This window comes from Ambystoma mexicanum, chromosome 1p (genome assembly GCF_040938575.1).
Source record: "Ambystoma mexicanum isolate Mex_15411 chromosome 1p, UKY_AmexF1_1, whole genome shotgun sequence".
Taxonomy (NCBI): Eukaryota; Metazoa; Chordata; class Amphibia; order Caudata; family Ambystomatidae; genus Ambystoma; species Ambystoma mexicanum.
The window spans coordinates 1,095,738,489-1,096,874,136 of record NC_090921.1 but is presented as its reverse complement, the minus strand read 5'-3'; the positions used below and the strand labels follow the sequence as shown (position 1 = coordinate 1,096,874,136).

At 47.8% G+C, this 1,135,648-nt stretch overlaps 2 protein-coding genes across 6 annotated transcripts; both read left to right on the top strand.

The window, feature by feature from the left end:
- The first annotated feature begins 100,619 nt into the window (after positions 1–100,619).
- Positions 100,620–298,113, top strand: DUSP23 (dual specificity phosphatase 23). Of its 3 annotated transcripts, none has more exons than XM_069604698.1 (3): positions 100,620–100,922; positions 252,063–252,351; positions 297,377–298,113. In XM_069604698.1, the coding sequence occupies exons 2-3, from the start codon at positions 252,082–252,084 to the stop codon at positions 297,560–297,562; spliced, it is 456 nt and encodes a 151-aa protein (XP_069460799.1). In that variant the 5' UTR covers positions 100,620–100,922; positions 252,063–252,081; the 3' UTR covers positions 297,563–298,113. The 3 variants fall into 3 exon arrangements, with proteins under 3 accessions (XP_069460799.1, XP_069460800.1, XP_069460801.1); XM_069604699.1 differs by having other exon boundaries at positions 100,621–100,776; XM_069604700.1 differs by lacking the exon at positions 100,620–100,922 and adding an exon at positions 245,344–245,368.
- Positions 298,114–407,917: 109,804 nt separating this feature from the next.
- Positions 407,918–1,072,941, top strand: IGSF9 (immunoglobulin superfamily member 9). Of its 3 annotated transcripts, none has more exons than XM_069604696.1 (21): positions 407,918–408,046; positions 556,260–556,683; positions 604,407–604,598; positions 790,536–790,688; positions 811,769–811,923; positions 817,235–817,352; positions 819,189–819,330; positions 831,917–832,062; positions 833,843–833,985; positions 860,615–860,755; positions 887,782–887,898; positions 908,788–908,938; positions 910,536–910,659; positions 940,767–940,942; positions 950,610–950,860; positions 955,747–955,831; positions 962,988–963,155; positions 971,770–971,815; positions 972,257–973,870; positions 982,380–982,525; positions 1,064,969–1,072,941. In XM_069604696.1, exons 2-21 carry the CDS (start codon positions 556,626–556,628, stop codon positions 1,065,187–1,065,189), a joined length of 4,347 nt encoding a protein of 1,448 aa, XP_069460797.1. In that variant the 5' UTR covers positions 407,918–408,046; positions 556,260–556,625; the 3' UTR covers positions 1,065,190–1,072,941. The 3 variants fall into 3 exon arrangements, with proteins under 3 accessions (XP_069460797.1, XP_069460798.1, XP_069460796.1); XM_069604697.1 differs by lacking the exon at positions 407,918–408,046 and adding an exon at positions 408,515–409,207 and having other exon boundaries at positions 910,536–910,647; XM_069604695.1 differs by lacking the exon at positions 407,918–408,046 and adding an exon at positions 408,515–409,207.
- Positions 1,072,942–1,135,648: the final 62,707 nt, after the last annotated feature.

The window sequence follows — 1,135,648 nt, the reverse complement described above, 5'->3', positions numbered from 1 at the left end:
CTCCCTGGGAGCATGGTAATTCCCAGGATGTTGTCATGGGTAAAAGCTACTAGCCGCTTCCGGCTCGTCAGTCTGACCATGCATTGACTCTGGTGTGGTTCTTGCTGTGCGCCTGCCTGGCGCAACTCCGCATGGTGCAGGCCCAAGGACCGGGCCCACCACCAGGCCGGCGCCCCTGCTGGGTAACGCCGACCTCCACCGTCTGGGCGCCATGTGACCATGGCGATTGGGGATGACCCCGGCCTGGGTGCCCCCAGAGCCGGGGCCGTCGTGTGCTGGGTGCCCCCAGCTCTGTGTAGGCTCCAGTGATCTGGAGCGCCGTGGGGTGATCCCCACGGCATCATCCGCGGCGTGATCGCCGCACAGCAGTACCCGTCGGGTGACCCCGACATGAGTATGGGGGCTGCCCGGTGACCCGGAGCAGCCCCCCCAACAATGGCGACGAGGATACGGGCCCTGTGTGCCCCAAAGATGATATGCGGTGGCGGGCCCAACTCCAACTGGGCCTGCAAAGGTAACATGGTGGGCGGGCTGCCTGCCCGTCCCCTGACGGAGACAGAGGAAGTCCACAGCATCGGCCGCGTGGGTGGCTGCGCCCCTCCCCCACCTTGGACGCGGACTCGGATCTGCCGCAACGTCGGAGGGGAGGAAAAGATGAGCGGCGTCGGCCGCGAGTGGAAGAGGGTCTTTCCCCCCCCACCATCACCAACAGGAGCGAGGATGCCGTTTCCTTTTCCTGTGGGGGAGAGAGTGCCCACGGTGTCGGCCGCAGCGAGGAGGCGCTGCCCCTCCCCCACCTGCGACCCGCGGAGGGGAGGAGCGGCTAACATCGCCGCATGAGACTTGGTGCAGGCCCAACTACAACTGGGCCCGCAAATGAACTGCTGGCCCGTAGGAGGGAGAAGTGCTGGCGTCCTCTGCCGCCACAAAGGAAACGCTGGCGGTGCCACAACAAAATGCACGTCGCCTCCCCCCTGGCCGCGGCAAGGGGGCCTACACCCCCCCTAAGTGAAGGCGGGCCCACCTCCATCGGGGCCCGCAAGCCGGGAGGAAGCCCGCGGCAGCCCCCAAGTGTCCAGGGCATGCCGCGGCAGAAAAATGAAAAAAGCGGGAAAATTTGCTCCGCACTGGAGCGTTTGTAAAAAAAAATGTAACAAAGGAAAGCGGCGTCGGCCGCGGGAGAGGCTGCCTTTGTGCACCTCGAGAGGAGGATCGTTTGAGGGAGGTGAGCGGCACTGGCCACGTGAACTGCTGGCCCCCACGAGCCCTGCCGGAGGGGTAGAGCTGCCCCGCGCCCACGCGCTCGCCTCAACAAAACGAGGCATGCTGGCAGCCCGAGCCACCGCAAGAGACATGGTGGCCCAGCCGCAGCGGACAACTGTGGCCATGTCTGGCGAAGATGGGGAGAGGCAGGATGCCCTTTGCTGCCCACCCCCATAAGCCTACTCCTGCAGGCCACAAGACATGCCCGGCCCACCAGCTGAAGTGTTCCACAATAGGAGGTGGGCCCATTACCACCTGGGCCCGTGTGGAAAATCCGCACCGGAGCGGTGCCGGTCCCGTGGCTGGCTGCCCCTTCCCCCCACTGAGATATGAAGATGCGGGTCGTCGCCGCGGTGGGGGAGGGGAGGTGCATGCCCCCAGAAGAAATGGAGCGGCATCCGCCACGTGAGGATGGAGGTCTGCCCCCATGGGAGGTGGGCCTAATTTCCAACTGGGACAGTGGCAGTGAAAAGGAAATATGCCTCCAAAGGGGACATGGGGGAGATTTGCCGCAGCGGCCCCAATAGTTGGGGGCATGCCCCACATCATTTGACCGCCGCGGAGCCCCAAGTGGCCTTTTATGCAGCATGCCCAGGTCTCAAGCAGGGCACAGGCCAAGGTCGGCGGTTTCCACCCAGAGAGGGCTGTGTTCATCGCACAAGAATGGGGTAGCGGCTCCTCACCGGAGTGCTCGTGCGCCCCCAATCAAGAGACCAGCTGGCGAGGCCACATAGTGACTGCCGTGAGAAGCGCGGACTCCGGCAGGGGTGGTGCCGGTGCCCCCACTACGGGCACCCCCCGGACTGTGGACTTCGCCGATGTGGACCCTGGGTCCCCCAGGTGCGGCTTTGCTGGTTTGTGATTGTAAGGTGAATGTCCTCAGCGAATACTGGCGAGGACTCAGCATGGCCTCCTGCATATTCACAATGGCGGAAAGAGGACATTGCCATCGACGTCCCCGCGAAGACTCGGAGCCGGCAGACAGGGGCGTCCTCCAAATGACTCTGTGGGTGGGCCATATAATGTGGCGCCAGTAGTTTATCATTGTTGTGTAATAGTAAAACCACTCACCCAGGTTAACAAAGTGGTCAACAATCAGTAGAGTGGTTATAGGAGTAGTAGTGTATAGTGGCATAAGTTTCGTTTTGTTGTTATCACAAAATGGAGCAGTGTTGCATAGTAATCTCCCTGGGAGCATGGTAACTCCCAGGATGTTGTCATGGGTCACGTGGCAATAGCCACGTGACTAACATAATAAAAGCAACGAGCCACTTCCGGCTCGTCAGTCACACCATGCATTGACTCCGGTGTGGTTCTTGCTATGCGCCTGCCTGGCGAAACACTGCGTGGTGCAGGCCCAAGGACCGGGCCCACGACAAGGCCGGCGCCCCTGCTGGGCAACACCGACCTCCACCGTCTGGGCGCCATGTGACCATGGCGATTGGGGACGACTGCGGCCTGGGTGCCCCCTGAGCCGGGCCGTCGTGTGCTGGGTGCCCCCAGCTCTGTGTAGGCTCCAGTGACCTGGAGTGCCGTGGTGTGATCCCCATGGCATCATCTGCGACGTGATCGCCGCACAGCAGTACCCGTCGGGTGACCCCGACATGAGTATGGGGGCTACCCGGTGACCCAGAGCAGTCCCCCCGACAGTAAAAAATAACACGGTTTTTAATGAAAAAATCGTGAGTCTCCCGCCTAAATCGGGAGGTTTGGCATGTATTCTTTCAGTATGCTGTGCTCCCCAGTAGTGGAAATGGAAAAAATGTGGGGGGTAGGGGGAATCCCTCATGGTCCGGGTGGGGGCGGTGCCTGAGAAGGTGGGGTTGGGGGCGGAGCTGGCAGTTGACCTCTGATCTAAGGAAAAGTCCAAATTAATAGTTTAAAACAGCGCAATTTCTTTATATATATCAATTCCACTTTAAACCACTTCCATGGCACTGGTGATGAGTTACTTCACTGTGCGGATAATAGTTTGGACCAGTGTTGCCGAGTAAATATTATTTAAACTACAAAATTTGCATCCCATTTTATTAAAAAAAAACTCCCCATTGGGTATTATTCAAACGGGGCGATTTCTGTTTGCCAGAAGCAACATAGCTACAACACAATGGAACGCCTTTCCTCCCCACCTAAGAATGATTGAGTCTCACCAAGCCTTCCGCAAAGCAATCAAAACCAAACTCTTAACCTAATATCATCTGATTGTTATCTTATGTCTGCCTAAATCCTGTATGTAATACTGACTTATGTACCTGTAACTAAAAGACCTCACAGTCACATGTAACTTTTTCCTAAATGAAAAATGTTTGACACACCTTAATTTAACAGCGCCACGATGCCTTTGGGCTGCATGTGCGCTATACAAATGCAAATAAATAAATAAACATTTTATTTTACTTGAACTACATCCGCGCAGCTCCTGCAGCTCCGCTCTGAAAGCAGTTGGGTGGCTGCATGGTGCGTAATTGTTTCACTGTTAATAGGGCTATTTATTTATTCATGCAATGTTTGTGGATACCTGTATATTTATTTATTTATGCAAGGTTTGTCAGATGACCATGGCGATTGGGGACGACCCCGGACTGGGTGCCCCCAGAGCCGGGGTCGTCGTGTGCTGGGTGCCCCCAACTCTCTGTGTAGGCTCCAGTGACCTGGAGCGCCGTGGGGTGATCCCCACGGCATCATCCGCGACGTGATCGCCGCACAGCAGTACACGTTGGGTGACCCCAACATGAGTATGGGGGCTGCCCGGTGACCCGGAGCAGCCTCCCCAACAGTAAAAAATAACACTGTTTTTAATGAAAAAATCGTGAGTCTCCCGCCTAAATCGGGAGGGTTGGCATCTATTCTTTCAGTATGCTGTGCTCCCCAGTAGTGGAAATGGAAAAAATGTGGGGGGGAGGGGGAATCCCTCAAGGTCCGGGTCGGGGCGGTGCCTGAGAAGGCGGGGTTGGGAGCGGAGCTGGCAGTTGACCTCGGATCAAAGGAAAAGTCCAAATTAATAGGTTAAAACAGCGCAATTTCTTTATATATATCAATTCCACTTTAACCCACTTCCATGGCACTGGTGATGAGTTACTTCACTGTGCGGATAATAGTTTGGACCAGTGTTGCTGAGTAAATATTATTTAAACTACAAAATTTGCATCCCATTTTATTTAAAAAAAACTCCCCATTGGGTACTATTCAAACAGGGTGATTTCTGTTCGCCAGAATCAACATAGCTGCCACACAATGGAACGCCCTTCCTCCCCGCCTAAAAAAAACTCCCCATTGGGTATTATTCAAACGGGGCGATTTCTGTTTGCCAGAAGCAACATAGCTACAACACAATGGAACGCCCTTCCTCCCCACCTAAGAATGATTGAGTCTCACCAAGCCTTCCGCAAAGCAATCAAAACCAAACTCTTAACCTAATATCATCTGATTTTTATCCTATGTCTGCCTAAATCCTGTATGTAATACTGACTTCTGTACCTGTAACTAAGAGACCTCACAGTCACATGTAACTTTCCTAAATGAAAAATGTTTGACACACCTTCATGTAACAGCGCCACAATGCCTTTGGCCTGCATGTGCGCTATACAAATGGAAATAAATAAATAAATGAACGTTTTATTTTATTTGAACTGCATCCGCACAGCTCCTGCAGCTCTGCTCTGAAAGCAGTTGGGTGGCTGCATGGTGCGTAATTGTTTCACTGTTAATAGGGCTATTTATTTATTCATGCAATGTTTGTGGATACCTGTATATTTATTTATTTATGCAAGGTTTGTCAGATACAAGTATCCAACAAACCTTGCATAAATAAATAAATAACCTGGGTCGTGGATCTGACAAACATTACATAAATAAATAAATAGAACGGGTCGTGGCCGAGGACTGTAACTTCCACTGGTAACCCCTTGCACGGGGTCATTAGAAGAAGTTACAGTTTGCTTGTCCTGCAGCTGTCACCTGAATCAAAGTCCTGTAGAGGGTCGGAGCAGCTCAGCAGCTCAATGCCGCCATGAGCGCTCCGCCGTCGCAAGCATTTTTTTTTCCAAAATTATTTATTCCTTGTAACCCAGCGCAGAGCATGGTTTTGGAGTTTCTGGTGGCTGACTCTGGCCGGATCCCGAGATCCGGCTACGCATCTGGTGCCAGATCTCGGATCCGGCAAGAGCCGGCCCAATAACCAGCACTGGTGCTCCCCACTCAGAGGTTCACTCAGTCTCTTCCCACTCTAGGGCTCTTGCCCCTTCTCTCTCCCCTCCTTTGGCGTATTCTTCCTGTTTTCCCACTTTGGGCTCTCTTCCCACTTTCGCTTTTGCCACCTCCCTCTCCACATGAGCCACTGCGTACATGACCGCCTTGAGCAGTGCTCCTCAGGAGGAGCTTGGGGTCTTGATGGTTCTCCTGTCATTGCAGAGCTGCTTACGTGACTCTTCTGCCAGGCTCTTCTTTGTTCTTCCGTGTTTCGTCTCTCCTGTCATGACAACTCGGTCAGTGTGGAGTGACTTATGCGACTTCTCAGCTGGGCTCTGCACCGTCCTACCAAGACTCACTCTCGTTCTTGCAGCCTCTTGGGGCTACTCCGGCAGACATGCCAACATTCCAACTCACCTGGGTGGGAGATTTCATCAGAGAAATCGGGAGTAGCACATTTTCCCATAGGGATGCATTGGGGCTACAAGTATTTTAGGCGGGAGAACGTGAAAAATAGCAATATTTTTTCATGAAAAGTCAGGAGGAGTCTCCCGCCTAAATCGGGAGGTTTGGCATGTATGCTCTGGCCGGCCATCAGCTGTGACCTGCTGCACTCTCCTGGTACGTGTCATAAATGCCAACATTCCGAGCCACCTGGGAGAGAGATTTCTTCAGCGAAATCGGGAGAGAACAATTTCCCCATAGGAATGCATTGGGGAAAGTACAAGTTTAGGCGGGAGAATGTGAAAAATAGCAGTATTTTTCCCTGAAAAATCAGGAGTCTCCCGCCTAAATCGGGAGGGTTGGCATGTATGATGTGTCACGGTCCTGCCTGCCAAAAATTTCTTTTTTTTTTGTTTCGTTTGTCCCTGAGATGCTCCTCTAGTGGGCTAGCTCACTCATTTCTCCTTATTTTTTGTTGGAGATTGGGCATACCTAAAGTCAGAGGCCAAGTGAGGCATTAGAAAAGGGTGTGCATGGTTATCCTACAACTTAGCCCGTATAACCCCTACAAAGGTGTTAGTAGGAGGGAGAGAGGGATGGTGACTTATACCACTACTGGCTGTTACCGGCATAACATACGCCGTTCTAGCATTTGTTGAAGGTCAATACCCATCGGGAATTCATAGGGTCACTTGTGTCCACCTTCTTAAATATCGGAATTACCACTGATCGCTTCATGGAAGGGGTGCAGGTTGCTGTGACTTATATGGTCATTGAAAAGGCTAAACATATAGGAAGCTGTCTTCTTTTGAATTTGAAAGATATATTTGTATCAGATGAAATGAGAGGTATGCGCGGTACAAGAACAGTATCTAAGTTGATTCCATCAATTACACTGGCCTCTATGATTTGTTTTTTAATTTTTTTTTATAATGCACTTAATACCCGAGGACGGTTTCTAAGCGCGCATCCGGGATTCAAACCTTTGGTGCTCTGCATGGTCTTGCTTCCAAGACCAGCAAATTGCCCCTCTGCCATGCTCCATTCACATGATGTGTCTATGCAAATGCGTAATTGTCAACCTTGGTCCATTGCACAGTCCCTGTGATGGCATAAGCTTGCGTGGTAGCATAATTACAGCACCTATTTTCAGTTTTAGCTCGTGAGGAGGCATTCATCCTACAGCGTTTCGCTCTTTAGAGACTGAAACGTTGAGTCGGTAATTAACTGTTCATTGACAATGGAACTGCCGTGCCCTGTGTGGAGAGAAGTGGGGGTGGAAAGAAGTAACTTGAAATTATTCTGAATGTTTGTGATAGTGGAAGGTAAAGGTGACCGCGTAAAACCGTTCCCATTCTGTTTGTTAAACAATAGCTGTTGTTGAAGAGGAAGGGCACACAGAGGTGCACTTTGCCATTTGGACAGCAGAGGGCAACCTAACACTGATGAATTGCGTCATCTGTTTCTTAAAATGATAGCTGTTGTTGAAGGGCACACAGAGGTGCACTTTTGCCATTTGGCCAGCAGAGGCCAACCTAACACTAATAAATTGCATCAGCTAAGTACAGAAACATACCTAAGCATTTTATATATATAGATAGATGCAAAGGAAACTTCAAATCATATAGTGTATCCCACAGTTCACAATGCTTGTTCATACACACAACTCCATCCACCATTGCATAGCATTCAATGTGTACGACTCAAATGAATCATCACTGTAAAATGATGCTCCTACTCAAATGTGCAGATGTTCACAGATGCAGATTAAATAAGTCATTGATTACTCTCTATCTGGTATTGCATACCTGGTTGATGAATACTTTTGATCATAATAATGCAAGTAAAAATAACACATTGCGTTCGAAATGTATGAACTATGTAATTCGTCACAGTAGAATAATACTTATACCGTGCTATTTCACATTTAAAAGGCAACTGTGAGGTTTTTAAATCTGGGAGCCCATACTTACCTCGGTCTTGGTGCTTTGGCATCTTTTTGAACCACACACACATAACATTTCCTGGTGTCCTTAAGCCTCAAGAAGGTGACTGCGGGGTGATATTCATCGTGCAAACCTTCTAATTGCACGCTATTTTGACCGCCTCTTGATCTGAAGGGCGACCATTGGTACTGGTACCTTGGCGCCCTTAATAACGGTTGGAGCTTGTAACGCTGCTGCATTGAATATACTCTTGCACCAAGTCCTCTGATACAGCATAATGTTTTACCACGTACCTTTACATTTCTAAATATGCCAACAGTTACTAGGAGTAGCCCATTACATTCTGGCGATTGTGCTGTATGCATGGGTACATTGAACACGGCTCATAATTTAAAATAGCAGGCCACTAAGAGGCTCCTAAAGCAAGCTAAATTTACTATGGCGGGGATTACCAATTCCATTTGTGACCTGAACGGCATTGAGGAGTGTCAGTGTGGAAAGATAACACCTTTTTAAAATCCTAACTGAAACTCTAATATAATAACCAACTCTCCTCCGGCGATATCAGTCGTTTCAGACCATACTACAAATCAAGATACTCCTTCCCTCCAGGATAATGTGGTGATGGCAATAGCCATGAGTTTAGAGGCTGAATCAAATATGGGTCTATCTATATCCTCTGACTCTTACCAAGCCATGGTCACAAACCATTCTACTACAGACTTGACATGTTCTCCAGATTTAACTGCAATTGCCCAGAATGCAGATGCGAAATCAATGGGTAACCATGAGAGTCCTCTCGGACAGGACAGATACTTTTAGCATGGAGACAGAATTTTTAACTATATTGAATTCCTTGCTTAATCTGTGTAAAATTGTTCCTACGGAACAATTATCTATGAAACCCCAACTTGTAAAATTGTCTGTGAACGCACAGGTGGCCGGAAAGGTTGACCCAGAGAGGAACAATATATGTGCTCTTACCATAATTATCAGTTGGGAAATGCCACAACGAAAGGTGGTAAAATGGCTCCTGCTCGAGGCAGGAAGCACACCAAAAAATCCAAACACAGTGCATTCATTGCTAACTCTGGCATTGCTAACCCCACTAATACCGAGGTGGCATCCCAGGCCCTGTCTACAGTCTTCCCCATGAGTATGACTTGTATTGAGACCCCTAGGGGATTCAAAATTGTGGGGAAGGTAAAATCTAAAAAAACGATTAGGGTTATATACCCGGCCTGACAGTTTACGTAACAAAATTTTTATGGCTGGATCTTCGCAAATACGAGATAATTTCCTACAGTCGGTACAAAACACTAGAATGGGAAATTATGATACAGGCTGCCCTAGTGGCACAGTACAATGGGTTCCAAACACTCAGCAACTTGAATATATTCCTGTAAATAATTGTTTGGAGGAGGGAGATGAAAATATGTCACATAAAGCAAGGATTAGTTTACCTTTAAAAAATTCGATGGTGAACCTTGATGATGTTTTAAATTCTATGAGTACGGATACAATTTTGGTAACAGATTTAAATGCCACCTCGGCAAGTCCCTTCTTAAACTGCTCTAACATGCTTGAATTGCTTCATCAATTCCCAGCATTTATTAAGATTTCATCCCATGAGTTAAAGAGAGTTGAGATTCTGCGGTCATCTTGGGGACCAAATTGGGCTGTACTACACTGGGTGTCACCCATTATAGTTGAGTTCATTATGAAACAGGCCCCCTTATTTCATGAGCTTGGATATGAACTTGCAAGGGTCCCGCCTCATAGGGAGTATATAGCAAACAAATATACAGTAGAGATTAAGAGTGCAAGTCTCACTGATAATATGATGGATATAGTTACCAGGGTATGTCAGGAGCTCCACTCAAAAGGCAATCTGTCAATGAGACAAGCAAACCACTTCCCTAAAGCTAAGAATTGGGATGAAGTGGACTGAATCGCGGCTCCTAATTGTAGTCATGTAAAAATCAGATCCTGGAACACTAGAGGCTTCCGTTCTTTTATTTCTAACCCTGAAGGCACTCTATTATTATTAGCAGCTGACATTATTTTACTGCAGGAGACTTGGCTTAGGGAAAATCTTTATATTGACGACGATACAATCTACCAAACTCCTGCACAAAAAAAAGAAGTCAGGTAGGCCGTTTGGAGGTCTCATCGTTGCTGTATCTAATCACCTGCATGCAACGACAGAGAAATTAGAGTGCAGCTCAGGCTATATATTAGCCGCTATGATAGTCATCCCATGGGTGAAGTTGGATGCTGACATCATATTGATCAATCTTTACAACCCGCCAGGAAATGACAACACGGAATATATCATAGATCAGATAGAATATCTGATAGATTCATGGAAAATGAAACACCCTAAAGGCCTATATTATCTTGTAGGAGACCTGAATATCCAACGCACCAATTTCCCAGAAAAAAGGGTGAAGGTGCTGGAATGCCACACTTATGTCAGAAATGATTATGAGGTGTTGGTTATCGAACACGAAGAAAACAAAAGGTTAATAAGCCAAAACCTTTGTACCTCACTGATCAGTAAATATCAATTATATCAAATGATAAATGTGAGACATGATGACTTGTTTTATACTTGGTCTAATGGGCGACAATATTCCTGAATTGATTTTGTGTTGTTTGAAGTAGCTGGGTATGTACCTATTAGTACATTTAGGCTTATTGCTAATCGTTTTTTGTGAGCACGTGATAATTGATTTCTCTCTGAAAATAACACACAGGCCTGGTCAGAAGAGATTAAAGGGAGACTATTGTATTAGCAATAGGGGTAATCACATACAATGGACCAGAAACAAGCTATGCAACATTAATGATTCGCTATTAGCGGCATTGACTGAGGACAATCTCCCCTCATTTGCTAATATGGAGACCTTTTATACCACAATTCAGAACTCATTGACTATGGCTCTGAACCATCATCACAAAATTACCTCTATAAGTTGCACTCACAAGAATATATATGACCTGACTGTAGCCAAAAGGAAAAAAGAACTCCATCGTAATATATGTTGGCTAAAAAGAAAAACACAGGATTCAGAGACAAGAACTATGAGAGTAAGGAAACTGAAAATGCAACACAATAATTGGTATAGGATGCATAAAGGATCCCTCTGCACAGTGGAAACTAATGTTTATAGCACTAAAAGACAACAACATGCAAAGATTCTGGCACATCTATAAAAAGTATAACTCTGGGATGCTAGGAATTCAAGAGATTAACCCCATTTCTATTGATAGCTGGAGAACCTACATACTGTCTCTCTACTATCGAGAGCACATTTCTGAGATCAGCAGCGATTATTGGAATATAGGGGATAAAGAATTCTTTAAGTTCTCTGTAGCTGAAATTGAAAAAATAATTGGGGATATGACGCCATCTACGGCCCCCGGCCCTGATGCACTACCGAATTTACTATGCAAGGAAAATATAAATCTATGGACCTCAATTTTAAATATCGTTTTCAGTGAGATTTTATGCACGGGGCAAATACCAAATTCCTGGAAATGCTCAGTGCTAATATGTATTTACAAAAAAGGAGCTAGGCACAGCCTGTCTAATTACAGAATCCTGGCAATGATAGATTCTAGTGCCAAAATCTTTAGCAAATTGTTGTTAAACTATATAAATGCATGGTTAGTAGAAAATAAGATACTCAGCAATCAACATCCGGTTTTCAAAATGGTTACAGTACCATGTCTAACAACTGGGTCTTAATCCATCTCATACATACTACTTTGCTATCAAAAATTCAAACACTGTATGTTTGTTATTTTATTTTGAGAAAATGCAGCCTTAGGCGGCTTGTGGCGTAAACCCGGTCAATTGTGTTGTGTTTATATATTGATCGGTAAGTGCTGCTGAATTGTGCGATATATTGACCCACTCAACAGTATTTCCCCACATCACCAAGCTGCATTTGCGTAGAAACAGCAAAATGGCTGCGCTGGCTCCTGTGAGCGCTATGGCCTCAAAACTGCGTTTTTACAGCAACAAAAAGATGGCTGCACCTTCTTGCCAAGCACACAGGGGCAGGATGGAACAAGGGGACACACTAAGGGAGCGGGCCAGTGTGTTCTTATCTGTACAAAAGAAATGGAGTGAAAAGGCAGCACTGCTTTGCTGAAAGCCCAAGATCTCCATTATAAAAAAAAACTTTTCACATTTAAAATAATGCTGCTGATGCTATTTTCATCTGTTCTTCCTTAAATCACTGTGATATTAAGGCCCTGCCATGCCCAGTATCTCACTGTGTCTCAGCAAAACCAGGCATGATTTCTGAATGACAGGCCCTGTCAAACCAACTCTGAGAGGAACTTCACTTTTACTCACACAGGAAAATGCGTTCATTTCTTCATAAATGTATCAAAGCTCAGTAGTTCAAAAGTGACTCCAGCTATCTGAGCCATGTCAGTTTCAATGCATCTGTGCTTCAAATAAACTACTGCCTAGAAGAAAATAGCTATGGCTGCACGGCAATATTGGGAAGTCAGATGGCAAAATCGAATTTGAAAGGAAATGCTAGCAGTTTTCAACACATGTGTAAAAATGGGCTTTTGCAAAACTAAAGGAGGAAAATGCCCATTTAAAAAGTAAACTGTTGGAGGAAAGCCTGCCATTACCTAGCAATGTGAAGGGATTTGTGGCTGGTGAAAATACATACATGGGCTATTTAATTCCACATGTTTGTTTTAATTCAGGACCAAATATCAGAAAATAAAGGTTTTAAACCGCCTTGGCTGGATTTGCAAGCTGTCAAAAACAGGTTATTCCGGTTGGCAGAGTTAAACCTTCCCCCTAGGAAGGGTGCCACACCATATATTTCCAGGACACGAAAGTGATAATTGCTAGCTTGAAAAACTTTGAATGGACCAGGACAAAGAAAGTTCACACGCTCGTCAGACATTCGTCTGTGTTCCAGGCTGGGACAATAGAAGTCCTGGGACACTAACCTGTGAAGTAGAGGGGGCCATAAAACCTTCAATCAAACGGGGAACCCCCACCCCACACAGGGCTGAAGTGACAGTTGGTGGCAGCTGAAAAAGAAAAATAAATGGTCCAGTGCAAGACAAAGGACTGCCATTTGCTCCCAAAGACTATTTTATAAATAAACTTTAAATACTTTTTATCTCTGCAGCAAGAATTTGTAAAAATGTGAAAATGTTGCAGTTTAGATATGATTTTATGGGCTTTCATTGAAGACATGGCAGAATTATCTGACACTTTGGGGACAGAAATGGCAAAGTATTGCGGATTACAAGAAAAGCATCCATGTTGTAAATGCAAATATTTATACTTACATCCCTTATGATCATCCACACCCATGTATAAAGTTATGGAATTTTAGGCCAAATATTTCATACTGAAAATGACCCAAAAAATATAAAATGACAAAAGAATATCTCACAGATTGCAGGATTAGACGGCTGTGCTCTTCATAAAATATGTAATCTGATTATGTCGTTTATTAAGGTGCCACAACTGTACAAATGTGTAAATTCTGGTATGACAGATATTTGGCAAAAAGGTCTGACGGAAGTCTTTTTACATCATAAAATGCAACCTCCTGAACTGGTTCACATCCCAGGGGAGGCAACCAACATTGATGGTCCAATCCAGTTGTTTAGAGGTCGGTTTAGCTAAGCCGGCCCAGCAATACAGTCTATGATGTCACTATGCATTATAAATAAGAGTCCCTGACAAGACTCTAGACAGATACTCTTCCTGACGTTCCTGCGCTGCGTTCCTGTTCCATCGATCCAGATTCCAGATCCCAACTACAAGGCCAAAGCATTGCTGACCCCAGTCCAGGGCCCACTGCAAAACCCAAGCTATGCTGATCCCATCCCCAGCAAGGCCTCAAATCTGAAAATCCACTAATCTCCTGTTAAAAAGGGGAAAGCTGTGGTGTTTTGGGGAAGCATCCTGATACCACTAACTGCATGCCATCCTACCATCCTGCCATCCAGCTGACCTTTAGTATCCAGTGACCCGAATTACCAGCCCAGACATGCCATCCGGTGACCAGAACTGCCCAGCTGTTTGCCAGGTGCGCTGCCGTGTAGTGACCAGAACCGTTGACGGTCCAAAAATCCCAAAACTAAAAAGTGGACTGTGAGTATAATCGCTATCCCATAGAAACCCATAGACTATCTCGTCTTTGTCCTTATCGCACTCTCTAAGCCATCCGATCCTTATCCTGGTAACTTGTAAACTGTCAGAACTATCTGTGCAACTCTGCTCTTGATTTCTAGTGCTAGCGCCATCTCTTCAGTAATTTTGTCTTGTGTAATCCTATGCCATTAGTCATATTTGGAGTGATCGGACTGGTTTCCGCCAAGGTTGGGCGCTGGGGTGAGAGGGTTGAAGTCGCGAATCATCCCTGGAGCTTACTGTGTCCCTCTTTGGTGGCCTAGCCTGAATACTCTAGTGTAAAGTAAAACTGTTCTTGTCACAATCGATTTCCTTTCCTATTTCACAGCTCCATTTTACTCAAAGCGCACCTTTTTATATCTTGCATAACTCATCCAATTTACCAGTGTATTTTTCCTGTTTTTGTTAAAAACCGTTTGGGTAATTTCAGGTAGGAATTAGAAAAATTGCTGTTTCCAATGTGTCATTTTGCTGCAATCTGTTTTAAACTTTCCACTCATTTTCGAACTCTGTGCTCTTGGCAATCCATTCTTTGTGATTATGAATGTCTTTGCATTGTTGCTTTAGTGAGGAATTATATTTGTTTCAAGGTTTTGAACACACATTCATTATTTATCTGTCCATTTCCGAGTGTCATTTCATAACATTGCAAGGGGTTTAAAATCAGTTTTTCGCTCTTATTTGGGGAGGGAAGGTCTGATTTGGATCTCGTTTCCTGTTTCTTATTCCTGATTACCTGCTGCTTCTGTTTCTCCACTCAGAATTAATTATTTGTGGGTTGAGGGAACACTGCAGGGGGAAATTCTAACTTGGGTGCGATCTTTCCTAAAGCAAAACGTCCTCCTATTCCGCTGTGCTGTGTCTATGTTCCACTAGCAGGTTAAACCCAGTGCATTGCTCACATTCTCATTGTAATTATCACCCCATTGGCGATTGCTGCTCCATATTAAAAGTGTCTGATTTCTTTAGAATTTTAAAATAAATAAATAACTAAATATTGTATTTTACCAACCAACCTTGTTCATGGTCCATGGTGACCCGGGGTATTTGAAAAGGGGGTGTGATATGAGTGGTGTACCATCTCAATGTACAATTCATATAATATAAAGAGATAGTAAGATTGGGGTCCAATCCAAACCCCCAGCAAACAATAGACCGCAAACTGGCTTTCCTGAGCAAAGACTTAATCAAGTTTCCTGAATGGAGAATTAGGAATACATTTCTAAGACTAAGGTTGAATATCCTACACACTGGGGAATTGCTGGCAAGAAGAGGAATGGGGGAAATGGCCATCAACCTATGTCAAACCTGTAAAAACCCAGAAAATCAATCCATTTTGATGATGGAGTGTGAAGGAACTAGATGGGCCAGACAACATTTTTTAAGCAAATATGTCTCTGATGCAACATCTTGGATGCAGGAGCTGCATTGGGAACTATTGATTGATGGGCAGTTTCAGCAGAAGCCAATAGCAGTGATACAAATGCTTGAGAGCCGCAAGATAGCGCTCTGAGCACGCACTAAGAAGTTGGCAGTTTGCATTATGTCAAAGTTCTATAATCACTTGGCCATCTTCTCTCTTTCTCCTTTTTTTCTCCTCTTCTCGCGTACTTTTACTCACTTCCAACTCATCATTTGTAAGAATTTTTAATGATTTTTAATCATTTTGTAATCATTTAATTGTTATTTTATTTCAATGTGATGCAAAAACTGTTGTCTTTATATGTGTATTGTGATAATATGAATTTATTGATTGTGAAAGGTTAATTTGTAACCATATACAATAAAAAAAAAAAATTACTTATAGCACGAAAATTTTGTTCACCTCAGAATTTATTAATTTCTTTCAGTGGAATTATCTTCATTCAACTGGCATTATTCCATTTTCAAAAACGTTGAATTAACTTCATTCAATTTAAAATGAGTACAGGTTCATCTTCATTCAGATACTGTTGTATTCACTCCAAACATAATTATTGTGCATAATTTTATTAACATGTACGTGATTGTTTTCCCCTTTCCCCGACACGTGTTTCCCCGTCTGTAGTGCGACAGTTCATCAGGGGGTGTAATTAATGTTCATGTTGTAGTACGTGTAAGTTCCAAATTGTAGTGACACTCGGGTTTTGTCTTTGTTTGTTATAAGATTTTGATGCTAATCTACCAGAGGAAGGAATGTTACACATTGTGGGAGGTGGTCGCTATGGGCTCACAATCGGTTGTGTGGTACTCTTCTCTACGCGACTCCCGAGAATCCTTCTCAAGATGACTTCCGTTCTGAAAGAAGCGGTCTAGACTCTTCACGTTTCTCCGAGACGTTCCGGCCTGCTCACGTGATCCTTTATCAAACACGGAAGCCGGCAACTCCTCGCGTCGCTTCTGTTTCTACAGAAGCTCCGTGAGTTCGCCTCTAGGGATTTCAATATCTCTGCCTCTACTATTTGACTTTCGACTAACCCTGTAACCTTTTTGTCTCTCAAGCTCTCATCTCCAGACTCTCGCTCCCATTCCGGTCTCGCTATCTCTCGGGATTTCTCATCGAGCCCAGATATCCATCGGCGTCACGATTACGCCAACCCTGATTTCATCCTTGCTGAAACACCCGATAGCTTTAAGTGCCATAAAATCAGAATTCCGTTCCGTCTCTCCCGATTCAGATTCTGACCCAAGTATTATTTCTTTTAGAGCTCTCGTCTCCCGATCTCTTCTCCTTCGAAGCCCTAAATCAATCATCCTCTCCTTCACTCCGCTGGTGAGAACCCTTTTACTGTGCCATTTAATTTCCACTTCCCATTCCCTTCTTTACGCAACTACTCTGACCATTTTCCTTTGTTCATCCAGACGAAGCCTTCCTGCCCAGCTTCCACAGCCACTCATAGAAGACATTCATCAACCATCCGGATCCACAACACTTCCAGATTCTACCAGGGTTTTCTTCCCCATCGAGGGTTTCCCTGGCGACCCTGTTCTCTCCCTTGGTTAATCCCACTCTGGGTCGGAGAGGACAGGGCTGTCCTAGGGTAGCTTTCACGGCTGCACTTGGTTGTTCCCTGCGGTCTACTCGATCTGTCAAGGTGAGATTATTCACATTTTGTTAATTATTGTGGGAAACAGTATCGACATTACTGTCGTAATTCCATTAAATAACAGTAAGCGACGCCCAAAATATTCACAGACGAAGACCATTATGGAACAACAAATGCAGCAATTAATGGCCGCTATGCAGGCCATGTCTTTAGAGGTACAATCACTTAAGCAAGACAATGTACAATTACGACAACAAGTTGCTAGAGCATTTTCTGATACTCCCCCGTCCACATTACACCCGATAATGTATGATGGCGACCCTTACAAGCTCAAAGAATTTCTTGATAGCTGTACGGTCCAGTTGACACTTAAACCTCGTTTTTTCCCAATGGACAAAGATAAGGTGGGGTTTGTGATTTCTCACTTATCTGGGCCCGCATTGGCATGGGCCACGCCCTTGGTTACCTCAAACAATGTAATCCTTGATTCTTATACTGCTTTCTCTAACAGTCTAAAATCCATGTTTGGGAGGAAAGAAATCACTGTATCCTCTCAGGAAAGACTCCTTGACCTAAAACAGAGCGGAAAGGATCTATTAGGGTATATCACCCAATTTAAGCAGTTATCTTCTGAATTAGGATGGCCGGATGAGGGTCTTCTTACTCTTTTTCGTATGGGATTAACAGACGAGCTAAAAGACGAGATTTCTAAAGTTCCTCGCCCAGCCAACCTAGCAGACATGATAACGCTAACCATGCAAATTGAGTACCGGTTGCAGGAACGATCCTATGAACGGAAAAAGAGCAAGGGTATCCGATCCTTTAGTGAATATTATCCGACAGGAAATAAACCACACGTCCAAAATGAAGAGCCCATGCAGATTGGAGCTGTGAGGGGACCACTATCCGCTTCTGAAAGAGAAAGAAGAAAGACCGGTGGACTGTGTATGTATTGTGGTTCTTCACTACATGTTTTGAAGGATTGTCACTTGGTTCCTCCACGACGTACCCCAAATCCTAAATCGGGAAACTTCAAAGCCCTACCTCAAGGGGAAGAACGGTAGTGGCTCCAAATCCTATTTCCCCATATCGAATGGGAATGTCGCTTGACACAGCTACTTGCCAAACTATGGTGGTGGTATCTCTATCTATGATTCTTTCAGAACGAGTGTTAGTGGGCATACCAGCCTTGATTGACTGTGGAGCCGCAGGCAATTTCCTGGACAATGATTGGGCCACGAAACACGAGATACAACTTGTTTCCAAATCCATCATTACTCCCATCCAAGGAGTGGATGGAAGTCCATTGAGCTCCGGCCCGATCAAGGAACAGACCGAACCGATTACTTGTATGGTTGCCAATCATAAAGAAACTTTGGTTTTTGACCTTATTAAAGCCGCTCACTTCCCTGTTATCTTGGGTCTCCCATGGTTACGACTCCATAACCCTTATATTAACTGGTCAGAGGGTACTTTATTCCTAGGGTCTGAGTTCTGTGTAAATCATTGTTTGTCCCAGGAGTCAGTGGGTGTTCACATTCCAAATGAAGTGTCAAACCTTCCAACCGGGGCCCACCATAAACCAACTAGAGATCATCCCTCTGTGTCATCGAAAGTTTCAGTCAGTTTTCGAGAATCCCATATTTCCCACTCTACCTCCTCATAGTAGGGACGATTGTCATATTAACCTTCTTCCAGAACAACCCATTCCCTTTGGCAGAATGTATGTTTTGTCCCAAAAGGAAAAGGCAGTCCTAAAAGACTATCTCCAGGCCAATTTACGCAATGGTCTAATCTCTGAGTCAATCTCCCCAGCGGGCGCTTCTCTTTTTTTTATTCCCAAAAAAGATTCTGAGGATTCCGCCCCTGCATCGACTACAGAGGTCTCAACAAGATTACTATTCCTGATAAGTACCCCATGCCTTTAATATCTGACATTATAGAGGCAGTCCGGGGGGCTTCTGTTTACACTAAACTCGATCTCAGAGGAGCCTACCACCTCATCAGAATAGCTCCTGGGGACGAATGAAAAACAGCCTTTCGCACCCCGTTCGGACACTTTGAATATCATGTGATGCCGTTTGGTCTTGTGAATGCACCAGCAGTGTTCCAACGATTCATGGATCACTTGTTTGCTGACATCTTGTTTCATTTCGTAATCGTATACCTGGACGATATTCTTGTTTATTCCTCCAACCCGAAAGACCATATCAATCATGTTAACATAGTTCTCGGTCGACTCCAATCAAACCATCTCTACTGCAAAGCCTCAAAGTGTGTTTTCCATCAAGAGCAAGTTACTTACCTAGGTTTCGTGTTATCTAGCCTGGGCATATATATGGATCCAAAGAAAGTGTCCGCAGTCTTAGATTGGCCCATTCCCTCCTGTGTTAAAGACATTCAGCGATTTCTAGGCTTTGCAAATTTCTACAGGAAATGTATCCCCTGTTTTTCTGAAATCATTCTGCCCATTACACAATTACTAAAGAAGAACGTCACATTCTTCTGGAACGAAGCAGCCCAAAGTGCCTTTCAAACTCTGAAAGAAATTTTCACTTCTGCCTCTATTTTGATCACCCCTGATCAGACCAAGCCGTTTATAGTGGAGACTGATGCCTCTCAATACGCTATGGGAGCTGTGCTGTTACAACTCTCTGACCAGGGGGAAGAAAGACCCGTCGCGTATCTGTCTAGGACATTCAACGCAGCAGAACTGAATTATTCATTTCTTAAGAAGGAACTTTTAGCTATTAAACGGGCTTTCGAAGAGTGGAGACATCTGCTGTTGGGATCTTCTTTTCCTGTCAAAGTCCGAACCGATCAACAAAATCTCAGAGTACTCCAGAATGCCCAGACCACCAACAGTAGACAAGCTCGCTGGGCCTATTTCTTTATTCCCTTTCGGATCGAATTCACCTTTCTTCCTGGAAAACATAACTTAAGGGCCGACGCTCTTTCTCGAAAAGATTCTCCAACTTCTAATTTCTGTTCTGAAAGGATGTTCCCCACAGCACGATTTATCGCAGTCCTAACTGATTTTCTTCAAGAAGTACTGATTGCCACAAATCAGAACAAACTCCTATGTGAAGAAATCGCCGCTAATCATCAGCTCACTGAAGAGAGGGGCCATTATTTTCGAGGAGCTCAGGTTCTGATTCCCACTCCTTCACTACAACAAGAAGTTCTACAAATGTGTCACGACTCCCGAGCAGCTGGCCATCGAGGATACGCCTCAACCTTGGAGCTTGTTCAACTACATTTTTGGTGGCCGGAAGTAAAGGCAGACATCCGTGATTATGTTGCAGCCTGCACAATCTGCTCTCAGTCTAAGTCTCCTCGGATGTCTCCTCTGGGCTTACTTTCAAGGATGCCTATTCGTGACCGACCTTGGCAGTTAATCTCCACCGATTTTGTTTCGGACCTACCTCCTTCTGAGAATAAAACCACTATCATGGTCACCATCGATTACTTTACCAAACTGGCACATTTTACCCCGTTAGTGAAACTTCCTGGAGCAGCGGATATGGCAAAGATATTTCTGTCCGAAATCTTTTCTGGACACGGACTCCCAGATACCATTGTATCGGATCGAGGCCCCCAATATACCTCTCTTTTCTGGCAGAAGGTATGTCACATTCTGGGAATCAAGAGAGCCTTAAGTTCCGGATACCACCCCCAGACTAACGGGCAGACAGAAAGATTAAACCAAACTTTGGAAGGATATTTGAGATGTTTCATCTCAGCAGCCCAAGACAATTGGGTCGAATTGCTCCCATTTGCGGAGTTCGCCTACAACAACGCCAAGCATTCTGCACTTCACACCAGTCCTTTTCATTGTTCTTATGGGTATCACCCTTCATTTGTACCTACCGTTTCTATTCCTGCTTCCTGTTGCCCTGGTGTTGACAGTCTTCTCTCGGATATTCAAGAGGGTCAGAAGCTAGCCAGACTGTCACTTCAAGAGGCTCAAGATCGGGCTAAGAGGAACGCAGACAAGCATCGTCGGGCAGTCCCTACTATCATCCCGGGAGATTCTGTTTGGCTGGCATCCCGATTCCTTCCCCGGCATCTTGTACCTTCTAAATTATCTCCTAGATATTTTGGACCCTTTAAAGTCTTACCTTGGGTTGGGCCTGCTGCAATCAGACTCGCCCTACCTACTTCCTGGTCTCGGATTCATCCAGTGTTCCATTTATCTCAAATCAAATTGGTCGTTCCGGACCGTTTTCGGAGATCGGGGAACCCTCCTCCGCCTCCGGTCTTCACTGCTACTGGTTCTGAATATGAAGTGGCCAATATTTGTGACTCTCGTTACAGGAGGGGTAAATTGCAGTTTTTGGTAGATTGGAAGGGCTACTCACCTGCTGAACGATCCTGGGAACCAGCTTCTGGTGTTAATGCTCCTAAGTTGATTCGACGGTTCTTTCTTTTTCACCCGGGTAAACCGGGTTCTCCCCCCAGGAGGAGGGGGTATACTGTTACACATTGTGGGAGGTGGTCGCAATGGGCTCACAATCGGTTGTATGGTCCTCTTCTCTACGCAACTCCCGAGAATCCTTCTCAAGATGACTTCCGTTCTGAAAGAAGCGGTCTAGACTCTTCACGTTTCTCCGAGATGTTCCGGCCTGCTCACGTGATCCTTTATCAAACACGGAAGCCGGCAACTCCTCGCGTCGCTTCTGTTTCTACAGACGCTCCGTGAGTTCGCCTCTAGGGATTTGACTTTCGACTAACCCTGTAACCTTTTTGTCTCTCAAGCTCTCATCTCCAGACTCTCGCTCCCATTCCGGTCTCGCTATCTCTCGGGATTTCTCATCGAGCCCAGATATCCTTCGGCGTCACGATTACGCCAACCCTGATTTCATCCTTGCTGAAACACCCGATAGCTGTAAGTGCCATAAAATCAGAATTCCGTTCCGTCTCTCCCGATACAGATTCTGACCCAAGTATTATTTCTTTTAGAGCTCTCGTCTCCCGATCTCTTCTCCTTCGAAGCCCTAAATCAATCATCCTCTCCTTCACTACGCTGGTGAGACCGATCAACACTGTGCCATTTAATTTCCACTTCCCATTCCCTTCTTTACGCAACTACTCTGACCATTTTCCTTTGTTCATCCAGACGAAGCCTTCCTGCCCAGCTTCCACAGCCACTCATAGAAGACATTCATCAACCATCCGGATCCACAACACTTCCAGATTCTACCAGGGTTTTCTTCCCCATCGAGGGTTTCCCTGGCGACCCTGTTCTTTCGCCTGGTTAATCCCACTCCGGGGCGGAGAGGACAGGGCTGTCCTAGGGTAGCTTTCACGGCTGCACTTGGTTGTTCCCTGGCGGTCTACTCGATCTGTCAAGGTGAGATTATTCACATTTTGTTAATTATTGCGGGAAACAGTATCGACATTACTGTTGTAATTCCATTAAATAACAAGGAAACCAATTCGGGTCATTGTGTGCCTGGTTGGGGAATTGCAGGTATTACAATTTTCTAAAAAGAATTTTACTCACTTAACGTCAGTTTTCTGTGCTTGTCTTTGTTATTAGCTGTGATGGCTTTTCAGTATCATACATTTACAATTTGGGATATTGTTGCTCATGTTTGGTCCATATCCGGTAGTATCTTGTAGCTAGCTCAACCTACAAATAGAGGTTTGAAAGGCTTTAATATCAATTTGTATGGGTAGCATTATTTTGGCATAGGGTAATGCAGATGTTTACGTTTCAGATGCATTCTGTAACGTTACATATATCATATATATTGGTCTAAAAAATACTGCTAATTCAGTCGAAAGATTATTCAAAAATTATCTTACCTCATTTCCTTTTTTTTTTTTTCAACTCTTTATTTCTCATTTTCAACAATATTCAACAAGAAGTATCATCATCATAAGTCATTGAACTGCAAAATATACAATAGCAGGAAGCAATACAGAAGAATTTCATACCATAACCCCATATCCCACCATATCAAAATGTAAAATTAACTTAAAACCAAACCAGATATATCAAACAAATAACAGACAAACAAGACTACACAAAACAACCACATAAACAACACAATTCCCCACCCTATATGTAAAGTACCTGAAAGTAAACCATTTCACTCCACTCTATAATTCAACCTAGCATTATCCATAAAGGTCATTAAAACTCTCCCACATTTCATCATAAAGTTCTGCCTTGTTTTGTTTAATAAACATAGTTTTTTCAAATCTTGATAAAGCTCTAACATCCAAAATCCACTCCTCCACTGTCGGCTTTTTTCGTGTCTTCCAGACCTTCAACACTTGTTTAACCGCCACCAACAAAACTTTACGCACCCCGCACAATATCACCCAACTTACATTACGCCCACCACCATACGACAGGAATATAACTGCTAAGGGATTGCGTGGGTAAACAATGTGCCAAACCTGATCAATCCTGTCAATAACCTCCCTCCAAAATCTTACCACTCTTTCACAATGCCACAACATATGTAACAGAGTACCCTGTTCTTTTCCACAACCCCAACACAAGTTGATGATCTTACCTCATTTCCTAGTTTTCTATTTCTTGTTGGTGGTACGCGGTCCGATTGACGTGGATTGTTTGGGTCAATCGTGTGTTATATATCGCATGATGACGTCTTTGGGGTTACACATAATGACGTCATACGTCACGTTCATTTAGACACCATTTTGAATTGGGAACATGATTGTAGACGCTGTTAGGCTTTGAACTTTTATTATTTGCAGCGTGTATATTAATTTCTACATTTTCACTGAGGCGAAATAATACTAGAGCAGAGGCTTCTAGATTGTTCGTGTAAACTATCTGTGTGAATATTGTGTATGGATGTACATTATTACATATTTTGTACAAGTTAATTTTGCTTAATATTAGTATACATGCAGTTTACAAAAAGACATTTGGTTTCAAACACATGCAGAAAATAAGATTTGTGGATACATTTGGACTTGTCAGAGGAAGTGATACATCTCCTGGACTAAATTTAGACCCGAGTGGCAGGAGTCTATGGAGCATATCCAGTATGCCTCTCGTTTTCTTAATGAAATTTCCAAATGTCCTCCTCTTGGTGGGGACACCAGTTTTCCAATTCCAAACCATTTGATGTTTCTAATTTCTTGCTGAGAGTGTGATGCTTGAAAGTGCATTGCTATAGGTGATCGTGTGTCTTTATAGTTAATTGCCCTGATGTGTTCTCCAATTCTGATTTTGAATTTTCTTATGGTGCTGCCTATGTTTAATTTGTGGCAGACACATTCGATTGCATATACAACATGTTTCATGTTGCAGTTGATAAAGTCTTTGATCAGTACTTGTATTCCATTTGGTTTAGTGACACTTTGTTTTGCATTGATTGTGTATTGACAAATGTGGCACTGTCCACATTTATGATTGCCTTTGGTTGGTGGTTGAAGCCACATAGATTGTGTGTCCTGCTGTTTGGATTTCTTGTGGGAAAAGAAAGATGGGCTTACAATTTGTTTAAGGTTTTTGCTCTTGTGAAAAGTGATACTTGGTTGGTTTTCCAAGATTTCTAGCATGTCTGTGTCTGCTCGTAGTATATTCCAATTTTTGTTTAGAATTGTTTTGATGGTTTGATTATTGGTGCTGTACGCTGTTATAAATCTTACTTTGTTGGGTTGTTGTGGATCCTCCGATTCGTCCTTGTTTTGTAATAGATCCGCTCTTGATTATCTTGTAGTTTTGTGATATATCTTTTCAAGGTGTTTGGCTGTGTATCCCCTTTGTTTACATTTTTCAATTGCTTTAGTTGCATGTTTGTTGTATTCATCTCCAGTAGTTGCAAAAACAGAAATGGACTTTTTGGATTTACATCTCTACAACAAAGATCAAACTATACATACTACTCTATACACCAAACCGACAGCTATAAATAGTATACACATCAAGCAACCACCCACATCATACAATAAGGAATATGCCATATTGAGAATTGTTGTGAATAAAAAGGAACTTGGCCCTTTCCTCTCCACCCTCTCACTCTCTACCTTTAGTGTCCCCCAGGGCTCCATCCTCTATCCTTGGTTTTTCAACATCTACCTTTCCCCAACTTGCCCATTTGATATCCACCTTCTCTCCTAACTTCCAGTGTTATGCAGATGACACACAGCTCTCCTTCAAGCTGCACTCCTCTGCCTCCTCTCTCATTCCTGACTGTCTTTTCGCTATTCAGACATGGTGCACTGAGAATGATCTCTGCCTTAATGCCAGTAAGACCGAGATCCTCCTAATTTGCACCCCTGCTCCCTCCTTCCCTCCAACTCTCTGGCTACCCTCCATGGGCCCTCCCCCCTCACCTTCCTGTCAGGCAAAAAACCTTGGTGTCCTCTCTCTCCTTCTCCTCACCTTGCCAAAAAGGCCGCCTTTCAGCTGCACCTCCCTCCTCAGGGGCATTCTCCCTTTTCTCACCTTCCCCAGAAACTCAATATCTCCAGAGCTCTGGTTCTCTCCAGACTGGACTACTGCAACAGCCTCTTCCTCAATCTGCCTAACTCCTCCCTTCGCCCGCTTCAACTAATCCAGAACAGCACTGCAAAACCTATCCTTGGCCTCAAGCCCAGGGACCGCATCTCTCCACTTGCTCCCTGTGGCTACGAGGATCAATTTCAAGACACTCTGCATCATCCACAAGGCTTTCTGGGGCCTGGGACACATTACATCCATCTCTCTTTCCCTAAATCCTTCCCTGCTAGAGCCCTTCGGTCATCTAGCTCTAACTCCCTGAAGATCAGACGCTTCTCCAAGCAGAGAGTGGGGTGGGGGCGTCGTAGATCCCTCTCCTCTGCAGGTGTCTCCCCCTGGAATGGCCTCCCTGCCTCTCGCAAACTTTAGCCCGATCTCCTCAAGTTTTGGAAACTTTTCAAGACCTTCCTTTTCTCTTCTTCCTTCCCTTTCCCCCTCCCCTGTGAATCTTCTCTTCCACCCCTGACTGACTGCCTGGTTCCTTATGAGTTGTACAGAGCACCAGGCCCCCCCCTGAGTCCAGTGTACTCAAGCACTTGTCCCCTTGTTCCCCCCACCCTCTGCAGTTGCCCTCTGGGCCCCTCCCCCAGCACTTTCCTGGCTAGGCCAGCACCCATCTAGCCCTTCCAGCCCCTTACCTCGCACCTAACTCTTGCCCCATCCTTCCCCTGCCTTCTTTTCCCTTCCCTGGCCGCTCTACCAGGCTCCCTCTGGCACCCACCCTCTCACGGGCCCTTCCGCCCTGACCTGCACTTCCCCCACCCCCTCTCTTCTCCCCTGCACTTCTTGTGACTGCACTTGCATGATCTCAATGTTACAAGGCCTAGAAAGATCATTTCTTTTGTCCCCCTGTTGCCCCCCTGTATTTTTGCGCCTTGAAACATTTGCAAATAGGCACATTATAAATATCTAATAAAATAAAGAAATGCAATCCTATATTTTTGGAAAATTATTTTGCATCACTTTGTTTTATTACCAGAGAGAATGGGAGTGTTTCTGTTGGTTGAAAGCACAAAGAACACTTTTTACGTTGAGAAGAGATCATCCTTGCACAGTTATTTTAGATTGTTAGTTTTAGGGGCAGAGGTAGGTTTGAGACATGACAGAGATAGACTTTTTAGTTTTGGACTTCCTGACAATTTCACTCGTTTTCTTTGAGGCAGGGAAACCCCTCTTAGCTTTAGAGATAGAGAGGCTTTTTTCCACCCTTTTATTATAAAATAAATGTTTATACCCAAAAACATACCATCATTGTGTCTGAACCTTACTTCTGCACCCTTACATCTCCCCAAGGGGAATACACCACCTTTGGGACTAGGGTAAGCGGGATCCCTCGGGAGGTGACGCTCTTTAGGGGACAGAGACCCTGATAGAGTTATAAGTCCCCCTTTACTAACATCTTATCAGGGTATGTGGGGGCTAGGTTTTATGTTTTATGATAATCATATACACCCTTTACTAATGGTTGACTTGGCTTCTGATCCTAGGTTTGCCTAATCACTTGTGAAGAATAGGACAAATAGGCCAGAGAGGACAAAAGAGGTAATGCCGGAAAGCGAGAGAGAACACCAGTGTCGGTGGGCCGGACCTTGATGCGCACAAAGAGAATGCAGCGAGACGCAGCAGACGGCCAGCCAGATCAGCCCTGAGATGCTGTGAGAACAAGGGAGAAGAACCATGGAAGGCCAACATGGAGCCCAGCTGCACCGACCGCGCTACAAGAAGGAGGGAGAAGAGCCTTGGAAGGCCGACGCGAAGCCCAGCTGAGAGTCACATAAGCGGCTCTACAATGACAGGAAAGCCAATCAGACTCAACACCCCATCCGAGGAGCACTGCTTGAGGCAGTCAGGTATGCAGTGATTTGAGTGGGGAGGGAGGCGGGAGAAAGTGCGAGAAAGAGGGAAAAGAACCCAGAGTTGGGAATGTTAATGTTAAAGGATATTTGTACCGTGCACTATCACCACCGGAGTGGTCCCCTGGTGCTCTGGCAGTTCTGAAAGAAAGGAGGTATGGGGGGGAGTTAGTCGGGATGAGCTGGAGAAGTTCAAGGGAGCAGTGATGTGCTGTCGGCGGCATCAGCCCAGAATTCCATTGGCTGGGCTTGGGGTGCTATACTGTCGGCAGACGCTGTGTGCTGTTGTGCAGGTCTATGTGTGCTTTGTTTTGTTGTTGCAGTGTAGTGAAGTTTGTGCGGATTGTTGTGTTGTAAGATTGTGGTTGTGTTTGGTTAGAATTTGAGAGGTGTATGGAGAGGGTGAAGTTGTTAGTGGGTTGGTTAGTTGGCTTTCCTGTCTTGAAGTGAGGCGCTAAATTTCCATTTTTCAAATCAGGTGGGGTGTGTGGGTGTTTCCGTGTCTATGTCCAGCTCAGGGGCTGTACGACACTCACGGTCCCTTTCCAATATGACATCTATTCTTATGCATAACCTTGCCCAAGTTGGGCAACCGGTTGCCTACGTGGCCCCTGTTTGTAGGCGGGGCGGGCAGGCGTTTGTGCGTCCCTTGCAGTCTAGGCCAGAAAGCTTTCCTAATCTAGTAGGAGGGCGGCATTGGTAAGCCCGGGTTTACTCCCTCCATGTGTTGAGGCCTGCTCGGCATTCATCATCTTATTCGGTTGCTCATTCATCTTACCGCTCCTACCCCCTTTGGTATGTCACAATGCGAACGCTTGGACTTATGTCCAGGGGTGTTGTCTGCCTTCATTCACAACTCTCTTTGGTCCATGCCCCTGCCAATATCCACAGCTTAATTAGTGTGGAAAGTGCTAATGTTCACCCAACTCTATACAGGTATGATCTATAGTAGCATTTATCGAGCGGGTGATGGTTGTTCGCTGGGAGTTGGCTAGGGACGCTGGATTCTGTCCTTATGGGTGTCACCTCTCTTGTTGTAGTGAGAGTTTCTTTATTCGGTTATTGTCATCCTAGAATTGTTTGCTTGGAGTTGGCTAGGGACACTGTTTTCTGTCTTTATGGGTGTCATTTGTGTCCTATTAGACATAGTGTAATCTCTCTTGTTATAGTAATAGTTTCTTTATTTGGTTCTAGATGTTGTCATTGTCGTCCTAGATTTGTCATCCCTTACATTGTGTTTCTCGTTTGGTGGTTTTGGTTTTTCAGTTTGCATCTGTGACAAAGCATAGCCCAGAGGTGGGGAGTGTGAAGAGCCTGAGAGAGCCCCAGAGTGGGGAGAGCCTGAGAGAGCCCCAGAGTGGGGAGAGCCTGAAAGAGCCCCAGAGTGGGGAGAGCCTGTGAAAACCCCAGAGTGAAAAGGAAGAAGGAAAAGAATTCCAGAGTGGTAGAAGATGAAGAAAGCCCCTGAATGGGACATGAGAAGGAGGAGGGCCCCAGAGTGGGTTGAGACTGAGAGAACCCCAGAGTGGGGAGGACAAAAGACTGAAAGAATCCCAGAGGAAAGAAAGATGCAAAGAATCCCAGAGTGAGAAGAGACGGGGAGAGGCCTGAGCTCAACACCTTGACAACCTTCCAGCACAGCAGGAACTGTCTAACTTGAAATTGAACTTTGGAAAAAGGCATTTACTAAGAAGGAACAGTGTTGGGGTCAGACTCCAGCAGCCATCTCTTCAGGACTAATAGTTCCACAAAGTCTTTCTTTGTTTTGTTTGTTGATTTTCTTTTTGCAGATATGAAAAGTGATTAGTTTGGAGTAGGATTCCGGATGGAGGACTTTTATTCCCTTCAGACATCCTGAAAGTTTTGACTTTCTTTTCTTATAGAATAGGGCTTCTGCTGATTGATTTGGGGAAATATTATTTTGTACTTTCAAAAATAAAACCCTTGAAACAATGCCTGGTTGTCCAAGTCCTGATTCTGACACGTCACACATTCCATTCCTCCCTGATCAGTTGGCTAAAAATTTAATAAATCACCTTTAATCTACTATCATTGTCTCTTGATTTAAAGGCCATCTGTGACAAGTGGTGTCATTGTGGGATTGTCCGGGGAGACTGCCTGATATGGAAACTGCCCACAGGAGAGAGACCACCCACTTAGAGAAATAATTCAGAAGATGGGGACACAAGAACAGAAGACAGACCTAGATGCCAACCCCGGCAGACCATTATCAGAGAAGAGGAGAGTTTTGGCTCCGATCTTCCATGCACTGACATATCGAGCATGCCCAATGTGAGATGCCTGAAGGTGTCTCCCTCGGTAGTCCCTGGGGATCTGTCATCCAGGTGGCCAGGACACGGCCATCGCTATTGGATCCAGTTCTTGGGGGTGGACCGGTGAGGGAGGATCACCTGGATGGGGGGTCCTCAGGGAGTTGGACACTGATGGGTGAGACGCGGTATCCCCCTTCGTTCAACACCTTTTCCCCATCCTACCACGTAGGACATTCAAAAGCACTGCACATTCGCACAACACACCAGAGAACAGGCTAACACCAGAGCCATTTACCTGACATGTCCCAATACAAGGGTCAGGCAAAGTCAGGCAATTGATCAGAATCACACACACCTGACGGCCTTTTCCCTTCCTCACAGGGATAAAAAGTGGAGCAAGAGAGCACAGTACAAGCAAGGCAGACTGCGCAATGAGACAGCTATCCAGCCCCGGCAGTTCAAGAGGAGGAGAAAGTCAGCAAACATTGAGAGGCTGACGAGGATAGACACAACATTGCCCTCTTCGACAAAACCCTGCAAACCCTCTGCTGAAATAATCATAAGGCCAAGGACAATAGCACAAGTGTACTGCAGCAGATGTCAACGTTACACGGATCGTATTGATGCTGTCAGGAATCAGGGTTGGCACAGGCGTGGAGTGCTAAAATACGCCTATTGAGACATTATGTGCTGGAAGGATAAGGAAACTTCAGTTCCCAGCATCCTTTGTGTTATTTTGTAGTTTGGCCCGTGCGTGCCTTACCAGCTGTACTGCATCAAGAATCAAGGCAGCTTAAAGGCAGGCAACGGCAGTGGGCAGGTGTGGCTTATTGTTGATTGGGAGCAGGAGTCAGGCTGCCGCGTTCGGCAACAGGAGGAAGGCGTCCGCGTGCGACGAAACGAGATGCAGAGAAGGAACGCTTGATCGCACGCGTTCACAGTGCGGTAGGAGCAGGAGGGGCGCTGAAGTAGTCAGCAGAAACAACGCTTGCTGTTCTTCGTCTGGGAAGTCCCACTGGGCTCCCAGACTCAAGATAAGTACTCGTGAGGGCAATATATTTCCTGAACTGCTTGGAATGATTTACCGCTGTTTCATTATTTGTCTGGGAAGTCCCACGGGCTCCCCAGACCTGAGATAAGTAACGCCCTAATCACTTTGAATTCAATCCGTATGAGAAACGAAAGTGTGTTTGTTACTTGTATAATTCAAGAACTTTGCCAATCTCGTATGGGTTAATGCAGGAAGTACTGCATATGGACAACGACATTTCACTAGTGCCAGGAACTAAAGGAAATGCATTTATGTTGTATGTTGCTAACGCTGCCCGAAGGGCCATGTGTATTATCTAATCATTTTGGGAAACTCTCCCTTATGTGTGGTCATATTGCTTGCTTATGTGTTGTATGGGAATGATATTTCAGAGTAGGATACTGTACACGTATTAAGGTGTGCTATTCAGAAATCAGGTTTATGTTAATTGTGCAGGTGATTGTTCTGTTCATTCTATGTGAGTTAGAGTAGGGTTTTTTCCTGTGTTTCCCCAGTCCCATCCACCTTAGGAGTTTCCTTATCCTCTTTCCGGTGTTCCTAATTTCCCCTCCCTATCCACAACCTCTCCCTAACCCCTCTTCCCCCATTGGCTGCCACGTGGCGACCTGTTTACTAACTTTGCCTGTGCCAACCACGGTGGGAGGGTCGAGTTCATTCGGCTTCCGTGGTTCGGGGGAGAGTGTCGATCTCTCTTCCTTCCAGTTAGTGTGATTGTGACATAATAAGCCACCCCCAAATTGGGATACTCACAACCACCTAAGCCAAATGGACCCGACACCTCCACCTTTAGCGGATGTGCTAAAGGTTTTACAGGATATTCAGTTGGAATTAGCACATGCTAGGCAGGAAGCTACCACCTTGAAAGCCCAGGTACAAGGGTTGGTAGCACAAGGTACCCCTTTGGAGGGGCCCAGTACCTCCACTACGGAGGGCACTTCCATTAGGGGCAATTCTACGGTCATTGTCCAACCACCGAGTAGTGTACCATTGGCCTCACCAGAACATTTTTCAGGGGATCCTAGGAAATACATGACCTTTCTTACTCAATGTAAACTCCATTTTTTGTGCAAACCTGCGGCGTTTGAGACCATCCAAGCCAGAACCGCTTTTGTAATATCCTATTTGACAGGGGATGCAGCAGCCTGGGCGATGCCCTTAGTACAGAAAGATGACCCCTTGTTATATACCTGGGATAATTTCTGTCATGGGTTTTGACCCATGTTGAATCAATAGACTGGGTAGATGTGGGGATGAGCTGTCGCCGCCCATTATTCTATCCCAGAACAAACTAAATCAATAGACTGGGTGGATGTGGGGATGAGCTATCGCAGCCCACATTCACGCCAGAATAGGAGAACTGCGCAGTTGGCACGAGACCACTCCAAAGATACAACCTTCTTGTGGGGGGTTCCACATCACCACTCTACTGTAAGGATGCCATCAAAACAATGTTAAGCAAGGGTCCTATACTATCAAGCAAAAGACCCCTCTATTGAAATGCAGTAATTCAAGACAACTCAAAAATGGATGCAGTACCGACAAATTCCCCAAGGTGGCGTTAGAGGTCTAAACTCTGACAGGGAAACTGTATTTAGGAGTTGCAAGAGGGGCAGGGACTTCAAAGCTTGTTAGTTAATTGGAAATCTTAGCCACCTGCTGTTCCCAGAGGCCAAGAGGCTGGGAAACATTAACACCCCAGAGATTCCACACTAGGAGGCAGGATATCACATGACCCTGTTGATTGATTGAGGAGAGACTTCCAGGCAGCCTGCTGGAGCCCACACAAAAGGCTCTTTCTGTTGAATGGGGTATGTTAATTTTGAGTGTTTCCTGTCAACAGCCCTCTGCCAGCAAGGAGAGACATGTGATCACTGACCCACCCAGACTCCTGGAGGCGGACCCAAACACTCTGGGGGAGTTGAATTGCAACAAATATATATTTTATAGAAACAGTGATAATGTATTGTAACCAAGTGACAGGAATGTACAACTTTGAGAGTCTTAGTTTGAAAAATGCCCTCACGATTTGAGTCCAAACTCCAATTTGTACCATGTTGTGGGGCAAAACCCCGCTAATTATGATTATTGTAGACAATGGGTTTAAGCTAGAGACATGGAAAGTTACTGGGATATGTGTGGAAGGGTGTCAAGATACACAATAATAGGAGGAGAGGTCGACACTCTCCCCCGAACCACAGAAGCCGAATGAAGTCGACCCTCCCACCGTGGTTGGCACAGGTACCTGATATATATATATATAGACAGGACACCACGTGGCAGCCAGTGGGGGGAAGAGGGTTAGGGAGAGGTTGTGGACAGGGTGAGGAGTTTTAGGAACACCGGATAGAGGGTAGAGGAAAACCTAGTTTGGATAGGACTGGGGAAAGTACAGGGAAAAATCCTACACTTAGTAATACTTGTAACACCATAACCTGCAATACTTTGATTACTTGATATCATATGTGGTAGTACTGCCTGTTACCTGATAACCTATATCTTGAGAACACCTTAATACATGTATCTCACACACTGTGTGTCATTGACATGAAACAAAACAAGCATGGTTAGCAGATGAAACATACAATGGGAATACTCCCAAGATGAAGACATGACACATGGCCCCCTGGGCTGGTATATGCAACACTTATAGTTACTAACAAGCACATAAACGTATAGAACATAAAGATTTGTCAAGTGCTTCCTTGCAGCATAACAGAAAGATATGCACAGTCTCTCAGTATGTAGTTGTCTCCATAAATACCCCGTAGTAACCCCTGCTGGGTTGGAACAATGTGGGACAATGCAATTCTAAAGGCACCTCTGCGTACTGCCCATAGTTTTGACAAACAAGTTTTGCGTTTTGCAAAGCATACACCTAACAAACACTGGGTACTTCTATAAGCATGCTCGTAATCACGTGTGCATTTCGTCAAAGAAAAGATTAGCCCTTTCCGCACTTATCTTGCGTCCGGGAAGCTCCTGAGCCTTCCCGGACGTTGAATGCTGTTGCCCGTAGCAGCCGTCGGGATCACTCCTCTCCCCGCTGCAAAGTGCTCACGCCCGCCGCCTCCGCGTTCATACCAATTCCATAGCGGGCGGCTCCTGACTTCTCCGATGCAGCTTCGACCGACGCAGCTTCGACCTCCAAACAAAATAAGCCACACCTGCCGTGCACCGTGAGCCGCTCATAAACCGTTAGCAATCAAGATCAGCTGGCCCCCACGCGCGCACGGCAGTAAACTACCCAGCCTCCCAAGTACTGCTGGGAATTGTAGTTTTGCTGGATTTTTCAGTGTTTTAGCCCTCTGAGCCCAGTATACACACGCTTGCCCTTATTCCTGACATTACCTCCTCTCCGAGGGCCCTTCCCAGGACCTGGCTTACCCGGATGTTGTCGATGAAATTGTTTAACCAACCCTGGAGCATGTACTGATTCCGCCGGCTTCCAAGAACAGTCCTCCGGCCCATAACCTTTCCAGTTAATCAGGTACCATAACCGTTGATTCCTTTTTTTTGGCATCCAGAATACTTTTCACTTCATACTCCATCTGACCTTCTTTCATGATGGCTGGTGGTCTCTTAGCAGTCATCCCCGGAGCTGCGGGTTTAAGTAAAGAGACATGGAATACCGGATGGATAGGTACATTTTTTGGCAAACGCGATTTCATAGCAGTGGCTGACACACATTTAATTATCACGTAGGGCCCAATAAAACGAGGCAGAAATTTCCGCGAGCCTATCAAGGCTAGATTTCGTGTGGATAACCACACCTTATCTCCCACTGCATATTTAGGACCTGCTTGTCTATGTCTGTCAGCTTGACTTTTATATTGTCTTTTTGCTTGTTCTAGATTTGCCCGTGCCTTTTGCCTGATCTCCAGAAGTAACTGCTTTCGCTCTTGTAACGCGGGGATTTGTCCCACTTCTGGCAAATGTTCGGGTATCATATTCTGCACTTGTCCATATAAACATTCATTTGGTGCCATCCCCAGGGAAGTGTGATAGGTATTATTGTATGTGAATTCTGCCAACCATAAAGCTTGTACCCAAGAATCTCTGCCATCTCCCAAGTACCCTCTTAAATATTGCTCTAGGGTCTGATTCACGCGCTCTGTCTGCCCATCAGTTTGAGGATGATAACTAGTAGAGAGCGCACAGTTGATTCCCAGCATCTGACAAAAGGCACGCCAAAACCTGGAGGTGAATTGTGAACCTCTATCCGAAATTATACACTTTGGTAGCCCATGCAATCTGACCACATTTTGCAAGAATAACTCTGCCAACTTTCCTGCTCCTGGTATTCCTACACATGGAACAAAGTGAGCCTGCTTAGACATGAAATCCACTACTACCCAAATGGTATCATAACCATTATCAGGAGGTAAATCCGTAATGAAATCCATCGAAATGGAAGTCCATAGCTGACCTGGGGTTGGTAAGGGTTATAACAACCCTCTCTTCTTCCCATGCTCTGCCTTGTTACGTGCACAATTCTCACACAACCTTAAGTACTTCTCAGAGTCTTGTTTTACTGTGGGCCACCAGAAATATTTCCCTAGCATCTCTTGCATCTTTCTCAAACCTGCATGCCCTGCCAATGGAGAATTATGGCACCAGTATAATGCTTGCTTCTGTAATTCCTTGGTGGGCAAATACAGTCTACCCTGATGCTAGGGCAAACCTTCTCGTATGGTACGTGCGGGATGAGTTTTACTCCATTCCTGCAGTTGTCTAACTGGTAATGCCTTCTTGACCTGTTCAATGACTTTCTGTGTAATAGCCCCGACAATTCTTTCAGGTGAAATAACAGTTTTAATTTCCCCTACTGAATTATCCACATTTTGTTGTCTAGATAAAGCATCCGCTTTTCCATTCTTACTACCTGGTCTGAATGTAACCACAAAGTCAAATTCATTAAAATATTGAGACCAACGTAGCTGCCTAGGGCTTAGTGATTGTGCCGTTGTGAAGTATTGCACATTTTTATGGTCTGTTACTACCACCACCTGATGTCTTGCCCCCATCAAATAATGTCTCCATTCCACAAATGCTAATCGAATGGCCAATAATTCTTTATCCGTAATAGAATAGTTTTGTTCACACCCTGACAATTTCTTAGAGAAAAAGGCCACAGGATGCAAAATTCCCTCTTCATCCTTCTGTGATAAAATAGCTCCTACTGCCACATTACTAGCATCTGTCTCCACCTGAAAGGCTCTCTCTAGTTTAGGATGTCTGAACACAGGAGCGGTAGTGAATGCTGTTTTTAGTTGTTGAAATGCTCGCTCTGCCTCCACACTCCATGTAAATCTCACTGCCTTTTTTAGTAGTTGTGTAATTGGACTAACGATCTTGGAGAAATTGCCAATGAAACGTCTGCAGAAGTTAGCAAACCCCAAGAAGGATTGTATGTCTTTTATACATTGTGGAGAAGGCCAATTCAACACTGCTTGCACCTTCCTTGGGTCCATCACAATCCCGGTGTTTGTCAATATAAACCCCAGAAATTCCACCTGGCTTACATGAAATGCGCATTTCTCTGATTTCACACATAATTGATATTCTTGTAACCTTTTCAACACTGCTGTTACATGTTTTACATGTTGTTCTGGGGAATCTGAGTAAATCAAAATATCATCAATGTACACAATTACAAAAAGATCAATAAACTCGTGCAATACTTCTTGCATAAAAAACTGAAAAGCGGCAGGGGCATTACATAAACCAAACGGCATGACAAGATACTCAAATAATCCAAACTTTGTTCTGAATGCCGTCTTCCACTCATCACCCTCTTTTACCCGTATCAAATGATAGGCTCCCCTTAGATCCAATTTGGTATAAATCTTTGCATTCTTTACTTGGTCCAATAGAACCGAAATCAAAGGTAAAGGGAATCGATTCTTGATGGTCACCTTGTTTAATGCACGATAGTCTATGCAAGTGCGTAACGTCCCTTCCTTTTTAGGGACAAAAAATAATGGAGAAGAAACTGGAGAAGTAGAGTGCCTAATAAATCCTTTAGACAACATTTCATCAAGATACTCTCGTAAGTGTTCATTTTCCTTCTCTGTAAGGGCATATATTCTACTACAAGGTAATTTCGCCCCTTCTTCTAGTTCAATAACACAATCATAGGTCCTATGAGGAGGCAACTGCTCCGCCCCTCTTTTGTCAAACACTTTTACAAATTCCATGTACTGTGAGGGAATTCTCTTTTCCACTGCTCCCACCACTTGGGGCCCTACTACCTTCTCAATTAACAATGCTGTGGGGCCTGTTTCGAGTAGAATGTGTTCTTGACACCGTTGTTCATCAAACCTTACTGTCGTTGGACCCAATCAATTTGCGGGTTATGTAATTTTAACCATGGCATCCCCAGAATCAACCCAAATTGCGGGGCTGCTATAGGGTCAAAGGTAATTATCTCTTGATGACCTCCTTCACAAATCATTTCCAATTTCTCAGTCTGTTGTCGTATGGGACCTGATGTTAATGTTGAACCATCTACCGACTGGACTCCTTCTACCTGCTGCTTGTCAACTACAGGTAACCCTAACTGAGTAGCCAGTGAGATGTCTACAAAGTTAACTGTGGCCCCTGAGTCCACCATAGCCCTAACCTCCTGTTTCGTCAAAGCAAAACATAATGTAACAAGAATGTAGAAATGGGAAGTTTTACCACCCACCGTGTTTGCAATCCACCTGGGGAATCTTACTTCTAAGGGGCCTGACACCTGTGTTCCCCTCAAGGCCGGCCCAATTCTTTTACCGCCTCCTTCGAACTCTTTTCACCACTCTTCTGAGGGGTATTGGGACATGTCCGTATAAAATGCCCTGCTTGCCCACAATACAAACACAATTATTGGACCTACGTTGTTCCTTTTCTGCCGCCGATAATGGCCCTCTGACACTTCCAATCTGCATTGGTTCTACTTCACTTGCCCTTCCTCCCCTACTTCTGTCTAGTCGTACAAAAGGTGTTACTTCCGGTCTCTTTTTATCACCTTTCCTTTCGTTCATGCGATGATCCAACCTCAGCGCTAAATCTATCATAGCAGTACATGTGCGCGGTTGAGGCTCCACTTGTGCAATGGCATCCTTTAGTTCCTCCCGTAATCCTTGATAAAATAATACTGTTTGTTTGGCTGCTGGCCACTCCGTCTCTATGACTAGCCTGTTAAACTGAGTTACATACGTTACTAGATCCCGCACTCCTTGTTTTAATCCCAACAATTCCTTATCCTGAGCTAGAGACACCTCTCTGCGATCAAATAGCCGGCCAAATTCCGTCAAAAACTCATCCCAGTTATATAATAGAGGATCATCTTTTTGTACCAAGGGCATCGCCCATGCTGCAGCATCCCCGGTCAAATAAGAAATGACAAAAGCCGTTCTAGCTTGGATAGTCTCGAAGGCTGTAGGTTTACACAGGAAATGTAGTCTACATTGTGTAAGGAACATCATGTACTTTCGGGGATCCCCCGAAAAACGTTCGGGGGCTGCCAAAGGGACACTACTGGGAGGGTGGACAATTACCGTGGAATTCTGACTGGAAGAGGCAACTCCAATTGCACTTGCTCCCTCCAATGGAGTTCTCTGAGCAACCAAACTTTGAACTTGAGTCTTCAAATTATCAGCTTCTTGTCTTGTCTGAGCTAATTCCAACTGCATATCTTGGAGGGCCTTTAGCACATCGGCCAAAGGCGGAGGAGTCGCTTCCATTTGGCTTGGGTGGTTTGAGTATCCCAATATGGGGGTGGCTTACTATGTCAAGATACACAATAATAGGAGGAGAGGTCGACACTCTCCCCCGAACCACAGAAGCCGAATGAAGTCGACCCTCCCACCGTGGTTGGCACAGGTACCTGATATATATATATATAGACAGGACACCACGTGGCAGCCAGTGGGGGGAAGAGGGTTAGGGAGAGGTTGTGGACAGGGTGAGGAGTTTTAGGAACACCGGATAGAGGGTAGAGGAAAACCTAGTTTGGATAGGACTGGGGAAAGTACAGGGAAAAATCCTACACTTAGTAATACTTGTAACACCATAACCTGCAATACTTTGATTACTTGATATCATATGTGGTAGTACTGCCTGTTACCTGATAACCTATATCTTGAGAACACCTTAATACATGTATCTCACACACTGTGTGTCATTGACATGAAACAAAACAAGCATGGTTAGCAGATGAAACATACAATGGGAATACTCCCAAGATGAAGACATGACACATGGCCCCCTGGGCTGGTATATGCAACACTTATAGTTACTAACAAGCACATAAACGTATAGAACATAAAGATTTGTCAAGTGCTTCCTTGCAGCATAACAGAAAGATATGCACAGTCTCTCAGTATGTAGTTGTCTCCATAAATACCCCGTAGTAACCCCTGCTGGGTTGGAACAATGTGGGACAATGCAATTCTAAAGGCACCTCTGCGTACTGCCCATAGTTTTGACAAACAAGTTTTGCGTTTTGCAAAGCATACACCTAACAAACACTGGGTACTTCTATAAGCATGCTCGTAATCACGTGTGCATTTCGTCAAAGAAAAGATTAGCCCTTTCCGCACTTATCTTGTGTCCGGGAAGCTCCTGAGCCTTCCCGGACGTTGAATGCTGTTGCCCGTAGCAGCCGTCGGGATCACTCCTCTCCCCGCTGCAAAGTGCTCACGCCCGCCGCCTCCGCGTTCATACCAATTCCATAGCGGGCGGCTCCTGACTTCTCCGATGCAGCTTCGACCGACGCAGCTTCGACCTCCAAACAAAATAAGCCACACCTGCCGTGCGCCGTGTGCCGCTCATAAACCATTAGCAATCAAGATCAGCTGGCCCCCACGCGCGCACGGCAGTAAACTACCCAGCCTCCCAAGTACTGCTGGGAATTGTAGTTTTGCTGGATTTTTCAGTGTTTTAGCCCTCTGAGCCCAGTATACACACGCTTGCCCTTATTCCTGACAAAGGGAAATGTACCTTTGTGTAATTTATGATGAAAAACCAATGTTGCAAAACCCACTAAAATCGAAAATAAGTTGCCATTTTTGAATGCAAGCTCCTAGAAACGCCAGAGTCAGGACAAGGACTATCTTTAGTAATATATGATGTGTGTATGTGATGTCAAACAACTGTGTACCAGGGAAATATGTATTTGGATCAGGAATAGATTTGTGGGCAAATTGACCAGGGGAGGTTCCTCTGACCATAAAACCTACAGCATCACTCTGACTCACATTTCCTTCCCCCAATCAAGGGAGAGAGGAGGAATTGGCCAATGATAAGTGAGAGGGGCAGGTTTAGTTATGACCAGGCACACACCCATTTTCAAAACACATAAAAAGAGACTGCTGGGACAGGTAGAGACATTCAATTACATTTGCTGCGGAGCATGCTGACCGACGACTTCACATCCAGAGATCCAGACTTCAAATACATCAATCTCCAGAACCTGTAGCAGAAATTAACTCCAGAATTTGTAGCAGAGAGGCCTGAATCCACCAGCTGAATCCTCTTCAGCAGGCCTCAAAACCAACCAAACTATTCAACAGCCTGGCGAGCTGTTTGAATTTTTGCCAAGAATTTTTGCAAGAACCTGTAGCAGTATCCAGAAAGCAGTGCTGTATCCGGAACCCGAGAGAACCACAAACCAGACCGTTATGAGCATATCCGGTGCTTGACAGACCCAGAGAGCAGAGCTGACCCAGATAGCCGGGACTTCAGAACCACCCGCCGGAAGTCCCATTCAACCTGACCAGACCGTGACGAGGCCTATTTCAAATTGATATTGTGAGTACCTAGCAGAACTGTGCAGAACCAATCTCTTAGTTAAAATAATCTAATCCAAACTATTTCAACCTAAGTAGAACAGCCTCCTAGAAATCGTGTCATCTGTCATTTTTAAAGCTGCACAACTGTCACCTGTCAATTCTGCAGCTGCAAGCTGTCACCTGTCATTTTGAGTTTTACTTTAAATCCTAAAATCTACCTTTATTAAATTGTCCGTATCTCTTGAACCGTTTGGGCTAGGAACTAGAATCTAGGCTTTCCAAGGAACCTAGAACCGACTTCCTACTCCCTATACTTTTCCCGTAATCGCAAGACACGCACTCGCGAAATTTAAAGCGATTTGCGATTTGGCCCGATTTCTTCATCTGTAGAAATCAGCAGCTTGTTGCTTCTCTTTGTTAAAATTTGTTTGCAATCTGCTGATCATTCATAGAGTATTGTTAAAGTGAGCCTGAACTAATATAAAGTAGCCATCACCTACCCTGAACCTCTAGAGGGAATTAAAAGCAATTTTAGCACCTTTTCACTTCCTTGCAAACCACATTAAAGTAATTTGCCTGTGTTTAAAACTCATCCCTGTTTTCTCTAAGCTTGCTGGGAGAACTGGAACTGTGTATTGCATTATAAAGTGTGATTTGTTGGGATTCTTGAAGACTGCGTGCTCTCCTTCCATTTCTTGTATTGCCTAGGGGGGGGGACTGAATTATCAAAAGAAAAAGTGATCATATTACCTTTTGCTAAAATCATAACAAGTTATTTCTGTACTGCATTTTATTCCACCTTGCATTTCATTGAAACCATCAAGCATTTTCAGCTACCTCATCCTCTACACTACTCCTAAGTAACCAAATCAGGGTACCCCTGTAGCATTATCCATTGTTGATCACGGTCGTATTCTGAAGTGTGATATCAGTTATCAATTTATTTATAAAGTGTGATAGATATATATTGTTGAATTGTCCAAATAAACCTTTTAAATTTGCAAAACAAACTTACTTCTTGGCTCAGTGGGGTCAGGGGGATTCTAAGAGGGGTGTGTGATACAAGGGTTGTCATCCAAAGTACTGAACTGGATATAAAAATACATCAATAAGGGTTTTCCTCAGCATCCCAGACTAGGCATTGACTTAGCTGTAGTGTTGATTGAATATCGCTTACAAAAGTGGGGGCTCGGTGCCGGGATATTCTGGGTTAGATTTACCACTTGTGCAGATTAATACAGTGTGCCAACTGACCAGATACACATATCCGGTTAGATCACCACGCTGTTTTAAACTGTGAAAGCATCCCTCAAAGGAACGCTCTAAGGAAACGGTCTGTTTTGCAAAATAAAATACAAACTTCTGTAAGTCAGGAAGGAACTCAAATTCCAGAATGACGACCTTGGTAGATATGAAAATAGCCAGAGAGCACTTCTTACATAAGCTATTTGTGAGAGGTGAGTGGACTCATCAGGACCAAACGGTCTGGTTGCAGGCAATCGCGCAACAGGTCACTGAAACAGGGTCAGATATATGGGGAGATCAGGGTCCCCTATATGTGGCCCTGAGTGAACTATATATGGCCCCTAAAGCCAAAGATGAACATAATAAGATTGCCAGGGTAGCGGCATATTTGTATCTATGTAGGGGAGCCATGCAGGACAAATGTGCTGAAGGCCAAGATCTGGCAAATAGGCAACAGATGGCGTTAGAAAAGGCCCAATCTGACCTGGTCTCTTCTGAGCAGAGGCTGCAGAGGAGCCAGGAGTCAGAAAATGATAGTAGGCAGTATATCATTAAAATAAAAGAGGACATGGATATACTGCAACAGGAAAAGACAGACCAGGATACCAGAATTCTGGCTTTGCAGAAGGAGCACCAAGACAGTTTGGACTCCTTACTGCAGAGCCAGAAAAAGCTGGAGCAACAGATTAATTTCAACAGGGCATGCACAGAGCAGGTAGCCACCCTGCAAATCCAACTAGACAGAGAGAAAGAGGAAAGCAATAAATTGATTTTGAAAGACCTGGATACCCAGGCAGAGTTTGATGAAGAACGCCAGAAAGCTGGTGCCTTTCAAAGGCAGAGGGACGACCTGGCGTCACAAATGCAGGCTCTTGGTCAGGAAAGGGATACCTTAGGCCAGGAAGTCTGCCATTTAAAAAGAAAAATTGAAGAAAATCACTTGGCCCTCCAGGGGCTGGGTTACCTCCTAAAAGAGCATCAGGGCTTGCTAGATCACACCAGGAGGGTGGAGGAGGCTCTGGCAAGAAAGGAGCAGGCCAGTAGGGATGGGACTGAGGAGGTAACCCTCCTGCAGCAGAGACTGGCCCAGTACTCCAGGACCAATCAGGAGGCACAGAGAGAAAATGAGGCTCTCTGTCAGCACAATGATAGGCTCCAGCAACAGGTAGCGATGCAGGAGAGACTGATAGAGTCTAGTAAGGCCTTAACTGAGGAACTGAAAGCGCAGGCTCTTGCATTGCAACAGGGAGCAGGGGCTGATAGAGACGAGGTTCGCTGGGAAAGGGAAACGCCTGAGCATAACCTCAGGAGCGCTGGTACCAGAGGCCTTCATCTCTCCCAGTCCCTGGACTCTGCCACCCACATGTCCCCTGGCGCACATGAGCACAGGGCCACAGGAATGGTAGATTACTATCCAGCCAAAAGTATGGGGCTCATAGGCCAGTACCACCCAGGAATGGAGGGGCGGGCATCTGGGTATGGGCACCCAAGCACAGTGCAATTTAGTGTGGAACCCCAGGAGACTAGGCCCATTAAGGGCATCCTGAAAACCTCTGCCCAGTTAGGTCAGTGGGGGGGATACCCAGCAAATCCTGGTAGCAAGGAGGGATCTGAAGACTCCTCTGAGCGTCACAGGACACAGGAGACGAGGTCCCCACATTCTGCCAGCCATTCCCAGGCTCGCAGAATCCGGGAAAACCTGGAAGATCAGACGGGCACCTCTGGGAGCAGCGCTTCTGAGTCGGAGGATGAATGGACCAGGGTTACCCGAACCAAAAAGGCCAATAAGGCAAAAAGGGCCTTGCTTACCCATTGAAACAAATAAAGGCAATAAGGAGTGTCATCACGCCTTATCATAAGAACGCCAAGTATTCTGTTTGGGAACACTTGGAGCTCTATGAGCAAATGATGGAGACTTTCCATTTGAAGGACAGCAGTAGCTGCATCCAGTACGTCAAATGGACCTTCTCACCAGAATACTCCAGTTTCTTTGCAGGGCTGGAGGATCAAAACCATTCAAGGTGGTCAACATACAGGGCGGCCATCTTGAAAAAAATGTCTGTGCACAGAAATCCTCAAGAGGCTCGCAAGGCAGCCTACAATTTGCAATGTGGGGAGGATCAGGCCACACAAGAGTTTGTGCAAGAATTAAAGCGTGCTTTTGCGCAGACCACCAGAAGGGTGCGCACGGATAGCAGAGAATTTATCAATACGTTTTTCCATGCCTTACCCAAATACATAATGACCCAGCTCGTGAGAGATTTTCATGAGAAAAGATCTTTAGACTGGGTCATTGAACAGGCTACCCGGATCTATGAGGTGCAGAAGCCCATCGAAAATAAAAATAATGCGCCGAAAACCCCCAAAACCAACAGCACCCCTGCTGCTGCCAAGGTGGCAGAGGTAAAGGTTGCCCCTGTTTTAGATTTGGAGATGGGGGGGCCTAAAAACCTGCCTGCAACAAATAATTAACAGCCCACAAGGCCCTCGGGCCAGTCACAGACAGGGAGTCGAAGAGGTAGTCCCACAAATGGGGTCCCCCGCTCCCCTGACTATGTAAGTCCCCGCTACAAGGGAAACCGACCCATCCTGGGTTATGTGTGGACTCCTCCAGGCCAAGGGGGGGGATCCAGCCAAGCACCTGACCCGGGGAACTTCCCTCCTAACTTCCCCCAGGAGGGCAGAAATTCACCAAATCCTGGGCAGAACTTTTTCCCCAGGTATCCACCCAATTTCCAGCCCCAAAATCATCCATCCTTCTTTCCCCAATTCCCTGAGCCCAGACAACCTAATCCAGGAGAGGGGAGGCCAAGGGTGGAGGGGTACCAAAATCTTCCCAACCAGGGGTACTACCAGAGAAGGGATAGCTACCCTTCCCGGGAACAACCCAGTTGAGAAAATAGAGCCCCGTATCAGCCTGAGCGGGTTTCACAACTTGAGCGCCAGGTCCAAAATATGGCACGGGATCTGGGTCACATACTGAGGGCTCAACAGAACCCTCAGATGAGCATGCCACCGCATGTCATGCATGCTGGACGCTACGCTCATAGAACAGCTAGACCGTTCTACTCCAAATGGAGGTTATTCGATACGTTACCGGGAAAACGACGTTTGCACTTTTCACGTCGCTAACTTCACGTGACTTTTGCTTCGTCACGTGAACTACGGTATTACGTATTTAAGCAGCGTAGAAACTTCACTCGCTGCTTCTGATTGAATCTATTGACGTTGTGTAGCTGAACCTCTGATCTGCATCCTGGCATATTTCTACAGCTACTTTTGGGCCTTCAATAGCGTGTGTTCCGCCACACGCTGATTCCTGGAGCTATTCCTTCGCGTGATAATTCACACGCGTTCTCTGTCTTCAAGCGTGGCTGGTCCGGACTGCGGGAATTCTGCCCGCGTGTACATCCACACGTACACTCTGTCTCCATACGCGGCTGGCCCGGACTGCGTAAATCCTGCCCGCGTGTAATTCCACACGCGCACGCTGTCTCTAAACGCGGCTGTTCCGGACTGCGGGAACACCGCCCGCGTGTTATTCCACACGCGCTCTCTGCCTTCAAGCGCGGCTGGCCAAGGCTGCGTAAATCCTGCCCGCGTGTAAAATCCACACGCGCTCTCTGTCTTCAAGCGCGGCTGGCCAAGGCTGCGTAAATCCTGCCCGCGTGTAAAATCCACACGCGCTTTCTGTCTTCAAGTGCGGCTGGCCAAGGCTGCGTGAATCCTGCCCGCGTGTAAATCCACACGCGCACGTTGTCTTCACACGCGGCTGGCCCAGACTGCGCGAATCCTGCCCGCGTGTAAAATCCACACGCGCACGTTGTCTTCAAACGTTATTTTCTTCGCGGCTGTTTATAACCGCGTGTACTTCTAACTCCTGCATCTGTGGAATTAACAGAAGGATTGATCCCTATAGTGGGAAGGAAGCCTTTCAAGGATTATTGGAAGGTGACATTGAACTGAACTTTGGACGCTATCCTGTGGTGAATTCAACCCGTATCTAGCGTGAGCCTCGTTCCGTTCGGGATAAGCCTCCCTTACTAATTTTCCCTTCCTTGTCGTTTGTTCTTCATTCAAATCCATCAAGAGACTTCTGGATTATTCTACCCAAATCGAAAGGTCAGTGTGAACATTCCTGTCATTATCTAATTCATCATACTCAGGTTGGAGCAGTTATTCATGATACTTTAATTTGTCCTAGGCTGGCTTTCTATACCTTACCCACGCACTTTCCAGTGATCCATCGCTCTGCCTGTTTTATCAGCCAGAGGGTTGTATCATTTGGAAGGTCTTCAATTGACTTCACGACTATCAAATCGTGTGAACAGGGATCCGGAAGACCCTACCTCCTGTATCCTTTTGAGTATTGTATCCTTTTCAGTTAATACTTTGGTGAATTCTGACAGAATCAGAAGCCATGGAGGGTACGGATCCTTTAGCTGTTTTGACACAGTTGATCAGCGATTTGAGAAACGAAATGGTTACAGCACAGGACATGTTACGGCACCGTATGGACGTTATGCAAGACGCCCTACATGGTAGTCCTCAGAGAGCACAGGCGCCGATGGCTACTGCATCTGGATCTGGGACTACGGCACCCCCACAGGAAACAATTAATGTGGTTATGCCCACTCAGTTTCCCTTGGCCCCTCCGGAACGGTTCACGGGTGATCCCAAAACCTATAGAACCTTTGTAAATCAGTGCCGACTCCATTTTCTTTGCCGTCCTACATCTTTTCCTGATCTAACCACAAAAGCAGCCTTCGTGCTTTCCCATTTAGGGGGCACAGCTGCTGCTTGGGCTAACCCTTTGTTGGAAACAAATAGCCCTTTGTTGTACGATTGTGACAATCTCTTGACTGCTATGAGTAAAATCTTTGACATGCGTTACTCTACTCAAGCTACAGATTTAGAGTTGCTTAACCTACAACAGGGCAGCCAACCCCTTATGTCTTACGTTGCCCGGTTCAATCAACTGACGGCGGAAACCCAATGGCCTGACAGCAAGAAAACGGCTGTTTTCTACAAGGGTCTTTCTGAAGAACTGAAAGATGCCTTATCTACAGTTCCTGTGGTTCCTACGGGTTTTCCAGAGTTGCTCGATTTGGTTCTACAAATCGACGCCCGAAGGAATGCTCGAAAGGGAGAGAAAAAGCCCTTCATGCCAGTCTCGGGGCGGTCAGAGACACCAGCAGTCATCTCTAACGACCCTGAACCCATGCAGATTGGCGCCGTGAGAGGCCGATTGTCCAATGCAGAACGGGAGAACCGAAGAAAAAACCACTTATGTATGTACTGTGGTTCTTCCGAGCATTTATTGGCAACATGTCCTAAAAAACCCATCAAGCGTGCGGGAAACGCCAAAACTCGACAATAGCAGGAGTCCCTATGTCGAGTGTTTCATCGGACTCCAGTACCATTCCTAAACATGCACCTGTAATAGTTCAGGTGACGTTACGTTGTGATGAGCGAGAAGTGGTTTCCAAGGCCATGGTTGATTCTGGAGCCACCAGCAATTACATAGACATCACTTATGCCAAGAACTGTTCCTTACCCCTTGTAAACAAAAAAAGACCTGAAACGGTGAACACCGTGGATGGATCTGTTTTGACTTCTGGTATGGTAACCCAGGAGACGGTACCTGTTCAGATGACGTTATCGAATAATCATTCAGAAGAAATCATCTTCGATGTTATTGCTGCTCCACAGTACGAGATCATACTTGGTCTTGCATGGTTAACCCTTCACAATCCTGCTGTTGACTGGGTTTCGGGATCGCTCCAATATCCTTCGATTCATTGCAATGAACATTGCTTTACCAGTCAGGAGGTGTCAAATAAACAACACATATTGGCCTCTATGGTGGAGGATTCAACTATCAGCGTTGTACATCAATGCGACAATATCATACCATGCGAATACGCTGATTATGCTGATGTCTTTGATAAAGGCCAGGCAGAACAATTACCTCCTCATCGACAGTACGACTGTCCTATCGAATTGATTCCTGGTGCCAAAATTCCTACAGGCCGTGTTTATTCACTAACACCTAAAGAAGATGTTGTGTTAAAAGAATACATTGATAAAGCGCTAGCAATGGGCTTTATACGGCCCTCACAATCACCTGCTGCATCTCCTCTATTCTTTGTTCCTAAGAAAGAGGGAGATCTCAGACCATGCATTGATTACAGGGCACTTAATGATATCACCATCAAAAACCAATACCCCTTACCACTAATAAACGTTCTATTGGATCAATTAGGCACTTCCAGTTATTTCACCAAATTGGACTTGCGAGGTGCATACAATTTGGTTCGCATTCGTGAAGGCGACGAATGGAAGACCGCTTTTAAGACACGGTATGGTCTTTACGAATATTTGGTGATGCCTTTTGGTCTGTGCAATGCTCCCGCCACATTTCAATTCTTCATGAATGATATATTCAGAGACATAATGGACCAATTTGTGGTTATCTATCTGGATGACATTCTGGTCTACTCATCATCTTTATCGGAACACGTCAGACATGTTTCTACAGTCCTACAAAGACTCAGGGAGAACCATCTTTATGTGAAAGCCGAAAAATGTGTCTTTCATTCACAGGAAGTGGAATTCCTTGGTTACGACATTACCAATCTAGGTGCTCGAATGAGTCGTTCCAAGGTAAAGGCCGTCTTGAATTGGCCGATTCCGCATAATGTCAAGTCACTACAGTCTTTCTTAGGCTTTGCGAATTTCTATCGCAGATTTATCCATTCCTTTTCCAAAACAGTAGCTCCTTTGACGGCTTTAACTAGTTCTAAAGTTCCTTTCTGTTGGAACCAACATGCCCAAGCAGCATTCGAAAAGCTGAAGGACGCATTTACCACTGCACCCGTGCTTCAACATCCGGATCCTGATCGCCAGTTTGTCGTTGAAGCGGATGCATCCAGCGTCGCTATTGGTGCAGTACTCTCACAAGTTTGCACAGAAACCAAGGAGGAACACCCAGTGGCTTTCTTCTCTCGCAAACTCACCTCATATGAACGGAACTACACCGTCACTGAGCGGGAACTACTGGCTATCAAAGATGCTTTCCGAGAATGGCGTCATCATCTTCTTGGGGCCAAACAACAGGTGTTGGTGTACTCGGACCATAGAAATCTCCAAGCATTCAAATCCATGAAATGCCTTACGGCCCGTCAGGCCAGATGGCATGTCTTTTTTGCCCAATACGATTTCCAGGTCACCTATCGTCCTGCCCGAGAACATGTTAAGTCGGACGCTTTGTCCCGTATGAGTGAAGAGGCGCAGGAAGAAAAACAAGTACAGATTCAGCTGTTGGCAGATCATGTAATATGTAGTTGTTCGGTTCAACCATCCCTAAAAACCGAAGTACAAGAGTGGGTAAAAATTCATCCACAAGTAGTCCAGGATATGAATCTGGACGTACATAACGGTTTACCATTCACACAAGGAGTACTTTATCTACCAACTCCTTCAATGCGGAATAAAGCCCTCAAATGGAATCATGATTCCTTGATTGCAGCCCATCCTGGACGGAAGAAAACACTGGATCTGCTCAAAAGGTGGTGCTGGTGGCCATCCATGGCAAAAGATGTTATAAACTATGTATCTTCTTGTTCTGTATGTATCCAATGTAAAAATACTCCTGGTAAACCAGTGGGCTTACTCCAGTCCCTACCTGTCCCTAACAAACCATGGGACATGATATCTATGGACTTTGTGGTAGAACTCCCCCCAAATCAGGGATATGATACCATATGGGTCGTAGTGGATTATTTCACTAAATTGGCTCTTTTTATTCCCTGTATTGGTTTACCAACTGCTGCTGTTCTGGCTGAACTATTCATCCAACATATATTTCGTTTCTTTGGTCTACCATCAGTAATCATTACTGACAGGGGCTCACAGTTTGCGTCACGCTTTTGGAGAGCTTTAACATCTGCATTACTGATTGATGATAGAATGTCCAGTGCTTATCATCCTCAAACTGACGGACAGACCGAAAGGGTCAATTGTACTATGGAACAATATCTGCGGTGTCTGTGTTTGCAATACCAATCGGATTGGCACACGGTACTGCCGGCGGCTGAATTCGCCTATAACAACTCTTATCATAGTGCCATAGGCACTTCACCGTTCTATGCTCTCTATAGACAACACCCCCGATCAATACCTCTGGATTCTGGTCTATCCTTGGACACGCCTGCCGCAGGCCGTACTTTTCGTGATCTGAAGAGATTACAAAGAAAGGTGAAGCAGCAACTGGAGCAGGCTAAACGACGTGACAAGTTCTATGCCGATGCTCATAGAGTATCCGCACCTGTCTATAAGGCTGGTATGAAAGTCTGGCTATCCACTAAGAACTTAAGAATCCCAGGCAAAAAGAAATTGTTGCTTAAATACATCGGTCCGTATGTAGTGCTCCAAGTTCTTAATCCTGCTGCTATACGTCTGGCTTTGCCACAACGATGGCGGGTGCATCCTGTATTCCACGTGTCACTCATTAAGCCATTCTCTGAAGCTACTAGACTGCCTGTACGGCCTGTTGCTATTTCTGTGCGGGGTTCTGATGAATACGAGGTACAAGACATACTGGATATGAAACTACGTTCTGGTAGACCATATTATCTGGTGGATTGGAAGGGCTATGGTCCCGAAGATAGGTCCTGGGAACCTCTTTCTAATATTCATGCTCCTGCTTTATTGAAGCGCTTTCACACAAGAAGGGGAGAGGTTGTCCCTTTGGGGGATGGCACTGTCATGCATGCTGGACGCTACGCTCGTAGAACAGCTAGACCGTTCTACTCCAAATGGACGTTATTCGATACGTTACCGGGAAAACGACGTTTGCACTTTTCACGTCGCTAACTTCACGTGACTTTTGCTTTGTCACGTGAACTACGGTATTACGTATTTAAGCAGCGTAGAAACTTCACTCGCTGCTTCTGATTGAATCTATTGACGTTGTGTAGCTGAACCTCTGATCTGCATCATGGCATATTTCTACAGCTACTTTTGGGCCTTCAATAGCGTGTGTTCCGCCACACGCTGATTCCTGGAGCTATTCCTTCGCGTGATAATTCACACGCGTTCTCTGTCTTCAAGCGTGGCTGGTCCGGACTGCGGGAATCCTGCCCGCGTGTACATCCACACGTACACTCTGTCTCCATACGCGGCTGGCCCGGACTGCGTAAATCCTGCCCGCGTGTAATTCCACACGCGCACGCTGTCTCTAAACGCGGCTGTTCCGGACTGCGGGAACACCGCCCGCGTGTTATTCCACACGCGCTCTCTGCCTTCAAGCGCGGCTGGCCAAGGCTGCGTAAATCCTGCCCGCGTGTAAAATCCACACGCGCTCTCTGTCTTCAAGCGCGGCTGGCCAAGGCTGCGTAAATCCTGCCCGCGTGTAAAATCCACACGCGCTTTCTGTCTTCAAGTGCGGCTGGCCAAGGCTGCGTGAATCCTGCCCGCGTGTAAATCCACACGCGCACGTTGTCTTCACACGCGGCTGGCCCAGACTGCGCGAATCCTGCCCGCGTGTAAAATCCACACGCGCACGTTGTCTTCAAACGTTATTTTCTTCGCGGCTGTTTATAACCGCGTGTACTTCTAACTCCTGCATCTGTGGAATTAAAAGAAGGATTGATCCCTATAGTGGGAAGGAAGCCTTTCAAGGATTATTGGAAGGTGACATTGAACTGAACTTTGGACGCTATCCTGTGGTGAATTCAACCCGTATCTAGCGTGAGCCTCGTTCCGTTCGGGATAAGCCTCCCTTACTAATTTTCCCTTCCTTGTCGTTTGTTCTTCATTCAAATCCATCAAGAGACTTCTGGATTATTCTACCCAAATCGAAAGGTCAGTGTGAACATTCCTGTCATTATCTAATTCATCATACTCAGGTTGGAGCAGTTATTCATGATACTTTAATTTGTCCTAGGCTGGCTTTCTATACCTTACCCACGCCCTTTCCAGTGATCCATCGCTCTGCCTGTTTTATCAGCCAGAGGGTTGTATCATTTGGAAGGTCTTCAATTGACTTCACGACTATCAAATCGTGTGAACAGGGATCCGGAAGACCCTACCTCCTGTATCCTTTTGAGTATTGTATCCTTTTCAGTTAATACTTTGGTGAATTCTGACACCGCAGAATGCCCCAAACTCTGGACCTGGTGCTCCAGAACAATGACAGGGGCAGCACCCCGATTATCTACCGGTACCCAGGGAGGAGGCACAAGGGGAAGGGGGGTGTAAAGCCTTGGAGGAAGCTTCCTTCCCAACTTGTAAACAGCCCCTGGAAAACCAGGAACCGGAAACAAAATCTCCTGCCCCTGAAAGCCTGCCTCCCAAGGAGCAGAGGGGGGGTAGGAGAAACAAAGGACCCAAACAGACCCACTTTGTGGAGGAGGTACAGGTCTTCCAATTTGAGGGAGAGGGATCCTCAGAAGATCCTGGGAAAAGGATCTTCTCCATCAGAGATGGGGGAACTCTTCCCAAGGAAAAATGGGTCCCAAGGGATGCCAATTCAGATTGGGGTGATGTGGAGACTGAGCTACCGCCGCCCATCATCTCATCCCAGAACCAACGAAACCAAAAACCCCTGGTTCAAACCCATCCTGGTGACTGCCTCCAAAAAGGGGGGGGGCGGCCCAGAACCGGAACCAGGGGAACCCACAATGGCTCTGATCTCCAGTTGCCAACTTTTTCTTTCAGATGCCCCAGGCTCTCCACAGAATTCTGCCCAAAACTCTTCGCTAGCAATGTCCAAAACCAGAAAGTTAGCCCACCAGTTGTCCAAAAATGTGCATTATCTGTGCCCCCTTGAGGAGAAGGAGGGAAGATATTATGGCCCGGTACAAGTACAGGGGCAGGGTACAATTTCGGCACTGGTGGACACTGGATCCCAAGCTACCCTTCTGTCCAAAAGGGCCTTTGATGAACTAAATGCAGGAAGGGGGGAGAATTACCGTATTCCTCTCACCTCTCTTCCTGGACAACTGCAGAACTTTGACGGGAAGGAAATTCCTGTCGAGGGGACTGCAGATTTGGACATCAAAATTGGGCGACACAAGGTGAAACACCCGGTCATAGTAGTGACTCCAGAGGGCACCCCTTGTTTACTAGGGAATGACCTCCTGAGAAGGTTGTCACCCCTAATAGATTGCGTAAACAAGGTCCTCTGGACCCAGACTAGCCGACCAATAAAATTAAAACAGAGTGTCAACCATGTTAGTTTAAACGGCACCTGCCACATGGTTGAACAAAAATCTGACCAAGTAGAATTTCACTTCCAGAACAACCAAATTCCAGACGTGACAGTAATAGCAGTAGGACAACAGACTGGTGATGGGGGGTCCTCTCTATTTCTGAAAATCAACCTTCCCTCCAGTTTAAGGTGGTATTCCACACTGGAAGGAAACACCCTGAAATTCTTTACTAATCCATAATCAGAAACTCCCACTCCGATAGTCCAGAAAGATGTGAAATCAGCTCAGAGCCTGGCTGATATTCAGCAAATTGGAGAGCAGTTGTTCATCCCTGTTCAGTTAAATGATGGGAAGGACTCTGTTCTCGCTCGAGTGTGTGTGAACAACGGTAAGAGCTTCATCAGCAAAGCCATGTTCCGCCAACTCCCAAAAGATCCAGCCATTCCCACATTCAAACTGCTAGACAAATGGGAAATGGACCTGAAAGCACCTAATTCCAAACATCTCCTGCCAAGCAGGTGTATGCTCAAAATCTCCATTGGCAACAAGAGCATAGTCCATAATTGTTGGGTCGTGCGAGACGTCACTGCCGCCTTTTAATTAGGCAGTGACATTCTTAATCGCTTTGCCATTAGTTTGGACCTAATAAACTTCAAAGCTTGGTCCCGATTAGCGGATAATCCCATGGGCTTTGATGATTCAGTAAAAGCATTTAGGTCAGCTCAATTGCTACCTTATGCAGTTGAAATTCAGCTCAAAGAGGAAGTTACCATCCCAGAAAGGACCCGACAATTCTCCCTGGAAGTGAAAGTTAAAAGAGGACAAAAATTGAAAAACCCTGATGCTTATATTCATCTAAATGCTTCTCTCCAACAGCAAGGGTTAGGGGTAAACCCAACACCATTAGTGAACATAGAACATGACACCATTCCAATAGAGGTGGATAACAGTGACTTAAAGAGTATTACTCTAGCCGCAGGCACCATTATTGGAATGGCGGTTGGGGACCGACATTTCTCCATTGATTTAGGAAATGAACTGTTAGGACCGATCCCCAAGGACTGTTTTGACAGTGACAGTGAGGACAATACAACACCAGACAGGAATTTCACCCGGCATGGGGGGAACTTCCTTGTGTACACTTCTTGCCCTTATGGTAAGGAAGATGTGACTTGTGACTTCAGGAGGGACGAGGTGATTTTACAGGTCCATGAGGGCTGCCTTTCCCACCTGAAGCCTCCAGTCCAAATCAGCACTCTGACCAGGGACTTCTCCACCCAGCTGGAGGAGGCCGCTGAGATAGCCAAACCAGAGGTCTTTCCAGGCTTCAGGCAGATGGTGGAAGAGAGAGTCAACCTAGCTGATGCCTGTGTGACTCTAGAACAGAAGCCAAAGTTGGATTTCCAAGATCTCTTTGCGATAGACTCATATGACTGTGGTCGCACCGACATCCACACCACAACAATTCCCATGGACCCTGGAATGACTCCAGTGTGTGAAGCAATATCGTTTGCCTCTCGCATCCATGGAGTCCCTTACTGAAATAATTAAGAACCTTGAGTCCCGGGGGATAATTTGTCCAGTCCACAGCACCTTCAATAATCCGGTGCTGGGAATATTGAAGCCAAACGGCCAGTGGAGACTCTGCGCCGACCTTAGGGAGCTCAACAAACGGGTCCATACTTCCCGATGGCCTCTGCCCTACATTGCCCAAGGGCTTGCCCAGATTCAAGGGTCACAAGTATTCACTGCAATAGACCTGACCAATGGATACTGGACCGTGCCTGTCAGTAGGGAGGACCAATACAAACTGGCTTTTACCTTTGGGGGCCAGCAGTACACCTGGACCCGGACTCCCTTCGGATACCTCAACTCCGGCAATGAATTCAACATTTTCCTACATAAGGCCATGCCCGACCGGGGTGCGAGGGGTAACCTGGCTTATGTAGATGATGTCCTCATCAAAAGTCCATCTGTGGAGGACCACATAGCGGAGATCCGCTATGTTCTGACACAGTTGAGGGCCGCCGGAGCAAAACTTTCCTTTCAGAAAGCACAGTGGTGTAGAACCCGTGTTAATTTCTTAGGGCATAAGATTACTCCCCAGGGTCTCTGTCCCCAGGAAAAGAAAGTGGAAGCACTTCAGAAACTGAAAGACCCCACAACTCTGCGGGAACTAAGGAGCCTCCTTGGACTGACTAATTACAGCAGGAAGTTCATTGAGGGCTACGCAGAGATCACCAGAGCCCTGATTCATCTCTTGAAGGGGGGGGTCAAGTGGGAATGGGGTCCAGAACAATCCGAGGCAGTAAGACAACTCAAAAGAAGCCTCTCACAAGCGCCTTGCCTAGCTTACCCTGTCAGAAACAAGGAGTTCTTCCTGGAGACAGGGTTCTCTAATACGTGCTTGGCGGCAGTATTATACCAAAAGCATGACAAGGTCAATAAAGTAATCTCCTATGCGAGCAAAACTTTATCCTCTGTGGAGGAAAAATTCAACGATTGTGAGAAGGCACTCCTGGCAACGGTGTGGGCATTGAAGAATTACCGCCCGTTTATCCAGGGGGAACACATCATAGTGGAGACTCAACACCAGCCTCTGTAATATCTCCAGAGTGACAGAATCCGGGCCGGAAATGTGAGTCATTCCCGAATGACTTCCTGGATTCTGTCAATGCAAGGCTTTCCTGTGGAGGTCAGATATGGCTAAAACAAGAAGAGTCCCCTCGCGCAAGGTCTGGCTGACTTGCATGATTGTGCCAGAGAAAACTCGTCTCGAGGACGAAAGTCTAAAAATCAAGGACAACATGGAGGCATACCTTAATTCCCCACACAAAGTCTTTGAAGAAGACAAGTGTGAGGGAATGCCCACTGTCTATGTGGATGGATGCTCGTACCATGTTGACGACAACGGGGAGAAAGAACTGGTGGCCGGCGTAGGGAATGCATGGGTGAATGAGTCACCAGAACCCTCCGCTGGATACAAAATTGGTCCCCGAAGTAGTCAGGTGGCAGAATTGATGGCTGTGCATCAGGCCATCCTCACTGCTGTCCAACATCAACTCCACGAACTGGTCATAATCACAGATTCGGATTATGTACGGAACAGGTTCGTGGAGCACCTGGTTAATTGGAAAACCAGAGGCATGTTATGTGCTAATAACAAACCCCTGAAACATGGGAAGTTAATTCAAAACATTGATGATCTGGTCACATCGAATGGGATGACCATCTACTGGAAAAAGATCAAGGGTCATTCCAAAGTAGAGGGACCAGACAAAACTGGAAATGACTTAGCTGATCAGCTGGCCAAAACCGGGGCCATCCAAGGGGACCTAATAGAAATAGAGTCCCTGTTGGGGGAAATCCAGGTCACTGCCATCACTAGGTCCCAGACAAATGCTCACAATGATCTTTCAACTGCACAATGGAGTAAGGAGACCCCTGATGCTGATTTGATTACAGCTCAGAAGGGGGATCCAATAATTGGTAAGTTTTACCAACACATTGAGGACCCTGAGAACTTTCCCCTGATGGATACCGATTACATTGGGAAAGAGGACCTAAGAGTGTTGATGAAATGTCCAAAAAGGTTCCGAATCCAAGACGGTTTGTTGGTAAGGAAATCCCAAGGTGGCCATGATCAGTGGGTGGTCCCTACCTCATTCCGAAGCCTGATGTTAAGTCACGCCCATGACGCAGCCACTGCCGGTCATAGGGGGTTTCACACAACACTGGAAATCTTAAGAGAGGTTGCATACTGGCCACACATGGGGCAGGACCTCGACCAATACTTGAAGGGATGTCTTGTGTGTGCACAATTTCAGCCATCACCCCTCACACACCGTGCGCCTCTCCAAAAGAGGGGGATGACACTGCCATGGTCAGATTTGCAAATCGACTTTGTAGGCCCTGTAATCCGCTCGTCTAGAGGAAACAAGTACATGTTGACTGTTACATACTTGTTTACCAAGTGGGTGGAATGTCTCCCAGCCCCAAACTGCAAGGCAGAAACAGCAGCTGCCCTGATGATTAACCACATCTTTTCCCGTTTTGGTCTACCTCAAAGGATTGAGTCAGACAGGGGTAGCCACTTCACCAGTGAAGTAATGACAAAGATGTGGGAGATACTGGGGGTTAAAAGGAAGCTACACATTGCTTACAGGCCAGCTTCTTCTGGAGCAGTGGAACGCTACAACCGGACAATTGTGAGCATATTAAAAAGGTTTGTGGCGGATTCTGGGCCAAGTTGGGATATCCGATTACCTCTGGTCCTAATGGCCATCAGATTTACCCCTTCATCTGCAACTAAAATGTCACCATTTGAGTTCATGACTGGACGCAAGATGGTGCTTCCCCAGCATTTGCTCTACAGAACCCAAGAGCAAATGTTGATAAATGCCTCCACAACTCATGAGTATGTGGAGAATTTAAGGAAACACCTTCAGCATGCTTTTGCCTATGCTCAGCGGAATCTTGAAAGATCAGCCGAGAGCATGAAGACCCACTATGATTTAAAAACTACCCGAAAGGAATATAAGGTGGGTGATCGGGTCTATCTATACAATTTCCAAAGGAACCAGGCCAAACAGCGAAAATTCTTGCCTACATGGAAGGGACTGTTTGAAATTATAGACAAGATCTCCCCTGTTGCATACAAGATCCGCATCCCCAAAGGCAGTTCGGCAGAGGGGGAAGACAAGTGGGTACATATAAATCAGCTAAAGTGTTGCCATCCCAGGCACACTCTGCAACAACTGGAGGAGTCCTCTGAAATACCAGAGGGGACCGCTCCAGAGTAATTCAATTCCAACCCTAAAATATCCCACATATAGTCTCTAAAATATTATGATTTGGGAAAAAAATGTCTTATAATTGTATCTTGTTTTTTGTTAAAATAAGAACGCAAATGTTTTGACTATAAAATGTATATGCCACCCCACTATATCAATGGTGGGGAAGAAATGTCTACGAATAGGTATTGCCGCTTTCCTTTGTCGTCCTAGGAGAAAGAAAACCTGGAGACTGGCCAAGGAGGACGATCCGGGGACCGGGAGCAGAGACCCGAGGGGCCCGGGGTACCGCCCAATATTCCCATCAGGACCGGCGAGGAGAACCGATCGATCCAACTGGGTGGAGGAAAAGATGTTGAACTGTGCCATCCACAGAATTGGAAGAAGATAATGGGGACATACCAGCGCAAGGGCTCAAAACCTCCTTTGCACCCGACTTCCCCTTGACTTGAATCAAAGCGCAGTCGGGCGGGGGGATTTGTCAAGGGTTTTGACCCATGTTGAATCAATAGACTGGGTAGATGTGGGGATGAGCTGTCGCCGCCCATTATTCTATCCCAGAACAAACTAAATCAATAGACTGGGTGAATGTGGGGATGAGCTATTGCCGCCCACATTCACGCCAGAATAGGAGAACTGCGCAGTTGGCACGAGACCACTCCAAAGATACAACCTTCTTGTAGGGGGTTCCACATCACCACTCTAATGTAAGGATGCCATCAAAAAAATGTTAAGCAAGGGTCCTATACTATCAAGCAAAAGACCCCTCTATTGAAATGCAGTAATTCAAGACAACTCAAAAATGGATGCAGTACCAACAAATTCCCCAAGGTGGCGGTAGCGGTCTAAACTCTGACAGGGAAACTGTATTTAGGAGTTGCAAGAGGGGCAGGGACTTCAAAGCTTGTTAGTTAATTGGAAATCTTAGCCACCTGCTGTTCCCAGAGGCTAAGAGGCTGGGAAACCTTAACACCCTAGAGATTCCACACTAGGAGGCAGGATATCACATGACCCTGTTGATTGATTGAGGAGAGACTTCCAGGCAGCCTGCTGGAGCCCACACAAAAGGCTCTTTCTGTTGAATGGGGTATGTTAATTTTGAGTGTTTCCTGTCAACAGCCCTCTGCCAGCAAGGAGAGACATGTGATCACTGACCCACCCAGACTCCTGGAGGCGGACCCAAACACTTTGGGGGAGTTGAATTGCACCAAATATATATTTTATAGAAACAGTGATAATTTATTGTAACCAAATGACAGGAATGTACAACTTTGAGAGTCTTAGTTTGAAAAATGCCCTCACGATTTGAGTCCAAACTCCAATTTGTACCATGTTCTGGGGCAAAACCCTGCTAATTATGATTATTGTAGACAATGGGTTTAAGCTAGAGACATGGAAAGTTACTGGGATATATGTGGAAGGGAAATGTACCTTTGTATAATTTATGATGAAAAACCAATGTTGCAAAACCCACTAAAATCGAAAATAAGTTGCCATTTTTGAATGCAAGCTCCTAGAAACGCCAGAGTCAAGACAGGGACTATCTTTAGTAATATATGATGTGTGTATGTGATGTCAAACAACTGTGTACCTGGGAAATATGTATTTGGATCAGGAATAGATTTGTGGGAAAATTGACCAGGGGAGGTTCCTCTGATTATAAAACCTACAGCATCACTCTGACTCACATTTCCTTCCCCCAATCAAAGGAGAGAGGAGGAACTGGCCAATGGTAAGTGAGAGGGCAGGTTTAGTTATGACCAGGCACACACCCATTTTCAAAACACATAAAAAGAGACTGCTGGGACAGGTAGAGACATTCAATTACATTTGCTGCGGAGCATGCTGACCGACGACTTCACATCCAGAGATCCAGACTTCAAATCCATCAATCTCCAGAACCTGTAGCAGAAATTAACTCCAGAATTTGTAGCAGAGAGGCCTGAATCCACCAGCTGAATCCTCTTCAGCAGGCCTCAAAACCAACCAAACTATTCAACAGCCTGGCGAGCTGTTTGAATTTTTGCCAAGAATTTTTGCAAGAACCTGTAGCAGTATCCAGAAAGCAGTGCTGTATCCGGAACCCGAGAGGACCACAAACCAGACCGTTGTGAGCAGATCCGGTGCTTGACAGACCCAGAGAGCAGAGCTGACCCAGATAGCCGGGACTTCAGAACCACCCGCCGGAAGTCCCGTCCAACCTGACCAGACCGTGACGAGGCCTATTTCAAATTGATATTGTGAGTACCTAGCAGAACTGTGCAGAACCAATCTCTTAGTTAAAATAATCTAATCCAAACTATTTAAACCTAGGTAGAACAGCCTCCTAGAAATCGTGTCATCTGTCATTTTTAAAGCTGCACAACTGTCACCTGTCAATTCTGCAGCTGCAAGCTGTCACCTGTCATTTTGAGTTTTACTTTAAATCCGAAAATCTACCTTTATTAAATCGTCCGTATCTCTTGAACCGTTTGGGCTACGAACTAGAATCTAGGCTTTCCAACGAACCTAGAACCGACTTCCTACTCCCTATACTTTTCCCGTAATCGCGAGACACGCACTCGCAAAATTTACCGCGATTTGCGATTTGGCCCGATTTCTTCATCTGTAGAAATCAGCAGCTTGTTGCTTCTCTTTGTTAAAATTCGTTTGCAATCTGCTGATCATTCATAGAGTATTGTTAAAGTGAGCCTGAACTAATATAAAGTAGCCATCGCCTACCCTGAACCTCTAGAGGGAATTGAAAGCAATTTTAGCACCTTTTCACTTCCTTGCAAACCACATTAAAGTAATTTGCCTGTGTTTAAAACTCATCCTTGTTTTCTCTAAGCTTGCTGGGAGAACTGGAACTGTGTATTGCATTATAAAGTGTGGTTTGTTGGGATTCTTGAAGACTGTGTGCTCTCCTTCCATTTCTTGTATTGCCTAGGGGGGGAGTGAATTGTCAAAAGAAAAAGTGATCATATTACCTTTTGCTAAAATCATAACAAGTTATTTCTGTACTGCATTTTATTCCACCTTGCATTTCATTGAAACCATCAAGCATTTTCAGCTACCTCATCCTCTACACTACTCCTAAGTAACCAAATCAGGGTACCCCTGTAACATTATCCATTGTTGATCACGGTCGTATTCTGAAGTGTGATATCAGTTATCAATTTATTTATAAAGTGTGATATATATATATTGTTGAATTGTCCAAATAAACCTTTTAAATTTGCAAAACAAACCTACTTCTTGGCTCAGTGGGGTCAGGGGGATTCTAAGAGGGGGGTGTGATACAAGGGTTGTCATCCAGAGTACTGAACTGGATATAAAAATACATCAATAAGGGTTTTCCTCAGCATCCCAGACTAGGCATTGACTTAGCTGTAGTGTTGATTGAATATCGCTTACATTTCCTAGGAGAATTTGGTAGACTGTTTGATAGACGGGAGGTTTCATTGGCCCAAGACAAGGAGTTGTTAGGGTTAAGACAGGGATCACGAGATTTGGTTACATATGTGACACAGTTCAATAGATTAGTGATTGAAACTGAATGGCCAGAAGCAAAACAGACGGTACTGTTTTATCAAGGACTACGGGAAGAAATGAAAGATGCCATTGCGCAGGTAGAACCGCAACCCAGTACTTGTACAGCGATGATAGACCTAGCCCTTAGGTTAGATCATAGAATGAATGACAGAAGGGGAGACAAGAAGAAACCAGAAGCAGTCCCGTTTGTGAGATTGGACAGGAGTAGAGGAGGAAGGAGTAGCGATGTAGAACCAATGCAGATTGGTAGTATCAGAGGTCCATTATCTGAGGCAGAAAAAGAACAACGGAAACTTAATAAATTATGTTTGTACTGTGGACAGGCAGGTCATTTTATTCGTACCTGTCCTAATACTCCGCAAAAGAATCTTGGAGGGGAACGAGGCAAGAAGGAAGCGGGAAAAGAGTTGGGCCGACCTTAGGGGGAACTCAGGTGTATATTCTGGTAACGTTATGTTGGGCGATGTCTAAGCAAGTGGTGTTGGCTATGGTGGATTCCGGAGCCACAGGTAATTTTGTGGACATTACATTGGCACACCAGTTAGGACTACCTGTACAAGATAAACCAAGAGTGGAAGGGGTTCAATCAGTGGACGGTTCTCCGTTAGTATCTGGTCCTATCAAACAACAAACGCATAAGTTACAGATGACATTTGCATCAGGACACAGAGAAGACATTGCTTTTGATTTAATAGCTGCACCACAGTTTGGTTTAATTTTAGGAATGTCCTGGTTAGTGCAACATAATCCCAGGATTGATTGGGAAAAGCAAACTGTAGAGTTTACGGAGCAGAAGTGTCAAGGACACATGACATCTGAGATGGAACCTTCAGGATGGTTGGTTGATCAAGAAAGAAAGGATCAAGTGGTAGGAGCAGTGGAAGCAGGGATTCTCTTGCAATACCGAGAGTTCGCAAAAGTATTTGACAAAGGTGGGGCAGAGCAACTACCACCACATAGACCATATGATTGTGTCATTGAATTGGAGGAGGGGGCGAAGTTGCCTTGTAGCAGAATCTACGCCCTGACAGAAACGGAAAATGAACATTTAAGAGTGTATCTGGATGAAATGCTGGAGAAGGGGTTCATTAGACATTCCACGTCCCCTGTCTCCTCTCCCTTGTTTTTTGTCCCTAAGAAAGAGGGGACATTACGAACTTGTATTGATTACCGCGCATTGAATAAGGTGACCATTAAGAATAGGTTTCCCTTACCTCTAATTTCAGTATTATTGGATCAGGTGCGGGCGGCAAAAATATACACAAAATTGGACTTAAGGGGGGCATACCACTTGATCAGAGTACGGGAGGGGGATGAGTGGAAGACGGCATTCCGAACAAAGTTTGGTTTATTTGAATACTTGGTTATGCCGTTCGGATTATGCAATGCTCCTGCGGCATTTCAATTCTTTATGCAAGAAGTTTTGAGAGATTTTATTGATGTGTTTGTCATAGTTTACATTGACGACATTTTGATTTATTCAGTTTCACCAGAACAACATGTTCAGCATGTGAGGGCAGTGCTTCAGAGGTTACAGGAGTATCAGCTCTGTGTAAAATTGGAGAAATGTGCTTTTCACACTAGGCAGGTGGAGTCTCTAGGGTTTATTCTCACTCCAGAGGGTGTAGTAATTGGTGCAAACAAAGTACAAGCTGTGACAGATTGAACGTCCTTGATACATTGAGGAGATGGCCAATCATTTCTAGGATTTGCCAATTTCTATCGGCGTTTTATTCGTACTTTTTCAGCCATTGTAACACCAATTACACAATTGCTTAAGAAAGCAACACCATTTGTTTGGGGTCCTGAAGCAGAAAAGGCTTTTCAGACTTTAAAGGTAGCTTTTACCACTGCACCAGTGTTGAGACATCCAGACACAAGTCAAGCCTTCAAGGTGGAAACTGACGCTAGTAACTTGGCGGTGGGGGCTATTTTGTCACAGAAGGATATGGAGGGAGTGTGGCATCCAGTGGCATTTTATTCTTGAAAGTTATCGGGTTGTGAACAGAATTATTCTATCACGGATAAGGAGTTGTTAGCTATTCGATCAGCTTTTCTAGAATGGAAACATTACCTATTGGGGGCTAAGCATCAGGTAGTAGTGGTGACTGATCACAAGAATCTGCAATACTTTAAGACTGCTCACAAACTTAGTCCCAGACAACTCCGCTGGTCTCAGTATTTCAATGAATTTGATTTCATAGTAACCTTCAGGCCAGGAAAGAATAATGGCAAAGCAGATGCACTGTCTAGGCAGCAAAATTTGGAGAGTGTGAAGAGTGAAGTAAGAGCAATTATTCCCTCAGAGAAAGTCATTGGGGCAATTACCACCAACTTAATTGGGGAGGTCAAGAGAGCATTACCACCTTGGCAACTCCAGAATTGGCGGGACAGTCATCCAGAAAGAAAGCTGCGGCAGGGGTTGCCGTACCATCAAGGCCGATTATTTCTACCTACTAAAGAAGTACAGAAAAAAGCATTATATTGGTGTCATAATTCTCCATTAGCGGGACATGCTGGTCAAAGAAAAATGCAAACTATGCTAGAAAAGTATTTTTGGTGGCCTACATTGAGACAGGATGTGAGCAACTATCTACTAACATGTGAACATTGTATGAGAAACAAAGCAGATCATGTAAAGAAAAGAGGGTTACTTCAACCATTACCCACTCCTGAGAAGGTATGGACCCATATATCAATGGATTTCATTACCGACCTTCCACCTGATAAGCAGTTTGACACTATTTGGGTAGTGGTGGATTTCTTGTCCAAACAAGCGCCTTTCATTCCTTGTGAAGGAATACCTGGAGCAGGCAGGTTAGCAGAGTTGTTTCTTCAACATGTGGTTAGACTACATGGTTTGCCAAAAAGTATTGTCTCAGATAGAGGACCTCAATTCACCTCACGGTTTTGGCGAGCTTTCTGTCGCATGTTGGGAATCAACTGTGCTCTCTCTATGAGTTGTCATCCCCAAACTGATGGTCAGACAGAACGGGTCAACCAAACACTCGAACAATATTTGAGAGGCTATTTAGGTGATGGCCGAGAGTCTTGGGTACAGGCACTCTGGTTGGTTGAATTTACATACAACAATACACTGCACACGTCATTGGGAATGTCTCCTAATGAATGCTTATTTGGGTATGAGCAAAATATGATACCAGAACATTTACCTGAAGTGGAGAATCTACCTGTGTTGCAAGATCGAAAACAGTTGCTTTTCAAGATCCGACAGAAGGCGCACACCAATTTGGAACAGGTTAAGAAAGCCTATAAAAGACATGCTGATAAACACCGGCAGGAGAGTCCACGTTATGAAGCAGGAGACAGGGTTTGGTTATCAACCAGAAATCTCTCCATAGTTGGATATTGAAAATGTATGCCTAGATTTATTGGACCTTATGAAATCATTGCATGTGTGTCACCAACAGCTATGAAACTGTGTTTGCCTAAAACTCTACAGATACACCCGGTATTCCATGTTTCTTTGCTTAAACCCGCAGCTCCAGGGACAACTACGAAGAAACCCCCAACCATAGTGAAAGATGGGAACATGGAATACGAAGTAAAACGCATTGTGGATTCCAGAAAAAGATATCGACAACTATGGTATTTGATCCACTGGGAAGGTTACGGCCCTGAGGATTGTTCTTGGGAACCAGCTAGAGAGGTTCATGCTCCCAGGTTAGTGAAACAGTTTCATTTACGCAACCCAGGTAAACCAGGTCCTGGGAGGAGCCCTGGAAGAGGTAATGTCAGGAATCAGGGTTGGCACAGGCGTGGAGTGCTAAAATACGCCTATTGAGACATTATGTGCTGGAAGGATAAGGAAACTTCAGTTCCCAGCATCCTTTGTGTTATTTTGTAGTTTGGCCCGTGCACGCCTTACCAGCTGTACTGCATCAAGAATCAAGGCAGCTTAAAGGCAGGCAACGGCGGTGGGCAGGTGTGGCAAAACACGAAGTAGTACACTTCCCAACATCGCATTGCACGAACACTCTTAACGGAACGCTGACCAGGAATTCAGAGTGCGAGCATTGGTGCTAGTTATTTTTCGTGCCATCATGCAAAGGTGAAGCCCGGCCGCGTAAAGGGCGATTGCAGAGACTTCTGCTGTTGGCTGTGCTGCGTTATAGAAACGCTAATTCCTGTTACTTGCCATCTGTGCAAGCAAATTCAACTTACCTTCACGGCGTGCTTCCCCTCGCGTCCCTCGCAATCGGAGAGGTTGACAGTGTGCAAGTGTGTGAACAGCCGCGACGAAGCGACGAAGCGGGTGGAAAGCCCCGCCCACCTATTGGCCCCGCCCACTCCAGGAAGTCAGGATACAAAATAACATCCCAGCGACCCTTGCGGCGTGAAGCCCGGCCGCGTAAAGGGCGATTGCAGAGACTTCTGCTGTTGGCTGTGCTGCGTTATAGAAACGCTAATTCCTGTTACTTGCCATCTGTGCAAGCAAATTCAACTTACCTTCACGGCGTGCTTCCCCTCGCGTCCCTCGCAATCGGAGAGGTTGACAGTGTGCGAGTGTGTGAACAGCCGCGACGAAGCGACGAAGCGGGTGGAAAGCCCCGCCCACTCCAGGAAGTCAGGATACAAAATAACATCCCAGCGACCCTTGCGGCGTGAAGCCCGGCCGCGTAAAGGGCGATTGCAGGGACTTCTGCTGTTGGCTGTGCTGCGTTATAGAAACGCTAATTCCTGTTACTTGCCATCTGTGCAAGCAAATTCAACTTACCTTCACGGCGTGCTTCCCCTCGCGTCCCTCGCAATCGGAGAGGTTGACAGTGTGCGAGTGTGTGAACAGCCGCGACGAAGCGACGAAGCGGGTGGAAAGCCCCGCCCACTCCAGGAAGTCAGGATACAAAATAACATCCCAGCGACCCTTGCGGCGTGAAGCCCGGCCGCGTAAAGGGCGATTGCAGAGACTTCTGCTGTTGGCTGTTTGCTGCTTTTCTGCCGTTCGCCGACCGTAAGTACCCAGGCACAACCGCTTAAGAGAGAGAGGAGAGGAAAAACACAAGGAAATTTAAACTTCCTAAGCACATGACGCGAACCATCGAAGGCCCCCAGACTCGGAGAAAAACACTAAACTACCGCAAAATGGCAAATCCTTGGACTGCCTTAAAAGCCCCTGTAGATGGTAGTGGCAAAGTAAGTAAAAGCGTACCCTGGCCTTCCAAAGCTCATCTGCGAGACACAGCGACGATCGATCTAAACACTACACATATGTATCACCATCCAAACAACAACACTTCAAACCTGCAAGAGCAACTGACAACTGAAGTAATCGCAATTGGAAATGATACAAGCACACTTCCTCTTGAAACCGCGACAACTCTGGCAATAACACGACCCTCGGCATCCAACCACTCCAGCCAGCGAGTGTTGCCTGATTTATTTAATCAACCTAATACACAAATAAAAGAGCCTACGAAGACAAGTGGTGATCCTGGTAAGCCGTCTGGCAACTCTAACTACCTTCTTTTGGGAAGCGAGGTCTCCGACGCTGAGCTAATTAATGCTACCAATATGTCGAACACGGACCAAGAAACTCCCGTTAATAGAGCCCATGAGCAAGAGGAAAGAGCAATGCCTGAAGACATCTCTGACGAAAATGAAAATCAACCTACAAACAAACAAAGCAAAAACGTCCCTGCTAATTCCATAAATTCGTCTTTGACGGAAAGACACGCATTCACAATAGAGTCCTTGCTTCCAAAAGCAATGCCACAAGACACAACTGGAACTAAACCAAGTAAAAAAACAAAAAGAACATAATACTGGATGCTAATAAAGAACGAGCGGGAAAAACACATAAGGAAGCCCAAAAACCGAATAATGAGCACAACCTGCCTGCGATGCGAAGTAATCTCGCAGGAAATCCAATCTACAGAAACATGGAGACACGAAAAACCACTCAGAGAAAGGATAGCGAAAATCAAAGTGCGTATGCATGCCAAGCCCCCGAAGATTTAGGGGAAAACAATCTGGACAAAGAAAGCAGTTCTTCGACAGGTCCAGAACAAAGGCGATCCAGTCCAACACTGAAGCCCGCATGCAAGGACGCAAGTTCCATTGCAAGAGCTCGCCGCCTTCAAAGAATCATCGAATTAAAATTAAAACTAAACCAGTCAGCTTTCGATGATTCAATGTCAACACCTACAAACGTTAGCACTCCGTGCATCAAAAACTCAAACAATTCAAATCAAATAATTATTGAAAAGGCACTAAACTCTTCACTTCAAGATGATGAATGTGACATGGAACTTTCACATCAAACATCCAATGGCACCACTCCTTTGGAGCAACAAGTGATCTTATCTGCTGACACTTTAACTCAATTACACACTAATGTAGTAGCTGCTTCATCAATTGTCTTACTACCTTTCACTAAACTCTACGAATCACTGAACGGGACAATAAGCGACCAAGGAGCGATGCTTACAAATTTAACAAATAAAATGGACAAACTTGAATCTTTTACAAGCTCCATACAAAAACAACTTGAATTACAGGCAGACATATCTACTCGTTGGCAGGAACGGCTATGTGATCTGGCTGCAAGACATCACTGCCAAAACGATACCTTAATGGAAGGTCTGCTGGAGGCTGTCAAATGGATGCGCCACTACTCGGAAAAGGCGGACAAGCAAATCCAAAACCATGATTATGTTCTGAAGCAAGATAATTTGCCAAAAAAGGCCCCTCCACAAAGCAATCATAAGAGATCAAAAGACCAAGGTACTAGTCTGGCAACCGCGTCCCCAACAACCGAGAGTCCTCGACCACTGGCGCTGATCCTTCATGACAATCAATCGCCACCAGCGCCCAGCAAAAAACCCGAGTCTCAAGCAATGTCGCATTCATACTGTCCTGAGAAAAATGATGCTAAGTCATCGGAAGAAAATCTTCAGCAAAGCTGTGATGCCACTACAAATGCAAAAACCCTCTTGCAAATTGATGCCGGCAAATCCTCAATGACAGCAGAGGTCCACATGCCATTAGTGGCAACAAATAACTGCGAGAACACGTCATTTACAATGCCCCCCAATATCACAAAGAACTCATTTAACATATTTACTGGGTCATCCAAAACCATTTCCAGGACAGAAAAATCTACTAGAACGGCAGGACAAGGAAACAATCCATTATTTCAAGAAAACAAAAAAAGACAAACAAAGGTAAAACATCCAAATGTGAAAAAATTCATAAGGAACCTCACAACACCCACAAAACCACAATTGTTTGAACGCACAACAAGAACTTCCAAGCAGAAGTCTAATGATGTGCCCAACCAAGATTCAAATAATGGTCAAAACCGCGTGCCCAATAAACAATCCACAAAACGCCGGCGTCTCGAATCAGAAGAACTATATAGCGACAGTTCTGTGAATGCCTCGACAATTGATCTATGTGATCTCTCCACATATTCAGCGGAATGCGATGGCCAAGATGAGCCAACAAATACACTCCAACCTAAAGAAACTTCGAGATCTCGCACGTGGCAACAACACAAAACATTGATTAACAACAAAGCAAGCAGACCGGCTCTACAAAAAGAAATGACTAGACTAGCCGAGAGGCCAACGTCACCACACGTATCCAAGCTAAATCCAAAATTAACGTCTAATCAAAAAAACTTTAAAACTCGCTACACATCCAGAGTACATTTAAGCAAAAATCAAACACATAATAACCGATGTTGGAAACTACGACTCCAAAATATCCAATCTGACGACAACGAGATCAACTTAAACAGAGCAAACGTCATGAAACTGTTCGCATGCGTTCCAGTGCTACGGACAATATCGTCAGACGACATAAAAATTGTTGAGTATCCAACTGAGCTAACTTCAGACCAAGTACTTTTACATATCGGCTCTTCGGCGGTGAAAAACATGCTTCTACGAGCCACAGAAGATCTTCTAATTTTTGGCTTCGATTTAACGCTGGAACCTGAACACGAATCACAACAAAACACCTTGGGGAACAATGTTCGTGAAAAAATTGTAGGACTGGACCACCAATGTGTAAACCTGCGGAAATCCCTAGCATATCCCATCACAAAACATAATGGAAACAAGCCACGTGGTTCCCCTCGAAGAACCAGGTCCGAAATTCAATCCCAACAAGGAAGTCAAGATTAACAATGATTGAAGAAGACGAGCACGGATCAAATCGTGCTATCCTGGAACACTCGAGGATTCACTCATTTATTTAACAACTTCGAGGTACCTATGAACAACATCCTCGCCGTATGTCTACAAGAAACGTGGATACGTGAGCGGCCATTTCGTGACGGCTTCACTACATTCCTAAATCCTGCCGGGAAAAATGCAACCGGCCGGCCGTTTTCTGGCTTAATCACTCTACTGAAGATCAACAACTGGCTGACGCCGCTCGAATCCCGAAACCCAAACCCTTTTGTTCAAAGCACCTTGATACAAATATCTGCCACAACAACGCAGGCGAAACAATTTCTACTGCTAATAAATGGTTACTGGAATCCTGCTAAGATTTCGCCACACAGCTTCATCGGCTCAGTGACAACCCTAATAGATGAAGCCTCAACGAAATATAACAACCTAACCATCATAGTATGTGGTGATTTAAATTGTAGCTGGTACAAATTTGACAAAATCACAAAAACAAATATGTTAAAGGAACCCGAGAAGGTTGAACAGAGAGGAAAGCTTTGGTTTGAGGCCCTCGCTATAAGAAACTGTACCATGGTCAATGGGAGAACCAAAGGAGACCAACCATGTAACCCAACATGGCACGGACCATATAGCCAAAACACACTAGACTACATTTGGGTCTCAAGAAATCTTTTTGGCCAAGTGAATTCCCTCAACATCATATCAATGCCTCAAAGCGACCACGATCTACTCCGCCTAGCCCTAGAGACCGACTGGGGCGATGTTCCTGAAAAACTTGATGTACAAATTACATCGAACGCAGCGGGAAATCGCCTGAGGCTTAACCATTTACAAATCGGGAAACTCACCACCGACATAAATAAAGAAAACATCGTGAACTATGCTCCCTTGTTGACGGACTGCCGGCCGAAAGTCATAAATTCTAAAGTAATTGGGCACTCAAACAAACATCTGTACAGCGACGTTATCGCAAAAGCAAAAAAAATCATGAGGAAAGATTTGCGGCTGATCAAGAAATTAAAGCTATCACCAGACAATATCGCGATTAGAGTAAAAACAAGACGACAAGAATATCGACATTGGTTAAAAGCACACTCAGCAATAATAGAACAAAACCGCGCGGAGCTGATGCTTCAACTGCTGATCACAAAAAACACGCGCGATATTTGGACAATCCTAAATAAAGGCAATACAAAAGCAACACCGACAATATCAAATCCGATTGATGGCAACAAATGGGTTGAGCACTTCAGGGAAATATATAAAATCCCGAACGAAGACACACAAGTGCAAGAAAACGTCTCAGATCTACCATGGGACGTAACACCTCGAAGCGACGAAATAGAAACAACAATACAGAAGCTAAAAAACTCAAGAGCAGCAGGCCCCGACCAGATCTCAAATATCATGTTGAAGGGAAACAAAACACACTGGGCCAAGTTCATGGAATCTCTGTTTAGAATAGTGTCGGAAAAAAAGAAAATTCCGGAGTCATGGTTAAAGGCGATTGTGGTACCTATCTATAAGAAAGGTGATAGGAACGATCCGATGAACTATCGTCCAATCGCCCTACTTGACACAATCGGGAAAGTATATGGCTCCTTCCTTCGAAAGAAACTCACTTCATGGGCCCTCAAAGCAGAAATATACGATGTTCGACAAACAGGTTTCACAGAGGAGGCCGGTGTCGATGTAAACCTACTTGTGCTAAACATGTTAAAACTTGAGGCTCTGCGCACAAAGAGACAAATCTTCTTTGCCTTTATAGATCTCAGGCAAGCTTTTGACACAATAAACCGTGAGAAACTCTGGTCAAAGCTAAGAAAGTGGGAATGTCCGCCAACAATCCTAGAACCCCTGAAAGCTCTCCATTCCAATACCTCAATACAGATTAGGTTAAATCAACAAGGCGAGTTGAGCCAACAAGTAACAACTCATAAAGGCGTCAAGCAAGGCTGCCCACTGGCAGCAGAATTATTTAAGATCTTTATAGCCGACCTACCGAAATGGTTAAACTCAGTACCCTGTTTCTCGCCAAGGATCAAGGACACCCAAATCAAACATATCATCTATGCAGATGATATAGTACTAATCGACTATACACAGATTGGCCTACAGCGACTTCTGACACGACTCAATGAATATATGAAGTCAAATGAGCTACTGATCAATACTGACAAAACAAAAATCATGAGCATCAGTCATACCAATAAAAACGCAGGAAAAAAATTCATATGGCGAATTGCAAGTGATAAACTTAATATTGTATCGTCCATAAGATACTTGGGCGTGATGTTCAACAATTCCATCTGTGAAACAGCTTGGGTCAATGACATAACTAGTAGAACTCTCAAATTTGGATTACAAGGAGCAAAAATCAACCACGAATATGGGAAATTCACAATTGCACCATTACTGACTTTCTATTTACAGAAGGTCATTCCAACCATCGTATTTGGAGCTGAAGCTGGTTGGAACTTGGATTTTCGCTCATGGCAAAGACTAGAAGGGATCTTCTGGAAACATGCCTTGAGGCTTCCTCACTACATCTCGACAGTGGCTCTGAGATACGAACTTGCACTTAATTCGCTGTATATGACAGTGATTTGGAAATCCCTCTCCACCATCAGGAAAATGTACTGCAGTAAAAAAATACCAGCATACGAAATTTTCAAGATCAGAAATGACGACACCCAAGCAATACTAATCCAAATTTGGAAAAAAAAACTTGAAGCCATAATGGACTCCGCAAATATAAGTCAATCTGACCTAATCGATCGACCACAACAGGCGAAAAAAAAATTAGAAGAATGGGACTGGATGCATAACATTGAAAAACGCAGGAAACTAAAAACGGGTCTTCCATTAGGTCTTGGAGAAATAAAACTACACAAGCCACCAAAATACCTACTAAATTGTCCTTCACGATATCACAGGAACATGTTTCTAAAATTCAGGCTGAACGCCCTAAACAATCGAGAAATGCTATGGATACGAAAAAAGAAAGACACCGCAGACAACAAATGTCGATTCTGTGATGCGAGCGAAATAGAGTCCCTCAAGCATTTGATACTTGATTGCACAGGCACAATCACACAGCGGACCCTGCACCTAATTAGCTTCAAACCTCAGAACTATGACATGAATGATTGGTGGTCATATGTAAGCGCCGGCCATAATATTAAACTATCATGCAGGATAATTGACTATTTAACCATGATTCTCTGTAATACAACTTGTGATAAGGAAAAGAAAATCCTTAATTAACAGTGATCCAAACTTATCACCAGCACAAAGAACATACTGTGATCAAACACTGGAGAGGACGGATGAGATGCGGGAAAGGTCAATTATAACAAAAGTTCGATTTAATTATCGAACTGTAGTTTTATTAAAATAAAAAAAAAAAAAAAATTGTTGATTGGGAGCAGGAGTCAGGCTGCCGCGTTCGGCAACAGGAGGAAGGCGTCTGCGTGCGACGAAACGAGATGCAGAGAAGGAATGCTTGTTCGCAAGCGTTCACAGTGCGGTAGGAGCAGGAGGGGCGCTGAAGTAGTCGGCAAAGACAACTCTTGCTGTTCTTCGTCTGGGAAGTCCCACGGGGCTCCCAGACTCAAGATAAGTACTCGTGAGGGCAATATATTTCCTGAACTGCTTGGAATGATTTACCGCTGTTTCATTATTGTCTGGGAAGTCCCACGGGCTCCCCAGACCTGAGATAAGTAACGCCCTAATCACTTTGAATTCAATCCGTATGAGAAACGAAAGTGTGTTTGTTACTTGTATAATTCAAGAACTTTGCCAATCCCGTATGGGTTAATGCAGGAAGTACTGCATATGGACAACGACATTTCACTAGTGCCAGGAACTAAAGGAAATGCATTTATGTTGTATGTTGCTTACGCTGCCCGAAGGGCCATGTGTATTGTCTAATCATTTTGGGAAGCTCTCCCTTATGTGTGGTCATATTGCTTGCTTATGTGTTGTATGGGAATGATATTTCAGAGTAGGATACAGTACACGTATTAAGGTGTGCTATTCAGAAATCAGGTTCATGTTAATTGTGCAGGTGGTTGTTCTGTTCATTCTATGTGAGTTAGAGTAGGGTTTTTTCCTGTGTTTCCCCAGTCCCATCCACCTTAGGAGTTTCCTTATCCTCTTTCCGGTGTTCCTAATTTCCCCTCCCTATCCACAACCTCTCCCTGACCCAGAGGTCTTCAAACTGTGGGGCGCGCCCCCCAGGGGGGTGCGGCTGCCTCCTAGGGGGGGCGCCAGAGCCCTGCATGAAATGTAAAAAAAACAATTTTTTTTTAATGTATTTATTTTTTTTTTAGATTGGAGGAAATGGGAGGGGGCAGCTCACATGGTCAGACTGGACCATAAAATGGTCTTAGGCACCAATGAAAACATGGGCAGCAGTTGCAAATGGATATTCAGTCCTTTAGTCACAGACTGTTTGAATAGTACCCAAGGGGTTGTTTTTTATTCAAATGTAAACAAATTGTGATATTTAAAGAATATTTATTCAACAACAATGGTCAAAACTACTAGCTGCATAGTGAAGCAACTCCTCAAACTGGCCCACATTGGCCAAAAAAGTGGCCCATTTTGATTGGCCTACACTAGCATTTTTGCATTTTTGGTACAGTCATCGCCCTATTGCCTTATGGGCCAGCCCAAGCCTGCCGACTCATCCATAATGGGTGAGGGGGCGTCCACCCACTGGCCACCTCACCCATTATGGAGGAGCCGAGGAGCCAGCCCAGTGAAACACTGAGCACTCCCTCAGCTGTTTTTTCCAGCTGAGGGAGTGCTCCCTGGCTGGCTGAACTGTCAAAGGGAAACACTGTTTGCCTTTGACAGTTCATTTCCCCAGCCTCACATGATCACTGAGCCATGCAACGTTGGGGGTGTTTTGCTTCGCAAGCCTTGTATAGCTCATTGGAAATGCTGGCTGGGGCACTGCATGTTTGTATGTGCGAGGGGGTGCTCCTGCACCTCCTCGCACATACGGGCAGAGCAACCTGGAGCGGGGCATTTTAGCAACCATGCGCAGGCCCCTGCAGAAGGTAAGTTCATGGCGATTTATTTTTTATTTAAATGTGTATGGATGTGTGTATGCTTGTGTTATGGGACTCTGGTTGGAGCAGGATGGGCGGCAGCACTGGGAAAGTGGTGGGAGTATGGTGGGGGAGAGCCCAGGGTCTGTATTGGGAGTAGGGTGCGGTGACGGCACGCAAAAGTTCATACCGATTTCTACATACTGTCCATCCGGCACTTTTAGGGGGCCCCGGCCTGTCCAAACCTGGCTCAGGGGGGGCCCGAGCCAAAAAAGTTTGAAGACCACTGCCCTAACCCCTTTTCCCCCCCATTGGCTGCCACGTGGCGACCTGTTTACTAACTCAGGCGCCTGTGCCAACCACAGTGGGAGGGTCGAGATCATTCGGCTTCCGTGGTTCGGGGGAGAGTGTCGATCTCTCTTCCTTCCAGTTAGTGTGATTGTGACAGATGCTGATAAACCGGAGCGAGGGAGACTCCTGCCTCCATGGTACCGGCCTTAACTCCAGTTAGGAAGAACGCCAAGCGGTTCATCACAGCCGGTGAGTCGAGGGGAGAGCCGATAAGAACCAGGCTGTGGTGAATGAAAGTCGCAGAGTGGCAAGAAAAGCTTAAAGAACTTTAACAATGTAAAACGGAGACCAGCTGCAAAAGAGGCCAGTCACCATGTGGGTACTGTTCCATGAAACCGTGATCAATCCCTGTCTCAATGAAACTACAGATACCAGAAGGCCAAAGGAGAGCTGCCAAGATAGGTCAAAGTGGTCATACAGGAGGTGAAGCAAAATCTCCATACAGTCGAAAGCCTTTAACCTAAGAACTGTGAGAAAGCAAGGGACGTGAATCCCGCAAACATTGAAAAAGAATGTGAATGTGAATTTGGCAAGAGTGAACCCAAAAGAGGAATGCTGACGAGAAGGGGGCAAATCTAAAGTCCCAAGAAACACTGTGTTGACAAGAGTGAACTAAGCAGAGGGATGTCCACTGGAACTGTTAAAAAATACATTATGATTTGTTCAGGAAGGAAAAACCATAGTGAACCCGGTGGAGGGAGGTTGAAAGCAAAGATGGGTCAGCGCTCGGAAGAGGGGGACCCAGAGGTGAAGAATCCTCACCCTAAGTGAAACCAGGAAACAAACTTTCATTTTGTTGAAGGGACTTTTGTTTTTGTTATTTGAACATGTCAGGACCTCAAAGGCAAGAGACTTGCAAGAGAAACGCGAATTGGCCATTGACGGCCCTGATAGCTGCAATTGGAACTGTCGTCTCGTGCTGGGGAAGCTTGAGAGTGTACTGTGCTCCAGGATTCCGCCTTGCCCTGTGCTCAAAACGTGGGGAAGGGAGATCCAAGCTGCCGTATCCTGACATATTATTTGTGAACACTTCTTTCTTTTCTTGAAAACTATCCTACACCCCTTTTGTATTAGTTGGAAGTTTTCGCAATCGGTTTCTTACTATAGGCCCTTTTTATTTGACACAACACCACTAGGACTGCCTTATTTTCATTTGATGGTCGACGATTGCTCCAGTCTTAGATTCAGGTTTAGATTAGGCGTTTTTCCAACCAGGATACAGATTAATAAACACCCTTGAACTGTGATCACTTGTGTCTGTCTTTACTGTTGCCACCATGAGTTCCTTACACCACCAACCCGAAGATCAAATGGGGGGAAAAGGTTACAATGTTCATAGCGCCTACAACCTAGAGGAAAATGGCCAGGACTGACCTACTCGTAGACCTGTCGGTGAACAGTTTTGGGTATTTCATCCCAACCCAGAGTCACTCGAAGGTACCATCATACCAGTTGATTGCAGAGGTCAACTAAGTGAAGCACTATATTAATGTCTGGGCCCTGCTGGCCATTCTCCTTCACACCCCTATAAAGTTCCAGAAGTGAGGGAAAGTCAGCTGGTTTTGGTGGGATACCCTATGGAATGATGGACAAGATCCAGAAAGTGGAAATATGTACAACTACAGTTGGTGCACACTTTGGGAAAACAGTCCCACAGAGGAGCCTTCTGAAGAGGACCTAAATGATTCGATGGAAGGCATGGATGAATACCTGCCTCTGGGGGGAGGTGAGGAAGTAACACTGACTGTGAGGTGCTGCAGTAGCACGGTCAGACACAGATTCCTGTCCGAGAACCAACATTTACCCCAGCGAGCCATACGATTACAATGACAGGTCCTGAAAATGAACTAGAGTGGGGAAGAGGGAGGCATACACCTAGTCAGGCCTGATCCATCTAGGAAAACCAGTTCAGAACAACAAACCTACCTGCCCAGGAAAGGAATAGCCCAGACCAGAATCAAGAAGCAATGGGAGACCAGGGCCTGCACCCACTGCACTCTGGGGGAAAAGGACTGATGGTTAACTTGATGGGGTCAGAGATAAGGTGAGAAGACCCATCCCCAGGAGAACCTCTTTTCTCTCTTCCATCTCATAAGGCTACAAGGATCCTGCTATTCACACCACGCAGTGCTTATTACAATCTTGGAGCCGGCGAGGGGCCTTTCCCTCATGAGCGCCCCATGCAGCATCCAGAACAGCTGATTTGCCTGCCCGGGGACTCAAGGAGGAGGCCTGCCGCGATTGGGTGGCAGTTCCAACTTCTTCCGGCCACGAACAGCGCCTGCAGGTGAACGCCGGCCCCTCAAGGGCCGTGAATATAAGTGCCTGCTCCCGTGGGAAAGCCTCTTTTCTCTCTTCCATCTCATGATGCTACAAGGATCCTGCTGTTTGCGCCACGATGTGCTTATTACAATCTTGGAGCCGGCGAGAGACCTTTCCATCATGGCCGCCCCGTGCAGCATCCAGAACAGCTGATTTGCCTGCCCGGGGACTCCTGGAGGAGGCCTGCCGTGATTGGCTGGCGTTCCCAACTTCCTCCTGCCGGGAACAGTGCCAGCAGGCGATGCCAGCCCTCTCTAAGGGTCAGGCTCACTCCCTGTCTGACCCTGTCCAGGCCTGGGAGGCCTGCAGGCCCTCTACTCTGTTCTGTTTCTGCATAGCTCTCAACCGTTTGTATCGCAAAGGCGGGTGAAAACACCCGATTTTATTTTTGGCGGGTGAGAGGCCCATTGAAATGAATGGGCGTGCTGGAGGCTTGGCGGGGAATCGGCTGTTTACAAGGCGGGTGACACCCGCCAAAAGCGTGTGAGTTGAGAGCTATGGTTTCTGTGAACTGGTCTTCATCAGCTGCTCGTGGTTGCCCCTTGTGCAGCATACCTCTTCCGTATGCACCCTAAGATAAGAGCGTCATATGTATATCTGTCGTGCAGGCTGCCAAAGGATCTGCCTGACCTCAATCCTGCCTGTAACATAGCACACCTCTAACCACAACTCTTTCCTCTGGGTGCACATCCCTCTTCATTCGTCTGGGGAATTCTGCACATGCCCTCTCCCTGATCTTCTTGATGCCTGTACCCCCCCCCCCTCAGATACGTGTACTTCCTTGCATTGTGACTCATCTGCACCTTCTTGCATGGATGCTCTGGTGGTCGTTTCCCCATTGGTTCACTTGCCTTTGTATGTCAATTAGAATTATGGTGTCTGTATTACTTGACCCTCCATCTCGTTGTGCATATGTGTGCTTCCTGGGACTTTTGAATCATGGTGTATTCTGATCCCTGCACCCTCCACCTCGTAATACATACACAGGCTCTCTTGTCCTGGTGTCCTCCTCTGACTAGCAAAACTACTACTACTTCTTCAAGTACCCTTGTGATATTGTTTATTTTCATACAACTCGGAAGGTTTTTCAAATTTGATCAACAATTGGAACTACTTCTTTGGGGAAAACATAAAATACATTGGTGCTTTTTACTTCATACTTTTGTTTGCCACATTAAACAAAGTCTTATAATTGCCTATTCTCACTTCTGCTTTTTGTTGGCTTAAACAAAACTTATTTAGGTCAGTCCCCTTTATTGCCTCTCTCTTCCTCTGACAATTGGGTTTATTACCAAGTAGTGTCTTAGTTGTTCCCTCTTGGCTTTGACAATGGTAGTTCATGTCTATTTCTAACAAGATTACCCCCTTGTGTTGTTGGTAGCTGTTCTGACCTTTAAATTCACAATAAAAGCTGGCTGGTCTGCTTGCCAAACTGTTATTCTGCCACTATCGCCACTTCGCATTCTCTGGGTATTCAAAATAATTATCTTTATGTTTTACATCAGTTCAACATGCTTTAAAGTGAGATTTCTGCCATTTTACTTTTATATTAGTTTGGTACTCAAAAGACCCACTTGGAGCCAGCGGGTGGTTACGGAGCACTCCGGGGAGATTGCTGTGCCTGACCGCTCACCTCGCTGCTTTCGGATTTCTGGCTTCGTCTGGCAACACCCGGATGTTGGGGAAAACAGCCATGCTTGGTTTTCCGGGGCCCATGCTGAGCAAAATAGGAGCGTCCCATGCTCCTAAGGCTCTCTGTTGCTCGCCTGCCACCAAAATCTGCCTAGCTGGGGTGGAGGCTTCTTGGCTTCACGTTTCCCTCTGTGCTACCCCTGCAATTACGATCTTCAAGGGGGAAGTCTATAACAACAGCGCTTCATGCTGCGCGACCTCTGCAATAACGATCTGCAGGAGGGAAATTTGTACCCGTAATGCTTCCCGCTGCATGATCTCTGTACCTCATTTCTCCGAAGGAAAGACCCTCTCAGAACCGCCATCCGTACTCCAAGCCACTGCTGTTCCGGCGTCTCAACGTTCCTTCAGCTGCAATCCCTGCAATGTGGAGTTCCTGCTATCACTCCACCTTCCACTGCTACTCTTCCCTATGGCCTGCAACTTGAGGGGACCTTTCATGCCTCCCAGTCTCCTTCAGGTGTCGGTCATTACCACTAATAGGATGCAACTTGCATTCTTGTGCCTCTGCAGCCCTCTTCTTTGTCCCAGTACTTTGGGAATCGTGTGACTGAGTCTTCAATGTAAAAATCAACTTTTTTAATGAAAATACCAACACCAAGTTCCTTTCAATCCTTATTTATATTCCCCAAAGGAATATTATAAGAATTCCAGGAAGAATTTGGCTTTACAGAGGAATGAAGGTCTGCAGGATCTAACTTGCTACTATTTAAAGACACATGTTTATTCTTCCCTTGGTAGTCATAGGAGCCTTCTTCTTTAAGAATGTTAGTATCCTTAAAAAGGGGTTTCTTACTCCCAATACATAACTGGTTATGATTGCTTTTACCATCAATCTGATAGTTAACTTGGGAAATAAAAGTTCTCTCTGACAGCAAGCCATTACATATTCCAGTATTAATGATGCTTCCTTTGTTGAGGAAGACAAACACTGCGTCTTATCCAACGGAGTCCTCCTGTTCCCCTTGGGCCCTTCTCCTCCCAGGTGATCCTCCCGGTTTATACCAACCCCAGGGTCAGGATCAGGAAGAGTCTGCCTTTCCCTGGCCACCTGGGAGGATACTTTAGGCAGGGTTTTTGTGAGGACTCCATAGGATTCATCAAAGTAAAGAGCAAGAGGGGGAGAGGACAAGGAGATATTGATGAGATACACAAAGGGTATGAACTATTTTGTTACAAAAAGGATGAAATGTATGACCACTTTAGTTTCTTAGCCTTCTTTTCAGACTCGGGGGGGGGGGGGGACGAGATCCAGGTTATTGGCAGAACTGGCAAAAGATTTATGGGAACTCTGTCTGGAGAGAAGAGTCTCAGTGATGGCGGAATATCTGCCGGGTCAGATGAACGAAGTGGACGATTGGAACTCGAGATACCTCAGAGACGCCAGCGATTGGAAGCTGGACGAGGTAGTGTTCTGGGAAATTACGACACGTTGGGGTCCTTGCCAGATCGATCTATTCGCATCGAGACTAAACAAACAGCTTCCTCGGTTCTTCAGCTGGAGACCGGACCCGGAAGCAGAGGCGACCGATGCCTTCCTGCAATCATGGGAACACCAGAAGAATTACGCGTTTCCTCCTTTCTCCATGATAGCGAGGACGCTAGCGCAGGTGAGACGCCAAAAAGCATCCATAATTCTGATTACGCTGGACTGGAAGGGGTAGGCGTGGTTTCCCAGCCTACTGGAACTGACACATCACAACCCAGTAGTTCTACCCAACACAGAATTTATCATTCGGGATCCCAGAGATCGCAGTCATCCGCTAGTGAGGTCAGGAGGACTCAGACTAATAGCGTGGGCGATTTCAGGAGATCTTGGGCTAGGCCAGGACTATTGAATGAAGCTGAGAACATCATTAACGATTCATGGGCCCCAGGGACTCACAAGGCTTATAGATCAGCATGGGATAGATGGAATAGCTGGTGTTTGGAAAGGAATATTCATCCCGATAGAGCGGATGTAGTTCATGTGGCCAATTTTTTAGCTCAGATGGCAGCGCAAGGGAAGTCTTACAGGACTATCAACACAGCCAGGTCTGCGATATCTGCGGGGCACCCTAGAGTAGAGGGTTTAGCAATTGGGGAACATCCTTTGATCTGTAGATTGTTAAGGGGAGTAAGGATGTTAAGACCCCCTAGTGTTAAGTATAATCAGTCGTGGGATGTAGATAAAGTCTTGAAACTATTTTTATCTTGGCCGGTTAATCAAGAGTTGTCACGGAAAGCGATTTCAGGTTATCCATGCTCTTATGTCTTTTAGCATTTAAAAGATCCTATGATGTTAGAGCTCTGGAGATTAACAGGAAGAGTATATCTCCGAACGGAGTGACTTTCCTTATAACAAAGAGGACCAAAACAGGTTTGAGATCTATTTCCTATGAGTCTTTCCCAACTCAACCAAAATTGTGTCCAGTCAGATGCATAACGACATATGAGGAGATGACGAGGGAGGTTAGGCCCCCGGGAGTGTCACAATTGTTGATAGCGATTTGTAGGCCTTATAAAGCTGTTACTCCGGCCACTATAGCTAGATGGCGTAGATTGGTGATGGTAAAAGCGGGCATAGATGTTGAGAGATATGGCTCTCACTCCTCTAGAGGAGCGATGGCTACTAAAGCGTATAATATAAGAGCCAGAGTAGAGGATATTATGAGGGCTGCAGATTGGTCGAATGAATCGACTTTTAAAACTTTCGATTTTAAACCCATGGAAAGTGCGACATCGTTAGTAGTAAGTAAGCTTTGAACAAGCATAATCCGAGCCTCCGGTCTTGACATAGAATTCAGATTTTCAACACATTTGTTACTAAAAGTCATAATTCTATTAAAGACACAGAGGCGAAGGATTATCCCACCCTATCAATCGTATGAATGTAAAATTGATATTTTATCATGTTTTATGTGTTATACATACTGCTTATGAGAAAATATTTGTAATAGTTTTATTGAAGATATACAGGGTAATTCATAGAATTTCGCAGAAAAGTGTCGCAAGCGGCTGGCGCAGAGTGTCCGCGTGCGATTGTCTGCGCCAGGCACGTGCGCTAAAACCGATTTCCGCGCACAGCGTATTCATGGATTTCAGTCTCCCAAACCAGCCGTGGCGCAGAGTATCGCAGCGACCCTGCAGCAGCGCCAGTAACGCCCCCAAGAACGCCCTCGCGCAAGGAAAAGCCATCAAAATCGCTAAATCATCGCAAAGGGCTGCGCTAACCCTGGACCAGTCTACAGGGCTGCCAAACAAGGAACGCAAAGCGGGTAACGTGCATATCAGGGGTACGCGTGAAGTCATACACGCGATTAGCCAGGGTACGTGTATTACAGGGGTACGCGGGAAGTTCTACACGCGATTGGCCAGGGTACGTGTATTACAGGGGTGCGCGGTAATTATCACACGCGATTTGGCTTGGTACGTGTATTACAGGGGTGCGTGGGAAGTTCTACATGCGATTGGCCAGGGTACGTGTATTACAGGGGTGTGCGGGAAGTTCTACACGCGATTCGGCTGGGTACGTGTATTACAGGGGTGCGCGGGAATTCTCACATGCGATTTGGCCAGGTACGTGTATTACAGGGGTGCGCGGGAATTATCACACGCGATTTGGCCTGGTACGTGTATTACAGGGGTGCGTGGGAAGTTCTACACGCGATTGGCCAGGGTACGTGTATTGCAGGGGTGCGCGGGAATTCTCACATGCGATTTGGCCAGGTACGTGTATTACAGGGGTGTGCAGGAATCATCACACGCAATTAGGCTGGGTGGGTCCTCACAGGTGTTCCCTGTACACCCTCCACGGCCCCTGCAGGCAGCCCACAAAACAGGGGACTACCCTGCACACCTGCTCATGTCCCCCTGCACCCACACCCCCCAGCAGTGCAGGGGCAGCCTCCACCAGGCCCCCACCCATGTCCCCTATCACCCCCAACCCCCAGCAGTGCAGGGGCACCCTCCACCAGGCCCCCACTCATGTCTCCCACCACCCCCACCCCCCAGCATCCAGGGGCACCCTCCACCAGGCCCCCACCCATGTCTCCCACCACCCCCAGCCCCCAGCCACCAGGGGCACCCTCCACCAGGCCCCCACCCATGTCTCCCACCACCACCACCCCCCAGCCACCAGGGGCACCCTCCACCAGGCCCCCACCCATGTCCCCTATCACCCCCACCCCCCAGCAGTGCAGGGGCACCCTCCACCAGGCCCCCACTCATGTCTCCCACCACCCCCACCCCCCAGCATCCAGGGGCACCCTCCACCAGGCCCCCACTCATGTCTCCCACCACCCCCACCCCCCAGCATCCAGGGGCACCCTCCACCAGGCCCCCACCCATGTCTCCCACCACCCCCACCCCCCAGCCACCAGGGGCACCCTCCACCAGGCTCCCACCCATGTCTCCCACCACCACCAGCCACCAGGGGCACCCTCCACCAGGCCCCCACCCATGTCCCCTATCACCCCCACCCCCCAGCAGTGCAGGGGCACCCTCCACCAGGCCCCCACTCATGTCTCCCACCACCCCCACCCCCCAGCATCCAGGGGCACCCTCCACCAGGCCCCCACCCATGTCTCCCACCACCCCCAGCCACCAGGGGCACCCTCCACCAGGCCCCCACCCATGTCTACCACCACCCCCACCCCCCAGCATCCAGGGGCACCCTCCACCAGGCCCCCACCCATGTCCCCTATCACCCCCACCCCCCAGCAGTGCAGGGGCACCCTCCACCAGGCCCCCACTCATGTCTCCCACCACCCCCAGCATCCAGGGGCACCCTCCACCAGGCCCCCACCCATGTCTCCCACCACCCCCACCCCCCAGCCACCAGGGGCACCCTCCACCAGGCCCCCACCCATGTCTCCCACCACCCCCACCCCCCAGCCACCAGGGGCACCCTCCACCAGGCCCCCACCCATGTCTCCCACCACCACCACCCCCCAGCCACCAGGGGCACCCTCCACCAGGCCCCCACCCATGTCCCCTATCACCCCCACCCCCCCAGCAGTGCAGGGGCACCCTCCACCAGGCCCCCACTCATGTCTCCCACCACCCCCACCCCCCAGCATCCAGGGGCACCCTCCACCAGGCCCCCACCCATGTCTCCCACCACCCCCAGCCACCAGGGGCACCCTCCACCAGGCCCCCACCCATGTCTCCCACCACCACCACCACCCCCCAGCCACCAGGGGCACCCTCCACCAGGCCCCCACCCATGTCCCCTATCACCCCCACCCCCCAGCAGTGCAGGGGCACCCTCCACCAGGCCCCCACTCATGTCTCCCACCACCCCCACCCCCCAGCATCCAGGGGCACCCTCCACCAGGCCCCCACCCATGTCTCCCACCACCCCCACCCCCCAGCCACCAGGGGCACCCTCCACCAGGCCCCCACCCATGTCTCCCACCACCCCCACCCCCCAGCCACCAGGGGCACCCTCCACCAGGCCCCCACCCATGTCTCCCACCACCACCACCCCCCAGCCACCAGGGGCACCCTCCACCAGGCCCCCTCCCATGTCCCCTATCACCCCCACCCCCCAGAAGTGCAGGGGCACCCTCCACCAGGCCCCCACTCATGTCTCCCACCACCTCCACCCCCCAGCAGTGCAGGGGCACCCTCCACCAGGCCCCCACTCATGTCTCCCACCACCCCCACCCCCCAGCATCCAGGGGCACCCTCCACCAGGCCCCCACCCATGTCTCCCACCACCCCCACCCCCCAGGGGCACCCTCCACCAGGCCCCCACCCATGTCTCCCACCACCACCACCCCCCAGCCACCAGGGGCACCCTCCACCAGGCCCCCACCCATGTCCCCTATCACCCCCACCCCCCAGCAGTGCAGGGGCACCCTCCACCAGGCCCCCACTCATGTCTCCCACCACCCCCACCCCCCAGCATCCAGGGGCACCCTCCACCAGGCCCCCACCCATGTCTCCCACCACCCCCACCCCCCAGCCACCAGGGGCACCCTCCACCAGGCCCCCACCCATGTCTCCCACCACCCCCACCCCCCAGCCACCAGGGGCACCCTCCACCAGGCCCCCACTCATGTCTCCCACCACCCCCACCCCCCAGCAGTGCAGGGGCACCCTCCACCAGGCCCCCACTCATGTCACCCACCACCCCACCCCCCAGCAGTGCAGGGGCACCCTCCACCAGGCCCCCACTCATGTCTCCCACCACCCCCACCCCCCAGCATCCAGGGGCACCCTCCACCAGGCCCCTACCCATGTCTCCCACCACCCCCACCCCCCAGCCACCAGGGGCACCCTCCACCAGGCCCCCACCCATGTCTCCCACCACCCCCACCCCCCAGCAGTGCAGGGGCAGCCTCCACCAGGCCCCCACTCATGTCCCCTATCACCCCCACCCCCCCGCCACCAGGGGCACCCTCCACCAGGCCCCCACTCATGTCCCCTATCACCCCCACCCCCCCGCCACCAGGGGCATCCTCCACCAGGCCCCCACTCATGTCTCCCACCACCCCCACCCCCCAGCCACCAGGGGCACCCTCCACCAGGCCCCCATCCATGTCTCCCACCACCCCCACCCCCCAGCAGTGCAGGGGCACCCTCCACCAGGCACCCACTCATGTCCCCTATCACCCCCACCCCCCAGCAGTGCAGGGGCACCCTCCACCAGGCCCCCACTCATGTCCCCCACCACCCCCACCCCCCAGCATCCAGGGGCACCCTCCACCAGGCCCCCACCCATGTCTCCCACCACCCCCAGCCACCAGGGGCACCCTCCACCAGGCCCCAACCCATGTCTCCCACCACCCCCACCCCCCAGGGGCACCCTCCACCAGGCCCCCACCCATGTCTCCCACCACCCCCACCCCCCAGCAGTGCAGGGGCAGCAGGCAGTCAGGCAGCAGCAGGTGGGAGCGTGCTCGGGGCTCTGGGGGGCAGTAGTTCGGCCTTCCGGGCAGGAGCGTGGTATTCCGTGTGCGTACGCGTGGCCAGCTTGGTACGGAGTGATTTGGCACGTGAAAATCCTGCACGTCAGCGTGAAAACCGAGGAAAGGCCCTCAGCGCGTAAGCGCGTCTGTGACGTGACCCGCACGGGTGTTTCCCACACAGCACGTGATGACAGAGCACACGTGGAAAGACTGCACGTCAGAGTGTAATCGCGTGTGATTGGTGGAAATGGCCCTACACGCAGAAGTGACAAAGCGTGTAATTGGTGGAAATGGCCCTACACGCAGAAATGACAAAGCGTGTAATTTGTGGAAATGTCCCTACACGCAGAAGTGACAAAGCGTGTAATTGGTGGAAATGGCCCTAGCGCGTACACGCCGCGTAAGTGACGCTGGACGTGTGGCCCTGTATAAAAGGTATGTGTAGAACACGTTTTCCTTGTACGTGCTTTTCGTGGAGAGCGAGTGGGTGAATTCTGTACTTCTTGTCGTCTCACACGCGATTTACTTCACGGCGTTTCAAGTTCGTATTCCCTGTTACCTCTGACAGCTTTTTCTCTTTTTTCGCTTTTACTGGTTTACCTGGGCCTGTTCCCTCAAACAGTGTTCCCTTCTACTGTTGTCCTGTCTCCTCAGACAGCGTACAAATCTTCTTTTGGCGGGGGTGTTGCCAACCAAATGTGCTCCTTTTACACGCTCGTTTACCAGGCAGACGGTGAGTCACACACGTATCTAACATCTGTGCTTGCCCCGTGTGTAGCCTACCCCTTCAGAGGTCATTCTAGGCTGCGTGTGACACGCATACGTTCATTCTTGTGTTACTGGGTGCCACAGCGTAGTGCAGGTTTTTCTTTCTGCACACGTGGTCTAGGAGGGGTTGCGTGCACGTCATCTCCCTTTTTTGGGGCTCCTGTGCGTAGCATGACCCGTCATCTTTCCCCAGGGGTTACAATCAGCCTTGCAAGAGCACTAGGGTACAATTACCATCTGGTACCCAACCCCTTTGACCCCCAATTGCCCAGGACAATAGTTTCCAGCCACTCCCATACGCACATTTACATCAGTGCCATGGCTGGGAGGCGAGGATTCCGTAAGGGTGGCAAAGGTGGAAGAGCCACAAGTGGTGGCCGTGGTGGATCCGGTAGGGGACGTGGTCGTTACTTGCAGGGTGAGCCTGTCCCCCCATGTGTGGAGGACCAGTCAAGGGCACCCATAATCCCCCCCCCCTCCCGTTGAGGCTGATGTGGCTGACACCATCCATGCTCAGCCCTTGTTGGACCAGCCCATTGTGGCACCAGATCTGGCTGACTCCATGGCTGACTTCCAGGTCAGCAGGCCTATGACACGTGCGCTGGTGCACGTTGATGTCACCATGCCACGTGCATCTGGGCCAGCAACGTCATCTGCTGCACCAAGGAGGCAGGGCGGAGAGGCTGCAGGGGCAGCTGCGGCTCCATCCACCCCAGCCCTCACACACCCAGCCAGGACAGTGTCGGTCCTAGTCCATGCTGCTGACATTCCCCCTGACACCATCACACTAGAGCCAATGCCTGCACCAACTCCCATGCTGAGTGTGCAATCCCACACTCCTGATACAGAGTCCACCAGGGCTCCTGCCCCTAGTGTCCAGAGCGGCGCAGGACACTCAGGATCACCACCACCTTCCAAGCGGAAGAGGAAGAGTGCTCGTCCGGCACAGGCGGATGCCCCAGACACGGCTACACAGTCCGGCCCATCCAGGAAGCCCAGCTTCACGGATGACGAACTGAATGCACTTGTCGAGTATGTGTCCGGACATGACAACGAGATGGTCATTGTTGCAGGATCCAAGACCACACCTGCACAACGCCAGGCACACTGGCAGACCGTTGCGGACATCGTAAGTGCCCTTGGAATCGTGAGGCGCACAGCCAATGATTGCTATAAGCGCTGGAATGACCTAAAGCGCAGGGCAAAGAGTAAGCTGGCCTCAAGTCATGCCGCAACTCTAGTGACTGGAGGTGGGTCTCCAGTAGTAGACATGGAACTCACTCCACATGAGTCAGTCGCTGGGACCTACGTCACGGAGGAACAGATCCAAGGCGTGGGAGATCTGGCTGATTACGAGGCATTGTCCGGTGAGTGCACATGCATGTGTGTGTCATCCATGTGCATGGTGTATGTGTGAGGGCTTCTGTTTGTGTGCCAGGTGAGAGTGTGTGCGCCTGAGTCGTATGGGTCAGCCATGTGCTTCATGCAATACTTCCTGCGCAGCTGCATTTGGCCATAGCAGTATCCCTTCTGCCAACAGTAGACATCTAGCCCAACTGCACGCCAGTTGCCCTTGAAGTGTCACCTTGCCACAACATAGTTGCTTATTTTTCACTGTTCATTCAGTCAGATTGTTTGCATTCCACCACTTTTACTAGGCATGTCGCTGTCCACTAGTCACATGTCTGACATGGCTATGGTAAAGTGGAGTGACTATGTTACCTGGATATCATTTGTACACACATGTCCCTGTGCAATTGGACCATTTCAGACTGGCAGCTCCAGGTGATAAATCTGACCTGTTAGAATCAGAAAAGCGATTACATGCGGGAACTGGACTGAATGAATAGGTGCTGCCCTCCTCTCCATCTTCACTCAATAGCAATGGTACATGCCATCTGTGTGATGGCATGTGTGTTTCACCTGGCAATCACAGGCCAATGTGTGATGCCACTGCCAGGCAGCATGCAGAAAATGTGTTCATCTTCCATCTTGGTGTCATCAGTGTGTGCCATTTGCCTGCACTTCATACGCAGTGAGGGTGCATGCATGGGAGGGTTTTAGTCATGTGGGACATGTGTCAATCAAGTACTGGTTCTCTTGCTTCTCAGCCCTCATTGTGTGCCATGGTGCTAATGCCTGTTTCCATTTCTTTGTTTTCATGTCTTTGCAGGGGAAGACGCACCTGATACTGCTGGGGTTGTGGAGATGGTGCAGACCCAGGAGGGGTCCGAGGGCCGACCAACCACCAGTGAGGGACGTGGTGTGGTGGTGGGGGAGAACCCACAAGTGCTGCAGGTCGTGCTCTCAAGGGGTGTCTCTGGCTGCACCTCCCCCGAGCTGTACTCAGGTGTTGATTCGGATGAGACCTACGTGCCGTCGCAGGTGAGTGTTCCAGGGAGGGATCCTGTTCTGTCTCACCCACCTGCACCAGGGTCAGAACCCTCCATGGGGATGTCAGTGTTGGCAACTACGCCTTCGGTGGTTACGGATGCAGGGTCACACTCCGCGACATCTGATCCTGTTCCTGGGCCAGCAGATCAGAGGGGGAATGCAGTCCTGCAGCCTCAGGCAGTGCCGGCACAGCAAGGCGCAGTTCGCCTTGCCCCAGACAGGTGTGGTGCCCGCCGACGTGGTGGCCGTACGCCACCCGGCAATACCGCATGGGAGCAATCCATTTACGGTATGGCAACCCAACAGGCTGCATCATTCGAGATGATGGCTCAGGCCATGGATAGGGTGGCCACTTCCATTGTCCCCCCAGAAAGGCTGATGGAGCAACTAGAGCAGGCAACCGACTCCATCTGCCAGTCACACAGGGAGGACATGTTGGGGTCCAACAGGGACAGGCGGGCGGCACTGGCGACTCTGCAGGAGGCCATCTCCATTGAGTCCCAGGGCCACAGGGAAGCCCTGAGGCAGGAGCTCCTTCACCTCAGGACGACTCTTGTTGAGCTTGAGGCTTCAACACACCAAAGGACAGAATAGCAGCTGGAGCGTCTCACCCGTACGCTCTCAGCTGAGATGCAGGCAACGAGGGCGGAGGTCCGGGCATCCCGTGAGTTGTTGCATGGGGACCTCCGCACACTCATCCTCCAGAACCAGACCTACCACACCCGCATGCTTGCAGCCATGGAGGAGCAGACTAGGTCCTTGCGTGGGCTGCCTCCCATAGTGCAACCACCTCCGGATGGAGCTGCACAGGGTGATAATAGCGACAGCAGTGATACTCCCACAACAGGGTAGCCGTGTGGGCCATGAGCCCATGGAGGTGTTTTATTTTCCCAGGATCCACGCAGGTGGGTACTGGTGTGCATCCTGTCCTCGGACCTCCTGGGTGGCCTCCCCAACCCCCCCGGGCCCATCAATGGCCATTTTTGATTGTTTCTTATTTTTATTTTTATTTTGAATTATTTTATTCCCTATTTTTTTGGGACGATTTGTTGGCTTCCGTGGTTCCTGTGGGCATACGCTGCATTGTGGCTGGGCACATGCAGGCTTGTAATGTATTTGGTTCAGATGCTTGGGTTTGAGTCACACACACCCCTCCTGCTTCCCGTTTCCATGGGCTTGCAAAGGGTGTGCCCAAGTGACAGTGAATTACACAGTGACGTTGGACTCCCATGAGCTGTGTGGGCAGTCTGTAGTCAATACTGTGTATACATTCCTAGTGCATATTGCTGTTGTGTTGTACACTGCATGTTGCATTGATGTGTAACTCATCTTCTGTGTCTACCTCCCAATTTGCAGGTCCCTTCCTCATGTCTACACAAGGACCTCTAGTCTGGAGATGGGGTCCATGTTGGCAGCAGTGCACCTACAACTCTACATGGCGCCAACACTGGCAGTGGTGGTGGGAGTGCAGGCATTTCCAGGTGGTGAGACTACTAATTTGTAACATTTGTGATGTCATGTTAATGGTAGTACGTGCTCAAGTATGTTGTTGGTCCGGCATTGCTGTGAGCATTTCAGGTGTTGCAGGTTTCTAATAGCGACACTGTACATAGTGACACTAGTGTCATGTTGTGGGGATTACTTTGTTTACCTGCAATTAGCATGACATGGCACGGTGTGTCGTGTGGCGGTGCTGGGGTTGGGTTGGCTGACATGGCACTGTCCTCTTGTTGCATTTTGCAAGTGGGTATTCATTTTAGCTGCTTGAATGTGTAACTTCACAAAACTGCATTGGTGGTGTCTGTGTGGGTAGGGATGCACACATTGTGACACTTCCAGGTGAACAATCTCAGGCTGATATGGTATTCACGGTTCATTCTCCAGACATTCAGGATCAGTGTCAGGTTGAGTCATCATTGATTGTCAGATGGAATGTGCCAGGGCAGTGTGCACTCCACAGGGGTGTGATTTCTATGTGAAGTAATTAGCCACTAGCTGTGTACGGGCTGCCTCCCCCCGTGCCCTTTCCCCTCCCATGCGCAGCGGCTGTGCATGTGGTTGGGGATGTGGGGCCACCACCATGTCCACGGCCAGGCCCCGGCGTGTTGCAACGTTGTGCAGGACACATGCTGCCACTATGATCCTGCACACTACTGGGGGAGCGTATAACAGCTGCCCGCCAGAACGGTCAAGGGAGCGAAAGCGTGACTTTAGCACTCCGAATGTGCGCTCCACTATGCCCCGGGTCGTAATGTGGGCTGTGTTATATCTTACCTCGGGTGGCGTGGTGGGGTTCCGAATTGGCGTCATCATGTGGGGGCTGAGAGGGTAGGCACTGTCCCCTGTGGAGGTGGTGATTGGTATCATTGGTGGGGTTGTGACCTTGCTCAGTATCCAACATGCATGCATGTGCAGTGGCATACATACTCACCAAGCAGCCATGTATCGCCATGCCGCCCAGCTTCTAGGTCCCGGCTTAGGGTGGACATTCGGTAAATGAAGCTGTCGTGGGTGGACCCGGGATAGTTGGCATATACTGAGGTGATGATTCCCTTGGCATTACATGCTACGTGCACGTTGATGGAATGCCAGTGCTTGCGGTTCCTATAGATGTGCTCAGATGCCCTGGGGGGACGTAGAGCCACATGGGTGCAGTCGATGGCACCTAGCACTTTGGGGAATCGTGCCACACCGTAAAAATCCAGGGCGGCAGCATGCCTTTCTGCAGGTGTTCTGGGCAGGTATATGTGCCTGCGGACTGATGGGCGTGCAGTGATGATGTTCAAGACCTGGTGTAGGCAGCGTGACTGGGTGGCCTGTGACACCCCACCCACTATGGCACTTGTCCGCTGAAATGATCCAGTGGCTAAGAAGTGCAGTACATTGAGGACCTTCTCCAGGGGGCTGAGTGCTTGGGAGCACAGGGTGGGTGATGTGAGGTCATCCTCCCACTCACTCACCAGGTCCAGTATAATGTGTGGTGGAAACCTGTACCTCCCATACACCTGGTCATCAGGCATCCCGAAAAGGCTGGTTCTGGGTGTGAATATTCTGGCCCTGACTATCCTCCTCCTCCTCCTTTGGTAGCCCACTGCCACTGCTGCTAGGAACGGTATGTTCATCCTGGCGTCTGAGCTTGTTATTGTTAAAGTGCGCAAATTTATGCTTTGCGCGTGTTCTAGGCGAGCGTGTGACCCGCGCACCCCTGGAATCCAGTTCCCAGTCCAATAGCAAGTGGAAATTCACACGCACCACGGGATACAGGTTCGCTGACGTACTTGCGTGTGTAAGTGCCCGCGCACCCATGAAATACACGTACATAGGCCAATCGCGTGTACGCGCACTTTTGTCCAATTACACGCGATGACACTCTGACGTGCAGTATTTCCACGTGTGCTCCGTCATCACGTGCTGAGTGGGGAACACCCGTGCGGGTCACGTCACAGACGCGCTTACGCGCTGAGGGACTCTGGTCCAATAGAATCGCGTATGCGTGCTGACGCGCTTACGCGCTAAGGGCCTTTCCTCGGATTTCACGCTGACGTGCAGGATTTTCAAGTGCCAAATCACTCCGTATCAAGCTGGCCACGCGAAAACACACGGAAGACCACGCTCCTGCCCAGAAGGCCGAGTTACTGCCCCCCAGTGCCCCGAGCAGCCTCCCACGTGCCATCTGCTGCTGCCTGCCTGCCTGCCTGCCTGCTGCCACCGTGCCCTGCCATTTGGTGCCTGCACATCAGCCATCTGCAGGGGTCCAGTTGCTGTGTCCACCCCTGCTGGAACTGAAGACTCCCGACTGGGATTACATCGCTCCACAGCCCAGCCCCAGGACCCAGTTGCCCACCCACACCTGCCTCTGGGGTTGCCATGTCGGGCACTTCCACATCTGGCACCAGTGGCAACCCCAGGCCAGAGGGGCAGGGGGGCACCAGCTTCACTGACACCGAAGTTGGTGTCCTGGTGGAGCATGTCCTGGGGCAGTATGATGCCCTCTTTGGATCGTCCCGCGCCAGCAAGGAAGGACGGGAGAGGATCTGGGCCGACTGTGTGGTTGCCATCAACGCGGAGGGGGTGGCAACCCGCAACGTCCTGAAGATCAAGAAGCGCTGGGAGGACTTGAGGTCCAGGACCCTTGTGAAGGCCCGGCACCTCGTGGAGGGGGGCCGGGGCCGCATGAGTTCCATCCAGATGAGGGGCCTGGAACGCGTACGCCCAGCGCTCCACGCCCAGATCCTTGAGAGGGAGGCCCGTCTGGAGTTGAGCGGTAAGTGTCCAAGCATTACTGTGTGAGACAGGGCATGTTGCGGTGTGCTGGTTCTATGATACTTGCCTGCATGTGTGCCATAGGCCATGTATGCATGTATGTGTGCAGGGACATCATGGTAATGCATGTGCGACCAGTGATGTGTGACCCACATGGTTGTTGCATGTGTTCAAATGCCGCATGGGGAGCCCTATGCAGATTTTGAACATGAGAGCATGCCAGTCTCTGTACCTGGACATGGGTGGGGGTGAGGGATGGGTGCTGATGCCAGGTACATATATGGTAGCCATGTCTGTGTGCCTGACCTGCGTGTCTGTGACTTGTGCATGCCATGGATGCATGACACATGTGTGTGACAATGCACAGATTCAGTGAAGCAGCCAAATTACCCTTGTATCCGCTGTGTTTGGTGTGTTTGGGGCCAGATGGATGTGACTGAGGTGAAGTGTGTGCATGTGATAGGCATGAGCCATGATGCATGTGAGTTACATATCATTGAATGTTTCAAGAGTCCATTGGACATGCATGGAAATGTCCATGGCATGCACCATGCCTGTTACTGTGTGTGTTTTGCCTGGACTGACGCATGTGTTGTGGAGGGACATGATGGAAGTGTACTTTGACAGTGGTGCTCATCTGCTATTGCTTCCTGTCTAGGGGACCATTGTACAGTGCCCTGATGCTTGTGTTCTTTGTCTCCCTCTACGCAGCGGCTAGTGAAGAAGAGGGCGGAAACGGCGCTGTGGAGCAAGGCGGCGGGGATGCCCCCACGGCTGCAGCGGAAGGGGTGGGTGAGCCCCCACAGGGGCCTGCTACGGTGGGAGACGGTGAGGAGCCATCCAGGTTGGTGGTTTGCACAGTGGAGGAGGAGGCCGCCACTGGGGCACACATGGGGCCTAGTGGGGGCATCCCTGCTGGTGCAAGTGGTGCAGTCCAGGGCCAGGGGCAGGAGGCAGCACAGGTCACCGTGGAGGGGCCTGTGCATGTCGCTGTCCCTGACCCTGTGAGTGCACCACCATGCACCAGCAGGGATGCCCCGTCCCAGGCCCGTCCGCAGGTAGAGGGGATGTCCATGTCACCTGACTCCCCTCCACCTGCGGACGTGGGAACCCCTGGCCATGTGGAGAAGGTCCTGATTGGGGTCGCGATGCGCACGGCTGTGATTCGTGATGCCGTGCGTGCTTCCCAGGAGGAGGACGCACGTCATCACGAAGTGCACCGTGCCGACGTGGCCCAATTGGGATCGGCCATGTTCGGGGGTTTCCTGCATGTGTTGTCCAATCTGGCGGCCCTCTCCTCCTCTGTGCAGGCTATACACCAGTCGTTCTCCTTGCCGTCTTCCGGCCCAGATGCCACCAGGGCCCCCTGTGGACCTGCCCCGACCAATGCAGCCAGCTCGGTGGGGATCCCATCCCTGCCACAGTTGGGAGTCGGAGGTCCAGCAGGGGTGGACAACACAGCAACTGGACCCCAGCAGATGGAAGATGTGACAGCATCATCAGGCAGGGCACGTGCACGACGGCGTCGGTGGTTTCCATCAGCCTGGATGCCGTCGTGCTGGCAGAGGCAGTGGCGTCGGAGGCAGCAGCAGGCTCGACGTGGGAGGCATCATGGCTCGGGGCCTTCAAGATCAGAGGGGCAGGCATCGGCCGGAGGGCAGGGCAACCCTGGGATGGTGGTGTCTTCCGTGTGGGAGCAGTTGGTCCAGCGGATAGGTGCGGAGCGGCAGCGGGCGGAAGAGGAGCGGCTCACCATGGTCAGGGCGGAGTTCTCCATGCGTCGGGCGTTGAGGCGGGCTGAGTGCCTCGAGGAAGCTCGCAGGGAGTTTGAGCTGGACATGGGGTTATCCCTGCGAGACCTCGGGGCCAGGACAGAGTCCCGCCTCCAGGACATCGACATGGAGTTCGATGATGCCCTGGCCAGCAACATCACCGAGTGAGCTGCAGGACTTGCCCGCTGCCTTTGTATATAGTTATTTAGTTAGTTAGTGTTAGGTTTCCTTTATTAATTTTTGTTTTTTTGGACCGCTCGGACAATGGCCACTTTTTTGTATATATTATTTTCATTAGGTAGTAGTAGGTTTCATTTATGGTGTTGGGCTCATGGACCCTGGAATTTTCGTGTATATAGTTTGCTTTTTGAAGAAACATTTTTTTTATTAATTATTGTGTTCACCATGAGGAAATGGTTTTTCATTATTTTACTTCCACATGATTTTGCTTTGGACAACATTTGTTTTTGGATTACTTTGTTTTTTTTATTTTTACATTTGTTCTCGGACATGGACCATTTATTTTGTTATCCCCATTGTTGTATGTTTGATTTGTTTACTTATTTTTCATCTTTAATACATGTTTTTTTAACTTTCACTTGTGGTATTTTCTCATTGGTTTCATACATGTCATGATATGGATTTTGACATTCACTTGCACCCATTGTGTATGTGTGTGTGACGGACATGTGTTCATTTACAGACTTGCCATTGGGGTTGTATCATGTAATTGCATTCACTATGTGGGTGGATGCAATCCTTGCCTGGGTGTTTGTGCTGGGTATGCTGCCCATTACTGCCATGATTGAGTATCGTCAGGACCTGGGGGAAGGGGGACATGTGTGGGTGCCTGGTGGAGGATGCCCCTGCACTGCTGGGGGGTGGGGGTGGTGGGAGACATGGGTGGGGGCCTGGTGGAGGCTGCCCCTGGTGGCTGGGGGGTGGGGGTGGTGGGAGACATGGGTTGGACATGGGTGGGGGCCTGGTGGAGGCTGCCCCTGGTGGCTGGGGTGTGGGGGTGGTGGGAGACATGAGTGGGGGCCTGGTGGAGGGTGACCCTGGTGGCTGGGGGGTGGGGGTGGTGGGAGACATGAGTGGGGGCCTGATGGAGTCTGCCCATGGTGGCAGGGGGGTGGGGGTGGTGGGAGACATGGGTGGGGGCCTGGTGGAGGATGCCCCTGGTGGCTGGGGGGTGGGGGTGGTGGGAGACATGGGTGGGGGCCTGGTGGAGGCTGCCCCTGGTGGCTGGGGGTGGTGGGAGACATGGGTTGGACATGGGTGGGGGCCTGGTGGAGGCTGCCCCTGGTGGCTGGGGGGTGGGGGTGGTGGGAGACATGGGTGGGGGCCTGGTGGAGGGTGCCCCTGGTGGCTGGGGGCGTGGGGGTGGTGGTAGACATGAGTGGGGGCCTGGTGGAGGGTGACCCTGGTGGCTGGGGGGTGGGGGTGGTGGGTGACATGAGTGGGGGCCTGCTGGAGTCTGCCCCTGGTGGCTGGGGGGTGGGGGTGGTGGGAGACATGGGTGGGGGCCTGGTGGAGGGTGCCCCTGGTGGCTGGGGGGTGGGGGTGGTGGGAGACATGAGTGGGGGCCTGGTGGAGGGTGCCCCTGGTAGCTGGGGGGTGGGGGTGGTGGGAGACATGAGTGGGGGCCTGCTGGAGTCTGCCCATGGTGGCAGGGGGGTGGGGGTGGTGGGAGACATGGGTGGGGGCCTGGTGGAGGATGCCCCTGGTGGCTGGGGGGTGGGGGTGGTGGGAGACATGGGTGGGGGCCTGGTGGAGGCTGCCCCTGGTGGCTGGGGGGTGGGGGTGGTGGGAGACATGGGTTGGACATGGGTGGGGGCCTGGTGGAGGCTGCCCCTGGTGGCTGGGGGGTGGGGGTGGTGGGAGACATGGGTGGGGGCCTGGTGGAGGGTGCCCCTGGTGGCTGGGGGGGTGGGGGTGGTGGTAGACATGAGTGGGGGCCTGGTGGAGGGTGCCCCTGCACTGCTGGGGTGTGGGGTGGTGGGAGACATGAGTGGGGGCCTGGTGGAGGGTGACCCTGGTGGCTGGGGGGTGGGGGTGGTGGGTGACATGAGTGGGGGCCTGGTGGAGGCTGCCCCTGCACTGCTGGGGTGTGGGGGTGGTGGGAGACATGAGTGTGGGCCTGGTGGAGGGTGACCCTGGTGGCTGGGGGGTGGGGGTGGTGGGTGACATGAGTGGGGGCCTGGTGGAGGCTGCCCCTGCACTGCTGGGGTGTGGGGGTGGTGGGAGACATGAGTGGGGGCCTGGTGGAGGCTGCCCCTGCACTGCTGGGGTGTGGGGGTGGTGGGAGACATGAGTGGGGGCCTGGTGGAGGGTGACCCTGGTGGCTGGGGGTGGGGGTGGTGGGTGACATGAGTGGGAGCCTGCTGGAGGGTGACCGTGGTGGCAGGGGGGTGGGGGTGGTGGGTGACATGAGTGGGGGCCTGGTGGAGGGTGACCCTGGTGGCTGGGGGGTGGGGGTGGTGGGAGACATGAGTTGGACATGGGTGGGGGCCTGCTGGCAGGTGCCCCACAGTGCTGGGGGGTGGGGGTGGTGGGGGACATGAGTTGGACATGGGTGGGGGCCTGCTGGCAGGTGCCCCACAGTGCTGGGGGGTGGGGGTGGTGGGGGACATGAGTTGGTGTTCATTAGTTCAAGGAGACATGTGCCTTTGCTGGGGGGCATGCCCATGTTGGGTGGGCTGCCTGCGGGACATGACCAGGGATACAGGGTAGTCCCCTGTGGTGTGGGCTGCCTGCAGGGGCCGTGGAGGGTGTACAGGGTACACCTGGGAGGACCCACACTGTCAAATCACATGTGGGACTCCCCGGCACCCCTGAAATACACGTACCGTGCTGAAATCGCGTGTAAAACTTCCCGCGCACCCCTGAAATACATGCGCACAGGCTATTCGCGTGTGGAACTTCCCGCGCACCCCTGAAATACACGCGCCCAGGCTATTTGCGTGTAAAACTTCCCACGCACCCCTGAAATACACGCGCCCAGGCTATTCGCGTGTGGAACTTCCCGCGCACCCCTGAAATACACGCGCCCAGGCTATTCGCGTGTGGAACTTCCCGCGCACCCCTGAAATACACGCGCCCAGGCTATTCGCGTGTGGAACTTCCCGCGCACCCCTGAAATACACGCGCCCAGGCTATTCGCGTGTGGAACTTCCCGCGCACCCCTGAAATACACGCGCCCAGGCTATTCGCGTGTGGAACTTCCCGCGCACCCCTGAAATACACGCGCCCAGGCTATTCGCGTGTGGAACTTCTCACGCACCCCTGGAATACACGTAGCACGCTCCCCCAGGCCCGATCGCGTGAGAAACTTCACGCGAACCCCTGAAATACACGTAGCCCGCTCCCCCAGGCCCGATCGCGTGAGGAACTTCACGCGAACCCCTGTGATACACGTACCCTGCTGAAATCGCGTGTGAGACTTCCCGCGCACCCCGGTATACACGCACACGTATTTTTTGTCAGCGGGTGTCCGTGTTTGTGGGTACCCCTTTGCACGTCATTTTTCCTGGAGGGCCACAGTATAGGACATTCATCATGGCAGTATATAGGTGCTATTTGTTGGCGCACCTTTTGGCGCACATTTCTTACAGCCGCAGAGACGCTACCGCCTGCTTTCTTGTGGCGGTCGTGTTTGTGCCTGTGCGCTGGTTTGAGCGTGCGCTTTTTCCCCCTATTCTATTCCATGAATACGTGTTGTAGGCGAGCGTGTGGGCGTTCCGCGCACTTGTGCCCTGTACTTCCCCCGTGACGCCCACGTTTTGGCAAGTTGTTCCCCATTCCGAGTGTTACGCCCGTGTTCCGCCTACTTTTGTTGCGTGCGCTGCGCTATGTGCGAATTTCGCTGTGGCCTGTGCGATTTTCGCTGTGACCTGGCGCACGCTGTTAGATGGCCTGTGCGCCAACGTGCGCCGCGCACTTTTTTATCGCACATCCGCTGGTTTTCTCGCGCACGGCCTTCCATGAATCGATGTGCGCTGCTTTTCGTGCGATTTTCGCACTTGCACTGCGATTTTCGCTATTCCACTGCGATTCGCACTTTTTTGCCCACTTGCGCCGCGCTAATTATTCCATGAATCGGCCTCATAGTTTTTTTATTGTACTTATGTATACGATTGTCCCACCCGTTCTTCGATGTATAGGCACCTTTCTAAATTTTATGTTTCTATAGGATTGGCGACAGACAACAAGCAATCCGGGATCTGAGTTAGGATGCAGATGGAATTTAAAAGAAGTACTGAACACAACCTTGTATGATCAAAGAAAGAGGAGGAATAGAAAGAGGACAAGAGGTTTTCTTTGAGGATTTGGTTTTCATTGGTTACTTGAATCACATGGTCAGTTTGAAGACGGACTACAAAACTCAAAAACTTCATGGTTATTGTAGTTTATTAGTTTTGGATTGTTATTCATATTTGTTTTTTCTTTGCTGCTGAACAGTAAAGTTTGGAGAAAGCATAATCCTTTGCCTCCGTGTCTTTAATAGAATTTTGACTTTCAGTAACAAATGTGTTGAAAATCTGAATTTTTATCAGTTATTGGTTTTTCATAATTGTTCGTTTGTATTTTGCTGCTAGAAAGTAAAGAGATCAGAGCATAATCTTTCGCCTCCGAGTCTTTAATAGAATCATGACTTTCTGTAACAAACGTATGGAAAATCTTTATGACGCTACAAAACACAAGGAGTCCGGACCCTCTAAGTTTACCGTTTTTTGAGGAGATGTGAACCTGGTATGTTAGGGGAAAGCAGCCATTCAACGCAGTAGTTAGAGCAATTGATATTTAATTAATGTATGTAGAAAATGTAAAACAAACATTTTAAAAAATGAGGGCAGTTCGAGAGGAATTCGTCATTGCTCTCGCTAGCGTTGTGTGTGAATCGTTTGTTGCTGACTGATATTCTGGCTCTCAATGTAAAAATGTTACATTAAATGTTTGTAAAAATAAAAAAAGTGAAATTAAAATACGACAGCTGGTTGTAGATGATATATGTCCACAGAAAACAAAGCTTACAAAATCTCCTGACTGCAGTTGTAAATGTGCCTAACTTTGATCTCACTATGAAGACACTGGGCTCACATAGATTTATTACAGGTAAAATCTTGGCAATATTTCAAGAATTATTCATTTCATTTTTAGGGCATGGTAATCTCATATTTTATTTGTTCCCATATTTTCTAAGCGTGTCCTTTCCCACCAACCAGAAAATGAACAGCCATATGCTGACCTTTTAAAAACCCACCCACTTTTTGTGTTTTTGCCTCATTTACATTTCAAATAAGTTCTGCTTCTTCTCTTCTGGAAGAGTATAGCTAGGGAGAGCAGATTTAAAAAAAAAAAAAAACGGACAGGCGATTGACATAAAAGTCGGACTACCATAAATAAAACAAATATATATATATATATATATATATATATATATATATATATATATATATATATATATATATATTTTATATATATATATAGTTCTACTTCTATGTCGCTGACCTGTTGCGAGGCTGGGGGGGGCGCGGAGGGGGTGTGCTCAGTTGCTCACATGCACATCCCTCTTATTGGAGGAAAGTGGCCGGGGAGGCCAAGGGAGAGGAAATGGGGGCGTGAAAAGCACACGCCCCCCTTCGCGCATTTAAAGTTGCGCCGGTCCCGGCGGCACAAACAAGGGTTTGCAAAATGAAAAACTCCCGGGACAGGGGGTGATTTCCCCGGACTGTCCCGGGAAAACCCAGACGTCTGGTCACCCTATATAGTATAGCAAGTAGCAAAGGATTTCCGTGGACTGTTCACATGTGAGTGCAGTTTTTAGACGCTCCCTTACTTCGTTCCCTTTGACCTTTCTGTAAAATGGCTTTGTGCTGCAGCTTTCGCTGTGTATTGCGCTGCTGTAGAATTCGCCACCAGCAGTTGACCAGGGACCCAAACCAGGCAGCAGCAGGTAAAGTACAGTGAACGTTACCGCTTATTCCGTAACAGAAAATATCTGTCAGTTGTAGGGACGGATATTTGAAATACAAATTAAGAAAAAATACGAGTGGGTGGTCGTTCGAAGCCCTAGGGAAATATACATCTGCTTATAGTGTAGCCAGTCGGAAAAGACATGAGTATCCAATATGTAAAACAGATATAGTTATCCTACAATAAGAGCGTTCCATAGTCAACAAATTAATAATTGTGTGTGTATATATATATATATATATATATATATATTTTTTTTTTACTTGTGAAGAATCTTCGTGTTTTATTACATTTCACAAAAAGGACATTTTCCCCAGTTTGTAAGCGCTCAGCGTTTTAGCTAAAAAGGGAAAGAGGTGTAATTCGGCCCGAGATCACACTGATGTGAAGGGCTGTACTTAACGGTATGTTGCCTTCGTTTCTACAATGTTATCGAATTACTGCTGACTTTAGAGTATTCGTTTTTAGGTGGCTCTGTAGTGATGTTCGGGAAAAGGTTGTATAGAATTTTTTTCTAATCGGATGCAATCTGGTGGCATGTCGGAACGGTTCCAAATTTAGCAATACTAATTCCACAGTTATTATAAAATGTCTTAAGTACTCATCCCAAAGAAAATACAAAGAAAACAAATGCTAGGCTCCCAAATCCGCATTGTTGCGACAGGATGGTGGCACTACATTATGTGATGTATCTTTAACAGGCAGACACCGCAGAGAGACGTAACTACGTCGCGTGTGGATTTCAATAAATGGGGAGACTCACGTGCGCTCCCCAGAGCACGTGTGGAGCCTGGATGGGAAGCGGAGTCTGCCGTGTCTTCCGAGTCCAGGGGCTCACGGTGCCACGGGAGGCCACATAGCAGGGGCCCCCCTTCCGCATTGGTGACAAGGTGGTTGTCCATGTTTGCATGGACCCGCTGGGCTAAGGCAGTGGGATAAGAGCTGCAGCTCGATGAAAGAACTTTCTCTCATGCTGTGGAGCCAGTGCGAGCAGCATTTTTGGCAGCCATTTTATGCCGTACTGGTGGAGGAGGTTGCAGCTCCCTAGAGGAGTGCTTGTGAGCCTTCCATGCAAAATTTTTGGACAAACCCACTGCCACGTGGGTGGACTAATGCATTTTGGGAGTTTGGATCCCCCATCTAAAAGGAAGAAGGTGAGGGGAACATGTAACCTGTCAGGAGGAGTGGGCAGAGAGTTTTTTATGTTCCCTTTTCGTTCTTTCCTCTCTGTTTGGGGTGGAGTTTGTTTTGATGCTGAGTGCAGCTGGGAAGGAAAAGTGAGGGGGGTTGCTCTCGAGGACATCCTCAATCTTACTACGACTTCTTTGCGTAATGTGGAGGAGCAGGACTCATTGGGGGCTACAGAACATCCTGTGGTGCCGAAACCCTGTTGGGTTTTCTACTCTGGTTTTGGTGAGCTTTGCGGTGCTTGTGCACTCGCCAACATGGCGGATGACGGGAATGCAGGAGGCGCCCCTGCTGGAGCTGCGCTGGGGGTGCTTGAATTCCACGCCAGCAGGGTGCGCTAGCCCCAATGCCGGAGTCTGATGTCTCGGGGGCACTATCAAGCGTGGGTCCGCAGTGGAAATCGCAGATCGACCGTATGGACATATATTTCAAGGCCACTGCAGAGCCTGATGAGGAAAGTAAGGTGACTACACTTTTGTACTCGGCTGGCCCTGCAGTGCATCAGATCTTCCAGTCGTTGCAATCAGTAGATGAGTCTTATGTCGAGGTGAAGAATGTGCTACATGTACATTATATGCCTCTCGCGAACGTGTACTATGAGAGGTTCATATTGTGTAGTGCGTGGCAGAAGGATGAGTCATTGGACCTCCGGTGCATGGTAATATCGTGCGCCTGGGTCAACGAGCAGGCCATGATTCTCAACCAGCTGATCCATGGATGTGTGTTTGGGAAACTCTGGCTTCAAGTGTTACGTGAGCCAGGCCTCAGCTGCCCCGTATCCTGGAGCTTGGATGGTCACATGAAGTGGCAGAGACATGCGTCCAGGATGGATGCGGCGAGGAGGTGTGTGCCATTGGCCGTGGCCAAGGCGCAAGAGGGGCCCATCGTCCTGCTGGACTGCAGAGGGACAGGAACAATCAGTCACTGAGTCATGTCTGAAGTGTGGGTACAACCTACCACACCCCGTGGAGTGTCCAGCAAAAGGCAAAGCCTGCAGAAGATGCGGGATGGTGGACCATTATGCTTGCATGTTCAGGGCTCCGTTACTAGAGGTAGCCCATAGAGGCCCCATCCGGGCCGCTTCTTGCTATCGGCGTTACCTTCCGCCTGCTGTTTACTCCCTGCTCTCATCTTTGTTTGGTTACCTACGATTTCCTGCCTTTCTGGGAATCCAGCGCCTGCTGCGCTATCCTTTCTTGCTTACTGAACCTGCCTTGGTTTGCGAACGGTTACCGAGTCCTTCTGGCCGTTCGCAGCTCCCTCCTCGGTGGCGTCTGTCTTTACCAGCCGTCAGCCGTTCCGAGCTTTTTCCTCGTTCGGCTGACCTTCCCATTTTCTTGGCTCTCCTACTTTTCTTTCATTGTTTGTTCCAGCCGTGCATGTTATTGCTTATTTCCTATTTCCCCTTTCTTTCTTAGTTTACCTTTTACACTTGGCATAAACCTTTGTTTTCTTCTTGATTCTAGCACTCCCTTTGCTTCCTTCCAGGATCCCTTCCCTTTCTGTTTATCTTCTTCCTCTATTTTCAGTCCAGTCTTACCTTCCTGAAATTGGAGATCTGGCAGATTTGCTCTTTCACTTATTTGGAACCTTTTTGGAATCCTGCATCATCTACTTTCATTTGGACTTTGAGTATTGAAATGGGTGCCATCTCATTGAACCCATCTACAGAAAAAAAACTAGTTTTTTTTCTGCCTTCAGGCTTTTTCCCTGGTATTGAGGCTGGCTCCCTAGGATCCCCCGAGGGCAGGTCTCCATCTCTGCTAAGGTGGCCTCCGGAGGGGCCAGACCTTATCTACACGAACGGAAGGTCAGAGCACCCAAAGGCAAGATTTTGACGAAGAAGGACCACAGGAAGTTGAGGCAGCTTTTCAGGTACTGTCTTCCGAGGAATCGGGTGAGGAGAAGGGGGAGGTAGACCAGGAACCAGTCAGATAAGCCCATCCCTTCAGTGGGGCCTTCGTGTCGAAGGTGGAGCATGGCGGCAGTTCAATTAAGGCTCGTTTCTTTGTAATGGATGTGAGTCCCAACACTCTCCTGAGCTGTGCTGAAGCGGAAGCACTGGTTATCGTCAGTTTCTCACATAGTGTGAATGAGGAGGACGTGCAGGTGGTCCTCAAAAGATTTGATGAGCTGTTTGTGGGGATTGGCCAGATTGTCGGTGAGCCTGTGAGATTGCACATTGATGAGTTCATCCATCCAGTGGCCCTGAAGCACTGAAGGGTCCCTTTTCATTTACGAGAACTAGTGGACAAGAAACTGGAGAGTCTCGTGAACCTGACATAATCAAAAAGGTAGAAGGCCCGACGCCCTGGGTGTCACCCATCATGATTGCTTGAAAACCCAAGCAGCCCGACTGTCAGAATCTGTGATTGCCCAACAAGGCAATTAAGAGGGAGAGATACCTTACCCTGGCGATTGTTATCATTACAGAGCTGCAGGGTGCAAGGTTCTTCTCTAAGTTGGACTTGAGGGCTGGATACCACCAGGTCGTATTACACCCAGAGTCCAGGTACATCATGACATTCTCGACACACCGGGGAATGTACCGATACAAACGCGGCTTCGGTGTGTCGTCAGCTGCTGAAGTGTTCCAGGACTTGATATGAGGGGCTCTGGCAGACTTGTAAGGTGTCTTGAATATCAGTAACGATAGTGTTTGCCATGTCTGAGGTAGAGCACATGGCACGCCTGGTGAGGACCCTGAAATGCATACAAGCAGTGGACTTAACGCTACATAAGGAGAAGTGTGAATTCCTGCAGAGAAGCATTGAGTTATTTGGTTTTGTGTTTTAAAGAACGAGGGGTGTCCCTTGACCCCTGCGTCGATAGCCAAGCCGGGGAGGATTGTTTGCCGCCATGGTACTGTCCTTGGCCCATACATAAAAGCAGCGCCAGTAAAGTCAGCACAGCAGGTGAGTCGGGGAGACTAATACCAGACCGGTCTGTGTTAAATCCAAGGTTGCAAGCGGCAACATTGTATAGAGAAAACTCAGGAGAACAATGTGTGAAGCATATGTGACAAGCGACATGAATATAATTAAACAGCAGATGAGTGACTGAAATTTTGAAGCAAAGACAGATACCGTAAACCGAATGGTCTGGCGCCACGTGGGGGCTCATTCGAAGGTCTCTGTTAGGTATCCAACTGAAAGGTGGCAAATGTAAAAAGGAATTGTGAAATCGAAGTGGTCCTGCAATGGGTCAAGCCAAACCCTGTGCACATTCGAAGGTCTTCGATAGTTTATGCTAACGTAAATTGGTCCAAACCCGGCTGAGGGAGACTAATTGTATTAAGAAGGGGATCTGGGCCCGGCTGAGGGGGATGCGGAGTGACTAGTGAATCACCTGAATTGAGTACTTGTAAGAGGAAAATACATTTTCGTTTGATTTATTGTATCGGGTCTTCAGCATGAAGAGACTTTGATTGGCAGAGAGACTTGGGCGCAGAAGGCCCTGATGCTACTGATTGACCTGTATACTCGTGCTAAAAAAGCCAGAGATTGTGCTATGCTCGAGTGAACCTCCTTGTCCCGTACTGAAAACTTGGGGAAGGGAGACCAACGGCCTGAACGTCCTGACATATCATTTTTGTGAACACTTTTTTTCTTTTTCATTAACCCTACCCCTCCACTATGTGCGTCTGGAGGGGAGGATTGGCGATAGGTTTTTTAGTATAGGCCCTTTTATTTTAACAAGACACCATTAGGACTGTGTTATTATTTGATGGTCGAGGCTTGCTCCCATCTGTAGATTTAGGATTAGATAGCCGTTTATCATACCCTTGTTGAAGTTCAATAAACACCCTTGAACTGTGGTCACTTGTCTGTCTTACTGTTGATACCATGCCTTCCTTACAGTGCTTGCACGCTTGCTTTGAAAGACTGCTTACAACTTGCCATCTTTGCAGGTGAAACACATTTCTTTTTTTTTACATCTTAGGTGTCTTCTATAATTGTGCAACTGGGTGGCGCTGCCTTTCCATGTTTGTTCTGCCTCGCGGCGTTCTTAAGTCTACTTCACTGTGCCCGCTGTTGGCGTTTGGCTCACAGTGGAATCTCAAGGCTATATCAGTCTTAACTGTTCTGCCGCTCCGCTTATCTACTCTGGCGTTTCTCTCTCAGAAATGACACCAACAGCACCTGAATTTCGATTCCCGTCGCGCCCTCTGTATTTCCCATGAGAGAAGGGCGGCCTCTCTGCCTGTGTTTTCCGACGCCCGACCCTGTGAGGCTCAACGCGCCGGGCACTCTGTGGCCTCGCGATATGCTCCCTCAATAGCCCCGGACTGCCCTACCGACCGATCGCGTGCACGCACCTCTCGACAATACACAGTTTACCATTATGATAATTTTCAATTAATTCACACTCTCACATTTCAATAAAATATATGGAAAAATGTCTGAGTACTTAACTTCTGCTCGAGCAGTAAAGAAGAGGGAAGGACAAGGAAAGGAGTTTGAGGTTATGGACTGGGAGGTCTGAGATTGGTTGAAGGTTGTCACATGTTACAACATAACCAATCACAAATGGACTACAAAAAGACATGTTTTCTTTTTTGTAATAATTTGTTTAATGTTGAAATGTTATTGCTGCTAGAGTTAAGTAAAGTAAGAAGCGAGCATAATCCGAGCCTCCGGTCTCGACATAGAATAATAAAAATCTACAAAACCTTGAAACGTATGACATTGGAATTATGATGCTGCTTGACACAAGTTTGACATGGACATGGCAGTGGTTGTAAATATGCCTTGCAAAGTGGAGCAATGCACCCTTAATTGAAGAAACCTCCAAAAACATTTCTTCTCAAGTTTTTCAGAGTTGATCTAGGCAGGGTACACTATCCCTCAGGCCACTTTTTAGCATCAAAATGATGACATAATGTGTTATTTGGTGTTGCCTTTCACATATACGTGATCTGATAGTGACGGGATCAGTGGCATCGATGGCTGCGTTATCTTAACTACAGCAAGCAGCACCATGTCATCTTTAACTCGCAATATATTCTGAGCTCTAATGTTCATAAGCAGGAAAGCAATTGGCACTGGTAGGTTGAAGGAGTCCCTATAGTTGAGCCTTGTGACGCTTTCGTCCATAAAGATGCCTTCTGTCGTCTCTAGACGGGTCCTATTGTGCAATCCAGAGATTATGCCAAAGAAAAAACCTTGTTTAAGCAACGCCATTAGTTTGTGCCGTTGGGTTTCCAGACTGTCCCTCGTGCAAAGTTAGTATTGAGTTGGTTAATAGGAATATTTGATATTCATAGCATTACAAAGCTGTGTAGTACAAGGTCTGAAAAGGGAGAAACACAGAACTACTAACACCGGAGTACTGCTCAAGGGTTTTATTAGGCAACAGTAAAACATAAAACAATGGCAAGGAAATTGGTTCAGGACGGCTGTAAAATAAAGGTCCCTGGAAAACTTAATTATTGAACTCGCGATTAGATACTCTGTACCGCAAACCAAGAAGCATATAGAAAGTTCCAGACATGAAGGTCTCCTGCTTAGTTTATTCTAGCGCTCAGTCTTTATCCCTTCTTTTGGGGTTTTTGCCCCCTTGGCAAGTGTCCCAAAGTTCCTCACCTTCACTTTGGCTCTCATTCTGTTACATTCTCCCCTCTTCCAAGACCAGGAGCTCTCTCCACTGGAGCACCCCTTTTCTGGTTTCTTGGGGCTCACATCTCCCTCTCTGGAGCATACCCCTCTTCTGGGGTTCAGAGGAGTTCCTCTTTTCTGTTACATATCCCCTCCTCCGGGGATCAAAATCACTCTCTCTTACTACTTTTCACCCCCCCCTTCACGGGTCAAGTAACTCTGAGGTATCACTTTTATCTGATCTCAACAGGCTCTCTCCCCCTCCTCCACTGGAGCACACACCCATCTGGGCTTAAAGTGACTCCCCTTCCTCCCTGGAGTGCACCCCTCTTCCAGGCTCACAGAGCTGCCCCCCATTTTTTTGCAGCACACCCCTCTACATTGATTGCAGGGGCTCACCTCTTCCTCACACCTCCTTGTCTGAGATTCGTGATCCCCTTCTCTGGTGCTCGCCAGCTGTTTCGACAAACTCCTCTTCTCAGTACTCTGCCCAGAGACACTGTCTGTGATTCTTAGCCTCCGTTAAAATACCTCGCCATCCTCCCATTGGCTGAGGCACACTTTCAAAGTGATTGGTTAATTGGTTTCCTAGTCCAAATCATGGGAAGGACGTTTTTAAAAAGCGTACGTGCCGCAATTTGGATTTCTTTCACTCTGTCTTCAGTGCTGGACTTGGTTTGCAGCTGTGCCCCTCCCTTACCTCCTTGGTGGTCCCTTGTAAGTAGAACTATTTGCAGGTTTTTGGTGTTTAAAATGTCATGCCCAGGAACAGGACAGCCTCTAGTAGGTTTCCCACCTGTGAAGAATAGTGTTTCCTTTGGTTAGGGAGAAGGACACATTTCTCCCCTCCAATGCTGCAGGGAAAGGGAAAGGTATTCTCCTTTACAAGCACTCCTGGGTAGCGGGAGGTGGCGCTTGAATACATTGGGTATTTACCTTCTAATGTCCACACCAGTTGTTTGAGGGTTCTCTCTAAAAGTGCTCTTCCCCACATAGCAAATCTTTCTCTAAATCCCCGATAGACCTTCTGGAATCAATTCTGGAGTTTGGAGCTCTAAACCTGATGCAACATGTGAGATGCAGTGCGGAACATGCTGTTTATTAGGAACGGGTAATTGCTAACTTGTTCTCGTAGGGTGTTCAGGGATGATCCATCTAACATCCTGGCTATGACTTGGAGAACATTTACTCGGTTGGGTCTTTTGGTAGAATCTTGTGGGGTTAGTCTGTAAGGGCTTCTCCCCCTCTTGGGCATTAATTCTTCCCCTTGCACTGGATAACCCTTAGGATGTTTCACCAGTAATGTTGGGTTGCATATCTGGGTCCTGTCAGTCTTTCTCTCAGGTAGACGGTAGGTAGGATGCAAGGTTGGCCCTGTGACTTTGTTACAGGCTACACCAATAATGTTTTATTGGGGTGGTAGTTCAATTCGTTTTGGTAAAGGGGAAAATCCTTTGCAATGGGTTAACACTTAGTATTGTGAAGATTGATGTAAAAGGCGTAGCCTTAGAAATTGACTTGTTCGTGAGCAGGAATCGGTGTAACATTACAGCATTTACCATATGCTCAGTTTTTATAATTGCGACCCCAAAACAAACACACAACATTTTGTAGCTGGCCTTATTCAATACAGTTAAAACTAAATCAAGTAACGTAGAGTACAACATCTAACAAACATGGTGACTCGTGTTTTTTACAGGATCTGTGACATTTTAGAGCTACTTTTTAGCCAAAATTCTGCAACCTGAAGACGAATGTGAAATACTTGCTCAATACTGTGACAGCCGTGGTGTCTCATCACTTTGCTAGCAGACTTTCATAGCGCTGAAAAATCTCTATAAAGGAGTCATGGGTGTAGCCACCACCTTCTGTCCACTAAGTTACGAAAAGGTCTGGGAGCCCCTCTACCGACGACGAACACGGCCAAATAGCCTGTTCTTTGGGAAGGTGCCCACTCTGGAGGGTCTACAACCACATTTTGGCTCACTGTACCTTTCACAGAGGAGTCATAGCTATAGCCACCTTCTGTCCACTCAACAAGTTACACTTGCCCTTTTCAGCTGGCCGGGGGTGTGGTTCATATATAATCCCTCCCCCATATCAGGTAGCAACGAACAGCTACCACAGTAGGAAATACACCTTGGCTACAGTTGGGTAGAGTGAACTGACTAAATCCAATCTCACAGAGGTTCCTGATTTAGGCATTGTGCACCAGCTTTTGTCATGCCTCTAATTTATCTTGGTTCGCAAGGCTGCTGCGCATTGCACTTATAAGTATTTTGTCAAGGTTTGTGACTGTTACTATGTAATTAAAGCCAGTGGCTTGGCCTTTGGGAGTCGTGTATCCATATTGTCTCTTCTGAGTGGGTCCGGTGGGTCTCTAAATCTACTCTCTGGTGGCTGCCAGGTTGAAAGGTTATGATTGGGCCAGTCTTAAAGGGTGCCTTGCTAAGTTTCCTGTTGCGTTCTTGCGTACCGCCAGGTTTTAGAGGTTTTCTGAAGACTAGGTGATCATCTTTAGTGTGAACATGCTTCAACATTGAGCTCCAAAGCATGGTGGACGGGCATGAGAAGGAGGTCCCTTCTTGGTTTTTCTGGTTTTGCGACTTGACCAGGCTTAATGCATTATTTAACCATTTCAGGAGGTACTTGCAATGTTGCACCAGCAGGACATGTGGTGTTATACCTTTTAAAATATACTATACCACACATGTTATAGCCATATTGGGGGTTTTGGGGCTGAACTTGGTATATGATGGGAGAAAAGGCTACACCACCGTACATATGTTGTTTGATATTTGTATAGTGCTTACTGCCATTAGTATGGCTTCATGCGCTATGGTGTAAGAACATCTTTCGAAATGACCATGGTCTGTGCAAACGTGAATAAAAGGAGCAATATTATGCGAGCAAACCGTAATTGACAATCCATGATAGGCAGAGATGACTATGTTGAAGCATTTTAAATCATGCAGTGTATATTGCAAAGGCATAAGGAAAGACTGCTTTGTCAGTGGCTATTTGACAGCTGGGACTAATTTTTCCTGGGACTCCGCTGTATTCTAGGGGTTGCAGTGCGAGAGGGGGCAAGGGTATTGTAAATAGTTTATCAATCCCTAGGGATAAAGAGTTCGAAGAACTGGGAGAAGAGACAGGCTTGCATGGAGGCCATTATGTCACGTATCGTAGGCTAGTGCAGATTATTCGCAAAACCTGGCCAGAGATTGTACTGGCGGAAGAACCAGATGTTCTAATGGGAACAATATATGATATATCAGAAGGAGGGCACGAGATCTCTAGACTGTATGAGATGGTGATGACCCGGGTGGGGAAGGATTTGACTCACCTGAGGCTGGACTGGGAAGCGGAGGTGGGGGCACAGATGACCGATGGAATGTGGGAACGTGCTATAGGATACCACAAGAAAGTGTCCAGAAATGCTAGATTGCAGCAGATACAGTTATACATAACGCATAGAGCCTATATGACCCCGAAGAGAATATCTAAGTTTGCAAACTCAGGAAGACAAGCATGCCCAAAATGCGATGAGGAAGACGCAGATATGACACACATGTTCTGGTCTTGCCCAGTGATTGAAGCTTTTTGGGGGGAAGTGGCACGGAAACTAGCGGATAAAGGGGTCTCGCTCAACATAGATACAGCCTGGGACTGCCTGTTGGGAGGGTTTCCCAGACCACGGAACACTAAACACCTTGGGAAACTGAGGGACCTGGCATATGTGCTTGCTAAAAGAAGGATAGCTATGGGCTGGAAGCAATGCCACAAGCCACGGGTAGAGGTATGGTGGCGGGACTTGCAAAAATGGGCGGAGGCTGAAACAGTGGTGTGGCAGGAGCATGTAGCGAGTGCGGGGAAGAAGATGTGGGTGCGGGGAAGAAGATGTGGGTAACCTGATGGCTTGGAGAATGTTAATAACAGGACTGTTTGGCACAGTAGTGGATCCTGCAGCTTCGGAAGGAAGCGATACCCAGCCACACACAGCGGATACAGAACCAGAAATGCAAATAAGCTCTTGGGGGGGGGGGGGGGGGGATTTGGGGAGCAGTAATGAGCGTTAATTGATGTTCACGAGTTTATTGTAAATAACGCTGCAAGTTTGGTTTGTATTGTTTATTTGTTTTCAAAATAAAAATCTTTAAAAAAAAAAATCAATCCCTAGGGAAACTGTTTTACAGTTGAGGGCTCTGCTATACTTTACATGCAGAACACACGCATCAGTGGCTTGCATGCAGCCAACATGTAAATCATATGTAGAAGGGGTGGCGGTGGGTTAGGTTTAGGTATTGGTGGGTGAATGTGGAAGGGTAGCAGGGGGTCTCTACTTCAGCCACTTGATTTATAGCTCTTTCTTGCACCGATGTCCTTTATAAAAACAAGCCTTGGAAAAGCCAGCAGTTTTGGCTTGATGTATTAGAGGGGCATTTGCCATCATATGCCCATGCGAACACTCAATTTTTCAGCTGTTATGGCCGCCTAGTACCATTGTACCATTGTATCAGTGCCGATGCCATACCTAGAAACAAACCCAAACTGTTGAAGTTGCGACCAATCAGACAGACGGAAAACGCACTACTTCTCTTTTGGTGCCTTTCTCCTATATATTCAGAAATGTGTGGAGTAATGGCCGACACATAGAGGGGCAGCAAAAAGTACTACACAACGGCAGCCCTACTGATGTTCATGGCCCACTAAAGATGTCCGAGACCGTATGCGGTAAACTGGAAGAGCAGGACGTTCCTAAAATGGCTCGAGGAAGAGAAAACGTTATTTGTGAGGGTCCTCATAACATTGCAAATTTTTTTTTAAGCGGTCAAAATGAATTTGATGCCTATCGTGCCTTTATAAAATGACACTTATGGAAAAAACATTCTGTAACTTGCCCTTTGAGGGAGCTGACCGCAGCCCGGTCGGTTGGAGACCCGATACTCGAATCACAGGCATCTTGTGATACATTAGCCACTTAATATAATTCTAAAAAATATGATCAAGGATTTTAGAAACTGCTAACCCGAATCCTAACCCAAACACCTTCTCTCTAGAATGTTAACGCTTTTCTTACAAAAACTAGCTTCTTGCAATCCTCAGCAAAGCTCAACGAACTGAAATAGCCAATGACCCTGTCTCTGCCCGAGCATTTAAAGAATGTGGTGAACCACTCAGTCCTCCTTTGGGACATGGGTACGCTCCCACCAACAAAGTCTTCTTTCCCAGTTACCCTTCAGACATGCATTTATTTATAGAATGGATGACGCTCACAACACAACCATAACCTCCTGAAGGTGCTTACAGGCAGCATAGTCGGGCCCTAAAGTTCATTAAACGCTATGATTGTAATGACCTCCTAGATGTTTAAACGACGGTTGGAGGGAGGGGGGAGATCCCCCCCCCCCCACACACTTTATTATTATTTTTTTAATAATGGGTTAAACTGGTGCATTTTAAAAGCACACTTTGAGTGAAAAATTGGGTAAAAGCCAGACCGTTTCCAATTGGTTTTCTAGGGTAACTCATGAAAAAATCCAATTGATGCAAGTCACCAACAGTGCACAGAAACATTTCCCAATCTATTTTCTATGTTGCCTTAGCCCACAATGTATGCCATATATAAAAAAAAAAACAAACGGGCTCACGCTGTCTATGCTCCTACATTTTCATGTTGGCTGCTCCAATCAATGCCAGTATTGCCATATAAGATTACACCCATGTTTGCTACGCGCACATTAATAATACTATAAGAAAACTATAAGAAAACATGTCCCAAAAAATGGCAGTAACGCCACGTAAGAACTTACTCCAGTTAGCTTTGCCTTTTAAATTTAAATTGTCGTGCCATAATATGAAAATTTGTCCAACCAAGCGGCACCAAAATCCAAGTCTAGCCACGTAACCACACATTATGCTTGAAAAATACAATGCCAAAGTAAAAACTAGCTAGGCTGGCTGCACCAAAATGCCAGTCTAGCCAGGTAATAACACTTATGACAGCTATATTAAAGAGGACCTGTGAAAAATGTCATTCCACAGTCGAAAATGGCTAGAGTGGCTGCACCAAAATGCCACTTTTGACACATAATAATACTAATCCTACTTGCTTGCTCAAAGATGCCCAGTATGCCTGAGCATCTTTGATTTTGCTGGTGTGCCCCTGCCAGTGATGTGTTTTACAATAAGGCCGACTAGGCCCAGGCTGGCAGATTGCACTAGAGCCACATTTTCAAACCGGTTTATTTACAAAATACTGTTATTTCTCATATTAAACTTTTTTTTGTTTCTCTTAGACTGGCTGGTGACTACATTTCCTTTCTCACAATGTGAGGCTCCTGGCCTTTTTTTTTTGTGGAGGAGGATTAACGTTGGCTTTTAGCAGTCATGTATTCTGACAGTCAAAGAACTTGCTGTGCAAACTTGTATGCATGCTTGATATTCACAAACGTTTTATTGTTATGATATATGATATGATGTGGCATTTAGAACGCGCCTGTACACAAGTGTTTCTAGTCGTGTTGTTAGGATGACTTTTGGGGGGGGGGTGGAATGTGTACCAAACCCAGCATGCATAATTTATGTAGTGATTCAGTAATTCGCCTTCCACGGTCATATATAACAGCTATAAAGTTCTGTAGTCATTTATGTTCCCAAAATGCACCTTGATATGCAAAGCATACAGAACCTCATTGGTTTTATTACTGCAACTCCCCATTCTCACAGTAATTCTTTGACATAGACACACACACACCCTGTTAAGTAATCATTTTTATGTTCAAATACACATGACATAATTTTCTAAGACATTGCAAAAATTAGGAGTTACCCTTCAGAAAAGGTAATGTTATAAATGAGGCATCGTTTTACAATATTAAACTCATGCTTATGCTTAAGTCAAGCAAACCGTTCCCAATGGTGGGCACTAAAATGATGTTCAGAAGCAAGCATTACTTTCCCTCACCTGCCCCACATTTAAGGTCTGTGGTCACTTTAAAGGAACACACATGAAAAAGATTATCATTGTAAATTATGTACAAAGACAAAATCTAAATGTACAATTGCATAAAAATCTTGTGAAATCAGACACAAAGCGAAAGAGGGGTGAGCGAAAACAAATACAGGGTGCCAAAGGTACACACTGTGTTTAACAGCTACAAAGAAGTATCTCCTGAAGTGTCCTGACAAGATATACTTAAGCCATATTTGTAGAAGCTGCCCAGTGCTAAGCTTGCAAATCACCAGCCCTTTTGGTTTTCTCATGACGTTCTGCGGCACGCTCAGTGCTGCCAGGAGAACAACTGCAAAGTATGCCACTTGAACTAGTAAATGCTATAGATTTTAAATACAAGATGGGACGTTCACAGTGATTCAGTACCTCCGATGCAAAAAACAAGGGGGGTCCTTAGAGTACTTCTGCCGGACATTAGTCCTGGTTGCGAGAGCCTTACCCAGATTCTTTAGCTCACTATCTTTCACAGAGGAGATATATCCAAAACCTAACCATCTTTGACCTGCCCTGGGGCATTTCAGCACCGAAATGCTAGGCAATTCTACTCTGAACAAGAGTACCATCAGCAACCCCAAACACGTGTTTCGGTCTGGTTGGACCTCATCAGTAGTTTGGAGCTGTGCTTCTCGGGAGTCCGCCGAGACCATGCTCGCCGCCTTCGAACCTTGCTGCTTGTCGCGTGTAGCCTCGCTCTTCCTTCAGAGTCTACTGGCGGCCTGCAGTGCTTGGGAGCCTTCCGTGTCCCACAGCTCTGGCTGTGGACACAAGGCCAGGGGTGCTGCAGGTGACTCTACCCTCTCGCAACCCGCTCAGGCCCAGGCGTCTTTCACCCTTCTGCTGCACTCCGTGCCCTTTCAGCCAGCCCCCTCTCCGCCCTGCTCCACGTCTGCCAGACACATCCTGTCTTCCAGGCAGGTTTCCCGTTTCTGTCTGGCGGTCTCGCCTTTTATGCACCTGGGGCCTCTTGAATGGTTGCAAATGCAAGTCCTTATCTTCAGTTGCCTGACCATAGTTAAGCTCATTAGCTGGACATGCCTGTCTATTGGAATAGTATTCCTCCATAGTCCTCTTCCTCTTCGCAGTACCAAAGTGGTGTGAATGAATGGAGGTATGCATAACTCCCTGTTGTTTCTTTCTAGTTTTGGCATTGCTCTGATATTTCTCTGAGATAATCAAAGGAGGTTGATGTGTGTTTAACCTGCCCAAATTAGTAGGTGTCCTCCCAGTTGATCTGTTCCTCGTCCCAGTATAATGATGGCATTTCCGAGGGTCATTTTGAAAGGCGGGAAATGGGAGGGTTTGGCAGTAATCTATAAATGCTGCTGGGACTTAAGGTTCATTGTGGAAAGGGAATGGGGAATACCATGTCTCACCCAAGGATGTCCTCTCCCCTATCCCCAAATCTTCTCCACACAGGTGATCCTCCCTCGCAAATCCACCCCCAGGGTCGTGATCCAAAAGCGAGGGCCTTTCACTGGCCACCTGAGCAGAGGATGTCAGGGAGGGGGGTGAGGGGGGGGAGTGAAGACGCCCTCAGTTTCCTCACAGTACATACTGCTTAAATCATTACCCAACACCCCAAGAGTGAAATTAAGTAATGTTTTGGGCTTTCCAGCATAACATTACCTTTGTGGGTGTGGGTGAGGTTATGGGGCTTGCCAGCTTGCATTTGTGGTAATTTAACATATTTTTGTTTTTGTTAACTCCTTAAATTGGTTATACTATGTACTACATAGGAACATTTTAAGACTTGTGGGTTATGGATACAGATTTTCCTTCTGTCATCTGAGGTCATCTTAGAGCCCGAAAGCCCTCTAGCCTCGGCCCAAGATGGCACCTGCCATGTGAGCCCTGGTGAGGCGGCAGAGGGCGAGTAAAGGTTGAGTGAGCTTAAGAGGAAGGGCTCGGAACTCATCAGCAGAGATTGTCCGCTTGTACGGGGGATGGATCTGAGGACTGTGGGCCTGCAATGGACTGGCGTGCCGTTCCCCAAACACCCTTATCGGTGTACAACGAGCCGTGCCAGCGTGGCATGAGCTGGCACTGCAAAGGAGGTGCTAAGCAGGGCACTGGGATGAGCAGTGCCTGGGACGAGTCTGGTGCCTCCATAGAAGGCTGCAAGAGGGCACAGTGAGTGGCTGGCTGGGGGGACAGCGTGATGATTGGGGCACGGGTGGCGAGGCGTAGGAACCAATGGCGGGGTGGAGGCCACACACCAGCAAAACACGTTGGAAGCCTGGTGGCCAGCAGGGTACGGGGTCTGCACTGGGTAGTGTGAACAAGCGGGTGCAGACCTGGTGATTAGTAGCCTGGACCCCATACTCTGATGCATGCCATTTGGCAGTTGCTCCGGTTGAGGTTTGAGAGCCCGGACGCCTAGTGCCAAAACCTGAAAGGAGGATATCCAAATCCACTCTCATGCCAAACATCAAAGCTGTGTTGTCTTTCCAGGAGCTGAAAGGGAAACCGCCTCTGACCGTAACTGGCCAGGTTCATTCTCCCTGTGTGACTGAGGGATACACACAGTCCTGGCCACCAAACAGGACTTTCAAAGCCTGCTGCATGAACTCAAACATGAGATAAAAGCATCAAGTGACAATCTGTCTAAGTCAATAGTGGCTAATGGCAAAACCCTCCCTAGAAGGCTTTGAGATAGCATTCTCTTCGGCAATAAAAGGCCTTTTTGGTCGGCCATCTGGAGGTCTTCTAATAGCAATTCGACTGGGGTCCGGGATTGAGATCACAAAAAAAATAATGGAATCATACGGCAATCTTGCGATTTTAACAACATGGACCCAAAAACATAGTGGAGTGAGGGGGGAGTGAAACAGCAAAGATACCAATTATAACTGTCAACCTGAACCCGCAGAAAATGTCGAGCGTGGATTTTTGCAAAAAATTAGAAAGGGTTGTTGACAATATCTCAGTGGAAGACCCCCAGACACACATAATCATATGTGGAGTCTTAAACTCAAACTGCAATACCAGAACGGATAACACCATGGTGAAAGTTCTATCACAAGCTGAAGAAAGAGGAGCAATATTTATGTCTCTGATGAAATCAAGAAATCTAAACAACGTTACATTACTGAAAACATGGGAGGGGACGATACCTACCTGGGGAAAGAGGCGAATCGAATGCCACCCTTGACTATTTTTTCATTTCTCATAGTCTGCTACAATACATAGAAGACTATTCGGTATTCAGAACCACAGAGAGTGATCACAACCTTGTGTCAATAGCATGGTCGTCAACACTTCCTACGACCCAAAGCTACAATCACCCGATAGAGGTGAATAACCAACTCACTCGCCTACGTCTAACTGCATCTAACATTGAAAACATCACAGATGCCTACAAAAGAGGAGACCGTTGACTGGAAACAAAGGCTGTACGTCCGGATTATTTACCCTTCCTGCTACAGTACCGGAAGAAAACTAAGGGTGGTAATCGCGCTGTAAGCAAAAACAGCCACGCGTATGACAAAGAAGTAGTGGAAAGACAAAGAGCCCTAAGAAAAACGAAAAGACAGGCTAGAATAGCTAACTCGCCGACTGCTTGGAGCATTTTGCAAGCCGAAATAAGGAAATACTATTCCTGGATCCTAGGACACTTACACGCAATGTACCAGAAGGATGCAGAGGAAATGCTTCATGCGCTGAGTGCAAAAAAACCCAGCGATTTTGGGCACTTATCAAAAGATCCAACAAGGCGATAGATACCCGAACCATAAACTCAGTGAGCGAAGAAGCATGGGCCACATTTCTTTTAAAGCTTTTTAAGACCCCGGTGTCCAGTGAAACTCCACCTCAAATAACCACAGGCTCTCCATGGATTGACCTTTCAGACAAACAAGAGAACGATGGCAATAACAAGACTAAAAAAATCAAGAGCTCCGGGACCGGATGGCCTTAGTAACATAGACCTCAAGCAAAACGTGGAGGCATGGTCAAATTTTATCAGCGTCCTCTTTGAACACTGCAGATTAACAAGAGCCATCCCAGCATCTTGGGCCAAAGCAGTAATTCTACCGATATTTAAACAAGGGGACAGGGAAGAACCGGGCAGCTACCGTCCGATTGCACTTCTCGATATAATAGGGAAAATCTTCGCAACCCTACTTCTAGGCCACTCTCGCACCTGGGCCAAAATGTCACCTGCCAACGACCCATTCCAAATGGGCTTCCTAAAAAAAAAGAAGCACTACAGTTAACATCCTTGTGTTAAGCCTTATCAAAGCAAAGGTAAAGCAAGGCGCACCTCCAGTATTTATGGCCTTCTAGACCTGTCACATGCGTTTGACAGGGTGGACAGGCAAAGACTTTGGACCAAATTGGAAAAATGGAGATGTCCGAAAGAATTGCTTGACCCTGTGAAGGCCCTCCACATGAACACAATACTAAGAGTGCGCCTCAACACCCAAGGCGGGTTATCTCGCGAAATACCCTCAAACCGCGGAGTGAAGCAGGGCTGTACCCTAGCGCCGGCTCTGTTTTTCGCCTATCTAGGGGATTTCAAAGAAGCTGAACTACCTTCCCGCCTAAGCTGGCAAACGTGAACATCTCACATCTACTAAATGCAGACGATCTCATTTTGTTAGATCAAATGCAGATGGGTCTACAGCGCCAACTTACCAACTTGGCCACATACAAGGAATCAAATAACCTGCAAATAAACAAGACAAAGATATTGATACTTGGAAGAAGTTCCTTGAAAAAAAAAAAGACAAACAACAAATGGTCCCTGGACAAAGTGAACATCGAGGTGGTGCCTACCTACAAATATCTAGGAGTGTTTATTGACGCATCTGCTAACGAAGCTACAATGCAAGCAACATTGTGGAAAAAGCAAAAAATCTAGCAGCCCAAATGAAGACTGGATAGAAAATATGGGAAATTCTCAGTAATACCGGTCATACAATTCTACAAAGGGAAAGTAGTCCCTACTATCACCTATGGGATGGGTGCAACCTTGAATATGCCAAAAACTATCTGGCGAAAACTACAAGATTACCTTTGGAAATCCCTATTAGGTCTTCCAAACTCGGTGTCAGTGGACCTCATCAGGCGAGAGCTAGATTTGCTTTCTTTAGAAACAACAGTAACACTCGGTGCTATGCAACACCTCAGAAATACCTCATTGAGTCTCCGCCGATTTACAAGATCATTGCAAGAGAAATATCAAATCGCAATCTGACTACCTTAAATGTTTCGGTAGACAAATTAAGAGAGAAGCTGGTGGAGATCGCATTTACAGAAGATCTGCAATTAAACCCAGGAAGAGTAAAATCCAAAATGGAAGCCCAAGATTGGATGAACGCTCTGGAGAAAGCACAGTGTAACAAACTCACAAAACATCTCCCGCCTACCTTTAACAGATTGAAGGTTCTACTGCCATACTGCATAAAGTTTCCAGACAAACAATTAAGGACAACCTACATGAGCGCTCGCTAGAATCTCCTTCCAACACGTGAAATTCAGATTAAAAACAGCCATCAAAGAATGCAGATTATGCGGCGAGTCCAACCAACCTGAGACAGTAAGACATCTCCTAATGCAGTGATCGGAGCTAAGAGATGTACGGGCGTCCTATTTGAAGAGCCTTTGCACCGACTTTGTGGCACATCAGGGAGAAGAAGAATCCGTATGGTGGAACAGGCTGATGTCGGGGGGAAAAGACGAACTGGTCAATAGCAACGGCAAAAACTTTGGAAGCTGCTTTCCACAAGATAAACGCACAAACTGATGCACTTACCACGCACCAAGCCGGAGATCTGGCTGAATGACCGGGTTGGGAACTGACTTTGACCCCACAAGATGTGGGTCCTGTTTAATTTTCTTTTCCTTCTCCTTGAATTTTAAATGTCTCTTCATTTTTGTGCACAGCTGGTACTGAGAATCTCAATTATTTTTGGCTGTTTTCGCTACATTTTTCCCTCTTTTTTTCCTCTTCTTCTTTTCCTTTCCTGTAATTTCTTAGCTCCAAAGGAACAACTAATATTCTTGTAAAAATTGCTAATGTGATTATAAACAAGTAAATAAAATTGTTTAAAAAAAAAAAAAAGCCGAGCTCAATCAATACCTCTACTTTGTGGAAGTGAGGCTGGATGACATTGAAACAATGGTAGGCGACCAGACCCATGGGCAGGTGGAATGGAAGAACAATTAGAAATGGTGTGGGTCGAGCTGGAAGATTTGGAAAATTGTTTGCAGAGGAACAATATCCTTGTGAGGGGGATCCCATGCCAAATAAAAGATCAGGAACTTGAGGACAATGTGCAGAATTTGTTTTGCTCCATCAGTGGCGCCTCAGACGGAACTGACCTGCCCCTTCATATAAACCATAGAGTATACTCATCTTTCCAACTACGGTGCAACCTTCTACTAGATGTCCTCTCCAGAGTGCACTTCTTCAAGCAGAAGGAGAAAATAATGCAGGCAGCAAAAGATAAAGGTGCCATTGAATTCTGAGGAGTGAACATTTCTTAGCTTATGTGCGTAGAGAGAGATCTTGAAGCTAATAGACGGAAACTTAATGTGGAAACTGCCTGGTTGCGATCACATAACAGAAGGTTCAGATGTTTGTTCCCCTGCACGCTCCTTTTAGAGTACAAGATTCAGCAATATGCAATCTCAAATTAGAGTAAGGCAGTGATGCTGATGGAGGGGTCTATCGTAGGACAACCTGCACCAGGGCCATCGAGCCTGGAAGAGGCGCGGTCTCAGGACGAGTGAGAACCCCAAACCAGCCAGGAGACCAGAGGGTAGACACATAGGACTGGAGTTGCCGGCCAAGAAGAAGCCTGTGGTAAACTTGAAAGACATTCACTGAATTTTATGTGCACAGATGAGGGCACTTGTTCTTCATGATTACTCTGCCGGCGGGCACTTCATGTTTTGACTGATGTGCAACGGACAGGGCCTTTGCTTAGGTTGTAGATTGGGTCTCCCAAGTTACTAGAGAGAGTTAAGTTTCTGAAACGTGTGAGGTTGGAGCTCATTCAAAGGGAGTTTACAAATAAGGTCACTGTTTCGGGGGGGGGGGTTTGGGATAGGTTGCTCCCCGGAATCTATTGCCCAACGGATGTTGAAACCACTGCGAAAGGTGGCAGGGATATGTGATGAATCCTGCAAGATCATCACTAGAAACCCTGTATGGGTGGCCTCTCCTGTGGCCAGGGAAAGGCAGCTGCTACCTCATCCTGACTCTTGGGGTGGTTTCTGGTGGGAGGGTCACCGGGGAGGTGACTCATGCCGGGGGACAGTGGGGATTTCCTTATCTCACAATTCCCCTATAATTCCTGAACTGATAATAGCTTATTGTAAAACAGAACTACTTAATGTTACACATTCTTCTGTGGACTTCAGTTCCCAGAATGCTAAAAGTACTGGGACGAAATGCGGGAGCTCAGAAGCATTGTGAACTCAGAATTGTGAATATTTAAATGTGCAGTCTAGTGGTTGTCATTCAAAGTACCTGAGCAGGATATTTAAATCCCAAGATGAGGCCCAGCTGTGGAATGAAGGTAAAGAAGAGAACTAAGAAAACAGAGGTGAAGCAGAGGAAGAAGGCCAAGAAGCCGTGAATGGCCGTGCGGTAGAAGCTGAAGCTATCCAAGGTACAGCAGCAGCCACGGAAAGAAGCCCGCCTGCAGGAGTTTACCCAAAGGCTGTGAAAGTAAGCAGAACTGCAGAGTACGCGCAGAGGATAGCGGCATACTAAGAAGTGCCCCCAGAGCAGCATGAGGCAGACTGACGAAACCGCAGAAGGTCAACAGAGTTGCCAATGCTCCCGAAGACCACCAAGCAACTTACCAGTGGCTCCCTGGAGCAGAAGAACCAGCAGACCGAACGTTGAAGGACAGCTGCGAAGCCTAACAGCAGGAGTGGATTGCCACAGAGAACCGTTGAGTGGGCAAAGAGTGAATGCTAACTGCTGGGGCGCTCTGAACACGAAAGCTGTCACCAGATAATCATTTCCAATACAAAACAATTGAACATGCAAAGCAAAACTTAACTGAATGCCGAATAGCTTAAGAAAATGTATGTAAGTGGCAGAGAAGAAAGTTCCCTTATAGGGAACTACAAGAGGGGAATGTTTACAACCAATACTAGCCACAGCCAAAAGGCTGTTCAAGGACTTTGGGAAAACTACCAGTGGGGAAATCCTCTAGCCGATAATACCCATGGCCAAGAGACTATTAGCATGCCATATCAAGCCAACCACTGGGAGAAACTCTTAACCAGCTATTACCATCAGCCAAGAAGTTGTGAGATACTAAAGCAACCAAAGCATAAACACGCTTTTCGGAGATATTCTTTTGGGAAAGTTTGTATCTCACATTGCCAACCGCCAAGTGGATGTGAAACCCTACCTAAAGGTTGGTGTGGGAAATCTTGGAATCAGTACTACCACCAAGTTTGAAGTTAGTTGTAGGAGTTGAGTGGACCGGAAAGAGGATGGTGGTTTGATATCTTTGTGGCAGAAAAATATGTGGACAGGACCTTTGTTGAATTGAGAGAATTCATGTACTGTATGATTTTGTTTGAAAAGAAGTGGCATCACTGAATCAAGTTGCTTTTTTGCTATCCTGACTGTAAGGAAGTCATGGTATCAACAGTAAGACAGACACAAGTGACCACAATTCAAGGGTGTTTATTGAACTTCAACAAGAGTATGATAAACGCCTATCTAATCCTAAATCTATAGATGTGAGCAAGCTATGACCATCAAATAATAGTAACGCAGTCCAAGTGGTGTCTTGTCAAAATAAAAGGTCCTATACTAAAAACCTATTGCCCATCCTTACCTCTAAATACAAACAGCGTGGGGAATAATGCTACAAAAAGAAAGCAGCGTTCAAAATGACATGTCAGGAGGTTTAGGCCGTTGGCGTCCCTTCCCCACGTTTTAGCACTGGACAAGGCGGTTCACTCGAGCGTAACACTGTCTCTGGCTTCTTTGGCACAAGGATACAGTTCAATCATAACATCGGGACCTTCTGTATGCAAGTCTTTTTACTCCTTAAAGTCTCTTAATTCAGAGGGCCTGATGTAACCAAACAAAAACGAGAAGTTATTTTTCTCTTTGGATTTCTACAAGTATTCACTTTAGGTGATTCACTATTCACCCATATCCCCCTCAGTCGGGCTCAGATCTCTTTAGTACAATGTTCATTCCCTTTTTGTCCCCCTTAGTTGGGCTCAGATCTCTTTAGTACAATGGTCGTAGGATATTCTTTCGGGTGACACATGGTTCACCCCGGATCCCACTGAGCCGGTCGCAGATCCCTTTTTAAACACAATTAGTCTCCCTCAGCCAGGCTCAGACCAATTTCAATCCAGTATCGAAGACATTTGAATGAGCACTGAGTTTTCATTGACCCGTTGCAGGACCACTTCGATCTTACAATTCCTTCTCTTTATGTTTGTCTCCTTTGGGTTTGGATACCTAACGGAGACTTTCGAATGAGCATGCACGTGGTGCCGGACCACTCCATTTACGGCATCTCTCTTCGCTTTAAAGTTCAGTCACTCATTTAGTGCATTAATTATGTTTGCATGACTTGTCACATACGCTTCATGCACAGTCCTCTTCAAATTCTTTCATAGAATGTTTCCTCTTCCAACCTTGGGTTCCAGACAGCGTGGGTTGGTATCAGTCTCTCCAACTCATCGGCTGTGCTGCCTTTACTGGCTTTTCTTTGTTGTAGGAGCCAAGGACAGTACCATGGCGGGAACCATTTCTCCCCGTCTTAAGCAGGAGAGCCGCGGGTACCTCTGGCACACAATGCAGGACTCTTCAGTTTTGATCCCAGATCTTACGTTGTCTCTTCACGAAGGCTTAATAAAGTTAGTCTTTCAGTGAAAAGGTCAAGGGCTCTTCCTTTGTATTCCTTTTCTGTCTCGCCGTCTTTTGCCTTGTATTAAACTGCTGTCTTGGAACTGCTGCTTCCTCGTGTGCTTTGCCTCACTCAGAGTGTGCTCTAATGCTCCGCCTTTTATCCGTGTGGGGAAGTGTGATGGAAGTCAGGTGTATGTAATGATCAGTAATAGCCTGACCATCGTGTTGGGACATGTCAGGTATACGGCTCGGTGTTAGTCTGTTTTGCCCCACAGTGAGTTGTCCGTGAGCAAGTGTTTGTGTCTGAAAAAGGGGCGGGTTGAATTCCTAAGTATCCTACCTGGTAGTATGGGGTAAAGGTGTTATAGGGCAGGGGATATCGCGTCTCTTGTGTCCCACTTCCACTCCCCGAAGCCCCCCCCCTCCTCCCATCCAGGTGATCCACCCGCAAGGGTCCACCCCCAGGAACTGGATCCAAAAGCGATGGCCGTGTCCTGGCCACCTGGATGACAGATCCTCGCGGACTAGCTGGAGAGACACCTTCAGGTCTCTCACATGACAAAAGTGTTTTATTTCAAGAAGTAGTATTGGGAAAGATTGAAGTGCTATCTTGACAATAAGTAGTTTCTTTGCAGAAAGTGTAAAACGGTAAGAGAACACTTGTATTTGATTTTGAAAATTGTGGCTTGGAGTAGAAATTCAATCATCCTTTCAAGAAGGATATTGTGGAAGACATAGGGCCTCATTCCTACCCAGGCGTTAAGGGGTTTATGTTCTAACTTGATGGGTCCGACTTGATGGTCGTGCAGTTATGTAATGCCTCCGTCCCCAAGTACCGCTCGAGCAGAATGTAAAATACTGCCCTAGCAATCTTTGAGGCCACAGGTGGGAGTGTTGTCGTCAGCCTGGTATCGGGAACGCCGGAAGGACCCCTGAGTGCTGTAAGGCAAAGGGTTATAATCAAGGAAACACTCAAAAAGGCAATTGGCAGAAGGAGTAAACAAAATGCAGTGACACCAGCTTACCTAAAAGGGGTGGAGTGTAGGTAAGAAACCTATGCAGGGGAACCCACGGCAGGCTGGGATGATGTAGTTGGCACTCCTGAAAGCACCTGGTGGAGCAAGACTGGATCCGTGGCAAAACGTGAAGCAATCCGAGGGTTGCAAAAACAGAAGGGCAATCCAAAAGCAAGTCCAGAGTACAAATAGATGTCAGATGTCCGGGAAATCAGAGAGCACGCCAGAGTCCAAGGGTAATCCAAGAGCAGTTCCAAGAAGCGTTCCAAGGTCGAAGCAAGGAGAGAAAACAAGAAGCAAAGGTAACGCCTGGCAGTCCTCCGTAGAAGTAGCTGTGAAGCAAAGAGTCTTGTTTGCCAGCTTCTTTTGAAGCGGCGAGCGGTATCACGTGACACATCACATGACTGCTCGCGCACGTTGTGTGGAGCGCAACGCGGCCAGCGATTGGGGCTGCCGGTGCGTCCTGGTAACCTGGCGTCGCCGGCTGTGCAGGAGGCGACATGGCAACCGCCAACGCGGAAAAGGGCGAAAAGAGGTGGGTCTGCCCAACATGGTATTCCGCCTGCCGTGCTTCCCCCGCTGGTGTGAATGGGAAATACGACGGCGAGAAGCGCCTGATAAGGGAGACAGGTGTGAGGGGGGAAGTAAGAGATGGGTTGTGTGAGAGGGCATGACAGAGCCCCCCCTCAAAGGCCCACGACCGCGTGGGCTGGAAGGATGCTCCCGGTGAAACCGGGCCACCAGGGGAGGAGCGTGAACATCCCGGGAAGCAACCTAGGAGCGGTCCTCAGGGCCGTACCTCCGCCAGTCCACTAGATACTGCAACCCGCCCCTGTGTATACGGGAACCCAGAATAGCCTGCACCTCAAATACATCGGGGGACGAGACAGAGACCGGGGCAGGAGGGGCAGCCAATCGGGTAGGGCCAGGGCATAGTTTAAGCAGGGAGACGTGAAAAACCGGGTGGATCCGCCAGGCGGGGGCCACCGCCAGGCGCATAGCCACCGTGTTCAGGACTTTGACCACCTCATATGGACCCACAAAGCAAGGGAGAAGTTTGCGACAGCCAGGGATGTGTAAATGGCGGGTAGAGAGCCATACCCGGTCCCCCACCTTGTATGCAGGCGCATCCGCCCTCCTCCTGTCAGCAGCGGTTTTCATGGAGGATTGGGCCTCACGCAGGTGGACCAATGTTTGGGCATGGACTGAGACCAAATCCCGAGCACAGGCCGAAGCGGCGGGGTATCAGAAGAGGAGAAGTCCGGAATGGGAAGAGTACGGGGATGTTGGCCATAGAGGGCGAAGAAAGGTGAGAACCCAGTAGCAGAGTGCAATGTATTGTTATAAGCAAACTCGGCGAGATGCAAGAGGTTAAGCCAAGTGTCCTGATACTGTAACGTTAGGCAGCGTAGATACTGTTCTATATCCTGTCTTCCAGGCAGGTTTCCCGTTTCTGTCTGGCGGTCTCGCCTTTTATGCACCTGGGGCCTCTTGAATGGTTGCAAATGCAAGTCCTTATCTTCAGTTGCCTGACCATAGTTAAGCTCATTAGCTGGACATGCCTGTCTATTGGAATAGTATTCCTCCATAGTCCTCTTCCTCTTTGCAGTACCAAAGTGGTGTGAATGAATGGAGGTATGCATAACTCCCTGTTGTTTCTTTCTAGTTTTGGCATTGCTCTGATATTTCTCTGAGATAATCAAAGGAGGTTGATGTGTGTTTAACCTGCCCAAATTAGTAGGTGTCCTCCCAGTTGATCTGTTCCTCGTCCCAGTATAATGATGGCATTTCCGAGGGTCATTTTGAAAGGCGGGAAATGGGAGGGTTTGGCAGTAATCTATAAATGCTGCTGGGACTTAAGGTTCATTGTGGAAAGGGAATGGGGAATACCATGTCTCACCCAAGGATGTCCTCTCCCCTATCCCCAAATCTTCTCCACACAGGTGATCCTCCCTCGCAAATCCACCCCCAGGGTCGTGATCCAAAAGCGAGGGCCTTTCACTGGCCACCTGAGCAGAGGATGTCAGGGAGGGGGGCGAGGGGGGGGAGTGAAGACGCCCTCAGTTTCCTCACAGTACATACTGCTTAAATCATTACCCAACACCCCAAGAGTGAAATTAAGTAATGTTTTGGGCTTTCCAGCATAACATTACCTTTGTGGGTGTGGGTGAGGTTATGGGGCTTGCCAGCTTGCATTTGTGGTAATTTAACATATTTTTGTTTTTGTTAACTCCTTAAATTGGTTATACTATGTACTACATAGGAACATTTTAAGACTTGTGGGTTATGGATACAGATTTTCCTTCTGTCATCTGAGGTCATCTTAGAGCCCGAAAGCCCTCTAGCCTCGGCCCAAGATGGCACCTGCCATGTGAGCCCTGGTGAGGCGGCAGAGGGCGAGTAAAGGTTGAGTGAGCTTAAGAGCAAGGGCTCGGAACTCAGCAGCAGAGATTGTCCGCTTGTACGGGGGATGGATCTGAGGACTGTGGGCCTGCAATGGACTGGCGTGCCGTTCCCCAAACACCCTTATCGGTGTACAACGAGCCGTGCCAGCGTGGCATGAGCTGGCACTGCAAAGGAGGTGCTAAGCAGGGCACTGGGATGAGCAGTGCCTGGGACGAGTCTGGTGCCTCCATAGAAGGCTGCAAGAGGGCACAGTGAGTGGCTGGCTGGGGGGACAGCGTGATGATTGGGGCACGGGTGGCGAGGCGTAGGAACCAATGGCGGGGTGGAGGCCACACACCAGCAAAACACGTTGGAAGCCTGGTGGCCAGCAGGGTACGGGGTCTGCACTGGGTAGTGTGAACAAGCGGGTGCAGACCTGGTGATTAGTAGCCTGGACCCCATACTCTGATGCATGCCATTTGGCAGTTGCTCCGGTTGAGGTTTGAGAGCCCTGACGCCTAGTGCCAAAACCTGAAAGGAGGATATCCAAATCCACTCTCATGCCAAACATCAAAGCTGTGTTGTCTTTCCAGGAGCTGAAAGGGAAACCGCCTCTGACCGTAACTGGCCAGGTTCATTCTCCCTGTGTGACTGAGGGATACACACAGTCCTGGCCACCAAACAGGACTTTCAAAGCCTGCTGCATGAACTCAAACATGAGATAAAAGCATCAAGTGACAATCTGTCTAAGTCAATAGTGGCTAATGGCAAAACCCTCCCTAGAAGGCTTTGAGATAGCATTCTCTTCGGCAATAAAAGGCCTTTTTGGTCGGCCATCTGGAGGTCTTCTAATAGCAATTCGACTGGGGTCCGGGATTGAGATCACAAAAAAAATAATGGAATCATACGGCAATCTTGCGATTTTAACAACATGGACCCAAAAACATAGTGGAGTGAGGGGGGAGTGAAACAGCAAAGATAGCAATTATAACTGTCAACCTGAACCCGCAGAAAATGTCGAGCGTGGATTTTTGCAAAAAATTAGAAAGGGTTGTTGACAATATCTCAGTGGAAGACCCCCAGACACACATAATCATATGTGGAGTCTTAAACTCAAACTGCAATACCAGAACGGATAACACCATGGTGAAAGTTCTATCACAAGCTGAAGAAAGAGGAGCAATATTTATGTCTCTGATGAAATCAAGAAATCTAAACAACGTTACATTACTGAAAACATGGGAGGGGACGATACCTACCTGGGGAAAGAGGCGAATCGAATGCCACCCTTGACTATTTTTTCATTTCTCATAGTCTGCTACAATACATAGAAGACTATTCGGTATTCAGAACCACAGAGAGTGATCACAACCTTGTGTCAATAGCATGGTCGTCAACACTTCCTACGACCCAAAGCTACAATCACCCGATAGAGGTGAATAACCAACTCACTCGCCTACGTCTAACTGCATCTAACATTGAAAACATCACAGATGCCTACAAAAGAGGAGACCGTTGACTGGAAACAAAGGCTGTACGTCCGGATTATTTACCCTTCCTGCTACAGTACCGGAAGAAAACTAAGGGTGGTAATCGCGCTGTAAGCAAAAACAGCCACGCGTATGACAAAGAAGTAGTGGAAAGACAAAGAGCCCTAAGAAAAACGAAAAGACAGGCTAGAATAGCTAACTCGCCGACTGCTTGGAGCATTTTGCAAGCCGAAATAAGGAAATACTATTCCTGGATCCTAGGACACTTACACGCAATGTACCAGAAGGATGCAGAGGAAATGCTTCATGCGCTGAGTGCAAAAAAACCCAGCGATTTTGGGCATTTATCAAAAGATCCAACAAGGCGATAGATACCCGAACCATAAACTCAGTGAGCGAAGAAGCATGGGCCACATTTCTTTTAAAGCTTTTTAAGACCCCGGTGTCCAGTGAAACTCCACCTCAAATAACCACAGGCTCTCCATGGATTGACCTTTCAGACAAACAAGAGAACGATGGCAATAACAAGACTAAAAAAATCAAGAGCTCCGGGACCGGATGGCCTTAGTAACATAGACCTCAAGCAAAACGTGGAGGCATGGTCAAATTTTATCAGCGTCCTCTTTGAACACTGCAGATTAACAAGAGCCATCCCAGCATCTTGGGCCAAAGCAGTAATTCTACCGATATTTAAACAAGGGGACAGGGAAGAACCGGGCAGCTACCGTCCGATTGCACTTCTCGATATAATAGGGAAAATCTTCGCAACCCTACTTCTAGGCCACTCTCGCACCTGGGCCAAAATGTCACCTGCCAACGACCCATTCCAAATGGGCTTCCTAAAAAAAAGAAGCACTACAGTTAACATCCTTGTGTTAAGCCTTATCAAAGCAAAGGTAAAGCAAGGCGCACCTCCAGTATTTATGGCCTTCTAGACCTGTCACATGCGTTTGACAGGGTGGACAGGCAAAGACTTTGGACCAAATTGGAAAAATGGAGATGTCCGAAAGAATTGCTTGACCCTGTGAAGGCCCTCCACATGAACACAATACTAAGAGTGCGCCTCAACACCCAAGGCGGGTTATCTCGCGAAATACCCTCAAACCGCGGAGTGAAGCAGGGCTGTACCCTAGCGCCGGCTCTGTTTTTCGCCTATCTAGGGGATTTCAAAGAAGCTGAACTACCTTCCCGCCTAAGCTGGCAAACGTGAACATCTCACATCTACTAAATGCAGACGATCTCATTTTGTTAGATCAGATGCAGATGGGTCTACAGCGCCAACTTACCAACTTGGCCACATACAAGGAATCAAATAACCTGCAAATAAACAAGACAAAGATATTGATACTTGGAAGAAGTTCCTTGAAAAAAAAAAAGACAAACAACAAATGGTCCCTGGACAAAGTGAACATCGAGGTGGTGCCTACCTACAAATATCTAGGAGTGTTTATTGACGCATCTGCTAACGAAGCTACAATGCAAGCAACATTGTGGAAAAAGCAAAAAATCTAGCAGCCCAAATGAAGACTGGATAGAAAATATGGGAAATTCTCAGTAATACCGGTCATACAATTCTACAAAGGGAAAGTAGTCCCTACTATCACCTATGGGATGGGTGCAACCTTGAATATGCCAAAAACTATCTGGCGAAAACTACAAGATTACCTTTGGAAATCCCTATTAGGTCTTCCAAACTCGGTGTCAGTGGACCTCATCAGGCGAGAGCTAGATTTGCTTTCTTTAGAAACAACAGTAACACTCGGTGCTATGCAACACCTCAGAAATACCTCATTGAGTCTCCGCCGATTTACAAGATCATTGCAAGAGAAATATCAAATCGCAATCTGACTACCTTAAATGTTTCGGTAGACAAATTAAGAGAGAAGCTGGTGGAGATCGCATTTACAGAAGATCTGCAATTAAACCCAGGAAGAGTAAAATCCAAAATGGAAGCCCAAGATTGGATGAACGCTCTGGAGAAAGCACAGTGTAACAAACTCACAAAACATCTCCCGCCTACCTTTAACAGATTGAAGGTTCTACTGCCATACTGCATAAAGTTTCCAGACAAACAATTAAGGACAACCTACATGAGCGCTCGCTAGAATCTCCTTCCAACACGTGAAATTCAGATTAAAAACAGCCATCAAAGAATGCAGATTATGCGGCGAGTCCAACCAACCTGAGACAGTAAGACATCTCCTAATGCAGTGATCGGAGCTAAGAGATGTACGGGCGTCCTATTTGAAGAGCCTTTGCACCGACTTTGTGGCACATCAGGGAGAAGAAGAATCCGTATGGTGGAACAGGCTGATGTCGGGGGGAAAAGACGAACTGGTCAATAGCAACGGCAAAAACTTTGGAAGCTGCTTTCCACAAGATAAACGCACAAACTGATGCACTTACCACGCACCAAGCCGGAGATCTGGCTGAATGACCGGGTTGGGAACTGACTTTGACCCCACAAGATGTGGGTCCTGTTTAATTTTCTTTTCCTTCTCCTTGAATTTTAAATGTCTCTTCATTTTTGTGCACAGCTGGTACTGAGAATCTCAATTATTTTTGGCTGTTTTCGCTACATTTTTCCCTCTTTTTTTCCTCTTCTTCTTTTCCTTTCCTGTAATTTCTTAGCTCCAAAGGAACAACTAATATTCTTGTAAAAATTGCTAATGTGATTATAAACAAGTAAATAAAATTGTTTAAAAAAAAAAAAAAGCCGAGCTCAATCAATACCTCTACTTTGTGGAAGTGAGGCTGGATGACATTGAAACAATGGTAGGCGACCAGACCCATGGGCAGGTGGAATGGAAGAACAATTAGAAATGGTGTGGGTCGAGCTGGAAGATTTGGAAAATTGTTTGCAGAGGAACAATATCCTTGTGAGGGGGGTCCCATGCCAAATAAAAGATCAGGAACTTGAGGACAATGTGCAGAATTTGTTTTGCTCCATCAGTGGCGCCTCAGACGGAACTGACCTGCCCCTTCATATAAACCATAGAGTATACTCATCTTTCCAACTACGGTGCAACCTTCTACTAGATGTCCTCTCCAGAGTGCACTTCTTCAAGCAGAAGGAGAAAATAATGCAGGCAGCAAAAGATAAAGGTGCCATTGAATTCTGAGGAGTGAACATTTCTTAGCTTATGTGCGTAGAGAGAGATCTTGAAGCTAATAGACGGAAACTTAATGTGGAAACTGCCTGGTTGCGATCACATAACAGAAGGTTCAGATGTTTGTTCCCCTGCACGCTCCTTTTAGAGTACAAGATTCAGCAATATGCAATCTCAAATTAGAGTAAGGCAGTGATGCTGATGGAGGGGTCTATCGTAGGACAACCTGCACCAGGGCCATCGAGCCTGGAAGAGGCGCGGTCTCAGGACGAGTGAGAACCCCAAACCAGCCAGGAGACCAGAGGGTAGACACATAGGACTGGAGTTGCCGGCCAAGAAGAAGCCTGTGGTAAACTTGAAAGACATTCACTGAATTTTATGTGCACAGATGAGGGCACTTGTTCTTCATGATTACTCTGCCGGCGGGCACTTCATGTTTTGACTGATGTGCAACGGACAGGGCCTTTGCTTAGGTTGTAGATTGGGTCTCCCAAGTTACTAGAGAGAGTTAAGTTTCTGAAACGTGTGAGGTTGGAGCTCATTCAAAGGGAGTTTACAAATAAGGTCACTGTTTCGGGGGGGGGGGTTTGGGATAGGTTGCTCCCTGGAATCTATTGCCCAACGGATGTTGAAACCACTGCGAAAGGTGGCAGGGATATGTGATGAATCCTGCAAGATCATCACTAGAAACCCTGTATGGGTGGCCTCTCCTGTGGCCAGGGAAAGGCAGCTGCTACCTCATCCTGACTCTTGGGGTGGTTTCTGGTGGGAGGGTCACCGGGGAGGTGACTCCTGCCGGGGGACAGTGGGGATTTCCTTATCTCACAATTCCCCTATAATTCCTGAACTGATAATAGCTTATTGTAAAACAGAACTACTTAATGTTACACATTCTTCTGTGGACTTCAGTTCCCAGAATGCTAAAAGTACTGGGACGAAATGCGGGAGCTCAGAAGCATTGTGAACTCAGAATTGTGAATATTTAAATGTGCAGTCTAGTGGTTGTCATTCAAAGTACCTGAGCAGGATATTTAAATCCCAAGATGAGGCCCAGCTGTGGAATGAAGGTAAAGAAGAGAACTAAGAAAACAGAGGTGAAGCAGAGGAAGAAGGCCAAGAAGCCGTGAATGGCCGTGCGGTAGAAGCTGAAGCTATCCAAGGTACAGCAGCAGCCACGGAAAGAAGCCCGCCTGCAGGAGTTTACCCAAAGGCTGTGAAAGTAAGCAGAACTGCAGAGTACGCGCAGAGGATAGCGGCATACTAAGAAGTGCCCCCAGAGCAGCATGAGGCAGACTGACGAAACCGCAGAAGGTCAACAGAGTTGCCAATGCTCCCGAAGACCACCAAGCAACTTACCAGTGGCTCCCTGGAGCAGAAGAACCAGCAGACCGAACGTTGAAGGACAGCTGCGAAGCCTAACAGCAGGAGTGGATTGCCACAGAGAACCGTTGAGTGGGCAAAGAGTGAATGCTAACTGCTGGGGCGCTCTGAACACGAAAGCTGTCACCAGATAATCATTTCCAATACAAAACAATTGAACATGCAAAGCAAAACTTAACTGAATGCCGAATAGCTTAAGAAAATGTATGTAAGTGGCAGAGAAGAAAGTTCCCTTATAGGGAACTACAAGAGGGGAATGTTTACAACCAATACTAGCCACAGCCAAAAGGCTGTTCAAGGACTTTGGGAAAACTACCAGTGGGGAAATCCTCTAGCCGATAATACCCATGGCCAAGAGACTATTAGCATGCCATATCAAGCCAACCACTGGGAGAAACTCTTAACCAGCTATTACCATCAGCCAAGAAGTTGTGAGATACTAAAGCAACCAAAGCATAAACACGCGTTTCGGAGATATTCTTTTGGGAAAGTTTGTATCTCACATTGCCAACCGCCAAGTGGATGTGAAACCCTACCTAAAGGTTGGTGTGGGAAATCTTGGAATCAGTACTACCACCAAGTTTGAAGTTAGTTGTAGGAGTTGAGTGGACCGGAAAGAGGATGGTGGTTTGATATCTTTGTGGCAGAAAAATATGTGGACAGGACCTTTGTTAAATTGAGAGAATTCATGTACTGTATGATTTTGTTTGAAAAGAAGTGGCATCACTGAATCAAGTTGCTTTTTTGCTATCCTGACTGTAAGGAAGTCATGGTATCAACAGTAAGACAGACACAAGTGACCACAATTCAAGGGTGTTTATTGAACTTCAACAAGAGTATGATAAACGCCTATCTAATCCTAAATCTATAGATGTGAGCAAGCTATGACCATCAAATAATAGTAACGCAGTCCAAGTGGTGTCTTGTCAAAATAAAAGGTCCTATACTAAAAATCTATTGCCCATCCTTACCTCTAAATACAAACAGCGTGGGGAATAATGCTACAAAAAGAAAGCAGCGTTCAAAATGACATGTCAGGAGGTTTAGGCTGTTGGCGTCCCTTCCCCACGTTTTAGCACTGGACAAGGCGGTTCACTCGAGCGTAACACTGTCTCTGGCTTCTTTGGCACAAGGATACAGTTCAATCATAACATCGGGACCTTCTGTATGCAAGTCTTTTTACTCCTTAAAGTCTCTTAATTCAGAGGGCCTGATGTAACCAAACAAAAACGAGAAGTTATTTTTCTCTTTGGATTTCTACAAGTATTCACTTTAGGTGATTCACTATTCACCCATATCCCCCTCAGTCGGGCTCAGATCTCTTTAGTACAATGTTCATTCCCTTTTTGTCCCCCTTAGTTGGGCTCAGATCTCTTTAGTACAATGGTCGTAGGATATTCTTTCGGGTGACACATGGTTCACCCCGGATCCCACTGAGCCGGTCGCAGATCCCTTTTTAAACACAATTAGTCTCCCTCAGCCAGGCTCAGACCAATTTCAATCCAGTATCGAAGACATTTGAATGAGCACTGAGTTTTCATTGACCCGTTGCAGGACCACTTCGATCTTACAATTCCTTCTCTTTATGTTTGTCTCCTTTGGGTTTGGATACCTAACGGAGACTTTCGAATGAGCATGCACGTGGTGCCGGACCACTCCATTTACGGCATCTCTCTTCGCTTTAAAGTTCAGTCACTCATTTAGTGCATTAATTATGTTTGCATGACTTGTCACATACGCTTCATGCACAGTCCTCTTCAAATTCTTTCATAGAATGTTTCCTCTTCCAACCTTGGGTTCCAGACAGCGTGGGTTGGTATCAGTCTCTCCAACTCATCGGCTGTGCTGCCTTTACTGGCTTTTCTTTGTTGTAGGAGCCAAGGACAGTACCATGGCGGGAACCATTTCTCCCCGTCTTAAGCAGGAGAGCCGCGGGTACCTCTGGCACACAATGCAGGACTCTTCAGTTTTGATCCCAGATCTTACGTTGTCTCTTCACGAAGGCTTAATAAAGTTAGTCTTTCAGTGAAAAGGTCAAGGGCTCTTCCTTTGTATTCCTTTTGTCTCGCCGTCTTTTGCCTTGTATTAAACTGCTGTCTTGGAACTGCTGCTTCCTCGTGTGCTTTGCCTCACTCAGAGTGTGCTCTAATGCTCCGCCTTTTATCCGTGTGGGGAAGTGTGATGGAAGTCAGGTGTATGTAATGATCAGTAATAGCCTGACCATCGTGTTGGGACATGTCAGGTATACGGCTCGGTGTTAGTCTGTTTTGCCCCACAGTGAGTTGTCCGTGAGCAAGTGTTTGTGTCTGAAAAAGGGGCGGGTTGAATTCCTAAGTATCCTACCTGGTAGTATGGGGTAAAGGTGTTATATGGCAGGGGATATCGCGTCTCTTGTGTCCCACTTCCACTCCCCGAAGCCCCCCCCCCTCCTCCCATCCAGGTGATCCACCCGCAAGGGTCCACCCCCAGGAACTGGATCCAAAAGCGATGGCCGTGTCCTGGCCACCTGGATGACAGATCCTCGCGGACTAGCTGGAGAGACACCTTCAGGTCTCTCACATGACAAAAGTGTTTTATTTCAAGAAGTAGTATTGGGAAAGATTGAAGTGCTATCTTGACAATAAGTAGTTTCTTTGCAGAAAGTGTAAAACGGTAAGAGAACACTTGTATTTGATTTTGAAAATTGTGGCTTGGAGTAGAAATTCAATCATCCTTTCAAGAAGGATATTGTGGAAGACATAGGGCCTCATTCCTACCCAGGCGTTAAGGGGTTTATGTTCTAACTTGATGGGTCCGACTTGATGGTCGTGCAGTTATGTAATGCCTCCGTCCCCAAGTACCGCTCGAGCAGAATGTAAAATACTGCCCTAGCAATCTTTGAGGCCACAGGTGGGAGTGTTGTCATCAGCCTGGTATCGGGAACGCCGGAAGGACCCCTGAGTGCTGTAAGGCAAAGGGTTATAATCAAGGAAACACTCAAAAAGGCAATTGGCAGAAGGAGTAAACAAAATGCAGTGACACCAGCTTACCTAAAAGGGGTGGAGTGTAGGTAAGAAACCTATGCAGGGGAACCCACGGCAGGCTGGGATGATGTAGTTGGCACTCCTGAAAGCACCTGGTGGAGCAAGACTGGATCCGTGGCAAAACGTGAAGCAATCCGAGGGTTGCAAAAACAGAAGGGCAATCCAAAAGCAAGTCCAGAGTACAAATAGGTGTCAGATGTCCGGGAAATCAGAGAGCACGCCAGAGTCCAAGGGTAATCCAAGAGCAGTTCCAAGAAGCGTTCCAAGGTCGAAGCAAGGAGAGAAAACAAGAAGCAAAGGTAACGCCTGGCAGTCCTCCGTAGAAGTAGCTGTGAAGCAAAGAGTCTTGTTTGCCGGCTTCTTTTGAAGCGGCGAGCGGTATCACGTGACACATCACATGACTGCTCGCGCACGTTGTGTGGAGCGCAACGCGGCCAGCGATTGGGGCTGCCGGTGCGTCCTGGTAACCTAGCGTCGCCGGCTGTGCAGGAGGCGACATGGCAACCGCCAACGCGGAAAAGGGCGAAAAGAGGTGGGTCTGCCCAACATGGTATTCCGCCTGCCGTGCTTCCCCCGCTGGTGTGAATGGGAAATACGACGGCGAGAAGCGCCTGATAAGGGAGACAGGTGTGAGGGGGGAAGTAAGAGATGGGTTGTGTGAGAGGGCATGACAGAGCCCCCCCTCAAAGACCCACGACCGCGTGGGCTGGAAGGATGCTCCCGGTGAAACCGGGCCACCAGGCGTGGAGCGTGAACATCCCGGGAAGCAACCTAGGAGCGGTCCTCAGGGCCGTACCCCCGCCAGTCCACTAGATACTGCAACCCGCCCCTGTGTATACGGGAACCCAGAATAGCCCGCACCTCAAATACATCGGGGGACGAGACAGAGACCGGGGCAGGAGGGGCAGCCAATCGGGTAGGGCCAGGGCATAGTTTAAGCAGGGAGACGTGAAAAACCGGGTGGATCCGCCAGGCGGGGGCCACCGCCAGGCGCATAGCCACCGTGTTCAGGACTTTGACCACCTCATATGGACCCACAAAGCAAGGGAGAAGTTTGCGACAGCCAGGGATGTGTAAATGGCGGGTAGAGAGCCAAACCCGGTCCCCCACCTTGTATGCAGGCGCATCCGCCCTCCTCCTGTCAGCAGCGGTTTTCATGGAGGATTGGGCCTCACGCAGGTGGACCAATGTTTGGGCATGGACTGAGACCAAATCCCGAGCACAGGCCGAAGCGGCGGGGTATCAGAAGAGGAGAAGTCCGGAATGGGAAGAGTACGGGGATGTTGGCCATAGAGGGCGAAGAAAGGTGAGAACCCAGTAGCAGAGTGCAATGTATTGTTATAAGCAAACTCGGCGAGATGCAAGAGGTTAAGCCAAGTGTCCTGATACTGTAACGTTAGGCAGCGTAGATACTGTTCCAATGACTGATTGACCCTCTCGGTTTGCCCGTCGCTCTCTGGATGGCAAGCAGAGGAGTAATGAGCATCAATACCCAACAGAGAGGTGAGGGCCCGCCAGAAACGGGAGGTGAACTGTGTGCCTCAATCGGACACCAAAACATGGGGCAGGCCAAAGAGACAGAAGACGGACCTAAAGAAATGCTTGGCTAAAACCGGGGCTGAGGGTACCCCCTTGCATGGTACGAAACGGGCCAATTTGGTATAGGAGTCGACAACGACCCAAATAGTATCGAAACCCTGTGTACGTGGCAGGTCGGTAATCAGGTCCATTGAGACCGTGTGCCAGGGACGTGGAGGAACCGGGAGAGGAAGAAGAAGACCCAAAGGTCGGCCCCTGCGTGACTTGCCCTGGGCACAGACTGAGCAGGTATTGACGTAGTTCTGTACGTCGTGTTTCATAGTCGGCCACCAACACCAGCGTTTGGGTAGTTCCAGAGTACAATGCTGCCCAGGGTGACCATTAATGGCAGCATCATGAGACCACTCCAACGCCAGGTTCCTGGTTTCACTTGTGGGAAGAAAAAGCTTCCCGTGTACAAAGGGCAGCCCATCCTGCATAACCGGATCCCATTCTGTTAGTGACTGTGGATAGCGGGAGACCCACTGTCGTATGGTGGACTGTAATGAAGTTGATGGTGTGCAGACACAAACTACATGAGTCTCACTCAACAAGGTTTCAGGGAAGGATGGGAGGAACGAGACAGAGCGTCTGCTTTCCCATGCCCGACACCAGGTCTATGTTTGACCACGAAGTCGAACGCGGCAAAGAAGAGATGCCAACGTACTTGTCGGCTGTTTGTACATTTCAGGGAGGCAAGGTCTTGGAGATTCTTATGATCGGAGAACACCACCGTCTGGTGTTTTGCGCCCAGAAGGTGGTGTCTCCAGGTCTGTAGGGCGTCCTTAATGGCCAATAGTTCTTTTTCTGTGACTGTGTAGTGCAATTCGCTTGCCGTGAACTTAGGAGAGTGAAATGCAACCGGATGCAAACGACCAGTGGCAGGACATGGTTGGGACAGTACAGCTCCTAGTGCATAGGAGGATGCGTCTGCCTCGAGGACAAACGGGAGTTCAGGGTCAGGGTGTTGTAACACCGGAGCAGTGGTGAACATAGTTTTCAGAGAGTCAAAGGCGTTTTGTTGTGTCACGGACCAGACATAGGGGATTGAAGGGCTAGTGAGCGCAGTGAGTGGTGCTACAATAGAGGAGAACCCAGCTATGAATCGTCGGTAAAAGTTGGCAAAACCCAAAAATGACTGCAGTTGCTTGAGTGTGGTCGGAATTGGCCATTCGTTAATTGCCCGGACTTTGGACTGATTCATAGAGAGACCCCCGGGAGAGATATGGAACCCCAAGAACTCAACCTGACTGGTGTGGAAAATGCACTTCTCGGGTTTAGCAAATAGTGCGTTGGCTTGAAGACGCAACAACACTTCCTTGACATGCGTGATGCGTTCATCGAGGGAGGAAGAGAAAACCAATATGTCATCCAAGTACACTACCACGTAAGCGTTCAGGATATCGCCAAATATGTCATCCATGAAGCGCTGAAACGTAGCAGGAGCATTACAGAGGCCAAACGGCATAACTGTGTACTCTAACAACTCTTGTCGTGAGCAGAAGGCCGTCTTCCATTCATCTCCCTCCCGCATGCGTATGAGATTGTACGCTCCCCGCAGATCCAGTTTGGTGTAGATCGTGGCATGAGTGAGTTTGTCTAACAATGTGGTAATGAGGGGTATAGGATAGCGATTTTTTACCGTGATGGCGTTCAAACGCCTGTAATCAATGCAAGGACGGAGATCCCCTTCCTTCTTTGGCACAAAGAAGATAGGACTTGCAGCTGGGGATGTTGATGGGCGAATGTGACCCAGACGCAGGGCCTGCTGTATGTATTCTTGCAGGACTCGTTCTTCTGTCTGGGTTAGGGAGTAGATCCGCCCCTTTGGGATGGGGGCGTCCAGGACTAAATCAATGGGACAGTCGTAGGATCGATGCGGAGGAAGACCTTCCGCAGAGCCTTTGTCAAACACAGCCCGAAATTCATAATACTCAGCAGGTATGTTGTTCGTGACCGCCCCTATCATGTGAGTGTCCTGGGAGTCGGATCTGTCTTCTATGGCTAAAGAAGCGACTACTCCTAGGATGTCTGCGGGACTGGAAACCCGAGGTGTCTCGAGCAGGCAGTAGTATTGACACGTTTCTGATTCAAAGGAGACCTGACCCGTGCCCCAGTTAATCAGAGGATTGTGCCTCATTAGCCAAGGAATGCCCAGGATAACACCAAACTGAGGCGTGGCTATGAGATCAAATGACATGGTCTCTCTATGGACTTCCTGTATAACTAATTCCAATGGGGCTGTCTGTTGTAAGATTGGTCCAGAGGCTAGGGACGTCCCGTCTACTGCATGAACCGGTTCGGGGTGTTTCTTTTTGATCAAAGGTAAGTTTAGCGAACTGGCTAGCGCTATATCTATAAAGCAGCCTGTAGCTCCAGAGTCGATCACTATTTGTACTGCATGGGAGACTCCTGCAGCTGGGTTTAAGGAAGCTTGTACCACCACAGGTCGGACGGGACCAAAAGCTGGATCAGAGGTATTTTGTATAGGACTCGCCTGATCTCAAGGGAGAGTCTTCGGAAAACCCGGAACTTTGTTCCTTGGCCGGCGGGGACACTCCTTTACAAAATGCCCGTTGAGACCGCAGTAGAAGCAAGCGTTGTCCGCCCTTCTGCGCTCTCATTCGGCATGAGTAATAGGACTGCGTACCCCGCCGATCTGCATGGGTTCAGGTAAGGTGCCAGATGAGGTTGAAGGTGAGGTATGGGATAACCCTGCTTCCCGCTTACGTTCTGCCCGCCTGGCGTCGATTTGCAAGGTCAAATCAACTAGGTCGATATAGAGTGAGGGAAGAGAAGGCACCACAGATAAAGCATCCTTCATGGAACCACACAAGCCCCGATAATAGATCACTGCTTTCTTGTTCTCTGGCCAGGAAGTCTCAGTAGTGAGTTGGTTGAACTTGATAATATATTCAATGAGAGTGGATCGGCCTTGAGTAAGATCTAAGAGTTCCATGTCTCTGGATTGGGCTTTATATCTAGTGTCAAAAACCTTGGGCATTTCTTGGGTCAATAACTCAAAATCGTACAGAGCAGGATGGTTGCCCTCCAACAATGGGTTAGCCCATGTGGCTGCCACACCCAACAAATGGGAGAGAAGAAAAGCTGCCTTAGAGACCGGATCAGAGAAAGCCTGGGGACGGCATAAGAAATGCAGTTTGCACTGATTTATGAAGGTGCGATATTTCAAGGGATCCCCCTGATACCTCTCAGGGGCTGCTAGAGGAAGTGGGGTCTGAACCACCACAGACGGGGCTGGCAGAGTGGGTGGTGTGACGGGAATCGTGTTTTGGGATGGGGCAGCATCGCCGAACTTGGCGTCAACAGGTAAGGGATGTCGTGTGCTTTGCATGGCATCAAGACGGTGGTTCAGTGCAGTGGTGGCAGAGGCCAGATCAGTGCGGAGGGCAGTGGTAGCAGCTGCCATATCTGTCCTAAGCGATGTCACTGCTTGCATTAAAGCAGTCACAGGGTCCCTGGCTGAAACATCCATAACTGGACGACCATAAGGCTTCACAGTCTGTTCTAACTTGATGGGTCCGACTTGATGGTCGTGCAGTTATGTAATGCCTCCGTCCCCAAGTACCGCTCGAGCAGAATGTAAAATACTGCCCTAGCAATCTTTGAGGCCACAGGTGGGAGTGTCGTCGTCAGCCTGGTATCGGGAACGCCGGAAGGACCCCTGAGTGCTGTAAGGCAAAGGGTTATAATCAAGGAAACACTCAAAAAGGCAATTGGCAATTGGCAGAAGGAGTAAACAAAATGCAGTGACACCAGCTTACCTAAAAGGGGTGGAGTGTAGGTAAGAAACCTATGCAGGGGAACCCACGGCAGGCTGGGATGATGTAGTTGGCACTCCTGAAAGCACCTGGTGGAGCAAGACTGGATCCGTGGCAAAACGTGAAGCAATCCGAGGGTTGCAAAAACAGAAGGGCAATCCAAAAGCAAGTCCAGAGTACAAATAGGTGTCAGATGTCCGGGAAATCAGAGAGCACGCCAGAGTCCAAGGGTAATCCAAGAGCAGTTCCAAGAAGCGTTCCAATGGTCGAAGCAAGGAGAGAAAACAAGAAGCAAAGGTAACGCCTGGCAGTCCTCCGTAGAAGTAGCTGTGAAGCAAAGAGTCTTGTTTGCCGGCTTCTTTTGAAGCGGCGAGCGGTATCACGTGACGCATCACATGACTGCTCGCGCACGTTGTGTGGAGCGCAACGCGGCCAGCGATTGGGGCTGCCGGTACGTCCTGGTAACCTGGCGTCGCCGGCTGTGCAGGAGGCGCCATGGCAACCGCCAACGCGGAAAAGGGCGAAAAGAGGTGGGTCCGCCCAACATGGTATCTCGCCTGCCGTGCTTCCCCCGCTGGTGTGAATGGGAAATACGACGGCGAGAAGCGCCTGATGAGGGAGACAGGTGTGAGGGGGGAAGTAAGAGATGGGTTGTGTGAGAGGGCGTGACAGTTTACGGCGCCGTAAAAAGCGCCGACCCTTAACGCCTGATTACAAGGTCCCTTAGCGCCATGGTGAGTTTAACGCCTGCTTTTTGCAGGCGTTAAAATCCATGGCGCTAAGGGAACTTGGAGATTATTACGGCACCGTAATTTACGGTGGCTTAATTATCTCTGTCCCCACTCCCATTATGCCCCATGGGGCAAAAATGGGAATGGGGAAGGGTAAATGGGAAATGGGGATTTACCGCCCCACTCACCTTGGAATGGGGCGGTAAATCCGCCAACCACCATGGCGTAAACATAGTTTACGCCATGGCGGTAAAGGTACGACCCAGGCGGTAACTTACTGCCTGGGTCGTAATGAGGCCCATAGACTTGATTTGAGTTATCAATCAACTGTGCTGAAAAGGGGACATTTATTGTATTTCGGAAAAAGACATTGTTGTCAAAACAGACTTTTCTATTTAATTAAACGGAACTTTGTTGAATCAGAACTATAATTGAAGTATTCCTGAATTGATCCAGGGGAAGGGAATACAACCCTGGTTGCAAGGAGTGCTTTCAAGAATATTTAAGTTTGAATTACAAAACTGTTTTGTAATTGTTTTGAACCAAATGTCAGCCATATTTTCATTGTACAATTTTGTTGTCTGTTTAAGTGTGAGGGCCAGAGAAGTTTTGGACACTAGGTCATCTTTCTTCAGTTTTAGTTTGCTGGACAGGTTAAGGACAGTTAGGCGTATGTCAAAACCCCTGTTTATTTTAAATAAATGGCAAACCTTGAGAAAACGTTACCTTTGTGTCCATCTCGCATTTCTGACCCCTCACGGATACCCATCTATGCAGGGACAAATGTAAATTCTTTCTGTATTTCGGTTTCACTAGGAAAGCATTTTGTCATATTTTCAGTATGTTTCATTTGTTTTTTTGTGGGGATCATTTGTTGTTCTGTACCGAAGATATGATATTGTAGGGGACACATATTTGAGTCGACTGGGGCATGCTAAGATTTACACCTTGCTTTGGACTGATGCAATCCCTAGGGGGATTGGAGGTGGAGACTGCTGAGCTATCAATGATCTCCCTGAATGCTCGGAGTCTTAATTCCCTGATAAAGAGGAAATCTACATTACAAAGAATATCAGTCTGGGGGAGCGGGCATGATACTCGTACAAGAAACTCGCCTACTTCCAACCTCGACTATGCTCTACCATATCCTTCTGGATACTTTGCAAGTAGTGGTCTCAAAAAGCGAGGATTCACCATTTTCATTCGTAAGCTGTCAAAGTGATGAATGTCGTGAGGGACATTGAAGGGAGGTACATACTGCTTACTGCATTCAACAGCAATCGTAAAATTAAACTGGGATCCATCCAAACGAGGGTCAGGATGCCTTTCTGGCCACACTCTCAAGGGTACTGGTAGGGGTCGCAGAGGGGGGGGGATAATAATTGGGGATGACTTCAACTGCGTGGTGAACCCCATAGAAGACCAGTCATTATGGCCCTCACAGGCAGACGGGTTCAATTTCCAGGCAATGACACAACTCATTTGGGACTACTCGATCATTGAAGCCTTGAGGTTCTTTCATCGTCGGGAACATGACTACACCTTCTATTCCTTGATGCATAAAGGGTTCTCGAGACTCAATATGGTTTTACTCTCCAACTCCCTGATCCTGGACACCATAGCGATTGACCTACTCCCACGAACCCATTCAAACTTTGCATAGAACTGGGAATAGCAGTCCTAAGGGCTAAACAACTTTGGTGTCAGGAAACGCTGCGCTTTCCTTGGAGGGAGACACCTCCCAATAGTGCGGAGACCATGGCAGCTGCGGTTATGCACTACATCTCCCAGCAACCCTATGTGCAGACCACGTCATCACATCTCACGCGCAACACGGAAGCAGCAGTTCAAAGCTTCCTCAATGTTGCCGGGCGACGCTCCTTAACCGTCGCGTTCGCCCGGCAAGGTTGCTGTGTTTTTGCTTAGTGCTTTTCATCCCGTTCCTTGACTTCCTGGATTTCTTGACCCTGCTCCGTTCCTAGGATTTGCTACTTGTTCTTTGCCCTTTTTGCTTCGACGCCTGGATCCCTTTCCATTTGGCTGCTCTCCCGGTTCTCGACCTTCTGCTACACTCGATGGACTGCTTACTTGCCTAACGTTCTATCTTCAGGCGCCTGCTCTCGTACATAGATTAGAACGGAGTCACCTGCATCCGTGGACTCGCACATTGTTCTGGTGCTCCTCACCTTTATCATACCTTTGACTCCCCGTGTCACCGGCTGCTGAACATTTCTTACGGCATTTAGAATTGTATTTTCTTTTGCCGTATACCTTTTTCGCGACGCCTTATTCCTCGCACGCTTGCCACTTCCCACTTTTACCCATTTCTGCTTCTTCCTTACATCCTACTGCTCTGGGCACTTCTTCCCTGCTTCCTACCCAGTCCTCTCTTCCTCCTCAGTGCACTGAATTCTTCTGCACAGACTGTACACACCGGAGTACATCGTGGTTCTTCATTTTTGATTCACTGGATTTTTGTGACTTTTTCCAATTCAGACGGATTGCATCTGGAACTTTCTACACCTCATTTGGGATTGTTGTGAACTGACATTGACTTTGGTGTTTCTAGTTTGCGCCCTCGTTCCGCCGGGGTGAGGTCATCACCCCCATTCAAAGAGATCCTGCACTGCACCTGGCGTGTCCTGTACGCCAGCCAAGGCCTTGCGCAGCGTATGTAGGTTTCTGACAAGCCCTTTTTGGACCACAGGTAAGAGTTGGGAAGTGTGTCATGAAAGGAGTGCTGTTATCTGTTATTTCATAACATGACCAGTGTACCTATGTGTTTTCTACCATTTTAGCTCTGTTGCTGCCTGCCCTTTTCACCTGAGCCCCTGGTCTGACAGGTTGTTTCTATCCTGCAGACACGCTCTCTGGAGGAAAGTCTCTCCTTGAAGGAGCCCCGTGAGGTTTTCGGACGTCAGGGGATGCGCTGTGGGATCCAATTCCCGACATTTGGAGACTGAACAACTTTATCCTACAGTACGTGGCAATTGGGGCACAGATCATAGACACCCTGCAGTCCTGTTTCACAGAAAACACAGGGGAAGTAGATATTCGGACGGTGTGGGAGGCGTGTACGGCAGTCCTTAGGGGGGTGCATTAATAAGCCAAACAGCAGCCTACACGAAGGCAAAGATAGCATACATGGGGCTTTTAGAGGACCATTCCCGGGAGAAGGAGCAAGTACACAACCTGACAGGCTCTAGGAAAGCGCTTGGGCCTTACGTATAGCAAGGTCGATACTTGAAACCCGCATAACGGAAAAAATGGCCTGGCGATAATGAACACTAAATAATATTACTACACCAAAGGCAACAAAGTTAATATATTACTGGCTTTCAAATGTATGCAAACTAAAGGATTGAAACTTTTTCACAGCTCTGAGGGACCATGTAGGGGTGAGACAAACGGACAAAAACGGGATGCTTCAGGTAATAGAACATTATTTCAGAGAGGTAAGAGCCAAACACGGAGGGAAACCAATCCTGATGTTAAGTTTTATATCCAGGACAGGTCTCCCTAGGGTAACATCGGAACAGCAAGCAGTTCCGGAAAGCCGGAAAATGGAACAGGAAGTGTGTTGTATTGTTCCTGTCTGAGGTGAGGTAGTGTCACGGCTCGCTCCCTTCGCTCCCGTTCCCGCCACTTGGGGGCATGTTTTGGGGTTTATTCCCTACTGGACATTTCCTCCGAACCTTATGCTACAGTGTTGTGATGAATTGGGAGCGCTAAAACCTTATTTTCCAAGTTACTTCCCTTCCGGATCCATTCCAGGTTTTTGGCAGCCAGCATGCTACTTTAATCAACTGACTATGCTTCCCAGAATGCCTAGCTCACTGCTTCACCTCCTCCCTTGCAGGACAAGGTTGGGTGGAGGATAGGCAACACCTGTGGCTGCAGGTGCAGCAGGCGGCACACCTGATGGGTGTGCTCGTTAAGCAGCTTTAAAAGCCTCAGTTTGCTTCAGTCCAGCGCTGGTCATTGTTGCAGTGTTCCTGTTGTGACTGGTCCCTTGTTCCTTGTTCCTAGCTTTTGTGCCTAGTTCCTAGTTCCTGTTTCTTGTTCCTCTGCCCTGGATTTCGAATTTATGTGCTTAATTGATTTCTGCTTTCTGGATTTCCCTTTCTGTCTTCCTCTGTCTGCAGGCAGCCTTTCTCTGTGCTTTACCCTTTGATGCAGCCCAATTTGCCTGTGTTCTCTGTTTCTTTGATGCTGTCCTTTGCTACTGAAAAACCTGATGCATTAGTCTTTCCCTTTTTAGATTTTGCTTCCTGCCTTTTCTCCTTGGATGGGTGGGAAAGGTTTCCTTTTGTGATATCATTTTCCCTGCTCCTGATCCTTACTTTCTATTGGGATCCATTCCATGTTTTCCATTGCACTTCTGCATTTATTTCCCATTGATTATTAGGTGTTGGGTGCTGTTGTAACTAGTCCCTGTGTGAATGCCTTTTGTTTTCCTCACTATTCTACAATCACAATTCCTACTTGCCCCTTGACTTGGGTCTTATGAATTTAGTTATCCTCCACCCATTGCTGTTATAGCCTTCTGGGTCCCTGTTTGATCTACTGGGTTCGTGAATTTACTGACATTCAAGTGGTCTTTCCGGTCCTCGTGAGTACTGTTTCTAAGTTCCTTATTCAGTATCATCCAGAGTGTCAGCTCACAGATCCTGTCCTTGCTTGCCCTCTACGTGGGCTTAGCGCTGTCAGTATCTGTAATAGCATAGTGGGTAAGGAGTTTGCCGACTTTCCTTTCAGTCATAAGGAGGTTCTAAGTGCTTACCCCACATCCCTTTTCATATATTGGTATTATTGTTTCACTCTATTTGCACTCCTGGGTTTTAGTATACACGAGTCTTGTGTATTGTATGCACGTTGTTAGATTCAAAGTTGTTCACTGTGCGATTCCGTGCACATTTCCCTTGCCATATTCATTGCCTTCTTCCTTTCTTAACAGGTAGCTTGAGATGTCATGTGGAATGTTTGTGTGGATGATGGAATATTCTGAGTGAGTGTTCTGTGTAGAGGCGGTTACAGCTGGCTGGCCCTGGGTGATGGGAGCCGGTGTTGTCACTGCTTATGTCCTTCATGTCTTCATGTGGATATGTAACTAAGAACTTGGAAATAAACTTACCTGAAGAAATCTTAAAGAGCCTGGAACCTGCTTTTTAACAATGGCGACGAGGATGGGATTCGAACCCACGCGTGCTGTGCAAACCTTCCAAACCCATTTACTTATGAACAACATGGTTTTGTATTCAAATGTGCACAAGGCAAATGTTTTCAATGCGGTTTATGTATTGTTTACAGTATATGGTTGCAGCATTCTATGACTTTGGAATGCATGTGATGATGAATCTGACTCAGATAGGTTGGAGAGAGTCAGTGAGTGTTGGGTATTGGGTGGACTCACATTCAGCATGGAAGTGTTGCAGTGTGAAATGCATGGTTTGAATTGTTTGGGTAATGTCAGTGGGGTATATAGTTTTCCTTACATTGTGTTGGTTTGGTTTTGGTAGTTACCTGATTCCGGTAAAGGTTGAACAGCGATGAGGTTGTTCTGTGAGGGTGGTAGCGCCGCCTCTAGGTTTTTTTTTATCCTTCTCATCACATTGGACATTAGGTAGCTGGTGGTAAAGGGGTAGCTGGGGACGCCTGGTAATGACCTGTTGGTATTGAGTGTGGTAAGTCCTGAGATGATGAGTAAATTGTTTTCTATGTTACTTGTGGTATTTATTGTGGATTTCGTTGTATCCATGGGTTCAACAGCTTGTTTTGGGTTAGGATGTTTTCCTTGCTATAAGACCGTTTAGTTTTTACCAGTCATTGATGTTGGCATTGGGAGTGCGTGGCCACCGCTCCCAATGTGTTTGGAAGGCTTGTACATCCTGGTCTGGTGTAATGAGTATGGTATTAAGACCATGGGTGTTTGTGATCTCAGTGATGTTGTATGTTTCCATTTTGTGAATCCCTGTTGGAGTGAGGTTGTGATTGTCTTTCTGGAGGCTTTGAGGTCTCAGTTCTCTAGAGTGGCAGTCTAGAGGCCTGCTGGGGTTCCAGGGTGGCAGCCTGGACACCCGCATTTTTGTAGGCGGGGGCAGGTGGTAGGAGGTGTAGCAGTCTTGTGGTTGTTCAGGAATGTAGGTGAAGTAGCCCAGTTTCGGGGTTGGCCAGGTCCTGGGGTGAGAGCCCAGTTGCTTGTTTGTGGCAGGAACAGGCAGATGGATGACAGTATTTTTGTTATTGGTACATGGAATGTAGTTTGTCAGGGTGTGATGTTTTGATGGTTGGGTTTGGCCATGAAAGTGTCTGTCTGCCAGTTGAGTGTTACGTGTGCGTATATCTTGGAAGGTGGTAGTTGTGTTGTTCTGGTATGTGACTTGTTCTGTGCATGTATGGTTTAGTAAAGGAGGGAGGTGTGTTGTATTGTTCCTGTCTGAGGTGAGGTAGCTTGAGATGTCATGTGGAATGTTTATGTGTGGATGATGGAATATTCTGAGTGAGTGTTCTGTGTAGAGGCGGTTACAGCTGGCTGGCCCTGGGTGATGGGAGCCGGTGTTGTCACAGCTTATGTCCCATATGTCCCATATGTCTTCATTTGGATATGTAACTAAGAACTTGGAAATAAACTTACTTGAAGAAATCTTAAAGAGCCTGGAACCTGCTTTTTAACAAAGTGGTCCAGGCAATCCTTGCACTACCCAACGGGAAGGCCCCAGGTCTGGACAGCTTCACACATAAATTTTACAAAACCTTTCCCGAATTCTAGCTCCCCATCTTGTGAAACTATATCATTCTTTATTCGAAACAAGGGTAGGTCTCAAAGTCCATGGCAGAATCCTCAACTTCACTACTCTTAAAACCAGGGAAAGACCCAGAATAATGTACCTCCAGTCGCCAAACAGCATGGATAAATACTGACGCAAAGATCTATAGTAAAATTCTCGCCTTTAGATTGGGTGAGGTTCTCCCAACACTGATGGATCAGGACCAGACAGGTTTCATTATGGATAGGGGGCCCATGACCATATTAGAAGGGTGGTGGACCTTGTAACATTGGCTCCACAGATGGCAGGAGGAGGTAGTAATATTATCATTAGAATCCCATAAAGCTGTTGGCCGCGTCCATTGTGAATATTTGGAAATCTTACTGAAAGCTTATGGTTTTGGCGCCCTCTTCACGAGATATGTAACGGCTAACTTTAAAATTCCGGAATCAAAAATCAGAGTGAACAGCCAGTGGACCACCCTGATACACCTGGGAAGGGGTACCAGCCAGGGCTGGTGATTGTCATCTTTGATTATTTTCCTTGGCAATGGAGCCCTTAGTCCAACAGATCTGATTGCACCCATATACTGGGGATAATGCACTGCATAAGGTAGCCTTATATGCAGACATCATTTGCCTCCTTGCTAAACCCCTCACCTCCCTTCCGGTAGTATTGAGTGTACTGCAGAACTATGGCGAGACCTCAGGGGTCTGGATTCATAATAGCAAATCCATGGGTCTAAACATCACATCCAACACTGAAACTATAGAAGCCCTATCATCAACATATCCATTCCAATGGGCAGAGCAAGACATAACATATCTAAGGGTTCTCCAGCATGGGGAATATTCCCCGTCGTCAGGCTGGGAATCCTCGGTAAAGAAAAAATCAGTATCAGTTTCGTTTCTGATCTGTCTTTCGTAGTAGTAACCAATCACTGATCTCTGCGTCATACTGACCACAGCCAATGACTGCCCTCTACCTAAGCCCCGCCCCTGGCAGCCATCTTCAGATTTTTACCGCACGTTCAAGTGTTGGGATCCTCGTGCTATTGCTCTCGAGCATTAGTGCTATTTTTTCACGTTTTTTCTCAAAAAACGTCTATTTTTCGGTCAAAAGAGCCTCAAGCTCCACCGTTTCTTCATCCGATCAACAGGGACCCGTGTCGGATTCGTCTACGCCCCTCAAGGGTGAAGATTTCGTCGAGCCACGCTTTTGGAGGACTCCAGAAGTTTCTCAGGCCCATCTCGGACATGGCCCAGGAGAAGGGAAGCTTGACGCCCGGAAAGCTGTTCAGGGTCTGCCCTGGATGCCAGCTTCAGAATGTCTTTAAGGAGGACGAACACTCCCTTTGTCTTTATTGCCTACATGAGGACAAGACGCACGTGGAGAAGGACTGTGCGTTTTGCGGCAATATGTCGGAGCGGACCATGAAGGACCGCCATCAACGTCTCGCCAACTGGCTGGAAGGGAAGTGCCCGTCAGGCGAGAAGAAGAAGAAGGCCGAGCGGTCTTCTAAGACCTTTGAGGACGCCCCGGCGACGGGGGTCCAACACAAGGCCAAGCACTGCGAGTCCGCTGGCACCGGGAGCGCCGAACGGTCGGGCTCTACGGGCGCCAGGCAGGGCGCATCCTCCCCGGCGCCATCAACCACGAGCCAATGCTCTGGTTCGGGTAAGAGGAAGGCCGAGCACCCGGCGAAGCTCCTGGAGAGACCCCGGTCGAGCTCGAAGGCCCCATCGGAGGGGGAGCGAGGCAGTGACCCTCCCCCCAAAGGAGAAGGCGGTGAGCGCACCTAAGGTGGTGAAAGCCTTAATCCATTCGGCCAAGGCCTCTATCGAGACAGTCGCGGCGGCCCTGGCTCAGCCTGTGGAGGCTACACCAGTGGTGGCGACCTCGGGGCTCAGAGTCTCCCTGCCACCGCGGAGGGAGTCCTCTTTTATGCCCATCGACAGGACCCCTGTGAAACCTCCGACGGAGAAGAAAAAGGGGGGGCAGGAGGTCGTCGTGGATTCGGCCTCAACCTCTGAGGAAGAGCTGATCAAAGTCTTAAGCCACGCCGTTGGCGTGGAAGAAGACCAGCCCGTCGGGAGGGACCCCGACGTAGGAGACGACGATAACGTTGAGGGTGCCGACGCGACTCGTGGGGATGATACGGGGACTGACACGGCCGCGACGGGTACGGACGACAAGGTTTACGACGAGGATCTGCCGTTGTCACCTCCCACCCGGCCTTCCCCGCCCGACGAGATTGGATTGTTTCACTCCATGATCGCCAGGGCATCCAAGCTTTTCCAGCTCTGCCCGGAAGAGAAGAAGGAAGGTTTCCTTTATCAACGGCGCGAGGCCAAGAGGAAGACGGTCCTCTCTGTACCTCTACTGGACGATATTTGGGATGAGGGCCTCGCCCTCCTCAAGAACCCATCCACGACGCCGGCTAGAAGGGATTGGTACGAGAAGAAGTACCGGGTCCCGGACGCGGCCCCCTTGTGCCTTCGGGCACAGCCGACCCCGGACTCGGTCGTCTCCGCGGCGGTAAGGAAGAAAGCGGGGGGGGGCGCGGCCTCTACGTCGACCTCCCCGCCGGACGGCGAGGGAAAGAAATTAGATGCGATGGGACGCAGAGTCATCTCGTCTGCAGCGACGACGATTAAGGCGGCCAACGCTTTGGCTATCGTAGCCCGCTACGACAGGGAGGTGTGGTACAAACTGGCCCCCCTGCTGGACTTCCTACCGGACGACAAGAGGGCTGAAGCCCTAGAGATCTTGCAGGAAGGAGAGGTGGCGTCGGACCACGCCATTACGATTGCGACGGACATCGCTGACACTGGATTTCGCCAGTTGGGCAACGGCGTGTGCCTTAGGCGGCATGGATGGCTCAAGGCTACTGACTTCCGTCAGGACGTGCAGACCAGAGTCTTGGACATGCCGTTCGACGGAAACAACCTGTTTGGGAAAACAGTGAACGATTCCCTTCAAGCCATCAAGGCAGACACGGAGACGGCCCGGGCTCTTGGGGTTCTCCAGCAACGGCGGCCGCCCTTTCGGAGCGGCAGAGGCAAACAGGGTGCCTCCAAAGGTTCCGGCGGCAGATTTTCCACCTACCGTCAATTGGCCCGTTCGTCGTCGCAGGAAGCTTACAGGGGACGAGGCAAGTCAGGCGGACCCCGCCGTCGTCGCCAAGGAGGACAAGGCGGCAAAGCCTCGTCGAAGCAGGACTGAACCGGCCGTGGGATCGGGCCTCCACCGAAGCACCCCAGTGGGAGGCCGGCTGGCGAGCTTCGTCAGCGTGTGGGAGTCCATCTCCACCGACCGTTGGGTGCTGGACGCCCTAGCTCAGGGTCACGCGCTCGAGTTTCTAAAGAGGTGCCCGCGCGTCCCCCCTGTGGCCAGGAAAGAACATCACGTCCCTCAACTTCTCTTGGAGGTAAAGGCGATGCTCAAGAAGGGTGCCATCAAGCTCGTCCCAAAGAGGCTTCGGGGCTCCGGAGTTTACTCAAGATACTTCCTCGTGAAGAAGAAGACGGGAGGGTGGCGTCCCATCCTGGACCTACGACGACTGAACAAATTCATCAAGGCACAGAAGTTCCGGATGGTCACCCTCCAACACGTCCTGGGTCAGCTGGAGGAGGGCGATTTCCTGTCGTTGTTGGATTTGGAGGATGCCTACTTCCATATTCCCATCCTAAAGGGACACCGAAAGTTTCTCAGGTTCGTGGTCCAAGGGCGTCACTACCAGTTCAGAGCCCTTCCCTTCGGACTGAGGTCGGCACCCAGGGTGTTCACCAAGTGCCTCGCACCGGTGGCGGCGCAGCTGCGCCGCGAGGGGATCCACGTCTACCCCTACCTGGACGACTGGCTCATCCGAGCGAAGACGAAGGAGCTCGCCGTGGAGCACACGGCAAGGACCATCCAACTTCTCACGGACCTGGGATTCTCCATAAACTACGCCAAGTCCCACCTGGTGCCCGCGCAAGACGCACTGTTTCTGGGAGCGAAGCTCGACACAGTGTCGCTTCTGGCCTCTCCGTCGGAGGAAAGGACGAGGGCCATCTTGGGCAAGGTGCAGCGGATGCTGGTTGCGGACGCGGCCGGATTGAGGTCCATCAAGTCCCTCCTCGGAATGATGTCTTCTTGCATTTACCTCATCCGCTTGTGCAGGCTCCGGATGCGCCCGTTGCAGGAGTTCCTGGACGCGCGCTGGATCCAGACGACGGGCAGCTTCGAGGAGAGGATCACACTCGACGAGAGTTTCCGACGAGCGATCCGGTGGTGGGGCACCCGCGCGCATCTGACGGCGGGCATGGACTTCCAGACCCCCGGCCACCAGGAGACAGTGACCACAGATGCCTCCCTGGAAGGGTGGGGAGCGCACACCGAAAATCTGCACGCGAGAGGCCTTTGGCTCCCGACGGAGAAGTCCCTTCATATCAACGTCCTGGAGCTCCGTGCAGTGTTTTGGGCCCTCAGGTCCTTTCTTCCGTCCCTCAAGGGCAAGGTGGTGAGGATCTTCACCGACAACACCACCACCATGTTCTACATCAGGAAACAGGGCGGAACCAGGTCCCCAGTCCTGTCCATGGAGGCGCAGGATCTGTGGCATTGGGCCGTCGCCCAAGGGATGTGTCTGGTGCCGTTTCATCTGGCAGGGATAAAAAACACCATCGCCGACTCACTCAGCAGGGAGCTGCGCTCGTGCCACTAGTGGGAACTACGACAGGATCTAGTGGACTGCCTCTTCCGACGGTGGGGCACACCCCAGATCGATCTGTTCGCGACGGCGACGAACTCCAAGTGCCGGAGGTTCGCCAGCAGGTTTCCCCAGCCGAGGAGTGGTGAAAGAGTTCATGAAGGGACTGTTCAGATCGTTCCCGCCGGTGAAGGCTCCGGCCCCGGCGTGGGAGCTCAACGTGGTGCTGACCAAGCTCATGGGACCTCCGTTCGAGCCTCTGCACTCGGCTCCGTTGAAATTCTTGTCGTGGAAAACAGCGTTTCTTGTGGCCATCACCTCCGCACGACGGGTGGGAGAGATCCAGGCCCTTTCCTGCAAGGCCCCGTACTTGACTTTTCACGACACGAGGGTAGTGCTCAGGACCCACCCCTCCTTCATGCCCAAGGTGCCGTCGGACTTCCACCTCAACGAACCCTTGGTGTTGCCTGTTTTCTTCCCGTCGCCTTCGTCGCCGGCTGAAAGGACTTCGCACTCGCTGGATGTGGCTAGAGCGCTGAAGTTCTACGTGGACCGCACAAAGTGTTTTCGGAAGACGTCACAACTCTTTGTGAACTTTGGACCTGTCAATCAGAGGAAGGCTCTCTCGAAGGCTTCCATTTCCAGATGGCTCTCCGGCTGTATCATGTACTGTCATCGGTTGGCAAACCGACCGCTGCCTGGCCGTCCGAGAGCCCATTCCACCAGAGCGATCGCAGCTACCACGGCGTTCCTATCTGGTGTGCCCTTGCTGGACATCTGCAGGGCTGCTACGTGGAGGTCGACGCACACCTTCACGAAATTCTACTGCGTCGATCGGGATTCCAGGGAGGAGTCCAGGGTCGGCCAAGCAGTGCTGCGCAACCTGTTCGCCTAAGGTGAGCCTGGTGAGGAGGTAAGAATTGCTTAATGTTGAGTTTGATGTAATGCTTATTGTTGAGCGTTTGCCACCTCCCGTGGTTGTGCATGTGTATACTGCTATGTATTCTTTATTCATGAGCATGTGAATCCATGCCAGACCCCATGCTGGAGAAGGAACAAGTTACTTACCTGTAACTGTTGTTCTCCAGCATGGGTCTGGCATGGATTCACATGCGAACCCTCCCGCCTACCCCTCTGCGGCTCTTCACTTGGACATACTGCCACTTCACGTGCTACCAAATCTGAAGATGGCTGCCAGGGGCGGGGCTTAGGTAGAGGGCAGTCATTGGCTGTGGTCAGTATGACGCAGAGATCAGTGATTGGTTACTACTACGAAAGACAGATCAGAAACGAAACTGATACTGATTTTTTTCTTTACTGAGGATTCCCAGCCTGACGACGGGGAATATTCATGAGCATGTGAATCCATGCCAGACCCATGCTGGAGAACAACAGTTACAGGTAAGTAGCTTGTTCCTTAAACGCAGACCGAAATATGAAGATCTGATGAAAGCCTACATTCCAGCATTGTTGACTGAGGCTAAGGAACACTCGAAACACTGGGGCATGCAGGAGATTTCCTGGGTAGGTAGGATACATGCTGTACAAATGACCCTAATCCAAAAGCTGCTTTATGTATTTCAGGCTTCCCCATGTCCATCTGAAATACAAGGCCTTCTAAGGGCGATTGGAAATTAATTTGATATGATAGGTTAATTATAACGTGCTGAATACCCAGAGGTTTCTAAGCACACACCCAGGGATCGAACCTGTGGTGCTTCATGTCGTCTTGCTTCCAAGGCAAGCACGTTGCCCCTTGAGCTATCCTCCCGGGTGCACAAACCCTGCCCGTCCCTCAAGGTACCCCAGAAAGTATTACTTGGATCCATAGGGGAGGGTGGGCTAAATCTCCCTACGGTTTGGAGATATTATCTGGCAGCCTGCATAACCCCAATGTTGGATTGGCCACACGACGGGAAGGGACCCCAAATGGATTGGTACCGAGCTGCAGCGATTGAGCCTTCTGCTTGCCCTATTGGCTAGGCGAACGGGAAGTGAACTACTTTAAACCACGAGATGCCCACTGGACCATTAGGACAGAGCAAATAAACAAAGGGGCTTTAAAAAAAGCCCACTTTTCCTGATCACTCAGAATCCAAGCTTCACCCCGGGCCTACACAAGAAAACATTTGCAAACTGGGGAAAACAGGCTTCACTCAGGCTAGGAGACCTTTTATTAAGATGACCAGCCCCTTACCTGTGTTAGGTTATGTTAAAAGGCTTCTAAAGCGCTGCTTAAACTGGCAGTATCATGGCGCTGAGGGTTCCTTATTGAGAAGGAAGCAGTACCTTTGTGGAATGTGAAGAAAACTGTTCCCGCCCTGAAGCCGAAAGGTTCCAATACACTCAAATTAGCCACTGGATAACCAATGCTAAATTGAAACCAGGTACGGGGCGGGAACTGGCAATTTAGGAGGGAGCAAAGGGGGAAAAAATATGTACCTGCTACCGGCTTCTCGATAAAAATAAAATAAAAACAATTGAAGAGGAGAAACTTGCATATATGAATAAATGGGGGCAGGAATTGGGCATTGAAATCTTCAGGGGAATCCTGGCAGCGCATATGGAGGAGGGCCCACAAAAGTTCTAAATGCACTTTAATAAAGGATGGAGCCCTCAAACCTTTACCACTGGTATCTAACCCCCAGAGAATACACAAAGTACATCTAAACACTTCAGTTCAATGTTGCCACAATTGCAGTCAAAGGGTCGATATGGCCCATATGTGGTTGATCTTCCCAACTATTCAAATCCATTGGAAGGAAATTCTGTCAAAAATAAAAGATATTCCGGGCTGAATTTGCCTACGAGACCCTTAATCATTTTGCTGGGTGAGGTCCCAGACCCATGACACATAATTTCAGGGCCTAAAGCGGAGCTAATCACTCACTCATGGCAGCAAAGATCACTCGTGTTAGGTTCTGCAAAGCCCCGGAGGGTCCTATTGTCGTGTATTGGTGGGGACGGTTATGGGATTTAATAGCCATGGAAAGGATCTCAGCCCTAATAAGACACTACACACAAATTCCCTCAAAAAGGGTCTGCCTTTCTAGATTACATTTGGGTTAGGAAGCATATGTTCTTTAGACCCCAAATCTATAAACACATCGTTTGCTTGCTTGATTGAGGTATTGAGCTCATTTCAATATCTGGCTGAAAAACGCTCCAAATGTCAGATTCCGCAAAAGCAGTAGGCTGGACACTAATGACATGTACTCATGTTGGTACTTTAAAGTGGGAAGAGGCTCCTCTACACCTTGTCTCAGTTTTTTGTGCATTTATTTCTGATTGGGAGGGATACACAGTTTGGCGGGGGGGAGGCGTTGCAAAATGAAGCGCAAAGCTTGAGAATTACATGTTTATGCTTGGATAAATATTGGTATTCCTTGGGTTTCATGCATTTTATGTCTTAACGTTGCTTGTAACTGACCTGCTCATGCTTGGTCAAATTGTTTTCCTTATGATACATGTGTTTTATGTCTTTAAGCTTCAATAAAACATAAGTGGTCAAAATAAAAAGAAGCATTGGCAAAGCCAACAATTTTTGCTTATCTGTAAGCATTTCCCAGGAACGACTTATTTATATTTGTATTTTTTGAGCGCTTTACTCCAAAGATCTAAACATAAAACGGTTACAGTACAATAAATTGAAAGTTGATTAGGTTACAAAATATTTCCAGGTTAAGAATTGGGTACAATCGAGTAAGAATTGGTTAGGTTACAAAGCAATTCCAGGGAGAGAGTTAGGACTGAAGAAGACAGGTTTTTAGAGAGGTGCGAAATGCAATGTAAGAAGTGGTAGAATGGAGGGGGGGAAGAGGAGATTATTCCAATGACAGGGAGCATGAAGAGAGAATGAGCGGGACCGGGATTGGGCACAAGGGGGATGATGAAGGACTGATAGCAAGAACTGGAATTGAGAATGTAGGGAACGAGTGGGGACATAGGAGACCAAAGATGATAGATAAGTAGGAGCAAGACCGTGGAGGGATTTGAACACCATATAAAGAACATTGAATTTGAGCCGGGAGGAAAAAATCAATCAACCAAGCGATGAGAGGGATTGTGAAATGGAGTTGCAAGGGGATAACTTGTAGAGATTACATATAGAGGTGTTAAAAATGGATTTAAGAGGGGCCAAACAGGAAAGGGGAACACCAAAGAGAGTAGAAGAACAGTAAAAATGGTGAAAGAAAATAAGAGATGAGATCAGGAGTTTGGTGGCGCCAAAGGTCAGAAAAAAGTGGCCTTTACTGACATTAAAGACATGGAAGTGACAAGACCGGGAGATGATAGAAATGTGGAGAGATATGGATATGTCCATAGCAAAGTAAAGACCGAGATTGCGTGCAGTACTAAAGAGGGGTAAAGAAGAAGGGGGGGAAGAGAGAGAGGAGTAAGGGGACAGGGGAATAGTAGTGGCAGGGAAGAAAAGAACTTCAGTTTTCAAGGAGTTTAGAACAAGAAAGTGGTCTGGCATCCAAGAATTGATAGCAAGTTGACAGGAAGATAAGTTATCATTAACGGGAGTAAAAGCAGGAAAAGAGAGGAAAAGGTTGGGTGTCATCAGCATTGAAGGTGGGAAATCCCATAGGACGAGCTGATAGCAGCAAGAGGAGAACTATAAAGGGGAAAAAGAAAGGGGCCAAGAAACAAGTCTTGAGGGACACAATGAAGAAGGGGGAGTGTTTGAGAAGAGGAACCAGCGCAAGCTAGTTGAAAGATAGGAACAAAATCAAGCAAGAGCAGAGTTGGCAAACCCAAATGAAGCCAGAGAAGCCAAGCGAAGAGTGTGATCAACAGTGTTGAAAACTGCAGACAGATCTAGAAGTATGAGAAGAGAGAAATGATTAGTGTAACGAGCAGAGAGCAGGGAATTGCAAACAGAAATAAGGGAAGTATCCGTAGAGTGGGAGGGACGGTAGCCAGATAGGAGCAGAGGTCACTAACAAAGTAAGAAACCGGAGTATAGACTAGCCTCTCAAGTAGTTTCGAGAGATGGAGAAGTAGTGAGATTGGGCAAAGGTTAGAAGGGTCGAGAGAAGGCTTCTTAAGAATAGGGGGAATAGAAGCATGCTTGAAGCAAGAGGGAAAGATTGATTTGAAGAGAGAGTTGTTGAGGAGAGTGGTAAGATAGGAGACACAAGAAGGATAGACTTTGGCAATGAGGGAAGATGGAATGGGATCAGAAGGTGAACCAGTGGATGGGAACGAGTCGGAAGAGAAGACGTCTCTAAGTTGGTAATGGGGGAGAATGGGGAGATGAGGTATGTAGGGGAAGAAGACGCAGGAGAAGAGGTAGAACGAACAATGGCTGCAAGAAGAGAAGCAATTTTGGTAGAAAAATATGTTGCCAAGTCAGCAGCAGTGAGAGTATACTGGGGAGAATCGATCAGGGGAAGGCCGCCAGATAAGGTTTGTACCAGACCGTTTTAACGCATGGAAATCTTATAAATACCACAGCTTTATTATTTTCCGCACAGGTTTATAGCATTGGGCAGTGCAAAGGTCAGCTTGCTCGACAGAAACCAGAACACTTATTTTTATTTTTATCTACATGGATGTAATTGCAAGCCATGGAGAAAAGGCTCTCATACAGAATGTATTTCTCTGAAGCCTTTCAAAAAAAGAAATTGCACACTGTGTAGAAAACAGAAGCACTGTGCATATTTATTTTCCTAACATTTTAGGATTGTATAATTAATAACATGGAAAACTAAGTTGCAATTGAGAATGTATCTTTTGTAACAAATTATGCTTTTTTTCCAGTGAAAGCAAACCAGTATTGCACCACTGTATTTTTCAGAGAACCTATGCTTTGTGTATAATCATGCAGAGGCAGATCATTTTTACACTTATAATTTAATTTACACTCTAATTATAAAAACAGTGTGTAAAATGAGTATGCACAGTTTAGTTTACATCCATTCAACCTTGCAGTCAATGGGGTGCATTACTATAGATGGTCAGTGGCAGCAGAGTGGTCGGCCAAGGGTGAGTGATTGTCAGTATACCACAGGTGTTATAGCCTCTCAAATCATCAAGACTACTATTAAACCATCCCATCCCAAACCTGACTCTCCAGGAAGTGTAAGTGCCATTCAAAAAGACACCAATGAAAGTTACATTTGTAATTGAAATAGAAACTCAGCAAAACCTGTCCCTGTGATAATCCTGATAGGTATTGAACTTTATCTAGTGCTTCATACATGGTTCGTCCAACATCTAGGCACTGTGATTATTATACCCGTCGATACTCATTTTACTGACCTCTGAAGGATGTTTTCCAGTAAGATAGCTCAGCGGGTTGAGCGCTTGTTGCTGTGATCTGTGCGTGATTTGTAGGTTGCAGGTTCGGATCCCAGCAAGGCCAACTCAGCCTTTCATCCTTTTGAGGTTGATAAAGGAGTACCGACTTCGGTTTCACAGTTACTCGTGATAAATAAGTTCTATGTACAGCGCTTTGCCAAAAGCGCTATATAAATAACCATTTGACCATGAGATTAGGTATAGATTTTAGCATGGAGTCCTTGCCTCTCTGCACTGTTGTATCATAACATTGGCATACCATTAGGTAGTAATGGCTCCAAGAAATGAGGACTTTCATTAAACATCAAAAGGACAATTCTGCTATCGAACCTCAAAACACACAATACAATTCATGTTTGCTTTACTATGTAATTGGCTAGGTTTTTATGTTTTCAACATTTAAATATATACAGGACAGATCAAATGGACAGACCGTACAGAAAAACTGAAAGGTGTATTCTGTCACAATGCAGAAAGCTCCCGCATGTTAATGATTTCCATACAGTTTTTGCACACGTCGACTGGATGTCGCATACATTTTACTCTCTTGCAAAGGAGAAGTCATTTTTACTCTCTCGAAATTGCATTTACTCTCAAAGTTTAAAAATGAGTGAAGCTACAGCGTAGTCTACTGCAGAGTCGAGCAGTCTACAGTCCTGAGCAGAGTCTGCTTTTCGTTGCTATCGTTGGTGGGTGGACCCACATAAACATTCCGCGGACCGTGGAGCTACAGCGGAGTCTACTGCAGAGTCGAGCAGTCTGCAGTTGTGCAGAGCGTGCAGAGGGTCAGTGGCCTCAGGTCCTCGACAAACTCCCCTAAGAAAGAGGCATATGGTACTGCGGCTAGAAAACGTGGACTGTCTCGAGCTGATGGAGGAGACGGACGTGGACGACCCGAGCAGCTCGGAGCCGGCAAGATGCCTCAGAAGTAACTCAAAGCTTCCGCTCCAGCCAGAGAAAAAATCGCCTACCTTAAAGCGAGGTAAGAGTCACCTTACCGCAGTTACACCCGCCCTGAACCGTGTAACAGAGACACTTTTTGACTTTTTCCGGAATCCCTCACTAAGAGCCCTCAAAACTCAGAGAACGCCAAATACCGTCACCATTGCCACTGAAAGGGCCGTGGAGAAAATGTTAACAACGGCGACGACCGAGACAGAGGAGGGTCCTGTAGTGTGTGGCGGGGAAGTGGATCGGAGGCCCGCCTCGGCGAGAGGACTGCCAGCCAAGACTGCCGGAGGGCAGACTGGGATGACCCTTTCTCCGGCCTGCCCCGCCAACACACGCAAGCCCTCCGAAAGAAGTCTGCTTGCAACGGCACTGCCAGACACTTCGGCAAGCATTGCATTTACATCGCAATGTGTGAAGGGTGACGCCAAGGCCCAGCCAATACGTGAACTGAAGGGAGGGGGGGGGGGGACCTGAGAAAAGAGCAGGAACACCGACAACTTTTGGATGCTAGCACAGGGGAAACGGAGGGACAGAGGAAAAAGACATTGCTGATAACAGCTCAAATCCATCCTCGAACTCAAACTGCGGTGCAAAATCAACAGGAAACAGCAAACAACCGCGTCAAGAATAAAGAGGCATCAGAAATTACTGACAGAACACCAGGTCCGGTAAATACAAAAGAAAAGCCTATATGCTCAGAGGAAATAGTGCAGGACACCATGGAAGAGGACAATGTCCTGATCAGGAAGCCCCTGGTAACCAACGACCAAAATATTCCGTCCAGCCCCGAGGAGACGACGGTGACTGGCACAAAAAAGGAGGAAGGGACAAAACAAACCAACAAAACCTACAATAAAAGACAAAAAGGGAAAGCCCTTAAACCAAACAAAAAGAAAACAGAGAGACTAAAAGGTAACGGCCAGGCTAGCAGTAATTACACAGGTGCTAGCTCTGGAACGAAAAATCAAAAAATTACTCAAAGCGACAAATAAGAAGAACGTAAACGGCACAGAAAAACTACCTAATCATTTAATCTCAAATGCACTCCTCAACTTCTTCAAGAAGCAACAGCACAAACGGAAACTCAACATGGATATTGAACTATCCGATGCAGAAATGCTGGAAGTAGTAGAGGAGATTCTGCCGGCAAATAAAACAAGAAAAATGGACGATCTGAAATTAAACCGTAAAGAGAACAGACAATGGGCATGAGCACAACAAAGAACTAGCCGTGGATGCCAAAAAAGGAGACTCTATTATAGCCTTGCGAGAAGGAGACGTAAATTACCCCTCAACTGCTACAAAAGGTCCTCAACACCTGGACAAGAGGGCTCAAGAATGTCCTACACCTCCACGAGACGAAGACGTAAATCAAACCTCGACTGCCACAAAAGGTCTCGAACATTCTGACAAGATGGCTCGAGATACAATATGTCCAAAGCCAAATGAGGCTTCTGATGCAGCAAAAAAAGCTATGGTCAACGCTGAGATTAAGCAAAAACACAATCACGCCGAACAGGAAAACCTAGACACCCAAAAGGATGTTGCCTTTGCAGATCCTCACGGGCATGACGCACTATAGGAGGACCAGGCGAGGGAACATCCTTACATCTCGGGCGTTGGAAGGAAAATGAGTGAACAACCCTGGGCTAAAATTCATCTCCAACACCTAAACGGGAGTGAAAACCGATCAATGCAAACGTCGGAAAAAAGGAGCCAGACGGGGAACCACGGGGACCAGCGACCCTCAGCGACTCCCCCTCGGGCAGCTCTGCATGCTAAAATTCCGACCCAGTCCTCTATGCCATTAACAACTCAGAGCAAACACCAGGGAAACACAGAAGACATAGTGAAATTACGACGGACACGCAGAAAAACTCGCCAAACAAAAAACCAGGTATGACAACAATTATGGCAGCAATTACTATCTCCCTCGCCCCGTTTGGGAAACTTTATGAAACCATAAATGAAGCTACAAAAGATAACACAATCATTCTAGGGAAACTACTATCAAAATTTGAGTTCATTGAAGGATACATAACGGCAATGGAAGTAAAAAACCAAAAACGGGCAGCGACATGGGAGGCAAAATGGCAAACTATGGAGGCGAGGCGTGAAGAAGTTACTTAAAATAACAAGCTCAGAACAAAAACAGGAAGTCAAACTCAAGTATGGCCAACAAAGGAAAAGGCAGTTGTGGACCATATGGTGGGTGAGTCTAAACAGACGCTATTGACGCACGGCTGCAAAGCCAAAAACCAAGATCAGACAAAACTACAACATCGAGAACTACCCAAAGAGAAAAAATAGGCCTTCAGTTAACACTACAAACAGAAATAACTAAAAACAAAACGCCAGCCACAGAGAGCAGTATTGACTTGACCAAGAGCCCTAACCGAGACGACCAGAGAACCACAAAAAGTCCGAAAAAGATCAGACACACAGAAAAATCTCCTAGAACGGTGGCTGAATTTTTAAGGACAAGTACATTAATGGACATATCGATATACCCGGACTCAGAGTCAGATAAGGAAACAGCCCAAGAGAAAACCAGTGAGACTATGCCCCAAGAGGATATCCTAAAGGCAGCCCACACCGAGATGGAAGAACCCACAGAAAATAAGACACCTAAAAGGGGGGTAAACCTAAGGTCCAGAAAACAAGGACTCCACTCACGAGATCAGACCTGCGGTGAATATTACAAGGAAAACCGAGAAATAAACCAAAGAAAATCATACAGTCAGGCATCGACCCCAAAAAGACAAAGAGCACAAAGTACCATAGAGGAGAGAACAAGAAGAACATCGGAGCGAGAAAGACGAAGGCAAAAAGAAATCAAACTGGAAGCAACTAGACTCTACAAGTTAGAACAAGCATCGTGCAAAAGTGACTACATTGTCCTAAATAGGAAAACAGTCCTAAAAACTCTGAGTAAAATTGTATCGCTTTAACATCTAAAGACAGACGATTTCATCTTAATTGAACCCTACCACCATGATCAGAAGGCAAAAACATATCTGCACATTAAAATTGGGGCAATTGAGAAATTAACAAACAAGCCATACAAAGAGCTAAAAAAAAAGCAAGCTTCATACTGACAGAAATAACACAAGCAAACAATCATGACGAAAAGCCAAGGAGAGTCATCGAGAGTGAGAGCTCAAAACGTCACCAGATACTAAGAACACACGCCCGGGAAAACTGGAGAAGTGGTATCCCAGGAAGAGTAAATCCAGAGAAAAGTAACATCTATAGGAGGCAGAACCATCAAGAAACCAGACGAGAGCCGAGTAGACGGAGAGACTACTATACTAGGTGCACACGAAGGGACGGGTCACCTAGAAAATCCGAGCAACATCACAAGCAGAGTTATCGATCAGAACAAGAGGAAGACCATCAAAGACCCGACACGCATTACTCTAAAAAAAAACAAGCAAACAAAAATGAAAACTATCCAAAAAGAGAAGTGTCCGATCAAGATGTGGAAGGCTCAAGAAAACCAAAGGGCCCATGGAAGTGGCTAAAGGCAGCCCTAAATTCCAACGTTGAGAAATAGCAATCACTAGGAGGAGTGCCGGAAAAACAACCTTCTCCGACTCACCGCGAACAAACAATGACAAAGGAGGAGGTGACGATGGCCTCATGGAATACAAGAAGCCACCATCATTTAACTAATCCAGATAACCAAGACCTTGGAGCATTTGACATACTTTGTCTCCAAGAGACATGGTTAATGGTGAAACCAGCACTGGACGGATTTGAGATAGCCTTCGCCCCGGCAACAAAAGGCTTGTTTGGCCGTCCATCGGCAGGATTACTGATAGCCATCCGAATGGGATGCGGAATTGAAATAACAAGAAATTATGGAAGCATACAGCATTTTGGCGATCTAAACCATGTGGAATCAAAACCAGAGTACACAAAGGCAAACTAAACCTTCAAATATCGCAATAATAACTGTATATCTGAACCCACAGAGAACTTCAAGTAGCGATTTCTGCGATACAATAGAAAAGCTGATCAATAGCATCTCAGTGGAAGATCCGCAAACAAGCATAATCATATGTGGAGATCTTAATTCGAACTGCAACATCGACACAGACAACATGAGGGAGAAGAAAGGACGCTCACAAGCCGAAGAGAGAGGAGCAGTATGGATGGCGCTGATGAAATCTGGAAACTTACATAACATCGCTACAGTGAGGCCATGGTCAGGGACGATACCCACATGGGAGAGAGGAAAATCGAATGCTACCCTTGACTACTTCTTTACCTCTGAGAGTATGCTACACTATATAGAAAACTACTCAGTGCTTAAAACCACAGAGAGCGACCATAACCTGGTGACAATTTCATGGGCATTAACACCTCCCCAAACCCTAAACTACAAACACCAGATAGAGGTAAACAACCAACGTACACGGCTGCGCTTAACAGCAGCAAATATTGCTAACATCACAAACGCCTACAAAAAGCGAAAGAATGCGCTGAAAACTAAACCAGTACGACCAGATTACTTGCCCTTTCTGTTACAGCACAGAAAGAAAATGAAAGATGGAAATTATGCCACAACTAAAAACATCCATGCCTATGACAAAGAAGTTGTGGAACGAAGAAGACTTTTAAGAAAAGTGACAAGACAAGCTAAGTCAGTGAACTCCTTACTGGCGTAGAGAAATTTACAAAGCGAGATAAAGTTATACAAATCTTGGCTCCGGGGGCACAGGCACATTCAGCACCAGAAGGATGCAGAGCAAATGCTAAGGGTACTTAGCACCAAGAAAAGCAGTGACTTTTGGGCGCTCATCAAAAGACCAAATAAAGAAATAGACACCAAAACAACTAACGCCGTGAGCGAAGAATCATGGGCCTCATTTTTCGAAGACCTCTACAAATCTCCAAAATTTAATGAGGTCCCTTTGCAAAAAACACAGGACATCAATGGGCCGACCTATCTGATAGACATGATATAAGAGGCGCTATAACAAGACTAAAAAAATCAAGGGAACCAGGTCCGGATGGACTCAGCAACATAGACATTAAACAAAACGCAGAAGAATGGTCAGATTTCATCAGCACCATCTTTAAGCACTGTAGAGAAACAAAAGCTATTCCCACATCCTGGACAGAAGCAGTGATAGTTCCGATTTACAAGCAAGGTGACAGAGAAGAACCGGGCAACTATTGCCCAATAGCACTGCTGGACATAATAGGGAACATTTTTGCAACCCTACTGTTAGCTCACTTTCGTGTTTGGGCCAAAACGTCACCAGCTGATGACCCCTTTCAAATGGGCTTCCTTAAAAACGGAAGCACTGCAGTGAACATCTGCTTGCTAAACCTGATAAAAGCGAAGGCAAAACAAGGAGCATCGCCAGTGTACATGGCTTTTGTAGACCTGTCACAGGCGTTTGACAGAGTAGACAGGTGCAGACTTTGGACCAAATTGGAAAACTGGGAATGTCCAAGAGAGCTACTCGATCCTGTGATGGCCCTACACGAAAACATCAAACTAAGAGTCCGACTTAATGCCCAAGGGATGCTATCGCGCGAAATTCCATCTAAACGCGGGGTGAAACAGGGATGTCCCTTAGCCCCAGCCCTATTCATCGCCTCCCTGGGTGACTTTACGGAAGCTGAAGTCTCTGTAAGATCTTTTCCTCCAAAATTGGGAACGGTGAACATTTCAAGGCTACTATACGCTGACGACCTCATTCTGTTAGATCAGACATAGGTAGGCCTGCAGCGAAAATTAAACAACTTGGCGGCATATATGGACGAAAACAACCTGCAGATAAACAAGAAAAAAACAAAGGTTCTGATACTTGGGAAAAGCACCTCGAAAAAGAAGATGACTAACAAATGGTATGTGGGAAACGTAAATATCGAGGTAGTACCATCCTACAAATACCTTGGAGTCATCATAGACACATCTAGCCAGGAACGGACAATGCAGGCGACGCTTTGGATAAAAGCAAAGAATCTAGCAGCCCAAATGAGGACCCTGGATAGAAAAGACAGGACATTTTCAGTTATCCCTGTAATTCGATTCTACAAAGGGAAGGTAGTGCCGACACTCACCTATGGGATGGGCGCAACTTTGAGCATGCCAAACACCATATGGAGGAAATTGGAAGGATTTCTTTGGAAATCTTTACTAGGTTTACCTAAGTCAGTCTCAGTGGATCTCATCAGGCGTGAGCTAGGCCTGCTTTCGCTTGAACAATCGGTAACTCTTGGAACAATGCAACTCTTGAGAAACACCGCACTCCCGGAGGCACCACTGACCTACAAGATCATCGGGACTGAAATAAGAAACTGTAAGCTGACCATCCTCAACAGATGGGTAGACAAGCTAAGGAAGAAACTGGCGGAAGTGGCATGTACAGAAGAAGACTGCAAAACAATCCAACAAGAGTAAAATCCAAATTGGAAGCCCAAGACTGGATTAATACTCTGGAAAAGGCACAACTAAACAAACTCACGAAACATCTGCCACCTACTTTCAACAGAATGAATGGGCATCTGTCGTACTGCATAAAGTTCCCCGATTAAACAACTTAGGACCACCTTTATGAGAGCGCGTCTAAACCTCCTCCCTACCCGCGAAACTCAATCAATCAGACTAAAAAGAGCCGCTACAGAATGCAGACTTTGTTGTGACACAAATAAACTGGAAACAGTATATCATCTTCTGATGCAATGTTCGGAGCTAAGAGAAATATGCGCTACATACTTAAACAACCTATGCACCGATTTTGTTGGACTCCAAGCAGAAGAAACAACAACATGGTGGAACAGGTTGATCTCAGGGGAAAGAACGTCCTGGGCATTAGCAACAGCTAAAATCTTAGAAGCAGCGTTTCGGAAAATAAACGCACAATCAGGCACCGAGGGTAACAAATCAATGTGGAACCACTCTCAGTAAGATGGCTGTGGGAATTGATCCCAAATGAATTACAGGAAGCCTCGGCGAAGTTGATCGGAAGACTGTGAACTTTTTTCCGCTTTTGTTGAGGTTTTCTGAACCGCGAACTGTGGAATGTTGAATCTTAAATGTCAAGTTTCAGACTTCCAATTTCATTTTTCTTCTTCTCTATCTTCGCTCTCCTTTTCCTCTTCTTCCTCATCTATGCTGGCTTCTGCCCCTTTACCTCTCCTACGAATCTCTTAGCTCGGAAGGAACAGTAAAAACTCTTGTAAAAATTACTAACTGTAATTATAAACAAGTAATAATAAAAAATATATAAATACTCCCACCTATTCTCTTATGCAGCTCAAACCCTTGTAATGGCTTTCAGAGAGTCTACAAAAGGATGGGCCAGGGAGCAGAATACTTGGTTTGATAGAGGGTATTGTGAGGGGTCAGATATGTGAGGCGGACAACTTTGTGAAGGTTTTTCAAAAGAGGCCATTTTATTATACTCAAAAGGGTTTGATAACTGCATCACTATTCCTAACCTATTTTTGATTCTATCACTATTCCTAGCCGAATGATGATTTCTCTTCCTATAAAACCAGCTAAAGGAAACACTCTAACAAAAGGATTCCGTCCCTCTAAGGCATCCCGGGGTCACGCTACATTCACACTACCTGCAGCCTCTCGTTCTACCATTCATGGCGGGAGGGTGTCAAGTGAGCAGGTTCACCCCAAGCGCCGCCGCATCTGCATTCAAGCGCACAAACGCAGCATGTGCACATGGAACTCCCCGTTCCTTTGTTGGCGTCTCACATGGCGCCTGCGAGACAGCATTCGTGGACAGCCGCTTCCACAATGTGGGACACGGAACTCGTGGTCACGTGTCTCCCTTGTGGGTCACGTGACACGGAGGCGTCCTCTATTTAAACATTGAACTGCCCGCGAATCCTTGCTTCACAGCTGTTCACTAGAACTCTGTTACGTGATCAAGACTTACCTGTTTCACGGATCTACGACTCGGAATTATTCACAAACTTGCTCTGGTTTTGCTACTTCGACGGATCATCTGACCTCGGATTGTTACTCAGACTGCTTTGGATTACCCTTCTTGGATTTGGTGTTTTTTTCTGTTTTTGCTACTTTCGATCTTCAAGTCTCTGGTTCTGGTCCATCTGAACTCTCTACAGGCGGGTCGTCTGGGGCTTGCACCCAGGCCATTACTCCTCGCCCCTCTGTCATCGGGAAACCAGCTCACGTGCCCCTCCCACGGAATGATACACCAAGCCCCAGCGGTACAGCCACATCATCTCCCTGACTAGGTAAGCGCTTGTTATATATCCAAGTCTTCCTACCTGTACTGTGCTCATCTGGTGCTAATTAAAGCTTTCCTTTGCAGCAGTCTTGGGGTTATCAACGTTCCGCGGTTCCGGGCTTCGATGATCACCCGCCGTTTGGCCTCAATGATTGCATAGGGAGTAATCTTGTATTCTCTCTCTGCGGTACTTGTGGACAGAGGTATTCATACTCTTCACGACAATCAAGAAACCTGACAGATTGTGAAGCCTATTTGTTGTGTGGAGTATGGAGGGTTCCACGGAAGACCCCATGACGGCTTTGGTTCAGGTGATCACAGTACTGAGAGCAGACATGGCGGCAGCCACCACAGCCATTCACCAATGCCTGGATCACATCCAGAGCATCCGCCATCCCTTACCCGCGGATGCAGAGTTTGGGGATACAATACCACCCGCTACAGCACCCCAGGCCCTGATACCTCCCACTCCCGCTCCTGTGGTCCTTCCCTCTCCCTTTCCTTTGGCTGCACCCAAAAGGTTTCAAGGGGACCCCAGCAAATACTGAATGCTCCTCAATCAGTGTAAGCTCCACTTCCTGTGCAGACCCGCTGCCTTCCCTGATTCTACCACTAAAGCCGCCTTCCTATTGTCTCACTTATCCGGCACTGCAGCTGCTTGGGCTAACCCTCTTCTTGAAAATGACAGCCCAACATTGTATGACTTTGATCTTCTGGTAGCGGAAATGACACGTGTTTCCGATACTCGTCACAGGGTCCAGTCCCAGGATTTAGAATTACTGCAACTACACCAGGGTAGAGGTACGCTCATTGAGTACATTACTCGCTTCAATCAGCTATCAGCAGAAACCTCATGGCCTGAGAGCAAAAGGGTGGTTGTATTTTACAGGGGTTTGAATAACACCATGAAAGATGCCCTCTCGGTTGTCCCCTCCTTGTCTACACTGTTTCCTGACCTGGTGGACCTGGCTCTTCAGGTCGACGCATGTGGACGGAGAGCCGTAGCTGGGTTCTCTGGTTCTGATGTCTCCTCTTCAGTTCCCTCTACTTCCGAGTCATCTACGGAACCCATGCAAGTCGGAGGACTCCGCAGTCCACTGACACCCTCGGAAAGGGAAAGCAGGAGGATAGACAAAGCCTGTTATTACTGTGGTTTGGTTGGACATTTCGTAAATGAGTGCCCCCGTTGCCTGAAACCTAAGAACCAGGGTTTTCGGACTGCTCGATCATAAATCCGGGGATGGGATTGAGCGCTTCTTGTCAGTCCGCGGAGCTCATACCTGCTTTTGGCACCATCAGACCCATTATGGTGCAAGCCCAGCTACAGCCCACTCCCGACATTTCACACCCAGTTAGCATTATCATTGATTCAGGGGCCACAGGGAACTACATAGATATCACGCTAGCCCCATTCCTTAACCTCCCACTCATCACCAAAACCCGGCCTGAACCTGTACAAGCTGTAGATGGGAGCTCCTTGGTATCGGCCCGTTAAACAACAGATGGCTCCACTCACAATGATCATTCAAGCTACACATAAGGAAACCATCAGTTTTGATCTGATAACCATGCTACAATTTGGCCTCATTCTGGGCATTCCATGGTTACGTCTACATAACCCACTGATCAACTGGAAGACGGGTACTGTACTTTTTGTATCAGATATATGTCAGGATTTCTGTCTCTTGGTATCCCCTGGCGAGGTCTCACCTTCCCAAGTCCTAAGTACCATTGCACAACTCACTTTGCAGGCGTCCCTGGCTCCCAGGGAAAACACACATGTAGTGGGTCTGGTAGCAGGGGGTATACCAGAGGTTTACTGAGATTTTCATGAGGTATTCGACCGGGGATCCTCTGAGGTCCTCCCTCCTCGCAGGTTATACGACTGTCCCATAGACCTGTTGTCTGGTTCTGTTGTTCCGACTGGCAGTATCTATTCATTGTCCCCCACGAAAGAACGAGCATTAAAAACATACATACAGGAATCCCTACAAAAGGGACATAAATGCCCATCTTCATCCCCAGCTGCCAGTCCCATCTTCTTTGTCACTAATAAAGAGGGAGACCTCCGCCCATGTGTGGACTACCAACGCCTTAACACCATTACCAAGAAGGATCGGTATCCGATACCCCTAATCACACCATTACTGGACCGCCTTACACATGCATCGGTGTATACCAAGCTAGACCTCCGGTGAGCGTATAGTTTGGTACTTGTGCGAAAAGGAGATGAGTATAAAACGGCCTTCTGCACTCGTTATGGGCTCTATGAATATTTGGTCATGCCTTTCGGCCTTTGTAACGCGCTTGCCACGTTTCAGCGCTTCATGAATGAGATCTTTAGTGACATTCTGGATGTATTCATGGTGGTTTATTTAGACGACATCCTCATCTTTTCGCAGACGATGGAGGAACACATTTTGCATGTGAGGGAGGTATTGGCACGATTGCGCAAGCATTCCCTTTTCGCAAAACCCCAAAAATGCCAGTTCCATGTTGAGAACGTGGAGTTCTTGGGTTTTCACATCACACCTGACGGGTTAGCTATGAATCAGGCCAAAGTCAAGGCAGTATTGGAATGGCTGGTCCCTACTACTCTTAAGGCGTTGCAGTCCTTTTTGGGTTTCGCAAATTTCTATAGGCGGTTCATCTTTGGTTTTTCTTCCATTGCAGCACCTCTCACCGCCATAACCAGCCCTCTTGTTCCTTACATATGGTCTGACGATCAACAACGAGCATTCAATGCCCTCAAATCGGCCTTTACTACAGCTCCTGTCCTTCAGCACCCAGACCCCAAATTACCCTTCATAGTTGAGGCCGGCGCATCCTCGTTCGCCCTGGGGGCGATCTTATCCTAAGAATGCCCTACCACCGGTCACCTGCATCCAGTTGCCTTTCACTCCCGTAAGTTCACCCCCACGGAATGTCATTATACGGTGACCGAAAAGGAGCTCTTGGCCGTGAAGGAAGCATTTCAGGTGTGGTGTCACCATCTCTTAGGGGCCAAGCACCGTATAACGGTCTTCTCAGATCATCAGAACCTCCAAGACTTGGCTTCGCTTAAATGCGTTAATAGCAGACAAGTCAGATGGCATCTGTTTTTTGCAGCTTATGATTTCCAGATCAAACGCCGGCCAGGTACCGTCCATGGAAAGGCTGACACCTTATCTCGCTCTCCTGGCGGTGTTTCGTTACCTGTCTATCCTGAGTCCTTACTGGACAAAAAGATTGTGATTTGTCTATGTACCCCTTCCCTGCCTCTCTTGGATAATATCCGCAAATGGGTATCTGCACATCCGACTCTACTTCCCGATTGGGACCTGGTCTTGCAGGATGGCCTGCCCTTTTTTCAGAACAAGTTGTTTCTGCCCACGACTGACGCCCGCAATATAGCTCTTGAATTGTCTCATGATATGCCCATTCCGGTCAGAGAAGAACCCTATCCCTTTTGCATCGCTGGTGTTGGTGGCCCTCCATGCAGAGGGATGTGGAGTGTTACGTTAACACCTGTTCTGTCTGTGCCCAATGTAAGCATCGAAAGGGACGTCTCTTGGGTCTCCTGCAGCCCCTGCCTATACCCCCAAGGCCATGGCATACCCTAACGATGGATTTTGTGACGGATCTCCCCAAGGTACGAGGCTTTGACTCTGTCTGGGTAGTGGTGGACGCCTTTACCAAGATGGCACGGTTTATTCCGCGCTCAGGCATTCCATCTGCCCCGGTGTTAGCAGGCTTGTTTTTTAGGTCCGTGATCTGTCTCTTTGGGTTACCTTCGGTATTAGTGTCCGACAGGGGTTCTCAATTCACCTCCCAATTCTGGTGCGCCTTAACTAAGTTAATGGGGATCGACTCACGTTACTCCTCGGCAAATCATCCATAGACGGACGGACAGACCGAGAGAGTCAATCAAACCATGTGGAGCAATACCTGCATTGTTTGACGCTGCAACATCAGCAGTCCTGGTTTCGTATCTTGCATTTGGCTGAGTTCGCGTACAACAATGCTGTGCATTCTTCCACTGGGTTCTCCCCGTTCTATGCACTGTAGGGGTAGCATCCCAGGGTCTTACCCGTCCCCAATTTCTTACTTTCCGGCAATCCAGCCACTACCGCCTGTATCGTGTCTGCTGTCCACTCGCAGACCTTGACCCATCTCAGGGAGGCCCAGGCCTCGATGAAGGCCATTGCGGACTGGAAGCGTGCAGCTGCCCCCAGTTATGCTGGGAGGGATAGGGTCTGGCTGTCTTCTCGGCATCTCCACTTACAGGGTTGTTGCATGTTGTTACCCCGTTTTGTTGGCCCTTTTGAGATCTCCCGTGTGATCAATCCCGTGGCCTATCGGCTTCGGGTCCCACAGACTTGGCAGCTTCACCCTGTCTTTCATGTGTCTCTTCTCAAGCCTTGTCCTGGACCTACCCGACTTGGTTCCCCGGCTGCTCCGGTATTCCCTGCTTCCCCGGATGTCTTTGCGGTCTCTGCTATCTTGGGCTCCCGTGTTCTAAAGCAGGGTTTGCAGTACTTGGTGGAATGGGAGGGTTATAGGACCGAGGAGCATTCCAGGGTCGCTGCCAGGGATGTCCATGCCCCCTGTTTGGTTTCCCGCTTTCATAGGGACAATCCTTTGTGCCCACGAGGTTGTGGGCCCTTGTGGGGGGGGGGGGGGGGCTCTGTCACGCTCACCTCACCTTCCACCTTGCACTACACACCGGCATCTAAGGCATCCGGGGTCACACTACCTGCAGCCTCCCGTTCTACCATTCATGGCGGGAGGGTGTCACGTGAGCAGGTTCACCACAGGCGCCAACGCATCTGCATTCAAGCGCACAAATGCAGCATGCGCTCATGGAACTCCCCATTCCTTCGTTGGCGTCTCCCATGTCGCCTGCGAGACAGCATTCGCGGACAGCCTCTTCCTCTATGTGGGACACGGAACTCGCGGTCACGTGTCTCCCTCGATTCACGTGACGTGTTTACCTGTTTCCCTTGCAGGTCACGTGACACGGAGGCGTCCTCGCTTCACAGCGAATCCTTGCTTCACAGCTGTTCACTAGAATTCTGTACGGCGGTCAAGACTTACCTGTTTCACGGATCTACGACTCGGAATTCTTCACAGATTTTCTCTTCACGACAATCAAGAAACCTGACACCCTCACACTTGTACATACAATACACTTAGTTGGATAATGCATCACGGTTAAAACATGGCAGAAATGATCAATGACCTGTAAGACCTAGTAAAATGTTCCACCTTGTAATCTGGGTGAATTCCCCTTGCCCAGATTCAATCAGGATTTCAATTAACGATTCAAATAGAATAAGGAAGTGTGTTAGTATAACAAAGTTCAAATAAAGTTTCTCTTCCGTGGTACGTCTCCCACTTGGGTATAACCAAAATTCTTTTGTCTTCTCCGCTGATAGTAGAGAGTGTCACACAACAACCTCATGGCAACAAACAGGTATAATTGCGCAGTGAATTTATATTAACAAAAATTCTCCTGTCGGGATGATTCTGCAATAGTACACAATGCACTCTGATCAGCGATTACTTCTTTACAACAAAAAGAGTGCATTTATGTTAAGCAAACTACCTCTGTCAGGATAATTCTGCAATAGTTCATAATGCACTCATCAATAATGTTGATTAGCCAAGATAATTCCACACCAATTAATCATGAGCTTTGCTAGTCTTGCCACTTCTTCAACAGTTTATAATACTACAGTACTTCAAAGAGTTCCGCCTGGTATACTCACCTGCCAGGCCTATATTGCAAAAGTCCTTTGCCCTGCTGTACTCTCCTGCCAGGACAATATGAAACTACTACTACAAGTACTTCTGTGTCTTTGGAGGTCATTACAAATTAGGCGGTATCCAGGTGGGCGGTATCCTGGCAGTAAATCAGGATACCGCCCAATGCAATTAGCATTACCGCAATTTGCAGTGGCAGGGTAAATCTAACTCAATGGGGCATTTTTGGTGCAATTACTGTGGTGGTAATTACGCAGCGGTAATTGCACTGAAAATAGGCAGAAAGTCGGATCTGAGGTGGAGGTGAATGGATTGAGTGGAGTGGTAATGTGCGGTAATAGTGTTACCACCACATTTTTACTGCTCTGCCCAACTCCTGATGAGGCCCTTTGACTTTCCACACCCTTGATAACATCTTCTGGGAAAACATGAGGCACATTGGTGCTATTTGTTCCACACTTTTAATTGTCACATGCAATGCAGGTTATGCTCCTCTCCTCCTGAATACCTTCTGTCAGAAGGGTAGCATTCCTGCCACTCTTGTTCTCCAACTCTGGTTTTTACCAAATGTTGATATTGGGTTTCTTAAACTCCTGCTCTTATTTGGCTTAGGCAATGTTTGTTGCTTAGGCAGTGCGTGTTACAATAGGGTTAATACACAACTGTTTGCTTAACTTCCCAATTTTGGCTTTGGCAATATTTTTCCTCTTCAACTATACCCACTATTGCCCTCTTTTGGCTTTGGCAATAGTTCTTGGCTTTGAATTTTAGGAATATTGCCCTTGAGTGTTGTTGGCAACTGTTCTGACCTTTTCACTGTACAATGGTTCTGCCACTTTCTCCCCTTCATATCACCGTGACATTCAACATAAATATGTATTCGTTTTTCACCAGTTCGATTCACAAAGTATTTACTTTTCTGCCACTTAGTTTCTTTTTTCATTAGTTCGATGTTCAAAAGGCCTGCATTCGGCCAGCGGGGGCAGGGAGGGGGTCACAGAGCTCCCCGTGGTCACAGTATTCAAGTGAACTCCCCGGTTTGGCTTGCGCATCCGCTCGCTCTGCTGCCGTTGGGCTCTCTGCTTCTTCACGTGGACTGGAAAACTGCCTCGCTCGGTTTTCTTCATACCACACCTTTCAAAATTGAGCGTTCCTTGTTCCACAGGCTGTCTGGTGCTCACTTGCCACCTGAGCCTGATCTGCTTTGGGGGAAGTGTTCCCTCTTCACGCTTCCAGCGTTCCCTCTTCATGCTTCCCACTGCCCTATCTCTGCAAACATGATCCAGAGTGGGTAAACTGTTTGATAAAACGGTTCGCTGCGTGACCTCTGCAAACCATGTCCCTGAAGGAAGTGACCCTTGCAGAACCAGCAACTGTACAGCAAAAGTTGTGTGTTCTACGTCTCTGCTTTCCTTCCGCTGTCATTTTGTTGTGGAGTCATGGCAAGCACTCCACCTGCTACTCCTGCTACTCTCTATGGCCTACTGTAATGACTGGAGGGGATATCTGTACTCCTGCTCCCTATATGGCAGAGTAGAAGCACAGAGCACCTCAGCCAAGGTTCTCTGTTTGGTAGCTTGGACGAGCAACCAAGGCTTAAGCTCTCAGAAGGTGATGCAGGCTGGTTCTTAAGTACAGTGTAGTCCCCAAGCACCCACAAAGGAATGTCCACACACTGTTAGTAAAAACACAGTTCTTTATATAAATAAGGCTTTGATTATGTACACATAGAATAACGCACTTTGTGCTCAGGCAATTCTAAAATGATAAATATATACATTCTCTATGTGGTACCACTATTACTTTTTGGATTCCATTAAAATGTATGAACTGTAGACCGTTTCAAATTACATTCAAATCAACAAACAAAGTGAACCAACAATAGACTTTGGAAGGAAAAAAATAAGTTGGTTAAACAATTGGCAGAATAGTACTCCAGTTACTAAGTCACAGTTCTGTGTGAGGATCCCCCCACCTGGGCAACCTGTAAACAATATAATAAACAACCCCAGTCCATATATTGCTTATCTTATTTCCTTCTATAAAGGTTCTACTACCCTAATGTACCTGGTTTAGCAGATTTTGATGTCGGGTCATCGACGGATCCTTCTTGAGTGAACTCCCTTTAAGGCAGGAGCCACAGATCGTCGAGATCCCATGAAGAAAAGGTGAACAAAGGCATTGAAGCAGCAGCTTCGGTCCTGGCGGTGCTCGTTGACGATCGGTCGTGGATGTCCTGCGAAGAAAAGGCGTACGCTGCACCTCGATGACGATAGTTGCTGCAAAAAGTCAATGAAGAACTTTGGCCCAGCAAGGTCGTCAAGTCGTCCGTGTCTTTGTAGTCTTCGGGTGGCGGGAAACCCACTGGCGGATTCTTCTCGGTTCGTCGGCCACCTTGACTTTCACCGGCTGGACAAAGCGGTCGACACTGATGAGCAAGGGAGTCCTTGATTCAAAGTGTTCTTAGGCAATGGAGCGTTGCGGCTATGGTCGTCGGTGGCATGGCGTCAAGCTGTCCCCGCTTCTGGGCAACACGGCTTCAATGGGCATCCAGCAGCTACACGATCCTCAGAATCCTGGTTTATGATGGTGGATGGAATGTCCGGGTGCTTCTCTTCTGTTTCGTCGGCTTTCCCTGTCTCCGGTCGACAGTCTTTCGAAGGCTGCCTTCCAGGGAGCCTCAGTGAAGGTTAGCTGGTGCACGATGGTGCCTCGTAACTCAGGAAGAGGTCTCCTAGCCAGGTCCTCTCTTGAATCAGTTTCTTGAAGGAACAGCAGCTTTCAGATTGTGTCGAAGAGAAACAGCAGTTAACCTTCTTCCGGCTCGGCTCAAGTTTCGACTTCAGCTTCTGAACGATTTCCATCAGTGAGGGGTCCCCAGATATACTGTTCGATCTCTCATTCACTCTGATGGGTCACACTCAGGCAACCAATCATTCAGAAGGGTGTTCATACAGGCAGGCAGCCAATCGGGCTCACAGTGCATTCGGGCCATTCTTCTCCCTCCAGACACTCACAACACGGAATGTGGATTGGTACAAGCACCCAGCCATTCAGCACTCCACACTGCATTCATACCAGTTTCCGGTAGGGCTGTCTCAGCCTTTGTGTCACATATCAGAAACCAGCCACCCATAACATAAAGTGCATATTGTTCACACACGCTACTCACCCAGGTCCCACCCCAAAGGTGTACCCACAACATACAGTCATTGTGACAGTCATTGTGAAGGCTCCAACCAGTCTGGCCTGGACTTCCCCCACAATACCATATATGGAACTTCCACCCAACAGCCAGTCAGGGGGAAGGGGAAGAGCCAGGGCTTCCCAGGACTTTGGGAAAACAAGGTAACAGGCAGTAGAAAACAAGAGGCCCCAGGGGCCATCTTGTCTCCTATTAGGAATCAACTGATTCCATTGTCAGGGCCTGGGTATCCCAAAATGGAGGATACTCGGAGCACCTGTCAAATTCAGCATGGAGCTGCCACCAGCCCATACCCTGCTCTGGTGGGCCACACACAGGTGCCCAAAAACATACACTAGGGGTACAAGGTTGTACCCCCCCCATGGGTGCCATAAGGGTATCCCAAGGGTCTGTTCACCACGACAAAAAGAGGAAGAGCTGCACTGCCAGGAGTCCCGCATGGACTCCTGTGCAGAAAATAACACAGAGCACACATAATAAAAGGGCTACAGGATAAGGACATGGAGGCCCGGTCCCTCCAATGCATTTCCAGCATGACACCTGCACCGAGGGGGCCTTTTATGCCTTTGTCTCCCTCGGGTGTGGGTCATTAACCTTTAATTGTCTGCAACCTGCAGTTCAAAGCATCTGCATCCCTCTTCTTCGTCCCAGTACTTTTGGCATTGTGGACTCCTTTTAAAGGAATAATTGTTACAAACTTTATTTATACTCTTAAGCTCTTTTTAAAAGGCGCATAATAAGGTTTTAACTCATATTTTTGCTTTTTGGGGAATTTATGACTATCAGAATCCAATATGGGAATATTCAAAGATTCCTCTTTCATGTTCCCTTGTTGAACATGGGAGCTTTCACCTCTACAATTTTCCTTAACCGTGGGGAAATAATTTCTACCTCCAATATAGGACTGATTGGAACTGTTTTTGTCACCATCATGATAATTAGCTTTGGAGAAGAAAAGTCTCTTCTGGCAACAGGTCATGATAGACTCCGGCATTATTGCCTCTTCCTCCTCCTCAGAGGAAGAAAAATATTGCGTCCCTCCCAACTGAATCCTCCCGTTCCCTTGGAGACCTTCTCCTGCCAGGTGATACTCCCAGCAAACACCACCCCTAGGGTCGGGATCAAGTAGCAACTGCATTCCCCTAGCCACCTGGGAGGAGACTTTAGGTAGGGTATTGTGAGCACTCTGCAGGATTCATCACAGCATGCACATGCAGACAGTTATTGTCTGACCCGGCCTATGTGGTCACTATGGTATTATGTGTGCCTCCTTCCCCCACTCATACTTGGGATTGGACTACGGATGGGGCACTGAAGATTGTTTAAAGATGTGGTCTCTTCGGTAACAAATTGGACAAGAAGATGGACAACGTGCATAAGAAGATAAGCACTCTGGGAACCTCTGCATGAATACTCCACAAGGTCACACCAGACAGAATACTCTCAGGTGTTCTTAGTTGGAGATGTTGAGGTTTAGGGGCAATTCAGACCATGGGTACCATGTTTTCAATGTTGGGTGAAGGTATAGGTATCCCCCATCCTTCTCGGAAAGGTCCTGAGAAAGTGACCAGTAAGCACTGCTGCTTGAAGGAAGTTGCATACTTCTTTCGTCATCCGTTGGCTCCTTCAAGGACCAGTGGCTGTTCGACTAAATTCAGGAGGATTACAGGATCAGGTTTGCAAGCCTCTGTGGTTACACCCTTGCCCAAAGACCTGACTTGTACAGAAGAACGCCATATGCTAGGCCCTTCTGAAGGAGTGGGTTCCGCTTAGAGCTGAGCCCGAAAGGTGATACGGGTTTCATCCAGGCAATCAAGTTGAAGATGAAGATGTTTCAGTGGATTGTACCCCTGAAAGGCCAAGGGGATTGGCTGGCTACAACTGAAACTTTTGGCGCATACCATCACAAGCCCATCTTTCTAGGACATCACTAGTTCCTCCAATTTGTCATAGGGCAATGGTGCTTTCAGTTCAAGCTGCTTCCCTTTTGCCCGTGCTCTGCACCTCTGGTCTTCACCAAAGTCTTGGTTTCAAAGGGACTCCTGCACAAATGCAGAGTAGCATTCTTTCCCTACCTGAACTACTGTCTGGTTCAGCAGCCTTTGTGCCAGTGAGTTAATGAAGCAGTAAAGCTACCTGCAATGTGTTTCCCTAACATGGATTTCTATTGAATAGGTAGAATCAACATCTGGTGCCAACTCAGGTAATGCAGTAAATAGGGGGTGTGTTCAACACCAAATCCTGCAAGGTCCATCTCTTGCATGATGGGTGCAAGGCTATCAATCTGGAGGTTCAGAAGCTGTGCAAGAAGCGGGAGACTCCTATCGCATCTAGGCTCCATGTCCAAGGGTTGTTGGCAGGTATATGCGACACCTTGGGTGTGACTGCATTTATGATCCCTGCTTTCTCACCTTGATTGCAAGTGGACACCAACATCCCAGGACTTGGAGCTGGTGGTGCCCATGACAAAGACCCTCAGAGGGCAGTTTCAGTGGTGGTTCCATCCCTTGAGCCTTCTCACAGGCTGAATCCACCCTCCCCTGTTGTCATCACAACAGATGACACACAACAGATGACAGAATCCCTGGATGGGGGGATTCCTAAATAAAGTGACCACCCCATTGCCAGTGGTCCGCACAGGAGAAGGGAATGAATTTGAATTTGAGGCCATCTCACGAACTCTGTCGTTTTTTTCCATCCTCGATACAGGGAGAATCACCCCAATGGATAACACATCAGCTCCCATCTTTGTCAATTGATTGATTGGTTATTTATCATGCCATTAGGGGATGGATTACGGATGCCTGTAGAATCTGGCATGGGATCTTGGTGTTGAGCAGCAGAGCATCCGTTATCTCAGAGTGTCTCATATTTAAGGCTTTGAGAACTCCTTGACGTACAGCTTCACACGCTCCTTTCCTTCCTCCACCAAATGGACTTGGGCATATGTTTGTGTCTGCCAACTGTGCTCTCCTCCTTTCAGAAAAGCTGATAACATAGGGAGTGGATACTCTAGTTTTGGTTAGACCACGGCAGGACAATTCAGAAGATCGGGAAAAACAGAGCTGTGGTGATTTTGATTAAATTGCTTTTGACTGTGAAGAGCTTGGTTTTCACTCCCCTTACACATGGCTTTGGTCACGCAGTTGGGTGTTTACTCTGAGCCCCCCTCTGCTAGTTAGACTTGGAGGCCTTTAGATGGAGATGGGTGGGCCTGGTCCGAAATTCAGATTCGGTGAACAGGAGCTACAACTAGCTCCTGGGTGTCAGTCATCACCCAGTAGGGAGGAGCTATCACTGGGGGAACCAGGAGCAAGTAAACAGTGTACTGCTAATCTAACTACAGGAGAAGCAAACTTTAACTTCTTGCACATCATGTACGGTCTATAATGTTTCAATGTGTACTAGATGTGTCCTAATTCTTCTTTACTAAGATTGTCTAATACTCAAAGTTAATGTCTCACATGTTAGTTTGTAAGTCACCAGTTGACTTGGGGAGCCAAAAGTAGCTGTTGGTCTCAAGCTAACCAGGCTCTCCTAAGCTAGAGGCAGCAGCTACATAGATCTCAGCAATTTCGAAAGGGAAGGGCTGAGGAGGCAGTGGACTGACTTGTTTTGGACATTCACTCTGACTGACCAGTACCTTAGTTAGTAAAATAGTTAGGGAACACCCCATAGACATAGGGAAAGGTAGGCCTTCTTTTACTTTAAATAAACTACATGGTAAACATGGCTTCACAGCGTCCACATCCTTCTTCTGATCCTCCATAGAATGTTGGGAGTGTTCCAAGACAGGGACTCTTTCTCCCATGACATCACCAGTTGCAACATCACCTCTATCTCGCAATAGGTAGGTGTAACATGGAGACATTGACTAAAGACAGAAAAATGCACACAATTGATCCCCAGAAATTCAGGATTTTCCTGTTAACTAGTGTGACAAGATCTTAGTCCTGACTCTGTTAGCTGGGGGAGAGGTGGGAGTGACCCCTCCCAGAAGTGGGGTGATGGAGTTGTGAGGGTTCCAGTCCCTGAACAATACCTCCAAACTGGTTTTCTGGCTAGTGTTCTTTTTTCTCATTCAGGACTACAACTCCCAGAGTGCAGCTTTGCGTCACCAAGAAAACCCGGACCAGAACACAATGGGAATAGAATAGAGAACCAAAATAGAATAGAATGAGATTTCTCCTGCCCTACAGAGATGACACCCGACATACGAACCACAGCCGTACCCCAGGAAACTGGTGGAGGAATAGGAACCAAACTGAAGGTGAGAAAGGATGGCAAAGGGGCAGGCGAAACACAGAAATATTCCCCATACTGAATATGAAATCAAATTCCCCAGCATAGGAGGAAAATTGCAAGGAAACCAAGAACTTGAGTAGCTAGCTACCACCCTGCCAGCAGAGACCGAAAAGGGTGAGGGACTAAAGTTGTATGAAAGTCTTTCACCTTTGTGACCCAGCCCATTCAGAAATAACACCTTTAGATTGGTCCCTAGATTCAGGGGAGCGCTCAGGCCAATGGAAGAAGGGAAGGGGGGTTGAGACGTAACCGTCAGGAACACTGAAAATAAGGAGAGTGACTGTAGGTTACAGGGGTGAGGTCAGGAGGTGTGGAAGTGAACCGAGAAACCAGGCCGAGGATGGACAGTGGAGTGCTGAAAAGTTGGTGTCAAAGTTGGAGCCGAGTACAGGTGAGGTATTGATTGTGAAAGAGAATGTCACCAGTTGTTTGTAGTGTAGTGTGAGGAAGGGGTGTAAAATGAGAGTGAGAAAGAAAGCTACGGAGGGGGGAGAAGTGTAGAGGGGCATTAGAGAGCGAGTGGCAATGGAAATGGTAGGGTGTATGAGACTTTTCCCCATCCTACCTAAAAGCCCAGGGGAAGTCAAAATTAACTTCCAAGGAAAGGCCCTTGGATCCAGAAGGTGATTGACTTCCCCTGGGCTTTTAGGTAGGATGGGGAAAAGTGTCTCTTTACCCAACAGTTCTTTTTGTGTCTTTATACTGGACTCCAAAGTTCTTGTTCAAATAATGAATTCCTTAACAGTCTTTCTTTAACTTGGTCAAAAAGTACATTCCATGACTGTGTTTATTGAGGTCTTGTAGTAACTTTTGTGGATTGCCTGGTATACCTCCCTGCCAGTTATCCTTCTATGGACTTTTCACCTGGTATACTCCCCATGCAGGTATATTCCCAAAATGTCTGAATCTTTATACAGAATTTGTATGCAACTGCCGGTGCCTGGTATTCTTCTCTGCTGGAATTTATTTCATGGGCTTCTCTGATCCCTGGTATGTTCCCCTGCCAGGTATGCTTCTATGGGCTTTTCAGATCACCTGGTATATTGCCCTGCTAGGTATCTTCCCACAAATTCAGAAACTTTATACAATTTCTGGTGCCTAGTAGTCTTCTCTGCCACGACTTCTTTGATTGGCTTCTCAGATCCCCTGGTATACTCCCTTGTCAGGTATCGTCCCACAAAGTCAGAAACCTGTTAACATTTCAGGTTCCTGGTATTCTTTTCTGGCAGGAATTTTATTTGCCTCACTGTTCTTTTCAATTTGTCAAGGTAGCATATATCTTGATGTGCTTGATATATTTGCTGCTCGTAACACTTGTTTTAGTTTTCCCCCATATTTGCATCTCATGCACCCGGTCTTGCTTATGGTTTGTTGCTGCACTTTGTCTCATCGCCATTCAAATATTCAGCTCATTGGATATTTGAAACAGTATTGGCTTTTGTCTGCATTCAACCACTTTTGAGTATAATCTGTATTTGCAATATCATATCATTCACTCATTTGGTTACACACACGTCGGTACGCCCGGGCCCCAGACGTCTTTGGACCAACTCGCCGGTTGCTCATGTCATCTGACTCTTGGCAGGCCTTGGCGATGAAGCTTTCTAGCAGAGTTGGCTTCTTACACGGTGTGGACGGTTCCCCCAGCGTTTCCTACAGCTCTACAATCACTAGCCGGGTTTCCTCTCTGACCTGGACTGGAGAACGATGATTTTTGGCACAACTCTACCTCCAGCAGCTATGCTGTGGCTCCCAGTGATTCCACTGTCCTTCAGGTATGCCTGATGCGCCTCTCTCTCTGATATCATATCATTCACTCATTTGGTTACACACACGTCGGTACGCCCGGGCCCCAGACGTCTTTGGACCAACTCCCCGGTTGCTCATGTCATCTGACTCTTGGCAGGCCTTGGCGATGAAGCTTTCTAGCAGAGCTGGCTTCTTACACGGTGTGGACAGTTCCCCCAGCGTTTCCTACAGCTCTACAATCACTAGCCGGGTTTCCTCTGTGACCTGGACTGGAGAACGATGATTTTTGGCACAACTCTACCTCCAGCAGCTATGCTGTGGCTCTCAGTGATTCCACTGTCCTTCAGGTATGCCTGATGCGCCTCTCTCTCTGGCTGTATGTGTGCCTCACGTTCGCAAGCCGCTGCAAGGAGTTGGACGTCCTCTTGCTCACTGCTTTCTCCTGTATGATCCTTCTTCGCACTGCTGTCTGCCATCTTTAAATGTCCCATGTACTTCAGGTCTAGTAAAAAAAAAGAGCCTGCGTGTTGTGCTTCGGGCTTCCCTTGATTTGCATAGCCTCCTTCCTCCTCCTCTTCGTCTCAGTACTTTAGGATTTATGGGAGTTGAAGTCCATAGATATTCTTGGATTTACGGGATGTTGTTCAAAAGTCTCACATAAAGATACATCAACACCAGAAGAGGTTTTGAGTCATAAATGGGGGTTTGGCTAGCTTGATTCAGAGGCAAGGTTTTCAGACTTTAATTATAGGATGGAACTGTTAAATGACAACAAGCCATTAAGGACTTTGGCATTATAGGGTCTTCATCAGGGGAGAGATGGAAACACTGTGTCTCATCCAATGGAGTCACCACCTCCCCCGGTAGTTGTCTCCTGCCATGTGATCCTCTCCCATATAGCCGCCCCCAGAGTCAGGATCAGGTAGCGGCTGCCGTCCCCTGGCCACAAGGGAGGTGGTCATCGAATGGGGACTCAGTAATGACTCCACGGATTCGCGTCTCTCTCGCTCTCCTTACCATTTAGTTCTATCCACTCCTCTTTTTTGTACTCAGTCTAACTGTCCCATGCCCCCATGTGCCTCCTCTCGCTTACACTGCTTTTCTCTACTCCATTGCAAACTGCTGCCATTCCCATGCAAAGCCAGCCCAACTATGGATCTCTTCAAAACTGGGCTTAAACCATAGTTACTGGCAAAAGAGTGATCACCCCATCTTCTCTGACCCCCCACTCCCTTTTGTGCTGCCTGCTGATGTAATTTGAATATTGGCACATTAGTCCTCTATAGCTGCAGCACTTGCCCTCCTAGGTGAATGTTACTTTTTAAAAGTCACCTTATTTATGTTTTGTCCCTGGTCTTTGTCACACCTTGTTTACACTCTGATTATCTGGCTCACAACTTATTCTCATATTGGTGCTATTCTAGAGGCACCCTTATTTGGAATGCCTTCATCTGTAAATCTGATATTGGAAGTCATTTCTGATCAAATTTGATATCCCAGTTTGTCAAATAATTACAATAGATATATACAATAAATCAAGGGTAAGTGGGGCCATGGAGCAGGTAAGAAAATATACGGCAGTGTTGGGGGGGGGAAACTGCTGGAAAGCAGGGTCCTCGCGTGTAAGTACTGCAACGAAATATTAGGAATAGGGGTAGTAAAGATTACCATAAGTAATCTGCTCATTACTCTCTTCCTCGTCAGTTGTGACATTTGTGGGAGAGATGTCCTCCTCTCTGACAGAAAATGTTTACGTTTCCTCTAGGTTTCTTTTTTATTGCTCCTCTTTAGGAAGGCGATATCAAATAATCCCTTTTCCACAATCCTCCTTTGTTGCAAAGCCTTGTAGGCTGATGCCATTCCATCATAGAGTGACAGGAGGATGTCATGACTGTAATTTGGAAGAGTAGGTCTATGAGCAATTATCTCTATCTTCCTCTTCCACATCCTTGTCAGTACTTGTATTTTTGTATTTATTGAAGCACCAGGATGCCCTTTCAAAAAGAAATGGCATACATGGTGACCAGAAGCCAAGGCAGCACTTGGGCAGCGTGTTTTTTGTAATATGCTTTGTTGAACTGAGTGAGTTACAACAGTATATGAAGAGGTAGTGGAACATACACCGGGACGTGAACAGGATTATAAAACACAATTATTTCAACACAGAAGCACCAAGCGGTAGTACTTACATAGTGACAGTTTGGAAGTCTGGCTCGCGAGAAGTGGACGGCTAATAATTCCTTAGCCTTGCATGATAATAAAACCGAACTTTTGATTGTAGGATCAGGCACTGGGCTAAAAAAGGGGTAGCCTCACTACAATCAGTTCACGATTGCTGCCTTTACTATTGCGGTGGCCCCTTTTGTCCAAACATTGTGAGTGTACCTGGACTCCCAACCCTCTATGAAGAAGCATACTTCTCAACTGCGATCATTCTCTGCCTATGTCATCAACTTATTGAGACAGATCAGTAAAGGTTTTATGTGCACCCTGAGGTGTTTGAGCATGTGTTGTGGTATAAGCATTAAATAATAATAATAAAGTGGCTTAGGTGGTCTATTTGTCTATTGAGGTATTGCGATGGAGTAGTGAGGGTGTGGGGGGTAGCAAGGTCTCCTTCAGACGCTAGCAGGTACATTTTGAGTTTTGTTTTGAAGAATTTCACTCATGGAATGTGTTTATTGTAGAGGAGGCAAAGCATTCCAGTGGAGTGGGGATAGTAAACAAAATAATTGAAAGCAGGAGGAAGCAAGGAGGAGTTGGACTAATCGGTTGAAGGTGCAGTTGCTGATGTAACAGGAAGCTAAGACGAGGAGAAGGCATTTGAAGAAAACCATTTTGCATGGAGAGGCATCCAGTGTAGTATGGGTATGTAGAAGTACGAATGGATCTGAGTAGGTTGAAAGATGAGCCTGTTGCAAAGTTGAGAATGTTTTTGTGGTAGTGAAAAAGTAGAGCGGAAGACCAAGATGTAGGATTTGTGCAGTAGTCCAGTTTTCTGGGCACTGGAGCTGGTATGACCGTTTTAGTAGTGGGTGGGAGTGAGATGCTGGCATATTTTCATAACATTAAGGAGGTTGAGCCTGACTGCAATGGCAGTAATATTTATGAACTCCAGCAGTTTCAGGTCCAAATCAAAGAGATCCAAAAGGTTTAGTCATGGGTGAAGGAGTGTTGGACTTGGAAGGAAGGCGAGGAGAGAGTGGGGTTGGTGTTGAAGACAAGGGGGAGGTGCTGCCGCCTTACAAGAGATGCATGAGGCAGCTTAGAGCCATCCACTGGTGGATGGTAGTAAGTAGTTGGTTAAACATTCAGATATGGCACAATCAAAGGTGGGGGTAAAAAGAAGATCTGGCTACCGTCGATAAAGAGGCAACAGGTAAAGCCAAAATATCAGTGTGTTTGGCTGGAAATCACAGAGTGAGTGTATGTCAAAATGATTTACTATTTGATTGATGACCTCGCTCAATGATTTTGGAGTGATGTGGTAGGAAAGAGCCAATACTAAGTTGAAAGTACTGTTTGGCACGGAAGTGGGTTTTTTGTGTGTTTCTTTTAATAGAATTATGAAAGTGGCTGTTTTGTTGCAGGCCCGGAAGATGCCAGTGAACAGAGAGAGGCGGATAGGTTGCATGTGCAAGTTCCTCTTATAGTTTGAGATGCAAAGGGATTGATTGGTGCACATGATTGGCTGGCCATGATTGGTTGGCCAAGTGAAGAATTGGTTGGCGTTTTCTAGGGGATTTGGAGGAGAAGTGTTATAGGGAAGAGTGTGTGGGGATGGGTGGTGCTAAGGAGGAGGAAGGGGGTGTCGGAAAAGGAGTTGAGCATGGCAACAGACCAGTAGATTAGGAATACTCTGAGATTGGTGAAAGTGAGGATTTGGACAGAAGTATACTTGAAGGAGGAGTGGTAGGAGCGAAAAAGGGAAGGGGGGTGATGGTGTGCCATTGCTGATAATGAGACCAAAAGGGAGTGGGAGAATGAAGCAAGGTCTTTGTGAAGGGCAGCCAGGTTTGCATGTTTGTGGTGGGGAAGAATCAAGATTTCTGTGATCTCCTTCAATCAGGAATTTGGGAAGATGAAATTCAAAGTGACGATTCAGAAACGAGGTTGTTTTGGCAAAGGGATTGGCCATTCCAGAGGCTCAGGATAAGTAGTAGATGAGTTGCTTCAACTGAGTATCGCAGAATCCATGGAAGACCAATAACTTCACATCCTTAGTGGTGACTTCATTAAAGTATATAACTATTATTCACCTATCACCTAGATACCATATTGAGAACCCCAATGCCAAAACTGCATGCTTCAGAACCTTCAATTTGAAGGTGTAATGGTTTATAAATGTCTGAGGGTTTGAACAAAGTGTACACCCTTATGGCCAGGAGTGACCATGGGTGCCTGATGCATCCACTTACTCCATGATGCAGGGTCTGGGAGTGATAGAAGGATCCCCACAACATCCTGTTCAGGCGGCAGAGGCTCATCAGATTTGCACCATGCTAAAATCTAACTTTTTAAGGATAATTGTTCAGAGCGTTGCTGGATGTGATAGTTGGATTAGACATTTGCAGGCCAGACCCTGTGTTCAGGTAAAGCTTTGCATTCTGATAGTAAAACGTGTGGACCACTGCTTACCTGCGAAGTGACGGGGAGGTCAATCTGCAAAGACGCTGCAACCGGGGCCATATTGACTGCTCGCCCAGCACATAGCTTTTGCCTCTACTTGACAAGAATCCAAGATGGCAGATCAGCCTTCTACAGGCCCTGCCCAAGGAAGGTGGGAAAACTACATTAGCTGAATGAAAACAACTGATACAGAGAATCAGTTCAGAGACCGCTAGTCTTGCATTAGCACACATAATTACACACATGGGTACCTTCACAAAGAGCCCCTCCCAAAGGGAGGGGACACAAGCATATAAAAGGAACGCCAGGGAGCGCATACATGTGGGTGTTTGGAGAAGGGCAAAGTATGAGTTAGAGGAGACTCCCGAAAGTAGGGAATGGAGTTGGAACAAAGGTTGAGTTGTGGGTAGAAGCAGAGGAGTTGGTGACAGGAGGAGCAGAGGAGGTGGGGCGAAGACTAAATTCCAATGAGGGGGTGTTCTGGTGAGATCAAAGGAGGGGCAGAGAGGAAAATAGCAGAAGAAGAGGTGGTAAGGAGAAGATCAGAAAAGGAGATGATGCAGAGGAGGGGCTGAAAAGAGGATTGGAGGTACTAAGAACCCCAGAGGAGGTGGTGAAAATAGGGGCTGGAGAGGAGATATATGCCTGGGAAAGGCCCGAGTAGAAGAGCAGAGTGAGGAAACGGATACCCTATGCTTATGGACTATGTGAGCAAGGAGAAAAAGGGTTGAGCACATGGTGAGGCTTTCAGTAGACCAAGCAGGAGTTCTCTAGATGTGATGACGGAAGGGTACTGCAACAACTCCTGTGCAGTGCTCCAACTAGAATTTTCTTCCCAACCTCACCACCTCCTAGGAACCTATAAACTCCAGGGGTAAAGAGATGGAGCATAAAGGCTGGGCTTTACCAAAGGATGACTGCCCGCAATCTCTTCCACCTAACAAGAAAAAAGGATGGTGTGAGTACCAGCAATAGTATCCCCCTGTCCTAATTCCCTAGGTTTAGCAGCATATTTTAGTGGCGATCTGTAATTTGGAGAACCTACAGGATATGAGGGCAATCAATCAAAAGGAAGGCAAAGCCAGCTCAAGGATCCGTGAACCAGGTGGTGTGGGAAACCTGAGGGTATTCTCACTCCTACACCGCTTGGATCCTCTGCGCAGGGGGCAGGGAAAGGACATTGCTTTTGGAACCTGACCCTGGGGGTGTAGAGGATCACATGGGGGTCCTTGAGGATTGGGAGTAGAGTGCCCTTCGGTGAGACATGGTATCCCCCTTTCCCTTTGACAACCCTCCCCCAACCTTTATGGACTATTATAAACCAGCTACCCTCAGTTCCCCACATGTGACACTTGACACTGAGATGAGGAAGTTGAGACTGAGTATTGCACACTAGGCCATGTCACTACTTCGTGCTGGGACGAGGAGGATGCCTGCAAAATGAAGTAAAGGTCAGGCATGTCCTCTTAATCATGGTCAGGCAAATCCAATTGGGAATCCACACCTGCAACCTGTCAAAGGGTTGCAGGTGTATAAAGGGAAGCAACATGTGCAGCAAAATGAAAGATAGCCAGACCAGTGGGAAGGAGACCAGCAGGAGACGTGTGTTTGGAAGAGGCAGCCGTAGTGGGACCTGTGAATAGCCAGTATGCCTGCCCCAAGCCCAGAAGGCCTTTTAAGCCCAAGACCTGTTGGGCCGTTCGGCGTGTGCAGGATCTTCTGCGGTAACAGACGTGCAGCCAGAGCTGCGTAAGCCTCTGAGGAAGCGGGACAGTCGGCGGGGCAAAGACAAGCCCTTGAATGCGAGCCGGGAGAGTGCGGGAGCCACCGGGGAACATTGCCGAAGACCGGTGAGTGTCAAGAGAGGCACTGAGCAGCCGGGGCGGTTCCTAGCGGGTGGAGAAGAGGTAATACATTACCAAACTAAAGGACAACTTGCAATTTAAGATGCTAGATGCATATTTAATACCAAACCAAATGGGAACTTGAAATTGAGCATATTGAACCTTTTGTTAAATAACAAACTGAATTAAACTTAATCATTCAGCACATTGCATATCTGATAAATACCTAGTGGAATGAAATCGAGCAATTAAGCTTGTGGAATAAAAAACTAAGTGAAGCTTTATGGGCAAAGCAAGCGATAAAAGACAGTCAAAGGGATAATGCCCATGTAACAACAACATATAAGAAACTACACCAGTATGAAAGAGTGCCATAAAAGGTGGGACAGAAGTTCACCACAAAGTGAACTTTATGAACAATTGCAGTGCGGCAAGGCCAAAGACTGGCAAGAGGTTTGCGACAGGGGGCTACCAAGGAGAAGCCAGAGGAAGACCTGTGGTGGGTGGACAGTGTGGTCCGACAACTGCGCCTAGACCAGTGAACTCTGAACTGCGAGAACCAAAAGACATTGTGGAATAAAACCCAGAAGGGGCACTGCCAGTGAATGGATGAAGCAATCCAGGAATATGGTCCAGCTGACCTTAAGTTGTGTTTAAACCTTTTGTTTGAAAGATTGAAATAGCTTTAACTGGCAGAGTTGAAGTCTTGGGGAAGGGAGTCCTGAGACGTGAGACATTACACCTGTTGTCTTGGAGCAAAGCTTTGACACAATTTTTCTTTGAACTATACTGCTTGGAACTTGCAGAAGGGAACCCTGAGGATTGTGTGGAACTGTATTACCTTGGGTGGAAGCGAGGTAATTCTCAGACTAAGGTGGAACTTTCTTGTACTGGGGAAGGGGAGCTGAAGAAGAAGCTGAGAGCTGGAAGCAGCTCAGAAGTTTGTGTTGATCACTATTTCTTTGATTATTGACATCCCTACACATTGTTTACCTTTAGTTGTGAGGGCAAGGATAGGTTTTGGACTCAGACTTTTAAGTTGAACTCTTTGACTCAGACTTGTCTTAGTTTCGTTCAGGTAGGGAAATCCCACCTTAGCCTAGAGCAAGTAAGGCATTCTACCATCCTGACATTTAAGTTAATAAATATCTTTTGTTGGAATCATAAGTCTGTTGTCTGTGTCTTGCTTCATGATGTCTTCACAGTGGTATGAGGGTGCAACTAAGGAATCCAGAAATAGAGTGAGTTACAGTTATGTAGATAATCAAAACACCAATCCCAGTTCTGAGTTCCAAGGCAAACCAATCCAGAGGGGAAAAACGCAAGTATATCCAGAGGGGCTTCTGCTTTTGTTACACAGGCAACAGGTAACAGAGTTCTGAGGAAAACAAATCCGGTGGACAATCCAAAGCTAGAAAAACTGCCTAGGCCACAATAGGAAACAAGATACTTATGAAATAGTGCTACTCACGGTCCGAGAACTGTTGAGAAATGCGGTGGCATCTATATTTTCTCTTCTTATTCCAATGAGCGGTTCTGCGCCACAGTCCACCCACCGATTTGTACATGCATGACGTGTTGACAGCGCCTCACTAAGCGCTTCTGGTGACGTGAAATGTAGCTTTGCAGCATATGCTCAGAGTTCAGGCGCAATGGCAACCACCAGTAGACAGCAGGGGAAGTGAAGAGACTTGGAGAAATGCTCCTTAGCTAGGAGAACATATGTTGGGGGGATGAGCTCTGTTAGTGGGCTGCGGGACTATCCCGTTGCGTACTTGAAGGAGTGGTTGGGGCCTCATTTAACAGCCTCCAGCACCTCAGGCATAGCCTACCTCCTATCCAAACCTAGGCACTCCACCACAAAAAGCAAAGTGTGGATGTCTTTTCTGGGAGGCAGTTTGTAACTGTTTGGCAATTGTGATGAATCCTGTGGAGTCCTCACTGATTCCCTGCCAAGAATCTCTTCCCGTGTGGCCAGTAGACGGCAGCCGCTGCCTGATCCTGACCCCGCGGGTTGTATTATGAGAGAGGATCACATGGGAGGAGACGACTGTCGGGAGAAAGTGGTGACCCCATCAGGAGAGAGGTGGTATTGTACACTTTCCGGAGAGGAAGACCTCGTAATTCCTAAATTCTTAATGGCTTGTTGTCAACGCATAAATCCCCCTCTGAAAAATACCCATAAACCCCTTCCTGCAAATCAGTCTAGTCAAAACACCTCACACACATATAACCCAGACCTAACATCTCCTGTTTCTAATGTTTTTTTAAGTACAAGTTCTAAACAATATCATTGTAGAAATCTGAGAAGATAAATTTACTTAACTCACATAAAGCCTCAAGTACTGAGACTAGGAAGAGGGGTGAGGAGTTCATACAGATTGACGAAAACTCAAATCGGAATGTGCGGACTAGTTGTTTTGAAAGATCACGAGTGCGCGGGACATTTAAAGATGCTGTCCACACTCGAACTGCAGAGGGAGCAGGAGAAGGAAGCAGTATGATAAAAGGACCGTACCAGAGGACAACGAAAAGGCAGACAATTCCAGAGAGCAGTTCGCAATTAAGAGGGATACTTACCGGCATGGTGCGAGACAAGGCGAGACGTTGCAGGCACAGCTGGAGGACCATTAAAACACTGGCAGCTGAGCACCCGGATACGCGGTCGTGCTGAAAGGCAGCAGTCTTTGATCACGGTCACTGAGTGAAACTGACTAGTGAACTGAAAGCTGTGGGTGCAGCCAGAGGAAGGTCTACAGAGCAACGGCGGCTGCCTCGGAGAGGAAGCTTCATCGCAACAACATGCCGGGAACGCTACTAGACCCCAATAAATTCACCCAAAGCATTAGTGGACCCCGGGGCGTATCGACAGGCATGTAAACCAACAAAACCGATTCGAATATTTGAATACCGAACAAATGAAATACACAGAACTTGAACAAGTCTCCATACGTGGGATGTCAATATGGGGAAAGTTGGAGCAAGTATAACCCTGAGCAAATATATGTTAATGAAATAAGCACAGGGGCAGAACTTGAACAAATCCCCATGTATGGGACATCCGTCTGGGGAAAATTGGAATAAGTCATACCTCAAGAAAATAGAAACACAGCGAAGTAATGCAACTGTATTGTGTTAAGAAATTGAATTGGAGAAGTAGTGGTAGTCCTGGTTAAAGGAACACATCAGGCCCTGAACATCCGGAGGGTGGGGGGAAGATACCTGGCAGGGAAGTATACCAGGGGCGCTGCATGACCCAAAAATGGATTCCTGGCAGGAGAGTAAACCAGGTAATCCAATCAAAGTGTGTTGCAAGATACCTGGCAGAGGAGTATATCTGGAGGTCCATCAAAATTGTATTAAACTTATTTTACAAAGCACATGGTAAAGAAGTCTACCAAAGACACTTTTGTCATCCTTAAGGAATTATTTGAAAGAGACACGTTGCCCATAGTCAAGGAATTATTGCTTGAAAGAGACACTTTCACCATCCTACCTAAATATCCAGGGGAAAGGAACCACTCTTTGGACCCAAGGATTTCTCCTTGGGGAAAACTGCTTTTGTTGGATTTATTTATTTATTTGTTTTAATTATGAACACTTTTTGCCAAGCATAGGTTAAATATTTTTCCTCACACCCTTGGTTGATCATTTCCAGTGTGAGGGTCAGATTTGTATGTTTTGGACACAAGGACAGTTTATAAATTTTGACGACTTGACAAAGACTGATCTTTAGTTTTAGTTTCCTAGGTAGGGAAACTCCCTTTAGTATAGGGACAGAGAGGCCTTCATCCAACCCATTTGTTTTAATAAAGATGTCTGATGTTGAGAATATTACAGCTATGTGTCTGCCTCTCATTTCTTACCCCTCACACAATGCTAAGGTTCTTAGGGTTTCCTATATTGACAGCAACTCATCCAGAAACCACAGAACCAGAGAAGGACAACCTTACACATACCTTCACAACCCTGAATGCAGGTGACCTGGAACTGACAAACTGTTCTCCTCACTAGAGACAGTGAGCGACCCCATGGAAAGAAAGAGATCATTTTGAAAGACTTTCCTTTTATTTATCTAAGACTCCAGCGACTTTGAAATCATGCCATTCTGACACTTGCTTTAGAAAAATTGAATTGGAATACTCATGAATCTGCCTAGGGATAGGTAAGACCGAAGAATGGATTAGGTGTGTGTGGGGCTAGGTGGTGGGGGGAGATCCTAGCTTCACAGGAGAAGATATCCCAAATTAGGTTTATTTGGTTTGCCTTCTCTTCCCTGACCTGTTGAAAGCATTGTTTGGGAAACCACAAATAAATCAATTTTAAACTCCAAATTGGTCTTGTCCTATTGTCCCACAACACCCATACTTAAGCCCCAAAGTCAAAGGACATTGATAAAGCAATATGTCCAACATTTGGCCACATATATTTATGTTTATGTTTATTAGGTTTATATAATGCTTTAATCCAAAGCGCGTTACAGTAGAACAACAAGGTACAATAAAGAAAGAAGCAGATTTACAATCATGAAACAAACCAGTGATACAATATGTAGAATAATTTACTTGGATGGAGGGGAAGGGGGGAGGGAGGGGAGAGGAGGTAGGTAAGGAAGGTTTCAAATGTCTCATTTGAGATCAGTGGGAGCGAGAAGAAGCGGAAGGGAGGGAGGGGATGGGAAGGGGGACAGGGGAGCTGGGGAGGAGAGATGGTAGGGAAGGAAAGTCAGGGGGGGAGTGTAGAAGAAGGGCTTTCAAGGAGGAGCGGAAGGATGATAAGGTAGGGGTGGAACAGATAGAAAGAGGTAAGGAGTTCCAATGTAGGGGGGCCAAGAGCTGAAAGGAATGGAAGCGTGAGACGCCACATGGAGCAGGGGGTACAGTGAGTAAGAAGAGATAAGCTGAGTGGAGAGAGCGGGAGGGAGAGTAAAATGAGAGGAGGGAAGAGAGATGGGGGACGTGAGATCATGGAGGGATTTGAAAACCAGGCAGAGGAATTGAAATTTTAGTTGTGAGAGGAAGGGAAGTCAACCAAGTTGAGAGAGTGAGGTGGAAATAGAATCTCAAGGGCCAAGGAGACAGGGTACGGATAGAGGCGTGGTAGATGGATTTTAGGGGAATCAGATGAGAGACAGGGAGTCCAAAGAGGAGAGAAGAGCAGTAGAAGTGGCGGGAGAAAATAATGGAGGAGATTAAGAGTTTAGAAGCGTGGAAGTTGAGGGAGGTGCGGATCTTGCAGATGTTGAATAGATGGTGCCGACAGGCACGAGAGGTGAGAGAGATGTGGTTGGAGAAGGAGAGGGAGGAGTCAATGTAGAGACCAAGATTGTGGGCATGGGTGGAGATGGGGAGTTTGGAAGGGGGAAAGTGGATGAAAGGAGGGGGGTAGGGGAAAGTGTGTTAGGAGGGAAGAAAAGGACTTCCGTCTTGTCGGTGTTGATGGAAAGAAAATGAGATGACATCCAGTTTTTGATGGCTGTTAGGCAGGAAGATAGTGTGATGGAGGTCATGAGTGAAAGAAGAGAAGCAGAGAAAGAGTTGGGTATCATCAGCGTAGAAATGGTAAGAAATGCCGAAAGAAGAGCTAACTGGGGCGAGAAGGGAGGAATAAAGAGAGAATAGAAAAGGTTCAAGTACAGAGCCCTGGGGGATACCATAGTCAAGGGGAAGTTGGAGGAGGTGTGGCCGCCCCAGGAGACAGCAAAGGATCGATTGGAGAGGTAAGAGGAGAGCCAGGTGAGGACAGAGCCACTGGCGGAAGCCTTTGCTGGCTATGTCAAACCTTTTGTGAGGGCTATCTGATTTCCATAAACCAGAGGTTTTGTCCAAATATATTCATACTGATCTTTTTACTTCAATGCAATGCCACTCCTCCTCCTTAGGATCGTAGGGATCCATCTAGAAAGCTTGCCAAAATCTCAAGGGAGATGGAATTCATAAACTATTTTGGCCTCTGTTTTCCAAGCAGCAGCTAGAAAATTTGAGCATGTATGCGCGAGTAACCTCACATGTGCTAACAAAACAAACGCCCAGAGCGTAACAGAATACTTGGAAGTCTTTTAGCAGCAGCCTGCCATATCGGTTTTCACAATTTGAATTTGTGTGATGGGTGCCGTTGCTTCTTCAACCATCATTCCTCTCCTAGAATGTATGCAGTTGAATCTATGCAGTTGACAGTCGTGCCCTACACATATAATACCAGAATCAGCTTTTGGTTCCGGGTGGCTTCTGAGGGGGCACTCTGTGGGTACACATGAAAAAATCCATTAGATGCCAGGTTATCAAGAGTACACAGGAACTGTCTACATTTTGCTGATACCCGTGTCCACCAAACATGCCAGTATTGTCATTTTGAATCACTTTATGATTCTGTGCCCACACTATATACTGGCATTGCCACTGTAACTCACTTGAATGATATTGTACCAATATCATATGGCTGCATTCCCACTGTAAATAACTTCCATGATCCTGTGCCCACAATATATGCCAACGTTCACCAAAGGCATTGTGGCGCATTGATACTGTAAATCTCTTGATATTGTGGTCACAGTATATGTCAGCATTATAACTCTACCGAAAGTCACTTGCTGCGTGTACAATCAGTGCCAGCATTGTCACTGTTAATCTCTTTGCTGATCTGACACACACACACACACACACACACACACACACACACACACACACACCCCCACCCCCCCCCCAACGTGTAGTCAAAGCGAAACCTGATGCTGATGTAAGCAATGGGAAAGCCCTGTAGGGCCCAATGGACCAACAAAAGGTCCATAGGAGGAAGAAACCACGGTCATTTAAGAGGACGAGATGGAGAAAACATTCTGAGGAGCTTGAGATCGTGTTGCTGTAGAAAAGCCACCCAGACAGTGAAACTGTCCAGAATGCTCCTCCCAAAATTATACGCCCCTTGCCCCAAAAATACGGCACTGTGCAAATCGTTTGTAAACCAAAAAACAACAAATAAGTCTTAATATTACTGATGCATGGATGTTGTAGTCTGCTATATTGATGATGGACTCTGCCCCGTAAATGAAGCATATGCATTGACGTGTCCTAGAACCAAGAATAGGATTTGGGAGTTAACTATGTAATTGCTCCAGTATACTCCTGGATCAAAAACTGAAAATTCTCTGGGGACAATCTAAAGACCAACGAAGAGGGCAATAACTAAAATGGCTTATTATCCACTGCACAATAATCGTATTAATCATGGGGGGATCAGCTTGGCGGGCGATTAACAGAGTCATTAAAGATCCCCGTTTCCAAGAAGAACCTCTACTGCGATGAAAGTTACTACAATGTTTAGGATGAACTAGAACGTGTAAATTGAATATCCTATATCCACTGTAAGAATATGCGCAAGGCACTCTGTGACTTCCAACTCCTTCAAGTAAGGAAACCCCTCTGTGCAGAAAAACCTTCAGACTTGCAATAACAGGCGAAGGGAAAGCCTGTATTCTACCTGAACTGGACCTATACACTTCTACGCGCTTTCAGTGAATGACCTGGTAAGACAGACATAGGAGACGGACAAGAAGACATGTTTTCAAGGGTCTCAAGTGCATTAAAGTAAAAAAAATGCCTTGGCTATCCCTACTTTCAGACCCTCCAGGATATTGCGGCATGAAATTGAATATTTTGCAGCATAGAAAAAGCACATTTTGCTGCACAAAAAGGCATGCATTGCAGCATTTTTGTGGCACATTTTTTGTGGCTGGAAGATGTAAGATTGACAAGTTGCAAGACATAGGCCGTCTGTGAGGCTACAAGAGAGCTAGGTTGTCATTATTGGCACTTTTTGTATTCATCGAATAGTTGCTCTACTTTTTTGCTTGAATGTGTATGCCTATTTAATGTTATTAACTTTATTGAGCATTATCAGTTGAAATGGTGAAAATGTTCCCCTCTATGTTCTAAAATCCTGCAAGTACCTGCACACCCCACTCGCCAACATCCCTCACACTCACCTATTCCCCATCACAACTTAGACGTCCAAATGTCTCACTGTGTCATTCATTTGCCTGCTTGCATGATCTGTGTCATTGCAAAGTCACATTTTGCACTCCCAATCCCTCCCACACTCCAAACCATGATCCCAACTCATACCTTACTCTTTCCAGTTCCTCTTGCAGTCTACAGTCCTTCATTCTTTTTCCTCCTGTTGCATCTTGCATCTTTTTCCATTCTGTCGCACTCTTCCCTCATCTTTGATCCCAATCTACAACTCGCTGCCTCTTTCTGTCCAACTTCTCCCTTGCTTCTTTTTGGCCCGCAGATCCCCCTGTAGCATGCCGCTCCCTCTGCTTTCAGGCCTACAACTCCCTCTGTGCACTTTTGCCCCCAGCCTCCCCATCCGAGCCACTGCTCTCCCCTTCTCTCCTTTCACACTGATATTTTGACTCTTTTTTTTAAACAAATCCAAAAATGTAGATTTTGGGCCAGTTTCTCAAGAAATAGGGCAACAACAAATAGAGCAGGGGATGTGCTACTTTAGATGCCCCATTTTTGGAAATGTCACTTTAATCTGAAAGGTGACCTGCACATTCCGAGGGGGCTGAGCTGTAGTGAAAATGATGTGCTGACCAGCCGAGTTCAATGCCTTAGTGTCAAGAGACACTAATGTTCTACGTTATCCCAGCACCGAAGTAGGTGCTGGGAGCGCATTTCACGGTGACGGGCCCATTAAGTGCCTCTCTCTGTAAAATTTGATCCCAAAATAAAACATCTATCCCTGTTTGAGGAATAGAAATACATGTGAGACAGCTGTGGTTCTTCCTACCTATATCACATTAAAACAAAATGTAAAAAGATTGCACGATGGGCTAAACAAAGACCAGATCATGCAGCATGCACCCCCTGTGGCTATTCCAAACACACGCATGGGATCTACTTATTTCGTCTGCGCATTTGAAAGCAGATACTGTTTATGAATTCAGGATGCGCTTTTACATGCGTAGAACCACCTCAGATCAACGCAAATGTGCGACAGGGTGAAAAAGGCTTTCTGAATGGGCGTTTTTGTGTGTGTTTTGGCAAAAACTGCCATTTTCACGTTTTTTAAAAAATCGGCTGCTTTTCTAAATCACGATAAGCTGAAGGGTCTGTGTAGGTTCCCTATCCTAGAAAATAACAAAAGGATTCTCATCAGGATTCCTTACACAAATAAACCTTTTACTCTGTCCAAACCTGTGCTGTTCTATGAACTGACCCTGCCACTAATAACCAAAACATAACTTCGCCTAGCGAAGTGTTCTTATTCCCTGTTTCTTTTGGCTTGTGCTGGCTGGTGCATGACCTCATCCCAAATGTCTTTCAAAATCTCCTCTTGGTCATTCTGGCCTCTACTTACCCATACAGTTCAAACAAGTTCCTTGGGTTTCTAGTCAAAAGGCGCTCTTTTGACCCCCTCAACCACGTCTTGGTTAGCTTAGAAGGTTTGTTCCTTAAATGCAACACTTGAACTTGTAGATCCTTCACTTTTGTCGCTAGAGTTTCTTACTCAACCCACCGTGGTGTTTCAACTCCTTTTGAAGCAATGGATTTGGATTTCCATAATCCAGCATGGACCTTCTGACTCTACTGGTAACTTTTATTGGTCATGGTTTCCCAACCTTTGTGAGTGGATTGAGTTTGCAGCCTGGACTGGACTCGTGGGTCCTTCAGACCTATTGGTTCTCGGGTGGCTCTTGCCCCCATGTAGGGTCTTGGTTTCAGGCTTACCCCCCCCTCAGTATTTCTATTACCCTTAGGTCCCTGGAACCCCTTTGCAGGATCTTTGTTTCGGGGTCGCCCCTCCTGGATGTTTCCATTTCTCTCGGATCTCTGGTAGTCCCATATGGGCCCTCAAGCTCTTTAGCCTGTCTTGTATTGTCCTCACTCCATTGTGGACTGCCTCTGAGATCTGCTGGCCTCCTCCGTTGCCTCTGTGCCAACTGCTCTTCATCTGGTGATGGGGCTGCTCCGGTAACTGTGGAAACAGGCTTGTCGGGTCTTCGTTTCTTCCGCAGCTGTGCTTTGTTGAGCATTGTGATTCGTACATGCCAGTGCGTTGCGTCTGTGGCAGTTCGGGCTCGCTCTTCTGGAGACTGGGGTGCCTTGGGCTCTCTGCCCACCTGGACTCAACAGCGTTCCATGGGCTGCGGGATTTTTCTGCCCATCACGTATGCAGCGTGGTCCTGCATACATGCTGGATTGGCTGAGCGCTACAGTGCAGGCTTCACTGTGCACAGCCTTGATTAGGCTGAGTCTCTTGCACCGGCTAGTTTCTCCTCCGTGGCTGTCTCTCCCTTTACAGCTAAGGGACTCAATCCTTTGATGCCCCTCTCTGCAATGAGAGATGTAACACCATTGGTTCTGTGTTTCCGGCATCAAGGTGGGGTCAGCAGCCAAGCCCCCATGCATCCTAAAACCCATTGGGACTCTTTGGTTAAGAGAAATGTTACAGATTGTTCATCCGGGGGCCTGCTTGTCACCTAAAGTAGGGGGTGTGGGTCACCCCCAGTGAGATCCCGCTTGCCATGTCCCCTAGGGCAGTGTGTTGCGTAGCAGGCTCACTTCCCTGGTCCCAAACGGCATGGCTTCCCTTTTGAGAAGAAGGGACACATTCCCTGGATTCGATCATAGCTCTCCTCTAGTCGACCAAGGGAATAATGGCTGGTAAAGTCTATATCCTCTTTTGTTCCTCATATTTGAGGGACAAGGTTTTTGAAAACTCTATCAGATCTTCAAGGGTGGCTGAACAGTACTTTGTGTTGTGATCCCTTTCCTCTCAATAACGACAAGTGGATCTTCTTCCTTCTAAGTATCTAGGAAGGCTTTGTGAAAATCTGCCTCCATGATTTTAGAGTCGTATCTCATCCAACATTAGCTTTTCCCTAGTTACTGGAGGAATATCTCAACCTATGGTTGATGGTAAAAGATTTTCTGGACCTTTTAGCGGTGTGTCCTGATGTCCCACCTGTAAGGCACTCTTCAAGTTTTCCTTCTGGTGACTCTGTTGGGGCTAAGCTGTTACCAAGCCCAGGAACCGTCCGACTCGAGCTTCCTCGTACTTCCGGAACCTGTACTATCCCAAACCTGACATCAGAGGGCTGTCTTTGCTCCCTAAAAGAAGGCTTTTACAACCTCGAGCTCTTCTAAGCATGCCAGTTTCTCTTTACTGATCTACTCTGGATTTTGATTGGAATTAGTGTTAGGTAGGATGGACATCTCGTTATGGCGAAACATCTCTAAAGGAGGTTGGGAAATGGGTGTCACATGCTTCCTTAGATAATGGACTGGCCTTGAGACGTCTGAACTGCCCAGTATCTTGCTATTCCAGGCATTCCTTTTCCCAACACTTGAACCCGACTCCCTTAGTTGGTTTCCCAGATCTTCATGGGACTTGAAGGCTCAGATATAAATTATCCCCTTGTCTTTTTGTAAAGTTTGGGAATGATTTGAAAGGGCAGCTGGTTTTACCTTGGGTATATCTTCCTCTGTTCTCAGCCCCCCTCTCCCTTCCCTCCTGGTAGAGCGAGAAAAGAATGTGTTGGGCTTTCCACTGACCTTTCCCTAGATCTATGCAGAAATGGGAGGGCCCTCATGAGTTAACGGGGGACACACAGGGGCACTCAATTTACAAAACAATTGTAAAGGATCAGTATATATAAATCACTTAAGACCAGTTTCTAGAAAAAAAGCATTGAAAAATCCGATATCTAAACCTGAAGAAGGGCCAGTGAAGGCCCGAAACGCGTAGTTTAGGATAGGAGATACAATTCCAAGCTTTCTCAAAGTATACCATCTTCAACTCTTATCAAGATATTAGGATAGAACAAAAAAAAACCAAGATTTGTTACTTTGATGTATATATGAACGAAACATGTATGATATTGTCACAATGTGATATGGATTTTTGAGAAACATTTGTGAACTGTATAAAATAATATATACTGATGATACATTGTTATTGAAAACTAAAGAAGTATATGTTGATTTGCCAAACCAATTTTGTTTTACATTGATAAAAAACTATTTTGTTGAGGGAGAAACTGGCTTTAAAGGAATAGTGCACTCAAAAATATTGTTGTCCCAAGGGTTCGGGCATGTGGTTTTAAGCAAACTGTGAACGATCGTAAAAAACATTTCCTATGCACTGTACCTTAGTTTTCCTCCCTTTTACACATGCAAAATCAGGCAGTAGGGCGCGGCTATCATGTGCTAATCATATCCCTTGCTGCATCGCCCTAAATTGAACTGCCGTCACGGCACTAATCATATCCCCCGCCCCTGAAGCCGACATCACTATCCTAGCACTATTCTCCACCTATTTTCATGACGTTAGTATGCGGCGTAGCCAAACACGCCCAGTCATCACCTACGTCTTAACGTTAGTTGATGCAGAACCCGGAATATCAACACACACATCCTCTCGCAGCACAGCACGTTCCAAATCGGAATAGAAAATACTATTTTTAAAGGAAACACCAATACTCTGCAATTTATAATGTGCTTTTATTTCACAATAAAAGCTCTCAGAACATCTGCCAATTTGTTCCTTTGCGTAGAAGAAGTGCATTGGACGCACCTGAATCGCAAGGCTTTGGCATCCGCTTCATGCTAGACCACCGTAAATGATGTCGGGTAGCTCTTTGTCGCTGGTACCGCCAAAGGGCATATCAGTCCGGGGCGATCGTCCCACATCAGCGTAATTGTAAGCCAGCTATTTAGGTGTATCTGCCACTGCCTGCTGAAGAACCCGTCACTGCGTATCTGGAAACTATGACATTCGCAGAAAGGAAGGATGTAGCTGTGTAGAAAACATAACAGAAATATATATCAGTAGCCATTCTTTATTCAAATGTATCCATTTAACCTTTAATTCTGCACCGGGTGAAACCTAATAATGAACACAAACCAGAAACAATGGAAATACAGAGAAAACATACTTGAAAATTGGAGTCTACATTGTGCTTGAGAGGTTAGTGCTGTGGAGTATTTTTAGCTCGCAATGGGATGCGAATGCGGAAGCTGACGGAAGAATTCGAACAATGCATAGACGGCATTATAACGGAATAATAGTAACAAACTTGGAGTTGATGGAACCTGGGGGAACACAGACATGGACTTTATGCATTTTGGTGCTGGACTGCCAATGTGTCCGGGACAAATGCATACAGGTTGTGTTTGCGTGTTGTCACAATATGACCCAACCAACAACCCATTACAATGTAAGCCAGCAATACTGGTCAGAAAATGAAACCTTGACTCATTCGTCTATAAACTCGTCTACAGTAAAACTCACATTATATTTGGTATTTCCATTCTCTTTGCGTAAAGCAGAGTGTCCGCTCAGATCAACGGTTTTCATAAAATGAAATTACATGTTCTCCAGCATGGGGTCTGGCATGGATTCACATGCTCATGAATATTCCCCGTCGTCAGGCTGGGAATCCTCGGTAAAGAAAAAACCAGTATCAGTTTCGTTTCTGATCTGTCTTTCGTAGTAATAACCAATCACTGGTCTCTGCGTCATACTGACCACAGCCAATGACTGCCCTCTACCTAAGCACCGCCTCTGGCAGCCATCTTCAGATTTTTACCGCACGTTCATGTGTTGGGATCCTCGTGCTATTGCTCTCGAGCGTTAGTGCTATTTTTTCGCGCTTTTTCACAAAAACTTCGATTCTTTCGGTCAAAAGAGCCTCAAGCTCCACCGATACTACATCCGATCAACGGGGACCCGTGTCGGATTCATCTGTGCCCCTCAAGGGTGAAGATTTCGTCGAGCTACGCTTCGGAGGACTCCAGAAGCTTCTCAGGCCCGGTCTCGGAGATGGCCCAGGAGAAGGGAAGCTCGACGCCCGGAAAGCTGTTCAGGGCCTGCCCTGGATGCCAGCTGCAGAACGTCTTCAAGGAGGACGAACACTCTTTCTGCCTTTACTGCCTTCATGGGGACAAGACGCACGTGGAGAAGGACTGTGCGTTTTGCGGCAACATGTCGGAACGGACCATGAAGGACCGCCATCAACGTCTCGCCAGCTGGCTGGAGGGTAAGAGCCCGTCTGGCGAGAAGAAGAAGAAATCTGAGCGGTCTTCTAAGACCTTTGAGGGCGCCCCGGCGACGGGGGCCCAACATAAGGCCAAGCACCGCGAGTCCGCTGGCACCGGGAGCGCCGAACGGTCGGGCTCTACGGGCGCCAGGCAGGGCGCACCCTCCCCGGCACCATCAACCACGAGCCAACGCTCTGGGTCGGGTAAGAGGAAGGCCGAGCACCCGGCGAAGCTCCTGGAGAGATCCCGGTCGAGCTCTAAGGCAGAGGAGGAGCGTGGCAGTGCCCCCTCCCTCAAGGATAAGGCGGTGAGCGCACCTAAGGTGGTGAAGGCCTTGATCCATTCGACCAAGCCCTCTATCGAAACGGTCGCGGCGGCCCTGGCCCAGCCTGTGGAGGCTGCACCAGTGGTGGCGGCCTCGGGGCCCAGAATCTCCCTGCCTCCTCGGAGGGAGTCTTCTTTCGTGCCCATCGATAGGACCCCCGTGAAACCCTCCGTGGGGAAGAAGGGGGGGCAGGGCGTCGTCGTAGATTCGGCCTCAACCTCAGAAGAGGAACTGATCGAGGTCTTAAGCCACGGCCTAGGCGTGGAACAAGACCAGCCCGTCGGAATGGGCCCCGACGCAGGTGACGACGACGACATCGTCGAGGATACCGACGGGGCCCCTGCTCGCCCGTCGGATTCCCCTCTGCCAGCGCCGCAAGACAACTCAGCGGCCATTTTGTTGGCTATACAGTCCTTATGCTCCGAGATAAGGACGAGACTACCGTTACCGACGGAGGAACCTCTCCCGTCTGGGGATCCAGAACCGGGACCTTCTGGTGTTCCCCCTACCAAGAAAAGAAGGATTCATCCACCGCCTCCTTTTCAACCGTCGCGCCCCGTCCAGCCCTCCTCCCCGTCCACCCGAGGGGATGATACGGGGACTGACACGGCGGCGACGGGTACGGACGACGAGGCATACGACGAGGATTTTCCGTCGTCGCCTCCCACCAGGGCTTCTCCGCCCGACGAGATTGGATCGTTCCACTCAATGATCGCCAGGGCATCCGAGCTTTTCCAACTCTGCCCTGAGGAGAAGAAAAAGGAAGGCTTCCTTTACCAACGGCGCGAGACCAAGAGGAAGACGGTCCTCGCAGTGCCTCTGTTGGACGACATTTGGGATGAGGGCCTTTCCCTCCTCAAGAACCCTTCCACGACGCCAGCGAGAAGAGACCGGTACGAGAAAAAGTACCGGGTCCCGGACTCGGCCCCCCTATGCCTCCGGGCGCAGCCTACCCCGGACTCCGTCGTCTCCGCGGCAGCCAGGAAGAAGAAAGCGGGGGGGGGTGCGGCCTCCACGTCGACTTCCCCGCCGGACGGCGAGGGAAAGAAATTGGATACCATGGGACGCAAAGTCATCTCGTCGGCGGCGACGACGATTAAAGCGGCCAACGCCTTGGCTATCGTGGCCCGCTACGACAGGGAACTCTGGTTCAAGTTAGCTCCCCTGCTGGATTTTCTGCCGGACGACAAGAGGGCGGAGGCCCTTGAGATCCTGCAGGAAGGTGAGGTGGCCTCGGACCACGCCATCACCGTGGCGACGGACATCGCCGACACTGGGTTCCGCCAGATGGGCAACGGCGTTTGCATTCGACGTCGCGGATGGCTCAAGGCTACGGACTTTCGGCAGGACGTCCAGACCAGGGTCCTGGACATGCCCTTCGACGGGAACAACCTGTTTGGGAAGACAGTGGATGACTCCCTTCAGGCCATCAAGGCGGATACTGAGACGGCCCGGGCCCTTGGAGTACTGCAGCAACGGCGGACGCCCTTTCGGAGCGGCGGAGGCAAGGGCGCCTCCAAAGGTTCCGGCGGCGGTTTCGCTTCCTACCGTCAAGCGGCCCGCTCGTCGTCGCAAGAGGCCTACAGAGGACGAGGCAAGTCTGGCGGACCCCGCCGTCGTCGCCAAGGAGGCCAAGGCGGCAAGGCCGCGTCCAAGCAGGATTGAACCGGCCGTGGGGTCGGGCCCCCACCGAAGCACCCCGGTGGGAGGCCGGCTGGCGGGCTTCGTCAGCGTGTGGGAGTCCATCTCCACCGACCGTTGGGTGCTGGACGCCCTGGCCCGGGGCCACGCGCTCGAGTTTCAAAGAAGGTGCCCGCGCGTCCCCCCCGTGGCCAGGAAAGAACTTCACGTCCCTCAACTTCTCCTGGAGGTAAAGGCGATGCTCAGAAAGGGCGCCATCGAACTCGTCCCAAAGAGGCTTCGGGGCTCCGGAGTCTACTCGCGTTACTTCCTCGTGAAGAAGAAGACGGGAGGATGGCGCCCCATCCTGGACCTGCGACGCCTGAACAAGTTCATCAAGGCGCAGAAGTTCCGGATGGTCACCCTCCAGCACGTCCTGGGTCAGCTGGAGGAAGGAGACTTCCTATCGTCGTTGGATTTGGAGGATGCCTACTTCCACATTCCCATCCTAAAGGGGCACCGAAAATTCCTCAGATTCGTGGTCCAAGGGCGTCATTACCAGTTCAAAGCCCTTCCCTTCGGACTGCGGTCGGGCCGTGGTCCACACGGCAAGGACCGTCCAACTCCTCACGGACCTGGGATTCTCCGTGAACTACGCCAAATCCCACCTGGTGCCCGCGCAAGTCGCACTGTTTCTGGGAGCGAGGCTCGACACAGTGTCCCTTCTGGCCTCCCCGTCGGAGGAGAGGACCAGGACCATCTTGGGCAAGGTGCAACGGATGTTGGTGGCCGACGCGGCCAAGGTGAGGTCCATCAAGTCCCTCCTCGGGATGATGTCTTCCTGCATCTACCTCATTCCCATGTGCAGGCTCCGGATGCGCCCGTTGCAAGAGTTCTTGGATGCGCGCTGGATCCAGACGACGGGCAGCTTCGAGGAAAGGATCAAGCTCGACGAGAGTTTCCGACGAGCGATACGGTGGTGGGGCACCCGCGCGCATCTGACGGCGGGCATGGACTTCCAGACCCCAGCCCACCAGGTGACTGTGACCACGGATGCCTCCCTAGAAGGGTGGGGAGCGCACACCGAAAATCTGCACGCAAGGGGACTCTGGCTCCCGACGGAGAAGTCCCTGCATATCAACGTCCTGGAGCTCCGTGCAGTGTTTTGGGCCCTCAGGTCCTTCCTTCCGTCCCTCAAGGGCAAGGTGGTGAGGATCTTCACCGACAACACCACCACCATGTTTTACATCAGGAAACAGGGCGGAACCAGGTCCCCAGCGCTGTCCAAGGAGGCGCAGGACCTGTGGCATTGGGCCGTCGCCCAAGGGATTCTTCTGGTGCCGTTTCATCTGGCAGGGATAAAAAACACCATCGCCGACTCACTCAGCAGGGAGCTGCGCTCGTGCCACGAGTGGGAACTACGGCAGGATCTGGTGGATCGCCTCTTCCGACGGTGGGGCACACCCCAGATCGACCTGTTCGCGACGGCGACGAACACCAAGTGCCGGAGGTTCGCCAGCAGGTTTCCCCAGACGAGGAGCATGGGCGATGCTTTCTCGTTCCCCTGGGAGGGCCTGTTCCTCTACGCGTTCCCTCCCTTGCCTCTGCTAATCCGGCTCGTCAACCAGCTCAAGAGGTCACGGTGCAGGATGATCCTCGTCGCACCTGCGTGGCCGAGGCAGATATGGTTCCCGGACCTTCTGGACTTGTCGGCGTCCCCGCCAATCAAGCTGCCGGCGGACGCGGATCTACTCTCCAGGGAAGGAGGCGCCATCCTCCACCACGACCCGAAGTCGCTGAACTTGCAGGCCTGGCTCCTGCAGCGCTAGAGTTTGGAGGATACGACATACCGGCCGATTGCAGAGAGGTTCTTGCAAAGGCCAGGGCATCCTCGACTCTTAAATGCTACGGACACAAATGGAAGAGGTTCTCTGTCTGGTGCCACGCACAGAAGATTAACCCTCTACGGATTACGGCTCCCCGAGTGCTGCCGTACCTGCTGACGCTGGCCAAAGCTGGTCTGGCACACGCGTCCATCAAGATTCATCTTGCTGCGATCTCCCGATACACCAGAACCACGGGCCGGACGTCCTTGTGGTCTCATCGTCTGGTGAAAGAGTTCATGAAGGGACTGTTCAGATCGTTCCCGCCGGTGAAGGCTCCGGCCCCGGCGTGGGAGCTCAACGTGGTGCTGACCAAACTCATGGGACCTCCGTTCGAGCCTCTGCACTCGGCCCCGTTGAAGTTTCTATCGTGGAAAACAGCTTTTCTCGTGGCCATCACCTCCGCACGACGAGTGGGAGAGATCCAGGCCCTTTCCTGCAAGGCCCCGTACTTGACTTTCCACGACACGAGGGTAGTGCTCAGGACGCACCCCTCCTTCATGCCCAAGGTACCGTCGGACTTTCATCTCAACGAACCCTTGGTGTTGCCTGTGTTCTTCCCGTCGCCTTCGTCGCCGGCTGAGAGGACTTTGCACTCGCTGGATGTAGCTAGAGCGCTGAAGTTCTACGTGGACCGCACGAAAGGTTTTCGGAAGACGTCACAACTCTTTGTGAACTTTGGACCTGTCAATCAGGGGAAGGCTCTCTCGAAGGCTTCCATCTCCAGATGGCTCTCCGGCTGTATCATGTACTGTCACCGGTTGGCAAACCGACCGCTGCCTGGCCGTCCGAGAGCCCATTCCACCAGAGCGATCGCAGCTACCACGGCGTTCCTATCTGGTGTGCCCCTGCTGGACATATGCAGGGCTGCTACGTGGAGGTCGACGCACACCTTCACGAAATTCTACTGCGTCGACCGGGATTCCAGGGAGGAGTCCAGGGTCGGCCAAGCAGTGCTGCGCAACCTGTTCGCCTGAGGTGAGCCTGGTGAGGAGGTAAGATGCTTAATGTTGAGTTGATGTGATGCTTAATGTTGAGCCTTTGCCACCTCCCGTGGTTGTGCATGTGTGTACTGCTATGTATTCTTTATTCATGAGCATGTGAATCCATGCCAGACCCCATGCTGGAGAAGGAACAAGTTACTTACCTGTAACTGTTGTTCTCCAGCATGGGTCTGGCATGGATTCACATGCGAACCCTCCCGCCTACCCCTCTGCGGCTCTTCACTTGGTCATACTGCCACTTCACGTGCTTCCAAATCTGAAGATGGCTGCCAGAGGCGGTGCTTAGGTAGAGGGCAGTCATTGGCTGTGGTCAGTATGACGCAGAGACCAGTGATTGGTTATTACTACGAAAGACAGATCAGAAACGAAACTGATACTGGTTTTTTCTTTACCGAGGATTCCCAGCCTGACGACGGGGAATATTCATGAGCATGTGAATCCATGCCAGACCCATGCTGGAGAACAACAGTTACAGGTAAGTAACTTGTTCCTTCCATTGTCCAGTTTTGAAATGGTGAACCTTATCATTTTTGCGGGTATTCTACACCTCCCGTCATTCAATCCATAGCGAATCCTCCCTTTCTTCCAAGAACGAACAACAATTGAACCTTCTTAGGAACGCGTATGCTAAGTTTCCTTTTGGTGAAAGAAATCCACAAATCAAAAACACACTGTACAGGATGCGTCGGTGTGAACAGCCCACAAGCAATATCAAACGCAGTGACCTGACCTTCGCTCCATGGGAGCGGTTAGCCCGGCCGTCCAACGTGGCATTAAAAATATGTCCGAAAAATAAACAAATTGTTTGCTGGCATCCATCAATGCCGCACTATTCGAGAATACTTTTTTACTCATCTATATGGATAGTGATTTAGTTATTTTAGGGCAACAGTCCCAGTTAAAGTCCTCCCCATCGTCACTTATGCGTGCGCCCTGTTTTCGCGTAGGAATGTGCTCTGCGGATAACATGTGATACTGACGAGACATAAATCCAAGTGCCCTTCCATCTCCACTGAACTTCCCGTGCACTAACAAATGTTGGAGGAGAGGCGGTATATCCCGTCCCCCTGCACCATTCTCGTACCGGGAAAATGACGTATAAGCTAAGGTGGGAGACATCTCCACCCCTCCTGTACCTATTTGCATCACCTATGTTTCATATAAGTGTATTAACGCTGTGCTAATGTGTATACTTTGAACTCCATTTTGTGTCCTTCCAAACGCCATCTTTTTCTAGGCCCTCTGACCCTCTGGCGAAATGTTCACTCTCCCAGCACCGCGCACAGCCAGCCCCCACCACCTCTGTCCTCTGTCAGATCAGCGTGTCTCCTGTTCTCATTGAAATGCAGCTATTCATTATTGCAAGTAGCAGGTATCGAGCCCTGACAAAATGTGCTCATCCAAGAATGTGAGACCAAGGCCTGCTCCAACTTTAGTGCCCCATCCATCTCTGCTGACCGACTCATGCCATCTCCAACCCCTCCCTGCCAGGCCATGGTCCCCTGAACCCATGACCCCTATTCCCTTTGAACGCATCTGGTCACCAGACCCTACCCCCACACCACCTCCAATTCACCTACCATATACCTAATCTAGAGTGGTCGTATATTTTGGTAACACCAACACCTATCTCCACAGTGTTTGAAATCGTAAGACTCCAAAGGCCGCAAATCAAAGATCAGCCCTTCTGATAAGGCATCCGAAAGCAACAACCCTTAACACATGCCCCCATAAAAATATAGGTCAGAATGCACCTATTTCACACCAACAGCTCCCTTTCATATGGTGTTTTGCTTAGTTATTAGTTCTTGCATGCCAAGTTTGTTATTTAGCTTAGGTCTCATTCCTTAGTGGGACGCGTATTTATTCTGTCTATTTGGACACGTGCATGCTAAGGCAACTGCAGACCCCGCAGTTGCTTTCATGCTGATATCCATCTGACCCTCCCGTGCCCTGATCAGTGAAGGGCCCACAAGAGCTGGCCGAAAAGCGGCAAGGGGGAAAACGCAGAGTTACACTGTATATCATCTTCCAACAGGCACTGCTTGCAAAATAAATTGACGAAGAGGATACATTTGAAAAGACAATGTGGACACTTAATACTTCTTAATACTTTTAATAGCTTTGAAATTCAAGTTAAATAGATTTCCATTGGTCATGTACAATGAACAAACATTGTGCAACATAGACACTGCTGCTAATCATTTATACCGGGAAGTCAACTGTTCAACGAGGTCCGCTTTTGGTGGACAGGGCACGTTTGCAATGTTTTGTGGCAATGTATGTGTCCTAGGCACAAAATCATGGTCGATTCCATGAGTATGCATGTTCAACACTGTCAAAGTGAGATCTTTCACAAAATCTAATTCCATTTCCTGGTATATTGGCTTGACCACCCATTTTTTGCTTCTTTTTGCAAAGGCCATTGTGTAATGAAGCATCCCAAAGTTTCCTGCAGTTCTCGATTGTTCTCTCCCTATGTTCTCGTTAAGCCCTAATACCGCTAGTAATGTTCGATATTGCATACCGTCTGCCGAAATGCAACCTCTTGGGCCTGTACTTTATGCACATATTGTGGCAGTGTGACTGAATTCTGTGAGTCCCTTCAGTTCTCTTGAAAGAGTTTTATCAAACACAATCTTCTCAAGAGCTTTGTGTATAGGTGAAGATGGAACCAACCACTTCTTCTTGCGTTCCTGTTCCTCCGATAAAGGTCCATGTGCACATTGGTGAAAATGTTGGTTTTCTGTCCATGAGTGAACGTTGGAACAGTGGTGCATCAATGATTGCCATTTTTCAAGTAGAATTTCCACAGACCCACCACAAGTTTTGGAGCTTCACCAAAGATGGTTGCTGAAAGACTAGGACCACGGTAGGGCAAATATTATTTTTTTACCTGCAGCTGTGATTTTTTTATTGATTGATTTGGCAGCGTGCCATACATCAAATTGATGGCGAATGTTTGGAAACTGCTCTTGCATGGCCTTGGCTATTGAAACATGTCTGTCAGTTGCTATGAGGTCAATTTGCATTCCCCTCGATTGAAGATGTTCGAGGGATTTTATGAAACCATGTTTCTCCATGGCCACTGAGGATTTACATTCAGACACCTGCACAACCTCCGAACTCACACTATTTTTAGTTTCTATGTCCTGAAAGCGGTATGTGCAGTACTTTGCAGAAAATCCGGGGCTGTCATTCGACAGCTACCCTGAACCGTTTGCCAAAGAATGTCCTTTCAACTGGCATTTGTTCAATTTTCCAGGCTTGACTAATAGCAGGGAATAAAAATGCTCTTTGATATTTGTAGTACTGTGTTTTAGCAAGGAACTGAAGTCCCAAAAATGGACGGAAACTGGACAACTTAAACTAGAGCCACTGAAAAGTAAAGCTGCTGAACACAGTAGATTTCCAGCTGGCACTTTGCCCAGCATCGGTTGAACAGACCATGAAAATGTATCATGGAGGTGGGCACGGTGGCTTGGACTTTCAGGTAGTGCCTTGTAATACACCAGTCACAATCACCAATGGCTCCCCGCATATTTTCCCCCTCACTTGATGGACACATTTCAGCATCTGTATAATCTCTACCAGGCAGCTGTCGAATACAATGTATTTCTGCTCCTTTATTAGCCAATCGTCCTGCATGATTGTGGTTTGTGACTCAACTGTGGTGGACAAATCGGCCAAACTAGACAAACTGTAGTCGAGATCTTTGGCAAGTTCCTCGGTCAATAGTGTAGAAGCTTCAGTCTCTGTTAGTTCAGCTTGTGTTATTTGCACATGAATTGGAGAAACCATCAACGTCGATTGATAATTGGGTGGATCTTTTTTTGCGGGTGTAGATTGTGTCAAGTGGTCAGCGAGGAATTCAAAAGCAACTTCATTATATTCAGTTTCATCTTCATCTTGTCGAGTTCTCACATTGTAGCAATGGTCCAACAACACTTTGCTGACTTCGCCGGTCACATTCAATTCATTTTCAGGCCATTGCACATAAGCATCTCGAGTCTGGTTATTGATTGGACCACGCTGCGCCTTAAATAGTAGTTGCTTCATGATGAAATCTGTTTGGCAAGCAGCATCTTTGGTTTTATTTGTTGTCTGTGTCTTTATACTTCTTTTCCTTCTGGGCCTCTAGGAGATGGGTTGTTAAAAACATTTTCTATGTAAATCGCACATACAGTAGATAGCACTTTAAACAAAAAAACATGTTCTGAAGAAAAGACCAGCCCAAAACACTTTTTAGAAAACAAAATTGTTTTAGTTACCCTTGTTTTCTTGATTTTCTGTGAAACCGTTGTCTTCTCTGTAACGACCCCACGAGCAAGCTGGTCCACCACCTCTGATCCATGTGCCTTCTAATTCCCTGCCTTGTATACATTTCTCAAATAGAATATTCATTAAAAAAAAAGTCAAATGTTTTTTAAATTAAAATCTTACATTGCACACATCGCTTACATACATACCCTCGTAAACAGTGCATGTCATTTAGTCAAAATATACATTTCGAATTTAACCTGAATGATGGCAAGTGTTCTATATCGGAGATCACCTGCACTCAAACATTTTGCAATGTATTCTGCATTAGGGAGAAATTGGAACGTTAGAATTGAAATTATAAAAGTTTGAAACGCTGCACGTTTATATGAATGTCACTGTCTAATAGTATCCTATGTAGGATTTACTTTCTTTCATTCAAGGGAACTGTCAGTACGCATACCTCATACTCTGGACCAGCTCCAAAGGATGATTTAATTGTAGTCGAAGTACCAGCATCCCCCTGTAACACAGTACTTGTTTTAGTATTGATGAAAACGGCGAAATGGAACAGAGACAATGGGATGCAGACAATGGTACATATAAAGAGAAACCCATAAATGACATAGTGTACACAACCGACAGGATACATAAACAATTTCATATTTAAAATTCCAAGCTTAATACATTCTCGTAATTGACAAGTGAAATAACATTACCTGATAAGCGCTCAAAGTTGATGTTGACTCCGGAAAAGAAATGGATGCAGAATCTTGCTCCTTCATTTTCAGTGCATTGTCACAAAGTGGTAAAAGGGAAAATTAGATTTGCATTAGATATGTGGAAAGATCCAACTCTTGATAATATGAACTTCTGCAAGTCTGTAGGGCTCACCATTGGTATACTGGACTTGTCGGTGGTATTGTCACTTGCGAGGGTCTGTGCTCTGCTCAGTATGCTCTCCTAAAAAATGGATATGTCAAGCAACCGATTACGAAAAGATTATGCTTCTTTTGAAGGTCACTATGGCATTGTTTTCTATGGTCATAATTACTTTCTATGATGCTTCATAAACCAGGGACAGATTTGTTGTAAAATGTGGTATAGTTAAAAAGTAATACAATCTGGTAACTATGCAAACAAAGACACATGTACACCGAAAACACCAATCCGTTCATGTAGTTACCTGTTCAGTACCCCACCGCCTATAGCTAATTCAACATCTGGGGCTCACCTGAGGCAGCGTGTGCATGAATTGAGCTGGAATTGCATTTGGAAGATGATTTTTTTGTGTATTGCGATTGGCCGTACATATCCGGGGTAAAGTGCAGGCTGCAGATGCAGAATCGATCGTCCCTCGAGTCTCCCAAGACATCCTGGGCTCTACTTTCAAGCTCGTTTACCGGAAATCCACAATGTCAAACCCATTCTCTTATTAAATCAATATTCCTCGGGAATGTATGCATGATAGTGCCCTTACTTTTGACATGGCTCTAGAAGGGCAACCGAAAACCATACAAGCAGGCATTCTTGAAAAATCTGTATAAAAAAAAGTATACATAATTGCAAAAAAATTCTACTGAATGCATGTGATTGATGGAATTATATCAAAGTTTTCTATGCAATGTTTGTTTTGGTCAAAGAAGCAAAACCTGCGTAGCGTAGTCGAATATACACTGGGATAACTTTCATACAAAATTGATGCGACGTAAATCCTAACTTGTTACTCGTGCGTTGAATGTACTTTGCATCAAAAGGAAACATGCTTATAGACATGGTCTGAGAAAGATACAATTCTATCACAATTGACACTGATGAAAATTTGCTATATGTCGAGTTCAGATATATAGCAAACAGTAGACAATGGTAAAGTCATTGAGATGAATGAACATTACAGTACTGGGTACATTTGTTCGGAATAGATGGACATTTTGAGATCAGAAAGAGATGATTAGGTGACCTTCCCTTACCTTGATTAACAAAGAATTTGATTCAGTAAGTAGGGTAGTTGGTAGAAGGAGAACAGGTAGCACGATCAAGAGTTGACTTCCAGTGCTCACAGATGTTCTCAGGATAAATATCAAGGGGTTCATAAAGAATTAGAAAGGTTGGTGTGTATGTGAATGAGTGACATGTTTCTGGTGTGGTCTGCTTCAGGGGAGCCTGCCTGAAGACAGTGGGTCTGATGAGGCCATGTGAACGATGGCCCCTGCGGCGGAAGAGACCTTTGAAGTGTAATGGTGTTTGGCACCTTGGCCGTTCCCACCCTGCCAGCCCCCTTGGGAGAGCACGGCCACAGGTGCAAACCTCCATTGATACTGGAGGGGGGATGGAGGGGCATGAGGATGTGCAGAAAAGGGCCAGAACACTGCTGAAGGAACACACACTAATGTGGATTGCAGAGGCGCGGTCTGCTTCAGGGGCGCCTGCCAGGAGACACTGGGTCTGGCGAGGCCATGTGAACAATGGCCCCTGCGCGGAAGATACCTTTTGAAGTGTACATGGTGTTTGGCACCCTGGCCGTTCCCACACTGCCAGCCCTGCCAGGATAAGTGGTTTACTGAAAAATTGAAACAACCATTCTTAAAAGATCATTTGTATTTTTATTTTGTTGCTGATGTTGATGGCACAAATGTACTATACATTGTATAATTCGGGTTGCAGCACAGTGTGAAAAATCCTCTGTACTGACTGCTGTCACTGGGAAATTTGGCTCCAATGGCACCAACAACACAGGCTTGTATTACTCATCGAACGCGGTATCTAAGCCTCCCATGAAGCCACCATGTAAACGAGCAATAGGCCACCAGCCTGTACCACCTCTGGAATAGAAACATACAAACTGTATTTAAATGGACATGATAAGTGTACAAACCATAGTTTAAAATGCAATCTTATATCCTATGGCATAGTTGCCAGTACAAATGTTACTTCATGGATCAATCAACTTAGGCTTTATTACAAAAGTGAATACAAAAGTGAACACCCATGCAAGCCATAATGTTTGGGGCACAGAGAAATATTGTTTCTTGGTTGTACGTGAAAGACACATAAAATGACCACTATGATGTCCCCAAATCGCGAGAGATGTATTGAATTGCCAGACTACATTCATTTGGCAGTGATAGATCGAAGTTACGACAATATAGGAGGCAAACATGAAATATTAGTGGCTAAGTGACATCACATCTAGAGCACATTTACTTGTTACTTGGATTGCGAGCGCGAACTGTTACGCGAAGTCCGTGCGTGAGCACCATCATAATTCTCAACACGGACCTTGTGAGGCAGGCTGCCCTGAAGTCATGCAGCTCGGTAACGCATAGTGCCCGTGTCTCGTCTTCCGATATGTAGGCCAAGCATCCAGAGTTTTCTCTGCAGCAGCAGTTCTCCTCCTCGGTTGGCATGACCTCCAACCGATTGCAGGTAAACCAGGTGGAAACGTCTTCCATGCGACTAGGCTCTGGCTCAGGATCCAGTGATTCCTCCTCCTGACTGTTGTCCGATGCCCCATCGTTTCTGCATCTTTCTCTTTCAACAAATTTCACCTCGGAATACTCTTGCTCGTACTGGTAGTGCTGTATTGTTGCCATTATACGACAAAATTAAAATCGATAGTAATGCTAGTACTAGCATCTGTTCGCACAGGCTACGAGCAATGATAGCTGAACAGAGCAGAAACGAGTCACAGGATTTACAAAAAAAGACAGTGAAACTATTGAAAAAGCAACTCTGATGTTGTCTAATGAGAAGCGGTCTGTTTATACTTATTGAGGAAAGAGGCGTCCTGCCATTTCCATGGAGACACGTCATTAGCTGGCGCACAGAGAGCGTTGACACGAGACGTGCATTCGCATTGTGAAATGGGCCGTACGCGTCTAGTGATGTCCGCTTCAGAGGCGGGGGATATGATTTAGTGCCGCGAGGGCATTTCAATTTAGGGCGATGCGGCAACGGTTAAGATTAGCACAAGATGGCCGCGCCTCACTGCCTGATTTCGCATGTGTAAAAGTGAGGAAAACTAAGGTGCATAGGAAATGTTTTTACGATCGATCACAGTTTGCTTAAAAGCACATGCCCAAACGCTCGACAATATTATTTTTGAGCGCACTATTCCTTTAAGAGATTTAAATACACTGATCCCTTACAATTCTTTTGTAAATTGAGTGCCCCTGTTTATCCCCCGTTCAGTCACGAGGTGTTAAGGATTTTAATCAGGCGACACACACCTTGGTCTCGGCCTAGTATGCAGCGCACGACTGAAATGCTTATCTTTTTATATTGATTCAATATAGAGATGGTACACCACTCCTATCACACACCCTTTTCAAATACCCTGGGTCACAATGGACCATGAATCCGGCTGGTTGGTAAAATACAATATTTATTTATTTTAAAATTCAAAAGAAATCATACACTTTTAATATGGGGCAGCAAACACCAATGGGGTGATAATTACAATGATAATGTGAGCAATGAACTGGGTTTACTTTCTAGTGGAACATATACACAGCACAGCAGAATAGGAGCACTTTTTGGTTTAGGAAAGATAGCACCTAAGTTAGAATTTCCCCCTGCAATGTTCCCTCAAACCACAAATAATCAATTCTGAGTGGATAAACAGAAGCAGCAGGTAATCAGAAATGAGAAATAGGAAACAGGATCCAAATCTGACCTTCTCTCCCCAAATAAAAGAGAAAAACAGATTTCAAACCCCTTTGCAATGGGATGAAATGACACTCGGAAATGGACAAATAAATAATGAATGTGTGATAAAAACCTTGAAGCAAATACAATTCCTCACTAGAGCAACAATGCAACGACACTAACAACCACAAAGAATGGATTACTAAGAGCATACAATTCGAAAATGAGAGGAAAGTTTAAAACATGTTGCAGCCAAATGACATGTGTGAAAGTTGCATTTTTTTCATTCCCGCCTAAAATTAACCAAACGTTTTTTAATAAAACCGGCTGTAATACACTGGAGTGTGGTTCTTTGGTTGTGGGATACCTATGGATCACAGGTACAATATGGAAGTGAAATTAAGTCTCTAGCTGGTAAATTGGATGAGTTATGCAAGATCTAGAAAGGTGCACTTTGAGTAAAATGAAGGCGCGAAAATAGGAAAAGAAATCAGTTGCGGCAAGAACAGTTTTAGGCTAGACCATCAAAGAGGGACACAGTAAGTTCCAGGGTTGATTCTCGAGTTCAACCCTCTCACCCCAGCACCTGACCCTGGCGGAACCAGTCCGATCACTCGAAATAGGACTAATGGCTTAGGATTACACAAGGCAAAATTACTAAAGAGATGGCGCTAGCACTAGAAATCAAGAGCAGGGTTGCAAGAATGATTCTGACAGTTTGAACAAGTTATCAGGATAAGGATAGTAGGACTTAGAGAGTAGGACAAGGACAAATACAAGATATGCTAGGAGTTCTTATAGGGTGGCGAAATACTCACAGTCCACTTTTAGTTTGGGATTTTGGACAGTCACTGGTTCTGGTCACTACGGAGCAGGGCACCTGGCAAACAGCTGTGCAGTTCACCGGATGGCACTGGACTGGCAATTCTGGTCACTGGATGGCAGGATGCATGCAGTTAGTGGTAGCAGGATACTTCCCAAAACCACCACAGCTTTCCCCTTTGGTTATTTGGGGATTTTAGTGGGTTTTCAGAATTGAGGCCTTGCTGGAGCAGGATTAGCAATGCTTGGGTTTTGGAGTGGGCCCTGGAGTAGGGTCTCGCTTGTAGAAAAATGTGCATTTGCAACATGGATGATTTTCTTGTAATCTGCCATATTTTGCCATTTCTGTCCCCAAGGTGTCAATAAATTCTACCACGTCTTAAAGGAAAGCCGAACAATTCACTTTTACACTGCAAAAATCTAACATTTTTACAAAGTCTTGCTGCAGAGATAAAAGTCTTTAAAGTTTATTTATGAAATAGTCTTTGGAAACCAATGTCAGTCCTTGTCACGCGATCATTTTCTTACCTTCCTTCAACTGCTGCCAACTGTCATTTCCTTCAAAGCAAGGTGGGGGTTTCTTAGCTTGACTGAATGTTTTATTGCCCCTTCACACTTCAAACTTCCTGGCCCTGGGAGCTCCATTGTCAGTGGGTTCAGCCCAGCCAAGATTCATTCCCACCCTGTAATTATCAGTGGGGTGTTAGTCTCTGCTGAGAGTTTATTGTGTGACTCCCTTCCTAGGGGGATGTTTCAGGGCAGCCAACTGGAATAACTGTTTTTTGGGAGCTTGCAAATTCAGCCCATGTGTTTTAAAATCTTTATTTTCTTATTTTGGGTCCTGAATTAAAACAAACCTGTGGAATAAAATAGCCCTGTGTGTATGTTCACCAGCCATAAACCCCTTCACATTGCTAAATAATGGCCGGTTTTCCTTCAGCAGTTTCATTTTTAAATGGGCATTTTTCTCCTTCAGTTTTGCAAAAGCCCATTTTTACACGTGTTGAACACTGCTAGCATTTCTTCCTTTAATTCGGTTTGGCATTTCCATCAGGTTCCCACACTGTCTTTGCAGCTATAGTCATTTTCTTGAATGCAGGAGATTTATCTGAAGCATTGATACATTGAAACTGGCCTGGCTCAGAGAGTTAGTCTCTTTGAACTGCTGAGCCTGGATACTTTTGGTTAAGAAATAAACATGTGTTCCCGTGCGAGTGAAAGTGGAGTCCCTTGTTGACTCCTCTGAGTTGGTTTGACAGGGCCTGTCATTCAGAAATAATGCCTGGTATTGCTGAGGCACAATGAAATATCCTGAGCATGGCAGGGCCTTGTTAATCAGTGGTTTCATAATGAACAGATGGAATTAGCGTTAAAGCCGCATTTTTAAAGAGTGAAAAAGTTTCATTTTTAAGGGGAATTTGGGGTTTACAGCAAAGCAGTGCTGCCTTTTCACTTTATTCCCTTTATATGTTTCAGGACACACTGGCATGCTCCTTTAGTGTGTCCACTTGTTCCATCCTGCCTGAAGTGTGCTTGGCAGGACGGTGCAAGCCATTTTGTTTGTTGCTGCAAAACGCAGTTTTGAGGTCCTGGTGCGCACAGGAGCCAGCCAGCCATTTGCTGTTTTCTGCAAACAGGCAGCTTGGTAATGTGGTGCAATACTGTTGAGTTGGTCCATATATCCCACAGAGGCACCTCCCATTTCTGCATCTTCCGTGGTACTGGTAGCACAGCACCAACAGAGAGCACCTATAAGTTATTAATTAACTTCAAGTAATACGTTTTAAACCCAAATTATACATCAGGAGAGTGAGTGCACCCCACATTTATTATCACACTTTCTCTAGATCTACCCCCCACCCCCCTATCTAGAATTCCCAAGTCTAAAGTGCTTCTTGGGGAGAACTCCTAGTTCCTATAACCCAATAACTCATGCCTATTAACCTTCATGGGGTGTCAAGAAAAATTTAGGAGGATGAAAAGGCCTCTCTCACAGGAAAGTATTGGCAGAGTCCTCCTTCAGCCTTTTTCTGGCTGGGTTACATAATGTGGCCTGGGGGAAACTCCACCTGAAAATCCAGGTAAGTCAAGTTGTTTTCTTTGGCTGGAAGCCAGTACTTGCAGGAAGTAAAAAGCAGTGAACTGTTTCCCACTTATGTTTTCCCGGTTAGGCAGGATGGCTTTGGATCTCAGTCGGTGGAATTTTAGGCCTAGGTTATTTCCTTGGGAGAGACCTGGACTTTAAGTTGGTTGATCACGGATTGATAGAAAAACCACAGCATTAAATGCTAGGTCTTAAGATCAGACTGGTAGTCCCTGTCACCACAATGTGGGTCAACTAGGTATTGGGTTGTCCAAATCCCACTCCGACACCAATTGTGGTAAGTTAGACATAGGAGACGGACAAGAAGACATGTTTTCAAGCATTCCAAGTTTATTAAAGTAAAGAAAATGCCTCAGCTATCTCTACTTCCATGCTGATGAAGGTTCCCTATCCTAGAAAATAACAGAAGGATGCTCACCAGGATGCCTTAGACAAATTAACCATGTACTCTGTCCAAACCTATGCTAACCTATGAACTGATCCTGCCACTAATAACAAAAATGTAACGTAGCCTAGAGCTGTGTTCTTAGTCCCCTGTTTCTTTTGGCTTGTGCAGGCTGGTGAATGGGCCCCTCCCAAATGTCTCAACTCCTTTTGAAGCAATGAATTTTCTTGATCCAGCATGGATCTTCTGACTGGTTGGTCGTGGTTTCCCACCCTTCGTGAGTGGCTGAGTTCTCTGTGCGGACTGGATTCTCGGGTCCTCCAGACCTATTGGTTCTCTGGTGGCTTCTGCCCCCTTGTGGGGTCTTGGTTTCAGGCCTTCAAACTTAATTCGGACTGGGTTTTTTTTTAAACAGAGGTCAGGACCATGCCCCTCACACAAGCATGAAATTTACAAAAAAAGGTCCTGCCGCCTCTCTATGCCCCCTTTCCGATGAGATAATTTCTCAAAATACCTCCATGAGGATGAGCAACATCAAAGCTAGAACCAAATTACAAATTTGGACCCATAGATTAGAAAAAATATATATATTTTATTTTATTTATTATACCAAATTTCAATCTGTTCTTAAAATTCATGTAACCTTGATAGGTTTACAATGTTTTTTTAAAAAAAAGTAATCACACAAATTAGTTACCAAAAAAGAACAGCAAAATAACAACATAAAAAAAGAAAGAAGAGGAGGAAAGAAAAATGTAAAATAAATCAACCAAGATAGGCAAAAACAAACCTCCTACTAAAGTCTATCACTAATTTGGATACACAATTAAAAAAAAAACACATAATTACAGAATCATCAAGGAAAAAAAGACAATACACATTGATTTCATAAAAACACATCAAGAAACCCCTGTACAAATCAGAAAAAAACAACTTAAACTACTAGCAAAGTTATACAGGTGTAGAATTCTGCTGTCTAGTACTTAATCCTTTTGTTTGTTAACAGGATTACTTAGTATCTTTAAATAGCTACAAGCTCTAGGTGTTTCATTCCCAGAATATGTAAATCTTGTAAGGGGAAATTCTTTGGGGATTTCTTCAATATTCGAACGTTGTATCATTAACCAGACTTGTATAGTGTCGATTCTCTAAATCTTTTTGGTTAGATCGGAGTTGCAGACCTCATGGGGTTCCTTCTTGTTATGAATTAACTATAACCTGAAGGGAAGGGGGAAAGAAACACAACGTACAAAGTCAGTTGTGTTTTACTCAGAACAGTAACTGGGCAACCATCTCTACCTGAGTATTAAATTCTCTGGGTGAGGATTACCACACTTCAAACTTGATTAGTAAGTGGAGTGGAAGGCTCTTCTTATTAGTAGAGTGCTGGTTCCCTAGGGGGAAAAAAAGGAAATAAGACCTGCTCAGTGTTCCGTACGGACATGACGGTCATACTGTACAATAAACTTATACGATCTTAATAATATTATGCATAAGTCCCATGATGTTATCTGGCACGGGAAACTCTCTATGGGTTAAGCATGTAAAGTACTCAGGTTCAACAGTGTGCCTTTACTGTATTGAGCCCGGAAATGGACCCTGCTGAGGGCTGGAAAACAATGGGTGACTCTGCTATTCAAGAACTGGTTTACCACATCTTAGACCAGGCTAGTAATGGGGTCTACAAGGGATGCTGAGTGCCACCCTATAGTGTGGTTTTTATTCTCTACTATCACAATAACAACAGGAACGCCTTTTGCGCGCAGGTTCAAATAGTATGTGTCATTTCTCGCAATGCTAAGTTGTTTACCGTTATCATACCTGGATGTTGATAAATGGAGGCCTGCGTTGGGTGGTCCTTCCTGCTAGTCCATGTGTCCTCGTTAGAGGGAGTAAAACTTCTATTAGATTCTTCTAGGAAGGCTCGCTTATAGAGCTTCTTTAATATAGCTGTTTTGAAAAAACAAACAAGTACGAATTTTACATCATCTCATGGTTTTTATAGAGGGGCTTCATGTCAACTCTCTTTGGGCTTTTTACAGACATGTGTTATAAATATGTCGCCTCTCCTAAGTGGGCACACTAGACCATCTAGAAGCTTGATGCAGCCAGCACGCGTGCACTTATGTATTGTGGAAAAAATAGTGCAACAACGCGTGCGCTGGCAGGTTTTACACTTCTACGGTTACTTGCCGTCGGGGAAGGGCACATTTCCTAACACTGTTGCATTATAGCTAGGGCGCCGCATCCGCATCCGCTAAAAAGTGTGTATCGTGCAATTGCTTACCTCTATAACAAGAAGCTGTTTATTCGGGCTCACGGCTTCCTCTGTAACTTGCCGTACTCACGGTCGGATCTTCTATGTTGGCTACCTATTCGAAGCCGCATTGAGATCTAACCTGAAAACAGGAAGTAGAACTGTCATCCCGGCCATTCAGATGAAACACTAGAATGCGCTCCAAAATGCGCGCTTTGTGCCTTACGTGCCTCCATCAGGGAGACAGGGAAAATTATTAAGGTGTTGAACGGTTGTTACGGACCGGGTTGTGACATATTCTGCACTGTAGTTTTCATCTTATATTAACAAAGTAGGCTAGTTTATGCATACTAGGATTGCGTAACACTTCTTCCTTGTACCGAATAAGTACAACTATTATACTGGCTCTCTATTAGACCTGTATCACATTGAGAGGGGGCCCATATTCGAGTACTCTTCTAAAATTGCAAAACCTAACTCAAGGCCCCTAATTCTACATTAGGGGTCTATAAAAGATAATAGTGTATTCAAGTAGTAATATTCAGCAATGGTACTTAGAAGAAGATTACACTATGTGGACCGATGTTAATGTGTTATCCTGAAGAATGGTTCACTCTCCTGGGTGCTTCTATTTCTCTAAGGTCTCTGGAACCCACTCATAGGGTCTTTGTTTCAGGTTCACCCCTCATTTCCCTGCATGAAGCTGGAGACCACCTTTGTTTGGATTTGACTTTACTTTTCTTTATATAAATGAGTTTTTCCAAAACCGCCTGTTTTGTTAACCAGAATTATGGGGTGGGTCTATATCAGTTAGGGGTGGGTGGGGGGGTGTAAACTTGTGGTATCCTATTAGTGCTTAATCTATACTCAAATATATTTATACACTATAAACACCTAGAGTTTGTTGAGTATTTTTGTATATATTGATATTGGCTCACACAGACGTGAGACACCAGTCTAATACACCCATTCATGAACCCCCCGCATTCCCCTAATTCAGGGCAAAGAACAGGCAGTGAGGTATTCAAAAATCAAAATGTATTTAAAAGAAGACGATCGTTTCAACAAACTTGGTAGCCAGCTCTGCCCTGGAGACCACTACAGTGTTGCATATGTCCAAATAATCACTCAAACAAAACAACATTATACCTGCCTATAAATCTCCCTAATACAATTCCAAAAAGGCATTCACTTTAAATCATGAAGTCAACCTCTAAATATTATTGTACTCTAAAAGACACTAGGTATTCTAACATCCTACTTAGCATTGGTTTCTTTATAGCACTTAACTAAATTCTCAATAGAACCATTTCACTTTCACATAATGCAAGTATTGTTAAACATTTTCCAGCATCGAGACAAGTATGGCACCAGAAACAGTTAATGGAAACATAGCAATTAAGATACCTTTACACTCGTCTCCCCTCCACACCCTCCCCCCTTTGCAGTTGTGAATCTATTTTTTTTATTTTATTGGACCTTTGTATGGTGTCTATACACACGTGATTCTCCAGGCTCCCCAAGACAAATGTGGACAAGGGGGGGGACACGGGAATAAAAATAAAACAAGACTGTTATATTGGCCTTGTGACAATCCGACTATGCAAATGGTTGAGAAGGTGGTGAGTGGGTAGATGGAGAAGTGCAGGAGTGGGGCGCCCCCAGGGAAGGGGGCAGGGAAGTGCTAGGGGGGCCAAGAAGGCAAGTGCAAGGGGAAAAGGCGGAAGGGGAGGATGAGTGTGGTGAGCAGGGTGGACCATGTTGGGTTAGTCCGGGAAAGAGAGCAGGTGCTGGCAAAGAATGCAGGGAGGACTGGTGGGGGATGGTCTGGCCCCCTATTTTGCTCTGAAGGAACCAGTCCCCAGTCATAGCAGCGGAGGAAGCGTTAGCACAGGAGAGGGAGAGGGAAGGATGAGGTGAAAAGGGAAGTCTTGAGAAGTTTCCGGAACTTTAGAAGATCTGGCTCAAGTCGGAGGGGGGAAAGAAGGCCATTCCAGAGGGGGGAGCCGGCCACAGAAAGGGATCCACTTTCCACTCTGCTTGGAGAAATGTTTGACCTGCAGAGAGTTGGAGCCAAAGGACTGAAGGACTCGGGTCGGGGGGGTATTTAGGGAGGGAAAACTTGATGTAAAGAGGCCCCAGGCAGCCTTGTGAATGATGCAGAGTGTCTTGAATTTTATCCTTGCGATTATCGGGAGCCAGCGGAGAGATTTTAGGGCAGGAGAGATGCGGCCCCTGTGTTTTAGACCCTTGCTATCCTATTTTGGACTAGTTGGAAGGGGCGAAGGGAGGAAAGAGGCCTATTGAGGAAGAGGCTGTTGCAGTAGTCCAGCCTAGAGAGAAACAGGGCTTTGGAGACATTGAGCTTCTGGGGGAAGGTGAGGAAAGGTAGAATTCCCCTGAGAAGGTGGAGCTGAAAGTTGGACTTCTTGGCAAGGTCCGTGATGTGTGGCAAGAAAGAGAGAGAGGAGTCAAAGATGATCCCAAGGTTTTTTGCCTCACAGTTTTGCTGAGGGAATGGGACCCAAGGAGTCTGGCCAGAGAGAAGGGGGGAAACCAAGGAGCAGTCGTCACAATGAGTAGGATCTCTGTCTTACTGGCGTTAAGGCAGAGATCATTCGCAGAGCACCATGCCTGAATAGGAGGAGCAGGAGGAGGAACAGGAGGAAGCAGATGGCAGCTTGAAAGAGAGCTGTGTCTCATCTGCATAACACTGGAAATGAGGTGAGAAAGTGGAGATCAGGTAAGTCAGAGGGGTCAAGTAGATGTCCAATTCAGTGTGGAGGGTCAGTAGGGGGATAACAAGTTTCTCCATGAGTTTGCCCAGGAAAGGGGTGATGGAGATTAACTATGTAGAGTTCCCTTGACATACAGACAATGGCCAGCTGTAACTCGTTTGTGTTTCCTCATGTAAGTTGACATTCTCAAGTTATGTACTTAGGACTTAATATGTCCTGTGCTGAACCCGTGTGTATCCTACGTTTTCTGAATGCGTGGGTGCAGCTCTCTATCTGCATGTGGCTTTAATTAAACATTAATTTGTTCTTTTCATTTATCGGTGTGTATGTGTGTGGCTTTCCTTGAACATGAATATAATCCTTTCCATTCAGTTGCATGAAAAGTTTTAGAAGGGTTTACATGTAATGCTTTGAGTCTCTGTATAATTGTGGGCTGGAGATGTACTATTTTCCAGTCACCGATCCTTAGATGAAGACCCCTTCTCTCCCACATTACACCTAACTGTGCCTATGCATTGAAAGACGAGGGGTTGCAGAAGATTTGCACTTCACACAGTTCTTAATGAATATAATGAATTCTTTCAACATTAATTTCATTGTGCAAACATCCAGTCTATACTATAGTCTCCACCAGTGGCATTAACTGCATTATGTCTCTTAAGTGATGGTGGGTCATGATTCCTTTCTGATCTAAATGAATGAACACCAGCTTCAACCACTAACTATATTCGCAATAATACTTAAAGGCAATCCCACATTAAAGTGGCAGGCAAAATGCCTTCAGATTAGAATTTAGTTTTTCACTGCAAAGTGGAATAAGCCTTAAAGAAGCCACATATCGCTTTGTATTTGATATATATAAATATATTTCTGAGGCTTGTGGAATCTGCTTAGATCACATGCTGTGCATAGGCCGACATCTAGTGGAAGCTGCGGAGTATTACAGTTTGTTTTTCGAAAGTCGAAAATGGGCGTCGACACAGGCGTGCCAGTAATACTATCCCTAGTGTGACGTCCACTGTACCCAAGATCCCTCACGCGTGTAGGATCCTCAGATTGTTTTTTTCCGCCATACTGGTCGGAAGCATCTTGCGGAGTTCCCTGGCCTTAGCCATACTTTTGCTGTTATTATAATTTTAATTCTTATTCATTCCCTTCCCCACCCCAACGTCGACCCTCAACCTCGACGACGGCTGGAGAAGTCATCGACCGTCGACTGCTGCACGACGGATCTGGGCCTCGGTAGGCCGCTGGCCTCGGCCCGGGCCTAGTAGGCCGCTGGCCTCGGCCCTTACAAGTAGGGAGAGTGGGGGGTGGTACATACTCTTCACTCTTGATATATAGTTACATTTATATATATTCCTACACTTAGCAGCCCGCTGCCTTAAGGTGCGTATGGAGGGTACCCCTTTTCAATTCTGCCCCAAGTGCAATCGCAAATACCCTTGGGTCGACAGGCACGCCACGTGCAATCTCTGCTTGCCGAGGGATCACCCCGAAGCGAACTGCAGAGCGTGTAGTAGGTTTAAACCTAAGACACTTAAGGACCGTTCGACAAAGCGTTGGGCCCACCACGCCAGGCAGGAGGCCATGGCAGCGGAGGGCGCCTTCAGCGATGGCAGCGACGCCGTACTTTCGGACGGCGAGGGCATTACGGCGTCGAAAGACAGCCGACGAGCGCAGGTCCCCGACCTCGGAAGGTCGTCCGGCAAGGCGGCTATGGGGAAGACCCCCGGCGACGCAAGCGCTACACACCTAACACACACTAAACACACTAAGACCAACCGGACCTCGACGACGTCGACTTCCCGGAAAGAGGCACAAAAAGAACGGTCCGACTCGGTGTCCTCTGGGCGCTCTCGATCGAGATCGCCTCACGACGCAAGGCAATCATCCACTCTTGCCAAGAGTGCCTCGCTACACACACTAACGGAAGTTCGATCGTCGGGAGACGAAGACGACTTCCACCCCCAGGCCGCGCTCCAAGATACCGAGACCGCGGTTAACACCAGTGAGGCCCCACGCCCGAAGCACACAGATACCTTTCCAGACCCTCGACGCCAGGCGTCGAAAGTCTCTGGGGCCCCCAAGGGACAGGGAAAACATTTTTCCACGCACGGAGAAGGGGGGAAACAGCGGAAAGCACAGCCTTCCACCCCTGTAAAGCCTAAGCAGACAAGCAAACACAAGTCTACCCTTGAAAATAAATCACCTGCTAAAGTAATACCCTGTTCCAGGGAATGGTCCAGTGAAGACATAGACAGGGTTATGTCTAGGATGTCTTCCTTAGCTGATTTTTATGATAAGAACCCAGAACACTTTCTTTCATATAACCCTCAAGGGGCCACACCCTCAGGCTCCTCCGATCCCATCCCGCTAAGTAAAAAGCCCCGGGTCGAAAGACCTGAACCCTTCGAGGTTCAGCCTTACTCCACTTCATATTCTACTCCACTCCCCAGTTACCAGGGACAAGTTTTCCCTAGAGAGGACCAGGAGTTGGACATGATGGAAGAACAAACCGGGACAGATTACTATGCGGAGGATGAGGACTTGGAGGAGGGAGAAGATGAGCAGGAAATTTACAGAGTAGATTCCCCAGTACAAAGCGAAGCCCCAGTTACTGACTCTCCAGTTGATAACCAGCCCCTCCTTAACGAGGTTCTCGCCCGAGCAGCGGAACACTTCCACATCGACACCCACGGTGTACAGGAGGAAAGGGACTTCGCGGAGGAGTTTGTAGGAGAGAGAAGACCAGTCGCTCAGACCATCCCTATCCTCAAATCCATCCAACGAAGAATAGATCCTTCCCTGGTGAATCCGAACCTCACCAGAGCTGTCAACCCCAGAATTGAAAAGATTTTCCGGGCAGCCCAGTCTGACCCTCTGTATATAAGGGGACATCTTAAACCAGATTCCCTAGTGGTTACCAACACTAGAAAAAGGGCTGGCACGCCCTTATCTTCATCAGAAGCTCCTCCCGACAAGGAGAGCAAAAAACTTTACGGGTTTGGCAGGAAGGTAGCCTCAACGTCCGCCTACCAAGCAAGGATTGCGAATTCCACCACCCTGTTGGCTAGTTACAATTGCCATCAATGGGAAGAGGTCGCGGCGCTCATTGCCTCTGCTCCAGAACCATTAAAGGGCCAGCTGGCTCGGATCTCGGCAGAAGGGAGAGCCGTGTCTGGTTGCATTTTAAAAGCAACTTTCGACGCCGCTGACAACGCAGGGAGATTGATAGCAGAAGGTACTGTTATCAAAAGACATGCGTGGTTACGGCAGTCGGGATTCAAGACAGAAACCCAGGCTTCTTTAATAGACAAGCCAGTGGAACCCGACCTATTGTTTGGGAAAGCGGTCGAAGACGCACTTAAAAATGCCAAAGATGAATATGAGACTCTCAAATCCCTTGGCCAGCTTACCAACAAACCCCCTAACCAGAGGGGGAACAGTAATTTTCGTCGCCCACGCGGACAAAATTCACAAAGAGGCAACTATGCCCAGGGACAGGGTACACAATGGAATAACAACCAGCAGTCTACCCAGAGTTACGGCAGGGGTAACAAGAGAGGTCGTGGAAGAGGCAGAGGCAGCCCCAACAAGGGAGGTGGCACGCCTCCACCAAAACAGTGACGCTCAGTTCAGGGTCCCTTGCCACGCAACCCCAGTAGGGGGACGCATTTCCACCTTCACCCAGGCTTGGGAAGGGATCACCTCAGACAGATGGGTGCTGTCAACAGTATCCGCAGGATATTGTATAGAACTACTGCAGCGTCCCCGGAACCATCCTCCACGACAAAGAGTGCACTCCCTAGAGCATCAAAGGATCCTTCTCGAGGAGATCGCCATTCTGCTAGAAAAGGACGCGATAGAACTCGTCCCAGGACACCAGGTAAACAAGGGTATCTATTCAACTTACTTCCTTGTGCCAAAGAAAGATTTGACAATGCGCCCAGTATTAGACTTGCGGCCTGCCAACAAGTATGTCAAGCCCCAAAAATTCCGTATGACCACGCTACAAGAGGTAATCCCCCTCCTAAAAAAGGGGGATTACATGGCAACCTTGGATATGAAAGATGCTTATTTTCATATTTCCATGCTCCCAGCGCACAGAAAGTACTTACGCTTCAAGGTAGACAGTCGCCACTACCAATTCAAGGTACTGCCCTTCGGGATAGCTTCTGCACCAAGGGTATTCACCAAGGTACTGGCGGTGGCGGCTGCACACCTACGCAGGGAAGCAATCCCGGTGTACCCTTATCTGGACGACTGGCTCATAACGGGGGAGACCCCAGGAATTTGCAGGTCAAACATTCAGAGGACTATCGACCTCCTCCACGAATTAGGCTTCTCTATCAACGAGAAAAAGTCAAGTCTGGTGCCAAGCACCTCAAAACAATTTCTAGGAGCTATCCTAGATACTCAGAAAGGATTGACCTTCCCTTCGGAAGAGAGAATTCGGAATATACTTCTGCAAATTCCGCATTATCAGTCAGGTCAACAGATAACAGTACGCAAAGCTATGCGGTTACTGGGCATGATGGCGTCATGCATTTACCTGGTCCCCCACGCGCGTCTGCGCATGCGTTCCATGCAGGAATGGTTGGCGAAACAGTGGTCTCAGGCAAGTGGTCATTGGGACGATCTAGTGGTCGTTTCGCCAACACTCGTACAGAGCCTACACTGGTGGACAAGAGAGAATCTCGCAAAGGGGAAACCCTTTTACAATCCCGAAGTACAAGCCGTGGTAACTACAGATGCATGCCTGACTGGGTGGGGAGCTCACCATCTCCACCACACAGCTCAGGGTCTCTGGTCTCACTCAGTAGCCAAGAACCACATCAATCTGCTAGAGCTTCTGGCAGTATTCCGAGCGCTAAAGGCGTTCGAGCCCCATCTACTGAACTTGTCGGTGCAGATCAGGACGGACAGCACGACAGCCATGTTCTATCTGAACAAGCAAGGGGGGACTCGTTCACCAAATCTGTCCAAGCTTGCCCAGAAAATCTGGATATGGGCACTCAGACGGAACATCTTCCTGTCATCGCAACATGTTCCAGGGGAGCTCAATTCCCTAGCGGATGCTCTAAGCAGAGACTCCCTCCCAAAAGAACACGAATGGGTCCTTCACAGAGACGTGGTAGAAGATCTCTTCTCTCAGTGGGGTTTCCCCACTATAGACCTATTCGCCACAAGCGAAAACAAACAATGCCCAGGATTTGCATCCAGGTTCCCCCAACCGGACTCCCAAGGGAATGCCCTGTGGATGAACTGGTCAGGGATGTTTGCGTACGCTTTTCCACCAACTCCTCTCATCAGGAAGGTGGTGTACAAGATGAACAAGGAATCGATGACGCTCATCCTAGTTGCTCCCATGTGGGCGAGACAACCATGGTCACACCCTAGATGTGCGTAGGGCGGTCCTATACTATGTAAATAAGACCAGACCGCTAAGGAAAACAGATCAACTGTTTGTCTCCGTAGCTACAGGCAGAGAGGGGGATCGCGTCTCTAAAGGCGCTATCTCGAAGTGGATTATCAACTGTATACAGCTGTGTTACTCTCTTTCTGAAAAGACTCTGCCTTTTACGCCAAGGGCCCACTCTACTAGAGGCATTGGTGCCACTCTGGCTTTCATTGCAAATGTTCCCCTCGACACCATTTGCAAAGCGGCTACTTGGAGCTCTATTCACACTTTTACTCAGCATTACTGCATTGACACTCATTCCAAGACAGATACACAAGTGGGACAAGCGGTTCTAAGACACCTGTTTGCTCATGACCCTTCTCACATCCCACCTCCTTCTTCTGGTACTGCTCGCTAATCTATGCACAGCATGTGATCTAAGCAGATTCCACAAGCCTCAGAAGGGATACATTACTCACCGTAATCGTATTTCTGATGCTTGTATCTGCTTAGATTCACATGCGACCCACCCTTCCTCCCCTCCGAGAGAAGGCGCATGATTGCTTGTAGTCTTACCTTTCTGTTTATCTGCTTGGATTATCTGTACTCACGCTACTCCTCATGCTTCCTCATGTCAGAAAAAATACAATCTGAGGATCCTACACGCGTGAGGGATCTTGGGTACAGTGGACGTCACACTAGGGATAGTATTACTGGCACGCCTGTGTCGACGCCCATTTTCGACTTTCGAAAAACAAACTGTAATACTCCGCAGCTTCCACTAGATGTCGGCCTATGCACAGCATGTGAATCTAAGCAGATACAAGCATCAGAAATACGATTACGGTGAGTAATGTATCCCATATATAAGGCACACAGAACATTCGGATATTAGCACCTGTATCCCTGTTTTCAAAGTGTATCCCCTCGCAATACTAGTCCTTTTATCTTCCCAGATTTTACCCTGTTTTCGAATTGAACAACATGGGGAGTGGGGTTGATTTACCTTTCCAGGTGTAACTTCTGGTTGTGGAAGAACTAGTCAACCAGACATTCCCACAGCAAACCCTCAGTCCAGGTGGCTTCCTGGGAATTCAATCCCAGAGCGTAGACTGATCGTCCTTCTATGGGCGGTTCTGGCCTCCTTCTCTTAATGGATAGGTCTTCCCTCTGTCCTATGTTTATTCCATTATATCTCCCTCTAACCCCACCCATGACTTCTCGCATAGGTGTGCTTTCTTTATCCACATGACTAACAAAGGTGGGAGGGAACTGCTATTTTCTTGAAAACATGGCAATTTCATTGTATGTGTAATTTCTGACCAATATGTGCTACCTTGATAAAATGCTAATGAATATTGTGCTAAGAAATTTGACGACTGTACCTGTTTTTACCAATTTCTGACAGTTTGAAATGTTGCAACATATTTTTACTACAGCTTGTGATAGAGGTTACTCTTATCTAAAAACTGTCCAAATCAAATCTTCCCTTTCCATGTTACCACTAGACAAAGCAACATTATTTTGGTGTGCATATTCTCTAGGACCTTTCACTTTGACTAATTCAAGGCACAGGTATGTCTCTGGGCTTCTAAATGTCAATCACATCTTAATCAGTATTTCATGGCTAATGCATCTTTTACAAGCCTCTGACTTTGATGGATGATAAAATAGGTTACATAGTTTCTTTGTAGGTATGCTTTTGACCCATTACATGGCCACTGGAGTAGGGTGCATTAATACAATCTTGGGAGCCAGCTCAAAATGGACTCAAAGAAACCAGCTTGTGCCCTTCCTGTCTATTCTTTGTCAAGCCAGGAAAGGTAAACATGCAAATTATTTCAAGTTATGTTCTCAGTAGTTTCCAGTTTGCTTGGCAAGCAGAAATTAAACCCAAAGGCTGCTTCAGTTTTGCTCCTCACTCTAAATAAAAATGGTCACTTTAAATGTTTCAGTTTTCTTTGCTTAAAGTTGCACTGGGCCTTGTATTTTATTACTATTTTGTTTCACTTCTCAATTGAAGGTGTACACCATTTTTTAATGTCCAGCGTAGCTGATTTCAATTGTAACAACTAGACTGCACGTTTAGCTTGCTGCTTCCTTAAATCCACGTGAACTCCTTCCGTTTCCTCGTCTCTTCCTCGTCTCAGTACTTAAGGCTTTTTGTGAGTTGGAGTCCATAGGTTTTGTATGTCTTACAAAGTTACATTGTTTCAGATTTATGTTTAAAACAAAAACATCAGAGACAGGAGATGTTAAATGTGCCTGAGCTATGAGTGTTTTTCTGTTCAGATTGTTTTGCAGGAAGGGGTTTTGGGCTTTTACAATGAGAGGGATTTGTAAAGTGACAAGCCATCAATTCAGGAATGATGAAGTCTTCCTCATTATGAAGTGAAGAATACTGCGTCTCTCCTGATGGGGTCACCACCCTTCCCCGAGTGTCTTCCCATGTGATCCTCCCTTATAATATCACCACAGGGTCGGGATCCGTTTGCTGCTGCCATCCCCTGGCCACATGGGAGAAGATTCTTATTGAAGAATTAGTGATGATTCCATAAGATTCATCACAATAGGTTTGGGCAGAGGACCGTTTTGTTATTTTGACTATTGACAAGCACCTTAGTATCGTTTTTTAGGAAGGGAACTCCCCATTTCGCAAGGGCTAGAAATGAGTTTTCTTGTAAGTGAAATAAAACCCTTTGACAACATGTCCTCTGGTCTGAGTCCTCCTTCTGGCTTGCCATATGTGGTGTCAGAGTGGGATCCATACCACCTGATACAAGGATGGGACCCATGATAGTTTGACGCTTATGATCGAATACAAAAATGCCCATTTTGTCTACCCTAGTGTCTACAGTGTTTGTCTTGTTCAGCACTGATGAGGTACACATTGCCCCCTAAAAAAGAAAGCCTAATGCCCACAGGCATTAGTATGTCCCCTTCCAACGGAACATGTATCCATCTAGCCAACAAATCCAGCCTTGCATGGCAGCAATCCCTGGATGTCGTAGCAAGGGTGCTAGACCTAGACTATAGAGGGGAGGTCAAAGTTATCATGCACAACGATGGATCTGACCCCTATCTGATCCAAGTTGCAGAGGCAGTAGCACAAGGCATTTTAGAACAAGTCTTAACTCCTGTTCCCCAATAGGTTGAGGAGTTCAGAGACCCTACAAGGATCCCTAGGATTTGGAGAGGCGGATACTTTCCTGACTAATCCCCTTAAACCCGAATCGTAAGATCTTGCCCCTTTACCTGACCGGGCGTTTGCCCAAAAAAATTACCCGGTTCTTACAGAAGCCTTTGGGACAGTCATTTTGATAAAATATTTTTTATTATTTTATAGGTACAAACAAACAAAACAGAGACTAATTAACACTTGGTCAATACATTTAAACACACAGGTATACACTTCTTCTTGGTGCTTGGCTTCTTTCCCCTTTCCCCTTATACTGTAGATCTGTTACGCCCAATGAGTTTTAGGGTCATCTCGATCGCCTGCATGCGTTCTTTTTCGGCAATTAAGCGGATCTTAGGCTCCTTTCTACATGCCTTCAGTTGTCCTCCCATCTTTGCCATATCTTGGCCACTTTCTCTGGGCACCCCCTTGTGGTATACACTCTCGTTTCCATTGGCACACACATGTCTACATCCGTTACCCATTTCTCGTACTGTGGGGGTGAGGCCGAGCCCCATAATTGAGCTAGATTCCTCTTTGCAAGCCCTGTGGATGTTGCAAACATGAGTTTTTCTAATCGAGATAGTTCTATATCTGCATCTATCCCCAATATTAGAAGTTTGGGGTCCATCGGAATCTCGCGGCCAACCACTGTTGATAGTCTGTCGCAGCATTTTTGCCAGAAGTCTTGTATTTGTGGACATTCCCATAGGATATGGAAGAAGGCCCCTCTCGTTTGGTGGCACCGTAGACAGTTGGGATCTGTCGCCCTTCCCCATTGATGCAAGGCCTCCCTCGGATAATATATCCTGTGTAGGATCTTTAGTTGGATCAGCCTGATTCTGGCTGAGATTGCTGTCTCCCTGGGGTACATGAGGGCAGTAGTCCAGTCCTCTGATTGAATTGGATCAACGTCTCTCTCCCATTTCTCTTTAAGTTCTGTGAGTTCCATTGTAGTAAATGAGTTGATTGCATTGTACATTGTAGATGTAGTTTTGTGGTCGATTCGCTCCATTACTATGTTTCTCTCGATCGGGGTGCACTCTGGTACATTAGGGAGGTCTATCTCACTTGTGGTAAGTGCGTGTCTCATTTGCCTATAGTGGAAGTGTTCTGTGGCAGGAAGATTGAATTTCTCCTTTAGGGCTTGGAAAGACTTTATTTCTCCATCCCTTTACATGTCTTCTAGCCTTTTTCACCAGCCTCTCCCCAGGCCGGCCACTTGGGGATCCCTCTAAGTTCTGGAAGATGCTTGTTATGCCACAGGGGTTGTCTCAGTGTGACCTTCCCTTCCCATCCCAGGTGCTTATGTGCGTCTCTCCAGATCTGTGTTCTCTGAGCGGCCATTGGGGCTGTGCTTTGACGTGTTCTTTTTTGATAAAGATTTTCTATCGGGGTGATCCCCTGCTCTGCCTGAGTGTCTGCTCTGTTGTGCGGTAGCATCGGGTCGTTATGTAGGCTGTCATTCACTACTGACATTTGGGCTGCCCAATAGTACGTTTGTAGGTGTGGAAGTCCAATTCCTCCCTCCCATACTGAGCGCTGTAGGGTTTTCAGCGCGATTCGAGGATGCCCTCCTCCCCACAGCAGTTTCCTAAGCGTCTCATCTATTTTGCGAAATTCTATTTTTGGTATATATAGTGGTGCGTTCTGCAGGATGTATAAAAACCGGGGAAGGGCCAACATCTTGAATAGGGCAGCTCTACCCAGCAGTGTGAGCGGGAGAGTCATCCAGTGCCTCACATCGTTCATAAACCTATCTCTTATTGGATGTAGGTTTTTCTCTGTGTCTTGTGTTAGATCTGTCGAGATCTGTATCCCAAGGTATCGGAACTGCTCTTTTTCAGTTTTGTATGGGCAGTTGTTTAGAGTCGCTGGGTCTAGTCCCTTGATTGGGAATAACAAGGATTTATCATAGTTTACCCTTAGGCCACTAAAGATCCCATAGGTGTTTAGTATATTCGTGCCGATGGGGCAAGAGAGTGCTGGGTCACTTAGATAGATTAGAAGGTCGTCCGCATATAGGGACACTTTGTCCTCCCAGTTCTGTGCCCAGTGGAACCCCCTCCAATCCCGGGACTCTCTCAGCATTATCGCTAGTGGTTCAATTGCCAGGGCAAATAACATCGCTGAGAGGGGGCATCCCTGTCTAGTACCTTTCCCAAGCTCGATGCTGCGTGAGGACCAGCCATTTACTCTAATTTCTGCTGTTGGGGCATTGTATAAGAGTTTGGCCCAGCTTGTGAATTGAGCTCCGAATCCCATTTACCCATTATGAGCCACAGGGCCTCCCAGTGGACCGAATCAAAGGCTTTCTCAAAGTCTATGGTGAGGAGTGCCAGTGTGCCAGTGTGTCCTGTAGAGCTGGTGATCTTTCGATGGCAGTTTGAAGTCTGTGAATATTCATTCGCATGGATCTCTGTGGCATGAAGCCGCATTGGTCCGGGTGGACCAAACAGGTTATCACTTTCTGTAGTCTATTGACTAGTATTTTTGCCAGTATTTTGGCCTCAGTGTTTATAAGGGAGATTGGTCGGTAGGAGCTGCATGCATCTGGAGGTTTGCCTTCCTTGTGTATTACCACTATACTGGCCTTTCTTAGATCTGGCGGGAGGATTCCTTTTTCCTTTGCATGCAAGAACATTTTAAGCATTTGTGGTGCCACTTCTGCTGTGCCAATTTTCTTCCATATTTCCACTGGAAAGCCATTGGGCCCCGGGGTTTTCCCATTTTGGAGCTGGGAGATGGCGGTCGTCAGTTCTTCCTCTGTTATTTCGGCTTCGAGGTCCAGCCTCTGTGTTTCATTTAGTGCTGGAATAGTTAGCATATCCAGTATGCTGGGAGCCGCAGGGGTCGCCGCCGGGGCATATAGCTTTTCATAGTAGGTTGCAAAGACCTCTGCAATATCTGAGTCCGTTGAGGCCCATTCGGTGTTTGTGGTATTTATCCGGCACACTTGGATGTGGCCCTCTTCTCTCCTTTCCAACCATGCAAGCATCTTGCTGGCTATGTCTCCCGTCTCGTATAGTCTGGCACGTATGGTTCTGTGCGCTTGTTTCGCGCATGTCAGCGACACATTATGTATCTTCTTTTGCACCACTTGTAAGGTTGTGTTGTCTTCCACCGCTCCCGTGCTTATGAAATTCGCCTCAGCACGTTTCACCTCTGCTTCTGCGTCCTCCACGTCGTGCTGATGTGCTTTTTTGTGTGCTGTTGTCCAGCTCAGAATTTCGCCTCTCAGAGTTGCCTTGTATGCTTCCCATATTATCCCTGCATCATCCACTGAGTCGTGGTTTAGTTCGAAGTATGTTGCGGTTGCTTCCTGAATTTTCTCTGTTAGTTCTGGGAACCCTAGGTAGTATGCATTCAATCGCCACTTCGGTGGAGGCTGGGGTCTCGCTGTCTCAAGCAGCATCGTGAGTGGGGAGTGATCTGAAATCCCTCTGGGGTGTAGAGTCGCCTCTATCACTTTATGTATATTTTCACCGGGGAGGAAAAAGTAATCCAGCCTGGACATTGACGCGTGTGCGCCTGAGTGAAACGAGAATTGCCTCTCCACTGGATGAAGGTCTCTCCATGCGTCCTTCAGGCCCAGTGCTGACGTAAAGGTAGCAAGCTTAGTTGGTAGTGCCGGATTTTTCCCTCTTGTATGTGTGCGATCCTCACTGATGTTCATCACCTCATTAAAGTCTCCGCCCATTACCAATGTATCTGTCGGGTTGTTTACTATTATCGGTGTAATCTCTTCAATTAAGGCTGCCATGAGTGCTGGGAGCAAATAGACTGCCAATATGGCTATGGTTTGGTTCCATAGTGTGCCTTGCATGAAGACAAATCTGCCTCCAGGGTCTTGGGTTACTTTAGTTATGTCGATCGGGGTTCTTTTGTTTATCAATATTAGCACTCCCCTCGAGCCCATGGAGAAGCATGCGTGGGTTGCCGTCCTATACTTGGTTCTCTTGAAGAATTGGCAGTTTGTGCCTGCCAGATGCGTTTCGGTGAGCATCACTATATCTGGGTTGTGCCGATTTATATATTGCATTACTAGTCTTCGCTTTATGCTGTTCCCAGGCCATTCACATTCCATGTCATGAAGGCTAGTTTTTTTGCTTTATTTCCTGTTGTGGCCATTACTCCTTGGGTTCGGTGCTATTTGCGGATGACCTTCCCTTGCGATCTTCATGCTTGCTATAATTGCTGTAGCCCTGCTCAGCCAAGTGTCAGTTGAATACCTGTGTAACACCCAACTCCCCCTCCCCATACTCCATCCCCAACTGAAGCATCTGTCGCCCATTGAACAAAACATTTAACCAATCAAACTAATTTTAAGTGCGTAGGTCTCTTTGGTATTGGGAATACCTCGGTGTGCACTTGTTACTGTGGGGGGGTTGTGTCGTGCTGGTCTGTGGGCCGCCAGCATTCATTTTCCGGTTGCAATATGTGTCAAAGTCTGTTTGGTTTCGTGCCGTGTATGTTTTCATCATTCATCCGCCTTTGCATTCATTTGTCTTCTTTGTGTGGTTTCGCATCCATTTCTTAGTGTGGTGGTCTCTCTGGTGGTTCGTTTAGCCGTGGCCTGTTTCTTCTCGGTTCTTGTCGTTTGCATGGATTCCAGTCTCCTTTCAGATTTCTCTCTGCCCAGGTCCATGCCTCTTTGGGGTCAGTGAAGTGTATTGTCGTGCCATTATGGTATATCTTCAGCTGAGCTGGGAACAGGAGACCATATTTCACGTTTATTGTCTGAAGGCGCTTTTTGAGGGGGTCAAAAGATTGCCTCATTTTCTGCACTTCTCTAGTGAAGTCTGGGAAGAAACCGATCCTGGAGCCGTTATATGTTATCTCCCCCTCTGTCCTGGCCATTTGCAACACTGCACCTCATCTCTGTAGTTAAGGATCTTCGCTACCACAGTTCACGGCTGTCCTCCAGGAACTGGCCTGCCCGTTGGGACTCGGTGTGCCCTTTCTATTGAGAACAGTTTCGATAGGGTCTTGGTTGCAAATAGATCGGCAAGCCATTGTTCTAGAAAGAGTTCCATGCTCTCCCCCTCAGCCTTTTCGGGCAGGCCAAGAATGCGGATGTTGTTCCTCCTTGACCTGCCCTCTCCCTCTTCTACCCTGCTCTCTCCCTCTTCTACCCTGCTCTCCAGTACCTTTATACGTTCCAGTGCTCTATTCATTTGCTGACCCATACCTCTCAGTTCGTCCTCTGCAACAGATATACGGGTCTCAGCCTCTCCAGTGCGGGAGGAGAGCTTCTGAAGATCATGGCGCAGCAGGGAGACTTCGGTGGAGATGCCGTCCATTTTGACTTCCATAGAGGTTCGCGAGTTGGAGATGGCGTTCATCACATCTCTTAGGGATAGGTTTTCTTCAGGATTTTGTGTATCTTCAGACCTGCTCGTTTCCATTGGTGGAGGCATGTTGGTGGTCGTGAATTGTTCCATTGTGCTATGATTGGTCACTTTTTTCATTGTCGTCTTATCTTTGCCCATTGCAGCTGTTGTCTGTTGGCTTGTTGTTGCTGTGTATAGTGCGGGCTTTAGAGTTCCCGCTCGTCCTGTGGGATAGTCTGTTCAGTGCCGCTTGTGTTTTGTAGGGAAGCTGGTATCCAAAGCGTGCTGTGCACCTGTACGGCTCCTTATTAACTATGTGGGAGCCTCCTCTTGTATTCTATTGCACTTGTTTTGGTGCGCTTCACTACCAGTATGTGCTGCCGGCTGATGGGTTGGCTTGTGGGTCTCGCCTCCCCTCCCCCCCCCCCGGTTATAGGGGTTGTCGCAGTCTGTGCTCCAGTCTGAGGCGCTGCCCTGGGGAAGTCTTGTTCGGCCTAGTTGGATGGGGGGGGGTTTCCCTCCTTTGCCCAACTTTCGCTTCTAGGGTTCGTATGTCCTCCCCTGCCTCCTTTGCACTTGTTGGGTCCCGTTCCCCTTGGTTGCTTCTTACTTTACTGGCAGTTCGTATTGGGGTACTCGTTTGTTGCCTGTACCCTTTATCTCAGGATCTACCTCTGTATCCCTTCCTTATTTCAACAGTCCTTGCATAGCCAGTGTTGTAGGCCGTGTGGGGGGTGGGGTGTTCCGTTTACCCCTCACGCAATGTGGTGCCCTTCTTGGTTCAGTGTCCCGCTTTTTCATCCAACCATCCCCTCTCCTTACTGGCTTAACTCTGCAGGATGTCAGCGGGCGCTCAACGTTATACGGAGCGCCCGCGAGTGTCAGTATTGGCGCGGGAGGCGGTGTTCTGGGCTCCGTCGCCTTTTCCAGTCACCAAGCGGGGGATCAGGGCTCTCCCGCTCGCGTCCACCTCAGGGCCGCCGGATCCCGGAATCGGCCCCGTTGACCGTTCATTGTTTCGTCCGCCCCAGCTGCTTCTGTTTTCAAGGGGGCACCCGTTTCCGGCCCCCGGCGGCCGCTTCAGCAGTGACGATGCGAAGCGTCTCTGACCTCTCTGGGCTCCCCAGCGTTTCCGCACTTCAGCGCCGTTTGCCTCCGAGGGTGCTAGTCCGTTGCGACCGCTCCTCTTACTTGACGCGTAGTGGCCATCTTGGATTCACACCAGTGCCGGTCACGATATTTCTTTCCCCGTGGATTTCTCGGGATCTGGTCAGTGGAATGCTTCCCAACTTCAGCAGATTGTAGCGACGGCTGTCTGCTCTTGTTTGATGTAAGTGTTCGTCTCCGTTTCAACAGTTTTCTTCAGGATTTTGGAATATTCCGCTGGCGGCCCGGGAGCTCAAAAGGATCACGTCTCCATGCTGAGCCCACTGGCCACGCCCCCTGAGGGGACAGTCATTTTGGAAGAGTGACGTCAGGCTGGACCCTTCTTTTTCTTGAAAAAAGACTTAGAGATACTGAGAAATACGGCCTTCACAGAACACAACTGGTCATTCCCAGATGTCATCAGACAATAGTATTGGAGCTGACCCATTCACACCTGACAGCAGCTCTCCACGGGATTGGGACGACCGAGACCCAAGTGGGCTACCTTACCTTTATCTCAGACAGCCCAGAAAATTAAGGCTCACATGACTGCAGTCTGGGAAATCGTAAAATATCATTTAGGTACAGCCCAAGAACATCAAAAGGCTCTACATGATAAACCAGCTGTGATCCGGACTTTTGCCATAGGGGACTCTTGTTTTAGTTTTGTTACCAACCTCGGACATTGAAATGATTTTGAAATGGTATGAACCTTATTAAATCTTAGATAGAAAAGGCCCTTTAAACTACGTAATCACCCAGCCAGTCCGACGGCAAAAGACTCAAATCTCTCATGTCAATTGGCCTCATTACGAGTATGGCGGTAAGGCAACAACGGCGCTGGTATCTCTACCGGCACCATTGTTACCGTACCACCACACTAGGAGTTCTGCTTGCGGGTTCCCTTGCAGCCATCAGGTTTTACCTGGTGGCCATACCAGCACCCGCAAGCAGAACTTGATGGTAGCAACGGTACCGGTAACAACGGTTCCGTTGCTACCACCCTCCCCATTCCCATTGAGCCCTATGGGGCTCAAATGGGAATGGGGAATAATGTTTACCGGCGCCCAGAAAAGGCCAATTACCGGGTCCGGCAAGGTCATAATGACCCGGAAATTTACCTTTCCTGGGTGCCATATAAAAATCAATACCGGCGGCAGCTGTGCCTGTGCTACAGGCACGGATACCACCAGCCTTGTAATGAGGTCCAATGTCTTAAAGGAGTGGAAAATCGACCCCTTTTGAGAATACTACCATTTCCATGGCCTCTTTCTTAATTGACCAAGAACGAGAAGTTCAATTTGCTACCAAAAATCTGCTCCTTCTCTAGCAGGAAGATCACCATGATGTATTAGCCCAATTCCAGAAGCGAGGGGGGGAAGAAGGAAGGATTACCCTAAGCCCACACCAGGGGCATAAAGGCCCGAGAGCATGAGAGAGAGAGAATCAAGTAACATTAATGGTTACAGGAGCCCAAGAAACCCGAATATTGTAAGCAGTCAAACAGCTCACAGAAACTCTTGAAACGCCAAGAGAAGCATATAATAAGAGAGTTACTAATACTCTGGGGAGATAAGTGAGTCATTGGGACAGAGAAACCGGAGGGCACCCCATAAACCAAGTGAAGAACAGATTCAAGGGTGGAGAGGGATCAGGGAAATATCCCTCCACTTAAGGCAACTTGGACATTTTGGTCTTTTCAGGATCTTGAAACTTTACAAAATAAAGTTGAGAAACATTTGGAACTTTGACAGAGGGTCAAGAAATGTTAAACTAGGGTGAATTGTTTTCTACAGATAATCCTTGGATCCGGAACCAGGAGGGATATGGATTCCTGGAAACCAGAGAGAGATAGGGGTGAACAACTCTGAAGGCAGGCAAACTGCCTAGTTTTTCTTTTATATTTTTGCTAAGTGGTAGGGCAGGTTTAGAGGAGAGGTTTGTACAGAGGACTATTTTGTAATGTTGACAAGCACCTTTAATATAGTTTGGAGGGACAGGCACTCCCGTTTTAGCAGTAGGGCTAGAAGGGTGTTTTCTTTTAAGTTAAATAAAACCCTTTGACAACATGTCCTCGGGTCTGTGTCCTCCTTCTGGCGTGCCACACAACTCATGCTGAATCTAGAAGAAATTGGAAAAAAGCCATAGAATCTGCCTCCCTGCAACAGTCACTCAACCTGCTCTACTACCCTTGTAGCTTTTTGGTTTGCAATTGTCCCTCAACATTCAAGAATTCAATAGAAGCTGTGGATCTCTGATACTGCACAAGCTCACCGCATTGCCAACACTGCCCATCGTATACATACATTACTTTAAAGCCAATAGTGATTCGTCTCCAGCAGCAGTGACACTGCACAGAGATCATTTAGGGTGGACTGTCAGAAACTGAAAACTATAGATCACTACGGAGGCAAGGTTAGGTTCCTGCACCCATTGCTGAAGAACTAAAGGGCCATTTGCCCCCTGTTCTTCTCTGCGGCTGTGACGGGTCCATCAAATGATTGCAAGACCCAAGGGAGCGAGGAAAGAACTAGCATGCGCAGAGGGGAGGCTGGGGGAATGCCAGAGCAGCACGGGCGAGGCAGGGCCGACCGAGGGAGGGTTCGTTTCTGTGCAGGGGGGTTTGCTTTTATCCGAGTAAAACCTCGAACCCGCCCAGATTCTGCGGACTGTGTCTTAATCCCCGAAGAGGAATGCGAATATTAGTAAGTGGTGTCTACATTTTTCCTGAGTTTTGCTGTGCAGCATTCCTCGCTGCATGTTTTATTGCTTTTATTTTCACCCAGGCAACTATGATGAACTTTTAGAGGTTGTGTTTGTGGAGAATCGCAGGCTTAGAGCAAAGTCGTTGAAACTGTGAGGTTGTTTACCAACCGCAAGGGTTTGAGGGGCGGGGACATTTTCTTCTCCATATGTGCTCACAATTGTTTTTCTTAGGTTTTGCGTTATTGTTTGTATTTGCTCATTCCCTTTCGTAACCCTGGGCGTGGTTTCAGAGCTTGAGGTCTGAATGTGACATGCAGCAAGGGTGAGGGGGGGGAAGTCTGGGCATTGACGGGCACGTGACTGGGTTAGTTCCTGGAGATTGGGGTCTTCTCTCTTGTGCTATACAAGGCACGTCATATTATGTATGGCATGTTTGCCTTGCTGCTTTGCAAACCAGCACCTGGGTCGTTCACCATAACGGCGCAAATGGCTGCATTATGTCTGTTGGAGAAACTGCATATTTTGTGGTGTGGGTTTGATTTTTGGGCGTTTGTGACAATCCCTCTCTCTGCTGCACTCATGACCCACCTGCTGGCTGAACTTGTGAGTTAACTGCACTTCCACCTTTCCTGCTCTTGCGCGATCTGAATGACACAAGGCCTAGTAAGATCGTAAGATTGTCATTTTGTCCTCCCTTTGTTTCCCCCGCCTTGTCTTGTCCCGCCTAGAAACACGTGTACAGGTGCGTTATAAATGCCGCATCATATCATATATCCCTCCTCTCAGGCAGCTCAGACAAACACAACAAACGCCTTAGTGGCACTCCCTCACTGCCGGCAGATCTCGAGAGCGGCTGAAGTCCAGAAGCTCCAGGTAGGATGTCTGCATGTGGGGTGCCGTGTACCCGTGAGGGGCGATTATCAAGACAATCACTTTGTACCTGTGGACAGTGCCGCGCCAGGTCTGCCAGCGCCCTGTGCAAGATTTTTCTTTGCGTGCAGACCGAAAAAAACGTTCTCCCAGTCCCTTGCCGGGTGCTGCCCATAAACGCACAATACAAGAATAGTGGGGGCTCAGTTGTTGTTTGTTTGTACATGCACTTGCCCGATCTGAATGACACCTGGCCTAGTATGATCGTTTGTCTGTCCTCCCTTTGTCCCCCCTCCCTTGCCTCGTCGTGCCTTGAAACACCTGTGTATAGGCGTGTTATAAATGCCATATCATATCATATATCATTTAGTGACCCAAGAGACCCGTGGTTCATTAATTGACTCGAACAAACACAGCAACTTATCCCCCGCTATTCTTGTATTTTGTGTTTGAGGGCCGTGCCAGGCACGAGTGAGTCTTTATTAGACGTTGGCACTGCACCAGTTGAACTGTATATATAACAAGGAGGACCGTTTTGGGATTTCCTACTGTGAGTTACCCAGTTCAGTATTCACACTTACGAAACACACAGTTTCTTTGTTAAAAGAGAGAGTTGCAAGGGAGCAGACGTGTCTCTAGTTTAATTCTCAAGCGAATGTTCATGCACAGTGTCCTGCTAAAAAACACATATTAGACCATGCTGGGTCATGCGTTTGCTGCTTCTTAGATGAAAAGAAAAACACATTTTTTTGAAGAGGGCTTTTACCTACTGGCCCATATTTCGAGCCCTGATGAATGTGGTTTAATCACCCCTTACCACAGAAACTGGTCGGCTATGCAATGACCTGACCCAAGAATATAACGACACTACCTGGAGTCAGTGCATTTGGTTCATGGATCCCCAATTTAAACAACCCTGAGGATCCCTCTTCTAATGAAAAAACTAAGAGAAAAAATGTATTGAAAAAGCTATCGAAGAACAGTCCATCACTCTTTGCTTGTTTTTAACACTTTGCACCTGCTTAATAGAGAAAACCCATTAAAAAAATGTGTTTTTCTTTTCATCTAAGAAGCAGCAAACGCATGACCCAGCATGGTCTAATATGTGTTTTTTAGCACGACACTGTGCATGAACATTCGCTTGAGAATTAAACTAGAGACACGTCTGCTCCCTTGCAACTCTCTCTTTTAACAAAGAAACTGTGTGTTTCGTAAGTGTGAATACTGCACCAGTTGAACCAATAGCAAATAAAGAGCACTTTGCTTCCTGCTCATTGTCATGCAAACTTATCTATCGCCGCACCGTCGGAGCGCACTTTGAGCCGGCGCTGCCTGTGGTTGATTTCATTTCTTATTTCCCTTGAAGTGTCTTCCCATAGGTTGTAATTCTAGAATATTTCATACCTGCTCAAATCGTTTCTTGCCTCTTAAGGCAATCTGTCTACTAAAATTAAGTTTCGCAAATCCTTCCGACATTGACACCAAGTACAGGTGTCGGCATTCTAAGCCTACATGGACTGGTTGCATGCATATCAAATTGTGTTATAGCAGGACATTTAGTAGTCCGTCCAGCATACACCGATGCCCCCCAAATCCTATGCTGTGTAGTCGGATGCGTTGTCTCACACAGGACCGTAGTCAATCATTGCGGCAAATACGTCTCTCCATAAATTATGATCTAATGAATAGAACACATTGCAAATGGTGGCACACCCTCCAGATTCTGTTGGGATTAAGTTTGTGAATTAATTGGTATAGAGTGCACCACCAATGGAATAACTTCTCAGCCGAGCATGCAGTAGGAATTTGTGATGCAAATGTGTGTTAATTTGTCATCATCGGGCATCCTGGAACTCAGTGTGATGGTTGTATGACAGATGCAATGCCATGTGGTGGTCTATTAAAACAAGTGTATTCTCGTGAATATAGATTGGTCATGGGGAGGGCGTTCCTCCAGTGGTGGGGTGCTCCACATCTACTGCTCCATGTTTTTCCATATCTTGTCTTTGCCACTACTAGTTGCGTGTGGACTGTTGTGTAAGTTTGCGCATTAATAGCATGGTCGTTGAAGCACTGTGCATAGGGCGAGTGTGTGATTCTTTACTTTACCCATACCTAGTGCTAGCTCTTCAGCTGTGTTGGGGCCCTGGTTCTCATTTTCTCAGGCCAACATCTGCTACATGGTGTGTGCAACTTTTTGTATTCTTTGTGGTCAGTGTTCTGGTAGCTCCGTACATAGTGTTGGTAAGGCCTAGTGGCGATTTAGCTAGAGCCCGAGTAACTATAGAGGCTCCAGCCGTCAGGATGCAAGCGCAGTCGAATGTGCCTCGTCTTGTTGCTAATCGTGAGTGGGAACCGGGAAGGTTCCGGCTGCAAGTGCAGCCGGAAAGTGCATCCTTTTGGGTGGCTGAGATTTAAATTGGCATATTTCCCAGGATACAAGGAAAGTCCTGTGAAAGCCATAGGCTCGTGCAAGATACCAGATGCAGATGGGGAAGTAGAACATTTATTTTCCTTTAAAAAAAAAACATAATTTTTCATCTATTCAACGTGACGGGTATGGAGGCCAAGAAATGAAGAGTGGATGGGACAATAGGTGGTGGCATTCCAGCCTACATAATTTTTCATCTAGTGGGAGCAGCCACCACTGCTTTCTACTAAACTTCCTGGCATTTGCGTGTATTTGCACCTAACCGTCTGACGTAACATACTCCGGCTTTGTGCAACCCTAGGCTCTCCCCTTCCAGTGGTTAGCTGTACTTTGTGTTTTTTGTGTTTCTCTAGGTCCTTTCTTTTGCGATTACTATTGTACTGTGATCTTATGTCTTTTTTCTCTCCGACTCTCTAGGTCCTCCCCTAACTGTGGTTACTGTGTACTGTGATCTTGTGTCTTTTAGGCTCTCTTCCCCTCTCTGGGACCCCACCCCGCTGTGGGTCCCTTTTGGCACTGTTGTGTGTACCTGGCTGCCCCTTCTGTATCTTCCCTACTGTGTGACCACGCCCCCCCTGCACATCCTGCATTGCACGGCACAGGCTGTGCATCTCTCCTCTCCTTTCTTTCGCTCCCTCCTCCTACTTCCTCCCCGCATCCTCTATGGTGCTCTGCGTCTCCCCTAACTGCTACTGTATATCCCATCCTATCCCTCTCACTACGTCAGGAAGAAAGAAGTTCAAGAGGGACATCCTGGTCTCCAACCCAGGCCTCCCTATCGCCGATAGCTACATCAGTGCTTCCTCCAGACAGACTCTTACCAACATCTTCTTTGTCGTTCCTTCTCCAGACCTATGGACCCCTCATATGGTCTCTGTTCTCTTTCCTTTATCCCCTCTCCCATTAATGGTGGCACTCGATGGGAAGTCCTCTTGGCCTCCTTCCACTCCTCCAAGACCATCATTAATGTCTATCTGAATGGCACCGTCTTTGTCTCAGACCCTCAGCCCAATCTCCTCCTTTTTGATAGGTGTCACCCGCGTCTTACCAACTTCTTTCCCTCTCCTGCTACTCCTACCAGCACCTCTCTTGCTCCTACGCCACCTCCTTCTGCCACCATCTTTCTGGCACCCTCCTCACCCTCTCGGGCTACTTTGCCTTCTCCTTCTTTGGCCACTATTGGGCCCCTCTAACACCTCCGCAGGGCATACCTCAAGCCTGTACCCCTTGACAGAAGTCTTTCAAATGTGGCAACCTGATCCACGTCGCTACTCTCCACTCTCGCTCTGCTAGCAAACACTCCTCTATCATCTGTCACCCCCTTGAAGAACTTGACCTGTATGTCCTCACCGAGACATGGCTCTCGGCCAGCTCTGTCACGAGTTTTGACACACTCCTCCCTGGTTGCTACAAAATCCTCTCCGAACCCAGAACCAACCATCCCAGAGGGTGGAGTAGCTCTGATCTTTCCAGAGTGGGGCCCTGCCTCTGTCATTTCTAAGCAGGCCCACTCCTCCTTTGAATGCCTGGTCTGCAGGTTCTCTATCTCTCTTGACCTTTCTCTGACTCTGGCCAGGTCGCCCTCTTCCTCTCAGAGTGCCTCTACCGCTCAACTTCTCCTCAGAGACCTCAACATCCATCCGGATGCTTGGATGCTTCTAATCCCTCCTCGGGGCTCTTCCGCAACCTCTGTGACACTCTTTCCATTCTGCTCTCTGGTCCGACGCACTCTGCCGAGCACACCGGTTCTCATCTCCTCGGCCATCCCCCTTCCGAACTCTCTCACCACTCCTCTCTCTTGGACTGACCACTTTCTGCTCTCCTCTCACCTGAAGCTCTCTGTCCCCCAGGTGAAGCCAAACCCAACACTGCCACCTACCCTATCGGTCATCCGGCCCATGAAGCATGCGTCAGTTGATGCCTTCACCGCTACTTTCTGTGTTCCTCCTACACCTGTTGCTGACTCACACTCAGGCACAGCCCTCTCTAACCTGCATCTTTCTATCTCCAACACTCTGGATGTTCTTGCCTCTGTCATGAGGAATCCGGCTGAAGCCTACCTCCAAGTGCAACTCTTGGTATGACTCCGATCTTGTCACCCTGAAATGCAAGTGTAGTGTGGCTGAGAGGAAATGGAGGGCATCGGGTGCATCCTCTGACAAAATGGCCTGCCGCCTGCCCCAAAGGCAATACAGACTCTGTCCTGTCCAAGAAGAGAGCCCACATTCAAGCCTGTGTCTCTGTGGCTTCTAACAACACGGCCAAACTTTTAAAAATCTGCAAGGAGCGGGCTAATCCTTCTGCAGTCTCCACCTCTCCTGTTTCCTCCCATACCCTCTGTACGGCTCTCGCTTCATCACTAAAACTCAGGACATCCTGTCCCTTTTCTCCTCTTCCTCTCCCTCTCTTGGCCCCCCTCTAGTCGCCTCTCCTCATGGGCGTAATTTTAGGGGGGGGGGGGTCAGGGGTTTTTGTCCCCCCCAACTTTCATGGCACAGCATTTTGTCCGCATTCATTTTGCTGGGGCACCTTTTATTCAAATGTCATGTCCCCCCCAACATTTTCAGCAAAGTTACTCCAGTGCCTCTCCTACCACCCCTGACAATGTTTGTAGACTAGTCCGATCTATGAAAGTGTTGTCCAAACAGGTGCTCTGCTGCTCCTCCAGAACCACCAAGGACCACATTGACACCCTCGCTCCAGCCTTGGCCGATTTCTGCAATCACTCTTTTGCCACTGGAACTTTCCCCTCTCCCCTCAAGCCCTGCCTTGTGCACCCCCGCTTGAAAAATCTTTTTGTCGACATACAGGGTGAGGGTGCAGGGCCCCCAAATCTCACTAGCTAGTGCTTTTGGTATGGAGGATAAGATAAATGGCCCTCAGAAAATAACTTTTTTAATTGTATTTGATATTTTATTCATTTCTTTGCATGGCGTTCAGTGGAATGCGTATGACTTCAAGTGTAAAGGTAACAAATAGCAGAGCGAAGGAACAAGAGGGAGAGTAAAGTATAACCAGCATTTCATTTCCTTATATAATACATGAAAGGGATAGTTTTGGTCTCCATGAAAGAGTTAGTCAGCGTTTGGGTGTAGCTGGGTGCTCCATATTTCAGTCATTAATTTTTCTGAATGTAGGGTCAGAAATATTTTTTGACCTATAAAAATAGGTCCCAGATAGAAAAAGAATGAATGAAGAGTAACAATAAACCAGGTAGGTGATTTATTTTTCTTTGAAAGATTGTTGTTGGAAGCAGTTTACTGAAATGCAAGTGAAATTTGGATACATCGACAGAGTATCTAAACGGTCAGAATCCAATTTTCTAATTGATGTGTTGCAGCTTCTTTATCTTTGTTAATGCTATATTTTAAACTATTGTCTCTTGGATCTAGCTCTCTTTGCCAGTGAACAATGCAATCTTTGAACCCGCCCAACTTCTCATGGGTGGAGCCGAACTTGCTGGCAGGCCTGGCAATGCCACGACATCCAGGTCACTATGAGTACATGCACGAGGCTGGCATCCGCCACCTGGTGAGCTTGTCGGAGCGAAACCCACCGTATCACGACACCTGCCCGGGAATTCAGCTTCACCACATTCGCATCGTGGACTTCTGCGCCCCATCCCTGGACCAGATCAAGCGCTTCCTCAAGGTTGTAGAGGATGCCAAAGCCAAGGGAGAGGTGGGTACTGATCAAGCAGTGTGTGGAGAGGGCCTGGGGAAAGGGGCCTACATGGTTTGTGAGTGGTTGAGGCATGAAAGTGAAATTGCTCGTCACTCTGACCTTGTCACCCTTAAACGCAAGTGCAGGGTGGCTGAGAGGAAATGGCTAGCTTCTTGTGCATCCTCTGACAAACTGGCCTGTCGCCTGCTCCAAAGGCAATACCGCTCTCTGTCTGCACTAAGAAGAGAGCCCACATCTGAGCCTCTCTGCGGCATCTAACAACTCAGCCAAACTCTTTAAAATCTGCAAGGAACTGGGCAATCCTGCTGCAGTCTCTACCTCTCTTGTCCCCTCCCAGGCACTCTGCACGTGGCCATGACTTCTCATTTCATCTATAAAACCCAGGACATCCTGTCAACCCTATTGTCCTTTCCTCCTCCTCCCTCTACTCTCTCCTCTACCTCTGCCCCCCTGTGGCCACCTCTCCTCCTTCTTTCTCTTCATTTTCTCTTTTTTCCCTAACAAGGTTTCTAGACAAGTCTGATCTATGAAAGTCTCGTCAAAACAGGTTCTTCCCTGTTCTTCCTAAACCATCAAGGACCACATTGACACCATCGCTCCTGCCCTGGCTGACTTCTGCAACCACTCCTTCACCATTGGATGGAGCCTTCCCTTCCTCCTGAAGCTCTCTCGTGAACCCTCTTCTCAAGAAACCCTCAACCAACCCCTTCTGCCCAGCTAATTATTGCCGATCTCCATCACTCCTTTCCTGGCAAACTCCTGGAAAAGCTGGCCATCGCCCAGTTAAATCTTCACATTGAATCTGTTGGTTGTCTCCATGACCATCAGTTTGGCTTCAGAGCAGCCAGAAGCATGGGAACTGCTCTCCTGAACATCCGTGAAGACCTGCTCTCTAACCTTGATTCTAATCTTCTCCTCTATCATCTTATTCAATCTCTCTTCTGCCTTTGACACAGTCAACCATGACATCCTGCTCCATCGTCTCAGTGATAACCTGGGTATCATTGATCAGGCCCTGGCCTGGCTGACCTCGTTCCTCTCTGATCGACCCTCTCAGGTCCAACTTGGGTCCTTCCTTTCCTCTATCTCACTCTCTACCTGTGGTGTTCCCCAGTGGCCTAACCTCTCTCCCTGGCTGTTCAACCACTACCTGGCACCTCTCGCCCACCGCATTGCTGCTCTCTGCTGAAACTTTCAGTGCTATGCGGATGACACTCAACTCATTTTCAGACTCCTCTCTGCCACCTTTTTCCCTTCACTCATCTCAGACTGTCTTCTATCCAGAAGTGGTGTGCCGCCAACAATCTCTGCCTTAATGCCAGTAAGACAGAGATTCTCCTCATCGGCACACCTTCCTTTCCTATCACTCTATGGCCGGCCTCTCCTAGCCCTCTTCCTGCTCCTACCTGTGAGGCTAAGAACCTCTGGGTCATCTTCGACTCCACACTCTTCTTTTCTCCTCACATCTGACGTCTCTAAGAAGTCAAACTACCAACTTCACCTCCTCACAGGTAATCTTCCTTTCCTCTCCTTTCCACAGAAGCTCACTGTCTCTAGAGCTCTGGTCCTCTCTAGACTGGACTACTGCAACAGCCTCTTTCTAAATCTACCTGCTTCTACTCTCCGCCCTCTGCAACTCGCCCAGAACAGGACTGCAAGACTTGTCCTTGGCCTCAAGCCCAGGGATCGTATCTCTCCAGCCCTGAAATCTCTCCATTGGCTCCAAGTGGCTGCAAGGGTTAAGTGCACGACCCTCTGCATTGTCCACAAGGCCTTCTGGGCCCTGAGTCCTCAATGCCTTCCTACTCAAGCTCTTCGCTCCTTCACCTCAAACACCCTCAGGGTCAGTCGCTTCTCCAAGCAACAAGTTGGTGGTAGATCTCATTCTTCAGCTTCCCTCAAGACCTTCCTCTTTGCTTCTGTCTGCTCTCTTCCTCTCCCCTGCTGATCTCCTGTCTGATACTGCACTGGTCATCTGGCTACCCTCTGATTTCGGGCCCAGGTCCCTGCCCGCCCAGTTGCATACCTGCACTGCCTCCCGGCAACCCTTGCACTTGGGTCTGTATCTGTAACCCTACAGTCCCCCTACCTGCACTTTTGGACTCCTGCTGTCTGCACTTACTCTTGCACCTGCCACCTGCTGGCTGCACTTCTTTTTATTGTTTGATCCCACGTACAGCACTGCCTCCTCCCCTTTCCCCTGGCACTTTTACCCTCCCTTGCACTTGTGCGATCTCAATGTCACTTGGCCTAGTAAAATTGTTGTCTCAGTCCTCCCTCTGTTCCCCCTTCCTTGCCTCGTCGCACCTTGAAACACTTGTGTATAGACGCGTTACAAATGCCATATCATATCATTAGTAGAGGACGGCACACCATGCATTCTGTTGAGAGCCATGCCAGTTGCCAAAATTGGTTAGAAGAGCCAAAGCTAAACTATCAAATATAATGTTCTGTAAATCGTGCAGCTTCATATTAAATAATGGAAGGGTTGTAATATAGGATGTTGCCGTGAATATCATTATGATATATAGTGGATGATTTTCAGGGCATGCTGCCTCACAAGGAATGTAAAGCTTCCCTGCTTGCTTTCACTCCAATTTCAATGCAGACACACTAATAATGTATTTGCTTTTTTAAATCTATTTTTTTCTATTTATAGATTATGCATGTCATTGTTTTAAACATGCAAACAGGCCACTACTCAAACTGCAGATATATGTCTTTGTTTCTACAGATTTTATAGGCAGAGTCTGCAGATCTTTACCCCGTGTTTTCGCTTACCCAGGTTGCTCTGCATCATTGCAATGGTTTAGTTTAGAAAATAGCCTTGGCAGAGTGATGTTGAGCAGCCAAGCAAGATTGCTGCCTGACTGAGGATCTCCGGCCCTACGGCATCCTTAGACTAAATGAATCCTGCTGTGCCCAACTAACCAAGCATCTGACATCGGTTGCAGCCGGCGACAGGGGTCTTAGGACCTGTGGGCTGAATTTGGTGAAGATCTGTAGTGTACAAGCGGAGTGGCGAGAGTCAGAACACGCGCTTTTTACGGACACTGTGACACAAAGGCGATCTAACGGCTCCCTCGTGCACCTTCGTAGGAACTGCCTGATGTATAGTGTAGAGGGTGGTGCCTGGAGCTACTCCCTAAGTGTGAGCATTGACCTAGGAAAGCAGCAGCACAACCCGGTCCAATACCCGAGATCCTGCTGAAACCCGAGCCGAAAGACGATCGCCTATGGTGGCAGGCGTGATCACCCTGCTGGAGGAGGGGAGCTCTGGCCATCGAGGCTGCTGACCCGAGGATTACAGCCGAGAGGCAGATTCGGGTGGTGTGATCTAGGCACGTCGGATGGCGGGGTCACGCCTTGGACTGAAACCCGGTGGGGTGGCTACACATAAACTTACAGGCAGACGCTGCATTGCCGATGAATATGAGATCCAGAATATATTCGCGTTGACACCGGAGTGGTGTCAGGAGTGAGTGCAGCACAGGCGCAAATCACCGACTCTACAGGTACATGCAACACTGCTGGGGACATTCATTGAAAGAGTGCTGCTGCAGTGAATATCCCTGCTATATACGGCACCCTGTGGCGTGCTACATAGTGCACAAGATACTGTATATCATGATGAGTCACTGGGCCCTGGAGGTTTCCCTGGGGGTCCGGCGGCAGTACTGCAATGGCTGCTCCTACACTAGTGCCTGAGTTGTACTGAGGGACATGCACCTACTACTTCAAACCACGGTCCACTGACTGCAGTGGGGACGGCTTCAGAGCTGGGAGGTGTTGCTTAACCACCCCTTCCAGTACAACTTTGCCGGTATTTCTTGGTGGGCACCAGCTGCCTTGTTGACTGGTTCCTTGGAGGAGGGGTGATCCAACCTCCCCTCTTGGCGACGGTGGCCTTCTGTCTCGCCGTGCAGTGTGGTGTGAATACCCTTGTGAGATGAGTGAGGTCCCTGTGGGACATTGCCTGCTCAGCCATTCACATGAACCCAGCACACACAGCGCCCTGTGCACGCTATAGCGCCAAAGTCATCCTAAGCAACAGTGGCCTGTGAGCACATTAGAGGGTCACGGAGACCTGGCACAAATTACCATATAATAGGACAGAGGCAACCAACGTGCCACATAAACACTTAAACTCTTGTTGGGGACCCTGGAGCGTTTGCTGTGCGGGATTGTGGTCACATCTCATGAGGTGCCGGGGGGTGCCGAGACCCGGTGCACGACACGTACACCGCGGGGTACCGAGGCTGGACCTCCAACACTGATTTGTGATCTGGGTGAGGATTGACTGGTTCCTGGAGTAGGGGTGGTCCCTTGGTGGAGGTGGTCCTGTGTCTTGCAGCGTGGTGTGGCGTGAACACCCTGGTGGGGTGAGTGAGATCTCTCTGAGTCATTGCCCGCTAAGCTATACACTTGAACCCTGAGGATCTGTAAAAGTATTTGACCCTGAAGGTACTTTGCAGAGAGGCGGCTGGTCCTCCCGCAGACCCCAGCAAAACATCTATCTGGTGCACGTGAGACCTGTTGAAAGAACCTATCTGACCTCCAATCCACCACGAAAATGTCATAACCACAGTTCGGTTGACCTGCCACTGATTGAAAACTGGTACATGACCCATCAGAGCAAGGATCCTACAATAGGATAACTGCATATCTGCTCCCACCCGTTCTAAATAGTGTCTGGCTGATACTCGGCAAGGAATTAACATGACGAAGGGCTCTGGAGCCAAAAAGAAAGGGCCGATGGACTCCTATACTAACACCCCCGCAAAAAACCCCGGCTGCACAGAGCCGTCGCCCAATGACGAACAACCGGCAGCTTCTGCCACTACCAGGGACGACCACCTTCTTGCGGCAATGCAGAACGAGTTCATGGCAGTGAACATGAAACTGGATGATATCATCTGAACCATAGGGTCCCTAAAGTCTAAGCTGGAGAAGGAGGGGGCTTGTATCACAGAGGCGGAGACAAGGATCGGTGAGACTGGAGACAGTCACTAAACATGATCGTGATATAGCGCGATTGCAACTGGAGTTCAGCAAGATCTGCAGTAAATGTGACGACTTGGAATCACCATCTTGACGAAACAGCATCCGCATCATTGGGATCCCGGAGGCGGCCTGTAAAGGCCCGATGGAACACTTTGAAAACATTGTTCGACCCATTTAAATGATCGCATTACTTCCTGGTAGAGAGAGTGCACCGCGTTCTGGCCGCAGTCCCCAAGCTGGGGGCTCCTACTCGTACCACCCTTGCCAAGCTCCTAAACTGCCGGGAGAGGGACTTAATTCTACGCATGGCCAGAGAGAAAGGGTCTCTGCGATACGAATCCTCAGATATCCATATTTCTGAGGCTTATGGAATCTGCTTAGACGTTGAAGGACCATTCCACTAAGCACTGGGCCCACTTGTCCAGGCAACTGGAGGCCATGGAGATAGAAGGAGCCTTCAGCGATGGCAGCGATGCCGCACTTTCGGATGGCGAGGGCACTGGAGTAGCTTTAGCTACCCAAGCGCAAGCCCCCGACCCCGTAGGACAGGCCGACGCTCATGTTGTGGGGACTACACCCGGCGGCGGAAGTGCTCCAAGGGCACACACCACAAAACACACAAGCCCCAGTCGACATTCGATAGATGAGTCGAATAGCCGGCAACGTTCGACACCCCGTGAATGGTCCACCGAATCCCGGTCCTCTGGGGGAATCTTGTTCCAGATCGCTGCTTGACAAGACTAAGACGTCGTTGATTGCCGATAAGGGTGTCGCACGGAAAACACTGTCCGAAGGTTGTTAGTCTGCAGACGAAACCTCGATCCCGACATCCGAAATTCGATGTTCTTCATCTGGTAAGACGTCAGGCCCCAAAAAGTCAGTTACACACTCCTCTGGGCCCCAGGGTGGGGAAAAACGCCATAAGACACCCTCTAAGAACACCCATAGAGACAAAAGCCCTACTAGGGAGAGTTCTTCACAAAAGGGTATCTTATCCAAGCCAATAGGGAAACCTAAAGACTCTTGGCCTAGGCCTATTCCTCCTACTAATGAGAACTTGGGTATTCTCGACTCGGAGCCCGGAATTGTAATTCCAAGTTCGAAGGATTGGTCTTCGCAGGACATCGACCGAGTCATGTGAAGAATGACCTTCATGGCAAATTTCTTTGAAAAGAATCCTGATTTATCTTCAAAGTTTTCAGGCCACCCCGCCCACCTCAGCCCCTTCAGGCTCTCAACCCTCTGTCTCTCAACCCCCGTCCAAGAGGGCTCCTTCTGATGCCCCAGATCAGGGCAAGGTTATAGATCTATATGACCCTGAAGTCCATCCAGAAGAACAGGATCACCTTTCGTTTGTCGATCATCTGACCCTCAAATTATTGATGAGGACTTAGATGAACTTTATTATGGGGACGATGAGGAGCCGGACCAGGAGGCAAACATGTATTCCATAGGTTCACCCATTAATCAAGACCCTCCAGTGGGAGATTCCCCCGTAGACAATCAACCCCATCTCAACGAAGTCCTAACTAAAGCGGCAGAACATTTCCGCATAGACACACAAGAAGTTGTAGAAGACAGAGACTTCGCTGAGCAATTGTTGGGAGATAAGAAAACAGTAGGACAATTTATTCCACTGTTAAAGTCTGTGCAACGCAGAATCCAACCTTCTTGAGAGGCACCTAACCTCACACAGGCCGTAAACCCGCGTGTGGAGAAACCTTTCAGACCTGCACCTTCTGACCCCCTATACATAAGAGGCCAGTTAAGACCAGACTCTTTGGTGGTTACCACCACATGTAAAAGAGCAGGCACTCCCCTTGCTTCCTCCGAGGCTCCTTCGGATAAGGAGAGCAAGAAAATGTATGCAATGGGCAGGCAGGTAACCTCTTCTGTGGCCTGCCAAACAAGAATCACAAATAATCCTACACTCTTGGCAAGCTACAACTGCCACAAGTGGGAGCAGGTTTCTGCATTACTCTCATCCGCACCGGAGCCACTTAAGTCTCAATTAGCCCAGTTGGCAGCAGACGGTATAGCGGTGTCTACCTGCCTCCTAAAGTCACATTTTGACGCGGCGGACAATGCAGGTAGAGTCATCGCAGAGGGCACTATCATAAAACGACGCGCATGGCTTCGCCAATCAGGCTTCAGGCCAGTGACACAGGCCACCTTAATTAATACGCCGGTGGAAGCAGATGTACTCTTTGGCAAGGCTGTAGAGGACACACTGAAAACTGGTAAAGATAAATACGACACTCTTAAGTCTTTAGACCAGCTCACGAACAAGCCCACGGGACAGAGAGGTAACTGCAATTTTCGTCGCTTTCAGGGCCAAAATTCTCAGAGGGGGTCAGGATACAACCAAGGCCAGGGTTCCTATGGCAACAACCAAGGACTACCCTTTCAAGGCTATCCACGAGGACAAAGAAGAGGTTGTGGAACTCGGGGCAGGGGCCAAGCTCGAGGTGGCACCCCACCTCAGAGCAAGTGACATTCCGCTCCAGGTACCTCCCATGCATCTCCAGTAGGAGGACACATTTCCAACTTCACCCTCGCATGGGAGGGTATCAGCTCAGACAGATGGATGCTGTCCACGGTAGCAGGGGGCTACTGTGTAGAACTTCTTTAACAATCTCGCGATCACCCCCCGAGACCGAAGGTCCACTCAGAAGAACATCAACGGATCCTTCTAGAGGAAATAACAGCGCTTCTATTAAAGAATGCCATAGAAGTGGTCCCAGCCAACCAGGTAAACAAGGGTATCTATTCAACTTACTTCCTTGTGCCCAAAAAAGATCTAACAATGCGTCCCGTATTAGATTTGAGGCCTGCAAACAAGTATGTCAAGCCACAAAAGTTCTGCATGACCACGCTACAAGAGGTAATCCCGCTTATAAAAAAAAAAGGGGGATTACATGGCAACACTGGATATGAAAGATGCCTATTTTCATATTTCAATGTTCCCAGCACACAGAAGATTCTTGTGTTTCAAAAAAGCGAACCAGCACTACCAATTCAAGGTACTGCCCTTCGGAATACCCTCGGCTCCAAGGGTATTCACCAAGGTACTGGCGGTGGTGGCAGGGCACCTGCGCAGGGAGGCAATTGCAGTGTACTCTTACTTGGACAACTGGCTCATAACGGGGGAATCGCCTCTGATTTGCAGACAAAACATCCGAACAACTATCAACCTCCTCTTTCAATTGGGCTTCTCAATCAACGAGAAAAAATCAAGCCTGGTGCCCAGCACCTCAAAACAGTTCTTAGGAGCTATCCTAAACACAGAGGAAGGGTTGGTCTTTCCCTCAGAAGAAAGGATAAAGAACTTGTTACTGCAAATGCCACATTATCAGACCGGTCGCCAGATAAGGGTACGCAAAGCAATGTGTTTAATAGGCATGATGGCATCTTGCATTTACCTGGTTCCCCGCGCGTGCATACAGGAATGATTGACGAAACAATGGTCTCAGGCAAGCGGCCAGTGGGACGATCTAGTGGTCGTTTCGCCAACACTGGTACAAAATCTTCGCTGGTGTACAAGAGAGAATCTGACCAAGGGGAAACCCTTCTACGATCCACAGATACAGGCAGTGGTCACAACAGATGCCTCACTGGCAGGGTGGGGGGCTCACTACCTTCACCGCACAGCGGAGGGTCTGTGGTCTCACTCTGCAGATCAGAACCACATCAATGTGCTAGAACCTATGGCAGTGTTCAAAGCCCTTCAAGCATTCAAACCCCATTTAAAAAAGCCTGTGGGTGCAGATCCTAACAGACAGCACCACAGAAATGTGTTATATCAACAAACAAAGGGGGACATGTTCTCCAAATCTATCCAGACTTGCACAGAAAATAAATCTGGAAAGGGGCACTCAGACGGAAGATGCTCCTATCATCACAACATGTTGCAGGGGAACTCAATGCTCTAGCAGACTCCTGCCAGAGAAAGACAAGTGGGGTCTACACTAAGAGGTCGTAGAAAATCTATTTTCTCTGTGTGGTTTTCCAACTATAGACCTATTCGTAACAAGCGAAAATCGTCAATGCCCAGACTTCGCGTCCAGGTTCCCCCAGCCAGGCTCCAAGGGGAACGCCCTATGGATGAACTGGTCAGGGAAGTTTGCTTACGCTTTTCCCCCCTCGACTTCTCTCGTGAGGAAGGTGGTGAACAAGTTAGACAAGGAACCGATGATGCTGATCCTTGTTGCTCCTATGTGGGCAAGACAGCCATGGTATCCACATCTGCGCAGACTGGCGATATGCGAACTCATCAAACTCCCATGCCAGTACAACCTACTCACCCAGCACAAAGGACTAACAGTGCACCCACAACCACACTCTATGAACTTGGCAGCATGGCTCCTGAAGTCGTAGAGTTCGGGCATCTCAATCTACCACAGAGATGCATGGATATCTTGAAAGAATCAAGAAACCCAAACACTAGGCACTGTTACTATGCTAAATGGAAACGGTTCGTAATTTGGTGCCAGAATAAGCAAATCAATCCCATTGATTGTACTCCATCTGAAATTCTTACCTACATGCTCCACCTTCTAGATATAGGGTTAGTGTTCATCTCCCTAAAAGTCCACCTTTGTCCACCTTTGTCAGCCTACACCACTTCCCGGAATAAAGTCTCATGGTGGAAGGTACTTGTCATCAAGGCATTCATGGAGGAGGTAAAAAGACTCCACCCTTCAATTTCTAACCAACCGCCAGCTTGGGACCTAAACGCGGTACTCGCTAAGCTCATGGGTCCCCCATTCTAGCCGATGTACAAGTCTAGTCTTAAACACCTGACTTATAAAACTGCCTTCTTAGTAGCCATCACCTCCATAAGAAGGGTCAGTGAAATTCAAGCTCTGTCAGTGCAGGATCTTTTCTTTACTATACATAAGGACTCACCCTAGGTTCTCACCTGAGTTCATTTCCAAATTCCATGTTAACCAGTCTATTGAGCTACCGGCTTTCTTCCAAGAACCAAAAAGCTCTGCTGAGGTAAAACTCCACACACTAGATATGAGGTGGGTGGTCCTCTACTACGTAGACAAGACCAGATCGCTAAGAAAGACAGATTACTGTTTGTCTCCATAGCGCCAGGCAGAGAAGGAGATTGCATCTCTAAAAATGCCATCTCTAGGTGGATAGTCAGATGTATCCAACTGTGCTATTCTCCGGCATGGGGACTGGCATGGATTCACATGCTCATGAATATTCCCCTACGTCAGGCTGGGAATCCTCGGTAAAGAAAAATCAGTTTCAGTTTAGTTTCTGAACTGTCTTTCTCCTAATAACCAATAACTGCCCCCAGCCAATGACTGCCCTCTACCTAAGCCCCTCCTCTGGCAGCCATCTTCAGATTTTTACCCCACGTTCAAGTGTTGGGAGTCCTCGTGCTATAGCTCTCAAGCTTTTACTGCGTTTTGCGATTTTTCAAAGAGTTTACTCTCATTTTTTCAGTCAATCGAGCCTCAAGTTCCACCGCTTCTACATCCCCTCAACGGGGACCCGTTTCGGATTTTCCTACGCCCCTCAAGGGCCAATTTTTGTCGAGTTCGCTTCTTGGAGGATTCCGGAATATCTTGGAGGTATACTCCGCGTGGACATGGCCCAGGACAAAGGAAACACGATAGAAGTCCCGGTCGGACCAGACGGCGGCAGCCGAGGGGGAGCGAGGCAGCGACCCGCCCCCCAAGGTGAAGACCTCAGGCGCGCACAAAGTCGCGAAGGCCCTGATTCACCCGGCTAAGGCCTTAATGGAGGGAGTCGTGGCGGCCCTGGCAAAGCAGAGGAGGCTATCCCCTTGGAGATGACCTCCGGGCCTAGAGTTTCCCTGCCACCACGGAGGGAATCCTCTTTTCAGCCTATCGATAAGACCTTGTGAAACCCCAGGCAGAGAAAGAGGGGGGGGGGCACGGTAGACATTACGGACACAGATACCACCTCTGAAGATGAGCTGGCTGGCGTCGCAAAGATCCCGGACAAGAAGTTCGAGGAGGTCCGGTCCGGTCCTACGGGAGGGATCCCGACGAGGCGGACGAAGAAAGCGACGGTGGTGCCGACGAGGAGCCGCGGACCGTGTAGGAGACGGAGGATCCTACTCCCCAACCGTCGCTCCCGTCGCAACCGGTGCCTATACCACAAGACAACTCAGGAGCAATCTTGATGGCTATTCAGGCCTTGTGTACGGAGATAAGGACAAGGTTCTCCTCACCCCCAGCGGACGATCCAGCGGAGCCTGGACTGTCGGGAAGCCCACCGAGCAAGCGGAGGAGAATCCATCCCCCTCCTCCTTTCCAGCCTTCACAGCCTTCTCAGCCATCACCTCCTTCCCCTTCACCGAGGGATGAGATGGGAACGGAGACGGCGACGACGGATGACGACGGTGGGGATGACGGAATGGACCTCCCATCACCACCCGCTCACCCCCGCCCCGACAAAATTGGCTCCTTCCACACCATGATCGCCAGGGCATCTGAGCTCTTCCAGCTCTGCCCCGAAGAACAGAAGAAGGAAGGTTTCCTCTACCAATGGCGGGAGGCCAAGAGGAAGACTGTTCTCACAGTCCCGTTGCTGGAATACATCTGGGACGAGGGGCTGGTGCTCCTGAAGAACCCAACCACGGGACCCTGCTAAGAGAGAACGGTACGAGAAGTGGTACCGGGTCCCGGACTCCACCCCTATGTGCCTCAGGGCACAGCCGCCCCCAGATTCAGTGGTCTCCGCGGCGGCCAAGAAGAAAGCGGTGGGGGCGACGGCTTTAACTTCAGCATCCTTGTCAGATGGCGAGGGGAAGAAGCTGGACGCCATGAGACATCGGGTCATCTCGTCGGGGGCGACGACTATTAAAGCGGCCAACACCCTCGCGATCCTGCCACGCTACGACAGGGAGCTGTGGTTCAAGATCACTCCCCTGCTCGACTTCCTCCTGGATGACAAGAGGGCTGAGGCCCTAGAAATCCTACAGGAAGGTGAGGTGGTTTCAGACCACGCCATTACGGTGGCCATAGACACCGCCGACACCGGCTTTCGTCAGATGGGCAACAGCGTATGCCTTGGCCGGCACGGTTGGCTTAAGGCCACCGACTTCCGCCAGGACGTGGAGACCAGGGTTCTGGACATGCCCTTCGACGGAAACGACCTGTTCGGCAAGACAGTGGACGAGTCACTGCAGGCCATCAAGTCGGACACCGAGATGGCTCGGGCCTTGGCTGTTTTTCAACAACGACGGCCGTCCTTTCGAAACTCCAGAGGCAAGCAAGGTGCCTCCAAAGGATTCGGCGGCGGTTCCTCGTCGTACCACCAAGCGGCCCCCCCGCTCCTCGTCGCAGGAAGCCTACAGAGGACGCGGCAAGACAGGAGGATCGCGTCGTCACCAAGGAGGCTAAGGCAGCAAGGCCTTGACGAAACAGGACTGAACCGGCCGTGGCGTCGGGCCCCCATCCGAGCACCCCGGTGGGAAGCCAGCTGGCGAAATTCGTCAGCATGTGGGAGTCCATCTCCACCGACCGTTGGGTGCTGGATGCCCTGGCCCGTGGGCACACCCTGGAATTTCAGAGAAGGTGCCCCCGCATACCACCCGTGGCCAGGAAGGAAAACCACGTCCCACAACTACTTCTGGAGGTACGAGCGATGCTAAGAAAGGGAGCCATAGAACTCGTTCCAAAAAAGGTTCTGGGGCTCTGGAGTGTACTCGCGGTACTTCCTCGTCCAGAAGAAGACCGGCGGTTGGCGACCTATCCTGGACCTTTGTCGTCTGAACAAGTACATCAAGTCTCAGAAATTCCAGATGGTCACCCTCCAGCATGTGCTGGGACAGCTGGAGGAAGGCGATTTTTCTATCGTCGCTGGACTTGGAGGATGCCTACTTTCACATCCTCATTCTAAAGGGACATCGCAAATTCCTACGATTCGTGGTCCAGGGGCGGAACTATCAGTTCAAGGCACTCCCCTTTGGATTGAAGTCGGCACCCAGGGTGTTCACCAAGTGCCTGGCACCGGTGGCAGCGCGGCTGCGCCTGCAGGGGATCCACGTCTACCCCTACCTGGACGATTGGCTCATCCGAGCAAAGTCAAGGGAACTCGCCGTCGATCACACAGCGAAGACCGACCAACTGCTCACAGACCTGGGATTCTCGATCAACTTCGCGAAATCCCACTTGGTACCGTCGCAAGTCGCCCTGTTCCTGGGAGCCAGACTCGACACAGTGGCGCAATTGGCTTCACCGTCGGAGGAAAGGACGAAGGCCATCCTGGGCAAGGTACACCGGCTGTTGACCATGGACGCGACAAGGGTGAGGTCCATCAAGTCCCTACACGGCATGGTGTCTTCGTGCATCTACCTCGTGCGCCTGTGCAGGCTGCGGATGCGACCACTGCAAGAGTTCCTCTACGCCCGTTGGATGAAGCGGCGGGCAGTTTCGAAGACAGGATCTCACGCAACTAGACTTTCCGCCAAGCGATCCAGTGGTGGGGCACCCGCGCGCATCTTGCAGTGGGCATGGACTTCCATACCCCGGCACATCAGGAAACGGTGACGACGGACACCTCCCTGGAGGGATGGGGAGCGCACAACGGAGATCTCCATGCAAGAGGCCTTTGGCTCCTGGAGGAGAGGTCACTACACATCAATGTCCTGGACCTCCGAGCTGTGTTCTGGGCCCTCAGGTCGTTCCTTCCGTCCCTCAAAGGCAAGGTGGGGAGGGTCTTCACCGACAACACCACCACGATGTTCTACATCCGGAAGCAGGGGACACCAGATCCCCAGCCCTATCCAAGGAAGCGCAGGATCTGTGGCACTGGGCCGTCGCCCAATGGATGTTTCTGGTACCCTTCCATCTGGCAGGAATAAAGAACACCATCACCCACTCACTCAGCAGGGAGCTGCGCTCGTGACACGAGTGGGAGCTGCGGCAGGATCAAGTGGATCTCCTATTCCGACGATGGGGCAATCCCCAGATTGACCTATTCGCGACGATGGGAGGGAGGGAGAGACACACGGGGCATGAGCGGGGGGTGGGAGGGAGAGAGGGAGAAACACACGGGGCATGAGCGGGGGGTGGGCGGGAGGGAGAGGGTGTTTGTGAACATTGGAGACACGAACCATGAGCGGGGGGAAAAGGAGGGAGACAGACACGGAGCATGAGCGGGGGTGGGGGTGAACAGGAGAGACACGGGGCATGAGCGGGGGTAGGGCAAGGTGGGGCCCCCACCTCCGCTCATGCCCCGTGTCTGCCCTGTTCCAACAGAGCAGACACAGGGCATGAGCGGGGGGTGGGGGTGAACAGGGGGGACTCGAGCCATGAGCGGGGGGAAAAGGAGGGAGACAGACACGGAGCATGAGCGGGGGTGAGAGTGAACAGGAGAGACACGGGGCATAAGCGGGGGTAGGGCAAGGTGGGGCCCCCACCCCCGCTCATGCCCCGTGTCTGCCCTGTTCCAACAGAGCAGACACGGGGCATGAGCAGGGGTCGAGGGGGAAAGAAGGGAGACACGGGGCATGAGCAGGGGGTGGGGGGGGAAGAAGGGAGACACGGGGCATGAGCGGGAGGTGGGGGGAACAAGAGGTCAACAAGGGGCATCATAGGAGGGGGTGACAAGAGGAAGACACGGGGCATGAGCAGGGGGTGGGAGGGAACAGGAGGAAGACACGGGGCATGAGCGGGGGGTGGGGCGTACAGGAGACAGACACGGGGCATGACCAGGGGGTGGGGGCAACAGGAGAGAGACACGGGGCATGAGCGGGGGGTAGGGAGAACAGGAGACAGACACGGGCATGAGCAGGGGGTGGGGGGAACAGGAGAGCAGGGGGGTCATCCGACGTAACGCTCCATAGAGCGGCCGTCGAGGAACAACGCGTAACGCAGGCAACGTCGACACCAGAGTCCTCTACTGACAAACTTGTTGTCGAGAGCCTGCCGAGAATTGTTTCCGAAGACACACGTAAGCGGACGACGAAACAAACGTCGAATACCGCACAAAAAGCTATAGAAACGCCGAAAAAGCATAAGAGTAGCCAGGAACTGCCCCTTTCATGTAAGGGCACTTCGGAACTACCGGAGGGCTTTTCAGATGGCGACGGAAACCTTTCTTCGACGTTGTGGGAGCGTTCTAAGCGTTTTGAAGGTGAAAACACTGATTTCCCCCCTCTAGACTATTCAGGGGTCCCCCATGAGACCCTTGAAAGACTCCATTCTTGTATGGAGAAAATGGAAAGGTTTTTGGGGAACCAAAACCCACCCACACCCAAAAAAAAAGAGAATGGCCCCAGGATGACCCTAGGGTCAAAATTCCTAGGCTGTTTCCCCCTTCTACAGACGTATATGACCTCACTGAAGAGGAGCAATACCTCCAGGAGCAGGTGAGTCGGTCCCCCCTTCCCCTCCTCTAAAATCTCCTCATGGTCCCATCCCTCCCACCCCCCCCTCTGATAGGCCCCTCGTCCTTTATCACTGGTTCTCCCAGGGCAGCCCTCTGCCCGGCAGCCCCCAGCGGCTAAGGGCCCCAAGGCCAAGGGCGGCTCCAACAGAGGCGGCTCCAAGATGTGTCTGCAGGTGTCCGCAGGGGACGCCAAGGAAGCCAGCAGCTAACAGACACCACCAAAACCGTGAGTGTGGGATGGGTGGGGAGTAGAGCAATCACTCCACTCCAGAAAGCCCATGCCACTCTATTTTACCCCCAAATAACATAGACTGCCATAATATTAGCATGTCCGCACCTAGATAGAAATGTGAAATGTTAGCATGCCCACTCTTAGATGGAATTGTGAAAGTTAGCATGTCCGCACCTGGATGGAATTGAGAAATGTTAGCATGCCCACTCTTAGATGGAATTGAGAAAGTTAGCATGCCCACTCTTAGATAGAATTGTTAGCATGTCCACACCTAGATAGAAATGTGAAATATTAGCATGTCCACTCTTAGATGGAATTGTGAATGTTAGCATGTCCGCTCCTAGATGGACTTGTGAATATTGGCCTGCGCCCCATCTAGATGGAATTGTGAATGTTAGCATGTGAAAGTTGCATTTAGAAAGTGTGCCCTATAGCCTCTCCTTGAATTTTAGAAATGTGCCCAATAGCCTCTCTGGTAAATGGAATTTAGAAGTGTGCCCAAGATCCTCTGTGAAAGTTGCATTTAGAAGTGTGCCCAATACACACTCTCGAAAGTTGCATTTGAAGTATGCCCAATAAGCTCGCTGTGAATTTAGTAGTGTCCACAATAACCACTCTGTGAAAGTTGCACTTAGAAGGGCGCCCAATACCCCCTCTGTGAAATTTAGAAGTGTACCCAATAACCTCTGTGAGAGTTACATTTAGAAGTGTGCCCAATAGCCCCTCTGGTAAATTGAATTTAGAAATGTTCCCAATAGCCTCACTGGAAAATTGATTTTAATAGTGCGCCCAATAGCCTCTCTGTGGAAAATTGAATTTAGATATGGGCCCAATATCCTCTGTGAAAGCCGCACTTAGAAAGTATGCCCAATAGCCACGCTTTGAAAGTTGTATCTAGAAGTGCTACCAATAGCATCTGTGAAAGTTGATTATAGAAGTGAATCCAATAGACACTCTGGAAAGTTGCATTTAGAAGTTTGACCAATAGCCTCTCTGAAAACTTGAATTTAGAAGTGTGCCCAGTAGATGCTCCGTGAAAATTGCATTTAGAAGTGTACCCAATAGCCTCTGTGAGAGTTACATTTAGAAGTGTGCCAAATACCCTATCTGATAAATTGAATTTAGAAGTGTACCCAATTGCCTCTGTGTGGAAAATTGTACTTAGAAGTTTCGCCCAGTAGCCTCTATGGGAAAGTTGCATTTAGAAGTTTGCACATTGAAAAAGCATACAACCCATCATATCACACCACCACGCTTACTCTCTCCTTTACATCACCACTCAACTAGAATACAGAGATACTATGACACCATTCGGTATAACTGTTCTCATACGAACATCCGCCGCTTACTCCACATCATTCTATGTAAACACTGCTGGTCTCACACCCCCAGCCAGGCGTTTCCTCAGGCCTAACGCAGCCACATCCGTTCCGGATAAATCCTGCTAGAACGAACACATTCTCCTGATCTCTCAACCACCACACCTACCGATAAGAAGCAGCTATTACACAAGTACCGCACGAGCTGCACACATATCCGGTGCTCGCACGCACCTTTTGACTCTCCCTACTCTCTCTACTGATCTGAACTGCGGTTCCCAAGGGCCTTCAACCTACCAGCGCCTTCAGACCATACCAATGGTATATAAGGCGCTATATAAGTGCAAAATAACAATAACAATAACAAAGGAAGATGATGAGTGTTTGGGTGGAGAGGAAGAACATGAGTAAGAGGGGTTTGAAGAAGATCCTTACACTAGTGCAGGAGCTTTCGAAGAAGATAAAGCTACCTCGCAGCCTTGGCAATCCCCATCAGTGCACTCAGACCCTGATGTCTTTCACCCTTCTCCTCCCAAGGATTCACCTATTGGAAACACCTCTCCCATAGATGACCAACCTTCACTTAATGCACTATTGCGCAAGGCAGCAGCGCATTTTGAAAATAGACACAGGGGAGACTCTTCCTGACATAGACTTTGTAGAGAAAGTTATTAAAGAAAAAGCCCCTGTTAGTCAGTCTATTCCGCTCCTGGCTTCTATAAAGAGAAGAATAACTCCTTCCCTTTCCAATCCTGCCTTCGTCAGAGGGGTCAACCCTCGGATAGAAAAGCTCTTCAGCCCTTCGCCCTCTGACCCGTTGTACATCAGGCCATTCTATTCCGGACTCCCTCGTAGTTACTAATACAAGGAAAAGAGAAGGGGTACCACTATCCACTAGTGAGGCACCACCTGACAAAGAGGGCAAAAAGCTCTACGCACTTGGGAAGGGAATCACGACGTCCGCCGCCTTTTCAACTAGGATTGCAAATAACAATTCCCTACTAGCTAGCTACGCAGATGCACAGTGGAGCAAGCTGCGCAGCGAAGCAGAGGACGCACCAGAACCCCTGCGTTCACGCCTGTTAGCTACAATCTCAGAGGGAACTCTTGTAAACCAGGGCATCGTAAATAACTCCTTAGATGCCGCAGAGACGGCTGGCCGTTCCCTGGTTCAGGGAACACTTCTCAAACGCCATGTCTGGCTGCGCAATTCGGGATTTAAGCCGGAAACCCAGGCTTCCCTGATAAATAAGCCCATAGAAGAAACACATCTGTTTGGAAAAGCAGTTGATGAGGCCCTAGAACATGCGAAGAAAGAGTTTGATACCATCAAAACTCTTGACCAAATTTCTAGGCCCCCTAACAGACGCGGCTATGGCAATAGACGCTCCTTTCATGGCCAACGCCAGCAGCAAAACCAACAGCAATTTTACTCTGCTACCAACTGGCCCTCTAACCAGGGTAACAACACCCAGTTCAGTCAAAGAGGCCAAAGCCGTGGCAGGGGAAGAGGTCGCGGCTCCAGCCCCAAAGGTTCCACGCCCAATACCAACAAATGACCCGAAGATTCGGGTCCCCTCCCATGCATCACCGGTCGGGGGCCGGCTAACATCGTTCCTTTCAGCATGGGAGGGAATATCGTCAGACCGCTGGGTATTATCCACCATAGCCCACGGATACTGCATCGAATTCAATGGTTCCCCGAAGTACAGACCCCCACGGAACCGACGCATGACACCGGAACACCTCACCATTCTTCTACAAGAAGTAGAAGAGCTACTGAAAAAAGAAGCTATAGAGGCTGTCCCCCTATCTCAGGTAACGGAAGGTATTTATTCAGTGTACTTCCTTGTACCCAAAAAGGACTTAACGATGCGCCCTGTATTAGATCTGCGCCCAGCGAACAAGTTTGTCAAACCCCAAAAGTTTCATATGGTGAACATGCAGGAAGTAATCCCACTGTTATCACAGGGGGATTACATGACAACACTGGACATGAAAGATGCATACTTTCATATTTTAATGTTGCCAGCGCACAGAAAATACCTCAGGTTCAAGATAGAGAACAAACACTACCAGTTCAGAGTACTACCCTTGGGGATAGCATCTGCACCAAGGGTATTCACGAAAGCACTGGCAGTGGCAGCGGCCCACCTGCGCAGGTTATCCATCCCGGTATACCCTTACCTCGACGACTGGCTCATAACAGGGGATTCTTATGAAACATGCTTCTCCAATACCCAAAAGACTGTAGACCTTTTGTTCCAACTGGGCTTCTCCATCAACGAAAAGAAGTCCAGCTTAGACCCCAGCCAAATCAAACAATTCCTAGGGGCTCTAATTCGAACAAAGTTTATTTTGTTTGTTTGTTTGTTTGTTTATTTATTTAGTATAGCACGCAAAACCCAGAGGTAACAGGGCGCAACAGAGGTCAGGAAGATAGGATTACATAAAAACTTGGTTACAGAATAAGATAGGCATGAGAAAAAGAGCATTGCATTTACAGTTACATTGTGTGGGATGTGCATATATACATATAATTGAGCGAAAGCTTACAAATTTACATATTTAGTGCTGTGCATAGGGGCAGTTCGGTTGCATTTACATATTTACATATTTAAGGCTGTGCATGGTAGTCAGGTTATAGCACTGGCATGATCAGATTAGATGGCAGGGTTAGTCGTGAGGATCATTGGCCCGCAGCCAAGTGAGGGTGTTTCGCCTGAAGCTATAGTAGGATTGGTCTGTCCTAATGTAGAGTGGGAGGGCGTTCCAGTGTTGGGCTGCCAAGACAGGGAAGCTGCTGCCGCCGGTTTTCTTTTGTCTGAAATTGGGTACCTGCAGGCAGTAGGAATTAATCGATCTGGTGGGGCGGGTGGACGTTTTTTTCTTTATTCTGGATGCGAGATAGGGGGGGGCTGCGTTGTTTAAACATTTGTAGGTGAGTGATGCCGTTTTGAGGGAGATGCGGTCGTGGATTTTAAGCCATTTGTGTTCTCTCCTTTTGTTGGAGATGTGTTCCTTAGAGGGTAGGTTGAGGGCTGTTCCGAGAGCGTTGTTTTGTAGTGTCTGTAGTTTGTTGGTTATGCATTTGTTGGCTCCTAGGTACATGGCGTTGCAATAGTCCAGTCTGGATAGTATTAGGGCGTTGGCTATGATGATGCAGCTAGCTTGGGTGAGGAAGGCTCTGCTTGCCCTAATTAGCTTGCATGTGTAGGCGGTGGAGGATGCTAGTGAGTTAACTTGTTTTTTTAGTGACATGGTTGCATCAAGGTGAAAGCCTAGTGTTTTCACTGTTTTGGCCACTGTGATGGTGTTGCCATCAATGTTGAAGGCCTTATAGTTGGAACTGAGTTTTTTGAGATTGGTATTGGATCCGAGGAGCAGGATTTCGGTTTTCTCATCATTTAGACATAGACCGTGTGTGGCCATCCATGCCTGAATGATGAGATATATTTTGTTTACCAAGGCCGTATCTGAAGCGTAGTTGCCTGAAAGGGGTATGAGGATCTGGGTGTCATCTGCATAATTGGTATATGAGACACCCAGTCTGTCCAACTTGTCAAATAGGGGCTTGGTAAAGATGTTGTAGAGGGTGGGAGAGACGCAGGAGCCTTGGGGCACCCCACAGGTTATTTTAATGGGGTCTGCTGAGGCTAGGGTGGAGAAGACCCTCACAGTTCGGTTGTCCAAGAATGATTGGATCCAGGCTATGGCCTCTTTCGAGAAGTGGGCTGCTGAGGCCAGGTGTTCGCACAGGACTGCGTGATCTACCAGGTCAAATGCTGCCGACAGATCGAGGAGTAGTAACATGGCAGTGTTCCCTTTGTCGTTAATCTCATTGATCTGGGTTTTAAGATCGATTAAGGCTGTCTCGGTGCCGTGCTTCGGTCTGAAGCCTGATTGGTGGGTGCCTAGTAGTTTGTGAGTTTCAAGATATTGCTGAATCTGCAGGTATGCTACTCTATCTATTATCTTTAACAGGAATGGCACCGTGGTGATGGGCCTGTAATTGGTGGGAATAGCGGGGTCTAGGGTTTGCTTCTTGAGGAGAGGCAGGACCCAAGATTCTTTGAGGTTACTTGGTATGGTGTTGGAGGAGAAGGATGCGTTGATCAGCTTGGTTATAAAGGGGGTTAGATCCCTAGCAGCATCCTTGATTATCTGGGGAGGGCAGTTGTCGCCTTTGCAGTTAGATGGTTTAAGTGAGGCTATAACTTTTTCTGTTTCTGGGATAGATATTTTGGTAAATCTGAAGAGATTCTGGCCTGGACGGTTGGCTGTTTTGTCGTGGTTGCTGGGAGATGCTTCATTGGTGGTGAGAGAGTCTTTTTTCAGAGCGATTTTGGTTTGGAGAGTTTTGATTTTATTAGTTAGGGCGTTTTGGACGCTGGTGCACCATACTTTATCTTTAATTATATTGTCTGGTGGGGGTATAGGGGATTCTAGTTCCCTTAGTATAGCAAATAGTTCTCTGGTGTTGGAGCTCGATTTTGCGATTCTTTCATTGAATAGTTTCTTTTTGGTGAGTAGAATTTCTTTTTTGTAGTTGTTTGCACAAAGTTTGAGTTGTGATTTATTCTCTTCTGTAGGGGAGTTGCGCCATTGGCTTTCAAGTTTTCTTTTGTGCAGTCTAAGTTCTTTCAGGTGTGGGGTGAACCAGGTGTTCAGGTGGGCTTGCTGTTTGCTTTTTTGCAGTTTTAGAGGGGCAATGATGTCTAGTCCTTTTTTTATGATATTGTTATAGTTTTCTACTAGGCGTTCTGGTTTTAGATTATCGGGGAGAGCATTGAGGGTTGGCAGTAGTAGTGGTAGGAGGTTGTCAGGGGTTATGTTTTTTTTTTTGCTCTAGTGGGTAGTGGTGGTGCCATGATTTTTCCTTTGTTGACTTCTTTATTGAGAGATAAGGTGAAGTCAATGAGGTGATGGTCTGTCCAGTGCTGGGGAGTGGTTTTGGTAATGACGGTGTCGCAGTTTAGAGTGGCGATCCAGTCCAAGGTCCTACCTTTATTATGGGTGGGGGTGAGCACTCTTTGGATTAGGCCGTGTTCATCTAGCATGTTGGCTATAGCTTGTGCTGATTTGTCGTCAGGGTCGTTTAGTCCTAGATTCAAGTCGCCTAGCAATAATATTTGGGTGGTGTCTTTTATGTTGTTGGCTAGGAGGCTGGATAGGTCTGCTTCGAATGAGCCAATGGGGCCGGGTGGCCTATATATTAGAAGGATGGTTAAGGTGCGACAGTTGGAGATGGGTAGTTTGGCTACTAGGAGTTCGCAGGATTTGAGAGGTGCTTGAGGCAGTGGTCTTAGCTCGAGGTTTGTTTTAGCTATGATGGCTAGGCCGCCTCCTCTGTTGTTGGGCCTGTCCATTCTGATTATTTGGTAATTTTCTGGAATGGCTATTGAGAGTGCTGGGCCTGCTGCTTCGTGCAGCCATGATTCAGTGATAGCTAGGAGGTCGAGGTTGTTTGAGGATAAGGTGTCTGCTATTTCTGTGGCGTGGGCCATTATCGATCTGGCGTTGATCAAAGCTCCGGATATAGTGGTAGTGTTGGGTGTATCCTGGATTGTTATAGGGATGAGTTTGGGTTGGGTGGAGTTGTAGCAGGGTGTGATGTGTCTCGGGTGGATTTTGGTGTGTTGCAGGGTGGGTCTCTTGTTGTGGTAGATGGGCTCGTAGAGACGGGGTAGTCTGGCTCGTAGTCTAGTGTTTCTTTCTAGGGTTGGACAGGGTGCATTTTCTGCAGGGTACATGGTTATGGTGGCAATGAAGATGGTAAGGTGTAATATATGTATGAGGAGATACAGTAGGGTGGCTGTTTGGCTCTTGCTGAGGTACATTGTACGGTTTGGCATGTGTAAATAGACAGGGGGTTTACCTGAGTTCGCAACTCAGGCTAAGAATGGCATGTGCAAATAGATGCAAGTAAGCAAGTAGTTCACCTAAGAACAGTAATCACATTTAGGCTAAAATGACATGTGCAAGTAGATGCAAGTTGGCAAGGGGTTCACCTAAGAACAGTAATCACATTTAGGCTAAAAATGGCATGTGCAAGTAGATGCGAGTAGGCAAGGGGTTCACCTAAGAGCAGTAATCACATTTAGGCTAAAAATGGCATGTGCAAGTAGATGCAAGTAGGCAAGGGGTTCACCTAAGAACAGTAATCACATTTAGGCTAAAATGACATGTGCAAGTAGATGCAAGTAGGCAAGGGGTTCACCTAAGAACAGTAATCACATTTAGGCTAAAAATGGCATGTGCAAGAAGATGCAAGTAGGCAAGGGGTTCACCTAAGAACAGTAATCACATTTAGGCTAAAAATGGCATGTGCAAGTAGATGCAAGTAGGCAAGGGGTTCACCTAAATTCGGTAATCACATTTGGGCTAGAAATGGCTACAGACATATAGATAACTCTGCAAGTTGGACCAGTTAGTAGAAAAAGACTACCACATGGTCGGGGGGGCGCATGATACCAAGAAGGATCTGTGGTGTTGAGGGCATTGCTGTGTATGAGTAAACATGTATTCGTGTCTACTGTACTTGCTTCTTGAGTACTATAGAGTGATAGCTGTTCAGTAAGTGAGAGAGCTCCAATCACACATTAAGAAATGCGTACAATTTGTTTAACGTTAGAGAATCTCAGAATTTCCGCAGCTGGTGATTGTTACCGCTTTTGTTGTTAGAAAATCAACAATTACAAATGTAGGTGTATCGCTTCAGTTATTTCTTATAAGAGCTTAGCCGTCTTATGTAGTTAAGCATTACTCACCAAAACAGTTCAGTTAAGCTGATAGGTATCATGGTGCTGTACATGGCCAATGTACCATACATGTTTAGAATCAGTATAATGAGGCTGAGGGCGTCTCCAACTTCTGATAGTGAGAGATCCTGGAGTTGAAAGGGCAGAGATCCTGGCCCCTGGCTCCTACGGCTCCGAACAGGCACCCAACAGGCCTTAGAGTGGCCTTCGAGCTGGCCGCCGGCGTGATCCGCCTGCCGGCGGTTACAGCTGATGTAGATGAGGCTCAGCCTCGGTTTCAGGCCGCGCTGCGCCCGGCATGGGCGAGTCAGGCGCCGTGTGGGGACAGGGTCAGGCAGGCCCTGTCCTGTTCCCCGCTTGTCGCGTGGTTCCTCTGCTGGGCTGGGGGTGCTTGGGGGGCTCCTGCCCTCGCCCCACGATGAGGAAGAGTGGAGTGAGGGGGTTGGCAGGCACCCAACAGGCCTTAGAGTGGCCTTCGAGCTGGCCGCCGGCGTGATCCGCCTGCCGGCGGTTACAGCTGATGTAGATGAGGCTCAGCCTCGGTTTCAGGCCGCGCTGCGCCCGGCATGGGCGAGTCAGGCGCCGTGTGGGGACAGGGTCAGGCAGGCCCTGTCCTGTTCCCCGCTTGTCGCGTGGTTCCTCTGCTGGGCTGGGGGTGCTGGGGGGGCTCCTGCCCTCGCCCCACGATGAGGAAGAGTGGAGTGAGGGGGTTGGCAGGCACCCAACAGGCCTTAGAGTGGCCTTCAAGCTGGCCGCCGGCGTGATCTGCCTGCCGGCGGTTACAGCTGATGTAGATGAGGCTCAGCCTCGGTTTCAGGCCGCGCTGCGCCCGGCATGGGCGAGTCAGGCGCCGTGTGGGGACAAAGGACGGCCTCGTCTTCCCCTCCAACGAGAGGGTCCAAAACATGCTGTTTCAGATCCCCCATTATGTGGCAGGTCGAGAGGTGACGGTACGCAAAGCAATGCGCTTGCTAGGAATGATGGCGTCATGTATTTATTTGGTACCTCACGCGCGCCTGCGCATGCGCCCAATGCAAGAGTGGCTCAACAGCCAGTGGTGTCAGGCCAGCGGACAATGGGACGATCTAGTGGTGCTCTCGCAGGCCTTGGTTCTCTCGCTACGGTGGTGGACAAAAGAAAACCTGTTATTAGGGAAAGCTTTTGCCACACCCGCAGTGGAAGCCACTCTAACCACAGACGCATGGGGGGCTCACCTATCCCATCACACTGCTCACGGAGCGTGGACTCCGCGAGCTTAGCATCCAAGCATATAAACCTGCTGGAACTACTAGCGGTGTTCAAAGCACTGAAAGCCTTTCAGGAACACCTACAAGGAAAGACAGTGATGGTCCTCACAGACAGCACCACAGCCATGTACTACCTCAACAAGCAAGGGGGCACTCACTCTCCAGGACTGTCCAAGCTGTCCCAGAACATCTGGAAGTGGACTCTCAAACACAACATGTTCCTACTATCACAACATGTACCTGTAACGCTCACCTGATTCTCGCAGAGGCGCCGGTCTTGACTGGGCGACTACCGTATCTTCAAAGGTGATGTGCAGCACCCGGTTGGCTCTTTGGGCTGGACCTCTGTGCCCTGTATGCCTGACGTGCAGAGTAAGATGTCTGCAGATAGAAAATACGGGGTTAATGAACTGGGGTTATTGGGGTGTCCCTATCTCTTTCCTCTTCTCCTCTCCTGTAGACCCCCACAGGTTAACGCTCTCACCTTAGGTAAGTGAATGCCGAGCTCTCCATCTGCCTCGGGGCAGGGTGCTGTAACCAGTTCCTTCACTGGATAGGTAGCGCAGGCCTCTTGACTTCAGAGGACTGCTGTCCGTCGTTTACTGCACGAACTGTAAGTTTCGAGTAACTCAAATGTCTTTAAAGTCTTGAATAATGATGTCTCTTGTTTTGCAGGGTTCCGGCGATGGCGGATGACGGGCTGAAGTGAGTTGAAGATGGAGCCCGTGTGATGAATAGAAGCGCCTGGAAGCACGTAAGTAAGCGCTTGTTGCCAGCTTCACGATGCGCTCTAACTGTCTTTTTATTTTGCAGGTACAAGTTCGGAGCGGCTGCAGGGTGCCGGGATACCCACTGGGTTAGATGTGGAAAGGAGTAATGGCACGTGAGTATTAAAGTTCCCCAATGTCTTTAAACGCACCTTGTTTTGTCTTTCAGATGCGGGATGCAGCGCCGACGGCCTCCGGAGCGTGCGAAGAGTTGGTAAGCTTTTGTCTTTCAGATGCCGGAATGCAGTGTGAAGACCTCCGGAGCGCACGAAGAGTAGGTAAGCCTTTGCCTTTCAGATGCCGGAATGCTAACCTGTTCTTTCTTGTCTTTATAGGTGTTGCTGAAGACTGGATTCAGGATGGTAAGCCTTTTTCCTTTCAGATGCCGGAATGCTAACCTGTTCTTTCTTGTCTTTATAGGTGTTGCTGAAGACTGGATTCAGGATGGTAAGCCTTTTTCCTTAGGCCCAGGACCGGATGCAGAAGACACGATGAGCGTACTGCTGCAGAGGGTGCAGAATAACGCAAAGCAAGATTCATCCACCGGGTGTGGTTTAAATAGCCTCCTGTAGTGCTTAGGTGTCTCCTTCCACAGCCACGCCTAAGTAAGAAAAGAGTTCCTGGTAAGAAAAGAGTTCCTGCCTTCCAGAAGAGTTCCAGTGTTCTGAATCTAGGGAGTGGCTCCAGCCCCACCCAACAGGAAAAGTAGTTCCAAACAGAAGAGGATCAGAGGCTCAACTGGCAGGCAAGTAAGCAGCATGGTCTGCTGCAGGTAAGTCCACCCAAGCATTATGAGCCCGGCGCTTCCAGCGCTGGGACTGGGCATATTTATGAGCCTGGTGCCACTGGCGCCAGCACTGGGTCCAAAAGGTCCCAATTGGGACTGGTTGGCACTCGGAACCTGGGTTATGGATCTGCTTCCAAGGGAGTTGGGAAAACCCTGACCTTTTGGAAGCAGAGATCATGACAGTACCAGGGGAATTCAATCTGCTAGCAGACGAACTCAGCAGAGACTTCCCCCTGCCCGTAGAGTACGAATGGCGGTTACAAGAAGACATCGTCTTCGACGTCTTCACACAGTGGGGTTTCCCAGAAATAGACCTGTTCGTAACTCTGGAAAACTCTCAATGCCAAGATTACGCCTCCATGTACCCCCAGAACTAGTCCAAGGGGAACGGTCTATCGATTCCATGGTCAGGGAAATTTGTTTTACACTTTTCCCCCGACTCCCCTTCTCAACAAGATAGTGCACAAGATGCACCAGGAACAAGTTACCATGATACTGGTGGCCCCTATGTGGGCCCGACAGCCATGGTTCGCTCACTTGTTGGAGATGTCTCTATCTCCTCCAGTGAAACTGCCCTGCCCGTACAACATGCTGTCACAAGACAGGGGCAGGACACTGCACCCATGCCCTCAGACCATGAACTTAGCAGCCTGGCTCCTGAGGTCATAGAATTTGGACATTTACAACTTCCACAGAGGTGCATGGACATCCTCAGAGAGGCCAGAAAGCCTAACACTCGTCACTGCTATTCTAGCAAATGGAAAAGATTTGTCATCTGGTGTAGAGGGAAGAGTATCAACCCCGTTGACTGCTCTCCCACACAAATTATTCTGTTCCTGACCCATTTACTGGACTCGGGTCTAGTATTCAATTCTATTAAAGTACACCTGGCAGCGCTTTCTGCTTACTCCACTTCACAACTCAAAGTATCGTGGTGGAAGATCCCAGTAATCAAAGCCTTCATGGAAGGGGTAAAGAGAATACACCCTCCAATAGCAAACCTAGCTCCCGGCTGGGATCTAAATGTGGTACTCACCAGGCTCATGGGGTCACCCTTTGAACCCATGCACAAGGCAACTCTTAAAGATCTCACTCTTAAGACTGCTTTCCTAATAGCTATTACCTCCATTAGGAGAGTAAGTGAACTACAGGCCCTTTCGGTTTTAGACCCCTTTGTAACAGTTCACAAGGATAAAGTGGTTCTACGCACACACCCAAGGTTCGCACCGAAATTCATCTCCAAATTCCATGTCAACCAGTCTATAGAACTACCAACGTTCTTTCAAAATCCTTCAAATCTAGGAGAAAAAAAGCCTGCATACACTTGATGTGCGCAGAGCTGTCATGTTTTACATGGAAAGAACTAGTCCACTGAGAAAGACTAATCAGTTCTTTGTCTCGGTGGCAGCAGGAAGAGAAGGAGATGCAGTTTCAAAATCCACTATATCTAGATGGATTGTACAATGCATCACTCTCTGTTACACTCTTGCTAAGAGAGAACTACCCTTCAAGCCAAGAGCACACTCTACTCGAGGCACTGGGGCATCCATAGCATTCATTGCAAATGTTCCCCTTGAGTCCATCTGCAAAGTGGCAACCTGGAGTTCTGTACACACCTTTACAAAACACTACTGTCTAGATGCCCACTCTAGATCTGATTCCCAGGTGGGACAAGCAGTATTAAGACATCTTTTCTCTACTGTTCCTTCTCACAACCCACCTCCAAGTCCGGGTACTGCTCGCTAGTCTATGCACAGCATGTGATTCTAAGCAGATTAACAAACATCAGAAGACAATGCATTACTTACCGTAAAAGCATTTCTGATGGTTGTATCTGCTTAGATTCACATGCGCCCACCCTTCCTCCCCGCTCGGATGGAAGGAACATAGACATCCTTTTCTATATCTCTCTTTTCTGTACTCACTCACGTCTAGAAGGCTCCCTCAGGGCAGAAAAATACAAACAGAGGGACCTCGACGCGTGAGGGATTATGGGTACAACGCACGTCACTATAGGGATAGTGTTACAGACACGCCTTGTCGACGTCCCCTTTTCGACTACGAAAAACAAAATGCAATACTCCGCAGTGACCACTGGATGTCGGACCTATGCACAGCATGTGAATCTAAGCAGATACAACCATCAGAAATGCTTTTACGGTAAGTAATGCATTGTCATATCTAATCTATATGCTTGGATACAACTGTACTCTCGCTACACCTCATGCTACCTCATGTCAAAAAAATAACAATCTGAGGGACCTTGACGCGTGAGGGATCATGGGTACAGTGAACGTCACACTAGGGATAGTATTACTGGCACGCCCTGTCGACGTCCCTTTTCGAGTTTCGAAAACAACAACTGTAATACTCCACAGCTTCCACTAGATGTCGGACTATGCACAGCATGTGAATCTAAGCAGATACAAGCATCAGAAATACGATTACGGTGAGTAATGTATCCCATATCCTGACTTCTCCACCAATGTACAGGCTAAACGCAAGTCGTATGACTCAGTCAAAAAAGTTCTTGCGCTTGAAGCAGGTCCTGTATGCACTACTATACCTGGCGACTGCGGATACAACATGGTGGAAGAGCGCATTTTTTTAAGACCCGACGGAAGCAGCAGCAAACATTGAATCCAGCAGTACTATTCCTCGCCTGAGGAAAGACCTTGGTGGCGGGGGGAATCCCTCTGCGTGCAATAATGAGCCTGACAATAGAACAATGATTGAATATCACATATGGTGACGGCCCATGCCCTTGCATTGACCAAGGGCACAAGTTCTAGATAACCTGGCGCAGGCTGCTTGACGGCTGCCATCTGAGAAGTCCCGCTATTTGCTCATGGTGCTCCCCAGGGGATTTCCATTTGTGTTTTATGGGGTCACGGGATCTATCGTCAAGTTGCGGGTGATGATATGGGAGGGGTGGGGGGAAGAAAGTCAATGTGAATTGCAGAGTTTGGATGACTTGTTCTGTTTTAAAAGTTGTTACATTTAATATTGAAAAACAGTGCAGGGTGCTCCTTGATTCCACACTACAATCTCATCACAGATCCGGCCCTTCAATGGCCGGGCACCAATATGTTCCAATCAAGTCATGACGGAAAATATTACATTCATAACATGGAATGTTTGTGGTCTCAATTACCCAATGAAGTCACGAAAGGTTGTGGCGTACATGAACCGCCAGACCCCTAAAGTTGTGATGCGGCAGGTGACGCACGCCATGGGGACCCACAATGAAGGGTTTGCAGCGACATGGGAACAGCAACAAGGCTATACTAATTATTCATCGTAATCACGTACTACCCCTTTCCAAGAAACTAAACGCAGCATAGACCCACAAGGCAGATATGTTATTCTTTGTGTCGAATTAGCGTCCGTCACCACAGCATTTGTAAAGACATATGGCCTGAATATAGATGACCCTGAGTTCTATGGTCAGATATTAGACGTTCTACTACGGGGAGCCCAAACACATTATCTGGGGAGGGGACTTTAATTTGATACTAAACTGTGTATTAGACGGATCCAGAAACACTCAATGGGAGATAACTAATGCAGGCCGCACTATGTTAAACATAATGCACCACCTTGAGCTAGTGGATGTATGGCAAGACCGAAACCCAGATATATGTGAATACACATATTATTCGACAGTCCACGATGCCCATTCAAGAATTGACTATTGGCTGATACCCGCCTCACTTATGCCACAGGTAAATGATTGTGAGATTCCCCATCGCGGGATGGACTGCCCCGCGCCCTCCGTGGCGCATGCCCCCTGCTTGTCTGTCGGACCCAATCTTTCTCGAGTCACTGCACAATGGTGCGGTGGAAGTTTTCCAAGAAATGTGGGTATGGTAAAGCATTACAGGATGGTCTGGGAGGCCTTCAAGGTGTGGGTCCGGGGGGAGGTCCTCTGTATGGCTTCAGGAGCACTGAAAGAAACTAGGCAGGAACTGGGAAGAGTAGAAACTGATCTTAAGATGCTAGAAGATGAATATGGAGATACGCAGGATAGAGCCCTGCTGGGTTGTATTAAGGGGAATCTTTTGAAGTTCAGAGAATTGGCAGATAGGGAGGTCCAATTGTTATATTATCCCATACAAGCGAGGCAATACAGAGAGGCCGATAGACGGGGCCGCCTTCTCGCTAATGCGGTCAAAATTGAAAAAGGGGTGCAGCATATAGCGGGGATAAAGGGCTTCTCTGGTTTCACTCCCACAACCCCAGAAGCGATAAATGATGAATTTCATGGGTTGTACAAGTCTCTATATCCGAGATCGGATGGTTGCTCGGCTGAAGAGCCGGAGAGGTATTTGGACGAGATACCGCTTCCGGAGCTACCATTGAAAGCCCAGCAGTCCATTAATCAGCCACTGATCCCATTATATCACTTCCATCTGGCAAGGGACTGGCCTAGACGGCTTGGGTATCGAGTGCTATAAGGAGCTGCGTGCCGATCTTGTTCCTCACCTGATACAGGTGTGGGAGTAGTCAATCTGTGTTGGCCGGCTTCCTCCTTCCCTTTCTGAGATGGTAATCACAATGCTGCTGCAACCGAACAGACCCGCCGCAGACATGGGCTCATACAGGCCATTATCCCTGATCAACTCGGATAGAATAGAAAAAACGTTTGCCAAATTGCTTTCCACCCATCTACTCCCACACATGCCGAAGCTGGTACACCCGGACCAGTCCGGTTTTATTCCTGGATGCTCAACAGCGTTCAATTTGAGAAGACTATTTGGTATTATTTTGCAACTTAACCCGAGTGCACAGGTGGTTGCTGCCTCATTGGATGCCGAGAAGGCTTTCGACTTGGTGTCCTCGCATTTCCTTTTCTCTGTGCTGCGCCAGATGTGATTGGGGAGTTCTTTATACAATGGGTCTGCTTAGTATATGCTTCCCTGACTGCCAGGGTCCGTACTGGGGTTACACTTTCTCCTGCGATTCTGCTTGGGCGCGGCACAAGACAGGGCTGCCCGCGTTCCCCACTGCTGTTTACACTAACCATAGAACCCCGTGCGTGTATTATGCTCCTCAAACCTATACACAGTGGCTTAAATATGACGGGCCCACCACAAATTCTCTCAGTCTACGCCGACGATTTGCTGTTATACATAAGAAACCCGGCTACACATCTTGCCCCGATACTGGAAGAGGTGCGAAAGTTTGCCACCTTCTCGGGATATCGTATCAACGAAGCTAAATCAGAGCTATTTCCGTTGAATGGGTCCACTATAGCCCCGCCAGATGGGTCACGGATAAATTTAAATACCTGGGCATAGTGATTACGCATACATCTCTCCCTATTGGCTGAAAATTATAAAACATATTTACAAACATTGGAGGACAAGTTGAATCTCTGGGCAAGGCTCCCCATCTCCCTGTACGGCAGGCTCTCCCTCTTAAAAATGATTGTGGTCCTCAAGCTGCTATATTATTTCACGAATGTCCCGATCTGGCCCGGCTGTGCGTTTTTTGTTGAGTTGAGATCATTAGCAATCGGCTTCGCATGGGGAAACGGAACCCCGCGTATGAGATGGGAGAACATGATCAGGCCGTGCGAGTAGGGTGGCCTACAGGCCCCGGACTTTGAGCTATATTATGAGGTATCGCAGGCACAATTCACCAGATACTGGTACTTAACACAAGACCGACCAATCCATGCGATACTGGAGGAGTACAGCGCCTCCCCGTCGAGTTTAAGAACTATTGTCCTCATCAATCAACACGCATACATGCACATTTGACCCGGTTCCCACAACGGTGAATGCCTGGGCCAGAATATTCAAGAGGCTGGACAACCCCCACACCCAGCGTCGGGGCGTTACCGCTCTGGAATTGCATGGGGCTTCCCCCTACATATGATAGACATGCAAAGAGGATGGGACCCCACTGACACCCTAACATTACACAATTGCTTCCCTGAAGGCTCTTTCCTTACTTACACAGACTTCTCTGTTAAATTGGGTGATAATCCTGAACTGGAGCTCCCATCCCTTTAAGATGAGGTAGCAATACCCTTGAGATGGATGGGGATGCAGAAATTATTCAAACATCAATAATCAAAACGACTCAGGTAGTTGGCAAAAGGGTAACTGTTTTAATATCAGTTATCTAAAACAGGCAGTACAACGGACATCGCAGTGTAAGAACTCTCAATGCATCTAGAAAAAAAGCTTTATTTTATTGAAAGAAATCGTCATAGGTGACGTTAACCAACATATTACTAACGTCGTCCTATGTGGCAAACTACAAAAACCTAGTGGTAAGTGTGATGGGGTCTAAGGGAATATCTACGTATACGATCCATACTCGTCTAAGGCAGTGAGAGAAAGTGATTTGTTTCTTAACATCAGGTAGGGCAACTAAGGCCTCCCCATAAACAGGTCACTATGAATGTCACTAAATACACAACGTCCCATTGGCTATGCAAACTATAGGACTATTGATCATGCGCTCCCGTACCATTGGTTGATACTCTAACCTCCATCAGTACTTTCCTCCTAAAATAGCAGCACACAGGCTGAGCTTCCAGGTGCTGGTGAGCTAGTCTTAACCATAGCTTCCCACCAATTAGCATATTCATCCATCATCACCTCAGTGGTTTGCTGTCAATTAGGACTTTGAACTTGTCCTTGGGAGTATTCTTAGCTCTGGAGAATTCAGGGGAGTGAAGGCACGCTCTGCCCTCATGCGTAGGTGTGACCATAGTATTCATCCAACTTCATCCATCGACGTGACTGAAGACCACAAATTTGAGTTTCAAGTGTATTAAAATACAATTTTCTAATGGACCTCTGACATCTTCCTTGTTTTTATCCATGTTTTCTGAACAGGAATTTAGTTCTTTCACACAAATCTGTATCCAATGTCTGCATTCTCCAGCCTGATAAGACCTTGGCTTCTTGGCTTGGCTTCATGGCTTCTCCAGCCTCACCTTTCTGAGATTCACTTTGTAATTCATTTGCTTTCTCACTGCGACACACTGGAAAAGAGGCCTTTGTTTTTAGCCCGGCTCTGCTATAGTTTGTCGTGGAAACATCCAATCTTAACTCACTTATGCATAAATGTATATGTTGGCTCATTCTGCAATCTATTCACTATTAAGCTAGCCTCAAGAACACTACACGTATAAACTGACTTTATATCTTCATCCATTTTGTAGCATAAGTCTCTTCATCTTGATCCCAAAATGCCACTCATCTTCGATCCTTTCTTGATGCCTTATAGAATATCCGCATTCTTTAGTCTGCATCTCTTCTATGCACGTCAGTTTTGATTCTATGTGACGTTACCATTCATTTTCTCTGCTTCTTCTGGGATTTTATTTAAATGTCCATCATACTTTCTTGTATGCTGGTATGGTTTTCTAAATGGGAACCTTGCTTCCAGGATTTTCCTTGGTATCCGTATTTTCACTGTTACCGCACGGGTCTCACACTCTGGTTCGGTTCCCAACACATAGGCAAGATGGGCGAGGCGATTGAGGCGGGGGTACTTAGCTCCTTCTCTACACTCCGATCAAATCGTTACAATATTACAGGATTAGAGTAGAGCGGCGGTCAGGAGGCGCTGGCCGTCGTTCCTGGCTGAACCCAGCAAATGTGATATTTTGGGGACTGGGGTCACTGGTTGGAATCACAAGGGACTGGTGTATAGGCTATATAAGAAATGTCAAGACACTTGGGTAAAATCTCAATGTCAAAGAAAAGTGGGAGACAGACTTGGGCAGGATGGTGGACGACGCTCAGTGGCTCCGCTGGTGTCCCTTAGCCAAACAGGTGTCGCTTAATGCCAGGTACAGACGTATACAATTTAAGATATTGAACCGATTGCACTACACCCCAGCAGAAATTGCAAGATTCGCTCACATGGCTGATAGCGGATGCGTTAAATGTGGCGTTGATGTGGCCGACTCATACCACATTTATTGGAGCTGCCCGCGAATGGCCCAATTCTGGCAGATGGTTGCAAATTGTGTGTGTGAAATTACAGATGTCCCTCTCTCCCCCCATGTTGTCACCTCCCAAATACCTGTTCTGAGACATAGGAAAGGTAACTGTCAAAATACGCCGCCTATTTAACCTTCGTTCTTTGATTGCCAAAAAATGTATACTGTATCATTGGAAATCGAAGGTCGCCCCGGACATTAAAATGTGGCTCAAAGAAATGACTTATGTAAATGACAGCGAGGAGGGATGTATATATCTCTGATAACACCAAGTTGTAGACCTAAGGACATTTGGGAGCCTTTCCGAGAATACTTGCGAAAACTGAGATCGACTCAGTAGAGGTCGATGTCTTGGAACTCATAACAAGATGTTTAACCCCAATAATGCTTGAATGTATGTATACAAATGTGCTTGATGCTGCTAGTTATATTAAGATATGTGTACGTGTTTCTGAGGAAGTATGTCTTGCACTCTATTAAATAACTTTTTTTTTTTTTTTAAAGAAATAAAGAAAATATCCTTGGGAGCCATTTCCCCCCAAAAGTATGTCCCCTCCAGCTCACAGATGGGCCCCCAGCAAGCTGAACAATGGGTTTGATTGTTGAACTTCTCTAAGTGTCTGCTTAGAATTCCTCAAAAGGAGCCACTGTCATTGCTCTTAGATCAGGTGGTATTCTAGATCGATAGAGGGTAGCAAGCGGTCTTTGCTAGGGGTAGATTTGCAAAGCCAATGTATATTTAATATACAAAGTTAAAATGTAGAAACATGTTTGGTCATTTATCTCAAAGTACGTAAAACCCATCTTTTAATATCTCTGGGAACAACCTCTATACACTGTGGTTCCCCTTTCGGAAGAGATTTGATTAGTGGAAGAAAATATGAGCGAATCTAATAAATGGAGAGTGACTGCATTGCAAATGGCGCCAGTGAATTTGTCGATGCCTGCAAGACATGGGTCAATGGGTTATTTATATAAAATGTACCTGTTGATGCTTAATTTAATGCATTTAGTAGTGCTACTCCCTGGAAACACAAGTCGTACAATATGTGATGTTTGTATAGCACTGGTTAGTAAAAGATGTGGACGTGGGGACTGATCAAGGGTGTACCTTTTAAGTTAGAAGGTTTTCTCTACATTCCTCGAAGTTGTGCCCCACAGTCATTCTAATTACCTTTTGGGGTCATTTTGTCAAGCCTTAATTTGACAGCAATTTTTTGCCCCCTTGCAAAAAACTGATTTTTGCATGGATAAACATTACTTTCTCACTTTAGCCTCTTTAGCTAAAGAGGTTGTAATAAATATACCAGCTCGTTATGTGAATGGAAAGATAAATAGATTTCGCACAGCATTTTACAAATGTGTTTAATAAGCTAGAAGAAGCGGGAATCGTACACTGCTGTTGTCAAAGAATCATTGAAGGAACTCCAGAGTACTGTAAGTCATAGAAACAAATAATGCCCTCGGTATATAAAGAGGCAATTGTGTTTTTCGATGGGGAAAACGGAGTGTTCAACATACTGCACAATGACCGTGTACCAGTTCACTATTAGGTTTGTCCAATATTTACAAAGGGTAATTAAGGAGTGAGTGAGCTCACAGGTTTGGGTAAGTAACTCTAGTGCCTAATTTTCATTTTGACCAGGGTTCTCTGTCCTGCTCTGTCTCCATGAGGCTTGTGGCTGCCAGCTTGGCCAAAACGGTCCCTCGCAAACTCTGGAGTTCAAAGCCTAATGCTTCTTGAGTTGTGGCTGATGTCTCGATTAATGGTGGTCCCCCTGGACTCTCCTTTTGAGTGACCCGACCCAATAGCCTTATGTTTTTTGTGTGGATTTAGATGCCACCAACTGGAACTCTGGGTACTTCATCTTTGCAACTACAGGCACTTTTGCAGGTTGTTCAGAGTCTAGGCCTAGTCTTGGGCGCTTTGGTTCTTTGATGAGCCCTTGCATTGATATTGCCTACACCAACTCCTAAATATGCTGCTCACCCAAGATGTGAAGACCTTCATTAGGCTTACCTTTCTTCTTCAGCCTACTCCTCTGTCCCTCTCTCTCCCTCAGTCTTTCTCACTCACTGTGAATAAATGCCTTGCCAATTCTGCCCCCAAATACTTAATGGAGAAACTGGTGAAAACTACGTTGACTCGTCCCACTAGGACCCAGCACGCAGCTTGCCTGAAGATACCGAGATTCAACTTGAAGACAGCGGGGGGCAGGAGCTTCCCTGTAATGGCTGCCCAACTCTGGAATTCCCCATCAACTACCCTAAGATCCTACTAGTCATTCTTTAGGTTTAGGAAAAGCACCAAAAGTTGGCTCTTCGCAAATGATTCTTAATATGTAGATTGCTCATACCTTTTGTAGATAATTGTAAATCTCCCCTTGTAAATAATAATAATGTATAGTGTCTTGTAACATCATACTGTGTATTGTGCACCTGTATCCATATGTAACATGTAAGCCAAAAAGTTATTCCATATGTAATATGTAAGCCAAAAAGTTATCTTGTAACTCACCTAGATACCTCCGGGTTTGGAGCACAATATAAATAAATAAATAAATAAACAAACAATTGTCCCTCAATGTTAAGGACTGTCTCTTCGCCTCCCTCACTCACTAATTCTTCTTTGTCTTCTGTGTGAGAAACCTGAGGGTATTCTCTCACGTAGACCTCAGGACCTCCTTATTCAGGTGGCCGGGGGAGGGCTGGCGCTCTCAGATCCCAACCCTGGGGACGGACAAGCGAGGGAGGATCACCTGGGTAGGGGTGCCTGGGGTTGTGCTCTGGAAAAAACCCCAGGTGAGTCGCGATATTATGCCAAGGAAGAATGAGAGGAGATTGGGATCCTTGAAACCTTTGTAGGTTGTACTACATCCATCTCCTTTCTTCCCAATGAAGCTCCCTTATTAGAATCCCACCACCCATACACCTCTGGTAAACCAATTAAAAGCCCAAACCCTGTAACAGTAGGAAACAAAATCTCTCAGAATCACTGTTTTCATGTTGCCCCCAGAATAACCCCAACCATTCTTCTCCACGTCCCTCTGATTATTATTTCCTGCATTCCCAACCTGCTTGGATAAAAACACTACTGTTCCTGCAAGCCCCCTTGTTTATTTCAAGATAATAATACCGGTGATTCCTTTTGCATCACCAACCCTACCAATCTCACCCTTCTGAGTTTACCAAACCCCTTGGGACGAAGAATATAATTTCACATGACAAAAAAAAAAAACTTTTGACACAAGCCCTTTCAAACCCCTCCCACCCCCCGTGGAAGACAGCAGACTAATTCGAAAACTTTTTACCTGACATGTCCCAACCAAAGGGCCAGGTAAAGTCAGGCAATTGACCAATACTACACACACCTGACGTCCCTTTCCCTTCCCCCAACAGGGATAAAACGTGGAGCACAAGAGCACAGGAGGAGCAAGTCTGACAGTACGACATGAGCTGGCTCAACACAGCAGTTCAAGCAAAGGCAAAAGACGGCGCATAACGATAGGGTGACAAGGAGAGAAGCAACCTTGCCCTTTCCGACCAGGGCCTGTGAAACCTCTGCGGGTGGAAACCTAAGACTGAGAACAGTGGCCCTTGCTGAACTACTTAACACTGGTATCATGTTACCCTCCTCCCCAAGGCTATTGCTCTCTTTACTGAGGAGACCCCTCCTACTGTGGGCATCCACCCTCATGTTACTTCTATCATTAGCCAGGCCAGCTGCACTTAGCATTCTGCGCGTTGGAATTATGGCCCCCACCTACAGACCCTCGGCCACTCACCTGAGCGTCGAGCCCCCTAACGTCTACCTCAATTCTCCCGCCTTATGGCTAGACCACTTCACCATAAAACCCACACCCAACCAACCATGTCCCACTCGCCAAAGAAACAAAAGACTAGGAACTAGATTCCTGGGCATGACAGGACATCCTATGCACCCTAGCATCCACTCGAAACGTCCATCGCCCAGCCTTTCCCTCCTATGTCCCCTACTCCCCAGCGTCCCCAGTCGACCTCGGCGTCACCAAGCAAAGCCACACAGATCAAGGCCGCTCTGGTCAACGCAAGGTCCCCAGCAGCACATGCACTGGACATTGCCGATCTTATCAAGACTCAGGAGCTTGACCTCATTGCCATCTATGAGACCTGGCTGCACCCTGCCTCGGGCCCAGCACTATCATTGGCCATCCCCCCTGAGTACTCCATCTCCAGATGCGACCGCACCTCCAGAGGTGGCGGGATTGCATTCATCAATAAAAACTCACTAGGACTTAGAACCCTACCAAGCACTAATCTGGAATCGGCCGAGCTACTCTCTGTCAAACTTCCTCTATCTGGCAACCAAACAGCCACTCTACATCTAATATACAGACCACCTGGTCCCCCCACATAGTTTGTGGACCACATTACCTCCTTAGTACTTGATAAAGCAAAAACTAATCCTCAAACAATCATCCTTGGAGACCTTAATCTAGGTCACCAAGACCCCAATGACTTTACGCCCACTGACCTCGCTAACACCTTAACAGATCTAGGCTTCTCCCATCATATACAAGAATCCACCCACATCAAAGGGAGGTCCTTAGACTGGCTAAACGACACCAACTGTAACACTAGCCTACTCTCGAATGTTTCATGTGCCTGGTCAGATCACCACATCATCACGTTCAACATTGAAGCAGCTCGCCTGCCTATGCCTTCCATCGCCCCATTCATCCCTACTAGAAACAAAAAGAACATAACTTCCGAAAAGTTACTCCCCCCTTATCCTTCCCACCCTCAATAACATCACCGACCTTTGCTCGGACCCCACCACCCTAACTGACACCTATCACCAGACAGTGCTCTCAGCTATAAACTCCATCGCCCCGCTCAAACTAAGGAGACCTAAACAGCATGCGCACCTCAACTCGTGGTTCACACCACAGCTCAGAGTGCTATGCAAAGAGAAACGCAGCACGGAGTCACGCTGGAAAGGTCACCAGTCTGATGCCCACAAGGACGTCTATTCTTAGCTACTCTCAACTATAAAGAAGCCATATTCCAGGCCAAAAAAGAGTCCTATAATAATCGCATCCTATCAGCACAATCTAATACCAAGGAACTATTCAAAATTCTCAAGGAACTTGAGACTCCTGCAGCACCTCCTGACTCCTGCACCAAAGACAGTAATTGGTGCTCCAATATACAGACAGCACTTCTGGGCAAAATTGCAACCCTCAAATCTAAAATTAGAGACAAACAAAACTCCTTACAGTCAGATCAACTTCTGACTTTTCCTACGGCTAGCACCTGTCAAGCCAACCTGAACTGCAAACCGTTCGCCTTCTCCCCTCTTACCATTCCGGAAGTAAAAGGGATTATAAACAACCTCAAGCCTTCCAACTGCCAAGGTGACCCCTGCCCTGCTCCCATCATCAAGGAAGCATCTCACGAATTAGCTCCCTTCATCACGGCCTTCATAAACGCCTCCTTCAAAACTGACAACCTCAAGGATGCCTGGGTGATCCCACTTCTTAAAAAACCATCCCTTGACCCCAACATACCAACTAATTTTAGACCCATCACTACAGTCCCGTTCCTGCTTAAGATTCTAGATCGTGCAGCATACTTGCAGATCCAAGATTATCTTGAATCCAACAATCTTCTTGGATTAAGACAATACGGTTTCCGCCTTAAACATGGGACTGAAACAGCCTTGATCGACCTGAAAACCCAAAAGGAGATACTAAAGGATAATGGGAAGTTAGCGGTACTCCTTCTCCTCGACCTCTCCGCGGCATTCGATTTGGTCAACCACCAAATACTCTGCCAACATCTTAAATCTGCGGCCTACTTCTCGGACTCGGCCAACGCGTAGATCCACTCTTTCCTAAGTAACAGATCCATGCAGGTCTTCTCGCCTACAGCCTCTGCTGACCCCTCCCCAATTAACTGTGGCGTCCCTCAAGGGTCATGTGTATCGCCCACTCTCTACAATGTGTTCACCAAACCCCTCTTCGATGTGCTTGATTATCTGGGTGTCTCCTACACTAACTATGCGGACGACACCCAGATACTCATTCCCATATTGGTGATCACACAGCTGATACCAAATCCTTGAACGATGTCTATTTGGTCATCCAGGCCTGGATGGCACAACACGAATTATGCCTTGACGACAAGACGGAGCTTCTTTCACTAGGTTTGACTCAACGCCTCAATAAATTAGACCAAGCCTTCAAGTCTTTCAATATTGATGGCAATGACATCAAGGTCTCAGTAGACACCAAAACTCTAGGCGTTTATCTGGGCTCTGCTCTCTCTCTGAACAGACAGACAAAAGCAGTTAAGTCTGCCTCTGCCTATACGTGCAAACTTATCACCGCCTACAGACCTTTTCTAAACTTGCACAATTGCATTACCCTGGCAAGAACACTCATTATGTCCAAAATCGACTACTGCGGTGCCCTCTACTTGGGGACCAGCCAGTCTAACCTCAACAAACTGCAAACAGTCCAGAATAATGCCAGCAGGGCAGCCCTCAACATCCCGAGGCGATCCCACATTTCCAACGTCAGATCTGATCTACGTTGGCTCCCAGTAAAACACAGAAACGCCCTGAAAACTCTAGCCTTGACTCATAAATGCCTGGACAACAAAGCCCCACCTTACCTCGCCTCTCGTCTCGCACTCCACACGCCCTACTAGACCACCACAAATTCACAGCCTCATCTTGCCTAGATTTAAACTCCAAAAATCTGGTGGTGTGAGCTTCCCTGTCCTAGCTTCTAAGCTATGGAACTCCTTGCTCACACCCATCAGAACTGAGCCTTCTTTCCTAACCTTCAAGAATAAAACCAAATCCTAGTTGTTCATGCAGAGCGTTTGAAGCACCACACTCAAAATCTGGCACCCACTTGTAATATACTGCAACTGTGTATATATAATCTGTACTGTACTGTAAATATGTTTTGTATGTACTGTAACTGTTCCTAAGAATATGTGCCCGGTTGCCCTCGGGCCTGGTTGCACTTTACAAATAAAACAAACTTCAAACTTGTGTCTGTCCTTACTGTTGCCACCATGAGGCCTTACATCTGTTACTGCTTCGTTCTTTTCCTTGTTCCCTTCCAGGTCCTTGTAATGTTCCTCCACCTCCTCACCCCTCTCTCACTTCTCTGATCTTTCTCTTCCACTTCTCGACGCCCTTTCCATTACTTTCACCTGTCCCTGTTTTGACCCTGGTTTCTTCATAATATCCTCGGCTCCTCTTTATCCTCTCGCCTCCTTCTCAGCTCTTGTAGGCCTTTTCTGCCTCCTTGCCACACTCTCATGTTGTTTTTTGGGGCTGCCCCTCTCAGTTCTCTTTTTCCCTCTCCACTGGGCCATCCTCCATTCCTCCCGATCGCTTCTGTTCCCCCTCCTCCATTGCTGTATCCTCTCCACCTTTCATTCTTCCCATGTACCATTCCTCGCTCACCCCTCTCTACATTCTTGCTGGAAGCGGGGAGGGAGTGAGTGCGCATGCGTGTGGGATCAGTGCATCATCAGCCCTTTTCCTGACAAGCCTCCCACCTGAATGCAGGGCCTCCTGCTGAATCTTTGCAGCAGTAAGACTCTGAGCTTTGAATGAGCGTAGTCTGAGACCAGTAGTATATCGAGCAGGGATCAGCTTGTCCCCCAAAGTGTTTCTTTGGTGAGCCATACCGAGACAATCTGGGCACAATGACTCTCTGCCATTGAATGTCCAGCCAGCGGGACACCTTTCCTGTTCGGAAGAGGTGTCCCGTTGGAAGGATAATGAGGGTGCCAAGCAGGAGAACACGGCAAACGGGTGTCCATGTCCCGCCCCACTCTTGGCCACTGCAGAAGCTTTCAGCGGTGCGGGAAACGGACACCAGACAGTGTTGCTGTGTGCTCTGCCTCCAGTCCTGAGCTCATTCACTCTGACTTCCGAAAGAAAGATGATTTCTTGCTGGAGTCACAGTGCATCCAACTCCAGAAAGAAATTATCTGACTTCAGTTCTGTTTTTCCAAGCTAACGCATCAAAGAGTTACGGCACTCTTCTGTTCTTCAGTGAACTTCGTCAGCTATTTTCAATCTATGAACATGTCGAAGATTTCGATCTCTGACCCCCACCGGATATGTCTGTGGTGTCTTGGTACCGGTCACCGTACCTCTGACCGTAACTCCTCTCAGGCGATGACCGAAAAGGCTCTGAGGGAGCTTAAAAGGTAAATTGGCGTGGGGAGGCTGCCTACAAAGTAGCCTCTGAAGAGCTCAAAAAGAAAGACTTATGAGTCGAGAGATTCTCCTCAATGGAAAAGATCTAAAAGATCTCAATCGAGAAGTCGATTGCGCCATTCCTCGTCTTCAAAGAAGGCCAAGAAACAGCGTCAGAGGTCACCTTCGACCTCTAATGATTCTCTCGGCTGAGGTAATCAAATGTCCAACTAAGTCTGACCCCCCAGCAAAGTGGGATGCTTTTCATAAAGAAATGCTTAGAATCTTCAAGGATGTGGCCCGGCGCCCTCGAAGGACAAGCTGAAAGCCCATGCCCCTGTCGATCTGCATCAAGACGGCAAAGGTAGGTCGAAGACGAAACCTTCGAAACGGAGCCATAAGCCGGAACAGCATAGAGAAAAATCTTGATCTGACGAGAAATCATTGAGGGTTTCGACAAGTCAGGAATCCAGTTCATCGAGGGATCCTTCAAAAAAGCATAAAAAGTCGACAACGCCAACGATTTTGCTAACACCATCGGCATCGGAGCCGTCGACACGTGTTGGAGGTTGACTGACAAAATCAACTCAACTTGGAAGTCATTGTCGGCGATTTACTTGAAGTTGTCGAAGCCAACAGTAACCCAAGAAAAGGTTTTCAAACCCTTGCCAAAGACAGATTTCCTAAAGTCTTTAGCCTCTATTTATGAAGAAAATGAACCTTCAGATGATACCACACCACCATTTGGGTTGCAATATGGCACCCCTAATGTGCCAGAGGAATTAATCTCCGAAGAGTCTAGGTTAAAAGACTTGTATGATAACCTTCAATCAGCCAGTGATTTAGATACCTCTTCTGAACTGGAATTTGGTAAACCAGATCCTACTGACCACGCTGACTCCTCATAATGAGCAAGGTGATCGTTTTTAGGTTGTAGCAGGCCTACTCCTTCTTTCAAGCAGGATGACCTGACATATATTTTTGGACCAGGGTCTCCAAAAAGCTCAAATTTTGGCTTTTCACATTGCACTACAAAGAAGGGTCTCAACAAATTTGGAGACACCAGAGACTGCAACTGCAGAAACTACAAATTTTGCTAAGAAATATAGGCCATCCAGCAGTGACCCAGAGTACTTTACAAAACATCCAACACCAGACTGTTTGGTGGTTCAAGCTGCTACATCTAATAAGCAATAAGCATACCCCTCTATCCCTCCTGATGGGGAGGATAAGAGAGTGGACGCCTTGTTTGTTGTCTCAGCTGTGAGGCCGTGGCTTGAATAGGCATGCGTTATGGCCTACCTCACTCTCTCTTTTGGGCAGATTTTGGGTCATCAGCATTTTTTGATTTTAAATTGTCATTCTGATATACTGCATCTTTTGGACATGGTAACCTTTATGGATGAGTGTATCCAATAGCAACTGTACATGAAAACATATTTGCATGGAAAGATTGCCTTTAAAAGTGGTAATGTCATTCAACTGTGTTTTACATTCAGAATGCTTTGTACTTGTCTCCCGAAAGAAACGCAAAGCATTATGCTATGCTCTTTTAGGCTCCGTACAACAGAACCCTGTGTGTTAACCAACAATTATAAGCTCATTAGGATCAAGGATTCTGGAAGTGCAAAATAAAAACAAATTTCACCCCGTACTGAAAATCAAGTCGGCACCCATGGCTTTTGACGAGCATGGTTAGGTCATTGTAAATTTGGTCTACACACGCACATAACGTATGTTACGGTTTAGGGCTGCTAATAGGTGGGGGTGGAGGGGCGAGGATTTTGTATTCCCCACTTTATTCCTGCTACCTTACTAACTGCAATTCCTCACTTCACTGTAGCCATGTGCATTCCTGTTTTAAAAAAAGCTCTTCTCCTTTTAACCACTGCCATCAACCTGACCCATTGTTTTTAAGTTGAGTATTTGTTCAAACATTGTCTGTCAATTACACAACTTTTTTGTTTTTCCAACAATTGCGTTTCCAGAATGTTATTTTCAAATTTTGTATCAGATACCCTCCGTCATTACACAGTGGGGGATGTGCCGTCTGTCTCTAACGATGACGCACTTTGAGACGAGTGGTGAAAGGTTTAGCATCACTTTGCAATTCACCTCACATAATATTTTGGTCATATTCGACTGCATTCAATACTTGATAAAAAAATATGTACTTTAAATATAATTGCAGAGGTTTTCTGTGTATTAGAGTGGAGTAAAATACTAGTGGTCCTGCAGTGCTCCATAGCCTACTAGTTATTAAACACATTAGCCCTCTCACATGCATTTGATTTTCATAACCTGAGGTCCTTAACCTGTGCTACTGTGTTTTGTCTGCCTGCAGGGTGTTGCTGTGCATTGTATGCTGGGTTATGGGAGGACAGGAACCATGCTCGCCTGCTACTTAGTGAAAGCCAAGAAGATGACTGGTGTTGACGCCATCAATGAAATCCGCAGACTGCGCCCAGGGTCAATAGAGACTTCTGAACAAGAGAAGGCAATCATCCAGTTCCACCACCACATCAAGTGATGCCACATCAGAACTGAAGCTGAGGTCTAGTGTCTAAGCTGGCACCTTTGGAAAGAGAAGACCCGCTTTCTACTGACAACTTCCCCTTTATACTGAGTTCAGTGAGACTTGCTTATTGTGCGCCACTCATAAAAACCCATATTCAGAGAGGTCTCACTGGATCTGTATGGGACACTATTCCATGGAGTACAGAACCCTACCTCTGCCGCAAGATCTGCTGCAACCACAAGAACCACTATCAGAACTGCAGGTTTCTCTGCGTTCTGAATTCTTACTTTGACTGTGATCACCTGCAATAGGTTCTTTGTTAAATTTGATTGGCTGCACCAAATTTGCCAATGAGAAATATTTTATCAATGCCAAGCATCTCTATACATTTCTTCTTCCTCTACAAAGACTTTTTCTGATACTATAAATATAAAACTTGGTAAATCAATGACCTACACATACAGCATCCCAAGCATTGGGCAAACATCCTGCAGGTACAATGTTGTTAGATCATGAGTGCTGCCATTTGAAAAAGCAAAAATAAATGTACAATGTTCAGTTAATGAGATAGTGTGTTTTTAAAGCGGGCCTTTTGAAACAATCTCTAAACAATAGCAAACAATACTGTATGCCAATCCTTTTACATCAGAAAAACACAACAAACATAAAATTACTTCTGCCTTTTGTTAGTCATCCCAAAAGGCAACCCGCACCCAACCCAACACCTCAGTGATATCTCATAAATACAGTACCCTCTCAGCGGGCATCTGTAACACCACAGCCGTTGTTCCATGCCTTCCAAATAAGGAAGTATTTGGTAGATAGCACTACATGCTCTCCTCCCACAATCCAGATTGACGGAAATATAATCCCATCTCCTACTATCTTCTGGAATTTAAAACATTGGAAATGTGAGAAAATTGATGACTCTAATAATTGAATTTTCAGCAATCGCAGTCCACTGTGAAAAGATGTTGTGCCATTTTCGAGACATTGCTAATTAATCCTACTTTTAAAACGATAAGTGTAATTGTGAAATGAGCTGCGTGTTTATCTTACTTGCACCTTCATCATTTTATTTGAAAATTGTTGTCAATGGCGGCAATGACATTAACGGACATTGGAGTGCTGTATAGAAATAGTCGTAAGGCCACATATAAAATATGCAGCCTTCGTATAAAATGCACCAGTAAAACCAATAACAAAACTGTCATCCAGCAAGAGAATGTTTTTACTTAAGTTCAGTCGTCCATAAACTTGTCACTAGGGCAAACCTTTGAACTGGCTCCTTAAAGGTAACAGATCAGGGACTTGATGTAAAGGAATATGAAGCTTGACCTAATGGTGCACAGTAAAGAATGACTGTGCACAAATGAAGAATACTGCAAATGAAATGCTAACAATAACCTTAACTGAAAATAACCAAGTTCATAATGAAAAAAGCAAACCTGCAACCCCTTTAATAATAAAAAACATTAAATTGATCAAAGGAATCACTCTTGGGAGCAGCATGATTTAGAACAGCCTCAGTAAGGGGTTCGAACAATTGCAAACAATTTGGCTTTTTTGCAACAACAGAAAAAGTAGGTATTTGTGCTTTTTCCATTTAAAATCCCTTTTTTTGCATACATTACTCTACATTTTTGTATCCCTTTTGTTTTTTACTGCTTCACTTTGTCAGTTATTTTTTCGGAGACACTGAACATGCTGTAAGTACTGCGCTCACTAAAATAGCGTGCCTGTGAATAGAAGATCTGCAGTACCTGAAAATCTCTCATTAAAATGTATCTTTACTCCTTTGACGTTGAGAGCCCCTGCAGATCCAGAGATTAAGAGATCCTAACAAAGATTGTGGACTGAAGGGGAGCTAGTGTGGCTGACTCCGGACTGGGGAGAGCTGCTCGAATTTCAAAGCATGAGATCAACCTGGATACAGCATGAAGAAAGGCTTCCCGGCGAGTGAGGATGGAGTTTTGTAGGCCATACAGACTGAATTATCATTGTCAAGATCAAAGCGTACCAGAGAGCGAGGTAATAAAGATCAGAAAAGCAGCTAAAAGATTTGATCACTTTGAGCAGATTTAACTAAATAATTAAAAAAGGACTAGGATACAAGATGACCCCCAGAGATATAGTGGCAGAAAACAAAGAAAGAGAATTAACTGACATGGAAAGAACATTTGACAAGAAATGATGGGAGGGTGAAGAAGGATGTAACAAAAGAGAAAACCTTTGGTGTTAGAGGTGTGTCTGAAAGTCAGAAGGCAGTCACATCTCACTGCTCTGAAAGGAGATGGGCACCCTAAAGGGAGGAAACAGAGTTACCTCTCTGGTGTATTTTGTTTATTGGTGCATGGGTACTGTCACGAAGCAGAGTATGATCTTTATGAAGTAGACGCAGAAGTTGAGGCTTAAAAGATAGTTTTTGTAGGGAGCTGTAGGACAACCAAGGACAAGGAGGCCTCGGTAGCGGCAGAAGTAAGGGCTGAATGATGGGGAGGGAGGGGTGGGTCAGTCAAGGTTCTCTGAGTTAGTTTTGGGTGGCTTTCTCCATCCTTTAAAACATCTTTTTGCTCTCCTACTATGCCTTCAGTCTTTGTCTATCTCCTCGATGAGTCGCAATGGTCTTGTGCCTAAAGGATCCTTTCCTATACCTCTTTCTTCTGCCTCAGTGATGCTTTGCCATGTGCCCATATCTGCACCACTCCTCCACTAAGATACCTTGCTCTTACGGTGTGTCTGCTCCTCTCGCATCCCGCTGGTCCTGAAACCTTTCTCCTCAACTCCTCGTAACACACTCTGCCCTCTCCTCAAATATCACCTCAAACTGTATTCTGAATGCAGTCCTACATTCCCCTTTTGTCCCCTGCAACCTCCAACTGATACTCAGACACTTTCCGCCTTTGACACAGTGGACTTCGACCTAGTATTGAACAGATTGTCAGAGGTAGCTCAGGTGTCAGAAGATGTGTGGCAATGGTTTTGCTCATTTCTACAGCATAGGATTCGAGTAGTTAAACTAGGGAGTTGCTATTCTGATGACCTCGCTGTTCAATGCAGAGTTCTGCAGAGGTCGTCGTTGTCCCCGATATTATTTATTGTTTATCTCCGACCTCTGATGGCCATTTTCTTAAAATTTGTCCTACAATATCATTCCTATGCTGATGATACACAAATCTAAATTAGATTAAAATCTGCAACTGAACAAGTTATTGCGTGTGCCAAAGCGATTAAAACGTTATGGTGCTTGGCCCAAAACATCTGCTTAAGAATTATCTAGACTCCAATGTTTGTCTGAAAATATTTGATGCCGATACCCCCTTCTCTAGTAAGGTGAAAAATCTTGGTTGTATATGGCAAGCCTCACTGGATTATAAAACTCAGGTTTTGGAAGTAGTGAACGTTTTTTTTAATAAACTTAGACTTCTGAAACCCATTTTGCCATTTATACCCAAAACTGAACACGTAGGAGTTGTAGGGACAATGGTGAACAATGGTGAATTTTCTAGGCTTGATTATGCCGGCACTCTCCTCCTGGAGCCCCAGAGACTCAAATACATCCCCTTCCCCCCGGACCCCAGGTAACCTAGAACACGGCCGTCAAATGGATTTTTAATTTACCTAACATCGAAGAAGATTACATTGGCTCCCAGTGAGGAGAAGGATTGAGTTTCGAACACTGGTACTGTGCAATCCTACCAGGCACCCCAAACTCTACGATCATCTGGTGAAAACTTGTTGCTTGTCCCCTCATTCCAGTATGCCACCCGGGGAGACCGCTGCTTTTCCATTAAGGGCCCTCGGTTATGGAACCTACTCCCAGCTGATTTGCAAAACATCACCTCCTTTTCTATGTTTCACTCTAAGCTAAAACACATCTGTTGATTAAATCTGGAACTGTGGATGCCACCCGAGCATGTTCAGTTATCATCAGCCCCTAATGCAGTGTCTGCTGGTTGGTTCTGCAAGGATATGCGCGTAATAAACCCTCAATATTTATCTTCATTTCACCTCTAACCTCCTCTATACTTCTTCCTCTCCTCCTTTCGCTCTCCCTCAGCCACGTTACTCCTCCTGATACTTCCTCTGATCACTTCCACACTGCTCTCCTCCTCCCCTCTGCTCAACTTCTCGGTGGCCCCCTTCTCTCCATTCTCCCTCTTGTTCCCCTGTTCAAGTCTCTTTCTACCTTTGCCCCCCAACTCTCCACTGCTCGTTCCCCACCTCCAAACTCCCACACCATTGTCAAAATCCCAGCGGCTAATATATTGGGCAATCCCCACCCTTGGAGACTGCGCTCCCATAACTGCTTTCTGGTGTTCACTGCTATCAGTCTTTGAATCCATTTGATTAGTGGGAATTACTTGCTGCTTTATCACCGACTTTACTGCTCTGTTCCTCACTGCCCAAAGCCATGGTTTGAGCCTGGGTCAAGGCCGCCCACAATCTTAAAATTGCTTATTATAACTGTGAGGAGCAGAACAGCTCGCTGCATACAGTTTTCACACCAGGCATTGTGTTGAGCTTTACCTATTCTGGCTATGAGGCTATTTCCTGTATGTGTGTGTGTCTGAGCCTGGAATGTTTGGTATGGAATGTTGGCTGACTAGAATGTGATGATGAGGTACTGTGTTCCAGAAAAGTCTGTTGGGAAATTATGCTTTGCACAGGGGGACCGGTGGATGTTTCTCTCCCATGGACTTTTCTTATGTTTGCCCTTCTTATCCCTCTGTGCTTTCCTGTAAACTAAAAGAACCCAGTAAAGACCACCTATATCATTTAAGACTCCTGAGTAATCTGTACAACTCATACTCCTTAAATGTAACACATTGCTCACCTCTCATGGAAGAAAGCAGAAGAAAGATTTTATAGTGCACAGTTTACTATGCAAGTATCCTTTGTATGGACAGTTTAATCTCCAGGTACTTAGGAATTTGTTGCTGCTTTTCTTTACAATCAACACTTAACACTGCTTTCCCAGTGGCCCTAAAGTTACCTTTACAGGGGTTAGGTTTTGTGACAAATCGCAGGTATTTGTCCCTTCTCCCCAAAGGTGACCCCCACCCTCTGTGAGGCTAGTTAGGTGAGGCAGCTCTGCAAGACCGTCCGTAGGAGTCAAGGCAAGTGGGACATCACCTCCCATTCCTGTGAGGAACTTCCTAAACCAGCTCCCATAACTGCATACATGGGACTATCTGCTATGTAGAGTAGTGTGGCTTCTTTACATTTGGCTGTAGGCAATGTAAAAAGAAGCCACATGGGGAAAGGAAGATGTCTCTTTAACGAGAGACGTATATTTAACTGGGACAAGTCGGAGTATAAGGAGGGGAAGAGAGTGTTATGCGTAGGGGAAGTACCCTGACATCATCATGCCTTGTGGAGGTGGAGCGGAGGCTGGTTGGGGAGGCGGCGCTTTCAATCAGACGCAGGCAGCCAGTGTGAGATGCTGGAGGAACGCTGTGTTGTGATGAATCCTGCAGAGTCCTTACAAAGACCCTACTTAAAGTCTTCTCTCAGGTGGCCAGGCGAAGACAGCTGTTACCTGATCCTAACCCTGGGGGTGGTATCAGCTGTGAGGATCCCCTGAGAGCAGAAGGGCCTCAAGGGAACAGGAGTACTCTGTTGGGTGAGACTCAGTGTTGGTCTTCCTCAGAGGCAGAGATTTCAGTAATCCCAGAATATGTACTGGCTTGTTGTACTGGCTTCCAAAGCTATTCTTCCTGGGGGTTGTGGAAACTGTGTTAATCAATCATTTATCAAGCAAAAGGCAACCCTTCATAATGTTGCACACATCTATAGTGGTAAGAATTCTTGTAGTCAACAGAAGGATATTAAATGTAGACTTCGGAACATTCAACATCTTAAGTTCTGACAAAGATAACTCATTTAAATTCAAACCAATCATTGACTCCTTTTAATATTTCTTTAGAAGATGTAATTAATAATTGAAGTGAAGGCCTTGCATGCAAAGGATGCGCGGTGAGAAGTGTTAGATTTCCCCCTTGTGACTGGTAGCAGGCGAGCACTGGAGTCTCCTGGGAGCGAGGAACACTCCTTTCTCCAGCACGGGGTCTGGCGTGGATTCACATGCTCATGAATATTCCCTGTCGTCAGGCTGGGAATCCTTGGTAAAAAAAAAACAGTTTCACTTACAAACTGTATGTCTCCTTTAAACCAATCACTGTCCTCTTGGTCATAGTGACCGCATCCAATGACAGTCCTCTCCCTAAACCCCTCCTCTGGCAGCCATCTTCAGATTTTTATTGCACGCTTCATTGTTGGGAGTCCTCAAGTTTGCACTGCGAGCTACTTCTATGTTTGTTCGTGTTTTCAACGGAAAAAGGTTCTATATCGAGGGGATTGGGTCCTCCAACGTATTCCATATCTATGACCGTAATCACCACAGCTGTGCTGCTTCGGAAAATCTTTCGGCTCCTGCGTCGATAACGTCGATACTCTGTCCTCGAGGGCCTCTGTCGAGCCGACGTCACCGGATGTTCTAAGTAGGACGCACGACACCCGTAGCCTCAGTTCCGATTTTTCCGCGAACGTGTTCACTTCGGAGATCTCGGTGCGCCTTGGTTCTACTGAATCCTGTTCTTTGGATTCTTCGAACCTGTTCATTTGTGTATTGAAATGTTGTCTTCGGCTTCTTACACCCCGCGGTCGGGTTTTAAGAAGTGTAGGGTGTGCGGGTCCAAGATGTTGTTGACGAACACGCACGGGGAGGACCACGATACGGATGGCTGTGTCAACTGCCAGTCGCTTATATCGAAGGCCTTGCGGGAGCGTAAGAAGAAGCTGTCGGTGGGTAAGGTGGTCAAGCCCCGGAAGTCGCAATCCACTGGACTTTCAACGGACGATTCGAGGGGCGACTCTCCGCATCGTCGTTGTGAGTCCGGGGGGTCTCGGTCCAGGAGTCGGTCTCGCCATTCCTCTGCCTCTTCGAGGCACTCACGGAAGCGCGTCACATGTTGCCTTCCCTGTCCTCATCCGAGGACTCCGCCCGTCGGCGGGTTTCTTGTCCAAACATCCATTCCACTCCTGAGGAATGGGATACCTTCCGAAAGGAGATGATGGCGATTTTTCAATCGCAGGGCTCCGGTCGGTCCGCGCCGTCGAAGGACGCCGGCCGTGACCGTGCTAGAGACGCCGCTCGTACGCCTTCGGGCTCAAGCGGTCCTTGCGACCACCGGGCGCCTTCGAGGTCCCGGTCGGACAAAGATGGTCGCTCTAGACATGCCCGTTCCAGGTCCCGGTCCTCGACGCCCTCGAGACCGCGTGAGCCTGTGAAGTCTTCGAGGAACACATCGACGCCTACGGCGCTGAGGTAGTCGAGGGACACTCGAGGCTCTGCCTCCGAGGAAGTCGTCGATGCCATCGGCGCCCAGGCTGTCGAAGGACACGCTCGGGGCTCCACCCTCGAGGCCTGTGTCGGCGCCGTCGAAGTTGTCGGCGCCTCGCTCGACGTTGACACCGATTCCGTCGACACCATTTTGTTGGAGGTACCCCGTGGCATGGTGGACCCCCCCAGAAAGGCTCTGGCCAAGGCCAAGAATGTCTTTGTCCCTTTTTCTGTGCCCTATTTCCGACCTCTCGATTTTATTTCTGAGGGGGATGAGCGATCTGAGGAAGGTTTGGTGTCTGAGGAGGTGCCTGACGAGATTTTGTGTGGTCACAGCCAGATTGAAGACCTGCGTCAGTCACTGCATGACGCCAGTGATCTGGACACCTCTCTGGAGGTGGAGTTCTGTCGGCCTGAGCCTGGCACCCATGCCAAGTCCTCGTACCGGCGCATTATGTCGAGGGTCACGGAATACTTGGGGTGGTCTGCGCCACCTGTGGATTTTCTGCAGGATGACCTGATGGACATGCTCGACCAAGGTCCTCCAACTGACCCGGTACTGCCATTCCATATGGCTTTGCAAAGAAGGGTGGCTGCAGCTTGGACTGCTCCGGAGAGTCTCCCGGCAGTGAGCAAGTCTTTGCCGCAAAAATACCATCCAACCAGTAGTGACCCCTGCTTCTTGACCACGCACCCCACTCCGGAGGGTTTGGTGGTGCAGGCGGCTACGGCCCCAGCAAAGCAGGCATCGTACCCTACCATCCCTCCTGATAGGGACGACAAGCGTTTTGATGGCTGGGCGAAGAAAGTGTTTTCTTAAGGGGGTATGGCTTTACAGGCAGCCAACTCCGTGTGTGCCTTGTCACGTTTCACGCACACTCTGTGGAACTGTATTTCCTTGGCGGCTGAACATATTCCCGAAGGGGAGGAACGGAATGGTTTTCTTGCTATTGTACAGGATGGCAAGGATGCCATGTGTGAGGCCGTTCAGTTGGGTTTGGACATGGCAGATTGTGGCAGCCGGTCCATGGTGGCGAGCACCGTAATACGCAGGTTTGCCTGGTTGCAGAAGTCAGGGTTTGCTCCTGATGTGCAGGCCCGGCTCCTCAACATGCCCTTTGATGGTGAACACCTCCAAAGCTGCAGCAAAGTCGTTGAGTGCTGCGGTTCGCCAACCTCCGCCTTTTCGTCCTAGGGGACAGCAATGGAGGGGAGGTTCTTTTCGATATTACCCATCCTTTAGTAAATCGAGAGGAGCTGCAAGTCAAAGCTGCACCGTAGGAGTGCCAGAGGTGGAAAACAGGGTACTTGAGGTGCCAAGGCCGCTCAGGCAGTTGCTTCAGCTCAGTCATGAGGCCATGTCGCATGGTTTGCCGGTTGGGGGGGAAGGCTGGCGCAGCATCTTGTAGAGTGGCGTGCCATTACTTCAGATGTGTGGGTTCTGGAGATCATAGCCCATGGCTACTGTCTTCCTTTCCGGCAGAGGCCTCACGACAATCCACCAGGGAATCACTCTTTGAAGAGTCTGGATCCACTGCTTGCGCAGGAAATTCAATCCCTGCTGGAGAAAGGCGCCATAGAACTGGTGCTGTAGTGGAGAGGAACATGGGATGGTATTCCCCTTATTTTTTGATTTCGAAGAAAGACGGGGGGATTGAGACCCATCATGGACTTGCGCGGTTTGAACAAGCTCCTCAGGAAGGACGAGTTCAAGATGGTCACTCTTTCTCAAGTCCTCCAGGCCCTTCAACTTCAGGACTGGTTGGTGTCTCTCGACCTCAAGGTTCGCGGTTGGCGACTCGCACTTTCAGTTTCGGGTCCTGCCGTTCAGATTGACCTCCGCCCTGAGGGTATTCACCAAGCTCATGGTGGTAGTGGCAGCGTATCTCAGGAAAGGGGGGATTCATGTCTACCCCTACCTGGACGATTGGTTGATCAGGGCGCGCTCATGGCATCCTGCATTCTTCTGGTGCCGGAGGCCAGGTTGCGGATAAGATCTCTGCAGTGAGACCTCAAGATGCAGTGGTCGCAGTCCTCTGGAAGGATGTCGGACCCCGTTCAGATGCCGCCCTCGGTCGCCCAGGACCTTCTGTGGTGGGCTGTCGAAGGCAATCTGATGAAGGGGGCTCCGTTTTGGCTACCCTGGCCGGAGGTGACGATCGTGACGGACGCATCCCTCACGGGATGGGGAACTCATGCCAACAAGTTGACAGTCAGCGGTCGTTGGTCTCCGTCGGAGTCCAGACTCCATATCAATCTGTTGGAGCTGAGGGCCGTCAGGCTTGCCCTGAAGGCTTTTCTGCCGACTCTGCGAGGAAGGAATGTCCCGATTCTGACGGACAACACAGTGGCCATGCACTACCTCAACAAAAAGGGGGGGGCAGGGTCACTTCCTCTGTGCAGGGAGGCGATGCAGCTCTGGTTCTGGGCCGTCCAGCAGGAAGTTTCGATCTCGGCAGTTCATCTGGCCAGAGACGAAAACGAGACGGCTGACGCTCTGAGCAGGCAGAGTGCGATCTCACGAGTGGGAGCTGGCTCAGGAGATTCTCCTGGAGATCTTTGCCCTTTGGGGGACCCCTCAGGTGGATCTCTTCGCCTCCAGTGTCAACCGGAAGTGCGAAAGGTTCTGCTCGTGGGAATTTCCTCCAAAAGGAGCCTTAGGAGACACGTTCGTGGTGGAGTGGTCCTTCCCACTGCTGTACGCGTTTCCTCCAGTCCCCGTCCTCCCGCAAGTGCTGCAGAGGTTACGGAGGTTCGGTTCCCGGATGATCCTCGTTGCTCCGGCTTGGGCTCAGAGGACATGGTACCCGGACCTTCTCGACTTGTCCATCTGCCCTCCACGTCGTCTTCCCTACCGAGACGACCTGCTCTCACAGGGGGGGGGGGTCAGGTTCTCCATCCAGAGGTCAAATCCCTCAACCTTCACGCTTGGCTTCTGAAAGGCTGAGATATAAGGATTGGGACCTCCCTGAAGTCGTTTGCTTTCGGCCAGACGGCCGGCAACAAAGTCCCTGTACCGTTGCCATTGGAGAAAGTTCTGTGACTGGGGCAGGGTTAAGAATGTGGATCCTTTTTCATGTGACATTCCTGTAGTTCTGTCTTTTTTGCTTTTGTTGGCCCACAGGGGCCTGCAAGTGGGTAGTGTTAAAGGTTACCTGCGGCGCTGTCTATATTTAAGCACTCGTCTGAGGAGTGTTCTTATTTTAAAATTCCTTTAATTTCTCAGTTTCTCAAAGGACTCACTGATGTGTTTCCGCCGGCGCCTTTCCAAGTGCCTGGTTGGGATTTGAACCTTGTTCTGAAATTCCTTATGGGTGCTCCGTTTGAGCCTTTACATTCTTGTCCTTTGAGGCTGTTAACCCTTAAAACTGTGTTTTTAGTTGCAGTCACTTCATCTTGCTGAGTAAGTGAGTTGCAGGCACTTTCAGTTAATACACCCTTCACTGTGTTTTGTAAGGACAGGATTGTCCTAAGAGTTCGTCCTTCCTTTCTTCCAAAGGTGGTGTCGGAATTTCATTTGAGCCAGAAGGTTATTCTTCTGGCATTTTATCCTTCTCCACATCCTGGTAAGGAAGAGGAGAGGCCCCATAGGTTGGATCCTAGGATAGCTTTAAGTTTCGACATTTCTCGCATGTCCCGGGTCAGAGTGGACGATCAGCTCTTTATTGGTTACGCTGGAAGGCGTTTGGGACAAGCTGTGACTAAGCAGACTTTGTCTAGATGGATTATCTTGGCAATTTCTGAATGTTACCGCTTGGTGGGTAAGGACTCTCCGGTAGGCTTACGGTCCCATTCTACTAGGGGTATGGCTGCCTCTACTGCCCTGCAGAGGGGTATTCGTAACATCTGTGATGCAGCCGCTTGGGCTTCGGTCCATACTTTTGTATGTCACTACTCCCTCGAAACTATCCATGGGCAGGATCTGGCCTTTGGCAAGGCGGTCCTTTACTCTGCAATTTGATTGGAAATTTTAAATTTCTAAATTCTTTTCCCTCCTCCATACGTTGTTACTGCTTTGGGAGTCTGTCATAGTTATGGAATACGTCGGAGGACCCAATCCCCTCGAAGAACAAATTACTCTCTTACCTGGTAATGTTCTTTCGATGGGATGGTCCGACGACGTATTCCATATCGCTCCCTCCCTACCTGCCCCGCTACAGAATTTCTTTTGCGATTGCAGCTTACGTTTCCGCAAGGCTTTCTGTGGTCATACTGGCAGTGGTTTGGTGCCACACGTTCTGAGGAAAAAAACTACAGCTGAGGCTACGGGCGTCGTGCGTCCTACTTATAACATCCGGTGACGTCTGCTCGACGGAAGTCCTCGAGGACAGCGTATCAATGTCATCGACGCAGGATGCAGACTGCAAAAGATTTTCCGAAGCAGCACAGCTGTGGTGATTACTGTCGGACCATTCCATCGAAAGAACGTTACCAGGTAAGAGAGTAACTTGTTCTTTTGTTCCAAAAGAGCCTGTGTGCTCTTTTCTCCATCTGCCGACAGCAGGTAGCCATTGTCAACAAATTTCAGCGCCCCTCAAGGGCGAAGATCGAAGATTCCAGAAGGCCATCGGGCCTACTTCGCGCGCCCTCTGATCATGACGGAGAAGGAGGGAATGTTCCTCTTCAAGCCCTGCACCAAGTGCGGGCTACGGAATGTGTTTGTGGAACACCAGCACCTGCAATGCCTCTACAGCCTGCACCCAGACCATAAGGAGGTGGAGTGCGAGATATGGCTCAGGTTCTGCAAGAAGACAAGGAACGGGGACAGTAGACTGGTGGCGTGGCTTAACGCTAAGGCCTCTGCCCCGTGCCCCGAGCAGGGTCATTGCACACCGAGGACCGTCCAGACCTAGGAGCAGTCTTCTAAGTTCTTTGAGGGCGCCTCACCCGTGGGGGCCCAAGACAAGGCCAAGAACCACAAGTCTGATTCCACCGGGTTTGCTGCGGAAGCGGGTCCCAAGGTGGATAGGGCGCGATCAACGTCACCCTCCGCCTCCATTGCCAGCCGGGAATCAAGCTCCTCCTCAAAAAGAAAATCATCTATCCCGGCTAAACTGCAGGAGAAGTCTGAGGAGAAAAAGGCTGAACTGCCCAAACGGGCCCAATTGGTACAGGCTAAGAATTTGTCGATGATCGAGTTGGTGGCAGCTGCTCTCTCAACATCTAAGGGAGCTGACCCGGTGAAGGTATCCCTGCCTCCAAGACGTGACACAGCCGCAGTGACTTTGGCAAAGTCAGCTGGCACGCCAGAAGGGGGCAAACCAGCTCGGGGCCCTGGTTCAAGCCCCACAGGTGAGGTAAGAGGGGGGGGCGACGAGGCCCCTAAACAGCCCTGCCAGGATGTGGCCCAAGCCATGGAGGTCTCGTCCATGGAGGACTAGGACCAGGTGTCCTTGCACACGGTCCATGAGGGCATGGAAGAGGAGGACGACAGCGACGATGGAGACAACTGCACGGGCCTAGTTTTCCAAATCCTCCAGCTCAGCCGAGGGATGTGTCTCTGGACATTCTGTCGCCCCGTCACACCTTAGTGTCAGGGATCCAAAAGAGGATACCACCGGGCCCAGTTCCAGTGGTCCCCCAGTACCCTGTTCAGCCTCCAACAAAGAAGAGGAAGCGTCATCTGATGCCCCCGTTTCAGCCTCCACATCCGTGTCGGCCCCCTTCTCCCCCAGCAGACACGGGTACGGGAACAGATATGGCCACGACTACGGATGACAAGGATATCGTCGCAGCGGACACTGTGTCTCTGCATTAGTATGCACCACCTAGGGCGTCCCCACCTTACGAGGTGGGGTTGTTCCACTCCATGATCGCTAGAGCCTCCAAGCTTTTTCAGCTTGTACCCGAAGAAACCAGGAAGGAAGGTTTCTTGTACCAGAAGCACGAGGCCAAGTGGAAGACAATCATGGTGGTGCCCCTTCTGGACGACATGTGGGAATAGGGCCTGGCCCTCATGAAGAACCCTTGCATGGCCCCAGCCAAACAGGAAAGGCTGGAGAAGAAGCATCAGGTGCTGGACTCCGCACTCAAGTGCCTGAGGTCACAACCATCGCCGGATTTGTTGACTGCGAGAAAACGGTCGGCTAACCCGTCCTCTTCAGTCTCTCCAGACAGTGAGGGGAAGATGGATGCCATGGGAAGGAAGGTGATTTACACTGCGGCGTCCACTATCAAGGCGGCCAACGTACTGACGATCCTAGCCAGGTACGACATGGAGCTGTGGTACAAGCTGGGGCCTATTCTGGAGTTCCTCCCCGACAATCAGAGGATGGAGACAATTGCTGTTTTCCAGGAGGGGAAAGTTGTGTCTGATCATGCCATTACAGTGGTGTTGGACGTCGCTGACACGGGGTTCCGGCAGATTTGGAACGGTATCTGCCTTCGTCGACAAGGCTGGATGAAGGCCACACATTTCTGCCAGGAGGTCCAGGCGAAGGTGTTGGACATGCCCTTGGATGGAGGGAACTAGTTTGGGGAAGGTTGTCGACAAGTCCCTCCAGGCCATCAAAGCGGATATTGAGACGGCCCGTTCCTTGGGCACTCAACAGCAGCAGCTCTTTTCTTTTTGCTCCTCCAGGGGAAAGTCAAGCAAATCGTTCAAAGGTTTCTCCTCTTCGTACAGTCAGCCTTCCAGGTCCACGACCCAGGAAGCATACAGAGGCCGTTCCCAGGTCTACAGTAGCGGAGGACAGTTTCGCTGTCGCCCGTAGGGCAGGACGCCGGCTCAGAAACAGGCCTGAACCGGCCAGCACGTCAGACCCCCACGCGTGCACCCTGGTGGGAGGCCGGCTGACGAGGTTTGTCAGCGAGTTGAAGAAGATCACCACCGACAGATGGGTGCTGGACGCTCTCGCCCAGGGAGACACCCTGGAGTTTCAACGCAGGTGTCCGCGGATCCCTCCGGTTACCCGTCAGGAGCAGCACATCCCTCAGCTCCTGGAAGACGTATGGGCCATGCTGCGAAAAGGGGCAATAGAGCTAGTTCCCCCAACGGCTCTGGGGCTCCCGAGTCTATTCCAGATACTTTCTAGTCAGAAAGAAGACAGGGGGCTGGAGGCCCATCCTAGACCTGCGACGTCTCAACAAATACTTAGTCCCAAAAGTTCAGGATGGTCAGGTTGCAGCACGTGCTCGACCAACTGGAGGAAGTAGACTTCTTGACGTTGCTGGACCAGGAGGACGCTTATTTCTATGTCCCCATTCACAAGAAACACCAAAGGTTTCTGCGTTTCGTAGTGCAGGGCCAGCACTACCAGTTCAAGACCCTACCTTTCGGATTGAAGTGGGCCCCCAGAGTGTTTACAAAATGCCTAATGCCGGTGGTGGCCCATCTAAATCTACGGGGTATAAACGTATACATATACCTCGACGACAGGCTCATCCGGGCCCGCTTGCGGGAGTTGGCCACCAGACACACAGAGGCGACCTTGAAGCTACTGACGGATCTGGTATTCTCCATCAACTATCCGAAGTCCTGCTTGACACCATCACAGAACGTGTTATTCCTAGGAGCCATGCTCAATATGGTGTCCTGCCTGGCGTCGCCCTCGGAGGAGAGGGTAGCAGCCATTCAAGGGAATGTGCAGCGGCTGTTGTCGCAGACATCCATGGTGCGAACCATCAAGTTGTTGCTCGGCATGATGTAGTCCTGCATCTACCTCCTCCGGCTATGCTGGTTGCAGATGCGACCTCTTCAGGAGTTCATGTACGCTTGCTGGATACAGGTGTCCGGTAGCTTCGTGGACAAGATCCGGCTCGACGAGGAGTTCCGTCTAGCGATAGGGTGGTGAGGCGTCCACTCCAACATCGCCCATGGCACACGGTTTCAAAACCCACCATACCAGGAGACGTTCACCACGGACGCTTCCCTGGAAGGCTGGGGAGCCACAACGCAGCCTGCATGCCAGAGGTCTCTGGCTGCCGGAGGAGAAAGATCTCCATATAAATATTCTGGAGCTACGGACAGTGTTCTGGGCCCTCAAGTCGTTCCTTCTGTCTCTGAAGGGCAAGGTGGTGAGGATCTTCACGGAAAACACTACCACCATGTTCTACATCAGCAAACAGGGGGCACTCGATCTCCAGCGCTCTCCCAGGAAGCGCAGGACTTGTGGCGCTGGGCCGTCGTACTAGAAATGTTCCTCCATCCTTCTCCACCTAGCGGGAGTCAAGGACACCATTGCAGACTCCCTCAGCAGGGAATTGCGCTCCTGCCATCAGTGGGAACTTCGGCAGGACCAGGTGGACCACATCTTCGCCAAGTGGGGCAGGCCCCAGATCGATCTGTTTGCGACAGCGGCAAACTCCAAATGCTAGAAGTTTGGAAGCATATTCCACTAACCGAGGAGCCTGGGAGACGCATTCTCCTTCCTGCGAGAAGGGATGTTTCTGTATGCGTTTCCCCTGTTGCCTCTCCTGCTACAAGTCATCAACACACTCAGACCATGCCACTGCAGGATGATACTCATTGCCCCTGCGTGGCAGAGGAAGATTTGGTATTCAGACCATCTCAGCCTGTCCGCGCCGGTCAAGCTACCAGTGGTTCCTGATCTTCTCACCACGAGCAAAGGATCGCTTCGCTCCTGCAGCCCTAGAGCTTGGAGGATATGAGTTGCCTGTGGACTTCAGGGAGGTCCTTGCCAAGGCCAGTGGGGGTCATTCCGAGGTTGGAGGTAAGGGATTACCGGCACCGGTAAGGGTGCCGATGCCGGTAATCCCTTACCTCCGTATTCCGAGGTCCCTTTGCGGGTACTTCCTGACCTCCTGCTTTTAGCAGGAGTAAAGTTCGGGACCCGCAAAGGTACCTCGGAGGTAATTATGGTACCGTAATTTACAGTGCCGTAATTACCTCCTTCCCCATTCCCATTGAGCCCTATGGGGCAGAAATGGGAATGGGGAAGGGCAAAAGGTGAATGGGGAATTACCGGTCCCTCCAACCCTGGAATGGACCGGTAATTACTCCATTCACCATGCCGGATTTGGGACGGTTTCTGAGGCAACCATGGAGCTAATTTCTCCATGGTTAGCTCCAATCCCGGAATGAGGCCCAGTGTGTCATCAACTTTTAAGCACTACGGTCAAGTGGAAGCATTTTGCTACGTGGTGTCGGTCTCGGAAGATTACCCCGCTGAGGGTCATGGCCCCGCAGATTCTTCGATACTTGCTAACCTTGGCCAAGGCCGAACTGGCACACTCCTTTATCAAGGTACATCTGGCGGCTATCTCCTGCTACACCAGGTCTCCAGGAAGTTCTGCACTTTAGTCTCATCGACTCATCAAGGAGTTCCTCTAAGGACTTTTTCAACCTTTCCCACCAGTAGGTAGGTGATATCCAGGTCCTATCTCGCAAACAGCCATACCTGTCTTTCCACAAATCGAGGGTGATGCTGAGGACGCACCCCTCTTTTATGCCAAAGGTACAGTCAGAATTCCACCTCACTGAGACTTTGGTGTTACCTGTATTTTTCCTGAAGCCTTTGTCACCGCCTGAAAGGGCTTTGCACTCACTGGACGTTGCTCGTGCGCTGAAGTTCTACGTGACACGCAACAAGAGTTTTCGGAAGACTTCTCAACAGTTCATGGACTTTGGTCCTGTGAACCATGGGAAGGCCTTGTCCAAGGCTTCCATCTGAAGGTGGCTCTCCGGCTGCATCATGCACTGTCATTGGTTGGCAAACCGACCGCTGCCCGGCCGTCCGAGAGCCCACTCCCACCTAAGCAATCGCTGCGATGATGGTGTTCTTGTCTGGTGTGCCCCTGCTGGACATCTGCAGGGCGGCTACATGGAGGTCCATGCACACCTTCACCAAATTTGACTGCATCGACAGGGATTCCAAGAAGGAGTCCAGAGTCGGCTAAGCAGTGCTTCGCAACCTGTTCTTTTGAGGCAAGTCTGTCCAGAGGTAAAAGTTGATTGCTTCTGTTGAGCTGTGGCCACCTCCCGTGGTTGTGTAATGTTGTACTGCTATGTATTTGTTATTCATGAGCATATGAATCCATGCCAGACCCCGAACAATAGATACAGGTAAGTAACTTGTTTCTTCCCAACCAGCATGGACCGTGGGAAGCACAACAAAGCAGATTGGCGTGTGGACAGAGGCAGAGAAAGCAGAAGTCACTGTGGCAGAGCGGATGCCTATGCAGAAACCAGTGAGTTCACCATTATTGTGTAATCCCGAAATGTCCTGTAATCGCCTGCTAGCCATAAACAGTAACTTTGAATACCAAACTGATACAAAGAAGCTAAAGTGGCAGAATAAGCACAGACAAGATGGTTATAATAGTATTTATAAAGGTGAAGTAATTGACAAAGCCAAGAGAGGGCAATACTAAAAGAGGTTAATAAGAACCAGTATTGCCAAAGCCGAGATGGGCAATATTAAGAGAAGTTAATAAGAACGATCTTTGTCAAAGCAAAGAGAAGGTAATTTAGAAGCAAGCTAATTTTAATCCCTGTTCCCAAAGAGAGAATCGGGCAATAGTTGGAAAAGACCCCAAACAAGCATTTTCTAAGCCAAGGAAGAGCAATGTGGTTGATGAACATGTGGTGAGAAAACAAGAGTGGCAGGCGAACAGCCCTCCTGATAGAAATCGTTCAGGAGGAGAGGAGCATAAGATAACCTGCATTGCATGTGGCTATTTTTTTATTTAATTGGTTATTTATCTCGTGCTTATACAACAAGACCGTGTTTCAAAGCGCCACAAGGCAAAAGGGAAGGGAGCAGTGGGGACAAATGAACAATGGAAATGACAATAAATATATTCAAACAAACGGTGGTCCTACTAGGCCTTGTGACCTTCGGATCGTGCAAGTGCAGAGAAACAGAAGAGCGTGCAGGCGGGGGTGTAAGTGCTAAAATTGTGCCCAAGGGGTGGAAGTGCCAGAGGTGCCTGTTGGGGAGGCAACAGATAAGTACATGGGCAGAGACATCCCAAGCCAAAGTGGGAGGTCTACGCCTATCAAGTAAGTGCAGGGCTGAGACAAACCACCCAACTGGTAGGTGTGGGCCTGGAGGGTAGTGCAAGGGCACGGCTGCTGGTGGCGATTGGGCTGATGGCCAGGACCCTGTTGGACTCTTGAGGGACCGGGCTGCCAATCTCAGCAGCTGTGGAGATGGTTGGCATGGGAGGGAGGGAGGAGGAGAAGAGATAGGTCTTGAGTTGTTTACGGAAATTGAAGTGATCTGGTTCAAGACATAGAGAGAGAGAGGGAGATTGTTCCAGAGGAGGGAGCCATCCCAGGAGACAGATCTGCGCCCTGCTCTCTGCTCACAAGAGTGGAACAAATAGCACCAATGTTTAGCATGTCTGTGCAGAAGAAGCAGTAATACTGATGTTGTTGAAAGATAAGACTTTACTAAACTGTTTGAAGTCAAACTTGACCACAGGTACTTGTAGTAGCGTTCAGAGCATTTTAGTCCTAGCAGGCGAGTATACCAGGGCAGGGACTTTGTAGTGGTAGTCCTGGCAGGTTAGTGAACCAGGAAGAAGTCATTGAAGTACTGTATTGTGGTTAAAAGATGTGAAGCAGGAAAAGTGGCAAGACCACTAAAACTATCTTGTGAACTCTTGTGGAATCATCCTGACAAAACATTGTTGTTGATCCAAATGAATTGTGAACTGTTGTTGAACCATCTTGACAAAAGATTTTTTTAAAAATAATGTTAGTAATTTTATTTCAACAAACAATACAAACCAAACTTGCAGTGCATACACTGGCATTATAAACATACATCTCTGCAACATGTCCACTGCTTCTCCCCTTCCTTCCCCCCCTCCCTTACGAGCCTATTCCTTTCCATGTTCAGTTTCTGCATCTTGTGATAAGGATTGATCCTCCATATTTTCCGTTGGGTCTCGTGGTAGCCCAAATAACTCAACTATTAATTGTTTCCAGGCTATCTGGGTCTCAGCCGCTTCCCCCCCCCCCAACATTACATGCATCCTGCCATACCGCAGTTTCCGCTTCGGCCCATTTCTGTAGATTTTTCCACCATACTTCTATTCGTGGTCTCTGGCATGCTTTCCACCCCATAGCAATTCTCCTCTTTGCAAGCGCATACGCTAAGTCCTTTAGTTTACTCACATGCTTGAGTTTATGCGGTCTCGGAAACCCTCCCATCAAACAGGCCCACACCGTATCCACCACAATTTTGATTCCTTTTTCAGCCAACTTGTGCGCCACCTCACCCCAAAAACGCTCAATGACTGGGCATGACCAAAACATGTGCACTATTCCAGCATTTTCCTCATCACATTTGAGACATGCTTGTCGTCCCACATTTTTTAATTTAGCTATTCTGTGGGGCGTCATATACGCCCTATGGGTTACGTACAGTTGTATCTGTTGCAGTCTTGCATTTCTCGAGACTTTTTTGTGGTACCATTGGGCTCGTTCCCACATCCCATCACTCATTGGGACTCCTACTTCCTCTTCCCAGTCCCGTCTGAGTTGCACCACTTCCTTCCCCACCTTGGACATCATCAACTCATATATTCTAGATATCTCGTGTCCCCCATCTGCGACGTCGTATATTGTGTCTATAGTAGTGTCCGGTTCTTCTGCTAATGCTAATTCGGACCATGTCTCCTTGATTTTTCGCACCACCCTGTGGTATGTAATATAATGGCCCGTGTGTAACCCAGTTTCTTCCTCTAATACTGCAAAGTCCCTTATGTCCTCATCCTGCCATATATCGCCCATGGTTGCTATCCCCAGCGGTTCCCAGTGTTTCCTAATCATCATCCTTAATTGCATGTCTTTGTCGGTCAACGCAACTAGTGGCGCCTGCGGGGAGCACGGCAATGAATTCACCATCAGCTGGCAGGCCCTGCACCATATCTTCCACCCTAGTAACATCATCTTTGGGCGCCCTTCCATGTCTGCCTTAGGCAGACACATCATTTCCTTTAGGAAGTATGGGGCACAGTCCTGTCGGAACAGCCTGGACTCCGAGGTTGACTCTTCAGAGAGCCATTTGGCTACATATTGCAGCTGGCTTGCTATATAGTAAATTTCGTAGTTCGGCTATTTTATTCCCCCTTTTTCGTACGAATTTTGCAGCTTCCAAAGGGCTACTCTATTCCTCGTCCCATGCCAGAGGAAGTCCCTGCACATGCTTTCTATCTTGTCAAAGGTCTGCCTTGTTATAAGATATGGGATATTTCCAAAGTAATGCAAAAGTCTCGGTAGGACCACCATCTTCAGCATTGCCCATCGCCCCATCATCGCTAGAGGTAGTTTCACCCAGAACTTCATACTATTTCCAGTTTTCCTGATCGCCTCCTCTGTGTTATACTGGTGTTCCTCTTCTACCGTATGGTATACATCTATTCCAAGATATCGGAACGTGCGCACCTCCCATGGTATCTGCAGAACCGGTAGCTGTTCTAGCGGGGTCCCCTTGTACCTGCCCAGTGGAAATATGCTAGATTTTTGGGGGTTCACAGCTATGCCAGACAGCTCTGCATATCTCTCCATCACTTCCAGAATGTACTGGAGGTTTTCTTCTGGATGCCTTAAGTACAACAACATATCATCCGCATGCAAAGAGATTAGATCCGCTTCCCCTCCTACAGCAATGCCTATCGGGTCATACTGCTGTCTCAGGTATATGGCCAAGGGTTCCACGGCAAGAATATACAACATAGGAGACCACAGGCATCCTTGCCTAGTACCTCCCCGAAGCTGCCACCTCTCTGATATCACAGACCCTGTTTTAACTCTAGCCAACGGAGCGCTATATAGCATTTTAGCCCACTGTAAGTACCCAAGCCCTATCCCATAGCTAGCCAGGGCCGCCATCAGCCACGGCCATTTGACCGAATCAAAGCCCTTTATTGTGTCTAGCGATACAATTTCCAGTTCGCCTTCGTCTTCATTTGCATACTCAACAACTCGGTGGAGTCGCCTGAGATTGTTGGAGATGTTCCTGTTCGGAACATAGCCAGTCTGGTCGGGATGAATTAGTTTAGCAATAACCCTCCTCATTCTATTTGCCAAAACAGCTGTCAATATTTTACTGTCTTGGTTAAGCATTGACAGGGGTCTGTATGATTCACAGTTATGACTGGGCTTATTATGTTTGGGCAGTGGTATAATTGTCGCTTCTCTGAGGGACTCTGGCAGCCTACCCACTTCATACGCTTCATTCAACATTTCTTTCATTATCTTCCTTGGTGTTACCACCTTCCCTTAGTGCACTTTCTAGTTCCCTCTCCGTATCTTGCAGTTCAGCCTGGATCCCTCCTTGTAGCCCTTTGGACTTAGCTATAGCTACCCCCCCTCATCACTACTTTAAAGGCCTCCCAAAGCATACCTGCTGACTCCACACTGCCAGTGTTTATCTCGAAATAATTTATTATTTCCTCCCTTATATCCTCCCGGAAGATGGTGTCTTTCAGTGCCTCTGCTCTGAGGCGCCATGTAGGGATCTTTGCTCTCGGGGGTCCGTATTGCCATCTCAGGATTAGTGGCGAGTGCTCTGAGAGGACCCTCGATTTATATTCCATTTCCGTTATCTCAGTCATTAAATCTTGCGTGGCAAACATATAATCCAATCTAGTGTGCAGATTGTGTGGAGCTGAGTAGTGCGAATACTGCCTCTCCTGGGGGTGATGTGACCTCCATACATCCACAAATCCAAAATCATCCAACAGCATATGCAGCGCTCTGGCGGCTGGGGTGGGTCTGTCCATTTTTCCATCTGACCTATCTACCATAGGGTTTAACACACAGTTGAAAATCTCCTCCCCGATCACCGCCCCTCCCAAGCACATACTAAGTTTGTTGCATAAGGTTCTAAAAGATGCCTGTGTGTTTTGATTCGGGGTGTACATTTTTATAATGCTTATCTCCGTGTTTTCCACCAGCCCTCTCATCATGACCATCCTCCGGTCTGCCTCCACCGTGGACTGTAACAGTTGGAATGGGACCTGCGGCGCCACCCAAATGATCACCACCCTGGCATAGGCTGTATATGATGCTCCCACCACAGTCCCCCTCCATTTCTTCCGGATCATCTCCATCTTGTCTTGTGTAAAATGGGTCTCCTGCAGCAGGGCTATGTCTACTTTCTGTCTACGTAGGTATAGCATTACCTTATTCCTCTTTAGATAACTATTGAGCCCTCTGACGTTCCAGGTAATTATTTTAAGGTCCCCCATGGCATATCAGGGTCCCTCTTCTCCCCCCACAAGTGCATTCCATGGCCAAAATACCTTCCCATTCTATGCAGGCTTGTTTCCTAACGTGAACTTCCCCAAACAACAAACGCCCCAAACTTCCCCACCTCCCTTCCTCCCGCCTCCCTTCCCTGCCCCAACTCACTCACCTCCATTTCCTCCCGCCCCAACACCCTACCCAACTGTCGCCCAGCTCCATCCCTGGATCTCAGGCACCCCTGCATCTAGCCCTTTTCTGGCAATTGCCTTTACTCACGGCTCAGCAGGGTGAGGTTGCCTTAATGGCGGCCCTACTACTCTAACTCTTGGGGGTAGGTCGTCTCCATCTTGCCACTCCTATTCGCTTCCATGTGAGCGCGCTTGATGCTGCCCAGTTACATTCACATTTAATATTCTAGTCCAACAAGTCCAAGTGTCTCTTATTGCAATTTTCAATGTTATCGGTCCTCGCCCCGCCCTTGTTACCCATGCGACAATCCTTTCATTTTTCATCAGGGCCCCCTCCTACTCCATTCTTGCATTCTACATAATATGACACCCTCACTTATCATGATCCTCGTTATCTTGCTTCTCGCCTTGTTCCGGACAACCCTGCATATCCAGCCATGCCGCCGCATCTTCCGGGGTATCGAAAAAGTATGCCTTACTCTTGTGCAGGACCTTGAGCTTTGCGGGATACAAAAGCATTTACTTGAGTCCGGCCATACGCATTCTCCTCTTGATTGCCACATAGTTATAACGCTGTCTCTGTACCAACATGGTGTAGTCAGGGTATGCCGTAATGGTTGCAGATGCCCTTTCGAACGTTCCACCTTTGGGAAGGTACTCCAGGATAGTCTCTCTATCTCTATAGTTCAAGATCTTCGCTTTTATGGCCCGAGGCGGGGCTCCAGGTCGTGGTTTCCTCGTCAGGGCCCTGTGCGCTCATTCGACAGCAAATGCTTGTGAAAGTTTGTCAGCTCCGATTTCTTGCAGGATCAAATTTTCCACGTAGTCCGTGGGGTCCTGACCTTCCTCTCCCTCCGGTAGGCCGACCACCCGAATGTTGTTCCGTCTCACTCTCCCTTCAGCCTCCTCCACGCGGTTCTCCAAGATGACGACCTGTTGCTTCAGAATGTGGACTTCCTTTGTGTTACTTGTGCTGGTTTCCGTATTGGTTTTCGCGGTACTTTCTAGGCCGCTTGTTCTTTCAGCCAGCGCTCTTACATCTTGTCGCAACAGGTTGACTTCTAGCCCAACCGCATCTATTTTGGTTTCCAAAGCAGTTCTTAAGTCCTCCATCGCTGTACCCCATGAGGCCTTCAGCTCCGTAATGGCTGCTAGGATCAAATGATCCTCTTTTATCGGGGATTTTTCTGCAGGCGCGGCTGTTGCACCCTGTACCGGGGTGGTTGGAGTCTGTTGCGGCTTGGCAAAAATGTCCATAGTGGGTTACTTACTCTTGGTCTTGCCTCCTCTCACCGACATTGTGCAGTCCTGCCTTTGTGCCGAGGCCCAGCTTTTCTGTAACGTGCGGGCCCTGCTTCCCCGTTCCTCCTTCTCCGTGGTTATAGTGTGCAGCGGCACCACCAGACCTGTGTGTCTCTTGTGCCTTATCCCAGTCCGCTTTTTGAGGGCTACACCTCTCGCTCTCGTAGGCAATGCGTTGAAGCTCATGCGCGCCCTGAGCGGCTCGTGCACTGTGTTGTGGACCGCTTCTAGCGAACCCTTTCTATATCACCAGTGCAGTTCTCTCAGCCGCAGTTGCTTCCCACTCTCCTTGCGAACCTCTGTCTGTCGTTGGGCTGTTGGGCCTACCTCAGCCTCCTTTGTTCTGGTGCGCCGGCCATTTTGTCTGGGGTGTTGCACCACGGCCACAAACTTTCAGTTGATCTTGTCAATCTTCCTGCAGTCATCGAAAACTCCGCTCTCCATCACACTTGCCCCTCGCCTTTACACATCCAATAGTATCATGGTGAGCACGAACATGCCTTTTTTAGCTCATTTTCACGCAGGATCCTATCGGATCGTCGGGAGCAGCTCGGGAAGACACGTCCTACTCCATGACTCTCTAGCCACGCCCCCCTCTTGACAAAAGATTGTTGTTGATACACATGAATTGTGAACTGTTGAGGAATCATACTGACAAAACAATGCTGTTGATGCAGCTGAAATGGGGAATTGTTTTGTTTCCTAAGAAGTTGTGTTGAACTCTAACAAGTGGAGAGATAAAGCTGTGTCATTTATTTGAACAGCTGGTTAAAAGTCAAAGGGTGTCACGTCCGCTCCCTCTAGGGGGCGGCTCACGTGGACTTTCTGGCACAGGTGGAGGAGACGAATTTCATGCATCGCCTCTACCCCCTCCAACATGGCGGTAGCAAGGAAAAGCAGCGCTCCAGCCTTCCGAATCCGACAGTGTCGGATGACTCCGCCCCCAACCTCGCAGAATGGATTTCCTTCGGCGGCGTCTTCGGTCCAGCGCATTGCTACTGTTTTCAGAGGCCACGCTCCGTGAGTTCGTAATTCAAGGCTAGCTCTCTTTACCCTTCGAATACTCAGCTTGTCTGTAATCTTTCAACCGTCTCTCCCTTTTCTCACTATTAGACTCCTCTACCCGTGGTCCTCTTCCCTACCAGCTCTCCATACACTTACACCGAAGGCATTGATTCTACACTCTGCAGTACGTATAGTTCCGTACCCCCCCCAGCATACAACATACTTTCATTCATTCCAAAACTAATCTTTCTCCATTCTTCAGTCTCTTCTACAAGGACAGGGAGTTACTTTCTACCACGCGCTGAACAGAATACAACCTTCGTGCAAGCCGTCTTACACCCCCTCAACAGACATTCAGATTTAAAGGTATATCACTCACCAGAGTCCTACTGCAGCAACCTCTCCCTTTTCTAAACACCATCTGGTTTCTCTCTTCAGGATAGTTCGCGATCGCAAGTCCAACTCCCGAAGTCACTCCTGGGAATCAAGACTCGCCCATCGCTTCTTTTCAGTTCCTGGTACAACAGGGTTTTTTTCCCCACAAGGGTTTCCCTGACTTCCCCTCCTCGACCTGGGTTTCTCCGGCGCGGGGAGAGGGGGTTAGGTGAGCTTTCCATTCTTCTCTACGAATTTCTACTGGACCAGGTTAGTGTTGTCTTGTTGTTTATCTGATATCTGCAGTAGGGACTGTGAACACCAAACCTTTGGAATAGAAAGGTACATAGATTGTGACAAAGGGCCTATCATGAGTCCAGCGGTAGCCGTGCTGGTAAATACCGGCACGGCTGCTGCCGGAGTTGTTCTGGCTCCCGGCAAAGGGGACCTACCAGGGCATTGCAGCCCCGGTGGTCCCGGTAATTCCCTATTGCTGGGCGCCAGAAAATATTACTCCCCATTCCCATTGTACTCAATGGGAATGGGGAGAACGGATGCACCGGCACCATTCATGAATGGTGCCGGTGCATCCGTCAAGGTCTGCGAGCGGGTGCGGTTACACCAGTCGGAAAGGCACCCGCTCGCAGACCTCGAAGTGTCCGGTAACAACATAAGTTTGTATGTACAAGTGTGAGGCACACATTCCCTGTGTTACAGTGTTTCCTTTAGTTCATTTTTGATAGGCAGGGAAGCCCTCTTCTGGGTAGCGATAGTGAGATGTTTATCAAACCAGTTTGAGTTAATAAAATGGCATCTTATGAAAAACCTTTATCAAGTTGTCCGCCTCACATTTCTGACCCCTCACAGTGTACAGCTACAAAGAAAGCATTAACGAGGAGGAAGAAGGGAATGATCTACCTGATGATAGTGTGACCACTCTTGCAGAGTGGTGGACAGGATGCTCGAGCAACGATGCAGGGACTGCCATGGTGGAAAGCATGAGTAGCTTTCGTTACCAATGCCTGTGTACGGCCAGAGCTTGACAAACGGACAATCCTTGACAGGGAAAGCCTAAAAGAGGATAAAGATAAACCCACTTTAGGAAAGCCTGAATTAAGACTGGGAAATTATATATGTGATGACAAGAGTGTGAGGAACTATTTGAAGTATAGGACCACAGAAAGCACGAAACCCAAGAGTATTTGTGATGAACTATAAGAGTTAATAACAGAAACGATCAAAGGACATTACGTTATTGTAATAATGTAACTTCAGGGGTCTTCTTGGGCTTCTTACATATACTTTATTACATAGTTGCATTAAGCTACATGTAAGGATAACCACTGGGTCCCATCACCCAGGCTTAACTGACCTCAGGTAGAACACTCATACAGCATTCACACCAACATTCCACATGACATAACATGGTCTCTCATTGACAAGCAAGCACTTCACAACACATCTCCTTCCTTTCCAATGATGCACAACCACGTGACATTCCCCAACAAGCACTTCACAACACACCTCCTTCCTTTCCCACACCACACCAACGGACACATCACAACCAATCCCTTTCCTTTTTACAACCACCACTGGCCTGGAAAACACAACACAATACAGGGTACTCATACAATACAGGACATCCACACCATGCATCTTTTTATAGAGAGATGCAACTCTAAAGAAAATATCTCAAGGACGCTATCCCCCTACTGCTGCAGGACGCTATGCCTACTCTGCTACAGGATGCTATCCCTACTCTGCTACAGGATGCTATCCCTACTCTGCTGCAGGACGCTATCCCTACTCTGTTGTGGGATGCTATCCCTGCTCTGCTGCGGGACGATATCCCTTCACTGCGGGACACTATCCCTACTCTGCTGCGGGACACTATCCCTACTCTGCTGCAGGACGCTATCCCTACTCATCACTTCACTTCATGTTGAAAGGGATGCTATCTCTACACTTCACTTCAGGTTGAAAGGGACACTATGCCTACACTTCACTTCTCATAGAAGGCACTACCTTACTATATTGGGAACGCTATCCCTACACGTCACTTAGAATTGGGCCGCTACCTTCCTATATAGGGAACGCTATCCCTATACTTCACTGCTGATTGGAGGCACTACCCTCCTCCATTGGGGACGCTATCCCTACTCTTCACTTCACACGTCACTAAAAAGGGAAGGCGCTACCTTCCTCTATTGGGAACGTTATCCCTACACTTTACTTCAACTATCCCACTTCTGATATATTTTCATATCACACTTCTGGTATATTTGCACTTCATACCAACCTTCATTAATGGCGACCCACTTTTAAAATGGGACATTTTGAATTTCAATATCTTATTACAGTAAAATCTGCAAATCTATGGATCTCTAAAAGTCCATACCGCCTTCATGCAGCCTACTTTTGCTTATGCGCATACTTCTAAACTTATAGAAGTCCATGTTGCACTAGACAACATAACCCTGAAATGCCTCAAAAAGTTACTTCTAGCCCACTCAGGCTCTCTTTCTTGCAACTCCAGGCATGCATTATGCACCTCCAACTTTCTCACTTAAGACAATAACTGTGTTCTATAAAGTACATAAAAGTCAATTTCTAGCTGCAAACCCTCCAAAGGTTAGGCTTCAATCAGTGACTTTTAAACTCCAATACTTGTAGACCACATATACATATTCTCACTATCATTTGCATCCTCATAGGAATACAGTATCTTCTTGCATTAACGTAGCCTTAATAACGTGACTCTACTGAAATACAAATCATCCATAAAGTTCATCATAAAGTTCATAACTTTAAAGGATACATGCATATGATGACGCTTAATATAATGACGCTCCTCCTTAATGCCCATCACTTCTTTTAGTCTGGCCTGAGAAAGTTTGGGGAAGTTCTACTGCACCAAATCCCCCAAAGTCATGTGGTTTCACTTCGCTCTATAGCGCTGCTGCCAAAACAAAACAATCATTTTTCATTGCCCAAAGGTCCTTCCCACTTATTTCTTCCTCACTTCACTATGGGAACTTCACTGGGATCAACATTGCAGTGACTTCTTCACACCTTTGGTTACCAAGCTGCATCTGCTTTCCCAAATCTTCCTTTTGAGGACCTTCTTCCTCACTTTAGTTCTCCCTTTGCTTTGCTTCTACTTCTGTCCTTTGAAGCCTGCTTCTGCTTCAAGATATCAGAGCGCATGTGCTGATCTTCATCACGCTGCACCCTGGGGCCCATGCTTGTGCTTTCTCCACTTTACAACCCCCTGGACACTGCCATTTGGAGCCTGCTTCTGCTTCAAAATATCACAGCACAGGTTCTTATCTTCATAACACTGCACCCTGCCTCTGCTTCACACTTCACACATTTGGGGCCTGCTTCGCGATTTGGGCTTCACTTCCCCAGTCACTTTGCTGCAGCTTCTACTTCGAGCTTCAACACTTCTTGGGATCTGCTTTACTATTTGGGGTTTCACTTCAAGACTTAACCCCTCTGCTTCTGCGCTGGGCTGCCCCTTCTTCATTTGAGCCCTGGGCCTGCGCTGGGATTTCTTTACTTCTCAACCCCTCTGCTTCTGCGCTGGGCTGCCCCTTCTTCATTTGAGCCCTGGGCCTGCGCTGGGGCTTTCTTTACTTCTCAACCCCTCTGCTTCTGTGCAGGACTGCCCCTTATTCTTTGTTTGAGCCCTGGACCTGCGCTGGGGCTTTCTTTTCTTCTATGCCCCTTGGGCTCTTCACCCCTGGGTGACGGGACTTACTTCTTATCTTTGGGGGGCAGTGGTTCCTTGCCTTCCTCTGCTACTCCCCCCTCGCAGTCTTCTTCTTTGCGCAGGTTCTTTGTTTCAGTAATCCTCATCGCCAGTGTAATAATGTAACTTCAGGGGTCTTCTTGGGTTTCTCAAATTTACTTTATTACATAGTTACATTAAGCTACATATAAGGATAACCACTGGGTCCCATCACCCAGGCTTAACTGACCTCAGGTAGAACACTCATACAGCATTCACACATCAACATTCCACATGACATAACATGGTCTCTCATTCACAAGCAAGCACTTCACAACACATTATCTGTACCAAAGATACACATGTATATAAAGAGAAGAGAGAAGGAAAGACCAGGGAAAGAAAAGACATTGGGCCTCATTACAAGTGTGGCGGTCCGGAAATAAGGGTGCCAGTAGAAATGTATCGGCACCCTTTCCGGACCACCACACTACAAGTCTGCCTGCTGGGGCGTTGCGCCCGACAGGTCTAACCTGCTGGGTGCAACGTTCACGTTAGACAGACTTGTCATGGAAGCACTGGCATAGTTAGCAATGGTTCATTTGCTTCCGTGTCCCCACCACTGTAGGACTCCATGGGGATGGGGACTTACAGTTTACCCCGCCTGATATCCCTGGCCGCCAGGATATCAGACGGCAGAAATGGTGCTACCGGCGGGTTACCGCCGAACTCGTAATGCGGCCCATTCTCTTGGCCTATCTAATGGTAGGGTCAGGTAGAGTTAGTTTGGACTGAGGACATTTTTACTGTGGTCTTCCTGACATCTGATAATCACCTTTAGTTCCTTTAGATAGTTAGGGTATTCCCTCCTGCAATAGGGAAAGATGGGCCTTAATCATATATGTTTATTAAAGATAATCCAGAATATCCTCCTCGTGTCCGATGACGCCTTCCGACCCGCCACAGAATGAAATGCATAAACACCTCATGGGTAATGTGGGTTGTGTGGCAACCTTTGGGATATACTGCAACACTGCTTGTTTTTTGGATGTTCAACCTGTGCTTAGAGACTCGTAAAGGGATGGGGCATGTTTGTGGTCCACGTGAAAAGTTGCTGCTACAAGACTGGTTCACAGTGGCAGGGGTAGGACAGTGGTTCACCTCCACCCCCTAAAACCTCCTCCCTGTGGGGTTGCACTGAGACCCTCTGGCCAACCCACCCTCTACCCAAAGCACAGTCATGGGGCTTTGTCACAGTTGACCCATCTCCTCATCTAGATCTCCCAACAGCTCCATGTAAAGGTGGAACAACATGTTTGATGAGATCAAACCCCGGGGTACCCGAAAGGCCTTGCAGGCTGAGGTAGACTCTTCGTTCCTCTATAAAAAATCAACTGGCTGTGCGACAACATCCCATCCTTGTCGCCAATACGGGACGTTGCCACATATCACTAGGAAGAAGAGGCAGCAGATTCAAGTAAGTGCTTCAGTTTATTTAATCATTTAAAAAGCTACCTATGGGAGCTGTTGAGCCACATCCTCCCAGCTACGCTGCTTCCTCCCTCCTCTCTCCCATCGGTCTCCACTTGACACGTACCCACTGACTGCCAACCGCTCCGAGAAAGGCGCCTGTCTTCCTCGAGGCACTCGGCGGCACCTGCGACAGTCCACCATCACTGATGCCTGCCTCGAGCCCCAACGCCACTGGCTGCCCTAGGGAAGCCAACCCCTCCCTGGGACTCAAGGAGCTGGTAGCTAGCCATGCTGAACCTGTGTACCCAACACTAGGTCCTTTAAGATGAGGTAGCAATACTTTGAGATAGATGGGGATGCAGAATATACTCGAACATCAATAATCCGACTGACTCAGGAAGTTGGCAAAGTACTTCTGTTTTATTTTAAATTGTCTAAAACAGGGAGCATAACGAACATCTGCTCGATCTGCTCACTCAGCGAGTTTCATGTAAAGCATAGCTTATATAATAAAAACTCATCATTGAGGTCAATCTACGTGGCAAACTACAAAAACCTACTTGGGAAAGTGATAGGCTTAAAGGCAACAGGCTTAAAGTGATTGTTTCTCTAACATTAGGTGGGGCAACTAAGCCCTCTAGTGCAAGTCATTATGAATGTCATCAAATGCACGACATCCCATTGGTTACATAAACTATAGGGCTCTCTATTACGTGGCCCTCTGATTGGTTGGCACCCTTGTACCCCTCTGTAATATTCCACACAAGCTAGCAGCACGCAGGCTGCCAGCCAGGTGCTGGTTAGCTGGTCATGACCATAGCTTCCCACCTAATTAGCCTGCCATCCATCATCACTCTTGCAGTCTGCCAGTCAATTAGCCTTTGAACATGGCCTTGGAAATGTTCCTTCATGTCTGAGAATAAAAGGGAGTATAGGCATACTTTGTCTCTTGGTTTCGATGTAGCTCAACTCGGTATCTATTTTCATCAGACCATGTGACTGGAGACCATGTTTCAGAGCTTTTCTGTATTTGAAATACTATTAAATGATGAACCTCTGACGTCTTCAATGTTCTTGCTCCTCACCTCAGATATGAGTTTGTTCTTTTCACACGTTTTGTAACTACTGCGTGAACATCCAAGCTTACGGTGGCCTTGACTTTCTGATGCTAGGCTAACCAAGCCTTTCTTGAATTTACCTCTGTCATTAACCTTTCTATTTACTGGGTCCAAGCTCTACTAAAGTGCATTGTGCAACATCCATATTTCATACATTCCTATGCATTTACGTTGGCGCATCACCGGAATCTATTCACAGCGTAGCCAGCCTTAAGAATACTTTTCCCTACTTGCGTTTACTGCATCTGTACAGTTGTAAAATGACTTTGCATTGTCTTCATCATTTCTGTAGCATGACCATCATCCTCTCGAGCCCAAAATATTTCTCATCTGTAACACCTCCTCCTTAGATTTATAGAATGTTTAGGTCTTCAGCCTCTTGTCTCTGTTCTGGATGCATCAGCTTTGCTTTGCTTGATGTCACCAATCTTCTTTCTCATTTTCACACTTCCTCTGGGATTTCATTCAAATGGCCATCATATTGTCGTGAGTGCATATATGGTTTCCTCGATGGGTACCTTACTTCCAGGATTCTTTTCGGTATAGGTATTTTCCCTGGCACTGCACTTGTCTCACACTCTGGCTCCCAACATATAGGCATCATGGGGGCAGAGCTTTGAGTAGGGGTACTTGGCTTCAACTCTACACTCCCCCCTATGGGCGATTCATCAACCACTCTCTCACCACTCTTAACATCTAAACATCCTTGTCTGGAGAAATGCTTCTTTGGGGCCCATATCTTTGACTCCTTTTAGGCATCCTGCTGACTTCACGTGCTCATCTTTATTCCAGGACATAAGCATGCATTGTCCATTTGGACTGCAGTAGATTAATTTCCCCACATAATTCTTGTGGTTCTTTGGGTACAGGAATTTTTTTCCTTCAAGTGCATGGATGCTGGCCTTCACGTAGCCTCTGATCTCTTCATCTGTCAGTTCCTTAGTTTTCCACCCTGATTCGACATCAGTCATGATCTTCAATCCTTCAGTTTTCTTTGCAGTCTTCTTGCATTGTGAGACTATTATTCTGATCACACAAAATCCAAGCAAAACCATCACTATCAGGGCTCCAAGGAACTTGAACATGTCCGCCATCCATTGTGGAACCCATGAGAAGACTGATCCAAACTAACTGTCCTCAGCAATGTCTTCCACTTCATCTATCATCCAGACGTGTAATTTGGTCAGCAGTGTTATGGCCTCTGTCAAGGTGCCATTCTCGTCATCATGAGAAGGTATGAATGTGCAACATGATTCTCCGATTTTGGCACACACACACCTCCATCCATAGCTGTAATCCTGTCCAGGACTTATCTATTCTGAAGAGTCATCAGTCGTATGGCTCTCAGCTCTTCCTTAATAGCGCTACATCCCTTTATGGTAGTGTTAATCGTCTTTAACAATTCCTCCCTGGTTATCTGTAACCACTTGGTATTTGATGCTGTCTGGATCCTGGGCATGACGATCATCATGAATATCGATGAAATTTGACTGAATAATCTGTGTTCATATGGAAATGAATCAAAAGCTTCTATTGACTTGGCTGATAAATAATTCTCTCTCTTCATTCTGTTCAGTAGCTCAGCAGATCTCTTCTTCCTCAGGTGAGCATCTGCTTTTGGAAATTCACCAATGTTCAAGTCACTTTTAGGAATCACCAAGGCTGGAACATGGACGTTTACTATAGAACACCGCCCTTGCCAATATCTGAGCAGCTTAATGTAACCTCTAGATCCACAGGCCCAGAAGTGATCCATTTTCACTGATGTCCCAATGTTCATTCCTGGCACATCAAAGACTTGACCACAATTTTGATTCTCTCCAGTTTTTCCTGCGCCATTGTTTGTGAAAAACAATTTTGCATTTTCCAGAGGCAGTATCTGTAAAGGCCCTCCTTTGTCTTTGACCCATGTCAGTAGTTTTGCAAGTCTTGGCCATAAAGGTTTGCATCTGTTTTCCACAATGTCAGTGGTTGGTTTGCGGCAACCAATCATTACCCACGCTCTGCAGATAACCCCACCTTCCTCCCATCTGTCTGGAGAAAGTACTGATCCCCAGATCTGCATCTGGCCTCTTTCCTTCCATCTTCGAATTTATTCAGCAGTTTTTCCTGGGCTGTCAAGTCTTTTGTTTACTTCCCATCTGATTCCAGCTCCTTTCACTCCAGGTTTGTCATATTTTATCACATGATTTCTGGTGAATGTCCTTGCCCTTGTCTTAAAGTCTTGAGCATAATCCTTTTCGTCTGGAGCTGACCATTCTGTTGCCCATACCAAGGATGCTGTTCAGCCCATGAACTGACCTCTTGCTCGGCAGAGTGCTATGTGAGATAGGCAATGTGCTGTCTGAACATCTATTTCAATGGCTATGAATATCTTAGACTTTCCCATAGTGTGCACACACATAGCATTCCTCCTCTGAGGTTCTCCTTCCCTCCTCTTCCTTCCCACCTCTTCATGTGCTGATACCACGTTATTCCCCAGATGTGCTGTGCTATCTAGGTAATCATTCAATTCATGATCATCCTCCCTTGCACTTCTCTTAGGTCTCTTTCTTGCCTTGTGAGCTTTTATAATCATCTCATGAAGTATATCTGCATCATTCCTTCTCACTGGAGGAATCATAGGAACATTAGTCAGTAACATTGGTGTCTTTACATGAGCTACTGGCGCAGGAACAATCACATATGGCCTTGGTTTTCGTATGATTGCTATATCTGTACCTTCCTTCTGCATTGGAAAATACATGGGAACCACTGCTCTCTATGGACCAACATAATAAACAGTGTGTATCATGAGAAACAGAAGAATAATTATAAATATAATACATGTATATATTATAAACCAGTACATCCAGCTCCAGCAACAGTGGCATCTTGCACATCGCTGTGATCTCTCGTTGTTTGCCACATTAGTATTATTGCTATCAATATTTCCCATCTTGCCTGTGATTACTTTTAAGGAAGGAAAAAATTCATGTAATCAGGCAAGTTTGTCAGATGCTTGGGTAGTTGACGAATCTGCTTGATTTCGTGTATCAGAATATGTATTGCAGGTCGATTCCTGGCATCTCTCAGAAATATTCGAGTGTTAGTTTGTCGTCCATCAAGAGAAGGATGTTTGTGGAGGAAAAAATTAAAGATCATGCCAAGCAGTTTGTGGGCATCTTCATCATATAGGACCATTTGTACTTTCCGTACAAAACTGAGGTAGCTGGAGGATCTGCTCAATAATGGCTGCAAGCAGTCTCCTCACAATGTGACCATTTTTAGGATCTTGCAGAAACAGGTGAATGTCACAAGTTCTAACGTCCTCCACTACGAAAGGGCCATTAAATTTAGGCTTGTGCCCCTTTCGCATGAAATTCTTGATTAGGATTTTGTCACCTGGGAAAAGTTTTGGAAGACGTAATTCTTTAGGTCCGGTTGCTATATTGTCTTGAATCTGTGTTCTGAGACCGACACCCCATCCGTTTGACTTGTTCTGAAATGACAGAGATACTTGTGGTCATACATGTTAAGTAAGCACGTAGCTCATCTCCTAACAATTCTGCTGTTGTCTGGGTATCACTCCTAGTCCTCAATGGAGGAGTAAGATGTGTTCTCATTCGCCTCCCCGTAACTAGTTCATGGGGTGTGAGATGATGGTCAGAGGCTGGTTGATTCCTCAATGCACATAATGCAAGGAGCAGGCAATTCAGCCATCCCCTTTTCAATGTTAACTTTAGTTTGGCTATCCTCTCTTTGAGCCGACCGTTGAGTCTCTCAAATATCCTGTTGGCTTGCAGGTGAAAAGCAGAAGAAAACTTATGCTTAATGCTCAATAATAAACTTATTTGCTCAAAAACCTCATTCACAAAATGTGGGCCATTTTCTGATCTCAACACCTCACATATTCCCTATCTAGGAAATACTTCTCGGACTAAAAACTTTGCAGCGGAAGTGGCGTCCGGGTATGTGCATGGACCGGCCTCGATCCACCTAGAGAAGAGGCACACCACCACCATCATATACCTAAATCCCTTGCAGACCTGCAGCATATTAACATAGTCGATATGTAAATGCTGAAAAGGACCATTTGGTCGAGGAATAACTCCTCTGACTGTTTGCAGCGTGTGCCCAGCAGTAAACATTTGACATACGATGCAATTTACTACATAAAAAGCAACAGATTCTAACAGGTTCGGTACAAACCAATCCTCCGCAATGGTTGCTGCAAGGCTCTCCCTAGTGACATGTGCAGTGTAGTGTAGCTGTCCCAACGCAACCCTTAAGGCTTCAGGCATCACCGGTTTACCATTGCTTTCCTGCCGCTACAGTGCCTTGGAAGGGGATAAAGAACACCCCCTCCGTGTCCACAGATTTTTCTCATCCTGTGGGGCTCCACCTTAAACTTTCATCAATTGTGTTTTCAACAAATGGTTAAAGCTTTCATTCACAATAGTCATCAACACCATTCTTTCTTTCACACCATGCGTATCAAAGCTCATTTTATCAGGTGAATATGTAACTCTTTTTGCTTCTTCATCTGCGGCTTGGTTTCTGCGTGCAATAAAATCTGCTCTATTAGTGTGCGTTGTGCACTTAACTACTGCGATGGCTACTGGCAGTTGTAGTCCTTTAATAAGTCTGTCCAATAAGGCGGCGTGCTGCACTGGAGTGCCGTCTTCTCAGATGTAGCCGCTCTTTTTCCAACCTGCTAGCTCTGAGTGTACTGTTGAGGTCACGTAGGCAGAGTTACTGTATACTGTTACTTCCTGGTCTGTGTTTCTCGAGCGTGACAATCAGCGCCACTAATTCTGCAGCTTGTACTGAAAAGTGAGACAGTAGTCATACACTTGTCATGATCTCAAATTCCCTATTAGCCCTGTATTTTACCACAGCGGCACCTGAATACCTTTGTCCCATCAGTTTGATCGATCTTCGAAGAACTATCAATAAAGAGAATCTCCCCCACTGCTAGAGCATTTTCCTTCACCCTCAGGATCCCATCATAAAATTCCTCATATTTCGAGCAGTCATGCACCTGCTCGCCCTCTGCCAGTGGTTCAGCTACAAATGTGCAGGGTTCACTGTTTTACTTCTGACTATTTTAATCGTTGGATTCGATATAACCACCTCATAAGCAGAAGCTCTTTGAGATGTCAGTGTGCCTTTAGGTTTTTCCAAAATAGCAAACAAAGCATGTTCAACAAATAACATCATGGAACACCCCATTACTATGCTGGCAGATTTCTCAATAGCGAACGCGGCGGCCGCTAATGATTATTCGCAAGGGGAGTGACCCCTCATTACTTGGTCCAAAATCCCACTGTAAAATGCTAGTGGCTTGTACCCCAATGTAGTTCTCTGTGTGAGCCCTGCTGTCATGACTGTTCCATTTGTGTGCGAAAATAAAAAGAATTCCTCCAAATAATTGGGAATCGCTAAAACTGGAGCTGTGCAAATTGCCTTTTTTAACTCCTGAAACCCTTCTTCCATTTCCTCAGGCCATACAATCTTGTCCTGATTCTGCTGTGCCTTTTTCAGGGATTGCAACAATGGTCTTGTGTAGAACCATAATCAAATACCCATGCTCTGACATAATTGCATAGTCTTAAAAACTGTTGCATTTGCGTAATCGTGTGCGGTTTTGCTGTTTTCAAAATTGCCTCAGCTTGTTCAGGTGTAACTTTCTTTCCTTAATTTGAGTAACTGTCCTATGTATAACACCTCTTCTTGGCAATACTGCAATTTCTCTTTGTACACTTTATATCCCTTCTCTGCTAGTATAATCATTAACTGAACTGAGTCACGTCTGCACTCTTCTTCTGATATGCTGCAGACCAAAATATCATCTACGCATTGCAACACAACACTTGGCAAATCAATATTGCTTAAGTCTATCTGCAGGACTCTATTGAAAATCGATGTGGACTCACAATACCCTTGGGGCAATCTTGTGCTTTTCAACTTAGTCTGACGATGACATCAGATCCTGAGAATCTTTGTGCAATGGGATTGAGAAAAACACATTTTTCAAGTCAAACACAGTAAAATATTGCACCTCAACAGAGATACTACATAAGATCATCGCTGGGTTAGGAACTAGGGGAAACTCGGCCTCTAGAGTCTGGTTGATTGGTCTCATAGCTTGAATTAAATGCCACAACCCCGTTTAGATTTTTTGATAGGGTACACCGTGGTATTGGAGGGTGACTCTGATGTCACTAAAATGCCCTGATCCATCATGGCGGATATTGTCTTAAAAATACCTTTGTCTGCCTCGCGAGACATGGGATACTGCCTTGCTCGAGGTAAAATTGCTCCTGGCTTTAGTTTAATCCTAACTTCTCAAACCCCCTTTAATAGGCCTACGTCATAGGGGCCCGTAGTCCATAAAGAAACTGGCACTTTCGCATTATCTTAATCAAAAAATGCAGGACGCTATCGCACTATCATCATTTTCTGTGGAACCTCGCGTCTTTCTGCCCTAACCCAATATAAAATGTTCATCTCAAATACTACCTCGTCGTCTGACGGGTCATCTCTAAATATGTCCTCATCAGTGATGCAAGTCAATCTGTAATGCTCTCCAATAGCAATCACTGTGCTCCATGATCTGCCGTCATCATCAAATCCTATGAGCATAGCCAATTCTCCTCGCACTACAGCTTCTTGCAACTCTAAGGGAAACACCTGTTCCCCCTCTTCATCCATGGGAATCTCTGGCCTAAAGAGAAATTCATCAGGTATTCTCATAGTCTTACCCACTATACCAGGCAGCCATGTTAACAAAATGCATACCCAATTGTAAAATACTTCTGGTTCTAATGGTACTCCTCGTATGGCTATTTGCCCTGTAAATGCCATAATAAGTATGCCTACATTTAAATAATGTATTCCTGGCATTGAGCACACTATACCTTCATCAATGAAAGAGATCGTCATGTTTAGTTTCATCATTAAATCTCGGCCCAGTATATTAACTGGTGTGTGCCGTGAATACAACAATGGAACAGACATATCACATTCTCCTAAAGAGACTGGCAATTTGTCAGTAAAAGGAACTCTACTTGTAGTTCCCAAGAATCCTTGAGCATTCATGGCATTACCCGATGATGAAAATTTTCCCTCTCATATACACGAGCGAGTTGCACCCATGTCTACTAAAAAAGAAAAAGATGTGCCTCCAATAGTAACATCAACCCTCGGTCCCCCTTAAGGATTGGGAGTCACAGATAGTACTGAACACATCAAGTCATCCAGTGAGCTGTCCTATTGTGGGTACATATTTATTCCTGTGCCAGTGAAAGGATTCCCGCCCTCCACAGTGACACCCCCTATCCTAGGAGTCAATAACTGTCCTGTGTTTGCGCTCTGCTGTATCTGCATGGGTTTGTGCTGTGATGACTGCCCCACGGCGGATTCAATGGTACTTGCTGTGGCTGCACGGTGTGTTGCATTCTCTGTGTTTGTGCTTGATACTCTGATCTTGGGCAAATCCGTCCCTACTTTGTGAGCTATATGCAGGCAGATAAGCGGTCCCCCTCTTGACAACTGCATATTCTGTATATACACTTCGCTCCCACATGTTCGCGCTATGTGCCCTGTCATTCCACATGTCCAACCTACAGGAGGGAGTCTTCTGATTTGCCGTCCCTGCATGTCTTCATTATCATTCTGCATAGTATGAAACCCACCTTGGTTACTTTGAAAATGTCATTGATTATTCTGAAAGCCTCCTCTTCCACAGAAGTTTCCCCTACCTCTTGGTATGAATCGACTCCCTCCTTGATCGAACTGCCATTGGTGGTTCACCTGCGGCATGCCTGCTGCTTGCTGTGATCCTGGCCCTTCACCACTAGTTAACATTGCCCCTTCCATAGCATACTTCGATAGCTTCTTCTATATTAGCTTGGCCCCCTTGAGCTTCCGAACACCGTCTCTCTTTTGATTTTTCTCCTACAACAATCGGCAATGATGCGCAATGGTCAGTTGTATTTCTGCCCATGTTTTCACCTCCATACCCACCAGCTTCTTGAGCTGTCTCTGTAGCTTGTCTGGTAGTCCCTGACATAATATATGATAGAATACAGATATAGATTTTCCCCATGGTTCCCGCGTTTCCAAAGACCACTGCTCTTGAAAATTCTGAATGTAAACGAGCAGATCCTCCCCTTCCTGCATCTTTCATGCCATTATATTGCCCATATCTAATGTATTGGGATATTGTATTCGAAGCAGTTTCCAGACTGCCACTCTACAATTATTAAAGAGTGCTCCATCATGCGCTGTGTTCTGCGCAGTGACACTCGGGTATCCTGCTCTTGACCAAATGTCATCAGCCCTCTCCCCAAGGGTAGCTGCTAGAAGACCCTTAATGTGTTAACGCTCACTCGGTCTCTGCAGAGGAATTGGGGCAGGGTTGCAGCCCTCACGTGGGTGAGGTCGCTCGGGTCTGACTTCGCCCCCTGCGCTTATGTGGTGACTGGTGGTAATAGTTGATGCTGCTCGGGACTGCTCCTACGTGGGCAATAGGGGCCGTGCGTATGCCAGCTTGTGCGCCTGATCCACTTCCAGACCCCTTCTCCCAAACTGTGGTACCCATAGGATGCGCTGTCCCTGGAAAGCTCACCTGTTGATTAGTTTTGGCGAGCACTCCGTCCTGCTGCTTCTGGCAGGGGTGCTTGTATGATCTGGACAGAGTTCCTTCACTGGTCCGTTGCACGTGGTAGTCCAGTCCTGCTGCGACTAAGCCACTATACTTAATTTAAGTGTTCCTGTTTGTCTTTCCTCGTCTGTTTTTGTTGTATTGTAAAGTTTGTTGTCTTGTATTGCTGTCCGTTCCACTTTTGATGTTTGCTCTTTTGCTTTCTTCCCTTGCAGGTGATGTTGCTGGCCCGGCAGAAGCTGCGTAGCTTGAGGCGACAGCCGGAGGGAATGAGGAACTAGGCTGCAGCGGTACAGTAGCTGTAAGTTGTTAACTAGGGGGCGCGCAGGGTTCAAATGCGGCGCGGCCCTAGGACGGATGTTATAACCTTGTCTTTCTTCTTCTTCTTCACAGGGTCTGAGTTCGTGGATGCAGAGTGTGTTGCTGCGGCGTCGGGATCAAGATCACTGGATGTCAGGAGATGAGTCTGCAGATGAAGCAATGAAGCACTGGTTTCCTGAAGGTGAGTATGCAGGAGAATGCCTGGTTTCAAAGGTAAGTATTTTATTGAATTTATATAGTGCTTTAAGCCAAAGCGCTTTACAGTATAACAGGTACAAAAGTGAGAGAAGCATATTTACAAACATGAAACAGGTCATTAGAACACTATGTAGAACAATTTACAAGGAGGGGGGAGATAGTGGGGCAGGGTAGAGGACGGGGTAGGTGAAGGGAGTTACAGTATCTGATTTGAGGTCGGGGAGGGAGGGGGAGGAGAAGTGATCTGGTGTACTCAATGCCCCCATGTGGTATTAGTTACCAATTTAAGGTCAGTGGAGAAGGGGAGAGGATGGGGGGGAAGGAGGGAGGGCAAGGATTAGTAAGGGGCGAGGGGTAGGGAAGGGAAGTCAGGGGGGGTGAAGAAGATGGGAGTGGCGGAAGGATGAGTAGGTAGGGGTGGAGCGGATGGCGAGCGGGAGGAAGTTCCATTGTAGGGGGGCCAAGAGTTGGAAGGAGCGGAAGCGTGAGGAGTCACATGGGGCTGGGGGTACAGTGAGGAGGTAGAGGTTTGCTGAGCGGATAGAGCGGGAGGGGGAGTAAAATGAGAGGAGGGAGGAAAGGTAGGGGGGGCTGGTCATGGAGAGATTTGTAGACAAGACAGAGGAATTGAAATTTCAGTTGTGAGAGGAAAGGAAGCCAGTCAAGTTGAGAGAGAGAGGAAGAAATAGAGTCTCGAGGGCCGAGGAGACCTAGAGTACGAATATAGGAGTGGTAGATGGATTTTAGGGGAGTTAGGTGAAAGACAGGGAGTCCAAAGAGGAGGGAGGAGCAGTAGAAGAGGCAGGAAAAAATAAGGGAGGAGATTAGGAGTTTGGAAGCATGGAATGTGAGAGAGGAGCGGATCTTGCGGATGTTGTAGAGGTGGTGGCGACCGGCTCGAGAGGTTAGAGAGATGTGGTTGGAGAAGGAGAGAGAGGAGTCGAGGTGGAGGCCGAGATTGTGGCCATGGGAAGATATGGGGAGGTTGGATGGTGGAAAGTGGATGAAGGAAGGGGCAGAGGGGGAAGAGAGTGTTAGGAGGGAAGAAAAGCACCTCAGTCTCGTCAGTATTGAGGGAAAGAAAATGGGATGACATTCAATCTTTTATGGCCGTGAGGCAGGAAGAAAGAGTGAGGTGGAGGTCAGATGTGAAGGAAGAGAAGGAAAGAAAGAGTTGGGTGTCATCAGCCTAGGAGTGGTGGGAAATGCCAAAAGAAGAGATGACTGGGGAGAGAAGGGATGTATAGAGAGAGAAAAGAAAGGGTCCTAGCACGGATCCCTGAGGGACGCCATAGTTCAGGGGTAGGCTGGAGGAGGAACGGCCGCCCCAGGAGACAGTGAAGGATCAATTGGAGAGATAAGAGGTGAGACAGGAGAGAACAGAGTCTTTGAAGCCGAAGGAGGACAGAGTGCTAAGAAGTAAGGGGTGATCCACGGTACCAAAAGCTGCAGAAAGATCTAGCGTAGTGAGCACTGAGGAGAGAGTTGAGGACATAGGTGAGGGCAGTCTTAGTGGAGTGTTTAGGGCGGAAACCAGATTGAGAGGTGGGGGGAGGATGGAGTGGGATGAGACGAAAGCAGAAAGTTGAGAGTAGGCAAGGCGCTCGAGGAGCTTAGAGATAAAGGGGAGAAGGGAGATTGGTCGGAAGCTGGAGGCAAGAAGAGTGTTAGCAGAAGGTTTCTTCAGGATAGGGATTATGGTAGCGTGTTTGAAAGCTGAAGGAAAGGAGATAGATGTTGAAGAAGGTGGTTAGGTAGGGAATAAGGAGAGGATATATTTTGAGGATGTGGGAGGTGGGGATGGGATCAGAGGGGGCAGCAGTAGGGTGTGTTTTGGACAGGAGATGGGGTGATAGGAGAAAGAGTGGACAAGTTGGCAGAGCTGGAAGAGGGGGAGGAGGGAGAAGGAAGTAGAGGAGAGGATGTTCTGGCGAAGAGAGAGGATTTTGGATGAGAAGAAGATAGCGAAGTCAGAGGGAGAGAGGGGAAGAGTTTGTGGAAGGGTCAGAAGTGGGAGGGGAGAGAAGGCGAGAGAGGGTCTGGAAGATACGGCAAGGATGAGAGGCTTGTGAGTGAGGAGGGTAGAGTAGCAGGAGCGCTTGGCAGATGAGAGACAAGAGTCGTAGAGAGAGTGATATGAGAAATAAGTGGATTGATTAGTCTGAGAAGGGGATTTGATCCAGCGTAACGCAAAGCACCCGCCTTAAGGATGGAGCAGCTTATATAGCTGAGCTTCTGAAGCCACACCCACCAGGTTTAGCCTGCCTGCCACAACCTGCACACCCGATGAGTCAGCACATGAAGGATATGCCTAGGGAGCCACACCCGATGAGTCAGCACATGAGGATGCTCTCTGGAATAAAGGCTTTCAGCTCCTGGAAAGTTCCTGTAAAATAAAAGCACTCTTGCACTGAAATAAAGCGTTCCTGTTCACATTTCTATATGAGCCTGGCGCCTTTGAGTCCAGCCAGGGCCCCTGTGTTTATGGGTCCCAAAGGGACATAAGTGAGTCAAGTGACCCATTGCCCCCATCACTAGATGGTGTGGATTTTGTGTTCTGGGGCCTGTGGCTATGACAGCACTCCCCCTCAAGGCCCCTCTCATGGGTGGTTTCCCCCCTGGCCCTGATTTAGTGGGGTTATTGCGGTGGAACTGCCTGATTAATTGTGGAGCGTGGACATGCTCACTGGGTTCCTAGGTCCGATCTAGAGATCTATAACCTTTCCAGTCTATAAGGTAGTATAACTTGGACCGGACCATCTTAGAGTCTAGGATCCTTTTAACTTCGCATTCTGGTTCTCCTTCAACTATTTCGGGATCCAGTGGAGTATCGATCCGCGTACCTGGTCTCAATGATTTTAGGAGGGAGACATGAAACATTGGGTGGATCCGCATGTGGGCCGGTAATTCTAATTTCATGGCCGCAGGGTTGATCACAGCCTTGATAGTGTAGGGTCCCAGATATCTGGGATGGAATGCCAGTGGTCCTCTCAGGCGGATGTTTTTTTTTTGGATGCTAACCAAACCTTGTCTCCAACTTGGTAGTTGGCAGCTTCCCTTCGGTGTCGATCCGCAAACTGCTTCTGTTTCTCTTTGGCTCTGGCAAGATGCTCTACTGCTTCCTTAAAAACCTGGGTGATGGTTTTGTGTAAGGTCGTTACAGCGGGCATTTCTAATGATTCGAGTGGGTCAAAAACGGATGTCCGTGGATGTCGACCGTACACAATGTAGAATGGGCTTTGTCCCGTACTGGTGTGAATGGAGTTGTTACATGCGTATTCTGCTAACCAAAGTATGTCCTTCCAGGTATCCTCGGTTTGTTGAAGCATACACCTTATGTATTGCTCGAGGGTCTCGTTAGTCCATTCGGTCTGGCTTTCGGTTTGGGGGTGATGGCTTGTAGATAACCGGAGGTCGATTCTGGCAATTTTACAACACCTTTTCCAGAATGCAGAGACAAACTGAGTTCCTCGGTTTGATATCAATATTGATGGGATCCCATGTAGCTGGACGATCTGTTTAAAAAACACGATAGCCAGAGTAGAAGCAGTTGGGAGACCTTTCAGGGGAATAAAGTGGGCCATCTTGGAAAACAGATCTACGATGACTGAGATGGTATTGTATCCATTACAGGAGGGAAGGTCTGTAATAAAATCCATTGATAGCGTATGCCAAGGTGCTGGGGGTACTTCCAAAGGACGTAGCAGACCTGCAGGACTTTGTTTTTGGGCCTTGTGTTGTGCACAGGTGCCACAGGTTGTGATGAACTGGATAATGTCCTTTCACCAAGTTGGCCACCAGTAATTTTTCTTTATTTTAGCTATGGTTTTGGCTATTACCAGATGCCCTTCTACTAATGAATCGTGATAGTTTGCGATGATTTGATTCTTTAATTTCTTATCCAGGATGTACAATCGTCCTTGGTAGTATGCTAGGTTGTCCACAATCGTATACCGGTTTCCCTTCTCTAGCCATTCCTGTTGCGCTGGTGGACTCATCAAGTGTTGTAGGTCAGATTTTAAGTTGTCTAGAGTGGTGGTTGCGGCAATCATGCCTGGGATTCCTCCTTCACGGATGATGGCCACGGGATCTGGTATAATTAATGCCTCTTCTCCCTCACTCATCCGCTTTTCCATTGCATACTCCGGATCTGTAGGTGATGACGAAGTCGTATTCTGCAAAGAAGAGAGCCCAGCGGAGTTGGCGTGATGATTGCGCTTTAGCGGTCTTCAGATATGTAGATTGCGATGATACATGACGACGGTGACTGTATGTCTAGCTCCAAGAAGATAATGGCCCTCATTACGAGCATGGCAGTCTGGGAAGTACGGTACCGGTAAGCATGCCAGTACCGTACTTCACGGACCGCCATACTACGGGCTCTGCTCGCGGGAACCATTTCACCCGCCAGGTTTTTCCTGGCGGGTGTAACGGCACCCACGAGCAGAGCACGTCGGATGCACCGGCACCATTCTGAATGGTGCCGGTGCATCCAACATCCCCATCCCCAATCAGCCGTATGGGGCAGAATGGGTATGTGGAGGCCCTTGATTCCGGCATCTGAAAATGGGCAATTACCGGGTCCGCCTAACTCGACATGACCCGGTTCTTTCCCATTCACGGGTGCCAGAAAATATGCAAGCCCGGCAGCAGTTTTTTTTTTTAAACATATTTTTATTGATGGTCTCAACAGTTGCATTAGCGCACGATGAATACAATATACAATCGCATATATAACAATATTTTCGTTAAATGATTAACAGTTGTCATTTAAATAGTCGTTTCAGTATCTGATAGCATATCACAAAGGTATGCCCTAAATGGGCCCCAGATGTCTTTTGGTCTGCTCATGCTCGGTTGGGTCAGTACATATTGCTCCTCGCATTCGTTTATGTAGGTTAACTCCCGTAGGAAGGTTTCCATTGTGGGAGCGGCCGGGCTCTTCCATGCCTTCAATATACATCTTTTAGCTATGACACATGATACATTGAACAGCCTTCTGATTTTTTCAGAACATTTACCGATGTCACCGAATAAGTATTTTTGTGGGGTCAAGTACGGGGGGGATCTGTGTGACATCGTTTAGCATATTCGCAACTCCTTCCCAGAACCGCACTACGGCTGGACACTCCCAGTACATATGATAGGACCCCGCTGCCAGGGACCCACACTTGGGGCACTTGCCTGGGTCGTCAGGCGTGAATGTAGCTATCCTAGCAGGGGTATAATGCAGTCTGTTTAGAATTTTAAACTGTATTTGACGGAGCCCAGCGTTAAGGGAGACTTTTTTAGTAAGCGCGCAGTATTTTGCCCACTTTTCTTCTGGTATTGGCATTTTCATGTCGGTTTCCCATTTCTCCCTCACCTGGTTTACCACAACGGAATGATTCTGTTTTGCCTTGTAAAGTTTGGAAATTCCCAACCCGCCCTGTGTAGTGGCCAGCCGCACACACGGGTGGGCAGGGGGTTCATCTGGAAATGACGGCCAGCGCCTTTGATATGCAGATCTCATCCGATAATACTGCAATGTCTTGAGCTGCCCACCTCCCATGCACCTAGTGAACACCTCCAAGGTCAAAAACTTCCCCTCTATGTACATGTCACCTATTTCCATCTCCATGCTCGGGTCCCAGGTTTCCTGTATGTCAGTGTCAAACGTGGGGGGGAGACCAGGGTATTTCCACAGGGGTATATCGGGGTTATATGGGATCTCTATTTTCAGTCTTTTGTATATTGCTCTCCAGGCTTTCACCGTACAACTCACAGGGTCGAATTCGCAGGAGTCTTTATGTCTAGAATTAAAAATTACTGATCTAATGTTCGTGGGCTCGGTGGTGTATTCTTCTATTTGCGTATGAGGGGAGTTGTCACATTCATCGTACCAGTACTTTGCAAATTGTGCTTGTGACACAGTGTAATAGAGCTCAAAGTCTGGTGCAGCTATACCCCCCTTCTCATATGGCTCTGTCATCTTCTCCCAGCTGATTCTCGCTGTCTTCCCGTTCCACAGAAAGGACACCACCATGGAGCGAAGTCTAGAGAAGAACTCTCTCCCCGGCCATATAGGGATATTTGCAAATAAGTATAGTAGTTTCGGAAGTACAATCATTTTAAGAATGGCAATTCTACCGTGTAGTGAAATTGGGAGACGCCTCCAGACCTGCAATTTAATGTTAAGTGTATGCAGCGCCTGGTCGTGATTATCCATATATAATGTTTGTTTATTGCAAGAGACCAGTACCCCAAGGTATCTGATGTGGTGTTCCGACCACTTAAGGCCACACATGTGAGCTGGGCATTTTGTGGAGGGGGTGAGCGGGAACACTTCTGATTTGGAGCTGTTGACCGTGTATCCCGAGTATTCTGCAAATTCGTTGATGTCTCCCATGATGGGAACAATGTTTTTATCGGGTTCTCGAACATAGAGTAGCGTGTCATCCGCGTATAATGATATTATTTGGGTGGCTCCCTTCAGCGTTATGCCCCTGTTATCATGCCTCAACCGTATCGCCGCTGCCATGGGTTCAATTGTCAAGGCAAAAAGGATAGGGGAGAAGGGGCACCCCTGTCTGGTATCCCTGCCCAGTTCAAACATTTGAGACTTAGTTCTATTCGTGTATACTTTCGCGCATGGAGCTGTATAAAGCAACTTGACATATTGAATGTAATATGGGCCAACCCCAAATACCTCCAACACCAGAAACAAATACTCCCAGGAGACCGAATCAAACGCTTTCTCGGCGTCAAGGGAGATAGCCACTGCTTGTTTGTTCGGGTTAATCTGTGACATTATGCCAAATAGCCTACGCAAATTTAGGGCGGTGGACCTTTGGGGAATAAATCCGCTTTGATCTGTGTGTACTAATAACGGCGTGATGGGTAGCATACGGTTTGCCAACACTTTGGCAAAGATTTTTGTGTCCACATTTATCAGGGACAGGGATCTATAGGATGACATATCTTGCGGCGGGCGTCGAGGTTTGAGCAACACCGTCATTATGGCCTCGCGCATTGTTTGTGGCAGTGTTTGTTTACCCAGGGCTTCCCCCCACACCTCCAGCAGAACAGGGACGAGTTCTTCCCGGAATTCCTTATAAAATTCCACTCCCAGGCCGTCCGAGCCCAGCGCCTTGCCAGACGCGAGCCCCTTGATCGCCTCGGTGAGCTCCTCTGCCGTGACAGGTTGCTCCAATATCAGCCTGTTTTCTTCTGTGAGTTTGGGGAGCTCCAAGGTGGCCAAATAAGCTTTCATCTCATCAGGGGATTTCCTGTCTTTGTTCGCATATAGTGTTTTATAAAACTCTACAAATTCATCGTTTATTCCCTGTTCACTTGTTACCATCATATTTTGCGCCGTATGGATCGATGCAATCGGGGCCACATGATTTTCCTGCTTAACCAGATTGGCCAGCATTTTCCCTGCCTTGTTCCCCTCCCCGTATCTCCGAGCCCTGGAAGGGGCTGCTATATAGTGCACTTCCCTTACCGCCAGTTTGTCAAATTCCCTGAGAGATTTGTGTATTTCAGCAGGGGTGTCTCCCCCGTGTGTCCGGCCATATGTCTCCTCTAGTACATTCAGTTCCCTCTCTACCCTCTCCATGTCCTGGCGTACCTCCCTTAGAAGGCCCGTTGTTTTAGATATCAGGACCCCTCTTGCCCATACCTTGAATGTTTCCCAGACTGACGAGATATGGTCAACAGACCCTATGTTGTCTGCAAAGAAATTGGCGATGTCTGTGTGTAGGCCTTCCGCTACATTTGGGTCTTTTAATATACCAATGGGCATTTTCCACCGTCTAGCCGGCTTAGGGACGTCCCTGAGGGTGATTTCCATGGTCACCGGGGAGTGATCAGATAATGTACGGGGAAGGATTTCGCAATTCTGTAGGGCGTGTGCAGTATTTAAGGGGATAAACCAGTAGTCTATACGTGACTCACTATCATGTACGGAGGAGTAGAACGTGTAACGCTTGCCTGTTGGGTGGAGCACTCTCCAGGAATCTAGCAGGGACAGCTGCTGTATTATCTGCTTCAGAGCAAGTGCCGTCTTAGACGGTGGCCTAGGTGTCTTGGCGGACCTGTCCAGGGTCTGGTCTAGCACCACGTTGAAGTCCCCCCCCCCCCATAGTATGGTAGTCGCTTCATGTTTAGCAAGGATTTCGAATATGTGTAAGTAAAAGTCTGGGTCTTCAAGGTTAGGACCATAGGTGTTTACCAGGGTTATCTGTTCTCCAGCAATTTCCCCCCCTAACAAGCACATGTCTGCCCATCGAGCCCACCAGGTGGCCTTCCTCGATGAACCCTAACGATTTGTGAATCAGGATGCTTACCCCCCTTGACTGTGAGGAGCAATTCGTGTAATAGCGCTGCTTGCCCCATTTCGCCAGTATTTGATCATTAATTGAGCCCTGCGCATGCGTTTCCTGTAGCATTAAAATTTGGGGCCCGTGCCTGCTGACATAGTTGCCCACCTTTCTGGCTTTCATTGGATTGTTTAGGCCTCGGACAGTCCATGTCATTAGTTTAACCTTGAACCCATCACCCATTTCCTACGTATATGCATCGTATTGTATTGTGACAACCATGGATGCATGTGCAATCAGGACTGGAATGGTGCCTGCATCTGTGAGACCTTTTTCCAACTAACCTACAACCTTCAACTACACAAACTCTCCACCCAGACCGAAACTCGCCTGGGCGGTGATCATAACAAGGAAACTTCCCCTTTTGCCCTTTCCCGCCCGCAACGCACATCATCTGCCCCAACTTGACGATGGACCCAAGCAACTGATTGGAACGCTCCTGAGGGTGCTTCGTCGCAGAGAAATGCCCAGCTGTCTGGCCGCCAACGCAGGAGACTCTACGGCGGGTTGCACCGGATTTTAGTCCAGTTTAGCTGTGTCGGCTGTACAGCGGAGAGAACATGTTTCAGCTGACAGGGGGGATGCCTCATCCGTCCACCGGATCGCCTCTGCCTTCACCCGGGCAGGGTCTTGCTTTTGGGTCTCTTGCGCCATCTCTGGGGGGCCGCGGAATAGAGGCCTCAACATATGCCATCGCCTCTGCAGGGTTTTCAAAAAAGTGGGCTCTGCCCCCATGCTGGATTCTCATTTTCGCAGGGAAAATCAAGGCATGGGGTGTATTGCGGAGTCGTAGCTGTTCAACCATTTCGTAGGATCTGCGCTATGCTTGTATACTTGCAGAAAAGTCCGGATAAATGTGTATCCTGTTGTCTTCATAGTATAGTGTCCCCTTTTCTCTTGCTAGACGGAGGATCGTGTCCCTGTCCCTATAATTCAGGAGGCGCGCAATGATGGTTCGGGGTGGAGCGCCTGGCTTGGGGGTTGGTGCCAGGGTGCGATGAGCCCTTTCTACGAGGAAGTGATTGGACAGGGAGTCTTCCCCTTATATGGATTTCAACAGTTCTTCAACCTTCCTTTCCATGGAGCCCTTGCCAAACGACTCCACCACTCCAACAATGTGGATATTGTTCCTGCGGGATCTGGATTCAAGATCCTCGCACTTATTCTGTGTCTTGCGGAGCTCCGTCTGGAGTAGGGCTATATCACGGCCGTGTTGTGTAAGCACGTCTTCATTCACACCTATCCTGTTTTCTGCCTCCGAGATGCGTGCACTTTCCTTTTACACTCGCGCTTTCAAGGAACCAATCGTCGCAACTATGTCATCTAGTTTCACGTTGACGGCCAGGAACCCATTTTGCACAATTGTTGCCAAGCGGTCTAAGGGGTCTGTGTTTTGGACTTCAGGAGTTTGTGTTGCCCCGCCTGGTGTCTCTTGTTGTTGGGAGCTTGTGTAGGAATCCATTGGGCCGGTCTTTCTTACCCCTGCAGCTTTCTTATCAGTGCGGCCCATTAGGCGACGTCGCAGCTTCCAGGGTGGACTGTGCTTTCCCACGTATGTGTGTTGCTGGCCGTCAATGCTTGCCCGCAGCAGTTATCTTGTACGTTGTTAGCGCGCCACAATGCAGGTATGGGGGTCCTGAGAGTAGGATGTTCACTTCAGGAGCGATTCCCGGCGTCGGGTTGCGCTCTTCTCTTGCAGCGCCCCCGCGTCCCTCACCGATGCGGCAGCCTCCGTCTATAGTAGGGCCTTGTCCCCTAGTCTGTACCGCTCGCCCCTACTCCCGTAATACGGATGTATCTTGTACGGGGTGCTGGCCCCCGTTATCTCCGTATCTCCGCCCCCCTGATCGGACCACTTACTTTACCAGCTTTGTCCTAGCTGGGCATAGCCGCGGGGGGGGGAGCAGGATCCGAGGGGGCAGGCGTTGTCGTCACAGCATATCTCCGTCTGGCTACTCCCGCCGCCTGAAGCCCGGTGTGGGAAGGTCTTCGTTCCTCCATCCGCACAGGCGAAAAGGAGAGAAAGCGGAGCCGGGCAGCACTTGTGTTTCGGCGGGCTGCGGCAGGCTGCCCCTCCCCCACCAGGCCGATCCGCCGCTGCGAGCCCCGGGCTCGAGTGAGAGTCGCCTGGAGCCCACTGGCGGCCGAGCCGCGACTCTACAGGCACTGTAGATGCAGACGATGATATATCTGCCGCATCGGGGTCCACGCTCTCCGCCTTCACAGGGTGTCTTCCGAAGACCTTCCCCGCAATATTCTGTAGCAGCGCGAACCTGGAAGGATTTATAAATTGAAGGATTTCGATCGAGCCGGAGCTCTTCACCTAGACGGCCATCTTGGCTGTGCGGAACAGCGCCCCCTCAGCCGGGCCGGTTTTAACGTCACGGCTACCGCCAGAGTTGTAATGAGGGCCAAGGTCTCCAGGCTTTGAACGCTGCCTTAATTGCTAGCAGTTCTTTATCAGTGAATGCATAATTCAATTCAGGGGCTGAAAAAACTTGCGAGACCAGAATGCCACGGGATGCAACTGACCTGTTTCGGGTTCTCGTTGTGACAGGACTGCTCCCATTGCTATGTTGGAAGCATCCGTTTCGACCACGTATGGTAGTTCTGGTTGAGGATGCCGTAGATTTGGTACTGTGCTAAATGCTTGTTTCAGCTCCTGGAAGGCTTTCTCTGCCTCTGCGGACCAATTAAATTGTTTATTTTTCTGTACTAAAGAGGTGATTGGGTGGACGATCTGGAAGAACTCGGGAGTGAACCCGAGCACACTCTGTACTCCCTTTATGGATGTCGGTGAGGGCCAGTTAAGGATAATGTCTACTTTGCGCTTGTCCATTCGTACGCCCCGTGGTGTGAGAATAAAGCCGAGGAATTCTACCTCTGTCACATGAAAGAAGCATTTCTCCAATTTGGCATATAGCCGGTGTTGCCGCAGTTTCTCCAAAACTGCCCGGACATGTTTGACGTGGTCCTCCTTGGTGGTGGAATAGATAAGAATGTCATCAATATAGACAAGAGTGCAGATGTCCGACAGTTCTCGGAGCACGGCATTAATGAGAAATTGGAACGCTGCCGGGGCATTACATAGTCCAAAGGGGATAACCTGATATTCATGAAGGTCATATTTTGTGCGAAAGGCTGTGTGCCACTCGTCTCCTTTTTTGACTCTTACTAGATGGTAGGCCCCTCTTAAATTTAATTTTGTATATATCTGAGCGTTTTTGACTTGATCCAAGAGCTTGGGGATAAGCAGTAATGGATACCATTTTTTTACCGTGATCTGGTTAAGTGCTCTCTAGTCAATGCACGTTCTCAGGTCTCCCTCCTTTTTAGGCACAAAAAAGAGGGGCGAGGATGCAGGGGACTTGGACGGACGAATGAAGCCATTTGCCAGATACTGATCGAGGTAGGTTTTTAGATGCTGGTTTTCCTGTTCTGTTAGGGCATAAATCCGGCTGCAGGGAACTTGAGCTCCAGGTACCAGATCAATTTGGCAGTCATTCGGTCTGTGTGGAGGTAGGGTGTTTTCTTGCTCTTTTTGAAAGACATCTTGGTAATCCAGGTATTCAGGTGGTAGTGAACTTGTGAGGTCCAGTATGGTTTCTTTCTTCGACGAACCTGGGTTGGTAAGACCTTTTAATGAGAATCCCTTGCTATAACAGGTGTCGGCACAGTCTTGGGGAAAGGTCAGAACTCATTTATGCCAGTCAATCCTGGGATTGTGGGTCTCCAGCCAGGACATTCCCAATATCATCTGGAACTGAGGAGCGCCGATGAGATCGAAGGTGATGTCCTCTTGGTGACCGCCTTGACACAGAAGCGTGACTTTCTCGGTGTAATGAGTCACTATGCCGGATGATAGCTGAGATCCATCAACTGCTGTGACATTTTCCGAAACCTGCTTCTGTCAGAGAGGAAGGCCTATCCGGGTAGCCAGCTCTTGGTCCATGTAATTTCCCACAGCCCCACTGTCAATGTATGCCTCAAAGGCATGTATTTTTGATGGTTGCTTGTGGTTTACCAGGAGCACAGGGATGACTAGATGTGGGGTCTGTATAGGTTCCTTTTCACCGCTCGACAAGTGGACCCCTACACTTGCCGGGCGTTGGAGTTTCCCCGAGTCCTGTTCTTCTTCATCCTTGTCAATTGCTCCAACTGCTTTCCTGGGTGGTTTCACTGGGCATTCTCTGAGATAGTGACCTGCCTTACCACAGTGCAAACAAAGCTGCTGCTGTCTACTTTTCTCCCTTTCTGCCTTGGTGAGTGGGCTCCGCAAGCCTCCGATTTGCATTGGCTCGGACTGATCGTGTGATTTGGTTTGATTCTCACGGGGTCGTACATAGACTGACCACCCCTCGGCCTTGGCCCGATCCATCTTCTGATCCTGCAATCGGTGATCGAGCTGCACTGTCAGGTCAATGTATTCAGCACATCTTCCTGGGGGATGTACTACTTGGGCTAATACGTCCTTAAGTTCCCCTCACAATCCTCTGTAAAAGACCGTAGTTCTTTTCTCCTCTGGCCAGTTAGTTTGTGCTATCAGACGTTTGAAGGAAGTGATATATGTTAGTAGGTCTTGATTACACTGCCGTAGTGATAACAGTTCATTCTCCAGAGCCCGCCCTTGAGTATGCCGTGCAAATAGTTTCTCCATTTCACATTGGAAACCTCCAAAGTCACGAAGCAAAGGTTCATCCTGGTTTACCAAGGGTATTGACCAGTTCGCTGCACTACCTCCCAAATATGAGAGTACAAATGCCACTCTCGCTTGATCATTGGGGAATGCCCCAGGTCTGCACAAGAATGTAGGCGACGTAGATTCATAAAGATGGCGTACTTATTCGGATCGCCTGTGAAGTGTTCTGGTGGGGCTAGGGGAACCCCCCTGGAAGAACCAACTCTACTGTCGTGGGCTGTGGAGGCACGCAGGAGGGGCATACCCCGGCAGTGGGACCTAGCCTGCCTGTGCCTGGAGCATTTGCCTTGCTAGTTCATCTGTCCTCTCCCTGTTCACAATTAGATCCCTCCTTAGGGCATTGGTTTCCTGTCTTGAGGCATAAACTTCAGCCTGTAACTCTCCTAGTAATCGGGCCAACTGGTCAGTTTCAGAAGTTTCCATAACACCCAGGCAGAGATTCGAAGAGGCTTTGCGTGCTTTTATGCGTCTGTGCGGAGGCGTTGGGGCATGGTTGCAGCCTTCCCGGGGGTGAGGTGGCTCCGGTCCGACTTCGCCCTCTGCGCTAATGTGGTAACTGGTGGTAATAGGTGATGCTGCTCGGGACTGCTCCTGCGTGGAGAATAGGGGGCATGAGTATGCCAGCTTGTGCGCCTGATCCCCTTCCAGACCCCTTCTCCCAAACCATGGTACCCGTGGGATGCGCTGTCCCTGGAAAGCTTACCTGTTGATTAGTTTTGGCAAGCACTCTGTCCTGCTGCTTCTGGCAGGGGCGCTTGTATGATCTGGACGAGTTCCTTCACTGGTCCCTTGCACATGGTAGTCCAGTCCTGCTGTGACTAAGCGACTATACTTCAGGTAAGTGTTTCTGTTTGCCTTTGTCTTTCCTCGTCTGTTTTTGTTGTATTTGTCCGTTCCACTTTTGATGTTTTCTTTTTTGCTTTCTTCCCTTGTAGGTGATGTTGCCGGCCTGGCAGAAGCTGCGGAGCTCGAGGCGGCAGCCAGAGGGAATGAGGAACGAAGCTGCAGCGGCACAGTAGCTGGTAATTTGTTAACTAGGGGGCACGCAGGGTTCAAATGCGGTGCAGCCCTAGAACGGATGTTCTGACCTTGTCTTTCTTCTTCTTCACAGGGTCCGAGCTTGTGGATGCAGAGTGTGGTTCTGCGGCGTCGGGATCAAGATCACTGGATGTCAGGAGTTGAGTCTGCAGATGAAGCGATGAAGCACCGGTTTCCTGGAGGTGAGTATGCAGGAGAATGCCTGGTTTCAAAGGTAGGTAAACTGGTCCAAGCAACGGTGAGCGTCACGTTGCACGCGAGTATACAGTAACGCGAAGCACCGGCCTTAAGGATGGAGCAGCTTATGTAGCTGAGCTTCTGAAGCCACGCCTGCCAAGTTCAGCCTGCCTCCCACACCCGATGAGTCAGCACATGAAGACCAGGTATAGGGAGCCACACCCGATGAGTCAGCACATGAGGATGTTCTCTGGAATAAAGGCTTTCAGCTCCTTGAAAGTTCTTGTAAAATAAAAGCACTCCTGCACTGAAATAAAGTAAAAGCACTCCTGCACTGAAATAAAGTGTTCCTGCTCACATCTCTATATGAGCATGGCACCAAAGGCGCCAGGACTGAGTCCAACTAGGGCCCCTGTGTTTATAGGTCCCAAAGGGACATAAGTGAGTCAAGTGACCCATTGCCCCCATCACTAGATGGTGTGGTTTTTGTGTTCTGGGGCCTGTGGCCATGACATAATGTCCCCTATGGCTATCGTATATCCTCCTGTCCTTTTCTATAATTCATAGATCCATTTTCCGGCACCCAACGTTGGACTCTGGAGTTTACACCTTAAATTATCCTTATCCATCTGGGGCCACAGTGTATACTGTGGTCTGGCCCCTCCTTTTTCTAACAAAGGGAACTGTGAAATCCCAAAATCGCACTTGTCTTCCTGTCCATAGCAGGGACAATGGTTCTGCACCGTCTTCTTCCTGGTAATGACCTTAGCATACTCACACAGGGTGGCGAGTCCCCCGCCCTCACTAAGAGGTCACCTTTTAGGTCGATCTGGCTGCGGCAGGGACTCCGGTGTCCTCGATTTAGGTGGGTCCAGATCTTACCATCTTACTTCCCTATCTGGCGGACAACACCCCTCGGGACCACATGCACTAGCGCCCTCCTCCCCACAGAAGTTTTCTCTTTCTTTGTCTGACATATCTTGTCCCCAACTAGTGTGACTTCCTTCTTTCTCATCTCTGCATAATGTTAGTTTGTCCAAAGACAAAGTTCTATGCTCGAGGCTGAACAGACCCCCCTCTTTGCCTCGTGACTGATTTCCCTCAAATTGATTGTCTTTCAATGTATTTCTCAATTCACTTTTTGCAGTCAACTCCTGATAAGCTTTCTCAATTCTGTCTCCAATAGCTCCTATATCAACATTATCTTCAAATTCTACTCTGGAGGGTCCTTGCATTGGTTCTTGTGTTAGGAAGAACTCCTCTATGTCCTCCCATGCCACTACTGGCTTAGGTTCCATTAACTCTTTCTATATACGATCAATGTCACGTGTTCTTTGCCTTCTCTTTTGTTCCATTTCCTCATCAAACTCTCTTCGTTTCTTTGCTTCCTCCCTAACACTTTCAGCTTCCTGTCTTTTCATCTCTCTTGTCTCATTTGCTCTACTCACATCTTCGTCTCTTCGTCTTTGCATTCTTTTATCTCTCAATTTCTGTTCTTCCTCTTCTTCCTCTTCTTCCTCTTTCTTTTCCAGCCTGTTTTGTTCTTTGGTTGCCTTTGGCCTATTGTCATACTTTATTTGCTCCTCTGCTCTCTCCTGCTTTATCAACTGTTCATCTTGATACATTTGTCCCTGTCTTTGTCTACTCTTTCTTTTAACTTCGTCTTTCAATCGTTTCTCTCGTTCCCTTATCTTGCTCGTCCTGATCTTCCTGTTGCCTTACTTCCTCAGTGCTCTTCCCATCAAGTTTGAGCAATATCTGACCTCCTATCCATTTGTTCTGTGTAAGCCCGACCTCATCAGCTTTGTTTTTCCTTTCCATCTCTTTATTTCTCTTTCTATATCTAAAGACATACCTGGTCGGTAACTTCTCTCCTTGTCCTGTAGGACTTTAGGTATCACATCTCTTTCAGAGTCTTTTCGGGACTCTTGTCTCTGCTACTTGCAGGCGACTTATGTGTCGGGTTGCTATACCCTGTCACTGCCATAAGTTCTCTTAAAGGATACAATCCATCATCTTCGTACTATCGCCATTTACCTCAGGTGCGGTAGGGGGAGCAGAAGGCTCGACACCCCCCTATTAACACTGGTTAAGCATCCAGTCTTCAGGAGGTGGGTCTTCCCTTTCCTCCTGGTACATCTTACAAAGTTCTAAGCTAGCTAACCTCTTTTCTAGCTTCTTTCCCATGTATGCTGCGTGCAAATATGTCATCATATGTTGCAAATGTATTTGCTGGTCTGATAGCACAGCGAGTAGAGCGCTCGCTTTGACATCTGTGCAGAGCCTGCTGACGCAGATTCGAATTGCGGCAGGGCCAAACTCTGCCTTTCATCCTTCCGAGGTCAATAAATGAGCACCACACACCGTGGGTGGTAATAAGCAGCGCTCAGATGCCTGTTGGTTCGTAGCGCTATATAAATGCTAAATGCTAAAACTGCTTTGGACAGTGATCCTCCTTGTGGCCATGGCATGAACATTTTGTCTGCCCTTAACCCATTCTCCACTGTACTGTTTAAGCTTGGTTGCGTGTTTTGGCAACTGTCTGCACAAGTGCATGAGTGGAGTAACATCCTCCATCATGACTACTCACAATCGACTATCAATACCGTTATTTTACACTAATAAATACTTTTCAGAAAAATAATACAATATGAGAGTGCACCAATCGTCGCAGCTCCAAACCTCTGTTTCACTTTACTTCGATCTGCCTATTCAATGAACATTATCAGTCAAATAAATAATCAGATTTCAGCCTTTTACCACCATCTATTACTTTTCGTTTCTTCAATATTTCATCATTTCTTTACCATATGCAACATACATACAGACAGACAAACTGACAGACTGGCAGGCCCTCATAAATCTCTGTCAACGCTCCTCGTGACTATTCCTGCCCCTAATAATGACTCCAATCGGAGTATAAGTTGTTCTTTTTAACAATCCTTGATCGCTCGTAGCCTAGTTATGTCCACTTGGACTTTAGAAGAACTTCTCCTTAAAACGTCTCTTGATGAAGGATCCTGGGCTTATCATATGGATCGCTCCTTGTCCATATACCTTAAACTATGATGTTCTTTGTCTTTAAACTAAACATACCCCAACCAATCCTCCGTTACTCTTTCCCCGTTATCCCTTTATCACTTGCCCCACTCAATGCTCATTCATCGTTTGCCCTCTCTCTGTCTACTCACCATTCGTGTTTTCAGCTTCTGACCCTCGATCACCTCCTCCTCAACCAGCCGCTTCAGCCTTCGGTCCGCTCAGCTGTCTGTAGAAATCGGGAGGGGACATCCATGAAAGAGGGACCCGTTCCACCTATCTCTTTAGGGACTTGCAAGTTTTTACTAATGGCCGATATCTACAGGAAGCTTCATGTTCCTCCAGCTAAATGGTGGAGGACTCTCAATATTTCGAGACCCTTAAAAGCCTACTTGGTCGATGGCTCTTTAACCATCATCTCTCTGCTACCACGTGAACCCGTGTACCCAACACTAGCCCCTTTAAGATGAGGCAGCAGAATATACTCAAACATCAAGAATCAGACTGACTCAGGAAGCTGGCAAAGTACTTCTGTTTTATTTTCAATTGTCTAAAACAGGGAGTATAATGAACATCAACGGACATCTGCTCGATCTTCTCTCTCAGCGAGTTTCATAGAAAACATAGCTTATATAATAAAAACATGTCATCATTGATTTCAATCGACGTGGCAAACTACTAAAACCTACTTGGGAACATGATAGGCTTAAAGGGAACATCTAGGTATACGTTCCATACATGTCAAGGAAAGTGATTGGGTCTCTAACATCAGGTGGGGCAACTAAGCCCTCCTCTAGTGCAAGCCATTATGAACGTCATTAAATACACAACGTCCCATTGGTTACATAAACTATAGGGCTCTCTATTACGTGGTCCTCTATGATTGTTTGGCACCCTTGTACCCCTCTGTAATATTCGACACACGCAAAGCAGCACGCAGGTTGGCACCCAGGTGCTCGTGGACTGGTAATGACCATAGCTTCCCATCTAATTAGCCTGCCATCTATCATTGCTCTTGCCGTCTGCCAGTCAATTAGCCTTTGAACATGGCCTTGGAAATGTTCCTTCATGCCTGAGAATAAAAGGGAGTATAGGCATACTTTATCTCTTGGTTTCGATGTAGCTCAACTCGGTATCTATTTTCATCAGACCATGTGACTGGAGACCATGTTTCAGAGCTTTTCTGTATTTCAAATACTATTAAATGATGAACCTCTGATGTCTTCAATGTTCTTGCTCCTCAACTCAGACAGGAGTTTGTTCTTTTTGCACATTTTGTAACTACTGCATGAACATCCAAGCTCACAGTGCCCTTGACTTCCTGGTGCTGGGCCAACCAACCCTTTCTTATATTTACCTCCGTCATTAAGTCGTTTTCCAACTGCGTCACACTGAAAAAGCCTTTCTATTTACTGGGTCCAAACTCTGCTAAAGTGTATTGTGGAACATCCATATTTCATACATTCCTATGCGTATATGTTGGTGCATCGCCGCAATCTATTCACTACGTAGCCAGCCTTAAGAATACTTTTCCCTACTTGTGTTTACTGCATCTGTACAATTGTAAAATGACTGCATTTTTCTTCGTTTCTCCAGCATAAGCATTTTCATCTCGAGCCCGAATTGTTGCTCATCTCTAACACCTCCTCCTTAGATCTTATAGCATGTTTATGGTCTTCAGCCTCTTGTCTCTGTTCTGGATGTATCAGCTCTGCTTTGCATGACGTCACCAATCTTCTTTCTTGCTCATTTTCACACTTTGTCCAGGATGTCATTCAAATGGCCATCATATTGTCATGAGTGCATATATGGTTTCCTCAATGGGTACCTTACTTCCAGGATTCTTTTTGGTGTAGGTATTTTCACTGGTACTGAACGTGTCTCACACTCTGGCTCCCAACATATAGGCATCAAGGGGGCAGAGCTTTGAGTGGGGGTACTTGGCTCCACCTCTACACTCCCCCCTTTGGGCAATTCATCAACCACTCTCATCACTCTTCACATCTAGACATCCTTGTCTGAAGAAATGCTTCTTTGGGACCCATATCTTTGACTCCTTTCAGGCATCCTGCTGACTTCACATGCTCATCTTTATTCCAGGACATAAGCATGCATTGTCCATTTGGACTGCAGTAGATCCATTTCCCCACATAATTCTTGTGGTTCTTTGGGTGCAGGAGTTTCGTTCCCTCAGGTGCATGGATGCTGGCCTTCACGTAGCCTCTGATCTCTTCATCTGTCAGTTCCTTAGTTTTTCATCCTGATTCGACATCAATCTTGATCTTCATTCCTTCAGCTTTCTTTGCAGTCTTCTTGCATTGTGAGATTATTTTTCTGATCCAACAAAATCCAAGCAAAATCATCACTATCAGGGCTGCAAGGAACTTGAACATGTCCGCCATCCATTGTGGAACCCATGAGAAGACTGATCCAAACCAACTGTCATCAGCATTGTCTTCCACTTCATCTATCATCTGGACGCCTAATTTTGTCAGCAGCGTATGGCCTCTGTCAAGGTGCCGTTCTCGTGATCATGAGAAGGTATGAATGTGCAACATGATTCTCCGATTTTGGCACACATACCTCCATCCATAGCTGTAATCATGTCCAGGACATATCTATTCTGAAGAGTCATCAGTCGTATGGCTCTCAACTCTTCCTTGATAGCACTGAATCACTTTAAGGTAGTGTTAATCGTCTGTAACAATTCCCACCTGGTTACCTGTAACCACTTGGTATTTTCTGCTGTCTGGATCCCGGGCATAAAGATTATCGTGAATATCGATGAAGTCTGACTGAATAATCTGTGTTCAAATGGAAATTAATCAAAATCATCTATTGACCTGGCTGAAAAATAGTTCTTTATCTTCATTTGTTTTAGTAGCTCAGTAAATCTCTTCTTCCTCAGGTGAGCATCTGCTTTTGGAAATTCACCAATGTTCAAGTCATTTTTAGGAATCACCAAGGCTGGAAAATGGACGTTTACAATAGAACACTGCCCTCACCAATCTATGGGCAGCTTCATGTAAGCTCTAGATCCACAGGCCCAGTAGTGATCAATTTTCACTGCTGTCCCAATGTTCATTGCTGGCACATCAAAGACTCAACCACAATTTTGATTCTCTCCAATTTTTCTTGCGCCATTGTTTCTGAAACACAATTTTGCATTGTCCAGAAGCAGTATCTGTAAAGGCCCTCCTTTGTCTTCGACCCATGTCAGTATTTTTGCAAGTCTTGGCCATAAAGGTTTGCATCTGTTTTCCACAATGTCAATGGTTGGTTTGCAGCAACCAATCACTACCCTTACTCTGCAGATAACCCCACCTTACTGCCACCCGTCTGGAGAAAGTACTGATCCCCAGATCTGCATCTGGCCTTTGTCCTTCCATCTTCACATTTCTTCTGCATTTTTTCCTGGGCTTTCAAGTTTTCTGTCTACTTCCCATCTGATTTCAGCTCCTTTCACTCCAGGTTGGTCATATCTTATCACACTTTTTCTGGTGAATGTCCTTGCCCTGTCTTTAAGTTTTGAACATAATCATCTTCGTCTGGAGCTGACCATTCTGTTGCCCATACCAAGGATGCTGTTCGGCCCATGAACTGACCTCTTGCTCGCCAGAGTGCTATGTGAGATGGGCAATGTGCTGTCTGAACATCTATTTCAATGGCTATGAATATCTTAGACTTTCCCATAGTGTAAGGGGGGAGTGCACACACATGGCATTCCTCCTCTGAGGTACTCCTTCCCACTTCTTTCATGTGCTGATACCACATGCTATTCCCCAAATATGCTGTGCTATCTAGGTAATCATTCAATTCATGACCATCCTCCCTTGCACTTCTCTTAGGTCTCTTTCTTGCCTCATGAGCTTTTATAATCATCTCATGAAGTATATCTGCATCGTTCCTTCTCACTGGAGGAATCATAGCAACACTTGTCAGTAACATCGGTTTCTTTACATGAGCTACTGATGCAGGAACAATCACATATGGCCTTGTTTTTCGTATGATTGCCATATCTGTACCTTCCTTCTACATTGGAAGATACATGGGAACCACTGCTCTCTATGGACCAACATAATAAAGAGTGTGTATCATGAGAAACAGAAGAATAATGATAAATATAATGCATGTATATATTATATACCAGTACATCCAGCTCCAGCAACAGTGGTTTCTTGCATGTCGCTGTGATCTCTCGTTGTTTGCCACATTAGTATTATTGCTATCAATATTTCCCATCTTGCCTTTGCTTACTTCTAAGGAAGGAAAAAATAAATTTAATCAGGCAAGTTTGTCAGGCACTCGGGTAGTTGACGAATCTGCTTGATTTTGATTTCTTGTATCGGACAATTTATTGCAGGTCAATTCCTGGGATCTCTCAGAAATACACGAGTGTTCGTTTATCGTCCATCAAGATAAGGATGTTTGTGGAGCAGAAAATAAAAGATCATAGCACGCAGTTTGTGGGCATCTTCATCATATAGGACCATATGTACTGTCTGTACAAAACTCAGCTAGCTGGCGTATCTGCTCAATAATGGCTGAAAGCAGTCTCCTCGCAATGGGATCATTTTTAGGATCTTACAGAAACGGGTGAATGTCACAAGTTCTCCCAACCAGCGCCGGATATGCACGAAGAATGAAGAGGAAAACAGCAAAAATGCAGCGTGTGCCCAGCATTAAACTTTTCACATACAATGCAATTTACTACATAAAAAGCAACAGGTTCGGTACAAACCAATCCTCCCCAATGGTTGCTGCAAGGCTCTCCCTAGTGACATATGCAGGGTAGTGTAGCTGTTCCAACGCAACCCTTAATAAGGCTACAGGCATCACCGGTTTACCAGTGCTTTCCTGTCGCTACAGTGCCTCAGAAGGGGATAAAGAACACCCCCTCCGTGTCCACAGACTTTTCTCAATCTGTGGGGCTCCACCTTGAACTTACATCAATTGTGATTTCAACAAATGGTTAAAGCTTTCCTTCACAATCATCATCACCACCATTCTTTCTTTCACACCAGGCATATCAAAGCTCATTATATCAGGTGAATATGCAACTCTTTTTGCTTCTTCGTCTGCGGCTTGGTTTCTGCGTGCAATAAAATCTGCTCTCTTAATGCGATGGCTACTGGGAGTTGTAGTACTTTAATAAGTCTCTCCAATAAGTTGGCGTGCTGCACTGGAGTGCTGTCTGTTCGGTGGTAGCCCAACATTTTCCAATGTGCTAGCCCTGCATATACTGTTGTCGTCACGTAGGCGGATTCACTGTACACTGTTACTTCCTGGTCTGCGTGTTTCTCGAGCACGACAATCGGCGCCACTAATTCTATAGCTTGTACTGAAAAGTGAGACGGTAGTCGTACACCTGTCATTACCTCGAATTCCACATTAGCCCTGTGTTTTACCACAGCGGCACCTGAATACCTTTGTCCATCAGTTTGATCGATCTTTGAAGAACCATCAATAAAAAGAATCTCCCCCGCTGCTAGAGCGTTTTCCTTCACCCTCGGGATCTCTCCATAAAGGTCCTCATATTTCGTGCAGTCATGTACCTGCGTTCTCTGCCAGTGGTTCAGCTACAAACGTGCAGGGTTCATTGTTTTACATTTGACTATTTTAATCGCTGGATTCGATATAACCACCTCATAAGCAGAAGCTCTTTGAGATGTCAGTGTGCCTTTAGGTTTTTCCAAAATAGCAAACAAAGCATGTTCAACAAATAACGGCATGGAACACCCCATCACTATGCTGGTAGATTTCTCAATAGAGAACGCAGCGGCTGCCTATGATTGTTCGCAATGGAAGTGACCCTTCATTACTGGGTCCATAATCCCACTGTAATATGCTAGTGGCTTGTACCCCAACGTAGTTCTCTGCGTGAGCACTGCTGTCATGACTGTTCCATTTATGTGCGAAAATAAAAAAAAATTTCTGAATAATTGGGAATCCCTAAAACTGGAGCTGTGCTAATTGCCTTTTTTACCTCATCAAACCCTTCCTCCATTTCCTCAGTCCATACATTCTTGTCCTGATTCTGCTGTGCCTTTTTCAGGGCTTGCAACAATGGCCTTGTGTAGAACTATAATGAAATACCCATACTCTGACATAATTGCATAGTTTTAAAAACTGTTGCATTTGCTTAATTGTGTGCGGTTTCGCTGTTTTCAAAATTGCCTCAGTTCGTTGAGGTGTAACTTTCTTTCCTTCATGCGAGGTTAACTGTCCTATTTATAACACCTCTTCTTGGCAATACTGCAATTTCTCTTTGTCCACTTTATATCCTCTCTGTTAGTATGATCATTAACTGAACTGAGTCACGTCTGCACTCTTCTTCTGATGTGCTGCAGACCAAAATATCATCCACATATTGCAACACAACACTTGGCAAATCAATATTGCTTAAGTCCATCTGCAGGACTCTATTGAAAATCGATGGAGACTTGTGCTTTTCAACTTAGTCTGGCGAAACGTAAATGTGTCATGATCCCAGCACAGGAATACAGATTCCATTCAGTAAAACTAGGGAGGCAAGGAACTTCATATCCATCAGTGGGTCAACAGTGGCTTCAAACTTGGTGCAAGAGACATTTACCTCACTCCTAGCATTGTAGCCATATGCTCATTACACTCACATTGCCTTCCCTACCCTCAACATGGCCGCCGCTAATTCCATAGCTATCTCACAGTGCATTCTACACCTGTTGCAGAGGGAGCTACATAAGCCCCGCCTCCGCCGAAGCTCTCGCTTCGTATCTTCTCCGCTAACAGTGGGTAACGCTTCCAGCGATCTCCTGACAGAACCGGTCAATGGAAGAAAACGAGTCAAAGATATTAATTTCCACAGCAAAATCAACAGAATAGCAGTAGAATTGTAAAGCCTTACCGAACAAAGTTGTTTCCAAATATTTTCCTCAGTCCGCTGTTATATTCGTAGTCTCTGCATCTTCTGTCAGGAGTTCCGTCGCACCTGCAGCATTTCTTCTCTCAGCAGCTTGCGGTCGCAGTGTATTCTTCCTAGTTTTCCTCAGCAGTCTCTGCATCCTCCGCAGGTATTTCTTCAACAGCTTTTCCAAAGACCTGCAAAACAAAGGTATTTAATGAATGAATGAACTTGTAAAAAGGAAAGAAAGAAGAAGTTACATATGTGCTTACCTGAAGTCTCAGCAAGGCTTTTCTTCGCTTATTTCTTACAGCACTTGTTTCTGAAGGCAGCTATTACTCAGTTTTTTCGATCAACTGACGTAAATTAATGTTTCCTCAAAAACGAGTATAGCTGCAGCCATACCACAGCATCAGCCCTTGTTGGGAACCACAAACCTGCAAATACTAAAGGAAATTCTAGAAAGGGAGATCTCTCCAACGTATGGACCTTTCAGTATCTGATGAACTGTATATAATTATTATTTTCACCAAAAGACTTGCCCAAGATACCTTTAGAAGAAGTTTTGGACATTGTTCAGTTAAGAATTTATCAACATGGGGCATGGCTTGGAGCAACATCGATGTGGCTGCTCCCCTAACGGCAGCCGTGAGAAGCCCGCTGTAAGAGCAAAAACATGCGGCTTCCCGCTCTCCAGCTGGAGCTCTGCTAACACCCAGGGCAATCGGAACACCCAAGGCACCATTGGTCCAAAGATGAGAGCATAACGCTCATGTCAGACGCAGCAATTTCATCGGATCTCCACGGCACCAGACGGCGCCAAAATCCAAGATGGCGGGCGCATACTCATCCGGAGAGCAGAGGCAGCACTGATGTATTCCATGGCAGCCAGCGCACTCTAAAGCCCCAAAGACGGCCGCCCAACACTAGCTGATGTGTTCCTGTGACCCGGGACCTCCGGAGACACGCGGCAACAACGCCGGACCTGAGCCGAGGGAGAGGTGCCTACCTAATACCCCCGCGCAACACCGACAGTGGACCCGGCCCTCCGGCATGGAGCTCGGCAGGGTCTGTGGTGCCCCTCAAGGCTGGAGGGAACCCCACAATGCACTCCGGGCTGGCTCGAGGCCCCCGCAGGGTTTGGATCCTCTCCTGTACAGAGATTCAGCACCAGCAGAAGAGGCGGCGCGGATGGTGCACACGCAGGTAGGCTCCGCTGGGAAGTGAGGGGTGGAGCCGAATCACACCTGGCCCGGGCCCCCACCGGAGGAGATCGTAGTACACGCTCCGGGGGAGGAACGAAGAAACCGGCACCCTCCATCCTTCCTCCTGCCCCCCGACGGCCCCTGGAACATCTCCCGGACCCTGCTGCATGCCAAACTGTGCCGGAGAACACAAATCAGCACAAAGCCTGCACGCCCAATTTCTGGGGCGCCTCGGCCCAGACCTTCATTCAGCCCCTCTCCCCCAGCCAAAGGAGCGGAGGAACCACTTCTCTTCGGTCTGACAAGCAGTGAAGGCCTGGCTGCACCCAATTTTGGAACCACGGTCCCTAGCCTGAAACCCCACAATTTCAGGAACTCACAGCCACCACACAACACTGGCAAGCAGATCCGCCAGGCAGCTACACTATCCACTTAGGCCCTCCAGGCCGGTGGTAAATCACACAGGCTTCGGCACAGGTGGGCTGTGCATCAGAACCGGCTACTCTGCTTCGGTCCACTTCCTGGGGCGCCCCGGCCCACCTCCCCACTCAGACTCCTTCCCCCAACCTAGGTTCGGAGGGGACCCATTAGACCTCTCACTTCACCGAGGCGGGGTGACTTCCCTCCTTTCCTTACCGGATAGAGGGAGCATTTAATCCACCTAAATCCTCAGCGCTGTCGGGGCTGAACCTCTGCACTTGCGAGCCTCACTCCAATGGACTCCAGGACCAACACGCCCAAGCCTAAATCGGCGTCCCCGGAACTGAACTCAAACCAACCTCTCTGGCACCTCTTCTGCCTCCCAAACTGGCACTATGTCCGAACAAACGAAAGCCAGCAAAAACGCGGACATCGCGATCATGCTTACAGCACCGGACAGAGGAAGAAAACCTGACCCTGCCAAGCTTACCCCACAGAAAACCCAGGAGCTGGGTGATCCCCCAGCCACCAGGGAAGATTTGTTAGCTTTCATGGCAGATATTAAGGCCTAATTTAGGTCCTGTATGACAGAACTCGCCACCAAACTTGAGCAAACCATTCACAGGGTGGCGGATGTGGAGCAGAGGCTAGGGGAGATCGAGGACCGCTCCCAAGACCAAGCAACTACGCTGGGGGAAATTCAACACTCAGTTAGAGCCCTTCAGGATAAGTGCGAAATCCTGGAATTCAAGCAGGAAGAGTTGGAAAATAGGGCACGCCGCAATAACCTCCGGATCCGAGGAATCCCATCCTCGGTCCTGGACAAAAACCTGCTGGAATATGTGGGGGACTTCTTCCAAGCCCTGCTCCCGCAACTGGACAAACCCCAATTTTTGCTAGATCGCACTGACAGACTGTGCCCACGTCGGCGGATGGACTCGGACTTCCCTCCAGATGTCATCACCAGGGTCCATTTCTTCACCACAAAAGAGGCCATCTCTGCCATCAGCTGCTCGCGAGATGAACTCACCTTTCAGGGTTCGCCTCTCCAGATCTACCAAGATCTTTTGCTCCTAACTCTCCAGAGGAGAAAAGCACTCCGACCCCTAGCCCTCTTCCTCCAGGAACGTCTGGTCCGGTACAGATGGCTTTTTCCAACGGCACTTCAATTTTCATACAATGGTACACTGCGGAGAATTAGCCACCTGGAAGATGCCAGCAAGATCATACATCCGTCTTCTCCTAAAGAGGCCACCTCACCGGACTCGGAGGCGGCAGGGAACCTGGAGGCTGCCCCCTCCCCACAACCCAGGCAGTCCTCATGGTCTAGGGCATCTCGAAACAACAGGAGGAGGTAAACCGAAATCGGATCACACTACATGAACCATAGCTGCACTCTCGGACTAGGCGCCCAGTCCTCTTCTACAGCGAACCGCCATTCCCGACCCAGCTGACGATCATTACTATCCACTGCGGCGGGCTTCACCCACGCCCCATGCCCATTCCAAGGTACGTTCCACCTCTGTGTCCTTGGAAAGCCGCGTTACTTCTATTGACTCAATTGGCCCAGTTGGCCAGGGGTTCGGCCGCACTCACAATGTCGACCACCCCACCAATTAAAGTTATGGCCTCCCGTTGGGGGCCGGTGTTAAAACCCCAAGAGCAGGACAACACACATTTAACCCTCACCTATGACGGCGACTAATTGGCCCTCTTCCAATTGGGTGGATGGAGCTCTGGCCCGGGAACACCAGACATTACAATGCCTCTCACTTAATGTTAATGGGCTGAATTCCCCCTCTAAGTGCAAGTCGATCTTACAGAAACAAGCTGAAGAAGCTGGGGTGGCGATGCTCCAAGAAAGTCACCTCCTCCCGGCAGACTTTGGGCGCCTACGCTCCCACCTATATCCACGACGGTTTCTCACCTCGGGAGGCTCCGTGAAGGGGGGCACGGCGAACCTCTTTAGGAAAGACATAAATCCCCAGATCCAGGACTCAATAACTTGCTCAGAGGGCCAGTTTGTGGCAGTTAAACCTCTATACCTTCATCTCAGTATATGCCCCCAACTCTGAGCAAGCAAGCTTCTATGACTCATTGGGCCCCTCCCTCTCGGGCTTCATAGAAGGCCAGACAATAATAGGGGGGATTTCCACAGAGTGCCAGACCCCACCAGGGATAAATCCCACCCCCCCAACCCTGGAGATTTCACGCAAGCTCTCAGCCTCTTGCACCTATTCAGAACGCTGGAAGTAGTGGACTCATGGCGGGTGCTCCACCCCACCGAGAAAGATTACTCCTTTTTCTCCTAGGTTCATCGAACTTTCTCGAGAATTGACCTCCTCTTAACTTTGCCCCAGACTCTCGCCTACGCCAATGAGGTAACCATCGGCCCAAGGATCCTATCCGACCATGCGCCAATAATCATGGAACTCTGAATCCAGGACCCCAAAGCCAACTCCCCACGCAGATGGTCGCTTTACGACCCGATCCTCAATGACATGTTAATTAGAGACAAGATCGCAACCACTATTAAGAACTTCCTCGAGGAGAACCCGGTTATAGACACTTCCCCCGCAAACAACTGGGACGCAATGAAAGCAGTGATCAGGGGAGCGCTGATAGCACAAGGGGTGGTATTACACCGGATTCGGCGACAAACCCGGCAAGCCCTGGAGGAGGAACTGCAAACGGCAAAGGAAGCTCAAAAGAAGAAAGGTTGGTCCCCCAGGACACAACAAGCCATCCGCACAGCCAGAAAGAAGCTAGAGGCCCACTATGCTGAGCATACCGCGCAACTAATGGTCAAGACCAGGCAATTCTATTATGCTAACAACAAGGCTAACAAGCTACTGGTAGCCAAGCTGGCCAAAACAAGACACACCAATACCATCACGGGGCTCTGCGATCCGCAGGGTGTGATTCAATACACCGAGCTAAAGAAACAACAACTGGCAGTGGACCACCTAACCCAAGTAATGACTGCACCTCCACGGGACCGGTCCAAACAGGAGGAATACCTGCAGGGAGCAGCCTTGCCACGTCTGACCGACCCAACGAGAGAGAGCCTGGAGGCACCAATCATGGACGAGAAGGTCAACAAAGCCATCAAATCTCTTAAAACTTGGGCCCCGGGCCGAGACGGGTTCTCCTCGAGATTTTATAAAATATTCAAACCCCAGCTGATTCCCCCCCCCCCCTCTGGTGACGCTCTTCAACTCATACAAAGAAACAGGTTTGGTGACCCCCTTCAATGCAGGAGTTGACTACGATCCTCCTTCCCAAGCCAGGGAAAGACCCGAGGGACCCAGCTTCATACAGACCAATTGCCCTGTTGAACATAGACGCTAACCTTTATTCCAAGCTCCTGGCCAATTGGCTGTCGCACATACTTCCGGACATAATTCACCCAGATCAAACGGGCTTCATTCTGAACAGAGCGGCAGGAGACAATATTCAGAGAACCTTGAACCTGGTAGACATCGCCCACTGAGACTCCCAGAGCCTCGCACTTATGGCCCTAGATGCCACCAAAGCATTTGACAGGGTAGACTGGTCATTTATGAGGCTCACCCTGGAGGCCTTCGGCTTTGGTCCAACGTTTCAGTCAATGGTACTGGCCAACTACAAATCCCCAAAAATCCTCCTGAGGATCAACAGCTCCCTATCAACCCCGATCCCCATGACCTGTGGGACGAGACAAGGCTGCCCGCTGTCACTGCCTCTCTTTGCGCTAACGATGAAACCTTTTGCCCAGAGAATCAGGCTGAACAAGCTCATCAAGGGTCCCCAGGTTGGACCATCCCAGCACAAAATTGCACTATATGCTGACAACGTCTTACTGACGCTCTCAGAGGCTAGCACCTCAGCAAAGCACGCTCTGGCGGAAATAGCTAGCTATGGGGAGGTCACCGGCTTTGCCGTCAACTTCTCCAAATCAGTAACCTTGGGCATCGGCGTCCACAGGGAGGAACAGGAGGCGCTAACCAGGCTGTGCCCAATCACATGGAAGAGGCAGTCCATCCCCTACCTGGGAGTTCACATTACGGCAAACCCAAAAGACACATAACAGGCAAACTTCCCCAGACTATTTCGGGAACTGGAAGGGGATCTGAAGCGCTGGTCCACACAGGAAATCTCATTAATGGGACGTATCACGGCTGCCAAAATAAACTTGCTCCCGAGATTTCTCTATGCCTGCTCCTCCCTCGCAGTAGCCGTCCCGGCACCAGCTCTTCAGGACCTGCAGAGGAAAATGCTAAAGTTCATATGGAGGGGCAAGAAGGCCAGAATCCCCCATAAAACACTGGTTGGCAGCACTAGACTGGGGGGTTTTGGTCCCCGATCTTTGGGCTTATAGTGCGGCAGCACAACTAGCACACATCCACGCTTGGCAGATAATCACAGACCGCCCCAGATGGGTGGAACTGGAGCAAGCACAACTGCTGCTCCCCCTGCGATTCCTCCCATATATCCAGCCCTCCCTCATAGAGCGCTGGAAGAGACTCTTGCTGACGACCAAACATACGCTAAGCTCCTGGGCTCTGAAACAAAAGGGAATCCCAAGAGGACTAAGCCCCCTCTCACCAATCTTTCACAACCCAACCTTCTCGCCTGGGGCGAATCCCCGTAACTTCCAGAACTGGATAGACGGAGGCCTCGAGACCCTGGAACAGCTATATGCCGGGAACATACCCCGCACCTTTGAACAATGCAAGGAGGTGTTCCAACTCCAGGAAAGAGACAGATTTACATATTGCCAGCTCCGCCACTCGTGCTCGCATCCCCAAACCCTCCAGGCGGCCACTCACCCCCTTACTCCCCTTGAACTAACGCTTAAGGACCTACCACCTCGGGGTAGGATCTCGACCCTATACAGACTCTTCTTGGGTGACTTCCTAACTGCAAAAACTCGATGCAACGCCCAATGGGAGGCTAACCTGGGTCACCCGATTGACGACCAGACCTGGGTAGATATCTGGATGCTTAACCACTCCACATCTACCTGTGTCACCAACAAGGAATGTGCGTACGAGCTCATGCTGCGATGGTACTACCCCCCTTTTAGGGTGTGCCCAACCTGGCTCCTTCTTTCATATGTGGTGGGCCTGCCCAAAGATCCGGCAATTCAGGGAACGGTGCCTGTCAACTATCGAACAGATTACCGGGATTGCACTCCCATTGGAATCCGAACCCGTCCTACTGGGGGTCCCGACCCCCGGGGTCTACCCCCGCTCCGGAAACAGAGAGAAACTATTAACTCAATGCCTCCTGGCAGGCAAAACTGTGCTGGTCCGCTTCTGGAAATCCCCGGACGGCCCCTGTATGGCTCACTGGTGGGGAAGACTATGGGACATCCTGATCACAGAAAAGGTAACCGCGGCAAGGGCGGGAGTCATGCACCGCTTCCAGAATGTCTGGGCCCCAGTACTGGACTATGACCAGCGATTCCCCACCCTAACATTTAAAACGATCAACACTCGGTGGGCCCTGAAGGATCAAGAGACCACCTGAGTGGTGGGGGCAGTAGGCGGATCTGCAGAGCAGAAGAACTGGGGGAGGGAGGCCGCGGGCCAGAGGGATAAAGGGGGGAGGGGGAGGAGAGAGTATGAGCTAAAGAGAACTGTCAAAAAATGAGTAAAGTTGTCGTGCAATGCTATTTGTCAATTGTGCTGCCTTGGTTTAAAAAAAAAACATGTTTTTAAAAAAAAAAAGAATTTATCAACACCACGGACCCCTCAGATCAAATGTCACCTACCCAACGCGCCCCTGTAGAATACAGGATGGAGAGCTCCACAAAACAAAAACACAGGTGAGAAGGGTGGGTTATTTCAAGGTACACTGTATCACAGTTTTAGTTTGTGAATGGAGATTACAATAGTGGTTTTGTTATAATTGCTCTTTCTACAGAATCAGTGCCAGACAACAGGTCCTCAGCTAAAAAGGCATTACGCTCCTGCGGATACCTAAGGTAAGCGTTACAGAACGCAAAGCCATACTTAAACGACTCCAACTGAGCGTAATGGAGGACTCGGGAATAGATCATTTATCCCAGCTTCTAGGAGAGCTCAGAGCAGAGGTTCATGCAGCCAGGTCTGAAACCAACTCTCTTAGGAGAGAGTTGGTGGTTAACTGAGAGCGCACTGAGGTATTGGGTCGCCATTTGCTACAGTCCCGCGCAGGTCAGGCACCACTTCCTGGTGGGGCTTCACAGGGTCAAATTCCCACTCCCAGCCCTCCACTAAAAGTAGTCTTACCCAGAAATATTCCCGTAGCAGCCCCAGAGAGATTTACAGGAGATTCACAGCGTTTTGCATTATTTATTAACCAATGTAATTTACACTTTCTATGTAGACATGGGGTCTTTCCTTCCGATCAGGGCCAAGTGGCATTTGTGTTATCTTATTTGGGAGGACATGCTGCAGATTGGTCCATACCTTTAGTGAACAGAGATGATCCCTTACTGAGTAACTATCCTGGTTTTCGACTGGAATTAGAAAAACGTTTTGCTCATCCTGCTCAGGGTCAGGGCGTGGACAACGAGTTGCTTTCTTTATGCCAAGGTAAGCAGGAATTGTTGACTTATATAGCCTCTCTCAATCGATTAGTAGCTGAAACAAATTGGCCTGAGGAGAGGAGAACCACACTTTTTCATCGAGGGCTGAGAGGAGAACTTTAGGGTATTTTGGCGCACGTCTTGAACCCGCATACGGGTTGTGCTGAATTCATGGATCTAACCATTCAGTTGGGTCACCGATGACAGGACCAACACTCTGATCGGGCTAGATCAGAGGTTAAATCATTTTATGTTCGTTCTAGAGACTCTGGAACTCATTCAATGACTGAAAGTCACCCTGAGCCCATGCAGCTAGGGGGAGCTCGAGGCCCCATCTCTAAAGAAGAACGAGACAGAAGAAGCACTTTGTAAAATTAGAAAAATGTTACTTTCATACCACCTCAGTGGAGTTTCTGGGATTCACATTGTCACCCAAAGGAATCCAAATGGATAACAGAAAAGTTGAAGCAGTTCTCAATTGGCCACCTCAGTCATACCTCAGTGAAAGGAGTCCGAAGTTTTTTAGGATTTGCAAATTTTTACAGACGTTTTATTGCAGGATTTTCACAACTGGTCCACCCGATAACTTCATTGCTACGAAAGCATAAGACCTTCTCCTGGACCAAGGAAGCTGAAGAGGCCTTCCAGACATTGAAGAAACAATTTACCAAAGCTCCGGTGTTGAGACACCCACAACTAGGGTTACCATTTGTAGTGGAAACTGACGCCTCCAGTGCTGCAATGGGAGTGGTAGTATCCCAGAAAGACCCCGAAACTGGACAGCTGCATCCAGTGGCCTTCTGGCTCAAGAAGTTCTCAACGGCCGAATTGAACAATAGCATCACAGACAAAGAATTGCTAGCAATAAAACACACGTTCAAAGAAAGGAGACACCACTTGTTAGGGGCCCGACACACAGTTACGGTTTTAACCGATCATCGAAACCTGCAATATTTGCACAATGTCAAGGCTTTTTTTTTAAATTTCTTTTATTGATTTTATGCAAACAAAACAACAAAAACCAAACAAGCAGCATAATCATGATAGTTCCATTACACATCAAGTTATCTTAATCACTTCTCCCACTACCCCTCCCTCCCCCCGTGAGCCTATTTGTCAATCTCATTCAATGTTTGGCACATGCGGCCGGGTTTCGTTCTCTTCGGAGTCTGTTGGATCTGATATTACTCCAAACAATTCTGCTATTAGCATTTTCCAAGCCAACAGGGTGCCCGCCTCCCCTTCATCAGCCCGGCTACTCGCTTCTTAACATGCCACCGTTTCAGCCTCCGCCCATTTCTGCAAGTCCTTCCACCATACATCCACCTTAGGTTTGTGGCATTTCTTCCACCCCATGGCGATTCTACGTTTCGCAAGCAGATACGCCAGATTTCTCGGTTTCTCAATATGCTTGAGTTTCCGTGGCCTAGGGAACCCACCTAGTAAGCAGGCCCAGGCCGTGTCTGTGACAAGAGTGACCCCTTTATTAGCCAGTTTCTGCGCCACTTCTCCCCAAAAACACCTAATGATCGGGCACGACCAAAACATATGTGTCATGTCAGTGTTTTCCAGGTTACATTTAGGACACACTTGTTTTCCAGCGTTTCGGAACTTAGATATCCTCAAGGGGGTCATGTATGCCCTTTGCGTTACATACAGCTGTATTTGTTTTAATCTGGCATTTCTAGACACTTTTTTGTGGTAGCCCAGGGCACGCACCCACACCCCATCCTCCATCGGGGGTGGCCCCACTTCCACCTCCCAGTCCAGTCTCAGATGTCTCAAATATTTCCCCGCCTTAGCCATCACCATCTCATACAGTCTCGAGATCTCATGACCTCCTTCGGATATATCATATATTGCTCCTAAAACTGCATCTGGTTCTTCTATCAAAACTGTCTCTGGCCAGGTGTTCTTAATCATCCGCACCAATCTAATGTACGTGACATATTGGCTCGTGTGTAGCCCCGCCTCTTCGTTGAGTTCTATAAACTCCTTAATGGATCCCTCTTGCCAAACATCGCCTAGCGTTGCCAGCCCCACCTATTCCCAGTAGGTCCTAACAATCACCCTCAGCTGATCATCCCCTCCTGTCAAAGCAACCAGCGGTATCTGCGGGAGGCACGGGTATGGGACTTCCATCAAACGACAAGCCCTACGCCAAATTTTCCATCCAAGCCTCAACATCGCAGGACGCCCCCTCATTTCAGTTTCGGATAGCCGGATCATTTCTTTCAAATAAAACGGGACGCAGTCCTGTCCAAGCACCCTGTGCTCAGGGGTCACTTCGTCAGAAAGCCACTTAGCCACATATTGTAACTGTCCCGCCAAATAATAAACCTCAAAATGAGGCAGTCTGATACCTTCTTTTTCATAAAAGTTCTGCAGTTTCGAAAACGCCACTCTATTTCGGGTACCGTGCCACAGGAAATCCCTACACATGCTGTTAATTTACTGAAAAACTTCTTGGGTGTTATGTATGGGATATTACTAAAGTAATGCAGGAGCCTGGGCAGAACTACCATCTTAAGCATAGCCCCCTGCCCCATCATCGCCAAGGGCAACCTTGCCCAGATCTGCATGCTGTTCCTAATTTTCTGGACGGCTACTTCCGTATTGTGTCTGTGTTCTTCTTCCACCGTGTGATATACATCTACGCCCAAATAACGAAAAGAGCTAGTTGCCCATGGTACCTGTAGCACCGGTAGTCTATCTACAGGGGTCCCCTTATAGCTACCTAGCGGGAATATGACAGACTTTTGGGGGTTCACCGATATGCCCGGCAACTCTGCATACCTTTCCATCACTTCAAGTATGTATAAGAGATTTTCTTCTGGGTATTGCAAGTACAGTAACAAATCATCCGCGTACAAGGATATCAAGTGTCGTTCCCCTCCTACCTCAATGCCAATCGCATCATACTGTGCCCTAAGGCATATTGCCAGAGGCTCCAGGGCTAAGATGTAAAGCATCGGGGACCAGGGGCACCCTTGTCTGGTGCCTCTGCCAAGTTGCCATCTCTCGGATATCACCGCTCCAGTTCGGACCCCGGCAAGCGGCTCACTATACAACATCTTAGCCCACCTGATATAGCCCGGCCCCATTCCATACCCTTCCAAAGCAGCCAATAGCCATGACCACTTGACCGAATCAAAAGCTTTAACTGCATCTAGAGACACTATCGCCATCTCACCCTCGTTCTTACTACCCCATTCGACCACCCGGTGAAGTCGTCTATGGTTGTGTGTTATGTTCCTGTTCGGGACATAACCCGTTTGATCAGGATGTATGAGTCTACCAATCACTTTCTGCAATCGATTTGCTAGGACAGCCGTAAGAATCTTGCTGTCCTGATTTAGCATCGACAAAGGCCTGTAGGAACCACATCTATGCTCCGGTTTATTGGGCTTGGGCAGCGGTATTATGATCGCCTCTCTGAGTGACTCAGGCAACCGTCCTATCTCAAACGCTTCATTAAGCATGTCCAGCATTGGGGGGAGGATTTCCTCTCTGTATACTTTATAGAATTCGCTGGGGAACCCATCTGCTCCCGGGGTCTTACAGGTAGGCAACTGCTTCACAACCTCTTCTAACTCTTCCAACGTGATTGGCTCATCTAACTCCTCCCTCTCCTCTTCACTTATCTTGGGCAGCCCTATGTCTTCTAGCGTTTCGATTATCTTGCGTTGGTCACACATCTCATCATCTCCGTACAGCACTCTATAATATTCCACGAATTCTTTGTTAACCCCCTCTTGCGTGGCCACCTCATCCCTGTCCTCCCTAACAATGGTCCTAATCGGAGGCCTAGGGGTCTCGCTTTTGTATAGCCAGGCCAAAAGGCGGCCTGTCTTGTCTCCCCCCGAATGCTGCCTCTCAACATATTTCCTATAATTGAGATTGCAGAGTCTTTCCCAATGCCCTGCACATTGTTGCTGTAGTTGGAGTACCAGCTCCGTGTCTACGTCACCGCTCTTCAATGCTGTTTCTAGCTCAGTTTTCATCCTCTGCAGGTCAGCCAAGACCCCACCCTGTAACCCTCTTGACTTAGCAATGGCCGCCCCCCGCATCACCACCTTAAAAGCTTCCCATAATGTGCCCGCGGAATCAACACTCCCAGTATTCTCCACAAAGAAGTTAGTAATCTCTTCCCTCATATCTTCTCTAAAGACTGGATCTTTAAGCGCCTCCGCTCGGAGGCGCCATGTAGGGATCTTTGCCCTCGGGGGGCAATATTGCCATCCGAGGATCAGGGGCGAGTGATCGGAGAGGACCCTAGCCTTATATTCGATTTGAGTAATCTCAGACATCACATCTGCTGTAGCAAAGACGTAATCGAGCCTGGTGTGCAGTTGGTGCGGGGCTGAATAGTGCGAGTATTGCCTCTCAGTAGGATGTTTCATCCTCCACGCATCTGTAAAGCCAAAATCAGTTAGCAGTGTCTGCAACGCTCTCGCCGCTGGGCTAGGCTTACCCACCCTGCCATCAGATCTGTCCACCACAGGATCCAACACACAATTAAAGTCCCCACCCCAGATCGCTGCGCTCCCTATACACGTACTAAGATTGGTACACAGGGCTCTGAAGTATGCTGCTGTGTTTTGGTTGGGGGCATACGTGTTTAATATGCATACCTCCCTGCTCTCCACCAGCCCTCGCAATATAGCCATCCTTGCATCAGTTTCAACTACCTCTTGTATCAATTTGAACGGGACATGCGGTGCCACCCAGATTAACACCCCCCGGGCGTATGCAGAGTATGGCGAGCCCACTACAGTCCCTCTCCACTTTCTCTTAACCAGGTCCAACTTCTCTCTCGTCAAGTACGTCTCCTGTAGTAGTGCGATATCCATTTTCTGCCTTTTCAGATACATCATGATTTTGTTTCTTTTCAGATAATTGTTAAGGCCCCTGACGTTCCACGTTATTATCCTGAGGTCCCCCATAGGTCGTTAGTAAGCACCCTCCTGATCCTCCGCCGATTCCGCTCCTTCATGCACCGCAAGTACAACATTCTGATTCCTCTAAATAGGCTCGAAACCAAACTTAAACTCCCTATAACCACACACACACTCAACTTCCCATCCCCCCACCTTCTTCCCACCCACCCCTCCCCCAACAATACCCTCCCCAACCGTTGCCCAGCTCCATTCCTGGATCTCAGGCACCCCCCACATCTAGCCCTGCCTAGCACAAGCTTCTACTCAGGGCTCAGTAGGGTGAAGCCGCCCTAATGGCTGCTGAAACTAATAATCTATTAGGGTAGGTTGTCCACGTTCTGTTGCTCCTTTCAAAAAACATTACGCATACAGATGCCAAACAGTTACCAGTTGCAGTTACACTCACTATATTCCAGTCCAAATCGAGCACCAGGCTCAGATTGTGTTCAAAGTTCAGCCAGTTACAGTTTCTCTGTACAATCAGGGTCCTCCTCCTGCTCACCCTCACAATGTCCATATTACAAAATCTTCATTCGGTATGATCCTGCCGATCACGATACGCTTCTTGTTCTGGGCAGCCCTGCAGGTCCAGTCATGTGACAACATCCTCCGGGGTATAAAAAAATAGCGCTTTGTTCTTATGTAGCACCTTCAATCGTGCCGGATACAACAGCATATATTTGACTCCCGCCGCCCTCAGCCTTCTTTTGACGGCGACATAACTATACCTCTGCCTTTGCACCAGTATCGTATAGTCCGGGTATGCTGTGATGTTGGTGGATGCTCTCTCTATCGTGCCGCCCTTATGAAAATATTCGAGGATCTTTTCTCTGTCCCTGTAATTCAGGATCCTCGCGATGATCGGTCTTGGCGGGGCCCCTGGCCGGGGTTTCCTCATTAGGGCGTGGTGCGCCCTCTCCACCGTAAATCCCTGCGAAAGATTCCCTGCTCCGATCCCTTGTAGGATCATGTTTTCAACATAGTTTGTGGGGTCTTGGCCTTCTTCCCCCTCCGGAAGGCCAACCACGCGAATGTTGTTCCTCCTCGCCCTTCCTTCCGCCTCTTCCACACAATTTTCCAGGTTGGCGACCTGTTGTTTTAAGACATGAATCTCTTTCGCATTCCTTGTGCTAACATCGGTATTAATCTTCACCCCACTTTCCAGACCGCTGGTCCTTTCTGCAAGCGCCCTGACATCTTGACGTAGCAGGGTGAGTTCCGTGCCTACAGAATCAATCTTATTCTCTAGAGCTGTGCGTAGGTCCGCCATTGCCAAATCCCATTTAGCACTCACTTAGTCCCGTTATAGCCTCCAGGATCTGGTGCTTGTCCCCTTCGGGGGCGTCTTCTGCAGGGGTCACGACCATGCTCTGCACCAATGTTGAGGGGGTCCGTTGCCGTTTTCGTGAAAGCCTCCATCGTGGGTTGCTTAGTCTTGACTCTCAACCCTTTCGCCGACATGGCGCTGCCCTCCACTCCTGTACGCCTCTGCCTTAGTGCAGCTTGGTCCAACAATGTTCTGGCTCCTAGGTCTCCTAACTCACATTCGAGATGGCACTTCGAATTGTCTTACGGGTGGGCTATGGCCTCACTCTCCCCATTCAACTTCCGTAGGCCTCGTCGCCCAAGCATCCAATGTTATCTCCTCCTGCAGTCAGATCGCCGAGGCTCCATTAGCGTATGCGAGGCCCGGCGCTCTCATGGTGCTAGTTCGAACACTCTGCCATATTTCCCTATTGTACTATTCCTCCAGGCAATTTACCGCATCCATGTCCCGCAGTTCCGGGAAATCAGTTTTGTTTCTCCTCGGAGGCCTCTCCTTTGTTAGCCGACATCTTGGTGCCGAAGCGGCGACACAGCCGTACCAACAAAAACATGTATATCTCACGATTCCCCGGGACTATGAACTTCTCCAACGAACTTCACTTGGCGTGCGGCTTCCGACGCCTGATCCCCAAAGTTCTAGGCGCTCGTTGCAGTTTCAACAGGTAACTTTGGCAAAAATAAAGTCGGATCATCAGGAGCTCCTCACGCAGCACGTCCTATTCCATGGCCAGATAGCCACGCCCCCCCCCCCACAATGCCAAGGCTTAATCATCCCGACAACTCCGTTTGGTGTTATTTTTTGTACAATACGATTTTGTTATCACTTATCGCCCAGGGGTACGTAATGACAAAGCAGATGCCCTGTCAAGGATTGGAGAAAGAGAAGAGATTCAAGGCAACACAGAACCTGTAAACCTAATCCCCGAAGAAAAGATGCAGGGAATCACTGGATCCCCTGAAGAAAACTTAAAGGCACAAATTCTACTTCACTTAACCACATCTGAAGTAGAGGTTTGGGAATCAAGAGGACCTGAGTTTAGTCTTCAAGAAGGTCTACATTATTTACAGGGTCGACTTTACCTACCCCATCTGGAGTTACAAAAGAAAGTTATGGCAGATTACCATGGAGCCACTTTGGAGGGTCACCCTGGGATCGCTAAGACCATGGCCAAGATCAAGAGACATTTCTGGTGGCCAACATGGCGCAAGGACATCAAAGATTATATTCAAATTTGTGGAATTTGTGATCAGAACAAAAGTTAAAAACAGAAACCAGCAGGACTACTACAACCGTTGCCCGTCCCACCAGCGCCATGGTATACCATTTCAATGGACTTTATTATGGAACTACCTCCTTGTCAAGGATATAACACTATTCTACTCGTGGTGGACTTATTTTCCAAGATGGCGCATTTCATTGCCCTAAAGGGACTTCCAAATTCCTCAGTCTTAGCAATGGTTTTCCTGGAAAAAATTGTGCGTCTTCATGGATTTCCATCTACTGTGATCTCAGATAGAGGGAGCCAATTTGTATCCCAATTCTGGAGAAAATGTTGTGAATTGGCCAAGATTGAAGTGTGTCTATCTACCAGTCACCACCCACAGACTGACGGTCAAACAGAAAGAACCAATCAGACCCTTGAACAATATCTTCGATGTCTCCTTCACCAGGTAGATTGTTCTTGGGTGGATGTCCTTTGGATCGCAGAGTTTGCTTGTAATAACTCAGAACATTCTTCCACTGGCTATACTCCTTTCTACACTCTGAATGGTTTACATCCTCGGACTTCCACTTACGATCCCACAGAGTCTTTAGAGATGCCAGCAGTACAGAGTCTCATTACCAAAGTACAGGAAGAAGTTCTACGACATTTGGCTACAGCAAAGTAAAACCAAAGGAAATGTGCAGATAGACTTTGACGAGAGAAACCAGAGTATAAGGTGGGAGACAAGGTTTGGTTGTCTTCCAAGTACATGGCGCTCAAAGGGCCACGTCAATTCCAATCAAGATTCCTAGGCCCATTTCCAGTGGAGACTATTGTCAATCCCGCAGCAGTAAGACAAAAGTTACCCTCTCACATGTGAATCCACCCAGTTTTTCATGTCTCTCTGATCAAACCACTGAATTTAGGGACCAAATTAGAGCCACCACCAAAACCCCAAATCATCAAAGGTGAACTAGAATTCATAGCATAGGACTTGGGAACCTAGCTCGAACGTTCATGCCCCCAGACTACTCCAAAGGTTTCATCAAAATCACCTGACTAATCCAGGAATGGAGGGTTCATCCTTGGGAGGGATCTTGCAGGGTGGAGGGGGGGACTGTCATGATCCCAGCATAGGAATACAGATTCCATTCAGTAAAACTAGGGAGGCAAGGAACTTCATATCCATCAGTAGGTCAACAGTGGCTTCAAGCTTGGTGCAAAGACATTTACCTCACTCCTAGCATTGTACCAACAGGCTCATTACACTCACATTGCCTTCCCTACCCTATGGCTGCCGCTAAGTCCATAGCTAATTCACAGTGCATTCTACACCTGTTGCAGAGGGAGCTACTTGAGCCCCGCCTCCGCCAAAGCTCTCGCTTCGCGTCTTCTCTACTGACAGCGGGTAACGCTTCCAGCGATCTCCTGACAGAAACTGTCAATCGAAAAAAACATTTCCACAGCAAAATCAACAGAATAGCAGTAGAATTGTAAAGACTTACCAAACCAAAATTTTTTCTAAGTATTTTCCTCAGTCCGCTGTTATATTCGTAGTCTCTGCATCTTCTGTCAGAAGCTCAGCCGCAGCATTTCTTCTCTCAGCAGCTTTCGTCCGCGGTCGCAGTGTATTCTTCCTAAAGTTTTCGGCAGCAGTCTCTGCATCGTCCGAATGTATTTCTTCAACAGTTTTTCCAAAGACCTGTAAAACAAAGGTAGTTAATGAATGAATGAACTTGTAAAAAGGAAAGAAAGAAGAAGTTGCATATGTGCTTACCTGAAGTCTCAGCAAGGCTTTTTTTCAATTATTTCATAGCCGCACTTGTTTCTGAAGGCAGCTATTACCCAGTTTTTTTGACGGACTGTAGTAAATTAATGTTTCCTCAAAAACGAGTTTAGCTGCAGCCATAGCACAGCATCAGCCCTTGTTTGGAACCACAAACATGAAAAAACTAAAGGAAATTCTAGCAAGAGAGATCTCTCCAACGTAGGGACCTTTCAGTATCTGATGAACTGTATATAATTATTATTTTCACCAAAAGACTTGCCCAATATTTCTTTAGAAGAAGTTTTGGACATTGTTCAGTTAAGAATTTTTCGACACCACAGTCCCCTTAGATCAAAAGTCACCTACCCAACACTCCATTGTAGAATACAGGATGGAAAGCTCCACAAAACAAAAGCACAGGTGAGAAGGGTGGGTTATTTCAAGATACACTGTATCACAGTTTTAGTTTGTGAATGGGGATTACAATAGTGGTTTTGTTATAATTTCTGTTTCCACAGAATCAGTGCCCAGACAACAGGTCCTCAGCTGAAAAGGCATTACGCTCCCACGGAGACCTAAGGTAAGCGTTACAATTTACGTCAGATCCTTAGAATCTTTGTACATTGGGATTGTGAAAAACACATTTTTCAAGTCAAACACAGTAAAATAACCGACCTCAACAGGGATACTACATAAGATCATCGCCGGGTTAGAAACTAGGGGAAACTTGGCCTCTACAATCTGGTTGAGTCTCATATCTTGAATTAAACGACACAACCCCATTTAGATTTTTTGATAGGGTACATTGCAGGGTGACTCTGACGTCACTAAAAGGCCCCGATCCATCATGGTGGATATTGTCTTAAAAATACCTTTGTTTGCCTCTCGAGACATGGGATACTGCCTTGCTCAAGGTAAAATTGCTCCTGGCTTTAGTTTAATCTTAACTTCTCCAACCCCCTTTAATAGGCCTACGACATAGGGGCCCGTAGTCCATAAAGAAACTGGCACTTTTGCCTTATCTTCATCAAAAAATGCAGGGCGCTGTCACACTATCATCATTTTCTGTGGAACCTTGCATCTTTCTGCCCTAACCCAGTATGTAATGTTCATCTCAAATACTACCTCATCATCTGACGGGTTATCTCTAAATATGTCCTTATCAGTGATGTCAGTCAATCTATAACCCTCTCCAGTAGCAATCACTGTGCTCCGTGATCTGCCGTCATCATCAAATCATATGAGCATAGCCAATTCTCCTTGCACTAAAGCTGCTTGCAACTCTAAGGGAAACTCCTGCCCCCCCCCTTCGTCCATGAGAATCTCTCGCATAAAGAGAAATTCATCAGTCATTCTCATAGTCTTACCCACTATACCAGGCAGCCATGTTAACAAAATGCGTACCCCATAGTGAAATACTTCTGGTTCTAATGGTACTCCTCGTATGGCTATTTGCCCTGTGAAAGCCATAATAAGTTTGCCTACATTTAAATAATGTATTCCTGGCATTGAGCACACTATACTTTCATCAGTGAAAGAGATTGCCATGTTTAGTTTCGTCATTAAATCGTCTTCTGATTTGCCCTCCCTGCAGGCCTTGATTATCATTCTGCATAGTCTGAAACCCACCTTGGTTACTTTGAAAATTCCATTGATTATTCTGAAAGCCTCCTCTTCCACAGAAGTTTCCCATACCTCTTGGTATGAATCCATTCCCTCCTTGATCAAACTGTCGTTGGTTGTTCACCTGTGGCATGCCTGCTGCTTGCTGTGATCCTGGCCCTTCACCACTAGTTAACATCGCCCCTTCTATAGCATACTTCGATAGCTTCTTTTGTACTAGCTAAGCCCACTCGAGCTTCCTAAGGCAAGAAGAGAACAGAGTAAAACTTATGCTCACCGTATTTACAGAGTGTGAGAGTGAGGTGGGAGAAGAAACTAGCATGTGGCCAAGCATCAAGGTGGTGTGACAGGAGACAACTAACAATGAAGATGGAGGAGAGATGCCAGAGAATGGTATAAAGGAGGAAAGTTAAATTCAGGAGGTAGGTTGCAGGATGAGGACCCCTCTTGAGGGAGGTGGTAAGGAGATTGATCCTTCAAGCTGGCTTTGCCTTTGGTTGAAACTCTGGGCTCTCGGGAACCGCTGACCAACAGGAATGAGAATTTGCAGTGATACAAGCATCAATGGAGGGTGCTGGACCAAACGGACAGAGTTTCAACCTATCTGCCGACTGAAGGGCAGCAAAAAGAGGACTTGTTATTTTCAGCAGCAGGGACTGTGAGCGACACAGAGGAGACTGTGAGAGACTTCCGAATGATATTTCCTTTTGACACTGAGAACTTTGAGCAACCAGAGAGATTGCTAATCTGCCTCGCTGCTTGAGTTATAGTACACATTTTCTGTGAAGTACCCCAAAAAACCACTGGTTTTGAACCGTACGTTTGCATTTGTCCTTTGCAGAGCCACTCAAATGAATGATACTTGACGTTGTTTTACTCAACATCGAATGTCTTGGCATTGCACATTTTGTACATTGGTAATGTTATACATACATTATGGGAATAGCTCAGCATTTCCTCCTCATCAATTAAAATGAAGAGACTTGGTTGTGTTCAGCATCATCTTGTGTGTTGCTATGGCTTTAAGAGGAGAACCATTACCTTCCATGCTGGATGCAGCTGCAATCTATAGGCTTTTTTTAACAAATGATTTGCATGCTCCACTTGGCCTTTTGTCTGTGTGTGATAAAAGACGTCCTTCTGTACTTCATGCTCCTCTTTAGATACTGTGCCTTCTGCATGGAGATCAGTTGTACCCTATGTTTAGTAATTAGTTTCCATAGGTAGCCTTCTCTCTGAAATATTGCTTCTAGTCTGCCAATCATGGTGGCTATGGTGATGTTGTCAGACATGTTGACAGTTCATATAAATTGGATAAGTCGTCAAAAAGGACAATGGCACACTTCGCCTCTTTCATCTTATCCAAAGGACTCTAAAGTCCAATTTTACCTTTGTGAAAAATCTGATGGTGTCATCACTCCTTTGCTGGCGGTGGCCTCTCCCCGTCTGGTCAGGGAATGACAGCCGCTACCTGATCCTGACCCTTGGGGGCGGCTATATGGTGGAGGATCACATGGTGGGAGGCGACCCTCAGGGGAGTCACATGACATATCATAGGACCTGACATGGTATCCCCTTTTCCTTCTAGGGATACCCCCTCCATTCCTGATGCTTTAATGGCATATTGTCATGACACCCTTCACCTGCACCCGAAAGCTACTGAGAATACCTTCCCATACTCTGTCCACACTTCTCTTTCCCTGGATGTAAAGGTACTGTGATGAGGAAGCTGAGTGGAGTAATGAAGATCGATAGAGAACAGAAGCCCAAGCTGCGCTTTAGTGGTTCTGAGCGCTTACTTGATGCCTGGACATTTAAACTGCAGAGCCAGCATACAAGAGGGAGATGTTGGCTGGAAGAATCTTGTCCTCTCGGTAGAGACCGAAGGACCGCTGTGCTGTTGAAAGGTATGTGGAGCCAACTTGCTCACAGAAGACTCTGAGTAGGGCAGACTACAGGAGCCAGTCCGCTGCCAGGACACCACAAGAGGAAGGGAAGGGAAGACTTCTTGGCATATGCAGGCACCCAAAAGCTGCCTCCACGCCGCACCAGCACTGTGAAACCCAGAGCAAGTGAACGAGAGCCACACGAGATGGAGAAGCCACAAAGCAGGGGCGCCGAACCCGTGAAGAAGGAACAGGATGCCAAGCCACTGCATGCTTACCTCTGTAGAACCGACAAACGCTGCAGAGAGCCATTGAGTCCACCCAAGGGAAGCTGTGACACTGGGGCATGTTGCCAACCCTACCGAAGGCAAATGAAAGTAAATGAAGCATATGAGACAGAATGGGAGCCTCGATATTTCCTAATGAGACATAACAGAATGAATACAAAATATTGTCAAGTTTGCAAGTGTGCCCAGTGAAACATATGAGAAAGTACAAGTTACATGAGAAAACCCAGGCAGGAGAGTATACCAGGCAGATTCAAGTTGCAAGTGTGTTACGTGAAACACAGAAGAAAGTCCGGTCAGGAGAGTATACCAGGGAGATTCAAGTTTTAAGGGTGTTCAGTGGAGCACATGAAAAAGCCCTAGCAGGAGTGTATACCAGGCCAAGTCAAGTTGGACAATGTGTGAAGAAAACCACATGAGGGAGTCCTGAAAAGGATACATCAGGTATAACCAAATGCTGTGTTGAAATTAAACTAAAGAGGAAAAGGAACCAGGTAGGAAGAGTACGCCAGGTATCCGATCACAATTAAGACTAGCAGCCAAGTTGTTTTGCATACAAGTTGTTTTGCTGACCAAAAGAAGGCCAAGGAAAACTAATGTCCTTAAGTACAGTGAAGAGAAATCCAGGTGAAGTTAGTCATCCTCTGGAACTGTGAACTTTATCCATCCAGAATGTTTGTGTTCTGCACCTTTTCCTTTTTGAACATTTGTGCACTTTTCAAGGCCAAAGACATTACCCTTTTCACCTTGGAGTTCATTTATAGAGTGTGAGGGCCAGGATAGTATTTCGGACACAGGACAGTTTGCTTTGGACATCTTGACATTGGACAGATCCTTAGTTGTGCTTTAGGTAGGGAAATACCTCCAAGAATAGGGACAGTGAGGCATTTTCCAACCCCTTTATGTTACAAAAAAAAGTTTATGGCCAAAACCATGAGTTCTCTGTGTCTGTCTCTCATTCCTGGCTCCTCACACCTTCAACAAACCTTGTCATGGCAATTGACAAAACAGGGCTTTTCTTGTGGATAGTCTCTTAACTCTTTGTAGATATGCTGCACGGTGTTCAATTTTTGTGTCCACCTCCAAGTCCACAGCAAGCAACCAATATTTAGTTAGAAGCCTTCACTTCTTCAAAGTTGATCCCAAACATTTTTGATGGGATTTGCCTTTTGAACTTCTCCATAATTCTGTGGGTGGCACTGAAATATAATTTCTCACCCCTATAATTACGTCTAGAAAGGCACAGAAGGGCTGTAGATACACAGGAAGACTTCTTTTGTGGGTTAATGATTCAGTATTTGGCTATGAGGCGCTTGCTGTGCAGTGTCTTATCCTAATTCCATGACCATTCTCTTTGTTTGCAGTACCAACAGAATCGGCATCCAAGTCATCAATTGTGAATACTATACCCTCATCATCAGGAAAATGTAATGCATCCAATCTGCACAGTAGTCTTGAATGCTTATTTCTCTCACCCGGAACCTATTCCACTTAGTATGTACAATTTTGCATCATGGCTGTCGCTCTGTTCCCCGTGAGTAGCTGTTTTGGGCCCATCCGGGCTCAGAATATGAATCGGGCCTATGATTCATGCAAACATTGAATTTCCTGCCCCATGGTAAGATCTAAAATATGCTGTTGCCTGGGCACATGCTACAATTTCTGTGAACGAAGAGTTGAGCTCTGAACTGGTGTCTATGAAGCATAGGATGCTATCTGTTCTGTTGACAATTGTCTCTATGTGAATGTTGCACCCACTTCATAGGCACTTGTGTCCACCATCATCAGTGTGTGCATATCAGAGTTGAAAGTTTGAAAGCTTGGTGCATTTACAATCACATGGTTCACATCCATGAATGCGGCCTAATTCTCCTCTGTCCAATTGAATTATTACCTTTTCTTAAAGAGGCCTTGCATGGGCTTTGTACTGGTGGAAATGTTGAGGGAGAGTGTGGCATAGTATTCCGGAAGTCCTAGAAAGGCACTGTATTGTTCTTTAATCTTAGGACTGTGTGCTTCCATGATTGCAACTACAAGATAATGCTTCAGTTTAATGCCTTCACCGCAGATTATGTATCCAAGCTATCCACCTACTCTCAATCAAACCGATGTTTCTTCTTCATAAATTTGAGGCACTCAGCATTAATATCCCTCAGTAGTATGTCACCATAGCAACACATCATCCATAAAGTAAAATACATGTTCTGCATTGTTTCAAAGATGATGCATCATCACATGACACATGGAAGCAGCTGAAGAAAAGCTGAAAGGCCTTCTGTTGAATAAGCATTCCCCATCTGTGAGGGATTTGGAGGAGTTATGCATTTTGAGCTGGTGGCATGCACTGCCTGTGTCCAGCTTTGTGAATAGATTAGCCTTTCCTGCTAATAAAATAACTTCTTCATGCTGGATATCGGTTAATTGTCCATGCCAGTAGACTGGTTGAGGCTGTGAAGGTATGTGCATGAATGTAATTTGCCTGTCCTCCTTTTTAATCAATACCACGAGGCTGAGAAACTGTGGCTTGCACGGGTTCTGTGATGCCATCTGATATCATCTGATCAAGTTAGTCCTGAAAAGCTTTCTTGGCAGTAATGGGAATGGTTATCACCTTTATTGTCTATTGGTTGTCATCTTTCAACTGGTTGGATATCAGTGTATCCTCTGACACATCCCCTCCCATTGTATAACATGGCCTGGTCCCTCCATGTGAGCCATTGATAAGAATAGCTTTTTCTGTGGCATAGATGCATCTGTGCACTGAGCATCCTTTAAAGTCTGTGTGTCACTTAGTATGCTCCAATAAGCTGATCTACATACCACCATACACCCCAGGCTTCATGGCCGACTTTATCAAGCCCTGATTGAGGGATTCTTTGAAGGCGAACAATTGTAGTATGGTGAGATCTGATCCAAAAGCTCCTAGTACCTTTGCTTGATGGCCATTTATTTTTCCTTTATAGTATGGTTTCCAGTGCTTTGTCTCTCTACTTGTTTCCTGATGATGTGAGCTTTCACTGTCTGGAGGCTTCAATACCCACTAGTGTTGCACACTTTGCATTTGCAACATTTAGAAAATTGACCATGTTTCCTACAGTGGAAGCATGTTTTCCCTCATAGGTTGGACAAGATATGTCAGGCACAGGAAGTTCTCTGTTAAATCTTACCTGCCACCTGATGCTTTTCTGGGAGGTGAAGAGGTAGGGTCTACTATACTTGGAAGCTACTATGAGTCCAATGTACCAAGACCACAATTGGACCTCACCAGGCTTCCAAATAAGATGTGAAAACCTGGGAAACCCCCCACAAATGGGTCAAAACCCTTGATGACTCTCTTTCCTGGTAAGCTCGAATCCAACAGATTGTGCAAATAGGATACTAGGAGACGACGTTCAGAGCATGATCAGAGGCAGCACGGGAGACCAGAGCGCGGATGACTGGCAGACAAGAGGAGAAGTAGGAAGGGAAAACAGTAGATTGACCACACTGGCAAACACTGTAGAAGGATGAAGGAATTAACAAGGAAGGTAAGGAAGTACTATTTGAAATGGCAGTAATCCAAATGGAACCTGAGATTGTGACACGCCCCAGCTGAACGCTGCAGCATAGAGATACCTTTGACTGGAACAATGCCAGGAGTATGGTGTCCAGTGTCAAAGAATAGACCGCTCCTAGCAGTTCAATGGAACAATATAGCATGTCTCCATAGACGCCAACCGTACCATAGGAAGGAACTGTGGTTACTGACCGAATGCCCCCTATTACTCCTCCCTCAGCGGAATTGGATCGGCTTGCTCGTATGTAGCAGATTGAAACGGCATAGTAACCAGGTAGCATGAATGTTGGAAGCCTTTTTCCTAGGAAGGTTTGTGGTGTCCATAGCCCTACCATTCCACAGGGTACTGCAGGATAATACTTGGAATCAGAGATCTCGGAAACCTCATACTGCAGGTGTCCACCAGGGGTTGGTGGCGAAGGTATTCGTGACCCAAAAAAGGACTGTCCACGTACTTCTGAAGGAGGGATGAGTGGCAAACACGATATGTACGCCCCCCGGAAACAGTTAATATAAGCTAACGGGAAAGTGTATTCGACATTGGTAACACTTGGGTCTTTTGCCACCTTGCCTTTTTAATTCACTTATTTGTTTCTTTTTAGTCATACCTTTGTCTTACCTATCCTTACCACTGCGTGCCAACGTGTTCACTTCTACAGCCAGTATGTTTATTTCAGCTTCTTTGCGCCGTGACAGTCTCCTCCTCCATTTGTGCAATCGCTAAAACTTCTTCCAACATGTCATTGTTTCATGTTTTCTCAAATTTTCAAATGACCCACTGTGCAATCAGCATATCTTTTACCATCATACCTGTGGTGGTTCTAAGGTTGCATGAAACTGCCTGTCAACTTTGTCACAGGTCGAAGATGACAATCAACAACTTTCTCTTATAGAATCTGAATATGTGAATCATCATATTGTCATTTCCACCAAATCCTTTCCCCATTATTGCTATCTCTTGATCAAGCCCATCAGAATCATTAACTGCATTTGAAGGTGTGTTGTCTGGAAGGCTTTCAAATATTTGGTGACCTTATACACTCAGATTGTTCCCCAACGGCACCTTTTTATTTGCTGATGCAAATGTTGGTCCATCCAACGCTTCTATGTATACCCTATACATCTAGAGCTATTCACGCCATGGCAAGGCTGCCGTACCCAGATGAGGAAGGAATGATGGTGATGGAGTGGCACTTAGTATGATGAAACTGGAATGGTTCACTGTTGCCTTCCCATGTCTGGTTGTATTCATGTGGTTGATTTGTGTTAATCTTACTTCAGCATCTCTCGCATTGTGGGTGCGAATCCCATCCTCGTTGTTACTCTCATAGTTTGATTCGCAACCGTAAATTATTTAACAGCCTTTGGTGTCATGCTTTCGCCAGTTTGATTGATGTTATTTTTTGTCAGGTTACAAACAGTTTACACAAAAAAAATCTCAAAATCTAGGTCACGTTACCCCTACTATTGGATCTGCCCCATCGGAATACAAACAATCTTTCAAGTAATGTTACCAAAGGTTTATTCATATAGATTATAAATTCACCAGACCTTTAACAAGACATTCGTGATTGACAAATATTACAAAAAGTTAATGTTTAATATGTGCTTTTTTCAATTCCATTCTAATCTCAACATTTATACAAATTCTTTGACAGGAAGCCTTATAGAATATCAACACTTATTGCAACATAAATCACAAAATTAGACAACACAGGCAATTGTATTAATTAACACATATCACACAACATTCCAATCTCTCTGAATGAATAAGAGTATAATAGTCAAATATGAAAATGACCAATTCATTTTCACTAAAAACACAATTGATTACAGTGTTGGCTTTTTGGGGCCCCGTGGCTTCAGTTCTATTTTTTTTGTCTTTGTTTAGTTCTGTTTCGACAGAGTGCTCATCAATCAATTTCTAGGCCCAGCCTTCTTCAGGACCATACAATGTTTTGTTTCTTTATCTTTTCAGTGGTTTATGATTTCACTGTGCTTTTCCTCCCCTCCATAACAACGATTACTCGAATGTTAGCCATGATGGGATTTTGATTATCATTTCCTCTGTCACATGCAAAATATGGGTAATAATTAGCTCTGATTGTTGCTGAAATTATAGGTTGCAATTCATATTTCTGATTTTATTAATGGAGCCGAACAAAGTCCCAGGGTTTTAACACGTCCTGTGCATTTCCACCATACTGCACAGTGAGTATGTTACATCCCTTGGGTGATATAATTAAAGCTCACAGAGTACATGTTTCTCTCTCGTTTATCTTCTGGAAAATGGTGCACACCCCTCCCCTCGTAGTTCACTGGGAAGGGACAGAAATAACTTGATACCACACAAAGATAAGCTTCACCCTCATACTAAGTATTTACACTAGGACAGCACTGTAGGTGGAGACAACCTGAGGCGGTCCGTTTCAAAATTATGTGAAGGGGGGGGGCGGCCACTAGCCGTCAGGCCACATGTGCAGCTTCAGAGTTGCGTTTGATCAGTATCTGGCAAATGGCTTAATTCGTCCGTCCAAGTCCCCTGCATCCTCGCCCCTCTTTTTTGTGCCTAAAAAGGAGGGAGACCTGAGAACTTGCATTGACTACAGAGCACTTAACCAGATCACGGTAAAAAAACAGTACCCGTTACCGCTTATCCCTGAGCTCTTGGATCAAGTCAAAAATGCTCAGATATATACAAAATTAGACATACGAGGGGCCTACCATCTAGTAAGAGTAAAAAAGGGAGACGAGTGGAAGACGGCCTTTCGCACTAAATATAGCCCTTATGAATATCAGGTTATGCCCTTTGGAGTATGTAATGCCTCGGCTGTGCTCCAATTTTTCATGAATAACATAATGATACCAAAACTTAACTGTGTTAAGCTCCCAATCGATACTGGTGTTGTGCTTCTGAGCCACGAAATTCCCAAAATGACTGGGAAATGGGCTGCTCTTATCAAGTCGAACGCTAGTCTTTTGTGGTGCGAGTCCATCTTAACGCTCAGTTCCTGAGTCTCTTGAATGATTGGTCCTGAAGTTAAGAGTGTACCATCTACCCCCTCCACCGGTACAGGTCTGACCTTATGTTGTCTTGGGATATGATGGTCCTTGGCCCATTTGTCATCCACAAAGTTTCCCGCTGCTCTGCATTAGAGCATAGCCAGGCATTTGACAGGAGGTCCTTCTTCCCATTCGAGTACCACCCTGAAGACCATTAATTGACAAGAGAAGTCGGTTGGGTTTGGTTGAGAGGTAACACAGGGATTGGCAGTAGAAACCCCTTCCTTGTCCCTGATCAGGGTCGGGGTCTGCCGGTTCCCTGTCTCTGGGGAGGAACCTCAGGGCAATCTCGTAGAAGGTGTTTGTCTGAACCACAGTACATACAAAGCTCTAGGACCTTGCGTCTCTTTCTTTCAGTGGCAGTGAGTGGTCCTCTGGCTGTTTTGATTTGCATTGGTTCGTCTGAAGGCACTCCTGACGGTGTCTTCTCAGGTGGTGATGGAAGGCTGGGAGCAAAGAGGGTATTAGACCTTGGTTTCTTTCTTTCGGGCCGGAGCTCCATTATGCGGTACTCTATCTGTAAAGATAGAGATACGAGTTCTTTGGACGATGTATGTCTTGCTTTTCTCGCCAGTTCGTCCTTTATTTCCTCTTGGAGACCCCGCTGAAAGAGTGTTGGTTGTGCTGAGTCAGCCCAGCCTACTTCTGTGGCCACCTTTTGAAAACAAGATACATAGGTCTGCACATCCGACGTTCCTTGTTGGATATCAAGTAGGCTCTCATACGTGGAATACAATACTTCAGGTGTCTCAAATCTGTTCCGCAATTGTAGATCAAAGGTACCATAATTGTTGAGGGAAGGGTCGGCATTAGTCACTTATGGATTTGCCCATGCTAAGGAATTACCCACTAGATTGTAAATGAGGAAGCCTACCTTTGCCCAATGACACTCATAAGCCTTGGAACGAAAGGTGTAGAAAACGATAAAAGCATCCAAAAATTCCTTCAGTCTCCATGGATTGCCGTCGTATTTACCACAAGGTAAGGACAACAGAGGAAAGTCTCCTCTGGTGAAAGACTAGACTGCAGCTCACGTTGCGTGATCTGACATGACAGCGCTAGCTTCTCCTCCAGCGGTCCCATATTCGCCAAGATCGGCGGATCATGACACCCCCAGGGGAATGTCATCCTATTTGATCTGCCAGATGCCCACAAACTGAATGCCTAAATCCCTCAAAGGTTGGCTGATTAGCCTGGTCCTGAAGAGGCCCAGGTGAAGTTCTGGGGAGGAGCAGCTGACAAGGAGGGAGCAACGAGTACAATGTCCTGTGATTTGTACTACGAGGTGGTCGGGGTGAGGCCAACAAATCTAGTTCTGTGCCAGGGAGGCATGACGGGTGCATCTGCATTTCTGGTATTGCATGAAGCACTACCTTCATTCCATAAAGCTAATTTGATCTTGAGAGTATCCACTGAGCTCATATCCATGACCAGGAGCACATCATGTGATTTGACGCATGGGGGAGGGAGGTAAGATTGTCTAATGTCTGCCAATCATGTAGACAGAACTCAAGTTGGCATGGCGAAAGCCCACATGTTGGGGGTTGGAATGGATTAGATGCAGCCAATTGGTTGAGGTTCTATAGGGGACTGGTAGTATGCCCATAGGGGGTAGCCAATGGAGGTGGGGAAAGAAGACTGTGTACTACTTGCGTCACAAGTGACGACATTGTCTCTTAAAATGCTGCGTTTGCTTTGAACTTGCCAGAGAGCTCCGTGGTAGTTAGTTTCATAACACCCTTTAACACCATGTTTCCTTTTTGTATACAAAATAAACCTTGTTATCCTTGAAAGAGGTGCACCAAGCCTTTTTCCTCCGAGAATTGTTTTTTCTTGCCTGGATATCCAGTAGTTTCCACTATAATATGCTTACCAAGTGTAACAACAAAGATATAATGGAAAAATGTAATAACAGGCAAGTTTCTGTAAATGGCTAGGAGGAACAGGGAAAGTCAGTCGCAAGTCAGTGTTCCCTGCTTAGCCTCTTATCTAATCTCACAAAATGAATATGATTCTGGTACACCCCACCCTCCCTGTGCCCCCCGTGACCGTCTCTGTGTCCGCATGCCCCCGTTCCATGTCTCTTGCTTCCCCACCCTCCCCTGCGACTGTCTCTGTATCCCCCATTCCCCCGTTCCATGTCTCCTGCTTCCGCACCCTCACCTCGTCCACCGTGACTGTCTCTGTGTCCCCATGCCCCCGTTCCATGTCGCTTGCTTCCCCACCCTCCCCCGCGACTGTCTCTGTATCCCCCATTCCCCCGTTCCATGTCTCCTGCTTCCGCACCCTCACCTCGTCCACCGTGACAATCTCTGTGTCCCCATGCCTGTTCCATGCCTCTTGCTTCCCCTCCCTCCCTCGCCCCGATGACTGTCTCTGTGTTCCCCATGCCCCCTGTTCCATGTCTCCTGCTTCCCCACCTTCCCCCGCCCCCTGTGACTGTCACTATGTACCCCATGCCCCTGTTCCATGTCTCTTACTTCCCCACCCTCCTCCCGCCTCCCCTGTGACTGTCTCTGTGTCCCCCATGCCCCTGTTGCATGTCTCTTGCTTCCCCACCCTCCCCCCACCCCCGTGACTGTCTCCGTGTCCCCATGCCCCCCGTTCCATGTCTCTTGCTTTCCCTCCCACCCCCATGACTGTTAGGTGCGCACTAGGTATAGGGCGCAATCACGTAATGCATCCAGATCTGCAATAATGTCAGACAATGAATCAGTGCAATTTACTAAAATGCGGAAACTCCGTCGATGCGTCTGACTCTTTATTAAATCAAGCGCAAACTGTCAACTTGGCGGTAGCCCCGCCCCTTCAACCACGTGGGTCGCAGCCCACAACTGAAACAATAGAAAGGAGACACAGCTCATGGCATATGTCAATGACAATGGAAATAGGAAATTACATCTCCCCCCACTTAGCATGCAGCTAGGTTATTTAGTTAATCTCTTCAATCCATCTCGATGGCTTGCGTATGGTCCTCTGTGATGGACTGCGTGCCGGCGGAAGAGAACTCATGTGTGCGTTATCACTGTCACTGTCGTCGGCATCTCTGTCCTCCTCTCGGTATTCAGAGTCTATATCCGATGTGTCTTCTGCATTGGTCAATGTGGTGTTTGTTTGCTTGCTGTTGCCACCCGAAAGTCCAGAAGAATGATGTGTTTCGTGTGATGGTTCCTTGAGGGCTTGCAGCCGTGCTTGTCTTCTGATGTCAGCATATTCTTTCATTTTTGTTGTGCTTTCTTTGTCTTTTTCTCTTGCAGTGTCGCCATATGTGGTGGGCAGAACCGCATGTGGGTTGTGTGGCAGCGTGGTCCTTATTATTCGTCCGAACATCAGGGCGGATGGGCATTGACATTACAGTGACTGTCTCTGTGTTCCCATGCCCCGTTCCATGTCTCTTGCTTCCCCACCCTCCCCTTACCCCCGTGACTGTCTCTGTGTCCCCCATGCCCCCGTTCCATGTCTCTTGCTTCTCCACTCTCCCCCCAAAGCCTGTGACTGTCTCTGTGTCGCCATGTGCCTGTTCCGTGTCTCTTGCTTCCCCACCCTCTCTGCGCCACCCGTGACTGTCTGTGTCCCCATGCACCCGTTCCGTGTCCTCTTGCTTCCCCACCCTGCCCCCGCCCACCCGTGACTGTCTGTGTCCCCATACCCACGTTCCGTATCTCTTGGTTCCCCACCCACCTCCGCCCCCCGTGACTGTCTCTGTGCCCTCATGTCCCCGTTCCATGTCTCTTGTTTCCCCGCCCTCCCCCACCCCCTGTGACTGTCTCTGTGTCCCCCATTCCATGCCTCTTGCTTCCCCACCCTCCCCCCTGCTCCCCGTGACTGTCTCTGTGTCCTCATGCCCTCCTTTACCGTGTCTCTTACACTCCTCCCCCCTTCCATTCCATGTGTGTTTAAAGGGTTCCCCCCTGCATCCCATTGCCCCCGTGTGTGTGATAGTCCCCCCATCCAACTCCCCTTACTTCCCTTACTGGTCTCTCTGCCCCTTCCTGTGATGCTGGAAATGCATCGGAGGGACAGGGCCTCCGTATCCTTGTCCTTTACTGCTTTTCATCGTGTGTTCTGTCGTGTTATCCGCGCAGGAGTTCATGTGGGACTCCTGGCGGTGCAGCTCTCGTTCTTTTGGTTTGGTGAACGGACCCGTGGGATACCCTTATGGCACCCATGGGTGGGGGTACAACCCTGTGCCCCTAGTGTATGTTTTTGGGCACCTGTGGGTGGCCCACAGAGCAGGGTATGGGCTGGTGGCAGCTCCATGCTGAATTTGACAGGTGCGCGCAGTATCCTCCATTTTGGGATACCCAGGCCCTGCCATTGGGATCAGTTGATTCCTGATGGAAAACAAGATGGCCCCGGTGGTCTCTTGCTTTCTATTACCCATTACCTTGTTTTCCCAAAGTCCTGGGAAGCCCTGACTCTGTCCCTTCCCCCTGACTGGCTGTTGGATGGAAGTGCCATATATGGTGTTGTTGTGAAGGCCCAGTCAGACTAGCTGGAGCCTTCCCGGTGATGTATGTTGTGGGTACCTCCTGTGGGTGGGACCTGGGTGAATAGAGTGTGTGATGAATATGCATTCTGTGTTGTGGGTGTCTAGTATCTGGTGGTTGACACAATGACTGAGACAACCCTGCCTGAAACCGGTATGAATGCAGCTTGGAGTGTTGAACGGCTCGGTACTTGATCCAATACACATAACTTGTTGTGAGTGTCTGGAGAGAAGTGAATGGCCTGAATACCTTGTGTGCCTGATTGGCTGCCTGCCTGCATGAATGCCCGTAGTCGTGATTGGATGCTTGAGTGTGACCCAGCGGAATGAATGGGAGATCAATATCTGGGGACCTCTCACTGCTAGGAATCATGTTCAGAAGCTGAAGTCCACTACGACGAGTAACTGGATTAACTGACGCTTGACCTTGAAGCCCTGCTGGACGAGAAGAATTGCTGTTGCTCTCCTTCACAATCTGAAAGCTGCTGTGCCTCCAAGGACTGACCCAGAGAGGACCTGGTAAGGCGCCCTCTTCCCGAGCTACGAGGGACCATCGTGCACAGCTGATCTTTGCCAACACTCCCTGATAGACAGACCTTCGACAGGTTGCCGACCCGATACGGGGACTGCTGCGGAACTCCAAGGAGAAGCACTCGGACTGTTGTCCGCCACTGTCGACGACCGCCATCGCCGACCGGAGCCGCCGTGCTCCCGTTTGCCTAAGAACTTCAATTGATCATCGGACGCTCTCGTCTGCATCGTCACCCGCTTGTCTCCCGCTGGAGAAGGCCCGACCGTCGACGCGCCGAGGAGTATCCACCGGTGGGTTTCCGCCACCTACAGACCGCAGAGACACCGACGACTCGACGCCCTTGCTGGGCAACAGTTCTTCATCATCTCTTTGTGGTCCAGAACTATCGTCACCGAGGTGCCCCGCACGCCTCTTCCTTGCAGGACGCCAATGCTCTGACGGCGACGAGCACCGCTAGGAACAAAGCTGTCACTTCCTTGCCGTAGTTCACCCTGTTCACCGTCGGACGTTCGACGACCCGTGACTCTCGCCTTGAAGGGAGGGCACTCAAGAAGGGCTGTCGATTCCCCGACACCGAACGCCAAGTTCCCCGACACCTCTCGACGATCCGTGGCTCCCGCCTGAAAGGGTGGCCCTCAAGAAGGATCGGTCAGTGCATCGTCGGAGAACTCTACTCCACCAGGTACATTGGGGGGGGTAAAACCTTGATAGGAAGAATTAAGACTATCGGACAATATATGGACTGGGCTTGTACTATATATCTTTATTTACAGGTTGCCCAGGTGGGGGGGATCTCCACACAGAACTGTGCCTAGTGGTAGGGGTCAGCATTCTGCCTATTGTTTCAACCATCTTACGTTCCTGCCTATCTCTATTGCTGGTTAACTCGTTATTGATCTGTGTGACATTTTAACCGTACAGTTGATGCACTTTAATGAGATTTGATAACATTAGTGGTACCACTCTAGACGTGTATATATTTATCATTATTGACTTCCAAGTACAAAGTGCGTTATTGTGATCGTGTACATACCTTTGAATATTAATTATATAAAGACTGTGTTTTCAGTAATACAGTGTGTGGACATTCCTTTGTGGGGGTTCGGGGACTACACTGTACTTAAGAACCAGCCTGCATCACCTCCTGAGAAGCTAGGCCTTGATTGCTCGACCACGTACCAATAATAGAGAATCTTGGCTGGGGTCCTCTGTGCCTCTCCTCTACCATATAGAGAGTGGAAGTACAGACACCCCCTACCGGTCTTTACACTGGTGGCAGCGGTGGGATGCTTATGGTTTTAAGAATACGTGTATAACCGTGCCACTTACAAAATATCTGCACTTTATTCGATTAAGGTTTGGGTGTGTACAAAATAACTGCATTACAAGCAATGGAGTCTATTGCAAATGGTAAACTGACTCGGATGAGCTTAGAGGCTCTCCAGAGTGCTTGTGAAGCCAGGGAGTTAGACTTTGTGGATAAGTCTAGGGCTGAGCTGATAGCTGCCCTGGTGAACTACCAGACCGATGGTGAAACTCTTGATGAGGGGGGGGGTGCAACCAATGAGGACTCTGCCCCTGGGGTTTCTACTGAATCTGTTTCTGGGAATGCTGCCATTCCTGCTGCCTCTGTTCCGAACCCCAGCAATACCTTGGAACTTGAGTTATTAAGGATGAAATTGGCCTTTGAATATCGCAAGTTGGAAATAGATGCTGAGCTTAAGAAAGAGGAGCTGGCGCAACAATTGGAACTCAAGAATAGGGATCTTGAACTCAAAGACAAAGACACTGAATGTCAGAGAATCCAGCTAGAGAAAGCTTGAGTGGAGACTTCAGCGAAACCCAGTGAGAGTGTCAGGTCCCCAGCCACTAAATTTATGAAGGATTTGGTTGGTGTGTTTTCGGAGGGTTCTGATATCCTCCAATGGATTGAAGCGTTTGAAATGGCTTGTGCAATTCATGATGTTGACAAAAGAGATTGGGCTAAGTGTTTGCTAAGCAGAGTGCCTCAAACTGGATATGACTGTATTCTGAAGCTGAGTGTGGAAGAACGGGGTCAGTATGAGTGTATGAAATCTGCTTTGATTGCCAAGTTTGGCAAGACACCTACCCAATACCTTAAAAGGTTCAGGGATTTTAAGAAAAGAGAGAATGTGTCTTGGGTCGACTGGGTGAGTGCTGCGCACCTGAACATGATGGGGCAGATTGACGGTTACAAGGTGAAAACTTTTGTTGAATTGTCCCACCTGTTCTTTTTTGAGCATTTTTCTGAAGCCTGTTCACCGGAGCTGCGTCAGTATGTTGCTGACCAGAACATTTTGGATCCCTTTAAGCTGGCTAGGTTGGCTGACAAGTGGGTCTCCCACCGGGTGTCCCCTAAGGACTCCAGTGGGAAGGACAAGGACAAAGAAAAGGGGGCTTCTCAGAAAGCTGAGGAGTCCCAAAAGCAGTCACAGTCGAATAAACCTAAACCCTCCTCTCCTAAGACCCAAAAATCTAGTGGGGATAAGTCATCTGTGAGTGGGAATAAGAGTAGTGGTCCACCTGCTGCAAAGCAGGCTCCCGGTGGTTCCAGTACCGTACTCCGCACTCCCGGCACTTGTTGGGACTGTGGGGCTCTGGATCACAAAAGGGGTGACTCCAAGTGTAAAGGTAAGGCACTCGGAGTACAGGCTGTCAGCCTGACCTACCCTTACCCCATGTCGGAGGTGGAGGCCACGGCCCTCCCCTCCTCTACCGGTATCACTTTTGGTGCTCCCGTAGAGATTTCCTTGACTATCCCACAGAACACCCGTAGATTTTTGAGAAGTGTCCTCCTGAATAGCCAGCCTTCTACTGGTTTGAGAGACACTGGGGCAAGCATGACAGTGGTGGAAAGGACCCTGCTCAAGCCAGAGGACTATTTAGATGCTCCTCTGAGAACCACCAGGTAAGCTGGTGGGCCTCCTAAATTATCGCCTGTAGCCCGAGTCACACTCGTAATTGGAGACAAGACAGCAAAGCTTCCTGTCCTGGTTCAGGACAATGTCCCTGCTAACATTCTGTTAGGTAACGATCTAGTCGAGTTGGGATTGATCACGGATGGTCTTCCCATGACTGCTGCTGCGGTCACTAGGTCACAGGTGACAACGGGTCCGGCTGTGAGTCAGGTACCCGAGCCGAAGGCGCGGCCTAAGGCACGACGAAGGAAGAGCAAGAAGGCCACCTCTGTGGAGGGAGCCCATTCTCTTCCTGCTGTTCCTAATGCACCTATTGGGATCCATGCTCCGGACGGGCTGGGTCCAGTGGGAAACCCTGTTTCAACTCCTGTGGGAGAAGAGCCAGAAGACTCTCCTGTGGGAGAGGTTCTCAACCCGGAGGATCATCCCGATCTTCAATGCTTGTTAGCTGAAGGGGGACCCTCCCGGGCAGACTTCTGTAAAGGACAGAGAGAGTGTCCCTCTCTCGAGGGTCTGAGGAAACAGGCCCTGTCCCAGGCACAAGGTGAAGTGCCTAGGACTTTCCGGATTTATTGGGAGGGTGAGCTCCTTGTTAGTGAGCCCACTAAGCCTGAACCTGGTGCCCTCAAGAGGTTGGTGGTACACCAGGTTTACAGGCCCTTCCTACAGCAGTTGGCGCATGAGGCGCCCTTGGCTGGTCATCTTGCTACCAAGAAGACTAAGCAGAGGCTCTCTGCCCATTTCTACTGGCCTCGGATGGGAGTAGAAGTGGAGTCCCACTGCAGGACCTGCCCAACTTATCAGTTGTCTGGCAAGACTGGAGGCAGTGTCATTGCCCCACTGCAGCCATTGCCAGTGGTTGGCACACCGTTTGAGATGGTGGGCATCGACATTGTCGGTCCCCTTGACCCTCCCACGTCAGGTGGACATCGGTTCATCCTGATTTTGGTAGATCATGCCACCAGGTACCCTGAGGCTATACCCCTTCGGACTGTTACTGCCAAGGTGGTTGCCCGGGCCCTCCTGGGCATTTTCACCCGAGTTGGATTCCCCAAGGAGGTTGTCTCTGACCGAGGATCCAACTTCATGTCTAGTTACATGAAAACCATGTGGAAAGAGTGCGGGGTAACCTACAAGTTCTCCACTTCTTACCACCCCCAGACCAATGGTCTGGTTGAGAGGTTTAATAAAACTCTCAAGGGCATGCTAGGTGCTTTGGAAGAGCCCCTAAGGAGGAAATGGGATCTCCTCCTGCCATGCCTGCTGTTTGCTTAAAGAGAGGTACCACAAGAGGGTGTTGGTTTCAGCCCCTTTGAGTTGCTCTTTGGACATCCCGTGAGGGGGCCCCTCACCTTGATCAGAGAAAGCTTGGAAGCTGCCCCTCCCGGTCCCTCCAAGCAAGTGGGGGACTATGTGTTAGGCCTCAGACAGAGGATGACACAGATGATGGGACAAGCAACAGTGAATCTCAAGGCCAGCCAGGAATTGAACAAATACTGGCATAACCTTAAAGCATCGCAAGTGGAGTGGACTCCGGGACAGGAGGTCCTCGTGATGGAGCCTACCAAGCCTCGGGCATTGGCAGATAAATGGACTGGACCCTTCCGGATAGTCTCCAAGATGGGTGAGGTCAATTATCTGGTTGACATGGGAATCCCCGGGTTAGCCCCTCAGGTATTCCATGTTAATAGGCTCAAGCCGTTCCACAGGCAAGCAGAAGTCTCATGTCTCTTGCTGGCTTCAGAGCAAGAAGAGGATGAGAGTGAGCCCCTTCCTGATTTGCTGCATAGCAACCCTCAGGATGGCTCAGTGGAGGGAGTGCAGCTCTCTCCAGATTTGACAACCGAGCAGCAGAGGGCCTGCAGGACTTTGCTCCAACAGTATGCCTCTCTGTTTTCGCTGACGCCAGGCCTTACACCGTGGTGTAAGCACGAGATTGACACTGGTGACAGCGTGCCTGTCAAGAGCAGGAGCTACTGAATGTCAGATACGGTTAAGAACCACATCCAGGCTGAGGTCGCCAAGATGTTGGATATGGGTGTTATTGAACCCTCAACCAGTCCCTGGTCCAGTCCCGTGGTCCTTGTCCCCAAGGCAAGTTCCCAGGCCGGTACCAAGGATTGGAGGTTCTGTGTGGACTACCGAGGAGTCAATGCCGTCACCAAAACTGACGCGCACCCACTGCCCCGGGCTGATGATCTCGTGGACACCATAGGTGCTGCCAAATTTGTGAGCACCTTTGACCTCACCTGAGGCTATTGGCAAATAGCTCTGACGGACCATGCCAAGGAAAAGACGGCGTTCTCAACATCAGAGGGACTCTACCAGTTTAGGGTCATGCCTTTTGGGTTGAAGAACGCCCCTGCCACCTTACAGAGATTGGTCAATCATGCTCTCAGTGGGCTGGAAGCTTTTTGTGTGGCTTATTGTAACGCTCACCTGATTCCCACGGAGGCGCTGATCCCGGCTGGGCTGCTATCGTTTCTTCAATTGAGAAGCGTAGAGCTCGGACGACTCTCAGGACTGGGCTTCCTCTTATCGAATGTCTGACTTGCAGGGTAAGTTTTCTGCAGGTGGAAGAAAAAGGGTTAATCACCGTTTGATGGGATTCCTTCTCCCACCAATCGCCAGTTTCTCCCACAGCCTAGCTTTCTTCTTGTCTCGGCGAGCTCTCACCTTAGGCGTATAAATGCTGAGCTCTCCATCCTGCGTCTGGTGCAGGGGTGCGTGGATTCCAGTTACGTCACTGGATGAGTTCAGTGTTGAGGCTCAAGTCTTTTGCGGCCTTAGTTGTGGCACTGGTGCTGGGATGCCGAAGAGCGATGCCGCCGTTACTGCACGAGCGGATGCCTGTAAATATACTGTAGTCTTTAAAAAATGGGCACCTCAATAATGTCCCTTTTCCTTTGTTTTAGGTGCCGGGATGCTGCGGGCTTTATATCCGTTGCCACTGCACGTGCCGATGCAGGTAAGTATAATGATCGTTGGCCGCTTTTAATGGCACCTCTAATAATGTCCTTTTTCTAGTTTTCAGGTGCCGGGATGCTGCGGTTGATGCGGCCGCTTCTGCGCGTGCAAAAACTGGTAAGTTAAGATGAATGCGACTGCCTTCACCCAAACCCCTTTTTAATTATGTCCTTTGCCTTTCAGGTGCAGAGAAGCTGCCGAAGAGAAGGCCGCGGTTAGCTCCGTTGCAATCACGGATGGATCAGGTAAGTGGGCACGGCTGCGAGCGAGTTGCACTTTTCTAACCTTATGTTTATTCTTTGCAGGTTTTGCCGGTGACTGGATTCCGGGATCTGGTAAGTATTGTTCTGTGTCTTTCTTCATCCACAGGTTGCTGCGCGGAAGCTGAAGATGACTCTGGACCTGAAATGCAGGAGCAGACTCAGTGAGCGTCCTGCTGCTGCTGCAGAATAACGCGAAGCACGTGTTTTCCATCGGGCGTGGTTTAAATAGCAGAGAAGTGCTTCCAGTGTGTGTTCTTCCACCGGTTCCACCCAGGTAAGAAAAGAGTTCCTGAATGGAGGGAATAGTTCCTCCCAGCCCTGATGGCTGGGGACTTCAACCAGACTGGATTGTTCTGGGTAAATATGCAGCATGGTCTGCCTCAGGTAAGTCCACCCAAGCATTATTACACTGTTTATCAATATGAGCCGGGCGCCTATGGCGCCGGGACTGAAACCCTTCATGAGCCTGGCGCCAAAGGCGCCAGGACACGGTCCAAAGGGCCCCTGTAGGGGTCTGCTGGGTCCGGAGTAGTGGAAGACGGGTCTGCTTCCGAGGGCGCTGGGCCAGTCCTGGCCCCTCGGGAGTAGCGCCCATGACACTTATTTAGACGACATTGACGTCTACAGTTCCACTTGGGAAGAGCACTTGACACATTTGGGTAGAGTGTTGCAGGCCTTAAAGAAGGCTAACCTCACTATCAAGGCCACCAAGTGCGAGATAGCTCAGGGGAAAGTCACGTATCTTGGTCATGAGGTAGGAGGGGGTCAAATCCAACCTCTCCCCAATAAGGTACAGGATGTACAGGACTGGGAGACTCCCACTACTCAAACCCAGGTGAGAGCCTTTTTGGGTCTCACTGGGTACTATCGCAATATCATGGCGGACTATGGAACCATAGCTGCACCACTGACAGCTCTGACTTCACCCAAGCAGCCTAGGAAGGTCAAATGGACTGAAGACTGTCAGAGGGACTTTCAAGGCTTGAAAGAAAGTCTGTGTCGGGCACCCGTGTTGTGTGCGCCTGACTACAGCCGACCCTTTATCGTCCAGACGGATGCCTGCGACACCGGAATTGGAGCTGTCTTGTCCCAGTTAGATGACAAAGGGAGAGAACATCCTATCATATTCATCAGTAGACAACTCAAGGGTAGAGAACTTAGGTGGGCTACTGTTGAAAAGGAGTGTTTTAGTATAGTTTGGAGCCTTAGGCGTTTTAGGCCCTACCTTACGGGATCTACCTTCAAGGTCCAAACAGATCATAAGCCCCTAAAGTGGCTTATGCAGGTGAAGGGTGAGAACCCAAAACTGCTCAGGTGGTCCATTAGCCTGCAAGGGCTAGACTTCACCATAGAGCACAGACCAGGGAAGAGTCACGATAATGCAGATGGCCTTTCCAGAAGGTATGTTGACCGTCTGGATGAGGGTGTCTATCCCGTGGGAGATTAGGCACCCTCCACCTCAGTCTGGGGGGGCGACTTGATGCTGGAAATGCATCGGAGGGACAGGGCCTCCGTATCCTTGTCCTTTACTGCTTTTCATCGTGTGTTCTGTCGTGTTTTCCACGCAGGAGTTCATGTGGGACTCCTGGTGGTGCAGCTCTCGTTCTTTTGGTTTGGTGAACGGACCCGTGGGATACCCTTATGGCACCCATGGGTGGGGGTACAACCCTGTGCCCCTAGTGTATGTTTTTGAGCACCTGTGGGTGGCCCACAGAGCAGGGTATGGGCTGGAGGCAGCTCCATGCTGAATTTGACAGGTGCGCGGAGTATCCTCCATTTTGGGATACCCCGGCCCTGCCATTGGGATCAGTTGATTCCTGATGGAAAACAAGATGGCCCCGGTGGCCTCTTGCTTTCTATTACCCATTACCTTGTTTTCCCAAAGTCCTGGGAAGCCCTGACTCTGTCCCTTCCCCCTGACTGGCTGTTGGATGGAAGTGCCATATATGGTGTTGTTGTGAAGGCCCAGTCAGACTAGCTGGAGCCTTCCCGGTGATGTATGTTGTGGGTACCTCCTGTGGGTGGGACCTGGGTGAATAGAGTGTGTGACGAATATGCATTCTGTGTTGTGGGTGTCTAGTATCTGGTGGTTGACACAATGACTGAGACAACCCTGCCCGAAACCAGTATGAATGCAGCTTGGAGTATTGAATGGCTCGGTACTTGTCCCAATACACATAACTTGTTGTGAGTGGCTGGAGAGAAGTGAATGGCCTGAATACCTCGTGTGCCTGATTGGCTGCCTGCCTGCATGAATGCCCGTAGTCGTGATTGGATGCTTGAGTGTGACCCAGCGGAATGAATGGGAGATCAACAGTATATCTGGGGACCTCTCACTGCTAGGAATCGTGTTCAGAAGCTGAAGTCCACTACGATGAGTAACTGGATTAACTGACGCTTGACCTTGAAGTCCTGCTGGACGAGAAGAATTGCTGTTGCTCTCCTTCACAATTTGAAAGCTGCTGTGCCTCCAAGGACTGACCCAGAGAGGACCTGGTAAGGCGCCCTCTTCCCGAGCTACGAGGGACCATCGTGCACAGTTGATCTTTGCCAACGCTCCCTGGTAGACAGACCTTCGACAGGCTGCCGACCCGATATGAGGACTGCTGCGGAACTCCAAGGAGAAGCACTCGGACTGTTGTCCGCCACTGTCGATGACCGCCGTCGCCAACCGGAGCCGCCGTGCTCCCGTTTGCCTAAGAACTTCAATTGATCATCGGACACTCTCGTCTGCATCGTCACCCGCTTGTCTCCCGCTGGAGAAGGCCCGACCGTCGACGCGCCGAGGAGTATCCACCGGTGGGTTTCCGCCACCTACAGACCGCAGAGACGCCAACGACTCGATGCCCTTGCTTGGCCACAGTTCTTCATCATCTCTTTGCGGTCCAGAACTATCGTCACCGAGGTGCCTCGCACGCCTCTTCCTTGTAGGACGCCAACGCTCTGTCGTCGACGAGCTCCGCTAGGAACGAAGCTGTCACTTCCTTGCCGTAGTTCACCCTGTTCACCGTCGGATGTTCTACGATCCGTGACTCCCGCCTTAAAGGGAGGGCACTCAAGAAGGGCCATCGATTCCCCGACACCGAATGCCAAGTTCCCCGACACCTCTCGACGATCCGTGGCTCCCGCCTGAAAGGGAGGCTTTCAAGAAGGATCGGTCGGTGCATCGTCGGAGAACTCTACTCCACCAGGTACATTGGGGGGGGGGTAAAACCTTAATAGGAAGAAGTAAGACTATCAGACAATATATGGACTGGGCTTGTGCTATATATCTTTATTTACAGGTTGCCCAGCTTGGGGGATCTCCACACAGAACTGTGCCTAGTGGTAGGGGTCAGCATTCTGCCTATTGTTTCAACCATCTTACGTTCCTGCCTATCTCTATTGCTGGTTTACTCGTTATTGATCTGTGTGACATTTTAACCGTACAGTTGATGCACTTTAATGAGATTTGATAACATTAGTGGTACCACTCTAGACGTGTATATATTTATCATTATTGACTTCCAAGTACAAAGTGCGTTATTGTGATCGTGTACATACCTTTGAATATTTATTATATAAAGACTGTGATTTCAATAATGCAGTGTGTGGACATTCCTTTTTGGGGGTTCGGGACTACACTGTACTTAAGAACCAGCCCGCATCACCTCCTGAGAAGCTAGGCCTTGATTGCTCGACCACGTACCAATAATAAAGAATCTTGGCTGGGGTCCTCTGTGCCTCTCCTCTACCATATAGAGAGCGGAAGTACAGACACCCCCTACCGGTCTTTACACTTCCCACCCTCCCCTGCTCACTGTGATTGTCTTGGTTGCCCCTTATTCCCCTTATCCTTTCCCCTCCTCCTGTCTAGGTCTGGCAATACCCCAATTGCCATCAGACATAGAAATCGTAGCCACCTGCCTTTTACAGCCCCTCCCGCCTTTCACCTCCCCCCTATTGCCCATCTCCTGTCTAAGACTGGCAGTACGCCAATAGCCGTCAGGCATAGTAATCTTAGTCGCCTGTCTTCTGCCACTTCCCCTCCTCCTCCACTCCCCCTTTCCTGGCCCCTCCCCTTCACCCCCTGCCCCTGTCTTGCAGCCATTTTCCCCTCTCATAGCACTTACTCCTATCATTTGTCCCATGACCTCAGATAGCAGCTCGTCTGTCCCCCTTTCCCTCCTTGTCCTCTCCTCCCACTCCCTCCCTAGACTACTCTGAAAAGTCGTCTGATCTTCTGTGATAACCTTCTATTTGTTTCCTCTCCTCCTCTCTCTCCCCCTACCTCTCACTCTCCTCTTGTAACTCATGCACCACTGCTTGTTTGTCTCCCTTTTTCCCTTCCCTTTCTCTCCCTAACTGTGTTTGCACTTGCACTATCAAAAATGTCGCCAGGCTGATTATGATAGTTCTATTTTTCGCATTCTAATTTGTTTCAAGGACCTGTAAGAATGTAATTGTATTCTCCCATGTTCCCTCCCTCCTTGAAGCGCTTTGAAACACATTGTGTATAGTTGCTATACAAATAAACAATCAATCAATCAATCGTTCAATGTTAGAAGTACCTTAATTGGCTTTTAAACTTTCTTGCTCCTATAAAATTAATTTGCTTGGGCAATATTGGCAATATATCTTAAACATTTCAACAGACGGTTCTGTTATTGGTGTGCGCTTTATAAAATGGTTGAAAAATCACTCTCACCTTTTCTTGCTATGAATTTATTTTGGAATGTTGGCTTGGTGGGTTAACGTGTCAGCTGCAGTGATGTATGTGAAACCTGCTGCTTGATCTCTGCTGCAGGCTCCTAACCCACTGAGCTATTCTAAGAATTTACTGCCATTGAAAGCTTAAAATAAAGCTTCTATGAATGATTTTACAGCTGCTTTTAAAACTAAGACTTTTTTTTCGAAATGTAATTATCACTGCCATCGATTGATTTGGCAAGACAGACAAGTGGATTAATGCACATCGTGATAAAATATGAACAGCTTGATACAGACCTGCTTAACATCCAGCATTGGTCCGGATACTTTGAGTTTTTCCAGACTTTCTCGTGGTAGAGCGAGACCTACAGATTTCTAGTATGCACAGCCATCACAGAGGAGTAAAGCTTGGCTCCCCTACCAGCAATCGAACCTGTGCAGTGCACAGTCACATCGGTCAGTGAGAGGAATGTTCCTATCTCACACATAAAATATGAGCTAAAGTCCATAAGTGGTGCACTGGTCTCAAATCCTAGCTTCATCTTTTAACAAAAGTGTGTGATCCTGGACAAATCAGTGTACCATTCCATCAAATAGAGGAAGATTTAAAATATATATCTATATATATATCTATATATATATATACACACACATATACATTTGGCCCGATGAAATGAATTAAGTGATGATTATGTGTTACAACTGTTGCGTTTTTTCTAGATAGTTAAAAATGTTGGCATGAGTAGCTGTGCATGCTATTATAGCCACCCTTTTTTACTCTGAGAAATGACAATGGCAGAATGTGTTAGCTGCGCACTGCAAATACCAGACTTTCAAAGTGTTTGATTTCAACTGCAGGCAGGTCCGGCTGGACATCAGTGGATCCATTTTTGCCAGAACCAGCTCATCTTTCCATCGTTCATAGGTAAACAAAAAATGCATGGTATACAATGTCCTTGTAGCCTTGCCTAATATTTTCTTATTTTAATAATGGAGATTGCGTTTTAATAAACGAATATAGGCCAATTCATAACATAACTTCTACCATGAGTTTTTTCTCCCCCCCCCCCCTCTTACTATTGTATCCCAGTTCTCGAGTCTATAAAAGGGGCGTATCAAGGGAAGGGGCTTTTGTAATGTGTGTGTGGCTAAAAGTCCGGTCTTTGCTTCAAACAAAGGTGGCAACCCTACACTGGAGGCCTTCACCCAATGGACATAGGAACGGAACACGGGGCAAGCCGCATGCTCCAAGGAATAGACGCATTAATTATCCTGGCACATCGTTTTATGATTGTATGAAACATTATTACAACACAACCTAGCTCCTGCACATAGCACAACAAAAGCACGTATAGTATTGTAAATAGAAAATAATGACTGAAAGGCGCCTTGCACCTGATATGGTCACATGGAACAACTTTCCACCTCTCTCTAACCTTTGTAGCCAATCAGACGAGTGCTCACGAATTACATTGACGTACGAGTACCGGCCATGGTCGCCAAGAGGCGCCAGAGGAGCAGAGTTCACGTAAATTAATAATAGTGGTGGCAGTACCAGCTCTGGCCTATTGGGGGTGTGAGGGGCAAAAAGGGAGCAGGGCACGTGTCTTCCCAGGCCATGAAAACAACAGTCCTGCCACCACTGATAGGACACGTGAGCGGTTTGAATATCGCCCTGCGTTTGGCTGTCGCCGTGGAGACGAGAGGCACAGGTGAGACCCGCCTCCTATTGTTTGGCGAAAGTTCCAGCCTGGTGATGGGGGATTGCGGCTGGGCTTCGGTGGGGGGCGACGGGAGGGGCTTGTTGGCATGAGTGGAAGGAGTGCGGGTAACAGGAAATATCCTAATAAAAAAAATAAACGAGTACAAATAAAGCCCCTCGACAGAAGGACACGGACAGATGTGTGTATTCAAAACAAACAGGTGCATATACCAGTCCTCCATGCCAGAAGGTATGTAGCGACCCGGGTCAGGGTAAGAAACTCGGCGTAGATAGCAGGGCATTTAAGGTGCGTGGCAGGCGTCGTGCGTATTGCAGGACAGTTATGCAGAACAGAGTGCTCAAAGCAGAACAGACCGGGCATAGCAGAATAGGCGCTATGCACACAGCATAATCGATTATGTGTGTAGCAGCTCAACCACCGTGCATTTAGCAGGGCATATAACATTGTGCATGTGGCAGGCAAGACCGGTGGTGTATTGCAAAAGAGGGTGGCAGGGAGTTTATTGGAAGGCGCATTGAGGTGGGGGACACCACAGGACGGTTGCTTCTAGCAGAACATAGTGTCTGGGCATGACATGCGATACTCCCAGAGCGGCCGCATGCACGTTGCAAGGTGCATGCAAGTGGACGCGTGCAACTAACCGCAGTGTGCAGGTTGCACAGCGCCCGCTTCCCTGGCTGGCGCGCAGTAAATGATCCCACGCTGGATTAGGACCCCTCCCCCTCTGACCCAGGGACAGAGGCCAGCCCTGGGAAAGAGCAGCGCAGCCTCCGCCTGCAGCAGCAGCAGCCAGGGACTGGAAACTGGAAGCAGCGGACGTAAATCCCCACCAGCACAACGAGCGCAGCCAGGCGGCAGCGACCGGGGCACTGCCAGCAGGAGCCTGCCAGCTGGGGGAGTGCCCTTCGCTGGGGAGACAGCGGAACTGGACCCGAGAGCGGGGCGCCTGCGGAGCTAGTCAGGTAGAGCCCGCACCCAGCACGGCCCCGGGGCACTGTGCACGCAGGCCGGTGCTGAAACCCCGGAAAGTGCTGCCTGCAAGAAGAACTGAAACCGGGCCCCGTAGGGAGGGCGCTGCGTGCTACCCGGAATTAAAGCCCGCGGCTGCTGACGTCGGGCGCACAGGGATGGCCCCTGCCCCCTAAGCAGGTAAGCAGTGGAGGGGGAGGGGGGAGACCTGTCCCAACCTTTACCACTTTAAATAGAAGGCTGAAGAATAAAGTGAGGCCAGGGCCACGTGGGAACTTTGCATTGGGGGAGGGGGTATCTCTGTAATGCGTTGGCCCCCTTAACAAAGGCCCGCTGCCCCGGGCAACGTTTTTCCAGGTCACAGCAGTGAGGTTTGCGCGACCTCTTCGCCGCCAGCACGAGCCACCGCCGAGGCAGGCGGGCTCTCTCCCTGGTGTGGGTACGCTCGCAACAGCTGCCTGTATTCTTTAAAGTGCGATTGATGACATGAAAATGTTACTATCGTAGCATGTTCGAGCATGATTGGAAAATGGTGGAGCGAACATAACACACCGCGGGGAAGTTTTTAGCCTATCATGTATAATTGCCGTGTTTTTGCAAACGCCTATTTGATGACAAGACTTCACTGAGATGCGAAGTGCACAGGTGGGCAGGAGATGCTAGCCGGAGTAGGACAGCTGGAACAGGAAATGAACCTACACATCCCCTGTAGCAGGTAATGTGCTTTCCAACACCTCATCGTTCCAAGCCGGGGCTCCTGGAGTTTATGCACACTTGATAGCTGTGTGGGAAAGCCGGGGCTTAACAACATAGGTTTCGAAAATGGGGGTCCCCTTGTAATCCGAACCTATCAGTGGAAAGTCGCAGCAACCTTGTATTCATTCATCTCTGCCCCCTGTTTCAGGCCAGGCATAGATGGCCTCTCCCTTCAGGTACGGCCATGCACAGTCCCTTCCAGGCACAGCCAGCCCTCACACACTGCCACCCCATTTCCCACAGTCATACACTATCTAGTCCAAGAGGCATAATTCGCCTCCGCGTGGCCATTCGACCATTTTCCCCGCAGCAGTGCACAGTCCTACACGCTACTTCTCCTCAGCCAGGAACGCCCCCTTACCGGGAACCGGTTACCCCTCCTCCCAGGCAGCCCCTGAAAGTCACCGACTCACTCCCACCACTCTTGCAAGCTTAGAGCAGCATCCCTTCCGCACCCCTTCTGGCACAGCCACCCCTACATAAAACCTCCTCTGCCTTTCAGCACCAGGCCACAGCCGTAGCCTGCTGCAGGCGCCTCCACTACAGCACTAGTCTCCCGACACCACTCCCACAAGTTATGTTATGTTATGTTAACGGTACATATATAGCGCACTGTCACCAACGGAATTGGTCCCCAGGCGCTCCGGTGGATCTGCAAAATGGAAGGTGGGATGGGTTAGCAAGGTGAAGAGGAAGTAGGATAGAGAGATGGGCGGTGTAATGTTGGCAGCCTCAACTCGGCAGACACCGGGCGCCGAGCCCCGATGCGAATATCGGATCGGTATTAGTCCGCGTGTGTTGTTGGTACGGCTTATGTGTTGTTGTAGTGTGGTGAAGTACGTGCAGTTTGTTGTGTGAGAGATGGCTGTGAGAGTTTTGTGAGACAGGCATGCAGGGAGCCTGAGCCCACATCTGTCAGTTAGCCATATTACATCCAGCATGCTAACATTCAAAGTTCTGTTCCAAGTGTAGTACTCGCCAATCCACACAATTCTGTGTGAGTGTGGCACTCGCCAGTCCCCACAATAATTATCTAGATACGCGCAGGCCAATATTCTCAATTCTAAGTGTGGCAAATGCCAACATTCACAATCCTATTTAGATACGGTGCAGGCCAATGTTTTGAACTCTAAGTCTGGCACATGTTAACATCCAAGTTCCTGCTATGTGTGGTAAAAGCTAACGTTCACAATCCCATCCAGATACGGCGCATGTTAATGTTCTCAATTCTAAGTGTGTCATATGCTAACATTCACAATCCTATGTAGACGTGGTGCAGGCTAATGTTCTCAATTCTAAGTCAAAGGAAAAGGGTTCTACCCCCACAGCGACTTGCTCCAGGTACTGGACCCCCACTCCCCCGTACAGCAAATTGCTTCAGTCCGTTTTTGGAACCACAATTGAAGAATTCTACTTCTGACATTCAGCGCTTGGCTGTAGACACCGAATTCGTGTCCAAAAAGTGTTTCATTCGTCTTAAAATAGACTCGATAACTGAGTCAACAACAGCTTTCTTTTTTTTTTTTTTTTTTTTTTATTTGTGTCTGTTCAATTTGAACTTTACAAAAGACGAGAAATTTTTCTAGCGCTGAGAGACAAAAACCAAAGACCCGTGGCTGCACAAGGGTGGGACCGTCAGCCCTCAAATCTCTGCAGAGTGTGTTGCAGTATTTTGATTGATGCTAATAACCAGGAGATTCGATCCCCTCCTATCAGTCTGTTCCAGCAGGTGTCTTCATCCCACCCATATTCCTCTGAGCTAAAGTGCTTTATGTAGGCCGATCTCAGGGCTAGAGTTGCTGGGCATGAGAGCAGTAGGTGCCTGATGGATTCTGTTTTGGTGTTGCACAGACGACATATGTTGGAGTCCGACAGGCCTCGGATGTTTAGAATCTCGTTTGTTTCCAGTAGATTCAGCCTGATTCTCAGCATGTAGTTTCTTGCCCTCCTATTTGGAAATTTTTGGAGGTAATGCATCGGCTCATTTAGTTTAGAAAATGACGGGGGTAGATGGAGAAGAAGTTTGTTTTTGGTGGCTAGGTCTTGGGTCTGGATCCAGTCTAGTTCTTTCAGTTTCTTGTAGACTCTCAGCGGATTTGTGATGAGGTCAGCTTCCGAACACGTCACTGAATCTAGGAGGGACGTATTTTTGTCTTTCCATGTTTTTAGCATTTTGACTTTGCCACTTTGTAGTTCTTTATTCAACAGGCCGAAGATTTGGTCACTGTTGGCCATGATACATTTCCTGAATAGCCTGAGTGAGTTGAGGTTGACTGTTGCTGTGAGTGACAATAAACCTAGCTCCCGACGAATTGCAGCAATGGATGTGGAATTTGGAAGTCCCAAGACTGTTTTCCAGAACCTGCTCTCTAGTTTTTGCCAGGTTCTTTCTGGGATTGTTGGCATAGCCTCGGCTCCATAGGCGATTGAAAGGACGACTTTTTTCTTATAGAAGTCTATTGCCGGGATGCACGAAAATTTACCAAATTTTGAGTCAATCGCCTTGGTTTGGGAAGCTAGTTTCATTAGCTTTTTTTCCAGGGCGATTTGCATTGATGATTCGTTTTTTGAGGAGTCGATCTGGACGCCTAGATATTTGTAGACAGAGACCCTCTCAATCTCTTTTCCCTCAAGGCGCCATTTAAATTTTTCAGAGGATTTGTTTTTCTTCTTTCCTCCTTCCAATATCATTATTTTTGTTTTTTCCTGGTTTATTTTTAAGTTATTTTCAGCTGTGTAGCTCAGGAGGTTAGATAATTGTCTTTGGAGACCAATCTGGGTCTGATCTAGGAGAATTAGGTCGTCTGCATACAACAGGTGGCTTATTTTCGAAGATGCAAGAACTGGTGGAAAGGTGTGTTCCAAATCTACTGATTCCCCATAATCGCCGATGTATGCAAGGAACAGTGCAGGAGCTAGCGGGCATCCCTGTTTTACCCCTCTCCCGATCTGAATTTCGTCGGATAGAGCTCCTCTTTGGGAAAGTCGAACCCTGAGGGAAGTGTCCGTGTGGAGAGCTTTGATTGGTTGTAATATTTCTTGTGGGCAACTCCAGTTCTCCAGTTTTTTCCATAGACGGTGTCTGTCTACAAGGTCAAAAGCCTGTGAGAGATCGATAAAGGCGATGAAGATTCGAGATTTTTTTTCCCAAGCTTTGCTTTTTAGAGTGCTGATCGCCATGATGTTCGCCGTCGTGCCCATGTTTTTCTTGAAGCCCGATTGGTATTTGTCATTGCATGGTGCAGATTCAGCCCACAACTGAAATCGGTTCAGGAGTAAGCTTCCGAAGACTTTTCCTATGCAATCCAACAGGGCAATTGGGCGATAATTTCGGGGCTCAGTAATGTCCCCATTTTTGTAAATGGGGACTATGATAGCTGTTGTCCAGGACGGCGGCAGGGATTTCTGCTCGGAGCATTTCTGAAAGATGGCGGCTAGCAGTGTTGCCCATTCCTGACGATTTTTTTTCAGGTCGATGTTTGAGATCCCGTCCGGACCCGCTGCTCTGGAGGTCTTCAGTTTTTTAATGTGGTTGCAGATTTCTTGTCGGTCGTCCAGACGGGCCCAGGGTGACAGCTGGCCTGTGGTGTCCCGGCACATGGTATGTGCGGGGGCTTGGAAGACCGAAGAGAAGTGCGCGATCCATTTGTGCTCTGGGATGGCGTTAATTGTGGAGTTGTTTATGGAAGGCGCCGTAGATTTCAGCAATGACCAGAATTCTTTAGCTTTGTTGCCATTGATGGCTTTTAGCATGATTTCGGCATCTTGTTGGTATAGTCGGTGACGGTGATCTTTCACCCATGATTTGTAGGTTACGATTGCCGATTTTAGTTTTTCTTTGTTTGACGGGTCGTTACCTAGCTGCCTTTTGAGTTTTCGGAGCTCCCTTCGTTTTGTCACCAGGGTGGAATCGTAGGCATGCTTTGTGCATGCAGCGCCTGGGGCTTTCTGTTTTTCGTTCATCCTATGTTTTAACAGCAGAGGCACATAGTCGAGATTCTTTACGCCCTTTGGTCTTTCTTCCCCGGTGTAGCTTGCCAACAGGGTTTTGACCGCTCGGGTTGTCAAGTTTAGGCGGTTTCCGCGGGCGTTTGATTCTACTTCCATGGAGTAGGGTTCAGGCGCTTTGTGATGGTTTGCCAGGGACATCGTCAGCTGGTTGTGATCGCTGGCTGTGGTCTGTCGGACTTCAAAGTTTTGTACTTTGCTCAGGAGTGTTCTGGATACATAGATGTAGTCTATGGTCGCTTTTAGAGAGCCTTGTTCCCAGGTCGGTATACGGTTTTCATATGGGAAGACGAAGTTCAGGTTTTCGAATTTTCTGGAGGACATCAGGGAGGACCATAGGTGACCTCTTTTCACTGCTGTTGTAGTATGCGAGGATGCGTCCAGTATTCGCACTTCCTTGGAGCATTTGGCATTCAAGTCCCCACAAATGATGATTGAAGAGACCTGTCGTATAGCTTGGATTTCGTCGACCAGGTTTTCCATCATTAAGAGGTAGGCCTGGTGATTGATTGCCGCTGGGTTCCAGTAGGTGTTAATCACCACTATTTGTGATGGACTGGAGGAGGGATTTTCGACCCATTCGAGGAGTACAGCTAGTATTGAGAGGTTTGCTTGGAGGGTAGACTTGAGGGTCAGCCCGATTCCCTGTCGGCAGGCCAAAAGGAGACCTGATGTTGGTCGACCTAGGGCTCCTCTGTTGGCTGGGGCCAAGATTATATCGTAACCGTCCATGGCTGGCTTTTGTCTGAGCCAAGTCTCTTGGAGGCAAATGATGTCGAATGAGGCTAGGTTTGCGTCTCCCGTTGAGGTGAGATGTGTATGACCTCTCGTGTTCCATGAGCAGAAGTGTAGTGAAGAGATGAGGCGGTCGACATTCCGTTTTCCCATGAGTTCGGCAGGCCGACCTGCGAATTGCTATTTCGTCCCATGGGATAGTGCCTTCGGGAGCCAGGCCCATAGCCCCTGTAGTTTCGTGGCTGTTTTTAAAAGGGGAGAGACTCTATCTGTTTTGGCTCCGATGTTCATCCTGTTTCTTTTCGCCATAGACTCGGTATTAGTCAAATTGGGTCGGTCTACTTTTGGCTGTTGATGCTTCGGGGACGTCGCTTCTGTGAACTTTTTCGGCTTGTCGCTCCTGGGGGTGGCATGTTTAATTTCTCGGTGGCTCACGTGTGACTTTGAGGATGCGCCTTCTACTGTTCGGGTGAGTTCTGGAAGTATTCGTGGCTCCGCTTTGTGCTCTTTCCCAGAGGTTTTGTCCTTTCGGCCCGTTTTGCTTTTTAGGTTTGTTTTCTCCCCCCTTTGTGAGTTCTGAGGGTCTCTTTGTACTATATAACCTAGCTCTGCCAGATCGTTTGTGGCATCCGCGATTTGCCTCTTTATGGACTTTGAGGCTGGGAAGATATAGGCTTTCGCTCTTTCATTTGAGTGGTATGGGTCGATAATTTTTAGATCAGAGGACTTTATCTTCCGGAGAGTTGGAATCATACTGAATAGCGTGAGAATCCCTCTTCTATTCAGTATGATGTCGTCGTCGTTTTCCGCGTGTTGCTCGAGCTTGATCGGCCCTTCCCTCGCGGAATCGTGTCTTTTCCGATGTTGTTCAGTCCTTGAAATAAAGTGAGTTCGCAGGTGTTGCCCCCTTTTTTCGGTTTTTCTTGGCTCCAGGTATGTGTCTTCTTTATACTTTTGCAGGGAGTCCTTGGTGCGTCGCGTTCGCTGGGGGCTGTGTTGGACGCTAGAAGCTGGCTTTTTGCAAGTTTGTCCTTCAAGTACTGTTGGATAGGTGAACGACACTACTCTGGAGCTCCTGGGGCTGCGAGTGGAGGCAGATTTCCGACAATGGAGGATTTTCCTACGTTCTTCCAAAGTGGTGAAGTTGTATGGTGAGTCCTCTTCTGACGATTCCTTTAGGTTTTCTTTTTTTGCATTTTGATCCACTTTAGGTGGGGGGGTCTGCGAGTTTAGTGGCTGAGTGGTTTTCTCGTTTTTGTCAGGTGGTGAATTTTCGGTGTCTTCAAGGTGTTGAGAGATATTCATCAGGACCTCGTCTACTAGGAAGTCCTCTGATGTTCTGGGGGAAGCGTTTGATGTTTGTTGGTTTGCGGCCAGACTCCGAGCCAGAGGTCTTTCTTTCTCTTTCTTTTTTGTTGGCCGTGGACTTTGTAGCTTTGCTGAGTTTGGATGTTGACTTTCAGGTTTTCCCCCCGGGGGGTGTTTTTCTGATCTCTTGCTAGAAAACAAGGGAAACGAGGGTTCTATCGCCCTCACTGTATGCTTTGATGCGAGCGAAGCGTTTGCTATTTCATCTGTGATAATAATCACGTCATGTGGGTCTGGGGTTGGTAAGCCAAAGTCCGATAGCTTGTTGGAGACTATGCTGGAGGGAGAAATTGATTGATGTGTTGGGGAGCTTTGGCCTCCCTGTTTGTCCCCTGCGGAGGATGAAGTGGAAAGGTTTGCCGACTCTTTTTGGCCTTTTTCCATGACCCGCTTTAGGGTTTTGAATTTGTCGTCTAGGGCTGTGATGTATCCCTCCAGAAAAGTTAGTTTCGTGAGCATTGTGGCTTGAATCGATGTGTTGTCTTTCAGGTTTTCGTTGATTCCTTCATATAGTTTGGTGAACGGGTTCATTGCAATGGTAACTGCTGACATTATTGAAAGTAGGTCTTTCTTGTGTTGCGTTGCCGGCTCCATTGGCGAAGCCTGGGGTTGAAGGCGCTGTTTTGGAGCTGGCGAGAATGAGTTAGACTCGTTTAGGATCCGTCTAACTACAGGCGACGGAGGTAGATCCAGTGGGCCACCACTGAGTCGTCCTGGTAGGTGTAGTTTTGGTGGTGGGGCGACTGAAGCCTCGTCCTGCCGTGTGCCGAACGGCCGTTCCTTGTTTTGACTGGGCACGTCTGCCTTATTTGAGGAAGATTCAGACTTATGATTGGTTTGCGGGGGGATTGGTCTCTGTGTTTCAATGGTTTGAACTTGGGTTGACTGTGGCCCTGTCTGCCCCTGTCGTCCTGGTAGGTGTAGTTTTGGTGGTGGGGCGACTGAAGCCTCGTCCTGCCGTGTGCCGAACGGCCGTTCCTTGTTTTGACTGGGCACGTCTGCCTTATTTGAGGAAGATTCAGACTTATGATTGGTTTGCGGGGGGATTGGTCTCTGTGTTTCAATGGTTTGAACTTGGGTTGACTGTGGCCCTGTCTGCTCCGGAGGTTCAGCGGAAGTGTTTGGGTTCTGTAGGGTTGGTTGTGGGGAGTCTTTACTGACTGGTTGTGAAGTTTTGGTATTGACCATAGCCGAGTTTTTCCTGGGTAATGCTGTTTGCTTCGTGCCAACTAGTTTTTCTGAGAGTACGATAGCTTGATTGGATTCTGCAATTTGTTTCGGCGTATTTTCCCTGTTTAATGTGGTTTGGGACCCCGATGCTCGAGATGGCGTTGGGTCGGTTTGCTTTACTGATTTTCTCTGTGGGACCTGTTTCAAAGGCGAGGCAGAATGTATGTCGTTTGCAGAGATTTCATGTTGGACACACGGGTTTGGCGGTGGGGTTATTTTCCTCGCTTTTTCTGGGGGTTGGCACGTTTTTATTGCCTCCAGTATTTCCTCATCGGTGAGGTCAGCTTGCCTGGAGTGAGGCTCTGGCGCGAAAGCATGAAAAAAATCGGTTACGAGGGTGACGACCGATGTTTTTGTTGATTTCGAGCCCTTGGGTTTTTTTTTCGCTTGAACATTTTTTTGTTTTTTTGACAACTGTGGCCTGGTTGCGCTTTTTTGTGTTTTGTTTGTAGATTTTGGAGGAGCTTTTTTCCTGTTGAGTCTTGAGGATTCTGTGTCGGGGGACTCCGCCTCTTTCCTGGGGCGTTTTTTTTTGTTATTCAACGCTGCCATCGATGATGGCAGTGTTGGCGTGGACTTTTCCAGGCCAAAGGCCTGGTCTTCGTTTCCTGTGGTTCCTGAAGCTCTGTGCTCGTCTGTTAAGTGACGAGGAGAAAGTATTATTGGCTTGCTGGAGTGCACTTGCGCTTCAGTTTGGAGTAGCGCGTTAGTATCTTGGTTTTCCTTGGACGGATCAGCGTTTCTTTCGAGGCCTTTATGCTCTACTGGGAGATCTATTTGGCCATTTTGTGGCTGGCGAGTTGGTTGCGGGTTTTCCTCGATGGGGGGTGTGGTCTTGGGGCGGTCAAGCCCTTCCCATTGTTTACCGCGTCCTACCGGGGGATGAGCGATGGGACCTGGCTCCTTCCTCGGAAAGGCCCGCGGATGCGCAGCCTCTTTCTGGGCCATTTCCGGAAGGGTCGATGTCGAGGGAGCAGAGCTTCGTTCTCCCTCCAGGCTGGCTCTCGGCGTCTGATCCGTGCTATCTGCTAGTACCTGCCTCTCCCCCCGCTCACGGTCCTCGATCCTCCCTCCGGAGGTCATCGGGTCTCGGAGCTGTGGGGGTAGGGGCTGCAGGCGAGGGTGCGCTGGCCGGGTGTTGGTGGAGGCCATGGCCAGAGCAGGGAGTCGTTGGCGCGGGCGCCGGAGCGCCGGTGAGACGCCTTCAAAGACCGGGCTCGATGGGTCCGGCGCTGGAGACACGGTCTCGGGTGTCTGCTGAAGTTGGTCCTCTGCTTCCTCTGGGTTTGCTTTTTGGTAAGTTATTTCAGGTTTTGGTATGGTTGGTCCAGGTTTTTCAGGATGGTCCTGTTTTAGGCGGACGTTTGCCGTTGTTGCTGTTGGGGTTTTTAAGTCTTTGTGACGTGTCCCCAGCGGGTGGTGCGGTTGTCCCCTGCGATATTGAAGGCTTTTTTCAACGGCGGAGCGTGGGCATGCGCTTCGGAGCTGGCGACCCTCCTGTGAATCTTGTAGATCCATGGGATCGCGGTCCGTGGCTGTGTCTATGTCAATGGGGGTGAAGTCTGCTGATAGTGCAGCCATTTCTGTTGTTTCAGACGTGCACAGACTGCCACAGACTGCAACTCTACAGCCAACTCCGCGGCCGCTCCGCGGCTAGATGGGGGTTTTATGGTTCCTCCCACGTGTAGAGGTTGACACAGTAGAGAGACTCCTGTCTCTGACGAAAGGGTTGGAGTGACTGCCACAGACTGCAACTCTACAGCCAACTCCGCGGCCGCTCCGCGGCTAGATGGGGGTTTTATGGTTCCTCCCACGTGTAGAGGTTGACACAGTAGAGAGACTCCTGTCTCTGACGAAAGGGTTGGAGTGACTGCCACAGACTGCAACTCTACAGCCAACTCCGCGGCCGCTCCGCGGCTAGATGGGGGTTTTATGGTTCCTCCCACGTGTAGAGGTTGACACAGTAGAGAGACTCCTGTCTCTGACGAAAGGGTTGGAGTGACTGCCACAGACTGCAACTCTACAGCCAACTCCGCGGCCGCTCCGCGGCTAGATGGGGGTTTTATGGTTCCTCCCACGTGTAGAGGTTGACACAGTAGAGAGACTCCTGTCTCTGACGAAAGGGTTGGAGTGACTGCCACAGACTGCAACTCTACAGCCAACTCCGAGCTTTCAAAGGAACTCGCTGTTTGCTCAGTGCCAGCAGGCTATGCCCCATTATAGGAGCTTGCGATGCGTTGATGGTCCAGTATAGGAGCTTTGGAAACTGGGGCCCTTCATACATGGCCGCATTACTGGGGTTTGGGGAACAGTGGCCCTTAATGGCCATATTACAGAAGGTAACGGGGACAGTTGATCTGAGGGGCCACTGTGCAGGAGCAGTTTCCCACAGAAAATAGGAGCCGAGGAGGGCCACGGTTCAGGAGTTGAGGTGCCCTCCAGGTCCGCGGTGTAGAAGCAGACGGGCCCATCGGCGTAGTTGCATAGGAGCTGAGAGGTCCCCGTGGGCTTAAGTTGCCAGGGTAGGGTAACTCTTCCGTACCGAAGACGTCATTCGCAGTACAGTGGCAGGTCCGCCGCCGAGGGCCACAATACAGGAGTTGTGGTTCCCTTCGTTTTGCAGTAAATGAGCTGGGCAGCCCTCGGGAGTGAAGGGGACCTTTAAAATGACAGAACAGGAAGTAGTCCTCGTGGCGTACAATACCGACCAAAACAGCTGTGGTTGAATCACTCACTGCACACCGTGTTGAGGAGACTGGCCTCTGGGGGTCGCAGACATTCTGTTTAATCTGCTGCAAGTGGACATGCAAGTGGAAACTTGTAAAAAAAAAAGCCACACTTGATAATTAACATAATATTAAAATATGCCTGTGCTGTCTGCCTCTGCGAATATCTGGAAGTAGTTTAGGGTCCTGTGGTGTCGGCAGTTGGGGTGGTTACTCCTGAGTCTTTGGCAGGGCTGGGTGGAATTAGTCACATTTTGGGTGCACCCTGCTTAACCTTTCACCCTTCTTAGGGCGGTCAAACGAGTTGGATTATATTATGTCACATATATATTATCACATATTATGTGAGGGTTGCTTGAAAGTCGGGTGCCTATGATGGGGCAGTAGAAGTGTCTGTTATATATCGGGTGGGCCTGCAGTGCTTTAAATGGGCCGGTCCTAACCGGCCTTCAGTACCGGCCCTTCTTATTTTTGGTCGAATTGAGGAGAGTACCGGTACTCAGTATTGAAAATGTCTCATATTTCCTAGTCCCACACATGTCAGCTCTCCAAACCCTTCCCAGTTCTGGGTCCCCACCTTTTCCTGTGAAATGTCAAAGTGAGTTTATAGTGACATTTTCGAACGTCACATTTTCGAAATGCCATTTTTTCGACACCAAAAGGCCTGGAAAAAAATGTCGATTGTTTTTTTTGTATTTTATTTTTTAAATGGGGAGGGGGGTTCCCACCCCAACCCTCCCGAACACTCTGTTTTTTTTACTAACGAAACAAAAATAAAACAAAATGAAAAAAAAATTCAGAATTTTTTTCCTGCATTTTTGTTTCGAAAAAATGGCATTTCGAAATGTGTTTTCGAAAATTTAACTGGATACCGTCAAAGTGCATGGAAGCACAGCTGCTCCCCTTGATGTTTTGCTTTGTGTAAACAAAGCATTACAATAAGCACGTTTAGAGACTGATGGAACACCGGTGGGAGGTGGGCAGGTAGACGGGTAAAGGGCTATTGTCCATTAAAAAGTGTGAGCGATAGATAATACTTGCGAGGGGAGCATACTTGTGCTTGATATATGTTGTGGCATTTATAACGCGCATATACACAAGTGTTTCAAGGCGCGACGAGTCAAGGGAGGGGGAACAGGGAGAAAGACAAAGACAACAATCCTAATAAGCCAGGTGTCATTCAGATCGCGCACGTGCATGGGAAGGGGCAATTGGGAGGGGACAGTGCAGGACATGGGGTAGTAGAATAAATAAAAATAGGAAAAGGTACGGCCAGCTGGTGGCAAGTGCAAAGGTTAGTGCAGACATCGGGTGTCAAGTGCTGAAGTGGGACTGAAGGGATACAGAAAAACAGTCCTGTGGTTGCCAGGAAGGCAGTACAGGTTGTGCGACTGGTGGGGGAGGGGACCTGGGCTCGAGATTACAGGTAGCCAGTACAGTTTCAGCCAGGAGCTGTGTGAAACAGACTCTAGCAGATGACATTGCATTGCTTTGCCTTTTCTTTCACTGCTAAAACAGTTTTAAAAACTCGCACACTTTTTTAGAGTTTGATTATGATCTGCTGGTCAGAATGGGTAAAATAACCCTGAATGCCTGTTGCTAAAGCCTTGTATGCAGTGCTAGGTTAGTTATGGTCTTACAGAAATGCATCCGAAACTCCACAAATTAGATAAAACTATTATGCAAACTTTTCAAACCCAAACCTTAACAAACACTTATATTAACTATAGACGCGAAGATATGTGGACTAGAACACAAATCATAGACTAGGCCCAAATCCTGGTTCCACCACTTAAGCGGTGAGTGTGATCATGGGCACATCATTTGATTTCACTGTGCCTTACCTGCAGAAATTGGCGCGAGTAAAAATATTCCCTAAGAATGGGCAGATTTAGGGGGTGGTTTTCCAGTCTCCAAGAGTGGTAACGAATTGTAAAAACCACGTGTGAAAGATGTAATCATAGTTTTTTTACCTCATTTCCCATTCCAGGGGATTTTCACGGTTTTGACTGGTTCATCTGGGGTCCCAGAACGACACTAACGTGCCCACAACCCCACCCACTCCTCTTTAAAAAAAAAAAAGAATGCTTATTCACCAGTATTCGATTCTGAAGATGGCAGATATGCATTAGTTTCCTATGGAACACTTCAGCTTTTAGCAACTGGTAAAAGCTGGTGAATTCCATAGCAGTTAATGTAAATGCCTAATGCTATGCACAAACACGACAGGGTGCATGTACGATTGCACTACGAAGTTCAAAGATAGGACTAAAACTCAGGTTCTCCTGATTTTCCATGCATTTGTGCTTCATGGTTCCAAAAATCAAAATTGCATGGGGGGGACTAAGACTCCAGTCTTAGGGTGAGAGACCCTCTTTCTCTCTGGAAATCAATTACCGTCTTCCGAACCAAAGAGTAGGCGTGGTATTGCCCTCAGTAAAGTCTGCAGAGCAGCTCGTTCGAACAATCCAGCTTGAAGCTAAGCTATACACCTATCTGCTCATGGTTCCCTTTATGCAGCGACCCTGTGTCCCTCAGCAGGTTTCATTGGGGATTGTCAGAGTTTAGCAGCGCATTTTCCTTTAGCACCCTGAAGTCATCGTTTTTTAAATATTATTATTTTCATTTATACCTCTCCTTTCCTTCAAAGCCATAAAACATTTAAGCATCACAATACCGGTGCCAAAACAGGGCAAAAATCAGTCTGTGATGGATAGGTGTCTTTGAGAGATGATTTCGTAAGGCTGACAGAATCAAACTTCATGCAAATGACTTAAAAGTACGCCATTATACTGAGCTTTTGTTTGGAACCACTGATTGCAATGTTTCAGTGTGTCAGGCTCCCATGGCCTAACCATAGAAAAAAGGGACTCGCTCAGAGTGAAAGAGAGGGTGCACATGTAATTGGAGAAAGGGAAAGTGAGGAGAGAGGCACATGAAAAGGGATACAATTAGTGAGACACAACGAGCAAGACACACATCAAAAGTGAAACAAATAGATACAGTTTACATCTAATAGAAATGGGTTATGTAGACCTGGCAGGGTCCAAAGACGAGCAATTTTTGGTCTGAGCCCTGGCCCACTTAAAGCTCAGGTTAGTGAGGCGCTGCACTTCTTTTTTTCCATTTAAAACACTGTGTGTCTGGTTCATATTTCATCCTCTGGAAGGAATTCTGTGAGCTTATTTCAAAGGGATTATATTTAAACACAGAAACTGCGAATCTAGCTGGTGCATGCAAAAGACTAACAGGACAAAGAAAGTTATTTTTCCGGTGCGTCTGATCCTGACTCAGCCTTTCATCCTTCTCGTTGTGGTCTAGTGCACAGCAGAATTATGTAATATTAAATATGGAGATACTCTAACAGGGTAGGGCCTCCCAGAAGCCATTAGTGTTGGGAAAGAATTTGCACACTTTTTGTAACCAATTATCCTTCTCACTGCAGGGGGTATGATCCTGTGTTTGAGCCAATTCCTCTAAGGTTTTGTGCAGGGATGGCTCAGGGCTGACTTTTACTGGAACAATGTACTTATTTTTTACTAAATTCCCACTGTCAACTCGGTAGTGGTGTCTGCGAGGTTGTTGCCACAGCTAATTCTATTATTCGGGGGCTGATGTGCAGCGCACTTAATTATGTGTTTTCCAGGAGAATAAAAGCGTCTAAGTGTGCTTACACATACTGATTACTTTTAATAGGCGGACCTTCGGACGTTAAGAATCCCCTTTGGCCCCTAAAAGGACCAAAGTAGTGGGCTACCCCAAAGGGATATCTGGATTATATAGTCTAGTAAGTAACTGTGTGCTACCACAACGTTGAACAGTATTATAAGTAGGAGGCAGACTGGCATCCAAGCAAATTGTAGGATTTATCTGAAAACCTACATATATACTTATAAGTCCGGGACCCTGAAAGTTTATCTGTCAGGTGGGCCCTATGCATACAGCAATTCTCACCACAAATTGCTTGCCAGCAGAAATATAAGAGTGCAAGAAGCAAAGGTTTTGTTCATGGGGTAGGATTTTGTGGTAATGTGCCTCCTGTACATCACGCCATGTTTAGCTGTCAGTGGGATGACTGTGGATTGTGATGGCGTCATTGGAATATTGGTGTTGTTTGATGGATGATGTATTTGTGTGACAGTTAGAGTGACCTGATCTGGTGTGTGGATGGGCCATTGTTTTTCTTGTGCTACACTAGAACATATGGTGTACATCTGAGCACAAATATGCATATTGATTTACCTGGTTTCCTGCAATTTGTTTGGAGGAAGAACCCCCTCCTTAGTTACTTCACTGGTGACGAGGTTGATTGCAGGTGCTGCTGCGGGGGAGCAGCAGAAGAAGGCACAGGCACTGCCCACAAAAAGTTCCCTTCCACTGGGTTGGGTGCCTGGCAGTCTGGGCGGTGCAAGGAGGTACTGTCTGGCGGGTTGTCCTGACAGTTGCCCCGAACACAGCTCATAGACTGAGTAGTACTGTGCCTTCAGTCCTGAAGGTAGGATTTGGCTGCTACAGAGTGTGGAGTGCTGCGACAGCATAGTGCCTGCAGTCAGGCGGGAGCAAGCAGCGTCTCCCTTCCCAGAGTGGTGAGTGAATTCTGCAGCTAGGTGGCGCAGGTAGAGTTGTCCCCTGCAGACATAGCATTTTAGGATTGGGTGCCCACTGAAGAAGGGGAGACATCCTGGGGAGCTGTTGGCCGGGTGGCAAAGCAATGAGGTCCAGAGAACCCAAGGTGCCGATTTGAGGCTGCAGGGAGCATATTGTTGGGCTGAGTAGTCACGACGGGCAAAATTGTTTCTTGGTCAAATGCCGGAGGACAAATGGTGACATCACCAATGCTGCGAGGAGCGTCGTGGCCTGGTTGGCTGGAATGTAGCATCAGGTTGGAACGCAGCATGCGCTCCACAGAGGTTCCTGCTGCCTGGGAACTTGTTTGTGGCCTGCAGAGTATGGCAGGGCCTGGTAGCGGAGAGGAGGATGATGAGAATGGAAGGGGCGTTAAGAGGCAGCAGTCAGCTGTTTCAAGTACAGAGTATGGCCCGGGACATGATCTGAAGAGGCGCTGTGTCGCCGGTGCGTCCCTGGACATGGGGAGCTTTTCCATCTGTACCATGGCTGTACAGCGGAGGGAAGAGTTTTATGAAATGTGCAGCCGTTTCATAAACAAGTTAAGAGAATTGGACCCAGACTTATGGAGGCTTTATGTTTGGCTCAGAGCCCTCCCTTTGTGTGAATATTGAAGGAGTTTAGGCATCTGTGGGAGGCCAGTAATGATTGCTGTTGCTGTTGTGGCCTCTGGGGTAGCGTTTTTAAGGGGTTTAGTTATGGGCTGTGTGGTTGTGGCCTGTGGTTGCCCATAACAGGGGTTTTCCTATTGCGTCATAAACTTTGTAGTTTTCCTTCCAGAACGGGCACATTCTGGGCATGTGGGTTCGGGGGTTCACTCGTTTTGTTGCACTTCCCAATTATTTGGTGTAACTATGTATTTGACCGTGGGAATTGTTTGGTGATTGACTATGTTTTCCTTTCAGGAGGGGCATTTGTAGACATGGGGGACATTTGCCTTTTTGGATGTGCAGGTGTTTTAGGAACATGCAGAAAGTTCATAATTTTGTTTGCATATTGTGCATTTCAAAGTGTTCCTGCATCCATGCTATTTGTTCATTTACCGTTTGTTTTTGTGAGTGTGATGATGCTGTTTTCTCTGTTTCTGAAGTCGGTCGTGAATGGAGGAGATTGGGACTGTGTGGCTGTTGCTTACAGTCATGGCCATGTCTTGTGCATGGCAGTGTTGTGGAGTGGGTGACTAGAGGCGTCTTTGACTGTCGGTTACAGTCGTGACCATGTGAGGTGCATGGCGGTGATGTGGAGTGGGTGAGTTGTGGAGAATTGACTGGACGGCATTGGGTTGTCTGTGTTGCAGTGGTTGGTTAGCTGTTGTGTGCTGTGCAGGCTGCTCGGTTTTCCAATGTGTTTGTATTTCAACATCTTCAGTTGACCCGTGGTAGGCTTAGGGTGTTGTTTTGTGCCAGAAATGTTCTGGTTGCGGCGTGAGAGGATGTTCGATTGGTTTCTCACCTTCTTGTGTTTTTTGCTGATATGTATGGTGTGTTGCTGGTAATGCGGCAGCAATTTGCTGCAGTTGTGTATTTGGGCAGTGTGCCCTGTCTCCACATTATCTTGGGGAGCGTGCTTTATGCCACCTCTAGTGTTCTACTTTTGTGTGTGTTGTGGTGAACGAACAGGGGAGGTGTTGTAGTGTGCCTACTGTTACATTATGCTGACGGTTACTGTTATATTATGCTGATGGTGTTTGTGACGAATCAACAGGGGGCGAAGTGCAGTAATGTGCCTCCTTCACATTATATCATGTTTGGCGGTCAGTGGGATGTGATGGTGTCATTGGAATGTTGGTGTTGTTTGAAGGATGATGTATGACTGTGACAGTTAGAGTGACCTGAGTTGGTGTGTGGATGGGCCAGTGTTTTCCTGTGCTACACTAGGACTCGTGGTGTACATCTGAGCAAAAATAAACATATCGACTTCCTGGTTTCCTGCCTGGTGTTTGGAGGAAGAACCCTCATATTGGTTACTTCAGATTTCTCACGGGCAGGACTTTTTTATGACTACTCGGGAATTCGATTCTCTGCCTCGGGGGCGTGGCTCGCTCAAGAGATTACGGCTGCTGCTACCCGAGGCCGAGGTTCTGGAGGCGTTTGTTTTACTGATGCAGAGAAGGGGGCGGGGGTGGGGGCGTTGCCGCCGTTAACGATGTGCTCACTGTTTTTTATGCCAAGGCCAAGGCTGCTGCCATCTGTAGGCTGAGATCTTGTGATGCGCTCTCTATTTTAGTGGCATGCGAGGAAAGTTCATTTTTCTGCCATGTGCTACCTGGGGCACGCCTCTAGAGGCCCTAAATGAGGAACCCAGAGCTGTGGCAATCCAAGGTGGGGGCGACGCTCTGGGCATTACTTTTCTGGGTTGGCCTAAAGTTAGCCCCTTCTCTTGGCTTTTATTTTTGGACTTTGACTGTTGCTTGGCATGTATGCAGCTAGTAGTTTTCCTTGGTTTGCATCTAATAAACATGGTCTGATAATTGCCTGCGAGAATTCTGGCGTGGCTCCAGGGTTCATAGGAGAGCATCTATTGGGATTATTAAAGATCATTATTGGGAGGCCTGTAGCCATGGAATGCAGGATAGGGTGGCATTAAGTACCGCCAACCGGCGCTATTCTGATTACAAACTGGCTGGTTCTTCTCAGTAGTAGTTAAATGGATAACTGTCCAGCTACCGATTAAGAGTGTGAAGGCCAAATTGGGCACGAATGTCCACGTTTTCAGCAAGTGCTACTGTGAGAGTGGAGAAAGTGAGACTTCTGCATTTTTCTGTAGTTGGTACTTGTGCCTGGAGCATGGGGTAGTATTAGTGCAAGAGGGTCTTATACTACTGTTGGGGTCTGTGGACCGGTTAGCTGTCTTTGTGACATCTGAGTTTATAACTAGAGCTTGGCAGCAGAGAAGAATGTCTCTATCTAGATAGTGGGCCTCATCAGTAGTTGGGCGGTATCCCGAGCGGGATACCGCCCAACTTTATTCGCTTGCGTGAGCGCCCACCTGTCCGGTGGTATCATTGCGCCACAAATTGCTATTTTTCCGGTGTGTTTAACACGGCAAACTCTAGATTAGGCAGAGTGGTAAATGTAGTGGTAACACCATTACTGTCACATTTAAGGGCTACCACCCAACTCGTGATCAGGTCCAGTGTCCCTTCGCCCCTCTTGATAGAATCATTTTAAAGTAGTATTTAATGCACTGAATGAAGTAAGGCCGCACTGGACGGCGGCTTCTGCATTTTCTACTCTTGTTAGGGTCTTAGACTTTACGTGTTTACACTGGCTTTGGGTTTAGCATGAATTGATTGTACTTATTTTAATTAATGTACATGTATGTTGCATAATGCCCATGGTGTATATCCAGTTAATGTGTTTTTGGTTCCCAGGAAACATTCACAATGTCAGTATAGAAAATACAATATAAAAACAAAAGACATTCAGAATTAGTGATTTATATTAATACATTCCATAAAACCGTAGTAAAATGTCAACAGATAGCATTATCCAATCACATACATTTTACATATTTTCGTTAAAGTGCATTATGCTATTCCAAAATTCAATTTTACCGATCATCAAGGAAATGTGTACTACACTGAATACACAGATTATCGCTAGCTAGCATTCACTTACCCAGGGACCGAAATTGAGATTGGATAAGCGGGAGCTTAAAACTAGCTCCTGGGTATTGGGCACTAACCAGTGACAGGAGCTACCACAGGAGGACCAGGAGCTAGTGCATGGGCGTTCTGCAAATCTAACTTCCACATAAGATGCAAACTTTTCATTTTGCTCGTTATTCATGACCCAACAGGCTTTAAATGTTGTTAAAATATGTCTTAATGTTTATTGGTAGCAGTTATCTACTAGGCAGCAAGCAAGGAGCTAAATAGCTCCCAGCTCCCCTCAATTTCGAGCCCTGCTTACCCCTTACAAAGCGACCAAAAAGCTGCATCCTTTCTATCCGTTATGCTGTAATTGGACGGGCATTGTAAATAAAGATGTTTAATTTGTATTCCCTTATTACACCACCTACAATATCTCAGCGATCTAAAAACGCCAGTTCTTGCACACTCGGCCATATTAGTATTCATCTTATGTAGACGAAGATACGAATTTGGCCTGAATTACAGTCCAGGAACCTGTAGTCATAGGGCTAGATAGTGTTGGAAAATGTACTCTCTCATCGTCTACAAGCATTTCAAGTAATAATAGTCAGTGCTTTAAGTGGGCCGGGGCCTGCCGGGGCCGGGCCCCGGCAGTCTCCAGAAAGTGGGGCTGAGCCGGGGCCCAGCCGGGGCCCCCGTCCCACACAACATTGCGGGATGCATTATCCCGCCGCGGCCGCAGCCGCGACGGGAGATGCGCCCGTCATTATGTTGGCCAAGCTGACAGAAGTGCCAGCCAGCCACAGCGACGCTGAGGCTGGCGGCACTTCTGTCAGTTAGTGTAACTCCCTCTGATGACCCCTCATCAGGGTCATCAGAGGAAGTTACTGTCCCTTTGTTTTCCCTCCCCAGGTCACTGACCCCCGCGGGCTCCGTGATCTAATATGCAGATTAAATCATGGAGCCCGCGGGTTCGCAGAGGGTGAAAGACACCTCGGGCTCAGTGATAGCAGATAGATCACAGAGCCCGAGGTGCCTTTCTCCGTCGGCAAAGCTTTATAAAAGATGCCTTGAACTGTGTACGTTTCAAGCCATCTTTTATAAAGGTAGAAATATTTCTATGTTTATAAAAGACGGCTTGAAACGTGCACAATTAAAGGCATCTTTTATAAAGCTTTGTCGACGGACAAAGCCACCTTGCGGTTTGTTTTGTCCGTCATGCCTTGAATTGTTTACGTGTCAAGCCATCTTTTAGAAACATAGAAACATGTTACAAATATCTATGTTTATAAAAGGTGGCTTGAAACGTACACAAACCATAGTAAGGTAAGCACAAGTGTGCATAACTTACTATGGTTTGTGCACTTTTCAAACCACCTTTTATAAACATAGAAATATGTAACATTGCTAGGTTTATAAAATATGGCTTGAAAAGAACACACACCATAGTAGTACGCATACAAACATATAAATGCTCACATACATTTATATATTTGTTTGCGCACCTTACTATGATTTGTGCACTTTTAGGCCACGCCCACAATGAAAGCCACGCCCCCAAACGAGGGCCCCCCCTCAATTTCTTACCCCACTTAAAGCACTGATAATAGTTATCCTGCCAGTCCCAAACTTGGGCTTTCTTCTTTATTTCATAAAGAAGCACTTGTAAATCTGTTGCCTCCATCTATTTTATATAAATTAGTGACAGCAGCTCCATTCTGTTGTCCTCCAACGGCCTGCAGGACACAGAGCTGACCGAGCTACTTGTACGATGATTACTAGAGGCAAATTATTTTCAGAGACTCACATTTTTTACTTCTGCCTCATTTTCCTCAACAGCGCTGGAGTATCTAGTGTCAGCAAGTTTAATTCCGTCTCATCACTTATATCGATATTGATTGGAATAGGCCTAAAGTGGCCCTCCAAATCCACCCTTGGACTTTCTGCAGCCAAAGTACAAAAGATCTTGATCTAAATTCATTACCTTATAAGGTCAGCGGCTCATTTGGCAGTTGACACAAAGAGAAGCCCCCATGATAGTGATCAAAACACCTCAGTGCGGTCAACACACAAAACACTTTAATTTTGTATCTTTAATTTAGCTCTAGCAAATACCTAAATACACTCACCAATCTCCTCAAGTTCCCATTCGCCCAAGAACCTTTTAAAGTGATCACATGAGTCTAACATATTCCAACTTTGTCGCGGACGCAATTGTCTGTCCCGCGATCATAGGAGGGTCATTATTAATTCCTTGCCTACACCAGCATTGTATAGATCGAAAAGACAAAGCGCAGGAACGCAGCCTTGATTTAATCCTCTGCCAATATTAATTTTGTAAGCAAACGATGCCTCGCTGTTGAGTCTTTATTTTACTGAGTCCTATGTATTTGTTTTATTGTTTGCTCCAGTGCACTAAATAAAAGGAATGATGTAGCTAAGTGGCGGTGGAGGCCAAGCCTGGTTAAAAGTTCAACAGGAAGAGACACGGAGGTGGCACGCTGGCATGCCAGCAAATGTAGAGATTTACTAGAAACCTACATACATCCATAGAGGCCACAAGTCGGGCAGGCCGTCTCCAGCCAGGACTTCTCGCTGCCACTTGGCAGCACACAGGCTGCGGTACTGTTTTACAGTCACTTAGTTCATCCATAGGAAGTGATCTTTAAAATTGCCTTTTTGGCCTACACAGCATGCTGCTGTGTCTCATGGCGCTCAGAAGGATAAAAGAAAATCTTGAAAAAAGGTAAATTTTGGCTTACTGCACAAAAACCCAGACTCATTTAAAGTGGAAAAGGTCGCTTTAATTTGACAGGCCAAAGCTTACAATTAAACGCTTACCTGGCTCCATGGCCTTACAGACTAACGAAATATTTTAAACAACCAATTAAATAATGAAACATTTTCATTTTACCCCAACAATTAAATAATTAAATAAACCATTTCCTCCCTAACTATCCCTTGGACCCTACCGTCTCCTTACCCCTTCTCCAGGCGTCCAGCTTTCTCCCCGGGGCCATGCCCCTCCAGGCTCAATACCTGTTCCCCTGGGGTAGCCCGCTTGTGCAAACAGCACCACCCCATCCTTTCCCGCACCATTCCCCCATTGTGCTTCCCTCCCCCTGAGGGGCATGGCCCCTTTAGATGTGTCTAAAGGGGCCATGCCCCCGGCAACCAGAACCACTTCAAAACCCATCAGACTCCCCTCTACATCAATCTCCCCCTTCCTATGACCTGCAGCCAATCTGACCTGCCACATCAGCAACAGAAATTTTACATTACAACTTCACTAGTGCCCTGACCTGTCACACAAAACTACTGGAACAAGAGACCTTAAACAGATACCAGAAACCCCGTAAAAACTTGACATGGAAAGTAAAACCCTGAAGAACCCAACTACATGGACCCCCCCTAGAAATAAAACCAGATACCAGACCTAACGCAAAAGAAAGGTGTGGGAGGGTGTGTCAATCTCAACGTCCAACCATCGCCTGCCCCCTGAACCTTCCCTGACAGCTTAAATACCCCCTGGAGGCGCTCTACCCCCCACGGCCACTCGCTGACCGTGTGCAGCACCATAATGCACCCCCGGGGGAAACGCTTCGCGTTCCCCCGGACCCCCCCTTTCCCTGAAATAAATGCCAGATGAAGGGACGTTATGGTTACAATATAAAATTGAGAAACCACTAACATTCTTCCGTTAGAAGCCATAACTTGTTCCGCCAGCACCTGTCATGACCTGCTCATGGCGTCCAGTAATGTTTGCCATGTGGCGCCCTCGGTATGAGAGTTGTGCGTGGGGCAGGCCACAAAATGTGACATTGGCAAATGATAATTCACCCTTGTTGAGTAAGCAATGGTGTGCTGTGTGCATGTGAAGAAAAGGCATAGACAATGAGGGCGATTTACCTTTATGCTTGGCTAGTAGATTCAAACCTGCCATTTTGTACAGTGAGCTCATGTCCTGGTCCCCATGGAATATGTCTCTGTTACTATCGTCGAAGATGTTGATGGGGATGTTGTGTATGATATCACCAGTGAAGTCATCAATGATGCTATTTATGATGTTATCCGTGGTGTCATGTATAGCATCGTGAATTTATCTACACAGCCGTATTTTGGTCGACCGACATCCAAAGCTCATTACGTCATCATGTCCATTTCGTGTTATGTATCCTTTTTATGCCACATAAATGTCACAAATCGATTGCCTGTCACAGGTATCTGGTGTGAATTTTGTACGTTTGAAACAAAAAAGTTTTAAAATACAAACGGTTAAAAACCAAAGGTGTAGGAGTCACTGAAATCTGAATAATGCCCCTGAGCGATAGAAAAACCACAGTCTCATTTCTCTGCTTAATCAGGCCCTCCAGGATATTGCGGCATGAAATGGACAATTTCGCGGCACATAATTGTACTTATTGCAGCATTTTTGTGGCACATTTTTTAATGACTTGAGGGTGTAAGATTGGTACATTGCAGGAAAGAGGCAGCTTGTGAGGCTAAAAGAGAGCCAGGTTGTCATTATTTGTACTGTTTGGATGATTTAATAGGATGAGTCCTAGATGTCCCTGGCTTGACAGAACAATATTTGTTTTGCTCTACATTTTTGGTTTAATGAGCATGATGATTTAATGTTATTAATTTTATTGATCATTATCGGTGGTAATGGTGAAAATATTCCCCTTCTATGTTCTCTAATCCCCAAACACCCACACACGCTTTATATGTATTCTCGTACGTCTTGCGTTTCAGTGTATACATTGATTATCATATGTTTCTAATGTCTATTGGTGCAGATAATATTCTTCATCATGTCTAAATGCACATTTGACCTAGTGTCTGCGTTCCTTCATGGTGAGTGCATATCTGTTTCATGTCTAGTGCATCTCCGTGTGTCAGTTTGGTAGTGATGACGCTTGCTCTTGTCATCTTCATTTACAGCATATTCATCCTTTGTTGAGCTTTCAAATTCATCTCTTCTTTGATGGTTCCAGGATAAGGTCAGTAGGGTTGTCTTAGTGAATAGCGTCTCTCGCATTGGCAGTATAGAGGCGGAGGAGGGGCAGGCACCATGTATGATATACTCCTTTCATTTTTATGATATAGAGGCGGGTGAGAGGCCGACATCATGAATGCCACATTCATCTGTCTCTCGACATGTGTGTGTGGCCGGATGTGGGGGATGGGACACCAACACCCCTCACACTCACCAATTCCTCATAAGAACTTACACTCTAAAATCTCTCACTCATGTACATACGCACATGCTCTATCAGATTGCCAAGTCACAACTCGCACTCCCCCAGTCTCGGCCACTTTCCAACTCACACCTTACGCTCCCCAATTCCTCCCACATCCTTCATTTTTTCTTGATACTTCTGCATATTGCAACATTTCTCCCTTATGTCACACACTTTCCTCATCCTTTCTTCCAATCTGCTGCTTGCTGCATCATTCCAGCCCACCGCTCCCTCTCTGCTTTCTGGCCCACCGCTCCCTCTGTAGCCCACGCTACTTCTCGGCATTCTGGCCCACCGCTTCCCCTCTGGCCCACTGCTCTCCCTCTGCTTTCTTGCCTATTACTCCCCATCTGGCCCATCACCCCCCTCTATTTCCTTTGCCCCCACATAGTGCGAAAACTTTTTGAAATTTAGATTTTGCCCCAGATCCTCAAAAAAACGGGCATCTAAAAATAGAGCAGAGTATATGCTGTTTTCAGATAACCCATTTTTGGAAATTAGCAGGACACCTTATTCTCAAAGGTTTAGTTTAGTTTATTTATTTATAGAGCACACCTAACCCTGAGGTAGCTGGGCGCATGTGCTTGATCAGTATGCAGTGGTTACAAGAGCAGAGCATAGAGCTGGAGACTTGTGTTACATATCAAGTCATTAAGCTGGACGTGTGAAGCGTATACAATGTAGGTTAGGAAATAGTTGATATGATACAAAATAGCAATAATGATACCTGCAAGAGGAAGACTTGTGTTACAAACCAAGTCATTAAGCTAGACAAGTGCAGCATGTACAATGTAGGTTAGGAAATGGTTAATAAGATACGGATAGCAATAATGATACAGTTAATATGAAACATATAGCAATAGCGGCGAGTTACAGAAGCGGGGTATTCAAACACAGGACCTGTGCGAAGATCCAAGCTTTAACTTCTTTTCTGAACGTCCAGAAGGGCAGTTCGGCTCTTAAGTGCTGTGGGTATGGAATTCCAGAGCTTAGCTGCTAGAGCCGGGAAGCTAGAGCCGCCCGCTTTTTGTAGTTTCAATTTAGGAATGCTGAGACAGTGTAGGTAATTTGACCCGGTGGGTCTGGTGGATTGGTGCCTGGTAAATGTGTCAACCAGGTATTTTGGGTCGGTTTTGGAGAGGCATTTGTGCATGATAACTAGAGTTGGAAGTGAGATTTTGTCTCGCACTGGTAGCCACTGTATATCGCATCTAATTGCTGAGCCGTGGTTGGTGCGAGGGATATTGAGGGCAGATCTAAGTGCGTTATTTTGGAGCACTTGTAATTTATTCAGGTTCCGTTTATTGGAGCCTAGGTATAAGGTGTTACAATAGTCTGGCTTGGAGAGGATCAGGGCTCTGGCTAGGATAATGCAGCTGTTGGACGAGAGAAATGGTTTGCAGGAATTGATCAATTTGGACGTGTATGCGGTAGATGAGGCGGTTGCATTGACTTGCTTAGTGAGGGAAAGGGTGGAATCCAGGTATTTGCCTAGTGTTTTGACCTCGCTTGAGTCTTTGATAATGTTCCCATCGATGTTGAAGGATTTGTAGAGGAATTCTAGCTTGTTTAGGCGGGACTGCGACCCTATGAGTAGAAGCTCAGTCTTATCATCATTCAGGCACAGGCCATGGCTAGCCATCCAAGCCTGGATGTGAAGATAGATATTGTTAATTGTTTTGGAGTCTGTGTCATAGCATCCCGTAAGAGTGATGAGGATTTGGCTGTCATCTGCATAATTAGTGTAGGTGACGCCCAAGTTGTCTAGGTGGTCGAACAGGAGCTTCGTAAAGATATTGTATAGAGTGGGAGAGATGCAGGAGCCTTCAGGGACACCGCAGGAAACTGGTACTGGTTTGGCTGAGGCCGATGTAGCAAAGACTCTCATGGTCCTGTTTCCCAAGAAGGATTTTATCCAGGCAGCGGCTTTTGGGTAGAATGACGCTGCTGCGGTCAAGTGTTTGACCACGTTATGGTCGACTAAGTCGAAGGCGGCTGAAAGATCCAGTAGCAGGTGGAAAGCCAGTTTGTCTTTATCTTTAGAGTCGTCCATTTGGATTTTCAGATCGAGGAGGACAGTTTCAGTGCCATGCCTCGGTCTGAAACCTGATTGACAGAGGCCTAGGAGATTGTTGTCCTCGAGGTGCTTCTGGATTTGGAGGTATGCTGCTCTATCAAGGATTTTCAGGAGAAATGGTGCTTTTGTTATGGGTCTGTAGTTGGTGTGAGTATTGGGATCCAGTTTTTTTTTTTTTTTAGAAGAGGCAAGACCCAGGCCTCCTTGAGATTGTTAGAGACTATGCCGGTTTCAAATGATGCATTAATCAGGGAAGTGATGAACAGAGCAAAATCCTTTGCTCCTTCGTTTGTGATAGTGGCTGGGCAAATTTCTGCCTGTCATTTAGAGGGTTTAAGGCTGGCTATGATGTCTTCAACCTCCTTGGTGGATACTGGGGAGAATTGGAATGGTGGGCCATAGGTAGTCGGTGAGTTGTGTGGCTCATTGAGATTGCTGCTCGAAGTCAGACTTTGCTTTTTGGCTATTATTTTGGATTGCAGCAGAGCTATTTTGTCAAGTAAAGACAGTGGTCGAAGTGTAAGAAAAAAAGTAGTGGAGCTATGTTCCCTACAGGCCTGCCCCGCTCCTCACAAACCCCATTGCCCTGCCCCCTCCCACACACAATACAAACCCCCAAATGCATTTGCCTGCTGTTTAAGAGATGTTCAGTGCACTGAAAGTGCAAGTTTGAACTTCTTCCTACACTGTTATTGTAAAACATAACCGTTCTGGAACGGTTTCTTTTTAAAATAAAAGTATAGGAGCTGTAAAACTTAATTTAAAAAAGTAGAGGAGCACCGCTCCCGCTCACTTCGACCAATGAGTAAAGATTTTTGGATGTTAGCACACCACAAGGCATCTTTGGTGCACGATTCAGTGGATGCAACATGGGTCTCCAACTCCCTGAGGATGGTAAAAAGTTCTTTTGAACCTGATTTGGCATTTTGTATTCTAACGTTGTAGGTTTCTCTTTTGGTGTTTAGAATGGCGGTTTTGTAAAGGGAAGCCGCAGTTGTGAGCTTTTCCTTGTTTAAGTCAGAAGGAGTTTTTTTCCACAGGGCTTCGGCAGATCTTTTGGAGCTGCGTAGGGTTTTTAACTCAGTGGTAAACCACTTATTTAGGTGGGCTGTAGGTTTGGGCTTTCTTGTTTTTACCGGAGCAATTGTGTTTAATGCCTATAGTATGGTATGATTGTACCGATCCACGAGCGTGGACGGGTCCGTGTCTGTGCCATTAACAGGGTGGGTAATGGGTTGTAGCAAGGGCAAAAGGTTAGCTGCAGTGATGTTCTGCGTATTTCTAGATAGGATCTCTGGGACTAAGGGGACCTTAGATTTGGGAGGCAGGCTGTCCTGAATGGTAAATGTGATGCTGTGGTGGTCTGACCAGGCGCACTGTGAATTGACAGTGATCTTAGTGGTGCCGTTTATATCTGCCAGTCAATCCAAGGTTCTTCCCTTGTTATGGGTGGGGCCGCTGACACAATGTTCAAAGCCAAGCTGAGAGAGGGTTTTCTCTACGGCTGTTGCATTGATGTCGTTTGTGTCATGGTGGCCTAGAATGACATCTCCCAGTATCACAATTTGGGAGCTAGGTTTGGTGTTCCGCGAGAGGAGCAGAGTAATGTCTACCTCAAAGGAGGACATTGGGCCAGGGGGTCGATATAGGAGATGTAGCGAGAGAGTGTGTGATGTTGACAAAGGAAGTTTAACTTAACTGACAGGAGTTTGCCTGAGGGGAAGGGTTCTTTAGTAATCTTTCTGAGGCCTAGATGTTTTTTTAGCAATAAATGCAACTCCACCATCTCTGCAGGAGTCTCTGTCTGCTCTGATGATGGTATCATTCTCTGGGAGAGCTAGAGACAGAGATGGCCCCGTGGCTGAGTGTAGCCAAGTTTTGGTGATAAACAGCAAGTCCAGATTGTTGGAGGTGATGAGGTCACCAATGTCAAGGGCATGGGCAATTCGAGATCTCACGTTGATGAGTGCTCCTTTGATGTGAGGTGCCTCGGGTGGGTGTGATGGTAAAGGAGTATTTGTGAAGTTGTTGAGACCACTGATAGCTCTAGTGGTGGTGGTGGGAGTGAGTTTGCGCTTTGTGGTAGGGACGAGGTACTGATTAACCATCTGTGAGCGTTTGAAGCAAGAACATAGTCTGCCATTTCTGATATTTAGTGGGCAAGGTAGGTTGGGCGTGGGACTAGAGGCGTAGCGCTCGATCCATTGTAGGGAAGTGATAGAGCAATGGTCACTAACTGTTGACTTACTTTTAGCACACAGCAGCGGTAGGTTAAGAGTTGAAAGGAGCCTAGTAGGTGCTATGGTGTTAAGCAAAGGTATTATGGTGGCCATAGTTAAGGTAACTTTGCGTAAGGTTGCCATGAGTCTGATAGGACGGTTGGCGCAAGCTGTTGTGTAATTCGGTTGCTAGCGATTTTGGTGGCTAACAGGAGGATGGTGTTGAGGTAGGATTGATACTAACTGGAGGAGGGTGTTGAGGTAGGATTGATACTAACTGGGTCACTTGGACTGGGGCAACAAAATGGGAAAACTGTGGTTGGGTGGTGGGATGAGTGAGAGCGGCCCACAGCTAGCAACCTGGTGGTAGGTGTGCAGATTGACTAGACATTCGTGGGGTTGGGCAACATAGCAGTTGGATAACGCAATGGTAATGGCATTTGTTAATAATTGCAGTCGTAAAACAAGGCAAGCAACGTAGAAACAACTAATAGAGGTGATCAGCTTAGGCTCTGTGGGGCACCAAGTTGGAGAGCGATGGATATCGCCACTGAAATCCTCCAAGCCAGTAGAGTTAGAGAGCCCTTTAGAATCAATGGGGTTCTCTGGCCTGTGGGGTTCCTCGGCTGACAATTCATGCGAGGGAAGTCGGATTGTGAATCCAAAGAAAGTTCCAGCAGAACTGGAAACCAAGCCTGCACCACTCCAGACTTTGGTCAGGGCTTGAGCCACCATTGCCAATCTTCTCGTGCCTCTCGGGTCTGGAGGAATGTGTCCAATGTAGCTTGACGGGTGATTGGGGCTTATACATCCTTTTTGCCTTATGTTAATGTTAATGTTAAAGGATATTTGTACCGCGCACTATCACCACCGGAGTGGTCCCCTGGCGCTCTGGCGGCTCTGAAAGAGGGAGGGGGGTGAGTTAGTGGGAATAAGCTGGAAAAGTGCAAGAGAGCAGTGATGTGCTGATGGCAGCCTCAGCCCGGTGGGTCCGTCGGCTGGGATTGGGGAGTTTTACAGTCGGTAGTCGTTGTGTGCTGTTGTGGAAGTCTATTTAGGGTTTGTTTTGTTGTTGCATTGTAGTGAAGTTAGTGCGGATTGCTGCGTTTTAGGCTTATGGTTGTGTTTGGTTAGAGTTTGAGAAGTGTATGCAGAGGGATGAAATTGTTAGTGGATTGGTTAGTTGGCATTGCTGTCCTTGCAGTTATGTCTATGTCTGATGTTTGCTATCATTCACTATTCCATCGTTGCTAATTTTCAATATTCTGTCTAGATGTGAGGCAGGCTAGTGATCACGATTCCAATCAAGTGTTGCACTTACCATCATTCACAGTTTCATCCAAGTGTGGCGCATGCTAACATTCACATTTCTATCTAGATGCGACGCAGACTAAAGTTAAGAATTCCATCTAAGTGGCGCAAGCTAACATTCACATTTCTATCTAGATGCGACGCAGACTAAAGTTAAGAATTCCATCTAAGTGTGGCGCAAGCTAACATTCACATTTCTGTCTAGATGTGACGCAAGCTAAAGTTAAGAATTCCATCTAAGTGTGGCGCAAGCTAACATTCACATTTCTATCTAGATGTGATGCAGGCTAAAGTTAAGAATTCCATCTAAGTGGCGCAAGCTAACATTCACATTTCTATCTAGATGCGACACAAGCTAAGGTTAAGAATTTCATCGAAGTGTGGCTCATGCTAACATTGTTAACCCTGTCTAAAGATGACACAGGCTAATCTTAACATCTCTGTATAGCTGTGGCACTAGTTAACATTGGCTAGTGTGTTAGTGCGTAATGCAATGCAACATTTACAGTCAGGCCAAGAATGGAATTAGGCTTGTGGTCACAAATCTCTCTATGAATGCATGGCGTAATTCTATGGCAGTCTACGTTATGGAGAGGTGAGGTAGAGTGGCGAGGGCTTTCTGAAGTAGAGTAATTGCTCTACACCCCACCCATGCCACACTTACAGTTTTGTTGCTGTCTGTTGGCTGCTGGCTTCCTTTGCTTACCCTGCGGACACCTGTAGACACGCCTTGGAGCCGCTACTGTAGGAGCCGCCCTTTGCCTCGGGGCCCTTAGCTGAGGGGGCTGCCGGGCAGAGGGCTGCCCTGGGAAGGTCTGTTATGATCAGGTGGATGCACCAATCAGGGGAGGTGGACGGGTTGGAGGGGGAGGGTGGGACTGGGAAAAGGCCAGACATAAACAAAGGACTACACCCCACAGACTGCACCCTTTGGATGCAGCCCAGAAACAGACAGGCACCAGATTAGCACACAATGCTCACCAAAAAATAGAGATACATAAATGATTAAATAAATTATTTTAAATATATATATATTAGAAAAAACACTCACACCACTCCAAAAGAGTGCATAAAGCACGCCAAAAACGGATTACAATTATTGTGAAACTACTCACTCAGAATCAACCAGCCCCTAAAGGTGCTTCCACACTGGTTTCTCCTGCCATATCCTTCCTCATGGCAGTCCTCAAAGCCGATTTGTTTTTTATTTGTATAGCATTTTAGAAACTTACACCCTAAGAAACGCTTTAGGATGAACCATGGAACTGAAGGCGAGGGTTAGTGGGCTTGGTCGGGTTCAATTCTTATCCATGGAGAATGTTGCTCCACAGAAAGCCATTCACCAACGTACTTGAAAGGTGAATTCCTTTCTGCAAAAATAAAACAATAACCCTTTCTCTTTAAAGGTACACAGTCTGTCGTTTGTATTAGGCAGGGCGTTGCCAGTGTGCCATAATTAGAGGCTGCTTCTCCTGGGTATTGTGTGTCTCCCATTGTGGGAGTCTCGGGTGAGCTACCGGCGCTCAGCTCCCTGGCATCAGATAATGGCAGACATACGACACCTTCTCAGTCTATTGTACCGGCGGTGCTCTGCGCTGAGCTTCTTGCTCCAGTATTGAGTCTTGTTCACGTTTGGTGAATTCGGGTTTGTAGCACTGCTGGTGCTCCCCAACTACAAAGAGACCTGCTAACTTTGAACGGATGTTCTCTGACTGGATGGGGTGAGTCTTACTCCCAGCTACGGTGGTTAGGTCGAAAGGTGCAACCGCGCAAAGGGTGGCAGGAAGATAGAACATAAACCTGCAGACAAAACGGTCCTATGAAAAGGTTGGCGATGCCGAGGAACCTGTCGGGGCAGTTGTGCTCTCCTGGGAATCCTGAGGTGTTCTGCGACAGAACCCACGCGCCCGCAGGATTGCTTTGTTTTTCTTTTTAAACGCGTAAGAAGGGAAACAATTAAATGACCATGTGTTTGTGAAATTGGCAGGGTGACCGCTATTCTTCAGTACACTCAATTAAAACTGTGCATGTTCACGTGGCGTCTTCCTGAAGAGGCGTGGCCCGGATGTGCAACTCAGAGGATGGATCTGGACACCACAAGACCCGCCAGTTTGTACCCAGAACTCGAGAAGGGCTCTAACTTTAGGCCATACCTGTTACCTGGGGCAAACACATTTAATGACAAGCATTGGAAAAACCAACAGTTTTGGCTTTTGTGTGGGCGTGTGATAGACATTTGCCAGGCACTGCCATAATGGTACAATCTGGCTATGGGATGATAGCTGACAAATGGTGTGAATACGGGCATACGCTGTTAGTGTCTGGCAGATGCCTATCTAATGCCTATACGGAGGCCAAAACTGTTGCCTTTGCCAATTCTTATTTTTTTATCAGGGCTCCAGTGCACGGAACAGATGTGAAGACACACATATTCCTCATAAATCAAGTGGCTGTAGCAATACTTGTTTAAGACCTTTTTATCACACGACAAGCTTATTAATAGCACTCTGCACTCTCTCTGGAGCAAGTTACCAGCCCATATAACTGGCCCCCTCCTTCCTACACTTCACGAAGGACATGGATTACCTGCTCTTCAAAGAAAATCTAGTCATTTGCTGATTGTTCCACTCAGCCCTTCCCCCCAACCTCCTCCAACCCCTCCCGAGGAGTCCCCTGCCACTTCCCTGCTCCCCCTAGCTATTCCATCACCTCTGCTACCCCTGCACCCTACTTGTAACTCCTGGGTACGTCCCCTTTGTTCAGCGGTCCGTTGCGTCCCAGCTAGGTTCACACATTATAAATCACATGCAAACAAACTCGAGCTGCAATTAAGACTTCATCTCTCACTCAACTACTTTGAAATGTATAGGGTCGGTCAGTGTCATTTCTAAGTTTGATGTTACTATGTGATAGAGGTAGCCCCAACAGATACCAAGAAGGTATGATGTGGGCAGATAGGGGAAGGTACTGGGTGGTAATGGACATAGAGATTAGCATGGCCAAGTGCAGTGCCATCGGCTGTAAGGAGCTATCCCTTTGGGTTGTCCCCCTTAGAGGATGGTGAAGAGGGGGCGACTGGTGCCTTCGACCACCTTGCCTCTGGTGGTGGGGACATGAAGGCAAGGGAGGCCTGGAGACCACAGCGAAACTGAGAGAAAAACCAGAAGGCAAAAAAACCTGTAAAACTTGGTGATCAGAGGAAGGAGGTAACTAGAGTAGGCAGGGAGAAGGGCTAACTTAATGCAAAGATGGAAGACAGAGCTAGCAGGAGATGTGGGACAGGAGACCCCTGCCTAGTAATAGAACCAACAAAACACAGTTCTTACGAGGGTACAGCTGGCGTGGTATTTAGACACAGCTCCACCAGACTCCCAAAGGTGTACTCCTTCGAGTCTGGCCGTACCCAGGCGATCTCTTGCCTTCTCCGTTCAGTAACTGCTTGGTTGCTGAGTTATCTTGTAAGCTAGGCTGCTTTCAAGGTGCGACTAGACGCTTGTCCTATAAACAGGAAAGGTTTTTGTATTTCCATGGAGGGCTCCAGTGGCAAACTGTTCCTCCGCTTATGTCAGTCAGGATCCGTGCGCCAGCCCTACTTGGTGTTGGCCAGCCTTTTTTCCCATGCTCCCACCTTTAAATATCACGCTCCCCGTTTTTTCAGATCATGCATGTTGAGTGGGACAGAACCCACTTGGGTATGTGATCTCTAGAGCCTGAATAGGTTGGGGGACTCAGTCTTGCTCACCAGCTTACCACATAAGCGCGTCTCTTCCTTGAGCAAGGAAACCTCCCTGCCCCCTGCCTGGCAACTTTAGCTTCTGCAGTGAGCTTTACTGGTGTTCAGTGACAGCAGAGTACCTTCCCATGACCTTCAGTTTTCACAGTACCTGTTGGGGGTGTGGGGTGAGTTGTGTTGTTTTTTGGCAGTATGTATGTCACTCGCTAACGAATGTTCTGTTTAGGCTGCAGATAGGCTGCAAGTAGTTTGCTTGCGTTACATGTGATGATTTCTCTCACTGGAGAGGTGGACGTGCATTTGGCCAGGGGTTGCAGTCCTTTCAAGATACCTCAGAGTAGTCCCATGTGCATTGGATGCACATATCTACCTGTGCCAATGATTGAAGGGCACTGATCTCTAAGAAAGGACTTTCGGAAGAGTTGTTCTTTATTTTCAGACGTTTACTGATATCGTAACACGATTAAGGGTTTCCTTGTCTAAATTCAATGGTAAAACTGTCAAGTTGGCAGCTACTAGGCAGCCATAAAAAGCCGCTTGCCACCTCCGTTCTATGCATGCTGATAGCCCACCCTTTCTGACGCGCCTAGAGCCAGTTATCACTAGCCAGCGGCTACTGGTGAGTGCAAATCCTGCCCCCTGCTAAATGTATGTGCGGGATCAGCACAGGGGTTCACCGGGGTTCTGCTAGGAGGCGCCAGATTTGGGTGCTGATGGCTTTCAGGTGTCGGGGAGATCAGCGTGCACTGAATAGTGACACTGGCACACTCACAGTGCACAGGACTACGGTTGTGCCCACTCTACACACAAGGAGGTGTTTTAGGCAGTATGTGAGCCGCACCAGGAATTTTACCGCCATGTTGTTGGTAAACTTTACATTTTTTGTACATTGAGCTTGAGTCAGTGGTGGTTGCATTTGTTCAGTAGTAACGGTCATTTAAGTTTGTCTTGCCCCTCACATTTTAAATGCTTTGAATGAGTTTGAAACCTTTAATATCCCTATGAGGGTAAAATGCTGCTTTTATTGCTACTACTTATCACATACACACAAACACGAGCGCACACATGAGCGCAGACGCTGTGCTTCTTTTTTCTACCTCACTATGTTTCTCTCTCTGTTCTTTTTCCTTCTCTTGCTCTCTCTTGGTCTGTCCCTCTGCCTCTATCTCTCTCGTAAATAAGCCCCTCCTTTCCCTAGAACAGGGGTCTCCAACCTTTAAATCTCCGGATGTTTTGGACTACAACTTCCATCGGCTCCAGCCAGCATTGTAAATGGTGAGGGATCATGGGAGTTGTAGCATCTAGAGAGACGCAGGTTGCAGACTCACCCCGGCCCTAGAAGTAGCACCTGCGCTATCTGATAGTATATCCCCCCACATGGTACCCCATTCTGCCCTACCACCGGTGTGTACATGTAAATATGCTGAATGTTTATTGTGACAAAAGTGCAGATGATGCAAATGCTTAACATGTCATTTCGCCTTCTGCACTCCTTGTCAGTGTTGTCTCTGGTCTTGCTGCCCCCATCATCTCTCTCTCTGAAACCTGCTTCATATGTTCCTTCATCTCATTCACTGCTGAAAGGCACCTAAAGTGGGCCTTGACCAGCCGACCATAGGCACGCGCCTACAGAAATGATCAGCGCTCGTCCCTCTAACCAAATCACATCAGTCTAAAAAATGTTCATATGCATGGAGCATCTTTGATTTCAAAGGAAAAAAGCTTTTCACTGTAAACCCTAAACCTGGCCTATTGGATTTGGGGAAGTGCAGTGCAGTGCACAGTCCAGAGCCCCCAGCAGCAGCTCTTGGCAGGCACTGGCTTTTTTCTAATATTTTCCTTTTCTATTCCTTCTGGGAGGTAGTATAAACTTAAAAGTTCAACCGTCTGTCTGGATTTTTTCTAACTTAACGATTCTCGTTCTTCCCAGGAAAAATTGTTACATCAAGAGGGGTATCTTTTACATTGAGCATTGCAGAGCATGCAAACATCTACCCGACAACATCGGTGCAGTGCCTGCCTCTCGCTCTAGTCTAATCCCTCGCATTGCCCCCACGTCCATCTTTCACGTTCCAGTCCTTATGGCACGAAGGCCATCTGCCTTCCCACAGATATTTGCCACAATCCATTTCATATTTTTGTTTGAGCCCCTGCCCATATAAGATGACTGCTTCCCTCGAGAACATCCTGTTGGTTTATCTGTCGGTGGCGATTCGCCGGCAGGCCTGCTGGGCTAATCTTCTAAAACGTAATGCCAGGGAGGCTAAAAATTGGTTCAGCAGTTTAAGGAAGGATCTTCTAAATTGACTGAGGGAGGTAGTGGAGGTTGAGGGAACCAGCTGGGTGAGTATGGACTCCTTCGCCCCTCGAGGAGGGCTGCATGGGCCAAGGATCAAGGGCTTTGCTTCTCCCTCAAGGAGCCTGACAGGAAGTCATGGCAAGGCTTAGACATTGCGACAGTCTCGCTGTGGGAGCAGGGGACTAGGTGGAGCCCATATCGCTGGAACAACCCCCTCCATCATCCGAGATGCATGTAAGTGCGGGCATACTGTCAAAGAATTTGCCGTTGGGTGGCACTACAGCACTAAGCCATGCCCACAGGGGCTCAGCGCACCAACGGCACAGCGATCCTGTCCCCGGGATGGAAGGAGACCTATGGAGTGCAGGGTATTCAGCACCCCATTTTTCTTCGATGGGGTGGATTATCCACGCCCTCATGCCCCTCCCCTTTGCTCAGGGCAGAGGAGTGGGCTATGGTAAATGTGGTTATGTGCAGACGGCTGGGGCATGAGTGGTTCCACCCAAGGCCTGGATTCTCTGGCTTTCGTTAACGATTTAAAGGCGAGACTCCCTGCCACGCTGTTGTTGTTTCTGGGGAAGCAGTAGCTCAGCACCATGAACAACGCAAAGGGAAAGTCCAAGCATGTGAATCATCCTACATCCTTCAACAAAGAAGGAGAAAAGAGAGACCCAGCTCAACGCATTGATCAACGAGACCCTCGGGGAAGAACGGTCAGCCAGGAGGTAATCTAAAAGGCTGACGAAGCACTGAACCTCACTTCATCCTCCTCGCCTTCTTCTTTGTCTTCCGAGTCAGACGAACCATCCAAACCCATGAAGAAGCTACTTGGCCCTAAGACGGTGTCAAAGATCCTCTCCCATCTAGCAGCCTGCATGAAGTTTAAGGAAACTAGTCCTTAGGCAATAGAGGATCCTGCTGTTCAGCACCCCGAGGAAGTAATAAGAGGGGTCTGCCCATTATCCCGGCCATAAGAAGAACTGCTGAAAGAATGGTGGTCTGGAAAAGATCGCCTTTCCCCCTCGATTGAATGTATGAACAGGTTATACCCACTGGAACTTGTGGAGAAAGTCCCAGTTGTGATGGAGGTGACCTTTCTGTTATCTAGCCTAACAGGGAGGCCTTCTATGTCTGCAGAGGAGGCTCTGGTGAGGGCTCCAGCAGATAGATAGTAAGGTGGATGCAGCACTAGAGAAGAGTTTAGCCGGTGCACATGAGGTCTTGCATTTATGCCTCCTATACAGCAAAATCACCCCTCGAAGACTTCCAAAGTCTTTACGATGCAGTAGAGGCTGGTGAAGGCTGCTGTGCCCTAATCGGAACAATGCACTTGCAAGCTGGCTTCCTATTGGACCTGGTTTTCGATGGGGTTCGGGCAGCCACCATCACGATGGGTTCCTCCATCATGGCCAGACGGCAAAGGCATGTCCGTGACTGGAAGATAGATTGTGCTCAGAGATCAGTGGCCCTACGCCTTCCTTTCCCAGGGGCCAAACTCTTTGGTGATGACCTGGAGACTAGGTAAGGTCCACAAGCAGGATAAGCATGCAGACATCTGGGGCAAGGCTGTCCTGGTCTGGATGGATAATTCCTCTGCTGTTGCCTAGGTGAACAGATAGGGAATCATAATATCGGAGGGGGGCACTCATCTTTCCCTCAGGGCGGTGTACATTAGGGGTGTGGACAACGGCCCGGGAGATGCCGTCAGCCTATCCTTCACATCATCTGCGGAATGGAACGTGTCACCCCAGGCATTCTCAGTGGTCACACTGTCATGTGGCCTTTCCCTGATAGACAGGGAGAACACCATCCTCCAGCTCTTTTGCTCCCAGACGGAAGAAGAGGGGTCATATGGGGAGTGGAGGATCCGTCACTCCCTTAGACAGGGATTTTCTTTACACCTTTCCCCCAGTCCTGCTGATTCTCAGAACGATCCAGCGGATCTCTTGCAGCGGCGGCCAGTGTAATTCTGGTCACTCTTTGGTGGCCAAGAGGACCTGGTTCCACCATTGGAAAGCCATGTCACTAGCATCTCCCTGTTCCTCCCCCTGTTCTCGTCCCCTGTCCTCTCCCCTTAGGGGCACTGGGCCGCATGGCTCTTAATAGGGACGGGCTTTGACGGCAAAGATTAGACTGCATGCTCTCATCCTTGCAGGGCTCCCTTAAAGACCCAAACCTTCGCTCTTACGAGTGTCACTGAAGGTCCTTTGTCTCGTGCTGGTGGTGCTGGGCTTACAAGGTTCTTCTCCTGGAATGGGGGTGTCATGAATTGGCCCAGTTCTTATAGGGTGGGTTTCAGTTGGGCCTGGCCCCTTCTTCCCTATGGGCACAGCTGGGGGGCTAACATGCATTCCGGCACCCTTCGAGTGGGGTATGGAATGCTGATTCCATCTTGTCCCGAGTACTGAAAAGCTTTACGCTGGCACGCCCAAGGATCAGGTCCCTTTCGTCTGCCTGAACGTTGCACAAGATTCTGAGGGCTCTTCAGATAGCCACATTTGTCCCATTGGGGTTGATAGACTTCAATTTTCTCACCTGGAAAACTGCCTTTCTGGGTGCCATGACCACAGCAAAATGGATTAACGATCTCGGGTCCCCTCTATGCGCTCCACCATACCTCATTGTTTCTCCAGAATCTAAAATGCTGCGTTGTGATCCAACCTTTCGGGCCAAAGTGGTCACAACCTTTCATATGTCCCAAGAAACTATTATCCCCTATCGTCTCGGGTGGATAGCTTAGGGGCAGTGCGCTCACCTTGGAAGCAAGACGACACGGAGCAACACAGGTTTGATCCCTGGGTCCGTGCTTTGAAACCTCTTGGTATTAAGTGCATTATAAATAACTTATCACAACGAGCCAATCGCCCTGGCTCCTCTAGATGTCAGTGAAATCCTGTTGTCCTATTTGGACCAGATTTTGTCCTTTCGAAGGTCCAATAGTGTATTTGTCAACTTTTGGGCTTCAGGGAAAGGTAGGAAACCTTCTTTTTCGGCCATCAGCCGATGATTCCTGGACACCATCTCTCTGACGTATTCCCTGGAGGGGCCTTTGAACTCCTCTTGGGTTCAGTGGAGCGTCACTAGGAGAATGGTGGCCTCTTGAGCCGATTTGAGGGGCTTCTGGATCTTGGACATCTGCTAGGCAGCCACATGGGCCTCCTCTCTCACTTTTGCACATCATTATCGATTGCATCTGCTGTATCAAAGGGACGGGTTTTTACCATGCTGTCTTGGGAGCTGTGTTTAATGGAACTTCCCTAGATTTGCTATTAAAATTCACTGGGTATGCTGCAGTTGGGTTGATTCTTGTGGTCAATCAGACTCCGTCTTGGGCTATGCTTCATGGCGTAAGGACTGGGATGAGGAAGAGGGACGTGGGGGGAATGGCTCGATTACTTGCCAGTAATCTTCATTGCACCTTGTCCTCCTCTTTCTCATTCCAGAGCTTACACCCTGCCTCCACCCCGGCACTGGGGTAATCGCTGCAACATTTTGGTACATCAGGGCGAGGTAAGCAGCCTCCTTATAGAGGGAGGGGCTAAAACGAAAATATGAAATGGATTGTGGTGAATCTCTGTGGGAAGTCAGGTGGCCTTCATGACGTAAGTATTTGGACGAGGAAGAATATGACTAGGTGTAATGAAGATTACCTGTAAATAATCCGGCCATTTTCAAACGTCCTTTTTGTGGTCATTGAGGCAAGGCTTACTTTGGGCAGCGTTCATGGGGGGTGAAATACATGCATGGTCAAGTATAAGAGACAGGCCTTCATTAGACATGGGTTCCATCTCCTGGGTAAACTCTTGAGCAGAAGATAGGAATGTCTCAGAATGGACTAAGGAGAGGTGGATGGCTACAGAGCCACTTGCTTGCCCTTCAACTACCCTGTATTCCTTCTGGGGCCCAGCATAAGTGAATCAGACACACCTGTGGAATGTTGTTCTTGGGTGCCTGACAGCAGCCAGCTGGGGCACTCCACCTTCCCCAAAGAAGGCATGCGGTGCCCCACACCCGTGTGTACACAAGCGTGTTGGCGTTTCTGTATCATTAAGCACCTACAATAGTGGCGTTGTTATTCACTGGACGGTGTGCTTTGTGCAGACCATATGTAGCCTTCATTCCTTTGTCCACGCCTGTAAGGACGCCTTCAACCAAGAGTTTTTTAAAATAAAAATATTCTCCTAGTCTTAGCACTTAATGCTATATAAAGTAAGCAGTTATCTACCCACCATTTCCAAAAGCATCCATCTCAATTTATGAAGATGCTTGCTGTGTATGTTGCCATTGCTTCGCTGGCATGTCTTTTGTAAAACCACAAGTAAATATTTTTCTCGAGGGAAGTGAGTTTCTGGCACCGGCTCGGTGTGCTCATTATAAAGTTGGTGCTCTGAGTCTCAGTGAGTGAGGTCACAGCATCACTTTCAGTTTAGCTAAACATATTCAGCAGATGTAGTCCTGCCCGGCCTTCCATACTCCTGGATCGTTGCTCTGTAACTCAAATCGGTTTAGTGAGTTGTGCAGTGTTGTGAACACTTTCTTATAAGAAGGGAGACAGCAAATGCAAGGAACTAGTGAGTAAAAAGGATTGAAGACGCAATAAGAAACAGGCGAGACAGAAGACGGACATGGACTCACTGAGGACATGGTATCAAATGTTTTATTAAAATAAAAAGGATAAAGCCTATCTTTCCCTAACACTATGGGGGTTCCCTACCTATGTTAGTAACTAAGGTGCTCGTCAGTCGGTCGTGAAATGCCCAAAAGGAATAAGTCCGCTGTCAAACTATCCTTTCTGACCGTACCATTAGGACATCAAACTGCAGTCAGGATTACCAGTCTTTAGTACCAACAGTCTCTCTTGACTTTTTGGACCGGACTTCTTCACTTCCCTGGTTGGGTTATTGGGCACCCTTTAATGCATAATCCGCAGATAGTCTCTCGTGACTTCTTGGATTGACCTCTTCAGTTCCTTAATTGGGCTATTGGCTTTTCTCTCCTCTTTGGGGATCCTTCTTGGGGATCTCTTATTAATTCTACTTTCTTGGCTGCAGCTCTTTGAACTTTACTTATGGTTGGAATCAATTGCTTACTTTTAGTAGGCTCTCTGCATTCTCTGGTTTTCTCTTCAACACTATATTTATTTTGTGTAATGTGACGAATTACTGTAGAGCCGCAATACTTGCATCTTCTTTGGCACACATTTAATTCCTCTTCCTGTTACCTTCGTTTTGCCAGGAGAGTGTCTTTGGGAGCCTTCTTCTTTGCAGGCCATTTTCAGGTTCAAGCATTGCTGACGGATCTGTGTGATCCGACCGCTTCTTTTACCGCGATGGAAAAGTTTGTATGGGAAATGTATGAACACAAAATTTTTATACATTTCCCATGCAAACATATTATCAAAAACACTACAAAACCCACACCCCCACCCACACCCAAACACACCCATACCCTCAACACCCCCCCACCCACACCCCCAACACACCCCCACCACACCCTACTTACCTTGCACCAGTTCCCTTTCACTTTTATGAATGAGAACCGGCGCCGCAGGGTCCTTTTCTTTTGTTTTATTTTTTTGCGGGTAGCTGCAGGGGTTTCCCCCTGCAAACCCCTGCTCACTCTATACTTTCTAGTATAGTAAGCGGGGTGTTGCGGGGGACACCCCCGCAGGCCCTGTTTATTTTTAATGTTTTCCTTTTGTCATGAGTGCTGCCGGGTGTCCCCCACAACAACCTGCTCACTATACTGTATAGTGTAGTGAGCGGCGTGATGTGGGGGACACCCCTACAGCCCCCCTTTTTTTTCTTTTTTTTTGGGTTTCCCCCGCAACACCCACTCACCATACTGTATATGTCCCCCGCAGCCCACGCAGTGTTTTTATTTTTATGCATGCCACCAAAGGTTCAAACTTTTGGTGTTCGAACCTTTGATGTCATGCATTTACAACCTTTTGTATAGGGTGAACTTTTTTCGGTGATTTCTACCGATAGAGACCTTCTCCTCCCCGGCTTCTCGCTTGTTGTGCTTTTCACGTGTCTCTGTCCCGGTCTCCTATTCCATGACCGGATATCCCAAGGGCTTCTTGGGTTGGTGGTATTGCGGAAGATGTTCGGACCTTTGATCCTCCACGGTCTCCCTCGCATGGTCTCGCCACCACTTCTTATTGGGCTTCTGTCCTTGTGCTTTCCCATTTCTTCACCATGTCCCAGTAGTTTATTTCGTGACTGGACACCCAGCAGGCTGCTCTGGCCGGCAGTATCGCCAATGTTCTTTTGAGCCGCAGTCCACCACGGACTACCTTTCGTGGTCTGACTATCACCTTTGATTGGGCTCCTGCCCCTCCACTCCCTTGGGTAAGCCCTAACTCCGGCATACCGTTCTGTGATGCTGGACGAAAACTCGCAGGCTTCCTGATTTCCTTCTCCATCAGGACGGACATAGCATGGGGCCTATCCTGGCTTGCGTATGTGGTTCTCTCTCTTTTTCATCTCATTCTCTTGCAAACCCTCTGCATTGTCCACAAGGCCTTCTGAGGTCTGGGGGCCTCAATACCTTCAACTCTCTTGCTAAATATCTTCCTTTTCAAGCTCTTCGCTGATCCCCCTCCAAATCCCTCAGGGTCAGTCGCTTCTCCAAGCAACGAGTTGGTGGTAGATCTTTCTTCTGCTGGGGCCTTCCTCTGGAACAGCCTCCCTGCCTCTCTGAAACTTGAGTTGAACCATCTCCGGTTCCAGAAGCACCTCAAGACCTTCTTCTGTGCTTGTGTGTTCTCGCCTACTGATCTCCTGGCTGAAACAGCACTGGTTACCTGGCTACCCTCTGATCTCGGGTCCAGGTCCCCACCCATCCAGTTGCACACCTGCACTGCCCCCCTGGCTACCCTTGCACTCAGAGACTGTTTCTGGATCCCTACAGCCCCCTACCAGCACTTGACACCTGATGGCTGCACTTGCACTTGCCACCAGATGGCTGCACTTTTTATTTATTGTCTTAATTATTTTACTGTTATCCTATGTACTGCACTGCCCGCTTACCCCCGCACTTTTCCCTCCCGCCCTATCCTTGCACGATCTCAATGTCAGCTGGCCTAGTAAGATCGTTGTCTCTGTCTTCCCTCTGTTCCCCCTCCCTTGCCTCGTCTCACCAGGCGTGTTATAAATGTCATATCATGTCCTCATATCTCTCTCTAAGTGCACATTTATCTGCGTACTTGTCTCAGTGGATGGAACCTTCTGATTTAAAGAGACAGGATCTTTTTCCATAAGAGTGATATATCTATCAGGAGTCTCTTCGGCCCAGTATTGATACTTTGTTATTGTGATTTCTTCGTCCCAGTCTTCATAATTTACAGGATTTGGTATATCTCAGAACATCTCATGTAGGCCCCAATATGTGCCGCCTCACGGGAACAGGAGTCTTTGCCCCAAAGGGGGAGTCTCTCCTGGTGAGGTCCCACTTGCCTTTTTCCCTAGGGAGGGTATTGCGGAGCAGACTCATCTCTGTAGCCTTACAGAAACGGGCTCCCCTTGGGGAGAAGGGATGAATTCCCTCGATTTGTCACAAAACCTACCACCATTGTTTTACTGTGTCTGGAAATAAACAAGAAAGGAGTAAAGGAAACGAGTTGGGTAACTTAGGATAGGCTATCTGCATGTATTATATATATAGAGTCTGGCAAATCGTTTTTCCTCTGTAATGTTTCACTTCATGAAAGTACAACTAATCAGGCCGAGTCCAAACACTCATGCCAATTTTGGTGACATTCAGTGGACAATTTCATGGAGAAAAATAATGTGTCACAGATGGTATAACAATCCCTCCAACTCTCTGAGGAGAGTTATAAGATGAGCATACCTTGAATGGATTACAACTGCAATGCGACCGTGGACTATTTTGGGTATAAAGCATTATTATGCAATGTTTAATTTACTGTTTTCAAAGCCTTATCACTGCCTTGATAAAGCCCTGATGGGTGAAACACATGGCCATTTAGTCAGCGACTATGTATACTCATTTTGGACAGTGTTGTAGCTCATTGATAATTGTTTAATGCAATTTCTATCACTATACTAACACGCACACGTATTTGACATTTGATGTGTCCAAAACTGATGATAACAGTAAACAAATTGATTGATAAACCTCACAATTGTTCCGCCTGATTTTATTTGTATAGAGCTCACGCACCAAGGATTATCCTCATCTTTTGTTTAATTTTGTAGTAGTACTAGATTGTGTGCTATTTTCCCCGCAGCTCTATATTATCTATACATTCACATATAGGTTTTGGAGTGGCGCAGCTTAAACAGGTCTGATAACCCAAGCATACTTCTACTCTCTTGAGGCGGTTCAGTGTTTTTAATTGTCTCTCTCTCTCTCTCTCTCTCTCTCTCTTTCTCTCTCTCTCTCTCTCTCTCTCTCTCTCTCTCTCTCTCTCTCTCTCTCTCTCTCTCTCTCTCTCTCTCTCTCTCTCTCTCTCTCTCTCTCTCTCTTGTCTTATAATGAACCTTCTCCCTAGCCCAGGTGTCCTTAAGCCCCAGGTTAGTGCTACAGCATGTTGACCCCTACTGTCTAACAAACTGGCTTATGGTAAAGATGATAACCTAAAAGCAGGCCATCTCGACTCCCCCAGGGACTTCCCAACTGTCCCTACTTTAGCCAATTATCTACTGTTATGTGGGGTAGGTGCCTTACAGACACACTGTATGATTCAGGCTTTTTCTAACTTACCCTTACACGCCTCTGCCTTCCCTACTCTTTCCTCATGCCTACTCTGTGTCTCACTCCTTCCACCGCCCTTGTGTCCCTTCGATGTTCGCACTCCCCCTAGGTATCACCTCCACCCTTTGATGTTATCCCTCTTTTGACTACTCCACTACAATCTCTGTACTAGGCAATTAGGGACTTCTCTACTCCCTCCTTCACACCAGTACTACCAGTACACCAGTATTACCTTCTCCACAGTACTGCTCCCTCCTCCACACCACTATTCCTCCAACCCTAACACTCCACCCTCCAAACCGCTCATCGAGCTCCCTCCTTTCACTCAAATGCGTTTCACTGTCACTCCTTGCACTATCTTGTCTATACACATAACACAAATACAGCAATTCACACTGAAGAACCACTCCCACGCCGACGGCAATACCTCCCCAGCTCCACAAATCTACTCAACAAGCGGCTGCTCCCTCCTTCCTCCTGCTGGTCACTTGGTCGTCTTCCAGCTCAACCTCTACCTTTGACCTCACCTGAAAATCCCACACTTGCTGCTCACTGTTCTCTGATTAAATCCCACTCCCTCTGCTCGATTTGAATGATTCTCCCTGGCCAATCTGGCACTGACTTCCCCAGCCCGGGCGTGTGTGTGTGTATCAGAAAGTCGTAAGAAGGGGACCAAGCCCCGCCCACTGTCTGCGTGGGTTTGCTGTGCATCCAAGATGATACCCGTGGAGAGCCAATGTTTATGTTCATGTTCCGGGACGTGTTCCTGTGGTGCATATGGGTAGGTTTGTTGAGGAGGAGTGGCCTCATCTCCCCTTTGTGTCGCTGGTCGTCTAGGGGACCTGTGTCTGGTAGCGTGGGCTCCTTTTCCTTATTTGGGAGCTCTGCACCATTGCTGCGTATGGTAGCTGTCGGCCAGGGAAGGCCAATGCTTGTGTGTTGGGACCCAGATCTGTGGAGTCGCCCTACTGTAAGTCTCTGGTGGCAGGGGGAGGTATTCCCTGTCTGTGCCCTCTCGGTTCCCGGTGATGTAGGAGTTGCTGTGTCGTAGTGTGCCCTTCTCTGATTCATTCATTGGCTCGCTAGGTACTCTTCACTGCCACGTATGGATGCAGCTTCTCGCTTTCTCTTTCTTGCCATGCCAGCATCTCACAATGCTTCTTATTTTCCTGGTGGGGCTCTCGCTCTATGCAGGTGGGGCTCTCTCTATCGGGGTGGTTCTTGCAGCCTTCAGTCATGGTCCCTGGTGCCCCTTTTACTTGTGACTGTACTTTTGGTACTGCTGATGTGAACTCAACAGAAAGACACTGGAACATATCTGAGGCATGAGGCAAGGCCGGAGATAACTGCGATCTGCAACAATACATGCTGGCTCAAAGGCGTGGGAACAGGAGTGTATGGGCCCTCTCCTCTGGCCCCTTCCGGCTCCGCTGTAGAACTGGCTCTGAAGCCTTCCCATCTCCAACGTCCTGCAGATAGGGGCTCCTACCCCCTAAAGGCAAGGATATGGTGCTGGCCTAGATACAAATGTTGAACAATTGGTGTTTTTTGTATTAAGTGTTTCATAGACCCTCAAAAATCACGATTTCAGAACGCATATCAGAAAACTCTGTTGGTTTTTGAGATATTCTGCACACACCTAACCACCTGACCCTTAATGGATCTGGTGAACATCGCATATATCTCTAAAATGGTGTCTTCCAAACTTGAGATATTCCCTTTGAAAATTCCATAATATATTAAGTGTTTTATATCAGCTAATATATGTGTTTGCAGATGCTGTATGAACTTACAGGTCCACACTATGACCATTACAACATGCTCAGAAGAAACATATGTACCAACAACACACACGTAATACAATTCAGCACAATAGTGGCCGGCATCCGGTGCTAACAACATGCATGGACCTTACGTGTAGAATGGGTATGATTGGGGCGCGCGCACACGCACACACCCCCCACCCCCATGGCCTTCCCCCAGTGGGCACTGTGCCCTCAGCACAGGGAACATACCCACAGTATCGGGTCTGATTCCACAGATCCGGGTTGTGCTCCTTGGATCCATTTCAGAGTCTGCAGATCCCGTACCATGTATGATTTTTTTCTTTCCCTAAAATTGTCAATATTGCACATTCTCACTCGGTCCTTGCCCTCCGTTTGATCGGAACTTATCCTGCAGTGAGAGCCATTAGATTTATTTTTCCTCCACTCGTTTGAATGAATAGTCTGCGTATTATTCACAGACTCTGCAGTTTACATTTCAAAATTGAACTATTTGGGGGGGCCTAGATCGCACCCCTCTCATTGGCGGCAGTATACACCAGATGGCTTCTATATGCCATGTTTCCACTTTGTTTCAGGGTGTAATCTGCACAATAAGCCAATACAAAAAGAACATTCCTAAGACTTAAAAACATTTTGCACTAATAGGTTTTTTTCACCCAACAATACTTCTGTGGAAATATTTAGAGTACTCAAAGAACTTTGGTCGTCTGATCACGCCGATTCTGAAAGGAAAGCTTCTCAACAGCTTTGTAATGAGACAGCTGACTTTTTATCAACAAAGTTGAAAATATTAATATAGAACTGCGCTTAAAATCTTCTTCTGACAGTGCCACTTTTTTGCAACTGGGATAACATAAAATATCCAACGGGACTTACTACGTTTCAGCCTTTAACTACTGTACAATTTAATAACTTGTTAGCTAAAGCTAATAAGTCAGGCTCTCTTGTAGACCCAGTCCCCAAAGATATTTAAAGAAATAGAATCCCTCATTGCTGGACCTAACGCATATCTTACACAATGATACACTATGTTCTGGAGCTATCCCCGAGACACTGGAGCAGGCAATGGTACTAGCGTGCCTGAAAAAGAAAGGTTTGGACACGTCAAATCCCGCCAATTTCCAGGCTTCCTTTCCTATGAAAACTATTGGACTCTGCAGTTTCTCCGCAACTGGTAAGCTATTTGGAATCAGTACATTATTAGGTAATAGACAGGCATGTTTTGACCTGGCCTGACCACACTGACTGCCGCTGTCTTGATGCTAGATGACATCAGGAGACTTGTGCATGGTGGCAGTGTCGGTCGGAGTCCTGGGAATGTTTGATGTCTCATCTACCTTCAACACTGTCAAAAACTATTCTCCTAGGCAGCCTTAAATGTTTGACATCGCAGGAACATCTCTGGCCTGTCATTAAAGATTTGAGGGACAGAGCTCAATGCTTAACTCTTGGTCCATTATGAATCAACTTTGCAACCTATCGGCTCCTGAGATATCCGATCCCACCTTTATCTGCATCCACTGCCAAAACTGCTACACTCTTTTGTATGCAGTTTTACACATATATCATACATGGGTACTTCCATTCTTTTGTTATCAGTGGAGCTGTTTCAAGAGGGAAAGATGTATGTCAGACAATACACATGGGGAAACGGGTTACCCCTCCCTCCAGGCTGAGTTCTCCACAAATCATCAGCACTTATACAACTTATTCAATTTTTTTTATTTAATAAAAATCTTATAACAGTACAAGACATGGAACATTCATTTATAAATCTGTAAACATGAATAAAACAAACATGAAAGGCAAGAAAGACAACGTTTGTGCCTGGGGAGTAGTACACCACTGTGCGTCTATGTGTTTTTAGAAGCCACCAAGCCAGAAGAATTTGTTTTACATACTTTGAGTTGAGCTATGCCACACTTAGCACACTGTATACATTCGGTAATGGCAATTGTATGATATTTCAACCTTGTGCGGCCCTTCTGATAGGCTTACAGATACTCTGCAGTATAATGGTGTGAGTTGTGGTAAAGGAAAATGCATTATCCTTTATGGAAAAAGGACTAGTCAACCAATGAAGTCTAGTCTCGGTGTAGGTCGACACGTTGTGTTTCGGCCCTTAGGTTGGGATACGTTTATCCAAAAAGTTCTAACATGATCTTTTAATGGGCCTTCATCAGGACGATGGATTGCTTTCAAACAGTGAGAGTTAATCTGTTGAATCCCAATTTCTTTAAACAAGAGAGCTTAGTTTTGTTATGAAGTGTGCAGGGTGGTCATGTCATTTCGTTCTTCTGTGATTAACACAGGACTCAGCGGTGTTACACTTAAAGTAATTGGCACAATTATGCCCTACTGATAGGCTTGTTCAAATCTGCCATTTGTTTATTTTCTTATTATTTACTTTCTTGGGAGTGCTGCAAAACTCAATTGCGTTTCCAGTGATTTTCTTTGTGTCATGGACCTGTGTGACTCGCAATTGGGAATGCTGTGTGGGAGACTGAGCACATATGCATACTCTCCAAACCACATCCCAACACCCATCCACTACATGCACTGCTCTAATACACATTGTACAACACCTATCTGTAGAATGCAGCTATCCCCTACGGCAAAATAAGGTCTAGCTGCACACGGTACAACATTGTTACATAGACAGCCTTTTTTTTCCGTTTGGTTTTCTTTCGAAAAATGTTGACTGAAAACAACAAATTCAAAAAAATAGGAGTGTGGGTAAAGGCATAAATGGGTTAGGGGTGTCAGGAATAGAGAAAAAACAATAGTGGAGTTCGGAGTGTGGGCGAGACCCCCACGAAAAATAAAGAATACAAATGTCGGTGAGTTTTTTCAGAAAAAAAATAGAACTCTGCACACATAATGCCCCTCCTGCTCTCTCTCCAGACTACCTACCATCACCCTTCTACTACAAGCACTAAAGCACATTGCACAACACCTCTGTCATTAGAATGCAGCAATCCGCCACAATAACATTTGGTCTAGCTGCACACATAGTGTGTCTCCTGTTCTCACATACTCTCCAGACTATCTCTCCGCATCCTCCACTACACACACTACTCTAAGACACAATACACAACACCTCTGCCATTATAATCCAGCTATCCCCCACGTTAAAAATGTGGTCTAGCTGTACACATCCAGTCTTCTGGCATACTCTCCAGACTAGCTCTCTACACCCATCCACATGCCTGCTTGACATGGGTGACTAGCAGGGACTTTCACCCCTACTTACCTTGGTATTGGCTAAAATGCACACACGCATTCTATGCCTCTATGACGAATTTCCCACACCTGGACTTCTGTCCCCCAAGGGCGTTCAACCTACAGCGTGTTGAGACCATACCAATGTGAAAGGTGCTATACAAATGACAATTACATTAAAATGCTGATAAAACATTTTGTAATGCATCTGTTAGCGGTGACTCGGTGTCTAACACCTCCAACTTGTCTTTGGGTATGTCAGCTGCCATGGCATGGATGGACAGGAAAAGGTCAAAATTGAATGCACAAAAAATAGACATTCTCCAATGTGGACCTCCTGGTTGTTCCTGAAATTCCTCTGTCTGGCCCATAGCATTAGGCTGCTTTCCCACCCGGGCTTAATAAAGTTCGTTATACAGGGGCCACTTTTGACCGCCAACTAACGGACTCTCTCAGCCCACATGAATACATTTGTGGTATGCTCTTTGTATCAACTTATGCAACTGCGAAAACTACAAGATTTGTTCTGTTTGAGCAATGAGGTTCAATCAGTGCACTCCTTCGTTTCAACTAGGCTGAACTTTTGCAATTCAGTCTACTTCGGCCTACCTACATTCCAAATCCAGAAGATGCAAAGAATTAAAAGCGCACCAGCTAGAACTTTACTAAAATTGCCAAGATCACACATCTCCATCGTTCAGGCAACTACATTGGCTGCCAATGTTTGACTCATAACATTTAAATCATTATGTGTAGCACATAAAGCAATCTATCTTCAAGACCCTTCCTATATTTCCTCCAAATGTACTAAGTAGGTTACTGCTAGATACCTCTGATCAGCTAACCACAGTCTTTTTGTGGTTCCTAATGCCTTTCTTAACATTTGGGTTAGGGATGTCTTTTCATCCCAAGCTGCTCTTTTGTGGAATTTCTTGTCCTTACCACTTAGACAGGAATCCAACTATGCAAAATGTAGGAATCTGTTAAAAACATTCCTTTTCCCCAGTTAAATCTGAATATATTGCTGCCGTTTTTTTGCTCAGGGCCAAGATGGCTGTTTAGAGCATACACTGTGCTTTTATAAGATATAAAACTAAACTGAACACCTGCATGAGGTTCTCAGTCTAAGATGATGGGCAACGCAAACTTGTTTGGACCAACTGGACCCACTCAAAATTGTTCTCTTTCCTTAACCCATGAAGTCTGCTTGCCTACTATCCAAGTCTGTGAATTAGTTTACGTATTCAAATTAGCCAATCAAATTCCTGGATAGTGGCATGTTGGTCTGTCTCAAAATATCCCCAACTCTCCTATTTTGACTGCACTTTTGCGCAAATATTTTAATAAAAACCACAGGATTTTCACCAAACCAAGTAAAGCTTGCGAGCTTGCCAGGACGCGAGCTTGGTGGGAAATACGTCCCACGATTTTTGTTCTTGGGGAGATCAAAAAATTCCCTGTTGGAGCTTTCATGCAATGCTTGGGATTTTGCTCCCATGGATGGAATATCGCAAAACTTTCCTAAAAATGTTAGGAAGCGGATGTATATTTTTTTAACAATTTTCATGCAGTTTGTCGAATGGCACAAAAGTTAATCTCATACGAAAAAGTGTTATCATAACTACACAGTGACTATCGGCGACTATGTAAGGTGCGTGTGACTATAAATTCTGCTTACTTTCCCAATGCACAGCATTGTGCTATATGCATGAAATATCGACCACATAATGCTCTGCATCCCCTATCGCCATGAAAGTCTTACATTAGTGAACAATAGATCAGCAAATCCTGCTCACCATCCCTCTCACAATATTACAATCCCAGACCATCCCTGACCCACACCCACCCATTCAGTGTAGCAATTCAAACTATCCCCCTTTCCACCAAACGTACAGAATAATATTAACCGTGTTTTCCTGCACTTCCCAACATAACAATCCACACGATACATATTAGTGTGCCCCCGCCCCCAAACTCAGTAATCAAAAGCACAGTTACTCTCCTGCCCCACACCCTGAAACAAGCCATGCGTTATCCCATACAACCTACACCCATCCAACAATCCAAGCAAACCCATCTGTCGTAACTGGAGGTTTGTGTTGCATTCGAATATTTTATGGTTTTAGGTCTGTCTTTCCAAACCTAGAACATATTGCTAGATTTGATGAGGGCAGGGGCAAAGGGTGAATTGTAGTATATGCGGACATCTACCAGGAGTAAATATTTAAGTTGCAAGCTACTGGGCAGGCATACAAGTCACTAAACCGCAGGCATCAATTCCAGTTCTACCCATGCACACAGCACACCATGTCTTACTTGGTAAGAGTGCATTATCACTCGCCAGTGGCCAGTGGCAAGTGCACATTCTGTGGCCTTTTTGACATATCACTATCACTAATTGATTTGAGTAGCTTGGCATATAACACTATATAATAATGTTTTCAATGTGACTGGAATACCTAGCATGTGATGGCAATACCTGCCATGTGGTGGGACTGAGTCCCTGGACTTACGATGGCAACTCCTGAATTGTGTATTGAGTCCATAGGGAATGGCTGGTATATGGTGTTAGTATCTGATCTTGCCTGTATGTTTGATGTTTGAGTTTGTGCATATGTGTGCTATCCGTGTGGCTATTTGTCCCTATGTTTGTAGTCTGCGTGCCTATGAATGTTTCTTCTGTGTATTCATGTCGGTATGTGCATGCACTTTCTAAAAAAAAGCCCACCTTTTGACTTGAATACAGCAGGTCTGTTCTCTAGGACACTCTATAAAAACACTAAACTTATCACAGTAACTTAGTGATAAATAGCTCAAAGGTGCCATTATGCCTTAATTTACATACCCCCACTGCTGCGATACGATTATCTTTTTAACCACCCCCTACGACCCCTGCCCACCCCCCCCATCCCAGATTAAATGTAGTATATTAGCTGGTGGCAAAACGTTCTCACTCCAAAGAGCAAAAGTCTAGAGTACACTTCCTTGGGTGTTGCTAGGTCTGGAAAAGATATTTTGGTTGTAGCCCCTGAATATAACCAAAAGACCCAGGACTTTATCCCCTCCAGCCCCCGCCCCTCCCCCATCACCTCTCGCAAGGCACAGAAACCCCGCGACTTGATCCAAGCTTTGCAAGTATTAAAAACGACCATAAACATTTCTGTTCGCCACCTATGTATGACCTTGAACTTACTGGTTCCTGTTATGGCAGCATTCACTTGGCCCGCTAACAGGTGCTTTTATTCCACTGTGCTTTAGCGCTGTAGAAGAATTGTTAATATAACATAACAGGCTTTCCTGACGAGTTCAATCTATATTCGAAAATCAAATGCAGGTTTTTATATGAATATTGAACAGTTCTTTCCATTCCCCCCCCCCCCCATAAATTGTCATTCCTTGACATTCAAATTGAGAATGTTTGTGAATGTGGTGATTGAAGCTACTGTGTTAGTACATGGAAAAATGCCCCTTTGGCTTCTAGTTGTTTTGGTGCCACCATGGTGGAGGGTAAGGGGCATTTCCAGTGGGCGGTGGGATGGGCATGCGTCCCTTCCCAATATATAAATCTATATCCCGCTTCGACTCTACGGTTCACACACCCAGAGATTTGAGCCAACACAATAATCTGAGCATGAATAGCAGAAGATAACTTTATTTACAAGGAAAATAACACAGGATTACCTCAATGGCTGTTAGTGCCTTTATCAGGGCTCTAGGGTGGCTCTGCGAGATAACTGACGGGAGCGAGCCATGTACAAGCTGCACCGGTCTCGCCAACTCTTGGCTCAAATTCCCAGAGCCCTACCACAATGACCATGAGTGACGAGTGGCAGAGCATTGTGACAGGCTGAAAACCTTTTGCTTGACTGTTTGCCTAGAGAACAATTAATTGCGTGGCTGACCATTCTCCACAACTCTTCACAGAGCCAGCACTAAAGTCAGTTTTGCACAGTCATCATTGACTGGAATGTCACTAAAAACAAGAGTGTCTGTTGAGACTGAAATACAGATTTGATGTGCAGGAACAAAACAGCTCCTTGATGTCGGAAGCTATCGCTAGAGAATGAGGAGCTAGGATTTAGGGTGCAACAAATGTAACTTCTAAATAAGCTTCAAACTATAAAATGTTGTCCAATATATATGACCGGTTATGCTTTAAATGTTATCTAGCGTTTTCCTAACCTTTATCCAGATTCCCAAACTCCAAAACACTTGGGGCCCGATTCATGGAATATTTGTCGGATCAAAGTGGATTTGCACTGCTGAAAAGTGACTTTGCACTGCCGACACAAACCCTGATTCATGGAACCGTGCAAAGTGTATTTTTGTAGTGCAAAGTCCGGGCAAGTTATTTTGTACTGCAAAAATGAATATGCGCTGACTTTGCACTGCAGAAAGAAACTTTGCATGGTTCCATGAATCAGGGTTTGTGTCGGCAGTGCAAAGTCACTTTTCGGCAGTGCAGATTCACTTTGAATCAGGCAAATATTCCATGAATCAGGCCCACAGAGTGAACATAGGCATAGAGGTATGTTTGTATGGTGCCAGGTGCCCTGGGGAGTAATAATAAGCTCGTGGGAGCTGTTGTGGTCAAGCCAAACAGGCTCTTCTAGGCTACCAAGTGAAGCTAAATAGCTCCTAGTGATTTCGATCTCTGCACAGAATCCTCAACATGACTTGGGGAGCGGTGCCATCTCAATCTGTAGCTTCAATTGGATCCTTAAAATGGGCGATCCCCACCCCGTAACTGGAGCGTGAAGAAATCATATTGTTGTTCTGACATTGGGGTGTTTGGCAGTACCTTCTGTCTAGAGTGTTTGCATCATAAGTACGAGTTCTGCTTTCTCTAACAGGTATCTTCACTCTGATCCTTAAAGCAGGGCAGCTCTTTCTGTATAGCTACACTATGACTCAGGGAACTAGTAAAGTACATAAGTGTATCTTTATTCTATATATCTTTATTCTCTGTATCTTCACTCTCATCTTTAGAGCAGGGCAGTTCCTTATGTGTAGCTACACCACGAATCAGGGAACTCGTAAAACACATACGTTACGTGTATCTTTATTCTACATATCTTTATTCTGGGTATCTTCACTCTGATCTTTAAAGCAAGGCAGCTCCTTCTGTGTAGCTACACCATGACTCAGGGAACTAGTAAACCACGTATGTGTTTCTTTATTCTGGTTATCTTTATTCTGGGTATCTTCACTCTGATCCTTAAAGCAGGGGAGCTCCTTCTGTCTAGCTACACAACGACTTGCGGAACTAGTAAACCACATACGTGTATCTTTATTCCGGGGTATCTTTATTCCGCGGGTATCTTTATTCCGCGGGTATCTTTATTCCGCGGGTATCTTCATTCTGGGTATCTTTATTCTGGGTATCTTTATTCTGGGTATCTTCACTCTGATCTTTAAAGCAGGGGAGTTCCTTCTGTGCAGCTACACCACGACTAAGGGAACCAGGAAAACACCTCCGTAAAACTTTATTCTGCGTTTTTTCGCTCCGATCCTTGAAGTTGGGTTATGCCTGTGTAGCTTCACTTCAAACCAGCGCACTCCCTTTTCAATATCTTCAAGACCTAACGAGTGGGCAACTGCGATCTGGGTAGCTTCATTGTTACCGAGGTAGCAGGATGGTTACCTCTGAGGACAGTGTTTTTATGGTGGGGCATGGAGCAGGCTTCACTGGGTATCTCTGATCCTGAAAGCTGGGTGATCCCTTCTTGGTGTCGTCATAGTGGCCCATGAAGCCTAGAAATAGCACCCGGCTATACTCACCTTGACCAGGATTTATTTATGCCATCATGCTAGCACATGGCATAGTTAAAGTTAAGTGTGATTGTCTATGTAGTTTCCGAAAATAACTTGTCTTAATAACTGTTGAACCATTCCATGAAAAAATCAGAAATAAATCCACAGTAACATTTGGATACAGATGATCCTGTATAGAAAAGTTCTGAGTTTTTCATAGTCGGCTTTAGATTTTTAAAGAAAATGTGTTTTAATTACTTTTCCTTTATCATTAATTTTGCTGTGTATGGCTGATGGGATTTGTAATGAAAAACACGTGGTAAAAGTTGAAAAACCCTAAATAATAAAGAAAAAAAAACACTTTGGCCCAAATACTCAAAGTTGGCCATTTCGATTTTCAAGAATTGATGCACTGAAGAAAAGAAGGTAATAAACGAGCCGGTCAATTTCTAGATATTCACATTTAAGATTTATATATATCATGCATGTGCAGAATGATGTGGACCTTTTATACAATCTGTACACGTACATGTAGAAGATGTACCTTTCATACATGTACACTACAATACGTATGAAAACTCACATCAAAGTCAAGACTGACTTTGATGTCAGTTTTCATGTATATACAAGATGTATAGGATATGTAAATCGCATAGATGTATAAAATGTAAAACTCCTATATGCCTTCTGCATGTCTCAGTTGTATGTTTTCCATATCTGGCATTAGGTAAATTGTCGTAGCTATCCATTGGGGCTTTTTTCCTCTTTCTAGGAAAATCAAATTGAGTGTTTTTGCAGTTGCTTATGTGGATTTTCCCTTATCATGGACACTTGATTCTCGTTTGTTGTTCTGCGCTGTGCTGAAGTTCGGTCTTGTGCTCTGCAGTTCCGTCCTCCCTTCCTCTCCGCCCCTTCCTTCTCTCCGCGCCCTCCCTCCATGGTGCTTTCAATCTCCCCTATCTTCTCTAACTGCTGTTCTATCACCTATCCTAACTCGTTTTCAAAATCTGGAAGAAAAAAGTTCAAGATGGATCTCCTTGTCTCCAATCCAGGCCTGCCCCTCTCAGACACCTATGTCAACGCTTCTTCCAGGCAGACTGTCACTGACATTCTCTTTGTCGTTCCCTCTCCGGACCATCGGATTCTCCATATGGTCTCAATGCTCTCCTTTCTCTTCTTCTCCCATTAATGTTGGCACCCATTGGGAAGTACTCTTGGCATACTTCGTTTCCTCTAGGTCCATAATTAATGTCTACAGAAATAGCACTGTCATGGTCCTGGGCTCTCAGCCCAACCTCTTCCTTCTTGATAGGCGTCTTCCGTCTCTCATCAACTTCCTCCCTTCTCCTGTCACTCTTCCTTCTGCCTGCCCTTTGGCCCCTCTGCCACCACCGACAGGTGTACCACATTTGTGTACCCCTCCTCGGAAGACCTTCAGAAGTGGCAGGCAGCTCCACCTAGCTACCCTCATCTCTCACTCTGCCGTCAAACAATCCTCTTGACATCTGCCACCTCCTTGATGATCTTGACCTAGACATCCTCGCTCTCACCGAGACGTGCTTCACTGCCAGCTCTGTCACGTGTTTTGACACTCTCCTCCCAGATGGCTGCAAGATCCTCTCCAAGCCTAGGCCTAACCAGCCCGGGGGCGAAGTGTCCCTGCTACCATCATACCCTCTCAGTCCTACTTCTCCTTCGACTGCCTCATCTGCAGACTTGGTGTGTCTTTTATCCTCTCGCTGATTCTGGGTACCATCTACAGGACCCCTGGCCCAGTCTCCCTCTACCTAATATTCACCTTGACACCCCTGATGCGGCCTCTGGACTTTTCCGCAACCTCTGTGACACTCTTTCCCTCTCCATTCTTCCCTCCAGTTTGACGCAATCAGCCGGGCACACCTTGGATGCTCTCATCTCTGCTGACATCCCCATCACCAACACTCTCACTACTCCTCTCTCCTGGTCTGATCATAGTCTCCTTTCCTCTCACCTGGACCTCCTCGGTCAAGCCGCCGCTTGCACTGCCAGTCTCCGTCATTCGACCTATGAAGCGAGTGTCAGTTGCTGCTTTTGCCGCAACCTTCATTCCCCCCAACTACCTCCTCTGACTCTCACTCTGACACAGCCCTTACGATCCTTCAACTCTCCATCTCCAACACTCTTGACATCCTTGCCCCTGTCATGAGGATATGCCTGAAGCCTGCATTCAAGCGCAACTCTTGGTATGACTCCGACCTGGCCTCTCTGAAAAGCAAATGCAGAGCAGCTGAGCAGAAGTGGCAGGCTTCGAGCACATCCTCTGACAAAAGGGCCTGCGGCCAGTGCCAAAGGCAATACAGACTCTCCATCTGCTCGAAGAAGAGGGCCTTATCCAAGCCTGCATCTCTGGGCCCACTAATAACATGGCTGAACTTTTCAAAATCTGCAGGGAACGCGCCAATCCTACTGCAGTCTCTATTTCTCCTCTGTCTTCCCTGGCCCTCTGCACTGCATTGGACCCTCACTTCAAAACTAAAATTTAGGACATCCTCTGCTCACTCTCCTCTACACCACTCCCTTCTGCCTCATCTGTTCTCAGGCCTCCCTTGCCCCCTTCAGTCCTACTGTCCTCCTTCTCCCACAAATCACCTGATGAGGTTACTAGACAATTCTGCTCTAGTCTCATCTAAACAGGTGCTCCCCTGCTCCTCAAGAACTATCAAGGACAACGTGGTTTCCCTTACTACAGTCTTGGCTGATTTCTGCAATCACTCCTTTGCCACTGGATCCCTGCCCTCACTCCTGAAGCACTGCCTTGTGCACCTTCTCCTCAAGAAGCCTTCTGCCAGCCCTTCCTGTCTGGCTAACTAATGCCCTATCTCTATTACCCCTTCCTGGGTAAACTCTTGGAGAAGCTGACCATCTCCCAGTTTATCCACCACACTAAATCTGTTGGTTATCTCCACTATCATCAGTCTGGCTTCAGAGCTGCCAGAGGCACGGAAACTGCACTCCTGAACACCCCTGAAGACTTGCTCTCTCATCTCGATTCCAACTCTCCTTCCATTCTCATCCTTCTTGACCTTTCCTCTGCCTTTGATATGGTCAATCATGCCACCCTTATAAATCAGCTTTGCGATACCCTTGGCATCACGGACCTGGCTCTGGACTGGTTGACCTCCTTACCCTCTAACTGACCTTCCCAAGTACAACTGGACCCTCTTCTCTCCTCCATTTCACTCTCCACCTGCGGTGTCCCTCAGGGCTCTATCCTCTCGCCTTGGCTTTTCAACATCTACCTGGCCCCTTCAGCCCATTTGATCTCCACCTTCTCTCCTAGCTTCCAGTGTTATGCGGGTGACATGCAGCTCTCCTTTAAGAGTCCATCCTCTGTCTCCTCCTCTTCCTCACTCATTCCTGACTGACGGTCTGCTATTCAGGAATGGTGCACTGCTAACGATCTCTGCCTTAATGCCAGTAAGACAGAGATCCTTATTATTGGGACCGCTGCTCTCTCCTTCACTCCCACACTCTGGTCACCCTCCATGGGCCCCCTCTCCTTACCCTCCTGTGAGGCAAAAACCTTGGTGTCATCTTCGACTCCTCTCTCTCTTTCTCTACTCACATCACGGACCTTGCCAAGAAGGCCCACTTTCAACTGCACCTCCTCAGAGGCATTCTCCCTTTCCTCATCTTCCCCCAGAAACTCAATGTCTCCAGAGCTCTGGTTCTCTCCAGGCTGGACTACTGCAACAGCCAATTCCTCAATCTGCCTAACTCCTCCCTTCGCCCCTGTAAGCGATATTCAATCAACACTACAGCCAAGTCAATGCCTAGTCTGGGATGCTGAGGAAAACCCTTATTAATGTATTTTTATGTCTAGTTCAGTACTCTGGATGACCACCCTTGTATAACACCCCCCTCTTATAATCCCCCTGACCCCACTGAGCCAAGAAGTAGGTTTGTTTTGCAAATTAAAAGGTTTATTTGAGAATTTAAACAATATATATATATATCAAACTTTATAATAAATTAATATCTGACAGTACACTTAGACATATGATGTTGATCAACAATGGGTAATCTGGCACTAGCACACTTCTTTACAATCAATGAGGAGTTAGTATAGGATGGATAAAGTAGCAAAAATACTTTTATGATTTCAAGGGAAAAGCAATGAGGAATAAAATGCAGTACAGAAATACTTGATATGATTTTAGCAAAAGATAAGATAATCACTTTTTCTCTGGCAATTCACCCCCCTCCCCTATGCAATGTAAGAAATGGAAGGAGATGGAAAGAGGAGCACACAGTTCTCAGGAATGCAATCAAATGCAATACGAAATTCAGTTCCCCCCCAGCAAGCTTAGAGGAAACAGGTAGGAGTTTGAAACACAGGCCCAAAATGCTTTTTAAATGTGATGGCAATGGATGGGAAAATGTGCCAACTGATTTTAATTCCCTCTAGAGATTCAGGGTGAGTGGGAGATGCATGTTGGTATTAGTTCAGGCTCACTTTAGCAATGCTCTATGAGTTATTACCAGGTTGCAAACAGATTTTAACAAAGGAAAGAATGGAGCTGCTATTTTGACAAGTGGAGAAATTGAGCCAAAATCGCAAATCTCGGTAAATTCGCGAGTGCGTAAATCGTGATTGCGGTATAAAAAAAGTATAAGGAGTAGCAAGTCGGTTCTAGGCTGGTTGGAAAGCTTAGATTCTAAGCTTTCAGAGGAAAGTTAAATCTCGTTCCTAGCCCAAACGGTTCCAGAGATACGGACGATTAAATAAAGGTCGTTTTTCGGATTTAAAGTAAAACTCAAAATGACAGGTGACAGCTTGCAGCTTCAGAATTGACAGGTGACAGTTGTGCAGCTTTACAAGTGACAGATGACACGATTTCTAGGAGGCTGTTCTACTTAGGTTAAAATAGTTTGGATTAGATTATTTTAACTAAGAGATTGGTTCTGCACAGTTCTGCTAGGTACTCACAATATAAATTTGAACTAGGCCTCGTCACGGATCTGGTCAACATGTCCGGCTGCGGTTCTGTCTGCTCGGCGGGTCAATCAGGCACCGGTTCTGCTCACAGCGATCTGGGTCAGCTCTGCTCTGCTGGTCTAGCCTCTCTGGATTCAGCGGCCTCTGGTTCTGGAAACTGCTCTGCTTTCCGGTCCGGATCAAGTGGATTCTGGATGTAACACTGCTTTCTGGGTTCTGGCAAGAGTTCTTGGCAAAAGAATTCAGACAGCTCGCCCGGCTGTGGAATAGTTTGCAAATGATTTTGAGGCCTGCTGACAAATACTTTTGCTTGCAGTGGGCCTTCTTGGTTCAAAGTTCTGTAGTCTCTTTTTAGCTTGGAAGTCTAAGCGTTGGATCTCTGGATGTGAAGTCGTCGGTCAGCATGCTCCGCAGCAAATGGAATTGAATGTCTCTACCTGTCCCAGCAGTCTCTTTTTATGTGTTTTGAAAATGGGTGTGTGCCTGGGCCTAGCTAAGCCTGCCCCTCTCTACTTGTCATTGGCCCAATTCTCCCCTCTCCCATCATTGGGGGAAGGAAATGGATTGTCATCATGATGAGGTCTGTTTATGGGTCAGAGGATCCTCCCCTGGTCAGTTTGCCCACAAATCTATATTTGATTCAAATACATCTTTCCCAGATATACAATTTGTTGAAATTACATGTGCACATTATATATTCCTTATGGTCCATGCTTGTCCGCCTCTGATCTTCCTGGGGGCTTGCATTCAAAAATGACAACATTTTGCGCTTTCTAACTGGTTTTGCAATATCGGACATTTACCCAAAATTACACACATGTGCTCAAGGAGTATGGACATTAATTGATGAAGTGTCAGATTTTTAACATGCAGACATTTGGAGTGAGACCCTATTTTCCGCTAGCAACCCCCCAGAATACACCACAGGGTCCTAACGCCTCTCAAAATGTTCACAGAAAAATCACAAAAATAATGATATTACTTATATAATTCTGACAAGTCCGCACTATGAGTTATCTATCTTTTTAAAATTATGCCCTGGTCAAAAAGGGGTGTGCTTCCCACATCACAGGGTGGAATAACTGGTTTATCCACTTCCCCCAAGCTCAGCTGCTAGCAGAGGCACTGCCCCTCCCAGTTTCCCCTAAGAGGAAGCCACTTTACGATGCCTGAGTCAAGGGAGTTGCATTGTTCTGTTCCTTCCAGTTCCCAGGTGCTCCACCCCTAATCTAATCAGAGAGGTGACAACTCCTTTTGGCAAGGGGCAGCAGGATGCAGCTAGGCCTGGGAAGAGTGGCTGAACAGGTTTCTCCTGTCGGGGGTAGTTGTCAGGCAGAATCCAGTTTCACTAAGCCAGGTTTCAGCTAAATGTCACTTTTTGTTCCCAGTTTTCTACATTCAAATCAAACTGACAATTTGTACCTATACATTAAATAATTACTTCCTTCAAGTCATTTCAGAATATGGTTTTACATTCTTCCACCTCTTAGCAAGTCTTTCCTTGGTCTGGTTTTGTTTCATTTGTGCAGTTTTACCCAAAAGTCTGGTGGTTTTAAAACACCGGCTTTCTGATAGTGGTGAGTACTGGTAATGCAACCATTTTTGGGATTAAGAAAATGAATTCCCCACAGTTCTGGGTTGCTTTTGGCAATCAGCATTGCCATTCCCAATGGTTTCAGGCTACTGTGTGTGTAGCCCAATGGTGGTTTTAGGCAGTGCCCTCCTGTGCTCACAACATAGGCAAAAATGGGTGGCAGCCTATTCTTCATGTTTTCCCTGTGCACTCTCTGGGGAGTTCTGGCCATCATGATGTTTTCCATGCCAGTACTGCACAGTTTTATTGTAGGGCTTGGATGCATGGGTAAAAACATCCCACAAGCCCCCCCTCTTGCGATGGCCATTCTGTCCTTTCGCTGATGGAACTCGCAAGATCTGGGATGTTCGCCTCCTCTTCTTCCAATTCCATGGATGGCACAGTTCAGCATCTTTTCCTCCCTCCAGTCGATCACTCAGTTCTCCTTGCTGGTCCTGATGGGAGGATTGGGCGGTACCCTGGGCCCCTCGGGTCTCTGCTCCCGGTCCCCTGTCTTCCTCCTTGGTCAGTCTCCATGGTTTCATCTCTCCTAGGATGATAAAGCAAAGCGGCAATACCTATTCGTAGACATTTCTTCACCACTATTAATGGTGTGGCGAACATATACATTTTATGAATCAGAAGATATGAACATATACATTTTCTTTTTTAAATTAGGAGAAAGGAACATATATATATACAAGGATCACAGAATTTTATATGCTATATGTGGAATATTTTAGGGTTGGAACTGAATTACTCTGGAGCGGCCCCTCTGGGATTCCAGTGGATTCCTCCAGTTGTTGCAGAGTGTGCCTGGGATGGCAACACTTTAGCTGATTTATATGTACCCACTTGTCTTCCCCCTCTGCCAAACCGCCTTTGCGGATGAGGATCTTGTAGGCCACAGGGGAGATTTTGTCTATAATTTCAAATGGTCCCTTCCATGTAGGCAAGAAGTTTCGCTGTTTGGCCTGGTTCCTTTGGAAATTGTATAGATAGACCCGATCACCCACTTTATATTCCTTTCGGGTAGTTTTTAAATCATAGTGGGTCTTCATGCTCTCGGCTGATCTTTCTAGATTCCGCTGAGCATAGGCAAAAGCATGCTGAAGGTGTTTCCTTAAATTCTCCACATACTTATGAGTTGTGGAGGCATTTATCAACGTTTGCTCTTGGGTTCTGTAGAGCAAATGCTGGGGAAGCACCATCTTGCGTCCAGTCATCAACTCAAATGGTGACATTTTAGTTGCAGATGAAGGGGTAGATCTAATGGCCATTAGGACCAGAGGTAGTCGGATATCCCAACTTGGCCCAGAATCTGCCACAAACTTTTTTAAGATGCTCACAATGGTTCGGTTGTATCTCCCTACTGCCCCAGAAGAAGCTGGCCGGTAAGCAATATGTAGCTTTCTTTTGACCCCCAGTATCTCCCACATCTTTGTCATTACTTCACTGGTGAAGTGGCTACCTCTGTCTGACTCAATCCTTTGAGGTAGACCAAAACGGGAAAAGATGTGGTTAATCATCAGGGCAGCTGCTGTTTCTGCCTTGCAGTTTGGTGCCGGGAGACATTCCACCCACTTGGTAAACAAGCATGTAACGGTCAACATGTACTTGTTTCCTCTAGACGAGCGGATTACAGGGCCTACAAAGTCGATTTACAAATCTGACCATGGCAGTGTCATCCCCCTCTTTTGGAGAGGCGCACGGTGTGTGAGGGATGATGGCTGAAATTGTGCACACACAAGACACCCCTTCAAGTATTGGTCGAGGTCCTGCCCCATGTGTGGCCAGTATGCAACCTATCTTAAGATTTCCAGTGTTGTGTGAAACCCCCTATGACCGGCGGTGGCTGCGTCATGGGCGTGACTTAACATCAGGCTTCGGAATGAGGTAGGGACCACCCACTGATCATGGCCAGCTTGGGATTTCCTTACCAACAAACCGTCTTGGATTCGGAACATTTTTGGACATTTCATCAACACTCTTAGGTCCTCTTTCCCAATGTAATCGGTATCCGTCAGGGGAAAGTTCTCAGGGTCCTCAAGGTGTTGGTAAAACTTACCAATAATTGGATCCCCCTTCTGAGCTGTAATTAAATCAGCATCAGGGGTCTCCTTACTCCATTGTGCAGTTGAAAGATCATTGTGAGCATTTGTCTGGGACCTAGTGATAGCAGTGACCTGGATTTCCCCCAACAGGGACTCTATCTCTATTAGATCCCCTTGGATGGCCCCGGTTTTGGCCAGCTGATCAGCTAAGTCATTTCCAGTTTTGTCTGGTCCCTCTACTTTGGAATGACCCTTGATCATTTTCCAGTAGATGGTCATCCCATTCGAAGTGACCAGATCATCAATATTTTGGATTAACTTCCCATGTTTCAGGGGTTTGTTATTAGCACATAACATGCCTCTGGTTTTCCAGTTGACCAGGTGCTCCACGAACCCGTTCCGTACATAATCCGAATCTGTGATTATGACCAGTTCGTGCAGTTGATGCTGGACAGCAGTGAGGATGGCCTGATGCACAGCCATCAATTCTGCCACCTGACTACTTCGGGGACCAATTTTGTATCCAGCGGAGGGTTCTGGGAATTCCTTCACCCATGCATTCCCGGCGCCAGCCACCAGATCTTTCTACCCGTCGTTGTCAACATGGTAAGAGCATCCATCCACATAGACAGTGGGCATTCCCTCACACTTGTCTTCTTCAAAGACTTTGTGTGGGGAATTAAGGTATGTCTCCATGTTGTCCTTGATTTTTAGACTTTCGTCCTCGAGACAGTTTTCTCTGGCACAATCATGCAAGTCAGCCAGACCTTGCGCGAGGGGACTCTTCTTGTTTTGGACATATCTGACCTCCACAGGAAAGCCTTGCATTGACAGAATCCAGGAAGTCATTCGGGAATTACTCACATTTCCGGCCCGGATTCTGTCACTTTGGAGATATTGCAGAGGCTGGTGTGGAGTGTCCACTATGATGTGTTCCCCCTGGATAAACGGGCGGTAATTCTTCAATGCCCACACCGTTGCCAGGAGTGCCTTCTCACAATCGTTGAATTTTTCCTCCACAGAGGATAAAGTTTTGCTCGCATAGGAGATTACTTTATTGATCTTGTCATGCTTTTGGTATAATACTGCCGTCAAGCACGTATTAGAGAACCCTGTCTCCAGGAAGAACTCCTTGTTTCTGACAGGGTAAGCTAGGCAAGGCGCTTGTGAGAGGCTTCTTTTGTGTTGTCTTACTGCCTGGGATTGTTCTGGACCCCATTCCCACTTGACCCCCCCCCTTCAGGAGATGAATCAGGGGTCTAGTGATCTCTGCGTAGCCTTCAATGAACTTTCTGCTGTAATTAGTCAGTCCAAGGAGGCTCCTTAGTTCCCGCAGAGTTGTGGGGTCTTTCAGTTTCTGGAGTGCTTCCACTTTCTCTTCTTGGGGACAGAGACCCTGAGGAGTAATCTCATGCCCCAAGAAATTAACACGGGTTCTACACCACTGTGCTTTCTGAAAGGAAAGTTTTGCTCCGGCGGCCCTCAACTGTGTCAGAACATAACGGATCTCCGCTATGTGTTCCTCCACAGATGAACTTTTGATGAGGACATCATCTACATAAGCCAGGTTACCCCTCGCACCCAGGTCGGGCATGGCCTTATGTAGGAAAATGTTGAATTCATTGCCGGAGTTGAGGTATCCGAAGGGAGTCCGGGTCCATGTGTACTGCTGGCCCCCAAAGGTAAAAGCCAGTTTGTATTGGTCCTCCCTACTGACAGGCACGGTCCAGTATCCATTGGTCAGGTCTATTGCTGTGAATACCTGTGACCCCTGAATCTGGGCCAGCCCTTGGTCAATGTAGGGCAGAGGCCATCGGGAAGTATGGACCTGTTTGTTGAGCTCCCTAAGGTCGGCGAGTCTCCACTGGCCGTTTGGCTTCAATATTCCCAGCACCGGATTATTGAAAGTGCTGTGGACTGGACGGATTATTCCCCGGGACTCGAGGTTCTTAATTATTTCAGTAAGAGACTCCATGGATGCGAGAGGCAAGCGATATTGCTTCACAAACACTGGAGTCATTCCAGGGTCCGTGGGAATTGTTGTGGTGTGGATGTCGGTGCGACCACAGTCATATGAGTCTACCGCAAAGAGATCTTGAAAATTCAAGAAAACTTGTTTCAACTTTTGCTTCTGTTCCAGAGTCACACAGGCATCAGCTAGGTTGACTCTCTCTTCCACCATCTGCCTGAAGCCTGGAAAGACTTCTGGTTTGGCTATCTCAGCGGCCCCCTCCAGCTGGGTGGAGAAGTCCCTGGTCAGAGTGCTGATTTGGACTGGAGGCTTCAGGTGGGACAGGCAGCCCTCATGGACCTGGAAAATCACCTCATCCCTCCTGAAGTCACAAGTCACATCTTCCTTACCATAAGGGCAAGAATTGTACACCAGGAATTGCCCCCATGCCGGGTGAAAATCCTGTCTGGTGTTGTGTCGTCATCACTGTCACTGTCAAAACAGTTCTTGGGGATTGGTCCTAACAGTTCATTTCCTAAATCAATGGAGAAATGTCGGTCATCAACCGCCATTCCAATAATGGTGCCTGCGGCTAGAGTAATACTCTTTAAGTCGCTGTTATCCACCTCTATTGGAATGGTGTCATGTTCTATGTTGACTAATGGTGTTGGGTTTAGTCCTAACCCTTGCTGTTGGAGAGAAGCATTTAGATGAATATAAGCATCAGGGTTTTTCAATTTTTGTCCTCTTTTAACTTTCACTTCCAGGGAGAATTGTCGGGTCCTTTCTGGGATGGTGACTTCCTCTTTAATCTGTTTTTCAACTGCATAAGGTAGCAATTGAGCTGACCTAAATGCTTTTTCTGAATCATCAAAGCCCATGGGATTATCGCTAATCGGGACCAAGCTTTGAAGTTTATTAGGTCCAAACTAATGGAAAAGCGATTGAGAATGTCACTGCCTAAATAAAAGGCGGCAGTGACGTCTCGCACGACCCAACAATTATGGACTATGCTCTTGTTGCCAATGGAGATTTTGAGCATACACCTGCTTGGCAGGAGATGTTTGGAATTGGGTGCTTCCAGGTTCATTTCCCATTTGTCTATCAGTTTGAATGTGGGAATGGCTGGATCTTTTGGGAGTTGGCGGAACATGGCTTCGCTGATGAAGCTCTTACCGTTGTTCACACACACTCGAGCGAGAACAGAGTCCTTCCCATCATTTAACTGAACAGGGATGAACAACTGCTCTCCAATTTGCTGAATATCAGCCAGGCTCTGAGCTGATTTCACATCTTTCTGAACTATAGGAGTGGGAGTTTCTGATTGTGGATTAGTAAAGAATTTCAGGGTGTTTCCTTCCAGTGTGGAATACCACCTTAAACTGGAAGGAAGGTTGATTTTCAGAAATAGAGAGGACCCCCCATCACCAGTCTGTTGTCCTACTGCTATTACTGTCACGTCTGGAGTTTGGTTGTTCTGGAAGTGAAATTCTACTTGGTCAGATTTTTGTTCAACCATGTGGCATGTGCCGTTTAAACTAACATGGTTGACACTCTGTTTTAATTTTATTGGTCGGCTAGTCTGGGTCCAGAGGACCTTGTTTACACAATCTATTAGGGGTGACAACCTTCTCAGGAGGTCATTCCCTAGTAAACAAGGGGTGCCCTCTGGAGTCACTACTATGACCGGGTGTTTCACCTTGTGTCGCCCAATTTTAATGTCCAAGTCTGCAGTCCCCTCAACGGGAATTTCCTTCCCGTCAAAGTTCTGCAGTTGTCCAGGCAGAGAGGTGAGAGGAATTTGGTAATTCTCCCCCCTTCCTGCATTTAGTTCCTCAAAGGCCCTTTTGGACAGAAGGGTAGCCTGGGATCCAGTGTCCACCAGTGCCAAAATTGTACCCTGCCCCTGTACTTGTACCGGGGCATAATATCTTCCCTCCTTCTTCTCAAGGGGGCACAGATAATGCACATTTTTGTACAACTGGTGGGCTAACTTTCTGGTTTTGGACATTGCTAGCGAAGAGATTTGCCAGAATTCTGTGGAGAGCCTTGGGAATCTGAAAGAAAAAGCTGGCAACTGGAGATCAGAGCCATTGTGGGTTCCCCTGGTTCCGGTTCTGGGCCGCCCCCCCCCCTTTTTGGAGGCAGTCACCAGGATGAGTTTGAACCAGGGGATTTTGGTATTGTCGGTTCTGGGATGAGATGATGGGCGGCGGTAGCTCAGTCTCCACATCTCCCCAGTCTGGATTGGAATCCCTTCGGACCCATTTTCCCTTGGGAGGAGTTCCCCCATCTCTGAAGGAGAAGATCCTTTTCCCAGGATCTTCTGAGGATCCCCCTCCCTCAAAATGGAAGACCTGTACCTCCTCCACAAAGTGGGTCTGTTTGGGTCCTTTGTTTCTCCTACCTCCTCTCTGCTCCTTGGGTGGCAGACTTTCAGGGGCAGGAGATTTTGTTTCCGGTTCCTGGTTTTCCAGGGGCTGTTTACAAGTTGGGAAGGAAGCTTCCTCCAAGGCTTTACACCCCCCTTCCCCTTGTGCCTCCTCCCTGGGAACCGGTGGGTTATCGGGGTGCTGCCCCCGTCATTGTTCTGGAGCACCAGGTCCAGAGTTTGGGGCATTCTGCGGTGGCATGCTCATCTGAGGGTTCTGTTGAGCCCTCAGTATGTGACCCAGACCTCGTGCCATATTTTGGACCTGGCGCTCAAGTTGTGAAACCCGCTCAGGCTGATATGGGGCTCTATTTTCTCCCCTGGGCTGATCCCGGGAAGGGTAGCTATATCCCTTCTCTGGTAGTACCCCTGGTTGGGAAGACTTTGGTACCCCTCCACCCTTGGCCTCCCCTCTCCCGGATTAGGTTGTCTGGGCTCAGGGAATTGGGGAAAGAAGGATGGATGATTTTGGGGCTGGAAATTGGGCGGATACCTGGGGAAAAAGTTCTGCCCAGGATTTGGAGAATTTCTGCCCTCCTGGTGGAAGTTAGGAGGGAAGTTCCCCGGGTCAGGTGCTTGGCTGGATCCCCCCCTTGGGCTGGAGGAGTCCACACATAACCCAGGATTGGTCGGTTTCCCTTGTAGCGGGGACTTACATAGTCAGGGGAGCGGGGGACCCCATTTGTGGGACTACCTCCTCGACTCCCTGTCTGTGACTGGCCCGAGGGCCTTCTGGGCTGTGAATTATTTGGTGCAGGCAGGTTTTTAGGCCCCCCATCTCCAAATCTAAAACGGGGGCAACCTTTACCTCTGCCACCTTGGCAGCAGCAGGGGTGCTGTTGGTTTTGGGTTTTTTTGGCATGTTATTTTTATTTTCGATAGGCTTCTGCACCTCATAGATCCGGGTAGCCTGTTCAATGACCCAGTCTAAAGATCTTTTCTCATGAAAATCTCTCACGAGCTGGGTCATTATGTATTTGGGTAAGGCATGGAAAAACGTATTGATACATTCTCTGCTATCCGTGCGCACCCTTCTGGTGGTCTGCGCAAAAGCACGCTTTAATTCTTGCACAAACTCTTGTGGGGCCTGATCCTCCCCACATTGCAAATTGTAGGCTGCCTTGCGAGCCTCTTGAGGATTTCTGTGCACAGAAAAATGTTTCAAGATGGCCGCCCTGTATGTGGACCACCTTGAATGGTTTTGATCCTCCAGCCCCGCAAAGAAACTGGAGTATTCTGGTGAGAAGGTCCACTTTACATATTTAATACAGCTTTGGCTGTCCTTCAAATGGAAAGTCTCCATCATTTGCTCATAGAGCTCCAAGTGTTCCCAAACAGAATACTTGGCGTTCTTATGATAAGGCGTGATGACACTCCTTATTGCCTTTATTTGTTTCAATGGGTCCTTAAGCAAGGCCCTTTTTGCCTTATTGGCCTTTTTGGTTCGGGTAACCCTGGTCCATTCATCCTCCGACTCAGAAGTGGTGCTCCCAGAGGTGCCCGTCTGATCTTCCAGGTTTTCCCGGATTCTGTGAGCCTGGGAATGGCTGGCAGAATGTGGGGACCTGGTCTCCTGTGTCCTGTAATGCTCAGAGGAGTCTTCAGACCCCTCCTTGCTGCCAGGATTTGATGGGTACCCCCCCACTGACCTAACTGGGCAGAGGTTTTCAGGATGCCCTTAATGGGCCTACTCTCCTGGGGTTCCCCACTAAATTGCACTGTGCTTGGGTGCCCATACCCGGATGCCCGCCCATCCATTCCTGGGAGGTACTGGCCTATGAGCCCCATACTTCTAGCTGGATAGTAATCTGCCATCTCCGTGGCCATGGGCTCATGTGCGCGAGGGGACGTGGGGGTGGCAGAGTCCAGGGACTGGGAGAGAGGAAGGCCTCTGGTACCAGGGCTCCTGAGGTTATGCTCAGGCGTTTCCCTTTCCCAGCGCACCTCGTCTCTATCGCCCCCTGCTCCCTGTTGCAATGCAAGAGCCTGCGCTTTCAGTTCCTCAGTTAAGGCCTTACTAGACTCTATCATTCTCTACCTGTTGCTGGAGCCTATCATTGTGCTGACAGAGAGCCTCATTTTCTCTCTGTGCCTCCTGATTGGTCCTGGAGTACTGGGCCAGTCTCTGCTGCAGGAGGGTTACCTCCTGAGCTGTGTCCCTATTGGCCTGCTCCTTTCTTGCCAGAGCATCCTCCACCCTCCTGGTGTGCTCTAACAAGTTCTGTTGTTCTTTTTGGAGGTCACCCGTTCCCTGGAGGGCCAGGTGATTTTCTTCCATTTTCCTTTTTAAGTGGCAGACTTCCTGGCCTAAGGTATCCCTTTCCTGACTAAGAGCCTGCATCTGTGCCGCCAGGTCGTCCCTTTGCCTTTGGAAGGCACCAACTTTCTGGCGCTCCTGATCAAACTCTGCCTGGGTATCCAGGTCTTTCAGAATCAATTTATTGCTTTCCTCTTTCTCTCTGTCTAATCGAATTTGCAGGGTGGCTACCTGCTCTGTGCATGCCCTGTTGAAGTCCAGTTGTTGCTCCAGCTTTTTCTGGCTCTGCAGAAGGGAGTCCAAACCTTCTTGGTACTCATTCTGCAAGGCCAGAAATCTGGTATCCTGGTCAGCCTTCTCCTGTTGCAGTCTATCCATGTCCTCTTTTATTTTAATGATATGCTGCCTACTATCATTTTCTGACTCGTGGCTCCTCTGCAGCCTCTGCTCAGAAGAGACCAGGTCAGATTGGGCCTTTTCTAACGCCAGCTGTTGCCTACTTGCCAGATCTTGGCCTTCAGCACATTTGTCCTGCATGGCTCCCATATATAGATACAAATATGCCGCTATCCTAACCATCTTGTCGTGTTCATCTTTAACTTTAGGAGCCATGTATAATTCACTCAGGGCCACATGTAATGGACCCTGATCTCTCCATATATCTGACCCTGTTTCAGTGACCTGTTGCGCGATTGCCTGCAGCCAGACCGTTTGGTCCTGATGAGTCCACTCACCTCTCACAAATAGCTTATGTAAGAGGTGCTCTCTGGCTATTTAAATATCTACCAAGGTCGTCATTCTGGAATTTGAGTTCCTTCCTGACTTACAGAAGTTTGTATTTTATTTTGCAAAACAGACCGTTTCCTTAGAGCGTTCCTTTGAGGGGTGCTTTCACAGTGTAAAACAGCGTGGTGATCTAACCGGATATGTGTATCTGGTCAGTTGGCACACTGTATTAATCTGCACAAATGGTAAATCTAACCCAGAATATCCCGGCTCCGAGCCCCCACTTTTGTAAGCGATATTCAATCAACACTACAGCCAAGTCAATGCCTAGTCTGGGATGCTGAGGAAAACCCTTATTAATGTATTTTTATGTCTAGTTCAGTACTCTGGATGACCACCCTTGTATAACACCCCCCTCTTAGAATCCCCCTGACCCCACTGAGCCAAGAAGTAGGTTTGTTTTGCAAATTAAAAGGTTTATTTGAGAATTTAAACAATAGATATATATCACACTTTATAATAAATTAATATCTGACAGTACACTTAGACATATGATGTTGATCAACAGTGGGTAATCTGGCACTAGCACACTTCTTTACAATCAATGAGGAGTTAGTATAGGATGGATAAAGTAGCAAAAATAATTTTATGATTTCAAGGGAAAAGCAATGAGGAATAAAATGCAGTACAGAAATACTTGATATGATTTTAGCAAAAGATAAGATAATCACTTTTTCTCTGGCAATTCACCCCCCTCCCCTATGCAATGTAAGAAATGGAAGGAGATGGAAAGAGGAGCACACAGTTCTCAGGAATGCAATCAAATGCAATACGAAATTCAGTTCCCCCCCAGCAAGCTTAGAGGAAACAGGTAGGAGTTTGAAACACAGCCCCAAAATGCTTTTTAAATGTGATGGCAATGGATGGGAAAATGTGCCAACTGATTTTAATTCCCTCTAGAGATTCAGGGTGAGTGGGAGATGCGTGTTGGTATTAGTTCAGGCTCACTTTAGCAATGCTCTATGAGTTATTACCAGGTTGCAAACGGATTTTAACAAAGGAAAGAATGGAGCTGCTATTTTGACAAGTGGAGAAATTGAGCCAAAATCGCAAATCGCGGTAAATTCGCGAGTGCGTGAATCGTGATTGCGGCAAAAGTATAAGGAGTAGATTCTAAGCTTTCAGAGGAAAGTTAAATTCCGTTCCTAGCCCAAACGGTTCCAGAGATACGGACGATTAAATAAAGGTAGTTTTTCGGATTTAAAGTAAAACTCAAAATGACAGGTGACAGCTTGCAGCTTCAGAATTGACAGGTGACAGTTGTGCAGCTTTACAAGTGACAGATGACACGATTTCTAGGAGGCTGTTCTACTTAGGTTAAAATAGTTTGGATTAGATTATTTTAACTAAGAGATTGGTTCTGCACAGTTCTGCTAGGTACTCACAATATAAATTTGAACTAGGCCTCGTCACGGATCTGGTCAACACGTCCGGCTGCGGTTCTGTCTGCTCGGCGGGTCAATCAGGCACCGGTTCTGCTCACAGCGATCTGGGTCAGCTCTGCTCTGCTGGTCTAGCCTCTCTGGATTCAGCGGCCTCTGGTTCTGGATACTGCTCTGCTTTCCGGTCCGGATCAAGTGGATTCTGGATGTAACACTGCTTTCTGGGTACTGGCAAGAGTTCTTGGCAAAAGAATTCAGACAGCTCGCCCGGCTGTGGAATAGTTTGCAAATGATTTTGAGGCCTGCTGACAAATACTTTTGCTTGCAGTGGGCCTTCTTGGTTCAAAGTTCTGTAGTCTCTGTTTAGCTTGGAAGTCTAAGTGTTGGATCTCTGGATGTGAAGTCGTCGGTCAGCATGCTCCGCAGCAAATGGAATTGAATGTCTCTACCTGTCCCAGCAGTCTCTTTTTATGTGTTTTGAAAATGGGTGTGCGCCTTGGCCTAGCTAAACCTGCCCCTCTCTACTTGTCATTGGCCCAATTCTCCCCTCTCCCATCATTGGGGGAAGGAAATGAATTGTCATCATGATGAGGTCTGTTTATGGGTCAGAGGATCCTCCCCTGGTCAGTTTGCCCACAAATCTATATTTGATTCAAATACATCTTTCCCAGATATACAATTTGTTGAAATTACATGTGCACATTATATATTCCTTATGGTCCATGCTTGTCCGCCTCTGATCTTCCTGGGGGCTTGCATTCAAAAATGACAACATTTTGCGCTTTTTAACTGGTTTTGCAATATCGGACATTTACCCAAAATTACACACATGTGCGCAAGGAGTATGGACATTAATTGATGAAGTGTCAGATTTTTAACATGCAGACATTTGGAGTGAGACCCTATTTTCCGCTAGCAACCCCCCAGAATACACCACAGGGTCCTAACGCCTCTCAAAATGTTCACAGAAAAATCACAAAAATAATGATATTACTTATATAATTCTGACAAGTCCGCACTATGAGTTATCTATCTTTTTAAAATTATTCCCTGGTCAAAAAGGGGTGTGGCTTCCCACATAACAGGGTGGAATAACTGGTTTATCCACTTCCCCCAAGCTCAGCTGCTAGCAGAGGCACTGCCCCTCCCAGTTTCCCCTAAGAGGAAGCCACTTTACGACGCCCCCAATATAACATTTGCCTGAGTCAAGGGAGTTGCATTGTTCTGTTCCTTCCAGTTCCCAGGTGCTCTACCCCTAATCTAATCAGAGAGGTGACAACTCCTTTTGGCAAGGGGCAGCAGGATGCAGCTAGGCCTGGGAAGAGTGGCTGAACAGGTTTCTCCTGTCGGGGGTAGTTGTCAGGCAGAATCCAGTTTCACTAAGCCAGGTTTCAGCTAAATGTCACTTTTTGTTCCCAGTTTTCTACATTCAAATCAAACTGACAATTTGTACCTATACATTAAATAATGACTTCCTTCAAGTCATTTCAGAATATGGTTTTACATTCTTCCACCTCTTAGCAAGTCTTTCCTTGGTCTGGTTTTGTTTCATTTGTGCAGTTTTACACAAAAGTCTGGTGGTTTTAAAACGCCGGCTTTCTGATAGTGGTGAGTACTGGTAATGCAACCATTTTTGGGATTAAGAAAATGAATTCCCCACAGTTCTGGGTTGCTTTTGGCAATCAGCATTGCCATTCCCAATGGTTTCAGGCTACTGTGTGTGTAGCCCAATGGTGGTTTTAGGCAGTGCCCTCCTGTGCTCACAACATAGGCAAAAATGGGTGGCAGCCTATTCTTCATGTTTTCCCTGTGCACTCTCTGGGGAGTTCTGGCCATCATGATATTTTCCATGCCAGCACTGCACAGTTTTATTGTAGGGCTTGGATGCATGGGTAAAAACATCCCACACCCCTTTCAACTAATCCAGAATAGGACTGCAAGACTTATCCTTGGCCTCAAGCCCAGGGACTGCATCTCTCAAGCCCTAGAATCTCTCCACTGGCTGCTGGTTGCTGCAGGGATCAAGTTCAAGTCCCTCTGCATCATCCACAAGGCTTTCTGGGGCCTGGGATTCTGCTACGTCCAACTCTTGCTGCCTAAATACCTTCCTGCTAGAGCCCTTCGGTCTTCTAGTTCCAACTCTCTGCAGATCAGATGCTTTTACAAGCAGAGAATGGGGGTAGATCTCTCTCCTCCGCAGGTGGTTCCCTCTGGAATGGCCTCCTTGCCCCTCTCAGACTTGAGCCGTATCTACTTAAGTTCCAGAAGCTTCTCAAGACTCTTCCTCCTTCCCTTTCCCCCACTCCTGCTAATTTCCCTGTCTGCCTCTTGACTGGCTGCCTGGTTCCTTCAGTTTCTTGAGGGTACCAGGCTCTCCTCGTCCAGTCTACACTTCTCCTCGTCCTCGTCCAGGCCCTGCACTTGTTCTCCCTTGACCCCCCCCACCCCAAACTGCACTTGCCCTTCCGGGCCCTATAACCCTGCACTAGCCTGGTTGTGGTGTTGTGGAAGGTTGGCCCAGAGCAATTGCCAGTGGTTTAGATTCATTCGAAACCTTCCACCCATCACTTTTGTGGTCAGTTTGTTTCTCCTTGTGAGAGAGGGTATGCCCAGACGTGGGTCCCTTGCTTGCTGCGCCACAGGGAACCAGGCTGCACCTCACTGAGGAGGTCCAACAAGGCCGAAACATGTCTGGGGTTGCTTGGTTTTCTGTGCAGAGGGGACCTGGCCTAGCAGTTCGGGCTGGGCTGCTACCTTCGGTGGCGGCAGCTGCTGACTGATTTGCACATGGCTGGTCCCCTTTTGCAATGGCGCAGACGGGCTAAAAAACGGTGGTGTGGAAGGTTGGCCCAGAGCAATTGCCAGTGGTTTAGATTCATTTGAAACCTTCCACCCATCACTTTTGTGGTTAGTTTGTTTCTCCTAGCCTGGTTGGGCCTGCACTCCTTGACCCCTTCCAGCCGCCCACCTTGCACTTAGCTTGTGGACCTTCCTCCCCCTGCACTCTCTGCATTCCCCTGGCTCTGTCCACCATGCCTCCCCTGGCACTTGCTTTCTCACGGGCCTTCCGCCCTAATCGGTACTTCCCTACCTCTGCACTTCTTGTTTACTGCACTTGCACGATCCGAATGTCACAGGGCCTAGTAGGACTGTTTTTCCTTCTGTCATCCCTGTTCCCCCTTGTCTTGTTGCGCCTTGAAACACGTTGTGTATAGGCACATTATGAATACCCAATACATAAAACGTATTGAAAACTCACATCACAGTTGACATCACTTTATTGTGAGCATTTCTATGTATAAAAAGTTGTGACTGATTTTGATGTACATTCTCATAGGATATAAATTGTGTACATGTCACAATTGTACGTCTCTTATATGCTTCCTATGCATATCAAAACTCACTTCAAAGTCAAACCTCACTTTATTGTATGTTTCTACATGTTTAGAAGGTGTATATGAAATGTAATTTCTTTGTACCAAACACTCATACGTCATACACTGACATGCCTGCTGATTAGCCACCAAACACTCATATATCTTACAACACACTCTGTTATAGCACACACACTTACACAACATACTATTATGGCACACCCTCTGTTTGACACACACACACTTATGACACACACACACTTACGACACACACACACTTACGACACACACAAACTTACGACACACAAACTTACGACACACACACACTTACGACACATGCAGTTACGACACACACACCTATACCACACTATCCCCCACACTCTTGTGACGTACACACTTTCGACACACACACACACTTATGACTTATGCTCTTACATCACATCACACACTCTTACGACACACGCTCTTATGACATTAGAACGCACTGTTACACCACACACTCTTATCACATTACGATAAAAACACACACACACACACACACACTCTCTTCCAACATTCTTATGAAACGCGCTCTTGCGATACACACTAACACCACATGCTCTTACACCGCTTGCACTTATGCTACATTCACATACAGCATGTGATCTTACAACACACGCTATTACGACACATGCTCAGAATCCATTTACATCTTCCATAAAACTGCACAATGTACGTATGAAAACTTACACCAAAGTTGGGACTGACTTTGATGTCAGTTTTCATATGTATATCAGATGTATAGCTGATGTAAATGGTGTACATGTACATAATGTAAAACTCTTATACGCCTACTATACATACAAATACTTGCATCAAAGCCTACCCTCATTTTAATGTAAATTTTAAAATGTGTAGGCAGTGTATAGGACGTGTAACATGTGTGTTTCATATGATGCCATACACTTACACACCAAACACTCATAGGCCTTACACCAGCCACACTCTTATGGCACACTCTCTTTTGACACATGCTCTTACGTCACAGGATCTCACACCACATGCTCTTACGGCACACGCTATTAAAACACATGATCTTATGACATATGCATTGACACACACACACGACCCACACACACCACACGCACTCGCTCAATAACACTACAAATTCCACCATTACACTCACTTGAACCATGGTGTTGATGTAACCTGCCTAATATTTAAAGTCAGGGTTGAGGTTGGATTTGTAGTGGTATGATGTGAGTGTGTATTCTTTGTTGAATTAGTAGTGGTATAGATTGAGTGGTTGTACCTTAATGTTATTTTTACTGTTTGTTGAAAAATATTTTTTTCTATTTACTGCAGCAGTGGTCTGGACTGTCCAGTCCAGGGTATTCCAGTCCAAGCGGTAATCCTTAGCTCTTTAGTTCAGTGTTTAACCATGAACAACCACTCAGCGCCTGCTCATGCGCCTCTTCATGATACTCTTAATCCGACTTAAGCCATGTGCCGCTCAACATTGTTTCAATACTCAAAGATGAGCATAACCTGACGGTGCCAGCTGTGTTAGTGACTGCCCGGACCTGACACACACACTCACTCTCAAACACCTATTACGACCCTACCGTCCCGCAAGTTCCACTATCTAATTCACAGTACTCTCATAGGCAATGCTACAGGATTAATGGACGACTGCACCAGACAAACTGACAGAAAACAGGCTATTCACAACAATAGTAGTAGAAGCACAGTGCTGTGATTGAACCAACGCTACCTCCACTGCAAGCAAACACCTAACCCGCATAGAAGAATCTGGCCTCCTGTGCCGATTAGTTGGAACATAGACTGGTGTTACTGGTAACCGTTTCTATTACAGCTGCGAGAACCAAAAGAAGACAAACACCTGAGCGGGCACCCTAACAAAGCGCTGCCAATTGACGGCCATGGTGCGTATAATACACCAATCCACTGGCCACAGGCATGACTAACCACACACATCAGTATACAGCAAGGACTACGACAACAATCCGGTCATGCTGTTCACATAAAATGTCCGCCTACCTTCACCCGACTACGCCTCAACAACACTTGACAGCAGAATGCGGCGCAGTCCTACGATAAATTCAGGCACACCATCCCTATTTTTCTCTGCACCCATCCACATACCTGACTACATGGGTTGCTTGTCTGTCGGAGCCTGGCCATCCCTGCTAAGCCTTTTCAGCCTAATGAACACACGCCACATAATTGTGCCTCAAAGACCTTCAACATTCTGCACTTCGGTCTTCCGAGGGCGTTCCCACTAACAGCGCACTGAAACTATAAAAATGGTAAGCACAATACAATACGTAATGTTCTACATTTGAAGATCCACCCACATGCCTATCCCTCCATCCCCCAATTTCTCCATTTACTCATCCGTCCACCCCATGCTTCTCTCCATTATTGCTGTCTGCCCTTTCTTCTCAACCATCCTTTTTTACACTGCCTCTCTGTCCACTCGTGTCTAAAGTAATTGTCCCACCCCATCCAAGCTATCCAGATATCCTCTAGACTAGAGCGTTCTATCCCTAGCCATCCATGCAGGGCCTCAACTCTGCTCGTTTCTAGGCCCCCTGTCCGTGCTTCCCTCCTGCACCCCATCCGCTCTCTCATTGTGCTCCCTCCTTCATTCAGCCTCACCACACCTCTATTTATCCCTCCACACCTGTTAGTGGACCGGAAGCTAGTGCAGACTTGATGATATCTGCTCTGGATAGCCAATGTTATCCTCTCTGGTAGATTAACATGCATGTGAGTGTGTGTGAGAGGTATGGGGGTGCGAAGGTGCGTGTTGGGCAGCAGTAACTTAACATCCAGGGCAGGTGGAAAACGGCGAGGAGAATCTTGGGGGTGGTTTAACATACAAAGGAGAGTGTTTTCGTGTATGTGTGCGTGTGGGGGTGTGTGATGCAGCCAGAGAGAAGCATATGTTAGCACAGGGGGTGGTGTAACATAGCTGTGTGTTGTGTGTCTGTGTGGAGGAGCATGGTGAGTGCTATGCTATGGCAAGTGTAGTTCAACTGAAGTGCCAGAATTTGCTTGGTGCAGCAGGTGAGATACTCAGACCTACCAACATTCTGGAGCAGCTAAGAGGGAGATTGCACCCAGGGGTGGGCTGGGAACCAAAAGAGATCCTGGAAATAATGTTTAAAGTGGCCGCATATTACAAAGTTTCAGTAAGTCCACGCATTTTCCTATGAGAAAATGTGGAAATAAAATAGGTTACCACACAAAAGAGGCCCAGGGTGCAGAGGCTTGTCGAGGAAGTCTCCAGAGTTCCCTATTGGCCAGTCCACCCCTGATTTCACCACAGAAATCGGGAGAATGTGGTAAGGATTATTATTTAAGATATATGACACTGTGTGTAAGGTGAGGTGTGTGGGGACAGTTGGTATTCGTGTGTGTGTGTGTGGCCAGCTATGTAGGATAGGCTTGTTACTGCTGTTGAACGTGCTCTAGTGTTTTCTTCCCGTTTTTGAACTGGTGTCGTGTTTTCAGATTTTGAAGCTGTAGCCTTTTCTCGGTAGTTGGCCATGAATCGTGACGTGAACTATGTATAAATCTTTCTTTATAAGCCCATGCCCATTTTCCTCGCAAATGTTTTTAATAAAGAACCAGCCTGGGCTAAGAGGAAAAACAGATGGAAACAGGAAACCCGCGCCCATGTCTTTACTGGAAAAATAAATTAAATGGCGCAGAAGTGGGAGTGATCCAGCCTCGGACGTCTGATTCAGTGGCTGGTAAATGTATGATGTTGTGTTAGAGTGAGGTGATGTATTGTGGTAATGGTGTGGTTTAAAAAAAAATCATCCAGTGCGCCATGGCAAATTGTCCTCGCTTCTAAATTTTGTAATGTTAGCGGTTGTTATAGCTCAATTTAATAGACCTCAATGTAGCCGCCTGGGAAGATTGAAGGGCTGAGGCAGCACTTAGGTAATCGAACTTCCAAATTTGAAACTTGCGCCTTGTCAGACGCAAGCAATTAATTTAGGAGTTAATCACCAGAGATGGTGTGTGCTAATGCCGTGGTAGTGAAATGCCGCGTGTTTAATCGAAATTGGATAATCGATAGGTCAGAAAAATTCCAACCTTTGCTGGAAAAAACATTGGCATTCTTTGGAAATTGGGGCGTATGCACTTTGTGCTTATTGTTAAAACTCCATTGAAGTAGGTGACACATTTGCAAACTGTCTTTCACTTACATGATACTGTGCATGGAGTGGATGTGAAATAATAGTACAGTCACAATGAATTGAATTGATGTATTGTATTTTAACATGTAATATGTATATGACAGCTGTTGTCTAAAAGTATTATTACAATAAATACATAAATAGTAAAAGCTGCTTAAAAACTAAACGATTTCTTCCTGCTGAAAGCACAAAACACCTTCTGATTCTGATTTGAGCACGGGCTGGGTTATCGCTGAAGTCTATGCTTGGGGATAGCTTGGCCGCGTTGATTGTGCCTGTAGACTAAGTAGCGAGTCGCGTGCTGGTCTTCCTTTCATTGGCTAGAGTTCATGGTCTGGCCCATCGTGCTGCATCCACACTCTTGGCGACCTTGTTGCCACTCAACTAATTCTGGAGATATAACGAAGGACGCCAAACATTTGCTCCACCAATGCTCTTACCGTTTCTGCTGCCCTGTTTCCAAATGATGGCTGCTCTGCAGGTGTACCGGGAATTATTAGTACTCATTCCCTTACTACTACTAAACCAGCAGTGATCTCATTCATGAAGGGTGAAACAGGAACAACATGAATACTCCATCTTCTCCTCTCTATGGTAGTATGGACAGAGGACAGTTTCTTCATAAGGGCTGTGAGCTAGCAGAGAAGTGTCCAAACAACAATAGTAATACTGTGATGTCAAAGTGTCCAATCAAGGTTCTATAAAAATATCAGCCATAAATTAAACTAAAACTACAAACTACTAAAAAAGCATTAAGAAACCCACCCCTGTAAAGGAAGGCAAAGAGTAAGCAGACACTTGGATAAAAGGGTCACTCTGGGGCTGAAGACCGGGGCAGACTGGCAATATTCGATCAGGGATCGAAATTAAGATTGGCTAAGCAGGAGCTAAAACAGCTCCTGGGTTTCCAGCATTAACCCGTGACCAGGAGCTGCCACTGGGGAACGAGGAGCTAGCACACTGCGTCCCACAAACCTTACTTCCACAGAAGATGCAAACTTAGAATTGTGTCCATTATTTGTGAGCACTTATGCTTTAACTGTTGTGTAGATGTGTATGTATGTTTTTTTGTACATTGTCCCAAATGCACAAAATTCACATAGTGATGCCTGTTCAGCATCACTTGGCCTGGGTCGCCATATGTAGCCCCTGCTAGCTGGTGGTCTCAAGCTAACCAGGCTATTCTAGGCTACAAGCAGAAAGTAAATAGCTCCTAGCTCCCCTCAATTTGGAACCCTGTTTTATGCAGCAATGTTCAAGTTTAAAGTATATGGACCTAATTCACAAAGTGATTTCCAAACGCTTTGTGAATCAGGCCCTATGTCTTTTAGAAACGTAAAGGTTGGGGTCTTAAATCTCAACAGCTTAAATAAGTGGATGGTGTAGGTTAGCAGTGGTGGGGGGGTTACAAGGCTGCAGAGATTGCTGTCCGTCCCCCTCCCCTCCGGTGATTCACAGGAGGTCAACCAGGAGTTTCTCAATCTCTTTGGTGGCAGTGAGTTCCCGCTGCAAGGTGACTGCAGGGCTGTGACTTGGGCCTCCCCTCATACTTTTGTTTTCCATTATAAATTGAGAATTGTGGCAATTCTGTGAGAGGCCTTGGTATTTTGAGGGTGAGTGTTCCTGGGTAAAGTGGTCTCGTTTTTGCAGCAATGGAATATTATTTTACAGCTTGAAACAATGATGCTGTGGTATTCCTACAAAATGCAAGTAATGGGACAAGTAGATAATGCTTTCATTACTTACAATCTCTATTACTCGGAGTTCAAAATGGCCTCGTCCAATTACTGACAACTTTCTGGCCCTTGTTATGTCGAAGCAAGCCCATTTGGAAGGCTATCGGTCAACAGTGTGAATGCTAAGGATATCTAAGGGGTAATCAAGAAATAAAAGAATGCATTTGGGGTATGTGGGAGCCTGGAGGAAGGCTCAGACACCCTTCAGAATGTAAACAATGCAGCGAGAAAGAGTTGAACTCGTAATGGAGATTACTGTATGTTTCTGGCAATCAGGTACATCCCTAGAGAGAGAGAAATGCTTACTTACCCATTCTCAAGCAGTTATCTATGGCTGGAATGTTTAGATAACAGTTTTTTAGCAGCAAAAAGCATTCTATTCAATAAATAGATCAATATATAGTATGTGTAGTAGGGCTTGGAAATGCTTAAATAAGGCATTTTGCTTGCATAAGTAATACTTAAGAAATGCCAGTCGCTTAAACATGGGAAAGAGTCCTGGTCCGGATGAACTCCCTGCCGAGTTCTATAGGATCATGCCAAATATAGTATTTGAATTGTAGATGATGGTATTGCATGTTTCGAAAGTGAAGGGGATGCTTCCACCGTCGATGAGACATGCTTCTATCTCTTGTGGTTGATAAAAGGAAAACCACCTACCTCCATGGCAAACTACAGATCCATCAGCCTTATGAACACAGATAGCAAAATATTTTCCAAAGCACTATCGATGCGAATAGAGGATACTTTGCTGCAACTCATAGATCCCAATCAGCCTGCATTTGTCAAGGGGAGGAATCCCTCTACCAGTATGCGTAAACTGATCTCGACATTGCTGGAGAGCCAGAAACAGGCATCAAGAGCCTCTCGCTCGATCCTGAAGAAAAAGCATTAGATCGGATAGAGTGGGACTTCCTTTTTGCTTTACTGGAATGTTTCAGATTTGGGACAGAGATAAGTAAGTAGATATCATTCTTTTATTCTAAACCGACAGCTGCGGTTAACACAAATGGCCTGTCCTCCAATAGTTTTGAACTGGAGAGAGGTACTAGACACGGCTATCCCCTCTCACCTTTGCTATTCATACAGACGGTGGAACCATTGGCTATGAGGATTAGATCTGATATGGAAATACAGGGTGTCCAATATGGAGGTGCATTACAGTAAGTATGGCTCTACGCTGATAATATGCTACTTGTGATACGAGCGTTGGATTCTTCCCTACTGGCCTTGATGAAACCGATAGAGGCCTTCACTGCCTTTCCGGAAACAAAATAAATTGAGTCAAGTTTGAGGCCATGTCTGCTTCCCTTTCATGTAACAGTACACACATCAACAAGTTTGGATTCCGCTGGTGTCTGGAGAGGTTGAAATATTTAGAAATATGGTTGACTAACGAGGTCAGACTTACGATGGATGAAAACATGAGATACCTGACAACGAACTTGAAAATGGACCTGGCAAGATAGTCTGAATTGAAATGTTCCCTTTTGGGGGACAGGTCAACGCTATCAAGATTACTTTTGCCCTGTGCATTAACTAAGTCCTCTGTATGCTACCTCTTCACGTAAATAAAGAAAGCTTAGCGGCAATAGAGAGCCTGTTGCAGGGTTTTCTATGGGAGCACAAATAGCCACGCCTGAAGCTTTGGAAACTATGACTCCCATGTGAAAGAGGTAGATTGGGAGTTACGGACTTTGCACTGTATCACCTGACTTTTTCTGCAATCCATTTAACTCCCTTTCTTGAGGAATCACCTGATATTTGTGCGCGGGCGAAACCTGGCATGAGCATGCCGCTTGGACCTGAGACACTCTTGACAACTGGAAATAACTGAGGTTGTGCTTTCTCGCCAGCAGCATAATTCTTAACGAAGACTTGGCGTAAACCTGAGGAATTGACCAAAGGAAATACCTCCTTATCAGCAAGATCATCAATGTGGCAGAATACAAGGGTGGAGATTATTTTATTATTTTTTATTTTATTTATTTATTTATATAGCGCCGACCGTCCACAGGCATCGGGGCGCTTACATGTAGACATGTACATAGCTCAAGATGGAGCCTGAAGAAGCGACAGGACAAATACATAAAAATACCGGTTAACTGATTCAGTGTGGCCTAGACAGGGGTTACTTGAAAAGCTCTGTTTTTAGTTTTTTGCAGAAGACCAAATGATTTGACTCCAATCTAAGGTACTTTGGTAATTTGTTCCAGTTAGAGGCCGCTCGGTTAGGGAAGGCTCAGCCCATGCCAAGTTCCTTGTTGTGTTTCAGAGGCGTTATGAGCCCATTTGCTTCTGATCTTAATGCCCTGGGCGGGCGGTAAAACGTGTGTTTGGACTTCAAATAGGCTGGTGCCTTGCCATATAAACACTTGTGAGTAAGACAGATAGACTTAAATTGTATGCGTTCCTCTATTCTCAGCCAATGAAGCTCGCGTCTAGCTTCACTGATGTGTTCACTTCTTGATTTCTTTTTGACCATTCTGATCGCGTTATTTTGGACCAGCTGGAATTTTTGGATGCTTAGCTTACTGGCTCATACCAGGAGGGCATTACCATAGTGTCATGATGCCTACTCCCGGGAAGCCAGTTCAGGGCCAGCGTCCCCGAAAGCAGACATCATGTCCCCAGGGAGGGACCCAGCAACCCCTTATAGGGGCTCTTTGGACATTGTCCTGGCGCCTTTGGTGCCAGGCTCATAGAAGGCATCAGTCCTGGCACCATAGGCGCCAGGCTCATTATGGGAGTGCTTGGATGGACTTACCTGATGCAGACCATGCTGCCGGATCCAGACCTCCTTGAGGTCTGAAAGGGACTATTTTATCTATGGGACTATTTTACCACTCGGGAGTGGCTGAGGAAGAATACTTACCTGGAACTACTTTGGGGGCTATTTAAACCACGCCCAGACAGCAGCTCAAGCTTCGCGTTGTTCTGCATCTAGCAGCTGGACGCTCACCGTGTCTGCTCCTGCATCCTGGCTCCAGCCACGCCCGCCTGCAACCTGGAACACCTGAAAAGGAAGGAAAGGAGAGAAAGGTGAATAATTGAACTTTACCTACCTCCACCCGGAGTCCGGAACCATCACTCCGACGATCCTGAGAAAAGACATTATTTTTAGAAGCGCATCGCATCGCTTGCTGCAGCGCTGCGTTCCACTCACCTTCACGAGGCGCCCTCGGACTCTTCAGCCACATTTGGCACCATCCGTCGCCTTTCAGCGCCTAAGGAGAAAAAGAGACAAAACAAAGGTGAGCGAAGGAACAGATCGAGGAAGGCCGGATTCTTCCACCTTAAGACTTACCTGATTATTGTTGGGACAATCTTTCCTCATCTCGGGTCGGCGCCGCTTCTTTGGCACTTCCGTACCCCGGCCCCTAAGGGGAAAAAGACACACGCATTAGTGGGTGAAAGCGAGATCACTAAGGGAACCATCTATCAAAAAGACTCACCAGAGTTACCTTCGGCGAATCCATTCCTCTACGCGGATTCTTCATCCTACATCTGAAATAGAGAAAAGGACAACGGACATTAAGGCTTGAACTTTTGCAACTGAATACTTACGGCCTCATATCGGAAAAGTCAAGCGGAGTTGAATACTCACCAAACCCGAGATCCAGTGAAGTAACTGGAAATCAACGCGCCCCTGCATCGGAAGCAGGATGGAGAGCTCGTCCTTTCAGACTCTAAGGTGAGACTCTACGGGGAATGGCGGAGGGGGTTCGAGGAGTGTGAGAGGGGGAAGGGGGGGAATCCGACACATTATCCAGCAGACAGTTAATCCCCTTTTCCATCTACAGAAGGATTCTTCTACGGGCCAGACAGGCGAGGTTTGGGAGTCCGGTCCAGTCCGTCTTCCGAGTCCTGCGCATCACCTTAGAAGAGGTCATAGCAGTCCAGAACAGATCGACGCCTCCGTGGGAATCAGGCGAGCGTTACAGAATGCGAAGCCTACCTACAATTTCCCACCCGGGCGCTATGGAGACTTCCGAGACAGACCAGCTGGCCCAGCTATTGGGGGAATTACGGGCTGAAGTTCATTCCGCTCGCCAGGAGACGAATGCCCTAAGGAGAGAGTTCATTTTATCTGAAGAACGAACTGATGATCTTGCCAGACAGCTATTCCAAGGTCAGGCTGGTCAAACTCCTTTACCAGGTTCTGGGGGTAATTCCGCCCCAGTGGTTTCAAATAACCCCGTGCAAATTAATCTACCTGGAAATATGCCACTGGCCCCACCGAAATGTTTTGCCGGGGACCCCAAAAGGTTCGCCGTATTCATGAATCAATGCCGATTGCACTTCCTCTGCAGACCTGGGGCCTTCACTAACGAGCAAACCAAGGTTGCTTTTGTACTATCATATCTCAGCTTCGAGGGGATTGGGTCCTCCGACGTATTCCATATCTATGACATGTAATCACCACAGCTGTGCTGCTTCGGAAACTTTTTCGGCGTCTGCGTCCTGCGTCGATGACGTCGATGCGCCGTCGTCGAGGACCTCCTCTGACGTCCGACGTCATCCGATGTGATAAGTAGGACGCACGACGCCCATAGCCTCAGTTCCGTTTTTTCCGCGAACGTGTTGCTTCGTGTTTCTCGGTTCTAAGCCTCGACTCTTTGGAGTTCTGTTCTTTCTGGTTCTTCGAACCTGTTCGTTTGTGAATTTCCTTCGGCGATGTCTTCCACTTCGTCTTCAACCCCGCGTCCGGGCTTTAAGAAGTGCGGGGAGTGTGGGTCCAAGATGTCGGTGACTGACTCGCACGACGCCTGCCTCTGGTGCCTCGGGGAGGCCCACGACACGGATGACTGTATCGACTGCCAGTCGCTCACGTCCAAAGCCTTACGCGAACGTAAGAAGAAGTTGTCGGTAGGTCGGGTGTCCAAGCCCCGGAAGTCGAAGTCGGCGGGGCTTTCGACGGATGATTCGAGGGGTGACTCTCCGCGTCATCGTCGGAAGTCTCGTCGGTCTTTTTCTAGGAGTGGGTCTCGCCACTCCTCAGCCTCTTCGAGGCATTCTCGGAAGCGCCGTCACCGGTCGCCTTCCAGGTCCTCTTCCGAGGATTCTGCACGGCACGTCGGTTACCCCACCAGCCGTGCGACGCCAGAGGAATGGGCTTCCTTCGGGAAGAAAATGTTGGCGATTCTTGAGTCGCAGGGTACTCAGCCGTCCGCGCCCCCGAGTGGGGTCGGCCGTGTGAGGACGAGAGACGCCGCTCGCAAGAGTGGTCGGCACGAGTCACGGGAGCGGTCCCGTTCGGACAAGGAGGCTCGTTCTCGCCGTACCCGTTCCAGGTCCCGGTCCTCGACGCGTTCGAGACCGTGTGCTCCTGTGAAGTCTTCGAGGAAGACATCGACGTCTGAGGCGTCGAGGGCGTCGACAGGCTTTCTCGAGGCTCCGGCTTCGAGGACGTCGTCGAGGCCGTCGACGATCAGGTCGTCGAGGGACACGCTCGGGGCTCCGGCTTCGAGGGCTGTGTCGACGCCGCCGATACTGGAGGCGCTGCATCTGACGTCGACGCCGATTTCCTCGACGTCGACGCCGATCCTCTCGGCGCCGTTGCCGGTTTTCTCGGCGTCGGCGCCGATTCGCTCGACGCCATCGACGCCTTTCGTGTCGGAGGTGCCCCGTGTCGCGGGTGTACCCCCTAGGAAGGCTCTGGTTAAGAGCAGGCACTCTCGGGTGCCTTTTCGCCACCTGGAATATATTTCGGAGGCGGATGAGGATTCTGATGGCCTGGTTCCTAGTCAGGTGCCAGATGAAATTGTCTCGGGCCATAGTCAGTTTGACGATTTGAGGCAGTCACTGCATGATGCCAGTGGACTGGACACCTCTCCGGAGGTGGAATTTTGTAGGCCTGAGCCTGGCTCCCATGCCGATTCCTCGTACCGGCGCCTTATGGCTAGGGTGTCTGAGTATCTGGGATGGTCTGCTCCCCCAGGGGAGTTTGTGCAGGATGATCTGACGGACATCCTTGATGTTGGTCCCCCAACTGACCCGGTACTGCCGTTCCATATGGCTTTACAGAGAAGGGTGGCGGCGGCTTGGACTGCTCCGGAGAGTCTCCCGGCGGTGGGCAGATCCTTGTCGCGTAAATACCGTCCAGCCAGTAGCGACCCCTGCTACTTGACCAGGCACCCCACTCCGGAAAGTTTGGTGGTGCAGGCGGCCACGGCCCCGGCAAAGCAGGCGTCGTACCCTACCATCCCTCCTGATAGGGACGACAAACGTTTTGATGGCTGGGCGAAGAAAGTGTTTTCTTCTGGTGGTATGGCGCTTCAGGCGGCCAACTCCATTTGTGCCTTGTCCCGTTTCACGCACACTCTGTGGAACTGTGTTGCGTTAGCGGCTGAACATATTCCCGAAGGGGTTGAACGGGATGGTTTCCTTGCTATGGTCCAGGATGGTAAGGATGCCATGTGTGAGTCCGTTCAGTCGGGTCTGGACTTGGCTGAATGCGTCAGTAGGTCCATGGCGGCGAGCACCGTGATACGCAGGTTTGCGTGGTTGCGGAAGTCGGGGTTTGCTCCTGATGTGCAGTCCCGGCTCCTCAACATGCCCTTTGATGGTGAACACCTTTTTGGCAGCAAGGCTGACGAGAGCCTTGAGAGGTTGCAGACCTCAAAAGCTGCAGCGAAGTCGTTGGGCGCTGCAGTTCGCCAACCTCCGCCTTTTCGTCCTAGGGGACAGCAGTGGAGGGGTGGTTCCTTTCGCTATTACTCATCCTTCAGTAAAGCGAGAGGGGCTGGCAGTCAAAGAGGCCAACGCAGGGGTACCAGAGGTGGACGACAGGGTTCCCGTGGTGCCAAGGCCGCTCGGGCAGTTGCCTCTTTGCCCTCAGGTAACGCCGCAGCCGCTCCCACTCAGTCGTGAGGCCATGTCCCATGGTTCGCCGGTTGGGGGAAGGCTGGCGCAGCATCTTGTAGAGTGGCAAGCCATTACTTCAGATGTGTGGGTTCTGGAGATCATAACCCACGGCTACTGTCTTCCTTTTCGGCACAGGCCTCGCGACAATCCACCGGGGAACCTCTCTTTGCAGAGTCCGGATTCGCTCCTTGCGCAGGAAATTCAAGCCCTGCTGGAGAAAGGCGCCATAGAACTGGTGCCTGTAGCGGAGAGGAACAAGGGATGGTATTCCCCTTATTTTTTGGTTTCGAAGAAAGACGGGGGATTGAGACCCATCATGGACTTGCGCGGTTTGAACAAACTCCTCAGGAAGGACAAGTTCAAGATGGTTACTCTCTCTCAAGTCCTCCAGGCCCTTCAGCTTCAGGACTGGTTGCTGTCACTCGACCTCAAGGATGCTTACTTCCATGTGCCGATCCATCCCAAGCACAAGAAGTACCTGAGGTTCGCGGTTGGCGACTCGCACTTTCAGTTTCGGGTCCTGCCGTTCGGATTGACCTCCGCCCCGAGGGTTTTCACCAAGCTCATGGTGGTGGTGGCAGCGCATCTCAGGCAAGGGGGGATTCACGTCTACCCCTACCTGGACGATTGGTTGATCAGGGGGAGCTCTCCCGAGCAAGTCCTGGATCATCTATCGATCACCTGTCGCTCCCTTCACAGGCTGGGCTTCTCCCTCAATTTAAAGAAGTCCCATTTGACGCCAACACAGCGGCTCCAGTACATCGGAGCAGTGCTCGACACTTCCCTGGGGCAGTGTTTTCCTCCCCAGGTGAGGGCTCTTCACATTCAGCAGATGGTGCGCAAGTTTCAGCGTGCCCAGACGCTCCCAGCATTCGAGTTCTTGAGGTTGCTCGGCCTCATGGCATCCTGCATTCTTCTGGTGCCAGAGGCTCGCCTGCGGATGAGATCTTTGCAGTGGGCACTCAAGACGCAGTGGTCGCAGTCCTCCGGCAGGATGTCGGACTCGATTCAGGTGCCGTCCTCGGTCGCCCGGGACCTTCTGTGGTGGGCTGTCGAAGGCAACTTGATGAAGGGGGCTCCATTTTTGCTTCCCTGGCCGGAGGTGACGATCGTGACGGATGCATCCCTCACGGGATGGGGAGCTCATGCCAACGGGCTGACAGTCAGCGGTCGTTGGTCTCCGTCGGAGTCCAGACTCCATATCAATCTGTTGGAGCTGAGGGCTCTCAGGCTAGCCCTGAAGGCTTTTCTGCCGTCTGTGCGAGGGAAGAATGTCCTGATCCTGACGGACAACACAGTGGCCATGCACTACCTCAACAAAAAGGGGGGGGCAGGGTCACTTCCTCTGTGCAGAGAGGCGATGCAGCTCGAGTTCTGGGCCATCCAGCAGGAAGTTTCGATCTCGGCAGTTCATCTGGCCGGAGCCGAAAACGTGACGGCGGACGCTCTGAGCAGGCAGAGCGCGATCTCTCACGAGTGGGAGTTGGCTCAGGTGATTCTCCTGGAGATCTTCGCCCTTTGGGGGACCCCTCAAGTGGATCTCTTCGCCTCCGGTGTCAACCGGAAGTGCGAAAGGTTTTGCTCGCGGGAATTTCCTCCAGAAGGAGCCTTAGGAGACGCGTTCGTGGTGGAGTGGTCATTCCCGCTGCTGTACGCGTTTCCTCCAGTCCCCGTCATCCCGCAAGTGCTGCGGAGGTTACGGAAGTTCGGTTCCCGGATGATCCTCATTGCCCCGGCGTGGGCTCGGAGGACGTGGTACCCGGACCTTCTCGACTTATCCATCTGCCCTCCACGTCGTCTTCCCTACCGAGACGATCTGCTCTCACGGGAGGGGGGTCAGGTTCTCCATCCAGAGGTCAGATCCCTCAACCTTCACGCTTGGCTTCTGAAAGGTTGAGGTACAAGGATTGGGACCTCCCTGAGGACGTGATGGAGGTGTTGCTTTCGGCCCGAAGGCCGGCGACAAAGTCTCTGTACCGTTGCCGTTGGCGTAAGTTCTGCGACTGGTGCAGAGTTCAGAATGTGGAACCTTTTGCATGTGACATCCCCATGGTTCTGTCCTTTTTACTTTCTTTAGCCCACAGGGGCTTGCAAGTGGGTACCGTTAAGGGTTACCTGGCGGCGCTGTCCATCTTTAAGGGCTCGTCTGAAGAGTGTTCTTACTTTAAAATCCCTTTGATTTCACAGTTCCTGAAAGGGCTCACTAATGTGTTCCCTCCGTCACCTTTCCTGGTGCCCGGTTGGGATTTAAACCTGGTTCTTAAGTTTCTTATGGGTGCTCCGTTTGAGCCTTTACATTCTTGCCCTTTGAGGCTGTTAACTCTGAAAACTGTGTTTTTAGTTGCGGTTACTTCCGCTCGCAGAGTGAGTGAGTTACAGGCACTTTCAGTTAAGCCTCCCTTCACTGTATTTCACAAGGACAGGGTTGTCCTTAGAGTTCGTCCTTCTTTCCTTCCGAAGGTAGTGACGGAATTTCATTTGGCCCAGAAGGTTGTTCTTCCGGCATTCTATCCTCCTCCGCATCCTGGTAAGGAAGAGGAGAGGCTCCATAGGCTTGATCCTAGGAGAGCTTTAAGCTTTTATGTTTCACGCTTGTCCCGGGTCAGAGTGGATGATCAACTCTTTATTGGTTACGCTGGAAAGCGTTTGGGGCAAGCTGTGACGAAACAGACTTTGTCTCGCTGGATTATTTTGGCCATCTCGGAGTGCTACCGTTTGGCGGGTAGGGACCCACCGGCTGGCTTGCGGGCCCATTCTACCAGGGGTATGGCTGCGTCTACTGCCCTGCAGAGGGGTGTTCCTATTCGCAACATCTGTGATGCAGCCACCTGGGCTTCAGTACGTACATTTGTACGTCACTATTCCCTTGATTCCATCCGAGCACAGGATCTGGCCTTTGGCAAGGCGGTCCTTTGCTCTGCTCTTTGATTGGCTATTCTACATTTGATTCTAAATTCTTTCCCTCCTCCTTGCTTTGGTACTGCTTTGGGAGTCTGTCATAGATATGGAATACGTCGGAGGACCCAATCCCCTCGAAGAACAAGTTACTTTCTTACCTGGTAAGGTTCTTTCGATGGGATGGTCCGACGACGTATTCCATATCGCTCCCGCCCGGCCTTCCCCGCTGCAGAATTTCTTTTGCGATTACAGCTTACGTTCCGCAAGGCTTTGTGTCTGACTGGCTGTTGACTTATGTCACACGTTCTGGGGGAAAAAACTACAACTGAGGCTATGGGCGTCGTGCGTCCTACTTATCACATCGGATGATGTCGGACGTCGGAGGAGGTCCTCGACGACGGCGCATCGACGCAGGACGCAGACGCCGAAAAAGTTTCTGAAGCAGCACAGCTGTGGTGATTACATGTCATAGATGTGGAATACGTCGTCGGACCATCCCATCGAAAGAACGTTACCAGGTAAGAAAGTAACTTGTTCATCTGTGCTGCGGATTGGTCAGTTCCACTGGTTACTCAAGATGACCCAATTCTTCGGAACTTTCAAGCCTTCCAGACAAGCATGGAAAGACTTTTTGCGCGGCATTCTCAGGGACAGGCCCTGGACAACAAGCTTCTATCCCTACGACAGGGTAACCAGGACCTCTTAGCCTATATCGTGACCTTCAAAAGGTCAATTGTGGAGACTGGATGGCCGGAGGATAAAAGAATCACGTTATTCCATCAAGGTCTACGTGGAGAACTTAAGGATGTCCTGGCCCGGGTCGTAAATCCACCCCAAGACTGCTCTGAATATATAGACTTGGTGGTCCAATTATATCACAGGCTTCAAAACAGAAAGGCAGATCGGTCCAAGTTTGAGACCCGGGTTTTGGTCAAAACCCATGTTAACCCCAAGGGTGCCGATGTTACTGAACCTATGCAAATTGGAGGGGTTAAAGGACCTTTAACTCAAAAAGAGCGTGAACGAAGACGGCAAATGCAATTATGCCTTTATTGTGGGGCTTCTGGACACTTTTTACGAGATTGCCCTATAAAACCGTCTAAGAAGGCGGTAGGAGTCGCTGATAAGAACCTGATGGAATCTGAGTCGGGAAACGACCACGCCCGACAAGCGTAGGGGTCCGCTTGCCGAGCTTAAAAACTAACTCTCTGACCTCGCATTTCATCATGCCAATGGTCCTCGTAAATCCGAAGCAGCCTGGGCGGTTACATGCCATTAAGGCATACATCGATAGTGGGGCTATAGCAAACTATGTGGATCATGAATTGGCTTCCAGGATCAACCTCCCTCTTTGCCCTAAAACCAGTAAGGATGTCATCACCACAGTGGATGGAACCGAAATCGCCTCTGGGCCGGTAACACACTCCACTACTGAAGTGACATTGTTGGGTCAAGACGGACATCGGGAGGCAATTGTGTTTGATGTAATCAAGGCTCCGCAATTTCAAGTAATTCTAGGAATCCCTTGGTTGGAAACACATAATCCTCAAATTGACTGGCGAGCAAAGAGGATAACCTTTCCAGATTGTGCACAAACCTGTTATCCAAGTAATCCAAATATTGGCCTTGCTACAGTAACCCCTGTCATTTTGCAAATACCGCCAGAATACCAAGAATTTCAAGACGTCTTCCAAAAGGAACAGGCCAACACTCTACCGCCTCACAGGTCGTACGATTGCCAGATCGATCTATTGCCCGGTGCACAACCCCCTTGCAGCAGGATCTATGCCCTTACCGAACCCGAGAATCTTCATTTACGACAATATCTACATCAGTACCTAGCCAATGGTTTTATTCGCCCGTCTAAGTCTCCTGCATCCTCGGCTTTATTCTTCGTGCCTAAAAAAGAAGGCGACCTCAGAACTTGTATTGACTACCGCGCATTGAACCAGATAACTGTTAAAAACCGATACCCTTTGCCTCTGATCCCTGAACTCCTTGACCAGGTGAAGGATGCCTGCATATACACCAAGTTAGATCTGCGGGGGCCTACCATCTGGTGCGAATAAAGGAAGGCGATGAATGGAAAACTGCCTTCCGCACCAAATATGGGCTATTCGAGTACCAGGTGATGCCTTTCGGATTGTGCAATGCACCGGCTGCCTTCCAATACTTCATGAACGAACGATGTCTTTCGGGAACTCATCGACGTTTGTGTTGTCGTATATATCGATGACATTCTTGTGTATTCCTCTTCGGAATCTGATCATAGAAAACATTTCAGGGCAGTTCTCGAGAAATTGCGCCAACACAAACTATTTGCTAAACTTGAAAAATGTGTTTTCCATGCCACGGAAGTCGAGTTTCTTGGTTTCATCCTGACAACTAAAGGAGTCCGCATGGACTCACGAGAAGTGGATGCTATCCTCAAATGGCCATCGCCTAGCTCCGTGACAGGTGTTCAAAGCATGCTTGGCTTTGCCAATTTTTATCGCAGGTTTATCCCGGAATGTTCTCGTGTTGTTCAACCCATCACTGCGCTCTTAAGGAAAAATAAACGTTTCTAATGGTCTGAAGAAGCCGAGCAGGCCTTTCAGGAACTAAAAGCTAAATTTACGTCTGCACCTGTATTGAAGCACCCGCGCCCAGATCTCCCTTATGTCGTCGAAACTGACGCATCCAGCCTAGCCATGGGAGCTGTCCTGTCTCAAAGAGATCCCGAAACTAACCAACTGCATCCCGTTGCATTTTGGTCCAGAAAATTCTCGGCACCCGAGGTTAACTACACAATCACGGACAAAGAACTGTTAGCCATTAAATCCGCATTTAAAGCCTGGCGGCATTATCTACTTGGCGCTAGACATACTATCACGGTGATCACCGACCACCGGAACTTACAGTATTTAAAGACCGCCAAGGCTCAGTCATCTCGACAGCTCCGTTGGGCTTTGTTTTTTGCGGAATTCGATTTTGTAATCACCTACCGTCCTGGCTGTAAGAATGGCAAAGCAGACGCTCTATCCCGAATAGGAATGGGAGAAACTGATACTAACTCAGAACCTGTACCGATAATTCCCGAACAGAGAATTTTGGGCATGACTTCTTTACAAACGCTTGAAGACATTCAAGCTAGAGTTAAACAACTCCTGGACCCTACAGACTTACAGGATTGGGTACAAAAGGGATCTGACTTTACTATAAATAATGATTTACCTTATTTCCAAGGGCGCTTATTTCTGCCACACAAGGAATTACAAGATCTCGTTATTTCTCGTTATCATGATACACTAATAGAGGGGCACCCCGGTATTGCCAAGACGGAAGAAAAGGTGAAACGACAATTCTGGTGGCCTTCTTGGCGAAAAGATGTTAAATCATTTGTGATGTCCTGTGGTGTTTGCGCCCAAAATAAAGGCCAAAAGAAAAGACCAGCCGGTCTCCTTCAACCTTTAGACATTCCACCAGCACCTTGGCACACCCTGTCATTGGATTTTATTACGGATTTACCTCCTTGTTCAGGATATAACACTATTCTCCAGCATGGGGTCTGGCATGGATTCACATGCTCATGAATATTCCCCGTCGTCAGGCTGGGAATCCTCGGTAAAGAAAAAACCAGTATCAGTTTCGTTTCTGATCTGTCTTTCGTAGTAATAACCAATCACTGGTCTCTGCGTCATACTGACCACAGCCAATGACTGCCCTCTACCTAAGCACCGCCTCTGGCAGCCATCTTCAGATTTTTACCGCACGTTCATGTGTTGGGATCCTCGTGCTATTGCTCTCGAGCGTTAGTGCTATTTTTTCGCGCTTTTTACAAAAACTTTGATTCTTTCGGTCAAAAGAGCCTCAAGCTCCACCGATCCTACATCCGATCAACGGGGACCCGTGTCGGATTCATCTGTGCCCCTCAAGGGTGAAGATTTCGTCGAGCTACACTTCGGAGGACTCCAGAAGCTTCTCAGGCCCTGTCTCGGAGATGGCCCAGGAGAAGGGAAGCTCGACGCCCGGAAAGCTGTTCAGGGTCTGCCCTGGATGCCAGCTGCAGAACGTCTTCAAGGAGGACGAACACTCTTTCTGCCTTTACTGCCTTCATGAGGACAAGACGCACGTGGAGAAGGACTGTGCGTTTTGCGGCAACATGTCGGAACGGACCATGAAGGACCGCCATCAACGTCTCGCCAACTGGCTGGAGGGTAAGAGCCCGTCTGGCGAGAAGAAGAAGAAATCCGAGCGGTCTTCTAAGACCTTTGAGGGCGCCCCGGCGACGGGGGCCCAACATAAGGCCAAGCACCGCGAGTCCGCTGGCACCGGGAGCGCCGAACGGTCGGGCTCTGCGGGCGCCAGGCAGGGCGCACCCTCCCCGGCACCATCAACCACGAGCCAACGCTCTGGGTCGGGTAAGAGGAAGGCCGAGCACCCGGCGAAGCTCCTGGAGAGGCCCCGGTCGAGCTCTAAGGCAGAGGAGGAGCGTGGCAGTGCCCCCTCCCTCAAGGATAAGGCGGTGAGCGCACCTAAGGTGGTGAAGGCCTTGATCCATCCGACCAAGCCCTCTATCGAAACGGTCGCGGCGGCCCTGGCTCAGCCTGTGGTGGCTGCACCAGTGGTGGCGACCTCAGGGCCCAGAATCTCCCTGCCTCCTCGGAGGGAGTCTTCCTTTGTGCCCATCGATAGGACCCCCGTGAAACCCTCCGTGGGGAAGAAGAAGGGGGGGCAGGGCGTCGTCGTAGAGTCGGCCTCAACCTCAGAAGAGGAACTGATCGAGGTCTTAAGCCACGGCCTAGGCGTGGAAGAAGGCCAGCCCGTCGGAATGGACCCCGACGCAGGTGACGACGACGACATCGTCGAGGATACCGACGGGGCCCCTGCTCGCCCGTCGGATTCCCCTCTGCCAGCGCCGCAAGACAACTCGGCGGCCATTTTGTTGGCCATACAGTCCTTATGCTCCGAGATAAGGACGAGGCTACCGTTACCGACGGAGGAACCTCTCCAGTCGGGGGATCCAGAACCGGGACCTTCTGGTGTTCCCCCTACCAAGAAAAGAAGGATCCATCCACCACCTCCTTTTCAACCGTCGCGCCCCTTCCAGCCCTCCTCCCCGTCCACCCGAGGGGATGATACGGGGACTGACACGGCAGCGACGGGTACGGACGACGAGGCATACGACGAGGATTTTCCGTCGTCGCCTCCCACCAGGGCCTCTCCGCCCGACGAGATCGGATCTTTCCACTCCATGATCTCCAGGGCTTCCGAGCTTTTCCAACTCTGCCCTGAGGAGAAGAAAAAGGAAGGCTTCCTTTATCAGCGGCGCGAGGCCAAGAGGAAGACGGTCCTCGCAGTGCCTCTGTTGGACGACATTTGGGATGAGGGCCTTTCCCTCCTCAAGAACCCTTCCACGACGCCAGCTAGAAGAGACCGGTACGAGAAAAAGTACCGGGTCCCGGACACGGCCCCCCTATGCCTCCGGGCGCAGCCTACCCCGGACTCCGTCGTCTCCGCGGCAGCCAGGAAGAAAGCGGGGGGGGGTGCGGCCTCCACATCGACTTCCCCGCCGGACGGCGAGGGAAAGAAATTGGATACTATGGGGCGTAGAGTCATCTCGTCGGCAGCGACGACGATTAAAGCGGCCAACGCCTTGGCTATCGTGACCCGCTACGACAGGGAGCTCTGGTACAAGATGGCTCCTCTGCTGGATTTTCTGCCGGACGACAAGAGGGCGGAGGCCCTTGAGATCCTGCAGGAAGGTGAGGTGGCCTCGGACCACGCCATCACCGTGGCGACGGACATCGCCGACACTGGATTCCGCCAGCTGGGCAACGGTGTTTGCCTTCGACGTCGTGGATGGCTCAAAGCTACGGACTTCCGGCAGGACGTCCAGACCAGAGTCCTGGACATGCCCTTCGACGGGAACAACCTGTTTGGGAAGACAGTGGACGATTCCCTTCAGGCCATCAAGGCGGATACTGAGACGGCCCGGGCCCTTGGAGTCCTGCAACGACGGACGCCCTTTCGGAGCGGCGGAGGCAAGGGCGCCTCCAAAGGTTCCGGCGGCGGTTTCGCTTCCTACCGTCAAGCGGCCCGCTCGTCGTCGCAAGAGGCCTACAGAGGACGAGGCAAGTCTAGCGGACCCCGCCGTCGTCGCCAAGGAGGTCAAGGCGGCAAGGCCGCGTCCAAGCAGGATTGAACCGGCCTTGGGGTCGGGCCCCCACCGAAGCACCCCGGTGGGAGGCCGGCTGGCGGGCTTCGTCAGCGTGTGGGAGTCCATCTCCACCGACCGTTGGGTGCTGGACGCCCTGGCCCGGGGCCACGCGCTCGAGTTTCAAAGAAGGTGCCCGCGCGTCCCCCCCGTGGCCAGGAAAGAACTTCACGTCCCTCAACTTCTCCTGGAGGTAAAGGCGATGCTCAGAAAGGGCGCCATCGAACTCGTCCCAAAGAGGCTTCGGGGCTCCGGAGTCTACTCGAGATACTTCCTCGTGAAGAAGAAGACGGGAGGATGGCGCCCCATCCTGGACCTGCGACGTCTGAACAAGTTCATCAAGGCGCAGAAGTTCCGGATGGTCACCCTCCAGCACGTCCTGGGTCAGCTGGAGGAAGGAGACTTCCTATCGTCATTGGATTTGGAGGATGCCTACTTCCACATTCCCATCCTAAAGGGGCACCGCAAATTCCTCAGATTCGTGGTCCAAGGGCGTCATTACCAGTTCAAAGCCCTTCCCTTCGGACTACGGTCGGCACCCAGGGTATTCACCAAGTGCCTTGCACCGGTGGCGGCGCAGCTGCGCCGCGAGGGGATCCACGTCTACCCCTACCTGGACGACTGGCTCATCCGCGCCAAGACGAGGGAGCTCGCCGTGGTCCACACGGCAAGGACCGTCCAACTCCTCACGGACCTGGGATTCTCCGTGAACTACGCCAAATCCCACCTGGTGCCCGCGCAAGTCGCACTGTTTCTGGGAGCGAGGCTCGACACAGTGTCCCTTCTGGCCTCCCCGTCGGAGGAGAGGACCAGGACCATCTTGGGCAAGGTGCAACGGATGTTGGTGGCCGACGCGGCCAAAGTGAGGTCCATCAAGTCCCTCCTCGGGATGATGTCTTCCTGCATCTACCTCATTCCCATGTGCAGGCTCCGGATGCGCCCGTTGCAAGAATTTCTGGATGCGCGCTGGATCCAGACGACGGGCAGCTTCGAGGAAAGGATCAAGCTCGACGAGAGTTTCCGACGAGCGATACGGTGGTGGGGCACCCGCGCGCATCTGACGGCGGGCATGGACTTCCAGACCCCAGCCCACCAGGAGACTGTGACCACGGATGCCTCCCTGGAAGGGTGGGGAGCGCACACCGAAAATCTGCACGCAAGGGGACTCTGGCTCCCGACGGAGAAGTCCCTACATATCAACGTCCTGGAGCTCCGTGCAGTGTTTTGGGCCCTCAGGTCCTTCCTTCCGTCCCTCAAGGGCAAGGTGGTGAGGATCTTCACCGACAACACCACCACCATGTTTTACATCAGGAAACAGGGCGGAACCAGGTCCCCAGCGCTGTCCAAGGAGGCGCAGGACCTGTGGCATTGGGCCGTCGCCCAAGGGATTTTTCTGGTGCCGTTTCATCTGGCAGGGATAAAAAACACCATCGCCGACTCACTCAGCAGGGAGCTGCGCTCGTGCCACGAGTGGGAACTACGGCAGGATCTGGTGGATCGCCTCTTCCGACGGTGGGGCACACCCCAGATCGACCTGTTCGCGACGGCGACGAACGCCAAGTGCCGGAGGTTCGCCAGCAGGTTTCCCCAGACGAGGAGCATGGGCGATGCTTTCTCGTTCCCCTGGGAGGGCCTGTTCCTCTACGCGTTCCCTCCCTTGCCTCTGCTAATCCGGCTCGTCAACCAGCTCAAGAGGTCACTGTGCAGGATGATCCTCGTCGCACCTGCGTGGCCGAGGCAGATATGGGTCCCGGACCTTCTGGACTTGTCAGCGTCCCCGCCGATCAAGCTGCCGGCGGACGCGGATCTACTCTCCAGGGAAGGAGGCGCCATCCTCCACCACGACCCGAAGTCGCTGAACTTGCAGGCCTGGCTCCTGCAGCACTAGAGTTTGGAGGATACGACATACCGGCCGATTGCAGAGAGGTTCTTGCAAAGGCCAGGGCGTCCTCGACTCTTAAATGCTATGGACACAAATGGAAGAGGTTCTCTGTCTGGTGCCACGCACAGAAGATTAACCCTCTACGGATTACGGCTCCCCAAGTACTGCCGTACCTGCTGACGCTGGCCAAAGCTGGTCTGGCACATGCGTCCATCAAGATTCATCTTGCTGCGATCTCCCGATACACCAGAACCACGGGCCGGACGTCCTTGTGGTCTCATCGTCTGGTGAAAGAGTTCATGAAGGGACTGTTTAGATCGTTCCCGCCGGTGAAGGCTCCGGCCCCGGCGTGGGAGCTCAACGTGGTGCTGACCAAGCTCATGGGACCTCCGTTCGAGCCTCTGCACTCGGCCCCGTTGAAGTTTCTATCGTGGAAAACAGCTTTTCTTGTGGCCATCACCTCCGCACGACGAGTGGGAGAGATCCAGGCCCTTTCCTGCAAGGCCCCGTACTTGACTTTCCACGACACGAGGGTAGTGCTCAGGACGCACCCCTCCTTCATGCCCAAGGTACCGTCGGACTTCCATCTCAACGAACCCTTGGTGTTACCTGTGTTCTTCCCGTCGCCTTCGTCGCCGGCTGAGAGGACTTTGCACTCGCTGGATGTAGCTAGAGCGCTGAAGTTCTACGTGGACCGCACGAAGGGTTTTCGGAAGACGTCACAACTCTTTGTGAACTTTGGACCTGTCAATCAGGGGAAGGCTCTCTCGAAGGCTTCCATCTCCAGATGGCTCTCCGGCTGTATCATGTGCTGTCACCGGTTGGCAAACCGACCGCTGCCTGGCCGTCCGAGAGCCCATTCCACCAGAGCGATCGCAGCTACCACGGCGTTCCTATCTGGTGTGCCCCTGCTGGACATATGCAGGGCTGCTACGTGGAGGTCGACGCACACCTTCACGAAATTCTACTGCGTCGACCGGGATTCCAGGGAGGAGTCCAGGGTCGGCCAAGCAGTGCTGCGCAACCTGTTCGCCTGAGGTGAGCCTGGTGAGGAGGTAAGATGCTTAATGTTGAGTTGATGTGATGCTTAATGTTGAGCCTTTGCCACCTCCCGTGGTTGTGCATGTGTGTACTGCTATGTATTCTTTATTCATGAGCATGTGAATCCATGCCAGACCCCATGCTGGAGAAGGAACAAGTTACTTACCTGTAACTGTTGTTCTCCAGCATGGGTCTGGCATGGATTCACATGCGAACCCTCCCGCCTACCCCTCTGCGGCTCTTCACTTGGTCATACTGCCACTTCACGTGCTTCCAAATCTGAAGATGGCTGCCAGAGGCGGTGCTTAGGTAGAGGGCAGTCATTGGCTGTGGTCAGTATGACGCAGAGACCAGTGATTGGTTATTACTACGAAAGACAGATCAGAAACGAAACTGATACTGGTTTTTTCTTTACCGAGGATTCCCAGCCTGACGACGGGGAATATTCATGAGCATGTGAATCCATGCCAGACCCATGCTGGAGAACAACAGTTACAGGTAAGTAACTTGTTCCTTCTTGTAATTGTGGATTTATTTTCCAAAATGGCCCACTTCATTCCATTGAAAGGTTTACCTTCAGCTTCAGTTCTAGCCAAAGAATTCCTTGAAAATAGTGTTCGTTTACATGGATTCCCGTCTGTACTAATCTCAGACCGGGGAAGCCAATTCATTTCCCACTTTTGGCGTAGATGTTGTCAATTGGCACAAATCGATGTAAGATTATCGACTAGTCACCACCCTCAGACCGATGGTCAAACAAAGAGGACGAATCAGACCCTTGAGCAATATTTACGGTGTATGTTGCAGCAGTCTGAAAGTAACTGGAAAGACATTCTTTGGATAGCCGAATATGCATATAATAATTCGGTACACTCTGGAACTGGGCAAAGTCCTTTTTATACTTCATATGGGCATCACCCTCGAAACTCAGACCTCGACTCGCCTCAAGGCCTCGGAATGCCCGCAGTGGACCATCTGCATTCTACAATTACCCAAGCCTTCAAAGAAGCAACTACACATTTACAACAAGCCAAGAGAAAATACAAGAAGAATGCTGACCTGCATCGGAGTGAAGCACCTCAGTACCAGATTGGGGACCAAGTATGGCTGGCTACCAGGCACTTATCGCTCAAGGGACCTCGAACTTTTAATCCAAAATATCTGGGGCCTTACTCCATAACGGCCATAATCAATCCAGCGGCCGTTAAACTTGATTTACCAGCTAACATGCAAATTCACCCTGTTTTTCATGTGTCACTTTTGAAACCAGTGCAACCTGGAACCAGACTAATCAAGCCTCCAGAACCCATTCAAATAGATGGAGAACCTGAATTCGAGGTGAAGAACATTTTAGATTCAAAGATGTTAAGGTCAAAACTTTTCTATCTAATCGATTGGAAGGGATACGGGCCTCAGGAGAGGTCGTGGGAACCCAGTGACCATGTACATGCACCTCGATTAATTAAGAAATTCCACCGGATCTTCCCAAACAAACCAAAACCCCCGGAGGGAACAATCTTGGGAGGGGCCTTGGGGGAGAGTGCTGTCATGATGCCTACTCCCGGGAAGCCAGTTCAGGGCCAGCGTCCCTGAAAGCAGACATCATGTCCCCAGGCAGGGACCCAGCAACCCCTTATAGGGGCTCTTTGGACTTTGTCCTGGCGCCTTTGGCGCCAGGCTCATAGATGGCATCAGTCTTGGCACCATAGGCGCCAGGCTCATTATGGGAGTGCTTGGATGGACTTACCTGATGCAGACCATGCTGCCAGATCCAGACCTCCTTGAGGTCTGAAAGGGACTATTTTACCTATGGGACTATTTTACCACTCGGGCGTGGCTGAGGAAGAATACTTACCTGGAACTACTTTGGGGGCTATTTAAACCACGCCCAGACAGCATCTTACGCTTCGCGTTGTTCTGCATCTAGCAGCTGGACGCTCACCGTGTCTGCTCCTGCATCCTGGCTCCAGCCACGCCCACCTGCAACCTGGAACACCTGAAAAGGAAGGAAAGGAGAGAAAGGCGAATAATTGAACTTTACCTACCTCCATCCGGAGTCCGGAACCATCACTCTGACGATCCTGAGAAAATACATTATTTTTAGAAGCGCATTGCATCGCTCGCTGCAGCGCCGTGTTCCACTCACCTTCACGAGGCGCCCTCGGGCTCTTCAGCCACATTTGGCACCATCCGTCGCCTTTCAGCGCCTAAGGAGAAAAAGAGACAAAACAAAGGTGAGCGAAGGAACAGATCGAGGAAGGCCTGATTCTTCCACCTTAAGACTTACCTGATTATTGTTGGGACAATCTTTCCTCACCGCGGGTCGGCGCCGCTTCTTTGGCACTTCCGTACCCCGGCCCCTAAGGGGAAAAAGACACGCATTAGTGGGTGAAAGCAAGATCACTAAGGGAACCATCCATCAAAAAGACTCACCAGAGTTACCTTCGGCGAATCCATTCCTCTACGCGGATTCTTCATCCTACATCTGAAATAGAGAAAAGGACAACGGACAATTAAGGTTTGAACTTTTGCAACTGAATACTTACGGCCTTATATCGGAAAAGTCAAGCGGAGTTGAATACTCACCAAACCCGAGATCCAGTGAAGTAACTGGAAATCAACGCGCCCCTGCATCGGAAGCAGGATGGAGAGCTCGTCCTTTCAGACTCTAAGGTGAGACTCTACGGGGAATGGCGGAGGGGGTTCGAGGAGTGTGAGAGGGGGAAGGGGGGGAATCCAACACATTATCCAGCAGACAGTTAATCCCCTTTTCCATCTACAGAAGGATTCTTCTACGGGCCAGACAGGCGAGGTTTGGGGGTCCGGTCCAGTCCGTCTTCCGAGTCTTGCGCATCACCTTAGAAGAGGTCATAACAATCCAGAACAGATCGGCGCCTCCATGGGAATCAGGTGAGCGTTACACATAGTCCAAACGTGACATGATGGTAGCTCTTGCTATTGTGGCGCAGTTTTTCTCACTCAATAGTGGTCTAATGGCTTTAAGTAGCCGGATGTAATAGTTGCAGTTTTTACTAACATACGCTGCCTGGGCATCAGAGTTTAGGGATGCTTCCAACGTAATGCCTAATGCTTTAACCTTATCTGACACTGGAATAAGGGTTTCTTTAATTTGGAAGGCCTGATATTCAGCGGGGAGTTTAGCACGAGCCTGGAAGAGCCAAAAACCATTAATTCGGTTTTATTGCCATTCAGGCACATCCAGTTATTGTCCATCCAATCTTCGATGTTTCTGTAGAGTATATTTAGTATCGTACTATCCTTAGCGTAGTCCCCACTCAGTTCCAGGACCAGCTGAGTATCGTCAGCATAGTTTGTGAAAAATATCTGGAGTTGTTGTAGTAGCTCACATAGGAATCGCATGTACAAATTGAAGAGCAGAGGAGACTGACTAGCTCCCTGTGGTACCCTGCAGAAGATGTTAAATTCAGATGAGAATTTGTCCCCCCAGTGTACTCTGGATATTCTGTTTTCTAGGAAGGATGATAACCAACATATTGATTCTTTGGAGCAATTAGCCACCTTCTCAAGTGCTTGCTGCAAGAGCTGGTGGTCAAGCAGGTCGAAGGCGGCGCTCAGATCTAACAAGACCAATAGACCAGCTTTTCCTGTGTCCATAATTTCCAACATTCTGGACTGTTGGACTGTAAATCCAGCATAGCAGTCTCGGTGCTATGAGCGGCTCTAAAGCCAGATTGTTGAGGATGTAAGATCTCATTGCTTTCCACATATTCTTGAAATTGGGCTGTTGCTATTTTGTCCAGTACTTTAAGAGTAAAATTACAGTTTGTAATTGGTCTTAGGTTGGTGGGGTCACGACGGTCTAAAGTAGTTTTTTTTTACTAGGGGTGTGATGGTAACCTTTTTTATGTTGTTGGGCACTACTTGGTCTCGAAATGAGGTGGTGACAATTTTAGTAAAAAGTGGCGCAAAGATGATCTTGGGAGGGAGTATGTTTCGGCGCAAGAGGATGGTTTCATAGAAGCTAACATTTTTAACATACTTTCTGGGGAGATGGAGTGAAATTGAAACTTCTCCTTTCCAATTGTTGTTGGTAGTTCTGCAGGGAGGCTGCATTGAGGTTTATTAGCTTGTGCTAGAGCAATGCGTTCTCTGGCTTTAGATATTTTGTTCGCAAATGCTACCTGGGTGTTTTCGCATTCAGATTGTGATGGTATAAATTCAGGGGCCAACGCCTTGGGCTTATCTAAGGATTTCAAAATGTCAAAGAGCTTGCTGGCTGAATTGGATGATGCTTCGATTTGACTATTGAAATAGTTCTTTTTAGCCTCGTTGATCTTAGATTTGTAGGATTTTTCTAGTGACTTCCAGCTTGTTTTGTGGTCATTAGTTTGGTTTTTAAGCCATTCTACTTCACTGCGTTTTTTTTTCTTTCTTAAGAGAGATAAGTTTAGGGGTGAACCATCTTGATGGTTGAGGTTAGGCCTAACAGTTTTTTCTCGATTAGGTGCTTTCTGGTTGATTAACGTAAGCATCTGCTGATCATATTTTTTGATAATAGTGTCACATGAGTCTTTTTCGTTGATGTCGGCTAGAATGCTGTTGATGCAGAGTTGTAGGTCTGCTCTTTCTATATTTTTAAAGTTTCTGGAAAGAACTTTACTTGCCTTATTTGCCAGTTTTTTTACAGCGATAGGTATGTGTAGGTCAAAAACTATTTTGTAGTGGTCTGACCATATACAAGGGGTGGTAACATAGTTATTGGTCTCTATGTTATTGGTAATGACCCAGTCCAATTGGTGGCCATTTGCCATGGTGGGGTCGTGATTTATGACATTGAAGTGTATTTTTTCCAATGTTTATTCAAGGGAAATGGCTTCCTTGTCTTTAGGGTCTCCACGCCACCGATTTAAATCGCCAAGGATGATCGTGGATTTATTTAGGCCTGTAAGTGAATCCGCATGATTGATGGGAAGCCAATTTTTTGGCCACATTGGTTTTTAAGTGGAGTACAATGTATTGGAGATGTATTAGTGGACACAAAATGTATGTCCTTTAATACACTGTCTACACTGAAAAACCTCCATGATTGCACCTATGGCAAATACAGATAATTGAGGAGAGTAATTGGGTTGGAAATAGATGAAAATTATGTTCCCAATGAACTGTTGAATTTTAAAGAAAAAGGACACTTTGCATCAAATGTGTACAGGCTTCTAATGAGCTACAGCAAATCCAATGAAAAACTCCTCAGGTCCTGTTTGGATTTCTTACACAGAAATAACAGAAGGGAGATGGAAAGCCTGTGAAGGAAATTAGCTTTCACCTCATTGAATTTTGGGGAAAGAATGCGGCAGATAACAGTTCTCAACAATGTCAATTGGGCGCAAACTGTGTGCAAGGGGGTTTGAGGACCTCAGATGCCTGTTGGGGCTGTGGCCACAAAACGGGCTCCTTTGAACACATGACGTGGGAGTGCTATAAAGTAAGACCATTCTGGCTCAAAGTCACTGAAACCATGAATACGGTTTGGTTATCTGATCTGGATTTTGATTTTCAGGCCATTGTTTTGGGGGAAGGTGAACTCTTGGGAAATGTGTCATATCCCCAGAAATGTGCTAAAAAAATAATATTGAGAGATTGGAAGAATGGTCGATATGGGTTGAAGATCTCCACAACATGTCACTGGAGTAATTTTAAATTAACAGAAAATCTGCATGAAAGATGTGGGGGTACGTATTTGGATTTGACGTAAATGTATACTGTGTTCTCTTTCTTGGCCTGTTTGTCTTGCTATATTGTAAATGCTTAATGTCAATACAAAAAAGCCTTTTATTTTTACTAGGATTAACCTCAGCTAAAGGAAGATGGACAAATGTATTTTTTTCCAATGACCTAATTATGTATACTTTTTGTCACACCTGAAAGGGCTAACTAGCAACTTTGAACTACGTTTTTGATTTTAGTTTATACCGGGAAAGGTGTTGAGGGCAGGGGTTTTCCTTTCTCGTCACACGCATTCCGTTTCAACGTTTTAGAGTGGGAGGTGTGCACAAATGTGGTCTTTCCACATGCCCGGCCCGCACTTTGAGCTCTGCTACAAAGCATGAGTGAATGCCTTTCAGATTGGAAGGAGAGAAAGGATCACGTCCAGGGACAGGAGTGGTGTTCTCACCTTTCGCCGGGTTGCCACATCTTTTAAAATGTCTAATCTGTACGTCAAACAGCGCACAGCCTTGTTCTGTGCAGGTCGATTTACGGGTCAGGGCCCGTATAAAGAATGGAGCCGGTTCCTGCCAGACCTCACCGAGGCCACGGGCATTGTCTGTTTCTAAAAGGTGGGCATTCTTTATGAAGAGCGAGACAAGGAATTCTTTCAAGTGTTAACTAATCAGAGTGGCGTGTAAATAATTAGTAAAGGGAGGTTTGGCCTTCCGTTTCTTTCAGGTACTAAGCAGCTTTTGCCTAGTACTGGCCTTTTCATTTTCACACAACAAAGAAGTTAAACGATATTTTAAAGCTCGCAGTGTTTCGGTTGTGTGACAGCTTTCACGGTTTTAATACAGGACGTCCAGTGTGAGGTTACTGTGGATCTAAAGCTGTGTCACTCAGGTGTTGTACCACGGGCCACCATTATGACTTGCAACGCTCAAAATGGCCGTGTCCCTCGTTGTGTTTTTAGTTATTTCAAAAGTATTAAAGTTTCATGGAGGTTGAACAAATTAAATAAAACATCCCTCTTAGGTCATGTGGTAAACTATCATTCTTAAAAAATATTCGGATGCCAAAGTTCTTCGAAACAGTAAGCATGCCACTCCTACCCTGCACTTTTCTGGTTACTGTGTAGTCTGTATGCCCTGCTGGCATTGCTATGGGAGTACGGGAGGTGTGCCCCTTTCATTATTGGAACACAGTAGTCATCGCAACCATAACTTTACAGTCTCTCTCTCCCGCCCCACCCCCCATCCCCCGAGTTCCTTTAATTTATAACCAAGGCACAGGGCACTACACTTGAGGATCCAAGCTCCTTCCTTGGGTCACTCCCAACGAAACCCTGTGCAGCATTCATGGGGATACAGGCCTTTGCCAGCAGTATCACCCAAACTGTGAAGGGCCCTGGCACCCCTCATCTGGATTATTGGGTTCCTAGAAGCAAATTGTGGCCAGACCTATTTGGGCACTTGCAGGTACAAAAAAATACAAAGCAATAAAAAGAAAGTCGACCCTTCTCTGGTAGGAAAAGTTATCTAAAGATGTTAGTTTTGTTTAGTGTTACATTATATCTAGTGAGTAATATTAGTGACGAGAAAACGAGGAAGTGAAAATACAATGATTTCCAGACAGTTGACTAATAAGATAAAGGCAGCACCTATTTTCTTGATTTAAAGACTTGAGTGAGACGTATTTCAGGCAAAGACTATGGGATCAGAGGCGGGGTGTTTCATGGATGTATTTGTTGATTAATGTATGGGTGATTGACAGGGCACCAGCTGTGGATGCAGTCACGTCATAGCGCCCCAAGGGGAAAGGATACCGAGATGGGATTGGGCGGGGGGAGAGGCATACATGCCAATCCTCCCGATTTAGGCGGGAGACTGCCGATTTTTATGTGAAAAATATTGCTATTTTTCACGGTCTCCCGCCTAAAATAACTGTAGCCCCAATGCATTCCTATGGGGAAAAATGCAACTCCCGAATTCCTTGTGGAAATCTCCCTCCCAGGTGCATCTGAATGTTGGTATGTATGGAGAGGGGTGATGCTGACCATTACAGCCTATTAACTTTCAGATCTGGTAAGGGTGAGGGAGAGGCGGGTCGTACGTGCAAAGGAAGGGTACACAGGAGAGTGTGAGGTAGTTGCTAGGCTGATCGATACAATAAGTGCAGTGCTCTGTGGGCGACCTGCAGCAGAAGGCAGTGGAGCACAAGGGGCTTGGAACAGTCCTGCAAGGCTGATGAGTAACCAGGGCAGCTCTGAAGGATAGGATCCATAGCCTGCCTGTATGACACAAGAGGGCACCCTGTATACCTTTTCTGAAGCAAATGCGGTCTATTTCTACTCTTAGGGCTGTTGGTAGCTAATTTCAAATACAGGTTCAGGCTGCACCCTAGCCCAGCAGCCGATCTTCTTGCTCTTCAGCCCCAGACAGTCATGGGCCTGGAGGAGGCAGATGAAGGGGGCGGGGGATACCTGGACAGCAATAGGCCCAATGAAAGAAGAGTTTTGAAGTTGATCTGGGGATTAACTAGGAGCTGGTGGAGTGATTTCAAGGCAGTTTATCAGAAAGAAAAGGCCCCAAGGAAAACCTCAACCACTCTCGCATGGCGCTATTTGGCTTTTCATGGATACATGAAAAGAAGTCACAGACGAGGTGAGTGCATCTGTAAAATGTTATTAAAAATTAGCCATCTGCTGCGAGGGCTTTAAATCACCCATAGTTTTGCATTTACTATTCAGTACGCTGCGTATCGGCGCTGCATCTGAGTGAATACTCGTCCTTCTTTTAAACGCTGCCGCTGTAAGTATATTTCTACTAACATTTATATGGCGGCCATCTTTAGATGGAAGTTTCACTACGGACCACTAAGAGTCCTACTAATGATATGTATACATTTAAGGCGTGAGAAATAATCTATCTTTCTAACTAGTTATTCTTCATACACTTCATGATTAATCTACAGAAAACTGTGCCTACTACTAAATATTCAATTCTACCTCTCAATCAGGACGTTGGTAATGTTGCAAAACCAGCATGATGGTGGCGGCCATCTTTTAATGGAGGTTTACCACCTAGCTTCCATAGTACAGCAAGGTGCATCGCTATTATTATTATATATCCTCCTTCCTATTTACATGAATTCAACTTTTTCACTATTAGTTTATCACTTTGTATCATTCAATCTCTTCTTTGAGTCTTTCAGTATTACTTTTTGTCAAACACATTCGTTTTTGTTTCAGTCTGATTAGTTGTCTTTCTGTACTTTTTTTTGTTTCCTCATGATTATTTTTGCTCTTTGATAATGTGTCCGATGTGAGATTTTCTATGTTTATAGCCTGTTATTACTTGAATAAAATATTGAAAATATCAGCAAATCCAATATGAAAACCCTCAACAATGTCAGAACTCCCTCATACTTGGACGGCTGTTTTATACATTCTGCTACCATTAATGCATATATCCCTTTGTAGTTACCAGTCTGTGATCAGAGTTTTGCCACCTTTAGCTATCCAGGTGTTTTGGACTGCATCTCCCATCAGCCCTAACCAGCACAGTCACTAGAAAGGGATCATGGGAGTTGTAGTTAAAAAAAAGTATTGCCAATGCAGGGTTTCAGAACCATTGTGTTGATAATCCCTCCCCACTAGTCAAGCCAACAACACACAACAGGTGTAAAACAAATCCTAAATCTGACTCACAGTAGAACACAGCAAAAGAAGAGGTGATGGCTGGAAGGTTTAGAATTAATCCTAACCTCTGTCATTGCTCTGGACAACCCTCCCAACCATCGTTCTTTGCCTACCAAGCCATTACAAAAGAGGAAGGACCATATGCAATCAGGCTTGCTCCCATGCCAAAAGGGGCAGTGCAGCCTGAAATGCTTGGTCACATCCCTTCTACACAAGACCACAAGCATCCTCAAACATGTTTCAGCCTCATTGGGCCTCATCAGTGAGGAGTAGCTTGGGTCTCTAAGCCCAGCATGCACGTGACCCACAATAGAATATCCAGTTGGAAACCCACCTTCAGGGGACCACTTATAATCAGACCCACAACAGGTGAAGCGCATTGTAATAACTTTCTCCAGATTCTAACGTCAGGAAAAGGAACCAGCTGTCTTCAAAGGTAGCACTGGTGGAGTTCTCTTCGTGCACAGTGTGCTATTAGTTATTCCCTGTACCCGGAGGCCTCTTTGGTATCATGAGGCATAATACAAATTCAAACATGTCGCACAAAAAACACATTCTTTACTGCCCTTCACCATCACATACTTTACCAACCTCAACCAGATGTGTTCATGACACAACAGGTTGCGCGCAACCTTTCCAGGTCAGGAGTATCTGATCTTGCACACCAGGGCTCTGCAACCTTTAGCTCTCCAGATGTTTTGGACCATGACTCCCATGATCCCTCACTATTGACCATGCTTGCGAGGGCTGGCTGTCATTGCAGTACGAACCTTTTGGAGAGCCAAAGCGTGTGGGCCCCCATTGTACAGAATAGCAGCATCTACACTCTTCCCCACACTGCTCACACCTGAAGGAACAGAATAACCCATTGCCATGCAATGTTCACTTGTCATTTCCAACAATCAAAAAACATATTGGTTCACTGGTAACTACTTACATGCAGATTAAATATTGCTTTATGCCCTTTCTCTTCCTATTCCCTACACCTCCTGCTCAGCGTTTACTGTGCAATCCTTTATTTAACCTTTAAGTCTTTCACCAAAAGGCCTTCTGTGCCCATAGGATGATTGATCGACATAAACCCTTCCAACCACATCAGGCGTTGAAACACGGTAATGCTGATTGGCCACTTCCCCAAGAGAGCCACAAACCTTCCATTCCTAAAATCTTTGCCTTCTTTTTTCTCAATAGATCTGGTTGTTCCCTAGGCAGTCACACCTTATACCCCAGTAAGTAAGCCTGCCTAAAACTGAACTTCAAACTGGCCCCCACAAAGGCCTTCACATGTGGCTAAAACTACAATAAGGTAACAGAAATATTTTCCATTTTGTTTAAGTATTAGCTATTATGTGGTGCTTTAGCGCCACTTGTAAGCTGAAATTATTGTAACGGGTTACACATAGGAGGAAGATGGGATGCGAGGAGGGACAAAAAACCTATGGGTGTTGTTTGTTTATTTACCAGCCCATTAACTGCCCACGACCAAGTTAATCCCTATGGGCCATCCTGCTCACTACCTGCCCCTCCCGCCCAAAACAAACCCTTCTGGGATCTCTCTGGGGTAGCTATATCATGCAGAAACATTACATGTTGTGCTGTTTAGGGCCTGTCAGTGTAATTTATAAGCAGTCTTTTAAGAGTGAATTGCTTAACTGTAAATTAGCTCTTTTGTGTAATAAAAATGTCTTAACCAAGTGTGCCTTTAGCTGCTTGATTTATAAGCAGTAGGTGTGTCCTTGCTTGTGTACATGCATTATGTGGGTATTTGCCAGGCATAGACAGCAAATCCCCAGGTACTCAAACAATGTTCCCATTTTCCAGCTGTTGCCACCTTATGGCCATCTAGTACCATTATGGCAGTGTCCTGAAAATGCCTATCCCGTTCCTACACAAAAGCCAAAACTGCTTCCTTTGTCAGTGCTTAATATTCATTTTTAAACCTGCATACTGACGTGTGTGCAAGCTTTCTTTTTATATGCTAAACACACTAATGCCTCTTACTTCTTGAAACCAGCTGCATATCTTCCTGGGTGCTGATTGATAAAGAAAGCGGTGCCCACTCGCTGGGTGGCAGCTGCAACATCACACTGTCAGACTGTGCTCAGTACCCATTGTCCGGCAGGGAGAGAGAAGGTTCTACAATCGGCTGCCTCTCTCTTGACGGCCCTATCCTCCCTCGTGCATGTTTGAAGGTGAGACTGGTCAGAGCCAGGCACCATCTTGCCTCAGCCTCTCATCGGAGAGCGGGAGTGGGTGTGTTTTGGGAGAACCTAATGGCGCTGAACAAAGAGGATCACCAGATAGTTAACAGACAACCGCTTCCTCACCAAAACATCGGAAAACTAAAATATATGTTCGACGAAGGCCGCCGAAGATGGACCAAGTGGTTTTCTAAAAATGAAGAAAAAAGGAAACTGGGGCCACCATGAAAATTCCTTTTTAGTGATGAAATGTATACTGGGGCTAAACTAAATCAGTTGTTAATGTTTTTGGTGGAGACAAAACAAACGAAATGGAGAATGAAGGACATTTCTGTTGTGTAAGGAAGCCGTTAACAAAGACATTGTTTTTCGAAATGCAATATCTTCCTTCAATGACATCACATATGCCGACTCTGAAAGTCATATTACACTGGTATGACGTCACAGCAGGGGAATTTATCATTTTCCCTCCCTCCCTTGGTTCTTTTGTGCTCGCTGTCTGGCCAAAAAAACAGGGTGATGACTCTCGCGCTGTCAGAGAGCCCACCCAGCGCGTGCCGCCTGCTGTTAGCAGCGTGAAACAATGTGGTACCGTACACCAACACCCGGACCAGCAGGTAAGTTTACTGTAGGTTTATTGGTAAGATAGTTGCCAGGAAGACACCGGCACGTCCCTCTGTGCCAGCTTACACTCACCAACTGTGACTGTTAGAACCCCAGTTCATATCACACCACCACAGCACTCTACACTACGCTGACATCACAGCATTCCAGAGTTAGTGATGTCACCAGCACTCAGGCATACACTACAACACTTCTCCCTCGTTAGATTAATGAAAACTAGAATGATCTTGCAACACTTCTCCCTCCTTGCATTACTGAAAACAAAAAGGATGTACAACACTCTTCCTTCCTCCTATAACAATACCCCCACAAGTATGTGTGGCCAGTAGGTAAATGCACCAACACACCAGACTTCAAATGGACACTCCTCACATACCTTGAGAACACTGTCCACATGGAGCAACACTCACACCCCAAACAAATGCACCAAACGACCACCTAAAGACAGGATGCCAACCAACACTCAAAAATATCACTAAGGACACTGTGCTCCAATAAACACCAAAACCCCTGCACAACCATAAACCTACGTGGCACCCCAAGAATATGCACCCTAACCGTGCCAAAAGATACAAATGGTATAAATGAACCTGCACCGCAACCGTGCCAAAGAATACATTCTACTCCACCCCGTTCCCACAAGACGCAACCACAGAGGAACCCACCGAAGTAGAATAAGGGCTAACACCTCCCCTCAACCTGAACTGGAAAACACTTGAGGAACAAAAACAAAAAAACACGCACTCCACTTGTTTTAAGCTGCCGCTTGAAACCTAGAGCCTGCCACGCCCCAGCTTTCCACAAAAGTACATTACACTAACCTTCAAAACCCCTCCGTGCACCATCAACCTTCCACCCTGGTCTGCACCCTAGGGCACCAGGGCTGCCACCCCAGGGCACTGTCCCAGCTCAACAGAGAGCAACAACAAGCACACACGGTGACGTCAGTCCTTAACCACCCTCACACAGAACACACCCACCCGAACATCAACCGGAAATACGGTCAACCTCAACAGCGCCCAACTATATGCCTTGAACAACAAAACCAACGCCAACTCTACGCTTTGAGCAACCACCACGAGACCCCAAGTCCCTGCCAACTGCAACATAGCACACCTACAGCTGTACCTGCAGTACATCACCATCAATCCTGGGACCCCTAGTTCCTGCTGCTAAAACACCACAGTGCACCAGGACACTACTCCTACAACTGCACCTGCAGTACACCACCGCACACCCGTGACCAAAAGTCCCTGCCAAACTGCCACCACAGCACACCACCAACCACCACATCAGCACACCGCTAACTGCACAAAATGTTCCACCCTGCCACCACGGGACCCCTAGCCCCAGCCACACTGCAACCGATTAAACCCACGGATATGGGACCCCTAGCAAAAACCAGGCTGCCATCCCCGTCCCCCTCGAACACACAACCACGGGACCCCCTTTCCCCCCAAAAAAACTGCCCACAACAGAGCTAACTACGAATTTGGGACCCCTGGCACATACCAGGCTGCCATAACTGTCACCACCAATACACAATCTGTGGGACCACTCAGCCGAAAAATGAACCAATCCACTAGAGAAAGGATCCTCACACAAATATGGGACCCCTGGCACAGGCCAAGCTGCCACAAAGATCGCTTACACACCACTATGGGACCCGCCTAACCCCAAAATAACCACTACACGGAGGAAAAGGATAGTCTTCCTACACATATCACACACCAGCGATACACACGAGACGAAAGACGCACTCCTAACACAGCATGCAAAATAAATAGTGTCCATTGGATAATGACACATGGCGATCTCACTGGACGACGAAATTTCACCGTCACATTGAACTATCCAAATCCTTGGAAGGCACACACCTTGTGGTGTCCTGCCGAACGAAGGTTCATACCATAATACAGTCATGAGGAAAATATCATGTTAAACCCCAATACTGCAATGATACGGAACCAACCACCCATGAGTACAACCCACTCACGAGTACAGGTCCACCACAGCTTCCCACCTGAAAAGAAAATCACTTTAACAGCATAAAGCATGCATTGAATTGAATAAAATACAACACGGGCCACGACACCAACGCACACACATCACACACCAGCGGTACGTCACAACACACACCACACAGGCCCAAACACAACATCCGACCTAACACTTAAGGCCACGACATGTACACAAGACACCACGCAACCGGCCCATCACACCTACTGCATAACGTCCTGTTGCAGCAATCTTGTCCTCCTTGCGCAAGACTCCAACGCCTCCGTGTTCCAAACACAACCCGGAAACACCCGCAGAATTCTTGGCCCAAACTCGGATCAGATACACCACCGCGACACAAAACCTTGAATTGATTCTTGTTCTTTAGACGGAGGTCCAAATGTCCACCTCCTTCCATGCCATTACACACCGTCACTGCAGGCGAAAACCTCCTGCCCGTCCTCGATGCGATGTCTAAAACATTCGACGCGCTGACTAAAACATAGTTCCAAATCCGTACGGAGCCCACTCCATTGTGACTCCATTCTGGCAACGAAACATTAACGTCGCTCCACTGTCCACTCACTGCGCACGCAGCACGTTCCATATTGCCTTCACATGGCAGTCCCTTGCGTCAGGACGCTGCCCGAAGGTACGCCAACGTCATCATTTACACAGTCGGCTCCATGGGATTCACATCACCGTGGCCGAAAAACCCTACGGCAACAAATCTGTAGTCTCTGGCGCCGCGCGTCCCCCACACCGGCACCATCCTCAACTGCAACCGTCTGGAACCCAACCATGGCATAGGGATCTCGGTTGCACTCCGCTCCAGCCACACGGACATCAATCCTTTGCCGGTTACCTGCTGATTCGCGGGGCTCTACCCAGCAGCCGACCAACTCAGGACCCAGTGGAAACAACAGGGTCCAGCCTTCCCTCGCTGCTGCACTGCCTGGGAGGGGCTATACTCTACGCCCCCAAACGAATGACAGGCTCAGTGCAGGAAACCGCTGCTACAAATGGAGGCACTTCCTCACAGCGCCCTCCTATTCAGCACACCAGACTGTGTGCCCTCCTGCTCGGCTTCTGGACACACTGGAACACTGGCCATCATCTCCACCCGGCCTTCTAAAGCACAGTTGCCAGACCAGGGAACACAGAGCAAAACACTGCTGGCATAGCAACACGGGTCGTGGGCAAATGGAGGGTGATTTTCCTGGTTTAGCTGCTGCCCCCTCCTCGACAGGAATCCATCCTCGTCGCCAGTGAAATAATGTGGTAACGTACACCAACACCCAGAGCAGCAGGTAAGTTTACTGTAGGTTTATTGGTAAGATAGTTGCCAGGAAGACACTGGCACGTCCCTCTGTGCCAGCTTACACTCACCAACTGTAACTGTTAGAACCCCAGTTCATATCGCACCATCACAGCACTCTACACTACGCTGACATCACAGCATTCCAGAGCTAGTGATGTCACCAACACTCAGACATACACTACAACACAGCATGGCTTTGCTTGTTGATAAGGCTATAGCCTGCTTCCTGTGATAGGTCTGTGCTCCAGCGTTTCCAATTACATTTACAAAACTAAGGATACGATTGGCGTTCAGAAAAGCTGTAAGAAGTGGGGGACGGCGTTAGGATGCTTGGTATTTTGCTTCTTTGGGGCGAGGAGACGGTAAACCGTGATTTTGGGTGAGAGTGGCTGGACAATTGGTATATTTTTTGCTTTTGGGTGAGAAGGCATACAAAGCCGACCACTAAAGGTTGCAGAGGGAAGGTTATTTTGCTGATTGGCGGGGAGGATTAAGGGGAAAAGTTGCCATTGTGAGGTATGTCCCCGTTGTTGGTAGTTAGCCATCTACAATTGTGTAGCATGCCTGTTAAAATAACTGTAAATCTGAACGGGGGACATGCCAAAGTAACGTTTCTTGTCTCGTTTCATCTACATGTAACCCGTGGCCTAATAAGGGCTCAGCTAGGTTGGATTACAAGCTCCCCAGGGGTAGAGTTGGAAATAAACACTGGGGGTTAACATTATACTATTTAATGTTTATAGGTGTTTTCATTCACTTGCCTTTTCTTCAACAATGGACTGTGCCATCCAGCCCCTCCCTGCAGCAACCTGGAACATTGGAGGAAGAACAAGAACAATGGACAGGTATCCCCTGTCCCGGGGCAATGGACTAGCTGCAGGGGAACATTGAAAAAAGACTGTTAGAAAAATGAGGTTGGAGGAGAAGGCTGAGGGGGAGCAGGAGGACCAGCTAGAGCCTCTCTTTGGGCTGCAGCTTCGAGTGACCCCTCTGGGTCATGTGAGCCCTTTCACCCGGGCCCCGCATACAAAAAGCGACATTGCATGGGTACCGCCTCCTGGCCACGTGGGCGTAGCATGTCCAGCCAAGGTTTTGGCCAAAGGATCAGTCTGCCTGCCCAGGGGGGGTCAACGGGTGAACCACAGAAGATTGAAATCCCGGGCTTCATTTGGAGAAGGCCCAGGTGAAGTAGAGGTGGTCGCCCAGCCTGGGCCGCAGGATAAGGGTGGGCCAGGACCAGATTGTGTGGCCTCGGATGCAAGATGCTGCCCCATGGGCAATCGGGGCAGGCACAAAAGAGCAAAGCCCGAGGCCGAATACACACTGCTGCCCGGGTGGACATATGTAGGGCCCAGCACTCCCAAGGAGACCTCGTCGCCAGCAGGCAGGTGAAAGCTGGGGAGAGCACGCATTCCAGCGCCGGGCACATGCTCTGAGAGGTATGGTGAGGCCCTGGGCGTGTCCAGCTCCCTTTTCTACCTGCCAGGAGTGATCATGCAAAGTCTGTGTCTGTGGTGGTGACGGTGTGTAGTGCCCCCCTGCCAATGGGGTGCCTTGTTGAAGAGCGAGACCCCGAGCCCTGTGGTGGTGATGGCGGTGCCTCACATGTGCACGGGGCGCTGCATGGGAGAAGAAACATCCTGGGCTCTTCGGCTGTTATTTGGCCATTACACCTGTACAAGTCCCTTGGGCCAGCGGCAAAGACTACAGGTACTGTGCCCTATGGGAACTTTGTTTAAAGGTGACCATGGAAACGACAGTGTAGGGGCTCTGCATATGGTTGACTGCAACAGCCTTACGTTTATAGTGGTAGTTCATGTATGTATGCAGCAGCCTTAAGTTTATAGTGGTAGTTCATGTATGTATGCAGCAGCCTTAAGTTTATAGTGGTAGTTTGTTTGTTTATTTTATTTATATCGCGCACCTGACCCGGAGGTTATTGGGCGCTAGAGGATAGTAATGGTTACAAGACATAGCATATACAGTTATGTATAGGAATACAGTTTGCGCATTCAGGAAATTACAATGGTACATATATACATATTAAACATTATACATATTATACATAGGACCTAGCAGTAGTACAGGATGGATAGCACATACTAGTTATACCGACCTCCTAACGGTCGGTGGTATCAAGAACTGTCATTTTATGTTTTGTTGAGTATCTATGTGATAACATGGCTTCTGAATTTGTTGAAGGTTTGTTTAGTCTGAATATTCTGAGGGAGAGTGTTCCAGACCTGGGCGGCTAATACCGGGAAGCTGGAGCCTCCGGTTCTTTTTAGATTGTATCTGGGCACCGCCAGACATGGTATGTTGGATGATCTAGTGATTCTATTGGGAACCTTCCATGAAAATCTATCTGTGAGATAGGGGGGGGCTTGGTGGTTACGCGCTTTATGAGTAAGGCAGATAGTTTTTAGGTAAATTTTGTCATGTATAGAGAGCCACCTGTAGTGCTTTCTGGTTTCTGATATGTGCTCTCTATTGGGAATGTTCAACACTGCTCTGAGAGCGTTATTTTGCATAATCTGGAGTTTATTTAAGATGGTTTTGTTTGCTCCTAGATAAAGGCTGTTGCAATAATCCAATTTAGATTGTATGAGCGCTCTCGACAGAGTAAGGCAACTGGTGGGGGATAGTAAAGGTCTACAGGCTCTGATCAACTTGCCTGTGTAGGTTGTGGCCGACGAGGTCATGTTAATCTGCTTAATTAGGTTAGACTGGGCATCGAGGTAGAAACCTAAGGTTTTTACATGTTTGGCGATGGGTATACTGTTTCCATCGATGAGGATATTTGTGTAGTGAGGACTTAGTTTGAGAAGGTTATTAGATGATCGGACTAGGAGTAATTCTGTCTTATCATCATTCAGGCAGAGGCCATGTGTGGCCTTCCATGCCTGAATGATGATGTAGACTTCGTTAATCCGCGCAGCGTCTATATCGTAGGTTCCTGAAAGGGGTAGGAGTATCTGGGTGTCGTCCGCATAGTTTGTGTAGGTGACACCCAGACGGTCCAGTTTGTCGAAAAGTGGCTTTGTAAAAATGTTGTACAAAGTGGGCGAGACGCAGGATCCTTGAGGGACTCCGCAGGTGATAGGGATGGGGTCAGCAGCTGCTGAGGTTGAGAACACGCGCATAGTTCTGTTAGCGAGGAAAGATTGGATCCAGGCAACTGCAGAACTGGAGAAATGGGCCGCTGAGGATAGGTGGTTACAAAGTATGGAGTGATCCACCAGATCAAAGGCCGTAGAGAGGTCGAGTAGAAGTAGGATGGCCATCTTTCCTTTGTCTTTTAGTTCATCGATCTGGCTTTTGAGGTCGATAAGTGCGGTTTCCGTTCCATGCTGCGGTCTGAAGCCAGATTGCCGGGTACCAAGTAATTTGTGAGCTTCAAGATAGTCTTGTATTTGCAGGTAGGCTATTCTGTCCAAGATTTTCAGTAGAAAAGGGACTGTCGTGATTGGCCTGTAGTTAGTGGGTATAGCCGGGTCAAGGGTCTGTTTTTTTAATAGTGGTAGAACCCAAGACTGTTTGAGGTTACTAGGGACGGCGTTGTTAGAGAAGGAGGAGTTTACAAGTTTAGTGATGAATGGGGCAAGGTCTCTGGCGGCATCTTTTATGATCTGGGCTGGGCAGCTATCGCCCTTACAGTTAGATGGTTTAAGAGATGCAATGATTTTGTGGACTTCAGGAATGGTGACTTTTTTGAATGTGAAACCTGAGTTGATCTGAGTGGTAGGGGTAGGTGCAGGTGTAATGACTGTTAGTTGGGATCTTTTGTCAGCTATTTTGGTCTGCAGTCCTTTAATTTTATTGGAGGGGGCATTCTGAATGCTGGTACACCAGGCTTTATCCTTGGTGCATGTATCTGGCGGTGGGTTGGGGTTCTCTAGTTCTCTTAGAATGTTGAATAATTCTTTAGTACTGGAGCCGCTTGGGCTATTCTGTCATTATAGGTTTCTTTTTTGGCCTGGATTATCTTCTTTTTGTAGGTGGCAGTGATAATGGCAAGGTTAGTTTTGTTTTCAGGTGTAGGGGATGATTTCCAGCGAGATTCCCATTTTCTTTTTTCAGTACGGAGTGTTTTTAGCTCTGGAGTGAACCACGAGTTAAGATGGGCTTTAGGTTTGCTTTTTCATAGTTTTAGCGGGGCAATAGCATCAATGGCTTTAGTCATGGTCTCGTTATAAATGTTGATTAGAGTGTTAGGATTGTTGGAGTCCGGTATGGCATTGAGTATAGGGGCTACCAAAGGAACTAGAGCATCTGCTGTGATGTTACGTTTATTCCTTGTGAGGCAGGGGGAGCAATAATGGGCTTTTTCTTTTCCAAGTTGTTGATAAGCAATTCAAAGGTGATAAGGTGGTGGTCTGACCATACTAGTGGAGTCGGATCTAGTAGGGTGATGGTGCAATTGAGAACCGCAACCCAGTCAAGTATCCTTCCTTTTTTGTGGGTGGGTTTGGTGCTAATTTGAGTATAGCCTTGTTCTAGTAGTGCAGAGGCTAGAGATATGGCGTGTGGGTCGCTAGTGTCCTTATAACCGAGGTTGAAGTCTCCTAAGATGATATTTTGCGCCGTGGGTTTGTTGGTGTCGGCTGCTAGGGCTGTGATATCTTCTTCAAAGGACTCCGGGGGTCCTGGAGGCCTGTAAATGATGTGTAGTGTGATAGTGCTGTTAGGTGAGGTTTGGAACTTAACTGAGAGGAGTTCACATGATGCCAGCGACATAGGGGTCGCTAGTCTTATATTGAGAGTGGCTTTAAAGATAATGGCTATTCCTCCTCTGCGAGCCGTGGGTCTGTCTACACGGAGAATGGAGTAATTGTCTGGGACGGCTAGGGCAATGGAAGGGCCTGCTGCCTCATGCAGCCAGGTTTCTGTTATTACAAGGGAGTCAAGATTATTGTTCACAATAGTGTCAGCAATCTCAGTTGCGTGTGCTACCAGTGACCTGACATTCAGTAATGCTCCCTTAGTGGGCTGTATTTGTGGGTCCTTCGTTGGTGGACTGGGACTAGGTTGTTCCGTGGGGCTGTACACCTTTCCTTAAAGCGCCTACGATTATTATCAGTGCAACTGGTGTGAACTAAATGTATGAGCTTATGGGTAAATTCTACTGCTGAGTGCCTGCTGGACGGCAGTCTACTGGTTAGTCTCTCGTTGCGCTTAGAGATGTTGGGAGGGGAGGCGGTTGAGGCTATAGGCACGGGGGGCAACTTATCATGTGTAGTGCACATAGTGGAGGCTGGTTGTAGTTTGGTCGTGATAAGTGTGGGAAAAGGGGGTAGTGTGGGAAGGAATGGTGTAGGGCAGGGGATAGGGTGGTGGCGAGGACATTTCAGTTTACCTAACCCTTCCCCAAGCTTAATGTAGTGACCTTTAGTGCAAGGGGTGGCAGATGGTATAATGCAGGATGGGAACATAGTTAAAGTTAGCAGTGCCTGCATTCTGTTATGATAGTGGGCAACTTAGCCTGAGCTTACTGATATTGGGCAATTTGCGAGACACAAATATGCTGCAACCTAGATGTGAAATTTGGCAAATAGGGCATAATCAACATACAGTCGGCTGTTACCATTGATAGCAGTTAGGCGCTAAGCAAGAGCAAATCACTGGGTTAGACCAGGCTACGATGCATGGAGAAGGTGCAAAATGGGCTGAGGCGTGATGAGCATTAGTTTGGGCTCGTTTAAAGGCATAAACAGGGCACACCTAAATTCAAATTTTGCAATGGGGGCCAGAATGGCGCTAATTCAAAAGTATAACCAAGGCACACCTAAATTCAAATTTAGCAATGGGGGCCAGAATGGCGCTAATTCAAAAGTATAAACAAGGCACACCTAAATTCAAATTTAGCAATGGGGGCCAGAATGGCGCTAATTCAAAAGTATAAACAAGGCACACCTAAATTCAAATTTAGCAATGGGGGCCAGAATGGCGCTAATTCAAAAGTATAACAGGGCACACCTAAATTCAAATTTAGCAATGGGGGCCAGAATGGCGCTAATTCAAAAGTATAAACAAGGCACACCTAAATTCAAATTTAGCAATGGGGGCCAGAATGGCGCTAATTCGATGGCATGCAATGCTAGTATACATTGGGTAGCACATAGGAGCAATGCCTGGAGTGCAGCAGTTGACACTTGGGTTTAAATGGAGACAAGTGAGTGAAATAGTGTGGGCGGCGCGGGTGAGCAATAGACTCAGAAGGAGCAGCTTTGCCGACCGAGTATTCCAGGATGCACTAGGCGAACTACACTTAGGAACTCAATGGGCTAGGACACAAGTCGTGCAATACGGTTAAAGCTATTTGTCAAAGTATTATGGTATAGTTAATACGTGCACAACAAACGATCAGATCTTGGTAAATAGCCGTATGTGGTACATGGAATTTCATAGATGATGTTAATAGTTACAGTGGGTGACAGGTATAGCAATATTCTGTTGAGGCTTTTTCGAGTGGCGTGTGGCAGGGAGACACCATAGTGTTGTGGGCAGAGAAGCTGGTGTAAATGTTTAAGATGACGAGGAGCAATACCTTATTATTCCTGGAAGGTGTAGGGCACGGGCAGATGTCTCTGTATAGATATAGGGCAAAAGTCTGGGAGGTGTTCGCCCTTGCGCTCCAGTTGCGCGAACAGGGTGCAAACAGGGCCTTTGTCTTGGCCTTCGTCGAGCGGCCGGCGTATCCGCCTGCCGGCGGAAGTATCGGAAACAAATGGGGCTTCAGTTGCCTACAGGGGTGTTGCTAGGTCTGGAAAAGTCCCGGGGTTACGCTGATGTCGGAACTGTCGGGACTGGGGGCTAGCTAGCCTTTTGGTTGTAGCTCCTGAGATTCTATCCGGGGCTACAACCAAAAGACCAGGGGCTATAGCCTCCTTAGCCCCCCCCTAGCAACGCCTCTGGTTGCCTAGCAACCAAGCTCCGAGGCCAGAGCCTCACTTTCGCGCCGCACAGTGCCCGACATTACTGGGCCAGGCAGAAGGAAAGCCGAGGGTCAGGCACCAACAATGCGCAGGGTTGCAGGTATGCTGCGGGTAACTCTGGCGCAGATGGGGCAAATGCAGAGTCATGGCTCACAGGGGTGCTGATGTGCCGTGTGGGCATAGGTGTGGATGGGGATTCCTCACCCTTAATCCATCCAGCGATCAATCCAGCGTCGCCGTCGGGTTCATCCAGGTGCTTGGGGGCTGGGCTGGGGCTCCTGCCCTCTCCGACGTTGGTCGTGGCTGAATTGGACCCAGGGGCAAACAGGGCCTTTGTCTTGGCCTTCGTCGAGCGGCCGGCGTATCCGCCTGCCGGCGGAAGTATCGGAAACAAATGGGGCTTCAGTTACCTAGCAACCAAGCTCCGAGGCCAGAGCCTCACTTTCGCGCCGCACAGTGCCCGACATTACTGGGCCAGGCAGAAGGAAAGCCGAGGGTCAGGCACCAACAATGCGCAGGGTTGCAGGTATGCTGCGGTTAACTCTGGCGCAGATGGGGCAAAGGCAGAGTTATGGCTCACAGGGGTGGTGATGTGCTGTGTGGGCATAGGTGTGGATGGGGATTCCTCACCCTTAATCCATCCAGCGATCAATCCAGCATCGCCATCGGGTTCATCCAGGCGCTTGGGGGCTGGGCTGGGGCTCCTGCCCTCTCCGACGTTGGTTGTGGCTGAATCATGCCTCTTCCAGTACATCTGCTGCTGCATTAAACCTGTTATTGTATCCTTACTGCCACAATAGTTCCCTCTCTATCTGCAATGCAATCATGTATGTATGTTATTAATGATATTTTTTGCATGCATAGCATTGTAATCATTTGCACATTTATTTATGGGCATTAGGTTTTGTTTAGTGTGTGAGTTTTAGGTGGTTGGGAAGACATATATATTGCAAAGACTAGCCTGTGTTAGCGGTGACTGGTTGAACAGAGGGCTTACATAAGGTCCCAAAGAGGAAGGGTTGCCCAAGGGGGCTACATGTGTGGAAATTGGAATTCATGGAGCAGGACCTGGAAGTAACTCCTGGGTGTTGGAAGTTTCTGCTGACCAGGAGTTACTTATGGTGGCACATTGTAGTCCAGAAGCTATTAAAGTCTAGTCTCGTGACGTGCTTGCCTAAAAGATGGCAGATTAATTTCCCTCCCACACTTTGGCATGCACCTAGAAATCCACATGCCTGGAACCTCTCCACTTTCTATTGCAGTGTTGCACGGTCTTCTACTCTGTTGCCCATGCTTTCTGTTGAATGCTCTGGCCATTTTGCTTTACATGTTACACGTTTTTAAGTTCTATTTCCATTGCTTTCCCTTTTATTTATTTTACATCTCTTATCTGTCACTTCATCCATCTTTCTGTTACCCCCCATTTAGTCTTTCTTTGCCACTGCACCATGCCTCTTCCAGTACATCTGCTGCTGCATTAAAGCTGCTACTGTATCCTTACTGCCAAAATATTTCCCTCTCTATCTGCAATGCAACCATGCTCGCTCTCTCTGTCTCTCTGCTGCTGTTGCAGAATGACTTGCTAATACACAGTATGCGACAAATCTAACTTCCAAATGAGGTGCAACTATAACTTTGTGTCCAGTACGTATGCCCATTCATGTTTGATATGTCTTCTAGAGGATTACTATTGACTTTGTTTTATGCACATTTCCAGGCATATAGTTAATGTCGGGTAGATATATGTGTGGTACCAGTTGGCTTGGGGAGCCAAAAGTAGCTCCTGTAGCTGTTAATGTCAATCTAAACAGGTTCTTTTAAGCCACAAGCAGGAGCTAAATGCCTCCCATCAATTTTAAACCGTGAGGCTATCTCTTAGCCCTTTAAGAATATGGGTAAGATAGGAACAGAATAGGAGGGGGACTGTTCTGAACGTCCACCTTGGGAGTCCCTCCATGACTCGCTTGAGAGAAGAGCAAGCTGACGGAGCAGGGCCCCAGGAGGAGGGTCACGTCAATATTCGGAGAATTGATGATATGCGTGTGTATATATATATATTCCCTGGACCTAGTATGATAGCAACCTCGTCTGTCGCCCCCCCATCACCTTACTGTTCCCCTCCCCCCTCCCTCCAGCACTACATGAAACAATGTCAGGCCTAGTACGATAGTCGCTTGTTTTGTTCCTCTCCTCCCTTTCTGCACCCCTCTCCCTCACCTTTTGTTTTCCTCCGGCTCTACCAGAAATGCTGTCAGGCCTAGTACAGTAGTCGCCTGTCTGTTTCCATTTCCTTCCCACTCTCCCCCTCCCTTCCTTATCTATGTCTTAGCTCTTGCACTATCTGAAATGTCGTCAGGCCGAGTACGATAGTTAATTTCACATCCTTACTGTTCATGGCCTGTAAGAATGTCGTCGTATTTTCCCTTGTTCCCTCCCTTGCCTTGAAGCGCTTTGAAACACCTTCTGTATAGGCGCTATATAAATAAACTATCATATCATATAATAGTGCAGCAGTCGCCGCACCATAGATGAGGTTTGTAGCTAGTTCCATAGGAAACCCGAAAATTGAGTTGCTAATAACTTTTGACTTGCAGGACGGATTTGGCTGATATTTTGCAAACAAATTTTGTCCCGGGCAAGCTATCAAGGGCCTCCAGACCAGGGCAAAAACTCCTGGGCTATATTCAGGTACAGCAAAAAAGAGTGTATAGCAAAGTATTCACGCTGAATAACTGAGTTTCGGGGTGGTAGAGTGTCAGTAAACAGGGCAAAAGGCCAGCAAGCTTTGTTATCCTGCCTTTTTGCTGTTTAATGGCTCTCTGCCACTTGCAGCATATTTGCTCATCTGGCATCATTGATTCCCAATGATGCCGGATGCAAAGCTTTTACATGAAATCCTAATTGTTATATGATCGACACTAGTGTCCCTTGTAATTCTCAAACAGCCAACACAGGTGCAGTGTAGAATTTTGGAGAAGCTGTACATTTGTGTGGTGATTGGTGCAGTGGATCTGAAATAACTCTGGGGTGCAGCGTCTGTTAAGATGGTCTTACACTGGTCCGTTACCAAGGGCCAATATCTGCGACTCCTGGTAATCCTGATCCCTGAGTTCTGAGAACTGCAAGTCTTTATGCCGTAGCGTGTGAGTCACCGGGCCTTTCGCGGGAAAGCGTCTCTGTGGACCCATTTGGGACACAGAAATAGCATGCATGCCCTATTGACTCTTTAAACTTGGCATGTTCTGCCACGGCTTTCTAATTAGAAAGGTCAAACACAAAATCATGTGCAGTTTCTTATACGCTACAATATGCTGCAGTCCTGTGCAACACACCGTGTTATGTTCTCAAGTCATATAAAAGTTGGGATGTTAAAAATATATGAACCAGGTAAGATGTAGCTGAGTAGGTAGCAGAGAGTTTTGGTTGAATTTAAAGGAACTATTCAGGACGTTCTTCACCTGTAACTTTAAAACGTGTGTTTGATGCACAAATGTGTGTTGATGTTTGGATCGGGGTATAAAGCCCGCGATCCAAATTTTCGAGAGAGAAAAGACTGAAGATTACTTTTCCGAAATAATCTTTGGTCTTTTCTCCCATGAACATTTACAACTTGGCCCCCACCCATACCACCCACCACACCATTAATTATCTTGTGTCCTTGCAATGCCTGTTCCCTTTCACTTCTGTGATCGAGAACCAGCGGCATAGGGTCCTTTTCAATATAGTGAGCAAGGGTGCGGGGGACACCCCCGCAGCCCCCTTTTTTTAAAAAGACTTTTTAGTATGGCTGCGGGGGTCTCCCCTGCAACCCCCGCTCACAATATAGTGAGCAAGGGTTCCGGAGGACAGCCCTGCAGCCCACAGCACCAAATGTGTTATTTGGTCAAACCTTTCAGCCGCTCAGAGTTTTCGAACGGCCGAAATTCATCCAAATCATGCATTCAGGCTTTTAAGCTCAGTCATTTTGGCCAGTTCCTTGATGTTCACCAGTGGAATCTTAGAATGAAGATATTTCTCACAGTTGAATGATTACTGACAGTTAAACGGTGGCTCTGTTGGTAAGTATGGTGACAGAGAAATGGAAATATTTCCGGTCTCCACATAATCAGTGAATGCTTTTTTACTAGGCATCAATGCGGAACCAAGGGTGCTGCTCATCGAAAAATTCTGGTTAACTGTTGTTTGTTTTCTGGAAGTTAGAGAGCCAGAAAAACGAGCAGAAAGGCCATGTAACCGAGGTTCCCGGACTTAGCTCTTTTTAGTGACACTCTGACATCCAGAATCACAGTGTGCAGGTATCCACACTTGGATATCCAGCATTCACTTAGCTATAAAAGTACTGCTACCCACAATAAAGTGCTGGTTTGTAGAGCATTCGGGTTAATGGAATGCGGAAAACAAACGTTCTTCCATAGTACACATGCTAAGTATATTTCACAAGTGTTGAGATGACACGTTACAATTTAAAGTAAGGAGGTCCGAGTTCTGCACGCTAATGAAGATTCCATGTTATTTCCTTCTAAAACAAATGGTTGAGGGAGATTTCGCCGCATTTTTTTGTTTTGTTTGAGACAGTTGAACGCAAATGCAAGCGGGGGGACATCCCCTGGCACCCCTCACCTCTGCGCCGCCAACGTTTGCATTACTCAATCCTACCCCCAACATACATTTGCATTGAAATTCATTAAAAATATTTTACTAATTCTCCCTCGACCAATTGCTGCTGCAAAACCCCCTATCCCCTAATAAGGCTCCTGTCTCGATTCAGCTAAATGTGTGGTCTGCTTGCTTTTTGTTGGCCTTCACTTGACTTAAGGATGTGGGGTCAGGTCTGGCCTCGCTCGTTCAGTGCATGGGCTCTCATACTAGAAACAGCCAGGACTCAGGACCTAGAGCCACATTCCATCCAGCGTGTGGGTGAGAGGACCCTAAAAAGTCAGGGCCGTTGTGTCCCGACCCACATCCAGAAACCCCCCTGACAAGCCCATGGGCTAGGAGGGGTCTTGGCTCGGGTCTCCAACAAACTTAGGCATCCTTTGCCTAGGCCCACTTGGGGCCAGTCCTGGCGCCTTTGACGCCAGGCTCATACTTAATAAAGACATGTGTTTAGGGAACTACTTTATTTCAAGTGCCAGCCAACATGGAGGCATCCACATAGCTTGGCTCCTTGGAACCAAGCTATGCGGTATAGTGTTTTGGGTGTGGTAGCCTAGGAACTACTTTACCTGGACTACTTTCTTGAAGCTATTTAAACCACACCCGACTTGGATAACACGCTTCGCGTTATTTTGCAATCCTGCAATGTGACGCTCATCGTGTTCAGCTGTACCCGCGAACCGCGGAAGAACAGCATCTGTAAAGAGACAAAAGGACATTGTTAACAGCAGCAGCTTACCTGTAATTTCATCGTTAGCTGCCCACAGCTCCTGCGAACAGCATCCTAGGATCAGCGCATTTCCCAGACCGGCGGATTTGCAAAAAAGGAAGAAACAAGACATTAGACACTTTTCGGCACAATTCGTTATGTTGTAAAAGCTTACCTCGCAAGTCGCCCCTCGACCAGCATCGCCTCGGGATTTCATACACCGGTTGAGCACTGCAATCTATGGGAAAGAAAAGACAACAGGTTAGCAAAGGCAAGGCATCATAGCGCTGCGCATAGCGCCTACTTACCGCATCAAGGCGCTCTTAATACACCATCATAATAAGCCATAATTTACCGGCGACACCTAATTCAGCCAATGCATCACATTGGACTTCCACGCACCGAAGAAAGAGAAAAATACATTATTTAAACCAAGAAAGGCATGCAAGAATAACAACAATATACAACAGCAATAAGACCTACCTGAAAGACTCAAAACGGGCCGGCATCAGTGAAGTAACTAGATTGCATTCACCCACAAAGGACAACGTGCCCCTGCCAAGAAGGCAGGACGGAGAGCACACCTGAATTAACAACAAGGTGAGGAGAGGTCCAGAGGGGCTGGGGGCATACGGGGTGGTGGGGGGTTGCTTACCGCAGTTGCCTAGTCTTGAACATTGCCCACCTGTATTCCAGGCAGAACTTCCCCGCTGGCCACACCTGGGAACCGCAGAGAAGGATACCAGAGTCCCTACGGCTGGGTGGCGTCCCCGTGGATACCAGGTGAGCGTAACAGAACGCAAAGCCTGCCAAACCAATCCGCCTGGGCGCCATGGAGACATCAGAATTAGACCAATTGGCCCAATTGATAGGAGAACTTCATGCCGAGGTTCATTCTGCCCGACAAGAGACTAACGCTCTCCGGAGAGACTTACTAGTGACTAAAGAGCGCACTGAAGAAATTAGCAGGTGTAACGCTCACCTGATTCTCGCAGAGGCGCCGGTCTTGACTGGGCGACTACCGTATCTTCAAAGGTGATGTGCAGCACCCGGTTGGCTCTTTGGGCTGGACCTCTGTGCCCTGTATGCCTGACGTGCAGAGTAAGATGTCTGCAGATAGAAAATACGGGGTTAATGAACTGGGGTTATTGGGGTGTCCCTATCTCTTTCCCCTTCTCCTCTCCTGTAGACCCCCACAGGTTAACGCTCTCACCTTAGGTAAGTGAATGCCGAGCTCTCCATCTGCCTCGGGGCAGGGTGCTGTAACCAGTTTCTTCACTGGATAGGTAGCGCAGGCCTCTTGACTTCAGAGGACTGCTGTCCGTCGTTTACTGCACGAACGGTAAGTTTCGAGTAACTCAAATGTCTTTAAAGTCTTTAATAATGATGTCTCTTGTTTTGCAGGGTTCCGGCGATGGCGGATGACGGGCTGAAGTGAGTTGAAGATGGAGCCCGTGTGATGGATAGAAGCGCCTGGAAGCACGTAAGTAAGCGCTTGTTGCCAGCTTCACGATGCGCTCTAACTGTCTTTTTATTTTGCAGGTACAAGTTCGGAGCGGCTGCAGGGTGCCGGGATACCCACTGGGTTAGATGTGGAAAGGAGTAATGGCACGTGAGTATTAAAGTTCCCCAATGTCTTTAAACGCACCTTGTTTTGTCTTTCAGATGCGGGATGCAGCGCCGACGGCCTCCGGAGCGTGCGAAGAGTTGGTAAGCTTTTGTCTTTCAGATGCCGGAATGCAGTGTGAAGACATCCGGAGCGCACGAAGATTAGGTAAGCCTTTGCCTTTCAGATGCCGGAATGCTAACCTGTTCTTTCTTGTCTTTATAGGTGTTGCTGAAGACTGGATTCAGGATGGTAAGCCTTTTTCCTTAGGCCCAGGACCGGATGCAGAAGACACGATGAGCGTTCTGCTGCAGAGGGTGCAGAATAACGCAAAGCAAGATTCATCCACCGGGTGTGGTTTAAATAGCCTCCTGTAGTGCTTAGGTGTCTCCTTCCACAGCCACGCCTAAGTAAGAAAAGAGTTCCTGGTAAGAAAAGAGTTCCTGCCTTCCAGAAGAGTTCCAGTGTTCTGAATCTAGGGAGTGGCTCCAGCCCCACCCAACAGGAAAAGTAGTTCCAAACAGAAGAGGATCAGAGGCTCAACTGGCAGGCAAGTAAGCAGCATGGTCTGCTGCAGCTAAGTCCACCCAAGCATTATGAGCCCGGCGCTTCCAGCGCAGGGACTGGGCATATTTATGAGCCTGGTGCCACTGGCGCCAGGACTGGGTCCAAAAGGTCCCAATTGGGACTGGTTGGCACTCGGAACCTGGGTTATGGATCTGCTTCCAAGGGAGTTGGGAAAACCCTGACCTTTTGGAAGCAGAGATCATGACAGTACCCCCCCTCAAGGCCCCTCCCAAACCGGGCTTCTCCGGGGGTTTTGGCTTGTCAGGAAATGTTCGGTGAAATCTTTTGATTAGGCGAGGAGCGTGGACATATTCAGCAGGTTCCCAGGATCTCTCTTGGGGGCCGTAGCCTTTCCAGTCAATTAGGTAGAATAGTTTAGATTTGGAGATCTTGGAGTCCAGAATGCTTTTGACTTCAAACTCGAGTTCTCCATCAACTAGGATAGGTTTTGGAGATTTGGTTAGTCGGGTTTGAGGTTGCACGGGTTTTAATAGAGAGACGTGGAAGACCGGATGTATCTTCATGTGCGGGGGCAAGTCCAACTTGACCGCTACTGGGTTTACTATGGTAGTGATGGAATAGGGACCAAGGTATCTTGGGTTGAATGTGCGTGGCCCTTTTAGAGATAGATATTTGGTGGATAACCAGACTTGATCCCCTACTTGATAGTGAGGGGCTTCCTTCCGATGTTGATCTGCTCCTTTCTTGTATTGTTCTTTAGCCCTTTGAAGGTGAGAAACAGCTTCCTTAAAGGCTTGGGTGATTGTAGAATGCAGGTAGTCTACTGCTGGTGTTTCAAGATCTTGGAGGGGATCCAACTCCGAGGTTCGAGGGTGACTGCCGTACAAAAGAAAAAACGGGGTTTTCCCAGTTCCCGAATGGACAGAGTTATTGTAGGCATACTCGGCTATCCAAAGGATATCTTTCCAAGTTTTTTCAGTTTGTTGCAGCATGCAGCGTAAATACTGTTCCAGAGTTTGATTGGTCCTCTCGGTTTGTCCGTCGGTCTGAGGGTGGTGACTGGTCGATAGTCTCACATCAATTTGAGCCGACCGACAGCAACTTCTCCAAAAATGATAAATAAATTGACTACCTCGATCCGAAATTAGAACCGAAGGAAAACCGTGCAGTCGGACGATGTTTTCGAGAAATTCTCGGGCCAGAGTTGCTGCTGTTGGCAAGCCTTTGAGCGGAATGAAATGCGCCATCTTGGAGAATAAGTCCACGATTACTAGAATCGTATTGTATCCGGAGCATGGAGGTAGATCGGTGATGAAGTCCATAGAAAGCGTATGCCAAGGGCGAGGTGGGATGTCAATAGGGCGTAAGAGGCCTGCTGGTCTTTCCTTTTGACTCTTGTTTTGGGCGCATACTCCACAGGACATTATAAAGTCTCTGATATCTTTTTTCCAAGACGGCCACCAGAAGTAGCGCTTGATCTTTTCTGAGGTCTTGGCTATACCGGGATGACCTTCCATTAAAGAGTCGTGATAACAAGAGATTACATTTTTCTGTAAATCTGTGCGGGGTAGGTATAATCGTTCTTGGAAATACAATAAGTTGTCCTTTACTGCAAAGTCCTTTCCCTGCAGATGCCAATTCTGTATGTCTGCTGGAGTTACAAGTTGCCTGGCTTTATCCTTAACTTCCTCTATGGATTCTGTGGCGATTACACCCAGAATTCTTTGTTCGGGAATGATTGGTACAGGTTTAGGGTTGATCAAGTGTTCTTCCACTCCCATCCGAGAAAGGGCATCGGCTTTACCGTTCTTTGTACCAGGTCGATAGGTAATTATGAAGTCAAACTCGGCAAAGAATAATGCCCAACGGAGTTGTCTAGAGGATTGGGCTTTTGCGGTTTTCAAATAAAGCAGGTTTCGGTGATCCGTCATCACAGTAACGGTGTGTCGGGCCCCCAGCAGATAATGCCGCCAAGCCTTAAAGGCAGACTTGATAGCCAGAAGTTCCTTGTCAGTAATCGTGTAATTGACTTCAGGAGGCGAGAATTTGCGGGACCAAAATGCCACGGGATGCAACTGATTGGTTACCGGGTCCTTTTGTGATAGAACTGCCCCCATGGCAAGGCTTGAAGCATCAGTTTCCACGATGTAGGGGAGTTCGGGGCGAGGGTGTTTTAAGATTGGTGCAGAGATAAATTTAGTCTTCAAATCCTGGAAAGCTTGTTCCGCCTCGGTAGACCATTCAAAACGTTTGTTTTTCTTTAACAAGGCAGTGATGGGCTGGACTATTCGAGAGAACTCGGGGATAAACCTGCGGTAAAAGTTAGCGAAGCCTAACATGCTTTGCACACCTTTTACGGAGGATGGTGATGGCCATTTGAGAACTGCATCGACCTTCTTTGAATCCATACGCACTCCGCCAGGTGATAATATGAATCCCAAGAATTCAACTTCAGTCACGTTGAAAACACATTTTTCCAACTTAGCGAAAAGTTTGTGTTGACGCAATCTTTCGAGGACCATTTTCACGTGTTTCCGATGTTCAGATTCCGATGAAGAATAAACGAGAATGTCGTCGATGTAAACAACAACACACACATCTATGAGCTCTCTGAGGACATCGTTCATAAAATATTGAAAGGCGGCCGGGGCATTGCAAAGTCAGAAGGGCATGACCTGATATTCAAATAGCCCATACTTGGTGCGGAAGGCCGTCTTCCATTCATCGCCCTCTTTTACTCGTACCAAGTGGTAAGCTCCTCTAAGATCCAGCTTTGTATATATGCATGCTTTTCTGACTTGGTCCAGGAGTTCAGGGATCAAAGGTAACGGATATCTATTCTTAACGGTGATCTGGTTCAGGGAGCGATAATCGATACAAGTTCTAAGGTCTCCTTCCTTTTTTGGAACGAAGAACAAAGCTGAAGAGGCAGGGGACTTGGAAGGACGAATAAACCCATTTGCCAGGTATTGATCCAGGTATTGTCGAAGGTGAAGGTTCTCAGGCTCGGTGAGGGCATACATTCTACTACAAGGAGGAGTAGATCCAGGTATCAGGTCTATCTGGCAGTCATAAGACCTATGAGGAGGTAGAGAGTTAGCCTGCTCCTTCCGGAAACCATCTTGGTATTCTAGGTATTCGGGAGGTAACTGGGGAGTCTCTGAAGAAATTGCTGCCAGTGCAACACCAGGTGGAGGGTGACAAGTAGAGACACATTCTGGAAACTGGACCGTTCTTGCTCGCCAATCGATCAGAGGATTGTGTTTCTCTAACCAAGGTATTCCTAGAATAATCTGTAACTGAGGGGCCTTGATCACATCGAACACGATCTTCTCATGGTGTCCATCTTGACTTACTAGCGTCACCTCTTGAGTGGTATGCGTTACTGGCCCGGAGGCTATCTCCGTACCATCCACCGTAGTAATGACGTCCTTTACAGCCTTGGGACAAAGAGTTAGATTCATCCTCAAAACCATTTCATGATCCACATAATTGCCGATGGCACCGCTGTCGACGTAAGCTTCAATTGCATGTAATCGATCCGGATTATCAGGGCCAATGAGGACCATAGGTATCACGAAATGCGAGGTCACGGAACTGGTTTTCACGCTCGGCAAGAGGACCTCTATTCTTGTCGGGCGAGGTCGTTTCCCTGCTCAGAGTTTGTAACTGTGGTAACTGCAGCTCCTACTGCCTTCTTGGCAGGTTTCACCGGACAGTCTCGAAGAAAGTGCCCTGAGTTTCCGCAATATAGGCATAATTGCAACTGTTTTCTCCTTTCCCGCTCCCTTTGTGTTAGAGGACCTTTCAGACCCCCTATTTGCATGGGTTCCCCGGAGTCTACTCCTTTGGAAGGAGTTGGCGGTTTGGAAAATACTCGAGCATCAAACTTGGAACGATCGGCCTTCCTGTTCTGCAGTCTGTGATCTATTTGAACGACCAAGTCTATATAATCCGAACAGTCTTGTGGGGGATTCACTACTTGGGCTAAAACGTCTTTGAGCTCTCCACGTAGACCTCTATAAAACAGCGTAATCCTTTTGTACTCAGGCCATTGAGTTTCCACTATTAGTCTATTGAAAGATGCAATATAAGCCAAAAGGTCTTGATTACCCTGTCGCAACGAAAGAAGCTCATTGTCCAAGGCCTGCCCCTGTGCATGTCTTGCGAACAGTTTTTCCATACTAAGCTGAAAGGCTTGAAAATCATGGAGAACCGGATCATCTTGATTAACTAGAGGGATCGACCAGTCTGCCGCATTGCCACTAAGGTACGAAAGTACAAAAGCTACTTTAGCTTGATCAGTTGGAAAGGCTGCTGGCCGGCATAAGAAGTGCAACCGGCACTGATTGATAAATATCGCAAACCTCTTTGGGTCAACAGAAAATCGTTCGGGCGGAGCCAGAGGTACATCCCCAGGTAGGTTGATCTGCACTGGATTCATAGAGGATGTTGAAGGAAGATTTGCCCCTGATGCGGGTAGCGGGGTCTGTCCGGCTTGTGACTGTAGCAATTGTCTAGCAAGATCATCTGTTCTCTCCTTGGAAATAATTAGTTCCCTTCTTAGAGCGTTCGTTTCCTGACGAGCTGCATGCACTTCTGCCCTTAGTTCCCCAAGTAACCGGGCTAGGTGGTCAGTATCCGAGGTTTCCATAGCGCCTGGGCGAGAGTTTTGCGGTAGGCTTTGCGTTCTGTAACGCTCACCTGATTCTCGCAGAGGCGCCGGTCTTGACTGGGCGACTACCGTATCTTCAAAGGTGATGTGCAGCACCCGGTTGGCTCTTTAGGCTGGACCTCTGTGCCCTGTATGCCTGACGTGCAGAGTAAGATGTCTGCAGATAGAAAATACGGGGTTAATGAACTGGGGTTATTGGGGTGTCCCTATCTCTTTCCCCTTCTCCTCTCCTGTAGACCCCCACAGGTTAACGCTCTCACCTTAGGTAAGTGAATGCCGAGCTCTCCATCTGCCTCGGGGCAGGGTGCTGTAACCAGTTTCTTCACTGGATAGGTAGCGCAGGCCTCTTGACTTCAGAGGACTGCTGTCCGTCGTTTACTGCACGAACGGTAAGTTTCGAGTAACTCAAATGTCTTTAAAGTCTTTAATAATGATGTCTCTTGTTTTGCAGGGTTCCGGCGATGGCGGATGACGGGCTGAAGTGAGTTGAAGATGGAGCCCGTGTGATGGATAGAAGCGCCTGGAAGCACGTAAGTAAGCGCTTGTTGCCAGCTTCACGATGCGCTCTAACTGTCTTTTTATTTTGCAGGTACAAGTTCGGAGCGGCTGCAGGGTGCCGGGATACCCACTGGGTTAGATGTGGAAAGGAGTAATGGCACGTGAGTATTAAAGTTCCCCAATGTCTTTAAACGCACCTTGTTTTGTCTTTCAGATGTGGGATGGAGCGCCGACGGCCTCCGGAGAGTGCGAAGAGTTGGTAAGCTTTTGTCTTTCAGATGCCGGAATGCAGTGTGAAGACCTCCGGAGCGCACGAAGATTAGGTAAGCCTTTGCCTTTCAGATGCCGGAATGCTAACCTGTTCTTTCTTGTCTTTATAGGTGTTGCTGAAGACTGGATTCAGGATGGTAAGCCTTTTTCCTTAGGCCCAGGACCGGATGCAGAAGACACGATGAGCGTTCTGCTGCAGAGGGTGCAGAATAACGCAAAGCAAGATTCATCCCCCGGGTGTGGTTTAAATAGCCTCCTGTAGTGCTTAGGTGTCTCCTTCCACAGCCACGCCTAAGTAAGAAAAGAGTTCCTGGTAAGAAAAGAGTTCCTGCCTTCCAGAAGAGTTCCAGTGTTCTGAATCTAGGGAGTGGCTCCAGCCCCACCCAACAGGAAAAGTAGTTCCAAACAGAAGAGGATCAGAGGCTCAACTGGCAGGCAAGTAAGCAGCATGGTCTGCTGCAGGTAAGTCCACCCAAGCATTATGAGCCCGGCGCTTCCAGCGCTGGGACTGGGCATATTTATGAGCCTGGTGCCACTGGCGCCAGGACTGGGTCCAAAAGGTCCCAATTGGGACTGGTTGGCACTCGGAACCTGGGTTATGGATCTGCTTCCAAGGGAGTTGGGAAAACCCTGACCTTTTGGAAGCAGAGATCATGACAGCAGGCAATAATTGTAATCACAAGCAGGACAGACGCCTCTACCTGGAAACAACCCAACGATGCAAAATCCTACCATGCCATCCACTACCTCTACTCTGGTATAAATCATGTTACCGGGAACAGTTCCTTTGGCTCCACCAGAGAGATTTGCAGGTGATCCACGGAAATACGCAGCTTTTATGAATCAGTGTCGCCTTCACTTTCTCTGCAGACCTGGAGCATTCCCAAATGACTGAGCTCGGGTAGCCTTTGTTTTATCATACCTGAGTGGTAGCGCAGCAGATTGGTCGGTACCATTGGTGACCTATGACGATCCTTTATTACATGACTTTGGGGGATTTCAGAGGGAAATGGAGAAACGTTTTGCTCGCTATACCCGAGAACAAACAGTCGACAATGAACTCCTTTCCCTCCGACAGGGGAATCAAGACTTGTTAACGTACATTGCTACTTTCAACAGACTGGTTGCTGAAGCTAGGTGGCCTGAAAACAAAAGAACCACGTTGTTTCATCGGGGCTTACGAGGCGAATTAAAAGACATTCTAGCTCAAGCGGTTGATCCTCCTAGAGACTGTTCTGAATTCATAGATTTGGTCGTACAACTAGACCACCGGTTGCAAGACCAAAAAGCAGACCGTTCCAAAATGGACCCTCGGCTGTGTACGTTCGATCTAGAGACAATGTAACTCGAGTGCAAGAAAATACTGTGGAGCCCATGCAAATCTGAGGGTTACGACCTCCACTAACAAAACAAGAGCGAGATAAAAGGAGACAACAACTATGTCTGTATTGCGGAAAACCAGGGCATTTCCTGAAGGACTGCCCAGTGAAACCTCCAAGGAAAATCGTCGGGGCCACGGAAAAAGATGAAGAGAAGGAATCTAAGTCGGAAAACTACCCAGCTCGGAAAACGTAGAGGTCAGTTTGTCGAGTGAGAGAAAAGAGCCACCGACCTCACACTTTGCAATACCGGTGATCTTAATTAATAACCAACGGTCATCAAGAATGCATGCCATTGAAGCATACATCGACATCGGAGCTGTTGGGAATTATATAGATCAAGACCTGGCTGCAGAGATGGGGCTTCCCCTATGTTCCAAGCCGACTACAGACAAGGTGACTACTGTGGATGGGACAGAAATCGCTTCTGGACCCGTAACCCAATGCACAGCCGAGATAACCTTGCTGTGCCAGGACGGACATCGGGAACTTATTTCGTTCGATCTCATCAAGGCACCTCAATTCCGGCTCATAGTGGGATGCCATGGTTAGTCGATCACAACCCTTTGATTGACTGGCAGGCAAAGAAATTAACCTTCCCCAGCGACTGCTCCCCAGCCTGTTATTATCAAGAACAGAAACCTGCTTTCAGTATCTCTACGACTCCCAGAGCGACAGCATCAACCCTGGGAGTAACTAATACCTTGCCTGAGGAATACCATGATTTCCAGGATGTATTCCAGAAGGACCAAGCAAACACGCTGTCGCCGCACAGGCCCTATGACTGTCAGATCGACCTTGTTCCAGGTGCTCAAGTCCCTTGCGGTAGAATCTATGCTCTTACGGAACCTGAAAACCTTCATCTGAAGTGTTATATAGACCAGTACCTTGCAAAAGGATTCATCTGTCCATCAAAGTCCCCTGCAGCCAGTCCTGTGTTCTTTGTACCAAAAACAGAAGGGGACTTAAGAACCTTTATTGACTACCGCGCATTAAACCAGATCACCGTGAAGAACCGTTACCCCTTGCCACTTATCCCTGAAATGCTGGACCAGGTCAAAGATGCCCAGATTTATACCAAATTGGACCTTCGAGGAGCATACCACCTGGTCTGGGTCAGAAGCAGAAACGAATGGAAAACTGCTTTCCGTACCAAATACGGTATGCCCTTTGGGTTATGCAACGCTCCCGCAGCATTTCAATATTTCATGAATGACGTCTTGAGAGAGTTAATTGATGTCTGCGCCGCCCTAGTGTACATAGATGATATCCTAGTGTACTCAACCTCAAAACAGGATCATATCAAGCACGTCCGTTCAGTCCTCACCAAGCTCTGTGAACATCATTTATATGCAAAACTTGAAAAGTGTTTTTTTCACGTCACCGAAGTTGAGTTTCTGGGTTTTATTCTTACTCCAGGAGGCATCAGAATGGACCTGCACAAAGTAGACGCCGTTTTGAAATGGCCATCACCAACATCAGTAAAAGGGGTACAAAGCATGTTGGGCTTTGCAAACTTCTATCGCCGCTTCATACCAGACTTCTCTCAGGTCGTACACCCGATCACCGTATTGCTACGAAAAAACAACAAAAAATTAGCCTGGACCGAAGAAGCAGAAAAAGCTTTTCAGGAACTGAAGAAAAGGTTCACCTCTGCGCCAATCCTGCAACATCCTCGCCCAGATCTTCCTTATATCGTGGAAACGGACGCTTCCAGTATAGCAATGGGAGCGGTTCTGTCACAAAGAGATCCAGAAACCGGCCAGCTACATCCAGTGGCCTTCTGGTCGAAAAAATTCTCACCTCCGGAGATTAATTACGCCATCATGGACAAAGAACTCTTGGCGGTCAAATCCGCCTTTAAAGCCTAGCGGCACTACCTTCTGGGGGCCAGACACACCATTACAGTTATCACGGACCACCGAAACCTGCAATATCCTAAAACAGCTAAAGCTCAGTCTTCACGCCAATTGCAGTGGGCCCTTTTCTTCACCGAATATGATTATGTCATCACATTTCGCCCAGGGGTCAAGAATGGAAAAGCTGACGCACTCTCTCGTACAGGCACTGATGACATAGTATATACGACCCCAGACCCAGTCCCCATCATACCGGAAGACAAACTCTTAGGCCTCACTACGGCCTTAACCCAAGTAGAACTGAGAAACGAGATTCAACGAACCATGAATCCAGATACTTTCCTTGCATGGCAAGCGCAGGGGGAACAATATTCCATCAAAGACCACTTACCCTTTTTTAAGGATCGTCTGTACGTCCCCACCATGGACTTACAACAACAAATCATTTCAGGTTATCATGATTCTCTGATCGAAGGGCATCCTGGAATCACCAAGGCTCTAGCCAAGGTAAAACAGAACTTCTGGTGGCCTGCCTGGCGTAAAGATGTCATCCAATATATTCAATCCTGCGGAGTCTGCACACAAAATAAGTCGCAAAAACAAAAACCATCCAGTCTTCTGCAACCTTTGGACATTCCTCCCACTCCATGGCACACTCTTTCCCTCGACTTCATCACTGACCTACCTCCCAGTCAAGGGTTTAACACCATTCTTGTAGTCGTGGACTTATTCTCAAAGATGGCACACTTTATTCCGCTCAAAGGCCTCCCTGACGCATCCACTTTAGCCAATGTGTTCCTGGATGGTATTGTTAAACTACATGGCTTCCCATCAGTCCTGATCTCCGATCGAGGTAGCCAGTTCGTCTCCAACTTCTGGAGAAAGTGTTGTGCAATGGCGCAAATTGACGTCCGACTATCCACTAGCCATCATCCCCAAACGGACGGTCAGACCGAGAGGACCAATCAGACCCTCGAGCAATACCTACGGTGCATGTTGCACCATGAACTAAGAGACTGGAAAGACTTACTATGGATAGCCGAGTACGCATATAATAATTCCTTGCATTCCAGTACCGGACAAACACCCTTTTATACCCTTTATGGTAGACACCCACGTACCTCAGAACTGGATCTCCCAACCAGTTTGGAAATGCCAGCAGTAAAAACCCTTCACACCAACATCACTCAAGCTTTCAAAAAGGCCAAAGAACATCTTATTCTCGCCAAAGAGAAGCAAAAGCAATTTGCCGACCAACACCGGAAAAAAGCCCCTGACTATCAGGTAGGAGACAAGGTTTGGCCGGCCGCCAGATTTGTACCCATCAAGGGAACCCGGACCTTTCAACCCAGGTACTTAGGGCCTTACACCATCAAGGCAATTATTAATCCAGCGGCCATCAAACTAGATTTACCACCTAACGTACAAATCCATCAGGTATTTTATGTGTCCCTTTTAAAACCAATGCAGCCCGGTACACGGATTGGGACACCACCAAAACCCATACTTATTGACGGAGAACCAGAATTCGAAGTCAGAGGCATCCTGGATTCCAAGTATTTAAGAGGCAAGCTATACTATCTAGTTGATTGGAAAGGATCTGGACCCCAAGATAGATCCTGGGAACCCTGTGAAAACATTCATGCACCACGTCTGATCAAAAAATATCATCGAAACCTTCCAACTAAACCTGGTCCGGACAGAAGTAACACCTTGAGAGGGGCCTTGGGGGGGGGGAGGGGTTCTGTCACGACCCACATCCATTAAACCACCCTGGCAAGCCCATGGGCCAGGAGGGGTCTTGGCTCGGGTCTCCAACAAACGTAGGCATCCTTTGCCTAGGCCCTCTTGGGGCCAGTCCTGGCGCCTTTGGCGCCAGGCTGATACTTAATAAAGACTTGTGTTTAGGGAACTACTTTATTTCAAGTGCCAGCCAACATGGAGGCATCCACATAGCTTGGCTTCTTGGAACCAAGCTATGTGGTATAGTGTTTTGGGTGTGGTAGCCTAGGAACTACTTTACCTGGACTACTTTCTTGAAGCTATTTAAACCACACCCGACTTAGATAACATGCCTCGCGTTACTTTGCAATCCTGCAATGTGACACTCATCGTGTTCAGCTGTACCAGTGAACCTCGGAAGAACAGCATCTGTAAAGAGACAAAAGGACATCTTTAACAGCAGCAGCTTACCTGTAATTTCATTGTTAGCTGCCCACAGCTCCTGCGAACAGTATCCTAGGATCAGCGCGTTTCCCGGACCGGCGGATCTGCAAAAAAGGAAGAAACAAGACATCAAAACTTTTACAACATAACCAATTGTGCCGAAAAGCTTACTTCGCAAGTCGCCCCCGACCAACATCGCCTTGGGATTTCATACACCGGGTGAGCACCGCAATCTATGGGAAAGAAAAGACAACAGGTTAGCAAAGGCAAGGCATCATAGCACTGCGCATAGCGCCTACTTACCGCATCAAGCCGTTCTTAATACGCCATCATTTACCGGCGAGACCCAATTCAGCCAATGCATCACATTGGACTTCCGTGCACCTAAGGAAGAGAAAAAGACAATATTTAAACCAAGAAAGGCATGCAAGAATAACAACAATATACAACAGCAATAAGACCTACCTGAAAGACTCAAAACGGGCCGGCATCAGTGAAGCAACTAGATTGCATTCTCTCACAAAGGACAACGCGCCCCTGCCAAGAAGGCAGGACGGAGAGCACACCTGAATTAACAACAAGGTGAGGAGAGGTCCAGAGAGGCTTCGGGCATACGGGGTGGTGGGGGGTTGCTTACCCCAGTTGCCCAGTCTTGAACGTTGCCCACCTGTATTCCAGGCAGAACTTCCCCGCTGGCCACACCTGGGAACCGCAGAGAAGGATACCAGAGTCCCTACGGCTGGGTGGCGTCCCCGTGGATACCAGGTGAGCGTAACACGTTGCCCTTAGTCAAGCCAAAGATCCTGGAAAAACACCAGGATGCATCCATGAAGTGTGTCCATAAGCAACCCAGTCAATGTGCAAGCCTCCTACACTCCGGTGTCGACAACCATATTGCGTGCTACTTCCTGTACAAAAATCAACTCCACAAAGACAATATCCAACTTCATTCAAGTGGAGGGGACCCTCCCCCCACCTGCTGCTTAGTGTAATTGGGAACTGCTGGAATCAGAGCCCTTGCATTCGCCTGCTGAAGCTGCCTGCAGAGATCGACCACTCATTTGGGGACATAGATAACATGAGAGCTAGAGTCAGAATCTCTGCAGTTTGACTGCATCTAGTGCATTTTCGGAAGTTACAAATACCATTCAAGGAAGGGTGGTGGTACAAAAGGTAGCTACTGCAATAACAGATATCCCCGGCGGAGGGAGCGAAAGCCCATTCACCAACCTTCAATGCTCCTTCTGCGTATCTGGTCTCAGCATTGACCGCAACCCTTCCCGTGCATCCATACCTCCCATAACACATAAGCCTGTGCCTAAGGGAGCGGGGAGCTAGCAAAAGGGGGAAGGGAAGGTGAACAATTTGGTAGAAAAGAATCTACAAGCAACCACAGGAAGAAATAGTGGGACGCGGATCACCCAGTCTCAGGTAGGGTGAGGAGAGGAGGGTTTGTAAACTGAAGTGTTAGGGAGGAGCCATTTCTTGGATGGGAGGGTCTTCAGTGCCTTCCTGAACTGTAGAAGTGAGGGGGTGGGGCTAATGAGGTAGATTGGGGACTTCAAGGTGACAGGGCCGTTGATGATGCCACAGATTTTGAAAATGATACCAGCTTGTAGTGGGAGCCAATGCAGTTTGATGAGGGTTGTGATGATGTGGTCGAATTTGCAGAGTGCTTTGAGTGCGGAATTCGTAGAGTGCAGCATGCAGGACAAATCTCAGGGAGGCCAGGGTAGTCACTGGAAGACCTTCCAAGAGAACATTGCCACCATCCAAGTGGGGGCAGACCAAGGATTGGACAGCAGATCTGAAGTTGTTTTCTGCAATGAAGGTCTTGTTTTTCTGCAGGAGAAAATGTTGGTACCAAGCAGTTTGTGTCTTCCTTGCGAGGTGCTGTCTGAAGGAGAGGTGTCCGTCGATGCCGAACACAAGGGACTTGGGGCAGTTGGCCAGCTGGAGCGTGAAGCCATTGAGGTTCATAGCAGAAAGCCAAGTCTGGATGTCCGGATGTTCTGTGTTATTGGTCAGCAGTAGGAATTCAGTCTTGGAGGGGTTAAGCTTCAAGTAAGCACTGGACATCCACAAGTGGATCAATGTGAGGCAGGCTTTGAGCCTGTGGATATCTTTGATGAAGGATATCTTGAGGTAGAGCTCCATGTTATCTGTATATTGGTGTATGTTGTGTGGAGCAAGGAGGATTCCAAGCAGTTCCATGTAAAGATTGATGATCAGAGGGTGAGGATGGGTCCTTGCGGGACCCCACAGGTGATGGTTAGAGTTGGTGATCTGCAGGAATCCATTTGTACGAACTGGTGGTGTTAACAAGGTAGGATTTGAACCAGCTGAGGACAATCTCACTGATCCCATGGTGATGTAGATGGTCAATGGGTGTCTGATTCTCTACTGTGTCAACTGCTGCTGAGGGGTCAAGGAGAACCAGGAAGCAGGGATGGCCATCCTCGAGGATTTTAAGGGCATCGTTGATCACCGTGATGGTAGCTGTTTCTGTGCTGCATCTGGGTCTGAAGCCAGATTGGTAGGACTCAAGGAGATTGTTGGCTTCGGTGTGCTGGCAGAGTTGCATGGCTACTGTGTTGTCAAGGATCTTTCCTAGGAAGGGAAGATGGGTGATGGGGTGGTAGTTGCTGAGGTCATCAGGGTCCAATGTTAGTTTCTTGAGAAGTGGGAGGATTTGTCCGGTCTTGAGGGTCGAGGATAAGGTGCCCTGAGTTATGGAGCTGTTGGCGATTGTCAGGTAAGGGAGGCGTGTTCATGTCGGAAGGGTCTTGTTTACGGAGTCAGGGAGGATGTTGTCTGTGGATGATCTGGCCTTGAGGGATGAATGCCAAGGTGGCAGTGAGGTCTTCCACAGTGAGTGTTTTGAAAGTTGTCCAGTTGGGGACTTCAAGGTGACAGGGCCGTTGTGGTTTTGCGAGATGGGATGTTTTATGTGCTCTGAGTTGGCCGATGATGCTGAGCTTGTTGTTGATGAAAGAGTATGGAGCTAACCCTGCAGACTGATACTTTTACTCTCATGGCAGGAAGGTGAAAATTGTACACCCTGTTGTGGTGGGGCATACAATGCCTCTCAATATGGGATAGTTGTCTTCAAGGCCCAAGGGAATAGGTTCTACTCCTGCTACCTCTGCGGTGTAGTGATACCTGTGTTTTTCACAGTGCTGACGAATGTGTGTGGGTTGTCAGCAGGATGTTGTTCATAGCAAAGAAACTGGTCTCTGCTCTACAGTTTGGCTTGAACTTGGTCCCTTCCCTTACATTCTATGCCCAGATACTAGCCATACTTTGAGGGGCTTTGGCCAAGATTGTGGCATGAACAAGAGGTCCTGTTTCCTGTTTGGTATCACTGTTGGAGCGATAATTGCCTTTCTGGCCTTGAACATGACTGCTGAATGACTGGCGGGGTCCTGCTTTTCAGTTTTGTAGTCCGAAAGGTCTAGGTATTCCTGAGAGGCCATTTGGCTGAAATCTTATAGGCTTTCATCATTCTGCTGTGTGTATTACACTGGGCGTGACATCAGTATTTTGCCTTGTGCAGCGAGCTGGTGGCCAGTGGTTCTTGGGACCGGTGTAGGTCCTTTGGGCTCTTTGAGCACTGCTGTCCGGAGAGCTGACGTGCTGTAGTTGGGCCTTCCGCCTCTTCCTTTTTTCCAATTACTCCTGAAACTATTTTGGGTTATAAGGATGTGGTTGTGGGCTTTTTGTTTTGGTTTCTGTTGAACCTGTTTGCTTACAAGGATGGCATTGTATACTATGGGCCTTTTTCCCTATGTCCCTTGTTACCACTTCTTCTCAGCCCTCCTGTGTGTTTTTGCTGGCACACAGGCTTATTGGTAGAAATGGTAGACGCCTGTTCTGTTTAGGAGGTGGTTCCGAGTGGATACCTCCTCATATGACATCCCCTCGCAGAGGGAGCCTACCCATACACGCTTCTAATTTCCGGACTCTTTTAGTTTCTGGGGTTCTATTGGCTTAACATAACGTGTTAGGGGGCCTACATTGCACCTTGATGGAGTTTTGCTGTGGAGATTCTACCCTGATTTGTAGAATATAGCTTGTGGTGCTTCGACTATGGGCCGTTTACTGCTTTTGCTGCTGACAGAGAAGTACCTTTTCTTGAGTACACTTTCATGTGCACTGAGCACTTTTCTTTCTAGCTTTCTGAGCGGTTGGACGAGCCCGGTTCTGCCTGAGTCTGCCTTACTTAGTGTGTGGGATTGCCGGTTGAATGGTGGTCTAGGCATTTGCAGTTCAGAACATGCTGGATAGATTGGCAGGGTATGCCGCCATTTTAGAGATAGTTGTTTTTCACCTGACCGGGCTACGAGTGGCATGTTGGCATCACTTCTGGTCTTGGTTGCATGTGTACTGCACTCCTATCGATCATGGAACTCTCGAAGGCTGTGGCATTTGTAGCCTCGTTCATTTATGCAGATTTAGTAGCCATGCTTGCGCAGTCAGTGAGCATTGGTGCTTCAGCTTGGGAATGCAGACCTGTGATGCCTGTTGGTTCTGTTGGGGGGGGGGTTCTGGATGTTTATTCTTGATTTGTTGGTTTTTGGTCAGTTGGAATCCATGGTGAGTGGTGTCATTTTAGTGTTCTTCCACTTCTGTATTTCAGGTCACATCGTTCTCTTGGTTGTCGCTTTTCAATGCACCGGTTGAGGTTCCTTTACTCCTGGTTGTCCTCTCTGTAATGGGGCCTCAGTTCAGTTCAGTACTCTTGAGTATTCCTCTTCCTTCCCTGATAGTCACCTGTGTGCTGTGGTTGACTCCATTAAGGGGTTGAGGTTGTTGTTCTGTTCCTGGCTGATCTTGGTTTTTGGTACACATCATAAGAAAGTACTGGGAAGAGGAAGAATGGTGTGGCGATAATGCTCTTATTACTTACCAGGAATCTTCAATAACCCTCGTCTTACTTGTCTTTGTCACAGCACCGAAACCCGTTCCACCCTCCCTGGTGGTAATATTGTTCTGTTTGCTTTGATATGGTCAGTAGGATTCTGGTACGGGATCATGTGCTGTATAACCCGTATGTGTGGGGATAGGACCATAAAGAAAACGTTTCAAGATTTTTGAGAGAGGGCTGTGTCGAAAGGGGGTTCGTAGGTGAGTACTGTGACCTGGAAGAGTAGGACTGGGAGTAAATAAGAGCATCCCTCCTAATTTCCTTAATCTTACTTCTTTTAAGGTTCTGTTATGTTTCACACCCTGTGATCCATAGTTCTATCAATACATTCACTGTCATCATTACCAAATCATTCTGAAAAAGCCTACAAAACACATATAGTACTGTATATTTGGAGGACCTGAGAAGTATTTATATTATTTATATTCCTTTTTAAATTCCATCTTTTTCTTTTCTTTGTAGACATGTATTCACGGTAACCTCAGTCCAGGAAATTCGATGGACCAGCACAGCAGTCTATAAGTTGCATTTGACGGTTGAACAACCAACGTGTCCATTTCCAAAAATAAGTTGTTGACTTTTCTATCCAAGAAGATTATTCTGGAACCTGTTGCTGGTGGCCATAACATCCTGTTCAGTAATTGTAATTGAAGTGATAAACAAGTTGCAGAGTTTTACTGAATGAGCTATTCTCGATGCAAACAAAAAGGAAGAGTGGGTCGTTGATGGGCACTGAATCTGACCTTCGAGCCAAAGCTTTTAACTGTGAGAGGAGTCCAGGAAGACAGTGCTTTGGGAAGCTGAACTTCAGACCTGGGGATCTGTGCTATGCATTGGTGTTTATGGATTGCCTATTTCGGCCTGGTCACCATCTACTTAGCTGAAGGTAAGATCGATTTACTATTACGTACATCGGGATGCATATCTCAGTACCATTTGTGGAAGGCAATGTGAGACTCTTTATGTTGGGAGAATATTTGGATAGGGAACAGTAAGTCCAAACCTTTTTTTTGTCGTGCCATTTTGGGCCGCTTGGGGATCCAATCCCTAGTTACCCAGCAGTTCACCAGAATTCAGCACCTTTAGCCCATGGTCCATTCTAGTAATTTGATTCTAAACCCCCGATGTGTCAACCTGCAGACCTCTTTAAGCAGAAGAAGGTATCTGCAGCCCATATTATAGAATGGTGAAAAGGCTGGATTATGCAGTGAACTCCCAGTCGATTGCAGGCTCTGTTTAATATTAATCCAGCTTTCACACCACCATAGGCAGCCCCATAAAGCTCTGTCCGGAATCCTTCAACGGTTCAGGTCTTTGCTCTCAGAAGAGCCACAGTTCCAAGCCACCCTCATTTAAGTTTTCCATGCAGCTTTCCTACCTGCATAACCTGGCTGTTCATTATATAGGGACATAGTAGGAGAGTATCTACTCACCTTTCTACTGTTGCATTGTTTGTACGCGCCCACACCAACTCTGACTCCCAGGCATCACAGAAGCCTTCAAAGCTGGACCAGGACTGAGCCAGCCCTTTCCACCCTTGAAGCAGATAGTAGTACTCCCATAGGCCAGACACTAAGATCTAAAGACTTAGGAAGGGATGTTTTACCTGGGCCAAAGCCCCTTTCTGGGGTGAGGCCGGTTGTCTAGATCCAAACCCACATGTCTTAGATCAGAATGGATATGATCTGAATTTCAATAGCCTCCATGCTGCACTGTCCAGGCAGTCCTCCTTCCGGTGGTTACATGGGTGATGCAAGGCCCCTGGCAGCTCAGCTGGATGCAGGCAATGTAGTCCCTATTGGCTCCATAACTTAATCTGCTTGCCTCTGGCTGGCTGAGATTGCGCTGGTCACAAGCAGAGGTAGGGCTAAGGCGGGAACTGAAGTTCATGCCTCACCTCAGCCCTACATTGGATCACTATCCAACGACCCTGGGTACTTAATGCTTCCCCTGACCCCGCCCCTTATTGCTGTCCAGGCAGAGGTTAGGCAAGCAAGGCTCTGACCCCCACCGCAGCCTCCACTGTCCACACCTCAATATAATTATCTATCCCATTAAGTGCATACCCAGCAGCCAAGCGTTATCTGGGTGGACTGGCACTAAGCTACAGGTGGGCATGTTTACTCTGAGACCCACACTCTCCTGTTCCAAAATCACTGGAAACAAGAAGCACGACAACCTTGAAAGCCAAAGGGAGTGACAGAAGTGTGAGTCATTTTATCCCCACATCCAAATACTTAAGTTGTCTGAATGAGTGTATATAGTTCTTGTTTACAAACATTTTAATGTTAAGGTGAGTACTGTGAAAAATGAAAAGGGCACTATGCCCAGTGGGCATTATGTACTGTGGAGGCTCAGAATAAGGACAACAGAGGCTGTGAATGCTTTGTAAGCATGAGATTTATTCTAAAGTGCCTAACTCTCCCTGCATCTCTGGTTATTCCCTGCCTATTTTACTAACTAAGGGGCTCGCCAGTCAGGATGAATGTCCAAAACCAAGTCCGTCCTCTGGCCAAATCGAACCCATCTGACCCTACCATTAATGTAAGAAACTAAGGCCAGGAGAATGATTCCTTTCTTCTGGTTGCTGTGTTTTGTCACAGTATTTTCCATGTTATTTCATTCGGCTCAATAGACCATACACAAATTGTCTCTTGTTATCCTCTGGATTAAGTCCTGTAAGTGTTGGTGGGAGGCTGATAGCTTTCCTGTCCCCTTTTACTCAAACAATCTTACTTTTGTTTAAGTTCCTTTTTTCTTTCTTGCCAGGTTCTAGTCTCTCTTCCCAGAGTGCTGTTTCATGTATGAGCTTTGTCTTTCTGTTTTCTGGGTGTTTGTTTCCCAAATGTCTTTAGTTATTATACTCTCTTTCCTATCGTTGGGACCTGCGCTGACTTTTCCATTTTCCCAAGGCAACAACTTTTCAAATGTACTGCTCTCCCACTTTATGTATTGTGTATTTCATGTAGCTCTGTCTTTCATGAACCCGGCTCTCATTCCTCGGCTTATTTCCAATACTTTTCTCATTAACACTGGCACAAGTTTTCTTCCAGTTATAAGTCCCTCTTAACTGTACAGTAATCCAGTTCCCTGCATTACCTTCTATTCCGAGGGTTAATGTCACTGGCACAAGTAAGTTCATAGACTCTCTTTCTGTTTCTTCTTGACTCTGCGGCTCACTTGTTGAGCCGCCTGTTTCACATGTGTTCGTTCTTGTCTTCCGAATCGCACTTGTGCTGTATCTCGGGTCGGGAGTGGTTTTCTCCCGTCAGTGGTATCTGTGCTGTTCTGCGGGCGGACTGCCCACCACTATTGCTGTGTGGTCACAACACCACCGAGCTCTCTACAATCGCGTTGTGATTTCTTTCGTTCCCATACGCTAGTCTCCCAGTGTCTTTGGCTGTTCGTCAGTGCTCGACTGGCTTATGCAGGCTCTTTGTTCTGCAAGAGCTCCACCTTCTTCTGTTCTTTTACGCACATGGGGCTTCCTCTGGTTCTCTCTGCTTTCTGGCTTCTCTCGGCTTCTCACCCTTTCTCGCCATCTCCCTGGCCGGTTTCGCCTTTTCCCCTTCTTTCTTGTCATGTCATCCCTTTTCAGCATCCTCAGCAAAGTCTGTGGAGGGACTGATTTAAAGCGATAGTCTTAGTTTTCTGTTGTGTATAGAATAGGTACACTTCATCTTCATGGAAATGATAATATTCTCCAGCATGGGGTCTGGCATGGATTCACATGCTCATGAATATTCCCCGTCGTCAGGCCGGGAATCCTCGGTATAGAAAAAATCAGTATCAGTTTAGTTTCTGATCTGTCTTTCTTAGTAGTAACCAATCACTGGTCTCTGGGTCATACTGCCCCCAGCCAATGACTGCCCTCTCCCTAAGCCCCGCCCCTGGCAGCCATCCTCAGATTTTTACCGCACTTTCAAGTGTTGGGAGTCCTCGTGCTGTAGCTCTCGAGCTTTTGCTGCGTTTTCGCGCTTTTTCAGGAGATTTTTCTCATTTTTCGGTTAAATAGAGCCTCAAGCTCCACCGTTTCTACACCCGATCGACGGGGATCCGTTTCGGAGTTTCTACGCCCCTCAAGGGTGAAGATTTCGTCGAGTTCCGCTTTTGGAGGATTCCAGAAGTTCCGAGGCCTACCCCGGACATGGCCCAGGAGAAAGGAAGCTCGACGCCCGGGAAGCTGTTCAGGACCTGCCCTGGATGCCAGCTTCAGAACGTTTTCAAGGAGGACGAGCATTCGTTATGTCTTTACTGTCTCCATGAGGACAAGACGCAAAAGGAGAAGGACTGCGCGTTTTGTGGGAACATGTCGGAGCGGACCATGAAGGATCGCCACCTCCGTCTCGCCAACTGGCTGGAAGCTAAGAGCCCGCCAGGCGAGAAGAAGAAAAAGAAGTCCGAGCGGTCTTCTAAGTCCTGTGAGGGTGCCCCGGCGACGGGGGCCCAACAAAAGGCTAAGCACCGCGGGCACCGGGACCGCCGAACGGTCGGGCTCCTTGGCTGCCAGGCAGGGCGCATCCTCCCCGGCGCTATCAACCACGAGCCAACGCTCTGGCTCGGGTAAGAGGAAGTCCGAGAACCTGGCGAAGCTTCTGGTGAGGCCCCGGTCGATCTCGAAGATTCCGGCAGAGGGGGAGCGAGGCTCGGACCCTCCCCCCCAAGGTGAAGACCCCAGGCGTCCAGAAGGTGGCGATGGCCTTAATTCACCCTTCTAAGACCTCGATTGAGGATGTCGCCGCGGCCCTGGCTCAGCCTGTGGAGGCTACACTAGTGGAGGCGCCCTCAGGACCCAGAGTCTCCCTGCCACCGCCCAGGGAGTCGTCTTTCAGGCCCATTGAGAAGACCCCCATGAAGTCCTCGTTGGAAAAGGTGGGGGAGGGGCTGGTGGCCATCGTGGATACGGACACAACCTCTGAAGAGGAGCTCATCGAAGTCGTGGAAGAGGCCCAGCCCATCGGGAGGGATCCCGACGAGGGCGACGACGAGAGCGACAGTGTCGCAGACAAGGCTCCTCAAGAGCCCTCGCTCCCGTCGTTTCCGGCGCCGCAGGACACCTCGGCGGCCATTTTGTCAGCGATTCAGTCCTTATGCTCGGAGATAAGGCCAAGGTTGCCCCTTCCCCCGACGGAGGTACCTGAGCCAGACCCGACGGGGGAACCGGAGCCAGGACCTTCGGAGAGTCCACCGCATAAGAGGAGGAGGACGCATCCTACGCCACCTCTCCCGACTCTGCGGCCTTCTCTGCCTTCCCCCGGTCTACTACCCACGGGGATGATACAGGCATGGACACGGCTACGACAGGTACAGATGACGACGGAGGCGACGACGGGACATGTCCCCCGTCGCCCCCTGCTCGGGCGTCCCCGCCCGACGAGATTGGATCCTTCCATGCCATGATTACCAGGGCATCCGAGCTCTTCCAGCTCTGCCCCGAAGAAAAGAAGAAGGAAGGGTTCCTTTACCAACGGCGCAAGGCTAAAAGGAAGACGGTCCTCGCCGTACCGCTTCTTGATGACATCTGGGATGAGGGGCTCGCCCTCCTCAAGAATCCTGCCACGGCGCCTGCAAAGAGGGACCGGTACGAGAAGAAGTACCGGGTTCCCGACGCTGCCCCCTTGTGCCTTAGGGCGCAACCTACCCCGGATTCGGTCAAGAAGAAAGCGGGGGGGCATCGGCCTCGACTTCAACCTCCCCGCCGGACGGCGAGGGTAGGAAGCTGGATGTGATGGGACGACGGGTCATCTCATCTGCAGCGACGACCATCAATGCGGCCAACGCCCTGGCCATCGTAGCCCGCTACGACAGGGAGTTGTGGTTCAAGATCGCCCCTCTGTTGGACTTCCTTCCGGATGCCAAGATGGCTGAGGCCCTGGAAATCTTACAGGAAGGTGAGATTGCTTCGGACCACGCCATTACGGTGGCTACGGACATTGCCGACACCGGTTTCCGTCAGTTTGCCTGAGACGACGAGGATGGCTCAAGGCGACGGATTTCCGCCAGGACGTACAGACCAAGGTTTTGGACATGCCCTTCGATGGGAACAACCTGTTTGGCAAGGCGGTTGATGAGTCCCTTCAGGCGATCAAGACGGACACGGAGACGGCCCGTGCACTGGGTGTGCTCCAACAGCGACGGCCGTCCTTTCGGAGCTCCGGAGCCAGACAGGGTGCCTCCAAGGGACCGGCAGTAGCTCCTCTACGTACCGTCAAGCGGCAAGATCTTTGTCGTAGGAGGCCTACAGGGGACGCGGCAAGTCAGGTGGATCCCGCCGTCGTCGCCAAGGTGGTCAAGGAGGCAAGGCGGCCTCCAAGCAAGATTGAACCGACTGTCGGGTCGGGCCCCCGCCGAAGCACCCCGGTGGGAGGCCGGCTGACGAGGTTCGTCGGCGTGTGGGAGTCCATCTCCACCGACCGTTGGGTGCTGAACGCCCTGGCCCTGGGGCACGACCTCGAGTTCCAGAAGAAGTGCCTCCGCATTCCTCCCGTGGCCAGGAAGGAAAATCACGTCCCTCAACTGCTGTTGGAAGTAAGGGCGATGCTCAGAAAAGGTGCCATCGAGCTCGTTCCAAAGAGGCTTCGGGGCTCCGGAGTTTACTCAAGGTACTTCCTCGTAAAGAAGAAGACAGGAGGATGGCGTCCCATCCTGGACCTGCGACGACTGAACAAGTACATCAAGGCACAGAAGTTCCGGATGGTCACCCTCCAGCACGTGCTGGGACAGCTGGAGGAGGGCGATTTCCTGTCGTCGTTGGACTTGGAGGATGCGTACTTCCACATCCCTATTCTAAAGAGACACCGAAAGTTCCTCAGGTTCGTGGTCCAAGGGCGGCACTACCAGTTCAAGGCCCTCCCGTTCGGATTAAAATCGGCACCCAGGGTGTTCACCAAGTGCCTAGCACCGGTGGCGGCGCGGCTGCGCCTACAGGGGATCCACGTCTCCCCCTACCTGGACGACTGGCTCATACGGGCAAGGACAAGGGAGCTCGCCGTAGAACATACTACGAAGACCGTCCAGCTGCTCACGGACCTGGGGTTCTCCATCAACTTTCCAAAATCCCACCTGGTCCCGTCGCAAGTCGCCCTGTTTCTGGGAGCACAGCTCGACACGGTGGCGCGGCTGGCCTCACCGTCGGAGGAAAGGATCAGGACCATCCTGGGAAAGGTGCAACGTCTGCTGGCCACGGACGTGGCCAGAGTGAGGTCTATCAAGTCCCTCCTCGGAATGATGTCCTCCTGCATTTATCTGGTGCGCCATTGCAGACTTCGGATGCGGCCCTTGCAAGAATTCCTCGACGCCCACTGGATCCAGTCGACGGGCAGCTTCGAGGACAGGATCCCGCTCGACGAAGCGTTCCGTCAGGCGATACGATGGTGGGGTACCCGCTCTCATCTGGCGGCGGGAACAGGTTTCCTAGCCCCGGCCCACCAGGTGGCGGTGACGACGGATGCCTCCCTGGAAGGTTGGGGAGCGCACACCGGGGATCTCCACGCAAGAGGCCTTTGGCTCCCGGAGGAGAAGAAACTCCACATCAACATCTTGGAGCTCTGTGCAGTGTTCTGGGCCCTCAGGTCTTTCCTTCCGTCCCTCAAGGGCAAGGTGGTGAGGATCTTCACCGACAACACCTCCACAATGTTTTACATTCGGAAGCAGGGACGGAACCAGATCCCCTGCCCTATCCAAGGAAGCCCAGGATCTGTGGCATTGGGCCGTCGCCCAAGGGATGTTTCTGGTACCCTTTCATCTGGCAGGGATAAAAAACACCATCGCCGACTCACTCAGCAGAGAGCTGCGCTCGTGCCACGAGTGGGAACTGCGCCAGGATCAAGTGGATCGACTCTTCCGACGATGGGGCGAACCCCAGATCGACCTCTTCGCGACGGCGGTGAACTCCAAGTGCCGGAGGTTCGCCAGCAGGTTTCCCCAGCCGAGGAGCATGGGCGATGCTTTCTCGTTCCCCTGGGACGGCCTATTCCTTTATGCGTTCCCGCCGTTGCCGTTGCTACTCCGGCTCGTTAACCAGCTCAAGAGGTCCCGGGGCAGGATGATCCTCGTCGCACCGGCGTGGCCGAGACAGATCTGGTTCCCGGACCTTCTGGACTTGTCAGTGTCCACACCAGTCAAGCTGCCGACGGACGCGGATCTTCTCTCCAGAGAAGGAGGCGCCATTCTTCATCACGAACCAGGGTCGCTGAACTTGCAGGCCTGGCTCCTGCAGCACTAGAGTTTGGAGGATACGACATCCCGGCCGACTGCAGAGAGGTTCTTGCAAAGGCCAGGGCATCCTCAACTCTCAAGTGCTACGGACATAAATGGAAGAGGTTCTCTGTCTGGTGCCGTGCACAGAAGATTAACCCTCTGTGGATTACGGCCCCTCAAGTATTGCCGTACCTACTGTCCTTGGCCAAGGCTGGCCTATCTCACGCTTCCATCAAGGTGCATCTGGCTGCCGTCTCACGTTACACCAGAACTACAGGACGGGCATCCTTGTGGTCTCATCGACTGGTGAAGGAATTTATGAAAGGACTGTTCCGATCGTTCCCGCCGGTGAAGGCCCCTGCCCCGGCGTGGGAGCTCAACGTGGTGCTGACTAGGCTCATGGGGGCCCCATTCGAGCCTATGCATTCAGTGCTGTTGAAGTTTCTGTCGTGGAAGACAGCATTCCTCGTGGCCATCACCTCTGCACGACGAGTGGGAGAGATCCAGGCCCTATCTTGCAAGCCTCCATACTTGACTTTTCACGACACGAGGGTGGTGCAGAGGACGGACCCCTCCTTCATGCCCAATGTGCCGTCGGAATTCCTCCTCAACGAGCCCTTGGTGTTGCCAGTTTTCTTCCCGTCGCCTTCGTCGCCGGATGAGAGGACTCTGCACTCGCTAGATGTAGCTAGAGCGCTGAAGTTCTACGTGGACCGCACGAAGAGTTTTCGGAAGACATCACAGCTGCTTATGAACTTTGGACCTGTGAATCAAGGGAAGGCTCACTCGAAGATTTCCATTTCCAGATGGCTCTCCGGCTGCATCATGCACTGTCACCGGTTGGCAAACCGACCGTTGCCAGGCCGTCCGAGAGCCCATTCGACCAGAGCGATCGCTGCTACTACGGCGTTCCTGTCTGGTGTGCCCCTGCTGGACATCTGCAGGGCTGCTACGTGGAGGTCGACGCACACCTTCACGAGATTCTACTGCATCGACCGGGATTCCAGGGAGGAGTCCAGAGTCGGCCAGGCAGTGCTACGCAACCTGTTTGCCTAAGGTGAGCCTGGTGAGGAGGTAAGAATTGCTTAATGTTGAGTTGTTGTATTGCTTGATATTGAGCCTTTTGCCACCTCCCGTGGTTGTGCATGTGTATACTGCTATGTATTCTTATATTCATGAGCATGTGAATCCATGCCAGACCCCATGCTGGAGAAGGAACAAGTTACTTACCTGTAACTGTTGTTCTCCAGCATGGGTCTGGCATGGATTCACATGCGAACCCTCCCGCCTACCCCTCTGCGGCTCTTCACTTGGTCATACTGCCACTTTACGTGCTACCAAATCTGAGGATGGCTGCCAGGGGCGGGGCTTAGGGAGAGGGCAGTCATTGGCTGGGGGCATTATGACCCAGAGACCAGTGATTGGTTACTACTAAGAAAGACAGATCAGAAACGAAACTGATACTGATTTTTTCTATACCGAGGATTCCCGGCCTGACGACGGGGAATATTCGTGAGCATGTGAATCCATGCCAGACCCATGCTGGAGAACAACAGTTACAGGTAAGTAACTTGTTCCTTCTGTTATGTTAGACAAATCTATATAGTCCATAACTTTGAGGGCCTGCTGGCAGTTCCTCATGGGAATGGGAGTCCTTGTCCCAAAACGGGAGTCTCTCCCGGTGAGGTCCCACTTGCCTCGACTCCTTGGGAGGGTGTTGCGGAGCGGGCTCACCTCCCTAGCTTCACGTGGGGTTGGGGGCTCCCCCTTAGGGAGAAGGGACGAATTCCCTCAATACAAAACAGTACTTAGTGAGTCACGCATGCAACCCTTTTATTACAGAAATATTATATATATATTTGAGGCTTGTGGAATCTGCTTAGATCACATTCTGTGCATAGGCCGACATCTAGTGGAAGCTGCGGAGTATTACAGTTTGTTTTTCGAAACTCGAAAATGGGCGTCGACAGAGGGCGTGCCAGTAATACTATCCCTAGTGTGACGTCCACTGTACCCAAGATCCCTCACGCGTCTAGGATCCTCAGATTGTTTTTTTCCGCCATACTGGTCGGAAGCATTTTGCGGAGTCCCCTGGCCTTAGCCATACTTTTGCTAAAATATCGATAAATTTACATCCTTTCCCCACCCCAACGTCGAACTTCGACACTCGACGCCGGCTTGGAGAAGAATTCGACCGTCGGCTGCTGCACGACGGATTTGGGCCTCGGAAGGCCGCTGGCCTCGGCCCGGGCCTTGGAAGGCCTCTGGCCTCGGCCCTGCAAGTAGGGAGAGTGGGGGGTTGGACATACTCTACACTCTTGGTATATAGTTACATCTTATACATTTCCTACACTTACCAGCCCGCTGCCTCAAGGTGCGTATGGAGGGTACCCCTTTTCAATTCTGCCACAAGTGCAATCGCAAATACCCTTGGGTCGACAGGCACGCCACGTGCAATCTCTGCTTGCCGAGGGACCACCCCGAGGCGAACTGCAGAGCGTGTAGTAGGTTTAAACCTAAGACACTTAAGGACCGTTCGACGAAGCGTTGGGCCCACCACGCCAGGCAGGCGGCCATGGTAACGGAGGGCGCCTTCAGCGATGGCAGCGACGCCGTGCTTTCGGATGGCGAGGGCATTACGGCGTCTAAAGACAGCCGAGCGCAAGTCCCCGACCTCGGAAGGTCGTCCGACAGGGCGGCTATGGGGAAGACCCCCGGCGACGCAAGCGCTCCACACACCACTCACACAAAACACACGAAGTCCAACCGAGACTCGACGACGTCAAGTTCTCGGAAAGAGGCACATAGAGAACGGTCCGAATCGGTGTCCTCTGGGCGTTCTCGATCGAGATCGCCGCATGACAACAGGCAATCATCCACTCTTGCCAAGAGTGCCTCGCTCCCTAAGCTAACGGAAGTTCGATCGTCGGAGGACGAAGACGACTTCCACCCCCAGGCCGCTCTCCAGGAGTCGGATCCCGCAGACAAGATCAGCGCGGCCCCACATTCGAAGGACAGGGACTCTACCCCTGATCCTCGACGCCAGGCGTCGAAAACCTCCGGAACCACAAAGGGACAGGGAAAACACTCTTCCACTCACGGGGAGGGGGGAAAACAGCAGAAGAAGCAGCCACTGCACTCTTCCACACCTGTAAAACACTCCACTCATCTTAAACAGACAGACAAGCCCAAGTCTGCTGCTATTTCTAAAACCAGCAAGTCTACTCAGGATAAGTCTCCTAGACTTTCTGAGAGAGTCATTCCCAGTTCCAAAGAATGGACGAGTGATGACATAGATAGGGTCATGTCAAGGATGTCTTCTTTGGCAGACTTTTATAATAAAAATCCAGACCATTTCCTTTCATATAATCCACAAGGGTCTACACCCTCAGGCTCTAATGATCCTATCCCCCAGAGTAAGAAGCCCCGGTTTGAGACACCTATGAGGTCTTCGGACCCCTTCGATGTACAACCATACTCACGGCCATACTCACAGTATCAAGGAGAGACTTCCTTTGGTGAGGACCAAGAATTTGGCATGGTAGAAGAGTAAACCGGGACGGGCTACTATGGGGATGATGAGGACCAGGAAGAGGAAGAGGAAGACCCTGAAACCTACAGAGTAGATTCCCCGGTAGAGAAGGAAGCCCCGGTTACCGACTCCCCTGTCGATAACCAACCCCTCCTGAACGAGGTTCTCGCACGAGCAGCAGAACATTTCCATATTGACACCCACGGTGTCCAGGAGGAGAGGGACTTTGCCGAGGAGTTAGTGGGAGAGAGGAGGCCTGTTGCCCAGACCATCCCTATGCTTAAGTCTACTCAGCGAAGAATAGACCCGTCCCTGGTGAACCCGAACCTCACCAGAGCAGTCAATCCCAGAGTTGAAAAACTTTTCAGGGCAGCCCGGTCTGACCCTCTCTATATAAGAGGACATCTGAAGCCAGACTCCCTGGTTGTCACTAACACTTGTAAGAGGGCTGGAACACTCTTGTCATCGTCCGAAGCTCCTCCAGTTAAGGAGAGCAAAAAACTATATGGTTTCGGCAGGAAAGTAGCCTCAACATCCGCCTATCAGGCAAGGATTGCAAACTCCACCACCCTGTTGGCCAGCTACAACTGCCATCAGTGGGAAGAAGTCGCGGCACTTATAGCCTCTGCACCAGAACCCTTAAAGGGCCAGTTAGCACGAATTTCAGCAGAGGGTAGAGCCGTGTCTGGTTGCATTTTAAAAGCAACTTTTGACGCCGCGGACAACGCAGGCAGATTGATAGCAGAAGGTACTGTTATCAAGAGACATGCGTGGTTACGGCAGTCTGGTTTTAAGGCAGAAACCCAGGCATCATTGTTGGACAAACCGGTGGAAGCCGATCTGTTGTTTGGTAAGGCGGTCGAGGACGCGCTGAAGAATGCCAAGGACGAATATGAGACACTCAAGTCCCTTGGCCAACTAACCAATAAACCCCCTAACCAGAGAGGGAATGGAAATTTTCGTCGCCCACGCGGCCAAAATTCCCAAAGAGGATCAAACTATTCCCAGGGGCAGGGTACACAGTGGAACAACAACAGCCAACAGTCTACCCAGGGTTACGGCAGGGGTAATAGGAGAGGACGTGGTAAAGGCAGAGGCAGCCCCAGTAGAGGAGGCGGCACACCTCCACCAAAGCAGTGATGCTCAGTTCAGGGTCCCTTCTCACGCAACCCCAGTAGGGGGACGCATTTCCAACTTCACCCAGGCTTGGGAAGGGATCACATCAGACAGATGGGTGCTGTCAACAGTATCCGCAGGGTACTGTATAGAACTACTGCAGCGTCCCCGGAACCATCCTCCACGACAAAGAGTACACTCTTTAGAACATCAGAAGATTCTCCTCAAGGAGATCGCCAATCTGCTATCAAAGGACGCGATAGAACTCGTCCCGGGACACCAGGTAAACAAGGGTATTTATTCAACTTACTTCCTTGTGCCAAAAAAAGATTTGACAATGCGCCCAGTATTGGACTTACGGCCTGCCAACAAGTATGTCAAGCCCCAAAAGTTTCGTATGACTACGCTACAAGAGGTAATCCCCCTCCTAAAGAAGGGGGATTACATGGCAACTTTGGATATGAAAGATGCCTATTTTCATATTTCCATGTTCCCAGCGCACAGAAGGTACTTGCGCTTCAAGGTGGACAGTCGGCACTACCAGTTCAAGGTACTGCCCTTCGGGATAGCTTCGGCACCAAGGGTATTCACCAAGGTACTGGCGGTGGCGGCTGCACACCTACGCAGGGAGGCAATCCCGGTGTACCCTTATCTGGACGACTGGCTCATAACGGGGGAAACCCCAGTAATTTGCAGGACAAACATTCAAAGGACTATCGACCTCCTCCACAAATTGGGCTTCTCAATCAACGAGAAAAAGTCAAGCCTGGTGCCAAGCACCTCCAAACAGTTCCTAGGAGCAATCCTAGATACTCAAGAGGGGTTGACATTTCCTTCAGAGGAAAGAATTCGGAATATACTACTGCAAATTCCGCAATATCAGTCCGGTCACCAAATAACGGTACGCAAAGCAATGCGTTTGCTGGGCATGATGGCGTCATGTATTTACCTGGTCCCCCACGCGCGCCTGCGCATGCGTCCCATGCAGGAATGGTTGGCGAAACAGTGGTCTCAAGATACACAGGTGGGTTTGCTCTGACAACTGGATTTTGGGGGGTACTCTTTTTTTATATAGTGCCCATTGGGTTATTTAGTCATGACACACGTGTTCAATCATGTGTAATAAAAGTGAAATCTAAACACAAATAGACTTACGGATTGACATCTTCATATAAAGTAAAGGTGCTTTTATTCATTTTGCATTTCAACATAAATATTTAGTTTTTTTCTTTTACATTTAAATTTTTATAAATTCAAAGAAGTTTTTGGCAAACATAATTCAATTTTGATGCCTAGGAGTTAAAATCGTAACCACCACCTACTGGTGGCAAGTGACAAACAAGTTAAATTTAAGTAAACATATTCCAACCAATGTTCAAAACAGTATAAAGAGCTATTGGTTTTCTTTAGCCAGGCTTGGGGTGACCTAACACGTGGTCAGATTAAGTAGTGCATCTCCGGAAGTTGACGAGGCTAGATGTTGTTGAGCTCCTGCCAGATTGAATAGTGAGGGTCCTTCTATAATCTCGTTAATTTGATCTTCTGTGAAGGAAAACATTTGGTCCATTCTAGTAAGGGGAGGAGGGAGGTCTCCCCGAGGACAAAGACTGTGCTATGCCTCAGTGTGTGTAGATGCGTAAAAGAATGTGTAAAAAACCTATGGGTTAGGCTGTGTGTCCCCTGAGGGGTGCTGTAATTCTAACTTCCCTATTGTAGCATGGTGCTATATCTAGGTTTTTGTAACTAGAGGGAAAGCCCTTGGAGTGTCAGAGCAGAGGGCTGTAGAGAACAAGATACACAGGTGGGTTTGCTCTGACAACTGGATTTTGGGGGGTACTCTTTTTTTATATAGTGCCCATTGGGTTATTTAGTCATGACACACGTGTTCAATCATGTGTAATAAAAGTGAAATCTAAAGCAGAGCAAACCCACCTGTGTATCTTGTTCTCTACAGCCCTCTGCTCTGACACTCCAAGGGCTTTCCCTCTAGTTACAAAAACCTAGATATAGCACCATGCTACAATAGGGAAGTTAGAATTACAGCACCCCTCAGGGGACACACAGCCTAACCCATAGGTTTTTTACACATTCTTTTACGCATCTACACACACTGAGGCATAGCACAGTCTTTGTCCTCGGGGAGACCTCCCTCCTCCCCTTACTAGAATGGACCAAATGCTTTCCTTCACAGAAGATCAAATTAACGAGATTATAGAAGGACCCTCACTATTCAATCTGGCAGGAGCTCAACAACATCTAGCCTCGTCAACTTCCGGAGATGCACTACTTAATCTGACCACGTGTTAGGTCACCCCAAGCCTGGCTAAAGAAAACCAATAGCTCTTTATACTGTTTTGAACATTGGTTGGAATATGTTTACTTAAATTTAACTTGTTTGTCACTTGCCACCAGTAGGTGGTGGTTACGATTTTAACTCCTAGGCATCAAAATTGAATTATGTTTGCCAAAAACTTCTTTGAATTTATAAAAATTTAAATGTAAAAGAAAAAAACTAAATATTTATGTTGAAATGCAAAATGAATAAATGCACCTTTACTTTATATGAAGATGTCAATCCGTAAGTCTATTTGTGTTTAGATTTCACTTTTATTACACATGATTGAACACGTGTGGCATGACTAAATAACCCAATGGGCACTATATAAAAAAAGAGTACCCCCCAAAATCCAGTTGTCAGAGCAAACCCACCTGTGTATCTTGTTCTCTACAGCCCTCTGCTCTGACACTCCAAGGGCTTTCCCTCTAGTTACAAAAACCTAGATATAGCACCATGCTACAATAGGGAAGTTAGAATTACAGCACCCCTCAGGGGACACACAGCCTAACCCATAGGTTTTTTACACATTCTTTTACGCATCTACACACACTGAGGCATAGCACAGTCTTTGTCCTCGGGGAGACCTCCCTCCTCCCCTTACTAGAATGGACCAAATGCTTTCCTTCACAGAAGATCAAATTAACGAGATTATAGAAGGACCCTCACTATTCAATCTGGCAGGAGCTCAACAACATCTAGCCTCGTCAACTTCCGGAGATGCACTACTTAATCTGACCACGTGTTAGGTCACCCCAAGCCTGGCTAAAGAAAACCAATAGCTCTTTATACTGTTTTGAACATTGGTTGGAATATGTTTACTTAAATTTAACTTGTTTGTCACTTGCCACCAGTAGGTGGTGGTTACGATTTTAACTCCTAGGCATCAAAATTGAATTATGTTTGCCAAAAACTTCTTTGAATTTATAAAAATTTAAATGTAAAAGAAAAAAACTAAATATTTATGTTGAAATGCAAAATGAATAAATGCACCTTTACTTTATATGAAGATGTCAATCCGTAAGTCTATTTGTGTTTAGATTTCACTTTTATTACACATGATTGAACACGTGTGTCATGACTAAATAACCCAATGGGCACTATATAAAAAAAGAGTACCCCCCAAAATCCAGTTGTCAGAGCAAACCCACCTGTGTATCTTGTTCTCTACAGCCCTCTGCTCTGACACTCCAAGGGCTTTCCCTCTAGTTACAAAAACCTAGATATAGCACCATGCTACAATAGGGAAGTTAGAATTACAGCACCCCTCAGGGGACACACAGCCTAACCCATAGGTTTTTTACACATTCTTTTACGCATCTACACACACTGAGGCATAGCACAGTCTTTGTCCTCGGGGAGACCTCCCTCCTCCCCTTACTAGAATGGACCAAATGCTTTCCTTCACAGAAGATCAAATTAACGAGATTATAGAAGGACCCTCACTATTCAATCTGGCAGGAGCTCAACAACATCTAGCCTCGTCAACTTCCGGAGATGCACTACTTAATCTGACCACGTGTTAGGTCACCCCAAGCCTGGCTAAAGAAAACCAATAGCTCTTTATACTGTTTTGAACATTGGTTGGAATATGTTTACTTAAATTTAACTTGTTTGTCACTTGCCACCAGTAGGTGGTGGTTACGATTTTAACTCCTAGGCATCAAAATTGAATTATGTTTGCCAAAAACTTCTTTGAATTTATAAAAATTTAAATGTAAAAGAAAAAAACTAAATATTTATGTTGAAATGCAAAATGAATAAATGCACCTTTACTTTATATGAAGATGTCAATCCGTAAGTCTATTTGTGTTTAGATTTCACTTTTATTACACATGATTGAACACGTGTGTCATGACTAAATAACCCAATGGGCACTATATAAAAAAAGAGTACCCCCCAAAATCCAGTTGTCAGAGCAAACCCACCTGTGTATCTTGTTCTCTACAGCCCTCTGCTCTGACACTCCAAGGGCTTTCCCTCTAGTTACAGAAACAGTGGTCTCAGGCAAGTGGTCAGTGGGACGATCTAGTGGTCGTTTCGCCAACACTGGTACAAAGCCTTCACTGGTGGACAAGAGAGAATCTTGCACAGGGGAAACCCTTTTACGATCCCGAAGTACAGGCAGTAGTCACTACCGATGCATGCCTGACTAGGTGGGGAGCTCACCATCTCCACCACACAGCTCAGGGTCTCTGGTCTCCCTCAGTGGCCATGAACCACATCAACCTGCTAGAGCTTCTGGCAGTATTCAGAGCGCTTCAAGCGTTCGAGCCCTACCTACTAAACCTGTCAGTGCAAATCCGGACGGACAGCACGACAGCTATGTTCTACCTGAACAAGCAAGGAGGGACTCGTTCGCCAAATCTGTCCAAGCTTGCCCAGAAAATCTGGATATGGGCACTCAGACGGAACATCTTCCTGTCATCACAACATGTTCCAGGGGAGCTCAATTCTCTAGCGGATGCTCTGAGCAGAGACTCCCTCCCAGAGGAACACGAATGGGTTCTACACAGAGAGGTCGTAGAAGATCTCTTCTCTCAGTGGGGTTTCCCCACTATAGACTTATTCTCCACAAGCGAAAACAGACAATGCCCAGGATTTGCATCCAGGTTCCCCCAACCAGACTCCCAGGGGAACGCCCTGTGGATGAACTGGTCAGGGATGTTTGCGTACGCTTTTCCACCAACTCCTCTCATCAGGAAGGTGGTCAAGAAGATGAACAGAGAGTTGATGACGCTCGTCCTAGTTGCTCCCATGTGGGCAAGACAACCGTGGTTCCCACACCTACGCAGGATGGCGGTGTGCGAGCCCATCAAACTTCCGGCCTGGTACAACCTACTGTCCCAGCACCAAGGTCAAACAGTGCATCAGCAACCCAAATCAATGAACCTGGCAGCATGGCTCCTGAGGTCATAGAGTTTCGACATCTCAATTTACCACAGAGGTGTATGGACATCCTAAAGGAATCTAGGAAACCAAACACAAGGCACTGCTACTTTGACAAGTGGAAGAGATTCGTTATCTGGTGCCAGAGTAAACAAATCAACCCAGTTGATTGCACTCCTTCCACTATTGTTACATACATGCTCCACCTGCTGGATGCAGGACTGGTTTTTAACTCACTGAAAGAACACCTGGCAGCCCTGTCGGCATACACCACTTCCCATAACAAGGTCTCGTGGTGGAAAGTACCAGTAGTTAAAGCCTTCATGGAAGGAGTAAAGAGACTTCATCCTCCTATTTCAAACCCACCACCAGGGTGGGACCTTAATGTGGTGCTATCTAAGCTCATGGGCCCCCCTTTCGAGCCCATGCATAAAAGCAGTCTCAAACACCTGACTTATAAAACGGCCTTCTTAGTAGCTATTACTTCTATAAGAAGGGTCAGTGAAATTCAGGCTCTGTCACTCTGTCAGTGCAGGATCCCTTCTTTACTGTCCATAAAGACAAACTGGTTTTACTCACACACCCTAGGTTCTCACCTAAGTTTACATCTAAATTCCGCGTAAACCAGTCCATCGAGCTTCTGGCTTTCTTCCAGGACCCTCAAAGCTCGGCTGAGGTTAAACTACACACCCTAGATGTGCGTAGGGCGGTCCTCTACTATGTAAATAAAACCAGACAGCTAAGGAAAACAGATCAGCTGTTTGTCTCCGTAGCTACAGGCAGAGAGGGGGATCGCATCTCTAAAGGTGCCATCTCGAAGTGGATTATGAACTGTATCCAGCTGTGTTACTCACTCTCTGAAAAGACTCTGCCTTTCACGCCAAGAGCCCACTCTACAAGAGGCATTGGGGCCACTCTGCCTTTCATTGCAAATGTACCCCTTGACACCATTTGCAAAGCAGCTACTTGGAGCTCTATTCACACTTTTACTCAGCATTACTGCATTGACACCCATTCCAAGGCAGATAGACAAGTGGGACAAGCGGTTCTAAAACACTTATTTGCTCATGACCCTTCTCACATCCCACCTCCTTCTTCAGGTACTGCTCGCTAATCTATGCACAGCATGTGATCTAAGCAGATTCCACAAGCCTCAGAAGGGATACATTACTCACCGTAATCGTATTTCTGATGCTTGTATCTACTTAGATTCACATGCGACCCACCCTTCCTCCCCTCTGAGAGAAGGCGCATGGTTGCTTGTAATCTTACCTTTCTATCTATCTGCTTGGATTATCTGCACTCGCGCTACTCCTCATGCCACCTCATGTCAGAAAAAATACAATCTGAGGATCCTAGACGCGTGAGGGATCTTGGGTATAGTGGACATTACACTAGGGATAGTATTACTGGCACGCCCTGTGTCGACGCCCATTTTCGAGTTTCGAAAAACAAACTGTAATACTCTGCAGCTTCCACTAGATGTATCTAGGTCCCTCAGGTTGTTTATTTCCACCATCCGCCATCATAGTCGGTCGCAAGTTGCAGAGTTCCTTCTTTCCGGCTAACGCCATTGATTATACAAGTTATACAAGTTCAATTTCTTCCTATCCTTTCGACTGCCGTACCACCGTAAAATATTGGGCGACGGTTTACAAGGACAGATTCTCAGTCGACAATGACTACTTCGGCTGTCTCGACAAACTTTGACTGCGGCCTACGCAGGCCTCAATGAGCCTCGGCTCTTCATATTAGGGAGAGTGGGTGGAGGTCATAACTTCTTTCCTTTAAAGAATGGCTATTTCCCTATTCTTCCTTTTCCATCGCACACACCATTTAAACACTGCCCTTACTGTAACAGGAAGTTTCCCTGGAAGGACTCACACAGGGTGTGTAACCTCTGCCTGCCCAGGGACCACCCTGAAAAGCATTGCAAGTTCTGCAAACTTTTTGGCCCTGGACAGTAAAGGACCGCAAAACTAAGTGATGGGCCCATCAAGCCATGCAGGCTGATGCTGCTATAGACATGGAAGGAGCCACCTGTGATGGCAGCGTCGGCATCCGAAGTGACGACGAGGGGGACCGGGACCCGACGGCTTACTGCTTGCGAGCCCCGACTCCATGAGGCAGGCGGGTCGGCAGTTCTGCTAGAGAGACGACACCCGGCGGCTCAAGCACCCACACTGCATGCCACACAAAACACACACCCCATGGGCGACAGTCAACCACTTCGTCGACCGATAGGCCACGCATGGTGTGGAAGGGAAGGTCGAAAAATCCCTGTCCTCTGGGCCATCACGATCATGTTCGCCACATGACAGGCCGCCAAAACAGATGCTGAAGTCTGTTTCCATCACCATGAACAAAACAGAATCTTCGGGTACCGGCGAACGTGCGTCAAAAGAAGCTTCAACAGTCTTTTCAAATACCTCCAAAATGAGGGAGCTCATTAAAAACATATCCCAGCCACTCTCCTGCAGTCCAAAACATAGAAAATCACAAATTCTTCAACGCCCCTACTCTCTAAATCCCCTCCTTCAAAGTCTAAAGAACCCTCTGTCTCTGTCTTCATTGACACCCTTTCAGGGGCAATGCAGCACAAGCAACCCCCTACATCAGAGAGTATCTCTACCCCTGTTCCCACAGGCTTTCCAAGCTCCACCCATTGAACCCCTGAACAATTTGACAAAGTATTGCAGAGAATGTCATACTTTGTTGATTTTCTTGATCGTCACCTTATCAACTGTCCAACCTCCAAGGGCCCTCACAAAAGACCACGACTAGACACTGCCCAGCCTAGTACTTCACAGGACATGCCGGAAAACCTGTACTACATTGACACTTCAGGCTCTCAAGACCCTGGTTCAATAGCAGACCAAGGGAACCTAGATGACGCAGACCAGTATTATGATGACGATGACGTCTACATCATACAATCCCCAGACCATCATGACCAACACGTAACTGATTCCCCTGTGGATAATCAGCTGCAGTACAACAAGCTCCTTTTAAAGGCTGCCAACCATTTTAAGATCTATACCCAAGAGGCAGTCGACAAGAACTTTGTAGAGGATATCCATGGGGATAAGAGGTCTGCAGCACAGTTTATACCACTCCTGCAGTCCATCCAGAGGCGTATTCAGCCTTCATTACTTACACCCAACCTTACAAGGGCAGTTAACCCCTGTATTGAAAAGATGTTCAGACCAGCCCCCTCCGACCCATTATACATCAGGGGTGAATTAAAACCTGATTCTCTCGTGAGAACCACAAGAAAGAGCAGGCACGCCCTTAGCCTCTGCTGAAGCCCCTCCTGAAAAGGAAAGCAAAAGAATATATACGCTGGGTAGGAAAGTAGCTATCTGTTCTGCATACCAAGAAAGGATAGCTAATAACACCACGCTCCTGGCAAGTTACAATTGCCTCAAATGGGACGAGATATCACAGCGAATCGACTCTGTCCCAGAGCCCCTTAAAACACAGCCTTTAAAAACAGTGGCTGAGGGTAAGCAGGTGGCAAATTACATCCTGAAAAATGATCTGGACGCAGCAGATAATACAAACGTATATTAGCAGAGGATACTCTCCTTAAGGCTCATGCATGGCTAAAACAGTCCGGCTTTAAGCTGGAAACGCAAGCCACCCTGCTTAATATGGCAATCAAGCCACACACCTTATTTGGGAAAGCAGTCAAGGACGCACTGAAAAGTGCTAAATAAGAGTACGACACCCTCAAGTCCCTGTGTCAGCTTACTAACAAACCTTTTGTGCAAAGAGGCGTGTTTAATATACGCGGCTTTCGAGGACATAATTTCCAACGGTCCTCTAACTATAGTCAGGGTGGACAAACTTCATCTTGCGGTTCCACGCAGGGGCAGTCCTTCCAGCAAAATGTTCAAAGTGGGCACAGAAGGTCTAGGAGTAAAGGCAGTGCCTCCTCCACCTGAGGCTCCACCCCCCCCAAAGCAATGACCACCCGCTGCAGGTCCCCTCCCATCTTTCTCCCGTAGGAGGTCGCATTTGTCACTTTACCCACGCACGGGAAGGGATCATGTCAGACAAGTGGGTACTTTCCACCGTAGTGGGAGGCTATTACATAGAACTCATACAAACCATGCAGGAGGAACACTGCATTCTGCTGGAAGAGGTCAAGGCACTGCTGGAAAAGGAGGCTATAGAGATCGTCCCGGCAGACCAGCTAAATGAGGGTATCTATTCAATGTACTTCCTTGTACCAAAGAAAGACCTTACAATGCGCCCTGTCCTAGACCTGCGCCCTGCAAACACATATATCAAGCCACAAAACGTTTGCATGACAACGCTACAAGAAGTAATCCCACTGCTAAAACAAGAGGACTACATGGCAACATTGGACATGAAAGCTGCATATTTTCATATTTCAATGTTCCCAGCGCACAGAAAATTCCTGCGCTTTAAAATACCAAATCAACACTACCAATTCAAGGTGCTCCCCTTCAGCATAGCCTCAGCTCCAAGGATATTTACCAAGGTACTGGTGGAAGTGGCGGCGCACTTACGCAGGCAATCAATCCCAGTGAATCCTTATCTGGGTGACTGGCTGATAACAGGGGAACCCCCCCACCCAAATTTGCAAGCAAAATGCCCAAAGAACAAACAACTTCCTGTTCCAATTGGGGTTTTCAATCAACAAGAAGAAATCAAGCATAGTTCTAAGCCAAACCAAGCGGCTCCTAGAAGCTATCATAAAGACAAAGGAGGGACTAGTCTTCCCCCTCAGATGAAAGAGATCCTGCTGCTGCAAATACCTCCTTATCTTGCCTGTCGCCAAATAACCGTACGCAAGGCAATGCACCTGCTTGGGAGGATGGCTTCATGCATTTATCTAGTGTCACACGCACGGTTGCGCATACGCCCAATGCAGGAGTGGTTAGCAAAACAATGGTCTCAGGCAAGCAGTCAGTCGGACGATCTAGTGGCTGTTTCGCTAACCCTAGTACAAGCACTTCGCTGGTGGTCAATGGAAAATCTGTTAAAAGGGAAACCCTTTCACAATCCTCCAATACAAGCAATAATTACAACAGACGCCTCACTCTCTGGATTCAGACCCCATTACCGTCACCAAACAGTGCATTGCCTGTGGACACAGATCACACGCTAAAACGACATCAACCTTCTAGTAATACTGGTGGTACTCAAAGCCCTGCAAGCCTCCCAACTGCATCTAACAGGCCAAACGGTGCAAGTCCTCACACACAGCACCACTGCCATGTTCTACATAAACAAGCAGGGAGGCACACACCCTCCAAGTCTGTCCAGGCTATCGCAGAAAATCTGAAAGTGGGCCCTCAAGTGGAACATGTTCCTTGTGTTTCAACACGTTCCAAGGGAACTCAATTCTCTAGCAGACTCTCTAAGCAGAGATCCTCTACCCGAGGAACACGAGTGGCAACTCAACAAAGAAATTCTAGACAATGGGCCTCATTACAAGTCCGGCGGTAGCCCTGCCGGTGCTACCAGCGGGTTGCCGCCGGACTTGTAAGATTTACCGGCCCCTTGTTTGCCGTAACACTGGGGGATTACAACCCTGGCGTTCCGGAAAGTCAGGTGCCAGTAAATTGTAATTCCCTATTCCCATTGAGTCCCACGGGGTTCAATGGGAAGGGAGAACACTGAAGCACCAGCACCGTTAAGAAACGGTGCCGGTGCTTCCATTACAGATTGCTTACCCTGGCCGCTGTGTCTGGCAGGGTCTGCCCTGTCCGGCACAGCGGCTCTGGCAGGCAAACCAGTACTGTGCCAGTCCGGAAACAACGGTGCCGGTAGGCTTACTGGCACTGTTGTTTCTGGACCGGCACAGTTACAATGAGGCCCAATGTCTTCTCCCTCTGGGGCTATCCTCCTTTAGACTTGTTCGCCACAAGCCTAAACGCAAAATGCCCAGACTTTGCATCCAAGTTTCCCCAACCCAGATCCAAGGGGAACGCCCTGTGAATGAGCTGGTCAGGGAAATTTGCTTACACATTTCCACTGACACCGCTCCTGAGCAGGATCATGCACAAGATGCAATAGGAACAAACAACTCTAATTCTGTTTGTTCCTATGTGGGCAAGACAACCTGTGTTTCCACATCTACTCAAACTGGCGATGTGCAAACCAATCATGCTCCCGTAGCCCCACAACATGCTGTCCCAGCAAGGGAGGACAACCTTCCACCCACATCCTCAGTCTATGAACTTGGCAGCTTGGCTCGTTAAGTCAGAGTTTGGCCATTTACAATGACCTCAAAGGTGTATGGAAATCTTCAAGGAGGCTCGCAAACCTAACACCAGGCACTGCTACTTCAACAAATGGAAAATATTTATAATATGGTGCTGATCAAACAATATGTATCCTATTGAATGTACTCCTTCACACATTCTTCACTACACGCTCCACTTAATAGACTCTGGCCTAGTATTTAACTCCATCAAGGTTCACCTAGTAGCTCTGTCCGCGTACACCACTTCACAGAACAAGGTGTCCTGGTGAAAAGTTCCAATTGTTAAGGCTTTCATGGAACAAGTAAAGAGACTTTACCCCCCATTTCCAACCCGCCCCAGGTTGGGATCTCAAAGCTGGACTCTCAAAGCTTATGGGTCCCCCCTTCGAGCCTATGCATAAATCCAGCCCCAAACACCTAACATACAAAACAGCTTTTATAGTGGCCATCACCTCAATAAGAAGGGTTAGTGTGCTACTAGCTTTGTCAGTGCAAGACCCTTTCTTTATTATCCACAAAGACAAAGTGGCACTTAGAACACACCCTATATTTTCACCTAAACTCATATCCAAGTTCCATGTTAACCAATCCATTGAACTACCCGCTTTCTTTCAAAATCCATCAAACTCAGCTGAGAGAAGCCTCCATACACTGGGTGTAAGGAGGGCAGTTTTGTACTATGTAAACAAAACAAAACAGCTAATAAAAACAGATCAACTGTTTGTCTACATAGCACCTTGCATGGAAGGTGATCACGGTTGAACAAACGCCATCTCCTGATGGATAGTGAAATGCATACAGCTCTGCTATTCCCTATCAAAGACAACTCTACCTTTCACACCAAGAGCTCACTCTACCAGAGGTACAGGAGCTACTTTGGCTTTTATTGCAAACATCCCACTAGATGCCATTTGCAAAGCAGCTACATTGAGTTCCATACATACTTTTACTCATCATTACTGCATTGACACATTCTAAAGCATATTCACAGGTCGGACAAGCAGTGCTAAAACATCTATTTGCTGCTGTACCTTTTCACAACCCACCTTCTTCTCCTGATAATGCTCGCTAGTCTATGCATAGCATGTGATCTAAGCAGATCCACAAGCCTCAGAGGGGATACATTACTTACCAAAATCGTATTTCTGATGCTTGTATCTGCTTAGATTCAAATGCGCCCACCCTTCCTCCCCACTTCGAGTAGAAGGTGCATAGATGGCTTTCTGGCTTTATCGCTTCTTATCTGCTTTAATACATCTCTACTCACGCTACACTTCATGGTACCTCATGTCAGAAACAAAACAATCTGAGGAACCTCGATGCTTGAAGGACCATTGGTCAAGGCATACAATTTCACAAATTGATTAGCAGAGTTTGCTAATTAAAATGTTTTTATTAGCAAAAAAACACATTTGATTAGCAATTTTTTTTTTACTAATTATTGTTAATGTCACTGGATGTTATTTGTACCCAAGACATGAAATGAGCAACAATACAGCAGTTTTGCTTACAACTGAAATAAGACATCTGTGAAAGGTGTCAGGACTTGCAAATTCTTTAAATTTCATCTAGACCTGCAGGTCAGGTAACTCGGTTTACCTATTCAACCTAAGTGAAATGCACTCGACCCATAGCAATGGAGGACCATTTTATAATGAGATTTCTGTAAAATGGTGCATGTCATTACAAACCCACTTTATGTTTGGCACACTGCTGCTGCACAGTGAAACTTGTATTTGACATTAACTGCAAACCAAGTAGATGTTAAATAAAAGTTCCAAACATCTCTTGTAAATGCTACTCGCCCATCATAAAATCTACTCGACTGAGTGGGTGAATCGACTTTGCGAGCCATAGATGAGTGTCTGTAAAATGTAAAAGGTTAGCTGCATGAATGGACACAAATAAATAGATGTGCCAAAAAGGCACTGAAAACACTTTTGCCAGCTGTCACCTGCAGTTGGTGATATATAATACAATCATAAAGCAAAGCGAGCTCTAGAAGCTAACTACAGTGTTTGGTATTGCAGTAGATCTACAGACTGGATGGTACTATTCCTCACTACTTTGCGCAAGCATTTAGTTTGCTTTTTGTATTTGTTATGTACGAGGAAAGAAGGAGACTAATCAGAGTGGATTGCATAGCAGCCAGAGAACTGGCGAAACTATGTGAAATATTGTAGTTTTTGGTCATCTCACTTTCAGGGTACCTGGTATAAAGCAATAAAGCAACAGGGTGATAATATAGAATGTCAAGGTGTATGGGGTCAATCATGAGTTGAGCACCAGTTGCAAGATGTATGCAACCTGCAGGTTAGAGAACCAGGTTTGCCATCAAAAGTATTTGATCATGTGATAATGTACATTTTCAAAAGTTCACAAGTCAACATGATGCATCTTCCCCAACAAAATGAAATACAGTTGACACTATGATATTCAGATAGATTAACCTAAACTTTACTGTAAAGCATGGATCGATGCAAGGTTTTACAGTCTCAATACTGTAATTATGTATTATTTAACAACTTCCATTTTAGGGATGGAATTGCAGGACTGTCTTTAAAAGATATAAAGTTGACACGTACTTGTCTTTGCCAGACAGGATATAAAAAGCTTAATAAAATTATCATCCCAATTCCTTCTGGTTTGCAATTATTTGAAAAAATAATTCTTGCACTCCTACACATGCATTTGGTACGTATGAGTGGAGGAGAGGATTACTGCTGCACTTTTCCTCCATTAGCACTTGAAGTGAACAGAGAAAAGAGGGTGAAGAGAGCACAGACGGCAAGAAGGAATGCAGGGCGAGCTGTGCTTTCATTGAAGAGGGCAACTTAAATAGCTAACTTTGCTACACAAGTGTTCATTTGATTAGCAAAACTACAGAATTGCATAGAAAATTGCTATGCGACACTGCTTATTTTATTACTTGTGGGTACAGTTGATGTCACAGTAGGGATAGTATTACTGACATGTCCTGTTGACTGCTCCACCCCAATATGAGATCTATAATGATTGTTCTATGTTTCCAGCACTTGCCCCTTTGTGGAATTATGGAAACACAACCCTGCTTACTTGCCTGCCGAAAGAGAGGCACATAGATTCTTGCCAAGCAAGATTGTTTGGTGACAGGCGGGCCAGCACTGCACTACTTTTGAGTATACCTGACCGGTAGCATCAGATATGGTACTTAGAACACACCCTTACATTTATCAGCATCTCAGACGTACACTTTTAATTACTCTACTCTTTTTCGCATTCAAACTAGAGAGGTTTAACAAACACAACCCTATCGGACCATCCTGTCCACTCCTCCTTTTTCTCCGTAGTTAGGCCTCATTTTCTCGCTTCCCCAACACTCTCTCAATCGCGCCTCATTTTCCTTACTCAAACCCAGGTTTGGACACAATAGGTTAATATTCACTTGCACAAGCCCCTGGGCTGGGAGACAACCATATCGTTAATGGGCAAACACTATATATATATATTTATGGTGGTGTGAGAAAGGGAGCAAGCACAAAGGAAGCGAGTGGGCATGAAGCCAGCTGGCCCGACCCTCCCCCAGCTACCATGGGGGTGGGTAAATTCCACAGGAGCAAGAGTTGCTCAATTTCTGAAGTGGGTGATTTCTAAGGGATATGTCTTCAACACGCCCCCAACCTCAACTATTTATTTTCTGCCTGTTAGGACAGTTTTTCTAAACGTCCCCTCAAGGACTTTATTAAACTACACCTTGGGCAATACAGAAACTCCAACTCCTAGCATAAGGCTGTACCACCTTGGATGTTGGCAGCATGGACAGAGGTGCCAGGCTTATCTCAGGAGGGAGAGAGGGCTGTAGATGGGTACAAATAACTTGTAGCATACATATGGTCCAAAGAAACATGATACACTTATGTATTGTAAAAATAATGGTTTCTTTTATATACACATTGGGCAAAGATAAATCTTTGGAAAGGTAAGTACTATATCGTAACACATAAACACAATTATAAAAACCAATACAATACTTATGGTATGCAAAGCAAAGTATAAACCTTATTTAGAAAAACTAAGTAATTCAAGGTGAGTCAAACCTAATATTACAAATTTAGAATGGCAATAAGCTATTCACGGGGAGTAAAGCCACATTCGACTTTTAGGGGGCACAAAGGCATTTCAAGGTCTCTAGACTCTAATGGTAATAACCTACAGTGTTATTCAGTTACAAGGATAAAACAGTTATACCAGCAATGTTACAAGTACAGCTGGCCCACTTGTAGACAACCCAACATATGTAATTTACACTTCTCTTAGGAATGATACAGTTACACTTCAGTTACTTTTCAGAATAGTGAAACACAATTCTAAGATCAGCAATAACTTGTGAATTACTTTTCAGACGGGGAATACGCACTTCTTGGATAAGTAAGAACTCGGAGTTACATATTTAGGATAGGAGTTCGCTATACAAAGTGAGTAAAACCTATTTGGTAACAAACTCTTACACAGTTGTACCAATGTTGCTTTTCAGATCAGTGGCACACAGTTCTAAAGTAAGCAGTAACTCCATCACTTTTAGAAATGCACTTGGCAGTTCAAGGTACGCAGACCCCAATGATACACTTTTAGAATGGCAACCAGCTATTCAAGGTGAGTAAAACCTATTGGTCATACACTGTTACACTTATCCAGTTTCAGGAAAAAAGGAGTAGCCAACTATATTACATTTTAGAAGAGTGCAAAACACAATTCACAAGCAAGTAAAATAACCTTCTATACTTTTTAGAATGGCCTTCAGCAATTCACAGGTAAGTAAGAAGGTTTGTAACTTATCCTATTGCAGAGATACAGTTACCATACCGTACCTTATGCTTTCAGATCAGAGGCCCAAACCTTGGAAGTCCTTCCCTATTCTAGGAGCATGAGTGTTCTCAGAGGCAGAAGGGGGACAGTAATAGTCTAGTGGTCAGCTTTAGGCAGGATCCGCATAGGCAAAGATGCAGGAAAGTACGGGCTCCAGAGGATTTCTCTTCCAACAAGTAAGTACAGACTTCAGAGTTAGTAGAAAGTGTTCAGGGACTTCGTAGAAGGCTCCCTAGATGCGTTCCAGCATTAGGCCTGGGCGAACGTTATGGGCGAACTCCCAAACACATAAATCAGCCACAAAGCTACACAGCATCAACACAGGACTTAAGGTAAGTATTACCCAAGCCAAGACAGTACCTCAGCAGTGAAGAAGAGCTTGGAGTCGGACGGCTTCACGATGCAGCAGCACAGGAACCGGTCTTCAGATTCATGGCTCTGTGGATTTGGCGCTCTTTTCAAGGTACCAGATGAAGAACGTTCATCGCCGGCTGGATTCTCCTCGCTAATCTGGTCCTGCACTCTGGTGAGGTGGTTTCAGGAACTTGGATCTTGGTTCTCGAGGACCACGAAAGGGCCAGCAGAGTTTCTGTAAGAATCAGACTTCGCAAGACGTTGCACTGCAATCAGGCTCGAGGTCCCCTGGTATTGGCGGTTTTCAGCCCAGCAAAGTCACAGCACTTCGAGGGATGGCTTGTTGTGCAGGTCGTCTTCTCAAGATTAGTGGGTTTCACCAGCCTAAAAGTCGGAAGAATCATCTTCAGTGCTTCCAGGTAGGGAAGGGAAGGAAGGGTCAGCACAGGCTCTGGATACTCCCAGGTATAACTTGGGTACTATCTCTCCATCACCTCTCTCTCCACATGTGGTGTTCCCCAGGGCTCTACCCTCTCACCCTGGCTCTTCAATGTGTACTTGGCCCCTTTGGCCCACCTGCTCTCTACCTTCTCGAACTTTCAGTGTTATGCAGATGACTCTCAGCTCTCTTTCAGGCTCCCCTCCTCTCTCTTGCTCATTCCTAACTGTCTAGCCGCGATTCAGGACTGGTGCAACTCCAATGATCTCTGCCTTAATGCCAGTAAGACAGAGATCCTTCTCATTGGGACCCCTGCTCCCAGATTCCACTCTCTCCCTCTCCCCTCACATCATGGACCTTGCCAAGAAGGCCCACTACCAGCTGCACCTCCTCAGATGTATTCCTCCTTATCTCACTTTCCCCCAGAAGCTCAGTGTATCCAGAACCCTGGTTCTCTCTAGGCTGGACTACTGCAACAGCCTCTTTCTCAATCTCCCTTCCTCGACTATCCGCCCTCTGCAACTAATCCAGACCAGGACTGGGGGACTTATCCTTGGCCTCAAGCCCAGCGACTGTATCTCTCCAGCCCTGAAATCTGTCCACTGGCTCCCGGTGGCTGCAAGGATCAAGTTCATGACACTCTGCATTGACCCCAAGGCTTTCTGGGGCCCGCACTACATCCAACTCTCTCTTCCAAAATAATGTCCTTCTGGAGCCCTTTGCTCAGCTACCTCTAACTCTCTAAGGGACAGATGCTTTTGCAGGCAGAGAGTGGGGGGTAGATCTCTCTCCTCTGCAGGTGACTCCCTCCTGAATGGCCTCCCTGCCCTGCTCAAACTTGATCCGGACCAAGTTCTGGAAGCTGCTCAAGACCTCCCTTTTCTCCTCTGCTTTCTCTCTCTCCCTCCCCTGTTGACCTACCTGTCCGCTGTGCCGACTGGTTGCCTGGCTACCCTCAGATTCTCACTGGGTACCAGGATCCTCCATGATCAGTCTCCCCTGCACTGCCTCTGGGCCTACCGGGCCTACCGGGCCTACCGCGCACTTAGGGGCTGTAACTGTAACCTCTACAGCTCCCTGCCTCCTTGCACTTACCCAAAGCCGCACCGCCCTGGCTGCACTTACTCGGAGCAATGCTGCTCTGATTGCACTCCCCCCTGTCCCTTCCCCCTGCACTTGCTTTGTCGCACTTACACGATCTGAATGACACAAGGCCTAGTAAGATCGTTTTTCTTCCCTCCCTTGTCTTGTCGCGCCTAGAAACACTTGTGTACAGGTGCGTTATAAATGACATATATCATATCATATCATACTCGGCAGGCATGCTGATCGCTTGAATCAGTTACAGCCGTCTTCTCTTCATCTTCCTCTTTGGATTCAGCTCCAGTGGTCGACTTTTTCTTCAGCTTCCAGAGACTTTTATACAGGAACCCACAAACAACTTCTGCAAACTCTCAAAGTTTACAGAACCGGTCGAGTGGCTGTCCAATCAGGACAGACCGCTCCCCAGTAGGAACTGGTTCATTTCAGGCACACCAGAAGACAAAGGGCTGCAGAGTTTCAGACTCCTCCCTCGCTTCCTGCCTTTACAGACACTCTGGAGCCTCGGCGGTCTACACAAAGGGTTCCTGGCGAAGATAAAACTTCCACCAGGACATCCTCCACCCAGGACGGCAGAAGAAGACCTAAGAAAGGATAAGCAGACTTAAAATGGCAAAAAAAGAAAGACGCCACCATTCTCTTCTCTGCATTACTGCGGCTGATTTGACAGCCTGCGTGTAAGATTAACACAAAAGTCATTAAAGTATGTCCACTGCCACCAGCCATAATAGTAAGCTTCTCGCAGTAACAGAAATGTTACTGGAGCAATGAGAAAGGGGTTACTATGCATCTCCCCAGCACTCCACATAAGGAGTAAAATGTAAAGGGGGTGAAAATCTCTCTATCCCCTTGGAACAGTAGTTCACCCAAGGTAAATCTAGAGAAAATAAAACGGTAAGCCCAAAGGGCAACCCAGCAACACTGCACAGAAAGAGCTGTGTGTTGCAACAATAAAATGTAGATGCCCAAAAAGGTGTTAAAAAAGGATACATTATAAAAATCCACTATGGAGAGACTTAAAAAGGTCACCCATAAAAAGAGTAAAAGACAGGAACATGGAAAAAATCATCACCAAGTCCAGCAAAAAAGTTCTGGGGATCACACAAGTGAGGAAGATTAGCATTAAAAATTAAAATATGACCTAACACTGCCCCATGCTTATATACCCCCCCCCCCAACCCTTGGCGTCTCTGGGTGTCTGCCCCACATGCCCCCTGACCCATCGTATGAGTGCCTTAGCAAAGCCAAAACTGTTGCTTTATTTCTTTTCTCTTGCTTTGTACTGTTCCTTCTTCCGTTCTGTGTTGGAATCCTTCAAGCCATAACCACTGCGGAAACTCCTTCCGGGGCCACTGGGTGTGCCTTTCTTTCTCCCATGTCCCCTTTCTTTGTCTACTCTTGGCAGAGGACTGTTCCTGGCGTGTAGTTCATAGCCTGCAGATTCAGTGCATTAAGTGACCCTAGAAAGGGATATGTTTGTATTCCGAATCGTGCTCTCTGTTTTTTATACTTTGATGTGTTGCCCCATGACTGCATTCGACGCTCCCTGGCGGTTATCTGAATTCTGCATGCCTTTGCGCTTTACCTCATCGAGGTGTCGTGTGCACTGTGCCCATGTCTGCCTGTCTGCCTCGTTTCCGTGTCCTTGACCTTTGTTCTAGTATCCAGGGACAGCCATAAACTGGATTTATTATAGTTGGCTAAAAACATGCAATACACAGTGCACTACAGATAGTAACTTTACAATTCCCAGCTTTGCACCTGCAGTAGTTTTACCAGACCGCCAAGTGCCCCTTTTCACACGTGACACCTTGTGGCTGTGCGCACTTTTCACTTTTCATGCTGGGACTTGTACTTTTGTGTCCCCTCGATATGTTTGCAATTTAAGCCACTGCGACTGCATGCACAGTGAAAAGCCGCGACTGGCCCAATGCCGTTAGTATAATCCACACGCACATCCCGTTTTAGTGACTGGCTTCAGTAAAAATGTGTAGAGCATTAGTTGAAGGTCAGATTCAGTGTTCTCTTTGTTTGAATATCCTTGGTGGTTACATCCCACCAGAATGGCCGCTCTCAAAAAAACGTAGTGTGACGAAATCTTAGGGTGGAATGTTGCGTCCTTTTGGCTTACTGCACAAAAACCCAGACTCATTTAAAAGTGGAAAAGGTCGCTTTAATGTGACAGGCCAAAGCTTACAATCAAAACGCTTAACTGGCTCCATGGCCTAACAAACTAAATAGCTATTTGAACAATCAATTAAATAACTTAAACATTTCCCATTTTCCCCCAACAGTTAAATAAATAAATAACCCATTCCTCCCTAATGATCCCTTGGATCCTACCGTATCCTTGCCCCTTTTCCAGGCGTCCCGCTTTCTCCCCAGGGGCCATGCCCCTCCAGGCTCAATACCTGATCCCCCGGGGTGACCTGCTTGTGCAAACAGCGCCACCCCCTCCTTTCCCGTGTCATTCCCCCATTGTGCTTCCCTCCCCCCACATCAAAAGGGGCCATGCCCCCGGCACCCCGACCAACTTTGACCCCCTGAAACTCCCCTCTACACCCAACTCCTCTTACCTGTGACCTGCAGCCAGCCTGACCTGCCACATCAGCAACAATATTATACACACCGCTCACGATGCCCTGACCTGTCACACCAAACTACCATCCCTACCCTCTTAACAGACCCCTAAACCATAAACCCCCCCCTCCCCCTCATAATCCTCTGACGAACGTCCCCCCCACCATTACATAACTAACTTCCCTAAACAAAATGAAGGGGTGGGAGGGCGGGACAATCGCCAAGTCCTAACCGTCGCCTGCCTCCCGAACCTTCCCTGATCCCTTAAATACCCCGGGCGGGGCGCTCTACACCCCCACGGCCACTCGCTGGCCGTGTGCAGCGCCAAAATACTCCCCGGGGGGAAACGCTTCGCGTTCCCCCCGGGGCCCCCCTTTTGGCTTACTGCACAAAAACCCAGACTCATTTAAAAGTGGAAAAGGTCGCTTTAATGTGACAGGCCAAAGCTTTCAATCAAAACGCTTAACTGGCTCCATGGCCTAACAAACTAAATAGCTATTTGAACAATCAATTAAATAACTTAAACATTTCCCATTTTCCCCCAACAGTTAAATAAATAAATAACCCATTCCTCCCTAATGATCCCTTGGATCCTACCGTATCCTTGCCCCTTTTCCAGGCGTCCCGCTTTCTCCCCAGGGGCCATGCCCCTCCAGGCTCAATACCTGATCCCCCGGGGTGACCTGCTTGTGCAAACAGCGCCACCCCCTCCTTTCCCGTGTCATTCCCCCATTGTGCTTCCCTCCCCCCACATCAAAAGGGGCCATGCCCCCGGCACCAGAAAAACCCTCCCCCGAGGAGTTCTTTCTGCCCCAACCCCCCCCCCCCCCAACTTTTCTACCTCAAACTTTTTACCCATTCTCCCAGCCAAGCACCCCAGTCCGCCGGATAGTGATTATTCCCATACACGGACAAGTGTACCCCCACCTCTCTAAAGATAAGGAGACCCTCATATGTTATTTCCTTATGGTCCATGACCTGCACTGCCACCGAGGCACAACATTTTTACCCTTTCTCTGTTTATCCCCTTCCTGGCCCGTTCTATTGCTCCCCCCTTTTCACTCCCCTCCACCCTCATCGCGGCAACAACTTAATCCATACCACCACTGCTTGAGGCCACATTTCCCGCACCCACACTAAGTCCCTCTTCATTTTCCTTAGCAGAGCCAACCCCGTATCTCTCACCAGGTCATTCTCCCCTGCATGCATAATCACCACCTCTGGAAACCCCAAGCATCCCTCATCCCTGCCAATATAGGAAGCAGGTGATCCCACCGCAGGCCCCCCAACCCGTGCCCTCTCACCACCACTTCCTTGTAACTGCGCCCCTGTTACCTTCCAAACCCCTTTTCCCCACTTCTTTCCCCAGCCCACTTAACAATTGAATGGCCAACAAATCAAAACTTGCGCCAACTCCCCTTCCTTTCGCGCAGCATCTGAAAAAGAAAATACAAAATCACTGACAAGTCAAAATATTTCAACACAGTTGGCCCGCAAAACCTAACCACCTTTTCAGCATCCCCATTATCAAACTCCCTGCCGTACCCCTTGTATTTCCCAGCCTCCAACGACCCAATCTTTTCGCCTTGACTTCTGAAAAAACCCAGCCCAGTACCCTCAGATGCTGCGCCCATCCTAAAATAATGAGTCCCAAAAACCTATTCCTTTTCACCCACTGCCACCAACTCCTTCCGCAATACCCCTAGCACCTGAAACTGGGCATAAGACCTTGCTCCCACGACCAGCCGAACCCAAGAGTCCCTTCCCTCCTTATCCGTCTTAGCCTTTTAATCTTGATGTCTCAACCTACTTCTGTAATTTGAACATCTTCCCATTGCAGTCCCCCTACCCCCCCTTTTCCCCCAACCAACTCAAAAACCTTGAAAGCCCCCAAACAATACCCACGTAAAACAAGTCGCAAACCGCTCCCCTACAAGCAATAAACCATTTGCTCCACTTGTTGTGCCCAGTTTATTCCTTTACATTCCTGCATTGTCCCCCCGCTCCCATTGTCCCCCCTGCACCGGGGGCCCACGTGCACCCCCGTCCATGCAGGCCCTTCCATATACTCTTCAAGCTCCTCGCATCCCTTACCACCTTTTTCCCACCTGCACCAGGGGCCCTAATGCACCCCCGTCCATGCAGGCCCCTTCTCTTCCTTACTCCTCTCCACCGCTGCACCAGGGGCCAAACCTGCGCCCCCGTCCATGCAGTCCCTTCCATATAACTCTTCAAGCTCCTCGCATCCATTACCACCATTTCCCGCCTGCACCAGGGGCCCTAATGCACCCCCGTCCATGCAGGCCCCTTTTCTTCCATACTCCTCTCCACCGCTGCACCAGGGGCCAAACCTGCGCCCCCGTCCATGCAGACCATTACACATAAATTCCTCTTCCGGCACTTCGCTTCTCTGCCCCACTTTTTTTTTTTTTTTTTTTTTAAATTTAGCTGCACCAGGGGCCCTAGTGCACCCCCGTCCATGCAGCCCCATCTCCTCACTTCCCCCCCTGCTGCACCAGAGGCGCTCCCGCACCTCCGTCCATGCAGCCTGAAGCCTACTCACCTTGTCGTGCGGCAAGCGTGAGGGCTTCCCCACCGTCGACCCTGCCCTCCCACGACAGCTACCTCTCCCTTAACCATTTCCACCGTTACCTCCCCCCTGGGCCCTCCCCTACCTACGCATCTTCCTCCTCACCTTTCTCCTGCCCCCTTTAATTTGCTCCCAACAAACCTTTCATCAAACCTTGTGCCCCCCACCTCCTTTACGATAAACTGAGCCCGACCTACCAGCACACCCCGATTTACCTGGCATGCGGTCCTTCCCCCCCCCTTTCTTGCCCCGCTCCTCGCCCTGACCCACTGTCCCCTGCCTGAAAACAATCTGTAACCGGATGCCGACCCGCACACCTGCTGCACTCGTGTTTAAATTTGCACATCCACCTCGTGCAGTTTTCTTTATTGAACGCCCAACATGCTGTTGAGGGCTGTCCTCCGCCTCCTCCCTCCGCCCCCTCATGGGCGGGGCGACCAAGAAGGGGCCGGTAAGGCACAGGCAGCCCACTTGCTGTGTGTAATGTCGAGGCAGGCCTCGTTGGAGCCATCCATTGCAGCCAAAGATCCATGTCTATCTCCCCCCAGACCACCTGACTATCCTCCGCCATTCTCGCTCTGAATTCCTCATCATAGCGTACCCAGGCAAAACCCCCAAAACTCGTGAAAGCCTTCCTAATTACGTCCATATATTTAAGCAGGGCCACGCAGCGCTCCGGAAATTTTTCACAATACACACTGGCATACATAATAAACGCCGACGTCCAATTCTCAATAGTCACCGGGACCCTTGGGCGTGACGCCAGTTCCCTCTCTTCCTCCTTAGACCCCTCCTTTGCTCTCACTTCCCTATGGAGCAATTTAAAGACATCCACAAATTCCCCTGCCTGAATCTTCTCCCTGGTCGCTGCCATCAAGTGCGCCCCCAATGGCTTTGTTATCCCCATGTATGGCAATTTCTTCTCCTTTCCCTTTACCTCCCCCTCTTTGTCTTTTCCCGCTTGCACCTCGAGCCCCAATGGCTCCGCCACCTTGTCCGTTTGGACCTCCACCGAGCAAATGTTCTTTCCAACCCCTTCCGCTCCAAAAGCCTGCACCCCCACTTCCTTCATCACACCTTGTAGACCACCCCGGTCATCACCCAACCCCCTATTTGTGACCCCTCTCTGCCATGCAGATGACCATTCCCTTTCCCTCTCACCTCTTTCCACGCCTGCCATCTGCGGCCTGGCCTCCACACCGCTGCTCCTCCTCTCCATTCTCAGAGGGCTCCTGCTGCGGGGACAAAACATGTCAGCACAATCGCCCAGCCAATAATCTCCTCGACCCGTTTCGCCCCGACCCCCTTGTACTTCCCTTTCCCCGTCCCACCTTGAACTTCTTCTCTCCTCCGCCCTTCCCCTTTCCTCCCTGTAATCCTCAAATTCCCATTGCCCCCCATATTCATCCCAACCAACTTCATCACCCCTTAGATCCCATTGAGGATGCGGGCTCCTGCCCGAGATAACTTGCAGATCTTCCTCCGAGCCCGGGGCGTCCGCCCCGCCACTCCTCTGACGTCTTCCCGGCGGGGCTGTGGGAACCTCTGCCTGGTCCTCTTCTCTTGGGTGAGGCGTTCCGACCTCCACCCTGACATCCTCGTTGCTAGGGGCCGTGCTGTGCCCTCTAGGCTCTCCTTGCTTTGACTGAGGAGGGGCCGTACCAAAACCCTCAACCTCCATCTGCACCGCGGGGGCTGCGCAGCGCCCTCCGCCCCCACTCCTCCTATCCGGGGGGGCCGTTCCGCGCCCCACCCTACCCTCCTCAAGTGACGGGGACCTCTCCCTCCTTCTCCCACCCGCACTCTTCTGTAGGTATTTACCCCCTCTTCCTCTCTGCCCCGCCACACCCACCTGTCCTCCACCCCTGCCCCCACTGTTGTTCCCTCGGACTCTACCTTCCCTAGAACTCCCTTCTACCCTGTGGCTATCATACCCTTCTCCCCTTTCTGGCTGATCCCCTGAACTCATTAAACCCCCTTCTGCCCTCCTGTCTATCTCCCTTCTCATCTTCCTGCCCCTAGATTCCCAAATCTCCCCTTTTCCTGCCGTAGGGGTGCAGGCTACCACCGCTGCCAATGCACCGTCTGCCGCCGCTCTGCGCTGCGGCCGGCCCCCACCGCTCCCTTCTTCTCCCGTAACTCCCCCTACCGCACTTTCCAATTGGGCTGTGGTTGCCCTGCTAATGATTTCCAGAGCCTTCCTCAAGGCCCCAGCATCCCCCAGCCCCTTCTTGCTCGCCCCCCGGCCTGTCATTGTGCACACTAAAATGTGTGTGCCCAGCCAATACAACCCTCAAAACTTGCCCTAAATAATCTATTCCCCCGAGCCGGGACCTACCCGTGGACTAGCCCTTACCACCTTGTAACCTCCGAAACTCAAAAAGGAGCAAAGCGCCCCCAAAAAGAACCCCAAACCACACACGCACCTAGTGTGAGACCTTGAAAATAGCCTCCCTAGTAGAGACAATTAACAACAGGCCACCAATTTAAACTCACCTGCCTTAACTGTATATATATATAATTTTTTTTTTTTTTTTTTTTTTATTATTCCCCCTGCCCCACTCCCCACTTATAACCCTGCCCTCCCCTTCCCCACCCCTATTACGGAAGCAGGAGCCCTGCAAAAGCTCCCCACAGTAAGCCCTTGTTAGCACTTGCTAACACACAGAACACTGCCACCTGCCTGTGTCCGGAGCACACCGCACTCTCCACAAACACTCAGGCGCGGCTCCTTTAAGACCGACGCCCAGCCCCTTATACGCGCGAGCGTTGATGAGTAAAACGCCCACGCACGCGGAAACGAAACGGAGCGGAGCAGGCAGAGCACCAATATTCCCCGCGTACCCGCCTCTGCAGATCAGCTGAGGCTCCGCTCCCGCTTCAGCACCACGTCGGCCTAAATGAAACTTGGCCGACACGGAGCCCCACAAGCCTATCCCCCGCTCACAGGCCGCCCACCTGAAGGACCCAGCACCTTCTAATGCCGGTAAGCCTAGAGGGGTGTCTTATCTACGGCACCCCTCCTACCCTGCTACCCAAAAACTAAAAATTGCTTTTTTTTTTTTTTTTTTAAATTACCCACCCTCCTTAAAAGCTTCCTCACTCCCCTACCTCACCTGCACTAACCGCCAGCTAGGCCCAAGGACCCCGGGAAGGCTCGGGAGCAGGCAACGGGACCTGTGCAATCGCCAAGTCCTAACCGTCGCCTGCCTCCCGAACCTTCCCTGATCCCTTAAATACCCCGGGCGGGGCGCTCTACACCCCCACGGCCACTCGCTGGCCGTGTGCAGCGCCAAAATACTCCCCGGGGGGAAACGCTTCGCGTTCCCCCCGGGGCCCCCCTTCCCCAGCATACACACGACGTCACACCTTGAAGCGGACAATGAAAGGTGTTTTTTTCCGAGAACCAACAAGGAAATGCACTGTACCAAGCATGATTTATAGGCGAGAGCGCCCCACCCCTATAACTTTAGAAAGAAGTACCTATGGCGGCTTTTTGAGATCTCCGAATTGCAATTTGTCATATTTTTTAATTTACAGGCCTATGCCTCCTACCGGTATTTATCAGGTGATCGCATCGTTACGTGTAACTGCAGTATAATCACTGCCTCCAAAAGCAAGTAACGCATGTAAGCCTCTGACTAAGGCAGGTGCCACTCAACCTCGTGCCCATTTGCCCAGTCAACTGAACTATGTATTTATTTATATATAATGTGTTTTACTTCAAATGAACTTTTTCACATATAATACAACCAATCAAATGTAAACATGGCAAACTCATATATATATAGATCAATTATTAGTACTTTAAAAATTTAAATTAGACTAAAAATCCAAATAAAACATCTCATATCCAAAATGTTGTATAAAGAATCGCATTCCATTAATCAAATACGTTCTCTTTCAGTATACAATCATCAGACCTGCAAAAAAGAAAAAAGACATTGGGCCTCATTATGACTCTGCTGCCGGAGTAATTTTTTTTCCGGCGAATGGGGAACTACCCGGCATTACAGCCCAGGCAGTCCCTCCGGCCAGGCGTCGGAAAAAAGAAAATCCCCATTCCCATTGAGTCCCATTGGACTCAATGGGGAGGACGGATGCACCGGCACTGCGTGCAACAGTGCCCGTGCAACCGTCAAGGACTGCAAGCGGGTGCCATTCCGCCCGCCAGTTCAGACCTGAAGGGCACCCGTTCTCAGAACTCGTACTTTGCCAGTCCGGAAACAGCGGTCCCGGCAAGCGTACTGGTACCGTTGTTTCTGGACCGGCAAGCTCGTAATGAGGCTCAATTTTCATACTTTTTCAATTTCTTTTACAACCTGCAGCCAGATCCCATAAAGGGTCATGTGCAAAGCAGTACTTCCTGAGTTTAGGCAATATGGCCATAATTCGTTACTGTTTATCGCATCATAGTGACGCACACATTTTTCCAGGTTGCACATCTAAGTTGAGCTGAGAACCTTGCATTCTGTCATAACGTCCTTTGCAGTTTCCGTAATGTGTAAGTTTAAAAATTCGACAAAATCTTTTATCGCTGGAAAGTTTGAATTTAGAGCCAACGATTGCTAAGACCGGCAGTTGCTTTATATCGGACTGCAAGACGACTGCAGGGGATGGGCACAGACATAAATAGGGTTGGGTAGTGTTAAATCTATGTACGACCCCTATAATACATTCCGATAAGTTTTTACGTTTGTTAAATGTTCGTAGTTCTGATTCCAATCCCAATTGTCAATTTTCTTTTTGAAGGCCTGCTTAAGCTGCTCAAAACCAATATCCCATTCGGGGTGTAATCCAATCGTTTCTAGTAGCTCCTTATTCATGTCTTTGAGACTGCAATATCCCTGCGCGTCATTCTGTCTTAGAGCCTTACCAATCAAAGTCAACAATGGGCATTTTGGGTGAGTCATAGCCTTAAGATACAACACCCCCTGCCCCTTGAAGGCAAGGCCAAGCAAGGGGATCAGCCCTAATTCAAGCCTAGGAATTATCATAGGCACGCAAGGGGGCAGACCGAACAATTTACACCAAAATCAACCTTCCAAAGCGTTAAGGCAGTGCAAATCCTTTGCTTCGAGAGCCTCAATACCATATGATATTGCAGGGCAGTAACACTGCTTATAAAGCAGGATGACACCTTCCAAGCTGAACCCCGCCCCGCTGTTTGTCTCGCAAACTTATCAACCAAAACATAGGGCTGCTTTCCTGCTTAAGTGCTGCACAATGAAGGGCTGTGTCTTTTCATGGCACTACAACAATGCCCAAGACCAATTTGCCCATTGTGAACTTCCCCTTTGTGATGGATGTTTTACAACGGGCTGAGTTCCTGTCATTCAAATGGTTACTGATTTCTGGCACATCTAACATGATACATCCTGAGATGACGCTTTGCATTGGGAGACAGGCGATTTCAGTATCCCCAACTACAGGGTTCAAAATCGATGGGAGCGGGGGGCTATTTAGCTCCTGCTTGTAGCCTAGAAAAGCCGGGTAAGCTTGGCACCAACAGCAACCAGGAGCTACGTGTTGCTCCCCAAGTAAGCTGATGCAGAACAAACACACCTATGTGAAATAGACAACCTCTCCATACACCTTGGGGCGCATCTATACAACATTTAAAGCAGAAGGGGTCATCATTAATCGACAAAATGATACGCCTGCATCTTCTGTGGAAGTTAGATTTGGGGAACGCTATGTACTAGCTCCTGGTTCCCCAGTGGTAGCTCCTGCTCGCTGGTTAATGCTGGATGCTCAAGCGCTACTTTTAGCTCCTCCTTAGCCAACAAATGAAAGGCAGCACAGATTGGCCACATATCTTGCACCGTCTGCGTTACAAACTCCCAGAAATAAGTTGGTCTCTTCCTAGTTCAAAGAACTAAGGGACTGAAACCTCCCCTTTGCAATTCTGGCAGCGTGAAAGCATAAACACACCTGTGTGGGTTCATGTGTCCGCTACAGCCTTCTGTTGGCCACAGGATTGAAATTGAATCCTGGTTGCAAACTTTGCCTTTTTATTTATCCGAGGTTGAGAGAATGGGTTCCATTGAAATATGTAAAACACACACCTGTTGCTTCCAGCCGCATGCGCCCGTGAAAGGGGGTGAGGGGTAGCAGGCACTATGTAAAACACAGGTTAGTCGTTACTGAGCATATTTCAGGCATGCCGCTGCAGCATAAATTCCCAATCACTACATGCCAGTGAAGTGTATCTCACATGCAATCATGCGCTGTGGGCGGGGGTGGACTGGGAACCAAAAGATGGCCTGTAAATGGTTTTGAAACTGGCACCTTATTACTGTATATGAGTGGTCTTAAAACTGGAGGGCCCGGAAGATGTCAGGAGGGGGGGTGTTGGGCGGGGCAGAGTCTTTATAAAGAGAATATGATGACCTTTTTTAACACAAAAAAGGATTAAGATGACTGCTTTTAATAGAAAATATAAGCAGTAGACAATCTGCTAATATTGTAAAGAGCCTGCCCACTCCTGCCCCCACATCCTTTGGGCACTATAGGGTACCCAAAAACTAGGTGGGAGGGGGGGCAGAAAGGATATGTTTACTCTGGCAAGGGGGGGCTCGGTAGGAAAGTTCACATGCATAAACTGCAGGACCCCAGGACTGACTGTAGAACCGTATAGAGCAGTGGTCTTCACGCTCGGTGGCTGCCCCCCCACGCCCCACAGAGGGAGCCGGAAGGATGTCCAGGTGGGCCCCCAAACTCTTTAAACAGGAATTAAGATTACTGTTTTTAATATGAAATGTAAGAAGATTTTCTACTGCTTACATTTTCGATTAAAAGCAGTCACCATAATCCTTTATAAAGACCCTGGGGCCCTCCTGGACATCCTTTGAGTGACCCGGGTGATGGGGAGGGGCAACCCCTAGGTGTGGGGGACCAGAACAATATTTGTACTCAAGGGCAGGCTTGGTATGAAAAGGTATGATACTACTGGTACAGAGGCATCCACATTGCATTCTTTGGTATGCGGCAGGCACCGAGCTGTACAAATACAACACACGGTGATGGGCGAGGGCTTTGATTTAAACACAGCCTCGGGGCAGCTCTCCATTCTATCATTTTTAGTTCATCTGTGGGATTACCGAAGGGGACTAACCATATGCAAATCAAGTATGAAAACACTGCTCGAGGACAGTTAAGTAGATGTTGGGTTAATCTGGGTGACAGTGTAAGCTAAGTGGCTGCTTAAGAGACGGGCACTGCGCCCAATTCCTGCATTGACTAGACTGGTAATGAACTTCACTTAAGGTTTGGCGGTCATTTCTAGTCTAATATATGCATATTCACTGTGCGCCCAATGGAAACAGTCACTCCATCGTGAGCGTCTAGGATATGTCCCCTTGGCCTTGTGTGTTCTCATCAGTGAAGACCGAGAGCAAGGGACCCACACCTGGACACGGGGGCCCGGCTGGAGATGCACCGTGGGCCCATATCAAAATGATGTCTCGGCGAGGGAGGTCTTTGCCTTCTCACCTCGCTATATGTCGTCAATAAAAATGCAGTGATTTGGCTGGGGAAGTTTAAGATTTTAAAAGCAAAAACTCCGTGGAAAAATTGTATATACACTTTTGGGGGCATAAATCATTTAAATTGGTGCAAAATTGTATGCCCGGTGCACTAATCTGCCCACACAATCAGTAGGGGAATAATTATCGGGAAAGTATGTGTTTAGTTTCTCATACTTCACAACTTCCTCACTGGATTACACGTCTCCTTGATCAACATAAATGTTATTTGTTATAGTTCATTTGTATAGCGCTTTATGTACCATTGGTATGATCTCAAAGCCCTGTGGGTTGAACGCCCTCGGGGACCATGGTCCCTATCAGTTGGAGTAGTGTGGCATATAGTGCCTGGGTGAACTTGGAATGTGAGCCACCGGGGTGGTTTTTGTGGGTTGGCTGCATTCTAACACTACTTGTGGTGCGGTGAATGCGAGAGATTAGTGTAATGTGCGCATCACAGGGGTGGCCTCCGAGTCTGCATTCTAGCTCCCGAGAGGCATATGTAGGAGATTATGTGTGCAGCTAGGCCGATTTTTTTCGTGGTTTATGGCTGCATTCTATTAGGCTGTAGAGGTGTTTTATGAGCGATATATGTATGTGTGCAGCTAGGCCGAATTGTTTCGAGGTTTATAGCTGCATTATATTAGGCTGTAGAGGTGTTTTATGAGCGATATATGTATGTGTGCAGCTAGGCCGAATTGATCAAGGGGTGTAGCTGCATTTTAATGTTTGTTGATGTAAAAGAGGAGCGTGAGCATAGTGGTATGATAGTGTCTGTGGTTATTGGCTCTTGTCCGTTGCGGGTATGCTGATTTTTTTTGGACAGGCAGTCATTTTCGGGACTGTCAGTGGTTTGATTTGTAGGGACCATTTCCTGAGTCCCTGTAGGTATTTTAAATCGTGTTGTTTGATTCTTCTTGCGATATTCTGCAGTATTGTTTCGTTTCAGGTTAGTGTTGATTTTCAAGGGAGAATGGTCGTAAAGGAAGGGATATATGGACACGGCCAGTTCTTTTCTGGACGCCCCGTGGTTAGATTTGGGGGCCCATTTTCAGGATCATTGTAGGGATTTTGTGTTGTGTTGTTGGGTGCTTATTGGGATATTCAGCAGGGATGTTCTGATTTCACAGGACACTGGTCATAAGGGGATGGGAATATGTCCCATGGGTGAACCTTTCATGGATTTGTGAAAAGCCATGTTTTTACAGCTGTACGGAAGGCCATGTATCCTGTTTGTGCCGAATATGATGGGGTAGCAAATTCCATAGAGTTGGTGCAAGGGTAGAGTAGGCTGACCCTCCAAGTCTGACAGAGTTGGAGGCTGGGATCATAAGTAGGAGGGCCGTGCTTGCTGGGCGGTAGCGCATAGTCTTCTCTTGGAGGTATGATGGGCCACCCTTGTGCATTGCTCAGTGGGTGATGCACAGGATTTTAAAGGTGGCCCTTTGTCCAATAGGGAGCCAGTGGAGGGTGCGGAGAGCAGGGGTGATGTGGATCCTTTGTCCCACCACAAGGAGGAGTTTAGCACCTGCGTTTTGGACTCTTTGGAGTTTGTTAATTTGGTATGCCGGAGCACCCAGGTACATGGAGTTTGATTAGTCCAGTCTGGACATGACAATTGAAATAATACAAGTCAATCTGTTGGGGAAGGAGAGATAAGGGAAGATGTGTCCCAGCTGTCTGAGGTGGTAGTGACAGGATGTAGATGCATTGTTGATCTGGTGGGACAGGGTTAGGTTTGAGTCCAATATGCAGCCAATGTTTTTGACTGTGTTGGAGGTGACAGGGGGAGCGGGTAGCCGAGGGAGGGAGGCCATGGGAGTGGTTGCAAGAGTAGGGCTGTGTTGCCACATACCATGATCTGTTTTCCCTGGGTTGAGGAAAGGTGGTTTGCAGACATCCATAGGTCTATGTCATTGAAGCAAGCTGCTAGGTCAGGGTGCGGGGGGCTCAGGACTCGTCTTGTGGATTCTCAGGATGATTTGGGTGTTGTCAGCATAATTGTAGCAGGTGAGGTTGTGTGAGCGGATGATCGCTGTTAGTGGGCTCATGTAGAGGTTGAAAAGGAGCAAAGAGAGGCAAGCGCCTTGGGGTACTCCGGTGTTCACTAGTCGAGCTGATGAGGTAAAAGGGGGGAGGATAGTGATTTGTTTCCTGTTGTTAAGGAATGAGACAATTCAGCTGAGTGCCAGGTCTCGGATTCCAAGTGAGTGGAGCTGATCGAGGAGGATCGAGTGGTTGATGGTGTCAAAGGCAGCCGAGAGATCAAGGAGAACCAGAGCGGCGCATTCTTCAGAGTCTGCCGTGACCTTGAGGTCGTCCCAGATCGAGATCAGTGTGGTTTCAGTTCCACAGCGAGGCCGGAAGCCAGACTGTGCAGGGTCTAGTAAGTTGTTGGATTCAGCAAAGAGGTTGAGTTGAGAGTAGGCAGAGCAGTCTATGAGTTTCGCCAGGAATGTGGTTTCTTAGATGTGTCTGTAATTGGATGGTTGGGAGGGGGCGAGGCCTGGCTTTTTCAGGAGGGGTTTGACGTGCGCTTTCTTGGGGTTTTGGAAGGAGCCAGAGATGGAGGATTGATTGAGTATGGTGGGAAAAAACGCACACTTGTGCCTGCACTGCTTTGCACCAAAATACGTGAAAGAATGAATCCAAACAAGTCTCTTGTTAGGTTGTTTTTATTTTGTTAAAGGTTTTAGCCCTTTGTGGATGACACGTGTTTCGGTGTCTATACTTCGCCTTTTTCAAATCTGGGCTTTTGTAAGCTTGCGATTCGCCCAATGTATAGTCTGATTCTAGAAAGTCCGGGGTTCAATCCCACCTGCAAATTCTATTTCTCGTGCTCCAAGCGTGTTTGGAATCATTCTTTCACATATTTTGGCGCAAAGCAGTGCAGGCACAAGTGTGCATTTTTTCCCAAGATTCTCAGACGGAGTAGAGGAACTCAGTGTCTCCTTGTTGGCCTACAATCATGCGACAAATATCAATATAATAAAGAAATACACTAAGGGAGGAATCAAAAAGTACAAGGAGCATTTTCAAAATAGGTCGCGAAGGTTCAAGTACATGATCTCTGTACAAAAAAGTTCCTCAAAATCAAAAAATTGATTGAGTATGGACCTTGCCAGTTCTCCTGCACAGGTGGAGAAGATTTATTTGAGAAGGGAGGCAGGGCAGGGGTGGTCATGGGGGGACCCCTAGGGTCTGCTACTGGACAGTAGTTTATGGAATTCTTCGCTCGAGATCGGTTTGAAGGAATTGAAGGTCGTGCTGTGGGGGTGGGGTGTGGTCTCAAGCGCCGGCGGTAGGATGGGGGCGGTGAGGATGGCGAGTTTGGCATTAGGGGCACTCGTCCTGTCTAGTGCTGTTCTGTAGAAGTGATGGGAGAGCAAGTCGCACAGCTCTTGCGTTGGAGTGGTGGGGGCAGTGGTGCAACTGGGTTTTTCACAAATTCCGAGACGATCCTGTGGACCTCTTTACTGCTGTTGGCGCAACTCAGAATTCTATTATTATATTTGTCTTTTTGATAACAATGTGGCTTCCTCGCTGAATATTTGTATGCCCTCAGCCTCCACTTGGGTGATAACCTGTGGCAAAATCCTAAATTAAGCAATGCAGGAGGCGTGCAATGTGCAGATTATCAGGGGGCTTGTCCTCTACACAGCAGAACAAAGAAGGGCAGCCAATAGGTGAGCTGCACTTAAGAAAAGCCATTAAGCTTTCTTTTTCCGAGTCACTGGGGGTGCCCCAGGGCCCTTCCTGGACACACCAACGTATAAACACCAAGAAGCGATGAATGAAATATTTTGCATCGTGCCCAATGGGAATTCCTCTGGGCAGGTCTCCATTCTTTCATTTTTAGCTTATCTGCACCGATACAGAAGGTGACCAACCTTATGTAAACCAGCCTTCCTTTCTAGGAGACTTGGTAAACAAGGGGTGTGGGTGAAACTGAATCCTAAAGCTTGTGATTTGGAAACGTTGTGTGTTTTTTGTGTGGTGGGGGCTGGGAGAGGGGGTTCTGTGGAGGATGATTTCTTCTCTAACGGGGAGACCCATCTGTTTCCCCGAGATGTCAGCTGCTGGGATACCCTATAGAAGGTTTCCCAAAGTTACCCCTCTGGTCCCTTCGACATTGGGAGGCTGTTGAGGCTGGACAGAGTCAGTCATGTGTTAGGCCTGAAAGTTTATTTAACTCAAACATTTCTGCTGCTGCTGTATTTATTTATTTATTTCATTTATATAGCGCGCAAACAGCCCAAGGGCATTGCAAGAGCTTAGTTACAGGGTTACAGAAGTGGTAGCAGCAGTAGGGCGCGTTTACAAATCAGTACATAAATCCATCAATACAGCTTTATGCAATGGGTCGGAGGTTAGTATTCATAGCTGATAGAAGGGGCCTTATGTGAAGAGAATAGTTTTCATAGCTTTACAGTAAGAGATGAGGGAGGCTTCACCTCGCAGCATGGGAGGTAGGGCATTCCAATGTGTGGGTGCGCGATATGGGAAGCTGGAGCCACCTGCTCTAGCTCCTTTTACTCGTGGCACACAGAGCATGTTGGTATAGGGTGATCTGGTTGGTCTTGTGGAGGAGGCGGGGTGGATTCTTTGTGAGAGGTAATAAGGAGCAGTAAAATATATGCACTTGTGGGTGTAGTCCTTCGGTTTGAATGTATTCTTAAATGCTTTCGCTTAAATATCTAAAAAGCATGGTTTCTTTGCTTTAATTTGTTTGCGTGTTGACCGCTAGTTAGAAAATGTAAGCTGCAATTTTAATGACGTCTTCAGTATGTTGTGTGTTTTGGGGAAAGCCCCTCTTGCCACACAGGCATATCATCCTTTGCATGTGTTTTGGTTTCTTATAGGTGCTGGCAAAGAGGATTCCCGGGCTGTGATTGGGCGCCTTGGCGAGAGTGTGATCCTGAGGTGTGACCTCCTGCCCCATGACGAGGGTCGGCCTCCCCACTACGTCATCGAGTGGGTGCGCTTCGGCTTTCTTCTCCCAATCTTCATCAAGTTCGGCCTCTATTCTCCTCGTGTGGATCCAGAGTATCTGGGTGAGTCTCCTTGAGGGAAGTCCAGATTAGGAACCATGCCATCAGGGGAGGGAACATCCAGCGTGGGCGTGGCGGCTTTTGTGTTCATGTGGGACAGTGGCAATGTTGGGTGTTTCGTATGCACATAGTGACATGGATTGGTTGGAATCCTTTTTAAATTATATTTTTATTTTCTAAATAAGCTTAAATTATGTTCTTCAACCTTTCTCTAGCTGCTTTCCTATTAGTTTGGCCTATTTGGTGGGGCTCAAGCACCACCTATAAGCCAAAACGATTACATTGGCTACAGGTAGGAGGGAGATGACATGAGGAGGGACACACAGCTCGTGGGTTTTTTGGGTTATTTACCCACCCATTGACTGCCCATGGCCATGTAAATCCCCATGGCTATTCCCACGCACTACTGGCCCTTCTCCCTCCAAGGCATCCACTTGGGAGCTCTTGGAGTTCCCTCTTTCAAGAAGTAACGCCAAACTTTATCCTGCAAGTGTTATTCCTAAGCGTCTGCTGAGAGTTAATGGCTTAATTGAAGTGATAAAGGACAACTTGCGCAATACAAATGTCCTAAGCAAGTGTGCCTTCAGTCACTTTATATCTCTTCCATGCACTAAAGTCCTGTTAAAAACAAGCACCTACAAAGCCAACAGGTTTGGCTTGAGGTATTAGATTGGCATTTACCAGGTACTGCTGTCATATGCCTAGGTAATCACAGCTGTTGCAAACTTATAGTTAGATGGTTCCATTATATGGGTGTCAAGCTAATTACGGTCTCATACCATACACAAAAGCGAAAACGGTTGACTCCACCAATGCTTGTTTCTAGTTGCGCGCACATCAGTCCATTCAGTTGTCTATTAAATATAAACAACCCTGAGTTTAGCTGGATATTCTGCTATTTCCCTAGTCACCCTTCAAGGGAATAACTAGTTCTGTCCATGCGTACAGCTCTTTTTAGTTCTTCCCACTAATTCTTGCACCGCGCGTGGGCAAGGCAGCACACAGCTCTTGTTACCATTCTGGCAAATGTACAATGCACGTTTTGGGGTTAACCTGCCAGACTCACAGAAGAGGTTTATTTCTAGTAAATGGTAATGTAATCTCAGATAACACACAACAACACATTGGGCCTCATTACACGGATGGTGGTGGACCAAGGTGCTATTAGCACCTTGGGTAATTCCCCCATCGCCCTTCCCATTCCCATTTTAGCCCCATAGGGCTCTATGGGAATGGGGAAGGCGCTAATTACGGCACCGCAAATTGCGGTACCGTAATTAGCTCCCTGGTCCCTTTGCGGGTTGGTTTTTAACGCCTGCAAAAAGCAGGCGTTAAATTCCCCAACCCGCAAAGGGACCTCGTAGTAAGGCAGTAAGGGTTTACCGGTAAAATACCAGTACCGGTAAACCCTTACCACCTACCGTGTAATGATGCCCATTCTCTGTCAATACAATGGGCCTCATTACACGGAAGGCGGTAAGGGTTAACGGTCACCTGTAATGGTACCGGTGACCGTTAACCCTTACCGCCTTACTACGAGGTCCCTTTGCGGGTTGGTACTTTAACGCCTGCTATTTAGCAGGCGTTAAAAACCAACCCGCAAAGGGACCTTGGTGCTAATTACGGTACCGCAATTTGCGGTACCGTAATTAGCACCTTCCCCATTCCCATTATGCCCTATGGGGCAAAAATGGGAATGGGGAAGGGGAAGGGGGAATTACCGCCCCGCCAACCATGGAATAGGGCGGTAATTCCCCTTTCCTCCAAGGCGGTGCCGGTATTTTACCGGCATGGACCAAGGTGCTAATAGCACCTTGGTCCACCGCCTACCGCGTAATGAGGCCCATTGTCATTTTCTGGCAGCATGACTTCACATAGGTCAGAGTTCTCTCCCCGTGCCATCTAAGGCAAGAGCTATAGTTGCTATTGCTTAAATTTAACAATCCTGCTGGTGGGGGCGTGACATGTGAGTTCAATTCTACCCAGACACCACAAAACATGTCAGTTTTCAAAAGGCATTAGGTTAACACGATTTCATGAAGCGATTGTTACCACAGTTGAGCATGTGGATAATGAGCGTAGTTGTTGTTATTTTCCAAATCAATGCTCCTTCATTTATCAACACCAAAAGGGTGAAATGGCAAAGCCAGCCCCTTTGACCTGTAGGTAGAGCACAGATTACAGCAGTCATTTCTTAAATCATTCATCTAACCTATCTGGCCAGGTAGTTGTGATGATGTTTGAACATGTGATATTTAACAATTGCAACTAAGTGCTCCTACATTACAGTTGTGTAATGCCCAGGCGGGTATGACATCTCACAGAGTTAATCAATTTGTCGCAAAGGTGTTTATGTAGCCTCCAGGCCACATGCTGCCCATATACCACATAGGCTTCCATTTTGTTCCATCAGCACTAACTTCGGTCCTTGTTGCCTGTATAATATACAGGTTAACAATAAGCCTGGTGGAAAACCTGCCTTAAAGTGGTTCGGGCGAGCACGTGTTTCAATATCAAAACAAACAGATGGGACTACTTGGCTTGTCACCCTTCTGGCTTCCATACATTACGTTGCACTTAGTTGGGTCATGGTCACTTGCCATTGTTGTGCTTTGAGCCTCTAGTGATTAGTCGTCTTATTTCAGTTCAGTAATTATTGTTATATGAATTATTCACATCTCATGATGGGTGTAGGTTGGCATTATGCTGTAATACAGAGAGGCTCCTGCCCACAGTTTCTCTCGGTTCTGAAGTCTACCTCCTTTGCTGTATCAGGTTGATTTACAGCTGTCTGTGTGCTGAGCGGGAAGGTAACAAGTGCTGTATTGTACTATTGCTAAGCATGCTCCCCGCATTTGTGGCTGTTGGCAGGTGTTGTTTCGCACTGGAGCCGGAGTGGTGTTTGTTCGCTTGGCGGATGCTGTTCAACACGCTCTTGATGTGGGGCATCAGCAATTGCTTTGCTCTAATATACAAGAGCTCTCTTTATTCTGCATCCCGGCCACTCCATTCACAAAGCATTGAATAGCAGCACTATCTGGGGCACGGTACCGGAAACAGAGTCAAGGCGGGCCGGAGGCGGGCCAGCGTTGCTTGTGTGCGGTTCTCATGCCCCCTTATCCTCTGCCTAGTCCTGGGGTCTGCAATCTATGGCTCTCCTGATGTTTTGGACTATGACTCCCATGATCCCTCTCCATTTAATATGCTTGCAAGTGCTGGTGGCAGTTGTAGTCCAAAAGATCAGGAGAGCCAAAGGTTTCTGGCCTCTGTGTCACTCCTCAAATGGGGACAAACTAAACATTTTCCAATACGCTGAGTGTGGAATTGGAACCCTACAGTCATAGAGCCTCATTATAAGTTTGGTGGTGCAGGAAAAGTGGTAATAAAGTAGCGCTAATTTCCTTACCACCACTTTTCCCGCACTGCCAAAGTACACGTTTGCCAGTGGGAGTTGACTGATGTAGCTCCAGCCAAGAGATTGAGGTAAATCAGGTTCCACTGGCAAAAAACAGCCGGTATTACCGGCACCAGTAGTACTGGTGCCGGCCCCCATGGGGTCCTGTAGGACTATAGGACTCCATGGAATAGGGAATGACCACTGTTACGGGCACCTGTAATATCCTGGTAATACCAGGGTATCAGGCACCGGTAACAGTAGGTCCGTTTGCCAGTATCCCGCTGGAATTACAAGCAGGATACCGGCAAACTTATAATGAGGGCCACAGTCCTTTCTAATGTTTTCAGGCACATAGGGGGCTGTCTCTTCTTTTCCACATGTTCCTCTTTCTGCATTATTGTTTTTTGGCCCCTGGTTTGGTCCGAAGAGGCCTGGCTTTATGGTATGCTGTATGCCAATCCTTTAGGACCAGATCTCTGTGACTAGCCACCTGTCTGATCTCTTCCCCAAATCACTCGGAGGCATCTCTGGTCTAGGAGATCCAGCACTGTCTGGCGTACAGTATGACTTTGGCAAACCGTGTTTCAATCAACAGGTTGTTAATGACTGAGAAAGTTACTTTTAAGTGTACCCATCTATTCTACAAATGCCGGACATGTTCCAACCAGGCCTTGAGACCGAAAGAGAGAAGGTTGCTAAAAGTCACAAAAACTGTAGTCGCTAACGTAGTGGATCGAAGGTTTACAGTGTGGGGTGCATGTCAGTGGAACCAATTAACTGTTACTTTGCAGGAAGCACCTGGCTCCTTCAGCCTTCTATAAGGATCCAAAATAGTATCTTTATAGGAATTCATTATTTTTTAACATCCCACTGTTGACTGTTTTGAACCCCCATAACATAATTTGTAAGATTGCCAAAGGAAGCCTATTAGTTTTTTAGTGGCGCTACAGAAATGTACCCACTCTTTCTCATAGTATGGAGTCAAGGACCTGCAAAGCAAAAGAGGTGATGCCTGGAAGGTTTGGAATTAATCTTAACCTCTGGCATCGCTCTGGGCAACCCTCCAGACCATCGTTCTTTGACTGTTTAGCCATTACAGAAAGGGGGAAAGATAATATGCAAATTAGGCTTGGTCCCACCCCAAAATGGGCAGTCCAGCCCGAACTGCAACATCACTTCCCTTCTGCACAAGACCACAAGCATCCCCAGACATGTTTCGGCCCCATTGGGCGTCATCAGTGAGGAGTAACTTGGGTCTCTAGGCCCAGCAGGCACGGGGCCCACGTTTGGGTATACCCGTCCCACTCGGGGTGACTAAAGCAAAACAAAAGAGGTGATGGCTGGAAGATTTGGAATCAATCTTAACCTCTGCCATTGATCTGGGCAACCCTCCAGACCATCATTATTTACCTTTTCTTTTCCATCCCACTTTTCCTGCTGCAGGTCCCTCTGGGTGTTTGTGGTACCCAAGCTCTGGCTGGACCTCAGCCTTTCCTAAAAGGGACTCAATTTGGGGAACCCACTAGATCAGCTCCCCCAACCTAGGGACCCCAACATATCTCCTGCACTGTAGTAAACTCTGGAGACCACATGGGCAATACCTCAGTAAGACTGAGAAGGTGCAAACTCCGTTTTTGCAGGATTTTTGGATCCACAGCTCTGTGCCGATCCGTAGATCAGGTTGCAAAGTCTGCGAGTCCATGAACTTGCCAGAACATGTTTAACAATGCTGGGAACCTGAAAATCGCTCAAACACTGCTGGAGTCCCTATGGTATACTTCCCTGGCCAACAGTATTGCGCCTGAAAATCCTCAGCAGATGTAGCTTGTCCAGCCTCTGCATGCACACACAAGTGCTTTGAAATAGCTGCCAAAATGGAATTAGGCTGCCATTAGGCTGCCCTCTTTGCCTCATTCTGACCACCAGGGAGCGAGAGAGCCTAGCCAATCATAGCCCATACACACCACAGGCTCACAGCTGCAGACCCTCATCCCATGCCGTGGGAGGGTGGTATTACTGTTTGAACCAGGAAGCCCATTCCATTGCTGTGGGTGAGAAGAGAAGGCTGGAGACTGCTGTAGAGGGGAGAGGTTGGAGAGACTTTGAAGGAAACATGAGAGTGCTGAAGAGGAGATCTAGAGAGGTGAGAGAAGGAGTGAGGAGGTGACATCTAACACAATGAAGAACGTGGTGAGAGTTAATGGGGGTGAGAGAGAAGGGAGTAATATTGGTGGAAAAGAGGGAGGAAGTAAAACCAGTGGGAAGGAAGGAGAAAGTAAAACCTGGAGTGGAGTTGAAGGAAGGAGTAACACCAAAGGCAGGAGGGAGGAAGTAAAACCCAGAGTGGTGTGGAATGGGGTGGTAGTAAAAGAAGGAGTGGATGTCGAAGGAGAATGTAGTTGTGGAACTGGCAAGACCAGAGTGGAAGGATCGGTAAGATCAACACAGAAGGTTGAGGCGGGAAGAATAAGCCATGGTGGTAGCAGCAAATACTGTAAAGGACCAGGAAAAGGAGGTGGGTGATAGAGAAGAGAGGGTTGTTTTATCATAATTATTATTTTATTTATTGAGCACAGACCTAGCTTTGAGAAGCAACTGAGCGCTTTTCAGAGGTAACAACAGATATAGGTAGGATACAGAGGGCAAAGAGGAGGGGCAAAGCTTTATTGGGTTGCGGGGAGGAAAGGGCCAGGCAGCATTTAGCGAGTCAGGTGGTGCAAGGTTCTTCAGACAGGGAGAGTGGGAGTGAAAAAAGCCTTTCTTCAGACTGTGAGAGTTGGAGTGAGAAGTGGAGAGTTAGGAGGAAGGGCCACATTTCGATGTGTAGTGGAGGAAGAAAAAGAGGGAATGAGAGAAAAGATAACTCGCATTTGTCAAGCTATGGATTCACAAGGTGGAGGGCAGGAAGGAAAACAGCCAGCCCTAAACAGGAGGTTTCAGATGGCCCGGTCAGGCTCTAGGCAGGTTTAGAAGGTGGGAGGAAGTTTTAGTTAGGGTCAGGGAGACTTGTGACAGCTTAAAGAGGTTGTGGGAAGGACAGACTCAAACAGGAAGGCTACTAAGGAACAATCCCTGATCTGACCTAGTGGCATCCAAGTATTTGCTGCGAACGCCTATAATGACCTCCCAAATAGCAGGACCTGCTTTAGTCTTGGGGTACAAGAGCGCAGATACCTTACATCTGCGCTCACTCGCGCTGAGGACTGGGTTGCAGCCTTGTGAGCCCTCAAGATTTGTGAAGGGGGTGTAACCCCTTTTGGAACTTTAGAACTTGACTGCTCTGCAAGAATTGAGACGACATAGGACAGATCACACCCTAGAGAGTAGAGAACTGGAAAGAGACTGAGAGGGAGAGTCATTGGGGGAAAGTCATGCCGTGTTTGCGGTTTGACTTCCCTTCTGGGGTGGATCCCATTTTACATTTAAGTTGGCCCCAACCACTATTTACCTCCCTAATAAAGAATTTGAACACGAAAAGTCCAGTCTTGGCGTCCTGAAGAGTATAGCCTGCCCTCTGCCCATGTCACCACAAGAGGCGAAGAAGTTATACATGCCTGGCTGTGCTTGCTTTGAAGTCCCAACAGTTCAGCCTATGACATGTGTCAAATTAATGGTAACTTAAATCCAAGGTGGCAAACTTATATCTACAGCACGTAGAGCTTCCTGTGGGATGACCTGATCAAAGAACTAAAAGTGCCCCCTTTAATCACTGTCAGCGAGATGGGTGGGTGTTGGGAGTCCCCCAACGCGGTGAGTCTTAGACTCTCAATACAAACAAAGATAGTACTCACAGAACTGGTCCTTTTTTCCCTTGGCTTCTGAGTTTGTTTCTGTAGTATCGAAGTTGTCGAATGCCTCCCAGAAGGCGCTGAAGAGACCAGAAAAATGGGCTCTAAGCGCCTCGTGGGCGACACCCTCAGGAAACCCTCTGGGGAATAAAACCTGATGTGCTTGGATTCCAAAAGACGTGCAGGTCTGGTGATGTTCCTAGTACAAAGTCCTTTGCACTGTTGGCCGAATTGTCCAGCCGAAGTAGTCAGGAAACACAGCTCCGTGTAGCCGAGTCTCGTGAAGGAAGGTCCGGAACAGGACAATCTTCTTGAGTCTTCTTGATGGAATCCGGGGGCAAGGAAAAGTAAACAGGACGCTCTACGGGGCAGGACGGCGCCCGGAGCAAGGTGTAAGGGAGCAGGGAAGTCACACATGAGTCTGGAACGAAGCCCGTAAGGAGCAAGCGGAGGCTCGCCAGGCTGCAAGAATTCCTGTGAGGAGGAGCAAGGAGGCACAGCGATGCCAAAGCACAAATAGGTAGCAGAGAGGAGGATACGGCAAGGAAGTACAGCCGCGGGAACGGAAAGGAAAAGGTGGATATAACGAAGAGTTAGGAAAAAGGAAGACCGTAGTCAGAAAGGCGGAAAGGATTGAAAAGGCAGGAGCGTAAGCTGCTATGAAGCTGCACAGGATGTGGAGCGAGTAGCGACGCACCTACCTGGGTCTCAACGAGACTGATATAGCATTTGGCTTGAGGAGGTCGCCATTTTGGAATAAGCTAGACCTGCCCGGAGCATTAGGAAAAACGGAACCAAATAGCCGCCATCTTGGTTTCTGTTGAAGGTAGCGAGGATGGTGTAATTTCCATATTTTCCAGTATGAACGCTGGGATTTCCTAACAGTGAAAGGGGTTCTTCATGAACTCAATAAAGAGATTTCTGTGCCATTTCTACCATTTGAAATCATTGTGAAGGTCATGAGGTGGTTCAAGTAAAACAGGTATTGTGGGAAGGTTCAGTGGGCCAGAAGGTTATGGTTCTGGGAGACCACATCCTACCTCTACCTCATGATAGTTGATTCTCCTGACTCCCCCGCCCCTCACCACCTGCAACGTAACAGAGCTTAAAAGCTCAGTGCCTGTGGAGCATTCCTATAGCCACTGTCTCACAGTGGACATGGATTCACACCAAGTGGCCGACACATAAATGTGATTAACAAAAGCTTAATTAGGGACTGTGTATACACATTAGGGCCATTATAATAAACAGGTAGTATTTCAACTACACTAAAGCGGTCAGAATGGCCATTCATCAAGCGGAGCTCTTTGTTTGAGTTCCTCCAAAAACTAAATGTCTCTCAGGGGACTACAAAAGATCCTCTGTTATGGTCAGGAGAAACAAAAGTGCCCAAAACCAAATGTTCACCTTCTCAGTAAGTCCATGTCTCTCCTGGCAAGTTAATATCATGCACTCATATTCCTAGGTTTAAGCACTAAGTCACACTTCTTACTGCTTGAAAGAATGAGGAACCTCATCCTGGATCTGCGCTGTGGACTGGAGCTGCTTGGTGTTCCCTGTAGATAATGTTGTTGTGGAGCTGGTGTTCAACCAAGGCTTGGAACGGTAAGACTGGAGCCATCCCTAGAATCTGAACTGGGTTCTCGACCTATGTTTCTCCTCCGCATCTTGCTTGCTCGACCCATCGCCTGTCTGTGCTCCACCCTCTGCGATTCTGTCACCCGCCGTATGCCACCTAGCAAACATCTCTCCCACAGCACCATTCCCCGAATTACATTGCTGATGTCCTTGCCACTGCCAGCACCTTTTGACCTTAATGGGGACTCTGCAAACCATGCCCACCTTGTCCCCTTCTCACCAATCGTCTTACGACACTTCCACAGACAGTTTCTCTCTCCTCCCCGCCCCAATCTGACCTGACCACCTCACCTTCCATCCGGCCACCTCCACGCCTATATTGCTGCCTTATTACTGTGACAGAATGCCAACTGTGAGGGCGACGTAGCCTGAGCTTTTTTGATTTTTAATATATAATTAGGTGGGTAAATCTGTCTCTGAAAGTGAGATCTGTTAATCATACCCTTATTTAATATTTATTTTATTGTGCATTTGTAAGGGGCTTATATATCAAGAAATTGTGTTTCAAAGCGCCCAAAATAATGCTCCATGCTGAAATGTGCAATTCCCACCAACAGTCTGTTGGAACCCAGAGTTCCAACTATTAGGCTCTGCCTTCAACCCTGTTCAGATCTGATCCCAAAATTATATAATTTCTTGTTCTCAACGCCTGGTGGCAGATAAAACTATACATCTAAGCAGGGTCTCGTTTTGACAACGAGGTCTCTTCAAATCTACAATTATACTAACCAAAAAGGATTAGTGTTATATTAATGTTAACTTGGTTGTAAGTGGCTCTTTGATGCAGAGGGTGGGGTTAGATTTGTAAGAAGAGCAGCACTAGTCCATAGAATGGCTTCCTCATCTTGCATTCTAATAGGGTTCCCACACTTCCTTTGTCCCCTCCCCCTTCCTGCAGACAAAAAACTCTGGGTGTGAAATCACTAGGCAAAAGACTCCCTTACAGACGGCTAGAAGGGAACATAGCTGCTGTAGCAGATTGCCCATGGTGAACCATCCTTGCACTAACGAAGGAGAAGGATTTCACCTGTAATTGTATCGGGGGTACAGTCTGCCCCAAACCTCTCTTTTATAGAGGTGAAGATAAAGACTACCAAGAAAGAAGCAAGCCCTTTTCCTCAACCATCCCAGAGGAACAATTGTGGTGATCTGCTGGCTTGAACAGGCCTGCTGCAAGCTGAGACCACTGGCACACTTAAACCTACTCACTGGAGCTGAAAGCCACTGCAAGTGCCTTCTGGAAACCTTCCTGGCTGGGAAGTGTAGAACAAGGGTCTGCTTTGCCATTGGACACCCTGGATGGTGTCCCCCAGCAACCAGAAGTCAGGAACCAGCTCTAGGCACTGCTCTCCACCTTTGGTCTGTGCTTGAGCCAACTCTACTAACTTGGGACCTTTTTTGAGCCACTGGAAGCACTCGGAACTGCCTTTGTCACTCACCGGTTTTTGATCCGCTGTCGAGCTATAGAGCTGCTTGCTCGACCCATCGCCTGTCTGTGCTCCATCCTTTTTCGAGCCGATCACCACAGCAGAACTGAATCACATTGTCGGTCCTCTTCGAGACGTATCGACCAATTTGTGGAGACGGTGACTCCACCATCACTTGCCTTCTCTTCACCTGATTTGAGCCTATCACCTCTCCAGGATCACACTGAATCGCTGGACCAACTAGAGCCAACTCGACTGTCTCGACTTCCTTGATACATTGGGAACAACTGACTCAAAATGTCATGGTTCCGACTTAACCTAGTGTAAAGCACCTAGAAGCTAGACTGATGCTGAAGAGCCCCAAGAACAAGCCTATAAGGTTTTTGAAGGGGTCTTTCCCCCATGCCTGCCTTCAAAGTCCCTAGCGACTATGGAAGCCCTCCTCTCGGCCTTTTTAAATGACATCTTCATTAAACTTGACATTGCTGCTGAAATTATTGCCTGTACGCCCGTGGCCTTAAACCAAGAGTGCCCCCTTTTATTACAAAGACTGCATATTCGTGTCTTCTCTTACATGGTTGGATTGCAATGTTTTTTATTATTGTGTTTGTATTTTTACTTTACTTAAATTATCTTAATTTTTAATACCTTGGTTGACATCCTTTTCTCAAGGTACCAGAGTACTATTGTTGTTTGGTCTGATTCTATGCTAGCTTACATCCCCCCTGAAGAGCATAACCTGCCTTGTGCCCACATCACCACAAGAGGTGAAGGCGTACACCAGTCGTGCTGTGCTTGTTTCACCTTTATGATTGCGATCATTGCTGGTTTAAGAGTAGAGTGGGGCTGAGTAGGTGTTTTATCCACTATTCATTCTTCTACTCCCGCAGAACAGTAGTCATTTCCTCACACTCACGCTGCAGCACGATGGCTACGCCCCTAAGCTTGCTTCCACTTGCCATTTACATGGCACCCCATCATCCATGCCAGCCCACATTGGAAATCGAAAGAGGATGATTCCTCCAGTATTGGTGTTAGGGAGCAGTGCTGTTGGTGACTTGCATTCAGCTCACCGGGGTTAGCCGAGTCATGTTTAATCCTAAGTAAGTCCCTGTGTTCTCACTAGGCCTGTCCCACGTCTCGCACTCGGGTCCCTAGTTCTTCAGCCCTTCGGCCCGACCCGTCTCTCCTCCTTGATGTCTTGCTACAATCTTCTTCCTCCACCCCTCCCAGGTGTACTCCTTGGTGTCTTAGGATCTACCACATTTTCCTCCTCTCTACTGTTTTCACCTATCTGCTGATGTAAAGTTCCTCTTCCTCCTCCGGAACAATATTCCACGTTTACACACTTTTCTACCCCCTCAACCTCTACTCCTTTCCTCCACTTCACATTTTAATTTTCCAGATGTTTCTCCACACCTCCACCACTTTCAACAACTCTTGCACCAACTTTTTATCTCTTTCCTTTATCTTCTTCTCCTTTCTTGTCCACCTCTCCTAATTCGATAATGCTTCCCTTCGCTCCATCTCCAATAGCCTCTTTCTCCATCCCTCTGAGTCTCTCTCTCCCCGGCCCTCTGGGTCTCGCTCCCCACCCCCTTTATTGTTATTTCTCTTCTCTATAACCTTCCTCTTTCTCTTCCCATCCCTCTGGGTATTTCAATTTCTAGCCACCGGGGCCTTGCTCTCTGCCAGCCCTTGGATTCTTACCACAACCTCGTGAGTCTCTCCTCCAGCCTCCTGCCTCGTGCTCCTTCCCTAACCCCTTCCATCCTCCTCTCCACCTGTCTCAGAATGAGCTCTTACTCCAAACTCCCAGCACTACTCTGCCACAGTTCCTCTGCTTTATAGGACCTTGACCCGCTTTCTGGCCTCGCTCTGCCTTAAGTGAACTCTGGTTTGCAGGCTTGGTATGGGGAACTTTTATTTATAGTTCTCTAGGGGTAAGTGGGTCTCTAATGCCTGCTGGATTGAAGCTTTAGGAGCCACATATGCCATCTTGGTTTTCCAAACTCCCTGGCCTCGGGCTGTCCTCCTGATTTTTGTATGCACTGGGGTTTCCATTTCTTTCTTGTCTGTAATTGGTGGAGTGTGGGTCTTGCAAAAGCTAGCACTGTTATCGGTGGAATGAGTGTGTCTATAAGGGGCCCATCGGATTGAACATGCGTGTTGTCATTGCACTGTGATGGCCCGCCCTGTGCTCCGTCTCCTCCACTGGGGGTCACTGTGTTTGCTTTTGCTGCTGCTCTCATGGGAAAAACTCCTGGTCACTTGTTTGTCGGTAGGGGCAAGAATGCATGTGTGTGAAGCGCCACAAATATCCAAAAAAGCGATTTGACCTCTTGTTCGCTTGGCCGGTGGCAGTAGCCGCACCACATGATCACCCCACCTCCACTATTACCGAAAGCCAGCCGACTTTGTCATAGCACCTAAACCTGTCTGGCAGCTTGGCCTTCATGTAGGCGGCCAGGAATCGCTCTGTTAAACCATAGTACAAAAGTAAGTGGCATAGTCTTTGTTATTGGGCACTGAAGAGAAAAGTTAGCCCCTATTCCTGCTCTATAAATCCTTTTGTTTCTTTCTTAACTGATCTGTCAGTCAATGGCACACAGATGACTTCATGTTTGGCTCTCATTTAGTGCATCTAAAAACACTTCAGGGGATCTTTACTGTTCCATAGAAGTAGTCTGGTGCCATTGGATTGCCTTTCCTGCTTTGAGGAAACCCCATATTTTTCTAGTAATGTTGAGAAATCCCTTTGCACCCCTGGTAAACACTAAACTATTTATACTGTGAAAAAACCTTTTTAGGACACCATAACATTCTCTCTTTAACGGTTTGTGAGGCGCCCCTTAAATGCTAAGGGCTTGCATGTTTGTCCTGAATTCCCATAAGGAATCATTGTATGCTCCGGCCGTTACTCTTAGAATCTGAGCTATGTACTGTGTTTCATAAGAACAGGATTCCTCCAGACACAATAGACCTTGACACATCCACATCGAACAGGCGATTGTTGGACCTACCTTATTTCCTAAGAGTCCATTACACCTGGGAATTAAGAGACTCTTTAGGGCCTGGACAGCAGAAAACCTCCCAATTTTATTTTGGTGGGGAAAATATAACATTGATTTACTTCAGCTTTTTGGTATTCATGCTGGCAGGCAGATATCCAAGGCACCCAAAACCAATTGTATATATATATTTGCTGGCTTTCCCAAATGTTCCTGTGCAGAGGCTTTTCCAGAAGAAATAGTCCCAGTACTTAGCACCATTCCAGCTTCAGCATCTTTCCAGAGCTATGTAGTCATCGGTGTACTCTCAAGGACAGCCGTTGTAACCAGTTGTAACAGTTCAGGGGAGCAGCCCCATGCATATGTATGGTGGATGATCCACAGATTCAAAGAGAAGGTCTGATGGGTGCCGTTAGGAGTCCCATCAGGCTTTCTCTTTCAATCTGTGGATCATCCGCCATACGTATGCATAGGGCTGCTCCCCTGATTTTTTCTCAAATGGATTTCTACTTCATCTTCTATACCCTGCCTTGAGAAAGACCCCTGAGGGTCGAAACATGTGTCGGCTAAACCAATAAATACACCTGCGACACCTTATTTAACCAAGACTCTGACTCATCAATATAGATTAGAAACTGATCTTAAAACTTTAAGTAACCAGCGCACTTGTGAAGGGGCTCCAACCGCTCTTCCATGACTAACTTGTAGGACAGTGGGCCACTGTCCTAAGAGACACTGGCACACGCGGCAGTGTACAGTCCAAATCACCAAACGGACGCAGGCGTCCCACACCTCTAGTGCTCCCAACCTTTACTACTTTAGAGGGTACATACAACAAACAGACCATCAGAAGTCTTGTTTGTTATGACCAGTAAACTAGTTTGAAAATGCTCCATTGCAAAAATGATTTTACTGTAGGAAGCCGCCAATGAGAAGTGCGTCCAGTGTTGTTGGCTGGAAGTGATAAGCAGTAATGAGCAGGGGGCCTGCAACATTGGAATAAAAATATGTGAACATCTGTGAGAGTGAATTTTCTAATTTGTGTGTGCAAAAAGGTGAGGTCTGCTGGGACGAATTGAAAATGTTTAGAAACTAAGAAAATAAGCATTCATATTTTACAGTTCAATGTCAATGATAACAAAATGACGACAGTAAACTGCGGCCACTTTTTTTTTTTTAACATTCCTGAATGCTATTGAAAGCAAGCTACTTCAAATATTTAGGGTGTTGGATAAAGGTTTACACCCAGACTCTTGTACCTCTGAAGCTAGGCACTGCTCTCACCAACTGTCGCTCTTGGAACACTCAAGGTAACAGTTACAAATGACATAAATTGACTCTAATAGTGATGGACACTAAAAGGAATGGATGGAAGCATAGAGCATTCGACGCACACATGGTAACAGCAAGCTTATGACGTGTCTGAGCAAGCACACATGCAATGGGCAGTGCAATCAACAGGTGGCACAGAACTTGGCCCCACATCCAATGGTGAGCGATATGGTTAGATGACGCGAAGGAGCATATTGTAGTAGCTGCTCACAGCTACCACACATGTTCCCCCTTTTAAAACAAAATAGTGAACAATAAAAAGAAAATAAAACACAGAAAACATAACATATTAGAAGATAGCCACTTCGCTAGATGTAGCAGCTAATCTAAAACAGTACACATTTGAACATGACCACTTAGCTGGAAGTAAATGCTAATATAAGTGAATGACATTACAATGTTTCCTTCCATACATTCTATTAAATTATGGTTGTAGAATATACAATCTCATTTGACATAATCCTTTGAGCCATACTGTATCCTTCCTCATTTTTACCAGCATATCATCTCATCCACTACTACTACCTTCTCAATCACCCACATCACCAGTGACCACATCATGGGCAGCTCTTCCTCCACCTCCACTAGTCCCTCCACAACTTCCACACCCTTCAACACCATATAGATCCATCAACCCAGGACCATCCACCCAAGAAGCATGCCGGTCGTCCTCTACTGTCAATTCATCTTTAACCTCCCAAAAACCATTGTACTCATCTGTAACCTCTTTGTTACTCGGCTATCCTTTACTTGTCCACTCAACCACCTTGCCAAGAGTTCTATCTGACTCCAACCCACTCTCCCGCTCTTCTTTCCCTACCCCCGCATATTCACCTAGAAACACTTACTCCAGATGAGCCATCATTTCATCATCCTCTTCCACTCTTACACCATTCACTACTTCAAGGGTACCCTTGACAAATAGTCAGCAACTCTTTTCTGTACTACAGGCATGTACTCCACTCTAAAGTCTTAGTTTTGTACCCTCATACACATCCTGGCTATTCTAGGGGTGGCCCTCATCATACCTTTCACCGTCAGGACTTCTACCAGTGGTTTGTGGCCAGTCTTAACTAGAAACTAACCCCATACATGTTTCGTAAAGTATTAAATCCCCCATAAACAAGCAAGCAACTCCCTCTCAATTACTGAATATCTGCTCTCACAATCCGTCAACGCTCTGGATGCATGACAAATGGTTCTTTCCTCCTTTCCCTTCCCATGTGACAATACAGCATCCAGACCCATCACTCTTGTGTCCACTGTGATGACACATTGCTCCTCAATTTTGAACCCATCAAGGTTTTTTGCATTACATACCCCTTCCTTAATCAATACCAGCGCTTCTTGGCACTTCTCATCCGACTCAAATTCTACTCCTTTTTTTTTTCTTCAATAACCTCCTGATGGATTCACCTAATTCTGCTAAATTCCTTACAAACATATAGTAAAACTCGGCAAGTTCTAAGATTGCCCTAACCTCATCTCTATTTCTGGGAGCAGGTGCCTCCCTCACAGCCTTCATGGCATCTACTTTTGGTCTGTATATCTCTCCATTCACCACATGCCTCGGATACTCCACTTCTTTCGCCCTGAAGTGGCATTAGCTTGCTTCATTTGTTAACTCTTTATCTCTTAACCGGCTCAACACTTAATGCAGCCTCTCATGCTCCAACTCATCTCTCCCAATTGAAACACAAGCATACCATGGACGCCTTTGGGTTTCCTACTCATCACTCTTTGGAAAACCTCTGCCGCCAATCCAAACAGTATCCTGAAGTAGCAGAAAAGTCCAAACGGCATAATGAACATCGTCAGATCTTGACAATCCACTGTAAATTGTACCGGGTGGTATGCTGCAGATACGTCCAAAGAGATGAACATTACGGCATCTCTAACACTGTTCAACATTTCTGTAATCATTGGTTACAGGAACTCGTCATTCATGCCCCTGAAGTCTACACACATCCATATTTTGTCATTCTTCTTTCGAGCAATTATTATAGGACTGACCCATTCAGCCACCTCAACGCCTTTAACTAGGTCACCCTCCAGAAGTCTTACTAATTATTTTTCCACTTCTTCTCTAATCGACATCAGAATTTGCCTCAACTTGTGGCTCACACGCTTTGCCTCTGATTTCAGCATTTTCTTGTGAGCATATCCCCTTCCCCGCTCTCCTCTATCTCTGTCCCCCTTCTTACTCTATCTCCAGTATGGCTCGCAATCTAAGTCTTTACTTTGACACAGACTTATCCTTTTCTCTCCACATTTCTACTATCTCCCGGTCTTGTTGCTTCCATCTCTTTAATATTCGTAAAGCCTGTTTTCTTTCTGACCTTTGGCGCCGCCAAACTCTTGATCTCCTCTTATTTTCTCTCCCCTTTTTTACTGTTCTTCTACTCTCCTTGATCTTCCTATTTCCCACTTGGCCCCTCTTAAATACAATTTTAACGCTTCTATACGACTCCATTTCATTCCCTTATATTCCACTGGTCCCAAATAGTTGCACCAATATGGCCTCCAATCACTCCAGGGTATGCCAGCATTAGGCAAGAAGGCTTCAGGAGAATGTACCGCAGCCAACATCTTCCCCTCTTTTTGCTATGCCGTATTGAACCAAATCCAACATGAAGCCACAAACTGTTACAAACAAAGCTGCACCCAGAATCCACTTCACCTCACAGTGCCCTTAATGTCCAGTTTACTAGAACAGATAAGCTGCTGCACCCTCCATACATCCAGTCCTCTCCTTCCCGTGATGCAGTAAACTAATTTCCACTGGTCTGTCAAAAACTCAGCACTGCCAAACAATCATGCTTCATTAGCGCCCTGAAGTACTGCAACAAAGAAGATGTGTCCTCTACACGTACACTTCCACCTTTCAGTGACTCCACCACTGCGACAAGGAAGGGAAGGTGCATACTCTTCATGCAACCTTTAGTTTATAGCAGTTGCCCCAGCAACCTAAAATGGCTGACATGCCACTCTACGGCTGCAGGTCCTCTTCTCCAACTCTCTGCCCCTCCAAGCTGCTTGCTCTAGGAGCTCACGAGCCGGCAGCGCGAGTATCAAATCCTATGAATACATACCTCATTGTGTGGGGTTTATTGCAGCACCCAATCCAATATTGGATAACTGCTGTGTTCTTTGCTACCCCTGCTGTGCTTCTGGCCCGCTCACTGTTCCACGTCAATGCCTGCTTCGGTACACGAGCACCCTCAGCACTAGTCACACGATCCAGCTATCATTCGTCGGCAAAATGTAGTAACTCGCCACGTAGACAGGCCATGGTAAGCTACTTTATTATTAAACCAAACAGCACAAAGCAGCGACAGTCTCCAAAGACCCTCCGCTATCCAGCTTCTGTCTCCTTTGCCAACTGCCACCCTCACCTCACATTCCACATACTACTCCGGAACCTGGAGCTGGTCAGAGCTGCCACACATACATGCTGCATGCTTGCTGGTACCATGATTGGCATGTGTTTTCCCCAAAGACCGCCCTGCCCCCTACCTGAAATTCATTGCAGGCACGTGTCTTGCGGGTGGTGTATGCTCCATTGTGTATTCTCTGTTCTTTCGTGCTGGAGCTCTGTGTCGAGATGTGCAGTAGGTTAGGGTGGGTGATAGAATGGTTTTGTGGTGGTTATTCTTACCTTGCCTTGCCCAACAGTCCACCCAATTACTGAGGACAACCTTTTTCACTTTGGACATATCACCATTGGTTGCATGTCTTTGTTTATATCCTTGCACAACATTCTTTCTCCTGCTGCTAGGTCATTTTATGCCATGTTTTGTAATGTTAGGCTTAGTGACGCTATAGCAGGTGACACTATGCACTGCCACAGTTTCAAGTTGGTTGGTCTGTTCCTGCTTTCTGATTGCCCACTGACACCTCAGAGACATGTAGGAATATGGTACAATGCAGCCAGACATACACCATGAACTAGCATTTGACAAAGGCAACAACGCACCACATTACAATGACAATATTACCATGCTAGCAGCTACCATTACAAATGTGAATTTTTTTCATTCATCCGGTTCCATTCTATGGTTTCCCCACTAGGCAACATAACTACTTTTTTGGGGATTGGTACAATTGAGTCTATTTATCTATTTAATTCTTATATTGCACCACTAGCCCGAAGGCCCCAAGGCGGGCCCTCACAGGACGAAAAACAAACGAGAAACAAGAGGAGTCAGCCATTGTTAGATCAGGAAGAGAAAACAGCCAAGAGTTTAGCCTGTATCTCTGTCAAACAGAAGTGTCTTTAGGTGTTTCTAAATTGAACAATTGAAGCACAGGCTCTGAGGTCCGGAGGAAGGGCATCCCACAAAGCTGGTGCCCAGGCATTAAAGTTAGCACCACCAACTTTCTTAGTTTATTTTATTTGTAACGCTGACCAAACCCTGGGGTAACTGGTCGCTAGAACTTTAGAGAGGGTTACAGGCATACAACAGGATTAAAAACAAACGTGCTGGTCGATTGGTGGTTACAGGATAGTCTAATTGCAAAATAAGAACAGGTAAGCATGTGGGAGGGATGCCGGATGTTACCGTTTGGGCGGAAGTACCACACAGTGTTACAGATGCAGAGTAATAAAACAGGGTGCAAAAGTGTTTAGTCGGTTAGTGTTTCATATCGAAGAGCTAACTCTTTACTTTGGCTCTGAAGGTCCAGAAGGAAGGTTCTGTCAGTGGTTTGATGCATCAATCCCGTGTGTCTGAGGCCCAATTGCATTGGCTCCCCGTCGGTCAAAGAATTCAGTTTAAAGGTTTAGTTATGTTTTTAAGTGTCTCACAGTTGAAGCTCATATCTATCTTTCTACCAGAGTCAATAAAACTCTGTTTAGAGGACGTTACGTTCTAACAACATCATCCGATTTCACCAACCTCGAGTTCTTTTTAGTTCTTCCAATCCAGAGTATTCCCACCCTTGTGCGTTGGAGATGTGACATGCTGGAAATGTCCAACGGACTGAAGAGTGTGTAATAAAGATGTTGCATCATGGTCCCACAAGTTAAAATCGCCCAGAACTAGAAGAGTCGATTGATCTTTGGAGATACTACCCAGGTAGGCTAATAGTTGTTCCTCAAACCGTGGTGTCGACATGGGTGGTCTGTATAGTAACAGAAACTAAATATGCTAACAGAATTAATATTCAATTTTAAGAGCATGGCCTCACAGTGATCAAAAGCCGGCAAGTCAGCAATATAAAAATTGATGTCTTGCCTAAACATTATAACCACTCCCCCGTCTCTTCCCTACACGGTCAGTATGAAGGGCCGAATAACCAACCGTAGTGGCCAGTTGAGGAGCATAAAAGGCTGCTTCATGGAGCCATGCCTCAGTAACTGCGAAGTCGTCAAGGTTGGACTCCAAGATCAAGTCAGCCACTTCAACCGCATGCCGCACCAGTGACCGTGTAATAGTGCACATTTAAGTGAATGTAACGCTGATGACGTCTCGGGAGGATAGCTCAGGGGCAACGTGCTTGCCTTGGAAGCAAGACGACACAAAGCAACACAGATTCGATCCCCGGGTCCACGCTTAAAAACCTCTGGGTATTAAGCGCGTTATAAATAACCTATCATATCATAAAGGCGTTATTCCCAAGTAGTTTCTATGATCGGCTGTTATAACAGGCAGAACTTGAGTGCCTTTACTAATATCAGTCTTCTGACTGATGCTGACTGAATATGGTGTAACAAGTGAAGAAAACCTGTCAGGAGCAGCCGGGTATTCGGCAGCACCGCCCTCCCCCGACCCCCCCAAACTATTGTCTTGAAGAGCGTCTTCCGACATGGCCAATAGCCTAGGCCAGCGGTTACTTAGGATTACAGATAGTAGCTCCCACTGGGTAGACATATGTACAGCGTATCAACACAGTAGGTGAGTGATATCAAAGTGTGGAAGTTGAAAAGCGGGCGCCAATATCACGCGCCGTTACACGAATGAACACGAATATTTAGATTACCAAAAATAAGTTGAATGCATATCTTTTGGCTACAGATGAAGTTCTAGTACATCCAGAGCTGACCTGTTGTCTAGTTATATGTGCCCAGGCATCATTTGAAAACAGGCAGCACGCACCACAAAAATAGTTAAACTAAGAAAGAAATGACTCCCACACACCATTGTAAACATAGGCAAAGTCGTCCGTTCTTTTTTGTTAACCCATCGGAGTTATAGACCAAGCTCTATACTGTTGAAAGAATGTGAACACAAAGAAACAAATACAATTGCCTTATCGCACAGCCTGCCTGCATGTGATGACCTTAAGCTGCTGCCATGGTTGTAAACGAAGCAACAACAACAAAAATATCTCAAGAGTGTGCCACTGTGCCCTATCCCGGTAGGAGCAGTCTGCATATTGAGATGCTCAATACAACGCACATTCATCAAACCAGCACAGGGCACTCGATTAACCCAGCCTTCCTGCATTTAATGCACTGGCACCGTTCACCAATGGTGCACCATTAAGCTGGCCCTGCCTCTTCCTCCTGCAGACATTCATGGGACTGTTGGGCAGGCAATACTTCCACATAGTGCAAATGGCATTCTCATCGTGTGGCCCTCTGAATGGTTTGGAATTCAACTGCCATTATCACTTACCAGCATAATGGTGAAGGATCCGAGGAGTTGTAGTAAAGTACCTGAAAAACGACATAACGACTAATGATGGTTATAGCAACACACATTAGGCAAGGACCGCTTCAGTTGCTTTAACTTGGATTACGTTTGCTTAGGTCATTTATAGATCAAGTGCCTGAATCACCAAAATGGTGGCCTAAGCAAAGAGACTGGCATCCATTTGGGATGTGTGGCAGACGGTTGGTATAGGCGACAACCTTGAATAACTATGTTATGTCATTTCTCTTTTATACTAAACACATCGCCACTGTGGTGGTCTTAAAGTGCAGAGCCTTCACCATTGTGACACCACCCAGGGTGGCATCCAGACTGTGATCTGTGGGGTGGAAAGGAAACTGGGCCAGGTAGACTGGGAAAGGGGAAGAGTCGGAAAACTCAGGGAAACAAAAACGCACAGACGAAATTAACACCAATGAGGGACATGAACACATAAGTGGGTCCTAGTGATCATTGGGATGAATGTGTCATTAGCAGTGTTTGGCCAGAAGAAAATGTAATCAAAAGAGCTTCACTTGTTGGCCAGCAGAACTCTCATGAAGGCCACCACTAGCGTGGTGGTAGAATTGCAATAAGTCATGTTGATGTGTGATGGCCTTGAGGTGTGCTCAAGAGTTCCTAGGAGCTGTAGGGGTTACTAACAAGATAATCATATTGGATCCCCTCCTGCTGCTGGCTGAAAGGGGTTCTGGTAAAGCCGAAACCGCCGAAGGAAATGCCAGAGCCAGGGATCAGCAATGTGCAGAAGAAGAGTTTGACAAAAAAAGATTTCCCCCATCACGAGCTACAAAAGATTGGCCTTGGGTGGAGAAGAGAGAATGAGTGCTGCCTTGGTTTGTTGTGAACTGGTAAATAAACCAATGGAATGCAGTAGGACAGAAATTAGAGGTAAATTTAGAAAATAACGCATGAAAGGAAAGCTGGGTCAAAGGAGACAGACATTCACATCAAGGACACCCCCTTTATAAGACAAGTGTCCATTCTAAGGCTCTATGTGCCGAGACTTCCTGGCACCTTACAGGCGGGCTATCGGGCCTTCCAGCACTGCCCAGGTGTACTCAAGTGAAATCCAAATGAGCAGAAGAGCACACGCTTTTGGACTTGTTCCCTAGTTCACGAACGGCAAGGATCTATAGACAGGAAAGATGGGAGGATTCACGGGCCCTCTAAAATGAGGATCACTTTCAATTTGTGGCTCTACTGTGAGCAAGGCCCTGGACCGGGATGCCTGAGAATTTCTGAGGCCTACAATGGGTTTTATGGGTATGGTAGTGTGGGAGGTTGGATTCCTCTTGGCATGAGACTGGGCTCTTCTGGGACTTTATCTGCATAATTCAGCCCCGACTCTGCTTCTCAAGCGTTGCTGCTTTTACATTGTCCTGTTAGTAGAGAGCAGCAGGTTATTCTTAGAGTCAGAAGGGTTGCAGAGTCAGCTTTTGCAGGTCTACATTGGGTGATGTGGCCCTTTACCTGAACTGAGTGCCGCTGATTTGTATTATTTAATTAGTTGGGGAGGTGGAATACAACATGTCATGATCCTGCTATTTCACTTCTCTTGTTGGCCATGTACAAAGCAACATAATATTGCAAATACGAAATAACAAACCATGACATAATATGGTATAACATAACAAAATGTATCACAACACGCTCATATAACAAAACCGCTGTTATGACAAAATTGAATGGGGTGGGATAAGTTCATATATAAAAAGAATAATTTGCAAAAGAAAAATGGAGTTCTGTAACAAAATTTTAAATTTGGATAGAGGAATTAAATAAAACACAATACTGGGAAGAAGTTGAAGTCCAACAGTATTGTGTGCATGTATGGGAGTGGGGTAACACCCCCATCAAGGCAGACAGAAGTAACAAAACATATATTTTTCATATATTTTGACTGCAAGCTGGTGGAATTGCATTAAGACCTGTCAACACATAAATACATTTCCTCCAAATTAGACCCCTGCACCTGGGTACTTTGCCATCAGCAGTATAAATGGGGAATTGGACAGTACCCAGCAGGTGAATTCTTCAAAACCGAGACGGGATTACATTAAAACCTATTGAGGCCACATTTATTTGCAACCACCACGAACTCCCAGAAAAAGCATTTTTCGGGCAGCAGGGAAAAACTCACTTCAGTTCATTCAGTCAAAATATTTGCAAATACCTCTTCCAGAAGCAACCAAGGCGAGCATACAGCCTTCTACTATACTCTACAATATGTAAGTGCTAATTTAACATCAAATTCAAGCGCACACAAGCGCCAGGGTGATCCACACGACGGCTTGAGAAACTTAATAGCACTGAACACTATAAGGGTTTGTATTATGCCCATAGTATGTGGCCGCAGGAGTTAAAAAGCATACATTAAAAAGCTAATCACATAAAACCATATACCCCAACCGATAACTAGATACCATGGTTAACACACGCTTTACACCCTAAGCTATAGCCATACACCACAAACAATATGTGCCCAGCTTAACAGCAGAACCAAGTCAACGAGCAGCATGCCAGCAGCAGCAGCAGCAGCAGCAATATAGTATTTAGGCATCCTTGTAGAGTAAGCAGCCCAGTCACACACTGTGGCTTGAGAAACGAAGTACCACTTGCATCCGTTTAGGAGGTGGGTTAGGGCCGCATCCGGCCTCAAAAGTGAGTAATACTATAGCTTATAAATTAACAATATAACGCACATGATAGTCACGTAAACCGGACAGTCAAAACGTTAACGACATTCCCAAACAGATTACAAAATGTTTAAAATGGTATACCTGAAGCTAGACCTATATACCAAAATTCATGACCGTAAATAACCACAAATAACATGCACCTAACTTAATAGAATAACCAACTCATGAGCTGTGTGACGAGGAAGGGTTATGGGCAGAAAATGTAGTCTTACACCCCGTGGTCTAATGGCACATTATTGTCGCCACCGACCAACCCCAAACCGACACTCGTATGCCACAGTGCAGCCATGGCCTTCAAAATGCATCATGTTTCCATGGAATCGCCTAGTGACCTTTATACGCCTGACATGCCCCCTGCGGACCAGTCAGTGCTCTACCTCCATGTTGCAGACTCTGGCGAACTTCTAATCATTGCCGAGGCCTCGAGAGGACGCAGAATGTCCCGATGAAATGCACACCAAACGCAAAGGCTTTCTTCCTATCAGGCACATAAAAGACTTTGTCAAGGTTGTGATAGAAGCACAGGTGGTGAGCCAAGGTCACCGTAAGCCACGTGGTTTGGCGTGCTCACAGGGCGAAGACAGCACTATTTTTTTGTGCATTTTAATTATTAGTTAAACTTTTTGCACAAAATTAAATCATTAAAAAGAAAGAAAAGAAAAACAGCACTATAATGAGCAGCTACCTCCACAATACGCAGGGGTGGGTTTGCTGCCTTTTACTGCCCTTTAGCTAGAACAGGGTCATTTACGGCAGGGCCTGGGTAGACCACGAGGACACGCGGGAGCGCGTGTCTGCTGTGTCAGTCACAGGGTAGAAGGCTGCTCTGAAGGAACCCAGTGCGAGTGGTCGCCAAATCGCAAGCTCTTTGCTGCTAGAAATGAAAACGTTCACCCACAAAGAACTAACAATCTTGTCTCCGCCTTGGAAGTAAAATCATCCAGAAGTGAACCAGTTCACCCGGAAATAATTCAATTACTTGTGATGATTGCTTATTATAGGGACTGTGCGCATCTCGGGGGCGACAGCAGAGCGCCCTTTGTAACACGTGTGCTCATAGCAGTTGCCGCACTAGGCCAAAGCATTGGAAAAGACCAATGTAAACAAAGGAGAGGGGTCGTCAAAGCAAGAGTGATGTGTTGGAAGGAGGCCTTTGTTTCTCCGACACAGATGCATTGTCTGCCAGGAACGGACCTAGCTGTACGACCCCCTCCAAAAGGCTTCAATCTGCATGGAGACAAAGCACTGCTCTTCCTTGGGAACAGAGGACTGATGCCCATGACCAGTTCCTGGCTGTGTGGTCATTAGAAGAGCTTCAAAACACAACACCCCTCTTTATTCGAATCCAACTGACAAGCCCTTAAGCCCTCCTCTTGGGTAGACGCTGTAGGATGTCTCATCCCTCACTCCCACCTACCCCCCACTCTCCCTACCCCCACCCCCGTCCACCTGCTCCCAGCAAATTAAGAAGGATAAGCATACTGAGCGGAAGAAGTGGGGCGTCTTACATCGAAGGAAATGGGTCTATTGTTACAGATCCTAGAATATGCACAGTGCCCGGGGGTTTAGGGGCCCTGGGGGCTGGGGGGGGGGCAGCATGTGCTTCAGTGTCCACGAAGAGAGGTACTGAGCGTGCACTGATTGCTGGGACATGGGCTCTGTGTCACAGGGTCTTAGGAGTATGGCTCAGCAACAAATTGTCATCAGGACACGATTTATAATCTTTGGAGCACTGCCCCTCATATAACAAAGTCACAGAGAAGACATGTGTGCATAAGAGGGTACCTATTTTTATGCTAGAATTGCTGGACCAGTTTAACAATCGCTACATTCCAGAGAGCAACAGCAGTTAGGTATGCGATGTGTTTTTATTTAGTTTTGACTAGTTCGTGGGGCTGCCTATAAGCCCAAACTATTGGAATGGAAAATTAAGATAGGAGAGAGAAGTGATGTAAGGGGGGATGCAGCCTGTGGGGTTTGGTTGGCTTTTTATGCACCCATTGAACGCCCATGACCATGTTAGACCCTTTCGCTATTCACGTCCTACTACCTGTCACTCCCTGCCCAAAATACCCCACCCTGGGATCTCTCTGAGCTAGCTCTGTGATTTTTTGGTGGGTGCCTGTGCAATTTATAAGCCGTCTCCTAAAAGGTAATGGCTTAATTGCGGTAAACCATCACCTGGTGTGATAGCAATGTCTTAACCAAGTGTGCTTTCATCCACTTGATTCATAAGCAACATGTGTGTCCTTACATCTGCTCCTTGCCTCGAATACCTATTAAGAACAACTGCTTCCAGGTCAGGGACAGAAGGTGTGCCCCTGAGGAACGCTTTGGCCTGTCCACTCACAACCCGCAGCATTGTAAAGCTACCTGAATAAAATTACTGTTAAGGACCATGACAGGTGACAGAATTCATGTTAACAAAGGTAGAGGTCAGTGACCACTGCCACAATCTATGGAGAGGAAAACAGTCAATTTGACTAGAAATATCTGTCAGCATTTTCACTGGGTGGGAATGTTGCAAGCGGGCATTGCATGGTTGTCCTGGGCCACCTAGAAAGCAAGAGGTTGAACTCTGTCCTTGTGTGTATTTTTACAGTGCCATTGACCCGGAGCTGGCAAGTTTTTTGTTTGTTTATATGTGACATTTATATGTGTGCAATGTACTTCTATGTAACATTTCCATATTTGTGTGTGACATTTTAAGGGCTATTAGAGGGGCTTGGGCAGTAGCACACTGCAGCCAAAGGCTGAACAGAGAGCATCGTATTTGCTAGGTTTGCAGCAGTAGATGTGAGTAGGGGACCCCAGTGGTGCAGATAAGGACTATGAAAGGGCATCTTGGAGAGGGAAGGATTACTGGTGAACAGCAGGTGCCTTGACCATGAGCATTACATCAATGCTTTCTTGTCCCCTGCTCCGACGCCTCTCCTATGTGTGACATCACCCTTGGCTTGCTGGAAGAAGGCAGAGTGCATTCAAATGCTTCATTGTTGCACTAGATGTTTGGCAAATGGCATTTCTGTGCTGGGGCGATGAGCACCTTGCCCTCTTGCCTTGTGTCCTTCGATTGTCTCTCGATATACCAACACCACTCTATAGTGGCAGAAAGAGGTCATTGGTTGGACCTCAGCTAGTGAGGGACACATGCTGAGACAGACCACCTGGTAAGGGCCCCACCTGTGTCAGGTGACCAAGTCTGGCTCTAACAAATCGCCCTGCAAACAATCCTTGGGTATAGGGGCTGCAGACCCTGGCACGCCATTGAACAGAAAAGCCCTCACTTGGACAGGCTCCCAAGCAGGCAATGGTGAACACCATGATGGTTAAGCGGGGGAGAGTAACTGGCGACATTGTAAAGGCGCGGAAGAGCTGGCAGGTTTTCAGATTGGGTATGTTTCACAATTCCAGGTGTGCAATAGTGGCATTGCCATGTTTTTGTTATGAGATTTTGAGTGACACATGAGGGAGGTTTGGGCTGAAAAAGCTGACTGGAAACAACTGATCCCAATGTGGTGTACAGCGGTGAGCACCAGGCTTTCTCAATGCAGGGGCAGGGGAAAAGAGCGTGTGACCCCCCCAGATAGTATAGGAGGACTAAATGGAAGGGATCATGCAGAGGTGAAGACTGCTGATGAGCAGCAGTTAGCGTGATTATGAGCCATACATCCAGTTATACTATAGCCTCTACTCTGGAACCTTTCCTATGTGTGACATGTCCCTTGGCTTGCTGGAATGCAATAGAGTGTACACACAATACATGTGTGGCACTTGGGGCTCTGTTGACCTTCCCAGCAGGCCATGGGCTTCCTCAGAGCTGGGAAAGGTAGCATCTTATTTCATTTCCTCGGATGGCCAGCTGACTCTGTCACAACCCCCTGCTCCCTGCAGCATCATTTTTCATTTAACATCCTAATGCATCTTAGGGGCTCATGCAGTCTTATTTCACATCGAGTGAACCAGTTGGACTTCAGTCCAGGATTACATATATGTGCATGTAATGTAATCTAAAATGTTCTTGTACAGCACGCTTCTACCATTTTGGGGGAGTTGCGTAGCCATGCAGGAAAAAGGGGACTACTGGGTCGTTAATGGGACAGAGGGAGAGGCAGATGTGCCTCCTGTAGTGTCGATGCCTGCAAGCCGGAAGTACCCGAGTCCCTTGTGCAGTGTTACCCTATGTGGGTAGTGGCCAAGAGAAACTTGCGTGTCTTTCATCCCAAAAAGGACATCCGATTGTCAGCCAGTCGCTGTGAGGACCTGGTTAGCCCCTGGTGCGTGGATGCGAGCGTGTTAGAGAATTGGGTGGTGGTGCTCCGCTATTGTGGTACGTTTGTAGGCAGGTGCTGCCGTGTGCCAGGGTTGGTCATGTGTACAGAGTAACGTGGAAAGAGATGAAGATGCGTAAGTTTGAGGAGTGGGCGGTAAGATTGGTTAAGTAAGGAACCTTTACTTAACCAATCTTACCGCCCTACTATTTTGGTTTCCGCGGTGTTTGGTTTTGGCCTTGTCTCCAATAATAATGGTCTTTGCTCATCCCGTTTCATTTATAAGGCCGGCCGGTAAGACTGTTCCAATTGAGTCTGATCTCTTGTCCTTCTTGGCTGGCCCATTGCACCCAATAGAGTCCCATTTCATGGGTCATGGGCCAGGCATTGATCCCTTGGCACCAACGAAGTGCCTGGTTAACCCAAAGCCGAGGTGGTTCAGGAACAATTCCTTCAGGACCCTAGCATTTGAGTACAGTGAGTGAATGCAGAGGGGTGCCTTCCCTGTATTTTGCTTTCACATTCTAGTCTGGGGACCCAGAGCTTGCAAGTGACCCATTTCCTGCCTTGAACTAGTCCTGGCTTTCACTTTAAAGGCTGTACTCAAAGGCACAGAACTCTTAATTGGAAACCTGAAACTACACAAAAGAGAAAAACGTGTTAACAAATTCCTCCGTAGCTTAATTTTATATCACTGTCATAGAATTAATAGATGCTTCCCTTAGATAAAGCGTAGGAACTCCATTGCAAATATAGTGTTAGGCAGAAACATGTGCAGTTCTCTCGGGGACCACTGCAAAAAGTTTAAGACCACAGGAGTAAGCAATAAACCCAATTGGTAGCAGTGTGCACCACCCAGATTTACCTGATAGCTGTGGCTGAGCAGTCAGACTTCTCTCAAGAAGAGTTAGGCAGTATATAGAGTATACACTATAGGGCTAAAAATACAGTAGAACAAGCAAACACTGACCAGAGCTTTGGTATGAAAGTATATAATTATTTATTTAAAAACGCACTTATGAAAATACACTGGCACTAATATATCAAGAAAGTTCAAACACAGTCACTATAAGTATATACACCTCCCTAGTGAATTATTCAACAAGTCTAGGTTAAGAAACCACTTATTTAGCAAAACAGAGGTGAGTGCGTAACCGTAGATGGCACTCCAATAATTCGTTTAAAAAGGGAGAGAAAAGGCAGAGGATGGAAATAACCCAGTACCAACACTTTTAAGGAACCACAGCAAGTTGAGAAAGGCAGGGTCTACTGTAGAGCCAAAAGTTCATCGGCCAGGCCCACTCTTGGAGAGAGCAAGGCGGAATGTGCCCAAGATCACACAGTGGAAATGCACTCAAAGTCTTTGCAGACAAGTTTTTAAAAAAAGGTGGGATCAGTTCAGAAAGGCAAAGTTAGCAGGTCTGAGGTCAACCCAGTTAGAAAGTCAAGGATTTACGGGACACCTTGGACAATCTGTTGCAAGGGAGACCAGGCGGGCCACAGTACCTGAAATGGTGAGAAAGCTCCAGCAGTGGCAGTTGTTCCTGGCAGCGGGTGCAAGCCTTGGCTCTGACCAGAGGAAGAGATGATCTTGACGAGGAAGAAAGCTGGAGGTCGTTGCATTGCCAGGGAAGATACCAGCCGCGGAGTACGGTATTTTATTCGCGGTAGTGGTGAAGCGTGGCTATCCGGCCGCCGTGGTGCTTGACATGGGCGATTCGACCACGAGACATCCAGGAAGGCGAGAAAGGCAAACTGGTTGGTCCCACCAGCTCAAAGGGAAGAAGACTTTCCTGGAAGAAGATCTTCTCTGTCGTCGGGAAAGTGGTGAGTCGGTTCATCAGGGCTCCACCGGTGGTGTCGTCGTTGTAGATGGCTCAGCTTCTCCCCTCTTCGGATTCTTTAGGTCCTGTGGCGACTTCTGATATTTAAGTAACTTTGGGTCTCACCCTAAGTTACTAGGGTAATCCAGACGTGGACCCCTTGCTCACTATTCTTAGAGAGGCACAGATCCACCCTACTGATGAGGTCCAACCAGACCGAAACACGTGTCTGGGGTTTCTGTTGGTACTCTTGTTCAGAGGAGAATTGCCTTGCATTTCGGTGCTGGACTGCCCCAGGGCAGGACAAAGACTGATATGTTTAGGATATTTCTTCTCTGTGAAAGATAGTGAGCTAAAGACTCTGGGTAAGTCTCTCGTAACCAGGACTAATGTCTGGCAGAGGGACTCCCAGGACCCCCCTTGTTAATTTGCATATTTAAGTAACTTTGGGTCTCACCCTAGGTTACTAGGGGAATCCAGACGTGGACCCCTTGCTCACTATTCTTAAAGAGGCACAGATCCACCCTACTGATGAGGTCCAACCAGACCGAAACACTTGTCTGGGGTTTCTGTTGGTACTCTTGTTCAGAGGAGAATTGCCTAGCATTTCGGTGCTGGACTGCCCCAGGGCAGGACAAAGACTGATATGTTTAGGATATTTCTTCTCTGTGAAAGATAGTGAGCTAAAGACTCTGGGTAAGTCTCTCATAACCAGGACTAATGTCTGGCAGAGGGACTCCCAGGACCCCCCTTGTTAATTTGCATATTTAAGTAACTTTGGGTCTCACCCTAGGTTACTAGGGGAATCCAGACGTGGACCCCTTGCTCACTATTCTTAAAGAGGCACAGATCCACCCTACTGATGAGGTCCAACCAGACCGAAACATGTGTCTGGGGTTTCTGTTGGTACTCTTGTTCAGAGGAGAATTGCCTAGCATTTCGGTGCTGGACTGCCCCAGGGCAGGACAAAGACTGATATGTTTAGGATATTTCTTCTCTGTGAAAGATAGTGAGCTAAAGACTCTGGGTAAGTCTCTGATAACCAGGACTAATGTCTGGCAGAGGGACTCCCAGGACCCCCCTTGTTAATTTGCATATTTAAGTAACTTTGGGTCTCACCCTAGGTTACTAGGGGAATCCAGACTGGACCCCTTGCTCATTATTCTTTAAGAGGCACAGATCCACCCTACTGATGAGGTCCAACCAGACCGAAACACGTGTCTGGGGTTTCTGTTGGTACTCTTGTTCAGAGGAGAATTGCCTAGCATTTCGGTGCTGGACTGCCCCAGGGCAGGACAAAGACTGATATGTTTAGGATATTTCTTCTCTGTGACAGATAGTGAGCTAAAGACTCTGGGTAAGTCTCTCATAACCAGGACTAATGTCTGGCAGAGGGACTTCCAGGACCCCCCTTGTTAATTTACCAGCCAGAAACTCGACAAGGGGGGACTGGACAGTGCCCCCTTGGAAAACAGACCCAGGGGCAATCGAATTACCCCTACGAGTACTTCCACAATATGATGGTTTGTACTGGTTCTGTTCACAATTTGAGTCTAGTAAAGCCAATGGTGACTTTACATGCCCTGGGAAACAGTAGTCAGTCCCAGGGTATGGAGTCTATGTTTGGGGGTCACTATGACACCCCTGTCTTACTGCACTGAGGGTGCTGTGTAACACACATACCAAAAACACATGAAGCCCTATGGAGTAAAAGACCACATAGCCCATGAAACACATTTACAGTAAAAGGGCATTCTCAAATCATGCCTAGGAGTGGGAGAGAAAGAGTCTCACTCTTAGTAGGAGAAAAAAAGAAACCCCAAAAATCCAGCAAAGCTGCTGGGGGACTCACTAGGTTTGGGAAATTAGCCTTAACAGAGAATTCTCCCTAACACCTGTCATAGAATTAATAGACGCTTTCCTTAGATAAAGCGTAGGAACTCCATTGCAAATATAATGGATGTGTAGAGAAAAATGATATGTATTAAGGTCTAACAGCAATGTGGAAAATTCAATACAATTGTCTGTGAAATGTTGTGAAAAAACATTTAATAAGATTTGAAAGCGGAGAAACACTTTACGACTTATATGGTTACTGATTGGATAGGATGTGGGTATGTGCTTTTGCAGAGATGGAAATGCAACTCAGTTGTGGCAATTACAATAGAAAGTGGTACTAAGGAGTGTTGGCTCTGACTGGGCAGGTAGAATATTTTCCACTCATTTGGTTCCATGAAACTAACCAGCAAGGACTGACTGAACGTGGTACACATGACATGCCGGCATTTGCAGCCATGCAGGAAGGTGTGTGTGGGATCCTGGGGAAGCAGTATGTTCCGAATCCAGCTTTCTATTGCCAGAGGGACTAGGCGATGCTACAGTGTTTGCTGTGCTTTTGTGTCTATTTTTGCGAGATGTGATGTTTAACACGGCGAGTGGTTGCCGTAATTAACTCCACATACATATTAGCCAGCATCCTAGAGAAAGAGCAACCTTCCTATTCCCTGGGCCTAATTCCCAGAAGCGTTTTATAATGGCAAAATCCCACTGGAACGTTCTGTGAATGAGGCGGCCCCTTCCCACCCCGCAGGCTGTCCGGAATTCGCCATAGTATTGCCTTGTATGTAAACCCGCCTCTTCGCCCGCCCTTCAGGCTGCCTCTATGGTTTCCAGATAACATTTCTCACGTGCCCTATCTTTATTGGTCGTCGATTATTGGAGGAAGTAGCCTGCCCCCACAGCTGATTGCAACAGAGAGGTCGCAATGCTCCAGACAACACAGGGCGCTGTCGGTTGCGGCGGCTGTAAAACACCACTTAATAGCAGCTGGAGGGCTGTAAAAAGGGTGAGATCATTTACTGCTGAGCGCAACCTGCATCTGCTAAACAGGTGACTCGTAGCCTTTGAAGGTTGGCATTCACGGTAGGGAAAAGTTTGCTTGCCAGTATTGTGTAGTCATCTTATAGTCCACATCTCCTCGACCGGAACGCGGGGGCGGGAGGGAGTGTGCATGTACTATAAAACATTACATGATTGACTATCAACAGCATGGAATGCAGACATTTTGTATTCGTTTTTGCAAAAACGTGAAAAGTGTCCTCGAAGGCATCAGAGCGCTTTACATTTTTAGGGGACAACTCTTAAGGGTTGCAATCAGAGCGATTCGGCGTTTACATTTCGAAAATAGGTGTAAGCAGCTAAACATGTGCGGGGCGCATTGCACCAGAAGTTGAAATATCCAGCCACACGCGTTGCAACAGCCACATTACTATGCTGACGGCGACAGGTAATGGTATGGCCTGGTTGCATAGTGTACTGTATTCGACCGAGTTGTTGTGGGAAGTAGAAATGTGTCAATTGTTCGCCATTCTGCATTGTTTTACTCAATGCTATTCATTTTGCAGCGGTTCGTTTGAAAAGCCAGAAGCGCGCAAGCTGGCACGCGCCAACGAGCCCGGAGAATCACCTGACATAATATAACTGCGTGCGTGCGTGGAGTGGTGTGTGCTTTTCCTTTTATGCGAGGGTGTACAGAGGCTCCTATTGCGTTGGATAGCAAGCCGAGCTGTATAGACTGGCAAAGAGAGCAAGGCCGGGGAGGAAAGAGTGCACGTAGCACCAGGGAAAGGGTGGACTCGGATTGTGTGCATAAAATATTTATAATACTCACCAGGTGACCCTGCGGCTTAGGGGCGCCAACAAACATACAGAGTATAGAAACAACAAATACATGGAACATGTATGGACTGGTTAGGAGCGAATCATCCCTGGGGCAAACACAAGATATATCTAAACAGGAATGTTTTAAGCTTTTTTCGAAACACAGCAGTGGACCTTATTTCCCTCAGGTTCGGTGGAATTGCATTCTAGTCTCTCGTGGCGGCCAACGAAAAATCACAATTCTTAGCTACAGTCAATTGACAGACTGGCATTTTAAGCTGGTTCGTGTTGTTTGATATCAGACACCTAGTGCTGGATTTATTGATCAAAGCTTCACTCAAATATAAAATACTTTGGCCCATCAGTTATGCGTGATCAGTACAAGTCAAAATTCAATTCTTTCCTCTATTGACAACCAGTGTAGTCTGTGTCTTGCCTCAGGCACATGACGCCTGATTCACAGAGTGTTTTCCTATGGGATTGCACCATTATAAAACACTTCCATGAATTATAGGCCCCTAGTCTCTTCTCTTGAGGCCCATGACAACTCGGAACACACGATTTTGCAAGGTTTATAATCTAGCACATTCTGATTCAGATATATCAACCAATAGGCTGCTACAGTAGTCAATGTTTGACCCTCTAAAAGCTCTTGCTATGATTTCACAATTTAGTTGAGAAATGTAAGGGCGGAGCTGGGACAGCAGTTTGATATAGTAGGAGGTGGAGGGAGCTAGGCCACTCACATGCACCTTCATGGTCAAATTTTGGTCCAGATAGACCCCTAAAGTTTTTACCTTATCTCTGGTCTTGATATCACAACCTGCCACTTGAAACCGACTATAATCAGTTCCCAGTTTACAGATTCTACCTTTCGTGCCAATCACCATTAACTCAGTTTTTATCCTTGTTCAAGGCACCGTTGTTTATCGTCCAGTTTTGAATGAGGTCGTAGATCTTGTTTATTGTTTTTTCATCATCTTGGTGAACACCCGACAGTGGGATGACACATTGGGAGTCATCCACATAATTTGTAAAACCGACCCCATGGTCTTCCAACAAATCAAAGAAATGTACCGTAAAAATGTTGTATAGGTCTGGCGATAGGCAGGCCCCCTTGGGCACGCCATATGCCAATAAAGTGGGTCGTGATTCCGCATCGTGGCTGCATACTCTGCACCAACGATTACTCACAAAAGAGCCTATCCACAGAGAGGCGTTCTCTGAAAAACCTGCCACTTCCCTTAACCTGGCCACCATCAACTGATGGTCCACCAGGTCAAAGGCTGCGGACAGGTCCAGAAGCATGAGCATTGCGGCCTGCCCCTTGTCCATAACCCGTAGAAGCCTAGACTTGAGATCAATCATGGCCGTCTCTGCCCCATAGCCTTGGCTGACGCCGGACTGACATTTATTGAGGTTCCCCATGTCATTCAGATGGGCTGCAACTAGCATATACGCAACACAGTCCAATATTTTTAATAAAAATAATGTATTAGTTATGGGCCGATAATTACCTGGCATTGTAGGGCACAAGAGAAGTGATCCACACATTCTTGAGAATGGTTGGCACAGAGTTTTCTTTAAATGATGCATTTACAAACTTGCAAAGTGTGCTTATCAACATGGGGGTTCATGCTTTTATTACCATAGCGGGACATAAATCCACCCCCCCCTACAACTTGTAGGTTTAAGTTTATCAATGAGCTGGGGAAAAGGGCTGCTGCCTCATGGCTAAGCTGACGAAACCTAGGAGGGTAGAGTGGGGTGAGGTACCCTGCATATGCGGTAGGTTAGGGGGAATACACAATGCCGCAGCTTCGTGCCTACTAAAAGCCTGTCTGTTCAGCTGATCACAGTCCTGCTTGTGGGCATAAAGGACTTGCGGGAGCCATTGTGGGATATGGTAAATTCATATGGGTGTGGATGCCACCGGCAAAGGTTGGTTCACATTTGGACAATAGCACAGTGGCTCTAGTCCGGGCTTCCAGGCGGGTGGCCCAGAGATGGAGGGGATGGCCCGTGTTCAGGAGGAAACGTTCTGGGTGACCTAGGGGTTCCATGTAATAATGTCGCCACAAAAATCTCGCCATGCAAAAATATCGCCGAAAAATGGCCGTTTTTTGTGGCGACATTATTGCATGAAACATGCAGGGGACACCCCCGCTACCGCCAAACTTTTTTTTGTTGTTTGTTTTGAAAAAAATGTTTTGCCCCTGTCCTCATATATATGGTCACCCAAATAATATCGCCATGACATTTTCCCAGCGATATTATTTACGGCGACCATATATATGGCGATATTATTACCTGATACCGACCTAGGTGTGATGGGGTATGGAGATTGCGAATTAGAGGCTGCGGGCAGCTGGACATTTTTGTGGGTCTTTGTTGAAGACTCAAAACCCCCATCCCTCCCTTCTTGACCAACCTCCAGTGACTAACATGGGGCTCAGTTAGAAACCCTCTGTATTGCCTTCCTACTAAAAGAGGGGGATGAGAGGGGGTCGGCAGTTTAAAATTCTCTGCATTTTTGCTGGTGTCTTCTTAAAAATGATCTCAGCTCCTCCGAACGTACTCCTTGTTTCCCTGTGTGGCATCCTCGCTCCTCTTCCTCTGCCCTTGCTCTTCTTTCTAAGCTCAGGTACTGTCGAGTAGGTAAGGCGTGCTTGTTAGGTTTTGGTCTCGGCTCATTGAAACTCCCTTACGATCGATGTTGGATCCGCCCGCCCATTCTTTGCTTTTTCTTGGAAGTTGAAAAATGGCTCTTCTCTGCTGCCTTCCACCATTACATCGCATCGCTCTCTCCATCACGGTTAGCTCCCAGGAACGACGTTATGGTGTTCGTCCGCTTTATAAATTGAAATAGAAAATGGTGTAGTCGAGACAAGCTTTTGCCAGAGCTTTCGGCGGGAGAGCCTGGGTATCATCATGCATTCAGAAACAGAATTGCCCTGCAACGGTGGTCAAACAGCACGTTTGTTTCTCCCGCCATTAACCATTTTGATTGGAGTTAAATGTTAGTCCTTTATTTGTGCTTGGGCCTCTTCAAGCAAAGCTGTAAGCAAGGGTGCCAACTTTACATTTTTGTTACGATGGACAGAAATTCCCACACCAAGCGGAGCAAAGGGAGGGAGCCATATCCATCCCCAGGTAGAAACAGCCCGTTTTAGAGCGGATTTGGGTTGTTTGACCGAAGTGTAAACATTTGCGGCAGAATTGACCGTAAACCATTTTTGCAGCAAATCTGATTTCACTTTGGCAAAACAACCCAAATCATGCCATACTCCCAACCTTCCACCCCCTTCCTCTATTTACTGTTTTTTCTCCATGCCGCCTCCACCGCTGCTCCTGCACCCCTGCGGAATTGGATCCGTCCCTCTAACGCGGCTCGAATCAGACGCCGCAGGGTCCTTTTTCTTTTTACATCTTTAAGCAGAGGGGTGCGCAGGACACCCCACAACCCCTGCTGACACAGTGAACAAGGGTGCAGGGGACACCCCTTCAGCCCGCTCCCCTTGTTCACTATAATGTCAATCGAATGGGAGATTTGATCGCGATGATCGTATTATATTAATTCTTCGATCAAATCTCTCATTCGAGCAATTTTGTTTCGGTCAACTTGGCTAATACCTTTTAGAGCACGTTTTGCAGCATGAATTGGAAAAAAAAGGCAGAGGATTTACAGGCAGGTCTAAACATATAGCATTTCACCAGCAGGCGCCTGACCTGCTGTCTTTCCTCAGCGTTTTGCTTTTGGATCTTCAACTTCCCCCTAGTTCTTCTGCACCTGCCTAACAGCTTTGGCCTGTCCACCCGTCTCCTTCCCCCCTCACCCTACAATTAAGGTTCAAATATCCAAAGGCGTACTTCCTACTTTGAAGGAAGCAGCACTTCATAATATTTCAAGATACATGCTAACCCTTCACTGAGCCTCAGCCCTGCAGGCTAGGAGCCAGAAGCCCTGTCATGCTGAGCAATTTAAAAGCGCACAGCACTCAATCCTCTTTTAGTTTGGGCTATAAGGTGGCATAGCCACCGTAAAGCTCAAACTATTGCATTAGAGTACAGACAGGGAGAAATGGCATATGATGAGGGACACACAGCTGGTAGGTATTGTTTGGTTATGTGCCCACCCATTGGCTATTCATGGCCATGCTAATCCATATGGCCATTCCCACCCAGATGCTGCCCTTACCCTCCCAAAACACATCCTCATGGGAACTCTTTAAGCTCGTCGTAATCAAACCTTACCATCAAACGTTGCAATATAAGTGCATGCCAGGGTTTTTTCAAATAAGTCTTCTGCAAGTTAATGACTTAATTGGTCCTGTAAACAGGCTACTGGTGTAATACAAATTTCTAAACCAGGTGTGGCGTCAGCCACTCAATTTAAAAGCACTATGTGTGTTCTCCACTGAAGTTCTCGTGAAAACGAGTATGGGCAAAGCCAACAGTTTTGACTTTTATATAAGTATTTGGCATTTGCTGGGCTTTGCTATTAGATGCCCAGGTACTTGCACCATTTTGTACCTGCTCCCACCAATTTCTAGTTAATACAACTACGGCAGTGTCTGGCAAGTGCCTTTGTTATGTCTATACAAAAGCCCAAACTGTTTGCATTGCCAATGCTTGTTTAGTTTTAGTTTTTGGCCGCCACCCAGCACCCCATACAAATACATGCCAAAGGCAACCTGTGGCTGTACAGATGAGTGTTAAGGCTTAGCAATAGCGTCTCTTTCTCCGGCATGGGGTCTGGCATGGATTCACATGCTCATGAATATTCCCCGTCGTCAGGCCAGGAATCCTCGGTATATAAAAAATCAGTATCAGTTTCGTTTCTGATCTGTCTTTCTCAGTAGTAACCAATCACTGGTCTCTGGGTCATACTGCCCCCAGCCAATGACTGCCCTCTCCCTAAGCCCCGCCCCTGGCAGCCATCCTTAGATTTTTACCGCACGTTCAAGTGTTGGGAGTCCTCGTGCAGTAGCTCTCGAGCTTTTGCTGCGTTATCGCGCTTTTTTCGGGAGATTTTCTCATTTTTTCGGGTAAATAGAGCCTCAAGCTCCACCGTTGCTACATCCGATCAACGGGGATCCGTTTCGGAGTTTCTACGCCCCTCAAGGGTGAAGATTTCGTGGAGTTACGCTTTTGGAGGATTCCAGAAGTTCCGAGGCCTACCCCGGACATGGCCCAGGAGAAAGGGAGCTCGACGCCCGGGAAGGTGTTCAGGACCTGCCCTGGATGCCAGCTTCAGAACGTTTTCAAGGAGGACGAGCATTCATTTTGCCTCTACTGTCTCCATGAGGACAAGACGCACAAGGAAAAGGACTGCGCATTTTGTGGGAACATGTCGGAGCGGACCATGAAGGATCGCCACCTCCGTCTCACCAACTGGCTGGAAGGTAAGAGCCCGCCAGGCGAGAAGAAGAAAAAGAAGTCAGAGCGGTCTTCTAAATCCTGTGAGGGTGCCCCGGCGACGGGGGCCCAACAAAAGGCTAAGCACCGCGAGTCCGCGGGCACCGGGAGCACCGAACGGTCGGGCTCCTTGGCTGCCAGGCAGGGCGCATCCTCCCCGGCGCCATCAACCACGAGCCAACGCTCTGGCTCGGGTAAGAGGAAGTCAGAGAACCCGGCGAAGCTTCTGGAGAGGCCCCGGTCGATCTCGAAGATTCCGGCAGAGGGGGAGTGAGGCTCGGACCCTCCCCCCAAGGTGAAGGCCCCAGGCGTACAGAAGGTGACGTTGGCCTTAATTCACCCTGCTAAGACCTCGATTGAGGATGTCGCCGCGGCCCTGGCTCAGCCTGTGGAGGCTACACCAGTGGAGGCGCCCTCAGGTACCAGAGTCTCCCTGCCACCGCGGAGGGAGGCGTCTTTCAGGCCCATCGAGAAGACCCCCACAAAGTCCTCGTTGGAAAGGGTGGGGGAGGGGCTGGTGGCCATCGTGGATACGGACACGACCTCTAAAGAGGAGCTCATCCAAGTCATGGAGGGATCCCGACGAGGGCGACGACGAGGGCGACGGTGTCGCAGATGAGGCTCCTCAAGAGCCCTCGCTCCCGTCGTTTCCGGCGCCGCAGGACATCTCGGCGGCCATTTTGTCAGCCATCCAGGCCTTATGCTCGGAGATAAGGTCTAGGTTGCCCCTTCCCCCGACGGAGGTACCTGAGCCAGACCCGACGGGGGAACCGGAGCCAGGACCTTCGGAGAGCCCACCACTTAAGAGGAGGAGGACGCATCCTAGGCCTCCTCTCCCGCCTCTGCGGCCTTCTCTGCCTTCCCCCGGTCCACTACCCACGGGGATGATACAGGCATGGACACGACTATGACGGGTACGGATGACGACGGAGGCGACGACGGGACGTGTCCCCCGTCGCCCCCTGCCCCGGCGTCCCCGCCCGACGAGATTGGATCCTTCCATGCTATGATTTCCAGGGCATCCAAGCTCTTCCAGCTCTGCGCCGAAGAAAAGAAGAAGGAAGGGTTCCTTTATCAACGGCGCAAGGCTAAAAGGAAGACGGTCCTCGCCGTACCGCTTCTTGATGACATCTGGGATGAGGGGCTCGCCCTCCTCAAGAACTCTGCCACGGCTCCTGCGAAGAAGGACCGGTGCGAGAAGAAGTACCGCGTCCCCGACGCTGCCCCCTTGTGCCTTAGGGTGCAACCTACCCGGGATTCGGTCGTTTCGGCGGCGGCCAAGAAGAAAGCGGGGGGGGGGCATCGGCCTCGACTTCAACCTCCCCGCCGGACGGCGAGGGTAGGAAGCTGGATGCGATGGGACGACGGGTCATCTCATCTGCAGCGACGACCATCAAGGCGGCCAACGCCCTGGCCATCGTAGCCCGCTACGACAGGGAGTTGTGGTTCAAGATCGCCCCTCTGTTGGACTTCCTTCCGGATGCCAAGAGGGCTGAGTCCTTGCTAATCTTACAGGAAGGTGAGATTGCCTCGGACCACGCCATTACGGTGGCTACGGACATCGCCGACACCGGTTTCCGTCAGTTGGGCAACAGTGTTTGCCTGAGACGACGAGGATGGCTCAAGGCGACGGATTTCCGCCAGGACGTACAGACCAAGGTTTTGGACATGCCCTTCGATGGGAACAACCTTTTTGGCAAGGCGGTTGATGAGTCCCTTCAGGCGATCAAGACGGACACGGAGACGGCCCGTGCACTGGGTGTGCTCCAACAGCGACGGCCGTCCTTTCGGAGCTCCGGAGGCAGACAGGGTGCCTCCAAGGGAGCCGTCAGCAGCTCCTCTACGTACCGTCAAGCGGCAAGATCTTCGTCGCAGGAGGCCTACAGGGGCGCGGCAAGTCAGGTGGATCCTGCCGTCATCACCAAGGGGGTCAAGGAGGCAAAGCGGCCTCCAAGCAAGATTGAACCGACCGTCAGGTCGGTACCCCGCCGAAGCACCCCAGTGGGAGGCCGGCTGACGAAGTTCGTCGGCGTGTGGGAGTCCATCTCCACCGACCGTTGGGTGCTGGACGCCCTGGCCCTGGGGCACGCCCTCGAGTTCCAGAAGAGGTGCCCCCGCATTCCTCCCGTGGCCAGGAAGGAAAATCACGTCCCTCAACTGCTGTTGGAACTAAGGGCGATGCTCAGGAAAGGTGCCATCAAGCTCGTTCCAAAGAGGCTTCGGGGCTCGGGAGTTTACTCAAGATACTTCCTCGTAAAGAAGAAGACAGGAGGATGGCGTCCCATCCTGGACCTGCGACGACTGAACAAATACATCAAGGCACAGAAGTTCCGGATGGTCACCCTCCAGCACGTGCTGGGACAGCTGGAGGAGGGCGATTTCCTGTCGTCGTTGGACTTGGAGGATGCATACTTCCACATCCCTATTCTAAAGAGACACCGAAAGTTCCTCAGGTTCGTGGTCAAAGGGCGGCACTACCAGTTCAAGGCCCTCCCGTTCGGATTAAAATCGGCGCCCAGGGTGTTCACCAAGTGCCTAGCACCGGTGGCGGCGCGGCTGCGCCTGCAGGGGATCCACGTCTACCCCTACCTGGACGACTGGCTCATACGGGCAAGGACAAGGGAGCTCGCCGTGGAACACACTGCGAAGACCGTCCAGCTGCTCACGGACCTGGGGTTCTCCATCAACTTTCCAAAATCCCACCTGGTCCCATCGCAAGTCGCCCTGTTTCTGGGAGCACAGCTCGACACAGTGGCGCGGCGGGCCTCACCGTCGGAGGAAAGGATAAGGAACATCCTGGGAAAGGTGCAACGTCTGCTGGCCACGGACGTGGCCAGAGTGAGGTCTATCAAGTCCCTCCTCGGAATGATGTCCTCCTGCATTTATCTGGTGCGCCACTGCAGACTTCAGATATGGCCCTTGCAAGAATTCCTCGACGCCCACTGGATCCAGTCGACGGGCAGCTTCGAGGACAGGATTTCGCTCGATGAAGCGTTCCATCAGGCGATACGATGGTGGGGTGTCCGCTCTAATCTGACGGCGGGAACAGGTTTCCTAGCCCCGGCCCGCCAGGTGACGGTGACGACGGATGCCTCCCTGGAAGGTTGGGGAGCGCACACCGGGGGTCTCCACGCGAGAGGCCTTTGGCTCCCGGAGGAGAAGACTCTCCACATCAACATCTTGGAGCTCCGTGCAGTGTTCTGGGCCCTCAGGTCCTTCCTTCCGTCCCTCAAGGGCAAGGTGGTGAGGATCTTCACCGACAACACCACCACGATGTTTTACATTCGGAAGCAGGGCGGAACCAGATCCCCTGCCCTATCCAAGGAAGCCCAGGATCTGTGGCATTGGGACGTCGCCCAAGGGATGTTTCTGGCACCCTTTCATCTGGCAGGGATAAAAAACACCATTGCCGACTCACTCAGCAGATAGCTGCGCACGTGCCACGAGTGGGAACTGCGCCAGGATCAAGTGGACATACTCTTCCGACAATGGGGCGAACCCCAGATGGATCTCTTCGCGACGGCGGCGAACTACAAGTGCCGGAGGTTCGCCAGCAGGTTTCCCCAACTGAGGAGCATGGGCGATGCTTTCTCGTTCCCCTGGGACGGCCTGTTCCTTTATGCGTTCCGGCCGTTGCCGTTGCTACTCCGGCTCGTCAACCAGCTCAAGAGGTCCTGGTGCAGGATGATCCTCGTCGCACCGGCGTGGGCGAGGCAGATCTGGTTCCCGGACCTTCTGGACTTGTCAGCGTCCACACCAGTCAAGCTGCCGACAGATGCGGATCTTCTCTCCAGAGAAGGAGGCGCCATTCTTCATCACGAACCAGAGTCGCTGAACTTGCAGGCCTGGCTCCTGCAGCACTAGATTTTGGAGGATACGACATCCCGGCCGACTGCAGAGAGGTTCTTGCGAAGGCCAGGGCATCCTCAACTCTCAAGTGCTACGGACACAAATGGAAGAGGTTCTCTGTCTGGTGCCATGCACAGAAGATTAACCCTTTGCGGATTACGGCCCCTCAAGTATTGCCGTACCTATTGTCTTTGGCCAAGGCTGGCCTATCTCACGCTTCCATCAAGGTTCATCTGGCTGCCGTCTCACGTTACACCAGAACTACAGGACGGGCGTCCTTGTGGTCTCATCGACTGGTGAAGGAATTTATGAAAGGACTGTTCCGATCATCGAGCCTATGCATTCAGTGCCGTTGAAGTTTCTGTCGTGGAAGACAGCATTCCTCGTGGCCATCACCCCTGCACGACGAGTGGGAGAGATTCAGGCCCTGTCTTGCAAGTCTCCATACTTGACTTTTCACGACACGAGGGTGGTGCTGAGGACGCACCCCTCCTTCATGCCCAAGGTGCCGTCGGACTTCCACCTCAACGAGCCCTTGGTGTTGTCAGTTTTCTTCCCGTCTCCTTCGTCGCCGGCTGAGAGGACTATGCACTCGCTGGATGTAGCTAGAGCGCTGAAGTTCTACGTGGACCGCACGAAGAGTTTTCGGAAGACATCACAGCAGTTTGTGAACTTTGGACCTGTGAATCAAGGGAAGGCTCTCTCGAAGACTTCCATTTCCAGATGGCTCTCCGGCTGCATCATGCACTGTCACCGGTTGGCAAACCGACCGTTGCCAGGCCGTCCGAGGGCCCATTCGACCAGTGCGATCGCTGCTACTACGGCGTTCCTGTCTGGTGTGCCCCTGCTGGACATCTGCAGGGCTGCTACGTGGAGGTCGACGCACACCTTCATGAGATTCTACTGCGTCGACCGGGATTCCAGGGAGGAGTCCAGAGTCGGCCAGGCAGTGCTGCGCAACCTGTTCGCCTAAGGTGAGCCTGATGAGGAGGTAAGAGTTGCTTAATGTTGAGTTGTTGTATTGCTTGATATTGAGCCTTTTGTCGCCTCCCGTGGTTATGCATGTGTATACTGCTGTGTATTCTTATATTCATGAGCATGTGAATCCATGCCAGACCCCATGCTGGAGAAGGAACAAGTTACTTACCTGTAACTGTTGTTCTCCAGCATGGGTCTGGCATGGATTCACATGCGAACCCTCCCGTCTACCCCTCTGCGGCTCTTCACTTGGTCATACTGCCACTTCACGTTCTACCAAATCTGAGGATGGCTGCCAGGGGCGGGGCTTAGGGAGAGGGCAGTCATTGGCTGGGGGCAGTATGACCCAGAGACCAGTGATTGGTTACTACTGAGAAAGAAAGATCAGAAACGAAACTGATACTGATTTTTTTCTATACCGAGGATTCCCGGCCTGACGACAGGGAATATTCATGAGCATGTGAATCCATGCCAGACCCATGCTGGAGAACAACAGTTACAGGTAAGTAACTTGTTCCTTACAGTCTCCAGCTCTGTTTTCGCACTCCCAGTGCAGTTGCCCAAGTGAATGAACCTTCAATGACCTGGGAATTGTAGAGAGAGAGGTAGGGCTCCTAAGTTTATCACTCTTGCCTGCCGCCTTGGTACTCTTTTCGGCTAGAGCTGAAAACATTGTTTAATCATTTCCCTTTTAAACTGTTAAAATTATGTTGTTTGATAGCTTAAAAAACAAAACAATCTGGAGTTATCTTTGACTTTTCTTAAACCTACTTTACACGACCCTCGGCTTCATTGAGTAGATTCTCGAATCTTTGTTAATCTTGCTCACTGATTGTGAAATCCATTCACGAGGCTTTGCAATGTCGCAAATTGATCTCTCCAGACTCCAGTCTGTTTAAACGCTACTACAATATATTAACACCCAGGTTGTAGTTTTCGTTTAACCAGTGAAAAGGTCTACATCCTTAGTTCCTATTATGCTACAGCATTTCACAGTCACGTGCTGTAATCCTTGGCATAATATTTTCTGGTTGCACTTCATGTCTTTGATTTATTGTGTGCTCCTCAATAAAGCCTTGCTCCTGTAAATAGGACTTCCTTCCAATTCTAATTATAAATATAACAAAATGTGTAGTTACACAGGTATTAAATACATATGATTACTCCCCCACTTGCCCAATATCCTTGCATCCCCTACTTATTCATCAGCTCTGTATTTGCTCTCAGGCATGTGATGGGTGACTTCCATAATCACCAACTGTCTGAACCGAGAGACTTATGGGATTGGGTGGATGCATATGACATCACACATGTTTGCCAACATGTAGCGACACGGATGACCTCACAAACACCCTCCTTTCTCAGAAAACATGGACTTCACCAGCCCCATGTAGGTGCCAGAAGGCACAGCCGAGCAACCGTTCTGTTCCTCATTCACCATGGACAGGAAGCTGTGTTTACCATGGACAGGAAGCTGTGTTTACCTTCGTTTCATGGTGGATTGAATCATTCATCCTGTTGCTATTCATCTGCGCTTGCCGGGAGCTTGGAAGATTCATCCAATGTTTCCCTTTTCTCACTTGAAACCTGCAGGTCAGGATTATTTTCTTCATTTGCCTTCAGACCTCCCTCTCCAGTTTCAGTGGAATCTAATGGAGTGTGTATAGGGTTTCCGAAATCTGCAATGTGTGCTTTTCTTGTGGGAACCTGTTTTATTTGTCCCATCAGAGGGAATATCCTATCAAGGGTTGGTCTTATAAACTTGCTCCTTTGTCAATTCCCAGTTTTGGCAAACCAGAACTTTTTATGGGTCAAGGATTGTACTTGTGCGTTGTGATTAACAATGCTGCCTGCAATATTGGACATCCAGCCGGTGGTTGCGGCCTGTGGCCCTAGGGCTGCTGTGGCCCTTGGCATTTGTGGGGAAGCAAAATGTGCAACTTGATTCTCTGCCTTGTGTCCCTGGTTGCTGTATGCCCCAGTGCTGAGGAGTTGCGTGCGGTTGCAGTACGGCCGGAAGGACAGGAGCTCATTCAAGATGTCTGCCTCATTTATCGCTTAATCTGTTGGCAGCTTCTCGCCAATCAACTCTTCCCGATTCCGGTTGGCGACAGTGTACTTTCTTCTTGTTGCAACAACACGTCCATGTTTACAACTCGGTTCCTTAATGCACAGGTTCGCCCAGGCCAGAAGCTTCCCGGTCGGGGTTTGGAGCTTTCGTGGCCTGTGGTTGACAGCAACAACTGTTCCCCCTTCCCATTACCAATGAAGAAGGTATATAAGCAACCATGCAAAAAAGAGAGGCATCTATACCAGAAAGGCACCTTTTCAGCCTTAGCGAAGCAAAACACCTTCAGAATATTGGTAACTCACTTCTAAGAGCGTTTTTCTGAACCTGCTGGGAAATGGCACAGATCCGGGACCTTTTTGCAGCTCCACTGTAGGATGGCAGCAAGTACACCAGCCTTCCATGATCCATACACCAGTGGATGGTGCTTGAGGAATCTTCCAAATACTCCTGGAGAAAGCACATTGAGGGGAAAAGATGTCCCTGTTAAACAGCTGTGCAAGTATTCACTAGGACCTCCGCTGGCCTCACACCGCTGAGCTTGGCCTCCCTGGGAATTTGTATGGTAGTGCCTTTGGCTACATGATGGAACCCCACCTTTCAGGGCTTCTGTTTCTCCTCCGCCACCCACCTCAGCCCCTCGGCCTTCTCAGGGATCTTCCCATGCCAGCCCTTTCTTACCAATGATCTAAGCTCCTCTGTAAGCGTGGTCACAGGACACGCCACGCCTGTGTGTTTTCTTTAACCTGCTTGCAAGCCTCTTGGATATGCTGCATACATTTGAAACCACTTGGAAAAGCCCAGTCACTGTGGTCTTTTTTGAGGGACAGATTCAAAAGTTTGATGTCCAGTAGCCTCTGTGCGTCGGACACGGCATTGCTCTGGTTGCGTTGGCTTCACTCGTGCAAACAGATCTTATTGGCCTCTCCTTAGCGCTGCACATGCAACTCCAGAAAGCTGCATCAGGCTCACCCCTTCTTAGCATGTCCCAGACACAGACCCTGACCTGGTGCCAGCGGGAAGCTCTGGAGAAGGGTGCTTCAGCAAAATGAGGCTTTCATGCCCTAATAAATGAGGCACTGATTTGGTTGGGCCTTCAGACCTTTGCCAACTAACAGATTTGTTTGAGTCTAGCAGTGTCCGTGAATTTCTGGGCCAAACTGCCTTCCTTGGAAAGTGATCAAAGCGGAGCATGCTGTGCCTTTCTGGCACGAGGGTACATCACACAAATGCAGTTAGTCAGTTACCCTACACAGTTTATATGAGAGGCCTGGAAATACAGAGGCCCAATTTAACCAAGAGCTGCTCTCGTCTTTCGATGGAGAATTTAGCGGCTGGTTGGTGAATGATCGGATGCTGCTATGCATGTATAGCAAGATCTCCCATCGACCATGAAGCCATCACAGCTCATTGCATAGCATTGCTAGCTTATGCGTCTATGATCCTCTTGCCTTACCAAGAGGCACAAGAGAAAATCATCTAGCTGATTTGTAATGGAAACATGTGGTTTGCAGATCTGGGTTATTATTTTACTGCAATATTCTTGTCATGGCTTACCCTCCGCATGCTGTTCCATGCGATCCCTGCCCCCTGAACACTTGCTGCTTTTTCATCTTTTCTGGGTGGAAAGCAGTGTTTCTCTTTATGGGGTACCCTCTGCGTCCCCCTTTTACCCACATTACGGAACCCATGCACAGAATGGTGGGTTCTGATGACCTGGAACCATTGTCCACAACTTCTTCTATGGATAAGATCCTACAGCAGTGGATGGTGGGAGTTGTTACCAGCAAATCCCTTTCTGTAATCTCTAATAAACCTCGGCCTACCCCTCTCGGGGGAAAGGTAGTCCTCCTAGGACAGAGCAATAATTTTGCTAGGATTGTCCCGAGTGCAAATTCCAGCAGCCATCTAAAGGATTTGTATTGCGGTCTCAAGTTTCAACCAGAAGAAACAATATCCCTGCTGTTTAAATGAATGTCTTCTGTTTAACGCTATCCAGTATCAGGTGAGCTCTTGCAGGCGGTCCAGAAGTTGCTGGCCTTGAGAGGTACAGAACGTGTTCCCCTTCGGCTTTTATCCTTGCATTTTCCAGTGCAGGAGGGCAGCCCGTCTACAGTCTTGGGCTTGCGCCGTTTTAATCAGTTTCCCACGGAGCAGTCATTCAAAATGGTAAGCTTGTCTCAATTCCTTGCAGCTCTTCAACTTGAATGAATTACATTTTGCTCACTATCCGAAGGACATGCATGATATTCCCATAAGGCAACAGCTCAAGCAGACCATCAGATGCGCAGGCGAGTTTGCGTTTCAGTGTTTAAGTAAAACATATTTTGTCTATGCAGCCTTTAGTTTAGGAGCAGTATGGCAAATCAGTATACCAACACATGTGCTAAAGTACTTAGATTGAGAAGAGGTCCAGAAAAGTGAGTAGAACGAATAAAAGGGGAAAAAGCAATAAAAACATTAAAAGTCACCTCGAGCCTGTAGAACCCTCTCAACTGCAGCCTGGTTCTTTGTTTGACAGAACTTTTCTCTGTGAGTTCTAATATCCTTAAAATGGTAGTTATATAGCTGTCAATAGCGACCCGGTTATTATGGCTATGTTGGACTCGTCATATCAAAATCATTTTTTGAAAGGTGTATAACTCTGGTGCAGTTGGACAAATCTTCACAATAATTCCTCTCAAAATATAGTCCCTTCTGGAAAGTTTTGTGACAGCCATAAGCGCAGGGCAGATAAAAGACAAACGTTTGCGAGGACCTTGCTTCTGGTTTGACTCTGAATCCTTTGAGGTTTGCGCATCTTTACTTTTGCTTCTTTTAAACCTGGCCAAACGTGGCCAAAACAGAGTGAGGGATATCTGGTTTATTCAAACTACACACAGAGCCACCGCCCACAGGGATCCTTTCAGGGTCTTTAACGGGCGATCAGTGTTTGCAGAACTAGCAAAAGACTGTAAATGTTAGTATGGGAAACCCGATTGGCTAGTTGAAAAACAGCCCCTCTGATTGGGTTTGGAGTTGGGACATTTTCCCAAAGGCCGTCATTGATTTTTGGAGACGTTTTGTGGGCTCCTTTGGATCCCATGCTGCAATATTTTTTAAAGAGGTATATTGCAGCCCACTGAATCGAGCTTGGCCATGCCTCTGACAAAGCAGCCACAGTGACTTGTGGACCCGCAGTCTGGGCCAAGTGGCCACTGGGTTTCATGGGGCCCTGCTTGACTGAAGGCTGTGTCCTGAGCAAAGTGGCCAGTGGCCATTCCCGGTGGCTTGTAGGGCTCATCAGGTGGTGAGATGTAGCATTGAGCAGGCCTAAATGACTTGCCCTGGGCCAAGTGGCCACTGGGCATGGCCTGAGGGTGCCTCAGCAGTGGCTGGTGCAGGGGGTGAAAGACCCTACCCATTGAAAAATGGCACCAATGTGCATGGCCTCAGGCCCAGTGGGCACATCGGATGACTTGGGGGTGCCCGAGGCATGCCTGAATTGCCCACTGTGAATTGCTGCAGGTCGTGCCATTGGGTACTGTTGGTAAGATTGTGTATGCCACTGAAAAAAACATTGAAATTCAGTGAAAAAACATTGTTAGACGACTGTTTTGGTTCTAGCACAAAACACCATTGCATGGCAGTGGCCGACTTATGTTTCTGAGAGGTGGTGGTTGAGTAATGGTCACCTTAGGAATTTCAACTCAAGAATTTGTGAGGTTTCGTTGTTTTGGGCTGCAGCCGTACCACCCCATTAACATCATTGTATCACTGATTATATTATTTGATAAAAAAGTATTCAAAAAGAGCTAAAGTTATGACCTGTAGAAAGTGAAATCTACAAATATGGGGAATGTCAACCATAAGGTACACTTAAAGTCAACAAGGGTTGGGAATGCCAATGTTCACCTGGAAACGCTCTGCCCAAAGTATTTCCCTAACACAAGCTCCATCACACAATACATTAAACCTTATATCACACTACACCTCTACCTCCCAGCGTCCATTTTGACTACACAATAGATATTACCTACCTAATATTTAATGCAAGTATGTTGTCCATGTTCAGTGGCTACTTTGGCAACTGCTAAGCCACCGGATTGGCCCACTGTTATGGTTATGGGACTGGCTACTTTGACAAGTAAAGGGCCTTCAGCCCTACCCCAGGAACTACCAAACCACCTGATTTGCTCGATGGGCATGACCACAAGGCATACGCAATGGCTACTTTAACCAGGGTAACCCCAACAGCCCAAATTAGACGACCCATTGGGCATGACTTAGGTCCATTCCAAGTATTTACTTGGGTAACTACCAAACCACTGGATTGGTGTAGGCCCTTTGGCCCAGTTCCAGACACTACTGCATGATGACCCAATAGACCAATGGCATGGATGTAGCCTGCTTTTAACGGACCAGTTCCTTTGGTTCTGGGCCTGGCCCCTCTGAACCACAGAATTGGCTCATTGTGCCACGCCCAGTGGCTTGTTTAACTGGTTCTAGGGCTGCATCTCTGACTATTGATTCCCAGAGTCATCTGACACCGGGCATGGCTTGCACTAATGCCCACCGGCTCCCTTGACCGGGGCAGGGCCTTCCACCTGGGCCCCCTCCAAACCACTGAATTTAGCCACTGCGGCTATGCTCAGTCTCAACTTTGAGTGGTGCCGGGAATTCGGCCTTGCCCTGGATTCCCCAAACCAATGATTGGTCACCAAATGGGCATACCTTGAAGCATTGCTCTGTGGCCTCTTTGTCTGCCACAGGGTCTTAGCTTTGTCCCCAGACTCTCTCCCAATGATTTCGGACTGGCCATTGCCCATACCACAGACCCCCATTTAGCCTTCCGAAGTGGCCACTAACTCCTGTGTCCTTCAACCATGTCCCAGTGCTCCCTCGTGTGCCTAACCGTGAATACTAGTCCACAATGTTCGTATGGTGGCCTGTGTTTTCTTTTTATGGTCTGGGGCACCCTTTTACTGATCGTGGGGTTTGGGGTGTCACCAAAGGGCTTCAATGTACCCCTTTCAAAAATGGTTGCAGCGAGGGGACGCCTGGAGTCTGCCTAAAAATATGCAGGCCGCATATCCAGCCCTCTGAAAACATGTTGTCCTCCTCGCCAATATTGTGGAAAGGGAAAGTTGTATTCAGAGGGAAAATAGGATAATCAAAAAATATGATTTCATTCTTGAAAGTCAATCAATGACTGTGTCGAGCAGTGTTCAACCCTTTCCCATAGACAAACTTCATTCCAAAAATTAAGACAATATCTGTGTTTATTTTTTCTTATTGGAAAATGTTTGACATTATTGAAAGCAATTCTCTGAATTGAGAACATTCACTCATTACAGGCAGTTTAGATCACAAATCTACATTGTTAAAAAAAGAAGGCATTCACTAAAATAGAAAAAGTAGAAAAGATTTGATGAACAGTCAAAGGGGAAAAAAGAAAAATTAAGGAATTACATCACAATGACATAAAAGGGTCTTTTTACCAACCAGATTGGCACTCTTTGAAAGAGAGCAAATGTGCTTGCTCCATGCTGGGTCAATACAGCCTTAGATCCTGACCCTTAGAAGGTCCAAGAACCCTGACCCATGCAGCTTACTGTTTGGCCCAAAGGTCGTATGTGGGTCTGCATTGTGTATATTGCCCAAATCAATATTTTTGTTGCCACTTTTGGGCATGGTTTTTTTAAAACGTTGGATGGTTTTGTACAAAATTTGTACAAAGGACACTTTTGGGCCCAGAGGCTGACATATTATGGAGGTTTGGCAAGAATCTGCCCAGCGGTTCATGCTGTAGGTGAGAGCAAACTTTTCTCTATGAGCAATGAAAGGGAACATGAAAGTCCGGAAACTGCCCCCCCCCCCCCCCCGCACTCCCCCACCGCTCTATTTTTGTCCCCTCCCCCTGGACGGAGCTGTGCAAAACTTTCCTCAAAAATTCAGTTGGGTCTTTATTTTATTCTGAAGGTTTAGTGTACAATTATTGAACAACACGAAAGTGATAAGCCAACCTAAAACTGCAGTAGTTGCAGGTAGCTTTCCCCCAACCCATAAAATATACATCACCCAATTCCGATCATAATGTAGACCGGGGGAGGGGGCGCTGACAAGTACTTTTTTGCAATGAAAGTCATTGGACATGCCATGCATCGAGCTGCAGTTAGCATGCCAGCCATGTTCTTGTTTCATGTTGTACACTCTTTAAATAGATCTGGATTATAACTTAATGAAGGGCAGTCCCGTAAACTACTAGTGCAGCTTCCAGAAACGGATCCTGCTTATGGCCATGATGCATCAGCCTAGGGTCGAGTGGGGCAGAGAGTAAACAATATGGATCCATTGTAGGGTCTGTAGATCTCTGCAGCCTAGTGTCAAAAGTGACGGGTGCTCACAGGGTGGCATAATCGGATGTGATCAAAGGAAGACATTCGAAGGAGGGTAGACCCCTGGGAGAAACGAGCAGGGATTCAGACTCCTGCCCCATCGCCTGGCAATCGCCTGTCAGGCAAAGGTCCCAGCGGGCCACCTGAGCATGTCAGAGGGAGAGATTTGTTTGGTCTCTCAGCCTGCCAACCATCATGCTAAGGAAGGTGAAACAGGTGACTGCAGTCCTGTAATTTCAAGCACCCCGTTCCCTGAACCAAAAGGTCTTGAACTTCCGTAACCCTTAGCATGTAGCTTATGGTAATGAATAGTTTCTAGACTGCCCCATTCCCTCCTCTGCCAACTCACAGATGATGGTTTTGTCGCACATTGGGTACAGTTGATTGTGGTGCTTTCCTAAAAAAGCGACGTACAAAAGGCTGCGTCATGCTGCGTGACACAGTGTACGTCTGTTTTTTCAAGGGAGTGGCTGGAGGTAAGCCAGAAGAGGCGACGGTGGCTGGTAGTGGTAAGGGGTGGGGCAGGGTAATGTGATGGCGGGGTTGCACAGCACGAATAGGGCAGGGGTTAGTGGGGCCCCCCAGAATGGACAGCAGAAAGGGAGGGGAGGCAAAGGCCTGACCTTGGTTGGTGTCCTTCATAGCTGCCTTCCGCTATGTCGGCTTCGTGAGAGAGAGACACACAGCGATTGACAGTGTGAGCTAGTGACAATGTACCTGTCTGCAGGTGGCGGGTAGTGCAGGGAAAGGTTATTTTGCATGGGGAGGCCTACTCCCCACTTTCCCTGACAAACTCGGTTCCCCTCCAAGATCTCACCCCCCCTGGCCCCACTTCACAGACGAAGACAAATTTCACAGAGTCTAAGCTCTTCGTTTTAGCCCTGTCACAATCCCCCATATCGGCAGCAGACCAGACTCTAAGCGCTGTGTTCTATTGCATCTTGGGCTCTGCACTATGGATGTTATACTCTCAAGTTTTCCCTGCTAAACCCATAGAAAACAGATTGGTACTCAGGAACTGGGTAATTGCAACCTGCACCCATCAGCACGAAAGGTTTTGCATCTGCCTCTTATACTCCCACTTTTGAGCCCCTCTTTTTCTTACAGAGCCACGTGCAGCAAGGCCACCAAAAAGCGGCAAAAGGGTAGTACAATACCACTCCTATTGCTTTCCTTACAAAGAGCCACTTTTCGAGTCCCCGTCACCTCAGTGTGACCTGCCCCTTGGTCATAATTTGGATGCCCACATTTACTCGTTTCCCCATAATTTTACACAGGATTTCCCCTAATAAAGGCATAGAGACACATTGGTCAATAAATACGGAGACGTGTTTTCTCTGAAAGGCCTGAAGTGCTAGGGTAGTGGCAGTCGCCTGTCAAACAGATCCTAACTTGTGATTGATTCTACCCAAGCCCTGCAGGCACTTTAGAGCAACTGGCCGGTCAGGAAGTGCCCCATTACATGTGTATTACTTGAGTCAATGTTTCTCGTTTTCGCTCGCTCAGACTGACACTGTGCAGTCTCTGCTCCGGCCCTTCCTGCCGTACACATTCAGAGTGTCTGCGCCCTCCATCAACTCATTTCGCTGTAGCCCATGGTGTGTGCTGGTTTTGCGACGAATGAGTTTCTATCGAAACCTGTCTCTGAAAAAGAATCTTTTCAGGAAAAGATGCGGGTACTCTTTGCTAAACTATAATTTGCAGCCTCTGACGTCACGGAATCCACCCACAGTAGGGCACACAAGCAGCAGGCACGTGCTTCCAGTCGCAAAGAATCAAAAATAAGAAGGACAGTGCAGAGGGCCAAGTGTAAAACCGTAAAAGGACATCGACCGCCGACCTACAATGACTCCCGTGGGAAGTGCGCAACAGGAGTACTGCTCTTTCACTTTCAAAGACGGTGCTGCTTCGCGGCGACTTCCATACTTAAGAACGTTTAACCTTGGGCCGCCAGAAGGAGGCGAAGTTGTCCCCCAACCAGTGGTAAAAATGGAAAAAAAAAATTGGTGGGGGATCCCACAAGGGCCGGGGTCAGGGCGAAGTTTGGGGGGGAAGTGAGCAAAGATGGCAGTTCACCTCCGATCAAAGGAAATGTCCAAAATAATAGTTTAAAATGGCACTATTTCTTTCATGCTGCTTCTTTACCAAACTATATATCAATTCCACTTTAAACCACTTCCATAGCACTGGTTATGAGTTACTTCACTAGGCCGATAATAGTTTTGACCAGTGTTGCTGAGTAAATATTCTTTAAAATGCCATTTTGCATTCCATTTTATAAAAAAAAACTTTCCCCTTGGGTACTATTCAAACACTGTAATTTCTGTTCGCCATAAGCAATGTTTTCCTTTACTTGAACCCCACCCTGCACAGCTCCTGCAGCTCCCCTCTGATATTATATATTATGATAGGTTATTTATAATGCACCTAATACCCAGAGGTTTCTAAGCGCGGACGCAGGGATCGAACCTGTGTTGCTCCGTGTCCTTTTGCTTCCAAGGTGAGCACATTGCCCCTGAGCTATCCTCCTGAGACTCTGAAAGCAGTTAGCTGGCTGCATCGTGTGTGATGTTAATAGGGGTATTTATTTATGCAATATTTGTTGGATACCTGTATATTTATTTATGAATGCAATGTTTGTCGGACAAACACAGCATAAATAAATAAATAATCCGGACCATGTATCCGACAAACACTGCAGAAATAAATAATAAATGAACCGGGTCGTGGCTGAGGACTGTAACTTCCTCTTGTGGCCTCTTGCATGGGTTCACCAGAGGAAGTTACTATTTGCTCGTGTGCGCTTTTTTTTCTTTTTTCTTCTCCCCAGCGCAGAGCAGGGGTTTGGGGCGGCAGACTCTGGCCGGATCCCGAGATCCGGCTACAAATCTGGTGCCGGATCGCGGATCCAATGACCAGCCCTGCCCCCAAGAATAGCTGACGGTGAAGTCCAGTGGACTTAAAAGATAAGGTTCAATTTACCAGTTGATACATTTGCGTGAGTCACATAGGTATACAATATATTTGATTAAAGTATTATAAAATGGGGTCAAGATAAAGTGCTAGGAAAGGGAAGCGGCGAGGGGGAATGTGGAGAGGAGGAACCACATTAAGAAAAAGCGACAACAAAAAGAGTGAAAAGAAAAGTAGCCTGGAAAGCTATATTTTCAGAGTTCTTCATTTTTTCCAGTTAAAAAGGAATCACATTGTATAAGCGAAAGAACTTTTGCATGTTTTACCAAAATGGAAACAAAGAATAAAGCAAAAATCCCAAGGATTGACATGGGCGATCCTGCGAAAATGACAATGAGGCCTGCGATTGAGGCAAACTCGCAGACACTGGGTTCTCAGTTATGTAGCTCTGGTAACTTCCCACTGCTCCTGTCCTTGGGTTTGCACTGGATTTTGTGTTATTTTTTGTCTAGCTGTTGCTTCAGAAACTAATGTGTGTGTCTGTGTCAAGTCTTGGCTATGGCCAGTGGCCTCGCATGCGTTCACAAACTGCCTGTTGCTAATCTGCTAAAGCTCTTGTGCTCTGTGACCTCTTGTACTTGTAAACAGCCACGCTCAATGATTAACACCGGCCAGTGCCTCAACGATGCAGTCAGACAGGGCACGCGTCGTGTCCGCGCCGTACTACATCATAACAAAACAATTGCAGAATTAACAGGCAGCCCTGAAGGTGTCCAGTGATAGCTTGGGGGCAAGTGCTGCCCCCTGTAGGCTTCTAGTGGAGGAATTCTGAGCCCAGCATTGCCAGGGTGAGCAGTATGAAATAATTGGCAAGTTAGGCGGCCCTGTTCAGCGGGTAGTAAGTAGGTGGTTGTGTGATTGGCACCCGGACAATTGGTTACACATTGTGGGATCTGACTTCTCCCACTTGCAGCGGTTTCGGTTGGATGGGGGCCAGGTTCCAGTGGTGGGGGAGGGGGGTGATCTGGCTCGAGGGTAAGTTCGGTCACAACAGTGAATGGTGGGGGGGGTCATCTCACCTCTCTCCTCACTTCTCCAGATTTCTTCTGTGTTTTGTACATAGTCTAGACCAAGTAGCTGAAGGTGTCCCCCAACGAATGGCTTGAGGAGAGGGGGTGAACGTGCCAGGGTAGTGGACCGAATTGTTATCGTGCTGTGTGTCGACTGGATGTGTAAGCCTTTTGTGCTACGCTAAGGCCATTCAAAGGGGAGAGTTGTGCATTGTGTCCATAGGAATAGGTAGACTGAGTTCCCCTGCACTCCCCCCCTCTTTTGCTACCCCGCGTTATTACCCCTCACTCCTTCCACTTCCTGTCTTCTATTAGCATATGCAGACATCTCCCATTTTTACTTTCTCTCTCGTTCTGCTGCTGCCTCTGTGTCTCGCTATAATAGGTGTATTGTGCACGACGAGTTACGTGGTTCATTGAATGCCAGGAGATGTGGGTGGGAGGATGGCTGGAAACTCTGCTGATTTCCCTTTTCTACTAGGAATTCTTGGACGTCTGCCATTTTTGGTTTGAGGAATAATATTTCCTAAGAAAATGAAACACAACCCCCACCTTAATTTCTTAGGGGGCAGTGGGCAGGGTGTGCAGGTGCTCATTAGGTTCTCCTAGGTATTTTTATCTTCAAGGAAACGCTTGTCGGGTAAATAACCGCGTTTGTCAGGCTTTGCGGCAGGGCCCGATCTGGTCACTTGCCCCTGCGTCCCTTAACTGGGAGGCCAACTTACCTGGCCCATCATGAGAGGACAGCTGCAAGCTGTGGGCCAGAGCCCCCACAACAGGCCACCGGCCAGAAGACCCTTCTCCCTTTCCATAGTCCTCGACGCTCCTGGTGTCGGAGAGCGTCTTCTTGGTGGGCAACTTACCCGGGTCCTGCATTCTGTTTCTGCCACTTGGGGAACACGGGCCCTCTCGTTGTTTTCTCCATTTCTTCATAACACGAGAACTACCCCAACCTGGTTAGGGCACTGAAAGTTGCCTCGTAGTAGCTGGTATTTTAGAAAAGTAGATTGACTGGTATGCCACATTTGCTGCCAGGGTGTCGCCAGACGGTAGTCTGTGGAAGGCTTGGGAAGGAGGTGATGGGAAAGGGAAATTTAATAGAAATGAAGTCCATGCGAGGTTATCTCATTCTGCTTGTGATTCTAATCCTGTGGGGAGGTTTCTCCGCCCCTTCATTGCACAGGCCGTGTTCCTGAAGAAAGCCCCCCTGCCTGGCGTTAACACTTTGCATGTGCTGCAACAGCTGTTGAATCTGTGCGAGGTTCACCTTGGTTGCCCCCAAAAATGTGCATGACAACTCTTTAAAATGCACCCGTTTCTCCTGGGGCAGCCCAGATATTATGTGTAGCTAGTTTAGCTATCCCCAGAAAAGTTTGACATGCTCGTCGGCCCTTTGGCCTTTTCCGGTGCCAATGGCACCCCAAAAACACGAGTCATGTTTTCAAGTTCTCCCAGCAGCTTCTCTCTGCGCCTCCGCCTTCCCCAAACATCCAAAGTCGGTCAAGTAATGCAGCACCTGCTCTTAATCCGATCACTCTGAAAAGTAAAGGCCACCTCAGTATCAGGGGTAAATAAAGGCAAAAAAACAATGATACTCCCAGGTGCAAAAATATACCACGTCAATGTGCTGGCCAATGAAAATGCAACGAAACAAGCTGTGTCCATGCCCAGCAAAGTGTGGCCAGGGAGAAGATAATAAAGGAAATTCACTTTAATAAGAAAAACATGCATGAATCAAATATCAACAAAACTCCTAAACAATTATGCAAACGTCACCAATGTGACTGTTGTATACCACCACCAAATCACAGCAGAGACTTTACAGGTACAAGCAAACTTTAAACAATGTCCAAATATTAAATATAGGTGCCCGTCAATGTCCAGCTTTTAGAACAAAGGTCCTCATACAGAAAACCACCAACTAGTTTCGGTGACACCTAATGATGTGGTCTGCCTTCCTCAGGGTGAGCATTTTGGAGTTCCCAAACAAAATAATATAACAAATGTCTAGTTATTCAACTAGAATCAATAGACCATGTCCAACAACTCATTTAACTGTGTCCTAAAACAGTCCTTTGTGGACTTCAAAAGCTCTCAGTTCCAACATGCACCACCACCCTTTTTGGTCCAAGGCAATATAAACAGTGAACCATATCAAAACATAAGCAACGGAATGAAACAGTCAAAATAACCAAACCATGAAGGAACTCAAAATAACATTTGAAAAGTGAAAAAGAAAGAGGAAAATTGTGAGAACACTGAAGCATCCACATCCCTCATGCAACTGTACTCACATGAAACATCATGAAGGTTCCTCTTATAGTGGGTAATGGTATGCCCACCCCATATAGTTGCCATCTATCTGTTGGCAATCTAAAGGGAACAAATTAAAACCGAAATAGTATAAATATACTTAATCCGATCACCAGCTGAATGAAAGACCATTACAGAAAGGACCTAAAGGCATGAAACAGCGCACAAGAATAGAAAGGAATAGAATGGAATACCCCATCATCATTGCCTTGTCCGTATATACGTGACCTTCAGATTGAAGTCCCAGCAAATAGACGTCATCTGGGGGCATTGGGGGAAATGGCGAAAGGCACACTTGATGACACATTGTGCCATTTAAGCTCCCCAGCCCCATTGTCTGACCAAGGCGAAAGCCTTTTCCACATTCCGGTAAACCAAACGACTGCCTTCCCGATGAATGTGGTAATTTACTCTGACCCATGCTATATCTGCTCATGACAGATTATGGACCATTCAATATCCTCCTGGGACCTTCTTTGGGATCACACCTACAGGCGATATAATCAACCCCTCAAATGGATGATCTGTAAAGGGGCCAGTAATCCTGTCCACCACTATGCCCTTGGCCGATTTATCTTGCCCTCCTCAACGGACTTTTTTTGCCAATTTCAAATTGTCTGCCCACCTCCCCACTTGAGACTCTTTGTATGGGATCTGAAAACGTTGCAAGTAACACAGTTCAAGCAAATATGCTTTTTTCCTGGCCCGTTATTCTAATTACTTCTTTTCCATCCAGCCTTGTCTGAATGGAGTAAGAGCCATTTCCCATAGGGACCATAGGAGCCAGACTTTTTGTTGTACCATTGCCTCCCCCTTGCTCGATTGACCATAGCACTTGAGAAGAGAGTGACATCCTGCACACCTGTAGCATTTGCGTTTCAGTTAGCACACCACTCGTGTGCAGGTTCCTCTGTTAAAGGGCCAGCATACTCATCCCTCCTATCACAAAACCAGGTGTTCTAAGAGTTTCTCCCACCCACTGTGAGTGTGCTGAGTCTGAAGGGGGCATAAGGGACCCAGATGCCTCCGGCAGTGTGGTCGACTGCCACCAGCCTCTTGGGGCCATTGCCTGCAGTCACAATGCCATGTCTAATCCTCCCCAAGACATTAATGGTGTCATGAATGGGCCAGTTCTGTGTTCGTGCTGGACGGCTGGGGGCTCTTGGCATATCCCTTGGCCTCTTGCGGACCACCAGAACCAAGGATCCCTGCAAGCCCTTGTACGCGGAATACACATATCAGCAGGCCTTGGCGTAAGGGGCCGTGCAGAGCATCATATGACGTGTGGATGAACCGGTGTTCTTGGCACAAACAATATGCTAGCAGCGGAGGGAAGCGCTCCTCAACAAATGTATGTGCGCTTCTTCCTTGTCCGTTACTGTGCCGTTTGTTATTTTAAAACTGCTATCACTCTTCTAGTGCTGCATTGCCCTTTTCCCTCCAAACCTGGTACCACAGGGTTCCTGATGAAACCCCCTCCTTTGTTGGGATATACTCTTGAACAAGTTTAGGTTTGGATGTACTCTTTTCCCTTGTGTTCCATGTGCCTCTAAATTGTACCATGCGTTGTTGCTGGTTCTTGCTCTCACCTGCTTGGGGTTTATTTCACTAAACTACCTTTTTTTTAAAATTTGATTTTGGTTCAATTACAAAATGTAGAACCTTTACAAAATTATTTTAAACGTCAACAACATATTTACATTTGCATTTACATTTTATATTTAAAATCCCATTGGCAAATAAAATAAAATAGAAAATAAGAAAAAAATAGAAGAGAAATAGACACATAATCAAAAAATCAAGAAAACATAATTAATTTGCTCTCATGAGAGCCAAGTATGGCAGCACATTAAAATCTTCTGTCCAACTTTGTTCATATTGTACATTAAGAGCTCACAGAGAATAAGAGGGCCTAGGACAATGCAATTGTTAACCTCTACAAACAACCTTTAACATCATAAAACAAAACAACTTACAAAATGAAAGCTGTCACATCTGATCAGTAAGTATTCATTGATTGTCCAATCTAAGGAGTTCTTTTTCAATATGTTTGCAAAGGCTAAAGGTTGATGTGTGCCTTGCATCATTCTTGCCCTTAGAAATTGGAGACAGTCTGCATAATCATTGTTTACAAATTTCATCAATCGGTTGGATCTCATAGGTTTAAAATGGGGGTACTCGAGAATAAGATGTTTCATAGTTTCAATGGGCTCATCGCATGAAGGGAAACGACACTTACTTTGATTTGTTTTCATTTTGACATTCCAATTCATGGTTCTTTCCCTAGTATGGTATAAGTGAACCGTATATATGCGTTCCTGACATGGTTGCATGGAAATAAAAGAATATTATTATATCTTGGAATCTGTTGTTTGACAAAGGCGCAATACTCTTTATACATTTTGTAAGTTGATATTCGATCTATAGTAAAACACCAGTCCTGATCGAAGAGCTTTTTTTGGCATAACCTGGACGCTGATAGACATCATCAACAGTGATACACAAGGCATTCAGTAGATGTTGCATTTTAAGATGATATTGAGTGAAGGAGGCAGATGTAGAAAAATCCAACAAACTTTTCATATCTTCATATAATTAATTCTTTGGAGGGAAATGGATTTTTGCATAGTTAGATAATTGACGCCATTTCCAACATCCAGATAATGCCACAAGTCCAAATTCATGACGTATTACTGCATTCGGTACGGACATCGGTAAATGCATTACAGATTTTATTAGTGATCCCTGTAAGGTATCTAAAGTTGTACTCAAATCGCACAAACATATGTCAAGAGGGTATAAGATGACTCTTTCAATTTTCAATGTCATGAAGTCAACCATGGGTGTTAACGAAAATTTACAATATTTGGCATAGATCCTTTTTGATTGGGACAGAAGAGGTTGAGTCTTATTTTTGATTAATTCTGTCCATGCTTTGATTGAGTTTTGGGCTGAAAGATTATATCCAAGGTAGATCGCACTTGAAATACTCGAGATTTGGGTTTTCATAATCTGCCATTGATAACCCTTACTGTTTTGTTTAGTGCCAAATTTCATAATGGCCGTTTTTGCCGGGTTTGGTGTTAGATTATGTGCAACTGCAAATTCCTCGAAGAGTAGAAGTTTTGTTTGTAGCCCGGCCGGTGTTGGGTCGAAAATGATGATGTCATCTGCAAACGCTACCCGTTTCAGTCGTAACATGCCAACTTTAACAGAGAACAGGTTCTTATGATCCCATTCCTTATCTAGATCAGAGAGATACAGGTTGAAGAAGGTAGCCGCAAGATTACATCCTTGCTTAAGACGTATTGATGTTCTGATTGGCACCATCAGCTGAGATTTTTATTTTATAGGAAGTCTTGGTGTGCAGCTTGATAAACCAATAGAGTAATACAGTAGGAATTCCCATGTTCTTAATCTTGTTCCAAAGAAGATTGCGAACAACATTGTCAAAAGCCGACGTCATGTCGATCATGGCTATGTACACAGGGTAAGAGTGCTTTCCAATAGTGCTTGCCATCATGCGTACCATAATAACAGCATTAAGTGTACTACTCATTCCCTTCCTAAAACCTGTTTGATATTTCGAGTAAAGACTATTCTTTTCAATTAATTTTTAAAGGTCATATAGAAGCAGAATCGCAAACAGTTTGGCATCCGTATCAATGAAAGAAATAGGCCGATAGTTCTCGGGTAAAGTAGGGTTGCCCTTTTTGAATATAGGGACAATGTTCACGATTGACCATGACGGAGGAATGGTTCCCGTATTAAAGATGGCCTCAAATTTCATTTTTAAAATTACTGCCCACGACTCAGGATCAGCTTTATATAGACATGGGGGAAAGCCATCGGGCCCTGCTGATTTAGAATAGGATAGTTTCGATATGGCCCATTTAATATCTTCAATTGACCATTCCAAATGGGCGATCATACTATAGCACAAAAGAACATCGGGTTCAGATTTGAACTTTGTTGGAAGCTCAAATTTAGTTGTTATGTATCAATACCTTACAGGCTCAGAGATACAATTGGGTGTCGCCAACATAGCACTTTTATTATCGCTTTTCATTGTGCGCCAGATTGTTCAAGTGTCATGTGACATTATTGCTCTTATTAAGTCACAATTCTCTCTGTTATATCTAAGAATGCGAGCATGTCTGAGATTCTGCTTATATACACGGAGAATTTGTATCCACGCATTATGACAATGCATTACTCCTAGACCACTTTTTCTGAGTCGTCTCAGTGCTTTGTTTTTTTCCCTTTTCAACAACTTACAAGTTGGATCGAAGGGATAAGAGTGGTCCTTATTAATTAACCTTTTCCTGAAGAAAGTAAGTGTCTTGTTAATCAACTCTGAGTGCTGATTAATTAATGGCATTTCTAATTTACTATTCTCATGACCAAGCATTTGCATTTGTTGTGAAACATGCCTAACAAATTGATGGCACAAGCCCTGGCTCCACATGATAGATGCCAGGGGGCGATTGATCTCTACTAAAGCGAGTGCTGGCTCCATCATGAGCAATTCACACTCCAGTTTCAAGGAACAGGATATCTGAGCATGATCGCTAGTTGAAATCTGACTGATTTGAAGTGGTGCAGTAAGTAGGGATAAGGTTTGAGTGACATATATGAAATTGATCATGGAAGTTTTCATTCATTCCACGAGCCCAAGTAATTTGTGTCCTCATATCGTTGTTCGCTACCATATCCATGTCCCAGTCGCTTAATAATAATAATAATTTCGCATTTATATAGCGCTACAAACCCTCGGGTATCTGAGCGTTGCTTATTATTACCCACGGTGTGTGGTGCTCATTTATCGACCTCGGAAGGATGAAAGGCTGAGTTTGGCCCTGCCGGGATTCTGTTCTTTTACCAAAAAGCAGACAAACCCTTTGATTGGAATGGTGATGGGCTTGCTGCTATTTCAGACCTCTTTGCCATGTACATGCTCGGGCATTACTCGCAGCAGATGTGTGCCTATGCCTATGGCACAGTCCGTGAAAACAGGAAGTTGCTGCATGCATGCCATGGTTCCCCAATATGCCCCCCCTACTCCCACCCCTTCAGTGAGAGAAGACCACTTTGAATGGCTCAGGAATAGACCATGTCCTCCTTCAAACAGATCTGGCCTTGGAGACTTCAAGCCTTTCATCCGCCTGCCCCCTCTTTGCTCTTTCAATTCGTTATTTTGCCCCCTGGTGTCCTCCTGTTTTCCTTAACCTCGTTCTCTCCCTGCCCTCTTTTCTGCCTCCTCACGTCCCACTTCCTTCCCTCGTCTCATCCGCCCTCTGGACTCATCATCTCCTTATCCTTATTGTATTCACCAAGTGCTCTTTCCCTCGCCCCTCCCTTCTTCTCTCTCTCCTTCGTCCCTCCCACGCCCGCCCCCTCCCCCACTCCATTCCCCGTGCGCAGCACCTTGCTCTGGGAGTCAAGTTTCACGATGAGAGAGCAGCGCAGCGTTCATATCCGCCCCCATCGGTGTCTAGGACACTCCCGACCCCTTCGACCCTCACCTCTAGTATGTTTCCCCGTGGTCCCAGTCTCTTTTTCGTAGCCATCCTGCCCCTGCCCCACCCCCAGCAGGTGTATTGCGGGCCCCTGCACTGAAACCCAAGCCTAAGCGGGCCTTCACCTGACACCGAGGCCCCTCTTCAGTCTGGAGCCTTCATTGTTTCCAAATGCGCATATCCGCCCATGCTTAAACAGTGCATGGAGTGTGTTTGCACAATGGCGGCGTTGGCTAAACTCGCCCATAGGAATATCATGGAATGTTGCACCCTAGCCCCCATTCAATCTACACACCCGATTCATAGAACGGTGTAAGTCTTGTCAGGTTGTTTTCACATCCGGTTTATATGCACTTTTCAGAGAGTTCTACTGTCGTACTGCAGCCTTGATACCATTGGCAGAACTGTCCACACGTATGTATTTGGTACATACATAGTTGAACATGAGTGCCGCACACATGTATGGGTACACATGCATGTCCACGTACATGCACAGCGAGTTCGATGAGACAGGAGAGCTCTGTAGCCGCCCTGTCTCGCTTTGGCGATAGAGTAGGTGATAGCTTGATAAGCTCAGTGGCAACGCGTTCGCCTTGGAAACAAGAGAGCACTAAGCAACACAGGTTCGATCCCAGGATCCGCGCTTAGAAACCTCTGGGTATTAAGCGCGTTATAAATACGCAACTAAGACATGCTTCCTGTAATAGCGCCTCGATGCCCCCGGCTGTGTGGGTGCTTTAAAAAATGCAAATAAAACCAAGAGAGATTGGGCGCAAGTGAACACGGGGGATTTCCTACAGGCCAGTGCCTCTGAAAGGCCGAATGTGCCAGGGCAGAGTCAAGTCACTTACCAGGCTCCTGGCATTTGACAGACCCAACTACCCGTATAAAAGGGCCACCAGACTATATATTTACCATTGCACAGAAAAAAATTGAACTCAAAATGTGTATGGTATAGGAAAACAGCAGACCCTATAAATAGTGGAAGGTATATTGCATCCTGTCTCGAGGTCTGATGAGTAAAGCAATTGTAATATATCATTTTTTATACTACCTCATGCCAGAGGCCCCCGCTTATTTTTCAAACTCAGAAGGATGAAGGCCCAAGTAAGACATCCTATATCCTAAGACAAACCTGTATCCTGCAAATGAAACCAGGGTGAGCTATTGACCCGTTGAGCTATTTTACCAGCAAGTTGATTTGGTGTCTGCTTCAGTTAGAAAACAAAACGATTAGGTAGGTTGTCAGTTTCTTTTGAAGTCTGTTTTCTAGTTCGATTGAGGATGCAACCGTAGGCGAAGTCAACATCCAAATCCAACAGATGGCCCCTTTTCATTAAAAATGGCAGCCAGAGGGGAGCACTGCCTTTGCTATTCTGTGGTAAAAGTAAGACTTTGTTGTTCACACAGACTTGTCAAAAACTGCAAACAGGGTGCTCCTTTACCCCACCGGTAACCCCTGAAATCCAAATTATTTATGAGCTGTCGTACAGGAAATTACCCTCCTTGAATCTTGAGGGTTAATATGTATTTATTAATATGGCTGGGAAGCATGGACTGGAATTTGAAGGCCTCGACATGAAAAAAAAAACATTGAAGCAATAGGGGGAGGGATAACTGAGAAGTAGCTATGGGTGGAAACAAAGCCACAAATTGGTTGACAAAAGTAGGGTGCTGTATACTTAGCGAGAGGGTGAGGACAGAGAACAGTGTAAACCTCCCCTATTGCAGCAGCACATAAAAGGACCCGGGAAGAGACTGCTACTGTCGCAGACCAAGATGGCCACTCAAACATCAGCTCCGTCATTGCATGTTGCCTTTTATTGGGGCGGTGGATGCCTCTTAAGGGTGACATTGGATGGCAGGCGCGACAAGTGTGAAGCTCCTCCATGGATGGATGACCGTGATTACTGGTGGAGTGGGATGCATGTGGGTGGCTGCAACTCAGCCCCACAGCGGTATGTGGATCAGCCATGAACTGCGCACAGGTGGCCTTCGGTTGAGGGATGGGGGCATCCCACGATCCAAGAGGGAGAGTGCACCCGGAGCCTGGAGGGAACTCTAGCGTACTGAACGCTGATTCTCGCAGAGCTTGGACTGGGTGGCCCTTCCCGCTGCAGAGAATCGAAGGTGAGCCTCACTGAGGAAGCAGGAACGCGGTACAGAAGGTTCAGAGCGGCCCGGGCACTGAAGTGAAGGTGCTGTCCTGAGATAGGGCTGCCCACTGGGAAGGCAGCGATTGCCCCAGGCCCCGGGCCGTACAAAGTACGGCGCATTGGAGGGCCTGGGGGGTTGGGTGCGGGGTGGGGGCAAAATGGCATGAAAACAAAAGGGGAGGGGTGGCCAGGTGACGCCCCCGCCCCAGCGTTGCCAGGACAGCAGGCAACAACAACAGGAAAGGTGTGAGGGGAAAACAGCAGGGGGGCCAGGGGAAGTCCAGCCCCACCGAGGGAATAACAAAGGGGCTTGGGGGTATAAGTAGGGCCCAAGGGGAAGGCACATTCCAGGAAGGAGCTCACCTCATTCGGGTAAGCTCCTAGGGCCTGGAAAAGGGGGAAAAGAACCGTTTTTCTTTCCCATTTCGTTTTCCCAATAGTTCATTTTCACTCACCTCGTTCGGGTAAGCTAAAGGAACTGGACGGAGGAAGAAGAAGCGGTCCGCTCACCTCGATCGGGTAAGCTATGGCCTCAAACTGAAGGAAGGACGGCAGCCAACTCACCCACCCGCTGAGGGAAGGGCCAGCAGGAGTGGGACGTCGGCGGAGGAAATTCAAGTAAGGCGCGCGGTGGGGAGAAGAACCAGGAAGGCCCCACTAAGGTGGAGTGCACCCGAGGGCTCCAGAGCACAGTGCAATGCAGCAGCCGGCTCCAAAAGTCAGAAGCGAAGGGAGCAGAGGAGCTGGAAGGAGGGGCCATCCTGGTCCACGACTGGCAAGCGGTAAGAGTCGCAACTTGTACCCGGACCGTTGCTTAGAAGCACATAACAAGGGTTGGGCAAAGCCGCGAGGCGGGCACGGCTGCAATCAGGACAGCAGGACCAAGAAGCATCAGAGCGAGGCCCGAAGGCGCCGAAGAAAGGCGCGCAACAATAGACAGCGGGAAGGAGCGGCGAAAAGGGGGTGGGGCCGGTACAAAGTCCACAAATATCGTTAAAGGAGCGGCAACGCTCGAAAGGACAGGCTGACATACTCTTAAAGGGACAGGCACGCAAACTCAGCAGGCCCGGATATCAACAAACACTTAAAGGAGCAGGCACGAGAACACAGCAGGCCCGGCTGGAGAAAGGCAATAAGATTTCAAAAAAGAGGCAAACCCGAAGAAGAATGAAAAGAGGATCAGGGGCACATCTGAAAGCACGAGGAAACGATGAGGGAAAAAAGAATCTGGAAAAACAAAGAAAAGGCAAAATTCAACAAGAAGGAAGCATACAGGCAAGAAGCATGGCAGAGGAAAGGGCAAAAAGAGCGCAAGAATTCAGCGAATGGGCCAGAAAGGCAGAAAAAGAGTATGGGGCACAATAGGTCCTGGAGATAATGCAACAGGAGGAGAGGGCAAAGGAAATGTCGCCTTTGCTAATTGATGAATCCAGCGGCAGCGAGGCAGAGGACGCAATACCACAAGGTCAAAAGAGGGGGAGAGAAGAGCTGGGAAGGATCCAAGACCATACGGAGGCACCCAGGAAGAAGAAGAAGAAAGAAAACAACAAAGGTACTGTGAAAAGTGATGACAAAATTGGGAGAAAAATTGTAAATATGTTGAAAACCTGCATCACGGTTCGGGGTAAGTCGCCCAGAACCAATGACAGGAGGGGGAGGAAGCATAAAAGGCACAGGGAGGAGCAAGGGGTTGTTACAACAGAAACAGAATGCAGCGAGGATGAAGAAAGGGACCACCTGCAGGCATGGGAGAGATGGAAGGGAGTAGTGAGCAAGGAAAAGCGCAAGGGCGCAGGGCTAGAGGGGGCAGGAAAAGGTCAAGGGGGGAGGGGGCCAGGGCCATTAGATGGTATGGTCCCCACACCTCAAGGGGTACCAGTGGTTCCCGGTCCACAGGGGGTCCCGCCGGGGTCCAGGCCACAGGGAATTACACCCAGCTCTCCCATAGCACCCGCAGGGCCCACCATACCAATGGCAGAGGACACCTCAGGGGGCGGTCCCACCAGGAGAAGCTACGCCAGTCACAGCAGTCAAGGAGGGTGTGCCAGCCATGACAAAATATGGCAGGCCAACAATGGGAAAGGATGCGCAGGGCCGGTCCCTGAAGGCAATGGCTTCGTATATAAATGACAAGGTAAAGGAAAAGATCTGGAGAAAGGAGTTCATAGACATTTGTTCCCTATTAGAATGCCAAAAGAGGGGAATTAATGCATCAGTAGAAGACATGAAAGAAGATGAGAAAGGCTTACTAAGGAGGGTGACAGTGGTAAAGAATTTTGAAAACTGGACGGCGGCTTTCCAAATAATGTCCACTATTATACTGCAGAAATATCCAGAGGACGGGGTATCATTGGTCACATACCAGCAGAGGGTGTTGAAAGTGTACAAAGCATTCTGGGGGGATGCATGGAAAGAATACGAACACTAGTTTAGAAAAGAAATGTATTGCTTCCCAGATATAGGGTGGGATGAAGAAAACTTATTGAAAGAAAAATGGGACTCCAGGGAACAGAGTTCAGGAGGGCAACAAAAAAGGCAATATTGGCAGACCAACTATAGAGATGAGTATAGGTATGATAACAGGAGAGATGACAGCAGCGATGACAGGTCAAAGGGGCAGAATTTTCAGAACAAGCAATATAGCTCACAGGGAAGTTGGCAAAGTAGCATGCCGCCAACGGCCCAGGGGGACGACAGGGGAAATGCCCGGACAATACGGGCACAGTCAGCACAGTGCCGGAATTTCGAAAATGGGGTACCATGCAGCTGGGGGACGAAATTGCAAATTTAGCCACAGGTGCAAAGAATGTAGCGGGGACCATAGCAGCGCCAAGTGCACCAGGCCAACAACAACCAGCGATAGAAGCTATGAGAAGCGTAACTAAGGAATGGAGTGGGAAACAACAAAAAGAAAAAAGAAAAAAAAGAAAAAGGGGCGCCAAAAAGGGAAAAAACATCCACACCAATAAAGGCATGGGTTCAGCTGGAGGAGTAAGAAAGATTAACCACATGGTTGACTGGAAACGAAAGGAAAAGCCACAGTCATAGAAAAGCTGGCCAGGAACGCCCTAAAATGGGTAAGCAAAACACAAAAGCATGTGAATAAGGTATTGGTGGAAACAGGAGTACGAAAGGTGGGAAAAGTTACAACAACGGAAAGGGGTGAAAGTCTGAAAAGCCACAGTCATATAAAAGCTGGCCAGGAACGCCCTAACTTACAAAGCAGGTAAGCAAAACGGAAAGCTTGTGAATAAGGTATTGGTGGAAACAGGAGTACAAGAGGTGGGAAAAGTTACAACGGAAATGTGTGAAATTTTTGGGACAACAGCATGGTAGCCTAGTGGTCAATGTCACCACCCCTCCAATACAGCAGTCTTGAGTTCAATTCGCGATAAGGGAAGTTAGATCTTTAAAGGGGCTTTTTTGCTAAAGGGGAAAAGAAAAGATTGGGTGGCAAGAATAGCTGGTATAACTGATCCAACAGAGCTAACCAGGCGGGAAAGGGGAGAGCGATAGACCCCAACTGCATCAGAGAGAAGGACTACTGTCCCAGGTGCACCACCCAAGCAGTTCCAGACATCCGACCGGAGGTGGGTGGCCAACTGCTAATGCACAGGGACGGCAGCGCACTTAGCAGGTAATGATACTACGTAGAATCGGTTACGAGGCACGCCGGAGGCAGGCTGTAGAAACAGCAAGGAGGAAAATAAACAAAGCAGGGGAAAAATACCTCAGGAACACAGGCCTCCACGTTATAAGGAACGTTTTTTTGGAGGTTTTTGTCAGACCATATTTTCAGGGCATTGTAGGAGCAGGGTTGTAAATAGGGGCTCTTTTGGGGGGAACCTGAGCGGCCTAGGCATCGGCCACTCAGGTGTGGCAGCACGTGTCCAGGAACAGATGCCCAAGGGTAACAAAGACTCGCTGAGGAGAAGGTTGGCATCTCCAACCCTGGACACGATGTGCCCAAAAGTACACATGTTGTTATATATTTTTGGTTGTGTATTTTCTGTAGAAAATAAATGCCTACGGCCTATAATTTGTCCACAACAAAACTGTCTGTAATTCATTCCATAGTATAGGGGATAGGAAACAAGAGCAAAGGGAAGCCCACACTACACAGCCTATGCCCCAGGCCCCGGGCAGTACAAAATACGGCACGATGGAGGGCCCGGGGGGTTAGGCGCGGGGCGGGGGCAAATTGGCGCGAAAACAAAGGGGGAGGGGCGGCCAGGTGACGCCCCCGCCCCAGCCTTGCCAGGGCAGCAGGCAACAAGAGGAAAGGTATGAGGGCAAAACAGCAGAGGGGTCGGGGGAAGTCTGCCCACCCCAAGGGAATAACAAAGGGGTCTGGGGATAAAAGTAGGGCCCAAGGAGAAGGGGAAGGCACAATCCAGGAAGGAGCTCACCTCATTCGGGTAAGCTCCTAGGGCCTGGAAAAGGGGGAAAAGAAACGTTTTGCCACCCAACCCACCCTGCAAAAAACGAAAGGAGAAGAACCAAGGAGGAGCCGGAACGCTGAGTACTTGCTTCGGTACACGGTAGAAGAAAGTCGTAGGCGGCATGTGTCCAGGAACAGATGCCCAAGGATAACAAAGACTCGCTGAGCAGAAGGTTGGCATCTCCAACCCTGGACACGATGTGCTCAAAAGTACGCATGTTGTAATTTGTCCACAACAAAACTGTCTGTAATTCATTCCATAGTATAGGGGATAGGAAACAAGAGCAATGGAAGCCCACACTACACAGCCTAACAGCAGAGCACTTGGATATGGCCCAACATCGGGTGCAGAGGGAGCGGCGCGACTGGCGGGAGTCCAGGCTGAGCAGAAAGATGCCGGGGACAGAGTGGAGTGCCATAGATTACCAGGGTACAAGTGTGATGAGGCTGTGCACTATTACTCTGGAAGCCTTGTTAAATACACATTGGCGGACGCACAGTCATTGAGCTGGACTGGTAGCGGGGCCCTGCTCGATTTTAGATGGTCTGACGGACCGTCGGTCGCGTGGTAAAGCCACGTGAAAGGGAGGTGTTGCATGTAAGTCGACCCCAGTTCACCAAGGGGTGCTTTGAACGAGACTGAGTGCGGCAGACGCGCAACAGAGGGTTTTAGAGTGTGTGGTAGTTCAGAACTGTTCAGAGAGGGATCACAACAGAGGCTGCATCAAGGGCTTCCAATATGGACAAATTGAGCAGAGCTGGCCATAACCACCTGGCAACTTAAGAAGACATATCTGGGATCTGCAAGGAAATAAAAGCACTCAGAGAGGGGAGGGTGGACATCCAGATGTCGATTGCGGATCTGAGAGTCAAAGTGGATGTCCTGGAGACCAGATTTGAGGGCCTGCCAAACACCCAGCTTCGGGGACAGTGAGGATATGTTGGAAATGCGATCTGGTGCGAGAATGCTGGATCTTGACCTAGAAAGGCAGAAGTGCTGCTAAAGGTGGATGATTTGGAAAATCGAGAACGGAGGAACAACCTCTGGATAATGGGGCTGAAAGAATCGGTGGGGGAAACCCCAAGGATGTGGCAAGGAAGGTGAAAGCGATTGTAGAGGCCATGTTTTCTCCTAATAACTCGCTTTTAAGGACACTGCTTATCTAAATTTGCAGTGCAAGGTGTCGCATAGCAACGGGTGGAAGCGTTCGTCTTCTCTCCGTACAGCCGGCTAGCAGCGCGTCAGTCGCGTATGCAGTCTCGGTCTGCAAACCCACAACGCGTCCTCGGTTGCTAGGTAGTGGAGAGAAGCGGAGCTCTTCTCTTCACTATCTAGCTACGTGACAACTTGTACACCATACATTAAAAGGGAAAGGTAGCATTATACAACGCTTGGTAGCGTTCTTTCACAAGGACACACCCAGTTCTCCAGCAACAGATTTGATGCCACTTACAGTAGCTGTGACTAGAGAAATTCAGATAAGCAGTGTCCTTAAAGGCGAGTTACATTACCTGTATTTTAAGGACACTGAATATATACTGATGCTCCGAGATGCACTCGCACGCAGTCTTTGGTTAGGTCTAGCGATCAGCGCACTCATGTAGACTGATATCAGCTGCCAAGCTTCGAGGCACTACTCCCAGTGAGAAGTAAGGAATGTGGTATGATCGAAAAACATAAACTGGAAAATAACCAGTGTAGTTGTCCTTTTAATGGACTGGAGGAAAACACAGAGAAGGCACACACTGGAAAGGGGGGGGAGTGCCACTGACAAAAGGCGGCGAAGAACGAATGCAGTGGTGCATTTAACATGGTTGAGTGTTGAAAGGAGGAAGGGCTGAGTGGGTTCGAAATTTCGAGCACTACGGCAAACCCAGATACGTGTAGGCGCAGTGGTGCACAACACGCGGCCCGTGGGCCCAATGCGCGGCCTTTCATTATTTATAGCCCTCAAAGTCACGCGAGTTTTATGAGGAAGTGCGGCAACTCCGATCTTCTTCCGCACCCTCTTCCCTGGCCACCCGCCATGGGCAACTCACCGACCCCCTCCAACACAGTGAAAAATCTTGGATGCACCCTAGACTCCGGCCTAACACTCTCGCGCCAAGTCAATAATGTCTCAAAGTCCTGCCACTACCACCTTAAAACCCTCAGGCGCATCTTTCCATACCTCTCATTTCCGAACAGAGTCTCTGCCGTCCAATCAATCGTTATATCCAGACTGGACTACGGAAACCCCCTATACCTCGGAATCCATGCCTACCAGCTGAATAAACTCCAAAGAGCACAAAACGCAGCAGCCAAAATGCTACTTGCGCTAGGTCCAAGAGACCACGTATCCCCAGCCCTCAAGACACTGCACTGGCTTCCAGTAGCCCGTAGGGTGGCTTTCAAAACCTTATGCCTCACCCATCGAGCACTGCATAAAACTGGACCTCAATATCTTCAAGAAAAACTAATACCATATCATCCCTCTCGCACCCTAAGATCAAGCTCAGCCGGCCTCCTAACTATTCCTAAGACAAACTCAATCAGGATAGGCGGAACATCATTCTCAGCCCAAGCTCCAACCCTGTGGAACTCGCTCCCACCCCACATCCGCCTAACTGAGGACTTAACCTCCTTCCGCAAACTACTGAAAACCTGGCTCTTCCCCTAAAACTAACCGGCCTCCAAACTAGCACCATCACACCGACCTATCGGGGGGAAGAATGTTGAGGGCAGATGTGTGTTGAGGGCGGATGAGTGTTGAGGGCGGATGAGTGTCAAGGGCGGATGAGTGTCGAGGGCGGATAAATGCTGAAGGCGGATGAGTGTTGAGAACGATTGAGTGTTGAGAGCGGATGAGTGCTGGGAGCGGATGAGTGCTGGGAGCGGATGAGTGCTGGAGCGGATGAGTGCTGTGAGCGGATGAGTGTTGGGAGCGGATGAGTGCTGAGGGCGGACAATGCTGAGGGCGGACGAGTGCTGAGGGTGGACGAGTGTTGAGGGCGCTTGAGTGTTGAGGGCGGATGCGTGTCGAGGGCGAATGCGTGTTGAGGGCCCATGAGTATTGAGGGCGGATGAGTGTGTAGGGCGGACAGGTGTGAAGGGCACCTGGGTGTGGAGGGCGGCCGGGTGTGGAGGGCGGCTGGGTGTAGAGAGCGGCCTGGTGTGGAGGGCGGCCTGGTGTGGAGGGCGGCCGGGTGTGGAGGGCGGCCGGGTGTAGTGAGTGAAGACATGTGTGGAGAGAAGACGTGTGTGGAGAGAAGACGTGTATGGAGAGAAGACGTGTGTGGAGAGAGAAAACGTGCCTGGCGAGAGGACGTGTTGTGGCGAGAGGACGCGTAGTGATGAAAGGACGCGTAGTGACGAGAGGACGCGTTGTGACGAGAGGACGTGTGTGGCGGGAAGACGTGTGTGGCGAGAGGACGTGTGTGGCGAGAGGACGTGTGTGGCGAGAGGACGCGTGTGGCGAGAAGACGCGTGTGGCGAGAGGACGTGTGTGGCGAGAGGACGTGTGTGGCGAGAAGACATGTGTGGCGAGAGGACATGTGTGGCGAGAGGACATGTGTGGCGAGAGGACATGTGTGGCGAGAGGACGTGGGTGACGAGAGGACATGTGGTGGCAAAAGGACGTGTTGTGGCAAAAGGACGTGTTGTGGCGAGAGGACGTGTCGTGGCGAGAGGACGTGTCGTGGCGAGAGGACATGTGTGGCGTGAGCACATGTGTAGCGAGAGGACGTGTGTGGCGAGAGGACGTGTGGAGGGCCGACGAATGTGCACAACGGACGAATTGCTTAACTGCATGACGTCCATATTATACCTAGAATGCATGGATCCTTAAAAGATCATACCTCATATCACACCCCACGCTTACTCTCTCCTTACACCACCACCCAACTAGAACACAGAGATACTATGACACCATTCGGTATAACTGTTCTCATATCAACATCTGACGCCGCTCACTCCACATCACTCTATTGAATCACTGCTGGTCTCGCACCCCCAGCCATGCGTTCTCCTCAGGCCTTACGCTGCCACTCTCGGTCTGGATAATTCCTGCCAGATTCGAACACATACTCCTGACCTCTCAGCCACCACACCTACCGCTATGAAGCAGCTTCCACAGGTATTTTCGCACCAGCTGCACACATACCAGTTGCGCACTCGCACCTTTTGGACCCTCTCTCCTCCCTCTACTGACAAGAACTTCGGTTCCCAAGGGCGTTCAACCTACCAGCGCCTTCAGACCATACCAATGGTATATAAGGCGCTATATAAGTGCAAAATAACATAACATAACATAACATAACATAACATAACAGGAAGTGTTGACTGGCCTTAAAGTCCATCAGTCACTCGGTCTGCCATGTCAGGTGTGTGAAGCCTCTGTGCTCTAGTGTTGGTTTTTGCATCAGGATATATGCAGTTTTACTTACATTTAAAAACACAGTTCCCGTCCCAAAATACAAATGCATAATGCCACTAAAAGGCTATGTATCACGTGTAGCAATAAAATGCACACCGTCGAACCCATGTGTTTTAAAACTCAAATTCGCTCACCGATTCTTCAATGGGACTTGTGTGCAGCAGTTGGCTCTCCAGGGAGACAAGTTATGCTCCCCTGGTGTTGGGGGTTGCAGGATAGCTCGGGGGCAACAAGCTCGCCTTGGAAGCAAGACGATGCGGAGCAACATAGGGTTGACCCCCGGATGCGCGCTTAGAAACCTTTGGGTAATAAGTACGTTATAAATAACCAATTATAATAATCCACTAAACCACAGGCCCGGCTGCCCATGGGAAGGGAAAGTACGGCAGCGCTGGTTTTGTCAACTGCGCACTCTGCGTGCACCACATGAAGCTGCGCGGATTGGAGTCTTGGGTTCTCCTCCAGAGATGTAAATGCAACACATAAAACGTTTTTTAAACTGTCTTTTTTTCTTTGCTGCGGGATGAGTCGATAAAGAAAAAAGACGCCTGGGTTCTTGCCATAGAGTGTGCACAGGTGGAATGCCGTGTTAGTTCCGCCAGTGTTTTGCATCTACACACACCTGTGGTCCAGGAACTGCAGCCAGGCGGTGGGAAGCGCACTGGCCCAAGGTGGTTGGTACCTCAGCCAGGAATTTGAATGTACACAAGCACTGGGGACCTACTGACGGCGATGAAACATGGAGTGAAACGGGAGCTGTACAAACAGAGGGCTGTCTCCCCGGCTCCCCATTGATCTCTGGTCCCTCCTTCCCACATTAAATAAGAATGGCTGGTTTCCATGGCAGCAGGCTGTTTACTTCCAAGCTCGCCCGCCTTGGGCGGGGAGGCGGTGGGGTGAGGGCGCCAGCGTGAAGGAATAGGAACACTCGCAGAATTGTGAGAGAGGGAGGCCGGGCCACACTCACCAAGGTCGGCGTTTGGTTTTCAAAATGAGGGTGCTACAGTTACCAGGTGGACCGAGGGAGGAGGTGAAGAGGGGCTAGGAGCATTTTTTTAATGTGAGCGGTTGCATTTTCATTTGTTAAAGTAGTTAAAGGGTCCCCGCCCCGAATGGAAATTTGAATAAACGGCTTTGCAAGTGCAAGGTGTGTAGGGGCAGCTTGCGAGGCCTACATCTTCCAGAGCAGTTTACTTGCACCCACAGCATGGCATCCAGGGAAGGAATTGGGCCTGAACAAGACTGAGCTAGGCTTGTGCAAAAATGGTCTTGGAGACGAGAGGTCCAAACTCTGTTCTTGTGAGCAAAGGGCTACTTTCACATGCTGCTTGTAAAGGCTTGCATACAGGGCAGGCCTAGGGGTGGGCCGTCCGGGCCACCCCCCGGGGCATCATTAGCCCCCCCCCCCCGGGGCGCCAGCTGGGGGGAGCTTTTTAAGGGCTACCCCGAGCTGGCATAGTGGGAGTAGGGGCCCTTTTGAAATTAAATGTGCTTGCGAGAGTGGGCGCATTTAACAATAGGGTGCTGCTGCACCCTATGCTGCACCCTATTGAGAGGATTATCTCCCCGCTCCGACGCAGAAGCGGGGCGGTTTTCATTAGAATAGGGCGCTTATTTATTTATTTAAATATTTATAACATGCCCATGGGCCTCAGAGCGCACATAAAAGACGGACAGGACAGATAAAGGATCAATAGCCAGGGAGTGTACGAGGGCAGAGCCATACTTAACCTGGGTTAAGATTGAACAGGTAGGTTTTGATTTGCTTCTTGAACAGCGCAAGATTATTAGCCTGGCGTATTTGCCCGGGAAGTGCGTTCCAGTGTAAGGGGGCCTGAATATCAAACAATGTCCCCCCAAAGCATGCTAATTTGTATCTAGGCTGCGCGGGGTGGGGTAGGCAGGGGACCGGAGTTGTCTCCCTGATGTGTGGACCTTCACACGATCTTTTAAGTATTTTGGGAAGGCATTAGACTGGCATTTGAAAGACAGCGTGAGGATCTTGTGGGTGATCCTGTGTTGTACTAGTAACCAGTATAATGTTCTCCGAGCATCAGATACATGGGGCGCATTTGGAGATGCCATAGATGGCACGAATTGCGCCATTCTGTGCAACCTGTAACAATTGCATGTTTGAGAGTGCTGCTCCAGCCAGCAGGCTTTTACAATAGTGAAGTCTGGTGTTTATTAATGCAGAAGCAAGTAACGCACGGTTCTTGACATAGAGAAATGGGCGGATGTAGTTTAGTAACTTGGAGATGAGGCCACTGGAGGATCGGATGTAAGAGACGTGTGGTCTCATAGTCAGTTCAGCATCAAGAATGAGCCCTAGTGCCTTGACTTTTTTGGACACATTGATGATGTGCCGGCAATACAAAAGTTGTTATAGGCCAGATCCAGTTTCTTAAGACGGGATCTGGATGCTACGATCAGGAGCTCAGTTTTGTCGTAGTTCAAGGCAAGTGAATTGCCTGCCATCCAAGAGTGGACTGCATCGTAGATTTCATTTTTGGCAGCTAGATCCTGTTCATACTTCCCGCTCAGCTCAAGGACGACCGTGGTGTCAGCATAATTCGTATACTGCACAACCAGGGCGTCCAATAGGTAGAGCAGGGGCCTGATGTAGATGTTAAACAAGGTGGGTGATAGGATTCCACAAGCGCATTTATATCGGCACTCGCTGCACGCATTGACACTTCAAAAGCACAGCGTTCAGTAGACCTGCAGCATTCAGGCGCAGATAGCTTCCTCAACTTGAGTGGTGGCTGACCTGCAGGAGACCTGCAGCGCCTGAATGCTGCAGGTCGCACCTATAGTTAAGGTGAGTATTGAGATACATAGGAAACCTGAAAAATGAATTGCTAATAACTTTTGACTCGCATTACGGATATGGCTGAAAAAGATTGTCACTAAGGGTTTTTCAGTGGATTTCAAGGGTTTTGTTATACCATAGTTGTTTTCCGGGCCACTAGCCATGGCCTTCGTACATGTGTTCCCACATGTACAGTGCACACGGCCAAAGGCCTTCCTCTTGTTCTCTGCTCCCTGCTCTACTCTTGCTGCCTGTGACTTTGCCTATCCAGTACCATCACCATATCCAGTCGGACCATCATTCTACATTGTGCTTCCTGGATAGTCATCTGGAGATTTAGATCAAGGGTGGCCTTCCCTGTCAGTGCATTGCATTGTCCTTGCACCACGTTAATCCGCGAAGGGCCGTCCGGTGGCATGGTGTGGGGAGCTGATCCAGCATTCCCCTGTTCATTAGCGTATCGTTTGGTCGGTTTCCCGCCTCACACTGTTATCTGGTGGCTTCCTCACGGCATACTGACTTCCTCATCCCAACAACAACAAAGGAAATTAGGTATGCAGCGCCAATGACATTATGGGGGACATAGCATTATGGGGGACATCAACGGGAGCTTGCCGAGTTAAGCTGGTCATGACTTCCCACATCCACTGAATGTCAAGGATTTGCTTGCGTTAAATCTGTGCATCTTAACTGGACCTTAACTAAGGTGAAAAACAAATAGTAAAATAGAGTTGATAATTAATCTCAACAAAAGCCATGAAATTCTGCTGCTGTGGCAAGTGACCACAATATTGGCTTTGAGTCCCCCCCATAGATGTCCCACATGTTGTGGTTTTTTTTATCACATTGTTGATCCGTGATATAATGTATGTGCTCATGGGTTGAGCCACGGAGGGGGGGGGGCAAGGGGACGGACTGTAGGGGTGTGGAGGGAGATCCGAATGAAGGTTTTCATCACTTCCCACACCAGCCTGAATCAGATCCTCTTAGCTCTTTCTTAACTAGTTTTTTTTCCAGTTAATGTCGCAGGTTATGCTATATCTTCTCCAGGATCCACTGTCCATGTTCAACCAATTATTATAAAAGTCTGAGGCCTTCGGCCATACTCATTGGACCCAGTCGAACCAACAATTAGACCATTTGGCTGGACCTCCTGCCGAGACTCATATCCCCCTTCACCATTAAATGATCAGATGCCACCGGCCATGGTCCCTTTCCCTGTTGCACCAACACAACTTAAAGGGCATGGGCCACTGAGCATTGGCCCATGCCCCCTCTTCCCCACTCCTTAATTTTTACGGTAGTTTCCTCTCAGGAAATTCCCATGTTAACAAACAGTGGTCACCTCATGGCTGCCTTTTATTTCCAGCATTCATTCCCGCGGTAATGCATCGTTTGTCTGATTGATACATAATGGGAAAACATGCAAACATTTTAAGTCTTCTCCATCCCACTGTCACTTTCCATGTGCTCCCCCTCCTACTTTCTGGGCCACCCCATCTGCCCCACCCTGTGTAAATCCTCCCTGACCCTCTCCTAATAGCCCCTTTCACCTGTTTCCGTGATGTCTTTTTTTCCCAAGCTTGTCCTGCAATGTTTCTGTGGGATTCCCATGACAAAACGAAAATGTTCCATCCCAAAATGGGCTATCCAGCCCACATATCCCCAAACTCTAGTAGCACATTTAGTTCCCTCCCCCATCTCTATCCTAAAACCACCTCTTTGCCCCCTCCAAATCTCATTCAGGAAATATTTCCTTTTCAGCTTCCCACAGCAATCATTTGCATAGAGCAAAACATTTAATTCCTGAAAAGTCTCACTCCTGCAGTGCACTCTGGTAGATATAGAAAAACATTTTGGACCCAGGCTCCCTTTTCAAGGTAAAAAAAAAGTCTGCATTTTTTACACCACACCAAAAAAATCTGTGGTGCTTTGTGCCCAACTTGTTTCTTATTTGGTGCAAGTCCATCGAGTTTTTTTGCAGTACATGCGTTCAGTGGAATTAATGGGAGTAGGCCACAAACTGTTTTCAGAATAACTATTTAACCATTCAACAAATTTCCCCCAACAGTATGGGGTTTGAGGGCCCTGTGCCAGACATTTCTTTTTGAAAAATGCATCTAAAGCCGTCCAGCAAGTCAACTTTTATTAGCAATAGCATTTTGGGAAGTCAGTGCAAATAGGTTTTATCTTAATGTTAGTGCGGTGACATAGGGAATGCACCCAGGGAGTGACGGGTAGGTCTGGGCGAAGCAGACAAACTGAGATGGGAAGGGGGGGAGTAGGGGAGAAAAGGAACACTGGAGAGGGAGAAATAGGGCTGAGTACAGTGATCAGCGAATGGCGAAATCTTTTTGAAAAGTAGGGTCTTCAGATTCTTCCTGAAGTGTAGGATGGAGGGTGCCAGTCTCATCTGCTTTGGTAACGTCTTCTTGAGACAGGATGCGAGCAGGAAATACCTGTCTCCTAGTTTTCCCCCTCATGCAGTTTTTTCCCCCCAGTCTGTCATGGTCATGGTTTCTGCTCATGCATTGACTCCAGGGATGTTGAGGATCTCAATCAGGTAGAATGGTGTTTTGGCTATCACTGCTTTGTAGGTGATGCAGGTTGACATTGGCTTAGGCGCTGGGGGGGTTCTGAAACTAGGGGCAAGGTTGAAGGGCTTGACTTTGCATAGGAGCTCAAACTATTACTGTTCTATTTTGATCTTCTTGGAAAAGGCAACGTGTGTTTTGAATGAGAGGTCACAGTAATGTGAAGGGGAGAGATTTTTCAATGGGTGGGAGCTGAGGTGGGTATCCGTCAAGCTTTATTTCCGTCTGCCAAGTCTGGCTGTGTAATCATGGTTTAGTTGTACTCCATATAGGAAAAGCACTTTTTTAAAGCATTTAAAAAAAATAAACATTGCATGTAAAACAAGACGAAACAAAATACAAGGACTAATCATATAATCAAACTAATAGAAAGGCCGAGAGACGCACCTGGCTCTGAGCACAGTCTACCATGAGCTGAGCAAATCCCCCCGGGTAATGAGGGCAGAGTGAATAATCATAAGAGTGTTCAATTGTGACTTTTGATATTGAGCAAAGCAACTGTGAATTTGAAACCATCAGACAACACTAAAGACAGAAGAAAGCGCCAAGAGGGGAGAACATAGGGAATCAGTAAGGGGGTGTGCAAGGGGAACAGACAAGTCTACAAATCATTGAATGCTGCACATGATCACTTTTCCACACTTTCCTTCTCTGCTCTTTTTTGCAATGACGAGTGCCCTATGAAAGCCATTATTTCAAATCCCTCGAGAGTTTCAGCAATGCCGAAAGACCCCCAGAAGCATCAACAAGTGGTCTCTGGGAATAGCACAGCCTCTCGCTAATTCCAAGCAGGCCCAAACTTTGCTTGAGAGGAGAACTTTAGGAGATGTTCATAACTTTGATGCCGATTGGCGAAACTGGAGAAAAGGCCCCCGTCCACCCGCAAAATAAATCTAGAGCTGCTATGCCTGTTTCCTTGTTATTGACTGTTGAGCACTTCGATGTGGGAATCCCGGTCTTGCTTGCATAGGCCATACAAAATGATATCGAGCTCCAATTCGTATTTCTTGCAGTTTAACAGTAGAACAGCACAGTGGTGCTTTCATAATTCAAAAGAAGACGGTCACCTGAAACGAGCATACATTTTTATAGCGTCATACAGCGCCACATTGTCTGCGTGAGCCCACTTCTAGACACATTGTTACAACACAATATGTTATGCTACCGGGACTTATCCTGCCCACTGCTGTCATTTTCATGGTCTCCAGGTGCTCCGGTGGATCTGAAAGTGGGGGGATGAGTAAGCCTAGTGGGGGGAGAGGGAAATTGCAAGCTAGCTTTGCTGCAGTGTTGATGCATGCAGTTTGGAAGTACCTGGGTACCGTGCACAGGACTCATTCCAGCTCTGCGTCAAGAGAAAAGAGCAATGGTACGTGATCCGCAGCCCCCACAAGATTCTAATTGTCATTTGTATAGTGCCTTTTACCATTACTATAGTCTCAATGTGCTTGTGGTAGGAACGCCCTCAGGGACCGCAGTCCAGAGAGTATGGGAAAAATTCTCAGGTTTAGAAGGCGTGTGTGCATATGGCCAAGATTAGGGCTTTGATGGGCTGGCTAGGCTCTGTTAAACAACCCAAGACATCCGGCATGTGGGTGGGTGCTGAGGGGGGGTCACACACGCGTGTGTAAGAGGCTTGTTATGTGTCCAGCTGGACCGAATTTAGTTGTAGATCATAGCTGCATTCTAATGTGTGTGGATGGATAGCCGCACCCATGGCAGATGTTCACCGAAGTGGTGCGTTTATCATACCTGAAGCTCAGATGGTGCTTATCTTTGATGTTTCTGTGTCATCAGATCTTCTGTGTGGACAAAAGCCACCTACCCTCGTAGACTCTTGTAGGCACTATGGAGAGGCTACCCTCAAACCTTCCAAGTGTAATCGACTGGCTGTCCTAGTACCTCTTCAAGGTGTGACAGGCAGGCTACCATGGGATCTAGGATATAGGATTCTGAAAGTGTCATAGACAGGCTACCGTGAAATGCTTACTGTCTATCTTCCCAGTCTGTAAATGCTACTAACAGCCATCTGCTAACTGCGATATTAGGATACCAATGCTGACTTAGGATCTTTAGGTTCAGTGAAGGTTACCAGCATAGCTCGTGATTGTAAAGGTGGGCTAACATTACATGCTGTTTTACAAAGCTCTTCTAAGTGCCAAGCTCGTGCTCGTCTTCAGATATTCAAGTGCAGTTCATGTTTTAACTTACATAATTTGCTCCAGGTGTAACTCACGCGTTGGCCTGCATGTGCAGTCTTCTAAGTGCAATGTCATTCCCCAAACCCCAAAAACCATCCCAAGTGCTACAATGCTTTCCACTGCAAGATCCATCCAAGTGCAATACATTCCCCATCCCCCCAAAAATCCATCTATGTCGGACATATTTCCCAACCCTAGCGATCCATCCAAGTGTAAAACATTTCCCGTCCTTCACAATTCCTGTGAATCCCTCACAGCTAAACTCACTATTGCCAATAATCAAACCATCATCATCCACCTGATATATCGCCCACCAGGCCCTATAGGCTCCTCATGACCCCAATCCCCTACAAATTAACAACACCCTGGAGGAATTGGGATTCTCCCAAAAGATTACAGTCCCCACACACATCAAAGGAAGGACCCTCGATTGGATTGCCGTACATAACTGCCCAATTACCATCACATCCATAATGCCTCAGCTATGGTCTGACCACCACATGGTATCCTTTACCCTAGAAGCTACCACACCTTCGAACAACAGCACCCTAACCCCCACGGCACCTACTAGAAACAAAAACAATTCCTTCTGAAAATCTCATCCCCCTCATTCTTCCCACCTTAAATTCCATTTCAGATCAGTCTGACCCAGACTCTATGGTATAAATATACAACAAAGTGATGCTGGCCTCTTTGGACACTATCGCACCACTGAAAATTAGGAAGAGCAAACCCCGCCAACACCTAAATACCCGGTTCACGCCCCTATTGAAAGACAACAGACAAAAGAAACGACTGAGTGAAAAAACCTGGAGATCAGACCCCTCAGACACCAACAACAAAAAACCTTAAGAATTTAGCCACTCTCTACAAAAAAGAAATCATATTAGCGAAACAAACCTCCTACAACACTCAAGCCAAATCCAACACAAAAGAACTGTTCGCCATTCTGAAGGAAGTAGGATCCCCCACCCAAACTCCCGATTCCTGCCTTAAGGACACAAACTGGTGCACAGGCATCCAAAATGCCCTTGCCAACAAGATAACCATGCTTCAAGCAAAGATCAATAATAAAAAAGTGTCCATAACTGCCCCTAAAACTGCTATCCGTGGCCCCCCTTCCAAGGCTACCACAAACCCATTACCGACTCTGAAACCACTGGACACCCCTTCCTTCTACTTTCACAAAGTCTCCATTAAAGAAGTCGAGAAAGTCATCCTCACCCTCAAACCCTCTAATTGCCAGGGCGACATTTGTCCAGCCCAAATCATACAAGACACCGCCCGCGAACTTTCACCATTCGTTACTTAACTTATAAACGCCTCCTTCACATCAGGCACCATACCCAGCAACCTGAAACATTCCTGGGTCCTCCCCCTCCTCAAAAAGCAAACATTGGACCCCTCCGTTCCAACCAATTACTGCCCTATAACCACTGTGCCGTTCCTATTGAAAATCCTAGACAAAGTTGCCTACCAACAAATTCAACACCACTTGGAACTAAACCACCTCCTAGGAGTCCGACAGTCCGGCTTCAGACCACAGCATGGCACCAAGACTGCACTCCTAGACCTTAAGGCACAAATAGACCTACTAAGAGATAATGGCACGACCTCACTCTTACTACTCCTTGACCTTTCTGTCGCATTCGATCTGGTAGACCATGCAATACTATGCAATCATCTGGTCACGGCAGCCTGCTTCTCCCAGGAAGCTGTCGCATGGATCCAGTCTTTCCTGGATAACAGGACAATGCAAGTCTTCTCTCCCCTAGCAGCTGCTGACCCCGCACCCATTACTTGCGGCGTACCCCAAGGATCTTGCGTATCGCCAACCCTTTATAATATTTTCACAAAGCCCCTTTTCGATGATCTAGATGGTCTTGGTATCGCCTACACCAACTACGCAGATGATACACAGATCCTCATCCCGCTGACGGGAGATTATGACAAGGATTTGGCCTTTGTGATTAGAGTCTACCTCATCATCCAGGCATGGATGGCCGCTTACGGTCTATGCCTGAATGATGACAAAACCAAACTCCTCATTCTAGGCACCTCTTCCAATATCAGAAAACTGGGCACCAACTATGACTCCTTCATAATTGATAACAACACCATTACTGTAGCCAAAGTAGTTAAAACCCTCGGTTTTTACATAGATTCCACGCTTATCTTTGCTAAACAAGTGAACTCCATGGCCTCAGCCACCTCTTATACTTGTAAGCTAATTAGAGCAGCCAAGCCATTCCTCTCACCCAATAACTGCGCCATTCTAGCAAGAGCACTAATCCTGTTGAAACTAGATTACTGCAACGCCCTCTACATAGGCAGCAACAAATATATCACCTCCAAAATTCAAACACTGCAAAATAATGCCCTGAGAGCCGCCCTAAACTTCCCTAAAAATGCCCACATATCAGACCTTAGGAGATCCACCAACTGGCTGTCCACTAAAGACAAAATCCTCCTCAAAACTGCTTCCCTCACACATAAATGCCTTAACCAGGCAGCCCCGCAATACCTTATAGACAGATTCACCAGACAGACAGCCTCTCACCCTTTACGAAAAGCCAACTCTAACCTATTGTTAGTACCCAGATTCAAACTTACCAAATCTGGCAGGAGTAGCTTTGCTGTTAAAGCGGCAAAACTGTGGAACTCCCTTCCAACGGATCTAAGGGAAGAGCTCCCTTACCAGGAATTCAGATCCAACTTGATCCAATGGCTAAAAGACCATGATGTTTAACCTCGCGCTTATGTCATTTGGGATCTCATGTATATTATATTTTGTATATATACCCTGTTCTACTTATCTGCCACATCTGCACTCTTGTAAAGCTACTGTACATACTTCCATGATTCTTTGACACTGCATGTCTACAGCATTGTAACCATAGCTGTATTCCCTGCGTATCTGTAACATGTAACCTAAGTTCAACAACCCTCTTTCTGTCTTTGCGCCCGAATACCCTTGGGTCTGGTGCGCAATATAAATAAATAAACAAACAAACCATCTAAGAGTAATACATTTCCTACCCAAGAATCCATCTGAGTGTGGCGCATTTTCTACCCCCAACAGTCCATCTAAGTGTAACACATTTACTATCCCTCACAAACCATCTAAGTGTAATACAATTCCTACCCCCCCACAATACATCTGAGTGCAACCCCTTTCCTACACCGCCAATCCTTCTAAGTTTAACACATTTCCTACCCCCAGATACCACTGAGGCTGAGACATTTCTTTCCCCCTGCAATCCATCTAGGTGTAACACATTTCCTATCCCTCACAAAACCTTCTAAGTGTAGTACATTTCCTACCCCCAGTACAGCTGAAGATGAGACGTTTCCTAACCCCAACAATCCTTCTAAATGTAGTACATTTTCTACCCACAACAATCCAACTGAATGTGGCACATTTCATACCCTAACAGTTAAATATTAGCAACAGCCTGGCATGTCCGTAGTCGGCAGATGATTGAGTTGTGTGGAAAGTGGTTTGTGGTTGCCAGTTTGAAAGGCGATCCACTGCGATAACAGCAAGCTGCCTGGGGTTGCCAGTTTGCGAGGTGGGATGCCACGATAATGGCCGGCGCCGCCTGGGGTATCAGGCCATGTCCTTGAGGAGTTTAGCAATGTCGTTGTTTGGGGAATGGAGGTGGCCTTGCTGATCTGTGTTTTGCATCACCCTGCAGAGCAAACTAGTTTGGATAGGAACGCGGCTGTGCCTGGAAGAGTGATTATGTCGTGATGGGGATGGGGAGGGACTCCATTCCACTACACGCTTCAGGACACCACTGGAAATAGCCACGTTTTAGGTCCTTTCTGCAGAAGAGGTAGTGTTCATTGGGGCAGTTGTCTAGTGGAAGGTTGTTCCAGATGGAAGGGGTTTGGATAGGGAAGGCAGATCCTCCCAATGTGGTGGAGTTGTGGGCGGGGATTACGAGAAGGAGTGCCCAGCCTTATCAAAGGTTGATGTACAGGTATCCACCTGTAGTAGGAGGGCTGGAAGGGTGTTTAGAAGGGAATTGATCAGGGTTTATGACAACTTTATTCCAGAGGGGTAGTGTGGGATGGGGGGGCGAGAGACAAGTGTATGAGGGAGAAAAATATAGCTATAGTGATCTGTCCAGATGAGTGGGTGAGGCGGGAGGATGGACAGTAGGTCTGTTGTGCTGAAAAGGGCATCAAGGGTGCAAAGGAGTCGGCGAAGTTAATATTATAGCCTGGAGGCCTATATACATGTAGGAAACTGTGGGTGAGTGTGGGCGGGAGGTGGATCTTTACTAGTAATGATTCACAAACCGAGTTAAGGGGTAGAGTCTTAGTGGCTATGACTGAGAGGTGTTGTTTGTGGAGGATGGCTAGTATGCTGGCGATGCTGGGCCTATTTTGTACGACCAGGGAGTAGCTAGTGGGAAAGCCTCATGTGCGATGGGTCCATAGTCATCAGTGGACCCCTTTTCTGTGATGAATATGATATCAGAATTTTCATTGGAAATAAGATTGAATATGTTGTATTAGTTTTTTGAGACAGATCTGGCGTTAATGAGTATGCAGGAAAGCAGGTGTGGCTTCTGATAGGGGATGGCAGGGGAGGTTGGTGCAGGGGGGATGCTGGATAAGGGTGACAGGGAGGGAGGATGGCCTGAGGGAGATCAGATTGGTGATCAGTTGTGGTTCTCTAGGCGGGTAGGAGAGGAAGTGGTTGGCGGAACAATGATGTTTCCTCGGTGGGGGGAGGGGTGGGTATGTGGGCTGTTGGCAGAATACGTTTTTTTTGGCAGGGGGTGAATAGCCTGGACGGGTTTGGGAGTGGAAGGAGAAAGTTAAGAGGAGTAAATAGGTGGTGTGGGGTGGGACCCTGGGTGGAGCAGAAGAGAGAACTGAGGGAGTAAAGTCCTCTGGTGCATGAGTCTTTTAGGGGGCAGTTTGGGTGAGAGTGGGAGGAAATCTTGCGCGAGGTGCGCTGGCCAGGGCGGCCCATGCTGCACTAAGGGGAGGTTAAGCCGCACGATGGGAGTACAGGGAGTTGGTGTAGGTTGAACAGGGTTAGAGCGTTGAAGGGGGAGGCCAAGGGCTAGCAGGGAGTATCCAGGAGTATGAGGGAGGTGAGGGTTTGTGAAAACAGGGGCTGTCGGGTGGTAGCTGGTGCTGATGTTCTGGACAGTAGAACGCCAGCGTGCCTCTCTGTTGCTGAAGATCTGGGGGACGCAGGAGGAATGGGTATTGGCAGATGTGAAGTGAGGGCGGGTGCAGGATGGGGGAGGAGGCCAGTTTGGTTGGTAAGGGAGGTGGGAGTGGGTGAGAGAGAAGGACCAGTGGGCGGTGGACTGGGGCCGATGTTCTGAGCAGTAAAGCGCCAGCGTGCCACTTTAATCGTGAGGTGGGGGGGGGCACAAGTGAATGCCAGAAGGGGGAGGAGACCAGATTGGCTGGTAAGGGAAGGAGGGAGGGAAAAAGCGAGGGTGTGTGTGGGCATTGGATTGTGGAGAGGGGAGGAGTTGATGGGCAGGCATGCCGTTGGCTACGAATTTAGAATGCCAAAGTGCAGCTCTGTGGGCAGAGTGTGGCATGGTGTGTCACTTAGATTCAACGTACACTGTGTCGGAAAGGAGCATCTAGATTAAGAACATGCATTGTGTGAAAATGTATCTAGATTTAAAACCTACACAGCAAATGAAATGCACCTAGTTTGAAAACATGTACTGTGAGCGAAATGTCCCTAGATTCAAACAGACATTTTGGGCGAAATGCACCCAGATTTAAAACGTATATTGTGAGTGAATTGCCCCTAGATTCAAAACATATACTGTCAGCGAAATGCATCTGTTTCATACTGTGAGCGAAATACACCTAGTTTCAAAACATATACTGTGTAAGTGAAATGCATCTAGTTTCAAAACAAACACTGTGTGAAATACACCTAGCTTCAAAAACATATACTGTGACTGAAAACATCTGGAAGGCATCGCGTCACACAACACTGGCCAGAGGCATTTAAGCCCAGATGGGAGTTTTGTGTGCCCATAGTGCTAGGGCTTCGACCAGTGCTGTGCTATGTTAGTTGGCTCTAGAGGTGTAGAGTTCTGTTGTTTGATGTCTGCAGGGAGAGATTTTCACAAAATCTACTAGCCCACTAGCATTGGCAAGGAGATTTTCCATGGTATTTGACCTTGCTGGCTAGTTTTCGTATGTTTGAAACTTTGATTTGACATTCACTGCAAACAAGTTTTGTTAGCAGTAAATGGCAAATACATTTCACTGTGCATGGCTAGCCTTTGGGTAGCCGCATTACACCAAGTATGAAGTGCGCTTATGGTGACATGCACCTTTTTACAGAAAGCACTGGTAGATATGTTGTTACCTGTCACCATGGGGTCAGCGGCGCATTTCTCTTAGGCCAAATATGTAAACCAAAGTACTCACCCTGCAGATCTAGTGTGATTTTTAAGAATTTGCAAAGCCTGTGTGTGCGAGTACCATCGTTTTTCTGTGTAAGGTGTGTTTCGGTGAGAACACAAGACTGTTAGCGTTGGGCCTTACTAGTCATACCATAGACCACCAATGAATCTCAAATGCTAAGTAGCGAAATACAGTGGGGCACATTTTAAACTAGGGCCAACAATTCAACTAGAGAAAACAAGGAATGAAAAAAGCATGAGATAAATGCATCATAGTAAAAACCCAAATGTACTGGAAGCATTTTTTGGAAAAGTTTCTGGTTTTAAGAATTTTTTTTTTTAAATGCCTATAGTTTAAGGGGTTAGATTTCGAGAGAGCGGAACGCTAAGAGTGCAGCCCAAAACCCAATCCCAAAAGCCTCTTTCTTTGGTTCTTGCGATTGAAATTGGGCCTGAGATACCCATTTCTGGAGTGGTGACATAGCTGCGGGCGCAGTGCTTCATAGTGCCACACTGTGTGACCGAGGCCGGGAGAATCTAGTTCGGGGCCTGGCAGTGGCCTGCTGTGATTATAAGCACCTCTTTCTACTTGTGAAGACAAGCACGGCCATGGGTGCTGCCGCAACGCCTGCATGACGGGTCCAGCCTGATTGCTCGTGATTGTGCCAGTCTGGCGACCGCACCTGCCATAGAGAACAATGCAGGACATTATTGTCTGGGGTGGGCAGTGCCCTGCTTTATTGTTATAACCAAGCACTATCAGTGCAAGCTCTATTGCTAGAGCGAGGTCGGAGTTTGCAAATAAATAGAGGAATTGTAAACTGTGCCGACAATAGATCTAACCGCCACCGCTTTCCCGTTTAGAGAATGGAGTGTGTTAAAGGGGTGCTGTTGGGTGGTCCCGCATTGCTTATGACCTGCGCCTGCCTTTCCTTCTATCCCATGAACCGCCCTCTACCCGTTTTCTTACCGAGCCACACGCAGCAAAGACATTATTATAGGCAGAAGAGCACTTTATAAGAGCACTCGCCTTGCCTTGCTCCTATGCTTGTTACTTCTTGACCATAGTGGGAGCATTTCCTAGCTTTTTACTCTATAGACGACTCCTGCACGGGACTGCATGTAAGCAAGCCACTTCGGTATCATTTGAGGGATGTCACTGCTGCCCGGAAGTGCCCGTTTTACACACAATGAAAATGATCAGAGGCTGCCAGATTGCCTCTCCGGGTTATTTACATTGTATTTAAGGTACCATGTCATTTCATCGACGGATGTTTTTTAGTAGGGTTTTTTACTGCAGATTTTTTTTCGAAAAAATCATCTAATTTTTTTGGGTGGGGGGTTAAAAAACCCTGCGAAAAAACATCCCGTGATGAAATGACATGGAACCGTATTTAAACCCTTCAGGATGTGTAACCAATTTCTTTGGAAAGTCGTGTTCTGAAATACACCAATGGGTCTAATTTAATTTTTTCTTTTTAGGAGGGTTGGTGAGCACCCTAGCCCACCCATGGTAAGGGGCTCGTGCTTGTTTCTTCTGTGTCGTGGACGGGAGATAGTAACTAGAAATGAATACATAAAGTGTCGCAAGCTCACGCGTGCGTCTTAACTTCTGCTTTGGGTGTTCTTGTTCTTATTCAGAGGACAGGGGACCACTGTTCTTCTGCCATTTGTTTGAATAGATACAGTTTGCTAACAGCAACACTATGTGCAGAAGCCCAGGCCCACCTGTCAGAGCTGCTCGGAGGGGCAGGTGTAACTTACTTCCCTGAAATGTAGCTCTCACTCACCCACGCCTGGGGTTTATGAATGAGGCCCTTTGGTGTTCGTTTGGGTGAGTGCCCATTGCAGGCGTGCTCAGCCCTAGCTAAGTTGTGTGATGTTCCGCGCGCCATCTACAGGTCATTTGTAGAAAGTGCTCATCATCTCGCTGTCTGTGCTAAACTGGTCTTGCGTTTTTTTTGTTTTCAATTTTTTTCAGAATCAAATGTCTTTCTTTTCATTCATTTGTTTTTCAAAAAACTCGATACATTAATAATTTCACTAATTAATTGAACACCGAATTTTCATTTACCCCTGATTGAAATTCTCACATGAATATCATGTTTGTATGCTTATTCTGATTATTTGCAGTGTGTGTTTAGCAGCGAAAATAGTCACCACTGCTAAGAACACTGCACATAGAGTAAGCATACAAACATTATATTCATGTGCGGAAATAAATCGGAAATAAATGAAAATGTGGGGTTCAATTAATTAGTGAAATTAACATGTATCGCGTTTTTTCTTTGTGGCGAACAATATTCTGAGAATGGACATCCTGAGCAAAGCCGGGTACCTAAGCTAGTCATTCATAAATTCCTAAATATTTTGCCCAAATGGAGTCGAATTGTCCCTCTGCGCTTCTCTGTTTTAAGGTTTCCCACTCAATGGCAGCCAGTCGAGACATTTCTTCAAGTCAACTCACAAACTGGTGATCCCCTTCCAGTGCCCCAATCCTTTTTGTTCTAACGATCAGTGCCTTCTTTAGCCACAAACTGCTGGGCCCTTGGATACTTAGGACTGGGGTTGATACACTAAAATGGATTACTAGAGTAAAGTCAAATCCTGACCACAGCAACGTTCATTTCTTTCATCCTGCTGCCAGTCCACCTTTATAGCCATAATCCACTCAGATGCCAGACTCATAGCTGCTTCTCAGAAATGTCAGTCTTATCCCTCATTCTCTGTGGCCTGGCATAGCCCCCACATTCTGGGATGTCCACCAGATGTGAACCCTGATGATCCACAAGTCATTGTAGAACTGCATGCATTTTTAGTTTGAGCTCTTAGGTGTCCCCTGCGCCGCCTATAAGCCAAAACTATTGCATTAGAGTACAGATGGGGATAAATAGCATATGAGGAAGGACACACAGCTTGTAGGTGTTGTTTGGTTATGTGCCCACACATTGACTTCCCATAGTCATACCAATCACTGTGTCCATTGCCACCCAGCTCCTGCCCCTACCCGCCTAAAACACCTCCTCATGGGAACTCTTTGAGCTTGCATTAATCAAGCCTTACCATCAAACATTGCACTTAAAGTGCCTCCCAGTGTTTTTTCAAAGCAGTCTTCTGAGAGGTAATGACTCAATTGGAGCTATAAACCTACTACTGGTGTAATAAAAATTTCTTAGCCAGGTCTGCCTTCAGACACTCGATTTATAAGTATGGTGTGTGTCCTTCACTGAAGTCCCTTTAAAAACATGCATTGACAAAGCCAACAGTTTTGGCTTGCATCTAAGTGTTAGTCATTTGAATGGCACTGCTATTAGATGCCCTGACACTTGCACCATTTTGCACCTGCTACCATCAATGGCCAGATAATACCACTACGGCAGTACTTGGCAAGTGCCTATCCCATGCCTACACAAAAGCCCAAACTGTTGGCATTGCTAGTGCTTGTTTTTAATGTAGTGCCACCGGCACTGCTACCGATCCACACACTCTAGAATGCAGCTAGGACTACGACTAATTTGGTCCAGCTACTCACATAACTGTTTCGCACTGAAACACCAAACCTGCCTAGACACCTCTGCCATTACAATACAGCGACAACCTATGAAAAAGTTCAGTCTAGCTGGATACATATTGAGTCTCCTGCACTAGTGCTGTCATGACCTCCTTCAGCACCCGTCCACATGCCTGACCTCTTGGGTAGCCTAGCGGAGCATAGCCAGCCCTACTATGTCCTAATCCTGGCCGAAATGCACATATGCATCTTAAGCCTCCTCTTAGAACTTTCCCATACCTGGACTTCTGTCTCTGAGGACGTTCCTACCACAAAGCGCATTGAGGCTATACAAATGGGAAAAAGGCGCTAAATAAATGACTACTACAATACAATAGTGGAGGGCTGAGCCCCTGTTATACTCCCGTGTGTGTGTAAAGCAAAGAAACGGCTCGATTACAAGTAGCCTGATTAAAGTAATGAGTGGCACTGCTGTTCCCTGAGCTATGACTGGAACTTAGCTGTTCTCTTTAAGAGTGCCCTGGCAGTCTCCAGTCCATGCCTGACTGTGCTGCAGTGGAGGCCAGAACAGTCCTCTAAAATGTGACAGAGGGATTAGAATTCATGCTGTAACCAGCAGTGCCCAACCCCAACAGGCACGATTAGGGCTACAAATACCAACTTAGACCAGAAATCGTGTCTACTAGTGTGAACTGCGATCAAAGGACAATGTATCGGGCAGTGGCTTAGCCAGACAGAAATCTTGGGACCGAAGTAAGCAAAAGTATAAATGGAGAACGATCCTTAGAAAGCCAAGCGGTGGGCCAAGTATCAATGCACCTCTTTCTTCCAGCCCCCAGTGTGGTGAAAATGTCTGATAAACAACTGTAGCGTGGAGGTGTTCATTTGAATGGGAAAATGCTATTTTCTTTACATTGTGCACAAAAGTCTGTATATCGTCTCAGTTATTTATACTCACCAGAACATTAAGAAGACAGGAGAAAGGCATAAAGCATCCGCCCATTTATCCTAATCCAAGTGTGCTATGATTTTAATTTTGATCTGCCCTTCTTCAGAAATGTACCGATATACCCATTATCCTAGTAAGAGTAAGATAAGAAACATATCATTTAACCTTCAGGATAATCATATAATTAGTTATGAACAAGCACACTAGCTGAGCTGAAGAAAAATGCTGGCGCAAAGCACATGAAGGCCCAAAGACTTTCTCACCCTAATGGTATCACGCAGTACTCGGCGGACACTCATCACTTAAGCTAAGGCTACATATTACACCACGAATGTCGCGGCATCCGCTAGCAAGAGTCAAGTCCTCGCTGCTCCCGGTAATCCCCCGACTCGCAAGAAAATGTCATACAGTTGCTCATCAACAAGATAAACGAGAAGATGCACCACAAATCGGTGCTTCCTCTACCCCGCTCACGATCCCACCTCGTGCAGTACAAACCCAGACAACCTTCACACTCCTTACCCAGAAGCACCCAGCGTCACCAAACACTACCTAATGCAAGGACAGCATCCTTCCCTCCAGCAACAAGGATCCATCTTTACCTGCCTTTTCCATGTAGTCTATGCTGCGCTCAAAAACAGCATTAATCCAGAGTCCACAAAAAACACCACTCTAGACCCAGACATACTTGCTAACTTAATAGCTTTTCCTTCAACGGTACAATCATTCAGAAGGCATCTGCCAATGACAATCCGATTAAACAAATTGGCCTGATCCATGGCTAACAATCTGGATTTAGACACAGATGCAGCACAGAAGCTGCCACTATCCTGGTCCCAGATGGTCCCAGATGAGGCCCTACAAAGCACTGATAATGGTGACTCATACCTTTTGGTCCTTCTTGACCTCCCTGCTCTATTGACAGTCAAGCACTTCACACTTTAAAGCCTACTCGCAGTTAGAATGGGTTGACAGGCAAATTCCCAAACTAGTTTGCCTCCGACTTCTTGGACAGATACCAAGCGGTCCAGATGGATATCTGACCATCGCCTGGTCACCTGCAAAATACCACAGGGATCAATACTCTTCCCCAGTGATCTTCAATCTCTATATGGTAGCATTTGCATCGCTTCTCAACACCCCTAATCTTCATCAATGCACCGACCAAACTCTGTTCTACCTCAAAGTGAATTGTACTCGAGACATTCCTAACCTCAGGAAATGCCTTGACACCATGCAAGCCTGAATGAAAAGCACATACCTGAAAGTCAATCCCTCCAACTAGGCCATCCACCTAAAGAGGAGGGTGGCTAAATGATATATACCATGATGTACTCGGACCTAGGGTGGCCCAATTTGACATATCACCCTGGTTCATTATTGGTAACATTTCTATTTCCAGCAACATCTAAAAAAAAAAAACCGAAAATGCCTGGTATTATATATGTGTGTATGTATGTATGTATGTATGTGCTAAATCTGCAACAAGTAGCAACATTTTACCACTGACGGGGCATCAAGGCACAGAATTTTAAGGGACATACAGACATAATTCAAGTACCGACCAAAATAAACATGCACTTCAGAAGTCAAAACCCTGCCTCTCACCTCAAGATTTCAAAATCATGGTCCAAACTCAGGCAATTACACACCTCAATAGAGAGAACACCTTACTAACTGGTGTCCTGGCCACACAGCCTAATAACAGCAACAAAGAAATGTGACCACATCTCCCAGAATTACACTGGCTACCTATCCAAGCCAGCATACTCTGCAAAACTGCCTAAATCCCATAGGAGGCAGCTACTGCCCGAACACCAGCCAAACCTGCTCACAAAACCCAGAGCCTTGGGTGGGGCACAATTCTCTAGGAGCCAGACCATTGTGGGGCTTGGGACTAAACTGGCACATAAATGGAAAACCAGGAAACAGGCCTTCTCTTTCTATGCCCCAGCCTCCCGAACACCATGCCGGCTGCAATCAGAACGTGCCATCCTTCCTGCAGTTCAGGAAGGCTATCAAGACCCTGCTCCTCAGGAATACCGAGGGAGGAACACGTAGGACCGCCGCTACACCTAGACAGGAGTATACATTTCAGTTTGCAAGCTGCTAGACAGGCATACAAAGTCAGTTGCCACCTTAGTTCTTCATGGTCACTTATCACTAGCTAGTTGCGGGTGGACATTTTGAGGACTTCCCTTGCTATAGGCCACCGCTGTAGCATGGGATAGGGAAGGTACTATAACCTTTAACCTCCCCTTCCACCAACCTTTGTTAGCTCCATATTACCTGTACAGTGCACAGTTGCTTCCTACCTAGATTTGCTGTTTATAATTACAAATACAAAAATGTTATGGTATCAATACTTTCCGATTACACTGTAATCGGCTAGTGGTGATATGGTCGTTTTGTACACAAGAGACACGGTTTCACTGCTCTCCCCAGACAGAGTTAATCTTACCACACGTTTTTCTTGGCCCTGTCTGTCCCAGCACCTCACCCCAGGATAAAAACATGCTCCTCAACTGATGCCGGTTCCCATCCGAGTCCCATCCCTCTTTGAGACCAATTTCACCTCGTGGTCCATCCGTGCCAAGGCCTACTCCTGCTATGAGGCCCCACCCTGAATCAAGTGGCACCCCCCCTTCAAGGCCCAGCTCAGACCCCTGCCCAGGTGTCATGCCTGGCCCACACCTCTGCACTTCCAAACTAGGAAATTACCTAAAACTTTCCAATGCAATTCATTCCCACTACATTGCAACTTTAGGTAAACAGAACATTTATCTTTTTTTTACTTTCTTCGCTTTGGTATTCTACAGAATAACATACACTAAAAAGTACATTCTAAGTATATTTAAAGCCACATTGGATTTATGTTCCTGTTTAAAGCCCTTGACCTGCAGAACACTACTCAGTGACTTAATACCTTTTTTATTATAGTATCACTTTCCATCTACTTGTCTTGGGTCTGCTTTATTTTATACTCCAGTAAGGCATCAGAGACGCGTGCCTTTTCTACCCGTTCCTGCGCCTCGTTCATCTTCCCGCTTATCCGCCAGTCCCACTAAGCCAAGCAGGGGAAATCCATCTTTCCTGTCTGCTGCTGTCTGCTGTGGCATCATCTCTTCCAGAGATCCACGCTAATCTCTTAATCCCCAAACAATGGTTTCTTCGTGTCTGCACAGGATCCCCGCCGTTCCTTCATGCTTTCCTTCCAGCTCCTTTTTTGGGAAGAAGCAACTATTTTACTGGTGAGGTGAAAAACCCAATTTAACAGGGACATTGAGGTGGTCACTTGATTTCTTTTACAGACAACTTCTGTGAGCTATTTGAATTTTCAATTTCCCGGTACCTAAGAAGTTTGACAAAACTTCTACCAATCTTCAGGTATTATGGCTTCCTGCACTGGCCGTCACCGTTCCATCTTGCTTCTCACAAGCCATCTCCCCTCAATACCCCCTCTTGCTTTCCATCTCTCTTTTTATCACTTCATCTCTCTTTAGCCTTCTTTCGCTCTACCCCAACTATGCTGTCTCTCTTCTCAAAATTTCCTTCATCCCCCCTCCCCACCGTCTGCATCGCTCCCCATGCTTACCATGGAAATCGCCCTGTTCCCCCATAAGGAAGTCCCAGCACTGGGGGCCAGGGCACTAAGGTGCAGTAACTGCACTTTAGTATTAGGTCTGGCCATCAGCAGGAACAGGCTCTGAGGATGCTCTTTCTTGCCTCTGGGCACCAAACTCCGAAACTCACTTCCCAAGCAACTTCACATCAAAGAAGATTACTGGAATTTCAGGAAACAGCTCCATACGTGGCTCTTCACCCAACTACTGTAACCACCTAGCCAAAGCTGAGCAAGGAGCTGGTCTCCTGTACATCTCATCGATAGACCACAGCTCACATACTCTTGTCTGAAAGCTTATCCCCTATCCACAATCTTGAAACCTGCCTACAAGTAAGGGCTCCACATGGCATCAGAGGAAGGGTTTTCCTGGGCCCTCGCAACATTTTCTCCTTTACCCTACGTCACTAACACCCTTGCTGCTAAAATCTCCCACGTTTTACTCCACACTCCTATCAGACAGCCCATAAGGCCTCCTGTAGAAATCACACACTCCTCCCCGCCCCTGCTGCTAACGGCACCCATAACACATCCAGCACCTCTCCCAGCACTTAGGCCTCTCTTTTGGGTAATCAACCCCTGAACACAGAGAATCCCTACCACCAAACAGCTAACTAGTGCTCACTACCTGCAATCCGCATGACAGTTTTCTGTCTCTCCTTCAATACCACCAAGAGCCCTTACACCGCCACCTAAGCCTTCACAAGCACCCAGATGCCTGACGGCCCGCTGCGCTCTCTACAAATAAATAAACAATACAAACAAATAAACAATACACCTGTCTTCTTTATAGACCCACATGCCGCGAGGCCAACATTTTTGCCAGATGTGTGCTTTACAAGACCATTGACCTTCTCTTACCTCCTTATTTGTCTCCCTAGTAGTGCATCCATCTCTTCTGTCCTCCTCACCCATCTTTCATACTCTTTGGGTCTCCCTACGTGTACTGTGCCCCATCTTCTACATATTTAGTTCCTTTTTCCCTCCTGCTATGTGTCTCACCCTCACCATTTAGTCGTCCATCGGCATTCCTCTTGTCCCTTACTCTCTACTCATTCTCTCCTTGCCTTCTACAACCCTACAGATAAGGGTTGTATCATCCACTTTTACTCCCAAAAAATAAAAACGGGGAGTAAAAATACACCCACCAAAAAAATAGGAAACACAAATCTGAGATGGTGTCCCTGCTCTCCAACGCAGTCCCGCGGATGAGCTTGGACCAGTAGTGCATGCTGTACCACGGAAAGAAACTAATATTACTTCCTGAGCCAAAGAAGTAAAAATGTAATCTTTGAATATGCATGAATAACTAGGTACTAAGCAATATCATAAAAAGTTAGTTTTACAGTGAAAATCATAGTTCGACTCACTTATAAAATGCTCCCATTGGGACTTACTTTTTTTACTCCCTTAAAAATCATTTTTCTCCCAACTTTCAAAAATAGGGAGTAAAATCCTCCCACTTCAAAATCTTATCTGGAGCACTGGATATATGTGATTCTGTCGGGGGGGGGGGGTTAAAATCAGAGCACGAAAAACCATTTTGAAAGTATTTTAAAAAATAAAAAATCGGCATTTTGCTGCACGTGGGGGGAGACTCCTGCAGCTCCGCCCCCCCCGACCTCTTCCAATGTGTTATTACCCTTACTCACCCCCCACATATATATGCAGCAAAATGCATCACTCGACATTAGGCTTTTTTATCCTTTGAATTATTTCCAGCGTTATTCTGGTAGGGTACCGTTTAATAACGGGCTGCTTTATTCTGCAGCCTTTTTTCCAATTGTATTCCTCGACAGCATCTTGCCTTAAATCCGATACAAGGCGTGTACATTTGATCGTCTATCCGCCCTGCTCCCCTCGATAGTGCCTCCCTCAATTGAGATGCGTCCTCCTTTTGTATCCTGACTAGTCCTTCCAAGTTTGATGTTTTGTCACTGCATTTGGCCTTTAAGTGGGCCATCTTTCTTTCATCTTGTTTTGTTTATCTGGCTTACCGGTCTGCCCCTGGACCAGGTACAACAATTATCCATCTGTTGCCCCCATGTTAACATCTTAAAACATTTCTAAACATGTAACCGAACTTTGATGTTTTGTCCCCCTGCCAGCGCTAAACTGAGCCTTCACTGAATGCTGTCTCCCATGAGTCCCTTTTCTCTGTCTGGTTCCCTGGACTTTTAGATAGAGTAGTGACGCATTCACATCTCCTTGTTTCCTGTACATTCTAGAACAGACAAACCAATGTGTTGGCTCGCTCCAGGCATCTTTATCTCTTACCAATTGAGGCACATAACTTCAGAATCACGCTGTTATATACATACCCAAGTCCCATAGGTCTGCCTACTTAGTCCTGGCCTTGGCTCTCCGATGGAGCACTTATCCAAAAGGAATCTATGCCCAACTCACATGAGTCCCAACCCCATCCAACCAAACACTGCCGCATCACCGCCAGCACCTGTTTGCCACACGCTCTTGTCCCATTGTCATTAGAGAAAAATGTGCGCAGAGGCCTGTACCTTCTCACCTTCCCAAAACCCGCCAAATGCTCTTACTGGGCAAATCGACAAAATGCCGGAACTTCCCAGTGTCATCACAGTGCCTGTACTTCTCTGATCTTGCACTTCTGCACCAGCAGTCGCGCTACCTCATAGCAGCTCACTTGCCCCCACATTGAACCCGTGCACTCCTGTGCTGCCCACCACCTCTGAGACTCTGAAGACCCCAGAAAATATTCCTGTGGACAGCGCCCATCAGCCTGTCCAAATACCTCCCACAACTCCACTGATACTGGTGCGCATGTATCCCCCCGGGCCGCTCGAGGGCTGCCCAAACCTTCCTCTATCCTCTTCCCCATCTCTCCTGATGAATCACATTTCATAGAAAGAAACTCGGAGAAATTTAACCAATTTAACCAAAATAGTCACCCAAGATAAACCCTTGTCTATCAGCAACAGGATGCAGTTAACCAAATCCTGCCTTCTTTCTCACAAAACTATACCTCTTCACCCTAACCTAGCAGGTGCCCACTTACCTGAAATTCATTCCCCGCCTGATTGTAGACTGGACCAGTCAATGCTGCTAGAGACCCTCACACCAAGACCAGAATATTCAGTCTTCTAGGACCCACTGTTCTTCAGCGATTGAGGCCACCCACCACTTGCGGCTGAACCCAACCCATTGAAAGCTTGTCCAGTGTGGCTGAGATAGCGCGTCTTCTAGGCCGTTGCCGTCTCCAGGGATATTAGTCGCTCGGAACACGGTGTTGCACAAGAAAACTATCCTCTTCAACAGTCACAGTACCAGTGGTGCCTTGTGGATTTTCTGTTCACAACTGCTGCTACACGTTCATTGTCCAGTGCAAAATTCACTGTCTTGTTCTGACAACATCTCGTTCCACACAGAGCCACCAAGACTGTGAACAATGCCCAGGACTCTTTGATATGCTGTGCTTTCTCCGCTGGGTTGATTCAGGGCATCTCACTGCAAACCACTTACCATTGCAGTGAATACAGAGCTGGTTGAACCTGCTGTGTTCGAAAATATCTCCACGCTGCAATGAACTACTGGGTTTTCTGGGTGCCAGAACCACATTCCAATAAACATATGCAAATATGTGTGCCACATATTTGGGTTTTCTCATATCCAGTCTGTCGCCGGAATCATACGTTACGGTGGCCCAGTAGCGTGTATACCTTACTTGCTAGGGGGACCGACAAAACGCATGACAAAAGAAGTCGATTTTTAGCATGTTTTACTTGTAGTAAGGAAACTTGTTTATTTACACCTAAAGGGTGTTCCTTTGATAGACTTTCCCTGAGGTCATGACAGTTGATATGAATTGAAATTCCCCCTTTTCTTTCTTGGGAACAATCCCCATTGGAAAATAATCAAGTCTGGTCTCAGAATGTAATGGAATGACCCAGCCATTATCCCTTCTTGCACCACCGTCAGTAACTTCCTGGCAATCAAGTTGGCGTGTGTCATTAATGAGGATACGGTTTAGGCCCACCTCCCCTTCCTCGTTCCCGCAGAGGGGGTCTGAAAGCCTTCTTCAAAACTCTTCCTCCAGCTGCTTTGACTCAAATCGCCCCTTCCTCCTCTTTCCCCATGCTGTATCATTGTGTAAGGGTGTGTTCCCCATGCACAGTTATTACATTAATGTTTGTAGCCGGAGGCTGTACTTGTGAATGTTCTCTGCCTTAAGGCCAACACGCTCCTGCCTCTATAGTATTGAACCGTGCCTGACCTTCAACCCCAATTGATGAGGCTAACTGGGAAGGAGGCATACAGCATTGGGATGCAACTTGGAGGTTTATACCTGCAATAGGTCTAATACATTGAGAGGAGAGCAGCGTGGAGGGTCACTGAGGCTCTCGGCTTTGAGGGCTACCCAACATCTTCCACCATGCCCTTGCCGACAGCCTGCAATGCCCTCTTCACCATCCACCGGAAATTCCACCTGCCGGGCTTCATCATTGATTGCATGGTAGTGTGCCTTCTTGAAAATGGCAGCCGCCTGTCTACATTGCGTGCATTGCCGTTGCTGCCCGTGTACTACCCTTGCCTGATTGGCCGTCTCTTCCATCTATGGGCCAATCCCGGGGAGCCAGCAGGCGAAGCCGCCCCCCACACCTCCTCTAAAGCCCACACCAAGGCCTTTGCCCCGGTCTGGCCTGTTCAGCCGTGGCCGGAGTGCCGTGCTGGCGACCCCCTCCCCGTTCATCCTCCTCTTTGCTTTCCTCGTTGCCGCTCTGATAGCTACCAGTCTGCCTTCATTGGCCATTTGCAGTTTTTCCGCCTCGTCTTCTTCAAGGTAAGCGCTGTTAGCCTCTCGCTAGTTTGGTTGCTCGCCCTGTATCCTTTTCCCGTCCTCCTGCCTTCTCTGCTATTCCTACGGCCCCTACTTGTTAGCCCTATGGCCACGTTATTTTTCCTTGCTCGTCCAGTGTTTTTCCTCTCCTTACCTTCTCACATCCTCCCCCCCTCCTGTCTCTGCTGCTTGGCCTTCTCCCTCTTCCCTGCTTCCTGCTTTCCATGTGTCCCCCCTCATTTACTACATTGCCCCCTGCATCTTTCCGATACCTCCACCCTTTTCCTTTACAATCCTCCGACTCTCCCTCCTCCTTCTGATCCTTTCTCCGCTCTGTGCTGCTTTCCCCCGTTGCTTCCTCCAAATGCTGCCACCCTAGTAAATTGGCCCTGCCTTCCCTTCTTCACCCGTTGCCTCCACAAGTGGCGATCTGTAATCCACTGTAACCTCTGGCTTAATTCCTTCTCTCCCCTGTGCTGTGCTCAGCCTCTAATCCTCCTCTGCAAGGTCTTTCAGTGCTATGCTTTTTTGATCTACCTGCTGACACTGAGTGACTTGATACCTCGCAGTGTGTTGACGTAGCCCCTCTTCCCATGAGGCGTGGCTTTCTAGTCTGCAGTCACCTCTACCTGACTTGTCTTAGATGCTTGTCCTCATGCATGATGCAGCCCCTCTTCCTCGAAGCAAGGCTTTTCCAGGTTGCTTTCACTCTTACCTGCTTATCATATTGCATGTTCTGTATTTTTCCACAATGCAGTTTACCCGCCTGTTGCCTGCACTTATTACCTTGTTTTCATTGTCACCTTCCCCTCCTGCACTTCCTTTCCTCCCCCGCTCTCCCTTTCATGTCCAGCACCTGCACGTTCTAAATCGTCTCGCGACCTAGTCAGAGTGTTTGTGTTTGTATCCATCCCTTCTACCCTTCTCCTGCCCTCCAGCACTTGCACGTTCCAAATGTTTGAAGGCCTTTTAAGAATGTTTCGTTTTTTACCAATTGTTGTTGTATAGCGACATTACAAATAACCAATGAATACAAATAAGGACCATGCACAGCTCAGAGTCGAACTTGCCCCAGGCCATTGACTGGTCTTTCCCAATCCTAGACCTGAACTCCTCCTCATATCAGAGGGAAGCAAAACCCCTGTAGTTCATGTGTGATTTCCATATCGGAGCCTTGTTCTTCCGTAATGTCGTGCTCCCATCTGGTAACTTCTCACAATAGATTCTGGTGTTTATGAGAATGACTGACATCCATTTCTCAATGGTTGTTGTGGCCTTCTTGTCCAACTCCCTTTCCTCATCCCAAGAGCCCTCTTTGCACCTATTCTCCCTATGCAGCGAATTATATCTCCACAAACTCTGCTGTCCAGATCTTATATTTCATGGTTGCTGTTTGCTGTGCCCCGAACAATTTTGCAGCAATCCTATACGACAACTCGGTATCCTTTTTACCCCCTTCACCTGTTCCCACTCTTTTATCTTATCCCGTCTGTCGCAGTCCCCACCTTTTCAGCCGACTCACTGTTTCAGCTCCCCAGCTTCTCCATCTGCGTTTCCATGGGCACCAGTGTCCCACACCCTTGTAGACTGTTCTATACACCACACACACACTCTTTACCTCCCGTTTGTCCTTTGGTAATAAAATCGCCCCATTTATTGTATCACCCTCTTCCATGAACACTTCCACAGACCTCTGACCCAGTCCCTTTCTTCCCCTGTAGTATAGTACCCCAAGACATGCACCATGCTTTCTGGCGCGCTCTTTCCTTGCGCTTTTTCAGCATGCTCTGCTCTCTGATTTCCCTTACTTTTCCTTGTCCCGTGCCCAGTGCTTAATTTGTAAAAAAATAAGTGCCAGTGCCCAAAAAATATTGGCCCCATGATGCCGGGCGCAGCGCCGCCCTCAGCGCGGGCGCGCCGGCCATGCCAGTTCAGTGCTAGACCTACCTAGATCATCCCACCACCAGCCCATCACACTGCTGCTGCTCGATGTCACATGTTTGGCGCTGCAGCAACTGCTGGCACAGGCTAGTAGTAAATGCGCAACTAAAACATGCTCCTCCTGTAACTGCGCGATGCCCCCGGGTTGTGTGAGCGCTTTAAAAATGCAAATAAATAAAAAACCATTCTGTTTCAGTCACTGCTGCACTGTATTTGTCTCTACCCCTTCTGTCCCATCTGACAGTCTCTTAAAGTACACCAAGTATTGTTAATCGGTTGCCTCCAGGAAGAGCACCCTCCCCTCATCCCGTTCTTCAGTCACCTCATCCAGGTGTTTTGTGTAATCAATTTACTCTCAAGCCCTTATTAGTCATCACATCTCATAAATGCATCCCCCTTCACCCTTCCTTCAAGTGTGAGCATGGTGTAGTATAACTTGGAAAAAGTAATTTCTGCACGAAATTGTTGTGAAATCAATGGCCTGTGCTACTTCTGCTTTAGGGCCTCTTTCTACCTTAACACATATTAAAAAACTAAATGTTTTGTCACCCAATATTCAGGAGCCAGAGGAGAATGCATATTCCGATATCTCCTTCCCACTGACATGTCCTTGACATACTTCACTATTGCGGGGTGTAACAGACACCCACCTCCCTATCTGAGGATTGCATGTGCTCTCATTCGGAGCACATGCTTGGAGCGTATTGTAGCCAGGTTAAGGGGCCACATCTGGTGTTTAAACCACACATCAGGATAGAAAACATGCGCTGGAATTATGTAAAAAAATGACAGCAAAAGACGGTTGAGAATTATACACGAATACTCAACTAGTGCTTTTATGTATGACGACAGATTAGTGGGCACATGCACCATGTTTATCCCCGTCTAGTTTCCATGTGTGTATCTTTAAGCCTGAAATGGCATTTCAGAAGTTCGTGTTTGCATGGGCTTTTCTCGCGAAGGGCAGCCGGTTTGGTTTTGGCCCAATACGTGCACCGTTCCGGGTCCCCTCGCTGAAGCTCGTTTGTGAACTAATGAGGCCGATAACATTAAAAGGAAGAACGGAAACACCCAGGCAAAAAAATCACAGTTCATGTTTTGCTTAGATGAATGCTATCCAGGGCCAGACTGGGGCTTACAATTGTCTCGAGTCGGGCTCGGCACCAATGAAAAAGTGGCCATTTGCAAACGACAATTCATTCCTTTTGTGACAGGCACTAGAGGGACCACGCTGCCGTCCGTGCCCCGCCCGGTCCTGGTCTTTGCCCTGCCTTGCCTCAATCACTTAGGCTAACTTCTGTGGGGCCACCACGGCCATGCTAAGCCTGATGAGGACAAAAATAGGTGCGCAGCGCAGCGGCCCCCACGGAAGGTAAGATTTTAAAAGACAAAACATATATTTGGGCGGATGGGGCCCATCACCTTGAAGTGATGGGCCACAGCCGCCACTCAAAATAAGTTATTTCTTTTAAAACCTACCTTCCGTGGGGTGGGCCACCAGCCCCATGGAAGGTCAGGTTTTCAAAGAAAAAAGTAAAAAAACATATCTTTGGGCACAATCCACGGGCCTGGCCGCCCGCGGCAGAGTCATCTGACTCAGTCTGCGGCAGCCCCTGGTCACAGAAATTGGTCTGGGCCTGGCACTGAATGCAGTCAGCAGTACACTGCACACAGGTCACACAGACACAAGTCCGGGCGCGGATGGGCCCCTGGTGGGGTCCTGACTCCTGGGCAGTCAGGACACGACCAGGGGACTGTGCCACCGCACGGGCCCCGACCTGGGCCTTCCTTGCCTGATCACTTGACTGTGGCAGGCTCAGGCTGCACCGCACGCAACAACAAGTGACTTAGCTGCTTTGCCGGCTGGGACTTGGTCTCCTGTTGGGGCCTCAGGGTGGGGGGCGCACACTAGCATGGCACCCGCACAAATGTAAAAGCAGGCAGAGGGGGCCCCAGGAAGCAACTAGGCTGCACCACGCAGTGCAGCAGGGCAGGCTCTCTCTCTCACAAGTCAGGACCGACGACGCCACGCCTCGACACCTTCACTTCACAGTAACTCGTGAAATGAAGGTGGCGCCGCGCTGCCTTCTGTAGCAAAAACAACACATCACCATGTAATTTCACTGGCTCAGAAGAACAGCCAATAAAAACTGCATATTCTGTGTTACTATACAGAATCTATCAAATACTGCATAGTAACAACATAATGGTAGTTTTCATTGGATGTTTATAACAGTTTGTTGTTCATTGTTATTGCTGGCCCCTCCCAGGCCCAGCCAGCCATGGCCTGCAACCTGCAAGCACGAGAGAGATCGAGATCCGAATGACAAATCGCAATGATTTATAATCGAAGCTTAGCGAAGTGGAAGAACAAACAAAGCAATGGCACGTGCGCTGGCCCTGCATGAGTTCCGGTGCCCTAAAAAGAGTGCAGGTATTGGGCACTGGCAACCACCCCCACAAATTTAGCACTGCGCCGTGCCTGCTGCTGTCCTCGGGCCTCTGTTACTCTCAGGAGCACCTCACCAAATCCTTCCTAACCTGCATTCCCTGGGTCTGCTGCTCCAAAGGCATTCAAAAGGCAGTTGCGTAGTGGGCTCCTTCAGTGGGTCCCATCCCTCTGTCCAGCTGCGCCTTGGTCATCTGATCTTTCACCATGCCCAGGGCACCCCACTATGCCCTCTTCTCTCCACTATGCCTATTCCTACTCATGGGTAACCATTCCGAGCATGCACTAGCAGACTGCCATGTATGCAGCTGCACCTCCTCTCTTTCCCTTCTTGCCTACAGTTGGGGGAAAAAACAGTGTGAGGCACCCATATGGTGCTTAAATCATAATGTAGATACAGGAAAACAGTGAGGGGGTTAATAGCTGCATATTATCACGGGATAGGCAGCCAGTGGGGAGCTGCAACATAAAATCTCCATTTCAAAGCTAGTATTTGCTCTATCAGCAGGGTCCAAATGCAGGTGAAATTGGAGTAAAAAAAAAGAAGAACATTACGTTGCTGGATTCTGCAAGAGGCTGGAGGGAGGTGACGGCCTGAGCGCACCAGCAAAGGCAGCCCGAAACGTGCATGCTGCAAATCACACATTTAATGTCCTGAAAGAAGTATGGTGCTTTGTCATAAGACTGCCAACACAGAGGCTGCTGCTCAGGACCCCCCAGTGGGCTCAAGACCCCTTTCAGCCGAAATGTTGAAAGGCCCTGACTCCGTCCCTTGTTCCTCTGTATTTCCCTAGACCTCTTCTGTGGAATCACTATCAACCTCTCCTAGGGCCCATGAACTGCACTCCACCCTGACAGGACTGTTACCCCCAGCTTGGTCTTGCCTCTCTTTAATTCTTTGCGGCTCCGCAGTGGAAGCACTCCTGCCTCCTCCTGCTCAACTCTGCCCACCCCCATCATGCTCACCACCTTTCATCACCTGTTTTAGGCCAACCTGGCCACTCTTATTATTTAAATACACTATGCTCAAAGAGGAATGAACCTCCAAAATTGTATTTAAAATACTCGAAAAATATACTCAAAAAATATATACTTTACTAAATGAAATGATTCTTAAACATAAATATTAGTACTGTCTGGCTGATGAAAGAATAAAGGATGTTTTTCACAAAATCATTAATTTCAAAACAGATTTCTTCAAAAATAGACAATTTAGACATTTAATGTCATGTGTTGAATCCCTTCCTAGAGGGGTCTCTACCTCACACAAAATGTTTACTCAAGAAATAGAAAGCACTTTTTTTAGACAATATTACAATATAATATGCATGAACAGTTCGACCTCTAACAAGATGGTTCTTCTTCGAATTTCTTCCATAACCCCTACACGTTTGGGGACCATTTATCCGAACATCAGGTAAGTATCTTGTCTTTTGTAGTATGTCTTCATAAAAGCCTCTTAACGCAATCAAGGAAGCAAGCCATTATATACTGATGTGTAAATAAATCGCAGGTATGTAATACATGATATGTAGGTGTATGCTGCCACTGACCGGAATCCTCATGTAATATAAGCCACCATCAAGAAGCTGGAAGCAGAAACAATTCAAACAACCGCACTGAGCCTACTGACTGTCTTCAAAAAGTAAATAGCACGGTACAGTGATGTAAAGGATATGCCAACAAACACTAACCTTTCTCCTCATGCAGAACACTCCAACAGGCTGAAGCAGGAAATAGATTAAAAAATCATTATGTGCAAATCCGACTACTACTTCATCAGAAATCTTCTCCCAATGCAGAAGGAGCCCTGTTGTAAATAGAGGAAGTCTTGCACACAGACCAGCTGTGGGGCCTCTGATGTGGATCCAGGGTATCTTTATTGTACGTTTATACATAAGTACAGTTCCAGTTACTTGCAGTTATATACAGAACATAAATCACGCAGTACACCCCTCGGCCATCCTCACATCACCAGCTCAGGCCCCCGACTGATACTCATGGAACACTCACACACAACACTCACCCAAAATTCTCCTGAGCTGTCCATCATGCATTCACCAACATTCTATCAGCATGCATTCCTGGCCAGTGAGACAGAAAAAGACTAGACTACATCACAACAAGCACTTACTGTGAAAATGTCCCAATGACTGTATACTCCTATGCGGCCAATCCTTCAGTCCACCCAAATCACTTGGACCGATATCTGTAAAGTTAGAACAGTAGGAGCATCATCTATACAGTCCTCCATGTCAGCAGTCTCTAAAGACTGTTAATGTTGGGGTGTAGCTTACTTATATTAACCAAAGCGTAGTGCAGGGTTCGGGAAATAAGCCTCAAAGATCTCAACGTAACTATGTGGCACGTGACGTCTGCGGAGGCGTAGCCAGGATTGTCTGACAAGTGGGGCCTGAAGCTAATGTAGTTGGGCATTCCATGATGATATTAACATCTGACATACAAAAGTGCCATATTTAAGGCAAAGTCAGAAACCTACAATAAACGTATCTTGGAAGCCAACTCCTACTCAAAAGAGCTTTTCACCATCTTTAAAGAGCTCACCGTACCCCCAATCTGTAAAGATGAGATTGTTAAGGATGAAGCCTGGTGCAATAGCATCCAAACAGCGATGCTAAAGAAAATAGACCTTCTTCAAAATAAAATAGCAGAACACTTCAAGGCTCTGCACCCCCAACAGACCCTCTCCGTCAATACCGCTAAAGATAAGCACACCTCCAATTTCAATTTTGCTCCAATCACCGAATCAGATGCTCTCCCCATCCTCAAACAGCTCAAACCATCTCAATGTAAAGGCGATATATGCCCCCCCAACATCATTAAAGAGTGTTCGGCACCCCTCACACCGATCATCACAGCATTCATCAACGCCTAATTCAGGACGGGCAAAGTCCCTGACAGCCTTAAAGAGGCGCGGGTGCGCCCGCTCTTAAAGAAACCAACCCTGGACCCTGCCCAACCCAACAACTACCGTCCCATTACAACGGTTCCATTTCTTCTAAAAATCTTAGATAAAGCTGCATACATGCAGATACAGTCCTACCTGGAAAACAACGCTGTCCTAGGTAAAAGGCAGTCCGGATTCCGCAAAGGTCATGGCACTGAAACCGCTTTACTAGATCTGAAGAACCAAATTGCCCTAATTTTAGATAAAGGCAAGCCGGCCCTTCTGCTCCTCCTAGACCTCTCGGAGGCATTTGATTTAGTCGATTATGCCACCCTCACGAACCATCTCACTCAGGCCGCACATTTCTCCAAACAAGCCACAAACTGGATCACATCCTTCCTCGAAGGAAGAGTGATGAAAGTGTTTTCCAATATAGCTAACGCAGAGCCTACCACCATCAGGTATGGAGTCCCACAGGGCTCATGTACGGCTCCTACCCTCTATAATCTTTTTACCAAACCTCTCTTTGATAAACGGGACGCACTTGGAATCACATACACCAAATACGCTGACGATACCCAAGTACTCCTCCCGCTCACAGGACTCTACCATCAGGACGCAGCCACCCTCCAGAATATATACGTCACCATCCAAGCATGGATGGCCACGAACGGCCTATGTCTTAACGGAGATAAGACCGTAATTCTCATCCTTGGTCAAAAGTCCACTCTCACGAACCTCGACCCACTCTACACCAACTTCTACATAGACAATTGTGTCATCCCAGTTCTACCTTCTGTTAAAAAACTAGGAGTCCACATTGACGCCTCACTCTCCATGGACAAGCAAGTCAACTCCATTGTTTCTGCCTCCGCCCTGAACACTAAGCTCATTAATGCCATCAAACCTTTCCTAACCAAAGATAATTGCCTTTCTATTGCCAGAGCCACCATTGGAGCCAAACTAGATTATTGTAATGCGCTATTGGCTGGCACCTCCAACTCCAATCTCAATAAACTCCAAACAACACAGAATAATGCACTAAGAGTAGCTCTCAATATACCAAAAAGGGACCACATCGCGCAAGCCAGAAAGGCAGCACACTGGCTACCTGTCAAAGAGCGCATTACATTAAAAATACTTACCATCGCACACAAATGTATCAACCTGTCTGCACCCTCAGACCTGTCTGATACGCTAGCCAAATCTCACTCCACCAGACCAACTAAGCAATGCCACACCAACCAACTTAGGGTCCCACGCATCAAACGAGCTAGAGCAGGTGGAATAAGCTTCCCCTACATTGCCCCTAAGCTATGGAACGCACTACCTAGCACGCTCAGAGCAGAAACCTCTCTCACTGCCTTCCGAAAAAAACTGAAAACCACCTTGTTTAACTAATTCCTCTTCCTTCGTGTCGTTTACTCTCTCCTCCTCCTCCTCTCCTGTAACTACTATTCTTCTCTTGCAACTAAGTAATGACTTTACTGTATGTACAACAAGTCATTTTCATATCTGTAACAAGCGCCACGATGCCCTCTGGGCTGCCTGTGCGCTAAACAAATGCAAATAAATAAACCAATAAATAAATAAATAAATCCCTAAACTGCTGTCAGCTTTCTCACCCAATAATTGAGTCCCATCGAAGGGCCCGTCTAGCAAATGTGCCTGAACATCTGGCGTAAAGCCTGATCTCCTAAGCCATGCCAGGAGTCTTATTACTGTACTGGCAGCCATTGCTGTGCTTACAGAGTCAATTGTATCCAGACTTGACTGTAATGATTGACTCATGGCATCCTTTCCATCCTGAATTTGATTTAAGAATCCATCCCTCTTCTCACCTTCTGAAATATGATCTACTGCTAAGGCAGCCACTCCCCCAAAGGGTGTGTGTATATTTCGCCATTGCACTGGTGGCATTTGCAGATTTCAGTGCAATACCGCCTGCACTAAACATTCTCTTCCGTATATAGCATCAACCTTCCTATCCTCCTTGTCAGCAGGAGTGGAAGGATAAGCTGACGCCCTAGAAGATGGTGTTGCAGCCTGAACCACTAGGCTTTTTGGCGTTGGATGCCTGTTGAGGAAGGGAGGATCTTTAGAAACCATTTCTTTGTCAATAGTTTCTTATCTGGTGGAATAGAATCTGGCTTCAGCCAATTTTCCATCACTCTATCTCTCAAAGCGGTGTGAAATAGTAATACTGCTTCGTTTGCTGGACTACTGTCCAGTATATCAGTCAGGTCATCTTTCTCAATTATTGCAGCTGGTTTGGATCTGCCAAGGTATTCTGAGACCTTACTGATCACTGACCTGTGAGATGGATGTGAATATCCAGCCACCTCTGGGTTTCCAAAATCAGTCTCAGGAGAAGTCTCCGAGCTACTAGACTCCTTCACTGTTTCAACAAGGTTCTGCACTTTTGATTCTTGAGAAATAAGCTCTTCTGGTACAATGGGTGTCCCAAATTCATACTCAAATGGAGCCTGACCCTCCTCTTCTTCGAAGATATACCCAATAGATCTAAAAAAATCTGGTCTAGGCTTGATGTTTGTATGACTTTGTCGAGTCTGTCGGGGTCTTTGTAGGCTTTGAAGGCACTGAATGCGCTGATGGTGTTAAGAGTGCCGGGGGCTTCGATGACTTTGAAGAAATGAATGCCTCGATGGCTTTAATTTAATTACAAGTCTCGATGGTTCGGGTGAATCTCTCTACGGCTTCGACAGCTTTGGAGAAAGCCTTAAGACTGGAGTTGAAGCCCCTGAACCTTTTGCCTTCGAGGAGGAAGATGATGACTTCACCTTGTGCATCGAAGAAGGATCCTTTGATTTGTGTCGAGGAACCTCTCTTCCCAGACTCTTAGGCACGCGGGAAGGAGATGCATCAGACTCCCTGCTGGTCTTTCGAGACGTGAAGAGGTGGCTAGTTTTCTTCCACTCCTTGAGAGGGGCACTCAGGGATTTTCAGACAGAAATCCTAACATTCTGCAGGAGTCAATGACTTTTTTGGAAAGGGGACTCTGTTGGAAGAGGAGGAAGAAGACGACGAAAACCTATGGCGTTGCTTCTTACTTTTTTTGTAGTGGATGACGATGATCGTTGTGTCCTCGATCTCGAGCGCTTCTGATGCCTAGAATGCTTTGTCTCAGGGGATACGTCCCTCGAGTTGGAGGAAGATTTTCTTTTAAACGGGGTAAAGGAGGGGGATTTAGGGGTGGGCTTACCTGCGTCGAGTTTCCACTTACTTTCCTGCAACCCCTAGACTGTCATGGACTGGCACGAGCCACAATCATCGACCTTGTTTTACTACCCTCAGACATCATAGGCATTTACGGTGTGGGTTTGTAAGGGATATTTTTGCCCCACAGTCAGCACACCACTTCATCCCGATCTTCGGTGTCGAGACCATGTCGAATATTTGACGAATTGACTCCTGAAGTCATACAATTTTGAAAATTCGCTGAGGGGATGTCAATCCGAACCACTCTAGCATGTGGAAAAAACAGAACTAAGGTACAGTCTCTGCACAGGCTTAATATACCAGCGTCAGTGTCACAGCCGAGGACAGCATGGAGGCCATCGAAAGCCATGATTCGACGCTGCGCAACGCTGGGCTCTATGAAAAAATAAATCCGAAGCAAGCTGCAAGCAGACCTGGATGTATCAAAGATGAGGATTACGTGGGAGTTACAACCAGTCAAGAGAATGTCACCATGGGTAAGTAACTTGTTCTTCTTTGCCACCCACAGTACTGGAATTTCCTTTCCACCCAGATCAAAAAGCCATCCAAAAGAGTGCTCACACGCTATGCCAGGTGCTATTAGCCGGCCCATGATCTGGCCCGAGGCTCGGAGTGTCATCGCTGCCCTTTAACCCCACCTACTTCGCTACATCCCTGTGGCGGATACCCCTCCGACCCGAAGGGCATCTTTCACATTGCTTTTTCCAGATTCATCCTTTCTCCCCGTCCCGCAACCACCCTGAAGTCTTTTGCATTCTAATACTCAGCAGGTGATCTGCATCTGGTGGAGACACAGGTTCTAGCCCTTCGTACCGTCATGGCTAGCTGTTGCAGTTGCTTTATGGGCAAAGTCTATTGCACTGCTCGCTGTGTGTGCGTGTAATGCATATGGATAGTGGTTGAAAGTGCTACATGAGCAAAGTCTATTGTACTGACATGGCCAGCAGTGGCAGGTGTTATGCATGAGTGAAGTGGATCACTCTGTCGTTACCATTATTTGTGGGTAATATGTGCATTAAGTCTGTTGTACAGTCAAGACGAGTAGATGCATTTTATGCTAGTCGGATTAATACCACACACGTGCCATTTGCACAGTCTCCAGGTGTTTTGGCAGATGTGAAAATAAGAGAGGGACTGGTTTGCTAGTGGGAGGAAAGGGAGTGTGCATAAGTGCTTTTGCTATGGTGTTTGTAGTTTACTTGCAGGAGCAACTGTCTCTGAGCGTGCGTTGGCTTCAAGGTGGTCTGGGGTGGTGGGCGTGCAAGGCATTTGTGTCCATATAGGAAGCCTTGTGTGATCATGGCATAAGGATTAGCCGCGTTGAGGTTGTGCAAGTTATTGGAGGTTATGTGGAGTTCAACTGTTTGGTGTCAGTGTGGGGAGTTATTGGTGTTGTGTGTGCATGGCATAGTTGTCTTGCATATGGCATGTTTACAAGAGTATGAAGGGTTTTAGTATGGGTTAGTGGTTAAAAGTAAGTGCAAACCTCATTGCATCGGATTATGAAACCAAGGGTGCTGTGGTCAGCTATGTTTGGGCTCTCTATGACAATGGCTGATGGCTTGCGAGTTTGCTCGGCATAAGCAATGTGTGCAAAGTATGGGTGTAGGTTTTCACTTTCACATGGCCTCTTATTTGTGGGACTTAAAAAGTGCAGGGTGCAAAAATGCAAGTTGCAAGCTACTAGCCAGCCATAAAAATGTCACTCTCCACCTCAATTTTATACATACGAACACCACACCATTTCTTACTTGCCAAGAGTCAAATATCACTAGTCATTGGCTAGTGGCGAGTGCAGATTTTGTGCCCTGATAAGTGACATCTGTTTTGTTTTGTCGTGGCTAATAGATGCTGTTAAGGATTTCAATCAGGCGACACACACCTTGTTCTCGGCCTATTATGCAGCGCACAACTGAAATGCTTATCTCTTTGTATTATATAGATTGAATTTGAGAGTGTACACCACTCGTATCACACCCCCTTTTCAAATACCCCGGGTCCCAATGGACCATGAACCAGGCTGGTTGGTAAAATGCAATATTTATTTATTTGTTTTAAAATTCAAAAGAAATCATACTCTTTTTAAGATGGGCAGCAATCACCAATCGCGTGATAATTACTATGGGAATGTGAACAATGCACTGGGTTTAACTTTCTAGTGGAACATATACACAGCACAGCGGAATAGGAGCACTTTTTGATTTAGGAAAGATAGCACGCAAGTTAGGATTTCCCCTGCAATGATCCCTCAACCCACAATAATCAATTCTGAGTGGATAAACAGAAGCAGCGGGTAATCAGGAATACGAAACAGGAAACGGAATCCAAATCTGACCTTCCCTCCCCAAATAAGAGAGAAAACGGATTTTAAACCCCTTGCAATGTTATGAAATGACACTCGGAAATGGACAAGTAAAGAATGAATGGGTGTTAAAAACCTTGAAGCAAATATAATTCCTCACTAACACAAGAATGCAAAGACACTAATAATCACAAAGAATTGATTACCAAAAGCATACAGTTCGAAAATGAGTGGAAAGTTTAAAACAGATTGCAGCAAATGACACGTTGGAAACTGCAATTTTTTCAATTCCCGCCTGAAATTACCCAAACGGTTTTTAATAAAAATGGGTGAAATACACTGATTTGGAGTGCGGTTTTTGGGCTGGGGGATAGAGGTATACCCCACGGATAAATTGGAGGAGTTATACAAGATATAAAAAGGTGCGCTTTGAGTAAAATGAAGCCGTGAAATAGGAAAGGAAATCAGTTGTGACAAGAACAGTTTTACTTTAAACTAGAGTATTCAGGCTAGGCCACCAAAGAGGGACACAGTAAGATCCAGGGTTGATTCACGATTTCAACCCTGTCACCCCAGCGACCAACCCTGGCAGAAACCAGTCTGATCACTCGAAATAGGACTAATGGTTTAGGATTACACAAGACAAAATTACTAAAGAGATGGCGCTAGCACTAAAAATCAAGGGCAGGGTTGCAAGAATGAGTCTGTCAGTTTCAAAACGTTATCAGGATAAGGAAAGGATGACTTGGAGAGTGCAATAAGGACCAAGGCAAGACAAGGTATACTATGGATTTCTAGGGAGTGGTGATTCATACTCACAGTCCACCTTTTAGTTTTGGGATTTTTGGACCGTCAATAAGTTCTGGTCACCACACGGCGGCGTTCCTGGCAAACAGCTGGGCAGTTCTGGTCACTGGATGGCACTGGACTGGAATGGCAATTCTGGTCACTGGATGCTAAACGTCGGCAGGATGGCAGCGGGCATGCAGTCAGGGCAGAGTGAAATATGTTGTACCTTTGTGGGGAGTAGGTGCGGTTCTATGTATGGGTGAAGTTCATTACTCTCACATGACCACTAGTTGGTTTGTAAGTGAATTATGTGGAACTGTTGTGGACAGTGGTTGCTGTGTGTGGTTTACGTCTATTCAGTGTCGTTGCTAGGGTGGGGCCAGGAGGGGCCCAGGGCCCTCCTCTGAAATCCTGTGCCCCCTTGCCTGTGCTACTCTCTCTGCAGTGCTCCCTGCAGTGTTGCAAAGTGTAATTGGGCTTATTGACAAAGGAGCCAAGCCCATTACACACGGCCACAGAGTGTCCTGGAAAGGGCTGCCGGCAGCCCTTAACGGCCTGCAACTATTACTCCTTTGTTCCAAGTCCCAATCTGAGTGCTCTCTTCTTTTTGCATATGTGCAGGCATTTAGATCTGATGGGACCTTTACATATGAAATGCCCCTCATGGATTTGGACCTGTCCAAAAGGGGTCCCATCAGTGTCAAATGCCCAAACATAGCAAAACTGGCATTGCTCTGGGCAACCCTCCAGACCACTGTTCTTCACCTGCCAAGCCATTACAGAAGGGGAAAGACCATATGCAAATCAGGCTTGGCCCCACCCCAAAAGGGGCAGTCCAGGCCGAACTGCTAGGCCACATCCCTTCTGCCCGAGACCACAAGCATCCCCAAACATGTTTCGCCCTTGTTGGGGCTCATCAGTGAGGAGTAGCTTGGGTCTCTAGGCCCAGCAAGCACTCGACCCACGTCTGGGCATACCCGTCCCACTCGGGGTGACAAAGCAAAAACAAAGAGGTGATGGCTCGAAGGTTTAGAATGAATCTTAACCACTGGCATTGCTCTGGGCAACCCTCCAGACCACTGTTCTTCACTTGCCAAGCCATTACAGAAGGGGAAAGACCATATGCAAATCAGGCTTGGCCCCACCCCAAAAGGGGCAGTCCAGGCCGAACTGCTAGGCCACATCCCTTCTGCACGAGACCACAAGCATCCCCAAACATGTTTTGCCCTTGTTGGGCCTCATCAGTGACGATTTGCATATGGCTGGACCCCTTTTGCAATGGCGCAGACGGGCTAAAAAAAGGTGGTGTGGAAGGTTGCCCAGAGCAATGCCAGTGGTTCAGATTCATTCAAAACCTTCCACCCATCACTTTTGTGCTTACTGTTTGTCTCACTATGTGAGAGAGGGTATGCCCAGACGTGGGTCACTTGCTCACTGCGCCATAGGTAACCAAGCTGCACCTTACTGAGGAGGCCCAACAAGGCTGAAACATGTCTGGGGTTGCTTGTGTTTCCGTGCAGAGGGGACCTGGCCTAGCCGTTCGGGCTGGGCTGCTACCATTGGTGTCAGTACCTGACTGATTTGCATATGGCTGGACCCCTTTTGCAATGGCGCAGACGGGCTAAAAAACAGTGGTGTGGAAGGTTGCCCAGAGCAATGCCAGTGGTTCAGATTAATTCAAACCCTTCCACCCATCACTTTTGTGCTTACTGTCTGTCTCACTATGTGAGAGAGGGTATGCCCAGACGTGGGTCCCTTGCTCGCTGCACCATAGGGAACCAAGCTGCACCTCACTGAGGAGGCCCAACAAGGCCGAAACATGTCTGGGGTTGCTTGTGTTTCCGTGCAGAGGGGACCTGGCCTAGCAGTTCGGGCTGGGCTGCTACCATTGGTGGCAGTACTGACTGATTTGCATATGGCTGGACCCCTTTTGCAATGGCGCAGACGGGCTAAAAAACGGTGGTGTGGAAGGTTGCCCAGAGCAATGCCAGTGGTTCAGATTCATTCAAAACCTTCCACCCATCACTTTTGTGCTTCCTAAATGCCCAAACATAAGCAAAAGAAGAGAGAGCCCCCTTTTATAGGTGTCATGTCTGTGATTGACATGCAAAAAAAGGTTTCCCTTGCATAGATAGCAAATGTTCCTAACACTAACAGTAAGCTGGGAGTTTGTCACAAAGGTGATCTGTATCCAAATGACATTGTCACTCCTTTTTTTGTGATTCTCAAAGTATTTAAAGAATAGCATTGTAGTTAACAAACGATTATTCTATCTTGCATTATTTTGCACTTTGCGACTTATAGCTTGCGAGACAGCATGTGGATACTAAACCCAAAACAACATTATTTTGGCTGAACATGTTTTTCTAAGAATTTAAACATTGTAAGTTTGCTTTCCTATAAGATGTGGACTTTGCAAGTAAACTATCAGAGCTGTCATCCTGTGGCCATGCGTGAGATCATCCAGTCCTGTTTTTTCCCTTTGGATTCTGGAACTTGTAGTTTTCATAAATTTCAAATGGGTAAGAAAAAACTGGAAGTACAGGAATTCCTAGCAAAAACAGGACTGGATAGCTTTCTCATGCATGGCCATAGGAAACTTTAGAGAGCTTTTCTACAAGACCTTATTGTAGGCCTTGAAATCCAAAAGGTAAATATTTGGATCTGGTGCAGCTTAGAAGGTATGTGTTCAAGCGCCTAAACTGTAGAATGCTTTAAAATCCTGCCTTCACTGTTTACCCGAAGTGCGGGATCCTGGGAAAATAATGTAATCTCTTCTAATACAGAAGACTTGTGTCAGCAGAGCCAATATTAATTTTCTTCCCCTTTTCCTGCCATTCACCAAAGTGGCATAGGCTATCCAGAATACTGCCCCACGGGAGAATTTGTGAAGCTCTTTCCTATGGCCCGTTATGCTATGTTATTCAGTCTGGTATAGCATAAAGTCAACAATTTTCAGTGTTTGGCGTTTTAGGATCTGCAAGAGGTGGGATACAGGGCTAATTTAGGAGCAGGATAAGTTTATTTGGTTGCTAAATTGATATGTGCATATCTCTGTGGTATCTCATTTTATATATTTTGTGAATTGTCTGGAGCACTGGTTAGTGTGTGCTCTAGGTAAATTGTTTGTGATTTTGGTGGCTGCCCGAGTGGCGTTTAAGGACTTTGGAGAGTTCTGTTGATGCATCTGTGATGGGCTACTGGGCTATTTGGTATGGACATGTGTGTTCAGGGTGTTGCACATGTCATTGTGTAACCTTTGTTGTTTTGGGGTTGGAGGGGCTGTGTGTGTAGACGAGTGTGGTTATTTAAGGTTGGATGTAGATACTTAAGGTTGGATGTAGAATGATTTCCGTCAGTATTACCAGATATGGCCAACTAATAACTAAGGACCACCTTTTTCCATTTGGAAACATCCCAGTTGGTATTTGCTTACATCACTGCAAAACTGCCTTTCTCCAGCTTTCATGCCTTGTTATGCCATTGAATGTAATGTTACAAACACTGTTCATCTAAGTGTTTCTAAAACCCCGGCCGGCGATTGTTGAAATTCAAATTGGGGTTTTGACGGGTATCTTTCCCCTGACAAGAGTTTCACATGTCCTCTCTGGATATTGTCAGCGCTCTTTCTACATTTGCACTATAAAATGTCACACACAGACACTGCTGAGAAAGGAACCCACAGCCCCAATTGTGATCTGCACAGACCTTCCAGAAAAGCACCCGCAGCCAGATGGGAGATGCACAAAATGTCATTGGGAACCGTGGGTATTAATGGCACACTTGTGAAAGGCCACCTACAGCAGATGCGATCGGGACACAATATGGACACTACCATTTCAAAGTGTATAAAATGGCAGGTGTCCGTTAACAGCCAACGACAACAGGCAACATCTGACCAAATTGCCCGTGAAGGCCCAAAACCAGGAGTGAGCTTAACTGGTGCTGCGTGTGTGCTTTTAGAATAAATGCACTGTGCTCTGTTTGTAGTAGCCGCAGCCTGCAAGCACGCCGCCAGACGTCTGAGCCTTTAAATCCACCCTGCATCAACTGCTAAGCAACCCAAGCAGTGAGTGGCCACACCAGCCCTTTCCCAGTCCCCCAGCCGAGACCCTCACCACGCGCTACCCCCCACTCTTTTGAAGGTGATGCCTTATTGGCGTCCGACCAGATATTAAATCCCTGCGCCAGACTGTCAGCTCAATCAACCAATGAGGTCTCGGGGCGTCTTCCGAAAATGCCCCTTTTTGTGATTCTTTGAAGGCCGGTTGTTAAGTGATGGGTGGCTGCAGTTGCTAAGGACAATGATGTTTTGTTAAAAGAGGTTGATGAACGAGGAAGACTGAAGAGGGGAGGGGGAGCATGCGGCTGCCCGGGGGATTATGGGAACAATTCATAGAGTGCACCCTTTTAACTCGGTGTTTTTGTGAGTGTGGCTTTTGATCTCCTCCCGCGGAGGCACGTTGTTGTGCAGTTCTGTTTCTTGGCTCCGGCGTGCAGTGCAAGAGGCCGCTGCTCCCAGGGATTGTATCGGAGAGAGCAGGGCTGGCCATCTGGGGAAGAAGCCGCGGGAACACCGGCCAAGTTTATCTATTTTTGAAGTGAAACTAGTCTATGCGCAGTTCAGTGTTCTATTGTTCTAGTTTGGGGACGGTGCGTTTTTGTGTTTTTTTCTTGAAGTTCTAATACTGCGTGGTGCCACCAATGGGGCTCCCAGAGCAATGGGAAATACTCCGGGCAGTAACCATGATAAGAGACTAGGGGATGGGATCTACAAATAACAATTGTACATTTGTCTGAAGCCTGAATGTTTTTTTGTTCTTTGAAAGGTTTCCGATGTACTGTCCATACAGCCCATTGCAGGACTTGGTTGAAACCTTCGGGCTTTCGTTGGTAATCACGAGTAGACCTTTTGAGATTGATAAAGGGGCCTAATTTTACTCTTCGGGAACGGGAACTGGAAAAGTCTGCGCCTGCACATTATGGTGCCCTGTTTAGTGTGGAATGTCTGCGAGAGTTTGTGCCTCCTGCACATGTGTAGTTTCCGCACACACACGGGATCCGCACCCTGAAGTAGACATTTACCATACTTACTCTGGTGTGCTTATTCATCGACGTTCATTGATGTGTGCACTTATAAAGAGCGAAGAGCACCAACAAATCTGCACATTAATGTGGCGATGGCCACAGAAACACAGGTAGATCCCTCATCAAAACATGGTGTCCTTCACTGATCCTTCTCTGCCATGTAGTGCGATGGATCAGCATGGCGGGAAAGAGACTGGCTGCACGGCCAGCCAGTCCGGTTCCTCAGGGTCTTTAAGGTGGTTTCTACACGTCAACCAGAGGGCGCCACATATTAGCACTGAGGAGTGGGGATTGGCCAGTCAGATTGCTTGGAGCACAGGCTTCACCTGAATGTACAACAGTGACGAATTGGATTCTGCCCTGCATAAGTACAAGGATGAGTAGGGGCTAAAATGCTCACTCAGCCCTCACACTGCTACAAACCAAGAGCCAACATAATCATAAAGGTAAAGCAGGCACAGTTAAGAGAGATACCTCCTTTGCCTTTTGTTGTAACGTTTGCCGAGGGAAGGCTGTACTCTCGAGGGGTGTGAATGTAATTCAGTAGCTACCCAAACAGCAAAGCATACCAGTCCGAAATAAAGGGAATGTCCAATTAAGGTTCTCTGAAAAATAGTTAGACTTCAATAAAACGCACCATTTGCAAAATTACTAAATCCGCAAACACTAAAAAAAAAACACTCCTGAGTGAAAAACAGAGAATAAGCAAAGCTAGCACAGTGCAGCGCCCTGCATTATGAATCAGGGGTGTAAGGTAAGTGAAAACCGCAATGTTCTTGTAAAAGAATAGGTTTCTTGAAGATAAAAAGGGATTTAGTGATCTAACCAGGCCCTACAGCCCAAACTGGAGCATGGGGACAGTTAAGAGTCAAGAGTACCTTCTTAGGTTGCTTGGCGGTGCAACAGTGTCGAACCAGATTTTTGGGTGCTGTTCCAGCAGTTTGAATCGGTTTGATTGGGTCAGCAGCGTTGTTTGAGACTGCCACACCTTGGGGAAGATGGCGAGTTTAGAATGACTGGCGCTGCCATTGAATGTTCCTTTACGTTTTGTTCCCCGTTCTACCTGTGTGGTCCAGCCTTTTACTTCGCGCACATAACCGGTAGCACTTATTCCACTGCTTCCGGGTTACGGACGTGTTGCAACATTTCCTTGGTTCTGCCTTGGTTGCTATCGCTCCGTGTTTTGCTTTACGTACGGGTTTCAGCTTCCCTGTTTCTCTCTCTTTGTTTTCCCCTCTCGAGTTCTTCTTTCCCTTCCACCCTCTGGCTCTTTTTTCCTTCGTCCCTCTTTCCCTGAGGCATTTCCCTTTCTTACTTTCACTGCGGACTTCGTTCCGTCTCCTGTCGATCTCTGGCTTTTGGTTCCTCCTGCTCCTTGCCTTTTTCTCTTGCTTCCCCTTCTGGGTACCTTTGTGTCCAGTTACTTACCTGTGTACCAGACCCCGGCTTGTTATTTGGACTGCCTCTGCCTCCCCAACTGGGCCTACTACTTACCAGTGTACCGGACCTCTGCTTGCTTACCGGACTGCCTCTGCCATTCAAACCATTCCTACTTGGTTTCTATCCTGCGAACCGTCCCCTTACCAGCCTCCTGCTCTTCTTCAACTGCATCCCACTGCGTCCTGTGTTTCCGAGGACCCCGGACCGTCCTGCTCCAGCCTGAGGAAATCACCTAGGGGTTTTTTGTGCCGTTGGCTTTTTCCCCTAACTTGACGGTCACGGGGGTTCGTCCACCGCCCCACCTATACGGTGGCACAGTGGCGTCCTTCCGTGGTCGTCCTTACCTGCTTAAAAAAAAGGAGAGACCCGGGAACAAGGAGAAAAGGAAACCCAGGAGAAAAGACAAAGGTGAGGAGGAAGGGGAGGGATTTGAGACAGAGTCCTCCTTTCAGGAAGAGGACATAATAGACCCTTGTGACAGAGACACAGAGGAGGCGTTGAGCGAGGGTCGAGTTGAAGTTCATTGCGGTTCAAAGAAGTGCAGATTGTGGGGGCCAGCAACGGTGGTTCGGTAATGAAGTGGCTGATGACTGGATCCGCATTTCGATTGGAATGGCTCGAGCGAAGTGTTCGAAGACCGTGGTTCGAAAGTACCTCCAGGATCCGGTTGTCTGTTGATGATCTAAAGCGAAGAAACTTGCAGTTCGAAGACAGCGGGTACAAGAAGCTTCAGGTTCACGCCGGGGCAACGACGCACTCCGCTGGCACGGTGTAACAGCGACATGGTTCAAGGATGCAGTTCAGCGGTTCGGCGGCAGCAGTCACATTTGTCTAGGCTGGGAGTGGTGAAGACCTGAGTTTGAACAGGGGATCTCTGCTTTTTAAACTTGATGCTTGAGAATGACAAATCTTAATGGCAGCCAGGGTCTGTTTGACAGTTGGTTTGACTGCAAAGGAGCTGGAGACTGGATGCATGGTTTGGCTGGATTGGTTCAATCAAGCGCTTGAAGAGCTTTAGATCATAAGGGCCACCAGGGTCACTTTGATAGTCGGTTCAACGGTGAAGATGCTGGACACTAGATACACACTTCGGTTTGAGCAGCTCGATGCAGCGTTTAAATGTATCTAGCTCTTTTCTTCAGTAGACTCCTTGGTCTTTTTTATTACAATACAGCTCAACGTTGGTATCCTTAGAACATTTTAATGCACATGGGAACGCCATTGCGCTGGCGCTTTGACATCACCGTACCCCTGTGTGATGACATTACGACATACGTGCCCAGCATAATATTTGCCTGCAATATTTTTTCTCTACAATTGTCAAGATGAATTTGCATCCAGTGATATCGCCCCATGACTAGTTCAAGGCTGGAGGGTAAGGTCACCATAGACTTGAGTCCTTTGCCTCCTAAATACTTTCAAGGCTAGATTTTAGCAAAGATATCTGGAATAAGAGTTTGGTCCAATAGATTGAAAGACCATTATTCTCTTGTGGCCTCCGCACAGATTCTTAAGCTGTGGGACTCCATGAGACTCATCCTCTTCATACAATATTAGTAACCTAACCCACATATACCAGGTATATCCAATCCTTTTTTAAATTCTGCTACCAGTTTAGATTTAAAACCCTTTTTTAGGGCCCAAACATTGAACTTTCTATATATTTAAATTTAAATCTCTAACTGGGATGATAATAACCCCTAAAGAACACAACATACCCTAGAAGCATGTGAATACAAACATTTGTCTTTTGTACCCTACTTGAAATTGGTGGTGTGGTTTAATACCTTTCTTTTTTCCTTACAGGCAATTTTAGTTCTGTTTTTCCCAATTTTTCTCATATTCACACACATTTATTTTATTGATATATAGCCTAATGAATTTAATGGTCCTGAGGAAGGCGGTATAATTTTATTATGCCGAAATGTAGTGTTGCAACAACACTGTCCAAATACTTTGGCGTTATTTGGAAATGAAGCCCACAATTGGATAAAAGTATTAATATTTTTTTTGTTAGAAACAAAGTCCACAATTGAATATAAACATGAATATTTACGTGTTTAAACAGATATGTACTAAGTACTACTTATTTCCTTATATTTGATCTTAATTACATCTTAAAAACTGTTTGTCTACTAATTGTGTTGGATTTTGTTGATATTATTGTAACCTAATTTGTGTTATGTATCTTTCCTCTGTCTTTAATTAAAAGCTCTACACGAATTACATAAAATCTTTCTTTAAAACAACTCTTTTCCTAAAATGTGTTGCTTCTTGAACCATTTGCATTTGATGCACTAACAAAGACTATATGATAATCAACTTGATTTACTCCAGTTCTACTATAATAGCCTATAGTGTATTAGGGAATTGGTTGCCAGCAATTACTGATTTACTTGTGTTGATGAATAATTTTCAAACCTTTTAGTTGAACTGTATTCCGACAGGAACTTTTTTTGTTTAGTGTTGAGCATCATGTCCAGAACACATTGGGAACTGGGCAGGGATACCACTTGGTGATAGTAAAGGGTTACACTGAAATGTGTCTCACTGGATCCCGGCAGATAAAGATATTTTACATGTTTGGAACCCTCCCCCTAGTACCAAGAACCCCTTCTACCCCTCCCAAATCCATTAGAATGGGATACGTGACAGGCACAGGCCATAAGATGGGAGCACTTTGCACACCATAAGCCTGTTTTTTAGGTGAATAATTTTAAAGCATCTTTGCCTGTTTATTTTTCATCTTTTAAATGCTGTTCTGCATCATTGCAGTACGTGAAAGGTAATTTTTGTTAGTAACTGATGTATGAAGGGAGGGCAAAGATACAAGGTAAGACTCCATTCTTAGTTAAGTTGGTTTTACTATTGGTAGTTCAAGGGTTAGTTTGGAAAGCCTGCCTACAGAAGCTAGGGGATGATTCTAAAAATAACGAGGGATAAACTTGGCAAAACAATGTCAAGGATCGGCCAACACACATTGGGGTGTTCTGGTTTCTTCCGGCCCCTTCGGGTGCTGAGTCAAATGAAAATAAAATACTTGCATCTAGTCTTAACCATTAGGTTCCAAATGTGGTGACCAACATAAAAGCTCAAACTTATTCTTAAGTGCTCCCTTAGCCTTCCGGCTAACCCGATACTTTAAAAAAGAAATGTTCCAAGCTTTGGCCAACAGGAAATTTCACAACCCTATTCTGTAAATGTCCAGCATTAGTCTACAAACAAATGCTGAAATTGCTACCCTCGGCAATCCCCTCCTGGGAGGACTCATGGTTCCAACCTCTTCAGTCTCTTGGCTTCTCTACACCACTCCACGGTGTCCTGGCTTTTTCTAGACCTCTTCACAGTCTCTTGGCTACTGTAGACCGCTCCACAGACTTTTGATTTCTCTACACCTGGTATTCTCCAAGGCCAAGTTACTCGCTCCTTTCCCTGGAAGATTAGTACTTTTGCTCCCCCTCCACCTCACCTCGTATCCCTCCACACATCTATCTTTAATGTGCAGCAAGTATTTTTCACCCCTTTGTCTCGTATCCTCCTGTCAGATGGCGCTCTGGGAAGGGCCCCGCCTTCAGGCCTTCCTGGTTCTTTCCGAATTCCAGTGTAGGATCTTGTTGGTTGTTCCACTTCCTTCCCAACGCTCATCCTAATGTCATCGTCTCTGCTTTGTATCTGGCAGAGCTCCTGCTGGACAGCCTCAGCAGGCAGGCTACCTCGAACCAGGTAGCAGCTCCAGGTAGCTGTCATGCCGCGCGGCACTTGGCGCCTGTGGAACCGCTGACGGCGCGGACATTATTCCGCCGCACATGCTGGTAGCCCGTCACGCCCACCTGCAGCACTGCCCGTGCGTATGCGCGCTGACGCGGCCCGGAGTTTAAATACAGCAGCTTCCGGGTTGCGTACGCGTTGCAACGCTTCCGGTTTCCTCCGTTAGTGCTGTCTGCCTTCTGCCTTCTGTTCCCTCACTCGCCCTTGTTGAAGTTTTCCCGATCTCTATCGGGTCCCGGTCCTCTTATTCCTTGTTTGCCTTCTGCCCTCCTTCTTCTGCTACTTTCCTTCCTCCCCTCTCGCTACCCTTCTTTCTCCCGGCTCTTCTCTGTTCCCGTTCTTTTACCTTATTTCCCCTTTCTGTTTTCCTTCTGCCTGCCTCCTTGTGTACCAGACCTCGGCCTGTTTTCTTGGATTGCTGATTCTACTGTTCGGATACTTTCCCCTGTGACTTCCCGTGTACCGGATCCTGGCCTGTATTTGGACTGCCTTATCTATTTGTGCTACACCTATGGACTTGGTTCCCCTTGTGGTATTTCTTACTACGTACTGACTACCTTCCTCCGGAGCACCTACCTATCTACCACGGAGTTCAGCTTCAGCCGACTGCATTCTCCCAGCATACCAGCTCATTCGTTAGGAGAGTCACGCAGGTCGCTCAGGGTTTTTTTGTGCCACTTGGCTTTTTCCCCTTCCCGGCGTTCCCGGGAGGAGGCACCGGGTACCCTTCTTGGGTGTCACGGTGGCTTCCTTCCGTGGGCACCCTTACCTACACAAAAAAAAAGGAGCGACCAAGAAGTAAAGGAAAGAAGGGTACAGGAAGAAGAGATGAAGGTGAGGAGTTAGGGGATGGTGGAGAATCGGATTCTACGTTCTCTGACGAGGATATCACCGATCCCGGTGACAGTTTGCAACGCCCAATTGAAGTTGAAATGGCTACGCCACAGCAAGTACAGGAACTTGTAGCAGCAGTCCAGAGCTTAAATGTGGAAATGCAGAATCTCAAGGCTGCCAATGCCACCCTACAGCAACGGATGACGGAGAGAGAACGACCTTCCACCGATCTACCACTGCTCCCCCTTGTGTCGGGCAAGTTTGATGGCACTCCAAAGAGGGTAAAAGAGTTTTTGGATGCATGCCATTTACACTTCTCATTCCGCCCTCAGACCTTTTCCTCGGACCATGCCAAAGTGGGGTTTATGATAACACACATGTCAGGTAATGCCCTGGCATGGGCCACTCCGTTGGTGAACCTGCCGGATCCAGTCTTACAAGATTATGATGCTTTCAAGGTTTTGATGCAGCAAACCTTTCTACGTACCGAAAGCACCTTCTTGGCTTCAGAAGATCTGCTTGACATCCGTCAAGGGAATTCGGATCTGCTAACCTACATTACAACATTCAAACAGGTGGCAGCTGAAGCTGGGTGACAGGAGCAGGCTCAATAAGCAATCTTTTGGCGGGGTTTGAGAGAAGACTTAAAGGATGAGCTAGCCAGGATAGAAAGACCCGTATCCTTTGCTGAACTCCTTACGGCTACCCTCAGGATAGATTTCCGCCTGACCGAACGACGCATGGAAAGAAGAAAGACCAAGACAAATGCTCCCCCTCTCTTGGATACACACCCGTCTCCTTCAGTACCCTTCTCACGCTCCTCCAAAGAGGAGCCCATGCAAATTGGGACAGCTCGTGCTCCCTTCACCCCTGAGGAACACAAACGGCGCAGGGACGGCTGCCTGTGCATGTACTGCGGGGCTTCCACTCATATGTTACGAGACTGTCCGGAGGTACCACCCAGGAGGTCGGGAAATGCTCGCCCTCGGTAAGTGTTGGGACTCACTACCGGGGGGCTGGTCCAAGTCCTTACGCTCCTCTATCTGTGTCATCTCCCGAAATCCCTGAGGACTCTTGTCTTATGGTGCTCACAGTTACCCTCAAATTAGAGTCTATCGAGGTGACCACATTAGCTCTACTGGATTGTGGTGCTGCCGGCAATTTCATTGACACTCACTGGGCCAAACAAAAAGGTCTTAAAAGAATTGCTAAACAGGAAGACCAGAAGGTTGAAGGAGTGGATGGAGAGCCTTTGAGCTCAGGCATGATCACCCACACCACCGAGGAACTCACCTTGTCGATACAACAGCACACAGAAAGGATCATGTTTGACATCATCAGCGCCGCGCACTTCCCCATCATTCTGGGAATCTGCTGGCTACACAAGCACAACCCCAGCATTGACTGGTCTAAAAATCTATTAAATTGTCAGTCTTCATTCTGTGGATCTGAGTGTTTACCCGAGCCAAGATTCGAAACTGTCAAGACTTCTAATAGTTGTGAGACCAAGTCTGTCCATTGCTTGCCCAATTACCTAAGGGAGTTCACAGAAGTTGTGACAGAAAAGATACCTATTGAACTACCTCCACACCAGCCCGAGGACTGTTGCATCGAACTAACTCCGGGAGCTCTGGTACCATTTGGCAGAATGTTTCCTCTGTCACTGGAGGAAAAGCAATTTCTTAGAGGTTATCTGGACGGTAACATGGCTAATGGGCTGATCCAACCTTCAAAGTCTCCTGCTGGAGCTTCCTTGTTTTTCATTTCCAAAAAGGATTTGAAGGACTTAAGACCTTGCATTGATTATCGAGGCTTAAATAAAGTCACTGTTAAGGATCGTTATCCGATGCCCTTGATAACTGAGATCTTACAAGCACTCCACGGTGCAACCATTTTTACCAAGCTTGATTTAAGGAACGCCTACCACCTTCTCCGAGTACAGAAAGGAGATGAATGGAAGACTGCCTTCAGGACTCCATTCGGGCTCTTTGAGTATCCGGTCATGCAATTTGGGTTGGTGAATGCCCCTTCTGTTTTTCAACGGTTTATGGACAGACTGTTCTCCGATTTGTTGTGTCAAACCACTCTAGTGTATCTTGACGATATACTAGTATTTTCCAACAATCCCAAGGAACACGAGGAACATGTCAAGGAAGTTTTCCGTAGGCTTAAGAACAACCACTTATCCGTCAAACTTGCTAAATGTGTGTTCTCCGCTTCATCCATACCTTATCTGGGTTATATCTTGTCCAGTCAGGGTATCCCAATGGACCCCCACAAGGTGTCTTCTATCCTAGAATGGCCTTCACCCTCTTCAGTGAAAGAAATTCAAAGATTCCTGGGTCTGGCGAACTTTTATCGTAGTTTCATTCCCAATTTCTCCCAGAAGATCCTGCCCATCACTTCTCTTCTCAAGAAATCTTCTGAGCCGTTCAGATGGTCGGCTGAGGCCGAGGACAGCTTTGGGGATCTTAAGAACGCCTTTTGTGCTGCACCCATACTACAACAGCCTGACCAGGAGCTGCCCTTCATCCTGGAGACCGACGCCTCTGCAGCTGTCATAGGAGCTGTCCTTCTCCAAGAGGTTCGGGGAGTAGAGCATTCAGTCGCATGCTTCTCGAAGACTCTTAACGCCAGTCAAAGAAACTACTCTGTCATTGAACGAGAATTACTAGCAATGAAATCGGCTTGTGTTGAATGGCGGCATCTCCTTCAGGGAGGCAGGTATCCATTCACTATCCGGACAGATCACAAGAACCTGCAAGTCCTGAGGCAATTCGAGTGCTACAACACCCGACAGGCCCGATGGGCTCACTTCTTCGTCCAATTCGATTTTCACATCACTTATATCCCAGGAAAGCTGAATGTGCTGGCTGATTCCCTTTCACGTCGTCATGATTACTTACCCGATTCTGAGTCTCCTCCTGAACACATGTTCCCCCTACCCAGGAGTATCGGAATGGTTTCTACGTTCCTCATTCAGGTAAAAGAAGAATCGGGAGGGCGCTTTGAAGTTGAGCGACATCCCAAACTTGGCGTACGAGATTAGAGATGGTCTATACCTGGTCAAGGGTAGACTCTACCTACCCACGCCTGCCTTTCGCAAGATGGCTTTGAACTGGTGTCACGACTCAAAACTTGCTGGCCATCGGGGCGGAACAGGTACTCTGGAATTCCTTCGTCGTCACTTCTACTGGCCTAGAATGAGGGAGGACGTGGATCGTTACGTTCAATCTTGTATTATCTGCCTCCGAAGTAAATCCCCTCGTCAACGACCTATTGGATTACTCGAACCATGTGCTGTGCCTGACGGCCCCTGGAGCACAATCTCTACTGATTTCATTGTGTATCTACCCATCTCACAGGGGTGCACATGTATAATGGTGGTGGTTGATTTGTTTACTAAGATGGCTCACTTTTCCCCTTTGCCCGGAGTTCCCACTGCAGCTAACATGGCAGAAGTATTTCTCCAAGACATCTTTAGATTGCACGGTATGCCCTCTAAGATCATCTCTGACAGGGGAAGTCAGTACACCTCTCATTTTTGGAAGGCTCTCTGCGATAGGCTGGGGATTGAAAGAGCTCTCACATCGGGGTTTTCACCCCCAGTCCAATGGACAGACTGAACGGCTTAATGGAACTCTTGAACAATACTTAAGGTGTTTTACTAACTCCCAACAAGACAACTGGCACTCGTTATTGGCTCTGACCGAATTCTCCTACAACAATTCTGTGTACTCAGCTCTAGGGGTCAGTCCATTTTTCTGTAATTATGGCTGCCATCCTCGGTCTATTCTTCCTGTCTCCTGTCTTTCTACCGATTTACCATCTGTAGATTCCTCACTCACCCTCCTTAGAGAGATACACAAGAAGGCTAGGGAAAACCTTCAGTCAGCGCGGGAACGCTATAGGTCCCAAGCCAACAAACATCGTCAACCCGTACCAGGTTGGGAGGTTGGTTCTAGAGTAATGCTTTCTACGAGATACTTACCTCGTTGGGCCCATCCATCCAAGCTATCCCCGAAGTTTTTAGGGCCTTATAAGATTGTACAAAGGATCAACCCTATGGCCTTCCGTCTTAAACTCCCTGCCAGCCTGAACAGAGTTCATCCTGTCTTCCATGCTTCTCAGCTTAAGCCCTTTCATGTTGATACCTGGAGGCGTCAAGCAGAGCGAGTCACTGTTCCTCAGGATTTCACTCCGGAAGAATATGAGGTAGCTCAAATTTGCGACTCCAGGTATCGTAGAGGCAAACTAGAATATCTTGTACAATGGAAAGGCTTCCTCTCCTCTGAGAATTCCTGGGAACCCATCTCCCATATTTCTGCCCCTACCCTGTTGTGCAAGTTTCACTTTTACCATCCAGCCAAACCAGGGGGAGGGCCGCTTGGGAGGGGGCATACTGTCATGCCGCGCGGCACTTGGCACCTGTGGAACCGCTGGCGGCGCGGACATTATTCTGCCGCACATGCTGGTAGCCCGTCACGCCCACCTGCAGCACTGCCCGTGCGTATGCGCGCTGATGCGGCCCGGAGTTTAAATACAGCAGCTTCTGGGTTGCGTACGCGTTGTAACGCTTCCGGTTTCCTCCGTTAGTGCTGTCTGCCTTTTGCCTTCTGTTCCCTCGCTTGCCCTTGTTGAAGTTTTCCCGATCCCTATCGGGTCCCGGTCCTCTTACTCCTTGTTTGCCTTCTGCCCTCCTTCTTCTGCTACTTTCCTTCCTCCCCTCTCGCTACCCTTCTTTCTCCCTGCTCTTCTCTGTTCCCGTTCTTTTACCTTATTTCCCCTTTCTGTTTTCCTTCTGCCTGCCTCCTTGTGTACCAGACCTTGGCCTGTTTTCTTGGATTGCTGATTCTACTGTTCGGATACTTTCCCCTGTGACTTCCCGTGTACCGGATCCTGGTCTGTATTTGGACTGCCTTATCTCTTTGTGCTACACCTATGGACTTGGTTCCCCTTGTGGTATTCCTTACTACGTACTGACTACCTTCCTCCGGAGCACCTATCTATCTACCACAGAGTTCAGCTTCAGCCGACTGCATTCTCCCAGCATACCAGCTCATTCGTTAGGAGAGTCACGCAGGTCGCTGAGGGTTTTTTTGTGCCATTTGGCTTTTTCCCCTTGCCGGCGTTCCCGGAAGGAGGCACCGGGTACCCTTCTTGGGTGTCAAGGTGGCTTCCTTCCGTGGGCACCCTTACCTACACAAAGAAAAGGAGCGACCAAGAAGTAAAGGAAAGAAGGGTACAGGAAGAAGAGATGAAGGTGAGGAGTTAGGGGAGGGTGGAGAATCGGATTCTGCGTTCTCTGACGAGGATATCACCGATCCCGGTGACAGTAGCAGCCTCCCAGTACCTCCTGGGAACTGTGAATTGCACGTATTCTTCCTCCCAGCTCTTTGTCTACCTCTAGCCCTTTTATTCACCCGATGCGATGCATGTTTCTGTAAACTGACCTAGGATGGTTCTTTCCCTTGAGCCATCAGTAGCTCCTGTGTGCTCGAGGCTCCGTGTTTCCGCCTGCTTGTGGTCCCTGCACAGATGAGGGTAGCATTTCCGCCTGACTGCAAGGTGTGCGCGTGACTTGAAATCCTTCCTCTTCTCAGCTACGCAGGCAAACTCTTTCCACTAAACGTCCGCGGATCTACCACAACCCTGCTCTACAACCTGAAGGACACAGGTTGAAGGATGTCTAGTCCTGTTGTGCTGTTGTAGATTCCCTCATTGCCTAAGGTACAATGCAGTACTGCGATGCGCAGAGGGTGACTAGCCAAAGGAATCACACCCCATCCACTCGAAGAGGGCGGGGGCACACACGGGAGCTGACGGACTGCCGCATTCCACTGTGGCAGGGCCCCCTCATAAGAAAAGGTGGGGAGTGCGTCTACTTCATCACACAGGTGGCTGACTGACTGCTCCCCAGCCTGCCTCACCGTGGCCCTCTGTGGAACACAGATTTTATAGACTTTTAAATGTGTGCTTCTCCAGCATGGGGTCTGGCATGGATTCACATGCTCATGAATATTCCCCGTCGTCAGGCTGGGAATCCTCGGTAAAGAAAAAACCAGTATCAGTTTCGTTTCTGATCTGTCTTTCGTAGTAGTAACCAATCACTGGTCTCTGCGTCATACTGACCACAGCCAATGACTGCCCTCTACCTAAGCCCCGCCTCTGGCAGCCATCTTCAGATTTTTACCGCACGTTCATGTGTTGGGATCCTCGTGCTATTGCTCTCGAGCGTTAGTGCTATTTTTTCGCGCTTTTTCACAAAAACTTCGATATTTTCGGTCAAAAGAGCCTCAAGCTCCACCGATCCTACATCCGATCAACGGGGACCCGTGTCGGATTCGCCTGCGCCCCTCAAGGGTGAAGATTTCGTCGAGCTACACTTCGGAAGACTCCAGAAGCTTCTCAGGCCCGGTCTCGGAGATGGCCCAGGAGAAGGGAAGCTCGACGCCCGGAAAGCTGTTCAGGGTCTGCCCTGGATGCCAGCTGCAGAACGTCTTTAAGGAGGACGAACACTCTTTCTGCCTTTACTGCCTTCATGAGGACAAGACGCACGTGGAGAAGGACTGTGCGTTTTGCGGCAACATGTCGGAACGGACCATGAAGGACCGCCATCAACGTCTCGCCAACTGGCTGGAGGGTAAGAGCCCGTCCGGCGAGAAGAAGAAGAAACCCGAGCGGTCTTCTAAGACCTTTGAGGGCGCCCCGGCGACGGGGGCCCAACATAAGGCTAAGCATCGCGAGTCCGCTGGCACCGGGAGCGCCGAACGGTCGGGCTCTACGGGCGTCAGGCAGGGCGCACCCTCCCCGGCACCATCAACCACGAGCCAACGCTCTGGGTCGGGTAAGAGGAAGGCCGAGCACCCGGCGAAGCTCCTGGAGAGGCCCCGGTCGAGCTCTAAGGCAGAGGAGGAGCGTGGCAGTGCCCCCTCCCTCAAGGATAAGGCGGTGAGCGCACCTAAGGTGGTGAAGGCCTTGATCCATCCGACCAAGCCCTCTATCGAAACGGTCGCGGCGGCCCTGGCTCAGCCTGTGGAGGCTACACCAGTGGTGGCGACCTCAGGGCCCAGAATCTCCCTGCCTCCTCGGAGGGAGTCTTCTTTTGTGCCCATCGAGAGGACCCCCGTGAAACCCCCCGTGGGGAAGAAGAAGGGGGGGCAGGGCGTCGTCGCAGATTCGGCCTCAACCTCAGAAGAGGAGCTGATCGAGGTCTTAAGCCACGGCCTAGGCGTGGAAGAAAGCCAGCCCGTCGGAATGGACCCCGACGCAGGTGACGACGACGACATCGTCGAGGATACCGACGGGGCCCCTGCTCGCCCGTCGGATTCCCCTCTGCCAGCGCCGCAAGACAACTCGGCGGCCATTTTGTTGGCCATACAGTCCTAATGCACCGAGATAAGGACGAGGCTACCGTTACCGACGGAGGAACCTCTCCCGTCGGGGGATCCAGAACCGGGGCCTTCTGGTGTTCCCCCTACCAAGAAAAGAAGGATCCATCCACCACCTCCTTTTCAACCGTCGCGCCCCGTTCAGCCCTCCTCCCCGTCCACCCGAGGGGATGATACGGGGACTGACACGGCAGCGACGGGTACGGACGACGAGGCATACGACGAGGATATTCCGTCGTCGCCTCCCGCCAGGGCTTCTCCGCCCGACGAGATCGGATCTTTCCACTCCATGATCTCCAGGGCTTCCGAGCTTTTCCAACTCTGCCCTGAGGAGAAGAAAAAGGAAGGCTTCCTTTATCAGAGGCGCGAGGCCAAGAGGAAGACGGTCCTCGCGGTGCCTCTTCTGGACGACATTTGGGATGAGGGCCTTTCTCTCCTCAAGAACCCTTCCACGACGCCAGCTAGAAGAGACCGGTACGAGAAAAAGTACCGGGTCCCGGACACGGCCCCCCTGTGCCTCCGGGCGCAGCCTACCCCGGATTCCGTCGTCTCCGCGGCGGCCAGGAAGAAAGCGGGGGGGGGGTGCGGCCTCCACATCGACTTCCCCGCCGGACGGCGAGGGAAAGAAATTGGATGCGATGGGACGTAGAGTCATCTCGTCGGCAGCGACGACGATTAAAGCGGCCAACGCCTTGGCTATCGTGGCTCGCTACGACAGGGAGCTCTGGTACAAGATAGCTCCCCTGCTGGATTTTCTGCCGGACGACAAGAGGGCGGAGGCCCTGGAGATCCTGCAGGAAGGTGAGGTGGCCTCCGACCACGCTATCACCGTGGCGACGGACATCGCCGACACTGGGTTCCGCCAGTTGGGCAACGGCGTTTGCCTTCGACGTCGTGGATGGCTCAAAGCTACGGATTTCCGGCAGGACGTCCAGACCAGAGTCCTGGACATGCCCTTCGACGGGAACAACCTGTTTGGGAAGACTGTGGACGATTCCCTTCAGGCCATTAAGGCGGATACTGAGACGGCCGGGGCCCTTGGAGTTCTGCAGCAACGACGGACGCCCTTTCGGAGCAGCGGAGGCAAGGGCGCCTCCAAAGGTTCTGGCGGCGGTTTCGCTTCCTACCGTCAAGCGGCCCGCTCGTCGTCGCAAGAGGCCTACAGAGGACGAGGCAAGTCTAGCGGACCCCGCCGTCGTCGCCAAGGAGGTCAAGGCGGCAAGGCCGCTTCCAAGCAGGATTGAACCGGCCGTGGGGTCGGGCCCCCACCGAAGCACCCCGGTGGGAGGCCGGCTGGCGAGCTTCGTCAGCGTGTGGGAGTCCATCTCCACCGACCGTTGGGTGCTGGACGCCCTGGCCCGGGGCCACGCGCTCGAGTTTCAGAGAAGGTGCCCGCGCGTCCCCCCCGTGGCCAGGAAAGAACTTCACGTCCCTCAACTTCTTCTGGAGGTAAAAGCAATGCTCAGGAAGGGCGCCATCGAACTCGTCCCAAAGAGGCTTCGGGGCTCCGGAGTCTACTCGAGATACTTCCTCGTGAAGAAGAAGACGGGAGGATGGCGCCCCATCCTAGACCTGCGACGTCTGAACAAGTTCATCAAGGCGCAGAAGTTCCGGATGGTCACCCTTCAGCACGTCCTGGGTCAGCTGGAGGAAGGGGACTTCCTATCGTCGTTGGATTTGGAGGATGCCTACTTCCACATTCCCATCCTAAAGGGGCACCGGAAATTCCTCAGGTTCGTGGTCCAAGGGCGTCATTACCAGTTCAAAGCCCTCCCCTTCGGACTACGGTCGGCACCCAGGGTATTCACCAAGTGCCTCGCACCGGTGGCGGCGCAGCTGCGCCGCGAGGGGATCCACGTCTACCCCTACCTGGACGACTGGCTCATCCGCGCCAAGACGAGGGAGCTCGCCGTGGTCCACACGGCAAGGACCGTCCAACTCCTCACGGACCTGGGATTCTCCGTGAACTACGCCAAATCCCACCTGGTGCCCGCGCAAGACGCACTGTTTCTGAGAGCGAGGCTCGACACAGTGTCCCTTCTGGCCTCCCCGTCGGAGGAGAGGACCAGGACCATCTTGGGCAAGGTGCAACGGATGTTGGTGGCCGACGCGGCCAAAGTGAGGTCCATCAAGTCCCTCCTCGGGATGATGTCTTCCTGCATCTACCTCATTCCCATGTGCAGGCTCCGGATGCGCCCGTTGCAAGAATTCCTGGATGCGCGCTGGATCCAGACGACGGGCAGCTTCGAGGAAAGGATCAAGCTCGACGAGAGCTTCCGACGAGCGATACGGTGGTGGGGCACCCGCGCGCACCTGACGGCGGGCATGGACTTCCAGACCCCAGCCCACCAAGAGACTGTGACCACGGATGCCTCCCTGGAAGGGTGGGGAGCGCACACCGAAAATCTGCACGCAAGGGGACTCTGGCTCCCGACGGAGAAGTCCCTGCATATCAACGTCCTGGAGCTCCGTGCAGTGTTTTGGGCCCTCAGGTCCTTCCTTCCGTCCCTCAAGGGCAAGGTGGTGAGGATCTTCACCGACAACACCACCACCATGTTTTACATCAGGAAACAGGGCGGAACCAGGTCCCCAGCGCTGTCCAAGGAGGCGCAGGAACTGTGGCATTGGGCCGTCGCCCAAGGGATTTTTCTGGTGCCGTTTCATCTGGCAGGGATAAAAAACACCATCGCCGACTCACTCAGCAGGGAGCTGCGCTCGTGCCACGAGTGGGAACTTCGGCAGGATCTGGTGGATCGCCTCTTCCGACGGTGGGGCACACCCCAGATCGACCTGTTCGCGACGGCGACGAACACCAAGTGCCGGAGGTTCGCCAGCAGGTTTCCCCAGGCGAGGAGCATGGGCGATGCTTTCTCGTTCCCCTGGGAGGGCCTGTTCCTCTACGCATTCCCTCCCTTGCCTCTGCTAATCCGGCTCGTCAACCAGCTCAAGAGGTCACGGTGCAGGATCATCCTCGTCGCACCTGCGTGGCCGAGGCAGATATGGTTCCCGGACCTTCTGGACTTGTCAGCGTCCCCGCCAATCAAGCTGCCGGCGGACGCGGATCTACTCTCCAGGGAAGGAGGCGCCATCCTCCACCACGACCCGAAGTCGCTGAACTTGCAGGCCTGGCTCCTGCAGCGCTAGAGTTTGGAGGATACGACATACCGGCCGACTGCAGAGAGGTTCTTGCAAAGGCCAGGGCGTCCTCGACTCTTAAATGCTACGGACACAAATGGAAGAGGTTCTCTGTCTGGTGCCACGCACAGAAGATTAACCCTCTACGGATTACGGCTCCCCAAGTACTGCCGTACCTGCTGACGCTGGCCAAAGCTGGTCTGGCACACGCGTCCATCAAGATTCATCTTGCTGCGATCTCCCGATACACCAGAACCACGGGGCGGACGTCCTTGTGGTCTCATCGTCTGGTGAAAGAGTTCATGAAGGGACTGTTCAGATCGTTCCCGCCGGTGAAGGCTCCGGCCCCGGCGTGGGAGCTCAACGTGGTGCTGACCAAGCTCATGGGACCTCCGTTCGAGCCTCTGCACTCGGCCCCGTTGAAGTTTCTATCGTGGAAAACAGCTTTTCTTGTGGCCATCACCTCCGCACGACGAGTGGGAGAGATCCAGGCCCTTTCCTGCAAGGCCCCGTACTTGACTTTCCACGACACGAGGGTGGTGCTCAGGACGCACCCCTCCTTCATGCCCAAGGTACCGTCGGACTTCCATCTCAACGAACCCTTGGTGTTACCTGTGTTCTTCCCGTCGCCTTCGTCGCCGGCTGAGAGGACTTTGCACTCGCTGGATGTAGCTAGAGCGCTGAAGTTCTACGTGGACCGCACGAAGGGTTTTCGGAAGACGTCACAACTCTTTGTGAACTTTGGACCTGTCAATCAGGGGAAGGCTCTCTCGAAGGCTTCCATCTCCAGATGGCTCTCCGGCTGTATCATGTACTGTCACCGGTTGGCAAACCGACCGCTGCCTGGCCGTCCGAGAGCCCATTCCACCAGAGCGATCGCAGCTACCACGGCGTTCCTATCTGGTGTGCCCCTGCTGGACATATGCAGGGCTGCTACGTGGAGGTCGACGCACACCTTCACGAAATTCTACTGCGTCGACCGGGATTCCAGGGAGGAGTCCAGGGTCGGCCAAGCAGTGCTACGCAACCTGTTCGCCTGAGGTGAGCCTGGTGAGGAGGTAAGATGCTTAATGTTAAGTTTGATGTGATGCTTAATGTTGAGCCTTTGCCACCTCCCGTGGTTGTGCATGTGTGTACTGCTATGTATTCTTTATTCATGAGCATGTGAATCCATGCCAGACCCCATGCTGGAGAAGGAACAAGTTACTTACCTGTAACTGTTGTTCTCCAGCATGGGTCTGGCATGGATTCACATGCGAACCCTCCCGCCTACCCCTCTGCGGCTCTTCACTTGGTCATACTGCCACTTCACGTGCTTCCAAATCTGAAGATGTCTGCCAGAGGCGGGGCTTAGGTAGAGGGCAGTCATTGGCTGTGGTCAGTATGACGCAGAGACCAGTGATTGGTTACTACTACGAAAGACAGATCAGAAACGAAACTGATACTGGTTTTTTCTTTACCGAGGATTCCCAGCCTGACGACGGGGAATATTCATGAGCATGTGAATCCATGCCAGACCCATGCTGGAGAACAACAGTTACAGGTAAGTAACTTGTTCCTTCTTTCAACATTTTCACTATTTTAGTAAAGCGACTGTGGCGTCCACGGCGCATTACAGATCTAACTTTCACTTGAAGTGCACACTTTAACTTTTTGGCCATCATGTATGATCCATTATGTTTATATGTGTCCTATTTCTTCTTTATTAGCATTCTCGAGCACTCAAAGTTAATATCACACATGCATGCTTGGAAGGCATCAGAGCCAAAAGTAGCTCCTGTTAGCTATTGGTTTCAAGCTAACCAGGCTCACAGAGGGTAGAAGCAGGAGCTAACTAGCTCCCAGCTCTTGCCAATTTCGAACCCTGAGTGAGTACTATAGTTAGTTAGCTACAGCGGTACCCAGTGATTATATCGAATAAAAAGCAGAGAGGTATTTAATAACGATAACTTTACAACAAAAGAAAACATAATTTTTAAATTAAATATATATATATATATATATATATATATATATATATATATATATATATATATATATATATATATATATATATGGGGAGGTGGGTTAGAACAGGTCGGTAGGGTGTTGGGGTGGTGTTACAAACACAAGGAAACAGGATTTGGGTAAGATCCCCCAAATAAACACAATAAATCAGTTTTTGTTCGTTATAAAAGTTTCGTTATAAAATACATCTCTCTTTTTGTATTTGTTATTATGACATAGAACCGCTACAGCCAGATGAGGTGCACAGTATCAATGAGGGGCGGGGGGATGAGAAGGGGCTTTGTGCCTGCACCTGTTTGCGTGCAGCTTGGTATTGTGCAGTAGTGGGAACACAGCTAGAGCCTCTTAATGAATTAATCTTTTATTATGCGCTAAACACCGGAGACCAATCTTTAGGCACAGGACCAGGATTCAAACCTGTGTTGCTCTGTGTTGTCTTGCATCCAAGACATCTTTTTTCCACCCCTGATCTATCCTCCTGGTCTTAAGACACTAGCTATTCTTCCGCCTCACTCGCCCGTTCCTCCGGCATTACCTCATACCAATTCCTGACAAGAGACGGTGAGAGGACTTGGTTGGGCTTCACTGGTGGCATGAAGTTGTCTCGAATGTTATTTTGATATCGCTCTGCTACTAGGATGTGTCAGTCTTGTGGCTGTACAAGCACATACCTGTCAACTGACCCTCGATAGACAGTTCCCTCACCCGTCATTCCCTTTGCCTGTCAATAGGTAAAGGAGAACACACCCACACGGTAAAGAAACGTTTTATTGTTTTACCCGCCTTTCATTGGTTGGCAGGTATGCAAGCACTAGTCAACTTCCAGACAGCTCCCGATTATTTGAGACTACTGTGGCGGTGTTTTGGCACAGTACAAGAGATGTTAACATAACGTACAACACACCTGCGTAGTAAATCCCCATTATATTGCCTACTTTCCTTTGCTGCTCTCTCCTTTCCTTCATCACTTCCCCCAGAGTCCCACTCCCCCTTTTTTTTGGAGGGCCCTTCGAGTAGTAAAATGATATACAGGCACCACATAACAGCACAGCATCGCATCATCGTGCTTTACTGCACGAGACACGAGGAGTCATCCTTGAAGGCCATGTGAGCATTTTCCGCTGTGAATGCCAGGCTCCCACCGGCCAAAACGCAACATGTACACGCAGCGAGTGTGGGAAAAGAGGACACGATACAAGCTGTCATTGCCTCTATCTTCCAGGCGTCTGCGTGCTGTGGAGCGCAGCTGCCAGCGACACCCGTGCCCCCGCGCTCACGCGCTGGTCCCAAGTCGCACCTGCAGCAAATCAATGAAAGTTCCGGTCTCGCGAGACATGCTCATCATTTTGAATATTGCCCCTCTGGCTCATCGTCAGAGGCCGGTATCTAATTTGGTAGATTTGTAAGCAGCTGCGCCACGGAATTGAACCCCTGCCACACGTCATTCTGACCTACAAGTTCATCTTGAAAATAAAACTGCGCTTGTTGACATCCAGGCCTGCCAGACTCTATTCGGCCGGACACGCCCTCATCACTAACAGACATAACCATTCTCTTTCTCCACAGCTTGGCCCCACGTACACCCTGACCCCATAGCTCTCAACTCACACGCTTTTGGCGGGTATCACCCGCCTTGTAAAAGGCTGACTCACCCGCCAAGCCTCCAGCACTCCCATTCATTTCAATGGGGGTCTCACCCGCCAAAAACAAAATCGGGTGATTTCACCCGCCTTTGCAACACAAATGGTTGAGAGCTATGTGACCCATTAAAAAAAAACACACACACACGCACACCACTTTCTTTCCCACCTGCTTCAACCACCTCTATCACATACCGACTCCCCATCCTTCCTACTCATTCTCTTCTCTCCCATCCTCCTCTACCCTTTCCACAATCTGCCACCTACCTGGAGCAGGTGAAATGGATAGGAAGACGCAACAAGGGGATCCCATGGTAAAGCAGTGCACCTTCAACCAGCATTGGGGGCCATAGCTTCATACTAAGCCAGGGGTCTGCAAACTGTGGACCCCAGATGTTTTACACTATGACTATGTCCCTTCCCAATTACAGTAGTTACAGTAGAGTGGGTAAGGGTGGGGGGGTAAGTATGGCAGATGGATGAGTATTGTGCAGGAGGGAGGGTGTTGTAATAGAATGTAGAAAGCTTGGTGGTTCACACACATACCAGCTGTGGAGCCTGTGATGTAATTTCTGGCATCTTTATTGTACATATCTACAGGTATACAGTGCCAGTTACTCTCAGCTATAATACAGTAAAGGAGTCATGTAGAACACCCACCGGCCATCCTCACATCCAAGCTCAGGCCCCCAACTGACACACATGGAACATTCAGATACAACAATCACCCAACATTCTCCTGTGCTGTCAATCATCACACTCACCAACATTCTACCAGCATACATCAATGGCCAGCAGGACAGGACAAGAACAAGACCTACATTACAACAGCCCCCTTCATACACAAAGTCATACAACACAAGAAGCAACATGCAGACCCAGTCACTCCACAACACACTCTCAGATGCACAGTCACAGTCTTGCTCCATCACACCAAATGCCTTTCATCCCGCACTGCCACTTCCAGATGCAGGGCCTGCCACGCGCTGGAACAAACATACCTGCAAAGGGAAAGACTCAGGAAACCAACTAACACACCAGGAGGTGGGGAAGACATGACAGGGGAGTGAACCACAGATTGCCCAACAGCCGGACCAGGATGTATCGCTCCTCATGAATGCAGCGACTGGGCGGACCAACCAGACCGCCTACGTCCACACACTAGCACACAGAGAGCGTGGTGCTGCCCATATCCAAGAGTAGCAGCACAAAATGGGGGTGCGTAATCCCCCATCTTCCACCCTCACACCCAAAGACTCCAACCGCGCAATCAACTCCACTCATCATGCATGTCAGCATATCCCATCCAGATGTAAACCACAGAAAAAACACACACTCGATCCTCACAGCACTGCACTAAATCCTCACTGTACCACAACTATCTCCAAGTGTAAAACAACATACATACCACACCATCTTTACCATGCACACACAACCCCAGACAACAAAAACAACAAATTAAGCTTTGGGGTGCTCCTGGCAGTACCATATAACTAACATATGATTTAAAACATAACTAAAACAATGCTAACTTATTTAATATTCAACAACAGAGTTTCTGGGAGTGGGTTGGGCGAGCATAATTGGACAATAAGTGCGTAGTAGGAAGTGGGGTTGATTAGGAAGTGCGTTGCAAAGAGCCCAGAGAGTGGAGGGATTGTGCGGTTTAGAAGAGGAAGCGAGAACTCTACAGACGACCCAATCCCAACACCTCCTTCATCGAAGACTTCACAGACTTGGCCACCACCATGTCTCTCAAACATGCAAACAACATCTTCCTGGGTGACTTCAACATCCATGGCAACCCAGCAACCAAGTCAGTGAAAGACCATCTCCACCCCCTACTCCATACTCTGAACCTCACGCAGCACACAAAAGACCCAACTCATAGGAAAGGTAATATCTTCGACTTCATCATCACTGGCCTGCCCTCCCTCCAGCACAGCTCTCCAATCCAACTTGACTGATCAGACCATCTGGCAATCCCTTTGGACATTAGCCACACCACACCAGTCAAGCAAACCCATTGGAAACCCTGCAAACAAGCCTTTCGATCATTAAAGAACTTCCTAGTGCAGGCTCAGGGCCCCCACATTGGAGGGGGCTGCACAAGGCTGACGATCTAAAGAAGTAAGATTCCATTGTTCACCAGACTTAAATAGCACATGTCAGCATGTTTTATGGCATGCTGCTGAGACTCTAAACCTAATGGCTCTCTGAATTGACAAATACATTCTGCCTTGATCAATTCATTATGTAATGCTTTCTGTGTTCACCGTGGTATACATAGTATGTGTGTTCCTTATGGCACAACTCCTGTAGCATTCTTTCCTTCCTGAGGGAATTATGCTAATCATGTTCAATAGCCACATTTGGAATACATATTGATAAATTGAGTTCCCCAATGGTTCAGAAGTTCAGTGTGTTAAGCACTCATTGCAGAAATATGTGTTCTTATGCAAGATTAGAATAGCACATTCCAGCAAGGCTGGCTGAGCCTTTCCTATGTTTGAAGGTTATAAACCTGCCTCCATATGTACTTGGTTTTGCAACACAAAAGGTGATATTATCAGCAATGTACCTGCACCAATAGGAGTTGCTATAGAAACTAACATGTCATCTGTATGATGAAGATCTAGAAATTGGTTTGGTCAGATGGGATGCTGTAAAATCTAGGAAAACACCTCCAATGATGAGTATAAACCTTTAGACCAAGTGGTAAATAAGTATCCAAATTCAAGACTGTGGAACCAAAGTGTTCATGCTTGTATCCTGGCTTTGCCAGCAGACGATACAGTGATCCTAGTCAAATCATGTAATATGTCCTACATTACTGTGCTGTCTTCTGTGATGTTTGCCTTCTCGCATGCTGGTGGCATCGTTTAGTCCATTACCAGTGGTCGAAGTGTATGAAAAAAAAATAGTGGAACTATGTTCCCTGCTGGCCTGCCCCCCACAAACCCCATCTCCAAGCTCCATACCACGCGAAATATAACCCCTCCCACACAAACAAATGCACCTAATGTTTAAGGGAACGTTTAGTGCACTGCAGTGCAAGCTTCAACTTCTTCCTACACTTCCATTCTGGAATGGTTTCTTTTTCAAATAAAAGTATAGGAACAGTAAATCTTAGTTAAAAAAAGAAAGTATAGGAACAACGCTCCCAACCGCTCCTGCCCACTTCAACCACTGACCATTAATTGATCTTTTTTCTTATGTAGGCCATTTGATTTTGCACATTTATTAATCACAATTTCACAAATCAGTGTTTTGGAAGTTTTTCATGCTTTAACCCCTGGCTATTATGCAAGTCTATGCAAAAAGGACGAGCATACTCGTCCTTGGCACTTATACAAAAGACAACCATAGATTGTTAAATCACATCAATTGGTGTGCTGGTACTTATAAACTTCCCTTGATGATAGAGAGAATGAAGCTAGAATCATTCCCATTTTGCGTAAGACCCTTCTTTAATATTTTGTTTTTAAAAATTGTCATGTTTGGTAATGTGATTTGTGTACTTTCCAAGTCAGTTTTATAAAATGAGATTATTTTAGTACATGGTAAGAACTGGAAAAGAAAGTGTTCAAATGCAGGAATTGCAGAGTTCGTGCACATCACAGCTTCACCACTTAACCAATGTGTGATCCTGGGTTTCTCATTTAATCTTGTATTGCCTAACCTCTCAAAATTGCCAGTCCCTAAACCTTTCAAAACTGTGAGCCCTGCAGACTGATTTCCTTTTCAGGATATGATATTCAAAAAAGCCTCACTCATGGGTTCACTGGGTACAGTGTTTATTTATTTTTTTTTAACAATTTTTATTTTTGTTAACACCACACCAAACATTACACACAATGAGGACATTTGCATATAAATTCTGCTTCATTATGTTCACTTGTCAAACATTGCCGTCCTCCCCCCTCACTCCCCCTTAACTCGAGCCCCTGTTTGCATGCCACCGGCCTGCATGTCATATCTTACTCACTCATACCCCTCGTGTCATCTTCACTAGGACCCGCCTGGGGGGGTCCTGCCATTGTGGCCACCAGTTGCCTCCACGCTATCAGGGGTCCCACTTCTTCCTCCCCTCCTCTACTCATTGCTTCATACCAAGCTGCCGTTTCTGCGTCTGCCCACTTCAGGAGGTCCGCCCACCACATCTCTATTCTGGGGCGCTGGGCAGCCTTCCAGCTCATTGCGATTCTCCGTTTGGCCAGGATGTAGGCCAAATCTTTCATTTTACTAATATGCTTCAGGTTGCGTGGTCTGGTAAACACCCCCAGCATGCATGCCCATACTGACTCCACCTCCAGTGCGATCCCCTTTTCTGCTAGGTGTACCTTAACCTCTGTCCAGAATCTACCCACCTCTGGGCAAGCCCAAAACATGTGTATCAACCCAGCTTTCACCTCCCCGCACCGTGGGCATTTTTGTACTGCTGAATTTCCAAACCTGGCGATCCTGCTGGGGGTCATATACGCCCTATGGGTGGCGTATAGCTGTATCTGCTGTAGCCTTGCGTTACGGGACACCTTCTTGTGGCACCTTTGAACTCTGTCCCATTGTCCATCCAGCATAGGTTCTCCCACCTCCTCCTCCCAGTCTCGCCTTAGTTGGAGCACCTCCTTACCCACCCTGGTCATCAGTAATTCGTATATGCAGGAAATTTCGTACCCACCCTCCGAAATATCATACATCGTCTCGATAACCATATCTGGTTGCTCGGTTAGCCCTACCGCAGACTACCTTTCCCGCACCCGTTTGATCACTTTTGTCTAGGTAATATGTTGGCCTATGTGCACCCCAGTATCTTCCATTAGCCTCCTGAAGTCTAGTGCCTCCCCCTCTTGCCATACATCCCCGTCGGTTCCCAATATTTACGGATCCCTATTGTCATTTGTGGGTCCTCCCCGCATATCATTACCAACGGTACCTAAGGGGAGCATGGGGTCGGGTTTCCCACCACCTGCCACGTTTTGTTCCATATTTCCCAACCCAGTTTCAGGAGTCTCGCCCTTCCCTGCAACATGGATTAGGGCAGCCATACCACCTCCCTCAGAAAGTAGGGGGCGGTGTCCTTGTACAAAAGCCTGGTTTCAGCTGTCTCCACTTCAGACAATCATCTAGCCACATACTGAAGCTGCCCCGCCAGGTAGTACAGCTCAGAATTCGGTAGGTTAATACCCCCTTTGTCACATGGGTTTTGTAGCTTCCATAGGGCCACCCTATTTCTGGAGTTATGCCAGATAAAGCCCCTGCATAAGCTGTGAAGTTTCACAAAAAACCGTTTGGGGAGCATGTATGGAATGTTCGTAAAAAAGTGCAGCAGTCCCTGCAAGACCACCATCTTGATCAGCGCCGCCTTACCCAACATGGCCAGAGGTAACCCCATGCTATGGATCAGAACCCCATGCTATTCTTAATGCCTGCCACAGCCTGCTCCGTGTTGTGCTTGTGTTCATCCTCGGCCGAGTGGTATATGTCGATACCCAAGTATCTAAATGTCATAATCTGCCAGGGTATCGGCAGGACCGGTAGGTGCTTCAGCGCGGCCCTCCTGTTTCTCCCTAAGGGGAACATACTTGATTTCCTGGGGTTCACCGCTATGCCCGAGAGGGTGGTGTATCGTTCCATCAACTCCAAGATGTATTGCAAGTTTTCCTCTGGGAAGCGCAGGTATTGCAGGATATCATCCTCATACAGTGATATAAGGTGCGTTCCTCCCTTCGTGGGGATACCGATCTCCCCATACTGTTGTCTGAGGCAGATTGCCAGTGGCTCTAGAGCAAGGATGTACAACATGGGCAACCAGGGGCAGCCCTGTCTCGTGCCCCTACTGAGTTCCCATTTGTCTGAGATTATTGTGCCGGTTTTAACCCTGGCGATTGGGGAGCTGCATATCATTTTGACCCACCTCAGGTACCCCGGCCCTATTCCATATTCCCTCAGCGCCGCTAGCAACCATGGCCACCTCTCCGAGTCAAATGCCATAATGGCATCCAACGAGACTATCGCCATTTCACCTGGGTCCCCTTCTGTCTGCTCAATTATGTGGTGGAGTCTTCTGTGATTATCAGTTATATTCCTGCCTGGGACGTACCCTGTTTGATCGGGGTGTACCAGTTTGCCGATAATTCGTTTGAGCCTGTTTGCTAGTGTAGCCGTAAGGATCTTGCTGTCTTGGTTGAGCATTGACAAGGGTCGGTATGATCCACAATCTGTACTTGGCTTACCTGGTTTTAAAAGCGGGATCATCACCGCCTCCCTGAAAGACTCCGGCAGTCTCCCTCGTTCGAATGCCTCGTTTAGCATGGCAAGCAGCGGGGGGAGCACCTCCTGCTTATATGTTTTGTAAAATTCGCTTGGGAGCCCATCTGACCCCGGAGCCTTACACGTGGGTAGGTGCTGTATCACCGTCTCTAGTTCGTCAAGTGTGATTGGGGCATCTAGTTCCTCCCGCTCCAGGTCATCCAGCTTAGGCAATCCTATGTCCTCCAGAGTCTCCTAAGTCTCCTGCCCCATCTCCTCCCCCGTGTCCTCATATAAGCGTCGTTAGAATCTGAGAAACCACTCATTGACTCCCTCCCATATAATCCCAGGTCTGTCCCTCTTCGTCCTTTAACTCCCTATCACTGGGTGTGGCGTTTCATTCTTATATAGCTAGGCCAGCAGCCTGTCCGGTTTATATCCCCCTGCGGGTTGCCTCAGAATGTATTTTTTATAGTTTAACTTACAGAGTCGGTCCCAGTGCTCCCTGCTGGTTTGTTGGAGTAGAGTCGCCCTTGCGGTATCCTCCTGTGAGGTGCTCCACTTCTGTATTATTCCTTCCAGCTCCTTCTCTGTCTCCTGTAGCTCCCGCTCTATGCCCCTTTGGAGCCCTCTAGGCTTGGATATGGCTACGCCCCGTACTACCACTTTGAACGCCTCCCATAGGGTACCCTCTGACCGCACACTACCTGTGTTAATGTCAAAATACTCAATAATCGCCTCCCTTAAATCCTCTCGGAATCCCGAGTCCTGCAGGGCTTCAGCTCTTGAGTTTCCACGTCGGGATTCTCGCCCTAGGCGGCTGATGCCTCCACTCCACCACCAAGGGAGAGTGGTCTAAGAGTACTCTGCCTTTATATTCCAAACCTATAATTTGCCCTGCTATCTCCGAGGCCACGAACATATAGTCCAGTCTCGTGTGTAGATTGTGGGGGGGCGAATAATGCAAGTACTGTCTGTCTCCCGGGTGCAGCAGTCTCCAAACATCTTCTAGCCCGAAGTCCCGCAGGAGGGCCACTAATGCCCTCGCGGCTGGAGTGGGTCTATCTAGTTTATCGTCGGACCTGTCCAATTTAGGGTGTAATGTGCAATTGAAGTCCCCTCCCCAAATGGTAGCGCTGCCCACTAGGGGGCTCATTTTGCCATACAGGGCCCTGAAATACGCTGCTGCGTCTTCATTGGAGGTATATGAGGTTATGATGCTTGCTTCCCTATTTTCCAGCATCCCCCGCACCACAAGCATTCTTCCGTCTGGGTCTGGCGTAGACTGAAGCAGCTGAAATGGTATGTGAGGTGCCACCCATGTGACCACCCCCCTAGCGTAAACTGAGTATGTGGCTCCTGTAGTGGTCCCCCTCCACTTTCTCATGACGAACTCCAGTTTATCCCTAGTAAGGTGGGGCTCCTGTAGTAATGCTATGTCCACTTTCATCCTTCTCAGGTACATCATCACTTTATTCCTTTTCAAGTAGCTATTGAGGCCTCTCACGTTCCAGGTTACAATTCTGAGACTACCCATAGCCATACGAGGTGTGTACCGCCTCCCCTCTCCCCGAGTTACCGTTCCAGTCCCGTTCAGCATGAAATTGGGCTCATACCCCTCGCACTCCTAACTTAAACTCCCCAGCTAACCCCCCCAGTCCCCTTTAACTCAACTATTAAACACTACACTCCTCCCCTCGACCTCCCACCCCCCAACTACGCCCCAACTGGTGCCCAGCTCCATCCCTGGATCTCAGGCTCCCCCGCGTTTGGTCTCACCTCGGAATGTCGAGATCGGGAACCCGGAAGGATGTCACCAATATGTTGGTCACCTAACTAGTCTCCTAACTATTGGGGTTTAAGAGTGCTTCCTTCGTGTCTCCTGCTTATTGCCATATTCCGTAGTGCACCTTCTATGTCACATCCTTAATCTGCTGCCCCTTAGATTAAGCACATCTCTGCTCTATCTTATAATCAAGTCCCAGAGTCACAATATATACAGCACCTTGGTCCCAGGGTCGGGCTTCACTTGTCCGTTTCATTCTCCTTCCGACTGTGCGCTCCCTCTGGGCAATTTTGGGTGTCCAGCCATTCTGTTGCATCCTCCGGACTCTCAAAAAACAGAGCTTTGGTTTTGTGGAACACTTTCAACTTTGCTGGGTACATCAGCATATATCGCAACCCTGCATCTCGCAATCTCCTCTTCACTGTCCCATAGTTCAGCCTCCGTCTCTGCACTTGAAGTGTGTAGTCGGGATATGCCGAGATGTTCGCAGAAGCTCTTTGTATGGTGTCCCCCTTCCGGAAATATTCCAGTATCTTCTCTCTATCCCGGTAGTTCAATATCTTGGCGATGATTGGCCTTGGGGAGGGGTTGCCGGGGGGGTCTCCTTGTATGCGCCCTGTGTGCTCTCTCCACCGCGAATCCTTGCGTGAGGACCCCTCCTCCTATTTCCTGCAACAGCATATTTTCAACATAGTCCGTCGGGTTAGGGCCTTCTTCCCCCTCTGGGAGGCCTACTAGGTACACATTGTTCCTCCGGGCGTGCCCTTCACCTTCCTCCGCTCTGTGCTCTAGGTTGCTCACCTGCTGCTTCAGGATGTGGATCTGTGAGGCGTGAGAAACTCGGGCCGTCGTATTTGTGGTCATTTCTTTTTCCAGCCCGTCTGTGCGTTCCGCCATTTTCCATACGTCCAAACTGAGCAAGTTGACCTCCTGCTGTACTGCACCAATTTTGAGCTCCAGCGCTGCTTTAAGTCCGGCTGTGGCTGCCTCTAGCTTGCTTTCCCACATGGCCTTTAGGTCTGCGATTGCTTCTAGGATCTGCCGGTCAACGCGAGTCGGGGTGGTGTCCTCTGGTGTTTTTTTTTCCTTTGGTCTCGCTCCCTCCGTCTGTTGCAGGGTTTTGGTGAAATCTTCCATTGTGGGCTGCTTCCCCCTGGATTTGGGAAGTTTGGATGTCATCCTGTTGCCTGGTATCATGCGGGTTCAAGGCACCTGGAGCACTCCGACTTTCAACTGCCCAGCCGAGGTTTGCTGGCCCCTCATGCCGTTGTCACGGACCGCAAAAATTGCACACTACAGGCACATGTTCCTTTGATCTTTAATGACAAATACTATTTGAAAACAATGTCCCACCTCTAATCTCAGTCTGTCTGGATACAGACACCATCCTGGTATCTTCTAATCTGAATCCACTATCCATGCTTTGGTATGTGTGGCTTTTTCCTTCCTTCCAATTGGTCTCCTCTATCAATGCTTGAGCAATTTTGCATTCTGTAAGGAAGATAATGCAAGTTCTCTATTCTGGGTTACATATCCCTTTTACATACGGTCCTGCATTAATACTACAGGCTGCATACCTTCCTGGATGTTATTGATATAAAGTCTCCTGTATCTATACTAGAACAGAAGTAACCTCTTCGTAGACTTCTAATGTTGTCCTTCAAATGAGACTTGTTTATCATTCTGATTAGAGCAAGAATGAAGAGGGTAAGGGGATTTAAAGGGAGGAAAAATGCTTATTTTGAATCACTTCATTTTTTTGGTTTGGTGGAGCGGGGCCCCAAAGATGTCCGTGCCCAGGGCCCCAAACGTTCTTAAAATGGCCCTGCTCTCACGGGAAGACCTCAACAAACTTCACTTTACATGGGCTGCTTTACCTCTGACTAACCAGAATTGTACTCGCTCTTCCAAGAACTCAACACCACCCTCACAACCAACATCACCCTCCATGCCCCAGTGAAACAACGCACACTTGAGCATAAACCTTTCCGCACCCATGTACACTCAAGAACTCAACTTCAACAAACGAACCGTCAGAAAACAAGAGAACACTTGGTGAAAAACTGGCAGCGTATCCGACTTCGCCCTGCTCAAGGAACTGGCCTGTTACCGTCCGATGAAGCCCACAGAACACGTAATTATTTCTTAATTATAGCCTGAGTAGGGACAATAGGCTTCATATCAAGTTTGGCGATGCAGTAAAAAAGTGGCAGTAATTCTATTACCATCACTTTTTTGCGATAGCGAGATTACAATCCTTTTTCCTGCACAAAGAAATTATAATTTTGGGTGGAATATACACTGGTGGAATTACTGTGCGGTAAATCCAGAGTTTTGCAAGAAAAGTGACGGATTCACCTCCAATTTGTTGCTCGAGGTTTATCCTTCACTTTGCCTCCAGAAATCGGCAGATATAATGTGCGGAAATTCAACTGGTGGTAAATCTGTCATTAATCCCCTTGGAGTCCTGTGGACTCTGAAAGTTGGGAAGTACACCGCCCTACCACCACTTGCAATCCTGCAGTAACTCCACAGGACCAGGTGGCAGTAAAAGTAATGGGGTTAGCTGTAATTCAGCAAATTTACTGGCAAATGACCAGCAAACACCTAATAAGGTCTAATGTTGGCAATTTGTGCTTTGAGCCATAATTAGTAGCCCTTGTGTCACTTGGAGTATTTAAGTAGGACTTCCAGACCTGCAGGCTTACAAGGAGGAGTAGTGTCTAAACTGCCTACTCAGCCCCCATAGAGTGATTCCAACCATAAAGATGAAACTGGCAATACCTCCTTTGACTTTTGTCTTAACTTGGGCTGAGGGAAGGCAATACTCTCAAGAGGGGTGTGAATGTGATTCAGTAGCAACCCAAACAACAAAGATTAACGGTGCAAAATAAAGGAAGGGAATGTCCAATCAAGGTTTTATGAAAATATATTCTTTAATTAAACACACCATCTGCAATAATAACTAAATAGAAAAACCCAACACTGTGGAAAGAACAGAGCCTATGGAAAAGTGTAGCACACTGGATAATAAAACAGGAGGAGCAAGACAATAAATAACCACAAGGATCTAAAAAATAACATGTTCTTGTGTGTAAAAGGTTTACAAGTGACCTAGCCAGTCTGTAGGGACCCAAAGATGGGCAAAGGGGGCAGTTACCAGTCAAAAATACCTCTAGCTGGTCTTGACAGTTCAATGTTGGCTAACCTGGCTTCTAGGTGTTGTTTGTGCAGTCCGAAGCAGGCTTGAGTGCGGCTGACGCATTGTTTCAGTCGGGGAGCAGTGCTGAGCTGGGGTCGACCTGAAGTTCATTGTGCTTCAAAACAGTGTTTGAAGAAGGGCGGTTTGCTGAGATGTTTGAGTGAGTGCGGATCGGTGGGGCCACCAGTGTTTGTTCGATGGCAAAGATGCTAATGACTGGATGCCCAGTTTGAGTCGGGCGATTCGATGAGGCATTCACTAGTCGTAGTTCAATGAGGCCACCAGGGTCAGTTTGACTGGCGATGGAGATTGGCAACAAAGATGCTGGCAGTTTGAAAGGCAGCTAAAATGCAGCAGATGAAAACATGAGCTCCACTTTAGGGCAGAGAAAACAACGCGCTCATCTGGCGCGGTGTGACGGCAAACTGGTTTGAGCCTGCGAGATAGCAGTTCGAAGATCGGTCGAATGCCAAAGGCAGCTCTGGTGGGTCCTGGTGGTTTGACAGAGTGAAATGGGCTTGAATGACACAGCAGCTCAATTGGGATGACCCAGTAAACCTGGTTGTCTTGGCTCTCAGGTGCTGTGAGTCCCACTCTAGTGTCTCAGGGACAAGTGTAGTCCTTGTTCTCATGCTCCCAACACAAGGGATTCCTGCGTGCTCACAATGAAGTCCTGAACAGCTGCGTTACTGGCAGAGATGCAGGTCTTGTTCCAGCAGCAGGTCACCCCCCAATGTGGCCTACAGATGGGTAGGGAACAGAGCTTGCCTTTGCCTTGGACACTTGTCTTCACCTCAGTGGTGGAGGGCTTTGGAAAGTTACGTCTCCCAACAGAGGTCCAATGAATTCTTCCTCCAGGTGTTTTTCAAGAGTGATTCAAAGAAGATGTCGGAGACCCCTTCTTTTAAAGACACATGTCTACAGGTGATTGTACTAAATCAAACCTGACTAAGGGCTAGAATCTCTGTCCTTGTGACATGTGGTCTTTACCTTCCAACACACTCAACGTGCTGTGTGCTAAAGAAAGTGGAGGGGTCAGGAAGGAGAGAGAGCGATATAGCGAGAAATAATACGATGGAATCTTACTCCAACTATGCTGTGCTCCCTCTGCCTATACTAACTCTGCCCCATCCCTTGTTAGTCACATTGAAGGCCCTTTTGATATGCAGCACCCTTGAGAGACGCTAGTCCTTTTGGGATGGCTGTGCCATTTGATGTCTCTTTCCCAGAACTGTTTGTGCTGGGAGGCTGCCCTGCTGGAGAAAGGTGTTACCAGACCTATCAAAGGAGAGGCCCGGCCATTCAGTCTCCTGTCTTGCATGTTAGCAAGGCCAGGCTATCTGACCAGAAGACGCATAACTCTTGGAGAGCTGAGCGGAGCTCACAATGCTGGCACACGTATGATATCAATTTGATGTGACTTTAACCAATAGGTATGAAATGCAGCCCCTCCGCGGAAGTGACTTGGCTCCCAATGCAGCTGTCAGAGTGCACATGTTACCTTTGAACCTGCTCTGTTGCCACTGGAGAGCAGACACTGCAGATTAGGATACTGATTCAGCGGGACACCGCCGTACACTAGGTTTTTGGAATGTAGTTTGTGGAGAGGGGTTCTGGTCAGCAGACCACCCTCTCTGAGACTTGTCCGCTTCATTTAATATTTTATAAAAATATAAAAATCATAAAAACCAGGGCTTCTAGGTGGCAATCCTTCACAGGGGTCCCCCTGAAAATCCTGCAGATAGAAGTGGAAAAACACACCACAACTTTGTCACCCACAACTTTGGTCTTTGGTGTGCGGTCTACAGGACTAGAACTCGGATGCATGTTTCTCTCGTTTACCCGCTTGCCCCACTGCACCTTGGGGGAACAGTGTGAACCCCAAGTGAGTCATCCTAAAGGGAGGCTGAAAATAACGTAGCTCAACCCACGCTCCTGTGGCCACAGAGCACCGCTTCTCTCACAGATAGCGTGTAGCATGTTGCTCATCTCCCCTGAGGTGCAGGCCACCTGTGTGTAACGTAACATACAAAATCTGACATCATTCAAAAGAGAGTTTTGGAAAAAGAAAAAGGAACGGAATTTTCCCTTTCACTTGCAATGGGGCAACGTTGATATTAGGAGAGAGAAAGTAAACTTTTCTTTAAAAAATACAGTTTTCAAACGCACAATCTGGTAACAGTAACAGAGGAGACCCCTGCTCTCCCCAGGTGGAGCATACCAACAGCACGAGCAGAGACTATTTGAGTGGCAGGCACTGAATACTGAATGATGACAGTGGAATATCCAGCATTGCGTGGGCTCTGCTCCATCTCACTCACAGGGCGCCTGGGGGTTGGTTACCAGTGTGACGCAGGCTCTTTTTCAGATCGGCTTGAGCGCCTGGAGACAATGCAAGTGGTAGCAGTGCGTGGCATAAATCCCAGTAACGTTACGTGCCCCCTTCACCCTGGGTGGGGAGCCGTGCTGCCCTGCTGAGTGCAGCACATCGTGATCCACACATCACAGGGCAGGGCCCGGGTTCCAGGAGCTGCCGACCTTTGCACGCAGTCTCCCGCCTGCTTTTAGTTTTTTTTTTAAAACATATTTTCGAATCATTCATCACTGGAGGAAACAATTCACGTACAAAGGTGACAGGTGTTGCCGCGTGCGCTAGATCTACCCCCGCAGAGAGAGATCAAAGCTCTCTAAATTACAGGCGGCCTCCCTGCAGCTGAGAGGAAATGAAGAGCGTGCTGTGTACGGTCTGTAAGGCCCTGTGACCGCAGTGGCTTCGGCCGTACCAGGGCCACTTTCCTAAGAGCCCGAGTTCATGCCATGAAGGAAGTGATCGCGCGCTTTGCGTCACGCCCTCTTCACAAGATGGGGTGTTGCTAGCATCTGCTGTACCCTCTGCATGTCTAGTGGCCAAGTTACGTACATTGCGCTGCTTGGCGTAAGCTAACATTACAAGTGTACCACCAGCGTAAATGTAACTAGACCCTGAGATGTGATGGCGTAAGAGTCCTTGAAATATGGCCTGTGTCGTCCAGGTAAGCAGACTACTCCGAAGTCTAACCCACTCTCTTTAGGATGATAATGTGTTATTTATATAGTGCTTTCACCAATGCGCTTTACGTAGAACATACTTTGATACAATGGGGCTCATCACGAGTCTGGCGGTATCCCGGCGGTAATAGCACCGGGATACTGCCAGCGCAAATAGCGTTACCGCTACTCGGACCGGTTCAATTTCCGCTGGATCCCGAGTAGCAATAAGGTGGTCCATTCCCCATTGGGTCCATTGGACCCAGTTGGGTTGGGGGGCGCTATTAGCGCTGGCACAATTAGCACTGTGCAATTAGTGCTGCGCTAATGGTGCTGAAAAAATGGCGCGAAATAGAACTCCAAACTTTCCGGCAAATTCATAATAGGGCCAGCCCTGAAATGTGGCGGTAATTGCGTTCCCGCTGCATTTAAGGGCTACCGCCCAACTCGTAATGAGGCCCAATATCACCTAACCGGGGTTGGTACTCATCTGCCTGGGAAGGATAAAAGATTGAGTTGGCCTTGCCAGGATTCGAACCTGCAACCTGCAGATCACACACACACAAGGCTGACTTTAGGCCCGGACGGGCAGGGCGAACATCCGGGGCACCACATTAGCCCCCACGCCAGCTCGGGGGGAGTCTTTCAAGGGCTTCCCGAGCTGGCTTGGTGGGTGAAGGCGCGGCAGGCACCTGGGGCTCATGCCGCACCTTCACCCACCATGCCAGCTCAGGGGAGCCCTCGGAAGCCCTTGAAAGAAACCTCGCCCGAGCAGGCATGGCAGGGGGCTAATGTGGTGCCCCGGGTGATAACTCAGCCTTTTATCCTTCCCAGGTAGATGAGTACCAACCTCAGTTGGGTGACATTGTATGTACAAATGTTCTTTGAAAGGCTGCCCCATGCTGGCTTGACAGCTGCACTTTATTGAAGTGATTAACTCCCTGGTCCTGCATGGGAGCAGGTAGTCAAGCACTTAATTAAGTAGAACGCCGCTGCACTCTATTTCGCTTTGGCAGCGTCTGGGTGGATGGCACCAGGAGGGGGTTGGGGTGCCAAATTTTGTTGACTTGCCCCAGACGCTCCCAAAGCTAAGGCCGGCCCTGCCCACACAGATTGCAGCAGAGAGCTGGGCTATCTTACCGGCTGAACGTTTAAGAATACTGCTACCAGGGCCCGATACCGGAAACTGCCATTTTGCTTGCTTGCAAGGTCCACTGGTATTGCTTTTTCAGTGTCCTCATACCTCTAGTGCCATTCCTTTTTTTCTCCAGCACGCAAGATGGAATGTAACGGTGCAGTGATCCCATGTTCTCAGTGTGGAGTGTGAGGTGTATCACGTTCATATGTTTAAAAAACATAATCAGGTGTTAATATTTATATTCTTCAGCCTCATGGGGCCTGCTTTTGATGCTCATGTACAGGGTTCGAAATTGAGATTCGATGAGCAGGAGCTAAAACCAGCTCCTGGGTGGCGGGCATCAACCTGTAGGCAGGAGTTACCGCACAGGAACCAGGGCCTACCAGAGATGCTCCTTCTAACTTTTTGTCCATTGTGTATGAACCATTGTGTTTAACATTCTCAAATACTCAAAGGTAATGTCACATTTACATGTTTGGAAAGCACCAGTTGGCCCTAGGAGCCAAAAGTAGCTCCTGGTAGCTGTTGGTTTCTAGCTAACCAGGTTCTACTATGTTAGAAGCAGGAGCTAAATAGCTCCCAGCTCCCCTGAATTTCGAACCCTGCATGCATATCGCTGCCATGTGACCTGCTTCTGTTGCCCGTGAAGGTTGTGCTCATGTGACCTGCGCTTGTGTTTCCCTTTTATGCGGCTCTAATGGGGTCTATAGCTGCGGCCCCTGGTGTCTGTTTTGTGCTTCTAATTGCTCAAACTATCTGCTAGCCTTCCATGATGTGGCCTAGTATTGGGACTGGGCCCTCCCTCAGTCTGCTCAGCCTTTCTGTTATATGGCCCTTCTTCCCGAAACATTAGAAGGACAAATAGACCCCAAAATTCCCATGGATAACTTCTTTGAGCAAGGTGTTGTGGCGAGGCACCTCGAGATACACACACTAGGAAACAGACTACTCCTCCCTTATACCCATTTACTTATTTATATTTTGTTACACCATCACACGGTAAGAATTCAATAAATTATTTGCATCAATGATTCACTTATTTTTTATCAAACCTTTTTTGTGTCGAAAACATGATTCATATGGAAAAACAACTTACAACGGCGGAAACTGCTAAATGATAGGTTGACGTCATAGAGACTATTATTTTGGCATACAAGGCGAGAAAATAATGTTCACAACCAGGGGTTAGTACACCAAAGGTGTGTAAATACAATGTTTAGACACTACAAATACAAAAATTCCGACAAATTCTCAAAATCACACACATACGCGCCACACCTGATGTACTGGCTAACTACAAAAATGAAATATATGGCACATTTTCATGAACCTTCTAATGGTTAGTGATTGTTTTAACAGTACACAGGCATGGTGTGTTGTGATCACGGAGTTTAGTCCTTGAAGGAACAGACTAGCAGGCAGGCAATGTCTAGTCAGAATATGGGTCGGCACACTGTGTTTCGCCCCCCATTCGCAAGATACATCTATCCTAGGACGTTCTTGCTAGAGTTCGAGGAGGGCCTTCATCAGGACATTAAATTATTTTGGGCGTGGAAATCAATATGGCAACCCTGTTTTCCTTGTGAAAGAGCAACTTAGTCCTATTATGAAGCATGTAGGGCTGTTGTTTTTACTCTTCTCTTTAAGTCAATTACGAGAGCTGTAATCTTCCACTGCGTATGAAGACCTGATAATCTACCCAGGTTTTAGAACACAGTCATATTGGCCAATCGTTAGGTATTGGCTTTCATTGTGTAGTCACAGATAGCTGACTAAGTGTTGTAAGGAAGGCATGGTATCAACAGTAAAACAGACGCAAGGGACCACAGTTCATGGATGTTTATTTAACTTTAACAAGAGTGTGATGAACGCCTATCTAAACCTAAATCTACAGATGGGAGCAAGCTACAACCATCAAATAATAATAATGCAGTCCTAGCGGAGTCGTGTCAAAATAAAAGGGCCTATACTAAAAAAAAACTATTGCCAATCCTTACTGCTAAACATACATAGTGAGGGGCACTGGTAATAAAAAAAGAAAGCGTTGTTCACAAAATTATATGTCAGGATGTTCAGGCCGTTGGTCTTCTTTCCCCATGTTCTCAGCATGGGACAAGGCAGTTCACTCGAGGAAAGCACACACTCTGGCTTCTTCGGCACAAGGACACAGTTCCATTACCAGCATCAGGGCCTTCTGTGCTGCAAGTTTCTTTGCTTTTCCAAAGTCTCTTGACTCAGAGGGCCTGGTGTACAAGAACAAAATAAACACAACGTTCCTCTCCTCTTTCTAAGTTTTCAATTCGGGTGTCTCACCCTCAATCCGCCTCAGCCAGGCTCAGATCCCTTTTCATATCACAGTCAGTATCGTGGACCCCCCTCTTCTGGGCTCAGATCCCAATTTTCCAATGTTTAGAGAATACCCTTTCTCGGGTGACTCACGTTCACCCTGGATCCCCTTCAGTCGGGCTCAGGTCCTTTCTCCGTCACAATTAGTCTCCCTCAGCCAGGCTCAGACCAATTGTAGCACGCATTCAACTATCGAAGACTTTCGACTGTGCACAGGATTTAGCTTGACTCGTTGCAGGACCACTTCGATCTCAAATTTCCCCTTTCAAAAGTTTCCAATTCATTGGATACCGACGGAAACCTTTGAGTGAGCACCCACGCGGCTCTGGACCACTCTGTCTATGGTATCTTATTTGGCCTCCCAAAGTTCATTCACTCCTCTGGTTTTCAATTATATTCATGTTGTTCGTCACATACGTTTCAAACGCTATTCTCTTTAGATTTCTTCATGCAATGTTGCTGCTTGCAACCTTGGTTCTAACATAAACTGGTTTGGTATCAGTCTCTCTGACTCACTGGCTATGCTTTCTTTACTGGCGCTGCTTTATTGTAGGAGCCAAGGACAGTACCACGGTGGCAGCTGCTCCTCCCCGCCTTGGTTATCGACGCGGGAGAGCCCCGGGTACCTTTGGCACACAATGCAGGTCTGTTTAGCTTTAGTTCCCAGTCTTAGGTCTCTTACTTTCCAAGGTCCGCGAAAGTAACAGTCTGGAAATGTCAAGGGCACTTCCCTCCTTGCAACCCTCTTTGGTCTCGCAGTCTTTCTCCTTGTATTAAACTGCCATCTTGGAACTGCTGTTTCCTCGTTTGCTTTGCCTCACTTAGAGTGAGCTTTCGTGCTCTGCCTTTTATCCGTGTGGGGAAGTGTGATGGAAGTCAGGTGTGTGTAATGATCAGTAATTGCCTGACGTTGGCTGACCATTGTATTGGGACATGCCAGGTATACGGCTCTGGTGTTAGTCCTGGTTGAGTTCCTAGGTATCCTACCTGGTAGGATGGGGAAAGGGTGTTACAGGGAAGGGGATACCGCATCTCTCCTTCTGGTGTCCCACTTTCACTCCCCAAAGACCCCTCATCCATGTGATCCTCCCGCACTGGTCCACCCAGAGGAACTGGATCCAAAAGCGATGGCTGGGGACTAGCTGGTAAGACACCTTCAGGTTTCTCACATAGTAGAGACATGGAAATCTTCCTGGATTTTACGGCACCATCATCTTTCTTAATTATTAGATGTCTGCTCCAGCTGCGATAATGGGCTCTCATCTGACTCCTACTGCAAACCACACACAATGTGTTCCCGGAATATATGGCATAGAAACGGGCCCTGCGTTACCAAAAGATTGGGGAGTACCCGCTTGATTTCTATGTGGCGAGGCACTTGTAACACCCTGTTGAAGTAGTTCACGAGGACCTGTGTCTTTATGCTGACGCCACCTGTGGAACCGTGAACGTCCCTGCCAAAATCCTGCAAATTCAGTCGCCGAGTTTTACTGTGGGTTGGGGCTTTCCTGTGGCGCGGGTACAGGGGTTGGGGCATTGGCCCACCAAAGAAGTCTCTTGGGGGGAGGATTGACCCAGCACAGAGGTCTGTTATTTCTACATGCATTGCTCTGCTGATCTCATAACAGTGAGGCTGAGGTTCCCAGGGGGCATTTGTCAGGTTGTTTATCCAACCGGCAGTGCTTACTTTGTGGGGGTGTTTACCAGGACTCAGCCTCAGCCCTTGTTTCTGAGCCCAGTTTGATTAAGTTGTGCTATTTTGGCAACTTTTAACTTTATTATTTGAATTGTCAGTCAGTCGTACTAACACAACAAGCAACAGTGTGGCCTAAGTTGGCAGGTCATGGCTAATTATCAATTTTCATGAATAACAATATGTTGTCAATGCTGGTTACTGATGCTAGCCGTCCCTGCACACTGCGCCGCTCAGCCTGCATGACTTTGGTGAATTGGTTACCTTAATAACCAGCAGCACTGCCACAGCAGGGTGGGTTGGCAACAACATGACAGTCAGCAGTGAGCAGCCCCAACACAGGGACAAGGTCAGTGAAAAGGCCAATGTCGAAGAGGAGTGACTGTCACGATTGACAACATACACAAGAACACCTTACTGTAGTGTTTGACAGGACGTGTCATCAGTTCATTAATGATTTTGCCTGTATGTGTCCATCAATTCGCCAAAAGTAGGAAATCATGTTTGCTCTTTTGTTTGTGGTAAAATGGTCAATATGTTCCATTTGCTACTGATGGAGTTAGAGCAAAGTATTAACAAGGATGTGTTTTAAAGAAACACTTAAACATTTATGTTATTTCGAGCCACAAGTAATAAGTTATGTCGACACTGCCAATCATTCATCACCTTCAATGAACCGGTGGGAGTTGCAGCTTTACCCCAAATATGTTGACACTGTATGCAGCAAACATGGGTGTCCACCCTGGTGTGTCACAGGCCTGCTAGAAAATATTTGTGCTTTGGCACTTATTTTCTTACAAATTATGCACTGCCAACCAGGAAGTGATTCTTTTTTTATTAGAAAATGGCTTGATAATGGCAATTGTGTACGTTTCTTTAAAAAAAAAAAAAAACACAGGCCAAGATCCTCAAACCACACGCATCTCCCACCATAAGTGACTTACATTTTTCACAAAAAGGGATTCCAGTTCATTGCGGGATGAAGGACCAGGCGGTTCTGAATTAAATGCACAGTCGGTTTATACAAGTCATTGGGCCTCATTACGACCCTGGCTGTGCGGTAACAATGGTTACCGTTGCTACTGTACCGCCATACTACGAGTTGTGCTCACGGGTCTCGGTCGGACCTGGCGGACAGTGTGGCACCCGTGAGCACAACTGGTGGATGCACCGGCACCATTATGAACGGTGCCGGTGCATCCAAGCCTGGCATTCTCATTAAGCCCTATGGGGCCGAATGGGGATGGGGAGTCCCGTATTTCCGGCACCCGCAAATGGGCAATTACCGGGTCCGCTAAACTCGGCATGACCCGGTAATTGCCCATTCGCGGGTGCCGGTAAAATCACAGGTTTGGCGGCAGCCGTGCCCGTGACACAGGCACGGCTGCCGCCAAACCCGTAATGAGGTCCATTCTCTTGTTTTTATTAAAAAGTGGGCTGTGCATAGAAGAAGTGCAGAATGTCCATTTCTGCTTTCCGTCTAGGATGGAAACTTGGAATATTCATGATACTTGGCGAAATGTCCATACCCACCAACACAGTCATCTCCTGTGGCTTAATAGTAGCTGCCAAAGAGCCCAGCTATTCGATAAAGACAGTGGCAGCCAACATACGTCACCAGGAAATACTTGTGTACAATCCTAGATACAAGCGGCCTGTCTGTCGCTTTTACTCCCTAAAAGCAGACAAATACTCCCAACAAAAAAATAGGAAAACACAAGAGACTTATGCGTCTGCGGCCATACAACCATACGGCTCAACGTTTATGTATACACTGATACTAGTTGAGAATGAAGGAAGGCGCGCTAATATTTTTACAGCCTGATCTGGAGAGGGATGTTAAGGTAAACCTGCTTCTTTTGATTTAGATGAGTTAGATGGAAAATGTGGATTATTCTATTCTAGTAGTCATTTCTATAGCACCTTTTCTCATTGGTATGGCCTCCAAGCGCTTTGTGGTAGGAATGCCCTCGGGGACCGAAGTCCAGGTATGGAAAACATTCTCAGAGGAGGCTTATGATGCGTGTGTGCATTTGGCCAAGATTAGGACGTAGGGGGCTGGCTAAGCTCCAATAAGCAACCCGAGAGATCAGGCATGTGGCGGGTGCTGAGGGAGGTCACGACAGATCGCTAGTGGAGGACACTCAATATTTATCCAGCTAGACCGAAATGTGTCATAGGTTGTCACTGTATTCTCTTGGCATAGGTGTTGAGGCGGTTTGTCATTTTTTTGCTTTTTCTAGGTTGCCTAACAAAAAGATTTTTTTCAATTGATTTTATGTGGCCTACAAAAGATTGAAAAGAGGACATTGCTTCGACCCCTCCCTTTCTGACGGGATTATTTCGAAATCGGGGTTTGCCCCTGGAAACCCTCCCTCAACCCCCACCGCCTCCCTCCCCACCCAAGACTCCCCAACACAAACGCACACAAACACACAACACACAGACGCGTAACCCACACACATACACGTACCCGTTCTCCCCAGACAGCGCTTCCACATGCCTGTCAGCCCCTGCGCGCACTCGTGTGCGGCAGGGGCGTGACATGACAGTTTGTTTTAGAAAGACCGCTCTGTGCGGTCACAGAGCGGTCTTTTTAAATTGTTTTTGTTCAGTCGTTTTTTAAAAAACGACTATTTTACTTAAGACCGCTGAGGCAAGTCTGGAAGCGGTTATGTGACCAGTTAGACCGAATTTGTCATAGTCGTAGCTGCATACTAAAATGCATGGATGAATAGCCATGCCTGCGGCAAATGTCCACCAAAGTGGTGCGTTTCCTGATGAAAACAGCCCTCCTTGTTTACTCTTCCGTGCTCATTAATAGAATTCATAGAACGCTACAGCACTGTTGTATACTACGTGTTTGCTAGAATTAATCATTATAATCGATTCTGGGATTGGCTGCCTGATCATGATTGGCAGCAATGTGTTTTTGCCTATGTCATTATATTATGATTGGTGGCGATTTTTAAAAAATAAATTATTCATATCTGTCTGTGGATTGCATCACAAGCAACAAATTACCCATAATGAGGCCATCCACCGAAATGGATGGATCTATGAACGTTTGCCATTTCGTTTTTTTTTGTTTTGCCAAATAGCATTTTCATCCAATTTCTTTTCAAAAATGTGCCTTTTTTCTTTTTACCATAAACGGCGGGAGACCCTCCTTCCACCGCCTACCTCTCACCCCCTTACTTGTATGCTTTGCCCAAACTTACCATCTGTACGTTTGTGGTAAAAAAGGTGGTAAAAATGTGGAAAGACATTTTTTTTAACGTAATTGTCATTCGGCAAAAGTGGGTAATACTAAAAGGATCCTGTCTTCTTTCCACAATACTCAATATGTAATGACTGCTTCTGTCGCGTGCGATGAGCTCCAAATCGTGTTTACATAAACTATTTGGAAGTTTTAATGCAGGTCTAATTCCACATAAATATCCTACTTCCAGTGCAGACCTCCCTCCTTTTTCTCATCTTGCATGGCCCTTCTCCCCTTTCCACTCTGAAGGCCCATCTACACTGTGCCCAGCATGATCTCAACCATCCCACCACCAGCTGTCACTCTGCTAACACTCCGCCCACCATCCCAGAACCCACCTTCGTCCCTTTGACGCGCCTACACCTTATCCTCACCTCCTCTCCTGAGTAGTATGATTCCAGAGACTGTACCATTCCCCTCACCTCAAAGGGGGGGTTAAGTGATGGTGTGCATGTCCTTAGTTCCTCCACCCCACAAAGAGCAGTTGTCTTTCAGGGCTTCCAGGGACGGTTTACCTTGCGCTAAAACTGCTCTTGGTTTAATCCTATTGAAATGTGGCTAATATTGTTGTAAGACGATTACAGGACTGATAATAGCAGAAGCACATTAAGCAGATTGCCCGCTCCTTCTTAAGGAACCTTATCCTCAGTTTCATCAAAAAATCAATGTGGCCAGAAGCAGCAGACTCTGTCCCTGGCCTTGCGTCGTTTTTATACTGAAAATCTCTGGCAGCGCTTCCAGGTAATAAGGGCAGGGACACCCAACTCACAAATAACGGGTATCGAAGGAAAATGAGTCCCACACTGCATTGCATGAATGATCAGGACCAGTCTCCTCTCTAGTTCCATTACAAACACCAGCAATAGCATGCCGTGTGCCTCATACTACAGGCTTTCAAAGGAACTGGTTCTAGAGGATGGCTCACAGGAAGTTCAGATGGGCCTGTTTTTCTCTGCCACTCTGAGGGCCCCTTCGGGGCACCTCGGTGTTCTCCCCGCCCCGTTCCCCCGCAATATATACCTCATCAGGCTTTTTCAGCATTTGGGATCATTCCCTGTAAATCAGCGATTGCACCCCAATGTCACACAGGTTTACATGGAGATCTTGCGCACCCTTTTGTATCACCATGACTTTATCCGTAATTGGACTAAAGAACATCACCTACAGTTTGTTTGTTTGTTTGTTTATTTATTGTGCGCACCGGACCCGAGGTAGCAAGGCGCATTTGACAAGAGGGCTTACAACTTGGTTACAGAAGTTACAACATACAGAGCATGGAAAAAAACAAATGTTCTTAGCTCCACAGGGTGAAGGTATGGCAGTAAAGTACAGATACAAAGTGGTTACGGAGGTTGTAACTGTGCGGAGCATGGTAAAGGCAATTCTCTTAGCTCCACGGGTGAAGGTAAGGCAGTAAAGTACATATATAAAACGGTATGCAGACAGCAGGTCATCATATACCTGACGTTTACAAGATAGCAAATCTTTATCAGGTATAGTACTTGTGGTGGGTGCGTAGGGAGAGTGAGGGTTACATAGAATTCTCAATGAGCCATTTTATTGTGTTCTTTCTGAGAGCGTGAGGTAGGGAATTCCACAATTGAGCTGCCCTGACTGGGAAGCTGGACCCTCCAATAGTGGTCAGTTTAAATCTAGGCACTAGAAGGCAGTTGGGACTGACTGTTCTTCTTGGTCTAGTGGAGATTTTTCTGGTAAAATGTTCTGTTAGGTAACGAGGGGCTTTGTTATTTAAATATTTGTGGATGAGGGAGGCAGATTTGAGGTTAATTCTTTCCTGGGTAGAGAGCCATTTGTGTTTCCGTGTTATTTCAGAAATATGTACCCTTCTAGGAATACTTAGGGCCGCTCTGAGTGCATTATTTTGGAGCACTTGTATTCTATTGATGGTTTGTTTAGTTGCCCCTATGTAGAGGGAGTTGCAATAATCTAATTTTGATAGGATAAGCGCTCTGGATAGGATTAGGCAACTGTCATCTGATAGGAATTGTTTCCCGGCTCGTATTAATTTACATGTATAGGCCGTGGATGAGGCCAGTGAGTTTACCTGTTTGGTGAGGGATAGGGTCGAATCAAGGTAGAAACCTAGCGTTTTTATTTCTCTGGCGACCTTGATAGTGTTCCCATCGATGATGAATGCTGAGTAATTTGGGTTGAGTTTAGAAATGCGAGCAGTGGTGCCCATGATGAGGAGCTCCGTTTTGTCATCATTCAGGCATTGGCCATGGTTGGCCATCCATGCCTGAACGATGCTATAGACTCTGTTCACCAAAGCCAGATCTTCTCTGTAATCCCCAATAAGTGGTTGGAGAATCTGGGTAATGTCTGCGTAATTGGTATAGGTGATACCCAGATTATCAAGATCGTCAAAGAGAGGCTTGGTGAAAATGTTGTAGAGTGTAGGCGAGACACAAGATCCCTGGGGCACTCCACACGTAATGGGTATTGGGTCTGCTGCTGCCAAGGGGGAGAATACACTCATGGTCCTGTCACTGAGGAATGACTGTATCCAGGCTATAGCCTCCCCTAAAAAGTGGGCTGCAGAGTCCAGGTGATTACACAGGACTCTATGGTCCACCAAGTCAAAGGCGGCTGAGAGGTCTAGTAGGAGGAGGAGTGCTAATTTACCCTCGTCTCTGAGTGAATCTATTTGGGCCTTTAAATCGATGAGGGCAGTCTCTGTGCCATGTTGAGGGCAGAAACCAGATTGGCGGGTGCCAAGGAGATGGTTCACCTCGAGGAAGTTCTGAATTTGGGTGAATGCTACTTTTAGTTAAACGGTTGGAAAACGGAGGTGATAATATTTGGCACATGGAGGAGGAAACCTCATCAGAACATCCTGGTGCCAACCCTGTGTTGCGACCCCTTACCTATTACTTCAAGGTAAAAAAATCTAGGAGTTATATATTCCATTGCACAATGTCTTTTAAGCATCTGCGTAACGTGCCGGTAGTAATAGTTTCCTCGTGCATTACTCGCTATACATCATCCTCCCATTGTTGTAGGGGCCCTGGTAGGCTCTGCACGCAGGCCTCCCGCCTTGCTCTACTGACAAACTTCAGGTGTTCAAAATGCGTTTGCCCGCCTGATCTCTGCTCTCCGTAAGAGAGGCCAGATTTCTCAGCTTGAACGTCACTTCACGCACTCAGGGTCCATGATATAATATGATTTGCACTGGCTGGCCTTGCCTCTGCGTGTTTGCATAATCTAACCCCTAAGCCCCTGAGAGCTAGTTTGGTGCGTTATAGCCCATCTCGTACATTGAGAGGCTCCTCTCGTTTGTTATTATGCCCCCCAGTTCAATCTACTTTCGATAGGAGGACACCTTTATGTGCATGATATGATAGGTTATTTATAACGCGGTTAATACCCAGATGTTTCTAAGCGTAGACCTGGGGATCGAACCCGTGTTGCTCCCTGCCGTCTTGCTTCCAAGGTGAGCACGTTGCACCTGAGCTATCCTCCCGAAAGTGCCGCCAAAAGTTTGCACTGCGTCCCCAGATCATTTATCACCTTGAGTAAAAAGGTTACAATGTTGTACTTTCAGCGCCCAGAGTCCTTTGAGGTTTAAGTGCATTATATAAATGTTTCAATCAATTAACCAACAGTCTTCACCCCGTATTACAAACGTCAGAAGGAGTAGGGCCCCCCCAGTATGCGTTCAGACTTAGAGGCCGGTCCATGCCCTGGATAGAAGGACCACCTCCTCTTCTCACATTAGATATGTTCCAAGGATCAAGGCCCAGCCCCCCAATATTACAGACCTCGAAATGAGAAAAGGACGTGCCTCCTCAAGACACTTCCGAGTGAGTCAAACAATGGGAGGCTGGCTACCCCTCCCTTACTTAGTACAGGGCAGTAAATGCTTTTCTTTTCAGACTGCCTGACCATCAGCTATTCTTCCTGCTTCTGGTTTATGAGAGAGAGTATCACTTTACTCTGTTGTTTTTGTATTCCAAAAACCATTTTATTTTTACAAAACATAAAAAAGCCTAGACAAATCGCTTCATCACTCAGTTAAACAAATATATATAAACCCAATGACATCAATATTTGATCGTGTGTATGTAGACATAACTGCTGAATACAAAACGGAATAGGTGCGGTAACACTTATACACGGACAAAAAAAGTTGTGACGGGGGTTAGTATGATGGTGATATCCCTACTATCTTTTCTGAACACATTGGTGTACATGGTGTCTTTTCTATTCTGAAGAGCACAGAATAAGTCAGATTTTCTTATTCCAATTGTCAATCATTTTGTCTGTGTATAAGTGTTACCACACCTATTCCGTTTTGTATTCAGCAATTATGTCTACATACACACGATCAAATATTGATGTCATTGTGTTTATATATATATTTGTTTAACTGAGTGACGAAGCGATTTGTCTAGGCTTTTTTTATGTTTTGTAAAAATAAAATTGTTTTTGGAACACAAAAACAACCGAGTAAAGTGATATTCTCTCTCATAAACCAGAAGCACGAATACCAGCTGATGGTCAGACAGTCTGAAAAGAAAAGCATTTACTGCCCTGTACTAACTAAGGGAGGGGAGGGGTAGCCAGTCTCCCATTGTTGGACTTGTTTGTTACCCTTCCACACTTGAGTCTGCCCCCCCCCCCCCCCCGACAAAAAATAATTTTGTGGAAGTACCCAATAGATGATTGACACTTCCGAGTGGACAGCATTAGTCCCCCTGTTAGTCTTTGGCACTATGAGGGTCAAACCCCCCTCTCATATCAAGACACAAAAAAGAACAGGTCCCTTCCATATTATAGATTTGAGGTGAAACAGGTCCGACTCAGTACTTTATACTTCAAGGCCGACAAATGAATCCCCATCACATTGGATCATTAAAACACTTAGAAGCAGGAGGCAGCTGCTTTCAGAAAGACCTTCTAGCATCATTACATGTATATATCAGGTGCAATATCAAAACGAGTGCACCTAACCCGCATGTTACAGATATGAAAAGGAACACATCCCCTACAAAAAAACATTCAAATCAGCATTATCCGAACAGGATCGGGCCCGCGCACCCCAGGTTACAAGCAGCAGAAGTCACAGTATCCTCATATTTCAGATCATGGAAGGGGCAATCATCATTGAAACCAAAAGATATAAACCAACAGTCATTGTGTGGTATGGTTCCCCAGTCGTTGTGTGGTATGGTTCCCCAGTTATTGTGTGGTATGGGTCCCCCGTTATTGTGTGGTATGGGACCCCAGTTATTGTGTGGTACCCCAGTTATTGTGTGGTATGGTTCCCGAGTCGTGTGGTATGGTTTCCCAGTTATTGTGTGGTATGGGACCCTAGTTATTGTGTGGTATGGTTCCCCAGTTATTGTGTGGTATGGTTCCCCAGTTATTGTGTGGTATGTGTCCCCAGTTATTGTGTGGTATGGGTCCCCCGTTATTGTGTGGTATGGGACCCCAGTTATTGTGTGGTACCCCAGTTATTGTGTGGTATGGTTCCCCAGTCGTGTGGTATGGTTTCCCAGTTATTGTGTGGTATGGGACCCCAGTCATTGTGTGGTATGGTTCCCCAGTTATTGTGTGGTATGGGACCCCAGTCGTTGTGTGGTATGGTTCCCCAGTTATTGTGTGGTATGGGTCCCCCGTTATTGTGTGGTATGGGACCCCAGTTATTGTGTGGTACCCCAGTTATTGTGTGGTATGGTTCCCCAGTCGTGTGGTATGGTTTCCCAGTTATTGTGTGGTATGGGACCCTAGTTATTGTGTGGTATGGTTCCCCAGTTATTGTGTGGTATGGTTCCCCAGTTATTGTGTGGTATGTGTCCCCAGTTATTGTGTGGTATGGGTCCCCCGTTATTGTGTGGTATGGGACCCAGTTATTGTGTGGTACCCCAGTTATTGTGTGGTATGGTTCCCCAGTCGTGTGGTATGGTTTCCCAGTTATTGTGTGGTATGGGACCCCAGTCATTGTGTGGTATGGTTTCCCAGTTATTGTGTGGTATGGGACCCTAGTTATTGTGTGGTATGGGTCCCCAGTTATTGTGTGGTATGGGTCCACAGTCATTGTGTGTGTTACTCACCGGTGAGATGAGTGCGTGGAACCGGGGAGTATCCAAAACCCAGGAAGTTGCTTGAAGAGCTTTGGGTAGGGCCTCTACCCAAGCCTCCTCTCTGTGAGGGAATAAGACCTTCAAAATGATATGACCACTTGCTGTATTTAACCAGACAAGGGGACTGATCACCCAGAAGGGCGGGGAGAAAGCGCACCGCCACGAACCAGGCTGTAAAGGAAGAATAACAAGTGAGTAACACGAAGGTAACAGTTGTCCCCTGTAAGCCTTACTAACTGATGTAATACCTGGGCTTTTTCCCCCCGTAGGATAGAAGAGCAGCACAATTCGGGAATCACCTAGGAATATAACAAGACTTAGTATCTAACTGGCTTAAACTAAGACACAATTCAAGAGGTGGACAGGATCTTACCAGTGGAGAATGAACGGAGGATTTGAGTAGCTTAGAACACAACGACAGGGATAAAATAAGAAAAAGGAAATGTTAGTAGGAGGATGCTAATACCCAGGCGGCACGAGAGTCGCACTGGATTCGGGATGGTGCACAGCTGCAGAGCGTCCTTGAGTGCACGGATTAACCAGGGGCTTTCCAAATGTTCCGTTTGTGAAGCAAAAAGTCTTACCACTGATGAACGAAGGATGATGACAGCAACCAGTCGGGATGGTAGTTCCAGGGAAGGTAAGTGGAATGCAGGTAAGGTTTGGCGCGATGCAGAACAGCCAGTCGGGATGACTATTCCTGAGATAGGAAGTCGAAGGCAGGCAAGGTCTGGTACACCAGCGGACAATAACAAAGACAAACTTTTTCTAGCGGGGTCCGTGAAGCAAAACAGGTTCGGTACACGGGAAGGCAGTTCAATAAGGGTATTCCAAAATAGAGGGTCCAGTAAACAGTCCGAGTCGAATCCGTAAGAACAAGGAGGTTTTCAGCAATTGAAGATGGAGCTTCTAAATGCCGGGAGTAGCTGTAAACAGAAGCGGCGCCCTGGCTGTCCCCATGGACTACATCAGTGAGAGAGGCGGGGCAAGCCAATGCGAGGCTCTACCGGCAAACTACCGTACGGAGCCAGGTTTGCTGGGGAATGTAGTTTTCGATTCGCTAACTTCCACGGCAGCTGCCATCGTGCACGAAATGGGGCAGCATAATGCCGAATTCTTTTGGGGAGTGCCACAAATCTCCTCTTCATTCTGGTAGTTGCACTAGGAGGTCGAAGTGCTAGAGGTGCAGGTGGCTGGGTTTTGCGCACAGAGGGGGGTGAACGACGACCCATAACAGTGTGGTATGGTTCCCCAGTCATTGTGTGGTATGGGACCCTAGTTATTGTGTGGTATGGGTCCCCAGTCATTGTGTGGTATGGTTCCCCAGTTATTGTGTGGTATGGGTCCCGTTATTGTGTGGTACCCCAGTTATTGTGTGGTATGGGTCCCCAGTCGTTGTGTGGTATGGTTCCCCAGTTATTGTATGGTATGGGTCCCCAGTCATTGTGCGGTATGGGTCCCATATCATAGTGCTTTCATCTCCATCTGCAGCTGCTAGAATTGCACAACATATACACAAACAGATAGAATTGTTAGAAATCCCCAAACAGGCAGTACTATGGCTCAGTCCCCAGCCTTAAACTCTTACGCCTACCCCCTGTGGGTTTCAGTGTGCAGCATGCAGGACTGGCCAGCTAGCTTCCAGAAGGTGCCTGCCACCCCTAATGGGTATACAGAGCAGTAATCTCCCCTGTAGGCAAACGCCACCTGCAACAGGCAACAACACTGCCCAATAATCACCCATAGTTGCGCAGTAAGAGCTGTGTGACTCTATCATGCAACATGTCCAGCCCAAAAGCAAACGGGAACCTTTCTAGGAGTCCTGCACTCGTGCAATGTCAAACACAGACAAACACAGCCTTCGGAAATTGCTTTCATTGATTTGCCTCGGGAGGGAAAGGGCGGGGGGGGGGGGGGTGGGTTAACCTCTTACTTCTGTAACCCCATCAGTACACTTCGCCCTTGATTTGTGATTACGCTCTCAGGGGGTTCCCACAACTTTTCAGCCACACTGACTTAGGTTCGGCTTACTTAAGTAAGAGGTTATCATACGGACTAAAGCACATCAATTAATCAATGTCTAAGTGACTCGCTTATCTATTTGTGTTTGACACAGCACTTAATATTGAGCGAGTGCAGAACTCCAAGAAAAGTTTGTTTTCTTTTGGATAATGCCACCGAACCTCAACAGTGAACATTCCTAGAATCGGATAAAAATAAATGAGAGCGGTATTGGATACATTCCTTAATCCGTCATGCACAATGCCCAGGAGGCACGAAGTATAGCGTGATACAAAAACACCCCACATAAAACATTTAAAAAATCACTGTAGTGGCGCCATTTACTGAGTTGCGGCAACTCGGATGTCATTGTGCTATCGCCGTGGCATGCAGCAGATACTGTTTTGGCAGGTGGTGTGTCATGCACACCATTAAGCAGGATTGATTGTGTAGTGGGTTCTGCGTGTGCAATGCTGGACGCACCATGATTTGGTAGGGGTTTTGTATGTGGCAGACACTAAATTGGCAGTGACATTGCGTGTGGCATGTACCACCTAGTTTGGTAGTGGTGTTCGTGCGGCATGCAGCATACTCTTATCTGTCAGGGGAGTCACGTGTGGCATGCATCAGGTGCTGATTTGGTAGTGGTGTGGCATGCACTGTGCAGGTGACCCTGGATTTTAGTGGTACCCAGTGTAGCAAGCAACAGACACCGATTTGATACAGATCTTAATTGGTAGTGGTGTTCGTGCGGCATGCAGCATACTCTTATCTGGCAGGGGAGTCACGTGCGGCATGCATCAGGTGCTGATTTGGTAGTGGTGTGGCATGCACTGTGCAGGTGACCCTGGATTTTAGTGGTACCCAGTGTAGCAAGCAACAGACACCGATTTGATACAGATCTTAATTGGTAGTGGTGTTCGTGCGGCATGCAGCATACTCTTATCTGGCAGGGGAGTCACGTGCGGCATGCATCAGGTGCTGATTTGGTAGTGGTGTGGCATGCACCGTGCAGGTGATCCTGGATTTTAGTGGTACCCAGTGTAGCAAGCAACAGACACCGATTTGATACAGATCTTAATTGGTAGTGGTGTTCGTGCGGCATGCAGCATACTCTTATCTGGCAGGGGAGTCACGTGCGGCATGCATCAGGTGCTGATTTGGTAGTGGTGTGGCATGCACCGTGCAGGTGACCCTGGATTTTAGTGGCGCCACTACAGTGTTTTTTTTAGTGGTACCAGGGGCAGCGAGCAACAGACGCCGATTTGATGCAGATCTTAATTGTTAGTGGTGTTACACGTGACATGCGTTAGACCCGGATTTGGTGGTGATGTGGCATGCAGCAGACCCTGATTTAGCAGTGGTGCCGTGTGCAGCTTCCAGAAGTCCTGTATTTTGTAATGGTGTCAGCAGACCCTGATTTGGTAATGGGAGTGTGTGCTGCATGCAGCACATCTGGTTTGATAGTGGTGTTGGGTGCAGTATGTTGCAGATTTCATTTGACAGTGGGGTTGCACGCAGCCCTGTTCTGGCGGTGGCATTGCATGTGGCATGCAGCAGACATGCTTTAATAGAGATTCCTGTGCGATTCAGCAAGCCTGATTTGGCAAGTTCCCTTGTGTCATGGGGCAGACCTGATTTGTAAGTGGTGTTGCATTTCTGGGAGTGCTATTATATGTGGCATGCAGCAGACCCTGAGTTGGTAGTCATGAGTTGCTATGCCGAAAACCCTACTCTGATGGTGGTGTTGGGGTTTCATGCAGCAGGTCCTAATGTGATTCTGGAATCATCTGCGGCAGGCAGCAAACCAAATTCAGGTAAGATGCCTGTGACAAGTAGAGAACCTGATTTGCAAGTAGTGACACATTTGTCATGGAGCAGACCTGTTTTGCTAGTGGTGTCATGTGCAGCAAGCATTGCATCCTGATTCGTGGTGTCACCTGTCACACGCAGCAGATTTGCTTCCTGAGTTTGCAGTGATGTTAAGTAGTAATAAGGTGTATGCAGCAGACATTGAGTTGCAAGTGATGTCATCAGGGCTGTAAGGAGACACGGGTTTGCGGTGCTTCAGTATTGAGCTGATATCTGCAGTGCGCGTGATGGTACGTCATTGTTAGGCAGAAACCTGTGCAGTCCCCTTGGGGAACACTGCAAAAGATTTAAGACTACAGGTAGAGCAGTAAACCCCTTTGGTAGCAGTCTGTACCACCCAGATTTACCTGGTAGCTGTGGCTGAGCAGTCAGACTTCTCTCAAGAAGAGTTAGGCAGTATGTAAAGTATACACAATATGTACCAAAACACAATAGCACAAGCAAACACTGACCAGAGCTTGGTTTCAAAAGTATATAGTTATTTATTTAAAATACACATAAGTTAAAAACACTCTAGCAAAAATATAGTAAAAGCACTTCAACACAGTTATACTGAAAGTAAATTCAATCCTTTCTCCTATCTAGACAACTCTAGGTTAACACCACTTAATTAAAACAGAGGTGAGTGCTTAACGTTAGATGACACTCTAGTAGTTTCCAAGAAAGGGAGAGAAAAAGCAGAAATAGGTTAGACACACCACTCTAAGGTCCAGAACACTTGCAATAGGCTTAAAGAAGAATAAAGTCACAGGTGAGCAAAAGTCACTAGGCAGGGCCCACTCTTAGAGTAGCCGGAGCGAAAATGTGCCCAAGATCACACTGTTAGTTAGAGATTCAAAGTCTTGCAAAGAGTCAAAAAGAGTTTAGAGTGGCTCAGAAAGTTTAGCCAAAGTGTCCCAGGCACTCCCAGGTTCGAAAGCCGGGGACTAAATCTACCCCGTACAGTCGGTAGCAAGGGAAGCCAGGCGGAACACAGTACCTTAAGCGGAAAGGATCCTCCAGCGGGGGCAGTTGTTCCAGGCAGCGACAGCAAGGCTCGACGTCGGTCAGGGGAGAAGAATATCTCGCTGAAGAGCAGAAGAGAAAGGTCGTAGCACTGCCCGGGAAGAAACCAGCCGCGGAGTCCTCCGGTTAAAGGGTTGGTACCGACTTTCGCGGTATGGGGGTAAAGTGTGGTATTCCGGATGCCGGGGTGCTTGGCACAGGCAAGGCGGCCACGAGATACCTCAAAAGGACGGAAAGAAGGCGAAATCTGGTTGTCCCCACCAGTCAAGGGAAGGAGCCACTCCGTTAAGAGTTCTCCTCGGTCGTCGGGAAAAAGTGGTGAGACGGTTCAGCAGGGCTCCACCGGGTGGTGTCGTCGAAGCAGGTCGGCTCAGCTCTTCCCTCGTCGGATTCTTGGTCCTGTGGCGACTTCTGAAGTCCCAGTCCCCAAAGCCCTGCTTTTATGCAGCAAACCCCCATTCACCCAGCCTAGCTGTCACTCAAACATGCTAAGTGGTGAGCCGGGCGGCTCACCACTTGGGCCAATCAGGACGGAGTGCGACTTGAGTTACCAAGGTAACTCAGTCCAGGGTGCCTAAATCCCCCTCCACCCCTCCTAAGTACCCCAGACAGAGTGGCACCACTTTGGAGGGCTTCTGTGGAGAAGCCCGCCAAAAGTGGAACAAAGGGCTCCACTTTGGGTCAGAGTTACAGAGGCGAACACCAACGCCATTTTAGAATCAAGTTTTGGCAAAAAGTCCCAACCGGAGTTATAAAAATAAATATATAAACCGGCGGTATGTTTAAGGCTACCGTAAATAAATAATTAAATGTGTTAGCCTAAAACAATGGGAAATCCCATAGGGAAATATTCGCGGTCGAATATAAAAAGTAGTTTCCACTGCCACCAGCCAAAACTCGATCAGGGGGGACGGAGACGTGCCCCCTCGACTAACAGACCCTGGGGCAATCGAATTGCCCCAGCCAGTACGTCCACAATATGATGGTTTGTACTGGTTCTGTTCAGGATTCAAGACTAGCAAAGTCTTTGGTGACTTTACATGCCCTGGGAGACAGTAGTCAGTCCCAGGGTATGGAGTCTATGTTGGGGAGTCCCTAGGACACCCCTGGGTCACGGCACAGAGGGTGCTGTGTGACCCACATCACAAAAATACATGAGGCCCTATGGAGTAAAAGACCCCATAGCCCATTCAACACAAGGTTTAACCAAGAAAACACACTTCAACATGTCCAAGAGTGAGGGTAAAAGAGTCTCACTCTTGGCAGGAGAAAAAAATTAAACCCCAGAAATCCAGCAAAGCTGCTGGGGGACTCACTAGGTAGGGAAATTCAGCCTAACCAGAGAATTCTCCCTAACACTCGCCCCCCCCAGACTAAGGGACAGGAGGATTTAATCCACTCCTGGATGAACCTCATACCTCTAGTCGATGATATACATCCTAGAGAGTCCATCAGCATTTTGATGGTGACACCCTGACCTATGCTTAAGGGAGAACTCAAAGGTTTTCTTTTGCAAGCTAAAGGACCTACAAACCCTTTGAGGAACATCAGTCTTTTTGTTATAGGGGATCTGGTTGACCAGTCCCTCAGAAGTTGGGACAACTTCTGAACCTATGTTAGGCTTTTTGAAGGGGTCCTTATAAAGGATTCCCTTAGATCTAGAGGGGCCTCCAAGGTTCCTCACCACCTCTCTTGTGGGAGCAGGTTGGGTCTTAGGCCTCTTGGTTGGAGGGGTTGGGGTTAGGCAATGTACCTGCTTCCCCTTCCTCTTAGATCTACCCTTACCTATTTTAGGAGTTTCCCCCCTAATATTAGGATTTGAGTTGGGGTCTTCAGTAGAAGGTCCAACAGTCTGAAGGTTTTTGGCCTTAGACTTTTCTTTTCTGGTTTTCCACCAGCACTGAGAATTACCAGTTCTCTCAGGTCCAGATAGGGGCCTAGTTGGTCTATCCACCTCTTCCTCAGAAGCAGGGGGAGTCAGAGACTCTGAGACTAGGGGAACAATGTTGGAGCTTGGTTGGGGCGCCCATGTTCCTAGCATACTATCCGGAAATGTGCCTGGGTTAGAGGTCAACTTACTAACACCAGGGCTTGTAGTGGGGTTCTCAGTAGAGGGTCCCACAGGCTTAGAAGGGTCCTTCAAGGTAGCCTGTCTAGCCAATTTGGTTAAGTTCTGCTTCTCCATACTGGGAGGCCTGGGGGTATGTGACACTACTCCTAGAGTTCTTAGGTCATTCCCCAACAGGACCTTCCCAGGTACCTCAGTCTGAACACTGACAGGGATCCTCACTGTCATGTTGTTACACTGAATGAGGGCTGGTAGAATAGGAACCATTTGGACAGGGCCTCCAGACATCTTAGTGGGACCTTTGGGTGCTTTGGCCACATCCTCAGGTTGAAAGAAGCTTTCATCCACTACTGTTCTGCTGGCCCCAGTGTCTCTCCTAGCAGGAGTATCCTGGCCATTGACAAGAACACTGTCCACATAATACACCTTAGAGTTAACAGGTAGGGAGTTATACACAACCCTATTCTGGGGACTAACCAGACCCATAGGCTCTAAGTTTACAGTTGCTTGAAGACCCAAGGGTTCTTCAGCAAAGAGTTCAAAGTGGGCACTAGCCATCTGTACTTCATCCTCAGGAGTGAAGGCTAAGGAGACTGTGCTGATCCCTGCAGGTTTACCCTTGCACTTGGGATCTCCTTTGATATGGTCAGTACCCTGACAGACATAGCATTGTCCAAATGCTCTCTGGAAGGGTGGCTTGTTCTGACCTCCTTCTGGCTTGTGGCCAGAAGGTACAGTAGCCTGACTAGGTTTCCCATGTGGCTTACCCTGGTTATTTTGTGGTTTGGGGCCCTCTTTGGGATAGGAATTATTAGAATTCTCTTTGGAGTCTTTTTTTGGCTGTTTTTCCCCATCCTTCTTCTGAGTTACCCCAGAATCCTTGTGAGTGGCCCTGTTGGCAACCCACAAGTCAGCAGCCTTAGCTAGCTTCCGGGAATCTAATTCCCTGGAATCAGCCAAGTGTTGTCTGAGCTCAGGAGAGCAGGCATCATAAATAGTCTCCAACATAAACAAATTCTTCATACCTTCATAAGTGTTCACCTTGTAACCCTTAATCCATCCCTCTAAGTTTTTCAAACATTCACTCACCCAGGTAGCCCAAGGGGTACCATCATGCTTTTTGAGGCTCCTAAACCTCTTAAGATACTGGGAAGGGGTCTTCCCAAACCTAGCTATCAAAGCTAGTTTCACACATTCATAGTCCTTCCTATCCTCCTCCCCCATCTCCATTACTACATCAGTTGCAACAGGGGGAAGCCTAGAGAACAACCAGGTGAGTAAGTCATTTCCTGTGATGTTCTGGAGCCCATGATTATATTCAAACAGAGACAACCAATCCAACACATCCAACTTAGGCTCATACATACCAACCAATTCTTTAGGCATCCGGGGTCTTTTAGGACTGGAACTTCTAGAGGAGCCAGAGAGAGAAACATTCTCAACAGATAATTTCTTCATTTCTAAGTCATACTTGAGCTCCATTTCCCTTAGCCTTAGTTCTTTGTCAGTTTGAGCATTAAGTTTCTTATACTCCAATTCTAGCTTCATTTTCTCTAGTTCAAAGTACTGAGGACTAAATGTGGGACCTGGTAAAGGTCCAGTAGGCACAGCAGGTAGAGCAGGCAGAGGCCTAGGGGGGACAGTTACAACAGCCTCACCCTCCTCTTCTGACTCTTCCTCAGAAACATCAACATTTTGTTCCATGTTAACTTCAACACTGTCATCTACAGTTGCTGGAGTGGTAGGTTCCTCTGAACCATCACCCAGACTTTGGTTAGCTAACAATCTTTCAATCAGCTCCATTTTCTTGCCCTTAGTCAGGAGATCCTTATGTTTACAGAGCACTCTTAAACAATCAGCAGTTTTGGCTGCAAGGGACTCTTGACTATAGCTTTCTATAACTGACATGTTAGAGGTTTTACTTTTTCAGTGCTAAGCTTTGTGGTTAGTTGCACTAAGGTATCTAAAGCACAATAAAATGTATACTCAATACAAATCCCACCGCTGTACACCAGTGTTAGGCAGAAACCTGTGCAGTTCCCTTGGGGAACACTGCAAAAGATTTAAGACTACAGGTAGAGCAGTAAACCCCTTTGGTAGCAGTCTGTACCACCCAGATTTACCTGGTAGCTGTGGCTGAGCAGTCAGACTTCTCTCAAGAAGAGTTAGGCAGTATGTAAAGTATACACAATATGTACCAAAACACAATAGCACAAGCAAACACTGACCAGAGCTTGGTTTCAAAAGTATATAGTTATTTATTTAAAATACACATAAGTTAAAAACACTCTAGCAAAAATATAGTAAAAGCACTTCAACACAGTTATACTGAAAGTAAATTCAATCCTTTCTCCTATCTAGACAACTCTAGGTTAACACCACTTAATTAAAACAGAGGTGAGTGCTTAACGTTAGATGACACTCTAGTAGTTTCCAAGAAAGGGAGAGAAAAAGCAGAAATAGGTTAGACACACCACTCTAAGGTCCAGAACACTTGCAATAGGCTTAAAGAAGAATAAAGTCACAGGTGAGCAAAAGTCACTAGGCAGGGCCCACTCTTAGAGTAGCCGGAGCGAAAATGTGCCCAAGATCACACTGTTAGTTAGAGATTCAAAGTCTTGCAAAGAGTCAAAAAGAGTTTAGAGTGGCTCAGAAAGTTTAGCCAAAGTGTCCCAGGCACTCCCAGGTTCGAAAGCCGGGGACTAAATCTACCCCGTACAGTCGGTAGCAAGGGAAGCCAGGCGGAACACAGTACCTTAAGCGGAAAGGATCCTCCAGCGGGGGCAGTTGTTCCAGGCAGCGACAGCAAGGCTCGACGTCGGTCAGGGGAGAAGAATATCTCGCTGAAGAGCAGAAGAGAAAGGTCGTAGCACTGCCCGGGAAGAAACCAGCCGCGGAGTCCTCCGGTTAAAGGGTTGGTACCGACTTTCGCGGTATGGGGGTAAAGTGTGGTATTCCGGATGCCGGGGTGCTTGGCACAGGCAAGGCGGCCACGAGATACCTCAAAAGGACGGAAAGAAGGCGAAATCTGGTTGTCCCCACCAGTCAAGGGAAGGAGCCACTCCGTTAAGAGTTCTCCTCGGTCGTCGGGAAAAAGTGGTGAGACGGTTCAGCAGGGCTCCACCGGGTGGTGTCGTCGAAGCAGGTCGGCTCAGCTCTTCCCTCGTCGGATTCTTGGTCCTGTGGCGACTTCTGAAGTCCCAGTCCCCAAAGCCCTGCTTTTATGCAGCAAACCCCCATTCACCCAGCCTAGCTGTCACTCAAACATGCTAAGTGGTGAGCCGGGCGGCTCACCACTTGGGCCAATCAGGACGGAGTGCGACTTGAGTTACCAAGGTAACTCAGTCCAGGGTGCCTAAATCCCCCTCCACCCCTCCTAAGTACCCCAGACAGAGTGGCACCACTTTGGAGGGCTTCTGTGGAGAAGCCCGCCAAAAGTGGAACAAAGGGCTCCACTTTGGGTCAGAGTTACAGAGGCGAACACCAACGCCATTTTAGAATCAAGTTTTGGCAAAAAGTCCCAACCGGAGTTATAAAAATAAATATATAAACCGGCGGTATGTTTAAGGCTACCGTAAATAAATAATTAAATGTGTTAGCCTAAAACAATGGGAAATCCCATAGGGAAATATTCGCGGTCGAATATAAAAAGTAGTTTCCACTGCCACCAGCCAAAACTCGATCAGGGGGGACGGAGACGTGCCCCCTCGACTAACAGACCCTGGGGCAATCGAATTGCCCCAGCCAGTACGTCCACAATATGATGGTTTGTACTGGTTCTGTTCAGGATTCAAGACTAGCAAAGTCTTTGGTGACTTTACATGCCCTGGGAGACAGTAGTCAGTCCCAGGGTATGGAGTCTATGTTGGGGAGTCCCTAGGACACCCCTGGGTCACGGCACAGAGGGTGCTGTGTGACCCACATCACAAAAATACATGAGGCCCTATGGAGTAAAAGACCCCATAGCCCATTCAACACAAGGTTTAACCAAGAAAACACACTTCAACATGTCCAAGAGTGAGGGTAAAAGAGTCTCACTCTTGGCAGGAGAAAAAAATTAAACCCCAGAAATCCAGCAAAGCTGCTGGGGGACTCACTAGGTAGGGAAATTCAGCCTAACCAGAGAATTCTCCCTAACAGTCATCATCACTGTTTAAATAGCACTTTTTAATCCTTTTTTTTATATTTGGAACACCAGATCTTAGTTCGACAAAACATATTGGTAAACATTGTATTTATCCATAATGATGAAAAGCTGACTTGACTTGGCAGGAGTGTAACCTGTTAAGCGCAGTCCTGTCCCATTGATCGCAAAGGAACCCGCCAAAAGGGGTGAATAAATAAATACACTAGTTGGCAAATGCACAAAAATACCGGAGACAGATCAAAACTGGATCGTTTCGCACAGCAGGCACAGGACCCGCTGAGCTACTTTCCCAGCTGTTATCATCAGTTATAGAATTCTCCATCGGGGTTTACCAGATGCGATCCAGCTGGCTTTATCCCCCGGGGTGTGGACGTGTGCATTGTGGGCGTTCATGATGTGTTTGTAATCAGTGCCCGTCGTGTGGTCGGCCAGTGGGCCTGCTGTGGGCATTGACAGAGATCTTCCTGCGTCAGCAGTCTGCGATACTCAGTCATTCGCCTGTGGTAAAATCGCCATGGATTCTGTGGTGGGTTTTGTTGATATGTTCAATGGGATGTGTGTCCTCAGTGGTGAAGGTGCCTATTTCCGGCCGTTCTATAATAGAATACTGTACCCCCCAACAAGGGGCGAAACAACACCTACATTTGGGGTGGGGGGGTTGCTAAGTGGTGATGGAAGGGGCCACTTCAGAAAATAGGTGGGGCAAACTTGGTGTTCCGTCCCCAATGTTCTGCTGTGTTGTGGGGACCAACTATCAAATAGTAGATTTTAAAGCACAGTATGCAGAGAGGCGATGGAAGTCTTTCTTGAAAGTAGCAGCTTTAAAGTTTACTGCATTTGTTCAAGTACTTTTTTCTGCACAAACACAAAACTTTTAACATCGCCAATGTTCGGGAAAAGCTTCCCTCACCTATCTGCTTAACAAAATGCAAGTGCTCACATCCAGGGGTGCACCTAGGCTAAAATGTAGGTGGGGGCTAACCCTTCAAATGTTGGGAGAGGCGCTAACTTCAGAGACGGTGGAGGAGGGGAAAACTTACTTGTGTAGGGGCATCTAACTTCTTTACGCATTCTTTCTGCTCTTACGAGCCACCCTCTGGCTGCACTTGTGAGTTATCTGCACTTCCCCCATCCACTCCCCCCTGGCACTTCCCCCGGTCCCTCTTCCCAGCACTTGCACGATCTGAATGACACAAGGCCTGGTAAGATCGTTATTTTGTCCTCCCTTTTGTTTCCCCCCCTCTTTGTCTTGTTGCACTTAGAAACACTTGTGTACAGGCGTGTTATAAATGCCACATCATATCATAATGGGACTATTCTAGTGCAGCTTCAATGTTACAAGCAGTTAACTCTCTCCTTTAAGTCTGAAAACACCCACTTAAGCACTGCTGTGAGAAGGAGCTGTCTCCTGTCCCCCCTATCCTTCCTACGTACTAACCCCACATCGCGAATTCAATTGCCTAAAAATGTATGCATATGAATACAGGTGCAAACAATGAAATACTTTACATAACTAAGGTTTCCATAAAGCGCTTCAAGGGATCCGACCCTGGTCTCTCCGCATTTCATAACATATCCCCAAACCCATTCAAGAAGATCATCACTCAAAACTCAGGTGCTTCTGTCCTGCACCCGCCTGTCAGCACTGTCACTCCTGATGCACGTCACAATGTCTTTAAATTCCATACAAAGCTTACATTAGATTGCAAAACCACACCTTCGAATAAAAACAGTTTGCAAGTGAGGGGGCAAGTTCAAGTAAAGTCGGCGCGCATCCTGGCCAAGAAAGTGGTTTATTCCTGTTAAAAGTGCTGTATTCAGAACAGTGGTTGAAGTGGAAAAAAGGAACTAGTGGTACTCTGCATCCGAAAAGGAGGTAGTGGGATGGTGGGAGATGGAGGAGGGTAGGACTGTGCCGGAGGGGGTTTGACCTTTGGTCTGCCATCTACAATGTATCTTGTTGCATTGTGGCTGGACTATATATTGCCTGGAATAATAAACAAGCACTGGCAAAGCCGACAGTTTGGGCTTTTGTGCAAGTATGGGATAGGCACTGATAGAATGGTATTACCATGCGGTAAGATGGAAACTGCTGAAAAATGGAGGGATTACCTAGGCATATGATGGCATTAACTGGCAAATGCCTTTGTAATACCTCAACCCAAAACTATTGGCTTTGTGATTGCTTGTTTTCAAAAGGAGTTCAGTGCATGGAACAGATCTAAATCAAGTGGCTGAAGGCACACTTGGTTGAGGCATTTTTTTTTATTACACCAGAAGCCATTTACAACTGTAATTAAGCCATTAACTCTCAGCACACTGTTTAGAAATAACCTTGGAAGGCTAATCGTTGATGTTAATGCTTGAAAAACCTAGCTCAAAGAGATCCCATGAGGATGTGTTTTGGGAGCGGCAGGTAGTGGGTGGGATTGGCCATAGGAATCAGCATGGCCATGTGCAGTCAGTAGGCTGATAAATAACAAATCACCCTCAAGCTGTGCGTCCGTCCTCACAAGTCATCTCCCTCCTAATTGTATTCCAGTTCAATAGTTTTGGCTTACAGCCAAAATTAAAAATAGAATGAAGTAAAACTAAGGTAAAAGTGAACCTCTCTGGTGAGTTGCCCCTCTGGCCCTTGGCTGCTCTGGTGAACTGTCCTCTGGTCCTTGGCTTCCTTGCGAATTGGACCTTTGGTCCATCCCTCCTTAGGTCTTTGGCTCTCTGGTGAGTCGATGGCAAAAACAAGAAGCAAAACGCTTCAATTTTCTGTCAATCACACAAACAAGTACCTTAGCTACCTGAAACACACATGACCACCTCTCCACACAGCTGACAAAATATCTAAAATGTACACCGTACAGAGCCATATCTTTTAAGATCTGCACACATGAGTGTTGTAAGAAAGCATTGGCTTGACCCCTCTGCTACTGCATTAGCCCCCTACCCTTTCCTTGCCGATCCTGAAGCTCCTGGAAAGTGTGAAAATGACAGATGGTGTGCAATGAAAGACTCAATATCATAGCATAATAGAACATAGCAGAGTGTGGGGCTGTACTCTGGCCGGCCCAAGCAACTTCAGTGGTTGGGAGCAGCAGGGGAGAAAATGTAATGTTGGTTCAACCACAGTTAGTCAGCTATACTGGGATCTCTGGTACACTGATTGGCTGGTGAGCCTGTCTGCCTGTCAAATCAAGTGATATGAGACTGGAGGAGGGCCAGTGAAGCAATAATGCAATTCTATGTGGCAGTATTGGAGCCACTAGCAGAGGAGCACCAGGGTACACCAATGTGTCCCCACACTTGTTACAACTGTCCTATTGTAAGGGCGTAAATGTAATCACTTATAAGCACTCCAATTTTTGCAGTTGAAGTCATGGTGAGATTACATTATTTGCCCAGGGTCACACATGAAGCAGGGATTTGACCCCACTCTGCCATTTAGGCACATCCACCTTCCACACTTTACTTGGAACAATATTTAAGTTTTGGGTGTCAAGGCCTACATTACTCCTGTCCTTTAGAGTTTACTTGCAAAATGCACAAATTGCATAGTAAAGCATCACGGCAACATGTAAATCCTTATAGCAGCATCTTGAGCCAGAATATCAGTGTACCTTTATTTTCCACATCCTGAATGGAAAACTATAAGATGCAAAAGGAAAAATATCTATTTACCCACTTTAGTTTCAGCACTTTAAGACACACAATAAAAGAAGTTGTGTAATAAACTTACTTAGGTTTGGAGATTTGTTACAAACCTCCAGCCTGTTATGTATGCTTTTAAGAACATTCGACTAAGGACATCAAAGCAAACTTTACTTTTTAGCATGTAAAGCTATTAGACATTATGGGTATGAACACATATTTCAAAGGGTGCTTTATTGCGTTGCTCGCTTTAACTGTGACAGATTTGCAGGGATACTGGTGGTCTTTCAGTAGAAAATTCACCCTGCAGAAGAAAGGTTATGCTGCTGATGACCAAAGAAAGAGCTCAATATGGCACTGGCTCCATGGATGCAGCTTGTGTGTCTCAGGGGGGGGGCTGTGCCTCGGGGACACGGGCAGTGCTTGATCATCAAAGCCCAGCAGATTGTAGATTTGCCTAGGAAGAAACAAAAGGCGCCCAGGACCCTGTTCCTGATCCTAACTTTTTAAGGCTCAGCACAGAATTCCGCCCCTCAACTCACATTGGGGGGGGGTTGCTTGAATAGCTCAATGACGTTGCACGTTTGCCCACAACTGTATGTTGTAAGGGTAGGAAAAGCTGCTGTAGAGTTGTATGCCAGCTGCAGGGTGGGAGATTTTACACTGGCACAGAACCCCTACGTGACTTATAATGTGCTTTTTTGGGGTGCATGATTCTTTATAATACCAACAAGGACGAAAACTAAGACAAATGCAAATGCGCTGCTGTGATTATCCACAGTTTGAATGCAGTGGACATTGGTGGAAGTCCTTGGATGGCAAAGATAAGCCTGCCTAGGGCTAGGGAAGGGCACTGTTGTGGGAATGGACCTTGAGATGGGCTCCAGGACTGGGGTGTGCTTCAGAGCCTGGGGTGGGCCTCAGAGTCTGTGGGTGGTCATCGTGGCAGAGGTGGCGCTTTGGCCATGGGTGGTACTTAGGTAAGATGCAGGACAGGCGTGAAAAGAATGTGGGATAAGGTGAATTTGGGGACGAGCATTAAAACAATGTGCAACGAGATGTCAGAACCGCAGATTAGATTATAATCAGACAGCTGCACACCTCTCAAATCATGGTTCAGGGTGCTGCCACCTGCCACAGATTCAGTTCTCACATGGCCAGACCCTTACCCGCCTATAGACTGTAATCTAGGTCCCTCACAATATCATCTAGTTTTCAAAATGGTTGCTAGGTGTGTGAAGGTGTGATGTCAAAAGTAGCAGTTTCTCCACTACGCAACTGTAAATGACCTGTCTGTATGAGGTGGTAATATGCCCCTGTTCTTCTTTGCAGGGCGCACCCGGCTCGAGGAGGGCGCTTCCCTGCAGGTGGATTTGCTGCGCTCCGAGGACCAGGGTTGGTACGAGTGCCGCGTCCTCTTCCTGGACCTCTACCACAGTGACGAGGACTTCCGGAACGGCACCTGGATCCACCTGACAGTCAACTGTAGGTGCCAGTCAGCGCGTACTGGGTTTATTTTGCAGCCAATGTTTGGGGTCACCTTGGTCAGGGCAGTGGAGGAGAGGGGGAACACTGTACCCGCAGGCCTGTCCAGAAGTTATGCAAGAGTAAAGGCCCGTGCCACCGCATACCTCTTGTCCTCTTTCTCTACCCCATACTTCCTGCCCTGTCTCTAGCTCCTCTGTTTCCACGATGGGTCGGTGCCCCGGCTCTCTTTGTCAGTGCTCATTCGACATGCTCCCCTCCTCCCCCCGCCCCATGGCCACACAAGCTCTTATGCCGAGAGGTCAGGAGCAGGTGTCTGCTGCTCAGACTCCCGGTCAGTGGCAGATCAGAGGAAGGCCCCAGGTTTGGCACATGAAACGGGAAACCTGCCGCCCCGGGCTGGGCTGAGAAAGAAGAATGCCGGGCTAATTAGATGAGATGCGGAGCTCAGATTACCCATGACCTGTGACCCCCGCTTCTAGCCCCTGCTCCTGCATTTCTGACAATGGGATCATGCCCTCGGAGCGGCAGGCAGAAATAGAAGTTCATTCTTGAAACGCGCTTTTCTGTTGACCTGAATGCAAGGGAACAGTTCATTTTTTAATTTATTTTTATTTTGAATTACAATACATCGTTCAGCAAATAAAGCATAGCGGCGAAAGGCAGCCACTGGATCGCTTCTCACATATTCTCCTTAAATCTGATCGTTACCACGTATATTTTCCATGAAGGTCCGATTGCACATTTGAAAGTAAGCCCTAAAGGCAGTGAGTTGTGTGGGGTACAATCAAAATGCAACGCTCCTACAATGCACAAAGGTGTATCTGTGTAGCCCCACCCACCGCACAGTGTCGTTTTTCAAAACTGGTGGAAAACCGCCTCCTTCAAGTGGGGAGACAGGAGTGTTCCTGGTGCGCGGCGAGAGGAGGAGGAAGAGAAGGAGCGCGTGGCCAGGGGAGAAGCAGAAGGTCAAGCCTTAGACTCTAAGGCTTAGTTGTGACGAAGTCAGAGTCCTGACCAGGGGAGCTGACTTATGAATTTCCCAGGGGGGGGCGGGTTATCCAAATACAGGAAGTGACATCACTGGCAGTTATAGGACCGCAAATTTGCATGTAGTCGCCAACTCGGTGCAACGGCGCACGGGAGGGGGGGGGGGTGTAGGCGCGCGCAGAACAGTGGAAACATTGGCTAGCATGTACTGCATATACTAAAGTCAACTAAGAAGGAGATTTAAGACTTCCAGTTGCATTCCAGTAGGCCATCACTGCCCCTACTCCACCCCTCTATAATCATCCAGGTTGTATTGTAGTAGCCCTCAAAAGGCAGAGCAACACAACTAGGATGGGAGAACGAAATGCTGTCCCATCCTGTGAGTGTGTCAAACCTCAGAGCAAAGACTGTGCGTGTGCCTTCTACCTTGGAGCACAATCTCACTAATTTGGTGCAAATCTCGCAAGTGGGAGCATGGGAATCCCATGCGTGTGTTGGCTGCAGACCCTGGATCACATGCTCACTTCTTCAGTGTGAAACTCTGGCCAAGGCTCTTTGGGCAAGCATTCAGGATGGGTCTCGCTGGGCACCTCACTCCTTGGAGCATAGTATCAACCGTTGCTGGTAATCTCACAACTGAATGTACAGTTTCACTCTTGGTCATCTCAGTGACCCCATGTGTATTACATATATACACAGGTTCGCTGCCTCAGTCCGCGCTTAGAACCCTCTGGGTAGTACACGCATTATAAATAACCAATTAAAATAAAAAGAAATACATCTGCTGAGAAGTGCTGGGGCCTTGTCAATAAGATTGTAGCAGCTCATCTGAGAAGTGCTGATGTTGTCCCATCAAAAGCATAGCAGCCGCACTAAGATGAACTAGCATTGCCTCAACAAAAGCATAGCAGCCCCACTAAGATGAACTAGCATTGCCTCAACAAAAGCATAGCAGCGCCACTAAGATGAACTAGCATTGCCTCAACAAAAGCATAGTATTACAATTATGGAAGCCCTGTTACAGCAGTACTATCCCATCAAGAGTATAGCCAGCTAACTGAGGAGTACCAGCATTGCCCCATTTCAAATATGGCAGCTCTACTAGAAAGTGCTGGCTCATACGCCTCCGCTCCCCGCCCATAGCATTCACCCTCACCACGTGCACACTCAGAGACATGCAAACAGTCTCATTTGCCCTCTCCCTGCCCCAGCTCCCTGCCCCCTCCCTCGCTCTGCATCTGTACCTCCATATTGGGTATACCTCTACATCTGTTCACCCCTCTTGCCAAGAGGGGTGCACAGATGTACGAATACACCCAACCCAAAACGATTTTTAGAAATTGAGGGACAGACTTGCTTTGCATCTGTGCCTCCATTTCTAAAAATCCTTCTGGGTAGGATGTACCTGTACATCTGTGCACCGCTCTTGCCAACAAGGGTTCACAGATGTACAAATACACCAAACCCAAAACGATTTTTAGAAATTGAGGGACAGACTTGCTTTGCATCTGTGCCTCCATTTCTAAAAATCCTTCTGGGTTGGGTGTACCTCTACATCTGTGCACCGCTCTTGCCAACAGGGGTTCACAGATGTACAAATACATCAAACTCAAAACGATTTTTAGAAATTGAGGGATAGACTTGTTTTGCATCTGTGCCTCCATTTCTAAAAATCGTTTTGGGTTGGGTATACCTCTACATCTGTGCACCCTGGTGCACAGATGTAGAAGTATACCCAACCCAAAACGATTTTTAGAAATTGAGGGACAGATACAAAGCAAGAGCCTCTTGCTTTGCATCTGTCCCACAATTTCTAAACATCGTTTTTCCCCGGCTTTTACCCGGGCTGCCAGAGAGAGACACAGTATGGATGGAACAAAGGGCCATCCATACTGCGTCTCTTCTCTCTGGCCAGGGGGGGGGGCTCAGCCCAGACTTCATTCTGCCGGGGGGGCTAAGGCCCCGCAGCCCCCTCGTACTCAGCGGCCCTGGTCCTGACGCCATCCAAGTGGCATGGGGAGTTAGGGAGTTATCGCAGCCCGGCAAAGCCGGCCTACCTGGCGAATATCTCCAGTGCCGTGAGGGTGGAGTTTCCAAGTCCAATGCCCCCTCTTTGGTTCAGGGCAGTGTTCGAAGTGTACGAAACGAACTAGTGGAACTATGTTCTCTACTGACCTGTCCCTGCTCCCCACAAACCCCATTGCCACGCCCCCTTCCACACCTGCTTTTTAAGGGAATGCTGTGGGCAGTGCATTGAGGTGCAAGTTTCAACTTCTTCCTACACTTTTATTTTAAAACGAAACCATTCTGGAACAGTTTCTTTTGAAAATAAAAGCGTAGGAACAGTAAAACAAAAATAAATTAGGACAGCGTCGGCTCAAGGAGCGCTCGGAGGGTGCGGCCGCACAAGGGCGCCCCACGGTGCAGCCGAACAACATAGCTGAGCCCCTTGCTGTTCTGCATTTGTTGTGGGCCTGGGTGGGGGCGTACACATCTTGCACGGGGTGCTGGCAAACCTGGGGCCGGCAATGGTAGAGGAGAACAGCCCCCGCCCACTTCGACCACTGGTTCAAGGGGCTTAGAATGTGAGTCAGAAGACTTAACTACTGTTGAGATGGAAGCCATTGATAGACTCTGACCCCTTCCCCAAATCCATTCACCTCTTTTGTTTAGGCAGGTAGAGGAAAATGCTGAGGTCCAAAGAAGAGGTGCTGCCATGGGGAAACAAGTGCCATAGGAATCCGGGTGGGACTTCTGTGGTGACCTTAAACACTGAACCAGAGATAGAGAGCGACAGGGAATGTAAAGGGCTGTTGCAGAGCCCCTTGAACCAACCAGCACTCCTATTGACATTTACTGATGCCACCTGAAGCCTGAGACTAAAACCTCAGCAAGCACAACCCTGCAGTGATAGGTGACGCTGGGAGCACTGGAGAGTTATTTATTTATTTTGCATTTTTAAAGCGCTCACACAGCTCGCGGGCATCGAGGCGCTGTTACAGGAATTTTTTTTTAGTTGTGTGATTGTTTTTTTTTTTGGTCTTAGTTACGTATTTATAACGTGCTTAAATACCCTGAGGTTTCTAAGCGCGGACCCGGGGATCGAACCTGTGTTGCTTCGTGTCGTCTTGCTGCCAAGGCGCGCATGTTGCCGTTAAACTGAGTTATGTGGTGGGTCTTCTCCATAGACCCAAAACAGCTGGCGTACATTGGAACAAAACCATTGAGCCTTTCAGGGGAGAGGGTGGTCCTATCAGAGATAGGTGGGAGACACCAATGGGAGCTTGCAACAGAGAGGTCTGAAGAGAGTGAGGTCCATATACAGCGAGCAGTGAGGGCAAATGAGGATGCAGTGGCAGAAACAGTCAGGTAAGTGGGGATGGGGATGGGGATTGTTTTTTTTAAAAAAAACGTTACGGGTGGGAGAGCAGGGGGAAAGATGGCATCCTGCGGCGGGGGAGGCAGCCTGCAGGTTCTGTGGAACGCGGGCTGAGATTACAGGTTCCAGCCCGCGAACCGCAGAACCCGATTGGCTGCGCCCCCTTCCCCCGGGTGCTAATAGCCCTTATTGAGAGTGACCAGCCTGATTCACAGAGTTTTCCAATGGGATTGTGCCATTATAAAATGCTTCTGTTAATCAGGCCCAATACCCCTTTCTAAGAGTGAGAAGGGCATAATGTCCGTTATTGAGAGTGAGCAAGGCATTATATCCCGCACTGAGCGTGTCAAGGACACACTATCCCTTACTGAGACTGAGAAGGGTACACTATCCTTTATTGAGAGTAAGAAGGGCTCAATATTTCTTAATGAGAGTGAGAATGCACACTATCCCTTACAGAGAGCGTGAAGGGCCAATATCCTCACAGAGAGAGAGAGAGAGAGAAAAAGAAAGAGAGAGAAAGAGAGGGAGGGAGGGAGGGAGAGGGGCACTATATCCCTTCTTGAGAGTGCAAATTGCACAACGTACCTCACTGAGACTGAAAAGGGCATGACATCTCTACAGACATTGAGATATGCCTTTATCACACTGAGAATAAAGATTGCCCACACTTACAGATCAGGAAGTCTTCATTCTATTAAAGACAAGGAGGCAAGCATTATGCTTTACTTTCTTTAATACTGCCATATCAGCATTTGAACAATTTTTTCAAAACTGAAACATTTGTGCTCTTTTTTCCAACTTTAAAGAAAAAAGACATCAAATTTGAGAGGTTTTGAAGTTCCATAGACAAGGTTCCATCCAAAACTACTCCCCCCATGATCCTCTGGGGCTTAGTAGTCCTGACCTCTCCTCCTCCACCTATCCTGGCTCAGGTCCCAGTATAAGAACCCTCCATTTTAAATATCCTCCTCTTTCTTTTTCTTAGTTGTAACACAAACTTTAACTGTTCTTCAATTCAACTCGACGAAGAACTAACTGGAACTGTCTGTTGAACTGTAACTGGTTAGATCTCTTGGACCACTCAAGCAAACTTCCTTGAATCATCGACTTCCACTTTCTATTCAAGTCGTCTTCTGATCGTCTCCTACAATAGATGGAGAATAGATTGTGAGGGTCGGAGAACACTATCTGACCATTAAATAATACATAGGTTCAGATTGTCACATTTACTGGGTGGGATATAATGCTCGCCTCCTTGTCTTTAATAGAATGAAGACTTCCTCAGCTGTAAGCGTGGGCAACCTTTATTCTATGACAAGACAGGAGGCTCGCATTATGCTTGTTCAAAGCTCGACACCACTGCATTTGTTATGTCAGATACAGGCTTAAAATAAAAGGTCTTAAACAGTGACTCAGAAGACCAATCAGCCGATTTCATTATATCTTGAAGTGATACCCCGGCAGTAAAGGCTTTAGACGCCATGGCACCCCTTGCTGAATGCGCACCAAATACGGCAGGTCTATCCCTGCCCACTGCATACCTTTGCGCACCCATCTAGCGATTGTCGCTGCTGCTACCACATGGTAAGGCTGCCTGCGCGCTATAAGCAACTGGGTTACCCCTCGTGGTCTAAACTGTGCAGTGACGCTTTCGTAATCCTTAATGCATTGCGCAACGCATAACTTCCTATTCCCCGTAAAATAGCGATATGAAATGACTCGGGAGTCTGTTTTAGTTCTCTTTGTTATGTTGAACGCTACTCCTTCTGGATGAAAAATCTTCCTATCGATTTCCAGCGCTTTAACATCTGATACTCTTCGGCATGCTGCAAGGCACAATAACATCACCAGCTTGCCTGATAATTGTGATCGTGAAAGATTTCCTTTAGCTGGCCAGTTAAGGAAAAGGTCAAAAACGACTCTAACATCCCATAGTACTGCGTATTTCGGCTGTGGAGGCTTCCTCATCTTTATGCCTCTCAGCAATCGCAGGACTGCGGGGTGTTTCCCCACTGCGATCCCGTCCACTTTCTCGTGTCCTGCTGAGATTGCAGATCTGAACACTCCTATTGTCCTATATGCACTTCCTTCTTGGAATTTAGCCGCCAGGAAGTTAAGAACCTGCACTACAGGGGCTGAAACCGGATCCACACGCTGGTCTGCGCACCACAGAGACCAGGCCTTCCATGCGCTACTATAGCTCCTAATGGTGGAAGGCGCCCAGGAGTCCTTGATGAAGTCTGCAGCGAGCTGCGAAATTCCTGGCAACTCCCACTTTCTCCTGAAATCCTGCATATCATCAATTGGAGCTTTCCGGATGTTATCAGAGGGTGTGACTGGACGGTTGGACCTAGAAGAAGGTCCTGCTGATGTGGAACTATCCTCGGAAAATCTGAAGAAAGTTCCATCGCTACTGGAAACCAGGGCTATGATTTCCAGAGTGGTAAAACCAACACAAGCTCGGCTTGTTCTCTGCGCACTTTCGCTAGCGCTCTCGTGATCATGATAAACGGAGGGAAGGCATAATGGAGAGCTCCGTGACATATCTGTAGGAAGGCGTCTGTGCCAGCTGCACCCGGGTCTATCCTCCAGCTGAAGTACTTGTGCATCTGAGCACTCAATATGGACTCGAATAGATCTCTCTGTACTGGGCCCAAGCATTCTTGTATCCTCTCGAACACTCTCGGGTGTAGTTTCCAATTGCTGGAATCTACCAGATACCTCGAGTTCCAATCTGCCACTTTGTTGAGGTTCCCGGGCAGATACTCTGCTGACACCGCAATCTGGTGTTGGAGGCAATAATGCCAGAAATCTTTCGCTAATTCTGCTAGCAACCTCGACTTTGTCCCTCCTAATTTCTTTATGTAATGTACTGCTGAAATATTGTCCATTTTGAGCAGTACACAGCATTTCGCCTTGTCTTTCGTGAAGGTGTGCACTGCAAAGGAACCTGCCAATAATTTGAGGCAGTTGATATGCATGAGCAATTCCTGTTCTGACCATTTCCCTCCTGTGTCTATGTGCTCGCACCTGGCTCCCCATCCTGCTTGCGTCTGATTCTATAACTAGGTCTGGGGCGTCTCCAAATATCGCTCGCCCCCGTTCCAAGCGTCCATATCCTGGAGCCACCAGTGGAGTTCTGTAAGTGCTTCACTGTCTAAGGTCACCAGTTCATGGTACCCTACTCCTCCTTATAAATGTCTAATTTTGAGACGTTGGAGAGCCCGGTAGTGGAGAGGACCAGGAAATATCTATTGAATCGAGGCTGCTAGTAACCCTACTACTCTGGCTAGACAAGGAAGCGAAATAACTTTTTTCGCTATTATCACTCTGAGCTCCTTCTTTATCGCCCTCACTTTGTGTTGAGGGAGCTCGAGAACTGCTTTCCTCGTATCTATCGTGAAGCCTAGAAACTCCAGCTTCTGCACTGGGCTTAGCTGAGATTTGTCTAAATTCACTAAGAATCCGAGCGAGGACAAGAGTGTGAAGATCCATTTCACATCTCTTGAGAGAGCATTTTTGTCTGAGGCTAGAACGAGAATATCGTCTAGATATATAATGATCCGAATTCCCCTTTCTTTTATGGCGGCTGCCACTGGCTTCATCACTTTGGTGAAAGCCCATGGTGCGGACGCTAGGCCGAAGGTGAGGCATAAAAAACACCATATCTGCCCTTTCCACTTGAAGCAGAGATATTCCCGGGATTCATGTGCTATGGGAATCGTGAGGTATGTGTCCTTGAGATCTAGAGGTGCCAAGAAGTCTCCTTTTCGGAGGAGATCTTGCAGCAGCTGGATGCCCTTAATCTTGAAGTGGTTGTACTCTAGCCATGCATTCCAGCTTTTTAAGTTTCGTCTTGTTCCTCCTGTGGACCAAAAACATGTTGCTGAGGAAACCTGGCCCTCCTTGCCAATCGCGCTCTATCGCATTTTTCTGCGCTAAGCGGCATAGTTTGCTGTACAATAGTGTTGCTTCTGCGCTTGCCATGTATATGGGATGTGGATCTGAATGTTGGATGGGATTTCCTACAAAGTCTAAGTGCAGTCCTGCCACAGCTTGAAGCACCCATGCATCGCGCGACAAAGCTTGCCATTCGCTTGGAGAGTTCTCCCTCCTATTCTTGTGTCTGATGTACTCACCGCCGGTCGCATTGGGCTGCCGATAAGATCCTCTCCCTCTACGTCCTCTCAGGAATCTGGTTCTGGACCGGAAGAAGGTATCTTGCTTCCCTTCCCAGTATTGGGCACGCTGTTCTTGGGGTCTGCGATGATAATTATATCGACCGGACGCTCGACCCCTGTGTCGTCCGGTTCCGGAAAAAACATGTCCAGGAAAGATCTTCTTTATTGAGCTCTGTGCTCTCTCTAATGCTGAGTACGTGCCTACAAATTGCGCCATCTCTTTTGCGAAAACTTCGCCAAACAGGAGCCCTTTAGCGTTTTAACCTGCCTCGTACGAGGCTAGGTTGCTCAACTTCCTGTCTATCTTTAACAGGACTCCTCTCCTCTCGGCTGAGAGAGCACAGTTGGCATTGCCCAGAAGACACACTGCTCTTTGGGCCCAATTAACAAGAGCTAGGGGATCTACCGGGGTTCCTGTGTCTTGGGCTTTTTCAACCAGGTCCATTATCTTCCCTAAAGGACCTGCCATGTCCAAAAGCTTGTCCTGGCATCCCCTCCAAGCGCGGTCAACTCCCTTTCTGATGTCATGCGCTGATTTTGTCACAAAAGTGACCATCTTGGGATCTAAATCTAGAGTGTCGGCCAGTTTTCCAGGCAACTCCGGTCTGGGACACTCTGATCTCATGCGAGAGCGTACCTCTCTATCGGGCGGCTTTTGTATATGCTGGGACATGTATGCCGCTACTCTGGGCGATGGCACCCATTCAGAAGACTTTGGATGTCTGATGGCCTCTGGATCAAACATATCAATGATGTTCTTCACTTCTTGAGGGCCGGCGTCCTCTTCTAAATTCCTAGAGGTATCGTCTTCTCCTTCTCCCTCATCATTGGGCAAATAGCCCTCATCATGATCCCCTGCATTATTCACCCCTGGGGCAGGGGGTCTGTCCTGGCCTGCTTTTTGCTTTTCCAGGAAGGCTCTCTTTAGCCTGGCGACAGGGTCGCTTATGTCTTGGGGAGCAGTATCCTCCTTTCCGCCTGTGCTCGGGGGGAGGGGGGGTCACAGAGTGCTTTCTCTTCCGAGCTACTTTACGCCCCTTAAGGTCAACCCCTTTTGGGGGTGTTTGGCTGACGGTCTTTCATCAGGGCTTTCTGCCCGTCTTTTTCTGGCAGCAAGCTGCTCTTGTTGCTCTGCCATAATTGCCTCCAAAATTTCTAGCCTTTCTGTAATAGGCCTAACACCCAGAGAGACAGCTTGTGTCAGCGAGTCTCCTAGCACTTTCTTAAAACTTTGTGATAGATCTGGTTCTATCTGGGAAGGGTTTTCTCCCCATTCTTCTTCACTCCATTCTGGAGAAGTTGATGGAGTTTGGCCAGGACTTCTATAGCTAGTCATCCTATACGTTGGCAGAGCCAACTGCAGGGCTGTCAGTACTGAGGGGTGGAAGGCTGCTGCAGATGAGTCAAACACTGCTTTTGTAACTGTCATCAGCCTGTCCCACAGGTCTTATCCCCTCTACAAGGCAGAGCTTGAAATCTGTTTCCTTGCTATATATATTTTCATTTTTTTTTTTTTTTTATGTGAAATCACTGAGGAGGCTTCCGTAACTCTCCGCTCTGCGTTCGCAAAGAAAATAATGCGCGCGAGCGTTGGAGAGCTCCCAGGGGATGTCGGGAGGTTTACTGCCTCCCGCTCCCCTGGGTCCTAGAGCTCGCTGCGTTCTCTGCGATGCTTCTGAGAGGAGCGGTGCCGGCTACATAGTGCGGGCGCGTTCGCTCGCGGCTCCGGCCACCGCTCTATACACAAGAGAGAAAACCTGTAAAGCAGGATACTCACCTTTACACGCGGTTGCGTATGCCGCTTCTATATTCCTAATGCGGCCGTCAGGCCTACCTATAACGTACTGAGGTAAGCACCTCCCCGCCCCCTTACTGCAAGCGTTTCTGTGTCCAAATACACCAATAACACTTCATAAAGCCGTAAAAGGAAAATGAAATGTACTTAGCTCAAAATGGCAGCAAAAAGAAAGAGGAGGATATTTAAAATGGAGGGTTCTTATACTGGGACCTGAGCCAGGATAGGTGGAGGAGGAGAGGTCAGGACTACTGAGTCCCAGAGGATCATGGTGGGTGTAGTTTTGGATGGGACCTTGTCTATGGAACTTCCAAACTTCTCAAATTTGATGTATTTTTTCTTTAAAGTTGGAAAAAAGAGCACAAATGTTTCAGTTTTGAAAAAATGATTGAAATGCTGATATGGCAGTATTAAAGAAAGTAAAGCATAATGCGAGCCTCCTGTCTTGTCATAGAATGGCATGCTATCACTTACTGATACTTAGAAGGGCACAATTACCCCTGGATGATACTGAGCGGAGCTCTATATCCGACCCAGGAAGTGAGAGAGGCACTATATGCATTACTGTGAGGGAGCACAATATCCCTTAGCAGGGCGGGACACTGAATCGTTGGAGCAGGAAACAGGGGGCGAGGCAGGGATCTCCTGGATAAGATTTCAAATAGCCTGCTTGATGCTATCTCCCTATAAAGCAGAACTGGAGCCAAGAATGGGCTGGGCGCTATATCCATGTGACGGTCAGTTGAGCCATGAAGCGGCCGGCGCTACGTGCTTGTAGCAGCTGCTGCTAGATCTGAGACAGAGTTCAGAATAGGGATCCTGGGGGAGTATAGTATCTCCACTAGGCGGAGAACCCCGGCACCATATCATTCTGACGTTCCTGAAGCCTTTTGTTTAGTCTGTTACAGGAGAGAGGGAACACCAAGTTTAGTTTTAGGCAAACCTCTGGTGCCTGTATCCATTCATCCCAACCCTTTCACAACTATATACAGCAGCATCTAGAGTGAGAGTAGTGACACAGGGTGGGTTGTGGAGATGAGTAGACATAGAGGACAGTGTACTTGGAGGAGAGGAGCAGGGGGGTTGGCAGTGAGAGGAGCATATGCAGCGAAAGGAGGGTTGATAAGGTCTAGTGGTGCATGTGGTGTAGGAGGGTACATGGTAAGAGAGGGATCAGGGTGTTCTGTTGTATGAGGAGTTGCAGCAGAGATGGGCACCCAAGATAAGCGGTGGAGTAGGGTGTACCTGCCCGTAGAGGAAGAGCAGTGGAAGGAGCCAATTTGGACCTTCATAGAGTGTATGAAGGATCTGGAGGGGTCTGCAGTCACAGGGATTCAGAATGAGTAGTCAGTGGTGTGGACGTTAGTGGAGGATGATACTAGTGGCGGAGAAGGTGTGCCAGCCATTCTTTCCCGCAGCTATGCCTGTCTGATGAGTGGGTAGTATGAGGGTGTTTTTAACGATGTGATGCAAGTGGGGAATGGCAATATGTAGGTCAGAGAGAGTGGCTTGAAGTAATCAACATAGTCCTGGCTCCTTTTAAGGTCCCTAAATTTGTATGTTACCTTTATTTTTCCTCCTCCAGTGCCTCTCAGAGTCAGGCAGAACCTTACCGCTTTACTTAACTGCATACCACCTGCCCTCCAGATACACTGAACCATTTACTGCCTGCACTCTCCCTGCACTAAAAATCACATTGCTCCTTCTCTCTCTATGATCACCCTCCTAAAACAAGCCCTCTTGCTACCCTGAACCTCATACCACTGGATCTACTTTTACACTAAACTACATAACACTTATTTTCCTGATATACAAACCTCATATATTTAAACCCCGCCCCACCACTACACAGAGACCCATATTGCTGGGCTGCCGGCTACTCTGCACCTCTCTCATACCTAGCCCCCTGACTACACAAAATTCACCACCCACCCCCCTCTAGATTGACCCTGATACTTTTGACCGAACGACTAGCCAGAACTCACACCACCAACCGGCTGCTTCACTGCGTTTATTGGGCCAAACCCTTTGGTGCACCGGTACTAATTCCACCTCCCCTCACTACACACCACCACCCCTCATTACACTGGACTTCATACCACCATCCATTTCTTGAACTGGACCCCTTCTGCTACAGTGAACCTCATGCTGCCAGTCCTTCTGCTTCCCTGATCCTCTCATCACGTTCCCTCTGCTACCCTGAAATTCATACGTCAGCCCCTCCTGCTCCCAGAAGCTCCCACCCTCTGTCATTGAACTTTGTATCACTAGCCTTCCTGCAACAATAGAACTCTGTAATGCCCTCACTCTCTACCCCAAGCATTGTTTTACCATCCCATCACATTGAACTTCAAATCAACACAAAGGACCTCATGACACCACCGTGCTTGCTACATTCAACACAGCGAAAATACAATTATTACCCAATGACAAAAGGGTCTGTCCAGTCAAGGTTGTATAGAAATATCTACTTTATTATTATCACAACAGACAGTTCTAACACACTACAGAATACAACCCGCCCTGTAAAAGGGATGCAGAGGACAGACCGTATCAAAGAAGGAAAAGGGATGCTCTCTGGAAACTGACAGTTGGGTAGTCAGTAAAGTAATGAATCGCAATAGTTCAAGAATGCTTCATTCAGCACAAAGGGAGCAATGGGTCGTAACATTTCACCAGGCGTCATCCGAGAAGGACCAGGGGAACAGAACCACAATGTACCTTGTGCTTGTAGATGTTCTGGGTGCTCTACTGTGTCGAGTTTGTTTCAGGGCGCTTTGCTGCTTCTGCGACAGAGTTCAAGATGGGAGACAGCTGCGGGTATCAAGCGGCAGTCAGTTTGGCGAGAGAAGCTGGGCGGATGGCTGCAGGTTGGCCTACACAGTGGCTCAGGGTCAGGAATCGTTGTCCCAGTGCTGGTTGGCGGGTCTGAAGCACTGGTCGAGGCATCTGGGATGGCGTGAGCAACTGTAGCGTAACAACAGTCAGCGGTACAGTCGGTTGCTGCTCGAGGGGCTCTACTGGCTCGAAAAATGGCATTTAAGGCAGACGGCGGTGGTTGCTTGCCGATACACTCCTCCTAGCTTCATTAGTGGGCTTGTCGCGTCCTTTAAGGCGGACGGGTCAACGCTGAGGAGAGAGTTGCAGGCAACTGCCTTGTCCTTAGTTTGATTCATAGACTCTCCGGCACTTACCACCTAGGATGCTTGCTTGCAGAACCTAGCAGCGCATGCTGTGTGCTGACTCAGTACCAGTTCTGGAGCTGCTGGTATCTCCCTCTGTTCCCTGGGAGATGTTTAGGGGAGGGATCTTGCTTCCCTTTTTGGAAATCCTGGCTTTCCTTTACTGGCGGAAGCTGTAAGGCAGACTGCACCTTCAGCCAAATTAGTTCTCTTTCTTAATCTTTGCAAAGTCTTCAGATGATCTACCAAATGAGGGGCTCAACCCTCTTTTAAAGCCAAATGGGCCCCAGTGATTGGTGTACGCTAAGCCTACGTTGATGAACCAACCCTGGGTCCCCACCAACAATCGCCTATATGCGTGAGGTCTTAACGAGAGTGCTTCGCAACAGAAAAGGGGTGAAAACATGTAATACTAAGTCCTACCCATCTTTCTGTCTGTTGTGGATCAAATGGTCTCTCTGGTTAATTGAGGTGGTTTCTGATTAAAGCAGCACGTCTCCCTTGAAGCTGCAGCGGGACCAGACTTTTGGTCTCTGCCAAACCACATCCTCATACCTTCTGAATGGGGTCCCCCTGCAGGGATGACTACTGTAAATACATAGTCCCAGACATGACATGTCACTGCTCTTGATACTGAGAGGCGGGAGCTGGTTTCAGGTTGATAAAGTGCAGATCGGAGGTTGTTGGGGTTTTCCTGTCCTTTGTTAGTCATGCGATCAGGCCTCCTGTGGGCCTGTTTGAATTTACTCGGATTACTATGCAAGGCTGCCACCAGCAGCTAACAAAGGAAAGGGAGGATCCATGGAGCCTTTGTTAGTTAATTAGGCTGGCCATGGCAGGAGGAAGGTTTTGCCTTCCCCTTCTGAGATGCCTTGAAGTACTCTTGGCTGTCATATTCCAACTGAATAAGATGGAGGGACGGCGCTTGTAGGCTGTGTCCTCCCAGAGTACACGGGTATATGTGTATGTCCTGCGGTGAGCATAGGAAAATGTGTGCAGATTAGCACCACACATTTTACAGAGGTTGATATACCATCATTCAATTTCATTTAAAATTTCAAAAAAGCCCAGGGAAGCGCAAGCACATGTGGAAGGTCGAATTCCTCACAGCCTCAGCGTAGCCTCTTTTGATGTGGCTGTGGTCTGACTTTTCCTGGTATCCCCTTCTTTCTGTTTCTCTCCACTGGAGTCTCCTCTTTGTGGTTATTGAGTTCTCCCTTTTCCTAGCTAGCTTTAAATTCTTCAACCCCCATTCACTAATTTTGTATGTTTCTGGCATCTCATTTGCCTAAGTGTGTGAACTGTGTGTGTGTGTGTGTGTGTGTATATGCGTGTCGTTACAATCGGATGCCTCTGATTTCAATTAACGAATAGCGTCCCAGGTGTCTGAGACTTGGTAGAACAGTGCCTGTCTGTTTACTTTTTATAGTTTTAATTGTGTGCCTATTTTACATGAGGTACCTTAATGATTGTTATTACTTCGAATGGTCTGAACCTTATTTTTGCCCTTTAGTCATGGCTTCACATTCATTGGGGAATTTGAGGCTGCATGTGACATGGGACAACCAAAACCTATTTGGTTTGGTGAGATGTGCGTGCTCTACATACCTCCTTCTCACTCACGTTCCTCTGTTAGGTGGTCTAGCCTCTGAAGCCTTTCAAGCCTAGACACCCCATACCTGAATACACTTCACACCTCCGTTGTTCCTTGATACTGTTGATGGTCGTGTCAGGTGTTTTATCCAGCTCTCTTCCTCTTGCACAATAACGGATCCTGTTCCCCTGCTGCTGCCTTCAGCATATTAGTCATACTCAAGGATAGGCCAGCACCAAAGATTATGATTATTTTAAATGCAAATCTGGAAGCCGCTGTAAGAGAGGTAGTCCAGCCCTATATTAGCAGCTGCAAAATAGTCTAAAACAGAGTCAGTCAGTTTGTAGCAGCAAGTTGGACAGAAATCCAGATACAAATAACTATAGTCAAGTTTTTCAACAAAAGTGCCTTGAAGGATACTAAGAAAGCACCCACAGTCAACAACCACAATCACTCTCCTTAACTAACTGTCCCTGAATTTACTGAGACCATTAAATTTTTAGCAGTCTATGAGGGTTGGGGAAAGTGTGGGTAAGGCATCACAGCGTATGAATGTTTGTGGGACCATTACACAATTGTCTGTGGTCAAGGGAACCCTTAATTGAGTCAAACCCGTCTGGCGAATATATCAACCTTCTAAATGTAATTCACGTTTGTTACGACATGGGTGATGCTCAGCCAACCAGAGGGTTTGGAAGGCGGGCCTTACCCACAGGTAATGGCCTTTGTTGGACCCTTAAAGACAGGGTAGAGCTGGCCTCACCCTGCCCTGCACCTCTACGATTGCCCCAAAGATTCCACCACCACACACCTCCACTTCCCACCATGATCACTTAACTTTCCGCTGCCGCCATTGTTAAGATGGATTTCTAGAATCTGGCCTTTTGGACAGATTTGAGGTGGCCACCCTAGTTATAGTGAACAGGGAACTCTGAGAGGTTATCCAAAACCCAATCAAGCTAAACATGGAGAGCAGGCTATTCTCAGGGGTTCAAAGTAAGTCCACACAGTGAAGTACACAAGAATTCAATTTAGACAGGAATGTATCAAAAAACAAATCTTTGTTCGAGGCCTTGGTACACAAACTAAAAAATGAAAATAGGTGATAGTATGACACAATACTCATTAATAAACATAAATACATTCACCATAGGTTCTAAAAATGCATTCAAATGACTTAAACCCCACACGAGGTAAGTAAAGTAATGCAGCTAAGATGGAACCAAGTCACAAGTGGATTTCCCTAACTTCAGCAGTGCAATCCCGAAGAAGAATGGGGCCTTGTTGCCCCACAGTCAAACGAGCCACAATGCTTCCCCGCAGAATTTATCTGTAGAAGGTGTGTTACTTGTGTTGGTGATGGATTCAAAGAAGATATTCAGCAATGGTACTAGGTAAGTAAATGATGTTATCTTGCAGATGATATTACCCAGGCTCGACGACCAAAAGGCAGTGGAATGGAATGTTCGGATACAAAGGAACTGGTTCCCATTGTTATCCTATGGAGAACAGGGAGGAGACACATGCTTTGTGTGTATTTTCCCCCCTGAGCCTGGGTGACTGAAATTGGCAGCAAAGGCGACTTGTACCACAAGCTGGTGACCACTGAAGTTCCAGGTGCAACAAGGGAGCAGTAACGCTTCTGGGTAGGTAACCCACGAGACAGCTGGTCAGTCCACCAGGTAGTCCAGGGACACTTCTGAAGGCTCATGATGGCTGGATCCCCGAGAAGGCGTAGAGACTAGTTGGTCCCACTAGTCTAAGGGCGGAAGCACTACTTAGGGTCTTTGGAGATCAGGTAGTCTAACAGGATTTCACCGGGTCAGACGCAGGAAGGGATGCAGGGCCTCTTTAGGAGTTTTCTTCAGATCTTCAGTCGGCTCTTCGCCTACGAGAGATTCTTGGCTCCAACGCTGATCTGAATAAATAGCTGTTGGAGTCCTCTTCTTATCCAAAATCCAGGCTGGAAGCAAATCTAAGCACAGTCCTCTTCTTATCCAAAATCCAGCCTGCAAGCAAATTCAAGCCCATCATTGGTAAGGATCTGCACCATTCCAACTGCAAGTGGTTGTCCAATCAGAGACAAGTATTGGTTTCACTCATGCCCCACACCTAGACTCTCTGGCACCACAGATGTGGAGTGGGACCAGACAGTCCCACCCACTTCTTGGGCCCAACACAAAGGCCATCGCTAGCCTGTGAAATAAGCAGCTTTCCCGGGCAAGTGCATGACCTTATATGGGATTTCCTGATCTGGCAAGACAGGAAGAAGGCCAGACTACACTATGCCCAAAGAACAAGTGAAATCTCATGGCCCAGCCATTTTAGGGCACTACCCACGTTTAGTAGCCATACGCGGTACCCTGAATGTGCACACTGGACAGAACGCCAGAATGGTAAAAATATTTGTGCTGCTACCAGGTTGTCTTTAGGCTCCTATAAAAGTAACCAACAATTCCAAGTGTAAAAAGCAAGGGTGATACAAAAGTATCCATGTTGCACTATATTGTAAGATGCTGTATGGAATGTTAAAAAGTTACAAACGTGTAAAAGATAAAAGGAAAACATAGTTCCCCAGTACTGATAGTCTGAAGGACTGATCGGTTTCCCCATGACAAATGAGCACAGGCGTTGAAATTTTGATTTGTTGACCAGGAACAAAAAGCAGCTCCTGGGTATCTGGCATCACCCGTTAGGCAGCAGCTACCTTTGAGGAACCAGGAGCCAGGCCATAGCACACAGCAAATCTAACATGTGCACAAGATGCAAACTCTAACTTTTTCCATGACATATTATACACAATATGCTATAAATGTCCCTTTGGTGTGTTCTTTATTCACCTTTAAACGCCTTCCCAATTCTACACAGTTAATATCACGTAGCTATATTTCTATGGCACCACTTGGCTGGGGAGTCAAAAATTGCTCCTGGTAGCTGTTGGTTTCAAGCTAACAACGCTCCCCTTGGCTATAACCTGGGGCTAAATATCTCCCTGCTCCTGGCAGTTTCAAACCCTGCAGTACTTCCCGTCAAAAAGTCAGATCAGGTTGAAAAACAAAGCAAAAAGATTGGGGGTCCATAGAAACTATGGGGGGGAAATTTGCCAAAGAGAAATCTTTACTAGCTCTAACTTTCTGCTGCCGCCATGAAGGTCCTTCTCCCTCGCTGGGCTCCTCCCGATGGGTTTTAATGGAAATGGAGAAGGGATTCTGCGTAGTTCTGGTCGCCCTTTCTATGCTAACCATAACTATTTGTGTGTAGTATTTTGCTCCTTGAGTCATGACCAGTGCTCTTTGTGCGTGCTGTTTTTTAAGTTTAAACAAATCACCCCTATTAGTACCCTGGGCGTTATTCTGCGGTGCTTATGGCTATAGTCCTCTTGCTGGCAGGTATTCTTGGGTCGTTAATGGCACCTCAGACCATGATAAATGTCTTCGCTTTGTTCGAGCCTTTAACCTATCGCTCGGGCCATTACTGCCTAGGAATGCCAGAGAGTACTAGTATTATTACTTAGTTACAACATTGGAATTTTGCCATCCATTGGAAAAAAATGGATACGCAGCAGCAGGCCTTAACCACTGTTTCAAGCCCTGCTTTTTCCTTTCAAAATTCTGCCGTAGCCAACATTTCACCATAAAAGCCGATGAACCTTCCCCAACTATTTTCTTTAGTATTCAACCACCCGTTTATTGCGAGTTTGCCATATTATAATGGCATTACAGCCTGTGGGGCGAAGGCTGTAGCTGTTATCACACTGTGCCCTCATTATGTTCCCTCAACTCTGCCTCTAGCTCATAACTTGGGTGTGGGGCCTTATCGCCTGTTACAGCCCTCCCCTATGTGTTGTAATGCCACCTTGCGTGACTCGAATGTTGCATTTGGACTGATGACCATGTGCCTGCCCCCCAAACTCCCGCCCAGCCCCCCATCCAAACGGAGCATTGCAGAAAAGAAAATTTCGCACTGGATTAAGTACAAAACGTTCTTCCCACAATGCCTACCCTTTATTTGACAATCAGACAACCTATTCAAATTTCAGAAAATAGAGTACACTGCTTATGCACTGTCACAATAGAATGTTGCGAAATACATAACACTCACACGTTTTCATTAAACAGAGGGCACACATTTTTTTAAATTTATTTATTGGTTATTTGTAATGTGCCTATACACAATGGTCATATCATTGTACGCGCTTCCACCCTAAAATGCTCTTTCGGTCCCTATTTGTAGAAAAAAATCGTTTTCTTTCCATGCACCTTCTAAACGCATTTCATAAAATGCATTACATTTGATCTACGTGTACTTTGTGAACATAATTGCAGATTTTGTCTTGTTTTAATGATTCTGGCGCATAGTCCCTAAAATGAGTTTTGAAGAATGTTTTGCATTAAAAAATGCAGCACAGGGAGGCAAAAGTAGAAAACCTGTAGTTGTGGTATTGCATTGTACTGTATTTAGTTATTTATATAGGGCCCTTTCCCCATTTGTATGGCCTCAATGCGCTTTGCGCTTGGAACGCCCTCGGTGACTGCAGTTAATGTGCTGGAAAAGGAGATGCATGTGTGTGTTTTCGCCGGTCTAGGACTTGGGTGGCTGGCTAGGCTCGTCTAAGCAGCCCGAAGAGGTCAGACGCGTAGGTGGGCGCTGTTGGTGGTTTGCAATAGGGTGCTATTGCTCGGAGAGTCAATGTCTGGCCAGCTATACCGAATTTGCTATAAATGTTGAGCTTTTTTTTTTATTCCGGCTTTGGAGAGCAGGTGCCAAATATTGTCCATGGCCCTATCTGAGCAAAGGTTGTTCCTATTCATGTGTTCTATTGCCCGGGAAAGACTTGCATGGCAATCAGCAGTCCGCAGGGTCTAAGCAGGTAAGTGAGGGGTCCAGAAACACACCTCTTGGCTCACACTAGCAATTAAAAAACACTCAACGATAGGTCTGCCATCCACTGCCGCTTGATTGGTCCTCTCCCTTTTATAAATCAATACGTCCTATTGTCTTTCAGGAAAAAACTCAAAACCTGGTTGTTCACCCTAGACAAGCAACATTAACATAGCCCTCCTGAGGATGGGACCTAGATTCAGTAACCTATTTTTACTTCCCCCAAAGAAACTGTTGTGACTTCTTCCACTGTAACTGTACTCTTACTTGCCTTGCACTTCCCCTTGACTTAGTTTGCATTGATCCCATTGTAACCTATGTCTGTCTGCTACAGCGCCCTGATGCCTACGAGTTTGGTGCTCTATACAAATACACAAATAAATAAACGTTGTTCAGCTCTAGGCTATTTTGTGGTTGTCTAAGTCTTACGGACAGAAAGCAGAAATTGCTTCCTACAAACAGGAAGCGAAATTGGTTAATATTATCTGGCTAATTACCAAAATAGAGAACTGTGAACTTTTTTTTCTTCTTTTTTAAAAAGCTTTATTTAACAAGTTGGCAAGGTTCGCAAGTGGTTGGACAGTGTTCACAATGTAGTTACATCATTAACATGTTTCACATTTTTACTGTTGTATTCTACATAAAACGACACCTGCTAGGCAATCAACTTAGAAGACCAGTTTCATCATTTCCGCTTCGAAATTTTCACATAGATTTTCACATTCGAGTCGTGTTTTCAGCATACAAGTGGTACGAGGCCCACATTTTTGATGTCGCCGTAACAGTTTGTACATACCCCTTCTTCACAGTCATTAACCCTTGACATTTCACTGGTGAACTGTTTTTTATTTGCATATCTTAATCATTCATAAAACACAAACCACTTGGATCAAAAGTACCCCTAAGAAGATGGAATGTTCGCAGTTCTGTCATAAAGACATAGATGTGGCTACCAAATTTACCACTTATAATAATAGCAGCCATTTTTCTGTATATACAGATCGCCACCTAGTTGGCCAACATGAGTGAACGCTCGACTCAGTAACACCATTGACTTATTCTCTGCCTCCTGCAGCTCCTCCTTCATTTCGAGAGACCCCGCCTGCCCTAGTGGAAGTGCGGGACGGAGACGCCATCACCCTCACCTGCGTAGCCACTGGGAACCCGCCACCGCGCATTGTCTGGAAACAAGATGACCGTCTCATAACAACCGGAGGAGACCAGCTGCAGGTGAGTGCATGCCGCACCAATGGTTTTGGTCCTCTGTTTTTGAAATTTAATTGACTCCCTGATTTGACCCTTTCGTACCTCTAAGTATAGCTGGGCTACTTGTGCACCTTGCTCTACTTGTGGACTGACAAACCGGGTTCCTTTCCCCACTATCCATTTCCCCTGTTGATTTGTGTACTGTTAATACACATCTTTGGGATAATGTAATCTGGCCCTGCCTTGACTAAATTGAATTTGGCCCGGTATATTTAATTTGTTATACACCCAGCTCCAAGCAGGGCTACCAGTCAGCCTTTGCTGAAACTTGGGGACCAAACAATTGGCCAGTACATTTTGTCTATTGGTGTTGGATAAATACTAAACAACTCGTTGACATAAATGCAATCAATTTTTTCACTTTCCCATTGTGCACAAATGTCTTTTGCGCACCCAGTTGTTACTAACTCACTTACTATGTGATTATTGAACAACAAAAGTACTCACTGTGAAATCATCATTCCACAGATTGTTTTTATGTCTTTTTTCTCTGTTTGCAAAATAGACAGTTATGGTTCATGATTTTTTGGTTTGAAAAGAAAAAAAGAACAACATAAACAATGAATAAATGTAATTGAATAATGACTAAGAATGAGGGATTTGTGCCTTTTTCTGCCATATTGGATGACCTGATTATGCATTTAAAGGATATTTGGCTTACTATTTGAAGCTCCACTTTGAAACAATCATATTAAAATCATGCAGACACTCCGACATTAGGATAGTGTTACGAATTACTTCTGTGGTTGGAGCCCTTTCTGTTCTCCAGCAGGCAAAGATAACTCAGATTTTCAGATTGGCTTGTCATGGATTAGTTGTGCGCAATCAGAGATGCTTGTGGTCATGTTTAGGTTACTACATAGTTTATTAAAATGTGTCGAGCACTCATGCCCATACAAATTAGAGCTCTACATAAAACAGGGGTACAAACTGACATGCATTAAATGATTTTCAACATGACAATAATTCAATAATCACTTCACATATCCTGTGCACGGCCAGGGACATACTGCCAATCGTTAACCCTCTTCATACGAGTTCCTTTTATGGAATGGTGATCCCCGTCCTCTGTGGGTGCCTCCCTCTGGAATGGCCTCCCTGCCCCTCTCACACTTGAGCCGGATCTCCTTAAGTTCCGGGAGCTTCTCAAGACCTTCCTTTTCTCTCACCCCCCCAAACCCGCTGCAAATGTCCCCGCCTGCCTCTTGACTGGCTGCCTGGTTCCTTCAGAGTCTTACAGGGCACCAGGCCCCCCCCTAATCCAGTCTACCCCTGCACTTGGTCTCCCCTACCCCCTCAACCTGCACTGCCCTTCTGGACCCCTCCCCCTGCACTTGCCTGGCTGGGTCTGCGCCTTTGTAGCCCTTCCAGCCCCTTACCTTGCACTTAGCTCATGGACCTTTCTCCCCTGCACGCTCTGCTTTCCCCAGGCTCTGTCTACCTGGCCTCCCCTGACACTCGCTTTTCTCACGGGCCCTGCCGCTCTGAACTGCAGTCGCACCCACTCCCCACTCCGCCCGACCTCCCTCTCCCCTGAACTTCTCTTTACTGCACTTGCACAATGCGAATGTCACAAGGCCTAGTAGGATCGTTTTTGTTTTGTCCTCCCTGTAGCACCCACCCTCTTGTCTTGTTGCGCCTCGAAGCACATTGTGTATAGGTGCATTATAAATACCAATAAATAAATAAATAAATACATGGGAGGCGGGTACACACCTCATAGTTGATGGAATGGAAGACCAGTCCTGACCCCTTCAGGCCTGAATGCCAAGACCTTTTAGACGTGTGTGCATAGGGGCAAAGGCAAGGGACCAGAGAGTTCTCAGGGTGTAACTTCCGACCCTGGAGATGCAACTGCAGAGAGATTCAATGCAGCAATCTGGTAGTGCCTTCACCATAGGGTGACACGTGGGAGATAAAAAATGAGGCTTACAACTCTGTTTAACCATGGTGTCATTATTCCATGGGTCCTCATTACGACTATGATGAATGTGGTGAAAGCATGCGGTAATTTAAATACTTCATAATTTTAAGTACCACCCATGAGTTGAGATTGAGTGGGATATTTATGGTATGTTGCATAAAGTAAGTGCTGGACAGGGTCATTAACCCATATGCATCACTTGCAGCACTTTAAGTGCATCCCATTCCACAAAAGTTCCATTCCATCCATACCCACAATTAAGCACTATTTTTTAAAACAAGTGCTGTTTAAAACACTACATGTTTGTGCCAATGCTGTCATACTATTAATGGGGTGACAAGATCCTGTGTGCAAAATGTCATGAGACATGGAACAGCGAGTGCTTCCCCTGCATTGTCAACGGGTAGAAAAGAATGCCTTGGTTTGTAAGGTTGAGCATCATTCCTACACCGTCAATCGCTTTACAGGTGTGCAGGTGTGCAGGTGTGCTGGTGTTGCTCTCTCTTGGGCATGCCTGGTGAGCGTTTGCTTCGTTTTCTGATGAAACAACATCCCAAGGCTGCTGTAATGTAATAAATATGCAGTGTTTCAGTAACTCAAGACGTAATACACTTAATAATTTAAAAACTCCTGTATCACCAGATTATCACAAATTGCTCTTCATTGTTAATGGAGTTGTTAAGGATACCATTTTGGTCTGGGTGCGGCTACAACACTGCAAAAGAAATGTGAGTAGATGGCTTCCCCTGACAGCCTCCCCAGCGAATGGAAAAAGGGACACGTCTCACACGTATGTTAATTAAATTAGCTTTCCTAGGCAGACAAATCTGGAGACTGCTTCCATTTTGGTGTTCTACCTTGAAGCTCTTTCCGCATCTCTCTGGCCCTCAAATCCCTCCGCTGACTCCCCGTGGATGCAAGGATCAAGTTCAAGTCCCTCTGCATAGTCCACAAGGCTTTCTGGGTCCGGGGCCCCTACTATCTACAACGCTCTCTTCCTAAATACTCTCCCTCTAGAGTCCTCCGCTCGTCCTCCTCCAACTCTCTGCCGGTGAGCTGCTTTCACAAACAAAGATTTGGGGGTAGATCTTTATCCCTGCCCCTCTCCGTCTTGAGTCTGAGCACCTTAAGGTTTGGAAAATCCTCAAGACCTTCCTCTTCTCTTCCTCCTTCTGTCTCCCCTTAGCCTGCTAACATCCATCCTTTTCTCCACCCTCCTTCCTCCTTCTCCTCCCTAACTCTGCTTCAGTTTTGCTGACTGGTTGCCTGGTTCACCTCCGCAGCCTTAAAGGACCCAGGCCGCCCTGCCAGTCTTTGCACTTGCCTCCGGGCCACTGCACTATGTTCAGCATTACTGCACTTTCAGTTTACGCTCCATGAGCGAGGCAACGTCTCTACACTTAACCCAGGGCCCTGTTGGACTGGACGCGTCTGTTCCCCCCAGCCCCTTGTTCGTCGCACCTCCGTCTGTACGCATGCATTACCTAAATGTATTAGGACTAGTAAGTTTGTCCTGTCCCGCCCCTCTGCACCCCTCCGTCCCCACCTTTTTCTTCCCCCGCTCCCTAGCCGGGTTGAAACTGTAACACTCATGCACTTGCACTAGGAGAAATGTCGTCAGGCCTAGTTTGCTAGTTTGTCTGTTTAGATCATTGGGAAACTTCAAAGCCTAAGAATGATTACTGTAGTCCCTTCTTCCCTTCCCGCCTTGAAGCGCTTTGAAGCACGCCACCTGTGTATAAGCGCTTTATAAATTTACAATTACAAAAAATGTCAATCTTTAGGGATATAGCCACAAAGAGATTGACATGTAGGGTTTGATTCAGAAAGGTTTGCATCGGAGCAAATCAGGAGATGCCCGAGCCAATCAGATTTGCTTCTGCCACCTTATCCCTTATTCGCAGAGTCTAAAACTAGAACAAATCTAGAGCTGGCACAAGCGTCTCTGAGTTGCCTATTTGGTTTCCTAGCCGTACAGATAAGCAGCACACTAGCAACTTTTACTCCCTAAAAACTGGCAAATGATGCCAACATAGGGAGTAAAAATACTCCCAATAAGAAGAAGAAAACAAGCAAGACAGGAGGACGTCCCCTACTTCCATTCGCGCATGTAGAGATCTCTTCAGGTTAATGGTACTAACAGAGCAGTGTCACAGGAAGGAGTTCTGATATCACTGACCTTTCAGCTAAACATGTTTGCAGGAATCGCTAGGCGCAAAGAAGTTTGGAATATGACAGACCTGTTTTAGAGTGGAGGTATAATGTACTCTTTTAACAGTAACCTCACTGGGAACGAGGAATTACTTGTGTACCACTGTAAAACATTTTTTTTTTTAATGAACAACATATAGGGAATAAAATACTCCCACTTCAAAGTCTTAGCTGGGGACTTGGATGGCCCTGGGCACATCTTTGTTAATCCCACTTGCACACGAGTATCTCAAAGATGCTCCAGGCAGCTGCGGAACTAAACCCAGACCTTGTGGGTCTTGGGTGAGGTAGTAGGTGAAACTCCGAGAGGCTCAGGGCGTGTCTGCGGAATTGCTCCAGTGCAGACCTTTGCAACTCTTTTGCAGATTAAATGCCCATAATACAAACACGATACATGAAAGCGGGGCACATTTCTAACAACCTCTGCATGATGTGTTGTATTACAATCTATTTGGGTCATTGGTTACCTCTAATGAGCAAAAGTGCATGAGCACCAGCTGCAATAAATGATTGCATGTGGGTTTGGAGGTCAGAATGCAGGCTGCACGAGCTCGCTGCCATCTGTTAATGACTTGGTGAGAGATGGAGAATGGGCGCGCGCCGGTGCTGGCTTCACAAGAGCGGGCCTCTTCAGGGAAGGGGGCGTGGCGAAGAGAAACGAATGTTAAAGTACTGGCACACACAGATCTGGGAGGGGGGGGCAGAAAGGAGAAACGCAGAACACTAATCAAACAGAATTTCATTAAACCGGGGGTGGGGAATGAGAGAAAGGTGAAAATAAATGGTAAAACATAGAACACCAAAATATTAGTATGAACGGTGAACGAAAGAGGCAACGGGGTCTGCAGAGATAGGAATAAGGGGGAATTAAAAGTAAGTGGAAATAGACACGATTACGTACCTTTTCTGGTGACGGGAGTACTAGTTTCTCTTTGGGGGATATATACATCCGTTTTCTCGGTTGTGTTGTGGGTAAACAGGCCAGCTGCAGGGAGACTTGTCTGTTATTTATTTGTTGGTGGATAAGGGCGCAAAAGGAATATATATATGAAATAGTGTAACATGACCTGGGATTTGCTGCTCCCCAGTGGCCACTTTAGGGTATCTCACCGCTGCTGTCTCTATTTTGTCTTCTCATAGGTGAACAACGGCTCCCTGAAGATTGGCCGAGTGCAGCGGTCCAGCGCCGGCGTGTACACCTGCCATGCCACCAGCGGGGAGGGCGAGATCACGCACACCACACGCCTGCTGGTTCAAGGTAATCCACAGGGCCGAGCTGAGACTACATTGTGCTTCGGGAAACACAAAGACGCGCATTCGCGAGTCCCAATTTGGGCAGTTCTTGCAACGAACTGGACATAGGGTGACCAGATTTAAAAAATAAAACACCGGGACAGGGCAATTGACAAAAACGTAGGACTAACTTTCGACAGTTGCTGTCCAGGCACTACACTTCAGTAGGGGTTGGAGGAGAAGGGGGTTGAAGTGTTACTGTTCGAATAAATACATATTATAATTCTTTTATCACAAACTACCACTATCTTAAGTTGTAAAATGCCGCATTTCTTCTGTGTGAGATTGTGTATTCCTGCCTGCCAGCTATGAAGACCTCCTAAAAACCGGGATTTCGGTGTCTTCCACTGGAAAAATAATCTCGAGAAAGCGGGACAGAGCACCCAATTCCGGGACAGTGCCGGGGGACGTCTGATCACCTTAACTGGACAGTATCTTCTAGGGGCTCCATTTTGGGAAATTCTGTGCTAGTGCATCTGAAACCAGGTTGGGCTACTAACATTGGCTACGACTACCAGCTGGCACTACGTCATCAAACAGGCCCAACAACGGGGTGGTGCCATATGGCTCCACAGGAGCTTCTGAGCCTGCGCGATTGGGGCACCGCATGTGAAGTCACTGGTGGGGTGCAGTCATAGCAAAATTAAGGCTAGTGTGACCGCGGCTCAATGGGAAAATGTTTAATTGAGTTAGTAGAACAGTCGTACTATTGAATGTAAAAGGGTGAATACGAAATTATAGATTACAATAGAAATGATACAAAGAAAAAGTAAACATACGAAAAAGCTCAGACACTGAAATAGCACCCAGGGATTTGCCCCTCCACCCGTCCGTTCCTACTACTCCCCAAATCCTCCTTCCCAGGATCCTAAACTATAAACTGCATTTTAAAAACAAATCTATTTTCCCATAAGTATATTCTGCTCTGATATCAGACCTTGGTGAAAACTTCAACTGGAATGTAAGCGTAGCACACAATGGGCCCGATTCCAGAAGCGTTTCATAATGGCGCAAGTCCATTAGAAAATGCTCTGTGAATCCGGCCCAACACTGAATGAACAGTTTGCTTTCAAATTCTCCCCCCCCCTTCCCTTTCTGTATCAATAATTCGACAATAAGTCCATTCTAAGGGCCTGATCCACACAGATTTGCACAGGAGTAAATCAGGAGTTGGCTGCGAGCATCTCTGATTTGCACCCACTTGCTTACACCTGATTTACAAAGCCTAAAAATGTATCAAATCTTGAGCTGCCTGGGGCATTTTTTAGAGGCTCACGTGCACATGCGATTCACACTTTTTTTTCCTCAAGGGCATCTTGTACATGCTCACGGCATCACTACGAGGCTTCCTCCGGGTTTGTATAAGGCAGTAGGCGCAAACATGGTCATCTCCGGATAGGCACATTTGCAAATCTTTCTAAATCGTGTTTATATTTATGATTCCAAATGTTCCCCAATTTCCATGATTCTAGCCTTTGACCAACTGGAGGAGGCATTCTTGCCACTTCTTCCTCCAGTGTCTATGGCAGTGCCACTGTGGCCTACACAGTGTAGGGCTTGGCCACTCACGGCTCCGGGAGAATTCTCCATTGCTTTGCGTCTGCATTAATTGGCAGTGGCAGTGACCACTTCTGCTAAACCCAGTTGGATTTTTGGGCCGGGCGTAGCAATCACTATCATTTTGTCGTAGCGATTGGATCATAGGCTTTTCATGGGACATTGTGTAGTCGGAGTAGGCGTTCTAGCACTTGAGAATTCTAAGATTTGTTTTAATGCATGCCGTTGTGTAATTCTCTTCCAGGGCCGCCAGTAATTGTTGTGCCACCCGAGAACACCACAGTCAACATATCCCACAATGCCTTCCTGGCCTGCCAAGCAGAAGCGTACCCAGCAAACCTCACTTACATTTGGTTACAGGGGAACAGCAACGTGTTCCACCTCAGGTAAGAGTCTATTGGCCTTTTAGAGGTGTGGGAAGGAGATGGAGGAGGGCTGGAATTATCGCCAACTCAATGAAGGCATCTATAGGGATGCAGTCATGTCACATGCACGTTATGTAGAGATGAAGTACCGTACAGCGATGATGTGTCTCACCTCTCATGTAACTGGCAGGTTCTGCACAATACATCTCTTTTGTACACCTTTCCTAATGTACCACAGAAATCCGGGGTGGGGTGGTAGGTACAGATGGGCCTGGACCTTTTCATTTACATTTTTACAGGAAGTAAAACGGAGGATAGCACAGGGGCAACGTGGTGGTATTGGAAGAAAGACCACACAGAGCAACAGAGGTTCGAATCCCAGATCCACGCTTAGAAACTGAACTTGTATCGGTATTAAGTGCGTTATAAGAACCAAATAAATAAATAAATAAAACCACTGTTCTAACCTCCAGTGTCCTTTAAGAACTCTTTCAGTCTGGCCCTGATAATAATGAAGGCGGCTGCGAGGGCTACACCTGCTCACTTGTTTGCACTTTACCAATCCTTTCCTGGAACAGTGATTGAGGTCCCCCCTAAGAGTCATAGCCGGGTCTTAATTGCTTTGTTCCTTAGGGGGCTCCCTACTGGCCCCCGATATTACCAGCCTGCAAACCAAAGGATGTAGCAATCCCTTCATGGTCTACTGATCTCCAGAGGAATGAACACAGGGCAGCAGAGCTTTTTTCAAAAAAAGTAGCAGGCGCCCCTCTCCAGAAAGAACATGGCATGATAACCTGTTCTGTGGTTTTTTTCCCATTTCGAGAGTTCGCAGCCATTGCTTTTTGCTCACTGTACCATTCACAGATGGGAAATATCCATTTGCATATCAGTTTTTTCCCGCCCTCATGGGCAGTCCAGCACCGAAATGCTATGGCAATTACCTTCTGAACAAGAGTACCAACAGCAACCCCATACACGTATTTCAGCCTTGTTGGGCCTCATCAGTGAGGTGGAGCTGTGCCTCTCTGAGCACAGTGAGCAGGGAGTCCACGTCTGGGTTCCCCCAGGTAACTCAGGGTGACCAACCCCAAGTTCCTCACAAACATTTTTCAAAAAAGGTAGCAGGCGCTCCTCTCCAGGAAGAACACGGCATGATAACCTTTCATTTGAACCTGTCTCTGGAGTTTAGGTGGTGTTCCACGTTAGTACTTTGATCAATCCTGTCATACGCTGCTTCCTCGTGTGTTTGTCTGCAAAATTAAGCCCAAGCTTAGTAATAGTGTCTGGATAAGGCCCATGCCCAGTGATGTCTTTTCTTGCTCTACTATTCACACTCCTTGTAGCGCCGGCTAGTACATGCCCTGCTTTCTGAGCTTTGCCGTACGCCTTGCGCACTTACTGCTAACTTCTGATCTGTGTGCACGCCTCTGGCTAGAGTAGCTACATTTTTACACCAGTTCTAAAATGTGGAGCAAATGCATTTAATAGGTCACGAGTGCCACACATGTACAGACCGTGCATGTTGAGGCTGATCATATAGGCACCTCTTCACATGCACACACTTTCCTATTTGCTAGGTGGTGGGGCCATAAAGTTCCAGATGTGGGCAGGTGCCTAGGGTAGAGTTTTTCTCCGCCCACGTTTCAACCACCCTCTACAGCCTTCATGCCCATCCACAGGGCCAGCAGATTTGCACCATTTAAAAGGCACAGAGAGGTTTTTTAGTTTTATCAAGCTACAACATTCCTACTTCCAATTGGCAAATGAAACTTTGGGCAAATAGGAAAGTGTGTGCATGTGATGAACCGTCAACCCATCTATGTGCTCAGGCCGGCCTTAAGGGCAGCAGCGCCCTGGGCGAATTGGTGCCCCCCTCGCCCACCGCGCGCCCCTGGTTAACAGGGGGCGCAACGGAAGGGGGCGGGGCCTGGATGGGCCACTTTTTTTTTTTTTTTAACTTCTTCGCTCCGGTGAGGAGGTTAAATAGGGCGCGTTAGCACCCCATTGTCATTGAATGAGCCCGCCGCCGCGTGCACATTTTACAGTAAAAGGCAGCCTGCTGTGCCTTCTCCCACAACGCCAGCTCGGGGAAGCCCGTGAAAGACTCCCCCGAGCTGACGTGGCAGGGGCAAATGTCGCCCTGGGGGGGGGCGTGGCGCCCCGGGCGGTCGCCTGGCTCGCCCCCCCTAAGGCCGGCTCTGCGACACACATAATCCCTTTGTGTGTGCTTCTCTCAACCCTTCGTAGAGACAGGCCCAGGACCAGGCTGGCTACTTTACCCGCAGTGTCTCCAATCAGTCCCCGCTCTCCTGGGGCACTGGGATGGCGCTGCTACTGCATTTCTACCTGAGGCTGCAGTGCTTTCAAAGTAACTTTGGAGGCGGTTGCATGTCAGAAGCGCGAATTGCTGTTTTTTGCAACTCTCTGTAAAACGAGCAACATTCTCATCCTTGCTGTTTTGTGTACATTTTTCGTTTTGTTCGTTATTAAGGGGTCCACTGCCACACCATCGTAACCGTTCTCCGTTTAACCCAGCCCGCGCCCCTTTCCTTTCTCCCTTTTCCCTTTTTTACACCATTTATTTGATCTCCTTTTTTCTGTTTTGACCCACCTTTCCATACCATTCATTATATCTATGGTAGGCACAGAAAGTGGTCACAGTGGCACGAGTACATTGGGATTGCCCATTTTATTTTGTAAGATTCCGTCTACAAGCCACGGATGCAGCAACAAATGCCAGCGCGAGCCCCCGACATTGGTTAAGGCGTCCCTACAGGAGGGCGTGGGCGCATGCGCGCGCGTGCGCCTGTGTGTGTCTGTGGTGCTGGGGCTCATGATCCACCCAGCACCTTGCACGCAAAAGGCAAGCAGCGAATGGAGGGGTTGCGGGGGCTCCTCGTCCCCTGACACTCGTAGGGTTGCAGTGGCAAGGCAAGAGCTCCTAGGCCTCCTTTCTGGTTTGGAGATGGAAGAGGGCAGGGTTAAGTTATGGCCGGGTGCAGGTATTCCAGGCCAGTTGTTTGGGGAGTACAGAGAAGAGTTTCCCGGAGTCTAAACATTGTTGGTATGTTGCTGAAAGTGAGCATACAGTTTTTTTCAGTCTTGCTGGATGATGGCCAGGCAGTCTTTCCTTAAACGGTGCACATGCAATACATGCACATTTGCATGTTTTTTAAAATGTGTTTTTTGTTAAGATGGAGCAGGTTTTTTAAAGTGCTTGACTAGTGGTTTAAGTAAGAAGTAAAAGGGTGCATGGGTCCCTAAATGTTTGGCCTGTCACGAGTTATGGGGTAATTATAGCTACACCAATCAATCGCTTTTAAAGCTTCCTGATATTCTGCCCAGTAGTTGGAACTTTTGTGAGGCCCAGTCATCATTTACGAGTGTCGAAATAAAAATCTTGCGCTGCATAAGTCTTTACCATAGTTGAACGCTGCAAGCTTCTGGGAGATCCCATTGTGATTTGGCCAGGATCACATGATGCGTACGGAAGCTGGATTTGAGCCCAGGCTTACTGGTTCTTCCGCTTGGAATTTAACATTAAATACTCGCAGGCAGAGCCCAGTAGCTCTATTTTTGTAGTTTGGATGTAACACCTATAGAGATCACAGTTTTATTCATGTCCATTTTTGCCACATAAGAATACTGAGGCTCAGGGAGAAAGGGATTGGCTCAGGAACACACGTTTCTGGTGATGTGTGGAAGCCAGGATGCCTCTTGGTTCCACGTTTTACATCTCCTCCTACAACATTTCCACACAAAAATAAATGGCCACATCAAGCAAACCCAACTGGCTAGGTCCAGTTCTGGCAGGACAATCCTTCCCCTATATCCAATATTGTCGCTAGGGTTGGAAGATGGCAAACCTCATTCACAGACCTTCTGTTTGCCCTGGCACCACCCATGCCCTTTAATCAGATTCTTCTGCCCTTCAGTGACAGCCACCCTTGTCCTTTTTCTGTTAGCGGACATCCCCATGTGGAGCGGGGTTATAAATGCACCGGCCCTGTGGTTCCAGTTGGAATGCAGTGCCTGGGAGGACAGGGCTGACCTTGTGCCCAGCCGCAGTTGATGTAGAAGAGTTTTTTCTGGGTGTTTGAGAAGTTTATGTTCTGAGACCTCATGGCCCTCATGCTCTATTGGACTCCCTCACTCTGAGTCTCTGCCGGCGATTCCGGTACCACCCTCGGTTTCATTCTCTGTACCATTTGTACCAGCCAAACACTCAACGTGTAATTAGGCTGATATTTTGCGGTTTAGCAAAGCTCTCAGAATTAGCCCATTTGGTGGACTAGGAATCCTCTCTGGACGGGGACAAACTCTCCAAGGCTCAAGTGTTTCATTTGCTTGTGGAACAGGTGATGGAATGGATGGGGCTTAAGGAACAGGACCGGTCTCCTTTGTGTACAGCAGTGATTTCTCCAGTCCTCTCTGCCCGGCAGGTGAGGTCAGAATTCCCTTGACTGCAGATGTGATCAAGGTGGCGGTTTAAATTTGACAGAAGCCCGATTCGACGCTGTTACTAAGTCCTAGTGCATATTATTTTACCAACCTGCAGAGTTGTTTGTGTTGACAGTTACTCTTAAAAATAACAAGGCCCCTATAGACTGCTCCTCTGCTCCCTCAGACATGGAGTGTAAACACCTAGACTCCTTGGGGACGAAGGTGTGCCCAAGCTCTTTCATGCATAGTATTGCACACCATGTCCTGGCAAGATGCAACAAAAACCTGTGGTAGGAGATGGCCGACCATAAACGGTACCAGCCCCCGGAGATGCGTGAAAGCTTCACGGCAGAACTCAACAGCCTCAAACAGTTCTTTCTTGACTCAATTAGCTGGGAGTTGTACCACACTGATATGACTGCAATTGATATGAACCTTGATGTGGGTACTGTGACGATTCACCTACTCTGGTCACTTCTCTCCAAGGGGGGAGCCCTTTCTCATGAGGCAAGGGAGGTGCGGCTGCTACCCAATAGTCCCCGAAAGGGTGGTTTAATGTTTGAGGACCTCATGGGGAGGGACTCCCCCCTCAGGGGACAAGGCTGATTCCCTGGGGTGCAGCCCATTGAATGTTGTCCCTCCCCAACATTCCCTAGTGCTCCCCATTGCTCAGAACCATTTTATTGAAAGTAAACCTAGGTATAGTTGTAACACCAGGGCTAAAACTAAAGCCCAAATTACTAGGATGAGAAAGAGCACAGGAGGCATGAAGGTCATTGACTGCTAGCACTGGTACGAGGTGGCCCAAGGAGGCCTAAAGGTTAAGTTATCAACAGAGCCTAAGCCCCGCCGATCTTTAAATCCCTTTAAACTGTTGGTGCCTTCCTGTTTTACTGCCATTGTTCCCTACTTAAGCAGCCCTCTAGCCTCTTTTACTTTGCAGTTGGTGAGCAGGTGCAAGTGAATCTAGGTCATGTGGCCGAAGCTCCACCCACCTTCTTAGCCCTGCCTCTTCTTTTCTGCTCTTGGCTCTTAGATCAAGGGTGTCTCTTGCCCGGGCGTCTGAAGTGAAGGGCATATGAAGAAAAGGGCAATTCCTGTATGGGCCTGTTTGTACAGGGAGGACCCAGAGCCCGAACCCCTTCTCATACAACAGGTAAGCATGCGCCGACATGCGTTTTCTCCCTCCGTCCCCACAGGCCATCCACACCATCACCAGGCAATAGAGGCATCAGAGACTTCACCGACCTGGTCACCACCATGTCCTGCACGCATGCCAACAACATCTTCTTCGGCGACTTCAACCTCTGAGGGAATAAGGCCACTAAACTGATGAAGGAAGTTTTTCCCAGCCTTCTGGACACCCTCTGCCTCACATAGCACATGAAAAACCCACACACGAGAAAAGTAACATCCTCGACCTAATCATCATCATACTGTCTTCCCTCCACTACAGCACTCCTCTACCGGCATGACTGGCCTGACCACTTAGCCGTTGTTGTAACTTGATGGTCGTGAAGATTATGGGGCCTCTGTCCACAAGTAACGCACAGGGAGATACACAATAACTCCCTGAGCAATCCTTGAGGCCACAGGTATTGAGTGCTGGAAATGCCAGGAACCAGGAACACCGGAAACCCCCCGACCGCTGTAAAGCAAGCAATGGGTTAGTACAATGACAAGGAAAACTGGCGAGGATCACAATGTAACTTAATACTAAAGGGCTTACCAAGGTGGAGGGGCCCAAGCCCTAAGTAGTACAGAAAGGATGGGAGGTGTTCTGTGCAGAGACAGGGTGTGACTGGCAGCAACAGGTGAGGTAGCACACTGGATGGCAATCCGGATGGACTTGCACCAGAATACCTGCGTGAGCTGGAATGACAAGTTCGGTGTTGCAGAGCGTGGGGAGATCCGTAGGCAATCCGATAGGAGTTCCGAGGTCTAGACCGGATGAGCACGCCAAATCCAAGGGATGATCCAAAGGAAGCCAGAAGCAGTCCAAAAGTCCGGTAACCAGCAGAGCAGAACGATAACCAAGGGCTTTGACAAGAAGACCGAAAAAACAGTCCGTAGTTCAATACCGTGATCGTAGTAACAGGAACGCCAAACAGTGCCGAAACAAGTCAGCTGTGAAGCACTGAACGCGTGTTCCCTCATCGTATTTGAATAGATAGAGGCTCGTCAGGTGACCGTGTCACATCACGCGCGGTCCCACACGCTTCCTTGTCACGTGATCCGAAGTAACAACAGTCGGCCGGGCCTTCCGGGTCACATGATGATGCAGCAGGAGGGGCTGGCGGTTCCGCCGGCCAGTTGCGAGACGCCAAGGTAGTTGCCACTAGCGAAACGGATGCAAAAAGTTTGTGCGCCCATATCCAACAGGCTGTCTCCATGCGCGCTGCCTATGCATGTCATGTTGCTGTTGCTGCTGACCTGCCTGAGTGAGTGGGGATCTATGGGTGGGGGGTGGACCGGGACCAGAGAGGGCGGTGGTAGTAGACCTGTGGGTGCCCGCCTGTGGGGTATGTAGGACAGACGGCATAACAGCCGTGCCTTTCAACATCCTGCACACCACCCCAGTCAAACACTCCCAGCAGAAACCCATCAGACCAACCTTCAAGTCCTTCAAGAACTTCCCGGTGGAAGCTGTTAGGCAGAATTGCAGGCAGTACCCTCTGGGACCACTACACAAAATTAGGACCACAGGTGTTAGCCAAACCAACCTTTGGTATAAGTCTGTACCACACAGTTTTTGGTAGCTAGCTGAGCAGCCAGGCTTATCTCAATAGTGAATGTGAGCAGTACAAGCAGTTACACAGAGGACTTTCAATCACAGTGGTTCAAGTAGACACTTATACTCAAGGTTTCTTGGTAAAAACACTTAGTAATTTATTACACAATCATTTAGAAAACATTTCACTAGAAGAAGGCAACTTAATATTATAAACAAATGCACTTCGATACAAAATTCTAAGGTTTTGAAACAGTTTGAGCTCCCTTGAAATAGGAGCCAAATGGCAGTTCAGTTAATTAGAAAAGAGCAAAAGGCACAAGGTAAGTAAACATATATACTTTTTAGACAGTGCAAATAGTTTCAGTTCACCAGAAGAGTTAAATTCAAGTCAATAGGCCAGGCCAAAGTCAATCTGGATAGGAAAGAGCAGTTCTGGTATTGAACGGTAAAGTTTTTGAGAAAGTTCTTAGAAGTTGTTTAGGCGAAAAATAATCATATGTCAGTTCACAAGCTGATTAGGCCTGCAAGTTGAGAAAGTTTCACGAACTTTCACCATGAGAGTGTCGTTCTCCCAATCGGGTTGGCACAGTACCTTTGTATGAAGATGCTGCTGACTTCGTGGTTCCTGGCAGGTCCTGCAGATCTCGCTGTTATTGAGCCTCAGTCGTGGGGACAAGAGGGAGGTCGTCGGGGGACTCCTGCACTGCACGGGATCGTTGAACAAAGCAAAGAAAATGGAGTCACTTCAGTTCCAGTAGCTGTAGATTCAAGAACACAAACTGGTGTCCCTCTCCCTGGTTAATCCTAACCAGCCTTGAAAATGGTGTCCCGGTGTCTTATGAGTTGATTAGTCCCACCAACACAAAGGAAGAAGCCGTCCTTGAAGGAGTTTCTCTGTCGAATGGAGTTTGGCAATTGGGACCTGCAGCAGGTCTTCACCGGGGAAACCAATGGTCCAGGAGTTGCAGCAGCCGGCCTCTTCCAGCTCGTTTTCGGTTCTTTCGTTCCAGTGGTCGACTCTGCTTTCCAGTCCTAGACACTCTCCTTTTAAACCATTCTCTCCCTTTCATTCCAGCCTAGCTCTCACTCACCCAGCAGGGTGGCTGTCCTTGCCAGACAGTCAGCCAGCCAATCACGCCAGAGTGCATTTGGGTCTCCTAGGAGACTAAGCACAGGGAGTTTCGGGCACCTCCCTCACTTCCTGCCCACCCCAGGCACTCAGACGCCAGAGGGGGTCTTCAGTCCTGAAGCCCGCCGAAGGCACGTGAACAAAACGACGAAACCTGGTTTGTTGCGCAGAGACAAACACTAGAAGGACCTTTCCAAAAAGAAATGGCAAAAAAAGAAGACCGGGCCCTGTTTAATCAAAGGGGCTTAAGGCACCATCGTGAAAAACATGGCTCCCGTGATTTTTAGCTACCAGTGTTGGCGGTTGGGAAAATCATGGTAGTTTGTTGTAAAACCACTGCCACAAGCCTTTTCGATAGGAAAGGGTAGCATTTGACTGCTACATGAGTATTTAGACACAGGATACTATGTAACCCCTCCAGCACTCCATTGTAAGATGGAGTGTGCTGGGTCGTGGAATTTGGAAAGTCTAGTAAAGTCAATTTCACTTTACATTTTCTGGGAAACTGTAGTTTATCTCAGAGAAGGTATTTAAACCTCTGGGAAGTTTAAAAGACATCTCTGTGTCACTGCACCGAGGATGCTGTGTGACACACATGAAAAGATGATGCCTATGAGTTTATCTAAAACTCCATAATCAAAGAATACAAATGTAAAACACACTTCAAATTTCATGAAAGAGTGGGGAAAAAAGGCTCACACTCTTTCCAGGTAAAAAAAATCAAGTCCTCAAAAATCCAGCAAAGTTGCTGGGGGTCTCTAAGGTGAAGGAAAAAGTCACCAGTAAACCAGAGAAAATCTGGCGCCACTCCAGGACCGCATCTGACCTGGTGCTCCTCAAGGAACTTTGAGCAACCCGCTGACAACTAATTAACACAGCCAAGGCCTCCTACTATCAGAACACCATAGCAGAAACCGACAACAAAAGCAAAGCACTCTTCAAAGCGGTCACGCACTGCTTCAATCCACTAACCGCCCCTGCCATACCACACTCCATCGAAAAATCCTCTGCCATCAACACTTTCTTCATCAACAAAATCAGCAAGATTTGCCGGCACATAGACACCAGCTCTGCATCCACAGACCCAACTCACGTCCCTCCTCACAAAATCTCCACACCCTGGACAACATTCAAGACACTCTTGACAGAGGACCTGGTAGTAACCCTGGCCACCCTAAAAAATCCATATCGTATACAGACGACATCCTCCCAGCATCCATCCTCAAGACCCTCCCCGCCGAAGCTCTCCTCCTCTACCCGAAGATCATCAACAGCTCCCTAACTCAAGGCACCTTCCCATCGACCCTAAAAACAGGACAAATCTCCCTCTACTAAAGAAACCCACTCTGGATCCCGACAACCTAGGTAACTATCGCCCCTTTATCCATCTTACCTTCCAAGGTAAGATCATCGAGAAAGCGGTAGCCACACAACTGCAGCAACCCAGCGAGACCAACGATCTCATCCAAACCTACAAATCCAGCCTCATACCCAGATGCATCACGAGCCATACAGGTGGTCGACAACACCCTCAACATCCTTGACGACACCCATCCCCGCTTCCTGGTTATACTCAACCTCTCGGCTGCTTTCGACACAGTAGACCACCAGGCACTTACGGACACCCTACATTGACGCATGGGAATCAACAACCTTGTCCTATGTTGGTTTAGGTCCTACCTCGCCAACCGCCAGCAGTTTGTTCAGATGGACTCCTCTAGATCGCCAATGCTACCCATCATCTGTGGAGTCCTGCAGGGTTCCATTCTGTCCCAAGTGATCTTCAATCTATACATGGAGCTGCTGGGAGCCCTCCTAGGCACACACAACATCCACATCCACCAATACAACGAAGACACACAGCTGTACCTCAAGATCGACTCCATCAAGGTCATCCACAGGCTCAAAACCTGCCTCTCGCTGATCCAGTATTGGATGTCCAATGCATACTTGAAGTTCAACCCCTCCAAGACCAAATTCCTACTCCTCACCAACAACACCAAACACCCAGACATACAGACCTGGCTATCAACCATGAATGCTGAGGGCCTCGCACCCAAGCTAACCTCCTGTTCCAAGTCCCTCGGGTTCCCCATCGACAAACACCTCTTCTTCAAGACACACATAGCTAAGAAAACACAGGCAGCTTGATTTCAGCTCTCCCTCCTGCAGAAAGACAAGCTCTTCCTCCCTGCGGACAGCTTTAGATCAACCGTTCAAACACTGGTCCTATCCCTCCTGCATGGAGGCAATGCACTCCTTGAAGGCCTCCCGTCGTCCGCACTTGTGCCCCTGAGAAGTGTTCTGCACATGGCTGCACGCCTCATCAAGGGTCTACGCAGATACGACCACATCACCTGCCCTTAATTGACCTTCACTGGCTTCCACTGCACGCACAAATCACCTTCAAGTGTTGCTACATCATCTATAAGGCAGTCACCCTCAAGTTACCCAGCTAACTTGCAGAGGAACTCAGCATCTCTGGCGGACAGCGCACCACCAGTAGCCAGGACACGTGCAGACTTGAAATCTGCCGTTGCAAAAAGGAAAGGACCAGAAAACAAGCCTTCTCTGCCTATGCCCCAAGACTATGGAAACTCCTCCCCTTCAGAATCCGACTCAGCCCCATGCACCTACAATTCAGAAAATAACTCAAGACCCACCTCTTCAGGGACTTTCTCCTCCTCAACACCTAGGCCATCACATCGCCCCTTGTGCCACCTGTTTCGCTAGACGCCGTTCGCCCACCACCGAGTACAGCTGTACCCCTCCCCTGTGCCCCTCTGTATCCTACCCCTGCTGTATATCTGTTCTGTTCTTACCTCTGAAAAGTACTACGTTATGCATCTGTACTATTGTATACCTCTGTAAAGTGCTCCCTTGCTCTTGAAGCTCTGTCAGCGCTAAATAAATACCATAATAATAATAATAATAATAATAGGAATTTTACAATCTGCATGGGAGAAACTGGATACAAGGTATAAGAAGTAACAAATGTGTGAAGCTCAGCGGTGTCAAGTATGACTGTGTCAAACCCTGCTGAGTCTGGATAGCAGGTGTGGAGGCTTGTGTCTGCTTGGTGGAAAATATTTGACCTTTTCACATTTGACCAAATTTATTTTGCACTTTATTTGGTCGAAAATTCGAGGGGAATCATCCAAACATGAGACGGAAAGGGGACAGGATGTAAGAGTAAGGACACAATGGGGCCCTTAGCCCCCTTCCCATCACAGCTAAAAAGAAGCTAAGTCCGACTTGATAAAGGGACTGAGCGTTGAGCGTGGGGAGGGAGTGGTGGACATTTGTGGGCTCGTAGCCTTTGCCCCACCATACTGGTAAATACTGGAAAGTTTTATTGCATTGCTCCTTGCAACAGGGTCTGTTTCAATCCGTGTTCCGCAGGGTGTCCCAAATGTATGGCAGAAAGGGGGACTAAGGAATAAGAGTACCGTTGTCACTAAGGTGAGTACAGTTTTTGTTTTTAAAATAGATTTTGAGTTTTTAAATAATGCTTCCTTTTTTGTCAAAGAAACAATAAACAGAAATTGAACCCTAGACCACTGGTGTGCTTGCAATTACACCTTACAAAACTTCTATCAAATGTTTATACCTGAAACAGATAATAGAAACAAATCATTGAAACGAAAGAACAGAACATAGAACACTGTCCCTGTAATTGCTTGTCTGTACTATAAACATGGACACTTTCTGAGTCAGAGTAAATGTGTACAGGACCACTTCTTAGGATTGAAAATATCTTTCAAATGAGACCTTAGAGGAATTCAAATCCACCCATAAATAACAGATATTGGAGATGTTATGTGTTGCCTGCTGGCTGTGTTGATGACATCATCAGTACTAGACTAGAGTGACACCATGGACATTATTCATTTATATCTCGTTTCTGATGACACCAAACCAGTCCCACGTTTTCCCCACAAAAAATGCCACACATGTTTTTTCTACAAATGCCCCTGTACTAACCTTTGAATTTCATGAAAACTGTTTTACAAAAGGCAGATAAAGAATAAAGGTTTTTGTAACGTTTTGCCGAGTCGAAAGCTTGTTAGAGTGAAAAACGACTTTGGAATTCACGCTAGTTCTTACGTGACAATTGGATCTGAAACGTAAATTAATAATTGCTTAATTATTTAGTGGGTGATTTTGCAGGTAAAAAAATTATTTAAATGTTCACTTGATCAGTTCTGACAAAAAGTAACCTCTGTTGGGAATGCGATTTCTCAATAACTAATGTGCTAGGCTTCTTTCCTCATCCAGTAATATGCCTTATTTTCTTTCAGCCACCTTCAGTCCAGGGTGCGCGTTCTGGTCGACGGAAGCCTCCTGCTCCAGCAAGTTATCCCAGAGGACTCTGGAAAATACACCTGTGTCCCAAGCAATGGAATCCTCAAGCCTCCTTCCGCCTCAGCCTACCTCACTGTGCTGCGTAAGAATTTACCTAAAACATGGCTGGAGAAGCAGGATTGCATTTTGGGAGGTGGTAGCTTGGCAGTGCAGGCACCAGCCCTGTAAAATGAGAATATAATCCTGGGTTCTTCACTGAAAATTGATGAAGCAGCATCTAAATTATTCTTAATTAATGAGCTGTTCATCACTTGTGTCTAGGGCGAAGGGTTTCCCTGCACAATATTCTGCATAAATAATGAAAATTGCTTTGTGCATAGACAGACTACCCCCATATATCTTTGCCAATAATCATGTGTCCTGTGCTGCTTGACTTCATAATGTGCTACCTTTGCTGCAAGTGAAACACTCTCTCCTGCAAGACTCCATGTTGTAGCATTCATGAATCTACCAATCACAAGAATTACATCAGATCAGAATTTACATAGACGGCCAAGCATGTTCAATTAGCCTCAGTACCATCAAATCCAATCCCCCAACAAAGGACTAGAAAGTGCCTTTAGTAAGTAAAGAAGAGAAGAGGGGAGGGGAGGGGAGTTAAGCGAGAGACAGGAATTTGATGCTTTCTTGCACTACGTTCTTCTCTTTAAGCCATACAACCTCTGTGTCCTAATGCCAGGAGTTCCAGTGGTGACCTCAGAGACCTCAGTGTTAATGATATTACCATGTTTTAGCAGAGGCACCAATCCTGGCACCCACAGCACTGATCAGCGACATGCTTACAGGGACATGTGTAGAGACACTTTAGGGTGTGTTCTCCTAATTCGTTGGCAAATTCCACATATTCCCTCTACTGCTTTGCTCTTACTTTCTTGTTTCCTACCATCCCTCTTTCTTGGTTGCTTCTTATTGTTCCCCCTTCATGGATCTTCTTCATCTCTTCTTCTGCATCCCCTCACAGTGGGCATCTTCTGCCTCGTTTTTACATCTGAATTCTCTCTTCTGCTTGAATATGTTTTTCATATTTGCCTGCTTCCTCTTTGCCAAGGTTCTCTCCCTCCACTTATCAGCATCCCGAGGGGCAGGCTCTACTTTGGCTCATGTCCCTCAAAATTCATCTCTTTTTCACGTTTTTTGCTGATGATATTTTCCATCTACTTCTTTTCGCTCATAGACCCATCCACCTTCGTTGGTGCATGTGTGGTCCTTCTCTCCTCGTTATTGTCTCCCATGGGCTCTCCCTCTGCTAGTTTTCATCCTCATGGTTGTACTTCCCCTGTAGTTCTTATCTAGTTTCTGACCTTCATGGTTCTCTGCCTCTTTCACCCTATTCCTCTCTTATTGTAACTTGCCCTATTGTTCCTCCTCTGAATACCGTCATGTGCATGGCCATCCCTCGCGGTCTCTCCACTCACGTACTGCTCTCCAGCCCTTGTTGCATGGCCATGTTTCTCCACCTTTTCCTATCCTACATTGTTTCTCACCTTGGTGCTCTCAGACCTCTTATTTGCTTCTTCTGGACCTTCATGGCCCTTAGGTCTCTTTACCACACTCATTTCTCTAGTCCTTGTGCCTCTTTGTCCTTTGTCTCCTTGCCTTCTCCTTGTCCCTTTTGTTCATTCTGCTTGTGGTTCCCCTAACCCATTACTCCCTAATTCTCCTTCTTTTCTCTGCCGATCCATTGGTAAGGTACTTTTAGAGCAGGAAAAACAGCTGCAGTGGCAAGTGGAAGATGAGGTGTAGGCGCTTGTCCACTACTGTCTTCCTTTTGGACAGGCCCAGCCTTAAATGGTTAAATGCCTCTGCTGGGTTGGTGACACATTGGTGGTTCATTCAGTGCATTTCTTTTCCTGCCACTACAGACCCTGCTAAAGTGACCGCCATGCCACTCGACACATATTTGCCAATCGGGATGCAAGGGGTGTTGAAGTGCCCGGTGAGAGCGAACCCTCCACTTCTGTTTGTCAACTGGACTAAAGATGGGCAACCACTGGATCTGCGCAAGGTGAGTCCCTGGAATCATTCCATGCTGGTCAAAAGACTCAAAGCTTTTGTCATCCATCCTCAGCCTTCACCCCCATTCTGTCTCTTTTTTCTTTTCTTCCAAATGTTTCTTCTCCCTGTCCCAAAGTGCTTTTTTTCACTGCCTGTTCTTTCCTATTTCTCTTCGCTAAGGGTATTTTTGCGGCATGAGCCTATTACAGGGCCACATTATGTGCATGTTCTTTCTATCTAGTGCTTAGATGTGGAGTAGTTTTAAAACATTGTCAAAACGAGTGTTAGGGGTAAGTTACCTGCCCTTCCTGTTTTCTTCTTATGTGCCCATTTCTGCACTACATTCCGCGCCCTACGGTTATTACCTGAAAACACTAATTCCTTCACTTTACCTAATTTTAGAGCTTCAGGTAGACTTTTTTCAAGAATTGTTTGTAATGTCCATTTGATCCACCTTTGCTGCTGACATGCACTGGTCTGCTGTTGCCTAAATGGTGAATATTCACTAACTGGGCGTGATAGTCCACCATTGCATGCAGCCAATGTGCAAAGTCAGGAAAAAAAGGGCATCTGAATGAGCGTACATGTGGTGTGCTCATTCAGATGCCCTTTGAGAATTGGGCGTACCTCACTAGCTCATCTCCTCACTTGCACAAAAAAAGGTTTGAGAATCTGGCCCATTGTGTCCTGATATGTGTGTTTTAGGATCCTAACTTAACTATTTCTATCTGTGAAAGTTTTCTTTCAAAATGGGGCACCCACATACCCTTAAGCATCCTTCTAACCCCCCTTTCATATTCATATTGCTTTGAACCGTACTCGTCTTTGATAGCAGTTTTTCCCATTGCCTTTCTTGTTTTTCTTTATTATTTTTATGCTGCGCTCTGATCAACGATTGGTGGATATAGAGAGTCCAGCTCAGGTTTTTTAGGCTGTCTGCGTTTTTAGCTTAGTTATTTCCCATAAACTATTCCCTCACCTCCTTATTTTCAACTGTTGCATTGTGTTTTGGTAGTGAGAGAGAGAGAGAGAGAGTGTGTTGCAAAAGGAGAAACCCCAGACTGACACAAGTGCACCTCAATGATTCTTCTTCTTGCAGGTGACTTGTGAAAAGTATAGGTTAAGCAAGAGTGATCGCTTCAAGATTACAACTTGCAGGGATACATGAGCTGGTACTCTGAATTTGATTGGCTGTGCCGCAGTGTTCCAGTAAACAAAGGGACTGATTCGCTAAGAAATGACCTGTAGTACCTTTGACTTGCGTAGGGTGTACTCCTAGAGAGAGACTATTTAATTTCCAAAGAACGTGCCAGGATTAAGGCATACTTACTCGTGAGCCACTCCTGGAAACAGAACAGTATGTCAATAGTAAGTCAGAGTTATTACCAACACCGCTTTTGTGCCCCAAATAGGCTCTCTCAAGGAATAACTCAGAGTTGCTTATAGTTACGTCTTTGTGAATTGGCCCCGTAGTGAGCAAGATGGATTGGCTCCTGGGCATTATGAGGAATTCTTTTTTCAGAAGATCACATTCCTGGTGTTTCAATATAAGCGTTTACAGGTCAAAGATGACAAAGGAGAAAAAGCTTATCCTTAAATACATAAAGGCCAGACATATAAAGCCCGCAATATTCATTTGGTCAGAGAATAGGCTGTCAAAGAAGTTAGGATGTTGTGGGCCTTTTGCTGAAGGTGTGGCGGCCTTACGGTCTTAGCCTCTGTTTGTGGGGAATCATATCTTTCCATTGCAGACTACAGCAGATAACATTTCCTCACTCTTTGCACTGTCACAATGCTGAGTGGAGATCAAATAGACGAATGGACCCAGATGGCTTTATTTGTAAAAAATAACAGGACATATTCTCCTTGGGTCTTTGAAGGGGCAGACCAGTTGGCTGTTCCACAGGTTGCAAATAGGGCAAACAAATAGCAGGATGGCTTCTCATTGAGTGTTATACAAGGCAAGCAATAAGTGAAAGTGCCAGTCCCTTTTTCCAACTATCCACATGACAGTCACTCACAGTCTTGGGTGTTTTGCCAGCAGTCACATAGTTATTGTTGTCTTATTTCCTTACCAGCTCAGAGTGAGCCTAGTCCAGGGGCTGCAACCTGATGCATTTGGTCCTATGCAATCTAATAGCTGGAAATAACATTGAGGGTGACTTGATTTTTTCTTTAAAGGCACTAAAAACCCTTCCCAATGTATTTTTGTACTGGTGCAATTATATAAACAAAATCCAGTCTTGAATATTTGGGGAAAGTGTTGGATAGTGCCTTTAAAAAAATATTGAGTCAACCTCGATGTTATTTCCAGCGATTATACCACTGGATACCGATGCACTCCAGGTTCAGGTAACTGGTGGTAGGAAGGCCAGTGTCACCCAACATAGCCTTCCTCAGTTTCTGCCCCATTCTTTATTAAGTTAGTTAGTGTTGAAACCCTGCGTCATGAGTATCCCATCTCGTAGGGTCTCATAGGACCAATGTCCTTCAGTGTTTAATACCGGGAATGCATCCTGGTGGTCTCTCTACAGAGGCAATGTATTAGGCCCAGTTCTCCTTTTCCTATTTGGCTGCTTCGGCTAGTTGCTCAAAGTTGTGGAAGAAGGCCTCCAGGTTGTTGCATGTTGCAAACGTTTGCAGTGCTTTATGTGGAGTTGGGGCTTATGGGATGGGTAACCGCCACATTTAGCTGGTTAAGGATGATCAGTTGTCCCATTAACAAATTGCCCAGAATATTCTCAAGGTGGGCAGGCAGTCCTCAGGCTATCTCTTTTCTAGTGTTAGGAGCCATGAGTTCTATCTGATCTGCCTGCATCAGAGTTGATTCTTGCAGAGACAGGAGAACCTCCCCGGTCTCTTTGCCATCGGACAGATTGTGTGGACCTTCTTCGCTCTCTGAATTCTTGATGGACCGCCTCAAATTCAAGCTAATGGTCTTAGCTGCTGGGGCATAAATTGGGAGTGCCCTTAGGGTTTACTCCTCCGGGTTTGAAGGATGATGGTCCACCTTGATCTTGAGCCTTCTTCCAGGTTGATGGAAGAATGGAAATTTGCACTGGCCACCCCATTGCTGGTGTGTGGCTTTTATTGAGCAGTCTAAAGTCTGTGGCATTGTTGCCTACGAGCACTGCTGAAAATGTAGATCCAAAGAGAATGAAGACGCCCCTGAATTTGGGAGATACCTCTTTCTAGAAGGACCCCCCTTCGTCTTTAGACTGGACCCCAGTATTCTTCTTCTCAGCTGTCATTTTCACTATGATGGGGTAGCCCCATAGTCTTGGCTTATTGATCCAACTTCTGACACCATATGTCACGGAGCTGAGACGCATAACCTAGATGGTAACTCAAAGGGTTTTTATTTGTAAGCAGCAAGAAAAGGGGGTTCAACTCAAACAAATAACAAGACGTCGTCTTGGGTTGTACCCAGGCCAAACAATTTGCTGGATGGTTTTTCTTCGGGGTTGAAAACAGGGGGATCATAGAAGCAGGGTGTCTTCTCCTCGAGTTGAAAACAAGCCAAACAATAATTCACTTTCTGGTCTCAAAGACTGGGCCCCTCTGTCCGGTAATCCACAGGAATAGCAGTCTCTCACACTCTGGGGTGTTTCCTTTCAAACACTCCTGGCTCACGGTGCGGCTAGTCCAGTGGCCACACCCTGATGTACTCCAGGTATGAGTGATGTGAGGGGTCAGAAATGAGAGGCGGACACAAAGTTGTAATATTCTCATTGTCAGACATCTTTATTAAACAGAAGTAGGTTGGATAAACGCCTCTCTGAGCCTATCCTAAAATCTAATGTGGCCCTCACACCAGAAACAAGCAACTAAGGGGTGCAAGGAAATGTCTCTGACTTATGTTTAGTAAAAAGTGTTTAGAACCAAAATATAAAAAATCCAACAGAAAATGTTTTCCACGAGAAACCCTTGGATACAGAGAGTGGTTCCCTTCCCCTGGATATTTTAGGTAGGATGGCATCAGTGTCTCTTTCGAATAACAGTTTCTTAGTTCTTTACACTAGATTCAAGACGTTTTTGTTCAAACAATACATTTCCTGATATCCAACACTTGCTTGCTCTCTTTGTACTGGATTCACAAAGTTGCTATGTACACAAACGTTCTTGTTCATATAATACATTCCACAATAAGCTTTCTTTCTTTGTCTTCTCTTGTATTTTAGCAGATTGCCTGGTGTACTCCTTTACCAGAAATCCTCTTGTGAGCTGTTCAGATCTCCTGGTATTCTCCCCTGCCAGATATCTTGTCACAGTGTTAAGCCTTTGTATAACTCCAAGAGCCTGGTGTATCTACCTATCAGGACTTCTTTCATGTACTTCTTAATTTCCCAGGTATACGTCTCTGCCAGGTATTTTGTAACATGGTGAAGCTTTCCTGTACAATCTTGGGTGGAACTCCTGCTGTTCTCCCCTGCCAGGTATCGTCCCACAGCTTTAGACTTTTCTTTACAACTTTGGTGGATTTGCCTGGTATACTCCTCTGCCAGGAATCCTCTTGTGGGCTCTTCGGATCCCCTGGTATACTACTCTGCCAGGTTTCTTCCCACAGTTTTAAAGTTCTAATACAGTTTCAAAATGCCTGGTATCTTTAGTTGGCAGGTTTACTTTTTATGCACTTCCTAAATCCTCTGGTATACTCCCCTGCCAGGAATCCTTGCTCTGGGGTCCTGCAAGACCCCCTGGTGTACTTCCCTGCCAGGTATCCTTCCCCAAATGTCAACTACCTGGTGTATTCCTTTTGCCAGGACTTCTCATCATTGGTTTCACTGTCCTTTTTCACTATGCAACAGTCATCTCAACGTTGTTGTCCTTCAATATGTTTACTTATGGTAACACTTGCTCCAGCTTTCCCCCACATTGACATTTAATGCATAAATGTTCATTCAGGGTTTAGTGCTGCACTGTATATTGTCAGTATTCATATATTCTTCCTTTTGGGCATTGCTTTAACATTGGGTTTTGTTTGTATTTAAACAATCTTGGCATTTGCACTTTGCCTTGTCTTCCTTCAAATAATTCACATACTTTTTCTGCATTCACATGCTGACGTTGAGCACCCGGGGTCCCCAGCAACTTTAGGTGAACGCACCAGGTCTTCTTTGTGCCTCTGATGCGGTTCGCGTCTTGGTGGGTCGATTCCTTCATCTGTTCTCCAGCTTTGAGTGTGTGAACGTCCCTCTAGCTGTCCGTGTGGCTCAGCGGTTACAGGCCCGCTTGCCTCTTCGGTCCGGGTACAGAATTGCTGTCCAGAGTTTCTGCTTTGCTCCCAGTGCCGCCGGGATATTCCGTGCTCATCTGTCTCTCCTCCAGCACCGGCAGCCTTCTCGGATCCTGTCTGCTTTGCGTCTGTTAGCCCCCAGCTGGGATCTGACATCCTCTCCAGCACTCTCACTCCCCACAGTGCAGCTTCTGATTTTGAAGGTCCTGTGTACTTCAGGGTTTTGAAAACAACTAGTCTGCTTGTGGTTCCTTGAACTCTTGTCGATTGCATCAACTTCTTCCTCCTTTTCTTCGTCTCAGCACTTGAGGCTTTATGGGAGCTGGAGTCCATATGCTATTGGATTTCTGAAATGATGTTGTTCAAATCGTTTTGTACAAAGAAACATCAGAAACAGGAGATGTTATATGTGTTATGTTTGTTTGTGTTATAAATGGGATTTGACTAGAGTAACAAAAAGGCAGTGGTTTCTGGTTTTTACAATGGGGAGGGGGATTTGTGGGATGACAACAAGCCATCAAGTACTTTGGTATTATAAGGTCTTCAGGAGGAAGGGGAGAATACTGCGTCTCGTCTGATTGAGTCACCACCTCCCCCCGACAGCTGTCTCCTCCCATGTGATCCTTTCACATATCATTTATTCAGCCCAAATTGGGCACTCTTCACTTTGCCACATGCTCAGTTGCTGCATGGAGCTCCATCCACTTCGGAAAGGCAGATCCTTTTCCATCATGGCCGACGTGGAATCCTTTGCCGGCTGAACCTCTGCAGCAACGCCTTGTGGACTGCCCGATTGGCTGTGACATGTTCTAAGAGCACATCTGGTCCGGGAGCTGGCAGGCGACACCGGCCCCCTCAAAGGGCCATCCATAAGGGCCTGTATTACCCCTGTCCAGGCCTGGAGATGGCCTGCATCTGTTAAACGTTACTGCCACCTCAAACTGCGACTCCGGATCAGCTCTCCGCACTGAGTGGGTAAGACTCTCCTGCCTCTCTTCCCATCCTCATCACTATTGGGTGCTCCTTTTCAGGACCCCCCTCTTGTTCGCCCTGTTTTCGCCTGGAATGCACTCCCCCTGTCGTGGCCTCCCTTGTCCTCTGCTTCACTACTGAATTACCGGCATTGGCTGCAACTCTCCCTTCCCTCTTCCTCCTGCTGTTTCCTTGTCCCTCCCCTCCTGAGTGCCCATTGCGCTTGGCTGGTTCCACTCTGCTCTCTTGGCGTCATCTTCCACACCCATACACTCTGGCCTGACCTGTCTACGGACCACTTCCTGCATCGTGTTACAGACAATGGGGGTCATTCCGAGGTTGGAGGTAAGGCAAAAACGATGCCAGTAAAGGATTTCCTCAAGGGAACTGGACACAGGACTGGCATGTCCCTGTGTTGGTCCTTGGCCAGATTGCTGAGGTGTGTCGGTCTCACCTGAGTCACTAAAGGAGACCTGGGGGGTTAGAGTAGGCTTCAGGGGTGTGCACGACTTCAAATGTGTCGTCCTCTGTCGCTCCACAGATGGAATAGGGGCTGTCGGCAACTTCGAGGGGGCCCTGGCTGCCACCTCCCCAGCCACACTCGACTCCTCAGACTGCAGCGTTGGGCATGTGTCTGCAGCCAGTGCAGGGAGGGGTTGGGGTGGGGGTGGTGCACCCTCCACGGGCCTTGCTGGAGCCGGTGGTGTTCGTCCAGGTGTTGTCTTCCTCGCTGGGATACGGCAGCCCCTGCCTTGGCCCCTGGAAGTGCTGGGTCGGTTGCTCTCCTGCTCCTCGCTGTCATGCTCACTGCCTGTGGGGGTGGAAGAGAGGGACGGCATGAGTGATGATTTGAGAGCCAGCATTTATGCATGGCTCCAATAGCACATTCAGATATTTGTGGGTTATCGGCATTTGGGTAGGGAACGGCACATCATTCAATACTTGGGTGGTAAATGCATGCATATGTCGGTGTCACTCCTGTTGGCCGGGTACTGTGCTGTCTAACGTGCACACTGTTTACGTCAACTGCCCTGTGTGCCTCATGGAATGGGCCACTTTGTGTGGTATGTGTCATATAGGTTACGGCCTTGAACCTGGCACTAGCTTGGGTCTCACTTGCTTCGGCATGATTTACAGGGGGTGGGGTTGTGGACGACCATGCCGTGACTCCTTGGCCAGACCTTAGCAGTGACTTTCATAACATTGGTGTTGGCAGTATTGACTTTGAACAATCACCTCCATCAGCGGATGACATTCCACCGCACTCCATTTCTCCGACCCCTTCAATGGATTCGCAGCCTATCATGGCCGCACATGTCTCCTCCCACGGCATGAGTTTCATGGGCGAACCTGGGCCTCCTCCAGTCTCCAAGGCCGGGCTTCTATTCGCAGAGAGGATGCTCCGCACCCTCAGCCGCAGGTTGTCCCACCATTTGTGGCTGCCTTTGTGGTGCGGGGGGTGCTGCCCACAGCGCTAACCTTCTGCGCCACTAGTGCCCAGATGTCTTTTTTTTTTTTAGCACCACCACCCTCCGCATTTCATTGCTGTAAACAGTTCCAGCATGCTCATGGAGGGTATCCATGAGCATTTGCAGTTCGTCAGGGCTGAACCGCTCCTTTCGGAGGCAGACAGCTCCCTTTTTTGGCGCTTTGTGCATTCCTCGGTAGTATTGGTAACTTTCCGGTATGTCAGCAGTGTGCCAGGGGTCCTGTCCGGTGAGGATGGCAATGGATTGTGTTTTTAAAGATGGCCGCTGTGCTCCTTCCAGTTCCTGTGCGATGATGCTACTTCCAGTTCTGCATTTTAACGGTGACCGTAAATAACGGTGACTGCTATTTACGGTCACCACTAATGCCGCGTTGCTCTAAGGCGGTAGTGTTCGCTACGGTGCGGTTCATGCCGGTATGGGGTTTTTCAGGCGTTTTTGCAGCATGCCGCTACCTTAATTACCGGCATGGCGCAAAGCTCTTGCCCGCGAACTCGTAATAGTGCGCTTTTAGCAGTCTATTGCCAGCTCGGACACGCTATTTGCGCCATGCCGGTAATGGACGGTACTTACCTCCAAACTCGGAATGAGGGCCTTTGACTCTATCTGTTCCTGGATTTTCTGCTGCATCGCTGCAATCGCCTCACCCGCCGTATCACAACTCCCTGATTTCCCTGTCTTTCTGATATTCAAATCTGCGTGTTATTGCCACTACTGCTGTCTCTCGAATGTAGGCTTTTCCGGTTTTCCTTGATAGTCTAATCTGTGCCTTTTGCAATTTTCGGCTGTACCTTACGTTTGGCTTTTTTATTTCTGGATTCCTTTAAACCCAAAACCTTGTGTTACTGCTACTGCTGCTGGATCCTAAACCATGTTTTTGCTTATTTTCATGAAATTCATTTTGCGTGTTTTTGCAACTGCTATTTTGTTAGAAATTAGCTCTTTCCTTGTCTGCCCTCTTTTCAGTTCCCTTCACCTTTCCTTATAACTCACTTGTAGTACCTGCCTCTGCTGCACTGCAATCTTGCCCCTTTTTCCCTACTCACTTGGCCTGTTTGTAACATTGCTGTGTGGTCTAGTTGCTGTCATGCTCTGCAGTTCCTTTCTTTCTCCCTGTCTTCTCTCCGCATTCTCCCTCAATGGTGCTCTCAATCTCCCCTATCTTCTCTAATTGCTATTCTATCACCTATGCTATCCCTCTGTCTTAGTCTGGAAGGGAAAAGCTCAACAAGGACTGCCAGGTCTCCAACCCAGGCCTGCCCAACATGGACATCTATGTTAGCGCTTCCTCCAGGCAGACTTTCACCGACATACTCGTCATTCCTGCTCCTAACCTATTGACTCCCCACATGGTCTCTACACTTTCCCCTTTCTCTTCCTCTCCTATTAATAGCAACACCCTTTGGGAGGTACTCTTAGCATCCTTCCTGTCTTCCAGGGTCTTCATTAATGTCTACCTAAATGGCACTGTCATGGGTGAGGGCTCTCAGCCCAACCTCCTCCTTCTCGATAGGTGTCTTCTGTCTCTTCTCAACTTCCTCCCCTCTCCTTTCACTCTTCCTACCACACTCCCTCCAGCCCCTCTGCCACCTACGACGAGTGTACCACACTCCTGTGCCCCTCCTCGGAAGACCTTCAAGAGCGGCAACCTGCTCCACTTAGCTACCATCAACTCTCGCTCTGCTTTCAAACACCCCTCCGACATCTGCCACCTCCCTGAAGATCTTGACCTTGATGTCCTCGCTCTCACCAAGGCATGGTTCACAGCCAGCTCTGTCACAAGCTTTGACACGCTCCTCCCTAAGGGCTACAATATCCTCTCTAAACCCAGGCTTAACCGGCCTGGTGGTGGAGTGGCCCTGATCTTCCCTGAGTGGGTTCCTGCTACCATAATACCCACCCAGGCCTATTCCTCTTTCGAATGCCTTGTCTGCATGCTTGCTGTCTCTCCTGGCTTCTCCTTGATTATAGCCAGCATCTACAGGCCCCCTGGCCAGATCTCCCAATTCCTCTCTGAATGGGCTGACCTCACCTCTGCTCTCCTGGCCTCCTCCAAGCTTCTCCTCCTCAGATACTTCAGTATTCACCTCAACTACTCTGATGCTGGCTCTTCCGCAATCTCTATGACTGTCTCCCTCTCCATTCTTTCCTCTGGGCCGACGCACACAGCTGGACACACCTTGGACGCTCTCATCTCTTCTGGCTTCCCCATCTCCAACCCTCTCATCACTCCTCTCGCCTGGTCCGATCATTCCATCCTCTCCTCTCACCTGGACCTCCTTGGTCCCCTGTCTAAACTCCGACCCACACTGCCAGCCTCCTTCTCAGTCATTCGACATATGAAGCGAGTGTCAGCTACCGCCTTTGCAGCCACCTTCACTCCCCCTCCTCCTCCTGCCTCTGACCCTCACTGAGACACACTCCTTATTAAACTTAATTTCTCCATCTCCAATACCTTGGATATCCTTGTCCATGTCATGAGTATCCGCATGAAGCCTACCTCCAAGTGCAACTCTTGGTATGACACCGACCTGGCCTCTCTGAAATGCAAGTGCAGAGCAGCTGAGAGGAGGTGGCAGGCTTTGAGTTCATCCTCTGACAAACTGGCCTGCCGCCTTCTCCAAAGGCAATACAGAAGCTCCATCTGCTCTAAGAAGAGGGCCTTTATCCAAGCCTGCATCTCTGTGGCCTCCAAAAACATGGCTGAGCTTTTCAAAATCTGCAAGGAACTCGCCAACCCTACTGCAGTCTCCACCTCTCTGCTCCCTACCCTGGCCCTCTGCACTTCTCTGGCCTCTCACTTCATTTCTAAAACTCAGGACATCCTTTCCTCTTTCCTTTACTTCCCACCCCTCTCCCTCACCTGCTCTGAGGCCTCCCTTGGCCTACCCCTCCTCCCACCTTCTACTCTTCTCTTTTTCTCCCATTTCACCTGATGATGTCTTGATACAAGTCTGCTCTATGAAATTCTCATCTAAACAGGTGCTCCCCCCCTCCTCCAGAATTATCAAGGACAATCGTCTCCTTTGCCCCAGCTTTGGCTGATTTTTGCAATCCCTCCTTTGCCACTGAATCCTTCCCCTCACTCCTCAAGCACTACCTTGTGCACCCTCTCCTCAAAAAACCTTCTGCCGACCCTTACTGACCAGCCAACTACCACCCCATCTCCGCTATCCCTTACCTGGGTAAACTCCTGGAGAAACTTGCCATGTCCCAGCTTATCTACCGCACTGAAGCTGTTGGTTGCCTCCACGACGGCCAGTCTGGCTTCATAGCTGCCAGAGGCACATGAACTGCTCTCTTGAACACCTGTGAGGACCTTCACACTGATCTCGATTCTAATCCTCCTTCCATCCTCATCCTTCTTGACATTTCCTCTGCTTTTGATACGGTCAACCGTGCCACCCTTATAAATCGGCTATTACTGACCTGGCTGTGGCCTGGCTGACCTCCTTCCTCTCCGACCGACCCTCCCAGGTTCAACTGGGCCCTTTCCTCTCCTCCATCTCACTCTCCACCTGGTGTCCCCCAGGGTTCTATCCTTTCGCCCTGGCCTTTCAACATCTACCTTGCCCCTTTAGCCCACTTGATCACCACCTTCTCTCCTAACTTCCAGTGTTATGCAGACAGCACACAGCTCTCCCTCAAGCGTCCCTCCTCTGCCTCCTCCACTTCCTCACTCATTCCTGACTGCCAACCGAGATCCTCCTCATAGGGACCCCTGCTCCCTCCTTCCCTTCAGCTTTCTGGCCACCGTCCATGGGCCCACTCGCCTCACCGTCCTGTGAAGCAGAAAACCTTGGTGTCATTCTTTAACTCCTCTCTATCCTTCTCTACACACTTCATGGACCTTGCCAAGAAGGCCCACTTTCAGCGGCACCTCCTCAGTGGCATTCCCCCTTTCCTCACCTTCCCCCAGAAACTCAATGTCTCCAGAGCTCTCGTTCTCTCCAGGCTTGATTACTGCAACAGCCTCTTCATCAATCTGCCTAACTCCTTTCTTCGCTCTCTTAAACTAATCCAGAAGAGGACTGTGAGACTTATCCTTGGCCTCACGCCCAGGTACTGCATCTCTCCTGCCTTGAAATCTCTCCACTGGATCCCTGTGGCTGCGAGATCAAGTTCAAGTCCCTCTGCATCATCCACTTTCTGGGGCTTGGGACCCTGTTACATCCAACTCCTGCTCCCTAAATACCTCCCTGCTAGAGCCCTTCGGTCATCTAGCTCTAACTCACTGCAGATCAGACGCTTTTCCAAGCAGCGAGAGGGGGGTAGAGATCTACAGGTGCCTCCCTGCAGGTGCCTCCCCTCTGTAATGGCCTCCCTGCCTCTATCAGACTTGAGACGGATCTCCTTAAGTTCCGAAAACTTCTCAAGACCTTCCTTTTCTTAGGTTCCTTCCTTTTCCCCGTCCCTTGCTATTCCCCCCTTCCATCACTGACTGACTGCCTGTTTCCTTATGAGTCTTACAGGGCACCAGGCCCCCCTGAGCCGAGTACTCCTGCACTTGGTCTCCCTATTCCCCCCTGGCCCTGCACTTGCCCCTCCCCCCCCGCACACTTCCCTGGCTGGACCAGCACCAATCTAGCCCTTACAGCCCCTTTTCTCGCACTTAACTCTTGGCCCATCCTCCCCCATGCCTTCTATTCCTTTCCCTCCAATGGGCTCCCCTTGGCTCTCACCCTCTCACCCTCTGACCTGCATTTCGCCCTCCCCCTGCACATCTCATTACTGCACTTGCACAATCTCAATGTTACAAGGCCTAGTAGGATTGTTTCTTTTTTGTCCCCTGACCCTCCCGCCCCCTGTCTTGCTGCGCCTTGAAACACTTGTGTATAGGCGCATTATACATGACCAATAAATACAAATTAAAAATATATATATTTTTCAGGATTTTGGAATCTGCTTAGATCACATGCTGTGCATAGGCTCACACCTAGTGGAAGCTGCAGAGTATTACAGTTGTTTTCGAAACTCAAAAAGGGACGTCGACAGGGCGTGCTAGTAATGCTATCCCTAGTGTGACGTCCACTGTACCCATGATCCCTCACGCGTCGAGGTCCCTCAGATTTTTATTTTCCACCATTCTAGACGGACGCGTATAGCCGAGTTCCGTTCGGCGTAAAGCCATTGACTATTCAATTATCGATAGTATTTCTTTCTATCCTTTCACCGACCTCCGAAACATCATGCCGGTGAAGACCGAGAAACTGCCCGTTGAAGAATACTGCGACGGACCGTTCGGCCTTGGAAGGCTGCTGCCCCGTGCCTCGGCCCAGATAGTAGGGAGAGAGGGGGGAGGTCATTTTAGGATGTATATGCCCCCCTCCCTACACTTTGTTTGCCCAGCTGCCATAGCCTGTAATTATGGAAAATACCCCTTTTAAATTCTGCCCCGAGTGTAATCGCAAATTCCTGTGGGTAGACAAACATTTAGTATGTAACTTGTGTCTCCCAAGAGACCACGTCGAAACGTCTTGTCGAGCGTGCAGGCTCTTTAAGCCAAAGACGTTAAAGGACCGCTCCACGAAACGCTGGGCCCACTACGCCAGGCAGCTTGAGGCCATGGAGGTAGAAGGTGCCTTTAGAACGGCGAGGGCGACGTGGTAGCTGGAGCTACCCAAGCGCAGGTCCCCGACCCCGTAGGACAGGCCGGCGGCCATGTTGTGGGGACTACACCCGGTGGCGGTAGCGCTACAAAGACACACACCACTAAGCACATAAACCCAGGTCGAGACTCGACACATGGGTCGAGTGATTGACAACGTTCGACACCCAGGGAAAGGTCCGCTGAGTCCCGGTCCTCTGGGCAATCTCGCTCGAGATCGCCACACGACAGGGCCCAACTGTCGAAAGACGGCTAGTGTGTCGCACGTAAAACTCCCTCCGAAGGTCGATCGTCCGTGGACGAAGCCTCTGACCTACCCGCATCCGAAAATCGATGCTCGGCGTCAGATATAGTACTAGGCCCCAAAAGGGCGGTTAATCACACCTCTGGGCACCAGGAGAGAGGGGGGGGGGGGTGGGAGACATCACAAAAAATTCTCTAAAACTCCTCATAAGGACAAGAGCCCTCTTAGGGATAAAACCCATCAGAAGGAGAAACCTAGAGAATCTACGCCTTTCTCCAGCATTGGATCTTTCATGGATTCACATGCTTAGAATATTCCCTGTCGTCAGACTGGGACCCCTCGGTACACATATATAGCCTTTTCCAATAGGAAAACTTCCGACACTTTTGTGTCCTATCTACGTCCTTTTAGGACCCGCCTACGCATGCTCCGTAGGCCGTCCCCGTATAAGAGGCCCGCCCCCGCGGTTCCCCTTCAGATTTCAACCGTCTCCAAAGTAGTGGGATCTCCTTGCGTTGTCTTACTAGTTTGTACAAGATTGCATTACTGGAATTTGAGTACAGAAAATGTCCTCCGTGTCAGGAAAAGCGCTGTTCCGCCCATGCGCGACGTGCGGCTTGAAAAAAGTTTACGAGGGGGACGGACATATGGATTGTATATATTGCCTCCACCCTCATCATTCGGCGGATAACTGCGACATATGCAAAGGGTTTTCTCAAAAAACCCTCAAAGACCGCAGTCGACGACTGGTGGCATGGCTGAATGATGGAGCGGGGGCATACCCCCCTTCGGAGGTAGGCTCCACACAATCGGCGAAAACATCACGCCGGGCTACCTCTACGGAACCACCGGCGAAGAAATCTCGACCGACGGAAAAAGAGTCGTCTGGAAGTCACTCAACTAGAGACTCCTCGTCAAAGAAATCATCTTCATCAAAAAAGCATGAAAAGGAAAGGAAATCCTCCTCGGGCAATCATCATAGATCGACCACGAGTCGAGAGTCGAGTAAAAGCAAGCCAAGTGTGGAAAAGGCGGGACCGCCAAAACCACCTGCTAAGTCACCGTCATCGAGGGCGGCCCAGTCATCGGCCTCCACGCTGCCACTTACGCAGGTGGCATCCACCGTCCCACCGACAACGACGTCGACGATGGACTCGTCGACGGGGGTTCTACAGGAGGCCTGAAGTTTTTGATCCGATCCCCCCGGATACTTTACTACAAGAACAGGCTGTGTTGCTGTCCTCGGAGGACGAGAATGAGAGAATAGCTGGCCCAGCAGACCTAGGGCTACGAGTGGCTGACAAGTCGTCGACGAGGGGATCCGTTATACCGGTATCTGCCCCTCTTCTCAATCCTCAATCTGTTTTGTCGTTGGAAATTCTGTCCACGCTTCAGTCGTTGTTACAGTCGTTGGACCAGAGACTACCTCCCTCAGGCAAACCTGCCACAGTCACCCATCGACGAGCCGGGCCCGACTCGTCAACCGACGCACCTACGCACACCAATCTCAGCACTGGCACAAGAGGAAGGTGAGCTGCCTTTTTTGGAGTCTGACAGGGGAGCCATGTCGGATATCTCATCATCCCCCTCCAGGGATCCAACCTGGGAGTCAGAGGTGGAGTTGGAAACCCCTAGAAGCCCAGCTCACCCGTCCCCTCCGGACGACATTGCGTCATTCCATTCTATGATGGAGAAGGCATGCAAAGAATTTGGTTTGTCCCAGGAAGAACAGAAAAAGGACTGTTTTTTGTTCGACCACATGGGTAAGAGAAGGAGGTCTGTGCTCTCGATACCAATACTAGACCATGTATGGAAGGAGGGGTTGCAGACAATGCGTCACCCGTTTTCAGAGCCGGCAGTGAAAGGACGCCTGGACAAAAAGTTTAAGGCTCCAGAGTCTACCCCCAAGTGTTTATCCTCCCAACCAACGCCAGACTTGGTGGTGTCGGCGGCAGCGGCGAGGAAGGCGAAGGCCCAGCACAAGTGCATGACTCCTCCTGAGAACGAAGCAAGACGCCAAGATGTCTTTGGCAAAAAAGTGCTATCCGTGGGAGCGACCACAGTAAAGGCCGCAAACTCTCTGGCAATTGTTGCCAGATACGATAGGGAGATGTGGCACAGGCTAGCTCCGTTGCTTGATCATCTTCCGGAAGAGCATAGGAAGGCAGCGATGTTACTCGTCCGAGAAGGTGAGGAAGCCTCAAATCACGCAATAAACATCGCGGTGGACCTCGCTGAGTCAGGCTTCAAGCAAGTCAATAATGGGGTCGTATTATGTCGACAGTCATGGCTTAAGTGTACCTACTTCAGGCCAGAAGTACAATACAAAGTTTTAGATATGCCCTTTGAGGGAGACCTTCTTTTCGGTGAGAAGGTGGACGAAGCCCTAAAGGGAATGAAAGAGGACTCGGACACGGCACGTTCATTGGGTGCCCTCCAGAGTGGCAGAAACTACAAGTCTTTTCGTCCCTTTAGAGGGGCTTCAGGTAATTCAAGATTATTTGCATCTGGAGACAGATCCTTTGGCAGATCAGCTTACCCCTCCCAGGGATACAGACGTGCCTCCCAAACGGCAAACCGTCGCCGGAACTTCCAGACTTCCAGGAAAAGACCATCATATCCGTCGCCGTCGAGAGACAAGCAAAATAAAGATCAGCAGTGACATACAACACACCGTTCTGGGGGGGAAGAGTTTCAGCATATGTCGACGAATGGGAACGAATAACGACGGATCAATGGGTGCTGGATACTATAAGAAACGGACACTCTCTACAATTCAAACACAGCCCTCCGCAAATTCCACCTGCGTTCACAGCTCATTCCCATCTGAAGATACTGCAACAAGAGGTAACACTCATGTTAGCAAAGGGCGTGATAGAATTAGTTCCAACATCACAGAGAGGTCAAGGAGTCTACTCAAGATATTTCGTCGTAAAAAAGCCGAACGGCAAATGGCGTCCCATTTTAGACTTACGCGATCTCAACAAGTCTTTAAAGAGCCTAAAATTCAAGATGCTCACTCTGCAGGAAGTGATCTGCGCCGTTCTAGAGGGGGATTTTCTAGCGTCCCTGGATTTACAGGACGCATATTTCCATATTCCAATGTGTCGGAAACACAGGAAATTCCTAAGATTTGTAATAGGACGGACTCACTACCAATTCATGGTTCTTCCTTTTGGGCTCAAGACCCCCCAGAACGTTCACGAAATACCTGGCTCCAGTAGCGGCCTGGCTAAGGAAGCAAGGCCACCATGTATACCCATACCTCGACGACTGGCTGGTAAGGGGATCCTCCCCAGCGTCGACCAACACAAGTTTACAAGCCACCATGCAGCTTCTACAACAGCTGGGATTCGCCATAAACTTCGAAAAATCCTCTCTGCAGCCATCGAGATCGCTGGTATTCCTGGGGGCACAGTTTGAGACCCAGTTAGGGCTAGTGAAACCTTCTCTCGACAGAACCTCAAGACTCAATCAACAAGCATGCCGACTACGGCGAAACACCAAGATCTCAGTGAGAAAATACGTTTCGGTCCTAGGGGCCATGGCATCCTGCATCCATCTGGTGGAAAACTGTCGCCTATTCATGAGGCCAGTCCAGGAATTCCTCGGGGACCGATGGACGCAGGCTCAAGGATCGTGGTCAGACAAGATAACCATCGATGACGACAAGCTGTTTCGGACCCTTCAGTGGTGGCAGAGTTTCCACAATCTGAACAACGGCGTACCCCTACAGGAGCCGGAGTTTCAGTGAACCATAGTCACGGATGCGTCCCTAACCGGATGGGGAGCTCACATGGGTGCTCTCCAAACGCAAGGTCGCTGGTCTCCATCGGAGTCACTCCTACACATAAACGTGTTAGAGCTCAGAGCAGTACGATGGGCCTTGAAGGCATTCCTACCACACATCAAGGACTCGCGAGTACGAATACTGACCGACAATACAACGGCCATGTTTTATCTGAGGAAACAAGGAGGGACGCGATCAAGAACTCTTTCCATAGAAGCCCAGAAAACATGGCATTGGGCATTAAAGCACGAAATTTCCATCGTGGCTCATCACCTTCCAGGAGTGAGGAACTCCCAAGCAGACTCCCTCAGCAGAAGCATGGCCCAGATACACGAGTGGGAAATGGACACAGTTCACCTGATGAAAGTGTTCGAGAAATGGGGTCCCCCCCCTCTGGACGCCTTCGCGACCAAAGACAACAAGAAATGCGAGCAATTCGCAAGCAGATGGCCTCAAGAGGGCTCCAGGGGGGAGGCATTCTCCTTCCCATGGACGGACATGTTCCTCTATGCTTTTCCCCCGTTCCCCCTCATACGGAGGACAATACAGTGGATACGCAGATACAATTGCCGGGTAATTCTAGTGACACCATACTGGCCAAGGCAACCGTGGATCTCCGACCTGCTTCACCTGTCGCTGGAACATCCCATAGGGTTTCCAAAAGCCCCGAACCTACTATCCCGGGACAAAGGCACAGTGTGGCATCACGACCCGGACAGTCTCAACCTTACAGCCTGGCTCCTGACTTTTCGGAGTTCGGTGCTTTAGACGTTTCGGAGGATTGTCAAAAAATTCTGCAGGCGGCTAGAGCCCCTTCTACAAACAAATCCTACTCCTATAAGTGGCGGAGGTTCTGTGAATGGTGTAGGGGACAACAGGGCCTACAACCGTTGTCGGTGACGCCGGAACAAGTTCTACCTTACCTGCTCCTCTTGGCAGAGAGGGGATTATCCTTTACATCGATAAAGGTGCACCTGGCGGCCATCTCGAGGTTCACAAGGAAAAGGCAGTCGTCTCCTCTATTTAGCGACAGACTTGTAAAACACTTCATGAGGGGTTTATTTCGAGCTTTTCCCCCGGAAAAACGTTTCCCCCCGACTTGGAGTCTCAACACAGTGTTGGCAGGCTTAATGAAACCGCCTTTTGAGCCTATGGCCACGTCCGACATAATATTCATTTCGTGGAAGTTGGCATTCTTGATTGCTATCACATCAGCTAGAAGAATCTCGGAACTGCAAGCGCTGGTCGTAGACCCGCCATACCTAAGATTCTTTAAGGACAAAGTAGTCCTGGCAACTAATCCTATGTTCGTCCCAAAAGTTCCGACAGTGTATCACAAACACTCGTCCATTGTTCTCCCTACTTTCTTCACCACACCATCATCGGCAGCAGAAAAAGCCCTTCATACCCTGGAGGTTAAGAGGGCTCTGAAATTTTACCTACATCGTACACAGGAATTCAGGTCTACTAGACTACTGTTTGTCGCATATGGTCCGTCGACGAGAGGAAAAGCAATCTCTAAACAAGGATTGGCTCGATGGGTCTCATCGACGATTGCGTTTTGTCACTCTAAGGCCGGAAGGCCACTGCAAGGACATCCTAGAGCCCATTCTACAAGATCGATGTCCTCCTCACCAGCTTTATGGGCAGGAATTCCGTTGACGGACATATGCCAAGCTGCGGCATGGTCAGTGCCCCACACGTTTACCCGCCACTACTGCCTTGCCAGGCAGCATGCGGACGAGGTACAGATGGGAAGAGCTGTCCTGCGCCATCTGTTTCAGTAAGGTAAGCTCCACGCTGTGGAGAATCTGTTGTCTACCTTTTTAATGACAGTTTATTTTATGTGGGTAAGGTTATATGAGGTAACTTATTCCTACTGTACATATGCATTGTGTAGTATGTTGAGGGTATATTACATTACATTCTCACCGCCGTCTCAAGTGTTACTGCTATACAATCTATTCTAAGCATGTGAATTCATGAAAGATCCAATGCTGGAGAAGGGAATAGTTTCTTACCTGTAACTCCATTTCTCCAGCATTGGTATCTTTCTTGGATTCATATGCGCCCGCCAACCTCCCCGGAATGTAATGTATTTGATTGATAAATTTAACCCTTCCTACTTTGGAGGGGCCGAAATCTGAAGGGGAACCGCGGGGGCGGGCCTCTTATACGGGGTGATGATGAAGATGATTTCTTTGACGAGGAGTCTCTGATGATGAAGATGATTTCTTTGACGAGGAGTCTCTAGTTGAGTGACTTCCAGACGACTCTTTTTCCGTCGTTCCAGATTTCTTCGCCGGTGGTTCCGACGAGGTAGCGCGGCGTGATGTTTTCGCCGATTGTGTGGAGCCTACGTCCGAAGGGGGGTATGCCCCCGCTCCATCATTCAGCCATGCCACCAGTCGTCGACTGCGGTCTTTGAGGGTTTTTTGAGAAAACCCTTTGCATATGTCGCAGTTATCCGCCGAATGATGAGGGTGGAGGCAATATATACAATCCATATGTCCGCCCCCCTCGTAAACTTTTTTCAAGCCGCACGTCGCGCATGGGCGGAACAGCGCTTTTCCTGACACGGAGGACATTTTCTGTACTCAAATTCCAGTAATGCAATCTTGTACAAACTAGTAAGACAACGCGAGGAGATCCCACTACTTTGGAGACGGTTGAAATCTGAAGGGGAACCGCGGGGGCGGGCCTCTTATATGGGGACGGCCTACGGAGCATGCGTAGGCGGGTCCTAAAAGGACGTAGATAGGACACAAAAGTGTCGGAAGTTTTCCTATTGGAAAAGGCTATATATGTGTACCGAGGGGTCCCAGTCTGACGACGGGGAATATTCTAAGCATGTGAATCCATGAAAGATACCAATGCTGGAGAAATGGAGTTACAGGTAAGAAACTATTCCCATATCTCACACGGAAAAATATAAGGTAGTACCTCCCACAAACAGGTGCCACGTAGCGAGCCCAACTCGGACAAGGTCAAGAATGTGAGTGGATGTCAGGCGGGAAAGGGACTGCGAGTGTCGAATAACACCAGATCAGGACGGAGATGCAGAGATGCTCACGCAACCCCACCTGAAGAGAATACGGAAGTTTAGAGCCTCGCTTCCATACAGCGAGGCCAATTAACCAACCCACTAACAAAGTCCCCCCTCTGCATACACCTCCCACACTCTAAACAAACACAACCACAGGTCTACAACACAACAATCTGCACAAACATCACTACACTGCAACAACAAAACAAACCACACTTATACCCACACATCACCACACAACGGCTACCGACCGTAAAACACCCCAAGCCCAGCCAACGGACTTCCGGACCGAGGCCGCCAACAGCACATCACTGCTCTCTTGCACTTTTCCAACCTGTTGCCACTAACTCACCTCCCTCCCCTCCCTTTTTAAGAGCCGCCAGAACCCCAGGGGACCACTTCAGTGGTGATAATGCGCTGTACAAATATCCTTTAACATTAACATGAGGACTTAGTACATTGCCCTCAACCTGTGGTTATCCCATGTTCCAAAGAATAGTCTTCTCAAGACAGAGAGAGTGATGAGAAGAATGACCTTTATGGCCAATTTGTACGAGAAGAACCCTGATTTATTTCTGATTTTCCACTCCACTCCCCCCACCTCAGCTCCCTCTGGTTCACAAGGCTCTGCTCTACCTACTCAACCCCCTTCTAAGAGGTCTCGTACTAATGTTCCATTACAAAGTACAGTCATAGATCTCTATGACCCAGAATCAGACCATGAAGAAGATCTCTCTTTTGTAGAGACAACTGACCCTCAATTTGGTGATGAGGATATAGCAGACCCTTATTATGGGGATGACGAGGACCAAGAGGCTGACCAAGCTGCCAACATGTACTCTATAGACTCCCCTCTTAACCAAGACACTCCAGTTGTCGATTCTCCTATTGATAATCAACCCCTCCTCAATGAGGTACTAGCCAACGTGGCTGAGCACTTTCAGATTGACACCCAGAGGTACAGGAGGATAAGGACTTTGCAGTATAGATCCTTGGGGACAAAAAGACATTGGCCCAGTCTATCCTACTACTTAAGTCAGTGCAGCTCACAATACAACCATCTTTAGAGGCCTCTAATATCACATGGGCTGTAAACCCACGTGTAGAGAAAATATTTAGACCGGCACCTTCAGACCCATTATATATTAGAGGGCAACTGAAGCCAGACTCCTTAGTTGTGACTACAACTAGAAAAAGAGCGGGCACTCCCCTTGCTTCCTCTGAGGCTCCACCCGATAAGGAGAATAAAAACATTTACGCAATGGGTAGAAAGGTCGCCTCCTCTGCAGCTTATCAAACCAGAATAGCTAACAATGCAACACTTTTGGCCAGTTACAACTGTCACAAGTGGGAAGAAATGTCGGCTTTACTTTCGTCTGTCCCAGAGCCACTGAAGTCCCAGCTAGCACAGGTGGCGGCAGATGGGCGAGCAGTGTCTAGCTGTCTTCTTAAGACCAACTTTGACGCAGCGGAGAATGCCGGAAGAGTCATTGCGTAGGGGACTGTTATTGAAAGGTATGCATGGCTGTGCCACTCAGGTTTTAGACCAGAAACACAGGCCACTCCTATAACATGCCTGTTGAACCTAACGTGCTCTTCGGTAAGGCCGTTGAAGATGCCCTTAAGACAGCAAAGGACAAGTATGACACACTTAAATCTTTGGGTCAATTCACCCACAAGCCTTCCGGACAGAGGGGTAATGGCAATTTTCACCGTTTGAGGCCAAAACTCTCACTGAGGATAAAGCTACAGTCAAGGTCAGGGTTCCTCCTGGGGAAATATTCAAGGCCAATCCTCCCAGGGCTATCCTAGAGGACAACGCAGAGGTCGTGGTCGGGGCAGAGGCCCTGCTCTAGGTGGCACATCACCTCAGAAGCAGTGACATTCCGCTTCAGGTGCCCTCCCATGCTTCTCCAGTAGGAGGACGCATTTCCAGCTTCACCCACGCATGGGAGGAAATCACCTCAGACAGATGGGTGCTGTCCACAGTAGCAGGCGGATACTGTATAGAACTACTCCAACTTCCCCACGACCACACCCTACGACAGAAGATCTACTCAGAAGAACACGAGCGTATCCTTCTCGAAGAGATAGCCACACTTCTATTAAAGGACGCCATCGAAGTCGTCCCGGCCAACCAGGTAAACAGGGGTATTTATTCAACTTACTTCCTTGTGCCAAAGATAGATCTAACAATACACCCAGTATTAGATTTGCGCCTTGCAAACAAGTATGCCAAGCCACAAAAGTTCTGCATGACTACGCTACAAGAGGTAATCCCTCTACTAAAAAAGGGAGATTATATGGCAACACTGGATATGAAAGATGCCTATTTTCATACCTGGCATTTACCTGGTTCCTGATGCACGCCTGCGCATGCGACCCATGCAGGAATGGTTGGCAAAACAGTGGTCTCAGGCAAGTGGTCAGTGGGACGATCTAGTGGTCGTTTTGCCAACACTTGTACAAAATCTTCGCTGGTGGACAAGAGAAAATCTAACGAAAGGAAAATCTTTCTACGATCCAGAAGTACAGGCGGTTGACATGACGGACGCCTCACTGGCAGGGTTGGGGGCTCACTATCTTCACCACACAGCTCAGGGTCTGTGGTCTTGCACTGTAGCCCAGAAGCACATCAATCTGCTGGAACCTCTGCAGTATTCAAAGCCCTCCAGGCATTCAAACCCCATTTAACAAACCTATCTGTGCAGATCCTAACAGACAGCACTACAGCAATGTTTTATATCAACAAACAGGAGGGTACACGTTCTCCAAATCTGTCCAGACTTGCACAGCAAATTTGGAGATGGGCACCCAAATGGAAGATGCTCCTGTCATCACAACATGTTCCAGGGGAACTCAACTCTCTAGCAGACTCATTGAGCAGAGATCCCCTACCAGAGGAACACAAATGGCGTCTACACGAACGAGTCGTAGAACACCTCTTCTCTCAATGGGGTTTCTCAACTATAGACTTATTTGCCACAAGCAAAAACAGTCAATGCACAGACTTCGCGTCCAGGTTCCTCCAGCCGAGCTCCAAGGGGAACGGCCTATGGATGAAATAGCCAGGGAAATTTGCTTACACTTTTCCCCCAACACCCCTCATGAGGAAGGTGGTGAACAAGATACACAAGGAACCAATGACGCTTATCCTAGTTGCTCCTATGTGGGCAAGACAACCATGGTATCCACATCTGCGCAAATTGGCGATGTGCGATCCCATCAAACTACTGTGCCAATAAAACCTACTCATCCAGCACGAGGGACTAACAGTTCACCCACAGCCGCACTCAATGAACTTTGCAGCATAGCTCCTGTTCAGACATCTCAACCTGCCACATAGATGCATGGATATCTTGAAAGAATCAAGAAAAACAAACACTAGGCACTGTTACTTTGACAAATGGAGAAGATTCATAATTTGGTGCCAGGCTAAACAAATCAACCCCATAGAATGTACTCCATCCCACATTCTAACCTATATGCTCCATTTGCTAGATGCAGGGTTAGTATTTAACTCTCCGCAGGTCCACCTGGCGGCTTTGTCAGCCTACACGACCTCTCATAATAAGGTCTCATGGTGGAAAGTACCGGTCATCAAAGCATTTATGGAAGGAGTAAAGAGACTCCACCCTCCAATTTCTAACCCGCCGCCAGGGCGGGACCTCAATGTGGTACTAGCTAAGCTCTTAGGACCCCCTTTCGAGCCTATGCACACGTCTAGTCTCAAACTCCTGACTTCTAAAACTGCCTTCTTAGTGGCTATGACTTCCATAAGAAGCATTAGTGAAATCCAAGCATTGTCCGTGCAGGATCCTTTCTGTTTTGTACACAAAGACAAGCTGGTTTTACGTACTCACCTTAGGTTCTCACCTAAATTCATCTCCAAATTTCATGTAAACCAGTCAATTGAGCTACCGGCTTTCTTCCAGGAATCCAACAGCTCAGCTGATGTAAAACTCCACACACTAGATGTGAGGAGAGTGGTCCTCTACTACGTAGACGAGACCAGACTGCTAAGGAAAACAGATCAATTGTTTGTCTCCATAGTGCCAGGCAGAGAAGGTGACCGCATTTCTAAGAATCCCATCTCTAGGTGGATAGTCAGATGTATCCAACTGTGCTATTCCCTAGCAGATAAAACACTGCCTTTTACGCTCAGGGCTCACTCCACAAGAGGTACAGGAGCCACTCTGGCTTTCCTTGCAAATGTCCCCTTAGACAGTATTTGGAAGGCAGCTACATGGAACTCTGTACATACTTTCATTCAGCACTACTGCATTGACACTCATTCCAAGACAGATACACAAGTGGGACAAGCGGTTCTAAGACATTTATTCGCTCATGAACCTTCTTACATCCCACCTCCTTCTTCTTCCACTGCTTGCTAATCTATGCACAGCATGTGATCTAAACAGATTCCACAAACCTCAGAAGGTATCCATTACTCACCGTAATCGTATTTATGATGCTTGTATCTGCTTAGATTCACATGCGACCCACCCTTCCTCCCCTCAGAGAGAAGGCGCATGGATGCTTATGAGTTTGTCTGATACGTATCAGTAAAATAACAGTCTGAGGGACCACGACGCGTGCTGGATCATTGGTAAAGTGGACATCTCACTAGGGATAGTATTACTGGCACGCCTTGTCGGCGTCCCTTTTCGTATTTTGAAAACAACAACTGTAATATTCTGCAGCTTCCACTAGATGTCGGCCTATGCACAGCATGTGAATCTAAGCAGATACAAGCATCAGAAATACATTTACGGTGAGTAATGTATCCCATATATCCACTCCCAGGATCAGATTGCGACTGCAGTCCTGTGGCCACATTGGAGTTCATTGCCAGGGAATCAGTGATGACTCTGGTAAGAGAGTGTGGATCATCACATTAAGCCTTGACAGTTTATGCCCTGTTTTTGGCATGTTAGCTAGGGTCTCAGAGGGAGGCACCTTTGACTTAAGTTTCAGGGCTTGTTGACTACTCCCCAATATCCCTCTCAGGCTGACCTCCTGGCACTTCCCTCCCTGCAAACCTCGTTTCTGGGAATTCCTCCTCTCTGACCTTACTACTTCCAGTTCTATTACTCTGTGCTTCTACCTCTACCTGGATGCTTTGCCCCATGATCATTTCTCCTCACATCCCCATTGGCCCACCATTGGCGTATCTGTGGGATCTTCCCGCTCTGACCCTACCTATCAAGTTGTTCTCTCTGGTCGTCTTCTCCTTTAACTTCTACTAGAAATTCCACCTTGGAGGTCCTCCTTCCCTCCTTCATCCTTTCTACTTACTTTCCTCTTTCTGGGGTGTATTTTGCCACCACTTATCTCTACTCTGTTTCTCTCTATTATCCTCTCGTTGTGTTATACTCTCCTTTTCCTTCATGCTGGTCTGTTTCCTATGCAAATACTGACAAACTCCAATACAGTTACTGCATGCTGGAAGAGTCCATGTGATTTAGAAGTAGGTCAATGTTATTTCCCAGTTGGAAGTACCATTGGACTCTTGGCGATTGTCATATTATTGTGTGCAGTAGCATTGTATGCAGTTATGTTTATGTTTGGTGGAAATGTTCTCCACTGGCAACCAGGTGGTTTTGGTGAGTTTCCGTTTTTAAACTCTGAATTTGGCGGTGCAGTAAAAGTGCAGGTAATTCCATTTCCGATACTCTTTTACAATGGCGGCAAATTCCAAATGTGGTCTCTAGATGAGAAATGCAAAGAGGGAGCGATTTTTGCACAGAAATCCACCTGTATTTAGTTGGAAGGAAAGGAAGGGGGTCAGTGTCCAATATATAGATGTTTATAATTTGAAACAATCCGGTTACCAGGAGAGTCCTTCAAGATGCTCAACTAAGCTCAGGTGCTTGCAGCATTACCACAGTGCTACAACTAAGTCTTATCATGCTTTGTGAACCTTCAAAACACAGGCTGCTAAGCATTCATCCTTCAAGCCCACTTCCAGTTTCTATTCTGAGTGGTGGCGGGCGGCCACCATTTCCAGTACATGTCGCATCAATTTGATCCCAGCGCTCAGCTCCGAATGAATTCTTTTAACTGTTTTTGTTGTTTTCAATTTATCAGCATGAACCTCTTATATAGCCCCACGCTGTACATTATTCTGCCACCTGGTGCTCACTGCTTTGTCTTGAAACTTTAGAACTACAAGTGCCGACCCATGTAGACATATTTATGTTATCAACCAAATACCTTGTTTCTTACTATTAAGTCAATGTTTTTCCCCCCACAGTTCCCTGGCTGGTACTTGCAACATGATGGGTCCGTTGTCATAGCAACAGGGAATGATGATGCCCTGGGGATGTACACCTGTACACCATACAACAGCTATGGCACTGCAGGAGAATCTACACCTACACGGGTGCTTCTGAAGGTAAGAAGATGATGGCTTAAGGGATCAGGGTCATGGATATGTGTGATAGATAAAGCAGCGAAAGAGAACTGGTTTAAAAGTAATACCTCTTAGATTTGTTCTTAAAACCTCACCCTTTTCAATTGTTCATTTTATACCTTTTTTAAACAAGGTTTTGGTGGCTTTCCAAAGATAAAATATATGTATAAATAAAAGAGTTGCCAGAATGTGAGATGTTTGAAATATTACAGTGCAAAAGAGTCAAAATGAGTTGAAGCTTATCGACTAAACGGAACATTTACAGAGTCATCATATTTTAAAACCCATGAATACATGTGTTTACTTACATATAAGTGACTATTTCATTCACTTTTTCAAATGGTATAACAAATTAAAAATCCTCATTCTCCAGCATGGGTCCTGGCATGGATTCACATGCTCATGAATATTCCCCGTCGTCAGGCTTGGAATCCTCGGTAAAGAAAAAATCAGTTTCAGTTTCGTTTCTGACTGTCTTTCTACTAGTAACCAATCACTGGTCTCTGGGTCATAATGCCCCCAGCCAATGACTGCCCTCTACCTAAGCCCCTGAGCCATCTTCAGATTTTTACCGCACGTTCAAGTGTTGGGAGTCCTTGTGCTTTAGCTCTCAAGCTTTTACTGCGTTTTGCATTTTTTCAAAGACTTTACTCTTATATTTTTGGTCAATCGAGCCTCAAGCTCAACGGGGACCCGTTTTCGGAATTTTCTACGCCCCTCAAGGGCATCTTTTTGTCGAGTTTCCACTTCTCTGAGGATTCCAGAAGATCTTTGAGGCCTACCCCGCGTGGTCATGGCCCAGGACAAAGGAAGCATGATGCCTGTTGGACACAAGCTGTTCAGGAGCTGCCCTGGATGCGGGCTGCAGAACGTCTTTAAGAAGGATGAGCACACTCGGTGCCTCTACTGCCTTCACGACGACAAATCGCACATGGAGAAGGACTGTGCGTTTTGTAACAACATGTCCGAACGGACAATGAGGGATCGTCGTACTCGACTCACCAACTGGCTGGAGGAGAAGAGCCCAGCAGCAGGTGAGAAGAAGAAGAAGTCCGAGCGGTCTTCTAAGACCTTTGAGGGCGCTCTGGCGACCGGGGCCCAACAAAAGGCAAAGCACTGCGAGTCCGCGGGTACCGGGAGCGCCGATCGGTCGGGCTCCTCGGCTGCCAGGCAGGGCACATTATCACTGACGCCATCAACCACGACCCAACGCTCTGGCTCGGGGAAGAGGAAACCGGAGAACCCGGGTAAGATTGGGAAAAGCCCCAGTCGATCTCGACAGAGACAGCCGAGGGGGAGCGAGGCGGTGACCCTTCCCCCAAGGTGAAGGCCTCAGGCGCGCCTAAAGTCGCGAGGGCCCTGAGTCACTCGGCTAAGGCTTCGATCGAGGGAGTCGTGGCGGCCCTGGCGAAGCCTCCAGAGGCTATCCCAGTGGAGACGACCTCCGGGCCTAGAGTTTCCCTGCCACTGCGGAGGGAATCCTCTTTTCAGCCTATCGATAAGACCCACATGAAACCCCGGGCGTAGAAAGGGGGATGGGGGGCGGTAGCCATTATGGACACAGATACCACCTTTGAAGATGAGCTGGCTGGCGTCGCAAAGATCCTGGACAAGAAGATCGAGGAGGTCCGGTCCTACGGGAGGGATCCCGACGAGGCGGACGAAGAAAGCGGCAGCGGTGCCGATGAGGAACCGCGGGCCATGGAGGAGACGGAGGATCCTACTCCCCATCATCGCTCCTGTTGCAACCGGTGCCTATGCCACAAGACAACTCAGGAGCGATCTTGATGGCTATTCAGGCCTGTGTACGGAGATAAGGACAAGGTTGCCCTTACCCCCAGCGGACTATCCAGCGGAGCCTGGACCGTCGGGAAGCCCACCGAGCAAGCAGAGGAGAACTCATCCCCCTCCTCCTTTCCAACCTTCACAGCCTTCACCTCCTCCGAGGGATGAGACGGGGACGGATGACGACGACGATGGGGACGGATGACGACGGTGGTGATGACGGAATGGACCTTCCATCCCCACCCGCTCAGGCCTCCCCTCCCGACGAAATTGGCTCCTTCCACGCCATGATCGCTAGGGCATCTGAGCTCTTCCAGCTCAGCCCCGAAGAACAGAAGAAGGAAGGTTTCCTCTGCCAATGGCGGGAGGCCAAGAGGAAGACTGTCCTCTCAGTCCCGTTACTGGACGACATCTGGGACGAGGGGCTGGCGCTCCTGAAGAACCTGTCCACGGCTCCTGCTAAGAGAGACCGGTAAGAGAAGAAGTACCGGGTCCCGGACTCTGTCCCCATGTGCCTCAGGGCACAGCCGTCCCCAGATTCAGTGGTCTCCGCCGCAGCCAAGAAAGCGGCAGGGGCGAAAGCTTCAACTTCAACTTCCCTGCCGGACGGCGAGGGGAAGAAACTGGGCGCCATGGGACGACGGGTCATCTCGTCGGCGGCGGCGACTATTAAAGCGGCCAACGCCCCCGCGATTGTGGCACGCTACAACAGGGAGCTGTGGTTTAAGATCGCTCCCCTGCTGGACTTCCTCCCGGACGACAAGAGGGCTGAGGCCCTGGAAATCCTACACGAAGGCGAGGTGGCTTCAGACCACGCCATTACGGTGGCCAGGGACATCGCTGACACAGGCTTTCGCCAGATGGGCAACAGCGTTTACCTTCGCCGGCGCAGCTGGCTCAAGGCCACCGACTTCCGCCAGGACGTGCAGACCAGGGTTCTGGACATGCCCTTCGATGGGAACAACCTGTTCGGCAAGACAGTGGGCGAGTCACTGCAGGCCATCAAGGCGGACACCGAGACGGCTCGGGCCTTGGGTGTTCTTCAACAACGACGACGGCGTCCTTTTGGAACTCCGGATGCAAGCTAGGTGCCTCTAAAGGATTCGGCGGCGGTTCCTCGTACCGCCAATCGGCCTGCTCCTCGTCACAGGAATTGTACAGAGGATGCAGCAAGACAGAGGGATTGTGTTGTCATCGGCAAGGAGGCCAAGGCGGTAAGACCGCAGCCAAGCAGGACTGAACGGCCATGGCGTCGGCCCCCCACCCAAGCACCCCGGTGGGAGGCCACCTGGCGAAAAGCGTGTGGGAGTCCATCTCCACCGACCGTTGGGTGCTAGATGCGCTGGCCCGCGGCACACCCTGGAATTTCAGAGAAAGTGTCCCCGTATACCGACCATGGCCAGGAAGGAAAACCACCTCCCACAGCTACTTCTGGAGGTACGAGCGATGCTAAGAAAGGGAGCCATAGAACTCGTCCCAAAAAAGCTCTGGGGCTCCGGAGTGTACTCGCGGTACTTCCTCGTCCGGAAGAAGACCGGCGGTTGGCGACCCATCCTGGACCTTCATCGTCTAAACAAGTACATCAAATCTCAGAAATTCCGGATGGTCACCATCCGGCACGTGCTGGGACAGCTGGAGGAAGGCGATTTCCTGTCGTCGCTGGACTTGGAGGATGCCTACTTCCACATCCCCATTCTAAAGGGACATCGCGAATTCCTACGATTCGTGGTCCAGGGGCGGCACTTCCAGTTCAAAGCCCTTCCCTTTGGATTGAAGTCGGCGCTCAGGGTATTCACCAAGTGCCTGGTACCAGTGGCGGCGCGGCTGTGTCTGCAGGGGATCCACGTCTACCCCTACCAGGACGATTGGCTCATGCGAGCAAAGTTAAGAGAACTCGCCGCGCCGTCAATCACACAGCAAAGACCGTCCAACTGCTCACGGATCTGGGATTCTCGATCAACTTCGCGAAAAACCACTTGGTACTGTCGCAAGTCGCCCTGTCCTGGGAGCCAGACTCGACACAGTGGTGCGATTGGCTTTACCGTCGGAGGAGAGGACGAAGGCCATCCTGGGCAAGGTACAACAGCTGTTGACCGTGGACGTGGCCAGGGTGAGGTCCATCAAGTCCCTACTCGGCATGATGTCCTCGTGCATCTACATCATGCGCCTATGCAGGTTGCGGATGCGACCACTGCAGGAGTTCCTCGACGCCCGTTGGATGCAAGCGGCGGGCAGTTTCGAGGACAGGATCTCACTCAACGAGACTTTCCGCCTAGCGATCCGGTGGTGGGGCACCCGCGCGCATTTAGCGGTGGGCATGGACTTTCAGACCCCGGCACATCAGGAAATGGTGACGACGGACGCCTCCCTGGAGGGATGGGGAGCGCACACCGGAGATCTCCACGCCTTTGGCTCCCGGAGGAGAGGTCACTGCACATCAATGTCCTGGAGCTCCGAGCCATGTTCTGGGCCCTCAGGTCATTCCTTCCGTCCCTCAAGGGCAAAGTGATCTTCACCGACAACACCACCACAATGTTCTACATCCGGAAGCAGGTGGGCACCAGATCCCCAGCCCTATCCAAGGAAGCGCAGGATCTGTGGCATCGGGCCGTCGCCCAAGGGATGTTTCTGGTACCCTTCCATCTGGCAGGAATAAAGAACACCATCGCCGACTCACTCAGCAGGGAGCTGCGCTCGTGCCACGAGTGGGAGCTGCGGCAGGGTCAAGTGGATCTCCTATTCCGACAATGGGGCAATCCCCAGATTGACCTATTCGCGACGGCGACGAACGCCAAGTGCCGGAGGTTCACCAGCAGGTTTCCCCAGCCAGGGAACATGGGCGATGCCTTCTCATTCTCCTGGGACGGCCTGTTCCTGTATGCGTTCCCACCGTTGCCGTTGCTGCTGCGACTCATCCGTCAACTCAGACGGTCCCGGTGCAGGATGATCCTCGTCGCACCAGCGTAGCCGTGGTAGATTTGGTTCCCGGACCTTCTGGACATGTCAGCGTCTCCACCAGTCAAACTGCCGATGGACGCGGATCTTCTTGCCAGAGAAGGAAGCGCCATCCTCCGCCACGACCCGGGGTTGCTGAACCTGCAGGCCTGGCTCCTGCAGCACAGGAGTTCGGAGGGTACGAGAGGAGGTGCTTGCAAAGGCCAGGGCTTCCTCGACTCTCATGTGCTATGGACACAAATGGAAGAGGTTCTCTGTCTGGTGCCGTGCGCAGAAGATCAACCCTCTGCGGATTGAGGCCCCTCAAGTGCTGCCGTACTTGCTATCGCTGGCCAAGGCGGGCTGGCTCATGCCTCCATCAAGATCCATCTGGCGGCTATCTCCTGCTACACCAGAACCCCGGGGCGCGCATCTCTATGGTACCATCGCCTGGTGAAGGAGTTCATGAAAGTACTGTTCCGATCGCTCCCGCTGGTAAAGGCCCCGGCCCCGGCCTGGGAGCTCAACGTGGTGCTGACCAGGCTCATGGGGCCGCCATTCGAGCCGCTGCATTCGGCACCGTTGAAGTTCCTGTCGTGGAAGACAGCGTTTCCTGTGGCCATCACCTCCGCACTACGAGTGGGAGAGATCCAGGCCCTCTCCTGTAAACCTCCATACCTGACATTCCACGAGACGAAGGTGGTGCTGAGGACGCACCCCTCCTTCATGCCCAAGGTGCCGTCGGACTTCCATCTCAACGAGCCCTTGGTGTTACCTGTTTTCTTCCCGTCGCCTTCGTCGCGGGCTGAGAGGACTTTGCACTCGCTGGATGTAGCTAGAGCGCTGAAGTTCTACGTGGACCGCACGAAGAGCCTTCGGAAGACATCACAACTGTTTTTGAACTTTGGACCTGTGAACCAAGGGAAGGCCCTCTCGAAGGCTTCCATTTCCAGATGGCTCTCCGGCTGCATCATGCACTGTCACCGGTTGGCAAACCGACCGTTGCCCGGCCGTCCTAGAGCCCATTCAACCAGAGCAATCTGATGTGCCCCTGCTGGACATCTGCAGGGCTGCTACGTGGAGGTCGACACACACCTTCACGAGATTCTACTGCGTCGACCGGGATTCCAGGGTGGAGTCAAGGGTCAGGAAGTGCTGCGCAACCTGTTCGCCTGAATGTGGGCCTGGTGAGGAGGTAAGAGTGGCTTAATGTTGAGTTGATGAAATGCTTAATGTTGAGCCTTGCCACCTCGGGTGGTTGTGCATGTGTGTACTGCTATGTATTCTTGTATTCATGAGCATGTGAATCCATGCCAGACCCCATGCTGGAGAAGGAACAAGTTACTTACCTGTAACTGTTGTTCTCCAGCATGGGTCTGGCATGGATTCACATGCGAAACCTCCCTCCTACGGCTCTGCGGCTCTTCTCTTGGTCCTACTGCTACTTTACGTGCTACCAAATCTGAAGATGGCTGCCAGAGAAGGGGCTTAGGTAGAGGGCAGTCATTGGCTGTGGGCAGTATGACCCAAGACCAGTGATTGGTTACTAGTAGAAAGACAGTTCAGAAACAAAACTGAAACTGATTTTTTCTTTACCGAGGATTCCCAGCCTGACGACGGGTAATATTCATGAGCATGTGAATCCATGCCAGACCCATGCTGGAGAACAACAGTTACAGGTAAGTAACTTGTTCCTTATAAATATCTAGTACCGCTAGGTTTTGTCCACCCTCCTCCGGACTCATGGCAGGTGCTTCTCCACTCATGGTGAGGCCCAAATCATTATGTGCCCACAGGTTTTCATTCCTCCAGTTAATTTCAATTGCCACAGACTAACTGATGAATGGAAGAACCTCACTTGCGTCTGCATGTCAGGGCTCAAAAAGAGACTTAATGGGAGGGGGAAAACTGCCAAACTCTGCATGACCCTCATAATTTCAGCATTTCTAATCTCTTAGCCAGGAGCTGTTTTTAGAAGCCTCATGTCTTTTGTTCTCTTCTGTGCCTGTTCCATTGCCTTCAGTGTCGGTTGCAACGTCTGGTTCAGCTGCCATGGGTAGACACCTTGATTACAGCGGTGCCATATGGGCTGCCAAATCAAGTGCCTTTCTACCCCCATTTCAGGCACACATGAGTCTTTAGGACCTACAGGTTCAATAACATAGGATCCAGTGCTCCGCACTGCCTGCCGGCTCTCGGTTGACATAGGAGGCCAGTTCAAAATGCTTTGCCCTGCCTGCAAAGCATACCTTATAAAAACACTACCAAGTTGTAAAGAACATGTCATTTTTCCAGAGCACTCGCCTCCTCTTTTACATGTAGCAGAAGCCTTTTCATGGTCCAGCAATAAACCATTAAAATAATAAAGAGACATGCTCAGCATCCGTACTTTGCACCCGCCTTTCAGTCATCAGGTAGAGCAGAACCAGCGCCACAGGAAGTGCCTGAGCACAATACTCTGTTTAGCCCACTTTTGTAAATTGGATTTAGAGGCAGCATAAGTGTTTTCCACTTGTTTGTGGTTTTACTTTGGAGTGCAGCATTGTGGCCTCCAGATGATGAATTTCTTCCTTTCCCCTGCTGTACAGAGACACCACTCTCAGGGTCAATTTCATTGGGCATTTGGGGTAACTGTGATGTGGCATTCTTCCCATTAAGGGGCAAATCTGCAGACTCTGACGTCAGGTAATCTGGGAGAGTGTAGGCTAACTGACAGGTCTGGTGACCTTTTGGAGTGACAGTTGATGTGACATGGTTCTCTGTTCTGTGAGGAGGAGAGTAGAAGGCTGAAGGAAAAGATTATTTGTTTGGCAAGAGGTCTTGGCTAAGCGGCTTTATTAAAAACTCTAGAATATCTGCAGATCGCAATCCCTGGGCACTGATGGTCAGAGAGTTGCACTGCCTTCCTGTGACTGACAGAATGACAGCGTAGTTCTGGTTTAGGGAGATGTGAAGTGTGGTATGACACTGCAGCGTGGCCATTGTGGACTATTCCACCGAAACACTAGTCCTGTGACATGGTTCATTTGAAATGTCAGTAAGACAGAGGGGTGGAAGGGTTTGTGACTTTTTACAGGTTACCCTCTTTCTGGTTTAGTTCTTAGAGTTTGTTAGAGAGAATTCTCATTTATGGCTAATTTCCCTCACCTAGTGAGTCCCCCAGCAGCTTTGCTGGACTTCTGGAGTTTATTTTATTCCACCTGGTAAGAGTGAGAGCTTTCCCCACCACTCTTACCTGTGTGTTTTCTATGTGTTTCCATCTGTTTTTGTGATTGTGGATTCTGAAGTACACCACTTCATTAGCCCCCTTCTTTTTGTGTGTCACACAGCACCTTCAATGCCGTGGCAGAGGGTTGTCTTTGAGACTTCCCTCGACTCCATTTCTGAGGCAACTACTGTCCCCCAGAAAAGGGTAAAGTTACCATTAACTTTATGTAGTCAATCTACCACAGATCCAGTACACCCCATCTTCCATGGAGTACTGGAAAGGGTTAACTCGTATCCCTTTTTATCTGTACCTCCTAGAGCATTGTTTCGCTCTTTTAACATTTAGACTTGGCTGGTGGCAGTGGTATCTACCCTAACCTTTCTACCGCGATTATATTATATAAACGTGGTACTATTCTTGGCTATTATATTAGCCTCTACATAACGCCGCTTGACCAAATCGTCTTTCTCTTGGCTCCGGTTGGATTTATTCGCCATTTCTTTTTGTTAAAGTCCTTCTTATGTTTTACTTTGCGCAGCAAACTAGGTTTGCCTTCTTTGTTCACTGTCTTTTGGCAGGCTTTTTCCCAGAAGCCCTCCTCAAGGCGCCTGGGTGTCTAGGTGGGCTGAATGTGAGGGAGGGGTGTAGTCACCCCTGCACAGGGTATCCTAGGAAACCCAAGTTGCACTTTGTCATGATTGGCCAGGGTAGTTGTCCGGGCTGGACAACCCCCCTGCTGGGTGATTGACAGCCAGGCTGCGTGAATGGGATTTTTCGCATACAAGGCAGGTCTCTTGGGCTAGAAGTCAGAGAGTCGCCACTGGAACTACAAGGAACCGAAGAGAAGCAGAGAGAACAACGGCTGCTGCAGCTACCCCGTCCCGGTGAAGCCCTGCTGCAGTCCTGAGCCATCTGCCCTTCAACGACTCAGAGAAGATCCAGTCCGGAGTCTTCTTCCCTTGAACCTTGGTGGGGATAACCAGGTCATATTCTACAGCCAGAGGATCCTCTTCCGTGGTCGAAATCGCTGCACGCTGCTGTAGTAGTCCGGATAGCCACCTGAAGAGCCTCTCCTGTTTTTAAGGAGCATACCTTTCATTCTGTGTCGCTGCTGCTGGCCTCATCCCTGTGTGGTGCAGACCCCCTTCAGACGTCGTCCTTCTCAACAAAGCTCCAGGAATCGTGGGTCTGCGGGAAACCAACAGGAACAACTGCCAGGGCACCAGCTGCACCATTGGAACAAGGTACTGTGTTCTGTTGAGGAAACTGGGTGAATCCCTTTTTCTTCATTTCCAAGGCTTGACCTTGTCTTCCCTCCTTCTTATAACTTTTGCTTCCAAACATTGACAATATCGAAGTACTTTTGGCTCCGTTGAATCGTGAACTGTTAGACCGTTTGATCTTCGGAAACGGGCCCCGGTGTCCTTCGACCTGGCTCCGGCCCTTTGACTTTTGAACTCCTGTCTCTGAGCGTTTCTTGATTCTGCCTGCCTAACCAAAATATTGCCTGTGATTTTTGCCTCCAACTCCCTCTGGGTAGCTGAGGTGCTAAGTGTGTTTTTACCCCGGTAGCATTTCATGTCACGGATACGCTTTTGTTTAGTAGACCGAACTGTCAAAAAGTGATCGCAATCGTATTTGCGGTAGCGTGTTTTGTGCCTAACACCGGTTCATTCAAACACAGGGTACTTAGCCTGAGACTTATTGAACAAAGTGAATTGGTTAGTTGTAGTATATTTAACATGTGGTTTTTATTGAAGTTTAATAGAAGTGTTGTGTTTATAACGAATGGTTTAAAAATAAATGTACTTATATTTTTTTACCTGAAACCTTGAGTCAGTGTTTGCTTGAGTCACAGTAATTGTGGTCCCTTTGTGTAATCTCTGCTACTGCTCATATACTCTTGAGATAGGCCTGGCTGCTCCGCCACTGCTACCACTATGACATAGTAGTACAGGCTTGTACCAAAGGTCAAACTTGTACCACCACCTGTAGTCTTAATTGCGTGTAGTGGTCCCTAAGGGCACTGCACAGGATTCTGCCTAACAGAGTTCTTCCATGCCAGTGTGAGTCTTTGTTTCCCAAGGTGAGGGGAATGTTTTGCGTTGGTGATTCATTTGCTATTTCCTTAGTGAGTGGCCCACTGATGCCCATCTTTAGGAGGGGGTGAAGTGTGTACCACCGCAAGAGTGCCCATAGGATTGTGAGTGGACCATCAGTGCCCCGGAGCTGTCCCTCTGGTGTCAGTTTCAGCGCCACATGTGTTTTTGTCTGTCACATGGCTGAGGAGCATAATGTAATTAGAAGTCGACTTGAACTCTTCCAAAGGGACACCCACCACTGAATTGTATGATTATGTGTGGCACTGTCTTTTTGTTTCAAGGCATTTTTTAATATGTGGTCTATTTGTATTAGGCATACAACAACCCCTGCACCCCCCACCCTGACAAACTGCTGCCACGGGCCTAGACATTAGCACATCAACACTAGCAGTACCACAATAAAACTCTCCTCTTTATCCCCATCAGTCCCCCCCCCTCCCCATATCAGCGTCCAACCAGACCCAAAGCACTGTAGTCTACCGGATCTCCAGCTCTTTCCTACGGTTAGCATACTCTCACGTTTCTCTGCCAAACCCATAGAGAATCAGGCTGGCACACAGGAACCGGGAACTTCCTCCCTTCACCCATCACCACCACAGGTTTCACAGCTTTCTCTCCCACTGTCCAACTAATGGCCCCCATTTTCTTACAGTGCGACATGCAGAAAGGCCACCAAAAATGGCAGAAGGGTGCTATACAAGACCGCTTACATTACATTATCTGTGATGAATGCCCTCCATTATTCAATCAAGTAATTATTGGTATTCCGGTAAGAGTCATTTGGGAATAGTGTTATATTGGTACATTTTATTGCTTGCTTTATCTTAATAGGAGTTCATGAGTAAACATGATTTCTTTTGAACATGTTTCTTTACCTGTAACCTAGTGTGCAGAGAATGCTTCTACCTTGCTGGGATCCTCATGATGTAATAGTATACAGTGAATGCATATTTATTCAGTCTCTCTGTGAAGCTCTTCAGTTGCAGCTAAGCAGGGGAGAGGGGCCCTTACATGGTTCTACTTTAATAAACCATCAAAGAATCTTGTTTGGAGGTATTTACCTTTTAGGGACATCACAATTGGTGACCAGTGGACACTGTGGCGCTCCTCCCTGCGCACCTCAACGTGATTCTGTTTGTCTGGCTCCGTGCTTGGTCCGTAATGGTGTGCCATGGATTGGCACATTTTGGGCAGACTGTGAGCAGGCAGTGAGTCATAATATGGCATCTGCCAGAGAGTTAGTTAGCACCACTGCGGTTGTTTGTCGTGCTAGGGCGACCGTTCTGGTTTGCTCCAAGCTGTGGTCCTTCAGCCTGAGGGACATTTCAGCTAAAGTGACCCTTTTGCGTGCTTCCAGTGTGCAAACTGACACGGCCAACTTCCACTGTGGTGCACAGGGGGCGGAAGACTTGGCGCGGCTCTGTTTGCCTTTGGAGCCCAGAAGAAAGGGCCTGACAACATGCACACGTGTCGGTGAGCAACAGGCAGTTGCTTATTTACCAAAACAAACGCAGAGGAGACGGCGCATGGCTGTATCTACCTCATCACAGTTTTTGTTTATTTTTCTGTGTGGATTGAGGAGGTACATTTTCATTTTCAGAATTCTGTGTACTGCTTTAAAAGGAATGTGAGTATAGTTAAGTGGTGAGTGTTGCTGACTATTTCTGCTGGTAATAGTTATTGATACCTGAAGAGTGATTCTAGCTGTGGCGGCACTTGCTACGTGAACACTTGTCATTGGATAATTACTTAAGAGGAAATGTCACAAGTTTTCTGCCGCCTCAATTTCTGTCCAGTTCTGGTGAGCCAGCAGTGAAATGGGAAGTATGGAAGGAGGATTTATGGCCATACATGGCCCCATGTTTAGTATTTAGAGTCGCAAAGCCATAATGATGCTCAGCCTAGTGTTTGAGGGCAGGCACATACTAAAAAGGTTATCCAGAATTGCCTCCATCTAGTAATGGATCTGGAGAAAATGTAGAAGTTCCCAATGTGTTGTTAAATGTTAAAGTTATTTTTACCGCGCACCGTCACCAACGGAGTTGGTCCCCAGGCACTCTGGCGGATCTGCAAGCGAGAAGGCGGGATGGCTTAGTAGGTGAAGCGGGAGTAGGATAGTGAGAAGAGTGGTGTTCTGTTGACAGCTTCAACTCGGTATACACCGGGTGCTGAGCTTTGGTGCGAGTATCGGATCGATGTCAGTTCTTGTGTGCTGTTGGTGTGGTTTAAGTGTTGTTGCGGTGTTGTGAAGTGCATGCGGGTTGTTGTGCGAGAGGTGGTTGTGTGGTCCATTCTTTGGGTTCTGTGTATGTCCATTTTGGGAATGGCCGAGGTTGGTGTTTTTATTCCTCATTGTTTAACGGGGTGGGCAATCTAGTGTGTCGCTGTTGTAGTTATGCTGTGTAGAGCCATGATTTGAGGAGTTTCCTGAATGCAAGGTGGTTTGTTGTGTTCCGTATATTCTTAGGAAGGTCATTCCAGGTTTTCGGTGCCTGGGAAGGAGGATCCTCCGAGTTTTCTTCTGTTATAGGGGTTTGGTTCCAGGCAGATGTCGGTGCTTGATCTCAGTGTTCTTGTCGGTTGACGTAGGCGTAGTTTATTGCTTAGGAATTCTGCGCCTTGTTTGTGTAGTGCTCTGTGCGTGATGCACATGGATTTGAACTTTATTCGCTGTTTTAAAGGTAGCCAGTGTAGTATTTTTAGCGCGGGTGTGATGTGTTCTCTTCTGGGTAGCTTGAGGGGGAGTCTGGCTGCTGCGTTTTGTATGCGTTGTAGTTTTTTTAGAAGTCGTTCGGGCATGCCCAGGTATAGGCCATTGGCGTAATCTACTCTGGACATGATCAGAGCGATGATGGTAAGTGTTTTGTTGTCGAATTACAGGAACGGAAGGATCCTTTTTGCCGCTCGCAGGAGGAAGAAACATTTCTTGAGTAGAGCGTTTACTTGTGGCTCTAGGGTGAGGTTGTTATCCATCAGGAGCCCTAGGTTTTTTACAATTGATGATGGTGGTAGTGTGGTGCCGAGCTCTCTTAGCCAGGGGATGAAGCTGATGCCTTCTCCCTTTTTTGAAACAATCATTATCTCTGTTTTGCCTGGGTTGATTTTGAGGTGGTTGAGGTTCATCCAGTTGAAAATATCACAAAGGCAATTCTCTAGGGTGGTGTTTTTTTCTCGGGTGTCTTGTGTGTTGAAGATTATTTGAGTGTCATCAGTGTAGTTGTAGCATGTGAGGTCGTGTTTTTTGATGAGTTTGATTAATAGGTACATGTAGATGTACATGTAGATGTTGAATAGAAGTGGGGAGAAAGATGATCCTTGTGGTGCTCCGCACGTGGAATCTCTAGGTTTGGACTTAAAAGGTTTCATCCATACGGTTTCTGTTCTGTTTGTTTGGAAGGATTTGATCCATAGTAGTGCGGTGTCTGTTATTCCTAGTCCTTCTAATCTCTTTATGAGGATGTCGTGGTTGACAGTGTCGAAAGCTGCAGATAGATCAAGGAGAATCAGGGCGGTACTGTTGTCTGAGTCTGCGTTCGTTTTTAGGTCGTCCCATATTGAGAGGAGAGCTGATTCTGCTCCTCTCATTGTTCTGAAACCAACCTGTGACTGGTCTAGTAGGCAGTGTTCTTCTATGAATTCTCGGGTTATTTTGTAGACGTACATTTCTAGCAGTTTGGCTATGTAGGGTATATTGAAGATGGGTCTGTAGTTGGATAACTCCTGTACGTTTCCTGTTGGGTCTTTGAGTAGCGGCTTGATGTACGCCGATTTGAAGGCCTGTGGTACTTTACCTGTTGTGATTGAGAAGTTGAGGAGGTTCATGTGGTATTCCATAGGGGTTCCTTGTTTGAGAATTGTTTTGTATATGTCCGGGGGTCAGGGGTCTTCTGGAGAGCCTGATTTGTTGCTTTGGTTTACTAGTTTGACGAAAGTCTCCACTGATATTTCTGGGAAGCTTTGTAGCTTGTTTTGATGTTCCTCGTGGGTGTCGGTGGGGTTTGAGGTGTGATTGCTTGGTCTGTTTTGTATGGTGTGTTGGATGGAAGTTATTTTGTTTTTAAAGTGGTCTCCTAGGTCGTTGCATAGTTTCATCGATGGAATTGGCATGTTGTTGCAACCCAGGTGGTTTTTTATTTCGTTCTTTTTGGGCATTTGGTGCTTTGAAGATTCGGTTGTCGTAGTGTTTCCTCTTTGCTTTTTGTATTTCCTTTTTATATGAACGGATCTGTTGCAGGAATTTCAATTTGTTAGCAGTGGTGTTGTTGCTCCTCCATTCAGATTCTAGTTTTCGTTTTTTTCTTTTCATGGCGCTGAGTAGTGGGGTGAACCATTTTGCTGTGGTTTTCTTACGTGATGGGGTGAAGGGCTTTTCTTTGGCAATGTCATCTAGGGTTGTTGCGATCCACGTATGAATCAATACTCAAAAAACTTAGATACACATTATGAAAACAACTGTAGATATTATTTTAGTACCAGAGACCAGAATGCTGGTGAATCAGTAGTCGACTTTATCACTGCTCCCAGGGAACTTGCAAACAGATGCAATGTTGCTTCTACTTACGAAGTAAGACTCAGAGACCAATTTATGCTCAAAGTGAGAGAAAACAAAACTCGATAGTGAATGCCCCAGTGCTAGGGAATTTTGGCACAGGATGTGAAACATATGTGAGAACGGATGCCAGCACCTGGGTCTTAGGGCTGTGTTATGGAGGTTATCGCATTTGTTTCGAGGGAACTCAAGGGAGCTGAAGTTAAATACTCCATTATGGAAAAGGAGGCCTTAAGTGTGTTTTGGGCTATTAAAACATTCAGGGCATTTCTATGGGGTAGGGATTTTAAAATGTATACTGACCATAAACCATTAGTAAGCATCTTCAACTCGCAAGGGTTGGATGGTTTTTCATGAAGGATCTTAAGGTGGGTCATCAATTTAAAGATGAGCACATTTTGGGAAGCAAACACATTAGCAGATTGTTTATCAAGCAATCAAACTGACTGTGTGGAGGATGACTGGGAGGATGAAGTGGAACTTGACGGAGACATTTTTCTAACTTGTGGCATTTTGTTATGTTAAGTGCCGGCAGAAAAATGAAGAGGAAGACGCAGGAGGCTTTGATGTACTTTATTCCAAGTCAGTACATAAGGGTGGAGCCGCTCCTGAGCGACTGCTCACATAGATCACACCAGCGACTCTGCTGCCCTGCTCGTGTCAACTGCGGGTGCAAGTTCAAAGGATGGACAGAGAGCTGTCACGAGCAAGGACAGCCGAGCTACCAGCTGACTGCAGCGCGTGCTGGGAGTCAGCCTGCGCTGCAGTCCAGACCACAGCACACCTCCCCCTTAAGTTAATAAACTTAACACATAGGGCCTCATTACGAGGTGGGCAGTAAGGGATTACCGGCACCGGTAAGGGCACCGGTGCCGGTAATCCCTTACCGCCCTACTACGAGTTCCCTTTGCGGGTCCTCCCTAAACGTCTGGTTTTACCAGGCGTTAAGGACGGGACCCGCAAAGGGACTTTGGAGCTAATAACGGTACTGCAATTTGCGGTACCGTTATTAGCACATTCCCCATTCCCATTGAGCCCTATCGGGGCTCAAATGGGAATGGGGAAGGGCCCTGGTGAATGTGGAATTACCACCCCTGCCAACCTTGGAATGAGGCGGTAATAGCTCCATTCACCAGGGCGGATTTGGAGGCAACCATGACTCTAATAGCGCCATGGTTACCTTCAGACTCGTAATGAGACCCATAATCTTTCAGTTTGTTGCGGATACATCTCACTCTAGATCTTTTCCAACTTCCTTCCCCCTTGTCCCCAGTAAACAGTCTTGGGTCACTAGAGTCCACACTGTTCTTGGCTCCATGAGCTCTGCCCCATACAGGCTCTTCACTGTCTGATGCACCATCTATTACAGTCACTGGTTTCTTCTGAGACGACAGGACCAACCACAGCACCAGCCACCTAATTTCTCGAAGTTTCCAGTGTCTCCACCCATCTAAAATCCCTATTGTCTCTGGAATTCCTTCCCTCACGTCCTTCAATCCTTTGATCTATCCCGCACTACACTCATCAGTCCACACATCGTTCACCATCCTCCTGCCACACACTCTACTCTCCGCCTTGTGACACTTGGCCAGCTGCCTCACACTCCACTTTGTACTATCTTCTAGTATCATCACGGTACCTAGTAACTTCAGAATTATTTTAGGACTTGAGAGATACAGAATATTCCTTCCCCTTATCCTGGGATTCTTTATTCTCTTTTTGTCTCCTACCTGAAACAGTCCCCCTTGTATATGTTTACTGTCATCAAACCATTTGTTATATCTCTCTGGACACGCCTCCGCTCGGCAAATGAATTCTTCCCTATTCACTTTTACTGGGCCTGACGTGCCTAACCACTCTGGAGCCAACTCACATATAGGCTTCCTTCCCCTCAGGGACACAAATGGAGAGACCCCAGTTGACGAATGAGGCGTGGTTCTTTATTCCCACACCAGATCGCTCACTGGCATCAAAACATCTAATCGGGCCATAAAAGCCAGCTGTAATGTCCCCTTCACCACTCGATTGAATCTCTCCATCAACCCATTCTGCCTGGGACAATACAATGCTGTGGTCTCATGTCTCACGCCAGCACTACCCAAATAGCTTTCAAATACATTGGATTGAAACGGCACTCCATTGTCTGTTAGCACAACGGAGGGAAAACTCTTGCTGCAAAAACTCCACCACAGCATTGGCTGTAACCTCGTCAGCCCAACCCACACATGGCCATTTACTGTGGTAATCCATCAATGTAAACATACATTTTTTTCACTGATAGCATCTAGGTAATGGCCCAATAATGTCCAATGCTACCTTCTCCCAGGGACAAGTTGGCATCTGGACTGGTTTCAAGGGCGGCTCGACCGATACATGGGATTTGTAACTGGCCGCACAAGGGAAACAATTCACTGCTATGCGTTCAACTTCAGAGTCCATACTTGGCCACCAATATGTTTCCCTCACTCTTTTCTTGGTCATGTTACGACCCAGCTGGCCACTATGTACCACTTCAAGAATCACTGATCTCATCCCTGTGCGAGGTACAATTTTCTCACCCCATTACACCAGACCGTTTGTTATCCACAATACGCCTTGCACTTGATCGAATTGCACACTCACTCCCGGAAACCATTTCGGCCATCCTTCTTCCAACAACTTCCAGACCCTGTTCCATTCCTCATCCGCTGCACATTCCTTTCACCACCTTTTAGACTCCAAAACTGCACTTTGAATGACATGTGCTACCACTGCTTCTTGCTCAATAGGCGGCTTGTCTACCTCCTCAATAGGTAACCTGGACAAACAATCTGCAACAACATTAGTCAATCCAGACGTACATATTACTTCAAAATTATATTCCCTCAAAGCAAGAGCCCATTGATTGACCCTAGGGTAACCACCCCTGTCGTGCCCCACCAAGGCATGCACCAACGGTTTGTGGTCAGTTTTCAACAAAAATTGTATATCTCAAAGAAAACAAGAAAAATGATTTACTTCCCTATAGCAAGCTAATGCTTCACGCTCTAGAGTAGAATAGTTATTTTCTGCACTTTGTAAGGTCCTTGAAGCAAACACGATTACAACTTCCTGGCCATCCTTTACTTGGGTAAGCACAGCTCCCAATCCTTCTGCACTATCATCAGTGGTCAACACAGTTTTCTTACATGGGTCAAGCATCCCTAGTGTCGGGCACGGAGAACACCCTCCTTTATTCTCATAAAAGCTTCATTTTGAGACTCAGTCCATGTAAAAGCCAAATCTTTCTTCATTAAATCCCTCAACAGAGCACTCAAAGTGGCAAACCTCTCTACCAACTTTGAATACAATTCAGCCAATCCTAGAAATGCTCTCAATGTGTCCTTGTAATGGGGCGCAGGAGCTTTTACAATTGCTGCTTCTAGATTGGTTTTAGGTTTCATACCCTGTTCATTGATAACATGACTTAAGTAAGATATTTCTTTCACCTTGAACGTACACTTTTCGTTTTTAACTGTCAGCCCCGCCTTCTGAAGAACAGACAGTATTTCCTTACACATGTATCGTGCGGATCTGCCTCTGATGTGAAAATCAGAATATCATCTTGGAAACATCTCACATTCTCCATCTCTCCAAACAGAAATGACATCATTCGCTGAAACACGGCAGCCGCAGAGGCTCGGCCACAGGGTATCCTCTTAAATTTATATGCTCCAAATGAAGTCACAAATGATGTGAGACCCTTGACTCTGGGTGCAACTCAATCTGGTGATAAGCACTAGAAAGGTCTAGAGTTGTAAAGTACCTCACCCCATGCAACAACGTTATCATTTCTTGCACCCTCGGGAGGGGATGCCGGTCAACCCATATGTTGTTGTTCAAAGAGAGTAAGTCAACACATATGCAAATCGCTCCATCTTGTTTTCTTATGATGACCACAGGAGAAACCCACTCAGCCTCCTCAGTAGGTTCAATTACATTCACCCGGCACAGCCTATCTAACTCGGCTTTTCGTTTGTCCTTAAGCATTAGGGGTACAGGCCTTACGTTGAGAGCAACTGCTCTCACTTTTCTTTTCAAAATCATCTTGTGCTGAAACCCTTTCAAACAGCCAATCTTGTCACTAAAAACGTCTTTAAACTCAGTGCACAAATCATCTTCTACTAGCATCACTGGTTTGCTTGCATTCGGATCAAGCACAATCTTCAACGCTTTCCGATCTCCCCAACAAAGCAGAGACACCTCTTTGTCTGCTACATACACTCTGCCACGGGCCCTCCTGCCCTTAAATCCAATTTCTACACTCTTTGAACCCAAAATCCTTTGAGAGACCAGCAGAACCTTTAGGGTTAGTGGCAGAGGCTTGAAGTTCTGACCACTTGAACCCTAGATTTTCAAATGTATTCATGCCAAATACAGTGTACTGTAATCCCGAATCCGCCATAATGCGCAAATCAGTACCATCAACCTGGAGAGTGCACTGTGGCGCTGCCACTTCATGGTAATCTATAGTAGCAATTACCACATAATTTACTACTTCTTGCAAGAATTGCATGTCATCATCCGCACACCGTACCTCATTTATAGATCTGTCACTTCTGCACAATTTTGCTACATGACCCCGCTTTCTGCATTTACCACACATTAGGCGTACAATGTCCTTTCATCGAGGGATGTTTTTTCGATGTTTTTTTTACCGCAAATCTTTTTTTTTTAAACCACCGCATTTTTTAGGTAGGGTTAGTAAATTATATATATGGGGTGTGGTTGTTTGGGAATATATACAAATGAAAGAAAATGGGGTGGTTGGGGGGGGGGGAGCCCCCAAACATTTTTTTAACAAAATTCCATGGGGTTTTTTGTAAAAAAAAATAAAAAATTGCAATAAAGAACCCCGCGAAAAAACATCCCGCGATGAAATGACATGGAACCACATTAGGTTTGTAAGGGGACACATGTCGCTTGTGGAGATATGCCCACTTTCGACCACATGCGAAACATTCAATTTAATGGACTTTTGATTTGTTCAGGAATGGTTGTTTCGGAGGGTTCCACCGTCCGCTGTATTTTATGGCGTTGGCCCCTCCTTTGTTGGTCTTGGTGTTCCTCATGTCTTCTGCATGGACTTCACTTTTCTGCGCTCCAGACAAGGTTGCAGAGTAAGCTGCTGATTCTTCTGCAAGCTTCGCCATGGTCACAGCTTGCTCTCTAGAGTCAGTTCCCTAATCATCAATAGTCTCTCCTGTAGCCTCTTACCTGGTGTGCAGCGCACAATCTGTTCCCTGATGAGGCTGTCGGTAAGGTTGCCAAAAACACAATTCTTCGTTAATCCTCTTAAAGCTGCAACATACGATGTCACTTTTTCACCGGATCCTTGTTGGCGAGAACATATTTGATGGCATTCCATAAAAACATTGACACAGCGCCAAATTGCTCGAAACGTGCTTGTTCTGTTGCTATATAAATATCATGTGCATTACCGTCACCATCTCCAGCAGGGACTACAGGGAGAGTCTAAAAAATCCTTCTCCCTTCCACGCCAAGACAGTTCAACAAAACAGCCGGTTTCCTCTCAGCGTCAAATACTCTGCCCCTATGGCAATCAAATGTGTGTCAAAACGTTTTATCCACTGTTCCCATACTACTTTGGGCTCCTCAGTAGTGGGCTGGAAGGGTGGGGGAGCTTGAATGGCGGCATCCACGGTCTGCGCAGCACAAGCAATGTGGTACGGCAAAGCTCTCTTTACTTGTGCAGTGTCTTACTTTTGCCATCCAACAGTATAGCATTCAGCAACCCATTGCCACAATCATTCCTTGCCACATCTACTCACAGTAACTTGCACTGGACAGTGATGCATGAGACTCCTTAATCTTTAGTGAATCTCTTGGGAAAATCTCACTAGTTCCTTTTTATTGGTGGTTGTAATTCCGGCGGCAGCCACTGGAGGGCAATACAATCTAAGGAATTCAATCCTGCACGATGGAAAAGTGAAAAGTAAAAAAAAATGCTATCCAGTTCTTCGCCAGTTTATGTTAAGTGCCGGCAGGAAAATTAAGAGGAGGACGCAGGAGGCTTTGATGTACTTTATTCCAAGTCAGTACATAAGGAGAGAGCCGCACCTGAGCGACTGCTCACATAGATCACACCAACGACTCTGCTGCCCTGCTTGTGTCAGCTGCGGGTGCAAGTTCAAAGGATGCACACACAGCTGTCACGAGGAAGGACAGCCGAGCTACCAGCTGACTGCAGCGCGTGCTGGGAGTCAGCCTGCGCTGCAGTCCAGACCACAACACATTTCCATACAAGAAAGTGATTGGAAGGAAGCTGAAACTAAACTAAAGACGATGTTCTCAGCAGAGTTATCGAGATGGTCAGGTGTGATTCTGTGGTAAAAATGAAAGTTCAGCGCAGTAAAAAGGCGCAAATTTATCAGCTACGGGATTAGCCCACTAAAAGGGGAAGGGGCTTTGTTGATAGCCACACAGTTCTCTGCACTAAATTGGAGAATGCCATAAATAGAGTTTCAAGCAAATAATTTATAGACGATAAAGTATAGATTAAGGTGTACAGTGCTTACACCTCACCCTCAGAGCTTGCATTTCACTAGAAAGGAATTCACATTTTATTAATTTGCTTAGTAGCCATATAGTCTGGAAGCACATTGCAATCTACACATTCCCAGGATCATATGGTAAGAAATGAACAGCCTTTGATACGTTCGAGGTCAGGAAGCGAAGCTCATGGGTGCCAGGGAAAGGCAGTGAATGCACAATCATTTTTATAATTCAGCATATTAGTTTGTGAAACTGTTCTACTGACGGTTTCAAAGTGTCCCATGGCGGTTTTAATTTCCCCTTTGCACATGTGAGCCTGGGAAGAGGTACGAAGAGTTCCTAAAATACAACATTAAAACGGTAACTTGTCAATGGTTCAAGGCTCCTCCACTGTCATGATCAGTTGCCTTCACATGAGAAACGGATGGAGATAACTGGCCGTAGATGACCAAATATCCGCTGGTCATCTCAAATGTCCCAATGTTTTGGCACTATGATGTGGGAATTGTGGATTGGACTGTGACATCACAGAGGTGGTCGGGGGTTGTGTTTGTAGGACTCAATCATTTCAGGACATGTAACGTATGTCCCACTACAGGGGAATGACGTAGATCTAGCAATTAGCCTCACATGGAGGACTATCCTAATGTTGCAATGTGGTTTGATGCTAATTACTTTGTATTATTATAAAAGCTTTTGTTTTAGGAGCCTATCTTTGAGAGTGCCTTTCATGCAGTTCTGTTCCACATTCTATGTGAATTTTGCTTTCCCTGCTGCGCCTGGGGCCAGAATAAATAGCGTTACTTCTTGCTTGGTGTACACTCTTTTTGGATTACTTTTGTAATTTTTATTGGTGAGTTCTGAGGCAACCCACGGTACAATTGGAGCGGCTGCACGGGTCCAGATGGTTTAGGAGTTCTCCACAGAATTAGAGATGAGTTAATTGTAGAAGGAGGACATCAGCTGAGGTCAGGGCGCTGTGTTGAGTCAGAAATGAAAGTTGGACACAGGTTTGGCATTTTTTTGGTTGAAGTCTTTTATTCAACGAAAGAGTTTGGGAAAAAGCTTCTCTGACCCTGCTCTAAGAGGAATTTCCCTACCTAAACAAAAAGCAAAGGATTGTTCCGTGTCAGGATGTCAAAACAAAACTGACCTGTGTCAAAACTTTCTATTCTGACCCTCACACTATAAACCATACTAAAAGATGAAAAGGGAAATGTCTTTAACCTTGGAAGTTTCAGAAAAATTGTTCCTAAAGAATAAATTATTTAAACAAAAGGTTCTTCAGCGAAGAAGGTCCTTAGTTCCAGAGGGTAGTCCCATTCCCCTAGATGTTGCCTTGCTCGTTGAGGCTTTCTCCACACAAATAGTTCTTTGGGCGTCACTAGGCCAACTACCACGCTTGTAAACAACAACTGTTTGGTTTTACAATATTGGTTTCGTCTTTCTTGGTTAGCATGCTCCTTTACAATTGCCTGCTATACTGTCAGGCCAGAATTCTGATACACACACTTGAATGGCCTGGTTTACTCTCCTGCCAGGACTTCTGTTCTCGTACACTTGGATGGCCTGGTGTACTCTCCTGTCAGTATCTCTGTTCTCACACACTTGGAGCCTTTGCCTGCTCCCACAAGTCCTTATATATGAGGTTGGATTATGTATCCCTGTGATAGGTTATCCTATGACTATTCTTCATATGTTTGCATTTTGCACATCCACACATTAGGAGACAGTTTATTTGCAACTTGAATTCCCCCTTGTCAATATGTCCAATCTGTGTTTTTGTAAATGGCTTTTCAGATATTTGCACTCTGCATGCTTGCCGATAGGCCGCATGGTCCCCTCAGCTTCTGGGTGGACTACGGTTTTCGCTGGCGTTGCCTCACTCTCTCGTGGTCTTCAAACGAAGGAATCCAACCTGCTTTCATCTTGCGGCTGCCTTCTCTTTGTTCACCGGTTCCCCGCGGCTTCTGCTGGACACGCCTGCTTTTTTCTCGAATTCTTTAAGTGGTCTGCTGCTTGTCTCCATCTGCCAACGCCCAGGAGTCCCTCACCGGCTCCTGGCATTCCCACAGTGGATCTTCCTTCTTCACGTTCTTTCTCCATCTGCGAGCTGCTTAGCTTCTCCACGCCGGCTCCAGCTCTTTGGTTCCTCGCTTCACACAGCAGCGGTCCATGTCTCTCGGTTTGGGTTGCTTAAATTTCCTGGGCACAGGTGTGTTGCGGGAAACACTGGAACGCTTGTTGAGCTTGTGATTTCTTATGCTCCATTCTCTCTTCTTCGTCCCAGTATTTCGAGGATCCTGGGAACCGTAGTCCACGGGTGACAAATGATGTATGGTCTTGGAATAAGCATGAAAAGGTTTTGATGGATAAGTGGAGAAGACAAAGGTGATTCCATCAGGTTGGCAAAGTTGGTTTATAGATGTGATATGAGGGGTTTCCCTGTTCTTGATAGGAAAAGGAACATATGCATGATAATAGGCCATGAGGGTTTCAGACATGGAGAGCTTATTGTCAAGGGAAAATGGGGGATACCATGGCTCACCCGATGGAGCCCATGACATCTACCCAGAGGCTGTCTCCTCCCATGTGATCCTCTCTCACGTAGCCGCCCCAGGGTCAGGCAGCGGCTGCCGTCAGTGATGACCCCATCAGATTCATCACAGCGCATTGTACCGCTGTACGGGATCAGAAATAAGTTGCTCGATATTGGTCACAAAGGTGATTTGACCAAAACTAAAGACCTTCTTGGGGCCGATTATTGGTGGCCCAATCTCGATAGACAGGTGGAGGAATTAGTAAAAAAAAATGCTCACTGTGTGGTGATTCTGATAAGGATCTCAAATGTCATGTTCAGCCTTTGAGGCCGTTTGAGTTTCCCAGGTTGCCCTGGGAGTATGTAGCGATGGATATTCTAGGTCCTGTGATAGAAGTACAAGGAGTGAAGAAATATATTAGTGTCCTAATGGATCTGTATTCTAAATGTACTGAAATTTAAGTTGTTCAGGAAGCAGATTCGAGGGCGGTGGTATCATTCCAGGATGAAGTTGTCTAGAGAGAGGGTTTTCCTAATAGACATCCCACTGGCAATGGGGTGCAGTTGACCTCACGCATCATGAAAGAGTTTTTGTCAAATATTGGAGTGACCCATCACCGGTCATCTCTATTCCACCCCGAAACAAATGGCGTGGTCGAGAGATTTAACAGCACAAACATGCAAGGGGTGAGCATGTCTATTAAGGAATGTAAAGTCTGGAAGGAGAATGTGGAAAAAAGAGTATATGCATATAGAGTAGCACATCATGCAACAACAGGGTTATTGCCCTTTGAAGTCTTAAAACGAGGAAACCCTGCACGGCTGGCTGTCCTGTTTGGTTAGGGAGGGCACGCTTTGTTGAGTGGGGATGAAGGTGTTGTGGGAGGAAGAGTGGATAGAAAGAATGAGGAGATGAAAAACACATTTGTTTCCAAAAAGAAAACAAGTCTCACAAGTGTGAGTGAAGGGGACAGAGTTTGGGTGCATAAACCTGGATTTGTACCAAAAGGGACAAGTAAACATGAAGGTCCACTAAAGGTGAAGAAAGAGTGGAGCAGTGCTGTTGTATTGGAGGATGGGCGAATATGGAAGAAAGGTGGTCAAAGGCAAGTAATGATTGAGTCTCAGATAATGTCACCCCTCCTCGAGCCATTTGCTCTTCAGTTACCAATGTTATTCTTTCCTTGGATTTGCTGTTTTGGAATTATTAACTTCAAGAAAATGGAGATGCTATTTTAGTACATTTTATTGCTTGCTTTATCTTAATGGGAGTTCTCGAGTAAACATGATTTCTTTTGAGCATGTTTGTTTGCCTATAACCTAGTGTACAGAGAATACTTCAACCGATCCAGGGATTTTATGATGTATTTGTACCTGTCGAGAGGTGTGTGGCAGCCTCCCAGCCAATGAGGAGGCTTGCAATGGGGACCTTGCCATTCAGGGAAAGACCCTGCTCTGAGCCGGCTCAGAGTGGGAGGCCGCCGACATATATCTGTTTAATGGCCACCATGGAAAGGGAGAAGGGACTGCGTGTAGTCTCTTCTCGCCAATCCACGGCAGGCCTTTTGTTTTTGCTTTTTTTTTTCTCGAGTTGAGAAACGGTTTACATACTGTTTCTCTACTCGAGAAAAAATACTATTAATACCCTGGTACATCATGCCGGGGTACTAATAGCAATAGAACCCTCAGAGGGGGGGCATTACTGATCGGTAATGCCCCCCTTCCTCGGGTTCTATTGCTACAATAGAATACAGAGAAAGTATATATAATCAGACTCTCTGTGAAGCTCTTCAGTTGCAGCTGAGCAGTGGAGAGGGTGCCTTATTATTATTATTAATATTATTATTATTATTATTATTATTATTTGTTATGCGCAACCAAAAGGCCCGGAGGCATACGCTTACATGACTCTACTTTAAGAATCCATCAGTGGATCTTGTTTGAAGTTATTTACCTTTCTGGGACATCACACATAGCCTGATTCCCTTCACCTCACCTGTGGGTTTGGCTTTCAGTGCTGAAGTTTTGCCACCACTTCGCCCCCAACCCTAGCATCATGCAGTGATTGCCCCTACAGTTCCCTGCAGCTCAATCATTGTTTAAGAAAAATCTCTGGGCTGCGGAGTTTGCAACAGCCTTTTTCCTTGTAAGAGCACTTCAACCCTATTTTGATAAACTATGGGACAAAGATAATGCCCTGGTTCGGATTCTTTATAAATAGTTTGGTTCACACTTATGTTTTAATTGTTTTGTTTGCTACCACTACCTGGAAGAAGGTGGTAATGACCCTGACGGTATGGAGAATGGCACGGGGAACTGTCAAGACTATGGGACCGCAATGCGACCCCAACGAGGGAGTCTTGCTTGTGAACCTTCCAGACACTGGGGTAATTGGTAGGCCACGCCCTCTGGTGTACCACCAGCAAACCCTAGGAAAGAGGAGTGTCAGGATGGTTATGTAATATTAACTGCCCGATAAGGACCCCATATGTGCTGGGGAGGAAATGCCCAGTGATGTTGTTCCAAAGCCTGAACTCAAGCAACAGGAGGGACCAGGTCCTTAAAGCCAAGGTCCAGGAGGAAGCTGACCTGCGAAAGATACGGTCTAGAGTACTAAGAAAGATGTGTTTGTGGTGTACCATAAATGGTAAGGACTTTTAGGCCTGAAGCTTACTGTATTTTGATCCATCCGTGACACTGTTTTCACTCTGAAACACTTCATCACTTCAAGAGGACCCTTAATAGTCCTGATAGGCATTTAATTAACCCGTACCTTGTGTGAAACATAATAGTAAAGACCATCTTAATAACCAAGCTAAGTTTGTGTCAAGCGTGTCTTTGCTTAGCCTGCAAAACCCCCAACTTTCCTGTTACTTAATCAGATTTCTAATTGTCTGTCATTTACTTTCCCTTTTCTCATAAACACTTCCTTTCCAGATCTTCATTTTTTCTCGTTAATGCCTTATGTTTCTTGTTTACACTGATCTTGCTTATTTTCTCCCTCTGTGCTGTTTTCCTCCTTGTCTCTTCCACTTTTTCTGTTACTTTCCTTTTTTTCTGTCTCTTGTACTTTCCCTGCTGCTTATTCGTTCATTGATTTTCCTTTCATTTCCTTTATCTTCTGCCTCCATCGCCTCAACTTTCTCTGTCATTTATCTTCTGTGCCAGTCTTATTCGGAGTCCACTAATTATTGTCCACCATTGGTCGGTCATTTCCCATTTCTTCTTTTTACTTCATCCCCTCCATATTCCGGCATCCTTTCTGATGGTCTTGCACTATTCTTTTCTTGCAACTGTTTTTCTTCTTCTCTTCTCTCTAGATTCACATCATAAACTCCTTTCTTGCTTGATTTTCAGGATCCCCCGGAATTTGTCATTCGACCCAAAGAAGAATACTTCCAGGAAGTTGGGAGAGAGTTGATTGTTCCATGTTCTGCCAAAGGAGACCCAACTCCCATCATCACTTGGGCAAAGGTAAAACAGGAGGGCGTACCATGCGTTACAGACAGGAGCGTTTGTGAATCGCCCAAACAAACTCCTAAGTTATAGCTTCACTTGTGGGCCAGTTTGTCAGTTGGTACAAATAATTTATCCCTGTTGGATGTCTTGTAGCATGTGCAACATTAGTCGCTGGTGTCAGTCCTTTTCTTTGAAAGCAGGTGTGGAGGTCACTAATGCCAACAAATGGCATATTCATCGGCAATTTTTGGATTGACTATGTGTCATAGAACACTTGGCCTACCTGTGGAAATGCGTTATCTGTGAGCTGCTGTGTTTGCAACAAGGGAATCAATAGGCGCAGCTCAGATTATGCTTTATTGCCTGGAATGTCTTCGAGCAAAGGATTTTTAAAAAAAAAATGTTTTTGAATCTCTGTGCGCTTAAACCAAAGCGCTTTACTAAAACTCATAATAGCGGGACAGTGAAATACACGAATGGGCTGCGGTCAGCATGCTACTACATTCTTAACAGCAAGGAGTGGTGAGACGATGAGTTGGAAGAGAGGAATGGATGGGCAAAGAGTTGAGGCAGAGCAGAGTGAGCAGGGAAGAGAATTCCAGAGTTCAGGAGCGAGCAGGGAAAAGAACAGAAAAAGAACTGCTCTGAGGGCTAATAGGAAAAAGAGGAGGACCGAAGAACCTCTGGGTGGGAGTAAATTGAGATAAAGGGATATGCATGAGCTTAACTATGAATGTATTTGATGGGCACACAGAGGCAACAAAACTGAAGCTCTGTAGAAAAGGAAAGAACTCCAAGAGGCTGGCTGTTAGGGCAGAATTACTTTTTTGCGGGATCTGTTGTCCCATTTTATGGTGTAAGAACACACGTGTTGAACCGTATAGGGGCTCACACCTAAAGACTTCCCTATTCATTATTATCACACAAACAAATCTTAGGTAGTTTATTAATTATTATTTTCATTTTTACGTTACCAAAATGTGCAATTCCTGTCTATCTTGCCCTCCTACCAAACTAAACTAACCCCTCCTGTATTTTCTACTCCTAGGTTGCGCTGATGGCCTGCTTATCTAGGGTGAGGGGATAGGTAAACAAACTTGCCCTGTCTCTTGTCTACACAGCTGTGATAATTTGTTAAAAGGGCACATGTCAAAAAAGGGGCTAGAACATGTGTCTTCTGCTTCACAAATGAAATAACTCCAAACTTTATTTTTCTTTTCTTTGTGAGGCAGCAATTTCAAAAATCTGCTAAAATTGTTACCAAACTTTGTGTATTGTGCCACAAAATTACACTAAAAAAGGACCGGCATCCCTTGGTGTTGTAACCCCACACACTGCCCCAGAATCCTACTTCATTCAGACTCCTCTTGCAGTGTTTATGGAGTACATTTCCATCCTTGCTATTGCTGGAGTAAGGATAATTTGGCGACCTTTCACCATACTACTGGTTGATCTCTTTTTTCAAAGGTCGGATCAGGCCTACCGGTTTCAGTGGTCTGTTTTCATTATTGCCACTTTCTTCAGGGCCAATTAAACAGCACTATGTGGTGTGCTGTTCCACAATTGTTTGCAGCATAGACTCATGCGTTGTTAAAGTACCCCACCTACAATTGGAAGAAAGAAACGGGTTACAGGGTTTTGTGGGAAGAGACACATAATTTCGTTTAGTATAAACATCTGTATCTATTCTTCTTTTAATGACTTACAAGATTGCTATAGGGTTTAATGCTTCTTACCCTTATCTTATCCATACCAATTAATTCGGTCCATGTGGACGGGGCAACTGCAAATTGCTTCAGTTTGGAAGCCTTGATTCGGTCGTTCCAGAAATACCTAGAGAGTTCAGAGAGACTGTGAATCTTTAAGACGCTGGCAGGGGGCTAACGGCTCACTTTTTATAATTTAGTATATTTAGTGCTTTATTCAGTAAGTCGTGTCACTCAAACACGACTCCTTTTGCCTATACCAGATAGGGATCTTGATGGGAATAACTTGAAAATCAAGAGATTCCGCGATCGATTCATCCACGGTAAGCGTTTCACTTGGCTTACCTTGCGGGCTGCAATGATTCTCCTTCCTCGTCCTGGGCGGTCTGCTGCGTGGATCGCAGTCCATTTTCGATAGGTTGTTTTTGTTACCGGCTTTCACTTTCCGCGCATGGTCCAAAGATTGAGTGCGTCAAGTGAAAACCTGTCATTTCCTCTGGCGCCATCTTGAAATGTCCTGTTCTTAAGTGTAGGCTGCTCAATATTAATATTTGGTGTGTCAATCAGGCTTGGGGGAGAAATTTCAAAATGACCTAAATGGCAAAACATATCTATAGGTTTATGTACATCTTGCCACAAAGGTCTACAATTTGAGCACATGTTGACCCGTTTTTCTAGGTCTCGATGAAACGTGTCTCCTGGTGTTGTTAAACATGTTTTTAGCCAACGGGATACAATTATAAAGAATTGTATGCATAGTTCAATTGCTCTCAGGGATTAGTAAGGCAGGATACCTCCTTCTGGTATCACTGTCCCTTATTGGCAAAAAGATGTGGATTCACCTGCCTAGCATTCGTCAGTGGGGACCATCTAGTCCTATCCTCCGGAGGACTGGTGCACTCCAAGGCATAAATTAGTTTTCAAAAATTGATTAGCAGAGTTTGCTAATTAAAAATGTATTGATTAGCAAACAGACCCATATGATTAGCAATCTTGTACTTATATTGTTGATGTTGCTAGGAGTTATTTGTACTGCATAAATGAAATGAGCAACAATACAGCATTTTTGCATACAGCTGAAATAAGACATTAGTGATAACAGTTAGGACTTGCAAATTCATTAAAATTCAGCTAGACCTGCAGGTCGGGTAATTTAGTTTACGCTATTCAACCTAAGAGAAATGCACTCAACCCATTGTAAAAGATGACAACAAATGCGATATATGTAAAATGGTGTATGTCACTACCAACCCCCTTTATGGTTGGCACACTGCTGCCACCCAGAGGCCAGCTATGCACAGTGAAACTTGGATTTAACATTTACTGCAAAAAAAGTAAAAGATAAAATAAAGGTTTCCAACACCAAATGGTACTCACCCTTTATCAAATCTACTTGACTATGGGAGTGGGTGAAAAGACTTTGCGAGCCGTGGAGGAGTGTCTGTAAAGGGTTAGCTGCATGAAGGGACACAAATAAATATGATAATAAATTGCCTCTGAAAAGAGTTTGGCCACCTGTCTCCTGCAGGTGCCAACATATAATGCAATCATGATTATAAAGCACATTGAGCTCTATAGTACAGTGTATGGTAGTGCAGTAGATCTGTAAAGGTAGCAACTGGATGGAACTATTGATCACTACTTTGCGTAAACATCTAGTTAGCTTTGTGTATTCAGTATGTAAGAGGAAAGAAAGTAGGAGACTATGCAGAGTGGATGGCGTAGCAAGCAGAGAACTGAGCAAACTAGGTGTAATATTGTAGTTTGGGGTCAGCTCACTTTCAGGGATGCTGGTATAAAGCAAAAGGCTGATACAATAAAAAGTCAATGAGTATGGCATTGGCTCATGGGTCGAGCACCAACTGCACGGATGCATCTAACCAGCAAGTTACAGAACTAGGGTTGTCATCAAAAACATTTGATCGTGTGATCATGTACATTTTCAAAAGTGTTCACTTGTCAATATGATGCATCTTCATCAACAAACTTCAACATGAGATTTAGATGCACCACCTTAATCTTTACCGTAATGCATGGAGATAATGCAGTGTTTTACAGTGCCAATACTATAATTATGCATTATTTTACAACTTACATTTTTAGGAATGGAATAGCATGACTGTCAAAAAAAAATAGTCAACACATACTGGTCTTTGCCAGACAGGGTATAGTTAGCTTGATAAAAGTATCACTAAAACTATCATCCCGATAACTTCTGGTTTGTGTTTATTTGAAAAAGAAAAAAGTAATTGTTGCGTAGCACTCCCACAAAGGCCTTTGGCACTGAGTAAAGGAGATGATTACTGCTGCACTTTCTCTCCATTAGCACTTGAAGTTAACAAAGAAAAGAGACGAAGAGAGCATTGAGGGCAATAGAGGAATGCAGGGCTAGCTATGCTTTGATTGACCATGGCAACTTAAATAGCAAGTGTGGCTACACAAGTGTCAATTTGATTAGCAAACCTACAGAATTGCATAGCAAATTGCTATGCAACATTGCTTATTTTATGCCTTGCACTCTACAGGTGCTGAACTTTTATTCATAAAGTGGCAAGAGTTTGCCATCTCATTGGTTAATTGAGGCCTGTGGTGTCTGATTTTAAATGAAAAATCCAAAGTTTCTCCCTTCTGAACAGTAAATTATGGAGATTGCCTCCCCTTTTGGGGTTTATCACTTTCTCAATGATCGTCCAACTGCAATCAGTGGGGCCATGTTGTTTTTGCACAATGTGTTCTACCATAGGTACCATGAGTTTTTTTTTTGTGCGAATGCATGAGCGATGTTCTGGTAGTTTCGTTTTGATAGAACGTGTAGTCATACCCACATATCGCATCAAACATGGGCAAGTAATTTGGTTAATGGCGTTGCTACTGTTGCAATTCGTGAACGTTTTTTGAGTCCAGGGGTACTGCCACTCGATATCGATCCTTAAAGTTCTTGCTATGTTGGTACATGCAGTGCAGCTTCCACAGGGAGAGTGACCTGTCGGGCAGGGTGGTCCCAGAGTGTGTTGTGTTTGGGTTCTTTATGCTCTTTATATGTGTGGATCAGTGCATCACGTAAGTTTCTCTTTTATAGCGAATCTCGTATTTTTCAAATTTGTGCCACCCACATTGAGAATAGGCCACAGTTTCAACACTTCTTTTTAAATTTTATTCGCCATAGCCAAGAAACTCAATACTGCAGTGATTTTGTCATTTTGTTGTGTCCGTTTTCCATGTTTTTCTAGTGTTGTTTCTGTTGGGATGTTTTTAGCTCTTTTGTGTACCTGTTTTACTGTGCGTTTAGGATAGCCAAGGCAGAGCAGTTTTTCAGCAAGATGTCCTGATTGTCTCTCATAATCTGCTAGGCTTGAGCAGTTCCTCCGATATATTAGGAACTGCCCAAAAAACCCGCCGGGTGATAGCTATTGAACGTCAACAGGGAGTTACGGTCTATTGGTTTGTTATACACTAGGGTTGCAATTTCACCATTTCTTGTTTCGAGCTTGAGGTCCAGGAAGTGGATCGAGGTACGGCTATGTATCTGCGTTAAGGTCAGAAAGGTGTTCTATCCATTTAGCCAAATCATGAAGGTCATCAGTTCTTCCTCGTTGCCTTTGAAGATCATGATGACACCGTCAATGTATCTTGACCAAATTTCAATTTTGACAGACCAGGGATTGATGTTGCAATAGATGGTCTTCTCCTCGAAATCGCCCACATAAAGATTGGCCAGACTTGGCGCAAAAGTCACAGCCATTGCGGTGTCTGATTTTTGCTCAAATCGTTTTTTGTTAAGGCTACGTCCCCTAGTTGCATAATTAAGGTGATGGGTGTTTTAATCGGAGGATCTGTGCTTCTAAGAACCTTCTCTACCACTTGCAATGTGGCTATCTGCGGTATCCTCGTGTATAAAGACTCTATGTCCAGAGTTACCACTAGTTGTGAATCAGGATCCAATGGTCGGTTCTTCAGTAGGTGCAACACTGTGGTAGTATCTATTAAATACAATCTCATTTTGCCTACCATCGGTTTCAGGAAGAAATCAACGAAATCCGATAGGGGTTCCAGAATTGAACCTATACCTGATACAATAGGTCTGCCTGGAGGAGGTGTTTTTCCTTTGTGGACCTTGGGTAAGGCATAAAATACTGGTTTTCTGGGTGTTTTTGGATTCAAGAAGTCACACTCCTTTGCGCTAATATGTCCTTCTGCTGTTGCTTCTTCCAAAATAGGTATTATGAGTTGGTGAATATCTTCCGTGGTGTCCCTGCCCAACTGCCTGTAGCTTGTGTGGTCTTCCATGAGGGTCATGACCATCTTCTTGTAGTCTTCGATGTTCATGATGACAGTGGCTCCATCTTTGTCCGCGGGTTTAATTACAATTTAATCGTTCTCAGTTAGTGCTTTAAGAGCCATTTTGTCTCTTCTCGAGAAGTTGTTGTATCCTTGTATCTGGCTTCTAGTTTCTTAAAGATGGCCTTTTCAAACGTGATGGATTCAGGAGATATTCCGTTTGGAGGCGGATAAAAGGTAGATTTACCTTTGAGGTCTGTTGCACTTTCTTCTTTTTCCATGTTGGCAATGGTACCGAAGTATTTTTTGAGTTGGGCTAATTCAATGCAAGTTTGGAAAGGGTCATGGTGAGCTGTAGGTTAAAACGATAATTCTTTTTCCAGAAGTCTATATTGGTCGTGATTCAGGGTGAATTTAGATAAATTCATCACCAGGAAGATAGTGGTATCTCTCAGGGTTCTTTGCAATGTTGTTTGTGGAATTTCATTGTGTGTCCATGTTACTCTTTTCTTCGTTTTCTCGTAGTCTCCCACTTGTTCTTACGGGGGTGCTGTCCATCCACGTGCTCGACTGCGTGTTATCCGGGGCAATTGATTCTGCCATTGGGCTTGCCACTATCCACTTCCTTTGTTCTTTGTTTTTCCTTGTCCTCGATGAAAAAAAGGAGGAGCTGTGAAATCCACATTTTTATTGTTTGTCAGGTTGCTTGTGGACCCACTCGTGCATGATGTACTTGCAGCGCTACTGTTCGAGCTACCACTGGAGAAAGTCCAGTTATTTGGTCTTGGACAGGTGTTCTGGATTCGGTTCCTATTGTACTGATTGAATTGTTGACCAGATGTTGTATTTTTACTTTGGTCTTCATAATAAGCATCTGTGATATAAGGATATACCCTTTCCTGGGTAAAGGATGCCAGATCTTTCTTTAGTTTGAGCACTTTTTTGTTTAGATTGAATTCTTTAAACTCTTTCATCGATGTGTCCAGGTCTTTGATGCTTTTTTTGTTGTTGGCAAGAATGTTCGCTGACTTTAAGACATCTTGTTTTTTTCAATCTCTTTCATTATTTTCTCGGATACCACTTTTGCTGTACTAATAATAAGGACTAGCCAGTCTCTTGTACATTTCTTAGAAATATACGACCAGTCCTTTCTAATTTGGACTTGTTCCAAGAAGATTCATGTCTCAATCCTAATAATCAGACCCACAGGGGTCGCGTAGCGTGTGCTTGAAGTATTCGTTCATTATCGCTCCATGGAGCTCGGTTCTAATTAGTTGTTTCTTGAGGACCTATAGTTCGTTCCTTTCATCCACACTCATTCCTGTTGTTGGGATGTTTTCTACCCCTAAGATTGATGGAATGGCCAGGATGTCCTCCACCATCTGCGTATGCCAGATATCTGGTCTATGCCATTCTTCTTATTGTGCGGCCACTCTTTTAGGTATTTTACAATCCTCTGGGACACAAGATCTTAATATCCTTCCCTGGTATATGTATATCTCCACTAACATCTATTTATTTCTAAACATTTTACCTACAGTCCACAGCCACTGGCTGTTAGAAGGACCAAAAACACACGTGTTGCACCGTATAGGGGCTCACACCTAAAGACTTACTGGCGAAAAGATGAGGATTCACCTGCCTAGCATACGTCAGTGGGGACCATCTAGTCCTATTCTCTGGAGGACTGTTGCACTCTACATGTGCCGAACTTCTATTCATAAAGTGGCAAGAGTTTGCCAACCCGTTGGTCCATTGAGGCCTGTGGTGTCTGATTTTATACGAAAAATCCAATCTTTGGACCATGCCCGGAAAGTGAAACCCGATAACAAAAACAACCTATTGAAAATGGACTGTGATCCACACAGCAGATCGCCCCAGACGAGGAATGAGAATCCTCACAGCCCGCAAGGTAAGCCAAGTGATAGGCTTACCGCGGTTGAATCTATCGGGGAACCTCTTGATTTTCCCATCACAATCCCTACCAGGTAGAGGCATAAGGAGCTGTGTTCGAGTGACACAACTCACTGAATAAAGCACTAAATAAAGTAAATTGGCCCTGAAGAAAGTGGCAATACTGATAACTGACCACTGAAACCGGTAGGCCTGATCCGACCTTTGAAAAAAGAGACAGAACAGTCATATGGTGAAAGGGCGTCAAATTATCCTTACTCCAGCAATAGCAAGGATGGAAATGTACGACATAAACACTGCAAGAGGAGTCTGAATGAAGTAGGATTCTGGTGCAGTGTGTGGGGTTACAACACCAAGGGATCCAGGTCCTTTTTTATTGTAATTTTGTGGCTCAATACACAAAGTTTGGTAACAATTTCAGCAGATTTTTGAAATTGCTGCCTCACAAAGAAAACAAATAAAGTTTGGAGTTATTTCATTTGTGAAGCAGAAGACACATGTTCTAGCCCCTTTTTTTGACATGTGCCTTTAAACTAATGTATAACAGTTGTGTAGACAAGAGACAGGGCAAGTTTGTTTACCTATCCCCTCACCCTAGATAAGCGGGCCATCAGCGCAACCTGGGGGTAGAAAATACACGATGGCTTAGTTTAGTTTGATAGGGGGCCATTGTATGGGGCCCCTTAAATCTTTTGCCATTTTCTGTTGGTTTTCATGGCTCTTCTGCCTTATTTTCGTGGTCACAGGGACTTCTACTGAAGTCCCCTGCCACTCCAACACATTTTGGTGTTCTGTCCTATGCTGGCACATATGGCTCTTAAGAGAGGAACAGCTTTAAAGCACCCCATTTTGACCCCAGGGTGATTATATCAGCCATGGATTTTGCTTGTGGCAGCTTATGACGTCAACAGGGACGCAACTGGATTTACCATATTATTAGCCAAATGTACCAGTATGGTAGTCATTGGAGTACTCAAACATTTGTTAAGCAATACTCCTGGTAATTTTGTTTCTCGACATCTCTTTCTCTGTGGGGTCCACGATGCAGGCTAAAAATGGCTGCTATGAAAACAAGGGCTCATATCCTTGTCCTCTTTGCAGTAGTTTAAAATGGTCTAGGCAGGTCTCCTGCCCTAGACTGCCCCAGTGCACATCCAGCAGGTTCAGGCCCATCTGATTTCCTGGCCGCAAAAACCTTTGTGTGTCTGACTGTTCAGTAACTGGACGGCTGGCTTAGGCCAGACAATGAGTGAGTGTGCATATCCAGGGGAGACCTGGTGCTGCTCTCAATTGATCCTCATGTGCATTTCTGGAGGATTTGCTAAAAAGATGGGCTTCTGATTTCTTATGGCCACATTCGGCCATACTGACTGGGCCTGGGTGCTTAGTCTTACCTCTCTTTTCTCCGCCCAGTCCTTACTTTTGACTCTTTTTGGCCCGTGCTTGTGTTGCCTCCATGTGGTATCCTTGTAGACCTAAAACTTTGAGGTAGGGAGTCTTCGCTGTCCAGAAGAGTAGTGGGTTGACACTACTCACTACTAGCCAATTGCTGTCATATGTTGTTACCTATCGCATTTAGCTATTCCATTTAGAAAATCTGCCTCGCTTAGTACCTATGTGCTGCCCGTGGCTCTTGCCAACTGCCTTTATTTTACAATTAGGTGTTGCCCACGTTGTGAATCCTGGTGCCAGCCACTAGACATTGCCTTTCAACTCATGTGCGCTCTAATTGCCCCATATATGCGGAGTTCACATTCCTTGCCCTTAGGCATCGCCTACCTCCATTAGTTGATCTGTGCATCTACTGGCCAGTACTGTGCCCTATACACACTAACTGGCTTGTTCTCTAAAAGGACAAACTATAAGTTAACGAGGCTCAGCTATCCTAGATCACTTGTCTGACTGTGGCCTAAATGCACAATGCGATGTCCTCCGCCTGAGCCAACGCTCTCATCTTGATGTGTGTCACCCTTACGTGCAGACAACCTGCATTTTAACCTGCATTTTAACTTGAACAATACGTGCTGTCTTGTGCGTTCTTAGTCACCTGCTCCTATCAGTTGCTACCCACTACCCATTGCATTTTATCCGATTTAATGATTGCCTTTGCACCTCGCTAATTTGCCTTGAATTATGCTATGTGATGTTATACTGAAGCCTTGTACCGCATCGTGCTCTAGCCAATTGCTTTCACCTGATGCTAGCCACTGCATTTAGCCTGATGCGAGCCACTGCATCTAGCCTTAGCACCTAGCCAAATCTGCCTATACCCAGAACACACGTGTTGCTCTTGGCATTTACTACTGCCTATCTCACAACCATTGCCTTGCCATTGATTGCCTTTTGCCATTGAACCTAGCTGTGCCAACAAACTAGCCTCCTATGACTTATTACTGTACCTACCAATACCACAAGACTAGCTAGTCTCAACCTATCACCATTAGTCTCAGGCACCCACGTACACATATCTTCACTCGTTGGAACATGTTGTATCCATTATTGTACTACAGCATCATAGCCGCTACTCTACTCCTTATCACCATGACCGAAGAACACCACACTGCGTCTTCCTCCTCGGCGTTCGACCCTATCCCACACACGCTGTCTAATCTAGCGACTAATAACCCTACCACCTCTCTACCGAATAACATTAGCGCCAGAGGTGAAACCATCACCTCCCTCCCACGCAGTTTACTAGACAGAAATCTTAAACTTCGCGCAAGACTCACACAACTATATGAACCACTGAGAAGAACCATACCACCAACCAACCTAAAAACAAACTACCTACAAAAACCTCACCAAACTGTAATAACAAATGCCACTAAAATTAAAAGACAAAAGTACAAGCTCATAGACACCAACTTATCTACCTCCAGCCAAGCCAACATGTCTAAAGAGACATTAGTACTCAGAGGAGCACTCCTCAATGTGAGATCCCTTGTCGCACATGCCCTCGACATAGCCGACCTTATTACAGAAAATAATCTGGATTTCTTGGCAGTAACCGAGACCTGGCTACACAATGCAGCTGGCCCATCGCTAATGCTAGCCATTCCAGAAGGTTATACCATAACAAGACAAGATAGGGACGGCTCACGAGGTGGTGGAATCGCCATTATCTCTAAACTGAGCCTCTCTCTCAGAACATGCCTCCCTCAAATCCTACAATCCTGTGAAAATATCTCGGTTAAATTCCAGATAAACAATGTACAAACTCTCACAATCCACCTAATATATAGACCCCCAGGTCCTCTCGGCACCTTTGAGGAGGACTAGTATAGTCTAATCACCAACAACCTTAAACCTACCTCCCAGCTTCTACTATTAGGAGACTTTAACCTTGGCTTTAACGACCCTATGGACAAACAAGCCTCAGATATAGCCAATATCATCAACGCCTCAGGCCTGTCTCAGAAAGTTAACAAACCTACTCATTCTAAAGGGAGAACACTGGACTGGATAGCGGACTACAACTGCACAGTCTCCATCACCTCCATCTCTCCTCAATCATGGACAGATCACTCACTCGTGGCCTTTAACCTATCCACAGCTAGACCCTCTCCGACGGTCTCATTGCTAGCACCACCATGTCTAACTAGAAATAAAAAAAGTATTACAGTGGAAAAAGTCATCCCTGCTATCCTACCTACGCTAAACGCGCTACCTGACAACCTAGACCCTAGTACTCTAGTCCAAGAATATAACAAGATTATGCTCGGCACACTGGACAAAATTGCCCCGCTCAAAGTTAGAAAAAGTAAACCTAAAGCGCACCTTAACAAATGTTTCACGCCCCAATTAAGAGACTTACGACTTCTAAAAAGAAAAAGTGAGAACTCCTGGAGGCTATGCCCTTCAATCGAAAATAAAGCAAAACTAACCTCCATCTCCTCACACTTCAAAAAAGAAGTGCACCTTGCCAAAATGAATTCCTATGATGAACAGATCACTAACTCAAACTCTAGCATGAGAGAACTCTTCTCCATACTGAAAGAATAAGAGTCACCAATAGCCACACCAGATTTAGTTACCAAGGATAAGACTTGGTGCGCAGACATCCAAAATGCGCTAGCAAACAAAATGAATACACTCCAAATCAAAACACAACAAAAAAAAGATATGCTCAATCTACAGTATTCCCGTAATACTTCAACACATAGTGACTCACCTGAGGCAAACAACAAATTTCACTTCTCCAAAAGTTCCCCACTAGAAGTAGAAAAAATCATTCTCTCTCTCAAACCATCCAACTGTAAGGGCGACATCTGCCCAGCACAGTTAATAAAAGATGCTGCCAGAGACCTCTCACCATTCATTTCAAAATTAATCAATGCCTCCTTCACATCAGGTACTATCCCAGCTAATTTAAAACACTCCTGGGTGCTCCCACTTCTCAAAAAACAGACCTTAGATCCACTCATCCCGACCAACTATCGCCCCATTACCACTGTGCCATTCCTCCTTAAAATATTGGATAAAGCTGCCTATATCCAGATACAAAAACACCTTGACCTGCACAAGCTACTAGGAGCTAGACAATCTGGCTTCCACCCATTACATGGAACGGAAACTGCCCTAATCGATTTAAAGACGCAAATCGATGAGCTGAGAGATGGAGGGGGAACAGCACTCCTGCTCTTACTCGATCTCTCAGCCGCATTCGACTTGGTCGATCATAAGGTCCTTTGCAGGCACCTGGACTCAGCTGCCCACTTCTCTCCTGAGGCCATCAAGTGGTTAGAATCTTTCCTTAGCGAAAGAACAATGAGAGTATTTTCCCCATCGGCTGCAGCTGACCCTACCCCCATTTTATGTGGCGTTCCCCAGGGTTCCTGCGTCTCGCCAACCCTATATAATATCTTCACCAAACCCTTGTTCGACGATTTGGACCTTCTGGGTATCACCTACACCAACTATGCAGATGATACACAGATTCTCCTCCCACTTTCTGGGGATCATAGGAAGGACTCGGAGTTGGTGAACAGGGTATATCTCGTTGTTCAAGCATGGATGGCCACACATGGCTTGTGCTTGAACGACGACAAGACGGAGTTGATAATCTTGGGAACACACACAAATACCAAAAAACTAGGCCAGGAATTCTCCTCTTTTAATATCGATGGAAATCCTATTGGGGTCTCCAAGGAAGTAAAAATCCTTGGTTTCTACTTGGATTCTACACTTTCATTCGATAAACAGCTTAAATCCTTGGCTTCCACCACCGCCTACACTTGCAAACTGATAAGAGCAGGTAAGCCTTTCCTCTCTAACAATAGCTGCAGGATCCTGGCCAGAGCACTTATTCTCTCTAGGATTGATTATTGCAATGCCCTTTATAGTGGTGCTAATAAATCAACCGTCCAGAAATTACAAACGCTCCAAAACAACGCCTTGCGAGCAGCGCTTAGCATAAATAAAAGAGCACACATTTCTGCCACCAGACGTCAGTACAAATGGCTATCCACAAACCACAAAATACAATTAAAAATGATCTCCTTGACACACAAAGCTCTCAACAATGCCGCCCCAAGCTACCTCATGAACAAAATACAGAAAAAATCTTCTATCAGACCAACCAGAGCCCAGAGCTACCAACACTAACTGTCTGGTAGTACCTAGATTTAAACTAACCACGATTGGTGGCAATAGCTTCCCTGTGAAGGCTGCTAAAACCTGGAATCTACTACCTAACAATTTAAGAGCAGTTCAACCTTACCCACTATTTAGAAGGAACGCCATCCAACATTTTATCTCCAACGACCACTAGTCACCGGTCCACGCTATTCCCAGGCACGACACTGGTCCCTTTTCTCCTGCTGAATTATGATATGTTACCCGCACCATCTTTATAGGCAATTCACTGACTTTTACGACTCGCATTATCCTACCTGTTGCGCCCTTCTACCCATAGGTCTGGAGCGCATTAGAAATAAAATAAACAAACAAACAAACAAATACTCTGCCTCTGCTCCTGCATGGGCCACTTGGGTTGCCACCTGGGACCGTGTTCTGTTTGCTAGTTGCCCCATTTCGCCCCTTGAGCCACCCAATGCCATCTCCTTGTCATTGCTGCTGCTTCTGTCTGATTGTCGTCCCCTTGGGACAGGGCATTCTTCTTTTGGGTCACCTGGGTCATCAGTGGGTCACCATGCAAGCCCCTGGGAACCGGATCCTGACCTTTGCCCCGTGGAAGTAGCCTTGTAATCACTGGGTTGCTTTACCATTCCTAAGCCATGTCCAGTGCTTCTGGCACAATGATTGCATGTGCCCGGTTGCTGGTATATTTGTTGGATTTCTCAGCAGGTGTCTTGTGGATCCCGGGAGGGCCGGGTGTTGCAGGCCTCCCTCCACTGTGGTTCACCATTGGAATTCATTCCCTCGAATATTGCTCCGCTTCCTTCCTTCTCTGGTCATCTGGTTCTCCATCCTGTCCCTCAATCTACTCAAGGGGTCCCTTGTGGCCTCCCCTTGGGTTGGTTGCTCCTTTGCCTGCACCTTTGTGGTAGAACATGTACTTACCTGCCATAATCTCATCTCTGCCTATGGACTTTGTCCCATTAATTCCCATGACGAAAACTGTAAGAAACGTCAACACCCCCAAATGACTTAAATCAGGTACTTACCTGCAAATAGACATTTTTCCTCCGTTTTTCATGGGTCCCAGGAGTGTTCCACCAATAGTGTGATTTTTAGTAAATATGGGTGCAGAGGAATGTCAGGGGCTGACACACCATCCTGGATCTGCGGAACTTGGTCATACGCAAGAACAAGTTCAAGATGTTTTACTCATGCCAAGATTCTACAAGCCCTCCATCTGCAGGTCTGTTTGGTTTCCCTGGACCTTCAGGATGCGTACTTCCATGTGCCGATTCATCGAAAGCACAGGAAGTACCTAAGGTTTGTGGTGGGTCAACACCATTACCAGTTCATGGTCCTACCATCGGGACTTTCTTCGGCTCCCAGTGTTTTCACCAGGCTGCTGTTAGTGGTGGCGGTTTGCCTCAGGAGGGAGGGCATTCATGTCTTTCCCAACCTGGACGACTGGCTTGTCGGAGCTCGCATACCAGATCTAGTGTCTTAACACCTACTCCATACGTGCACTATATTGCACAACCTGGGATTTTCCCTGAACTTCAATAAGTATTAGGTTTCACCATCCCAGTCCCTCCCATTTATCGGTGCACTCTAGGACACTCGATAGGGCAGGGCCTCCACGCCTGAGTGGTGAACAACTGTCCGATGATCATTGTTCTCCAGTCCCATGGACAAGTCTTGGTCTTCTTGCGCCATCTGGACCTCATAGCCTCCTGCATCGATTCCAGGTGATAATGTCCCCACAAAAAGGCTGTGTGGAAAAAAAGACACTGCAAAACGGCTGTGGTTTGCGGTGACATAATCACTGTGAACCTGTGGGGGACACCCCCGCAACCCCTTGTTTTAATTCCCCCCCTTAAGGGGAGCGAGTGACAGCCCCGCTCCCCTTAAAAATGGTCACAATACATAATGCTGCCACAGCCTTTTCCCGGCGACTATATGTATGGTGACCATTTGTGTGGGGTGTTTATAACCGGATACCCCTGCATCCTAGTGATGCAGCGGCGAGGCTGCACATGAGATCGCTTCAGTGGCTTCTCCATTGCTAATGGCTGCTGTTTCTGGGCAGACCTTTTTCAGGTCTCGGACCAAGTCGCTCAGGATCTTGCTTGGTGGCCCGTGCGAGACAACTTGCTGAAAGGTACATTATTTCACCAAGCTTGGCCCCAGGTAATGGTGGTCACAGACACATCACTGACTGGTTGGGGCACTCACTGCTCAGACCTAATGATGAGTGGACTGTGGTCTCCCGCAGAGTCTCGGGAACACATCAACTTGCTGGAGCTGAGGGCGATCGAGCTGACCTTGTTCGTTTTCCTCCACTCTATGAAACGCAAAACTGTGCTGATCCTGACAGACAACATATGGCCATACATTACCTCAGCAAACAAGGTGGTGTGGGATCCTTGCCTCGTTGCAGAGAAGCAAGGCGACTGTGGTTCTGTGCTGTGAAGAATGGTGTCTCACTGAATGCGCCTCATTTGGCCAAACAAGAGCATGTCACAGCGGTTGCCTTGAGCAGACAGACTTTGACCTCCCACGAGTGGCAGCTCTATCAAGAAGTTCTTTTCAAGTGGACCTCTTCCCTTTCAGTGTCAAGTGCAAGTTGTTCTGCTCCAGGGAATTTCCTAATCAGGTAAATTTGGGGGACGTGCTGGCAGTCTTTCTGTGTTCACACCGATCCCTGTCATTCCACTGGTTCTCAGGAGATTGCGCCTGTTTAGGAACCACAATAATCCTGTTTGCCGCACACTGGTATCTAGAGTTGCTGAACATGTCCATCTGCCCTCTCTGGCACCGTCCGGGAAGAGTCAACTTGCTCTCCCCTTTTATCCAAAGAGAAGGTGACGTTGAGAGTGAGACCCCCCTTTCTGCCGAAGGTGGCTTGAATTTCCATCTCTCAGAAGATCCATCTTCCTGTATTTTCTCCTCCACCTCACCCTTCCAAGGCAGAGAAATGATTCCACCTGCTGGACCCATTGCAGGCCCTTAGGTTTTCTTCTCGCATACAAGAGAGGTTAGGAATGATGACCAGCTTTTCGTTGGTTACACTGGTGCTCGTGCTGGCAGGGCTGTCGCCAAACAAACCCTGTCCAGGTGGATCATTCCCTGCATCTCTGAATGTTATAACCTGGCTGGTAAGGATGTGCCTGAGGGTCTCAGAGCTCATCCTACCAGGGGAGTGGCTGCCACCTCTGCCCTGCAGAGGGGAGTCTCAGTCCTGGATATTTGCCAGGTGGCAATATGCGCATCCTTGCACATGCTTGCTAAGCATTACTGCTTGGATTCCCTTGTGGGCCAGGATGCCTGTTTTGGTTAGGCAGTCCTACAGAAATGTCTGGTTTAGGTGGTGTTCTTGCTTTCTCCCTCCTCCAGGTTTATGTACTGCTTTGGGAGTCTGTCCTAGAAGACGAATCCATGGGAGGAAAGAATCCATTCAAATTACAAATTACTTACCTCTCAATAATGTTCTTCCTGATGGATGTTCTTCCCATGGATTCCTCATCGCCATTCCTACCTGGCCCCTCTTTGCAGGAAGCTAGTACACCATCGGTTCTACGGTCCCTCAGCTTCAGAGCGCTAAGGAAAAAGAGTGGAACTGAGGTCACGGGGGTGGCGCAGCTATATGTACTGGTTTTTAGCAGGACTTAAGTGTAAGAAACAGGTGCCAGGGCACACATCTGTCTTATTTCAATTACTACAGCCGTGTACAATTAAAGCATTAAGGCTGGAAGACTGCTAAAAAATAACACTGGCAGGCCCTATACAACACAAACTTTGATGTTACAAAATGAAATAAGCGGCTAAATAGCAAGGAATAGACATTTTCAAAGCACTACCATTATGGACCTGGCTATAACATGGCAACAGCTGGAAAATTTTGCAAGTACCCAATCATATGATGCCAGTTCCTCACAAATGCCTATGTATTATCTAAACAAAATCCTACATTTTAGCCTTTGTTAGTTCGTAAGTATCTAGAAATCAAGAAATAGACATTTCACAAACACTGCCATCTATTACCTATACAAAAGCCTGAACTATAGTTGTTATTAGCGCTTATTTTTAACTGAACTTAAGTGTGAGGAACAGACGCAAGGGTACACATCTGCCTTACTTTAATTACAACAGGAACTCATTTACATGTATTATTAACCATTACACCCCAGAGGACCACTGAAAAATAACACTGGCAGGTCCTATACAGCACAAACATTGATGTTACGACTTGATACACTGGCCTTTACACTGATAAGCTCTTCACCCACATTGCCTCATTTATATATTAGACTTTGATTTGCAGTAAGAGATGGTTTTCATACGATATGTTTCAGAATGGTATTTCAGGAGGTATCACCCCATTACTGCGCAGACGATCACAGCGAATGCGAAAATATTTCATGCTTTAAAACAAAACTATGCAAAAATATAGATGGGGTTTTGGCTAGGGTATTCATTAAAGTGGGGGGAAGGGAGCGATGGGGAGTCTGCTGGGGGGTCTCCTCTGCATCTATTTTCGCATAATTTAATTTTAAACAAATACGATATTTTCACATTTGCAGTGATGCATGCAGTATTTTCACATAAATCCATTTCAGGAACTGTTGCCTTGCATTCCTGCTGATCTATTGCCATTTATACATATTCCCATATGAAGATGTGATTTGTCTACTGAATATAAAGGGTCCAACCGTTGGGTGGATATATTTATTTATTTTTTATTTGATTTGTAGAGCGCACCACAGCCCACAGGCATGGAGGCGCTATAAAGGATACTTAAGAAGGCTTGCTTGAGGGTTACAATAAGCGGTCCACGAATAAGGCTTAAGACTGTTTCTTACATAGTTATATTAGATAGTGCTGTATAGTGCATGGCATAATGTGATATTCAGTGGTTCATAAAAGGTAACATATGCAATGTAGAACTCAAAGGGATAAGTTACGTACAGTCTTTTCATACACAGGGGTAGGCCCTTTCAGAAAAAGAGCCTAGCCTTTAGTGCCTTGCGGAAGGCAGCATGAGAGTCGATACATCTAATGTGGGCTTGGAGGTTGTTCCAGAGGGTAGCAGCCATTGTTGGGAAGCTCGCGCCTCCAGCACGCACTTTGCGCGTGTGGGGAACCGCGATACGGTTCGCGTAGGCAGTCCTAGATGGTTTGGATGCTGTTTGTTGGTAATCCTTTGCGCTAGGTACCTGGGTGCCAGTCTGTGAAGACATTTATGTGTTAGGGCCAGTGTTTTGAAGACAACACTTTCCTTGATGGGTAGCCAGTGTACCTGCCTCCTGACCCCTGAAATGTTCTTCCTGCATGAGATGCCTGTTGCGGCCCTTAGGGCATATACATTACAATGTGTCCTGGATGTGACTGCCAAGTGTGCATGTTGATTTTGTGTTGTCATTCTGATTGTGGTTTAGCCTTAGGCTTGTGGTGGCACAAGTGGGGAATGCAGGGTCCCAACAGGAGCATAACACTTCACTCAATCCAACTAGTCCAAGGTCGGGTGTACAGGACTCCTCCGGGCACGGAAATGGATACTTGGGGACTCATGCAGCCCAGTAATTGCACAGTCAGCGAATTCTAATGACTATTTGCATTAAATGTGATGCCTTTTTATTTTCATGTTTGCACAAACTACCGTCTTTCATAGGGCCTTCATCCGCCACAACGCTTCGAAGCCATAACAATGGCAGTAGGTGCTATACAAATATAAAATAACAGCACATAACATATGTGTGGGAAGGATCTGCTAGGCCTTTTACTGTTTTAGTGCATTATTTGAACTAACGGGGTCATTTTGTTAAAAGTGGTAATTGCACACAGGGAACCCACCTGTTTGGCCTACTGCATGCAATTTTCATCTTTTTCACAACAGCGTTGAATATAAAAGAGTAAATAGAGGCGAAATCACCTTTATTCTTTTATTGTACTATCGGCTAAACATATAAATGCTCCCTGCAAACGTTGCTTTGCAAATGACTTTTAGAATGGATTCCTATGGCATCTGCCTATTTTTTAGAAGGGCTAATTTCAGGCAGATTGAATAGGAATCCATTAATTCTACATCTGCATGAAAAGGTCATGCAAATGTAAAACCAGGAGGCGTTTAGAGGAGGGGGGTGCATCGAGGAACTGTTACACCTGTTTCGTGCCCTCACTCCTCCTTCAAGTGCATTGAAAATCCCCTGGATTGTGCAGGTGAAGCATAAGCAGTGTACCCTTTGCCTTTTCACCTTTCTTTTGGATTCTACCCCTTATAAAATGACCGGAGTGTATTTATCATGCGTAAACCCTATAATAAAGAGTACATATTTTTCAGTTTACCTCTGTAGTGTACTCTCCTGGGGTCACTTTTGGGGACTGACTGTACCTATTGCCTGGCCTTCCTTCCTCCCTTGAGTAGCCTGACTGCTCTGCTATAGCTACCAATACGGGGAGTTTGGCTCGTCTTTTGGTTGGAACCTATGCACCCTCAGAATAGATGGTTTCACACCCCTCACCAGAGAGCTGTGTAAAAATCTCCCCAACGCTCGCGAAGTCAAGACAGGAAATCAGGGCAAGAGCAGAAACAGGAGACAGATAGCTGAATTAAAGTGCTCAGTGGAGAAAGTGCAAAGGCCAGAAGGCCAAGCAAGTAGGAGCAAGTGAAGCAATACTCAGGTCGGGACGATCTCACAGCCCTCAGACGCCCTTTTACCACAACCTGTCTTTATAAGACACTTTATGTTGAATGATGATTCCTGGGAACTTTGCTCGGAAGCTCCAGGCCTTGCAGAATGAAGCCGCGTGCATGATCTGGCATGGTAATTCATCCGTATCTTAGTAAGCAGCTCATCAGCAAAATGTAGCTGCTAAGTGAAGGTCCTTTTAATGATCTGCAGAACCTTATCTTCTGGGTCTTTGGAGCAGGAATAGACTGTTCAGTCTAGAGCTACTAGAAGTATGCAGCTCATTTTCTTGAAAGTTTATACTTGGGAGCATATAGGTTTTTGGAGAGTGGTTCTTTTCCATTTTGGGGCTTAGTATTTGACTCTCACTTCTTTTGCGCTCCCAATCCGATCCAAGTGGTGCTGTGACTTCAGAGGGTTTTGCAAAAAATTATTCTTGGGTGAGATGACCTTAATTTCATACTGTCTTGAATTCTGTCAAATTGTGACTTGCTTTGAGGTGGACCGAACTATAGATGCATGGCACTGCCTCCCTCCAGCCCAGTCAACATTTCAAAAGGTCGGGTATTTCAGGAACTCTCCCCATATTCATGTAAGCTTGCACACCTCTGGAGAATGTAGCGCTTCCCCTGGCTGTCCTTGTATATCCTCCTGGTGAGTTCTTTGCTTTGATGGCGCCCACTGGTGGCTTGATCACTTTCATGACATGCCGATACACTGATTGGATTTTGTTGTTGCAGCTGGGCAATCCAGGCAGGAGTGGTTCCCATATGGATGTCAACAGCAGCTTGGTGTTCAGGCCCTTGACCAAAGAAGAGCACGGGATCTGGGAGTGCACTGCGGCCAGCCGTGTGGCTCGGATCAGCACACTCACCTCCATCTATGTCCTAGGTAAGATCCGTGTTCCTGCTTTGGATTGGATATGCAGTAGTGTGGATTCAGAGGCTTATTGTTGAGATGTCACATGCAAATGAAATGCACACACAATAGTAGATTAAGCTCACCATGAATATACAGCCCTTAGTAAAAAGCCACCTCAATTCAAGTCGGGCTGCTCCTCAATTTCAATTTCTCCTGTATTTTCTATGATTTATATTACAGTACGTTAACCAATTCTGTGCTCAAAGAATTGCAGTGATTATTTGTCATGCTGTAATACTATACACCTGCACACCCACATTGCCCACTGGGCATGGCGTGCAGCCAAGTCTGTGGGCTCCACACTGGGTTTGGGACCAACACCCAGATATGGGTTGGTTGTTTTTCCGGGCATGCAGTGGAGTCTGTGGCCTTGTACCGACCCAGCCTTTGCTTCGTAGACTTGGGCTCTGGGTCTGCAGACCTAGCTAAAACCAAGCTCAGCTCCAGCGAGCCTTAGCAAGGCCTGCAAGCCTCCACAGATCTGGCTCAAAGCAGTAGGCCCAGAGCCCACTCCATGGGCCTCCCTTGACCTACTTCTGCCCTGCCTTGGAGCTCCTGGGCCTGCATAGACCCTGATCAGACTCACTCAGGCCCATAGGCCCTGAGCTGAGTTAACCAGCCCGCATTGACCCAGATCAGAGCTGTTTTGAGGTCCCATGGGTCCCAAGCCAGGTCAGCGGGGCCACACAGACCTGACTGGGACCCCTGCGGCCTCTACAGACCCAGCTTAAGTTACCATGCCAGCCTAGAAGGCAAATGCAGAAACTTCCTAGGAGCAATGTATTTTTCTGGGGTAAGGCCCCAGACCACCATGGGGAGTATTGACCTCCCTTCTTTCCGGGTCTGGCAACATATGCTGAAACCCATTTGCAGAGGACAGTTTAGGTGTTCAGGGACCATATTGGAAACCAGCCATACCGTGAGGCCTAAACAAACTGGAAATTAAGTGATACTTTTTAAGCCGACAGGCCATTTCGAGAGCAGTCTAGCTCGCTTACAGTGCACCTTCCAAGACACCTCCGATTGGATGTCCAAAGACTTGTTGGAACTGAATCACGCATCTAAATTTAAAGGGGAAGACAATGTTTCTGGTGAAAAAGGTTGTGTTTCCCGTCCCTAGCGAGGGACACCCCATACAGTATGGAGGAAAGGAGACTATGGATTAGGAGCATGTTAGTCAGTATGGTGAGTACCATATCATTGTGTAGGCTATTACCATGTGACTAAATGTAAAAGGCTAGGAATGGGAGCCCATGTGTCAGAGGCAAAGGGCTGAGGGTTTCGTGGTGGCTTTTCTTTGGAGCCTTTCTGCTGCTTTTTAGGTGCTGGGGCATGCTCTAGCAACTGGCCAAAGCACCCCTCCCCATAATGGCCGGTCGCCAGATGATGACGGAGACCTTGGGTGTAATCCCATTAGAATGATCTCTGTTTATGAACAACCCTTTTAGAATGATATCTCTGCTGACTGTTCCTTTGTACCCCAATTCTAAAGCTGCTCTGTGTCGTCGTTCTTCATCTATTCCTATGTAATCCTGCCTTCTCCTTCCCTTCCATGCCGCCACCCCAGGTACCAGCCCTCATGCCGCGATGAACGTCTCTGTTGTGCCGCTGGTGTCTGCTGTGAATGTGTCCTGGGATCCTGGCTTCGATGGGGGATACTTCCAGAGGTTCAGCGTCTGGTACGCGCCGCTGTGAGTGATATCTTGCTTTACTGTCCCTTTCTTTCTTGCTGATTTTCCTTTTTCCTCTCGCATAGCCTTCTTTTCTGTTTTCTACATCTCCATCTTCCTCCCGTATTGTGCTCCTCCTTATTTATATTAATTTCCTTCTCCCGCTATTCCTGTTTAACTCCACTTGTCTGCTTCTTTTCCTTCCTTTAATGATTGACTTTGGCCTTCCCCATTCATGGCTTTTTTTTTACGTTCACACAGTTCACCTGCCATTGTTAGTATTTCTTTCTTCCTCTATTTTATTATGCTTTTATTTCTTTTTTCCCCTGCATTATCTTTTGGAACAGCCATTGTAATTATAGACTATTGTTTAAAAGAACAATTTATTCAATTACGTTTCTTAATATAGAGTCTTTTTATTATGACTGAGAACTGTGTTTTGCACTGTGAAGTTCTTGCTGTGTACTCATGCCTTCTGAATTTCCCTCCCAACACTGAGAATCCACAGATGCACGTGAAAAAAGGCTGAGTGTTTGTGGATACCATCAGACGACACGTGTGATGGTCCAAAAAGGACTTTATTCTTGCAAGGAAGCAGAATGCGATGAACACCTAAGGGTTTCTCTAAAACATGCAATGGTCTTCTGTCCTCTGAACAACCTGCGCAAAATGTAAAAGGAATAGATAAAGTACAGTGCATTAGGGTTTGCCTCTCTAACAGGGACCCCAGTTTGCACCCTGTTCTGTCTAATCTCCCCTTTGCAATTCCATGGTATAGCAACTGCCACGCTTCCAGACAGTCTCAGGGTTATGGTGCAGCATACTTCCAGACAGTCTCGGGATCTAGCGCAGCATACTTCCCGACAGTCTCGGGGATATAGTGCAGCATACTTCCAGACAGTCTCGGGAGCTAGCGCAGCATACTTCCAGACCGTCTCAGGCTAATGGTGCAGCGTACTTCCAGTACTTCCAGACACTCTCAGGGTTATGGTGCAGCATACTTCCAGACAGTCTTGGGATCTAGCGCAGCATACTTCCTGACAGTCTCAGGGTTATACCGCAGCATACTTCCAGACAGTCTCTGCAGCTAGCGCAGCATGCTTACTGACCGTCTTGGGATCTAGCACAGCATACTTCCCGACAGTCTCGGGGATATAGTGCAGCATACTTCCAGACAGTCTCGGGAGCTAGTGCAGCATACTTCCAGACAGTCTCAGGGTAATGGTGCAGCGTACTTCCAGTACTTCCTGACAGTCTCAGGGTTATAGCGCAGCATACTTCCAGAGAGTCTCTGGAGCTAGCGCAGCATACTTCCAGACAGTCTCGGGAGCTAGCACAGCATGCTTCCTGACAGTCTCAGGGTTATGGTGCAGCATACTTCCACACAGTCTTGGGATCTAGCGCGGCATACTTCCCGACAGTCTCAGGGATATAGCGCAGCATACTTCCAGACAGTCTCGGGAGCTAGCGCAGCATACTTCCAGACAGTCTCAGGGATATAGTGCAGCATACTTCCAGACAATCTCAGGGTTATAGCGCAGCATACTTCCAGACAGTCTCTGGAGCTAGCGCAGCATACTTCCAGACAGTCTCGGGAGCTAGCACAGCATGCTTCCTGACAGTCTCAGGGTAATGGTGCAGCATACTTCCAGACAGTCTCGGGAGCTAGCACAGCATGCTTCCAGACAGTCTCAGGGTTATGGTGCAGCATACTTCCAGACAGTCTCGGGAGCTAGCGCAGCATACTTCCAGACAGTCTCAGGGATATAGTGCAGCATACTTCCAGACAGTCTCAGGGTTATAGCGCAGTATACTTCCAGACAGTCTCGGGAGGTAGCGCAGCATACTTCCAGACAGTCTCGGGAGCTAGCACAGCATAATTGCAGACAGTCTCAGGGATATAGTGCAGCATACTTCCAGACAGTCTCAGGGTTATAGCGCAGTATACTTCCAGACAGTCTCGGGAGCTAGCGCAGCATACTTCCAGACAGTCTCGGGAGCTAGCGCAGCATACTTCCAGACAGTCTCGGGAGCTAGCGCAGTATGCTTCCTGACAGTCTCAGGGTTATAGCGCAGCATACTTCCTGACAGTCTCTGGAGCTAGCGGAGCATACTTCCAGACAGTCTCAGGGATATAGCGCAGCATACTTCCTGACAGTCTCAGGGTTATGGTGCAGCATACTTCCAGACAGTCTTGGGATCTAGCGCAGCATACTTCCCGACAGTCTCAGGGATATAGCGCAGCATACTTCCAGACAGTCTCAGGGTTATAGCGCAGCATACTTCCAGACAGTCTCAGGGGTATAGTGCAACATACTTCCAGATAGTCTCAGGGTTATAGCGCAGCATACTTCCAGACAGTCTCAGTGCAGCATACTTCCAGACAGTCTCAGGGTTATAGCGCAGCATACTTCCAGACAGTCTCGGGAGCTAGCGCAGCATAATTCCAGACAGTCTCAGGGATATAGTGCAGCATACTTCCAGACAGCCTCAGGGTTATAGCGCAGTATACTTCCAGACAGTCTCGGGAGCTAGCGCAGCATACTTCCAGACAGTCTCGGGAGCTAGCGCAGCATACTTCCAGACAGTCTCGGGAGCTAGCACAGCATACTTCCAGACATTCTTGGGATCTAGCGCTGCATGCTTCCTGACAGTCTCAGGGTTATAGCACAGCATACTTCCAGACAGTCTCGGGATCTAGCGGAGCATACTTCCAGACAGTCTCAGGGTTATAGCGCAGCATACTTCCTGACAGTCTCGGGAGCTAGCACAGCATACTTCCAGACATTCTTGGGATCTAGCGCTGCATACTTCCAGACAGTCTCGGGATCTAGTGCAGTATACTTCCTGACAGTCTCAGGGTTATAGCGCAGCCTACCTCCAGACCGTCTCGGGATATAGCGCAGCATACATCCAGACAGTCTCAGGGTTATAGCGCAGCATACTTCCAGACAGTCTCTGGAGCTAGCGGAGCATACTTCCAGACAGTCTCAGGGATATAGCGCAGCATACTTCCTGACAGTCTCAGGGTTATGGTGCAGCATACTTCCAGACAGTCTTGGGATCTAGCGCAGCATACTTCCCGACAGTCTCAGGGATATAGCGCAGCATACTTCCAGACAGTCTCAGGGTTATAGCGCAGCATACTTCCAGACAGTCTCAGGGGTATAGTGCAACATACTTCCAGATAGTCTCAGGGTTATAGCGCAGCATACTTCCAGACAGTCTCAGTGCAGCATACTTCCAGACAGTCTCAGGGTTATAGCGCAGCATACTTCCAGACAGTCTCGGGAGCTAGCGCAGCATAATTCCAGACAGTCTCAGGGATATAGTGCAGCATACTTCCAGACAGCCTCAGGGTTATAGCGCAGTATACTTCCAGACAGTCTCGGGAGCTAGCGCAGCATACTTCCAGACAGTCTCGGGAGCTAGCGCAGCATACTTCCAGACAGTCTCGGGAGCTAGCACAGCATACTTCCAGACATTCTTGGGATCTAGCGCTGCATGCTTCCTGACAGTCTCAGGGTTATAGCACAGCATACTTCCAGACAGTCTCGGGATCTAGCGGAGCATACTTCCAGACAGTCTCAGGGTTATAGCGCAGCATACTTCCTGACAGTCTCGGGAGCTAGCACAGCATACTTCCAGACATTCTTGGGATCTAGCGCTGCATACTTCCAGACAGTCTCGGGATCTAGTGCAGTATACTTCCTGACAGTCTCAGGGTTATAGCGCAGCCTACCTCCAGACCGTCTCGGGATATAGCGCAGCATACATCCAGACAGTCTCAGGGTTATAGCGCAGCATACTTCCAGACAGTCTCAGGGATATAGCGCAGCATACTTCCAGACAATCTCAGGGTTATGGTGCAGCATGCTTCCTGACAGTCTCGGGAGCTAGTGCAGCATACTTCCAGACAGTCTTGGGATCTAGCGCAGCATACCTCCAGACAGTCTTGGGATCTAGCGCCGCATACTTCCAGACAGTCTCAGGGTTATAGCGCAGCATACTTCCAGACAGTCTCAGGGATATAGTGCAGCATACTTCCAGACAATCGCAGGGTTATATCGCAGCATACTTCCAGACAGTCTCAGGAGCTAGCGCAGCATACTTCCAGACAGGCTCAGGGTTATAGCGCAGCATACTTCCAGACAGTTTCAGGGATATAGCGCAGCATACTTCCAGACAGTCTCAGGGTTATACCGCAGCATACTTCCAGACAGTCTCGGGATCTAGCGCAGCATACTTCCAGACAGTCTTGGGATCTAGCGCAGCATACTTCCTGACAGTCTCGGGGATATAGCGCAGCATACTTCCAGACAGTCTTGGGAGCTAGCACAGAATACTTCCAGACAGTCTGAGGGATATAGTGCAGCATACTTCCAGACAGTCTCAGGGTTATAGCTCAGTATACTCCCAGACAGTCTCGGGAGCTAGCGCAGCATACTTCCAGACAGTCTCAGGGATATAGTGCATCATACTTCCAGACAGTCTCAGGGTTATACCGCAGCATACTTCCAGACAGTCTCGGGAGCTAGCGCAGCATACTTCCAGACAGTCTCAGGGATATAGTGCAGCATACTTCCAGACAGTCTCAGGGTTATACCGCAGTATACTTGCAGACAGTCTCTGGAGCTAGCGCAGCATACTTGCAGACAGTCTCGGGAGCTAGCGCAGCATACTTCCAGACAGTCTCAGGGTTATAGCGCAGCATACTTCCTGACAGTCTCTGGAGCTAGCGCAGCATACTTCCAGACAGTCTCAGGGATATAGTGCAGCATACTTCCCGACAGTCTCAGGGATATAGTGCAGCATACTTCCAGACAGTCTCAGGGTTATGGTGCAGCATACTTCCCGACAGTCTCAGGGATATAGTGCAGCATACTTCCAGACAGTCTCAGGGTTATAGCGCAGCATACTTCCAGACAGTCTCGGGAGCTAGCGCAGCATACTTCCAGACAGTCTCAGGGATATAGCGCAGCATACTTCCTGACAGTCTCAGGGTTATAGCGCAGCATACTTCCAGACAGTCTGAGGGATATAGTGCAGCATACTTCCAGACAGTCTCAGGGTTATAGCGCAGCATACTTCCAGACAGTCTCAGGGATATAGTGCAGCATACTTCCAGACAGTCTCAGGGTTATAGCGCAACATACTTCCAGACAATCTCAGGGTTATAGAGCAGCATACTTCCAGACAGTCTCAGGAGCTAGCACAGCAAACTTCCAGACAGTCTCAGGGTTATAGCGCAGAATACTTCCAGACACTCTCGGGAGCTAGCGCAGCATATTCCCAGGCAGTCTTAGGATCTAGCGCAGCATACTTCCAGACAGTCTTGCGATCTAGCGCAGCATACTTCCATACATTCTTGCGATCTAGCGCAGCATACTTCCAGACAGTCTCGGGAGCCAGCGCAGCATACTTCCAGACAGTCTCAGGGTTATAGCGCAGTATACTTCCAGACAGTCTTGTGAGCTAGCGCAGCATACTTCCAGACAGTCTCGGGAGCTAGCGCAGCATACTTCCAGACAGTCTCAGGGTTATAGCGCAGTATACTTTCTGACAGTCTCTTGAGCTAGCGCAGCATACTTCCAGACAGTCTCGGGAGCTAGCACAGCATGCTTCCTGACAGTCTCAGGGTTATAGCGCAGCATACTTCCAGACAGTCTTGGGATCTAGCGGAGCATACTTCCAGACAGTCTTGGGATCTAGCGCAGCATACTTCCAGACATTCTCAGGGATATAGAGCAGCATACTTCCAGACAGTCTCAGGGTTATAGAGCAGCATACTCCCACACAATCTCAGGGTTATAGCGCAGCATACTTCCAGACAGTCTCGGGAGCTAGCACAGCAAACTTCCAGACAGTCTCAGGGTTATAGCGCAGCATACTTCCAGACACTCTCGGGAGCTAGCGCAGCATACTTCCAGACAGTCTTAGGATCTAGCGCATCATACTTCCAGACAGTCTTGCGATCTAGCGCAGCATACTTCCAGACAGTCTTGCGATCTAGCGCAGCATACTTCCAGACAGTCTTGGGATCTAGCGCAGCATACTTCCAGACAATCTCGGGATCTAGCGCAGCATGCTTCCTGACAGTCTCAGGGTTATAGCGCAGCATACTTCCTGACAGTCTCGGGAGCTAGCACAGCATACTTCCAGACATTATTGGGATCTAGCGCCGCATACTTCCAGACAGTCTTGGGATCTAGTGCAGTATACTTCCTGACAGTCTTAGGGTTATAGCGCAGCATACTTCCAGACAGTCTCGGGATCTAGCGCAGCATACGTCCAGACAGTCTCAGGGTTATAGCGCAGCATACTTCCAGACAGTCTCAGGGATATAGCGCAGCATACTTCCAGACAATCTCAGGGTTATGGTGCAGCATGCTTCCTGACAGTCTCGCGAGCTAGTGCAGCATATTTCCAGACAGTCTTGGGATCTAGCGCAGCATACTTCCAGACAGTCTTGGGATCTAGCACCGCATACTTCCAGACAGTCTCAGGGTTATAGCGCAGCATACTTCCAGACAGTCTCAGGGATATAGCGCAGCATACTTCCATACAATCTCAGGGTTATATCGCAGCATACTTCCAGACAGTCTCAGGAGCTAGCGCCGCATACTTCCAGACAGTCTTGGGATCTAGTGCAGTATACTTCCTGACAGTCTTAGGGTTATAGCGCAGCATACTTCCAGACAGTCTCGGGATCTAGCGCAGCATACGTCCAGACAGTCTCAGGGTTATAGCGCAGCATACTTCCAGACAGTCTCAGGGATATAGCGCAGCATACTTCCAGACAATCTCAGGGTTATGGTGCAGCATGCTTCCTGACAGTCTCGCGAGCTAGTGCAGCATATTTCCAGACAGTCTTGGGATCTAGCGCAGCATACTTCCAGACAGTCTCAGGGATATAGTGCAGCATACTTCTCCAGCATGGGGTCTGGCATGGATTCACATGCTCATGAATATTCCCCGTCGTCAGGCTGGGAATCCTCGGTAAAGAAAAAACCAGTATCAGTTTCGTTTCTGATCTGTCTTTCGTAGTAATAACCAATCACTGGTCTCTGCGTCATACTGACCACAGCCAATGACTGCCCTCTACCTAAGCACCGCCTCTGGCAGCCATCTTCAGATTTTTACCGCACGTTCATGTGTTGGGATCCTCGTGCTATTGCTCTCGAGCGTTAGTGCTATTTTTTCGCGCTTTTTCACAAAAACTTCGATTCTTTCGGTCAAAAGAGCCTCAAGCTCCACCGATCCTACATCCGATCAACGGGGACCCGTGTCGGATTCATCTGTGCCCCTCAAGGGTGAAGATTTCGTCGAGCTACACTTCGGAGGACTCCAGAAGCTTCTCAGGCCCGGTCTCGGAGATGGCCCAGGAGAAGGGAAGCTCGACGCCCGGAAAGCTGTTCAGGGCCTGCCCTGGATGCCAGCTGCAGAACGTCTTCAAGGAGGACGAACACTCTTTCTGCCTTTACTGCCTTCATGGGGACAAGACGCACGTGGAGAAGGACTGTGCGTTTTGCGGCAACATGTCGGAACGGACCATGAAGGACCGCCATCAACGTCTCGCCAGCTGGCTGGAGGGTAAGAGCCCGTCTGGCGAGAAGAAGAAGAAATCTGAGCGGTTGTGGGTGCGATTTCTCGCCGTCGCCAAAACCAGTACAAAAGGGACCCTATGAAAACTCAAACAGAAAAGAGTTGAGTAAACATTGCTTTATTAACACACAAGCATTCGCGAATGGGCCACAAGTTCAACCGTCTCGCAAAGCAAGTCGTCAAAGTGCCGCCCTTTGCCCTGCACATCGTGGTCCTTTTATACCCATCTGTTTTACATTGTCATACATTGCTGCACATAGATTATGTCCACCACAAGGCGGTTCCTCCCAGTCATGACTTTGCATCAACGGTCAACAGTTCAACATCTGCTATTGTGGTTTCCTGTTATCTGTTATTCGCTCTCTCTCGTGCCCTTCTGTGTCCTTATCTCTGTGCACGAGGCTGTGCTTACTCATTCCTTCCCCACCCGTAATCTGCAGATAGTTTTAGCAGGCTCAACATGCTTCGACATACAGTGACCAAACACAATTCTTCTGTTAAAACAAGTTCTTGCCAGGTCAGCAGGTCTTAAACGCCGCTGTATAAAGAGAATGCCTCTTCTTTTAACAAAGGGTACATTCTTTTAACACATATGGTGATTAGTACAAACTCCAAGTGTGAGCACAACATTACATATGTATGCGTACCTTCAATCCACCCTTTGCTCACACTTGAGCATCAATCTAAACAGTCCTAGCATAAGCAGATGGCAGGAAAGCAACATCATCACATACTGTATGTACCATAATCTTCTCCAGGCCTCCCATGTCAAAAAATTCCTGTTGTACATGGCTTTTATCCATTGGATTTAGGCGCGTTATGCTGGAAGAACACATGGAAACACAGCACGACACACATACCGGGAAACATTGGATGCAGAGACAAATTCCTACAACTATTGCCGCTAGAACCAGTATAGGCGTAAGAAGTTGCCATCCAATTTCTTTCAGGAGCTTCATCCACCAGCTATCTCCTGACCCTTCCTCCTGGTGGATGCTATCCGCCACTTTATGCAGTTTGTTTACTCCATCCAGGATTCCTGTACTCCCTTCTGGTATGTAAACACAGCATTGGGATCCCACCAAAAAACAGACTCCGCCCCTTTCTGCAGTGAGTATGTCTAAGACATACCTATTTTGGAGAGCCACTAGCCGAATTGCTTTCATTTCATAAGTGATGTTTTCCATTAGGTCTGCAGATTCTTCGATTACGAACTCAAGGGCCCTGTTTAGCTTTTGGATTTCTTGACTGTTCATAAAGATGCCCGCTGGAGGAACCAGGACCCCCATCAGATCTATAAACGTTTCCCATCCTGTAGGTTGATACGTAGGAATTTTTGGGTTTACTGCTCGTTTATTTCTGCTGTGTATTTCTTTATGCAGAGTAGACGGGGCATATACCATCACAGCCGGCATTATTCTGGCTATGTAACATACCCCAACAAAATCTTTGGCTAACCACAAATAAGCCCTCTTGTTACAGACGTAGGCATGTCCTTCAATCTGTAACAATCCCTTCGTGTAGTTATTTAGATTCACCATTTGACTGCACCCCGAGATCATTCTTTGATTACCTCTTGCGCTCCTCTTAAAACATATATTCTTTGGCCTAAACTCTTGTGTGATGGTGATAGGGGGAGGAGGTTCTCTTACTATCTGTACCATAGCAGGTGCAAGCCCGATTCCCTCAGTTTTGATTTTATAGCGTATCTTTTCCTTTAGAAGGGTTTTGTTCTCTCCTCTAACATAACAAGCGGTATTTGGTATCATGTATTGCTGTGCTGACACTATTCTCATGTAAATTAATGTACACCCGGCATCCTCAGTAACTGGCGATGCGTACACTGGGATGCCTTCACTGCTATGTCGGGGCATGTGGGTGCAGATCCAGCAATCAGTTTTATTCACTACCCCATATGTTGTGTTTATTATCTTCACGTATTCATTTTTAGCATAGTCTTCCGGGTCGTGTTGGTCATAGGCATCTCGATTCCTGCTCTTGACCCAATCTGTTCTCCCTGTTTCATTTGACTCGGGCAACAGGTTCTTTAATTCATATCTAGATGGATGTTCCAGATACCAGAATATTATGGCAAATGCTATTAGTACTACTATCGTGCATACAGAAAACAAAATTTTGCCTCTTGTGGTACAAACTGGTATTTTCCTCTTACCTTCTGTGTTTGAGGAGCATACACTTATCCGTTCAGGGACTAAACCAGCATACACGGGTGTAGACATAGTTCAGTATATGGCTCAGTATACAGCGTATATCAGTTGCAACCTAGCGATATAGCAATATCCCCTATTTAAAGCACCAGTGTCCTTATTACTCTAATAGTGGTAGGTCTCACTGAAAACCTTCATCCGATCTGTCCCACGTCTCGTAGTGCCTGTCCCAGGAGGGGAACGCCGAAGGCCCTTCAGGCTACAAGCCCGTCGTCTTCAGTAAGGCACAATTCTGCTAAAACCAACAAGAGAGTCCAAATGTTCATCTCCCTAATGATCAAAGTTCAAAACAGTGTCCTTACACGTTGCTTGGCACATACACGTCACGGGATCGGAGACGATGGGCACACCTACTAATGGCGTCTGGCAGTACTGTTGCAACCTGGGGTTGGTTGGTTCCCTTTTCTGGATTCACGTGGTACCAGTGCGATTTGCCATCAACTTTTACCGCAGTTTGTGTTGCGAGGAGCACCTGAAACGGGCCTCTCCATCTGGGTTGCAGTCCGCTGGTGCGATCGAAGGCTTTTATAACAACCCAGTCACCGGGCTGCACGTCGTGACCTTCTCCTATCAGAGGAGATGGAGCTACTGCGTTCACCTGTGCATTAATAGAAATCAGTCTATTAGTTAACCCAATACAGTACTGTTGTAATGCAGGCCATGCTTGCTCAGACAATCTCTTAGGTGATATGGGGGTCCCAATACTTGGTGGGCGCCCCATAACAATTTCGAAAGGAGATAAACCATGTGTACGCTTAGGCATAGTACGCATACTCAATAATGCAATAGACAATGCATCCGGCCATTTCAGTCAAGGGCATCCAGTGTTTCAATCTGCATTGTGCTGTGGAGGTGGCACTATTGTCCCGCAGGGGATATGCTTCCACCCATCCTGAGAACCCACATGTCATCACCAAACAGTAGGAATGTTTATTTACAGGCTCCAGCTGTATAAAGTCCATATACACCACCTCAAAAGGGCAGGTGGGTAACTTACTGTGGCCTGCCGGGGCTGGTACACCTTTCCCCACATTATATAAAACACATATTTCACATTGTTTTGCCCATTGGCGACAATACATTCCCAATCTTTTGTTGTACCACACAGTACTTAAAACTTCTTCCATAGTTCTTGCGTTAACGTGGGTTGGACCATGAGCCACGCTCACTATCACAGGTAAGTATGCGTCAGGTAGTACCCAAGTATTCGTATTGGTATGTGCCCATAGCCCATCTACCGTCTCCTCGTATTGATCATCCTTGTGCCAAGATAGTCTTTCTTCAATGGTTGCATCTGCTTGGATTTCCTTTACGCGCTCCTTCGTCCCTTCCATAGTCACATCCCTCCCCACTATGAGCTGTCGGGCTTCCCACCGAGTGTCCCTTGTGGCAGCTAGTTTAGCCATCTGGTCAGCCAAAGAATTTCCCTGCGTGACATAATCCAGTGTTTTTTTATGCGCTGAGCACTTCACTACGGCCACCATTTTGGGCAGCGTAAGGGCTTGCAATAATTCAGCAATCAATCGGGCATGTTTAATAGTATCACCTTGGGAGGTTAAAAACCCACGCTCTCCCCAGAGTTTACCAAAACTGGAAACCACCCCATGAGCGTAGGCTGAATCAGTATAAATTGTCACTTTCATACCGCTGCTTAACACTAATGCTCTCGTTAGCGCAATTAATTCTGCTGCCTGGGCCGATTTTTCACACACTTTCCCACTCTCAATCAACCGTTCCCCTGTAGTTACTGCATACCCTGCTGTTGTCTCCCCATTTGGCAGTTTGAAACAGGAACCATCACAGAATAATATACCCTCATTATCAACCAGCGGGGTGTCTTGCAGGTCTGCTCTACCCTTAGTGTGTTCTTCCATTTGAATCACACAATCATGCCTAATGTCATCAGGTGAGGTGGGCAAAGGAAGCAGTGTCGCTGGATTCAAAGTGTTACACCGTTCAATTTTTACATTACTGGCAAACAGGATCATCTCATACTGTGTGAGTCTAGCTGTAGTCAAATGCTGTGTATGCACTCTATTCAGAAGAACATCTACCGTATGTGGAACCTTTACTGTTACTTCACTCCCTAGGATGATACCTGCACTTTGTTTTAGGGCTGTCGCTGCTGCAGCTACTGCTCTCATGCATGGGGGTAGGCCTCGAGCTACTGAGTCCAGAGTGCTAGAAAAATATGCACATGGTCTCTGTTTACCCCCTTGTTCCTGTGTCAAGACTGACACAGCGCAACCTTCCTGTTCATCAACAAAAAGGCAAAATCTCTTAGTATAATCAGGTGTGCCTGTTTCCAGCTCCCGTGTCTACCAGACATCTCAAGTTTCGGTGGGGGCCGATCCTAATAGAGGCATAAGGCCCCCTTTGGTCTATAGGAACCTGCACCACTCCCGCTATCTCATTCCGGCATCCTCAGGACATATCGCTTGTGTTATCCTGAAAATCAACGTTATAGTATACCCCTTCTCCACATTCTTCACCCTGGCATACACCTTGTACTTGTGTCGTTTGTTGTGGCTGATACAGTAGATTGGGGGGAGGCGGGGCCGGCCAGGGAACATCCCCTCTTGCTTGCCCGTCAAAGGCATTGGGTTGAGGGGGTTTAAACATTCTATTGTCTTGGTTGCCGTACCCACCAGTCCTATTTCCTGGGGCAAATGTTGTCTGTGAAGGGGGCCGTACGCCCCTTCCTCTCCCACCACTCTGGGGACACTGGGATTTCCAGTGTCCGGGTCTCTTGCAGAAGGCACATACATCTTGGGGTAGCCCATCCCTCCTCCCATATAGCGCACCTTCTTGCACTGTACCTCTTCCTGTCCCTTGGCCCCCTATCATGTTGCTACTATAGCCCTGTGACGGGCCGTTATAATTGTAGTTATACCTGCCTTGGGGCCCTTGATGCAACTGTTGCATCAACACTTTGGTTTTTAAATCCTTCTCTTGTCGTGCCTTTTGTTGTCCCTTCACTCTTTCCCCTCTTTCGTAATACCTAGCCATTTCGAGGAGATCCCGGGGGTTCCTAGTCATCCATGTACTTTCTGCCCTCCTAATGTTCTCCTGAATTGGCCCGTGGAGCCCCTCTACAAAGTTTGTGGCAAAGTACCGTTGGCCCGTTTCAGACCCTATCTCTAGCCCACTGTGCGCTTTGAATGCTGCTTCATAACGCAGAAAGTACTGTGCTACCTCCTCACTTGCACCCTGTATCACAGCGGACAGTTTCTCCACATTCACATCAAATGGGGGTAACACCTTTTCTAGAGCCCTCAGGACTGCCATGCCATGCCCCCTTAGGGGTTCAGGATATTCCTCATGCAGTTTTCTATTTTTGCTCGCATCCATTACATCTTTCCATTTTATTGTTTCATTGTCTTTGGCACGAAAGGGGGTCCATATTTCTTCTGGGACAATGGCTAACAATATGTTATCTACATCCTCTACGGTAAATAACCCTGGTCTGAATAACTTTCCTACTTCTTTGTAGAATCCTGCCGGGTCTATACGGGGGTCGGGGATGGACTTAGTGATATGCATTAATTCAATTCGGGATAAAGGGACATACACATAGGTGCGCATCATGTTACCAGTGGCTGCCTCTATGGTGGGTTGGCACTCTCTCATTGGCATTAATAGTAACTTTTCCGTATTTGTTTGTTCACTCACAGGGGCCTGCGCTGGTGGCGAAACAGAGGATTGATGACTAAGAGCTTTCTCTTTTATTTTTTTATAATCTTTTAATAGTTTCTCCACCTTAGCCATCCTCCATTCTTCCGCCCCTGAATCATCCACTCTTATATTAGGTAGCAGTTTCTTATCCAATTCCGTCCTAATCCTATTCCACTGGGACACATACCTAGGCTCCTTTTCCTCTTCTATATCATCCACCCTAATAAGAAGATATTTAATTACGTTTACTTGTATAGGCCAGCCAAGGCCCTCCATCAGACTCACCAGGGTGGACATGGACTGTGAGTGTATGGATGCTATCATACGATTAGCTACGTTTTGGCCCGCCTGGTCTGCATCTTTGAGTTTAGCCTCTCTTTCCCTCACCTCTCTTTCCCATGCCCTCTTTTCCTTCTCCCATTCAACACCGCCCCTTATGACTTCCGCTATTATGTCGGACATACATCCCCATAACTGAACACTGGACGCAGTCACTGGTAGTAACGCGACAGCGTCCTGATATGCTGAGGGCAGATCCGCAGTACTCTGTCCTCTCAATTTACAGTTACCCTCATAAAAGGTATATAGTTTAGTGGCCACTGTCCTAAATTCCAAAGGTGTCAAACGCCCCAATTGGTCCCGTAGGCTGTCATTGAGGGGTGTGCCATACAGCCCGGTCATAAGGATTTGCAAGTCTCCATCTCTATCCTTTTCTACAGTAGTCGTTCTCCTATGGTCTATCAACCTATCTGGGTCTCCATACTTCATTGGGAATTCCACCCTTTCACCCTCACTGTCTGCCGGTGGAGCTGTAGCTCCTGGAAACAATAATTCAGTCGTTGTTTGTTCTGCTTCTAGCCCTATCACATCTTCATATCGAGGCACCGGCACGGCAGGATACATACCCCCACTGTTCTTAATCATCATATGTCTATCCAACTGATCTAGCCTCTCACCCTTCTCTTTTATCTCTAGATCATGTAATTTTTGATTTACCGTTCTCTTCTGCTCCTTTGCTTTTTGTTTATTCTGAGCATTGCGCCTGCGCATTGCTTCTACCCTCCATAGTCGTATAGCCTCAAACTGTGCGGGTCTAACCCGTCTTTTTACTAATTCTATTTCTACTTTGGATATGCGGTCCACATCAAAGGACCCGGTGTCTGGCCATTTATGCTCAATCAAATCTTTTGTGTATTCGGACCATTCTTTTAAGAACAATGTTGAATTCAATCCATGTTTAATCAACATATCAAATGCAGGGGTTCCTTCAAGAGGGGCATAGTGTCTCTTGCCTATACCACTCTTGCTGGAAGCCGCTTGACCCATTTTGTTGGTATACCACAATTGCCTAAAACACTCACCTTTCCCAAATATGCACCTATTGGCTAACAATAATAATACATCCTCCTGGCGTATCTAACATATCATATCATCATTTCAACATTACTTCTTCATAGACGGACTTACCACCGTCCTCTTCACAAACCCTGAATCATTATTTCCTTATTCCATCATGCATCCGTCCATACCACTTATCTTAAGGGTCCCGCCAGAGTGTTCCGGACCCGAAGGGCGACAGCCTGCTGTTCCACCGCCAACGGAGCCGGAAAAACAAGGATGACGCGTTGGTTGCAATCAAAGGTGCGGATTCAGTTGTTGGGGCCCCGTGATCAATTCCTTCTCCGGTTCCGCCGCGGCGTTCCTCACCCAGTGACGGACTGTCGCTCCTTCGCGTCCCACTTCTGACACCAAAATTGTGGGTGCGATTTCTCGCCGTCGCCAAAACCAGTACAAAAGGGACCCTATGAAAACTCAAACAGAAAAGAGTTGAGTAAACATTGCTTTATTAACACACAAGCATTCGCGAATGGGCCACAAGTTCAACCGTCTCGCAAAGCAAGTCGTCAAAGTGCCGCCCTTTGCCCTGCACATCGTGGTCCTTTTATACCCATCTGTTTTACATTGTCATACATTGCTGCACATAGATTATGTCCACCACAAGGCGGTTCCTCCCAGTCATGACTTTGCATCAACGGTCAACAGTTCAACATCTGCTATTGTGGTTTCCTGTTATCTGTTATTCGCTCTCTCTCGTGCCCTTCTGTGTCCTTATCTCTGTGCACGAGGCTGTGCTTACTCATTCCTTCCCCACCCGTAATCTGCAGATAGTTTTAGCAGGCTCAACATGCTTCGACATACAGTGACCAAACACAATTCTTCTGTTAAAACAAGTTCTTGCCAGGTCAGCAGGTCTTAAACGCCGCTGTATAAAGAGAATGCCTCTTCTTTTAACAAAGGGTACATTCTTTTAACACATATGGTGATTAGTACAAACTCCAAGTGTGAGCACAACATTACATATGTATGCGTACCTTCACGGTCTTCTAAGACCTTTGAGGGCGCCCCGGCGACGGGGGCCCAACATAAGGCCAAGCACCGCGAGTCCGCTGGCACCGGGAGCGCCGAACGGTCGGGCTCTACGGGCGCCAGGCAGGGCGCACCCTCCCCGGCACCATCAACCACGAGCCAACGCTCTGGGTCGGGTAAGAGGAAGGCCGAGCACCCGGCGAAGCTCCTGGAGAGACCCCGGTCGAGCTCTAAGGCAGAGGAGGAGCGTGGCAGTGCCCCCTCCCTCAAGGATAAGGCGGTGAGCGCACCTAAGGTGGTGAAGGCCTTGATCCATTCGACCAAGCCCTCTATCGAAACGGTCGCGGCGGCCCTGGCCCAGCCTGTGGAGGCTGCACCAGTGGTGGCGGCCTCGGGGCCCAGAATCTCCCTGCCTCCTCGGAGGGAGTCTTCTTTCGTGCCCATCGATAGGACCCCCGTGAAACCCTCCGTGGGGAAGAAGGGGGGGCAGGGCGTCGTCGTAGATTCGGCCTCAACCTCAGAAGAGGAACTGATCGAGGTCTTAAGCCACGGCCTAGGCGTGGAACAAGACCAGCCCGTCGGAATGGGCCCCGACGCAGGTGACGACGACGACATCGTCGAGGATACCGACGGGGCCCCTGCTCGCCCGTCGGATTCCCCTCTGCCAGCGCCGCAAGACAACTCAGCGGCCATTTTGTTGGCTATACAGTCCTTATGCTCCGAGATAAGGACGAGACTACCGTTACCGACGGAGGAACCTCTCCCGTCGGGGGATCCAGAACCGGGACCTTCTGGTGTTCCCCCTACCAAGAAAAGAAGGATCCATCCACCGCCTCCTTTTCAACCATCGCGCCCCGTCCAGCCCTCCTCCCCGTCCACCCGAGGGGATGATACGGGGACTGACACGGCAGCGACGGGTACGGACGACGAGGCATACGACGAGGATTTTCCGTCGTCGCCTCCCCCCAGGGCTTCTCCGCCCGACGAGATTGGATCGTTCCACTCAATGATCGCCAGGGCATCCGAGCTTTTCCAACTCTGCCCTGAGGAGAAGAAAAAGGAAGGCTTCCTTTACCAACGGCGCGAGACCAAGAGGAAGACGGTCCTCGCAGTGCCTCTGTTGGACGACATTTGGGATGAGGGCCTTTCCCTCCTCAAGAACCCTTCCACGACGCCAGCGAAAAGAGACCGGTACGAGAAAAAGTACCGGGTCCCGGACTCGGCCCCCCTATGCCTCCGGGCGCAGCCTACCCCGGACTCCGTCGTCTCCGCGGCAGCCAGGAAGAAAGCGGGGGGGGGTGCGGCCTCCACGTCGACTTCCCCGCCGGACGGCGAGGGAAAGAAATTGGATGCCATGGGACGCAGAGTCATCTCGTCGGCGGCGACGACGATTAAAGCGGCCAACGCCTTGGCTATCGTGGCCCGCTACGACAGGGAACTCTGGTACAAGATAGCTCCCCTGCTGGATTTTCTGCCGGACGACAAGAGGGCGGAGGCCCTTGAGATCCTGCAGGAAGGTGAGGTGGCCTCGGACCACGCCATCACCGTGGCGACGGACATCGCCGACACTGGGTTCCGCCAGATGGGCAACGGCGTTTGCCTTCGACGTCGCGGATGGCTCAAGGCTACGGACTTTCGGCAGGACGTCCAGAACAGGGTCCTGGACATGCCCTTCGACGGGAACAACCTGTTTGGGAAGACAGTGGACGATTCCCTTCAGGCCATCAAGGCGGATACGGAGACGGCCCGGGCCCTTGGAGTGCTGCAGCAACGGCGGACGCCCTTTCGGAGCGGCGGAGGCAAGGGCGCCTCCAAAGGTTCCGGCGGCGGTTTCGCTTCCTACCGTCAAGCGGCCCGCTCGTCGTCGCAAGAGGCCTACAGAGGACGAGGCAAGTCTGGCGGCCCCCGCCGTCGTCGCCAAGGAGGCCAAGGCGGCAAGGCCGCGTCCAAGCAGGATTGAACCGGCCGTGGGGTCGGGCCCCCACCGAAGCACCCCGGTGGGAGGCCGGCTGGCGGGCTTCGTCAGCGTGTGGGAGTCCATCTCCACCGACCGTTGGGTGCTGGACGCCCTGGCCCGGGGCCACGCGCTCGAGTTTCAAAGAAGGTGCCCGCGCGTCCCCCCCGTGGCCAGGAAAGAACTTCACGTCCCTCAACTTCTCCTGGAGGTAAAGGCGATGCTCAGGAAGGGCGCCATCGAACTCGTCCCAAAGAGGCTTCGGGGCTCCGGAGTCTACTCGCGTTACTTCCTCGTGAAGAAGAAGACGGGAGGATGGCGCCCCATCCTGGACCTGCGACGCCTGAACAAGTTCATCAAGGCGCAGAAGTTCCGGATGGTCACCCTCCAGCACGTCCTGGGTCAGCTGGAGGAAGGAGACTTCCTATCGTCGTTGGATTTGGAGGATGCCTACTTCCACATTCCCATCCTAAAGGGGCACCGAAAATTCCTCAGATTCGTGGTCCAAGGGCGTCATTACCAGTTCAAAGCCCTTCCCTTCGGACTGCGGTCGGCACCCAGGGTTTTCACCAAGTGCCTCGCACCGGTGGCGGCGCAGCTGCGCCGCGAGGGGATTCACGTCTACCCCTACCTGGACGACTGGCTCATCCGCGCCAAGACGAGGGAGCTCGCCGTGGTCCACACGGCAAGGACCGTCCAACTCCTCACGGACCTGGGATTCTCCGTGAACTACGCCAAATCCCACCTGGTGCCCGCGCAAGTCGCACTGTTTCTGGGAGCGAGGCTCGACACAGTGTCCCTTCTGGCCTCCCCGTCGGAGGAGAGGACCAGGACCATCTTGGGCAAGGTGCAACGGATGTTGGTGGCCGACGCGGCCAAGGTGAGGTCCATCAAGTCCCTCCTCGGGATGATGTCTTCCTGCATCTACCTCATTCCCATGTGCAGGCTCCGGATGCGCCCGTTGCAAGAGTTCCTGGATGCGCGCTGGATCCAGACGACGGGCAGCTTCGAGGAAAGGATCAAGCTCGACGAGAGTTTCCGACGAGCGATACGGTGGTGGGGCACCCGCGCGCATCTGACGGCGGGCATGGACTTCCAGACCCCAGCCCACCAGGTGACTGTGACCACGGATGCCTCCCTAGAAGGGTGGGGAGCGCACACCGAAAATCTGCACGCAAGGGGACTCTGGCTCCCGACGGAGAAGTCCCTGCATATCAACGTCCTGGAGCTCCGTGCAGTGTTTTGGGCCCTCAGGTCCTTCCTTCCGTCCCTCAAGGGCAAGGTGGTGAGGATCTTCACCGACAACACCACCACCATGTTTTACATCAGGAAACAGGGCGGAACCAGGTCCCCAGCGCTGTCCAAGGAGGCGCAGGACCTGTGGCATTGGGCCGTCGCCCAAGGGATTCTTCTGGTGCCGTTTCATCTGGCAGGGATAAAAAACACCATCGCCGACTCACTCAGCAGGGAGCTGCGCTCGTGCCACGAGTGGGAACTACGGCAGGATCTGGTGGATCGCCTCTTCCGACGGTGGGGCACACCCCAGATCGACCTGTTCGCGACGGCGACGAACACCAAGTGCCGGAGGTTCGCCAGCAGGTTTCCCCAGACGAGGAGCATGGGCGATGCTTTCTCGTTCCCCTGGGAGGGCCTGTTCCTCTACGCGTTCCCTCCCTTGCCTCTGCTAATCCGGCTCGTCAACCAGCTCAAGAGGTCACGGTGCAGGATGATCCTCGTCGCACCTGCGTGGCCGAGGCAGATATGGTTCCCGGACCTTCTGGACTTGTCGGCGTCCCCGCCAATCAAGCTGCCGGCGGACGCGGATCTACTCTCCAGGGAAGGAGGCGCCATCCTCCACCACGACCCGAAGTCGCTGAACTTGCAGGCCTGGCTCCTGCAGCGCTAGAGTTTGGAGGATACGACATACCGGCCGACTGCAGAGAGGTTCTTGCAAAGGCCAGGGCGTCCTCGACTCTTAAATGCTACGGACACAAATGGAAGAGGTTCTCTGTCTGGTGCCACGCACAGAAGATTAACCCTCTACGGATTACGGCTCCCCAAGTGCTGCCGTACCTGCTGACGCTGGCCAAAGCTGGTCTGGCACACGCGTCCATCAAGATTCATCTTGCTGCGATCTCCCGATACACCAGAACCACGGGCAGGACGTCCTTGTGGTCTCATCGTCTGGTGAAAGAATTCATGAAGGGACTGTTCAGATCGTTCCCGCCGGTGAAGGCTCCGGCCCCGGCGTGGGAGCTCAACGTGGTACTGACCAAACTCATGGGACCTCCGTTCGAGCCTCTGCACTCGGCCCCGTTGAAGTTTCTATCGTGGAAAACAGCTTTTCTCGTGGCCATCACCTCCGCACGACGAGTGGGAGAGATCCAGGCCCTTTCCTGCAAGGCACCGTACTTGACTTTCCACGACACGAGGGTAGTGCTCAGGACGCACCCCTCCTTCATGCCCAAGGTACCGTCGGACTTTCATCTCAACGAACCCTTGGTGTTACCTGTGTTCTTCCCGTCGCCTTCGTCGCCGGCTGAGAGGACTTTGCACTCGCTGGATGTAGCTAGAGCGCTGAAGTTCTACGTGGACCGCACGAAAGGTTTTCGGAAGACGTCACAACTCTTTGTGAACTTTGGACCTGTCAATCAGGGGAAGGCTCTCTCGAAGGCTTCCATCTCCAGATGGCTCTCCGGCTGTATCATGTACTGTCACCGGTTGGCAAACCGACCGCTGCCTGGCCGTCCGAGAGCCCATTCCACCAGAGCGATCGCAGCTACCACGGCGTTCCTATCTGGTGTGCCCCTGCTGGACATATGCAGGGCTGCTACGTGGAGGTCGACGCACACCTTCACGAAATTCTACTGCGTCGACCGGGATTCCAGGGAGGAGTCCAGGGTCGGCCAAGCAGTGCTGCGCAACCTGTTCGCCTGAGGTGAGCCTGGTGAGGAGGTAAGATGCTTAATGTTGAGTTGATGTGATGCTTAATGTTGAGCCTTTGCCACCTCCCGTGGTTGTGCATGTGTGTACTGCTATGTATTCTTTATTCATGAGCATGTGAATCCATGCCAGACCCCATGCTGGAGAAGGAACAAGTTACTTACCTGTAACTGTTGTTCTCCAGCATGGGTCTGGCATGGATTCACATGCGAACCCTCCCGCCTACCCCTCTGCGGCTCTTCACTTGGTCATACTGCCACTTCACGTGCTTCCAAATCTGAAGATGGCTGCCAGAGGCGGTGCTTAGGTAGAGGGCAGTCATTGGCTGTGGTCAGTATGACGCAGAGACCAGTGATTGGTTATTACTACGAAAGACAGATCAGAAACGAAACTGATACTGGTTTTTTCTTTACCGAGGATTCCCAGCCTGACGACGGGGAATATTCATGAGCATGTGAATCCATGCCAGACCCATGCTGGAGAACAACAGTTACAGGTAAGTAACTTGTTCCTTCCAGACAGTCTCAGGGTTATGGTGCAGCATACTTCCCGACAGTCTCAGGGATATAGTGCAGCATACTTCCAGACAGTCTCAGGGTTATAGCGCAGCATACTTCCAGACAGTCTCGGGAGCTAGCGCAGAATACTTCCAGACAGTCTCAGGGATATAGCGCAGCATACTTCCTGACAGTCTCAGGGTTATAGCGCAGCATACTTCCAGACAGTCTGAGGGATATAGTGCAGCATACTTCCAGACAGTCTCAGGGTTATAGCGCAGCATACTTCCAGACAGTCTCAGGGATATAGTGCAGCATACTTCCAGACAGTCTCAGGGTTATAGCGCAACATACTTCCAGACAATCTCAGGGTTATAGAGCAGCATACTTCCAGACAGTCTCAGGAGCTAGCACAGCAAACTTCCAGACAGTCTCAGGGTTATAGCGCAGAATACTTCCAGACACTCTCGGGAGCTAGCGCAGCATATTCCCAGGCAGTCTTAGGATCTAGCGCAGCATACTTCCAGACAGTCTTGCGATCTAGCGCAGCATACTTCCAGACAGTCTCGGGAGCCAGTGCAGCATACTTCCAGACAGTCTCAGGGTTATAGCGCAGTATACTTCCAGACAGTCTTGTGAGCTAGCGCAGCATACTTCCAGACAGTCTCGGGAGCTAGCGCAGCATACTTCCAGACAGTCTCAGGGTTATAGCGCAGCATACTTCCTGACAGTCTCTTGAGCTAGCGCAGCATACTTCCAGACTGTCTCGGGAGCTAGCACAGCATGCTTCCTGACAGTCTCAGGGTTATAGCGCAGCATACTTCCAGACAGTCTTGGGATCTAGCGGAGCATACTTCCAGACAGTCTTGGGATCTAGCGCAGCATACTTCCAGACAGTCTCAGGGATATAGAGCAGCATACTTCCAGACAGTCTCAGGGTTATAGAGCAGCATACTCCCAGACAATCTCAGGGTTATAGCGCAGCATACTTCCAGACAGTCTCGGGAGCTAGCACAGCAAACTTCCAGACAGTCTCAGGGTTATAGCGCAGCATACTTCCAGACACTCTCGGGAGCTAGCGCAGCATACTTCCAGACAGTCTTAGGATCTAGCGCATCATACTTCCAGACAGTCTTGCGATCTAGCGCAGCATACTTCCAGACAGTCTTGCGATCTAGCGCAGCATACTTCCAGACAGTCTTGGGATCTAGCGCAGCATACTTCCAGACAGTCTCGGGATCTAGCGCAGCATGCTTCCTGACAGTCTCAGGGTTATAGCGCAGCATACTTCCTGACAGTCTCGGGAGCTAGCACAGCATAATTCCAGACATTATTGGGATCTAGCGCCGCATACTTCCAGACAGTCTTGGGATCTAGTGCAGTATACTTCCTGACAGTCTTAGGGTTATAGCGCAGCATACTTCCAGACAGTCTCGGGATCTAGCGCAGCATACGTCCAGACAGTCTCAGGGTTATAGCGCAGCATACTTCCAGACAGTCTCAGGGATATAGCGCAGCATACTTCCAGACAATCTCAGGGTTATGGTGCAGCATGCTTCCTGACAGTCTCCCGAGCTAGTGCAGCATATTTCCCAACAGTCTTGGGATCTAGCGCAGCATACTTCCAGACAGTCTTGGGATCTAGCACTGCATACTTCCAGACAGTCTCAGGGTTATAGCGCAGCATACTTCCAGACAGTCTCAGGGATATAGCGCAGCATACTTCCATACAATCTCAGGGTTATATCGCAGCATACTTCCAGACAGTCTCAGGAGCTAGCGCAGCATACTTCCAGACAGTCTCAGGGTTATAGCGCAGCATACTTCCAGACAGTTTCAGGGATATAGCGCAGCATACTTCCAGACAGTCTCAGGGATATAGTGCAGCATACTTCCAGACAGTCTCAGGGTTATAGCGCAACATACTTCCAGACTGTCTCAGGGATATAGCGCAGCATACTTCCATACAATCTCAGGGTTATATCGCAGCATACTTCCAGACAGTCTCAGGAGCTAGCGCAGCATACTTCCAGACAGTCTCAGGGTTATAGCGCAGCATACTTCCAGACAGTTTCAGGGATATAGCGCAGCATACTTCCAGACAGTCTCAGGGATATAGTGCAGCATACTTCCAGACAGTCTCAGGGATATAGTGCAGCATACTTCCAGACAGTCTCAGGGTTATAGCGCAGCATACTTCCAGACAGTCTCAGGGTTATAGCGCAGTATACTTACAGACAGTTTCGGGAGCTAGCGCATATTTCCAGACAGTCTCGGGAGCTAGCGCAGCATACTTCCAGACAGTCTCAGGGTTATAGCGCAGCATACTTCCTGACAGTCTCTGGAGCTAGCGCAGCATACTTCCAGACAGTCTCGGGAGCTAGCACAGCATGCTTCCTGACAGTCCCAGGGTTATAGCGCAGCATACTTCCAGACAGTCTCGGGATCTAGCGGAGCATACTTCCAGACAGTCTTGGGATCTAGCGCAGCATACTTCCAGACAGTCTCAGGGTTATAGAGCAGCATACTTCCAGACAGTTTCAGGGATATAGCGCAGCACACTTCCAGACAATCTCAGGGTTATAGCGCAGCATACTTCCAGACAGTCTCGGGAGCTAGCACAGCAAACTTCCAGACAGTCTTAGGGTTATAGCACAGAATACTTCCAGACACTCTCGGGAGCTAGCGCAGCATACTTCCAGACAGTCTTAGGATCTAGCGCAGCATACTTCCAGACAGTCTTGCGATCTAGCGCAGCATACTTCCAGACAGTCTTGGGATCTAGCGCAGCATACTTCCAGACAGTCTCGGGATCTAGCACAGCATGCTTCCTGACAGTCTCAGGGATATAGTGCAGCATACTTCCAGACAGTCTCAGGGTTATAGCGCAGTATACTTCCAGACAGTCTCGGGAGCTAGCGCAGCATACTTCCAGACAGTCTCGGGAGCTAGCGCAGCATACTTCCAGACAGTCTCAGGGTTATAGCGCAGCAAACTTCCTGACAGTCTCAGCATGCTTCCTGACAGTCTCAGGGTTATAGCGCAGCATACTTCCAGACAGTCTCGGGATCTAGCAGAGAATACTTCCAGACAGTCTTGGGATCTAGCACAGCATGCTTCCTGACAGTCTCAGTTATATAGTGCAGTATACTTCCAGACAGTTTCAGGGTTATAGCGCAGTATACTTCCAGACAGTCTCGGGAGCTAGCGCAGCATACTTCCAGACAGTCTCAGGGATATAGTGCAGCATACTTCCAGACAGTCTCAGGGTTATAGCGCATTATACTTCCAGACAGTCTCGGGACCTAGCGCAGCATACTTCCAGACAGTCTCAGGGATATAGTGCAGCATACTTCCAGACAGTCTCAGGGTTATAGCGCAGTATACTTCCAGACAGTCTCGGGAGCTAGCGCAGCATACTTCCAGACAGTCTCGGGAGCTAGCGCAGCATACTTCCAGACAGTCTCGGGAGCTAGCGCCGCATACTTCCAGACAGTCTCGGGAGCTAGCGCAGCATACTTCCAGACAGTCTCAGGGTTATAGCGCAGCATACTTCCTGACAGTCTCAGCATGCTTCCTGACAGTCTCAGGGTTATAGCGCAGCATACTTCCAGACAGTCTCGGGATCTAGCAGAGCATACTTCCAGACAGTCTTGGGATCTATCGCAGCATACTTCCAGACAGTCTCAGGGTTATAGCGCAGCATACTTCCAGACACTCTTGGGAGCTAGCGCAGCATACTTCCAGACAGTCTTGCGATCTAGGGCAGCATACTTCCAGACAGTCTTGCGATCTAGCGCAGCATACTTCCAGACAGTCTTAGGATCTAGCTCAGCATACTTCCAGACAGTCTTGGGATCTAGCGCAGCATGCTTCCTGACAGTCTCAGGGTTATAGCGGAGCATACTTCCTGACAGTCTCGGGAGCTAGCACAGCATACTTCCAGACAGTCTCGGGATCTAGTGCAGTATACTTCCTGACAGTCTCAGGGTTATAGCGCAGCATACTTCCAGACAGTCTCGGGATCTAGCGCAGCATACGTCCAGACAGTCTCAGGGTTATAGCGCAGCATACGTCCAGACAGTCTCAGGGATATAGCGCAGCATACTTCCAGACAGTCTCAGGGTTATACCGCAGCATACTTCCAGACAGTCTCGGGAGCTAGCGCAGCATACTTCCAGGCAGTCTTGGGATCTAGCGCAGCATACTTCCAGACAGTCTTGGGATCTAGCGCCGCATACTTCAAGACATTCTTGGGATCTAGCGCAGCATACTTCCTGACAGTCTCAGGAGCTAGCACAGCATACTTCCCGACATTCTCAGGGTTAAAGCGGAGGCATTTGAAGCAGGCATCTTGAATATGACTTTGGAGAGGTGTAGGTGGAGTTTTGACATCGGGTCTCTAAGGCTTGAAATTTCCATAGTTTTTGCTCCAAGGCTTGAAATATGTCCATAGTTGTTGCACTACCCTGACCATTCTGCCAAAAGATCCCTAGGAAACAGATTTCCTTTACATGTGGATATCTCTTCGTACAATTCAGAAAACCTTGCAGCCAATCCTTTCCCCAAACGGTAATCATGTTTGTGCTTGCCAATCAGATCTAGGCAGGACCGGTCATTGTGCAAGCCATTCCTCATGCCCATATACATTCATTAATCTACAATCTGAGCAATGGAAGTGATATGGAGGGACGCTTCTTGCCTTCCAAGAATACATGTGTTTTTACTGAAAATCGTGTCAAATTTGGCAAACAATTAATTAGAAAGGTGGCATAGGCAGCAGTTTAGTATTTATTCTCTGGGCAACCATGCCAGTGAACATTTTATCGTACAGTCTTGACACGTTGGAAAAAAAGTTCTTTCAAGCAGGAATGCCTTACGATTTCATCCTCACACTTTCTTTTGGTTTCCATTTTCAGTATAGTTTTGTTGGTACAAAGGTTTTGCCTTGCAGCTCTTTGCAGAGAACAATACCAATGACAGTATGTAGCCATGCAGGTATGGAACTCTACTATCCACACAGCTGATTTATTCTCCCCCTCGCGTACACCTGGCACACAGTCCACTCTGGGATCTGACAGTCGGCTGTCCGATCACAGATTTCTCTCTCGGAGGTCTGTCATCTAACTGACAAACACGCCTCTGTGATTCAAGGATACTGCTAACCACATCTAAAGCCCTCCTTGTAACCACTTTCTGACTGGTTTTAGTACTTCCATGTAAGCACTAGAACCGGCCCGCATGTGTACATGCTCATTCTCACAGGAGCTCTATGCATTTGCCCTTTTCTGATCAGCACTATGGTTTGATCGCTGTACACCGACTCTATCAATATGCAAACTATGCCAAAATCCATTCCTACCCCTCGTTCTCTTACTTACCTTTATGCATCTTTGATGTGTGTTTAACTGCCCTCCACCTTTCCTCTCCTCTGCTGCCCTTTTCTATTGTTTGGCAGACCAGGGTCTAGATATCCATAGTGGTGGCACAGTATGCCTCTTTCTGGGCAAACCTTGGTGTTGTAAGACCACTCTGTGGAGACTGGTACTGTATGAAAAACTCTTTACATAACAAGTCTGAACTTAGCCTACGTTGGTACCCGGCGAAGGACAATCAGATTGTAACAAACAATCTGATTGACCCTCGCTGGGTCGTTACCAGCCCGACCAAGACTTACCCGACTTCGATGGATGCGCGGCGTCCCTCCGAGTTCCTTCCCTTTCTCTGTCAGGCTGCCAGTGAAAGTGAGAAGGCCCCGATCCATGGTGTCAGGGAGCATTTTCAGAAATGTGCCAATTCCCTCTACCTTAGAGACCCCCAGCAAATTTGCTGGATTTTGAGGACTTGATTTTTTTAACCGGGAGAGAGTGAGACCCTTTTTCCCACTCTCTCGTGTATTTTTCCTGTGATTTTTACTCTGTGTTTCTTTTGGTTGTGGAGTCTGACAAATTCCATAGACATCATCTTTTACATTGTGTCACACAACACCTTTAGTGCAGTGACACAGGGATGTCTCTTAGATTTCCCCAATGTTGAAATACCTTCTCTGTGATAAACTAATGTTTCCCAGAGCAGTAAAGTGAAATTGACTTTACTTACCTTTTGTAACCTTCTAGACCCAGCACACACTATCTTTCAATAGGGAGTTGGAGGGGTTACTTAGTATCCCCTTTGTCTAGCTTCTCATGTAACAATTATATGTTACACTTTCCTCTCTGAAAGACTGGTGGAAGTGGTTTACTTTTTACTACCATTATGGATTTTTACTGCGGGCTGCGTTCGCAGTCACGGTAAAGAACCCATGTGTGCCATTTCTGTCAAAATGGCCCGATCTTCTTTTTTCGCCATTTCTTTGTGGAAAGGTCCTTCTTGAGATCTACTCTGCGTGCCAAACCAGGTTTGGTCCCTTTGTTCGTTTTGTCTTTGGTGGGATTTACAAGTGAAGGTGTCTGGGGTAGGCAGGAAGTGAGGGAGGTGCCCGAAACTCCCTGTGCTTAGTCTCCTAGGAGACTCAAATGCACTCTGTGATGATTGGCTGGCTGACTGTCCGGCAAGGACAGTCACCCTGTTGGTTGACTGACAGCTAGGCTGGATTGAAAGAGAGAGAACTGAATAAAAGGCGAGTCTTTTGGCTTGGAAGGCAGAGTCGACCACTTGTCGAAGGAACCAAAGAAGAACTTGAAGAGGACGTCTGCTGCAACTCCCGGACCGTTGGTTTGCCCGGTGAAGCCCTGCTGCAGTGCTGAAATGCCAATTTCGCATCGACAGAGAAGCCCCTGCAAGGACGACTTCTCCTCTTGAGTTGGTAGGACCAATCAACTCCAACGTAAGCCACTTGGACATCCGTCTCAGAGTTGGTTGAAATTTCCACAGAGTTGCTGCTGGAAACGGTAGAGCCAGGGAGAGGGACACCAGTTTGTGTGCGTTGCTTTTAAGTTGGCCAAGAGCGCCAGGAAGATCCTCCGGACTCCCAGGAAGCAGGACTCATCGAGCCTGAGCCCCCTCAACAGAGTGCAGGACCCCAGAAACAAGGAAAGTTCATCTCGACAGCCAGGAACCGCAGTGGTGCTATTTGCGGTAGACACAAGGAGCTAAAACACCGAACAGCCACTGAAAGTGAAGTTTGCCGGTTGCAAGTTTTGACTGCCCCAGTGCAGTGCAGGAGTCCCCCAACGTCCTCCTCCTTGTCCCCACGACTGAGGCCCAGGAACAGCGAGATCTGCAGAGCTGCACAGGAACAGGAGTCATCTGCTGCATCTTTTCTTCATTTGAAAGGTACTGTACAAAGTCTAAGAGGATTTACCTCTTGCTGTAGAGTTGCTTGCATCTTCTACTACTCACAGCCTAACAACTTGTGGCCCTACATTGATTCATCTTTTTCATTAAAGACTTCTGAAACCTTGTGCAAAGACTTTTCTACTTACCGGAAAACAAGTGCTTCAGCCCATATAGACTTTTGCCCATTGACTTTGGCTTAGCCTGTTTTAACTGAATGACTCTTTTTGGGGGATCTGAAAATAATTGATTGCTTAAGAATATTGGTGGTATCTTGTTTGCTCTAATAACCTTTTCCTTTTCCTTACACTTGAATAATTCTGAATGCCAACAGTAATACATTAATGCCAACAGCACCCTAGCAATTGAAGTCACCTGTGGGTGTAGATCCCTGCTGTATGCCATCCCAAATGGGTATTTACTGATTCTGAACTTAAGAGTGTATAGTTTTTAAAGTATATTTGTGTGGTGTTTTGTAGTGCTCCCTTCTGAGGAAGGCTTGTATTAACAGACTGATAAATTCATTAATAATTGTTTTATCAAGAAACCCTGTGTGTAAGTGTTTTCTTGAATACTTGTCACTGTGAATCTCTGTGTAACTCCCCTACAGCTCACATTGACCCCTCTTGAGATAAGCCTGGCTACTCGTCCACACTACCAACCTGTGTAGTACAGACTTATACCAAAGGTTGGGTTGCTATTACCAGGAGGTCAGGGTTGTTGTAGTGCACCCTAACGGTACTGCATACCATTTTGCCTAACACATGGCGACCATTTTCATTTTTTTTATATATCTTTTTTATGGCCGCCATAGAAAGGGAAAAGAGACTATGTGTTGCTTATGTAAAGCCCTTGCTTTGCTCGGGCTTGTAACTGATGCCCCGGGGCATTACCAGACCGGCAATGCCCATTCCCCTCTCCCTCCTCGGGCTCTATTGCTTTATTAACTCTCTGTGAACATTCACAGTAGAACTGAATCTTGCCGTTCCTCTTCCCATAATGAAAGCAAGTCCTGACAGTGAAAGACACCCTAAACCAACCTGATTGGTTGATATTGAAGTAGACCAGCTTGCATTCCAGTTTGCATAATTGGATTACCGTCACACTGTCCATGTATCTTTAGTTATGATCTATGTTCCCTTCTCCAACAGTCCTCGAAGTATAACGTTTAGAAAATCATTTGACATATAGAGCAAATATCTAGATCGTAGACCTGAGGGTATCAGGTAGGTCCTGATCATGTGGTGCTGAGTCTGATATGAGGGCCCACATTTAATGCTAAGCTTTAAAGGTTTTGATGGAAATGTGATTTTACATCTTATCACCTTTATCTTTTCAAAATTGCTTCTATGGTCTATTGTCTGTGACACATCTTCAGAGGCATGAGGCCACAAAAAACAGCTCTTTCATATCATGGACTTGCTGAACAAATGCTGTTGTGCAAATTGTTCATTTTATAACATGTGCATGTTTTGTGTTTGTTATGCCAAAATCATGTCAGTAAAGCTTCGAAGGGGCCTCCACCTCTCTAAGCGCCATCCTACTGCAGAGAGTGCTGATTTGTATTTGTGCTTCTCATTGCAGGGTTCAACGGCTGAGCCGCGGCCATCACGAATGGACCACTCTGGCAGTGCCCGTAGGATCCACACATCTCCTGGTGGAGGACCTGCAGGCCGATGCGGGCTACCAATTCAGTGTCTTATCTCAAAACAAGCTGGGCAGCGGGCCGTTCAGTGAGATAGTCCCTGCCTACCCCCTCGGTGAGTACTGTCTGCTTATAGAAAGCTGGGGAGCACTTGCACCAGACACATACGTGGCTATGTGCACCTACTGTTTGCAGTGAGTCCTTATTGAGTACAGTGCTCTACGTCCTATGTACCAGATTGGTGAGTACTTAAATATTGCAGTGCTGCCCGTTCAGTGGGCCATCTGGTTGCTGCATAGCAATTCACTGCATGGAGCATTTTCTCCATGAAGCAGGGTATTGTCACTGGTCTTCTCTCAATAAATACAACTTTCTGTTGTGCTGTGAGGACCACTGGCATAGTACTACAATCATTTCCAACCTTTGCCTTCTACTGTCTCCTTGCACTGAAGTAACCACTGCCCCTCTGCATTAGTTAGTGATTCCTTGCAGACGTGTAGTCTAGTTTAATTTCAGCTTACCTTCTCGTGATTAATATTTAGTCATTTGTATAATGCTCAATCCCTCTTGTACCCAACCACTTTGTGACTTCCCTTTTTGGATGAGACGTTTGCTCTTTCGCTGATACGGCTTCCAGTAAACTAATTATTTCCTACCCCCTGTACTTTGAGCATACCTTATGTCTTCCTGTAGGCTATTGTTATTGCCTATTGCGAAATGTGTTTTTGCTCTGTTCATCAATACTCCTCCACAAACTCAAATTGGCTGCTTCTTCTTCAGGGCTGTACAAGCTCTGTTCTCTGTGCCATCATCTTTGTTGCCATCTTCCTTCCTTTTCACATCGAAAATTGCCATACGAGTACATGCACTTTCATAATAGTCCAGCTCTGGACCCCAGGTCAGTATTGTGTGTGTGTGTGTGTGTGTATGTGTGTGAGAACTGGCTCTGAGGTGGCAATCTGTTTCTGATTGGACAGCCTCCACCTGCTTGAATGTTGGAGGTCCTTTCCATTGGTGGTCTGTGGTAGCCACCAGCATATATTCTGGATAAAACAATTGGACTCATTTTACTCTTTGCTCTTGCTCACTTTCTTTTATCTCATGTTCCCTCCCTCTCTCTCTATTACTCTCCTCCCTTCCTGCTCTCCTTCTGTCCACACCATGTCTACTTTGTACTTTACTTTCGTCTCTCCACTCTACTCTCCTTTCTGCTCGGCACTCTTTTTCCTTCTTCTCCCTCTCTCTCAAACACTCCTCTCACTCCCTCAGTCACTCCTCTTGCTTTCACTCAATCAACCTTTCTACACTATAGTTATGCCCTCTCACACTGTCTATCAAACGTTCACTTTTCACAGCCTTCACACTCCCAAACTGCTACCACTCTCTCTCTCACTACCAACAGCTCACATGCAACAAGCTCCAGCACAATCTCATTAAGATTCAGCAACATTGTTGCTCCCCCTCCTGGTCTCTTGGTCCGCCTCCACTCCGCCTGACCTCACCTGGACACCCCCTCACTCATTCTGACTGTTCTGGGGTTATTTTACTTTTGACTTTCCTTTTCCTCTTCCTTCCATTGTTCACCAAGCTCATCTGACTGTTCTAAGCGTATTCTTCCACCTGGGTTAGGCCACAACAGCCGAAGGTTTTAAAACCCTCATTTAGCCCATAGCGGTTGAATCATTATCTCTGGTGCAGGACTCGGTTGCTGTGTTGCTATTGGGTAGGTGCAGTGATCCCCTTTTGTTCTCTGGATGTGCCGTTGGACCGGCGCTTCGTTCTTGAATCACTTGCGAAGCCGGCAGCTTCATTCTACAGGCCACAATGATTTTCATTTGCTGCATGAACTTCCGACCTCCGGTAGTCCTGCAATGAAACAAAAATAATTCTGACCAGAATAGGTTTTGATGGTCATTGGGGGATTGACAGTGAGTGGTATCACTTTCAACAAGCACAGCACATGTAGAGTTGAAAGGATGGAGGCCCTCTCATCTCTCTCACCCCACCTCTGGGCCAGGACCAGCTCTGGTGGAAACCCTGGTAGGCCTCCTATCCCAGGTTTGAGTGGGGTACCAATTCCCCCCAGACGGGATCATGACCCTGAGCCTGTCCCACGGCACTTCTCCTGATGGGCTGCCGACCCTGTCACACCAACGTCCGCTGCTGGAACTGAAATTAAGTGGTCTCACCTTGTCCTGGGATCAACCTGACGTAATAGTTGCTGGACGCCTCAAACCCTTAGCCTGTGAGCTTTCAGCGACTTCATCCATCGGTCAAGCCTGTTGCTACCATGCCCCATGGTGTCTGTGGTGTTGCTCGTTGGAGTCTGGGGATCGGGATTACCTTATATGTCTTTGTGCACCCTCATTCTCACTGACTTGCATTGGGCATAAATCCCTTATATAAAGGTACCTACCTTATTGGGCCAAAGGTGGTGGAGACTGGGTGGGGAGTCCCCTTTTCGGCCATCTTTGGCCAGGGTGCTCGTAGTCTATCCCCTCCTTTGGTGATGGGCTATTCAGGAGCTTGCTACAGTGACTTTCTACAGAAACCTGCAATAAGGTCACCTGCCTGTAATGGAGTGACCTCTAAAAAGAGTAGGGATGGACTTCCTAAGCATCATTGCTATTGGTTATGGTATACTAGCCCTTTTAGGACTTGTGAAACTACTCTTAACTTTCTTCTCTACACTCCCCTATGCCCCCCACTTTAGCTATTTATAGTGTATATTCCTGTGACTGTGTCAAATTCTAAAGTGGTAGGAAACCCATTTTGGTGTCACCAAGCAGTGGTTGTACACATGGCTATGGCTCAGCACCTCTGTACTGCAGCTGGATTTTCTGCTCCCCATGGTACAGCCATGTCTGTCGCTCTTATCACAAGCCCCATTTGCACATGAGCCTACGGGCTCTTCTGGCCGATCCAACGACAGACGGACCCGAGGTCATTCAGGCTGCTTGCTCCCAGGATGAGAAACCCAGGGGCTCTTCCCGGTGATCTACAGAGGGATGCTCCGGCGCATCCTCCTCTTCTGCACTAGGGTGCAAAGGATCATCGAGCTCTGCTTCCAGGAATCAGTTCGAAACTCGCCCCAAGACGACTAACGGTTCTGTAGCTGAGGGTGTTCAGCCTACCGGAGCCACTTCTGAGGTCTTCACGCAGGGCGATTCAACAACCCCCCCCCCCGCTGGCTGAGGGCCCTAGGCCTATCGGAGCCATCTCTGAGGTTGGTGCTTCTGCTTCAGGATCTGGGGGCAGAGAGTTCTCTTCCATGTCCATGCCAGCACGTGGCGCAGGTCCTGTGCATCCTCCCCCCCAGGGCGTGGCGCCAGGCCCAAAGATGGCAAACAGGTATATGGCAGAACTTGCGAGGCCGGTGGCCATCTTGGATTCTGACTCAGGGCCTCAACCGGCTCCTTTGCCTACAGAGTGGGCCACTCATGAGGGTTCTAGTCCCCTTCCTTTGGGAAGAGGCGTCGGGCTGTACAACACAGGCAAATGGTCTCCACAGGGTTATATCTACCCCTCTCAGCCTTTTGGACCCTCGCCCCCCCAGGCTCCGTTGTGCTTTAAACAGGAAAGTAGGCCCAGTGTGGTGGAGTGCTGGGCCCCCCGCGATCCGGCGTTATGTGAGGATCACTTCTTAGAATGCTTCTCCTACTCATGTGCCTCCATCACATGTCGGGGCTCCTCAGGGGACTCATTGAGGAGGTGGTTCCACAGGTCGTGCCTCCTAGGCCTCATCCCCTGGGTCCTCCTCCGGTCTCTCCAGGAGTGCCAGTACCACAGCCCGTTCCACCTCCGGTCCAAGCTCTGCCGGTGCTTCCTAGCCCTCCTCCTCCTGTACCACCAATGCCTTCTCCTCCCCCTCAGTCGCCCCTGTCGATCTCCAGCTGCCCTCGGTATCTGATCAAGGGGGGTTGATTCCCCTGTGTCTGGCAAAAAGGGGGGGCAGGTCGGCGATGATGGCAATGACGACGGCGCACATGATTAAGAGCCTTCGGCTTTGGTGATGGTGCTTCATGACCGTCTTAAGGGCCTTGCAGAGATTTTGGCAGTACCCCAGCCGGAGCAGGCCCTCCCCAGGAGTTATGGGTGTTGGTGGAGGTCCTTTTCTGTTGCGCCATGAGCCGCTCAAGCATTCCCCTTCAGAAAGATGTCCTGTCAGTTGCTAGAAAGGTCTGGCAGAAGCCTCGGGTCAACGCCCAGATGAACAAGAAATTGGACAGCCGTTTTAGGCTATTGAATGGGGAACCAGTCCTCCAGGCCTCCCACCCTCAACCACACTCTTCAGTCATAGCAGCAGCCTCCTTGTATTCCAAGTCATTGTCTTCGTCATCCATGGAAGATGCTGCATTTAGTTGTTTCTCCAAGGAGGACAAGGCCCATGAGTCTTTTGGCAGGAGATGTTACCTCAATGCCGGGCTGCTGCTGCAACAGGCCAACGTTGATGTGCTCCCAGGTGCGGCGAACCAGAAACTGTGGCAAGAGCTCATGCCTGAAAGGGCTGTGAGGGCCGCGAAGGCTGAAAGGGCGGGGGGGGGGGGATGAACTCTCCTCTACTTGCTCGGAGGCCTCCCCGACGGGCCAGGCTGCGCTGGATCATCCATTAGGGGTAAGGGCAACCTCGTCCTTATCTCCGTACATAAGGCCTGGATTGCCATCAAGATGGCTCCCGAGTTGTCCCGTGGCTCGAGTACCGGTTGTGACGGGCGCAACGGTTGGGGAGTGGAATCCTCCGTCTCCACGGGAACCTCATTGGCACCACCTTCGCTCTCTTCGTCCGCCTCATCGGGATCCCTCCCATGGGACCGGACCTCCTCGAACTTCTTGTTGAGGATCTTCACGATTCCAGCCAACTCCTCTTCAGAGGCTGTATCCGTGTCCGTGATGGCCACTGGCACCCCCTTCTTTTTCCACCGGGGTTCTCACAGGGGTCTTATCGATGAGCTGAAAAGAGGATTCCCTCTGCGGTGGTAGGGCAACTCTGGGCCCCGAGGTTGCCTCCACTGGGGTAGCCTCCACAGGCTTCGCCAGGGCCACCACGACTCCCTCGATAGAGACCTTAGCTGGGTGAATCAGGGCCTTCACGACTTTAGGCATGCTTGAGGCCTTCACCTTGGGGGGAGGGTCACCGCCTCGCTCCCCCTCGGCTGTTTCCGTCGGGATCGACCGGGGCTTCTCCAGAAGCTTACTCGGGTTCTCTGATTTCCTCTTCCCCGAGCCAGAGCGTCGGCTTGTGGTTGATGGCGTCGGTGAAAGTGCGCCCTGCCTGGCAGCCGAGGAGCCCGACCGTTCGGCGCTGCCGGTGCCCGCGGACTCGCGGTGCGTAGCCTTTTGTTGGGCCCCCGTCGCCGAGGCGCCCTCACAGGACTTAGAAGACCGCTCGGACATCTTCTTCTTCTCACCTACCGCTGGGCTCTTCCCTTCCAGCCTGTTGGTGAGGTGGATACGCCGATCCCTCATGGTCCGCTACGACATGTTCTTCCAAAACGCACAGTCCTTCTCCACGTGCGTTTTGTCTTCGTGAAGGCAGTAGAGGCATCTAGAATGCTCGTCCTCCTTGAAGACATTCTGCAATCCACATCCAGGGCAGTTCCTAAAAAGCTTGGATGTGGGCGTTGAGCTTCCTTTGTCCTGGGCCATGTCCGCGGGGTAGGCCTCAAGGTCTTCTGCAATCCTCCAAGAAGCGTAAAATGCAGTAAAAGCTTGAGAGCTATAGCACGAGACTCCCAACACTTGAACGTGCAGTAAAAATCTGAAGATGGCTGCCAGAGGAGGGGCTTAGGTAGAGGGCAGTCATTGGCTGGGGGCAGTATGATCCAGAGACCAGTGATTGTTTACTAGTAGAAAGACAGTTCAGAAACGAAACTGAAACTGATTTTTTTCTTTACCAAGGATTCCCAACCTGACAACGGGGAATATTCATGAGCATGTGAATCCATGCCAGACCCATGCTGTAGAACAACAGTTACAGGTAAGTAACTTGTTCCATCCTTTTCATTCGTGTTTTGATGACGAGCTGACGAAAAAGAAGACCTTGACGCAGACTGCTAAGTCCTTAGCCATCCTGACCAAATGAGGGCAAAAGTCCTTCCCTCAGACCAAGGGTAAGTCCGACTTCAAGCCCTGCTCTTTCAACGGATTCAAGGGGTTCAGGACTGTGGCGTGCGCGGCCAGACATGTCCCCCATTGACCACAGTAGAAAGCTGCAGAGGACCTTGCAAGGCTTTTTCCGCTTGCCTTCTTCCACTCCTGCATCAGACACCAAAGGGGGCCCACTGGCTCTCTTTACGGACAGCTAGAGGCATTGTTTCAGGAGTCCTTGGAATCTTTATGGGCCTAAGACTTCCTCTTCCTTTTCCTCTACCCTCTTCTCCTCTGCTTCAGATAGGGTCACCGGGACTGTTGTGTGGGATCCTTTTTTCTTTTGGACGTGCAGGTGGTGGAGCCAGTTCCTCCGTCAGATACGGGCTCCGGCTTCTGCTCCAGAATTTTTGCGGTACCTAAGAACAACCAGGCTGGCCTGAGGGTAGACCTGGAATTGTCTTTCCTCAACCTATCTTTACCGCTCGAACGCTTCAAGATGATCACCCCAGCACACATAGAAAGGACTCTGTGTGTGGAGGATTGGATGTGTTCCCTAGACCTCAAGGATGCATATCTACATGTTCCCATCTACCAGCTGCACTGGAAATTCCTGCGGTTCACATTATGTCGCACCACTTCCAGTACAAGGTGTTGCCATTCAGCCTCAATTCTGCCCCTCATGTATTCACGAAGCTCATGAACGTGGTGGCTGGCCTCCTCTGCCTGGAGCGCCACCACTTATGCCCCTATCCAGACGACTGGCTGGTGAGGGCTAGCTCGCCTGAGGGGGCAGTGCATGCCTGCCAGCGACTAACGGATGTTCTTCACCAACTCGGGTTCTCCCTCAACCAGAGGAAGTTGCAGTTGACCACTGCCCAGGACCTGGTGTCCTTTAGGGTGCGCTGGGACACAGCTGCGCAGCGGGTATTCCCCATGCCCGAGAGGCTTCTATCTCTCCGCAAGAGGATAGGGCACTTCCTGGCCAATTCATCCACCTCGGTACAGTGGTTCCATCACCTTCTGGGCCTGATGGCATCTTGTGTGCTTACAGTACAGCATGCCTGCCTCAAGATGAGATGACTCCAGCTCCACCTGGTGTCCAACTGGGACCAGGAAACAGGGTCTCAATGGGACATTATCCCTATCCTTCTGTGCCATCTTTCAGATCTCCGATGGTGGCTTTTGGATTGCAATGTGGCAGTAGGGGCCCCATTCACACCCCAGAGTGGTCTGGTGGTGACAACGGATTCCTCCCTCTCAGGTTGGGAGGCTACCCTGGAGAGATATTCGATTCATGGCTGCATATCAATCTGCTTGAACTCAGGGCGATGGGCCTGGCGCTCAAGGCCTTCTACCGCCATCAGGGACAAGGTAGTTCTGGTCAGGACCGACAATTCCACAACAACGTTCTACTTGAACAAGCAGGGTGGCACCCGCTACCCCTTCTGTGCATGGAGGCAGTATCAATTTGGGAGTGATCCCTGTCAGAGGGGATATGGTTGCCTCTGTCCATCTCCCGGGGTACAGCAATGCAAAAGCAGATCAACTCAGCTGACTGGGGTTCAACATCCTACGAATGGGAGTTACACATCACCTGTTTGTTGCCCCTATTCCAGAGATGGGGGTTCGCAGACTTGGACTTATTTGCATCTCCTCTTAATTCGTAGTGCCCCCTTGTCGCTTCTTGGCCTGGGCAGTGCTCTGTGGGGGATGCGTTCCAACTCTGCTGGCATAGCCACAGATATGTGTTTCCTCCTCCATTGTTCCAGAGGACTCGCCGCAAATTCAGAGCCTCGCTGGGCTGCGGTCTCATCCTGATCGCCCCCACCCACCCCCACTGGCCGTCAAGGGCTTGGACGACATGCTGGCTTTTTCTGCACATCTTGCTCGTTCTAACGTCCAGGTCTATACCTGCTGCACCCATTTGGCGACCATTTGAGCCTACAAAAATTCCCCACAGCACATTTTTTCATTGTCCAACCCAGTGGGTAAGGCTCACCTGAAGTCGTTGTACCGGATTTTTCCTCTGGTCCATAGGCCACACCTGGTCTGGGGCCTCAACATGGCTCTTGCGGCTATGCAGCGTAAGCCCTTCGGGCTGTTGGCCTCAGTGGATATCAGGCTGGTGACACTCAAGGCGGTGCTGTTGGTAGCGTTCACTTCTGCGCACAGGCTCCGTCCTAAAATGATTCGCTAGGCAGTAAAAAAGTACATCAATTTCCAATGGGGCTATTCCTTTAGGCGAGTAAAAAAGTTAAGTCTAAAACATCTTTTTGTAAACATTACTTTGCTCGTAGAACATTACATAAAATGTAATATGAATTTTTACCTTAAACCTCTTTGAATCAGGCAATATTATTGGAACTGCAGTATGGCTCTGCTATCATTGCTGATCCAAATATATCCATGGCGCTGTTGAGTGGAATAAAGGGGAGGATCCTTCTGTGTGACAATGTTTTTGTTGTTTTAGGAGTAGTTTTTACTCCCTACTTTTTTGGGGGTTGTGTGGGGATATTTGCCTGTTTTTAGGATGTAAAGGTGGTTGGTACGCCACATATCTACAAGGCTGCCTGCACTCTTTGCCTCTTTTCTCAAATCCTTTGAAGTCGCTTTGTGTTGGTATGCAGAGGGCACCCAATGTCCTCTCAAAGTGAGCAATGCGATGCAACTCCTTCAGCTCTCTCCATAGCTTGGAAGCCACCTGCAGCGTGATACAAGCCTGTTGGCTGCAGTACTGGTGCATTAGGTTCTGACCTCTGGAAGTCTCCCTTCCAGCCTCAGTGTCTCGCCCTCTGCATTTCCTCCTCCGTCCCATGAACCCACCGCAATGCTGACCTGCCCTTCGTCAGGCAAGTCTACTATGTAGTGAGTTTAGTCTACCTGCACGTCATGAAGAACACCCTTCTTTATTTCGTCCTTCTGTCGAGGCAAGCTTCTACCCCAGCTTGATTTCAGTGACAGTTCAAGGTTAGATCTCTGAAATTATTTGACCTAAAGTAAAAAAGTTGATTTTTTTGTACCCCGTATTTTGTGACCAAAGAATTTGGGGAGAACATTCCTGTGAACCCACCCAACCTGCCACCTTGTCCCTACCCATCATCTACTTGTTTGGGGTATAAATTTCGGTAAATATTTGACCAAATAAAATTCGCCCTTTTTACTTTCGGTGTAACAGGTGAGTTCTGGCTTTTTTAACCTTATAAATCCCTTCTGAGTTAATTTGTGTGCCTGCCCTTCCATCTAGTCTGTAGGGCCACAAGGCCAGTTTGGTGATGTGGGTCACAATTTACACATGCACTAAATAAATGACACAGCTGCTCTGCTACTTGCCTGCCCAGTGTGGAGAGCTTGTGTGCTCTCTGAGAAAGTCTTTCATCACCAGGGAGGACAAGAGGAAAATGTACAAAGCACGAGGATAAGAGTTTCAAAGAGGTGACCACATCGAAAAGAAGGTACTAATGAAAGAAAAAGAGAAATAAACTATTCCACTAGTTTCAAGTGATGTGTGACATCTCACAGAGGAGGCAGCTTGAAGCATTGAGCTGAGGTTAGATCCCCTAGAACGGTGTTTGCCACGCCACCATGCCAAGCACCCACACTTCCACTCAAGTGGTTAGATCACATGCTCTAATCTTGACTTAATGGTTTCAATGCTTTTGTTTTCATCTTCATATATATCTTTTTTCATTTAGCTTTTGCAGTTACCACAGTGGTTCCCGAACTCCCCACTACTGAACCCGTGCTTGTGCTGTCTGCACCCCGCTCCCTGACCGCCAACGAGACTTCGCGCGGAGTCCTGCTGCGATGGGCACCCCCTCTGCATGCCTCTGTGCCCCTCACCAGCTACGCCCTGGAATTTCGTCAGGATGATGGCGGCTGGGAGCTACTCGATGACACTGTGGCTGGAAGCGAGACCGAGCACTTCGTCCCAGGACTTATGAAGGTGAGTGACTGCTGTTCACACTTAAAAGCATTGAGTGATTATGTGAAGTGGCAGTGCACGCTGCTTGCTACCATGGAAGATCACTCACTCAGGACAATATTTAGCAAGACATATCACACAGCCATACTTTGAAAATATTGGAACAAATGGTCAAAATTATCACATCAGCAAATAAAGACAAAGCTCCTGAAAAAGATGCCTTTTGTGGTATCATCAGCTCACCACTGGCAACACGTGTGATCTTTGGCAAGTGGCACAATCTTAGCTTTTTTTTTTCTTTCTCATTTTACCTTTGCCATTCATTCCGGTGCATTGACTCAGTATGGCACCCAGAGAACCTTCATTTGCTCAGTTTATACCTCAAGCATCTGCAGCCTCAGCATTCCCTTGGATGCTTTTCCTGGTTCCTACACAGAATAACTCCTCCTCTTCTTCAGGTTGTGTCACTCATTACTTTATTCACTGTTGACGCATTTCCACCGGATTAAACCGTCTGCTTGCTCCTGCATCCCACATCATGACTGGTCTGTCATGTGTTATAACTGGTTCCTGCATCCACTGTTGCCACATTGTCTTACAGATACTTCAACTGGGTTCTGCACCCTCTATCAACACCATTCCATCAGGTTTCCTGCACCCACTTGCTCCACATTCCAAATGGCTGATTGCTAAAAGCACATGCCTGGACACATGTGACAGTGAAAGTCCTAAACTGTGTACCTAAAGCGAGGGCCTCTATACTTTTAGTTTTTATCCTAATGGTTTACTGAGCTTTTTCCCCAGAGAAGTTCACATCCAGGGCTTTATCTGTGATGTGCCTCCTGAGGGTCCTTTGGCCTTTCACAGTTGGGCTGTCCCAGAGAGATCACCTGCCCTGTGCGAGTCTTCTCGCATGGGAGTGCGCACCTAGCTGGTGGAGGTGAGACCTTCATCCGGAATAGTGGCTTGCTGTATCCCGAGGGGGTCCTTGAGGGCAAACATGAGATCCCCCAGCTAAACATTGTTTCCTTTTTGGGAAAGGGAACAGATAAAGCCATACATGGTCATGCCTTCTGGCTGCCTTGGAAGGACAATGACACACAGAGCAAAGACCAGATTTGGGCAGACACTTGGATGTCTGGGACTGTCTGGGACTTCTGAGCAGAATCCACATCTTGAGAGTTTATCCTGGAAGAAGCATGAGGACGTTTGAATGACTTAGAGTGATTGAGTAGCCATCAGATGTTTGAAATGATGCACCCTCCTGATTCCTTGACAGGTTTCCATGCAGCCTCCAATATTTCTACGTAAACCAGCAGTCTGCAGCCTTACTTATTGCAACCCTGCAATCAGTCCAGTCCGGCCGACGGGATTTATCAGCGAGTGGAAGAAGATCTCCGACAGATGAGCGCTGGATGCTCTCGCCCATGGACATACCCTGGAGTTTCAGCACAGTTGCCCGTGGATCTCTCTGGTGGCCCAGCAGGAGTAGCACATCCCTCAACTCTTGGAGGCGGTATGGCCCATGCTGCGAAAGGGGGTGATAGAGCCGGTTTCACGACGGCTCTGGGGCTCTGGAGTCTACTCCAGATACTTTTTAGTCAAAAAGAAAACCGGAGGTTGGTGGCCCATTCTAGACTTGGCAGCGTCTCAACAAGTACCACAAGTCCCAAAGATTCAGGGTGGTCATGTTGCAGCACATGCTCGGCCAACTGGAAGAAGGAGACTTCTTGACATCGCTGGAATTGGAGGACGCCTGATTGATGCCATCGCAGAACGCGCTGTTCCTAGGAGCCAGGCTCAATACAATCTCCTGCCTAGCGTCGCCGTCGGAGGAGAGGGTAGCAGCCATTCTGGGGAAAGTGCGACTGTTGTAACTGAAGACCGCCACAGTGTGGACTATCAAGTCGCTTCTCGGCATGATGTTGTCTTGCATCTACCTTATCCGGCTCTGCAGGTTATGGATGCAACCTCTTCAGGAGTTCCTGGACGCTCGCTGGATTCAGGTGTCTGGAAGCTTTGCGGGCAAGATCCTACTTGATGAGGAGTTCCGTCGGGTGATATGGTGGTGGGGCATTCACTCCAACGTTGACGGGGCATAGGGTTTCAAAGCCCCCCATACCAGGAGACGGTCACTACGGATGCTTCCCTGGAAGGATGGTGAGCCCACACCGGACGCCTGCACATCAGAGGCCTGTGGCAGGCGGAGGAGAAGGATCTTCACATCAATATTCTGGAGCTACGGGCAGTGTTCTGGGCCCTCAAGTCATTCATTCCGTCTTTGAAGGGCAAGGTGGTGAAGATCTTCACAGACAACACCACAATGTTCTACTTCAGGAAATAGGGGGGCACTCGATACCCAGCGCTCTCCAAAGAGGCGCAGGACTTGTGGCACTGGGCCGTCAAGCTGTTCCTCGTCCCCTTTCACCTGGCGGGAGTCAAGAACACCATCACCGATGCCTCAGCAGGGAGTTGTGCTCCTCCCACGAGTGGGAACTTCGGCAGGACCAGGTGGACTGCATCTTCATCAAGTGGAGCAGGCCCCAGATCGATCTGTTTGCCACGATTGCAAACTCCAAATGCCAGAGGTTTGCCAGCAGGTTCCACCAACCGAGGAGCATGGGGACGTGTTCTCCTTCTTGTGGGAAGGCCTGTTTCTGTACGCGTTCCCGCCGTTGCCGCTCCTGCTGTGAGTCATCAATACACTCAAACCGTGTTGATGCAGGATGATACTCATTGCTCTGGCGTGGCCGAGGCAGATTTGGTAACCGGACCTTCTCAGCCTGTCAGCGTCGCCCCCGGTCAAACTGCCGGTGGTCCCGGATCCTCTCACCAGAGAAGGAGGGGCAATCCTGCATCACGGCTGAACCTGAGAGCTTGGCTCCTGCAGTCCTAGAGTTTGGAGGATATGAGTTGCCAGCGGACTGCAGGGAGGTCCTTGCCAAGGCCAGAGCGTCGTTGACTTTGAAGTGCTATAGTGGAAGCGTTTCTCTACATGGTGCCGGTCGTAGAACATCACCACTCTGAGGGTCACAGCCCTGCAGATTCTTCCACGCACACCTTTATCACAGTGCATCTGGCGGCAATTTCCCGCTGCACCAGGTCTCCTGGACAATCTTCTCTTTGGTCTCACCGTCTCGTCAAGGAGTTCCTCAAAGGAATGTCTCGATCTTTCCTGCCGGTGAAGGCTCTGCCCCGGTGTGGGAACTCAACGTGGAGCTGACGAGGCTCATGGGGGCCCCTTCGAGCTTATGCATCAGGCCCCTCTCAAGTTCCTCTCGTGGAAAATGGCTTTCCATGTTGCCATCACCTCTGCCAGGAGGGTGGGTGAGATCCAGGCCTTATCCTGAAACAGCCGTATCTGACTTTCCATGTGTCGAGAGTGGTGCTACAGACGCACCCCTCTTTCATGCCAAAGGTTCTGTCAGAATTCCGCCTCAACAAGCATTTGGTGTTACCTGTGTTTTTCCCGAAGCCTTTGACACTGGCTGAAAGGGCCTTGCACTCTCTTGGACGTTGCTTGTGCCCTGAAGTTCTACATGGCATGTGCAAAGAGTTTTCGGGAGACGTCTCAACAGTTTGGGAACTTTGGTCCTGTGAACCATGGGAAGGCCCTGTCCAAGGCTTCCATCTCAAGATGGCTCTCTGGCTGCATCACGCACTGTCATCGGTTGGCGAACTGGCAATCTGAGAGCCCACTCCACTAGAGCAATCGCTACGACGATGGCGTTCCTGTCTGGGGTGCCCATGCTGGACATCTGCAGGGCTGCTACGTGGAGGTCCACGCACACTTTCATGAAGTTCTACTGCACCGACGGGGATTCCAAAGAGGAGTCCTGAGTCGGCCAAGCAGTGCTAAGCAACAGGTTCGCTTGAGGTGAGTCTGTTCCAGAGGTAGGAGTGTTGCTTCTGTTGAGCCTTGCCACCTCCCGTGGTTGTGCATGTGTGTACTGCTATGTATTCCTTATTCATGAGCATGTGAATCCATGCCAGACCCCATGCTGGAGAAGGAACAAGTTACTTACCTGTAACTATTGTTCTCCAGCATGGGTCTGGCATGGATTCCCCTGTGAACCCTCCCTCCTACCCCTCTGTGACTCTTCTTGGTCATACTACCATTTTACGTGCTTACCAAATCTGAAGATGGCTGCCAGAGGAGAGGCTTAGGAAGAGGACTGTCATTGGCTGGAGGCAGTATGACCCAGAGGACAGTGATTGGTTTAGAGGAGAAATACAGTTTGTAAGTGAAAGTGAAACTGTTTTTTCTTTTACTGAGGATTCCCGGCCTGCCGATGGGGAATATTCATGAGCATATGAATCCATGCCAGACCCCATGCTGGAGAACAATCGTTACAGGTAAGTAACGTGTTACATGTCCACTGTCGGCTGTGCCTAATATGGAGTTCTGCATCATTCACTGTTCATTCCTGCTCACTTCGGCCCCTGTTTCTGACAGGGAGTAACTTGCACTAAACATGGGAGACTAAGTTCATGCTAAAGTAAACTTTGTCTCAGAGCAGCTATTTTAGGTTGGAGTGCTTATTGTCAACTTAATTTGATAGCTGCCCAGGTTATTTCTTTCTCTCTCCCTCCCTGGGGAATGTCATCCTATTACCATTTCTGTGTGGGTGTTTTTCGGCCCGGTCATTTGTCTTATATCATTAAAAAATCAAGTTAGCGATTGCTGTGTCTTTTTATCTGTGACGAAGTGTTATTTGCTTGTATTGTTTTTTCTTCCTCACACTTAATTTTGTAAGAGTTTCATCAGGTCAGACTGCCACGGTGCCTTCGAGTTGTTTGGTCACCTAAAGTGCTCGTTTGAACTTGTAACTCATCCTGCCCCTCGCACAGCGATCGCTTCCCATGGATGAACCCTGTGTGTTGTTTTTTCTCTTTCCGTCACCCAGGATTTTGTGTACGAGTTTCGTCTGGTGGCCTTCGCTGGGGAATATATCAGTGACCCAAGCAACACGGTGAACATCTCCACGCATGGTGAGGACACTTGATGCCAGGGTGGCTGCAGTAGGTGCTGGGGAGGGGAGTGATGGCATTGGGGGCCAGGGTAAGGAAGGGCCATTCAGGCCGTTCTGAGGCGCAGCGGTGTGATGCGGTGTTTGTATACGGTATTTGCCATGGCCGTTCATTGCAGGCAGGTGGCGTTGAAATGATAGCAAGATAACGATGGCGCAGCCGATGCAGGTCTGGGACGGCGATGTTTGTGAAGCACACAACAATGGCGCTTCCCTTGCGCCGGCGTGCCCGTTGTACAGGGGCTTGTGACGGAGCATTTTAATACTGTTCAGGGACAGACAGAAAGAGTTGTAAACTATAGCATGCGATGTAAGTGAATGCCTCTGCCTTTTTCTTGTGTACGAAATCACCATGGTAGGTGTCTGAGTACCTATTCTCGTGCAATGTGTACATTGTTGAAAGTTGCAATGAGCCAGCCTACCACATGATGTCAGTAGATACCAAGGAACGAGGATTCCTTTCAATATTCAAGCTATGGTCAGGGAGTACAGAGTACAGAGACACACGGTATCAATAATAGAAGCACCTCGTCGTTATACGATCAAAATCACGATCCATTACACAGTTATATCAACAAAGTGAAATTCTGAAATTAAAGCATGCACTCATCTATTTAGACGACTGCATACAGTTATAGCTCTTGTTTTATGCTGTTTTCTTTGACTCGCAATATTGAATGTGCTTTTGCCCCATTTATATAAAAATCCGCAAATCCATGCCATTTAAAAGGTAGACACAAGCATCCTACCTCCTGTTGCAGCTGAGGTTCCCGTCATGATCTTAGTCCATGCTACATAGGATGTATTAAGTACACACTCCCCGCAGGGCCCCCTTTTATTTCCCTCCCTGTACACGGATTGCTGCGGCGCTCAAGCTTTACTTCCGCATGGACTGGACCTCTGGCTCTTGTCCGATTTGAAAAAGTGTGAACTTCAAATAAATTCTCTCGATGTCAGCAAGAAGGCTCAGCTAACGTCACGTTCTCTGTTTTATGGCACTACATTGGGTTAAAGTCGTTTTTCGGGCATCCCTCTTTTGCATAGGAGGTTTGCACACTTCCACTTGAATCAAGAGATCCAATTCCCTATTTACTTTCCAGCGCCTCCTTCGAAAGGAGATAGGGTCTTGCACTCGCTGGATATTCTGCAAGGCTTAAATGAACATGGAGACAAAGACCGGCGAGGTGAGCGCACTAAGGGGGTGGGGCCTGTGCGTGGTTCAGTTGCTTAGTCAGACTCTCTTAACGTGATACCCCAAATTATGTTCATGCAGTGGAGAGCACGTGTTGAACCCGCCTTCTGCTGTCTAGATTATGGGGGCAAAGAGTATTTAGACCCGGAGCACAGTAGTCACTGGGGTGAGAAAATCGTAATGTCCCTAGTGTCTCCCAGTGGCGTAACACGAAATGTAGGAGCCCCCCTGCGAGCCATGCTGAGGGGGTCGGTCCCCAACTCAGTAACAAAGCACAGGTCGCGCCACACTCTGGGCCTGCCTAGATTATCACACTTGCGCAATACGCACAAACGTGCTGCTGAAGGGATATGCCGCACACTGCAGTAGGAGAAAGATATAAAGATGTGTTTTAATGCAATATTCAGCACACTTTCTGAGAATAATTGGCTAAAATGCCAGAGTGTTTGCAATTGTTTTGTAGGGTAACACCAATCCAATACATGCACGTCCCTAACAGTGCACAGGAACATTAATGCTTTGCTATTAAAAATGCCATGCCACAATGAAAACAAGTCCAACTGGCTGCACAATGTAGATCAGTGTAGACACGTTACAATATAGTAAAGTCTGCCAGGCCACATTTAGAAAGACCTAGACTGGTTGCACCAAAATGACAGTCGAAGTAATAACACTCATCAAGAAGAGAACACACATTCAAGCCTGTGTCTCTGTGGCTTCTAACAACACGGCCAAGCTCTTTAAAATCTGAAAGGAACCGGCCAATCCTGTTGCGGTCTCTACCTCTCTTGTTCCCTCCCAGACCCTCTGTATGGCTCTGTCATCTCACTTCTCCGCTAAAACTCAGGACATCCTGTCCTCCATCGCCTCTTCCTCTCCCTCTTCCTCTCTCGGCCCCCCTTTGGCCATCTCTACCTCTCTTCCTCCTTTCTCCTCTTTCTCTCTGACAACACCTGTCGAGGTTTCTAAACAAGTCCGATCTATGATAGTGTCATCCAAACAGGTGCTCTCCCGCTCCACCAGAACCATGAAGAACCACATTGACACCCTCCCTGCAGCCTTGACCAATTTCTGTAATCTCTCTTTCATCACTGGAATGTCCCCTCTCCCGTTAAGCACTCCATTATGGACCCACTCCTCAAGAAGCCGTCTGCCGATCCTGCCTGCCCGGCAAATTATCGCCCAATCTCCATCACCCCATTCCTGGGCAAACTGTTGGAAAAGCTGGCCATCTCCCAGCTTACTCTCACACAGAATCTCTTGGTTGTCTCCATGACCATCAATCTAGCTTCAGAGCTGCCAGGGGCACGGAAACTGCTCTCCTGAACACCTGTGAAGATCTGCTCTCCAACCTTCATTCCAGAATTCCTTTTTTCCTCATCCTCCTTGAACTTTCTTCTGCTTTCGACATGGTCAACCACGCCATTCTAATCAATCCTGATCAATCGGCTCCATGAGAACCTGGCCATCATGGATCATGCCCTTGAGTGGCTGACCTCTTTCCTCTTGGACTGCCCCTCCCAGGTCCAACTTTGTCCCTTTCTCTCCACTCCATCCTCTCACTCTGGTTTTTCAACCTCTACGTGGCCCCTTCGTCCCACCTGATCTCTACATTCTTCTCTAACTTTCAGTGTTATGCAGATGACACTCTGCTTTCCTTCAGGCTCTCCTCAGACTCCTCTCCTCTCTCGCTCATTCCCGACTGTCTATCCGCTATTCAGGATTGGTGTGCCTCCAACGATCTCTGCCTTAATGTCAGTACGATGGAGATCCTTCTCATTTGGACTCCTGCCTCTGCTTTCCCTCTCTCACTCTGGCCGCCCGCCTTGGGCCCTCTTCCTTCGCCTTCCTGGGAGGCAAACAACCCTGCTGTCATCTTTGACTCCACTCTCTCTTTCTCTCCTCACATCTCGGATGTCGCCAAGAAGTCCCAGCAACAGCTGCTCCTCCTCAAAGGGACTCTTCCCTATCTCTCTTTCCCCCAAAAGCTCACTGTCTCCAGAGCCCTTGTTCTCTCTAGGCTGGACTACTGCAACAGCCTCTTTCTCAATCTGCCTTCTCCTACTCTCTAGCCTCTGCAACTAATCCAGAACAGGACTGCGAGACTTATCATTGGCCTCAAGCCCATGGATCGTATCTCTCCAGCCCTGAAATCTCTCTACTGGCTCCCAGTTGCTGCAAGTATCACGTTCAAAACCCTTTGCATTGTTCACAAGACTTTCTGGGTCCGGGGCCCGCACTACATCCAACGCTCTCTTCCAAAATATCTTCCTTCTCGAGCCCTTCGCTCATCTACCTACAAGGGTTAGATGCTTCTCCGGGCAGAGAGTGGGGGGTAGATCTCTCTCCTCTGCAGGTGCCTCCCTCTGGAATAGCCTCCCTGCCCTTCTCAAACTTGAGCCGGACCACTTGAAGCTCCGGAAGCAGCTCAAAACTTTCCTCTTCTCCTCTGCTTTCTCTCTCTCCCTCCCCTGCTGGCCTACCCGACCTACCTGTCTGCTGTACCGACTGGTTGCTTGGCTACCCTCAGAGTCTCACTGAGTCCAGACTCTTTCTTAATTAGTAACCCTTGCACTGCCTCTGGGCCTACCATGCACTTAGGGGCTAAAACTGTAGCCCTACAGTCCCTTGTTCTCCTTGCACTACCTAGAGCCACACTGCCCTGGCTGCACTTAGTCAGAGCATTGCTGCCCTGTTTTCCCGCCCTTTCCCCTTGCACTTCTCGTTCTCGCACTTGCACGATCTGAATGACACAAGGTCTAGTAAAATTGTTTGTCTTGTCCTCCCTCTATCTTCCCTCCCTTGTCTTGACGTGCCTAGAAACACTTGTGTGCAGGCACGTTATAAATGACTTATATCATATCATTTGATCACAGATGCCCAGAAAAATATGCAATGCTGCAGTAAGAAATGACTAGACTGGCAGCACCCAAATGGCAGTCTAGCCAGGTAATTCACTTAGCAGGACTGCTTTATCAGAAATGCCCAGTTAAAAAAAAGTCATACCAAACTGAGGAATGACTAGACTGGCTGCACCAACATGCCTCTCTAGCCACTAATACCACATATCATGCCTGCTTAGCCTGGACATGGACAGACATTATGATTTATCGTACAATCCTGCCCCCCCACACATCCCCTCTCCCTCCCACCCCAAACTCCAAAATCATCTCCTTGGCCCAGAATTACCTCCACGTCCCTCTTCCTTGTCCCAGAGTTTACGGTTCAGACGCCTTGACTCATAGGTAAGCACTGGGATGAGGAGGAGTGGGACTAGGAGTAATGAAGATTACAGGTAGCTAAATCAGACATTACTTCCAAGCACCTCTACCTCATCCCAGTACCTGTGTATGAGGCAGAGGGCCTTATACACAAGTACTGTCTCATACACACTCGGACGAGGAAGAATAGGGCTAGGAGTAATGAAGATTACTACTAAGTAATCCAAACATTAAACACAAGTATTGGTGCAACACCATTGAGCTGACTGGGATTCAGCACTCTCTCCCATTGAAATGTTGGGCTATGTTGACTCGACCTGGCTGACCTTCAGAGCAGTTGCCAGACCGAACAGGACACAGACGTTAAACAGCACCTGGGTTTCGCTGTTAACAAGAACCCAGCAATTACTAACATAAAGCATTTCACTGCTAGTACCTGCATTCAAATGCCACATTTTTTAAGCAATTGACATTGTGATGTGGGTTTAGTAATTGCATGCCAGGGGAGTGATTGGAAGGGTAGAGAGGGAACAGGAGACCAGTCATTCTCACAGCAGCCCATAAGTGGGTGCTTTCAACCTTAAAGGAGAGAGTTAACTGCTTGTAACATTGAAGCGGCACTAGAATAGTCTAAAATGCGTAAAGAAATTAGAGACCCCAAACAAATACGTTTGCCCCTCCCCGACCGCCCATGAAGTTAGCACCTCTCCCAAAATTTGAAGGTTTAGCCCCTGAAATGTAGGTTTTGTTGCACCCCTGAATGCAAGCACCCACACCATTCACCATATACACGCACGCACATCCATCCATTTAAGTGTGCACCCTTTCACCATACAGGCACACCCAGGCAGCCACCCATACATTAAAGTGTGCACCCTTTCACCATACACTGACACAGGCAGCCTCCTATACATTTAAGTGTGCACCCTGTCAACATGCACTCACACACGCGCACATCATGGGGTTGAGGGGAGCCCTGACACTTCTAAAAGAAATTGGGCCTCATTACAACTATGCCGGACTGGAAACAACAGTGCCGGTAACCTTACCGGCACTGTTGTTTCCGGGCCAGCATATTACAGCTCTGCGGGTGGTTGCCGTTCTGCCCGGCAGGACACACCTGCCGGGCAGAACGGCACCCACCCGCATAGTTTTCATAGAAGCATTGGCACCGTTATTATGATAATGGGGACTTACTATTTGCCAGTGCTTGACTTCCCAGACTGCCGGGGTTGTAATCCCCCGGTGTTACCGGGAAGTTGGGCACCGGTAAATAATTACCGGTCTGACGGCAACCTGCTGGTAGCACCGGCACGGTTGCCGCCAAACCCGTAATGAGGCCCATCGTTTCTTTTTGAAGTCACTCTAACTCCATAAAGAAATGATTTCCATTAAGGACCGAACCATAACGGAAATAATTTCTTTGTGAAGGCAGAGTGACTTCAAAAATAAACTATTTATTTTTGAAGTCATAGGGCTCCCCTCACCCCATGACATGGAGGCCTCGAGCCTAGGGTCTTCCATGCCATGGGGAGGACGGAGCCCTCAGACTTCAAAAATAAATTATTTTTTAATTCACTCTGCATTCATAAAAAATTATTTCTTTATGAAGGCAGAGTGAATTCAAAAAGATACATTTTTTTTTTTGAAAAAAAAAGAAATTATGCAAGTTGGGCCCCCTACCAGGACATGTGCTTGCGGGGCACCGCGAGGGCTGCGGGGGCCCCTGTTACGCCAGTGGTGTCTCCTAATTCTAACAAATCAGAGAAGTGATGTACAAGGAGTTAACTGGATCTGCCCAGGATCACACAGTTTGGCTAAGTGAGTAGCCAGGACTAAAACCCTGGTCCCCTGATTTCACTCAACCACAAACCCCCATCTCATACTTTTGACAGCATGATTTTGTTTTTAAAGGGGTGGTGGGCAGATTTGTATATTTCCTTTAAAGCGGGGATAGGATTTTATATTGTCACCAGTCCTTAGCCTCCCATCACCCTCTCCCCTGAAGACACTATCCTGCAATTAAGAAAAAAGTATATCTTGCTATATTCTTTCTTTATGTAAATATTGTAGCCTATATAAGCTTAACTGTAACCATATAAGCTTTATATCCTTAGTGCATGTACCTCTGCTTCAGTCCTGTTGTTCATATTGTATATATCCAGTATTCATGCAAAAATTGTTCATCTTGCTATATGTAAATTCTGTAGCCTGTGTATACGTAACTATGTAAACCGTGCATTTCCTTGTCGTTGCGCCCTTTTACTTACGAGTCTGGTGCGCTTAACAAATGAATAAACAAACGAACAAACAAACCAGTCCATGTTATATTGTCACAGAGGTCTTTTAATTGGCTTGCTAGTTTTCCAGACATTTATGAAAAGCGGAAGATATTTGATTCATGGAATTATTTGCGTGTAAAACAGGGATTTGCGTGCCATTCTGTGAGCAAATCCCCATTCGTCAAACAGGGATTTTCTTGCAGATTGTCACGCAAATACCCATATTACACGCAAATAATTCCATGAATCAGGGCCTGAGTGCACACTCCATATCCAGCAAGCTCTTTGTGTAATTAGAAGTGGCGCTGGTCTCTCCGTTCCTGGGATGATGTAAAACAGTATTTGTGCACGCTCTCTATCAGGTTGTACTCATGTCAAACACTGCACCATCGCTCAGTCTCCGCCTGCTTTGTTTCTTTCCAGGCATGGAGGTTTACCCATCACGCACCCAGCTCCCTGATATCCTGCCGCAGCCTGTGATGGCCGGAGTCATCGCTGGTATATGCTTCCTCTGCATGGCGGTTGTCTTCAGCCTGCTGGCTGCCTATATCATGAATCGCCGCCGTGCCCTCCGGCGGAAACGGAGGCAAGGTATGGAGAACGAGCAGCACCCATTAGACCAGGGCTGGTAAAAATGTAAATCTTGACAAATGCAACTTGGTAATTAATTAATATCACTACAATTGGCTTAAGCAATAATCCCGTGTTCTGCGGGATTCACCGGCCGGTAATGGCTCGGGCCCCAAGAAAAGCGAGGGCCTTAAAACCGGGCCCTGGTACCATTACCGGGCCGGTGAAGCCCACAGAACGCAGGATTATTGGTATTAGCACCCCGGGCAAACCCTTGAGGTGCTAATAGCCATTGAAGAAAAAAAACGCCTGCGCTGCTTCGTTCTCAGCAGCGCCCGGGGAGAGTCACGGTTGCCATGGAAATGGAAGGCGGGGCTCCGCTCGGAGCGCCTCTTCCATTTCCATGGCTTACCAGGAAGGCAAGTTGACGGAGTGAAGCAGGGTGTAGCCAAGTTAAGGTAAGTTGGGTCGGGTGGGGCTGGATTTGGGGGCGCAGTGAAAACAGTAGCGCCGAAAGAGAGCGGGTGCACAGAGCACTCGGTTTGCTCCGTACCCGGGCTTGCATCAGTAGATTCAGGCTGGGTTTGGACGCAGTGGCGTAGACAGGGTAGGGCCTGAGCGGGCAAGGTCCACCCAAAATCGGTAAATGCCCACACTCTGCAGTGCTGTGTGGGCTTTTACAGATGTTAATGTCAGTGCACTGGGCCCAACTTCTTTAGCTTCAGGCCCCACTTGTTAGACAATCCTGGCTACGCCTCTGGTTTGGAGCAACCTGATTGCCTCCCACACACGCTGAGGGTGCTAATATTACTAATGTGCTGGTAGATACCCAAAAATGTGGTGCAAGTCTGCAATTTATACAGGGTTGCAAAAGTGCTTATACATTAGCCTTTTTTATTCGCCTCTTTTTGGGGCTCGTCAAAGTCTTCTCACAGTCTGTCCGTCTCCCAGTCATTCAGCACTGCATGCATCCCACACAGTCTGAGCATGTGCATGCTTTTCACATTGCCTGGCAATACTGAATGCTATCCACACAGCTCAAGCAGAACAGTGCATGCTTTCCAGACAGCTTTCCTGCAATGCAGGTTTCGCCACCTCTCACACGTGCTGATCACTTCCCATTGAGTGCATCTGCACTGAATGCTCCCCGGCAGCACTCTCTGGGGCAATACAGTGCCCCACGCATTCTGCCAGCAACACACACTCTGTCACACAGTTCGGCTCCAATAGGCACTCACTCTTGACCACTTGCAGGCCCATGGCATGGGAAGGGTAGAGAGTAGTGCAGACAGGTTTATAGTGATAATGTCGAAAAACATAATGTCAAAGGCCAAAATGTCGAAAACATAATGTCGAAAAAAAAAATTTTGAATGTCTTTTTTTCTTTGTTTTTTGTTCGAAATGGGGGGGTTCCCCCCAAATCCCCTTTTTAAATTATTTTTTCTGTTTCAACCTTTTTTTTTACTTGCGGAACCCAAAAAAAACATGTAAATAAAAAAATAAAGCATTCAAAAAAATGTTTTCGACATTATTTTTTCTACATTTTTGTAATTCGACCAAATGTTTTCGACATTATAACTGCACACCGTGCAGACACCATGCTCCTGTCCTCACACTTTCTCTGTTGATGCTTCTAATAAGGGCAGCCATTACATTGGTACTTTTCATCTAGTGGACACCTTTCTGCAGGGAACTGGGCTGGGACTGCCAGCTAATTTCATCTCGGCCCTAGGGCACTGCACCAAAGGATCATGAATCTGATTAGAGTCCCTTTACACCTCAAGGGTGATCCTGTGCATCTAGCTGTTCTCTTTCCTCCACTCCCAATCTCCCACACGTAGTAGCTTTATTTGGGCGAGGGAAGAGAGATGCATAAGGGGGTCTCTGATGCCCATGCATTTGAAAGAAGATGGCTTCATGGACTCAGAGGTACAGCTTGGTGCATCGTTGTTCCATGGTGGAGTTTTCTTCTTTCTCTTTGAGCCAGCTGGGTTGCGCTATGCTGGTTCCTTTTTTATATTATGCACCTAATAAGAATTATTGGTTCCTTAAGTCTTTCTGGTGTCCTGTGTGATGTGACAGGTCCTCGTGCATTTAGAAAAGGGGGCTTTCAGTGCGACCGCTTTGACATGGAATTATGTCCCGTGTCTGACATTAAAGCAAGAGCAAAATTAGGGAGCACCAAGAGACAGCAATTATGACCTCTGATGAGAAGGCACTACCTTATAGCAGCTTATACAAATACGTAAGTGATTGGTTCGCATGGGAAACTGGGAACGTACGCATTGAGGCTGCAGTGAGAGCCGTTAAAGAGATATTAACAGGCAACACTGAAGAGCGACTGCTGGAAGATCTAGAATCTTCACCACTGGCATTGCTCTGGGCAACCCTCCAGACCATCGTTCTCCAGCCTTCCTGGCCATCGCAGAAGGTGAAAGACCATATGCAAAGCAGGCTTGTTCCCACCCGAAAGGAGCAGTTCAACCTGAATCACTAAGTCACATTCCTTCTACACAAGACAACAAGCAACCTTGGGTATGTTTCAGGCGCGTTGACCACCGTCAGTGAGGTGTACCTTGGTCTGTAGGCACAGCTGGATCTGGACCCACGTCTGGGCATACCTGTCCCACTCGGGGTGACATGCCTCTTCATCCTCCTTGACCTCTCAGCTGCATTCAACACTGTCAGCCACTGCATCCTCCTTGCTGACAGGATGGGATTCTCTGGCACTGTCCTGAATTGGTTTACCTCCTACCTCTCAGGCAGACACCAGGCTGCCCCAGATGAACAGAGAAGCCTGAAAATGTTGCAAATAAATACAAGTGCCGTTGCCTATGCAGTACGGATCCGAGGGACGGCAGACACATGTGCCAGCTTGGTATATCTATCCAGAGTGACCATTATTACAGTCTGTCCTTCCGCTATGGCAGGTCGACGATAAAGTCAGTAGAGAATTGACACCATGGCTTTGTTGGTAGTGCGAGAGGGCATAGCTTGCCGACTGGCAAATGATGGTTGTGTGCACCTTATGTTGAGCGCATGTAGAGCCAGAGGAGACGTACCACTGAACCTCAGTCCGCCAAGTAGGCCTCCAGAAGTATCGTTATATGTTGTTCCGGGTACCAGTGTATCATAGCTAAGTTGAAATGCTACTTGCTGCAGACCAAACGTAAGTAGAAACAGGCGGTGGGATTTGCACCAGAAACCCTTTCTAGGATGTAAGTCTGTAGGTAGGTGTCCAGCAGAAAGGCGGTCTGTTTTTCTTGAATATTGTGCAAAAATGGAGTGACGGCAAGTACGAACCGATTCCCCTCCAGAATCTTATCCAGGTAGACGACTTCCAGAGGTTTGGGTCCACTGCAAGACAAGGCATCTGTCGCAACGGTAATGGAACCACGAATATAAGAGATACAAAAAATGGCATTAGGCAAAAAAGGAAGCCCAACGGGCTTGCCTGCTACTGTATCACTCAAAGTGCTGGGGAACCTGCAAATTAGGATTATCCGATCGTATTTCTATGGGGTGACGTGTGCCCAACAAGAGCTGTCACCATTCTTTATGGGCACATTTGATCACCAAAAGTTATTTTTCGATTACCGAATAATGTCGTTTGGGTTCACTATATTTTCTGTACCTGCTTCAGGACTACACCTATGGCGGAGTTGGAAGCATCTGCTTCTACGATGAATGGTCTTAGCGGAACCGGCTGTCAGAGAATCGGGGCAGTGGTAAAGTAAGTTTTGAAGTCCATAAATGCCCATGCTGCCTGTGGGTTTCACCAGATCGTTCAATGGTAGCACCACTCAGGAGAATTGAGGGATGAACTTTATGTAGAAATTGGCGAAACCAATGAAGCGTTGGAGATCCTTAAAAGAGGTTGGCACCGGCCACCGTGAACCTAATCTACCTTCCTCTTATTCATGGCTATTCCATGCTTAGGGAAGTGATAACCCAGGTACAGCAGGCATGCAACATCAAATTCACACTTCTCTGGTTTGACCAGAAGGTGGTTATCTAACAATCTCCGGAGGACCTCCTGTACATGTGTGGTATGTACGAATGGGCCTTTCAAATAAACCAGGATACTATCTAAGTAGACGATGGTAGCGTGTCCCAATAAATCATTAAAAAGATTATCCATGAAGCGAACACCGCGGGGTCATTAGCCAGTTCAAAAGGCATGACACGATACTCATAAGGGCCATAAAGTGTCCTGAAAGCCGTCTTCCATTCGTCACCTTGGCGTCTCCTGATCAGATGGTATGCCCCGCTTGGGTCAAACTTGGTGAAAGAGACGGCTCCCTGGACCGCAGTGAGGTACAACAGAGCGAGTAAAGACATGAAGAGGGGAAGCATCCTCTCAGGGTCTGCAGAGCATTTAGACGCACAGAGCCCCTGGTCATAATCCAGATATCTTCCGGGTTCGATGCATACCTTGAGCGTCGATGACACATGACGCGAAAGTGCGCTGCACAGCCAGCGGCCATCTTAGAATGGGATGGAAGTGCTGCCACCGCTCATTGAGGCTCAGGGCACCACCCAGCGGTACAGATTTCTGGCACATATGCAACACTAATGAGTAAAGATTGAATCTAAACCACATCTACAAGCATCTAGAAAATGCTCTCGAATTATGTGGGATCCTCGCTGTAGACCTGGCCTCTGTACTAGTAATATTTCAGAATTCGGTGGACTGCTATTACTGTGATACTGGCCTATTAACCTGAGACCTCTACGACCTTTACAAATTATACCTGAAAATGAACGGAAACGCGTTCAAACTTTCAAGAAATAACAAGAGGAAATTTAGTTAAAGTTTTGATAGAAACATTTGCCTGGTAATTAACAGGTGCAAAGTGAGTTGACTGCAACCTGCTACAGGTTAATGTTTTGACGCTTGGCGGAAGTCACAAAGACACACTTTAGTCTTTTCAGAATTGGGTGAGACGCTTTACTGGGGTTTTGTGCACGTAGCACGACTGCAGTTATTATCTGTACTGCGTCAGTCCCCATCCATTCTCTTCCTCACCAGAGCTTATTCATGTGTTGCACCGGCCCCCTTCAGGCTAAAGTAGGATCTCTGATTCGGCGTATTATGACTTTTCCCACATAATAAGGGCAATGGAGGAGCGGAGACCATTTTCATGAAATCATACCGGGCTGTAGCCCGCTTTACTCCGGCCTGATTTAAAAAGAAATGTCAACAATGTTTCTATTTGCCGCCTTTCCGGGGATGTTTGTTTATTGATGCCATGGTGAGAGGTGGAAGACTCCTTTGAATGTGTGTCCTGCTGAAAAGGTGACCTACCGTGACACTATTCTTTTATCAAGTGAGCACAGAGTAGCACAGGAAGGGGTTTGGTTCGAGTGCACGGCCATCGATGAAGCACCCTGACCCTGATTTTTGAAACACACCACGGTGTGGGAAAAACATGACACACCCGATCATGTCTCACGTCTAGGAATCTGAGCTTCCCTTCAAGGCGGTGTACTCTTCAACTCCTCTTCACCTCCTCTTCAACTCCTCTTGGCCGATGAACAGTTCACCTTTTTGATATGTTTTTGAAAGTGGAATTCTGGGAATTTCTTATCTCAGAGCATACACGTTTTTCGTGTGGTGTGTGTTGGTGGTCAAGCTCACCCACTATCCCATATCCTTCCTAACGATGGCTTGCACGCTTACTTGTTAGTTTGGTCTATTATCTGGCACTTAAGCGCCACATATAAGTCAAAACTATTGCAATGGATCATAGGTAGGAGGGAGAGAACATGTGAGGTGGAACACACAGCTTGTGGTTGTTGTTTGGTTTGTTACCCACCCTTTAAATGCCCCCTGCAGTGCTGATCCCTATAGCCATTCCCACCCAAAACACATCCTCCTGGGATCCTTTTGAGCTCCCTCTATCAAGAGACAACATCAAACGTAAGCCTGTCACTTTTATTTCCAAGTAGTCTGCACGGAGTTATTGGCTTAATTGTACTACTGGTAATATAGAAATGTCTTGACTAAGTGTGCCTTCCGCCACTTGAATTATCCCTTCCATTCACTGAAGTCCTTTTAAAAACGAGAAAGCTAAACGTTTTGGCTTGAGGTATTAGGTAGGCACGTGCCAGGAAGTGGCATCATATACCCAGGTAATCACGCTATTTTCCTTTTGTTGCGACTTATTCCCATTGGTCAGTACCATTATATCGGTGCCTAGGAAATGCCTATGCCATGCCTACAGAAAAGCCCAAACTGTTGGTTTTGCCAATGCTTGTTCTGCTTCTAGTGGGGGGAGGGTTGGTACCTTTGTAGTAGGACAGGCTGAGAGTAAGCTCGCATACACAGTTACTGAACCCCCTGTTTGATGCAATGGCAGGTGTAACTATAGGAATTTGTCAGAGACCCATTTATTTTGGGATACATCGTGCCTCCCCATTATCCCTCACCCCATTCAGCATGTTCATCAGGCCGCAAAACTCCTGACCCCATTCAGCCCATATTGCAGAACTGGATTGTAAGGACCGGTTTAGGTATGGGAGGCTGTGTCTGGACAGCCTGCAACCCAGTTATATAAGAATGCAGGTGTCAGCATGGGCACCCCATGCCCCCTGATCCTGGCTTACGTGAGGTAGGAAACTGGACCGCTCAAGGCTTTTTATTCACCCCTTCTGTGTGATGTAGAGTTACATAAAACAATCCTGCTCCTCCCAGGATTGTTCACCCACAGGAGTATATCTGCTCTCTGCTAAGGCAGACAAATAATATTCCGTGATATGGACCATTGGGTCAGAATGTCCCATCCACAGATTCTCTCACAGACTCTTCACCCTTAGTATAAAGTTACACCATCTTCCCGGCCAACAAACTCTGTCTTTCATGAGATCATCACCTTAAAAACACAATGTCAGTCTAATCAAAATATGAATTCTCCAGTAAGTCATTCGGTGTATATGATGCAATGGGTAAACAGACCAAAGTTGCAACGATTAGCATTATTTGGCACTAGTGAAATACATGGTATCGCCACATCCACATAAATCCATAAGCCACCTTCAAAGAAACTCCAGCATGCCATGACGAGTCTTGACTCAAGGAAATAAAAAACACGTTGACCCAAAAAAACATAGGATCCCAGTATTTTGGCAAGCAAATGGAAGGAATTTTCAACTAGGTCTAAACAAAACTGCCCTAAGCCTACCCCGCCTCTAGACCCCTGTGGTGGTGACCCACCTAAAGTCTGTTCAGAAGGCAAAGTAAGTGAACGTGGCTGGCTGGCATCTGATAAGGGAGGGGGAAAGGAGTCGTCATCATCACTGCACCTGACAACCTTAAGTTGATCGGGCAGAGGGGCTGTCATGGGGATCCTTGTGCTGTTGGACTCCTTCACAGCCTCTGACAGTGTGAGCCATTCCATTCCTCTCTCCAGACTGGGTGTCAAGGGCTGTGTTATTGAATAATTTCTCTGCCAGCGCCAGGAGGGAATCCCTTTGCCTCCTTTCTCCTTAGAGCCAGCTGTATTTTGACATGGTTTTTCACAGGGCTCGGTGCTTTCGCCACACGTGTTCAACATCTCCCTGCGTCCCCTGGCCGGGCTGATTTGCTCCTTTGGGCTCAGTTTTCTTAGGTACACATATAATGCCCCAAATCCTTCTGGAAATCTCTTTAACCGTGTCAGTCTGTCTGTTTGGACTATTCAGGAGTTCCGTCCTCACGATTGACAACTGGATGGAGGGGGGGGGTCCTCTTACAGAATCCTGCTAGGACACCCCCTGTATGGAGTTTGGGTAATTCTGGCCTTTCAGTCTTGGTAACTGCTCTACACATTCCAAAAATGTCAAGGATTTGCGAGACGAGACTGGTCATGAACTCTCCTTGGGCTCTCAAAGAGCACTGGAGGTCAAGCGCGGCTTCCATCACCTCCATATGACAAACAAAGCATTCCTGTGTGTAACCCAACCCTCCAGAATTCAGGCCCCTTGAGCATCCGTGCATTCCCGATTCCACTGCACTGATGGCATCTACCTAGACACATCGACATATCTCATTGCCACACTGCAGCGGCTCTAAGAACGCCTGCTGGTGAACACGCCAATGTGAGAGCGCACTTTGCAGGCTATTAGACCCCTTCATTGGTTCCTTCTGGACAAATGTGTCCAGTTTCAGGTACTTGGTGTGGTTCAATGCGCTTATTCTGGACTTGATCAACATTTCCTTATGAAAAGACACCTAACTGGATGCGTCTGCTCCTCTACAACCCTGACACCCTCCGCTTAAAAAGGAGCACATCCAGAGGGCCTTCTTTCTCTTATTTGTTACTCAAAGCCATGCCCTTGCCAATACAGTACAACTCACCAAGGGTTTCACACCACAGACTGGTAGGCCCTTTGGAAAACAACTAAGTAAGTAAAGCCTACCAGCTGTTTGAACTATGGTAGTGCATCCCTGACCTTCAGTCCCATGCTTGCGCAGCTGGAGCACACTTCCTCTCCAGAAATGTTGATTCCTGGGGACCTGGGGGTGATCAGAGGGGCAGAAAAAATATCTGCTAGTTAGTTTTAGCACTGAACTAGCAGGAAGCAAAGCCATCTTTCATTGTCATTTTTCAGTTGATTCTTTATTTGACCCCTTTGTGTTCTCATGACATTCCAGATCTGCCAATCGTCTTCTCCCCCAACAAGAAGTCTTCACCATCACAGTAAGTGTCCCATTTCCATGATGCCACTTCATTTTCTAGTGATGCTTTGAGTGCCATCTTTAATCATGCTGTCTCCCTCTTGCCACCCTTTGTCCTTCATGTTTATCGCTTGCCCACTGTTTCTTCATCTGCTTGCATTTCCCACTCAATCTTTCTTTGCCTTCTTTAATCTTTAGAATCTTTATTTGACCAATGTATGCCTTGTTCACTCCACACATGTTGACCAAGAAGGTAATTCTTTTGATATAGTATCAAGATTGTCAGAGAGTACTTAAAAATATATATATATATATATTAGAAATATGATAGCAAGTAAGGTTGCACTTTAAATGTACAATATTGAAGCATGATATCCGGGTATTTGCGCTATGACCCACGTGCCATAGATGAACGATTCTGTAGCCATCTCTCTTAACATCTTTTTTGTGTATCATCCCCCAGAAATTCTAACGGCTCTGGTAGCTCCGACAGCGTGATGAAGTTCAAGATGCAAACCTCGCCATATCAAAGCTTCCGGAAGACGTTGCTGTGGGACGAGAAGGCCGGGACTAGCTTTGTCTCAAGGGCAGCTCGCGGCAATGGTGGAAGCTCGAAATACGCCATCTACGAGAGCCACTTCGGAGAGTCAATTGCACTGGAACGCATAAGCCGTGGGCCAGATGGTCGATTTATGGTAGAGCCGGAGACCCAATCCAAAGCAGGGAATATTGAGGGATTTCCATATGTCACAGAGACTGAACTTTATCCAGAGTTCCACACAAGAGAATCTTCAGAGGTAAGTCAGTGTTTAGAGGCCAGGCAGGAGCCTTACCTGCAAGTCTCCTCGTCGCCTGAAAGAGAAAAGACTGCATGGGAGAATGAGGTGACTCTGAGGCCCAAAGCCACTGGGCAAGCTCGCAGAGAGGCCTTGGCATCTGGTTATCGCCAAGGAAGATACTTTGACCACAGCAGCCCAATGGAAGTAACAAAACCCCTGAGCATTATTGATATCAGTCCTGTGACCTCCACTGTGACCCTACCTTACAGCAAGATTGAGGAGAAACGCCAAGAGGCCAAATCTCCTGAGGAGAAGCTGGACAGGACAGTGTCTGCCCTCAAAGAGTCTGACTATGACTACTCATTGTCTCTTCCCCACCCTGGCAGTGCTTCGTCATTGTTAAAACAGAAGCCATTTGCATTACAAACCAAAGGAAGTCGGCTGAGTGCATCAGCTCAGAGTGGAATCCTCCAGTATTTGAGTCTTCCATTCTTCAAGGAAATGAGTGTTGATGGGGAGTGGCCCCTGGAAGAAGAGCATTCGCAGCAAGACTTTGACATGGGTTCATCGAAGCAGCAGAGCCAGGACTTTCAGACCGTGTTGGGCCCAGACGAAAGGACTTTGCTCATTAGTGAAAGACTGTCGGAGAGCTCATCTCTTGAAAAGAAGGGGTCACCTCTGTCCCATCCAGATTATATGGATACACGTGACAATCACGAGGCATTGCACCGCTTTTCTCCAGTGAAGTCGTTTCTCAAACCACCAGAGCCAGAGTTAGGTCCTTCAAAAGCAGCTTTGCCTGGGAGCCATCTTTGGACTTGTCAGTTGAGTGAGGACTCTGATAGATATAAGACAGTGGACCCCACACATTGCGGTCAGTGGCTATCAAGGACACAGAGTCCTGTGGATTGCAGGACTGAGAAGGCTTTCAACACAGCTTTCCCATTGGATCGCGAATGGGAGAGTTCTTTAAAAGAACATCCAGGCCATGAACTCACAGACTTCCACATGCTTGAGAAACAGAAGCCTCTGCCCATAGACAAGCCCTTGGCTCCATTGTTCCTCCATGTCTCCTCCTCTGAGAAGGTCTTGAGGAACAGTCTCACCAGTCAAAGCAGCGGCAGGGGAAGTGTGTCCTACTTTAGACCATCCTCGCTGGCACAGTCCTTTGCGGGAAGCTACCTCAGTTCACCTTTAGGGGAAACAGCCAGCTGGCATAGTGGCGGGGGCTCCCAAGGGTCCAACGGAGAAGATGGCAGGCACAGGAAAGAAGCCTTGATACCCACCATTGGCAAAAGGTGAGAGAGTCATTCTTGAAGATTTTGACAAAAATATTCTGATAAGAGAAAGTTGTGTAAACATGTTAACATGTTCACTCTACCATCCCCCACTTCTATCCCATCCTCTCAATCTCCTTCCTTCCTTCCTTCCTTCCTTCCTTCCTTCCTTCCTTCCTTCCTTCCTTCCTTCCTTCCTTCCTTCCTTCCTTCCTTCCTTCCTTCCTTCCTTCCTTCCTTCCTTCCTTCCTTCCTTCCTTCTTTCCTTCCTTCCTTCCTTCCTTCCTTCCTTCCTTCCTTCCTTCCTTCCTTCCTTCCTTCCTTCCTTCCTTCCTTCCTTCCTTCCTTCCTTCCTTCCTTCCTTCCTTCCTTCCTTCCTTCCTTCCTTCCTTCCTTCCTTCCTTCCTTCCTTCCTTCCTCCCCTCTTGTACAGTTTCTACATAATTTGCTTTCTGGAAATAAATGCAGCTCCCCTGTTGTCCGCCTGTCTTGTGATAATCTGCAGCTATTAAATCGCTGCCTACACTTCTTAAGGAATTTGTCACAGTATGGAGCAGCAAGGAAGGGCCGATGGGTGGCACATATTTTCTCAGGAGGAGTCTGTCTTTTCAAACTAAAGGCTGCGTCACTTTAAATGTGCTTTTGCTGACCAAGGAGGACAGACCTCTTTAAAAGGTGTTAACTTATCACTTACATGTTTTATCCTGCTTTTAGCTCTTTCGTGTGCGGTCAGTGAATTTGCTGAAGGGATTTTGAAGTTCATGGGTGTGGGGGGGATGGAGAGGGGTTATGTTATGCATACTTTATGAAAAATACAGGAAAATCCCCCTTTGGAGTTTGCCTTACGAAACATCTCCATTATAATCTTTGCACCACACAGCTGCCTCAGAAGGATGGTTTGGGGGGCCTACAGAATTCATCTGGAAATGGCCCACCCCCATTGAACCCCCCCACATTTTCATCCAGCCCTGAAATCGCGTTTGAGAAAGTGGAGGACAAATAGAACCAATGTAAGCTACTTGCTGATTTGCCTAACATCAAAGAGCATTTAAGGAACATAAGAATGAACACACATGTATATGTATGAGATATCTTTGACCGTGCTTCAAGCCTTCAACCTTTCTGAGCACCTACTGTACATTGGCCTACCTGCTTATTTACGGTAACACCCTAACAGTAAAATGACTGCAAACCTAGAGTTATGTACTCATTTGGACAGCCTCAGCCTTTGGGAGTCAGGCTTTGGCTATGCCGCCTTAGCAGCAGAAGGCTTCCCTGCACATATTTCCTTCACTGCATGTTAATCCATCCCAGGCATTCTCAGGCTCTTGACGTGCTCTCTTAAAATCACACCAGAGTGCTTACTCATGGGGAACTGACAGAACCCTGGCTCATGGGCAGTTTTTGAAGACTGCCGGGGTTCTGGCCTGGTTAGCCACAGCCCACTTAAAGCCCTGATATTCATGCTCCCATTGCATCCATCGCCCTCTTCTACCTCCAGTTCTCTCAACTCTTGTGTTCACAATGTTCTACTTACTTCCACATTGTCCTGGGCTCTGTCTGTCTTGACCTATACCCACTCACTATGTCTCCAGCTCAGCCTGTGCAATTATGGTTCACTTTCTTTAGGTCTCAGTGTATAGCTTCAGTAACAGCATCCCAAGTGCTGGGGCCAGAGCAGTTTCTTAGTCAGCAGTCTTGGGCATCAGTAAAGAGACCTTTTCGTCGATGGGGCATTCGGTTAAGTTTGTTCTGATCTGGCAAGCCTTGATGGTAAGAAGACAACACGAGCAAAGGGAGCTTTTGCAGAGGCTGAAACCGTCATAGTTATGTTAGTATGTTACAGGTAAAGTGCTCAATAGTGTTTTCAAGCTGTGTCTAGTTGTCATGGGGAAGAGCAGTAAGTGATAGTGGGGGGGACGAGGAAAAAGCATACAGAAGAGAAAATTGGAGCGACAGCAAAAAGAAACACGATCTGTCAGTAAGTTAGAACTTGGGATGCAATTGAGACTGGGGCAAGGACCGAGGTCCCAGGACAGCAGCTCTCGCCTTCGTCTCAGTGTCTGCAGAATGGCCTGCTTGTCCTGTGACTATCACCCGGAGAGCCCAGAGCTAGCGTTATCTAGAGGAAGGGAGAATGGGGGACAATGTCAGGTGCACACTACTTCATGTCGCTAAGTAGATAGGGTTTCTGGGAGGGCCAGGGCATCAGTGCTCGAGGGAGATCCAGAGGTTCTCCTGGCCTAGGGCGGCCAGATGTAGGTTGCTGAGCCCAGGTCCAGACCCTATGCTACTTTTAATTCTTGAGGAAAGGAATCAGGCGGACCAAGCAGAATATTTGCAATAAGAAAGGAGCAGTGGAAGCCGCCGGAACAGCAAAGACTTGAGAGGAGAACATTTTCCAGTCCATGACAATTGGAGACCACACCCCTTCTTAAAAGCAGAGGACACCAGCATGAGACTCTCGGGCAGCCGGGAAACGCGCAGAGCAAGACGGCAGCCGGTGGCATGGATGCACTAATATTTCTGTTTAGTGTTCACAGAAGAAAACCAGGACATGGGGCCAGAAATGAGCTGCGAGATAATTCACGGAAAGGAAGTGGATGCTAGCCTGTTTAGAAAAGGCAAGCTTGCTGGGCGGGGCTCAACCTTTTAAAACCGGTATTATTAGATTGCACGAGTACAAACAAGAGCGGATACTAGATGATGGATCTTTCAACGCAAGAGTTGTACTTCAGAAAATACATTTTCCCTTTCCTCTCCTTGCCCAGCCATTGTGTATATCGAATACACGCACAGCCATCTCTTGTACTGTTGGTTTCCAGCCATCTGTAGAAATCAGCATTGCAAACCCATCACTAGGGGGCATTGGGCTCATCTCATTCTGGCACCTTGCCAAGCAGGTAGAGCGCTTGATCAGGTAGTAAAGCCTCACCACTGTCACCCCAATCAGTTTGCAAAGTTTAAAGAATGTCTCTACCCCCACATGCCTTATGTGTCTAGCCCATGGAAAGAATGCCCAGTAAAGGGGAAGTTCACCCAAACATTGTATTCATTTAAAAGATGGGCCACAATAAAAAAAAAAGACATACAAAATATTTTTACTAAAAGTTCCTATGTAAAGTTTTCAGCAAATGAGCCTCAAAGTCATAGATTTCAAGCACTACGAGGCAAACATATTATGAAATGAATGAGCCTCCAGTGCTTATGTTAACTCTTCTCTCACGGCAATAATCAAGCAAAAGCCCCCTACTGAGAGCTTTTGCTTATTGCTGCCTGGACAGCATTGTATTGATAATTGCAGTTAATTGCTTTTAAGTTTCCAGGGCTCCCCGAGGGATAATTCACAATATATGTTTGAGTGAACTCCCCCTTTAAGAAACAACAAACTATATTTCAATGTTTGGGCCTCTTACATCCAAATTCCATATTCCCTGTTAAAAACAGAGCTCAATACTCACCCTTAGCCATGCCTTTGGCACTCATTTGACAATGTTACTACTATAGAAACGCCATTCTCTCTCCAGACCTTCCCTTTAAATGTAACTGGTTGGGTTCACTGTACAGCCATAGAATAGCAAAGACTTTATTGAACTCTAGGACAAGAATAGTTGTTGCTACTTTTACATAAAGGCATGTATAATTCATCAACTCTACCTGACAATACATTCTGTACACTTTCCACTTCACAATTCTAACCACGCTTAAGATTTTAATGTATATCTATGCAAATAGCACACAAAATAAAAAGCGCTCTACAACGTGGAAAACACACACAAGTATGCCATAAAATCTATCTGGGAGACTAAAGGTATTTTGTATTCATGTTCTACATAGCGCACACTTAGCTCGAGAGCAACAGAGCGCTGTACAAGAGTTCAAGAAACAAGGGAGCAGTTTACAATGGGTCCGGAGTGGTGATAGAACCGAGGACAGAGTTCCTTAAGTCACACCTAGTAATTCTCTGAAGTGCAGCGTTTTCAATAATTCTTTCTTGAGCTGCAGCAGCGTGGCGCTTTCATGATTGTCATCGGGATGGTTCTCCAATATGCTGGCGGGTAGCAGATGAAGGACTGTTTCCTGGTCTTTCTCCTGTCAGCAGTTTAGTTTCCAGGCTAGCAATGGTCTGACTCCCACAGAATGGTTGCCTTGTAGGCGATAAAGGCAATGTTCAAAAGGATCCTGGCAGGGATAGGGAGCCAATGAAGTTCCCGCTAGATGGGGCTTATGTGGCTTTATTTTTTAGAATCTGTGCTAAGGGCTGGCTGCAACATGGACTGCTTTGAGGAAAGGCAGGTTTAACGTGGGGAGCGCGGCGAGGAGCAGCATTACCCCCATCATTGTGTGCAATCAAGACAGCCTGTACCACAGTCTGGACGTCCTGGGGAGCAGTGTGATCTTGTGCCATGCAGCGTGGGTTTTCTTGTTGATGTGCTCCTAAAAGGAAATGTTGCTGTCCACGATGAACCCAGTGGATTTGATGGGCGGGCCAAGGTGGGGGTGAAACCATTGAGGTGCATGTCATTGATCCCTTTTTGGATGGTTCCCTTTTGGTAGGGGTAGTTGAGGAGCATAACCTCCATTTTGTTCGGAGTGTTAAGATTTTGAGCGAGGCTGTTTGGGTCTTCCTGGAGATGTATTTCCTGAAGGACAGGCTGCTATCAATGGTGAAGCCTCAGGATTTAGCTAAATCCGAGGGTTGTATACGAATTGTTCGAGTCACAATTGCTCGAATGACAATTGACCTTTTCACAATTGACCTTTTCACAATTGACCGAATTGTGAAAGTCAATTGTTACATATGTGCGGGGGGAATCCCCCAGCAATCTCCCACCCAACGCAAAACACCCCACCAAAAATCCTTCTAGACACATATCATTGAGCCGTTGATATGCTTGTGACGTTGATTTGTCACTACCTTCTCAATGGTTTTAATGGTGATTGGTGAAGGTCTTTGGGGTCCAGTTTTGGTGTCTTAATGAGTGGGGGGGATCAGCCCGCTTTTAAACAGTTTGGGAAAATGCCCTGGTTGAGGGGGGCATTAACAATCTGAAGGAGCCCAATGAGCGTATGACCCAAGATCTTTCTTAGTGTGTAGGAGGCAGAATGTCCTTAGTGACACAAGTGTGCCGGGGAGATCCTTGGGAGTGGGGGCGAAGTCAGTCAAGGGATTAGTATATAACTGCCTTGCAGATGATTTGGAGGCACCGATCTAATGCCTAATTTTGTCAATTTCTGCTATTGAAGAAATTATTGATGGCACTGTATTTCTACAAGGGATCTGGGACGTCTGCGTCTGCTAAGGGGTTTGCACAGTGTGCAAATGCCACAAAGAGGCCTTTACACCTATTAGAGGCTGACGCAATTATTGAGGAGTAGAATGAGGCTTTGTTTTACAGTCAGGTCTCAGTGCGTTTACGGAGGGTCTGCAGGTTTGGGCATTTGGCACCGTTTGTGTTGTGCTCTGAAAGTGTGCTTGCTCTCAGCTAATTCCTGGGTGTACCATGAAGCAGAGGGTTTGCATCTGATGCACCATATTATTAAAGGATCATGTGTGTTGACAAACTTCTTTGAGGTTTGGTTGAAGGCATCCATTAGTAAATTAACGTTGGAGGTGACAGGGAGATTGATCTAGTTGATTTCCAATACTTCCTCTGGGATGTTTTTTGAAGGATTGATGAGCAGACATGGCAGATTTGCGAAATGTAAGGTACTGCGGTGTGCTCTCTCCAGTCGAGTGGGATGTGGTGGAAACATTTTGTGAGTAGGGAAGAGGAGAACAGAGTTGCCTGATGCGAGTTGGGATTTGCACATGTTGCATTATGTGCAAGTATTTTGCTGGGCTAAGTAGAGCATCTCCAGTGTTTTCAGTTACCTGGGTTATGGGTAGGATGAAGTACCTGAGGAAGATGTTGGTAGAGTGGGGTGACCGAAACAGACGTTAGCAGGTCAGTGATTTCATCCATGAAGATGCCACACATATAAGGCGGTCTGAATAAGAGGTGAAAAGTGGCAGACTCCTCATGTGATGGTGGGAATTGAACAGTAAGTAGTTCTGTAGTTACAGCTACTAGTGCTGTGTGGCTGTGAACCGTGCATGGCCACTCCATCTTATCGATGACAGCCACACCTCCCCCGATCTTCACTGACCTGTCAACATGTTGGATTCTGTGTCTGGGGGATGGAATTGGAGGAGAGCCAGGTTTTGGTGATGGAGCTGGTGTCTGGGTTATGAGTGGTGATAAGCTTGACAATGGCTAAGGGAGTGTTAGTAGGTATCAAGGTATGGAAGCGGAGTGTGGGAGGTGGAAGTGTAGTGATGAGGGGAGGCGAGGTTGGATGTCCGGTGCAGACAAACTTGGTTGCAGGAGCAAACTCTAAGTGAGCGTGGGGGGATGGTTCGTGGTTGTAGGCGACCAATGCTGATTTCTTATTGGCTTCTGTGGGACAGGTGGTCTAGCCTTTTGGCGCTTCCAGACCATACAAGGCACAAACAGGCAAAGTCCTTGTCTTTGTGTGTCGTTGCCTGAGGATGCCGGGAATAGGTTGTAGATTGCTTCACCAGGCAGAAGAGTCAACAAAAGGATCCAAAATATCCACATATCCATTTGCCATAACTTTCACAAGCGTGCTCGCCGCCAAACATTTCAACCAAGGAGCCCAGCAGGAATATCTGGATAATATCTTTAGGTTATTCTCTGTTACTATATTTCTAGTTTTCCACACACCCAGAAATATTTGCACTCTTATGTTTGTTCCACAGGAAGAGTGTTCATGACTGAATCTTCTGATGGCCACGAAAACATAGAACTATTTCAGTAAAAGTATAAGTGTTAGCTTTAGCGCTCTATGTAAGTAGGTTCTTTTTTAGGTGGGCAGACACAGACTCCAGCGCATTTTATGATTTATCAGCTCACTGATGAAGATTATGTATCTGTTCTTTTGTTGTTGCCTGGCTGCTGCTTTTTTGGTAGCTTGTTACACTGTGAAATGAGTTAGACTGATGCGGTTGTGTTGGTAGTCAATGTGTGTAGGGCGGGGGATTGTTCTTAAGTGCTGTACGCAGGGATGATTGCCAAAGGACGCGGGGGAGGCCTTAGGCCAGTGCTGATCCCATAGCTGAGCCTATGTATGGAGAGGGCTGACTGTCCGCTCTTTCTCAAGGGCATATGGATTGGTCCGGCTCACTTTTAGTACAGCTGAAATCTGTTCCAATAAGATATGGCTTCATAGGTGCATGTGGGTGAGGTAATTGGGAGCCCTGATTAAAAGTGATTTCGTTATCTCATGGACTGCTCAGTGGTGGAGGTTTGAAGGATCCCTAATTGGGTTTTGGCAATTTTCAGACTCCAGCTCTGTGGGTCGTGCTTCTCAAACTAATTGAGTTGGGGCTAAGAATGACCTAATAGGGAGAGGTTCGCTAATCTTACTGCGCATAGCATATACTGTAGGAATGGAGGTCTAGAGGGGATTTGCATAGAGAAATCTTTGTTCCTGCGGCATAAAAGGAGTCATTTGTAATCTGTAATTTACTGATACAACAAGAGGTCACGCTATGAGACTTGGGAAGTGCGCGGTAAGGAGCAAAATCCGAGAAATAACATCTTCACAGGTAGGGTAGAGAATGTGTGGGGCAGCCTCTTGCAGAAACGCAAACAACGTGTGTATCCAAACACAACAAATGTATGGAAAAAACAAAAGAATGTGGGCCACAAGCACTCTAGGCTGGCGACCTGCAACACCACCATGGCTTCGCCGCCCGGGTGAAAGGAAGCTCTGGTGGTAAAGAAAAGGCTCCGTGGTGAGGAGCCTTGTCAAACGCAAACTGCCCTGCAATCAGCGAGCACGCGCATTCAAGCAGTCACAACCCCCCATCTCTGTCTTCCTTCAAACCTATTTAGCCGATTGCTGCCCACTTCTCCTAGCTCGCTCCAGAACCCTGGCAGACACAGTGCGCGATTCTCCAGCCAATCCCCGGCGCCGGGAAGCCACTTCTGTGGTACATGTGGTAAATGGCGCTGAGAAAATCCTCATGACATTACCTGCAGCATAGGCTAACGCTCAGCATCTGTTTAGGAAGCTTGGCCTCTTGAAGCCATTGATAGACCTCAGCTTGTTTGTTTTGGTTGGGAACTGAAAAATCACATTTGCTCCCAAAGACATGAATGGATACTGAGATGCAAATATGCATAAACACCGAAAGACACACACATGCTTAATCACACAACTGTGCACACACGACTAATCCACAGGTGCACCCACACACACACCTGTGAGATCTATGATGATGGTAGGTCCAATAAATTACATCTTTTTCAGCTTTTGTATCTTAGCCTGCCACTCCCATCTTATATGAGGGCCCAGGTAAACTCTGCTCTCGCTCCACAATCTCTCCTCATCATATTACCATTTTTGTGTTGCATTGTGGCGTTGCACCTGGCTAGGTATTGAGTTTAACCAGGCGACTGCTATGACATCACCCTTTCCTCCCTCCCGCCGTGCTCAGTAACCTGCCCTTTCGCTCTTCCAGAAGGAACACCTCGGTGGATGAGAACTACGAGTGGGACACCGACTTCACTGTGGAGACCGACATCCTGGATGCGCTGCAGCTGTACCGCAGCGGGCACCCCAAGAGGCCCATCTCTACCATCGCGGTGCGAGAGCTCGAGAGGCAAAGTAAGTCGCCCAAAGGATTTTGGTGAAGGGCAAGACTTGTGTGGTAGACATGCGGCGTAAGTCATCTGAGCATCGTGGTACAGGTCTGCAGTCCAAGCTACGGGGGAATAGTACGTCGCTCAAAGGCTTCTGGGTGATGCAATAGGCTGTGCAGCCTCAGCTACACGGTCTCAGTAAATTAGCCCGCTGATTGTGGAGCTGTGGGTAAGGGTGTTTGGCAAATGGAGTAATGCAGGTCTTGCTTGCTATAACCCTCTTATCGCAATTAATACCAATGCTAAAACTGTAGTCAGCTCCATCAGAATAGGTTGGCGGACTTCCTGAATTACAAAAACAACCTTGCAGATGGCCAAGCTTCAGAGCTGCAGTAAGAACCGCTAACCATTAATTTGAGCGCTAGACCTCAATGGCTTTGATGACGTTAATGCATTGATAGTTGCAACTTGTTTTTTTAATATGTAAACAGAATCCCTCAGTTGCATTGTAGGACTGTTTGCACAAAGAACATATGTCGGTACCCATAATTCACAGCACAGATGCCATACCTGTATATTATTGAGATTACATAAATAATAATGTAGGGTTCCTGTTACTTCTAATCACAATGATAATTAAACCCTATCTGCTGGTCGAGGGGTCATTATTGCAGCGCAATGCCTGGCTCACAAGTTCTTGCATGAAGCAATGTCGTGGACAGTATGTCGGGCGAAGGGCGTTATCACTAAAGTTAATGACTCAAAGAGGCCTATAAAGTAGTTATCACTTCGCAGTAAGATAAAATGATCTAGTTTATGCAACGTTGCCTGTTGCTGAAGTCGGAATGTTGATAATGAAGTAAATAGCAGAGATAAGTAGCCATTATTATTGCATTTCATTTATTGGATTAATATAGTGCTTTCGCCAAAGCGCTGAACAATACAGATGGCAGTACTGTAACAATGAAAACAATGAAAAAACAACACTTATTCAGAACTTAATAGATGGGATTTGAGGGAAGAGCGAAGAGGAAAAGCGGAGAGCGAGTGGTTTGTAAGCCAATCCAGAACCGAAGGACAAGAAGGGAGGAAGAGCGAAACGGGGGGGAGCAGAGGGAGGTTTTGGTGTTGAGGAGGAAAAGAGATTGAGAGCAAAGAGATTATTAGGTGACGTGGGTGAAAGGAAACAGACAGATGTGTGCAAGCAGAGTTCCCTTCTTAGTTGAACATTGCGGAAGGGGCAAATCATGCTTGTAAAGTAGGTCTTTGGAATACTAACTGATGCAAATATCCAGGACTGAAAGATGTTGTTGCATTCACAAAGGGCCTTCAAAGGATGTTCTAGGACCCATCAGGGACAACTGACCATATGGCCATCTCACCACATTTTGTACTCCTGTGCTTACCCTTCCCGTGAATAGACGGCTGTTAAGAGAGTGACATGAATCGGAGACCTGCCATGTTACTGAGAGGACATAGCAACCTGTGCTACAGAGGCAGGGGAAGGCATTTTGAAGATTGTGACTGGTTTGTTTCATGTCTCACCACGTGTCTGTTCTGATGCTCACTCTCTTGGGCCTCGAAGCCTCACTCATTAGACACTCAGAGCAGTGGAAGATTTAAGGCATAGGGTGCTGGGCTGGCGGATCGTGGATGCAGAGCTTAGGGTGGGAGGAGTTAATGGCTGTCGTGAGTGAGACATAAATAACCTTTAGGAAAGAATCTTTCAGGATTTTTCAAATTCTTTCTTTGTTAGTACTGGAGTTTTGTGTTCTGGCTGAAACAACCTGATCACCTCGGCAGGTTTTGCTGACATGAAGTAAGTTTCCCAGGATTGCTCAATGTGTTCTGTGGAACGTCCGTTTTCCATTTTCAAAATCATACACTGTCCCACTTCCTTCGAAAGTCATATGCTCTTCACTAGCCCTTCTAAAATCTGCTCTACTTTTCCTTCTGCTCCCACTTCACCTTCCACAACCCCCACCGCCCGCCATCTTCCCTTCTCATCTGCTCTGCCCTTTCACCAGCTCTAACTTTTACCCCGGTCACCTTCTATCCACCCGCTCTTACCAGCATTCCAGTTGTCACAACTCCCACGCAGCTTAACCCCCCTGCCATGTCTTCTTGGCCGGAGTGGGGAGAAGCAAGGACGATGCCTCTTCTCCCTTGTGAGGGCTGAGCACTAACACCCCCGACCCAGCCAGTCCTCCATCTCAACCTCAGCGTGACCAACAGTGCCTCACTGCCTCACTGAATACTGTCAGCACTCCCTGCAGACTACAGAGCAGCGGTTTGGGAGAGCCATCCCCAAGCACACTGAAAACTGAGCACGGAATGGCTTATTCTGTGTCATAACAATGCCATTTGTATTTTCTGCCGCATTTTTCGGCAAATATGGTTTTCTTGAATTGACGCTGCAAGAGCAGGTGCACAACACCAATTGCATATGTAACCAACACATTCAGGACGACATATTCAGACGTTTGGAAGCAGCAACTGCTTCTTCACGCAGTGAATAAGAAGGGGCAGTATTTTTTTATTTATATCTGAGATGTCAGTCGTCTTATAAAACGTGAGTGGAGCTTGCACTGTAAACTGAAACACTTCTATGGGGTCTTCTGATTTAAAGTTTTTATTTTCAAATAAACAAAGTACACAAAGCAAATGAACCAATGTCCTCAACAAGTAACCTAAAAGCATCTAGTAAATGTTAACTAGCACAATAACATATCAGATCACATCAATACCAAGGCCATTAAAAAAAGGCAAGAAATAAAGGAAGAAGAAAAAGAGGAAAAAGAAAAAGAAAATAGATCAAAGATTAAAGAACCAAAACATAATTACACTATCAAACATTGCTAACAGTAAATAAAGCACCATACAATGAATCGAAGAGAGGGTCTTAATATTGGCACACTGACATTCAATGGTTTGCCCAGGATCATACACTTTGGGTAAGTGACAAAACTGGGATTGGAACGTAGTTTTAAATTGACGCACTTCACATATCGTTGCAGTTCCGTTGGTACAAACAAATGTAAAAATAATACTGCGTTTTATAGAGATAACTTTAGAAGTACACAAGTGACAGAGTAAAAAAAAACTGATAATATATCAATAATTGTAGAAATATGTTGATCGACAAAGTATCCTTTTAGCTTTATTTTTCCCTTATTAGAAACCAACCAGTTCCTGCCTGCAAAGTAACGCGCGCCTACACAAATTCCCCTACAGGCACAACGTGAAATCAAATGCATGACAAGGTCATTGTTTCAAACAGCTTGTTCTTTACCCTAAAAGTTCTAATCACCCAACCATTACTTGAGACTTAAAAATAAGAAAAAAAGCAACGTATTAAAATGTGAGAAAAAAGTGCCACAGGCAATGGTCACTGCCTGTTCCATTACTGGTCGTTTTCTGTTGTAGGGGGTCTGCCGGGAGGTGTTAAAAGGATAACTAAGACCTCCCTTGGAGACGGTATGCAGCCCTCGTGAGAGAGGCAGAGGGGGTGGGGAGGAGACAGGGGCCTTTCATCATGTGCTAGTTGTCTGCTTGCTAAATCTCCCTCTGATCCTGAGTACCACTATCTAGTGATTCCGGCTCTCACTCTATAGCTGCGATTGTCTCGGACCCTCTGCCACTGGAGGATTTTAGTCTCTAAATCTATCTTGCTTGAACCTCCACGTTTCAGCTGATGCAGGGTTCGTACCCTGGCTTTAGATGCTGCACCCCTTCCTGGCCACCTGCTTACTCTCAAGAACTGGGCTCCTTTCCACTTAAAGCGCGGTGTGGCCCAGGGTTGACGTCTAAGGTCCGGTTCCGAGTCTGTCTCGGGGGTACTCCCATTAGAGTTGGTCACTGTTTATCATACTGTAGTCACTGGTCCAAGGTGGGAGGGGGGCTTCTTATGGACACATGTTTTTCAGTGACTGAAGTCCCTCGTCAGTGACTTTGAGGTTTGTCTTTTGTTGTGATGATCATAGGACCTAAATTACACTTTTAAATAGAAAAAGTCACCTGTTTGAGAAAACAACAGAGCCTCATTGCGCAGCCATTGGTCAGCAGTTGTACTCTGGGATCGATATAGTGGTCACTATTTCTCCTTAACGGACCTGTCCTTGCTGAGGCTAGAGTGTCCCCTTTGTGAAAACCATTACTAAATATAGACCTTCAGTTCCTCATACCGAGCACAGCTCCACAGCTCATAACTTTGTGAATCCAGAACTGTTGGTTTTCTACAAACATTGAGGCCTTGTGAGGTCAAGAGCAGAGAGGACTTGTCCTGTTTGGGGCACAGTGTGTTGGTGCTGAGGACGCCTAGAAATACTGTGTAGATACATCAGGGCACCGAGGGTGCCTTCACAGCCTGAAAGCAGATGTTTGCACGCTGAGCTGCTCCAGGATGGGACACCGACAAGAGCGGCTGCTGTGGCGCTCTGCTCAGTGAGTTGGTCCGCCGCGTCCATTCATACATACTACCGCTGTGAGTCGACTGCCAGCTCCCTGTGGGTGCTGTAATCAGCAATTGGCCTCTGTGGTACACTAAGGTCATTTGGTGCTTTCAGTTGCTATACACATCAAACCTCAATTGCTCTGTTTTTATCGCTTCTACAAAGACTTGGATGGTTTCAAGCGCAAATGTCCCTCGTGCTCTCAGTATGGCCTGGAAAACGTAGCATTCATCGGGTCCATCCCTACTGGGTGCAGTGCTGCAGTGCACATACATACCTCTGTGGTTTGCTACTTCGGGTCCATCCCTACTGGGTGCAGCGCTGCCGTGCACATGCATACCTCTGTGGTTTGCTGCTTCGGGTCCATCCCTACTGGGTGCAGTGCTGCAGTGCACATGCATACCTCTGTGGTTTGCTACTTCGGGTCCATTCATACTGGGTGCAGCGCTGCCGTGCACATGCATACCCCTGTGGTTTGCTGCTTCGGGTCCATCCCTACTGGGTGCAGCGCTGCAGTGCACATGCATACCTCTGTGGTTTGCTACTTCGGGTCCATCCCTACTGGGTGCAGCGCTGCCGTGCACATGCATACCCCTGTGGTTTGCTGCTTCGGGTCCATCCCTACTGGGTGCAGCGCTGCAGTGCACATGCATACCTCTGTGGTTTGCTACTTCGGGTCCATCCCTACTGGGTGCAGCGCTGCAGTGCACATACATACCTCTGTGGTTTGCTAGTTCGGGTCCATCCCTACTGGGTGCAGTGCTGCTGTGCACATACATACCTCTGTGGTTTGCCACATACATACCTCTGTGGTTTGCTACTTCGGGTACATACCTCTGTGGTTTGCTACTTCGGGTCCATCCCTACTGGGTGCAGCGCTGCCGTGCATATGCATACCTCTGTGGTTTGCTGCTTCGGGTCCATCCCTACTGGGTGCAGCGCTGCCGTGCACATGCATACCTCTGTGGTTTGCTGCTTCGGGTCCATCCCTACTGGGTGCAGCGCTGCCGTGCACATGCATACCTCTGTGGTTTGCTGCTTCGGGTCTATCCCTACTGGGTGCAGCGCTGCAGTGCACATGCATACCTCTGCGGTTTGCTGCTTCGGGTCCATCCATACTGGGTGCAGCGCTGCCGTGCACATGCATACCTCTGCGGTTTGCTGCTTCGGGTCCATCCCTACTGGGTGCAGCGCTGCAGTGCACATGCATACCTCTGTGGTTTGCTACTTCGGGTCCATCCCTACTGGGTACAGCGCTGCAGTGCACATGCATACCTCTGTGGTTTGCTACTTCGGGTCCATCCCTACTGGGTGCAGCGCTGCAGTGCACATGCATACCTCTGTGGTTTGCTACTTCGGGTCCATCCCTACTGGGTACAGCGCTGCAGTGCACATGCATACCTCTGTGGTTTGCTACTTCGGGTCCATCCCTACTGGGTACAGTGCTGCAGTGCACATGCATACCTCTGTGGTTTGCTACTTCGGGTCCATCCCTACTGGGTGCAGTGCTGCAGTGCACATGCATACCTCTGTGGTTTGCTACTTCGGGTCCATCCCTACTGGGTGCAGTGCTGCAGTGCACATGCATACCTCTGTGGTTTGCCACATACATACCTCTGTGGTTTGCTACTTCGGGTCCGTCCATCCCTACTGGGTGCAGTGCTGCCGTGCACATGCATACCTCTGTGGTTTGCTACTTCGGGTCCATCCCTACTGGGTGCAGTGCTGCAGTGCACATGCATACCTCTGTGGTTTGCTACTTCGGGTCCATCCCTACTGGGTGCAGTGCTGCAGTGCACATGCATACCTCTGTGGTTTGCCACATACATACCTCTGTGGTTTGCTACTTCGGGTCCGTCCATCCCTACTGGGTGCAGTGCTGCCGTGCACATGCATACCTCTGTGGTTTGCTGCTTCGGGTCTATCCCTACTGGGTGCAGCGCTGCAGTGCACATGCATACCTCTGCGGTTTGCTGCTTCGGGTCCATCCATACTGGGTGCAGCGCTGCCGTGCACATGCATACCTCTGTGGTTTGCTGCTTCGGGTCCATCCCTACTGGGTGCAGCGCTGCAGTGCACATGCATACCTCTGTGGTTTGCTACTTCGGGTCCATCCCTACTGGGTACAGTGCTGCAGTGCACATGCATACCTCTGTGGTTTGCTACTTCGGGTCCATCCCTACTGGGTGCAGCGCTGCAGTGCACATGCATACCTCTGTGGTTTGCTACTTCGGGTCCATCCCTACTGGGTACAGTGCTGCAGTGCACATGCATACCTCTGTGGTTTGCTACTTCGGGTCCATCCCTACTGGGTACAGTGCTGCAGTGCACATGCATACCTCTGTGGTTTGCTACTTCGGGTCCATCCCTACTGGGTGCAGTGCTGCAGTGCACATGCATACCTCTGTGGTTTGCTACTTCGGGTCCATCCCTACTGGGTGCAGTGCTGCAGTGCACATGCATACCTCTGTGGTTTGCCACATACATACCTCTGTGGTTTGCTACTTCGGGTCCGTCCATCCCTACTGGGTGCAGTGCTGCCGTGCACATGCATACCTCTGTGGTTTGCTACTTCGGGTCCATCCCTACTGGGTGCAGTGCTGCAGTGCACATGCATACCTCTGTGGTTTGCTACTTCGGGTCCATCCCTACTGGGTGCAGTGCTGCAGTGCACATGCATACCTCTGTGGTTTGCCACATACATACCTCTGTGGTTTGCTACTTCGGGTCCGTCCATCCCTACTGGGTGCAGTGCTGCCGTGCACATGCATACCTCTGTGGTTTGCTACTTCGGGTCCATCCCTACTGGGTACAGTGCTGCAGTGCACATGCATACCTCTGTGGTTTGCTACTTCGGGTCCATCCCTACTGGGTACAGTGCTGCAGTGCACATGCATACCTCTGTGGTTTGCTACTTCGGGTCCGTCCATCCCTACTGTGTGCAGCGCTGCAGTGCACATGCATACCTCTGTGGTTTGCTACTTCGGGTCCATCCCTACCTGGTGCATTGCTGCCGTGCACATGCATACCTCTGTGGTTTGCTACTTCGGGTCCATCCCTACTGGGTGCAGTGCTGCCGTGCACATGCATACCTCTGTGGTTTGCTACTTCGGGTCCGTCCATCCCTACTGTGTGCAGTGCTGCCGTGCACATGCATACCTCTGTGGTTTGCTACTTCGGGTCCATCCCTACTGGGTGCAGTGCTGCCGTGCACATGCATACCTCTGTGGTTTGCTACTTCGGGTCCATCCCTACTGGGTACAGTGCTGCAGTGCACATGCATACCTCTGTGGTTTGCTACTTCGGGTCCATCCCTACTGGGTACAGTGCTGCAGTGCACATGCATACCTCTGTGGTTTGCTACTTCGGGTCCGTCCATCCCTACTGTGTGCAGCGCTGCAGTGCACATGCATACCTCTGTGGTTTGCTACTTCGGGTCCATCCCTACCTGGTGCATTGCTGCCGTGCACATGCATACCTCTGTGGTTTGCTACTTCGGGTCCATCCCTACTGGGTGCAGTGCTGCCGTGCACATGCATACCTCTGTGGTTTGCTGCTTCGGGTCCATCCCTACTGGGTGCAGTGCTGCCGTGCACATGCATACCTCTGTGGTTTTCTGCTTCGGGTCCATCCCTACTGGGTGCAGTGCTGCAGTGCACATGCATACCTCTGTGGTATGCTGCTTCGGGTCCATCCCTACTGGGTGCAGTGCTGCAGTGCACATGCATACCTCTGTGGTTTGCTGCTTCGGGTCCATCCCTACTGGGTGCAGCGCTGCAGTGCACATGCATACCTCTGTGGTTTGCTACTTCGGGTCCGTCCATCCCTACTGTGTGCAGTGCTGCGGTACAGATCTGGCTCTGCAACCTGCCTAAAGGCTTGCAGCTACTTTTTGATTTTTAGATTGGGGTCCCTTTAAGGAAACTCCTTATTTATTTGCTTGTGCAGTAGTGTAACATTTCCTGTCACAAAGTGTATATAGACTGCTAGATCTCATTCTGGATTTGTGAGATGCCACCAACAGTGACAAGAGTCTCTTACTCTCATTCCATGCAAGTTAATCCTCATCTTGGCTAGGCAAGAAGTGCAAATTTCAAATGTAACTGACTTCATGCAAACACTTTATCTTTGAAAGCAACCCTGCCCCGTGTATTTGATTTTGGAGTATTATTTTCGACTAAACCCTGTCATGTACGGTTCCACGTCAGAGCCTTAGCATAATAAAGTTACTATAGTGGTATCTGAGGACTTCTGTTGGTGCAACTGTCGGTTAGTGTCTCCTAGGAAATTGTGGGAGAGATAGGCGGTTTTGTAATTGGCAGAGTGAGATTCTGGTCCTGATACTGTTTGGTCCACAATGCTCCGTAAAGTGCCAACAGTAAAGATGGAACCCAGCTTCGGGATAACCGGGGTGCATGGGAACCTTGAGGTTGTTTTGTAGTTTGGAACCAAGCCCAGTCAAAGCTCCGATCCAGCAAAGGTGAGAGTTCTGCCACGGCCTGTTCTGTCGTTTCCTTTCTTCAGTATCAATTCCAAAGCATTGGCTGGTGATCCTTCAATCAAGCAGACCAGCTGAAGAGCCACTCAAAATACTGAGTAGAAGAACAACTGCTGAAGCTTGGGTCATTTTGTTAAAGAGTAATCACATGTTGGACACTAACCACTCCCTGAGAACTTAACTGATCATGTGACTAGAAATGATGTGCTGGCAACTGTGACTTGTTGGTAATAGTAGTGACCCACGAGTCCATTAGGACATTTTTGTGGCATAGAGAGGCTGCAGTACTACAGTTGTCCCAGCTGTCTTGTTCGGTGGAGACAATGCTCCAGTGGCGGCAGAGTCCAACGGAGTCAAGCAACAGATTATGGTTGGATATGCACTTCTCGGCGTGGTAGCATTTGTGTTGGGGTTATTCTTTATGGCAAGCATTGTTTTCCCGGGTCTTTTAGCAACTACAAGACTCATAGGCTTTCAGCAGCCGGTACATTCAGTGTCCAGTGCTCTCGTGCCTTCCGGTCATGCCTGTGCGGGAACAAGCAGCATGGCTTTATGAAGGCAGGGTTTCTAGCTCGGCTGGTCTCTGTGGCCAGGGTAATACAGCACCACATTGGGGTTCTCTCTGGTGGCTTGAGATCCAATACATTCATTACCGGCGCAGATCTTCACTCTCAGGAACGGCCCTGGCAGGATGTTCAAGCAGGGCCGCCGTACTGTCGGTCTTTGGCTTGGTACCTTCTTTAGTACTTCAGGACTTGTCCCAGGTGCTGCATGGGAAGGGAGCAGACCTCAACGTCTATGGGGATTTGAGGGGCAGAGAAGGAATTCATACCCCTACCAAATCACAAGGTTTCATCAATTCAAACATTCTAGTGGCTACCCAATAGTTGAGGGTTGTCCAATTCAGATCTCATGGGCTTTCTCTCAGGCGTAGATTCAGATTTGTATTCCAGAGATCATTCACACTCGTGTCGTATCTGACCGTAGCAACTACAGCTCTTGCTCTCTAAGGCAGGCACTAGCCATGACCATTTATGGTCGTATCCATATGCCCTCTACTCTCCTGTAAGAACAATGGCTGCCCGTTGGACCATGCATTGGAGTTTACATGGTGCTGCCGGTAGACTGTACCCCAGTAGAATCCTGAAAAGGCTGCCACCAACTAGTGGGGCTCACTCAGCCAATCATGCGAAGGGATCTGCACAGGAAATACAGGTTATGGAACATACTCTTACCCTTTGGGGCCCTGGGACCTCTTATGGGACACACGTGGCATTTGTTTATCCATTACCGTACTTGTGCGATCTGAATGACTCCTGGCCTAGTAGGATCGTGCCTCGTCCTCCTTTTGTTCCCCTCCCTTGCCTCGTCGCGCCTTGAAACACTTGTGTATAGGCGCGTTATAAATGCCATATCATATCATATAATTTAGCAGCGGACGAGAGTACATCAGGTAAAAAGGTAGAAGGACAGTCCAAAACTGCAGGTGCCTCACGCCAGAGCGATAAGGTGGGACTTTCTGTCCCACACCATTTCCCCCTGCACTTCCCACTGCCTTAGCCTCTTTGGCAATGTAATGCAGTTAATATCTCACACCCGAGAGGCACTCAGTCACCAGATGACATAGACCGAAGGGATCAGCACAGACAGACTTTTCGTTGGACATGAAGGTATTTGCGAGATTATCACCAAACAGATAATTTTGTTAAAGAGTAATCACATGTTAGACACTTACCACTCCCTGAGATCTTGACTAGAAATGATGTGCTGGCAACTGTGACTTGTTTGTAATATTAGTGACCTATGAGCACATTAGGACATTGTTGTGGCCTAGAGAGGCTGTGGTACTACAGTGAGTAGTGCTTATTGTCTCGCCATCCCCGCCTGACCTCGTTTCTGATAATCCCAGTGAAGACTTTTAAGTCTCATGTTCCTGGTCCTTATGCCATTGTTACTGCGGCAAATATGTCAATGGAACCTCTTAGAGCACGCGCATCGCTCTTCTGCCCACCCAGATGGGTCAGTGACTTCTCCTGTCATGTAGCAAATCCATAATGTGTCGTCAGTTGAGGAAAGCCACTGCTCTCTTCAGCCAAGGGCTCACCTATATCCTGCCCCCTTCCTCCCTACTTTTGGGGCTATTCGTCCACAGGTGGGTGGGACCGAAGCGATTTTCAGCAGAAAATCCAGACATAATTTAACGTGGCGTGCAAAAGAGTGCGTTGGACAGCACTCAAGCTTTGCAAGAGAAACTAATAAATGACAACTTGAGTGGTGAGAACTGGCATGTTGCGTCTGAAATGTTTTCTATATTATAGCGTGTGAACCGTTCCAGAAGAGCACGTTTTTACTGGACTTTGTTTTGCAATAAGGAAGTCATCTTTCAGTACAAGCAGACTCGTCCTGTCTGTCCATTTACCTGCTTCAAGCAGAGAGAGAGACACCCCTTTGAGCCTCATTTTGTGTTTGACAGCAAGCACTTGTAAACCATCCAGTATCTTGCAGTGCCAGATGTTTTCACTGTGCTTCCAAATTGATTTTCATAACTGAAACTCTTCGAATTCGCCTTCTCTTTTGTGGAGGTAATTACCTCTAAATTTAAGCATTACCACATGTGGTATTAACGCATGTTCCCATTGGAGTCATATGGGACTTCAAAACAGAGACGTACAAAAGGCTCAGTATGACTCCAAATCATGCAGACTCTTCCCGTTGCCGCATGCTTACTGCCAAACCTTTAAAGAAGCCCTTAATCTCTCGCTCATTCCTTCATTATGGAGGCTCCAACTGTTAAACTTTGTCATCATTTGGTTTGATTCACGCCTTAGAAAGTTACATGCTCATTTTCTTTCTGCATAACGCACACTGTCTCTTTTACAATACTGTTGTTTTTGACTAAGAAGCTAGTACAATTATAACCTCACACAAGCAAAGCAACCATGAACACAAAGCCAGGCATGTTTTCTTTGTGGCTGCTTGTTTACCTGTGGTTTTGTAAGCATCAGAGAGCTCACAAGACTCCACTGCTCTGTGTGCAGTCTGAGCGAGTCAGTATGTTCATCAATGTCACCAAGTAGTCCTTAAATCAATGATGGAGGATGCACAGTTTGAAGTTGCTTTGAGCTATTTAACTCTGGCTTGCAGCTAGGAGCACCTGGTTACCTGGACGAATAGCTGCCAGGAACTACTTGTGACTCCCCTGGCCAACAAGTGCCGTATAAACATACCTATGTGACGTAAACTCTGTGTGTTTGGGAATGTTTTAAAGAAGAATTAGCACATATCTAGGAGACATTGTAAACATAATGGGCCCTATATAATGGACGCAAAGTTGTAATGTGCATCTCGTGCAAGACATAAAATAAGCAGTGTTGCATAGCAATTTGCTATGCAGTTCTGTAGGTTTTCTAATTAAATTGAAACTTATGTAGCAAATCTAGCTATTTAAGTTACCCTGTTTGACAGCTCGCCCTACATTCCTTTCTAGCCCCCATAGTTCTCCTCACACTCTTTTCTCAGTTCACTGCAAGTTCAAAGGGGCTAATGGAGAGAGAGAGTGCAACAGCAAGCATCTCCTCCACTCTTAAGTGCCAAAGGCCTGTGTTGAAGTACTAGGCAAGAATAATTTTTTCTTACTCTTACGTCCCGTCCCCTCTCCTCCATACCTCCATACTGTATGGTCGTCCCTCGCGAGGGACGGGAGACGGAACCTTTTTCACCAGAAAACTCTTCTTCCCCTTTAAAGTTAGAGGCGCGCGGGTGCACGGCCCTGGCAGCATGCGCTCGCCTGACTCCGCCCACCGGTACCCCTCCCCAGTCCCCTTTTTCTCGTCGACGGGAACTGGCCGAATTCACCAGCGCTCCTGGGTTTGGCTTCGGCCATGTAATATCACACGTTCTTCCCCGGACATTCTTCTTTGTCTTTTTCTTTTCAATTAGGTAATTGGTCCTCCGACGCCATGCCAAGGCGCATGTCGACTTCAGCGGGTGTCCAGCCTGCGAAGGGCTCTTGCCTACATCCAACCCCTCGCAAGGTTCTTTTACCGGGGTTACTCCCGAGGGGCAACGCCCTAGTAACGGCATCATGTCCGAGCGGGCGCCTTCACGCAGCACTAGCGGCAGCTGTGCCGAGGGCAATACGCCTTCCAGGTCATGGTTCTGAGGTGCGGGATAGGCCATTCACTCCAACACCAAGCCTCTTGGATGGGGCTGGTTCCAGCGAGCCAGGCACCACGACTTCGGCACGTGGCACGCAGCTCGACAAAATGTCTGCCGTGCCAGACAAGATGGCCGCTCATCCTATACCCCCTCTTGCGGAGCGGGTGGAGGAAAGAGTCACAAGGTGGGACTGGTGTCAACCAGGTGCGTGGCCTACAATTTATCCATCAGCAGCGCAGGGCAGGTTTACCCTGCACCCCAGCACAGTGTTTCCCCCGGCCCCAGTTTCCCTTAGCCACTCCGTCAATATCAACTGCCGCCTCTACAGCCTCCGATGACAGGTTCGTCGAAAGGTTCCTAGTGCTGATTTGAATTCCTCAGATGGGGGCCATCCTCCTCCTATGACTCAGGTGCCACAGGCCCCAGCGCAGCCACCACTGCCCCAGCCGGCTCCTCCGATTCCGGCTTCCCTGCCTCCCACATTACAGGCAGCTCTACAACAGCCACCGGCTCCGGTATCCACACCGCAGCCCACTAGGCCCAGCACCCCTTCACCAGTCCCGGACCCTCTGAGCACGCTGGTGGACACTGACAAGGACGAGGACCCCGACACGCCATCGTCAGCCAGGGCCTTCCACGAACGCTTTGCAGGTTTGGCAGAATATCTGGACCTTCCTCAGCCTGAGGTAGAGCAGCCCGAGAAGGGGGTCTTGGCAAAAGTCCTCACCCTGAGATCCCCTACCATAATGGGGATCCCGATGCAGAAAGGCATAGTTGCCCTGGCCAAGAAGGGGTGGCTCAAGCCACACTTGGCCCAACCTGTCAATCGGCGCCTTGCTGCCAAGTATAGGCAGATGGAGGGGGATACACTCTTGCTTTCGGCGCATCCTCAACCGCACTCTTCCGTGATTGCTTAGGCATCACTCTACTCTAAACCTCAGTCGTCCTCGGCCACCTCGTCCTCACGCTGCTAGGCAAGGAGGAGAAGATCTTGGAGGCGTACAGGAAAAAGCTATACTCCAACGCCTCCTTGCACCTGTGTCAAGCCAACACGGATGCCGTGCTGGCAGCCGTTAAAACAAGGCTCTGGCAGGAAATTGCGGACTTCCTCCCAGAACTTCCAGTGCAGAGCCAAGCGCGCTTCAAAGCGGGCCAAGGAGAAGCAAGGCTTGTAGCGCAGGATATCATGGAGTCCACCGTGGCCCATATCGATACCTCTGGCCGGGCCATCTTCATCGCCATGGACATGAGGATTGCCTGGCTCCGGGCTACTAAGTTTAACCTCGACGTCCAGGAACGCATATTGGACCTTGCATTCGAAGGTAGTGACCTCTTTCACTCCACCACGGATGAAGAATTAGATAAAAAGAACAGCTTGCAAATGGCAAAGTCTTTATCTATTCTTACGAACGTCCCCCCTAAGGCCTACACCCAGTCACAGCAACGCTCTGACAAGGGGCGTGCCTTTGGCAGATTCCGGGGCTTTCAAGAACAAAGGTCCAGGCGACCTGACCGTTCTCGTAGTCAGCACCGGAGCAAACAACAAAAGGGGGTGGAGGGCAAGAGTTTTTTCCAATCCCCCTCTTTCGCAACAGCCTCAGTGGGAAAGAAGGCATAACACGCCCCTTTCGGGTTCACGTGTCTCCGGTTTGGGCAGGCTTGCCTTTCACGTGCAATTTTGGTGCCAGAATTGTTCAGACCCCTGGATCCTGTCCGTAGTCTCTACGAGGTACCACCTACCGGTACCTTCCTCTCCTCCCTCCTCCTCTCCTCTCCCAGAGATTGGGACAGCAACTCTGTTGGCGGAAATTCTGTCGGTCGTCGAGAGCCAGGCTGTGGAAGAAGTGTCAAACTTCCAGCGAGGCTTGGGCTTTTATTCCAGGATTTTCACCACACAGAAGAACCAGGCTGGCCTGAGAGTTGTGTTGGACCTTTCCAGCCTCAACCTCTCCCTTCCTCTGCAGAAATTCAAGATAGTTATGCCAGCACTTATTGCAGAAACACTGGACAGGGGAGACTGGAGGTGCTCCCTGGATCTGAAGGACGTGTACCTACACATCCCGATTTGGCAGCCATTTCCGGATCATGGGCTGCCATTTCCAATACAAGGTACTACCCTTTGGCCTCAACTCAGCCCCCAGGGTTTTTTATCATGTTGATGAATGCAGTGGCAGCCCTCCTCTGCGCCCAGGGCCACCATGTCTACCCATACCTGGATGACTGGCTCGTACGTGCTACATCACCGGAAGTGGTTCACCATACCTCCTCCGCACTGATGACTACACTCCACGACCTGGGGTTCACTATCAATCTCATTAATTCTCAGCTGCAACCCACACATACCGTGACCTTCCTGGGCCTCATCTGGGACACAAGCTCCGAGAGAGTCTTCCCTCGGAGGACAAGATAGCGGCTTTCAAGAAAACCACCTCTCACTTCCTCTCCAGGGCAGTGACCTCGGCTTGGTGGGACCAACATCTGTTGGGTATAAGAGCGGCAGTCCTGTTGGCCGCACCCCACTCAAGGCTCAAGTTGAGATCACAGCTGCACTTTGCAGCCTTGTGGAATCAGGAGAAGTGCTCCCAAGCAAAGCCAGTCGACATTCCTCCCTTTCTCCACCCGGACCTCATGTGGTGGTCCGCGGACTTCAACCTGCGGCAGGGCAACCCCTTCCGGCAGCCGGCCCCTCAGGTCACTGTTACTACGGACTCCTCCTGAGAGGGCTGGGGAGCCACTCTGGACAGCCACAGCGTTCATGGCGTCTGGACTCAGCAGGAGCAAGAGTGCCACATTAATTGGCTGGAATTGAAGGCCATATGGCTAGCTCTCAAGCCCTTTCTCCCTCTACTAGAGGGCAAGGCAGTTCTTATCCAGACGGACAACTCCACCAGCAGGTACTATGTCAACAAGCAGGGGGGGTACCAGATCCCCTCCACTGTGCAATCTAGCCGTCAGCATGTGGGAGTGGGCACTGAAGAACAACATCTACCTCAACGAAGTCCACCTCCCGGGAGAGTCCAACCTGGAGGCGGACAGGCTCAGGAGACTGCGGGCAGACAATTACGAGTGGCAATTGAACGACCTGGTACTGAAGGAGATCTTCCTCAGGTGGGGGCATCCCCAAGTGGATCTGTTTGCCTCCCGGGACAACAGGAAAATGCCAGCAGTTTGCCTCCCGGCAGGAGCAGGTCTCCGTCTCCCTGGGCGACGCATTCCAGATACAGTGGAACGACATGATGGCATACGTCTTCCCGCCCACACCCCTGGTCCACAGGGTGATCTGCAAGATAAAGGAATCTCGTCACCTCAGCATCATTTTGATAGCCCCATGATGGCCGGTGAGAATGTGGTTCTCCGAACTACTCAGCCTATCGCACAGGCCACCCATTCACCTCCCGCTGGGCCCAGCACCTCTCCTGGCCCAGCACGGGGTCAGGGTACTCCACCCGCTCCTCACAAACTAGCCCTCGCAGCGTGGTTCCTGAGCAGGTCACGTTGAAACACTTGAACCTCTCTCAAGTTATCCTAGAGATCATCCAGGGCACTGAAGCAAGGCTACTAAGAGCCGATATAGGAGTAAATTGACTAGATTCTGTCATTGGGCCGGCTCCTTAGGTGCACCTTGGATCGCGTGCTCTCCTTCTCAGCACACGTCACCCACTCCGGCTTACAGGTGGACACATGCCACACCTCTCTGGGAGCCATAGGGGTTTACAGGAATTCGGAGGAGGGCCTCTTCTCCTCCTTCAACCCGGTGGTGAAGCGACATCTGGCGGGCCTCCACAGACTCTACCCGCCTATAAAGAAACCACAAAGAAGCCGCCAATGATCTTTGAATGCCAGCAAGATGGAGATCCTTCTCATCGGCACTCCTTCACCATCCTTTCCCCTCACTCTCTGACTGCCCTCCCTTGGCCCTCCTACCCCCACCTGCGAGGCTAAGAACCTCACGGTCATCTTTGACCCCACACTTTCCTTCTCCGCTCACATCTCTGAGGTCTCTAAAAAGTCTAACTTCCTACTGCACCTCCTTAGAGGTACTCTTCCTTTCCTCTCCTTCCCCCAGAAGCTCATGGTCTCCCAAGCTCTGGTTCTCTCTAGGATGGACTACTGTAACAGCCTCTTTCTAAATCTACCTGCCTCTACTCTCCGCCCTCTGCAACTAATCCAGAACAGGACTGCAAGACTTCTCCTCGGCCTCAAGCCCTGGGATTGTATCTCCCCAGCTCTGAAATCTCTCCATGGGCTCCCAGTGGATGCAAGGATTAAATTCAAAACCCGCTGCATTGTCCACAAGGCTTTCTGGGGCCAGGGTCCAAAATACCTTCAGCTATCCATCCGCAAATACCCCCCCTCTTGAGCTCTTAGCTCCTCAACTTCTAACTCCCTCAGGGTCAGTCGTTTTTCAAAGAAACGAGCTGGGGTAGATCTCTGTCTTCGGCTGGGGCCTCCCTCTGTAACAGCCTCCCTACCACTCTAAAATTTGAGGAGAACCATCTCTGGTTCCGAAGCATCTCAAGACCTTCCTCTTTTCTTCTGCCTTCGCTCCCCCGCTTCCCTGCTGATCTGTTCTCTCTTGGCACTGTGCACCTGGCCACCCTCTGTCCTCCTGGCCCAGGTACCTGCTCACCCTGCCACACTCCCTCACAGTCTCCGGGCCACCCCTTGCACTGGGGTCTGTATCTGTAACCATACAGCCCCCACCCCCATTTTTTTCTTCCTGCACTTATCAGACCTACCCTGTCTACTGCCCCAAACCCAGCACTAGCCAATTTCTGGCTGCACTACCACTGTTTGTTGCCTTTATTATTTATTTATTTATTTATCATTATCTGTTTCTCTTTTGCTCTGCACTTTCCACTTCTCCCCCCTTCCATTCACTTTTCCCATCCCCCTCTCCCATGCACTTGCACATTCTCAATGTCACTGGGCCTAGTAAGATCATTGTTTTTGTTCTCCCCTGTTCCCCTCCCTTGCATTGTCGCGCTCTGAAACACTTGTGTACGAGCACGATAGAAATAAAATAACAATATCAATATCAATATCACACCCTGTGTGGACCTCAATGTTGTTTTGGGCGCCTTGGCGCACAAACCTTTCGAGCCAATGGCATGCGCGGACATCAGGCTGGTCACCATAAAGACAGCTCTACTCGTGGGCATCACCTCCTCTAGCAGAGTCTGTAAGATTCAGGCTCTGGTGGCATCAGAGCCCTACACCACTTTTCACAGGGACAAGGTGGTTCTGCAAACTCACCCTGCGTTCCTACCCAAGGTGACCTCCTCCTTCCATCTCAATGAGGAGATAGTCTTACCCATGTTCTTCACCGACCCCAAGGATGAGCCTCAGAGGGTCTTGCACTGTCTGGACATAACACACGCTCTGAAATACTACCTGGACAGGATCACAGACTTCTGCAAGTCGGACGCCCTGTTTGTCACTTTTGGGTGGTCAAGGCCTGATTATCAGGCTTCTAAGGCCTCCATAGCAATGTGGATGGTCGCGGCCATCAAGGAGGCTTATGAGGGGCAGCACAAGCCTGTGCCAGCTAACTTGTAAGCCCATACGGTCAGAGCCAAGGCCACGGCCTTTGCATTTCAGCGGCATGTGCCGTGGCAGGTCATCAGCAGGGCGGCTACCTAGGCTTTCGGACAGGCGGTTCTAAGAAACCTGTTTTCTTAAGGCGGGTCTACTCTCCACCCTGGGGATACATTCAGTTGTAATCGCCCATACAGTATGGAGGAAAGGGGACGGGACGTAAGAGTAATTAATAGTTACTCACCGTAGTGACTAAAGTACTTTAAGTCCATAGTCCCCTTTCCTCCATACGTCCCACCATCCTCCCCCCTAATTATATTGGTGTCATTAGGCAATTTTGAATATTGTTGACAAGTCAATGCGGACTGAGGATGGGCGCCTGTGGGCAGAGGCAGGCGAGCGCATGCTCCCAGGGCCGCGCCCCGGCACGTCTCTAAATTTAAAGGGGAAAAAGATTTTTCTGGTGAAAAAGGTTCCGTCTCCCATCCCTCATGTGGGACGCCCATACAGTATGGAGGAACGAGTACTATGAACTAAGAGTACGTTAGTCACTACGGTGAGTAACTATTCATTTTTCAACTAATTAAAAATAAGAAGAAATCGGGATGATACTTTCATTAAGCTAACTATTCTTGTCTGGCAAAGTCCAGTATGTGTTCATTTGTTTTTTTTAAAGACAGTCATGCAATTCCTCCCTAAAAATGTAAGTTGTTACAAATGCATAATTGAAGTATTGCTACTGCAAAAAACTGCCAACTATATTTCATTTTGTCCGGAAAGATGCATCACATTGACAACTGAACACTTTTGAAAATGTACATGATCACACGGTCAATGCTTTTGATGGCAAACCTAGTTTTGTGATCTGTGCAACTGGTGCTGGAAACATGAGCTGATCCGAAACTCCCAATCATCCTATCTTTTCATCCTGTTGCTTAATATCAGCTACCCTGAAACTGAGATGGCAGCAAACTACAATATCCCACCTAGTTTTCCCAGTTCTCTGCCTGCTACGCCATCCACTCTGCTTAGTCTCTTCCTTTCCTCTTACATAACAAATACACAAAGCAAACTAGATATTTACGCAAAGTAGTGATCAATAGTTCCATCCAGTCTGTACATCTAGAGATCTACTGCAATACCATGTACCCTATTTAGCCTCCAGAGCTCACTTTGCTCTATGATTATGATTGCATTATATATTAGCGGTTGCAGGAGACAGCTAGCCAAACTGTTTTAAGAGCCTTTATATCATATCTATTTATTTCTGTCCATGCAGCTAACCTTTTACCTTTTACAGACACCAGGGCTTTCAAAGTCTACTCTCCCATTCGTATAGTAGAGTAGATTTTATGAAAGGCGAGTACCATTTGCAGGAGATGTTTGAAACTTTTATGTAACATTCACCAAGTTTGCAGTAAATGTCAAATACAAGTTTCACTGTACATGGTGGGCCTCTTGGTTACAGCAGTGTGCCAAACATACAATGGGGTTGTGGTGACATGCACCATTTTACAGAAAAGCGCATTTACATTTTTTGTCATCCGTTGCCATGGGTCGAGTGAATTTTTCTTAAGTCAAATATATAATCTAGTTCTGATGCTTGTGGATCTGCTTAGTCACATGCTCTGCATATAGTTTGACATCTAGTGGACATCGTAGAGTATTGCATTTTTTTTTAAGAACGGAAGGGACGTCGACATGGGCTTGACTGTAACACTATCCCTAACGTGACATGTAGTGTATCCAAAATCCCTCGCGCGTCAAGGTCCCACTGATTCTTTTTTTCCCGCCAACCTAGTCGGTCGCTTATGCAGAGCACATAAGAGTTTTCTATTGCTCATCTAATCCCACTGCCTGCGGTGGTTAAGTCAATCTTAAACCATCATCTCAACAGCTGTTTTGTGGGATTCCTGCTCGGCGACTGTTCGGAAGCCATCGACCTTTCCGAGGAGCCTGCACGCTCCCATGTGTCCGCCCCCGACAGGCATGCCGCCGGGCCTGCTATGGGGGAAGTTACACCCCGGCGACAAGAGCACCCACACACCATGTGTCCATAAACACGAAACCCACAAGGCTTCTTTGAAGGGATCGTCGAAGAAGGCCTCCACATCCGTAGGCCCATCGAAATCTTCGGCAGAGCCTTCCGAACCTTGTAGTTTTTCGCCTTCCACGCGACCGCCACCATAGCATGCAAATGGGAATAAAACCTCTTCTGGAACTGGTGGTTCCCTTCAAACCTCCACCTCTGAGGCGTTACCGTCCAAAGGTGCTGGGACACCGAAAGAGGTGGTAGCGTCGCCGGCCCGGCAGCGCCTACAGATGCACTGAAATCCTCTAGGCCGTCGATAATGCTTCCAAAGCTCTGCAAGAAGGTTTTTTTGGCAACCTTTTCGGCTGCCGGGGACTCCATGGAAGCCCCATCTTCTGGGGGCTCGGGGGGGGCTATTCTGAGGCCTTGCAGCCTCTTTATAAGGTCTTAGATGGGGATTTGCCACTTTTTGTGCAGTCCCCCTCCCCCCCCACCCTTCCAGACCCTTCAGCATCCTCAGAATGGGACAGGGAAAGGTTTGAAGAGTGTATGGCCAGGATGGCTGAGTTTATCAGCTTTTCAGGCCAGTATGACGATATCTTTAAGAGGCATAGAAAAGTGGACCCTTGACCCATCCCCTATAAATCCCATAAACGTCCCTCTCCCAATGCCCAGTTTCGCTCTTTGGTGGAACCACTGGAACACCACGTAGATACCTTTGGTTATGACCCATGGGACCCGGGTCCGGTTGTTTCTTATGGGGGTTTTGACCTTAATGACCAAGACTCGGTCTGTCAGGATCCAGACTGGGACCAGGTTGACTGCCAGGGCCCATTGCACACACTACCACATAACGCTGACCTAGACGTCATCTGTCTGAATGCCCCCACTACTCCTCTGCCAAGAGATTTCTCGCCAGTTGATGACCAAATGCTGTTTAACTCCTTCCTAAAAAGAGCAGCCGACCATTTTAGGATAATGACTCGGACTTCGTGGATGACATCCTCAAGGAGAAAAGTCCTTTTTTCCAAGCCATTCCCTTATTAAATTCCATAAGAAAAATGCCTGGCTCCTTCCTTACTCTCCCCTTCCCTTACACAGGCACTTAATCCCTGTGTGGAAAAAATGTTTCGTCCATCCCCCTCTGATCCCCTCTAAATTAGGGGCCATGCCACACTGGACTCCTTGGTCGTAACCATCACTTGCAAGTGGGCATGGGTATCATTGTCCTCGGCAGAATCCCCTCCAGACAAGGAATGTAAAAAACCTTACGCCCTTGGTAATGTCACTGCCTCTGCAGCTTACTCCATGAGGATTGCAAACAACACCACGCTTCTTGCGAGCTATAGTCATGTTCAGTGTGGCCTAGTACAGGATGGCCTTCAGGAAGTGCCAGAGCCTACCCCATCACGCTTGCTGGTGGTCCAAGGCAGACAGGTTGCCCAGAATATCCTGAAGAACACTCTAGACTCTGCCGAGACCACAGGGCGCACCCTTGCCCAGGGAACTCTGCTCAAGTGGCATGCCTGGTTGAAAAACTCTGGATTCAAGCCTGAAGCACAATCCTCCTTAATTTATAAGCCTGTGGAGGAAACCAATCTACTCGGGAAGGCAGTTGACGATGCCCTGGAAATGGCAAAAAAGGAACATGAGACATTAAAATCACTCAGCCAGATCTCGGCTAAACCCTTTAACCAGCACGGCGGCACCAACGCCTGCCAGTCTTTTTGTGGCCAATCCTTCTCCAGCTCACCCAATGTTCAGTATGGCTCAGGGGGTTCCAACTGGTCCTCCGGACAAGGCTCCTCTGTGAATTTCCAATATCAACAAAGAGGCTCTCTTCGGGGTAAGGGCAGAGGGAGAAACTCTGCTTTAGATGCCGTGTGAAGTTCTGCACACACATTTACACAACGCTACTGCCTAGATGCACACTCTAGGTCTGATTCTAAGGTGGGACATGTGGTGCTAAAACATTTCCTTGCTACTGTTCCTTCACACATCCCACCACCATCTCCTGGTGCTGCTTGCTAGTCTCTATGCACAGCATGTGACTCTAAGCAGATCCACAAGCATCAGAAGACATAGAATACTCACTGTAATGGTATTTTAGATGATTGTATCTGCTTAGATTCACATGCGCCCACCCTTCCTCGCCTCTTGGAGTAGAAGGAACATAGACTTTTTACACCTTCTCTCTTCTGTACTCACTCACGCAGACTAAAAGCCTCCCTCACGGCAGAAAAAACAACCAGTGGGACCTTAATGCGTGAGGGATTTTGGGTACATGTCACGTTAGGGATAGTGTTAAAGTCACGCCCATGTCGACGCCCCTTTCGGTCTTAGAAACAAAAGATGCAAAACTCTGCGATTACCACTAGATGTCAGCCTATATGCATAGCCTGTGAATCTAAGCAGATACAATCATCTGAAATATGATTACGGTGAGTAATGTATGTCTTACTGGACCGGAAGGAGTAGCAGAATGTTAAAGAATCTGTAAAGCCTGACTTATCTCACTCATGTCTTACTCACTTCAGCGGTACACACAAATGCTGTATTGATGCTCATTTTATGTCTTTGGTACAAATAACTTCTGGAGTCATAAAGAATATGAGTACACCATTACTTATCAGATGGGTTTATTTGCTAATCAAGAAAATTATTGTAATTAGCAAACTGTGCTAATCCATTTTTGAAAACTAATTTATGCTTTGCCATGTGGAAGTTTATATGACAAAAGGTTTACAGCATGCTATGTCCTGGCTCCTCATTCCCCGGGGGTAGCTCTTCCTTGCTGGCTGATCCCCGATACTCAGAATTTGCTTTCAAGTGCTGTTCATCAGACCTTTATTTCGATACCTGGCATATGTAGTAGCATCTACCCTTCTGGATTGTGTCTGTCTTCAGAAAGTTCAGCAGTAGCCTCATCACTACTCCCTTCTCATAAGAGGCTCCTCTTGATGCCTGAACTGCCAACAATAGAATGCTAGTAGTACAAATGCTGGCTACAGCATTCCCATTTACCCCCTCCCTCCTCCTCTTCCATGTACGGGCTTTACGGGGCAGGGGCTAGATGGTGTGGGGGAGTCGGGGAATCCCGGGTACAGGAGGGACACCCCTTGTAAATAAAAGAAAACGGGGGCATTCCATCACCGGCAATGCACTTGAGGTAAAGCAAGCAGGCAGCAACCATGGTACCTTCTCTCAAGTGAACATCTTCTCTCTTGCTCTGGTCTGTTTCGGCAGCAGGGCTATTGGACTGCGCTTGGCTGCAGGAAGGAGGTACAAGCAGGTTATTTAAGTGACATTTGCTCACATGTTCTTCCTCCACACCAGTGAGACTTTTCCAAGAAGCTGCCACTTTTATCCATGGCTTCCTTAAGCCAGCAGCAAATTGGGTCCTTCCCAGGGGAAAGCCAATGCATAATGGGTAGTTTCATGGCTGCGTAATTACAATCACCTTTGTTGTGGCAGAAATGTCATGTCTTATGTGGGCTGCATTTTGATGACAGAATTCACAGCCCACGTGGGGGCATTTTTACAGCATGCGTGGCAGCAGTTTCATTGCTTTTCACACCATGTCATTGCTCATGCAACAGCAATTTCCAGCAGATATATGACCACGTGACTAGTACAAATGGGCAACTTCGCCGTGCAGCAAAGTAATGCCGATGCAAAGCAATGTTATTGGTCATGTGTGCTCACTTTCATGATTGGCAAGAGAATATTTTGCATTGATAAGATTGTTACTTCATAAGCCCAACGGCTCTTTATGCGGCTATGAACTTTGTCACACATAAAAGTGTAGCTTTAGGGCCAATAGGGCCACTTTGCTTCCCTTTAATTTTCCATTTTTAGTTTTGGGTGATTGTTGGCGCATCCACCAATTTGCAACTGTTGTCATATCAATGGCAGTGGACTGAGAAGTTGAACTGCATTATATACTCCAAGAAAACAGATCCATTCTGTTTGCATTCTTCCATTTGCATTATAATGCACTGCAAAGTGAAATCCTCATGGAATCCTGTTGTCATTACTATACAATGCCTAAACACAATTCTGAGTTATTGGCATTGTGAGTGCTTGTTTACTGATATCATTGCATCCATTGCAATATCAAGTTGTCAGCTGTGCCCCGCATGCTGTACCGAATGCGACTTCACACTGGTGGGAATAGTCTTGCTGGTCGGGAACGATTCCACACCCGCAAAGGGGCTGCCATCAGCTATTTAGATTGGAGGGCATTATTTGACTTAGTTCTCGCTGATTTGGTGGGCAAAGTGTACTTTCATAATTTGCTTATTTTCTTTTTAGCAACTGATTTTGGGAAGAATCCTCTTTCGTCTGCATTACTTTGCTTCTCTCGTCCCCACTCTAATTTCTCTCCCCCAATCTGTTTGCAATGATTTCTTTCAAACGTATTCTACTTGTATGCTTTTTAAGAAAATGGATAAAAAGCACTGGAAGTTATTTGGTTTAACATCTCCTTTAACTTTTTTTTTAAATGTCATGCATATGTCTAAGTTTTCTAACCTTTTGCATACAAAATGTATAAACACACTTACATAGCAAATATACATAAATATACATCACAATAAATATAAAAGTAAAACAAAAGATTAAACAAAATGTCATCCTCAATGATGTTACACTGTCAAGATCTAATACATAATCCTTATATGTCATTTTTGGCTCTCTCCATATCATGCTGATTTTCAATTAAATTCATGATACAAAGGCAGGATCATGCTTTCTATTGAAAAGTAATTTCGGCATTTGTAATGCAGCAGCCACAATAACCAGGGATTACGCTGATACTATGGCGGCACAAAATGGATCCGTAGTTCAAAAATGTGTATTGTTCAAGTAATGTTCACGCATGGTGATACAACTAGTCAATATAAGCCTATTAGTTTCTGTTTCAATATTGCGACAAAGCCTGAGGACACAGGGAATGTTTGACCATGCCCAGTGGGGTCATAAACTGGCAGGAGGTTAAGGCGCAACTATAATATAAAACGGTGCAATTCGGCAAAGAGTCTTTTTGAAGCTAGAGCTGTATCCCAATTTAAAGACTCCCATTTCAATTGCTGCAGAAAATATCCCGGATTCTCAATTTTCTCTATTTTTGGTCCAGTATCCTCTAACTGAGATTGGACAGTCTTAGTCAAACCCATATCTGCAGCATTTTCTAGCCTAAATCGTGAATGCTCAGCAAATTGGGATAATATGCTTGCCAAGCCCAGGGGCCAACCTGCCTGCAGTATCTTCACGAAAAATGTACACTGTGACATCTTCCACACCTAATTTCAGTCTAAGTGCTGCCACTGACGCTGTCACTGGTAAGGCTTATAAGGATGTCAATATCTTTCCCTCTAATATGTCCAACCAGTTCGCATATTTCTCAGGAAGTGTTTCAGTACAGTATGCAAGGGATGATGGATTTAAAAAATACCTCTTGCAGGCCCTCAATCGAATTTCCACCAGACCTATTTACAAAGCTTTTAACCACCTGCCACCTTCGAGTGGCCTTGAGAGATATAGAGAACCACTATAGAGCGATATAGCGAACACTATAGAGTGGTAGACCCAGGTAAAGATAGTTGGCAACAGTCTCCAGCGTTACTCCACCCAGATGCCACTTATAAGTCGATACCTGATGGCCTTTGCCATGAAATACCAAGATTTTATTTTTGCTTTGGTTTATTTTTAGATATTTTTGGGTAGCATTCCAAGCCAGTATATCAATGGCGAGCTGGAGTCCCGCGGGTGTGCAATCCGATATGGACGTGTCATCAACGTAGGAAACCCAGGAAGTAGGAACACCCCCTAAACGCGGGGGGAAATGGTGTCCTTTATTCATTTCCACGCCCATGTCTGCCATGTACAGGTTATACAAAAGGGGCACCAGGATGCACACGTTTGAGTCCTTTGTTGGTCAGCATGGTGGCCGAGATGGTTCCATCCTGGGATAACCTTTCTGTGACAGTGGTTTCCGAGTAAAGCAATCTGATAAAGTGGAGCAGATGTTTATCAATACCCCAACTTGTCAGTTTAACCCAAAGTAGGCGCCTAGATACACAGTCGAATGCAGCTGTGTAGTCGACAAAACAAAGATTGAATGATCGGTCAGCACCGTTTTTGACATCTGCAGCTAACTACTGTAGCGCCCACATGGCTTGAGTTGTGGAGCGAGCTTTTTAAAGTCCAATCTGCTGGAGCCTGAGAAGTTGACATCCCTCGCCCCGTTCAGTAAGCAGCCGGAGTAATATTGATGCAACCATTTTACTGCTGGTATCCTGCTTTGCAAGGATCTGAAAATTGTTGGGGTGGGTATGTCCTCCTTTCTTATACACTGGCATTAGTTTGGAATTGTGCCAGCTGTTAGGTATGATACCACTGTAAATAATGTTTTCAAACAGGGCACGCAGCAATTTGGCCCAATAGGGAGGATTTCTCTTCAGAACGACATACGCCATCCCATTAGGGCCAGGGGATCTGGATGACTTTGTATTGTTTATGATTTATAATATGTTGACCTCACTAATTTCCACCCCGGGGTCTCCATGCAACGTAGTCGGCAAATCCGGAGCCATAATGCCTAGAAAAGGCTCCCAATAAAGTTTCCTAACATGGAGAAACCATGTTTGCTCAGTAATGCCACAAATCTCAATAGGATTGGTGGCAGCAATATGGCTGCGGTATAGATGCCAAAACCTACGCGCATCATTCGTTTTAATAAGCCTGAATATAATTTTCCAATTAGATGTATTTATACCAGCTTTATGGTGACACACCCAGTTTTTATACTTAGTTTGGTAGCCACTTATCAGCCTTCTTTGAATGGTAACAGATATGCTTTTATTCTTCTTAATTGTTCTTATATTCGTGCGAAGTGCAATCTTTTCTTGGTGTATAGCCATATCAAACAGGGGCAGCACACCTCTCTCTTGTATTGCCACCAATGTTGGCCTTGGCCTCTGCGGCCATAGTATCTGCAATAATTTGCACATGTCACCCTGACAACTGTACAACACATCTGAAGGGGGACAGGAATGAGTTGTTATCCGGAAATGTATCCTGTCTATATTTGTTTCTGTCCAGACTATTCTGTTCCCCTGAAAGTTAGTCGCAGTGTCTGTCGGCACAGTGTCTTTTCTGACGGATTGTTGTATGCCAAGACTAACTCGCATCATGGCGTGATCGCTCAGAGGTATTCTGTAGTTCGTATTTCAACACCATTATGCACAGCAAAGCTGAGTCAAAAATACAGTCCAAGCAGGACATTCAATTGCCATTCCGCCATGTGACTACTTCAAGGAGGCTGTTGTTTCCATTCGGCCTCTTTCCATGTGTGCCTCTTAGTAATGAACTCTCTGACAGGCTTGGTGATTAAATTACAAAACCCACCAGATGTCTTATAGTCACTCTCCAATATACGCTCATCCTCAGTCCTAATACAAATGTGCGTTGAAATCACCAGCCACCAGAATTCTTCCCCCAGGATACTTGTGCTGCCAGTTCTGCACAATCTCACAGATTCTACTAAAAAGCACTCTGGAATAATGGCCATCAGGAGGAATATAGAGATTAGTTAATAGTGTGTTAGCATTTCTCTCTGGCCACACTCCTACAATAAGGGATTTCAATGTCTTGCCACCCTTAGGCCGTCCCTTTGCCTGCTTGATTGCTGCCTGCATGAATATTTTGTAGCCATCAAGTAATATATCTGTGGCAAGCAAAGTCTCCTGGAGTCAAAGAATATCAACAGCACATAATGCATTCATGCTTTCCTCCTGACTCACAAAGGACCTAACCCCACGCGTGTTCCATGAAAGGATTTGCCAGGGTTTTGAATTCTCAAGGTGTCAATAGTGTGGACTAACTATCAAAAGCTGGAACCAAATTTACCATCTTTTGCAATTGTGGCCTAGCCTGGTGAGCCGTGTGGATCTTAGTTGGCTGCTTAGTGGCCAGAAGCGCTCTAAAGACATTATGCTCCGTTTTGCCCTCTTGAGTAGTACATTGCTGTAGTAAACAGTCCTTGAATATGTATTGTTAAACCCAAATTCAAAAAGCCTCTTACATGTCCAAGCAGCTTCTCTATTACAACCAAGGACACACAATTTACCGCAGCCAAATTACTTAGACTGTGTAATGCCGGCAATTCGACACACTCTTTGTCCTGTGAAGAAATAATCCTCATTTCGTGCACACTGCTGAATATTTGCATCAACATTCCCCTATTTTAGAAGGACACTTCTCGAGCTACTGCAAGTATGTAGTGAAGATTGTCCACAGGCATCTGGGACTGGAGATCCCTGTTGGGATGTGAGGAGAAGAGACCCCTCCATGGCTGACCCTCTAGACGTCAACGGTTCAATTTGAACAATCCGTTTGTCCAGGGTGACAGCCTTAGGATCCCAGTACTAGTCCTCACCATTGGTACCTCTACGCCTAAGGCCATATGAGTTGCCACTGGATTTTGCTCGTTGATCTTAAATAGCCTGCCATATAATTCCACAGGCCGTGGATCCGGGAATTACAGCCACTTATCTAAGGTGGCAGGAATGTGTTTCTTTATCACAGCTGCATCATGTGTGTGTGCTACTATGCACGCTGACTCTCCCACACAGGCCGACGATCTAATCGAGTTTGTAGTCCTGGCCCATGATCCTGGTCAAAGTCTGGTTTTCCCAGCAATAGACAATGAAGTTTTTTAAATGCACTCCCAAAGTTATGGCACATCTTCAACCCAGTCCTGCAAAAGGGCCGGTTTCAGCACAAGAGGCTACCTAAATGCCTAGTCATACAAAATGTCCCAAAACAAGAATTTTACAAAGCAAGGCTTGGAAGATTATCTTGCCTAAAGAAACAATTTCCAATTCTCTTTCCTCAAATATGTATCAGCTGCAACTCAGAGTTTTCTAAGCGCAGACCTGGGGATCGAACCTGTATTGCTCTACGTCTTCTTTCTTCCAAGGAAAGCGCGTTGCCCCTGAGCTATCCTCCCGAGACAATTTTGTAAGACAATATTAAACATACATAGACCTGGTCAGAGTGCAAATTCCCCTTCAGCTTTATTCTTCGGATGCTTACCACGGCATTGGCCTTTGTACACGATACAAAGAGAAAGAGAGCTCTTTCTTTTCAGAAAGAGCTCCTTAGCTCATTTTTCTTTTTCCATGGCTCCTATGTTCCTTAAGCCGAGTGGCGGACGCCACTCGTTTAAGGAGACAGGCCTGACACAGCCTCCCCAGACTTAGAGCTGCCACTCCATCATTGGACTATATATCACAACGGGACTTTCACCATGACAGATTGTCCCGACTGAAGGATCTACCTCAATTATCTCCACCGGCCATTTTACCAAGTAAACCTACTACTGTGCATTCTATACTTGACTGCCAGATCCACATGACCACCTCCAGAGGTTGCTATCTGCAACCCAGCTAATCAAGTAGAATATACTCTGCATTCAAGATTGCCTTGATAATGTCCCTGAAGTTTCGAAACACGTGTCGGCTACAAGAATACATATTAGCTGTGTAAAACGAACAGAATCTCTGTGTTATGGTCATAGACTTTCCAGTCTGAAACAAACACTTGCCCAGCGCATATGATAGGGCTCTCCCCTGTAGATTTGTTGAAACCTCTCTTGGGACGGAAGGGCACCGCCCAACTAGAACCCCAACACACGCAGTAGGGTGCAACATTTCGTTTGATCAGTGCAGTGATCCCATTAATTCTAGTGCCCTAACTTGTATCTCTGCTTTTTTCCTAAAGCCTGGAGTTCTCGCTCATGTGTGAGAGCTTCAGGCTTCAGAAAAGATGCCTTTTCTCTATAATGGGGACGCTGGCACCTGCAAGGCATCCCTTTAATCAAGAGGTGCCCGTGGGCTGATGCCACCATTATAGAAGAAGAGAAGGTGAGGCTGCTGGAAGCCGATGGATTTTTTTTTCTAAAGCCTGAAGCTCCCGCTTGTTTTCAGGCTTAGGTAAAAAAAAGGCGTTGGCTTCCATCAGCCTCACCTTTTCAGCCTTAATGGTGGGGCTGCCCCCGTCAAATGCCTGGCTGGGGGCAGTGCCATTATTAAGGCTGAAAAACACGTGGCTGCTGTCGCCCGCCAGGCATCATTCTAGGTAATAGATGCAGGGATCAGCATCCTCTCCCCTACGTGGGGGAGAGGATGCTGATCTCTACAAAGGGCTGCCTGGCGGGGGTGCCTGTAACCCATTAAGCCGGTGCTTGTCAAGGGGCTTGGCCTAAAGAGCCGGCAGGCGCGCCCCCTGCCGTTAGGCCATGCCCCCTTGTTGAGACCCGGCCTGTTTTGCGTGCCACTTAAGGCACTGGGGGTGGGGGCGATCCAGTTTACCACAACGGAATTCACTCACCTGGGCAGTATATGCTAATGACCATAATACCCGTGGTGGGCTATACCGGCTAGTAATGGTGTCACATTTCCCGTTAAAGGCCGTTCCTAGCCGGTATAGTCTACCTCTGCTGATGTCAACACCTAAATATGAAATTGTCCAATTACTCTTTGCTTGTTGTTTGGGTGTGTATTGTGATATCATTGATTAGCTAACCCCTGGAAATGGAGGACATCAGTCACAGCTGCCACCCAGAGAGTAACTCACAACGTCTTATGTTGAAACCTACTTCTAGAATGCCACAACTGTAGTACAGTGCCTGTAGAAAGGAACTGGGGTCGTGACAGGGCTTTAAGTGAGCTGGGGCCAGCCAATGATTTGCCCTGCCAGTCTCCAAAAATTGCCATCGAGCACAGACTCTTCCCGTATATGGTACCCCGAACTGACTTTCCCAACCTGATGTCCTAGCTTGTTAAAGTAATTGAAAAGATGAGTCACAATAATTCTCTTCCCCAGTAGATGTCACTGTCAGCCATGTTTCCAATCACATCATCAGTTACTTACTTTTGGAATTTGAATGCTTGTTTTCTAACACAGAAACGAAGGGGAAGCATAACATAGCAAATTCATTTACATTTTTGCAACGTTATTTTGATGACTTGTCACTAAAACGATTTCATAAAATTAATTTATGGGAATCATGGATTTCTTGCAAAATAACTGAAGAGCTGAAACACAACATGTCCACAGAAAAGCTATGAATCACTGTTTGTCATTGAGGTGCTAATGTAGTCGAAACTGGAGTAAAAAAAAATAACGAGGTGATAAGAACACTGCTTGATATTGGAAGAGGCCCAATGAGGTGATGGCCTTAATGTGCCGGCAAAAACTACCTATAACGTCCATGCTGCAAGGCGCATATTCTCCAGCATGGGGGCTGGCATGGATTCACATGGTCATGAATATTCCCCGTCATCAGGCCGGAAATCCTAAATAAAAAAGAAAGCAGACTTGCTTTAAAATCTTGAAAACTGCCTTTCTCCCATTAATCAATCACTGAAGTGTAGGTCATACTGCACCCATCCAATGACGACCGTCTCCCTCATCCCCACCCCTGGTGGTCCACTTCAGATTTTTACTGCACGCTTCAGTGCTGGGAGTCCTCTCGAGTTGCTCTTCAGGATATTGTTTCCTATTTGTGAGTTTTCCACTGATAAATTGTTCTATTTTTGTCCAAACCTTTCTCGTTCGCTGACCATCGGTCAGTGCTGTCAGCGGGGACCCGTTGCTGGTGAAGATCGACTGCTACACTGTCGGATCTTTGTTTTTTTGGCAAATTTTGGAAAAGTCCTCGGCCAATTTGTGTCTCATCGTTCGACCAGAGGTCAATTATTGGCAGCAGGACACGCTGTCGGCGAAGATCATACTGCATCACAGATCTTCCATCGAGTTTAAAAAAGGCACGGACTTGGGCCTACTTCGCACCTTTCTACCATGACCGAGGAGAAGAGATGCCTCTTCAAACTCTGCTCCAAATGTGGATTGAGGAATGTGTACGTCGAAGATTGACACCATAAATGTCTGTATTGCCAGCATTTGGACCATGAGGAGGAGGGATGCGAGGTCTGCCGTGGATTTTCGAAGAAGACTAAGAATGATCGCTACAGCTGGCTGCCAGTGTGTCTCAAATTGTGCAAGGATTCTGACTCTGCCGGTCCCATGAGCAAACTCCCTCAGAAAAGAGGTTGAAATCCTTTGAGGACACCCCTCCAAATGAAGGCCAGGGTGCACAACGTTGATCCTGCTTGGTTTGCCGCGGCTGTGGGTCCCAGCTCGAGATGGACATGGTCACCGTCGCCCACTACTTCTACGGGCGCTGCCTTTAAGAGAATGTCAATGACTCCTTCAAAACTCTGCTTACCATTGGCAGACAAAACGACGAAGGAGAGATCTAAAGGTGGCCCTTCGCTACCCCCCTCGGCAACACCATTGGCATCGGCAGCTCAACTGGCCAAAACAACTTTATCATCGATGATCACGACCCTGTCGACTAAGGCTGAGGGAAAGGGGAAAGCTCCTTACGACCCTAAGAAGGGTACAGAACGATGAGCTGTTCCAGTGAAAGTGGTGCAGATTTATATGAGCTCTGAGGAGGGTGACAATAGTCTGCCCAAAGACCATTATTCGGACCACGAAGAGGGTCAGGGACTCAGGTCTGTCCCCACGAGGTGAGCCTGATCCCCCACCTCGCCAGAGTAGACGCATCCATCCGGAAACCTCCACCACCCATTACTTTCACACCTCAGCCGAGAGACATGTCTTTGGACATTCTGACCATGCTGCACACACTTGTTTCGGAAATACAACAGAGACTGCCTCCCACACTGGGCCCTGCTCCATTTGGAGTCCCACAAGGCCACATACCGGGAGTCCTCCCTGGTGCAAGCGCAGGTCAAAGGACCCAGCTGGTCCAAGGCGTCAACCGATAACTCCACCACTGCCTCAGCCTCGAGACTTGACTCTGACTGGGAATCTGGCAGCACATAGGGACATAGGCACGGATACGGCGACTACGGCAACAGACACCGAAGAAACCAATGACTTTGTACCAGCTGATGGGGAGCCGGTGGCTCTTTTCATGCTATGATGTACATGACCTCAGAACCTTTTCAACTGGTGCCTGAAACAACTAAAAAGGAAGGATTCCTTTACCAACAACGTGAGTCCAGAACGAAGACCATCATGCCCGTTCCCTTTCTAGACAATATCTGTGATGAGGGTTTGGCCCTAATGAAGACTCCGACCACCTCTCCACCGAAGTGGGATAGGCTTGAGAAGAAATACAGAGTTCTTGACTTGGCCCTGTAAGGAACTCATGGTGGCAACAGTAAAGACAGACACAAGTGATCACAGTTCAAGGGTGTTTATTAAACTCTATATGCGGGCTGGAAAAACGCCTAATCTAAACCTAAATCTAAAATGGGAGCAAGCTACGACCATCAAATAATGATAAGGAAGTCCTAATGGCGTCTTGTCAAATAAAAAGGGCCTATACTATCAAAAACCCATTGCCAATCCTTACGCTAAATACAAGAGTGTGGGATAGGATTCACATGACAGAAAGAAGTGTTCACAAATGATAAGTAAGGATGTGTTAGCCGGGGTTCTCCCTTCCCCACGATTTGCGCACGGGACAAGGCGGTACTCCGGAGCACAACACACGCTTGAGGATTCCCAGCACGAGCCAACAGTTCCGCTCTCAGCTATCGGGGTCTTCGGTGGTTAAGTCTCTTGTCTACAAAAAGTCTCTTGCCTCCGAGGATCTGATGTATTAAAAATAATAAACAAAAAGTTCCTTTTCTTAGAGATGTTGGGTGATGCCTTTTCACCCCTTGGTCACCCTCTTCCAAGCTTAGACCCTTCTCAATTCAGCCTCCCTCCATCGGGTTCACTTCGGCTTCTGAAAGCAATCTCTTCTGTGACATTAACAAATCTTAATGTCTTTTTAAACAGTTCACTGTGGCCATCCCTCTGCCAGGTTCACTCTTTGTCAACACACTGTACACTGGGACTTCAGACTTTGTCCCTTTTCATTGACATCCCTCCGTCGGGTTCACTCTTGCCAACATTTGGAAATCACACAGTGCGGGATTCACTTCCCTTAGTTTTACCTTCATTTGCCAGTCAAAGACTTTCGGCTGTATGGAGGATTTTGGTAGACCCCCGTATGACCCCTTTGACCCTCTTCTTGCACCTTTCTCAAGGCCTTCTGGTAACAGTAGTTTCAACAATAGGGTAATCACCCAGAGTTTCCCAAGTGAACATCGACATGGTGCCTGACTCCTCCGTAGCTGGTTTTCCCCTCTCACATTAACAGTTCTTTGTACTTTCTTCAATTAGCCACTTGCTACTTTTGTTCAACACAGTTCGGTTTCTTATCGGCTCTCCCCTTGACTCACCGGCTGTGATGAACTGCTTGGCTTTTCCTGTCTCTGGAGTCAAGGCCAGAGCCACGGTGGCAAACGTCTCTCCCTGGCTTGGTTATCAGCGGAGGAGAACCCTGTGTACCGTTGACATCTGCTGCAACACACGCTGGCTATTGTTCGCAGTCTTACGATTCCTTCCATGGAGGTTTCACAGACCTGGCTCAGAAAGGGCTTCTCTCCTTGTCACCCACTCGGTTCGCACCTTCTTTCTCCTCCTCTTGAACTGCTGTGCTGGGTTAGCTCTCTCCTCGTGTGGTCTGCCTTCCTCATATTGTGCTCTCGTGCTCCACCCATTAACCCTGTTGGGAAGGGAAAGGGCCGTCAGATGTGTGTGATTCTGGTCAATTGCCTGACATTGCCTGACCCTTGTGTTGGGACATGTAATGTAAACGGCTCTGGTGTTTGTCCATCGTCTTTCGTGGTGTGCAAAAGTGCTTGTGTCGGAAAAGGGGGAGGTGGGATAGAGTGTTTGAGTATCCTACGTTGTAGGATGAGGAAAAGGTATTGCAAGACGGGGTACCACGTCTTACCCGTCGGTATCCCACTTCCACCCCCAGGAACTGGAACCACTAGCGATGGCCGTGTCCTGGCCACCTGGATGACAGATCCCCGGGGTTTAGTCAGGGAGACACGTTCAGATTTCTCACAGCACCCAAGTGCCTGAGGTCCCAGCCTTCACCCGACTCAATGGTGCCCCCGGACCAGGAGGGGAAGAAGCTGAACACAATGGGGAAAAGGATAATCTATACTGCTGCCAACACCATTAAGACTGCTAACACCCTGGCCATTTTGTGCCGCTGTGATCGTGAACTATGGTATTCATTGGGCTCTATTTTGGACTTCTTACCTGAAGACAAGAAGATAGAAGCTCTGGTGCTGTTCCAGGAAGGGGAAGTGGCCTCCGACCATGACATTATAATGGCTGTGGACATCGTGGACACAGGATTTTGTCAAATGGGCAGTGTGGTGTCTCTTCGTCGGGAGGGGTGGCTCAAAGCCGCCAACTTCAGACCGGACGTTCAGTCCAAGTGGTTGGACATGCCATTTAATGGAGTGAACATCTTTGGCAAGACGGGCGACGAGTCTCTGCAAATTATCAAGACCGACACGGAGACTGCGCGTTCACAGTGTACCCTACAGCAATGTCGGTTGTCGTCCTTTCGTTCCTCAGTAAGGAAAGTTCAGCATGTCCTCCAAGGGATATACCACCCGTTATTCGGCAGCCTTCCCTCTCCATGACTCAAGAGGCCTACCGAGGTCGCTCACAGGCCATCGGAGGACAGTGTTGGTGCCACCCACAGGGCACGGCCCTGACCCCGAAACAGGCCTGAACTGGCCATGGACTCGGGGCCCACACTTGTGCACCCCAGTGGGAGGCCGGCTGGCGAGGTTCGTCATCACGCGGAAGGGTTATAGGTCATCGTTTCGAATCCTTTTGGTCGAATGCCAAAAGGATCGAGTCAATAGGACCGAAAAAAGGGTTGAAATTCTTTTTTTTGTTTTTTTGTTGGGGGGGCCCCCCTAAGCCCCTGTTTTCTTATTAAAAACAACCTTTTTTTAAGTATACAAAAGCCAAAAAAATATATACTTGTAAAAAAAAATGTTGACCCTTTTGTTTTCGGGCCTATTGATTCGATCCTTTTGGCATTCGACCAAAAGGTTTCGAAACTTTAACTGGACACCACGTGGAAGAACATTACCACTGATAGATGGGTGCTGGATGCTCTTCAATAGGGGCACACTTTGGAGTTCCAATGCAGGTGTCCTTGTCTTACCCTGGTGGCTCAACAAGAACAACACGTGGTGCAGCTGCTCCAGGAGGTACACGCCAAGTTAAAGAAGGGGGCGATAGAGCTGTCCCCCAGCACCTCCGGGGCTCTGGAGTGTACTCCAGATACTTTCTGGTGCGAAAGAACTCAGGAGGGTAGAGGCCAATCTTAAGGAGCCTCAACAAGTACTTGAAGTCACAGAAATTCAGGATGGTCATGGTGCAGCACGTGCTCGGCCAACTGGAGGAAGGAGACTTCCTGGCGTCGCTGGATCTGGAGGAAGCCTACTTCTATATCCCCATCCACTGCAAGCACCGAAAGTTCCTGCGGTTTGTGGTCCAGGGGGGACATGATCAGTTGAAGACGCTTCCCGTCGGCCTGAAATTGGCCCCAGTGGTCTTTACAAAGTGCTTGGCTCCGATGGTGGTGCATCTTCGTCTCGAGGGCATCCACGTCTACCCTTATCTGGATGATGGCTCGTCCGATCCCGCTCCCGCACACTGGCGAGCCAGCACACAGCGAGGACCGAGCGTCTGCTGACGGATCTGGGATTTTCCATAAATTATCTGAAGTCCTGCTTGGAGCCATCGCAGAACGCTCTGCTCCTGGGACCCCGACTCAACACAGTAACTTGTCGGGCATCTCCCTCAGAAGAGCGAGTGATCTCCATCCTAAGGAAGGTGCAGCACCTGTGGTCAGCACGGTCGACTATGGTGCGATCCGTCAAGTGGCTGTTGGGCATGATGTCCTACTGCATCAACCTTGTTTGGCTTTGCAGACTACAGATGAGGCTTCTCCAGGAGTTTGTGGATGCGAGGTGTCTGCAAGTCTCAGGATCGTTGATGGACAAGATCGCCCTCAACAAGGAGTTCCGATGGGCGATACAGTGATGGGCATGCGCCCTCACCTCACGCAGGGGGCTCCATTCCAAGTCCTGCCTTACCAGCAAACGGTCACCATGGATGCTTCTCCAGAAGGTTGGAGAGCCCACAACAGTCCGTTGCAGGCCAGAGGCCTCTGGCTACCCTTCACATCAACGTCTTGGAGCTTCATGACGTCTTCTGTGCCCTCATTTCCTTCCTGCCATCGCTAAAGGTCAAGGTGGCGAGGGTCTTCACGGACAACACCACCATGTTCTACATCCGGAAGCAAGGCGATCTCAGGGAGGCCCAGGATCTGTGTCATTGGGCAATTCATCAGGACATGTTTCTCATCCCTTTTCACCTGGCGGGGACCAATAACACCATAGCAGACTTGCTCAGCTGGATCTGCATTCTTGCCACGAGTGGGAGCTTCACCAGGACCAAGTGGATCTTCTATTCCACAAATGGGGTCAACCCCAAATCGACCTCTTTGCGACGGTGACAAACTCCAAGTGTCAGAAGTTCACCAGCAGGTTCCCGCAGCCAAGGAGCATGGGGGATTGTCACGTCCTCCCGACATTTACCCGGCAACATCCGTTCCCATACCCAACACCCACACCAACGGGGAAGACACGGCAGGCGGGATGTACAGAGGGGCAGTACCACCTCTTTCCGCCCATTTCCATGTTGGCGTCTGCCCTGGTGCCTCATCCATGCCCGACGGCACCGTGGTCGCCGGCTCTAGCTCCCGCGCACGGGAGCGATCATGTGACTAGTCACGGGATCGTCTGTAGCCAACGCTGACGTCCACTTTTGACAACCAATCATGGATGGCGTCCAACCTCACGTGACGCTCCTGTACGTCATGTGATCAGTCAGGTGATTATGACTTCCTTTAAAAGGAACCGAGGAGAAACACTCAGTGCTTCACAGCTGTTTCAACCAGAGACCTGTTCGGCTTTACTCCTCGTTCATCTTGCTTCTTTTCTGGATCTTGACCACGGAACGTTATTTGGATTTGATATTGGATCACCCTTTGGCTTTGACGGACTCTTCTGGATCATTGGAACTCTTGACCTACGTCTGAACTTGGGTTTCTGCTCTGGATTATCCTTCTGTTTTGGCGAACTTTTGAACCACAAACTCTTGACTATCACGTTCTGGCTTCAGGTGTGAGTTGGAGGAACTGCAGTACTTTCCAGCCTGCTGTTGGTCTTCCCTCGTTGTCTAGTCAGGTTTCCCACCTTTTCCATCATCCCCTGGGTAAGCTGTGTTGGTTATTCTTGATTGCTTACACTGCCATTATTGATCAAAGCAAATCTGATTCTAACCTTTGCCTTACAGCACTCAGGGGTCCTTCCGGTGTTCCCGGTATCCAACAGACGACGCCACTCATCACCTGTGGCCTCAAAGATTGCTAGGGCAGTATACTTTATCTGCTCGAGCGATACTTGGGGACGGAGGTATTCTATAGCTGCACGACCATCAAGGTGGAACACCAGGATCAGAACAGGGATGCTTTTTCGATCCTGTGGGTGTGACTTTTCCTATACGCTTTCCTCCGTTCCCACTCCTGCTACGAGTGATTAACATTCTCAGACGGTGTCAATGCAGGATGATACTCGTTGCTCCAGCGTGGCTGCAACAAATATGGTATCCAGACCTGCTAAATCTGTTGGCGGCTCCATCCATCAGGCTCCAATTGCTTCCCAATCTTCTCGCCAGAGAGGGGAGGAGCGATTCAACACCCCGACCCGGAGTCGCTGAACCTCACGGCATGGCTCCTGCAGCCCTAGAATTTTGACATTCTTTTTTAGCAACGGAATGTAAGGACATCCTGGCCAAGGGCAAGCCTTTTCAAAGTTCACATGCTACAGCCATAAGTGGAAGCATTTCTCTGTGTGGCGACGGGCTCAGAAGATTGCTTAGAAGATTACTCCTCTGCGTGTCACAGCCCTGCAGCTCTTACCATACCTGCTTTCCTTAGCCAAGGCTGGACTGGCTCACCCCTCTATCAAGGTACAACTGGCCACCATATCCCATTTCACGAGGACACTGTGTTGGCCTTTCCTGTGGTCTCACAGGCTTGTCACAGAGTTCCTCAAGGGCCTCTTCTGGACGTGTCTGCCAGTGAAGGCTCCTGCCCCAGCTTAGGAACTCAATGTGGTCTTGATAAGCACATGGGGGCACCCTTTGAGTCAATGCATTAAGCCCCGCTCAAGTTTCTCTCATGGAATACGGCGTTCCTCATGACGATCACCTCAGCCAGGTGGGTCGGGGAGCTCCAGGCCTTTTCTTGCAAACAGCCATACTTGTCCTGCCACCCTTCAAGGGTGGTACTCCGTACGCACCCGTCTTTATGCCGGAGGTGCCGTTGGAGTTCCACCTCAACGAACATTTGCTGTTGGCTGTCTCCTTCCCAAATCCATCGTTGCCAGCGGAGAGGGCTTTGCATTCGCTGGATGTTGCTCATGCCTTTAATTTTTATATGGCATGCACAAAGGGTTTTCTGAAGACTTCTCAATTGTTTGTCATTTTGGACCTGTGAATCAGGGGAACATCCCCAGATGGCTCTCCCGTTGAATCATGCACTGTCATCAGCTGGCTAACAGACCTTTTCCAGGCCGGCCGAGATTCCATTCCACCAATCATCAGAGCAACAATGGCGTTTCTCTCCGGTGTGCCCCTGCTCGACATCTGCAGGGCTGCTACGTGGAGGTCCACACACACTTTCCCGAGATTCTACTGCGTCAACAGGGATTACAGGGATGCGTTGCGAGTCAGCCAATCGGTGCGATGTAACCTGTTCACTTGAGGTGATTCTGTTCCAGGGGTAAGTGTTGTTACTTCTGTCGATCCTTGCCACCTCCCATGGTTGTGCATTTGTACTGCTGTGTAATCTTTATTCATGAGCATGTGAATCCATGCCAGAGCCCATACTGGAGAAGGTTTAAGTAACTTACCTTTAACTCTTGTTCCCCAGCATGGGTCTGGCATGGATTCACATGCGAACCCTCCTACCTTCCCCTCTGTGGCTCTTCTTGGTTCATACTGTCACTTCACATGCTTTCAAATATGAAGATGGTCATCGGGGGTGGGGCTTAGGAAGACAGTTGGCATTGGTTGGGTGAAGTATGACCCAGACTTCAGAAATTGGTTAATGGGGGAAAAGGGCAGTTTTCAAGATTTTAAAGCAAGGCTGCTTTCTTTTTTACAGAGGCCCCAGCCTTCAACAGGGAATATTTATGAGCATGTGAATCCATGCCAGACCTATGCTGCAGAACAACAGGTACAGGTAAGTATTGTGCTCCTTTAATGACTGTGACAAACTAAGGGTGACTCAATATCTATACCCCGGGGATCTCTTGCTCAGGTGGCCAGGGCAGGGCCCTCGCCATCGGATTCAGACCCTGCGCGTGGACAATTGCAGGGGGATCACCTCTGTGAGGGGTCCTCTGGGAGTGAGGGTGAGACATCCGATGGCAAGATGCAGTATCCCCCTCTTCACAACACACCCCTATCCAACACTTCCTCCACCTTTTATAGGTTGTTGTAAGTCTTGTCCCGTTGCCCCCTCCCCAATTCGAACAGGTACCCACAGCAAAGGGAGGAGTAGGAGTGCAAACACAATACCCAATATCTCACAACAAAATCGTTCCCCTTCTTCTGACAAGATTTTTACCACCTCTTGAAAAAATTACAACTCCCACAATTCCTACATCCACTCTAGAAATCCCATTTGCAAAACCACTGGAACGAAGAAGAGGCGAAAGGGGAGCTATGGAGATTACCCATAGAAACCAATGCACCAGAGATTCCTGTGGGCAGTCGCCATTTTGTCCCAGAAATGAGGCCAAGCAAGGTCAGGCTTCCCTTATCAATAATCCCCACCTGAAACTTTTTAAGCCTCCCAGTCAGTATAAATGCTGGAGCACACAGACACACTTTGAGTGAGCTGGGGATGCTGGAGGGCAAGAGGAGAGAATTTGAACTGGAGAGACCCTGGAAGGCCTGGAGGAAGAAGGACTGCCTAATTGCTGGTCCTGTGAGTACAGGGGAAGCTGCAGTGTGGCGAAGGAGTTCTAACTCCAGGCAGCCAAACCAGGGGCAGCTGGGGGTTACCTGGCAGTGCCCACACCACAGCTCCTCCCCTGGGCAAAACAGGAAAGCCAAGGCCTTTTGAGGGGCAGGTGCCAGTCCCTGACCTCAACAAGTTATCCCCTTTACCTCCTGCAGCTCCCAAAACCCTCGAATACTGTATAGGGGAGCTGACGAAGTGGGAGCGAAATAAGAAAAGTGCATTCTGGGACATGAAGTCCAAAGACTTTAACACTTTTCAAATCAAGAGGGGTCTGAGCCTGACTGACAGAGATTTGTGTGAGAAACTTTAAGGAGGAGTCCGAGCCGGCTGAGGGAGACCCCTGAGAGGACAGAAAGAGAACAGTGCCTCGAACATTGCATACAAAAGGTACCAGCAGCCCTCCCGGGTGAACGGCCGAGTTAGGGAGGAGAAGCCGCAGCTGTGGTATTGTCCTTGGCTCCCAAATCAAGGATACTAACAAAGAAACCAGCACAGCCGGTGAGTTGAAGCGAGCAAGTGACGAATAATAGCAATACGGTATAACTCAGTGGTCCGGCATAGCGACAGTGCCCAGTCGAAAGTCTCTGTTGAGTGAGTACTGATGTGAGCCTGTTAGTATATGAACTGTGCTTGGTCCCAAGGCAAGAGAAGCCTAAGGAAATTGAATCACGTTGAGTTGCAAACTGAGAGATCAGAGCTTGCCTGAGGGAGACCTGTAGTGAACTTGGAGAAACTCTAAGTGGTCCTGCAGAGGTCTATAGTAAAACCCTTGCACATTTGAAAGTCTTTGACATCAGTAAAAGATCGGAGCCAGACTGAGGGAGACCGGAAGTGTTATAAGTTAGGGGACGGGAACCCCTAATGAATGTGAATTAAGCTTGGGGAAGGGAACCCTGGCAATCGCTGTGATTGAGAGGTCTGAGCCCATCTGAGGGAGATTTATTTATTTATTTATTGCATTTATTACTCGCCCAAACCCTTGGGTACCACGGCGATGTTACAGACAGCTTGGTTAAAACATTTCTTAGAGATTGCCAATCGGGCGCAGTGCATGTGAATACAAAATAATCACACACGAAGACATTTAATGCAGGGCTTCAGTACAGTGATATTTCCTGAAGCATGGAAGGGGATATTAGTCTTGGTTAAATAGCCACGTTTTCAGGGATTTCTTGAAGCCTGAGAACGTTTGCTCATTTTTGATGGGGTGGGGAAGAGTGTTCCAATATGTGGGTGCGAGGTATTGGAAACTACTGCCTCCTGCCTTGGTTGTCTTGTAGCGGGGGATGGCTAGGAGTAGTTGACTGTTAGATCTGAGGGGCCTCTTTGATACTTTTTTGGTGATGGCGTGGTTGAGGTATCTGTGTTGAATCAGGTAATTGTTAATTGAGAGGTCGGAGCCCGGCTGAGGGAGACCTATGTGAACTGTTAAAGCTTTGAGAGGTCCAGCCTGACAGAGCGAGACCTACATTAACTTTTTGTTGAACTGTGAAAGAACTTTTGGAACGCTAGAATAAGTAACTTTAACATGGAAGGCCAGGCAGGCCTCGATCCACGTTTTGAACTGCATTTGTTTTGAGAACCTGAGCTAGAGTGTGTCATCCTGTCTATGAGGGCTGCCTTACTCCATGCTATCCAATGTGGGCAGGAGAGCTGACTCAGCCATCTTGATCCTTTAGGTTATAACACTGATTTTTCTATACACCTTTTTCCATGCACCCATTTATTGTAATAACGTAAGGGCAGGCCATAGGTTTATTTAGTATAGGCTACTTTATTTTGACTAGGACTGTGTTATTTACTATTTGATGGTAGAGCGTGCTCCCATCTTTAGATATAGGGCCAGAGAGGAGTTTTTCCAACCCTTGTTGTTCAATAAACAGCCTTGAACCTTTCATCTCTTGTGTCTGTCTTCACGTGTGATACCGTGCCTACCTTGCATGGCCTGAATTAAAGAAACATTTTGCTTTGTCATAAGGCTGCCAACATGGTAGAAGCAGCTCGGGCCTCTCTGCCCCTCTGAGGCATGGGGGATATTTTGCCGAAAAAGGTTGAAAGGCCAACCCCCTGCCCCCCTCTCCCCTGGCTTGAATAGCACTCCAGAGAGGCTCCCACTAGAACGGGGAGATAGGTTTGCGGACCAAGATCATGAAATATCGGCTGTTCACACTGCTTCTGTCATGTGCTTGGGAGTTCTATTCCTGGCGAACTGTTCTATATTAGTGAAGCAGTTATTATTAATGTTGCTTTTACAAGGATGTCCGATCTTTGCGCGAACGTCTCTCTTTCCAAAAAACACAAGGAAAGTTGAGAGAGCCTGGGAGCAAGGAAAGCGGCACGCAAAGCCAGCCACAGAGGCTGGAGAGGCGGTGGGTGTGTGGGGGGGGGAGGCTTGTCAGAAATGGGCAAGCTAACGTATTGTTAAGCGTTTCCAGATGCTTCCTGGCCTCATCTGGGGATTTAGAGTGCAGTCCCCTGCTTTCTAATTCCGGCTCCCATCCTACACCAAGTTTGTTTTCCTAAGCCTCCCCTGATTGTGCATATGACATGTCTGCTTATTAGAGAAGACCAGAATCCTGTTTGGAAGCAATGATGAATCACTAAAATAGGTTTGCTGTTGATGCAAACTTCAAGTCCCAGAATGCAAATAAAAAGACGGGACCTGAGGAGATGCTCCGTCCCGCCGTCATCCCAAACCAGAAAAGACGACGAGGTTTTGGGAAAACCTGCAACACGCAGAAGCATGTAATCTCCCTGAAAAAGAGCAAAATGACATGCGAGTGCTCAAGATAAGTCATTGTGTAGACACCAGGACTAGTCTGTCATTTGGAACTAGAGTGGTAGCATGTGGCCTGTAAGAGCATATTTGCACTGCTGAAAAGTAACTTTGCACTGCTGACATAAACCCTGATTCATGCAACTGTGCAAAGTGTATTTTAGTCAGTCCATAGTCATTTTTGCAGTACAAAATAACTTTGCACGGCAACAATACTTTTTGCACCATTTCATGTCAAGATTTGTGTTGGCTGTGCAAAGGCACTTTTCAGCAGTGCAGATAATTCCAGGAATCGGGCCCATAGTCTCCTCAGCATAGCGCATTTTGTTTTGTTCTGCCTATGTGCTGCATTGATGTATTCGTATTAATGTGTAAAGGGAACAGGCTGCTCCATAATTAACAGCTAAACACTGACAAACATTTGGCGAGGTGGTCATTCTGATGATGTGTGTGTAAGGTAACATTTTGTTAAATGTAGCATGGCGTTGTGCAGTCCTCTGCAGCCACTCGTAACGAGGCACGACATGCAGCTAAGCCTGTTGAATCACCACCACGCACGCATAGTGGAGATCAGTAATGGAGGCCTCGATCTTAAAACATGGAAGTCGCCATTATTATCAGTTCCTATGGTCTGTCTGCTGTTCTCACTTACAAGAGGGGGCCCATGCCTCTCCGTCTGCATCAAAATGGCGATGCAATCAGAGACTCGTGCAGAGGCCTGCACGAGCGGCGAGAGACACAGCCCACGTGTCCTCCTCCTTTCCGCACCTTGCTGGAAATCCCGCTCAAAATGCCTTAATATCAGTAAAAGCCCAGTAAATGATAACCCATACATAGTTCCGACACAAAGTCACAATGCGCCTGCCTTCTTTTTTGATTTCTTTGGAAGCCTCCTGGGGCTGCTAGCTTTGTATTAATTACTTTTCTTTTCAAGACTTCGTGTTAGGCCGTGCACTGTGTGATTATGGAAGTGTACCGCTCATACAAAGGTGTGGTAGATCTGATGGAAAGAGATAGGCAGTTGGAATGCAGCTGACATCGATTCGGTTCCTGTTATGCTGAATGACATTGATTCTGAGCTCAATATATTGATGGACGGGTTTGTTTTCGGAGGGCTAAAGCTTTCTGTAGCCAGTTCCAAAAAGGTTAGTCAGGCAGCAAACGTGTTTAAGAGAATGGTAGTATTTTGAATTTGACGCCATTGATTGCTGTTAAGGCTTTGCAGCTGTATAAACACCCATTAATTGCCAGGCTATTCTGCAAGTCTATGCAAAAAGGACGAGCATTCTCGTTGTTGGCACTTTGTTGCTTGTGCATCAGGGCAGGAGCAAGACAGAGCAGCGCTCTGGCAAAGGTGTCTTGCCGGAGCACTGCCCAAGCACTCCTTTGTCCCCAGGTCCACGGGCTAGCACAGTATAAGCCGAGTAAAGACATAATGCGTCCCAATGGAATAAAAAGCATCACACAAAATCTTAGTGGAAAACATTTAGGCCGCAGGCTTTATTCTTACAATATGCACATTCAAACTGTCGGGGTTTTTGGCACCGCGCGGTCAGGAAGAGTAAGGCCAGCTCTCGGCAGCCAGATAACATCAGTTAATATCCAGAGCTCGAATTCTGTCCATACTAGTATTTCACGCAGGTCCCCTTACTGAGAGCAAAAAGGGCCCTTGGAACCTGTGGGATGGATACAAAACAATGGCGACAAAGATTCGGATAACTGACGATTAACATGAGACGGCCAGCCAGCAGGGAGCGTGAAAACTAAATTGTATTGTATTTTTCATTTGTATATCGCCAATTATACCATTATTGTAGTTTCAATGCACTGTTAGTGGGAATGCCCTCGGAAGACCGAAGTCCAGGGTGTTGGAGGTCATGAAGCACAATTATGAAATTATGATGCATGTTTGCATTTGGCCAAAAAAGGCTTACCAGGGATGGCCAGGATCCAGTAGGGAAGCAACCCATGCGGTCAGGCATGTGGATGGGTGCTCAGAGGAGATGGGGTGGCGTCAGTGCTAGAGACTCGCTGTGTGTTCAGTGTGCCCAAATTTGTCATAGGTCTGCGCTGCATTCTGCTGACAGAGGTGTTGAAGCGTAGTCTGGTGTAGGTAGGCAGAGAGTTTATGTGAACAGCACAACCACATTTATGTCATAGTCCTTGCTGTACACTGATGTGTGTGGAAACCATGCCTGCGGCCAGTAGAATGGTTTATTATACGTACCTTCCCACAATTTATGTCGCTTTGTTGTTAGGGCGCCCACTCATGTATTTGGCTCCTTCTGTCTTTTCTTACGGCTGTGATAAAAATGGTTAGCAGCAGCAGCAACAGTCTATCCTCCAACTAATCCCCACAGGAGGTGCATGGTTGGGGAGCGATATGTGCCAGAGGCGCAGCACGTGCAGGGAATGATATGGGAGGAGGGGTATTGGGGTTTGGGGCGAGTGGTGTGCCAGTGGGCTGCCCTAGTGGCCCTTAGGAAAGAGGAGTGCCAGCTGCGTGGGGGGACTGCTGAGACAGAGAGGAGGGGATTGGGTTGTGGAAAGGGGGTAGAGGGGCTAGGTGTGGTATGTCCTGGGCCAGCATTGATAAATGCAGCTAGTGGTTTGTGGTCCTGTGTCCAGGAAATGTGGGGTAAGATCTTGATGCAGTTTATATTAACCGCTCCTTGTCACAAAGGCGATAGTAGCAAACAGCTCCATTGTTCTATGGTTAAATGTCAGTCTCAAGTAGTTACTTTTTGCACTGGTATATCAGCATTTCGACTGTGCCACCCACTTTGTAATGTGTCCTGACAGGGCTGGAACTAAAATACTCCTGGGCATCAGTTGTGTGCGTTCAGGTTAGCTCCTTCTTAAATATTTTGCTCTTAGCCAAGCTTTGAATGACATACGTTACTCGCCATAATCATATTTCTGGTGCTTGTATCTGCCTAGACTGACATGCCGTACACACAGTCCGACAACTAGTGGCAATCGCAGAGCACTGCATCCCCCTCAAAGATCGAAAAGTGACGCTGACACGGGCGCAACTGCAACACCATATGTTACGTGCAGTACACCCAAGATCCTCCATATGTAAATGCCCACTGAAGAGCTCTAAACCCCTCTTTGTCAGCAGGGGGACGATGCGGATAAACCAGTGTAGAAGAGATGAGGTGATAGCACTTCCGTATGTCCCATGAGGAAGAGAGAAGTCTGCTTGTAATACGCTGCTGCAAAGCGCACATTTTAATATCCAGAACGACAATAGAGAAATGTATGTTTTGCTGTGTTATTAAGCAGCAATGCGGGTAGCAGTAGCTGGGGACCCCCAGAGACTCGAGGCCCCCTTTCAATTGAGGGTTGATTGGCCCTGACGCCGTCCCTACCCATCGTTCCATCCATTCAAACACAAATTAGCTCAGTTGCCCATATATCCCCCAACCCAGGCCTCACTTTACGCGCTTGGTGTTGCATTGCATGGACACCTATACTAGCCCAACACAAACCAGGCAGCGCCAATGCAGCACTGCGCGCACTGATAAGGAAAGCCTGGTCGTTGGGCACTGACCAGTGTTGTCACTCACGGCTCACGCGTGATCGATGCATCATCAGTTTCGGTATCAGCCTTATTAACTGCCAGGTGGGTGTACTACCCGACCCAGACTACTGAGCTATGCTCAGGAAGGAAGTGGCTGCAAACCTCCATACAGTCCGCCGTTGGTGCTTACCCACTAGACTAATGGAAGGTCTCCATTAGCCGGTGCAAGGGAGTCCCTAATATAAAATGACCTTAAAGGAATGATTTCAATTTCACGATGATAACAGAGGAAACTCTGATATCACAGCTGACACGGCTGTGCTTATTATCTACCCAGGCTCAAGATCAAGCCATCCAAACAGACAGCTTACCTCAAGATAAAGCCATGTGCAAACTTTTTTCTTTTGGTTTGAACCCTTAAAATTCCATCCTGTGTCATAGGAGTGCATGAATATTTCCAAATTGTCTTTGAATCCTTGTGGAGATGTACCTGGCATCTCTTCTGCAGTCCTATGTGAAGCTCCTTGTGTCGGACTTCTTCCATCTGTCTTTCCTTTGTTCTGCCCGCTGCACTTTGCTTTTTGGACTGTGGGGCCTCGCCGGCGTTGGACCCACATGCACAGTGATCCTCACTATTACCAAGCAAGCTGTGTAATGCTGCTTGTCCCGCTGCTGTGGTCTCTTGGCGCAGCCTCTTCTTAACCCAGTCTTTGCCAATTTTTTCCTTGGCTGCTTTTACCTCTGCTTCTCCAGCATGGGGTCTGGCATGGATTCACATGCTCATGAATATTCCCTGTCGTCAGCCTGGGAATCCTCGGTAAAAGAAAAACAGTTTCAGTTTCGTTTCTAAACTGTCTTTCTCCTAATAACCAATCACTGGTCTCTGGGTCATACTGCCCCCAGCCAATGACTGCCCTCTAGCCCCTCCTCTGGCAGCCATCTTCAGATTCTTACTGCACGTTCAAGTGTTGGGAATCCTCATGCTTCGCTCTCGAGCTTTTACTGCGTATTGCGTTTTTTCAGAGTTTACTCTTATTTTTTCGGTCAAATTGAGCCTCAACCTCCACCGATTCATCTTCCAATTTACGGGGGGCCGTTTCGGAAAATTCTACACCCCTCAAGGGCGAATTTTCATCGAATTTCACTTCTTGGAGGATTTCAGAAGATCTTTGAGGCCTACCCCTCGTGGACATGGCCAAAGACAAAGGAGACTCGACGCCTCTGTTTAGGATCTGCCCAGGATGTGGACTACAGAACGTCTTCAAGGAGGATGCACACGCCCGGTGTCTCTCCTGCCTGCACTCAGAGAAATCGTACGTGGAGGAGGCCTGTGCGTTCTGCAAGGACATGTCCTCCCGTACCATGAAGGACCGTCGCAAGCGACTCGCTGACTGGCTGGAGACCAAGAGCCTGGTGGCAGGTGAGCCCCGGCAACGTACTTCTCCCAAGAGAAAATCTGAGCAGTCTTCTAAGACCTTTGAGGGCGCTCTGGCGACGGGGGCCCAATATAAGGCAAAGCACTGTGAGTCCGCTCCAGCTCGACGAAAAGGAAGTGGGACAACCCGGGTAAGCTTCTCGAGAAGGCCTGGTCGGCTCTGACGGAGAAAGCCAAGGGGGAGCGAGACGCCACAGTGAAGGCCCCAGACGTGCCTAAGGTCGTGACGGCCCAGATTCACCAGGCTAGGGCTTTGATCGAGGGAGTGGTAGCTTCCCTGGCGAGCTTTCGGGCCTCAAGGCAGTTCTTGACAAAAGGTTTGTTGAGGTCAGGGCCTACAGGAAGGACCCCGACGAGGTGGACGTGGAGCGCGACGAGGGAGCTGACGAGGAACGGCAGGTCGACGAGGAACTGGAGGACACCACGCCGGTCGCATCCGCTGCCACCACTGATGGACAGGTCGGTGGACATCTTTCTAGCCCTGCACACCCTGTGCTCAGAAATAAGGATAAGGATGCCCTTGCCTCCGGCGGGCGATCTAGCGGCACCTGGACCATCAGGGAGCCCTCCATCCAAGCGGATGTGAGTCCACCCACCCCCACCCTTCTATCCTTCACCTCCTTCCCCTCCGCCGAGGGAGGAGACCCACCCCCACCCCGGGCTTCACCTCCCGACGAAATTGGCTCATTTCACGCCATGATCGCGAGGGCCTCTGGGCTTTTTCAGCTACACCCGCAAGAACAGAAGAAGGAGGGATTTGTTTATCAGCGACGAGAGGCCAAGAGGAAGACCGTACTCTCGGCCCCGCTGTTGGATGGCATCTGGGACGAAGGGCTGTCCCTCCTGAAGAACCCATCCTTGGCCCCGGCAAAGAGAGACCGTACGAGAAGAAGTACCTGGTTCGAGACTCTGCACCTATGTGCCTCAGGGTGCAGCCGTCCCCGGACTCAGTGGTCTCTGCGGCAGCCAAGAAGAAATCAGCAGGGGCGACGACTTCCACTTCCCCGCCGGACGGCGAGGGGAAGAAGCTGGACGCCATGGGATATCAGGTCATCTTGTTGGTGGCGACGACCATTAAGGCGGCCAACGCTCTCGCTATCGTGGCCTGCTACGATAGGGAGCTGTGGTTTAGAAGCGCCCCCCTCCTGGACTTCCTCCCAGACACCAAGAGGGCGGAGGCCCTTGAAATCCTGCAAGAAGGCGAAGTGGCTTCGGACCACGCCATCACGGTGGCCGCGGACATCGCCGACACCGGCTTCCGCCAGATGGGCAACTGCATTTTCCTTCGCCGGCGTGGTTGGCTCAGGGCAACCGACTTCCGTCAGGACGTACAGGCGAGGGTAATGGACATGCCCTTCGACGGGGACAACCTGTTTGCCAAGGCAGTGGACGAATCACTGCAGGCCATCAAGGCAGACACCGAGGAGGCCCGTGCCTTGGGCACACTCCATCAACGACGGCTGTCCTTTCGGTCCTCTGGAGGCAAGTCACAGGGTGCCTCCAAAGGATTCGGTGGCAGCTCTTCTTCATACTTTCAAGCGGCCCGTTCTTCATCCGAGGAAGTGTACAGAGGCCGCAGCAAGGCTGGAGGACATCATTGTTGTCGCCAAGGGGCCCAAGGTGGTAAGGCCTCGGTGAAGCAGGACTGAACTGGCCGTGATGTTGGGCCCCCACCCGAGCACCCCAGTGGGAGGCCGGCTGGCAAACTTAGTTGGTGTGTGGAAGTCCATCTGCACCGACAGTTGGGTGCTGGAGTTCCAAAGGAAGTGTCCCTGTTTCCCACCTGTGGCCAGGAAAGAAAACCACATTCCGCAGCTGATGCTGGAGGTGCGAACAATGCTGAAAAAGGGCTTACTAGAACTCGTCCCAAAGAGGCCCCGAGGCTCCAGAGTATACTCGTGGTACTTCCTCGTCCGAAAAAAGAAGACCAGCGGTTGGCGGCCCATTGTAGATCTTCGCCGCCTCAACAAATACATAAAATCCCAGAAGTTCCAGATGGTCACCCTCTAGCACGTACTGGGACAGTTGGAGCAGGGCGCCTACCGGTCCTCGCTGGATTTGGAGGATGCCTATTTCCACATCTCCATTCACAAGGGGCATCGAAAGTTTCTGCGCTTTGTGGTCCAAGGGCGGCACTACCAATTCAAGGCCCTTCCCTTCGGCTTGAAGTCGGCCCCAAGGGTCTTCACCAAGTGCCTGGCACCGGTGGCGGCGCGGCTGTGCCTGCAGCGGATCCACGTCTACCCCTAGTGGGACAATTGTCTCATCCGAGCGAAGTCAAAGGAACTAAGGAACTCGCTGTTGAACACACAGCAAGGGCCGTCCGCCTGCCCACGGAACAGGGGTTCTCGATAAACTGTGCGAAGTCCTGCTTGGAGCCATCACAGGACGCTCAGTTCCTGGGAGCCAGACTCAACACGGTGGCTTCGCCATCGGAGGTCAGGATAAAGACCATCCTGGGCAAGGTACAACGTATATTTCCCATGAGGTCCATCAAGTCCCTGCTCGGCATCATGTCGTCATGCATCTACCTCGTTCGGCTGTGCAGGCTGCGGATGCGGCGCTGCAGGAGATCCTCGATGCCCGTTAGATGCAAGCGGAGGGAAGCTTTGTGGACAAGATTGCCCTCAACGAGACATTCCGTCGAGCAATTTGGTGGTGGGGTGTACACATGCATCTCGCGGCGGGCACAGACTTCCAAACCCCGGCGCATCAGGACACAGTGGCGACGGACGCCTCCCTGGAGGGATGGGGCAAACATACCGGAAATCTCCACACAGGAGGCCTGTGGCTCCCAGAGGAGAGAACGATACACATCAACATTCTAGGGCTCTGAGCCACGTTTTGGGCACTCAAATCATTACTTCCATCCCTCAAGGGCAAGGTGGTGCGGGTCTTCACCGACAACACCACCACGATGTTCTACGTTCGGAAGCAGGTGGGGCACCAGATTCCCAGCTCTCTCCAAGGAAGCGCAGGACCTATGGCACTGGGCCGTCGCCCAGAAGAGGTTCCTGGTACCCTTTCATCTAGCGGGAGTGAAGAACACTGTCGCCGATTCACTCAGCAGGGAACTGCGCTCTTGCCACGAGTGGGAGCTTCGGCAAGATCAGGTGGACCAGCTGTTTTGATGATGGGGCAATCCCCAGATCGATCTGTTTGTGACGGCGACAAACACCAGGTGCAGGTGGTTCGCCAGCAGGTTTCCCCAGCCGGGGAGCATGGGGGATATGTTCTCATTCCGCTGGGACGGCCTGTTTCTCTACGCGTTCCGACCATTGCCGTTGCTTCTGCGACTCATCAGTCAACTGAGACGGTCCGGGTGCAGGATGATCCTCGTCGCACCGGCGTGGCCGAGGCAGATTTGGTACGAGGACCTTCTGGACATGTCCGCGTCCCCTCCATTCAAGCTTTCGTCGGACGCAGATCTTCTCGCCAGGGAAGGAGGCGCGATTCTTCACCACGACCCGGGATCACTGAACCTGCAGGCCTGGCTCCTGCAGCGCTAGAGTTTGGAGGATACGAGATCCCGGAGGACTGCAAGGAGCTGCTTGCCAAGGCCAGGGTTTCCTCGACTCTTAAGTGCTATGGACATAAATGGAAGAGGTTCACCGTCTGGTGCCGTGCACAGAAGATAAACCCTTTACGGATTACGATCCCTCAAGTGCTGCCGTACTTGCTGTCACTGGCCAAGGCGGAGCTGGCGCACACTTCTATCAAGATCCATCTGGCGGCTATATCCTGCTACACCAGAGCTCCGGGGCGATCGTCGCTGTGGTCGCATCGCCTGGTTAAGGAGTTAATGAAAGGACTTTTGCGCTCGTTCCCGCTGGTGTATCTCCGGCCCCGGTGTGGGAGCTCAATATGGTGCTGTCTAGGCTCATGGGCCCTCCGTTCGAGCCTCTGCATTCGGCACCTCTGAAATTCTTATCGTGGAAGACAGCGTTCCTGGTGGCCATCACCTCCGCACGACGAGCGGGAGAGATCCAGGCCCTCTCCAGTAAGCCTCCGTTCATGACTTTCCACGCAACGAGGGTTATGCTGTGGATGCATCCCTCCTTCATGCCCAAGGTGCCGGTGGACTTCCGTCTCATCGAGCCCTTGGTGTGAACTGTTTTCTTCTCGTCGCCTTTATCACCGGATGAGAGTACTTTGCACTCGCTGGATGTGGCTAGAGCGCTGAAGTTCTACATGGACCGCAGAAAGAGTTTTCAGAAAACATCACAACTATTTGTGAACTTTGGCCCAGTGAATCAAGGGAATGCCCTCTCCAAAGCTTCCATTTCCAGGTGGCTCTCCGGCTGCATCACCCATTGTCACCGGTTGGCAAACCGACCGTTGCCTGGCCGTCCGAGAGCCCATTCGACCAGAGCAATTGCTGCAACTACAGCGTTCCTGTCTGGTGTACCCCTGCTGGACATCTGCAGGGCTGCTACCTGGAGGTCGATGCACACCTTCACGAAATTCTACGGTGTCGACCGGGATTCCAGGGTGGAGTCCAGAGTCAGCCAAGCAGTCCTGCGCAACCTGTTCGCTTGAAGGTGAGCCTGGTGAGGAGGTAAGAGATGCTTAATGTTGAGTTGTTGAAATGTTTAATGTTGAGCCTTGCCACCTCCCGTGGTTGTGCATGTGTGTACTGCTATGTATTCTTTTATTCGTGAGCATGTGAATCCCTGCCAGACCCCATGCTGAAGAAGGAACAAGTTACTTACCTGTAACTGTTGTTCTCCAACATGTGTCTGGCATGGATTCACATGCGAACACTCCCGCCTACCCCTCTGCGGCTCTTCTCTTGGTCCTACTGCCACTTTACGTGCTACCAAATCTGAAGATGGCTGCCAAAGGAGGGGCTTAGGTAGATGGCAGTCAATGGCTGGGGGCAGTATGACCCAGAGACCAGTGATTGGTTATTAGGAGAAAGACAGTTCAGAAACGAAACTGAAACTGATTTTTTCTTTTACCGAGGATTCCCAGCCTGACGACGGGGAATATTCATGAGCATGTGAATCCATGCCAGACCCATGCTGGAGAACAACAGTTAGAGGTCAGTAACTTGTTAAATCTGGCATTTGGCCCCCAGACCGTTTGCCTGGGTATGGGACGTTTAACTCTTCTTTTCCTCTCTGCCTGCTTCTTCCCCAGTGGTGACCCTTTACCCAAGCACCACCTGCCCGATGAGGGCCACAGCCTGTGCTCCAAACGTTAACACAGAGTTAAAAAACTCCCTTGCTTCATTCGCCTGACGTATTTTCTTTTATAGCTTTGGCGTCTTGTAGCATTCTGTTCACTGCTGCCTTCCCCACTCGCACCCCTCAACTGCGTACGTGGCGCAGATCAAAATATGGTGAGTTCACTTTGTGCGCCCTTGTAGGTACAATTATCTAGTACTTGAAATACGAATCTTGTTGGTGCATTGAATCTGCCTCGAGCTGATGCCAGAGCCGACCGTGAGGATTCTGCAGGCCTGGCCAAGTTCTCAGTGTGCTGCTGTCTGAGTTTCCAGCGTGGATGAAAATATTTTAACAGTTCGTAATAACACTGAGGATGCTGCACGTCTGTCCTAGCGTTCGGCTTGCCACTGTGAGGGGCATGACCAAGGCACTAATGAGATCAAAGAAATAATACAGCAGCATATCTTGCCACTGTGACGGGCACAGTTGATTCTGAGCTGTAGTGTTCTTGTAACTTTATCTTGCTGACAGTTTTGATCTGTCAGTGGGGGAAGTTGGATACCGAGGCTGTGCCTCATTACTCCGATTTCTCTGGTTGAGAGTGTAGTCTCTGTCTGAAATGCTTCTTCTTCTTTCTCTCTGCCAGAGATATTCTGGCAGTGTGTTTTTTGCATGCCAAGGCTTTCACCTTATTACTCCAATGCAGCTGGTTGAGGTTTTAAGTCACGTTTAGGAATACATCTTGATCTACGTTGCATCGCTACGCAGTGGGGATGCAGGAGTCCACAAGTTCAATACTGCAATTAACAGTGGGTAGCGGTCATATGGGTTTATTGTGATACCAGCAAGATTCCTGATCAGGGGGTTTTCTTTCCAATTCAAATCTTCATAGAATTGTTTGTTCAGTTTTAGGAGATGTTTGTCTAGCATTTCCATTCCTAGGTCGCAATGGAGATCCGCTGTCCTTGTCCGGGGGTAGCACGCGCTGCAATTCGTAGTGTCTTGTTTTGGACTCTTTGGAGAATGCTGCGGCGGCACTCGTGGCAGCCACTCCAGACTGGAGAGGCGTAGGTCAAGGTGATTGACTTTTATCTTGCTCTATCGGTATAGATCTACTCTTCAAGAGTGGGTATAGTACCAGTTGCTGTTTGCTGGGTTTCTTCAATATGATTATTCCAGTTTAGTTTTGCTTCCATTGTTACTCCAAGGTAGGAGCTGCTGCTTTCCCAAGTGATTGCCTCTACTTTAAGGTGGATTGCTGGGTGTTCTTTCATGTTTTTTCTGGTAAATGGAGTTGCTGTAGTTTTACTTGAGTTGATAGCCATCTGCCAGTATAGATACCAGTCAGATAGCTTGTCAAGGGACGTCTGTACATTTTTTGCAACTTCCTTTCCACTGAAGGGCTGCAAAATCACTGCTACATCGTTTGCATAAAAAGCAAGTTCTCTCTTTTTAAGTTGTTTTGGGATATCGTTAGTAAGCAAGTTGAAGAGGAAGGGGCCTATGATAGATCCTTGTGTGACTCCTGCACAAATTCAACACGCTGTTGAATGTTCCTCTCGAACAGATATGTGGAATTTGCGTTCAGTCAGATAGCTGCAGAGTAGGTTAACCAATTAGTTTGGAAACTTCAGGTAGATTATTTTATGGAGAAGTCTTGTGTGCCAGACTCTATCGAAGGCTTTGGATACATCGAGAAAGACAATCCCAATCGACTTGGTTATATTGAAGCCGTGGCTGATTATGTCAACCACTCTCAGTAGTTGGCGGGTTGTTGAATGCACCGCTCGAAATTCAAATTGCAAATTTGTGAGGATGTTTTCTCTTGTGGAATGTTCATTTAGGCGTGCAAGTACGATCTTTTCAAGGAATGTGGATAGTCAAGAGAGAAAGCTTATTGGTCGATAGTTGGCAGGGCTTTTCAGTGACTTCCCAGGCTTAGGAAACACTATGCCCATCGCTTCTTTCCATTTCATAGGGAAGTGTTGGAGGTGCAGGCAGGCATTGAAGATCTCAGCCAGGTATTCCATAGCTTTAGGTGGAAGTATCTTAATTGCATGGTTTGTGATTCCTTCACTTCCAGGTGCTTTGCCAATTTTCAGACCTTGAGCGAGTCAGAGGTCCTCGTCCAATGTGCATGTCTTCACATGTTTTGCTTCAGTTCCTGGAGGGTGTTCTTTGAAGTGGTTGGAAACATTCTGTTGTATGTTCTGTCATATCTTGCTGGCTTGGTTGGGAGTGAATGAGTCTTCCAGTTTGTTAGCCAACACTTCTGCCTTGTCCTTGTTTGTACAGGCAAGGTGGATCTTGTCTTGAATTGGCAGACGAAGGGATGGTATCAAACAATAAGAAAGACACAAGTGATCACAGTTCCAGGGTGTTTACTGAATTTAAACTGGGTTTGAAAAACACCTACCTAATCCTAGATCTAAAGATGGGAGCAAGCTATGACCATAAATTAATAATAACACAGTCCTGGTGGTGTCCTGTCAAAATAAAAGGGCCTATACTAATACACCTATTGCCAAACCTTACTTCTAAATACAAATAGTGTGGGAAACAATGTTCTGCAAAAGGAAAGTGTTCAATAAATGATATGTCAGGATATTCAAGCCATTGGTTTCCCTTCCCTACGTTTTTAGCACGGGACAAGGCGGCGCACTCTAGCTTAGCACAGGTCTCTGGCTTCTCTAGCACGAGGATGCAGTTCAAATCTCAGTATCAGGGCCTTCTGTACCAAAGTCTCTTTGTCATTCAATGTCTCTTACTTCAGAGGGCCTGATGCAACAAACAAACATTCAAAAGTTCCTTTCTCCTCAGGATTGTCATGTACACATTCTTGTGTGATTTTCGATTCACCCGGGTCCCCCTCCGCCAAGCTTAGACCCAGTTTAACACAAAACCTTCTTGGGTGATTCACTATTCACCCCGGATTCCCCCTGTGCTGGGCTCAGACCCACTTTAACACAATATTTAATTGGTCTCCCTTTGCCGGGCTTGAACCAGATTCATGTATTTTTCCAAACTTTCTCTATTTCATCAAAATCGAAGACCTTCGACTGTGCAGGATTTTTTTTGACCCGTTGCAGAACCACTTCGATTCACATTTATTCGTTCACTTTCAAATGATCTCCCTCTGCCTGGTTCGGATCAAATTTAGCTACTTTCGTTACTTCTCAGCTGGATACCTTACAGAGACCTTCGTTTGAGCACCTATCCAGTGCCGGACCACTCTGTCAAAGGTATTGTAGCTTGCTTTAAACTTCAATCACTCATCAGCAGTTTAACTTCATTTGTGTCTCTTATCACAGACGTTTTAACAATGTTCGTTCCATCGATCGCCATACAGTGTTGCTGCTTGCAACCTTGGCTTCAACACAGACCAGTCTTGCATCAGTCTCCCCAACTCACCGGCTGTGTTGTTTTTACTGAAGTGGCTTTGTTCCTGTAGCCAAGGACAGTACCACAGTGGTTGGTGATTCTTCCCGCCTTGATTATTGACGCAGAAGTGCCCTGGGTATTTCCGACACACAATGCAGGATTCTTCAGCGTGTTTTCCTGGTCTTTTTTTTACAGTCTTGAGGACTCATAAAAGCAACGTGTCCTTGTCGAAAAGGTCAAGGGTACTTGCCTACTTGTGATCCCTTTATCTTTCACTGTTTTTCTTCACTCGTTCAGCTGCCATCTCGAAACTGCTGTTTCCTCTTGTGCTCCCATGCTCTGCCTTTTATCCATGTGAGGAAACTTAATGGAAGTCATGTGTGTGTGTGTGTGATGGTCAGTAATTGCCTGCTCTCTTCTGACCATTGTATTGAGACACGTCAGTTATACTGCTTGTGTGTTAGTCTGTTTTCTCTCATAGTGGGCTGTCAGTATGAACGTGTTTGTGTTGTAAAAGGGGGGGGTAGAGTTCCTAAATATCCTACCTGGTAGGTAGGATGGGGTAAAGGTGTTATAGGGTAGGGGAATACTGTGTCTCACCACCCGTCTCCCATTCTCTGAAGACCCCTCAACCAGGTGATCCTCCCGCACTGGTCCACCCCAGGAACTGGATCCTAAAGCGATGGCCATGTCCTGGCCACCTGCATGACTCATTCCTGGGGACTAGTGGGTGAGCCACCTTCTGGTTTCTCACAGTCTACAGTCCAGGCAGCCAATGTCCTATCCATCCTTGCTCGCCATGACAGAGAACTCTGGTACAAGTTGGTACCCATCCTCGATTTCCTGCCAGAGGACAAAAAGCGGAGGCCATGGCCATCTTTCAGGAGAGGGGAAGTGGCATCTGACCATGCAATTACGATCACTTTTGGCGTTGCTGACTTCGGTTTTTGGTTGATGGGCAACAGGATCACCCTACGCCAGCAGGGTTGGCTGAGAGCCACACATTTCAGGGGGGACGTCCGAGCAAAAATGGTCGACATGCCTTTTGACAGGGATAACCTTTTCGGCAAGGCAGTGGATGAGTCTCTTCTTACCATCAAGACAGGCACAGAGAATTCAAGGCATTAGCCCAGAGTGTGTTCACCAAATGCATAGCCCCAGTGGCGGCGCTCCTTCATCTATCCCTACCTGGACGATTGGCTGGTCCGGTCTCGTTCTCACGCCTAGGCGGCGCAACATACAGCAGAGACTCTAGCCTCTCTGGGATTCTCAATAAACTATGACATCTCATGCATGAGGATTGGGCAAATGCTGTCTTAGTTTTCTACTTGGTCGGTATTCAGATGAATTTCTTAATGGTTCCCACGCATGTTGATATGCCTGGGGTCCCCAACAGCTCTTGGAAGACTCCCCAGAGTCTGGCAGTTCCTCTGACATGTGGTGTGCTGTTGTGGGGAAGCTTTCACCTAGGGATTGTGTTCTCTGCTTTGCAGACCCTCTCTCAGCTCCTCTGCTGTCTCTGCGTGCATCTGTCGGTAAGTCGGCTGCCTTTGGATATGATCACGCTGCGGCCAGCTCTGCTGTTGTTGCCGGTGGCCCAGCGGTCTTCTCCAGGTGCCTGGAGTATCTTCTGTGGCCTTGCGCCACGCTGGTAAGCACTGCCTGCGAGCGGCAGTCTGAGAACACCGGTTCTCATCAGCACAGTCCGCTCCCGTGCTTCTGCCTCCTCCTGTGGTTCTGCTTCCTTCCGTTCGGCTTCTCTTTGCGTTACGGATACAGACACCATTTTCAAATGTCCTCTGTAGTGGGATTTCATCACAACCACTAGTCTGCATGTTTAGCTTTGTGATTCGGCTGATCCATATTAACTCCTTTTTCCTCTTCCTTGTCTCAGTACTTGAGGCTTTATGGGAGTTGGAGTCCATAGGTTTTAAGCACTTCTAAGGTGATTTTGTTTAGGATTTTGGTTTAGCACAATAACATCAGAGGCAGGAGGTGTTATATGTGTATTATGAACATATGGAAGGATGAGTCTTAGAACCACTTTCATTGGGTGGAACAACGAATATGGGGGCTTACATGAGAGAGCCTGTATTTCACCAACCCTCCAGGCCGAGGTCGTAGCCACGAGGAAAGAAACTTCAAGGGGGCCCAATTCATAGGTTCAAACGGCGGCCCCATGATCTTGGAGAGAACCACATTAAGCTCCCACACAGGAGCCTTCACTGGTGCAAAAGTCCTGAAGAGGTCCTTGAGGAACTCCGATGAGTCTATGCGACCAAAGAGAGGGCTTGCCCGGAGTCTGGTTGTACCTGGAGATGGCAGCCAGGTGTCCCTTGATTGATGCATAAGCAAGGCCAGTCTTGGCAAGCCAAAGCATGTAAAGAAAAAGTTGTGGCGAGATCTTCAACCGGCACCATACTGTAAAATGTGTTGTGATAAATACAATGGAGTCATCACTAATCCCCAGCCTAAAGTCTCCTTCCATGTGGCCAGGGGAAGGCAGCTGCTACCTGACCCTGACCCTGTGATTGGTTTTTTGAGGATGGATCACATGGAAGGATGATGACAGCTCGGGGAGACCTCGGAGAGAGGTGAGTGCTACAACAGGAGAGATGTGGGATTTTTCCCCTTTGTGTGAGAAGATCCCAATATTCCAGAGTTTCTAGTGGCGTATTGTCATTATTCAAAACCCTTTAATTGTAAGGACTTAAAACCTACTTCTGTTAAACATCTCAAACAGATCTTTATTCAATCCTCACATATACATAACACCTCTAAAACACATTTGACATTTGATGTTTATGATGATTGGTATGCAGACAAAAGTGTTCAACTATGTAACTTGACACAGTGTGAACATTTTTTAGACTCCAATTCCCAGGAAGCTTTGACTACTGGAACCAACTGGAGGAGCGGGTGTTAATGTGTCTAGTTGTCAATCATTCAATCAGCTGTGCAGGACATTTAAACTCGAAAATCACCTACAAGTGAAATAAGGTAAAGGAGAAGTCGAGGCAAGCTGCGGAGCGGGAAGCGGGCTGAAAGACAGAAGCAGAGTCACAGAGAGAAGCCGTTTTGAAAAGCAGAGATGCTGGCAGGAAGCTGCTTTTGGGTGAAGGGTGCTGGAGAAGAGGAACTCTGGTAGACTCATAGCAAGGGCCCTTGAGGGACCGCTAGACGAGACATCCATACTGCAGGACCGGAGGAGATGCGGTCCTGAGCAGTGGCAACGTTCCCTCAGCAAAGCAGTAGAAAGCCGACACAAGAACCGAGAGACACCTGGCTTGACGGGGAGAGGTTCCCCCGTGGAAAACCACAGCAGCTGCACGTTGATCCAGTGAGTCGACCCAGAAGAGATGCCCACAAGTTATTAAACACTTGGGGACATATTTTGATTATCAACCAAATAGATTTGAAGCAGAAGGGCAACAATGGTACAATGGTACATCTCTCCTTATATGAGATGTCAATTTGGGGAAACCTGGAAAGAAACCACATTGCCATGTGCCCATATTCTAAACTGTAACCATCATTTGTGCTGGTTTGTATGGACGTATGTTCCTAGATTTATATTTTCTAGAGGGAAGAGGTTGTAATAGGTTACCTATTACAGCCACTTTATAACCTAAGGGTTACCAATGTGTATCTATATATTTATGATATATTGCTGTCCATGTGAATGTGCATACACTGAATATAGTGTTCTGACATCTTTTTTGTGTTTTGATTACTTGTCTCATGTACTCTATAAGTGCGGACAACATCTCTGTAACCACAGTTTATTTATTTATTTATTAAGTATATGTTTACTGATAGAGGGAAAGACTCTTTCGCTGCCTCTTTGAATATGTTTGTTTTTGGTCACTATATGTAGAAGATAATTAAATAATATTGAATAAAGATAATGGAACAGGGGGACGACTAATAAAGCCCTCCCCAGCCCCCCTCCATATCTGATTTTACAAATGTTAAAATGACTGTTCTTTTGTATTTGCTGAATCGGTAACTAAACAGACATTTATTGTGAACTCACAACAGTCAGTGCGGGTCAGTTCCTTCAGAATGGTGGATGCCAGTTGGGACAATTCATTAATTTTGTTATTGGTATAGCATCTTTCACCATAATTATGGTCACAACGTGCTGTTGGTTGAACGCCCTCGGATGGACCAGAGTCCGAATTTGGGAAAAAGGTGAGAGGTGCTATTATGTGTGTGTGCATCACAGCCATTAGAGTTATGTGAGGGTGGTCAAGACTCTGCTAGTCACCTACGTCTGAATGGCGTGTGGCTCGCCGATAGCAGAGACAAACTGAACTAAACAGGGGTGGGTTGTGTTTAAGGAGTGAGAAAATTATGTGAGAAGCTACAGTTAGAATTGTTGTCATTAAAGGTAGTTACATTCTAATGGTAGAGGTGTTGTGCCCTAGTGTTTGTGTTATATATGAGTGCAAGGTGTGTGGAAAGAGCCTGTGCCTTCTGCTAAGCTACAAAGGTGTGGTGTGTGGGGCGAGAAAATGGGTTAGCTGTACAAACATCTAGATCCCGGGTTCCATCTATGTACAAGGAGCAGTGCTACGTGTCACGGGGGATCTAACTGCAAGAGTTACATACAGTGCCTCCCGACTTCCAGAGAGCGGGATCCGCTATGCCTGAGAGCGGGATCCGCTGTGCCTGAGAGCGGGATCCGCTATGCCTGATTGTCCTCCTCCCGGATGATCCAAGTGATATTTCTAAGGTGCAGTTTGGTTGCGATGCATTGCCCGCCCTCTGAGCCCATATGGGTGCAATACCCGGCCCACTGTCACCTTCAAGGCGGGGATAGAGGTGGTGGAGAACAGAAGATGGAGAGATGAAATTCCTTGCGGGTGCGGTTCTTGTCAATGTGGGGGAGTTGGAATTTGCAACCTTCGACAACACCCGAGTGCTATTTTAAGTACTTTATAAGTGGGGATAAACTGGCGGATACATGAAGAAACACGCTGCTGCTTTTCCCTGGTACATTGCTAAATAATCATGATATATTTTAACGATTAATTAAGGAAGTGTCATCCGTTTGCTTCTTGTGATTTACATCATATTGTTAATTTCTGATTAGAACACTGCGTTACTTTGCTGTTTCACAGCTGCTCAAGCGTAGCTCCAAAAATGGCCTGGCCTCTTGTTTCCCTCACACCATTTTTTGTGATGACTCATTACTGACCTGTTCATGTGTCGCCCAGAGTCATGTGGGCCTGGGAATTATGGGGGACACAAGATGTCCGTACATCTTGTACTGGCATTGGTCCAGTGCAGTGGCTCCCCGTGACCTATCACCACCTCTAGTAGAAACACGCGCCTGGCACGAGTGTGGATGCTGGGAATTCTGAAAGCGTTCACTAGTGCGGGGCCTATTCCATTCATTTCAATTCACTTTACCCTTTATGCATGTTTGTTTATTTATAAAGACGTCCAGAACTAGTAGAGTAGCCTTTGAAGGCGCGCATTTGCAAAAGAAACAAATTAACGTTTTCAAGAGAGCATTCACCCCAGATAATTCTGTGTCGTCACGATAATTGCCCATTGTCACCACAGCTGGCGCAGAAATGTTACTAAATCAGTGCTGCAGTGCACACCGCTTTTCTTTTCTAGGGTACACTTCTTATATTTAGAAGCTGCCCTTCTCCCTACTGCAGCAGCATTAAACACGCATTGGCAAAGCCAGGTGCTCGTGCATGACGGTTTATTGATTCTCTTTCAGTACTAGAGGCTAGGCCTGCTGCATTGATATGTCAGTGATGCAGGAAGGCTATGCCCGGGCCACATGCCAGGTGCTGCCTAAGTACAGCCATTTTATGCTAGGCCCATGCTCAGAAACCTACATATTGCCAACCTATGCAAGATACAGCCATCATGTGTCAGGTAAGCAGGCACATACTGATATGCAGAAAGCATCCTGTGTATGTCCATGTACTGCAATCTTTACCCAAGTGTTGCTATCATCTTTATGGCAGGTGCTGGCTTATATGCCAATGTATAGGCATTTTATTCATGACACTCTCACAATATTCTCAGAAAATTCATCACATGCCCATGAGTTGCCTCGTGTGCTCAGGGACCAACACATATGTCCAGATAATACGCTATTATGCTACATACAGTAATTAAAGGCCCAGGAATATTAAGAGAGGGCCCTAATAAACATTGGCCTCTCCAGATGAATGTAGGCTTACATTTTCACAAACTCTTCTGGACAGGCCATTGGTCTGATGAGACAACCTGCCGAAGGTAACGTCTACCATCTTTACTTTCCTCAAAAATATGAGATCGCGGGGAAGTATAAACTCTTCATTTCTGCATTATTGGAAAGAGTTTACTGTTTACCTATCTGCCAAGAAACAGGATTGAAAATACGTCCCTTCGTTGCTTGTGTAAAGGAATGAAAATGTATGCTCCTGAACACTTCAACAACTCCCTGTGGAATACACAGAGGTGATAGAGTAGCAAGATTGATATATGGTGCTGCTTGAGAGGCCTGGAACAAGGAGAGATCTAAAAGTAATACCCTTAGCAGTGCATCGGGAAATAAATGCCCCCCTCGTTTGGTAAGTGAGGCTAATTGTACATTTATTGATAAAGAAGAGGGAAAATACCATAATATGATGACGTGTTTTGAAGCTGAACAGACTCTAGAACATTGTGCTACCCCACCAATAGTAATCTGAAATATTAGAACATTGCTAGAATTCAGAAGAGGCTTATGATTATATAGGAAAGATCACAACCAATCTTTCCTCGATGAAAGTAAAGCAGGAGATTATCAAATACCTAATACAAAATTGTTCAAAGAAAATAAATTCCATGATATATTTCATTCAATTAAACGTACATCTCAAGTGTCTTTATTAGAAACTCATAGGAACATTGAACCCAAATAATTACAAGATTTAGATCCGACAGATAATTATTCTCCCATAGAACTGGGTTATTTTGTTTGTGGGAGTTTCAGACATTTCATTTATCAATGGCCATTACATTGTCTGCAACCTCCTAAAGCGAGAAGAGAAGAAGAAAAGCTTGCGTTTCCTAGTGAAAGTACCATCTCCTTTCATTCTAAAAGAATAATCTCTGTTGAAAGCCCTGATGTGATGCTTTGTGCAAGGGAGAAAAATTATTATCGAATCCCAGTTGTGATACAAGGGAAAACCGTCTCGGCCCAATTGGACACTGGAAGTAGGGGACGTGCTATAAAATCTGATAATCTTCCTCCAGATTGGATAATTCTGGGACAGAGAAATGTAGGTTTTGTTCATGGCCAAACTGAAGGACATCCTTTAACCTAAATGTGTTACCATACAAAGGAATGAAGTCTCGCTTTTAGTGGCAGTAATACCCGATCTTCCCACTCAGGTGGTTTTGGGTAACAATGTCCTGCATTTTGATCAATGGATCCTCAGAGTGGCCCAGTTAAAATGAAAATCATCTTCTTTTCTCTGTAAAAAGAAGAATACATTGTTTCCGTCCTATTCTCCCCTAAATTATTGGTATACAGAAGAAACATTTTTGAACGATCCAGTATGGAACTTGAAAACTCATACATCTTCTTTGAATATGAGAGAGACTGGTGGATCTGAGGCTGTAAAAGAACCTGGAATGGGAGACCATATCTGTAGGGGAAGGGCATGTGATGAATCCAGCAGAATCCTCACAGAATCTCAGCCTAAAGTCTCCTCCTCTGTGGCCAGTGGAAGACCGCCGCTACCTGATCCTGACCCTGGGGGTGGCATTAGCCAGGCGGATACCATGGGGGAAGAAGGCCATTAAGGGAATGTGAGGACTCCATCAGGGGAGACACAGTAGTTATCCTCTTGTGAGGGTGAAGGTTCCCTAATGTCTAAATATCGGATGGCTTGTTATCATAGTAAAGCTTCCTCTCCCAGATTGTCCCAAAGCATGAAGGGTGTAAACCCCTATGGTAAACAGGGACATGAAATATGTAAAAGTCAGGAAATTAATGCTACTTCTGATTGTTATAATTCTACAGTATGTTTGAATTGTGAAAGCAAGAAACATCCATTAATTCCTTCAAGAACTTCCCCTAAATGAATATCCTATAAATCATTAAACCAGAGTAAATTGAATAAACTTAAAGGGAATATGAACATTATGGACTTTCAGTCCCATAATGCTCTGAGGACTGAGACGAGAAAGAGGAGCTCAGAGTTAAAGAACTGTAGTTTGCAGACTAGTGGTTGTAATGACCCACACCTGATTGGGACCTTTAGACATTTAAATGCCCTTCATGTGCCGGCAATTAAGAAGCGGAAGAAGCAGTGGAAGTAACAGAAGCAGGAGGGAGAAGGGGACACCGGAGCCACTGCTGTGTTACAAGCGGGACACTGTGTTCATAGAGTGGCAGAGGTCGGAAAACCTGAATGCAGAGGATGCGACACTAAGAATAGCTGTCCCGTGGGACAGAAAAGCTCTCCTGTTCCTGCATGCTGCTCCAGTGTGTGGCGTTCACCGAGTGTGAGCAGAGCAGAGAAAACTCCAACTACACGAGTAATGTGAACATTATCAGAGCTTTCAGCCGCCTGTGAGAACCCGACAAATGAAGAAACAGGAGCAGTGGGACCAGCGGACACGCACAGAAAGACCAGTGATTTGGCCTTTATCGGGTAGACAGGGGCGATCCGAAACAGACCGCTGACTTTGAATACCAAACTATTGAATTGAAGCAATTTGGGTGCAACTCATATTTTAAGAGAGCTTCAGTTAAAGAATATTGTAATTAACATTGTCAAAGCCAAAAGGGGACAATATCTAAACACACTGTAGAAGAATATTGTAACCAGCATTGCCTCATCCAAAGAAAGTCAATTTTAAGACAAACAAAGTGAATGTGATTTACAAAGATCACTTGTAGAAAAAGATCATAATGAGTATTGCCTAAGTCAAAGAATGATAATTAAAGACATTGAAATATGGCAGAATATAAGCCCTCCTTGTTATAATCATCAAGGGGGAGAGAAATATAACCTGCATTGCCTGGGGCAAATGAATCAATGTGAAAGACATTGTCAATTTTTACTGCATCCTTGTAGGAGAAGTTACAAGGCCTTTGGGGTTGTTAACTTTCCCCATCGAGGATTGAAGTGTGGAAAGTTTGAAGCAAACCTCAGTATAAAGTACTGATATTAGTTGTATGAGTTTTATCCTGGCAGGCGAGTATACCAGGAAAGGGACAATTAGTGATTAGGTCTGGCTGGCGAGTGAAACAGGAAGAAGAGAAGTTGTAGTACTGCAGTTTGGTAGATGGTTGTGGTAGAAAGAAAGTGGTACATCCACTGGTGTGCTTGTTGAACTATTGTCAAACCATCCTGACAAACTGTTTCTTATAAAGAACAAATGTGATATAATGAGAAGTGATTATCTTCAGAAAAGAGGACAATTATATTGCATACTGACTTGATGTATGAAGACAAAGACTTTTTGGTTTGTCAAACAATAGGTTGTGAATACTTTAACCACTGTCCTGAAGAGTGAGAGATCCTATTTTGAAAATAAGACACTCTAATTGCCAAGTGAAGGACTTATGTATTGGGAGGATTTGTGAACGATACTTGGAGTGGAACTTTGCTATGGAGAAGAACTTTCTTAGTTTTGGACTTTGGTTTGAAACATCCTGAATTGATCCAAGTGAAGGGGATTCAACCCTGGCTACAAGTATACATGCTTATTTCCCTGTTTGAATTTAAATGTTATTTTAATAGATTGGTTTTCTCCCGCAGATTCCTCATCATGATAGATATCCATCATTCAGCTCTGCTGTTTGAAAAACTTTTTGGCAGGGGGTGTAGCGGACCTCAAGTCGGCAGTCGATCCGTCTTGTCCGGTTCTTGATCGTCAGCTCTGGAAGTGACGTCCAGCGTCATATATATATCCCGTCATTACGTCCCATGCTTCAGTTCCTTTTTCCACGTGCTTGCATGCTGCATCAGCAACCCGACAAGAGTTTACTCAATGTGTTTTCTCAGAAAATCTCAACGCAATGTCTTCTCACAGGGTCTTGGGCTTCAAGTGATGCTGCAATTGCGAGGCCAAAATGTCAGTAACCAACCCCCATAGCTTGTGTCTGTGGTACCTAGGTGTAGGTCACAACACAGAGGCCTGCGTATCGTGTGCAAACCCAAGTCCGTAGGTGAGAGGGCTGGAAAACTGACTTTGGGCCAGCCGGTTGCCAAATCTCCAGCACGGTCCCTCACCTGGTCTTCGGAGCCGAGATTGAGGAGCCCACTCCCAACAAAGAGAAAGAATGACATTGCAAGAAGATAAGAAACAGTCCCACTCCAGGAGCCATTCCACGTTGTCTTCCACGCGGAAGAAGAAGCGGCACCACTGCCATCGACGTGAGTCCAGCTCGTCATCGGAACGAGGTAAGCCCTCAGTGGGGCCGACCACTTGGGAAGAGTGGGAAAGCTTTAAAACTTCCATCATTGATATGTTTTGGCAACACGCTGCTGTAGGTGTGGCTCTGGCCTCTGACCAGCAAGCTTTGGGGGCAAAAGCAGCGCTCAGCGCTCCTGACCCCAAGCCAGCCCTTCCATCGACATCGAAAACGACTTCAGGCGACATGCATACCAGGCATAAGTTGCTGGAGAGCCGCAAGGCTGAGGCCCACGACTCCCATCGGTTATCCTAGCGTCCCTCTGCACCGAAAGAACCTTCGGTATCAAAAGCTTCGGTTTTGAAACCTATTTTCAAGCCCTCTGCACCGGCAGTCAGCAACGGTTAATGTGTGCCGTTGTCGAGATCGGGTTTCTTCGATTCAATGCAATCCATATTTAGCGTCAATGGCCCAGTCAACCCGGTCTACACAGGAGCCGGCAGCGTAGTTTGGTTCGATGACCAGGCCGATTTATTTCTCCTAGCTCAGGGTCTACAAGACGCCAGTGGTCTGGATACTTCTCCAGACCTTGAGTTACAACAAAACCAGCCCTATACCCATGCTAATATCAAGTTCAGGGATCTAGTTCACAGGGTTGTTGACACCCTTGGGTTGAAGGCGTACACCACACCTCTTCAGGGGTATGTGCTCGCTGACATTTTGGACAAAGGTCCTACAGTTGAGCATAACATGCCACTCAACCCAGCCATTGAGGACCCTTTAGCCTCCTTATGGTAGCACCCTTGTACCATTCCCCCTGTGAATGCCAATTTTACAGGGAAGTATAGGCCGGCAAGAGGAGACCCTTCTTTCGTCGCCACACACCCTTCCCCGGAAGGGTTTGTTATACCAGACCTGCGGCATCCACTTCCAATCTGCCCATGGACAGAGAGGGAAAGAAATCTGACGCATTAGCCAGAAAGGTGTTCACGCCTGGCAGCATGGCACTCAACACCACTAACATAGCCGGTGGATTCACCAAGTACTCCTTTGGTTTATGGAAGGCTGTGGAACATGCTGCTGAATACATCCCGGAGGGTGACATGCAGGACAGATTTTTACAGCTGGTGGAGGATGGGAAGGTGGTAGCTAAGCAGTCAATGCAAGCGGACCTGGTTGTAGCGGACTGCGTTGGCAGAGCAATGGGCCTCTAAACCGCTTTCATTTTCCCCTCCCACGATGCAACGGTTGGTGGACAGTTGGCAGGGAATTGGCCCCAGTGGCAGGAAATAACTTCTGATGCCTTGCCCTGCAGTTGATTTGGTGGGGTTATTGTCTGCCTTTTCTAAAGAGGCCTCTAGACAGACCTCCACCTCCCCCAATCCAACTGGACAGGAGCTCCACGTAGAACTGAGGTCCCTGGTCTCAAAGGGTGCAGTGGAAGAGGTATTTTCTGGTGCCCAAGAAGGAAGGAGGTCTCCACCTCATCCTGGACCTCAGGGCCTTGAAAAAGTTCTTGAGGAAAGACAAATTCAGGATGGTGACATTGAGAGAGATTCTCCACGCTCTCGAACTTCAGGACTGGCTAGTGTCAATAGACCTACAGGATGCTTATTTCCATGTGCTGATGCACCAAAAGCACAGGACGTTCTTAAGGTTCCTCATAGGGGGCAAGCATTATCAGTTCCAAGGGCTTCCCTTTGGGTTGACCTCCGTGCCAGGGGTCTTCACCAAGCTCATGGCGGTAGTTGCAGCTCATCACAGGAGATCCGGGGTCCACATATTCCCATACCTGGACGACTGGCTAATCTGATGGAAGTTGGCAGGGCAGGTTTTGTCTCATCTAGAGGACACCTGCCTTCTACTGCACAAGCTGGGCTTCTCCCTCAACTTGAAGAAGTCCCATTTGACACCAGTTCCTTGGCTCCAGTTCATCAGAGCAGTCCTAGACATCTGGGTAGGGAAGGCTTTTCCGCCCGAAGAGCGAGTCAGCAACATAACCCAGATGGTGCAGATGCTTCAGAAACACACCACCCTTCCAGCAGCTTCCTTCCTCTGCCTCTTGGGTCTCATGGCCTCCTGTATTTGTCTAGTGCCAGAGGGCAGGCTACGTATGAGATCCCTCCAGTGCCTCCTGCGGGACCAGTGGTCCCAGTATCTGCAGTGTTCAAGGATCACCTTTAAGTGTCCAGCCAGGTAGTCCGCAAACTCGGCTGGTGGAACATGCACAGCAATCTATTGGTGGGAGAACCCTTCTGGTCTCCTTGGCCCCAGGCCTTAGTGGTCACGGATGCATCCCTAAAGGGTTGGGGTGCTCAACGCGAGGATTTGCAGGTGAGCGACCTCTGGTCTCCATCAGAAGCCAGGTGGCACATCAACAGGCTGGAGTTGCGGGCTATCAGGTGAGCCCTGAGGGCTATCGCCCTGTCTCACAGAGGGATTATGTCCTCGTCCTGGCGGACAACATGGTGGCCATGCACTACCTCGCCAAGCAGGGTGGCGTGCACTCCCAGCCTCTCTGCAAAGAGGCAATTCAGCTGTGGTTCTGGTTAAGAGAGAACCAAATCTCTGTCTCGGCAGTTCATCTGGCGGGGGCAGAGAACACCTTGGTGGATCAGGCAGAGCACGGTCTCACACGAGTGGGAAGTGTGCCAGGACGTCCTAGGGGAGGTCTTCGCTCTCTGTGGTACCCCAGCCCAGCAGTGGATCTGTTTGCCATGGAGTCCAATAGGAAGTGCAAACCGTTTTGCTTGAGGGAATTCCCAGCGAACGGTGCTCTGGGGGATGCGTTACTGGTGGGCTGGATCTTCCCTCTCCACTATGCCTTTCCCCCCATTCCCATCATTCCTTGGGTTCTCAAGAAGTTGAAGAGATTCCGAGCGACCATAATCTTTATCGTCCCGGATTGGGCGAGGAGAATGTGGTACTCTGATCTCCTGGATCGGACCATCTGTCCACCTCACTGGTTGCCTCTGTGTCCGGATCTCCTGACCCAGTCGGAGGGTCGAGTGCTCCACCTGACCCTGGATTCCCTCAACCTACATGCGTGGCTCTTGAGAGGATGAGGTACAATGACTGGGAACTCTCAGAGGAGGTACTTGAGGTGTTGTTGGCTTCATGCAGACCTTCTATGAGATCTCTGTACGCGTGCAGGTGGAGGAGATTTTATGCGTGGTGCGAGAACGCAAGACTGACCCTATTTGTTGCCCCACCACCACAGTGATGAGTTCCTTCTGTCACTTGCCTCTTCAGGCCTTCAGGTTGCCACAGCCAAAGGGTATTTGGCGGCCCTGTCTGTGTTCAAGAGGTCCCCAGACCAAGGTGCCTTTTTTTAATATTCCGGTCATGGCCCAGTTCCTGAAGGGCCTTCTCAACAAGTTTCCGCCGATCCCATTTGTTGTCCCATATTGGGATCTTAATCTGGTTTTGACCTAGTTTATGGCGACTCCATTTGAGCATATGCACTCATGTTCTTTGCGGCTGTTATCCCTTAAGACAGCCTTCTTGATGGCGATCACATCTGACAGGAGGGTTAGCGAGCTGCAATCCTTGTGCTGCAAACCTCTTTTTCTGAATTTCTTTCGTGAGAAAGTCTCTCTTAAAGTCAGACCCAGTTTCTTTTCAAAGGTGGTTTCAGAGTTTCATATCTCCCAGTCTATTGATTTCTGTATTTTACCCTCCTCCACATCCCTCAAAAGAGGAAGAGTGGTTCCACCGCCATGACCCCAAGAGAGCATTAAGTTTCTATGTTGCTCACACATCCGAGTTCAGGACATCAGACCAGTTGTTTGTGGCCTATTCCTTGTCTATAAAAGGTCTTGCCATCACTAAACAAACCCTGTCACATTGGATTATTTTGTGCATATCCGAGTGTTATCAATCGGCAGGCAAGGAGAAAAGCAATCTATTGAAGGAGAAATTACTCACCATAATGATCTTTCTATGGATTCTTCTCCGGCAGATTCCTCATCGACCCTCCCATACATCCCCGCCCAGAACGTTTTGTGGGTTTTTGCTTCTGCCCAAACGAGAAGGTATCTGGTGATGGCTCTTGGTTGACTGCTTCTATTCTTTTTTTAAAAAAATAAGAAACTATTTTTTCAATCATTGTTGTGGGGGATCACCCTGTTGGGATGTATCCTTGCTAACGTTTTTAACGGTTGATTAGCATCCACCTGTGATTTTCCTTCTGCAGCGTTTAAACGCAAAGGGGCGGGGGAAGCATGGGGCATAGTGACGTGCTATATATACGACGCCTGACGTCACTTCCGGAGCTGACGATCGAGAACTGGACAAGACAGATCCATGGCCGAGTCAAGATCCACTACGCCCCCTGTTGAAAAGTTTCCGAACAGCAGAGCTGGATGATGGATATCTATCATGATGCGCAATCTGCGGGAGAAGAATCCATAGAAAGATCATTACGGTGAGTCATTTCTCCTTAGTGAAGTTTGAACAGCCAAATAATCCCTGTATGATTTTGTTGTATGTTTAAGTGTGAGGGACAGAGTTCTTTGGACATTCGGTCATTTTCCCGTAGCCTTAATTGGACAGGTAGGAAAACTCTTGTTAGGTTAGGGAAAGTTAGGTGTTTGATCACCGTTATTGGGTTAATAAAATGGCTACTTGTGAGAAGACTCTATCTGCTTGTCACTCGCATTTCTGAACCCTCACATAAGTCATGTGTTTCTTTGCCTTTCTCAGTTTAGCCAACACACTTACAATCCATCTAGCAAATGAGCACCCGCCTTGTTTTCAGAAAAAGGCCTGTGTTCCAGTAAGAGATTAACAAATGGAGTGGAAGTCCGTTTTGATAGAGATAGTGCAAGAGTGTTTTGTGTACCCAGACCAAGAGACAAGAACGTGACCAAAATGGAGCATGGTAGTTGTATAGATTGTGCCTATTAGTACCTGATACATCTCTTCTGTGGCCCTTCTTAGTTCAGTGTAGCACATTCTTTGGCACATTTGCGGCAGAGTACAGGTGCTTTACTTCAGTCTTCCCTAAACTGGTGGCTTTTACGGCGCAGTGGCGACTTACCCATGTGGTGTGCACCGGTCAGTTCTTGGTGGTGTCACGCACTCGGCAAAAAACAGTACTGTATTCTGTGGTGGCACAGGGTAGGCATGCAACCCTGGGCATGAAGGGCCCAGTGTCATGAGCATGTTCTGTTATGAGATATTGTTTTAGCGCACTGTCGCCCTGCAGGAGGCCCCGTGGTGCCGATATTGGTACTAAAGACTGAAGAGACACAATGAGAGGTTAATATTGTGAGTGTTCTCCATCCCAGGCAGGGTGACAAAAGGAGCACGTTTTAAAGTGAAGAGTCCCTGTCTAGTCGTTAGTTAGGGCAGTATTTACGCGTTGCAAAGGCACAGGCAAGGGTAATGCTAGAAAGTGGGCAGTTCTTGTGTCCAGCTGTTAGTCAAAAGCAGCTTGAGCAATGGTGGGGGGGCGGAGGGGGTGTGCAGGGAGGTACAGTTATGAAGCAAGTTTCCATGGGCGAGATGAGGGTTATAAGGATCTTGAGCCGCTTTGGCCACTACTCTGGAGGCAGAGTGGGCTGGTGTCCTTGTTATGCACTAGTTTCTCCTACCCTGTGTCCAGTGTGCACACTAGGAAAGTGCCTGGCTTCTATGAAGGCGTGGAATGTGCCTGACTTCAGCATCCTCCCCATCCGCTGGGTGTTAAGCAATGGGGGGACGTCCTTAAATGGCAGGCACAGTCTTGGACCTTCGAATGCCCCCAATCCAGTCTGGACACCTACGCCTCAGTCTGAGTAGGAGTGGCTAGCAGCGGCCGAACGTGCAGCGACTACTAGCCTGGGGTCAGAATATGTCTCCAAGGGTCTCAGTTTTGCTTCAGTACTGGCGGTGCGCAGTCCGCGCGGGGGCGGCGTTGAATTTTACCACAAACTAGACAAATTACCGGTAATTTCCTCTGTGTGCAAAGTGAGGCACATATAATTTTAGACAATTGCTGTCAGTATTCACTTTTCTCCTAATTGCTGGAGTGAGCTTGATCGGGTGATCCGGTTTTAGGACTGTACGCCTGACATTGTGTAACCACATCCAGGCGTGCCCTCCTCCCTCCCCCACAGAAAAAGCTAAGACCACATTACAACCACCAACACGATTTTGAGACGTTCCCCTGAGAACTCTTCTGAAAGGCGATTCTGCTAACGCGGATGTCCTGCCTGGGAAACGTCTGAGGGTCTCAGCGTTGTCTGTGGGCGCAAAGACCGGGCCCTCGCAGTGGGAGACCGTGCGCTGCCATCCTTCAGCTCACAACAGATGACTTCAACATCTGGGAGCTACCCGCCAAAAGCCTTCAGACAATGACATTTCCTGCTTCCTGCCTGCACTCACGCCTCTTCACCTTAATTCATGGCCCCATTGTTTCACCGCATATGGTTTCAGTTCCCATATTTATATAATATTATGGCATGAAACGTGAGCACCTGCAGCAAACCTTTGGTTAAAGAAATGACAAAAACACAGGCAAGCTTTATGAGAGAGGGAACACGAGAAAGGGGAATTGAAAAGTGTGGTTTACGTGTGTTGACTTTAATGCTAAAGTGAACAGTCCTGGCAACATGGACTATTGTCACACTGCAATCAAACACTAACATTTATCGGATAAAATGGACCAAAGACAACTTTCCGCGCGCAATGTTAGTCAAACAGTTCTCTCCTGTGCTTTATTTGTCAATAGTGTGATAGCACATTGAATATGTACAATTTTATCGTGTCTGGGTCAGTCCTGTCCTTGTGAAGGGTTGCTGTTACAATCATGGGATGAAACAGATAAGAAAAGTTTGAGTGACAGAGCAGCCAGCACGTGTTTCGACCAAAAGGGTCTTTATCAAGGCAAAGTGGCGTGACCTGCGAAGTCAATATGAATGGTCCCAGAGGTCGGGGGATCATGAATTACATAGGATATCAGTGCAAGATGATGAGTTTGGGTTACTGATGGTGTATACTTCAAGGTTTGCAATTTCCAGCGTTTATCAATTCGAGTGTGTTGCAGGGGCAGCCAAGCTTGTATAGTTGCTGGAATGCTCGCGTTCTCAAGGTTCCAGGTGCATCAGTATATTGGGCAGACTGGTGTCTGGAGTTCCCCATGAGTGGACGCCGGAACTGGTTCTCTGTGTATCTCCAAGCGGATTGCGATTTGCCCAGCGTGGGTGATAACAAGGTTCATAACCCACCGTTTATGCTTCACGAACATTTGTCGATGGAATCTTATTGATTGTGTCATTTCAATAATGCTTAAGGACCACCAATGAGTTCTCTTATAAAAAATGGCCCACCCTAGTTAAAATGGTATGTCCACAATTTCATAAAATTGTATGTATTCATTAATCTAGCTATTTAAAAGGTGCATTTTATTGTTCGACGCAGTTTAGTAGAGTGGTTTTCTGAAATGAAAGACTGCACATTTTTGGGATAAGGATTACACACAGGTCCCGAGGAGCTCAGTATAACCTCTGTGGTGCTTCCTATGGGGAACCCTAAGGCGGGGCGATTACCGGTACTGCTTGTGATGTCCTGAGAGGTTCGTAGGCATGATGACATTCAGCTGCAAGGTGGTAAAATCATGCTACACTTGCAGCATCTGCTGGAGACCCTGCTGCATTGCTGGTAGAGCCACTCATCCCAACTTCTTGCCCTCTAGAACCCCCCCTGTCATTGCTCACCCTATATATCCCAGAAACCCCCCTGCACCCTCGCGGACATGTTCCTTTCTACTGCGCTCTGTCGCTTCGCAGCTAGGTTTGCGCTTTGCAAGTCCCTTGCATGCACATGCAGTTCCTAAATAGCCCAAGTCCGGTCTTCTAAAAATAGTTGCACAGTATTGCCCGCCCAGAGGAATGGAAATTGACATGGACGCAGGTGCTCACACCTCCACTGGTCCACAAGGAAAAGATGCACAGAAGGACCAGCCCTGACTTTCCTGCACATTGTATCGGTCCCTGCATCAAGCTGTGTGGGGGGGGTGGGGGGGGGGTGCGGTGAGGGGGGGAGTGAGCAGATGCTCAGTCTCCCACCAACGGCCATTTTGTTGCATTGGGGATTTTTGGGCACACAGGTAAAGGGAATGTGCTAGCACGGGCAGAAATGTAATACCGCCACTGTTTTGGGTGGAGGTAAAATTATAGCACAATATCTCAAATTGTTAGGTGGTAATTCCATCTCTAATTGTGCAGTATTTACAGCATGCAGCAGTTCCACATGAAGTGCATAGTTCAACAGGTGTGCGGTCGGTAATAACGGGCAATATTTAAAATACCACCTCCTTTTAAATGAAAAGGCGCAGTGTTATGATGAGTCACTAGGTCCTGCTCACGTTCTGCACGGCTGTAACAAAGCCCTCCCCTCTCGTGGCCCATCACAGAATTGTTATAAAAGGCTTGGGAAGGGAGGGGAACATAAAGTGCTTTAATAAAGATGCAAAGCCAAGGCGCATGCGTGGCTAGAGCCGCCTGGCGATCACATTTGTGACAGCCACAGTGGGGGGGGTCTCGAAGAGGTAGACCGGCCCCTGCAGTCCCACCAGGCAAACGTCTGGTTGAACCTTTTCCGAGCAAGGTCCTTTTGTGTGTTGTGTTTCTTTTCTTTACTACTTTGCTTTATGTTTGAAGTGGGAGGCCATCACTGCCAGTCGGTTCACACTTTTGGAGTAAACCTCTAGTTCAGCCGTGCCTCAGGATTGTAAGTCTTCCCACCCTTCGCTTTTAACGAAGGCAAAATGGCAGCCAGGGCGATAACAAGTGTGACTAGTACTGTGCGCTGACATATCGTTTTAATGGCAGAGTGTCTAGCAGCTGTGCGCAATGCGTGTTATTATCATCCACCTAAATGGGCAGCGCCCTGTGACTTGCTAATGGATTAAATTAGGCCTCAAACCACACGAATAGTAACATCCCCTTTTGCATATAGCCTGTCTGGCCCGATTGCCCCGAATTATAAAAACTGTACTGGGTTTTATCATTACCCAATTTAATAGTCCTCCATTTATTGACCTTGGAAGGATGATGGTCGGAGTCAGCCTTCCTAGGATTTGTACCCACAGGTCACACACAGGCAAGCACTTAACTTGCTGAGCTACCTTGCCGCGTGTCTAAATCTGCATCAGAATGATTCCTTTTCCACCGACCTTTTACCCACATTATCGCCTCCCTTATGTACCTGTGTATTAGTACACGAGGAGAACTGTTAGAAAAGATATCCTGTGCGTTGCAAAAAAGAACACATAGATGATACACTAGGCAGTATTCAGGCCCATTGTGGGAGTGATAGGCTTAGGAAGGAGTCAGTGATGTTTCAGTCCTTTTCCCCTACCATATATCTCTGAACCAGACAGGCACTGCTTGGGCATTACGGATTAGAGGTATTTTACGAACATCCCAATATGTTCAGTGCCAATATCATCTCTGGAATAATAACCCAAAGTGTTGAGGCAAGTTGTTACTCACCGTTGTGACTACTGTACTCCTAGTGCATAGATGCGCATGCCCATAGAGGCCCTGTCTATATGGTTCGCTACTGCTTCCAACATGCCACTTACCACTGACTTCACAGCAGTCACTCTCATCACAAACTCGTCCCACGTATTCTCTGGGATAACCCACCGGCACATGCCACTAGGATGGCTTCTGTGTTGGCCTGGCGGAGGTGTAGGGAGGCATTGGCCTAGATTTTCTTGCCAGTCACGTCAAGAAGTGTCTCCTCCGTCCCTGGAGGGACCGATGATGATGCTGATGAGAAATGCTTAGTGTGGGCCCGAGCTGCTGCCACCACCGTGGACTGGGCCACCGGGTGTGAAGTTAAGCAGAACCTTCCCCCTCCAAGAGCCTGTTTTTGGCCTCCAGATGTGTGTCTGTAGCCACTGTTGTACGAGGATTGCTCCAAGCCCTCCCAGGGCATACTAATTGACCTTTTCACAATTGACCTTGGGTGAATTGACCTCGGGAGAATTGACCTAATTTAGAAGGTCAATTAGGAGATATCTGTGGGGGGAACCCCCTGCAACCTCCCACCCAATCCAAAACCCCTGCAACCTCCCACCCAATCCCCTTATATTATTTATAATCCAAAACCAACCCAATACATATATGAAATAACTAAAATAATATAAAGGTCAATTGTGCAGAAGGTCAATTAGGACCACTATAATTAGGTCAATTGTGCAAAAGGTCAATTGTAAAAGGTCAATTTGGGTAATACCCTCCTAGCCTCCTGAATAGCATCAGGTTGCATGGGCACACTCGCCCTCTGAACTTCTGAACTTTGTACTGGCATACTGATGCAGCAGCCCTGTCTCAAAGGGGGCCAGAGCCGCTACTGGTAGTACACACATTCCATTACCCCAAGAGCTCTCTCATGGAAGGCCCTGGTGGATTACAAGGATCCTCTTCATGCCCTGGAAGAGACTCTGAATACTCCTGTTTGGGGCTAGTTCCATCCCCTGCTTGTGAGGTAGGTGCCCCCGGCTGAGGGTTTGAAGCCAGACGACTCGCCAGTGAGGCCTGAGTTGCCCCTTGAGGAGCCTGCGGAAATGACTGCAGGCCCTACAGAAACAACTGAGGCACATCTGCTGCTGTCAATGGCACAGGGCAATAGAGGAAGTGGCATGACGTGTGGAAATTGCAGGATCATATTCCTCACCATGCCTCGGAAGAACTTCTTCGTGCTTGGAATATGCATGAATTTTGCAACAAAATGTTTTTTCTGCCAAAGAAGAGAATTGGCTTGCCACGGGAATGGGCGTACCAGAAAGGGATATTGTTGGGGGTCGGGGAGGTCGAGATGGGCTTATGAAACCTGTACAGCATTGTTGTGAAGACCATCAAATAGAACCCCCTCTGTGGAGTGACTAGCTGGCAAAGAGCAGTGAACCAACGCCAACTGGGGCAACCGGTTTGATACATGAAACCCGGACGAGCCTGACTCCCACAACCCCTCGCCTCCCCTCACCACCTGAGGGGCGTGTGAGATGGAAGCCTCCTCCAAAGAGATCTGCTGTCTCCCGAGGTTTCCCTGCCGACAAAATCTCAATGCCGAGGCTTAGAGGACGTGGTGGTCTCCTGAGAGCTACTGAAGGCTTTGGTCATGCTGGGGGCTCCTCTCTTGATAGCCACTGTGCCAACCTGGGAACCCTGACACGCAGGGGCCTTATGCGGTGATAGGTAGTCCCTGATAGGGGCAGCCCTAACTCTGAACATGTAGACCCAGCCAAGGCTGGCACAAGTTAGCCAACACTGCTGATGCTGGACCTACAGGGTGGGTCACACTATGTCCAGTCTCCAGCCCAGCCAATGTATCCTAAGCAGATCCTTCAGCAGATCCCTTACGCAGAACCTGGCCGGATTGGAGGATGCATGCTTGGTCACGTGACCCTGCTCGACAGGCTGGGGTGGCAACTGCCAACCTAGCAGGGAGCCCTATTGAAGAGACTCTGTGCCTCACGTGTCTTTAAGTCTCTGAAGTGCTGGGGCGCTGAAGAGTTCCTCTCAGCAGGACAATTTTGACTCGAGTGCCATAAGGGAAAGTGCATCTCAATGAGCACAAGGAGGGCACTCATGGTCCGGACCTAGTAGGACAAGCACACGCGACGAGGGTCCGCTGCTGCAAAAAGTCCCTACTATAAGAGTGGCAGTGAGTGCGGCCCCAGGATTGGGGCACAGCAAGAGTGGCAGAAAAAAAACACTGACAATCTGTCGGTGCCTGGCAAAAAGAGAACAACCTTGAGGCGTTAGAGGTCATGATCCTTACCCATCCCCACAGGGAAAGGGACTACATGTGTGGAGGAGAGAGGATGAGACACAGGAGTAACATCACATGTTTCTTTTAAAATAATGTAAACAGTAAAAATAATGACATTTAAAATAAAGAAGGCAAAAATAACTAAATGTATTACTTTAAAGTAAGAAATTGAGTCCATACATACAATATGCATTTTGTTTTAAAAATGTACATTGATATGTTACTGATATGCAGTGGTAAGTGTCGTACTTTCAACCTCAACTCATATCCCCGTCTTTTAGGCTTAACTAATATACTCACCCATTTTCATGATGGTATAGTTTCAAAAGTGGGTACCTCCCCTCTTACTCACTAGGCCTCTACTGTAACTTTATTTGTAAGTCTTTACTTTCGGCATCCTTCATTTTGATGGAGTTATATTTTTTCCTGTGTAGATCACAATATTATATAATATTAGTGGTGAGAAGCCACATGTTTTTACTTGAAGAGTTTCCAAGCCACAGCACATAAGGTTTGCATAATTGTTTCTACGATTTAATCGAAAGTGGGGTCCTAGGGTAGTAGCGGGGTACAGGAGGAAGGGCAAGTGTGGTGAACATATTATAGGAATATTTACTTTCTTCTGGACAGTGCAGTGGTTTTCTCTTTGTACTATTAAAGTGCATTGTAGTTGCCAATGCAATGCTTAATTTTACTTGTACAATGTCGACTACATCACAGGAAACTGAGGCTGGCGAAATGCATGTATGGTTGCTGAACGTCTTTGAGGAAGTTCTTGCTGTAGTACACAAAGTCAAGGTTAAAATGAGTGTACTCAGATTTTCCTTCGTAGTGCTTTTTACTAACCACCAGAGTGGTGCGTTATGTTATTGGGTGTGATATAGCACAACCTCTGACATTTCAATGTCCTTCAGGGACCTGCAAGAGATGGGGTCGGTTGGACTTGTTTGGGGTGGGAAACAGATAGGAGTGCAGGAAGGAGAGCAAGGCAGTAGCTGCGGCTGCAGTGTTGATGTGTGAGGAACAGAAGGAACCGGGGTCTTTGTGTTTGTAATAAGCTGCATGTTCTTGGAGTTCCTTGTTTGACCCTGGGATGGGTTTGTTTGGTATGAAGTGTGAATTCGCGTGGTGACTCACTCGGTTTCTTGCATGCTTGTCATGTGCTTTGGGCTCGTGCTCAAGGGCATTTGGCATGGTTTTCCATTGCTATAGTGGTGTGACGGGATGTGGTGCCAGTTAGGGTGGGGGGCTGGAGGCTAGTTTGTAGTTCGTATTGGCTTTGGGCGAGGTAATATCAATGTATGACATTTATTAAACCTACTCCAGGGTCATTAAGTTGGTTCTCTTCACACAATATGATATGATATGATATTGCATTTATAACGCGCCTATACACAAGTGTTTCAAGGCGCGACGAGGCAAGGGAGGGGGAACAGAGGGAAGACAGACAACGATCCTACTAGGCCAGGTGACATTCAGGTCGCGCAACTGCATGGGAAGGGGGGGGAGGAAAAGTGCATGGGAAGGGGGGGAAAGGAAAAGTGTGCAGGGGGAGGGTAGAGGGGAAAGTGCAGTACATGGGAAGTGGAATAATAAGACACATAAAACAGCCAGCCGGTGGCCAGTGCAAGGAAGTGCAGACGTAAGTGCTGGTAGGGGGACTGAAGGGATACAGAAAAACAGTCCCCAAGTACATGGGTTGCCAGGGAGGCAGTGCAGGTGGGTAATTGACGGGGCCTGGGCCAGAGATCAGAAGGGTGGCCAGGTAACCAGTGCAGTATCAGTCAGGGGTTCAGCAAGGGGGGAGGGAGAGAAAGCAGAAGCAAAGAGGAAGGTTTTGAGGTGTTTCTGGAACCGGAGGTGGTTCTCCTCGAGTTTCAGGGAGGCAGGAAGGCTGTTCCAGAGAGAGGCCTCTGCCGAAGAGAGTGATCTGCCACCAACTCGTTTCTTGGAGAAGCGACTGACCCTAAGGGAGTTGGTGGCGGATGAGCGAAGAGCTCGAGAGGGAAGATATTTAGGAAGAGAGTTGAAGGGAGTGCGGCCATAGACCCCAGAAGGCACATACTTGCTGTCAGTGCTGACAGGTATCACATCGGTGAATAATGGTTTAGCACCTTGTTATCAAAACTGCAGAATATTAAAGATGGATTGTACACCTTGGCTAACTTATCTGCATACTTAATCAGGAGACCACAGTCCAGGCTTGTCGACTTTGTAAAGTGACTCTACTTCGACCGATGGCTGGATCTGAACTGAATGTGTAATACTTATGCTCTCTTTCCGCTTCTCTCCAGGTTTGAAGGTTCCCATCGTTGAGAATGGTGCCCCGGGTAACTCTTCGTCTGTTGACGTCCTGGATTTCTCACGTTCCCGAGTGCTTTCCAGCCCCGAAGAACGATGTGCCGCATTGAAGGAGGAGTTCCTGGAGTACCGGCGACGCGGCGAGGCCGGGCAACAGGGGCGCATGAGCGCCAAGGACTTTGAGGATGGCGTAGAGCAATCTACGCTTCTTTGACAGCCATACATTTTGTATACCGCATTAGCAGTGTGCGTTTGGAATAACTTGAATTACCGGCTGGTCCTGGAATACCACCCAACACTCTGGTAATGAGGACAGATTGGGGACGGACCCACGTTTTATACCAAAAGACCTCATGGTGGTGCCTGGTTCACAATTGGGCAATATCTTGAGCAATTTTGGCTTTGGACTCATGATTTTAATATGTGTCCGCTTTCAAGGATGTAATTCTAATACATTTTTCTTTTGATAGGAGTTGACCTCTTTCTCCGCCCCCCACCCCCGACAGTGTTTTTGTTGAGTTTGAATAATGTTGATTCAGATTTCGCTGCATTATCAATGTTCTTGCTAATTGCAAATTTTGCATGACTACAAGCGGAGCTAAAGATAAGGCCCACCTGTGACTGTCCTCCAAAGGCACGCAACTGAATCAGCAAAACATGCCTTCCGATTGGCCAGAGAAAAAGTTGTCACCTGACCCCGACCTGCCCAATCGGTGGGTCTTGAAGTTAAAGTGCATTTGGTTACTACTGTTAAAGTTAAAATATGTCTGTCACTTATAAGATGGCACTACTGACATTTTAGTTGAACCGTTCGATGTAAATCCCACATAAGCTACTGCAGGCCTGGGCGCCTTGATAGGTATCGGTGCTCGCCACAGCCAGAGTATGTCTCTCATTCAAGCATCCAGGGCTCCTCGGTCATAAGCGGCCAGAGTCCCCATAGCTATGCATGGCCGCAGACCATGCAAGTACATTCACTGCTGCCACAGACCATGCAAGTGCATTCCCTGCTGCCGCAGACCATGCAAGTGCATTCCCTGCTGCCGCAGACCATGCAAGTACATTCACTGCTGCCACAGACTATGCAAGTGCATTCCCTGCTGGCGCAGACCATGCAAGTGCATTCCCTGCTGCCACAGACCTTGCAAGTACATTCACTGCTGCCGCAGACCATGCAAGTGCATTCCCTGCTGCCGCAGACCATGCAAGTACATTCACTGCTGCCACAGACCATGCAAGTACATTCACTGCTGCTATCCTGAGGATTCCCGTTGAGTGCAGTCCGCCATTTTCCCTTTGAGGATGCCTGGCAGCCTCACGCAGAATACCTCCAATGGACAATGCATGAACAGGCGAAGAATCGCTATTAAGGCCTCGCACCAACTATCGCACTGCGGTTGCTGACATATAAGGCAGCAATATATGACCAAATGCAATATCTGTAACAACAGTATGAAGTTTTGTAGTATTCATAATGTGTCAACAACCGCTATCATGCCTGTACCCTGTAACCAAGTTATTGTAAGTAACAGCGCATCAATGCCCCTGGGCTGCTTGAGCGCTATATAAATATACATAAATAAATAAATAAACACTCCACCTAGCTTCAAATATATGATGAAGTCTGGACCCAGAAATCCAATCCTGTATTATCTCAGCCTCTGTCCATGGGTGTCCCGCTCGTCTTCTGAATGTACAGCACGTGGTTGGTTATACGTTGCTCTCTGTCTGCAGGCCATATGTTGTGCTGTTTGTGCTTTCCATTGTTGTCCCCAGTGCTGAATGTAATTGGCTGTGAGGAGATTGTTTTGGTACTGTTATTGAGGGCCTCGGTACAACGTTACACACTATAAGATCACTATAAGATGAATAACTACTTTCTGACACTGCAGTTCTGTCTGAATGGGCGCTGCAATGTCTAATGCAGAGCCAATGCCCAATGCCAAGCAAGGAATGTTTAGTTCTGCCCCAAAATAGAATGAGGAATGGACGTAGGAAGGTTGCTATTGGATAGAGTCCATCTCCTATGCAAAATACATCACTCAGCGATCCATTCAGAAGCCGCTGGACAAGAAGGACAGAAATATGTGGTTGAAATATGTGGTCAAATCTATTCATTATGTTTAATTTACTTCATTCCACCCTCTCTTCTCACGGCTTCAGCCAACTCTGACTGCACAGCTATTGCAAGCTGCATGGGTTTGTTAAAAGCACCACTGTCCAGTTCAGAATGTGTGTTGCCTTTTCTAGTTGCCGTCCCTTTCCCCATAACCACTTTTATAAGCCATCCCCCCCACACCTCCACCAAATTGATTTCTGGCACTTGCCGGGCATTGCTAGACAGTTCACAAATGACACACTGAAAAGGAGCTGCACAATATGTATGGTTAGGTCTGAGAAAGTGGTAGCCACCATCCCTGAGGTTGAATGGACACACCAACTACTAGATGCTTGTAAGTGCCCTGCCTATAATATGAATACAGTGACTGTTTAGCTTCCAGACACTGCGTGCACCGTGTTACCGACCCAAGTGCATTCTAGTATCCGGTCTTGGTCGACCTTATCTCAATGACAATATCCGCCCTAAGAAACGCTCTCTTTTGGAGTGGTAAAGAGGTCCTGTTTTACCTTCGTTTAATACATCCATGCCACCATCACCCAACACAGAAACGTCAAGGTGCCAGGGGCAGCATGCTGGCATTACTCCTGTGATTGGTTTATATTATCGAGAACATAAAGCTGAGTGTGTCAGGAGCCAGAAGACTCTGGGTTAGTCACATTTCACTACTCATTCCATCGCATGCTTGCAGTCCTGAACACAAGATGTTTATTTGTTGTTTTTGCTCCACCCACCTCAAGAAGCAACGTTATGTTGCGACAGCTCTCCCTTACCCGTCTTTACATGTTCTCCCTATAGGGGAGAACGAGCGCCTCCATCACTTTCTGAGCCCCATTCAAGGGTAAAGGTCTAAGAGCAGGCGTAGATAAACGCTGAAAACCACAGGTGGGTACATTGATAAAAAGCAGTTTCATACACACTAACCTGCGGCACAAATGTATACAAATTACAAACCTGTTTACAAAGATACCAAACCTCAGCAGTATGACTTGCAGGCAAACTCAAGCCATAGAAGCCATCACCATAACTCAAAGATCGTTTCACCGAATCCTGGTCAATGCTTAAATCCAACTTTTGAGACTATACATACGTGTTCATGCAGTCATGCACCGCATATCTGATGGAGACAGTCGAGCCTCACTGTCCAAAAAGTTTGATCTTCTCAATCCTGTGCCTGTCTTCTCCCCCACAGTTCCAAAGCCACTATTACTGTAAAAAAAACTCCACAAAACACAATACTATTCTTCTCTTCCGCCCATTCTGCCAGCCATACCTCTGCACACCACTTCCCTTCCCAGTACACTCCAAAACCATTTGCCACAGTTGCGTCAGAAAATATCTCCACATTCCAATATCTCACCCAGTCGTCTAGCCACATTGATAGTCTATTGTATCCCGATAAAAAACACCTTCCACACCTCTAGGTCCTGTCTCATTCGAGCGGTCACCCTAATCCTACGATGCGGTCATTAAGCAATTGCCAAAGCCATCTGCCTACAAAACACCCTTCCTGGCGCTACCGCCCTGCAAGCAAAATTCATCTGTCCCAAAAGCTGTTGTACTGTTCTCACCTCACACTTTTCTTGTACAATTTCTCTCTCAATTTTCCGATCTTCTCCAAAGGTAGCCTTGATTCCATTCTTTTTGCATCCAATTCAATGCCCAGAAAAGCCAGCACTGACACTGGCCCTTGAGCCAGTGGAAAGCTCAGCTCCTCTGTTAATCTTTGAAATCCCCTTAGTAACCGTTCACATTCCTCTGCATTTTTTCCCACCTTCACAAAATCGTCCAGGTAATGCACCATATTCTTTGACACAGATTGTTTCGTAAATGCCCTTTCTATAAAAGTGCTGAAACATTCAAATAGTGCGCACGCTGCTGCGCATCCCATTGGCAATGCTTCGTCCACATATATGCCACCCTCAAACTGAAAACCCAATAGCAGAAAATCCTCTGGGTTTTCTGGTAACCACCTGAACGCTGACTTCACGTCTCATTTTGCCATTTGAGCAGTTACCCCACATGTCTTAGTGCAATTGCGTCGTCAACGCTAGCATAGGTCACTGTGCAGTCTAACAGGTTGATGTAATCATTAATAGACTGCCCCTCTGGCCATGACAGGTGATGAATTATCCGAAACTCGCCTTTTTCTTTTAGGCACAATGCCCATAGGCGAAACAATCAAATATGCCAATGGACTGCATTCAAATGGACCAGCCATTCTTCCTTCGCTCACTTCTTTCTTTAATTTGTCTGCCACTAAAACAGTATGTTCTTTTATAGATTTTAAGTTCTCTGCCCATCTTCCCACTCTTGGACCCTTACACGGTATTCTGAAGCCATTCTCAAATCCCTCTGCCAGTAACTTTGCTGCCTCCCTGTCTGGGTAAAATTGTATCCACTCCTTCAATTCTTGTACATTAACCGGAGTATGCCCCTTTTCCCAAAGCCCCCTTGTAATTCCCGGAACCGCTACCTCTTCCCTCATTTCCCCTTCCCCAGCATTATGTGAGGGGATGCCGTCCGGTGCATTTCGTGCATTTGTGCCTGTACTTGCATGCCGCTCGGGAACATGCCCCTCTGTTGTAAACCCAGCATGCTCCCCCACTACCATAACCCCATCTCTGATTGCCCATCCCTCTTTGGATGGGCCTTCCTTGAAAGGGCACTAACGGCAGCGCACTTGCCGTGTGTGTGCCCGCCACTGGCCCCGTGAGTCACCCACTGCAGCCATGGCTCTGCATCAATTTCTCCCCAATCTTCACCTTCATCCTCTGCCATGCGTGACCTGAACTCCTCATCGTATTTTAACCAAGCAAACCCTCCAAAATGTATCTGCACCTTCCTAACCACATCCATGTATTTTAATAGCTCCACGCTCCGCTCAGGGAACCTTTCACAGTATATGCTGGTACATATGATGAAAGCAGATGTCCAGTTCTCAATGTTCATTGGTACTCTAGGTCTCCTAGCTAATTCCCATACTTCTTCCTTTGACCCTTTCTATGTAACAACTTAAATATCTCAACACATTCTCCCCTCCAAATGTGTTCTTTTGTAGCCAAAGTGAGGTGCGACCCTAAGGCTTTGCTACCCTCATTTATGGCAATCTCTGTTTTTTTATTTTTCTTATCCGCATCTGGCCCTTTCTTCTCCTCTGTCATTACGTCCTTCACTTTTTTCTTTCTTACTCTTCCTTTGCCTGCTGCCCCTTCACACTCCTCAGCCTTGAATTCTTTTTTCTTTTTTTCTATTCTTCCTCTATTGTCAACTAACCTCCCTTCTTGACCCATTACACTTTCTCTATCAGGCCCTCTTTCATTCTTCTCCTCCTTCTCCTGCATCACCACCAATGTGCTTTTTCTTTATAAGAGCATTCCATGAACCTAGCACCTCTCCTGTTTTTCCCATTCGCTCTTCTCCTTCTCCCTGCTCCTCTCCCACACTCCCTTTCCATACCATGACCGTATGTCATTCACCTCTTTCTCTTCATCTTTATTGCCCATTATTTTCTCTTCATACCTGTCGCTCCGGCACTCTCCCACACCTGTGGCCCGAGTGCAGTCGTCCCTTTCATCTGTCTATTTTCTGTTTGTTCTGTGCCACTCCTGCCTGTCATGCTCCTCTTGTGTTTCCTTTTGCACTGTTCTCTGATATCTCCCACCACTCTCCCCTTGCCACCTGTTGCTCCATTCTTTCCATTGGTGACCACTCCCTTCCCTCTTCTGTCCTTGCCCAATCTTCATATCCGCCCCCCATCCTTTTTTCTGGTATCTTTGGTCACCCCATATTCCTTCCACCTCAGTCATTTTTCTTTTCTGCCTTTTGTCCTTTTTATCTTTAAGGCTGTAGCACACTTCCTTTTTCCCAAACTCCCTTTTGCCTTTATTCTTCTCTCTTCTACCTCCCTAGTTGCCTTCATGTCACCTCAATATTCCCCAGGCCATCCCAGCAATTCTTTGTCCATGGTGGCAACTACTGCACTCTCAACCCCTCTTCACCTTCTGCTGTCCCCCTCTTCTGAGGCCGGTCCGCACCATGGGCCCATACCTCCCTCTCGTTTTCCACCCATTTCTTTTCTTTCTCCTTCTTGTCTGCCTCTCGTGCACCTTCACACTTCCCTTGCACCCCTTCTTTTACCTTCACTACATTACATCTCCTCTTTCCTCCAAATCCAATCCTCTTCTTCTCATCATCACTCTCATTTCCCTCGTTCTCAACCTCAGTTTCATCTCCTCGTGTCAATATACTTTGACTTATTTTGCTCATGTTCCCTAACTCCTTTTTCACCAACTGCTTTCACCTCACCGCCCTTTTTTTCCCCCTTTTTTGTGTGCACCTCTTTCCTGGAACTTTTTATTATGTGCTCACCTGTGCCTTCCACCATCGCCTGTCGCTCCTTCTTTCTCTCATCCCCACCCTTCTTTGGTTGTTTGGGCTACTACAAGCCCACACTGCTGCAGCTACACCTGCTGGTGCAGCTCTCCTCTTAGGCCTCCCTCTTACACTTTCCCACACATTAGGTGGCTCTACCGGGCCCATTTCCCTCACTTGCCCTTTTCTTCCAACCCCAGCCTCTTCTACCTCTACCCACCCATCCACCTCTGTCCTGCTGCCTGCAGTACCGCAATGGCGACCGCCATCTCCTCTACCGACGAAGCCGCTGCTTGTGCCGCTAATGCATCTTTCCCCTTTGAATTCTCCTCAGAAAGGAGATTTTCATCTGTATGACGTGCAACGCCGTCTCACTGTCCTATCGGTGAGGACCAGTGCTGCACGTCATCGTGTTCTCCTGTCCCTTCCTCGCACAATGTCCCCATGGGCGGGATCGTTCCTTTCTGCCCAACAATAGCCCAGGAATCTGGGGACTGCTGTATTCCTGTTCTGTTTTCTGCCCCGTGGCGGAAATGGTAACAGTTTGACAGAGGGGAAAACCATGCACATGTTTGTAGATGCAGTCCGCCCCGCCGGATTCACTGGCAGCATAAGAATGTGCTCGTTGGTGTTCTGGAAAAAGTTCAAACCCTATTAGTGCTACGTTTTTACCCTCTACTTTAAATGTGTCTCGACCATGTAAAGTGCATATATGTGTTATATGGTTCCACTTGAGGAATTTTCAAAATACAAAGAGGAACATGTTTTTCCCACCAAAATGACATCACATTACTTGATTGATTAAGGTTGCAGGTTATAGCTCACATTCTGCTGTGTTGAATGAGCGCTGTAGTTTAATAGAGCCATGTTTTGTTTGATCTCACTGTGAGAAAACCACCTACAGCATTCCCTTCCACCTTGTAAATTTGAATTCGAAAAAACAGGTCACCTGATTTCAAATTAAATCGAATTCCCTCCGTTCTTCTCCAACAATTAAAACATGATTCCATTCATTTGGGAATCTCCCTTGCCATGCACCATTCTGTGTGGAGAGAGAAAGAGAGAGAGACTTGCATCATTCAATGGAGAGAGATAGAGCGAGCGAGCGAGAGAGATAGAGAGAGATAGAGAGAGAGAGAGAGAGAGAGAGAGAGAGATAAAACCAGCACCAAGACCAACCCACCCAGGCACCTTGTAAAATCCAGGTTCATACATGATTTGCTGCTAAATCTGAATCGGGTTATTGTTGATGAGGCAGAATTAATCCTGAAATCACTTTAATGCCTAACGGTTCGACTAGGTGTAAATGGAAGTTATTCTGCAGCGTAATCAATGCTGCGACTTGCTGATATTGTGAAAAATAAATGTGTACAAAATAATTGAGACTAAACATTGCAGAAAATATTTTTATATAAGAACATTTTGCTATTTTAAAGAACTATCTGTGATTCCAATAAAAAATGAAACAATCACGTTACGTTTTCTTGACTATGTTGTGTTAAATAGGCGTGTGTGTGTGTGTGCGTGCGTGCGTGCGCGTGCGCACGCGCGCACCCGCACCCCTTTTACTTGATATTAACTATTTTCATTGACAGGGATTACCTTCTAGTGGGTACGATTTTGCCTACCGAATCTTTATCTTTGAAATACCGCCACACCCTTGGACTCCTTTTTTTAAAATTGGTGGTGTATTAGACACTAGCTGCGAGAGCAGTCGCGTGGTAGCATCCGAAGAGGAAGGAAGGGAAAGTGGAGGAATCTGAACATTCTCAGCCTTGGAACATTCCAGATCAGTGGGTGGGAGAAGGGTCATTACATTCAAGCCATGGTAGGTGCAATGGAAATTAAGTGAACATTGACAAGAGAACATACAACAGATAGAAAGTGCAAAATTTAACACTTGCTTCTCAACTAAAGAGCTTGCTTGACAACGATGTCTTCCTGTAAAGGTTTGACTTCATTAGCTTGAACCCAAGCTTAAAGATGTGGAGAGTTCAGGGGTCAAAGGGCTCTGGTAACAGAAGCATCTTCAGTCTTATCCTGACTAACAAGGGACTTTCTACCAATCTAAGTGTAGTGTAATATTCGTTCCATAAGACCACTAGAGCAGTGTTCAGAGATCTCCCCCCACCCCAGCCCCCCAATTCCATTTTCTGGTAGAGGCCACGATGAATGACATAGAGCATGCAGACCTTCGGAGCCTGGCCAGATAGTGCTTAGTGATTCTATGTTTCATGTACCCGTACCCAGATCAAAGGTTTACTTCATGGATCATGTATTATGCTTTAAAAGTGGTACAAACCTGATCAGGGAGCAACTGAGTGCGTTTAGGGTTGGGGTGATGGGTCCCTAGGGCTCAAGCCCATCTTCATCCTACCAGCCTGGTTCTGTTTATCGTGAATCTGGTGGGTAAGGCAGACACTAGCAGTAGTGTAATCGATAAACTACCAAGTTTCTTGCCACCTCCACTGAATGGGACCTTTTCAGGAGAGTGAGAATGCGCTTAAGCACATGTGGGTGATAGTGGGATTTCTTGGTGAGGTCTTGAACTTGGGGAGTGAAGGAAAGAAGACCATTTAAGGTATCTCAAAGTAAGAAATGAGTGGAGGGGGTACCCATGTGAAATGGATGGACGTGCAGTTCTATAGCACGAAAAACGAAGTCCCAGCCTAGTGCACATCCATCGGTGCCACAGGAATCTGGTCTCTCAGACGGCGGCGAAAAGTAGAATGGTTCATCGTATCCGATGATGCTGACAATGCTAGGATGATGAAGATGACAAAAGTATCTTTGTTGAGTGAATGCAGAGGTTTATGCCCCATAAACAGCAACAATGATTCTGCCCCTTTACTAGGGAACTGGTGGTCCTGAAGCAAGTAATGTGATGTGCCTTCCCCCATTGGTATGAACCCAACTCGCTGTAGGTTGAGCTCCCTTGGGGGACAGAAGTCCAGGTATGGGGCATTCATCAGAGAATAATAGAATGTGTCTGTGCATTTTAGCCAATACCAAGGTAGGTGCGTGTGGCCAGGTTCCTGCTAGTCACCCATGTCGAGCAGCCATGTGGATGGGTGCCGAGAGGTAGTCTGTTGAGCATGCTATAGCAGGAGAACCATTATGTGTGCAGCTAGACCAAATTTTATCGTGGGGGATAGCTGCATTCTAATGGCTCAGGTGCTGTACAATGTTTTCAGGGCATCGAAGAGGCCCATTCCAGGTTTAGAGCTGGACCGCCAGGCAATAATGAAAGATCAAGCTGCAGGGAGGGAGACTGTGAGTGACCTTGGCCCAAAATCAACAAATGGTAAGAACAAAATTCAGTCCACCTATGCCTGCGCTCGATCTGATGTATACTCAATGAACTCTTCTGTATTATGGCTGTGAATGAGCAAAACCGTCTCTCCAATGAATGCGATGCATATTTATTTAATGAAGTTCCAACAAGAGCCCACACGTGTTTTGACCTATGAAGATCGTCTTCAGAGCAGTAGAAATAGAACAGACCACCCCTTGTGCGGGTATGTGTTTTCTTATGTGGTCCTGTATTATGGGTTGGTAAGACCCACCACTTTAATAGGCAGGAGAATCATTATGTGTGCAGCTAGACCAGCTTTCTATCATTGGGGATAGCTGCATTCTAATGGCAGAGGTGTTGCGCGATGTGTTTTAGAGTAGTGCATGATAACGGATCTGTGCGGATGGGTGGCAGTGCCTTCGGCTACTATCCATAGGCATGGAGTGTGATACGTACCGGTGTGTCCTTGCTGGTTCTTAGTTGCATAGATGCAGCTGGATTTAGAAGGGTGTGAATTCAAAGTGTGGCTAGATTCTGGCCATTGGCTGTATAAATGCACTTAGTATAATACAGTATTGGCTACCCTCAAACATTCAAGTGCAATACAGAGTGCTTCCTGGAGATGGATGACCCTATCAGGGAAGGGGTGGGTGTGGGTAGGGCAGCGAGATGGGCAGGGAAAAGGAAATTAAGGGTGGAGGAGGCTGAGGGAGCCTCGGCCAATTGCTATGAAGATGGGACGAGAGGGGAAAATAGGACAGAAACAAGAAAAGGATTACACCAAAAAGGTGTGCCCCCCTAGAAGCAAGCCAGCACAAAACAAAAAACGGATTGGAAATCACAGTAAGAACACAGGTAAATACCTCCAAATGAACCCCAAACAGGCTGTAAACTCCTTACCAGGTCCTTGCTGTACAGGATGGCTATGGATTACTCAAGTGGTTAGACTCACTGTAGTTCTGTATTTGTTGAGTGGCTGATTTTCCAGGACTTTAGCCAAAAATGGTGTATTTGCTATATACTAGTAGTTGGCTAGAATGTAGGAGTCATCAGAACGTTTTTTCAGGAGAGGGTAGGTGCACCACCTGTCTTTAAGTCATTTAAACTGGAAGGAGCTGTTGATTGGTGTCCACCATTCAAAGGGCGAAGAAGGCAATGTTCCCTTTAACTGTATGGGCAGAACTGCTCTGAAATGTCCTTCATTTGTTAAGACCGTTTTGTTGGTTTCAGCAGGTGCTAACGTACCGGTAAGAAATGAAAGTTATCTCATGAGTGGAGGAGGAATGCTGGTGGTTTGCAATTTTTTGATTGAATTTACCTGATCTTCGAAGACAGGGATATAGGTTGATGGCAAACTCTGAGAAAGCACTGCAAACAGTAATGCTTCCCGTAGGTTTTATCAGTTCTTTGCAAATCTTGCAAGCGCCTGCTGGCATATTCATGGCCACTGCGATTTGTGCAGGAAGGTTTTTTTTCCTCCAAATGTATGGTGATGTGTGTCTTGATAAATTAAGTTTATGTTCGTGCTTGTGGATTTTCCGCCAATGATGTTCCAGCACCCAGTTTTTCTTTTTTCGAAAGGGGCCAGCTCTGTATCATAACAGTTGTTTGTCTTTGGTTTTGAGAGTGGTTTCTTCTTCTTGCTAATGAGGGCCAGGAGATCGAGCGTTCTGCTGCTCACTTTGTGCAAATTGGCGAGTAACACCTCTGGTTACCCTTTGGTAATGGAAGGCATCTTGATGGTATTAGTAAAATAGCTGACCCATATCTAGTGCAGACATGTTTCAATGGGTCTAACTAGAAGTAACATATTGTGCCGGGTGAGCAAATGAGCTTGGGGTGTTGCCTGACCTGTCCATTCACGAGAGAAGTCCGCGACGGTCAGACAGGTTCATTAGTGTGGGGCAGGTTCCATGAGAAGAAGGCGTCAAGGTGTGACCCCAGGCATTGGTGGATGCGGAAGGCCACATGGTGGTGGAGATAATGTCACAATATTTCAGAAAGAGCATCGTGGATTTGTTTCCAGGGCAGTTCAACCAGATGTTAAGGGCTTCCAAAATTAGAATCTTGTTAGAGATAGTGTTCAGATTCTCTGTTAAGTCTCACCATTTTTCAGCAAAGAGAGCGGCGTCGCAAGGGGGTCTGTATACAGTGACAAGTGTTGGGGTCTAGTATGCATCAGCACACCAGACCTTCGGTGTATAAGTGCTCAATGTGGGAATCCTGGGGCTTGTAACTGAGGCAGGGGAAATGAGGGCAACCCTGCTTCCAGCTTTAGTCAGTTTATTACTAACGTGGATTTTGCATCCTGTCAATAAAGGTGGTATAACTATCTGTGAACCAAATTTCCACTTTGCCTAAAACATTAGTGTACACGTTTTCCATGAGATTGTGGATGTGAGCAGCGTGTGTGCTGGCCCACCTGAGGTTTAAGGTGCCTCGTTGAAAACGGACCTTGGGTGATGGCCTTTTGTGAGGGGGTGACTCCTTTTGATATGGGAGCTGGTACAGCACCTGTGGCATGGGTCTAGCAGCTGTGGAAGCTGGTGATCCTTCCATAACATAGTAAGCGTTTGGGTGGAGAGCTGGTCAGGAAGACTGGAAACTGGTTGTCCCTTGGAAGTCCAGATGACAGATGAAGAAGGGCAGAAGGAATCCATCAAATGCAATGAGGTTCTGATGGTTCCACTGGGCCACGATGGTGCCGCTCTTATAGATGTTTATAAACAACTCAATACGGGGGAAATCAAGCCCAATATAGGCCCGTTGATCTCCAAGGACTCGTTAGCAGATCGTTTGATAACAGAAGGGTCTGAAAGGCGCCCGAATCGTGGGTGACCATTGGAATATTGTTTGCAGTTTCTCTGGATGCTTTTTAGAAAAATAAATGACTGCAATAGACATTCCATGGTTGCATTTCAGAGTTAGCTTTTAAAAATAAATTCACAGCATGTTTAGGGGTACAATGAAGGGGGGGGGGCACAGTTATCAAACAGCGCAAAATGAGCGTGATGATAGTGGATATGATAGGGCTAACGTAGCTCCTACAGGGAGTGCAGGATATCAATTTAGGCGCCTCCCCTAGTGATGCAGTAAAAGCCAATACTGACTGTGTGGAAGTGAGCAGAGTACTATAGGGCTACAGGTAGAAGTATCGACGTGTTATCAGCAACAAGAGAAGAGGGGCTCAGGTAACAGGCATCTGCCAGATGGTAGTACCTTGCTAAGAGGACTACAGTGGGTTGGCATAAACAGGCTGAAGTGGTTAAAGCAGGCTGCCATCGAAAGTCGCAGAAGAGCAGACCTTATGTGCTGGGTGGGGCTTGATGCAGCAGTACCAGTCCCTGCTAATAGGGCAAGCTCAGTGGAGGAAGTACAGCAGGTTCTAGTACAATTACTTACAGATAAATGATTAGTGGGATGCAGGAAGTTACAGCACATCAAATGGCTGCAGAGCTGCACCACAAGTCGCGATAGCAGCAAGTAATGGCGCAACTGGAAGGTTGCCCAGTTGTAGTACAGATAGCCAGTCAGGAAGGTGCCGAAACAACAGCACATCATGTTCCAGCAGAGCTGCCCAAAAAAGAGGGGATTGCAGAACGAGTTATTGCACCACTCTACATGGGCCTGAAGAAGCCAGAAAACACGTGCGAGCGGGTATCGTGCCGCTTTGCTCTCATTCTTGAAAACGATAGTTACATGGATAAAGTGGGTGCATCAGAAAATAAAATGGTGACTCTTAAAGTGCTCATTACAACATTGACGGTATCCTGGCGGTAAATCCATCAGTATACCGGCAAATGGAATTACAATTACCGGCACTCGGTCTGGTGGAATTTCCACCGGATTATGAGTGCAGGGCGACAGTGTTATCCCCATTCCATGAAGTCCCACTGGACTCCACGGGGAATTTTGCTGGTATTACAGGCACCAGTATTACCTGCACCTATAATACTGGCAAGTTTTGCTGGTAAAGTTACGTAATGACCATGCCACCTCACTGGCAAACCCATAGTTGGCCGGTGCAGTAACATGCCGGTATACATTAATACCGACACATTATTACCTCATTGGCCAACTTGTAATGTGTCCCACAACCTTCATCAAGGATCAAAGAAAACATATATCAAGCTTATATACGGACTCTAGGGATATTTCTATAAACTGTCTAAGAAATGATCATTAAGATTAATAAGATTTTATAATTATTCATCATACCCCACCTTAAAAGTAGTCAACGGCCCTGAAGAAGCTCATTATAGTCAGACATATTTAAGGCACATCACTATCTGACACACGTGTTAGCCAATTTGAGTTTGATGTGTAGAACAGTGTACATTTAATTTTAGATATTTTAGATAATTTGAGTTTTTTTTTTATTGAAGCATATGAATTTCATGGATTCTGCCTAATCAACTTGGATAAAAAAATAATCAAATGAATGTATAGATACAGATTCTATTGAGTTAAATTGAGTTGTTTGTGAGAAGGATATGAACATCCTTTAATTTATTAAAAGAATTGTAATAATGTAAGTAAAGGAGTAGACCGTTTTATAGGTTAAAGTAATATATTTGAATTCATGAGTATTTTTTTGCATAACTTAATTGATGCGCAAAGTGAAGACATTGTTCCATGGGAAATATTATAGACAAAGCGTTAATGGTCAAGTGTTTACAGTGTCATCCATGTTGCTCGGTAATATTGAATTAATTGTTTGTGAGATACATTGTTTATCAATAAAATTAGAGTGCAATCTAGACCTTTGGTCAAACCAAACCCACAATCTAGACAACTGGATATGAGTCAACATGTATTAGGCTGTGGACGTTCCCCAGCATGGGTCTGTCATGGATTCACATGCTCCTGAATATTCTCCGTCATCAGGCTGGAAATCCTCTGTAAAAAAGAAAAGCAGTTTTGCTTTAGCCTGAAAACTTAATTTCTCCTCTAAACCAGTCGCTGCACTCTGGGTCATCTTCAGATTTTTACAGCACATTTGAGTGGTGGGAGTCCTCTCTCCTTGCTCTTAGAGCCTTTTAGATATTTTAAGTTTTTTCAATACAATATAGTATTTTTGACCGATTTTTGTTCCATTGTTCGACCGTAGGTCAACTACTGGCAGCAGGGATCCATTGCCAGCAAAGATCAACTATCATCACAGATCTTCTCTTGAAGTTTCGAGAGTCCCAGGTTTGGGCCTACTTTGCACCTTCCACCATGTCAGAGGAGAAGAGGAGTCCCTTCAAGATATGCGCGAAATGTGGACTGAGAAATGTGTATGTCGAAGATCGACATCACAACTGTTTGTATTGCCTGCATCCGGACCACGATGAGGAGGGATGCAACATTTGCTGTGGTTTTTTCGAAGAATATGAAAAAGGACCGTTACAGCAGGTTAGCAGTGTGGTGCAAATTGGGGAAGGAACAAGTTACTTACTTGTAACTGTTGTTCTCCAGCATGGGTCTGGCATGGATTCACATGCTCATGAATATTCCCCGTCGTCAGGCTGGGAATCCTCGGTAAAGAATAAATCAGTATCCGTTTCGTTTCTGATCTGTCTTTCTTAGTAGTAACCAATCACTGATCTCTGTGTCATACTGCCCCCAGCCAATGACTGCCCTCTCTCTAAGCCCCGCCTCTGGCAGCCATCCTCAGATTTGGTAGCATGCAAAGTGGCAGTATGACCAAGTGAAGAGCCGCAGAGGGGTAGGCGGGAGGGTTCGCATGTGAATCCATGCCAGACCCATGCTGGAGAACAACAGTTACAGGTAAGTAACTTGTTCCTTCTGCAGCATGGGGTCGGCATGGATTCACATGCTCATGAATAAAAGAATACATAGCAGTACACACATGCACAACCACGGGAGGTGGCAAAGGCTCAACATTAAGCATTACATCCAAAATTCAACATTAAGCAATTCTTACCTCCTCACCAGGCTCACCTTAGGCGAACAGGTTGCGCAGCACTGCTTGGCCGACCCTGGACTCCTCCCTGGAGTCCCGATCGACGCAGTAGAATCTTGTGAAGGTGTGCGTCGACCTCCACGTAGCAGCCCTGCAGATGTCCAGCAGGGGCACACCAGACAGGAACGCCGTGGTAGCAGTGATCGCTCTGGTCGAATGGGCTCTCGGACGGCGGGGCAGCGGTCGGTTTGCCAACCGGTGACAGTGCATGATGCAGCCGGAGAGCCATCTGGAAATGGAAGTCTTCGAGAGAGCCTTCCCTTGATTCACAGACCCAAAGTTCACAAACAGCTGTGACGTCTTCCGAAAACTCTTTGTGCGGTCCACGTAGAACTCTTTAGCTACATCCAGCGAGTGCAAAGTCCTCTCGGCCGGCATCGAAGGTGACGGGAAGAAAACTGGTAACACCAAGGGCTCATTGAGGTGGAAGTCCGACGGCACCTTGGGCATGAAGGAAGGGTGCGTCCTCAGCACCACCCTCGTGTCATGAAAAGTCAAGTATGGAGGCTTGCAAGATAGGGCCTGGATCTCTCCCACTCGTCGTGCGGAGGTGATGGCCACGAGGAACGCTGTCTGCCATGACAGGAACTTCAAAGGCGCCGAATGCATAGGCTCGAATGGGGCCCCCATGAGCCTGGTCAGCACCACATTAAGCTCCCATGCCGGGGCAGGAGCCTTCACCGGCGGGAACAATCGGAATAGTCCCTTCATGAATTCCTTCACCAGGCGATGAGACCACAAGGACCCCCGTCCCGTAGTCCTGGTTTATCGGGAGATGGAAGCCAGATATATTTTGATGGAGGCGTGAGCCAGTCCAGCTTTGGCCAGCGACAGTAGGTACGGCAGTACTTGAGGGGCCGTAATCCGCAGAGGGTTAATCTTCTGTGCATGGCACCAGACAGAGAACCTCTTCCACTTATGACCGTAACACTTGAGAGTTGAGGACGCCCTGGCTTTTGCAAGAACCTCTCTGCAGTCAGCCGGGATATCGTACCCTCCAAACTCTAGTGCTGCAGGCGCCAGGCCTGCAAGTTCAGCGACTCCGGGTCGTGACGAAGAATGGCGCCTCCTTCTCTGGAGAGAAGATCCGCATCTGCCGGCAGCTTGACTGGTGGGGACGTTGACAAGTCCAAAAGGTCCGGGAACCAGATCTGCCTCGGCCACGCCGGTGCGACAAGGATCATTCTGCACCTGGACTTCTTGAGCTGGTTGATGAGGTGGAGCAGCAACGGCAACGGAGGGAACGCGTATAGAAACAGGCCGTCCCAAGGGAACGAGAAAGCATCGCCCATGCTCCTCGGCTGCGGGAACCTGCTGGCGAACCTCTGGCACTTGGAGTTCGTCGCCGTTGCGAAAAGGTCGATCCGGGGTTTGCCCGATCGTCGAAAGAGCCGATCCACTTGGTCCTGACGTAGTTCCCACTCATGGCAGAGCGCAGCTCCCTGCTGAGTGAGTCGGCGATGGTGTTTTTTATTCCCGCCAAGTGAAAGGGAACCAGAAACATCCCCTGGGCGACGGCCCAGTGCCACAGATCCTGGGCCTCCTTGGATAGGGCTGGGGATCTGGTGCCTCCCTGCTTCCGTATGTAGAACATCGTGGTGGTGTTGTCGGTGAAGATCCTCACCACTTTGTCCTTGAAGGACGGAAGGAACGACTTGAGTGCCCAGAACAGTGCTCGGAGCTCCAGAATGTTGATGTGGAGAGACCTCTCCTCTGGGAGCCAAAGGCCTCTTGCGTGGAGATCTACGGTGTGGGCCCACCAACCCTCCAGAGAGGCGTCCGTCGTCACCGTCTCCTGAAACGCCGGGGTCTGAAAGTCCGTGCCTGTAGTGAGGTACGCACGGGTACCCCACCATAGGATCGCCTGATGGAATTCCTCATCGAGAGGGATCCTGTCTTCGAAGCAGCCCGTCGCCTGAAACCAGCGGGCGTCGAGGAACTCCTGTAGCGGACGCATCCGAAGTCTGCAAGATGCATGAGGACATCATCCTGAGGAGGGACTTGATGGACCTCACCCTGGCCACGTCCGTGGCTAGCAGGCGCGGCACCTTGCCCAGAATGGCCTTCGTCCTCTCCTCCGACGGGGAGGCCAATTGCCCCACTTTATCGAGCTTCGCTCCCAGAAACAGTGCTACTTGCGACGTAACCAAGTGGGATTTGGGGTAGTTGATGGCGAATCCCAGTTCTGTGAGCAGCCGGACGGTCCTCGCTGTGTGTTCGACGGCGAGTTCTCTTGTCCTTGCCCGGATTAGCCAGTCGTCCAGGTAGGGGTAGACGTGGATCCCCTGCAGGTGCAGCCGCGCCACCACTGGTGCCAGGCACTTGGTGAATACCCTGGGTGCCGACTTTAATTCGAACGGCAAGGCTCTGAATTGGTAGTGGCGTCCCTGAACCATGAACCTGAGAAATTTTAGAATGGGGATGTGGAAGTAAGCATCCTCCAGGTCCAACGACGGTAGGAATTCGCCCTCCTCCAGCTGTCCCAGCACGTGCTGGAGGGTGACCATCCTGAATTTCTGCACCTTGATGTACTTGTTTAACCGATGCAGGTCCAGGAAGGGGCGCCAACCGCCTGTCTTCTTTCTGACAAGGAAGTACCTTGAGTACACTCCGGAGCCCCGGAGCCTCCTGGGGACGAGCTCGATGGCACCTTTCTTGAGCATCGCCCTTATCTCCAACAGCAGTTGAGGTATGTGATTCTCCTTCCTGGCCAGGGGAGGAATGCGAGGACACTTCTTTTGGAATTCCAGCGAGTGCCCATTGGCCAGGGTGTCCAGCACCCAACGGTCGGTGGAGATGGACTCCCACACGCTGACAAACTTCGTCAGCCGGCCTCCCACCGGAGTGCTTCGTTGGGGGCCCGACGCCACGGCCGGTTCAGTCTTGCTTGGAGGAGGCCTTGCCGCCTTGGCCTCCTTGACGACGACGGCGGGATCCCCCTTGCTTGCCGCGACCTCTGTAGGCCTCCTGGGATGAGGAGCGGGCCGCCTGGCGGTATGTAGAAGAGCCACCGCTGGATCCCTTGGAGGCACCCTGTCTGCCTCCGGAGCTCCGAAAGGGCCGTAGTTGTTGAAGTACCCCTAGGGCCCGAGCCGTCTCCGAGTCGGTCTTGATGGCCTGGAGCGACTCGTCCACCGTCTTCCCAAAAAGGTTGTTGCAGTCGAACGACATATCCAACACTCTGGTCTGGACGTCCTGGCGAAAGTCTGTCGCCTTGAGCCATCCTCGTCGTCGGAGGCAAACCCCGTTGCCCAGTTGGCGAAATCCGGTATCGGCAATGTCCGTTGCCACCGTTATGGCGTGATCCGACGCAACCTCTCCTTCCTGCAGAATTTGTAGGGCCTCTGCCCGCTTGTCGTCCGGTAAGAAGTCTAGCAGGGGAGCTATCTTGAACCAAAGCTCCCTGTCGTAGCGGGCCACGATCGCTACGGCATTGGCTGCCTTAATCGTCGTCGCCGCCGATGAGATGACTCGTCGTCCTATGGAGTCCAACTTCTTGCCCTCGCTGTCAGGCGGGGAAGTGGAAGTTGAAGCCCCGCACCCGCTGCTTTCTTCTTGGCTGCTGCCGAGACGACAGAGTCCGGCGTGGGCTGGGCCCTGAGGCATAAGGGGGCGGCATCGGTGACTCGGTACTTCTTCTCGTACCTGTCCCTCCTGGCAGGTGTCGTGGAAGGGTTCTTGAGGCTAGCCAGCCCCTCGTCCCAGATGTCGAGCAACGGCACCGCGAGGACCGTCTTCCTCTTGGCCTCTCGTCGTTGGTAAAGAAACCCTTCCTTTTTCTGTTCTTCAGGGCAGAGCTGGAAGAGCTCGGATGCCCTGGTTATCATGGCGTGAAAGGAGCCAATTTCGTCGGGTGGAGAAGCCCGAGGGGGGGGTGATGACGGGATGTCTGTTGTGTCATCACTGCCGTCGTCGTCCGTCCCCGTCGCTGTATCCGTCGCCATATCCTCTCTAGGGTCCGGTGAGGGGTATGAGGGGTCCACAGGCCTCACGGGCACGAAGGGAGGAGCGGGGTGGACTCTCCTCTGCTTGTTCGGAAGGCTTCCTGACCGGCCTGGTTCTGGATCGTCCATCGGGGTCCGTGGCAACCTCGTCCTTACCTCAGTACATAAGGATTGGATCGCCAACAAAATGGCCGCCGAGCTATCCTGGGGCTCGGTTAATGGCTGTGATGGACAGGATGGCCGCTCCACTGGGCCCTCTTCGTCGCCATCGTCGCTATCTTCGATCACATCAGCGGGAACCGTCCCCTGGGATCAAACCTTCTCGAACTTCTCGTTGAGGCCTATGAACCTCTCGTTGAGGCCCTTCCCGGTTTCCACCAGATCCTCCTCAGAGGCTGATTCCGAGTCTGTCTGTAATGGCCACCGGCCCCCCCCCCTCTTTTTCCGCCGGGGTCTTCACGGGGGTCTTAACGATGGGCTGGAAAGAGGATTCCCTCCGCGGTGGCAGGGATACTCTGGGCCCAGAGGCCGTTTCCACTGGTGTAGTCTCAGCCGGCTTCGCCAGGGTCGCAGCGACCACTTCGATAGAGGCCTTTGCCGGCTAGATCAAAGCCTTCACCACCTTAGGTGCGTCCTGGGCCTTCGCCTTGGGGGGAGGGTCAGATCCTCGCTCCCCTTCGAGTCCTTCGAGATCGACCGGGGCCACTCCAGCAGCTTTCCCGGGTTCACGGACTTCCTCTTCCCCGAACTAGAGCGCTGGCTCGTGGTTGAACGTGCCGGGGAAGTCGCGCCCTGCCTGGCAGCCAGAGAGCCCGACCTTTCAGCGCTCCCGGTGCCGGCGGACTCGCGGTGCTTGGCCTTCTGTTGGGCCCCCGTCGCCGGGGCGCCCTCACAGGACTTAGAAGCCCGCTCAGACTTTTTCTTCGCCATTTCTCACCTGCTGTGCCCTTCTCCAGCCTGGTGGCGAGGCGGGAACGACGATCTTGTTTGGTCCGTTCCGAAAGGTTCTTGCAGAACGCACAGTCCTTCTCCACGTGCGTCTTGTCCTCATGAAGGCAGTAGAGACATTGCGAATGCTCGTCCTCCTTGAAAACATTTTGTAATCCGCATCCAGGGCAGCACCTGAACAGCTTGGATCCGGGCGTCAAGCTTCCCTAGTCCTGGGCCATGTCCGTTGAGGTAGGCCGCAGATCTTCCGGAATCCTCCAAGAAGCGTAAACTCGTCGAAAACTTCACCCTTGAGGGGCGTAGAAGAATTCCGAAACGGGTCCCCGTTATCGGAAGTAGAAACGGTGGAGCTTAAGGCTCGATTAAACCGAAAAAATGAGAAAATCTCCTGAAAAAGCTTGAAAACGCAGCAAAAACTCAAGAGCTAAAGCACGAGGACTCCCAACACTTGAACGTGCGGTAAAAATCTGAGGATGGCTGCCAGAGGCGGGGCTTAGGGAGAGGGCAGTCATTGGCTGGGGGCAGTATGACCCAGAGATCAGTGATTGGTTACTACTAAGAAAGACAGATCAGAAACGAAACTGATACTGATTTTTTCTTTACCGAGGATTCCCAGCCTGATGACAGGGAATATTCATGAGCATGTGAATCCATGCCAGACCCCATGCTGGAGAAGGCCTCTGAGGCTGCCTCTGGGGGCGGTCATGCCTCATCCAGGACCAGCCGGTCCCATGAGCAAACTCCCTGTGAGAAGAGGTTCAGGTCCTTTGAGGACTCCCCTTATCTCTGGGGTCCAAAACAAAGCCAAACTCCACGATATGAATCCCACTGGGTACGGCCCGGCCACAGGTCCCAGTTTGGAAGGAACACGGTCACCATCGACATCTACATCCACGGCGAGCCTCCCGGTCAGGGGCACTCCCTCCAAGAGGAAGTCCTTGACCCCTTCAAAGCTTTGCTTACCCCCTTCAGACAAGCCTGCAAAGGAGATATCCTCGGCTGGCACGTCTCATCACCAGTTGACGACACAATCAGCGACCAAGACGACGACGTCGATGACTGCTTCATCATCCAGAACGTCCACTTTGTCGATGACCTCAACCTCGTTGACGGTCACGATTCCGTCTCTGGTATCGGAGATACAGCAAAGGCTGTCTGCCACTCCTGTGCCTGCTCTGTCCCGGAGTCCCACAAGGCCTACGGCCAGGAGTCCGTCCAGTCCACCTACCAGGAGCCCATCCAGGCCAAAGCGGAAGTCAAAGGACCCGGTGGGTCTGAGACGTCAACCGACACTCCCAGTAGTGGAGGAGCCCCCACACACAGGCACTGGTGAGTCCAATGATTATATACTGGGAGCCAACAAGCCCGCCAGGCCTTTGCCACCAGAAGAGGTCAGTTCCTTTCATGCCATGATATTGATGGCATCTACCCTCTTCAATTTGGTGCCAGAGGAGACAAAGAAGGAGGGGTTACTCATCCAACGCCAGGAGTCCGGGTGGATGACCGTCATGTAAATTCCTCTGCTGGATGATGTCTGGGAGGAAGGTTTGGTCATACTGAAGATGCCTAGTACCGCGCCTCCCAAGTGAGATATGCTGGAGAAGAAGTACAGGTTTTCAGCCCCCGGGTGCTTGAGGTCACAGCCTTCTCCGGACTGCTTGGTTTCTGCCGCCAACAGGAAGCACTCAGTGAACCCATCGTCTTCAGCCATGGCGCCTCCTGACCAGGAGAGGAAGAAACTGGATGCAGTGGAAAAGCGCATTATCTACACCGCAGCCTCCACCATCATGGCCACTAATGCACTGCTCATCTTATCCCGCTACGACAGGGAGCTATGGTATAAGCTCAGAACTATTTTGGACTTCCTGCTGGAGGACAAGAAGGTCGAGGCCCTGTCCCTGTTCCAGGAGGGTGAAGTGCCGTCAGATCACGCCATCACAGTGGCTTTGGACATCGCGGATACCGGGTTCTGCCAGATGGGCAACAGAGTTTCCCTTCGACAACAAGGGTGACTGAAGGCCACCAACTTCAGGGCGGATGTCCAGTCCAAAGTGGTGGACATGCCCTTCGAGGTGGACAATCATTTTGGCAAGACTGTGGACAAGTGTATCCAGATGGTTAACACAGACACAGAGACAGCACGCTCACTGGGAACACAGCAACGGTTGTCGTCCTTTCGATTCTCAAGAGGGAAGTCTGGCAGGTCCTCCAAGCAGTACAACACCCCCTATCGACAGCCCTTCCATTCCATGACTCAGGAGGCCTACAGAGGCCACTCGCAGGCCTATGGCAGCAAAGGCTGCGTAATCATCAGCCCACAGGCCATGACGCAGACGCCCAAGCAGGCCGAACCGGCCCTGTATCTGGGCCCCCACTTGCGCACCCCAGTGGGAAGCAAACTAGCGAATCCTTTCAACAAGTGGAAGACCATCACTATGGACAAATGGGTGCTGGACGCTTTTCATCAGGGGCACCCCTTGTAGTTACAGCACAGGTGTTCTCACATTCCTCCTGTGGCACGTCAGGAACTACACATGGCCCAGCTCCTGCCGGAGGTCCAGGCCATGTTAAGATAGGGGGCAATAGAACCCACACCCCGGTGCCTACGGGGCTCCGGAGTGTACTCCAGACACTTTCTGGTACAGAAAAAGTCAGGAGGGTAGCAGCCAACCCTAGACTTAAGACACCGCAACAAGTACTTGAAGTCCCAGAAGTTCAGGATGGTCACGTTGCAGCACATGCTCGACCAGTTGGAGGAAGGAGATTTCCTGGCAACCCTAGACCTGGAGGATGCTTACTTTCACATCGCCATTCCTCCAAAGCATCAGAAATTCCTGCGCTTCGTGGTCCAGGGACGGCACTATCAGTTCAAGGCCCTTCCTTTCGGCTTAAAGCTTGCCCTGAGAGTGTTCACAAAGTGTTTGGCACCAGTGGCGACACACCTGCACCTCAGGGGGATCCATGTTTACCCCTACTGGACAACTGGCTCATCTGCTTCCACTCTCACACGCTGGCAGTCCAGCACACCACAGAAACCATTCGCTTTCTGACGGAGCTCAGATTCTCCATCAATTATCTGAAGTCGTGCATGGAGCCATCACAGAATGCTTTTATTGGGTACATGCCTCAACACGGTCGCATGCCTGGATACCCCTTTGGAGGAGAGGGTGACGGCCATATTGGGGAAGGTGCAGCACCTGTTGACGGCACAGAATGCAACAGTGTGAGCCAATAAGTGGCTGTTGGGCATGATGTCCTCCTGCATCACCTCATCCCATTCTGCAGACTCCAGATGAGGCCTCTTCAAGAGTTCCTGCATTCACGGTGGCTGCAGATCACGGGCACTTGAACAGACAAGATCGTTCTCAACCAGGAGTTCCAACAAGCTCTACAATGGTGGGGAGTACGGACACATCTTACGAAAGGGGCTACTTTCCAGATACCCCCATTCAAGGCCACCGTCCCTTCAGACTACTCCCTGAAAGGTGGGGGGGCACACCAGACAGTCCCATGCGAGGGGCCTCTGGTTTCCAGAGGAAATGGGCCTTCACATCAACGAGCTGGAGCTCTGGGCAGTCTTCTGGGCCCTCAAATTGTTCCTACCCTAGTTGCAAGGAAAGGTGGTGAGCATCTTCACAGACACCACCACCATGTTCTACTTCCAGAAGCAGGGGGACTTGCTCTCCCGTGCTTTCCCAGGAGGCTCAGGCCCTGTGGTACTGGGCCATTCTTCAGGACATGTTCCTCGTCCCTTTTCACCTGGCAGGCATCAAGAACACCATTGTAGACCCGTTCAGCACGGAGCTGCGGTCTTGCCACGAGTGGGAGCTTCAGCATATGCAAGTCTCACATCTCTTCAGCAAGTCGGGTCAACACCAGATCAATCTCTTTTCGCGACAGCGGACAACTCCAAGTGTCGGAGGTTCACCAGCAGGTTCCCTCAATCGAGGGGCCTTGGGGATGCCTTCTCGTTCCCATGGGAGTGGCTCTCCCTGTATGCCTTCCCTGCGATTTCGCTCCTGGTACCTGTGATCAACACACTCAGACATTGTCATTGCAGGATGATCCTCATCGCTCCAGCAAGGCCATGGCAGATCTGGTACCTGGATTTGCTCCGTTTCTCAGTGTCACCATCCATCCGGCAGCCTCTGCTTCCTGACCTTCTAACCAGAGAGGGCGGATCAATACTGCATCACAAACCAGCGTTGCTGATCCTCACGGCCTGGCTCCTGCAGTCTGTAAGGAACTCATGGTGGCAACAGTAAAGACAGACACAAGTGATCACAGTTCAAGGGTGTTTATTAAACTGTATAGGTAGGTTGGAAAAACGCCTAATCTAAACCTAAATCTAAGATGGGAGCAAGCTATGACCATCAAATAATAAGGCAGTCCTAGAGGCGTCTTGTCAAATAAAAGGGCCTGTACTAAAAAAACGATTGCCAATCCTTATTACTAAATACAAAAGAGTGTGGGATAGGGTTCATAAGAAAGAAAGAAAGAAAGAAAGAAAGAAAGAAAGAAACAAAGAAGGAAAGAAAGAGAAAGAAAAAGAAAGAAAGAAAGACAGGAAGAAAGAAAGAAGTGTTCATAAAATGATAAGTCAGGATGTGGTACACAGGGTCTCCCTTCCCCACGTTTTGACCACAGGACAAGGCGGGACTCCTGAGCACAGCACACTCTTGAGCTTCCCAGCATGAGACTACAGTTCTCTTCTCGGGTATCAAGATCTTTGGTGGTTAAGTCTCTTTTATGCAAAAAAAGTGTCTTGCCTTCGAGGACCTGATGTGTTCAAAATAACCAAACAAAAAGTTCCTTTACGTATGTACGTTGGGTGATGACTTTTCACCCCCGGATACCCCTCTTCCGGGTTCAGATCCTTCTCGAATGTTAGCCTCCCTCTGTCGGGTTCACTATGGCTTTTTCCTAAACAAATTTCACCTGTTGCATTCACAAGTTTTAATGTCCTTTTAGACAATCCGCTGTGGACATCCCTCTGTCGGGTTCACTCTTGTCAGCACAATGTTCACTTGCTGGCTCGAAAAGGGCAACGTCGCTTTTCTCCTTGTCTCCCCTTTCGATTCTCACTGCCTTTCTCCTCCTCTTCCACTGCCGCCCTGGGATAGCTATCTTGTTGTGCGGTCTGCCTTGCTCGTAGTGTGCTCTCGTGCTCCACCTTTTATCCCTGCAGGGAAGGGAAAGGGCCGTCAGATGTGTGTGGTATGGCCTGACCTTGCCTGACCCTTGTGTTGGGACATGTCAGGTAAATGGCTCTGGTGTTAGTCCATTGTCTTTCGTGTCGTGAGAAAGTGTTCGTGTCAGGAAAGGGGCTGGATAGAGTTTCTGAGTATCCTACGTGTAGGATGGGGAAAAGGTGCTATAAGAAGGGGAATACCGCATCTCACCCATTGGTGTCCCACTTCCACTCCCTGAGGACCCCCCATCCGGGTGATCCTCCCGCACTGGTCCACCCCCAGGAACTGGGTACTATAGCGATGGCCGTGTCCTGGCCACCTGGATGACAGATCCCTGGGGACTAGTCAGGGAGACACCTTCAGGTTTCTCACAAGTCCTATAGTTTGGGCATTACGCTGTATGGTTGGAATGCAAGAAAACCCTGGCGAAGGCCAGAGCTTCGTCTATGCTGTCTTGCTACGGCCACAAATGGAAGCAAATCACGGTGTGGTGCAGGACTCTGAAGATCACAGCTTCTTCCGCACCTGCTTCCGCTGGCCATGGCTGGTCTGGCTCACGCCTCTATCTAGGTGCACCTGGCGATCATAATCAGGTACACACGGACGCCGAGCAAGCCCTGCCTGTGGTCACACAGGCTCATTAAGAAGTTCCTGAAGGGCCTCTTCAGGACTTTTCTACCGGTGAAGGCGCTGGCTCCAGCTTGAGAGCTCAATGTTGTTTCGACTAATCGCATGGGGCCTCCATTCAAACCATTGCATCAGGCCCCTTTGAATTTCCTCTCATGGAAGACTGCTTTCCTAGTGGCCATCACCTCAGCCAGGCGGCTCGGCTATTCAGGCACTCTCCTGCAAGCAACCGTATTTGTCTTTCCATGCTACGAAGGTGGTGCTACAGATCCACCCAAACTTAATGCCGAAGGTTCCTTCTGAATTGCATCTCAATAAGCCTTTGGTTCTACCAGTTTTCTTCCCGAATCCTTTGTCTCCTGCTGAGAGGGCGTTGCATTTGCTGGAATTTGCTTGTACTTTGAAATTGTATATGGCACGCACTAGGGATTTTCGGAAGACATCTCAACTCTTTGTGAACTTTGGACCTGTGAATCACGAATAGGTCCTGTCTATGGCTTCCATATCTAGGTGGCTCTCCGGCTGCATCATGGATTGTCATTGTCTGGCCAACAGACCACTACCAGGCCGGCCGAGAGCTCACTCCATCAGAGCCATCGCTGCAACAGCAGCGTTTCTCCCTGGTTTGCCCCTGCTCGACATCTGCAGTGCTGCTGTGTGGAGGTCCACGCACACCTTCAAGAGGGTCTACTGCGTCGACAAGGATTCCAGGGAGGAGTCCCGGGTCGGCCAAGCTGTGATACACAACCTGTTTGCTTGGGGTGAGTCTGTTCCAGGGGTAAGCGTACTGCTTGTGTGGAGCCTTGCCACCTCCCATGGTTGTGTATTTGTACTGCTGTGTAATCATATGAATGAGCATGTGAATCCATGCCAGACCCCATGATGTAACTCCTGTTCTCCAGCATGGGTCTGGCATGGATTCACATGCAAACCCTCCCTCCTTCCCCTTCTTGGTTCATACTGCCACTTTACGTGCTCTACCAAATCTGAAGATGGCCACCAGTGGTGGAGCATAGGGACATGACTGTCTTTGGATGGGGGCAGTATGACCCAGAGGACAGTGATTGGTTTAGAAGTGAAAAGCAGTTTTCAGGCTAAAGCAAAACTGCTTTTCTCTTTTACAGAGGATTCTCAGCCTGATGATGGGGAATATTCATGAGCATGTGAATACATGCCAGAGCCCATGCTGGAGAACAGGAGTCAGGTGAGTAACATGTTCCTTACAGCACATCTGTTTACAGGTGTGTGTGTGTTAGTGCTGAGCTAACACATTGCAGCTATTTGCCGTAACATAAGAGCCGACAGTAAAGCACGTTATTTGCACTAGTGGGTATGGGGTAGGTATATAATAAAGGAAGGGCTGCCTACGAATGGATAGCAGTTACAGCCTGTCTCTAGTTAAAGATACAGTGTGACATTGGCTACACTACTGAGTGCTTAACGGCATGCTGCACACAATAGTCGATACAAGAGTACAACAGTTACAGGAAATTGACCACCAATGTAGTGTTACAGCAGTTGCCCCAGACCTTCCAACAGATGATCCAGCAGGCAAGTCCCACACCCCTATTCTAAGAAAGGCGGGCCAATAATCTACTGTGGCTGAACTCCCCTAGCAGGGGACACAAGTACTCCCCCCCACGAAAGAGGACAGGAGAAGCAGCAATGGCTGAATGTGGACTGAACGGGGCGAGGGAGTCTGTGAGGGACCCAGAAGAGCAGCAGCAAACCAGGAGCAGGAGAATGTGATGAGGGGAGGCACCCAGAGATTCATGGAACACAAGAGGAACTACATAGAAGAGACATCCAAATGTAGGGAGGAGGGAATTTGGAGGGAATGAGGGTAAAGCGGTAGTCAACAAGGAGGATAAGTCCAAGCGAGAGAGGGAGTCCCTGGGAGTGGAGTGGGGGCCAAGGTAATCAGTGGCAGTGGAGCAACCGCTCAACGACAGGGGTAGCCAGCTGGACTACAATCCGTAGGAAAGAAGCATAGGAGACTCTGGAGAGAACATTCTGGGGACAGACGTGAGCGAGAGTGCTAATAAGGAGGAGGTCGAAAGGAAACCGCTAATAAAGGGAGAGCAAAGAAGGAGGGGGTGTCCAGATAGTTTCAGCATGCAGCTCAGCATCTGTGAGGATGGCACCATCTTCTATGTGGGAGGATCATGTGAAGGGTAGTGTTAGACACCCTGTGGGGTGAGCCCACCCCACATCCTTAAGTAGCATGAAGGTCTAGTGAAGTACCTGCAGCTACCAATCAGCTCCGGTGTTCAGGTCCAATAGTTCCTACCTTTCCCCAAGGCTCAACAGGCTGCCGTATTGGACCAGGCTGCCTGCAAAGTGGCTTTGATTGTTAGCCGTTCTATCAGTTGTGTGAAATACTCATGGGTGGACCACAGAGGTCAAGACCAGGTGAAGAAGCCACAGGCTATGGACTGCACCCTTATATCACCATACAAGTGTCATATGACATTGACCGGATGTGAAAGCACCCTAGAATATAAGTGCAGCGGTCCTCCAAAGCCCAACAGTTCCTTTTCCAATTCAACATATTTGGGATATGAGAACGTACCATCATCGCTGGACTCTGCCACACTTGATTGAACTCTTTTTGATTGTAATTTCTATCCTTACTATGAGCTAATGGGTGGACTTTGGGGTTAAAGCCCAGTGACAGTGTTATGTTATGATAATAGTTTTTTACTCTTCAAATCACCACCACTATAGCTCAAGAGTGCGTAGGCTTGTCCATGGAATTGTGTACTGTGTCTCCACTAGGGGTATCCAGACCTTTGCCTGCTGGGGGGAAGTAAATGAGCAAGGGGAAGATGGGACAGCAATAAATAGATGCTACAAACAAATGGAGTGAGGGATGCTGAGGGGTAATATTATTATTAGGATATTTATTTAGTGCAGGACTATATATGAGAGGCAACGGAGGGCTTTACAAGCCATAGGGAGAAGGACACAGTGAGGGAAGCTGAAATTCAAGGAAGAGGAGAGCTAGCAACAGGGGAGGGGAGGATAGGCAATTTGGCAGCAAGTTATCTTCAAGCAACCATCAGAGAATACGGGGGAGCAGATTGCTGAGTCTCAGTTAGGTGGGACGTGGAGGGTGTGTGAACCTAGGTATTAGAAAGCAACCATTCCTTGAAGAGGAGAGTCTTATGCTCCTTCCTGAAATGTAGAAGTGAGGGGCACGTCTGGTGTTGACGGGGAGGAGGTCCCAGAGTCTGGGGCATAGACAGAGAAGGCCTTTCTTACTTTTTGGTGGATCGTAGGCATCTCAAGATGCTGAGTTTCTCCGTGAGGTAACTTGGAGACTTCAGGAAGACAGACTTGTAGATAATGCAGCAAGGTGGTACGTGCTTGCAGCCGGAGTCAGTGCAGTTTAAGGAGGGTCGGGCGCTGTGGTTGATTTTGTGGAGTCCTTTGATGAGTCAGCTTCAGCATGTAAAACACATTTCAGGGGTGCCAGGGTAGTTACCAGAAGGCCTTCTTGAAAGTCATTGCCGCCATCCAGGTGGGAGAGGACCAAGGGTTGGACAGCAGATATGTGATGAAGGGCTTGATTATCTGCAGGAGAGAAAGTTAGTACCAAGCCTTTTATGCCTTCCTTGCTAAATGTTGCTTGATGTAAAGGTGTCTGTCAATGTCAAAAGTAAGGGACTTGGTGCAGGTGGCCAGCTGGAGTCTGAAGCTCTTGAGGTTTGTAGCAGAGAGTCATGTCTGGATATTAGGGTGTTCGTTGTTGGTTATTAGTAAGACTTCACCATTGGAGTGGTTGAGCTGCAGGTAAGCAGTGAACATCCAGGACTGGGTCAATGTGAGGCAGGCATGAGCCTGTCAATGTCTTTTATTGAGGAGATGGATCCTTGTAGGACTCCACAGGTGACGGGTAGAGCTGGTGATATGGAGGAATCCATTTTGACAAATTGGTGGTGGTTAGCAAAGTGGAATTTGAGTAAGCTATGAATGCTCATGCAATGTAGCATGCTGGTGAGTGTGTGGTGGTCTACTGTGTTGAATGCTGCTGAGAGGTGAAGGAGAATTAGGAAGCAATAATGGCCATCATCAGGGACGTTAAGGGCATTGTCTTTCACCTTGATGGTAGCCATTTCCATACTGCATTTGGTTCTAAAGCCAGATTGCTAGACTGACTGAGGTTGTTTGCTTCAATGTGTTAGAGGAATTGCTTGGCTACTGCTTTATCAAGGATCTTATCTAGGAAGCGAATATGGGTGATTGGGCAGTAGTTGCTGAGATAACCAGGGTGCAGTGTTGATTTCTTGAGAAGTGGGAGAATTTGTTGAGGGGAATAAGCCTTGAGTGCGGGAGCTGTTGATGATTGTCGGGTAAAGAAGGAGTGTTTCAGTTAGAAGGGTCTTGAGTATGGAGGCAGGGAGTACGTTTTACTTTCTAGTGAATACTATTTTGCCTGCAGAATATTTATCTTTGAAATACCCAAGCCCTGCACCTCTGGACTATTTTTTATTTATTCGTGTTGTATTGGGCACCAGCTGCGAGCACAGTCGCATTGTAGCATTCTAAGAGGATACTGCGATGTGACCATGAGGGATGCTAGGGTGGAAGGGAGATCTTCCATAGTGAGTGCTCTGAAAGTTGACCAGGTAGTGGTGGTTTTTTGCGAGATAGTATGTGAAGTGCGCTCTCGGTTGTGGCATTGGTGTCTGTGTGCTGGTGGATCATGCTGATCTGGTTAATGAAGAAAGAGTTGATGGCAGTCGATTTTTCAATGGAGTGCGGTATGGGTGGGTTCGGGCGAAGGTTAATGCATTGCTTGTTGGCCTTGATGATGGCTCTGGCTTCATTGTTGGCTCTGAGCATGGTGTTTTGGTAGTATTTCACCTTGGCAGTGGTGATCAGTCATCTGTGCCTAGCACTGAATTCCTTAAGCAGAGCGAGGTTGGAGGTGCTGGCTGATTTTTGGCAAGTCTTCATGTTTTCTGAAGATTGAGATGGTGCTTTGTTTCTTTGGGACATGGTGGGTTGTGAGGGTAGTGTTGAGTTCTACGTTACATTGTTATTTGGCATTTGTATAGCGGCTTTTACCATTGTTATAATTCCAAAGCGCTGTGGGTTGAATGCCCTCGGGGACCACAGTCCAGGTCAGTAAAGAGAGTAGTGAAGTACAACGTGCTTGGGTGCACTCGTTATGTATGCAGCTAGTGTGCAATAGGTGGTGAGTAGCTGCATAGTAGAGCTAGATGTGATGCAGTGGTTGTGTAAGATCAGTAGAATGTGTGCAGCAAGACCAATGGAGTATGGTATCTGCATTCTGGCATTTCTGGTTGCTCGATCCCCTTCTGTTTTGCAGTCTTTCCCCTCTCGTTCAGCAGCTGTCTCGAAACTGCTGTTTCCTCATGTGCTTTGCTTTGCTCAGAGTGTGCTCTCGTGCTCCGCCTTAAATCCGGGTAGGAAAGCTTAATGGAAGTCAATTGTGTGTGATGGTCAGTGATTGCCTAACCTCGCCTTACCATTGTATTTGGACACGTCAGGTATACTGCTCGGGTGTTAGTCTGTTTTCTCTCATAGCGGGAGTGGGCTGTCCATGAGAAAGTGTTCATGTTGTAAGGGGGTGGAGGGGTGTAGAGTTCCTAAATATCCTACCTGGTAGGATGGGTAAAGCTGTTAGAGGGAAGGGGTACCACGTCTCACCATTCAGTGTGCCACTCCCCGATGACCCCTCACCTGGGTGACCCTCCCGCACTGGTCCACTCCCAGGAACTGGATCCAAAAGCGATGGCTGTGTCCTGGCCACCTGGATGACAGATACCCAGGGACTAGTGGGTGAGACACCTTTGGTTTCTCACATGCCCTTCCTCTATGCGATGTAGCCGCATCTGTTTCATTTGAAAACCAATAAAGAAAATCGACGTTCCCCTGGTATTTACCTTTTCGTTGCTCCACAGTGAAATAGTAGGGTTGCAGGTCTAGGAACCATCACATGACTTGAGGGTTAGAGTCATTTTGTTGGCTTATCCACACTAATGGAGAATGATCTATGACAAGTGTGAACTTCTTTCCTAGGAGAAAGTATCTTAGATGGGTGATGGCCCATTTGATGTCAAGGGCCTCCAATTCTAACGCACAGAGTCACGTGGGAATGGTTTTCAACTATTGAAAAGGATAGGGTGTTCTAATCCATCACACACTCATGGCAAAATTACTCCTAACCGTGCAAGAGAGGTGTCAGTTTGCAACACAAACTCTTTCGAAAAATCTACTACCTTTAGGATCGGGTTCTGGCACAGGGCTTGTTTTAATCTGGTCAGTCCATTGAATCTTCTGGGGTTCAGCGTTCTTTATTTTGTCTGTCAACCTAGCTGTTCTGTGTGAGAAATTAGGGCTAAACCTAACATAATAACCGATTAATCATAAGAATTCTGTGAGGTCTCTCTTGGTCTTAGGTGTGGGGCTATCTAGGAGTTTTCCTTTTTCTCATTCAGGCTGGACACTGCCATTCCCTCCAATGAAGTTGAGGTATTTCACGGCTGATTGAGCCAGTTTATATTTGGATGGATTGGCAGTTCATCCGGCTTCTCTGAGGGCTCTCACAGGGACGTCATTTCACCAAAATGCTGGGGTAGCGGAAGTGACATCACATGACCCTTGACCCCCTGATGACATCACAGGAAGTGATGTCATTTGACCCCACCCCGAAGTGATATCATGGGCAACGATGGAACATGACCTTTAACCCCTTGACAAAACAGGAAGTGACATCACATAGCATTGTACACTACGAAAAATAGGGTTACGATATCACTATAATGTGATGCACATTTCATGCAAGAATGGATCGCCACATGTCATGCAAGAATGGATCGCCATATGTAGCATTAAGATCAGTGTGTATAGGCCCATATTATCAAATTACTGTGAATGCAACAGACGTCCATGATCAAATGATAATGATGTGTTATTATATAGCACTTACGCTTAAGCGCTTTATATAGAAAAAATATACACCCGATATCATCAACCTGTGACGGTACTCATTTATCACCCTCAGAAGGATGAAAGGCTGAGTTGAGGTGTTTAAGAACAGACTAAATCAGTGACTCACCACCTGAAGTGTGCCTGAAATAAACCTTTAATGAGTCTAGCAATTATTGTATAGAATTCCAGAAAGACACATTATTTGGTTTCCTATTCTTTCTTATTTAGGGTCAGTGCTGAAAATGTTAGACTTGTGGCACTCCTGTTCTTATTTTTCTTATTTTTTTAAAGGGCCTGAACATGAAAGCCAGCCACTCCAGGAGCTTGCATTACAAAAAATGAAGAAAAAAAAAACATTTTTTTTTTACAGAGGTCGCAAGGGAGACCACAGAGGTCGCAAGAGAGACCTCAGAGGTCGCAGATGCGACCTCTGGTGACCCCTAAATGACGACCCAGGGCTCTCATAACAGTAAAGAGATGGAAAAAATGGTCTTCCCAAGTCTTACTATAAATGTCGTCAATATAAGCCCCACAGAAATCAGAGTAGGGCTGCAATATCCTGTCCATAAACTGTTGGAAGGTGGCAGGGGCCCTGTGTAGGCCAAAAGGGGGGACTTTGAACTGGAATAGTCCAAGGGGCGTTGAGAAAGCTGTCTTTTCCTCCTCAGGTCCATGTACTGGGACCTGCCTGTACCCCTTGGTTAAGTGTAGGGTTGATAGGAAGGTGGCATTTTCGAGTTTAGCAATACATTCGTTGATGCACTGCATAGGATAGTAATCGCAGTCAGAGATGGCGTTGACCTGTTGGACGTCCATGCAAAACTTCCAGGAATTATCAGGTTTTACCTCGGAAATTAAGATATGGCAGAGGCACATCAAGATGGAGGCAACATTTTAGAAAACTGGAATGGCAGGTATGCCATTTGGGGGTTGTCTGCAGGTACCAATTGCTGCAGATACCAATTAATACCCTGTAAATTCCTGTGGTACCCCTAGACCTACCCATGAACCCCCGATTGCCGGTTACAGGCACAGAGCCTTCTTTCGGTACTTTAATTTCATAAGGTCCGGGTGGTGCTGCACTGTCTGCAGGTGGTGTGATGTCTGCATCCAGATTACACATTCTTGCCTTTACTGCACCCGGGAATGCTGTGTCCTGACCCTGCGCTCACGCGGACACTTCTGCTTTTTGGAAAACTGCAAACATTGCCATAGTTGGTCAGCCGGCATCTCAACACTGGCACCCCTACTGTTTTTTCAAGATCAGCGCATTGCACCATTCACTTAAACTGTGGCCATCTTTTGGGCACCCAAACGCCCCAAACCAGGGACTAGACACCAAGGGCAACATCACCTGCTGCATGCAGCTGTGTAGCGCCCTTCGCAACCGCCTGAAGAGGTCTCGACAGTGGCTCCACCATGTATCTGACCCAGTATCTGAACTACAGTCTGAAGTCTGGGTCGGCGCAGTGCCCACTGCAGCACCATCCCACTTCCAATCTAGTGCCAGCATTGATCATCAGGGTACCAGCTGACCAAAGAAACCAGTTTTACAGGTATGAGAAAGATAACTCCCTACAGTCTCCCTCCATGTTGTGCTTCTCTGAAACATTATTTTCACACTACACTATTTCTTTGCTTACCACTACTTTCTCTAACAGGGAAGAAGAAATATTGGTATTTGCTACGTTTAGGAATTCTGTGTTCTGCCGGAACGTGTGTTAGTACTGTGAGGAAAGACAGGCCTTTCACTGGGACCTATTGTTCCCTTAACACCCACACAGTTCAGCTAACGTGGCCCACTGTTCCGTACAAACCTTCCTTCCCTTAGCTAGTAGTAGACAATTGCACAGCACTACCATTTGCTACTAATTCTTCTGTACCTATTTAAGGCTAGCTGTAAGTGAGGGCCTAAAGGCAGGAAAGGCATCTATCTCACTCCCTCAGGGGATTTCCCTGGGGTGCCCTAACCTAACACTCCCCATGTTTATCTAATAGCGCCATGACTAGCACCAATACCGGTACCGCCACCGACTTGGTGGTATGGGGACTTACCGGTCTATTCCGACCTTTACGGGACCGTTAAATCCCCATTTGAAAAGCCATTCCCCATTCCCATTTGAGCCCCCATAGGGCTCAATGGGAAGGGGGAAGCATCAATAATGGTACCGCAAATTGCGGTACCGTTATTGAACCCGGTATCCCTTTGCGGGTCCTGTCCATAACGCCTGGTAAAACCAGGCGTTAAGGGAGGGACCCGCAAAGCGACCTCAGTATAGGGCGCAAAGGGATTACCGGCACCGGTGTCATTACCGGTGCCCGGTATCCCTTTGCGCCCAGGTCGTAATGACCCCCATTATGTTTCTAAGGTGCCAATGTCAGACACTCTTGTTTAATCTCTCCCTCAGTCACACCGTCTCTGTTCTCTCCCTCATCTCACTACTCCCTCTATTCTACTCTCTCTCTCTCCTTGTCCTATCCTGTGTCCCCCCGCCGTCTCTTCTGACCCTCCAATGTCCCCACTCTCTGCTTTTACTCCTCTCCTTTTCTTTCTCCCCTCCCCTTTCTTCTCTCTACTCTACTCTCCCCTCTCGACTTTGTCCCCTACTCTTCCTCTACCCTCCTCTCCCTTCTCCACTCTACCTTATAGACTCCTTTTACTCTGTCTCTCTTCTTGCTCTCACGCAATTAACCTTCTATTCTACACGTATCTCCTCGCAGACAGTCTACCAAACAGTCACTCATTCACAGCCTCACTCTCCCAGTCAGGTGCCACTTTCTCTCACTAGCAACATCTCACCTGCAACAAGCTCCAGCACAAACTCTGCAATGCTCCACTCTACCATCCTTCCTCCACCTGGTCTCTCGGTCCATCTCCACTCTTCCTGATCTCACCTGAATTCCCACACTCGTTTGTATATCCCTGACTTCCTTTTCCTCACTACCTCTATTGGTTACCCTGCTCATCCCACTTTTCCCACCAAGCTGTGCTTACTCATCCTCCCGCGGTTGGGCCACAACACCTGAAGGTTTTAAAGCCCCCAACTAGCCCCACCCTCTTTTCTCAAGTAGAGGTTGAATCTGTTTCTGTGGCGCGTGGCTCGGTTGTTGGGCTGCTATGGCAGAGATGAGGTGCGCCTCCTTTTGTTGTGCAGTGACTTTCATTTGCTGCATGGCCTTCTGGGACTGGTAGTCCTGCAATGAACCACAAAGAATTCTATCTAGAATAGGGTTTGGCAGGCATTGGGCCGACAGTGGTACCACTTTTAACAAGCATGGCACATGGAAGGGCAGAGACCGAGCCCTCCCAACTCCCTCTCTCCCCACCTGGGGCATGCCTAGCTCTAGTGAAAGCCTGATAGGCAACCTTCCCCAGGTCGAGAGGGGTCACTGTTGTTCCCTGATGGGGCCATGAACATGGCCCTCTCACGGATGGCTGTACCTTATACGTGGTGACTGTACTAGGAATATGAGACACTAAATGGCATTTGAGGCTGCACTTGGCAAATGATTTCATTACCTGGAATTGTCAGGCTGTACCTTCCATATTATGACTATAACTGACAGATGAAGCTAAATTAGGCATAGAAAGGCCGTGTCTGCCTATAGGGGCGTTACACTCTGCATATTATACCAGTGCCTGGCACTGTGTCACTGGGTTGAGCATGTAATGACTATAATTGGCTCGAGAGGCTACAACTAACATAAGATGTCAGTATCTGGTCATGTGTAACTGTATTCACATTTAAAGGTAGTGCCCCTGGCCTGTGTTGGATCTGGGTGTATTCCTGTCATGTGACATCGCTTGTGATTATATCCGAGTTAATGGTAATGGCCCTCATTACACGTTTTCTGGTATCCTGCTGGTACCAGCAAACTGACCATCTATTTCCACCACCTGATATCCCGTAATTTCCAGGATATTACTGGTTGTGGAAAGGGTGGTCTTTCCCCATTCTATACAGTCCCACAGGACTCCATGGAGGGGAATGCCGGTATTACCCCCACCAGTACGACCAGTGCCGGTAATACTGGCTGTATTATGCCAGTTGGGGGCCGGATTTACCTGCAGCTCTTGGCTGGAGGTTAAACAGGTAAACCCCACCGGCAAACCTGTAGTTAGGCAGTGTGGTAGAAGAGCCAGTACCGGATTTACCGTTGCTGGCACTTACTGCACCGCCAAACTTAGAATGACCCCTATGCCTGTGGTGTCATAAGGTGTGTGATGTCACTTCTGCTACCTTTGGCATTTTGGTGACTTGATATCCCTGCAGAAGGGGCATCCATGAGAAAGTAGATTCTCAACCTGTGGCTGCTCAACGATCTGCAAACCTGCACAAGCCACACTAAATCACCATTTCACCAGGAGGAAAGCAGCGTGGTGGATGGTTTCAAATTAATTGCAAATAATTACCAAGAACCCCTGGGCCTTGCTTATTATAGGAAACAATTACAGCCATGAGATTTTCCCCTAGATAACCATATAGACCTTCTGGGCAAAAAAGTCATTTGGCTCAGTTACTGCTAGAAGTCAAGCAAATGTTTCATAAAATAGCTATAGAAGAAGCGCCCATGGGAGGTTACCATGCCAGGGGTCACTTTAAAATATTTATAATCCCCAAGAATGACCCAGGAAGTAAAGAACTATTTTTTACCTCAGGGGCCCCATACAAGTATATGAATAGGGAAATGTTCAGGATGGTGATGACACATATTTTAGGGACTGTGGGCCAAATTATCATACAGCAGCACAAATCAAAGGTGCACAGAGAATGCACTCATTTAAATTGCCCTATGTGATGAATCTGATGATGTAATCACTTTTTCCCTGAGGTAAGCTCTGCTCATGTGGCCGGGGGACAGCAACTGCTGCCTGCACTTGACGCTGGTGGCGGCTATATGAGCGAGCACCACATGGGGGGAGGCGACCCTGAGGGGAATGACACAGCATCATTGGAGAAAGTCACATACCCCAAGTCCCTTCTAGAGATATTCCCTCCCTTCCTCATGCCCTGATGGCATATTGTAGCACTCTCTCTCTCAACCACCTGCCAAGTCTACTTCTTAACTGAGATGATAAAGAGCTAGGGAGCAGTGATGACTACTCCCAATAGGGTCGTCCGTCAGCTTCCTCAATATCACACCAGGAACAACCTAACAACAACTGAGATGAGAAAGAGGGACGGAGCAATAAAGATGACTAAGACTGGTAAACCAACACAGCGGTCTAATCTTTGGAAGTTAATCAATCATGCTGGGAATTTTAAATCTGCGACAGCTGACACCAAGGGGAGAGAGTTGCAGAGGCTGCGTTGTACCACATCCTGTGCTGACAAGGTCGTAACGCTAAGAAAAAGCATGCCGTGGGAAGCAGCGTGAAGGCAAATGCAGACGGCGAAAAGAAGAACCAGAGAGCAGGAATCCCGCCACCTGAGAGTACGAGGCAGTGGAAACCGTGTGTAGTAAAGTAGGACACAGCAAAGACACATTCGCTAATGGGACACTAGCCGAGCCAGCAGATTGAAAGGAACAGAAGCAAAGAGACGCAAGAGACACTGGAGCCACCCGGTAAGCCCAAGGAAGATGTATGGGTTACCGGGTTGCCTGAAAGTGCGTGCTGTTTCATAAAAGGAATGCAAGAGAGGAAATAGAAAGCCTGTGAAGAGATTAACACATTTGCGAATCATGCCACAAATGGACTGCTTAGTCCATTTTCCAAAGTAAACTACTAAGTAAATGTGAATGGTCTGGAGGAAGGGGCAGAGACCCAGTGTATGAAAGAAGGAGCAAATGTTGAAACAGACTTTGTTAAAGAAGGGTTGATAAGCCAACATTGGGCAAATATCATTTTGTGGATAATAGGAAAAGTAACTGTAAAGAGGTCCTGACAGGAGACCAGGTGAAGCCATGCGTTTGAAATATTGAACATAAGTCCTGGAAGGAGAATATACCAGGCAAAGCCAAGTGTATGCACGAAAGTGAAAGAGTCTGCATCTAAGACCTGGCAGGAGAGTATACCAGGCAAGGCCAAGTGTGTGTAATAAAGTACAGTAAGAGAAGAATTACAAGGATTATCCAGGCCCTTGAGAATCTGAATGGTTGTAAAGGTGGAAAAGAGCTTGGCAGGAGAGTATACCAGGTTATCTGCAGGTCACAGTGAAAAGGAAATCCCAAGGAAGACACATGCCCTAAGAAATTGGAACTGTTTTGAATGTAAAGAGAAACCTGGGGAAGGGAGCCATTTTGCTGTGAACTGCGAACCCACCAAGAGGAGGGTGTTATCCTCTTGGGGTTACGAGGAACTTGCATTATTCTTTGTTCAAAATTTGCATTTTGTTAAAAGGAATCGGGGGAAGGGAGACATTCCCTGAAACTGTGAATATTGTCCACTTGGAAAATTTTCGTTGGATTTACCCTTTTGTGTTTTATGTGAACATTTGTGCCCTTTGAGAACCAGAGACATAACCTTCACAACTTAGACTTAGTTTTAGAGTGTGAGAGCCAGAAATGGAATTCAGACACTGGACATATATTTTGCTTTCGACATCTTGACAAAGGACAGACCCATTAGTTTTGGTTGAGATAGGGAAATGTCTCCCAGATTATGGATAGTGAGACATTTTCCAACCCCTTTATCAGTTTAAATAAGTTTCTATCCAAACATGAGTTCTGTGTCTGTGTCTCATTCCTGGCTTCTCACACCTACTTTCTGAAATGCCCATGTCACTTTATTCTCAAAGGTGATATAAGAATTTCAGAAGGGGCTTGACAGTGGTGCAAAGATGCACTGTCCAGCCTCCTTGCATGTTAACCACTTGGTTGATGGGAGTGCATTTCACAGAGACGGGTGCTTCAAGGGCAGGTCTCGGTAGAATGCTCATAAAAAGAATAGCATTTCCATCCCCAAGTGGGATGGAGAAAAAAATCATGATGTTCAGAAATGAGCCTGTCATGATTTGCAGCTCCTCTGCACCTGTTATCACAGGCACAGAGGGATGACCCTCATTATTGGGCATTAAAAAGTGCATCCTGTTTGTGGATTCAGGGTGCACTTTTAAATGCTCCCTGATATGCACAAAACCGCAAAGGGGTGAAAAGGGGCATCTGAATGAGCGCATCGTAGATGATCATTTGATGCCCGTTGGGAATGGGCCTGCTCCTTTTCGCTCAAAACGTTTTGTGAATCTGACCCAAAGGCTCTAGGAGATTGGTTGGTGTGACTAGGCTTGCAAGGCACACGTATACCTGTTCAGAGCTCAGTGGCACACAGAAAGTACTTGAGGTTGTGGTAGCAGAACGACATTAACAAGTCAGATCTCCAGGCAACCCAGGGATGTAGGGGCTCCAGCCCAGGATTAGATTATTCCCCTCTGTGCACACCATTGTGAACGCTTCTGCGGTCATATACACGGCCACAAAACCCATTGCTAGCGTGGCTCTCTCAACAGTACATGTCTTGACTTGGCTCTGAATCCAACAGCAGAATGCACGGGGCACAGTAAAAATGTACACAACTAATGTGCTTCCCCTCCTTCACAGCACTTTTAATATTAGCTCTTTTAAGGGTACAACGTTCTTTCATCGTCATGCATTTCAAAGCCTGCAGTTTAAACATGTTTGACAGTTCATCTAATTTTTGGGGGGGTGGGGTGGGAAAGGGCAGATACGTGGTTGGGGGGGTTGGGTATAGGTAAAAATAGGTGCAGGAGGGGGGATTGGGGAGGGGACCCCCCCCCCTACAAAAGAATTAAAAAAAAATCGATGAGCTGTCAAACACATTTAAACTGCAGGCTTTGAAATGCCCGACGATGAAATGACATAGAACCATTTTAAGGAGACACATTTTCCAACATCAGAATAAAAGTTATTTGCCCCTTTTTGTCGATTTCAACCGTTATCTGTAGCGTAAGCACAGATATCACCAAAGCACCTAGGGCAGTGAGCTGTCTGTTCTGAAAGTGTTTACCCTAATGACTGTAGGAGGGATGTGCCCTATAAAGTCTCACACGCTCTTATGCGCAATTTTGCTATTCGTTTTTCTCTGTTCAAGTGGCCTCTTGATTGAGAGGGAAGGAGGAGTGTAACCACACGCTGGGACGCAGCTAGCCCTACACTAATGCAGGGAGCCCTAAACCAACAGAAGAGCAGCCTCAGCCCCTTCATGCTTTTGGCCCATCATTGAACACCAAGTTTCTTTAATGGCCAGTCCACCCTTCCCTGTGTCTTTAGTCTGACGTTGCAAATGTACGTGTTCCCCATAGGTTGTAGCAGTGGCAGGACTATATCCGAGGTTATCAAGAGACGTAGGGCTTTATTACGAGGTTGGCGGTGGAACCCAGCGGTAGGCGGGTTACCGCCGACCCCGTAACAGTGTTTCCGTCGCCTGACATCACGGTGCCACTGGGATATCATAAGTGGCCGCAGAACGGTAAATCCCCATTCCCGCCAGTTCGGGCCTACCGGGAATACCGTGCGTCTGCCGGCAGACTCGTAGTTACCAGCACCCTTATTTCCAACTGCCAAATTCATAATGAAGCCTGTAGTATTTTCCCTCCCTTGATTGGCTAGGGAAGTGGCGAGTGGAGTGGGGCAGTTTCTGCACTCTGTAAGACCATTTTAATGCTTCAAAAAATCTTATTTTTGTTCTCAGTTAAAAAAAGTCAAACCTACTCTGACTATAAGGATTGACTTCATTTGAGCAGTCATAAATACCATGTTGATGAAGGTATTCTTGCCGCTCAGAGAGGGCTTCAGGCTATACCGACAACATGGTGCTTGCAGTGCTTCAGCTATGTACTTTTTTGGGGAGGAAATCATACGATTCCAAGCCTGAAAATGTGGAAGCCATTCCAGTTTTTTGGGAAGCCAAAATACGTAAATGCATAAAATGTTGGGAATACATGTCTCTCTGTTTTTCTTGTCTGAGAACAAAACAGCAGACAAACTAGCACTTGGATTTGTAAGGTTACAACCTGGCCAGAGGAGATAGAGGGGGGACAGTGGCATTAAAGAAAAATAAAAATACCATGAACATGTTTGAGAATAATTCAGAAGGCTCCAAAGGTGAAAGTCAGATTTACACACAATGCAATCCATGGGCATCTTGTCTCCCTGTCTCCTACTGTTTTGATGATTTTTTCATGTGGATTTAACAAAATCCAAAAAGGGATTAATGAAAGCCCTTGGATGCCTGTTCTAGCCTCACAGTTGGCTTAAAGTAGAAATGTTTCTGAGAATGCTTGCTTTCATTGCGCCATCCTTTTTACTGGCGCCACGAGCAAGTGTGTGAATCAGAACTCGGCAGTGGTGTCTGAGATCACAGTGGACACAGTTGGCAAGATCATTGAAGGATGTGTTGATGTTAAGCAAACCCTCGTCCAATACCTGAGCTAGCGTGAAAGAACAGTAAACATGGCGACAGGGGAATCATTTCTCCTTCGCGAATTTCAGCAACAGGTGGAGATGGCCTCCCCTTTGAGGAGTTTGTGAATCCCATCTGAAAGAGTTGTCTGTCAGGTTGAGGTTGTCAGTGAGAGAAAAGGAGGTCCATATAAATTTATTGGAACTAAGAGTTATCCGGTTGCCACTATGACTGCAGGTGACGCAAGCAATGAAATCACTGCTGGACCAGTGGGCTGTACATCAGTTGGTAAACAATGAGGTTTTCTGGCGTGAAGACATCCAAATATGGATTTGTTTGCGACTTACTAGAACAGGAAGCTCCTACAGTTTGGCTGCAAAATCTGCACAAGGGACTTTTTGAGGATACAATGGGGGCATTCAGGGGGTGCACTCTTTGCATATTGTGCCATTGTTACAGGTGACGTTGAGGAAGTTCAGGGTTTTTCAGATGACAATAATTAATGTGATGTCGAGTTGGCCCAGAAGAATTTTGTTCGTGGAACTGCAAAACGTCAGTAATGTCGTGAACCAGAGGGTTCGGTTATTTCTGCACTTTCTTACCCAGGGGGCGAGTACGTGTATCACCCATCCCCAGCAGCTGGCAAGTTCACGCTTGGCTGCTTAACATTTAAGGCCAGAAGAGTTACTGGACCTTACGGTTGGAGCCATAGCAAGAAAGCTATACACGTGTGGATAGCTGGATAGGCTATCAGACTTTACACTCTCCCAAGTTAAAGTGACGTTGGGAGGCCTTCCTACTCGATGTTATCGTGCGATTGTGTTTATTTTTATGGGAATGTCAGAGCAAGGTCCCTTTTTTGATTTACCAATAGTGGTTCAATTTCGTAAATGCCTGGTTCAAAATATACAAAGCAACTCCTTATGTGCCAGTGTAGTGGGATTAGAACCTGTTATTGGCGCAAGTGCTGACCACTGTGCGGAGTGCCTTCTTCTCAGGTAGTCTATCAGTCATCAGAACAGTCAGTGAGCGGTGGGCATTGCATGCTACCCATGTGGTGTTTTCTAAAGACAAAGCGATAGTACATGTGAACCCTTTTTTTCTGCAGAAGTAGACTTCTGATTTTCACATAAATCTGTTGATCCAGTGGCCAGCATTTTTCTCTCCACCCCCTGAGGGCTGCACAGAGGTTGCATAGGAACATGAGGTGTTACACCTACAGGCTACAGGCGCGATGAGTATAAGATGGACAGGCAACTTCTTTTTGCATTGACTTTCCCTTTCCACGGTTGACACTGGAACATTCGCATCAGTAAGCTGCTGCCTCCCTTCTGCCTGTGGGGGTGGAACCAATGTGGGTCTGAGGCACTGCTGCTTTGGGTACTTTCAAGATTGTCATGTTTGAGTTTCTCCTCTAGAATGGTTGAACATGTGCCATCTGTGGAAACAGTGGCGCTTCTGGGAACTTATGCCTGGGTGTGTACAAACAATGGCACTACTGGGAACCTATGTCTAGGTATGTACTTTTACTAAATCAGCAGTAGTTTTGGGAAGATCACATGTTTCTAACTCCATCCTCCTAACCCTTTCGTACACATCTCGCCTTGCTGCTTTGTATTCCGGAAATGCTTGTTTCTGAATGACCTGTTGTCATTACTGACTTCATTCTTATTGGCAAGGCTTGGGTTCTTGCACGAGTTCTCTGCTGTTCTGCCACACATCATTTGTTAACCAATCTCCCTCCTTTATAATTTATGAGGACAGGAAACGTGTCTCCTTTTTCTGGCATGAATTAAGAGGTAGATTTTTGGCCATCGTTTCTGCAGGAATCGGAAGTCTAGCACTTTGGTGTCGTTCATTATGTTTTCATGGCAGAGTTCACTCACTTTGGGGTTTGGCTTGAATCTGTTTTTCCTTCATATTCTCTTTATTTAAATATTATAGTTCTCCGGCATTGAATCTTTCAGAGAGTCACATGCTATTTGAATATTCCCCGTCGTCAGGATGAGAATCCCGGTAACAGTAAAGCAGTTTACATTTACCTTTTAAAACTGCTATCCCTTTAGTTCTCTATTAGAGTTATTTTTGCGTCGTATTGCCCCATAGCCAATTGATAGGTCAACCTAAGCTTCACTCCCAGAGGCCATCTTCAGATTTTTTACTGCACATTCAGTGTTGGGAGTACTCAAAAAATGCTCTCAATTTCTTTGATGATTTATCGACTATTTCTTTGTTTTTTCACTAATTCTTTAACTGTTCACAATGCTGGGAACATCCTCTGCCCATCAGTGGTAAGGTTTCAGCTTCTCGGCACCCCCGGAGAAATTATTTTAATGCCTGTGCTACCTATCATTTAAAGAAAGCCTATGTGGGGGGTCTTTGTGACGACTGCCTCTACTGTCCTTATCCTGATCATGAGATCTGTCACTGAAGATTTGTGACATGGCTAGACGATGGCCCTGGAGCCCCTGATACCACCTTTGTCCTTAGCTATGCTTCCTTCAGGCAGTGCAGACACTCGGAGTGTGCCTTTTCATCAAAGAGGTCAAGGTCCTTGTCGAAGTTTCCTGTGGGAAAGGAGAAAAAAAGAGTTATACATCTCAAGCTCGGACTTCCACAACAGTGTTGATGTTAGCCTCTGTGATCCCGTCGATGGCGATTTTTTTTCAACCAAAACTGTGCCATTGTCTTCGGCTGTGAAACACCTGTTCGCATCTTCTACTGGTCTTCAGTCTTCTGCCAAGAAGCACTCGTCCACACCTCGTTCTGGCCGGTAGACAACATCTTCATCTACGACCCAGCCAATGATTCACAAGCCGACCAAGTCCTTTGTTGCATTGACATCCTCGTCAATGGCCTGGTCGATCCCAATTCCGACAACAACTTTGTCAATGACTGCATCTATGGAGCACTGAATTCAATCAACATCGACCACCTCGTTCATGACAAAGGAGCATGCCTCATTGTTGACAAATCCGCAAGGAGTCTGCCCAGTTGGGGACTCTTTCTCTGCGCTTTCGGCATTACCAATGTCTACACGTACCCATCTACTGTTTACCCTGACCCCATATGTTCCTCCTGCTGTTCTTGGGACAACTATAGTTCCACATGAGGACATATTGCAACATGGCTGGGAGACAGCTTTTGAGCATGAAGTTGTCTTTTCTGATGACGATGATCCATTTAAATGACACACCAATAGAGGTTGTACCATCTACTTCAGCTGTGGTTGCAGTGATCATGCCACCTCCAAGCGCATTTTCTACTCCTACCGGACCATCTCCAAGGCTGGCTCCCACTGAACCAGAGCCTTTTGACCTTTCTATGGGCATTGTATCCAAACTACAGACTTTGGGCTTGGAGTTGAAGCATATGCTTCCTGCTCTGTCTGTAATGTCATGGCAGGAGATTCCTGCTGGCTGTTGACTGCTCCTCCACCTCCAACGGGGTGCCCTTCATGTGCCTGCACACCTGCTCTTCTTCGTCCTGCCAACCTCATGGATACTGATACGGAGGATGACGTCTCCCAAGGTGATGTGTTCACCCACGCTAATACCTCGGAAGAGTTTGATAATGTCAAACTCTTCCGGGATAATGAACCAGAGGACCCTCCCCTCAGAGATTCTCCACCTGATGAAATTGATACCTTCCATGCCCTCATGTCCAGGGCTGCCAAGTTGTTTGATCTTGTCCCAGAGGAGCAAATGAAGGAAAGATTCTTCTACCAGCAAAGGGAGCAGGCAAAGGCTCTGGTGGCCATATCTGTCCTCAAAGACATCTGGGAAGTGGGAAGAGAGTCTTTTGACCATGAGCAATCCATCTTCTGCCCCTCCCAAAGTGAACAGGTTCAAAAAAAGTACACCCAGTCCCTAAGTGCCTACCAACACAACCCAGTCCGGACTCTGTGGCATCAGCGGCAGCCCTGAAAAGTTCCACTAATCCTTTCTCTCTGTGTTCAGTGGCATCCACCAAGGAAGGGAAACAGCTAGACTCTTTTCAAAAGCGCATCATCTCCATGGCCCCAACCACCATTAAGGTCTCTAATGCTATAGCTATCCTGCCACGACAGGGAGCTATGGTTCAGTGTTGGCACAATATTGGATTTCCTTCCAGATGACAAGAAAGATGACGCCTTTGACCTGCTAGGCGACGGGGAGGCCGTCTCGAACCACACAGTGGTGCTGGATATTGCGGACACGGGCTTCCAGCAGATGGGCAGCAGTGCTGTTCAACGCTGTCAAGGTTCGGTCAAGGCCACTAATTTCCATCTTGAAGGGCACTCAAAGGTAGTGAACATGCCCTTTGACATGGAGGACCTGTTCAACAAGAAGGCAGATGACACACTTCAAGCCATCAAAGCGGACACTGTCAGCGCCCTCTCCCTGGGCAAACTGCAACAACAATAGTGTCAGTAGATTCGGTCGAGGAAGACACGTTTTTCAGGTTTTAGGTGATTTGCTCGTGGGAGAATTTGTTGCATGCAAATGCTGCAAAACCGAAACGCTCATAAGGATTTCATGAGATTTCATGAGATTTCGGCGAAATAAAAATACTTTAGAAACGATGCATCATTGAAAGGAAAGTCTTATTAGAGCGCTGAGGAAATATTTGTGGAATAATTTGAAGGAAAAACACTTGTATCAACATGGATATGGAGGGCAAGTCCGAATATTTTTAAAAAAGGCAGGTAAAGATACAATATAATGAATCAAGATGAAAACGAATGCTATGTAAAATATTTTATTATCTAAATAGGTGGTCAGGAGAATATGGAAAAGGCAACATATATATTATCAAATAGAGTACGAAGACAGTTATGCCACAAGGCACATTGTTATTCTCAAGAGTGTAAAAAAAGAAAATAAAGCCTGGTGAAAATGTACATTCGACTTTTCCCACAACTGCAGAGGACGAGCCTGTACAGAGGAAGAGCATATAACATTTGTAACCAGGCACAACCATGAGCCAGATATTAGTAAAATAGCTGTGAAAGAACACATCCAAAAAATGAAAGAAAGAAATCTGAAAACTGGCAAGGAGCGAGTGGACAATTAGTAAGAAAAGCATTGGCTAAACTGCCCACACATCCTGCCGGGAACATGCCAAGTGCTCAGTTACTTGAAAGACAACTAATATATAAAACAATTTGAAGGAAAGACATAAAAAAGTTCCTAAAATATCTGTGATCTGACCATACCAGAAGATTTTAAAATAACATTGGGATGCAATCGTTTTTTTTATGTTTGATAATGCAAAACCAGAAAATAGGTTCTTATTATTTACAACTGCGCAAAACATGGAGAGGTTGGCAATATGCATGGATGAGGGATGGAATATTTAAGGGTCGTTCGAAACCATTTAATCAAATGTACACTGTCCATGGAATGGTTTAACTTTTCCCCCTAATTTATATACTAATGTGTAATCGTACTGAAAAGACATACAAACAAAAAACAAATACAGCACAGCCAACACATGTGGATTGGATTTTGAATTGCTGCCAATAAAAGCCTTCTCAAATACACTCCTTGAAACTGAAATACAGGGCTGTTTTTTCCATCATAGTCGGGCATTATGGTGGAATTTACAGAAACATGGACTTCAAAACAAATATTCCTATTGGAACAAATAGGCCTGTATGCCTAAAGGTGAAGTCGTAAATGGGTACATATCAATAATAACTGAGCCATACTTTAAAAACAATGAGCAAGAACTAAACACATTTTTATACTATTATGAAGAAACATGGATAGGGAGTCGAGCATGTTTTGGACGAAAACAAGCAAAGATCAAAATAGAGTATTGGAACTGTTATGACGCCCTAATAAATTAATCTCCAAAAACCAACAATAAATTTAAAGGCTGGCACCATGGCCTTAATGTGGAAGTAGGAGGCATAAAACCGAGCATATAGAAATTTCTGCAAGTAATAAAAAGCGAACAGGGAACACAAGAAAACATGTTTCTGCAGAAAATGATTGGCACAGCCATTGAAAATAAGTCTGATAGATATGCAAATAACAATGAAACATGGAGAGCAAGTGCGAACACATTTACCACATTAGGGTTAAATGATTACATCTCAAGTATGTCCTTCAATGTGACCTTTATTGTTCAATAGATCTACGCCAACAAAGAAACCGATAGACAATTTAATGATTGCAGTTTTAACATGTTATGAAAGCAGTACAAATGTGCAGTCAGTTATTAAATATGTGTACCGTTTTAATTATACAACCTACAAAACAGTTAAATGTTAAGCTACATTTGAAAGATTAAAAAAAGAAATTAATATAATTGATATTAAACACATTTGTTATGTGCAATAGGTTGAATGAAACACTGTGGTTTTTTTTATTGGGTCAACAGAAAACACTAACAAAGGGTTTACCATTGATGGGCAGGTCACGTGTCCAACGCATGTTTCTCAGCCAATTTGATGTATCTTGTGAGAGTGCCACGGGAAATGGCACAGTGAAGACGGGCAATCTCTACGTAACACCAAGTAGAGAAGCAAATGTGGAGAGAACAAAGTAAGTGTTGCGATAACATAATGTATGAAGTATTCATGGGAAATGGCACGGGGGAAGACAAGCGATCTCAACGTAACACCAAGTAGAGAAGCAAATGTGGAGAGAACATGGTAAGTGTTGCGGAAACATAATGCATGAAGTATTCATTTAGACCTACTCTCTTTTGCGCAATGAAAAGGTCATTCATATTCATTTAACCCTGCACCATGTTGCACAATGAAAACATAATGCGTGACTTTCGCAATACGCCAATTTGCAATAATGGTACATGCAATAAAATTTTTTTTAAAAAAAACAAAATCAATGAAACCTCCTGTTTCCGTTTTTCAAAGACATCCCACAATTAAAGGCTTTCCAACCAGTCCCAATCCTTCCAGGCCAACACCTACGCTGCTTCAGACAGACACAAGTGGAAATCCCAAGCATACAAGAGAAATCAGGGCAGGCACAGCTCCTCGCACACCAGGGGCCGATCCTTCAAACAGGCCTGACCAGGCTCTGTCCCTCAACTTTCACAACCCAGTGGGAGGGCATCTCTCAAAGTTCCTCAAACAGCGGCAGGCATTCTATCACCATGGATGAATGGGAGTTGTGACTAATCCAGCAGGGCCACATGCTGGAATTCATCGAGTGCCTACCCTCCGTTCCTCCCTTGTTAAAGGTCATGAAGCACTTGCCATTACTACTGCGAGAAGTTCAGTCCCTCCTCTCCAGGGAAACACCCCAAAAGTTTGAAAGAGATTGTCATATGGACCATTTGGCCTAATTCGGCCAGTATTAAAAAATCGAAGCCCACAATAACGAAGATGAGGTGTGGGGTATTGGGGTTTGCAGGGGTGTCCCCCAGTTCCTTGACATTGGAAGTGGGGGACCCAAAGAAAGAAAAAGTGATCGAAATAGAAAAAGGGACCCTGCAGCATCAACTCAGACCCATGTTAGAGGGACTGAACTGATGCCGCAGAGGTACCGCAGAAGCGTTGGCGGCTGTCAAAAAGGTAAGTAGGGGCTGGGGTGGTTTGGTTTGTCTACGCCTGCTTACGAGACATGGATTTGGTTTTACCGAACTTAAAAGTGATTTGCAGCAAAATCGACTACGGTAATTTCCGACACGATTTTTTCTACTTCGGTAAAACAACCCAAATTCCCTCTCCAGAGGGGCAATCGAGCGCATCCCCCTCCAACAACAAGGCTAAGGGGTTGTAAGGGATCAAAAGTAAGATTCTGACACAGTATTCAGTTCTGGTATCAATAAAGACTTTTATTTTCAAAATAATAAAGGGGGTTGGAGAACCTACCTCAACAAAACTAAGAGACATCTGTGTCAGGATGTTAAACAAAAGAGCGTCCTCTGTCCTGTGACCCTTACACTCTAAACTTAATATAAAGTGCACAAGGGGGTTCTAGTAAACTACACACTTGTAGCTTTTCTCCAAAGCTTTCAACATAAAGTCCCCAGGTGCAAAAACAGAAAAGAAATAAAGTTCTGCTAGAGAAAGGGATCTTCCCTTACCCTATGTTTCTTCTGGTCTCTTTACCCTCTAGTCGGTATTTCCGGGTAAAGGTCCCTAATGTTTCACTGTTCTGTTCACAAAGAAATAAAATGGGGTTGGGGGGTTCCCCTCCCCTGCGTTTTGGTTCCTTTCTTAATGTTCCGCTTCAAGGTTTTCAAGGGAAACACTTTGTACCTTGGGTTTCTCCACTTTTTATGTTCTTGCTGTTTTAAGGAAGACATCTATTTCACAATATTAAGGAAAATGCCTCTTTCCCTTAATTCCTTTCCTTCCTCCCTTGGTGTTTCTCTTATTGATCTTTCCTCAAGGGGGTGGAGTCTTCCCATGAGTTTTCTTTCAGCTTGCAGTTCTTTTGTATATTCAATTTCTTATACTCTGTATCTTAATTAACTTAACAAGGGGTATGGGTCTTCCCTTCTCCATTCACTGTTCTTCTTTCTATCCCAGGTATAGTCTCCTGCCAGGGTTTTTACAACTTTCCTATTGATTCTTATAAAGGTGTATGGGTCCTCCCTTCTGCATTCGTTTGTCACTGTTAGTTCACTTCTCTTCTCACTCCTGGTTTACTCTCCTGCCAGGTTATAACTCTACTTCTCTTCTCCCTCCTGGTTTACTCTGCTGCCAGGATATTACTTCACATCTCTTCTTACTCCTGGTTCACTCTCCTGCCAGGATACCCCTTTGCTTCTCTCCTCACTCCTGATTTACTCTTCTGCCAGGATATCACTTCACTTCTCTTCTCACTCATTTCCTGGGTGTGGGTCCAAGGCTCACTGTGTGTCCGGTTCGCTAGCCTGCCAGGGATTTTCCTTTCCTTGCTCACGCTCTCTTTCACCCAGACAATGATCTTTCTCCAAAATTGGGCCAATGCCCTTTTCTTGACAACATTTGTATTTGCTTCCACTTGACTTTTCAAGTATTGTGTGCTCGACCCTTGTTCAACACTGTTTACATTACTTTTAAGTCTATAATAGTTTCAATTGGGCTTGCTCGCGCTGTAAACTCGATGCAGAATTCACCTTTATGTGCACTAGTACCCCATTTGCTTGCTCTGAGTTATCGGGTGGCGTGGGTGTTCCTTGTGCCTTTCCTTCTTTCCTTGTTGTTCGCTGCCTGGGCATGTGTCTTGTTAGCCGGTTGGCTTTCGCTTTGCCTTCCTCTGCTTTCGGTTGCTCCAGCTGCCTGCGGGCATTCAACAGTGCTCTTCCATAGGCTCGGTCACTCTGCATGTCCTCTGTCAGCCTCCACGTTGTTTTTCACCATCTGCTCATCTCTGCCATTCTGACTGGCGTCAGAACAAGTTACAAAATGTCTTTGCCTCTCTCGCTGCCTCTGATCACCTGTGTCCACTTTAAGCTTCCCAGCACTACTTAACAATTCCCAAAGACCAGAACGCATAGTTGGCTTACTGCTTCTCGTTATCTTCATTGCTCCACCCTGCTTCCTCGTTTCAGAACTAAAGGGGGAGGGATAAATAGGGAGGGTGGTTGGTTAGGAAACCCTGAAAATACTTCTTTTTTTTATTGTACATGGTCTATTTCAAACCTTATAAACACATTACACAGTTAATCACATATATCATTAAAAACAGTACACAAACATGAGTCACTATACACAAATATCATTCTAATAATCATATATTAAAACAACATAGCACATCCAAACGAACCCTGTCTACAATCATCAACTAATCTCAAAATTATTTTAAAAAAGTGACAACTCTATTTAATAGTAATCTAGGACGACCCTGTTTGTAGTACCAAAAAGTGTCTCAATTTAAAAATGACAGATCATGGACAAATGTATTACAAAGTTCTTCTCTAGTTTTTTGCACAGTGGGGTAAACAATCATTAGGTATTTGAGTGTTCCACTGCTGCTTGATTACACCTAGCACTATCCAACTGTCCTCTAATAAAAAAAGAATTGCCCTCGTATGAATTAGATTAAAACACACTCTTATAAAAACTTCCCTAAATCTGCTATCGGGACATTGCAACAGGTAATTCAATAGTGTGTCTCTTTTTTTTGTTTTCCAGACCCATTTCAACATATGATTTGTATTAAATCCTCTCTTCACAATTATAGATCCAGTCCAAGCCCAGAATTTTCCTTTTCACATAGCTTGGATTATCCAATACGGTCTCCAGGGTATGCAGTGATTTTGTCAAATTAAAAACAAAGAATCCAATTTTAACGAATGACAAAACAATGAAAAAATGTCTAATGTTAAAAAAATATATATGTGTGGGGTAAGGGGTTAAAATGGGTGAGGAGGTGTTGTGGTGGGGTTTTAAACATAGGGAAACGGGGGGCTGGGAGGGACCCCCAAATAAAGTCGATATTTTTTCATTGTTTTAGGTTTGTTAAACATGCATTCTTCCTTTATTCATTCGTTAAAATCACATGTAACCGGTCTCCACTACAATGTCATATCTTTCCAAAACCTGCTACATCTCTTTTTAAAATGTGTAAGTGGTCCCCCTTGTGCACTCTACATTTGTTCCCCTGTTAAGGAATAAAGTGTGTCAGATTTAAACTGTACTAACTTTTGATATAACAACATCTTCCATTGGACTAAGCAGACCATTGAGGTCAGACCTGATTCGTATCGGAGGATTGTTACTGGAACACAGTTTGGTAGGGCCAAAGCTGTTCACCAGACAATACCTGCTTTTAACTAATTTATACCAGGTTTGAACTAATTTACAGAATTGTAGGTGATCCTTCGTATTGCATATTTCTTTTGGGAGGGTGTTCCAAGTTTTTGCTGCCAGGTGGGAGAATGACGACCAACACGTTTTTTCTTGTGTATGGTTCTGGTTCTAGGCAAATGTTGTTGCTTGATCTGAGTGGTCTTGTCGGTAGGTAAATGGTTATTTTCTTTTGTAGGAATTTTGCTTCTTGGTCATGGATTGCTCTGTGCGATATGCACATTGTTTTGAATGTGATTCGTTGTTTGATAGGCAGCAAATGTAGCATTTTTAGTGCTGGGGTGATGTGGTCCCTGTGTGGTAGTCTGTGGAGAAGTCTGACTGCTGTATTTTGGATACTTTGAAGTTTCTTTAGCAGGCGTTCCGGCATTCCTAGGTATAGGCTATTGGCATAGTCTATTCTGGACATGATGAGGGAGATGATGGTAAGTGCTTTATGGGGGAAGGAGAGGAATGGTAGGATCCTTTTTACTGTGTGCAGGAGGAATACGCATTTCTTGATTATTGTGTTTACTTATGGTTCTAGTGTAAGTTTGTTGTCCATTAGGACTCCAAGGATTTTGACTGTTTTTGGTGACGTCAGTGTGGTTCCTATTTCTGCTGGCCATGAGATGTAGTGGTTGTTTTCCTGGTTTTTGGCTATAACCATTATTTCTGTTTTGCCTGGATTGAGTTTGAGGCTGTTTATGTTCATCCATTCATAGAGTTCATAGAGTTCTTGTAGACAGTCTTTCTTACCAGGGGAGTTGCTATGTCTGTAGCTCCTGAGATTCTATCAGGGGCTACAACCAAATGATCAGGGGCTATAGCCCCCTTAGCCCCCCCTAGCAACGCCCCTGTTTCTTACCATTATAACATAAAGTGTTTGACTTGTTTGAGTTTACCACTAGATCATTCAACTTGTGTATTCTTCAGATCTGGTTAGAAGTGTCCTCAGACCTATTGGAATCTTGTCAATGAATAACAAATCGTCTGTGTAAGCCATCCAGAAACAACGTTCGCTGGCTACCATTGGGGGTACAAATGACACTGTTTCTAAAAATTCCCCCAAGTCTCAGAGGTACAAATTAAAGAGGCAGGGGGCCAGTACACACCCCTGCCTCAATCCTCGTTTAGTCCTGATAACCTTGGTCACCTCATCCCTCGTGCTCACCCAGATATTGCCCTGTGTATTAATTAAATACACAGGGCAAGATCTGGGCACGTGTTTGCGAAGTGCTTTTGTAAAGTTCTGTTCGCTGTGAGAGCTGCATCCCTCGAAAGTCTGAAGTCTGGAGCAGAAGCAAAGCGGTATATGCCTTGGATATAATTGGGTCCGCCCCTTAAACCATTAGTGCCTACTTAAAGAACAGCCATGCACATTTGCGCACGTGCGTTTGCGAATTGCTTTTGTAAAGTGCTGTTCACTGTGAGAGCTGCATCCCTGGAAAGTCTGAAGTCTGGAGCAGAAGCAAAGCAGTACGCCAGGGAAATCCTTGACTTACTTTTGGACTTATTATTTACAGCAGAACCTCCGGAAAACACTATAGAACACTATAGAACATTATAGGACATTATAAAACAGCATGTTTTCCCTTTTTTGATAGGTATATGCCTTGGATATAGTTGGCTCCACCCCCTAAACTGGAATGGCCTACTTAAAGAACAGGCCGTGCGCATTTGCGTGCACTCATTTGCAAGTGCTTTTGTAAAGTGCTGTGCCCTGATCTTGGGCCTGGGGGCCTGTTTGGAAGGTCAAGGTATTGGCAAAAGAGACTAGTGCTGCCAAGTTAAATAGATCTCTGATAGATCTGATAGATGTCTGCTGTAATTCATTGGAGACAAATTGCAGTAGGTAAGATAGGTTGTCGCGAGTGAGATGCTACGAGACTAAACGAGCTGAATAAATTCTGGCTTATTTTCTTAGCTTGCACCATCTCGACCATAAAAAGTTGTGTATTTATAAATCTTTAAGTGTTTCTGGTAATACTTGTTGAGATTTGTTTGAAGAATATGACCACTACTCTGATTGGGTGTTAGCAGACAATTTGTTAGAAAAAAACCTTCCTGCAATTTTGCCTTTGGGGAAGCAGCCGCTGGAACATAAACAATCTCGTAGCAATAGAACGTGCATGTAAAAAATGATTGTTAATCCAACTGTAGCTGTAAAATCTAAGAAAATGACCACTCTTTTCCTAAATTTAGCACTCAATTGAAGAATAATGTGCCGTTAAAGAGATTGTGACAGATCTCAATAGATCCCTTAGCTGTTTCGGCACAAAGCTTATTGATTAAGAACTGTGTCTATCAGATTAGACATGTTTGACGGTCAATTCAGAACAATTAGAATTAAGGACAGAAGCTACAGAGGAACTGGAAGTAAATGTAATAGAGCGAGATAGACAAATGGAGGTAGTGAATGTGAATGCAGATATCGAGAAGAAAAAGTATAATACACAAGTGGGACTACAAGTGGCTGTTGAAGACTCAATTTATGTTACAGAGAACTCCATTCCAGTGAGTACTACAAATAAAATGCTGAAATTATAGCATGTGTAACAGTAGGGGTTGATGGTATGTATAATGAAGAGTGCACTGAGAATGATGTGTATATTGAGAATAACACTGCAAAGCTAAATGTTGCAAATGAATATTCGCTAGCTGAATATGGAGCTGTAGAAGAATACGCTATCTCCACATCTCCGCCACATCATAACTATTTAGATTCACAGGCATTGTTTGAGGTACATTTGTGTGGAACTACAAGTCTGTTGAAGGCACCCATGTCAGCTAGCAGAGAGTGCCCTGTGCCTGATACACAGAGTGAGCCATATCAACGTGATACTTGTGAGTTAGATGATGAGCTGGATGATGACGATATGAGCAATGCGAGTATGAGCTCTACCGACATGTTCAGAGTATTTTAAAATCTACTCTCCACTCTGGTCGAGAAGTGTGAACGTTTAGAAATCAAAATTAGATGTCCAGTCACTTCTCTTACATAAAAGTATCCATCGTGGTAGAAAAATAGTAGGGGAACAAGGTACTAACACGATGATACCCAGCGAAGAACATGCAGGTGATAAAACAGAACCAGCTAAAGCAATACTAACTATGAAATCCCCAATTACAAGTGTAGCCGTGCCAAGAAAAGATTCCAAAGAACGAGGCAAATGTAAAAAGAAGGTTATATCACAAGCGGCAATGTACATGACAAAAGCCAAACTAAGAAAGAATAAGTGTGTCGTTAATGAAGACAACGCTAACCTTAACATTCTGACTGTTGACAACATAAATTAAGAAACTGTGGACCTATGCCCACAAGCCAAACAATTGGCTATAGAAGACAGCAACACATGTGAAGTGAGACAGGCCATTAATAGGCTATAGTTGTAAGGTAGTGAAAATGGCACCAAATAAAGTAAGATATAATAACCCAGCCAACATATCGATCTGTGTGTATCAAAAAAGTGAAACACAGATAATAAAAACGCGACAAGACAAAGAAGTTGAAAAAGGTAATAAGCAGAGAAATATCTGAGCTTTGGGTGAAATACACTTCAATAGAGAGAAAGCTGAAACTAGAAAGGCAGCCAATGCACACCAGATGTCTAGCCGAATGGGTATAAAGGATATACATAGAGGAGAAGTCAACACTGGGGACACATACTTGCAATGGCTACCCTCAGTCTTTAAAGCCCACTTTGCATCTTTAAATCGATGACCATAGTGTTATATGTTCATGGGACACTAGAGGATTTGCACATTTATCTGCTGAAGATGGTTTACTAACATAGATTTATTTAGTATCATTGTGTTGCAAGAAACATGGTTGACTGAATTATGTGAATTTGATGGTAGGAGTACAGTGCAGATTTTGGCAACCAAAGGCCCTGTAGGTAGACTCCAGGGTCGACTTTTGATCTCAACTCGCCATCCATGGGTCCTGAGTTCAATGACTGGCTCTACCGCTATGGTACAAGTTGTGAAAATTGGGCATAGGAAAAAAGAGATGATTGTGATTAATATTTACGAACCCCCTAACACCATAGCTTCTACAAAAATATTGCAACAGTAAAAAAGATCCTCGATGAAATGGACCCAAATTTCCTTGTGTGGATCATGGGAGATTTCAACGCAAAGATAGGGCTGGAAAACGTAGTAGACCTGATGAATGTAGGCGCATCTGCGCCTGTTCAGTTGTCAGCCTTAAATAAGCAAGGAAAAGCATGGGCTATTTTGCTAGACTCCTCTCATATGTTCAGACTAAATGGATACTCTCCTGGAGTGGCCCATAAAGCTTTCACACAGGTGAGTGGCAACAGTGCCTCAACTGTTGATTATGTCTTTGTCAATAGGGGGGCACTGCTCATGGTGAAAGATATGGCCATCCTACCACATGATGGGAGTGACCAGTTGCCATTATGTGAATTTGATTGTGATGATCTAGAAACATATGCTCAAAATGGTGATATCTATGTGAATAATGGTTTAAACCACATATATTGGAATGCAATTAATCTGGACAAAGCCAGGCAGGTTACTGAGACACTGCTTCCAATTTATATACAGCTGCTAACGACCAGCAAAGGCAATGAGGGAACCAATTTGATTAAATCATGGCTATCCCTCAAGAAAGTAGTGAAACTATACAACAAAGAAGGCATTATAAAAAGCTCTCATGTTCATTTTAATAGGGAACACAAGAAAAGACAGAATTATGGCAAAGGTATAACGGCTGCAATGTTATATCCTGTTCTAGGTATGTACTGTGAGACTGAGATCACTATGCACATTAAAAAATTGAAATGTGAATATTTTAGGTGGTAAAGATCGTACTGACGAAAATGAGAGATGGATGTGTGGTATCAGATTGCAGACTATGCTATAGCAGGTAATTATGTAGGATTATGGATGACAATAAGGGGTGTGAAAAAAGGGAACTGCGGTTAACAGTGTCCCCGAGACTGATCGTCATAAACATACTGAGTCAACATTGGGCGCCATTATACCAGTAGATTCTGAGACATTGATAACATTTGAGAAATGGATATGCAAAGCTTCAATGTCTGACATAATTAAGATTATAGAGGAGTTAAATAATTCTTGTGCAGCTGGCACTGATGGCACCAGTAATAGCCTCATCAAACTCTCCCATGGGAAATGGGCCAAGCCTTATTTGTAACCATATTGGGGAATGTGGAGAAATTACCACGTCTTGGAGGGAGAGTCATATTCTTCCCATCTATAAGAAGGGCTGTTGGATGAATCCATCGAATTATAGGCTGCTTGACATGTTAGATATCCTTTGTAAAATCTTTGCAAAAATACTGTTATGTGAACTAACTGAGTGGATTTTTGGCAATGGAATCTTACCACAGAATCAGATTGGATTTCAAGCAAACTCTAACACAACACATAATCTTCTGATTTTGGTGTCAGCTGTAGAATATGTGCGTGTCATACGTTAAACATCTATCTACGGCACATACATTGATTTTAGTGCGGCTTTCGATACAGTGATGAGAAATGGGTTATGGAGCAAACTAATTGCCTGGAACATCCCTCAAGGTTTGTTGCACATGATTATGCTGATGCTTAAGGGTTCTAGTATTAAGGTTCATCTGGATGGTCAGGGAAAGCTGTCCAGGTCAATTCCAACATGTAGGGGAGTTAGACAAGGGTGTATAGTGGCAGCCACACTGTTTAACTTATACCTTGTTGACCTGGCTGCTGTATAACCAGCTAACCAGTTTGAATCCCTATCCAGCTAAAGTGGGTCCTCTAAAAATTAGCTGGCTAGGATATGCTGATGACCTACTTTTGCTGGAGAATACACCTAAGGGCCTTCAAACCATGCTTGTTGCACTTGCGGTACATGCGAAACGGAACGGTCTTCAAATAAATATCTCTAAAACTAACATCATGGCCTTCACAGGCAATGTTAAGAGAAATAGGGCAAATTTCAAGTGGAAATATAATGATGCACCTATTGGACAGGTCATGAGCTATAAATACTTAGGGGTCATAATGAGAAGTTAAAATGGACTCAACATTGGGATGAAACGAGAAGTAAATGTATGAAGATTGTCCAAACTCTCAGCTCTTTTATAGGGAGAAATGGTGGTTGCTCAGTTAAGACTATAATGCTTTTACATACAGCTAGGATTGTCCCAATCTTGATGTATGGCGTTGAAGTATGGGGCCACAATCTGGAATCTGAATTGTGCAAATTTGAATCCAAAATACTGCACATTCTCTTTCGTATACCAAAGACGCTATCCATTGAATTCATTAGACTAGAGTTTTATCTAAAAGGAATTTGGGTAGAGTTTATAGGGAAGGTTGTCATGGGGTATGAAAGAGAGTCGTACCTTGACAATGAAACTATGATGGTTGATTATACCAAAGCATGTGCCGGATTGGACAGACCTGCTCAGATAGGAATGCTAGGTAAAATTACGTTGTTACATCATACATGGCTTGTGGGGTTTAAGTGGAGGTTGAATGGCACACAGCTGAGGGCATTTAGATGCTGGCTTAAACGAAAACGAGTTGATTACAGTTTAGAGAACGACATAGTACAATTGTCAACAAAAAGAAATAGTGGACCCTTTACAGAATATAGAATGGCTAGGGTTTCCATACCAAATTATGTGTTGGCTTATCCACATAGCGGAATAGTGTTTATCAATAGTACTTATTGATAAAATGTAATAAGAGCCAAGTGTTAGAAATTAAAGGAGCAACAATTGGGATGATAAGATCTGAATGCCAGTGTCGACTATGTGGAAATAATGAAATTGAATCCCTGGAACATATCTTGGTTCAATGTGCAAGCTTGGAAATGATTAGAAATACATTTGTAAAATCCTATAATAATGTAATGAATTGTATTGACAGAACACACTTGGAAAATATTTATGGAAGGAAATTATATTAATTTTGTATACTATATGGTTAGATTTGATTGGAAATGCAATGATATTTTAAGCGAGTTATCACAAGGGATATTTTAAGGTGAAATTTGTCTCTAAATGTATTTTACTGCCCAAAATTGATTTTATGACCTAAAGTGAAATAGTGGTAAGGAGGGAAGGAAGAACATTGTTGTTTTATTGTTGTTTTTATGTGGATATTATACATATTGTGTTTTTTAATGTATTTATATGTTATCTTCTATGATGTATATACAAAGCCAATTTGGGCTATGAGTATATTAAGAAAATAAATAAATAAATTACTGTAAATGTGGATCACGATGTCTAAGAGATGTCCTGATAGATTCAACGTTCATAGATTTACCCAGAGCTTGAATCTGTCCACCTTGTCGAAAGCAAAGCTCAGGTCAATACTTGCCACATAAACTGGATCATTCCCTATTGTGCTAGCCTGTTCAATCAGGGAGTGCATTAGAATACAGTTTGCTTCAGTCCCGATCCCCCTTTCAAAACCGGTTAGAAGTTTAGATAGGGTAGTTTGAAGAAGAGTTGCGCGCCGTCTGCATAACACTGGAAATGAGCGGAAAAGGTGGAAATTAGATGTGCAAGCGGTACAAGATAGATGTTGAAGAGCCAGGGAGAAATGTCGGAGCCCTGGTGAACACCGCAGGTAGCGATAGAGATAGGAGAGGAGAAAGAGCCTGGAATAACCTGGGAGTGACGGTCGTTGAAAAAGGAGGTCAGCCAGTTCAGAGCACTCTCTGACATACCAAGGGTATCGTGGTGCTGTTTTATGAGGATGGAGTGTTTGGCCATATCAAATGCAGAGGAGAGATTAAGTAGAATGAGACCAACTGGAGAGATAGGAGAGCTGTTTCTGTGCCTCTGGATGCTTGGATGCTTGGAATCCAGATTGATGGTCATGTAGTCAACCGACAAGCTCAGTGTGCTGGGTCAGTTGGAGGAAGACTAGCTTCTCCAGGAGTTTCCCCAAGGAAGGGAGTGATAGAGATGGGACAGTAATTAGCCAGACAAGAGGGATCGGTGGAGGTTTCTTTCAGGAGGGGGCGCACAGGAGAGTGCTTGAGGGAAGAATGGAAAGACTCAGTAGCAAAGGAGTGATTGTAGAAATCTGTGAGTGCAGGGGCAAGGGAGCCAATATTGTCCTAAATAGTTCTGGAAGAACAGGGAGAGATCTGTTTGGAGGAGACCTTAATAGAGCAGACAACTATAGTGACATCATTGGCTGTGATAGGAGAGAAGGAGGAGGAGAGAAAGGCAGAACGGGGATGGATGGCCATAGGTGGCAGGAGGATGGTGGAGGAGAAGGGGAAAGGGAAGAGAGAGTGCTTAGGATGCCCTGAGTTGTTGCAGTGAAGTGTGTTGCCAATACATTGCAGAGGGCCTGAGAGGGAGGAGGTGAGGTGGAGACTGCCGAAAGGTTTGCTAGTTCCTTGTAGATTTTAAAGAATTCAGCCATGTTGTTGGATGCCCCAGAGACGCGAGCCAGAAGGTGACAGGCCAGTTTGTCACAGGATGAGCCTGAGGTCTGCCACTTCCGTTTGGCTGCGTTTCAGGGCTGCAAGTTCAGAGTCGTACCAGGTGTTATGCTTGGAGGCATGTTTCAGGCGGATCGTCATGACTGGGGCAAGAATGTCGAGAGTGTTTGTGATTACGAGATGGAGGTTACTGAGAACAGAGTCCGAGGTAGAGTCTGCAGTGGGGGGAGAGGGAAGGATGAAGGTGAATGCGAAGCATCAGCTGACACTCATTTCATTGGTAGGAGGTCTGCGAATGAGGTTGTCAGACCTGGGGGAGGTTCGTTCAGACAGCAGAGAGGACCAAGGTGGGACGAGAGGAGGGAGTGGTCTGACCAGGAGAGTGGGGCAGAGAGCAGAAGATCAATGTGGACCAAGGCATCAAGAGTGTGTCCAGATGAATGGGTAGTACTAGAGGGGAGAATGGAGAGGGTGAACAAGGTGCAGAGGTCACGGAAGAGAGTGGGTGAGTCACCCATGAGAAGGAGTTTAGTGGTAGAAGTGAGGAGAGAGGAGGCAAACTCCACCCCTTCAGAGAGGAAAAAGGTGATGGAGCCAAGTGGCGTGTAGATAGTGGCAATGGTCAGGGAGGAAGTGGGAGAGATGACCAGTTTGCAGACCAGGCTCTCGAAGGAGGAGTATGGCTGGGTGGGTATGAGGGAAGAAGGGACCCACTCTGGGAAGATCAGGGCAACTCCACCGCTAGCACAGTTTGAACGAGGCTTGGAGATTATTTTATAGCCATCAGGGAGAAGGAAGCCAAAAGCAATGACTGAGCTGGCATGAACCACGTCTCAGGAAGAGGGAGGATATCAAGGTCAATGGGCCCCATTACAAGCATGGCGGTCTGGGAACTACGGTACCGGTAAGCATGCCGGTGCCTTAGTTCCCGGACTGCCATACTACGTGCTCTGCTCGCGGGTGCCGTTTCACCCGCCAGGTTTTTCCTGGCGGGTGTAACGGCACCCGTGAGCAGAGCACGTCGGATGCACCGGCACAACTCTGTATGTGCCGGTCCATCCGACCTCCCCATCCCCATTCAGCCCTATGGGGCAGAATGGGGATCGGGAGGCCCTTGATTCTGGCACCTGCGAATGGGCAATTACCGGGTCCGCTAAGCTCGACATGACCCGGTTCTTGCCCATTTGCGGGTGCCGGAAAAAGTGCAACTCTGGCGGCAGCCGTGCCCTTAATAAGGGCACGGCTACTGCCAGAGTTGTAATGAGGCCCAATGTCTTTAAGGAGGAGGGAGATGTCGACCAAGTGTTTAGTAGCCGAGCAAGCATTAAGTGTGGCTAGGTGCAACAGGTCACTGCCTTTGAAGGTTTTCTGAGGAGGGGGTACAGGACATCGTACACCAGTTGGAGGGGGGCAGAGAGAGAGGAAGAAGGGGTAGCAGAAATGGGAAGGAAGTTGATGAGGGAAGGCAAGCACCAGTCGAAGAGGAGGAGGTTGGGTTGAGGACCCTGAGCCATGATAGTGCCATTACTGTAGATATTAATGATACACTTGGATGATGAGAAGCCCGCCAAGAGTACTTCCCATCTAGTGCCACCATTAGACTCAAGACTTTGCTCTTTGCTTCTGCCTTCTCTCTTACGTTACCTTCAGATCCCCTGGTCTGAAACTGCACTGGTTACCTGGCTACCTGAAATCACGGCCCAGGTGCCTGCCCTCCCAGTTGTACACCTGAACTTCCTCCTGGCAATCCTGCACTTGGGGCTGTATCTGCAAACCTACACCCCCCTACCTTCACTTATCTAACACTTGTTTTTTCTGCACTTAACCCTGCACTGCCACCTGCTGGACTCACATCTTGATTTTTCATTGTTTGATCCTATATCTTGCACTTGCTTCTCCTCCCCTTCCACTGGTACTTCTCCCCTTCCCTCTCCCCTGCACTTGCGCAATCTCAATGTCACTGGGCCTAGTATGATCATTGTCTTGTCCCCCCTTATTTCCATCCCTGCCTCGTCGCGCCTTGAAACACTTGTGTATAGGCGCGCTATAAATAAAATATCATATCATTAATGGGTGAAGATGAGAGAGGGGAGAGAGTGGAGATAAAATGAGTCCAAAGATCTGGGGGAGGGGACGGAGAAGAGGATATCAGTGACAAAATAATAATAAAATGTCTGGAGGGTGCGCTGACATAGGTGTCTGCAATGGGAAGGCCAGAGTTAATGGTCAGGATGTCTTGTTTAAACTTTTTCTTTCCAGACTTTGTGAGAGAGGGAGGGTAGTTGATAGTATGGCAATAAGAATAGATATGGGAGATGGTGAGTGCTATAGTGGTGGCAGAGAGATAAGGATGGAAAATAGATGATAGCCTGCACTGCACGAACACAAACTCGCCAGGCGGCCAGTAGCCATGAAAGTGAGGGAGCAGATGCAGTAGAAACAGTTGAGTGCCAAAATGGGGTGCAAGGTTGGTACAAACACACCAGGATGCGAATGACCAAAAGACACAGCAATGCAATGCAGAATGGGGTGTAGAGTTGTTACAAACACACCAGGGTTCGAATTACCAGAAAAACACAGCAATGCACTAAGATGAAGGGTAAAGTAAGGAATGGGACGGTAGAATGGCACACCTGGGGTCAACAGCTGTGTGAGTTAGTAAAAAGGCATAGCAATGTTCAGGGCATGACTCACAGGTATACTTGGTGGGAGAAACAAAGTTCCAAAGGCACCAGTTTGTGGACTAGCAGGCTGCATGCTTGCCTACTAAGGCGATCTCGGCCTCTGTGAATTTCACATTGTATACCTCTAAGATGTTACTCAAATTTCCCAGAGTGCAGAGGGTGCCAATGGATGTTCACTAATAATATCTGTTTCAAAAGAGAATTAATTACACGTTCCATTTCCACCAACAGTGCACCTTTTAACCCATTTGAAATCATCTTTCCCTTCATTTCGTGACCGTGTGTGATGGCTATACATAGACCACCCGAAGGAGTCATCACAGATTCCCTGGCGGTAGCCTCCCCCCATGTGGCCAGGGGACTGCGGCCGCTACCTGATCGCGACCCTGGGGGCGGCTATATGAAGGAGGATCACATGGGAGGAGATAGCCACCAGGGAGATGTCATATGCCCCACTTTCCCACAAGGAAGACCCCCTATTGCCCAAAACTCTATGTAAAACTAACCTTCCATGTGGAAACTTTGAGAAAGACCCTCTAAGTGTTATGCATCAGAAACTATCAGTGTACTTCAATTCCCACAACTACCTAAGTACTGAGACGAGGAGGATAAAGGAATTGAAATAGAGCAGCAAGAGCATCAAGTGTGATGAGCATGCTAGTTCTTGGATGAGAACACATGTGCGCGGGACCTTTAAAAATGGTAACCGAACTGAGAGAAGCAGATCAGGAGAAGACATGACATCTCCAGTGAATGTGGACAGAGGCTAGAGGCACGGGCCGATGAATGGGAGTTGGAGGCACCGGTTGGTGTCCGGAAGCTCGAGTTCCCTCTCGCTCCTGCTATTTCTCAATTTAATTTCCCCTGTGAAGCTTCTACAAAATGCTTCGGACATGGTCTGAGATCAAAACCCATTGATCTAAAAGTCAGCTTCTTCAAGCAACATGTAATGGACAACTCTTAAAGGCACTTTTATCAATACAATGGCCCTCATTACGACCCTTGCGGAAATGGAAAAATGATGGCGGAAATGCAATACCGCCATCGAACACCGCTCGTTGCGATCATGACCCGTCACCGTAAAGTACGATGCCATTAGCGACACCGCAGTGAACGGCAACGCTAACTGCACCAAGTACGCGCACGCGCGCCTTGCAAAACCGGAATCACCGCCATGGCGCAACGGTACGCGAATTCTGACCCTAGCGGACATGTACTGAACGCCATCAAGCACGTCGTAAAGTACCATTCCGCCATGGCGAGAAATACGGCAACGCGAACCAACCGTAAATGGCCCACTGAGTGCCTGTACTCCACTCCCTGGCCTCATTGCACAACTCCTGGCAGGCGCAATGTACTCACACTATGCAACCAGTGAAATCCACTATTCACCCATGCATGCCAACGTAGAAAAGCATGCAGGGGCTCAAAGCGCCCCGTGAGTGGGCATCCATGTACGGCATGTCACCATAGCCGTACTGACGCAGCACAGGCATGTGAAGGTACAACACATCAAAATGAAAATCAAGAACACATGACACAAAACAACAGTAGTCCCCCATCGCTTGCCACCAGCGCAAGGCAACATCCACAACAGCATCCTGAGGGGGATTGCACCAGCCCTGTACTCATGCCAGTAAACAAACCAACCATCAGCAGAAGCATGTACCACACAAGTCGGCAGAGTGACTGAGCAGCCAGGCTCATCCCAAGAGGGGCCGATGGGAGCTGCAGGGCACAGATGGCATCAATACAGAAGCTATTCCAATGGACATGACCCCAGTCCCCCTCCAACAAACGCACGCAAACACAGTCACCTGTGACCAGCCACATTCTGAACAACCCATCATTCCACCAATCGACCTGGCTGACAGGCACCAGTCGGCCAAAAGCCAATCCCCCGCCCCTGAACAGCACATCATGTAAACAGACACAATGGCAGCCTCTATCCGTGACCATACTGTGCTACGTAGGCAAACGCGGCCAGTACTGTACCACACAACTCAACTCAGAAGGCGGAACACAAAGCAGATCATCACGCAATACATACCGCCACAAAGCGAAAATCGCCACATCACCTGCAAAGAACAACGCAACACGACAAATATCGGAATACAATTTAAATGCACATCCAAATGACAAAGGCCCCACATCAATTTGCAAAATCCCACCAAAACAACCATCATCACCGAGGGCTGCATCTGCAATAATTGACCGGCTTCCACTTGTGTGACGCCCTGTACCATCATGGCACACAGGGCTTACATCAACGTTCCAAAAGGCAACATGGAAGCGGCAAGAACCGCAGGTCCGTCCCATGAGGCAGGCACTAGTCGAGCTGAAAGGCCGAAATGTTGCACCTAGCCACCAGTACAGCGTAAGGGCATGTGGCCCATTGGCGATCGTCCCATATGATCGAAATGGTGCTCCACTGATTCACCCGAAGCTGCAGGAGTCGAGAGTAAAAACCATCTGGAGGAGTGGCGTAGAGATGGCATCTGCAATAGGGCAGGAGATACCTGTCACCCAAAAGAAACACAAATCAACCGATTGCATTACGGGTCTCATGATGCATTACAATCTTCATTCAACACACCAAATCCACACCCATATGCATGCTAGCCCACTCCAAAGGAATATACACACCCCTAATCCAGCATCGAATCACAACGAAACCAATCGAGCTAAATACACCATTGGCAACGTCGGTTACTGTGCATGCGTCCGTCAAGATAGAACCCATGACATGGGATTAGTAACGTGCCTAGACACAAGTGTATGAAGGCGCGTCGAGACAGGGAGGATCCGACAAGGGCAGAGAGACGTATGTCCCACTATGGCAGCCTTGCATCACATAACGCAGGGGAAGGGGAGTGAACCAAAAAACCCATGTACATGGCAGACCCTAAACGGATTCATCAGTCCATGCATCCACACATCATTCCCTCATCCCGCAATGAAAACGCATGAATATTCACTCACATAATATGTGAAACTTCCATCGCGTCTGTGCGTAATGCAGTCCGCAAAAACCACTGTGCCCCTGGCCGGATCTGTAGTGTTGTGAAGCAAGATGGATTTGGGAACGTCCTGCCTCATCGTCCACTACGCTATTGCGCATCCCCTTCAATTCATATCATTCATTGCCTGCTCGTTATGGGCCATGTCCCAAGGACATTCTACAATAGAACGTTACATTTCCAGCCAGACCTGTGGGCGTATCCTCGCCGCTACTTCAAAACCCAAAATGCTGGCCTTCGAATTCCTCACTTGCAACATTACGTCGAAAAGGCTTCTGTGAACGCTTGCATTCACAATTACATCAATGTAGTGCGGCTGTGTGTCATGATGCTAACTGGCTGCAATCACAAATGGGACGCCACGCCCGTCGGTGAAGTACGTTACTGTGCTGCATGAGGGTCGGCCATCGATCGAGCCCTACATACCACTGACTCTTCACAGGTATGTAAGCGGCTGCAATCATAGCATGTGTAACAATGGGAGCATAGCATGAAAATCAGTCAAAGTACATCACACTGCCATCGGGATTTGATACATGATTCCAATCCCAAGATGCCATGCGGCCAAATGCAGCCTTACGTGCGGGCCGTGCTCGACCAGAAGGGATTGCATCTGCCACAGATTCATTCAATCAGCACAGGTGGAGGCCATACAGGCCGACAGCACATATATTGCAGACCCAAACCCCTCCCACAACCACTCCCACTCCAAAATGCTACCGGCAGGACTAGCGATGTTGGGCCTGGGGTACCAGATAGCACTGCAAGTGCTACAACTACAAGAAGACGACGAACAACAACAGGTACAACAACCGGGCGCACAGGGGAGACGGAGGAGGAGGAGGAGGAGGAGGGCAAGGCAGGGTCAGCAAGGCCCACAAGCACTGCCACTACCACCACGCAGGCGGCCCGCAATCCCACGCCTCCGAGCCGATCCGTTCAACCTCACTGCTGAGCAGATCCACACCCTCTACCGTTTGGACCGGGACACCATAATCGCCATTGTGGACATGACACATGCTGACCTCGTGAGCATGATAGATAGCCCAACCGCCATCCCACCCCTACTGAAGGTGGTGTCTGCACTCCACTTCCTGGCCACAGGCACCTACCAGCACACAGTGGGACAGTTGCATGGCATTTCACAGCCACTGTTCTCACGGACACTCTTCCAAGTGCACGATGCCCTCCTGAAGCACGCCGACGACCACATCACACTACCACGCACGTACCAGGAGATTACCAACGCTAAAGTGGGATTCCATGCACTTGGCGGCATCCCGGGTTGCATTGGTGCCATCGACTGCACCCATGTTGAATTGGTTGTCCCACATGCCATGGAGGTCCAGTACCGCAACCGGAAACAATTTCATTCAATCAATGTGCAAATGGTGTGTGACTCCAACAAGATATTTACGCATTGTTGTGCCAGATTTCCAGGATCTACCCATGATTCTATGGTCCTGAGGAACACAAGAATACCACGCTACATGGAGCGACACGCAGGGCACAGATCCTGGCTACTCGGTGAGTCTCATTCCATGCATGACATCGTGGCCCATTTGATGCGTCAATGACCTTGCAGGGGGGGGGGGGCTACTTAGCACTATCATTCCACTGACACCCTTTATTCGTCTCATACAGGTGATGCCGGGTATCCACTGAAGAGATGGCTCCTTACACCAATCCGGAACCCACAGAACGAGCATGAGGAGGACTACAACCATGCCCACTCACGTACCCGTGTGGTCATTGAACAGGCATTCGGCCTACTGAAGGCTCGTTTCCGCAGCCTCAGCAGGTCTGGCGGGGCACTCATATACAGCCATGAGAAGGTTTCTAAGATGGTCATGGCATGTGTCATGCTGCACAACATGTGCATACGTAGGAATGTGCCCATGCCCCCTGACGCTGTACTGCATGCACCTGAAGATGATGATGATGATGAGGGTGGGGATGTGGAGGCACCTCAAGGAGTCCATGAGGCACAGGATGCACGTGCAATCCGACAGAGCATCATAGATGCATGCTTCTAGCAACCACGCATGGTGCCTATTACACGGAAAGGGGACCTGTGGCACTGTGTGTGTGTAGTACAGGCACATTGTGGACTGTACGCCTATGAAGGCCTCGTACGCAAATATCAATGTCCACACATGTCATTGGATGATAATGAGGTGCTGTATTGTTGATGTGATTTGATTTATACACCCTATGGACCCGCCACCCAGTGAAGCCCAACACACCCCCTCCACCCTACTACCTCCCCCCCCAACACCAGTGTCCAAATATGCATGCTGTCCGTGGGTAGACGCTATTGCAAGCCCCCTCTACGGGTATCAGGGGCACCCCTGCCCGTGGAGCGCAGGTTCCTGCCAGATCTGCGTTGGGGGCTGCCCTGGACGGAACTTGCCACGGATGAGGTCTCTGCCTGCTCGCGTCCATGCATGTCTCTGAGGGTTTGTGAGAGCTCCGAGAGCACACGGCGCACAGCAGCAAGTTCAGCACAGACGTCTTTGGACGTCGCATGCAGTTCCCCCCTCAGGCTCTCGGTGCTTTTCTCCATTTGTGCTCTCAGGCTCTCGGTGCTTCTCTCCATTTCTCCCCTGAGGCTCTCACTACTTTTCTCTATTTGTGCCCTGAGTGTCTCGGTGGATGTTTCCATGGCTGCCCTGGAACCCCCGCATTCATTTGCATGGTCCTTGAGTAGCGTGGACGCTTCCTGCTGTTGCTCGATCAGCAGGTCGAGGGACTGTTGCCTCTGCTGGGCCATGGACATTTGCGGTGGTGTGACAGGGGGGCTGCTCAACACATGTTGCCTTGGCACAGGACTTGTGGGGGTTGGCCAGTCGTCGTCTTCAGGGTGCCCCTGCGTGGTTTCGTCATGGTGTAGGGGATGGAACATGCAGGGGGATTGGGAAAGGTCATGGATGGTACCTACGTCGCCAGCACTGTTTTCCGTGTCGGAGCATGCTGGCATGACAGCTGTGTCACCTATGGTGC

What these genes read in the sequence shown, in the direction of transcription:
- DUSP23 (XM_069604698.1), top strand. Translation starts at nt 252,082, where the DNA reads ATGCAATCTTTGAACCCGCCCAACTTCTCATGGGTGGAGCCGAACTTG. An exon ending in ATGCCAAAGCCAAGGGAGAG is followed by an intron (nt 252,352 to 297,376) that starts GTGGGTACTGAT and finishes GTCTGCCTGCAG; the next exon opens with GGTGTTGCTGTGCATTGTAT.
- IGSF9 (XM_069604696.1), top strand. Translation starts at nt 556,626, where the DNA reads ATGCATTGGTGTTTATGGATTGCCTATTTCGGCCTGGTCACCATCTAC. An exon ending in CACACGCCTGCTGGTTCAAG is followed by an intron (nt 817,353 to 819,188) that starts GTAATCCACAGG and finishes ATTCTCTTCCAG; the next exon opens with GGCCGCCAGTAATTGTTGTG. An exon ending in AGCCTACCTCACTGTGCTGC is followed by an intron (nt 832,063 to 833,842) that starts GTAAGAATTTAC and finishes CTGCCACTACAG; the next exon opens with ACCCTGCTAAAGTGACCGCC.